Here is a 1,098,002-nt window from a genome sequence, read left to right as displayed (position 1 = left end):
ATTTATTTAAATATTGTACTTGTAGAAAAAAAAAGAGAGTAAGAATAAGACTGTTCGATTAAAAAAACGATAGAATTATTACGTTTTTTGTTAAATTATTATTTATTATTGTAAATTTTATGTCGCAAGTTAAGGGCTAGTAACAGCGTTTTATAAGAAGATTTTTATTTTCTACAAGATGGAACTACACCACACTATTTTCTTCCTGGTAGACAGTGGTTACACAATAAATTTCCTGGCAAATAGATGGGTCGAAGAGGACCAATTAAATGACTTCCCTGATCACCTGATTTAACACTTCTGGATTTTTTTCTCTGAGGATATTTTAAATCTGTTGTTTATAAAAACCAGTCTTAAGATTTGGAAAAATTAAAGATAAGAACAGCTGCGTATAGGGAAATTCAACTAGAAGTTTTTGTTAATTTTAAAGTGTAGTTTGAAAATATACTTCATTATTATTTAGAAAATAATGGAGAGCATTTTGAATACTTAAAGCATTTATAAATAATGTTTTTACAATACAATTGATACCTAAGCTTGTTTATGGTTTGGACATGATTTTTCGAAAACCTCTCAATGAAAAAAAAAACAGGTACATTTGGAAAGGTAATTGAAAGAAGTTTTAAATGAGGTATAAGTCAACTCCACTTCTCATTTCAGATTTTAATGGTTGTATCCACCCCCGCTAGAGGGTACATGCAATTTAATAGAAAACCGACTTAAAGAATGTCCCCCTTGAAAATAAAATCGAAATATTTTAGCATATTTACATATTTTTTATAAGCACCGAAAAATTGAGGGTAGTTCGTTTTCAAATTGAGACGCTGTGTACCATTGAAGTCAGCTCAAAAAGCCCGAGAAAACTGTGACATAATATACAGAATATCCCATTTAAAATAGCAATAGTTTGGTCTACAACTTTTTTTATGAGACACCCTATAGTTACCCTAATAGATTTCTCTTAACTTAATCCTTTCGATAAATCCCTACAACTTTTATAATTCGCTTTTTATATTAAAAATAAAAAGAAAGAATTAAGGGGTGGAAGCAAAATAATACGAATCATCCTGTACTGAGAGAATAAATTCACATTTTTTTACTCGAAAATTCATCCACTATTTTCAAATCTAATTTTTGTGAAAATAAATAAATATAGTAAAAACAAGAATTGAAACAAAAAGTATAATCTAGTTTTTTTAAATGTCGAGTTATCTTTCCTAATAGGTGAAAAAACCGCGATGTTGAGAATTCTCACTACAGTTCTCACTATCGATTGTGTTCTCCAGAAACCCTGAAAACGATCCTTGAAATGAAGTTAGTTACAACTTTGCAAAAACCTTTTGTTACGTTATCAGTTCTTGCGTCAATCAAACATCGTGAAAATCGCCAGACTCCTAATCTTAGAGAAATTCCATTTTTTAAGCTGAGGAGTAATTTTTATAACATACAAACAAAAGCGAGCTTTCAGAGTGAGTTGTAGCAAATACAAATTGATAGAAAAACCTTGAAATGCAGTTAATAATGACAACTTTACCACCGATTTTTGTCACGCATTCAATCAACTGACACAACAATCAAACGTCATGAAAATGTGTAAATCATCTGTGTGTCTGAAGAAACTTCGTTTTTTAAGTTGAGAAATAATTTTTCTAAGACACAAATAAATGAATTTTTAAAGTGTAGTCACAATAAACGCAAGTTGACAGGGAAACCTTGAAATGTAGTTAATGATGGCAACTCTACAGTTGTCTTTTGTTACGTTGTCAATTCTGCTGTCAATCAACTATCAAGGGACATAATATTAAAATGTTGACCTAACTGTGGCAAAAGTTTGTTTTCATCGTTCGTTTCTAAAGGTATGTACTTTTCACATAAATTCGTAAACAAAAAAATCCAGCAAAGAAAATATTACAATATTAGAATATTTTGAGAATAAGTTGTAGCAAGCACAAGTCAACAAGAAAGCTTTGAAACGGTGTTACTAATGGTAACGCTACATCCAGTTCTTGTGGACATTATTAAGGAGTTGAGGTAACGTCCAAACAACAACGGGGTTGACATTTTGACAAACTGTCATGTTTGTGTTGTATGACTGTGAAACCACAAATGCGCGCAAGATTTAAAAGCAGGAAGTAATGTAATCTCTACTTATTTAGACCGTTAACACTATCACAAAAGTGACCAAAGACAAATGCAAAATGAATTGTCAGATTCAGGTAAAGGTTAACACGTTAACCGCCCACCGTACATTTGAACTTTTAGTCGATGGGGCCCAAAACGAAACTTTGTTTTAAAATGATTTTTTGATTACATTACTATTATATATATTTGACTTTTATTATAAAAATGCCAAAAATCAGTGAAAACACACTTTGAAAATGAAACCCAGCGTATGGGTTTCGGAGCCAATTTGACAGAAAAAGTAAAACCCATGGTTTGGGCTTCGTGGCGGTTAACGTGTTAACGTACTGCCTGCTTTTATATTTTATGGTATAAAATGGCGTCCGTTATCGTTACTTTATATACCTTTACAATTAATCTCGTTACGTGTGGAAATGTAACTTTGATATTGTCTCTTTTCGGCATGAGCTAAAGGAAGATAGATAAGAGGAACCCAGCTCGCAACAGTGAGTTCCTACGCGCGCACACCGTGAAAACATTCAAACTTGAAGGGCCAAACTAGAGCGTTTTCCTTTCCCTTGTAATTCTGATTACGATTGAGAGGAATTTTACAGGAATGTTGACACCAGTTCAAATTAGTTTCGAAGTTACGATGTATCATGACGACCTAACAACATAACTAACAACACAACTTGAGAGAAATTTCACTCGCCCGAGTTTTAATTATTGTTTTCTTTTGATGTGTCCTTTCTATTTAAGCCACTTTCTTAGTTGCTAGCTGTCAACAGTTTTGTAAAACAAGTCTAAGATTCAGGACATCAAAAAATAGAACCGCAGATTTGAACCAACTGCTAGAGGTGGTGCTGAAAAAGTAAAACCAAGTTACGTGCACGTCGTCATAGTTTTCATAGAAAATCGATTACTTCAGATATTCCATGAAGGGAAAACACTCCTAGAATGATCGAGCTTTAAGTTCTATTGCTGAACGTGAAAAGTACAGTGACTCTGTTCAGGAAAGTAGCGCACATCAATGTACAATGCAAATTACTTAACTTTTTATTCACGTCACAGGCTTCATACCGGCATTGATGCGACATCTTTTCAAAATGAATACGTTGCAGGAATTTGTCAGGTAATGATGCGACGCTATCAGTATTTAGCAGCATTTAACAGTTTTATTAGATTCAGAGCAGAAAAAAATTATACTAATGAACAAAAAAGTAATAATAATAATAATTTTTATTGCTAAAAAATTAACAAATCTGAAATTGACGTTTTCAGAATGTCAGCTGTCATGTCAACCGGGAAACGCGAACAAATTAAGCGGCAACCAAGCAACAAAATAGTGTTGTGTTTAGACATTAAGATATATCTTTATTCTTTTTTAGCATTTTAAATTTATATGACTTGTCATTTTACTTAAAGCGATTCTGAATTGTTACATTTTGTAACGTCAATAAAAAGTTACGTCATTTGTGCCATGGATGTATGAAGTGCAGGACCGAAGAAGCTTTGGAAGGAAGTTAACATTGATCACACTGCAATATTTTTTTGCCATGTTGTCACTGACTCGAACGTTTTGAATTGACAGATTGTATCAAAAGTGGGATTTTCCTTGGATTTTTAAATCCTGTAATTTAACCATGTCCGCTATTAACTATATTATTTACCTATCCGTGATTAATCTTAGCTTAATAGGGACGACATCCGTTGAGATCGTAATTCTGGATAATACCAAGACCTTTTGACCTTCAAGACCAAGCCGGAATTATTCTAATGTACAACCTGAATTAGTGTATAATGGAGAAATGGTTTGAAGCTTAATTTTCCATGAATTACGATTATACGCGTATTCGTATCTCGAATTAAGAGACTACGAGCCGAAAATTATTGTATCGTTCCTTTAACGCTTTGCCCTTGAAAATCTATTGACGAAACGTCAGTTCGAAACATAACTTTAGTGTTCCAAGAAAACCATTAGTTTTAAACGGGGGATAGCGCAAATGGGCATCATCATAAACCTAAATTTAATGCGGGCTCTCTGATTTATAATGGAAGGTTAAATGGAGCGCGAATTTCAATATTTGACAAAAGGCCAATATTTGTTGTTGCAGATTCATCTTCCATGCAATTTTCTAGCGGATTCGAAATGGAGATATTCGACTTGTTTTTATTTATTTGGAGTTCTTCTACTTTACATGTTTGCTTTCCTTTAAATCGCTTTAATGTTTATTGAAACGCAAAAAAATCATAAAAATGTATTTATTTCATGTATTTGGGAGTCCGAAAAATTGTTGTAAACGCAACAAAATGGTCAACATTTCCTACTACTTTTCTTTTATTATGATATTTTGTCACCTATCAAAGAGAGACAAAGAGCTTTAAGTCGCCATTTTCAATAGAGAGGGAACAACAAAAAACGCCATATGCCTCATTAAAAAAGAGTTTATATCTATATTCGCTCTAACGAAAAATGTCGCCATCTTGAAAACTTCCTGGCTATCATCTGTCACAGTTTGACATTAATATAATTAATAATTAATTAATGGCAAAATGTGACAGCTGACAGTAAGAAAATTTTCAAAATACCTACGCGTAAACTAAAACAAATGAAATGTGTTTTTATTTTTAATTTGACGCTCGCTGTTGTCAATTCGTGAATTATTGATTAATCATCGATTAATCGTTTAATCACCTTAAGATAAATATCACAGATTTTTTTTAATCGGCACAGACGTTTATGAATATCTAATATAGGCATAGTTATTACCGTAGAGACAAAACCCAAAATGCATTTTTTACGTCTGTGTGTTCGTGAAAATCTTTTTGTGAAAGCAGGAAATTTCAGTGAAATTATTGGAGTTTTGATCACATTAATATTGTGGTGACAATTGTTAGATCGAGTGAATAATTGCACTGAATTACATGGTAATTTCCCATAAATTATAATTTACCCAAAAATTATGATCTGAACTTGGAAATCTGGCAATTCCAGGAATGTTAATATAAATGTAAATAGCCATTAGCAGCATCACTGCAAATACTGTTGGTTTCCCTTTCTGAAGCGAATAAATTTTTGATTAATGGCAGTTTGTTTTCCAACCGATGGCACCATTTTAAACACGGGAAATGAGTTTTTAAATTTTAAATTGAAACAGTTTAAGCCTCAAAAAAGAATTAAATTCCGCATGAAAACCTTATATTCCTGGGCAAGTGGCAATATGAAATGTACTACCTAATGCTGAGATTACCAAGCGGATCCGGTTACAATTGCAATAAATTTACTCGCCTTCAAAGCTCTTTTGTAGCAGTTTTCATAGGATTACGGCAAGAGATTTATCTGGAATCTCGCAGAAAGATCTCTTTTGAATATAAAATTTCGTGTTCGCTTTGAGTTTTCCGAAAACTTTTCCCTGCCGAGTGCACAAAATAAACCACTGCTTTTCACTAATTGCCCCATTAGAATAATTTGAATATCTTAAATATAAGGGATTGAGCAATGCCCTAGAAATCCGCAAAAAAACGTAGTCGGACGCTTGAGCATCACAATGGAAATCTCTATTTAAAAAGTAGGACGCGATGGTAAAAGGAATTTGGAAAATGCTTTGGAAATATATGCAGCCTGAACTTCCGTAGTATTTAAATTTTAAAAGGGGATTTCACTAAACTCAGGAGTTAAAGTGGTCAAATTGAAAAACTTCCATTAATGCTCGGTTATGTAGGTTTCATGAAGATCTCATGTAGGTGTACCTCGAGTCATTATTCTCTACTTCCCATACTCACTTTTATGCATTCCAAAAAATTCCTGTTTACCTCCTGCGTGTTAAGTATTTTAAATTGATATAAGTGAAATCCGCACTCGAAAACTAAGGGGGAAAACTGGATAAATTCTTTTGATCGAATAAGAACATTTTCTTGAAAACTATTCACCTATCAACTCATCGCATCAGTCTTATTTAATTAATAAAACAAATATTTCAAAAATACTGAGTTCTAAGACTGAATTTAAAACCTTGTTAACGTAAAGTATTATGTTAACACAAATCGCTAAAGTTCTATGTATTATATTATGTCGATATCAAATGTCATATCCTCCGTGGAGCATATTGTTTCAACAATGGTGGTTCCAACTGTCAAATTTGACATATGAGTAAGGTTAGAAATCCCACAAACATTAAACTTCAATAGATATGTGCTTGTATTAATATCTAGCGTAGTCAAGTTAGAAAATCAGCACACGCCCGTTACAATTTGACTTTTGTTAGATTTTATTCACATCTTTAGGCTTCATTTAGATCTTCATTGATTTTCAATAGTATATGCATGTGTAAATGCTAACGAAATTATTGATATGGTTATTTTTCTTACGTTACAATGTTACGGGTTATATAAACGAACCTGTCAATTCGGCTTAAGGGCGTTTGTCTTACGAGGTCTTACTATTTATGTAATGAGTACAATATAGTCTTTTTAAAGATGTAATATGTTCTACGCATTTAAAGCGAATTGTTAATTTTATTTTCCTATCATTTTGTTTAGGATTACCACTTCACCTACAAGTAGGGGTCTTTAGAGCGTTGGAATATCTCACTATTTTCAGTTAAATTTAACTAAGAATAACATGTACCCCTTACTAAGGGCTCAGTTGAAAATTCTTGTTTCAGTGAGAAATTTGTCTAAATTAATCTGAATTAACTTGAACCGCAAGGTGTATGCGCTTAATAGTGGGGATTTAGCGATGTACCTTTTTTCTCCCTCTAATAACGTGACTAATTTTATCTTCCTTCCGAAAAACCTAGAAGAGTGTACGAACTCGCTTAAAACTTCATAATTTAATACACAATTCAAAAACAATATCAAACGAATTATTGTTGTATATTTGGAACGAAGTTGACGAAAATGTTTCATTATCTGTATACAGGGTGGGTTTTTTAAAAATATAAATGTTAATATTTTAAAAATTATGCCGACAACAGAAAAATCCAAAAACATGTCCACCATAATATGATGGAGAAAGATGATTGAAGATATAATGAACTCAGTACCCTCTATCGAATGCACTCTAGCCACCCCAAGTAATTTTTTTTATAACACGGGCTTGATTGCGACATATTCTCGGAAAGCATTTTCAATAAGTTTTTTTATAATGCCAAAATTTGTGAAACTCCGCCCCCAAATGTATCCGATAGTGCCTAAAATTCAAAATCTATGAGTAAGACACCTAGGCATAGAATTAAATGATTTGCAATCAGGAAGAAGTATTAGAACTGATACTTAATTTAAAGTTCAATTGTAATTAAATCGGAGCGACCATTTGCCGCTCAATATTAATCATTTTTTATAACAGTTCGAAGTGTCCATTTTTTCCATGCAAATGTACAAACGATATTTGCACTCTAAACTCACATTGATAAAAGGTTGCCAAGAAATTGCACAACACTTAGTAATAATTCGCTCTCTTCATTCTGCAATTATACCTGGTCGTATTTTTATCACTATAAATTTCAAATGCCTTGCAAAAACAAATCCAAGGGCGTGAGATCGGGAGATCTAGGGGACCATTCTATCGTTCTTCTCCTTTCAATCCATATTGTGGGGTAATTGTTATTTAACTACTGCCTAACATGGCGGCACCCCATCTTGTCAAAATCTTAGAAAATTTTCATTCAGTTGTAATTCATCATTTTAGTCCTGGTGATTCTCTGCTCATAAAATATCAATGGTTCAGTACCATATTCTAAAAGGTCACAGTATAATTCACCATTCAAATTATTGTCAAGAAACGATTGATTCTATAATACGATCTCCAAGGATCCCGACCCAAACATTTAGTTTTTGTGAATATTGAGTGCTTCCTTCTCTCATAACGTGATAGTTAGAATCGCTCCAGATTCTACAATTGTGCCTATTGAAAGTACCATTCAAGTAAACTGTGCATTCATCATTGAAACAAACGTTTAGCAGTAGTCGAGGGTAATAGCTAATCAAAGCTTGCATCACCTCGTAATATTCATTTCGTCGGTCTAGATAATCTTCATTCAATTCCTGTTAAAGTTGAATTTTGTATGAATGCAATTTGTGTAATTTTAAAATCTTTCAGACAGATGCTAACAGTCCAGTTAAAGTAGATTCTTAAATGACTGACAATGATGGATTTTGAGCAAATTGTCCGAGAATTTCGATTTGAGCAAGCTCACCTAATATCTTAGATTGATTTCTTTTTTTATTGGCCACAGAAGCAGTTTCTTGAAATTTCTGTATTAGTTTCAAAATGTAGGAAGGATTAATGTTCGTTCCACGATGGCGCTAGCGAAATATTTCTGTGGCTCGTAAAAGAGAACGTTCCTTAGCACCATAATAGAAATCGATTTCAACCCATTCCGTAATTGAATAAACCATGTTTCAATTGAAATTTTCCACAAGAAGCACGAAGTGAAACTCAGGATTCGATTATTAACTGGATAGAAAAACATTTATAAATACCGATATAAGAAAAATACCTAATTTTTTACATTTAAAATTATTATTAATTCTTTAATAACAATGTGCGTCAAGAATGTGAATATAGTTTGCACGTTTGCATGGAAAATAACGCACATTTCGAACAACTATTATGAAAAAATATTAATGCTGAGTGGCAAATCTTATCCTTTGATTTTCTTACAATAAAGCTTTGAATTAATCATCAGTTATATTACTTATTCCTGATTGAAAACTATCTAATGCTATGCCTAGATGCCTTACTCCTGGGTTTTGAATTTTATCTCATGGATTTGAACTTTGGTACCATTGAAAATGCTTTCCGATGATATGTCGCAATCATGTCCGTGCTATTAAAAAAATAGTTTGGGGTGGCTAAGGTTCACTTGGTAGAGGGTACTGAGTTTATCATACCCTCGAGCATCTGTCACTATCATATTATGATAAACATGTTTTTAAATTTTTCCATTGCTGGCATAATTTTCAAAATGTTGGCACCTATATTTAAAAAAAACTCACCCTGTATACAATTTTGTGAAAGTGTATTACGTTTTGTTGACTATGTAAAAATCAGACTATTTCGAACCACAAAATATGCGTCTATTCAAATTATTCTCAAGGGCTTTGTCCTTAAAAACTACACTTTCTTTTTGTAAAAAAATGCGTTTTTGCATGCCTTTATTAGTTCTTATAGAACTTTGTCATTTAACACATAAAACTTCATATACAAGTTTGGAACCAATCTGATGGAAAAATCTTTATCGTTCATATATTCAGCCTTTCAATTATTTTCAAAAACTGCGTACGAAATTTAGACTCTTTTAATCGGACAAAAGTGCATTTTTGGGAAGCATCAAGTTCGTATAGCACTTTGAAAAAATACAGAAAAAATCAATGACTATTTCTAAGTTTAAAACGTACCTAACAAATATGTTCGGAAGTCCGTTTTTTTTCCTCGAAAAAAATTGTATTTCAGATAGAAATGATCTCATTTTGGCACTTTATATTAATTTCCGACCTTTATTACTTATCTTAATGTAAGAAGATGAACGGTGAATTAAATAATCACGTTTCGTGGTATAAATTGGCCCATTCACAAGCATTCTCACCAAAAGACGACAGCAGGTTTATTTCTGTGAAGAAGTTTAAACTTCAGGTAACATTAAGGTTTCAAATAAATTCTCTTTCGAATAAACTTTCCGACCGCGAACGCCTTTTAAAATAATGATTTCGTTCGAGTTTGGAGCAGCTGCCCCTTGTTGTGCAACAAACAGGCCATCCATTATTACCAGGATGAAACAACAAATAAATTTAAGTTTTTTTTTTAATATAACAGATAAGTTTTTGGTGGAATCTGGGGATAGATCCTTCCATTTGGCATGAAGTCTATAATAAACCGTTACATGCAACACATCCCCAGCAAATTTTAAGTTCAACCGAACTTTAGTCAGTTGGTAAACTTCGAGAAGTGGTTTATTAATCTTACAATGTGAGAATATATTGGCGGTCGGGATGGTAAATTTGATTTAATTAATTTAATTAAGCCAGACGTTACGTCTAAAATCTTATAGTCACGTGAAATAAAGCCTTCAAAATCGAACAGGTAATCTACCTGACTATCAGAAATTACTTAAATTGATTAAATTTAGCAAAATACAGTTTACTTCTACCACAGGATCTATACAGCCCTATCATAGTAGTGAATTTAAGGTGAAAAATTCTGTGAATGATTTATACAGGGTGTCCGCAAATTAGAGATAAATATTTCAAGGGATGATTGTATGATCAAAAATATGTAGGAAACCTCATATAAGCATAGGTCGGCAAATGGACCCTAAGAGAGCTAGACCCTTTTAAAAGGTGAAGCCTGAAAATGGTTTTTTATCGATATATTCTAAACAGTTTGAAGTAAAGTTATGAAATTTTGAAAGTTAACTCAGATTTTTATAGTAAATTAAAAAACTTAAACGAAATTTAAAAATCTTGTTTAGATGTGTATTAAACAGGGCCGGCTTAAGCTATTTTAAGCCCTAACTTTTTTGATTCTAACTTTTCCTACATTTTGACTACATGAACTGAAAAAGAATGGTTTTCTAGATTAAAAAGGTACTTTTTGTCGACTTCGAAATAAGGCCTCGTTTTCGAGTAATATCGATTTTAAATAGCATATGCAAAGTGTCATGTAACGTGAAAAAAAAAAACTTTTTAAAAAGAATTAATTTATGTTTGGAACTAGAAGGAGATCATTTTAAGACATTTTTATAAAATAAAATAAATAAATAAATTATTATTTACTTAATTAATTTAATTAATTATTTTTTCACGTTACATGACACATTGCACATACTATTTAAAACCGATATTTCTCGAAAACGAGGCCTTATTTCGAAGTCGACAAAAAGTACCTTTTTAATCTAGAAAACCATGCTTTTTCAATTTATGTAGTCAAAATGTAGGAAAAATTACAATCAAAAAAGTTAGGGCTTAAAATGGCCTAAGCCGGCCCTGTTTAACACACATCTAAATAAGATTTTTAAATTTCGTTTAAGTGTTTTAATTTATCATAAAAATCTGAGTTAACAGTCCAAATTTCATAACTTTACCTCAAACCGTTTCGAATATATCGATAAAAAATCATATTCAGGGTTCACCTTTTAAAAGGGTCTAGCTCCCTTAGGGTCCATTTGTCGACCTATGTTTATATGAGGTTTTCTATATATTTTTGGTCATACAATCATCCCTTAAAATATTTACCTCCGGAAAATATTTCCGGACACCCTGTATAAAGAGTTAGAAACCAGATTTATGATTGGAAAACTCCTCGCCTAAATCGCTCTATGAAATGAGTCAACATGCCACTTCTCAGGCACAAATTTCTGCAAATTTTACCTTCTATTTCTTTATGATTTGGTGGAAATCATGCAACATTAAAAAGCAACATTTAGCTTTAATTATTCTCGAAAATTCGATTCTAATTGAAAGTTAATATAAATTCAAATGGCAAATAATGGGGAACGAAAACATTGTTTGTAAATATTATTTCTGTATTGTTTTTAATTGAATTTTTTTCAAGTTATTTGCGAAATTACATAATTGAAATGCTCCGTTACCAATTTATGTCTAATTCAGACGTTTCTACGAATTAATACAACGCACAACGTGGTATAAATAAATTAAAGTGTGGTTATAAATGTCTTCTTTCGCAATGCCACAGTCAACTGTGCGAGGCGAGCAGGCCACGTGTTTCAATTTAATTTTTAATTCTATTATAAAGTAGAAAGAAATGGTTATATGTTAAATTTAGTGTTAATTGATGAAGCTAATAAACATAAGAGAATTATTTTCTTCGTTATAGTAAAAAATAACTGAAAAAAACACTCATTCTTAATGACATATACTACCTGCACCATCGAAATAAATGAATCTAGAGCGATGCTCCAAAGTGTGGTGAGGAAACAGAATTAAAACGATATTTTCGCTCTTTGAAAACATACAATACGGCATAAAATCAATCATTCAGAAAGGTCGAGGAGATTTTTGTTTGTGTGCTATTGTGACTTATGGCAAATGGCCAACAACTGATACCTCGATTATATTCATGGAATATATGTTTTGAATTAAAATAGTGAAGTTTTTAACATGACATAAAATCATAACAATTTTTCCAAAGGCAGAAAGTCAAGGTCAAAGATCAAAACAATTGAAAATTGACATATATCGACTAGGAAAATATTTTTATCAGTTTCGTTCTTGCCTAATAATCTACTTTTTATCTCTTTATAAAACAATATGACAGACTGCAATGTAAAACAATTGAAAATTGACATTTTGACATATAGAATATAAATGTAATAATAACAATACGCTATAATGGCCAGTATGATCCCCTGATCTTATTCCATTAGACTTCTATAGTATGGTGTGAAAAATTAAACACTGAATCTAGCTGACTTTAGAAGGAGAATAACGCTTGAGATTAAATCGGTTACGCCTCAAATGTTGATTAACGTTAGAAGACACTTTTATTTACGACTAGGATACTGCCAAAAGGTTCGAGGCATATATTTTGGGCATCTCATAGTACATTGAAATTAAATTGTTTTGTTATTTTATAACATCATCAATAACGAAATGGTATTAATTATTCAGTTTTCAGTTTGTTGTAGAGAATTTTGTCCATTACGTGATTTTTTTTTTATTATTCTTTACAATAAAGTTTAAAACCATAGTAATTTTGTATAGAGATTAAAAAACCTTTCAAACAAACTCATACTGCCAATTTTAAAATTTAGGTGTTACATTTGTCCCACAAAGGGAGTTGAATTTAGGGATGAAATTTTTATGATGATGCAGGATATAATTTCAGAATTTGAAATTGAAGTGTTTCAATATTTTTTTCACATATCGTCTATATAGAATTATACTGTCGTAAGTGTCAAAATCTTGAAAACTGATATTTCTTTTTTTCTTGAAGAGTCTAACACTAAAGCTTCATAAAAAATATCGTATGTAATAAGTTTTTTCTTTGTTAATGTAAAAAATTTGGAATTACGTAGTCGTTAAATAATAATAATAATCGTAATAGTACAGTTAAATATTTGGACCTCATTGTTTCTGATACAGGTTAAATGTACATACGACAGTATAATTCTATATAGATGATATGTCGAAATTATTAAAATATTTATCAGTTTCAATTCAAACTTATTAATCAGTTTTTACATTTTTGGCATCTGTGTACCGTTGTCGCTTGTAAAAAACGGCAAACAATCCATATCTTACCAAAGTCGGAATAGCATTGCTGAAGGTACGATTTTGTAAAAAAAAAGCAATATTTACGAACACAGTTACACAAAAAAATCGATTAATCTTCTCATTAGTGATGACGATTATAATAAGTAATAATAATTTGCAAGAATTGCAAGGATTTAATTCATTGACCATTACCAAGGCATAATGGCATGTACAGGGTATCCTACCAGTAAATTAGATGTTTTGGGAAAATTATGAATAGCAAAATTCCAAAAATTTAGTAGTTTGGTAAGAGCCTTGGGGCAGACTCATCTAAAATATTTTCAATGACATCTCACTTCCGGTTGTACCGGAAGTCGATACTTGCTTGCGTATTTTAAATGAAATTTTTATTGCATTTTTGGATTCGTTCACTACATTCAATTTTAATGTAAGTATCTATGGAAGAGAGAAATTCCATCAAAATATCATTGTTATGGAACATATGTAAGTCTGTAATAATAAGTGGCTAACAACTTGGTCATATTTTGTAATAATTTACTTCAATTTTTACTGACTATTTTTAATGACTTATGCCTATTAAAGTATCCGTTCTTAGTATTATCATTGAAGTGATCTTAATAATAAAATAATTAATTTCTTTAAACTAAGCATAGATATTTCCATAGATACGTCTATCATATTCGCATTTAGCTTAGAATTAGGGATGTACACTGCGTGACATAGAAAAGAGAACACCCCGTAAAAATGATTTGATTTAAATAATTTTTGGTATGCATGTTGTTTACGCCAAAACAAATACTTCATTAAAAAGTTGAACAAATTTAATTGTTAAAAACTAAAAAAAATTTAATAATTTGTCGGTCCTCCGCGGTGTCTTATACATTCCTGTACACGTCTAGGCATGGATCTAATGAGGTGATTGATGTCCTCTTGGGGGATCTCATTCCAGGCTAACTGGACAGCATGACACAGCATCGCTAGGGTTTGCGGGGGATGGGGTAAATTATGCAACCTTCTACCTATAATATCCCATACATGTTCGATCGGTGAGAGGTCTGGAGATCGAGGTGGCCAAGGTAGCAAATTGACTGTATTTTGTTGGAAGAAGTCCATAGTCACTCTAGCCACATGTGGTCGTACATTGTCTTGTTGGAAAACTGGATCAACAAGAGTTTCCAGATAAGGCACAAGATGAGGTTCCAGGACTTCTTGGATGTATCGCTGGGCTGTCATACTGCCTCTGACGAAAACTAAAGGTGACCTGCTACCATATGCAATGGCACCCCAAACCATTACCCCAACAGTCTGATGGACATGCCTCTGTATTGCAAACTGAGGATCCCATCTTTCACCCCGTCTCCTTCGTATTCTTGCCCGACCATCATGCATACCGAAACAGAATCTGGATTCGTCACTAAACACGATATTATCCCATTCCAGAGTCCAATGTATCCGTTCTTGGCACCACTGTAGTCGATTTTGACGATGATTTAAGGTGAGGGGTAACACGAGATAGGGACGGTAGGAAATCAATCCAAAACTTCTTATGCGGCGATAAATGGTTCGTATCCCAATGGGCCTTCCATACTCAGCGAACCACTGATCCGCCATCGTCCTCGACGAGACGAACCTATCTCTTAGGGCCATAATTCGGAGTCGGCGATCTTGGCGTTCTGTAGTTCTTCGAGGTCGTCCAGTACCTGTTCTTCTGCCTGTTTGCCCTTCTTCGAACCATCCCTGACAGCATCTCACTATAGTGTTTACACTACGGTTCAATCTAGTGGCGATTTCCCTAAATGACAGACCAGCCTCTCGTAGACCCACTATTCGACCCCTATCAAACTCGCTCAATTGATGAAAATTTCGCTCTATTCTGGTTCTAGGCATATCTCTACGCAGTTTCTAAGCACACTACACTCCAATAAATGTTATTTTCCAGTTGTATTGTTGATATTTTATTGCAATTTTTATATTTAAAAAAAACCTAAAATTCCGAATAACTCGTAAATACGTAGATAAATATGAGTGAAATTTTGATCGTTTCTGCTATACATATAAACAAACATGCATACCAAAAATTATTTAAATTAAACCATTTTTACGGGGTGTTCTCTTTTCTATGTCACGCAGTATATTGTTCCTGTATTAGCTTATAACACAAAATTCCTCAAAAACTGTACAACTTTACCACAGGTAATTAAGTGTGCACGTAAGTTCTTTATCGACGTATTTACATAATACATCAAAATAATAGCAAGGTTCCATTTAAAATTTTTAAGTTTTGACCATTTTTTGATATCCAAATTGCCTCTATTTTTGCGAACACCCTATAGAAAATATTAGATAAAGGTTGGCAGCATACTAAAATATGGACCTTCTACAGTATTCTGGAAAAAAAGAATTACAACATACCTTTCCGTTTATTAACAATTTGTAATTGTGCAGACATCTACATCTGTCACTTTTAACATTCAATTGCATATGTATAACTTGAAAACTATTATGTTAATTCTAAGAGATTCCACGTAGAGTGAAACTCAAATATAACGATGGCGAGGGAATCGAATGAAAATAGTCGTTATCTCCGGTCATAGTTACATCAAGATGTGTTTTTTTATGATTAAACATGAAAGAAACACAAACATTTATTAAAAAATTAAAAACTATTACAAATAAATAATAAAACGTAAATTATTTAATGTAACTTTTAACTTATTTAAATTTACGTATGTAAGGTAAAAACACGTTATTTATTCGAATATTCTGCAATTTGTATTTTTTTTGCAATAAAAGTTAAAATAAACAAATTCAATTTTTTTCCCTACGGAACTGATTTCATTTAGAAGCCTTTTGTCACTGGAATAACTGGATGGTGGCTTAAAATCTTCACCACCCTCAGAGCTTTCATCACTTTCATTTTGAATTTTTTGACTAGTGAGTATTTCGTTTGCAATTTACTCATCAGATAAAGCACCGTTTGTTTCCAAGTGAAAGTCAACATTTACAAAATCAGTCCATAATTCATATGATAATGTAAGGTTTTCTTTTATCATACCAAGAGACACCATCATCTTCTTTTTCAAAATCATTATTTATCCTTCTAACTACCTCAACTAAAAAAACATCGTCCTCCTCTTCAAAGTTGTCAACTACTGGTTCTCGTTGTAAAACTGCAAGTCTAAAACTATTTGTGATTGTTTAGAGTGATATGTGATGGCTCCCTGCTTTAAAAATCATTGATACTGCGTCCAAAATATTAATAGCACGTTCTTTGTTTTCTTAATTTTTTTCAATAATATTCATTACCTGGAGCTTTCTAAAATGCATTTTTATTGATCTTATGATACACTGGTCAAGCAACTACAGAACTGATGTAGTATTTGGTGGGATATATTAAGCATTAATATTCTCCTAATTTTCCGAATTTGAGTGCGCTGGACAACTGTCTACCAAGAGTAAATTTTTATCTTTTCTTTTTTAATTCACTGTCCCAATCTTGCAAAATTTTTATAAATAGGTCTGAAGTCATCCAGGCTGTTTTATTAAACATGAAGGGCACAGATAACGACTTAATCTTGAAACTACGAGAGTTTTTTATTTCCCAATAACAATAAACTTTTTCTGATTCTGTCATATTGGTAGCAACAAAAAGAGCAACTCTTTCCTTAGACATTTTTCCACCTATGCACTTCTCTCCTTTAAATTCAATGTTTTATTCATTGTCATTTTGTAGAAATGTTTCATCTCCATTAAAAATCTTGTCATTCCGGTCATTTTTTCAAATTTCTGGCCGCATAGTTTCGAGCCAGTTTTCTGTCACTGCAACTAGTGCACTAGCAGCTTCACCACTAATTTTTTCACACACAATGTTATGTCTTTCCGAGAGCGTTTAATCCAACTTTCTGAGCATTTATATTCCGGGACATTATTCATTATTTTGGCAAACTGTTCCACTTTTGCCTGTAGTATTGGGCCACTATTTGCTGATCATTTACTTCTTTCCTTTTTAAACCTGTTAAATAATGTCTGATCAATATCCCAATAATTGGATACCTTAAGTTTTTTATTTGGCAACAAATTTTCATTAAACGCATTCTTGATATTTTATCGGTTCTTCCAAATTGTAGAAACAGTCGAATACGGTAAATGCAACTCATTTGCAATAGTATTGTTGCTTTCACCTACTGCAAGTCTGGAAATTATTAACCTTTCTCCTCGATGGACAAAACTATTTTTTTGAAACAAAATAAAATTATAAAAAAGCAAACAAGCTAAATACATACAATGAACACAGCCTCTAATTTATATAGTCCTCGTTCATAATTCAGCCATTTTCCCGACAATTCCTATTTTCTCTACCTTCTTTTATAAAAAATTAATTTCTTTGAACTATTTATCGACTCAAAACATAAATGAGAATATCGACACAAAAAACTCAGATTCTATGGTTTTAATCAACAAATCCCTTTGTCGCAGTTTTAATCGCTTTGTGTCAGTAAATAGCTTTAAAATAATGATTTTTTTATGTATAAAATATCAGCCACTCTTTGAATGACTTCAAAAAATGCCGGCAGTATCCACTTTCTACTACAATTACTATACTATATTCCGTAGCGTCGTTACACCCAGCCAGCAAACTACCAAAAATGTCTTTTTTGCGGACGTTAAAAGCGACTTCGTCGCTACTACCAACGTCATCATAAGCAGACTTCTTTACAATGGGGTAAATGCAAATCCAACTAAACGTTCGAATTTACATCGCTATATGTGACTTGTCGTTATAATCGACGTCGTTATTCACGACTTTCACTGTATTAATAAACTTGCATTAAAATTGAATGTAGAATCTAAAAACGCAATAATATATAGGGTGTTCAATTTAAAATAAACAAGCAAGTATCGACTTTCGGTACAATCGAAAGTATGATGTTAGTGAAAGTATTTTAGATGAAGTCGCCCTATGGCTCTTACTAAACCACTAAATTTTCGTAACTTTGTTATTTATAGTTTTCCCAAACCGTCTAATGGTGGTTCCCGGAAGGACACCCTTTCTCATTCTTTCCCTTCTTCATTCTTTTAATTTTAATGTTCTTTAAGGGTTATGACACATTTTGTATCATGCCTTAACAGGTTCGATATATCTGTTATTTATAGTGTACAAAGATGTGTATAAACAGGGTGTTATTTAAGTGCGTGACCAAACTGCAAGGGGTGATTCTTTGAGTAATTCTAAGACGAAAAGTTTATATAATCATAGGTTTGGTAATGTTTTGTTTTCAAAGTACAAGGTGTCAAACTTTTTTGAAAAATCGTTTGTTTCGTAAAAATCTTAATAATACTTTAGCCGATTTTCTTGAAATTTGACATTTATTTATTATTAAATGTTGTTTTCCAAAAAAAAATTGCGTACCATTTGTTTAAGTGTGGTTTGAATAAAGCATTTTTCTTGTTTTATTTTTCTTAAATTTCCGGCGTTATCCCAGTGCACGCCAATAGCAAAAGGAGACAAACAATTTCTAGCTTAAAATGTTCCTTTGCACTACATTAAAAACTGTCACCAAGTTTTAACGTCATATTACTTTGCATTTTCTTGTTATTTAGAAGTTTTTTTTTTAATATGTAACGATTTTTTTTTTAATTTGACGCCCTGTATCTTGAAAATGAAACATATCGTAACCTATATTTATATAAACTTTTGGTCTTGGAATCACTCAAAGGTCGTTATTTGAGGTTTGGCCACGTTCTTAAATAACATCCTGTATAGGTATAAACTTTGATTTGATAAAACATGAATAGATGATGAAACAACATAGGATTTTTTTTCTAAAAGAAAGAAAAATTTTCGAACATAGCAATGTAAAAGGATTAAAAGTTAACGTATAGTGTGTCCAAGAGAAGAATGTCCAGCAACGGGATTGTGTAAACGATAATAAATACAGCTTTGGTTAAACAGCAGAAAAGTTGCGCACTCAATGGAGTAGTATACGGTGCAAGCAGATGTACAAAATTAGTTTTGGTGTTTCACTTATTTTAAAAAAACTGAAATTGTCGAATTTTATTTCCTGAATTATGGTAAAAGACAGACGAAAATTAAACCACTCTTCCATCGTATTAACATACATAAATAACTAACATAAAAATTTAATTCTTCCAAATAACCGAAAATACAACAATAATTTTCTCTCTGCCTATTTGCATTGTAAAATAGTCCTTTGAATGCGCAACTTTTCTCCCATTTAACCAAGTCTATATCCATTATCGTTTTTTATCTTTTAAATACTGCATACTGGCGGGGAAAAACTTTTGCTAGCTCCACTCCAAACTTGTAAATAGAGTTTTTTACATATCCGACGTCCCTGTGCTATCGATACTTATGGCAAGTGGCCAACAATCAATTCCTCGATTATCTAGTTACAATCGAAATGGCATTACTGAAGATACTATCTGGTAAACACTATTTCTTCGTTTTAGAGCCAAAGTTTCGGCTTCAGCAAAAAGCATCGAACACAACGTAAACAAGTCCACAGGGAGCTGCATAAATTCGCATCCCTTATTCAATTCAATGCGATTAAATTAGGAAACTACTTGAAAGAACCAGTGATTCTTGACTTTATACCGTTAGAGGCAGATACAATAAAAAGGGGTGAAACTGTAAAACTGATTGATTGCAGTCTATTTGTACCTGTGAACAGAAGATTTAAGATGTTTTCGTAGAGATTGTTAAAAATATTGCTCTCTTTTTCAGTCTCATAAATACTCTTTTAGATCTACAGGAACTACGAAGCTTTCAGACATAATACGCATCAACCAAACTTTCATACTCGTATATTATCCGCAAACACGATTCAAGAAGATATATATCAAGCTGCGTTTTGGACGAAAATTCAATTCTGTATTCGGTCCAAGTTGTGTGTGTGAAGCATTACTAAGCGTAAATTTAACAAAATTCCTTTTCGGAGCCTGTGCAAATAAAGATAACATTTATTAAAGTTTGTATATTGCAAATTTACTCTTAGATGGATTTCTGAAAATCTCTAGGAAATAACAAGCGAAAACATTAAGCAGAATCATGTTTAGCATTAACAGCTAAAAATGGTTTCTAGTTTGTTTTATTAGGCCGAACAGCTGGTCTTTTTGTGCGAGGATTTTGGATGTAGCAAAAAATTACTAAGTGATTTACGTGTTTTAAAAGCGCACCATGCCCTTTTGCCCAGAATAATGCGGGTGCTTTTTACACTTTATGCTCTAGATTAAATGTGAAAATCATCAGGTTATTAATTAGAAATGCATGAGTCACTTTTGCTCTTTTTCGTGTTTGGGGTTGAAATGAGAAGAAATATGGAAGTAAAGGATTACTGAGAAATCTGGTAATGATGCAATATACATGGTGATCGATTAACAATGCACCAACCGAAAGTTGGAGATACTATACGTCAAATGGTGATGATTGGAGAAAATATGCCTTATCTGAAAGTTGATAGTTTAGAATATTGTATTTACATAGCGCTTATTACTTTTATTATAAAAAAAGAAAAACTTTAAATTAAAAAGTTGTAGGGTTTATCCTAAATCGCCAGAAAATGTCAGGTAACATAACAGATTGTAAAGTTTAAAAAAGACATAAAGCCGTGAAGTTTACAATGGAACATCCCACATATTTCATAAAAATTGAATAGACTTTTATTTTCTGATTTCAAAAATATGGAATATGTGGACACTTGATTTAATCATTTTCGCAGTATTTGTATTTAATAATTGGGGATTATATTGCTTTTCTAAATCGCAGTTGACATGAATAAACAAATATACCAAACGTCATTAGCAATTATTACCTATTAATTTATTATCTTCATCTTGGAAATAGTAAATTCATTTAAAACTATCAGCAAATTGCATAAACCAAGACAAACATTTTTTTTTAATAAATAATTTACGAAAATTCAAAATTCACAAGTACTGAATGTGTCCGTCATTATTTTCAACACATTGTGTGCAATCTTCGTCTAAGTTCAACAAATCATTACAAATAAACTCAGGATATTCACTTTTAATGAATCAATTCTTTCTCTTAAATCCTCAAAATGTTGACTTCATTATTTCTAACGTTTCTATTTCTGTATAATCCATTTTACGGACGGAATTAAGAAAATGTGACAGCCAAAAAAACAATAATTACTAATGACATTCGGCATATTTGTTTATTCATTTATCATGCGATTTAGAAAAACAACATAAACCCAATTTTTAAATGCAAATACCGCGAAAACAGCTAAGTTAAATGTCGACATATTATATATTTTTATATAAAATTTACACGATGTTCTATTATAAATTTACCGGCTTTGTGTCCTTTTTTAATTTTGCAATATTCGTCTGTTACGTTAAATAACATTTTCTAACCATTTAAAATAAATCCTACTTGTATTTAAAGATTTTCTTTTTTTTTATAATAAAAGTAATAGCCGCTGTCTGAAAATACGGACCAATTCTGTATAATATTTTCCCACGCGTGTGATTAAAATTTTGCGCAACATTTCATACTCGAACATTAAGAGTTAGTTTCTTCGCTTGCTATGTACACTTTGTGATATAGAAAAGAGAGCACCCCGTAAAAATGGTTTGATTTAACTAATTTTTGGAATGCGTGTTTCTTATACTAACACAAATACATCGTTAATAAATTAAATTAATTCGGTGGTTAAGACTCAAAAAAATTTTAATAATATGTCAGCCCTCCGCGTTATCTTATGCACTCCTGGAAACGTCTGGGCATCGATTCAATGAGATGATCGATGTCCTCTTGAGAGATCTGATTTCAGGCTATCTATACGGCATTACAGAGCGCCACTAAAGTTTGTGGGGGATAGAGAAAATTTTGTAACTTTCTACTCACAATATCCCAGATATGTTCAATTGGCGATAGGTCAAGGGCCAAGGTAACGAATTAATTTTATTTTTTGGAACAAATCCATAGTAAACCGAGCCACATATGATCATACATTATCTGCTGAAAAAGTGGATTGCGGAGTATTCCGAGGTAAGGCAGAAAATGCTGCTCCAAACTTTCTTAGATGTACCGTTCAGCGGTCATATTGCCTTTGATGAAAACTCAAGGTGATCTTCTACTATGAGCTATTTCACCTCACACCATTATTCCAACAGTCTGGTGTACTTCGTTACCATCTCATTTTTTCCCGACCATCATGCATCCTTAGACAAAAGCTGGATTTACTTACTGGGAAGACTACAATAAACCCCTTCTCTACACAACTGCAATCGATTTGATCGATGAAGAACGATAATAAGTAGCACAAGATGAGATAAATGGTTTATAACCCAACAGGCCTTCGATATTCAGCAAACCACTGGTCTGACGACGCTCTTAACAAAACGAACTTGTCTCTTAGGGCCAAAAGTCAAAGGTCGCGAACTTGAGGTTCCGTAGTTCTTCGACGCTTTCTTGGAACCATGCCCAACAACAACGCATCACAGTATTTAAGCTTCGGTTTAACCTAGTGACGATTTCTCTAAATGACAAACCACCCTCTAGTAAGCCCACTATTCGAACACTTTCAGACTCACTAAGTTGATGGAAATTTCGTTGCCTTCTGTTTCTAGGCATATTGGACAAATCAAAGAACACCTTCTAGAAGCACTCACTGTATGTCAATAAAAGATATTCTGGCACCATAAGGTTAATTTGTTGTCGCACTTTTTACAATTTAAAAAAATACCTAAAATTCCGCTAAAATACAAAAGCAAACGCGAAAATAAAATTGAAAAACTGACCGTTGTTAGTACTCATATAAACAAACATGCGTATTAAAAACTATTTAAATTTCTTTTTCTATGCCACGAAATGTAAATTATTATTATCCCACGTTCGTAGGAAAACGCTATTTTTATTTTAATTAAGCAAGAGCTACATTAGGGTATTCAGAAACTTATTTTTAAATTTAGACCTTTCGTTAATACTGTTTTAACGTACCTATCTAACTGTCATTCAGATTAGAGTTGCGGTTTAATTGCAGCATAAACGTTTCCATTTAGATCCGACAACTTTAATGGACAAATCAAATAGTATTCGTCTCTGCACGTCGGAAATTTTTAAGCCATAAAATGAATTGAAATCCAATTTTTAATAGGGATATTTCGATGCAAATTGCCTTTATTCGACTATTGATTTGTTTTGTTTTGTTATAGGAACAAACATATAGTTTTGGCCTTTAATTATGGCAAAGTTACGCAATTTGAACTCCAAGAATACGCAGTTTTTCAAACTTGAAAAATTTCAATGAATTTTGGAAATATTCGGATAAAAATGAAATTTTGAAGAAACGTTTTTATTTTTTTCTCAACTTATTTGACGAGATAATTCAAAGTGATTGATACTTCATCATTGCAACTTTAACTATTCTACAATAAAGCGATACCATATTTGAAATCTAACGTTTCGATGTTTGACGACCATTATCAATTTTGTTTTTTATTATGTTCGTCATCTTGAATTTTTACATTTTCTTAAATTCAGAAAAAAAACCTGAATTTAAAAATAGGCTGAAGGAAAAATAAAAACGTTTTTACCAAATTTAAGTTTTTTTTCGAATATTGCCGAAACTCATCGTAACTTTCAAATTTTGAAACAGAATTTGCTTGAATTTCAAATTGGGTGACGTTACCCTAATTTAGCCGATCTCTTATCCTTTATGGTTACCGAGATCCCCCCGGTTGAGCTGCAGAAATAGAAGAATTTTTTAACTATCCTTAATGTGCCAGAATTTAGATCCAAACGTTTTTATTAAAAAAAATAAATCTTTATACAACGACTCACCTTTTTCTGTGCATTTATGTACGCAGTCTCGCACTACTGTTCCTTCGCTCATGTATTTCTGAAAGAGAATTAAAGTATTAACAGAGAACTTGCAGAACTCTACCCAACTACCACTAAACAACTAAAAGCGAAAAACTTCCAAAACGAAAAATACGGTACGGCTCTAAATTATCACCCCTCCCTCGTCACTTTTTAAAAATACAAAAGCAGCTTTAAATTGCACAAAAAATATTACCTTTTAACGTTTGTTTATTTTTTCAAATGTTGCTTACGTTACCGGTAGGGCATTTTAGGCGATTTTTTTTATTTGAAACATGGGTGAAATGATATCTCAAATTAAAGGTCTTTCAAAACTATATTCAGTGGTGTAATGCGTTTCAAAATCTATCAATTAGTTTTTGAAAAAAAACAGCTATAAATACAAACTCAATTAAATAGTACGTAAACATAATAAAACTTGTCTTTTGATAAAATTTATAACTGTTTTTCTCAAAACCTAATCGATCAATTTTAAATCGCCTTACACTATTTAATGTAGTTTTCGTTTCAAGTGTCCCTTAATCCATGTTTGAATTTTTTTAAATTGACCATTTTACCCTACCGGTAACATAAGCGACATTTAGAAAAATAAACCAACTTTAAAGGGTAGTATTTTTGTCCTATTTAGAGCCGCACGATATCTTTTATTTATACAGTAAACACTCGATACTGTGAACATCGAATAACGTAAACCTCCGGATAACGTGAATCATCTTTCTATCACATTAACCACCATATAACGTGAACAAATGATTTCCGTTACCGGGGGAACTACTTCTGGGGATTCCCTGGCAGTCGTGCTCAATACGGGGTTCCCCGACCCCGGGTCGTACCCGATATTTCCCCAGTTTTACTTTGTAGTTTCATTTTTTGCATTGCAACATTTGCCTGTTGCTTTTGAACGATTGTCGAAAGGTTTAGTGAATACGTGTTGTTATATGTAATGTCGCTGAAAAAACCAAAGTATTTAACTCTCCATGAAAAATCTCTTGTAATTCAGGAGCTAAGTAAAGGTACAAGTGTTTCAAATTTATCCAGAAAATACAATATAGCTAAATCTACGATTTGCAAAATACAGCAAAGAAAAGAAACTATTTTAAGAGTAATAACAGATACATATGTTGGATCAAGTAAAAGAAAAACACTTAAAGGGTCTGGATTACCACAAATGGAAAAACAGCTATACAAATGGTTTCTAAATCAACGAAATAAAAATTTTGTCGTAAACGGAGAAATGATAAAGCAAAAAGCCAAATCCATACATTCTGAAATAAAGGAAACTGATAAGGAATTTACGGCTAGTGAGGGATGGCTACAGAGGTTTAAAAAAAGATTTGGAATTCGGTTTTTAAAAATTTCCGACGAAAAACTTTCTTCCCAACCGGAACTTATTGACCCTTTCAAAAAGCAGTTAAAAAATAAAATGCAGAAACTTGGAATTACATTAGATCAACTTCATAATGCTGACGAAACGGGCTTATACTGGAAACTTCTACCGGACAAAACATTGAAAGACTGAAAAACAACGAATAACAACGAATAACAACAGTTTGCACAAATGCTACTGGAAGACATAAAATAAAACCATTAATTATCGGTAAGGCTGCCAATCCAAGGTCATTTAAAAACTTTACTTGCCCTCTTGATTATGAACACTCCAAGACAGCGTGGATAACTGCTGTATGTGGATTTTTAAAAAATGGTTCCATCATTCCTTTGTACCTCAGGTAAATTTTGTTGTGTATTTTTCTTGAAATCGTAGCATAAACTTACGTATTCCTTTACAGGTTACACGTTTTTTTGTCAAATAAAGGGCTCCCGATAAAAGCCTTACTTCTGCTAGATAACGCGCCATCTCATTCAAACGAAGAAGAATTAAAGAGCGAAGATGGACAGATAGTAACAATGTTTCTTCCACCTAACGTTACGCCGCTTATCCAACCTATGGATCAAAATTATATTACAGGAATAGCCTTCTTGCCGATGTTATAGCAAGTAATTCAAACATAACTGATACATTGAAAAACTGGACTATTAAGGAAACTGTTGTCAACTTAACGGTTGCATGGAATCGACTCGATTCACAAATTATTGCAAAATGTTGGAGAAATATTTTAGAGAACACTGAAATGTTCGAGGATGACGATGATGAATTACCTCTTTCTGTTTTAAATGCGATGATAAGGCAGGCTTAATCTCTAAATCCTGTGATCTTCTAAATACACCAGCACCACAAGTAAGGGATTTATGTATATTTGTAGGCCACATTCAAGGAAACTGATGTATTGGAATGAAACGATGCTGACAAAGAATGTGAAAACGACCAAGAAGAATGTGAAGTTCATGTAGTCGAGAATTTTCAAGAAATGTCAAGTAAAGTGTCACTGGGCAGCGCTATAACTGCATTAAATACTGCAATCCAGTGGGCAGAATATAATGGTGTGGACTTCACAGACCTCATAGTTTTAAAAAGACTAAGAGAAACAGCCCTTGTGCAAAAAATTACAAATCCTAAGAAGCAAACTAAAATTTCAGACTTTTTTGTCACCCAATAATCTGTTTTCCACTCTATTTAGATTAACCCCCGATTACATAAATAAATCGCTAACGTGAACTTGCGTTGTTTTATTTTGTTCACGGTATCGAGTGTCTACTGTATACGCAGCTGTGTACTATCATATTAAAATGTTCCAATTTTACTGTCACACAGAGTGCGTGAACTAAAACGAAACAGAGCTGTTTTCGTGGCTAATGAAGATGTTAAGCAAAAATCCTCGGACACGTCAAATTTAATATGAAGGGGGAAAGTTTTTTATTAGAATTTGACGGTAATTTTTTTCACCCCCGAGGTAGAGGAAGAACCGCCCCCAAAATTTTAAATGGCAAAGAAAGTTGATTGATACATCAAATTAAACATTTTTTGAAGGGCTTTATGAGTGATATTAAAATTTCATACTTTAAAACAACCTTTGACGAGTAAATCGTTTATTTCTGAATAAACACTATTATGATACATAAGCGCACAAACATCTAAATTAATTGTTCAAGATGCTTTCTATTAACTTCTTGGAAGTAAAATCAGTTTACTTCAAAACGCTGTCGCACCTGGTGGAGTATTTCGCGACTCATTTGGTGGCCATTCATTGACAATACGTTCTCGTAATACTTCCAAGATACCTGGAAGAGTGGCATAAACTTTGGACTTAAAATGACCCTATAAAAAGAAATCGAATGGGTTCAAATCTGGGGATTTTGCGGACCATTTATTGCACTCTTTTTACCAATCCAATGACCAGGGAAATTTTCATTCAAAATTTGCCAAATCATTAATGAATAGTGCAATGGTGCACTATCTTGTTGGAATGTTAAAAAATTGTTTGAATAATTCCGATTATTTTCAACAAGATCTACTAACTGAGGATAAGCGTAGTCTTCTAACAACTGTAGATATCTTTCGATAATCAGATTTCCGGAAAAATATAGTCCGATAATGTGATTCCCAAAAATATCCACCCAAACATTTAGTTTTTTAAGATCTTCGGTATGCGCTTCACGGAAGATGTTTAGGTGAACATCTGACCAATATCTGCAGTTGTGGCGATTACCATTTAATATATAACAATACTGTTTAAAGCAACTTGCTTCATCCGAAAAACAGATATTCAAAATGAAATTTCCATTTTCAATTGCTCTGTGGCTTATGAGTTCGCAAAACTGTAAGCAGCGGCCAAAATCGTCGTCGTTTAATTTTTGTATAAATTTAATTTTGTAGGAGTGAAATTTGTCTGCTTTTAAGATTCTCCGCGTACTGATTGCACCTACTCCAGTGAAAATCGATCATTTTCTGGTACTAGTTGTTTGTTTTAAAATTGTTTGCCCCAAAATCTCCATCTCCATCGCTTCAGCTCTAATTGGGCTTACACTTTTTTTTAATTAACAATCGGACCAGTTTATCGTAATTTCGCTACTAATTGCAACACATACTTTGGGCTCACATGCTTGTCTCTATGACATTGGTCAAAGACATTAGCTGCTTGACTTCCACATTTTCCATTTAGGAAAAACAATTCAATCGTCTCAATCCTCTCTGCAATCAAATAAACCATTTTTTTTGATAAATTGACACGCCAAACTAACAAATAAAATTTCTCTTCGAATATAGTGCCGATAGTGATTTAATACCAGTATTATAGCGAAAAACACGAAACTGTTGTTGTTGTCTCAGGTAAAAAGTTTATGCCAATCCTCCAGGTGCTTTGGAAGTATTGCGAGAAGGCATTGTCAATGAAGGACGCCAAATAAGCCCCGAAATACTCCAGAAAGTGCGACAGTGCCTCGAAGCAAACTTGTTTTACTGCCAGAAAGTTAACAGACAGCATTCTGAATAATTAATTTAGATGTTTTTGCACTTTATGTATCATAGCAGTGCTTATACAAAAATAAACGATTTACTTGTCAACGGCTATTTGAAAATAAGAAATTTAGATATCACCATAAAGCCCTTTAAAAAACTTTTGATTTGATTCACTCGGCCCTCCTTGCGATTTAAAATTTTTGGGGTGATTTTTCCCCCGCCTAGGAAGTGAAAGAAATCACCGTCAATTTCTAATAAAAAAAAACCTTCCCGTTCTATATTAAAGTTGACGTGTCCGAGGATTTTTGCATAACTTCGTTGTTAACCGAGAAAACACCTCTGTTTCGTTTTAGTTGGCGTACCTTGTATGACGCAAACAAATTTTTACATCGACCAACCAGACACCCTGTGTAAAAGTGGCAATTAAGAAATAACAACTACGAGTACATAGAAAGCACGAAAAAGCCCTTCATTAGATTGTTAAGGTTGTGTAGTCGCCTTAAGGAGCAAATCGAGTTTGTAACTGACTTACTTTCTTAATAATTGATTGAATTCTATTAAAGGTTTTCTCACTTGAATATTGTTTTAATTAACATTACTTTATGAACATTCCCAAACTTTAAGCTAGAAGCGTGCAAACAAGGAAACTAAGAGACGATCCTCAATTACAAATACCTTTGGTACCTCAAACCCAAATACTCATCGTAAGAAGAAAGAGTGTAACAAGAGGGGGCAATTTATCGCTCCACCGACTCAATTAAAGTTGTTAAAGAGGCCTGCAAGCAGCAATACAATTACTTTTCGAATGAGATTTCTTTAAGATTTCGCGCTAATATTTCTCCCGAAGCCCTCAGATTTACTGATCCTTTGTCATTGTCGTAATTCTTAAGAATCCTTATTTTAGTTTATTGTTCTATTTGCTTTTAGAACGTGTTTTTCCGAAATAAGGGAAATCTGAGTTTTTAGAGGCGTTTTATTTTCTTGCGGGTTACAAATAAATATTTCTGTAAAACGCCTCAAAAAATCAGTTTTATTTATTAACATTGCATGAGGGCAGTTTTCTGCTTCGGACACCGGCAATTCGGTCAATTTTCCGGATAAAGCGCCTCTGTCCCAATTAATTAGTTAGTTATTCAATATGGCCCTTTTATCCCCTAAATTGAAATTGAGGGCTTTTTTATTTGGTTTTTAATAATAGAATACTCGGGTAGTTAAAAAAAACAATCAAGCTGTCAGCCAATGCTATACAAAACTAAAAAATAAATGCAAAGACGAGTTTAAAAAAGACATTAATAAAAACCAAATTTCTATATACTTACAATGCAATAGTTAACATCCCTCTTAGGGCAGCTAATCAGCTTCATATAGGTGTCATTTATACAGGGTGTAATAGATCCCACTCCGTCGTTATACTGGCCGCACTTAAAGCACTGAAGAGCCATCGCGCCGAGAAGAAACGTCGAAGACGCGCACAAGAAAATGGCCAATTTGATTGTTATCAAAGCCATTTTGTTTTATAGTAGAAACGGCTGTGCTAGAAATATAAACAAATGCTGGATAACTTTGGAACACATAAGGAAAATTTTGAAACGTTTCATTGACCATCCTGTATTTAATTAAACTTCCTATGCGCCAATCAAAATTCGGGGATCTGATGTACCTAGAACTATACTATACTATACTATACTATACTATACTATACTATACTTTATATATATATATATACAGGGTGTCCCGAAATTAAAGCACCATATTTAAACAACGTAAATTAGGTCAAAAAATAACACCAAAACTTTAAATAAAACAATGTCGGAAAATGCTTCCTTAATGAGGTATGCCTCTTTAAAGACGTAACTCTGATGATGGTAATTTTGAAATATTTCCAAAACGGTGCAAGATAACTTTATGAAATTTGGTACGATTTTATACCTTATAAGCCTCAATTGACTGATGTGGCTGAATGGAAATTATTTCGTCAGAGGCGTGCTGCACGGGTAGTGTCGGGGTTAAAAAATGCTAGATTTTTTTTATGTGCCCCATTTTTTAGTTGCTGATGCAAAATTATGAAACCATATACGCTTCCAGAAAAAAAAGACACTCTTGGTTCACGATGCTAGGACGCTTCGTTTTCGAATAAAATGAATTTAAACATTACAATACATGACAAATACAAATGATGCTTAAAGCGATATTTTATTAAACACATCAAAACGATTAAACAATAATAAAAAACGAACAAGAAATTTAAATGACGCACTTTCAAAGTAAGTTTTCAAATAAGTTTCCGTTTTGTTGGATACACAGTCTAGATCGTTTTTTTATGCTCTGGGAGGCACGGGAAATTTGAAACGTATTTTCTTTTATTTGATTAGCAGCTAAGTTGATTCTATCCAACAGTTCTTCCCTCGTGTTTATTTCTGTGGCATAGATTATGCTACACATAAAGCCCCAAAAAAAATAATCCAGGGGATTAAGGTCAGGTGATCGAGGGGGCCAGGTTATTGGACTACCTCTTCCTATCCACCTGCCTGGAAACTTTTCATCAAGCCAATTTTTCACGTTATTTCCAAAGTGAGCTGGTGCCCCATCTTGTTGATAATACATTTGCAATCGGGTATGCAATGGTATATCTTCTAATAGGCCTGCCAGCTCATTTTGAAGAAAATGTAAATAGTGTTGTGCTGTTAACCGGTTTGGAAATACAACTGGTCCTATTAATCTATTTCCTATGATACCTGCCCAAATGTTGACAGAAAACCTATGCTGAAAATGTGTTCTCCTTACGACTTTTGGATTTTCATACTCCCAATAATGTGTGTTATGGATGTTAAATGCTTTGTCTCTCGTAAAACTAGCCTCATCAGACCACAAGATATTATGTAAAACATTTTGGTGATTCAAAACCCACTGGCAAAAATTCATCCTAACTGTAAAATCTTCCTCTCGTAAGTCTTGAACCCTTTTATAGTGAAAGGGATGCAATCCCTGCATCCGAGTCATTCTTCCTATCTAAAAATTAATATTCGAAATAACTGTTTATCTGTTGTTATTTTAACGACTGTATTTACGATCGATTTTGGTATGTTTGTAATGTTTTCAAGCGTTCTTAGAGAAATTTGAGGATTTTCTTCTATTCGATTAAGCACATCCTCGAAATCGTAATCTACTGTAGGTCTTCCTTGGCCTCGAGAACGTTGAAAAGAACCACATTCGACTAAATTTCTATGTACTCGATTAAAAACAGATCGAAAAGGTATTCTTCTTCTCGGGTACCTCCTTCTGTACTCTTCTACGGCGGCTCGCGAATTACCATTACAGAACCCATAAATAAAATGAATATCGGCAAGCTCCCTACTTGAAAATTTCTCCATTTTTCACTAACAGCTTAATAATGACACAAAGAAACTCCCCAACAGAATAAATATAAACATCAAATTGACAGTCAACATTGTTTAATATTTCGTAGCCTACTATTAAGTTTTCACAGAAAGTAAATCATTTGTATTTGTCATGTATTGTAATGTTTAAATTCATTTTATTCGAAAACGAAGCGTCCTAGCATCGTGAACCAAGAGTGTCTTTTTTTTCTGGAAGCGTATATGGTTTCATAATTTTGCATCAGCAACTAAAAAATGGGGCACATAAAAAAAATCTAGCATTTTTTAACCCCGACACTACCCGTGCAGCACGCCTCTGACGAAATAATTTCCATTCAGCCACATCAGTCAATTGAGGCTTATAAGGTATAAAATCGTACCAAATTTCATAAAGTTATCTTGCACCGTTTTGGAAATATTTCAAAATTACCATCATCAGAGTTACGTCTTTAAAGAGGCATACCTCATTAAGGAAGCATTTTCCGACATTGTTTTATTTAAAGTTTTGGTGTTATTTTTTGACCTAATTTACGTTGTTTAAATATGGTGCTTTAATTTCGGGACACCCTGTATATATATATATATATATATATATATATACAGTACGCTTGGATAGGTCTTGGTATCTATAACATTGGTGATGTTTCTATATGATTTTGATTGATCAATGCTATTTTTGTTCAAGTAAATAATCTAGGGTGAAATCCAGAAAACACATTCCATAAAACACCTTTCCAGTTAATTTGACATGAGGTAGGTAACCTTTAGGTCGTAAGTAATTACGGAACTGCAACAAACACATTTAGAACGAGGCACGAATGTATCGGTCCAGTGAGGACCGGAGAGCAATTAGAAAAATACAGATTGGGAATTTTCCGACTGCAAAAAATCAAATAACAGGAAAATATGAGTAAGTTTAAACGTTTCATTATTTCCATAATTTCTACACTAAACAAGCTTAGCAGGAGCCATCTCAGGTTAGCTTTTCAGTTAGCTATACTCCTATTTTACTCACCACAAAACAGTGAAATAACCACAAAATTCCCAAACACAAATTGATTTTTTCGGGGCCAAATCTGGCCCTCGCAATCGAGTCCGGTCCTGCGTTTACGCGCGAATTCTCGTAAAAGTTTGCGAAGAGAATAGTTTGCGCGTGCCTCTAGCAAGTGTGACGGCCGAAAAGCGACTAAACTGAAAGTTTGAGGTTTGCTAAAATATCCGGGAGGGCCAAGGCTAGGGCGGAAGCCTGCATAGGTGCCAAAAAGGGCGAAAACGGGACGATAGTCCCTTTTAGGTAACTATTGTCAGTTTCTTCAATTAAGATCATTAGAAGAAAATGTTTCTTTTCCCGTGGAGGAGAACAATAAGAATTACAACATTTAAGGGGTTGTAGCACCGATAAACTTGATACTGGTTTAGTTTTAAACTTGGCGTATCATCAAATTCACATGACAAATTTCAGCAATAAACCTAGTTCAAAGCTAAACCTGTGTCGAGTTTCTTGGTGCAAGTGCCTGTAAGTAGTGAATTACTCAGGTTAAAGTACTCCCCTAAGAATTCCCTTCTCTGCATTTTCCTGCCTTTTAACTTCACCCCAAAGACTGCATACCCTGTACGAACTTCCCAACTAGTCTAAGTTTGCTTGCAAATTTTCATTTTGTAATTTTATGACTTGGTTAGTATTCATATTACGTACTTTTGTCTAAACACTAAAAATTCCAAAATTCAAATATTTTTGCACAAAATAAATATTGTATTCAGTTTACCACTTAGTGATGACCTAAACAGACGACTTTCAATGTTTGTTTAGGACATGAAGGGATTTATTTTTATTAAGCTAACAGTCTCGCATTCGAAAGCCCTTTCCCCAAACAATAACCGGGCAATTTTATGTCACGATATCTCCCGAAGAGTTTATTTTTCTGTAATAAAAATGAAATAACGCATTATCAATCTTTTTGTAGGTTGAAAGAACAAACTAGATACAGTGAAGGATCTAAAGGTAAGTGGGTCCATTGGCACAGAGCCGAACTGTCCGACTCTGAACATCGAAATGAGGCGATTTCAACAAAATTTAGTGCAAAATATTACGTTATAACGTTTTAATTGTCTTCATTATCCTATATATAATACCTTTATCTTAAAGGAATAGAGCATGAAAAAATAACATTCACCACAATATCCAGAATATTTAGTGCGAATTGCAGATATTTCCACTTAAATGCGTTTTTAGTTACTTAACTTATTTATTAGTTTATTTTTTTGAAAATTGAGAAACTATTGTGCTGTACGTAGCAGTAAATGATACAACTGCATGCGTCAAGTGTAACCTTATAGCTTACAATCAGTGGCAAGTGTAAATGACGTTAAGCATAACATCGAACTGCCTCCCTGTACATATATCCGCAACTGCCTTTAACGATTAAAAAAATTGCTTTAACTTTTACTGTTTTCCCAAAAAAAGGGGAAAAATGATTTCAAAAACAAAAAGAACAAATATCAAAGTTGCTTAAACGTTATTTAAACCAAGTTGAAACTGATTTTGAAATTAAAACCATATTAGACCGCTGTTTTGTACAGAGTACAAGGCGTATTATAAAATAATTTGCCGCCATTAGTTTCCGAGTTGAATGCTTCGTAAATTCTTGTGCACGCAATGAAGTTTTTTGCATTTTTTCAAAATGACTGCAAAAAAGCCTGTAAGACATTAAAGCTTATATGTATATTCATTAATTAAAAATTTTTAAAATATTAGTAAACATAAATAAATATATACAAAAAAATATGCCAATTAAATTATATAAGACATTTAATAAAAATCAAATAGGCCATGCAAATTTTGAGCATATTCGATAGGAATGTGAAAATATCAAACGTTGCTCATACGACAAGAACGTGAGTAATACGTTCCAAAAGGAATATACATTTTGGAATTAGCAAGGTATGTACCAGTTAAATAAATATACCTTTCTTCCTATGTAAATTGAATCTATAATAAAAAAAAAACATTTCAACAAGAATTTACATCATATTTAATCATAACATCGAGATGATTTAGTATTAATTACGAAAATATCTAATTTGCTGGTTTTTGTGTGTACGTATTGCTTTCGTTTTTGAGAATTAAGGAAATTTGATACTAGAATAAATATTTGAATTTTCCGAAATTTACCTCAATATTCTCTTGCCAGTCCTGCGAAAATAAAAATTAGATTGAAATTTTATATTTCCAAATTGAAATCTAACAGATTTTTGATTCTAAATTTTTCCATGTCTATTATTCCTTAATCCCGCATAATAATCTCGTCTTCTTTGCTTATCTCTTCTCTAAATTCTAGTCAAGCGCGAACGTAAAGTTAACGTCTGCCCTCATTGCCTTTTCTAATAAAAAATTGCTAACCCCTTGAAAGCTGATTAACTAGAAAATTGGGTTTGCATTATTCACGTGGGTTGAGGCTGAGTAAATGTTCGGAGGGTTTGTTGTTTAGCTGGGTTAATTAGATGTCTTTTGTGCCTCTTGAGTTTTAAAATATGCTCCTGTTCCATTTTGTGAAATTGTTTTTGATGGCATTCTTATGCTGGTTATTGTTACTGAGGGGGAGGGAAGTGGCTTCGGAACAGTAAGTTAATGCAATGAAAATTATGCAAACTAAATTTCGTTGTCATGAATAATTAATAAGTTTCCATTTATACTGTCCGGTATAGTGCACCTGTGTGATACGACATTTTCCTAAATTTTAAGCCTGATTCATATTCGTATGTAAATATTTAATAAATACAAATCGAGATTTTAGCGCTTAAGCTCTGCGAATTATATTTATTTAAACCAACAGTGAAATGTATATTTTTTAGTACTAATACATAGATATACAGTAACTGGCAGCTTAAAGATGATGCAGTCCGCATTGGAAAAACTAACTTGCATCAGTGGCACGATATGCATTTTGGAAAAACAATGTACTGAAATTAAATTAATATGAGTGTTTTGAAAGTGTCTATGTTAATGTTTTACTCAAATATGCCACTCTTAAATTTAATAACAATAAATATTGAATTTTTGGTGCAATTTAAATGGCACAGCTTAAATAATACAGTTAAGAAAAAGCGACGCAAAACGTATTAATTTAAATTTACGAAGTCGGCATTGATTTAGCTATTGTTTTTACTTTTTTGACATTTTAAGGCAATATTTCACTCAGTTAAACGAAACTACGTAAGGATGGGTCGTCAAACAATGGTCAGTGAAAGAAATTTAATTTTAATCCTCTGCAGAGTGGATATAGCCAAAGGGACATGGCCAAAATGGTAAATACATGTCCATCACATTAATGTTCAACACATTAATGAGCGTTAGCGCAATGAAAATAGAATTGCAATTAAGTCCCAGGTGGTCTCATATAAAATATTTACGGAACGCGAAGAGCGATGGATTGTACGAGAAATAACCAATAATCCTAAACAAAGCTGACTGAAATTGTGTGTCGAGGTGGAAAGATAATATGGAAAAAGATGCAACCCGGAAACAATTCAACGCACTTTGGGAAAAAATTACATACATATGTACAGTGCCATCATTTCAAAATTTTCTACCTCAAATATTTTTGCAGCAAAGGAAATTAGTTTTAACCAAAAAAACACGTCAACTTAGTAATCGAGGGGGACGCTTAAAGCCCGTGTGCGTTATAGTTTAAGTTTCATCCCCTTGCCCCCAGGTATCCCCACTTGAAATTTTTAAATGGCACCCCTAGCTTGTAGCACATCATTTTAAAGTAGACGTGTTTTTTGGTTAAAACTAATTTCCTTTGCCGCAAAAAATATTGGGGGTGGGAAGTTTTCAAATGATGACACTGTATACAACGGAATAGGAGAACCCGATTAGAGTTCACCACATTGCACATTAGTAAAGATTTAAACTTGAGAAATTCAGTAACATTTGTTAATTAAAGCAAAATCAACTACAATAATTTTGCATCGAATGGAAAAATATCAGTTTAACGAAGACCTAAATTTAGAAAATTCGAAAACGATGGTGAAGCACAGTGGAGGTGGACTCATGTTGCAGGGGTTTATGTCGTCTGCAGGACAAGGTAACTTGCATTTTATTGAAGGATTTAAGAACCATGCATGTATTTGGATATATCGTGTCCGAAAAGGTCGGGTCATAAATTCTAGGGCTTATAGAAATAGTTAAAATCATTCTAGAGCTTTATATTAAAAAAAAATTACTAGCGGCCTTCATTGCTAAATTATTCGCTCTCAAAGTAAGAAGTTGAAAAATAATTTTTGTCGTAACTTTCAAAAAATTACCATCCTAACGATAAAAGTTGGGCGGTTTTAATTGCTCATAGTCTTGCTTATTTTCATATACCGAATGTCCAGACGAATTCTGGACAGAGGAGGCTAACATGGGAAATCGGTTTTTGTTTTTTGGTGCCTGCACGGATTACTCAATTGAAAAACTTTTACATGGAAGTCATAGTACTCAAGACCAACTATCATTACACAATTTTTTCAATTTTCTAATTAAAGCCGTTTTGACTCAAAACGATTTTAATTAATTTCAATTTTAATCCTGTCTAGTGAGTGAGATAAAAGATATGAGTTATGTCTTTGTGTTATCATCATAGATTAATAAAAAATTTGTTTATTTACCATGAGGACATCAAAGCAAATCACGTGATAATTATCCTCAGGGTTTTCATTGACTTTTCACTGAATTATATCGTAAATAAGTTAAAAATTGCTTAAAAATTAGTAAAAAGGAAAGTTATAAAAAACCAAGCTATGAAAAAAAAAATTAATGAATTTAAATGAGAAATTTTGACTTCCCCTGTATAAAGAAGACACATGAAACATTTGTTTACATATCAAAACGGCACGACTATGAATTATTTAAACCGCCCAACTTTCATTGTGACAACTTCTCACTTTGAGAGAGAATAACTTGGTAAGGAATACTGCTAGTAATTTTTTTATATGAAGTAGTAGCATTATTTTATCCTTCTCTGTAATCCCTAGAATTTATAACATGACCTCTCCGGACGCCCTGTTTAAACATGTTGTACTCAAATATTGAAACCTAATAATAATTATTGTTTTTATCCCTATAACGAGTGTTGCTTTATAACTGACCAAACATCATTAAGCCAGGCCAGTCACTAGATTTAAAGGAAATTGAAAACTTGTGGATGACGTTAAAAAATAAAGGGCACAATAATCCAATATCTAATAAAAATTACCGAAGCTTGGAGCACCATTACCCCAAAAACAAAACCAGAAAGTTGGTAGAATCAATGCTTAGATGCCTACAGGCAGTAATTGATAACAAAGGAGAACGGACCAAGTATTAGCAGTGTCATATTAATTTATAGGAGTTTTTTATCATTGTTATTATAATTTTGTAATTTTGTATTTTGCAAAATATTTAAATGCTTTTAAAACATTCATATTAAATCAATTTTATTGTGTTTTTTTTTCAAAGTAAATATTGTGCCCCTGAAGCAAGGTAGTTTTTCTTAATATCAACTACATCATTTAAGCTGCGAGTTACTGTATGACTTTTATGAGAAATATAGTGAGAAGTCAAGTTCGTTTGACCCTTTTTTATTCGTTTTCCAAACTTGCTCATACTTAATAACTCATTTACAGCAAATTTAGAGACGAAATTGCATTCTGGCTCGCCAAAGACTCTGAAGACACCTTCGACGTACTCTTGTACGAAATCATTGTAAAATCCCTGAACTCCTTCACATGTGTGGCTATTGTGAGCGACCCAATATACTCAACCTTGTTCCGGAAACCATGGTTCGAGACATTTGGCAGATACATCTCTTATGTGATGGTATGACGATTAATAATCATTATTCATTGCAATTCATGGAGTTGAATGAATAATCATTTAGGTGAACGTGGAAGAATCGGAAGATCTCTTGGCGCCCTTTAACAGCACCCAGAAATCCTTAATTGCTGCTAGAAATGATGGTTGCCAAATGTATGTGATTCTAATAGCCAATGGTCTGCAAGTCGGCAGATTGCTGAGTTATGGAGACAGGTATACAGTGTATTCATTTGAAAATTTACCACCCCAAATATCGTAAAAACGAAAATACATATGAAAGTGCTGAGTAAGATGATCTTCCAAACTGCGAGAAGGAACATTTATAACATTATCTGCCTAATCCTAATTGTCACCCCTTGCCACCCCGCTACCCTCACTTTTTTTTAAGTTTTAAATGGCACCTCCCACGAAGTTGCACCTCATATTAAAGATAATTAAACGTGCAAAATGTTGATGCATTAAGACAATCGATTTGTCAAAGCATTTTCGAAAAAAAATAGGAAAAACTGAGAAAAAGGCAATTTAATCATGTTTATCAATGGGGCTAAAACATCAACCTACCTGTAGCAAATGTGTAGGCATAACGTTTTTAGACTTATAATATTGTCACATTTAAGTTGCTAGATTTCCATTTTGTGATAAACACAAATACAATCTGCTTTTGAATTCTTGTCTGACCCTTTAAAAAGTGTCGCTAGTAAGGGCCCAATATTCTGCTGTTATGCAATTTTTTATTTCATAAATATCCTTAGGATCTGATTTATAAACAACTAATTTAAAATGGCCTCAAAAGAGATAATCGAGAGGTGTTAAATCAGGAGACCTTAGAGGCCATTCAATTGCCCCTCCTCTGCCAACCCCTCTACATGAAAATCGGCCATCAAGCCATCATCGCACCGGCATGACATAATGTGGCGGTGCTCCGTTTTGTTGAAAGTGTAAAATATTTTCGTACAGTAGATAATCGTCATTATGATCTACTTGCGTTGCTATGGCTTCTATTCTAAAATGATAAATTGACTCTTGCAATATATTGAGGTATATTTCACTATCAAGATTACCATCAATGAATAATGATCCAATTACAGCATATCCCAATATTAGAGCCCATACATTAACTTTTTGAGGCCACTGAACATAGCTTTTCCGAAAAACGTGAGAATTTTCATCGCACCAATAATAACAATTCTGCTTGTTAACGAAACCATTTAAACGAAATGTCGAAAAAACAGATATTTTAACAAGATTTTAGATAGTGGTAATCACTGCTGTAATGCTTTTACAAAACTTAACTCTGCGATCGAGATCATCCTCAGCCAATGTCTGATGAATTTACATTTTGTACGGATGAAATTTGTGTATTTTTGTCATATTTGCAATATATCCAATTGAAATTCTAGTTTGACGAGACACTTTTCTAATTGATGTGGTTGATTCAACCACAAATGGCCCCAACCCTTCAATTGTGGTAGCCTCAGTGAATACTTTCGATTTCGTTTTAAATTGGCTGCTGACCCTGTCGTTGTAATTTTTTCGAGAAGTTGCTTTACGTAGACATAGGAAATCCTTTTGTAAGAATATTTCTCGTTAAAAGCTCTAGCAGTCTGCCGAGCAGATCGGTTATTAGCACTATACATTGAAACAATTTTCACTCTTTCTTCTACCGAATATACCATGTTAATCGAGATATTAGTGTTACACTATCGCACACCATTTAATAAATAGTAAAAGACAAAATCTTTGTAAAATGAGTTTCTGTCCGAAAATGGTGAATGGAATGTGTCCCATCTGATAAAAAAAAGATGTATTTATTTATTTTATTGAGCAGAGAGAAATGCCAAAAAGATCTGAGAAATTAAAAATTCATTGCATGTAATTGAAATCATAGTATCAGTTTTTCCTTGATTTTTCAAAAACGACTTGACAAATCGAGTTTCTTAATGCACCGATATTTTGCACTTTTAATTACTTTTAATATGAGGTGCAACTCAGTTGGAAGTGCGATTTAAAATTTTCAAGTGGGGGTAGTGGGGTGGCAAACAATAATATTTAGAGTTACGCAGATAATAACAAAAGTGTTCCCTTCGCAGCCTGAAAGACCACCTTACTCAGTACTTTCATATGTATTTCCGTCTTTACGATATTTGGGGTGGTGAGTTTTCAACTGAACACACTGTACATACATAGGTACACCCAGTGCGTTGCTCTCTTCTAACTAAATAAAAATTCACAGATATAGGGTTTTAAACACGAGGGCCAAGTACATAATCCTCCTAGACAATCGCCTTTTTGAACGAAAGTTGCACTATTTATGGAAAAGAATTATTAATGTAGTTTTCATTAAAAAGCACATTGGCAAAAAGGGATTAGACAAGCCAGCTAAAAGTGACTGGTACGAGTTAACCACAGTGCCATTTCCTATAAATTTCGGAAACACGTTAATCCCCAGGAGGCTGGATATATGGACTAAGAAGAAGTTTAGGAAAGGTGCTTTAAAATGCCATAAATGTTCACGTTTTCTTTATAAATGGTTGAAACAGGCACAGACTTGTTCAAAGATAAAACTGCGGATTTAAAGAATGAAACTTTGAAAGTCGTGGCTTTTGCTCATACCCCTGGTACTGAGAAGAGCAATTTCACAGATTCAAATAAAATTCGAACCATTTTGAGGGCCGACAACGACGAACTCTTTACTGGTTTGGAAATTGAGGTAGTTACGTACTGCTAAGCCTGTAAATAGCAAATTCTCCATTTCAAAGCAAAACGAAGAAAATCACAGCCTTCTTTCAGATTTTAGACACCATTTCCAAACTTATGAATTTCCATTGCGATCTGTATCAAGCAGAGAATCCAGGCTTAGAGCTGTGGGGCAGAAAATTGGTCGATGGTTTATATACAGGGTTGCTAGGTGAAATGGTCACAGCTAGAGCTGAGATAGCCCTAGGAGATCTCTACTATATCCCTTATATTCTAAATATCATGGATCTGAGCACACCATACAACACTGAGTGTCTCACGTTCTTAACTCCGGAATCAATGACTGACATTTCATGGAAGACCTTGGTGCTGCCCTTTTCGTAAAAATCTTCCGCTTGCATAAGCTTATGAGGCATTTTAGATTATTTCTAGGCCTATTATGTGGGGTTGCGTCATAGTTTGCCTGTTTATTAGTAGCGTATCTTTCCATTTATTGTCAAAGTTCCAAGTATACCTTAAAAGAGTGAAGAAGAGTCAGGAGTTCAGGGAAGAGGAGGAAATGAGGCAAGAAGGGAATAAGAAAAAAGTAATGAACATGTCGATGGTTAAAATGGATTTTAATATGACGTATTCGCTAATGAAGGTAGAATTTTGTTCTGATTAGTATTTATTGAAGAGGTGCAGACGTGAATCTTTAAGGAACAACACAAACGAATTAAAGAACGCGACTCTGAAGGTTTGTACCAATTTTCCGAGCCAGGAAACAGCATTTTGTACACATACAGCATGCTTTTACTAGGTAAGAACGAGGCAAAACATCTGGGTGCCATATTGGAATCAATTGCTGTTTCAGTATCTCTGCCTAAACTACCAACAGGTTGGTCGTTGAGAATGTTAACTGGATGGTACTGGCTCTATTGCCTTCTAGTGGTTGTCGCTTATAGAGCTAGCATGACTGCCATTTTATCCAGACCCACTCCTAGGTAAGGTAAGAACTATTCATAGTTGATTCCTATACAAGATGATTCAAAATTAAGTACAAAAAATTTAGAGACGTATTTTTGATGTCAAAATAAGAGTATTTTTCCTATAAACGTGGATCCGTAAATACTTAGTTTTCGACGTACAGGGTGTTAAAATATTATCATCGTTAAAATTCATAGTTGGCCATGACTGTGTGGTTTGAAAATCCAACTGTTTTCCGTCGAATTTTTTGAAATCTAAGACTCTTAGGGATCATGAAGGCAAAAAATGAATTATGGCAAAAAACAAAATTAAAAAAAAACCTCATTTATTGAAACTTGACAACAATGTGGTCAAAACAACTTTAAAATTTTAAAAACCAGATGAAATCTACAAACTTTCAGTCAAACCAAACTGTCAACAAATTCGGCAGTTGTCAAACTACCCAGTCATGACCTATGAATTTTGACAATGACAATACTTTAACCCCTTGTACATCGAAAACTAAGCATTCATAGGAAAAAATCTTATTTTGACCTCAAAAATATGTCCCTAAATTCTTTACACTGAATTTTGAATCATCTTGTATACAGTACGGTGGTAGATAAAAGCCTTTCTTTTTTGGACCTTCTAGCTTCGCAAGTTTGTTAGACCGACGCCTTTTGACGGTGGTTCGCGTTGCATTTCATCTTTTATGAATTGAATTTAGTATGTTCGGACTACTTAACATAAAGGGAACTTATTTGTCACTTACCAATTGTTACCTTCTTTACATTGATCACGAGACTGTTGTTTAAAAATAACATAAAAAGGCAAATGACAGCTGGGTGCCAACTCGAAAAAGATTGTTACATATATGAAATAGCATATTTATGAGATTTTTGAATTCGCTCAAACATTTTTTTGAACTCTTTCGTATATCATTTGACGTAACGTAATTTGACAAATTTAAAAAATCATTTGACAGGTTATTGACATTTGACTATTTGCAACCGCACTGTGCAAAGTTTTGTCGCAGGGTAACCATAGATTCCCTGCAAGAACTACTTGAGAGCAAGCTCACTTACGGAGGATGGGGGGAAATAAATAGTGAGTTCTTTAAGTCTTCACCAGACGACTTCATCAACGCAGTTAGACGCAACTTCGAGGTGATGAATAATTCAGAAGAGGCTTTAAACAAAGTAGCCGAGGGCAGATTTGCATTTTACGAAAATATCTACTTTCTAAGGGCACTAATCCTGAAGAGAGAAATTCGGTAGGATCAAATATCCTCTTCCTGAAATTACCTACACTGTGTTTTGTCCGCAGTGAGTGTAGAAAGAACCATGTAGAACGTAATACAAGACATGTTAGAACAATGTGTAACTATCACCAGTCTTTTATTCCCTTTAATAAGAGATAGCTGGCAGGGAGTTCTACATTGTTCTAATCACTGCGTTCGACACACAAGGGCTTTCGGAAATAAAAATCTGGATCGGATGATCACTGTCAATAGGTTTTCGACGAATCAGATCTGCTCGCAATCATTGGAAAGAGTGACCTGATAGGGATCAATGTGATCTAGATCATCGTTTCCGAAAAGTGCTCGTGTAAAGACTAGATTTGTTTCAACCCGTCAGGAAACCGTTCCAAATTTATATAAATTCTTCTGAACAGATCACATGCAAGATGTTGGATTCTCCAACCGCCAACCGTTCCGAAACCGTTTCTTCACGGGTTGGAACAAATATAATGTGAACACCATAATCTTTGATTTTGAAAAAAATACATTGGTATTACCAGTTGGAACCCGGAACCATAGAAATTGTGTAAGTGGGAGAGGGACCGCATAAGGTTTAATATGCCTTCAACAAACACCAACGAAGTAGACGGAGTAAGTCCGGCTGGGGTCTTCACTTCGATATTTAGATTAGTATCGATTTCGCTGCTTTCCTGGCAACAGGAATGTTTTTTAATTTGCGAGCAAAAAGCAGCAACGTAAATAAGTACAAAAAAAACGAAAACACAATAATTCTATGCGTTAAAATCGCAATTCTTTGCATACTTTACCTGTACTGGTTAATTCGTTTATTTTCCGATATTATTATAACGATAAACTAATCGTTCCGTTCATCAATTGACCTTGAGGCTACAGCCAATGTCGTCGACTGAGTCTTGGACCTCCAGAAGGACATAAACAAATATCAGCGAATTCAGATCGTCATATCCCTCAAGGACGTACTTAAGTTATGCTATAATGTTGAAATGTCCAAAAATTTATAAATAAGTAAAAATTCTAAACTAATTTAATTCATAACTAAAACTTATATTAATATAAATTTTAAAACGGTGAGAGATCTGACAACTGGATCTGGACTGACTCCGTTTGCTGCAACTGTTCTCGACGCAGTTCTTTGATCTTTGTCAGAGGCATATTAAAACTTATGCGATCCTTCTCCTACTCGCGCAACTCCTACGTTCAAACTTGAACTGGTGATACCTGTATATCTCATTTGAAAGGCACCAAGGAGCTTTGGCAAACATCACCGATTCTACGTTTGAAACTACCGATCTCCAAATGCAACCAAGTCGATATTTGCACATAATGAAGGACTGCATCATCAATATGCCTGTTTCCATAGGTCTGCAGAAGAACTCTCCCATCAAGCCGAGGGTAGATAAATTGATACGCACAATACTTGAAGCTGGATTAATACATAAGTGGCTCAATGATGTTATGCAAAAAATCCAAACTGAAAGAAGTGATAATACAGAGGAGGGGCAAAAAGCTCTGATGAATTTGAGGAAGATGTATGGAGCCTTAGTGATTTTGGGGATTGGTTTTGTTATGGGGTTTATGGCCTTCACTGGAGAGTTGCTTTATTATTACAATGTGGTAACAATTAAGCCTGGATATAACAAATATTCAAGGGTAATCATTGAACAAGATAAATAGCGGGTTAGTTTGGGTTGAAGATGCAAAAAACCATTCGAGCTCGAATGGAAATAAAGCACCTATTTCAGTTTGTGTTGATAAATGTCTATTGTTCATGATAAATATATGACGTATAATTAAGTGCTCTTCAAAGTTATTCTCTACATAGTTTACATTATATTCACAGAATTAATTTCACCATTTCTATTAAGCACTAAACGTGGCAATAGCACTGTCATTGTATGACATTGACATTTGTGACTTTACCCAACGTTTGACTGACACTTAACAGCACATTTTGAGTTTAGAAATATTGGAGACGGTGTGAATTTTTCATTTTTCTATTAAACGGCAATTTTTTTATTTTGATACGGTTTTTCAAACGATGAGGGTATAAAATGATGGGCGATCAGTTTCGTAAAGTCGAACAATATTCGCCGAAATCGTCACCGAGGGGCGCCAGATCCCCCGTAGTCTCCCGTCAGGATTCGTCTGGAACACTCAAAACGACGATTTTACTGGGAAAAAACCCCTCCATAGTCCCTAGCGGACCCTTCTACTTGTTGAAGGAACCCCCGACGGAATCTGAAATTACTGGGGCCACCAATTTGATGGCCTATTATGGTCTTGAACATTCATATAGTAAATTTAGCGGCAAGAAGCTTAAGGAGCAGCTTTCTTCATTTCTTCCAACATTACCAGGAGTTATTGGTAAATATTCATTCAATCTTATGGTTTTTTCCACTCATAACATGTTATATAGATTCACCTGGACAGTCAGACAATAGTTCTCTAAGAAGCGTGATAGAGAAACCTCCAGTAGGAGGTAAGGACTTGTTACCCCTCACTAGTGCCCAGTTAGAGGGATTCCGGCTGCATCCAGGACCAGTAAGTTAATTTTTATAAAGTTTTTTCTTAGATTTAATGATTTTTTTTAGCTTCCAGAACAATATCGTTACACTTCAACCACGCCAATCAAAAAACACAAAAACAAACACAAGAAGCATAAGCACAAAGAAGGAGGCCTTCCATCTGTAGAAACTACTATCACAGATGCCTCTGGTGATACCCATGAAAAGAAACATAAAAAGCAAAAAAGACATGATGATGATAAAGAAAGGAAGAAGAGGAAAAAGGAGAAGAAAAGAAAGAAGCAAAAGCATAGTCCAGAACATAGTGGTGGACTTACGCCCAGTCAGCATTCAAGTTAAAAACCTTAATTTTGAACCTTTTTTATTGAAGGTTTTTGTTAAGAAATCTATAAGTTTTATACAACAGAGAGGTTGGTCTTGACAGTCTTCATATTTAACCTTTGAGGATTGATAATAGTAATTAATTTGTTGAAACAGAGTGTTAGAAAATAAAATAGGGTTCATTTTTTAAAATTTGCTCTATCTAACTTTGAAAACTTCTTAATTTTACCTGTAAAATATATTTTATCATTGTTTATTTTTTTTATAAAAAAAAACTAAATATTCTATTATTTGGAATAATTCAGGTTACAATTAGTTAAGTTCTATTCTTCTTCCACATTGATTGAATTCATAGTTCTTATTGAGTAGGTTTAAAGGCTTTTATCGGTCGCAATTAAAGGTTTTACTTTGTAAATATATTATTTATTTTGTGAATATATATGTCCTTTTTAAATAAATGGTTTTTGTTCAATTTTTAAAGGTTTTAGTTAAGTAGTCAATTTGGTAACTGTCTGAATATTTATGACGCAAAAGAAAAAGACAGCCTGTAGAGGTGACTGTAATGATACGTATTGAGTCGGTTTTGCTAAAAAAAAATGTTCATTGAAAATTGAAATAAGCCGACCTTCAACAAATAAATTCTTTACTGCTTACAGACTGAGTTTTTTGCTTTTTAACTACTTAACCCAGATTGTTTCTGCATCTTGGTTTTAACAATTCTTTAAAAAAGCTTTAAACCTAGTACTTTCGCAATGCAGTCTGCGGCAATAAATGTGCTACTACATTGCCATGAAACAAACAATTAGTTTTTATTTCCTTTTCTGAATTTTTTTTTTACTTTAAATTGAATAACTCGTCCACATGTCCTCCATATTTGTTTAGATTTTCTGCACTACCCTGGAAGTTTTAAAACGTTAAAAAACCGGTTAAAAAAATAATATATGTATGTATTACAATAAACATACTCATTAATTACATATTATTTCACACTAAAAGTATATTTACATTCACTTTACAGAAGCATCCTCGTCTCAATGATATGAAATATGTGAAGTGAATGTAAAGGCACATCAGAGCAGTTCTTATTAAAAAAAAAAAAAAAAACTGTAAAAGCTTCCCCAGACCGAGAGAAACAAGATGACACGACATTGAAGCGGCGAGAATATTCACCGGCGACGCTAAACTTTAGCCTCGGTTTAGGGCATTCATTCAAAACATAAAAGGTACCTACAAAAAGACAAAAATAAATATATACTATTCAAAATTAGATCTTAGAGAATACTGAGTGTTGCAGAAAAGTCGAAGCATAAAATGAACCAATCTTAAGTCTAGACAAATTGCGTGTGCGACATTATATCACATTTGTAGTGTGTCCATTTTATGTTGTCACACATTGACACAGCTGCAACGTGTTTATGCTTTGGCATAAAGGTGTTATTCATAATAGAATTAAAATATGTTTCCTTCAAGTTTTATATGGTAATTCTAAATTTAATCTATCAAATTCAATATTCAAGCAAGCAGTCGGCATAACTTTACTTTTGCAACTGAGACACCCTGTATATTAATATTATATGAGACGTGTCTTCTCGTGCTGATTTTAGATGTACAGTGTGTTGACTTTAACTGGAATAAATCCAGCATCCACGTAGCAATTGATTTTTGCCAAAATCGCGTAAACACATCCTTTTTTATTTCACCCGATACACTTTTTGGTAGTGTTTCGATGCTACAAATGCCAACGCCTTAGCTAGGGTGGTAGTTACCCATAAAAGTTTAAGTAAAAAAGAGGTTCAAGTGATATATCCTATTAAAGATCTTTTCTACCTGAGTTCATCAATCATATTAATTTTTTTATAGGATGAAATAACTTGAATTTTTTTTCCTGCTTAAATTTTGTTTATTTTAAATTTTTTTCATGAAGTTTGTGAAATACCACAATAATCTGGGTATTCCATCACCACAAAATTTAGTTTGCTATTTACTTTCTGGTATTATATAATCCTAAGAAGATAAGTAATGCATCAGACAAAATCGGGTAGAAAAGACCTTTAAAAGGATGTATCATTTGAATCCCTTTTCCATTTAAACTTTTAAGGGTAACTATCACCCTAGCTAAGGGATTGACATTTGTAGCATCAAATCAGTACCAAAAAGTGTATTGGGTAAAATAAAAATTGATGTGTTTAAGCAATTTTGACAAAAATCAAATTCCGCGTAAATACTAAATTTATCCCAATTAAAGTTATTACACGGTATAGAGTTTTGGGGAATTATCTATAGGCGATTTCTTAAAATTCAATATCCGGCATTGTTTTTATGGGCCAGATCTATCTCAGAATATGAAAATGTGCAGACGTTTATATTTGTGACAAAATAAAATGAACACACTGTATACATCTAACTACATAAAATTATCATTGTATTGGTTTTGAAAATGTACAGTAGCTTATATTATCTAGAGACGCTTTTACACCGCTACGGTAGTAGTTTTAAAAATTACGTTCAATTCAATTAAAATGTATCCAACTGAAACTTCCTGTGCATAATGTTCTATTGAGAATCGTAAAGGAGTAGGGGTACCTACTGAATTTAATTATCAAACAGACGACGTAGCTTTACTAATAATTATACCTCAAAGTTCAACCCGAAGTACAGAGTATTTGAATTTTAGTGCTCTACTACAGTAAAGCAATATTACAGTTTACAAAAACTATATAATCTTTGGCACTAAATTGATACTAAAAATCAGAGCAGCGTTATTTTAATATTCTCTACAACGTGTATATTGCCTGTCGTGTTAATTTAAAATTTTCCGCTTCCTGAGTGATGTTCGAGACAATATTGTTAACATACAGGGTGTTTGATAACTCGATACATTCCCAAGAGAGTGATCGAGCATGAGGTCAGGACTAAATTTAAACCAACTTACTTTAGTATCAAAGTCGATAATAATAAAGATACAGAGTGTCAAAGTTGAAAAAATAAATATTTTCTTTAATATTTTGCGATTTCTTCCAGCTAATTTTGTCAAATTGTGTATACGGGAGTTTTTTGGGATAAAAAAAAAAGGTTTACTTTATTAGTCGCTAGATACAACAGTTTCCGAGAAAAACGCACCTAAAGCTAATGATGTAAAAATAATTTCAGCATTTATTGAATTTCTTTATGCCCGTTAATATTATAGTCCTTGAAAGGGCTATTGTCTGTTTTCCGTGAAAGTAATATTTACTTTATTCTAATTATTATAATTAAATTAGGGTCTTGTTGAAAGTGATGCCCTCTTTTTCTAATACACGCACGTGCCCGTTTTCTAATTTCTGCATGAGTTACTCTGGCCGAAAATGTTTGTTTAAGAGTTACGGCAGCTTCTTCAATACACCTTATTAATTGCTCTCTTGTCTGTATTTCTTGAGAATAAACCGCCTCTTTTTCATCCTGAAATCAATCCAAATTGCAAGATATTACAGAAAATATTATTTATTTTTTCAACTTTAACACCCTGTATCTTTGTTATTATCGACTTTAGTACTAAGGTAAGTTGAGTTAAATTTAGTCCTTACCTCATACTCTATCACTCCTTTAAAGGAATGTATCGAGTTATCAAACATCCTGTATATCGTTATGATACATTACGATGTGTGGTGAATTTTAACTTTCAGTTCATTATAAGGTATTATTTACTTTGTTATTAAATTAAGGATGAAGCCCTGTGTTATTTAATTAAGGGAGTATTGATTTGTTGTTCGGATCGTCGGAATTTACTACAGCACCTATTTAGTAAGTACCTATCAGGTGTCTAGGATCGCCGAAGCCGCTAATTCCACGTTCCAATTGGACCTTTGTAAGGCGACTTCGCAACCATTTCGATCGTCCAGGCCTAACCTGAAGACAAAAAGAGTAAAAGACGATTTACATTGTCAGTTAGATCTTGATCTGATCGTTGTCGGGTCAACTATTATCTTTATTCCAACAAGGTAGAAAACTACTACAGGATCAATAGAAACAGTCGTCAATATATGCCCGATGCGTATACGACGACTCACAATGCCAATATAAATCAATGTCCCTGAGATATACCGCAGGACTGGCGGTTTTTAGTGTAGAAAAACATATATAATACATATCTTTTAATTCGCGGCGAAATTGTTAAGGATTTGTTGACGGTTTTCTTGTTTCAAAGATCGAACTATGTCCGCAAATATCTTTCAACATTAGCTCGACCCTGTCAGTCAAATCGAGATAATCAGAGGAGGGTAGTTAAGGTTCAGAACTTGCGCAAGTTTGCGAATTAAAATTAGATATAGATGAAGTATCTATCGTTACAAGGGGCGATAGAGACTACACCCTTTAAAAATAAAATGAAAACAAAATTCTATCCAAAATCGAGGGTGTTTTGTCATAAAAAAAGCGTTTTTCTCTGGAATATTGAAAAAAAGGGAGTTTTTACTTTTCATCCCAGTTGTAATCTGCAAATACTTACTTTACCAAGGTGTCGATCTTAGCCGTCTTAATGGCTAAAGCCACATCCCATCCGCATTGCTGCAGAACGTTTAAGCATTCATCAGTACTCACGTCTGGTACACACTCCTTAACCTGGCTTATTTTATTGTTCCTATACTCTGGAGTCATCAAACGCTCGGCATCTGCGCTCAACTGCAATCAATTCTCAAAATTATTTGTGAACTCTTAAAAAGCTAGTAAGCAACATCAATTTAAATAGAATCAGAAGCGCTTCGGAGTATTCTCAACTTGTTAAACGGGAGTCTCATTTTTGATAAGCCTCTACCGTTAAACAATCAGACTCGGCCTTTTTTCACATCATTTCGTTAAATTTAATCAGTGTCTTTATAGAGTAGTATACCGGGTGTCAATTTTGTAACGGACAGTCATTTAAAAAAATTTTGACAAACGGCATCTCGCCTATTTATTTATTACCTGCCCCTGTTGTATCTTGCGTTGAATCTGTTGCATACTCAATGGTTGTCCCAAAAAATCCCCAGGCTTCGTAGGGGCAGGTCTGTGCGGCCTCAACGTTTCCTCCGGCACTTGACTGTACAAATTTTCAGGGATTTCCTGATACAGACTATCAGCCACCTCACTGTAATGACTTTGTGCGGCATAATTGGAGTAAACCGGTTGCGCGGTGGCATAAATACTAGTATTTTCGTTGGTCACCGAATTTGATAACGTGTAATTATCACTGCCGGGATATACAGCGTCTTCGGTTGGTCTTAAATTATTAGAGAGACCTAAATGACTGGTGGAATTTGTCATTGTATTCGAATTATAGAGGCAGTCTGAATTGTTGTAAAGCGCTTGCGTGGTTTCATAAACTGTGTTGGGTGAGTCATACAGATGAGAAATGTTAGATTGAGCTGTAAGAGAAAATAATTGAATTTTAATTAACTCATTAATGATTGAGTTAATGAATTCAAGCTTACCCTTGTAATGATTAACATTCGTCGCGCCATCTCCGAACTCATTGCCACTGTGATAACTCGAACTTGACTGGTACACCGGATCATACCGTCTATTGCTTCTAAATTGCCCAAACTCCGAGTTAATTACGTATATTTCATTCCGATCCGGCTTGGATGAATTTAAATTCGTATTCAAATATTTCTCCGATTTACAAGCAGCCTTCTCTTGCTCAATATTGGTCACATTATTTTGATTGGTTTGCTTAATGTTACCATTTACGTTGTTACCTTCGAACCAAATTTTGTTTAGAACTGACTTCGTATCAGTCTTCTCGCTTAAATCGGAATCATTCGAGAAATTAGTTTTTGCATACAGGTCACTTGTTTTTGCGTACAAATTGCTTAGATTTGAATACGTTCCTGAAAATGATTTTTTTATGAATGGATTCCTAATAAAAAATTTTACTTATAATATTAGTAAACAAATTGAAATACAGAAAGATTTGCGATAATGGTATATTAGACGTTTATTAAATCCAGTAAACAACCAAAATAGATCATATTCTGTCGAATGGAAATAGTTTTACTCGTACAAAGACATACCAATGACAACATCAAAATTTCAAATGAAACGCCCAGTGTATTTCAGAGGTCTTAGTGATTACTAAATTTTAAGTTAGGAAAAACAATGTTATTAGGCTCATTTTTTAATATTTTTGAATGTTATACTCACACAAATGCTTAAAACAATTATTTTTCTAGAAGTCACCCAGTGCTAAATATGGAGAGCAATGGGGGTATAAGTGACTTCTAAACTTCAAAATAGTAAAAATAGCATTGTGAATTATTTACACTGCAGCCGTTATAAGAATACTAACCTTTTTCCGCCTTACTAGCATCATTACTCCCTCCGTTACTTCTATTTTCTCTTCTGTCTCGCATCACCTCACTGACATGTGGTTTCAACACTGTACTATATTTATCATTTACTGCACTATTTCTATCTGCAACTACTGTCGACATGACATTTACACCTTCAAACTGCCCACAGGTCGCATCTTTTGTTAGCAGATATTTCTCCAAATTCTCTAGGAATGCCTTTTCTGAACTCTTTCTTGGGGACGTCTCTTCGAACTTCATCATAGCCAAATTGTTGGCCACTGCCGCCACTGCCTCAGCATTTACCCCTGTTGCCACATTTTTTTTCGGAGACTTGACTGTGGTAGATTTGGCGATATCCGATTTCAAGATGTAATTGGCTCCTCTGTTTGATATGTCGTTTAAGACGTACTGCGTTTCCGTTCGAGGCACCGTTCTATTTGAACTATAAACCGCAGAATTGCGAACAAAGTTGGCTTGAGGACTCTGCACCGTATAGTTGTTGATTTTCTGCATGATTTCTCTTTGCAAATCAGGATTTTGGTTTGGTATTAGCGTGGTTACTGAAGGAGAAGGTGAAATTTTTGCCGTTAATAGATGATTTGGAAATATTTTTGAAGTGTCGAAAGGATCGTTGTGGTCTGCCTGAGCGAGCTCGGTAACATTGTAGTACGATGGCGGACTCTGATAAGGTGGAGGAGCTACTTCGCTACTTGGAGGATAACTGCAGCCCATCGTTTTATCTAATGAAAATAAACTACAATAAACATTACCAATTTAAATCTAAAAACTACCTTTGAAACATGTTTCCTGGGGCACGTCAATGGGCTCATCAAGCAAGCTAATGCTCCGTGTATGGTCAATGGCAAAATTATCTTTTTTTCTTAAAACACCATCAATCTCAGGTGGAGAAACATCTATCAAAACAGATTCTCTACTGGTGTCCAACACCGGTTGCGGTGGTCGCTGCGGTTTTATTTTGCAAATGTTGTCCTGGTTTTTCAGCTTTTTGTAACTGAATTGCTTGTCGACTGATACATGTTGCAGTAAGGACCCATTCACTGCAAAAGTAAAAAAGATAATATTGTGCTATCAAAATTGTTCTATTTAAAATAATGAAGTGATTCCATCTTTAGAGTTGCAAATTTTTTTTTTTTGAGAAAAAAATCTTCAATAGACATCCAACCTGTTGTTCTGGCGGCTAGACTGTGTGGGATTCGCCGAAGCTCCTACCAACTAAAAATTCTCGTGTTGTCTTTGAAAATATTGTGGCAACCCAGAATTGCCCCTGGGCATATAAACTCCGGTGTTATTTATTTATTGATTTTTCCGTTCCGGCAAATTTATAGGTTTTACGTTTCGATCAAAGAAATTTTAAAAAATCTCATCGTCTATTTTAAAAACCGTTTCTTTAACTAAAACTAGACAATGCCCAATTAGTCGGTTTTTCAGTTCAACTCTACTGATCGATTTGCCATCCATCTCTTCTTTCGAACTATATTAATTCATACAATAGTTTAGAGTTCCTAGACCATAGTTCGTTTAACCCCTAAACATTTCTTAGATCGAGTATCGACTCAATTATCTCCGAATTTCCTCATCTGTACTGATGTTTTTTTTATTAACAATTTCTGTAACAATTATTTTTTCCCCATATACAGACTTTCGAAAGTTATTGTCCGATTAATCAATCAGGAAATGTGCAGGTAATTACCCGTCCCATTTCCTCAGAACTTAATTTTTGTCATAATCATACATTTCTGTGAAATTTGGATTTGGAGTTACAAGTACTACCCGAATCAGTAGCATAGCTTGCACTTGGGACTCAGATTTGACACAGAAGATGAACTCACAACTTTTCGACATGCCTTTCCTCCTGTCGCGTAGCTGTGGCGACGGTTTGGGCATGCGTTGCATTCCCATCAAATCCGGTGGGTCCATAGGGTTCTTCAAATACATCTCGTCAATGTACGAGGGGCTGCCCCAACTATCTCCGAAGGGTGAGCCGTGTCCGGTGTGAATAAAAGAGTTATCCAAAGGTTTGCTGATATCGTCCGGTTGTTTGGGCCTGAGGGGATCAACTATACATCTAAAACAAATATTTTTATAAAACGCTTCCAAAAAAAACACAAACTAACCTTGCAAAGATTCCTATTTCGAAGGTTCCCAGGTTTTGGCCTTTCCACCAATATAATTCGGCGCTACCGTCGATTATGGCAATTTGGTCGCCCTCCTGTATCTGCAGTTTGTCTGGTTCATCTTGCCTAGCTATATACTCAACAATTAACCTTATAAATCCTTTGAAACTTTTAATAGCAAGTACCTAAGGCTTTCATTACTGGCGTGGCATTTTTCCTGAAAAATTTCTTTAAAGCTTCAAACGTAGGCCGTTCGTGTGGATTTCTCGCCCAACACTGCAGAAGTGTGGCATAAATAGTTGGTGGACAGGCGTCCGGGTGTGCTAATCTTTCACCTTCTTTATCGATTTTCCTCAAAATTTCCGAACCTAAATTGATTCAACATAATATCACTACCCTTCACAAGCTAGAGAAGTACCTATAAGACCCATCCATGGGTCTTCCCCAAAAGTAAACATTTCCCAAACGGTAACACCAAACATCCAAGTATCGGAGGCGTGCGAAAATTGCCTGGATCGCAACGATTCTGGAGCGCACCAGGGGAATGGCACTTTTTTATGTTCAGTCATTACATAGCAGTCGTCTTCTTGGGGAAGAGCTCGCATGAGGCCAAAGTCACCAATTTTTATCTAATTTAGATTTTTAAAAAAGATAGTTTTCCTTGGAACGTAACAAAATTGGCTGTTACCTTATCAACAGCAGCCAATAAAACATTCCTACATGCTAAGTCTCTGTGTAGAAACCTTTTACTCTCCAAATAAGCCATACCATTGGCCACTTGAGTGGCGTATTCGCACAACATTGGCACTGGAGTGTGTTGGCATTGTTTTCTTAAAAAGTCGAGGAGTGAGCCTAATGGAGCTAATGCAGTGACCATCATCATAGGCTGGGAAAGGACTACACCATACAGTCTGCAAAAATATTCAAGATACATAAGGCGCAAGTATCGACCGAAAATCGATAATGTAGCATTACAAAAACAAACCTTATTAAATTTGGATGGCTCAAGCAATGCATGGCTTGAACCTCCTTTATAAAGTCTTCAAACACCCCAGGCTGGTTTAGCGCATCTGCTTTTAAGACCTTTACCGCGACCGGAATTGATTGTCCTGAAGGATCGGTCCACTCGCCTGTGAAAATAGTTTTATTTCTAAGGCAACCATTTCTATTCGAGTTTTTACCTCTGCGAACAACCCCAAAACTTCCATCCCCCAATTTAATGCTCAGTGTGATGTTACTTTCTTGAATTAGACAGGAGGTGAAGTCACTTACAATAATCTCATCATCAGCTTTTTTGGATGTGTTTGTTTTAGAACCCGATGCTGGGATGAGCTTATTTATAAGGTTTCTTTTTTTTTGTTGAGCCCTTTTCTTCTTTACAGCTTCTAAAAGTCGTCTCGCTCCTAAAAGTCCAAAAAATGCCCTATAAAAACATCTTAATTATGGTTTAAAGAAGTTTCTCTAGCCCTCCAAAGCAAGAAAAGTTTTTAAAAAAAGATACCAATCAGATCAAAAATGGGTGAGGCGTTCTATCAAGAAAACCAGACAGAGTGAAGAATAAAAATACATCATCCAAGCACTTGACAGATGGAAACCCATGAAGGTATATAATTGCTCTCCACTACCACTGCTTTTCTGGTATTTAGCTTGTCACTCATTTTACAAACTTCTCAATTTGCTCACTCAACATTTTGGCAACGTCAAATTATAATTTATCTCATCTAAAGAATCTGACATCAAACTTTGAATTTTGATTTGGTCAAAATGAATTAGTACAAAGTCAATTCTGTACATGCACAAAATTGCATGAGGAAAGAAAATAAGTAGGAACAGTAATCTCTCACTATGCCATTAATTTTTAACATTAGTGTAGAAATAACTTATCCTGTATTACAAAATTACAATGGTATAATGGAAATAGAGGATATTTAGATAATGACTCGAATTATTGCAACTTAAGGAAAAAAATTGATTTTTTATTAGGTAATTATAAATATTGGTACACATCACCTGAAAATAGCAACATAAGACTCAAAAAAGGGAACTGCACATAAGAAGGGACACATGCAGGAGTTTCAAACAGTTCTATAAATATATAGAAAAATTTGTTACCAGGTTTACTAAGTCCTATATTTTCCAAATCCTCTGGTTTCACATAATCAAAGTGCTCCAGCCGTGTTACTTGCAAATCATCCCTAATTGGCACTAAAAATTGACCAAGTTGGACATCAACCAGCACTTCCTTGAGCCATTCAAAACCATCATCAGGCATGATTTCAACCTTTTATGTCCACCAGGATCATCAATCTGTTCATGATAATAAAATAGTTTTAAAATTGTGTAATGTTTTATTCATTCCTATCAAGTTCCCTTGTCATTACCATAATGTCTGTAAACTAAAGCATAGATTTAAAACGCCTCAATTGCATCATAGGAAGTGAAAATGCATTCTTATTTGGAATGAGAACCAAACTGTTCAAAACAACACAATGATGAGATTTTAAACTTTTGCTCTTACATAAAGTACAGCACTGGAAATGGATTTTTGATATATTAGCCAAATGCGAGTTTTAAAGTAGATATGAATAATTTATCAATTTTTCGCAGATTTATCTCTTGGAACGAATTCTGGCACGCCTTTTGTATTATAGAACAGGAAATGCATTCAACACACCAGCATAACACATGTAAATATTACAATTAATCGGTGTTTCGCTTAATATTACAAAAACTTATGGTGCTTAAAATCTAGATTTCATTATGCTTTAATTCGCAATTAAATGCAGTATAAGATAAATAGTAAACACGCATATTACCTTGAATAACAAATAATAACAACAACAATTTAACAAATAATCACTAAAAATCAGACGGGAAAGAGGAATAATAGAACATGCCAAAAGCCCAAAACATTTCTTTATCCAAAAATGTCAATTCCAATATGTCAAAGTCAAAATGTGTTTCAATTCAATATGGTTGCTGGGAGTAAAGCAAAAATCATTGAAAGTACAATTTTTCACTAATCACTGGAAAAGAAAAGAGCTGATTATATACAGTTAACATATCATCAAGTTCAGTAATAATGAACAAAGGATTTGTTTTCGTCATTTAAAAATATTGACGTTGACATTGACAGTTGACATTTACTATACAGTTGACATTAGCTATAATGCGCCTGCGCAGTCGCCAACTCTCTCACACCCACATTCAGATTTCCATTTTCCTTAGTCGTTCCTTGTCCGTCTCTCTACAAAAACCCATGTGCAACGAACCAAGAAAAAGAAACGCGAAACGCCATTTTGTCTTTGCTGTTGCTTCTTTCGGTATCGCCGCATTGTAGTTAAATTTTGTGGTGCGTGTCCATTGAATCCTTAAAAATGGTAGATAAAATTGATATGAGCCTTGACGATATCATCAAATCGAACAAAGGCCGCGGTCGGGGAGGTCGTAGAGGCGGAGGACGCGGCGCCCCTCAAGGTAGGGGCCAACGCCGCGGTGGCGGTAATTTCAGGAGAACCGGCGGCATTCAACGGGGCCGCGGTAGAGGAGGCGCCATCACGCGCTCCTACAGCCGGGTAATGCACATTTACTTTTTTGATTTTTCTCAAGAAGGGAAAACTAGGCTGCGTCTCGCCCCGAGGCAAGCTTGCTGACACCCACTTTTTCCGTTTAGGGAGACGTGAACAGTGCATGGAAACATGATCTCTTCGAGGGCTATGGTGCCCGTAAAATCGCGGCTGCAAGGGCCACTGTTCAGGCCACCATGGGGCCCACAAAACTCTTGGTTTCTAATTTAGATTTCGGAGTCTCTGATTCTGACATTCAAGAATTGTTCGCAGAGTTTGGGCCCCTGAAAAGTGCCGCAGTTCATTATGACAGATCAGGTAGATCTTTGGGTACAGCCGATGTAATTTTTGAAAGGAGAAATGATGCTATCAAAGCCATGAAACAATACAATGGAGTACCTTTGGACGGACGAGCAATGAATATTCAGTTAACAACTAGTGAGATTCCTGCACCCCCCAGACGAATTGCAGCAGGTGCAGGAGAAAGAAAGTTCAACCCTAGAAGTCCTAGAGGTGCCAAAGGAGGACAATCCCGCCAGACTAGAAGCCCACAAAATAGTAAGTTTGTCTTATTAGGCTTATTGCAAAACTATAAAAGAAAAGTAAATAGTGCAAATTTGTCAATGGAGACTCAGTTGCTACTTATTTATGTCATAGTTATTTTCATAAAAAGAAAGTTATATTGGCCCAAGCATCACAGCCACAGCCAAACAAAAATTTATCAGGTGGGAGCAATAAGATACAAGTGAACGGTTTAAATTTGTCAAGGGTTATTCAGTTAAGACCCATTTAGGTCAAAGTTTTTGTTATAAAAAGAATTAATTAAATTAATGTTGACTATGCAATAAACACATTATTTCCCTTTGTTTCAGGACGTAGAGGAGGTGGTGGCATGGGGGGAAACAGGAGCTCTAACCGCAAAGTACCAACTGCAGAAGATCTTGATGCAGAACTAGATGCCTATAGCAAAGAAATGAAGTAATCCAAAGTGTGTTAAAGTGTTGTTCACTGAGACTGTCTCTTTAGTTTTTTACATAACATAGAAAGATTTTCAATCATGTTCGTGTGAATTGCCTTGACATTTTTTTTGTATTCATATTTGGTTTTTTTTAAGTCTGTGCCACCTTGAATTTTCCTAGGTCTCAATTGCTAAATCTAATTTGACAAAATGAAAAGTTAGGCTGAGAAATTTAAGTAACCTCTTTGTACATTTTAATATTAGAAACTAGAATAAACATATAAATTAGTTAGCATCTGATGGTTAGTTCCAGTGGATGCAAATAAAGCATAATTTTCAGTTGTGGTTGCGATTTTGTTCGTTTTAGTTATAGACAGTATCTGATTTTAGTTGGATGTTAGTGTATCTATGTATCAGTCGATGTAAATCGGTGAATGTGGACATACACGGTACCAAAATGAAAAGTCAAACGGATAGTAGTTGTTCATCTCAAGATAGCAATAATCCTTTACACAAAATTGTTACTTACCATAAGAACAGAGAAAACCCCATTTTTGAAGGTGGACTGATTCGCAAAATATAAATAAATGTATAATCTATGCAAAATCTTTCACAAAAAACCCAAAATATAGGGCATTCTTATGATCGGCCTAGGTGCTACCTGCTCAACAGATGATTTGCAATTGGAAATACTTAGCCATAGTAGTGTGATAACTATTTCTGGCCAATTTTAATTTTTACGTACCTACCCGTTATATTCACATATTTTTCAGCATGAACCTCATTTAAAAAATATCAAACGTCTAATTAGAAGTTGCACATAACACCTACATTAAAGAGGTCATTAATTGAACAAGATACTCATATTAGAAAAATTAAAAGTGGCAATAACCAATATAACTTTTTGCAATAGTACGTGGTGTGTAGTAGCAATGTATCGCAAGATTGTCAAAGGAAACCATATTATGCTTCACTTGCAATCTGTCGTGAAGAATTGACAATTTCTGCAAGAGATTGTGGTGGCAAAAACTTACAAATAATACAAAGAGTACCACTAGGTTATCCTTTAATCTCGCGGTTCAATGGCAATATTATTATGGCGCAGCGGTTCTCTTACAGTATTCACATTATTAATTACCGGGCGACTAATCCCGGATCCAACTACAGTTTAATTAGTGTAAGCATAGGTGCGTGCGTATATTCGCTCAGATCAAACCAGTTTAATTTCTTGTTTACAGGGCCCTTAGTAAAATTGAAGGAAACCAAATAAAACATTAAACTTTTCTTGCAGTGGGTCTATGTCGTTTCCGACTGTATGCACTATTCTTAGGTATACGTTTTGGGACACAAAAAAAAAACTCAGCTGATTAATACTTCACACTAACTACTCATTTATAATATTAAAAACATAAAACAAAATTATCTGCTAAATTGAAACAAATTATAAATTACTCATATACATATAATCTTCCTGAAAAGCTCCAAATATCGTTTCAGAACTGGAAATGTCCCACTATAATTTTCTCCACATTAAAATAATGAAGGAAACAATTCGGTTACACTAGAATCCCAGCTATCCATATTATCAGAAACACTTAACGGCGAATCTAGCGACTCATAACCCAAGTCGGATCTTGGCGACAAGGTTCCCTCAGATCTCAGAGTTAAGGGAATGGTTATACTGTTACCTTCATCATCTAATGTGTTATTATTAATGACAACATCTTCCTCTAAAATAACATCCCTCTCACTATCGTTGTTAACTAAAATGGTGATAGTATTGCAATTCTCATCGAAACTACCATAAACCACATCGTCGAGTACTTTGGGCTGAGCAGGAAGATTTTTCTTTACAGGTAATTTACATTTTGAGACTGTTTTAGGACGAATAGTTTTAAGTTTTCGAAGTGCGCCAGTGCTTTGTGCGATTTTATGGGGCGATTTGGCTTTGGGTTGTGTTTTTGCGTAGTTATGATGAAGCAGTAGATACTCGGAAATGTCCAGGTTTACAGACTTTTCCTCTTCTAACACTTGACATCCACTGGATTCCAGGTGTTCTGATGGCGACCCCACCACTTCTCCCGGAATATTTTCTGAACAAGAAGCTGGTTCCTGAAACGGAAAAGAAGAGATGTGAAACATTGGTTAAGAATAAACTGTTAGCGTATTAAATGGATACCATCATCTGTTAAAAAAGTAAATCTTGCAATTTTCAAATTATTTTTGGTTTAAAATTAGTGAGTTTTGCAATTAAGGTCTGATAAGGTTGCTTAGTAACAATGTTGCAGTATCAGGTATTTTAATGTTCAATTACTGGCCACATATCAGCATTAGTCAAACAGATCTATCTTGATATGATGAAACAAATCAATATTTGATGCGCATTCAAATAAAGTTACATGGCTTATCAAAATAACCCCAGATGACAATACTTTGGATTACATTAACTACAGAGACAAATTAAGGCATCACAATAATCACCTATTCCCTGGTATATTTCCCCCAGATACATTCTGTTTTACCATGCAACAAATTACATTTTTAGAATAGAGCAGGTTCTGTGAAGTGGTAAGTGTGATTATATGTGTATGCATTCCCTAAATATTGTTGTACGTTTAGTGTTAATTTATTTGAAGAGGAATGTGCATTGTTTCAAACATCACTGACGTATCTTTATTACCTCTCAAAGTGGGATGAACTTATGATTAACTCAACATACTGGCCAAGATAGCTAAAATGAAATCTGAATGAGTTATCTACACCTAGTAAACGCTTTGAATATTGAACAATACCGTTCAAAAAGGAATTTTTACATTATGTAGAGCTCAATTACAAATAGATAAATTAGAAAGATGGATATCAGGGATATAGTCAATATTTGTACATATTTTCACTACTATTGCTAATCAATGGAACTTTTTCTCCAATTCATCCATTTTTCAAATAGATTTCATGGTTTTTTTGCTGTAAACAAATGTTTATACAGAGAAACCCACTACTTTTCACTTGAAGTTTCAAGAAAGGTTATTTTTGTGCTTATAAACAACTATTGATAACGCCTCCACCAACCTAGACTGAAAAATCTAAACCACTTACTTGATCAGCTGCCTTTTGAGCAGCACTCTCCAAATCTCGGGCGATATCTTGGAGGAGAGTTTGTGTAAGTTGTTCAAGGGCGTTGATGTCGACGTTCTCGGATTCCAGTTCGTCAAGCAAGTCTGGTAAAGAAGGCAGGCCAACATTATCTTCAGGCTCAGAGCTGCATTGTGATCCTTCTGCAAAGCCGCTGCTGTGTACACGCCCGTTCCTTTCGGCAGAAGGAGGGATTCAGTTGATCCACTCTCGGGCATGTACACGACAGACCGGCTCTGACATTGGCACTTTGGAGCATTCTGAAAAAATTGGAGTGAGTTGAAAGTTCAAGTCAGTGCAAAAATATTTAAAAATGGTTTAATGTTACCTGTAGCTTTCGTTGTAGGTCTGCATTCTCTACCTGTAACCGCTCATTTGCTTGTCTCAGCTTTTCACACTCCTCCAGGACAGCCTCATTCTTGTTGAAGAGTTGTTGAAGGGCAGATTCCATCTGTTCCACCTTGGCTTTCTTGCGGTCACGAGATGTTTGGGCTGCTACTCGATTTTTCAATTTCCTGCAGATAATATGACCATCACAGACTGAGCAGAATTCTTTTTTGGTGGATGCAACTTACTTTCTTTGAATTTTTTCTTCCCAGGAGAGATGATCCAGACGTCTCTTCTTCGCTCTTGTAGGTCCCTGGACATTTTCGTCCACATCGTAACTGCTGTTGTCGTTTAGTATGTTCAATATGGTGGGTACTGGGATGATTGTAGTGGTTGCCATTATATACGTTCCAGTTTTTTATTATTATTATTCACTGTTAAAAGTGTGTAGATCCACTCAGGGGGCGTTAATCACTGGTCACTACCGTTTTATTGTTGCTGGTGGAGCGATACTCCGTTTTCTGATGCAATTTCGCGCAGTGAATCACAAATATGGGAGACGCCAACATGTAACTTACAGATCCTCTTGACGTACCAATAATCATGAATCTTATCATTCATGGTGTGGTCCACGCTGATTGGTTGCTGAAGCTAGGAGGTCAAGATGCCAACCAATCGACTTTAAATGTGCAAGCGGGTAATTTAAAACAGACGGAAGTGTATCGATTTATGGAAATATTCAACATTGCATCATAGATTATTTTGTGGCATATGATTTGCGACGGAAAGTCGGTCTTCACGTGAAATATGAATTATTGATGTAGTTGCTATTTTATTGATCATAATAGGACTCTTAGTGTAGCTGAAGATCGCACCCTGTACACATCCTACTTGTCAATAAATAATACTGCATTAAAGCTATTTATATGAATAATAGTAATTTATTTTTAATAAAATAAATTCCATGAAAAATCCTATATAAAACAAAATTTAATCACAGGCAATTGAACCTATCCTACATTCATATTATAAGGAATATCAAGTGGAAATCTATACAGTGATCACTGACAGTCATACCATTCATTAAAAAGAATATCACAAAGTCTAAGTACTGTAAGTCAAATAGGAAATATCTATAAATAACAATACCTGTAATCAATAAGTATGAAAATAAATTATTCTTACAATTAAACATGGCAATAATATTAATTTCAATACATTATTCTTAAATTATCGTACTGGAGTGTGACTTAGTACTGGTTTTACTTGGGTAAATAACAAAGAAGCTCAATTGGATCCCCGAGAGAATGCAGCCCAAAAAATTAGGTATCTGAAAGAAATAATTCTTTTTTCAGTTTAGGCAAGCAGTCAAGGGTAAGATAAAGGCCTTCTACAAGAGTTAGGAATAATATTGTTTCTAGAAGGATATTGTCCCTTTAGATAATCTGTTTGATTTGCAGCTCTCATACACTTTCTGGGTTGCAATCATATAGGAACATATAAGAATAATGATTTCATACAATAACATTTCTGCACCAATGAACAGTGAAATTTTCAATCTCCTATAAAATAGGGCACCAGGCAATCAGCACAGGAGACAGTAATCGTCACTTTATAAAATAATACTTAAGCATCCGATTCTTTTTGCATACACAAAAAATTGTTTCACATTTTTTAATTCAACTGAAACTAACCTGAACAAAAGTATCCTGTAAAAGAACACCATAAATCATCCACTGTAGGCAGACAATAAAGGTGGAAACTATCATATGATATGGCAGGCTATCTGTGTTTTTCACTTTAATCACATGTATGATAGTAGCAAATGGAGCAGCAAAAAATAATATGGTTACCATCATACACACTCGGCCCAAAAAACTGTGAGCCACTTGCAGCTCCTCAGTTTGGTGTATCTTCATTAGCACAAACACTAGAAATAGAAGAGAGCACAGGAACTGGCGTAAGACGTGAAGCTAAAAACAAACTAAAGTAGGCAATGATTATTTCAATTGCAGACGAAAATGGTACCTTCTTGAGGCTATAAAGAAAGAACACTACAACGTAAGAAACGAATAAAGATACACCAATAGTATTAACCAAAATAATTGAGGTGTCTTGAATTAAAAAGCCATAACGAAGCCACAGTGAGGTGGAAAGGCAGCCACTGACAAAAGGGAAAGAGGACGATTCACCAGTACTTTTATTTCTGACTATTTTTTGGCATGTTACTCTGCAAATTTAAATTAAAGAACACATATCTCAGGTTTACATCTTTTTAAGACTTCAGTTCTTACGTTCCAGAGAGGAACTGCAACACAGAGCAGATGGAAGCTGTTGTAGCCAAAATGTTCTTTAAATTATCTTCATTCATTATAATTGCACTAATGCAATTTATACTTTTTTATAATATATTTCATTTGATAAACTTAAATTGAATACATTCAATTTTTTTCGATCTTCAGAGGTTGTTTATTCTTCAAGAAAACGTAAGAAATTAGATACTGCCAATGTCACATTACATCTGATGATGACGCTGTCAGTGATATATAAAGGTGTATCGTATAATGTAGACAGAAAAACTGAGATGTGACAATATAGCAAGCGATTCTCACCCAACCATTTTAATTTAATATCAAAAAAGAAAAAATAATCAAGTTGTTTACCTGAACTTAAGTATTTTTAGTAAAATTTTAAATTGTCACATATTACAATTAGTCACCCAACGTACTTAATATAAAAATTAGTATTTAAGATTAATAATTAGTAATTAAGATTATTCTTAAAAGAAAATTAAATATCATAACTCTTACTGACATCATCGCAACATTGTCAACTTTATTTTCTTAACTATATCATTTCTACCAATGTCAAATTAATTAAGATACCAACTAAATTCACATATTTGTCAAGCGCAACCTTTTTGGCGTTTTCATTTAAATTTTTGATTGTTTATTGTGGATTTGGAGACGTTTTAATGTTAAGAATCTTTATATTCTCTTCTTAAAATGGGTGAAAACATCCAACCGCCGCGAATCGAAAAATCCTTAGGCCGGCTTACCACGAAATTCGTAAGCCTTCTCCAGAAGTCCAAAGGAGGAGTATTAGATCTGAAAGTGGTAAGACATCTTCAGAATTTCAAAGCAAAAAAGCCTTTTGCCTGTTTTTTAAGGCAGCAGATTTGTTGGAAGTGAGACAGAAAAGAAGAATTTACGATATTACTAATGTACTAGAAGGCATTGGGCTTATAGAAAAGAAAAGCAAGAATAGTATCCAGTGGAAGTATGTTTTTTTTTACAACTATAGGTGCTATTTCTAACTTCTTATCAACGTTACAGACCTTATGCTCCTTCAAAGGATTACAATGAGCATTATCCTGCTGGGAATTACAATTCTGAATTTTCAGCCAAAATAGCAAGTCTCAAACGAGAGCTCTCCAAATTGGATGAGTATGAGCATGAGTTGGATCTTCACAAATTGTGGATTGAGCAGAGCATTAAGAATACAACTGAAGATCTAGAGGCTAGCAAGCACCTTTATGTTACCAGTCATGATTTTACGAGCTGTTGTAATGTTGAAAACACAGTTTGTATCATAAATACACCTATCAATGAGACCAGTATTAAGTTTGCTGTAAGATCTACATTAATTAGTTGTTTTACTGGGGAAAAATGAGCATGTTTCAGCAAGCACATGAGTCATCATTTAGTTTGAATGTGAAGAGTACTGGAAGGCCCATAAATGCTCATTTACTTTTGGAGAAAAGCTTCAGTGAAAAGGAGGTGTGGCCCAAAAAGCGACCAAAAGAAGTAGGAACACAAGTAAATAATGTAATGAGAGTATCAAAATGTGTGTTTCAGCATGAAAAAGACAAATTGGAATCTCCTGATAAGAAGAAATGTAAATTTATGGACGATCCAGATTTTGTAACTGCAGAAATACTTTTTGGTAAAAACAAAGAAGTGAAGGATCCATATTGTTTTGACAGTGAAATTATTCATGGTGAGTTGAATGTCCCATTTCCTTTTTCCAAATTAAAATTATGTACTTTCAGGATGTAATCCATTCCTAAGCTTAAGTCCAGTGCCTCTAGTCCAAGAATATGCATTTGGACTACTGGAAAATGAAGGAGCATGTGATTTATTTGATATCAGTAGGGATTAACCCTTAATAGTGGTGAACTTTTATTTTTATTGGAATGGAATGCATTCTTTATTTTTTTTATTAGGGATTATTGCTTGTTTTAGCAGATAAATCTGTGATCAGGATATGTATTTGTTTTTGTTTACTTATTTACACTTAAGTTTATAATTCCTATTTGATTGACTTTGAAGGAAAAAGTATTACAACGTTTTTGTTATAAATGAGAAAGGCATTTTTATTGACAGATTGCAGATCTCTAATGTAGTAATATACATGTAAGATTTCGGTATCGTTATTAAAAGAAAAAAAATAAAACAAAGCAAGTTTTGAGGTACTTCTTTACTTGTCAAGAACCAAGGCCGGAATGCCCCCCGATACACATGTCTTATCCACCCCCGAGCGCATCCCTCTCTTTTTAAGAGCATTGATAAGCCACATTCCAGACTTTTTCCCACGATTCCCTGACCCATCATCAATTTTTCTCTCGCCTATGTTAAGGAATTCATAAACAACCCTCTATTGTTTTCTCACGCTTTAATTTACGGCTAACCCCCATGTAATTCTCACATGGTATTACTTGACAATCTTAACATAAGCGAGGAATGCTTACATACATATTCATGTACCATCCTGACAAATTCATTGAAATTGCCTAAATATGCAACTACCAAATGGCTTGATTTTTCCTAGCATAGGAACTCAACATATGACTAGTGCTTCTGAAACGTTGGGCTTAATCTAGCTTGATGTATCAATGACTCGGAAGGAGCTTAGTTTTGGTTCTCCGATACCAGAATCTGACTGGTTAATAATAGACATGGTTATGCCACATACTAGATGAAATCGCTGGCCAGGGGCATGTGCAAATTTCACATTTATTTCCTAACTCGCTTTCTTTTAGAATTCGAGGCCTGTGTTGGAACATTTTCCATGCCCCGCCACGTCAACCGTTTTCTTCTCCGTGTCCTCTCATTGCGAAGAAAATTTTAAATATATATATTTTTTATTTATTTTAATTACACGGCAATTTTGCAGAAGATAAATTTAAAATTTACGTTTCGTTGTCTCGCGAAATTACTTTTTTTAGATCAAACGCCTCGGAGAGTCAGATGCATGATTAATTGGTTATCGTCCAAACATTCGTGTCCTGAGAAACTATTGCGTTTCCAGGGAAACCATGAAACCGGCAACAACGTCAATCCCACAGGATGACAGCAACGATCCTCTAGCGATAACACGTCAATTAGAGAAATAAGAGTGATCAACAAAAAACTTCAAATAACATTGAAATCTCTGAGACTTATTTCAGATCAATTGATTTCCTAGTTATATATTTAACAGTAAATATCCCGTTTCAACCTAAATAGACGTCGCTAACGGTAGAGGTCATCGCAGTCCAACAGAAATAATCAGATAGTTTGGTTACACTGTTGTCAATTCTAATTTTGTGTTAAGTTAACTAAAGATGGCTTTGATTTGCGCCTAATTGAGAGGTTGATTGTTTAATAAAACTTCACTTCAACCGTCATTTCTTCGTCTTGTTTGCAAAGTGCAAATGGCAGTCAAGTATTAAAGTAACATTCTTGTACGAATTAAAGAGTTTTTTCACTTGTGTAAATTGGTGTTTGCTCTAAAAAGCGTTGGTTTAACTGAAAACGGATCGCTGTTTGGTGCTATGAATAAAATGGAGAAGCTTCCTAAATTAGTGGACGTTTATCAGCCGACAAGCAAATTAGAGTCACGGCAACTACCCTTGGAGGTGGATGAGAATCTAACGGTAAAATCATCATGTTTACTCCCTTAAAAGTTAGTGCAGCCCAGTAAATGCAAGTTGTTATCATACACCTTCTATCAAGTTGCAAGTGCAGAAGTTCTACACAAGATGTTTGACCTACAAATTTGTTGACTAGAAATTTTTTACAAGCAAGCATCCACTGGACCACTTCTTGGTGAAATTTTCTTTTAAATGGCTTATTTATTTCTTACAAACATACCTTCATGATTTCATCTTTTTAGCTGATTATGGACATCAAAAATTCCAACATAATCTGCGACAGTCAAAGCTTGAATAGTAAAGAACTGAATGAGTTCGCTTCTAAGTTGAGTGTATTGTCACCTGAGGAGTTCCAGGCCTCTTTACAGATCAACAAAAACGAGCTTACAGAGGTTCTCAACCAGACAGTCCCATGTGTTGGTTGTCGTCGAAGGTCTGCATGAAATCCTATTTTGGTCCAAATATTAATTTGTATTTTCTATTAGTGTGGAGCGTCTTTACTATCAACTGGTAACCTCTGGACATCCAACTTTAGACCCAATCATAGTGGAAAGCAATGGAACAATTACTTTAAAGAAGGAAAAACAGGCTTATAATGTACTGGCAAATATATTTCATGATCATGCGTAAGTGTATGTTTTATATTAATATTATCATATTACATGGTTTTCATTTTCAGACACCGGCTCGAAATACTGATTGACACTCAACCAAAAAGAAACAAGAAGAGTGTACGTTGTTTGCTGCATTCTTTGGATTCACAAAGGACACGGCCATTAGCGCCAGTGTGGCGCGACGTTTGGGATTGCATGAGGACTGAGTGCAGGAAGGATATTTGCATTATTGAGGCCTCAAGTTTACATGCAACATTAGAGAACTACTTGAGGAAACATCGGTTTTGTGGGGAGTGTCGTACAAAGGTTCTGAGAGGTTAGAAAAATGCAGAGATTGCAATTTGAATCTTTTAACATTGTTCTATTGGAAATTCTTTAATTTTTAGAAGTTTTATTTATTTATTCCATTAAATTAGATGATGATTTCTGCCTTATTGCTATGCTTATAGTATTCCTGTAATTTAAAAAAATCTCATAACATTCAGATAAACCATTTGCAAGATATTGCAAGTGTTTCATACTTTTCTAACACACTGTATATCATAGCATACATTACTTTTTATGGCATAAAACATCCTGTAAATTGTAACATCTAATATCGTTGCATTTTTTTTACATAGGCATTAAAAATGTCGCTTTACAACCTGTGTCGTATCATCAATCACGTTTTTCAATAACTTTTTTCTTAGTTCAAAAAAAACGAATGAATCGGTTCCAACCAAAGAACATGTGTTTATTTGGAGAAAATGCAAATTTACTACTTTTTTATCTCATGAAACAAGTAATTCTTTAATGAAGATTCGAGAGGTAGTGACACTTGCTAATCCTGGAAAAGTGTTTCTGATTTTGTATTAATGCTTTATAATGTACCAATATATAATTAAATAGTTGAAATTTGAGACCTATCCACTCAAAAATATACCTTTTTTCTCAGCTTACACTCTGCTCGTAGAGGAACCTGAGCCGACCAAAGAAAAAGGGTATGTTTCATCCCTTTATTCAGGAATTAGAAGGTGCCTCCAAGACAAGCACATTCACCTCAGCCCTAAAACTGAGTACATAACAAAATTGATTAACCGGGCTGAGCCAGAATTGTTGGGCAGGTAAATCAATATAAAATTATTTTTCTAGTACGTTGAATGTAAAACCTTAGAATTGTTTCAAATAAATATTTCTTCAAGTAAGTTACTATTTAAGCCGTAGGGAAAGACATGCCAAAACGTTGGAAATCGCACAAGAGGAAGTGCTTACCTGTCTGGGCATTTGTATGTATGAACGTTTGCATAGAGTTTATATGAAAGTCAGGTATATAAATTGTCCATGCAGTCCTTATTTGTTTCTTTAATTATGCGAATTTTAGGGAGGAAGAGCGAACTTGTCAACTATTCGCGGCGGTGGCCGTGCACACTTTAAATAGAAGTTTTGAGACTGAGGTTGAAAAGGTCAGAGGTGTATCGCAGTTGGAGTTATTGTATGAGGAGTTTGCAAGGTAATAGAGAGTTTTTTTTGTGAATTTTCGTGTATTATTTAAAGTTTATTCAGAGAAGAGCAGGCCAAACAAAAGCATAAAGAGGCCAAAAAGATTAGACGTAAGCGCAGGAAGGGGAAGCTGGCCTATTGCGAAGAGAAAGAGAATTGCTGCGGGAGAAGTTCTAATATGGAAAGGGGCGATATGGAAAAAGTAAAAGTCGTTCTGCTAAGGGAGAAAAGGGGAAACTATACTAAACAACAATTCATAATTTTGTCCAATATAGTTCGGATTTAAATTTTAAATTTATATATGAAATAGTAAAAAGGTTATAGGGTGTGAAACACAAAATTAATGTGAGAAATAGGTATTGTTTAAACAAAATTATAAAATTTTTAAGGAATGTTCATGCTCACCTACGTTAAGCAAAGAGCGAGAGGAATGTGGATGCAGTAGCGAAGAGTTAGACGATTACGAAGATTGCTCTAATTCCAAGATGAATACCCCCACGAGCAAGGTTGACAAATTAAGGTTTTGCATTATTAGTTTTGTAAAGACGAGGCTTTCTAAGTAACATTTTAGGTGTAGGAACGAGGTATGGATAGAAGAGTGTAAATGCGATAAAGAGGAGAAAGACTTGAATAGGAACGGGATAATTATCCGAAAGGACACTGTATGCAAATGTGATACTGGTGTCGATTATTCGCATAGGTACCCTTAATTATATTAATCTTAAGGAGAAATTCGTGCTTATTTTAAAATTTTCAGCAAAAAAGAGTCTGGTTCGTCGTCTGATCATTCTCACGACTGTGGATATTCTTCAGAAAATAACAACGGCTGTTGCGAAACTGGTATTGTACTCTTCATTGACTTAAGGTCAATAAATCAGAGTCCTGTTAACTCTATTTAGAGGATAATTTCCATAACTATCCCGTTTACAAAGTTATGAGGACTTTAATATATTGGCAGTTAAGAACATTTTGCAGCTCGTCTTCTAATTTTCAGGATCACTAGTGTCAAGTTTGTCAAGCTCCCCGGATGGGTCAGAACTAGCGTGTTCAGATACCTGCTGCCAATCTTCAGATTTTGGGAGTCAATGCCGACTTACTTGCGGAGGGGGACTAAGTTTACTGGAAATGTTAGAGGTATCTGTTAATTTCAATTTTTTTGCAGTGTACAATAAATCTTCCAAATAGGTACATAGCGAAGATGATGAACAGTGTTATATAACACCAGAAGAAGTTCGGGAATTCAAAAGCAAAAGTCGACAGGTGTACGAAAAGCGACGGGAATTGAGGGAGACTTTACAGAAGCGGTTCGCGCAGTTCTGCCATAACGGAAGTTTTACCGTTCCACGTTTGTTGGTGCAAACCAAATACGCCTCCAACTAAAAACAACTTCATATAGAACATAGATAGAATCATATAGGACGCGTTCATCTACCCTCTCAAATACTTTCGGGACTGTCTAGTTAAGCTCAAGGGTTCTTTGCAAGTCTATTTACAGTTCTTGCCTACACAATCTGCATATACAAAATGAGATATTTAATATTTAAATCGTGTTGTGTGTGTTCATTTGGTTTTGCCCGGGAAGTGCTGATACGGTCATATACGTGTCTTGAGGATACGACAATAAAGCTGCAAAACATTGGCGATTGTAAACAACTGTTTTGTTGTTGATGCAATTCCTGGGTCATACCAAGCCAAAACAACACATATTTGATATTTGGTTTTACAGGATATATACATTAATTTCACAAAAGAAATGAATAATTTCGCCAACATAGGCTTTAAACAATGTTGTTGCCGTTGAAGTTTTTCATCGCAAATGGATACATGGGATTGCATTTGAAAGGTTGCCCCATGTACAAAATGTGTATTTGTTGCATTCCATAGTGGGTTTTTAATGTTAAAACTACTTTTGTATTTAACCGAAAGCAATTTTGTATACCTACCTACATGTCAATGGTTCGGTTCTATTGTAAATCATAAATACATATTATATGATTATTAAAAGAAGCTGTGTTTTTCCTTTTCAGCATATAGTGAAAGCATCAATTATCATCAATTTGTATCAAAAACAAAGCCGAAATTACAGATAAAAACAAACATACAGTAAGTGATTTATGTTTCTTATTTTAAATAAAGCATGTGAATTCCTCCCTGCACTATCTGACAAACTCCCCAAAGCACAAACTTGTGTTAGTCCCTCCAAATCCAAACGCGTTTTTCAAAGCTATTCTCCTCTTAGCATCCCAAGGTTGGCTCTTAAGTGGTACAAAGTTAATTTCCAAATCTTCACTTTCCTCCAAGTTAACAGTTGGAGGTAATATACCCTCCTCAATTGCTTTAACTGCAAATGCTGCTTCTAAGTTTCCAGCACCTCCTAGAAGATGCCCATGGGCCCCTTTTGTTGAAGAAACTGCCACTTTATCCACTTTATTATCAAACAGTTTCCTAATAGCTTTTATTTCTATAGCATCACCTAAGGGAGTTGAAGTGGCATGAGCATTAACATAAGTTATATTAGATGGGTCTAGTTTTGCACATTTCACTGCTCGGTCCATTGCCAAAAAAGCTCCTGTGCCATCAGGATTTGGAGCTGTTAAATGAGAAGCGTCCCCTGATAACCCATATCCCAAAACTTCTGCATATATTTTACCATTGCGCTTCAAGGCATGCTCAAGTTCTTCTAGTATTAAAATGGCACTGCCTTCTCCCATTACAAAACCATCCCTTTTTTTATCAAAAGGCCTTGAAGCTTTAAGTGGTTGGTCATTAAAGCTTGTGCTTAAAGCTCTCAATCTGGAAAATGCTGCTATTGAAAGGGGAGATATGCAGGCTTCAGTGCCACCACAAACCATTATATCTGCACAGCCATCTTTAATGAATCTATAAGAATCGCCAATAGCATGTGCCCCTGTAGCACATGCAGTTGAAACTGAATGATTTGGGCCTCTAAATCCATACTTAATACTAATTTGACCACCAGCTAAATTGGGCAAGATTCGTGGAACAAAAAAGGGACTAACATGGTGATAACCTTTCTTCAAAGCTTCGTACGTGGAGCATACATCATTCAAATCCACCATGCCCATGCCCACTGCAACTCCGGTATTCAGTTTAGCCTCATCAGTTAAATTTAGCAACTGAGCATCAGTGAGGGCTTCATGTGCTGCAATAAGAGCATAACCAGTGGCTGGGGCCATGGACTTTAGTTGGCTTTTAGTGAAGTGATCAGAGAGTTGGAAATTGTTGCCGTTTTCTTTTACGAAAGCTGCAACTCTGCATGGCAGGGAAGAGTAATCTGGAGAGTCTAATTTTGTGATTCCACATTGGCCTGAAATAATGTTTTTCCAGGCCTCTTTCAAGGTGGCACCCACGGGGCACAACACGCCCATTCCGGTAACTACAACTCGTTTTTGCATTTATGATGAATAGTCTGAGAAACATATAAATGGTAATTAACAAGTTCAAATTAAAAATACAAAATACAACTTAGTCTACTATAAGGCCTTTTCGGAAACATTTCGATCCAACTCAAACCATCCTTTCCGAAAAGGCCTTTCATAAATAAATAAATAAACAGCAGACGTCTACTAATTTTTATGTCAGCAGTATATTGTTTACGTAACGTATAGATAAGTTAGGTTATGATTTGGTATTAAGTTACTTTCAAGTATTTTTATTGTGTTTGCTTAATAAACAAATAAGTGCAAGCTGTGGCTTGCAATTAAGCTTTTTAAGCAACCTGTAGGACCAAATAATCTCGTAAAAACGAGATACAATGCCGACGATAACATATTTCTATGACGAAATCCATTCCTACTCTCACTTGCTCCCATAGAATCGTCCGTCTAGACCCGTATTGCGGTTCTATCTTTGACAATTCAACAATTGATGTTGGCATGATGACTGATGACAAGACAACTAGTGGGGAGAGAGGATTTTGTTTAGAAAAGGAAAGTATTAAAAATAAACAAAAGATTAAAGCCAAATAACAAAATAAATACAAAAAATACAGATTTACATTCGTTAATTGCTAGTTAAAATTGGTCATTCATGGGTCGCAGAAAATCAAAAAGGAAGCCGCCACCAAAAAGGAAGGCAATTGAACCCTTGGATATCCTATTTAATTGTCCCTTTTGTAATCACGAGAAAAGCTGCGATGTTAGAATGTAAGTAAAAGATAAACAGCAAATTCTAAAATATGCCAAAATTAGGTACTCGTTAACCTGCACATTAGAACACTTCAGAGGCGCATTCATTTATAGTTATTGTCAGATACACGCTGTGGGCATTTAGCAAATAGGTTGTCAAATTGGCCTGTTTATGTAAAAGATTCCCTGTTCTGGCCTAATTATTGCTCTGTTGATGAAACCAAACCTTTGACAATTACTAGATATTTGCATAAAACTTGCTTCAGTCCCCTTATCTTCAAGATATAGACCAATTTGTCAGAGACGCCAACAAATGGGCCATGCCTTGTTTCAACCACCATAGCAATTCTAATTTGTTACCAGCTTCATCCTGTAAGAGATTGTGGTCTCTCCTTCAATGGACCCATTGAAAACCTCTCACAGTGTGCCATATCTGGTAGATTGTTCCAGTGTTCATATAGTTTTAGTTCACCCCATATCTGGGATTCTGATCAAGTAGTGGGATATACAGAGTGGTTCACTTAACCTGTTTCATAGAAAGTTTTGGCAAATTAAAAACAGATGACTTCCTCAAATCTAGTATTTGTCCATAATCTTTTGTTTTCAATCAATCAATACATGCTTTATCTATGTTGCCGATTTGAACTCAAAATCAGTAATATGCTTATACCCAAAGGTTTTTGAACTGTTGCAATTTTTCTTGTTCTCTTGTCCAGAAGAATCCTTTTCCCTTCTATAGTGGTACAAAGTTGTGGTATTTCCCTACCAATCCATGCCAAATGCCAGAAAAGACTCCTTACTCAACAGACTCTAATAGACTGCTGAGGTGTTAAAGAACTTTTTTAATCTGATTATGGGACTTGTAATGCCATCAGCCTGAGTGTATGTAAAATATCTTCGATTTTTTTAGCAGTGGAGGACATCTGGCAAATTACGTCTTAATCAACTAAAACTGTGAAAGCGCCTTAGGGTAATGATATTTAAATTACCAATGTCTGATTACTGTTGTTAGGTGCTAATTGAAAAATTCAGTTCTGATACTTCTTATAACAAATCAGTGCAAATAATACTGTTGCAGGGATAAAGGTAGAAGTACTGCTAGAATCACGTGTCGAGTTTGTCTAGAAGATTTCCAAACCACTATAAACTTCCTATCAGAACCTGTGGATGTCTACAATGATTGGATTGACGCCTGTGAACAAGCAAATTAACTTTCCCAGCAATTATTAGGTTTTAGATATGTATATTATCAAGAAAAAGTTTATTTTATTTGGTGTTTTTTTTGTAATTTTTAAATTATTTTTTCTCTAATGTACACGTAGTCATTATACTATTTACTTACTTTTGTCTGACTCAGAACTAAAACTACCAAGTTTAATTTAGAAACATGTAATAACATTAGTCAGAGGTAATAAATCACCACTGGTGTGTATAAAATAATAATAATTTAAACAGGCACATGCCAATATAACTACAGGTATATAAGAAATATTCTTGGTAAACAAATTCGCAAAATTACTAAGTTCACTGGAAGATTAAAGTTTAATATACATATCTTAATACGTTAAAATCGCGGTTAACACTCAATTATAATGCTTTCATAATGAACAATCTGACTGGCTCCGATGATGCCAATACTAAATCATCCTGGGAAAAAACTATGAAAACTGGCAAGTAACAAATTAATGTTTAATTTCAAGCGACATCGAGACTCACGTAATATAGACGATAGTTTGTATGTATTAAAAGTAGTATCTACTTCACCAACAAAACATTTGGCTCAGTTACGTGTTTTTTCATTGTCACCCATTGTTTCATGAAGTTAGTTATCTGTTTATTTCCAATATTCTTAATAAAGGTAACAATGCGGTGTGTAAATTACAAATCATCACAATGTGTATAATATGTTACATTTATAATATATCTAGATCAAGTTTTACGTAATTGCAAAACAGAAAAAAGTTTATTTTCTCTTTTACAAGTACTGTTGGTAAAATTAATAACTGTTTAATAAATAACTTCTTCCTGACGGATTAAAATGCACCCAAAAGGAAACTCCATCTACTTCAAAAGAACAATATAACGCATATCCGTAAAAAAGCTTCAATCTCTACATAACGCTACTTTCCCAATAAGGAAACAACTATACAAAAATTTATTTGGCAAGGCACAAATGAATATAATAAAAACCGGTTCCTTCTAGCGCATTTTTTTCATCTTGAAACTACTACAGACAAATATAGCACTTCTTCTTGTTATAATACATCAAAGGTCCAGGTCAGGTCTCGTTTTCGCCCGCCAGCTGGTAATGGTGTCTTCGAAGGCTTGATAGACGCAATCTCTCTTGTTCCAGTTCTTTCTCTAGTTCTAGTACTCGCACCTGAGATTCCATTTCTTGGCGTTTGGCTTGATGGAGTGATAAATTTGAAGTGTCAAGTTCCTCTATAAAAAAATCGAAATTGAAACAGTGCTATAAATGTATTCAAGTAAGTAGATGTGACTCTGTATAGAGCTCTTATATCCTTATCCTGGCACATGCGTACAGTAGTGGACAAAATTAGAGCGTTAACTTTTTAGAGTTAGTGCAAATATATGAACTATATTTACCGCACTCTTCGATCAGTTGCCCACAGTCCTTAACAGTAGCAACGACTGTCCCCGTTGCAGTAGTGACGCCTTTTGAGGCGTGTGTTAACTGTTGCAAGTTATTACTGTGTCTGTCAGCCTTTACTCGACTGGCTACGACCAACTGAGCCGTGGAAGCTCCAATTTCCTGAGCTGCCACTATCAGTTGTTCTAGTTTGCCATTTGATGTGACTACTTTGTCGGCCGAAGTTCTAGAATTATTCAAATTATGCACCATATTTTTTTGCTCATGTAAACTTACAGCAAAAATTGGGCGGCAACTGCCACAGCTTTGGCGGCCGATATGAAACCGTCCGTCCATTGATGGTTGCGTTTGTAAAATTCTTTGGCGCTGGCGGTGCCCTAATAAAAAATATCTAATTAATGTTAGAGAAAACGAATAGTGCGGTACATATAGGGTTCCCTACTAAAAATATAGGGATATCTCAGAAAATACCGGATGCAAATTTGTTAGTGTTTGTTTTAACGTAGCCATCACTTAATTCGAAGAAACTTAATTTCTTTGTTTTAAGGATTGATTATTTGATATGGTACTCATTTTCAGTTCAAGTTAGTTTTTCCAGAAAAGCTATTGAGAATTAAATATTAAGACGTTGGCTTTTTGAATTTAAATAGTGAGTTACCCTACGCATTGCGTACCTACCCGGCCTTGTGCGACAATTTCAGCTTGTAACAACCTAGATTTCTTCACTAAAATCCTGATGGCTTGCATCAGAGTCGTACAAGAATCCAGAATTTTCTCATTAACTTCCAATTTAATTCCAGAGTCCGCTGCTCGAGAATTCGTCAACATTTCCTGCATCGCATGGATTAGAATTAAAAGTTAAAATTTGTGGAAATTTACCTGGATCTTTTTGGCGGCTTCCTCTATTGCCTTATCCATTTGGGCCATTTCATCTTCGAATAAATCTTCCAAATTTGCAGACTGGAATAATACACACAATAAATTCACTTATCTAAAATAGAAAGATGGAAATGAGTACCTTATTCCCTAAAAGCGATAAACTAATATCGTCTCCCAAGGTGGCCACCTCCTCGAGTTTTTTTAAGGCCTCCTTAACAACTAGTTCAGTGCTTTGGTTTTCCTTAATATTACAGAGTATTGTTAAGACGAGTTCACCTAAGACTTTACAAGTCTCAGCCATCTCTAAAAACAAATAAGAATAAAATATAAGAATGTTATAGACACATTATTTGCAATGCAGTACAATAATCAGTAGCAGATATATCATTTAATTTACTTATAACTTCACCCTCTGAAACTTTTTCATTCGTTTTTTATTCGCATTAAAGTGAATTTTACAAAAAAACTATACCAGCGTAATGTATTTTTGGGTGATTAGTACTTGTTTTTGGAATTCGAATAATTTTGACTATACTCAAGGAATGCCGGGCAGAGACTGGATAGAAACAGGCAGACCAACATGGTACACAGCTAGTTAGGTAACGATACCTAACAGACTTGTATATCATTTCATTTTTTACTGTTGTTGATTTAGAAATAATTTACGTTTTAGGTCAAAACAAACAATGTTTTTTGAAATTATAGTGAAAGCTAAGTTTATCTACCAGAGTGGCTATGTGCCACTCCAGTCGAACGCAATTAGTTACTGCCAGAGTCAAATGCATTTACTGTTTATTTTATAACGTCATTAAGTAATTCTAAATGTTTGATGGTTGAGATTAAAATTTTGTTCCTCACTTTCTCCAAATGCTATGTCCGGGCTTGTATTACAAGTCGCTCTGCCTTGTAAAATGTACATCGAATGTGTGTGAGCAATTATATTCGCTGTCGTGATCACCTTGGCGTGGTCGGTGAATGTCAACGTTGTGCTTTCCATAAGTGCTTTTCGGCAGTCTGGATATAATTAACAAATGTAGAATTATTTTGTAAAGGTCACAAAACGTCTTTTACCTTTGGTCAAACTTCGTAAGTAATCAGAACTACAAGTCAAAGCTGTAATTGCCGGATTGTCCACTTCATGAATCGCATGTCGCAAAATGTCTTCATTTTTTTCAATGGAACTTCGGACAATTAGTTGCAGTAACAGTTGATTTTCTTTTAGTTCTACACGATCATAAAAACTCCCTATTACCGTGAACAGATAAAATTACCTGCAGTTTACCATGATCGATTTGTCGTTCTAAATCCATTATCTTGTAAGACAACTCCTCCGATTTCTTTTTTAGCACTTCTTTCTCCTCGCTAACATTTTGTAGTTCTTTCCAAATAGATTCTTTTTCCTTACACGCGTCTTGTACGCTTTTTTTTAGGATCTACAAAATTATTAAAAATATTCTACTCGCTACAAAGATGACTTTTTGCAGATTCAATTTTGGAAATGCTTGTGCATCGATGCTACATATTTTTAAAATTTTATTAGTATACAGGGTGTCTCTAAAAGGTCTTTACAACGCTCTACCATAGGTAGCTGAGATCAAAATAAAACGATTTAACCACATTTGCCTTAGTCCAAAAGTTGATAATAACCGAGCTACAGGGTGGCAAAGTTGAAATGTAAAATTCAATTTTTAGCCATAATAGTAATTAAATGGCAAGAGTAAAACTTATGAAATTTTCTACAAGGGAGTTTTTCGGGATGAGGAATTCATATCTACAAACAAAATTTCGGTAAATCGCAGAGGGCCCCACGCATACACATTAGGTACTTGTTTAGGCCCTTCAAACGTTTTTGTTTTTAATAGTAAACCAATTTTGGATGAAAAAAACGTATTTGCGCGATATTTTTGCTTAACCTTTCGGGGGTCGCGCGCGGCGTCTCACTCCGCAAGATTAATATATTTAAAATAATTCCGTGATGCGTCACCTGCTGATGTGGCGCTGCACAGTAGTCTCATAAAATGCGTTAATAGTGGCGCATGCGCTTTTGTACGTCATTTAGTGCGTTTCGTCTCGGTACTTTCTTCATTGCGGACGGTAATTCCCCATACGACCTTCCTTGCCTTAGTTTTGTGTTTAATAAAAGTATACAACTAAGTTAAAATTGTGTTACTAAACAAGGTAAGTTGTTTTTTTTCTTCAAAAATAACATCTAAATGTTACGGACTATTAATTTTTTTAGATGTGTTCTTGGGAAGACGAACAGAACCATTTGAAAAAACTTATGGAAGAGTGTTTGTGGGAAGATATACCACAAGATACTTTTGACGATGACGATAAAGATTTGGAAGAGGATGGTCTGGTTGAAACACAACGTATTGATAGCAGCACCGAACAAGAATATTCCGATTCTGAAAGTGGTGAAGAAATTTCAATACAGGGGCCTACTTTCACTGGTAAAGACAAAACAACAATTTGGTCAAAACATCCAATAGCAAGATATGGAAAGACTCGAAAAGAAAATCTTATAAAAGATCTTCCAGGTGTCAAAACTTGTCTAAAACACGTAAAAAAGAATCAGAAATTTTTAGTCACTTTTTTTCGGATAAAATTCTCAACGATATTGTAATTCACACAAATCAGCATATACTAGGGAATCGAGTAATTACCAAAGAGAAAAAGATGCAAAAATTACTGATTTATTTGAAGTTAAAGCACTTATCGAACTTCTGTATTTATCTGGAGTTCTAAAATCTAATCGGCTAAATCTCGACGAAATGTGGGACAAAAATGGGACAGGAGTGGAACTGTTTCGACTGACAATGCCTCAACAAAGATTTCGTTTCCTCACGCAACATCTAAGATTTGATAATGGGACCACACGATCCGACAGACGGCAGTATGATAAACTGGCTCCAATAAGGGAAGTTTTTACTGATTTTGTCTTAAAATGTAAAGCTACATATGTGCCTTTTGAGAACGTGACCATTGATGAGAAGCTCGAAGCTTTCCGGGGAAAATGCAGCTTTCGGCAATACATACCTAGCAAGCTCGCTAGATATGGACTTAAGGTGTTCGCCCTAGTTGATTCAAAAACATTTTTCACCGTGAATTTAGAGGTTTACCTTGGTCGCCAACCAGAAGGTCCCTTTTCATTTAGTAATTCGCCAAAAGATGTGGTTATGAGGCTTTGCGACCCGATAAAAGGTACTGGCAGAAATATCACAGTGGATAACTGGTTTACCAGCATGGAACTTCTTCAAACTTTGAAAAAGGATTTTAACTTGATTCTTATTGGTGCAATAAGAAAGAACAAGAGAGAGCTGCCGCAAGAGTTTACCCGTCCTACAAATCGTCCTAATTTATCAAGCATGTTTGCTTTTCATAACCATGCTACACTTGTATCTTTTATTCCAAAAAGAAATAAAAATGTCCTGTTGGTATCGAGCACACATCACGATGACAAAATTGACGAAAACACAGGAAAACCCGAAATAATATTGGATTATAACGCCACCAAAGGTGGAGTGGACTGCGTTGATAAACTATGTGCGGCTTATGATGTTTCGAGAAACACTCGGAGATGGCCCATGGTGCTATTTTATTCTCTTCTGAACGTAGCAGGAATTAATTCATACGTCGTATATTCCATCAATAATTTGACATGAAACGTTAGAAAACGTCAGTTTCTACGACGATTATCATTCCAACTAATAGAAGGCCACCTTCGACGCCGTGTAACGCAAAATGTTTCAAATATTTTGAAATGACGAATAAGAAGTATTTTGGGGATCGATGCCAATCCGGAACCCGCTGCTGCGGCGGCGAATGTGCGTAGTCGTTGCGTCTATTGCGACCGAAAAAAAAATCGGCCTACGCGATTTTCACGTATTAAATGCAGAAAATTTTTATGTTTAGAGCACTCACTAAATATTTGTAATGAGTGTTCTGCTGTAGAAGAAGAAAGTGAATAAGACATTCGTTTTCTAGAATTAGTTTCACTTCATTTTTTGCATTTCTATATAGTAGAATAATTTGTTTAGTTTTTATGTTTAACAATAATAGAATACTACATTTTATTCCCTGTTTAAAAATTAATAAATAATTGGTTAAGAAAGCACAAAAGTGTTTTCGTCGAACAGCAAACTGTTTAGGACTGAAATCTATATTCTATCTTATCTATAATTTATAGCGGAATAGTAGTCCGCGTGTTACCTTTTATGTCTCGATTTAAGCGCGACCTCCGAAAGGTTAAAAAAGGTATACTTTAATCAAGTCGCTAATTGCAATCATTTTCGAAAGAAACGCTTGTAAAATAAATGGAAAGGAATGTAATTTTCTAAATTTTTATGTTTAATATTAAAAATAACATTAAAAAATTACTTAAGTGACTGTTCAAAACGCGATGAATAAAATTAACTCCTGTTGCTGTTGCTGTGTGCAACCCTATAACTCGGTTATTATCAACTTTTGGACTAAGGCAAATGTAGTTAAATCGTTTTATTTTCATCTCAGCTACTTATGGTGGAGCGTTATAAAGACCTTTTAGAGACACCTTGTAAAATTTTCAATTGCCTATTGCCGTATTGCACCATATTCTTACCTCCGTTTCCATGTTAAATAACGCTTTATCTTTTTCTAACGCCTCTAATTTCTCGGACCTTTGCTTTTCTGCCAACTTCAACCTCTCTTTTTCCATCTCCAATTCATGCATTTCCTCCAAAGATTTTGACGCTGCCGAAAGCTTTTTCTCAACCTCTGCTGACTAAACATACATTTCAAACATATTTTACGTTTCAGAGAAAATAATTTTAAACCTACTTTTCTAAGCTCCACCACGTGTTCGTCTCGCAGCTTCATGTATACTGATTTGAGTTTATGAAATTTCTGTTTTTCTGAAGAAAATAATCAGTTTAAGTAAGAACAAGAAATTATTATTTTTGAGTCTCATACCTAAATCCTGAATCTGAGTAGAAGCAGTGGCCTGATTAAGTAGCTTTTCTTTGTTTTGTTTCTCATGCTCAAGTTCGCCATTTTTGATTACCAGATCGCGTTCTATAGAGGTAATTTTATTTTGTAAAGCTGCGATGTCTCGTTGATCTTTCGACATCAGAGAATTAATTTCACTTCTAAAATACGGGGCAATATTAAATTAAACTTGAATTCTTCTTCTTCAAATAACTTTACCTCATTCTATCGATCTGCGTTCGAAGAAAATCCCTTTCCTGGATGATTTCTTGGTATGCCGAAATACTCATTTGAACTGTTTGCTCCACATGATTGTTTATTGCTTCCACAGTGTTATCACTGGTATCAATTAAATTCTCTTCTTGAATGGGTTCTTCTTCTTGTTCGGGTTCATGAGTATCCTGAGGTACCACCACTTCTTGGGTCACATAATGCGTAAAATCGCCCATTATTAGAAAATTAGGAGGGTTCTAAAATACATTAAAAAATCAATTCCGAAAAAATAAAGTGACTTTTTCATTAAATTGTTATGGTTCGAGAAATTATCTGATGTTGATATATCAGATAATAATAGATCAAGATAATTTTTTTAAAGGCAAACTAGATGGATCTACAAGATTTGACCAATACTTAGTACTCACGTCTGGTAACGGTGGAATCGCAATTAGATCCTTAAAATATTGCATATTACTGGTATTCTCATAAAACTTCTTCAAAGCTTTAAATTGCTTCATAAATCGTTCCCTATGTCCAGATAAAACATCCGGAAGCAAGATGGCGTGTAACTTAAATAGCATTCTCACACAATAATCGTAAAGTTTCCATGCATCTGGAAATTCAATAACGCAATAAAATTAAACGCATTTTAGTTGATTTCTACCTTGAATGCACGGAATCAAGGGCGCCAGTCTGCATTGTCCGGCACTGGTCATCGAATTCGATCGAGCCATATTTAACGAACCAAAAACTGAAACCAAAAACCAGGGGTTCACGACTTAAACAATTCTCATTTTCATGACAAATTTACCTGCTTCTTGCAATACAATAATATGTTCCAAGTAGTCGAACATTTCAACTGTCATGTTGAAGCTGAAATTACCTCTTACGTGAGCACTTTAAATTAATCATTTTCCTTAGTACTCACTAATTATTTACATCGTTTCCTCCAATACTTTCAAATTCGTCAGGTGAAACTCCTAAATTCCCTGGAAATCTAGGATTTCTTTTGTGAAATTCCAACTTATTGATTAACAAGGATGTGTATAATCTGATCATTTTGCCGTAGCCATCGGGTAAATGGACCCAAAGTTTGCCTACATCGTCCAAATCCTAAATTTGTCCTTACAGTTCGAGGTTTGGACAAGTACTTGGAACTCACCTTTCTATGTTGTTGACTGTCGAGCAGACTCAGTGGATGTCCTTCTCGTAAAATTTTATGCACAACATGGCAGAGTTTCCAAGCCACAATTCGATCATCCATAATTGGTAACCTGTAGGAGAATTCAGTGTTAATTTATAGAAGACATTGTTTGGTGTTGTAGTGAAAAATTAAGGCAAATACCAGCCCATATTGGATCATGATTATAAAAATTACGCACATGTCAAGAACACATAAATTTAAATACTTGATTAGGCACCTAAAAACTTCATAAAAATGTTACTTTGGTTTCCTTGTGTAGATAAATAATACAGATCAAGATCAAAGGGGAGTTCCTTTTAGCAAAGTAAGATGAGGAAAGTAATGATTTGTGATTACTTTGGTTTTTATAAGAACATATTCCTTACCTCAGGGCGTAGGCCCAAAAAATTTTAGCATTCTGGGTATGGAAGGTGCCAATAATGGCCACCCTTACGTGCTTCTGCTTAACTGGACATTCTTGGCCGTTGATTGCTTTCTGCAAAGCTTGAGCCTAAGATCGAAAAAATCATGACAAGACATAGAAAAATAAATAAAATGCATAATTTTTAATAACACGTCATGCTGTGATTGTATGTATGACTTCTCCTAGCCACGAGTCCCAGCAAACACTTAAAAAGATTAGAAATAGACAGGCACATAAAATAAGTGCTAGCGAAGGGTGTATTTTACATAAAAACATAAAGAATTATTTAAATTTGTTGAGAATGCACGAAATTATTCGTTACATGATTCATCGGTAATGAACTTGATATTAAGGAGAATAAGCCGCTTGTTTACATTATGCGGTTTCAGGGTCACTTTACATTCACATAAGCTGCAGACCGCTGCATTAATATTTATTCCGTATAGGAGTATCAGAAGTTTTTCTAATTACAATTACCGACTCATGTAACTCTACGTTGATGTACGGTTTAAGCAAGAAATTTGTTCCAAATTGCTTTCCTCCTACTTTTGCGCAAACAATGTCTATGTAGGATGTGGAGACATGTTAACACAAATTTGTGTACTTCCTGCTATATCTTACTTATTTGCTTGCAATTTGGATGATAAAACGTTTAAATGGTTCCTAAAAAGTATCTCTTAGGCAATAACACTTCTACAAGCCAATGTTTTAATATCAAGCAGAATTAAGAATGCTGCAATCAATTATAAAAACTAAGACTTTTATGGCAAAACTGCACATCAAATACACAAGCAATAAGACACCTGACTCATGCACAGCTCAATGTATAAAACACTTCGTATTAGCCTTGTGCTACATGCAGTACATTTCCATAAAAATTTAATTTATTCTACAAAACTGCTGCTTAAGTAGCCAAAGTACGAGGAAAAATTTAATACCCCATATTAGGCCGTAATAACTAGTATGGAAGAGTAAATACAGAACCGTAAGATATGGATAATGTTCTTCATAAAGAAGAATGTGGTACGTAGTTAAGAAATTCACTGAATAGGAATATGTAATGTATGACCGCATTTTTCGTTGTAGGTAATAAAATAAACGCATTTCCGCATTTTATTGAATATTATGTAAAAAAACCTTGGTTTTCATATTTATGTATACGTCGGAGATTTATTAGTTTTTAAGTTTTGCGAATGTGACATTAGAAGAGACAATAAGATAAGAGGCAGGCTGACAGCCTTCTTAAGAAAAAGCATTGTTAAGCGAGGTCGCTAATACCACGACGCTCCTAAGTGGCCATGTGTGCTAATTATTTGGGTGACATTAAACTATTGGTCCCTTTGTAAGAGGGACTAGCAGGTACTTTTCCCACGGTTCTGAAGGACTCACTAGAACTGGGAAAGTTAAGACAACAGGGACAAAGAACAAGCAGTTAATAGATTGATGGGCAGAAAAGCAGTCGTGGGGTAGTGAATTCGCTAGTCTGCCTTTTCATTCTTTGGCTATTAAAAAATACTTTTCCTCAAACATGGAAAACGTGTCCAACACTATTCCGACATATACAATACAGTGTGGCCAAGATGAGGATAAATATTTTGTATGTGTTTAAAGCGGATTCATTATTTTTTTAATTTTGGGGAATAATTTGAGAGTATGCAACAATGAGAAAAAAGACAAAATTGTGATTTTTTTCAATTCACCTTTCTTACATTTTAGTTTACCGTTTATTTTCGTTTTGCTATTCTTTTTTGCTGGATTCTGAGAACGTCGAACGTAAACAGGGGTGTTCGCCCGAGTACTTAGTAAATTACTCTGAGTTAGTTTTAACTGAGAATAGTGTACACAGCCGACACTACCGTAATCCTTACTGGTGGGTGAGATCCTATTTCCAAAAAATAAAGATAAAAATGGAAAATGTTAATATCAAAATAAACACAATAAATTTTAACTAAAAATTGATATTTGGAAAAGCTCAGTTCTAGAGTGCTCTATCTGGCCTCGTGTGCGTTCCTGGCTTTTGTCTTCGCAATAGCAGAAACTTTGATTTAAATTCAATTTGAGCTTCGTTCGAGTATGCTGTTCGGTAATCGTCCGATTTCGGAGACCCAAACGCAAACGACACGATATTCCAGAGATTGTCAAATGAAAACAAATTTTAAAAGCGTGATTTTTGTATGTTTTCAACCGGATAAAATCCCGTACGAACACTCGTTACGTTTCCATTTAGTTAACTTTCGACCCCACAGAAACTTTTCTAAATTTTGTCTACATTTTCACTCAAAATTTAATACTTTTCGCGAGCGAAACGGGAGAAAACACGGAGACGCCGCTAGTATTGACAACCGAAGCGTCATTGTTTTCAGAACCTTCTTAAGCAAAATCGTAGCCCCTGTGTGACGATTTTTTCTAAAACGACGTGTCGATTTACTTATGCCGAATTGAGTTTAGTTCCGTTTGTATCTTTTGTATACTTTTATATTGTTTTATAAGCTTGAAACGAGGATTAGGACCTCTCCCGATTTTTGTTGTTATTAGAAACATGAATGAGGTTTAGAAAAACTCATTAGATTAGTAAATCACAGGAGGATGCCACTGAGTCTTAACGAAATCCATCCATACCTTTTAGTTCAGTATTGATTTTCGTTTTTCTACTAATTTTTCCTCGCTTCTGAAGACGGCAATAAATTTATCACCGAAACGTTAACAAGAACTTTGTCCGCATCTTTAGTAACGAGTGAATGTTATTATCCAATTCCACCCTTATTTGTGTGTGAGGTGTTATTCCCAAAGAATTTTAAAAAACATGAGGCTTTTGACAATGGTGGATGCACAGATATTAAAATGATAAGAAGAGCACTTCACTTTTTTCATAACCACCACTTAGTGATGTGTGGGGCATTATTCCCAAAAATAAAAAACAGCATAAGAATGTGCATCATGGGGACATCTCGAAAACAGTAAAAGGTACAGAATTGGTTAAATGCAAATTTATTTTTGGTTTCTCAATCGTTTCGAGAAAACCAAACCGGTTATAGTTTTTATCTGTCTGTTACTAGCAAATAATTCAAGAGAAATTTGAAAATTTCGGTTTCGGCGAAATAATTGAAAACTCATAAATCGTTTTGTAGATCTGTTTACACCGTGAAATTACTCCCTTGGACCCGCGACCTTTCTTCGAAACAAGTCTGTAGCTATTGTCGCTTACGAAATCCCCATGTTGGAAATCCTTACCCTGGACACATTGTATATATCCCAAATCGGTCCCACATGTTTCAGCACATTGATGACCGCATCTAATGGTTAAATCCCAGACATAAACTTGATCATGAAAGACAAAAAACAACTTCCACTACAAAAATTTCACCACCAACAAGACTTCTCCCCATATACCCCTGATATCAACCACAACAGAATACTTACATATTTCTCATAATCTTTCTCTGTATAATTCCTGGCCATATTATTAGCATAAAATTATAATTGGTCAAAACTAAGCATGCAAGCAGTAAAGGTTAGTTTCCAAAATGCACTAAATAGGTACATAGGCAAAATTAGAAACGAGTGTTCAGGCAGTAATTGGCATGCAGACCTGAAACATAAATGGAGTCTTAATGAATAGCCTGCCTAACTGTTAGTTCATGTAATAAGTTCAATTCTCATTGTTTATGTTACGGAGTACCAGTCTACTTGAAAGATCCTATCGTAAGTCTAGGAAACCATGCATTGCATTACTTCATTATAGAACATGGGTGAGTGAGTACGTGTAAATTTACAGAGGTCATAGGACCTACATTACATGTAGTAATTGTCGAAAGAATTACTTAATTAATTTCGTTTTTTACCTCCCTGCCTTACACTATCAACTTCAACCTTAACCACTCTAAAATGTAATTTTCTTTTTTACTATAATACTTCAGCTAACGGAACAGGGCAACAATAAAAGCAATTCATTACTATTAGTCCGTAAATAAATTGCATTGAAATCGATAAATCCATTTATCTTATCACTTACTTAGTTGTTTGACATACAGGCAAACCAAACAGGAGTCCACTTAAAGTGGACTTTTTTCCTCAATCCACCCAAATGTTTATCTGTATCGGTTCCACGTATCAAACAATAGATATATAGTACTGAATTTTTATCTTGGAAAAGCTTTTTCCTACGTTGAAACTAATGACTACAGGTTCTACAAACACTTTATGTACATTTTAATAGAACATATGACATACATAGCTGATTATTATCAGTGAGTCAGTACTCACCCACGCAGTACCTACATATTCAAAGCTTGCAGCTTCTAGCTAAAGATAAAAATGTGTCTCCTAAAGGTTAAAAATCACGAGTCTTCGACCCACTTGCTTTAATATTCGTTTCCTTTCAATTAAGCACAAGCCGGTAAATGTAAATGGGTTCGCAGGATATAAACAGTTCAGGCCGAAAATAAATTTCCACTCAATGCACTGTACGTTCAAATGATGGGGATGTGATGCGTGCAGTTGGGTTGAAGAAATGTTAAATATTAGTGAGGTTTGTATAGTAAAAGAGATAGGCGCAACTCGATAAGAGGGTGTACTTATTACCAAAAGGACACAGCATTTTGTATGTAGGAATGATTCTGTTGATCATACACATACACCTATCAATAATAATAATCCCTACACCTACATGGTTTCTTTGCTCATACCGGCAACTTCTTAGCTTCCTTATGGTCGCCATACACGTTACGGTTTACCGTGAGGCAGATCTTTCGGTTTACAAACCGGAAGGCAAACCCCAACGTTAGTGGCTGCATTGACCGAGAAGTCCTTAACTTGAATTCTTAATCTTCTGAAAACTGTCCATACTTGGAAATTTGCCTTCGGAATATGTTTTCTGATAAGTTGGGAAAGTATGTGCGAATAATGCGTACAGATCGAGAGTTAGTTTGGAAATACGCAAAAATGTGTCCCTTCACTTGAGCACACACATAAAAATTAAACAAACCCTTGCGATAAAACATTTAATGTGTGCCTCGGTCTCGTGGACAGGTCCGGTAAACCGCATCATGTATGCCGTCTTTTAAAGCCAGATTGTCATAGAAACTTTGAAATAGAGCATGGGTATTTGGGTAATGGTCTCATTCTTAGTTTCTCTAGAAACTAGCTTCATGTTAAAGTTAACTGTACATTAATAGTTTAGCCCTAAGGGCGGTTTTTCAAGCTTTTTGTAGCTTTACCTGGAAGATAATTTCAAATCAAAACAACGAAATCAGAACATTGGTTGCAAGATGATTTCAATGGAAATTAAATGATATAGGATATAGAGTATATAAATAGGAAACTCAAAAGAGCTGCGGAGACAAGTGTACCTTTTTCCTGTCTATGTATGAGGTAACACCCTGAAAGCCAGTTTTTAACTCTCATCAATTTGCTTAATTTCAAGTTGATCATATATCAGTGGGAAATTGTACCTTTTAAAGATTAGATTTGAGACTATAAGTATTTCTTGTAGCCCCTAACTTATCACCAATCACATGTCATTTCTCACTTATGATTTCATATATGTATAATGAACAAAACTGATGAAAGTTAATGACTTGAATATATTCTGCCAGATATTCCAGTCAGTCACACATATATAAGACAATAATACACTTGTTTTAAGCTTTTTTGAATCTTCTGTTGAAGTTAGCAGGAGTTTGGAAAACCGGACTTTACTGCTGATTCTCCAATGTCTTGTTAAACTACATATGAAATAATTTGCAGTCAAGACAAACCGTCAGTCAAAGCATTTCTGTGTATTATCTAGGTGTTTCAGATATTTATTTTTACTTCTTTAATGTATTCCTAGGAACATGAGGGTACCTCATTTGAATTTAATGTCTGGACTAAGGACTGGTTCCTTGATGCTCAGTTATGGAGTGACAGCAGTTAGTTAACAACTAACTGGCAAATGAAATGTTTTGTAAAAATAGTTTTTACGGTCTTTCTGCTATAAGCTATCCGGAACGAACGGGATAATATAAAAATACTAAAGCTCAAAAAAAGTAAAAACTGAACACACTTTAATGTAAAATAATATATTCCAAACAGCTTATGAGTTAGGAACATATTATTTAAATTTTAATTATTTTAAAGATAATAAGGCCCTTAATGACTTAATCACACGTCACTAATTAATAACAACAATAATCTCTTAAAAAATGGAACTATAAAAAAAAAAAACAATACACACCTGAGCTTTTTCGAAAATTTCCCTCTCGATTTCCAAGCTGGTTTTCCTAGGATGCAGCACTCGAGGTAACGACAACGATGTCATGCTTAGACTAATTGATTATTTAACACTTTTATCAACTAATTATTATCAATAGATTATTAATTATTTCGTTTTACTATAATTGATAGTAGAAAATTTAAATACAAACGAAGTTAGATACTAGAAAGACAACACCCGCATCTGCAACAACAAAACCCAAACGTCATTCCTCTATTAGCTGTCATAAGTCAAATGATCTATCTTTCTCAGATTAATTTCTCCACACTGTTTAAAAAGCCATAAACTCAGACTGGCAATAGCGCTATCGTTATGTCCATTAATCTCATTTTACGATATATCTCCTAAACTTTTAATCAACTTAGTTTCAAATTATTTGAATTCCTAATAATTAAAAGAACTTTAGGTTTCCCAAGAAGAAAATTTTTATATAAATTCCTATTTGTCTATATGATAATTTTGCATTAAATATATTAATAAATTATTGTCAGATTATGTTATTATAAACTTTCTGAAATTGTTGTTATAAGTTAAAGATCTATTTAATGGCCCAAATTCTATTATCAATAAAGCTTTTCTATCTTTATATTATCTTACAAAGAAAACTGCAAAACATTTTGAGATGAGACATAATATTTCATGATTTGAAGTGATTTCGGCCGGTAATTGCCGATTCTATAGGCTTAAATAAGAATGCTCAAATTCTATAGGTTTAAATAAAAAGTAAACATGCCAATTTGGGGTGCCAAACTCTACCACTCACCATCAGAATTCACCTTTAATTTAAAATGACAATTGCGACATTGCCACATTTTCCGTATTGTAACTTATTGAACAATGATTTAACGCGTATCTTTAATTTTTTAAGCTTTTTTTTAATTTTTGGCACTTTGGATTGTTTGAGGTTAGAAATGTTGTGAAAATAAAGAGGAACATTTTTTAGAAACGTTCTTAACTCGCTCCTTTAGTTGAATAGTCTATTAGATTAGAGCTAATTTCATACACATTTGCCATAAAACATGATTCATTTATATATCAATTAAGTCACTATTAATAATAAAAAATGACCACCGAAACAGCAGCCCTACAAGAAGAGGAACGAGAAGCCCTTCTTTCCATTTATGAAGGAGATGAATTCTTCAAACAAATTGATAGTAGTACCTTTCAATATAAAGTAAGAAATATAGACATTTTTCAAATAAAAACTTAAATACTGCTTTTAGTATGGAGTTAGCGATTCTATGAAATCCTTTGTGCTTGAGCTAAAATGGGGCCCAAACTATCCTGAGGAATTACCAGTTATAAACATGGACGTGTTCTACAATAAACATGTGTAAGTAGGAACAGCTCTATGAAAATTCCAATGGCAAAGTAGTCTGTGCACTTAGGATATCCTCACTTAAACAAAAAGTGATAGAACTAGTTAAATCTGAAGGGGAGCAGTTCTTAGGAATGTCTATGACCTACTCATTGTTTGAATTTCTGAAAGAAAAATTTGAGAATCTGATTGCAGAGCAACCAGAAAACCCAGTGGAACATGAAATGGATAAACTTTGTATATCAGAACAAGACTCTTCACAGAATCTTAAAAAGGAAAAGAAGGAACAATTGACAAAGGCACAAAAGAGACGGCAGTGGAATAGGTTAAGTTAAAGTGATGTAAAAATGTGGAGGCTAAATTTTGGTCATTTTAGATTGGACTCAAAACGGGAGAAACCCAGAGGCTGGAATTGGGTGGATATTGTAAAACATTTATCTCAAACGGGTTCAAAAGAAGATAATAATCCTATATCATAAAAGTATATATTTTTATAAAAAAAAACTTTTAATTAAGTAAAGGTGCAAAAAGTATAAATTATTACCACAAACTCTTTGTACACTAACATGGCTGATTAGCTAGTAAATGATTTTGTGGTTCTAGAATGAGAGGCAGTACTTGTACTTTGAGTTCTCCCCATAATTCCCCTCTTTGACTGAAATATTCTTACATTTAATCAAACCACACAGGGTATGGAATTAAAATAAGTACTCACTGTTTTCATCCGATATATCTGATCTAAAGCATGTGGTAAAATTGGTCTAATGCAATTCATTTCCATTAAAGTTAAATTGTCTATAGCTGCATACATAGATGAATTCTTTATCATGATATCCATTGATGACCTCAGTTTGGACATTCGAATATCCCAAATATCTTTGATAATTGTTCTTATTTCACTTGCCTGTGGAACATCATCTGCAGCATTGCCTAAGATAAGTTTGGCCACCACCATGTAGTGCTCACTAGGCATTTTTACAAATGATCTATGTGTGCAATGTGTTGTAGACTATGTGTAATAAAATATGTTAATACCAACTTGGTTTCTTTCTCCTCTTCCTTTAAATTTGAAAGGGTCTCCAAGTCCAACCAGTCAGGAGGAACAATTTTGCATTGTTGCTGTTTCTTTAAGTTTATAGCTATCCAGAGTGGTACCACAGTAGGGATACTGGCTCTGAACGGCCCCACATCGCCTCCTATGAGGTAAATAGAAGCACTATTGAATGTGGGCACTATTTCGATCATAGTTTTTTCGCCCCAGAATTCTATTTCGTCTGGATCCATGTAACTTGGGTGCAATTTATATATACGATATATATAATGAGAGATATACAAACATAATTTCTTCAATTTAATTAGTTTAAAATGAACGTAATTTGACAAAAAAGTACAAAAAAATGATATGTAAGGAACTTTCGTACATCCCCATAAAAATTAAAATCCTGGCAAATAGCGATTTTAAGGTTATGTTAAATGTCAGTGCCTCAAGACGATAACCTAAGATTTTGTTGGCGCGAAATTGTTCAATTTTACAGAAAATTAAAAATTGTTGCTGTATAGTACAATAAAAATACATTTACAAAACCCATAATTTTCTGCAACAACTTTATATTACTATGACCTCAATAAATGAAGACCAACTGCCCGATTTGCTGCCATTATACTATAAAAGAGTATTCCCGTCAGTAGAATTCTATCGATGGCTAAGTTACGGTAAGTATTAAGACATCAAAATGAATAGAATAATGTTGAATTTATTACATAGGTAAGGCTGAATGCTTCTCGAGGCGAGAGATTTCATTCACTCTGTTTGGCGATATTTACCTTCGCTATCAATCTTTCGACACTTACCAAGACTTCCTCAATGAACTCATTAAAAAATATCCCATTAAAATTGATGTTGGTGCCATATATGACTTTAAGCCTAAAGACCAAAATAGGTTTACAACATTAAAACCCAAATTGAAGGAAATAGTTTTTGATATTGATATGACTGATTATGACAATATAAGGATCTGTTGCAGTGGGGCCAATGTTTGCAATAAATGTTGGAGATTTTTGGTCATTGCTGCAAAATCTATTGATTGCACTTTGAGGGAAGATTTCGGTTTTGAACATGTTTTATGGGTGTTTTCAGGGAGAAGAGGTAACAGTTGTTGCTTTACTAATTTACTAAATAATTAAACTCGCACCTCTAGGCATTCATGCATGGGTGTGTGACCAAACAGCCAAAGAATGTGATGATAATGAACGCTCTGCGATAGCAGAGTATTTTAATATTTTTGATAATTCAATGAGCAACGGCAAAACAGTGAAGTTGCCAGGAAACATTAGTACAAAAATACAGTATGTAGTATTTTCTAGTATGCTTAGGAAATTTTTAATTAATTTACAGGAGAGATCTGGAAATAATTAATAAATATTTCCGTTCTATCATTGAAGAACAAGATTTGTTGGGCACTGCTGAAAGGCTAGATAAATTCATGAATTTTATTGAAGGAGATATAAAAGCTCCAATTAAAGAAAGGATGAGTTCAGTTGAAGGTTCATGGGCACGTTGGGAAATATTTAATAATACTTTTTTAAACATGTGCCAGAAAGTGAGAAGCACTATGTTAAACTTCATATTTAAATATACATACAAGAACGTTCTAGAATGAGGTACCAAGATATGGAAAAAACCTTGTTGAAGAGTTGAAATTGCAAATTTGTTATCCAAGGTTGGACATACACGTCACAAAAGGAACTAATCATTTGTTGAAAGCGCCTTTTTGCATTCATCCCAAGACGGGCAAAGTGTGCATTCCATTCAGTATTAGGCAGGTAGACAGTTTCGATCCCAATAAGGTGCCCACTATAGAGTTCGTTAAAACCCTGACAAATATTTTTTACCTTTTAATAATCCTTTTATTTTAGCTTGATTATAAAAGAAGTGGACACCTATGATAAAAAAACCAAAGAGCAAGGAGATTTGCAAGATGTAGAAGAAGAATTACCCTCCAAAAGGCCGAAAATTAAAGACTATAGGAAAACCAGCCTTTTGAAGCCTGTGAATTTGTTTATGATGTTTATAAAGAATTTAGAAAAGGACTGCAATATTGAATCTCTTAGATAATTTTTTAATATGGTTGTTAGTGTTGCAAGTTAAATAATGCAAACTATCACCTTTTTCAAAATAAAACGTAAAATAATTAATATTATTATTAGCCTCCCTCACAAGTCATCAGCGGAAATGGACGAAATTTCTCCGTTGTCCTTGCAGTACGTTGCATATTACATAAATGCTTCATTAATCTACAACATCAACAGTTGTTTTTAAAATAGTCTTTTTTCAAAGATCTAAAAAAGGCAAACGTGGTGACAACTTTTAAAAAGGGAGATAATGAACTGGTATATGTACACATTGCTCGTCGTGTCCAGTTTTTGACAAAATTATAAATCGCCGAATTATTAATTTCCTAGAAAGTTCGAATTGCCTGTAGGTTTATTGATTAAAGTATGAACATCACATTGTAGTAGGAGAGTAAACAAATTTTATTTTGGGTGTGTGATGGATAACAATTTCTTGGAAACAATAAAACAGAAAGGCAGTAGCAAGTCATAAAATAAAAAATACAAACTTCTATTTGCAAGAAAAATTTGCAGACAAATATACCTAGGAAATTTTCTTTAAAATTTCCAAATGAATACGACCTTTCCTCACATCCACATCGATTACTTTTACTTCTAATACATTCCCCAAATGCACTGCAAGCCCCTTCATGAATTTGCTGTGCACTAAACCGTCTCTTCCTACCCCAATATCTACAAATGCTCCAAAAGACGTGACGTTTTTGACTCGTCCAGTAAGAATTGTGCCCACAACGAGATCCTGGATACTTATCACGTCCTTTTTAAATAAAGGCGTCCTACTTATCTCCGACCGTAAATCATGGTTCAGCATTTTACCCAACGCATCGAAAATTAATTGAATGGTCTGTTTGTTGGTTTTTAGCGTTTCAGCTAAGTCATCGAAGTCGTACATTGTAACTTTAGATTTGAAGGTTATGATGAATTTTTCAGTGCCAATTTCCTTTTCTTTTAAATTTAGTTTTTCTGGAATTAGAAATTGATAATTCAATCAAAGATGTTAAAATATAATTAATACTTACTAAGTATGCGCCGTACGACGGGATACGATTCTGGATGTATGATCGTCGCATCTAGAGGAGTAGTGTTGGATTTCGAATAAAAATCTTCGTAATAATTAGGGTCCATGGGAGCGACCCTTAGAAAGCCTGCGCATTGTTCGAATATTCTCTCTCCTATCCCAAACACTTTGAGAAGTTCCTTTCGATGCGTAAAGGGGCCATTTCGATCTCTGTACTCGATTATCTGAGTGGATCTTTTATCCGATAATCCTGCAACTCGCCTGAAAACATAGTTCTACCATTCAGAATTTCATATAAAAAACTGCTTTATTCTAAAATTAATAAGGATATTTTGTTAAAAACACGGATTTTGTTGAAAATAATCAAAAAATCATAGGGTTATTCGAGCGAGTAAACACGGTAAATACTGTGCTTCATTGGTCTTTCGCTCGCTTAACTCTTATGTAATTCTTAATTGACTGTTGCTTTTGCTATTTGACAAATCCGTTTTTACCAACAGATTTTACACATAGAGAAATACTACCTTAACAGACATTGAGAAGCTGTATTTAGGTCTACTCCCACGAAGCTCACACATTCAGAGACGACCTCGCTTAATGCTTCTTCTAATTGCTTCTTTTTAATATCCAATTGATACATTCCCACTCCTAAGTGGGATGGTTCAACTTTCACTAATTCGGCCATAGGATCCTGGATTCTCCGCGCCAACGAAACTATGGAAAGAGAGCTTTATTAGTTTTATTGGAAACTTGTCATTTACTCCTTAGAATTACTAAGAGTCTACGTGATTTTCAGGATTTCTGATTGATACCGTAATTTTAAATAGGCTCTCCGAAAACTCAGAAAAGGATCAACCAAAGACAGACCTGCGCTAATAATATTAGGGTCCAAATTTCCAAATTCCTTTTTAGCCTCCGGGCTGCAGCTATAGATAGATGCTCCATCTTCGCTCACAATTGTATACTGTACATCCACGGGGAAAAAGAAATCCTCACGAATTAAACTTGAGATCCATTCCTCCGTTTGTCTGCACGCAGTACCATTTCCTATAGCTATTAGGTTACAGCTAAACATAACATCATTATAACTTTACTTGTCTTATCCCCTTCATCAACTTACTTGTATTCAGCTAGAAGGTCTTTGATAACCTTTTCACCGCGATATTCATTTCTCTTATTGTGGGGATAAACAACGTTCTGCGCCATTAATGATCCAGTCGGAGAAATAAGGGCCAATTTACATCCGTTCGTGTAGCCTGGATCTATGCCGAGGATGGATTTTCCCTTCATGGGAGGAGATAAGAGCAAATGCTTCAGGTTATCGCTGAAGATTTTGCAAGACTCCTTTTCGGCCTTCAATTTCAGATCTGCTCTAATTTCCCGAGTAATGTGTGGTGTTACTGGAAAATGTAGCTTTAAAGAGTCATGGAAAAAATTTGGTTATGATTTGAAAGGTCTGTCGAATGAGGATTTACAAAACTAAACATACAAAAACTAAAGTGAACAAAATAAAAATACAAGGGTTCAGGGTCGTTCGGGCCATTTTGACAATGTCAACCTCAACGGCACTGCAGATATTGAAATCAACGAAGAGCCAGTACGAAATTACTTCATTTATGCTGGTCAGCTGCGAAAACTACCAAGGTAGAAATGTGAGGACAAAAATCAAGAGTAGCGGCAGCAGATGTGTTCTGTGAGCGAATTCCGGAAAGTTCAAAGAAGGTGGCTTAGTTTGGCAGCGCAATCCGCAGTAGAAGAAAGGCAAGTCTTCGAAGTTGATACCTATCGAGGAAGGCTCTTAATAAAGTCATTAAACGGTTCAACAATGTAGTTCAACAACAGAATTTCATGAACCTTTAGGGCAAAATTAAACAGATTGGGAGATTAAATACTCATTGCAATGGGAATTTTCATAATCAGAACCCCGTGTTTCGCAACAATAACGAGGTATAGTAAGGCTATATGTCATGAAATTTATATCTTTGGCATTACTACTTACTTAATCTTTGAAAAGCGTCTTCAATAGCCTTCTTTATAATAACTTGTCTTTGCCCATCACATGTAGTTACGTTAACCCATTTTTTTGTGCAGAAAGACCTAAACTGCATCTCAAAAAACTCTGGAATTTCAATTTTTACGCTAAGAATTTTTAACGATTCTCCCCTATTAATTGCCAAAATCTGAAAATTCAAAATTACATTAAATGATTATGCTATATTTAAAAAATTACTTACTTGATGGGACTTCAAATAATCAACCGCTTGGTTGAAGTCGAAATACAATTCAAATTTAGCCTCCTCCAAAGAGGAGTCCTTTTTCATATGTTCCTTCTTTTTAAGCGTTTTTAATGATTTCTCTTTCACTTGTCTACATTTTTTTGTTTGCAGCCTAAAGGTAGATTTGGCTCGCCTGAAAAATGTTAAAAAAGCGTTGTTGTCATTCCCAAATTATGCACTTACAATTCCCTTAAAAAAGCGATTAAGTCTATGTGTGTTGCGATCTCCGTTGCAACAATATGCACGATTCCTTTCTCCACGTCGTCGATAGTGTTCACCTGTTTTACGTTAGTATCCACATACTCGGCAAGATTAATTAATGCAGTATTATTTAAAATGTGAAGTGCTGGCTCTTCTAAACCACACTTCCTAGCTCTATCGGCCAAAGAGCCTTTGGATTCGGGTTTAAAGGGCGCATACTAAGAAATTTATATCTCTACTTTACATGAATTTTGTAACACCGTGAAGAATGCTTACGATATACTCTAATTCTTCCAAAGTCCTTGCTGCGCAAATGTTGCTTTGCAATTTATCGTCTAGTTTACCCTGTTGGGCCGCAACAGTCTTGGCAACCACTACCATTCTCTTTTTTAAGTTGCAAATCTCATCATAATCTTCTTTTGTCGTTCTTAAAACGTCTGGAGTCATGTCCCCAATTACATTTTTTCTATATCTAGCGATAAAGGGAATGGTATTGCCCTGTTCCCAGAGTTTGATTAGATTTTGCGCTGTTTGCTCGTCGATTAAGGATTTTTCTGCTAATAATTCAGAGTCTTTCCAAAGAGGAATAACTTCTTCAGTTGAGGAGTTCAAACTGGAGTGTGATAAATTGATAGTTCTTATTGGCGATATTGTTCTAGCTTTCTTAATTTTTTTGGGCTCTGTTTGTGAACGACCTGACACAGTTTTTTTCCTGGAGGTGACTTCCAAATCAATAGGATCTTCAGAATGTTTTCGCTTCTATAAATCTAGTTTTATTTTATTATATTTAAGCAAATTCTCTGTTACCTTTTGAAGAATTTTGGAAGTGGAATCCAAATCCTCATCTTCATCACTAGTTAAAATTACTATAGTTTTAATTTTCTAAAAATAAAAATTTATAAGTAAAAAAGGAAATTTGGGAGTATGCTCCCGTGAACTTTTAATTATTAATACATTTCTTTTTTTTGGTTTTGAAGTTTTTTTGATTATATTTCTCTCAGGACGAAGAGCCTCAAGTTCGGAGTCTTCATCGCTAGTTATCAGTGAAATCTCTCCAAGCAGCTTCTTGGCCTGTACAAGCATACAAAAATAATAAATAATGGGTAATGACACAATGAGACTGAGTTTGCCATTAGTCCCAATATATTTATTTATTATATCTACCTAATAGACAGAATGAAACCCCTATAAGGTAACATACCTTTGGTTGTTTCAGTTTCTTAAATACTAGTGTGTCAACTTCGCTATCGGAAGTCAGTAAATCTGGTTCAGGCAGTGATTTTCTCTGAAGAAAAACAACAGAAATAAATATTGTATTATTACATGTTCTAAGCATTTTTGTTCCTTATTTAATCAAACATTGACTTATAACATCTTCCTGAGTAATGAGCCTACTAGAAAAGAAAGAAAACGATATACAAAGAGAGAGATATGTACTTGTGCAGACAGAATGGATCATTTAGTTATAACTCAAACCTTTCTTAAGATATAAAGCTAAAAGGTGCAAGAATGTTCATATTTTGAACATTATCGTCTCTAAAACAATTGTAAAGCGACATACAGTGACTTACAGCTTAAATAATGCTGATATTAAGATAATCTAACTCGTCTTAGGGCTACAATCTTTATTTTGAAAAAATGACATAATAAAATTTATTTAATGTGAGTGTTTTAAAAGCATATAAACCAATATTTTGCAAAATGCAAAATTACAAAATTAAGAAAGGTAACAAACTCCTATAAATTAATATGGAACTGCTAATACTTGGTCGGTTTTCCCTTATTATCAATGACTGCCTGTAGACGTCTAGGCATTGTTTTTACCAACTTTCTTGTGTTTTCTGGGATAATGGTGTTCTAAGCTTTAATAACTTATTTTTATTAGATATTGGGTCATTGTGCACTAAATTTTTTAATGTCAACAACAAGTTTTCAATTACCTTTTAATCTAGTGACTGGACTGGTGTTTTAGTAGCATTTGGGCAGTTATAAAGCAACCAACTACTGACCTTGACCCTGACCTGGCTTTGAATCCCAGATGATGCACGTTTGGGGTCGTTATAGCAATAAAAGGGTTATTATTGGTTATAGCAATAAAGGGTAATTATAATTTTTGAGCATTTGGCATAAGATTTTGTCTACAGGCTGTCCTGAATAAGAATGCACTCTACAGGGATCTTATAAACCATAAGGAATAGAGAGGTAGTTAAAATAGAGAAAAGTTGCGTCTTTCTGTGTTCTGCAAAATCATATCTTTAAATTTATTAACTTATATGCTTTAAAACATTCATATTAATTTCATTTCAATATATTGTTTTTTCAAAATAAATATTGCGCCACCGAGGCAAAGTTGTAGGCAAAAGGTAGTTTTTTCCAATGTGGAATGGCATTATTTAAGCCGTGAGCCACTGTATGCTAAGTTTCTCAAAAAATTTAAAGTATACATGTGAAATAGTATAGAAATACACTACAAAATAAAAAATACTTGCATTTGCATTAATTCTAGACGACTTTCTTTGAATTGGAGCTTCATCCTCGTCTGAACTATCATGCACCATTTTTGTGCTTTTCTTCTATTCAGGAATCAATCTAGAGTAGAATTATATAATTTCTTCGAAAGCACATTTCATACATTTGCAAATTTAGCAAAGAAAAATAAAGGCTTATTTTCAAATACAACATAAAAATATAATAATATTTAAATGAGGTTAGAGTAACACCACAACAAGCTATGATGCTTGAATTCATGTAAATAAGCAAGAAATATAGCAACGTCGACATTATCAGAATCGGCCATTTTATACATTTATTTGTTCCCTACTCCACATTTTTTTGTCTTTACTTTGAGGAAAGAAATAGAATCCGAATACTTAAAAAATAAATTATTTCCATTCTTCTAAATGATTTAAATTACAAATCATAGATGATCCATATATCGTTCACGTTCTTCCGCATTCGAGTCAAAAGGAAATACGCTGTTACCAACACTGCTTTATGGCTTGAATGTGGTAATTTTTGTTCTCCTAACCTTAATCTGCAAACCTAACTTTTCTGTTTTTGTGGTGTGTTGTTTTGATGCTCAACATCTTAGTACCAGTGCCTTGTAAAGCCTCCACCATTAAACTGAGTTCGAGCTTGAACCATGTTCAGCATTCTAGCAAACAGTTATTGAAAATAAGGACTAAAGTTCAATATACTTAATGGAAGAAGACTATGATGAAAGACATTGGGACAATGCAGACCGCGATGAGGTAAGCCTCCTACCTTTGAACTTTATTATTTTGCCTTCACACTATAGGAAAGCTCACAACTCAAATATCTGATATCATTTCTAGTCTGAAGTCCTGGATGAATCGGAGTCTCCAGAACAAATCTTGGCTGACTGTGCTGTTAAATTTGCAACTCCAGATTACATCATGGAGCCTGGTATATTTTCCCAGCTTAAAAGATATTTCCAGGCTGGTGGAAATCCCCTACAAGTAATTGAGGAGCTCTCACACAATTATACTGCTGTAGCTCAAATGGCTAATTTAATTGCCGAATGGCTAATTATTGGTGGTAGGTTTGTGTCAAATACACTGTAAAATGATGCTTCAAAATCCTATAAACTAATTGTTGCATGCTGCTGCTGTTAAAAATTTTCATTAGAAATTATCCGTTTTTGCAGGTTAAATGGTGCTTATTATTGTTTGGCTCAGAAAGACTATATTCAAAAAGAAAAATGAAATTTTATGCAATGGCAATGTTTTCTAGCTGTAAAATAATAATTTGCCAACATTATACCAGTTTTTGGTTGCCCTATTTCATATAGTGCTTAGTTTAGTTAAACATTTCTTTTAATAATTTAATTATTAGGGGTTAAAGTGCAAGATGTTCAAGCTATGGTAGAGAACCATCTGAAAGAAATGATTCTAAAGTCTTTCGACCCAAAAAAGGCTGACACAATTTTCACAGAAGAGGGAGAAACTCCTGCCTGGTTAACTCAGTTGATTGAGCATCCTACTTGGAGGTCCCTAATTTATCGACTTGCTGAGGAATATCCTGACTGTTTAATGTTAAATTTCACCATTAAGGTAATGGATAACATAGGGGTTAATCTTATAGAGTTTTACAGTAGCCAAGTAAATTACAGCTTATATCCGATGCAGGCTTCCAAGGGGAGATAACAAGTATATCCACCGCTGCACAACAATTGGAGGTATTTTCAAGGGTTTTGAAAACTTCAATTACTAGTTTTCTTACTAACCCTGAAGAATGGCAAAAAACTAGTCAGGAATGTGCAGTTAGTTTTTGTTGATTTTTGATAATTTAATTTCTATTCTAATTGCATGAGTTTTGCAGAAAATGGTATGTCATGGGCAGCACACCTATGTCTATAGTCAACTGGTGATTCATATATTAGCTAGAGAAAATAAGGGTGGGTCCAGTATGAAGAGATTATCTCAGGAAATTATGAAATGTGCTCAGAAAAAGTAAGAAATGTTACTGAGGTCTTTACACTTATTATTTATCAGAATCTCTTGTTATGAAGTGGAAATGACATCACGCCTATAACAATGGCACTAAATGGGGCAGCTGGTTATCAGCTGGCTTCTCAAGCTTTGAGCGCCATGTTATCCAAAAACACACTTAATCCAGCAGACATCTCTGTTCTATACAAGACCTACAACTCACCTGATCCACCTCCACTTGATTTGATTAGAACGCCACAATTCTTAGGTAATTTAACATTATAAAAAAAGAACATTGATTAGGTAATAATAAATATTTCAGAATTATTGGTCGACGCACTTTTCAAGGCAGGAGTGAAATTAAACCCTGACCATAAACCGAAATACATTCATTTACTGGCCTATGCAGCCAGCGTCAGCGAGGTGCAACAGAAAAAAGGTAGCTCAAAGACTTATGTTATTGAAAGATTATTAGATTTTTCTTACAAACGCACAATAACGTGGCTTTTATGTTCGCATTTGCGAGTCGAAAGTAGTACTTTACCGTTTTAGTAGTATTTTAATATTGATCAAGCCTCGCTTCGCGCCGTTTTGTCAATTGCAATCGATGTTATAACTTGTTAGGTAAATAACTGTCATTTAATTTAGGCCAAAAGAGAGTGTGCAATAAAGAAGAGCTCCAACCCACCATAAGGGCGATTGAGACAGTGCATAATATATGCAACGGTAACAAGGGCAGCAGTGAGCTTATGGCCGAATTGGCCACTATTTACCACTCGTTGAGGTATAAGATTTACTAAATATGAACATGTAGAATCCGTTTTTTTTGTTACTTTTAGGTTCCCAGTTGTGTCCTTGGGTGTAATACGATGGGTAGAGTGTACAGTAACTGAACCTAGCTACTTTAAACTGTCAACAGAACACACTCCCATACATTTGGCATTATTGGACGAAGTGGTTACGTGTCATACTTTGTTGCATAATCAAGTGTTAGATTTGCTTATTCGATTATTTGAATCGAAACAGGATGAATTGGAGATTTTAGTGCAGGTACGAATGTATAGAATATACAGGGTAATTCATTAACAATAGAACAGCTGAAAGCTGGAGATGTTATACGTCAAATAGTGACGATTGGAAAAAATATGCTTTATCAAAATGTTGATAGTTTTGAATATATACAGGGTATTGAAAGTTAAGATTTTAATTCATTTTTTGCTATTATTCTGAAAATATCTAACTTAGTCATTTGAAAATTTGTATAGTTATGTATTTTTAGGTGACAAACTATATAATCTTGCAAATGAAAATACACTTGGTTTGTTTCACTATTAACTTCTCATATTATTGAATTTAAACATGGTGTTTGTTAAATTGATTTTTTTTTTAAAACGAATCGATATATCAAAATAAAACAAGAATACATAATCCATGAAAAAATTATTGCTCTCTCAAATTTTGAATCAAATTTCATGTTAGATATACAAAGTAAAAAGTTATTAACTGTAAATGCTGTAAAATTGACCGTAATTGGCGCCCTCTACTAGCAATGCGGAAATTTCAGACGTATCTTATTCTTTACCTAAAAAAGTATAACCTTGCGAATTTTTAAGTGTTTAACCTAGATATTTTCCGAATAATGGCAAAAAAGTAAATTAAAATTTTAACTTTCAATACCCTGTATATCCGAAACTATCAACTTTCAGATAAAGCATATATGCTCCAATCGTCACTATTTGACGTACAATATCTCCAGCTTTCGTTTGCCGCATCATTAATAAATCACTCTATATAAGGCACAGAGATTTTGTCGGGTCTTATTGTGTTTCAGTTTTTTCAATGTGTATTTTTTTAGCTGGAAATGCGAAAAATGGTATTGGATAGGATGGTAAATTTGCTGTGTTCAGGTTGTGTGGTTCCAGTGGTTAAATACATTAAACAGTGCTGGCAGAGAGGAGATACCGACATATCTTTGATTCGTTACTTTGTGACAGAGGTATGTATTTTTTTAATAACTTTTAATTTATTGCCAATAAATTGGCCAAATCTTCCTGTGGCCTGAAAATGAAGTTTCTATTAATTATCCTTATTTTCAGGTACTGGAAACTATTGGGCCTCCATACAGTTCCGAATTCGTCCATTTATTCATGCCGATGGTGGAAAATGACGAAATTACGGGAACAATGCGCGGAGACGGTGAAAACGACCCGGTTTCCGAATTCATTGGTAAGTTTTACATTTTATGGAATTTTACGTCAGATAATTCTTATAAAATTGTAATAAAATCTCCACCTTTTTAAGCCTTTTAACGTTTAATTGACTGTTACTTTTTTCATATTTCAGTGTATTGTAAAGCCAACTATACCCAAATGATTTAACTGCCAGACTACAAAGAAGTGGGATAATAAGTTCGACAGGTATTTTTATTCAACGCTGGTTCTGGTTTTGTCCTCAGAAATAAAAAATATAAAATACTTTAAATGAGGTCAGTTTCCTTTTTCTATTTCGTACCTTTAGTAAAAAAATTTTAAGGTTACATACACTAAATCTTTGTTTTATATTTATTATAAATATGAAAATCCTGCCTGAAAAAAGTAATATAAAATACATGATTCATGAGGCTTACGGGCTTACTCTCTGTTAGACTCTCGTCTGGCTCAAATTGGAGTAGTGTAACGATGAACTTGTGAACCTTGTCTTAATTCACTTTTTCTGTACAGGAACATGACTGAAGATTATTGTGATGACTGAAAATTTATCTGAAATAAAGAAGAAAAGTAACTGTTTAGTGGTTGTTTGCTTATTGCGGTTGTATTTAAGTAGATGTGCAAGTTTCCTGACAAGACAAAAGAACTACATAATACTTTTTACTACATTATCAAAGCATTAATTCACAATAGTGATTTACGCATGAAAGTAATTTGAATTTTCATACTTCCCGTATTATTCTGGGCAAATAAGTTTGTGCGGTACTAAAGAGTTTAGTAATAAAATAATGATCATTATTTTAAATCATGATTTAATTGATGTTGGTTGGCGAAATGTAGCTGCGTTGGTATACTGTTTGATTTGAAAGCGAGCGTTCTTTAACGAATCATGATAATTCACTAAAAAACCAGGAAAATGGGTTTCTTCGACATGTGGAAAATTAATTAACATTTTTAAATTAAAAGGCAGACGGTCTCTGAAAGGCGCCGTATGCATAAATCGGTTCCCTGATATGAATTGCTTCTTGGAACCGTTTTTACGTCTTAAGTGGGCAACTGGGGTTGATGTCCCCCTAATCAATTAAAACTGGCTCATATAATTAGGGTTTTTATTACCTCCTGGTCACATTCGAGTACACTTCGCTGATATTTCGTTTAAAATCCCAATCTTCGACTCCCGTCGCCCCATCCTGAGTGTAAAGCCATTTACTGGCATCTTCAGAATAGCTCCTCTCTACAGGGCCATCTCCGTTCTATGGCACTTCCTTATGTTAAAGAGCGGTTTGAAGTGGCGATTTAGCGGGAGTCCGGCTGGAATTATCGTTCTACTTAATTTTGAGCGAGGAACGCGCCTCCAAAAATTAAAGCATTAGCCACAATTTACACGATTTATAGTGTGTTGTGAAAAACCATTGGATCATAGCTGACCATAAACTTACATTGTAAACATACGGCAGCTGTCAATTGTTTGAGGCGACTGCGTTTAATATCCGGCTTTTTCTAAGAAAAACTTATTTTTCGGTTATTTTTTGTAATTGTAACTAAAATGTAAGGTGGAATGTAAAACAGCAAATGATTTATTCAAGCAGGAAAAATAATAAAACGGTCTTTATGACTATTGGTCATTGAAAAAAGTTCCTTTTCAAGACTCCAAAATTTTAAAATGTACCTTCCGTGCCAAAACAAAATTGCCATGCAACTAGATTTATGAAAAAACGATTTTTCTTGCTTATTTTAATTCATGTTCTTAAATTGAAATTCAGAACGTAGTTAATTAAAAAATTACGTTGTAAGCATACGGCAACTGTCAATTGTTCCGAGTGACTGCGATCGAAATTTAATTTTTTTTCTATTAGAAAAAATACTTAGTTTAGTTTGTAAAATCAGTTCAACGCCGAATTCCATTTCGGACGGCAGTGTCTCGCAGGTTACCGTTCGTCTTCGGGGACTTTCAATTCGCTGGGTAATCCTATCTACAAAAACTCATATTTAAGACAGATAAATTTAGAAACGAGAAGGCTTCCAGTGACCCACTCAGCACCTTAGCAGAATATGACTTAGCATGTATTAAATGACCCCACTGGCGAGGAAATTCCTGAATAAATTCGACCGGTCTAATGCTCAACGAACCAGTGGGCTGCACACAAAATTAGATCACATGCACAAGTTGAAGTCTGTTGTTGCCTTCATAGGTGGGTCCGTTTAGCTTTAACCGTTTGGCATAATTTCTAAGCTAAATGTTTTTCTGCTTTATTAAGGCATTAATATTGTTTTCTTAAATTTATTATATGGGTCGAAAAGGTTCTGGGAATATCGGTTCCGCGCAGGTAAACCCAGGTATTGCCAAGCTCGGCCTAATTGTTTGAACAATGCCATTTTGACTTAATTCGCGGCTTTTTCAAAACAATAAGAATAATAGGCAAGAAAATTTATATATCGTGCGCATCTCTCCATCCTTGCTTGTCCGGATCAATACTAGAACAGTCCCCGATATATCAGCTGAGAGTGAACGAATTCCGGAATAGGTACTTGGATAGGAAGTTCCACGAGGCACTACCAGGAATATGTGGTCTAAGTGCTGCAGGGTCAGCGCTTTTGGCCACCAAATCCTACCACAAATAGGTAAATTTGGATTTTTGACGTAAAGGGATGTGTATGTTCAGATGAAATTCCTCACCATAGGAAACAAAGCGTTTGTGTCAACTGCCCTGCAACTAGCGGGGGAACCTGACGAGCCATGCACGAAAACTGCAGTACCTGGACCTAGAACTCAGCAGCTTTTAAAGGAACTCAGTAAGTTTCAAGTAAGTACTCTAATTACTATCTACTCCTCGTCAAAATGCAACAAATGAGTTCAGCAAGCTGGCTCTACTCAAATATTTGTGGATTACGACAAATCAATCGGAAATTATTTGGTGGACGTCGATGGCAATACGTTTCTGGATACTTACACTCAAATTTCAACCATACCCCTGGGATATAATCATCCAGAGTTATTGCAAGTCTTCCGTAACGAACATGATTTGGTAGGTAAAAGTTAAATTCAGTGGTTTTATTACTCTAACTTTCGCCATCAATTAGAAATGTCTTATCAATAGACCCGCACTGGGAGTTTTCCCTGGGGAGGACTGGCCAAGGCGGATGGATCACATAGTGGAAATGGTGAGCCACTAGCAAATTTTGCTGTGCGACGTTTTGCTAAAACGACACTTCAAATTTTGTTAAGGTTTTCTTAGTCAATAACATAATTGAAGTATTTTATGAATGGGTTTAAGAAAAATCATATACATATTTGTAGTTTAGAGCAATCGAAGCAAAGACGCTTCAACTCTTTGTAGTAAAATACTCTTATTTAAAGCACCTATAAACTAATTTTATAACGGTTGTTTGAGGTGAGATATAAAAATGTTTAAGCAACCATTATAAAGCAACAAAATCACATTGTATGGCGGTTGCCGCCGAAGATTTTCGTTGAAGCGGAAACACGGCATTGGATTTTCTAGGTGGCTCCACGTGGATTAAATCACATTAACACCATGATGTGCGGGGCATGTGCAAATGAAAATGCCTTCAAGCATGCTTTCATGGCCTACAGAAGGAAGGAGCGTGGAAGCGACAATTTCAGCAAGGAAGAAGAGGAATCTTGCCTCTGTAACCAACCTCCAGGTGGAAATTTTTTCCCTTTGCCTTGTCGTTTTCTTAAAACTATCTCCTTCCCAAAGGTGCTCCGAAACTAGCCATTATGTCGTTTAAGCATGCCTTCCATGGCAGAAGTTTAGGCACTTTGTCAACTACGAGGTCAAAGTTCATCCAGAAAATCGATATTCCTGCCTTTGACTGGCCAATGGCCAATTTCCCTCAGTATTGCTATCCCTTGGAAGACAACGAGAGGCATAATAAGGAGGAAGATGATAAGTGTTTAGCTGTAGTTGAAGAACTGTTTGAAAAATGGGCAAAGAAAGAAAGGCCAGTCGCAGGGGTGAGTAAACTCTTGAGGGGATCGCATGTGCAATGTTATTGGGATGCCTCACTTTGTGTAGGTAATTGTAGAACCCATTCAATCTGAAGGCGGCGACAACCATGCTTCTCCCTACTTCTTCCAAAGATTGCAGGCAATTTGCAGGAAGAATGGCGCTGCTCTAATAGTGGATGAAGTGCAGACAGGTGGAGGACCCACAGGCAAATTTTGGTGCCACGAATATTTTGATCTAGAAACCCCCCCGGACATCGTTACTTTCAGCAAAAAGATGCAGCTCGGGGGCTATTTCTTCAATGACGATATGAGGTATTACCTTCAACGGCGATGCGTTAGAAAATTACTTATTAAAATCGCTTTTCTTTTAAGAGTCAACCAACCGTTCCGCACTTTCAACACGTGGATGGGCGATCCAGGAAAGGTAATACTGCTGGAGAAAATAATCGACATTATTTCTCGGGATAATCTGCTGGAACATGTGAGGAAAACTGGGCAATACCTAATCGGGCAACTAAAATGCATGGAGAAGGAGTTTGCTCCGTTGTTTCACTCCACTCGTGGTCGAGGTACCTTTGTTGCCATCACTGCGGAAAGTGCAGAGACACGCGATCAGATGATCGATAAATTGAGGACTAAAGGTAAATCGGAACATACGATAAAAGGGGATAAATGTAGTATTAAAAAGTCTTGCAAGAGCTCAAATCACTCTGTCGAAAAACTACCCCTAAATCACCGCCTTGCGCCGCATTTCCATTAAAGGATAACAAGCTACCCAATTGAAGTTTCGGGGTCCCCAAATGTGACAAAAACTTCATATAAACATATACCGAAAGTTGTTTCATGTTCGATATGCAGTGAGTGAAAAGTTGCTTCCTGAGGATGGTTTTTTATTAATATTTTCGAAACGTTTCGAGATAGGTTAATGAAATTTTGGTGCTTTATTATAAATATTTGTGCTATTTTTGAGTCTCAGCAATGCCAAAAGTATTTTTTGTATCATTTCAAGGTTAACTGGGTTTTAAGTTTGATATTTATTTAAAAAAATGTATGCACCGATTTGTTAAATTTTAATTTTCTGAAAAACCGTTGAAGAGTTTGTCTTTGAACAAGAATACTTTCTTTTATGTAAACATCTTCAAATCTTTTATTTTACTATAAAATACAAAATCGTCAATAAAGTTAAGTTCAAAAAAGTTTAGGTACTTTTTAAGTCCTACTCCTTTGTATTACTCGCCTCTCAAAAAAAATGTGGCAATTTCTTTATAGAGATTCAGAGAGAGCACAAAATGTTATAATAAAGTTCAAAATTTCATTAATTTATCTCGAAAAGTTTCGAAAATTTTAATGAAGAACCATCCTCAGGAATCAACTTCTCACATCATGTATATCACATCCTTTTGATATACGCATAAGAAGTTTTCGCCATATTTTGGAACCTAGAATATGTGGTTGAATTTATAGCACTATATTGAGAGGCTCCTTGTATTATAGTTTTCCTAGTGGGTTTGCATTTATGATTTATTCATTTGGTGTTCTAGGAGTGATTTCTGGAGGAGCATACACACATACACTGCGCTTACGACCTACTCTCCTATTTGGCCAAAAGCACGCAGATATTTTTCTGGACGTACTCTACAAAGTTATGAAAGAAATGAAGAGTTCTTAAGCTTTCCGCCCATTCTCCCCATTAAAAACCTTACATATGTACTTAAGCAAAAAATGTGGATCGACAATAATATGTAAACAAATAGGTTTGAATCAAATGTAATTCCATTAACTGGAACTGGAAATTAGTGATGAACAAAACAGAAATTTAACCGATGATGGTTCTGTTATTGCATGAAGAGGGTAGGTGGTTTTAGAAAAGTCAACATACAACACATTCATTGAGAATTCATATATTGACTATTCAGAAAAAAAAAACTCAATGATTTTCATTTATACGTTGTGACCTAAAAACTTTTCATGTCAGTGTTACGAGTTTGCACACTGAGCGAGGCAAATTCTGCTATTTACGTGAATGTCTTAGAGGTTTCCTTAACACTAATATTATAAATTATTTTTTCTACAAACATTACTTTGCTGTAGTAGGAACTGGAACTAATCCTGCTTTCCTTTCATTGTTGCAAGTTTCGCCTTGCATAGATAATTTTGCAACCAAAAATTTGCTCATCACTAGTTAAAATTGTCATATTTTAGTTTAGATTAATATAGACAACCCTAGTGATTTTTACCCAAAATTGCCATAGTTTGATAAATATAACGATGAATTCGTATAAGTTTGGCATGCGGAAAGTCAGTGTAGTAACGCAGCTGAAATATGTATGATCTAGAATTACACCATAATGACGATGTGTTTTTTACCTGTAAACATTACTCGTATCCACTGAAAGTCTTCCAAGAAAAATAGGTTTAGGCTAGCATGTATTTTATGTGCATTTTAATCGCTAAGAACAGTAGCTATAAGTATAAAACAGGGACAATGCCAAAAATAAGTTTAAAATAAATAATTTGTTTTTTGGCACGGTGTTCACAAGCAGGATACAACAGTTTTTCATTTATTTTTAAATTTAGCATAAATTGCAGTTTTCCCTCAAATTATTTCCATAAGGTGTATAACACGAACAAAATACTTTAATTTCAATTGTTAAGCGATAGGAAATTAAGGTGCCGGTTCAAGAGGATTTTTGCAATAAAACTGCGATAATTAGCGTATTTTTCAAATACTTTTAATAATTGTACGGAATTCGTACCAACATCAATATTAATGTTTTATGTACAGCCTTGTTACATATTAAAATAGTTATCTTATCATGTCGTTGAAATTTCCATTGACAAGTTCACCTAGTACCGGGACGAATTGATTTACTACTGCCATCCTATAGATATAAACTTTATAATACTGACGGTCCTCAGACAATTTTTCGGTTTTTATTGAATTTTATTACGAAATTTTGTACAATTGACGTAATAAAATCAATTCCTCCAGGCGGTCGTTTGTAACGCAACAATCCTTACTGCGATCTCGACGGCGGATTGCAATAACAATTTCTTATATATTTTTTATCAAATAAATTAAAGGAGAAAAGTAACAAAAAACCGCAAATTGAGTATAGGTGGAATACAAAAAATATCATAAATACAGTACGTATATACAATAGCAAAGTATATACAAAAGAACCTCCACACATTTCATGTTATGTGATGTTTCACCGTGTTTCACGTCGATACTTTTCTACAATTTAACTCCGTTAACTTGGAAAACAAAATTTACAACTATTAAACAATATTTTGGACTAATCCTTAATTTTTATTGTTTCTATTATTTATCCGAAACCTCCAATAATCGCTTGGCGAAAATTTCTATGTTTCGTTACCTTTTATGGGTAAACAGTGGCTCCGTTTCAGGTAAGTAATAGCAAAACTCTCATCTAATAATAACAAGCTATGTTTCTAAAACAGCTAAGACGACAATCCTAACAGAAAAAATGTATAAAAAAATCTAACCGATAAAATGCGAGATCACCCCTTAAATAATTTTGTACTTTTCATTGTCGTGCAAGCCGTGTTAATGAGATTTTCCTATGTACACGTTCAATGAGATTACCGTTTGATGGTCAGAATTCTAGTTGCACGAAAATACTTAACAAAAAAAAAAGAGAAAATATAACTTCATCTTCCTTAGAAAACATAAAAAAATATTTACATTGTGCAAATTTATCTACAACTGATCTTACGAATTAAATCATTAGTAAATTTGAAAACCGCATCATTTTTACATCTTTTGATGAACCAAAAATAAATAAGTTCAAAAACAAAAAAAAAATAAATTAGTTACTCACCGGGAAAATTATGTTTTTCAACATTTTCGTCAAATATAGAAATCTCCAAAAATAAAAACAACTATATACACCGCTTAACTATGACAGTTGAACTAGGATTTATACTATATGGTGATTGCACTCGAAGAAGGGGAAAATCAATGCCTGACTACGAGACACCGAAGGTGGTTGTCTCCAAGTCGGGCGGGGGTGATGGATTTCGACTCTGGTAACGAGAATCATCATCTGAAATTAAAAAAATTGTATCTAGTCCGTGATTTTTGTTAAAATCATTTTTAAGACTAATTTTTACGCAAAAACTAGGGACCTTTTAGTAGGGGCACGTGCTCAAGCCTTTGCAAACCCGATTAGAAAGAACAGTCCCCTTTCTAAATATATTCTTATATTCCCCCACTGAAATGTGCTTGCAACACGAAGTTGCGCAATGTGCAAAGTTGTGCAACCTTTCACGCAACGCAAGCTAACAATCGGTCAATAAAAACTGAGTAATTACCGGTTGATCCTGTTGACGGAAAACATGTCTGGTGGTAACAATGATAAGAGAGGACTGCGTATTTCTTACGTATCACGACGGCAGTCTATAATTTGTACGTTAACAATTATGTTTACAATAAGAGATAATAATTACGTGAAAATTACGTTATATTGTGCAATTCCAGTTTTAGGGATCATACTGTGATTTGAATGTATTTTTTTCCTTAAAAGTTGACGTGACTGACAATGATTTATAGTCCTCATGGCACAAAATGAAAAAAGTTCGAGAAAACCGTTTGTACTTACCGATCGTCGACGTGAAACTGGCAAAATTACTGTTGGGATAGACCGGGTTGTTAAACGGAGGAACGTAGTTGACGGGATCAGCCTCCTCGAACGTGGTGGTCGTTGTCTTTTCTTCATCGTCCGGCGTGTAAAACATATTCCCCACGTTCTCGTTGCTGCTGCTTTTCATCTCCTTATTTGCCTGCATCTCCTCGGTCGGGACGGTCTCCGGTTCTTGATCCACTTGCATCTCTTCTTCTACTTCCGTCGTTTCATCCACTACTGCGTCCACTTCTTCCACTTTTACGACATCCGCCTTGACTAATTCTTGGTCAGACTGTTGTACACCCGGTAAAACCGGCGTGTACGCTCTGTCGGGGGTCGGCGGAGCACGTAACGTCGGGGACATGGACAATTCGCAGAGGGCGCCAAAATTGAACGTTGTCGGGTTGACTGGATTAATTTTCGATTCCAGATCGCAGTTGAGAATGGACTTCATGTCTACTACTAATAAATTACGCATTGAATTATTCTCCCTAACATGATTTTAATTGAGACTTACCCGATGATTTGCGAGTGTCTTCGTCAATTGCCAATCCGAAAGCTTTCTTTAATCGCAAGTTTGACATTTCGCGCTGGCGTTCTAGTTCGGTGGGCTCGCAATTAAAAACGGGAGCTAGATATGATAAAAAACTTTTAATAACAACCGTTACACTTCAGATCGATATACAAAAACTTAATCGACATTGACATCTTCTAGTTTCAGTTTTCTTGACTGTGTTTTTCGTTGGTACAACATACAGGGTGTTCAAAAAAGTAGGGGTTCGAAAAAAACAAGATATCACACACGATTTCTTTCTGAAATTTGGAAATAAAACTGAGGAAATCCCCGTATATTAACAAGCAGGCGTTTGTGGCTTCGTGATTAAACAAAGAACCATCATATAAATAGATGTGCTACTTTGTTTTCGCCGTTTTCCTATAGAAAGCTTTAGTGATAAGTAGTGGTTGAAATAAATAGATTATAGATATTGTTCAATAAACTTGGATATCCCTCAATATAACCCCGTAGAAGCATTAGTCAATTTGTGCCTTTATCATAAAGTTATTCTCAATTGAAACTATCTATTTACGAGCCAAATTCTCATCATTTGCGGGAGGTTTTAATTTTCTGCATCAATATGAAGAAATCTGCTGCTGAGGCTCATCGAATGCTGTCAAATACTTATGGTGAGGTCGTTATTAGCGAAAGAACGTGTCGTAAGTGGTTCCAACGTTTCAAGAAAGTTGATTTTCACGTCAAAGACCAGCATAGAGGTGGAAGAAAGGTTTTCGAAGACGTACAATTGAAGACATTACTGAAATAAAATCCCGGGTCAAAGTCAAGAAGAATTGGCACTATCACTGGAAGTGACTCAATAAGTAATTCAAAGCGAATCAAAGATATAGAAATGTTTCAGAAACCAGAAAATTGGGTGCCGTACAAGTTGAAACCGAGAGATATTGAACGGCGTTTGCTTGTAAAGTTACTTGAAAGGCAAAAACGAAAGGTATTTCTGCATTGCATTGTGACTAAGAACAAAAAATGGTCTCATTACGACAACTTTAAGCACAGAAAATCATGGGTATATCCTGACCATGCTTCCACGTCGACGACCAAACCAAATATTCACGGCTCCAAGGTGATGCTTTGTATTTGGTGGGACCAGCCCGGCGTAGCCTATTATAAGTTGTTAAAATGTACTGAAACAATCACATGTGATCGTTATCGAACGCAATTGATACGTTTGAGCCGAGCAAGGACAAACGGCCGCAATACACACGATAAAGTGATTTTGCAGTATGACAATGCTTGACCCCATGTTTCGAAAGTAGTCAAGGCACACTTGGAAGCGTTGAAATGGTAAGTCTTAGCACACCCGTCGTATTCTCCAGACATTGCACGCCTTGTTTCGTCTTGTTTGTCACTTGTTTCGATCAGTGGCACACGGTCTGGCTGATCAGCACTTCTAGTCTGATGAAGAAATAAAAAATTGAATCGATTCATTAATTGCTTTAAAATATGACCAGTTTTTTCAACGAAGAATTCATACGCTGCTCGAAAGATGGGAGAAAGTAGTGGCCAGTGATGGACAATACGTTGAATCATAAAGTATAACCCGTTTTTTACAATAAAGCCTTGAAGTTCGAAAAAAAAACGGCGGAAGTAAAGTTGTATACCTAATATTTTTTTCTCATATAACTTATTTCTTCATATGTTAGCGTAATTTTTCTAGATACCCAAAATAGCCGATGACAGTTCTTACCTTTCAAAACAATATCCGACGAAGACAAATTATCTGAACTTGAACACGTTGAACTGCTACTCGAACTTCTGGATCGCGGCTTCGTTATCGCTTCCGATTTAAATGACTCCAAAGAGTTGTCTTCGATGTTCTGCGGTTCAAGTTCTGCTTCGCCGTCGTCAGTTTTGTCACTTGTTAACTTCTTTCTCTGACGGTACTCCGTTATAGAAAGCTGCAAAATAAATCGACGTTATGAAATATTACAAAGCAGAAAGAATATTTTCCGGCTCGAAATACAGGGTGATTTATTAGCTCACAATTAGATGATTAAATCGATAAATCACTCTGTATTAACGACATTTTTCAACAAGTTATGATATCGACAGCGGTCCACTGAGCATGAATCAAATTCACAAATGACTGTTGACAAACATGAAATCGGTCTTTGGAATGTTCTGATCGATCACACATTGACACTCCAATGGCTCGTTCTGTTCAAATTTGAAAACAGTCCTATTATTTGTGTGAAAATTATTTAAAGCTGTTTAGTGGTTAATGTATGTATAACATTCTGTTTTGCCTTGAAGTGGACAAGGAAATATATATGTTGTATTATGACATGGAAGAAACCACGTTTTCGTTCACTTTGTTTACGACTTCGCTGGACAAAAAAAAGGAGTGTTCAGCAAGACATACTGACGACTATAAAGGAATATTTGTAAATAAGACTAAAAGATTAGAAATTTCAGGGTTCCACTCACCTACATATAAGGAGCATTGGAAAAAAACGGCCTCTTTGTCTTGCTAACATACAGGTAAACACTGCTTGTTTGCATGCAAAGATACTTGTGTTTGCTCAAAATAATTACTTCTCATACGTTAAGGTTTTACAAAGGACAAAATAAACGGGATTTCGCAATATCACAATCAACTGTGCCTTGACGAATTCCAAAAAGTTTTTTCTAATTAGAATTATGAAGAATTTTTTCCATAGAATTTATGGCATGGACACTCACCTTCACCTTTTTCTTCTCCGGCGTACTGACTTCAGACTTGTCGCTCGTAAATCCAAACATACTGAGAGTCTTCTCGACAGTGCCAATCAAATGCTCGCTACTGGAGAACATGCCTTCCTCTCTGCGTAGTCTGGGATCTCTGAACACGGAGACGTCTCTAAAAGGTTTTTCTGCAGTAGTCAAGTTCACCGTTCTGCCGAACTCGAGTTGCATTTTGACTGCTCTCTCCTTGAGTTCTGCGTCGGACTCCAAGGTGTGCCAGGGGCTGTCCCCTTCCGTCCCACTGTAAACTATTTCAACCGAACCTTCCTGGCTCGTCCTGGGGGTATCGATGAACTGGAAGGAACATTTACCGGATGCAAACAAACCAATATGAAAACGAAGACGCAGTGATGCTTGGTTCTAAATATTATGACACATTACGGATGGAGTGTGGGAAAGTTGCCAGTTTTTTGCAGATTTTCTTTAGTAGAAACTCAAAAGGTCTTATCGAACCCCCTCTCAAAATAATGTAGTCTTAGAATTCGCAGTTAGAGGCTCCAGTAGCACAAATAATAACCGCGAATATAAACAACCAGGCTATTATAACAAAATTGAATTTTTCATGATACAAATGAACTTGACGTAACTGCACCGAAGCACAACAATTCCCAATCAGCAATTTGGATTTGCCATGGAAATCCGCGGGCATAAAACTACGTCTACACGCACAACTTACCCGCAGTTTCTACATTCTAATAATGCCTGGCCTGAAGTTTCTACATTCTAATAATGCCTGGCCTAACTTGAAAGGCTGCTCAGCTGCCACTTCACAGACCCGTCACGGATCTGAAGGAAGTGCAATATTACTCAAAAACTTTCGTCAAATCAACAAAAAAGTGTACCAACAATTATTGTAAACAAACACTTACTTTTCTTTTACTTAACCAATTCAATACAAATAAATTACTCTGAGTTTGTCGTCCCCAATACATTCAAATAGTTCATTATAGCCAAAGACTTCGCCATTAGTGAACACTGTTAAAACATCGTTAAAACTTCCTAAAATCAAGTATTTATTTTGGAATGTCATAACATTTTGGTTACACAAATATCCTTAAAAAATAGCACCTGTTGAACTGGCATAAAACAAGATTTTTCAGAGTAATATTAAACGTGGAAACGCATATTCTGCAATAACAACCAAGCGGAATAGTCAGGTCACGATTTATTAAACACTTTTAAGTCAACAAACAACACTTAAATAGATAAATAAATAAAGCTTTAAGAGAAAAACGACCGTATAAATTGCTCCACAACGTCTACAGTTAAATCGCTTTCATTTGTATCATGAACTTTATCATGATTGGGCTGTACACTTACTTTGGCTGGACCTGTGCTAGTGGGGGTACTTGGCGGGGAATTGTCGTTTGACAACGATTCCCGAGGCAGTTTGCGCTTTTTCGGCGGTGCAACTGCTTCGCACATGGTGGGCGAATCTGAAAATATTATTAAATTAATTTTAATCCATATTAAATATATATAATAATTAATAAAATATTAATAACTGGTGCAACAAACTCGATTTTTAGTTAAATGTATGTGACAATGATGAATCGCTATACTCAGTCCAATCAACTCCTTATAAGCTGTGTGCAATACAAGGATGCATTCTATAATGATATTGAAATCCGTATAAAATAGATTATTAGAAAAATTAAATATAATTAAAGTATTAAGTAGAGGAGAAAAATTGACAAATCAGCAAGATTGACAATCATATGAAAAAAGTTGGGGGATGACGAAAAAATACAATTTAAACACACACAGAAGGGAATAAATGTGCGTTTGCCATATCTGAAAAATATGTTTTCTATACAATGCATCCCAAATCAAAGTAGCTATTAATATTTTAGTCACATATCCTATTAAAAAGTCATTAGATGCGTATTTTTTTTATCTAAAAGCTTTTTGTAAACTCTTTCAGTGGAAGGCCTCTTTTGATTTTTGTTTAGATAACCTTTAAATAACTGCCAGACTCACTATGCAAATAGAGGTTATAAACTAAAAATTCTTACCTGGCCGGCCAATGGGACAATCCGAAGAATGATCTTCGCTGATTGCTTGACGCAACCAGCGCTTCTTTGCATTTCCCCCGCGTTGCTGCGACGGTGAATCGCTCAAATTAGTCGAAGACATATTTCTGTTAACCGCGTTTATGGCATCATCCATTATCTGACTCAAGTGAGGCAAAAATACCGAAGGGGATATGGAACTGCCGGACTGTGCAGAATCCGGAGTTTTGTTAAGCCACTCATTCATTAAGCTGTAGAATTAAAATAATTACTTAAATGCAATACATGACCGAAGCTTTTTCGTAGGCTTGCTTACCCTTTCTTCGTTTTAGGAAATTTAAAGCCCGCCTCTAATGGCTCCACTGCAGCCTGAACAAGCAAACATGCCGAGGACAGTTGAGGCGTTTCAGGAGAAGAAAACGCCGAATTCGAGTTTGAGTCGTGATCCCGTGGAGGAGTAGTTTTGTTCTCTGAATCGCCATTGGAGAGAGCCAACAGCAATCCAGCTGCCTTATCCGTAGCGTCTCTCGTTGAAGATCGGTTCAATGAACTCTCATTGGGTGACAGGAGATTTTCGTCCCCGGACGTCATGTAGGAATCCGTTGAATTCAATCTGCTGCGTCGGGTTTGAGCGTTTGAGCTGGTGGTACGAGCCCTACCGCGACGCCTACGCCGCTTTATCTACGAAGTTAAAATTGATGAAAATTGGTTTAAAGAATTTATTATATTTAAGTACTTTGGTTGCGGGTTCGATTTTCTCCTCCTCCTTCAGATTTGGGCCGGGTTCAGATTCCCGCCTGTGTGCTTGTTTGGCTTGATGCTCTTGCTTCTTCTGATCGGCTTTTTCCATTTGCGCAATAGCTCTTAGAATAGCCTCGAGTTTCCTTTCCTCCCTGCTTAGTTTCCTCGATGCCGATTTAATCGTCTGTGGTTTAACTTCATCCTTCACGCTGCTTTCTTCCTTGTCCAACTTTTGGTGAGAAGACCTCCTGGTAGATATTGGAGTGGTAGGGGGACTCATCTTTTCTTCCTTCGGCGGCTTTTCTTTTTTGACTTCAATCTTTCCCATTGACGACGGCGGTGAAGGTGAAGCGGGATTGAGTTCATCTTCTACAGCATGCTCTTCTTCATCCTCTTTTTTGATTTCGGTAGGTTTTTCCTCCGGCTTTTCCTCTACGTGCTCTTCATCTCTTTTAATTTCTACGGGTTCCTCTTTAGCTTCCTCAATCTTCACTTCATCCTGATCCGCTTCTTCGACTTTCTCTTCGTTTATTTCTTCCTTAATTTCTTCAACTGGTGGAGGTTTCAATGGTGAAGGTAGAGAGGGAATAACTACTTGAAATACAATTGTGTGTAAATGAAATGTGTGAAATTAGTGAATTTTGTTCGGCGGCTTAGATATATTTTTGCCATTTAGAACAAACTTACCAGGTTCACTCGCAGGGATGGCGGCTTGCTCCTTTAATCTCGGCGCAGGTCCGCTGGAAGAAACTGTGCGCCTCCCTCTCCTCTTCCTAGTAATTTCGGCTACTTCTCCGTTTTTCTTTACGGCGATTTTATTCACTGCACACTCATCCGGCCGACCACAAGCGCACGCGATCTGCGTCGTGCCCACTGCCGCTAAATCGTGAGACTCGTGTCTTATAGTCAACTCGCAATTCTTCTCCACGTTGGTTAAGGACACAATGTACAGATGCAACACTCCTTTTTCGATGCAATGTTGTAACTCGGCGTTTGGCTTGCAGGACCGTCTTATAAATCTGGAACGACAACAATATAAATGCATAATTGATCAAATCTCAAACATGTATTTATTGAACGTTCCTTAATACATATGTTTTAATTTCAAATAAGAAATACATACAAAAATATGATGAACCTCAAAGCACATTAATTTATAGTTCTTATATATTAATTAGTAGTTCTTGTTGAGTGTTTAGAAAATTTACATCTAAATAGACTAGAATTAAAAGTGCAGAACAGTTTATATAACAGGTAGCTTACCTGGCACTATTTCCATAAGTCCTGGTATCCACACACACTTCAGTATTATCCTTGTGCAACCTGTAAAAAAACAGGAAAGGACCGGGTTTCTGGGTGTGTTGCCGTGTCGTTAACGACCCTCCAGAGTTCCTGTGCTGTGTGGACAACATATACTTCCCCCGTAACTCTATTACCGGTGTACTTGGAGGCAATTGCGAGGTACTGACCAGGTACTTGATTTCCGTCAGAGGTTGCGTGTGAATACGACATTTGCACACTGTAACATCATATGCGATATTCGAGTCTACGTGAGTTCCGTTCACTCTAATGCTCGATATGCGTGCTCGTAACTCAGGAGAATAGTGGTTGGTGACAGCCTCCTCGTATTTTTCAATCCACTGCCTCAACTGGGGCAAATGAGTAGACCAGGTGTCCTGATTCTCGTCGTCACTGTGTGACTGCGGCGGCGGTTGTTGTTTCACCTGAGTCTTCGCCTTCCTTTTAACAATTTTCTTCTCTTTACGTTTTTGCCTCTTGATCGGCTCCTTGCTTTCTTTCTTGATAGTTTTGGTATTTTCAGATTTTCGTCGTCCTAAGCCGGGTGTACTGCGTTTGACGTTCACGTTGTTATTTCGCACAGAGCGCTCGCCGTCCGATGAATCAGAATCGGTCACGTTATCCTTCTGTCTTAGGGCGTCTTTGAGTTTGGCTTCCTTACGTATTTTTGGTTCGATAAGCTGCCGTTCCCGAATCCATTGCTGTTGAGCCAGGCGTGCTTTTTGACGATCTATCGGTTTACTGGGGTCGCACACTTCACACAAATATTCGTCTGGGATCTGTCGGTTTTTCACCACACACTGCACGTGCTGCCATACCTTGCACTTGTCACATTCGACCATATATCCATCGTCGTGAAGAAAACCACTATAATGTAAAATTATTTCAGTTCTAAATTTGTAAAGTCTAATATTTTATACGATAAAAATTATAAAGATGAAGAGCTAGATCGCAATTAGTGACATCAACCAAAGGCTAACACAATAAACAAAAACAAAAATATTTATATACAGAATGCCTCAAATCGTTTTACAGGGTATTTTAATTATTTCCAATTTTCCCCTAAATTCTTTAATTTCACACTAGTAATAATATTTTGACAGGTGCCAACAATGTTACAATTTTCTGAGCTACAACTGACAACCGCCCAATTAACTTCAGGAGAATTTATATAACTAGCACATATTCTGATACTTACCAAATACACCTGGTGACATAATCCCCGTAATGATCCTCGTTTTTCACATCCTCAGCTTCGGGTGCTGTGTCGGTCTCCTCACTCTCAGTATCATGCTTCTTATCCGAATTATCGGAGACATCAGATGCGGCATAATCATCCCTACTCGGAAGGGCGGCTAAAAGTGGACCTATGCTGTTTGTTCCTAACACGCCACATGAATGACTTGACGTCGGTAAATTACTCGGTAAAGTAGGCAATCGTCTCTTGTTCTGTATCGTCGAATAAAGATTGGTAGACGGTATGCCGTTGACCTGAGCTTGGGTAATAATCGGGGGTGGTGGTCTAGTAGGAGATTCCGAAGGTAATGTGGCGTTGTAATTGTGATCCAACAAAACCGCCTGACAAATAAGCGACAGTGCATCCAGACCAGACTTCGCCTTATCCTCTACTTTTCCATTCTCTGGCATCTGCTTATCAGGGCAAGTAAAGGCGCTGTCGTATCTTGAAGACAACAAATCGAATCTACTGCTCGGTGGTGGGGTGCTTGTATTGCTTAAAGTTTCGATTATCTGAGCGGTTAGAGCTTGGTTAAAGGTTAATTGTTTTTCGTGCAACGGGGGCTGATGATAACCATACATACTGGGAGGAGGTGATCTAACGCTCTTCAATTTCGAATGCGTCGATTGCTTGCTTACTTTTTGGGCTTGTACGGCATGTTTGCCGATGTAATTTGTTTTCATTTGAACCTTCTGCGGCTTTTGAGGGGGAATAGTCCTAAGACCGGAAGTAGTCCTTTGCACCTGCCCAGGAATATTCTTCTGCTGGGGAGATAGTGTTTTAATGCCTTGCTGGGGCTTCGACAGAAAAGTACTCGGGGGTAAATTTTTAATCGGTCCCTTCTGTAAGGCGTGCTGCTGTACTAATTTGGGAGATTTCTCAGTGGGAGACTTCAAACCGGGATTTACAGTAGTCTTTATCAAATTATTAGGTGACTTCTGGATAATTTTAATTGGGGTGCTTGCGCTATTAATCCCCATTAATTTTTGCCGAGCAGGCATGTTCAACCGGGGTTGGGCTACGTTTGGAGTTCTATTCAACATAACATTTTGTTGCGGAGTAATTTGGACATTGCTCAATATTTTCAATTTATTCCTTTGTCCGTTTGCAGGGCACGCCTTACCCGTAGTCGGTATGTTAGTTATCACCTGAAAAACAAGAGAAGTCAGTTATGATAATTTCATCTAACTATTATAATTTCAAATTACTATCCTTAAAGGAAATTGTTTTAATAACTTCTTGAAACTTACATTAGTTGTTGAAAAATTCGTTGCCGCCAGTAACTTATGGCTTCGAGGAGCACTATCCACATCAGGACAGTTGCCTTTCAAAAACACATTATGGCCTCTGTTTTCAATCAAAGCAGGTGTCACTGGTATGTTTGCCACATTACTGGGAAGTACAGCAGCTGCTACAACTTCTGTAGCGCTCTTATCCACAACTTGTTGTGTGTTTATGGCTTTTACGACTGTCACGGGGCTGGACAAGGGCCCACAGTTCAAAACTGTGATAGTGGGTGGTTTACCCACTGTATTTGTAACATTCAAGGGCGCTGCAGTGTTTACAAGAGTATACTGAGGAGCGCTTGAAACCACCGAAGTCACACATAAACTCTTTACTACAGTAAGTGGTCCAGTCGAATTCAGAACAGTAATCAAAGGGCTGTTGACAACTTTCTGCAGCACCTGAGTGCCTGACTGAATTCGATGCTGCTGGCTGGCTACTACCAATTTAGTTAGGTTTTTGTTAGTTGGCTGATGATCTGTCTGGGCTTCCTTTTTTGTGTCATTAATAGTGTCAACATTAACGCCGACAGAGCTCACAATGGGTTGACATGCAGATGTTGATACTTCCGTAACGTTAACGCTAGCAGATACCACTACTGACTGCACAGGCACAAGAGTTTGTGAAGTTTCCACGCAAACACTCATCTCTTTGAATGGTTTGGTGGCAACATTTTCCACAACTGACACATTAAGATTTGAGGGTGACCCACCACCACCCTTTTTTTCTTTGGTTTGGGAATCCAGGTCAGCAGTAATATCTGAAATTAAAATCTATATGATTTTAGCTGTTTAGAAAGTTCTGGTAGTTAAAAAAAAGTATCTGTGTTATATTTGTATAAAGACAGGATAAAAATAACTATTCACCTCAGTGAAAGAAAAGTTACCGAGACTAGAAGATTGCTCATTTTACATCTTCATATATATAGATTTTAAATTTATCCCCAGAAATTTGCCCTAGTGGCATATATTGCTAAATGAATTAAAAATGTGATAAAATACGATCAGGAAGGGAGAGAGTATTAAAATTCCAAATTAAGGTACACAGAGGGCTAAACAATAAATACCTCATAAAATTTAAAACAACAATATACCAAATATCTATTTATCATGAGGTCATAAGTTTTTATCTTTATCAACTTATTCAATTAAATATATGACAAGTAAGGACAATGTTGTCACTACATTATGATCAGTTCTAATTTCTTAAACTGTAAACGCCTTTGCAGCAAATTGTATGAAGAAGTTCTTGACTCAAGCAATTGCAAGACAGCATGACACCATAGAATACTCATTATTTTTGGAACCATGAAGTTGGGGTTGGCTATTTGGCATTGTGTTACATAACAAAGAAATACATTGCATAGAAACCTCGAGGGCCCACATTAAAAAAAAAAAAAAGCCCAACTTACCAATTTTATCAACATCACGCAGAGCAATGCCACCTTCATGGTCATAATCAAACTCACTCTGCAGTTTTTCAGACGTTTATTCAGATCAGAAATAGGTAAATTTGGGTAGTGCCCAACACCTCTCCCATATCGAAAGCATTTATGACCCACAAACTTCTTTTTAACCTTTTTTTTTAAAAGTTTATCTGCATGTTAAAAAGATTATTGTTACTTTGCAATATATAGCCTGATAACAGACCTACTTTTTTACTATCCATGCATCAGAATTTGTTTTCTCAATTTTCATTTACATTCTTACATTTGCTACACAGTGGAATTTATAAAGACTCTAAGCAAAGGGAAGTTTGCAGTTATTTAATATTTTATTTGCAAACGACAAGGTATTTGATCATTATTGTGGTCTCAAAGGACTCAAACTCAAAAAAAACGTACATAAAATGTTTGAAAATACTTCGTAAACAAACTCACATAACCTGAAATTCCGTGCCTGTTTCGCTTCTAGCATGACAAGAAGGAGTGACAGAACGTAACAACTCTACATAAAACGAAAGTGCGGCTCAGCTGACTAATGAAATATTCCTTTTCACAGAATATAATTGGCTTGAACTATGGTTTAGTGCTTGATCGTGGTTTACTTGGCTGTTGAGTTAACTGTTTTTACATAACCGGACGTTAATTACAAAAACTATATGCGCAGTATCTTTAACAAGTTAAAGGCCAGGATCGTGGTGAGAGAATGAATCTCTGCGGATTGTGGTCCTGTCGCTGTTGAATCGACTATAAACAGACCGTACAGGGCCTGGCATTGGTATTGCCTTGCAGTTACCAAATCAATGTTAGTGGGTAAGAAGGATATCGTCCTCATCAAGTTGCCTATTCCCTGTGCAGCAGTACACGACATAATAAAAAAAAAACTCGACGACTCCGTATAATTTTAGCTGCTCCGTCCTCGTCCGAGAGTCGGATCGGGATCGAATATGTAAAAACAAAAACGGCAACGACTTTGCGCGATCGCGGTATAAATTTATAGGAGGTCGCGCATGCTTCATGTCTCTTGTTCGCTGTGTGACGGCCCGTGAAAGGAGAATTGGAGAATTAAAAACACAGCTGCAAAGCATCTCTCAAATCCCTCATCTGGGGCTTTGTAAACCAGTGAAAAACGATCAATTGCATGTCAGTAAATCTGTGGGCGCTAAAATACTTCAAATGAGGTTGTTTTACATACTAGAACAATTCGAATCATAATTGGTAATCGTCTTTAATTAGCATTTAACTTTTTGACCTCTACAGGAAACTAGAAGGCAAATTATGCGGAGCGGAGCGAAAGCCCGACTGCCCTAATTGTATCCTAAAATAGGACTGTTTTCAGTTACTGAGAATCGCTACTTTTTAAAATATAAAAATTGAAAGCAGGCAACCTATTCTGGGCTCTGTCAAAAGATTATTGATATTACTGATACGGAAGGGAAATAAACACTTTATTACCTAATCAAAATAAGATAAGTATATATGTATATGGTGTTTCATGCAATTTAGTTAAGATCAGAGAGAGCAGTCTTTAAGGGAGATCAAAAAGGGGTGGCTGCAAAATATTAAAGCTACTTTGAAGATGATGACACAAATAATATGGATGTCTAGCCTAACAACAGAGTAGAAAAGGGAAATTTTTAGGTATTTTACATAGAAATTTGATTATTTTTTAAATAAGTATTATTGTAAATTTGACACATTTATTACTGGTCTCATATGACAAATTAAAGCCATTTTCTAATGAATTTTCGACTAGGATCAACAAACTTTATAAATCAACAACAACCAAAAGCTTAGGTCAGGGCATAGCACTCACTGCAGTAGCTGCTAGGTTTAGAAAAAGCTTTAAGCGGGGCCAAATAGAATTCTTAACGCTATTTCACTTAATTATACACGTCACGGGAGTCTGCCTAATAAGAAAAACTAGAAGTAATGCAGTAGAACTGCAAACTTACCTCAGAATATGAAGAAAATCAAAGCGATTCGAAACCGATGTAAACACTAACATTTTCCAGAAATAACACACTGGGCATTACCAATTCAAATGCTCCACTTAATCGCTACACATTCCACAACATTCCTCACTCAAATATGGCAAAATTGCTATATAGTTATTCGCCTTTTAGCACAAAATTCAAAGAACTTTTTAAAACAGACATCTAAACTAAATATGGCAGCCATATTCTGTACAAAACAAAGGAAATCTAGCTATGAAACCCGCTTCTGTAATCTCGAATCCTCGGGCTTTTCCGGTTTAAAGCTTCGCAAAAGCTACGTAGAGGGCACTGACAGCACTTTGTCGAGTCGAAAACGTGAAAAACATAAATAAAAAATCGTTCAGTTCATTTGATAATTTATTTTGTAAATAAATTGTAGTTCATACTCATCGCTGTGTTCAGGACAGCATGCTTATAACTTTCAATTATCTGAAATCATAGTTTGTTTTTCATTTTAATATTGCACTGATTAGTTTATTTAGACTTCGACTCCCAGGATTTTTGAATTTTCCTAATGACTTGTTTAATTTCAAAACTTAGAGTAGTTGGAGCAATTGGTGTGCAACGATTCCAATGCTCCGCTCTTTTTTCCTCCCTCTATTAATACATGCTCTTATTACCCTACAATTATTAAGGTAACAAAACACTTAATCCATGTTTCAGTGGCTTCAGGACGCTTATACCAATTCAAAATATCATAGGGTTGGTCCCTTCATCCCTGATCAGCTGAATTTCAGCCAATCCGACGGCTATCATCAGATATCAATCGGATCGAGATAATAATTTCTGAAAAAGGCTGTAGTGACGTTGCTCATTGCTCCTACCGGCCATATTATGGTTGTTTTGAAGTTTGGTGACGTCACTGGCTTAAAAAAATGTTTGTTTTTGTTTAGACAACCAAAACTTATCAGAAATAAATAATAAAATAAAATAGTTAATAAAAGCGTGAAAGAATGCGCTTAATTAATTTAGTAGCTTGGTAGAAAATTATCTATCCGTCAAGTGCTTTTTCTTATTTTATGGTGAAAAGGCAGAATAGAGTAGCCTGATCATTAGGCGATAGCATCAAGCTCAATTGAAATAGGTGTTCATGGAAATCCATTTCCTTTATTGAAAATAGTTGTAAGTAGCTCCAGCATTTTACCTACAACATTCCAAAGGGCAAGATGTTTTACTTAGTTCAGGTTAGGTTCAGGTCCTCTATGCATCATGTAAGGCTCCATTTCTGTTAGATCAGTCTTGTAGAAATCAAAAGAAGGAAATAACATTAGCCTACAGGATAAACACCTTGTATACTTTTGCCTACATGTTGGGTTTTATAATCACACATTACTCTTTCCCCATGTGTTAACTTGAAATATACATATGAGTGTTAAAACAGTTCTATAATGCCGGGCGAAGCATAATCCTACACCTCAATTCTTGAGAAGTTAACACACGAACAAAATAAATGCAGGCTTAAAAAGTGAAAAGATTTAAATGTGAACAATCAACTCATTACTGTTCCAAAGTTCAGCATTTATTAAGAAAAAACCAAATAAATTAATACAATTTCATACATTCTATGGTAAATTTGTAAAAGAATTAAAATTCCCCAAGTCAAATATTGGCAATCGTAAATTAACAACAGTTCTTTCTTCAAACTGTTCTGTACTGTATAACGGTATCTCAATATACAATCAAAATAATTCTTTGGCAAACAATTGTCAGATTCTTGACTATGTTTAACATCAAGGTAGTTTCCACAAACACAAAAATCTGATCAATATCTAAGTTCTGTTTCTATGGAAAATAGCCTATAACTATGTTGATAGCATTGTATTGATTAGGCCCTTAGGAATGCATTGCTATTGTAATAATAGAAATTTGACATTAACAAAATCTATAGGTCTGTTTCAACAGAGAGGTAAAGCAATTGCCCATTATCAGAAATATGTATAATATACTTATTGGGAGTCTTTTCATATATTTCTGCCTTTTTCTAACAATTAGAATTGTTTTTTTTTTCAGTTGGAAGTTGACACAGAGGAGATTTGTAATGTACAAGAGGCGGAAATAGCCAAATTGAGCTCAAGCTATGGTTAAATAATTTATCATTCCTATTTTTCATATAATATACAAACACAGATTTGGACTTTTTTTGCCTCTGACCAAAGGTAACAATTTCGCCCCATTTTGATTCTATCTATCTATTCTTCCACTATTTTTTAAATTTGGAACTACAATTATCCAAACACATTCATTTTTTAAAAAATTTGATGTGTTACAGACTTAGCAACCTGAATAAATGCAGTCTTATAATTGTTTGGGTTCAGAATTTTTTAGACAAAACATCGCAAAAGCTTATCGTAGCTATGGGAAAAATATTGAAATGTCTTTTGCCCGCTTATTTCTTGAAGTAGTATTTTTTTGTTTTTTTTTAAATTTCTACCCTAAAGATAGTGTTTCAGTCTGACAGATTTAATTAAATTAGTTACATTGCACTAAAATATCCTCATTTTATAACGATCGTTCTTACTAAATCAGAGATAGCACGAGTTTAGCAACCGTTTCTTGACGTTCCGGCGTCTGCTTATTTTCATGGTGTTGACTACCTCTTGATACGTTTACCATTTACTTTTTAACACAGTTGATGATTGTTTCTTGATAGGTTGGTGATTGCTTTTGACTTGTCGACTACATCGACGCTATACCGTACTAAAGATTCATGGACATGTTTTAGCTAAATTTATTATACCTATTTCCTTAGCTTCATGTTCAACGCTTATATTCTCAAATAATTCGTTATATTTGTTTATTTATGGATGTTTTACAGATAATAATTAGGAACATAAATATGGCAATGAGGTCTTTTAGACTGCTTGTTCATCAAAAAACATTTAGCGGTAAGTAGACAGATTCAATGACTGTATCACGGATCTAAATTGCTGGAATTTTGAAACTGTGCTATGAAGCAAGAAAAAATAAAACGGTTACCATTTTATAACACAAGTTTAATTTATATTTCTTCAGGTCATATGTTTTTTTTATCCAGGTATGATAAACCAAGAATCATGTTTTAAAATCATTATTTTAATTCTGCTCATATCATCGTTCACTAGAGTGGAGTCTTCTAATACTTACTTCCAACACCCAGTACATGAACCTCCTGATTGGTTTCAGACAAGATTATTCGATTTATCCAGAGTTAAAGCAATTTCAAACATTCATACTGTCGAATGGAGAAGAAAAGGGTCACGAGACAAGATTACGGACTTCGATATTGTTATGCCTAATTTAAAACCTTTTCATGTACTCATCATGATTTAGCGTATTACAAATGATTTGACTAATTTTTAGTTTTTACTTTCCTTTGTATTTCTGTTTTTTTTGGTCACATCCAGTCTTGTGTTTTAGCTGTTGGATAGTTTGGGATTCGCTGAAGGGCCTATCCACTAAAAACCTCAGGTTTATCTCGGTCGGAGCAACAGATTTGCTCCTCTGAATATACATCGCTGCCTTGAAAATGTGTTAAGCCTCCACAGGGTGCACTGATTGATTGTACAATTCTTGTTTCTTCCATCTCTCTTGACGTTATCAAGCTTCACAATTTTACCATTTCTCTTTATTTCAAACATGATGTTAATTTTATTGTTAACATACATTTCCACGTTTAAAGTGAGGTTTCCGTTCATTCGTTACTGATGCCATTTCGGACAATCATAAATATAATGTTCTGCGGTTTCGAGCGCACCACAATCGTCACACTTCTCACGTGTCTTGCCAATTCTGTTGGTGAATAACTCACAACAGCCACATTCATTGAATGCCTGAGTTAGAAAATAACTTGTTTTTCGATTATTACAGTTCACTAATTTGTCGAGGTTTGGAATCAACTTCTTTGTCCCTTGTCTTTTTTCCCTTTCCTCGTCCCACCGATTTTGTTACTTACGCATAGTTTTGTTCTTGATAGCCTCTTTATCTCTGTTTGGATAGTATAACAATGTCATTTCTTCGATAAGTAGGTCAATTGGTGGTACACCCGCGATCACCTGAGTGGTCGCAATGGGAATTGTCCTATATCCATTTATGACATGCAATAGCGCTATTTATTGCACAGCCTGCAATATTGACCTGAACTTTTTTATGAGAAACATATCGTTTCGTATGGGTGCGGAATATAATATGCTTGATTGAACCACGTCATACAGGAAAGTTCTTTTCTGGTTACTGGGTCCCGTCTATATTAGACATAAGTCTTTAAAATGAAACTATTTTATCAAGGTTCCTCTGTGCTACATGTTTTGCGTACTTCGCAAAATATGTCTTCTCTCCAAAAAACACTCCAAAGTATTTAATAAATCTTTTTGGGATTACATTGATGTTGCCTGAGGTAAATACTATTCCTCTGCAATAGACCCCTCATTTACCGATTCAGTCTTTTCTAAGGCAAATTTCATCGATCCTTGTGCTGGCCCACTGGTTTTACCCCTGGTATCGTCTGCGAATCCATTGAACGTAACGTTCTTTGAACTCACATTTTTTAAGAGAGGATGACATTGCAAATTCTACAGCAAAGGGCATAAGGTAGAACCCTAAGATGCCCCAGCCGTCGTTACGAAAATATAGTTTCCGTCTACTATGATGTTACGGGTTTTGAAATAATCAGTAATTGTGTGCATTAAATACCCTAACAGTTTTCTCCTTTATAGATTTCCTATTGCAACTGCTCATACCACGCTATTGTAGGCATTCTTAACATCAAGAGACATAAGTGCATACCACTTGTCACCTTGCTGATTTCCGATACGTTTCTTACTCATAGAGTGATGGTTATACCTTTTATTCATGCATTCACCATAAGGTCAAGAATAGAAATAGTTCTAAGAGTGCATATAATGCAGAAATGATGAAAAAAAGCGATGTTTTCTAAAACAGATTTTTCTATCAAACCCGGCACGATGTTAAAAATTTGCCAAATATGTCCCGAGCTAGCAAACTCCTCTGTATACTATTGTAACAAGATATGGCTTGAGATTTTTTTCCGAAGATTGTGTATAGAAGAAATTTCACCAAAAAAATATGGTCACTATATCGGCCCTGTAGCAGTTTTCTTGAGCAACGTACGAAACTGCAAATACCTATTTATGATATTCTAAGGATACATGTATTTGAATACCTCAGGTTCCAGCAGTTTGTTTCTTATAGACTTCCCTAATTCTCCTAAATATTGATCTAGATACTTTTATAAGGGACAGTAATTTCTTGAGTCATGTAAAATACGTAAAATTCCGAAGAAAGATATCTGCAGCTCATACATGTCAATATGAATTTTCAGAAGATGATCTTGTAATAAGCCAGAAAGATTATCCAGAAGCTTCAAAGAACGATATTATCGAAATTTATTCTCCTGCTCCTCAAGAGGAGGATGGCAGCCAAAGGATAGAAACCGAGGACGATTATCCTCGGCTTCTTTTACAAATAACATCGTTCAAAGACGAGCTGGTTCAACCTCGGACTATAAGCGTCGAACAAAGCGTCGTTTCAGCTTTTGGACTCAAAATATATAAGGATGTGATAGTTCGGCTGGTTAATCCTAGTGATGTCGCCTTAGATTCCATCGAATTAACTTTCAGAGATCAATATATGGGTCGATCGGAGATGTGGAGATTGAAAAATAATCTCGTGAGCATAGGAATCATAAGATTATTGTTTTTATTATTTACGTGTAAAATTTTCAGATAAATAGCTGCGTGTATATGAATAAAAAATTGGAGTTTTGTATGGGCACAATAAGGTGTCAAGTGTACGAAATGTGGTCCCAGGGTGAAAGAGTGGCTTGCGGTGTCATTACTGGGGACACTAAAATCGTTTTTCGTTCGTCCACTGCCATGGTGTACATTTTCCTGCAAATGTCGTCAGAAATGTGGGATTTCGATATATATGGAGATCTTTATTTTGAGAAGGCCGTGAATGGGTTTCTTTCTGATCTTTTCATGAAATGGAAAAAGAATGGGAGCAATCACGAAGTGACCATTGTTTTGTTTTCTCGGACTTTTTACGAAGCCAGTAGCTTGGAGGAATTTCCTCTGCACATGAGGGAATGCCTGCAAAAGGATTATAGAGGGCGATTTTATGAAGATTTTTATAGGTAATAGCGCGTTTTACCTGGATGCGAGTTAATAACGCCAGTACTGACCCATAGAGTGCCAGTACAAAACGAGCGCTACGACGATTGGAGTAACATCTTAGTCCAGCTTCGGAAAATATTTCAAGATTATCTAAATGTCGTTTTAAAATATCATGCCAGGCCTAACAATGTAATCCCGGCAGCTACTAATAGCACTGCAGCTCAGGGGAATTTCTTAGAGGTTCTCAACATGTCATTAAATGGTAATCTTTCTATTTTTCTCTTGCTTTATGTTCACATGTTTTTATTTTTAGTGTTTGAAAAGCACTATTTAGATAGAAGTTTTGATCGCACCGGCCAATTGAGTGTAGTTGTTACTCCAGGTGTTGGTGTTTTTGAAGTGGATAGAGAGCTTACTAATATTACCAAACAACGAATCATAGATGGAGGCGTTGGAAGTGATTTAGTGTGTGTGGGGGAGCAGCCTTTACACGCAGTTCCTTTGCTTAAGGTATTTATTATCTCACAGGCATCAACAGTCAGTGGTGTATATAGATATCATCAGTTGAAATGGAAATGTAGGGATTGTGTAAGTGGGAAAAGAACCGCAAAAGGATAATATGCCTCCGGCAAAGGTTAGCGAAGTGCCACGAAGGCAGCAAAATCGATACTAATCTAAACATCGAAGTGGAGACGCCAGCCGTACTGACTCCTCTCACTTCGTTGGTTTCTGTCCGAGGCATATTGTACCTTGTGCAGTCTTTTTACCACTTGCACAATCCCTACGTTTTGTAAAGGTAGAGTAGGTTGATGGCCATCTTCTAAACTTTGGACGTATTATATTGGATACAAACTTAATTATCCTAAAGGAACGTTCTTGGAGATGGTGAAAATTGACATTGAAAAGACATGGAAGACTTCAACATAATCTGCACAAATTTTATTAATAAATGTGAAAAGAGACAGTGCGGTAACACTCTGCCTAAGTCCACTCTTTTCTCAGTTGGTTCCTTAAGGTTTTAATTAATGCTCAATTGCAAGCGCTCACTACGTTAATGTCCAAAGACGTTTATCTATTGTTCGGTAAATTAGATCAAATTTTGGTACTGCTCTTGTTATAAAGGGTGTCCCGCCAAGAGCGCAAAATTTAAATTTAAAATAAAATACGTTTTTTTAGAAAATATCGAAATTATCATTTAATCATAAGGTACATATGATAAATGCCTTCTTTGGTTTTGCTGGCACGTTAGCGTTCTTTGAGAAAATATTAAAACATTTTTTGGTATAAATGTGGTTGAATTTTGGTGGTACGATATCCAATCTCCTACTTCAAAGCTTGAGAGATCGTGGGCTTGTTCACATAAACTTTCGACTTCAAAAAACCCCAGAGAAAAAAAGTCATATTATTATTAATTACTGTTTACTTTTTGTTGTTCAATGATCCAATTGACGAATTCTCTTCTCTGTCCATGATCTGTAGACTTGAGTTATTACAGACATGAAGATGCAAGGCTTTAGCAAGAATACGCTGCATGCTACTTGGTGTAATGTTCAATTCTCGTCCGCGATGCCAAATGGATGTTCTTTGACCCTTGGCCACATTCTAGTAAACAGTCGTGATGTTTTCAGCTGAACGACGTGGACAAACCAATGGCTTCACATCTGATGTTATACCGCTGGTTTCACATCAATAATCGATCCAATCCCCTCAAATTTTCTTACTAGTCTTATTACAGTTGAGGCATTTGGAATGTTTTGCCGACTAAAAATTTCACGCAATTTGCGTCTCCCGGCAATCAAACTCGCGATTTTTGAAATAATATTTAATAATTAAAATACGTTGTGTTGAATATTGGTCCATTTTTAAAAATTACAGATTTTTTTAAATCAAGCTGTCAAAGGAGTTTCACAGTCAAAGCATAACAGAAAAATTGGCGCAAATTTAAATTTTGCGTTCTTGTTGGGATACCCTTTTTTTCCATAGAAGACACAAAAGGAAGATAATTGAAATTCTTGAACCAATTAGTGCAAATTAGGTACGATAAAGACTGATTATGACCTCGCAACCCTGAAGAATATAATAAATATTATCAAAATCTTTGTAACTTCAGAGTTTTTCTTCTTCCTTTGGCCTAAAACTGAAAACTCAAGATTTTCTAGTCTACTATCTAGCTAGTTGATTAACGTTACCTTCTTTCTCTACATAATGAGAGAGATGCACAAGTAGGTTTCCATATTCACATCGCTATTGGAGAATATTTCCGTGATCACACCCCAACAAGCCAGCACAATCTCCTTACCTAAACAGGTTTTTCGTAACCCAACAAAAATGATAAGATTTCTGGTCAATTTTGAAACAAGATTTGAACCTTCCTGCACAAGGTCATCCAACGTTATATTGTAATGTTATGTTACTATTTGGGTATCGGAAGTTGATTTTGCATTTCTCTTGGGAGGATGATTCGAAAATCATACCTAAACTAGTCATATGTAATTTATTTCCAAATATTATTGAATTAGACTGCATAGTGGCGCCTTTAAAAGCGCAGGACTATTTTAGTTCCACAACAAAGACGCCCATTTAAATGTACCCGACGATTACTCCATGCCCCACTGGACAAATTTGTCGTTTTATTCTATAAATAAGAAGATTCCTTATTCGAGCTTTATACCGAGAATAAAACTACCTCCTTCGTTAACAAACAGCGAGATTAAAAGGAATTTCAATGGCATTACAAAGAGAGAACTTCTGTCTGAAGAAGACTGCATTCATAGTACGTTTTTTGACTATGACGCATATGATGCAGCAGTTTTTCAATTGCCTTCGGCTCATCATGTTCAAGAGTCATCGTAAGTATGTCAATAGTAGTTGGTTATGTGAGGGCAAATCAATTTTCTGTTTTAGATTCCTTCAGAGCAAACCCCCTTCGCGCCATAAAAGAAGTTCTGGTAGTCTGTTGGACTCCCAAGAATTTACCAAAGGCACCAGAAGGAAAATGTCAGATCCCGATATATCATATTACAGGTGTGACAGATCGCAACCAATTGCAATTCCCTCTGCGTCCACCAATCCCCTGACTTCCCCGCATACTGAAGGTCATTAATTATTTACCTGCAAAGACGTGCCAGTAACATTAAATTTAAAGATAAAGAATTCTCCCCTCCCGTTCGAATGGTGGTCGGTTCGGAGGGTTCCCCTCCACACGAATCCAAAGCATTAATAAACCCATTCGATCCTTCACACGTTACAATTAAGCTAACGTCGAACCGAAGGAGGTGGACTCACATCTTTCCAAAGGGTCCCACGGGGGTTTTGATTCAGCAGCATCATTATCAGGCTGTTCCGGCTCAAGGGGATGCTCTCAATGGGGCACAATACGATTTAGGGGAGCGGGTGTTAGTGCGGCAAAGAAAGTCACTTGTGGTAACATCCGCTTTGCAAGAATGTAAGTTAGGAATGTAATTTTTGTCTTTGAAACATGGTAATATATGTCTCACGAGTTTTGTGACGGAGGTTAATCGCTGATAACTTCGATGCGACTATGCATACTATATCCTCCCTTTAGATTGCAAAAAGCGGCCAAGTCAAAACCCTGGTTCTGGCAATTCTACTTCGGTAAGGCACTCCACCAAAAGCCTTACCTTTTTGTGGGGAGCCACTGGTGAACAGGAATGGACCCCCGCACTAACCACAGGTAAGCATTCATTTTCTGCAAGGACTTCTGTTTTTTTTTTTTACATTGGCAATGCCAGGTGTGCTTTTTTAAAAACGGCGTTTTCATTATTACTAATTACATAATAATATTATGTATACAGGGTGTAGTTTCCAGCCGATTTTAAGCGTGAATGAAAACTTCCCTTTTTATTCCTACAATAATTTTTGTTTCATGTTGTAGGCCAGCTTTAGCCGTTGCCGAGGTTTTATCAATCCTGATGGCCTTGGCTATCGGGCTTGATGACCCAAGTCCGGCACAACCCAAGCCTAAAAAGGCAACAACTCGTCCCGAATCCGATTTCGGGCCGGGTCGGGGATAGGTTCCAGTCGGGCTGGTCAGGTCCGTGTAGGTCTCTAACTAAATGTTATATAAAATAATTGTTTATGTGAGACATACTGAGACCAAAGCTGGACTTGTGGACCTACGCAGAATATTGCCCCCTATGTATTACACAACTTTTCCCCTCGACCGAGTATTAACACGTTCCTTTAATGAATACAGAAATTATTCAGTATTTACTCCCCAATTAATGCATGATTTTGCAAATTTCATAAATAGGCAGCGTTTGCTGTTTTCATCCCACCAATTCGCCACGCTCACGCGATAAACTGTCTTCATTTTTAATCGACGTCGACACTACACTTGATCGTTAAATAGATATTTCGTACATTTAGGTTTTTCCGCATCTGGAACTGATTTCAAGCATATGGAAGAATAACAAAATAAAACGCTTAATTTTTCCCCAATTTTCACCTCAGTCCAGTGCCACTATGAATGTTTATATTTCAGGAGGTTAAGCTATCATGGTTGTTGCTTTATTTATTCACCAGGGAAACACTTAACAGCTTCAGTATGTTAAATTTTTTTTCAATGGTTCAACTATTTGTTTATGGCTGGTCCACACGTGCTGAATCTTTCAAAATTTATGATAAGTACAAATAAAATACTTGTTTGGTTTAGAATATTATACCGGTGGCCACGTGTGTTTAATGTCAAAAATACCTTTCGTTAGAGCTAAAGTTATTTTACAACCCTAGAAATTATTCCCTCAGTGTTCATATAACGTTTTACTCGAATTTTGATACCATACTTTTCTACATTAAGTGTCCTCCCTGTATGGTGCGGTGTACACGTGCCGATCCTTAATCGACTACTAATACCATAATAATTATTTATTATAGTGAGAATAATCTAACTTGAATAAATGCGATATATCCCAGATAATGTGAGTTCCATGGGGATTATGGAAACAATAAAAGATACATAAACAATAAAGGCGATTCAAAATAGAAGAAAGACGAGCATTTTTGGGCTCTTTCGGACAATGTTTTAAATTTAACAAATGTACAGGATGGTCCAAATTCGATTGGATTTAGGGTTTTCTCAGAATCTATTAGTATTTTAATGTTTCCTCCAGATTCCGAGAAAACCGTAAATCGAATTTGAACCACCTCGTACAGAGTTAATCAACATATGTAATACCATACAAGTAAATGCGACAAAATTTGGCAATTTTGTACGGTCGAGCAGCTATTATAGCCAACTGGTCCCCATGAAACACGCTTTGTTAGATTTTTACTATACCACCCTTATATTAAACAAAATATTACAATACATCACAGTCATATGCCCATAACAAAGGGAAATTATTTTGGTGGATTTAAAGGCGCGTGGGTCCTGAATGTTGAATACTATTGGGAATTAAACTTTCGAATTTCAAGACATTGGTTACATGCTATCGAAGTTGTTCAATATTTATTGTTCTGTTCCATGGCATTGTTGGGCTCTCTGGATGTGCAGTCAATGACGTAATCATAGGTTAGAACATTTTGATTTTACTTCACTTACACTGTAGTTGTTGCATTTGTGCTTGGGTACGTTGCGAGGTTCAATTAAAATGTAAATTCTGCCCTAGATGGCTTAATTACATATTGATTGATCCTGCGTTGGTTGTAGTCTGTAGACGCCTGTAAATTACTTTCATATTGTAACGATTGGTAAACTGTAACTTAGCGCTTGATGAAACCTTGTAACTTTTTGACCAAAATGGGGAGTAATATACCAAATGGCGCAGAAATTGCTACGGCCAAGCGATTATCGATAGGTTGTCTATTATTAATTAATGTAGATTTTTTTGAAGGCAAATTAACATCGATCGACTCCGATCATAGATTGCTATTTTTTTAAAGGTTTTTTGACAATCTTAATTATACAGAGTATTTCAGAATAAGTCTGCCAACTGCGTACTGTAGATTCCTGTGAGCGAGTTAAGAAAAACGTTCGTAGGAACATGTTATTCTGAAACAGCTTATGTCTAAATAAATTAAAATGGAGGTTTGCAAATGGTCATAAAGAAAGTGAAATGTTTTTAACTTTTACGTTCATACATTCCAACGAAAACGCTTAATTTATTTTTAACATATGGAGATCTTCATTAGTTTCAAAGACATTTCGAGATTAAAGTTTTTCAGTAAAGTCAAGCGTTTTCGAGAGTCTGAATACGCCAGCCTGCACACAGTTTTCCTTCTACCAAAAAAAAAAATGAATAGGAAAAACTGTCATTTTACTGGGAATTGAACTCGGTGTCACCATATTGGAAGTCCGACAACAAAACCACTGAGTTAACGTTGTTATTTTCCAAAACAGCAATTTTTTGCTACTTTGAAGGTACGTAGGATCTTACTAAATACCGATTAGAGCGAAAAAACGTAACAAAAAAGTGTAACAAAAAAACTCAACTCGGTACTTAACCATAATAAATAAACTCTTTCATTGCTTACTGAACCCATATTTTCCGGAAAAAAACCCAAATCTGAGTGCAGCAAGCGAATTTTCAGTGACGTATTACATCCTAGTTGATGATAAGCATTTAATAAAAATGTATTTTTTTCATGGAAACCTGGCGATTTGTAGTTTCCGAACAAAATTCTTGTCACTTCTACAAATGCTAACCATGCCGTCTTTTCTAGAGGACTCAGGCTCAATTAAAACGAGAGATCATTAATTATTTTTCTTATATCAGGGCCCACAAGAATTCCTTCTTTAATTTTAATATTAAAATAAACCCCATAACAGGTTTCCAGCAATGGGAAAATTGCCTTTTTTCGCTTTTCGATGTAAACGGACCACAAATATAGCAGAACACATTGGAAGAATTCACACAAACTTGCAACATTACGTAATTTTGTACCTAAAATAATAAAAATTATAATTAAATCATAAAAAAGGTTTATTTATAGAACAAACGTATCCGAACCGAGAGTGCGCGTGTTACTAAACACTCATCAAAGTCACTTATTAAAGTTTTGAGGTGTGTTTTGCAAGTATAAACTTGTTTCCAACGTATTTCTAACCAAAATTAGCTATCAAGATGATGAATTTATTGCATGGTGTTATCAATCGCGTTTGGTGTTTCAGTAGGTGCAGAGTAATATTGAAGAGAAAATGGCTGATATCAAGGAATTAATGTCTTCAGTTTTATATATAATTTAAAATTCTAACTTTTAAACCGAAATAATCGCTTGGTTAGTAATTCCTAGCTAGGCTAGTGTCTCAGAGTATATTTCAACCCGTTCAAGCTTTGTTGTACCATAATTTTGATGTTTAGGGCCTCGATATTGCTGTTAGAAAAGCTTATGATCCCTTCTGCAGCTACTTTTTCGCCTCGACTTTAGTTTCAGCCATAGAGGCAAAATAATTTATGTAAAATTTTACTTTATAAATCTTGACTAAAACGAGAAGAAAAGTCATTAAAATTATTATTCTTGGGAACATAAAGTTATACAGTGGATCCAATATAACATGACTTACACGGTGGTTCAAATTAGATGAACGAATGATTGAATTGATAAATCAAAATACATGATGAAGTTGGCGGTAACAGAAAAGTTATTGTCGTATAGATTTATCTTTGTCCGATGGATTTAGACGCTATTGACGAAACTGTAATAAATCCCAGATAGGAACCATCCAAATTTAACTGTCCGGGATTGACTCCCGTTCCTGAATCCAATTTTGAAGATAAATTTTATGGTATCACTGTTTCGTGGCTAATTTGCTTCGTTTTTGATACATAGGGCGTTTTTGAAAAGTCTTCCGTTTGAAAAATATGTCGTATTATAGAAAGTAAAATAGGAATTCAACAGCGACATTTCAAAGCCTTTTAGTTATGATCTAGTGTGGGTAAGTTTGTATCTATATCGTTTTCGAGATCTGAATGATGTGGTTCTAATTTGAAACATCCCGTAGATAATGTTAAACTGGATGCACTCTATAGATAAGAAGAGCATGCGTGTGCGTCCATGACCAGGGACCAGATTCTTGAATCTGGCCCCAGGGATAACAACTATTTGTGTCTAAATATATTCGTAGATGAATTCGTGGTAATTTTTATACTTAATAAAAAAAGTAAACCTTTATGCGTAGTCAATACTTACCTACCTATTCTGTGTAATACCACGTATCATAACCCAATCAATACTTACCTACCCGTCCTGTGTTGTATTGTATATCATAAAAGTAGTTCTGAAATGTTTTTTTAACCAAACACAAGCATTTTGAATAGACCTCTACATTTCGTAAACCGATAATTCGTGATTTTGAAATTGAGACGTTTTTGGGAGTCAATAGAAACGTTCATTTGAAATCTGCAACTAGAGGATTCTTTTCGAATGCTTCTGTTATGTAGCTTTAGTGTTGTACTTGTAGGCTAAAGTGAATAAAAAGTATTAAGTGTTTTGTGTTAGTGTCTAATCCATGAACGGTTATGAGATTAGCATCATTCACGTATCCGAAAGATCTGCTTTTTATTCATACGCGAAATGTTGCATGCGCTTGATTAACCAATTAACCGAGAATATCTCTGCTTCCCAAACAATGTAAGCAACTACATCCTACAACATCCCTAGGAGTCGATTGGAAGTCGCTCACCATCCCAGCCTGCCTGCCCATCACCACAGACTATTTCCCGGACAAGCGGACCCTACACACCGATTATGTAGTTTCCCTTTACCAACTGGCACCGGACAGCGTGTACGCGGACTTTGCTCAGTCCCGCGGAACCTACAAACGACCTCTAACAACAGAGGAGGTGTTTAAAGAGCTGATTTCTCAAAGATTGGCCCAGGGATTTCAATTGATTCTCATGAATCCGCATCGGCAAAATAAAAGTTCGAGTTCGCATTCCGGACAGCCGATCAGGGCGAACATTTTGCGGAAAAGTCCCACGGAAGATGATGAGACGTACTACTTATCAATTGGTAGATTGTTTCACAAAATTTCACTCTCGGGAACTACGATTTCGGTCACGAGGTATAGGCCTAGGTGAGATTTTATTCGGTTCACTGCGTTTAACGGACTTTACATATAGGATGTTATGTGAATCATTTAATATTAGGTGATGATAATAGAAAAAAAATATATAAATATAAAATAATATAAAAGATAAAAAAAAATCGAAAATGCAAAAAAACTAAATTCCTCGACGTTTTTGCAATATTTGTAGACGTTTGGAAAATGCCATCTTCATCCCTACACTACAATATTAGGAGCGCAAGTCAGTAATAACAAGAACACAAAATTCTATCTATCTGCTTTCAATCTCAGGATGTCGCTTCACTGATTCATCGTGTACATTTTAGGCATCCATACCCGGGTTTTAAGTATCAGTACAGATACAGATTTCACGCCCCGTATCATGACACTTACGAAGAGTCTTACGCTACATTCACCACGGAAAAGCTGGAGCATTACAATTGGAACTATTTGGACCACTATGTATGCACTGGAGGTGATACCACCGACTTCAGTTTGGTAGATGCTCTCAAATACTGGCGGTATGTTTACTGGAATTGGAGAATTTAAATCACTAAATTACTACCAAAGGTTTCGGGTGTATATTTTGCCGCTGCACACCTCGGATAAGGAGAGTACCAAAGAGATAGTGGAAGGTTCTCCGAGATGCGATATCTACACTCTGCCTACCACCGCGGACCACACTCAAATGGTTGATGGGTTTCTGAAATTCATCGAAACAGCTGTTAATAAGTTGAAGAGGTCGAATAATGTGTCAAAGAAGCCCAGGGTTTGTTAAAACTTTGTTGTCAATTGTAAAAAGGACAGCAATACGTTTAGTAGCCAACTAAAATCAGTGTGGTATCACTAGGTGTGCAAACTGACACTTTAATTTCTGATTAAACAGAGACGTACTAAGTGTACATTAATCATTACGTATGTCCATCACTGAACAAAGGCGTACATTGAATGTAACTGGATGTTTTTGTCACCGATCAAGGTTGGTTCCACGGAATCACAAGGGGTCTCAGAAGCCAAAAAATAACTCTTCAGAAATTAAGCAATTTTTTAGTAACTCGCAGCAAATACATGTTTTGAATTACTGCAGCTAATTTCTCTGACTTATACATTTTACCTTTCAAACATATCTTAAAATCTCATTTTTTTTTGCAATTGATCAGATTGCACATCCCGTGATGCCCCTACGAAAATTTCCTTAAGGTCCATAGATCAAAGTTCTGGCGACTTTATCAAGAAGACAGTATCTCTGGAAATATTGAAATAAAGACACAGTGTTGGTTAATTTCGTGGTTTCTATCGAGATTACCGCGCAGCAAAAGTTTGCCAGTACATTGATCTAGTTGGCCCTAAGGGAATTTAAAAAATAATTAATATTTTTACAATTTATCTACTGCTCTTTCGTAGCCATAGTGACCTACTACTATTGCTATTACCATGCGTAGTATTTCAACTACTATTAATCATCTAACGTTCTTTGCATGATTTTTTAGACCGTTTTTGCATGTTGTAGATGTCACTGAGCGTTCAAACTTTACCGCCATTAGCCCAACCCAGGCGTAACAGTATTAGCAGTTTTACGCAGGTATATTATGGTCACTTTCATGACGGCGGGTTTTTTGTCGGGTATTTTGAAGGTGGTTTCATGCGAGGGATGTAATGGAAAATCATGCCAAGGGAAATTGCTTTTCTTTAAATCGTCTCATAATCAACGGAGGAAAACATACAGAGTCCCATATTTGAGCAAAATATGATGGGAGTTCTCGCATTCGGACGAATTCCGTCATATGCATAATCGTTTTTTACGTTATCATTCTTGTTTTGAGTCATTCATAGGTGAGAGCCTAGTCTATTTCCTAGAATATAGGTCGATGTTGGGACATACTGTATAATTTGCTTCTATTGGTTTGGGCTAGTTTTAATTGATGTTGGTGTCTGACTGAGAATAGTTATTTACCTCTCAAGTTCAGTAGATGGCTTGTTATAGCACAATCGGTTTACGGACGAGGCGACGTTAGGTGCTGAGTCTGGAAAATATCCACGAGTACAGTAATACTCATAACATTTAATTGATCTGTATCGTATATTATTTCATTTTATACTGTCGCTTAATTAGATTTATTTATATTCAAAGTCTAAACAAAGAATTTTTCTTGAAGATATGGCGAACGCACTATTTATCACTCTGAGATAGTCAAACATCATTAGATATTTATCGAAACCCACCAATATTAAATGCGTTTGCTGCTAGTTTTATAAAGATTGGACAATTTACCTGCAAAAAATAAATAATGCAATGAATTAATTAATACAAAAATGTTTAACTCAAGAAATTGTAACTTTTCAACCGATAGAGTCTGGCAAGGTTGCTTAGCAACAACATTATAGTATCAGGTATTGTAATGTTGAACAGGGTCTAAACAGATTTGTCTGGGCGGTATGAAATAAGATAATGCATTGAACGAAAAATTTAAAAAGGCCACTTCACTGAAACATTTACTAATTACAAAAAATCACTCCTTTGGCAATATCATTTCTTCTAAGAAGGCATTGTACACAAAATAGTTACTTTTCACACAACAATGGCAAACACCTCCGCTTGTACCGCTTGTGAAAGATGTCAAATTTCGAGAAAAAACCAAACTTATGTATATATTTAGTTTCCCTTTAATGCCATTAGAAACATAATAAGTGTTGGTTAAAACTGTGCCACGCTGAAAACAAGAAAAAAATCGCGTTTTCTGTTGAGTATGTTTGTCGGTTGGCGAAGGCGAAGGCGAAGGCGAATGATTCGAGATAGAGCTGAATAACAATGCGAGTAGCAGTGATTGCTATAAGAAGTGGTAAACAATAACATAATTCAATTAAATATTTGTTTAAAATTTCACGTACTTGTAGTAACAGCATAATATCCCGATGACACAATTTAGGTAATTTTAACTGTCTCTTCAGAGGTCACATTACACTACGTTAACCTTAAGACTCAGTTGTATGAAGGTCGATTCAATAAACTGGTACTTGTACCGTTCCACAAGAACAGCATTGCTGTCAAATTAATTTCACTTGTGACTCTTGGCGACAGCAATGCTCTTTTTTAGCCGTCGTCACGTATAGCAGAATAGTCAAAAGCGGAAAATCGCGAGCATAATCTGATAGTTCAATTACACTATCCACCAACCTCTCCAGTAGAGATGACGATCGCGTTATGGCCAAAATTCCTATAAAGCCTAAGGATTGTACAGTATGGTGCAAATTTATGAAATAAATTATATCTAAAATGGACGGCTCTTAACAAAAATCCGTCAACACGCCTATTTTAATTAAATTAAAAAGGTGCCTCCTTGTACTAGGCATTTTAGAGTTCTGACATCTACAGGGTGAGCGTGATGTTGTAATCGAAAACTTTTTTAAATATAAATAGGGATCACAGGGATACCTTTTTCGAAAGGTCTCATCACGTATTCAGCAGTGTAATTATTTTTTCCTCCACCTTTAAATGATATTGACTATTAATTCACATGTGTATAATGCGACGAGGTTTTAATTACCACCACTGCGGTCTCATTAATGCATATGGGGAAGGTGATGAGCGATTTACGTTCATTTTCGCTTTATGGTGACACTAATGCTTTAATTGTTTTATGTGAGTGGCAATTCTGTTCGAATATAGCAAAAAAGTGAAGCTCATGTCGTTCTCGTTCCAAAATTGTCAAGAAAATATCTGTATTGCTACATTTTTCAATTTTTTTGGCTCATAACATTCGAACTTTACTTTAGTGCTATCTATGGTTTATGTTGTGCGTTAATTGATGACAATAAAAAATACTCTTCCAGAAACTCAAAACTCTACTTCAATCTAAGCATGTGCTGCAGCTTTGCTATAGAATACACATGATAATTCAAGGGCCCAAGATTTGTGTTTTATTGGCAACTTCAATGTAAATACATTAAAATTAATTTAATTTTTATTAATTTTATTAATTTAAAATTAAAATTAATGGGAATAAACACCAATCTTGGATATTTCACTCATTTTACATGTAAAGTTGTGCTATTTTCAGAATATCGGTTCAAGTTCGCCGTTCAGGGAACGATTGGGCAGCAACAGGTTGTCAGATAGGCCCCGCCCAAGGTTTGACCAAAACATATTTAATATAGAGCTTGGTCATGGGGCATGTGTAGATTGTCTGTTAACCTCTGTTAGGCCCGCTAGATCAATGTACTGGGAACTTTACCTGAAAGGTGATTTCCATAGAAACCACGAAGCTGACCAATACCGTGTCTTTATTTCGAAGTTTCCATGGATATTGTTCTGTGGGTGAAGTAGCTAGGACCTTGGTCTGCTCAGGCTTAATCTGTTACATTGACTAATTTTATAGTAGTAGTAATTCGCGTATATTTGGGTATTTAATGAAATGAGTTGTGTTCAGTGTTATACCTTTAAATGGTTTGGTTCCTGTAGTAATTTTAACCTGCAAATACTCCTGCTTTCAGAATACTCCAACAGCACGCTCCAATGAGCGGTATGTAGCTTCGTCATTTAGGTATGATTTTTACTGTTTTTGCTTTTCTCGTTTTGAAGATCACGTTCAGTACCATTCATTAATCTTATTCAGTGCTGATATTTCTAATTTGATCACTTAGATAATAGATTTTATGACGTATTAAGTATATGCAGGGTGTTTCCGGAAGAAAGTGTCGAGGGTGGACAGACCTTGTAAAATGTAGTAAAAAACAGCCAGAATGGGGGTCTTACCATGACTCTTCTTCGAAATATAGGCATTTTAGTAAATTTTGAGTAATACCAAAAAATGTGGAGTTTTAGATTTTCCTATTCTTTAGTGGCTACGTTGGGTTTGAAGTCATATGTGCTAATAAAAACTATCCTATCTTATAGGAAATTTAATGTGAATTTTAAAAATGTAACCGTATTTATGTTTTGGTGATAGGGAGTGGATTAACAGTAGGTTTAGATAAAAAAAATCGGGTTTTCGACGAAATTTATGGTAATGTCCTTATTTAACTATATTTAACTATATTTTAGATGATCTATCCACCCTCAATCTATTGTTATTTCTTACTAAAACACCCTGTATAATAATACTTGGTAGACAGAGTATTATAATTCATGTTTTCTTTCAGATTTTCTTATATACAGGGTGTTTTTAATAATTGCGAAAAATTTTAACCATCTACATCGAAAAATAATGCCAGTTTGCTATATAAATCATATTCCGAAACTGCTTCGTTGAAGAAATACAGGATATTGAAATTTAATTAAAAAAATAAAAATTTACAAATTTCTTCAAAAAGAATAGAGATATTTTAATGACATTTTGTAGGTTATCTTTTATTAACAAAAATGTACAAAAGCTGTTAAAAATGACTTCCTCCTACTTCAATATAAGCATCTATTCTCCGACATATTGATTGTTGAACCCGTTCAAAAATTCCAAGCGTAAGTTGAATTGTCTCATAAGATGCTATAATACGAAATTCATCCATATTTTCAATTGGACCATAATAAACTAATTGCTTCAGATGCCCTCAGAGATAGAAATTAATAGAATTTAGGTCCGGAGATCTCGGCGGCCAAAGCTGTGGTCCCATTTGTCCTATCCAGTGATTTGGAAATATATTATTCAAGTACTGGCGAGCAACTAAACTAAAATGTAATGGAACACCGTCGTCGTGTATAAATCACATTATTTTTAATTTTAGAAAACCCAGTAGCGTATTATTAAATGTCAACACCCTGTCTTTCTTGAACGAAACATTTTCGCAATATGATTTATATAGCAAACTGGCATTATTTTTCGATGTAGAATCCATGGATAAAAATTTTTGCAATCACTAAAAAACACCCAGTAGAGTGAGTCATGAGGAACTGTATATACTTGTACCATAGAACAAGATTACTAGGAAGAATATCGAATGGGCATTAAAAAGTTGTTCACATTTTTTATTGTTATTATACCGGTAGTTTTACACATTTTGTCCAAAAATGGTTTTTACTATAATTTTGGAATGCCAGTTTGCTTTTTTTCATTTTCTAGTGAAAGTATACACTATTGTGCATGAATAAGATAATGTATTCAGAGTTCAAAAAATCTAGCACCGTCTTCAAAAAATTTATTAGTTTTTTTCCAGACCAAAAAAATCACCCTATATATGAATTTTCGAAAAAGAGTTATTCACATTTGCTAAAACTAAGATGAAGTAATAGTTATACCTAGTCAACAAATTTGTCTTAGTAATCTTGTTCTATGGTAAAAATATGTACAGTTCCTTATGATTTACACTGTATAATAATATAGAGAGCTCCGAATTTTCTTGTCAAAAACGATGTACATATATCCAAGCAATTTTGCTCGCGGATTTACAGATTCACGTTGTGGACTTTTTCGATATTCAGATCTTTTGGGCAAGAAACCTTGGGAGGCCCATGATAGAGGTGACAGTGTTCTACGGCAATAGTACACCATTAATTCCTAATCAAAAAGCAGATGAATAAGGTTTTGCACCCCGAGTTTGCTTTTCTTTAGAGCAATTTACAGAGAAATTTACTAAATCCATTGTTTTCTAGGTCGGGGTCCAAGATATTGGAACGCTCACGAGCGTCTCAGGGATCTCAAGATCAACCAATCGAAACTACTGACACAGAAGAAAAGTATGTCTCTATAGGCAATGAATATCATAGAAAATTCTTGCTTTTCTATTCAAATCTAGTTTGTCTGCCGCCTTGACGCCACTGAAGTGTTCTTGTTCTTCTATAGAGATAATCGAGGCGATTAAACACCCACTTCGGGGTTTTTCCTTCATTAATCTATCGCAGAATCTTCCAGCCTACACGTTCGTTAGTGCGGATGCGGTGAGTTGGTTGATGACTCACATGGAAGGTATCACCACAATTGAGAAGGGCGTACAGGTAATGGAATAGTTTCTGAAAGAGTTCAGTTTCCATTAGAAGAATGATGCATCGACATAATAGTGATCAACTGCATGGAGCGTATATGTCAAAAACATTTTCAGGTAATGCAAGGATTGCACAAGGAAAAATTGATCAGACACGCCTCTGGAGACCCAAAAAAGCCCTTCGTTTACGGATTTTGCCTGTTTTATGTGTCTACAGACAAAGGTGAGTAACTGCTGCACTTTTCGCAAGTTAAAAAATAAGTTTATCCCAAATTCTTAGATGAACGTGAGGTGTATCTGTCCTACTCTGACCCTGACAGTTTCGAGAGTGAATTCCTTGAAGTCGAAATTAAGCCAGCTTTGAACTGGGGCGTCCCTGTAAATTCTGCTGGATCAACAATTTCCATACGAGGAGAGAGCAGTGAGGATGGCGTTATGCATTTTCTCAGAGAGGAAATCGACCCTGATTACGGGGAAGTCGACGTGGAAGGTATAATTCGCTGATGATGTTGATTAATCCTTATAAAAACTGCTTAATTGTAAGCAGACGTGATATATAAGAAATTGAGATTAGAAACTGACGTGTTGGGGAAGAGCGATAGAGTTGAATGGGGGCATGCGAGGTACCATACTGTTTTTCGGCCTGATCAAGCTTATGAACTAATTGCAGAGTGGCTGACTTCGTCAGGATCAATTGTAGGGGAACTGGTAATACAAGTTAGCTCAGAAACTCTCCTTTACTTTACACATTTCAATGTTTTATTAGTTATTTGGCTGGCACAGAAAAGGTCAAGGCTGTGGTTTGCAGTTAATTCCCATCCCCCATGATCCATTAGCTTTACCTTACTCAAACAAATCTGACCCGTTGCGCGGGCCCATTTTCGTGCCGCTCAACATATCCGCTTTAGAGGGAGAAAATCACATGTTCAAGGGTAAATATCACTCACAGTGAAACATCCAGCAACCTCTACTAGATTTCAGCGAAGATACGTGGAGAGCCCGAATGTTCCTGTTTCAAGAAGCCATAATTCAGCGATTTGGTTTCTTGAAATGTCTGGTCGAACCACCAAACAATCAAAATCCATCTCGGGAACACCAATACATACATGCAACTGGGACTATTTTCGTTTTGATATCTTCGCCTAAATCGGAAAGAAGTCGCGCTAATAGCCTAAAAGATCGCAGGCCAAATACCACGTCGAAGTATTCACTTCATGCAGATGTAGTGCCTAGCCCTCATGAGGCCTATATAACAAGGCACGTTTCGGGAAAAAATAAGGCTGATTATAATAATACCAGGAAGGTAATAATCTCAAAACTTGTGGGAAAAAGGGGGAATTTTTATATTTGATCCAAGAGGGTTTCTCCACAATATATTGATGTAAGAAACTTAATTTCAGATGGGCTTTTTGTGGTGTTGGAATCATATGATTAGCAAAAAGTGGAGGACAAATCAAGGAGTTGACAGTAACTTTCAAATTAAATGTCTGAAAGATTTTAAAGCATTTTGTAATAACAATGAAGACAGGCTTCGAAGTTTTTGGATGGAATGTTGGGATGCCAAGTCATTATCCTCTATACAATAAGGAACAGTTTGATTATAAGTTATCACAAAGTTTTCTAATCCCCGGTATATTCTCTATAAGCCAAAGGCCAACTTGGAGTCTAAGCATGGCTTAAATTACTAGGAATATGCATGTAAAAAAATTCTGACAAAACTTATATGAAATTTGTTTTTATGAGAATTAGCTCCCTTCTGGAACTTGTGTTTTAATATGCATACTAATTTTACCCTATCAAATAGAGCTACTCAAATTTGTGATCAATCAAAATAGAAAATGCAGTTGATTGTTATTTTAAGAGAGTTATATTTTGCCTATATTGAATATAAGAGTTAAAGTTACCTTAGTCTTACATGAAATTGATGTAGTAAATCGTTACTGTATAAAGCAATATATTACAAGACTATACTAATAATGCTCCTGAAGTCAAAACTAACGTTGCTTTACTGGTTGAGCTGGGGGCCAGCTCCATTGGTTTGGAGGGACAGTTTTAGTCAGGGGTTCCCATGGCTTCCAGGTTAACATTTTTCGAGCCAAGTTTAACTCATTTCCAGCCTGAACTATTAATTCTTCAATTTGCCCGCAGTTGATTTTTCTCTCGACTTCTTCAACTGCAGGGGTTGAATGAAGAATGTCTCCTCTCTCTTTGATTATGGCTTCAGTGTGTTTTCTGTATGTTGCTGATTCAGGCATTTTCTGAAGGGTTCTCAGTATTTTACCATATAGAACCCCTAAGATCTGATGGGAGTTTTTCGACACAGCCAAACCCGTCAGGCCTGTGGTGGTCTTAAGCGCAGCACCTGACATGGTTCTTTTCACCTTATGTAATGCTTTTATATATTTATTTCTTTTCCAGATTTTAAATTTTTGTCAAAGTTATTTTATTACTATAAGTCATTGTCAAAGTCATTCCCATAGGAATGTCATGGTAACGATAATTCGATATATTATAAATATCGATTCTCGAAACCGAATTATCGAAACGATTTGTCGACATATTGTAACACACAGGTTTACGATTTAGAATTTATATCTGTTTTAGATGGAAATTCATCACAAATTCTGTAATCATAATACAATATTTATACCAAAAACTTGTCTCCCAATCTAAAACTTTGTATTACACAACATATTTTACGCAAAAATGTACATATATTTATTAAACCCCCAAGGACCCCCGTTTTTGAAAAATTTGCATTTTAAATTAGAAAAAACATCCTATTTCCAATATACATTTTTCAATATTTTACTGTTGCTAGTAAGTTTTACACTTTCTTGAATAGGAGTTTATTATAAAAACTAGATATTTTGATTTTATGTGCAGATTTTTAGCATTTAGACAGACTGAGTGATATTTGTGTTAATATTCGATATTAACGAAAATATCAATACTAAGTGATGATTCAGATCTTTTAAAAGATTATCGATACGGATATGTATCGCCAAGAAAATTGTCGATACACGAATATACAGATAAAAAATATTAAAATGCTAAAATACTCATCTTGATTATATATAACAAAAACATTTATATTTAGTATTGAATATTCATATAACTTATTAAAGTTGGCAATCTCTTAGTCTCAACTTTTGTTGAGCAACATAATAAATTTTAAAAAGTTTCTGCTGTGAGGGGTTTTCATTTCTTGTCAATCCATAATTTAATCACTGTAGACGTATCGATCCATGTGAATATCGAAATCTGAAGTATCGATATACAATATCGAGACATATGTATCGCCCACCATTTTGTTTGAACCTTGTCTATTTTGTCACCTTACTGTGTATTTATTATAATTAGTGTATTACTCTTTATAAACTGTAAACAGGTATTTTTGTAGTTTTTGAGCGCCTTGGTGCCTTGTTAATTAAATGGAAAAGATCGAAGACATGTCCCACACTTACATTGGAGAACCTTATGTTGTTTCCGTGGAAGAACTGGAAGGTAAATTTCTAATTAACTAATTAACCACTTCTCTATATTTTACTAACATGTATCAACTAAAGACAACTTAGGCCCTTTGTTCTATTCTAAGCTAATAAATCAAAAACCTTAAAATTTTTCAAGATGATGCTGACCAAATGGCAGCAGAAAACACTGATGATTCCAGTCACGGAGAAAAAGGAATGGCACCTCTCCGAGAGCAAGATCGTTTCCTACCTATAGCAAATGTTGCAAAGATAATGAAAAAAGCCATTCCGGAAACAGGAAAAGTTAATAATAAGGTAAAATGCCTCACTATTAGCCCATTTTATCTGTGTAGTATTGTGGTTTTAGATTGCAAAAGATGCAAGAGAATGTGTTCAAGAGTGTGTATCAGAATTTATCAGTTTCATCACAAGTGAGGCTAGCGATAGGTGCTATTTGGAAAAAAGAAAAACTATTAATGGAGAAGATATCCTTTTTGCAATGAGCACCCTTGGCTTTGACAATTATGTGGAGCCTTTGAAAGTGTATCTGCAAAAGTACCGAGAAGTATGTTATTTTTTATTTAAAAGCATCATGTACATTAATAAACCAATTTTAGGCAGTAAAAGTTGATAAAAACTTGCATCAAGGCTATGAAGAAATTGAAATAGACACATTTAGTATGTAAGTATTTTGTTATCAGTTCAAAATTTAATTCAGACACCTTTTAGATACATCAGGGATTGCTACTTCAGACACTGTTGAAGGTGCTGTAATATACACAGTGCAGAATAATTCTGGACAGTTCCAGTTAGGTTGATTCCATTTAAGTGTGTTTTATTCTAAAATTTTATTTGACTTAACTATTGTAATGAAAGATAAGCTATAAGTTTAGTTATATCTAGATTTATTTAAGTTGAGTTGACATTTCAAAGCATTCATGTCTCTGCAGTCCATTTTCTCATCTTTTTTCTAAAACAGTTAAATAACAGATTAATAGTGACACACATATGGCACACATTATTGTCTGTTTCAAATTTAATTAATTTGTGCTTCATTTAGGCAAGTTTTTGCAATTTTATCAAATCTAGTAGTGGAAAAAATGTATATACAGTGTAATTCTGAAGTTCTTATGATCTTCATGATTAAGTGCAAAAGTGTAGAAAAAAGGACAAAAAAAAGTGGAAAAAGTCTAGAAGAGCAAAAATTGTAGAAACCATCCTCGACATTGCGGGCATCATGATTTAAAATTGATGTTCAAGTTATAATGATGAACTTTATAACCTTTGTCTATAATCTGTACATTTGACAGTGACGTTATAACGCGCCTTCAGAGAGCCTAAGCGCATTTTTATAGTGTCAGGGTTGACGCTTTACAACATGTATTTGATCTAGTAAATTCTATTTGAAATTTATTAGTTATACCTGGGTACTGCATCAGTCGATTATGATAAAACTATCAATAAGAAAAACCAAAATATTTGATTCGATGCGAGAGTTGTTGGGAGCAAAACGACTAAAATATTTTTGAGATAGTGGCACCCGCTAAAATTGCTTTGATGAAAAATGGTGTTTTTTTGAGTTGCCATTTACCTCAGGTATAACCAAAAGTGAAAATATTTTAGGTCTGTTACCGTCAGTGGTCTAAAATAAAAATCCAAAATCAAGTTTGAATTAAGTTCTTTATTTACTATTTTAATACACATCGAATCGGGGGCCAAATCGTTCCCAAAGCAAGCGTCATATTTCTTACATTTAACATATAATTGGATTTGGAACAGTTTCCAGATAAATTTGATAAGACTAGAAACTTCCAATGATCAGGTCAGTAACGTGTCGTCAATAACCTCATCCTTGCCTTCTGATTGGTGTACAATTTTTTTCAGAACTTTATGTACAACGTCTGCTAGAGATTCCCTGGCGCCCACATCAAGAATAAGGGAAAATTTCTAAAACATAATGGAATGAACACTTGCATTAAAGCAAATCTTGGAGATATCTTACTTGAAATACGCCATCGCCCTCTTTTAATTTTAATATAGCAATAAGCGCAATTTCTGAGTTGGCTTTTACATACACGTTCTTTTCCTTGGTTCCGTTAACCAAGGCCGGTAACACCATCTTGACGAAGTCAGGAGTGAGTTGTTCAGTGGGAATTCTTTTCGCTAAATAGCACAATACTCTTGCCAGCAATTGTTTCACTTCGTTATTATTATTGTTCATCGTCTGTAAATATCCCAATGTTAAACCGAATGTGTTACTGCTAACTGAACAACAATTACCCTAACAAAGGCGACTAATAGGTTGCTCGGAATAGTTTCGTCATGTGAAAGTAGGTATTCAAATAGATATCCACATGATCGAATGGCGCTTTGTGTAATAGCGACAATTTGGCTTTGCAACTGACTTAAAAGAACTTGAGTCACTTTAGTACGGTACTGTTCGTCCCATAGCTGAAGAGGTGCCTCTTTTAGAGCCACAGTTAAAGCTGAACCTCTGCCCTCCCTCAATGTCACGTTCGCATTGTTATCATCGTCTAAGACGTCAATATTAAGAATACGGTAATTTGATAAGTTATTTAGTTAAAGTTATAGCGACATACTGAGTAGATGTTCAGATAGAGCTGTATCTAACTGGCCCGCAGATAAAAATTTACAGATGGCACCTAAACAGCCCGCAGCACATTTCCTCACAGTATCTTCTGGTTGGCTCAAAAATGTCAGCAACGTTTCGTAAATTTGTTTTTTAATCGGTTCAGACATTTTATCTCCAGCCGGCGTTATTGCTTTTCTTAATGCGTGAAGTGTTGTTTCCCTGAAATATTTGAAAAAAAATTAAATACGTTATTGTAGTACTAAACAGACAGTAAATATAGAACGAAGGAAGTGAAGTGTTTAGTATGCCAGACTGCTAATAATATACAGGTTAAAAATAAATTATAGAATTTTATAGACGAATAGGTAATCCACAGCTTATTTTTTCTCCAATAAACGGGATAAGTCCATTGGATGGCGAAGTCAGGAATAATGAGATTAATTCGGGACACATTGCATTAAAGAGGTTTGACAACTTGATGTTAACGTTGGTGACTGCATCTCTAATGGACGAGCTTAAGTTTAATGTTAAAGGTTAAGTCCATTAGTATGCCAAATATCCACGGCTTATAGCCTGGTCTACGTGGTCACTTATTTTGTCATTCGTGGGAATGTCACGGCCCAAAGCAGAAATTATTATTTAATAATTACTTACTTGAGGGCAGAGTCTTCATTGTTTTTAATCATATTGTGTAGCTCAGTAAAAAGAGGATCGACTCTTTGGTGAATTAATATGAGGTGACTGAGGGCACTTGTTGATTTCAGCCGCACGTTTCTGTTGGGGTCGTTGAGTGCCTTAACAAACGTTGTTTGAAGTTGTGGCAAAAATTGTCTCAACATGGCCCCCACCTAGGAAAAATGTCATCGTATTTATCCATGAAAATTTGTGCAATATGAACCTTCGATAAGAGTGTTGCCAGAGTTTCCAGAACGGCCGTTTTCACGTTTGCACTAAATCTATCTCCCAATATCCTAATTAAGGGTCCTGTAATGGCCACCACGCTGGGTTGGAGGGCCTGTGGGCTGGTCACTTTAATGACTTCGCCCAAACCTACCATGAATCAATTAGATACGTTCATTTTCACATTTCAATTAATATAATGGGCGTTCCAAACCGAATGTATATAATCAGACCTCAGTTAATATTATTGATAGAGATTCAAAATTTGGAGCATCAATATGACGTTATATGATATATGAAAGTTACTCATAAATCTATTTATTCTAATTTTAAATATATAGTTGGTGACCTCTATAATGAAACACAATACTGTACATTCGATTTGGATCGTCCGATATGTAATTATTTTCACCTTGTGCCGCTGCTTCCTTTTCGTCGCCATCCCCATTGAGAATGGCTTCCCTGAATATCGGTAAAATGGGAACAATTCCTTTCGGTAAGCAAAAACCAGGGAGAACTTCTGACGACCCCTTCATATCGGACATTGCGAATCGAACAGCTTGCCGGACATCGGACACGTAAGATGCTTGTTGCTTTGGTTCTAACGTCTATAAATTATTCAGATCCGAAAAAATCTTTAATAGCATATTTTTTAATACCGTAACTAAACATAAATCTCAGTATTTCTTCAAATATGTTACATTTTCTGCGAATGTTCGATACAGACTCTTACCTTAGTGACGGCATTCAATGCCTCCCAAGACATAAGCAATACATCCTTGTCGCTGTCGGTCATCAAGTGAATTAGTCCACGCAGCAGTTGAGGTACATGTGCAGAATACTGTGCTTTAGAGTTCGCGCAGAAGGCGCAAAGTAACGTGGCGGCCGCTCTGCGTTGATCCTGATCGCGATTTCTCGTGTTTTCTAGCATTGTGTCGATTATCGTCCGGATACCCACGTCATCGACAACTGATAATACTACGGCTTGACAGTACTCCAATTGCTTAAAAAACGTTGCAATAATTAACTTAAAGTCGAGATATTTAGAAACCAAAATTCACCCATAGTCAATTTCGATTTAACAGAAATCTTCACTGTGACCTTTACAAAAATTTTACTTAGTGCTCATAGTATGTCAAAGATGCACGTTTACTAGGAGATATCTCAAAATTTGTTTTGATTCTATAGATCGATGTTTTCAATACAATGACTTTTTAGCGTTTAATTTAAGTTTTCAGTATTAACGAACTTACAAATTCAGCTTGACTTTCTTATTCACAACATTCAAGTTTGATGATGTTTTCGTTATAATGAATGAAATAAGCGTGATATGTACTTGCGGTTCATCTGGTGTGTTTTTGGAAGATGCCAACGAAGTCTGTAATGCGAGAAGAATCCTTGGCAAATATTTGTTGAGAGCCTCTCCTGCAACTGAAGCCAAAACGGAAAGGGCTTTAGTGTTAGCAGGTGGCGAGGTTAGCTGAGGCACCAAGTAAGGTAAAACTACGCGAGATTTAATGGCCATTACTTGTCGCAGGCCATCGAGGGTGCATTCCACTATTGCAGGATCGTCGTCGTTCTAAAGGAAAATTAAAATCTTTGATACATGGGCAGATGACACATATAATTACTTTTGAAACAGAGAGTGATGGAATTTGAAAATGGTTCTGAATATTTTTCTTACCGCTTCAAGAGTTTAAGGATCTTTCAAAAAAGGTAAGATTATCCTACGCTAAAAATCATACAATGAAAGCAGAAAATGCTCTCTTATGGCAGATAATAAAAATGTTCCGCATACAATTATTTGGTAAAATGAAAATCAAGTAAAAAACAATGGAATTTGAGTCAAATACAAAACAAATCGACTTACTGCTAGTTTATATCAAAAGATGCTAGGTTTTAACCATGTGTGAATCAACCCTCAAAAACTGAACTTCTCTTGAATATTCATAACAAAATTTATAAAAATCGTCACAAGTCATAACTTACTAGTTGCTGCAATAGAGCGGGCAATATATCGTCCAGCGCCTTCGAGCCCACAGTGGAATGCAAACTGTCAAAAGTCTTTGCAGCTGCCTGCCGCACTTCCGGAAGCGGATCACAAAGCGCTTTACGCACAGTTGGAACCAAGGAGTTGACAAATGTTAGCACCATGTCCTTTGAAGTGGAAGCCATTATTTCCGATAACCCAATACATACACCTTGTCGTTGATCCGCTTGGTTCGATTGCAATCCCCTCTCCAATATGGGGATTATTTCCGGCAGCACTCGTTCCCCTAGTTTTCTGACCAAGTCTCCCAAAGTTCTGGCTGCTACTTGCCTGTGAAGCAATTCGTTACGTGCCCTATTTTAAATTGATGTATTCTAACCTTTTGTCGTAGCTATCGCTAGCTAAACAGCCTAGTAACAAACTAAACAGTGTGGGTAGAATTTCTCTCAAAGTGCGAGGAGTATTAGTAACAACGACTTTCCATACATGAAGCGCTGCCTGACGAACCATTAAAGCAACATCAGAACGTCCCATGTACAAACCTGCCAGTACTCGGTTTCGTCGTTCGGCTCCTACACAATTTCACGTGGTTAGAAATATTAATATTTACGAGTAGTATTCATTTACCCAGGGATTTGATGATAGCCAAGTGGGATTGTTCGGTACCAAAATTATCATCTTCACTTGCAGTCTCTGTGCTCATTTTACCGGTCACTCCAGATATGCGGTATAAAAGGTCCCCCAATAGTTGCACTGAACTGAAAATATGACCATAAGAAGATTTATTATACGTAGTAATACTAGCTTTGGCATCTAGAAGAGAATATTCTTTCTTATTTTTAGTACAAATGAATAAATGATTATTTATATTTCGGAATGATTCAAGAATTCTTCTGAGCAAACAAACTTAATGAAAGGTCAAAATAAATCATTTTTCTTCACAATTTGGCAAAGGCAACAACTCATACACAATTTTTTAAATAAGCATGTAGAGCAGGATCATCTTGTGCTGCGAGTTATTTGACTGTTTTGAATTAGAATTAGTATTTAATTTGTTTTAATATCCTGTAAAAATATATCTTTAAAATGAATGCTAATATCTGTTATTGTATACAGAGGGCAGAATCAGGTACTCTAATGTTCAACCTACCAAGTGCAAATCTTAAAAATAATACAACAAAGGGTGAACGGATCTACCCGGACAGGCTTAACGACAGTTGTACCCTTAATTGTTTTTTTATAGAATATCAGAAAAGGATCCGAATGGTCATTTATTTGTCAATATTTCTATTCCGTGATCAATATAGAAACTTTTTAATTGAGCATATGAGATTGTCATCAAATAGGTGGTCAATAAAATTCAATACCTATAGCGAATTCTCCAGTTGTCGTCGAAAAGTCCTCTCTCCAGCTCAGGCAGCAGCAATAATATAGCGGAATCGGCATACAGATTTACAATTCGTTGACCGGCCTTTAGAGCCGTCTCTCTAACGTATTCGTTTTCGTCGGCCAATGCTTTTAGAATAGGATTGATGATTTGACCTATGTATCGTGTAAATTCCACGGTAAACACACTGGGCATGTAAATGAACATCATAATGTAGCCGTCTTTAACGTGTGGTGCAATATCGGTCCTTTCCGCGATACTGATTATTTCGGGCATGAGTTTATGTAGTTTTTCCACTCCTGAAAATTGATTGTATGTCATTAAACTAGTAATACGTCACGGAACAGCTATAATGTGTAAGTGCATTCAGAACACAAGGTGATATTTTTTTGAGGAAAGCTTATTAAAAGCTTTCCCAGCAGTAAAAAACTTAGAAACCACTGAACATGTGGTAACATTGTGACTAATTCATGAGGTCCAGAAATGGTAACTTTTCTAAATTAACCAACCTTTGTAAAACGAGTAGTATCGAAAATAGCACAGTAAAAAGCTTAAAAAAAAAGACACCCTGTAGACACTCGCATTATTCTCCCCTATTTTCTGTAGATTAACCTACTAACCCACTGCCTCCTACATTTTGATATAATCAACTTGCTTTGAAAGCAAACATTTAGTTTTTCCCCTCGTCTCTTCATGTGAAATAAATATGTAAATCTCACCTAATCCTCCCACCACTTCAGATAATCCCTGAGCCGCTCCGGACCGATCCACAGAACTGGTCTCTGAAGTTAAGGTCTGCATCAACCAGGGCAACAAATCTTCAAAACTAGACTCTCCCATTCCACGCACCATTGCCCCTAAGGCCCTGGCACTGACGGATCTGACTTCGGGCACAGGATCGAGAAGCGAAGTTTTGAGACCCGGAATAATCGTTGGCAGATAGGGCAACAGGTCTTTCTGATCGGTCAACGAGTACATGTTTCCTATTATTTGGGCTGCCATTTTCCGTGTTTCAGTGGAACGATCCATAAACGCTCTTTGTACTACAGGCATGATCAAGGCCAATGAGGGAGCGTCAATGAAATGAACGAACTGAGTATCCAGTAATGTTTGAAGGCACACAGAGGTTTTGTTTGAAGGGTCTTGTAGAGCTTTGAGAAGAACGGATACGATAGCTAGAAAAAAATCGCTTTATGGTTATAATACCTATATAATATACAATAAACAACTTAAAATTTACCTTGAATCTCGGGATTACGAATTACTGAGCCGATTACGCGTAAAGCAGCGGCGCCAGCTTCCTGGACTTTCATGTGCGAGTCGCTCAAAACCTCGATCAGTTTGGGAACAATGTTCGGTAGGCAGGATGACAGTTGTTTCGGAGCGCAGTACGCCATTGAGCCCAAAAGTTCCACAGATCCTTCAAATGATATACATTAATTGATGACTGAATTGATTATGTTGATTTACCTGTTTTGGTTCTCCATGAATCTTCTTCTAGAGCTTCCAGTAACGACGGTAAGACAAGCTTAACTCCGTGCCCTGATAATTTACTCATCACCACTCGTGCGGTATCGTCAGCGGCTACTCTTACATACTGACTGGAGTCACCGAAACACTGCAATAAATGTGGTAACACATGAACAATATACGGCTCGAAGAGTTTGCCCAACACTTGAAACAGCATTTCGAAGGCGAACAGTGCACCTAAAAGCAAAAAATAACACGCTTAAATCAAATATCACTTAATATATTAGCTGTATCATCGGTCTCCAGATATAGATTATTTGGTGTAACGAGTGCTCAGCTAAATTTTAGGTTTAGCAGTAATATCCTATAACTTTACTAATTCATCAATAATAGACAGTAATAAACACCTTCTCTGTGTTTGTAGTTCTTCTTATCTTGTACAGCATCAGTTAATTTCGTCATAATATCATACTGCTTCAATGCCAGTATCCCCATCCCTTTGACTAAACCAGCCAACCCATAAGCAGCACCTTTTCTCTCTCCATACTTGTCCCCTTTCAACAACTGATGGATTAGTTTGTTAATGTAACCTGGAGCTTCTTCTTTCACAGATGGAATTAGAGGAGGCAGGCACTTGGCAACAGCCTCTTGAACCTGCATTGATTCAATAGTGAGGTAAAATAGAAATGAAATTACGGAAAACCTACAGTTTGAGAGGGAGTCGACAGCGCTTGGATTAACCTACAGAAAATGGGTTTGATTCTTTCGTCGTCCTTGTCTAGATGTCTTGCTAAGGTGCCCATCAGCACGACTACGGCCTGCTTGACTGCATCAAAGTGGGCTGACTTTGAAGACTTACTCATAAAGTTATCGAATACCGGCCAAAGTGTGGCTACTGTTTCCTGTAATTTTGAAATAAGCAACTTCTCTAGAGCAAAATTTTCTGCATACTTTTCCATGTAAATCGACGATTTTCAACGCACTGTTAAGCATCTCTTTCCTTACAGTTTCGTGCCGATCGCTCAGCGAAGTGAACACAAAGAAATTCATTAACTCGCCGACAATTTCTGGAGTAATGAGCGAGGCCAGTTGTCCTATGGCCAAGGCGACACCTCTCCGTGGATACCAAGTATCAACAGCTTTCTCTATTTCTCTGCCAAATTCGTCAAGTTTAGCTGGAATCATCTATAAAAAAAAGTTTCGGCTTTAAGTATGAATTGTTGTTTGACACTTAAAGTTGTCACGAAAATATAGCTAACTAATATTTACCTTAAGCCGGTCTGTATATAAATTTAGTAAGGACTTTATCGTTGGTTGTACTTGGTCGGGGTCAGCCTCCAACAATGCGGCAAGTGCCTTAGCGGCGGCACTTTGGACACTCTCCACAGGATGTTCGACATCTGCCATTAACTCAGTACTCAATGCAGGCGGAAACTCCAGTTTAGCATCGGTCCACAAATGTTCGGCAAGTTGCCTTAAAAATAACATAAATAATTCGAAACTGCACATTATAAATTTTAGTAAGCATTACCTGTTTTCCTCATTTTCATCGAATCTAGCAATCCAAATTCGTTTATTTAACTTCAGTCCATACTGGTAATCGGTTTCAAAGTTAGGCAGACATGAAACCATGATTATGAGGGCGCGGAGGGCAGCGTCTCTGACCACTGTGATGCGATTTTGTAGAGCGGTCAATAGAACGTCTATTTCTTCGAAGGTGGCGGTGGCGCATCCTTCTTTGCCGCTCACACTCTGTGCGATATCTAGAAGACACGCTTCGGACTGCGCCTGTATTCGGCCGCTGCTACCACCTGACAAAATAAAATTGCCAATTTTACTTCACAGCACCTTATAAGACGGTACTTACAAATAATATCCACCAAAAGAATAAACATTTGCTTAGTAGGCATATGCTTCGGATGGTAAAGATCTTCATCCTCATTCGCGTCACCGCCCCGTAATTTGGCATGTTCAGATATAATTTGCAAACCGTCATGTACAAATTCGTCGTGACTTCTCGCATATTCAGATGTCAAACTGTTCTTCAGCAAAAGAAACATATAGTTGAAGGCTGGCACTGAAAAGCACTCAACAGCCTGTTCTACCGACTTGATCATTTTGTTCGGCACTGTGCTATTGTGAATCAAATCCACTACCCGCGCTATGGCGTTATTTAAATCCTCTTCCTCCCAATTGGGATCGAGATCGCATTGGGGCTTGTACAGTCTTATGGTTACTATGGCAATTAACCCGGCTATGGTATTGAAATCTTGTGGAAAAACAGTTTTGCGCAAGTTCCAATACAGTTTGGTTAAATAAGGAGCGGCTAATGGTGATTGAAAGTCTTGGACGAGCACCGGCAGCAAGTCTTTGTAGTATAAAGACACTTTGAAAGGATTCCCAATGGCTGCTGCTTTTAGCATGGACACGCTTTTGGTGATGACATCATTTAGCTAAAAATTCGTATTTTATTATTGTTGTAGATATAGGATGAAGTACAGTTCATTACAGACTTCGTAATTTACTAGTATGTTTAATAGATAATTTTGACAGCATGGAAATCACGAAAATTGCATTTTAAATAAAAAATAGGTGTTCATTATTACACTACTATCATATAAAGATCACCTGAATATAATTGCCAATGTTTAGTATGCAGGGAACAATGTGTTGAAATTTCCCGAATAAGGTTAATCGCATCATAAATAAACTGTATGCCAGAAAAAATTTAATTAACGTTCCAGTATTGGGCCTGACCGTATTGTGAATCGTTCTTTGGCTGTAAGAAAATCGAGTAAAAAAGCGTTTCATATATTGTCAAAATGGAACCATATTTCTTTTGCCCCTTGATTATTCGACAAGCATAGAGATACCGCTAGATTTAATTTATGATGAAACTTCAACCACAACGGTTATTCGTCATCTTACCACGAAATTACAGTGCTGAGGGCGCTATCCAGTAATCCTTGAGAATTAAACCAATTTAATTACAAAAACTAAATTTATATACATGTACCTAAGTATATTGATATAATTAATTAGTATATTTTTGGGCTTATCATTGAAATTTTTTGCAACGTTAAAAAACCTATCAGCTAAAAACTTGAAAGGGAAATAAACTGAAACTTTGCTTCGCTTTATAAAATCGCACAAGTACCGCACCGCTAATTTAGATTTCTCCATCACATACACCTTACCTGTTTAACTGCAGCTCTAATACCATCTTCTTTAATATGTTGATTTTTAATTGCTTCCAACTGCTTTGCGGTATATTTAATCTTGCCATCTTTATTCTTTTTCTTTTCTTCCAATTCGCGTCTCAATTGCATCTCTTCCAGTTGTTCTTTATAGCTGTACGCTTTGCTCTCTCGCTTCAGATTCATTTCGGCTTTGTTTTCGTCTCCGGGAATTACACTGTTATCGTATAGTTCACCTTCGGGAGTGAGATAAGTAAAATAATCGTCTTTGGTCACTTGATTTATTCTCGGGTCCTCAAGGTTTGATATAATGGCACTTAAAACGTTTGGTAGCACTGGTTCGGCGTTTAAGGAGATGATGGTTGATAATGCATTTTCATAGGTCTATGAAAAAACGAGTTACTTAAAACATTCGTTTTGGTGGAAAACACGCACCTCAGTAGCCTTATACTGCTCCACCATCAGTTTTCTTAATTCGATGGAACGCTGAGCAATCAAATGTTTTGGATTACACTTTAAGTGTCTGGCAATTTTCACCCATAACTGTGGTGCTAAACGCGTTACTAGTGGGCAGTGTGCAGGCAGCAAAGCGGACATCACCACCATCTGAGCATTCTCTGAAGATAGGTTTTTTAAGGAACACACGTTCGTGATGAATTCCACGAGAACGTGAGGCGTAGTTGCCCACACAGTATCGCCATTTTCTTCCACCAAATTGATTTTATCACAGTCCAGCAATACCTCCAATTGTTTTAAGAGAGCAATGCTAATTTTAGCTCCGTTAGGGCTATTCAACATTCGTTCAATTATCGCAAAACATTTCTTGCGGATAGGAGTGGAAGGATACAAAGATGAATTTATAACCGCCTTCAGTAGTGGCTCTGATTTAGTTTCTACTTTTTCTGAATGGTTGACCAACAGTTTTTCACATAATTCAGTCACATAAGGCAAACCTATAAGAACACAATGTAAATATAGACTTATTCAGTATGAGTTTTATTTAATCTCCCATTATTCACTTACTGTTTTCACTGGTGGTTTGCAGAAATTTCTCTGAAACAAAAATTTGTTTGTCCATGTCAAGGATTGAATTCCAGATGTTTGGGAGTCCGTTCTCTTTCTCCAATTTCACACCAGATATTGATATGAGTAATAAAGCAGCATATAAACCTTCGCTTACTGAATATGGTTGAGTTGGTTGAGATACGGCTTTCTCGATTGATTTTAACAAGAGAGGCACTAATATGGAGGCTTGAGAAGCGTTACTAGAATTAAAGGTGGCTAACATACATTGGATGTATGCTATTTTCACTGGTGGGGTAGAGGACTTTAGATTGGGGCCATTCTGTAAGTATTCAGAAGGTTTAAATTCATTTGGGGAATAATTGAAAAAATACCTTAAATAGGTCTAGTAAAGGTTTTGGTATTTCGGCCGTTATTTTGGAGGTCCACAGTGAAAGCATGTCTAAAGCAAAACATAAAGTTTTCTCATGGACTTCAGTTTCTAAAACTTTGCTGAATTGAGGTATGGTTTTTAATAACAAATCTGCATTATGCTCAATGGGAACTTTGTTGTAGCTAAAGTTGCCAGCTCCCTGTTAATATATATAATGTAAGTTGGCTTGTAATTTTAATTGATCTTATTAAACCTGTAGAACTCCCATTTTATGTTCAGCTACTGTTAATTTTCCATCAGCCCCATGGTACACTCCAAAAATTTTTTTAAGAATTTCATCAATAGCTTTAGGATCATTAATCTTTTTAGCTAGATATTTGCAATTTGTGGCTGAATCTATTCTAGCTTTTTCATCTTTTGAATGTAGGTTTGCTAAAAAGAAACTCAAATATGAAACATCTTCCCTTCCAATAATGATAAAAACTCAAATAAACTTACTTATTAAGCTACTTCCAATGTCCATAACACAACTGCTCAAGTCTAATTCAAGACCTGCAAACACAGTGCCTACGGTTTCTAATATTATTTCAGGATTCCTTAACATAGCTTTTTGTATTGCAGGTAATAGAGTTTGCTTAAACCTGTCCAAATTTATTTCAGACAAGAGAGGATAACAAGCTTGAATAATTGCTGTTTGTGGTGATACTTTAGTACTTATGAAATTCTTTACAAAAGATTCTGTCATTACACCCTGGAAGCAAAAATCTTAAAAACTATTTCTTTTAAATGTCACTGTATTTGCACTTACCAGATACGGTTGAACCAGTGATTTATCTTTTTGACATGCTCTTACTAGAGCAGATTCCATAACAACAATATAAGGGCTCTGATCTATTGTTTTTAAATTATGAAGATATAAAGAAATACTATTTTCTATTGAAGTCCAAAATTGGTTTAACTGAAAAATATACACATAAATATGCAATTCAAAAAGATGTTGATGTAGGCATTTAATTTCAATGTTAAACTGGATATTTATTGTAGCACCTCAAATGGAGTTAAACTTGGAACTACTTAATAGTCTTCCAATCAACTCACCAATCCTTGAGCTTTCTCTGCTTTCTTTCTTTTTGCACTGGCAACAACAGTTGTCAGAAATACTGCCTGAGCTTCGATAATTTGGGGTAAACTGTTGTTAAGAACTTTTTCTTGGGTCTTCCAACCATGTTGAAGTAATATGGTTGTCCATTCCAAAGCAAACAGTGCACTCTGACTGACATTATCCCTGATAAAAACATATGTGTGTTGATAATACTTGGCGTCAAATAACTCACCAATAATATTTTGCTTAATGTCAGGGTCAGCTTTCTCTGAAGCCAGTTAAATAAATTTTATAATTTTTTAGAGTTTATTCACAAACTTAAAGGACAATGATGGTTACCCATTAAATTGGTTAACAAAATATTACAATCATACTTATATTCCAGGCTAATCTTGCTTTGTCTTGGCACATTAGGATATCACTTCTGTCAGGTGAACTAGCAGGGTTTGAACTTAAATTCTGGATTTTCATTTAATAATGTATATAAATGTGTAAAAAGGTGAATAAAAACAATATTTAGAAACAATGAGACTACACACTGACCTAGATAGGCTTCTATCAATACATTTGTAACCTGCTGCAGAGTGCAGCAATTGAAATATCAAAATGTATTTTGTGCATATATCATGTATTTCCACAAAACTGAAATTGAAATATGTGCTTTAAATCAATACTATTCTCAAAGGAATAAGCTTCAAGAAAAAGAAAAAAATACATATTAAAATTGAGTTTGAAACTGACTTTGAATTTAGGTGAAAAATGGTGCAATAATTTTGACATGAAAACTATTTAACTAAATAAGAATTTCAAAATGCAAACTTACGTTACAGTAGTGCTCTTGAATTGTGATGACAAATCAATAAAAAGCCCTGTGAAACACTTTACAGATGCTTCAGGATGCTGGTTGATTAAGGAAAAAATCAACTGCCTTATGAAAGATCGGGAGGCGCTATCTCTGTAGCGGTGGAGAGTAAGAGGTATAACTCTGCAAATACCTTTTACGACGCCTTCAGTGACTCCTGCAACAATTTGCATACATAGTGGCGTTATATATTATTTTCCACTAAAGATTTAAGCGTATATCGTTTGATAATAAAGAAGTTTACCCGGTTTGGGAAGAACCTTTATCACATTTTCTATAACCTGTCTTCTTTCCTTCAAGCTGGACGTCTGTACTTTGATACTTAGGTCTTTCAAAGCACTAGTAAGCTGGAATTATCACTGAATGTAGATATTGAGAACCTATTTAATTGACTATTACCTCTACATCGGCCATCGTTAATACTTATTTAGTTTCAGTGGTCTACTAATTTTTGCGATTTTGAACGCATGGACATGAAAATTTTCAATTTTCCATTTCCAAAACTTTCCAAAACAAAACGTCAACAAACTGATGTTCATCGACCTTGTGGCGGAGCCAGCAGCGCGTGCAGTGTCACTCGTCTAATAATGACAGTGACAGTGCACTGCGAACCAGAGCAGTATCTCGGTTCTGTAGAGAACTAAAACAACGGCGGGAAAACATTTTCCGTAACGGTTTCCGGAAATACATTCTGGATAGTTCGATCCAAACCATATAAAACCGTTGATTACATCACTAACGGCCTCTTTTCTCTTCCGGGCCTCGCACCCTCCACATGTACTCCAACTGGTAACAATCATACTCTGTACACAGTAGAAATAAGTTTATTCTAAGTTTAGTAATAAAACACATCACGTTCCTGTTTTACGAGTTTGGTGTGACAATCCTATTTCTGACACCCAATGGAAAACGCCTAGTGATTCCATACCACGACAGCAGGACAACTACACTTTACGTCATTCCCACCCCTCTGTCAAATAACGACACATGTCACCTCAAAAGAGTCATGGCCTCAATTTGACCAATTAGACCTTAGAATTCAAGAGGGATTCATAGAGGTCTGCCATAACCCCACTTAATGTTTGACATTATAATATGTTGTTAAGTTTCTGTATTTTTAATTTAATTATATTAATTTATTAAATAAAACTCAATTGCAAACTGACTTAATATATATAATATCATATAAACAAACACAATGGTGCAGATTTCAAAACAAATTATAGAAAACCTGACTATACTAAATGGGGGCGAAGCACCTTCAAACAGCAATTTAGAAGAATTGCTAAAGAACTCGTTTAATTGTTTAAAAAATACGCCACAGAATGTTGAAAAAGGTACAGCTTGCATTTTTCAAAAATAGTCAAGTTTGTGTTATTAAGTAAATACTCCTCGGAATATACCAATGCATAACAGTATCAACCTAAAAGATCTGCCCAATGTGTGTACTCAAGCTTTGCTAGGGTGATATCTACTTTCTATTATCTATTTCATTGCTGAGCCATAGATCAATTTTTCCTTTTAACCACAGCTACCTGAGGCCTGCCTGCCTTAGAACTAATATCTATTTTTGCACATGCCATCAAAAGATGCAAAAATTTATCATAGCAGTATCATTCGAAGCCTTACTTAACTGATACCTTTGAAAAGAAGTCCATAAAATTACTCTCACTACACAAAATTATACACAATATCACACATTTATGAACATGATCAAAATACATAAGTCTATCATTCAATCTAAAAATTTGTTATCTGAATTTTTAAAGGAATTGTAATTTTGCAATTTTCAATAGATTCATATTGTTTCTGGAAAGTTTCTCAAACTTTCCATATGGTTATTTTGTTATTGAAGGTCTCTATTTGTTATTTTTAGCTCCCCTAGAAATGAACAATATTCAAATAAAAAGGTTCCAATCATCATTACTATACATCTTTTTTGAGTTTGTGAGACATGGAAAAACAGCTGAAGATTTCTCAGAATTCCTTACAAATGAGTGCAATATAGAGGCAGAGAAAGTGTCCATAATAAAAGATTACTATGAGAAATGGGAAAAATTTATAAGACTTGAACTAATCAGTATTGGGAACCATTTACCACATATAACTGAGGTGAAGTGGAAGATTGATCATATTGTGAAGGTGGGATTTTAATATTTGTTATGATTCTCACCCAAAAATTCGTATCTGTAAACCTTATTTTATCAGGTATAAAACCTTTAAGGTACTTATACTACTGAACTATCTATGAGATAAATTATAGACATGGGTTGATAACTTTATTAGGCAGATAATTTCTTTTAAAGAATAAGAAATCTACCAATCAACATATTCAAAAATATTCATATAAGTTCACATTAGCAGTTTAGCCCTTCATTCTATGGGTTCATGTCCAAATAACAAGACTTGTGGTCGGATTCAATGTGATTTGTTGTATGTTCAACCTGATGCCTCAAAATTTATGAAAAAATTTACGTATTTTCGTAAATTTATAAAATTGTTACTGCAAATAATAATTCAGTAAAATACAGAAATAAAATACGTAATTTTTGTGTAGTAAACAAAGTGCCCCCATTAGGCCACATTGACTCCCCATTGGCTTAGAAAAATGCAGCACTCCCTTTTATCTGAATAAATAAGTGAATTCGCGATATCATCATGAGAGTGTTTTATATTTATTGATGAAGACTCCAATCTTCTTAATTGTAAAGGTTTTGAGGAATTTTGTGCCTCATTATATAAAGAACTATGACCCAAGAACCAGTACTCAAAATATTTTTCTTACATATGTACACATTTATTACTTTTTTGAATAAGTAACGTTCCTTCTAAATGCATGCAACATTTACTAAATTCCAGACGAACTCCCTTAATCAGTCAGAAGGGCCACTTTTCCGGATATCCCTAAAAACTAACACACATGCGGATTCTCGAGATGATCTTCAAGCGGAATATATAGATTTTACATGTAACACCCAAGAACTGCAAAACCTGGTTCATAAGTTGAAAGACGCAGTAAACCATTGCCAGAAAATAGCCAATGGGCATTTGTCAGTCTAAACCAGTGATGAATATATGAATTAGCTAATGGTAGTGTGGTAATCATGAGGATTAAATAATGGTTAAAATGTTCCGAACAGGTCAGTGGCGTTTCATATAATAATAATTGAGTGTCTGTATATTTCAATAAAATGTGAATTATTGTTAAGTTTTTCATCCATGAACTCTGAACGTAGGGTACTAATTAAGCTAATGAATAGCTACTCTTGATGTCAAGTTAACACATTTACCTAATACGTGGCAGATAAATCTTGGACATAATTTTTTTTTCTAATTTTCACACATGACATAAATCTAACAGAATTTGCTCAAATAACCCTTCTTCCCATTGTGAAGTCAAAAATCTTTACTTGACTTCAATTACTCATCCAGAAAGCAAAAATAAATTATAATTTTTAAAATCTCATTTGATTTTCTAATTTACCTTCGATTGATATTCGAGCATAAGTCTGTGATCTAAAAGGGAGATAGGTTATGAAGAGAAGCAATATTGAACCGAAAATTCGGTACCTATGACGAATCGACGAACAAGGACATCATGTATTAGGATAGGATTGCCGGCTTAAGCATCAAAAAACGATCAAAACTAGTGGTCAGCACTGGTCGGTTATTCAAACGAACCATAAAGGATTGAAGAAGTGAAAGTCGGCTTAGTTTAGGTCGTTATAATTCTGACAATTTATTCCAGGATTGTATTAGGCATTTGGCAAGTAATTTGATGAATAATTATAGAATTTTATAAATAGGCGACTAACGTAAAGTGAATATTATTACAAAATATTGAAAATCTATTACTGATAGGCACTTAAAATGTAAAATATTCGCCACAATTAACTACAAAATCTTTGTAAGTTGCAGGTACTTAAGTACCACAAATAATAAAATAGTAGTCAAAGGGGTTAAAATGTATATCACTAAAGAATTCGCACCACAGTTTTAAAAAAGCACCAGAAAACAATAAATAATTCTGCCTTCATCCGATCAATTTTTCAGTCCCAAGGACAAATATTTCAAGCTTCGAGCTGTGGTTCCAGGGACTAACATACAATCGATTGAACGCAGAACCTTTTTATCACCAGCTATGACTCACGTAAATCTGAACCATTACACTAAAGATACATGTACGTATCCGTAAGCCAGCTTAACTAGATATGAATATGTGTATAATAATCACACATTTTAGTAAAAGTTTACTGTTTTATTCGAGAGACAGGTTTGTGCGAGTCTGTTTAAGTAGGACTTTACCGCTTTTAGTCATATCTCTAGGTATCTTGGTAGCACCATTATAAAAGGTAAAATTAATTTACAGGGAGTCTCAGGTGCGTATTAATGAAGACAAAATGATTTTCTGACTATTAATGAAAATAAGTTAATCATGCTCTTGATTAAAAAAAAAATTGTTGGGAACGTACTCTGAGCATTAAAGATCTCTTGAAACAGCCAATTTGTCGTTAATTTAGTCGACTTTCAGTTCTGAGAACTTGGAATTTGGTCCCCCTGTACATCAAAGCATCAGATCTCCAGAGAAAGAAAACTTTTCTTTTCGCCTCTGCTTATTCTCAGGTTAAAAATATACGTGTATAGTCTGAATACATACAGATTCTTATTATCTAAATAATATATTTATCAATACAAGGTGTAACATATAATCATGAAGATATTTCAGGGGGCGATAGTACTCTGTAAAATAATTAAAAAATGCTAAAAGACCCATGGTCAAAAACGCTTCATTTTCGATATACAGAGTGGCAAAATTTCAGGTTTTTTTCTCATATTTTGCGTTTTTCTTACGTATGTCTCGAGTTAAGTTTATGAAATTTCGTATATCTATTTTGTTTATGACCCTCTATAATGAAATATTAAAATCGTCGGTAGCCATATACAAGGTGTTATGTTTTTTTGAGTTACATATTATTTTATGCTATAAATATTTTTTTAGAATACTCTATATGAATTCTGGTACCAAATTTAAATTCCTTTTTCAATTCTTTAGCTTTTTGGTCTCTTGTAGTATTTTCGTATCTTTCTAATCTTTAGAATTTGCAAAAATATCCATCAATGCAAATTGAAAATTTAAAGGAAGTAAGGAAAAAAATAATCATCTGGCTCAATTATTGTAAACTAAAACAAAATTGTAAAAACTATTGAAAATGCCCTCTATAAAATATTAAACTTTGTATATCGCAAATGGTGTGTTTTTGACCATGAGTATATCAGCATTTTTTAAAATCTCCATAATGATTTGTTACCTCTTGTATATTGAATATGTCGAAGAGATATTATATACTATATTTGGACCATTTCGAGATACTTAACGATATAATTTTGACAAGAATCACGACTATCCGAATGGTCCTCCCTCATGACAGTTTGCCATGAGATTATTATTACATAAGCTTCATGTCGCCGCTCATATATTTTACATTATTTTATATTTAGTAGTGTGCAACTGATTTGACCGATTTTACATAGTGCAGACATTTATGATTCGCATGAAACTCTGATAAATAAATAGCCTACACCGTACTTATGTATAATCTGTACTTATATCGTCAGCAAAACCATGAAATCATTTGTCAAAAACTCTAATGAAAAGTGCGCAAAACAGCCATAAAAGAATAACGTAGTTCCATTGGGACAGTCAGTTTTAGTACCTTATTCATCTGGATTAGTCAAAACTAATTCATCTTCTGGTAAAGGATTGCGCTTATACGTGGTCTCTGTGACCAAATACAGCACCAAAAGACCATAAAGCACAAGTGCGACGGCGATGAAGTTGAACACAAATGCTTCAGATACAAAATCTGCGTATTTATTATCCCTGAAAATTAGGCCAAGTTGAAACTCATACACGAGATGATCGATCTCGATACATTAGGATCTAACCAAAAATCTAAATTTATGATCTATCTCTCTGGCTTGAAATGGTGCCAGAAGAAATAAGATTAATAAGAAGGAAGACTAACTACCAATCGGAAGAAAACGAGTCCAAAATAAATATGAATTTACACCGAATTTGTCACTAGTTCATTTACTTTTACTTGAGCAAAGCAGCAAGGCCAGTTTTAGCCTTGGAAAGTCTGTCTGTTATTTATGAGAGCCGTTTCTTAAAAACTCGGATACCTTTTTCTTCCGAGAATAGAGCAAATTAGAGTTAAACTATTCTTTAATAAAAACCAAAGTTTTACATTTTATAACCCAAAAGGTTCATTTCTAGACACTTTCCCATCTAAATTTTGTTGAACCACATTTGAACCGAAATTTTGCTTAAAAAGTGATGAAGTATGAAATTTGCAGAAACACTAAAGCTCGCAAAGAAAGAGGAAAATAACATGGGATAGCGCTCTACAGGATGATCGCAATTTGGGTTTGAAAACATAATCTGAACGATGATAATCGTTAGAAGAATTCGCTAAAACCAGATCAGGACTTGCTTTCTTGTAATTTAACCAATTTGCCAGGCCTAATTTTTCAGGTCCAAATTTGGGACTCCTTTGCATATTAGTATATCGATTCTGGCACTCAAATATTTTTAGAAATAACATGAATACATACAACGCCCAGATAGCCTTCTCAGTAAGACCAGTGATACAGCTAATCAGTCCCATAATAAAAGCACCCGTTCCTACAGCCACATGAATCGGCATCACAGCTTTCCTAATGGACATGGCAAGTCCGGGATATAGGAATGTTATAAAACCTGAAGCAAACTGAAACAAACGATTATCGATTCATGAATGATCCATTATCGAACGTTAATTAAGTAGAGTGCTATCTGAAAGGTTATTCTTATTCAAAAAATCGATAATCTAAAAAACAATAACAATATTGCGATAAAACAGGGTCGGCCTTAACAAGTCTGCCGCTCTGGGCCGTCGCCAGACCTCTTCTTTCTTCCCCCCTCCCCCTCACCCCTTAGCAGCGGTACTGAATAAGAGTTTTTCTTATTAATCAAACGCCGAACTATCCTGAACCTGCCTGAATTTTACAAACGCCCGGTACCTTCCCATACCTGTATAGAAAAAATTATAACGGTCATTAGTCCGATCCATGAATGCATCGTATAGAGATTGGCAACGGGAGGTTCAGCTAAATTGTGCGAATCAAAGACAGCTTGTAGGCCTATGACTGAGAAGATGAAGGCCAATAAATGAAGAGTACCATGTAGAATTTTCAGCCTCATCTTTGGTATATTTCGGCCCGTGCGGTAAATGAGAATAGCTGCAAATTGGAATGTCATTTGGCGCAATTTCTTTAATATCGAAATACCCGCGCTACCTTGAGAGTACAAAAACACCATACCAAGAATCATAAAAAACGGATGCCAATTAAATTCCGTTTTAGGATTCGAGTGCCATGCAAAACCACCTCTATAGCGTAAAATCCAAAATAAGACCAATAGAAACGTCCCTGCGCCTAAAGAAGTAGTAAAAGTATACAGGGTGTTGTAGGTTTTTAGTTTCTGATGTTCTGCCTGAGATTCCATGGCTCTGAAAAAGGGAGAATACTTGAATGTGGATGCTTTCAATGTAAGGGATTATACAGGAAGATCTTTTAAAAAAACCTGAAATAGGCGATAAGGTATCAGAGGCATATTTGAGATCAATTCATCTGTGAGTAAAATGTTTCCAATAGATAGTAAAAATGGCTTTACTCTACGTCTTACGTTACGTCATTCCCCGCAAGGTTTTTTTAATGATCATCCGTCATTATTATACAGGGTATTTAGGTCAAGCCTTTCCATCCTGAATTTTTTGGATGCCTTCAAGAGTCGCACAAAAATATAACTGGAACTCGTTTTTATGTCGAAATAAGGCTCTTATTTACATGAAGCCCTGAGACCCCATTTTGCGTAAAAAGGTTTTAGATACTTGGCGAGTTCAGCCAATTTAACGAACACTAATATAATTTGGAAGTTCAGGACGGAAAGTTATGAGAAATTCAAAACAGCAATCTGAATTCTCCATTTCCCCTTCAACATTCTACTTCAGGTCTGCCAAACGATTTAGCTTATTTCTATAGACTTAAAGAAAGAAATCTGAAATTGTAAATATCAGAATCAGTACTTTATGTCACATCATCGGTGCATGTTGATAAAACGAGACAGCCTTACAGATAATCCATTGACTGTGCACTCTTTTTGATATTTACTTACAATTAATAAGAATGTGTAGAAAAGGGGCAGTGGAGGAAGGAATAATTGGGAATGCGAAGCATCTTTACTAATAAGTAGATTTTTGGGACGTAATACAGTTGCAGTCCTAAAATTAAGCTTTTCATTCCACATTTAACCATTTTACGCATAAAAATTGCCACTGCTTGTTTACACTTTAGTTTCCATCATGGAAACAGTGAGTTTACGATTAGCGGGCTGTAAAGTTACAATAACGCTCATCGTTCTTGGCAATGAATTGTAAAGTAAAAGTAATGCCTATTCATGTTTTAAACATCTTTAATTAAACAACTCTACAGAATATAGCCTTCAGTTTGGCAATTTAAAGTCGGAGGCGCTTCGAATCCGACCTCGAGCGGCCATGGGCCTTCTGATCCCCCTTTTACCTGAATGACTATGGCACCATGGGATGAAGAAGCGAAAGCTATTATTTAGGGAATCCAGATCTGTGAGGTTACTGATAACTGATTTATTAGTATAAATACATGTGGAAACGACAAAGAACACAAAACCTACTCCCTAATGGGTAGTGTTCACATTTAACCACTAAAATAACTACCTGTTTGTGATTCCAGCTGTTGAATTATCTTCACGCTCGTGTTGAGACAATAATGACTCTGAACTCATTTACCGTAACTTGTTGTGCACAGCAACAAGTCTAAAAATCAATATTTTCCGCAATGTTACAGTTAATGCGGAAAAACTCTGCTATTGAATATTGTCATGTGTTATTCTCTTTGGTTGTCGGTAGAATATAGATAAAGATTCGCACAGAGGGGAGAAAGGCAAAAGCACAATAAAGATAATTGCAGTAATTATTCTGCAAAGGATACGGCGGAATTAGGGCCAAAAGATTCACTTTTCAAAAACAGTGAGTTGAGCAAAACATAAACAGCTGATTTCGATGACAGGTACTGTCAGTGTCATCGAAATCGAGAAACTTTTCGATTTCCAATGAACACGCTCGAGGATCACGAGTTCGATTGGATTTTTCGGTGTTGAAAATTAAACTACTTCGGGCATTTTGAACATTTTTATTCAACAAGCTCAATTTTTTTGGTATTGGTATATCGGGAAAGATTGAAAAATAGGAGAAAACAGAGCCACACACAAATATCATCTTTGCGATTTTACTTCATCTTCGCTGTGCATCATATAATAATAACAGCAATAAAGTGCCCCAGGTAACCCCATAAAATAAGGTTCCAGCTCATTTGATCTGCACGTGTCGCCCTTGTTCTTATATAGAGGTATGCAATAAAATTTGAAACGCTTGTTTTCATCAGAAAATATAAATGAGAGCCCCCAGAATTTTGAATTCATTTGCCTCTGAAAGTTTCTCGTGTAAACGTGTTGAGCCACAATGTTCGTGTTACTTACATGCTTTACCGTGTTTCTCATTATCGGCTATGGTACCACCCTTTACTATCGTCGTTATTGGAAACATTACAACGTGAAATTTAATTATCGTAAACGATGTGAACGTGAAGTGGAAACCTGCAGGCTGATCGAATGTGTGAAAACCCCTAAATTCGGAAATCATCAAAAGTGTCAAAAAGAACCGCAGCTAACTTCAGAATTATTTTTATCTGTTGAGGATGAATGTCAGGCAGAAAAGAGCGGGAAGGATCAGCTTAAAATCGGCGAAAAAATGGTCATCAGCTCTCCCCAGTTACAGTCCGATACAAGTGAAAATATGGAAGAAGTGTCTTTGTTTGATGCAGATTCGAAGGACTCTGGATATTGTGAGGACATTTCTGAAGAAAAACAGCGGCGATCACTTTCCCCTTGCCTGGAAGACAGTGAACTGGACAGTGATGAAGCTACAATCCTAAGTTTTCCCCTTGAGGGCTTGAGAAGCCGAACTCCCGGAAAAAGCAATTTCCAAACTACAAAGAGACGATTATTTGCGAGCCCCGTTCGGAGCCCCTGTACTGCGACGGCCACTTCATTAAAACGACTCAAATTATTTGACACTGAAACAGATATTGACTGCCTTCCTGCCTTAGACTTCAGTGACAAGCTATTAGCGGAAGATTCTGATCATGAAGAGCCCACTTCAGTTCAGCTGCTTGCTAAGTTTGATCAGGAAGTTACTGAGGCTCAGAAAGATTTAATGAAACAGGCTGTAGAGAGATCAGAAGATGAGGAGCTAATAGGGGATTTTTCAAAATCATATGCCTTGCCATTAATTAGGGGAGCCCATCCTGAATTGAAAAGCATATCGGCTGAGACAGTTAAGGATTTGCTAAATGGACAGTTTGATGCCATTATAAACTCATTTGTGGTAAGTCCATTTTTTTGCTTGTTTTAATTTTTGCATATCTCATCCCATTTAAATTAAGAAAGCTTTAGCTTCTTGGGAAAAGCGAGACAACAAACAAAACGTCTTTCTTATAATTTTCAGATTGTAGACAGTAGATTTCCTTATGAATTTGAGGGGGGTCACATCAGAGGTGCCAGAAACATTTATATGATGGAAGAATGCATTGAGCTGTTGAATGCACCGACCAAGCCTAACGAGGAAAGGCATATTCTTATCTTTCACTGTGAGTTCTCTAAAGAACGGGGCCCAAATATGGTCAGGAATCTAAGGTAACTGTTAAAATTTTGTAAAATGTAATAATAAAAACTTGCTGTTGGGATTCTTATGTAATAATTAAGGTACAGGTGTCCTTGTATGGGAAAACTAAAAATATTTTCTTTGGTTGCAGAAAAGAAGACCGTACAAGGAACGCAGTAAACTACCCTGCTTTAACTTATCCTGAAATCTACATTCTTGAAGGAGGTTACAAGAACTTCTTCGAATCGTTTCCCAGCTACTGTGATCCTGCTGATTACAAGCAAATGCTCGACCCCGCGCACGTCGATGACATGCGCTTCTTCAAGAAAAAGAGCAGGACTTCAGAATGTGTCATCAATACCGCCAAGAAGGGCATTTACAGCAGACTGTCGAAATCCTCTGCTCAATCCTCAAGGTTGGTGAGAAAAGCCCTCTCTACTGACTTTTAAATTCAATGTGTTCAGTATGCCAAAACAAAAATGAAAGATAGATTTAGTTATATTCCTCGCACCTATTTGAGTGTTCTTTAATGCGAAATTAAGAAGTTGTGTGTTTTATCTGAGGTTTTAACGTTAAAAGGCAGTTATTAATGGAGGCCGGATCCAATCTGCAAGTTGTGATTTTTTCGTAATGTGATTGTTAAATTTTTTTGTTGTTCACCCTCAAGGGTTGTGTTCATTTCGTATGAGTTATAGGTTTTCGTTGACTGATGCCTTAGAAAATTGTGTTTTTCGCGTATTTAGGTACCTCAGACATTTAGGAAATTTGTTTGTTCTTATTTGTTTTGTTATTAGTCAATGCTCAAGTCAGTGGGAAAAGAGCATTAACAAGGCTTTCATTCTTTTATACTCATGGGAAACACTTATTATATTAAATCTTACAAATGAAGTATTTCTTATGCTAAAATACTCAAATTCCTGAATATTTTTAAGCGCTCCATGGGTCAGTTAGGCTGAATATAATGGAGCTTACTTTGCAACGCTCACGCGGTCTACTGATTATATGATATTCCTAAGATTGTAAAATGCCAGTTTGCATTATTTTTGGTTGGCAGAAAACCTTTAGCTATTTCCTTGCAACAACTAAAACGCTTTGCTGGGTAGATATCGATAGCAATGCTCGTATTATTGGATTGTGAATGACTTAAATCGAAACTTTCAGCCCTTGTCGAGCAATTCCGGCACATTGATGTATTTCCGAAAGACGTGTTCTCTAATATGCCCTTCTAAAGTACATTAATGCTACAATTAATCCTATAAAATTTTGATTTTCCCCCTGCTCCTTTTTCTATAGGAATAAAATAGCCAGTCTTGCCCTGTATGTACCTAGGCACAGCTGATGTCCAAACTTTGGTCATCTTTTCTGGGTGCAAAAATTACCCAAAATCATAGATTCTTTCAAGACGCCTTTAGGCAGTATTTTAGAGAAGCTCTGCATGTATCCACGCCCAGAAAGAGCGCATATTAGTCGAGGTGACGTCTCCCCTTGCTTGCAAAGTAAGCTTTTGTCCTCTCCGGGCCATTAATTTTATTACTGTATTTCAATGCTTAAGTAGAAGTTAACGCTACTTAGATCGCAAGATTGAATTAGTTTTCGAAAGGGTCTTGGGTCGATTGTTGGGAGAATAAATATCTACCTCCAAAATCCGGTTCTTAAGAGGCGATTATGCTCATTCGAATGATCACATGCGACCTTTTATTTTTATGATACTTAAGTGTAAGACTTAGTTAAAGTAGAGAATAGTTGGGCTTTTGCATGCTTTCCATAACTTAGTAGTAGGCAGAAAGTTCTAATGAATTTCGAATAGAGCCGATATCGACCTCCCAATTAAATTCCTCCTATGCGTTACTTCATAATTGTCTGTTCAAGGAAATCGTAGGCATTAGCTCTATTCGTAGTTTTGTTGTAAATATGTAAATTCCACTAAATAGGTAGAAGATTTTTGTGCAATAGGAAATATTTTTATTTATAGGTTCTTATAATACATTGTAAACAGGACCGGCCTAAGGGGAAGCAAGGTTGGGCGACAGACCAGGAAGGCGACGGCCTTCCTGGGCGGTTTTCTTGGGGCCAGGGCGCGGTGATTAAAAATTTCGCCCAGAGCGCCAGACGTGCTAAGGCCGGCTCTGGTTGTAAATATCTCCGGTGCCAAAATATGTGTTAAGTCTTATGATTGAGGGAGCATTTCTGTTAACGATTCACACTCGAAGATTTCCATGTTTTAGGACTTGTAAATTTTATAAATAATCGGAAATGCCCTATAAAGATTCCTTCTACCTATAAGAATTCAGGTTTGTGCAATTAGTGAAATTGTATTATATTCTACAACTTACGTGATTATATCTAATAGCTTAAGGTTAGTTCAATGAGCCGCAGCCCTACTTTTCAAACCTCAAATTGAAGTTGATGCCACTTTATTAAACTTAAACCTCTCATTCAACAGGAATTCGAGATAATAGAGTTCTCATTTACCCGCAAAGTTCTCTAAATGTTCCTGCCGAACTCCTGTTTGATAAGACTCGCATAACTTAATGAAGCGACAGTCACCATGAATTGGGGTTTTAAGAGTCCGGTTGCTGATATATGATTTTATAGAATGATTTATTTCAGTATTAATAAATGCAATGTTGAACGTTTTCCTCTGTATTTTTCCCCGTTTCCACGATCTTCAGATTTTCATTCTTGCGCCCCATGTTGTTCATACAATGAAACACAAAGCATTTTTTTCACCAGCAATGGGGGACCAAATTCTAGCGAGTATAAGTCTGTCTCAACAAGACGGAAAACTGAAATCCAGAGCGTTAGAAATACGTGCAAGCAAAGAGCCTGGATTAGTGTACAGGGTGGTCCAAATTCTATAAGGTTTAGGGCTTCTCAAGCATCTGGAAGAGCCATTAAACAAATAATATGTTTCTTAGGCTTGATTTTAAAGAAAAAATAATTTGGGCAAAAAGTATTTTTAACTTTCTCGCTACGAAGGGCGTTCCAAAATTCGCTATTTGATGGAGAGAATGCGGCAATCCGATATTGAATCGAGGAATTATTAACATTTTCTTAACGCACTTTTTTGAGTAAAAAGAAAAAAAACTCGTCCATTAGACATTAGAAACATTAGAGCGATATAAAAATAGGCGTTTTGGGTATGGTGTGGTCCATTATCAGCCTAAAATGTGTTGAACGGGGGGTGCCTTTGACGATTATTGTTTTCCTCATTTTAACAAATTCTAGAGAATCATCAAACCAATATCACTAAGGACATACGTGCATATAGAAATCTCTTTGTTGTCATATTATACAGGGGGTATTTCAATGACCCCCTGCATGACAACTATTAAATTGTAAAGATTTTAGCTGTTACAGTTTACTCGTACTTATTTAATTATACTTACTGTAGTCATAAACGTTGGCCATAATCAGTAAAACCCTTGACCCAACCAAAACTAGATAAGCACTTTTGCCTAGAACGAGGGACGGTCTAAAACTTGTAATATGATTCTTAGAATAAATTTAACTTACACGGTCAGGCTAATTAAGTATCTTTTTTTGGCTGTTTGATAACTGTGTGGTTAAATTCAGATTAAGAACAACATTATTTTGTTGTTCCTAATTCGCAAAGAAAGAACTTTTTAAACGCCCTCTATATATTATAGCGATATCGTCAATATTTGGATAAGTATTGAAATCTTTCTTAATTCAGTTTTAATGTATAATTGGAATTAACAATCTTTTTAATTTGTGAAGTAATAGCTGACACTCGGACTACAAAAATATGTTTTCACCAAGAAAGCTATTGGTAAACCCTTTCAATTCTTGGAAAAATGTCCTTAAAGTGTTAGCCTATTCGACGCACCCACTAGGAGAGACTACCACTTTGTATGATTTCCATGTGAAACGTGGGGGGAAAATGGTAAACTTTGGGGGATTTATATTACCAGTACAGTATAGTGATCAATCAATAGTTAACTCGCATCTCTTCACGAGGAAATCTGCCAGTATTTTCGATGTTTCTCATATGTTACAAACTGAAATTACAGGTAAATAAAGATAAAAAATCTTTATAAATCCTTTTTCAATTTTTTTTAAATAATTTTTTTAGATTATTATTTTTCCTAGTTTCCACATTTTTTTTATACTGTTTATAATTTATTTTGAATGAATTTTAATTAGGTAAAAATTGCGTCGAATACCTAGAAACGTTGTGCACCGCCGATATTCAAGGGCTCAAGGAAAACAGCGCCACTCTGACTGTATTCACCAACGAAAAAGGGGGAATTTTAGATGATCTAATTGTCACAAAGATAAATGAAGAGTTTCTCTACGTTGTCTCCAATGCAGCAATGAAGGATCAAGACCAAGGAATTATGTTAAGTGGTTTGGTAAAATTTCAAAAACGGTGCCTTATTTAGTCCTTATAAAAAGTATGATCCCATTTCAGGCTAATTACAAGAAACTCCATCACCTTGACTCTGACATAATAATTAAATTCTTAGAGCCAAAGGCTAGATCGCTGGTGGCCCTGCAAGGGCCCAGGGCAGCGACAGCCCTTCAGAAATTAGCGAATGTTGACTTGTCTACCTTGTATTTCATGAACAGCGTCGTAACAAATGTAGGAGATATTGAATGCAGAATTACCAGGTAAAACTGGAGAGAAGATGTATTTTTTTAAATGAATTAAAAAATACAGAGTTTTTAAGTAAATTTTTTTTTTTTAATTGATTCAATTTTTTATATTTTTTTAATATTTATTTGTAGATGCGGTTATACTGGCGAAGACGGTTTTGAATTATCAATTGACTCTAAACATGTGGAAAAGATAGTAACTTTGCTTTTGGATGATGGGGAAGTGAAGCTGGCAGGTTTGGGAGCACGAGATTCTTTAAGGTATATGTATAGGCAACTTTAACTAAAAATACAAAACATTATTAATTCATACATTTCCACTGAAACTCACAGTTCTGATGGTTTTTCTGCTTTTGCTATGTCTTTCTATGCACAGAAGACGAAACCCGATAATGTTAAGATGATACTGACTGAACCGGTTACAGTTTTTACAAAACCTTGCAGTTGATGCGAAATATCTGGCCATTTTAAATGCTATAAGGCTTTACATTTTCAACAGTATTTATCCCATAGATTGGAAGCTGGACTGTGCCTCTATGGGAGTGACCTCAACTCCAGTACCACACCCATAGAAGGCGCCTTAACGTGGTTAGTGGCAAAACGGAGGAGAGAACAACAAAACTTTCCCGGAGCTTCGAAAATTGTGCAACAAATTAAAGAAGGGTATATTAACGAAAGAGTTATTTTTGGAAGATGCTAAAATGGCCTTGCTCAAAATTTCAGCTCAAAAGTAAAGCGGGTGGGCGTGGCGTCCACTTTAGGCCCCCCAGCGAGGCACGGAGCGAAGGTATTGGACAAAGATGGAAACGTTATTGGAGAAATAACTTCAGGCTGCCCTTCTCCCACTTTGAACCTTAATATAGGTATGGGATATGTCCCTACAGAGTTCAGCAAAGCCGGTACTAAAGTGGGTTTAAAGATAAGGAACAAGACTTTCGAGGGAGTTGTCACGAAGATGCCGTTTGTGAAAGCGAAATATTACAATAAACCGAAAGTTAATTAAAAATGTGCAATTTTTTTGTTATTTTTCAAATCGACCTCTCCTAGTTGAAAACGTTAAAGCCTCTAAAGGAGGTTTTTTCAATATATTTTTGAGACAGTTTTTTAAAACATTCAAAAATATTTACACACTTTTATTCTTCCAACAGGAAGTCGCTAAGCTCATCTTCAGCGAATTGACCAGAAAACTTTAACCGATATTAAATGGTTCTGATCCTTGATGTTCTATAGAAAAATCTAATTCCAAGATCCCTTCTTGCATTCCCGACAAAGCAAGGAAAACATGAGCGTATCAATTTTGCGTCGAATAGCAGCATAAAGTGCACGAATGAATAACGCAGAAATGCAAGGAAAACAGATTCTAGAACGTAGTCATCTCCTAGACCATCATATATATATATATATATATATATATATATATATATATATATATATATATATATATATATATATATATATATATATATATATATATATATATATATATATATATATATATATATATTTTAATGAAGGCGTAAAACCTCTCACTTTTTTCTATTGTGGTTATCGAAATATCGCGCTTAAAAATTCAGCCACAAGTGTGTTTGTCCCGCGGATTTTGTCCAGCAATTCAGTGGAACAATTAGTCAAATAACGAGGTTCAATGTTTAAATAATAAGCGCCGCTTCACGTAAAACAAATAGTTCGTATAATGCTTTAGCTTTTAGCAGGGAAATCGTAGAAAATTCACTGGAAAGCTCTTTAAAAATAGTTAATATCTCTCGTGTATAAAAGCATTTCGAGGGCTTCATCTATAAGCACCTTATTCAGTGCCTGAATTTGCACATAACGTTGTCCGAACAGTGTGTCCAGTTATCCACACTATGACATAATGACCATTAAAAGCTGACTTTCAGGGCAGTTACGTCGAGTTAGTAAAGTGAGAACAAAAGATAGAAAAATCGAGGCAAGTAGGTAATGGATAAAACAGATAGAACAAGCGCTTTAAGATAACTACAAACCCCCAACTGATCATCTTTATATTTGATATTTTAGTAGCTAATTAATTCGTATCAAATGAACAGCAATCTGACCGAGCAAACCGTTGAAGGTGAATTGGAAAATCAGGGTTCGTATACCATAACTGGTCTCCTAGGCGGCCTTAGTGAGGAGGCCGAGGGCGTCGATGATCCTGAGAAATACGGTAAGTCTCAATTCTCTTGTGGGCGTCGTTTTACCAACCGAACCGAAATTAGGCCTGTAAGAAAGCGACTAAGTATTTTGCCGATCAAACTTTGAGTCCCAAACAAATGTGGCTTAAAGCTGCGTGTCTCTTTAATTGGCAGTAATTAAATTACTTACGCGACATGAAGAACCGAGAGGTTTTATTAAATTAAATATAAATTGAATAAAGCCAGCAAGCCATAATTTAATTTTCTACTCAGCCTTACGCTCAGTACATGCACGCAAACCTCGATTTGGCTACAACCCGCATTTGATCTCCCTACCCTGCTTCAGGACTTCTCCTAATTCCTGAAAATTCGCAAGTTTCCCTGATGAGCCCTACAGGATCGAACTCGATCGGATCGATTATTCATTGAGGCTAGTTCCTCAGGACTTCTCTGGTTTAGGGCAATTCTGCTGAAATCGCTTCAGCTGGTTAATAACGATTTTGAAACCCGAATTGCAGTGTCGAACTGCAACAATCTCGGCCTTGGTCGCGAGGGACGAGGTGGGAAGTTGGTAAATTTGAACGATGTATGTTTTCTAGTATTCTCGGACACCCTTGGGGATCTTCGAAACCAGGCCGAAAATCCTGGCAGCTCGAACTCAAAACGCAAACAAAGAAGGTACAGGTAAGCCCTCGAATTTATAGAATATTCTATTCTCATGTTTTCAAGATCCATATGTCGGTTCCGGTTAGTTCAGGTTAGTTTATTAGAGCGAACCCCACACTCAGAGGTCGAACAACACCGATAACACCAACTGCCTCCAGTTAGTACTTAAACCACTCACCTCGTCCGCTAAAAAGAAAAGATTCATTCGGGTTAGTTCAGGTTAATTCAGGCGAATCACCTTAATAGCACCAACTCTCCACGGCCAGTCAATTCCTTATGATTTCAATCGATGAATCACCATTAATCAATAATTATTATCGATCGATATTACCTAATTGTCAGAACGACGTTCTCGAATTACCAACTTGAGGAACTGGAGCGTGCCTTCCACAAAACCCATTACCCAGATGTATTCTTCCGAGAAGAACTGGCCCTCAGGATTGACCTGACGGAAGCACGCGTGCAAGTTTGGTTTCAAAACCGAAGGGCCAAGTGGCGAAAGCAGGAAAAATACTTTGCTAAATCCATGGAACATCCCCAAGTAACTGGGTCTCAGGAGCTGTCAATGCAGCTGTCATCAGGTAGGATTCGCAAGGGCTGGCAGGGGTGCGTTTTCTTAAAGTTCTGGATCAATCAGAATTGAACCGCTTACAATAGCGCATGCGCACTGATGGAAAGGGACAATCATGTCCTCCTTGATTATTTCAGATAACCAGCAGACACACTCGTCCCTTCTGAGTTTCACCCCAATCGACAATTCACAAAGCTTGTTGATGGGTATGACGTGGCCGAATCCAGTGCAACCCATTCCTATCGCCTATACAGATATCGCCTGCACTGGCCCACATCAACACCAACTCGTAGGAACGCAAGAGATTAACATACAGTGAGTACCACACTGCAAAAGTGAGTCGGTGATGATTGCCCGATATGTCATTTGGACGAATTTCCATGTGATTCTTTAAGAACTTTCCGCTTTTCTCTCAATGTAATTTTTCTTACGTTCCAGCAATAGACTCGCAAACATCGACCACAATACTGTATTAAATAAATGCCCTATGGAAAGCCCCACCATAACCATTTCCATGGAGAATCTATTGGATTGTAACAATTCATCGATGGACAATTTTGATAATAAAACTGCTTCCCAAGATCATTGTCACATGGAAAGTTCGATGGAAAACATCGATACTCATCTCATATCCATAGCAGAAAACTTGGAAGATTCGATGGAAAAGACGAGAAACGTGCTACTCTCGGAGATGGAAGAGGACTGTATGGCATTGGACATCTCCGACTGTATTAGCAATCAAGAGGATATATCCATAGACTCTGATTTGTTAACGTTGAAGCCCCGAGAGGGAGGGATTGTTGGGGCTTGTAGCGGCTCTATCGAATGAACGCTAGTGAGAATTTTTTAATTCGGAGTCGTAAACAAGAAATTAAAAAATCAACTGTAAAGTGAAAGCAAAAATAAAGATCTCTTGGTTTACTTTCGCCTCTATGTCGACCAAAAAAGAGGGACCCAGCAAATGTTGAATCGTTTATTTTAGTTGCTCTCCAAATATACCTCTTCGCCTAAACCTCAAAAACGACTTTTATTGTTTTTAGCTAAATGTTTTTAAACTTCTTTTAACAGAAAATAGCGAGTGCAAAAACCGGTTATAATCACATTCCAGGCATTCCATAAACAGGTGTGAGCATCAAGGGGTTATTGTCCTTAAAGGGGAAAGAGCGGAAGTAGGTCATCAAGGAAAAGTAGGTCAGTGAGTCGCCGTAAGGAAGACAGAGAATACCAGATAGATCATTTATCTATCCTTATCGTTCATTGCCATGTTGCATGGATTCTAAAGACATGCAACATGGCAACGTTTGTTGCCATACACCTGACAGCCTTGTAATTTCATAACCTCAAAAATATTTGTTTTGATCTTAAATAGTAGGTTGTTTTTATTAATTTACTAATTACGTTATAACCGAATAAAGTTCCATTTAATTAAAAAAACGACTAAAGAAATACACCAGTTGGAATTCACAGCTGCCAGCAATCTCGTAATCTTAGTATAGGTCTCCTAGTGGAAGTAGAAAATCTCGAGAATCCCAGACCTCAGAGCTAGGAGAAGATCTCCAATTTGAATAAAAATGATTGTGTAAAATACATGTTTAAACCATTGACATATTATTTGAAATTGAGTATGTAGGGCATCTCACAATGGGTGTAGAGCCACAATAGGCTTCAGATTGTAGTGGAGGACTGTAATCAGTCTACATGTACATTACCATAAGACTTTGAACTTTTTTAATTAGGATTTAAAAGCATTTCCTCCAATTAAAAAAACTATAAACTACCAAAAAACTGGGTGTTTTGCTAAGTTTTTTTATCACTTTTGTAGATAATATGTCACAGGATACTGATGAATGGTCAACGGAGCAAGTAATTGCCAGTGCAGGGAACTGGTCACTTGCAGGGGATGTGGCAATATTAAATAGACTGAAAAATTTTTCTCAAGTAGGTAGAAATGAAATTCATCAGTATTCATTATCAAATACCTAATCCTATATACTATTGAACATTTTTTTAAAAATTTACTACTACAATAATTAATCATCTTCCTTCTCCAAACTATAGTTTGAAATCAAAAATTTTATATTCTAGGTTCTTATGTTGGAGATAAATTTGCTAAACTCAAAAGTTGATAACTTGGTGAATAATCTCGAGCTTATGAGTTTGAAGGTTGATATTACAAAAAATGAATTTCATGGTTTAAGAAACTTGAAGTTCATCGAGAATAGAGTATATGAAGATGATGAAACCACCGAAACTGAATCAAATAAGGTTATTTCAATGTTTATTTGCTGCAAACTAAGTTAAAATTGCAAGAGGACACAGGGAAGCCCAACAAAACTTTTAGTTTTTATATTTTAATATTGTGTTAGACAAAATCTTGGCTAACTACCATTTTTAAAGTAACATATTTAAACTCATTTCAGGTCTCTGTAAAGGAACCTACTGAAAAACTAAAAGAAGATGCTTTAAAATGTGCAATATTAAACGGGTTTAAGGTGGTAGACAAGTATTACGATAAAATTGAAGTTGATGTAAGTGATAGCGAGGGAGAATCCAATGAAAAAGGGTATTTTCTATTAAAACCATATTGCGTTTGAATCACGCTGTTTTTTTAGTTATGTTCTCCAACCAAAAGATCCCTACATAGACAGGTCATTACCATATCTCGTAGGATCTGACAGTTGGGTTAAAAAGCAGCACATAGGGCTGCTAATTTCAGATGAATCCGAATCGGAACAGGAGCAAGAAGACGTATATAGTAGTAGCGACTCTGAAACTTATTTGCCAAAAAATAAGGCTTTGGTAAGATGTGCTTGTCATTTATGGGTTATTATACTATAATAAGTATAGCTACGAACAATTTCATAAATTTCACCCAACATATTTTGGCTTTTAAGGACTCAGAAACAAGCTCGGAATTAGATTTCACGAGTCGAACTTCAGATCCCATTGCGAGTTCGTCCCTGACTAATGCAGAAGGTTTTAAAAGGGATGATCTTCATTCTTACGATGAGAGCTCTGAGACAAGTAGTTCAGTGTCAAATAAGGTAGGATATGGAAGATGGTACAGGAATATTATAAAAAGGTTTATATCGTGGTTATCTAGATGCCATTTATTGCATCTCTAGGTCTTTACTATGTAACATTTATCAATAGGTCAAAATAGTTCAGGTTATTTTTATTTTTCCTATATAGATTCCAATATCGAAAGAGCAGTTCGCTGAACAGTTGGCCTCTAAACTTGGTGATGTAATAACGTCGAAACAAACCAATGAGGACGCCATTCCCAATCCTCAATCGAAACCGAGACAGAAACTATCAAACTATGGTATGTGTTATTGGTATTTGGAAATTTATTTATTGAGCCCCACTTTTTTTCCTGGGTATCTATAACCATAATAGTGAGTTTAAAGCTCATTTGTATTATCAAATTGCACTATTTTTTATTCAATGCAGAAAGTTTATTTTCTGATCAACCGCCACCATTGGAAGATTCCAACAAAAGTATTCTGCCAAAACCAGTGCAACAAAGTTTGTTCGGAGATGACAGCGATCTTTTCTCCGAGAACGATTCACTTCTTTGGGGTACAACTAACAAACCAATTCAAAAATCTTCAGATGACGAGAAATCATCAACTGCCACCCCTGGTTTTTCAAAAAAAGTATGTATTTTAGTGCTTTTCTTCGGCTACATAGTAGTAATTTACAATAGCAAGTCAAGGTTTCTAAAGGCTTGTTCAGCGATTCGCGAAGTTCCAGCGAAGAAGACATGTTGGCAGTTACAGAAAGGAGGAAGTTGCAAAGCTCAGCAGTTCACACGAATCCATATTTACCACCATCAAAAAGCACTATTCCATTTTTAGCTGATCAGCCACCTGATATTAGTCCAAAGAAGGAAACGGAACCCAGTAAGAAGGTAGGTAATAATTTATTTCTGTAATTTCTAGTAATTATTTTCTGTTTAGATACCCATTGGAGGCATATCGATTTTTGGAAAAAACACAGACATTTTTGGCGAAAAACCTGTAAAATCTCAATTGCCATCGAAAGAGGATGAGTTATTAAAGAAAACAGAAAGCAGCGAAAATATGAAATCCCAAAATGTAATTCCTAAACAATCCATTAAGAAAATAAGTTTATTTGACGATTCTTCTGATTCTACTGAAACTGAAGATGTAAAACCTGTTAAACCTGAATTGTTAGTGAAGGGTAACCTATCACCAAAAGCAGAAAAGAGCGAAAATATTATATCCCAAAGGAAAACATCTCAGAAAACAACAATTAGAAAAACAAACTTGTTCGATGATTTTTCTGATGCTTCTGAAAATGATGATATAACTCCTGTTAAACGCGAATTGTCATCAGTAGATAAGTTATCACCGAAAACAGAAAACAACAAAACCTTTAAACCTCAAAGTGGAACGCTGAAAAAGTCAATTAAGAAGATAAGCTTATTTGATGACTCTTTTGATTCTTCAGATAGTGACGAAATATTTTCATCAAAAAAAGAACCTATGAAGTATAAATCCACCGAAAGCTCAAGCAAAGAAGGACGTTCTGGCATATTTAAAGGTTTAAATGATGATTTTACACCGAAAGAAAACCCAGCTTTTAAGACCTGCTTAATCCAAAAAGACTCTTCCCCAATAGTCAAGAAAATTAGTTTATTCGATGACGATGATGAGGACGACGATGACATATTAAAGGAGGAGGAAGCTCTTTTTTCAGGTCTTTCTAAAAAGGAAGCAGATACAAAGGATGAAATGAAATCCGAAAAAATTGACGATCCCGAGGCGCCAAATCATTTTGATGATTTATACCAAAAATCAAAGGAGTCAAATAATAATAATAATACTGAAAAATGTCTTAAAGACTCGAAGAAGTCTCTTGAACAACCTACGGCAGGGCATACATTTGCAAGCTTAGTGGAACCTAAGAATGATGATATATTCGTTGAAGAGCGAAAGATTGGAACCAACCAGGCAGGTTTAAGTAAAAGCGAACAAAGTTTGGAATATGTAAAATATGACTCTGGAGACGTGGATAATCTGAGTATTGAACAACAACCAGATGTAATAAATAAAGTAGATTTCATGGATGAAGGCGAAAGTGAAGCAAATATTCAAGAAACCAGTAACAATACTGTTCACAAAGGTATGTTATGTCACAATCGCTGTATAGTCTTCCTATTATATGCAACAGCGCTAAAGCTATTTTTCTACAAGCTTTAGCATTGTTACCATTTTTGCACATTGCCCATGGTAGATGTACGTAATAGAAATTACTTTTGATTCTGGATCAATTTCTTCCTCAAACGTAGTATTTTGAGCACTTAACTTAATAACTATTTAGCTTCACAAGATGATTCAAGCCCTCCAGCTATAAATTTATTTGATCCGACACCTCCACCGGTGGATTGGGCAGCGTTGTCAGACGATAGTGCTGAAAGCGACAGGCTGTCGTGGACCGAGGGAATTTGGGACCAAGCTGTTACTAATCCATCTCAGCTGAGGACGAGCATTTTTGACGAAGCACCTCCAAGCCTTCTGGGAAATCAGATTGACGAAACGAATTCAACAAGGTAAAGTTCTAGTTATTTTTAACGTCAGTCTTGCCATATCTAGATAAAATGAATATGGACCTGAGAAAATTGATGTATTTTTAATGGACGCGTATTAATTAAATAATAACATTTCTGCTCTGCAGAACTGATTTTGTTTGCTTCTTAGGCTGGATACAGACCTGTCGTTCACTCATGACTCATCACTTACCAGTCCTCTTTCACCTGATTCATCCTTTGATCTACCAAGTTCGTGTGACCCTTTTCCGGCAAATGTTGAATTTGGAGGAATTTCACATATAGAGACTCTAGACGAAATCTTAGTAAATTCAAACGTGGAGAATAAAATTATCTCTGCTGGTGATGATATTGAAGAAGAGAAAGGAGGCGGTGCGATTACGAAAATGGGTATGGTAATGGTTGGCATTAACCTACAACAAATGAAAGTTCAAATAACCTTGCTTAGAAAATATTTCCATAAAATCAAAGAATACATACACACTTACCTGAATGTCTCTCTACTTTGTACAATCTTCTTGCAGCAATCCCTGGCAAACTTAAGCACAACCTTAACATTAATGTGAAAGCACTGCTGCCAGGAAAAACAACTTTTAATAGCAGACCTGTTGTGGAAACCTCTGATTCCTTTGACCAATTGGACGAATCTCCAGTTTTTAGTCCAACCAGAGATGTGACTACTTCAGCCCCTAACCGGGCTAGTTCAATAACTAAACCGAAACAAGAAGGAATTTCTACGAAGAAAGGGCTTGGGAATTCAAGTTTTGATGAATTAGGGGAGACAAAGATACTACATAGTATTACGAAAGTAAGTTTGTCCGAACAAGGTCGCATATTTAAATCAAAACGTTTCTTAATGTACACGATTAATTGTAGCAGAGTAATTAAATAACACAAGTGAAATTGAAGTCACAACTTTAATATCTTTGCCTTAGGATCGAGCGAGAGTTCCAATAAAACGGAGACCTTCTAGAAGAGCTAGGCGTGAGGCAGCAAATCCAGCCACAACCAGTAAAGAAGTGCCAGAATCGAATATTTCTAAAGTGTCTAATCTCACTGAAGAGTCAGATCTATTTACAAATGATAATTTGAGAAATAGTAGGGTGCCGAAAACAACAAAGTTAAAAAATAGGTTGGTTATAAATGTTTTATTATTTTATTAGTTTTCAAATTTGCCATTAAACTAGGACAATAATTGAAAAGAACACTGAAGTTTCTGCTGTAAAGAATGAAGAGAAAGACACAATTTTTGGCAAAAAACATCAAGTGCAACCACAGCTAACCAAAAAAGAAACCGTTGCATTTGCAAGAAACCCAGCACCCCCAGAGAAACCGACGTCATCCGCGCTGTTCTCCGACAAATCTGACGATTCTGATAGTAACGCTGGATTATTCAGTAGCAGTAAACCAAAGTTGCCGAAAACTGATCGTGCGAAAACGAGTCTCTTTGATAGCTCTGATGAAAGCAGCGAAGACGATTTGTTTGGCTCGAAGTCGTCAAAAAATAAATCTTTTATACGCAGAGAACTTGGTAAGCCACTCTCAATAATATATGGTTTTCAGACAAGTTTTTCAAGGAGTTTTTGCATTAGATGTGCCTCTCAGTTTCAGATATAAAGGTGGAAAAAAAAAATAGAAAAGTTAAGACGGCTAATATAAAGAAATTGGAGAATAAACAAGTCACTGATTTTGATCCATTATCAGGATTTAAGTGATTGGTGTCGTGTTGAAGATTACCATGATATTCATACACTCTGATTATGAATTTATGAATGCGAAGCCGATAGTGAAGTCTTATATTTCAAGAAATGTTTATTTTATAGATTTATTTTCCAGTGAAATGTATTAGAAATCAAAGGTAATAAATCTAAATAGCTTTTGTTAACAGTTTTTGATTTTTATTATCGCATCTCGCAAGTTATTGTGATGCTCTTTAAATAGGTCAGCTGCCTGACATGAAAAATCTTCTATTCCTATATGTACAGAAGTCATGCCACTGAGCATCTAAAAATGAAAGGAAATTAAAAAACGACTGTAAAGAAGGTGACAATATATGTTTCTTATTAAATACAACTTACAGTTTATTAAATGCATTTCACTTCACCCAACATTACAATAAAAATACTCATCTTAACAAAAGTTGCTTTTAGCTAACAAAGTAATTAGTGGACAACAAATATATACGATCTCAACAAACTAGAATATAATTAGTCTGTTTTAACAGAAAAGACCAATTCCAGACCGTGAGAAATTGCTTTTCTGCTCTGTTGGAACAAACTAAATATCTATAAATTAAATAATGTTAAATGTCCCCGTTTACGTTTGGCACTGACACCCTAATTATTCCAACAAAAAGTTGGAAATCCCACCAATCCTGACGTAAATAAATAAATTTCTCACATGTTAATGTTTACACTGAATCTTCTTTTAAGTCCATACTATCTACTTTGTTCCCCATTCTTTTTGGCCTGTTTTTCCATTTTTATAATTTTGCTTTGTTTTTGATGTTCAATTTGGAAGTCTCGTTCTGTTATGTCCAAGCGATTGATGTTATAGATTAGAGTCTCTTCATTTAATAATTCCTCAGGTGGATTTCTTAGTCTGGCCAAGGTTTCACATAAGCCTAGAAATATTTTTCCCCCATTACAATAACTTCTTAAGTAGTTAAGACAACAAACTAAATATTCACGCAAAAATCAATAATTGCACTCACCTGGACAGTTCCTTCTACTTTTAGCAGTCCCTAGACAACCTATTAATACTACAAGAGCCGTTTTAAATAACACTTTCACTCCTTCGCATAAGAATACGTCCCAAACCCGCAGTAATGTATCCCATGGAAGAGTGCGAGTAAAAGCACATAAAAACCACTCTGTGCAATAAAACATTGGCTCTGCATTTACTTTTTTCAAATGTTTGTAAACTTGAGGACAAACTTTCTTTAGTAATCCTACAACGTAAAGATAAAAGTGGTTATAGGTAATAAATTTTGGACATTACAAATACTAAGATAGATAAGGAACTAATACCTTGTAAAATAAATCCATCCCTTTGCACGACTTCCATGTTAGGTGAATAGTAGTTCTGTAAATATTTGTCTGAAATGGAGACTAGACACCAAAATGCTTGCTCAGCAGGCATATGCATAAGGAGAAAAGCAGCCACTGGAGCTTGTGCCTGGCAATAACCAATGTCTGGGTTGTAAATCGTGTAAGCTTTGAGGACATTAAACAGTTCTTGTTGACTAAAAATGAAAAAATAGTACTGTATTTCCCCAATAAAAAAATTTGTTATTTAGACATTTAATTCACATAATAATGGACTTTCAAAATATTCAATAAGTCCTAAAGTATTATTATTGTCAAAGCCTCCCTAAGCCTTTGCAGTAAAATTATTGCAGACATTTTTTCATAATTTCTATAAAATATTCTAATTGTGATAAAATACCCTGGTTTATCCTCCGAACTAAACATCTCATGTGTAGGAAACTGCCTGTGAATGTCTTTTTTAATGTCCTCTAAGCACTTTGTATCACCAGTAGCATTTAAACAATCTTCATATCGCCCTGGGTATTTACTCAATAGCATTTGACCACCGCAGAGGTAAAGCCAAGCCCTAGGTCGAATTGACATTGGTATTCCTATAAATCATAATAGGAAATTTATCCCATAATCCTGGTTTACATATTTTCGAAATAGATATGAAATAAAAGTTCAGATATTATTTACCTTTTCTACAACGCTCCTTAATGTTCCTGTAGTTTCTTTCCATGTAAAAATTCCATTTACTTAACATCTTAAGCCATTTTCTCTCTCGTCTTAATACAGTCTCAGGAGGGGGCCCTTGCCTTGGCTCTGGGGAGTATTGTGCACCTCCTAATCATACATTTACAATAGTACTCTCTAAATAATTGAATGTTACATTAGGTGGTAGTGAAAAGTAAAATGAATGAATTGAAATGGAAGTGACAAAATATATTCAAGAGTTTCATATAGTAAAGACATAAAGAAATCAGCAGAGGTAAATGTTCAGTATCTTTAGACGTTTTTTTTTCATATTGTTGACAGCACCCTCATTTGTCAAAATGTACATTGTTTTGTCAATGTAAGACTTTGAAATAGTAAATTTTTACTTTGATGTAACTTTGCCAAGACTTCAAAACGCTGACACCCATGGATATACACACACAACATATCTCAATAGATTAGCTTCAATTACGTACCTAAAAAGCCATGCCTATCAGGTACATTAGAAATAACTGAACCATCTATAAGTGTACTAGCTTCAGAACACTCTGAAACAGTGTCTCCATTGATGGATAAAGCCATTGCAATTCACCAATATATATTTTTCATAGAAATCTAAAATTAATTAAAAGGTATAGGTGATTAATAATGCAGGTACACCCACTTTGAACAGCTTTGTTAATATTTACCTATAAAACTATGTTTACCACCAACACCCACTCATAAACAGCCCATCCTGGTCCTCATTCTAGACATTTGTACTAAATTTCCTGCATTTGCAATTACGCTGGTTTTAAACTTTTTTCCAACCCTAAACATTTAGTTTTTGTACTTTTTTGGGATGTTTTTGTTGTTAATTAAAAAATTTAATCAATATCAATGGTGATGGAAAAGGGACATTTCACGCTAAACGATCATGTCACTAGTGTAATAAGTGACAGTGACTTAATGACATTTGTTGTGACAGCACGGGTGCATTCAGGGAATTTACGGTCGTGAGCATTAAGGCACTTGAATTCTGAATTCGCTAATCGTTTTTCGCCGGGCAATTTGATTTGTCAAAAGACAAGTACCTGGTAACTATAATACTTGGACTTCTGGAAGTTAATTATTCAAAATTCCAGCTTTCCAGTGTAATACGCTTCATCACTTCTAACTCAGCGTAATGCAATCCCTACAATAAAACGCTGTTGTTTCTCATTGCGCCCAACATCATTGTCATTGAGACCTGAAATAAGTTAGTTTTTATTGTGGAATCGAGTCTACAATCCTATTGAGATCCAGTACAATGAATAATGCTTCCACCGGTCTCCAAAGTCTCTATGTTAAATTTAACTTTCGTCAAAGTCTCTACCACATAAATTGCAGTTTTGGTATGAAGGGTAATTTCCCCTACTTTAACACTGGACGGGCCTGAAGCTAAAGCCATAAAAACGATAATTTGGTCTTGGCAGTAATTATCCACACATGTTTGATGATCCATGTTCTTCAACAGCATCTCAGAGGCTCTCTCTCCAGTTTTCTCAGGAGTTTCGTTTCTTTTGCCCAGAGCGTCTGCGCCTAAAATACACTCCGTGTCCGTGTACGCTATAAGAATGATTCCTGACGCGTTATCTGGGGCAACATTATGGTCTTCTTTGTAGCTTTCTATGTTTATGTTACGGCAGACTTTTAGCAACATTCGTCTCGCACTCTCGGCCATTCTGTTTGATATGTGGGGCGGCAGTGCACCTGCTACAAAGCTCCAGCCACTAATCGATGTCACTTTTCCAGGATTTACTAAATGAATGCCTTTTAATTCTTTCACAGGTTGAATGGAAATCACCACTTCACCTCCTCCTTTAGGAAAATAGCCCCTTTTTATGAGCTCAAAATCAAACGTAGCCCCAAACTTCTCCAATATTGGTCTGAAGACTTCCGTCATATAATCCACTTGAGGGGCCATCTCGGCATTAGTCCCCCCACGCAGTCTTAAGTTTACAGGAAATTGTGCAAATAATGCGCATGGCAGGGCTACTTGCAATAATAAACTAATGCTTCCAGCCGTTTTAACAAAGGCGTTGAATGTTCCTCCGACAATTTCTTTGGGAGAAAACGATATTTCGGTGGAACCGATAAAAGCACCGGTCACTTGGGCGTTTGATAGGGCCCTTACAAGTTCTAGTCCCTTTAAATGCTGCTCCATTAGGCCGGGCTTGTTTCTCCCGGCTCGGATGTTGTAGATACGGATAGATATCCGCTTCAGGCAACTTAAGGTTAAGGCGACTCTTAAAATTTGACCTCCACCTTCTAAAAGGGAGCCATCTATGGCTATGGGTTGTGACATGCTTTTGGTGCTACATGAAGCAGGTTTTGGGCAGAAAAACAACCTAAAAATAAAATAAGAATTTATGTGGCATTCATAAACATTATTAAGATTAGTCCCACAGGCAAATATCGACACATTTAGGAAATATATGAGTATAATATACAATTAAATCTAAGAAAGGGGCACAGTACAGAGTGCTTGTTTGCTTGGGGAAAGGCCCATTTATTCACCTTTGCTCCTCACTGAAATCGAATATGAGACCTTACATGGAATATTCGTTTACATCTGGTACCCGTACTACCATCACGTCTGGTTCCTCTAAAATGAAAAAGAGGCAAATTTCAGAAAATTATTGAAATGTTACACTCTATTTTGTCTAGTAGCGGCTGCGCAATAACGAATAAACAGGTTGCCATGACAACGTGCCTAACTTAAATGGCCAACATCAATAGACTTTATAACTTGCAGATTCCTCATTATTCCTTCTGGCATTACGTGATTCTTATTTAACTTCAGCCAGCAAACTGAATAATTGTTCATTCAACAAAATTCGCCCTTCCTAAAGTTGTAAGTGGGGGCGTACGTTTGCTCTATTGAAGTTGAATGAAGTTTGGATCTCAAAGCACTGTTGTCAGTTTAGAGGAATTAGGGAGTAAAACAGCGAAGTTTCATGAATAAATTCTTCAGATCTGGTGAAATTTGACTAGATTTGGCAACGTTACAAGGACAGAATGTCAAACTCGAAGGTGACGTTTTTATGTTTGTTTATTAACCTAAAAACCTAAAATAGACATAAAACAGAATCAATTTTTAAGTTCTTAATCTTAATCTGTATTTGGTTCTATAAAGTTTTATCAAACGAAGGACAGTCCACATCTATTCTGCAATACAGATCCACGGCATGGCATTAAACAATTTCCTTGAGTTTTTTCAGCTCCAGAAAGGCAAGGTAACACGAGTTTAAAGCTTGATAAATAAGACAAAAATAGTGATGCTGTAATAGAAATGTATTTTTCTATAATTCATATTAATATTATATACCTATATAAAACAAAACCTTAAAAAAATATACATAATCCTGAAATAAAATAATATCCTCCAGTGTGTCTCTAAGAATTTAGCAAAATTTAGTTGCATACTCCACATTCATGCATATTTCAGACCTTCCGACCCAAGAAGAAATTTGCTCATGGCACCATACGATACAGCTTACACAAACAGGCCCAAGCCAGTTTAAATTCTGGCATAAATCTCAGGTCTGCAGTGAAATTACCTTCAGGTGAAGACCTGAATGACTGGATAGCAGTTCATGGTAAACAATATTATTTTTAATTTATCTCAATACTGTGTGTCTCGTTGTTACAGTGGTAGATTTCTTCAATCGAATAAATCTCATATACGGTACCATATCAGAATGTTGTACAGAGCAGACATGTCCCACAATGTCAGGAGGTCCTCGATTTGAGTATTTATGGGCTGATGGGAAGCGCTTTAAAAAACCTACCCCACTTCCAGCAAGGGAGTATATAAGCCATTTAATGGATTGGATTGAGACGCAAATAAATAATCAGGCTATATTTCCTTGCACAAGTGATTTACCTTTTCCGAGAAATTTCAACTCACACTGCAGTAAAATTTTGGCTCGATTGCACAGGGTGTTTGTTCATGTCTACATACACCATTTTCAGAACATTGTGGCCATTTCTGCTGTAAGTATGCCTATGGTAATGGAATGATTTTGGCAAAAAAATAAAAATTGTTTCAGGAAGCTCATGTGAACACCTGTTACAAACACTTCTATTACTTTGTAACGGAACACAATCTCGTAAGCCAGAAAGAACTGGAACCTTTACAGGAAATGGCATTGAGAATCTGTAAGGATCTACCTACCTAAACTAACCAAATTGTGTTTAGAGGCCAAGAATGATAGAGAGTTTTAGGGACAAGGGTTAGATTTAAGGTAATAGTCATTAATTATACTCACACATCTCCCAAGTTATTGCTCACAATCTGGTAATATCAACAATAATTGATGACTGATTTTCACTTTTACAACTTTTTTAAGCATTGTTGGTAGAAATTTAACGGTTTTCAAAATTTCATTCTAAAATATATTAAATGGTAATTCAAACTGAGATTTATTAGAGTAGATTATCCATTTGGAAATGATGCTGTCATTTTGCTGCAAGTGAATGTTGTATCTCTTTGATAAATTTCCTTCTTTTAATTAATGTAGTGTCTTGGATATTAATACTTCTTTATCTAGCTTCTCATCAATCACGTCATTTCCAAATAAAAAATAATAAAACGAAAGCTTTAAGTATTGTGGGCTTTATAGTAATTGCATGCCAGTATTCTGGCTCTAATAAGTAATTTAAATATATATGCATGGTCAGTCAAATTAGAAGCCTCACCATTTTACGTAAAACTGATTGTGTAACGAATATTGCTACATAGTATTTAAGGTTTTAAGATAGTCATTGTTGTATAACCAAAAACATAAGATTATGTTACTTTATTGAGTTTCACAGGCTTTGACTGACCATACGTGTTGACTGTATCTTACCTTTATGATAATTTTTTGTGTATATTTAGGTGTATTATTATTTAAACTTAAGATGCATTGTCATATAATCTCAATTAACGGGATCTGAATTGTTAAATTAATGTTTGTTGATATAATTGTCTCTTGTTTTAATTTTTGTTTATAGTGTGTAACACTGTCAATACGTCGATAATTAAAGGAAGAATTCTTGCACCTGCAATTCTTCAATAAAATCTATAATAAATAATAAACATATAGATACATTAAATTACTAATTACTAGTAATTTAGTCGAATACTCTTTAATTTGTAAAAGTAAAGTACAAAGTAACATGGATTTGCAAGCTATGAAGGATACTTTGCTTTTTACATACCTTTACCATAATCACAACAAAAAAGTCAGGTAAGCGATTATTCTAGTCTGACAATTTTATGATTTATTATTTATATATAAAAATTAAGTCCTCATCTGTACCATAACTTTTCCTTGCTTCCTCTAACGTCGATAGAGACATTTGACAAACATCTGAAAAGCAAAAAAATACGTGATATTCAGAGCGAACAAGGAATATCCTTATAGTTCTATGTTTAGGAAACACTATGTATAATACTATTTTAGGTCTTACGGTCAGCAAATGACGGATTTCTATAGAAGATCTTTTGTCTTTCAATGTCATATCCACACAGCACAATGTAATGCCCTTGATATGTGGTAGGCCACGGCAGACATTTCCGTAGCTCGTTTGAGATCTTGTTTGATTTGCATTTATCACAGTAAAGAAGTCTTGCGTTTGTGAGGATAATGATGGGTCCATTAAGGAGCTGCTCGATGAGATGTAGTATTGAAATTGAACTTTTTTTCACTGGAATATTGTTTTCTTTGGCTTCTTGAAATTTCAGGATTACCCTGGTTTCGTCCTAGAAGTAGGAAATTTATAAATATATGTATGTCCAGTTAGATAAATTTTTATTTTAGGAATTGAAATAAAATTTTAAGCATGCGTTGAGATAAATCTACACAGCATTTGATTCTTCATGCTTTAGATTACTTTTAACTTTATTTTAATATAATTTAATTTAACTTATTTTTGAAGGGTTATTTAAAATTGACTTGCTTTGGTTAAAATATGATGATAGTAACTATTTCCTCGATGCCCTTCGTGTACTCCAATAGTTATCGTGTAGAAAACATGTTCAATGTTGAATCTTTTTAGTAGATAACAGAGATCTATCGTCCATGTGCTGAAATCAAAGAAGTATGCTGCAATACATATTGGAATAGGGTTGAGCTAGCATTATTGACCTTCAAGAACAGAGTTAGCCTCTCAAGACCTCGTAAATTCTGAATGAACAATAACTGAAGGAACTGTAAGAAAATCTTTAGCATTAATTTAAAATCCAAAGTGACTGTAGGTAAGTCTTGCATTTTGTTACTCTTTGAAGATGAATTGTATTTTGTTATATCCATAACATCTGTCTTACCTTTTATTAAAACCTTCAATTTTACTAATTTTAGTTAAGTTCTTAACTAAATGGTGTCTATGCCTTCTCGGCAGTACCATGAGAACGCAGGAGATGCCACAATCCCAGTTTGATTTTTGTTTGTAATGGCACAGCTCGATGTGGTGTTTTGGAGGTATATCTGGAAAAAATGCTAAGAAGTATACCTAAATCTGATAAAGAATAAGGCACATTATCTAGGGGGACTACAATAGTTGATTACATTATGAGACTAATCTGCCTGGAATGTAATAAAGATTAAGCAAGATTTTGATAAAATTTCTCTGAAGATAAGCCAAAAACTCACCATGTTTCAGCTCAATTCGTCTCCTCATTATGCCACATTTACATTCACAGATTTCTCTCTTGCATCTAGACGTGGATAGTTGAGCAATTTGATAACAACTAATCAATAGAAGTAATAATATATTTGTGATAGTACAATAATAGAGATAATTGTAAAATACAACTGAAACTGCAGCATCGCTGACTATCGGCACAAAAGTGGTTTTTCGAATAACAATATTGCTTCAAGTGGAGGCGGATTACAACAATATTTCAATTACTATTCGTTGGAAAGATAAAACAAATCCTCCAGATGTAGACGAGGCCTGCCTGGTTGTAGTTGGCAAATTACACGTGTGATATTGCGATGTGCGGGCGAATCTAATCTATATCTTTCGAAGTAACCTGTATGCAGATAACGCCCGTTTTATAGCATTTCGTATTAATTCATTTGCAACAATGGTTATTAGTCACATAACAAAGCGCATTTATTTTTTGATACGTACATAACTTGTTTAATGGGAAGTGGTTTGTTTAGTCTTAGAGTTTTTCCACTGTATGCAGGTTATAGGTTTATGGAAATATTCAGGGGATGAAGTACATAATAAAAAATGTTATTAAGTAAACATTTATATGAAGATCACAATAGTGCAGGGAAAGCGACAGGAAGGTTCTCAGATGGGATTTTTTGTATATTTCCGTGAGGTCTCTCGTCCTAACTAGAAGATCAAGCTGAAGTATCACTCATGACATCACAGGAACAATACGTCAGAGTGCTTTGAAGCCGCATAAATGTGCAATTGTTTTCCGTCATTATTCCCTCCCACGGCCACCTTCGGCAAAAATGCCAAAGTAATCTCCAACGTTCGGAGACGACACCCAAAACGGCATTATCGAAATTTGACGATTTAGGTAAGAGATCCTGATTAATAGTTTTAAAGGAAATTTAATTCTCTTTCGGCGCACTAGTTTATATACAGGGTATTCCATTTAAACAAACTCACTTTAAGAAGGTGTAGTGTCTAATCGCAAAAGCATCGATATAAATTCAAATTGTTAAGAATGCTTTTTCAGCGCCATCAACAATTTAGGTGGGCTGAGAGATGTTCGATGCGTCACACTTCCTTGAAGTCATGTCAGTCCTGAATTCTTCTGCGCCATTTTGGAGTTGCACGGCCGCCTTCAGCAAAAAGGTCAAAAATTCCCGAGAGATCATAAATGTAGTGTGCCGGGTTGGAATAACTACGCGAGTCAAAAATATAACACTTTATTAACTTCTCGATAGTACAAGAGCGAAAGTAAAGAGCAAAGACCCTTTTGGTGTAAATGTAAGTGTTTGAGAAGACGTGTTGAGAACGTTTCTATTAGTCCTGATTTTTCTCTGCAGACCTCTCCTATATACAGGGTGGTCCACTTTTTTGTAACAGAACTTCAACAGTTGATAGAACTTATTTTAAGAAGAAAATTTCATGCCGATATAAGTCCATAAACGCTTCGTTTTAAAGATACCGGGCGTTGAAAACAAATTAAAAAAAAATTATTTTCTATAATACTTCAACCTCTAGAGATATTTAAACCAAATTTCAATGACAGCATTACGTTGTATGCTGTCATATTCGTGTAATAATATCACGGCTCACGAGCAACCAATGCTGGAGTTATGGGGCTTTACTAACATAAAATTTAATAAATTACTAATACGGTTCTGCCTAAAATCAAATTTATGGGCCTATAATGGTATGAAATGTTCTTCTTAAAATAAGTTTTTCTATCGACTGTTAAAGTCCTGCTACAAAAAAGTGGTCCACCCTTATACATGTGATGCATACATGGACTTCTTTAAAGTACATTGATAAGGGTAGTTAAAACTTTAAACAGTATTGAGACCTTCGGTCTCAGTTAATTTGTTTGATGGTTTAGCTATATCAGATAAAGAAATTGTGTTTCTAAATGAATATACATTCTAATTAACATTGCCCTTAGGTTTCCAAGAGAAAGTATTACAAGTAATGTAAGAGGAGAACACATAGGCGTAACCTGGGGAATTTTACACAAACAAAACTACATTTATTTGCGAAATATGACTATTTATGTATAGAGACATGTCACTTATACAAGATGTTTCACAATAGTATATTAAAAATTTAGAGGTTAAATCTGCGAACGATCTTAAGAAAAAAGTTCACACGAACAAGGGTTCATTTTCGCTTCCTGTCCGAAATACGGGGTGATAAGAAATCATATTTTTTTAAATCACTTTTGTACACAGGACGAATACACTTAGACATGGTTAATGTCTAATTTAAAAGCGTCAATTTTGATCTATTTTTTTACATGGGACAAATTCATAGACCCTTCCAAAAGAGTCCCCAGTCAGCACAACATGATACATTTGCTGGGGGACGAACGGATAATTTGAATAACACCTCGTACATCTCGCATAATTAACACTTCGGATAAGTACATTGCACCATAATTCAGACGATCGTCAGCAACCCCGGGTCGCAGTTCTTCTTTAGAGGGTGTTACTGATCATTCTGTTAAATTATCGAAAGGCGTCTGATAATTGAAAATATTTTAAAAATAGAAAAAAAATGTTCTCAGCTATTTATTATACATATGTATATATCGGAATAACATTACACTCGTTTTCCATATTTAATCAAAGGTATTTATTGATAGTAAACAGAATGGAAAAGTAGACTAGCGAATTCACTCCCCCACAACCGCTCCTCTGCCCATCTATCTATTAACTGCCTGTTTTTTGTCCCTGTTGTCTTAACTTTCCCAGTTTTGGTGAGTCCTTAAGAACCGTGTGAAAAGTACCTGCTAGTCCCTGTTTAATGTTACCTAAATAATGGTCACTTAGGAGCGTCGTGGGATAAGTGACCTCGCTCGACAATGCCTTATCTTAAGATGACTCCGTCAGCCTGCCCCTCATCTTATTATCAGCTCTAACGTAACATTTACAAAATTTAAGAACTAGTAAATCTCCGACGTATATTATTCGGTAAATAGGCACCCTTGGAGAATTTTGTATTGCTCGTTGTGACTCCTAGACAGCACTCGAGTGCATTTAGGGAAGCCCTACCTCTAAGACTCAATGCACCTTCGTAACTCATCCTGCTGCTTTTACACCAAACGCTGCACGAAGCTCGCACGCACCACTCGAATGACTTAGAACACAAAACCGCAATATCAGTGACAATGAAATTAATTATTATTAACTATAACTAAAACAACGTTAATCGAGCATTATTTAAATATATCTGACCCACATCCCGGGCTATTTCTGATTTCTCCAAGAACCGCGGACAGACTGACCAAGTAAACGCGAAATGTGCCAGCGCAGCGCGTGTTTCTGGGTTGTTTAAAAATAAATAATAATAAAGGAACCCAACGTGTTCACCCTGAACACTGGAGAAGTACTTTTGTTTAATTAAAAGTATAAATAAAAATTGGAGTATGGTCAAAAACCTTGATGGTCAAGTTTGTTTTAATTATGAAAAGCGCGCGATTATGCATATTCGATGGGCTCATGGCTCAAGGGCGTTGCGTGCGGTTTTGAAATTATGTGGTGCGTCGATTGGCGTATTATTCAAAGGAACAATAGATAGAGTTGTTTTAATTTAAGATATTCCGTTGATATGATAAATACAGTTAAAGCGAGCCTTGAATTGAAAGTCACCCGAGGAATCACAGCACAGCTCTATGGGAACCCGCTTTTGGTATGAACATTTCAAATTTTGTAGCAGGCAAAGATATATTTGTGTGACGTAACATAAGAGTAACGTACAGCTTCTTACGTTACGTACATAAATGAACTCTGAAGCAGATGAAGATAATATTGTTGCGATACCAACTGGCGTTTTATACGTGGCCGACACCACGATGTTGATCTGTGAGAATTGAAACAACTCACTAACAACTCTTTGTTTCACTAGTGTTTTAAATGAAAAAAAAATGTTACAGGTACTTAGTGATGAATAAATAGCCCTTTTCGGAGGTGTTGAGACCAAGCCTCAGACTCAATACAATAATATGTCTTTTCCAAAGGCCTTTTCGCTACTTATACGTATGGGGAACTATATCCATACAATTGATAATGTAATTTATCTAAATTAGCTACTAAGAGTAGTTGGAGTGAAACAGAACTTTGGTCGAAGTTAATTAGTTTTAGATGGTTTTCATACAATGATCAAAGTTTTAAGTACAAACTACATAATTGTTCTGCAACATCAATAAGAATAAAGAGGCATATGACAATATCTACTTATCTACCCAAAAAGTGTGAAAAGTGGTACTGCCCCGTTCGAGAATACCTCAAGCAGTTGGGAGCAAAAAAAATTATCAGACACCTGGAAGATCGCTAACGGAGCGAAAATGTGCTTCGTACAATTTACGTTTAGTTGTACAAAGCGGACATAAAATTTTCAAGGGAATTCCATAGAGGGGTCAGGACAACAAACTAACAGGGATGGGAAAGTGTTTTGTGCAACTGGCTAGAAAGTGTGCACTTTCCAATATTATAAGTTAAATTGAATGAATAATAGCCAGGAATATTGAACCTATTTGTGAGTTGCTTTAGACTGAAGTTAATTAAAGTTTAAGTTGATTTTAGTGCAGTTACTTTTGACACGTCATCACCAAGTAAAAGTCTCCATCTCCAAACTTCATTTCAAACTCGTTGGTCAGCCCCCCAGAAATAAAAAGGGTATCCCTTTTTGTTTCTAGGGGAACAGCTCTGCATCCTTCGCGATAATCTTAATTAAAAGAATTTAAAAAATGCCATTTTTTGCACATTAATCCGTAAGAAGATCAGACATGGCCCGTACCGGTAGAGATACGTGCCAATAAATTTTAGAAGTAGACGAGAAATCTGCTTCTGGTGAGAGCAATGAGATGTCTTATTGGAAAGGGAAACATAAGGTGGGTTATAAGAAGAATAGGAAACAAAACGGGGGAGGAGGAAGTGAAAGGAAAAGATGCGGAATATTCTGCAAATAATTCGTTGGATATTAAAGATACCCCTGGGAGAAAAGTGAGCCTTTTAAACCTTTACAATTCAATTAAAATATATTTGTTAAACTGTGCTAATCTTATTAATCCGTTCACAATCTAAATTGAAAGACTTCTAGCTCTGGGTTTAAAACGCTTAAATAGTACTTACTGCGCAAATTTGGTAATTGAAAAAACATTAACGTACATGAGAATTTTACGCTAGAAAATTAAATAAAAATTGGGTTCTCCAATTTTAAAAATATTTAACTTCAAAACGCAAACACTGTATTTATTTTTACGTCATGTATTTTGGATCGTTCTGCATTAATTATATATTATCTCTGCCATAAATTGAGATAATAAACTTCGTTCTCACCTAACTTATTATTTTTGTAGACAAGTTACAGAAAACTCTATATTTTGCAGCAACAAAACGAACGAATTCTCAACTTCTTCTCTAGAATTTTATTACTTAGAGAGGCATGAAAAAAAAATCTTTATTTAATACCAGTGTTTTATTAAATTTATCTATCGCTTAACCAGATATGATTTTCAAGTTATAATTTCGAAAACTCTGCCAGATATACCGACAAATATTCTTTTCCATGTCTTTGTCGCAGCTTCAAAGCCTCAGAAAACTTTAAAAATACATCTGATGATAGGCATCAGGATACTGTCGTTTGTTTACTTGTGGCGCCACCTATAAACCAGGTAATGCATTAGTATCTAAGCATATACAGATTTCTTCCTAGTGGAGTACTTAATACGGCTCCTCAAACCTATATGGCGCTTTAAAAAAACATATAAATCTCACCATAAATGCAGGGTCCTACTTACCGTAATTGCATATACAGGGTGTCCAATTTACATCACCTCCTATTCTTATGAGTTTATTTCTGATTACATAAAAAAATTATGGGGATGTATATAAGACTAATGCAGATAATTTTCACAATTAATTAATGGCAATTGTACGGGTGTCCCAAAAACGCGGGGCATTATAAAATATAATGTTTTTTAATGGAACTACCATCACTTTTTCCGCGTAATAGATTGAGCCTACGTTGGTTCCTAGACTTTTTTTACTCCGAGATGCAGACTCAAATATATGACGTTTTAAAAGAAATTTTAGGCATTTACAGTGCTTCATTAAAAATTGCTACATTGGCCCAAAAATCGAAGGTGCCCAATTTGAGTTTTGACCATGGAAAGTCAATATTATACCGTACGGCTACTTGACAATCAAATCTCGTTGAAAGAGGAGCATTTAATTTTCACTTGTTAGTTTTAATACAAAATTGTGATGTTGACTGATGATTGATTAACTGATTGTGATGATGATTAATTTTATGAAGATCAAATTTTGTGATGAAGTACACCTTATGAAAATTTTATTGCAGAAAAATTCAACTAAGAACTTTTTACCGACTAAATTTTGTCTTCGTGAAGACAGTGGCGTTCGTTACAATTTTACACAAAAAAAAATTAATAAAAATTGACTGCTCCGATTTTGAAAATATTTGGTTTTCGGGTAGGTATTTAGAGTACCTACTTCGGTACAAAATATTTTCCAAATCGGAGCAACTTGACTTTTTAGGCCAAAAATTTTCATGATGTATAGTCCATGATATTTTTCGGACCAAAAAATCGAAGTTGTCTGATTCAAGATTTGACCGCGGCATATCAAAGCTATATCGTACGCCTACTGCGGAACCAAATCTCGTTGAAATCGGAGCACTCAATTTTTACTTTTTTTTTAAATCGAAAATTATCATGTACGCCACTGGTTTTTCAATGAACAAATTTGAGAAGTTGTCATACTATTTATGCATTTTAAAATAATTTTAAAAATTTATCACGGGTTCATGATTTATGAATCACTTATTTGGAACCAGCCTGAACGGGTTGGTTCCAGTTGTTTGCCAGGTGGAGCTTTAGATGGATATTTGAATTCCAATTTTAAAGACCTTTGATACTTTTTATCACTTGTCAAAAAACCAGCAGATTTCAAATAAAAACAAATATATAGCAAAATAATAATATATTTTCTATAACATTTTATATAACAAATTTTAACTATATTCTATAATGTAATATGTCGACGTTCATGGCACTGGCAAAGACAATGGACAACAAACTCCGGCAATCGTCCTAGTAAAAAATATTTATTTAAAACCTCAATTTTTATCCATATTTAACCAAACGTACCTTTGCTGCAATTCGCAGAAATATTTCTTGTACGTATCCAGATCTGTTAGGTTGGCATGAATTTGGGGACACTGATCCAGCAAAGTACAATTTCCTGAAGAGTTATTGATACTGTTATGGCACTCAGGCTGGTCGGTTATAGTTTCTCCCACTCCCAAAGAATAAACCACTATAAAAGAATATAATAAAGTATAAACAACTTGTTAAAAAAAATAATTTATAGAACCTACCTGAGTCTAAAGTCAGAGTGCTATTTGGAGTCAGTACCTGTTGGAGCCATGGAATCGATGGTGGTACTGGTCTCGCAGTCGATTCAGTATAAGCAATAGCATCAGTACCAATAGTAGTAGACAGAAATGTATCAAGCTTTCCAACTGAAATTTGTTTTTTGGGTATTTTGTGTATTACACGTGCTTCTACTAAACGGGTACAAATCATCAACGCCCAAATTTTCAGAACAATTAATAGACAATCTATTATGTACACGAGTGGTCCAACATTTAAAGCATAAACGGTCAGTTACATGGTCTGTTAAATTTCTCAGAGTTCAGAAATATACGTATATGTATATACAGTGTGGAAGTTTTGGACGGAACAATCCATATAACTAAAACGTCGAACATGTACGGTCAAAATCTTCGGACACGTCAATTTTTATTTTTTCTTGCGGTTTTGTTGATGGTAAATTCACGTATACAGAGTAGTCCAAAAATCAGGTACAACCACCAACTTTGTTTTTTCAAACGGAAACACCTATTTTTTATTTTATTTTTGAATTCTACGCAAAATTCTAAGTGCGTTTCATGTACCACGTCGTATACCTAAGCGCAACAGATCTCGAGAAAGACCAGGCCGTCCATGGGCAAAAACCCATCACTCCATTAAATTGAAAATCGGCCGATTAAAATGATCGACATTTTTCTGAAAACTTCCAAAGGCCGCTTAGTGCGAGCTTTTTTTAGTGATCGCCCGTTACTAAACCGTTTTTGAACTTAACCGATCTTACAACTTTAAGATTTACGTGGTTAAATTTTTTTAAATCAAAATTCGCCCTTAATTGTTCCAAATTACGTTGAAAAATTACCTTTTGCTCCTTCTTGTAGATCATCTAGTACGTCTGAGTCTTCACTAGAGAAAACTGGATAAGGTGAACCCAGCTCTGCAAACGTGAAGATATTCACATAATAGAATTTAATTGAAAAAAACCATAAACGACATTTTTCAAAGTTACTTGGAACCGAAATGAAGGTTGAAATTATAAATTCGCTTAACCCCACACTACAGGGTGGCTTACCGAAGTTTTCTGTCTTGGCGGCAGTGACTTTCACCTTAACAATCTAATACGGAAAAAGATATCATGTTACATGTAATTTTAAAAGGCTTTCAATTGCGTTTTCAATGCCACCTTATTTTTTAATTTTGAATGATCAGTTTTTTAGAGAGTAAGGTTTAAAAGTGATACTATTGATTTCACTTACCAATTATTTCAATTTATTAGATGTTGAAAATGACTGCCACTATCCTCCATACAATAGTAGACATTATTAGTGATTCAGGTTGTGTGACATATATTTTTTACTTTAAGTGGCCCTATAAAAAAATCCAGCAAAGGCAAATCAGGAGATTGTGCAGGCTATTCAATAGGTCCTTTTCCCCTAATTTATTTTTGAGGAAATGTTTCGTCTCAAAACTACCTTACAGGAGCTGCGTAGTGCGGAGCAGCCGCATCTTGTTGAAAAATAATGTCTTCGGCACGGTAACGATTATTTTGCTCAATTATTGTGTTAATGCTGAGTCAATGGTATTTTCTAATAAATGCTAATAGATTTCTCCGTTCATATGTCCAAGTAAAAAGAATAAAAGATTGGGCCAACGATATGATCTCTAAGAATTTCCAGCCGAACAGAAAAACTAATTTCTGGATGTTAGGTGTGAACTTTATCTTGGAATGTTGGATAATCAATCTCGGTAGTTGTGGTGGTTAACTTCACTATCTAGGGGGGGAAGGAATGCTCATCAAAAAAACATATGTTATAAACATGTTCTTGTTTGTTAATAGTTCGTTGACTAATGTCCTCACAAAATTCCAAGCATCAATCGTTATCATCTTCGTTTAGTTTCTGGAATAATTTAATTTTATAAGAGTAAAATTTATGTGACTTTAATACCCTCTGGATGGTTGTAAGGCAAATGCCTGATACATCTGATAATATTCTGATGCTTAGACTAAGTTCCATCATGACGTGTCCTAAAATAGCTATTTCAACTGCTTCCATTGTTAATGGATTTTGAACGACTTTCTTTAAATTTTCTACAGATCCAGTTTCTCGAAATTTTGTGTCCAGACTGGGCACGAAAGTATGGAACACATGTTTATTACGATGTTGTTCATTAAATAAATATGCAGCCCTTATGGCACAATGATTATTTCGAAAAAAGAGCGAAATAATTTGTACTTTTCCTTTAACAGTGCAAATCATTTTAAAACGAAACGATAGTGTTTGGAAAAGTAAATAAAGCACCGGACTAGTTAAAATTCGATATGCATTTTTCCACTTATTTACTAAAAACATTCCGTATCACTTTCATTACATTCTTAAGATATCATTGCTTTTAAACCTTAATTTGTCAAGCACTAATTATCCAAAGTAAAAAAATAAGGTGGTATTGAAAAGGCAATTAAAGCCCTTTAAAATCATGCATAACATAATAACCTTTTCCACTTAAAATTTTTTGGGTGAAAGTCGCCCCCGTTTGGAGATTAAACCTGAGAACATGATTATACCAAAGAAATATGACCTCCTTGAAATTAAAATTGGCGGGCTCGAGCTTTTTCGTGTTTTTATACATCATAAGCAACTTCGGTGAAAAGTTTTCAGTGGGCCTCCCTTTATAACGTTTTCAGCCCTTAAAGTACTTACGAAAAAGTCCAGATTTAAGAGACCCAGCATACCCATAGGAGTTGGATGAAGCAAACATAGACCCTACACCATTTAAAACTGCAAAATTACTACCACCAAAAAGAAAAAAGGTGAATACATACTATAGTGCAACTAAATTTGCAAACATGAAAATATGCACATAACAGAATTGAATTTAAAAACAAGCAAAAAAGACGTTTTTTTAAAATTACTTGGAACTGCGGTGAAGATTAAAATCTGAAACTCGTTTACCACCAAATTATAATGTTATCAACCCTGAAAGCACTTACTAGAAAATCCAGAATGATACGACACAACCATTGAGTTCACGCTGGATGAAAGAACTACAGGTTTTTTACCTATTGAAAATTGCAAAATTACCGTACCAAAAAAAAAAGGTAAACACTTACTATAACTACCTGTTTTGGCGTAATGAGATGCCCCTGAATAACCCCGCGAAACGAGGGGTACTGCAGAACCAAATCCTACATAAAAGGCAAAAATCGAATTTACAACAATATACGAAAAAAACATAACACGTTCCTAAAAAAATAAATCTCAGAAATCTTACCGGCATACGTATTCTCAGGTAACTTGGAAGCATCCTCTGTATTTACGGCTGATGTTGCATTTGGTTTAACTACCACCAGTGAACTCACATCGGTAACGAAAGAGTATTTCAGGGCTAATCTATAAAAACCAAAAAAAAAAGATTCTTCTTAAAACCAGAAGAAAGCTTGCACAACGTGACAACACTATTGCATATTAACAGGTGACGTCAAACTGCTTGAAGCCATAATGATTTTGAAACAAAAGAACGGTGCATGGTTGCCATTTTCTATGTTTCTTGGGACTTACTTCAAAGCTTCCTGGGTCGGCCCTGTTTTATCTTCAGCCACTTCGCGCTGTTCTAAAAGTTGCTTAACTGTCAAATACGCCCATAATCTTTCGAGACTACCAGCGGCTTGGTAAACTTTTGGGGTGAGCTCAATGGGACCGTTGACGCCCCAGGCTTCAACTGTGGGACTATATTTAGTGTCAGACAAAGCTGCTTCATCCAATCTTCCCGTGATATAGAGCTCCCCACCATGAAAGAGGATGGGAAAATGACGTTTTGTAACGTTGTAAACTTTGTCGATGTACTTGAAGGTGACATTGGAGAGCAACGGTGAAGAGATTTCCTTGTAGAAGTTCTGTAGCTGCAGATAGGAGTCTGCTGCTTCGTATATGTGTCGGGCAAATCCTTGATTCTTAAGAGAGATTTTCTGGAGGAATTGCCTATCGGCTCCATCTCCGAAGGATAAAGAGAAGATGGGGACTTTCCGGCTGTTCAGTTCGGTAATCTGCAAATATCGAGCTTAAAGCAAGCATCACACCTTTAAAACAACTCTAACTATTTACATTCTAATTCGAATTATTGCGTTTTAATTGTTACCTTTTTAGTGATTTTCTCAGCGTCAATTTCCCCAACGGTGGGTTCCCCATCGGTGAGAAAAATAAGGATGGGCTGATGTGACTTCGGATCAGCCGTGGAGGCCACAATTTTCAAACCCACCTCCAATGCTGATTCGATGTCAGTGCCTCCATTGGCGTGGAATTCCTTTATGATCTTCAAAACCCAACAATATTAATCTCGAAACAGACAACCCTAAATCAAATCGCGTACCTGTTTGGCACTCTCGATATTCTCAGCAGAGGCTGGGAAGGATGGAGGGAGAACTTGCTCTTTAGTTTTAGGTGCTTCAGTCCCAGATTTGTGATAATACAAAAACGGATCGTCTCCCCTATTGTAAGACACGGCTCTTTCCGGGATATTCCACACGTGCACTCGGGAATTGAAGTCCACGATGCTGAAAACATCTTCTGGTTTCAGTTCGGCGAGAATGCTGTCCATGGCTTCTTTCAGTTGGGTGATCCTTATGCCTACGTTGGTGAAGGAGAGACTTGAGATGCATGATGAACAAAATATACATACGTGAAAGGCGCAAAAAAATAACAACGAACAAATCTGTGACTGATGTAAATTGGTTGAAATAAAATCAGAGAGGAATTTTGAGGGTCTAATGAACAGAATTTCAGGGTTAGAATTAAAATAATAAATAAATTACCATAAATCTCGATAGTGAGAGTTTTTACCATTTTTAAGGCCTAAAGTTCTAACTTGTTTCTTCGCTTTTTTGGTAAACGAAGCGAAGCCATCTGAGAGCGTCTCACAAAAAACACCAATAGTCACAATTCTTACCGTCTATATTAGTAAAAATTTAACGTAAACTTACCGTACATACTGCCACTGGTATCCAAGACGAAAATCACTTGTTTCTTTAACGCTGGAAGATCTGAGGGGGCGAAGAAGTGAACGAAATAACCGCTTTCTATCAGAACCTTTTTAAACAAATTTATATTTAATTAAGTAAAAATATTATATGTATTATTTTTTGAGTAACGATTAATTGATTTTATATTTAAAAAAAAAAAAGGTGCGACGAGGATGGGATTCGAACCCACGCGGGCAGAGCCCATTGGATTAGCAGTCCAACGCCTTAACCACTCGGCCACCTCGTCCTTGATCCGAATTCGGTTGAACTTGAAGACCTACTGCAACTATTTATCGACATACGCGCACAACGCTGCCAAATTGATTTAAAACTTCGGAAAAAAACCTTATTGTCATTTAATAAAGATTGCTTATTTGCAGGAAGAATTAAAATGTAAAACGCTATGAGACAATACAATAAAACGCTAATACTCCATGCTCAACTGCTTATTGATATCCAGAAGCATTTGCCAACAATAGTCAAAAAGATTACTGTGAAAGGAGGTCTATTTTTAAATTTTCACTAAATTTAAGTAGGTGCGCTTAAAAAGAAGTTCGAAACGAAGTAAAAATTAAGTCAATTTTACATCAGGATGTATCCATCAATTGTCAAGAGAATTTTTATTAAAGAAACTCTTCAAGTGGAGTTAAGGGAGTGCATTTACACAAGAATGCAACAAAAGATTGGAATCAATAGAAAACCCATTAATATAAACTGAACTCACATAGAAATTGCGCTATCAATAATTTGGCAACATTGTCACATGCCCGCAAATCCTAGATTAGGCACAGTTATTATGCGGCTTCAATTGTATCTTCTCGCGATTTTTAATGAAAAATTGAATGTAACTACAATTAACACTCTTACCTCTCCTCCTTGAGGGTCCCTCTCTACATCATATTGCACCACAAACTGTCCACTGACCCCATCCTCCTCCTTTCCTCCGAGGCTGGACGCAAGCACTTTTTGCTTTGCAATATCAGGATTGAAAGTTACGACAGAAGATGTGTCGTTGATAGTTTTAATGTCAGCCTCGGGGTCCAGCTTAGGGTCATTTTTCAGGACCTCATTTCCAGATCGCAAAGCTGTCGTTCTCACGAATTTGAGAGGACGAGATTCGATGATGTTCACCTTTAATGCAAATCGCTTTTAGTAAGCGAAACATTAATTAGTAGAGAAAATTTACCTTGACCGAAAGATCCTTAACTGGTTGTCCTGGATGAATGTTTAAAACAATCTCATATTTTTCATCTTTACGCTCGAGAAGCTCCTCATACGTAAGGTAAAACGTGGCTTTGCTTGCAGGTTCTATATTTACCGATACAGTAAATCTGTTGGAGTCTCGAGCGCTAACTGCGACGTGTCCTGCAGATTTTCCTTGGGCAACAGCCGTATCGTAAGTCTGCTTAGCATGCTCTTTTTCCTGTACATAGGCCTCGTAATTTTTCCCGTCAATTCTCATCACAAACCCGGAAATGAAGGCTTTGTCAGGGGTGACCACTGAGAAGGTGGCCTCCTGGGCCTTACTATTCAAATTGCTGACCTTGCTGGTAATCAGAGTTTTGGCGAAACGGTTAGAAACGTTGGTTTCCACAGTCATTTGGTAAATTTTCGGCAATAACGAGTCCTGATTCGATTTCGGTGATTACACGACCCAAAACTGCAAAAGTTTATACTCACCGAAGTTGAATCGTTACTTTTCTCATTTTGTTCCAAAGGGCTTTCGGAGGAGACGACGAAGGATTTGCCGAAGGCCACTTTGATGTTACACGCGACTATCAAAAAAGTCCCGATTAGGAGCAGGAACCACGTCTTCATGTCTGCAGTTTAATCCGAAACTATAAGTTAGTTTTGGAGGTCACGGCGGCCACTACACAGACAAATCGCCGGCGAAGTAATGGTCACAACAAGTACAATTCTAGCTTATATAATAGCGAGGCAAAATGATTGTGATGGCGTGTCCTTTGGCCTTTGCAGATAGCCGGATCCTCGTTAACTAAACCGCTTTATCTTGATGGGTTCCGATGGTTTTCATTGGAATAGTGGAAACCGATTTCTCTTGTTGGGCCACCTTACTTACGTATTATTACGTTTGTTTGTTTCCAATTTTTATTACATTGCAATTATTATTTTTTCTTCGGGGATTCATACTGACGTCATAAAAATGGAAAATACCAATAATAACCTTATGAATCAGAAGCACAATAGTCTTGTTCTGCTAAATAGAACCCAAACGGGTTATTAACCGACTTACCTTGTATTGTTACATACAAAAACTATTAAAATTCGAAAAACGATGCACGTTGGTTTCAGTTTAGCTCCAGCTCCGGTGAAATACAAATGCTTGAAATATCGAGCCGAAGCGGCTGTTGTTCTTCATTTTATCTGACTTTGCCACCTTAAAAGCAAACAAATCCCTCTTCTTAGAAGAGGGTGGAGATACCACAAGAGGCGCAGCGTCCTATACCTTGTTCATTATCAAACCTCTACTCTCGTACTAAGCACGTTTGCACTGACCTCCGGGTTATCCCCTCGGCTTAAAAATAATTGAGATAAAATAATTACCAATAAAGACGTAAATAACGTTTGTTTACAACTGCAATAACTACGCGGTTATGAGCATGAATATATTTATATTTAAAGAATAATTACAAAAACATCAATTACCGCTTGGAAATTTGGGAAAAGAGATACAAACTTTGAGTCAGCATCTCGGGACGGCTTTTATTTAATAAGGAAAATCACCAGAAGCCGCAAACAAATCACCAAAAATACTCTGTATAAAATATATTAAAAGATTAAGTACAAATTAGTCAGATTTCTTAAAGCCACTTGAATAAATTAAGACAATTAAAAATTAATAATATCAATAACATTACCCTGATTTAAATTATCACCAGTGGAGTGCTGAGTATTATTTGTCATTACATAAAGCCATTGAATCTGAAGGTTGTATCAGAGTTCATCACGTCTCTGTTCATTTGCAGCGTTCACAATAAACCCTTTAAATTTAGGATGACTTCGTACATAATCACTAGCCTCTTTCAACAACTCCTTAAACTCTTCTTTATCAAATGAGTAATTGACGAATTTTGCGTGAGCACCCCCTTCATATGTACCCTAAAAACTGTATTCTAACAAATAATAGCCGCTTTATAGAAAAACCTACATCACTCTCGGACTTTAATTTATCTTTATCTCTCCATGTCACATAATGCAGCCCTCTAAGCCTTGACAAGTCTGCATAGCAATTGGCATCTTCACAGTTATATCTTGAATAATATTACAACACGTTAAACCCTTTTAAGGCTTTTGAGATTAACTTACATCTCAAATACTGCTGCCCAATCTGGGAGGAACAGCAGGTGTGTCAGGCCAGCCCCATGAACCCCCACCAAAACATCACTATTCGCAGTAATTTCTAATTGCTCCTTGAAAGATATATCCCGGTTATACACTACCCTTTTTACCTCAATAGACTCATCATCCTTAAGACTTTGCAAGAGCTCTTTTTCATTTAATATCCTCCGATACTTGGTATCTCTTGAAAGTAATGTGACTTGAATTTTCCTATTAGCTCGCTTATAAATAGGTATTTGCAGTCTGTGTAAGATGTGTTTCGAAAAGGCATGAAACAGCCCACTTTTCTTGCAGCCATATATTATAGGGGTATTGTAGTAGAGGCCAAAAATCATTCGTGGTAATAAAGGGAAAACTACATTTTTAAAGCAAACGGTTTCCCCTTTAAAAGTTTTCAAGTCCCATAATGGGTGTTGAGTAAAAGCCTGCCATGTAGCTTCAAAGGTTGAATGATAAGTGAAGGTTTCCCAAATTAATACATGGACATCAGTTGAAAAAGTTTCAGCATGATGATTTAGATGTAAGGAAGCATACAGATTAAGAAAATCACAGAAATGATGATACATATTTACTGCTAAAAATAAACTGCTTTGGTGTATGTTATATTAATTAAAAAACTACATACTTACTTGCATCAATCTTCATAATATATGTTGGCTTTTCAATCACAACATCACAAAGTCCATCCTGTATAGGCCTCTGGGGGATTTCAGTAAAAAACCTTAATTCAGGGCCCCAACTCTGCAAGGCACTTATATGATCTGTCTGCACTTCAAATTCTTCCTTTTTTAAAGTACAATGCCCCACTATATCACCTTCCCTCAGAACATCCATTTTATATCTAATTGGCTCTTTTCTCTCTATAAGTCTAGTGAAATTGATCATAATATTTCTGCCCCTGCAGTAGCGCAAATGGTCAGAGCACTCTAAAATACTGTCATCAGGGAATACAGGCTGACACAACACTTTCATCTCTCGCAACTGCTGTTTTACAAATCCAAAATCTCCTTGTATATAAAAGGTCTTCAATTGATCTAATTTGGTCCTGACCCAGCCTTTGTGATCACCAGGACAATCTGGGGTAGAATATTGAGGTTCTCCCCAATTATGACCAAGCTCATAGCCCCAATGTTTCACAGTGTCAGTGTAGTTTTTAAATGAACATTCTGGAGCTTCACGACACTGGTTTGCCACCTCTGGAAAGGCAGTAAAGTAGTAAGGCAAGTGCTCCGGAGGCAAGTTTATGTTAGAAAAGTTGTTGTTGGACAAAACATAAGGCAGATACAATGCTAAAAAGGGCAAAAACACCATGATTATAACGCTCAGTTTAACGAACACTTTGCTGATGAATGAAACATTTCGGTGTTGTGTATTGAATAATCCACCTACGCACCACGCATGGAGGACATTAAGTTATTGTGATGCGTTCTTTTTATGGTAAAAGAGATGAAAGATGTTTCAGAGTTTCAACGATCGCAAAATTTCAGTCCGTTTATAAGGTTATGTTATTTGTTATTTTATTTTAAACGTCAAAAATCACGTGACTGTGGTATTGAAGTAGGAGTAATCACGTGACTGTTTTGCATAATCAAGTTTATCAAAAGTTATGGTCAATCTGGACAAAATAGTGACTAGAATTTAACTCATCTATTTATTGAGGTACAGTAGCAAAAAGAACTTAAATCAAAGTTTAAACAAAAAAAGTTTATTAATAACGAAAAAATTGTCTCAGTATTGCCATAACTATATTATTATAAATAACAATATTTTAGTTCGCAATAATAAATTAGTAAATCGTAGTTATATAGTACAATAGTTGCACATTATTATGTTTATATAAGAAAGAAGTACAAAAAAAGTACAAAAAAATCCATAAATTATTAAATTACATTCTTAAAGAGAGTATTGGTCCATTCTCTAAACCCATAGACTATTCATCGTTAACTTATACAATCAGTTCAGTGCAAAAGCTCAAAAATTGAGTTTCCACTTCAATAAATACAACACAAAAACCACAGAACAATTTAAAAACATGTATCCCACTAAAATCATGATGGCAGCAAATTTCTCTACAAACTTCGTGCGTAATGATAAATTAACTACGCCAGTTAGGATATTTCCCACTAAAAAAAATATCAAGCCATTGTAGTTAATGGCTTCATATAGATAGGGACTACACACAAATTTCTTCAGCTTGTGCTGCAACAAGTATTTCTCTCCGTTTTCAGCTAAATAAAATAACCACAACATAAAAATTCCTATAAACAACACCCAAAATATGTAGCCTGCATTGGCTAAACGTCTAGATACTTTAAAGTGATAGTTGCAAATTATAGTCATGACAAGTGTAAGTACTGTGCACATGAAAGATTTTATGTTAGTAACTCTGACGCTTTTTCCTGTAATTTTTATGATATAAGAGTAATAAAGGGCATAAAGATACAGAGCTACATACCCTATAATTGACACTAAACCTTCTTTGTTGGCATTAATGAAACTTTTCCTATCATCTAAATCAAAAACCCAGTGTTTAAATGAATACTGAATTAAAACCTCATGTGCAATTGTTAAGGCAGTGGCATTAATAAATATATATTTTACCTTGATAATACATAAAATACAAGAAGAGAAGATTTTGATGAAGGCAAGGGTAATGAAGAAGTTCCAGTGCACCCCATATTCACTATCAGACACCTTATAATGTGTCACCTTAGTAAGAACCAGCCTTATAATGCCAAGAATCAATAATATCATTGATCCCTTAATGGAGCTTTTAATTGAGTCTCTCTTGCCTCTCACTTCAGGTGCAACAATAGCATTGGCAAACACATACAGCCCAACTCCCACATCCATGAGGCTGAAACCTGTTCTATGTGTTTTTGAATACCTTGAAGGAAATATGTCAAAATCTACTGCTAAAATTGCTATCACAGAAATCATGTTTATGGTAGCCCTACAATTGGTAATATAGTCCTTTTTGCGTGGATTAGCTGCCCTTTTACCTGGGTGGATGTTCTTTTGACGCTTGCAACACACATATACTAAATAAACTAATAAATGTATTCCAAGGAGGAAACATGTTATCACAACAATATTGGTTACATAATCTGAAAGAATGGTGACATTGAGGATTGTAGGTAAAACAATGACTACAAATTCCAAGACGAAGGCCACTGTGGAATGTTTCGGTGACAAGAGGGAGGAGATGAACACTGCTATCACCATAAAAAAGAATGAAGGCACGATAAGGAGCACGGTTTCTGTTGCATCTCTAGCATTTTTAGTTCCCTGAAACAAATTTGAATTTCAATATTTAGTGTGATAAAATTTTGTTTGTATTATTGTTACTTAATGTTTATACCTACATTGCTAATGATAGCTTCCATATTATTCTTACTTAACAACAAATGTAAACGTTATACATTTTTACATAAGACATTGAAAAGATTCAAGGAAATGGGATTTTCTTCGGGTATCATTTAGTTTTAAACATTTAAAATAAAACCGAACCTCAATTTCGGTTTTGTTGACATTATATGTGCGGCTTGTATTCGGAAATTTCCGATCCGATTCATATGCCGAGCTTGCGCCATGGCTGTGTAAAAAATTTGAAAAATTGCTTTATCCCACTCCGTCCTCCATAGCTTGATCTTGAATCCCATTTTCGAAATTTGCTCCGATGGAGGAGCTCGATTTTTCAACATGCCAAGCCACATTAAGTTCTGTAGTCAAGTTACGTAAGGAGGTTTCTTGTTTATTTTCAAATTCGATGTGCTTCTGAAGTTGGAATTAAGGTCATCATTTCTCCAAAAAGGGTTGCAAAAAGAAAGCGGTACAAGATACTTATCATAACCTTCACATTGGAGATTTTGAGAAACATGTAGCCAAATTTACCATCGAGAGACTTTCATCCAGCTAAATCTCATCACTGGAAATGGCTATTTCGTTCATCACGTCCAGTTTATTCAGATTGTTCTTCTTAAGCCCCACTCCCCTCCACTTTATGCATACATAACACTTTATACGTACAATAGTAATTATTGAATCTGTATATCGGACTCGACAGGAAGAGGAACAAGAGAAGTCTTATTAAGCTACAGTGCTTTTAATAACGTCTATAGGACTGTGAAACTTTGAATTCGCTTCATATTCAACAGATTACCGAGTTTGTAAACGTTGTATGTATTGACATAGAGACTTACGGGTGCCTATAGCGTCTTCGATTTTTTTGAAGTTATTACCGGGAGCTTCAGAATTCGTAATTTTTATACTTGAAACTCATTTGCTACGCGCGGAAATTATAGCTTTAATTTGAATTCCTTATGTTCATACTGCGCAATCATGCTGGATCTCTGTTCTTTTCATTGTTCGATATGAGAATGATAAAGAGAGGAAACTTATTAAGTGTTGACGTTATCTATCACTGACAATTCCTCAAAAATTTGGTTTTAGGTTATCTTTTTCGTGTAAAAACTAAAAATATTTTTCCAACTTTATTTGTTGTCTCCTCAATTATTTCTTAATCTACATGATGACAAAGTGAAACCTAAATTCCGCTTATACGAAGGGCGATGGAGAACTTCGATTCTGAAATTAGCAGTTTGGATGAGGAGACTACCTACCTGGTTAACAGCAGCTCAGGCAAGCCCTCAGAATGTAGCTTTGAGGAGGATATTCAAGATACTAGGTCTGAATTGAGATTTGAACGGAGTAAGTACTAGGTAACTAAATTTCAAAGGCCCATATTTGTGTTATTATGATAAAAGGTACTGAGACTCCTGCCGAGAAAGAAAAATGGAAACAAATCAAAGCTGCTATAGACAATGAGAATACCACGTTAAACACATGGAAGGATTTAGCAATAAGTAAATTTGGTTTAGTAGCAGGTACTCATTGTGTTCCTCATTAGAAATTGATATTTAATTAATTATTATTAGATGATTTGAGGTATACAGTTTGGCCATTGCTGCTTGAAGTAGATCCAAGCAAAAACGAAATTATCCCTTCCCTAGAAGAGCTATCTAGTCATCCAGAGTATCAACAAGTAGTTTTAGATGTAAATAGGTCGCTAAAGAGATTTCCTCCAGGCATTCCATATGAACAAAGGGTGGCCTTACAAGATCAACTCACAGTTTTGATATTGAGAGTTATAATCAAATATCCACATTTAAGATACTATCAGGTAAGTAACTCCTTACTTCTTATTAAGGCAAAAAGTTTTAGATTTAATATAGATAAGATAGTTTAATATCTTTATCTCTATAATGCAATTTTCCAGTTAACCTTATTGAATAATTTTGCTAATTTAATATACAGAAATATGGCAATGAGGTACTCACCAAATTAACTTCATAAAAATCATAAATTCTCTGTTTATTTACTTCTATGACATATGAAAAATTATTTACAAGATGGTAAAATGGTTCTAACGAATATGTAGAAGCATTCATTTTGATTTAATATCTAGGTTTGAAATACTAATACTGTGTTCTTTGTTGGTATAGTCAGAAATTTAAATTCCCCTATCATTTGCCCATTTTTTGTGATTTGATTTTTATATTTTTTAAGTCACATTGTGTCTGTTTACTGTATTCATTTTGGCCAACTAGTTAAGAGATAGTTTTTGAATCAGTAAACTTTACATTGATTCATCTAAATAAGATATTTTGCAAAAACTTTCTTTATCTTTCACTATTTGCATTCAGAATTTATAAGTAGTAATGTCATAGTTAAGTGTTGTACATATTAATGAGTACCTACTTATTTTTTTTGTCAACCAATTCTTTAAATTTTGAAACATTAAAAAAAATCTGACTTTGCAACCTAATTATTATATATAATAATATATATATATAAAATAAGATATATAAATAAAATTCAAATTTCTTACCAGAATCGAAGCGGTGCTTAAATTCATTATCTTTTGAAAAGTAATGTTATTGTGAAATGAATCGTGAAACGACCTAATGACCTCCATTTCCTTACATGGCTCTTTCCACTAAATCTTATTACATAAAAAAATACCAAACAGTTACGGTTATTCTGATCATAAATGGAGACTAGATACATAAACTTAAAATTGTATACGACATCGTTTACTGGTTTTAAGATTAAAGTATCAATAATATGTCATAAAGAGATAAACTGAAAGCTTCAAAACTTATTGAAACTTACCAGCGCATCGAGCGTCTGGAGCTTCGTTAATCGAAAAAAAAATCACCTTCAAAGTTCAAAGTGAAATTCCTCAATACTCCCACATCGATCAAAGAATTGCATACATGATAGATGATACAGTAATGGACAAAAGTATATAGACAAATAAGATTCTTTATAAAAATGTACCAAATAATTGAATTTGAACTTCCTTTTTTGGTAAAAAATATGGGTAGCTACAAGGAATAATATTTTTAAAATGTTTATATTTTTTTGCATAGCAATAAATATTTAATAAAATAATATAGTTTTTTGCTTGGACAAAAGTATATAGACTGGCAGTTCATATCGTTTATTTGTTGAATATACAATATTAGAATTGTTTCATTTTTTCAAAAAATTAAGTTCTACAATGCCCCGCGGTGCTCAAGTATCTTTTGAAATCAGAACAAAAATTATAGAGCTGTATAATAGTGGTTTACGACAAGTAGACATCGCAAAAAGTTTAAATTTGAAGCGGAAGACAGTTTGGGCTATTATCAGTCAATTTAAAAAAAAAAGGCTCCGTGGAAGTTGCTCACCGAACTGGTCGACCTAGAAAACTTCAAGCTAGGACCCTTCGTTTAATTAAGACAATTTCTTCCAAAGATCCATTTAAAACGCCAAGACAAATTAAAAATGAGATTACCGCTGAGGGCGTTCCCAGTGTTTCAACTAAGACCATAAAACGAAGGCTGGATGATCTTAATTTATTTGCACGTCGTCCCATCAAAAAGCCATTGCTTAGTAAGAAGAACCGGAAGGCCCGACTAGAATTTGCACGCAACCATCTGCACTGGACCTTTAACGATTGGAAAAGAGTGTGTTTTTCGGATGAATCGAAATTTAATCTGCATGGAACTGACGGGATCAATTATGTGCGACGTCCATGTGGCAAAAGAATGGATCCCAAGTACATGTTGTCCACCGTTAAACATGGAGGTGGGTCTGTGATGGTGTGGGGATGTTTCTCGGGATTTGGAATGGGTTCGTTACATCGTATTGAAGGAATTATGGACAGATTTACGTATAGGGATATACTAAGAGATGTCTTGTTACCTTATATGGAAGATCATATGCCCCTACGATCCACCTTTCAACAAGATAATGACCCAAAACACACTTCTAGGCTGGCAAAACAATACCTGTTAGATGAAAAAAATCGCATTTTACAGTGGCCATCGCAGTCACCGGATTTAAATCCGATTGAAAATATGTGGGAACATCTCAAAAGACTAGTTGAAACCAAACACTGCTCCAATAAAGATGAACTCTATAATCAATTGGAAGAAACATGGAAGAAAATCGATCTGGATTACATCAACAAGCTTTTAGAGTCCATGCCTAGGCGATGCCAAGCAGTAATTGACAATAATGGGTACTCCACTAAGTATTAGAATAGAATTTCATAAAAAATAATATTTTGTTAATATATTAATTCATGATAACCTTTTATTTTAGAAATTTCTGATTTGTCTATATAATTTTGTCCAACCAAAATTGATTAAATAAAACTTATTCTTTTTAATTGAAATGTTTGAAAATTGGGGTTTCTGTCTCAACACGCACCCATTGCCAGGCAACTTTATAAATAACCATCTTTTAAAAAAATCTCTGGAAATAAGAATTTTTCCCAAAATTTATTTGTCTATATACTTTTGTCCATTACTGTACCTATCTACTCAGTGCTTTTACTTTAGCTTAAAAATGTTTGTGGTATATAATGCTCATATTAAATGATCTGCCACATTACTACTCTATCTATAAGTAGATGATTAGATAATAATGATATTGGATTAAATTATCACACGATTTGTAGTTAAAATGTTTGCGAATCAGCAAAAAACTTCAATCGATGTTATTGCGCGAATAAATTTTAATTTTTACTAATACCTTAATGTCATTTGGCTGGAAATAAATAATTAAAATGATTTCTCAACCTTGTGCGGATGTAGGAAACGTATTGCATATCATGTTTATTTTTACGCGTTATTGGTAGTTGTTGTCCATTCTTCAATATAAATTATTGTTGGCGGATTTACGTCCGATTTGATTGTAAAGGACTCCTTGTAATACTGTTTAGTGGCCATAAATTTGTTTGATTATGAGATTAATACAGTAAACAGTTGAATTTATAATTATAGTGTAGGAAAGGAGGTATCATACGTGTTTTTCTGTATGTAAAACTTTCAATTAATGATAGAAGTATTTCGGAGATATTCGGATAAGTATTTCTTAGGGGTGTATTCGAATTTAATTTTGACTTAAAAGTTAAATTATTAACAAATTAACATTAAATCGGACATAAAACGTTGTAGGTAATGCATACATAATGAAGTTTTATTCAGCTCATCACATTTATTTGCACGGCCATAAACTAATTCGTCTCGTAAAACCTGATATTGCGAAAATGATTATACAGTATTTCTTTTATTCTGCATTTATTTTTTATTCTCATATACATTTGTCGAATCCTTAGGGTTACCATGACGTTGCCATAACATTCCTCTTGGTGGTAGGCGAGGCAGTAGCATTCAGGATAATGGAAAAACTCAGCACTGAAAACCTTCGCGAATGCATGGAACCCACAATGGAAAAAACTGACTATCGATTAAACTACATCTATGCTTTGCTCTATAACGTCGACAGAGATCTGCACAATTTTATGGACAGGTAAGCTTCCTTTGAAATCAGCTAGAAATATATAACATTTATTGAATACAGTGCAAGCGTGGGCACCATGTTCGCTCTTCCATGGTACCTAACATGGTTTGGGCACTCTTTGAACCAATACAAAGATGTGGTACGGTTGTACGATTACTTTTTGGCAACACCGCCCTTAATGCCCTTGTACGTAGCCACCGCTTTGGTTATATGGAGGAGAAATGAAATTTTTGCTGAAGGTACCTTTATATTTTTTGTTATATTTTTAATTTTAATAAAGGATTTTATTAGGCTGTGATATGGCAAGTATCCACTGCCTCTTGTCCCAAATTCCCGATAATCTAGACTTCGAATCCATTTTGATCAACGCTATGAAGCACTACAAAGATTATCCCCCTGAAAAACTGGAAAAATTGGTGAAGAAACGCGTGGACAGAGAGTACGTAGAGTTTAGCTTGCTTTTCGTGTTGAGAAAGGTGTTTGGTGTAGTGAAGAAGGTGTTCTCGCTTGGTTTTTATCTAGTAATAATAGCTTCCGTAGTTCCTCGCAGGTATCGCTCACGCAAAACTTTGTAAATAGCTTCTAAATGTTGCACTCGATTTTCCCTATATTTTCTTGAGTGCGAACGTTTAATTTTAAGAACGGCGGAAAGGAAGAAGAACGAACAGCGAGTGCGCAACAATCTGAGAGGGAACACAAGTCTGTGGCTGCGTATTAACAACCGAATACCTGGGTGGTTAGGCTTTGGCAGACGCGGCGGACTGGGGCTAGTGTTTGCCACGGCCACAGTCCTCATCGGGTATCTCTACTACATTAAATATGGCGGCGAGGGGCGACTGCCATTTTTGAGGTAAGTTTCACAATTTCCATGCCCTTAATCTAAACTCGCAATGTATGTTTCTAGTATTTTTAATACATGACATAGGGTGATGTCTTCGGGATCGGTGAGGGATATGATACGTAAGAGGTTTTATAGCAGCTTTTAGATGCGAAGTGGGCTATAAAGTATGTGCAATGTTATACAAAAGAGCCTATTTTTATATCTCAAACGGTATCTCTCTATTTGTGTTTAATTATTTATTTGAAGATTTAAGTTGAGAGTAAATACTAAGTTGTGTTGTGATAAAATATGTGAAATTTTCACTGCTCATCGATTGAAGAGTATGCGACAAAATCTGTCGGACATAAAGACCTATAGGCGGCCATTTTGTATTCAATAATTAAGAACAGCCATTTCCTAGTTTAAATTCAAAAAATAAACCGACCTTTTATAAGCAAAATGGAAACATTAGAAAGCTAGTAATGCACATCACCCTCACAGCTGGCTAATAGCGAATTCGATCATCTGAAAAGTGCGCACTCATAATGTGGTACTATGGCTGCCAAAATGCTATTGGTGTTGGTTTGACATGTTGCGCAAAGACATAACAAAACAAAGGCATTTAAATTATAGTACTTGACGCTGACTAGTGCAGGGCTTCGATTGTACAATAAATTCCCTAAATTGAAGCAAGGTGGCCGTCCTAGAAGTAAAAGTCATTATTTTGTTATTTTCGCCCTCTTTACAGTAAAGGTGAGCGTCATTTTTCCTTCCGTGTACCGTGAATGTTCGTCAAATATGTGATTATATTGCTTTATCAACTTTCCTAGAATTTAAGTGTAGTTTTTAATAATCAAAATGCATTTATTGATGTGTTAATTTTTTTTGTTTTACGTGTAGGCTGAAAGACTCTAGAAATAGTGGCGATTGATTAGGATAGAGGCCTGTTTACTGGGACGATTAAGGCCTTAAGCGTTATTACTATTCCGTATAAATAATTGTTGTAGCTCAGTGATCTGAAGGTGTCTCTAAATTACTGCATACCAAAAAAAATGTTATATTCATTCTTTTTGTAATGAGTGCAATGATATGGTAGTGACTAAGTTTAAAAAAATATATAATTGATTGTTTATAACTGCACGTTTTATTGATTAGGGAAACCATGCAAGAAATTTCCCAGCATGTCTATGAATAAAAAAAATCATGCATTCTCTTAAAGTTAATTAATAATTTTCAATGCATTAGTAAATTACATATAAAATTTCTCTGGGATCAAATAAATACAAATAACTGATTTTTGGCGTATAACAGTGGATGATAAACTCCTAATATGCTAAAAATGGGATAGAAAGCTTTCTCAATTCAGAAAATTTGATAATTAAAGAACACACCTCCTATTTCTTTATGTTCCCCATTTCTAACATATTATCGGAAATATAATAAAGAGATTAAAATATCACACAAAATCACATTTTGAAGAAAGCTCAGACACTGTAAATTTTCTGTAATGTTCAAACTTATTGCACCAGAAATTCACATACTTAAATGTTATAGGAGGACAAGAAATTTTACTACTAGTCATCAACCGTATTATTATCAAATTTCAATAATTAAACCTACCTTTTCCATCTTCAGACGTCATTAACATACAAAACTGGTCCCAAAGGCTCGTTCCCAAATGAGAAATTTGTTATCTCATTTTCTGAGCTTTCCTTTTGATGTAGCATAAATTTTTTAATCCAAAGCATGTCAGGCTTGTTAGACTTCACTATATATACTTTTGCACTGGGCTCATCTGAATGCACTAAGCCACTCACATATTGCAACGTGAGATTACTGTGCAATATGGCCAGATGATCCACTTTAGGGAAGGATTGGTAGAATATTTTTTGTTTCTGCAAAGTTTGCCATTGGCGGCAGCCTTCCAAGGAACGGATGTTCACGGTACCATCCCCGTCACCGTTTATTAGAGTGGGGGTACCATCCAACCAGGTTCCAGGTTTGTAGTAGAGTCTGAAAAAGGAGTTTAGGCTATTGCCAGAATTTTCAAACAAGATTTTATATGGGTTATTTATTTACTGATCATACTTTTCCTGTTTAAATCTCAAAATATACTCAGAAATTTTTCTATCAGCCTATAAACAGAAATCAGGTCAGTGACTTAATTTTGCAGCCGGACATCTGCCAGTTCTGATTAAGTCCTGATAAGAAGTGGTGTTCTGATAGGGCAAAGTCCAAAAAGATTCACTAATTAATTATATCTCTGACGTGATAATGTTCAAATGCATTTATTATGATGTTGATTGGCTTCTCCCTGTTTGAATGAACAATTTGATCAATTATATTTTTCAAAGTATTTTCCCAATTCAAACCATTTTAAAACAAAGTGGCAAAAATCATGTAAAAATGCATTGAACTGAATCATAACATTCTCTGTTAAAAAACCATTTTTTTGCTATATTTTAAATCATTAATATCTTTAAAAAAAAATTCTAAGTAAAAAAACTGAGCACTCTCCATGATGCAATGTGCTTGACAAAAATTAATTCTTGAAGAAGATTCTTGTAGTTATTTTTACCTTTCCACTGTATCCACACCAGTGCCATATAAACAGTGAACTTCCACACCTGGGGGCTTAAAATTGAGCTGATAGGGTTCCATATCCTTATGCATCTCCCAACCATCCATAAAGGCAAGACCCCTAAAATTACCACATTTTCATTCACACCCTATAAAATACTCAAAACCTACTTGAAAAATTCTTCCAAATTGCTCAAAGTAAAGTTCTTTTTCTCAGTTTCAACTAATATCTCATCAGGCTTCCAAAATAAGGGTGAAGGCAGTAGCCATGCAGTACTTGGTTGTGACATTTGTTCTGCCCTCATAATACTAGGCCGAAGAATATAAGACCCCAAATCATCCCCTATTTACAACATTTTGATACACTACTTTAAACAAACCATAAACATACCCATGGCAAAAACTTTCATGGCTTTCATTGATCCACCCCAAGCCCCACTCAAAGCAACCAATCTCTTAATGTATTTGTTTTTCCAGGCCTGCTCCTGCTGATTGAGAAAATGCAAGGACATAGGCCCTCCCATTGAGTGCACTATCAACATTACTGAGGTTTGATTGTTTTGATTGTATGTGTCTTCAATAAGTTGTTTCAATTGAATGAAGTAGTCTTTATTTTCATTAGGACCCCTGCGGAAGTCGTATGGAGCCCCTCTAATGCTGACATTCCTTGTATAACCCATGCTCACCAGCAAATTCCCAATGTCTTTGAAATAGGCTCCTGTGGCTGCATGGCTGGGATCGATCCATTCAACAGTTTCACTACCTCCGAATCCAGGCACTCTGATATCAACCCCTGGGGGATTTCTTGTAGTTCTTGTAACATTGTCATAGCTCAAACGAATGTTGTCTATCCAACAATCAATTACAAGAGGAACTAACAGTTCCATATTGAGCCAGATGTTGAAATAGCCATTGGAGGTTTTTTCACAAATATAGTGCACTACATCGGACTTGTTTAGCTTGGCCTCCAGTTGGTTACCTCCGTCCCCAGGAATGAACACCACGGGGTGCAAAGTGAGGCTTCCGCGACTGACAAAACACAGAATAAGACAACAAACTTTGAAGAGTTTCAAGGAGTCCATGCTAGTGATCTGAAAACAATAAACGTGAGACTGGTCAGCGACCAGAATTCCAGACGATTATAAACATTCCACAGTCAGATAAACAAGAACAAATAAAAATGTATTGTTTGGTAAATTTTTGTTGATTGAGAAATTTGAGGTTACAAAGATCGATGACGTCCAACTACGTCGCCTTGCGGTGTTGTCAATAATTCAAGATAAAAATCACTTGTAGTGTCCTTGAATGTGACAAATAAATTTAAATAGCAAATATTATTACCCTAAATAATAAATGGGTTCGTGAACCTTCTAAAGAAATATTTAAATCGCAAAATCTAGTGGTACCACCGCGAAATTAGTCGTAAACGTTTCTCTTATGACGAACTTACTACAGCTGAGAATCCTGATGATATGGTGAATAAAATTTAAATATCTATTCCTATAGCGCATTCCACAAAGTGGAAATAACACATCCAGGAAGCATATAAAGTTTACTAAGCATATTATATTCGTCAAATTCATTGTTATTGACTTAGGCAAATTCAAGGAAATTCACGTGTGTGTTAGTTACTAGTTAAGATCGTACTGTCCAATTGAATTACCACTTCAATCAGACTCTTACCATGATCAAGCCATTACTATAACTTTAATGCGTAACCGCGAACTTCCTCCTAAATCACTTAAAAAACCATAATGATACAATTAAACGATCTCATTAGATACATATGGCTTTTCCTCGCGAGAAAAATTATTATATTGGGCATCTGAAGCGCCAACGGACAATCCCTCAGAAGCACTCTCGGCTCCGACAAATTGGTCGTAATTAATAGCGCAGCCAGATGCAAACCAGTTTACTTTTATAAACTAAAGCGACCCTGCAATAAGCACTTCTTTGCTTAAAAGCCGCATCGGCGTTCAGTCTACCAATGTTCTTCGGTACGTGACGTATTTACAATCCATCGGCGGTAGGTACTTCGACCACGTATTGACCGTATTGGAATTGCTTTCCTCAAATGACCATCGGTCAATCCATGGGAAAATGTAAGTTTTATGGTCTGAATAACAGTGGCGGAGGCACCCCTAATAGTAATTATTACCTATTCGTCCGGCTTAACTATCAGATTCTATTAACGAATGCAAATTAGGAAGCAAATTAAAACAGGATAGGATTTACAAGAAAATTAATCAAACTGCATGTCACTTAATTATGAATATTTTTTTATGCCGCAGGGAAGGAGATAATCAACGGACAACTGGGATAGGTCCGCAACTGAAAAAAGCAGTACTTACACAAGGTGAGGTTTTATCAGTCTCATAGTTACCGTATATCTTTATGTCACTATAGCCGCATCAATATTTGCTTTCGTACAAACAAGATAAAACCATATTGAGAAAGTGGCAATAAAAGGAATATAGTATCGCGTCTATACTCCTCATGCTACTTTCACAATCCCGAGCAAATACTTTGGACATAAAAAACTATATAAGTTGCGCTAATTTGTATAATAAAATTTAAAGGGTTCTCACCGCTATGTGATTGTTACGTAAGCGACCTTGCCTATTAGCGTCATCCTAGCAGCACCCATGAAGTACCAGCGGCAAGAACAAATAATAGCCAGTCCAGTACCAGATCGCCGTTTGTCGTGTTCAAGTGTAACATTTCCGTTTCTCTAGTTAAACACGTCTGTCAGTGCCATTCAGTTCTTAGGGGTGGCCTCCATGTCTACCTGATCTAAGTGCGTTGTCCTTTCATGTCTTCCCGCGTTTCACTGGTGGTATTTTTTTTCATAAGGGTGAATTCCGACAAGCCTCTCTCTGGGAAAGGTTTATATATTATATGCAAATGCATATTAAAAGCAATAAAACTGTTAACCTTTGCCGCTGACATTGCCAATTCATTAAACCAACAGCATAGAAGCAGTGCGGGTTCTGGTTATTTATAACAGTTACGTTGGTCATTTTTGTTTGACATGAATTTAAAATTTTCGGTAATCTAAGAAATTGGTACCAGTTGGTGACGATCAGCGAACGCCGAAACCCTCCCATCTCATCGATCAAAATTAAAGGATTAGATCAGGACGTAGGATCTGAAGTACTATCGTATCGGTAATTTTACTGTAGAGATTACCTTTCAAATGAGACCAAGCTGGTTTAAATTTATAATCAGATTAAAGTAAACGTGAGAAAGTTGTGCCAAAGTGCGTTATTTTGGGGTCGTCAGAGATGGGGAAAAGTGCCAGTAAATTGAAGAAGAGACCTAGCATTCACAGTAAGTAGGTATTTAATAATTAGCATAAATAATAATATCGCACCGTATGAATAACAATTATTATTATTATTACAAATGCGTCAACGTGAAAACAGAGAACCATAACGATCAAGTTACAAAAACAGAAATGTTAGCACCGTATTCTAGATGGCTACGTGCAATGGCAACTTTTTAAATGAATTCGTATAGAGAGAACCCTTGATGTAGATTGGTGAACATTTACTTAGGTAGCTATTAATAATAACTTAATAATCTGATAGTAGGTAATGCTATTCTAATGCAATCAATGCAAAATAAAATTGAAACCCATCTAGAAAATATAATTTTAATGTAGCTTGATTCAGACTATCAATAAATCGCACCTTATCGCTTTAGAGAATAAACACTCATTAATTAGTATTTAGCAGCAAAACTTCGCAAAAGCCGTGGTTCTCATTAAAGAGCAATGCAGTTGTCTTGCGGCACTGTTTCAACAAAAATGATCAATTTCGTTAACCAGTTGTTTCTTTTCTTTTAGGTCTTTCTTGGTCCAAATTCGGCTCGCTACCCCGTCGGAAATCCGGTCGTTTGGCTAAAGAAACCAAGGATGTCACTTCCAGTCCCAAAACGAAACACAAAGACATCAAACAATGGCTCAAAGATCTGGATCTGGAGCAGTATGCACCGCAGTTCGAGAAATACCAGGGAGTTGAAAATCTCTTGGAAGTTTCAGAATGGCAGCTTAAAGAGTTGGGGATCAAAAAGTCTTCTCATAGGGCGACCATTATTAGCAGTTTAACGTTGCTCAGGGCGAAATATCACGGTGAGCTACTATAATTCCCGGGTAAGGTGCTGGTAAAAGGGTTTGTTTGCAGAAAATGTTCCGAAGAAAGCGATGCTTAGACATAGTGTCGCTGTGGAGCCGAGGAGGAAAATTGGGAGAGAGGACACCCTGTAAGTACTTTGAATGTATACAGTTTGTGAATCAAATTTTATGTTAATAAGGGTCAGGCGTTGGATTTTATTGCACAACTTACTGCGAATTAAATATGTAGGAATGTTTGTGTCTGCAGTAAAGTCGAGCAAAAGAAATAATTAGGAGGATAAAGTTTCTAGGAAAGTTAATAGGAATTCAGATGTTGTCATTTTCGGGTGGGAGAATCGTTTTATTTACATGAATCATAGTAAATCAAAGACTGAAAATAATAATTTAAAAAATGGTGTCTCAAATTGATATATCCTCAAGTTGCTTAATTTATTTGAATGAAAATATACAAGAAAATGGCGTCCAACTGCATTAAAAGCCATGTTGCGGTATTTGCTATTAATACATAGCGAGAAATTCATAGACAGAGCTGCAGGTATTCATAAATCTACCATCGGGTACTATGCAGTCTTATATAGTATATACAGTCACCAAATTGTATTGTTTTGCAGGTCTTCTATTAAATTATCAAAATTTGATTCACAAGAATTATTGCGAGTCAAATCTCAAAAATATCGTTAAAATGATTAAAAATGCAAATAAGAGAAAATATCCCACTTCTGAATTCCGGAGAGTGGAATTTCATGTGGATGTTAGCCCAAGTACGCGTCTACTTAACCTGTAAAATAAAACATTTTTGGAACTAAAAGAATGTCATGAAAATATACCACAAAATGGCGGCCGGTTATATCGAATGCAACGCTGCCACATATTTAGTTTCACGATCTGACACAGATGGCATTTTTTTTCTACGTCCCACTTGATATACAAGAGTGCGTAGGAAAAGAATAAAAATACTAAAGTTTTTTCTTTTCTTAAACATTACAACGTTCTTACCCCATATAATAACATGCAGTCACCAAATTGTCAATATTTGATGCATTCAATATCAAATCACGAAAATTACGATAGAAGTACCATCTACCTACGAAATGACTTCGAAATAGTGTTAGAGATACTAAAAAAACGAATACAGTTAAAGACAACCGTAAGAGCCTCCATAAAGTGATTTTTAACGTCGACAAGGAGATCAGCATCAAACGCTAAACGAATCTCATGAAGTGGAAAAGCCTGATTAGCACCCAATTATTTCACCCTCTTCGTACAACGCAAATAACCCCCTATGGTGGAGGACTATTGTGCGTAAGACTGGCACTTGGGGAAGCTGTTGGAGCCCGAAAGGGCTTTAGCTAATAAAACACCCCCAACAAATATTTTTCGTAATTAAGTTTACAAGGATTTTTCCCAAAAATTCGAATTTTATCAAATGAAACAAATTTGTCAAATACACGTCCTTACTGGAACTTAAAGGGGCACAATCTGATACAAGAAATTGAATTGATATTAGTTTAAAGTCCACCTGAAATCAAAGAAAGACAGGGCTAGAACGTCTGCGCTCCAATGCCAATCAATACTAGAGGGGTCGCCCGAATGGTGGGGGTGTGTCAACCACACGCACACTCACGCACGACCCTCCGTAAAAATACCGATCGCGGAAGTGGCTCGCGCTAAAATTGCGACCATAACAAATTCGGAAAAAAATGTCCCATTGTGGCGTCGATGGGCGTCCGATGCGCCCCGCGACGTCAATTGTGACAAGTCTGGAACGCGACACGGAAAGCGACTTTGTCTGTTAAAAACAGGACTTCATATAGCCGGGCGCCGATAGTGCAGTAGTGAGGAGTAAAAGCAGAAATGGAGCCGATCCAGTTCGATTATTAAAATAAATGGCCGGGGCCAAAGAACTGCTGTGCGTTGTTTCGGCGGCCGCGATGGTGCCCGTTAACTTTGGCATGTGACTCAGACGAAGGAATTGGTATAGGGATAAAGTGCAGAATGGTGAGTTGCTTGTGTGTCTTTATATAGGGGAAACTCGGAAATATAGTGAAAAATATATTGCAAAAAGATGGATAAAGCTTAGAACGAAAACAAGGAAAATCATAAAGATTAGGAAACTCCTGTGGAATAAAATAAATAAATATTGAAAATCAAGTTGGCATTATAAATACAATCGCCCATCTTAGAATAGCTTTAAACAGTATTTTCCACTTTCGTCGGTTTATAAATTGGCATTAAAGAACCAACTCAGTTTTACTTAAAATCGCATTTTTAGAATAACCTGAGTTACACAGTCTAGGTCTAATCTAAAATTAGACCAATTGCATTTATCAATACATTCTTGACCATCAGTCTAAAACTCAAAACTGAGACCCTGGGGTTGCCTGAATTTTCTATAGAAACTAAGAGGTGGCCCTTAGACACGATTTAACTTTCCAAAGATTGCTACTTAAATTGAAGTAATAATTTTTGCGATTTAATGAAAAACTATACTGACTGCTTGAATAAAAATCAAAATATCTTCTATCCCTTCTCAAAACTTCGAGTTTTTGTCAAAGTTTATTTTTATATATTTACAAGTTTTTTTTTCTATTGCAGAACCGACTTGAGGATCGTCAGTGACGCGATCCAAAGCAAAAGCCTTAGCAATCTAATTAACATGGTGAGTTACCTTTTTTATCCGCAAAGCAGAGTTTATACGTTATGGAGGCGATTATTGCTCCAGTTATCGGGCCAAACCAATAAATCTGAAACATATCATTTATTTGTAAAATCAGCGAATTTGAGCTGCTCTTACCCAGTGATGTTGATAATCCCCACTAAGTACAGCAGGCCCGAAGCTTCGGGAAGGATTCATACTGGCGCCGGTGTACGCCACCTGAAATATAAACGTCTCAGAAACAAGTTTGAACTGTTGTTACAATTATCTGTCTTTTAGCATTGAATGTAGCATCGAACCCCCGTCGATAAATAATTTTAATAATTAATCCTCTAAAATAATACTTAATCAATTTGATATCTATTTTCCATTGAGTGACTTAATTTATAAGGAATTTACGGAGAATAAATCTTGCCTGAGTTTCTGTTTTGATAATTTTTTTTAGACATCACGGAAGGTTTAACTTAAGTGTAAGGAAATTGTGTTCAGTTGCATCAAAAGCAACGTTATAGCATTTCCAGTGAAAATCACAGTTTAAGTCAAGACAAGTTCATAGATTTTTTTCTCTCCAACTTGATATACAAAATATATGAATGAGATCACTAAATTAAATTTCTTTTCACACTCATTACAACGGTTTATAATAAGCTACCTTCACCAAATTGTCAATATTCAGAAGTTTCAATTCTCCATAAAAACATAATAATCTGAAATGTTTTACTCCTTAAATGCCCATTCTTTTCTCCGCCTATTTTATATATAAATATACATAGTGAAAGAAAAAATTATTATCGATTTTTAATTGTACTGAAATTGTTTTGATTAAAATGACAACAAATATGAAATGTATGGTAATGTTGCTAGGTTCAATTTCTAAGAGTTTTTTTAAAGAATTCTAATTATAAAAGAATCAAGTTACTTACGCCTCCAAGATTGAGCACCACAACGAGGAGACCAATTTTCAACGAAACAGAGTCCAATTTGTCGGAATTACGGGCATCCCATGAAGCACAAATGCCCAAGTTCAGGATTATACTAAGGCAGATTTCCACCATAAAACCCTGAAACATTAAAACCCATGAAAAAATTTAAATCTATGCCTACTAAAATCTTACAGTAATTACCTGTAAAGGCGATATGTAGTCGCTAAGTGAATTCATGCACACTCCATGACCATTCATTTGGATGCCCAAATACTCCCTCTTAGTCACAATCTTAAAATTGTTATAATCAAATCAAGAACAACGTCGAAAGGGGGACTTACAGAAAAAAGACCAGCCCCTGCAAGGGATCCCAATACCTGAGCTATAAAGTAACTGGGAAAGTGATACCAGGTGATTTGGTTTACAATCAGGGCGTTAATTGATACTGCGGGATTTACGTGGGCGCCGGACACATGGGCAAAAGTCTGAGAAATTTTAGTCTTGAATTGAAATGCATTGAGAATGTTTTGTATTTTTACCTGAATAACTGCAGCTACTGCCAAACCTGCTGTAAAACTTGTATGCATTGATGAAACTGAGTTTCCTTGCATGCCAACACAGGAACCCATGCAAGATAAAAATATCAAAATTGACGTTCCAAGGAATTCTGCCAATATAATGGCGAAATGGTCTCTGCATGTTGGACGCTTCTTTGAAGGGATAATCTGTTCTAAAGGAAAGAAGTTCTATAAACATTTTTGGAGGAGCTCCATTAATATGTTTATGTACTCGCGGAGAGGACATAATCAGAAAAGCGGAAAGAGAAAAATTCAGCACTAACCTTTAAGGTCCGGATACATTTTCTGATCTTCAATTCCAAAAAGTTTTAGAAACTATTGCATTAGTGTTAACTGAAACTGCTCCTCAATACTGCACCTATTTAATTCAAGTTATGCGCAGGTAAGTATGTAAAATCCAGCTGCAATGCGTGTGGTTCAATTTTCAAGCTTCAAATAATACTGTCAACGCATAATGCATCAAAGATCATTTTTTTGAGCGAATCCGGCCTTTACTGCTAATCAGTTATAAGCAAACATACGAAATGTCAATGGCGTCCCATGGCATATTTAGTCTTATGTAATATATAATAGGCAAACACGAAAATAAATGAGACAATACTAGAAGGGTTTAGTATTTACGTAGAACTTTTCTATTCTCAAGATTAAGCATGGATTTACTATGGCTTAAAGTCACGCAGCAAACATACACATTCCTAGAAAAAAAATATTTCTTGACTTTTATTTCAGGATACGTCGGCTGATCCCAATGCAAACGCCGCCGACCTCCGGAAGGCTCTCGAATGGGAACTATCTCTGGATAGCCGGGATCTGCGGTCACATGCTTGGTACCATGGAGCTATCCCTCGGGCTAGAGCTGAGGACATAGTGAAGGAAGACGGATGTTTCTTGGTAAGCCTCTGTTTTAGTTTCTTTCTTGTTATTTCAGTAAAACAATGACATTTCTCTCATGAGGTGATAATGCTATTTGAGGAGATAATTTTATGTATTCTCGACGATAATGTGGGAATTGAGACTACGTTTAAATTAATGAAGTTTTTGCTCCTCTAGATTCGCATTAGAATTCCATTATAAATACAGGATTTGAATTCGCACACTACACAATTTAAAACATTAAATTCACATCATTTTCTCGAATGCGAGTTTATGTATCTTATTATTTTCAAGATTCCCATATATAGATACAAATTTGTTACACTCTGTATAATAAATTCTTCTGTCTCTAGTGTTAAAATTCTCATTTTTCAACACTACCAATTTCAACAAGTTTACAACAAATTATATTCAGCGTTACCTATCTTGAGTCATATAGCCGCTTTTCTTCATTGCGTCAACTCAGATGAAAACGACATCTATTGTATCGAATCTACTGCCTTAAGTTAGTTAATTATAGTAAAATAAGCGCTAGATGCAGTTCACACGGATATTATATATTTTTTCTTTATTTAAGACTGTGCATAAGAAAGGTATACGCAGTTTAGTAGTTAAAATTAGCTTTAAGTCATAGGTCGATATGTTGATGAATGAAAGTTTAAATAGACAAAATGAAGATTTTCCAAAAAGCATTCCTATTATATAGATGGTGCGCAATACGAAACAAAGTTATGAATACTGTATCATAATCAAATACAGATTGAAGTGATTATTCGATTGTCAAAACTATTGCATTCTTAAAATAGGTTGATTATACTCATCACTATTTTAAATTGTATAGATTTAGGAATTAATGCATTGTCTTTGTTAGATACCAATAAAGATCTGCAATCTTAATTTGTCTTGTGTTAACATTTAATACTAGTGGGTAATAAAACGTAAAAACTGAAATTCATGAGACTTTATCATATCATATAAAAATTGCAGATCAAGCCATCATCTATTTTATTAATTATTGTATTCGAGTTCCAACTATGTGTGAAAAGTGTAATCTAACTCAAAATAACATTTATGTTTGGATGTAAAGTTCTGTAAACTTTCTTTGAATGTTTGAACTAGTACAGCTGGCAGCCTTTGTAAAAAATCAAAAACTGCTGAACAATACTTCTGCCAAATCTAACAGAAAAAATTAAAATTCGCATCATCTTCTCAATTTTTTTTTTTTAGAATATTTTTTATTGATTTCCTAAAATAAAAAAAAATGAGTTTGAACCCTGAATCCTTCATTTATTTCTCTAGATCCGAGATTGCACCTCGCAGCCTGGAAACTACGTTTTGACTTGCCGCACCAAAGGCCATCCCTTGCATTTTGTTATAAACAAGATGTTTCTGCAACCTGATACAGTCTACGAACGCATTCAATATCAATTTGAAGACGAAGCATTCGACACTATACAGGACTTAATAACTTTCTACGTCGGTAAGGCAATTACTTGGTCGCTGAAAAATTCTCATATAATCGAACGCTATTTAGGCTCAGGAAAACCCATAACCGTAGTGTCAGAAGCCCGTATTCAAACTCCGGTTAACCGAATGTATCCCCTTTCATTCTACGCGAGTAAATATCCCACTCCCCTTCCCAGTCGACTGTCCTCCCCTGCAACAACCCCAGTTGGAGGTATGCAGTACCGACACGGCCCTTTGCAAGGTTCTCGGCCTAGCTGCTCGCCTACGAGGAGAGACGGAGCTCCAAGGTACTACCACACAGATCCACCAGGCAAGTTTTCATATTCTTCACTTCAAAGGCTGCCTTCAAAGAAACAACGCTCGCATTCTTTGACTCCTGCAGAGGCCAATCGCATGTCACAGGAGAAATGTAATAGTGCCGATGGAGTGATTCAGTCTCCTTTGATGACGAGGTCGGTGGGGGCGGAAAGTGGGAAGTTCTCCACACACTCTTTACCTCGTACTACGCATAATACAAGACTAACCTTGTCAAGTAGTGCTAACACTTTAGGCAGACACTGTAGGCAAGTTTTTAGTACAATTTACCAAATTCGATGGGTTTTATTGTGTTAATTATAGGATAACTAGTGATCCAACTTTGTCTCCATGTGCAGAACGGCGGTGCACAACTGATGACTCGGGAATCGAGTCTCCACCTCCTAAACCCTCTCGACTGCCAATTCTCCCTCGCACCGACTCTATAGAGTCAGCAACACTGGGTTATCCCCCTAGTTTGCAAAGGGTCACCTCATACCATGCGAGCGGTTCTGATTCGGGCAACGGATCAGGGGATTCAGCTCTAAGCTCAGCTGCAGGAGACCCCTTAGACCTCCCACCCAAAGGCGTGGTGATTAAAAACCCTCGTTACAACATGGCAACCTCCGAGTCTTCGACAACACTGAAGAACTTCGTTCAAATGGATTATTTGGAGATCGAAGAGAAGTTGATGGAGCTTCCAGAAGTGCGATCCATGGATTTTGGTAGTAGATTTGATTTGGAGAATTTCCAAACGCTGCTTCTACCGGCCAATGAGAATAAACCTTTAGACGGACAGGCGCTGCGCAGTATCAAGATGACTTTAGCGGAATCGGGGTCTCGAATTTTGGCCAATCACCTTACGAGGACAGATTTAGATTTGGTGTTCGGAAAATATGAGGGCGACAGCTATCAGACGAGACTATGTGGAGGAGTGGAGCTTTGTGCGTTGGCCCACGGGACCCGGTTTAGGACGGATTTAATTGAAAGGTGGTTTGGTTTTTAGATAAAAAAATACATGGTGTCCTTAAATACGAACATCTACAACAAATATCTGGGGCTGGAAAATTAAGAGATTAATATTTTTTAAAAATAGATCAAGTATATATATAATAGATCAATATTGCATCTGCAATATCTGAAATTGAAAACTTCTACCATGATGAAAAACATTTTAATGCCTAGGCAGTACGTCACACATTACAGGCTTTTGTGTCATTAAAAGGTAACTTTTTTGTTAATTGGAGAAAAAGTTATTTTCTGAGTACGGTTGTTTGTTTCAATAAATTATCAAGAAGCAATTCATCATTTCTTAACATTCTATCAAAGGCATTTCCTATATCAGGGTTAGAGTTAATTTCTCTAATGTGACTATTGTTGTGAATTTATTGATTAAACTATCATATTATGTTTACTCAACTATGAGACATTCAGTATATTATGATTTCATTCAGCTGATGCTTTATGATATCATCTTGTAAGTATTTTGAATTAATGTAAATAGTATCAAATCCAGGCACCAATGATAGAATTTGATACAACCATTTAGGGACACCTTGTAATATACATATTAATGATTGGCGATTTTTAGGACCGAATGTTTGAAGCTTTTAGTGGCAGTTAGCATTCTGACTTGTGCAGATGACTTAGAGCGAACAGAAACATTGAATAAATGGATAGAAGTGGCAAATGATACGAAAACTGCCCTGGGGAACCTCTATGGTTTCTGTGGGATCATGTTGGGCCTGTGTTTACCACAGGCACGTCACAACTTCCATTCCCAAACTCTCATTTAAAATTTTTCAATTTTTAGGTAGAAAAACTGGACACGACGTGGCACATGCTGCGCCAAAAATACACCGATTCTGCCTTTAATTTCGAGGCTAAATTGCGGCCCACCTTGAAACATATGAACAGTTGCTCAAATCCCCAAGCCCCAAACACAACAATCCCCCATTTATTACCGTTGATTCTCATCCTTGAGCGGGATCTGCCAGACTTCCTTAATCCCGTGAATCAGAGCCAACTAGCCAACAGTTGCTTGAACCAATGGGAATTAAATACACAAGATTTTGGCCTGACTACACTTCTCAACCACTTGCAAACGGCCAGGAAGTACACCGAGATGCAACAGATGTACCAGAGGAATGCGGAAATTGTCCTGGGGGAAGCTCGAATGGAAGAACTGACTTTGGACATGTTCAAAACCGAATTTCACTTGAAATTCTTGTGGGGGAGCAGAGGATGTTTCGCGAATGCTTCAGAAAGACATGCGAAGTTCGAGCAGATTCTTTCATTGATGACGGAGAAGTGTTGTAATGTTAAAAACAACAGTGAAGTGTAGGGGGAGTGAAGGAAGAAATATCTTAAGTCCAAAAAACTATGTGATTTAATTTACAACGAGTAATTGGCAGTTGTTCGTAAGCTCCCAATAGAGCTCAAAATTGATTAATCGTTACTTTTATGCTCCCGTGAAATTACCAGCTTTCAAGCAACGGAAACTCACTGCCCTTTGACTAGTTCACGCAAGTGCGAATTAAACCACGCCACTGCCAATAATTAACACTAAAGGGAAGTCAATTTTAGTCCCTAAACCGCGCCATTTTCACGTAAATTGCGTTCCTCTAACGAATCAAAAACAAGCGAGTAACTTCCAAAACAAGTGTCATCTAGTCATTAGGATTATCATGATGTAGTAAAGTTTATAGTGATTGAGTTGGACATATCAAAGTACTTATTTTCAGCTTAACATATATTTAGATAGAGCTATAAGTAGTATTATAGATTTCTATGAATGGTGCTCATGTCCATAATAATTTTTAATCCAGCATCTTTTCCTTTATCAAGTATTTGACAATACATCCGAAGACTGCTTATCTGATTAGCGATTTGTTTTAAGTTTACACAAATTGCAGGTACGGCACCACTTTCGTTAGCGCGTTGAGCAGTTAACTACTGACGACAGACTTGTGATTTTCTTTACTTATTACAATATTATACATATTAAAATTTTGTATGTGATGTTATTGTATTATAATTATTATATTGAACTTATTATGAATATATTTAAAAAAACAAATATATGCTAATGTATATTATATTAATATGAGATGTAGCAATTTTAATAATAATCTGTCAACGGGTCTAATGATGTAGGTAGGAGTTTGAAATGGCAACTGCCAGTAGAAGTGATTGTATGAACAAAAATTATGTATAGAAATGTAGTAATAACGCTCTGTATATGACATGAGGTGTTTAATAACCAATAAACATTACAAAGAATAATTAACAATTTCTATTGGCCTTTTCACTATGAGGTTTGCCCCTGTTATATGGTCCTTCACTATAAGCAAATCCAAGTTACATACAAATGTATCTTTTCCATAGGCACATACAATAACTATTATACACTTCCCTTTTTCATTTTTTCTTCAGTGAGGTATCTTTTACCTAATGTATTAATGTAACATATTTTGAAGCAAATTATTGCAAGTAAAATGCATTTATGCCATCACTATCAAAAATATTAAACTGGGAATGATTTTTGTTAATCCACTTCAATAGCAAAAAGTAAAATATTACTCCAGCCCTTATAAAAATGTCTCCTGAGAGTTTCTAGGACCAGTGTTTATGCAATTATGTGTCCTCAGAGTGAAAAGGTTCATCTTAACTTAAAGCAGTATTTAATTTCTCAAAAGTCCTCTTTAAGACCTCCTCTCTAATATGCTTTGCAATCTTCACTCTTTTCCTCTTTTTTCTTTCCACATCTGACATTCTTTCAGGTTTACTTATACCACCATGTGGCTTTTTCTGTTTCTTCTTACAAGACAAAGGATTTGGCCCCTTTTTTCTTCTTTTCTTCTTAGGTTTCTCTTCACTCGTAACTAAGCCTTCTAATTCTTTGAGCTTAGCAATCTTCTCTGCTTCTAATTGCCCAAGGCCTCTATTTTTTTGTTCTGCCCACTTGATTGAGACCTCAGAAGGTTGCTCTAAAATAGGCGTTTTGACATGCAAATACAACAATGGCACAGCCACTAGATTCCTAACTTTATCTTGCAGATCTCGATCTTGAGTACACACTATATAATGACTAGGGTTGCCTTCAGATATCATTTGTGATAAGCATTTAGAAGCAGGGATTGCACTGCCCTCATGACCACATTTGTGCACTACATATTTTTTTAGAATTATCAGAGCGCCGTGTAGCTTGGAACCCAAATTCTCCATTTCAATTATAGCACATTGGGTTGTAATGAATTTTACTGCACTTTGCAGGTACTTTGGGAGGTCATTAGGTAAGTTGATTTTGTTCTAAAGGAAGAAGTGAAGATTTTAACGTTGTTACGGTATCGAAGAAGAGTACTTACATTAAGGGCTGTTAGACAAAATGTTCCATCTGCCAAGAGTTGGTAGGGTTGCCGGAATCCGAAGTTTTGCGTGTAAAAGGAGAGGTTTTTGCTTACTTTCTTGTAGCGGCGTATTTTCATTATTTAATTATTTGTAGTATATTTATTTATAGTTACTACAGAAATGAAAATAATAAGGAGAGAAACCTAATTATCTTAAAATGTATCAATACAGAAAAACATTAAACCATGCTTTTAAAAGAAAGGTTAGAATAAAAATTTGACAATGACCAGTGACATTACGTTGACTTCGATCAACGCCAAATTGATTCATGTTAAAAGTGTGATAGAAGAATATAAGTCTATCACAGGCTATAAAAAAAGCATATTTATATATATTTTAAAACTAATGGAGATGAGAGCAATCGGTTAATGCTTCAATTAAATAACTTCTTAAGTATTAAAAATTAATATTTATTTATTATATTTTATTTATTAGACACAAATAAGTAGTAGTTATATAGTGTATATATACACTATAAGTAGTAGTTTTATAATGTATAGTGTATATATATATATATATATATACACTATAAAACTATTTAGGTCATAAATAAAAAAATAATTTTTACGAAATGTTACGACATTTTTGTTACTATTTTACTTGTTATTTTACTTACTTTATTGTTGTATTTTACTTACTATTTTACTACTTGGATATAAATCCAAGGCATTCTTGAAATATTAATTTAGAATATAAAAATTAATGAAGTAGCATTAGATATTAGCTAATACTATTTAATACTTTGCTGAAATATTCACCATCCCGATTTACTAACCGTCCTCGTGAACGGAACGCAAATATCGTTATCATACTAGTTATACTTCTACTATAAAACCATAAAATTAATAATAATTAAAATGGTATAATACCAATACAAATAACGTTTATAATTGATAATTGCGCATAAAACATAGACATAATGGTCGTTCCTGTGTTCATGACGTAATTATTTATTTAATTCGAGGATCATAAAGGGCAGCGCCATCTAATACTAGGCCAAGAACACCACTTTTCAAATATGGCTAGTAGTTTAGTCCTATTAATGAAGGTAAATGGATCAAATAAATTTTACATTTTTGTAAATAAAACAGTTTGTTTCTATATTGAATGGTTCTGTTAACTTAAATCTATTTATAAGAAATATATAAATATATAAAAAATATAGAAACGAAGATACACAAAACAAATATGTTTTACAGAACTCCTCGCCTTAAATTGCTGGAAGTTTATCTTGTAAGATTAATTTAAAATGGTATTTAAATTGAAGCTATTTAATCTGCATTCACAATAGTTCATTGACAATAATTATGAGATATAATGATGCCGGAGAACTCTAGTTCCTTCAAGTTTTTCATACACTGAATTGAAAAAATTTCAACTCGGTTTCTCATCAAAAGTTTGAGGCTGCGTGTAGGTACTTACGACATTTTTTCAATGAATTTTAGAAATTTACTAACAATGAAAATGCGGAAATTAAGTTATGTTATTGGGTATATGCAGTTTTATCGCTGTAATTGAAATCATTTTTCCAATGGTTTATTGTTTAAGTCACTTCCAAATACCCATCTAAGGACATATGCAACAACTAGATATAGCCCGTATTGAAGATTTATTTTTATAGGACAATAACAATTGTATAATCACCATATTTCGTTTGAAATGCGCCACGTTCGATTGAAACAAAGCGCTCGATGTTCGGCCGGTTTATTTTTAGCCGAAATCGTGTTTAGCGTGAGTTAATTATAAACGGTGGATATCTATTTAAGCACACTGGGGCCCAAATAGACGAAATAAGCCTACGCCACAGTTTTAAAGCCCGAAACGCTCTAGCGAAGCCTCTATTTGTAAATCGTTACGAAAAATGGATTTATTTATAATAAAGATTTTCTATTTTTATCCGCAACCTTGGCAATTTAACATTCCGCGCTCGGTTGCCACGTGGTGCAAACTGTCGGCGATAAGGCCATTCTAAGAAAGATGAGGTGAGCAGATTAAATAATTGCCGGTTTTATGTATAAAAAGTGGCAAAAGTGAAAAAGTGGAGTACTAGAACAAAGTTGCGTGTTTCTTGACACAATGGCGGAATTTATCACATTTAAGATTAATATCCTTTTTTTTAGGTCCTATTTACCACGTAATAAACACACCTTCCTTGAAGACGACCATAAAGACAACAAACAGTTTAAACACGTGCCAATGATGTTCGCACTAATGATGAGTGGCGATGTTGGGATGGTCACCTGAGAAATCCCTACACTCAGTTACACCACTGGCGTTCGAGCCACATACTAACTTTTCTGATTAAAGAGAAGGAAATAGCGGGCATTTTAGTAGGATAACAAAGACGGAACATTCAACGTAGTTCGCTATGCGCGGCGCTGTCGGCGCTTCTATCAATATGTGCAACTCGGCAACGCTGCTATGTTATTCGCAGTCCTGTGGCGTGTACGTATACCCATATATCCGAGCGTAACTGCGACCGAAATGACCTCACGACACAATAAACTTCGTCAACAGCAGGAATTAATTAACATCGTGTCATTTTTTTACTAGTGTACAGTGTTTCCTATCGGTGGTGGTGCGGTTCAGTGTCAGGTACCGATGTCCTGGGCAATAACCAACAACAAACAGCAGGGGATGGCCGACGGCGAGGCGGCCGAGCGGGAACTCGAACAGCAAATCTTGCAGATCAAGAAACAACAACAGCTGCAACATCAAATCCTGCTGCAGCACTTCCACCAGCAGCAACAGCACCTCGCCGAACAGCACGAGCAACAACTCAGACGGCACCTGGAGGAGTTCTGGGAACGTCAGAAACAGCTGCAGGAGATCAGGCAGCGGGAGCAACTCGAAGCCCTCAGGAAGAAGGAAAAACATGAGGAGAGCGCGGTGGCCTCTACGGAGGTCAAGCAAAAGCTGCAGGACTTCCTGAGGCAACGGAGATCGGGCAATTCGAAGATCGCCCGTCCAGACAATTCCTGCTGGTAAGTTCAAAGGTTCTTATTGCGCTGTTAGTACCGCAGGCGTGTTTGTAAACAAGCCGGATTTTTGCTTAAATTGAACGAGATAGTACCTCGCATAGTACCATTGCATTTCAAGGTTTTCATCTTTATACAGGCGGCTGCGCTTAATTTTAACAAGAACAATTACTAATAACAGGAACGCCTCAGCTTTTTCGTGTTTTTAAAGGAACAATCCAAAAATGTTGTGTTGGGTACACATATTTGAATAACAAAGACAAATAAACATAGACTGATAGGGCTGATAAGAGGTCCGCGGGTGTTAAAAGGTGCATTACATTCATTCAACAACTCATCAGTTATTCCAACAAAGTTAAGAGGTTCTCTTTAGTCAGCAGAAACACTAAATTTAAACTGCCAAGAATGTAATAAAAGAGGTATCAAAATCCAAATACTATAGAGAACGTCCTCCATGGCAATGACTCCTTTCCCTCTTTGTTTGATTTTTACTTGATAGAGGAAATTATTAATAATTAGGGGTTTTTGGAGTTTGTTGATTTACTTAAATTGTTACTTTCATGCAAAGGCCATGGTTGGTTTATTAAAAGAATCATTAACTTACATGATTTTTCATGACAAAAACGCCAAGGACCTAGCCTCCTAACATCATTGGAGCTAAAATCCTATGAGATTATTTCTTATTTCCTGCTGTTGCCAGTTACCATCCTGAAAGTTTATTTGATTACTATAGGAATATCTATTTGATGTCAAGGTTCATATTGCAGAATACTGTTTTCCACTCTAATCCACTGATTTGAATCCAAAACAAACCTTGGACACTTCAGTTAGTGACTCAAACGTCTTTAAAATTCAGTTCAAGGTATCTTCATTTAGGGCAATAACCCCATCCATCATTTTCAGTTATTTCATAAATTAACTCAAAATCCCCTCTGTAACTATTTAGACGAATTTTGAGAATATTTTGTTATAAAATACAAATAATCTTTTTTAGGCACCTGCATTTTATATGTGGGACAATCACCCAGATATTTTGATGTTCAAGTTCAAGATCCCTATTTTAAGGAGATTCATGGAATTTCCAAGATTTTTTTAGGTGTTTTAACGTCCACAATCGCAATCTACCCTGTGATTTTAAATTCAATATACATATATATTTTGATTGTCAGAATATTTGAGTTTTAAACACAGTTTTTATGTTTAAAACTAGTTATTTTTGAACTGTAAATTTTACTAAATTTTAAATGAGGTTTAAGGTTTTCAACTTTGATTAAACTCATTGTGTTTTAAACATTGTTTAAATCTGCATCTTAACTAATGCTTTGCTTTCTTTAAAAAAATTATTATGAAAATATTGCCACTATTAACTCTTAGGTGGAGTGTGATGGCAATTGTCTGATCGGTAAATTACTGCAAAAATACTTAACCAAGACGAACAAGTTGTATTGAATTTGTTCGGAAATGTATGAATTTGGCCAATAAATTCAATGATTACAGAAACAGTGACATATGTGGCGCAAAGGACAGTTCATACTTTTGGCATATAAAATGGAATTGTCCGGTAATTTATCGGACAACTACGTAGACAAGTAAAACATTATTCCACTGTTTAAAATTGACTAAAATTATCCGATAATTTACCGATCCAATATTCGGACAAGTAAAATATATTTTCTTAACTGGACATTTTACAACCGTACTATTAAGGTACAAATATAATGGTTGTTTATCATTTATATTATGTTGCAAGTAAATCTCCTCCCCATCCGAAAAGGGAAATGAGAAGTACGGGTCGAGTCCGAACGTTTTAAAAAGAACACTGCAATGTCATAGTATTCCAACTTAACTAATTGATATGAGTGTGGTAAAATGCTCATGTAGCGGTGTTCTTCTTAAAGTTTTCAGACTCTATTCTAGAGCTCGGGTCTGGAGGATATCCGATTTATTCACCCCATTTATGTATTGCCTTTAATCATCTTAAAAATTAGCCTAAAGCTTGTTTTATATCAGTTATACAATTTTTTGTGCAAGCCATTGAATTGGCCTGGACCCAATGGGGTTCAAAACTCAGTTTCAGCAAAATTACTCAGTTTTTGAAGTACTTTAGATCTTTCAAAAGCTGACCTGAATCAACCTAAACCGTGATAGAAACAAATACCTCAATCAGCACAACTTTCTGGACCAAACCGCACCTCTAAATAACCATCAAATTCACTTGCTTATTATTTAAGGGTCGCGAAAACACATTACAAAAGGTCAAGGCTTTTAGGCATGTGCGTGGCCCGCTTACACCAGCGGTTATAGGGATTTAACGTACTAGGAAATTTTCACCCTTTTCCAGCTGTCCATTCAAGCTCGTGTCAGGGGCAAATTTAATGATATCCGAGAACGACCGCTCTAACCCTTGGGTTTTAATAATAATTGGGTACATTTCAAACTGAAAACAGGATACGGCGGAAACTCGTTTCTCCGTTAAGCATCAAGCATGTCAAATTACAGCACACTATCTCGTCAACTGCCAGCTAGTTTTAATTCACTCACTTATCTACCTACGAGTTAAAAATAGACGGGAGGGCAATTAAATAAGCTATAAAAATAAAAATACGGTCTGTTATTGTGTGTAACCTTCGCCTTCCTAAATGTGAACATGAGCTTGTTCTAGTGGCGCGCAACTGCATTGATTGGATTATGTATTGAAGAACAATTCCACTACGGTAATAAATTATGACGGACTTTAGAAAATGTAATCGTTAATCGCCTCTCCCGGGCTTCGCTTTTTTTATTCCCCCAAACACGACAAAATATGGCATCAAAGACCAAAAATCTCAAGCGAGCAGGTTGGAAATGGCGTTGCCACGACGACCGGAAATTCACTTTTGACCTTATTTAATAAAAGCGTTATTTCTAAGAAAAGACCATAGAAAGCGAAATGTTTTGTTATTTGTATCAGATCAGGGAACGAAAGTTCAAGGCCTCATTTTTTCGTTGACTGCCTGCGCACATATAAGTCCAAGAACAGCAGGTCTGGTCAACGCGCCGGCCCGCCGGTTGCATTCCCAGTAAATTATGCCGCCACCCCCGGGGCGAATAACAATTGACGTCGCAGAACTAAAAATAGACCAGCAACCTGTTTGCAGGGGCGGCAGCCGACAAAACCACTAGACCGCGCCTCAACACAAATAAACAAAGAGCCAACGAGGACGCCACTGTTTCGCCCTCGCGCTTCTAAATATAGAACAACCCCCAGTAAATGCGGGGGCGTGCGTGCCATATTCGATTCTAATATGGACGGCGGTTTTGCAGGAATTAGAGTGCTTGAAAGTTTTATTTAAATCAAATTAGCGAGGAAAAGATCAGATTTTGAGGACCCGAATTCGACTTCCAAAAGCTTTAAAGATCACAAAGACTCTCCATTATGAAATTATGGGAAATTTTAACATCATATGTAGCTTCCTGCTAAGACAGCTCTGTTTCTTTAAATTGAGCAACCACTCTAGGAAGTGAAGTAATCATCTTTATGCGAAGAGCGAAATCACTGGTGAATTTGAGTGAAAACCCGTACCATCTTAACTTAAAGGAATTCCTCCAATTTATTTTTTTCCATTAACTTTGTTTTCTCTATTTTTCCCTCCATTAGTTCAAATTTTACTCACTTGTGTCTCACTTATCATTTAGCGTCCTGTCGTGCAGATGCAACATTTCTTGCACAGATAAATCAAATCTCAAGTAGGGGCTGAAGTGTGTCAAACATATCTAGGACAAATTCATCAGGTGGTATCTATTCGTTAAATATTTGATGGCAGGTAGCGAATGACTTAATTAATGCCCTGCGTTTACGGCCTACTACCAAGTTTTTTTTAACTGATTACCCTCCTCTTGCTTCTCGTACCCACTGGAAGCAGCAAAAAAATAATTTTATATACTTTAGGACGACGGAATTGTATATACTTCTAACTAGATCAAGGTGTCGCGGCTAAGTGGACTTTCTATGATTAAACATATGTATACATGGTGTTAGTAAATAAGTAAGAAAGATTTTAATGGGTGATTATTGAGGTTTTTTTGAGTAAAAAAGTTCATATAAACTCAAAACGCTTAGTTTCCAAGATACAGAGCGTTAAAGTTCTTGTAAGGCCATGCCATGACATATTTTTAAGGAAAAAGCACGCCAACGATGTTTTTCAAACGTTTCATTAATTGTTAACATAAAAGACCTTTTAGTATTTTGTTGTCGCTCATGTAGCCGTTTTCAAGATAAAAAATTATTTCAATGAATACGCCAGTCAATGAGGCGAAGAATAGACTCTTGTGTCACGGCTGAGGGCAGTCATTTTCGACATTTATTACAATTATACTTAGTTTTAAAATAATTTTTGTCTTTTTTGTTAACAATTAATGGAACATAAGAAAAAAATCGTTGGCGTGCCTTTTTTTCTTTAAAAATATGTTATGGCATAGTCGTATAAGAATTTTAACACTGTATCTTGGAAGCATTTTCGGACCTGGGTTTATATGAATTTTTTTACTTAAAAAAAACCCAGCAATCATCCATTAAAATCTTTCGCACTTATTTACTAACACTGTATATGTATTCGCAATAATTGTTCTTTTCTTTTTCTCTGCGATAAAACGAATAGAGAGATGATCTAGGGAATTATCCACACGATGTTAAAAAATATTCTGTAATTTCGGTCTCTAAAAAATTACATAGTAGGAATTGGTTTTTACAACAAAAAGCGTGACACTATCCTGAACTATAATTTTTCTCGCTCTACAAGCCAAAAAAAAAAGTTATCCAACATCGGACGATAAAAACAGATTATATAGGAGTGTTTCGCTTTTAAGTGAGCCACATTATACATAAATATGTATATGGGGAATTTTGATAATTTTATATTTACAAAATATAGGGAAATTACTAATTTTTGTATATAATGAATTTTATACTATGAGTCATTATTCTTTGAAAGCTTTACTGACACAACTTGTATCTGTCAATAAAATAACCATGTTATATTATCAAAATAGCCACCATTCTAATCTACTGCACAAGTATCTTCGCAAATGTGATAATTCACAAGTACTTCTGCTTCAAATTACTTGGAAAATTTACAGAAAAATCATTGTAATTGTGTAAATAACCAAGTCCACGTCAAATAGAAAATTACTTTAATTCATAAGGATGGTTCAGGTTGAAACATACATGGTTTATTTGGTTAATACTCGGCTTATCCCTCCAATCATATGCATGAAACAGTATAATCTTATATTATTGTCTCTAATTAATTAGAACCAACTTTTACCCGCCGTGAGTAGAAACCCTCTTGATGCTAAGTATTAAAAACTAAGAAGCAACCGTTTGTTTACCTCCTCGAGAAAAAGTTTATTAAACATTAATTTGCTTACCATTAAAGTGCTGATAGTAGCCTAATCTCGAGTGGACATTTTCGATATGTACTACTAAAATTAATAATTTGAGGTGAATACTTTTAATTTTTTTTTTCAATAAAATTTAGTTTCTGCTTAAGAAAATAAGATTATGTATGAACTCCGCCCTAACAAAAGCAACTTCGGCTTAAAACAATGTGCATATATACGTAGAAAGTTAAAAATACCGACTTAACATGTGGTATAAAAATTCACATTGAGTCACGAACGCTCAGTTAAAAGCGGACATTTCTATTAATGAAATTTCCTATTTTTAGTTTGGGTCGCGTTTATTTTTAAACGCTATCTGTCCACAACAGCGTAATCGCGATGTATCTCTCATGTTATGAGCGGGAACAAAGACAAAGCAGGCCTTTTTGTTTTGGCTTGAAATTCGCAGGGTCGTTCGCCTCCTATGCGCAAGTGCCGCACTTTTTTTTCAGGAATTGCTCACCTTTGGCGCTCACTCAAACGAATAAATTATTACCGGAGAGATAGATGGGTCTAAATTTAACCGGCCCGGTCAATCTATTACTACATCTAATATAGATGGGTTTGAAGCGTGTCGTTTAGATTTTATTGCAGCGTATTTTCGGAGCCAATCAAAACAGTTGCAATATTTATTTTTTCCCTAATTATAACACAGGCGTGTTATAAAATTATTATTTATTTAGCTTTGGCAACGAAAGTAGGTCATTAGTTTGAATTAAGACACGCAATCGTGAATACGTTATTGAGGGAAAAGAGCCCTTTCAAACCACGTCGAGAGTGGTTGTAAAAATTTCCTATGCACTGACGTCAGTGGAAGTGGGGTATAATTAGGATTCTGCCAACCCAGGTGTTTGTACTTGGAGCAGGTTCAAGTAAACAGTAAAAAATTGAATCCATTAATCATACAATTATTTTCCTACATTTTATATTTACAACTTACTAGAGAAGTGGATCATTTACACTTGAATATCGGGCTTGTTTTGCAGAAGAAATCGCCTTGGAATTACAAAATTCTAGCGCTTACTTCATTGGAAGAAATAATTTCAGTCATGCAAAGGCTACCTACCTTGAGTTTCACATGCTCATAAAAATTGGGGAAATCTCTCTCTGTGGGACGCTTTAAGCTGACTACAAGCTAAAAAGGGTCCTTTGCATATATCGAAAAATTAAAGCTTATCGTTAGGCCTGATTTATCATTTATGTATAAAGAAGCTCCTTATTTCCTTTACAAGCATTGAAGTTACGGCTTCCCAATCAACTTAACTGCATGTTCCAAACTGACAATACAAGGTTTATTTTGTCCTTGTGGAATGGTTATTCTATTCTACCTAACAAAATTAAAGAAAAGCAGTTATAAACTCTTATTTTTCATGAAAATTGAAATGGAACATTGTGCTTTTAAGGAAAACAAGAAAACGCCAAAAATGGCTGTAAGCGGTAAAACTTTTGTCATTTGTCAAGTAAATGTCTATCGGTCGTTCTAGGTGGCGATAGGATCGTTAAATAGATCCAATTTATAATTAGTGTCCTTATTTATTTTATTAACTTAGAGAAAGAAAGCTAATGTGTGATCGAAGTGTAGTCCGATTATACAATTGAAGTTCATAACTGATATTCACGTTGCGTTTGGATCAGAGAACAGGACAGTCTTGCAAACAGAAATGGACTTTATAATTTTGTATTTAATTTTTTTTTTAACTTATTATATCTAATTATTTATTTACACTTTTAGTTAAAATTTTTAGCCCCTCGTATATTTAGTAATGTAAATCCAAATACTTGCAAATTGGCCTTGTAAGCAGTGTAAACCTTTTTGTGAGTTTTAAGCAAATTCAGTAATACATTTTTTTTTCAACAGGATAATTCTTTATTTCTGTAGTAATCGGAAAGCTTCAGAAAATGTCTTTTCTTATTTCAGTAGCCGATTCTTTGATAATTTTCTTCTTGACCTCTTAATCATTGTCTAGAAAATATTGATTAAGTTTAGCGTAATGCCAAGGTGTAATAATTAATATACCTACAAGCAGTACACACACACAATACCCTTTCATTCTAATCTGTGCTACAACACCTCAGCCGACAATTTCATTATGTACAATGTTTGCTAGAAATGTTCTATTATCATACCTCACAAAAATTTACGCTTTCTTCCGTGTGTTTGGTTTGTGATCAAAAGTATGATTACGAACTAATTTACTTGCGTATACATATATCCATATTTCCTACCGATTAACGATGTATAATATATACAACTCATTATTTAAAACATTCACTTAACGTGTAATGGAAATATTTATTGATACAATTTATTGAGAATTAAAATCAGCCTTGACGAGGTGTACCTATCATTTCCACAAAAGCATGCAGGTTATTTTTATCATTAGTTAATATGCGATTACGTAGCTTGTATGGGTATTACACATTGTACCTTGTAGAGTTTGTATATCGACTCGTCCGTAGAACAGATACGAGTTTTCAATTAAACCAGCACAATGCTTTATAAATAGAGAACAATAAATCTATACCTGTAAGAACAATGAACTTGCAGTTCATGCGGAATCAAAATTTCATTTCGTAGATTGGTAATTATTTCAGTTAGATGAGGTGATTACCTTGAGCTTGAGAGTTCCAGGAAACTTGCTTTTTGAATAATTTAGTAGTGACAATTAGTTTCCGGAATTCATTGTTGTTAATGTTAATAATTGGGAGTTTCATGTTCTTTCTATAGGTACTGCAATTGCACCATGATTTTTCCGTAAAATTGCTATTGCGTGCAGCAAATTTATTTTTTTTATATATATTTGTAACGTGTACTCGTCAGCCACGTATGTGATTTGCCAGTAAACTTATCGCTCCATCGTTGACCCCATTGGTCATTAATTTTAAATATTGATTATTCTGGATTTTCAAAGCCAACATAGCCGCAAAGTATTCGGCCCTTATCTGAACTATGCCGCAGTAATGATGGTCGAAGTCTTATCAAATAGTTCAATACGTTTCAAGGTTAAAGTCAAGCTTAAAGTCATCTTGGTACCAAAGTGACTTTAGCGTGACTTAGCTAAATATAGACATCATTATGTACACTAGAAATTGCAATTTGTTGGTCTCTATCCTTATCGAGTCCAATTTGTATTCAAACTTTATTGAATCGAACGTATTCGTCTTTTTTTCGTTTCAGGTCGGAAGGCATGGATACAGCATCAGACTCCTCGACAACGAATAACGATTTTCCATTACGAAAAACAGGTAAAGGTCTATTGTCTGATGGTGGTGTGTCATTCAAATAATTTAATGACTCCCCAAGGGGCGTATGCGTATATGCGTAGATCAGACGTCAAATAGCTTACGAACCTTTATGTGGTAATGTACATATGTACCAATATTTGAAGCAATTTTGAACAAACTATATGTATATTTTTGGAATTAGTCTTCTTCAAAACTGGTATAACATATTAATCGTACATGAACACAAATTCATATGCTTCAATTAAATGATTGATAAAGATCCATTGACTTCGATGATCTGCAGTTTAGTTCTAACTTGCCTTAGAAGACTGTGGATGGAAGTATCTTTAATAGAACAGCTGAACATTTTACAACGCAGCTGTTTTTCGGTGTAAGTTTCCCAACTCTGGTCATATGTTCTGCGACTAAATAAAGCCCAAAAATGATCGATATATATATATATATATATATATATATATATATATGTAAATGATCAGAGTGAAGAAGCTCACATCAAAAAATAGATACGTCGTAGGAACTACCATAAGATCAATGAAATTGAAATAAGCTCCATTCAAAGTTACTTAGAACTCAATTGCGGGCTATCGAATACAATGGACCTTTATCAATCATTTTACTTAGACTTGTGAATTTTTATTCATGAACGATTAAGTTGTCAAACCAATTTCAAAATCAACTTATTCTTAGAACATACATATAGAGTCCTTCGAAGATTGTCTTAAAAGTTCTGTTGCATACATTATAACAACCAGAGAGAAAAAACTGGACGAGGTAATCGCCTGATTATTGTAGTGACCTTTCACGCGAAAGGGTTGAAAAAAGGTTCTAGAATTGTTATTACGTGATTAGCATCAGGTGCAGTAGTTAAAAGATTAATGGACAAGTACAAAGTACAACCCTAAACTGCATGATTTTATAAATTTTATACCTATTTATACCCTTAATACTTTGTCTAGAATTTAAGGCAAGAGCCTCAGAAAGCTGCGAGTTATTTATGTATATAAATTACAATTTTGTGTGTCAAGCTTCAGGGTTGTAATAAAATTAATAAATCGATAAATAATATCATCGCTCTTAGGTATGGCGATTTCCATTAGAATACGCTAATCAATCCACGTTGACTTATCTTTTTAGCTGCTTGTCGCGTATCCATGCAAACTAATTACGGATTGACATTGTGACATGGAAAAAACTTCGAATTTTCGTTGTAATGTCTTTAAAAACTACAATATCGCGATGTTACAGCCTCCGAGCCTAACCTGCTCAAAGTACGCTTAAAACAACGCGTCATGGAACGTAGAAGTAGCCCAATGAGTAAAAGACTTCCGCCATCGCTCAAGAAGAAGCTTTTGAGCTCCTGCCTGCCGCCCAGCGAATCTCCGCCCCAAGAACCACCCAAGGTAATATATGACCGTTCGGAAAAAGCTAAGTTTTAATGGTAAATGTGCAGGAGTTGAGTCCACCGTGCGAAGCCGAGGAATGTCAGCGATTACCCCTGTTTAGCAGTCCCTCGATGCCGAACATCTCGTTGGCGGCCCATCACGTGCTGACGCCAGATCTGTCAGAGGCGGCAGTAAGGGCGGCGTGCACCGCCCGCCTGGGAATGCCTTTGACCGGGCAGATGTTGCCCGGTACTTTGCCTTTTTATCCTTCATTGCCTGCTATCGATAGCGAGCATGAAGAGACACCTCTGGATACAATTAGTGAATTACAGGTGAGTGATTTCTGGAGAAGCCCCGAGGGCTGCGTTAAAATTGGCGCCCTAGGCACATATTTTTTGCCTCCCCATTGCTTCCATCTCTGGGAAATCAGAGCTGTACTAAGCTGAGTTTAAACAAACATCCAATCTAGGAATACCAATAGCTTTAAAAAATCGTGATCGTCCCTAAAATGAAGTAACTCGACTTGGTTTTTGACGTACTCAATTTATAAATCTTTAGTGTCATCCAATTATCCTTTTCCAGAATTTGTTCGTTTTCCAAGCATTGCAATTTAACCACTGTCTGAGAAGATGCAAGTCTGATCTCTGTAATTTTTTTCCAGAATTGTTTATGTTCATTTAACAGGACTCCAGACACGAATCTTTAAGCTTTAGACCCTCTTATGGTTGTTTATTCTGGCAATATCTAGGAGTCCAATAAGTTTTTAAATTGGAGTGATTGAGATTCCAACACATGTCCAGAAATTTTGTTTAGCAGTCTTAATTTGTCTGCTATAAAAAACGAAACGAATTCCGTCAGGTTTCCCATTTAGATTCGATCCGAATCCCCGGAAAAATTAAACTTTCTATGGGATTTTTCTGAGGTTTTGAGTAGAATTTATGAAGAATATTTAGGATCCTTTTCGTGTATCTAATTCGGGAAATAGACAAGAAATTCTCGTCAAGCTGCAGCAGTTGTACTACATTAAAAACAATTCAAATCATGCAAGTGCAATAATGGAGGCCCTGGAGACCTTTATAAAGCTCTGGCGATGTACAAAGTTCGTGTTCACCAAAAGAAAAGTTGCGAAAAATACGCAAGAGGTTTTGACCATAAATCTTATTAGATTGTATGAAAAGGATATTAATATTCACGATCAAGCAATTATTTATATCTCTTCATAAGAATTTCTTCACTAAAAACCATACCTCTCTTGTGAGGGATCAAAATACTTCAATTTCAAACTAAAAAATTATAATAAAAAAAGAAAAATTACGGATTTTGTTTGTTTTTCTCTCATTTTCCACCATCATATCAACCTACCTCTTTCTATAAAGACTATTAAATGAAGACAGAAAATATAATGGACGTATTAATAGCATTCAAAGTCTACTTTACTACTTAGATAGTAGAATCATTGTGTCATAACTTTTGTCGTCTCCTAACTCATATAATAAGCAAATATGGCAATGTAATGCGGAGTTGATGTCGCTGAATATGATTAGATGATATTGACACAGTGCTGGTAAATGAGAGTTTTAACGGTAAAAACAGCAATTTTTCATAAAGATTGCACAAATTTGTGTCTCGAAAGCGACTAAAGATAAAAATTCACTATCGGATTCTCCTTCACTAGAAATTAGGAATTAGGGAACAAAATAACAAATGATAAACTATTTTTGAAGGAACCTCAAGTCCGAGGAGTAATACGACCCTTAGGAAGGACTCAGTCATCCCCCTTGCCTTTGGGCCATCCTCTCCTTCGTGGACCCCTGCCCCCCGAACCTGAGCCGCCTCAGCCACCCCCCGAGGAACAGGAGCAGAGGGATTTAGAGCTTAGAGCCAACGAATCTAGGAGGTAAGTCGATTATAAAGCAGGGGGTGGATTTATGGTAAATCCTCTGTCCAGACGCGCCGCCGCTGGTTCTATTTTCGGACCGGTAGGTGGTCGCCCATACACTTTATCGATTTGGCTATTTTTAGAGGGCGCCTTCAAGGCCGCTCTCCATGGACTTTCTTGAATAATCCGAATTGAGGGAGGCTACGCGACGACACGCTGTTATTACGTGACCGTGTTGTCTAATGGGGGGCTTAAATTGTTCTCATTTACTTCAAATACTTAAAAAAACGAACGAAATTATTGATAAAATAAATCCAATATTTTTTGAAAATTCTAATTAATTGGAATATTATTGTTTCTTTTTTCGTTTCGCGGACATGGACGTGTACCGAATCTCTATTTGATAGGGACCCGTGAACAATTCCAGTCAAATCGGTCTAATAAATATAAGAGATTGGCTCATTAAATGATTTTGCTCTTGTTTCATCCTCAGTATCCGCCCATTATCCCGAGCGCTAAGTTCGCCGGTGGTTCACCTAGGTGCGCCCGATGGGATACCTGCGTTGACCAGGCGTCGGGCCTCTTCTTCCCCCACCACCGGTTTAGCGTACGACAGTCAAATGCTCAAACATGCCTGTGTGTGCGCTAACAACATCCTTCATCCTGAGCATGCCGGCCGGTTGCAGAGCATTTGGTCCAGACTGCTCGAAACCGGATTGGTTTCCAGGTGCGACAGGCTCCGCCCTCGGAAGGCCACCACGCAAGAGCTGCAGCTGTGCCATTCTGAGACGCACGCGCTATTATATGGTACCAGCTCCCTTAACAGGTAAAACCTAGTCAAATTCGAGTGTAGTCGACGATACATTTAGGTTATAAGCATAGGTGAAGGTTTAATTGTTGTTAGTGAGTGTTCGAAATTCCATTTCTATAATGCATTTAGTTGAAAAATTCAAATAAAAGAAGAATTTAAATTTTACGATTTATCGTCAGGGGCGAGTTTCGTATAGTCGATTTTAATCCTTCAAATGCATATACAGTCCAATCGCGATAGTGTGAACACAAAAAATCCTAGGGTAGTTCATACCAACGAGGGTGTTCACAGAAAAGAGGGTGTAACTAAATAAGTTTTTTTAATAATAGTTTATTAATAAATACCAAACCAAATTATACATTTCAAAGATGAAAGAAATCAGTAATTTTTTTTTTGACATTTTTTTGAGAAATTTTTGCCATTACTGCTTGTTCGAGAATCTTTTTAAGAGTGATTATTTCACTTATATTCATTGAATTTTGATTGCACCATTCTATGGCCATATTTAATGCTCTAATTACATCGGAATGGCTAATTTTTTCAATATGTGTACCACTTTCATTGTCATTGTCGCTTTCATCTGAAGAAACATCTTCCAGACCAACAACTGCTTTCTCGTCTTTAGTCCAGTCTTCCACATCTGCAGCACTGTATTCAGCCTAAAATTACAGTTTATCATTATTTTGTCGACCTCGGAGAAACATGTAATCTCATTGTGTATTAACTTACTGGAGCAATTTCTTGTAACAAATTTATTGTATCCTTAATGGCATCAGGGACAAATGCCTTTTCATTCCTTAACTTTAGCTGTAAAATACTTAGAGGAAGGTTATCTTCATCTTCATTTTCCTTATCTCCATCAAAACCTGAAAAAATGTTTTTCCAGCATTTCTTAATAACTGTTACATCTAATTTATCCCATGCTGCAGACAAATGTAGAATTGCATCTTTTAATGAAATTTTCTTGAGAGCTACCGCTATTGCTTCTTCTGATGATACAATAGAACTAAGCAAGCTCTTTCTATAGTACACTTTGGTGAGCCTTAAAATATTTTGATCCATTGGTTGTAATAAAGGAGTAACATTGGGCGGCAAGAATTTGACGAAAATCATCCCGTCTTCAGTTGTTAGTTCTGTTGCTGGTGGATGGGAGGGTGCGTTATCCAAAAGGAGAATTGCTTTCTGTGGCAACTTCTGAGCACGTAGAAAGCATCTCACCTACAAATTAACAATTTTGGAATATTGGCATAAACAGCATATATCACAATGAACACAAGTGATTTTAACTCTTACCTCTGGTACAAAATGTTGAAAATACCATGTCTTGAAGAGGTCTCCTGTCATCCAGGCATTTTTATTGCTTTTATAAACGACTGGGTTAATAAAATTTTTGAAACACCTTGGATTTTTGGATTTCCCAATTACTAGAGGTTTCAATTTATGACATCCTGAAGCATTTACACACCCCATAAATGTCAGTCTTTGTTTTGAAATTTTTAAACCAGAAGCTGTTTTTTCAGCCAATGCGACATACGTTTTGTCAGGTAATAACTGCCAATACAATCCTGTCTCGTCAGCATTGTAAATTTGGTGACAATTTAATTCATGTTCTTCGATCATTCGTTTTAGGTTCTCTTTGAAAGGATCCACTACATCTGGATTGGATGATAATTTCTCTCCTGTGATTTTTAAAAATCTTATGCCACGACGATGCTTGAATCTCTGCAGCCAACCATCACTAGCTGTGAAAATTGTATTCATTTTTAAATCTTTGGAGAGCAACAATGCTTTTTGTTTCAACATATCTCCTGATACTATTAAATTTTTTTCCCTCTGCTTAAGAAACCAGTCGTACAACTTTTGCTCCAATAGCGGAAATGCTGACTTCTTTAAAGTACATTTTTTCGATGGTTTCAACGTGTGAGTCATAGTATCCATAATCAAAATTTTCTTTTTTTTTATCCCACAAATTGTCGATTTTGCTACTCCGTACTTTTTGGATAACATCGTGACAGACATCCCTTTATTATGCTCTTCCAAAATGTTGGCCTTTTCTCTCAAACTTAAAAAGGTTTTCTTTAATTTACCCATCTTGAGCTGAGTATTTACAGGACTATATTTTCTTCTGATACGTACACAATTACACATACACACACGACGTACACAATATTTCGAGACACATAAAAAGAAACTTCCCGCAGCAATAAACAAATGTTACACACGATCACTAGAAAAATGCTGAAGTGTTAAATAGGTTTTAGTAACGAAAAAAAGTACGTCTCGTAGTCTCGTCGGAAACCGAATGTCACATAATATAAAAATGCATCAGGTTCACCCCAAATGCATATGTTTATCTTAAAAAGAATTAATAAACAACATTCCACATCCTTTTCATGCCTACAACCCTTCATTATTTTTCTCACACTTACAAATCTCCAATCACTTTCTTCACACTTACGTTAAAACGAATTGATAAACAAACCCTCATCTTTTATGATCAATGATTTATTATAATCATAAGAGTTGCAAATTTATTCTAAAAATATAAAAGAACAATAATAAATAATAACTACTTGGTATTTATAATAAATGATATGCAATTAATTTATAACACAAGCAAAAACTGAGACAGAAACGTTATAAATGCACTTGTTCACACAATCGAAAGTGCACGCTGTTCACAGTATACGGCGTTCAATGTAAATAATTTCGTGTTCATACCACCGAGCTGTTCATATTAACGCATGTTCACACTACCGCGATTGGACTGTATATATATATTTGCAGGCACAAAGTGGACATGAGCAAGCTGAGTGCTCTTCCCGTGAATGCATTTGTCCGTCTGAATTGCGGAGGAATTGGCGTGGATTCGGACACCACCTGGAACGAGCATTACACCGCGCCTGCAGCTCGCATGGCTGTGGGTGGTACCGTGGACTTGGCAGTACGAACCTGGACCGGAGATATCCGGAACGGGTTTGCCATCGTTCGTCCGCCAGGCCACCACGCCGAACCTCAACAAGCCATGGGTTTCTGTTTCTTCAATTCCGTGGCGATCGCTGCTCGCGTGTTGCAAAAAGAACATCGAGTGCACAAGATACTTATTTTTGACTGGGACGTACACCACGGAAACGGCACCCAGGTGATCTTTTATGATGACCCCAGGGTTTTGGTGATTTCCATGCATCGGCACGACGACGGAAATTTCTTCCCGGGAACAGGTGCAGCGAACGAATGCGGTACCGGGGCGGGGATGGGCTACAACGTAAACATAGCGTGGTCTGGAGGTTTGAGTCCTCCACTAGGGGACGCGGAATATTTGGCAGCCTTTCGGAGTGTGGTGTTTCCGATTGTTAAAGAATTTGATCCGGACGTGATTTTGGTGTCGGCTGGATTCGACGCCACAGATGGACATTTGCCCCCTTTGGGCGGTTACCGCGTTTCTCCCGCTTGTTTCGGTTACATGACAAGACAGTTGATGCAATTAGCACATGGTAGGGTGGTGCTGGCGCTTGAGGGAGGGTACGACTTGACCTCAATATGCGATTCAGCTGAAGAGTGCGTTCGCGTGCTTCTAGGAGATGCTCCCTCACCTATTTCTCCTCTGGAATTGGCACGATCTCCTTGCGCCAATGCCGCCCTCGCATTACAGAAGGTGTTCGCAGTTCAAGCTGCCCACTGGCCATGTTTACGAGAGGCATCCAAGACAGCCCTGTGTTCCTTTACGGACGCTGTGCGTACGGAGAAGGAGGACAAGGAGACCATCACCGCAATGGCCAGCCTGTCGATGCAGCACACCCCCATGGTAACGTCTCCGATTAGCACTCATTCGCCCCCCGCGTTCCTCCCTGGCAGTCCTCACCCGGCTGTGGGTCGTTACCCTGCCTGATGCGATCCGCGGAGAAAGAGGGGGACAGAAATAAGAATGGAACATTCCCTACGGCGCAGTCGCTGCTCAAAGTGACGACGGCCATTTTTAAATTAAATTTTAAGATCAAATCTACCGCAAGTTTATTTTTGTTATAATCTATTTGAAAGATGAAAGTTTTTAATAAAGAGGATAAAATCGTTTTATTTTACTTTATCGATTGTTATTTTTATTTATTATATAGACGAGAAATGTTTATATATTAATGGTGAATATATTTACAGAAATTATATTGAATGTTTCAACAAGGAATCGTGATAATAAAACCTTTTCAAAAAGAAAGTATTGTTGCTGTACTTAAATCCCTTATGCACTAATTTAGTTTGGAAAACCAGTTATTAAGGGGTTAGATGTCAAAATAAAGAATTATATTAGGTTAGTAGGTAACGGGTTAATGAGGTTAATCAATCATAGTGGAAAGAATTCAGTTTGTGTGTGCAAATTTATCATGATTCCTCAAGATTTACATAAAAGAATCTTAACGACTTTTTTAAAGTTCCTATCAATAGCACCAATATCAGTAAACGGAAAGGGTGAAATAATTTGCCCCACATAAGTTAAATATTTGAAATAGCATGAAAAATATATAATGTCCATATTTAACAAATTTACTCAATGGTAAGGCTTAATTCCAAGGTATGTTTATTGCTTTTTAGATGCAAATTTGTTCAAATGTACTATTTAATCAACTGCAAGAATGTATTTGGGACAAACCGCCAAGCATAAACAAACTTTTGCTCATTTTCTAGAAATCTGTTGCAAATTTGGAACTATTATATTACTGTATAGATCATTTTCAATTTCTTGATCATTTTGTTACAACAAAGATACCAATATCTTAAAAATACCTTTATTTTATCTCTAACCATCATCACTGAAAGGAACTATTATTTATGTTCTACGTATAAGGGCAGTGTGAAAAGTGGAATGAGATTCTTACTAAGTATGTGTAATTACCAAGGCAAATATTCTCAGAGCACTTCTTATAAATAATCTGACAGCCCTAAATGCTCGATAATGTTTTAAATACCTATTTCCACTAATAAGATTGTGAGAGAAATCGATTCAACGGTTCTCAGTCAGCTTCCCTCATTGTTATTGATGAGAGTATTAACGGTATTACTGTAATATATATAAAATATATGTATATATACGGTGTATCCGGGTTGAGGACTTACCATTCTTGTAAAACCTTTATTTCTTGGCCGATTTTGACGTTTTTTTTGTTAATTAGACATTCAAATTTGAAATTCTCTACTGGGTACACTGACTCTTCACCCAGAGTCATGACTGACTGCGTGTATTTTTACGGGATCAAATTTCAAAAAGTACTATTAGGACTTTTTTTAGGATAAAAATGAAGACAGATTCTCAAATAGAATGACCTAAAATCCACCTCTATTGATTTTCATTTTCCTGCTATGCAGAGTGTTTGAGAAAATCAATAAAACATGTTTTTCATGTAACCAATTTTGAAAATTGGCACAAAATGTGTGTTAACAACGAAACAAATTAACGAACGTTCGAGAAAAAATGTATTACTAGCATTAAAAAGCTTTAAACTGTTTAAATACTAGAAACCAAACTTGCTACAATAAATTAATGTTCAATTTAATCAAAACTAATAATTTATTAACTGAAATAAAAGAGAAAAAATTTTGTATTTATACTACATATATATTTATATAATATATACATAATATGATATCTATTAAATCAAAAAAAAAAGTGTAAGTTCTTTAAAGCACGTGTCACATATTGAAAAATAATGGTTCTTATACACAAATATTATACACTATTTTTTATTACACGTGCATCAATAATTAATGCTTTTAGGTGTCAAGACCTGTTATGAATATGTCAAAGCGTTGAGACATGTGGGAATACAAATTTTTAATAATGTTTCCCCCATAACCCACACAGGTATTATAAAGACCGTTTTATTAAAGACGTTTTACAATTGTTTGTTTATTGACTTTTCTTGATAATTGACGTTTTACACACGAAATGAATGCATACTGAAATATTTATAGGGATTACTAGGTACATGCTTTGAAAATCTCAAAACTAATTGAAATATAATGGAAATAGGTTTTTTTTATTCATTAACTTAATAATAAGTTAGTCCTTAATCGATGTAGAGTCGTGTATGAGCACGAGGCTTCCAATTTCTCAATTATGTACCTATGTACGTATAGACACGTGCTGCGACACAAACGAGGTTACAAATTGGGGAGGGCGAAAATAATTATATGTGCTAAATTGCAGATATCTAATTATTGGAAGTATCCATCAGCCAACAAGGAACCTCAGTTCAATGTCACATAAAGTCTTTCTGGGCTCTTAATTCTGAGATTTCGCGTTTTTGTGATATTTAATTATCTAGATGTTTTAATTTTAGGTGTATTTTTTGGTAATAATATTACTTCATATTATTATATTTCTGCCACTTTTCACTCCGCCTATTTTTTGCAATTTTGAAGATGTTCTGAATTGAAAGTTCTTAAAAGTGCTTTTCCAGAAGTCCGGGACCTCAACTGAGCTATGTGAATCGACATAGGATCCATATCACTTCGTTAAAGGGAAAAGAGCACATCGAAAACTTCGAAATTTTTTTGAAAACGAAGCGGAAGTACCAACTTTTTGTCACTTTTCAAAGTTTAAACGCTGATATCTCGCGAACATCTGGAGCAATTATCGTAAAAGCAGCTCGAACTAATCTCGATGCGCTCTATGACCCTATATCAACGAATTTAAAAAATCTCTTTTAGCTTCTGAGCCCCAAGGTCATATTAGTATCTATTTTTTATGATTTTACAGCTACTGTTATATGAAGATCTCTAAAAATGCTTTTGCAACATTCTAGGTACTTAATAGAAATATCTAGGATCAATATAAGACCCACATCACTCTATTAAACCGAAAAAGAAAACATCAAACATTTGGATTTGTTGTAATTTACTTTCCAGGATTCAAAAATTCTGTTAAAACATTTTTTCATCGTTATTCATTATATAGACTTTTTTAGGTCGAGTACCTCCAGGGTAGTAAGAACAGAACGAAATAATTTTATTTTAGAAATCAAAGGGAAACGGGCAAAGAAGTTGGATAAGGATCAATGGTTAAAATGTGTGTATGAGGGGGAGGAGGTTGAAGTTGTGATATGATAACTTGAATCCTGAATTTACGTGGCAAATGTATCCAGCAAAATTGGATTAAACATTATAATGATTTGGGTTTAACATAAACGTATTTGGGTCTTTGGTAATGCTGGTTTTACACAGCGCGTAAAGCAACATATTGCTTAGTATAAAAAGTTGGTTTTATGGCAATACCTATTACAATTTATACAGCACATAACAAATAACATAGTAAGTTCATATCTTTTTAACTTTCTAAGTAATTCTTATGCATTATGAGCTGTATAAACCGCCCATAACTTTATCTACCATTCCCTACTTACCTTACCTCAACAGCACAGGACGCTCTTCAGAGGGACCCCATACAAAGAAGGTACATTTTGAAACAATTCTTCTGTCTCACACCTCAATACACTGCTCCAACGATTTAATGAATAATTATCTTGAAATGTATTAATTACACTCTTCAAAATGCAGCAAACAGTTCGATCATTAAACAGAAATTTTCAAAAATATCTTTACTGGAATTCGATGTTGTCAAATTAAGGCCAATAGCAACGTTATTAGCGTCACGTGGTGGCGGTGGTGCCAATTCCGCGTAAAATATAAACCAAATAAACATGGCGACGTAGTTGTTATTATTTCTTTTTATTATTTACAAATTTCTTTTTATTTTATGTTGTTTAAGTTCTTTCTATATAGTTGTAAAGAAAATTGAGGCTCTACGTGATAATACTATTATTTACAAGAAAAATACGTGCAATAGAATGTGATAACGTGCTTCCAAGCGACAATATATCTCATCTTTGTATCATGCTACCTTCCTCCTTAAAGGGAACTCATGAGGGAACTGTTACCTCGTATAACAGTCCCAACTTAGTGGTGGTCCTAAACAGGGTGCCCCTTTACATTAATGCCACCAATGTTAAGGCAGAGAAGTGCAACTCGAGTTCAGACTCAGATAGTGATAGCTATGAAGAGGAGTTTGAAATTGAGTATGACTGCTCTTTGATATATGTAGATTAAGGCTGCATGAGAATTGCTTTGATTTTTAGGGAGTCCCAGACTGTGGTGAATTTTTATATTAAGTCAAAAAAAAACATTAAAAAAGAACTTCTAAGTGGTGTGAATCAGAATGAAAATATTGAGCAAGAAAAGTAAGTAGTTTATAGTGGTTTTAAACTCATTGATAAGTGCATTATTGCAGAAAATCTCTTTATATGAAATACAATCTAGATCATACAATAAAATATGAGGAAATTGACATTAAGTCAGATGATGAAAGTGGAGATTCTCAGTAAGTTATTCAGCTTAAGATCAATCAGCAATTCTCTTTGACTCAAACTTTTAATAGAGTAAAACCAGTTTCAAAGCCACAAAACAATTTGCAAAATATTCTATTCATGACCCACCAGAAAAGGAACATTTTCATATGTTATAATTGTTCCTTTGAAACAGGGAACAAATCAGTTTTAAGACATCACATAAAGAAAACCCATTTAGGCCCTGAAAAAGCTACAACTTACCACTGTTCTTACTGTCCCTATTGGTCCTATTTCAAACACAAGTAAGACAATTAGGTTTAACTGCAAATATCTCCATTTGTTTTAACCCTAAATTTTCAGTTGTGCAATCCATGAAATGACTCATAAACCCAAAGAGGAACGTCCTCAAATCAAATGCCCCCATTGTTCATTCACAGCCTCAAATACCACATCTATTAAACAACACCTCAATAAACATACTAAAGCAAAGATTTATAAATGCCCGATATGCCCTTACACCACCTCTTGGAAAGCGAATTTGACCCATCAGCACAGCTTTTCTCACCAAGGGGAAATGTTCAAGTGTTCAGTATGTGACTTTGAAACCAAGTACAAGTATGGTTTGAAAACACACGAGTTGATCCATGATAGAAACAACAACCTTTGGCTTCAGTGTCCCAACTGCCCTTACAAGACATACAGAAAGGGTCATTTTAAGATTCATGAAATGAGGCATGACAGCACTAAAGGGCGTTGGCACAAATGCCCCGAATGTCCTTATAAGGCACTCATGAAAAAGCATTTAACTATTCATTTGTTGAGGCATGTCCCTGAGGATCAAGTCAAGTGGTTTCAGTGTCCTATGTGTCCTTATAAATCTAATTTCGAGCGTACTTTAAATACTCACCTGTTAATTCATAAGAGTGATGAGGAAATTGATTGGTTTTATTGTTTCAATTGCAAGTTTAAGACTAAAAGGAAAAATTCGTTGAGACATCATATGAAAACGCACCAGAAAATGAAGGAGAGGAGGGAGTTTAAAAAAGGAGGTGCATTAATTGATGACGGTGTGTGTAAATCTGAAAGGTTTTAATTATAGTTATATAGGTTTGTAGTTCAGCAGGGTTGCAATATTTTTTTATTGTGCTATGTGTATTGAGGAAGAATTTTTAGAAGAGTTTTCTTTTAAAATTGTATCTTCATATATTTGGGGGAAGTGTTGCCAAATCAAAAATGTGCAAGGTTTTTTTGTGACTAAAAATAAATTGCCATTGGGACGTCACCAAATAGAACTTGGGTTGTCATAAAAGCTCTACTAAATAGATGATGTTCAGTTGGCCTGCCTAAGAATCAAGGACTACCCGCAACAGCTGTTATGCGATAATCAACTCAAAAATGTAAGATTTGACAGAATTTTCACTTTTGACTTGGTGCAAGATAGACCTCTTAATTTTTTTGTAAGCACATATTGATATATTATTTTATTTTCTTAGATCTATGTTAATCTCAGCTTTTCCAGTTAACTTATGAATATGTAGTGAAGTTCCAAGTATTGGTTTGTTCACCGTATAAAGTTCGCGACTTCGTTTTCGGCTGATTCACAGTGCAGATTTCTTTTTCGCGCCTTTGAAGAGAATTTTAACTAATGTGGAAGATCTACTAAGTGCTGCAATAGTTTGCTTGCTTATTAATCACCTTTTTATCGCTTTATATTCGAATTTATTATTATTATTTTGGTGCTATATTGTATTTGACGGATCTAATATGGATCTGCCCTTATGTATCTAATTTCGCATTATTTACAGTATTCTGAGAGGAATTGCCCCGGCATTGAGAGGCTACGTACGTCACTCATATTTTCTTTCAGATCCCCTTGACTGATTTGTAGAAGTTTTACTGGAAACGGTAACCTTAATAAAACTTTTTTAAATATAATATTTTTTATTAAGATTTAAATTTATCATTTTTTTGCAAAATCTAAATTGCCCTTAAAAATCATTTATTATATATCAAAGTTGTAATATACGATACATTAGTGTGATCCGAACGTCAAGTTTAAAGCAGCTTAGCAAAAAACAGTCAAAAAGAAAATTGATATTTGAATGAGACAATACAATTTCCATTAGAATAATTCCTCACAAGATAGGTTTATATATTTGTAGAAGATTTTGAAGAAATTTTAAATAGAAACCAGCGTGTTCTTCATGTCAGAAATAATTAACTGTCCTCTAAGAAGATTAGGTACAACTAATCTGTCTTTTCTTAAGTAAGTGCTCATAGACTAAATATCGTCACAGAAGTCTCCTGCAAAGTGGTTAATTCCAGATCATTCATGCTGTATTCATTCAATCAGAAGGTTTAGTCCGCTTGATCCTACAACTTATGTTCTGTTACAGGGTTTCTCAGTCATACAGTGGCAACTATGCTTTCCAAATTTCCGGATTTTTCTGTGGTATCGAAACCAGAAGCTCGTTGCTTAGATCTCTCTGATAAGGGGCTTGGGCATCATTCTTATCAGTTGCTTTATTTCTATGATTGCATTGCCTCCTTTAAATTGCGGCGATGTTCAGTAGTATAAACAGGTGGCTAATGAAGTTAGATTTCAAGATTCCGAAAATGTTCCTGCTTCGAATACGCATTATATGGCAATGGATACTTAAAGTGCAATAACATTGAAGGATTTTCCAGTAGACGATGAATCGATGCACACAAGTACTCATATTTTAGTCAGTCTATTAGATTGTTCTGTTCCGTATCGTATTGGTGAAGTACCAAATGGATTCGATCTTGTCTTTTTATAATAGCTATAATGGTTATCATTCCACCATGGGACTACAAGAACTATAATAAAAAGAAGGATAATAATAATAGAAATATACTAAAAAATAACGTTTATACAAATGTATTTGAATTGAAGAGTGCAAAAACATCGTTAACATGGTTGCCGGTGCATCTTAACGTATTAATGTTTATCCTCCACGTTTTGCGTGCCATCTAGGTACAGGACTAAAATAAACAACAAAACGGCGGCAAAACGGCTATTAAAGTTAATTAACCTAACAAATGATTTATTTTGATAATTAATAAAACTTTCGGTGGAAGTCAGTTAAAAATGCTACAGCAGGCCCGTATGAAGCGCGAGCTTGCCAAACTGGCAAACGCCGATTCCAAAGACATTTGCGTCTTCTCTAAAAATGACAATTTGTCAGTCTTAGAAGCTCAAATTTTGGGGCCACCAAACACCCCTTACGAAAATGGCATTTTTAAGGTAATATTCCATGATTCAATCCCACTATCATCACATTTCTATTGACTACTTTAGTTAGAAATCGTAATACCTGAAAAGTACCCTTTCACCCCACCATCAATAAAATTCCTAACGAAAGTGTACCATCCCAATATTGATGACAGTGGACGTATATGTTTGGATTTGATGAAGATGCCGCCTACTGGGGGCTGGAAGCCTAATATAGGGATTGAAGCCCTGCTGATTGCCATTAGGATGCTGCTGGAGAACCCTAATCCTGATGACCCACTGATGGGGAATATTGCAGAAGAATTCAAGCAGTAAGTTTGCATTTTTTTATTTGTTAAGAGAATTTTCATTGGAACTTCCATAGATATAACATGGAGTTTTGTTCAAAAGCACGGGAATTTACCAAGAAATATGCCTCATAAATTAATACATAATTTGTTTAATTCTCAATATTTATAAATAAATTTATATAAAACATAAATAACACTCACTTAGAAGCTCTACGGTTTTGGTCAGTCGCGTCTCCTTGACTGGGTTCACTTCTAATATATAAGCTCCGTCTATTATCTTTGCATTTACCAGCATTATTTTCTTCCTCACACTCCTCGGCAAAGCTACTTCTTGCAGCTTCTGCAAAGGCCTCAGGATACTGCTGTCCCAACTTGGCCTTATGAGCTCTAATTTTCTTGAAGATATAGTCGAGATCCTTTTTCATTTCCACTAGCAGATGGATGTGTCTCTTGAACTCAGGACCAACAGTTTTCAGTCTAGAGGCACTCAGAGCATTACAGTTTGTGAGCATTTCATTGGTTTTCTCGAACCGCTGCAACCTGTCTTAGAAAATTAGCGCTGATATTTAGGAGGTTTTAATACACTTACATTTGCTTTTGAGCCCTTATCATTGCCTCTACATCCAATTGATCCACCATTCCAGCGAGACCCTGTACGAAAACCTCAGGGGCTGTGTAGTTTTGGAAGCATTCTATACTGAAATCGCTGTCGGGGGTGCCTTTTAGATCCTGCATCTTTATTACTACAGGCAAGGATGTTTGTTTATGTTTATTTTAGTGTTTACACATTTTAGGTTAGTGACACCTTGCATTTTCTGCTATATGTATATATATATATATATATGGTTGCCTAATTTGAGATGGAAATAGGGTTATTGTGACGTCATGGTATGCCAGCAGTTCATTCAATTAAAAATTCATGACCTACTCAAAATAAGTTTAGTTTTTATTTTTGAAACTCGTTAAGCTGTGTTACGTAATAATTAATGGTGGTTTAGTGTGTTAAAGCACGATGTTTCCAGAAGAAAACTCCTTTTTGGAGAAAATACGAAGCCTCCAAAGGCTGGGAGATTGGAGATCGATTTTGAATCTCAATAATGAAGGTTCCCTCGATGATTTTAAGAGGCGTAAGTTGTTATGGGCATGGCCCACTGAGGACAATTTAGCGTTTTTGTGCGCCTTTTTTTCACGTCATGAAATAACCGGAGTAATGTCAGTGGGATGCGGGTGCGGCCTTTTAGAGTGGATCATTGAAGAGTATTCTGGTGAGTTTTCCATAATTTCCACCTCAGAATAGTTTATATATATGTATATATATGTAGGACTGCAGGTAATGGGGGTTGAAGTGAATAAAGAGTGGTGGGAAAGCAAATATGCAGTAGCACCCTTCATTCCTCTTACATATTTCAACGAGGATTTTCAATGTCCCCAGAGCTTTGCCCTCATGTTTTGCTACTTCAATAACGGGCCCGCGTTCCGGAATTACATTAAACACTTCAGGTTAGTCACTTCCACCTTTTTGATTGCGTTATTTTGCCGTCGAATTTTAGAGGCTTAATGGTGGTTATAATAGGCCCCGCCCAAGGGGCGGGCCGACACACTGATCCTCAACCATTTAATCCCGATTTCGGCCAATCACACTGGCGATTAGAGGCGTCCCAGGAGATTAGACAGACCAAAGATTTTATCGTTATCTACTTAAGAAGATGCTAACGCAAACAGAAACAAAAATAGATTATTTATTAAATTTATAATAAAAAAATACGATATATAAAAAAGTCTAGTGTTTTCGGGGAATTAAGCGGAACTTGAGCGGCTGTTCGGGCACATAGGTGGGCGTGATTTTGTAGCTTAAGGGTCCGTAATGGTACTCCACTTGGTACTTGCGGAAGATCTGCAATAGATCTAATATTAGCTCTCAAAGAGCAGTGTGTCTTACCACTTACCTTGGCAAGCATGATATTGAGCTCCGCCTCTGCAAATCTCCTCCCTATACAAGATCTCCTTCCATAGCCAAAGGGTAACGAAACAAAGGGGTGAATTTTTTGTTTGTTATGTGCAGGACATCCCTCTATCTCCTTTTTCAACCATCGCTCCGGGATAAATTTCTCTGGTTCATAAAAATACTCCTGAATGTTGCTCACCACCAAATGCGGGAAAATCACGTGGGTCTAATATTAAGGCAATGATTTTTAGGTACCAATGAGTATTTTCGAATAATTTCTTACCCCTTTGGGAACCTGGTACCCAGCCAAGACCGTGTCAGACTGCAGGCTTCGGCCGTTTCCGATAATCACCGGATACAGTCTCAATGTCTCTTTAATGCAGGCTTTTAAATAGGGCATTTTGTCCTGAGCTTCTGCACTGACAGAGGTGGAGGCAGTAGGAAGGGCCCGATTTAGTTCCTTGAAGAGAATTTCTTGCTTTTCGGGGTTCTGACTTAGCTGGTAGAGGGTGGAGGCCAGAGCTATGGAAGTCTAAAAGTGGATGAGAGACAGTGATTTTATTAAGTAAAACAATTTATTGATTCGATGATACCGAAATGCTGATATTCTAAATTTGATTTGAGCAATACCGAGGGCATACTACCGGGCAATAGGACTCATAAAAATCAAGACATTTTTAATTATATTGAGGTTCAAAATAATTTAAGTTAGAAACCAATTACACCACTGAGTTTTTAGCATTTTATGCCCATAAATTTCATGAATAATTGCTGAAACGTTGAATTAGATTAGATCAACATCAGGAACGTTCTAACATGCGGTTATATTCGTTTTAAAAAAAGTGTTCAACTTTTGACAAAATAGAGGCGTGTTGAACGCGAGTGTTCCAAACTAACCCCCCACCCCGAAACTCACTGTATCAACCCCCACCAACATCAAATCCAGCGCTAAAACGGCGGCCAACTTTGGATTGTCACTTTTCATCAATATCCTCTCGACAATCGAAATATCTTCCTCCTTCATGGTGTCGTAATTTTTGGCATTCATACTCTCCACCGTTTGTGTAATGTACTTCAGGCATAATCTACAAAGAATCATCCATCAGCCGAAAACAGTCAATGGCGCATTGCCATAATGAGTCTGTGCGCCGTCTACTGAGTTATATAAGCGCGTCACTAGTTCAATGTCAATGCCGGCTTTCGCCTGCGAATTCACTGACCCACTTGCGCTTGCGTCAATGAGTTATTAAACTTGCAAACACTTACATTCTAAAGTCTTCCAAAGCCCCAATGTAGTCCCTGAAGGATTTGTTTTTATATAACCGCCACACTGGAAATTTTAGTTCCACTTCCGCGACCTTCCAGAAGAATGTATTGATGGAGTCGATTATTTTCTGAGACTCCGAGTCTTTGGTCAATGAGGGCTCGAGGCAGCCCAAGCGGGTGTTTAGGGATACCCTCGTAACCGCTGTGAAAAGCCTCGATTAGACGTCATTTTACATTACGATATGAAACTTACACTCTAAGGCCCATTTGTAAATCTCAGAAAGGAAGTTTTCAGGGAGCTCTCTGTTGCTGTCGATTGAAGCCTCCATGCTAAAACAGTGATGGATAATAGTTAGGAGGGAAATTTTACTTTTGTCCTGTGTTCAAGTGATAATTACTGTCCAATGCAATATTCGTCTTTGAAGGATATATTGACTGTTTCAATAGGTCAGATGAGAAAGTAAGGAGACGTGAAATTAGCGTTATTTTTGCGTAAGCGCGCGTTTGCTTCTTGTAATGATATGATGAGATTGTTTATCATTTACGTTGAAGATGTAATAAGTTGTAAATTGGCTCTTTAAATTGCGAAAAAGGCGTGGAATTTGGGTTCTTAAGCGCAGATTTTTGGTTTACTGTTTTGATGCTAATTTCCTGAGTATACGAAAAGTGTTTCTCCAGCAGTGTGTAGACAAAGTAAACAATTTTACAAAATCAACGAAAATGGCGGCTTGAAGCATATGGTCGTAATGAGTAATCGCCAGAGGTGAAAAATCAAAAGGGAGAGTTAAAGACAGTGAAAAGAAAAGTGAGCAGGACTGCGTTTTCAAATTAAAATGAAAATTATGATTGAAACTACGCAGAGAGGCTGAATTGGTTTTGATTGTCTAGGGGGTGAAAAAAGCCTTGATCAGTGATTGGAAAAAGAATGAACTTTTCTTCATCATTTGCGAATCATTTTCTAAATTGCAAAAACGAAGTTATTACGCATTGCCCACGTTAATTAAATTGTTTTCATGTTCTTTAATCGCATGGTGAATGGTCATACATTTTCAGGAATGAAAATACTCGATCGTTCAAAGAGAAAAAAATTAATATGCTACATTGTCTACATAATTCTAAATAATCTTAAACTAAGTAGACTTTGGTTGAACCATCCAAGAAAATTTAAATAAGCAATACATGGTGATTTTGACATAGTTTACACACATGTAGACAATATGAACAATTTAAGTCTTAAATATTTTTTCCATTATAAATTATCTGTACTCGAGTATCACATAACTTTTGTGATTCCTATGACATGTAAGACTTTGTAGACAAAGGAGACAATGTAAACAATCTCTAATACTAGCAGTTTTAACAAAATCAGGTACCAATTGCTAATATTGACTACAGGGACAGATAAAAAGCGGATATAACAATTTTTACTCACATATCGATATTGCATTGCCCCTGTAAGTGCCATTTGGGGGCTTCGGTTTTAGGTTTTTGAAAGCTGTGCGTTTATTAGGATTTTAGCGCGTTTAATGTTACCTTATTAGAGCAACCATTTTTTTGTGTGTTTGTGTGCTTTTTTGTCTGTTTAAGCTCCAAAAATTTCGAAATTGGATCTAAAAAACGGGGAAATTTTCTAGATAAAACTTAAAACTAGCGCACCATTTTTTTTAAGATGTGACAAAGTAACTGACAAGTGTGTCTAGTGATGTTTTGAAATTCGAACAGTACTCTGAGCGTACGGGTGTCGATAACGTAAACAGTGTAAAAAATTGGATAATACTGCCCAAAAAAAGGGAAACTATTTTCCTAATAGTGGCGCTGAAAAGTGCCCAAGAATCGCGAAAAAGGTACTGAAATATGGGACCTAACTACTCCTCACTTAAACATGCAGATAACTTAAAGCATTTCTGTTAAGGATATTCCATATATTAAAACAAGTAATTACTGAGCCGAATCCAATACAACTATTAGGTGCGGCCAAGTAGAGAGAACCTTAACCTGATTATTTTTCTATTTCCACTAGCCAGTTACACTCTAAAGCTCGGATTGTACTGTAATAAATAATGAAAATTGATTTCACAACTAAACACACATGGTCTCAAATACATATTTTGCAAGAAATAAATTTCAGTGTGGCAAGAACTGAATAATTTTCCTCGGGCACCAGCTAATGCCGAGATGCATTTTTTGCATTTTGTAGTCGGTTTATTGCACGTTACTTCTATCTTGGGAGACGTGAAATACCATATATTCACGGTTTTCCTTTGGATTTTTAAGCATTGCCCAACGTTAAAAAATAGAAAAGTACGGCAAGCCATTAAACTTAATTAGCATGTTACCCGCGATCGGGCTTGCGCAAGAAATAATATTGCTCGACCCATTTGAGCTGCTCTCAGAGCTCGTTGAATTTACAAGTAGTGCGCACGCTTAAATTATTGGGAAATTAAACGCTCAGAGAGTACTTTCGACCGCGGATTAATCCCGCGTTCAGCTTCTTGGTTCGGTAAACTTGTCAAGGTCTTCTTTCTTTTTATTTGGACCTTCTGAGCGCGCTCCAATGTAGGTCAGTATTAAGCCGAAATCTGTGCCATATTGCCCCGAATGCTCTGCCTAAACCCCTTAAAGATTTTTTTAAATAGCCAAAGCAGTACTATGGTACATTGAACGTATTAGTGTCGATTTATACAAATAAGAGACTTACTGCGTGAGGAAGTCGTTGGCAATTGCATTAAGGGGCTCCACATACTTGCGGGCGGTGGAGGGCTGTAGGAGTATCTGCTGCACCTGCCTGCGGAAGTTCTCCCACTTGCTGCCATGCACTCCAATTACCCCCTCGTTGCCCTGGAAGAACTCCTTCTTCAGCTTCTGCTTGTAGTAGTGCAGGGAGGGCATTGAGGGCCTGTGCGGCATCGCCTCCTCCTGCCGGAACACCTGTCTGATGTCCTCCCCGTCAAAAACAAAGAGAAGGTCTGGATGCCCTTTAAACGAGCGCGGGCGATGAGGAAAGGTGTTTATGGAGGGATTTATTCACCTACCAATGAGTCCCCCTACTTTAACGATCCTCCCGTAGTCGTGATAAAGAGACCACATGACTTTATCCAGTTCGTGGATCTTGTATTGGCCAATTATTGGGGCGAACCTCCAAGAATTGCCCAAAATAGGCAGCCTTTTAGGGCCAGGAATAGAGCTGTAGGGTCTGGTGGCGTTCTCGCACAGCTCTTTGTGGTATAGCTCCGGCATGAATTCCACCGCAGTGGAATAGCGCCGGTTAACGTTTCGGTTTAGGCCGTCTTCATCAGGCTCGAGTGGCGGAGCGGCTGCGCTTACAGGACGGAGGGAGGTCGAGTAGTGCCGTCGCAAGAAACGCCGCAATTGTTTCGGAGCTTCTTTCGACATTCTCCTGTCAAATAAATTGAAAATAAATAAAATCGACTCAAATTTTTTTTTAAATATGTTTTTTATCGCTCACCTGTGGGGTGTTTTCAACTTAATAAAAAGAACACACAAAAACAGATCGCGTCAGAGTGTCACCCCGGAATCAAATCCGAATCAAAGCGCCCGCCGCATTTATGCACTTGTCCGCTAGAGTAGGGGGCGCCATTGTCATTTTGGCGCGATAACGAAGCCAACCCCCTACTAACTGGATCACAACAAACTCGAACAGACATCGGCGCGTCTCTCTCACGTCGCAGACGAAGCACTTTCGTTCTCGCTCTGGCCGAGATTGATCTGCTACATGTTATGAAAGAGCCAGTCAAGGTCGTCGCATTATTCTACTGGTTATTCGAAATAAGACAACAGATGCGGTCGGCTTACGTAAGTCATCTATCGATCAAATTCCCACATGAGGCCGTGGAAACAAGGTAGGATTTTGGAAATCACTATTTTGACTTAAAAAACATTATTTAGTAGCGATCTACCGAGCGCAATTGGCGCAGACGATTTGGGCCTCAAAATAGTTAAGCAATTTCGGTCTCTGCGTCTGAACTCGTTGGCCTTGGCAACAAACAATAATGGGCATTCTTTCGGTGATCGCTATTGATATCTTCGCGTTATGAAACGCGGATTATTAGAAACATTTTCGGGTCGCAAGTAGAACGCGCGGGGCTCGCCCAAATTCACGCTGAGCTTTTGCCCTTTACAAGCCTGAGCAGAAACTACGTCTGTTGCGCCAATTAAAGAAAGGTTGCGAAGTTTTCATGACGCATGACGGGCCCAACTGCCGTGGCTAATTAAGCAGCGGAAGGCGCAATAATGTATTGTTCAGACAAACTTGCGCCACTTCCCTTTGTAGGCAATTTCGGTAATAAAAATACAACTACTTGGACAATTACAGTGCTTCATCTATTCACTCTTTTCTAATAAACATAAATCAACTACAGTGCAAATTATCTTTGTCGCTTTCATCCTTCTCCTCGCACTGACCCTCAGCACTACACTGCTGGTTTCCATTAGGATCGACGCATCTGCAAACTCCTCGACGGCACTGCACTGGATCGTAGTTCCCATTTTTCAAACAAGAGGGCTTCTCCATTGACGTCATCAACATGGCCGCCCTGACGCACTCTAAAATTGTCGTTAGTGCTATTCGATTAAAGTTCAAAATGGGCAACTTACTGCAGTCCATAGAGCTAACTAGCTCCGCTTGATTAGAGTCCGACTTTAACAGAGGTTCAGTCAGTAAATCTCCATCTTTGGAAACGCAGTATTTGCTTTAAATTCGCGCTAAATTATTTGCGTTCATATTGAAAAAGTTAATGATCACTTACTGAGTTTTACTTTCCTGACTTGGCGCATAGGTCCCATCCAAGTCGCATTGAGGGTAGTTGTACCCAATTACCAAACTGTAATGAGACTCGTTCTTCTTCTGCGCAACTTCTTTGTAAATCTCCATGAACTCAGCTTCGCATTTTCTGTAATAATTCCCCTTAACCGAATCCGTATCTTAAACCGACAATAAATCCGCTTTTGGCTGTCATTTTGTTGCGTAAACACTCACAACATGGCAACGTCTCATTGCTGATGTCCGTCAAGTTCACCAACTTCGCATCGGGAAAAGTAGGGGCGCCATCTGCCGCATCAACGCACAAACACTGATTGTTGATGCACTGTAGTCTATCAAAACTACCGTCCGCTGCGCACCTGAAGTGTTCGTGCGGACCCAGTTCGCGCCCCAAAATATCCACAGCGCCTTGATAACCGCGGGCGCAAGCGCACGTCATGTAGTCAGCAATGGAGCTATAGTCAGCATCTCCGAAAACCCTAGTGCTGTCGGAGAGAACGCAGTGACAGCTAAAAATTAATTTTTACTACCTTGAGCGCTCTAGAGCTGTCGTTAATGTACGTTTGACCAGGAATGCACTTGTAAGGGGAGTAATTGCCGTCGTCATCGCATGTGGGCCTGACTTCCATAGAGCCCAGAAATCCGTTCGCGCGCCTCTGGTCATAAATAGTCTGCTCTCCGACGCAGCCCTCGGACACTAAATGGACCCTTAAAGAAAATCAATGAAGTCGAGAAAACTTACTTTTCTGGCACTTTCCATCTGTATTCCCATCGGTAGTAAAACACGTAAGGCCCGGCCCGCATATTGAAGTATGTTTAGCATTTGATGGATCTCCAATACTGCATGGCTCACCTTCCTCTATAATAAAAACTTCGTTGATAAAGCCGGACAGCGCTAGTTAAAGCATATTAGCCTGCTCTGAATTTTTAGAATATTCTAGAAACATTTAGACTGGCTAGAACCGTTAGGGTTGGGGATAGTTACCGATATTAGCTAAACAATATTCGCAGCAGTTGCATATGTCCGGTGATAGCATATAAACTCCCGAACTAGGGATGCTGCTGTTGCATTTAGAAGGCACTGATGAGCACTCTGCGTCCTGTTGTATTGTGATTTTTTGTAATGCACATACATGTTTTTGTAACTTACGCTGCAACTGCTGGAAATGCAGCGAACGTCTTCATCCCCTAGTAATTGGTTCGTTTTAATGCACGTCACAATAAAGAAGAACCACAAGATCGTTTTTTTGGACATTTTCTAGTTTAACGGGAAGATTTTCTTTTAAGATTGATGATATAAACTGCACAGTTTTAATGAGATTAAAGCTTATCAATTGTTGAACAAGAGGGTGTAGATAAGATAAAGAAAAAAATAATACGTATACTTGAAGATATGATAGCGCATTAATCCGTTTTTCTAAGCTTTTATTTGATAACTGTAGTTTTATCATTTGACACCTTTGTAAGAAACGTAATTTATTCGCTGATGATTGATCGTGATTTTTTAATCTGTTGGAAAGCGTTAATTCGGTTTTGACTCCTGTTCTATGCCAGCACTTATTCTGGAAACGCCCAAATATTATCCTTTAATTTCACAGACTGTAATTATTTTTTCATCATAGAAATACCTTTGGAAATTCTTCACTTTTTACATTACCTACACGTGCATAAATCATTTTTAATTTTCTTCAATTTATTTATTCTAACTCATACTAGCTAGTTCTACCTAGAAAACAACGGATAAAACGATTGTTTAAATTATCTCTCTTGCTTATACATAGACTTTCTACGTCGTAGAAATTGTTTTGCACTTTTTTCGAACCGTCATTTTCAGCACCAAAAAATCGTATAAAATAGACCAAAGTTACGATGTATCTCGGAAACTAAAAAATACATTACACAATGCATTGAGTCGTTTTATAGAGGGCTTTGAGGTGATTAATTTGAGATATCTTCGAAGGATATAGTCCCACGCGTTTTCTTAAAATAGCGATTATATTCGAGCAATTATATGACCAAAGAATTGAAATCGAAACTTGCTTAATAATATCCGTTTTATTCTACAATAGCGGTTCTCTACCAAAAAAAGCGCTGATTAAGTATTTGCTTTAATGACACCTTCGAAAGATAGGGATAGTTGATGGTTTAAAAAAGAAAAAAAAACAATTAACAAAAATCACTGTAATTCATATAAAACAGTCACATCTAGCCAGCGATAAAGCACACAAACCTCACGTAAACCCTCCTCACTCCCTATCTCAACTTCATTCCGAAACAATTGCCGACTTCAAAATCCCTCTAAATTTAAACCAAATCTTCGAGCCCCGGCCTGGGCCACCCCTGCCTAGGTCTCCTCTCCCTGAACTCTCTCGGCCTCTGCGCAAAGTCTCTCCTAGGCCGCCTTGAATCCTCGAACTGCCTGAAGTCTCTGTCCGAAGTCATTAGACGAGGATTCTGCACTTCCGCTAAAAGCTGCTCTTCCAAAGGCTGCAGTAAAAGAAAGTCTTGAACCGTACCAAAGGGTTTTAAAATGAAGTTAATACTTTGTCCAACAGGTGTCCCTGCTGCTGAAGTGCTTGCTCCAGCCGGTTCAATTCCAATGTCAATTCAGGATCGTCCCTGCGCTGCACAGCTTGTTTCACTCTCTCGAAAACGTCGCAGTTGAAAGTTTGAAGTGTAGTTCGATCTGTTAAAGTTAGTGCCAATCAGTCAAGGTCATTTTCAAACGTTTCTTGCCAAACCTCTATTAGGCACATCCTCATTCAAAACCGATTTTAAGATGGGAATGACTTCCTCGACTCTCCCAATTTCAGCCAAAGCGGCCATTTTCAGGTTGCGCACAGTAGTATAATTCTGGTTGCGGGCAGAAGCTAAAATTTCCAGTGCAACATCAGGCTTGCCCTGGTTAAAAGCCAGTCCCGCCAAGAAAGTAGTCGCTCTGCGCATGGGTACATGCCCAATTTCGGACAGTTTTGACCAGAATGTGAGGGCATAGTCCAAAGATTCTGCATTGTTCTGTAGAGGATGGTCTTGAACTTAAAAAAAAACTTATTAAGGGGGAAAACTTACTAATTTGTAACAGGCAGCCAAAGCTAAAACCACAACATTCTTTGGGTACTTTTGTCCCTCCAATTGTTTTTCAGCAATTAACTCCACAACTTCCAACATGTCCTTATACTGCCCATTTTCAAATAACATATCAAGCATGATTTGGAAGCTTATTTGTTGGTCAAAGATCGATGAAAACTCCTCAGATTTAAAGCACTGAAACAGTATTTGCATGAATTAAAGACTTACATTAAAGTATGTGGTAAAAACTAACCTCTAAAGCTAAGTCAGTCTTTTTATGCAAGTAGAACATTCGCATAACTACAGGTCCAAAAATATAGTTTCCAAACCTCAGGGATTTGTTTTGTTGGTTGTATCTAAAGAGATATTATTTATAATTTTCCTGGGGTGGAAATTGTAATCACCTTTTCAACATGTTTACTGCCAACTCAATATCTTTATCATTTTCTGCAAGATGCACCATGTTCTTCAGATCTTCAGTAAAAATCATGTTTTTTGTTTCATCCTTTGAGTACTCAACCATTTTCTCCCGAAACTTGTCAGATATGTTACTCATTTGTGTTTTGACTTTCTCTCTCTGCTGCTCAAACCTATCCAACCCTAGTGCTGAACGGGAATACAGGTGCCTCACATCTGAAATAAAATTCGATTTGGGGACTCTCTTAATGAGCTTGTGGGGGTAGTTCAGGTCTTAGAGAGGGAATTAGGTAATAATAAATAAAACGTACCTTGTACATATATAGAAGCGAGTCCTATATTGTGGGCCCTTAAAAGGAGGTTGCAAGTAAGTGGTTTCCTCAAAACTGTTTTCAGGGTGTTGGCCATTTTACTCGTATATTATTTTTCCTTCAAAATTGGGAACAAAGAGGTTTTTTTATGGAGCAATGCCGTATGTGTGAGGTGACGAAAGTGAGGTTAAAGCCGGCGCGTTTAACCTTAAAATTAGTTGATTTGACAATTAAATGAACTCTGTCAGAAATATAATAAATGTCTTAACCTCACTTAATTCCCCACATTTTCATGTGTAATATTTGCGTCAGTAAATTTAAGATATTTTACATTTATGACCTCATAAATGTAGATATAATGTGTCAAAATGTTTTAAACCTTTCACCTGTCATCGATTTATTATTTTTCCTGTCGTCTTTTGCTATTGTTTATTTACAATTGAGAACGAGTGATTTATGATTGTCCTTTCCTTAAACTTTTGGGGTGTTGTTCAAAAAGGTTTTTAAGTCTTTTGAAGTATTTGAGCACATTTCAATAAAAAAACCATAAAGAAACAGTAGTGAGTGCCATAAATTCGAGGGCATCGCAAATGCCCCCTATAACCTGCAAAAAATCGGACATTTCAGAAAGTGTAAAGCCTTCCTCGTTCCCTTCAGCCACCGCTATCACTGGCTTGCTCCCTGATCTCTCATGTTCCCCTATTACTTTGAATCCCAAGGGGGAACATTTGTGCAAAACACTGGCAAGTGGAAATCTCAATTCAAATGAGTTTTTAATGGAAACAAGCATAGATTTAACTACTGAGGACTGTGACACAAATGAGGCGCCTCAGAAAATGTCACCTATGATGATGAGAAAGTTCATATTGGTTCCCTTAAAATTAGCTGTCCCTTACCTTCTTGGTAAAAGAGAACTAAAGAAAATGGGTAGTGTTAAAGATCCAATTGAGATTGATTTAACTGTAGAGTTAGATGAAGAGGCAGGCTCTAAAGTAAATAACGTAAAAGTAGATGCATCTAGTCAATGCTTAAATGAATGTACTTTATCTGAAGTATGTTTGCCACCTAAAAACCATACTAAAAGGCATGATTTGGAAGTTGATTTTTCAATTGAGGGGGAAGATTTCAAGGATGAACCAGAACTTGTATCTATTTGTGACATATCACAATTGGCTCAAGATTCCATAGACCCAGTCATCCTCAAATATCAAGGAATTGATGATGAAGAAATGGCTTTAGGGAGTACAAATGTAAAACTAAAATCAACCTCAATTGAGTCAGAACCATTAGCAAAATATGGGACTTTTGAAAGATCTCATGTTGTAGATGCTAAATTAAAAAAGAATACCTCAGAAGACACACAGAAAGAATGTAATGACATCTCAGACTTAGAAATCAAGATTGAATATCCAGAGCCTCTAGAAGAAATGCTTAAATGTACTACTGAACCTGACTCAAGCGAGCGTGACATGGAAATTCATTTATCTTTTGAGAAAAAGGAGAATAAACTGCAATCTGTGACTCCTATTTTTAGGGACACATTTGTCCAAAGTTTTCACAATGTTAATGAGATTTTAGAAGGCAAAAGGTTGTCTTCAAGGGGCCAAAACATATCTCATTCATTATTTGAACCTGAGATACTTGAAAGATCTCAAATTGAGACTGATAGCTCAGAGAAAATTTCCTCAGAAATTACACAAAAAGATTGTGAGAAGCTTGCAGACATGGAAATCAAGATTGAATACTCAGAACCTCTGACAGGGGCATGTTTGTCACCTAAAAGTGACCTAAGTGAGGATAATTTAGTAGTTGATTTGTCATTAGATAAAGAGGAGTATTTGGAGAGTGAACCTCTAGTAGGTGAAAAATCAGGATTGTCTCAAAATTCAGATATTGCAATAGTGAATACATTATTTGGAAACAATCCCTGTGATAGTGAGACACAAGAGGCCAAAAAAAATCTTTTTGGCAGTTCAAAAGCAGAACTGAACTTATTGCCTACATCAGCTAATAAAAAGAAATTTGAAGTAGTTGAAATGGGGCCTAGCTCTGACATATATACTTCAAGTAAAGAGTGCCCAGAACCAGACTTTGAAATAAAAATTGAGTACCCAGAACCTCTAAAAGATTCTCAGGTCTATGAGTCACAGTACTCCCAGATTACTGATCACAAAAATGCTAAATTTCAATGTGAAACTTGCCCCTATGAGACTGATGAATCTGTGCACTTTGAAGTGCATAAGAAAACACACAGGTACAGTTATAATTGTCCTCAGTGCTTGTACAAAACATGCAAGAAGGCCAAATTGCAACACCATATATATTGCAAGCATACACCTATGGAGGACAAACTTATCTATTGTGGAGACTGTGAGTTTACTTGCTTGACAAGAGTGGGAATGGCAGATCATAGGCGCAAGGTGAGTTTCTGTTACTTTTCTAAGGATTTATGAGTGGTGAAGCTTTGGTAGATGCACAAAAGGTTACCCAGACCTCCCAACAAATGTTTCTTGGAACGTAAGCCCAAGGTTTCTACTCACCCATGTGGAGTTTGTACACGGTCATTCCAAACTGCTAAAGGTGCACTAGACCATCAGGCTACACATATTTATAGCAAGATCGAAAGCGGAGCTTTAAAATGTTTGACATGTGACTTTGTTAGTGCAAGAACCGACATGATAAATCATTACTTTGATGTGCATAAGGTGAGGAAATTGTCAGCTAAATGCAATTTTTCTTAATGTTGTGAGTTTTTAGAAGGGAGAAAAGAAGCACCGATGTGAGAAGTGCTACTATGGCACTAATTTTAAGAGCTATTTGACCAAACATTTCAAGTCTCATGCTCATATGGAAAATGTGAGAAAGGCGCAAGTTGTTCAGGTTTAAGAAATTTACAGTAATTTCAGAGTAAATAAAGTAGGCGATCGTAAATGTTTTATTAAATTATTTCTGTCGAAAATACTCAAGCAAGAAGGTGTTTAAGATGTCATTGATTGTGTTATGCCCCCAAGACTACCTATGTTTACGTCATTACACATATTGTGTATGAGCTGATAAATATATTTGCTATTGACAGCTAAAAGTGAGGTTGGAAAGTTAGAGTATAATTTGTTAATATTTTTCCTAAAATAACAACTTAAAAAAGTTCTAAATCAGTCCTAATTTATTCACGCTATTCATTTTTGTCACAAGCACCGCAAACATTTTTTGTGCCAAATACACGAAAATTGTAAGTGAGGTTATACCGGGAGAAACATTCCTCCGGGGACCTCTATTTCGTTTCTTTAAAGCCGGAAGAGCGCCGTTTGATCTCTCGCATAAAAAGCTTTTTAATCACCTAAATAAGACTTCATTAATTTAAACTGTAAATAATTAAATCAAAAGAAGGGTCTCCTTTGTAAAAACTGCAATGAACGTGTTAGAGTTGGAGTGCGAAGTGTGCGGAGGTAACGAATTTCATAAAGAGTCTGGGCACTTTTATTGTAATGAGTGCCAAACTCAGTCTCAGAAGGTGCAGGAGCACGTCTTTGAGCGTGAAGAAGTGAACATAAAATCAACTAGAAAAATCCAAGTAAGTTATTGTTAAGTAATATTTTTTCTTGTGAATTATGAAACCTCGCACCTCTCAGGAGCAAAAAAAGGACAAATCAGATGACCTGCTCACAAGCTGGGAGTGTTACAATTACATCATTAAAGGCCTTACTGAGGAACTTCTCTCCTTAGGAGCGAAGCCTCAACTTAAAACAGTGGTAAAATTGCTTTGGATGAAATACCTGCACAAGTGTGAAGTGTTTGATGTGAATAGTAATTGTCCCCCAAAGCTTAATATCTTAGGTACTTGGTTGTTTGAAATTTAAAAATGTATGGACATTTTTATTTTAACTCACAGGCCCAAAGAAAGACGTTGACATATTGTGGAACATTAAAAAGCGAAAGCGTAAACGTGTTAGGTCTTCTTCTGAGTCAAGTTGGACTATAAAGCATGAAAGATCAACAAAGAGACGTGCATTAATTTTGAGTCAATATGACAGCTTATCTCAGTCTCAAAGCATGATTCAAGTGGGTTTAGTTGATTTTCCTTTTAGAAGTGTTTATTAAAAGTTTTTTCACTAGGAAAGTTCAGCTAACTCAACTCTAACTACTTTAAAAACTGACCATGAAGTTGCCTCATCCTCCTCAAAGGGTAGAAATCGAATTACTTATAACAAGTAAGTATTTGTTTTTAAGCAAGATGGTGTTAGGACTAAGGTTTTGCAGGTACAGCTCGCGAGAGCTTCGCAACATTATGCCCAAAGGGCATGTGGTAAAGCATAGGGAAGACCTTGAAAGAGGATTGTCTTGCCATAAAATAAAGGCCCGTAGTTTTAAGCCGAGCTTTCGTGAGGGCCCAGCCAACCTAACTTTGTTCACTATTTACATAATTTTATATATTTCCTTATTGATTTCGGGAGACTCTATTCAGTTAGGGGATCTGTTGCGCTTCATCCGCGAAGGCCACGTCAGCTTCGCCTGTTTTCGCCACTTTTTTCCTGCAGAAATCTCTGACAAATCTCTAATTCTGCCTCAGAGACACGAAAAGATGTTTTCGCACATTCGTTTCCGGCAGAGCTGCGCTTCGTTGATCAAATTTCTAGGAATTGGTTCTTATATACCTCCCCCGGATCTCAATGCTCTGTGTACGAGATACTGCATAGAGCTCAACCTTCCCTCCTCAATTAATCACTGCGCTCAAAGATTGATCTCACTAACAGCCCCCCAGATGCCTATAAAGAAAAAGGCAAAAGCTCTGCCCAATTACGAGGGCCGCGCCATGAGTTTTATAATCTTCATCCTAAAACTTTTGTTTGGGTTTGATGGAAAAACGGAAAAGAAATTCTCTGAGTATGCACAGCTACTGAATGATGGCAACAAACCCATGTTCGACGTTCTAAAGTGGCTACAGTTTATTGGATACCGCAGAACTGTTCTTCAGAAGTGTCATTTACCCACGGCCCTAAGAGATGGTAGTGAGGTAGATAGCGATCTGTTCTTGAGTTATCTAACTAACCAAAAGGTGCAATTTAAAGGCTCCAATCGAACAATTCAAAATGAGGTCAAAGACTATTTACAAGTATTCGAAAAGCTTCTGGAGGATGGCGTTGAAGGCGCTTCACCAATTTTTGAGCCTTCTCCAACGCCATTCAGACATCACACCCAAGTTTTAACCGAACAATGTGAAAAACTGTCGGCAAATAAAGAAATTCTCTTGAAAAGCTTCGAGGAAAATTCTCTGGAGTTTCTGCTCAAACCTTTGGAATATCTGAATTCTGTGGGTTGTCTTCAAGTGAAAAATAGTGGCGCCAATGATGACATAATCACTCATGAGTTTTTGCACCTATACAAAGCTGGAAGAGGCGCCTATAATGTGGGCAAAAAAGTGGCTCCAGTGAGGATTTGCAGCGACTCCCAAGGGGATAAATATATTGCAGAGTACTTGGATTCTTTAAACAAATCTTCACTTAAAACCACCAACATCAAGGTGCTTTTAGAGAATTGGAAAGAAGTCAACACGAAAGCCTTCAAGTACAATCACGCAGTTTTATATGGAGACCAGTTGAAGCCTTTGAAAGAGGAGCAAAGCTACCCTCAGCACTATCACCCATTTGAGCGCTATTGGATGAACGTGGCTTTAAACCCCAAAACGTATTACTTCTCTAAGGGAGATATGGAAGTTTTAAACAGAACTATGCCTCCTTATTTTAAGATGGTACTAGCAGAGGCATCCCGTATAGTCGAGCAGGAGAACAATTTTTTCTATGGAGAGTTTCTGGCCACCGAAATATTCCTTACTTCTTTTGAAGGTTACGATTCAGGCAAGGCTAAGGCCAAGTCTAAAGGGGTAATCGAGTTGCGGACTTTACTTAAGATTATAAGGGATCAGTGGTGAATGGATGTAAATAAATAAAGTTATAAATTTCAAACTTGCTGTTTTTTAAACCTAAAAATTTATAAGAAAATACAAATTTAATACTCTTAATGACGATCCATGCAGATATCCTCATGGTTATATTTATTTTATTTTGAAATGTCAAAACTAAAAGTGACTTAGCTTTTGTTTTGGTAAATGCCGAACTAAAATGGCTACAATGTGATGTTATAATTTCGAAAATTATCAATTTGTTTCAAGTAAAACATCCCGAATTTCATTTATAATTTCTCCCTGTTAGTTCAAGTTTCTGAGCCCTGTTAACCCTGAATTAACATCTACACGCGAAGCCCACTCTGACGTATACGACACAATGGCTGCATTTGAAGGTATTTCAACCCCAATTTTTTACTCAAAAAAAAACTTATTAACTTTCTGAACTAAATTACTCTTTCTCTGTGTTACTACGAAGAATTTGGAATCCTCTCCGAAATCTCAAAAGCCATAGATGAGCTGGAATGGACGTAAGTCTTTTCAGTACCTGTACTCCCATTTTGTAACACCCAAAAACAGACTCCCCACAGACATTCAGGCCGAGGGCATTCCTCTGGTGCTTGGAGGAGGAGATGTGCTAATGGCAGCTGAAACTGGCTCGGGAAAGACTGCAGCCTTTTGCCTGCCAATCATCCAAATTGTTTGGGAAACATTAAAGGACATAAAAAGCCGGAAAACTGGCAAAGCAACCACCATTGTTTGTAAGTTTTGTAATTTTAATCTAAAATGTTTAATTCATTGTAATACTAAATAAGCTCCTGGATGGAATATGTCAACACATGACAGAGGCAGTGCCTTAGCAGTGGCCCCTGATGGCTTAAGAGTACAGAGCAGGGAGTTTAAAGAATGGCATGGGAATAGGTGTACTCAAGGGGTCACTGGAGGTAAATGGGGATTTGAAGCAACAGTCACTGATGAAGGTCTATGCAGAGTGGGCTGGTCCACATTGGGGGCTTCATTGGATCTAGGGACTGATAAATTTGGGTGGGGATATGGGGGAACCGGCAAAAAAAGTAACAATCGGCAGTTTGACAATTATGGAGAAGCCTTTGGGAAAAATGATGTTATTACATGTCTCTTGGATTTGGATAAAGGGGAAGTCAAATTTGCAAAAAATGGGATTGATTTAGGGGTAGCATTTACAGGGGTAAGCTCCCAAGCACCACTATTTCCTGCAGTAGTTTTAAAGGTTAATATTTGTAGCATAGAAATATTGGGAATAAAATCTTAATATGGATGAATTTTAGAATGCAGAAATGGCTTTCAACTTTGGAGATAAACCCTTCAAATATGTACTACCGGATAAGTTCCTGCCACTTATTTCAGCCCCTAATGACAAGATTGCCATGAATACTAATGGGGATAACATTAATGAGGATGGTGTGGACAATTGTAGGTGAAATTTTGATTATAATTTAAATTGGAATATTATTGAAAATCTTTAGTAGCCAACAATGCACCACAGGCTATAATAATCGAGCCCAGTCGGGAGCTTGCAGAGCAAACCAGCAACCAAATAAAGCTCTTCAAAAAATACCTTGAAAACCCCTCTATAAGGGAACTCCTTGTGATTGGGGGTGTTAATGTCAAAGAGCAAATATCATTACTGCAAAATCAGGGTGTGGATCTGATAGTGGGGACTCCAGGGAGGCTTGAAGATCTCATACAAGGGGGCTATCTGTCTCTCTCCAACTGCAGGTTCTTTGTACTGGATGAGGCAGATGCGCTTCTAAAGCAGGGTTACACTGATTTAATTGAGCGTCTTCACAAGCAAATGCCCAAATTTACTACAGATGGAAAAAGACTGCAAATGATCGTCTGCAGCGCTACTTTACATGCCTTTGAGGTGAAAAAAATGGCTGAAAAGCTTATGTATTTCCCCATGTGGGTAGACCTAAAAGGAGAGGATGCAGTCCCAGAAACTGTGCACCACGTAGTGGTACAAGTAGACCCCCAAAAGGATCGCAGTTGGCAGAATCTGAAACGGCATATATCGACAGATGGTGTGCATCAGCAAGACAATGTAAGGCCCAGTAATAATAATGCTGAGACTCTGAGTGAAGCTGTTAAACTGTTGAAAGGAGAGTATGTGATTCGAGCCATTGAGGTGCATAATATGGACAGGGCCATTTTATTTTGCCGTACCAAATTAGACTGTGACAATTTGGAGAAATTTATGAAACAAATTGATAACAAGAAGTTCTCATGTGTGTGTCTGCATGGGGACCGGAAGCCCAATGAACGGAAGGCCAATTTGGAGCTGTTTAAAAGGAGCGAAGTAAGTTGGTTTTCTTCTAAACGCGCTCACTCCAAAATTCGTACGCCATTAATCACAGCTGCCATCTTGAATTATCAATTGTTTCAAGGTGAAGTACCTGATATGTACCGATGTGGCCGCCAGAGGGCTAGACATAAGCGGCCTGCCGTTCATTATTAACATCACCCTCCCGGACGAAAAATCCAATTACGTGCACCGTATTGGTCGCGTTGGTAGAGCCGAACGCATGGGATTGGCCATTAGCCTAGTCAGCACTGTCCCAGAGAAAGTGTGGTATCACGGCGAGTGGTGCAAGACCCGCGGCCGGAATTGCTGGAACACTCATTTGACGGACGATAAAGGTTGCTGTATGTGGTATAACGAACCTCAGGTAAAATGAAAATTTCTTATTTGTCTGGAATTTCGTTATTTTTTCAATGGTGACGCTCGGTTTTCACAGTACCTGGCGGACATTGAAGAACATCTAAACGTCACCATTCAGCAAATCGAACCAGATATGAAGGTGCCCCTTGACGAGTTCGACGGCAAGGTTGTATATGGTCAGAAAAGGCAACAATTAGGATCCGGTTATCACGATCATACCCCCGAGATGGCGCCGATAGTCAAAGAACTATCGAAACTCGAAAGCAAAGCCCAAATTTTGTATTTGAAGGGCCATCTTGCCAAAATGGCACGTATTGCCTAAATTTTCCATTTTCTTCTATTTAAATGAAACTTCCTTTGTTTTATTAAGTTGAAAATAATCTATTTATATAAAACTGAAATAACCGTCATATTAGTCTTTTTTTAAAGCGAAATAAACGTCATGAATGCTAACGTTGAGGATAACGCGCTGGTAGATGTCGTTGCATTTTTGGTCAGTCAAAATTAGTTTGCTTGCACTCAACTGCCAGAGGGCACGTTGCGCCGCGGTGCTAGATACCATTTTGAATCCGTCCAACGCACAGCACGACACAAGCATCGTATAAACATCAACAAAACTGGTCTCCTCCACTCCTGTCCTCTCAATCTGGAAACAAATTCCTTTGGTTAATTTTCGTGTGACACTGTTATTGATCGTTCGTACTTCTGCTACTATTGCCTGCAAGAGAAGTTTTTGCAAGCGGGAACTTCGCCGAATTGTGGTGACCTGCGGTTGCGTAATCATGGCGGTCAAGGCCTCGTTGATGTGCATTATGTTGACTAGCTGGCCTTTGCCTTCGGCTTCGGCTATTTCAGCGGCTCGTCGGCAGATATCGAGAGCACGCCTAGCGTCACCGGACACAGACGCCACTTTCCTATGTGGTAAACAAGATTATATGTCACAATAAATACACTCACTCCAACGTGAACTCCCTCACTCTCGAATACTGTAGGTTTGTGTGAATGTATTATCTTTATTTTATTGGGAACTCTGCACTCTAACATACCTCGCAACCAATTGAATGGCATCAGAGTTGAAACTGTCCGTACCTATTAATCTTTTGGTGACGATTTCCATGAGCTGCTTATGGGTGTAGGCTTGAAACGTTAGCCTTGTTAAACCCAAGCGGCTGGTTACTCGACTCATCAGCAACCTGCAATTTTTGTGTAAAATTCATCTCTAAACAAAAAAAATAAGCTTAACACCTCTCAGGTAAATCCATAGTATTAGCAATGGTAATCACAACTAATTGGTCTTTAGACTTCGAAGGCCAATCCAAGAGGTTGTAGACTACATCTTGCCGCTTTGTGCACAAAATATCCAGCTAAAAGTTCCACTCAATTGGACTATAAAACTCATGTCAATTACTTACCTCATCAATTAACATGACCACAGGTTCCAATTTCTTTTTCCTTGTAAACCTGTCTTCAAGCAGCCCCTGAGCCTGCTCCCAAGGGACTGTCTTACCAGTTAATTGCTTCCAAATCTAAAACAAATTCTCTTATACACTGTTGTACTTGGAAACTGATACTCACCTCAACATAAGCTTGCCGAGGCTCAGTTAACTTCATCCCATTGAGGCTGACATAACTAAATTTCTCAACTTTCCTGTCATTCACAAGACAATCAATCACTGAAGTCACAGTGGCAGTTTTCCCAGTACCAGGAACCCCAGAAATGTACATGCAACCTCCACAGCCATCCTCTAATTTTCCCCTTAGGAAATTATATATATCCAGGTATTCTTTTTCTCGACAAGGCAGAGAGGCAGGGATGTATGAGACATGTAGCTGTGATTGGGCCTTCATTAATGGGGTTTTGTACTTAGGGATTAAGCTAGAGCGATAATGCATTTGAGGGGTGATTGTGCCCTCTCTTAACATTTTTAGTCGCCCTCTTGAATTAGGGGTAGATAGTGGTGGTTTGCACCCCTTGGGGGTGGCTGGAACAGAGCTACTGCTGTCAGTTGAGCAGCTTCTAGACCTTAAAACTCTTGAGGAACTTTGTAAAACCCTCAAAAAAATACTTAGAAATAAACTAACCTCTTTTTTGGAGTCATCACATCTTGCTCACTCCTTTTGAGAGCCTCTACCACCTCTATCGCTTCCTCCTCAGAGTCATATAAACTAAAGTCACATTATTCTCAAAATAATGAAATGAATAATGAAAACTTACTCAAAATTATCAATGTTATGCCTACTCCTCAAAATTGATCTGCGAAATGACTCATTCAAATCCTTTCTCACCGGTTTTTTCCTGCTTTTTGGGGTCATATTTTCGTCTAACTTAATAGGGCTTTGCCTTTTTCGAGTACTCCTCTTGGGAGTTTTAACTGGAGTGGTAAGCTTCACTGACTTCAACATAGAAGTGCAAATATCTTCCATTTGGAAATCTAAATCAACTACTTCGAGCTTTAGATGTGAATTTATTTAGTTTAAACTAGTCAAACTTACGTCGAGGTTTCGGAGTCCTGAGGCTTCGTCTCACTTTGGTTGGGCTGGTCACTGAAGGCACAGTTGAAGACCTTCTTTTACGAGGACTCAAATCCATCATGGAACCCTCACGACATTGAGGCACAGGTTCTATGCGATTCAGCACCACCACCGGGAGCTTTGGGTTGTTGGATGACAATTTTAGCCTAACTATTAGAGGATTACTGTCCTCTTCCTCACAGCTCACTATGGAATAGTTAAGGACGTTGTCTTGGTCGATTGGGACGTCTATAGTCATTTCTTTATTGAGTTTTTATTGCACGTACGCAAAAAGTACTTTCTAGGGTTAAACTTAATCGGTGTGAGGGTTTATTTATGAGGAATTGAGGCAAAAACTATTAGTAAATATTCTTTAACAGAGGCATGTGAACCTGGTTGTCAAACTATTGGCGGGAAATAGAGAATTGTCAACTTGTAGTCATTAATTCAAAAAAATAATCAGTAATATTTATCTTCGATTTGGCAACAGCGATCATGATGCAGAATGCAATTGTGTTTCTTTTTATAGTAATTTGAATTTAAATTAGGTCTAATATCAATTGTGAATAAAAAATAAAGATAAAGTGGAATAAGAATGTGAATGAGAAACTCTCCTATGATAAGGATAATAATTGGTTTAGGGCCTGATTATTTAGTATGCTGGCAACTTGTTTTGCTAGCTAATTTTCAAGAATGGGGCACTAATATTGGGCAAATTCTTTATTTTCATCGAAATTAGGTTGATATTAAAGCTAATAGCCCATTTATAATTTAACTCTTAAGATTATTTATTGCATAAAATAAACAAATCGTTCTCTACCGTATTTTACTTGATAATTTTAAGTAAAAATAACGCCATTATTGATAACACCATTCCCGACATTACCAAATTAAAATGTTCAAGACTAGATTATACTTATGCCTAACTTTCGCATCCCAATTCTGACATTTTCAAATTTACAAAATGGCGCCCTGTCAAGATCATACGAATATAAACAAACATCCTCAATGTAAGAAATTTCCTATTTTTAATAAGAAAAAAACGTTAAAAGCCCTATTATAATGCAGTTTTAGTACCTTAAAATCCACCCTTAATTTTAACAAAATCCAGTAATGAAGACCGAGCATCTACCAGAGGGTCCCCAGGCCGCCAGTGGCGGTGACCCCATTTGGACCAGCAACGTCGAATTACTCGCCTCAGAAGTAAGCCTCTCCGTCTAGCCCTTCAGGCTTCTTTACTTCTGTCTCCAGGAGTGCCTACCCATAATCGGCAGCTGTCAAGCCAGCTCAATACTACAAAATTTGGATTCTTCCCATAATGAGGCAAATGCTGGTAACTTACAGAATATGTACCTTATTATACTGCATGGGAGTGACTATAAATTACCCTTGGAGAGCCCTTTAAATCTACATAACAATAGCTATATAGTACTCAAGGATTCTGTAGCAATCGAACAAGGTTCCGAGTGTAACAAACCTCCTCTTGTGGATGGTATGTTTTGGTCTTTGTATGTGTGTGTGAAAGAATGATAATGTGACTTTAGGGTCATTTTTGTAATTATTATTTGCCAGGCAAAACCTTAGAAGATTCAAAAAATGTAAAGCCAAACGATTTGAGTCTTAACATTTTGGAAACTAGTAACTCAAGCCATACATCAAGTGTGTCTCCAAAACATTATGACAAAGAGTCATTTGAAGATATGCTTTATTTTGTATGCAATTTGTGTCCTTTTTTGTGTACCAAAGAGACCAAAATTACTGAGCATTTGGAAAGTGTACACAAAAACAAAACATCAAGTAAACTGGTGCAGTTAAAGTGCCCAGCTTGCGCTAATATTTTTTATCATAGAGCCTCTCTAAAGAGTCATTTAATGCATGATCATTGCGTGGCAAGCAATGACTTAAATTTGATTGTACAGGTAGGTAATAATCAGGCAATAAAAATATGTAATGATATGTTTAAAAATTATAGGCAGTAATTTTTTATTCAAATAAAGAGAACAAAAAAGAGGACTTGGGAAAAAAAGGTAAGGTGGATTTTGAGGGACATAAGCCAATAGAAACAATTCAAAAGGTTCCACAAAAAGTGCCTTTACCTCAGGTGGCTATAACCCCAAATAACAGCGAGAAGCTGATTACAAACTTAATGAAAAAAAGTGATCCTATAGTAAAATATATAAACTCGCAAAAGTGCCCTTATGGCAGCTGCAAAGTCCTCCTGGGGGACCCTAAAAAAATGGATTTTCACGTTCAAAGCCATCTTGAGGAAGGCTTCAAATGCATAGAATGCCAGGAAAAGTTCCTTCTCTGGAAGCCTCTAACATCCCACTTATGGCTCTTACATAAAATTGATATGGAGCTCTTTGCTTGTGATAAGTGTGATTATAAAACTAACAGCCTTTCAAAACTAAATACTGTCCACAAGCTCATACATTCAACAGTTAAAGCGTACCAATGTGACACTTGTCAAAAAGGTTTCAAGAACCAGAAACAGCTGCGAAACCACAAAAGAATTCATCGCGAGGTGACTGATAAAGCAGTAGAAAAATGCGAGCTTTGTTCCAAGACCTTTTCAGAAAAACGGAGGTTAAAGTATCACATGGATTCAGTGCATAAAAAGCTAAAGCCCTATTTATGCAATTTTTGCGGCTATAAAGGCTCTTGTAGGGCTTCTTTGAAAATGCACATTCGCAGTCATACAGGCAAGTTTCAATTTTTAATCATCTTAATGTAATTTGAGGACAAAATTCTAGGAGAAAAACCATTTTCTTGTGACCAGTGCCAATACTCCACCACTGATCATAACTCACTGAGGAGGCATAAGCTACGCCACACAGGACAGAAACCTTATAAGTGCTCCTACTGTCCTTATGCTTGCATTCAAAGCAGTACTTACAAGGTACTATTGAAATAAACTTCATTGGAATATTTTTTATTTATAAGAGGTTTTAGGCTCATTTGAAAACAAAGCACCCAGGAATGGAAAAGGGGCTGATGTTCACATGCTTCATGTGCACCTTTCGTACTGTCAACAGGGAGATGTATAACTCTCATTTAGTCACTGTGCACAAGCAAAAACCTCCTGTTACCAACGCTAGTTAGAGAAGTTTTTTTGGGAAAGGAAAAATTGATAATTATATGATATAATCTTTGTGGATCATTGTTTTTAATATTTTGTATATTGTTTTATAGATAAGACGTAATTGTAGTATTTTTATTAAACTATTTTTGTTGATATTGAGGGCTTGAGAGTATATTCATTAAGTTCTGGGAAATGCACTTTTGCAGCTAGATCCATATAATTGTGTTAAGTCGAACCAAACAAAATTTTAGAGAAGCAAACTTAGAGACTACTTTTCTTTGTGCTTCTATACAAAAGATGGTGACATTTGAATTTTTATCCAAAATAATGAAAGTTTGTTATTTTATTATAATCACGTCTACTAGCGACAAAATTTGTAAACAAACAAGTGCTCTCCTGGAATCTTTCTTTGAATAACAAGTTCTCCCTTCAAACCCTCTTTCCACAAATTCCCCACCACCTCTTTAATGTCATTCTCCTTGAGAAGTAATAAATAACACACTCCTTTGTCACTAAGCACTTTTGGGAGCACCTCTAGAAATCTGTCTATAATCAGTCGCCCCTTAAAGCCCCCTGCAAAAGCCCGACTCAGCCCCCTTCCTGAAACTTCTTCAGTCTCTGTCATTACATATGGAGGGTTGAACAATACCACATCAAAACAACACTTAAACATATCTGTAAGGTTCATTGCCAGTGACTCAATAGGCACTTTGTTTAACAAGGAGGTTTTTTTGGTGGCCTGACAAGCACTAAAATTAATGTCGGTACTGAAGCATACACAAGAGTCCTGCAAAATTGCCCCTAGAGCTGTAATGAGGATTCCACTGCCACTGCCTATTTCCAAGGCCAAAGTTGGCTGCCTGGAAACTATTTCTTGTTTATCTTTTTCTAAGGCGTCTAAAAACAAATGCGAATCCTCACTGGGCTCGTAAACATCCGGGAATTGCCATAAGTCATATATTGGAGTGGGTAGCGCCATTATTTATCCTCAGGGTCAGCCACAGTGTTGTTCAAGAGCAATTTGCGCTTTACTGTCTCCTTGTCCATGGACATGTGCACGCGATTCAACCTCTCCTGAGCGTTCTACACGAAACTTGATAATAAAAGAGAAAACTCACATGCAAAATTACCTGTAAAATATTCGACAAAACGGTCACTCTCTGTTTGGCATTTATTAATTTTTTCAGGTAAACATCTAGGTCCACAGATTGCTGTTGGGCTTCGGAAACTTTCTTTAGTTCTTCGGCAAGACTATCTATGCACTGTTTAAGCTCCAGTTGTGAAATTCTGCAATTTAATTGGGGCTCAGAAAAAGATTCTTGAAAAGTGGGGTTAGGATGATGTTTTACCGTGTAGCTCTGACTCTTTCATCCAGCTGGTCTACTGTAGGCTTAATGAGGCCCATAAGGCCCTCGGCGATGGTGTCTCTAGTTGGATTTTCGCAAAAATTTTCCGTGTTTTCGTCAATAGAAGTTCCAGTACTTTCGGTGTCCGCATCCATTTTGGATAATAGACTTATTTTGTTTTAGAAAAGATTAAGTTTATAGTTAATAACGTCTTTCTTAGTAGCCTTCTGACTAGAAGTGGCAACAACGTATGGAATACAACATCACACATTGAAGCGATTCAGCAAACGAGAAATATTCAATAGTTAAAACAATTTAATGATTTTCTGAAAAAATTTTTGGTTAAAAGATTCTAATTTCACTGTAAATAAATTCCACACACATCTATTTTCACTGGACTTGAATCTGTGCAAGAAAAACATCATAACTTGAACTAGACTTCTCAGTGTACTTGATTAAATCTTAAAATTCGTTTTAATGGTTCATTAATCGAATCATTAAATTGAATAAATTACAAGGAATGAATATTGCAAAATTCATCTGATTTTTTTATCAAAATTACGGTTTTCCGTACCGAATTTTAATATAAAAATTAAAAAATTTAACAAAAATTTATTCCAAACGACCGAGCATATTTCTTATCATATATTTTATTAATTAAGTTCTAAATCAAACACAATCAATTATTGATATCAACATCATGAATGACAACACTGTAAACAAGGAGTTCATAAAATTATAGTTTAAATGACTTTATCCCTGTTAAAAAGTGGTTATGTTTGTGTGAAATTTCTCATTCCTCGTTCGTGGTGCTTAAGCGCGAAAGTTCAAAATCAATTTCTACCATGGCAAATAACCCCGACTGATTTGATTTTCCATCAACTTAGCCGAGTCATTATCCCTCCCATTCGACTCCACTGACTCCAGTTTTGCCCCTATTACTTCTGAACTTTTACAACCCGATAAGATCACATTAATCTACCTTTTCAAAAAGTGTCCACAAATGAATTTTGGAGTGTAAACTGAAAATTCTTGGCCAAAAATGGCCGTTGCCTCCTGAATTGGGACCTGTAGTTGCTGAGACATTTGATGGTGAGAAAATTATGCCATTGAAATTTGACGAATACTTTACATGTAGAACAGTGTATCTAGTTAAATTTAATATAATGTATGTCACAATGAAAAACTGTTTTGAAAGGTATTTGGGGTCCTACAGTATCATGTGTGGACAATACGACAAATCTTTGAAGGAACAAAAGAGATGGATAGACACGTACATGTGCCAATGGAGGGCTGACGCGACGCTACAAAGCAGTGCTATGTCTCATTCAAAATGCTACTTTAGAATTTCCCCAGAATGGGATAAAATGGCATTTTATTTAATCACCAGCTTCAACTTGTCCAGGTCCGGCTGAGGCAAGCCCAGTCCCTCAAGTTACATCAGATCCAAAAACATAATTCTTTCTTGGTAATGTAACTTATTGAAAACCATACAGATCCTATGAAGTGGGAGTTTTATTTCTGCCCAAATTCTTCAAGGAAAGGTACTTCGTAACGAGGACCGATAACGTGAACTTAAAGACTTTCCCTACGATATTCCATCTGTACTTCATTCCCTACAGTTCTAAGGACGAGCCGTACTGCTGAAAAGATGTGGCGATAAAGGAGCAGTGTCTACCTTTACCTAAACGACATGAAACTCGTGGGAGAAGGAGTAAAGTCAAATTAATAATATTGCGCCTAGTAAAGGTAATGATGCATCAACATATATATATAGGGTTTGGAAGGCCTCCGAGAGGGAATGGTTATGAAGTTACTCGAGAACATGGCTCAGGAAGGTGGGGGACAAAGGTGGTGCTGCAGGTCCGAAGGGGACTCATTCTAAAGACACTTTGTTTCTAATTTGAAGTTCTTAAAAATGTTTTATTACGGTGTTTATTATAAAAATTATATGTTTAATCCTTGGCAATATAAAAGTTCGTGTTTTTATGCAGTTTTGTATTTGTTAGGGCTGCAGCTAGTCTTGGCTCTAATGATCTCAAGATCGTCAACGTTTTTTTCACAAGAAGCATAAGTCAATTTTTAAAATAGCGAATATTTAAAGTGAAATCAGCTGATAAGTTTGTTTGCGGGACCTCCCAGATGACATTCTCGTTTTATCCGCTGATATGTCTAAAGGTAATTTCGTTGGTTTCTCAATAACCGTTGTATTTCTTTGTTAATGTACTATTGAAATACCAAAGTTTAATTTAAAATGGTTCTTGAGTGTAGAAATTAAATTCAGGTTCAATTTTTACTAAAAATTCACAATTTAGAAGTTTTAATCAAAGGTTTATAGTCGAATTGATCTTATTAGAGCAAAAATGACAGAAAGTTAAATTTTTTCTATTATTTTCAACATACTTATCACTCCCCAAAAAATGCAGTTAGATTAGCTTTTTCTTTAGTTCACCAAATCATACAGAAGAAAGAAAAATTCTACTTTTATGCCACTGAAAATATATAAAATGTTCTTTTAAGATCAAATAATTATATAAGCTTTATAATGAAGCTCAATAACTTTTTACCAGGTTTTAAACATGATTATATCATTTGACGTGAGGTCTAATTTTCAGGAAAATCTTTTACCCTTTTAAGAGGAATATGATAAAAATACCTACCTAGATGAAGAAAGATATAACATAAAGTAATTTAGCTCATAGTTCATGCTAAAAAGACTGTTTTATGAAATCTAAATCAGGTTTAGGCAAGTTAAGTCACTAATTCTAGTTACACATTAAGTTAATGAAAGATCCCATTGTAGGGGAAAGAGGGGAGAAACCCTCAAGAAAAGTAAATTCAATGCTGAGATACAAGGTGTCTTGAAATGGACTGATAATTTAAATAATGTTTATTTGAAGTTGGTGTATGAATGAAACAAACACCTATATCCTGATTTGGAGATGTTATTCAAACATTTAAAAAATTAAATGAAGAAAGTAGTGACTTTTGAATTTTTATTTTTTTACCTTTGGTACTATCTGCAAAATATTTAATTCCTTAATTGGCCTTTCTTTTTCCCTTGCTTAGCCAATAATCCAATTTGTATGCCTACAATATTGTTTTCCCTTTCCTGGTGTTACCTAAAAGGTGTCACTTTTTTAAGATAGATTTATGCTTAATCAATAATAGATGGTTATGCTTTTTCTAACAATCCTTCCCGTAAGTTTATGATGAACATTATTTAAGACATGCAAATACGCACTAATTTGTAAATCACAGTGCCCCCAACACTCTGACCAGATCATCTCAACTGGATTAAATTGGAAATAGTGTACTGGCACCTTAACACATTATAGTGCCATTGACGACCTAACCCATCAGCCCTATTAAAGGGAATATAATTTCTTTAAATTCAATTACACTGCTTAATTTAAACAATATAATAATCCCTTAAATCTCTTAGGTCGTAGATGCATAACATGAAATAATGAAAAGTTTTATGTTCAGCACCTGAATTTATGGTAACAGATGACAGTGAACATGTTGGGCGATCAAAATAATGCAGCTTTTAACTTCTCAATACTTCACAAGATCAATTTGGGGCCCAAAGCAGTAATTTAGGAGTAAGACATAGGGTTTTTAGTATTTACTCCTTATCTTTCATTACTTGTATTCATCATACAAGTCTAGTTTCCTTGGCAAATAGGCTTCGCAAAGAAAACCTCTATAGAGAGAACTCTGATAAACGCCGAATTGCGAAAATAAAAAAGATGGCTTCGACCTGAATTTAAAGAGGGAATTTGAACTGAAATGGACCCCACAAGTGAGTTTTTCTGTAAATGCCGGCGCTCAAACCTAACCAAACATTATATTTTTTTGTAGTTAAGATCGCACCATCTGTGACTAAGGTATTGAAATTTGATTGAAAAAGAGGTGTGAGTGAAGGTAGGTTTTATTAGACAAGACCGTTGTAATTGTCTTAAGGTGAGCTTCCCTTTGATTAAAATTGTGAGTATGTTAATAAAAGGTTTAAAAACTAATGCTGCGCTGCTCAATGTGTGCATTACGTTCAAAGAGAATTGCTACAGCGTTTCATCGTATAAAAACCCTGTAGTTGATATTTATGGACAATTGCTTGAAACGGTAATGGAGAGAGACAGCCTTGACGTAGCGTTGCTACAACGTTTTATCGCTTAAGAGACGAGATTATCGATGGTTTGTCTCTATATCTACAAATAAACATTCAAGGCCTTCCTATTTAAGCAGCAATAAACGGGACTCAACATTTCTACCTGGAATGTCGAAGAGAACAAACATTCGTAAAAAACAACCAGCAACAGGCTTATAAAACCCTATGGAATTCAATAATTCCTCACGCCTCGAGCGAAGGCGATCAAGCCAAGGCTATAATCGAAACGAGAAAGAGGGAAAGAGAGAGAAAGAGATAGCGCGATTAATAAAATGAAAACCCTCGCCTGCTGAACCGGCAATAAAACCCCCACTCCGTACATTATGCAAAATAAAAACGCTACATCGACAGCATTCCTTTGTTTGCGCGTTATTTGGGTCGAGAGTGAGACGGAGCTAAGGCTGCGCCGCATCAGCAACGAGGACAAGCGAGTGGCCCCCCACGCCCCGTGAAAGCAGCCGCTGACGCAGCAGGCCATGCGACACGCTCGATAACTTATTTCCGCTGCCTCACAGACAGTCGAATAGCGATAAAGATAATAACCCTTTTTAACCTTTTTAACTCGATGCTCGCTTGTTTTATTGCGGACGCTGCGTTGTTGCCTTATCGGGCCTTGATCCGAGACTGTTTGTTCTGCATGTTTTACCTGATCAGCTCGATTTGGGCCGTAAGATGGTTGCGTAAATGTTGTAATAAACGGCAAAACGTTTTATTGATGATTTGCCGTGATGGAGGCGGGAACAAAAGGCCATGGAGGCGACTCGGTTTAATGAATTCAAGGCCATTAAGCCGGCAGGACGACGAACAGTTTGAGCGAGAGAGAGGGTGAGGCCTGCTAATGTTGAAGGAGGGCCCTCCCTCTGTACGTCGCGTCCCGCTGTTGCTAAGCGGACTTTCCGAACAAAGGCCGACGGTTTTAAGATGGTTCGGCTGTTTCGCTTGCGCCGGCAACCGTTTAAGGACCCCTCTAACCCCGCGAGCGAGCGGTTTCACATCGTAGTCGGCCGTGTTTTCACTGTAGTTCAGTGTGCACTCGGCGGGGCTACGTTTTCGTCGTAGGCGACGTTCCCTTGTTTTTCCCAATCGGTAATTATCGGCCTTTTGTTTTTGTTTTGATTGCACAACAAACGACAATTGCGCAATAGATGATAGCGGTTAATCGGTTGACAAGCGCGCTACATACCATTCATCCTTAAGGCTAGTAATTAGCCATGCAAGTGAGTGGATTTTGTAGTTGGTTTTGGGTGTTGTTGCGCAGGTCCCGTTCGATATCGACGGTAAAATGTAGCTTGCATGACATGTAGCCGACTCGGACGTACCCTTTGCCGGCATGTGCGCTATTGGGGTTTTAATTTGATTTTGTGTTTCTAGGAGTAAGATGATATGCGAGAGGGCCGAGGAGAACGTACGAGACTCACATTGCAACGGTACGTTTTGGCATTTCTGCATGATTGTCATTCTTAGCTACTGTGGAACGCGGAATTGTTTTTGGAATTATCTTGCGGAATGCGAGCAGAGGCGTAGTTTATTTAAAGCTGTTTCGCCAGTGGCGTAGAGTCGAAAATCGTTAGAAATTCCAACGGAGGCTCTCAACCCTCTCTCTCTCTCTTGTTTTAGACTCAGAATCAGACGACGACCAACCCCTTGCAGCCCTGAAAAATGGTCTGCGTTGTGTAGATTGTGACGTCAGTTTTTTAAACAAAAACTATCTGTACAACCACCTGTTGCATCACGTGCAACAGCCCTATCTGATACTGGACAGGGTGCAGGTGCCTAACCCGCCCTTGAGGATCACCCTTAAGGTACCCGCTACCTCCCGTAAATTGACGTAGATTCGATACACAAAAATTCCAGAACCGTTGCGGGAACAATTTCGAAATAGTGTCCCCCGTGCCATCTCCTTCGACCTCGGAACCGGGTTGCAGGTCCGACAGCCTGGACGAGGTTCCGAGGGAGGACGAACACATCACCGCTGAGTCGGAGTTTTACGAAGGTCGCGCAGATTTTGACGAGTTCCAGGACGGATCCTTTGAGAGTAAGTAAAGCACTCGTTACTCGGGATGTTTAAAAATCCGTAAAGTAATTTTTGTACATAGCAAACAAATATCAAAAATCATCATTTTAAGTTTTTACTTTCAATTTATTCTAGAGCATTTAAGAGCAAATAGAGCTCTCTCTGCACATTCGAAACTTCCTATAGATTTATAATTTTTGACATGTCACATAAATGTCAAAAATGGCATTTTTAAGTTATTAATTCGAGGTAGCTAAGTGTGTTTGAGAATAAGTAGAACACTCTTTGAACGTTCCAAAGTCTATTGGATTCATTTTTTCATATGTCAAACAAATGTCAAAAAATGACAATTGAAAATTTTTCGTTTTGATTAAGTACCTTTAAGTGTAGATTTAAAGTACCCTCCGGATATTCGAAAGTTTCTATATTAAAATAATTTTGGCACATATCAAATAAATGTCAAAAATAATAATTTTAAGTTTTTAACTTGGGTTATCTTGGGTGTCCGAGAGTAAGTAGAGCGTTGAAAAATGTTGTCAATTTTTGAAGAATTTATCGATATAGACCACTCTTTAGTTTTTTTTGGGAATCTGAGGAGTTTGGATAATTTTGGTCATTTTTGAAAATTTAGATGCTGTTATTTTTTAAAATTTTGGATGACTTTTAAAATTTGTAAGTGTAGCAGTAGAGTGTAAGAGAGTGTAACTAGAACAAAAAGGGTACTCGTCGAATACTTCGTTCTATTTTAATCTGTATTCTAAATGTCAAACAAATGGCAAAATGACAATTTTTTTTGGTCGTTAATTATAATTATGAGAGGTAAAAAATTAGTGATTTTTAATTCTTTTTTTGCGCAAAATTCCCTTCAAAATCCCACAAAATTCTTTCGTTTCTATATTAATGAATTATTAATGTTCTTTCTTGCCTTAGATTTTGACGAGCAACCAGGACAAAGCGACGTTGAAAATCAGGATCCGTTCGGACATCTCGGAGGGCCCGAAGAAGTCTCAGAAGACATTTCGTTACCGGAATCTTCGCAGTCTTCTGATCCAGGGGTGAGTCCATTCCAAGATTTTTAGTTAGTACATTGAAGAACTAGAATCACATGCTATTTATACGGGTTTTCATGAAGAAGTTTACTTAATTCGAGGCCCGAAAGTGGCTGATTTCTTATACGTGTTTTTATTCGGTTATGACATTTTTCAATGTATCGGGCACAGACAACTAATTGAAGGTGACCATTTTTAGTCCTAAATACCGTTTCTCTTCCCGCACTCTTTCAGACTTGAATATCCTTTTTCTTACCACATTAACTGTTGGTTTCTCCATGAAGAATGATTTCTGTGTTAAATATTTCCTGTATAAGGTCGCATTCTTGGGTTCAACGTTAACCCTTGTCGCAGGCCACTGACGACCGCACTGACGTAAACTTCTCGCCCAACCTCGCGGAGGTGATCGGGGGCGCCTTCCTGGCTGACATCGACTCCCCCATTTCGTTCGAAAACTCCTCCGAACAAACGGCGGATAGTTCCAAGGACAATCTTTCGAGGACGAGCTCAAGCAACGAAGGCGGAACCACGGCTGGCATTCCGGCGCGTAGCGGCAGCCTCGCTGCCTCCCCCGCCTACGGCAACATCGCGGAGGCGGAGCCAACCCCTCCCCCAGAACAATCACCTCCCACCGAGTACCCCAAAATCAAAATCAAAACCACGGGGCTGTTCAAAGATCCGGAACCTCAAGGGTGCACCGTCACAGAGATCACTGATGACAATCCGACGGGAGATCCCAATTTGAGTATGTGTCAATTAAATTTGAATTGTAGCGCCAGTGCCTTTTATTAGGAATTAAAATAATTATACTACCGATGAAGGCGCTGCGAAGCGTAAAAAACGCGAGCGAAACAATTATGGCCTCATACGTCAGAGCTTATATTTGCTCGCTTTCTTTGCCTCGTATTTTGCCCGCCAGAGGTATTAAGTTGGGCTTATTGCTGTGTAATACATGGGTTTGTTGTTGGCTGTTCCTGCACAGACCACTTTTTTTCAGGCGGCAACAGTGGTCCCCCAGTGTGGAACACTCCATCTATTGACGACCCCCTAAAATTGCCCGATAGCGACAGTCTGCTATCCATCTTTAACAATGACCAAAACAAAGACTTGGGCTACTCATCTAGCAGCGATAATGAATTTATTTCATTGGACTCTTTCAGCGAGCGCAACAGAGGCGCTATGGTGAGCACGATTAACGTATATTACTGCACAGTGTTACAATTCAATGTGGATCTAGCAACTCTACAATTCCACCACTACGGTGGCGACCAGTAGTCCTCTGGACAGCCTGACGGGGTTGCCGATGCAGGCGCTTGCGCAGCAGGTGTCCCGATTGAATCCTGGACCGAGCGGGCAACAAGGCATGCATCAACAGAATGTGCTGATTAACATTCAACAGTTTCCGGCGCAACCGCAGCAGCCATACGCTCAGCCGCAACCCATGTACCCGCCTCACCACTACCCACCGCATCCGGGACAGCCACCTATGCATCAGCCCTATCCTTATCAGTAAGTAGATTTTTTATGACGTTTTTGCCATTTTTCTTCAGGGTCGCCATGGAAGTGAAAGGCAATTGAACCCTGTAAGGGCATGATAATTTCCAAAAATAAAACCTTATAATCGCATACATATAAAAATCCGGAGTCCGTACCTGTTCGGTTGATATAATGCGATATATTCGCATATAACTTGCCTCCAAAGTTCCCTGAAATCATTGCATTATCTCTTTGAAATAGCTGATTTATAGGATTCATTTCAGGCCGCCGAATCCTATATACAATCCGTACCCTCCCGCCCCTGGGTTTGCACCGCAACACCCTCCCAGGCCGCACATGCCGCCACCGCCTCCTCAGATAGGGCAGATGCAACCACCCCCACCGCAGATGGGTCCCCCACCTGGGCAACCGCCCAATGCTATGGTAAGTTCCATGTCCGAAATAAATATGAAAACAGATATTTTTTATTCGATTTTTTAAGATTTCGAGCAATCTCAGCACACTGTTTTTGAAAAAAACGCTTTTGTTAAAATAGCAGGTTGTTTGCTAAAAAAAAACGGAAGCGTAACAAGCATCTCAAAAAGTAGGAACTTTAAGGCAAAATGTTGCGCCGTTGTTAAAATGATTTATCTTCGTCATTTCATCAAAAAGAGAAGTCACTTTGATTGAAAAAAAATTATCAGAAAAATATTAGAAAATGATGTTAAAAAATTGCCATATTTCTAATAGCAGCTTTGCAGCCACTATTTTGTGTTAAATTGAAATTGCCCGATCGTAGCAGGTGTGCTAAAAAAGGATTGTTACGACAAAATGTAAAAATTAATTTCTATAAAATTGTTACTCCTTTGGTAGCAGAGAAACTTACAGTCACCACCTCGCCATAAATTGAACTTATTGTGATAGGATGAATTGTGAATTTTCAGATTTTCTTCTCTCCAGGTACCATCCTCACAAAGCCAACCGATGCCGCCGCCCAATCAAATGCACCAACAACAACCCAACATGCAAAGCGGTTACCGGCCGCCCATGCCGCCAACAAACAGACCTCCCGCCCCGCGTGGCCCTCTTCAAAATAGCCCGCGCATGCCCGGCGGAACTCGTCCTGCCATCATGAACCGGACACCGGGCATGCGCCCCCGTGCCCCACTTGTGCGACCGAGAGTCGGCGGAATACAGCCAATGAGAGGGCCAGGTCAGATCCGGCCGCGCATCCCAAACAGTGTACGCCAGACATCGCCGATCAAGCGACCGGATCACGGCAACTCTGCGTTGCCGACGAAGCGCAAGCGCGTAGACGTGCTCACTCCCTCGGACAAAGATGACGATGATTGTCATGTGATTTGTATGCAGCCTAAAAATACGGGGTTGCCACAGATTGAGAGCGTGCAAGGGGGACCCGAATCGGTAGAGAACAGCATTATGAAGCTTCCGGATTCGATTACACTGGTGAAAAATCCGTCGCAGAAATGCAGTAGTGCTAATCCGCAAAAATCTGAGGCGAAGGCTGTGGCCAATGTGCTGGCCAGTCGGGGAATTACAGTGACGTCACCCGGGAAGACCAAGGAATCTCCAACGAAGTCAGGCGGAGGCTCCGCGTTGAGTTTGAACGGAGCTGTGAGTATAGTAGCTAAGAATGCGGCTAAGTCCAGCGAACCTCCAGTGCCCACCGTTGACTTGACAAACGATACACCGGGGAGCAGCGGCAACGTCGCGGCCAACAAAAACAGACCGGGGTTACCGTACCTGTGCGATTTGTGTCCTGCGCAGTATCCTAACGCCATGGGTCTAAGCAAGCACCGGCAAACTTACCATAAAACCTCAAGTGGCTTGTGCGAGCTCGGTGTCCCCCTTATCAACATTAAACAGGTAAGTAAAAAAAATCTACATATACAATGTTTAACGCTAGAATATTCAATAGGTGGGAAATTGATGTCACGGCTATTTTAAGTATTTTTCTTTACTATTTAGATTGGAAAGTAGCATTGATATTGACGCAAATTATCTTTCAGCCGGGTTTGATGCAGAAAATGAGCCAACTGGGCATCAATCACTACATCCCGTTACCGGCAGCAGGCGCTGACGGCCTCTATGCGCTGCCCATAATCAGCGCGAAGAACCCCGGCAACGTGGCGGCACTGGGAGCGACGCAGATGTTGTCCCTTGGACCGGCGCGCGTCATCCCTAGGCCCAGCAATACCGCCAATCCTAACGCGCAGCAAATCAGGAAATAAGAATTTTGGAACATTATCTGAGTATACAAAGCGATTTCATTCCGCTAATGGATGTTATCGTAAATAGGCGCGTGTCCTTGGAAATGTTCGGCCATTTTCTAGTTTTTTTTTTTTAATGTACGAAAACCATTACTGTTTTTTCCCCTAAATAAGTCTCCGTTATTTAGTTGCGTGTTAACCGTGTCTGCCTCGACTTGGGCAGGACGGTTTTCGCTTCGAGAGTTTTTTTTTTTCAAAGATCCGTACAGATACGGTGTTAGTGCGTACACGGACATACAAATCAGTGTTATGTAAAAGACTGAGTTTTGTTCTACTTCTGCCCAGTTATGTGCAATTCCTGGCTTGAAAAGCCCTCGTTTTGATTTTATGAACATATATCCAAAAATTAGGAATAGAGAAATAGACTATTATAACTAAATATATCTCTCACATGTGATAATAAAGTAATTTTTTCCATAAAACCATTTTATTTCTGGCACTTGGTAACATCAATCACCGCCTTCAACATCACGCAGGGAAACATCTGCAAGCGAGTGAAACTCAGCCTTTCGGCCTGCATAATGATTATTTTATTGTTATTATCCTTTACAACATACTCGAAACCCTTACTGGCTAAATATCTTAAAAACGGAAGTTTCTCTTTTTGAGTTTGACAGACTAGATGATACAGTGCGGAGACAAAAAAATTGAAAGTGCGCCATCTTCCATCGACTCCAAAATACTTATAGATGACGCCTAAGAGGAAATTTTTGATTTAGAATCTGCAGTGCAACTGCTTAAACCTCTATTAGAAAGTACTGTTAGTAATCTCATCTTCAGCGACTTATGCAGTATATTAGAAAACTTATTACTCAAAAGACATCATGAACCTTATATAATCGGCGTTAATATAGTTACTTATATGTCGTTTTTATCACACTTCACATACACTAGAAGAAAATATATATAAATTAAAACAATAATATCAAACTTCGGGCGCAGTGAGGTAGCTACCTTGTGTAACGGGCCATTTTGTCCGAAAATGTATGTTTCACTAAATGATCGCCAAAGAAAGGAGGTAATGACCGCCATCGATCATCCCCCCTGAAAAATGTTGGTCAAGTGCTACAAAATCGCCGACCTTATGCAACTTTCTTTGGAGATCACTTTGGGGACTTGCATTCGCTTTCTGGCGGCCATTCAATTGTAAAATGTGTGTTAATTGGGGCCACAGAACGGCCACCACAGAAAACCTCACGTCCGCCATTCCGTCACCATCAAATCGGCCATCTCCTGCGCCCAAACCACACAGTTTATACTCCACATTCGAGAGGAGTTTTTGTATAATCTTACTAATGATTCGATTAGACCTCTTTTCCGCGCAACAAAGAACCGAATTTTGTACTCATCGGGCCATTAAAACACAAACAATTTGGCAATCAGATGTCTGGTCCGCAAACGAACTTTATCACAAAAGAGTTTCTAAAATTTCAACAATTTTGGCATACACTAGTAACGCAATAATTCGAGCAATTCCCCGTAAATTCGCCAATATTCGACTAGAAAACAAATATATTTTATCGTTCGACAACTAAATGCATTTTAAATACTGCGGAAGTGTCATTTTTAAAGGCTTGGGAGAGGCCCAATTGAAGGTGCAAGTGAGTACACTAAAATGGCGGACATCTGCACCTCCAAAAAGGCCAACAAAACTCAACAAAAAGGGCAAAAGGGAAAACTGCCACCTTACTTATACCATTGTTAAGTTACAACACACATTTGAGCTATATACCGAGCATAACGAACAACGATCAGTTTCTACCCTGAATATTCGACAAATCCAATGTCCCCTGTAAAGAGAGAGACCATTCCACATACCACTGGACCCCTCCAGAGTCGTTTCAATTAATGAGCATCATTGGTAAGTACCATCCGATTGAGTGCGAGCGACTTAAGTCAGCTGAAACTTTCGGCAGTTGCACAGCCATTTGATTATACGCGCGTTGCGCTCCACGATTGAAGGAGGCTCGCTGTTTCTAAAATATAATAAACACTCTTTATAGTCCACAAGAAGTCGATCAAGACTAAAACCAACCTGTACGTCTGCTGTGGACAACAATCAATGCTATCCACCTGTTTGGACGAGTCCACAGTGGATACGTCTGAAAAGAATACAGGGCTGTCGCTGGACTGTCCACTACCACTCAGCATCTCCTCGTAACTGTCTGTGGTCAGCCCTAAATGCTCGAAGAATTGCTCCAAGTGGCTCGTGGGGGGTTCTGGAGGGCGCCAATATCTGTCGCTTATATCCGACTAAAATTACCAGTTATGTCAAGAATGATTCAATTAAAACAACCACTACAAACTTACTTTAGATCTAAGAATCGGTCGGTCTCGCTTATACCTCAGACACTTTTGACGCTTGAACGAAGTCACTGCAGGCGCATAGGCTTGACGAACCGCTCGGCAATCTTGCTCTTGACAGCAGTAGTAGGAGCTGCCGCCACTGTGTTGCGTAGAGGAGCCACTGTCGCGCCTGGTGTCCTGCGAGCAAAACTGCAAAAGCCCTGAGGAATGGTCAGAGGTCGGTAAGACACTCACTTGTCTCGGTGGCGGAGCCGGCTCACTTCTTTGCGTGTAGTGCCCACTTGATCCGCCACTGTCCCGATTCGACAGGCTTTTGTTGCTGCTCTTGTTAGAGCTTGGCTCCCCGCCGCTGCCACGGCAATGAAGATCTGGGAGGCTTTTGTGGCAACGCTGGGATGAGTACTCAGCAGGGGGGCTCAGAGGTGCCATCTTTATTGAAACAATTATGTCGTGCATAGAAAGGGGTAGGGAGTGCCATACCTGATCGACGCGCAGCTCCTCAGCGCTATCACAAATGAGCAATTGACGCAGACGGTTCTGAAGGAGGTCTGATGAGCTGATGGGAGCAGGTGTGTGATGTGTGGCAGGCACTGCCGGGAAATGCGCAGAGCGCCGTTGACTTAAAGGAGGCAGGGAACGCGAGGGGGAAACTGCCATGTCTGCAGGATTAATACATGCATTAAGGAGTTTAATAAAATTTCTAAATTGAAATTAAACACACAAACATCACAAATAAAATTTGAACTCATCATTAATTACATATAAAATTATAACTAAATTAATTACCTTCAAAACAAGTACAAAAGAACACCTGCAGAACTTACACTGTGGAAAATTAGTAGGTTTGCTGTACCCATAGCTGGCCGAAACATTGATGCTCTTGCTCCTGTTGTAAGTTCCATAACCCCCAAAGTTGGAGTGTGGCCTAGAGGGTAACTGCTGTGTGTTATCCCTCACAATCTCAGACTTAACATAGAAAGGTTTGCTCTCTGCCAGCAGCTCAACTGCAGACTTCCGTTTAGCTCTCATTGATTGGGATTTTGTCAGACTAGGGTACATCATAGTACCCATCGTTGTAGATGCGGTGCAAATAACTGTTTTTCCTTAATTTACGCCGGTCCAGCGCGGTGATAACATCTAACAAATGGACAATAACAAAAAGAATGACCACTTTCACAAGGGAGGGTTGAAAAGACGTACGATTTTTCCTTGCGAGGCAAGGGGCTAGGGTCGTCCGTAAGGCTCCATTCACTGGTAGAATGCTGATCGAAGGGAATTTAATTGAAAACGTTGCATTGCGGAATAATTAAATAATTATTTTAAGCAAAATTGTTTCGCAATAACACTAGACATGGGGCCATTTCTGAGTTTTACAGCTGATTGCGTGTCACGCATGCGCTACATGTCGTGTCAACCCGCCCAGAAAAGGATGACGCCATTAAAATCAAATGTGAGAGACAAAGAGAAAAGATTTAAATTTGAAGTTTAATGGAATAACATCACTGACAGATTATTCCTTCTTTTGAAACGTCATCACAGGTAGTCCGGAGACAATTTATTAGCACATCAATGAATGAAAATGCAATTTTTATGTCTGTGAATCGTCATCGAATCTTAAAAAGGAACATTTTCGGTCTCTTTAATTTTTTTAAATATAAAAAAATTAATTAAGAACAAAAAACACTAATTAAGGACAAAAAAACATTAAATCCTGAATAAATAATATACTGTCATCAGCTTAAACCTTAATCAGCCTTAAAAAAAATCCTAACCCCCGTTCTCATTAACATCCCTCCTCATATCCACTTCACTTCTATCATGTATCTTCAAATGCCTCACTAAATGGGCTTTCTGGGCGAATTTCTTGAAGCAATATTCACACAAAAAAGCCCGCTCTCCCGTATGCACCACCATATGCTGCTGCAGCTGCCCCTTGGTAGAAAACATCTTGCCGCAAATCTCACAATGGAAATTTTTTTCTCCAGTGTGGATCTTTAGATGGGTGTTGAGATTACTGGAGCTGGCAAACCTCTTGGCACAGTAAGTACAGCCATAAGGGCGCTCTGAAGTGTGTATAGCAATGGTGTGTTTGGTGAGTTGCTGGGAGGTAGCAAAACCTTTACTGCAGGCTGCACAAACATGGTTCTTTTCACCAGTGTGGGTTTTCATGTGGGTATGTAAGTGGCCTCCATTGGCAAATCTGTGATTAATATTAATATTAATGCTGCAGAATGAAGGTTACAGTAAAGTTTTTTCTGAGCTTTACCGCTTCTGACATAAGTGACAAACATAGGGTCGTTCCCCTGTGTGAATTCTTATGTGATGTATAAGCCCAGATTTCGTCTTGAAAATCTTCTTGCAAGTGTTGCACTGAGGCGTCCTTGATGGGCATCTTTTCTTTGGTTTAGAACCTTTATTATTAGTTATGGTACTCTCATCTTCCATAAAACTTTCATGTAGGTACAGCTGGGCTTCCTCTGGTTCATCTCCCTGTGCTCTCTTATATACAAAAGCTTTAATACAAGCCACATACTACTAACCTGGCAATGTAACTCTGTTTGATTGTCATCTGCTCTGCTTCCAGTATCTGCAGTCTCATTGGAACCTGTGTTTTCAACATAAAGCGGCAATAAGGAGAAATATTTAACTTACCTGAATTGAGGCCCAAGACCTGCCTTTGCATCATCTCCAGACATTCCTGCAGTTTTCTATCTGACGCCTCACACACCATTTTGAACTGAAAGGCCACATTGAGCTTGGAAATACATCGTTGACATACACAGGGGGGTAAACCGTCCCCTTCGCTAACCTATCAGAAATATAAATTATTAAATTTGCAGAGGGTTTTGAAATGAGGGGTAAAAACAACCTGGACGTTGGCACAAGACATGATCAAAACAGAGAAATGGGGCGGTTTTATGGGGTCGAAAATGGGTGTCAATTTGCTGCTTTTCTCCAAGCAGATGCGGCATATCTCGTTGATGTTTGCGTTCAGGTACTGGTTCATTTTTTGGCCGAATTTTCACATTTTTAATGGAAATTTTTTCTTTGTTTTGGTAGTTAGACCGTTTACATATTATTGACAGTGACAGGTAGGAACGTAAAAAAAGAAAATGGCAGCACTTTTATTTCAATTGGTGGGGAGTTTACAGGATGTATAATATATTTCGAGTCTATAAAAAAAACAATATTTGCACCACCTGCTTTTTCAAATTAACAATTCGATAGGCATTTTTAAAAAAGTAGTTTTTCCTATATAAGCTATCGTTTCTTAAACATCTACTCCTTGAAATTGAGAAAGGATCTCTCTGTATTTAATCATAAAAGGTGTATTCTAGGTTTAAAGTTTATTTACATTTATTCACTTAGAGTAATGTAGACAAATTCCGAAAGCCCTCCTCTCATATAAAAGTCATTTTTTAAGAGCATTTAGCACCATCTTATTCCTTTATTTCAAACACGCCCAAAGTGAGGTTAAAAGTCTAACAACAAATGTAAACAAAACAAACGGTCCTTTTCAAACAGTTCTTTTAAATGAACTTCACCCCAAATCAGCCCTAATTAATTACTCGCCATGTCTGACGCGTGGGAGGAAATCCAGGCGGTGCAGCGGAAGCGTAATAGCCTCAGAGAACGCTTAGAAAAGCGCAAAAAAGAACGTCGAGACATACTAGGCTCCAACTTATCCAGCCCCGGTGGCACCAAAAACGAAGTTTCTATCCCGACCAGCACTAAAGATGATGTCAAATCAAACCTTACTAAAACAGACCTCATAAAAGTAGACCCCGAGCTAGAGCGAGAGATGCTAAAGGAGCTTGTTGATGTAACATTGCAGTTGCCAATCTCTTCGAGTGATTTAGTGGACACTATTAGAATCACCTTAAAGCGGGATGCTTCTCACAAGCAAGTGTGTAATTTGCTTCAGAAGTTTGCCACTCAAAAGCTTATTGTCGTTAATGATTCTGTTAAAGAAGGGTTGAATACTTTGGACATTAATTCAGTGGAAGTTTCAAAGGTCAATGCTATGATCGCAGAGTTCACTGAAGAACTAAAACCCGTAAAAACATCAAGTACTGCCAAAAGAAAAAGGGAAGAGACTGTGGTTAATGTAGAGAACAATGAAGAGAACAAAAAGGAAAAAAAAGAGCGCAAAACTGACATTTTATCCCTCTTAGCAATGCCCTCAACTAAGGAAAAGGAAACAAAAAAGATTGGGGAGGAAATTCTAGATTTGCTGAGCAAACCTACAGCAAAAGAGCGTTCTTTAACTGAGAGGTTTAAATCTCAAGGAGGCAAACAGTTAATGGAGTTCTGCCCTCATGGTACTAAGGGGGACTGTGAAAAGAATGCAATAAGCGACTGCAAAAAACTACATTTTAAAAAGATCATACAAAAGCACACTGACGAATCTCTGGGTGATTGTTCCTTTTTGAACACATGCTTTCACATGGATACTTGCAAGTATGTGCATTATGAAGTGGACCGAGCAGGACAAAACAAAGACAATCACTTGAATTTGTCAAATGTGTCTGCTGTAGGCCGGGTGGAAAGCACCACATTGTACCCCCCACAATGGATTCAGTGCGACTTAAGGTTTTTGGACATGACTGTTTTAGGTAAGTGACTGTTTTCATTTTATAGATGTTTGAAAATAAAAATAATAAATAAAGGAAAATTTGCTGTAATCATGGCTGACCCCCCTTGGGATATTCACATGGAACTGCCTTATGGGACTTTGTCTGATGATGAAATGAGACAGTTGGGCATTCCACAGCTGCAAGATGAAGGTAAGTCGCCCATCTTTAAGGAGGAATTTTTTAGTAACTAAAAAGAAGTTTAGGTTTGATTTTCCTTTGGGTAACTGGAAGAGCCATGGAGCTGGGCAGAGAGTGTCTGAAACTGTGGGGTTATGAACGAGTGGATGAAATCATCTGGGTGAAAACCAATCAGCTGCAGCGTATTATCCGCACTGGTCAGTATTACTTGAGGAGAAGATCGCTAACGTATTTTGGTTGTATTGGTGATCTACTCTTCGGTTCCCCTTTACCGCTTAATTAAATCATTTCATTGAGAGAATCTGACAGGGAGGACTGGTCACTGGCTAAACCACGGTAAAGAACATTGCCTAGTGGGTATGAAAGGCTCCCCGAAGGACCTGAATCGCGGCCTGGACTCCGACGTAATTGTAGCTGAAGTCAGAGCGACTAGTCACAAACCAGATGAAATCTACGGAATGATCGAGAGGCTTTCACCGGGCACTAGGAAAATTGAATTATTTGGACGTCCTCACAATATCCAGCCCAACTGGATTACACTGGGAAATCAAGTGGACGGAATAAGACTACTTGACCAAGACTTAATCGAGAGCTTCAAGAAGAGGTATCCAACAGGAAATTGCATGGCACCTCCTTCAGATGGCACTCATTAAAATATACTTGTACAGAGTTTTAAAAAATTTATTAAACAATGTTTGTTGATTTCATTTTCCTCTTAATATGGTTGATTGCAATATACTGAACTAAAGTTATGTACAAACTTAGATGAATAGGTACATGAGATCTAACGAAGATATCACCAAGCGATCATGATGTTTTTGGGAGGTTTTTCATGGTGCTTAATAGGAATTTCGGGTAGGACTTGCTTAAATCGCCTTACGTAAAATAAGCTACAAGTCTCCGTAAACCTGTAAGTAGTAGCTGAGATGCATTTGATAAGAACCGAACTTGTAAGGGTAAGCGACCAGACATATCAGACCATGCATGACATCTAGTGCTTTTTAGTATTTTTAAATTATTTAATATTAAACTGAAATATAAAAGAAAAAGTTCTTTACATATGGTGTATCTCTCAAACAGCCGATTTTGAAGAAAATAGTATAGTAATCCCTTGCCTTTAGGTTCTCCATGAATTCTTTTGGGGCTATTATTTTCAATAAAAGGGAGAGTAATGACAGTATGGAAATCCCTATTAAGCACCCATTTTTACTTAACGTGAGTCATGCAATTGTCTCCGAAATAAAACAAACCTTGCTGGGGATACTTAAAAAAATGCAGGCGAAGGGTATTTTTGAACACAGCACAATCGTCCATCATCACAAATAACGCAGATGAGCAATAAATTACCTTAGAAAAGAAACAACTTCAGAACAACGCTTCAGATTTAGCCTTTAACTCACCCTGTGTACGCTTAAACAAAGAAAAACAATTATACTGATTCACAGAACCGTTAAGGCGAAAGACACCGAAATACTCATCCACATTGAAAAAATACTCAATCCTACTTAATTATTCTACGAATATGTTTTTCTCATTTTTCCTTCTTATAAAATATGCATACACTTACTTACTTAACAATATACATGAACTAGGAGTTTTACCTGCCTCTTTTAGAGGAAAAGAGACAGGCACAAGCCTCGGTTATACACCAGATTAGTCTATAATAGTTTATAATAAGTTAACAAGACGAGCTACGTTAAAGTTTAGGTTCCTTAACTGAGGCTTACAAATTCAATATAAATACAGTTATAACTCCCCTTTGGGGATTCTTACGCACTTGTTAGATGACGATGCGGGCTGAAACTAAATGAAACTGAAAAATCCAATAAACCCTCGTTTAAGTAGATTCAAGCCGAAAAAAGACGCAACTAAACGAGCACAAATGCGCATCCCTGTCTTAAACTAACTAAAATACAGATAAAATATTTATAAGCGTACTTTTTATGACTTTTATAAGTTTTGTAATTTTTATATGGTTTTTTTGCCTCACCGATTACTTTCACTGCAACCTCCGGCTCACAGCAGAGAAACTCAAGAGAAAAGATAGTCAATAGGCGAGCTCGTTCTTCGGTTGCCAGTACCTGAAAATCCTCATGCCAAACCAGTTCTAAACTCACGCCAGCCCGACTCACCTGTTCGCCAGAATAAGGTATGTGGCAGAGAGCCTCTGTCACGCCTGCCTGGTCATCTGGGACTGAACACCTTTTCCATCTCCGTACATACTCAAAGAAGCAATGTAGTGATTGGGCATCACCTACAACACCAAGAAAATCACCTTAACAATTAATTTTTTAACTCTAAACAGACCTCGAGTATAATATCTTGATAACCATAGCAGAGGGTGCTGCCGAAGGGGTTAGTGGTGTTGGTGGAGCTAGCGCGATTGAGCACCACAGGCCTCTCGCTTGGGGTGAGTTTTTTGCACACCGCACTCCAATTAGAGTAAGCATCAATAGTCGCCCCATCTAGGGGTAGCTCAAATTCACACCTCAAGTACATGTTGAAGTTATAATGTCCAGGATAATTTGTGTGGAGCACGAACTTTTTGGCTAAATGCGATCGCGCATCGAAGAGCACATCCTGAAAATAGTGAAAAACTCATTTCTCTCCTCTAATAATTGGTGAAAACTTACCAAACCCAAGGTGAAGTAATTGAAGAAATAGTCGCTCCTATTGGTGGTGACCCTCCTCTGCGCATTCGATGCATGTATCCGCATCTTATCTTCGCTCTTATAGAAAACCCTCGAAGGAGCTCCAATAGCAGTAGATATATCCTGAGCCGATTGCCCTAGCAAAATCTGCCGCTCAATACGCAAAATACTAGAGTCTATAATTCGGTTATTGTTGCCCGAGAGCAGCTTCAGTTTGATCCCCTGTGTATGCCCCTCTCCCCTGATTATTTCCGCTTTTTCTAAGTATAACTGGCCCTGATAACAAGAGAGCGGCAGCTCGGGTGCCGCAGCGCTATCCACACTGGACCCCGAATAAATCGCCATCCTTGAAACCACCTAAGATTCCTTTAAATGTGACAAAACTGCCAAAATGTCTCTAACTTACAGGACTATTTCCAGGTGGAAACTGCAAAGAAGCCAAATTGTGAGTGCTGCCTTTTTGGTATTTGGAGTCCACTGGGAAATAAAAACTTAAACCCCGGAAATTCAGGGTGAACACCTGCTTCGCAGAATCATACTCCCCTGGGTGGGTGGCCCCAAAAGAGTGTTCAATTTGCTCTATTGAAGGCAGGAGTTCAGGGGAATTAAAGGTGAGACCACTGCAAGAAACCTATATAACAGCTTCACATATGCTATAATAAGTACCTTACCAGTATTTCAGTTTGACTAACTTCATATTGTAGATGAGGATGATTTTGAGTCGCTGGGAGACTGGGTCGAAAAACAACCTAATGCCATCCTGAGGCAGATTGATTACCAGGTCTATTTCTAGGGGTTTCTGAAAGAAATTGGTATTAAAGATTGGATTATAGAGGTTATAAATTGGGACAGCTTACGGCCTCATTGTACAGCACCTGAACTCCTTTGATGGTGCCAATTTGGGCTTGGATGATGGCCACTGCTTGAGAAAAGTGCATTCCTAGGACAGTTGTTATAATGTCAATGCTGCTTAGTAAAGTGCACAAGTGATAGACCAGACACAGCTTTACATGATCTCAATATTTCAAATTTTTACTTTGCAATCCCCAGTTGAAGTTCTATTAAGCAGTGTTTGAGATAGGAACCTCTAATTCTTAAACAAGGTCATGTATGTCTGTGCAGCTTATTACGAATAATCATCTAAAGCTAGTATTCAAAAATTAAAAATCATCCAAAATATATGACCAACAGTTTTCCTTTATATCCTCGTCAATTGGATATTTTTTAAAAATTTGAATTGCATAAATATAAAATTGAATTTTCTGTTGCAAAAAAACAGTTGTATCTTTTAAATGAAAACAGATATATCTACGGAGTGTGTTGTGTGTGATAATATATATACAACCTACATGTTCTCAAAATTTAAAAATTATCACATCATTACATCCTTTTTGAGTAGCTATTTTTTGAAATGCAATTTGATAAATTAAAAACTGAGTTTTTTATCATGCAGCAGCTCAGCATATAGAAATTTTTTCTTGTCTACACAATCAAAATGTATCAACTCGTATTAGTTTCATAATTTTATAAAACAAATATTAAAAATTTCAACTTTAGCAGCCTATTAATCCATTTTTGATTACTCATAATACCTTTCTGAGATTGTCCCTTTTAATAAGCCATTTGACTTGAATGGGAGCTTGGTTACTTGTATTACTCATCATTGCACCCCTTTTTAAAATTGACAATTTCAGGGGCATAGTATGCAAATTTGGGAGAGTTTTGAGGTTGATTGCAACACTTGGAAAATTAAGAATATCAGCACAAAATTTGTGGAATTTCGAGTTAAAATTAGTTCAAAAACGCGCCAGTAAATAAAGTGGTCAATAGAAGTTTTTCACCCTCAAACATCTTTCTGCCAATAAACTGCGCCTCAGGCAAAGGTCAAAGCCACTATCAAGGAAAATTAATGGGTAATTTTCTTTAAAATTACCGCGAAATAATACTGAACACCCTTTGTTTATACTGGCAAGAAGAAATATAAATAATAAAACGCATATTATTATTTTGACAATTGGGCTTGGGTACCCACCTAAAATAAACTCCCATTGTTCACAGCCTAAAGAACGCTCTGGCACGACTTCCAGTGTTAACATCTTCTCTTCGTGGAACCGAGCTGTCTTTTCCACACTCTTTCCCTCACAATCACTTGAGCTTCCTCAAAAAATCACCGAAAAAACACAAAAGTCCTTTGTCTCGAATCACTTATAGCGCCATTTTGATTATGGAACTGACAGGGATAACAGCTGATTGTCAGGGCCGCGAGCGATTCTTTTCTCTATGGTTTAGTGGCATAAGGTACAAAATCAACTGGAGGGCTATCGATTGGTTTCGTAATCAAAACAAAAGAATCAAGTGGCGGATTGCTCCATTGTAATTGGTGGGAGTGGTTTAGAGAGGGAATTTTGAATGTAGGTCGAAAATTACGAATATGGGAATTCAGTTCAGTAATGCTTTAATAATAGTTTAAGATAATAGTAATTATTGTGAATGATTAATAAAATGAGGTCAAAGATCGACGTCAATCCACGAACTATCGATTCATTTTAAATATGGCGAGATATGGTGTAATTTTGGTATTTTGGCACGGGTTTAACAAAGCAGATTTTTCAATCAGAATTTTTGGCATCAAATTTATTATTCAGTGTATTTCATTTGTTACTTAATATGTACTTTAGCCTTTAGGCTGCTCAACTGCAGGTTCCAACAGTTCATTGGACCATGATGCACAAAAATTATTCAAAATAGTTATTCAAATCAGCTATTATGAGTAAGTTTTTGATGCCAGAGATAAAAATTTCAATTTCATTTTGGCGCTCCTTATTAAAAGATCGCCCAAGTTCGTCATGTAAACGGAAATAAATGAGGTTAAGAAATTTTCATATTGTTCTTATTTGGCGCAATTTTATCCTTGATTTAATACCCTCCCCTAGTCAATCTACCTCTAAAATCGTGATATATGACTACAAAGCATTCCTTCATTAAACCATGACGTCCTTCAGGTGAGTATCCCAGAATAGCTTGCAAAATCAAAGATTAATGTTGCTTGTTTTGGGACTCAGCCCTAACAGGGTACTAAACAGCGAACTGCAGGAGTCCTTTCACGGCTCAGCAGTATTAGAACGAAGCCTCCTATTAAACAAAAGAAGATACAAGCTTAAAGGGGCCATATTCTGGTTTGGTATTAATGTCCTACTGCTCTCGATAATCATCTATGATTTGTGAGTAATTCCCTTTTGAGGCCACAAATTAGTCTTAGATGAATCTTTGTAGGTCTCAAACGTGTCGCATATACATGAACTACTATCAGTACATTGAATACTCATTTGTTGTAATACTCACCTTAAATGTTGTGTACTACTTTGGAAAAATCATTAAATTGTATTTTGCTGCAAAAGAGCAAATTCCAGTAACTTTAGAGCAACGCAAGTTGCTGGGAGTTAAAGACTCTGGTAAGCTCTTCAGACTAAACTTCTAAAGCTTCTAATAATTAACCTTAATTACAGATCCTAATTACACTCTCATTAGCCCCATACAGTCACCCCAAAAATCATCAGATTGTACACCCCTGCTAAGCAATACACCTTTAAATATGACAACACTAAGTTGGAGATCTAATGCCTCTTCTGGACCACAAACTACACCTTTAAATATGACTGCTCTTAGTTGGAGATCAAATTTGTCTGTAAATGACAGTGTAAGGGTGGGCTACTCCCCTCAATCTACTGGATGGACTTTTAAGGAGAGTAAGCTTCTGGGGGAAGAAGAAGAGGATGAATATGAGGAGGGGGTGTTGGAGAATGTAATGTTAAATTTTTTAGGTTTTAGAGAGTTTTTTGGAGCTTGTTTTTTAGATTAATAACCTGGCAACAACTCACAGTTCCAATAACTTGTTAAGCTCCTTTTGGAGTCATCCCGTGACCAAGTCAGTTAAAGACATGTCTTCGTTTTTGAAAAAAAGCCAGTATCAGCTTTCAACTCTGTCTCCCAGTAAGTGCTTATAATGAAAAAAGTCCACAAAGTAACTAAAAAGAAACACGTTTGTAGCCAAAAACCTTAGTCCTTTGAAAACAGATGACAAATCAAGTGGTAGTGTACCTGCCTTAGAAGTGTGGACTAGAGTCAATGTCAACACTGATACTTTGACTCAGTGGAATGAGAATCTCCGAATGGTAAATAAAAACCAAAAAAAAAAAAAATTCCTTGAAAACAATCCTTTTAGTGGCTCTCACATACAATTCTTGAACGTCTAATACACGAATTCGACCTTATAAATGATTCCTTGGAAAAGCATGGGATGTCTGATATAAAAATTGGTGCAGTGGGGCTGGATCGCTTGAGAAAAACCGCCCTTATGACTCAAATTACTCACTTCATCCCTTCTCTACCGCCAATGATTCCCTTTCTAGAAGTCCATGCTAATCAGGAATATTTAGTGAAGAGGATCAGGGATTTGGCCAAAGGAGGATGTATGAGTGAGTTTAAGTGGAATGGAGGGTGTGCTTTTAATGGCAAAGACTGGGATGAATCTCTGCCAACAGACTGCGCAGTAAGTATTTATTCTCTGGTCTATACGAGTTGTTTTTATTAAATTGCCGCGCAGATTGTTATGCATTTATTAGCCTCGTATTTGGACACCCAACTAATGCCTTCCCCAAATTTACCCGACGCTAAAACGTTCACTGGACATTACTATATCAAGTCAACTGATAAAATGCCAACACTCACTGCTAACAGCCTCTTTATTCAAGAAATCTGCGAGAGACCTCCTCATTATCAGGTGGTGGTCGGGGAGAAAATTTACGAGATGGTCAAGGTGATTTTTCTCATTCCTAAAGGTGGTATTTAGCGACTAATTCCCGTAATTTCTTGCAGGGTTACAACAATTTGTTCCACAGCTGTCTGTTTTTTATTTACCTTGTTGATAAGATGGAACAGGGGATGCTGGGGAGAGTCAACTTGGGCAGAGCAGGGTTGAACATGCTGTGGGTTATTGGGCTGAGTGAATGAAGGATCTCAAGATAGATTGCTTAAATTAAGTATTTTTGAATGTGTAAGTTACATTGTGTGCCAAAATTAATTTTTATTACATTTCTTAACAAGTTCTTGTCTTTACATTTCTATGTATACACGCAGATTGTTTTTAAAGCTTCACTATATTACTTCATATAGAGCAAATTAAAGGTGAAATTATCTCGAAATATTGAAGCTGCATTTCCGTGTATCAATTTCAAGTGTCAAGAGCATTAAAAAAATAACAATAAGTTTATTAATACTTCTCGTCCTGCGTGTACAAACTCTCAGCAAAAACAATATCCCTCTTAATAGCAGCAGATGCCTCCTCCATTTTTGTTTTCAGGGCCGGATTGCCGATAATCTTAGCGGCGTCACGCACATCCATTATAGTCTCATTTAGCTGCTGAATACAGCGAACTATTATACCCTCTTGAATGTCCGTCAGTTTCATAATCTCGGCAAAAGGCTGAGCCAAAAATTGATAACATCTGAACAGCCGAAACCTTATCGCAACTTACCTCTGCGTTGGTCCAGCGATACACCACGTACACCAGTCCAAAATTGAGGTCGTTCTGGAACTCTTCAGTCTGAATCCCCATTTCCAGCTCCAAATTTGCAATTCTCGAGTGAACGGATTTGATAAGGTTAATGCCCTGAAATTCAGGAAATTACTTGAGTTTGTCGGTTTCTTTGAGTTTAATAAACAGATAGGTACTTGTTTGAGTTTGGGAGTGAGGTCTTCCTCATAGTCCTTTTGGTCGCCTCGTAGCTTCACTCTGAAGACAAGAGAGGAGAGTAGAGCTGCCACTTCTGAGGGCTGCAAATCCGTGAAAATATCATCTACCACCAGCTCAGTGATCAGTAGCTCGTTCATACCCATTTCACACGCCACATTGCCCTTCAATTTCACTTGAATTCAACATTGTTACCAACACTTCTCCTCTTTAAATAATTCACTCTTACCGGTATTTTCTGCATCCACATATCCCAATTTTCTTAACAGCTCGATTCGCTTCTGATAGTCGGGGTACAAAGTGAGGCTGGCGTTAGACAAACGATACTCCAAGTTCGCTTTTTTGTCCTCAAGGAATTTTCGTTCGAACACTGCTTTGAACTGTTCCTCGAAATTCGGAATTTTAGTGCTGGGCAGGTAGTCAATTAGTTTATCTTTGATGCTATACATGTCGGTCAAATCATGGTACAAATCTTGCTCATTCACTTTTAAATCTCTGATAAAGTGTTGCAGCTCTAGGGATGATTTGTTGTCGTTGGCCATGAGAGTAAGTTTTTGCAGCTCTTGGATGGCTTGAGAACAAGTTTGACCTGAAATTAACAATAATTGTTGGTCAGTCTTTGGGTCAATATACAAATGATAACTTAACCAGAAAAATAAATTGCATGATAATGGAGGAATTAGTGGCCAAATCTATACTTGAATGAACCAGAAAAATAATTTTGTGATATCCATTTCAAAGAATTTTTATGACATTTGCCAACTAGGTCCTGTCATTAAATGGTTAACTGTGACGACAATTATATATACAAAAATTGCAGTAGAAACATGGTAACCTGACGTTACACTATCACGATATTACCATTTTTTCAAATTTCGGATTTCTCACTGTTTCTTTGGCTGATAGAGATTATACTTTAACTTCTAACGCGTATTCTCGCTAGAATATAATGTCCTGGCTGGTTATTAAATATAAATTTACCGGGAGGATCTAGCCTAAACCTTTCCTGTTGCCTTTTGTCCCAATCCAACTCCACTAGTCGCATATCCAACTTAATCTTCTTGGAGGAAATATCAAAGATGTCACTCCCCGTAATACTTATAACTGCATGACTAGGATTGTTGCTAGGGAAGTAGAGCTTTTCCTGAGCTAGTCCCAACATCTGAAACCACATGTCCTGCTTATTTTCCTTTTTCAAATCCCCACATTCAGCCAGCACTAAGACTCTATAATTCGCCCCTTTTTTAGACAGGATTAGGGCCAGTTTATTCACGTGATTTTCGTGGGTAATCACTATTAAACCCCCTGGAATCAGCAGTTTCTGAACTTTGAGGTGTGCAAGCACTTTGGGCTGAAACAAACTTTGATTCACTCAATTCATTTCTGACTGAAAAACTACCATTATCTGGAGTTTCTTCGTTAAATACGCGCCAGCGCACTCGTAGAACTTGACCAAGGGTTGCAAGTAGCTGCTCAACTGCTGCTTAAACAGGTTCTGCAACTCCTGCTCGGTTTTCTTAAGCTCAGCTTCAAGATCGATGACGCTTTTTTGATGATCCGCTTCTCCGAAGCTCTTGGAAATCATCAGCTCCACTGTAAGGCTCTCGACTCTTAAGAGACTCAGCACCATGCCATAAGTAAGCCGAAACTGACTGACTAACTTATTGGGTTTTCCAGTCATCATTTCACGAAGCTGATTTTCAGGAGGTACGTTCAGTTTACAGAGAATTAGGACTGTGCCTTTCTCGTCTTTGCCCCTGCGTCCCGCCCTGCCTTTAAAGTCGAATTCATAATGGAGATTTTTAATAGTTAAACTTTAATTTTTACCAGCCATTTGAATGTATTCTGCAGGTAGTAAAGTGCGCAATTCAACCCCATCATGCTTTTTGATAGAGTCAAATATTACAGTTCTAGTGGGCATGTTTACTCCCATGGCGAATGTTTCAGTGGCAAATAACACCTAAAAAAGTCCCCAAATGGTAGACTGATGAAGCTTATAGCCATACGTTATTTATTTTTATATGAAAAGACTGGAGTACGGTACGCCTTTAAAGGCACAAAACATTAGAAAAGAATAAAAAAACCATAAACTCACCTTTATTAAACTCTTCTGAAAAAGCATTTCTACAATTTCCTTCACAATGGGAAGAATCCCACTATGATGCACTCCAATGCCTCTGCATAATATATCCTTCATTTTCACTATTTGCGGAATCTCTCTGTCAGGCTCCTTTAATGACCTAATACATTTATTGAAAAAAAGTTCAATATGAGCTTTTTCCCTCTGGGTGGTAAGGTTCAAGTTAGACAGGACCTCCGCATAAGTGTCGCATTTTTGTCTTGAAAAAACGAAAGCAACCACAGGCAGTAGTTCAAACTTCTCTAGATGATCTACAAGGCTTGTCCATAATGTTTTCTCCTGATGTTTGTTCAGAAACCGCACATTTTGGTCTTTCAGCGGCTCCAATGCAGTTTTGGCTTTGATGTAGCTGTACAACCCTGAATCAGCCGATAAATCACGAAACTAGAATTATATTACCCCTCATTATGCCACTTTTCCGCCTCGAGGATTAGGAATTTGTTGTGCCTACTGCCGCCCCATCTTCCAGTGTACAAGAAATGCTGCAGCGGCACTGGCCGTTGCATTGTGGTTATCACATATACTTTCCTGATTTAATTCAATTTTATCTTACATTAAAAGTTTACTTTGAGCCCTACCTCTTGTGGGTACTTCCCAGCCAATCAGCAAATTCTATGGTATTTGGAACGGTGGCGCTGAGAAGTACCACACACACCTCCTTGGGGAGCATAATAAGTACCTGCTCCCATACATGTCCCCTGTCTCGGTCATTGATATAGTGTACCTCATCAAAAATGACATATTCAATATCCCTCGTGATATCACTGCCACAATACAACATTGACCTTAAGATTTCGGTGGTCATAATCAGACATGAGGCTTTCTGGTTGATTTGGAAGTCCCCAGTTATCAGGCCTACGTCATCGAACTCTTCTCTAAGTACAACCCTTGAAAACATTGACACCAGACCAAAGAAATGGAGTGTTCTTACTTGAAGTCTCGGTACTTTTGATTTGATAAAGCCTTAATGGGGGAGGTGTAGATGGTCCTTGTCATGTGTTTTTGGGACAGGGCAATGGCATACTCAGCAACTACAGTTTTACCTGGTGAGTGGGAAAATAAATACAACAATCAATTTCAATATTTGCCATTTAAAGAGGAATCACTTTGAAAATTTGAAATTTTAGTGTTAAATGGCCTTAAGTGTCATGTGTTAGATGTAACAAACTGCGCATTTCCATCTGCCCTTATTCAAGATATATAGCTCCCTTTCTATTTAATCTTCACTCTGATTTGATATGTCATAAGCAAAAGACTGTGCATATCTACAGGTTATCCATTTAAGAGTCCCTCAAACTTATAGGAGTTTATTTGTGTTTCCATAAAAAACCAATTATGGGGATCTCATGAGGCTAATGAAGGTAAATTTAAAAACTAGTGACGTCCTTACAGTGTGTCCCAAGAAAGCACTCAAAACTGGAAACAAAAAAATATCCAACCATGGCAAGGCATGATTAATACTCAGGCATTTAGCTATAAATTCATCTTTTCCCAAAATAATGAATCATTCCATTAATATTTAAGATAAATATGATATTATTTTATATTAAAGTGGAGAGAATTGAATTTTCTTTAGACCCACGTCATAAAAACCCCCCCATCATATTTGAAAAAAATCGAGAAAATTGAAGTTGAAAAGGTGAAAATTCAAGTTGTTATGGTGAACATCCTGTGTGTATTTATGGATATACGAGTATTTGTGCTTGCTAAAAGGATCTTACATAAAAATTCATCCTAAAATTATTAAAACCTAACTTAAGTTAATTGTGATATTAAGTTTCTTATGAGGCACTGCAAATGTTTAAAATTTCTTTTAAAACCTCATAGGTTCAAGTCACTGTATCCCAGAGTTAAAAAAATCTAGATACTAACACAGGATCAACAGAGGATTCTATCACATGGAAAAAATGTCTAGGTGATCTCATTTTAAAAAAATGACGCTTTATAACTCCTTGCTTTTTTGGGATGCCCTATAGGGTTGTCACTGATTTTAACTTACCTTCCTGAGCCTCATATACATCTCCATAACTGATTTTTTTATGAAATCATAAAGAAACTCATAGAAGTCCTAGGTGCTGTTAAATGAACATGGTATATCTGTTCTTGTTTAACTTTAAATATCTTGTATACTTACCTGCACTGGTATGAGCTGCCACAAACACATGATTGTGCTGCTCCAGCTGCAAAATTGCCAACTTCTGAAAATTATCCAGCTCAAATGGAAATTTTTTGGCCATATCTGGAACCTTCTTTTTGAAATCTGTGATCTGTTTATTGGGGTCTAGTAGAACTGCCCACTTGGACACCTGCAGTTGGCTTGGAGGAGGGGCTGCAGACAAATTTAATATATGGGGCTCTTTTGGGAGCACCTCTTCTTCATCTGGCAGAAGCTCTGCTTCCTGCATGACCTCCACTTCTTGATTAGGGGCTTCTGGCTTTGCATCCCAATCAGCCAATAATTGCTGCTCTTGCTCAATTAATTCCAATAGATTTACTTTTTTTGTGGTAAAATTTTCAGAGTTTTTTAAGTGATCATCATTGGACATAAGAGTACAACCATCTTCAGCAAAGCTGAGCCCTCGGTCAAATCCTGGAGCCACATTCAGTAAATCTATGACAAACTTTTATTATTCCCAAAAGCCTCTAAATCAGTCTTAGACAACCTTTAGTATCTTTCAGAATGTTCAGCTTCAGGAGGTCTTCATCAGGTTCAGGAAAGCTTCCTGGTTGAAAGGGGATATATGAAGCACTTCCTCTGACATAATCAGAAGGCGGCACTGGCTCTCTAGTGAACGACATAGAGTTGCGCGCAGTAGCACCCACATTTTCAATAGCAACTTCTAGGAAGTCAATGATTTCTCCTGTGTCCAAGTCCCGTTGTACCTGCAAAGGGGTTGTGTATTATTTGGATAAATGGGGGTGAATGGAGCAAATACTCTAAGGGTTGTAGAGGACGGGGCCCTCTCATAATCGAGCAGTTCCAACGGGTCGGGCACCCGGGGATAAAACTGTTGGTTACGCTCATATCTGTGAATAGGAAGGTTTTCAGGTTGGAGCAGGTAGCCCTCTAGAATGTGTTGTACATCAGGGAGAATAGGGGGAGAGTTGAAATCGGGTAAATCAGTCATTTGTTGGGCAAAATAGAAAATAAAAGTTTATCCCTGAAAAGTAAGGTTATATTTCTTGAATTTTAATTGGAATCAATAATCGTGATATTTGTTATCCTTGTTTGAAGGTTAGCGTAAGTAATGTATGAGAATGGTAGAGATAATTCATGAGACAGTGAGAAAAAAATGGGAAAAAGAATGATACAGTGACGTCATGTTATGCCTTGATTTCAGAGTTTTACATGTTTTAAGAATTTTATCATTATACTTTTCTTCTTTCATATTTATATTTGTAACCTATTGAGGATGAAAAATAGGCAAAGAACTGATTTTTTCAGCTTTAAATCTGTTTCGGCTTCTATTAAGAGTCATACGAAATATGTAATTATTCTATATATATGTATAATTAGTTATTGCAATTTAATTACAAAAAAATATATAATTTCACTATAAAACAACACAAACTTTAATAAAAAGATGGATAAATAATAGCTACGAACCAAAAAAAACAATTTCACATTACAAAATTTTGCGAAATAACTGTTAAAATGGTCGTCTGTGTGTTTTCATGACGTATGTAATGAGTTTGTGCATGCATATTTTTTGCTTTACTGAGATTCCATGGAGTATTAAGACCATTTAGAGTTTTTTTCCGTACTTGAAAACTAGTATTGCAGATTAAATTTACTGTTTACAGGTAATTCGCCTTTTTGTATGGTCTAATCAATCGAGATTGAAGCTGGATCTGATATCAACATTTCTTCAAAATTTTCATTTAAAAAAATCAAAACGGTTTCAAAACTTCATGTAAACACAGTAATTGTTTTGTTTGAAAAAATGGCCGGTAAGCCTTGCCAACATGGCGAGAGCAATTACCCCAAGGGAGATAAATAATTCATTATTTCACTAGTTATTTTTAAATGTTTTAGACATGATTGTCTTCTTTCTCGTTTTATTTATAAATTCTTGTCCTCGTTTGAATCCATAACAATTATTTCTTCAGTTAATTTTCAAATTCCAGCATCATTGGATTTGACATTTTAGGTGACAGTTGTTGGTAGCCTTGGCGTAAGTTAAATGGCCGAAAGGCCGCATCTCCCGAAAATTTCAACAAAGAGTCGCTGAAAATCATCAAACGAATACCATTTTTAGTGCGAAACTGAAGCTAAAATTACACAGGTAACGTAGGCCATCCATCTTCTATTCGAACCCAACACCAAAACACGTAAATCGTATGTTAAACGTGCCGGGACTCGGTTCCTCCGTACGTTGACATGCACGCATTCATTTGAAATGTCACCAAACCCATTATGAAAAAACTTATCTTAAAATACACGTTTGATTCGAGCCCCAGGGCTTTAAAATAGCCCCAAAAGAGCGGTGGCTAATGCTAACGAGGCAGAACGCAATTTCCTTCCTGCTGAAGCTATTTTTAGAACCCGACGTTGGTACGACCAATAACGGTAGTACCCTCACCTGAATATTTGAAACTGGTACGCCTTTTTGCCTGAAGATATTCGTATTTTTTTCTTCTCTCATCATCAAATTCATCTGCAAAGAACAGCAATTTAACCATATCGGGCCTATTGGGGTCTGGGACTTTTGCTGTGGTGGGAGTGGTCATAGTGGGTTCTGGCTCATGTAGCAGTGAGATTTCAATTTATTACATTTTAGATTATTAGATAAGCGGTAAATATTTGTAAAGCTTTGAGTCATAGTGTGTAAAAACCGCAGAAAAAAATCACTTAGGGTTAGTTTTCTCATTTCAGTCATGGCGGTAAATGTATACTCAACTAATGTCACCACAGAGAACCTCTCCAGGCATGATATGTTAGCATGGCTCAATGAGTGTTTGCAAAGCAGTTTTGGAAAGATTGAGGAGCTCTGCACAGGCGCTGCCTATTGTCAGTTCATGGATATGCTATTTCCTGGTTAGTCTCCATTATCAAAAAGAGTTATGATCACTAGATTTATGGGAATATTTTTGCAGGGTCAGTTCAGCTGAAGCGAGTAAAATTCCGCACCAATTTGGAGCATGAATACATACAAAACTTCAAAATTCTTCAAGCTGCCTTCAAGAAAATGAGCGTAGACAAGGTAAGTCTATATCGGCTTCTCCCAGACAGTTAGGAGTGTATTTGAGAAGTGTCTCGGCGATTTGAGGCTGTTATGAGGGCGAATTCTAGATTATCCCTGTGGACAAGTTGATCAAGGGCCGGTTCCAGGACAACTTTGAATTTTTGCAGTGGTTCAAGAAATTCTTTGATGCCAATTATGATGGCAAAGAGTATGATGCTATTGAAGCTCGTGGGGGGTTTGGAATGGGGTCCAAAGCAACACAAACTAATGGACATCCCAGGCCTGCTACAAGAATTGGTAGGCCTCAGAGGCCCTCTGTAGATCATCCACTAGTGCTGTAGTCTCATAAATTATTATTGATTTGTTTCTTTGGTTTTTATTAGCTTTTGTGTGGTGGTCTCCATACACACTCACACACACATCACCCCTCCATCTCATATCGTCATACTGTCACCCCATTTTAGATTGTGCCAATCGACAAGCTGGTGAAGGGCCGTTTCCAGGACAATTTTGAATTTCTGCAATGGTTCAAGAAGTTCTTTGATGCCAACTACAGGGGAACTGACTATGACGCTTTGTCGGCCCGCGGAGGCGACCCGATGGGCAACGGGGGGGCCAATGCCCCCAAGGGGCAAGGCATGATGCAGAGAAAGCCAGCGGCAGTCACCCAGCCGAGTTTGCCCGCCAAAGCTACTGTCAAACCTGTGGGGCGGGCTCGAGCCAGTATGTCATTCTCATTTGTGATTTTGTGCGCATGGAGGGGGTGATTTCAATGTTTTTGTGTTGAGAGCAATGGGAGCATGTTTCTTGGTGTGTGAAGGGACGGTATTTGAGGTGGGTGTAATCGAACTTAAAGACAAAAATAAGACATTAAATGAGAGAGTGTGATACATGCTGTCGTAGTTTGAAGTTAGTTTGGCTCAAGTACCACCTCAAATACCTGCTAGAATGAGTTTCCAATTAAAACACTTACCGACACCTTAAAGTCACTACTCCAAAGACGTTTAATTACACAAGTTCACATATACAGAGTGTGAAAAAGAATAGAAAAACTTTGCCACATTCCAACACTTCACAGTTACTCGATTTGAATACCTGCTAAGTGGGCAAACCTGAAGACTTTATAATACTAAATTTTGCCTTTCTTGTCTGTCACCCGCACCCTTTCACCGCTTCGCACAAGCTCTAGTAGTGAATCCTCCCATCTCAGGAACTTAGTGCGTTTACCTCGTTCGTATGGTAAACGCATCACCTGGCAATCGTGTTAAAATGTCCCTTTCTAGTGCCGAAAGCGCCTGCTCCTGTTAGACCCAGTCCCAATCGACCGGTGCCGAATAGGAATGCCGGAGATCTAAGTGGGAAAATTGAAGATTTGACCAATCAAGTCTCTGAATTCAAGGTGAGTGTGGCAATTGACGTTTGGGGCAAGTGTCGGTTAATGGGTTCTTGTTTTTTCCTGCAGCTGACGGTGGAGGGTTTGGAGAAGGAGCGAGACTTCTATTTTGGCAAGCTGAGAGATATCGAGGTGATGTGTCAAGAAGCCGAAGAAAACAATCCCATTATCCAAAAAATTTTAGATGTCTTGTATGCGACTGAGGTAAGAGTAATCAATATCCTGGCTTTTCCACTGTTTGTTTCTCTCACGTTTACTACTACATACGGGACATAAACAAAGCGAGTTTTCTCTTCTTTTCCTTGTGTGAAGCGCGCTTCTTAGTTGTAAAATCATCCATTTTGTGGAAGTGTCAAAACTGTGGCGAAAACGATTAAAGGTAAGTGGGATGTGTCTTTATTAACGTCATTAGCCTGACGCTTCATTGTGCATGTTCCAAACGTCTGTTTTTGCAGCGTTGCTACGCTGGTTTTTGTTATTGTTTTAGCATGAGAGAAGGGACATTATGTGGACGGAGTTGATGATGAAGAAGCTCCGAGTGGTGACCGCCACTGACGTCAACAGCAACGAGTGTCATCTGCCCAAGATGGTACCTGAGTATACACGTAGAAGTTGAATAACAACATTTTGGCTTATAGCGAAATATTTGTAAATATGATTGACGGGGTGATATGTTTGGTTTTGTTTAATTAAATTTAATAAAGACGGTTGACCATAACGTTTTGATTTTAAATGCAAATGAAAGACATTACAGTCCGGTGTGCAAATTCAAAATGGCGGCGCAGTGGGCATTTATTTAATCAAAACGATGCAATGAAGCGTGAATTTCAGAGATAGGTATTCGACCTGTATCGCGTAAATTTTTCAGATTTAAATTTGAGGGCCTATTGTCAGATTTTTCTTTTATTGTACAGCCCAGTGTTGCCAAGTTATGAAAATTAAAGAAAAATCGAGATTTTGTTTTTAACATCATACTATTGCTACATGCTACAAACAGTTCCAATCCTTCCTCAACATTTTTCTTCTTCCATGACTGATCTGATGAGTAATGTAATTTTCTTTGTTCGCAGGAGGGTTTCGCGCCCCCGTATGAGGTCGAGGGCGGCGCAGGGGATGATGACGAATACTGAATGAACCGAGGAAACTAACCCAATTTTATAAATAACAAGAATCTAAATTGAGAAAATTCCACCCTCGGTGCAAGCAACTGTTTAAATAAATTATAGCCTCAAATGGTTTATTTTTAATCTTCGCGGTTAAGTTTATCGGATATAGTTTTATACGAGTGTTGCTTTGTTCTTCAGTTACTGCTAGCGCGCGTTTTGCACTGAGGATATATCTTATTTTGTACTCTTAATAGTAAAGGAAACGCGCGAAAGCTGTAAACTTCCTTCTGGATTTTCTACTTAATTTACTACTCATCAATGTTGTTTTTTTTGTCTCTAGGATATGCGATTTATGCAGAATTATGATTCAAATAAAGTTATTTAAACAAGATATTTGCGTATTTAATAATTGCCTTATTACATTGTTCATTAATATTAAGTTTCCAGAGAATTGAATTGAGATGTTTAAGATAATAGTGACTTTCTTGTTGGCTAGGTAGAGAAATACTTCTAAGCCTATTAAACTTATTGATCCGCACTGTCATTCTCTAAGATCATAAACGAGACAAGGACAATACAAATCCTTCAGTTTAGACAATCAATGACAGTTCACTGTAACAGAGGACAATTAATTAACCTATTTTTAGAAAATGTAAATAAATATGTCGCCAATACACCCCATTTAAACCCCTATTTTGCCCGTACAAAATGAGCAGCAGAAACCCCACGACGCTGATGACAATCCCCAGTGATGAAACCTTCGACTTTCTGTTCAAAATCGTATTGATCGGGGACTGCGGCACTGGTAAAACCTGCGTGGTGCAGCGGTTCAAAAACGGCACCTTCATCGAGAGGCACGGAAACACTATCGGAGTGGATTTCTCCATGAAAACGGTTATAGTGGACGGCAAAAAGGTCAAGGTAACTCCCCTCACGTTCATCTCAAACAAGTCCCACAGTGGAGGATTTGCAGCTCCAAATATGGGACACTGCAGGACAGGAACGATTTAGGACCATCACTCAGAGTTACTATAGATCTGCCAATGGGGTGATCATAGTTTACGACATCACCAAGAGGTCCTCTTTCCTGTCAGTAGCCAGGCAAGTCGGCAACTCCATAAATTTTCAGTATTAAGTGTATACTAATAGGTGGGTGGAAGAAGTGCGTAGATACTCGGGGAATTCCGTGCTTCTCGCTCTTGTGGGAAATAAAGCTGACCTAGAGAGCTGCCGAGAGGTGGAGTTTGAGGAGGCAGAAGCGTTAAGTCAGTACATGCCAGAGGTGCTTTTTGTACTAGAAGCGAGTGCCAAAGACAATTCAAATATTGAGGAAGCCTTTATGTGTCTAGCAACTGAGCTCAAGGTAACATTCATTCACTGTTTGACGTTTGTTGACGATATAGTATATAGAGACGCCAAGATAAAGGGATGCTTGGCCAGGATGATGAAGAGACAGTCAAACTTGGTGAAAGCCGCTCAGTGTCAACATGCAGTAGTTGCACTAAAAATTTTTTTTAGCCCCATTTTAGCCACGTTTCAGGTGCCTTATGTAAGTTTTAAGTTGTGTCAGTGTCAGAATCTCATAGCCAATCGTGTTTTAGTCGATAAGTGTAACTTCCAGTGGTACAAAAGTCAATAATATGTATATTTTTGCTTATATTTATTTAAGTGCTTTAAGCAATAACCATGATATTGTTTTAACAGATTGTTAACTTTATAACCTTCAAATTATCATGCCAATATTTGCTTCCCTAATTTCAACATATCATTTTAACCCAATTGAATCTATCTGGTAGTTAAGGTTACCCGGAGTTTAGTTATTTCACATTTAAATGCCTTGGTTTTTTGTCTCTTGTAGAAGCAGCCCAAATCTCAGGTTGCGGGGTTTAAGGTCGAATTATTAATGCTCTGTTAACTTTATCTGTAACCTTATAACCCATCTCAAGAATTCTACGGTATTCGCTGGGTATTAAATTTAACAATATATTAATAATTTAAGCCTTAATCATAAAATCAAACCTAATTTTATTAATTAAAAAACTGTCAAGATATTATTTATTTATTAAGCGACTGTTTTAGGTAAGTTGTTTGTTAAAAAAATGACGAATAAAGCTCTTTTAATAAAATTGTTCTCTTTTTGAATTAGCTTCACACTGTAGTAGCGATAACTAAAGGCGTGTTGCATCAACGCAATGCATATCTCGGGAAAAATACGACTTTTGATATCGTTGCTTTGTTGTTTACCTAGTTGCCAAATCTCGGAGGTGTTCCTGGTTTTACTTAAAAATCCATTCATTTGTTACATTGTTGTCAAATTTTCAAAAAATTGCCATAATTTTGTTCACTTTCGTCAAGCATTACTTTCGATTACCCTGTTGCTAAATCAATGAATTTTTCCTCGTTTTGTTTAAATTCTGTGCATCTTGTACATAGTATTGTCACGTGTCCAAAAAGAATCTATAATTTCGTCACTCCATCATCAAGAAATAATATAACTAAAATCAAGAAATTTTAATAGGTTTACTTCGAAATAAAATTAAGGGCACCGTTGCCAGATTTATTTTAATGCTATGTTTATTTCAAGAATTACAATCTAAATGTAAAATTTAGGCAAATGCCTCAAAATTAATTTATAATTTTTGAACGCAGTTAACGATAATTTAGCATTGCCCTTATGGGCCGGCAGGCAGTTGCTTTGTACAACTGCGTTCGAAAATAAACTTCTAGTAACATAATTTTTTTTAATTTGGAGCTAATTTTAAGCTTCACCTATAAAATCAGCCGTAGATACATTAATTTATATATAGATAATGAAGGCAACAGCACTGTCTTTACACTTTTTCAATCCTCAACTTAATCTCTCTGCGGGGATGGAGCAGCATCATGCTGGGCTTAAACAGCAACTCCCCCGAATCATCTCCTTCAGCAAGAGTAAACTTGGTATCACTAAGAAATCCTATTAATCCAGCCTTGGTCTGCATAAGAGCAAATCTGGACCCAATACAAATCCTCGGCCCATCTCCGAAAGGCAGATGGGTGAAGTCCGGTCTCTTGGCCATCTCCTCCTTGCTGAACCTCTCCGGATTAAACTCATCCGGGTTCGGGTAATATTCCGGGTCCATATGAACACCCCTTGCAGGGATTTGCAGCGCTGTGCCCTTTTCAAGGATTACGTCAGAGTTAGGGACTTTGTAGGCCTTGGTGCAGATGCGCGGGATTGATGGCAAGACAGGATACTTTCTGAGGGTCTCTAATATGACTTTCTCGGTGAGCTCCAATTCATTGAGCCCCTCATACGTCATTTTGCCGCCATATTTTGTGAGAACTTGACGGATCTCCTCTCTCATTTGGTTCTGAATGTCCTGCTTTCGGGCTAGCTCGTAAAGGGCACACGTCATTGTGACAGACGAAGTGTCAAAGCCTGCTATTAGGAAAGCAAAGCACTGGGCAAGAATCTCGTCATCTGTCAAAGTGGTTTGGTCTTTGGATTTGATCGAGTTTGATGTGTTACGCAATTCCAGTAAGAAATGCATGAAATCCTTTCTACAAAACAAAGCGATACAATTAGTGACGATACTGATGCATTTGTGCGTTTGAATAGCTCGCAAAAAGTGCAGCAAAATGGCCGACATTTTTTATTGCCACCATCTTGTTTTTCTATTCCGACGTTACCAGATTTCTCAATACATTTACCTATATATATCATGTTTCTGCCTGTACTCCATAGTATCATGAACGACTCCCCTGAAGAATTTTTCTGCTTGAGGAAAACTTTTATATCCAGTATACCCCAGCAGCTTCTTGGGGAAATTGTGCTCAATAAACTGTTTTAACACCATTGGTTTATGGACCTTTTTGCACTCCATCCTTAAAAATTGCCCAATCAGAAACTACAATAATTAGTAACGCAAAATGTCAAACTATACAAAAAGAGACATTGAGGATCATTAAGGGAGTCGCACTCAATCCCGAACGCGCATGATCCGATTACGTCAATGGTGAAGCGCCCGCTCATGACCGAGACGTTTAAAGTGCTCTCTCCGTTGCGCAAGCGTGACTGCATCGCCTTTCTCAGTAATTCCGCCTTGTCATAAACAGTATCAAACATGAACTTCATGCGACTGGAGGTAAAGGTGGGGCTCAGCTTCTGACGCAGATTCTTCCAAGCTTCCCCCTCCATTCGAAACAGGTTTACTGTCAACGGGTCTTTTTCGTGGACGTATGCACCTGTCAAAAAAATCATGGCTGTAACAAATAATCCAATGTAGCTCCTGAGAAATGTGACGCTATATTGGCTGATGCTGTACTGCTCTGTTACCAAATTTCCGCAATTTTTCGATAAAGATATCACAACAAAACAAATGTTTTCTTCGAAATTCTGTTTGATTTCATTTCATTTTTACCGGTTATAGTGGTGCAATATATCTAAAAAATTCCCCATAACAATGCCTAATTTTATTAAGGACCACACTAGCTTGCCCTGTTATCAGATCATCGAAAATTCGCTATTTTTCGTAACATTTTTGAGGGTTATAATGATACCACATCTCCTTAACAGAACCCCATAATTTTGGTCATATTGGGTAAGCAACATCCTGATTTACTGAAATTTTGCTCACTTTGATCTAATATTTGAGTAGTGTCACATCTCTTTAAAAATCCCGATAAATTTGTTCCCAAATCTTTATGCCGTTGCCAAATTTTCACGATGGTCCTTTGACGCCATCTCGTCTGTCGAAGGACAGTCGCCATATTGATTGACGATCAGTCAATTATTTTATTTCAACACAGTTGTTTGTTACGTAATGTGATCTTTACCTCTGTCCTGGAAATAATTGAAATCCTTGACCATAATCTGCTTGATCAAGTTCAAATCTACGGGCACGAAGACTGGCTGGAAACCCCAAAAAATACCACCGAAAGCAAGATGACGGTCCTTGAATTTTGAGTAAATGTCCTTAAACGAGTTCCCGATGTCCGTTGTTTTAGTGAACACTCCTCTGGAAATACTTTCCGCATTAAAACGCCCCAAACCCAAACGTCGCAAACTTACTTCAAATCCCCATAGAAAAATTTCGGATTCAACTGGGCCACCCCCTTCCGTTTCCAATAAGAGTAATGCCATTTGGAATAGAACACCAAAAGCAGGAAAAATAAGAGGAGCAGCACAGCCACCAACAAGAAAGACATCTTAAAGACTGACGTATTTTGTTGATGTTAAAGCTTAACAGTGTTGTGTACAATGGTTACTTTTGCTCCAAGGGTCCATAGGTCGTACGATTACATACAGAGTGGTCACCAATTAATCAATCAAAGCGCATTCGAAACTCGACCAGATCTTCGGAACAAGCGAACAGCGTGCTCATCGCGTCACTCGCATTTTGTCCGCGCTTCGTTCCGATGCTCAGCTTGTTTCATCGCTTGGCGCGATTTCAATTATTTCGCTTGTTTTTTGTTTTGCAGACATTTGTTTATCAGCGACTTGTGATTTTGAGTTCAAAAAGAGGGATTGTAATTGTCCAGAAGTGTACTAGGTCCGGAAGGCTCATAGGGACGCCCATGGTTTTGATTTGAGGATTATTGTGGTCATATTGACAGGTAAGGTCTGAGATTTTTTTCGGAGATTCATATGCAGTTTTCAAATCCGTGAGTTTATAGCGGAATATTAAGGCTTTTGAGTGAGGTATAAGCGTTTCTAGTAAGGTATAAAATTTCGAATGTATAAAATATACGATATAAAATTTTTAAACTGTGTTGGCGCCTTAACTGATTTCTTGGCCCGAAAGTGACACCTCTAAACTTGGCCCTGCTCCGGCTCGGTCAGTTGACCGATCAATATGAAACTTTCAGGATTTATAAAGCAAACTTTAGGCTTTCGAGTAAGACATAAGCGCTTTTAGTAAGTTGCGAAATTTGAAAGCCAGAATTTTTGAAAAATTGTTGTCATCTTAACTGATTCCCTGACTCGAAAGTTACGCGCTTGCACCCGGTCTTGCGAAAGGACTTTAAGTCGGCTAATCAACATGAAAGTTTCAAGATTTTTAGAACAAGCTTAAGGCTTTAGAGTGAGGCGTGAGTGCTTTTAGTAAGCTATGAGGTTTGAAAGGAACAATTTATAAAAAATTGCTTTTGTCTCATTTTGACCTCCATCGCCTTACTCATATGATTGTTTAACGGCTACTTCAATAGTTGTTCAATTAAATGAAAATTGCTATTATGCATGTAATGAGGCTCGAAAATTTAAATAATTTTGACACTGCATGATCGGAATCCAATCGCCGATCATCAGGAATGAATATTAATGTGACAACAAGAGAGAAATTCGACCTCCTGAGGTGAATTTAAATCGCACGAAAACGGAGCATTTTTTCACTTCAGGCCTTAATCGGAGCAGTAACTGTTCTGACCCCCCATATGGAGATAGATATTTTTTTATTAAACCCTTTTAAGGCGGCTTCAACGCCCTCGCATTTTTTATAGTCGCGCATATCTCGCTCTAGATTTCTTTAGGGCACTTTAAGGCCTATGATAATTTGCAAGGTTAATTCATATATCAGAACATCTCATTTCGAGATGGTTTGCATAATTTATGGCGTAATCTAGGTAAACGAGGCAGCGCCTTCCGGTTACGTCGGGACTCTGTCCACGACCAATAAATCAACCTGCCAGTGTCGTATTTGGTATCTCTACGCAGCCAGTTTTTTCAGCCTAAAGTTCGCTTTCTTGGCGAACAAGTCTCTTTGTGGGTTACTGGACAAGGAACTAGTTCAACAGGCTGCAAAATACTGTAAAATGGCGAATGTGTAACAAGTGAAATTTTTGGCGCACTGACACAGTGACCACTGCACGAAAATTCGGACCCGAGCCGGTGCATCCAAACCTGTTTGCCTTCCACTCGCTTATTTGTTAATAATTTGTATTACGGAATTCGGAACGAGGCATTTATCGAACCAGTGAACCTGAACGCAATGAGACTGGTTATGGAAATCGGCATGTGTCGCCTCTTTTAATTCATAGTGCTCCATTTTTTGTCCACTAAACACCATCCTGGTCAGATTATTATGCGGTGATGATGAAGCGCACGTGAAGGAATGCCCATTGGCAGTTACTTACAAACTGGTTCAATATAAAAAGAGCTTTTTGAATTTGTAAAAATTCAAGTTCTTTTTATATTGAACCAGCGCTTTCTCAATAACGTGGACTACCGATGATGACGTCACACATCTCCGGTTTTTTTTTTGGCGGGCCCTTAGACTAAATTTTGACGCATTTGTCAAATAAATTGTAATCACGTTAAATGATTAAATGTCTCAATCAAATATTATAAAACAAAACATAGAGCAAAAAGGAACCTAAAAATGGCCGCCCAAAAGCCATCAGCGTCACCCCGATGCTTAAAGCGAAAGAAGTGCGATAAGAACAGATCCAAAAGTTGGACATTTTAGGGATGATAATAATAATTTCTAATTTGGCAATTAAATTTTTCTTGTTGCAGGATGTTAAAGAATGCCCTCCTGCTGCGCAGTATAAAACCAATAATTCTACTCTTTTTTTTGGTGGGAATTAAGGCCGAAAAGCAGCAGCAAAAGTCACGCCAAAAGCGCATATTATGGTACGCCGGATTTTCATTTTGTATCCCTTATTTATCAACATTAATAAAATGCAGGGTCACAGAAGACGGGCGCTTGGCCTTGCCCCCAGGAACCACTATGATAATCGCCCCCTCTCTGTCAATGCCTTTCGTTAGACACCCTCCTAAAGGGTTTTTCTCCAATCTCACCGTTAGCCTCCCATTCACCAGTAAGCATTTTTTTCAAATTATTAGCTGCCCCTACATTACACTAATCATTGCAGTCGACTTTGACAAACTGGGCCTAACAGATAACGAAAACCCTTTTGGGGATGTGCCCCCTCTACTGGCCAGATCAATGGGCAGAACTGCAGGTGGAATTTTCGCCGACTACATCGGAGACATGCTGGATAGGCGGAGAGCCAAAAGGTCAGTTGTTTTAAATGCTCTGAAACACTGTTTTAACTGGCCGTAACAGGTCTCCTCCTGAAACGTCTGGTCACCTCCAAGGGGGCGAAAGAGCACTACTCTATGTGGCCATAGAGGAACTTTTGGAAAACTTCGGAATGGACGGAAGGGCGTGCTTGCTTAGGGCTATCTGCGAAGTCCATGCCCACCCACTGGGTGGTTTCGGGCTGTTGGGGGAAATGCTTAAACTTTTCCTGAGGTAAGTGTATGACTATGGGGGACGTCTAAGAGTTTTTTTGAAATAAACCATTTTAGTGCCAGCAAATCTCCATATGCGCATTTGATGCAGGATCATGTTAACGCTGAAAGAGCTGGAAGGGGACTTGAAGGGGGTGCAGGCGAGTGTTGGCCTTACATGAAGGACTGTCCTAAATCACTGTTTATGAATAGACGCAATCGATACAGGTAGAGTTTAATCATCATTACTGTTCGCTGACATCACAAGAAGTGTTCTGTTGATTAACCGTTGTTTTTTATTTTGCAGCCATGATGATGACGCAGGGGAGAAATCAAATGAGGTGGCCCCAGTGGAAGAGGTCACGTACAATCCCTCAAGAGCGCCGATGTAGTCTTAAGTTATACGTACCAAAAAAAAACAAAATGTGATTTTACAGCTAAGTCAGCGCGAGTGCGGGTTAAGGTAAATTTAACTTATATAAAAAAACTTTGAGGTTCAAAGTTAGGCATAAAATTTGCCGCTCAGTTAGGTTATTAATTGGGTGGTAACTGTGCAGAGCGAAAGGGGGATTTATTTGTGTTTTTAAGGGTTCGTAGAACATGAGTAAATCAGTATAAAAAGGTCGATACTAAAGCTGTTATAATTATTCAATATGACCGTAAGAGTCGCGTCAGGCGGCCATTTTGAATTGAGCAGCTTTCGATATGTTTGTTCAAAATGGCAGTTGGGGTTCACCTGAGAGTCTGGGTGGCTGTAGACAAAGTAAACAAAGTAGTGTAAATATTACAAACTTATATTACAATACAATCATGCATTTATTGGTTAGATAAGTGACTGAAATGCTACAATTATGTGAATATATCCGCCATTATATGCATCAAAAAATCTTCAAGCTCCTCATTTTATTGTCCGAGGTGATAATCTCTAATTTAGGCGTCACCAGCAGCCCGGACACCCATCCAAATCCACTCTTACTGCCGAATATTTTCACCACAGTCCCATCAGGGGTGAATACTTGAATCTGCTTGAAATCAAAGGTTAAACCTCTGAAAAACTCTCCCTAAAACCTACCCTTGCATTCCCCGCATCTCCCACTAGAATAAATCCCTTGGAGTCGACTGCTACTACCTCAGCCGACCGGAACTGTCCCGGGTTTTTCCCAAAAGATCCTATTTCCTGCAGTAGCTCCCCCTTGAGGTTATACCTTTTAACTCTATTATTGCCAGAGTCGGCTACGATAATATCAGGTCCGAATACTGTGACACTGGTGGGGAAGTTGAGCTGCGTGATTCCGTGCTGCGCGCCAATGACTCCTAGTTTCTCGCCAGTGATGGGGTCAACTAAGAGGATTCTATCGTTACCAGTGTCGCATACTACAAGCTCCTCATTGGGGCCTATCGCAATGCCGTCGGGACTGCGCATTTTTAATCCTGTGAAGCTACGCAGATGTTCCCCCTCGCTGGAGAAGACGTGCACCCAGTGCTTCCATTTGTCAGAGACAAAGACCTCTTTCTTATTGGCCCAAAATGCGAGGCCTGCAGGACAAATCATATCTGCATGCATGAGACGATCAACAAGTTTAAACCTGCTTCTGTCGAGGATCAGTACGTAGTTGCTGTCCGTAGCTGCAATGTACAGTCTGCTTTCGTCCCAGGGAGAGATTCCTAGGCCCGCAGGCCTAGGACACTTGTTCCAAACGAGCTTTGGCATGAAAGATCTGGCCTTGTAGTGTTTGGTCATTGAATCGATGCTTTCAAAGGGGTTCGTTACCAAAGAGAAACTTTGCTGCTGCGGTTCCTCCTCATCGTTGTAAATTCCCTCAGATATTTGTTCCAATTTAAAAGCGTCCGGATCAAAAGTAATTCGGGCCTCCCCAAAATATCCCACCTGATCCAAAATCTTTGAAGTCTCTTTATGGAAGTTCAAGTAAGTTGTGACTTGGTTGGTTCCCTCCTTGCTGCGCATCTCAATGTCCCCCTTGAGCTGCCCAATACTATTTAGGAGGATGTCTGAAGTTACCCCAGCCTCTTTCTTTATGCTGCCGATCTCTTCTAGCACCTGCCTCTCGTCCCTCTTTATCGTCTCTATTTTAAGTTTAGTGGCTTTGTCTACTTTCTCCTCTAAAGTCTCACATCTGGTCAAAAAATTGTCGTACTTGTGCGTAAGGCGCTGTTCTGATTCGCTGAGCTGTCGCATAAGTATCGACAAGTTGTTATTCAATTCTGCCAGGTGCACGTTCCAGCATACGCTGCAGAATATCTGAGAAACTCACTTATTAAAGCTCCAATACTTATAACATCAAATACCTGCATGCAATGCTGGCACACTTGCTCCTGTTGGACGGACACCATCTGACAATTGACGCACCGGTAGTTCTCCATCACCTTTGGGGACGAGGGCGACTTCTCCACCACTTTCAACAAAGACTCGAGGTACAAGTTCTTCGGGAGTTTCTCTAGTGAGGCGATGCCCTCCGCCAAGGGTATCTGCTTCTGGCATATCGGACAAGACATGCTTTTCACCTCGTTGTCGAAAGTTAGATGTCTCTGATTTCTGCCGATTCAAATAAAATTTGGTGGGTTCAACTAGGGTTTACAAACCTAAAAGAATCATTGTGTGCCGCTAATCGCAGATTCTTAGACGTGACGTGGGATTTGAGGCAGATGAGGCAAAACGTATGCTGGCAGGGCAACATGCGAGGATGGGAGAGCCTTTCTAGGCAAATACCGCATTCAAGTAGTTCCTCTAAGGCTGGAAAGGAGTCGCTGGAATTTAGAATATGATTAAGAACACTTAGTAATGAAATTTTTGAGTGCATTAAATACGTCTAGTCATCGAATTCTTTGTGTACACTCTTTACTTTATATACACTCTGTGCTCCTGTAAAAGAGCTGTTTTTAAGCTTTCCTTAGCGCCATCTTGTACTAACTTACTTATTCAGGAGACGCGCCAATATTTAAATTTGAAATGAATAGTATTTCATAGACAAAAACTTCAGGAACTTTCTAATACTAATGTTGTTCTATCAAAACCTTTGTTTGACTCCATTGGAGGCGTCAAAAGTACTACCAATGCTCCCATTTCCATCGCTCACTTTCAACTTCAGAGAGGCACTTTTCTTGAAGCGTCTCACTTGCACTCTATTATCCTTACTTCTTTCGAAAGTGGAAACAGTTTTACTAACAACATCACTCATCGTTATTTTCAATTCACTTTACGGTTAACGAATCAGTCCCGAAAAAACGGAATAACTGCGCTCTGCCTTAAATAATATCGACGCTGTTGACATCGTCTACGTGGTACCTAACCAAATCAGTAAGTTTCAAGTCCTGATAAATCGTCGATATTGTCTTTTTTAAGTATGTTATTGTGGCTGGATTATCAGGGATTAAAGTTGTCATTATTGTGTTTATTGATATGAAATCAATATCCGATATTATTGATATTTCTACATCTAAAGCTGCAATATGAAAACACCGCTTGTGTGAAAGGATGAAAATATGTTTAATGATTATCAAAGAAATTAGAGGCAAATAAATACACGAACCGCATTTTTTTTCATTTTCACTTGGCCAATTTCAAATATTCGTCATTTTAAGTGGATTTAAATTGAAGTTGTAAATTAATTGTGACGCATACCAAAAAGGAGCTATACCCCGCAAAAGGGGACTTGAAGGATGAAGAATAGAAAATTCCAGAAAATCTTATCGTTAAAAGCCCGTTTAAGTTTTTAATTCAGGCTTAAATTTTAATCTTCGTTTCGTATGGTCCATACTAGGCAACCAGTTGTACGTTAGGGCTCAAATCTTGTGAGTAATCTAACTTGATTTATTTATAAGAAAACCCTCAAAATTTTACTTTTTTATCATTAAACGCGAACCTCGATAATTGATTTCCTACATTCAGGTCTGTCAGTGTTACTGCAGGGGATTTGAGAAAAAAAATCAAATCAAACACCAACGTTCTTGTATTTAGATATTTAATTGTCATAAAGGCGACATACGAAACCACCATTTTCAGGACTATACCGAAATAAATATATAAAAGTATTAAGCTAAATTGGGTCTGTGCACCAGGCACAATCACGAAAGTTATCAAGTGAAAACTCTCTCTTAGATGAAAAACCCCGAGATTAACGCACAGAAGATTGGCGTCTAGTCTTCATCGTCGGTGTTGCCTCCGTCTTCACCATTTTTGAGGCCTGGCTCATCTTCATCCTCACTAGACGCCTGAATAAGCAACAAATAATATGAGGACAATCTTAATTACCCTTAAACAATAGCGAACCTGGGCCTCTTCCTCGTCCTCATCATCGTCATCTCCCGCGACTTCTGTATTCTCCATTTCGGCTCTTTCCATCTGCTTAGCAAGGTCAGCCTCATCAGTAGCAGTTACTACTTTAGGCTAAAAACACAAAATATAAACATTTTTTTAAGACGTTTGAATCTCAACCCTTACCGCCATTTGAATAGTGAACACCCCACCCAAGTCCCCTATTGACTTCTTTATAACCTCAATGGCTTCGTTTAGTATCCTCAAACCATCTTGTTTTTCCGGAGTTGAGGTGGTCATTACTACAACAATGTTACAGGAAACAAATCACAGACAAATGGATAAAACTAACCATAGAGTGGAGGGGCTATTAAATTGATTCTAATAGGCAACTCTTCGGTGGACAAAGCAAGCCCTGTCTTAAGAGCAGTTTTAACTGCATCAATACCCTCATATCCATAGCAGGCACACTCAATATCAGCCCTGATTTTTACAGCTTGAGAGGTAAGTTTACGTTTGATGTTGCTGAGGAGTACTTCTTTAGTTTTGTCATCTAATTCACATTCAGCTAATATGCTCGGGTCTCTGACAGATTTAAAGATAGTAAAGAGGTATTTAAAAGCTCAAAGTGGATAACTTACGCCACAGCCTGCTTAAAGAAATCATAGGCTGAAGCCTTGTTTTTCTTGTATTTCTCCTCAAAATGCCATGCAGTCTTCTGGTAAAGTTCCTCTAGCTGGTCGTCAGACTCATATTTGAGCAATTCAGCTACATGTCTAAGAATTGAATTCACTGCCTTGGCTTTGGCAAACCTTTCAGTGCATTTTTCGACGTCTTCAGCGCTCACTCTTCTTTTTGATAAGTCTGATGAACTACATTAAGAAATCATCCTGAAAAAAAGAATAGAAAAACTTACCGATATAGCCCTTTTCTTTGTCCACTCTAATAACCACTACAGGCTCAGTCTTGCCCACTCTAATGAGCTTGTTAATAGACCTGATACGTCTTCTTGAGAGTTCGGAAAGCAAAATCATGCCTTCAATATTATTATATTCAAGCAAGTGCACATAGGCCCCCATTTCGGCGATAGCGCGCACATTGACCATGACTACATCTTCAACTTCGGGGTACTTTTCTTTGTAAAATCGACACGAAAGGGGCATTTTTAGCTGAAAATATGTTTGGTTTGAGGTTAGGGTAGAAACATAAATTTCACTTTGTGAGCCTCTAGGGAGTTCTTGGAAATTTACCTGTATCTATTCAAACAGAGGAAGCAATTTTCAAATTTTAGGCCTTTTTAATCTTGAAAATAACTGAAACTTGGGTATTTTTGGAAAAGATAATTACAATCCGGTTTAGAAAATACGGATGATAGCTAATAATGATAAATTATCGATTGAATTTTAGAAGAGAATTTCTGATGAGACAATGTACACAATGAAGATTAAAACAAAATTCACTTGAAATTTGGGTATTGTACATTATGGCAAATACCCAATTAAGTCAAAATCAAGACATTATGTGATTCTTGGTTAGAATATACTAGAAACCGTATTATTGCTTCTAAACAAAAATAAATAACAAATAAACTTGTTTACATATAGTCAGCCACATCTCTATAAATGCATTACATATCATAACCTTATTTTTCGACACGTTCTTTTTATGTCAACGCTGTAGTTGAAAACATCCAGATTTCTTTGCTTTAGTACTGGTACTAAAACTAAATTCGGCCAGAAAAAAAGCCCACTATGGTAAACAGCCATTGACATTCATAATTACCCCCTAACAATCTCTTATTTCAGGATTCCGCCATTCCGAAATTCCAGGCCAGCAAAGATGTGAACCCTGAGAAACCAGGGCAAGATTTGGCTCCCATTCATCGTATTCGTATCACCCTCACGTCACGTAACGTGAAGTCTCTGGAGAAGGTGTGCTCAGATCTCATTGATGCTGCCAAAAAGCAGAAGTTACGAGTTAAGGGGCCTGTAAGGTTGCCAAATAAGATCTTGAGGATTACTACAAGGAAGACACCATGCGGAGAGGGATCCAAGACTTGGGACAGGTATTTTAGAGCTAAATTTACGAATTTATTTTTGTGATTATTCTTTTGTAGGTTTCAAATGAGGATCCACAAGAGGGTGATCGATCTGCACTCTCCTTCAGAGATTGTGAAGCAAATTACATCAATTAATATTGAGCCTGGTGTCGAAGTTGAGGTTACCATTGCAGATGCTTAAAGTTTTATTTTCTATGTTTTCAATTAATGAAAAATGAATAAAAATTGAAAAATCAATTATTAGTTTCATTATTAATTTGAGATTAAAAATGGCGAATATATTAAATTTCTTCGTTTACTTAAGCGTTTTTCAATATGTTAGACAAAGATAGATAATACAAGTCTCCCACTTTTGGTCTACAATTTGAACATGTAATTCTTTCAAAAAACTCTTAATTATGCTTTATAAGCAAGCAACTTTGTTTAATATGTACTGAGATGTCATTTAAATGCATTTCTTTCATCCTCAAAATAGTAATAATCTCCAAAATTAAATCTTATCAATTACTCTGACACCATCATTGTTGTTTTCTGATTTTGACATCTGACAGTTGTGGCATTGACGCATTTGCCTCCGCGGTTTATCATCGGCATTTTTTCAAAAACTCATCAATTTAGCATTATTGTGGACCCTTATTCGATATTTTTAACCCCCCCAGCAAAGACCCGAATGGTGAAATCACTGTCGGCCCCTTTAAAGACTCGGAAACAACATTTGCACGAAACGTAGAACCTCGAGGCTTGCGCTGTAGCCCAGTAGAGTCGCGGTCGTTCCACAAGGGCTCCCATGTCGACCGCTCAACTGGCCGACTGCGATTGCGTTTAATTTCCCATTATCCCATTGGACGGCCATTATTGCTGGACGCCGTATATGACATTTGCGATGTCCACCGAAGGGGACTCTGTAAAAAGCGGCTTGTCAGAGGTAAGTGGAGCCCTGGGGGCACTTTTTTTTTGTCGTAGTTTGTGGGCTTGATGGGGCTTCGCACCCTGCTTTTATTTTACTCAGATCGGGGCCTTGTACCCAAAGAAATGTTGTGTTTGCGGAGGTGCCAACCAATATGGCGTGTTGTTGTCGGAAAAAGCGGGAAAACGTTTTTCCCAATAAAGTCGCAACATTTCCCTTAAAACCTTAACACTTTATTAATCTGCGACCTTTAACTGACCTCACACAAGCCCCCAAAGCTATTGATTATATTATGCAGCCCATGTATAAGGACACATGTTTTATGATAGTAAACATTGGCCTACAACAATAAATCCTAAGTATTTTCAAATAAATTTTCATTTCAGATAAATGACAAGACCGTCACTGATAACCATAGTACAGATGACTCATCCCAAGATTCAGTTGAGAGTAAAGAGACCTCAGTCTCGAAACCAATAGAGAACAATGTTGCCTCTCCCATTGATGACAAACCGAAGGAGGAAAGTACTGAAGGCGAGTCAGATCATGAGACTGCTAGCAAACCTAATGATGATGCTGATACCTCGGCTGAACCTAAGATGGAAAAATCTGAAAAAGAAGTGAGTGAAAAAGTGGAGAAAACTGAGGAAAAGTCAGAGAATGGCAAGGAGGAACCTGAACCAAAGAAAGAGGATGAAGCAAAGTTAAATGACAAGGAGTCAAAGAAAGAGAAGCTGTCAAGTGAGAAAGAGGATGAAGAAGAAGAAGAAGAAGAAGAGGAGGCGTTGAAAGGAGAAGAAGAAGAGAAATCTGACAAAAAAGGAGTACCTCTACTGGATCAACCCCTTGAAACCACAGGCAAACGGGAGCGCAAAAATGTTCAGAGATTTGAAGAAGATATAAAGAAACCTGAATCCACAGTAGTGGAGTTTGAGGAGGGTAAAGGCACAGCACTAGGAGAAATCCCTCGAGTCGAAGCTTCAATAACCCGCTTCAAAAATGATGATCTCAAATATCTGCACAAGCTGCTTTTTAATGCTGTCACAAATAAGGTCCACTTTAAAAAGAACATTCGCAAATTTAACGGTTTTCCCTTCAACAAAGACTCTGATGATTACACCAAAAAGGTGGATTCTTTGAAGAAGAATGAGGTGGGTGTAGTGTTGTTATTTTAAAGGCAAAGATGTAAATTGTGAATTTTAGGTGAAAGTTCTGAAAACCATTTGTGAGATTTTGGATTTGTCCAAAACAGGCACTAAAGAAGAGTTGGTTGAGAAGATAATGGAATTTCTGGTGGAGCCTAAAGATTCTGGAAAGCCTGTGGGGGGCACTGGGCGTCCAAAGAGGGCCTCAGCAGTGAGAGCCAATAACAGAGGTAGGTTATTTGTGTGGTTTGTGTCATTTTTGTTGACCAATAGTATGAAGAGGTTTAATACGGGAAAAAAGCTAATGAAGGCTAAATTTAGGTAGTTTATGTGAATATAAAATGATCTTTGGCAGTGGAAGTAGGTTAATTTAGGTTAGTTTTTGAGGGTAAGAAATTGCAATTCTTTTACCTAAAAAATACTTCAAAATCAATTATGTTTTTGCATTCAAAAGGAAGTAGAATATGATGTAGTTTTTATGATCTGAACAGGAACTAAGTAAACAGGTGATGATTTAAATACGATTATTCGATTATTATTCGATTAAATTCGAAATTGATGATTTAAATTAGATTTTTAGTTGGAGAAAATTCACCATAAAAGAGATTTCAAATGTTAATTCAGATTCATTTTTGAGGGTACATGATTATTTTTCATCCTCAAAAGTAGATAAGAAACTATTCATCTTACTAATATTTCAGAAACTCTTTAAAAAATATTTAAAAAGGTTAAAAATAATGTCGATTGTTCGACATAGTAAGTAACGTTGGTCCTACTTTGTTAAACCAGACTTAAAATGGTTGATAATACACATAATAAATAGCAATAATGTGAGTTGTTAAGTTAAATGTGGGTTAAACATAAACATGTTATGTTGGCTCAGTTGCGAGCAGAAAATCGAAATATAGAGCGTGACATGTGTTAGATTTTTGGTTTTCATAAGGAACAAACTTTTTTCATCTTCATACTATTGGTTGACAACTTCCAACTGAGTAACTTTGACAGTTGCGACAGCAACGCTACTCCGCAGACACACAGTACACCGAAAAACCTGTCTTTTAGGCCTAATACAATGTTTGTCTGTAGGGTATTCGTCGCACGACGATTATTCCAGTGATGAACGGCACACATCTCGGGCTAAACGAGACAAAGGTACCCCCTTTCATAGCTCTCATTAATCATTGCTCGTTGCGCATTATCCATTTTTGCTTGATTTAACTGCATTCGGATTGGTCAATGAGAATGTTCCCCTCTATAATTAACCCAGGTGCGACAAGATGGCGTTGCAAAATGTCGCAGTAAGACAAAAACAAGTGGAAAAAAACGTTCAATTTGTCGCACTTGGTACGCACTCTTTGAATTGCCTAGTTCGTCATTTGGGATAACCCTGGATGGAGAAGCTGTCAATTTATGACAAAGAGTTCCATTAGGAATGCCAAGTGTTTTTACGTGTTGAGCGCCGTATTGCATTGTAGTGGTCTCTGGTCAAGGGTATTTGAAGTATTATAGGATTGCGCACTACTACGAGACTGCAAATGCGCCATATACAGTCCTATAAGGTTTCTATTGTCCTTGGTTTTGGTAATGTAATTGTGGTAACCCTGGTTGTCTTAGTCTAGTCGTAGAGCATAAAGTGACACTATATGCCAGAAACATGAGTAATAATGAAAAATTCTGTCATTTTTCTACTTTTTATGTTTTCAACGTGTTTTCGGTTATTTTACCGAGAATCAAACCCTCACCAGCTGAAAAGAATTATACAAATTGATGCTTTTGTCTGGTTAGGGCTCTATATCTTTTCAAGAGAATTTGGAAATATAGTGTCAGTTTCCAGGGTTGCCAGCTTTTTTAATTTTTTAACTTTTCTTTAACAAATGCATCGGTTGTGGTCTTTGGAAGTGTAATCGCGGCATCCCAGCAGTTGTTGTCAACCGTATAATAATCGTCGATTTCGCTTCATTTGTAATATAATTCAGGTTTCCTATTAGCAAAGTCACATCGAAGTCTTATTGTGACGTCTCGTACTTCCATTGATTGTTGAATGGTGCTGACGTCAGAATGATTCTTAAGACACTTGCCTTCAGTGATAATGAAGAATCAACGTAATTTTTGATATTTCAAGAGGTTGACACGGCTGCAATCCTAGCTGTAAATGCTAAAGTCTACACCTGCCATAGCGGCGGGGTTGCCAGTGTTTCTTCTTGTCGCAAACTGCACCCTCGGGGATTGATCGCGCGTGATTAGCCGTAGATTAGTGCAAAACACTTTTGACAAACCACGTATAGGTAAACGGGCTAATCTTAAAGACGAGAGCTCCAGCGACGAGGACTTCAAGCCGGGTGACGTGTCTGAGGGCAGCGACGACAAGCCCCGCAAGCGCAAACGAGGCCGTCCCCGGAAGGGCGGCTCCTCCGACGAGGACGAGGCCAGTCTCACTGAAGGATCCTCCGACGAGAGCGACGTAAGTGCTCTCTCTTGCTCGATTTATCTCCTCCACCGTCTTTGTTTAGGACGCACCGAAGACGAAGCGCAGGAAATCCATCACCAAATCAAATAGCAAGTCCAAATCGAAGCGCCGGGGACGGCCGACCAAGGCGGCCGCTGCCAGTGCGCCGCGTGCTAAAGGGCGAAGGTCGGTTGAAATCAACCGCAGAAAATTGTGTCACTATTGAAGTTTTCAGGGGACGTAAAGCCAAGGACGTGTCCTCAGAGGAGGAGGAGGAGGAAGAGGAAGAGAGGATGGACGAGGGAAGTTCGTCGGAAGACGAGCCCTTGGCCAAGAAAAAGGCGAAGGTTAACGAGCCGCCCTCAGATGACGACATCAAGGCCTTTATCAAAGACGTTCTCGACGGGGCCAATCTGGAAGAAATCACCATGAAAACTGTGTGTCAGAGGGTGTACGACAATTATCCGGACTTTGATCTTACCGCTAGGAAAAGCTTTATTAAATCCACAGTCAAATCGGTAAGTATTGTGTTGAGTCTTGCTGTAACACCATGAGGCTTGGCACTAGTGATTGCAGACAAGATAAAGCCTGAAAGTGACTCGCAACAATTTTATTGGTGGAAAAATGTCTTATTTTCTATGTGATTGTCAATTTTTTTTACTCTTGCGATTTTTCCACCCTTGTCACATGATTTTACCTTTTGTTTTAATCAATTGTCATTTTTCCAGCTTATATCAACGTGAACTGCACTACCTAGACGCTGAAAGCAACTTAATTTGTCTGATTATGATCAACACGGCCACCGTTTCGCTCTTTAAGTACAAAATCCAGTTTCGTCGTCTCAATAAGGGTTTCGGTTCGGTTTTAACGCCCTCCCTTACAATACTTACACGCGTTTCTATTATTTTTACTGCATTATGATGTTTTTTTTTTTTTTGTAAAAATTAGGTTACATTGTGTCGAGTGGTGCTCGGAGAGTGCGCGCGTGCGCGTGCAGGTCTTCACGGCCATTCCCGCGAAGAGAAACCCCCATTGCTGTAAAGTGTTTTAATTGTCTACTATTCCTATGGTTGTTCAATTGAGTGGATTTTTTTTTAAACTTCAGTGAGTAGCCGTTTTTTGTTGATTTCAAAAACTACCAAAAGCGTTTTTTAAAATGGTAAAATTGAATGAATATTGAGTAGTCGTTAGTATTATATTAGCAGATACATATTTCTTATATTTGTTTAAACAAAGAGAATTTAAAAAAAATATAACAAAACTGAGGAATGACCGCTTTGTTTGACTTTGCCTGTACAATTTTCGACTTAGTCTACGCTGCCGATAGTAATTATTCGAAGTGCTGTGGCCAGCACTAACGGAGCGGTTCCTGACAGCTATCCGCATTTGCGTACTTGCGACACGGTTTTTAAAATTCCGGGTCATTTTTATTAATTATTTCCTTTTTAAGAGACCTTTAAGAGATACTTATGCCATCCAAGATTAAGTTGCATGTATTTTTAACAATATGGTCTATTTCTGCATATTATATTTGGTTTCTTCTTCACATTCTCTTATTTATTTTTTGCGCCCTCATTGCAGAAATTATCACCAAAAATAACTGCAAAACATCCAGTCGTGCTCAATTAAAATGACCTTAATTACGGGCAAATTAATCACATTGATAAACCTAAAGAATCCAAGACTGACGCCATCATTCATTTTAACCATGAGTGACGTAATTTCTTTAAATAACCCGCCATTACTCCGACCATCTTGGATTGCTACGCAGCGCGTCCGCTCCTAACCGAAAAATAGTGCCTTACTTGTATTCAAAAAGCTCCTCGATCCGAGGTTCAGCTCTCCAACTCTCAATTAAATCTTCAAACTTAGGTTATTCTAAAGGAGATTCTAAACGGTTTCACTTCAAAAACTTCGTAAAACGGGCGTAAATAGAACAAAAAGAGTGAGGTTAGATGGACCTGTCAAACAAACTTCTTCGCGTCGTTGGCCGATCCAGTGTATCAGTCATCGCGAGAGTTGTTTATGTGGTGAATGGCCCATCCCAGCCAGTCTGTGTATGTGTGTGCCGTGTCCATATAACTGCCAAATCCTCACTTAAGTTGTTACATGGATTACTACTGTTGCTGATAAGGTAAGCGCTCGTCAAACAAAGCCCCAGAGGGGCTCCCCAACAGACCGAGAAAAACGCCACTTTCGCAGCTATTTTTAGGCGTTATTGCGGCTCGCGGCGATATAGAAAAATTGGCCTGTGAATTTGGGTAAACAAAGCCGTTAATCTTTCGGGACATGGATTTAAATGGGACATTGTGATGTTTTGTCAATAATATAGTCCTTAATGGCACTTCTTTGTTTGACCCATTTATTTAAACTGTGTCAGCTGGGCAGATCCCAGTGTTTATTGATTTTTCTCATTTAAAGATGCTGTAGAAAGTTTATAATAATTTGGTGCCAGTAATAGGGCAACTAGGAGAAGCCTCAAAGAGGAGCCACTTGGAGAGTCGTAAAGTGAGACAGACCCCTTTTCGAATCAAAATACTTAAAGTCACTGTTAAAGTACTTAATTTCAGTTGGTTGTAACTGTTTTGGTTCCTTAAAATGATGAATTTTTCTTGGATGTTAATATGGCCTTAACCCCTTTTATATGACATTAATATTCAGCAGAGGCAGTGGAAAGTGTAAATTTTTTATCTAGTGAAGCTCACAGAATGAAATATCATAGAAGGAATTATTGAAAATCATAAAAACCTATGAAAATGATCAATTTTTCCTCACTTCAAATTTAGTGGCATATATAGCCTCAAATACCAGAAGGAATTGTTTTATTTTGAAAAATGTTTGATTAAAATGGATTCTTTTCAAGAACTGATAAGACTTCTTTGATTCTTGTTCTTATTCAACCTTACATAATTCTCTCACCCAGTCCGATAAATCAAATTATATAATAACTAAAAATAACACCTAAATTGGCTTCAATCAGTGTATAAATAACGCTGACGACCTTTGTGACCTCTCCAAACGCCCATGGACAAGAGAGTCATTCCTTTAATTTGTCAAATTGGAGCACTTTTGCTAATTTCCTGCGAATTATTACTGCATAATGCAGTAGCAATATCATTATTTATTTTTCAAACATCTTATCAGTTTGGGGTTAATATGCCATTTGATAAGAACTCATATCAATTTTTTGTGTGTAAACACTACATGTAATTTGATCATTTCCATGTCAAAATATTGAAGGAGACCTGATATTTTTAAGTCTGGTGTGCTGATTTGAGTATTGCATCGTTGCAACAGTGTTTTGTTCCTCCAGCAGTTCTTGTCAACTTGACAGTTTGAATCTATGTGTGTCTTATTTTAATTGTTGAGTTAGCTAAGTCAAAAGCAAGATGGTCTCTTGATAGCCCAAATATTGATTAATTGACCCAATGAAAAATAAGTAATCTGAATTAACCTTAGGGCTAATCTAGTACAATATTCCTTTTTTGATTCCCTAAGAATGAGGCCACTGGCTGTCGTCACAGTACTTTTAGTGATGTTTCTTCAATTTAAAATTCATTTGATAAATATGTCATTTCATTCACGAGAATGTGCTGTCACTTGGATGCAAATTTCTGATTATTTCTCTTTGTTCAGATTCATGTGATTGGCAGTGTTGCATTTGTTAAATCTCTCTTGACAGCTTTGGTCTTCGTTCTAATGCTATGTCAGTGTCAGGAATTGGTAATTGGAGTTTATCTATTCAGCTCGTTTGAGCACGGGAAAGAGAATCGCTATCTGACGTCACATACTTGTGACGTCACTAGGATACTTCCTAGTGATTTGGATTTGAAAGTCATTTGTCATTTTTGAGGTTGTTTGTGGAAAATTGTCAGTGTGGTCAAAATTTTTTACTGTTTTTTTGTTTCTTGTGATTTAAATGCCATTGCAAAAATTGTGTCAACTTCAGCCTTGATATTGCCTGTCATTTATCACTTCGTTTTTTGCAATGTTGGGAGTTTGTACAACTTTTTTCGTTTTTTTTTCCTTTCCTATTCTCTTCTCGTCCCATTTTCGTGAAAAAAGCCTACGCTTCATTGTCACACCGATGGCATTTCCTCTTTTAGAACTTGCGGTCGCGTTTCCGGTGATTATTTCAAGCGTGCGCTCGCAAATTAATTCCGCTATTTGGGTTAGAAAAGAGTATCTGAACGCGAAAATGTCGCCGGCTCTTTAAATTGAATCGCTCTTCAACGGACAAATTTTAGTTTGCATACGGCACGGTATTTTCGTCTGGTTTTAAATATTTATCGAGAAAAGCTCGGGTTTATGTGTAAGAAATCCCTAACCCAACGGTTAAGGTCGCTGACCTTGCCGCGCCCACGAAACCATCGTCGGGCCTCCACAACAGGTGGAAAATCGATATAAAAATAGTCGATTTTGATGTCTCGGACAAACGTGTATTATTAATTGGACGTAGAAAGGACTTTATCAACTTCGTGTTTGCCCAATAAACACTTGCTAACAAGCTAAACACAAACGCATGTGCAAGTCGAGTAATTCTAATTATAAAATTGCGTAATATTCAGATTAGTTTGTGTAAAAATAACAGGAACTTTGCAATCGCCTTTGCAGCTTCAATAGTTTTAACCGAGACGCCATCTCTAGTTGTCACTGAAGATTCCAAAATTGACGACAATGAGCACCAAAATGGCGTCAATGAGCAACAAAATAGGGGCCTGGTTTCTCATTACGAACATATACAGGCTACTTACGCAACCCTCAGGCGTATGTCATAAACTCGGCAATTAAATCCCTATTACCGGTAGTTAATGACATTCGAATGGAGTCAGCCAAGCAGATAGACAGAAACGATCACATCTACACATTTTCACCGTAAATACCGGCAACAAGTGGAATTACGAGGCAAACAAACCAGTTCCGTGATAAGAGCAACAACAAAATGTTAATTTGAAATAAATCTCGTACATTATGCCATTTTCGTAACGTAAACAAGGTGGTTAAGTGGCTTCTAATTTTAGGAGAATTTGACGTTGATAAGTCGCATTGGACGAATCTGCAGAGCTTCAGGCTTATACCAAGTTATATGGAACATTGACCAATGTCCCCTGTTTTCTTTTTTTAGGAAAATACGAAGCATACCCTCTTGACGTTTCGTCGAACCGTTTGAGCTCCACAAAATGGCGAACTTGGTCGTTTGACAAGCCTCAGGAAATGGCGGATTTGTTCCTTTCAGGCTGACGCAGATTGCCTCGAGATGTCGCCATAAGCCTAGTGACACTGCCGCACCCACTAGAGGCATTTCTAAGGCTCTTCAGAACGCATTTTTTTATGAAAGCTTTGTCCACGCCACCGCTTGGCACCGACAGACCAGCGCGCCTTATTATTTTTATACCGCTTGCAATCGGAATGTGGATTTTGGAGCTCTATTTTGATGAGTGATGCATGTCTCAAGGATAGGAACAAATGGACGAAACGACGAAATAGAATTTTTCTCAGGGCCAGACAACCGGCAAGTTGGTTTTATATTCTAGCGTGAATCAAAACTGCGTTCGAAGTGGTATTTTATTCCCATCTAAACTCGACTTTCGAGTAATTCTGAATAAGGTATCGAGTTGCGTCATCGCACCTAAATGCTTCGTTTCTAATAATTTTCCGAATAAATGAGCCGTTTGAACGGTGACTAACGAGAAGAATAATCTGCGGCGAGGTCAAGAGGGTTTAATAATTTAAATTCCCATCGGCAAAGTTTCGCTTTTAACACTCTCACAACGGGTTAATTGGGGCGTGACGGGATTTAACACTGAAATGCCTTGTCAGGCGTGCAATGGGGTCATCAAAGTCTGCTTTAAATTTCGGCGAAAGCCAACTTACCAGGTTTGGCCGAATTTCAATTTGCCGCCTTAAAAGTGTTCCTTGTTGCTTAACCAAAATATCTAAAGTTGATTTATCTGTTTCTACACAATGTTTATGATTTGGAGGGGTAATTGAGATTATATAGAAAGTACCCATTTAGTCTTTGAGCCCCCCTTAACGCTACTTTGCAAAGAGATTTGAGGCCTCAAATGTGAGTTACATACTTTCTCCCCGTAACTTCCAATTAGAAACACATCCTGAGTAATTGAGAATTTGAAGTTTTGTCAAGGCCTGGTTTGGGCCCTCAAGACGTGCCGGAAAGGCTGAGGTGCTCGCGGGCCTTCTTTGCAGATTTGAGATTAGACACCTAACAGTAGCGACCATTCGAATGTTCTTTAGGACAAATCTGAGTTTGATAAATAAGTTTTTCTACATTTTCAGTCAAAAGAACTTTTTTTGAGGAATTACCGCAGGGCTTGAAATATGATATGAAACATATCGATAAACTTTTTGAGAATATTGTAAAAGAGAGAAACACAACATTCTGATTATTTTTCGTTTATGCTACCAATCCACAATGACCTCAATTCGTTGCCCAACCTGTGGAAAAAGCATTCTCATGTTAATTTCCCTAGTTATATGTTATTCGGGTGTGTGCCTCGTGCAAATACACACACATTCAGTACCAGTGGGAGCGTCCTGCAATAATTGAATGAGAGGCATGCGACATGAAATGGCTGCCTCCCTGTTAATTTAACCATAAGTCCGCCTTAATTGGGACACTATAACACGCACAAATGTCGCCAATACGTGCTTAAATTCGAGAATTATCAAAGCCATTCTCAGAGAACAGAAACAATCTGAAAACAGCAGGAATGTTATGAAATTCGATCTGATCACCCAGCCAGCCAGGAAACATTATTATTAAATTGTTACTAATATTGTTCGTGTTTAACAGCCTTAGAATCAAGTAGTTTTATATTATTTAAACCTTGAATTGACATTCGATATGCAGTTAATGACTCCAATTTGTTGCAGAAGTGTCTAGGCAAAAATGCCTGAAGAAAAGAGGGCAGCTGCAGACAACGAGGCTTCGCCAGCGAAGAAGCTGGCCACTGCCAAAGACGTCAAAGGCAGCAAAAATGGCTTGTTTGAGTGGACTGATGTCACATTGCTGGATGGATCAGTGCTAACTTTGAATATCGATGTAAGTTCTTTCGAATGTGTACAATAAAGAAAGAAGTGTTATTTAGAAAATTGTGGCTTCAAAACCAACGAAGGTACTGAGTTGAGAATAATGCAGGTTTACGTTTGAGGGCTCTGTTGGTAAGAACGTAGTAAACACAGTGGGCTGATCCACAGGTGGGTTAAAGGGGTTAGGGTGAGGTTAAAAATTGATTGAAAAGGTAATAAAAAATCTCAAACATGGATTTTTCTAAAAGCCCTGAGAACCCACTAAAATATCTAAAGCCAAGAGAACAAACCCTCTTTTGTGGTTAATTTTTTTGGATGTCTGTTACTCTTCAGTATTATATAAACTCATTAAAGTAGCTGGATCAGCCCCAATTGTGGCCTCAACCAGACAACGTTCCTATTAATCTGCCCACTTCAAATGCCATTTTGTAACTAATATGGTTATTTTTGGGCAACCAGCGTAAAGCCAAAGGCAAGGATCTTCTCGACAAAGTATGCGAGGCCATCAACCTCATCGAAAAAGACTATTTTGGCCTGGTATATTCCGACCGCTATGATTCCCGAAACTGGCTCGAACTGGACAAGCGAATAGCCAAATTCCTTAAAAGTAAGTAACTCGCCTTAAATGAACTCCGTTGCTATATTACTATCTTCAAAACAAACAGATGAGCCATGGAAATTCAGCTTCGAGGTGAAATTCTACCCTCCTGACCCCGCTCAACTCCAAGAGGACATTACCAGGTACCAGCTGTGCTTGCAGATTCGTAATGACATTCTCGGGGGACGATTGCCCTGTTCTTTCGTCACTCACGCTCTTTTGGGTTCCTATTTAGCCCAATCCGAGTTGGGCGACTATGATCCCGACGCCATGCCCCGCGGCTACCTTAAGGACTTCAAAATCGCCCCCAACCAGAACCAGGATTTGGAGGACAAAGTTTGCGAGCTGCACAAAACCCATAAGTATTTATGCCTATTTTTTTTATTGATGTGAGTTATCATTTTTTTTGTGACGACAGAGGGCAAACTCCTGCGGAGGCGGAGCTGCACTATCTGGAAAATGCCAAGAAATTAGCGATGTATGGAGTGGATTTGCATCCCGCGAAGGACTCCGAAGGGGTGGATATAATGTTGGGTGTCTGCGCATCCGGTTTGTTGGTTTATCGAGACCGGCTGCGCATCAACCGTTTCGCCTGGCCCAAGATCCTGAAAATCAGCTACAAGAGGCACAATTTTTACATCAAAATACGGCCAGGGGAATTTGAGCAGTTTGAGTCTACCATAGGGTTCAAGTTGGCTAATCATAGGGCAGCTAAGAAGCTGTGGAAGACCTGTGTGGAACATCATACCTTCTTCCGATTAATGTCGCCCGAGGTCATCCAGAGGAACTCGCTGTTTCCGAGGTTAGGGTCCAAATTTAGGTACTCGGGGCGGACGCATTATGAGACCAGGAAGACCCCGATTGAAAGACCTGCGCCACAGTTTGAGCGGTCTTTGACAGGGAAGAGACTGACTTCGCGCAGTATGGATCGTAAGTATTGGACAATTTGAATAATTTTTCTGCGAAAATTTCATTCTCACAATAAATATTGTATCTTAGCTCTCAGCGGAGTGAGGCCTGAGGAGGAGTTCAATGAGGCCAACAAGAGGCATACAATGTCCCATCCTCCAGAGAGGATCCCAGACGTAGACAGTCAAACTCCGGCCAAGGTGAAGTCTCCAAAGGAGAAAAAGGAGAAGGTGAGTTTTTAGGTTAAGTTCTCTGTTGAATTCATGCTCACCGTAACCGGCCATTGTTACACCTCACCACCTAATCGTTTGTGTATGTCACACCCCATCAGCATGGCCGAAAGCTCAGTTCTGGATCGGTCAGGTCCGGCAGCACCGCGAGTTCCGTGGAGGGAGAGTACGATGCCGACAAGAACCAAAAGGTGGTTAAATGCATTCTCTATTTAGTTTTCTTAAAGAAACTTGACTTTGGTTTTGCTGTAAATCTTTGCCGCTTTCGCGTTTCTTGTAGGTTTGTTGTTGGTTGTAGCCGGAGCTGTGAGGGTTTTTATTAAAGAGATTCTTGATATATTTTAATTTTTAAAAAATAAACCCGCCTAAAAAATCCTTTCAGGTTAGTTCAGGCCAAGGTTAAAGAAACGTTTTAGGCTGGTTTAGGTTAGTGCAAAAGATTTTGACTTTATGACGAAAACTAAGTAACTCCGGATTTGCCGGCGGGTTACATGATAGACACTAAGTAGTCTTTTTGGCAAATACGTCTAATATAATATATCGTTTGAATTTTTACTTTATGGTAAAAGCATGACAATTCTGGACTGAATTCTCTGAAACAAAATCCCGGTATGCTACTGGAATTCAATGAATTTCTAATGGTTCTTCAACAAAAAATTCATTTAATTTCTTATTTTTTTAAATAACATGTACACATGATGAAAATATTCGTTATAAGAATATTTAGCCACATCACTGGAACAAAGCTCTAATTTGGGTTACTCTGTATTTGTAAAACAAGCAATTACTGATCCTGGTTCATTGTAGGTCAAAGCAGTGGCGTATCACATCTTTTTTCCCGTGCTAGCCCTACTCATCTCGAATATAGCGTATCTACGCCCCTGTTTTTAAAACTCTTTTTATTTTAAATTCTCACAGCTCGGGGTAGTGTGTAGAACCTCATCTAGTTGTCTCGTAGTTGCTTTCATTACACCACATTTGAAAATATTCTTTTAAACAGTTTTTTTTTGTCTTTAGAAACCCATTGGGGGCGTTGCAGTACTACCCGCAGGGGGACTGTTCGGCAAGAAAAAGGACGACGGAAAAGACAAGGAGAACCAGAGCAACAATCTTCAAAATGGCAGCGACTTGGGTGAAACTCCTAAAGACCAGAGGGCCAAGGTAAAATATTGAATTAGTTACTTGAACGTAGTTTTGGGGGTATGTTTATATAGTAGGTTATTTAGGTGTTTCCATAGTGCATGTAATTAGCATGCTTTTTTGCTCTTTCCCCCACTTTAGAGCCCAGGCTTTGCCTTTGGGAAGAAGAAGGAAAAAGAGAGATTGGTATCAACGGAGCCTCCGCAAGTTCCAGGGTATACAAAAGAATACGACTACGAAGCCCCAGAGGATCAGTTAAGGAAACCCTATACTCCTCAAGGGTTCAGTTATGAAAACCAACGTTCTCCGAGCGGCAAAAGCGACCCAGAAAGTCAACAATCACCTTCGACTAAAAGGGCAAGAGCTACCGCATTTAACTACGCCCCTGGCGATATTGACAAACTGAAAAAACAAGATCCCAAAGCCGACACTGCGGCCTTTTTGGCAGGAGAACAATACGAACATGAACCCAAAGGAGTGGTGCTGGGTGGAGGTAAGAAGAGACCAGTCACGCTATTTGTGGTGACTGGGCCTAGAGACTCCAAAACCGGTCGCATTGACCTAGATCAGGCAACTTCAGAAATCACCACAGGGCAGCAGAATGTGGACACCGGGCTGATTGACTGCAAATATGGGCTTATCGACCCGTCGAACGGAACTGTGATTATCACGGATCCTGCTCAGGGTCAAAAGGAGGTGGTACAGGGATATATTGATCCCATCACCAAGCAGATTGTTATTACCTCGGGTTCGGTAATTGACCCTAAAACAGAAAAAAAAGCGTCGAATCTCGGGCAAATTATTTCTATTTGCGGCAGCGAAGGCAAACCCCGAAAGGCCCTTGTAGGGGCTCCCAAAAAACGTCTGGTTCACGTTTTGGTAACCATCTCTAAAAAGGACCAAAAAAGCGCTGACGTAACCGAAAATATTGGAGCTGAATTTGATCCCGTAACCGGGAAAATCGAGACCAAGTACGGGACTATTGACTCAATCAACAATAAGCTCAAGCAGAAAGACGTAAAGAGCGGCAAAACTGAATACAAACCTTTGAAATTTGAGGCCAATAAGTACATTTTAGAGGAGGGAGTGATTGACCCCAAGACAAACAAGCATGATCCCAATTTGAGACAAACTTTTAAAGTTGATTTCGGAGAGGCAATAGTTCCAGTTACAGCAGTTACTGCGAAAAGAGACCCTGCTACTGGGCAACTAGACCCTAGTCAAGCACATAAAGAGACCAGTAATGGGATTATTGACCCCAAGAAATCGGTGCTTATAACCAAATACGGGACTATTGATTCTAAGCAGAAAAACATCAGTATTTTAGAACCGAAATCTGGGAAAATTGAGCAGCACCCAGTGCAAATCGACCCCAATGACAATGTAATCGTTTTGAGTGGGGTTGTGGATCCCAGAACAGGAATTAGGGACAATCATTTGAGCCAAATATTGCAGATTGAAAGGGAATTAGAGCCGGAAATTACAGTTTATTCTATTGCGGGCAAAGTTGATAAAAAAGGGCTGATTCAGCAAAGCCCTGCGGAGCAAAGTAATGCCCTCTATGACCCTGCGAATGGAAAAGTCTACACTAAATATGGGGTCTTTGATCCGGTGCATGAAACCCTCAGCGTTACTGACCCGAAATCGGGAAAAACCGAATTGAAGCAAGGGCAAAGAGACCCCGTCAGTGGGGAAGTGCTTTTTAGAGGACTAGTCAATCCTAAGACTGGAAAAATTGAAGGTGCTTATGGGAGATCTTTAAGGGTAACCTTGAAACAGTCGCAATCAGATATCACTACTGCAACTCCAGCAACTCAAAGTATGTCTCCAAAGGACAGAAACAAAGTAATCAAGCTTTTAGTTATAACCGCGAAGCGTGACCCCAAATCTGGATTACTAGATCTGGATAATGCTCATGTGGATCAATCAGCAGGAATATTGCACCCCTCCGGTGAAATCGATTCAAAATATGGGTTAATCGACCTCAAAAATGGTACGTTGATAATCACCGACCCTGCTACAGGTAAACAAGAAACCATCCAAGGCCAAATTGACCCAATTTCTGGCCAAATTCAGGTTTTAAATGGACCGGTTATAGACCCGCGCAGCGGAAAAAGAGACCCTAATTCAGGACAATTAATCACGGTTGTTGGAGCGTACGGAGCGGAGCCACAAAACACGGTAAAATACGCTCTTCCGAGTCATCCGACCCCTAAGAAAAGGGTAATTAAAATCCTGGTAATTACCAGCAAGAAGGATCCCAAAACAGGGAAGATTGACCCCGAGAAAGGAGTTGTGGAAAAGGTTACTGCAACAGTAGAGCCTGTTAGTGGGATTATCAATAGTAAATATGGGAAAATTGACCCTCAGAATTTGAAGGTTATGCAGAAGGATAAAGCGGGGAAAGCTACAGTGACCCCGATTAAAATCGACGAAAGCACCGGTCAAATTTTCGTAAACGATAACGTAGTAGACCCTAAGACGGGCAAAGTTGACCCCAATTTATCACAGATAATTAATGTGGTTGACCCTCAGCACCCTGCAGTTGTGATCACGACTTTGACCGCCAAAAAAGACCCTCAAGGCAAGGTTGACTTAAATAACGCAAGAACTGAGATAACAAACGGGAAAATTATTCCTGAGACTGGGGAAATTGTTACTAAACAAGGTACGGTTAACCTAAAGCTCATGCGCATTTACACAAGAGACCCTAAAACCAATATAGTGCAAGAGAGGCCGATAAGTGTAGACAAAGACGACAATATAATAATCACCTCAGGGGTGGTAGATCCCAGGACTCATAAGGCAGACCCCAATATGGTGCAGCTAATCCAAGTAGGCCCAGAAATTGATCCTGAGATTGAAATCCGCACATATTTAGGAAAAATTGACCACAAGAAAAACACCATCGACTCGAAGAATGTACAACCGGAATCCAGTCCAGGATTATACGACCCAGACAAAAACAAGATTTACACTAAATACGGGCATTTGGACCCGGTAACCGAGACTCTAACAATAATAGATCCGAAGACTGGAAAGAGTGAAATTAGAGCTGGATTCATCGAGCCTAATACCGGCGAATTAGTGTTTAAGGGCGGATTTTTAAGTCCCAAAACCGGGAAAGTGGATAAAGACCTTGGCAGGGCAGTTTCAGTGCATATTACTGAGCCTCTGATTGACCCCATAGCGCAACTGCAGCCGTCAGAAAAGGAGCTGCAGCCCCAAGCGACCCCTCCTCCTCTCTCTAAAGGTCCAGCTCCGCAAACCCCAATAAAAGAGGTCGTGACTGGGGTCTTACACCCCATAGCCAAGCACCGTATTGTGAAAATAATGGTGATAACTGCGAGAAAAGACCCTAAAACTGGGAATGTTGATATTGAACAAGGGGTTGTGGAACATATAAGTGGAGTCGTAGACCCTGCAACTGGGTTTATTGAAACTAAATACGGACAGATAGACCCTACTACCGGGTCTTTAATCAGCAATGATCCTACTACCGGGCAAAGGGGTATAATCCCTGGAAAAATCGACCATTCTACTGGGAATATTATCATTAACGGAGGAGCTGTGGTGGACCCCAAAACTGGTAAACTCGATGATAATTTAGGACAAGTCTTTTCTGTTGTCGGTTTAAAACAGGCGCAAGACCCTCACGCTGCCCCAACTCCACGCAAGCGCATGATTAAAATAACAGTAATCACCGCGAAACTTGACCCCAAGACTGGGAAAGCTGATTTGGAGAAGGGTCAACTGGAGCAAAGCACTGCGTTGCTGAACTCCGAGACTGGATTAATTGAATCTAAGTATGGGCTTATTGACCCTAAGAACGGAAAAGTCATAGTTAACGACCAAAAAACAGGAAAAGTGGACGCACGCAGTGCACAGGTCAACGACGCAAATGGTCAAATAGTCCTTGCAGGAGTCACAGACCCTAAAACTGGAAAAGTTGACTTATCGCTAGGGCAGGTCATAAGCATTGCTGGACAAAATGATCCAGTCATAGAAATTACTACAATCACAACGAAAATTGACCCCAAGACTGGGGCTATTGACCTGAATAACGGGCAAATGGAAAGTTCAAAAGGAAAAAAGAATTCGGCCACAGGTGAAATTGACACTAAATATGGAGTGATTAATCTGAGGCTGCTGCGCATCATCTCCAGAGATCCTAAGACCGGCAAAGTTGAGTCAAGACCTATTCAAGTAGACGCTGAAGGGAATATTATAGTCCCCACAGGAGTGCGAGACCCGAAGACCGACACAATCAACCCTGACCTCTGCCAGGTGATTAAATTGGGTCAGGAAATAGACCCCGAGGTGCAAGTTTTGACCTTCGTAGGGAAAGTGGACCCCAAGAAAAACATTATAGATTCAAAAAATGCCGTTACTGAGGTGTCTAATGGACTCTATAATCCCGCAACTCATAGAATTGATACGAAATACGGACAAATTGACCCAGTTAAGGCAACGCTGACGCATATTGATCCTAAGAGTGGTAAACACGAAATTAAACAAGGTGTCGTAGACCCGGCTACGGGACAAATACTCTTCAAGGGCGGTTACACCAACCCGAAAACAGGGAAATTGGATTCCAACTATGGAAGACTTGTGGGAATCCTCATTACCGATCCTAAAGTGGATGATAAGGGGGAGATTGTCAAAAGAGATCCCAAAAGTGTGAGAATCGACACTAAATCCAATCAAATTTGGGTCTTCGACTATAACGACCCTGTAAACAAGGACGATGTTTATACCACTGGAAATGTTGACCCTACCACTGGGTATGTTACTGCAGTTTACGGATACATCGACCCTAAAACTGGGACCATTCAGAGACAATCCAAGGTGGACCAAAACACTGCAAAAGTGGACCCTCAGACTAGTCAAATATTCACCAGGACCAATCAAGTGGACGAAAATGGAGCTGCAATTTATTCGGCCTCGGAAATTGATCCCGCTTCGGGACAAATTTATACTAAATACGGGAAAATTGACCCTAAAACCGGGAAGATGGTGGTTGTACGCATTTACTTGATCACCCAGAACGACCCCACTGGCAAGGTCAAGGAGATTGACCCTAAAGATTGTCAATTCGATGAAAAAACCGGAAGAATTGTCAATGTCACCACTCAAACTGTATACATTTACAGTATGGTGGACCCTAAAACCGGGAAGATCGTGAGGGTAGATGCGAATGACCCCTTGGTAAAGAGTGCCAATACCAAAATCACTCAAGTGCTGACTTTATCCGGGGAGATTGATCCGGTTACAGGGAAAATCCACACTGAGTGGGGTCACATAGACCCTCAGACCGGGGATATAGACCCCAGCACCGCGCGCAGAGACCCGGTAACCGGGGAGCTGATTCTGAATTACGCGCAAATCGACCCGAGCCACTTTACCGATCTAAAGGACTCGAAAGTGAGGGTTAAAACATTCCTCAAAGAGGGGGAAGAATCTAGTGATGATGAACTGAATGAATATGCCTCGGAAAGGGTGCCGTCGCCAGTGAAGGTTGCCACAACTCCGGTGATTGTCAAAACCACCACTAAGCAGATTATCACCAAGGACAAGGACGGATTGACACAGAACATTGAAGAGAGGGTTGCAGATGGACGCACTGGGGAGATTAAAGTGTCTACGCAAGTCAATAAGGTAACTATCACTCATGCGCAAGTTGAGGTCATAGAGAACGTTATACTGGGTGTCCCGCAATTAATGGTTGAGCTGGAATTTCATTCAAAAGATAATGGCAATATGCAAAGTATGTGGCAGGGGCGGCAGAATAGAAAATATCCCAAAACTTAATAGATATTAATGGTTTATTTGACGTTAACCATATGAACAAATACAAGAAAACTAGCAAAATCGACATAAAATTTGAATTATGTTCCTTGAGGTTATTTAAATTTTTCAGCGTCCTGATGAGTGGTCTCCATTGATGGAAACCTTCACAAACCACGTTACCATATCATCAGCTGATTTTAACAATTGATTAACAGCTGCAGAAAGAAAATCATAAACTTTTGAGGGAATTTTCTGACTCTTCATTTTTGTTAGAGTTCAAAATTAGAGAAGAAAAATTAGTACTCTCGTGTCGTTAATAAAATATTCAATGTAATTTATTAGTGAAAACTTGGAAGACCATTTGATCAATTTTTCCCTTAAACTGCTACAAAAATCTTTTCGTATATTTCGTAGCTGTATGCCACTTGCAATTAAATTCGGTTCTTTAACATTAATTGTGGGACATACTGTGTATAGAGACTTGTCACTGAACGTCCGTTGACAGATAGCAGAGGTTTGGTAGGGAAAAGTCACGTCAGCTATTATTGTGATGTAGCAGTGCTCTCTGCTGGGAATTTAATCGTAAAATAACATTGCAAAGCGCTGTTGCCGGACGTCTTCAATCGGTCCTATTTGAGTTTAAGATCTATACGTATAACATCATCTATGCTGTACATTTTAGTAAATTTTCTTGCAGTGGTTTAAACCTGTCACACTCATCATTTGCGTTTCCTTCTTTTGTTATTTGATTTTAATTTTTTTCCACTACTAAAGTGTATGAAGCTGCGCAACTTTTTTCTTTCTTTTTTGTTATATGTTTTTTTTTGTTTTCTTTTTCTTCGCGTACGTTGTGCAGGCGGATACGCCCCTTACCGATGACGGTAAATCGCCGTACGTGACCGCCCGAGCGGTTACAACGCGGACGGCAACAACGCATGAAGACCTAGGGACCAACGCAAAGACGCAGCAGCTTGAGGAGAAGACAGTGGCGCACTCTGTGACCAGTAGCGCCACCAGACAGGAACAGCGAACTGTCACACAGGAGGTTAAAACTACTAGCACGGTCGTCGCGGGCGATCAGGTTGTTATTTTTTGTTTTTTTTCTCGTTTGTTTCATTTTATTCGACTAACAATCGCTCATGCTCCATCCTCGTCTAACTCGCATGGCTTATAGCTGGGCAGACGAGACAGCGTTAGCTCGACTAGTTCAGGTGATTCAGGCACGCCCATCGACCCGCCCGATGATCCGAGTCATCCCTATTACCAGAGTAACATCTACCGGGTGAGTATCGAACCAAGACACATTCTGTACACGTTAAAATCAATTTTCTCTTCTGGCATTCGTGGGGTGAGTACCTAACTGCGCATGTCGTTTGGAGGCTCAACGATTTTTAATTTAGTTTGTGTGATCGTCTTTTTGAGTAATTTTGAAGCCTTAGCATGCACGCATTGTCGGGCATGCGTTGATTTTTTTAAATCCCCTTAAAAAATTAGAGTAGTACGCCCCTATATATATACAATAGGCATTAAAAATATTAGAAGTACTATATGTAGTTATGTTTAAAGGGATTCTTGACGACAAATACATATAAAATAAGGGGAAAAACGGCCACGTGATGTTTCGCGATGTTCACCTGGCGCATCCGTCAAAAAGTTAGGAAAAGAATATATTATATTGGTTTTTGTCCACCAAAATGTCAAGATAAGTCTGTTTTTTTTTTAAATATAGATCTATTGTATTAGTTTAAGCTAAATTGTGTTGGGTACGCGTTTGTGTTTTTAAGTATTAGACAGCGGTTTTACTTTATCATATTACTGCCAAAAATAATGCCATATGGTGGCAAAAATGAATCATTTTTTTAAACTAGACTTGTGCGCTGTACTAATTGCAAGCTGTCAGACCATTAATTTTGCACTGTAGCTACTCAAACAAGATGTGTTCAAGTGGTTCCATTCGCCAAAATTTCACATTATTTTTTCTAAATACAATTTGTTCGTTTAGTTAATTGCCGTGAGTTAATTTGTGACGAGTATTTGTTTTCTGATATATCCTTCATTTACTTTCATATAATTGAAAATGTCATCAATTAAATAGACACTAATTACTTCTAACACATTCACCAAAATTCAAAGATTTTCACTTTAGTTGGTTGTAAATCACTTTGATGCGCCTGGCAATGCGTGGGGTACACCGTTATACCTTGAGCGATATTATGTATAATAATTAGTGGTACTTTACTAAACCAACAATACCATGGGTATCACATCACAAGTGGGCGACCTTGCATCAGCAGATGCTCGGAAACACGCCGATTTACACACCTAATAAAATCCAGCGCTCGAGTCAATAAAGCATAAATGCTCGCCAAGAATCCCGATCAAATTACCCATTGAATTAATTGCGGAGTTTTTTTAGGACGACCTGCCCGAGGGCATAGTAAAAACCGAATCGGTTATGTACAGTGGCGATCCCACAGTCTTCCGCACCTCCACTACCAACGTGCCCATTGTGGCCACCGAAGCACGGAAAGTGCAACTCAGTTCGGACGATGGCAGCTACACGAAAACCGGGGAAATTGTCAGTACGCAAACAATCAGCTCGAAGACCCGGACAGTTGAAACGATCACTGTAAGTTTTAGAATTTAAATGGGAATGAATGTTCTGTTATTAACATGTGTATCTCCAGTATAAAACCGAACGAGACGGAGTCGTGGAGACTCGCGTGGAGCAGAAGATCACGATTCAGTCCGATGGAGACCCGATCGATCATGATCGAGCCTTAGCCGAGGCGATACAGGAGGCCACCGCCATGAATCCCGATATGACGGTTGAGAAGATTGAGATTCAGCAACAGGCCGCGCAGCAACAGCAGCAGTAGACAGGTAAGGGGTGACAACCGACAGAGTGGCTTTTTTAGCCTCGCTGTTTTGATGACAAAGCATTGAAATCCATGGGGTGTCAAAAAGTTTCGAAACACTCTTAATATTTTTGTTTCCGTCAAATTTCAGAAAAATGTGAAGAAATGGTACATATTGATGAATATGTACCATTTATGGATATAAGTTGTAACATCAAGAATTTTTTTTTATGTTGCAATTTTTGTTTTAGATTAAATATATAACATTTCTATACTCTAATCTGTTGGATTCTCCATGAATGTAAAACGACCTTTTTTTTTAATTCATCCATTTTTGTCGCTTAAATCATATTTGTTTTGGCATAATTTTTGGGGACGTAACTATTTTGGATGCAGCGGACATTTTGGTTAAGTGAATCGCCATTTACAGTCATTAAAAAGATTGTTAGACGACACCTGGCACTTTCACTAAAAAATAAATAATCAGATATTATTTTGGCATAGCTAGTAGTAACAATTTCATCAATTTCCAGACTTTTTTGACATTCTTTGTATTATACAACTGAAATGGAATTAAAATAGAAAATGAAAAACTGTAATGCATTGTGATTTGTGTTACTTGCTACGTTTGCATTTCCAGTGGTGTAATGCAGAGTTCAATGCAAGATGACGGTTAAAAAAGTGAGGCTAAACTGCAATTTCTTTTTCTAGATGAGTTCAAGACTTAAACCAACGGCTTCGCCTCATTCACACACACACACACAAACACACCCACACACAAATTAACGTTCTTTTTAGCTTTTGTAAATTGAAATTTTCGTAGAATTTAAGTTCATTACGCCATCACACGAGTGCGGCCGCATTTTCGAATTCGACAAGCTTTCGATGTAATCGATGCCGCACCGTTTAGATTAAGTGTTGGTCGAAGTTTCAGCCGCAGGTGCTTTAAATTTGTAAGCGAATCTCAGTGAACTTGCGCATAAACTAACTCCTACATTCCAATAACGTTTCGAGGCTTTATAATATAAAGAGAGCAATCCGCGTATTCACTCATGACAAGACGTCAACACGCCTTTGTTTTCGTTCTATAATCGTAAGTGTCAAAAGTCATTTTTCAGTGAGTTTTTGACAATAATCAAAGTGTCTTTTCGTCCGTCTGCAAGCAACTATACTACCTTGATTTTTTACGTGCGTAACATTTAGCTTTTGTGTACTAATTAGCTTTAGTCATTTACTATTATGATTAATCCTCGTTTCTGTCCCATTTTTTTAAATGTGAAATATTTACTCGTCTTGAAAAGGTATTATTAACTTGTAATGGCGGCAGCGGCAGTGGCGCCCTCTCGCTGCAACCCTACTTATAATAGTTATTACTAAATGTAAGATTATGTTAGCGGTTAATTAAAAGTGCGTTTGTAAAATATTATGATTTACGAGAAGAGTTATATTGTAGATACATTTAGGGGGCGTGGGAGAGGGCATCCACGGAGGTGGCTTCGTTCAAACTCGTTCGAACATTCATGAAGGGCGCTGGCTATATTCAGTTTTATAGTTGTTTCTTATATTTTTCTTTCTACAGATTTGTTTTGAGAGGTTTTATTATTTAATAAACGTATGTTCAAAAGGAACGAGTTGTTTCGGTTGAAGAACCCAGAAAACCGCAGACTATCCTGTTTCTGATGAGGGTAGTCAGTCGAAATATCGCATGATGCCACCTTTGACACTTTCTCAAAAATTGGGCTGAACGTGACTTAACAATTCGAAACTTTACTTTAAAAAAGCGTATGTTTAAGTATGGAAAAAAGTAACCCTAATTATGATGCAAAGGTAGTAAAAAATTTAATTTAATGCTTGATTTTTAGGCACCGATGGTGATTACATTACATATGGTGATAAATGCGGTTATTCAAAATATAGTATTCTGTTTTGTTGACGATAGAAAAACGATCCTTGAAGATGAAACAAATTGGGTCCAAACATAGCATTTAAAATTCGACTTTTAAAAACTTACAATTAACCCTGAAGATGACGAAGTTAATAGAAACGTCATGTGTTATGATTATTTTAATGGCATTGTTGTTACGTCCGAAACTCGACTTCCGGGAATTAAACAAATCGACTTTGAAAATCCCTTGAAACGTCGAATTTTATTGCTTAAAAATCAGACATCATGATGGTGTAGGCTTTCAAAACGTAAAAATGACCCTTGAAAGTGACTTGACACTTTGTTGTCGCTTTTTTATTTGGCTTCACGTTTCAATGCTGTCGAGACGAAAATCATCTTTGAAGATGATGTAAATCCAGACAAAACGTCGCAGTAATCCCATTAAAAGTTCGATTTTTTTCAGATTGTAGAAAATGAACCCTGAAGATGACATAGAAGTAAATTGAAAAATCTTGTGTTATCCCATTAAAAATTTCATTTTTCGAAAACAAGAAATGAACTCCGAAGAAGTCAGAGTTCATCGATACGTCGGCAAGAAGATTCCGGAAACAAATCTGGCAGCGTTTCTTAGTGGGTAACGCCTCTTAACGAGATAGCATGACCGGCGCACAGACGTCCATCTGAAGACTAATCCAGATAACAGTGGCATGTAGTAATTAATTTTTACAACTTTTTTTTATTTGTCGTAATCAAGATCAAAAAATGATCATTATCGACATTAAATCAGTCTGCACAGTAGCGAGAAGAAAACTGGAGAGTCAGGTAAGAAAAAAACGTGGCTCTATACACTTTCTTACGTTATGTTAGTTTAACGTTAATTCAGTTCTTTAAGTAATCACCTGACAGATAGGTTAAAAAATCTTGTATTATCAATGACGTATATATTTCATTTCCGTTGCTTATTAGTCAAATGTATAAATAACAATAATAATTAGAAAAATTCTATTTCGTGTCTTTAAGAGGCAAGACACGCCCGAGTCATAATCCACAATTCATTTGTGAAAATATCGATTAAAGAGCACCACTCGGAACCGCTTTGTACTACAAAGAACACATCAAAACCCGCGCATGCGTTCCCTCTGTTACCTGAACGTGACCACGGAACTGCCAATGGACTGCTCAGATTGAATATAATGCAGCGCCACTTCAATGTCTTTCGGCTGAAACACTTTGTCAACTACAGTCTGAAGCACACCATCTTCGACTAGTTCCGTGAGTTTCTCTAAGGTGGCGTGGCAGAGGTGAGCTTCGGCGTAATCGTCGGTTGGAAGGTCTAAAACGCGCTGAAAAGCGAGACGGTAGATTCAAAAGAAATAAGTCAATAATGCTCACCCCAAACAGATGCTTTAGTCGCACGTAGCCTGTGAGAAGCAGAGCGCTAAAAAACCCGCATGAGTCACTGAGGAGCTCTTCGGGAACTGTAGTGAGTACTTTGCCATTTTTGGAGCAGAATTGATACAACTGAGACCAGTCATAGCTGAAATGATTGGCCACTGTGATTGGTTAAATTTTAAGGGGATTTAGGAGGGATTTCACCCTTCGTGGTTCCGGGTGATGACGATAAAATCGAATCTGTCGCCTCTAACTTGCAACTCTTTGAGCAGAGACTTGTAGGGGTCTATTATTTTGTCGTTTTCATCTGTTGCGTCTCCTGAAATGGCGGAAGATTACTCCTAAAATGAGCCATTTTGAACTTGTTTTTGACATTTATTTAACTCCTGTATAGCTGTATAAAACAAGTGACAGTGGAATTGAATAATCTTTATAAGAATGCCCCATTTAAATTTTTTTATGTTTGTATTAAAAAAGACCTCATACTAAAAAACAAACGAATGAGGTGCGTTGACATACCTATTGCTTTCTCGTCATCAACGTAAAGTATCTCAGTAGCTCCTAGAGCTTTGGCGACAGGCACCGCCCTCTTGTAGCACGTGGTCGTGATATGCGCATTCCAATGGTTCAGTAACTGGATGAGGACGCACCCCACTGGAGTGCAGCCATCTTGGATGAAGAACCTATATAGGAAACAAATGAATATCAGAGTGATGCCATTTAAATGTATTGGAAAATTTTTGGAAAACTTTAATTTCTGACGAAGCAATATTTGCGCTCTTATTATGTGAATTTACTGGCCCATTTAAATATTGTCGCAACACAGTCTGAATTTTGACACTGAGTTTTTTATGCGCAACGTTGCAGCTCCAAAACACTGACAATGCTGTGCACATTGCTAGAATTCCTTATAATTCACAATTGTTAACTTACGCAACCCTGTTTACACATACATACTTTTTACTTTGCGCATTACCGATATCCACATCGGCCTCAGTAAGGGCAGAAAAGGCCAAACTCCCCGCATAAGGTATGCTGCAGGCGCCTTCAAAGCCCACATTCTTAGGTTTTCGAGCCACCTAAAAACTTTTTTACAAAAATTTGTGCTTTAAAGGCTAAGACCAAAGCACTAACTCTGTTCTCATGGACCAAAACAGTTTGGCACAAAGTGCCCTGTGACCAGAAGGGTACAGTGACCCATACTTCATCTCCAATTTCAAGCCGTTGAACTCTCTTTCCCAAATCTGTGATAATTCCAGTGCAGTCCCTGCCTAGTATCACTGGCAAGTCAGAGGGGGACTCCTACAAGAAATTGCTTTATTGGTTTTTCATCTCTTGAAAAGGATGATAGGTACCTTATAGAGTCTGCGTAGCACCTTCCGCAATGTTTTACCATAGCCCTTGCAAATGCAGGCATCAACTATATGTACTGAACCTGCTTTGACATTGATCAAAACATCATTATCACCGCATTCATAAGGGGCAGTGGCGTCCTCGACAATCAAGACAGACTGAAAAATAGTAGCAAGTTCTATTAAAATTCTATTTAAAGAACACCATTTTTTTACATATCAAACATCATACCTCTATCCCTAAATAATGCTTTAACTGTACAGCTTCCATATATTGAACAGTCTTCTTTTGTTGCCTCAATGAAAGGCCAACTGCTGCCCCCACTAAACCCCCCACCAGGAAGCTGGCACATGCTATGAAGACGTCTTTTTTTGACCCTAGAAGGAGCAGCACTGTGGGCACTGTCTCATTCATTTCACTTGACTGTATTATCTAAGGTGCCAATGGGCTATTTTTAGTTTAAATTTAATCAGTGCCAATAGCTACTAGACCTGATGATAGACTACTGACTATAAATACACATTCACAACAAACAAGAAAATGCACTGTGACACATTTTAAAATACACTTCCTGGGGTCAACAAATCTCCAAAAATAGTCCACAATAACAATATAACAGAAAACTTACACTGAATCGCAAGAATTCTAGTCAGAAACATCCATAGTCTCTTTGGGTCAGCGACCTCCAAAAATCGATCTTTGAAATCTTTGCTAATTTCAATTAGATATGTTATCAGTTGTATAAGGTTGTACCTGAGATGTTCAAACTTCTGGTTATGCCACACTTGGTGTAAGAGGGCTGGAGTTGTTTGCGAGTACAGCTGAATAAGGTCTTTGGCCTTGGACCCCACTAAGTTGACTTTAAACTGCAATAAAATGTAAGCAAAAGAGGATTAAAGTGACGTAATTGAGCATTACCTGTAAGCTCTCTAGTTTTTGAGAGCCCCGAAATAAGAAGGCATCCATTCTACTTTAGTTGGTAGATTGGGGGGCACGGTTTTTTTGGGGTTATGTAAGGGGAGGTACTATAGGGGTTTGAGAGTTCACCGATGATTGTATATCTTGAATTTGACAAGTGGGAGGGTGAACGTGTAGGAAAATTAGAGTTCTTGGTCGGAAAATTAATTCATAATTTTTATTTTTAAATATAAAGAGGAATGTAAAAAATTTCTTAACTTTCAAATTCACTTTGTCACCCTTTGACGGGACCAAAACAAATGTTGATTTTGATGGAAGATGTAGACAGTTGACGATCTATTGTAGGTGTTTTCACAATTTAAGCAAAGTAATTAGAATATAGGGATATAAATATTTTATTGTAATATAAGTAGATAATGTAAACTTTATGTTATTGTGGTTGATGTTTCATATATTTGAAATATCCAGATATTCACTATTATCTTTACTTTTTGTGGTGCTATTGATTATCTAAAAACAATAAATAATTTTTGAAAGCGATTATGATGGGTTTTTTTTAAACGTAGTATTTAATTTTTCAGGAGAAATGATTATTGAAAAATTTTAAAATTTAGATTTTTTCTAACAAACTTTAGATGATGTGGTGGTTACAAACAAATATTTTGCCAATATTGAGATTTCAAATTGTTTTTGGAGTAATATTCTAAGATGGTAAATCGAATACGGAAACGTAAAAAAATCAGTACCTGAAAAACAACTATGAAAAATTTATGAGAAATATAATAATTTCGATAATTTGGTAGTAAAAAAGGCAGTGGCGTACATGACAAATTTGCATAAAAAAATTAGTTAAAAATTGTGTGCTCCGTTTTCAATGAAATTTGGTTCCGCAGTAGCCATACGATACAAAATTGATATTCCATGGTCAAAATTCGAATCGGACAAATTCGATTTTTTGGCTCAAAAATTTTCATGATGTATAGTCCATGGTATTTTACGGACCCAAAAATCGAAGTTGTCTGATTTAAGTTTTGACCGTGGCATATTAATACTGTATTGTAAGGCTACTGCAGAACTAAATCTCGTTAAAATTGAAGCACTCAATTTTTACTCATTTTTTAAATTCAAAATCGTTACGTACGCCCCTGGTTTTCCTACAACCAATTTTGAAACAAATCGTGCAAATTTCGTTACAAAGAATTTCAAATTCTTTGATATCAAAATTATTTAGTTTCCACATACGCGCATGATTCATAGATAGTTTTAATTCATCATCTGCCTTCTCTACCATAGGTTGAGAAAATATAACCTTTATTTTCATTTAATTTTTTTATATAAATTAATTTTAGCTTTATATCCTTCAGCAATTAAAAAAATAAACATTCGATTTCTTTCCCTTAATTTTATTTGTGGAATATTTATTATGTTAACTGGTATTGTAAATATAATTAACTAATTCTTTCGCTTATAACAATATAAAATATACACGATAGACTTATTCCTGTTTTAAAAAACTATTTTTGTTGACATTTTTTACATAATCCTTTCAAAAATATTTCACGTATCAATAGTTCGAACATCTCTATGGATCACTCTAGTGTGAACTGTTCGAAGTATCCTGATTGTGTTGACCTCTTTTGACAATGTGCAAAGGCGTTTCGCTTCATTTCATGCTACAAACATAAAAGTGTCAAGTCATTTTGACTTGTTTTTCATAAAAAAAAAACGCTATCTTTAATAAAAAGATAAAGTGAGTATCCTCCTGTCCTTAACAAACACGCAGTTGCTTTATCGGATCTTTTTGTTATCATTTTGAAATATGGTAAACACGGTAATTAATGTAGATTTAGCGAGTTATCGTTTGCCCCTGCCCTCGCATGCGGTCCCACATCCTACCCCTCTTTCGGCCTTCATTACTTGCCTCTATTCTAGTGTATTCAAACACGCAACTAGCATGGTGTTACATATCTCTAGGTCCAAATGGGTGACATCATGGAGGAGAAAACCCAGGAGCGCGTCTACGGGGGTTGCGAGGGCCCAGATGCCATGTATGCTAAGCTCATCTCCTCAGACGGCCACGAATTCATCGTGAAACGAGAGCACGCCCTCACTTCAGGCACTATCAAGGCCATGCTGAGTGGTCCAGGACAGTTTGCTGAGAACGAGGCTAATGAGGTCAACTTCAGAGAAATCCCGTATGTCCTTTCAATCCACCAACTTCTTTAGAAAATTGATCATTCAACTTGACTATGTGTTACAGATCTCATGTCTTGCAGAAGGTATGCATGTACTTCACCTACAAAGTTCGCTACACAAACAGCTCTACTGAAATTCCCGAGTTCCCAATTGCTCCAGAAATTGCCCTGGAGCTCCTCATGGCTGCCAATTTCTTAGACTGTTAAGATGCCAGATTTGAAGGGCTTTTCAATCAAGGAAGCTTTGCCATTCTCAAAGCACATTTTAGGGGTTTTTAACGTTGACTTATATGAAGGAGTTTGCTACTGAGCAGTACATAAGGCGTTTGATGTTTTTAATGTAAATAGTTCTTTATTACAGACTGAAATTAAGTTGTCCATAGATTTGGTTGTGCACTATTTGTAGATATATTAGTTTAAAAGAAAAACCAGTCAGTGTCCTGTTCTTTTTCAGTTTAGTAAATGATGTTTGTGATATTTGTTTGAGAATTACAGCTGACGCCCCTCGCACTAAAGCTCTGGCTATTCGGGGATTGCTGTGTCTCTAAGTACTTGCTTGAAACTGCAAGTTATTTTAAGTTGAGTTCTTCAAAGAATATCGCTAAACTGATACTTAAAAACTTTTCCTTTTCTCTTGTGTAATTGTTCATAGAATTTATACATTAAATATAATTGATTAAATCTGGCACATCGTTTCAATTATTAGTGGTCCGTAGTACAAATTATTTGAATTAAATGCAATGCTCGCTAGTGTCTTCTTCGTCTACATTCGACGCTTTGTCGTGGGTCTGGCCTTGTTTAGCTTGTTGGTGATAACCTATAGAAATTTTTGACACGTTAAACTATGCAACTCTACATACGCGAAGACTGCGATTCAATTACCTTAAAATAGGCATTTTTCTGAAAGCCAACTGGCAAGGCGAGTAAAGCACATTGAAAGTTCTTTATTTTCCCTTAATTACACAGAAAAAGATCTCAAATTAACTTTAAAATATTCCGTGTAAATTCCACTTTCCGCATTGAACAAACATTGAACTCGTGACTCTAATACCTCATAAATAAAACTAACGTTCAACACAACTAGAACTCACCTTTTTGGAGATTTTTAGAGCGATTTCAGTTAGAATAGTGCAAAAAACATTAAAACCGCATTAAATGACGTTCGCGGACTCAAAATCCACTATGATGAAATAAATGATCGACAACGATCCTGCCCGCGAGATTTTCGCATGCGATTGGCACTTCGCCTGCCAGCTGAGATGGAGATCTCCAGGAAATCTATTGATTATAGGTCAGGTTCTTGATTTCAGCACATTCAGCTGTGTAAGATTGGTAATAAAAATGTGCTCAACGAAAGTCTCTTGTTTTTTAAAACCAATTATGGTATAATTTTAATAATTTCTATATAAATTTTATAAAAATTACGCAATGCTTTCTAGGATTTCTTCGCCTACTTTGGGTGCCATGTTTTGTCTTACCCATTATCGTGAACATGTAAGATTTTGAAAAGTTGTCAATTCATGTAACTCTGCATGTACGTTTTAAGGACTGCAATTTCATTTAATAGGAGAAATTAGAGGTGAAAAAAGTTTTAATACTATAAAAAAAAAACAGTAAAAGTCATCTTGTAAATTTTGTTTTGCCCACAGTCAAAAATATCATTTACTTTGTGCAATTAGTCATATAAAACCGAATGCTCAAAGATGTGCAAAACGCATTGAAAACTCTTCATTGTCGCTAAATCAATCATGGAAAAACACTTAAGTCGACTCAAAATTCTCCCTCGAGACGCTCGCATAAAAGCGCCACTTTCCGCATTAATAAACACACTGAACTCATAGCCCCAATACAGATTTAGTAGCATTTACATCAAATATAGCCAGAACCCACCGTTTAAATGTTTTTATGGTTTATAAACGGAAAAATATCACTTTAAAATACAGTACTAAATAACGTCGGCGAATATAAAAATTGTCATCATGAAACAAACGCGCGTTGATGAATGATGGCCTCAGAACTCTGACCTATGATTGGTGCGTAAAATGTCATCCAGCTTCAACTACCTACAATGCACGACAGAGATTCCTCTTTGTTTTTGGTATGAAGTAGAAAAGGTAGGAACTAGTTTTAAGACACATGAGCAATTTGACCAGTTACTACTTAAATTTTGAACTTTCCCGCGAGATTTCAATATGTGTAAATTGGAATTTTTAAAATATAAATTGCATTTTACGAGATACAGTTTTGGAGAGAAAATTCGGTGTTTGCACCAGGGTGTCAAGAGTTCCAGTAAAATGACGAAATAATTTACTGTTTAAAAAAAAATAAATTTCCCAAAGAAAACTACGTCACTCTTCATAGAGAATTTAACACCTTGAAAAATCAGTTCTAAAATTTGTAAAAAAGGTAGAAAAATCCTCAAAAACATCTTATTCTAAAATACCATTTCCTAAGGTTACGTCTACTACTCTAATAGAGAAATTTAATACTCTGAAAATTTGGGATTTACAACAGGTTTTGAGACATCAATGCCGTGCCAAATATGGGATGTTACGACACTGACTTTTGAGAGTTTATGTTGATAGCTTAGAGGTATAAGTTTCTATTGACTAAGGAGGCATCCAACGGGACCTAAAAAAGGGAAAAACTTGCAATTTACAAAGGAGCTTCCAGGTATCAGTGTCGTGCCTAATATGGATGTTACGACACTGATTCTAGGCGATTTACACCGGTGGACTGGAGGCAAGAACTTTTACATTCACCTACGGGGCGTCAAACGGGTAAAAAATGTGCACACTTCAGAGTTTACAAAAGGGTTTCCTGGCATCAGTGCCGTGCTAAATATGGATGTTACGCCACTGACTTTAGTAGGCCTAATCCCATGATCATTCAACTTTAAAATCTGGAAATTACAAAAGAGATTTCAAACATCAAGATCACACCAAATGGATCCAAAAACTCTAATAAGCTAAGCCTATTTTCGCATAAATACTCACTTTAGGATGCTGGATAATGCAATTTAAATTCACTCTCGTACCGCTTCGAGCGTCAGCGATCTCTTCCGGAGATACCCGAATGTTTAAATCTGCTAAATTTATGCAATCAATCTTATACTATAGGTAAGTGGTATAACGATAAATGACGAATATTCAAACCAAAAAAGGAAATTTTTATATACATTTATTAGGTTTGTCATGCTAGAAACAGTGTTTACGTCAAGATTACTAAAATTGTATTTATCACAGAATCAGTGAACACACCCTCGCTCTTTCACCTACGTAAAACTAAACACCCGTAAAGTAAAACAGTAAAAAAAATTAATATTAAATTCGGTTTCGTTTTACAAAATCCAACGTTACTTCATTTTCGGCCCTCCTCAGAGAGAAACAAACGAAAGGCGTGGTAATACTTAAAAACGATAAAAATAAACAATTTGCACTTAAAACATCGTCAAATTTTTTTGCAGCTTTCCATCCTCGATTCATCACAGCGCGTCTATGTATGTTTCTTATGCACATTCAACTTAATCATCATAAAAAAAAAACATTCTTTTATATACAAAATACGGAAAATTTTAACGTTTAAAGGAACGTTTCCTCGAATTTTCTTTTCCAAACTGTCGGGGATGCGTTCCATTCAAGTAATTGGTTACACCTACCTACCTAAAACGATTCTTTTTCTTAGCGCCTACCTAAAGTTTAACAATCCCGTTATCACACTCGAGTAACTCCTTGTCCCTTATTTCAGCAGATTTTTGCCATTCAAAAACGTACAAATAACAACAATGATACACATTAATTTTTCGGGTTTAAATCTGTTTTTTGAAGTAAGTTTTGAATTTTTTAAGTGGAGTGCTGGTGGGCAATTCTTTCAAGAAAATTTTCTGAAAAAAACGTATTCCAATCTCAAAATTAGCGAATTTATAAAGAAAAACCTGCTTGGTTTCTGAAGCAAAGGTGTAACATTAACTGGCAACGTTGTAAACACCATAAAGAATCTAATTTTTACGCAAACTCTCGCGTTTGGTGAAGAAAAGGCGGTTGAATAAATTAAGCTCGTTCTCTTTTAAGATACACCTTCTTTGACGCTTGGCACAAAAACGCTTAAAAAAAACTGACATTTGCTATAAAAGTTGAGTTTCTTCCCTTTCGAGAACACGTCCCGTCTGCCTTGAGTGATTTTTTGAAAATAAGCTACAAGCGTGACCTTAGTAGAACATGGTGAGATAAGTTAAATATTCGAGCTCAGAGTTCCTCTTTATGAGCACGAGGTAGTGTATCAGACACTGATTTTGTGGGAAACATATAATTGAATGAAACTACCATATGTCACGTATGATTTTACATTTTTTGAACGCTTACTTCAGGCCACAATTGTTTCTAACTCAAACCTCTGAAAAAAATGCAATTTCCGCTCATGCCACACAGTAATGTTTCACCTTCTCCTCAAGACAAAAACCATTAAATTAACTTACCAAAAACCGAACTGATCTCTCACACTCCTTCAGGCAAATCTTCCACTCCCACCGCAAATAAAAGAAAACTTCTTCAACACACCCAAAAAAAAAAACAAACTCCCCTCTCTCCAGTTTCCGCCCTGACAACGCTCACTCTTACCAACACAAGAGCTTAACAAAAATAAAAGTATAAAGAGAACAAAATGGGTGTTTGGCCCCGCAACTCCGCAATCCAGCGAATGAATCGCCTTTACCCGATGAAGAACGTAAACAGCCGTCGAATCAAATTGTTGCTGCTGACAGGCCTAGAAATTATAATTATATTATCTCTAATTTTTTAAGGGACATTTACCGAAAACAAGGAGCTCCCACCCCACTGACGACGGGCTTCGATGTAGGTCAGGCGCAGTCTCCGTTGCTGGTCGGATGCCCCGCCCCGTCACCCTCGCGTGTCTGGGGCGGAGGCGTAGCCTTAGCAGTGGGAGGGGGCGTCGCCTTAGGGGTGGGCGGTCTCACGTGTAACGGTGGTTTGTCGTGATGATTCGGTGCTTGACTCGAACTGTGGGCAGGGGGCGGTTGAACGTTAACGGTGGCATTTATCAAGGGACCCGAAGGCTGGATAACGGTTGGCGACTGCCGGGGGGGCGTCGACAAATTCAGGGTAGGGTATGCCATCGGTGAATGCCTTTGCAGGGAGGGTGACGACCTCGGCACTTGAGGATACGCCTGCGCGTACCCTGCAATTGGTGAGTGTCGTGCAGGAGGTGGAGCTAAACCCAAGGCAGGCGGTAGCATGCCCGTTGCTGATGGGTGCATTACGGGTAACCCGAGCATATGTGGCGACACTCTCCTGGTAGCTTCTTTTTCTCTAACCAACCGTTCCTTCTCTCTTTCCCTCTCTAAAAGCTCACGTTCGAGTTCAGCATCCTTGGTCCGCGCCACAGCAGCCGCTGCCAAACGTTGCCTATGTTCCTCTTCCAGTTTCAGCCGTTCGTGCATGTAGAGCGGCATTGTGGAACCCGGCAGTCCTAAATAGGGTAAATAGGGATGTGCCATTGACCACGTAGGTCTCAGCATCCTCTCGTAGTACAGTTGCTCCTCCATCAATGGTAGGGGATAGGGGGCGTATGGCGCTGGATAGCCGGGAATCTCGATGCCGACTGGCACTTGCGGAATTCTGCGAAAATTCCTTCGTTTTACTTAACGGCCGCATCAAAAACAAACAGGCATTAAGCTTGATCCAAGTTAAAACTAATCAAATCCAAAAATGAAAAAACAAAACATATTCCTTGTCCGAAATTTTAGTGAATATATTAGTTGAAACTTGACTTTCTCGAAATTACTATAAATGATAATTTAATGGAATGAAATGACTACAGTAACAAAAAAAGCGCATGTGAATTTAATCACTAAATAAATGAATATTTGTTTTGATATTTTAGCGAATGTTTTACACTATAATGACACTTTAATTTCATAACGTAATGTGCGAAATTTTAACGGTGCCTTATGGGTTCCGGTGGCAGCGTGCTTCATACATTTCAAGATTTCACCTAAGCATCTCAAAAATTGTAGGCGTTATCAGGAAAAACAAAAATTGTATCTAATTAGAGGATAAGATATATCATAATTAAAAAAACTTGAGGTTGATTCCAAAAAGTCCATCTCATAGCCATGTTTCAAAAACTGTCGTCGAAATAATCCTATTTCCATAAGCTGAACTAACCTGTGGTCCTCGGGCCTATAAGGTTGAAACCCGCTCCTGCCCAAATCCGCTAGAGATGAAGGATAAGGATTGGCCGAAAGTCTAGAATCGATCGCCGAGCGACTGGTTGGGTAGGAACTAGGCACTTCGGGAGCGGTAGGTTTTGGCTTCTCAGATGCTAAACCACGCCTAATTAAGTCTCTACTATTTCCAGTAACAACTGCCTACCAGTCTCTCTAGCTCGATGGGCGGTAGGTGGGTCCGTGACAGGTTCCGCCCCGGGGACATTCTGTTGGGCCAAATTGCGCAGGGCGGCAGCGAACGAGTGATTGTATTGGCCGCTGGAACTTGCCAGGGGGGCGGAGCCCCTGGGCTTGGGATTGGTCGCCGGCGAGCTGCTATTCGTTGCGGGTACGCCCGTTAAGCTTCCATTTGTCGATGCTGGAGGTAGTTTGTTGGGACTATTAGGTACTCCTATAAAAAATTGAATTATTAATTACAATGCATATGTAAAACCAGAGATGAAACTGAGTAATATTCGTGAAAATTCGATGATAAATTGAAAATTCCTAAAGATTTCTAAGAGTCAGAGGTAGTTCTGGGAAATCGATAATAAATCGAGAAGTTGCTGTATTTACTTGGAGGTATTTTTCCGGTTTAGAATAAAAAATTCCATTTATTTGAGGCATCGCAATGTCGATCTTGCAGTAATTAAATTATTTGGAAGTGTTCCTAACTTAGGGAGAAATTTCGTTGGTACATATCTGAATTTAAAATGAAAATAAGAAAGAACCAACCGACAAACTGGACAATATGGTGAAGGCGCGACAACACACAGCTTAAATTTCCACTGTCTTACGATGACTAAGATCTTCTATCTTTCTTATTTACGCAACTTCAAAATCAACTTCAGATCCAGACAGAGAGGAAAGTTTCTCTAAGTGGTATAAATCGTATCAATGAAATTGAGTCAAATAATATAAATTATTCTGGGTGTAAGGGGTTTGAACAAGACACCACGCAATTGGTAGTATCTTAGGATAAATTTCATAAATTTTGGGTTATCGCAACATATATTTTGTAATAAATACAATGGACCCTTCGAATTTTCTAAATTTTCCAGGAAGTATTATAATCGTTTATGAGACGAAATTCTCTTTTTTTAAAATAATTTCCAAAATAGCAATAGACAAATAAGAATTCATCTCAAATATTGTCGAACGTCATACATTTCAGGAATGTTAACATTTCTAAGTGAAACATCCTACTAAACAATTTTATATGCTCGTCGAATATAAAACGGGGCTTTTATTACCTTCCGCCCCGTAATAGTAGGGATACGAATAGGGATACTTCAACTCGAGCTTAAAATCCATATCCGGTGCTTCGTTTGCCACGTTATACCCCCGCGAAAGCTTACATTATCTTGTCAATCCGCAGGGGATTTTTTTATCCCCGCTGAAAATTTTCCAAAAAGAACGGTCGCAATTAAAGCACCTTTTCACTAAAATATTTTAATACTCTTCAAATGTAAAAAAGCTTCTTTTCGCGATACAAAGAAGGTCCAATTTAACTTCGTAACGCACCACCAAAACCGCACAATTCCACCACCAAACACACCCTCAACAAAACAAAACACTTCCGTTTTTGGGGCGTGTAGTATGACGTGTGCTACGTATCCGGGAAGCGCTTATTGACGGCCCTCAGAACGACTGGCTTGATTTTCATGCAGGCAGGAAAAGGGCGGCCGAGAGTGGGGGGATGTTAGGGGAGGGGGAGGCGCATCGATGGGGAAGCGCAGGGCCGGCACTGCAGTTTTACCTACATGTTCTCATAGATGTTTGAATTCTACGTTCGACTCTGTGTTCCCAAATAAATCTCCAAGGATATTTTTCCCTCCCGGGGTGGAGATAAGCGTCTTTATTTGCCCACTTTTCGGTGGCGATGGCACGTTCAAAGCCGCCAGTGTTCGACAGTCCGTATCTCTGATGGAACTTTTATTCGCTCTTAAATGTTTTATAGATGGGGAGCTTTTTATCCCCCTCTCCCACAGGGGGAGGGAGGGGGTCTCGCGGATCTAATAATCGTTATTAAGTTAGGTAGTTTTTGGAAGTTCGAAACGCAATTACGCTGCGAGTCTGGCGCTGATAGAGTGCAGTTGCGGAGGGTAATTCAATTCCAAAATGCAACTTCCGGTTTTGGCTGTCTAAAGTTTCAGTTCCGTGAGGTCGATCATCAATTCTCTGTGTATATTTAAAGACTATAAACAGATAGATACGTTAAAGAAAACAAATACTCATAATGGGATCGCATTGCTCCCAAAGCCATGGCATTGGGGCAAAACAATGTTATTTGTTTCTCCATCTCCTTTTAAAAACGGCCCTAGAAATAATGAGAAGGGGTTTTTTGAATGTATACAATAATTGCTTATCTGCCTTTAGGGGCAATGCTAAAATATCACTGACTACATTCTAGATCTCGAATTTATTTTAGAGACTTTGACATGATTCTCTTCATTTGTTTCGGAATTTTATACTTCGATGGTGATTTTCTACACATGTACATTAACAATAATAATTTACGAAAACAAACGAAAATATTCCACAATTATTATTGTTTTTAAATGTTAATCTATCTGTTGGTGATGTCAGCCTCAAAGCATCAATAGACCCGTTGCTTTACTACATCACGAAAATCACTTATTTTCTCTTACCTCGACATAACCACATTACTAAATTTATCAGGATTTTCTACCGGTGTACACGCGATTTAATTATAAAATAGTGAGTCCAATTTACGCAATATTAACGGCTTAACTGGTAATATCTGGTTGCTGTGATCTTTATCGGGGCATCTTGGATCTTGTGGGTAAATAATTGGCGCCCGGATTGCTGAAAATATAATTGTAACGTTTTTCCATCCACCTAGGTTGATAGAAGCGTTTCCTTGTTTTACTTTAGGTGTTACATGTAGAGATACAAACCATAGATAAAAGTGCATATATACTTATTTACTTTCTGACACTCATTTTCCGAATTTCAAACCAATCACTCGCGTTACTAAATAAATTGTTTTGCATTAAAATATACCATTGCCAGAAATTTTTTTTTTCAAAGGTCTAGAAAACTGAGACAATTTTTTGTCTGGAAGTTGTCATATATTAGTGCTTCATATGCCGTCAATTTCTCATAAGAGAAGAGCCATACGCCGACTCATATAAGACGTAAAATGTCACAGTGACGTAACTTCCTCCAATTTTGCAGACATGCGTTATGGCCTTATTTGCCAAAAAGGACCTTCAAACACATCTGATATTCACCTGAGTTTGGTTGATCAGTCTTTGCGTTACTCTTTCTCTCCACGATTTTGGGCGAGTGGTTCCTCCTCGCAGGCTTCGCTAGGAACGTCGGTGGTGCCTGAAATGCCCATAAAATTTCATAAAAACCGAGGTTTTCTTATAAAGTGGACTTACCACTTTATCGCTGCGCTGCCCACTGGGAAGACGCGCTATTCCCGCCTCTGGACTGTCTTCCGGAGGGGGCGGCTGCGTAATCCAGTTGTACTGTCGCTTATCCAGAGGCAAACCCCACCTGAAACAAAAAAAAAACATAATTGCCCAGGTTAAAAAGTTCTTTATTACATACCTTTCGTACTCCAGCGACTGCGTCCTGAGGGTTTCGTAGCAGTCCAAACAAACGACGGCGTAATCGCCGTTCTCTAGCAGCAGCGAATTATCCGGCTGTGGGTGAAATCTCAAGAACGGAAAGTCCTGCAACAAATTCGCCCCCTTTAACTAAACAATTGACACAAAACCGGAGCTGTGCAGCAGACCTTTATAAGCAGGGCGCGCACTCTTTTCCTGTAAGTGGTAATGCCGCAGACATAGCAGCAATAATCGTGGGTGTTGTATTCGCGCCGGTCTGCTGACGGAGTCTGACCACTTAATGATTCGTACCTGATGAAAATGTAAAGGTTTTTTTAACTGTAGAAAATAGAGTTATGGTGGTGATTACCTGCGCCATTGATGCACTAAACTATGGTAACAAAACGTACATACGAGGGCACTTCCGTCCTCTCTCAGTTGTTCCGCATTAGGCGGACTTTTGTGCCGCAAGAGCACTGGAAAATACGGCGCGTTCCTACCTAAAAAAATCTTATAAAATGTTGAGATCCAAAGGATAAATTTCGGCGCACCTTGAGGCTTGCTATAAACGACCCTGGCTAACGTAAACTCCGAATGCAGGCCGCATAGGAAGCAGTAAATGCTGCTGCCACCTGCAGTCGGTTGACTAGAAACAGTTCTCTCGCTATTCGTGCTAGGGGGCGTCGGTATTCCTCGGTCCCCATTCATTGGAGAAGAGTCAGGCAGGGGCACGTCGTACCGCCGCCTCTCCAGCGGTACTCGCTCTACTTCAAAGTTCTCCCATTGTTGCGCCAAATGATTCACACACCGTGTGCAACTGAGCACGCGGCCATGAGAGTCCATGCAGCTGTTTTCTAGGGTACGACCGACCTAGAAACAACAATTTTCTGCTAAAACCAATAATCAATCCAAACAGTTAGAAAGAGCTAGATAGAACTATGATGGCATCTATTAAAATTCGTTTAAAACGATACGTAGAACCAAAACATCAACATCCTAATTGAACTATTGGCACTATCCTAACATCCGAACAACAAACAAACTCTTTGGTTCATAACAAGTAAGTTAATTCAAATTAATCCCACCAGACGGCGGTACCAAACGCTGTGACGTTGACAAGACAGTATTTTTTTGTTACCTTGGATAAACAGGGGAAATGCATGGCGTGGGAATTCATTCCTTCGGCGGAGGTGCTGATCCACTCCATCTGGTCTAACGGGTAGAGACCTGCGCAGATGAAGCAGCGGTAACTTTGAGCGCCAGCGTGGCCGTTTACGTCCACCAAGGGCGAACTGGTTCTAGCGACCTGAAACACACCGACCTTTAAACAGACAAAACCACGAGAAATACGAAGATTTTCCAAATTAAACCAGATTTATCTCTTTATTATTGTTGTTGTATTGAACTGACGATAATTATTGAGTGCATAATTTGGCACTTCCAAAGGTCAAAGGAGCGCGTAACTGGGAAAATGGGGCGAATGAGTAACCCGCATCAGGGGGGCATACTGCGGCAGTTTAGTAGTAGTGTTTACGCGGAATTACTTTATTGTTTATTAATCTAAATTCTCTCGACTTTGGATGTGCAACGTCATACAATGATGTCACATTTTTTTACAGATTTCTACATAATAATTAAGATAAATACATTAATAAAACTCTACCTTGACCATGACCCTGCTCTGTTTCACCGATCGCTTTGCATTACAACACTAAACTGTTTTATAGCATTGTACGAGCTTAGTACAATTTACGTGAAACATCTGTTATCATATATCTTAACTTCAACACGTGAGCTAATGAGTAGATTTTTTTCCTTGCATCCGGGATAAAAACGAAACACATTTGCAATTTCGTTGTTAGTAAAATAGGAGGTTATTAGCCAAATAGACACCCTTACTAATTTGCAATCTTGCATTCATCTTATCATTACACTAGCGAATTGATCTGGTCTGGTTTCTTTGAAAATGTCTCACACAAAAATACGATTTAAACGAGACCAGGTTGAGACAAATGCCTTCACCATTTCTTCATTATTAAAAGTTAGTTTATTCCAAACCGCCAGTTTGTCATCACCCTAGTATGGGAGCAGATTGTTATAGAACAACGTGAATTACCGTTCAACAAATCGTAATTGCACGAATTGGATAATCCGCTATTTTGGCATATTGTTACCATATGAGTAATTGGTTCCCCTAACTTCACTATTTTTTATTTTCCGCAAAAAACCACCTCGCAAAGAACTGGCGCATTCTCCATTTTTTTCATTAAAAATTAAGGAATCTTGGCAAATTATCTTTACATTTTCATTGAACTACCAGCCAATCCCTACTCTTAGGGTTAAAAGCCACACCAAATAATGCCTAATAAAACTCTCACTCTTTTTCTTACCTTCGAGTTCTTGTTCTCCGCCAAAACCGCCTGTTTCTTTTTACTGGTGACCGACGAAGCTTGACTGATGTCGTAGGGTTTGTACCGAATATCCGAGCCAGCGGAATTGGCCGGACTTTTCACTGTGCTGGGCCGAGATGTGGTACTATTGAGGTACTGTACGTCGGCAACGCTCACGTGGTTGGGTTGCGGCGAGGGTGCTGCAGGATCCCCACCGAAAACCTTTAAAAAAAGTCATTATTCCGCTCCCATACGTAGGAAAATTTTGACTGACCTGGTGCTTTTGGGGGATACCCTTATAGCAAGTGGAACAAACTTGGACCATGCCTTGGGGGGACACTGGGCTGGCCCCCGGGGGCGCTTTCAGGGTCTGGATAAAGGGGAAATAAGGCTCTTTCTCGGCGTTGGGGCAGCAGTAAAGCAACCGTATACTCGAAGACGGATACTCTAACGCGCATGTGTAGCAGATGAATGTGGTCGTGTCTAAGGCCGCGCTTTGCCGCTTTCGGAGAGTGTACTTTCGTTCTGCATGGGGCACACCTATGGATAAAAAGAGAAATTTGCTGGAAAACCTTCAATATTCACTTACTACATTATTTTCAAAGACTTGTCACGGCACATGAGAAATGGCAAGTGGTAGCTGACATTTAAATTCAATTTAGGAAAACAATTCTGGGGAGAAATGATTGAAAATTAGTTATAATTAACAGATTTTAATGGAAAAAATTCGGACATTCACATGCGCAGTTCTTAAATTTATTATAGTTAGTTTTTCCAATAGAAAAACTGATTTCTTCTTTCATCAGTGTAATTTCAATCGATCTTTCCTACCCCACTCAAACCTTTACGACGAAAATTAATAAAAACAGCAACAAACCCTCCCTATTACATTAGCACTTATCAGTTCCTACAAGACATTTATATTTATTTCTCTTTTCGCGATGAAATAAACGAATAAGTAACGAAATTATCCGACAACTTCGTAAAATAATCGAGAATCTTCGCGATGCACGATTGACTTAGGAGCGCGATTAGTTAGTTTAACAACAAATGACAGGACAAACTTAAGCACTTTATCTTTATAGTTTACACAACCGCACTGAACACTCAAAATAAAACAAGGAAACGCAGTATCTCACAACATTATCGACCATTGTAGATGGAAAAATGCTTATACAAATGCACATACAACATTAACAATTTTAACAGTCTCGTTGTCACTTTGTTTTAGCAAGAGATACAAAATGTGAGATAAGGATAACCGCAACCGGATAATACCAGTTAAGCCGTTAATATTGCATAAATTGGACCCACTATTTAATAATTGAATCGCATGTGCGTCGGTACGAAATCCAGATAAATCTGGAAACCTAAGCCTATCGAGGTGAGAGAGAATAAGTGGTTTTCGTGACGTAGTCGGGCAACGACGAGGAGAGTATACATGGAATAATATTATTATTCTTATCTTATGGTCGATCGATATCGATAAAATCACAATAAAAAATCATATTAAAGACGTTCAAATTAATTTGTAAGTCTTGAAAGCAGTTATAGGTATTTTAATGTTACTCCCAAAGACCGATAAGCAATTGTCACACAGTTTGTTGAAAACAGTCGTGTTTGAATATTTACTTTTGTTACTACCATCAAAAATCTAAAGCAAAAATAACGAATCTCACCTTGGCTCTGAAAAGTGATCCACTGCTTGATTAAGTGTTGCTGGCAGTCCGAGCAAGCCTGGACTCGCCCCTGTGAATCAATGGGACGGCTCCTGCTAGGCCTCGGATGCTCTATGAGACTGGGGAAAAAAGGCTGCATGGGACAATCCGCAGATTGTTTCGAGGCGATAAAGTCGAGGCTGCCTCGTTTGAATTCGTCCCCGCACACGTAACACACCTTTAACGACATTAAATCATTGTGAATCAAACGCGAGACCACAGTAACAACTTACCTCGGTAACCGAATTTTTATCCGGCATACTGAGGTCCAAAATATCAGTGCCCGTTGAGGAATTTGAATTCTGACTATAGAGGATGGGGGGTACAGACACGGACTGTAGTGGCACCGTGACCGGCTGTTGCTGGGAAGGGTGAGTCAGATCGAGGGCGCCTTCCGGTACCATGTCGTCCCGATCCAGGCTACTCGATGCGACCTAAAAACATTCCCCCTTCAATATTATATTTATATTTACATCTCAACGACAACAACTCTTGCTAAATGCCACGCAACAAGTTTCATCATTTCGCCGTTTTTTTTAAAATTATCTAATGTAGACGATTGATCTGCGCCGACCTCCTGACCCTGAGGGTCACGATAAAAAAAACGAAACACGCCGCTGTTTGGTCACAACCATGGAAAAATCCGTGGACGATTCGCCAACACGCGTTTGGTCAAAAATGTTAACTAGAAACGGCCGGTTTTTGGCGGAGCTCCGTTATCTACTTACAGCGAAAATGTGACTGAGTGAATGCTTAGTGGGCTATTAATAGTGCGTTTCGAGGACTTGGGAATGTACTTAAGGGGCTAAACACTTCAGGTACTAAGTGCATCGAGCTATAAGTTTAATTAAGATTTAAATAAAATTCTTCTATGGCATGGAATACTTGATTTCAAGCATCTACACATCAGAGTGAACTAATAAAAATCATCTAACGATTGAGGTAAAAGGCAGTAATGCGAAATTCTATATGTGAAAATATATGCTGTAAACTTTATAATTCAATTCCAAGCTTCATAAGCCTCACCTCGTTGAAATTGAATATCTAGAAATGTTAACCCCCTTTTTAGTGCTTTTTCATGCTCCTCGAGCCTCTATGAAGCCTTTTTCGAGGGCCTATTTGCTGATCAAAGACTTAATTACATGACGGACAATTTTAAAATGAAATGGGTTTCAGACCAGTCCAAAAAGGTGTTCATTTCGGTTAAATTTGGTGCTAATTAAAGGTGTTTGTAATACAACTCAATTCATTAAGAAATCCCACTTGAGCAACACAGGTACGAAATGGACTAAAGCCATATCCAGAATCCAGCTTTAATGGACCGGTTTCCCTATCCCGCTACTACCGGTTTGAAATGGGTGAGGCACTTTACCATTGATTCTAACTCAAGCGGATCAGTTTTATGTTCATCACCATCTCGTCAATAACCCGTTTGAAGCAGCTAACGGCGAAGTTAGCCTATTTACATCAATACCTGCGACTGGATTTTTTCGAATTATTTATGAAATATTCCACGAAGCAATTAATCCGGGCGGCAATAGGTGTCTTTACCTTGAACTTTGGTAAAAAATTATCTACTAGTACTTTAAAAGATAAAACCGGCCAATATGAGCGTGAACTTAACCTCTCAAAGCCGTAACAAATTCAGCCTGAGAGGTACATTATTATTTTTTCGTTCCCCGCCCATTTTATCGTAATAATTTAATTTGAATCATAAATAATTGGTGTGGATACGTTGCAGTTCATAAACATACAAATGTTTTGACTGGTTCTCCTCTCTTGTTGAGGTTCTATTCTAACTCAAGCCTCAAACACAGTTTTCTCCCTTCAAGACTTAGAAACTAGTACAAACTCACAATCTCCTCACTGACACTGTTACTTTTCTGGGGTGCCATGACATCACAACCCAATTTTTCCGCACTGAAAGTCACAAATAACTGAGATACAGAGAACGACACACCCCCGACACATTGCGAGATCTCTTTCTTTTGGTGACCTACTCTCTCTCCGGGTTCTTCTCTGACACAACACCTCCCGGTACCACGTTGAAAGACGCTCAAAGCGCGGAGAACGGGCCCGGTACCATTTTGGGCAATGTCGTACCCACGTACGGGTACCGCTATGTAGGAGCCCGTTGCCACGTTTCTCGGAATTGTGTGTATATGTTTTTAGCAGGAAATTGCAATTGTTGCGAATAAATTTCATGGGTAATTTTATGCGGGAAGGAGTGTTTTTTGGTGTAAGCCCTAAGAATTAATTATAATGAGTAATTGTTTTTAAATTGCCTCTCCTTAGGAGGGGGCAATTTAATAATAAAAAAGGGGGTATATCTGGCTCTAAATATCTTTTTGGTCATTTCAGTAAAAATAAAATTACTTATGTACGGATATTTTTTTTTAGGAATATAATTCTTAGGAATTGAGCTCCCTGTGAAAATTTAGTTGAATTGAGTGGAGTGTCTAAGAACGAATTCAAATGATAATTAATTTTAAATTGCCCGCTTTCAACTGCTCAAAATCAATCAACCAGAAAGTTTCATACCAGATTCTTTGTGAAGATCTCCAAAAACTTTCATGACGTGTAACTTTTATGACATAACTCTTATTGTTTTTATATCTTAAAAAGTGAGGAAAATTGCGGCCGAATTCAATAGTTGCTTGGCAACCGCTCAAAGACCTTTGTTAATATTTCTTACATTTAAATTAAAATAGACAAAATAGTGCACGAATAAACTGAGAAAGTTCCAAAATATGTTGGCAACAAAGTGAATTCAGGACAGCAGCATGACTTTGTTTTAAATGCTCTAGACAAGTAAGTTCTGGAAGAGACTCCATAGAGGAAATTAATATTTCTATTTAAAGATTCAAATAAGTTCTATTTACTCCAAAAAGCCTTATTTACAAAGACTAGGGCTCAATTCTAAGTTTGATACATGCAGTAATGGAAAGTAAGTGCAAGTAACTGACTCAGGAAATAAAGTAAATTTTAAATCAGTTTCACTAGAAGTTCTAGACCAGTTTTTTTAACGATTTATAGCTGTTGTATCAGTCATTTCAGTAAAAATATGTATGGTAAATCTTAAATTAGTTTTTAAACAAGCTCTAAATCAGTTTTGGTAATTTACAGCTGTTTAGGCTATTTTAGTAAGAAAACGTATGGTAAACTTTAAATCAGTTTCTCGACAAGTTTAAATCAGCTTATGGTTATTTATAGCTATTTAATGGTTATTTTCGTGAGAAAATGTAGGATAAAGCTTAAATCAGTTTCTCAACAAATTTTAAAATAGTTTTTGGTAATTTCTAGCTCTTCAATTGGTTAGTTGGGGAAGGAAATGATACGTATAGTACAGACGACCTTACAAGGAAAATAACTAACAGGAAAGCCTAGAAAGAAACTAACGCTGGGCTCAATTTTGTAGGTTTTGAGAGGAAGATTTGGACGTTCTGTATAGAAAAACCTCAGGATTTTAAAATTAATGTTAAAACCATAGCACCCCTAAAAACAAATCTTACCATGTAATGGTAATCAAACTCCTCATCAACTGCACTCTTTCCCACTAACCGTGCATCTTGGCAACGACGCTTCGCACCTGACCGAAACACCTTCTGACGTCACAGAGACACGCACTTCTTCGCGTCAATCAATCCGATCAAATAATAGAGAAACCGTTTCCTTTTCGTTGCCGCTTCCTATATCTATGACACGCGGACGAAAACTAGAACCAGTCGCGGCCGACAGCGACGATTACGCGACTGCCAAAGCCAATCGAAAGTACGCTCCTTGTTGCCGGCCTTGAATAAACCAACTCTGACGTACTAAGTTGTTGTCACCCCAACGTTAAACAAAAACAAAGATCTGCGTATAACTAAATCTCGGTCGAGGGTGAGAGTGAGCGAATTCTAACAAGTAAGCGAGGTTAAAAATTCCCTAACCTAAACATCATATTTTATTGAAGCATTTAGCTTACCGGTGCGGATACCGGTCTAGGTGACACTCGCACCTTGTGCGCGTCCTCCCTCGCGAGACGTGGAGTTTGGGCGATGGAGAGAGGCGCAGGCGCGCCCTCCGTGTTCAGTCCCAAAACTTGAGCGGCGTACTCGCCCTGCATGGTCATGTCGGCACCCGTATAAGGGCCGTTGTCCACGCGCTTCAGCCAATAGAGCCGCTCCGAGTGCGGGCGAGACGTCATCTCGTATTGGTCCCATTGCTGGAGCAACAGTTGGTAGCACAGAGTGCAGGAGGCGTAGATGGACGGGTCCGATTTGGCTGTAAAAAAAGGTTAGTTTTCATTGAAAAATATTGCTTTTTGCCTTTACCCCAACTCTTCAAATATCCATGCGGTGGTTCGTGACTATCCAAGAAAGGGAAATAGGGCTCCTTAGGTCTATCGGGGCGCGGTTTGGAGCTTAAGGGGTAAGACGTGGTATGACCTTTGTTGCCGCATACAAAACACACTTCTGCAACAGGTGGAGGTTCTGCTGGTTTCACGCCACCTGAAGAGGGCCTGTCTTGAGACAGGCTCAGGGGGGACTCCCTCAGTTTCTGGATGGAGGCCTGTTTGTCTGTAGCTTGCATATTTTTAAATCTAAAATGAAAAAGGAATAAAATGTGATTGAAATATATATAAAATATATATAATTAGAGAGCCAAGTTAATCAATCTCTAACTAATCCAATTGGTTGAAAATTAGCTGATAGGGACCACTCAGGCCTATATGTCTCAATGTTCAATAATATACAGGGAGTTTTATACCAAAGGCCAGAGTCTTAATGACCCCAAACATTGCAAAAATGGCTTTCCAACATTTTGGAAAAATAGCTCTATGGTGCTTTAAGTTACTTGAAAACTGATAAATTTTGAGACAATTTTGGGTGTCAAGTTTTATACATTATTTTTCGTGCTGTCTGAAATTTTGCCTGTCACCTAAAATAAACCTTGAACAAACATGATCATTATCAATATCTCCCAAACTGTGTAATACAAACAAACAAAAAATCCAACCACAAATGAACAGTCTTTACTAGGCAAATAGGAATTTGTATTGATTTTAAGATGCTGGAGACCATGTGATGTGATAAGGCTACCCTACTATGGAAATTTCCCAATTATTGATAATCATGCGAATTTATTATTTATTTATATTAAAACAGTGGCAGAGGTGATAGCCTTTGAAAGGTCAGAGATGGGGACCTGTGTAGTGACCCATAGGATATTATTTATCAACAAAAACGTTTGATAACAAGTTTTGATTTTATTTTAAAATGTATGTAAGAAATTACATCTTTGTGAGTCTCAACTGATTATTAGCTTTATTTAGAACCTATAGAGAATAAATTAGTGAAGTGTTGGCAAGTTTAATAGTAACACAAAGCATGACATAAGGGTTTGTCATAATTATGTTTCTATTATAACTATGCATCCAATAATATTACAAGTACTTCAATAATTTTGTACCCATAAGGGCAATCTAGAAGTGAGCTTCAATGAAGTTAATGTAATGAATTATTAAATCAAGCTCACAATAACCTTAGAGAATTTCAAGGGATACACCTCCTCTTTGAGTTCAAAGATGACCATTAAGATTGACTATTATCTTAAGAGATTTTTATACTATACTGTAAATAAAAGCAATGGTGATGATAAGTGTTTCTTTTTAAATGGTGAGTTGATAGACAATATCCTCAAGAGGTTTGTCATAGTATAATCTGCCCAGTGTCACAGTACTTTTTCAAATTAACAATCAGCTCAAAAGTCTTTCAATAAAGATGTGTAAGCACTATTGCTGGAGGTATAATTTGTTACATCCTACAACTTGCTAATAACATAACTCTCATTTTACCCATAAAAATCTTCCTAAAGTAATGGAAAAGCTGCAATATGTGAGGGACATATTAGCAGAATGAAGGATAGTTTTAACCCAAAAAAATAAAAAATAATACTTTTTTATTACAAAGTCTAGCAGAATTTTTCAAAAACTGAGTCTTTGGGTGAAATTTTGACATCATAGATACCAGTGGCATGTTCTGGAAAATGAAATTAGAAGAAAATGGAGCTTCTCCTTACAAGAACACCAAATCAATAAGGAACAAAGCTGCCTTAAGATATAGACATTGTCAATCACTGGTCCATAAAGATCTAAACAGCTGCAAAAATCTATAAAACATTTTGATGATCAAATATCTCCATACTTAGTGTTGGACCCTTCAAGGAACTTCGATATTAAATAACAGGACTGAAGACAATTCTATAACATCAATCTAATGATAATTGATCAGGATTCAATTAACCAAATATCAATCAGCTCTACCACAAAACCAGCATACATCTAACATATCCATCCACTTTTACATTGTATTCAAAAGCTAGCTGCAACCCCTTTCACTGTTCAGCACTCAAATGTTTGGATAAAACCGCTTGATTAGCTAACGGAGCCCCCCGAATGTGGGCCACAACGTAAGTCTAACGTCCTCAATAATTAAAAGGTGGCAAATGAACAGCTGTTTTTGCAGGCCAACGCCGGCTATGCGGGCCTGGATAAATACGCCCCGAATCGACGGTTAAAGGGGGCTCAAAGCGACGATTTCTGTATTGGGAAACGACCCCGTTTCGAGGCCGCCTGCACCGAAATTTTCAGGTTTTTAATTTCGAAATACCTGCGCCATTATCGACACGCAGTTTGGGATGGTTGAGGCTGGGTTAAGGATGGAAAACGAGACATGTTGGCAGAAGATTGAGACTCACCGATTGCTTTATTTGCTTATCCTGGGATGGTGGCGGTAGCACCACCGGATTCCAAGGGGCAAAACCCTGCGGCACCACGAAATTCCTCACCCTACATAGGAGACACTCACGATCTGCATTGCACTTTAGGGCCTCGCGACTCGCCGTTTTAGATGATTGAGGGGCAAACGTAAGTTCCACGTCAAAACGAACTCTCGCGGCGGAGTTTTAGCCCAGAAAAACCGGAAATTTGAGGATTTTAAAGGGAATACATTTAATATTGAGAAAGTTCGCCGATCATACTTGCCCACCGCGATCAGCCATCTTGAATTAATTTCCAACAATGCAATGCGCCGATCGGGATGGCAGCTGACAACTGGGCAAAAAATGAAAAGTAATTATAGAATTTCACGGAAACCTTTGCTAAAAGGTCTGGAAAACAATGCAGAGCAGTCAAGTTGACTTTTATCGTTGCTCTGCTCCGTTAAAAAAGGGAAACATTTCAGTTTTAATAAAAGAAATTGATTAAATACGGCAATAAGCAGAGAGCAGTTATAGGCAACCCGCAGTACCGCTTGATAATTCCGGTTGCAGACGTAATTGCGTGAGCCAAACGGTCATGATGCCATATTTCTCGCTTTATACTAACATCTAGCTACTTCAGGGACATTTTAAGTATTAATACACCAAAAAGAAATTGTAATTATTACTATTTTAATTAAAAAATCAATTCTTCATGTACTTAAAACCTGCAACAGAAAATTCAATTAGCCCTTGAACTGATAATTCCAGGTTTATGAAGTTGTTAAATACTAATAATTCGATAAACATTGTGGCAAGGTCGCATTTAAACCAGATAGGGCTGATATAAAAACTATAAAAGTGAAAAACGGGCTCCAAATCCACATATCCTAAATCCTTTTAAGAAATTTAATAAAATTACCTAAATTGACTATTAAATGAGATTGAATCTAATTTAAAGAGCGCGTTTTAACAGACTAAAATAGCCACAAAAAACAATACCCATCTAAACCATGATTAGACTCAACATTTTCTAGATTTAAGTTATAGATAATTTCCATATTTCAAGCCTTCGCGCGCTTCCCAAAATAGCTAAATTAAAGCCTAAGGGATGTATGCTTTGTAGTCCTTCCATGGGAACAAAGAAAATAAATTTGAAACATATATAATTTGATAGCAAGGGTTTTCGAGGGTCAGTTAATGTAATTTTGATGTTGAACGGTATTTTCTAGTCAGGAATTCCTTAACGGGAAAGAAGAACATGTTATAATTTCTTGAACTTCGATGTTGAGGGATCGGGACCAGATTTTACGGTTCTTTTGAAAATGCAAAGGGGAATATTGTAGCTAAGTATAACGAGCAGAAATTTCTCTCCACCAAATTATCAAGAAGATTTTGTCAAATTTTTATTGAATTCTAGTTAATAAAGGATGTTTTTTTTTAATTTTTAAATTATGCTCGAATATTTCAAAGAGTACTACGCAATATTTGAAGGAAAAGACCACATTTATAGATTTAAAGAGAGAATAATGGGTAAATTTTAGTTATTTATTTATTTATTGAAATAAATGAAGGTACCCCTTTAAAATTTTATTTCTTTAAGGAATTAAATAATTATAAAATCAATTCCTTAGTTGTCATCATTATAAAAGGAAATATTAAGGACTTAACAACAGTTTTCTTGACAATGTGGTGTATTTAAATTTTTTAGGGTCTTAATCGCGCCTTGCCTTTATTCGCAAAAATTGAAGTTTTCTAGTATTGGGATTAATACACTTTCTGTCTGTCTGCTTCATTTTATTAGTCTTCCCTTACATTAAAGCATTACCTGAAGATTAACATTGTAACTCGAGACAAATTGCGTAGAGCATTAACCCTCCAGACTTCTCTCAAAAGGAGCCCTAATAAAAAATTCATTCACCCCTCATGAAGGACAAAGAGTCGTAAAATTGTTTACCCATCAAACTTTACTTGTGGTAGAAATTTGCCAGAACAGCGTCGCGCCAGACTCCAAGGTACCTCATCATGTTCATCGGATTGTGAACAGCTGTAAAGGGAGCTGCGCAGCCAGCAAAGAAAATGTATTCTTATGGTTGCTGCGCCTCTCCAAGGAGAGAGAAACGAGATGCGAAATGGGCGGCATGTCGTTAATGGGGGAAGCGCAGTTGCAACAAGCTCATCTGGAGACTCTTGTGGAGAGAAAATTGATTAAGCAGTTGTTCAACGATTTTCATGAGGTTAACAGCAACGTGGCAACGTTGGTCGCAACAACAAAACAAAAGCAGTCGCCCGCGGTTCCATGGCATCGCTCGATCAAACACACACGATCTGTTGATTAGTACGGTAGTGCGTGGTTCTGAGGTTTTTGCGTTGTTTTCCAGAGAAAACTGAGATTTCTGAGTGACTTTACGCGTTTCGTGACTGAGACGTGCACGCTCCATTATTTTGCCGTCCCGAGGGAACATGTGGTGCCTCATCAGTCAGGCCAACTCGGTCGTTTTCGAGGTGCGGGTTGATCCCAAGTCTATCGGCCAGGAATGCCTTGAAAAGGTGAGTGTTTTTTTTTATTTGTTGGAAAGTCTTTTGTTTCTCAGAAACCTAAAAAAAAATCTAGCAAAAGAGGAATATTGTAGAGGAGAAACCAAAGGTGAGACGACTCTGTCTTGGTCCTCAGATGGCTTCGTTATATTGCTTTTGTCAGCGGTAGTAAATAAAACAAGAAAATTGATAAAAAATAAGGAAAAAATTTTGCAAAATTGTAAGTTAAAATGATTGTCTATACCGGTGCACTGCACGATATACGATCACTTGCGGAGCACGTTTCATGAAGGTTCAAAGTCCACCTTCTACAGGTAGTCCAAAGTCCGATGTTCAAGTGTTTTATTGTGTCAGCTTTAGGTGCTGTCGTGATAAAAATAATTATAAATTCTCCATAATCTGCGAGTAATTCGCTTGAGCTTTGAACCGTTAAATTTGCCCCTATGATGGGAAAATTGTTTCATTTTCCGTTTATTAAGCATAAAAGTATCAGTTGTTAATTTGGGCCGGAGGCCAAGAAAAACTTTCCGCAGTCGCGAAATATTGTGGCAACTTTATTTTGAAGGCTGGAGCTGGCGCCAGTTTTATTTACAGATTTTTGGAAATAATGTATATGACTCAATTTTGACTCCAAAATAGCGACAATAGTAAAAACGCCGCCATTTGTGATTATTTTTCAAAATCGTGTCATTTCGGCAATGTTAACTTCAATGCAGCGAGTCAATTTTAAACGCGTCCCCTATATGGAACGATGTCATCAAGAGTACTTCCTAGAAATAGTTTAAGAATACATTTCTTACTTCCCCAAACGGAGGCAAAAGCAATCTTTTGTACATTAAACCTAGGCGCTCAAGAGAGGAAATTAAAGGCGTGATAGTGCCATTAAAACTGTCTTTGTTGTCAGTCGCATCCAGCTTTTATCGCTTTTTCTCCCCTTCAACCCGGAGTCTTCATTTTCATTTTGCACGTCAGGAAAAATGTAATTAGCAACTAAGTAATTAATTTAAAGGCGCGATAAGGAGTTTGTATGTAGTTGCCAAGTAGCGATAAAGTGGTAAAGAATCGTTATGAAATTATAAATAGTTTCTAAAGGTCAACGATGTGCGGTTAATCTCAAAAACGACCTCTTAAAATGACGAAAAAAGACCTGAAAGGTTGCGCAACTGAAAATGAATTAAGCGGCTTTAAATTCGGCCGTCTCCCCAGCCTTCTCATTAATTTCCAATATTGATGGCGCCTAATGAAGGCGGAAATTAAGACATTTTTACAGACTCTGCTTAGGTCCTTTAATATTATTTTGGGCTTGTTTTTCAAGCAGTTTAATTTCAAGGACTCGTACTACTAGTTCCTGTGGTGCGTTCACCATGTTACTACCCAGGGACTAACAACACTTCAAAATTGTTTTTGACCCTACATCAACATTTAGAGGCGACATATAAAACAGCAATTATTAGTGAAATATGACTGTTTAGGTATAGGACCATGGTAAATTATTTTAATGTAAATTTAATTGTCTTTCAACGTATTTGCTAATATACTGGCTGTTCTATTTTAAAAACGCATCTTTGGTAGGTTAAGTGTCTAACGGTAAAACCATTAATTTTGACCTACCCTACACAAGGTAGATCCACTTTTTCTATATGGAGCCAATTCATGGACCTTTCTATAACGGTCCCTAAAATTTTTTCTTTTCGTGAATTTAAATTGCGTTGTAACGGAGATTTTCTTAGCGTTTTATTTTTAACAAACATTACTAACAACCCTTCTGAAATCTCTAGCGCATTCACCCATTTATTTTAGCTGATCCAAAACAAGTTTTTCGAATCATCTGCAGGCACCTCATTAAACATTAATGTCTATACATATATTTCCAACGCAGCAACAAAAACATTTTTGAAAATCCTAAAATTGTGTTTTTTTTTTAAATTAAAATTGAGGGCCTGCCAAGTGGGGTTTCTACTGGATGTGAATGTCCAAAAATACCAAGCCATCATGCACTCGAGCCGTGGTTTACCTCACCGCGTAGGAAGATTGTTTAATAGTTCCACGCTTCGAGGACGTGCCCGGAGACAAGCAGACTGGGATTTGAATTTAATTCTGCCTTAAAAAATGGCGTAAAAGTCTAATTTGCAACCCTCATCAGAGGCTCATTCGGTGATGATGAAACGCTCCAGCATCTGCAGGGAGAGCAGGATGAGGCGTGGCGATAAAAGTTTCTGTCTGCATAGGAGCAAACTTTAAATTGCCCTGTTTATCGCGATGTAATTTAATAATATCCTTTTTAAACTCATAATAGCCGAAAAGAGGAAATTATAGTTTATTTTTGCGAATAATAACTGCGCATATATGTAGATACAACCTTGGGTACTCTCAACGATGCTCAAATTATTCCGTTTCTTTTGGCAAAAAATAACGTCTACTTTCAGCTCAATAACATCACCAAAAAAGAGTAATTGTGCGACGCATTCGCCATATTGACCCTAATCGATTAATTCGCGATGACCCAATTTCGGTTGTTTTTGGATAGATCAAAATCGCTAAGCTGCAAATAACCATATCAAAATATGCAATTAAGCTGACAATAAACTACATTTGTTATGAATATTTAGTTTGTATTGCAGTTTAACAAAGGGAAACAAATGTGTAAATAGAGCGAGAGAAGAGTTTGCCAGGTGGCCTGTAGTGTAGGAATGTGTTTCATTTTAATAAAAAAACCTCAAGTTTGGGGAAAAGAAGGCTTCAAATTAAGACTAACGACCATCACTTGGATTAAGCCGCTTAATGGGAGGGAAAGCTGCAGTGTGTTATTCATCTCATAACACAGCTGTGAAGAATGTTTATTGGATATTCCCGAACTGCATGAAACCAAATATTTGGATCGCCGCCTCACAATGTGTGTGTAATTAATTCCCATCGAAATGAATCCTTTGTTTGGCAGGCTGTTTGTTCGGAGCATCACGCCCTCATTCGCATTTTACCGGATATTTTGCATCCCGATCGTTTATTTTGCATTGAAAGCTTTATTCGGAAATGACGCGCAAATTAATAACGGTTTATAAGTGCATATGTCGGACGTTAATTAAATCTGTATCCTCCGCAAAAGTTTCCTGCGCTACATGCTGACAATATGGCGAATGCCTTTGATCAATCCTTGAGTTCCAAAAACGTCAGTTTCACCCTTCTACTCCAATTTAAAAAGCAATTAACCCTTATTCCTTTGAAGGGCGACTTGGCCCTCTTTTAGACCAACTTTGGCTCGTTTAATTATTTTCTTTATTCCCCCGTATGTTTGCGTGGAAACTTAATCAGCAAGAACAAGTGATTAAGCTCGTTTTCGGCCCTTAAAAAGAAAATAGCGGAGATCTGTCTTCGGCAATGAGAATGGCAGAATTACTGGGAACGCTCAAAACGATCCTGAGGGATTCAAAGGGGATCCTTCGGATGGGGCCATTAGGCGACTTTAAAGCGGAATGTGGGGATAATAAACGGTCTCAAATGAGGCATGAATTTGTTAGTGAGAAAAATGTTTCATCTGTGCTACTCAAATTTCTCTCAAGGCAAGCAATAAGGTATTACTGCCGCTGGTGTAAATAAGCATGGATCGAGACCTGTTTGTGCCTGCTCCACATACCGAAATAGTCTCACTGATGGCCAGCGGGAGGAATTTGTTTAAGTCAATAACAAAACAACGCGCCTTGATGCACTAAACATTTTCAGTGATTAATGAATGACCCTTGCTAACCTAAAAACATCTCCCATTGTGTTTTAATTAACGTCCGCCCGTTTTCTTGCCGCGAAAAAACCACTGCATAAGATCATTAAGAAACTGCGTACTCCACTGAGATTCTTTACATTTACTGCCATAAGAGATAACTATCAAATCTGATACAAATTCAATAATAACTCGGTTCAAAGGGCCTTTAATGGTTGAAAAACACCCCTGTGAAATATATTCGTATTCGCCATATTGTCCACAAGCTGACATGCGAAGGACCATAGCCCTTCGGGCAAAAATTTGTTATAGACAAGTTTCGCTGCCAAAATGTGTTTTGTTGAGTTCCAAATATCCCGTAAATAGCTTTCTGGAAGAGTCTGTTGTAGATTTATGTGGTTAATGGCTCAGTTAAAACAACTTTAAAGGCATTTTAAATCAAAAATAGCAGGAAATTCGCGAGCCGAAAAGCTGTATTGCCAGAGCGCTTAAACTAAAAGTTAAAATTAACAGAAACTGCTGTGCAACCTCCATTGGAATTATCAGTTGCTGCTATTATTGACTCGAAACAACGAATTTTTCCATAAAATCGCTGTTTTAATTATCTTACTGTTATTAATCTTCAATTAATAATATCCGGGTTATATAGTTTTAGCAACATTGGGCTTAACCTCATTTCAGCAAAAGTCAAATTTGAAATTTTCGTTGAGCGTTTTCCCTGAGAAGAGTACTCGCAGATTTTATGTAATTTTTACAGAAAATTCTGCAATATCGCCCTCAATTGCTGTCAAATTTATGAGATAAATACTTGAAGTGCGTTATTCAATTAAATTCAGTCTTTTTTAAGGTGCTTTCAAGCAACCAGAGCAGTGAAGTAAAAGTGCACACAGATTTTGAACGACCTTCTAATAGGGTTGTTTTTGCCATAGAACAGCCCCGCATTAACGGAAATTTCCATTTTTAAATGACCGAGAGCTCTGTCGTTGATTAAAGCGTTAAAATTCTGTTTTTAAATAGACTTAAATGTGGTCAAATTGGAGCTCAACCAACGGATAAAATCCCAGTCGAACTACACCTACGATTTCCTGTTTTAAGACTTAAAAGAGAATGTGAGATAATTGGCCAGCCGAGGAGCAATTTCTCGCAAATCCTGCAGAATTATTTTGCTGTGGGCGAGACGGTTCAAAGTCCGAAAAATCTCACTTAAAAATGTGCTTAAAACAAGGTTTGTTTAGTTGGGAGTCCCCAAGCCGCAATAAAAGCTGCCTGATGAAACAATGCAGTCCAAAGTCCATGGCGATCTAAAATTGTTCTATATTGCGGATTAAGTTTTATCGATGTACCTATAGACCGTTGAATAATCGCTCGCACTCCTAAAGTATGATTTCACCGTTTACCTTGTGCTGAGGGTACAAAGTCCACAAAGAGAAAGAGAGAGACAGAGAGGGAGAGAGAGCGTTTACACAAAAATTGATTATAAGTACATGAGGCTGAGAGCATCGTCAATTTATCACGACCTGAACCAAAACCGTAATTTCCCATGGTTAATTATTATGAGAACTGCGGTAATGTCAAGCGTAAGGAGGCCAATGATTATAGGAAATCATCGATTACCGCTAATACCGAGAAACTGAGTTCAAAGTCCAAATAAGCGGTGGGTTCCTCGCCAGGTACCACCTGCATCTTTCAACAAAGGCAGGCCTGCGCCATGGCATTTTAACACTCCTTAGACTAACCTTTTACTATAATGAAATTTATGGATTATATAAAGTCAAAGATAGTATTTTTGATGACTAATTTAGGTGTAATTGGCCTCCATGTGCGCACTTGATCACGTATACTAGGTCCTCCTCGGGATTGGACTTTGCCCGGGGAGTCTGTGTTACTGCCAATCACGTGCTGTGCGGCACCAGCCACGTTTTGCAGCATAAACAAAGGCTAGAATTAATGTTTGAGTATATATTTCATTGACACAATTTAAATCGCTTATTTGGCCCTCTATTTGTCATGGTCGAATTGATTTTGAAGCTGATGTGATGGGTAGATAAAGGAGAGGGAGCTTCTACAGTGAAAGCGAAAAGCGATGGAATTTTGAGCTGCGCATTGTGGGTTTCATATTATCGAAATGGTCAGTGAGATGGACTCGTTCCCGCATATTGTGGTCCAACTTGGGAGTTTTTTTTATTTAAATGGCTAATTTATAGTTCTTTGAAGAAGAGTTAATTAATTAGTAGTTGCTACTTGACAGCATCTGCACAAAATTTCGCGTGCAGTAATCTTCTGCAGAAGTTATGAGTGTCATCTTACAATAAAAATGACCATAAGAGAGCCAAAGGGGGATACAATCAAAGAGATCAAACCCTTGGTGTGTCCACCACAAACAGGCATTTGGCGCCTCCTCCAAATCACAGGCTAATTATATTTATTATACAATTTAGAACTTCCTGATAATGCCCGTCTAGACCACATACCACAATAGATTCAAATGAGTCTTAGGGTGAATCTAATCTGGATTTATATCCTCAAGCCTGTGCCCTAACTCTTCCCCCCCTTTCCACATCCCTAGGCCTATTTGCGACTGATTAGCTCGTATTCGGATGCATTCAAAAGATCATAAATAACACCGAAAACCTGTTTTCGATGGCAAATAAGAAATGAATCAATTTTGGGCGATTGGCCTGTAACATTCTTCCCATCAAAAACAGCACATCACTTTGGTCTATTTCAGGAAGTTAATTGCTTTCGTTTAATCATTACGGACACAATTTATTAATGGAAAAATTTCGATTATAACAGGCCTCCTCAGGTTTTGATTAATTCAGTCGATAATTGCACATGCTTGATCACCTCGAAAATAAGCTTTATCATTGCAGGTCAAGTTTGTTTTTCTCGAGTTTGTTGATCAATAAGTTTTACACAGAAACAACTTAATTTTAGTTATTTACATCAGGCCAACAAGTCGCTGTTATAATATTCAAAAATGTGTAATCGCTAATATCTCTCAATACTCATATATGCTTCCTATATTTTACGGTTGTTAATAAGAGAGAAGATGCGAATTAATCACCCGAGATTAATACAGACAATTAAGCAAAAATCCGTTATTACCTACCTTAAAAACAATTAGCGATAAAATTAATCGATACGTTCCACGGCTCGTGTTTTTTCAACCTTTGCACCCTTCGCATAAGCACCTTTTATAGTCCCATTGAAGAAAAAATAGTGACAATCGATAAATTTTCTCCTATCAGTAAATAACACCTACACACGGAAACAATTTTTTATGCATCGAAATACCTATTAATATCCCGAAACCATAAACCAATGACAGCTAAGCCACACCCTCATCAAACCCCTCATTGTTCCAGATCTGCAACCATTTGGGCATCTCCAATGAATCGGACTACTTCGGACTAAAATATGAGAACGCCAAGGGGGAGGAGCTGTGGCTGAACCTTCGCAATCCCATTGACAGACAGGTGAATTGTCACGGACACACCGCACCTTTGCGGCTGGCCCTCAGGGTGAAGTTCTGGGTGCCGCCCCATTTACTACTGCAGGACAACACGCGGCACCAGTTTTACCTGCACGCGCGGTCCGATTTGATTGACAGGCGCCTGCTGACCAACGATTGGGAGGGCGTGGCTCGGGTGGTGGCTCTCATTGCGCAAGCCGAAACCGAGGATTTTGATTCGTTGCATCCGCCTCATAATTTGTATATGCAGGTAAGTGTTGCTGGATTGTGCAAGTTACCTTGTTTTCATGATAATTCTTCTTCAGACTTCAACCATTGTGAGTGGGTGCGAGACTCCCAAACCTTGCGACTTCCCTCAAATGATTATTTCCGAGCATAAGAAGCTGAGAGGAATGAAGCGCACTACTGCGGAATATTGGCTGCTCAAGGAAATCTCCGATTTCGAATCCTTCGGAGAGGAGGTTTTCACCAAGACTCAGGGAAATATTTACCTGGGAGTGGGTCCTCATGGGATTACCATCTATAATAAATCTGGCCCGGAAAAGCAGCCAATTTCTTTCACCAACATCGTCAGTGCGTCATCTCATCGCAGGATGTTTAAACTGGAGTATTTCTCGTGCGAAAACAATGAGTCGCTTCTGGAGGTGAAATTGGATTCCAGCCACAATGCAAGCAGTTTATACAGGGCGATAACGGAGAAACACGCATTTTATAGGTGAGTTTTTGTTGTAAAATTTTCATCGTTTTCCGTTAAATGTCGAGCCACGTGCGTGCTGCATGAATTTATTCTAAGAATCGATTTGGCGAGGAAATAGTTAACCTTTTCTATGAAGTGAAGGTCCCGGGAGCACGGATTTAAATCTGTTTTAAAATCACTTGCACGAAACTTATAAATATATGTAACGTTCTTATTTCTCTTTTTGCCCTTTTTCTAACACCGACCTTCATATTTTGCTACATCGCATAAAAATATTGACAATATTATATGAATAATTTTTCCTCCTGATTTCAGCTGCGAAACTGTACGCAGCGCAGTGACTGCGCAATTTATTCGTGACCTCAAAGGCACCATCGTGTCCATCTTCAACGAGGATTCGACGTTAGGTAAAAAATACGTCTTTGACATCCGCAGAACTTGTAGGGAGGTTTATGATAATGCCAGACGCGCTCTCTATCAGGAGAGTCAGGCGCGACTCGCTTTGGAAGCTGACAAACATATGGGAGGAAACGGGTGCGACGGAGAACACTGCAAAGTAAGTAGCTCTCTTATGTGTTGTCATCAGCTCGTGTTATTGAGAACTAAAGCGAGGGTGCTGTAAATCGTAACAAGCCACGTTCTCAAATGTCACAAGTCAGAATGACTGAAACGCCCAAAACGGCGGATTAACATTGAGATTTTAAGCCACAAACTTGTAGTTTATTGCAGCATTTTTTTTATTTCCAGGACTCTGAAAAACTGAACCGATTCATCGAGGCGATGACGTGTAAGATCTGCATGGACAATCGGCTGGATTCGGTGTTTTTGCCGTGCGCGCACGTGGTGGCGTGCTCGGCATGCGCCGCGCGCATCGACAGGTGTCCTCTGTGTCGCAGCGAGATCGCACAAGCGCAGAAACTTTACATGCCCTCGTGGTAGTCTCGTCCCTGGCGACTATCTTGATCTCTCCTGTCAGATCCCTCACATTGAGGTTATGTTCAGCGCTCTCCTTTCTCTCCTTTGTCTCGACTGATGTGGCTCCTTCGTTTTTCCCTATTTTCTCTCTATTTTTTGACAGTTGTAATGTCAATCAAAAGTCTATAATGTGAAGGGGCCAAACTACCGTTTTTGACAATATAGATACTTAATTATCTACGAATATATGTAAATGTAAGTCCCATAGAGTTATAATAATTATTATAGTCGTGTTTGTATTTGTATTAACTATTATCAATGCAATTGTGTGTGTGTGTGTGGGTGTGTGTTGGTTACAGCAGCGCTATCGCGAGGTGGTGCTCTTGTGTCACAAGGCGCACTGGAAACATGTGAAAATGATACTGGTCCTAGCGGCCAATTTGGTTAACAGAATCAACACACCCATGGAAAAAGTATTTTGTATTAATAAGGTAAATGTGCGCGCAAATAGCGCCCCCCCTGATCTGTGTTAGTAGGTTTAACTTTCATTTTGTGATATCCCCAATGCATTCATAGTTTTAGTTGTTTTTTACTGACGAAGTTAATGTATAAAATCTATGATTAAGTTTATGAGAAACAGTTGGATCTATCTGAGAATTTCGTTGATTTGATATTTACATTGAATAAATTCGAAATTTCATTGTTTATTGAATTTGTGGTTTTATTTCCTGTTATAAAGCAAAAAAATAAAAGCATGGCAACGTCGTATTCGTTTCATTACGTTATATGACGATCATCTTGTGGTACAATTATAAGAAAAATGTCACCCGCATTTCCATTTCCTGCCAAAAATCGGTCCTGCTTCGACACTCGAACACAAGGTGTCTGCATAACAAATTCTAGAATTCTCTTACAAAAAAAAACTGTTGTTTTCGCGGTAATTAATCGACCACATGCATTTATCACGTTCCAGAGGTCAAAGCAGATAAGCCATTACGAAAACAAGAAATCGGCCGAAAAAGTGCTAAAATAGCCAGAACACCGGCCTCATATTGCAAATACTACATATTTAGGCTTTTTTTTCGGCGGCCGATATGGAATTATACAATTTGTGGCAAACACGAGATAACCCTTTCACCTTTCTTTATGATAAAATCCTTGATTAAAGAGGGTATTTACCCCACGTAATCTCATTAATTAAAAAGCACTCTATCTTCAATCGTTTATCACAAAATCCTATTTCCTTGCACATTATTCCGGTTGTTAATACCAATCTTAACCTGTCGCTTCATTTCCTCTTTGAAGGCCTGTGTGTTCATCTTCTTCTCCAACCTTCTCTCCTTCCGATACTCCTTCAGGGCATTCTTCCTCTCTCTTCTCTCCGCGCTAGTTTCCTCTTTATTCCTAATCGAGAGCGCCGTTAATTGAGATATAACTGACTGACCTAAAACCAAAACGTCACAAATACGAAATGGCCGCTGGGTGCAAGACACAAGGAAAACAAAGCAATAGTAATTATTCAAAATGGTGGATGGGTGCTATAATATTATTCTGACTTTTGCTTTGCTCTCCTGGTGTTTGATAACATATAATTACCAGTAGTGGATTTGGAGCCTGAATTAGGAGAATCGAAAGAGTTCTGCTCGTCGAATCGGTTTAATGCGTTGATTGTCAGTTTGTTGGAGTCCAAAACATTTTTGGGGATTCCCGTTTTATTGTCGACTTTGATTTTATTTTTCTGCAATATAAATAGAGGTAAACACATCACTAAAAACTAGTAAAAAACCCGATAATAGTGTGGGAGGACTGAGTTCTTCGTAAAATCGTAAAACTTAATTTTTTTCAACTTTTATGCAATTTTTCTTTAAGCAAATCATGAATTTTGTTTGTCAACTCCACAGACCTGTTTTAAGAAAACAAATAAAACTTGATAATTTAAAATGGTGAATATCACTAAGCATGAGGTCACATGACTTCGCATAACCACTACATATAACTTCAAATAAGTTACAATTTTAAGTTTATTTTTCGTCGCATGCAATAATAAATGTCTGGCTGAAAAGATCAGCTAAAACCGCCCCAAGAAAAACAAGCAAAACTCATTTTAGACTTGAAAGAAGATAATAATAACTGAGGTTTAATATTCAGCCCTTGCTGGTCCCTTGGTACACACTGAGGCTCAAAAGTTTTTAAATTTTAAAGACTTTTTATCCCGGTTTTAATTACAAAAGTTCCGGACTTCGTCAGCTGATTTAATTCCGGCGTTTTGATCAAACTCATTACGCCCCACTGCATGTGATTTAAGTCTTTAAAAATGAACATTTTCCTGTCTATTTTTGTTTCTGTTTATTACCTTCTTGATTTAAGTAGTTAAGTGGCAGTAACAGTAAAATCAAAATGGCCTTGGGCAAATAACAAACAATCACAAAAATAGCGCTTAAACATATCAGATTGATAAAAAACAACTTACTGAGGGTTCTTTAATAATCTTTGGGTGATTGTATAGATTTGAGTAGGTACTAAGTATGGTCTCACAATCCCACTTTTCCTCCTCATTTACCTCCACTTGCCTCATTTCCTCCCAGTCATCATCAGAGTCCTCTTGCAATTGTCTCATAACTCTCTCTTTATCCAAAAGCTCTCTCTTTTGTTGCTTCTCAAATTCCTCTGCATATTTAAGTAGCACCTCAGATGACTCTGGCATGTGCCCTTCAATCTCCTCAGTGTCCAAAGCACCTATTTCATGCTCATCATAGCACTGGTACATTTTTTCGAAACGATCATCCAAAAGAGACAATTGATTGTTTCTCCTTATTACAGAGCTTGTCATAGAATAATTTGTGAAGCGAGACTTGGTCTCTTCCTTTAAAAATGTGTCTTCGAGGGATGCTACTTCATCTAAAGCATCATCAGAATCATAGTAATTGTCTTCATCTTTCTCATTAAACTCATCATCTGAAACTACTCCTTGTGCTAACTCAATAAAATTGTCTTCAAGTTGATTATCAGGGTTATCATAGTCAAAATCCTCGTCCATGGCAGCTACCAAGTCTGGGTCCAAGTGCAATTGGGGTCCCAATACTGGGGTTGCTTTATTTAACATTCCAACTTCCTCCTCCATTTCTGAAGCAAACACTGAGGAAGGCAATTTAAGCTTCTCTTTACCTTGGTCTTGTCTACGACTCTCCAGGGCTGCTTCAACATGCTGTGGCCATTCCATTTTATGGTCTTCCCGGGCTATATTTGCTAATAAGTATATGCTCAGAACTATGTACAAATTTACCTTTAAGGTGCTGTAAATAGTTATAGTCATCGTCAAAGTATATTCCATATTTGTGTTGCTCTTCAAGTCGTTTTTCCTTGTCAGCTTTAGATTCACTTGACGAGACAGGCAGCAGCACCCTTTGGGGAGCTGTCTCATCTGCCACTAGAGGGTCTTGTTGGCTTCGATGGACTAGTTGAAAAGTCACCCCTTTTAGTTTCTTCTGTTTTTTGGGCTGCAATATAGGGGAGAAATCAAGGATGAAAGACATTTAAAATGGTCTTAAATCAAGGGGGTTATTACCATAATGGAATTTGCACTTCAAGTATTAGGTAGTAAAGAGTACGTTTAGGAGTGCGTATTGGGTCTCAATTGAGGTGTTATGTGGTTTTCATAGAAATTATTGATAAGGTAGAAACTCTATTATTTACTAAATTCACGCACGTGTTTACATAGGAACGTCAAAAGAACGGAAAAGACAATGTCAGTTCAGTGATCCAGTAATTCAAAAATATATATAGAAAACATGAAGCAGGAAATGTGGCAACGTCAGGTTAAGGGTGGTCAGGCATTTTGTACGGTGATAGTTCTTCCTAAGATTTAGATTTAATAAGATAATAAGTTATCTAGACTTTGATAAACTTAGTTTATTATTTGAAAAACTTAAAAGTAGAGACGTAACTGAAATTTGCTATTTTTGAATCTCAAAACGCCATGAAAAAATTCAAATGTACTATTCTATATTAACTGGCATCATATACCAAAAATACCTTGGAACTCTAACCCTAAAATTCTGACAAATCTTCAATCAAACGACGATCGTATTGATCATCGCTTTTTCTCAATCTCGCTCCACACAAAACATGAGACAGACTTATTTCTATTCCATCATGAATCGTAATTGAATCAGTAAAAATTCTATAGTCCTAAGGAACAAAACAAAGCAGTCCCTTTTTTCATTATTTCTCGAGAAAAAACTTCAAAGGAGTTCCAGATCTCGGGATTTAACGCAGCCCCATCATGGACGATGCCCCAGACAGCGACGTCTTAACGGAAAAAAGCCAGGTAAGCGACTAACGGGCTTGAAAAAGTGAGAGCAGCCACTGCAGCAATCTGGGTCGCAAGTTCACGAAGTGGAGCACCTTCACCGCAATTCGGCGGTTTCACCTTGACTGCCCTGCATACGCAGCTTAAAGTGCACCATGATCTTGCAGGAGAACTTCAAGGGGGCTGCTCCAGGACTTAAGGACCCCAAGACGTCTTCGGACAACTCGGAGTACGATAGTGTGGATAGTTACAGCGATGAAGACGACCAGGTGGTGGTCAAAGTACGCTCGAAGGCCTCAGGACTTGATTCCCATTCTGGCAGTGAGGAAAGTGTGCGTCTGGAAAGAGAGGAGGGAGATGGACAGGAGAGTGCACCCCAGAAAAAAGTGGATGATGATGAGGACAAGAAAAATCCTCAGTACATCCCTAAGCGGGGAACTTTTTACGAGCATGATGACCGTACTGCTGAGGATGCGTATGTAGCCTCAATGTTACTTAAGTATCGATAATTCTCTTGTCTATAGGGGTCAAAATGAGGAGGAACCTGAGAGTGGAAAAGGGGACAAGGATACCAAAAAGAAGGTGTGGCAGGATAAAAAGGAGAAGTGGTCTCATGATAGGTAAATTATGGTTTTGAAGAGCTATTTTTCTTGATTAAAAAGAGGATTTTTTAGATTTAATGATCAAGAACAAATGCCTAAATCCCGTTCTGAGCTTATAGCAATTTATGGATATGATATTCGTAATGAGGAAGGTCCCCCTAGAGCCCGAAGGCGCAGGCGTTATGGGTGAGTTCAAAAATTTGCTTAATTAGTCAGTAATTTATAATAATTGGATGAATTTTCTTGCTCAGAAGAGGCAGGTAAGGAGTAATAGTAATTATTTGCAGTCTGAAGCATGCAAAAAACAACTGTATGTGTATTTATTTTTTTATTTAATATATGTATATTAATTAATTAATATTACACCAACTGTGTGATTTTTAAAGGTGTTGTTAGACAAGAAAAGCGTAGAAATGGGTCAGATTTTATATGAATATTTTGCAAAACTTAAGTTAATTCTCAAAAATTTATATATTATCCAAAAATTGATAAAATCTTCAAAAATTGTTTAGCCGAGGTCCAAATAAATACACACGGAACTGGGAGGACGAGGACGCCTACTCAAAACCTCCCCAATCGCGGCCTACTCGGGGGAGTAGAAAACCCCGGCAAAAACTTGGTGGGGACAGTAATGAAAACGAAGAAAACAGCGAAGAGTTCCCCCCGTTGGGCGGTAGTAAGTCCTTTCAACTTAACCTGAGCTTTCTGTTTTTTACAATATGTTTTAAGGACGGAATAACCGTTCTGCCTCCCCGGAATCAAACCGAGAGGAACAAGACTTCAAGGAGAATGATCTTCAACCGCGCAAGTCGCTGGAACGGTAACTGTTACCTTCAGGAAATAACCTTAATTATAAAATAGCTTTGTGATTATAGTCGCGATTTGAAACGTGATCAACAGCAACAGGCGGTGGAAACCAACCAATCGGAGCAGTTTAAACCGACTAGTAAAAGGCAGCCGCTAGAGAACAGCCCATCTGAGCACGGGAGGCTGAGCCAGCCTCCAAACCGGTTGGGAACTGGGCGGATCGTGAAACCGAAACGGGAGATCAAAGATTCGGACTATCGGGGATTCACTGCTAAAACGCGACAGGAAAGAGCAAAGCGCAGCGACACCCAGAAGGTGCCACCTCCTAAGGGTGGTTACATCCAGTCGCAGAATTTCATCAATAAAAGCAGTGGCGCCAACCAAATCGCCGACTTAGAGAAAGAGATTAATCAGCTGGATATTCAGGTGAATAATTATTTTTTGTTGCTATTTGTAGTGTTTTCTATTTTTTTTATGTAGGATGGTGTGTATAAAGGTGGGAACAAGAGCGGCCCAATGACAGTCAATCAGAATAGACAGGGAAGCGTTCCTCCTCGCTTGCAGGCGGGTGAGGCTAAAGGCTCAAAGAGATACAGCTCAATGCGCCAGCGCTCCCTTCCTGAAACTGCAACGCCCCCTGCGTCTGCAGGCTTTAGTTTCTATCCCAGCGGTAAAAGTCTATCTATCTCTCTTTTTAATATTCGAGTGTTAAACATACAGATTACAATTCAACGGCGCCGCCTCCTGCGACTCAACAACCAATTTTGCCGCCACCTACTCTAGTAGCTCCGCAAGTACCAGTAAGCGCCGCCCCGGCTGCCTTACTCCAAACTCCCTTCGCGCCGCCTACAGCTTTTGCTGCTCCGCCTCCTCCACCTGCATATATGCAGGCTGCTCCGCCCCCTTTCATAGCGGCTCCGCCATCCCAACCGCAAATTGTCAGCTACGTGACACAAGCACAGCCCCCTTTCGGGTTTCAAGGACAATTCAATCCTGTGGTAAGAAATTTTTAGGGGAAAAAATGGGCAGAAATTAATTGTGTATGCAGACGCAGCCGGCAGAGTTGTACCAGCCCCAAGGAGGGATTACCTATTACTCAGCCGACCAGCAGATGGCGCAGAGGGCTACTGCGTTTCAAAAAAGGCCGAAGGCTGCCATTCCTATTGTGGCCCCAATTGATTTTAGGGACGGGCAGGGAGAGGAGTTCGGGGGGAGTGACTTGCAAGAGAAAGAATGAGATTGGTTGTTGGTGTACGTGGGATTCAATGAGAGATAGTGATTGTTTTTTTTTTAGTTAATTTTTTCTTTTTTTTTTTCATTCAAAAAGCGCTTGTTGTCACATATATAAAACAGGTGATCATTAAAAAAAATCTCGCACTAGTGAACCGTAAATATAGAATATTGATTATGACATTCAAAATTTACCCTCAAATATCCCACTGAGAACTATTAACAGATGAATTTATCCAAGACGTGCCTCTGATATTTCATCGCCAACTTGAGGTTATTTCAATGATCACCTTTTACTTTTAACAAATATTGTTTATCAAGTTGTCGATATGATTAAAAATTTTGTGTAATGATATAATCGATTATGTATTTATTTAAGTAGATTTTTTTCGATTTAAGAACATATGACTATGATGAATAAATAATAAATACTATTACCTTATACCGGGTAGGTGTCTTATATCTGACTCCGCCTAATTGGGGTGTGTCAAATTGCTGATTGGCTGTATATAGGCTGCATGGCCATGATTTGAAAATAAGGTGTGACCAGTTTAGGACAGACAAAATTAAAAAAAAGGTATTTAATTTAGCTTTTCTACAATAATTAGACATTTCAAACCACGCAAACGTCAATGTAACTACTTCTTTCTTTCATTCTTTTTGCTCTTTTTACAGCAAGTTAACTCGATGGTCCAACAAACGACGCACAGCATATAACCCAGTGTGAGAATCTGACACAAGAAAAGATCGCTCCCTGTATATTTCATCACGAAGTCTAAAACAAACAGAGGCATAAGCAAAATGGTTTTAGCGCAAAAATAATAGTGGGCGAAGACAATATTGAACCAGTAAGAACTTCCATTTGCACCTCTTGAACTTGACATTGAGGGCGGAACTACTTACCCATAAGCATCGACATTATTAAGATGACAAACCCGCCCACCACCATCGATAATGAGAAAGCTGTTGAAAATTTCGTAGGATATTCTTCCGCTAGAACCAATGGTATGGGGGTCATTATAAAGCATCTGAGGAAGCCCAGAACCCCCATAACCCCCAACTTCCACATGTAATCGTTTTTGAGGGCGAATGCTGCAAGATTTGACATGAAATCAAGGAAATAAAAATTTTAGTGGTGTTGCTCACCAATTCTGGTGATGGCCACAAGAGCTGCAGTCACCAAAAACAGTAGCCTGCTTCTGAAAGTTATAAAATAGGAGACGATGGTTAAGAGGATCCGGGAAAAAAGGTCGCAGCCGAAAAGAACTGCCAGCATAAATGCTATATCTTGAGAAGTGAATCCTTGATTAGTGAGGATCATGGGAACTATAGTGATGAAGTTGATATCTCCTATAAACGCAAGACCTAGTCCAAAGGTGATATTAAGATACTTTGGACTCTTTAGGAGATGGAAGTCCAAGGAGGAAGAATCATCCTTCTCATTTATTATATTCACCGAAGTGATGCAATCCCTAATTGAAATCACTGAGGACCTCTTTTGATGAGGAGTTACCTTCAAATGCTCCTCCATCAAAGGTTCCTCCACTGGGATCGCTGTAAGCATGGAATGCTGAAACGTTGCTGATAATATTGGGGGTCTGAATAATATTTACCAACACTGTTGATGGTGGTTATTGATAGCTTTTTCATGTGCGATTCAACTGGTTGAAGCACGGCTACTGCTGGAATGCAGAGGCCGCAGCAGGCTGCTATGAAAATTAAAGTCCCTCTGAAACAGTGATGGTTTTATTTGTTTATGAACATCCTATATACGGGTGCCAACAGTACTGAAGTATTTCTAGGATGCGTAGGAAGGTTCTCAGTATGATTTTATTATGAATTGAGGGTTAATTTTAGCCAAATTACTTTATGAAATCTAACCTGTATCCTATAGTCTCCATGCACCACGTGAGGAGGTGAGGAATCGCAATGTTAAATATCACCACTATAGTCTGAGTGGCACTCATCATCAGACTCATTTTCTTGTCGAAATAGGCGTTAAAGGCGGACATCATAGAGGGCAACAGAAGCCCAAAACCCACCCCTAAGAACCACAAAGCACTTATTTACCATCAGGTTACTTTTACCATAATGTCAGGAATTAATAGATGTTTTTTTAAATAATTTGGATGTGAATATTAAAATAATACAAGGTGTGGAAAAACTATAAGAAATATGTCTTCAGCTCATTTTGAGACAAAAAGTTCATATGAATATTATTTGGCAAACACCTTGTTAGGGAGAAACGAGGAGTTAAATTTTTAATGATCATATTCTTGTTTTTTTAATATTTCTTCCAGTTTTTGACACATTTAACTCAAGATTGAACCATCAATTATCTCCTTTATGGCACATTTGACTATAAGTGTGTTAAATGATCGTAAGTATTTGTAGAGTGGCATTTGTTTGATTTCCACAGAGTAATAAATATTCTTTTCGCCATTACATCAAGAATATATAGATTGCTGCTTTAATAAAAATTATTGTAATCATACAAAGTGTTAAAATTGCAGTAGAATTAGTACCTTGAAGTAGCCCAAAAAAGAGTACCATCTGCACTAGATTTTTCGCAAAAATCACTGCTACAGCACCCATAATGAACAAAATACTACCCAGAAAGCCCACTTTTCTGTAGGAGTATTTATTCAAGAGAACACCTGCCAACAGGCCAGTGAAAGAATTAATGGTGTTGTAGGATCCGGTGATCCAGGTAATGCCTTCAGCCTCATCCCCTAACTCTCTCAAAAACTTTCCGAAAATGAGACCAAAGCCCGCAATTGGTATCAAAGAGACCATCTACAAAATTTCTCTTTTCACCATTGAATCTTACCATATCAAAGAGATAGTGGGAGCTACCATGATAATGGTAGATGAGCCTGCTACCATGTATCCCCAACCTCCATCAGGGGCTTGCAACTTGTACAGAATTTGTCCATTGGGTGCAGATACTTTTTTGTTTTGGGGGTCCATGTCACTTATTTCTTTTCCGTCGCCAAGAAGACTATTCTATCACTTATCTTTTTAGATTGAACAATGGGTGAGTATAAATAATGAAATAAGTATGTTATCTTATTGTTATATATATCTTACTACGTGTCTGCATTATGTTTTAAGGCTTAATAAAATCTGTGCGAAGATAGTTTGATGACTGAATGGTTTTCTTAGGTTTAAGAACACATCTGCTTAATATTTAAACATTAAGTGTATGTGTAATAAAAGCTACAAAAATACACGTGTGAAATGCACTGATTTTCTTAGAGTTAGTAAGTAATGAAAATGATGAGCTTATTCACCAATGAAAACGACTACTGCATCACGCCCCGCCTCCAAGGAGCGTCTAAGGCCTCGAAGCCCTCCTGCCGGCTATGTCATCTGTCTCTTTCTCTCCCATTCCTCTCTTTCTCTCTCTCCTCCCCTTTCTCTTTCTCTCTCCTCCCCTCTCTCTCTCTCACCCCGTTTCGCCCTTTCTCGTTCTCTTTTGCTCTCTCTCCCTCTCTTTCTCTTTCATTCCTTTGTGTAGGAGAACCCAATAGAAGAAGACTTCGACATTGCGTCCTTTTCCTATGGATACTACACACTTTTTCTCTCCCTTATATGCATTTTAAAAATTGATGAATCTCTAATGTCACTTCTACTTTATCTTTCGCCTCTCGTCTTTGTTAACTCATGTATTATAATGAGCTCCCGTCATGAAATGGGGAAATTGAATTAACAAAAGTTTCCTTCCAGTCCCTGGAATTGAGAATTTTGAAGGCCATTTTAAGCGCCACTTCGTGCTCATAAAAAAAACCAGTACTTCAACTGTGCTTATGTAGCATAACCTTCTTAATACGGAGGCGGGATCATATAGTCGCCCAACCAATTAACGACCCCAATGCGTCCGCCTAGGTACACCAGGAGGTAACCAATAATATTCAAGAAGGCATTTGAATCAACAATCCAAGGCGTTTCTCAACATTGATTCACTTTGTAGATACATGTAATCAACAAGTAATGAAATTTAGGATTTCTGTTAATAGTACAAATAAAATCAAGAGAAAAAGATTATTGGTGGTATGTAAGACCGCGATTGAATGATTTAGTTCGGCAGAAAACGGAATTTGAAGGTATATTGCTTAAATGAAAGGAAGTTCGTCTCAGCTGAATCTCATAGAAAGTGAGTGTCTAATTAGTTCCATTAATAATGCTGTTGAAAGAACTAAACAGTCCCATAAACGTTGCTAAAACTGCTAGGAAAGCCTCATTATTTGTTTCTAACTGCATGTGCTTTTGCATAACCCTCATAAATCTGTTTTTATATGACAAAGTGTTTTTAACTATTTTTTCTTAATTGATACCTCAAATACCTCTTAATTTATTGAGGAATGTAATGTTAAAAGGAATGCATTATTTAACAGTTTTTCGCGAGATGGCATGTAAAATACGGCAGCATAAACTATTATCGCTAGATGGAGCCTGAGGTTACGTGGTGGTAGTAGCGACCTCTATGATCATACTGAGAGATTATCGTCGCTATCTTGAGCTTGTTTGCTCACATTGTTTTGTGATAATAGATGGTGACATTTGTCCCCCTAGTGGGATTTGGGATAATTTTCAACGACTTCTTGTCGGAGACTGGAGATGCCACTAGCGGCATTATTCTGATTTTCAGCACTTATAATACTCTAAGCTTTTTCATGGCTAACTAAAAATTTCTACAAATTCCTCTGTAATAATAACGACAATCAACAAAAGGAATCATTGCTAACATCCTCCTCAAAGAATGCTACTACTGCAAAGTATACCTAATCGGCGCCGTCATCAACCTTCTCGGAACCTTTGGTACCACCTTCCTCTCTCTAGCTTCATATTCACCTACAGCCTCCTCTAAGGAGTAGGCTTCGGTCTTCTCCTCCCCCCTTTCTTTTCAATCTTTAACGCTTATATCTTCAATCGCATGGCCCTCATAATAAGCATCAACTAAGCGGTGGTGATGGTGGGCTACATGGTAGCGCCATATACCAGCAGTTGAAGCATGAACCGGTAGAGCTATCGCGGCACTCTGCTGCTATTGGCTGGCCTCACCGCCTTCCTGGCTTTACAGCTAGTCGAGTAACATTTCAAGAAGGAGATGCGTGCGCAGGAAACCAATGAGTTGCCACTAATGAACAGTGTTTGGGAGTGTTTTAGAGGTGTCTCTCGATTTAGGGGGCGGCGGAAAAGCTCGGGTGAGTTATTGGAAGAAAGGGTAACGTCGCTTTAATGGATAAATGAAGAAAAATCCTTCTGGTGAGTTTATGTTGCGGTTAGTGTGAGTTAGTGCTAAATGCGAACTCAGGCAATCCTTCGGTCTGAACTTGTTGGCTGACGTGAAGTACCTCAATGTGGCTTAAGGGCTATCGCCGAGCTTTACTGCAAACGTGGTCTTTTTCCCTATAATCCTCTCAATAAAGTCCGAAGAAGGCTTCACTACTTCACAGGTAACAGCAATGATCGACGTCTTTTTTACTGCTGATTTGGTGACCAGGGTCATGCTCTCCGTTCTGGCAGCTTTCATCACCTCATGATCTTCACAGCCCCAACACTCAGCGCAGCTCCACGCCTTTGTAAGTCGTTATTTCCTAAAAAAACAGAGCGAAAACAATTTTTCTAAATTTTTAAAGCTTTTCCGGGTGCAAGGTTAAATAGCTTTAAGACCGATAAAGGTAGCCATAGGGCAGTGTTTTAAGGAATTGTTCCTTATGACTAGCAGATTCAAAATACTCAATAATATACAGGGTGTCTCATGGAAAAAAAAATCGCGTTTCCACTGCTTAAAGAAGATCAGAAGTCAAAGACTCCCATTAAAACGCACAAAAAAGAATCTTATTAATCTAAAAATTGCTTGAAAACCAATAGAGATAGGTATTGGAACATTTATAGCCAAATTAACCCTAATGAGCACCAAATTTTAAAAAATGCTTAACACAAACCACTTCTATAAGGAAAAGTTGAGTTTTAACACCTCGAACTTCACTAAAATCGAACCAACTTTTCTTCCACCGGCAATACCGCTCAACAACAGCTACAGCTACAAACAAGCGGTCCTAGCGCTGATGGGGTACGCTAAAGCTTTGTGTAATCTCCCCAAACACTAGTCATGTCACATAACTACCCTTACCAATGTGAGGCGGCTTACTCGATTTACATGGTGGTTAACGGCGTGATCACTTTGATAAGTGAGTATTGGCCAACGAAGCACGGGGCCTGGTCAAGGGAGTGGCCTTTTAGGCCGCACTAAGGCGGTCACCAAAAGCGATGAGTGGGCGTGTCATATTCTAACTGCCGCATTTGTGCTGGAAGCGGTCAAATGGGGGGCGGGGCTAATTTGGGCTGGGAGAAGGAAACGAGATAATGGTACTGTTAATGTGGTGCAGTAACACAGACAAAGCAAATTATTGTTTTATTTGGTTCGACAAAATCAAAAGTTTGCCCACCAGAATAATGGAAAATCTTTGCTCTTCGGCTAGACCTTGCCAGAGCTCCGTTTTGGCTTCCTCGTTACATAAACAGGAAGCCAAAAACTGCCGGTCAAACTTTCCCGTTTCTCTGGAACTTTGAGGTAAACAGGAAGCCGCTCTATGAGCCAAAAACATGAGAGAGCTGGCTCTATATTTCTTATTATCCTGTAAAATCGTTGGCACTTGTGCCGCCACTCCATCGCGCCTTCTCGATTCCCTCCTTTTCCAGATAAAGGGCAAAGAAGTGGAATCATCAAGTGGTCCCGGCACCCTCGCTTTTGTTCCACTTTTTCCTTTGTTTTCAATGTCTGGGATACATCGAGTCTACTGACCTTAAGCTTCTAGAAAGGGAGGAAATTCAAATTCGGTGTAATAAGAAATACTTAATCCAGAAAGTTTCGGCAGGGCCAATTTCCCTGGAAATTACTTCGAAAACTCCATTTTGAAGTCTCGTTTGTTCCTGTCCGACTTTCGAAGGGAAAACATATTAAATACATGTGTATATTCATATCAGTGGCGTGCGAGATTTAACACATAAAAAAAATACAGCAGAAACCGCGTTTTAAATTCAGCACTTTTATGATTCCTTTGTAATGAAATCAATGGGCAAGTAAATGCATAACTCTTGATACGCCCCTGTTTAACATAGAAGTACCCACTTTTGATATGCACTTATTCTCGCATAGCTATCAAGTTTTTCTATATACAAGGTGATGGAAACTCGGTGTGCTTTAATTTCGAACGAGCACATTTTTCCTTTAGTTTTCTTCCATGAGTAGATTTAGTAGTTTTATATATTTCTTTGTGCCTGATTTCCTCGCTACGTTACGTCTCTGATCTGTGTAAGGAAACGAAAATATCATCGAGTTTATTCAGAATTCTTGTGGAGCGAAGCTGTTGACGCACAGTGGCGGCCCTGACTTTTGGTAACTATAAGTTGCATGAATTTTTCCCAATTCACGCTTGATGTCACGCCTCTGACTTCAATTTTATTTGTTAATTTGGCAGATTATTTAGTTAAAAATTAATGCTAAAAGTTGGCTAAAATCGAACAAGATATTCTACTTATTTTTAAAGATTGATTTAAAAAAATATATATTCGTTTATTCAACATAGATTTGGTAGCTACTGTAGGCACTGTACACCTGGGCTACACCATTGTTTATGAACGTATGCTACTGCTAACTTGGCAGATTTTTGAGGATCTTTAGGGTTCAAAATTCGCCTAAATTCAATTGAAATTTTGAAATATTTTTAAACCAACAATTTTTCGAATTTTATCCGCTTCGTTAAGCTGACTTTTTTAACATTTATAAGTAGTCCAGATCCGAGCTTGCTACGCCACTGTTCATTAACGTAGACAATTGCCAATTTGGCAGGTTATTTGAAACTCTTAGGGCTAACAGTTGGCCGAAAATCACTAGAATATGAAGAGTGTTTCTGGACATATAATAGAATTTTCCAAATTTTGATTGTTTCTATAAGATAGATTTATTAACAGTTGTAGATGCTTTAGATCCGAACTTGCTACGCCACTGTTTCTGAACCGAAGCAGTTGCCAAATTGACAGGTTATTTAGGGTCTTTCAGCTAAGCGTTGGTCAAAATTTAAAAAGAAACTTCATTGATTTTTGAAGATAGAATTTTTAAAAATGTTTTCATTTCTTGAAGTACACCTGTGATTAATTCCGTTCATTTCTTTACATCAGCGTAATCAGTGGCGTGCAACTCATGTTTTCGCGCATGACTTCACAGGAGGAGCAAAACCTTGAAAAACGATCTCAGAAGAGGAAAAGTCAGTGGCGTCATTAATTATGTTTATGTTGCTATAAATATTTCTGGGTAAGATCATAGGCGTAGCTTACATACACAACCTCGCCTGTAGCCTGCATTATGTAGCAATTCGAGCTTGCCAGGGTGCGCAAAGGAGCATATTAAAAAACTTCGTCTATAGGGCCCAACAAAAGGGTCTTTGAGGAACTTTCCAGGCACAAAATGATTTTTTTTTATCGCGCAGAGGTGCGAGTAAAGTCTGCAATATCCGCGTCCATAATTAAAACTTTCAGGAGGTAAACAGTTCGGAATAAATGGAAAAATGAAGCCCTGATTAAACTCTCTAGCAGTTTACTCACATACAAGTCATCTCACACACAAACTCAACCCTTAACGCTCAAAATCTCCCTTATCTGCTGCGTGAGCCATTCCACGCCCTCCTGCAGCCCCTCCCCGGTTAAAGCATTGCTGGCCGATATATGCCAAGGCTTGTCCATGATCTTGTCCAGCCCTAAAGTCCCTTAAAATGATTAAATCGCCCACGAGGGCCTAACTCACCTGCCAAACCTAAAGCAGCGGCTATCTTGACGCTGCTGAGGGCATCTTTGCAGTCCATCTTGTTGGTGAAGAACAAGATGGGCAGTTTCTTTTTGGAGATGTCTGGATGCTGTAAAAGGAGGTCCAGTTCCTCCTTGACCACCACCAATCGCAGCCGATCACTGCTGTCGATCACGAAGATGATTCCGTGGCAGTCTTTGTAGTAGTGTTCCCAGAGGTCCCTATACCGGCCATGGCCGGACATGTCAAAGGCCGTAAATGCTAGATTTTGGTCTGGAGAATATTGTTTTTATATAACTTTTCCTGGATGGAAATTTATCAGGAAATTCTATTTATTTATAAGAGATCTCTGTACATAGTGCCGTACATTCAACCATGTATTCTAGACCCTAAAATATGACGAAAACTATATAAACATATTTCGATATACAGAATGTAAAAGGTCGATTTCTGAGGATGGTTTTCTATTTATATATTTGGAAATGTTTCGAGATAAATTAAAGAAATTTCGTACTTTATTATTACTTTTCGTGCTCTTTCTGAATCTTTGTAAAGAAATAGCCACATTTTTCCAGGGACGGTCAATACAAGGAGGAAGTACTTAAAAAGTATCTAAACTTTTTTGTACTTAACTTTATGGACGATTTTATAGAAAAAATATTAAATTTGAAGGTTTTTAGATAAAAAAGGTATTCTTGTTGAAAATCAAAATATCCAATAGTTTTCGAAAAAGTTGAGATTTAACAAAATGGTGGATTTTATTAAATAAACATCAAATTTAAAACCCAGTTGGCCTTGAAATGAAACAAAAAATATTTTTGACATTTCCGTACGTGACAGCACTTATTAATAAAGTCTGGTAGTTTTTCGTTACTACCGGAACAATGTCTAATTATAATTATTGTGAAAGAAAATTGATAAAAAGGTTTTAAATCTGATGTATAATTAAATCCACTGATTTGTTAAATCTCAATTTTCTTGAAACTCGTGGAGATTTCGGCTTTCAACAACAGTACTTTTTTTATGTAAAAATCCTAAAATTTAATATTGTTCTTATAAAATCGTCAATAAAATTGGGTACAAAAAGGTGTAGCTACTTTTTACAAACTACCCCTCTATATTACCAGCCCGTGAAAAAATGTGTCGATTTCTCTATAGAGATTCAGAAAGAGCACAAAAAGTTATGATAAAGTAAAAAATTTCATTAATTTCTCTCGAAACATTTCGAAAATGTTATTAAAAAACCATCCTCAGAAACCAACATTTCACACCCTGTATATCGAAAACGCAGCACCTTTCGATATATACAGGGTGTAACTTAAGTGATGTCATTAATTTTAAGGGGTGATTCCTTGTCATATTTTATGAAAAAATGTTCATATAAATATGTGCCCCAACTTACACCATTTTCGAGGTACAGGGTGTCAAAATTTTATTAAAAAATCGATTTTTTAATAATTATTTAAAAAAACTTTGCTGATTTTGATGAAGCTTGGCATGTTTATTAGCATTAATAGGGGACTACGTTTGATGTTATTACATTTTAAATAATAATTCCAGTGGCGTCGCAAATGGTTACCTGATTGATATTTATGGTGTGATTATTGTACGCCACCGTTTTTTTTCAATTTGATATTTGTATCAGATCAAATAATTAAAAATACAACTTTCTTGTCCTTTGACTTTTTTGGTGACTTAATTTTTGGGAAAAAAATAAAAACTTACTTGACTTTGAAATCACACCATAAACATCAATCAGGTAACCATTTGCGACGCCACTGGAATTATTACTTAAAATGTAATAACATCAAACGTAGCCCCTTATTAATGCTAACAATTATGCCAAGTTTCATCAAAATCGGCGCAAAGCTTTTTGAATAATTAATAAAAAAATCGATTTTTTAATAAAACTTTGACACTATGTATCTAAAAAGAATGCAAGTTAGAACACATTTTTAAATGAATATTTTTTCATAAAATATAACAAGGAATCACCTCTTAAAATTAATGTCATCACTTAAGTTACACCCTGTATATATATACAAGAAGTTTTCGTCATATTTTCACGTCTAGAATATGTAGTTAAATTTGTGGCATCATGTTCAAAGACGCTTTGTACATTACGGTACATGGCTTTCGCAATAAGTGTATTTATTCAATATCGAGCATGAGACGCCACTGTTTTGTGAGTTATGTGCTCTTCAATTTGAAGGGACGTTTAGGAGATTTGAGGCTAAAAATTGGCCAAAACTCAACGTGAAATTTTCTTTATTATTGGAGATACAGATTTCCAAAATTTTTGGTAGTCACGTCCTTAGCACGTCCCTGCTTAAGGACTTATGCATTTACCAATTTTACAGGTTATTTAGGACCCTTAAAACATATTTTTTTAATTCCGAGACAAAAATCCTTACTCTGAAATTTCTCCACACTAAACCCAACAGTGGGGACAATGTCTGCTACCTTGTCATCTTCGCTCTTAAAGCTGTTGACCACCGTGGTTTTGCCACTATTGTTTAACCCCACCACCAACACATTCACCTCCTTTTTTCGTACCCCCAAGAAGGTGGCTAGTTTCTGAAACAGCCCCATAATCAAGGTAAACTACCCGCATTCTTGCGGAAAGTTCATTGAGCAATGTTTTGGTTTACGCTCTCTGTGTATACATAGCGGTTGCCATGGTGGCTTTGGATCGATAGATTGGGCCACTATGTAGGCTGACAGTTGATGCTTCGTCTTGGGAGTCTTTGGGCCGATTTGGATACGTCAGAAACCACCTTTAAGGGTAGTAAGAGGGGAGAAAGAAATGTACTTGATGCGACAAAATAAGTAGCTCCACCACTGGAGATTTGTAGCGACGTTTACGTAGACTTTTCCATAGTCTACTTTTTGACATAAAATCCATAGGCGTACTACCTTCCTTTTGAATACATGAAATAAAACGCAAAAAGACAAGAGCCTAACGATTTATTTGACCTCTTTATCTCCGCCCCACTTCTTGAAAAACGTCAATTCGCACGTCCATGACACCACGCACACTATATAGGCCAAAGTGAGCACGTGACATACCATGACATCGCTGTGCGTGACTGACTTCACGTAACCTGAAAACCACGGCTCCAGTAAACCACACTCTTAATCCCTTCTCTGAATGCTAATTCAACATCAATGGTTGCGCTTGTGACAGTGACATTGCTGTCACTTAGACAAAGTTGTCAACTCACTCATCAAAGGTCCATACACCAAGCTGATAACTCCGTTGACAGCCATAAAAAGCGAGTACGCAGTCGCAAACTGGTCCTGGTATTCCTCGGAGAAGACCAGTGGTAATGGGGTTTGAATGAAACACCTGAGGAATCCTAATATTGCCAGCAACATCATCTTCCACATGTACGTGTCATTGAACACTAGACCTGTTGCAAGGGTTAGTAGTTTTTAATAAAACGGGGACGTACTGACCAGTCCTGGCGATGACGATCAATGCGCAGGTGACCAAAATCAGCATTCTGCTTCGCAATTTCACCATTGTAGTGACGATGGTTAACAGGCACCTAGCAACTAGATCTGAGGCGAAAAAGACGGCCATCATGTTGGCGATTTCATAGGACTGGAAGCCGAGATTGCCCAGCATTAAAGGCATTATGGAAATGAAGGCCATGTCTCCCGTAAAGGCCAGCCCTAATCCTATGCTGATGTTGAGGTACTTCGAGTTCTTAAGTAGGGACATGTCCATGGATTCGAACAAAGATGTCCTGTGATGTCAGATCAATGAAGCCTTATTTTGAATGAACGACTACCGCTTACCAAAAACCAACATCTTCTTCTTGATGGAGCTCATTGACTGTAGTGACAGACGTCATTTGGTCTCCCAAAGAAATCACAGATTTTCTAGGTCTGTAATGGTACCCCACAGAATGCAAGTTCTTCTGACTGGCCTCCACTAGCGGCTCTACCTGGTGCTTTAGCTCCACACCACCCTCCGCTGCGACCATAAATGCATGGATTAGTTCTACTAGCCATGAGCGAATTTCGCATTTTATCTATCAGATAGAATAACTCACCATCAGTACTCTTGACAGTGTTAATTGTCTTCAGGTAAGGTGTGACAGGTAATAAAGTTGCGCACGCAGGAAACATTAGCAAGCTCATGACGGCCAAGCTAATCAGAGTGCCGGTAAATCCGATGCTGTTCATGCTCCAGGCGGCCAGTTGTGGCACTATCATATTGAAGGCGATCGTCAGAGCTTGACATATGCTCATCATGACCGCCATCTTGCGGTCAAAGAAGGCGTTGAAGGCGGACAATGAAGCCGGCATGAGGAGGCCGAACCCGATGCCTACCAGAAAAAATATTAATGCAAGAGAACTTCTACACCACTACACGTTTCCTCGATTTGAGTTTTATGCCTACTCAATATTTAATAAAGTTAGTAAGTAAGTTTTACAGAAATCGATACCGTACAGACACCTAGAGTAAGTCGTTAAAAGTTGTCATTAATTTTTTAATACAAAATAAGTGGTACGTCAATGATTTTAGTCTCTTTCCCGCCTCTGCACAACTCCATTTATCATCTCACCTTGTATAATTCCAAAAGACGCAATCAGGTGGAACAAATTTCGGCTAAATATTAGCCCTACAGCCCCAATGAGATAGAAAATGGACCCCATTAACCCTACCTTCCTGTAGGAAAATTTGTTAAGCAGCCCATTGGCCAACAGCCCTAAAAATCCTTCTGATTGGCCTGACAAGAGAACCATTGTGTATACCTACCAGTAAAGGAATATACAGTGGTAAAAACCCCATTGCTAATGGTAGTCCCAGTGGTTTCATCCCCTAGAGAACGCAAAAACTCCCCGTAAATGAGTCCAAACGCCGCTACTGGGATGGCGGTCACTGTCTAAAGAAAATAACCCTTTAGAGCGAGCTGTAAGGCTTTTAGGAGTCCTACATACGAATATAACAAACGTAGCCCCTACTATGACGTATCCCCAGCCCCCGTCAGGGGCTACCAAAAGTTCTTCCTCAGTGGATTTTGTCTTAGCCCCCATGATCACCGAATTTAGTCGCTATAGACTTTCGAGGTCACTGTAGTTTGCTGGTGCAGTGGCCAGTAGCATCAAGAGATAAAGATAAATGTTATCTTAACTTCTAAGTAAATGTTTTTCGGCAAATAAAGAGCAAAAGACAATGATGTTTAATTCCCAATCAGTGTTTGATTTAGAGTTCAAACGGGGACATAATTAGAAAATCGGGCAGTGCCGGAGTAAAACTACGAAAACGTGATTTGGAAAATTTTGTTCACCAATTGCGTATATTACTCATAAAACGAGACCAACCCAGAATTTATTTTAACTATATAAATATTGGTTTGAAAATTTTAAATATATTTTAATTCTGCTTAATATTTGATAAATATGACGTCACTGAGCCAACACTTTCGAAGTTTGACATTTTTCAACATGTTAAAACCCTTAGATACACTTAAAAGGTTTTTTAAAAAGATTCAAATAATATCTAATATGGGCATAAACACTGCTCCCTGCTAAACATATTGCATATGCTTTTCAAAAGAATATTTAAGGTAGGTTTTAGATGTTTTAAATGGCATTGAAAAAATTAAATGTATTTTAATAAAGGGAAAAATACAACAATTTGATTTCACGAGTTTAATAACACCTCCTAAATATATTTTGTATTTTTGAGACCATCTATTTGCTTTTTAAATGTGATTTACAAATATTTAAATTATTTTTAATTAAAGCGAAAAAAGTTGTATATGTTAAAAAAGTGTCTCATGAAAAATGAAAAGATTTAACAGTTTCAAAATGTTCCAAACTGTATTTAAAAATTTTAAATATATTTTAATCGCATCCGAAACGGCTTAAATATGTATATTTTTTCATGTTTGGGAACATTTGAATAAACTTTAAATGCATTTTTTAAACAGTTTAAATCGATTGAATTTATAATTAAAATTGTATTATATGTGTATGGAGCGATGAAAATATGTATATGATAAATTTTCCGAATGTTTAATTGTGATTAAAAACATTTTAAATGTTCTTAAGATCGCAGGGTTAGCGCTCCGATATGATAAATTTAAATAAAAGCAATAATTTCATTTAGTTTCCAAATTTGACCAATTTGATGAAATGACTTTTAGTAACAATCAATATCTCCTTAAACTAAGTCTCGCCTTAAGGTATATTTAAATCTCGGTTGAAAAACATTTAAAGACCTTATTAGAATATAAATATTTTTAAAAAATAGAGTGTGTATACATATAAAATTTGGCAATTTTAACAATTTTCAGTTAATAATTAAATTTCAATTAAAGACAGCACTTTCAACTAGAGAAAAATGCGTAGCTGCTTTATTTGTTGAGGTGCGATTTTTCAAATTTTTCATAGTAAATTAAATATAGTTACGGAAAAAAGTAGAAACCCGGCCCTGTAACTGCATCCTGAATGGACCCAATCCGCTCCTCCCTTCGAGTACTACGCGTCCATGGCAACGTGACGTCACCCACCCACTGGGCCCCCTGCGTCCCGACGCTGCATCTCATCTAGTCGCTCTAGAAATTAGGCCAAAGCCCCGTTGATTACCGGAATCCGCTCTAATCGATTCTCGATTGTTTTAAATTTGAAACGTGACTGAACTGCCGCATAGGATGACAGCTGTCAACGTCAACCACTTGTGCACAACTTGCAAATTAATGGTGTGTTTACAAGGGAGAGAGAGTGGCGTAAATTGGTGTCTACACCGGATGTAGGAATAGTTTACTTGAGTGCTGTAAATCAAAACAAAATGTAAAACGGCTCGTAAATATGTGCATGTACCCTCTCGGCTGGGAATTTTCATTAGGGCGCTGACAAGCCAAATTCCTACACAATTTAGTGCTTTTAGGGACCAGTTTAGTTTATTTTATTTTTGAGAAGTCAGAAAGGTCTTTGAACTCACTTTAACAAATATTTGGCAACTGCGCTCAACGAGCTCCTTGGGACGATTATTTTCCAATTTCCGAGATCGATGAAAAATGTAATAAAATCTAGGGGCCAAAAAAAATTTTCAGTGAATTTTTTAGACAAAATTTTCCCAAACCTTCATATTTTAGGGATTTTGTGGATTCTATTTATTGCACAGGTTGCATTAATGCCTTGCAACGCATGTCAATGTCAAAATTTGCCAAAGGCTAAAAAATTTAACGCTTTTAACGTCAAAATCAAATAGGTTCAAATCTAGAGATGTAACAGGCCATTGACGCACAAACAATGGAGTGAAACAATGGGGTTAAAAGATTGCGACGTCTTTATGCATACAACGATAAATCACGGGGTAATATCGCAAAGGCCCGTTTGCATGAAAGATGCATCGCATTGCAGATTTATATACGGATATTTCACAGTTATGCGAGACAATTTCTGGGGTAGTATGGAGATCAGGGGATAACCTTTGGGGATGAGTTCGCCTGGAAGCTACTTTCATGCTTTGGAATGTACTTAGAACTATTTATTGGAATTATATTCACGAAATACCAATGAAGTGAACTATGCGAAAGTATCTCTTAGGCGGCAACAACAAGTGAGTTTCAAGTCTGGATCTCGTACGCCCCTTACTACTACTATGAACAAAGTTCAAAAGGTGAAGCGTGTCGTAGTGGAGTGTGTGTAACTCCCTCGGAAGTGGGTCAATAAATAATCATCTGGCAAAAGTTCAAAACCGATTTTAGCACCTCTCCGATCGATGTTGCTCCCCTGCTTCACATTTCGGATTGGCAGCGTAAATTATGCATACTACAGATGGAAATCAATTTCGCTTTAATGTATCTGACCCACTTCAGGGGAGGCCCAGAAGTCGGAATCTGATGTTGATGACGTCGGAGGGTCGGCAGGGGCGGGGAATATATCACGCACCACCTAGAACCTCATATTGTCACTTGTCATTAGTTACACTCACCCCTGAAGTACGTTCAGGAAGTATCCCCCGAGAGTGCTCTGAGTGTTTACTTTTAGAGCTGTGGCGTCATTATCGATATTATTTTTCTATTTACTTCCCAAGCGCGTAATGCAAAATTTAGCCAAATCCCAGGGCTGGAAGCTGCAGGGAGTTTATTATTTTAAAACGTACACGTGTGCCCTAAGCGCTGCATCTCATCCAATCACTTATCTATAAGGGGCGCGCTTATTCTTTCTCTCTTTTGTTCTGTCATCCTACCCCAACAAACACCTGCTCATCCTTCTGCCTATCGGCCTGGAGTTGGTGGAGTGGGTGCGCACACAGAGGCGGATTAAGCCCCTGCAAGCGTGAATTTTGTTGCAGCCATCGACACCCTAGACGCGGGCTTGGTACGCCACTGTTTATTGACCGATTCAGTCGAAAATTAATAGATTATTAGGGACCCAACGAGACAAAATCTGATAAAAAAAAAACAGTAAAAGTTTCTGATATTTATGGGCATAAAATTTGTCTAGATTTGATTTAACCCGAATGGTATGGCACCCATTGGCGTTCAGACCCCGGCTGGGTACGCCGCTGTTATCTGCGAAAAAAAAGAGGCCCACCACCCAACCTTCGTACAGTGACATGGGCCGACTCCGGCTCTGGCATCATCATCGGGCATTCGCCGACGGTCTGGATGACTCTTCTTCGCAGGATCCAGTCGGTCTGCGATTCCCGTGGCCTCAGCATCCAGACCGGGATGCAGTTCGCGTTTTCGGTCGTGATCTAAGAACATGAAGGGGACATGAAGAGCTTCGCGGGATGCTCCTGGATTCTGCAGTTTGGGGTGCTGTGGACTATTTTCAGTACAGGTGGGCCCTCCTTTTCACGCATAAAGCGCTGGAGTCTCTAGGTTAAGCTTACGGATTTATTTGGGGGATAGTTGGGTCCACGTGAGTGGAGTTGCACGTGAGAGGGTGAGGAGTAGTTGGGATGGAGGTGGGGAAGGTGGAACATGGAGTAAAATTGGTCCGAGTAGTTAAGGTTTAATAACTGTAACTTATTAACAAAGAAATTAGAGTACTCCATTACTGAGTTGTCCAGAATGCTTTTGCCAGTGATAACATCAAATTTCATTGAAATATTTCTTCGATTTGGGGAGGCAGAATTTTTCATGTCCAGCTTTGTATATGGAGAATAAATGTGAAGATTCTAGTCCCGGGCTTGGTGCGCCACTGCCAATTATGCGATTAGATTCGAAATTTTACAGATTGTTGAGGATACTTACACAAGTAATGTCACTAAATTTTATTGAAATATTCTCCCTATTTTAGGAGATAGAATTTTTTAAAGTCCAATTTTGCATTTAAGCAGAAAACAACCGCGAGGATTTTGGACCTGGGTACTCCTCTGTTCATTATGTGATCCGATTGAAAATTTTACAGATTACTGTGGATACTTGTGTCAATGATATCACTAAATTCTTGAGATATTCCCTATAACACCCCGATCTGAAATTTTTAGAAATTTAATTTAGGAATGGAAAACAAGTGTGAGAAATTTAGAGCCTGGTTTGGTACACCACTGATAGTTGTGCGATCCGATTAAAAATGTCGCAGATTACTGAGGAGACTCGTGCCAATAACGTCACCAACATTCATTCAAATATTCTTTCTATTTCATGAGCTAGAATTTTCCGAAATACAGTTTCGCATGTAGAGAATACATGTGAGAGGCTTCTCGACCAAACGCTGGCCCGCAAACACGGCACTGTTAATCATGCGATTCAACCAAAAATTTCATAAATTACTGAAGGTATTTGTGCAAGTACTGTTACCAAATTTCGTTGAAATACTCTCCTCAGTTTGGGAATTAGACTTTTTCAAAATCGAATTTTTTACATGGAGAAAAAGCTTGAGGTTTTGGAGCCGAGTTGGTACGCCACTGCTAGTAGAGAGACTCGGTCGAAAATTTTACACCATTACTTTAGGTACTTGTGCCAATAATTTCACCAAATTTCACTGAAATCTCCTTTCTATTTCGAGAGTTTTTTTCATCGAAATGTTCTTTGTGTCCCATAAATCAATTTCTGAATACATTGATTTCAATTGAAAAAATATCGATACGTCACTGATTTTTGCCATTAAAATGGCAAAATCATCTAGTGACGTAAGCACACGTCGTTCACTTTATGAGGCCTATTTCATATTAAATTATAATCCCGAAAATTTGCACCTAGTGTGATTTCTCTAAATTATTGCCAATCAAAGCTGCATGTGCACCATACATGAAACACTGAATATGTCCGTTTTTGTCTAAATTAACGCATGAGAAAAAACGAAACTTGCTTCGCTTAGTAACAATTTATCCATACTGAACATTTCAACAATTTTATTATACATATATTATACAATATTCCCGCGAAAAAATGTCAGTGGCGTACCACTTTTTCGTAAATAATATCGAAATGCACGTATGCAGGGACGCCACAGGTTGAGCAATACAATTACTTTTCTTCTTGAAATACAGGGTTTTATGTCCTATTAATATCTAAAGTACTTTCTGAGAAATTTAAAAATTACGATTAAAAAAGAGAAATTCGACACTCTGTAGTTAAAAATTTTGGGTCGTTGCAGACATACGTTCAAAGAAATTTTTCTTCATAATACGATCGGAGGAATCATACCCTGAAATATTGGCACGATATTAAGGAGCACCCTGCACATTTAAAAATCCCAATCCGGTTGTCTCACGCTAAATTGGCGTTGCCACAATTCTGTCTTGCCTCTGCAATACTCTGCTACGTCACCGAGTATGCTCTTTTCCGGAAGCTCATTAAGAATTTTCCAGTTTATGGACGTATTTTGAAATTCCTCCCGGCGCTAATTTAAAGACAATTTTTTTTCTGAATGTCTTAAGGCCCCTCTGGGGCTCCGATGTCCGCATCAGCATTCAAAGCTCCTCTCGAAATTGACAAGCACGGAAGAAAACATCAAGAGCTCCACCTGGCTCCGCTCAATAATCACGTCCGCCGTGCCGACGCATAATTCCAGAAACCCCCGTTCTCCTCTTTTCCAACTTTTAACGAGATTTTTAGGGCTGCAAAGCTCTTCCAACACATCATTTAGTCCCTCTTTGTCTTGGGTGAATGGTGCGCGTCCCGGGGGGATGAAAAACGGCCCATGAAATATTCATTTGTCATATAAGAGTGGGTGTGTCCACCTGCCCGCTCCTACTAGAAGTTGAAGCTCATTAAGGGGCGCTTTTTGTTTTTTTTTGAGGCCTTTGAGTTTGGCCGTTCGGTTGTTCGGTTTTCGGGGTTATATTGTCCGAATAAGGAAAATTCTGAAAGGTGAAGTATTCGTGAGAATGCCTATGGTTGAAACTGGGTTAGGCCGCCACAGATTTGGGGGTTGCCCTTAATTAAACGACCAACTATCCTAGGCTTTTGAAGCGCTCAAAACTGACTTTCAACGTAAGATTCAGTGGTATGACAGACGCTCTCTGCATTGGAATAATTTTTAAAAAACTCAGTGAGCTTCCGATTTGTTTGTGACAGTTAATTTGGAAACTTTCAGCAGCACACCACTGGATATCATGGAACGAAATTGGCTCGTTACGCTCAAAAGTGTACTTTAACGTAAGTTCCAGTGGCGTAGCAAGAGCGTTTCGCCCCCTTTTAATTTAAAATAATTTTTAAATGCCTGAGGTGAATTTTCTTCAAATTCGACCGAATTTGGAATCTGTGATCCTTGTTGTAGAGACACTGCCTGCCACACATGCGTTAAAAACCCCATTTAAAATAACAAGCAATGTTGCTTCAACAACGAGCGTAAGAAAATCCCTGGCTTAAGTACTTACGCCACTGGACTTCACCTACCTAAACAACATTTTTTTAAAATAAAACTAATCAATACTGTCCGTCTCCATTAAAATCAATGGCGCAGTAATATCACTTCAAATAATTTCTAAAAGACTCCAGTAAGCAGCAAATATGGTATTAGCAGTACCTAATTTGAAGCTTGCCACGGTACGTCACTGGACTTCACTCACCTAGAAGACAGATTTCTGTGTATGTTTGATATTCTCAAAATTACATTTAACATAAAAACAGTGGCGTAACAAGCGGCGTTTTAATTTAAATAATTTTTTTATCCAGTGTCAGTCCAGGCTTTTATGCGTCAAACGAATGGAAGAACCACAAATTAACTCAGGGAGTAGCACGATTTTTCAATGAAAACTGAAAACTTACAAGGTCCACCTCTGTTTGTTGTGGCTCTGAAGAAGCTGCATGGCGACTTAGGTCAGTCCTGCGATACTTAAAGGTGTATTATTGCTGTGTCAGATAAGGGTGATTGATACCAATAAAGGCTTATTCGAATTTAATCAAACTTGAAGCAGTTTGGAAGTTTGGGGCTTAATTGTTGTTATGAATTCCGGGAGAGACTTAAAGTGTCACGCGAAAGCTAATTGCTGCCGTTTGCATGCAAAGTTTGTTGTGTCGAGGCCTTTAGTATTATTTTTGGCGCTAAAGATGCGACCCGGGAAGAAGCTTTTTGCTCTAATTTGTAATTACGTTATTTTTCATTCAAATTTTCATCCGTTCAGGGTAAAAGTAGGTTCAATTTCAGAGGAAGAGCTAGGAGATCATAAACGAGGCGTGTCTTAAAGTGAGAGGGGCTTAAAATCCAAGGGGGCGTGTTCAATAATAAAGTTACAAGTTTTCAAACATGACGTCAAATAATGTCTTCCACCATAACAATCGATACGGAGAGAGGCTCCAGTACATAGTAGTATGTCTTAATGAGAGGAATGTACATGGTGGAGGATGGAGTTTAAATTCTCAAATGCTTTAAGGAGTGTCCATGAAATTTTTTTTAATTAAAAAAAAAAGAAGGGTGGATGATGTTAGATATAAGTAAATCCGTGAGGTTCTTAGTCTTTTAATCATCTTAGATAAGTGATGAGGGGAAGGGCGAAGCAAAGGGGGCGTGACCTAAGTAGTTGAAGGCTTGGCTTAAAATGAAGTACTGGGAGGGAGCTTTCCAGAGCAACAGATTTTGTGGAAATTTCAACAAATTTGGTGGAATTTTCAAAGTGTGATATTAAGTTACGAAAGATGAAGTTTCTATAATGAGTTCCTTAAGATTGAAAGGAGTTTCAGTAATTTTTATTTCAGCTGTGCGTTTCTGGACAAAAAGGTCAAGGAGAATTTTTTTTGTTAACCTCACCAAACACACTTCACTCCTGTTTGTGCCCTGACATTTACCTATTAATCCCTTACATATAGAGATTAAAGCTTCAATACAAACCATTTAAAGGGTTACGAGCACTTCAAGCTTGAGTATTTCAACACCAAATATCACTATTGCTCTTATTTGATTCTAATACACTTACATTATCAGTATTAGCTAAAGGAGAAATCACCGATATGGGGGTTGTTTCTAGGGTGCAGAAAGGGTGCTTTTACGTATATACAGGAAAAGAAAATTGGAATGTTGTCCGTGCTTCGACTGAGGAGCGTCCCAACCGGATGATATGTTATGAAACATGATAATGAACGTGATAGCACTACATAAAGGGCTCACATACATGGACCTCCTAATATCGACCAGGGCTTTCAGCCGTGTCTCACCCACACTAAGAGACTTTTATGGGTTATAGCTGAGAAAGGCGCTTGATTGGTTCAGCCTTATTTGATGCAAGCTCTGCTCAAAGTAAACGTATTAAAAGTCACGAACCACTCCAAAGTTCAGATTCTAATTAGAGGGTGTTCCAGATTCGTCGTTGCACTCGCTAATAAGGAATCCAGCCCTATTAGGGATATACCGGAGTTATTTAGACTTAGATGGAGAAATTTAGGTGACTAATGCAGCACTCCCAAGGGAGGAGGAAGAACACAAAGAGGAGTGGAGTTATTAGAGTGCATTTTTCCATTAAATGAGAATAATAATTAACAGGAGGGAGCTGTGCTAAAAGCTCGGTAATGGGGGTTTTTGATATAAAGTACGGATTCAATTCGGTGCTCAAATTGAGCCCCGAAGTGAGAAAGAGAGCAAGAGACAGCCAAATGCAGGTTTAAGGAGTTAAATTTTCCATTAATAGATTTTGCAACAAAGGAAAATAGTGAAAAATGTTGAAAATAATGCAGTAAACATGGGACGTGATTAATTAACACAAACGCCGCCAGAACGAGTTCGGAAGAGCCATTTGCAAGTTTCTCTTTCGCGTCATCCATTGTTCCGACATCATTTGCATATTTTACAATCGAGCGCGAGGAACCCTTTTAGTTGTTGTCCGATTTATTTGCCGTAATATTCCATTAGTGCAGTGCCATGTCCACCCCTTCTGTATTGTCTTAAAAGCAACTCAAAGACCATACCGCAAGTAGTTACTCCTCTGAGGTTCAAGATAATAAATCATAAACTTGCAATTGGGCTGGTAGCGCCATCTCTCCAGGACATCATTAATCAATCAATTGTTTTAAAGGTGAAATTAGCGCAGAGAACAATCACTTGACTGAGAGAGTATGTCGGTCTTTGTCTAACTCGTGGATTTATAATGAAATAAATCAGGCTATTAAAACCATGTAGCCACCTATTGATAGAAACGTACGCTTCTATTGTCAGTTTAAATTATCGGTTTTTGTTTGTATTGACCGAGCCGTGTTGTTTTGAACTTTTAAAGTAGTTTCTTCAACGTATTTAAGAGTGTTTATGATGGAAAAATGTATTCAGGGTGCCACTGAGATCCCGGTTATGGTAAGTGATATGAGGTCGGTTAAATTAGGCCAAAGGTGTACAATTTAAGCCTTAATAAGCATATGGTTATAACTCGGCAGTGTTGCCAACAATTCTCTAAACATCCCTGAAAACTGAAATTTGTTTTTGCGTTTTATTATATCTTTTTTTATATTTTATTACATATAACATTACATACGTCATTCGCTATGCCCATTTCGCTAGAGATTTACTCGTCTAATGACACTATCTGCGTTATCAGGTACGCTCACTTGACAAATTAAATTAACTCTTTAATGCAATTTTATAATAGTCAAAGGCGTTTTTTAACTGAAAAATTACGTGACTCAGTGTGCTCATTTAGAAATTCGCGTTGTGTTTAATTCTGTCGCGTACATGATACCGTTTGACTATTAATATGTCATTCATTATGCCCATTCCGTTGGATCTTTGTTCACCTAATGACCCTTCCTACGTCATCAGGTATGCTCGTTTGACATGGTAAATTAGCTGCCTAGACCGATTCGTATCTCAACTAATCAGAAATCCAATTTTATTGTAAACAAACGCGTTTGCCAGCAGGTAATAGATTTCTGACCGCAAATTTGCCATTTCCATATTGGAGCTTCCATTAAAGGCAAATGAGAGCTTCCGCCTAGTTTCCCCCATTATCGGCCTCCACGTCACCTACGTGGATAATCTATTTTTGGTCTAGACATTGATTTCCCTGCCAGGTTATTCCACTGTGGGAGGTAAGAAGAATAAGGGTAGACATGACTCATGGACAGTTTTGCCGATCTGGATAGTACGCCTCTGATTTTCACTAAAAGCTGAGAGTTTCTTTAAAAATGTATATCTATTGAAGAACGCTAGTTTCAGACACTGCACGCCCATGATTTTTATTTAAAATCAGCTGAAGACCATTAGTGGAAGCTCTCTTTATATGTTTGGCACGCTTCCGATTTTTATCGGATCAAAATGAGAATATTTGAAATTGAACAAGACAACAATATGTTTTCCCCAATAGAAAAACAGTGGCGTCCGATATTTATTTTGAAGTGAATCTTCTAAAATGGGCCGTACATGAAAAATGGTCAGAGTTCCAGTGATGTAGTTATTTTAGGGTTCAACTGATCTGTTAAATAGATTTAAAAATATTTAATATGCATTTGACTTCCACCGTTCCAATTCGTCAATTCCCTGTAATTATGAATCTCTCAATTGATCTCAGCCAATCCAAGAGACCGAAAACTGGCCACTTAAAATTCAAAAGTCGTCCTCAACTTGCATCGACCACGCCAACTGAAATTACCCAATTCCGACCGAGTTGCGCTCTAATGGCCGCAATTAACCGGAATTATAAAATTCATATTCTACGGGGCTCTGAATGAGACAAAACGAGTTTCAATCATTGCGATTGTGCCACTGGAACGATCGCAATTTCACCCAAAAGGAAGAATTTCCGGCTGTAAGTCGGGATTTTTGAGATATGAACTTTGTTGTTGCACAATACATGAGCAGAAGGGCATTTTCCTGAAGTTTCCAATATCGATAATTGATTGAATTTCCACTGAAACGGAGTTCCAAAATGAAACATTAAACCCGAGCCGGGTGTGTGTTTTTGAAATTGAATTTAAGTTCTTTGCTAAAATTGAACTCTTCGGGGGGGGGAATTAAATTTTTTCCGGTGAGTGCCGGAGATTCGGGACACGTCCGACCGGCCGGAAATATCGAGCCTTCCAAATTGAATACCTCCATTATCCCTTGTTGATCTCTTCATAAGCCAGGGATTTCGGTCTCCATAGACATCCGAACAAACGCCGGGGATTATTATTATTTCGGGGCTTAATGCCTGTCACTTTAGGCGCGGCATGTTCTCGGTCGTATCTCTAAAGTGCTTACAAACTCCATGGAAATCGGTCGGCTTTGCGATACGGAAACTAATCGACGACGCAATTTGCCAAACTTCCTCCTTCACACAGAACGCCGTTTATAATGTCGCTATTAAGTGTGAGCCTGACGTATAAATCCCTGTACACCACTGTGTAAGTAATATGAGATAAATATATTACAATCAACCAACTAGTTTCAGAACCATGCCAAGTTACTTGCTTACTTACTAACTTACTTATGAAGAAACCTGAATTTCTGCTGCAAATGTGCGTTTAAAACGGCTTCCAATAACCAAAATGGTGTGTCTTCGCTGTCTTCATTTAAAAACAGCCGAATGTTCACATGTACATGAAGAAATAAAAAATAATGCAAATTTGTCCCTGATGAAGTGGAAGATTTGTACACTATTCTGTTTCACTTTTTTAATCTAAATAACACTGAATCTGCACTAATTCTTCACATACACCTTAAAAAATAATTTCATTAATAATTTTTGAGAAAAATTTTAACTCTCAAATTATACATTGAACCATTCAAAAATACTCGAATTTAAGGCATTAAAAACAATTTTTAACTTGAATTTCTGTCACTTTTTGATCCCAAAATATGATATTGGTAAGTTTAACGTGTTTACCCAGATATCAGTGCTATGCAGGAGTAATTTTTAAGGGTCTGATAAATTACAAGATTCTCAGTCTAAATTACTTCATCGAACGAAGGAGCATTATCCTCAGTCTGAAACCCTACAATGGAAATAATGTGTGTTTGTGGTCTTTTGGGGATTTGAGTATGCTTTTCCAATGAAATGTGAAAAGGCATAATACTCAGCGCAAACAGTGACGTGCAGGAACAATTTCTAAGAGACTCAAGAGTTATAAAACTCTCCGCCTTGGTCTCTCTACAGAACGCAGCAGCATTATTCTTCAAATAATCGAGCGAGATTGGCATTTCGCGATATCGGGCATGTTTATCCAATTAAATTTGAATAATCGAAATCCTGGGGTTTAATCAGTGGATTAATTGAACGTTCGTTAAAATTAATTGTGTCGCGTAGTTGATCGTGACACACGAAAAACTTTTCAGTTTTACCGTAGCTAAAGAACGTCCTCCTCCTCCCCCCTCCTCCTTTCCAACCACCCTTAATCCTTCTTCAGCCAATTCATCCGATACTCACCGGGTACGTGTCGTAACGTGGACCTCGAAATTAAATTTCCGAGATTTCTATGCAATCCTCGAAACAATGGCCGTATTTAATTAAAATGGTTTTCGGAAATAATGGAGTTTAATTCAGGCTAATGTGTTTACATAAGTTGTTTATTTGACTCTGGCACTAATCCACCCCAGTACAGGCTTTAATCGTTGCCAAATTATGGAACTGTGCTTCTTTTGTCTGCGGACTGCTTTAGCAATTCATGTCTTTGGGGTTAATGTCTCCCTTAACTGCATCGCAAATTCATTGAATATACGATAAGGGCTCGTGGCACTCCTCGGAGGGCTATCGAAGGGTCAGTCAACTGGCACGACTGATGCATCTCATAAAGTAAATATCTCGGAATTAATAAGCGGGAAATTTAATACTGGAAGTTCTTCAAACAGATGTAGAGCTGAACTTTTTGGAGCTGGGAAAACGTGGCCCCCGAGGCCGATAATGGGGCTGCAGCTGGAAAGTTGCAGCAAAGCCCCCAGGCTTGTTTCGGGAGGTTTAAAATTGCAACGGGGGTTTGTAGCGTATTAAAATTTGCAGTCAGTGTAAATTAACGTTTGTTTGAGGCAGCGATTACCTCCAGGTGGATATGAGGGCGAATTGGGCTGGACTGAAAATGGGAGATATGTTACAGGGCGATTTTAAAAATCAGTTGGAAATGGGGTTTATTTCGAATACTTAAAAACGTTTTTGAAAAGTGATTTGATGAAATATCTATAACGGTGAGAGATAAGTTAATTTGTAATAAACTTTGTCTGTTTAATATTCTGTTTGTCCGTTTAATATTCTGTTATAATATGTCTGTTAAATTTCAATCAGATTTTTGAGAAAAGATAGCTGAAAATAAGCCCAAACTCCGTTCATTTATCTTCAAAAACAACAGATTTGTTAATTAAAAAATTTGTTAAATATATCAGGAAGGGTGAGAGATAGTTCAATTTTTACACTCTCAATCGATTTATCGAATGAAAGTTGCTAAAAATAAGTCCAAAGTGGGTGGGTCTATCTTGAAAAATAATGAAGTTGCCCATTTGAGAATTTGTAAAATATTTTTGCAATGGTTAGATCTATACCAATTTTCATATTATCAGTCGATTTTATCAGAAAACGTAGTTAAAAATGAGCACAAACTCGATGAGTTGGCCATCAAAAATAACAAAAATGTGAATTATCAAAATTGTAAAATATCTCCAAAACAATTAGAAATCAATTAACGTTTATGCCACTATTCCTCATTTTCAAAAAAAGTAGTTGAATTTGTGTTTCCTAACATATTTTCACAAATATTTCAAAAACAGTTACAGATATGGATTAAATTAAAAAAATAATTTAAATTGCATGAAAAGAAAATAGCAGTGGCGTACCACAAAAAAAATGAGATAATAAAAGAGTGTCAGACTCCAGATTGGTATTTATGCGCCAAATATTTCAGTGAGATATTTCACAAATCGTAGGAGTCATGAACAAAACAACAAACACTCTAAAATAAAACCTTTGATCGATCTGTGCGCCCCACCTCAAGGACGGTCCTGCTAACTCAATTTTCACTCGAGTTTTCTCGTCACGTTGTTTATTTACTTAGTCCAAATGCACTTTCATCTTGTTTTCTGTTTCCGTACGGCTTGCTACAGTTGATGGTATTACCTCAATATACTCGCGAAGGTGAGTTTCCTTGGGATGCAGATTTTCCCCAGAAATCATCCCCCCTAGAAGGGCAGCTTTTAATACACGTGAAGGATCAAAGAGCCACTGCGAATCAAAATTTAAAACGGGCTAAAAATGTATCTGGAACAATAAACGACTCCATGAAAAATTCAAATTCCCAGTGTATGCTCTCTTCGGAGTTCAAAGGGCCGCCTCGAGGGGGCCCCAATTTATTCCCTACGTTTTGAACACAAAAGAAAATTTTGTTTAGTACTACTGCTCCCTGTAAGCCCTGAAGGACCGGTACAGCTAAAAGAGCTATTAAGGGATATTTGGCTGATCAGTGTATGAAGGTAAGTCCCTGAGGAGGATGAAGGAGGGGTTTTTTATGTGTAAGCCATAATTAACAGCAACGGTGTTATTTAAATATTTCATTTAATTGAGCGCACCCTTCAGGTCGATTATCGTCAAATTACCAACCTCATGAGCATTATTTTTATTACAACCATTAATTAGATTAGTTTATTCAACAGGCCCGCCAATTTCCTTATTCAATTAGGCTAATTACCTGTCAGAGAATTTAGTATCACATTTTCAAAATTAATTAGTCGATTGCCTGAAAAAATAACAAATTTATTACATTAGCGGTTGAGATTGAGACGAGTTGACGTGCGTCCGCACAGTGACAGCTACCATCGTGTCTAATGAGAGGGCGAGCTGCAGTGCCATAGGCGAACAACTCCCAACTGGACTAATCGCTTTTAAACTCGAAACTGCGCTTTAATTGAGAGTAGGAATTAACAATTTTGCCGGCGATTTATCGACATAATCCGCGATAAGCGGTTTCGTTCATTAACTTTGCAGCCATCGTTTTGATATTTATATCCCGTGAGCGTTATTTCCAATGGGATTCCAATTGGAAATGAGGAAAGTGGCTCATACACGCCATTCGGAAAGAAATCCTATTTGCCGAGGTAACGAGGTTCGTCTCGTTGTATGCATAAAATAAGGGGAAATGCTTCCGATGCGGGCATAAGCACGTACAGTCATATCGCTCAACTGCCGTAATTCCGGGTTTAAGTAAAATCTCATTTTTTTGGTGCTCGAGAGATTTTTTGTTACGTGTAGGATTTGCGCAGACTATAAAATTATGTAGAGGATTCAATCGTATTTTTGCAATTTTGATCCGTGACATGAACAATTATCTCCAGAACGCCTAGAGATTGGTCCAATTTGGCATTCTGTTTGGATTTCTTGGAGAAATGTAGCGTAAAATGAACTCAAACTCAATGGATCCATCCCAAAAGGTAATAAAGTGGTCAAATATTTTTAGAACGGTTAGAGTAGACACATTCTGAAATGTCCATTCATTTTCTTGTCAAAAGGTAACTTAAAATTAGTCCAAACTCGGAGGGTCTGGTTCAAAAATTGACAAAGTTGCCAAATGTCTGTGGAACGATTAGAACTACGGCAATTTTGACACTATCATTAAAATTTCTGGAGATTTTTTACAAACTTGATACATCACAACTTCATTATTTTTTAAGATCAATTTGAGCTCATTTTCAGTTTAATTCACATTAGTTTTGTTAGCAGCTCATTTGACAGCTCCTCCGTGTTTAAAGATATACGTACCAAGTTCATACGCATTTCCAGCTTCTTTTTCACAAATTGTCCAATTTGACTGTCAAATTCGATCTATTTTGAACCATTCTGAAGATATTTTACAATATTGATATTGGACAACATCGTTATTTTTGGACATGGATTCACCGAGCTTGGGCTCATTTTCAGCAATTTTTTTGCAAATTGTCCAATTTTACTATTGAAATGATCTAGCTCTAATGATTTTGAAGATATTTTGCTTCCAAAATCCTTTTGGCGCGTTTCTTTAAAAAGGCCTTTTAATTTCACTATTTCAAAGACTAAACTGAAGGAAAGGCAATTTCTGCATTTAATACATTCTACAGCGTATATAGCATTGTCAATGGAAGTTTCATCCATACTCGTTCCATGAATATTAAGGCCTGTTTAATGCAGTCGGAAGCGGATTTCGGGAGTTTGTTATAAAGTGACAATCAAACCCGAATGCAAAGTTGTCATATCTGCATTTCATGAAGTGCGGATGAGTTTCGTTTCAAGTAAGTTATCTATTGTGTGTGATGCATTTTAAGACTTTGATATTATTGGCATTTGCCGGGCAAAATCCCTTTCTCAGAGGTACTCACGTTCACCCACTTTCATGCATAAATAAGGAAAACTCGACAATATGCACGTACTCTCATATCGAGAAAGCTTTGCTAAACCGCAATTTTCCATCAATGGGCGGTTTGCAATTTTCTTCTTTTCCACACTCACCGAGGAACTGAAATATGGAAAATTTCGTACGGCACCTACCAACAAACATCCCTCCCTACATCAACTCGAAGAGGGCTTTTTAACTAAGATCGTTATTCTAGCTGCTCGCATAGTCTTATGAATATTTGAGCAGCCGTAAAAGCAACGTACGCCTCTGGAAAATCCCTTTGGGCTGTAACTTTGTTAAAGTTTCACCCGTTTAACTACATCGTATGGATGAAGGAAATTGGGTCAATTACAAAGCTGAAAGATGTATATAAACCATATGTCAGCTAAAACAAGTTTATGATAATGCTTCTTGATAAAATAACGGAATTTCGCCATTGTGTGTGTATGTGTGTATGTCTCGTTACCCAAGCAGACTCATATCCACATGTTCCGAATAAAAATTTTGGTTTTTGAGAGCAATTGATACTGCAGGGGGCAGAGGAGCGTCAATTCGTGTCACTTCATGCCATTCCAAACAGTGTCAAAAGTCCCCTAACTGGGTTCTGCGCCACTCTTTCTCAACTTTATCACTATAATCATTCCCATCTTTCACCTTTGTTTACTTTCACTATTTAAGTTCGCGTTTAGTCCGCTAATATTGGCGTTTTCCGCGTTTCGAAACGGGCTTAAAGGGCATATCAAATAATAAATCAGGAACGTGCCAATAGTGTCGTTTCTAGGGGTAATTTACAGAGCTTCAGCTAACCCTTCATGTCGGGTTTTTTGGAGATTTAAAAGTTCTTGCGTTTCAGCAACATAAACATGATTTGGTTACCCTCACTACTAGATGTAAAAATATGTATAAATCACATTTTTGTACCAATTTTAGTACCGTTCCTGCAATTCCCTCGAGAGCTTCTCAAGGAATTTCACTAAACGCAGTTCTCCCTTCTCCCGGCTTTTATGGTTATTAATTCGTCCCGAAGTAATTGGATTTTAGTGGAAGCCGTCGAACCTTGCGCCGAAATATCAGCTGATTGATTTAGGGATGCGCTAAGAAGGGCGTTTTCTTTAATGTGTCCCTATCGGAGAGTTAGTTAATTAATTTTGTTCATAATTGGACCCGAAATTTATGGCAGAATAATCGAATTTGCGGGTGGGAAAAGTTCTCAGTTAACAGAAGTGATACGTCACGAGTTAGGCCTTGAAAGTGTGAGGTTCTGTTTTTGAGATACTGTCAACTGGTCTAATTTTAAAGGATAACCTCTGCAGTTGGTACTCATTTTCAGCTAACTTTTTCCAAAAAAAGCGATGGCAATTTCGAAATTGAGAAATCTCCCACCGTTTCATAGATACTGATATTTTCAAAAAATTTTAAAGTAGTTTGTTTTTATTCCTCTTCCTTTTCTAGTCTAGAGAAACTCCGAGTTATGAAAAAGAACAACCGACTAATCCTCTCTTTTCGTGGACAAGGAAATCGACTGTACTAGATCAAATCCCATTAAAACTAGTGGGAGTAATTGGACGTTTACCAGACGTACGTACTCTAATTTCCGTCAAAACTCTGTAAAACCGAACAATGAGTTTCACGACTGCAGCGTTTTATTTAATTTAGCTGATGAGGTGCTTTCGTTCTCTCGGTCCACAATATGCTTCAACAAAGTTGTTTGCATTCCGCCCTCAAGGGAGACGCTCCTGAATTATTCCTACATGTACTTAATATTAAGTTGAAGATAGCTGTTTTTAATCTATTATAAAGGTCTGATATGAGAACTGAGAGTTGCCTCAAAAATGGTTGCAAAACCTGATCTGGAAAGCCTCCTCAACGGGTGATAAAAGCATTAATAACATTAGACGTAAAACCTGTCGGAGCTGGATAACCCGAAATACGACCGAAAGGGCCATAAATTTCCGGATGCGGTTTCTCCCTTTTTGGATCTGGATTAACCCAGATCCACGAACTCGGATAATAAAACTTATAGATATTCATAATCCCGTTGGATTTAAGTGATTCGTTTAATCGAAACGGGATAAAAATGTTAACAAACCAAATTTCGCTGAAAATTAGCATAAACTCGAGAGGTCTAGCACAAAAAATTAATAAGGGAAAAACATAACGTATCTCTCACCGTGCTGGAAACTTTTTATTTTTTATTGAGTTTGGACTTCGTCATTTTCAAATACAGACCCCCATATTTGTACTCATTTTCAGCTAATTTCTTCTTAAAAAAAGCTGGTTCTATTGCCCTATCAGAAATAACTCTAAATGTTCCCTTGATATTGCAATCTCTATTGATCGATAAAAATTAAGCGACTTAAATTAAATTTGCGCGTAATGAGGGACGGACTCGCGATTAAAAACAAATTACCACTGCAAAGAATCGTCGGATGGAATCGTAATAAAAAAAATGAATCCCCAGAGCAAAAGCGTTTCTCGCAAAAAGTTCGGCTTTTAAATTATTCGCCTTCTCTTAAACGTATCCCGGCAGTAAGTAGACGCTCGACGGCCTCAATTCAATTTCGAAGCAGGAATTCGCTGCTGGAAATGGCTGATGGCGGAAAATGTTACCTCGTCCATTTGACTCGCAGAATTAACTGACTGCATTAAATATAATTTCATGAAAGAGGAGAAAGGAGGGGGAAGGGTGATTCGAACGAGCGAAAGGGCGAAGATAAGGGGAAAAGTTTTAAATTCGCGATTATTCTTCTCGGCCGAGAACGGATTATTTTTATTTCGAATCTGGAAGACTGTGACGTGTACCGACACTTCCAAAGGCGACCGAAAGATTATTAATTTCTAGCGAGCTGAAAAACTTGGGAAAGTTTACAAATTAAAAAATTCCTCCAATAAACCAATTAAACAAATTTTTTCGATCTGAGTAAGAGTTATGGCAAAACCGACCATAGTAATGGCTTTTCTGGCAAAAATTAGTCGAAAATGAGTACCATATCGAGGGATATATATTAAAAATTAAGAAAGTTATAATTTTTGGAAATTTCGAATTTTCTCGAATTGAGTGACAGCTACGTAAAACTTGAGACAGGAAATCGTTTTTTTTAGTATCAAGTCAAATGTCAACAAGCAATGACAAAAAATACATGAACCACCAACTAACTGCCTATAGATGGCGCTGCAACTCCAATTCAATTTCCCTTCTAAGGACCTCCCTCGAAGCAGCATTTTCTCAATTGCCATATTGCATGCCTTTTTATTAAATTCCCCCAGCCGTAACTTTTTAAATTAAATCTCAACGAGTAGTTTGATAAACGCTACTGGGCATTGTGTGCATATTGCGCAATGCCAGTTTTACATAACCACAGCGCCCTCCCGAGGAGAGCGACAATTCCCCAAATTAAAACTTGATACATGGAGGCTGAATTCTGACTTTGTCTATCCGCAATAACCCCATTATTCCCCATTAAACAATGGAGTGGTGAGATACTCCATACCTGCATGGAGTAATGTGCGAAGACAACAATTATTAATTAGGTAGGCTATTGTCTGCCATATTAATGGGCTCATTATCACTCAAAGACAGATATATGGCAGTTTTCTTTCTTGCTCTCGGGGAGCCGGCAACAGCGCCCATTCAGCTTGTGCACAATGTGATATGTGTGTATATGCAGCTTCAGAAATTTAATTATCTTTCGCGTTATCCTGAACGGGCAATCTTTGTGTTATGCGGAGGCCCTTGTAGCGGGCTTTATTAGAAATTTACCGCGGGAAGATTTGAGGAAAACTGCCCTGCATAGGGCTGGAATAGCCCAGAGGGCGGTTATTGTACACTCCTTCAAGGGTTTATTAAATTCCCTGTGTTACAGGCTTTAGTTTTGACATTAAGAGCATATAAGATTTCCAATGGACTGCATCAAATACACTCACTTTCACATGAAATGCACCACCCAGTAATAATAATAATTAAGTCTTGTATTTTTGGCAAAATAATGCTTCATAATAGAGTATCAAATGATCAGACTTTCAGTTAAAAGATACAACATTTGATAATGAAAAAATTAATAATGAGTGACATCGCCTCGTACGGCAATGCAAGCACGTACTCTTCGCGGTATGTTTTGCAACAAATAATCACTATCTTCCTGGGGTATTTCATTCCATGCTACCTCAAGATGATGTCGTAGGTCATCCACATTGTTTGGAGACCTCGGTAAATTTCGAAGACGACGACTCATCATATCCCAAAGATGTTCGATGGGCGATAGGTCCGGTGACCTTGCAGGCCAAGGTAATATTTCCAATTGTGCTTCTTCCAGGTATCTTCGAGTAATGTTCGCACTATGTGGTCTTGCATTATCCTGTTGGAAAATGCCATTTGGTAAAGTTTGCATGAAAGGGACTAATACTGGCCTCAGAACATTGTCAATGTAGCGACGTGCGTTTAGGGTGCCTGGAACGAACACAAGAGAAGATCTTCGGCCAACACATATCGCACCCCAGACCATAACACTAGGTCTTAAAGCTGTGTGGCGTCTTTCAGAAAATTGCAAATTTCTTCTTTCACCTCGGTATCGTCTTACTCTTCTACGACCATCATTGATCCATAAACAAAATCGCGACTCGTCACTGAAGACGATATTGTTCCACTCATGATTCCAATCAATTCGTTCTTGACACCAGGCCAATCTGGAAGCTTAGTGTTGGGTGGTTAGTGGCAGTCGTAGATTTGGGTGGTATGAATGCAGGCCAAAAGACGAAATTCTTCTGTAAACTGTTGCCATCGACACCCGACGATTTAGAGCTCCCATCCAATCTACTGCAACAGACATTGTTGTTTGAAATCGATCACCAATGGCCATCCGTCTAAGAAGTCGATCTTCACGTGCGTTGCTGCTACGGGGAGGACGTCCAGCTGGACGATGTCGCTGAACCCTTTCTTCAGACCACAAAGACCATATTCTCGCAATCGTGGTGTGGTTCCGATTCATTCTTCGGGCAATCTCACGAAAAGAAAGTCCACCCTCCTTCATGCCGATAATTCGCCCTCTATCAAAATCCGAAACGTGGGAAAAATTTCGACGCTGTCTCACTGGGGGCATTTTGAGATGTCTTGTTTACAGTTCAACAACAAAATAAACTGATATTTCGATGTAAATATTATTTTATTTATTTCCAATTGAATAAAAGATCTAATAGGTCGATGACAAAAAAACCACTAGCATTCTTTCTTTTTTACTGAAAGTCTGATCATTTGATACTCTATTATGAAGCATTATTTTGCCAAAATTACAAGACTTAATTATTATTATTACTGGGTGGTGCATTTCATGTGAAAGTGAGTGTAATATAGGAGTATCTCTGCCACAATGCGAGACACTTCAAATTTGACAGCGCCATCGTTTTTTTCAGAAAAAGTTACTTAGAAACGAGTACAAACTCTCTGGGTCTATGTTCATGAGTAACGAATTTGTCAAACACATGAAACGATTATGTCACGTATAGTAATGGTATTATGTCATTGTCAATATTTGACTATTTGTGAAGTTTAAACTCTAGATTTAGATCGTTTTTCTTGGAGATACGCTGCTGCTGCAAAATTAGGTCAGGCTTGAACCGTTTTGAAGATATTTGACAACTTGCGTAATGAGTCTGCACTCATTTTCAGCTAATTTTTTCTCTGGATTTCGATGCTTTTAACAGATTACAGACATTCACCACCATTTTAGAGATAATGACTTTTCTGACTATTCTGAAAATATTTGACAAATCTGTTATTATTCATACTAGACTCGTCCAATTTAAACTAATTTTTAACTAACTTTTCATGAGGATTTCGATGCTGTACCATGTGTAACCATTCTAGAAACATTAAGTTATCTTACAACTCTGGAAATAGTTGACGACTCTGCCGTTTTGGTGGTCATTCTAATGGAAATTCTGGATATTTTTAACATACGACGATAAGTAATTCAACAGACTGTACCATCAGAAGAACAGTTAATAAATTACGCAGCGAAGAGCAGTATAATAAAATTACTGTGGTGGAAATTCCAAACGTTTCTAAGCTACATCGAAAAGTTACCCAACGGACAGCGCCATCCATGGATGGCGCAGTCCATAGAGCAGTTTATCATCTACTCACGAGTTATTATTATACGATAGAGGTTGCTGAACGCCTTTATCACGATACACCGCTGTTTTATTAAACCAAGAGAACGACTATCAGAGATAAAATTCCAATTCCGAGGTACTCTCTATGGGCCGTAACTATAACTCAAAAAGGAGAAAAGAGTCATTTAGTGGGGACTTTATAGATGGCGTGGTAAATCGCCGTAAATAACTCGGGCACTAACGGACGACATCGATATGAACGGGACTACATTAGCATGCATTATCCGGTCTCCGGGCGTTATTTCACCCCTTCAGGGGCTTCGCCCCTCAACAAGTGAGTTGGCGCAATTTAGAACTTTTATAATTAAAGTGGCTGTTTGCGTTCGGCTTTCGGAAAACTGCTAATTAGGACTCGGCTTTGCCTTTGGCAGGTAAACAGCAAGGAGTTGACACAACTGAGGCTTCATCCCTTGAGAAAATGGAGAACGGGAGAGCAAACTTTTTCAGAAATAAATTTTATGTTAATGTCGCGAACTGATTAGAGCATTTTTTGGGATATTTTCGAAAACGACAAATACCTCCGAAACTGTACGAGGTGTCTCAGTTTTGATTTTACAGATATTTGTATTTTTATTTTATTTTTCTATTGTATTACACACAAATTTTTGATTTATATTTTTCTTTGTTTTTTCATTTTTTTAGTAGGTTTGTTTCCCTCTAATTGAAATTAAAATTGGAAGAGTAAAAAAATCAAAATTAGACTTCATATTTTGGCTCGCGAAATAGAATATGTCATGTTCCATTCAAAACAAATCAAAATTTTTATGTTGTCACTTAATATTACGTATGTGAAATAAAACTCAAAACTGGTTTAAGAAAAACACAAAATTTGGCGGCGTTTATTTTGACTCGTAAAAAATATGGCATCGGCCACTGTCAGTCCCTAAATGACAGGTACACTAGTGATGTATCTCACGAGAATTTGAAACAAGATGACACTGATACGTTGTCGATTATTGTTTGCCCTGTGTAGTGAAGAAAAACTTTCATTGATCTTAGAAAAAATTAGCTGAAAATGAATAGGTCCTCGAGGGGGCTGGCCTGAAAAATAATGAAATTGGGGAATATCTTCGGAACGGTTAAAAATGCCTCAGTTTTGAGTTGAACGTTTCTATTAACGTTGAAAACTGTAGCTCTTGTTTCCAATTAAACGGGGCATCTAACCGAGACTGCGCCAAAACAATTTTTCTTTTGTTTCCTTCGGGTCTAATTCGCGCCTCCTCATCAAGTCGCCTGTATAAGCCTGAGAAACAAAACACTCGTCAATTGTTTTAGGGTCGACGAACGCGACGTTTTTCACGGTAAAATTGGCAACTATGTGTGTATCGAAAAAAGTCCCTGAAGAGCTTAAACTTTAATCCCAACAAAGAAGTGAGGATTGACTGAAGGAGCTGGCTTTCAGCTGAAAGAAAGACTCATTAGATGTAAAGCCATTAAAGACGTGAAACGAGGGGGGCGAGGGACTGGAAATTCTTTTCAAATTATCTCTCCCTGTTTGGGAAAATGTAATCGCTAATGAGGTGCTCTCACAGAACAAGATGGATGAGTCCTGAAAGGTATAACTTCGTTAACACACGGAATAGTGCTGTCAATTTTTATTTGCAGCGAAGTCTTTTGAGAAGGGCCCCGTAGGGATTCCAAGTCGTTAAAACTTCCTTGATATTAAAGGAGCGAAGCTTCCAACTTGTTGTGCCTCTTGAAATATATGAAATAAAAATAAAGTCTGTGACACTTGAAGCTGGGGTCGATTAACACAGCGAGGATGAAATCTGAATAAAACCAGGGCCAAACATAAACCAATCTATAACTCAAATACGTCCGACCATCGATCTTATTTTTATTGCTTCCTGTACCTCTAAGCCCGCCCATTTTTCATTTCTTCCTGCCAGAGCTAGGATGGATTTATCGCCGATCTGCGGCCTTATTTCAATTTTAAAATTAGTTTTTTTTAGGTGTATTTGAATAGTGAATCAATCTCACGCAGATTTTTCTGGTTTAATATGTTTCTAAAATTTGAAAAGTTCCCGTTGTTTCTGTTAAAAAAGTGATATTGTTAAATATCTCGCAAATGGTTAGGGATATTTGATTTGAAGTGAGCATCGGATTTTTTAAATAAAATTAACGGAAAACGAGTACGAATTCAAATAGTCTATCTCTCAAAATAAAAATTAAAAATATCTCACAAACGATAAAAGGTATCAGTTTTAATTTCAAGTGTCATGGGTCTATCATTAGAATAAAAAAGTTGTTAAATATTTACAAATCTACAAATTCCTTAAGACAATTTAAAACGTATAAACGCAAATTCATAAAATAAAACTAGAATTAACAAGTCCGAGTTTGTACTTCAGCATGATTTGACATATATCATATCAAACAGAAATATCAAATGCCTGAAAAAACTACAAGAAACTATAAACACATTAAAAAGCTACTGTCTAAATATAACAAAGCTATCAAATATTTTGAAAAGTATAAGGTACCTTGTTAAAGTTGTCAAATACCTTAAGGGTGCTAAATGCTTTAAAAAATGTTAAGATTTTTTAGGCCAAATAGAAATATTTGTCAAGAAAAAATGGTAACCAATTCAAAAAACCGCTGTTACAAAAATACAAAATATTGTTAAATATTTAAAAGTGCCAAAGTAGTCAAATATCATCAGACAGTGAAATCGTTTCACAATGACCTTGTTTACGACAGATTTGACTTTGCGGAAGTATCGATTTTAATGATTAAAAATAATATTGCCAAATATTGTCAGAGTGTGAAATAGTTTCTCAATGGTTCTAAATCTGCTTCTTTCGGAATAACGTCGAATTCTTTAAATTAGGTTCCTATTTTATAAATATACTATAAATTGTCAAGTAACCTTTGCACTATTAGTACTGAAAATCAGATTTTGGTTTTATTTCATATTCGATAACTATTTTTTATTTTTTAACGATATTCATTTCATAAATTGACCTCTTGAGTCTATACTCATTTTCAGCTTATTTTTTTCAAGAAAAACAATGGTGAAGTCTAAACTAAGATACCTCTAACCGTTCTGAAGATATTGTTGACTTTGCTTTCTTCAATGTTAAACACCACCAGTTTGTACTCATTTTTAGCCGTCTTTTCTCCAGAATTTCAATTCTTCACGTACATCTAACAATTTTCAACATAAATTTAAAGTTCTCGAATTTAGCGGCTTTTTTATTGCCTCAAAATGCTCTTAACCTTATTTGAACCATTAAGCACTGAAACTCATTTCTAGGCTTGTCAGAATCGCTCGGACCGGGACCTAATTCAATACGCGTATTTCGTGAAAATCTAATCCAATCTTCGGACCAACAAATCAAACTTATTTCATTATACGGATTTCTTTGGCTCCCCGGAATACCAATCCAAGATGGACTAAATATTTACTTAATCATCCGAATTATTGGATTTTCCAGAGCCAGATATTGAAGCAGTTTTTATGAGTTTATCGATTCGGTGTATATTTCGCATTGATGGCACGTCAGTAGATCTTCATTAAGTGAAAAAGCGGGTCGGCATTTTTAACGTGAAATATGCATCATGGAGGATTTACGGGCCCGTTTTGATACGTGATGATAATACGTCCTAGTCGAGTTTTAAAGCTGTGGCGTATAAATAACCCTCTCAAAGGGGGAAAAATTATAAATTTTGTAAAGCAGTCGCTGAGAAGGCACCAGAGGAAATAATTTACACCCCGGGAAGATTGATGAACCGACACATCGAGGTATATCTGTCCCTCGTCACTCACTAAACTCTGAAAGCGCCTTTTTGCGGCCTTTAGGGTTACTTTAGAAGCCCGAGAAACACGGATAATGGACCTGTTTTTGTGGGTCCTTACACGCGTAGTTTTAGTGGCATGAGCGCACGAACAAAATCGAGATATGGGTCTCACACTACGGAATACCGAATCCCGTTGCTTCCGATGTATTCAAATTTGATGAGTTTTATGTGGATCATGAGGGTACTCTTCTTATTGAATCTACAGGAAACAAACCCCCGAAATGGCAGATTTCTAATCTCTGCGCCCGCAAACGGCGATCAAAGGGCCCGGAAAACGGAACGGGTCAACGCGTCCCGTTTTCCCCGACACATTCGCCATCAGCATCAAAATCTCATCGAATTTGAATACATTGGCCGAATCGAATTTGCGTTTGCATAATGCCCGGGAAATCGACTGGAAAGAACGTCAGTTTATGGATGAAATATATTTTCAAGGGCTGCGTAATCAATTGGGGAGTTGATGCTTTTCAGTTGGAACTTAATGGAGTTAGAGATACGTGTGATTTGATAAATGAGCCGAGTTCTCTAGAGAAATTCGTCGGAAATAAGTACAAGCTTAATGGGTCTATATTTAGAAATAAAAATATTACCAAATATCTCTGGAATGGGTAGAGGTATTTCAGTTTTGATTTTACCGTCGTCTTTAATGGAAGAAGCTAGCTGAAAACGAGTACAAACTGGATGGGTTTATACTCATTTTCAGAAGATTAAAACAATGATAAAATCGAAACCGAAACACCTCTTACCGTTGTCGAGATATTTACCAACTCTTTTATTTTCAAAGATAGACCCCTGGAGTTTCTACTCATTTTCAACTAATTTTTTCCAAGAAAAACGATGATGACATCAAATTAGACGTAACTTCAACCGTTTAGCACATCCTTGCGAATTGAGCGTAAAAAGGATATTTTACCTAACTACGACGCATTAGAGCTCATCGTTAGATTATTGCCAAAAAGTAGTGGTTACCGCCAATGGCCTGAAGCTTTCCGCTTGATAATAAACCAGAAACTAGTAATCGGATAATGGTGCGCATAAACGAGGGCCTTAGGCGAATTATGAGCCCCCGAAACATGCCAAACAGCCGTCGATTTGGCACAGCCTGCACATCCCTTTATCCATTTGTAACCCCTTACATATTCGTTAGTTTTCCGTATAAGAAATTTTCCAAAAAATTCTCAAACACCAACTAGATTAATTGACTGGCAACTTTACCTGAAAGATAGTTTTCATCGATAAGAGTCCTTATTTTGAACATTCCTGGGAATCTATCTTCCAAATAAAGTTATCGGGATCTGTCCTAATAGAGGTTAATTTGTTTCAGTTATCTCATGGGGGGGACTTTCTGGCAGTGGCGCCGACCTGCAAGGCCCTTTTTTTGTGGTCGAGCCGGCCCATCGGGTGGAATTCGGAGCGGCCACGGGTGGTCGCGTGGACTGCACCGGACACGGCAGCCCCCCGCCCGATATTGAATGGATTTTGGCTGATGGTACCGCAGTGCAACAGGTGAGTAACTTTTAGGATAAAAATAAATTCTGGATATTCTGGAAAGAGAAGCGAAAACGTCGCATCCAGAAGCTTATCTCATTCCGCATAACTACCCTTAAGATTTCCATTATTCAGTTTCTTTGAAGGCGTGAATTGATTCATAACGGGGCTGCTCGTTGTAAAAAAACACTGTAATCGGATGAATTGGCTCATTAATAACTTCAGGAATGGGCTGAGACACGGGGAGACAAAGACGTTTTTCTGGCCAGACATTTTGCCTTCTTTTTGAGGGCGAAATGAGTGATCGATAGAGCTGTTAAACAAAGGGGAAATTTTTACTTTAAATTTGTGGGATTTGAGGATCTTGATGAAAGCTAAAAACTCAAAAATTATCTAAAGAAATCAAAAGATGTTGACATAGAAGTCGGAAAAATATTCGCTCCAATTAGTCAGAATACAGTGTCGGTCTTCATCATGTCTAAAGCGTTTGGAGAAAGTTTAGTGTGATGACAATTTTTAATGCATTATAATACTCAAATGGAGCAAGTAATAAAAGAGCTTTGTGGCAAGAAAATAGCTCTAAATGTGTTCTGTGTCATATACATGTATGTATATAAAATAGTTTATATACTTTTATATATTTTATATAATATATATAAAATATGAGTAACCGTCAAAAACTAAAGACGTATTTTATGTCATTTCCAAAGAAATATTAATAACTTGAACTCTCGAGAACCAGAAGCGTACCGGTGCTGGATTTACTACCACTAGGTAGAGCGTAGTATATAAATTTAATTTGTCAAAAGGCAGCGGAGTACAGGGCTCAACGACAGCTGCCAATCTTTACTAGTCCTCTTAATCTTTCTACGGAGTTTCTGGTTAAAACACAGTTTATCCATCCCCAAGGCCGATGTAATTTTTACCAAATTCCCCGGAAACAACTCCCCAAACTCCCATATTATAACCATAAAATTCCCGGTTACACAAAGTCCCTCCGACCACTCGGCGTGTAGGTTTCTGATTTACCCCTACAAAGTTCTGCGGTTTATCGCCGCTTCCCCCTCTTAACTGGGGGATGTTCGTTTCAAGCCCCTGTGTATGTTGCGGCCAAGATAAATTAACACCGTCTTTTGTTTATTTTTCAGGTTCCCAATGTGCGTCTGATTTTCCCTAACGGCTCCCTGGTATTTCCCCCTTTCGGTAAGGAGCAGTACCGCCACGACACGCACACCGCCACCTATCGGTGCAAGTTAAAGAGTACCCTGGGAGTGGTTTACAGCAGAGAGGTGCACGTCAAAGCAGGTACGAAAGCGTCATCTGCAGCAAATGGCTGCGGAAATTGGAAGTAATAAAGGGGCATAGACCGTTGGGCAGGGAATGATAATGTCGTCCGAGGACGGTCGTTTAGATAAAATTATTTGGCTTTGTTCCCAGTCTTTTATGCTAGAACGACAGTCAATACAAGATGCTGCATGCTTTATGTGGCTCTTGGGGACGCACAAATCGATTGATTGATAGTACGCCACTGCTTCGATCCCCCTCTAAACGCAATTAGACGCCCGGATTAGCTAAATATTGATATTAAATCGGTTGCGTGTTAATCAATTCGAGAGGGTCGTTCTGAGGGTTAAAAGGGAATAAAATTAAAGGCGCAAGCCCCCGAACTCATCTGGGTGCGATTTCAATGTCTCCATGTGAAAGTGAAAAAGTCGCATCGTCTTGCGAATTTAATGTACCTGGCAACGTAGTTTATGGCCCAATTTGCCTTGCTGTTGCCGTATCGTAAATTTCTAACAATGGAACTGGATCTGCAACGATTTGGAGAGAGGGGTGCAGCCCCTGGGGGTGGAGGTGTGCTTTAAGGCCCCTAAACTTCGGAGCGATTGATTTCAAAATTCAATTTTCCCTTTAGCTGAAATTACTCCCTAATAACCTCGCGAGTTAAGTCAAATTCTAAACCAGTGGAGAATAGGCTAAGACACTTCTAAAGTGAACTAAGTTGATATAACCGTCCTTGCTTCTGTTTTGTCTAAATGTATCTCTTAATTACCTCGCAAGTCGAGAAGAACTCTCAACTCGTGAAGAATGAGTTCTAAACTTGGTAGGGCGAATCAAGGCACCTCTAGATAGAATTTTGTTGGATTAAAATCTCTTATAGATTTATTTAGGAGTTCTCATGAACCTCGAATTCAGTTTCTAAAATCCTCATGAGTTGATGTTTCTAGCGTCAACAATTCCTATAATGCCAAATTTGAGGGTTTTCTTTCATTTCAAGCCATTTTCTGATATTCTCAACAAGTCCTATTCACTTCTAACTTTCTATTGCAAATAAATTTTAGAAATATATTTTATGCACTTCTAAAACTGATAAATAATTGTGTTTCCTAGGTTTCAGTCATTTTCAAACGTTAGAAACGAGTTTTTCTTACTTCTGAATTTCTAAACAAATTTTAGAAGCGTGTTTTACTTACTTCTAAATCACATATTACTGATTTTCAATAAAATTTTAATTCATGAAATAGTTAAAAATATATTTCCTCAAATAGGTGCAACAAATGCTCCGATCCTTATTGGGAAAAGTTCTCAATTCAGGATTTTGGCAACAAATGTGTGTCGTCAAAAAAATGCCTCCAAACCCATTATTAAACGCACCTGAAAATTTGTTTACGACAACGCCACCCCAGGGGCAAAGCGAAAAACAAGGCGGGCCAATTTAAGATTCTAATCCTGGGTCATTTTTTTGCACGCAAAAGGAGCAAAACGAGCAGGGAGAGCGAGTGAATTTGCCGTTATTAAAGGAGAAATATGCCCCGGGCATTTAATAAAAATATCTCCATTTTCTTCGGTCGTAATAATATTGCCGACGAGATGAATGTTATTCAATTTGCCTATGTCAAACGGGGTTATTTTCGTACAGAAGATGAATTTCATATTGTTCCCGCCATTATTGTTTGCGGATAACTCGTAGGGGTGTTTATTAGGAAAATACACCCTCCGAAGACAAGCGATTAAATGGGTGTTCAACTCGATAGTCGTTCATATTTTCCCTCATTCTTAGCAATCAGCAGATTTAAGAATCTGCATGTAAAGTTAGAAGTAAATGTCTTTGAATTCTGCTCACTTCTAAATGCACCTCAATGTCATTAACTATCTAAAAACGTCATAAGTTAAAGTGTGCGCTTAGACGTGAGGAGAACTTGATGTTATTGACATGCGGAGAGCCTACCACCTCCTTCATTTCTGAACTGCTAAGGATTAAAACCAGGATTACTCACGTCGCCTGTTTCCATAACCTCCCATTACAGATTTCCTAACTTTTGCTTATTCGGCTTTTAAAAAGTAATAAAACTTGAACCTTAGTGTTCCGTTTCAGCGTGGCCTTAAAAATCAAGGATTTTATGGCCGAGACAGCTTCGCAGTTCAGCTTCAGCTTCAGTCGGTTGCGTTTTACGTCTCTCGCTGTCTCCGGCAAGGAGAAACTCTATAAAATTTTAACGACATTTTGCGAAAAAACCTTTTGCGCTCGTCGAGCAAATTGAATTCCATTGAAAATGGGAAATTGAACACATTCCGCGTCAGTTGTCACATCAAACACGTGTATGTATCAAACGATGTAGTTCAGAATTATTTGATCTCGAAGTTGCAGTTAGTGACTATCTTAGAATGCACTTCTAATATGTTCACGAATCTTTCTCAAAACAGATAAACGGGGAAACCCCGAATTGAGAACATTTATTGATGCGTAAACTCATGAATTACACTATGACTACATCCTCCAAGACCTTGACATCAAATCTCCGTCAGCTATATAATTAATTCCCTACTAAAGACAGAAAAAAATCGAAGATTGAAAAAGGTTTCGTGAGTCTAAACTCATGAGTGACGCTTTTTCTAATCCACGACAACTCATCAGCAAAGACTCACCGTTCAGAAACTTGTTAGAATTCGTTTGGTTCATTCAAAATTCATCGCTTTTACCAGTTATGTAGCAATAAGGAGAGTTCGATTTTCTAAACTAGATATGTAAATTCTCCCGAAACGACTCACGAGTGACGCTCATTCTACCATATTGTAAATTTAGAATTAATTCACGCTCATCGCGGACGAACGCCTGAAACGTAAACCTAACGACCGATAAGCTGCAAAGCAATCCTGTACAAAGCCCGTATTCGGGTAGATCCAACACGTGGTATCATTTACTTGATGGACCATATTTTCAGAGGAAAACACCGCAATTCGCTTGAAAGTAGTTTCTTATGGCAGCCGCAGATAAATGATGGCGCTTAAAGCGGTCCGCAACTTTCTGTTACACGTTGTTAGATTTATCGTTCGGGGGCAACAATTTACAGCCTCTTTTACCCTCCTTTTCAGTGATCAAGCAGGATTACGACGTGCAAGTACACGACGAGTACGTTATTGCTGGCAACACCGCAGTCCTTAAGTGCAAGATTCCCAACTACGTGTCCGACTACGTCATGGTGACTTCCTGGGTGCAGGATGAAAGTGTCAACATCTACCCCAACACTGACATCGGGGGGAAATATGTGGTTTTGGCCAATGGGGATCTCTATATCAGTAATGCTGGACCTGGTGACGGGTACAAGAACTACGCTTGTCGGACTGTGCATCGATTGACTGGTAAGTCTAGAACTTCTACTCACTTTTAATGCTCGCAACAATACTTATTAGAAACGACTTTTAATTTATTTGAACTCGCTAAATGTAGTTTAGAAGTGACGAACTCATGAGGACTTAATTCATTAATTAACTTAATGATTCAAATCCTGAATTAAGCGTGAATGAAGTATTTGGACACGAGTTTCATATTTCAAAAATTACAAGTGAAAAAACTAAATATCTAAGTTTTATTATTCGCGTTAGAAGAAACGAGAACTTGTTTCTAAAGAGATGAAATGAATTGTTAGGATGAGGGTCACGTTTCTAATAGATATTTTGTGAGTTAGAAGTGAGGAGAACAATTTCCTTAAAATTACGAGTGTTGAAACAACTAAAGGACAAGGAATCTTTATCTAAAGTAGTAAATTTTTGTTTGAGCGTAAGAGGCCCTTTTTCCAAAGTACGTTTGGAGGAGGATTTTTATGTGCTGCTTGAAATGAGTTTTTCTTACTTAATCAGCAATTCAGCTTATTCCAACACAGTAGGCCAAAATCAATAGTTCTTAGTTAATCAGTCCGAGACGAGCTTCGCTACCCTCATTCAGAACTTTGTAGGCCTAATTGTACACAATTAGGCCATCAATTACGTGACCCACTAGCTAGAGTGGCCTCATTAGGCGAAACTTTAGTATTAATGAATGTTAAGTAAACCCGACCCTGGTTTCGCTTTGTCTCGATTTTTACGATGTGATTAATGTCACAAAAGGTCCAAAAAAGTTCTGTTGCTGTTAGAAGTGAGTTTACTCTCATAGAAATTTTCTTTTTTGGGTCATAACTCAAATCTAATTAAATTCATCAGAAATCTGCATCTGCGGCGATTTTATGAAAACTTATCATCTTCAAAGTTAATTTAACTTAATTGCCTATTTACCCGCTCAACTGCGACCCGAAAAACTTGAATTCGCGCCGTAAATCTCTTGGGAGGAACCGGAAACTGCGAGATCGTGTTTCACTTGGTAAACTAGGAAAAGTTTCAAAAAAGTCGGAATTATTGTCTCGAATTACGAACGTCTTCTTTAGCTTTTATCTGAGTAGAAGAGACATTTGAGAGTTGGTATTTGTGACGCGCAGTGGAGCAATGGAGCGAGATGATCTAAAACTACAAAATAAACAAATTTTCTTCATTTTTAGCGTACATGAAAAATGTTCGAAATTTGTTCTTCTTACTTCTAACACTTAAAGTATTTTTTTGAAACATTTATCTCTTGCATAAGTTACTTCTATCGCTTTCAAAGTTAACTTATCTCTCGTACTAAAAATACTAGAAATTTGTTTCTCACTCTCAGGGTTTATTTCATTACTTCAAAACTCATTTTCATCACTAATAACAAACAAATCAAATTCTTCGAAATATTCTATCTTCACTTCTAACTATTAAATTAGAAAGATGCCAATCGCAAACAGAAAGTGTTACATATTTTTCTATAAACTCCTCACTTTTAATGGCAAGATTTTTAAAATTTCTTTCCTTGGTAGAGTCAATGTTTCTAACGTCCAAATCTAGGTTTACCGCTGTAAAAACAACTTTGCCTTACTTCTCATGTGCATACCAAATTTTAAAAAAATATCCTTCTCATTTCTAACCTTTCAAATATGCTGTAAAAAAAAATACGACGTGCTTAAAATGAATTTTACCACTTTAAGCAAAACCGTCTATTATAACAACAAATTTTACAAAATATTCTCATCACTTCTAGTTAGCAAAATATTTATTAAAAATGTGTTTGTCACACTTATAGTTAGTTTTATTTTAGCACTTTTAATAAGAAGTTTCTCTCACTTTTAATGTGAACAATAAATTTTTAATTTAGTTTATCTCACTTCTACCTAACTTTCAAAGTTTTCGTTAGGCGTTCTTCACACGCAAATTTAATTATATCACTTTAGAAACCAATTTTTCTCACATCTAATGAGGAAACGTAATTTTAGAAATTGGCATTTCTCACTTCTAACTCGCTAAATATAATAATTTAGAAACCGATATCTCACGCCCAAGGTAAGATTCCGCAATGTAAGCAAAAATTGTCCTCATTTCTAACTCTTATATTTAAAATGTCCAAAATGTGTTGGGCACATATCAGAAGAGAGGAAAGTACATTTGTAAAACATACGTTTCTAAAGAAAATTTTAAGATTTGGAAGTGAGTAAAGTATTATATGTGTATATCTAAAATTGTTGTGTATATTTGAAATGAGACAAATACATGGGAAATTCATACGTTTATAAAGCATATTTTTAGAATTAGAAATGATGAGTGGAGTGCTTAATTTTCCTATATTGAAATCATTTTGTCGCTTCAGATTTTGAATTCACAGTGTTGCTTTTCGGAGACTGAGCATTTCCTTAAGTGACGTTTTCAATAACGGAGGGCTTTATCTCGCCCTTAGCCCTTGTAAATGCCGGGATAAAAGGTACATTATTCAGCCGGGAAACCCTCTGAAGATGCTCCCCCGAAATCCATAAAGACGCGCAACTTCAGCACTTTCCGCTTTAGTTATAATTTTGCGTTTTTCACGTCGACTCGACTCAGGCTGTAAATGTTTAGGGCCGCTCTGAGGCGTTTTATTCTCTTAATAAAACTTCTTTCTTTGTTGTAGGAGAATTGCAAACTTCCACATACCCAGGCAGAATCATCGTCACTGAACCTAAAGGCAATGTCCAGCCTCGAATCACTGTTGACAAATTTAATGCCAAACGCGCAGTCGTCGGAGATGATGTCACCCTTCCCTGCGTTGCGCAGGGTCACCCGGTACCCGGATACTATTGGAAAAAGGAGGAAGAAGGACAAATGGCACCGGTGCCGCTGGGCGAAAGAGTTGCCCTCTTAACCGCAGGTCTCCTTCGAATTTCAAAGGTAACGAAAAAATATATTAAGGCACAATTTATGATTTTTGTATGCGACTACGTGTTTTGTTGGAGTGGCACGTTAAAAATTCAGCGCGTTGTGCAGTGCACTTTACCGGAATATTTTAATTAGACCGCGCGAATGTTAATTGGGTCGCGTTCTTTTGTTTTCCCGCAGCGGAATGGGGATTAGGGTACTCTTTGATGATGGAAATTTGGTGCAGATTGATGAGAGTGATCTATTTTATCTGGGCTTGGAATAGTTGTTGGAAGTTGAGGGTAAATTTGAAACTTAATGGCAGTTAATTTAGCTGTTATTAGCGAAGTTTAGGTGCGAAAGATTTGTGCTTCCTGCTGATTTGCCCTAAATTTTCAATTTTTTTAAATTCAAAAATAAATAATTTTTTTAAGTAAAAGATGTTGAAAAATTAGCTTCACTACTGTTTTTCTTGGAAAAAATTAGCTGAAAATGAATACAAACTCGAAGGATATATCCTTGGAAATAACGAACTTAGTAATGACCTGTGGAACGGTGAAAGAGATCTCAGTTTCAATCGAGCTGGGCTTAAAATATTTGCTGGAAGTTGAAGCTAAATCTGAAACTAAATGGCAGCTAGTTTAGCTGTTATTAACAAAGGTTAGGTGCGCAATGTTTGTGCTTCCCGTTGATTTTCTCGAAATTTTTTATCTTTTTAAAGACAAAAATTTGCAAACTTTTTTAAATAAGAGATATTGGAAAATTGGCTTTACCCCTATTTTTCTTGAACAAAAATAATTGAACATGAATATCGACTCGATGGATCTCTTCTTGAAAGTAACGAACTTAATAATTATGTCCAAAACGGTAAGAGTTTTCTCAGTTTCGATTTCGCCATCGTTTTTACTTGTTTCGGGCCTACTTATAGCTACTTCTTTTTAAAAAAAACAATGAAAATGTTGAAATTAACCAAACTCTAAGCGTTCCAGAGATATTTAATAATTTTGTTATTTCATAACTCTGTTATTGTTAAAGATAATCCCACTAAATTTAGGTTTATTTTTACCTACTTTTTTCCAAAAAATAGCACAATCAAAATGGACCTTCCCATAACCGTTCTGATGATATTGTCAGTATTTAAGAAGTAAGTTGAGGATTAACTTTGGAATGGAAGACACTTACATCAAATGAGTTGTCATTGCATCTTATCTATCTTTCTCCCACCAATTCCAAGTCCAATATGAAAAAGAACGAAAAAAAGTCGCCTAACGACATTTTTTGGCAAGCTCTTCATTAAACAAATTGAACTTCTCGCGTCGCTGCCGCCCTCACCGCCGCCCCCGGCGCCGGGGGTGGCTCCCTACATAACTTTTAATAAAACTGTCACAAACGCGACGCGAGCCATTATTTTGCAACCTTTCGCACATTCGAATAAATCCCGAGTGAAAAATAACAATAATCCCACCCTCCGGGACGTTTCTACCCCCAAAACAGGGGTTTTTAATTTTTCTAATTTCATCACCAACTCCTGCGGTTTTTGTTCCAGATACGTCTGGAAGATGGGGGGGTGTATGTGTGTTTTGCTAATAATTCGGCGGGAGAGGAAAGTGTTCGGGTTACCCTAGAGGTGACCTCCTCCCTTTCCGCCCACATTCAACCTCAAATGCTGGTGGTGGATGTGGGCAAAGATGCCAGTTTTCAGTGTGTGGTTAATGGAAATCCGGTAGCGCAGGTCAACTGGATGCACAATGGTAAGAGAAGCCAGCTTGTTTCCCCTGGAATTTATTAGAGAAAGGGGGAGGGGGTACTTTGGAAAAGGGGAATATTTGAAAAAATCACTCATTCAAGCTCTGGAATTCCATTTTCACCTAAAAATGATTTTTTGGGACATTTTTTAGAATTATCCTACTTATCCCGATCTTTTTATTTAAAATATAACTTGGAAGTAGCGCTCATTCGGACTTTATCCGGAATTTTTTTTCCAGTAATTTTCCAGTTTTTTCGGATTTTGTATTTAGAACATATTTTTAAATTATTCCTAATCCGAGCTGTGTAATTCTGCGAACAAGAATTTTGAAAAATTTTCAGACTCATTCAGACATTCCTGGACACTCAAGAAATTTTCCAAGTTATCCAAATATTTTTATTTCAATCAATTACCACATATCCGAACTTTGCAATTCCATTCCACTCGAGGAAAAATCCAATTCCCGATATTAAAATATCCGAATATTAAATGTATGCTTCGTCGATTTTTGGATCAAATTAGGAAAGCCAGTGGCGGCAGACAACAGAGTAGAAGTGAAAAAAGACCCCCCTCGGCTTACAATAAAACAGCTGACAAAAGACGATAGGGGGATGTACCAGTGTTTTGCCTTCAATAACTGGGATCAGGCCCAAGGAACCGCAGAACTGGATATGGGAGACGCAGGACCGGAATTAATTTATTGGTACTCAGGAACGGAAGATTTAATGTAGTCGGCTTAAAGGTCGTTTCTGCGCAGGTTTGCCGAGCAAACTTTGCAGCCTGGGCCGATGGTTTCGCTAAAATGCGTCGCTTCTGGTAACCCTCCACCGCAATTTACTTGGGCCCTAGATGGGTTCCCTATTCCAGATAGTTCCAGATTTCTCGTGGGTGCGTTTTTTGCAGTTTTCTTAGAAGTTTCCAGCTTTTCTAGAAGTTTTCGTAACATTTTTCAAGCATTATTATGAAGTGCGTTGACCCTGACAAGTTTACTACTAGCAGCAGTTTTTCACTATTTCCAATCCTAAAATGTTTTTTTCATAAAATATTCCAGAGGAAACTGACAGCTAAGACCATGTCATTTATCCCATGTGACTCCTTAAAAATCGGCACAGTTTCATATTTCACATAAAACAAGCTAGTAGTACCACTTTCAGGGTCTCAGGACATTTGAATTAGGAGTATGCCTTCAGGTCAATACGTTACCATCCAAGATGATGTAATCTCCCACGTCAACATCACAAACGTCAAAGCGGAAGATGGGGGTGAATATTCGTGTACTGCGCACAATAGCGTCGGAAAAGTGTCGCACAGCGCAAGGGTCAACGTGTATGGTCTGCCATTCATCCGAGAAATGCACAAAGTCATTGGAGTGGCCGGCACTTCATTGGTGGTTAAGTGTCCAGTGGCCGGATATCCTATTGAGACCATCACTTGGGAGAGAGAAGGACAGGTGCTGCCAGTAAACGCGTAAGTGATTTTTAGTAGAAAATCTGATGGAGCTAAATCGGGTTGTCTTGCGGGCCATACCGATTAGTTTTCCTTTTAGCTACATTTTTAGCTCATTCATTTTCATTCCGGGTCCGACAAATCAACATCACCTTAAGGGAATTCCAGGTCGAAGGAAGAAATTCCGTCTGGAAAGCGTTTAGTTTGGACCCGGAATGAGAATTTATTAAGCTAACGTCCATAAATCTCCCTTAGAGCTAACCTTACAGTTAATTGTTCCTTTGGAAAGACAACTGAGGAGTTTTATAGTCTTTTAACAATTTCAGGAGGCAGCGAGTGTACCCTAATGGCACTTTATATGTTGCGCAGACACAGAGGAAGGAGGATGCGGGTACCTACACATGTCAAGCCCAAAATAGACAGAGAAATTCGGCCCGCAGGGATGTAGAAGTGCAGGTCATCGGTAAGAGGGTTGTTATGACTTTAAAATTCATGAAAGAGCACATTTGTGTTTCGCAACCCCCAGAACCCTTGTCAAAATGTCAATTAGGCCTTTCTAAATCCCAACAATTCCGCCCCTAAGCTCCGATATTTACCATAAATTTTGGACGGAATTAAACATACAAGAATTACAAAATTCCTCCCTTTTATCTTCTTAACCTTCAAACATGCACTGTTCGACCCCCAAACGGTCCTTCCCTACATTAACCTAATGGCGTTTGGGGTAGTTCGCACAGTAGGGGCGACTCTGGATGGCGTACATCCAGAATTAATGAAGGTGCCATCCCGGGATCGTTTTATCGCTTGGCTCCATAAAACGCGAGATACTGGCCTTGTTTTTGCATACAAAGGGACATTAAGGCCCAGGGAAGAGGTTTATTAAGTTCGCTGTTCAGGTTAGGCATTCATGGGACTTACGTGGATGATGAATAATTCGAGATCAGGGTGCTTGTAAAATGGAGATGCGAGTGAATTTGAGGAATGCTCTTGTAAATTTCTTTTTTGAGCTGGGTGAAAGATACAGTAAAATTGATCATAAAATTCGCATTTCTGGAAAAAGTTAACTGGATTTTTAAAAATTTTTCGAACTCAATGATACATACGTCAAAATTGACAGTGGCAATCGCTTTTATGGAAAAAATTAGATGAACATGAATACCATTTCGAGGAGCCTACCTTTAAAATTGAGGAAGTTACAAATTTTTGAAATTTCGAATTTTTTTGAACCAAATGATAGCTACGTCAAAATTGGCATTCACTTATTTGGGATTTGAGCCCCATTTTGACCTAACTTTCCCTAAAAAAGACATTTTCCAACTTTTTCAACCTGAAGAGAAATTTCACCTATTCACCATTTTAAAATTTTCGTATTTTGTCCCATTTCTACAGAATCATTCCCAAATATAAGAAATTTTCCAGAATTGCTAAATAGAGCTAAGTGTGTTTCCGCTCCTTTACTTACTTTAACCATTAGTAGATATGTTTTGATTGGTTGGGAGGTTGAGACAAAAACATTCCAGTTCCCCCGAAAATCCTGCCGATCAATCCCATGACTGACCTCCTCAGGGAAGGGATGAGAGCTGCCATAACCTGTCAAATCATGGAAGGAGACCTGCCCATCACCTTTAGTTGGGAGCGAGACGGAAAGGTGAGGTTTTCTTCTTCGAGAAAATTCTAGAAGGTTCCTGAGGTATGTCTCTCTCAGCCAATCATAAACAACGCTGCGCTGGGCACAGCAATTCGTCGCATCGACGAATTCTCTTCGTCGCTGATCATAGACCAAGTTAGCTCTCAACACAGTGGCAACTACACGTGCGTAGCTAGCAACGTCGCTGGCAAGGAGAGATACATTGTTCCGCTCACTGTGAATGGTAAGTAGCTGACTTTGTCGCTCAATATCCCGCAAATCCACTTAGGCAAATTGAAGGCGCTCTATCTTTATTGAGAAAGAGGCGTTCGGAAGTAATTTCGCCGTTTACTGTCTTGGAGCTGGAATTCGATTTGTTTAGGGATTTGGGGGTGGCGGGAGAATGTTTTCGTGCTTTAAAAAAGTGTGTGCAATCATAAAATAAGAGTTTTTGGGCCGCATAACCTCTGAGCATAACAGATTTTAGTTCGTGTGACTTTTTTATAACCCAGAATTTTTCCTTTCCGCAGAATCTTCCTAGAAACTTGCGAAACTTACTGTGGGCTTTCAGAAGTACTTAAGAACTGTTTCAATATTCATTTAAATTATAGCCTTGGAATCGCCCCTACAGCAGCAGTAATTGTAATATTCAGCCGCGAAGTTAAACAAGAAACTTCTCCCTTTTCTCCCCCACCCCACACGAACGAATCACGACCGAAAGTTTTCTTGTTTCTCAGCTTTCCGAAAACGATTCGAACAAATTGAATTCGCAAGTTTGGCATCTGCAAAAAACTTGTGAGGTTTTCTCGGTAATGGCAAGGAAATAGAAGTTAAGGGCGCTTTTAGGCTTCGATGCCCTTTAGAGGGATGAATTTAAATTCTCCTGATATTTTGTGTACTCCCTTAAGGAGCTTCTAAAATTGCATTTTTTATTATTAGTTCCTCCCAGATGGACGTCCGAGCCCTCAGACTCGAGCGTCGCCGCTGGACAGGACGCCATCATTCACTGTCAGGCGGACGGCTATCCGAAGCCGCTGATCACATGGAGGAAGGCTGTCGGTAAATTTATATTCTAGATTTCACTAAACTGCATGCTTATTATTCTTTAATTAGTGACTTTCAGTCCCTGTGCACATTATCTACATTTCTTTACATCAGCTATATGAACTGAAACAATGTCTAATTGGTGTTTGCCATTATTTACTAAATTAGGGATTTTCTGAAACTGCGAGAAAGATACATTACAATTAATGAATAGATACTTCTTTTTTTTGGCAAACAAAGATTCAGTTGAACAAAAATTCGTGTAATCTATGTAAATTATTCAAGAAGGTAGTCGATCCGTAGGGTGTATTATTACCGAAATACAGTCATATAACATGAAATGGTTGAAAAACATAAATGTAAAAAATGTAGACTAATGTAGACAATTTAAAATCAAAGTATTTTCGTTACGTAAGATGGTGTAAAATGTTAAATCGCCCTTCCAAATCAAACTGCGACCGTTCCAGACGTCGTTTTCCAATTCCGAGCGTCGAAAACGAATTGAAACTCGAAAGTCTTGTGCTGACATGTGCACGGCCCGGGAAAATATGAACTGCCCCCCCATCGAACAGGGAGGGCATTATCTGCAATTGACACAAACGGGTCTTGAGCGACAAAAACTTAAGTGTAAGGGCGTAATGGGCAATTTCGAATGTTTCGTAATATTTTTGACATACGGGAGATGGGGTAGATGTTCAACTAGAGCGGAAGAAACCCACTTCTAGTGGAATAATCTTTAAGGGAAACTTGGGGATTTTAGGGGAGCAACCGGGGGAGTACAAAGACTTCCACTACGAGCCCAACGTGCAACAATATCAGAACGGTTCGCTGGGTTTCACGCACATATCAAAGGAAAATGAGGGCCAGTACCTTTGCGAAGCCAAAAATAACATCGGGGCAGGTATCAGCAAGGTCATTTTCCTTAGGGTTAACGGTAAGTCGACGTTATGCACGAAAACGGAACGTTATTCTTGCCCCTTCATGGATTTGTTAAGAATACAGCCTTAACATCCAATTCCGCTCCTCCTTTGTTAAGCGAATTTAATAAAAATGCCATTTTGAACGTAACACAATACCTTTGGTCTCGTTTATTAGGATCCATTTTTTTCCCATTGTGGCCACCCCCACAAAAAGGAAACCTGTCGGCGAGATATTATTTGGCTTATTGCTTTCTGCGGGTGCCTGTAAGAGGGATCGAGGGGATGTTATTTTCCTTCCCGAGCGAGATTAATCGAAGAATAACGTAAATCTTTAATAAGGTTTGCGCCCAAGTTGCCAGGCGTATGGGGTAACCTGAATGGAATTGAAGCTCCAATATCACGCTTTTGATTTCTCGACATTTCCTCCTTTGTTTCAATTGGCAAAAAAACGAAGTCAAAATTTTGACAACCTAGACTCCGCCTTTTTTACCACAAAATGCATTTTTCAAGCTATGAAGCCGGTGGGCGGAGTCTGTTTTTACCCCACCTCTAAACGACTTAAGTATATTGGCTTAAGCTCCGCCTCATTAATGTCATTCTCGGTAAATAGTCAACTTCAACATTCCTATTTTTTGCCCTTTATATTACCTAGCGTTATACAACCATCGCCCTTCACATAACCGTACAAATTGCCAACAGATATATCTTATTTTATTAGAAGCCCCGCACGCGGCTATAACTCTCCGCCGCAACCGGTGAAAGGGGGGAAGAATAACGACCAACCTCGCGAAATAAGTCTTCCTCGTGTTGATATTAATTCCGACTGCAATGAAATATTGCCCTTTTTTATTCATTTCTTTTCGCGTTATATGCGAAGCACCCGCACACTTTGCACAAAAATCCAAACAAGTGCAAGTAGTCAAAGGAGAACAGGCGCACTTGCAGTGCGCAGCCACGGGAGATACGCCCATGATGATCAACTGGAAGGTGGGCGGGCAACACATATCCAAAGACGGTAAATTTTTGCCACTCCTCTTTCCTATTTTATTAATTTAGGTTGTGTTGAGAAGGAGACGGACGGTATTCTATTCGAGAGCAATCACTGGCGGATGGGATGGTCTCAGAGTTGGGTAAAGCCGTTATAGATCAAAAGCTATTAACTTATTTTCTATGAGCATGTCTTAATAGGCATAGAGCGCACCATTCGTCAGGATACCGGAATCTTCATATGCTCCGCCTCCAATGCATATGGGAGTGACGACATGAACATTCAGTTGATAGTACAGGAGATACCAGAAGCACCGCGTAATGTGCGAGTTGTGGACCAGCAATCGCGCTCTATCGGCATCACTTGGACTTATCCCTACGCGGGAAACAGCCCTATTACCAATTACATCGTTCAATACAAACCGGGAGCAGGTACTAACACTCCCCTCTATTTTTATCTCTGTAATAAATATTACACTACTCAGAGGTTTGGCCTAATCAGCCATCCAAAGTCACCGCCCCTGGGGCTCAAACTAGCGCTACAATCTCGAATCTAAGACCTGCGCAAGTGTATCATTTACGGGTTTTAGCAGAGAACCGCCTGGGACTCAGTGAACCTAGTCAGACGGTCCAAGTGAATACTTTGGAGGAGGGTAAGCTCATCTCAATTTTATCTCTCCCTCCTGGAAAGTATTCACATATGTTTTTGACAAATACAGTCCCCAGTGGTGCCCCCGTGGATATTAGAGCGGAAGCCAAGACCTCCACAGAGTTGGTAGTTACGTGGGAGCCTCCAGTAAGGGAGACTTGGAATGGGAATTTACTGGGTTACCACGTAGGGTACCAAGAGATGGATGAGGAGACTAATAGTGTTACTCAGAGTTACGTGTTCAAAAGCGTAGAGGTGCGGCCTCATTATGGAGGAGAGGCAGTTCTGCAGGGGTTGTCTAAGTTCTCTACTTACAGCATCATTGTTCAGGTAAAAAATTGGTTAAGAGTTGGTGTTTTCCTTCCACTCTTGCATGGACCCCGCCTACTCTCATCCAAGCTCCTCTCCTTCCTAGGCTTACAACAGCAGAGGTTCGGGTCCGGCCAGCGCTCCGGTTACAGCACGCACCCTTGAAGACGCCCCCACTCTCCCGCCCGAAAATGTCCAATGCTCTGTCTTAAATGCTCAAAGTTTGCACATATCGTGGGAGCCCCCGCTCCCCGTGGGACGCAACGGCGTCATTCAGGGTTATAAAGTCACTTATCACTCAGTGGGTGAGTGGTATGGTAAGACTTCGACATTATTAAGGGGGGAAACAAATGACAAGTTTGATATTCACAGATAACGATGACCAGCAAACTAAAATCATCAGCCAGCTGCGTACTACTATTTCGGGACTGCGCAAGTTTACCAATTACAGTATGACAGTATTGGCATACACGGGAAGCGGTGACGGTGTCAGGTCGTCACCCGTTTATTGTCAAACTGAGGAAGATGGTGCGCTGTTCCCTTTCTCCAATTCAATTTATTAATCGATTCTTTTTAGTGCCTTCGGCACCTGCACAAATTAAGGCCGTGCTGAGCGCCCCTAATAAAATCTTGGTGTCATGGCTGCCCCCTAAATTTAGCAATGGCCCCCTGACTGGCTATACTTTTTATATGAGTATAATGGAGGATGGTCAGGAAGAGGGAACTCACAAGAGGGCACTCAGTCCACAGACGGAAATGCACGAAGTAGTGCGCGGACATGAGACCAATACTCTGCAGTTCTGGGTCACTGCCTCCACTAGGGTATGCCCTTTTTGTTCCCTTTAGGCTCTGCCTCCTTATGCTCAACCCTCCAGATTTTTACTGCTTTCTCTCTAGATTGGAGAGGGGGAGAGCACACGCGTAATCACGGTCACGCCCTCCAAGAATGTACCTGCCAAAATTGCCTCTTTTGGTAGAGAAGTGGTCAGTGCATGGAAACAAAACATTTATCTGCACTGTAAGAGAGTTGGGATTCCGCTGCCCAATGCTGTATGGAAGTTGAACGAAATGCCTCTGGAAGTTGGCGGGAGGCGGGGAATTCTGCCTAATGCCACGTTGGTGAGTAGTCAAAAACTGGGCTTGGGTGAAGAGTGGGGCATAATGATAGGAATTGCAGGTTATTAAAGATATTCAGAACGTGGATCAGGCCAACTATTCATGTGCTGTGGAAAATCAATATGGTAAAGACGAGATTGTATATACATTGAAGGTGCTGGTGCCGCCGGAAGCGCCTATTTTAAATGTTGTGGAGGCTTTTACCGACAGTTTACAACTGCGGTAAGCACTTTAATTTTAAAATAAATGTAGACACACAACAAATAAAATGTTCACAAATAATCTCGCTTTTATGTCAAAACTTGATTATCAATAATAATAAATTTTTCCTACTAACTTGGTGTAGCTGGGTCGATCAAGGCAACGGTGGTTCCCCTATCTTAGGCTACGTAATCAACTACAAAAGAGATAGAGGGGACTGGGAGGAACTGCAAATCCCCGCCCGAACTGACGAACACATGCTCCGTAACCTATGGTGCGGCAGCAGGTAAATCTCCCTCCCCACAAGCGAAGACCCCCTTTAAATCCCTTTCTAGGTACCTCCTCTACATCACTGCCTTCAATCGAATAGGCACTGGACTACCTTGCGACATCGTCACTGCGCATACTAAAGGAACAGGTATAAAGAAATTTATTCCAGGTCATTCTGGAATTTTTTAGAACGTTTTCGTTAGTTCCAGTGCAGCCGAAGCAGTCACAAATGCTGACCATGAACGCCACCGTCGCCACCGTATGGTTAGATTCATGGGGTGACGGAGGTTGTGGTATTTTGCATTTCGCAATTTTTTATAGGTTAGTTGTAAGTCAACTAGAGAGTATGGTGGTCATTACTGAATTTTAGACCGATGAGACACAACTCCTGGACAACTGCGGCCAATCACGTAAAACCAACAGAGAGAATTTACAGTATTGTCGATCTCTATCCGGGAACTGAATACCAAATGAAGGTGACTGCACATAATAATGCGGGCGACACTGAGGCCTTGTACAATTTCACTACTTTGACATTTGCAGGAGGTGAAATCACCATTTTGTATTTGTGGAAAATCTAACCCTAAATTGTTTATTAGTTGTTCCAGAACTGTCACCTCCTGTGAGCCACTCGGGAGATCAATCGTTTTATCTCAACGCCAAACTGTTGGTTCCGATGGTGTCCTCGATTGTCATTTCGGTTGCCATTTTTGTGGCGTTGCTGTACCGTCGTAGTAAGTCTTTGACAGTAACAAACATTACACTGGACATCTTGACAAACACTAATTTGATATTAATTTAATTATGTTATATGTCAATGCTCACGATGTATCGCTTTGACTCCATAACTACGTGTCATTTACAGAGCGTCTCTCGGAGCGCAACACGCAGAATCACTCGATGGGGGAGTCGCCCACTATTGCTCAGATTCAGAACAAACAAAACCGCGACCAGCAGTATCTAGCGGTACGAGTAGGGCGTGGTCCTCAACCCTTGGAGGTGGAAGATCCTTACAAACCCGAGTCGTCCGACTACATCGAGGACATCTGTCCGTACGCCACATTCCAGTTGTCCAAACCGACGTACAGTGAAAGTTCGTATAGCGGGAACGTGTACAGCGGACCGTACCACTCGGTACGCGGCTCTTTTGTTTATCATGACGTAAAACCACCACCTAATGATAAGTTTAAGTTAGGACACGTAAGTTTCTCGTTTCTACCACCATTTATCATCCCTCTTCTATCGCTTCGGTTGCAGCCATGATGTTTGTCTCATCCGCTTAATTCGCTAACGTCAAAGTATGTAATTTGCCAGATGAAAGGAGGTTTGTTGTTTCAGAACAAAGAGCCCGAGTACACGAAAGTGAGGAGAAAAGGAGGGGGAAGACTGAGAGATCCGCATTCGGAAAGTCAAGGTAAACTACAGTGGTGCAGTAGGCATGACGTGAGATGCGTTTTAATTTGATTGATTGAAAGGTGAAGCTTTACACCCCGCCCTCGACATTTAACGCATAAAGAGGGCAGGACTTTTACATCTACATTACAATAAATATATAAATTATGAAATTCCTCCATCATTTTGTTAGTATTATGATTGAACTGTTCGTTTAACGCATTTTACGTCAGCTGCAACTGGATTAGCTTCATAGATTCGACAGTTATCACACTCGATTCCGCAACAAATCGGAGATATCTCACGTTTCTCTTCCCGAATATGGAAATACCACCTCCGAATTTCAGAGTCTGATAACCTGGGCAGCACCGACTCAGAAGTGAAGAAGATATTAACTCTCCACCTGCCTATTTCAGAGTACGACACACTCGGATCAGACTCGGACGGCGACGCACGCGCCGCCAGTCAGGAGTTGGTCTCGTTCGGACATCGTATGAGAGGTAAGAATCACGTCGTTTGTTTCTGCTGGGTTTGAATTTGAGAGTGTGAGAAGGCGGGACCGAGGGCTCATCTACGTCATCGGAATCGCCTCCTTCGGGGAGCGTGGGGCGTAAGCCCTACAGTGCACGCAAGGGCAAGGGAAAGGGGAGTACGAAGGGTCTGCGGCACGTGAGGTCGTCCAGTGGGTACTCCAGTCACAACGACGAAACTACGTTCAGTATATCGCACGCCCCCAGTTTCAACGAAAGGATTCACCCGCCCACTAGGTAAGACACGCCTCTTTAAAGAAAATTTGAGATCTCAACGAGTTTTATTTCGACTGATGCGAGAATTATTTTGACAGTATAGTGGAGAATCACAAAAAGGCGAAATTTAATTTGAATGTGAACTTAAACACTATCGTCGCCCCTCTACCATTTCCTCATTGCTCGATTTTTTCATCTAATATTTATTTATTCCTCCACCATTTTGTCATTGATTACATTGTTTGCTCAGGGTGGAATTTATCAATTTTTCGCTTTCAAAAGATTTTCTGACGTGAGTCTGCGCGACTTTTCGGACGCCGAATACGACAAAGGGCACAAGTCCAGGGGCATGTCCAAACTGACAAGAGAGGCGTTTCAGATCAACGTATGAAATTGATTTACTACCGAGAGTATTTAAGTGCTTCCCTCAAATACTTACCAAACATGGGCGTGCCAAAGTAAATGATTTTAGGGACGTTTTTGTTAACTATCGACAATTTTTTTAATACCTCTTTTGTATCGATATTCTATTATAGAGAGTAATTATTTGTACACCAATTTTTGTATCATATTGTAGGTAATTAAGTAAAGAGAGGTAACTTTATCGCCGGTATTTACAGCATCGATTTGGGAGTATAACTCACTTTCGGCCCTAATTAGTGTCACAACGAGCAAAAATGTGAGTTTGGACTCAATTTGATGCGATGTGAATTAGTGGTTTCAATGTGTCTAAAAACCTCTTTTTAGAACTCAAAAAATCTTAATTTTGGAAATTAAATGAGCCTGGAAATGAGTTTTTTTTGGTGACAAAATGGCTTTAAAAGAGTTAGAAAAAGTTGAAAAAATATTAAATAGTCTTTGTGGCATCACTTTCAAGGTAATTGTTTATTTGGTTTTCCAACTCACAGTTCGTTTTATTAAATTGTTAAATGTAAATTAATAAATCACATGTTAGTTAAAATAATGAGTTCAATTTTACCTGACTACTAGATAAAGTCATCCTAATGTGCGGAGCCACATCCTAGAAGGGACAGAGTTTTATAGAAATTTTGTATTTTCGTGTCTCCTCCACCATTCCAACACGAATGAATACTATTATTAGTTGACGTATACAAAATAAACGAAACTTAAACTTGCACATCAACCAAAGAACAAGGTGACATCGAAAAGAGGGTTTAAGCTACATTAGAAAAAAGGAGAGACTTATCTAATTTGTCGAGTTTTTATTAAACAAAAGATAAATATGCTACATGGTAAAATCAAAGGGCTCAAAATCAGTACGTATCCTGGCAACCACCTCCTCTTCCTTGCTTTTCTCCAAGAGGCACTCTTTATATTCCACCCGATCAAGCATATCTAACACAGGCCCTGAAGCCAAAACCTCCCTCCCAAAGCTTAAAGGAAAATTCATTGATGCTTGAATCTTGGTATATAAAACCTGTCCATCTGGTAGTTCCACCATGAAAAAGGGAGTTTTCTGTGGCACCACTTGGTCCAACCTACTGTAACTCTCCAGAGCTTCCAACTGGAAACCTTGGACTTCAGCTTCATCCTAAAAAGAAAAAAACATTTTTTCTTGGAAAATTAGTTTGCAAAACTTTACTATAAATATATCCTTTAATTCCTTAGTAGCTTTCTTAGGAATGGGCACTGTTTGAAGCTGCATATGGGAGGTTTTGTAGTTTCTCTCAAAGAACACTGGAACTTGCCCATTTCTGTGGTAAAATTTGTGCAAAGCCTGTTTGAATTTTTGCATTTCCTGGAGGACTTCTTCAGTGCATGAAAGGCTGCTTTGAAAATGTTCCATGGGACAAATCAGGAAGTGTTCCTCCACCATCCCACCTTAAAGTTAAGGGTTCAAAATTCCTTCAGATAATCACGAAGGGCGTTAACCTTTAGCTAAAGCTAAATAGCAACTTTCGCCTACAGTAACAACCAAATGCTTCTCCACTGAAGGACTCGAAAGGCAGAACCAGCATTTGCTTTGATCAAACTCAATCCGCGGCCTCTTCTTATTGTTCCTTCTTTCTTCCTGATCAGAAGGCGTGGTCATATCGTAGAAATACTGCCTAGGGCCCTCACTTTTTCTTTTTTTCTTTCTAAATACTGACAGAAATTCCCCTTAGATTTATTTCAATAGCGTCAAGGGCAACATACTTTTGTCTTCCAACTCTTGGAAGTTAAAGGGGCATGGAGTTTCATCAGTGGTCTTTTGCACCAGGTCTGCAATCTTCATTTTGTCCATTGGAGTCACATTCAGGGCATAGATCCACTTATCCTTTTTTGGGTTTCCTACTCGAGCTAGACCTTAAAAAGAATTTTTTGCAAAACTTCCAGATTAGAGAAGACTTGAGACAAAATTGTTTTAAACTAACCAATAAACCTAGTAACAGTCTCCATGGTGGTATCATGTTCCCCTAAATTGGGGCATCTGAAAGGGGGTCTTTCATAATACACCCCTTCTAAGCCACTAACTACATACCGGGGCTTCAGCTTCATGCACAAATAGCTAACCAATTCGCTCTGGCTATTTCCTGTTAAATTAACCTGAAATTGACCTCAGCACATCTGCAGCTAAAACTGTCCTCACCTCTTTGCCATCATGAACGATTTTCTGAGGCCATTGGGATGTTAGAAGTATGTCTATGCCTCTAAAAGAAGCGTTCCCCTTTAGAGCTGCGTCACAGAGCTCCAAAACATCCTGCTCTGTGCACGAATATAAGGATGATTGGTCTGAAGATAAACCGCTTAAGTAGGCGATTTTGAGGCCTTTACTGTCATTGTATATGCCTCTTTTGCCTATTTTTTTGTTAGTTTTATTAAAAATTTAATTGATGGAATCTATTTACCTAAATAATATACATGGGTGCATAGCTCGAATTGAGCTTCATCTTGAGGATACTCCTTGAACTGGTGCTCTGCATTAGGACCCAAGATGTATGTTGGTATTGGTACTATTAAATTATAAAAAATAAATACTATTTTGGCTAAATTTAATGAGTTTTATTTACCTTTTTTCTCGCCGAGTTTATATGGTCCGAATTCCTTGTTGTTAATGCCAAAGAAGTTCCCTACACAGAGAAGCAGGTCAAAGGGGCCTGACTTATCATTGATGCTGGAGACTCTTTTGAAGAGAGCATTGAAGCGCCCCTCTACATCTCCACAGAGGAGACTGAAATCACAAAGAATCATAAGATGAATGCTGAGAATCTGCTACAAGGTTTGACTAGATTAAAATATTTGTAGCTGCCATATGGACAAGCATGGAGAGTTTATTTTCATAAAAGAGCCAATGTATCAGCTATTAATACTCAAAATGTAGATTCAATCTGTGAGTTTATTTGGAAATTCTGGACAGTCTCAAAGACTGCCTTTGACTAAGTATAGATAGACCTACTAAATTTGAAAATTTGTAGTTTTCAAATAGAAAACTCTAAAAGGTTTATATTTAACCACGACTAGCACTCATGTATCTGCTATAAGTATTCAAAGTATGAGGCCAATCTGTTCTGTCAAAGAGGAGTTCGATACTATCCCAAAAAATCAACTTTTGATTGTCTAAAGATCTGCTGATTTCACCAAATTAAAAGGTTTTATGAGCATTCCAGTACTCCATGTGGTTTACTTCATTAATATCATGAAGCATCACCATAAATTCATAACTTGGGAATTAAATCAGCACTGAAACTATATTATAGCTCAAGCCCTGCTCAACCATCATCAAAAACACAGATCATGGTTGGCCATGAAGCTACATTTCAAACCCAAATGCTTCAGCATTTTCAATAGTTTCAAAAGAGTGAAGTGATTTAATTTAAATAATTATTTTTCTCCAGGGAAGAATCAATTTAGTGAATTAAGGCATGTTGGCATTTAGGAGTGCAAATTTATATTCCATATAAACATTTCAGGCCAAAAATATTTTAGTGTGTCACCATCTTTAAAAGCGCGCTTGGCATTTGTTGTCTTTCAGTTCTATAGTGCACGTCCTCATTTGAAGTTCCTTTAACGGAACTTTTAACGGGAAAAATCGCATTTTAAGTGTGTTTTCGTGCCAAAGCAGTTTGAAAAGCACCTTTCAAGGTTCGTAGGGTGAGTTTTACTTACATTTTGATTTTTTCTGCCATTTTTCAAGTGTTATTATTCGCGGGAGAGTCTTACGGGCAAGAGCGAACTTCTACGCGCTCTGCAAACCAGAACAATTACATTCGGTACTAAACATTATAACTCGAAACTAATTGAAAACAGGAAAAATATTTATACAAAATTATAATCTATTTTGAGGTTATGTCTTTGCCAGATTGTTTTTTGGGCGGCACCTTACGTAAAATTCGTGACATCACGCGTTCTAATTGGTCAAAACGGTAACACTTAACCTCATATTTCCATTTTTACAAAAACACAACAAAAAGTCACAAAAACCCAAATTAATTTAATACTAATTATTATTTTATTAATAATTAATTAATTAGTAATCAAAAACGAGCAAGTCTTCTATTGGTTCTATCCCATATTGGTCCCCGTATTTAGGTAACTCAGGGTACAAAAATACACCTCCAACATTTGCTTGAGAAAACACATCCACATCATTAAGCAAAACAATTCAATTTCCTAACTGCAGTTATAAAACGCCTCACAAGTTAGTTCGGGCAAATTTAGTATTTAGAGACATATTCAGGTTCCTTGCAGCTGTTAAACAAGCTAAGATAGCTATATCTGTTTTTACACTTTTTGGTTTCATCAGTGAACTCTTTCCTGGTTTTACAGAATTCTACCATCAAAACTTAATTGCCCCCTGAAGGCTCACAATTATAGTATTTCTTGCTATTATATGATACTACATAACTGCTCTCGGCAATGCAGTACTACTCAGGCTCATAATGGATGTTGCAGTACCTGTCTTCCCAGTTATAATAATGCACCCAGGTACATCTTGTTGTACATCATGTGTCTGGCTTTGGACATGAAGACTAAGACACAAGAGACATTAGTAACTAACCCATGCAAGGGTTTTCCTACATTCCTTGCTTCTGATGCACTTGTAATGTTCAGTTCTTAAGTGGTTGTAGCGGGAATAGCCTAAAAACTTCTACTTCTGCTACAACCACTTGTGCATAAAGAATTTTTAGGCAAAAAATAATTACTTCTAAGGTCTTCTAGAGTCTTGATGATTATAACCGTCATTATGGGCTACTCCATTAGTTGCACTAACTGTAATGTCATAATTTGCTGAACAAATTAAAAGAAACTATGTAAAAGTTTTTAAATTTTATTGAAATTAATAATATTTACAATATACTGTTATTTTTAGAGTTTTGCAACAATATAAATAACCGGCAATTTATTGCAGTTAAACTGAAGCTTAAGTGCGAAAATATCGTGTATGCGCATGTGCCTCTTCCACTCAAGTTAAGCTTAAATTGACACGAAAATTGGAGTAAAAAATCTTGCAATTTCAATTGAAAATACATTATAAATATGAGAAAAATTGACCTAAGTATACACGAATCAATCACATTAATAGCATGAGCATATGTGTAAGTAAATAAGTACAAAAAGGCAGTGAAAACAATATTGAAAAAGCCCTTAAAATTGAGGTTATTATAAGTAATATGTAAAAAAATACTCTGGGGGTTTGGATTTTTATTCCTCACACCCAGGGCTTCTAACCACTTAACAACCCTTACAAACTATTATTGTCTATAAACTACCCTCCGAACCTAATTCTAGGACTAGCGATAAGCTTCAATGAACTTTTTTTTAATTTTATAATTTTTTTCTTTCAATTCAAATTAACACTCGATATGGCCCAAAATAAATATACGAAAACTCCTCTTTTTCTTAGTGGAAGGATGATACTGCGCATCACCACTACCCCTAACACTATGCAGGGTGATGCTGGGCATTACCGTTACGCGTACTGTCACGCAGAGTGTTGCTGCGCATCCCCACTGCGCAGAATCACTTGTGTTGCGCGTCGCCTGGAGACTTCCGACGTTTCGCCGAAACTGCGATGCTCCGCAGGCTGCGCGATCGCTCGAACAAAGACGGATCGGTGTAAATAGGCTCGCTGGGGTCTTCAAAAAGGCCCGCTGGGGCCGCGCCTGGTGGGTCGAACGGGTCCAGGGTCTTTGCTATGATGCTATGGAAATTGGGAGAGCGGGCCACTCCAAAGTTGGAGAATGCGTTGGCGGAGCTGAACACTGAAACACCTTTCAAAGATTTTACAAAATTACTTTGCAGTTTTCTGCGCATGTTTAACTGAGTGCTCCAAAACTCGTCAAAATAGGTCCCACCTTGAGACAACCCTGCGCTGCTCCTCGTCGTCGGATACGACGGCGCAGATGAGAAATTCGAGGATGAGACTCTGTCCGCAAACATGTTCTTGCGCATCACCAACCAGTACTTCCTATAGGCCAATCCGGCAAACAATGATGCAGTCAGGAGAACCGCCACCAACACGAAAACAGCTCCAATGAGGCCATGGTACTCCCCGGTACTCAAACACATCACATCGGGGGCCGGTTCTGCTCTTTGGGCTTGAGGAATCTCCTCTCTTGAGTCAAAGACCTGAGAACAAAATTTTAGAGTAAGAAACTACTCGAAGGAGAAAGAACTGCCTACCAGAAAGAAAGAAGAAAACTTATTATTAAGGAATAGAAATATCTACCAGGAAAGGAAGGAACAGTACTCACCTCAATCATCTCTCTTACATACTCTTGATCCTCTTCCTCAGCTGCAGTTTCTTTGGAGGGTTTGGAAGTGCTTCCTCCGGCCTCAATGTCGTTTGTTCCTACAGTTTTTTTTTTAGGTTTGAGGAAAGACACAGAAGAGTCTTTGGAGGGAGTTTTCAGTTGTTTCGGCATAGGAGATTCAGTCTGAGCCTGCAAAGGCTGCGCTTGCGACAATGTCGCATTCTCAGGCATAGTGTCGTTCAGCGACCTGCGTTTGCGGCGACCGAACGACGGTTCTGACCTCCCAGATCCGCTTTGACAGTATGCGGGTTGACATGCATCCCTGCAGGTGCGCACAGTTGCCTCGAATACCAAGAAGTTGGATTCAGGAATTTTGAAGGCGTTGAAGCGGGCCTCCAGGCTGTCACCGTTGCGACCCTTGTCCAGTTCTGGGAACACGAAGGCGTCTACTGGACACCTGTTGTTTGCGGTGTCGTGTGAAATGAAGATGTCCATGTAAAGAGAAAAACTCACCCGAAACGGTCGATTAATTGAACGGACCGACCGGTGTAGGGGTCGCGCGCAACCACGTTGGTAGCAAAGATGTCAGTAACGTAATTGTAGCCGTCCTGAGCCTCGATGCGGAAGGTTAATGGATCTCCAACTGCGATGGTAGTGGTAGGACGGCCCTAGTTTAAAAAACAGAACCCTCAATCATAAAATGAAAAAATGTCTGTATTAGACTAGAAACGATTTTTCACGAACATGTTTATGTGAAAATTAATGTTTTTAACAGTTTTCTTGGAAAAGTTAGCTGGAAATTAGCTTAAACTCGCGGAGTTCAAGGTAAAAAAAATGCCTTTCGCCTAACCTAAACCAACCTCACTTAATAAGAGAAAAATCAAGAAGTTATTTATTTTGCAAAATAACCCCTGACATATGGTAGACATAATCCCATCAACTTGGTATTCATTTTCAACCAACTTGTTCCAGGAAAGCGAATGCTGTTGTCAGTTTTGACGTATCTGTCATCTAGTTCGAGAAAACTCGTGAAAAATTCACCACGCCCTTTTTTCCTTCATAAATCACTCACCTGATATAAAATCATCAACCGCACCTTAGAACTAAGCGTATTCTCTGCAGGTAGATATTCTATGGGGATAGGACTTCCAGACCTGCAACCGACTCTTGTAGGTGCGTACTAACGCCTCTCAAGCGATACTTACGCCGCCCCAATAAATCCTGAAGAAACTACTGCCTCTCCTGGTCCCCTGAAGAGGCACGTTAAATTGAAACGTTTATCCCTTCCCGTCTGCACGAAATCGCTGAATTGCACTACCACAATGTTGGTCATGGAATCCCCGAACCTCTGGGTACCACACTCGGGGTACCCCTGCGCACCACTGATCCGTAACACGTTCCTAGTACCACCATTTCCCCTGAAGAAGCACCGGTCGTAGTACCCGTAAGTGTAGATCCGTCCGTAGAATCCTTCAGGGGTAACCAAAGTAAACTCCATTCCATCCTCGTTACACACTTGGGTTACTGCAAGTTCTGAGGTTAGAACGTGACATCGAGAGATGGCGTAAAGATACCATCAAGGCAGTCCTCTTCTAGCCGACCGAAAGAACGCTGGTAGAAGTCAAAGTTACCGGCACTGTCGAAGTATTGCGGATTGCCCATCTCTAATTCGCGACTGTCTCTGTCGCTCAGCTCGCAGTTGTCTCGCTCACCCGCGTAGCCGCCAGGAGCACTCTCTCTAGAAAGTTTCGTAAACGTTTTTGCATGTTTGCAAATGATCAGTAACGTCAGCGATCGATTACAAAAGTTCGAGAACGTTCGTGAGCATTTCTAATTCGTCGATATATTGGTTAAAATTTTGCTCTAACCTGTAGTTGAAGGACCTGCAGACAAAGTCCCTCTCATCAATGCACTCCTGTTCACAACGCACCAAAGAGGGCGCAAAAACTACCCTGCGCACAAACTCTTTTCTAGCTCTCTGCCTTGCGCCCATTTGCTTGAAATTGTCCGCTTCGTCACATCTAAAATCAACTGTTAACAATATCTATTAATCCTTCTTATAATCTTACCGGGGACTGTAAGGTCTTCCTGGTAATGCTCCTCCCCCTATTGCTCCTCCTCCCCCTCCGCCGTAATTTTCATAGATGGGCCCGTCGGGTCCTGGAGAGTAGGGTCGGCGATTGCTATAAGGTCTTTCCTCAAAGGCATAGGGCCTTCCTCCTTCTATTGGGCGACTCACAGGACGTCTGTTATACAACCACCTCCCTCCCCCATCTCTATCGTCTTGGTAGTCGTACCGGTTGGGATCATACCGTGTTCCAGTACCGCTCACTCCGAATCGGGAACCGGCATAGCGATCATTGTACCGATTTCCATAACGAGAGGGACCTCCGTAGCGAGAAGAGAATCTGTCCTCTCCTCCGTAACGATCATATCCGTCTGCTACCCCCGGAGGATACCGGTCAATTGCAAAGAACCGATCACCAGTGAGACTGTCTTGGCGATAATCGTATCTATCTCCGTATCTACTTCCATATCTCTCCCCTCCGGGGTAGGGTCTAGGTCTAGGATAGAGAGCTGCCCCAGTAGGGGGATAGGGGTAAGGTTCCTGAGGGTCTCGCAAAGGGGGAATTATAGGGTAGCGAGGAGGGCCTAGAGGTCTTAGCGGGTACCGGTCATCTGAAAATCTGCCAAAGAAATTGTTGATTGATGAATGATTAGGGAGGAGTAAATGAAAGGGATACCTATCATCCTCAGGGTACCTATCGTAGGGTTGTCGCCTGGGAGGAAGTCTGTCATCATAGTCCACTCCTCCTCCGCTAGGAGGAGGGTAGCGGCTGCCTGTCGTCACTGGATATCTCCCACCTGAAAGAGGGTACCTCCCGCCACTATTTCCTCCACCTCCAGGTCTCGAAGGAGGGTACCCTCCTCCTCCGGTATACCCCTCCCCAGGCCGGCCTCCACCACTACTACCACCATCATCACCACCAACTAAAACATAAATTTCTTTGACAATTTCTTCTTAAAGGAAAAGTTGCTCTTACGCATCAAATTTTCGTAATAATCGTAATCTGCATCGTAAATAATGCGCATTCCGTCTCTCTGGTTGTACCGCGTGAGTCTGCAAGTGCGGTACCGCTCACTGTACTCAGCTGAGCGGCATTGAAAACTCGGTTGACGCAGACACTCATCTAGACACTCACTCAGAGACCTCCCGGAGATCTCAGAGTGGTGCTCCCCTCCCAGGCGACTGTTGCGGTACCGCTGGAAAGCGGTTTCGGGACGTTTGTCCGCAAAGAGATGGGAGGTGCGAGGGTTATCTGGGTACTCGGAACCTCGGGCTGAAATTTGGGTGTCTTGTAGGTGAGTTTTATTAGTGTGAAAGAGGGCTTACGACTATCTAAACAGACGAAGTCATAGAAATGATGTGAGGGGCTGCTGGCCACCCCGATGTCGTCTTTCTGGGAGATGGAGTCCTCTTCCGAGAGGGTGCACTGTTTGGTCATTTCATCGTATTCTATTGACCTGTAAGAGCGACTCGTGAAGGTGGTACCACTAGGCAGGGTTAGTTATTATTTATTAACAGATATAAGTAGGGACAAAACAGTCCAAAAGATGGGAAATTAATTGGTAACAGATTACGAAAGTGCTAGGCAGAGCTGGTGGCACCCAAAGCTGGCAGTACCTCAAATATTACCTGCACAAATACTTCTCCGCCCTCGCGCACATGGCCTGACAGTCCTCCAATGTCAAATTAGTGAACATGTCGACTTCAAAAGGACCTCCCAGCCTTTTATTCTCTTCCTTAATGAAAACGGCCATCCCATCACAACGCCTGTCCGCATTCAAACACATGTTCTCCAAATAATCGCTCTCAGGATCGTCCTCTAGCAACTCCGGATGCGTTCTTCTGGTAAACCTACTGAGGACACACGTCCTCATGCCCATGTCGAAAGTCGCAGATCTGCACACAAAGCTAAATTCATTGAGGCACTTGTCCTCACAGTCGCTCCTGTTATTCGCAGTCATTTCCTTCATATCAGCGGGGGGTAATTTCAGTCTTTTTCTGGGGTGTCGCTCGAAGATGTATCTGCGATTGGGACATTCTCGGTCGGGTCGATTAGCTGCGCAATGGAGTGTTTTAAGCTCCTGAATAAAGAATTAAAGGTGTTCTTACATGTGATGCAGACCTCGGTGAAGTGGATGCTGTTGGGAGCAAGCATGAGGGTGCCCAATCCTTCAGGTCTGGCTTGTTCTCCGGTGAGATAGCACGTACTCTCTTCATATTGGGAGTCGCCGCCGAAGGTCGCAATACGACTGCCCGGTTGAAAATCGAAAGAGGCACATTGTCTGGTAGAAAGATTTTGATTAGGAGAAGAATTGTTTGATTTGATGAGGTGTTGAAATTTTCTTTAGTTGGAGCCCAAACAGTTGGAGCTTTGGTAGGGAAATTCTGGGAGATGAAGTCTTTTTAATTCCATTATGGATGACTTTTTTGGAAACTTCTTGCAAAATTTCTTAAGAGCATAATATTTCCTTTAACGTAAACTTAAACAGTCTAGAAGTTTTAAGTAAAATCCATTAAAAATTAGGTTGTTCGTTTTTGCTATGGCCGGCTTCTTTTAACAATTGTTGCAGAATTTCATGCGATATTTGCTAAGTTTATAAAATTTGCTTTAATTTAAGCCCTTTACAAGAGGCAATACACGAAGATATACGGATTAAAAACTTTCGGAGATGCGATTATGAATATCGAAATTTCCAACTCATTTTTTGGAACGTTTTCCCAAATTTCTTAGGATAGTTAAATTATTTACTTTGAAGCGTTTTTTGGCTTCAATTCCACCAACCAAGATCTTACCTGACAAGATTTGTAGATGACCGGTCCTTCATGCATAACTCCTGACACTTTTCCAAAACCATGAATGGGGGTAAAGTCTCCTTGACAACGTCATCGTCAAATCCTTGAAGTTGTATGTTGGGGAGTCTCTCAAAGAGGATTTTTCCATTCATTGATCCAGAGCCACAAGATGGCTGCGCCTTGGTCATCATTTTCAGCACCGTGAGGACAGTGATCGCTTGCACCATGCTGGGGACGTAGGGGTAACTTTTCATTTTGCTGCGCGGCTGGACTTTAGCTGGACATACTTTCGCTTCTAGGAGCAAAACGAGCGTGAAATTCTATTATGCTTTCAGGTCTGGCGATCGAAAAGGTCGCCGTAATCACGTATTATTATTCAATGTTGTCACTATGGGAAAGAGGTCATCTGCAAGCAAATTATATACTTAAAAACGTCCCTAATGTTGCGCAACTTCGGGCCCTTAAAGTCACGTGGGAACCCGGAAGGTTCCGGTACCACAATGTGGCTGTCAACGCATCACGAAATTTACAGTTCGATCATTATCGTGAGTCATTTGGATTGATGCTCGGATAATAGAGCAAATTCCGATTATTCCGTAAATCCTCTGTTCGGATATTCGTTAGTCACGCATCGGGCCCCCTTAATTACACCAAATATTCATCTGGGGATCAACAGTGGAGTGCATGGGCAAAATTAAAACATCCAAATTTTCGTTTTTAATTGGATAATTTCAGGTTATTTAAATCAATTTGAGATTATGTTAATCATTCAGACCTCAAAGTGCCCGTTAAAATGACTCGTTACAGTCAGAGTTTGGTGCAACGGTTGCGGAGATATAGGAGTTTAAGCACTAAAATTGCCAATAAGAAGATGTCAGAGGGCTCCGTAAAAAAAGAGCGGCTAAGTTGCCGAATTAAATCATTTCAATTATTGGAAGAATTTTTATGTTTCTGCGTGTTATATTAACTCAGATAAATCACCGCTCAGCGCGTAGCTCGCGATTGAAAATGTGACAAAATGGTGGATGTTTCTTGAGACATTAATGACAAGATTTCTATTGACATTCAAAAATATCAACATAAACTCTTAGGTTACATCCACCATTTCGTGTCCACTCGTCATAACATATGAAGTTTTTTTTTTGGTATTTCAAAGTTTATGTAGCAACTCAGCGGCTTGTTTGAGAAATGACTATCAATAATATCGATTGCGGGTGTCTGTCGAGGAGCTGGAAAAAATATAAAATATGTTTTCTTAGGATCTATGTAACACTATAGCTACACTGTCTCTGTTAATATTTGTTAAGAACATTATTTACTTCTCTGGGGTTTAATAAATGGTAACCATGCGCTTCGCTTTTGTTTTTGAATGTGCAAGATGGCTGATGTGTCTTGAGAAGTGACCAACAAGATGGTGGATGTTTCCTAAAGATTTGTGCAATCGCTGACAAGTTTACCCTTCTTTTTTAATTTTGACAACAATATGCTCTTTGTCCTCTCCTGCGAAATTGTTTCTTTCTTGGCAAGTGCCATCATTATTTTGTTTGATGACATTTCCCAACAAGATGGCGGAATTTTACATCACCAGTGCTGTATTATGCTTTATTATCATTACGATGATTGATACGAATTAGTCGTCCTTGTTTTGTTTTTTTCCAACATCGAACGACAATGACCGTTTGCGCAATTGCGCAGAAGGTCGAGTTCAGCGCAACGCAGCCGAAACGTATGGCAATTAAGGCGGGGCTAATCATTAGCGACCATTTTTCGACCTTAAAAATTGGTCGAAAATCCAGGCCTACGCCAATGTCGTTGACCTCATGAGCGTACCTATGCTTAATTCGTGAAATAGTATTAGAAAGGTATTTATTTATCTATGCTGAGATGTGGGGTATTTAAATCGGCGCAGTGACAAAAAGGCGGAAGCGCGCTTCCGGGGCTATGGTGCTTCGACCGGAACGTCAATGGCACATTCCGGTACTCTGGTGCTAAATAATTCCGGATTTTTGCACCTGTTTTTGTACGCAAATTAAATCACATTGCCACACGTCAAAGATGCTTTAGTATGCAAAATCCTCATTAATTTTTGTTTTTGCTTCAGATGTCTCTCATGCGCATGCTGGCCCGACCCCCCAACCTTTTCAGGTAAGTACTAAAAATACCCCTTGGGACCCGCATCCCTCTTAGAATTCCCAATCCAACCATCGTTGAAATCGTCGAGGAGTAGGTTAATAACCACATTGCTATCACTAAAATCACTGTGTCTATTAATACTGTTATTTCTACAAGGGACTGTGCGAGAATCTCGGCTTCCGAATCATTATATATTTCACCACTAATGAACTGGTACCATTTGTCTCCAACCCGGTGGTACCATGGAAAAATATCGCTCTCTGGCTTGCTCCAGATACGAATGCATCATTGATTGAAACGATGCCGATGCTTAGGGCTTTCGGCAAGCTATGAACCCTTTACAGGTATCACTAGGTAACCGAGCACCGGAATATTATTGGAGTCTTGCACGCGTGTCAGCGTCTTTTAACAATTTCGCCTTGTTGGTGCGCTTCTTGAAAATGGTCAAAGACAAGTGTGGCAGTAACGTCAAGGGGATCTACGCTACATAGTGCAGGTCGGGATCATTTTGGGTTGTGCACTTTGTGCTTCTTTACCCTCTAATACAACGTATTCATTGCTGCTCCTTTTGTTCGGTATTTTGTTGCTTTTTAATCTCTTAGTGCTTGGTTTCTTTTTAAGACTACTGCTGATGGTTCGATATTGGTATTGATTTGAGGTCAGTTTTGGTACCACCAATATATTCCTGTGTTAAAAATTGTTGAGAAAGGCGCTTTTTCGGACTTTCTAGCTCCAAGATCAAATACAGTCTTTTTGATGTCATTTTAGGTTTTTATAGTATTTCTCATATAATAATCTCATACAGATATCATTAAATTTTTACTTTTTTAATGCGTTGCTAGGCTAAATTTGGCTGTAAAAATGTTTGTCGTTTTGCTCCAATAAGCGTAGATATAACGGAATTTGGAATTTTTTATTGCCCTTTTAAACTAAAATTAAACGAAAATGAGCCATCACTGACCGGTTAATTATAAGGATTTTACTCCACTAAGAGGCCAGATAATTGAAATTTACTATTTGTGTTACATTTCTAAGCTAACTTTAATTGAAAATGAGTATTATTCGATCACTTAATCTTTTATAGATTTTTATCCTGATTTTAGATTTACCGAGTTTTAATCCTTTGATACAGGAAATATTTCAAGAAGTAATTTTATCACATTTTTGAGCTAAAATAAGCCAAACGTGAGCTGCCGCTGCTCTCTTATTCTTAAAAAAAAAAGATTTTTTTAGCCTTATTTTCCTGGATTTTAAAGCTTCACCCCTCTGATTCTCTAAATAAATTGATTTTTTCCATTGTATTTTTGAAGACACATTGTCTGAAAATAAGCCGTTATTGACTGGTCAAGTTTAAGAGCCAAAATAGGGTTTTGATCTCAGTTTTATGAATAATAAAATTTTAGCCCACTAGGGGCATAAATAGGGGGTGTAATTACTTAACCTCCAGATAAATTTAACAGGAAATGAGATCTACAGTTACCAAATTGGGCTGCGATTTTCCAGATAATCTGGATTGCGACATATTAGAACTGTGGCTAGTCATCCCCTGAGAGGTGCAAAAACCTCTCCTCAAGAAAATTTCCTTAAACACTTTTCCCATGTTTAGTTAACTTTTAACCAATAAGCAGTGACGTTTGTTTGACTCATTTTGCACTCACCAAGTATAATCCTACGTCCGAGTCCGTGTTTATGTTCAATAAAAACGTCGCAGAAACGTCCACTCAACGGTCACTATTCGCGTTAAAGTACCGCGCGGCTCGTGACTCTCTGCAAACTGTGCGGTACCCGAAGAGTACCCTTCGGTGGTAGTTGGATGACGCCGGGCCTTGGACACGGTGTCCGGAAGTGTGGACAATGCCCGTTTCCGGGAAAGCGCCCTGGTCATTGCACACACCACCGTTTTTTAGTTCTTCGTTGATGACGATGGTGATGCTGCAGCCTGCCACTGGTGTGGACTTCAAAACAGTAGCGGTACCAGAAAAAATATAATTTAAAGATAAAAAAGAGCAAAGTCCGAAGGATGCTTCCCTTGTCTCTAATCAATAAATGTTTGATAATCAGGATCAATATCGATAGTTTTTCTCTTTTGGTTTATAGTATTTCATCTATTTTCCTTTAAAAATTTTTTGTACGTCTCTGCATTTTAATTAATCCAATTTTGGTGTTTAATGCAAATTTATTGTTGATTATTATAATGGGCGATTGTGAGAGATAATGGATGTTGATGAACCAATTTTGGAACGATATTGACCTTATTCGGTTCAGCATCCCCTTTGTAGTGCTTTTTTGGAATTCCTGGTAATGCTGAAAAATGGGATTGAGAGCAGCAGACTGTAATGGCGGTATGCTTGATTCTAGAGTTCAAAAACCTTGAAAGTTTATTAAATGTCCATAACCTTCCGAGCGCTGTTAACTTCCTTAAGAACTTAAACTAAAAATACTGCTATTTATATTGATAAATATATAGCTTCTGTATTGAACAATTTTCTTATTTTACTAACAGTTCTACACTACTGCCTTTATTGTACATTTGTGATTCTGTCACCAAGCAGTGTAGCACTAGGAAATTAGCAGAGTTTCGTCCATTATTAATAATTTGAAACATAATACTCTTTTATACTTTGATTTTAAAAAATTAGGAATTTAATGGTGAATTTGGGATAGTGTTGCACAATGGATTAATATTGAATTTTTAAAAGACACACAAACAGCTGCGAATGTCCTTTTATTAACTCAATACAATTCTCCTTCATTATTATGTCCACACAATACTGTTTTTTGTTAATAGACTTAGATTTTTTTAATTCTGTCAATTATAAAAAAATTCAATCAAAATTGTCATCCATCATTCTGTCAAGGAAACACAATGCGAACTCCATAACCTTTATTATTAATTAGTAAAAAATAATAAACAAATCAATATTTTACACATGTAACTAATATTTATTAATCTGCATCTAATTTGTCATTTATCATCTAATTTACACATTTTCATAATTGCGTTGAAGCAGCTAAAAAATCACTGTTCGTTCATTTTTTGCAATGATTAAAATAAGTGTAAGCTTCTTCATAATTATGTACAGAGAGCCGAAAAATACGCCTGAAAAATTATTTTGTAAAAACAAAAAACTTTTATAGATGCTCTTGCAGGTATTAAATTAGTCTCAATAAGTGTTTAGTTTACTAAGGTTTCATGAGAGACGTGTGTGAAAAAATAGTTCTTGATGTATTGGTGAACTTGATCATTTTTCTAGATGTGAAGACTCAAAAGCGAATCGTATGTTTTTTGGAAGAGATTTAGAAAAACATTTTAAAATGGTAAAAATTGAGTATCCATGCCTCTTGAAGAACTTTAATTTCGATTAAACTCCTTCAAAACCGCAAAAATTAATATTAAAGTTACTCTAAATTTCGGAAACTAAAAGAGACAGAGCAACACGCCTAGTGCACACTTGTAGAGCTCATCGAGGCGATCAATTTGATTAATTTCTAGAGTAATTGCTCGAAGGCTCTCAAAATCTCAATGTTTAATAAGAAAAAAGTCCAAGAAAAAAACTCCATCAACAATTAATTACTGATTCCTAACTAATAAATCTTAATCGATTTCACATTTCATCAGGGGGATTTTGAAGATTTCCACATTCTCCAGTATAAAAATCTCCTGTTTTCGACTATGAAGAAACCTTTAAATTTCATATATTTTAGTCCAAAGTGAAGCAATTTACATCAATCACAACCAATTTGCCGCTGCTATTTTTGTCACTATAGGAACATTACGATATTATAATACCCATAACGCAACAATTGTAAAACATCAGCTGATAATTTGTTTTCAAGGGGGGCCCCAGGTTCTTACCATAAGACTTGATGAACTCCGCACGTACACCATTGCAAGGTTGCCAAGTGGAGCCTCCTCAAGGAAATAATTAAATATTTTTCACGTGCGTTTCAATGACAAATATTTGCAATAATAAATATAATTAGAAAAGAGACAGAAGCTGCGTTGTTTTGCCTCCCTTGGTAAATCCATATGCAAATTTAACTATAAAGAGAATTGAGACCAGAATAATGGTTTTGTCTTTTTTCTCTTTGTTGATGAATGCTAAAAATAAATGGACAATCTGTCATGTTTTTGCCATAACAATTGGTGATTTAAAATGTTTAATTCTTTTAAATAATATATTAAGTATTAATTATTAATGAGTGTTAATTGATCATTTAAATTGCTGATTAAACAAATTATCTTTTAATTAAATGATGTATTATAATTAAGATACCAATAGAAACACTTAAAAACGAGATTATACTACCTGTTTTTTTACATTTCATGAGGGTTTCCATGGAAACTGAAAAAGTTGACACCCGCAAGACTTCAATGCTTTTGTACTAAATTAAGGATAATTGTACTAAAATGTCTACAATTTTAACTGGAAGCCATGGAAAAATTCTGGATTCGTCATAAAGCAGCTGCTGTTGACGCTTTTACCTATTTATGCATAAATGTTAAAGTCTCTTCTAATAAACAAAAACAGCAACATTTGTCAGGAAGGTGTATTTTTGTGATTGTACTGAAAATGGTACAGTAGCGTTCTGTAGGTGTACATTTAAAATTTATCTTCTTTGTGGCATAAAATTCAAACCGCCAATTAGGAAAGTGACGTAGTCACCTCTCGAGATAACCATCCTTTCCTATCTTAAGGTAACTCCATCTGAAACACGCTGAAACAGGTATATTCATTTATTCCAGTCACGTGATTACTATTTTTAGGTTTCGTTTTGGTTGCTCAATAAAATTCCAGCCGTGAGGCCCCCCAAGTTTATTACCTCCTACATTCCCATTATTAAGGTTCTAAACTTCATATTATTCATTTCACATAAGAATATATTAAAACATATGTAATTGAATATATTCATCAGCAATTGAGCGTTGTCACTACTCAATGCGGGAAGGAGTTATTGGATATCTGAGGTTGCGGGATTTTAAACTAAAAACCGGCAAGTCCGCCTTTAAACACACTCATTCAATATGTGCAAGCTAGAGGGAGACGACGACTTGTTTTCGTTCCCTCCTTATCGCACTCTATATAAACCATCTCGACTGCTCTGTGTTTACATTGTTTTATAAACTATCGAATGTTGCGTGTGATACAGTTTGTTATATCGGGCGTTTACCTGTGAAAAAGCCGAAATAAGAGACAGCCATGTTCAGCATAAAATTAGGCAGGAACCGCTCCTCCAGGGAGCTGTTGAAGGAGTTACGCAGAGGTATCAGCAAGACTTCGACGGATAAAAACAGTGATGCCCTATCCAGGGCTCAAGAAAACAAATTGAACAGTGTGGAGAGTAGTTATGAACAGAATGTAAACTACAAGAGGTGGATGAGACAGATACAGCACAATAACATCAGGTAGGTGCTATTGAGAGCTCTATTTGTCAACGTGTCTGTATATGGGTTTGAACTACTAGAAAGAATTTTTAGTTTTATAGCCCTCAATATGGAACTTTCAGTTCTCAATTTATAGGCTCAATATATTGAGTAACATTTGAAGCTTTAGAGAGTTTCGAGGAGCTTCACTTGGAGCATACACGTCTTCTTGATGTTAAATTAATTTTTTGAATTAGTATGAGCCTCAAAATTGAGAATTTACGAGAGCTCATCTTTGATTTCTCAAGGCTACAAAAAGGTGCATATACCTTTTTGGTTTAAAGCCTCAATGCTTGGAGTAAAACCTGGAGACTCAAAGAGCCTCAAGCAGTTTCACTCCGGGCTTTCACATGTTCTTGATAGTAAACTGATTTTTTGCTTTAGTGTGAAATGCCAAATTTAAAATTTATAAGAGCAAATTTTTGATTTCACAAGGCCACGACAAGGTGTGTCGAACACTTAATTTGAAACCTCAAAGAGTCTCAAGGGGCTTTATGATTCTCAAGCCTCCTATATATAAAACTGATTTTCAAGATTAGTGTAAGTCTCAAAACTGAGAAGTTACTGTAACAAACTTTTGATCTTACAAGGTCTTGACAAAACGTATCAAAGAGTCAGTTGGAAGTTTCAAGAAGCCTTAAGGGGCTTTTTTAGAACTCTTGGATATTAAATTTATTCGCAGATTAGTGTACTATGAAGATAGCAAGAAGAAAGAAAGAACTTCAAAGGGCTTTTCCCAAAACACTTCTATATAGATAACAAAATCTTATTTAATTTATACCGCGTAATAAACTGTTTATAGAATTTGCAAGGTCAATAATCAATTTTATTGAACCGACACTAAATATTGCATTGTCTGTTGTTCAAATTTGGTGTTAAGCATAGGGATATCCCTTCGTATGGACGTCAATGGTAGTGAAAAGAATTATGATGCAAATTCCCCTTATCTGATGACAGTGACCTTAGCTCTATGGCCGCATCTTTGTTACCATAGGCGTCGCCTGGGCCTTCTCCGTAACATTCCGTCTAAAATCCGCGAAGACCGCCACTGGCATCAACACTTTTTGTTACACAAAATACCTAAACCCCGTTGTCATTATCGCTTCTATCCCTCATATCCTCTAAAATCAGCATGGCATCAGCACAGTCAAAGTAAGGCTTTATCAAGAAGATAATTTTTGTTTGGCTCAATCGAATTTACCAGATATTGGTTTTCTAGGGCCTTATCAACCATTCAACAGACCCTGGTCAGGCCCAAGGCCCAATCCACAGCTCTGGCCTCTAAGGAGCAGTCTAGGGACTTTATGGCACTTTTCCCTGATATAGTTAGAGAGCTGACTGAAGTAGGGCGCAACCCGGAACTGCCGGACGTCATGAAGAGATTTGCCAAGGTTAGTCACTGCTTCAAAAAGGTCAATTTTAAGTTATCTTAGGTGATTGTATGGTCAAATTTTGGATGAGAAAATGAAAAGTTCGTTTGGGGGGCTTTAAGAGATGAAATTTGAAAAGTTTATTAGTGTAAGTAGTGCCTAAGAGCAGGAAAAGAGTTTTGAAAAAGCACGATTTTTCCAGTTGCTTATTGTTGTTTCAGTGAATTCACTATATCAGTCAGTTGACCTCAAATCTTATCTTTTTTTAAGAGCTATTTGGAGAGCAAAATGAGAAGTGTTCGGTGATCTAAATCTACCCTCAAAGTAAATAAACAATTTTCAAGATTACATTTTATCATTTTACGTTTTTTCTTCCGGTACGTCCATGTTTGATGCATATAGACATGTATATTTGGGTATTTGTTAAATAAAATTGGAAGGATAAGGTGGGAAAGGGTTCTTTTTTTTATTTCAGTCTGTTATTATATCCGGCATACGCCTCTGATTTAATGCATTTTTAAAGAATTTTGAAAAAGTTTATTTATAGATTGTACATTGGTCTAGATCGTGTTCAAAAGTGTTGTGACTTTTTAAAATTAAAATTATACAAAACATGCGCATATTTTTTATACATCGCATTTATTTTCCTCCTCAGTGCGCCCCTGGCTTTTATTTGTTACAGTTTTTTTTAATGTTTCATTAGCACAAGTCGATTTTAATGGCAAATTTTTAATATAAAAATTGTTAGAAAGACGTTTTTATATACACTTTTCAGTTCACTTTACCTCGTCATACTCCCTTGGAAACTCTTATATCGTCTTAAGCAATTTTCATTTTTCTGCCGGAATAACCGCACACTAAATAGTCTTAAATCCAATGACTTAAGACTATTTTTAGATTTAACTTTTTTAGATTTTGAGATTAAAGATGACGTGCGCCAATGCGCACAATTCCACTATAGAACGTTTATATAAAATTTATTATAAAATATTCTAGAAATAAATTCCCTTTCATGTATCTTCCGAAACATTTCCATTTACGTTCATCATTGTCCATTTAAATCTTAACCGCTTAAAAATCTCCCCGTCAGGTACTCCAATACAACACTCCAAACGGCAAGAAGAACCGAGGCCTGATTGCTATTTCCTCCTACAAGATACTCGAAGATCCCGCCAAACTCACCCCTGAGAACATCAAATTGATCAGCATTTTGGGGTGGTGCATCGAAATGGTGAGTAAAAGCACCAAGGTACTACGTCTCTCGGGGTTCCACGCGCCAGAAGCGTGCATATTTCAAACGAGATTACTGAACTTTATTTGTTTCGCGGCGGCAACAGCGTTTATGTAATAGACTTGTAGTTAAAAAATATTGGTTTTGGATACTGTTACTAATCTGGTAGTTTAACTTATCGCTAACCGGGCTTAAAATTAAGTATTGTTGTCAAGCTCGAAAAGTAGGTTAAATTGCGCTCGGAAATACATGTTTTACAACGGATATCAGAAGTTCCCATCTTCATGTACAATTTTTTTCGAATTCTGGCACATATGGTGCCTAAAAAATATAGAGAAAATGCGTTGTTAACAAAGCATTTAACGGCATCTGACCGCTTTTCCTGTTTATTTGCAGCGAACCAAAGTCAAGGTCTTAACAGGTTTTTTAATTGCTAATTATTCAGTTGCCAGTGCTTTCGATAACAGCTGAAATAATCATTCCGTGCATAGAGAATTTAGCGTTTACTAGTTTAAATCAGAACGAACGGCGTTAAAAAATCGTTTAATTATTATCAATCTCTAATCTCCCGCAGTTTTATTTGCAGAACAATAAATAATTAGCAACAATATTTTTGAATAAACATGTTTTATATACTTCAAAACGTCGTTAAAATTACTTAAATTACGTCCAACGTAACATGTTTTTAACCCTATTTAGTCAATATTGCCTATCAATAGCACTAGAACTCATTATCAGTAAATACCGTTTATGCAGCTTTATTCAATATCGAGCTATTTTTAACTCTAGCATCATCGGTGATTTGAAGAGAATATACTCGGTGCTACTACAATATTAGGTTGACACAACAGAAAACCATAAATACTGCGAAAGTACGGCAGTCATTTGTCAAAAGTATAGTTATCATTGGGACGTGAACGCGACAATTGTCAGAAGTGACTGACGTCAATAAGACAGCTTACGTCATGCTACTATTGTCGAGATAGCTGTCATTATTGACAAACCTCCAATTATATTTTCATATGTCTTTGCCAGCTCCATACGCACTTTCTGATTATTGACGACATAATGGATGATTCCGAATTCCGTCGTGGTTTCCTCTGCTGGTACCGCAAACCTGGAATCGGCCTCGGTGCCATCAACGACTCTCTCATGATAGGAAATGCCGTGTTTCTGCTGATTAAAAAGTAATTTGTCTTGTGCATTTTTTGTTTTTTTGTTGAATACCACAAAGGGGTTTTCAGGTACTTCAGGGAGCACCCAATGTACGTACCGCTAATGGAACTTTTCCACGATGTTACCTTAAGAACCACCTTAGGTCAAAGTCTGGATTCGATGTGTCTGGATTCCAATGGAAAGCCCAAATTGGAGATGTTCACTATGAGCCGGTGAGAACCATGGTATTGCTGCAGTAGTGCCGTGGCTTCTACATTGAATCTTTCCAGATACACTTCGATAGTCAAATACAAGACTGCGTACTACAGTTTTCAACTGCCAGTAGCGGTTGCCATGTACTTAGCCGGTATGGATGATCCAGAGCAGCACAGGCAAGTCAGGACCATCTTTGTGGAAATGGGGCAGTTTTTCCAGATTCAAGTAAATAAAATTTGAACAGAATTTTGGTACGGGGGAAATTGATTTTTGGACGTTTCAGGATGATTTCCTGGATTGCTTTGGAGATCCAGATGTGACCGGGAAGACCGGTACTGATATCCAATCGGGCAAGTGCTCGTGGTTGGCGGTGATGGCGTTACAGAGGGCATCACCTGCGCAAAGAAAAATTATGGAGGAGCATTACGGCAGGTATATATTTATTATATATGACCGTCAATTATTACGAATGTATTCTAATTGTTTTATCACACAGGTCCGATCCAGAATCTGTGACGGCAGTAAAAAATCTTTACGAGGCGCTATCGCTACCCAACACTTATGCCATCTATGAAGAAGAGAATTATAACCTTATCAAGACTCACATACAGCAGATATCTAAAGGACTGCGCCACGATCTGTTTTTTAATATTATGGAGAAACTGTATACACGCGAGTGCTAAACTGGGACTGCATTTATTGTATTAGCAATAATAATGCTAATGAAGGCACAAACATCTTGAAAGTGTTAAAAATAGTTATTTTTAGGTGGTTTATGTGGAAATTAGGAGTTGTTGCTGAAGATTCCCAGAGAATCTTAATAGTTTTATAGTTTAGTTCAGTTTTTTTGAACAGTTATTATTTTCTATTATTGCCCCTATTGTAGGTAGAAAAAGGCCCTTTAGGTGCGGTACTTCCAGATGTATTAGATCCTAGGTTAGAGAAGCATTTGTACAGCATTTTATTTTTGATTTTGATTGAAACCCATTTGAACTAAATTGCTGTTTTTTTTATAAATAAATACTTCAAGAATTCTTTTATGTTTTTCAATTCTAAAACGAGTAAACTGCTCATGTCTAGAACCACATTAACCTCATCCTGAACCTAGTGGAAATAACGAAAGCTAAAGATTTCCAAACAAAAAGTGTGTTGACGTGACGCCATCTATACGCGAAGTAAATAATTTTCGATATATAGGTTTTGTAATTTTATCATGTCGTCATCTAGGTATCAATAGCCATATTAAGTACTGTGCTACAATAGAATTCTACTATTATAACACCTAATGCTTCACATAGTTTATTGGTTGCGCTAGTAGTAAATTTTTTTTCTTAGTCCCAAACAAAAAAAAAGAAAAAAGTTAATTTTTTTAGCAGTATAAAAAAATTAAACGTCAAGTTACCTGAAGAACAATTCAGTTTTGAAATCGGAGCAATTATTTTGCCTAATTTGGTCATCTTAATTCCAGGGGCGTCCATAACAATTTTGTCTTATAAAATTAAGTAAAAATTGAATCCTCCTATTTCAATGAGATTTGGTTCCGCAGTAGGCGTATGATATAACTTTGATATGCCGCGGTCAAATCTTGAATCAGACAACTTCAATTTTTTGGTCCGAAAAATATCATGGACTATACATCATGAAAATTTTTGACCAAAAAAATCAAATTGCTCTGATCTGGAAAATATTTAGTACCGAAGCAGGTACTCCAATTGCTTACCTAGAAACCAAATATCTTCAAAATCGGAGCACTCAATTTTCACTAATATTTTTTTGTGTAAAATCGTCATGAACGCCACTGTCTTTGTGGAGACAAAATTCGTCGGTAAAAATGTTTTAGGTAAACTTTTTAGGAAAAAAATTTTCGCAAGATGTACTCTATCCCCAAAAATTTGGTCTTCACAAATCGATGGCGTATATCACAATTTTGCTCTAAGAATAATAAGTGATATTTGAGTGTTCCGATTTCAACGAGATTTTAAAATTATCTTATAATCAAGTGGAGTGTGGGGAATTCTTAAAATGATGTAATACTGGAGCGTATGCTGTTTACACGATTAAATTAGTTTCAGGATATATTTTTGACTTACATTGTGATTGTCTTAACATAAAGGTATGTAAATAAGTTTACAATGTATAGATAATGTAAAAAGTTAATATTCACAAGACTTTTTCTTCCTTGACTTATGGATTGCGCACATTGGCACGAACATTTACGTTTTCTACGTGTTGTAAGTGCATATACTTAAACGATTCGTAAAGTCTTTGATTTTATTACGTAAAATTCTTAAAAATTAAATTTTCATTATTGCGGCCTCTTCTTGTACAAAGTCTCGACGTAATCGTGGAAAATTTCATGGGGTAAACCGTTGTCGATCTTCCTGATCTCGTTCTGCAGCCAAAGAAACGAGGACTCTTCATAATCCATCAGCATCTCATCCAGATGCATTTCTTCGTAGATTCTATACACCGCCTCAATGCTCTCTGGATCATTGCTAAGTAAAACAATTTTCTATTTGAGGAGTTCCAGTTATTCTAACAGATTTGCTTGACATTTGACACAAACACGCAGACACAGTTTTGCCACAATCTTACCGCCCGTAATTCTTCATAAATGTCCTTTTTTGCCTATCGTTTCCAAGCTCTAAAACTTTGATAGCGAACCACGTAACTTGCCCCTTAGATATATCAGTCGCAATGGCTGGTTGATCAGTCCTGCTTATCACCTCCCCTTGATTGCGAAACAAGTCCTTGAAGTCGTTCTAAAAAGAGCAACAGCAATATTTTATACCAACAATATAAATATCTGATAGAAAGAGGATCAACGAGTCTTACCAGAACCTGAAAGAACAGTCCCAGTTGCACCATAATGTGTTGGACTGCCTGGTACTTTTGTTTACTATAGAGATTGGCCGCGGTTAGAGTGAGCTCATAGGGTAATGTTAGAGAGCCAAAAGTAGTTTTGTATTTTGCAAGAGTAAAGTACCTGTGCAAACACATACACACAATTAATATACTCTACTAATTCAGTAAATGAAATTACGGACCTTTCTGCGTTGAAATGTTTGAAGTTGTAGGTCTTATTACAGGAACTGAAAGTAGAGTCGTACCCTTGACCTAATCCGGAAAAGAACATATTTCTTAAGCCCACGCGCAGCAACGTTTCATAAGAGGGGTGATTGTGAAAGTACCTTCAATAAGTACAGCTGTCATATGACAATAAATTTAACAACTGAAATGTTACTTGTTGAGAACGTGAAAGGAGTACAACTCCATCAGATAAACATCGTTCACGGCTTCTTCCCCTACTCCTGGAGACTTGTGATACGCAAGTTTACCTCTGCGTATGTTCGACTTGTCCATAATGTCGTCGAGTATGAGTACTGCGCTGTGAATCTATTGGTAACGTTGCCGATTAAACGGATGATGTTAAAGTTAATATTACGCATTACCAACTCGGTGAACCAGCACAGCATTTTGATTTTATGGATTTTTTCGGGTGTCTGGTCTTCGGGGTCAGTGATCCGCTTGTAGTCGGTCATAATTCGGATGGTTCTAATAAGTTTACCGTGAGGCACCGTGTAGTCTATCGCCTGGAAAGTTTGTGAGAAATGACAAATAAAAAGAAACTTCGCAGTCCGAAGAGCAGACGAATCAACTCCGGGTATGGTCGCCCTCTGCTTGTTAGCCCTTATTAGGGAAACTGGCAATTCAGATTGGAATCAAATGTTGAAGCAAAAACGATGTAAAAGTATTCATCTACTCTGAGAATGCGTTACTGAACACATCGTAGAGCAGTTTATTTAAAATGAACAGGATATTTTTTCGGCTTTTACCACACATCTCTCCTACTCAAAGTGCTCCGCTCGCAGCGCAGTCAACTCTAAATTTTTTTCATAGATCTAATTTATCCCTAGACTCACGCAAACACCCACACTACACTAAGCGCTCTTTAATCCGAATGACTGAGACACTCTTCGCTTAACTTGTACCGTTGCACAACTTTCCTACTCTAGGAACTCCGTCGGCTGTTCGATTCTCGTTTAAAGACAAGATGGCGCTGGCAATTTAACGTGTTCAAAAATTACACTCTCAGTGTGAATGTGTGAGCGAACTTCAACCGGAGAACCTTGTTCATTTAGACCAGATTTAAACGAGCAAAGCTTGAAAAAAAAGCTACTGACTTGCACCGCTTCCTAGAACTTTTGTTTTTGACTTGAAAATAAGCACATTGCCTTATCACTCCTTATAACTTATTCGGATGATGTTTTCGCCACAGATACGTCATAGGGACGTTTAAAGCTAAAAATGGAATGAAACAATGTTAAAATAATTGTATTATCATACAGGTTTTACTCAATAGCTTGCTACTGGCTTAGACAAATTTTGATCACCTGCACAAGCTCTAAAAAATGTTCAATTCTAATAATTAATATTAAAGGCACTTTGAACGAGCAAACTTTAAAACAACCTTAATATGACGAAACTCTGAGCTGGCAGCGATATAGTTTTAAAGTCGCTTTTACGTCATTGACATTTTTTACGTTTATGTGAATATAAAAATAAGCAAACTCACTGCAGATAATCGGTCCAGAACTTCGGGTACTTCAGCATATACTGACAACTCTCTAACCCCCCCCATAAACTCTGGAAAGACTTCATTGCACTCCCCTACCACCTTCTCCATCTGATTGTTGTGGGTAAAAGGCTTGGAGAGGGCAAGGGGAATGGCAAAATTCCTGCAAAATTAAATTCACTTTTTCGTCCTCTAAGAAGAGTCGATTTAGTACCTTTTAGGGGTGACGTAGAGGTAATTATTGGGGGCGTTCGAACTCGATTGAAGGGACTTTATTAGATTCGTTTTGATGAAGTGTTTAGGCAGGATTAAATTTTTGACTTTTGAAAAAGACATTTTAGTTACAGGTCGTGTTCTACAAGTTTATTGAATTTTCACACGTTTTTATATCCGCATGGAGTGTGTTACTTTGTTGTGGAGTACTAAAGTGTGCAGACACCCAGTGAAGGCACTCCAAGAAAAATATTCAAATCAGTTTTGAAAATAAATCATTTCTTATTAATAAATGGCGCTATCTTCTGTCAAGGCTGCATTTGTCAAATTTTTAACTTGAATAAGCGGCAACCATATTGCTTCACTGCCATTTTGACGTAGCTTTCATGTCAGTATTATTTAATGGTCCACCCTGTATGTACTTACTTTATTACACGTGTGCTTTAACAATGTTGCTTTCCATCTCAGAATACCGAACGTCAGGCTAATTTAATTATAGTTAAGTTTCGCTATTGCAACAAAAGTGTAATTGTGCAAGATTTTAAAGTTGTCTAAAAGTCGTTAATTTTCATATTTATTGATTATCACATTAAATGAGCTATATTCCAAAGGAAATTTGGAAGATGCTAGTGTTACTGTTTTCGTGGTAAAGAGGCACTCACTTTAAAATATTAAATGGAACATCCAGCATATTATCGAATTTTTGAATTTTCACCCTATATTACGCACATTGCAATTAATATAAAATTAAAAAATATATAAACAGGGACGCACCAGTCGGGAATTTAACCGTGTGAAACATAGAAAAAATAAGAAAAAGATATTTTGACAATTCATAACTTGCCTCAGAATCGACCTACGCCAATGGCTTTTAGATGATTTTTTTAGAGTAAAATTTTCGCTATATTTAACCTGAAAGCAAAAAACAGAGGCGTATCAGATAAGGAAAATTAATAATTAAACATAATTTTTTTCATCAGACATGAAGCCCTTGAAATATGATAACACAAATGATGACGTAACTCCACAAATTCCATACTCTCGGCCTATTGGCTCTTCAAAGACTCATTTTCGCAACTGTCAGTCACTATTTTCATTTCCTCTCCTAACCTCACTTCCAGTTATCGAAAACGTAAACAAACCATTCTTGGGGCCCACTTTTCAACCGACCAATTTCGCCTGTCTCAATTCTCCAAAACAAGTAAATGCACCGGAGGACCTCCCTTGAGTTCTGAGCTCCATAATTGATCTCCCAATATGGATGACAGCCCCTCGAAGAAGTCGAAAAAGAGCAAACTGAAGAAACCCAAACCGGCCCCCTCAGACGACGGTTCGTCGTCCAACGAACTGGTAATCGTTGACGAAAACAGCTCTAGCATGAAACCACTGCCAAAGCCATCTGCTACCATTTTAACCAAGCCCAACCCAAACTCTAACACCAGCAACAACAAAAAACGAAAGAAACGAGACAGCGCTTCTAGCGATGAGGAGCGCTGGCTTACTGCAATAGAAAGCGGAAAATTGGAGGATGTAGATGATGAATTGAAAAAAATCAAACCAAAAGACCCAGCTTTGATGACAGCAAGACAAAGGGCCATGTACGATCGAGGAAACGAAGGCGCAATCAACCCTACCACCCCTACTTTAATGTCTCTGCCCACTGGCTATAAGGAGAAAGTAATGACTGCAGAGGCCATACAGAAGGCTGCCATCAAGTCCCAGAAGCGCAAACAGCTAGCTGACGAGAAACGAGAAAAGGACAAGAAGAAGACCATGGAGCGGTTGTTAAAGAAACAGGACTCAAAAGCGACTAAACAAATCAAGAATAAAACGATAAGGGTGAATGCGCCTTCGATACTCTACAGGCAAAGTATTGAGAAGACTATCCTGGCCTTTCCAGAGGGAATTGATTATCCCTTGGAGAGCGTTAGAGCTGTAGAGCCCCCTAAGTCAAAGTTGTGCAGCATGGGGTGTGGGAATGTTAAGAAGTATTCTTGTTCAAGGACCGGGGTGCCTTTGTGTAGCTTAGAGTGTTATAAGAGGAATATTTCAAGTATAATCTTTTAGTAGAGGTTTCAGTGTTAATATAAGTTGCAATTATATGTAAGATATTCTTATTGAAATAAAGATTAAATGAAGTGATGGTGAAGTAGCGTCCATTTAGGAGTTATTGAGACTTCTCTACAAGCTATTCAAAAAATGTCATGAAAATTATTGATATTTGGAATAAGACTTGTGGATGTTCAAAGAGGGGTCAAAGGTATAAATGTGAAAACTGGGATTAAATAAACATGAGTCAAGTTTATTAAATACACGAAACCATGCAACTTTATTTAGAAGTTTCAGATGTGTGCATATGCGCCCTTTCACAAATTGAATCACAAAATGAAAATTGTTGATATTCAAAAATTCACTATTCAAAGAGGAATCAGGAAAAATATGGATAATAGGGGGTCAAGAAAACTTAGTTCAATCTATCAGGTGCACCAAACAGTACAGCTCTATCTGTTCCCATTTGAGTGATATTTGAGAATCGGATGTCGTAGACTTACAATGAGAGTTCCACACAGTTTATACTCATTTATTATTTCCATAAAATAATAACATTTACAATTATTATTCAGGTTACAGATGATCCTCCTATATAACATAAAACATCTTCGGTAGGTTTAATAAGCTCTTTTATTTTAGTAGTAATAAGATGTGAAGCGCTGATGAGGCTAAGGAACCTTCACTGCATCTTTTTGGTACCTCCCCAACCAAAGGTACCCCGAGGTTCTTGTTTCGGACCTCTTTAGTCGCCTTCGGTTGGGTTTAACCAGACTTATTTTCAATAATGGAAATGACACATTTTTATACCCTCATAAACGATTTTTGGTACAGTTAAGAAAGGCAATCGCACACACTTATAGGGACAATCATGGCGCACATAGACGGAAGAAGGCATTTTCGCAACATGATACCGGATTTGTGGCGTAGGCACCTGCGCCCGCGCATGTCGCACTTTATTATGGATTTTGCGTGTTTTACTACTAAATGATCGTCGTATCACATTGGAAAATTTGAGAGGTTTCAAGAGCGGCTCAGCCCCCTCCCCCTTCAGAGAGGGGGGCTCCGCCGCCCTCGGGAAATTACTTTAAGTATATTATATAAACATCTAAAAAACAATCGCCCCCCGGAGGGGCGGCAACAACGCACTTTTTTTAATACTGTTGCTTGATATTTGATTTCTTTTAATTAACATTCAATAGCCTAAGAACACTGAGAAAATGTCCCTTAGGGCGAGTTCGGCTCTGCTCAATCAGCCACGCGAGACAAAATGGCTGAGTGAAACAAAAAAGCGGAAGTCATATTTTCGCGTGACAGCAATCATTTTGTCCCGACCAGCTGTGCAGTCAAAACCGCCATTAGAGTGAGATAACGGTTATCTATTAATATGTAAAAGTGAAGCAGCAACTACTTAAGCGGTATTTTTTTGTTTATACAATCACCTCTAGTTGGGTATAATTTTAACAGGTCAAGATGAAACCTAAACGAGCGTAGGAGGGGTCAGAAAGTGTTGCGTAGAAGGTTTCAGCTCATCAAAAAGCCGGCCATTATTGGGAAAATGGTGGTGTACGAAGTTCTGACCAATCCCAGTTTACGAATAGCCTTGTTGACAGATTCCTGCGGCGATATGTCAAATCCTGCGTGTGCAAGTCATGCGTTGCAGCCTTAATTAAGTATGTAGACATTTCTGGATAAATTCCTCGGATAGAGTGACACATTATTGGCGATTCTATTGTGATGATGGCTGGCATACAATGGCCGCCAGAAGGACGACGTGACCGCATTTGGAATTTTTTGCAATGTGCTTCAAGTACAGCCATTTTGAAGCTTACAAATAATACTTTTGCTTCCTGTTCTTTTGCATATTTTGTGCCTTTTAACTACAACAAAACTGATTCGGAAAATACACGGGGCAGTCGGGGGATTTGCACATTTAAATTCCGACGACATCTAAGTATTATTACGGTTCCACCTATTCAGTTTCATCTAAACGATAACAAGGGAATTTTCCTCTATTGCGCACTCACACTAAGTTCATGCACGCGTTTAAGCACCGAACCAAACGCTGGTAAATCGACTAAACACATACAAACAAATGATTTAAAAATTGCTGTCTCAGAAATTTCTTCATGTTAACTTTGACAGTGACATGATGAATATTTACCATGACAGTGACAGGTACTACCCCCTGCTGTGCCGACTAAATAGATAATCGGTAAACTAAGTAAACAACTACAGTCTAATAGATTCTAATGATAAACGAATCAATGGCATCGCATTTCAACAGCAGATCTTCGTATGATTTGAGCAAAGAAGCGCTAAAACTACGGTGAAAAAATTCAACAACGAAAAAATAAATATAACAACCGGTCATTCATCTCTCAAGCTCTCTCTTAATTTAAATAAAGTTGCTTTGGTCCGACCAGCGGGAGCGTCTCTCGTTTGACTTTTTTTACAAAATTCTCCTTAAAAGATTATAAAGCACACGGGGAAAACGTCGGCCTGTAAATTGGCAGCGAGGCGCGCCGCAGCTGGTGGAGAATTCTCCTTTTGCTGGGGTGGATATGCGTTTTGGACTGAGATTAAATGGTGGTTATGCCTCGGACCGCAAATTCTCTCAGGTCGACGGGAAAAGTCCATATTTAAGACGAATATTTACACATTCCTTTGACTAGTATAAACGATTTTACTTATCTATGACTGGGCCAGGAGGGAGGAGGACAGAAAGCCTGCTAGACCCGAACCAAAAATACTAGTAAAACCCTATTTTTAATACATAAAAAAAATTATCTTTCTAATAGTAGAGCACCAGATGCCACAGAATTGTCATTACATGGAGTCAGTATGACGTCCTGTGTTATATCAGTTCGACAATTGATTCTCACTGAAAAATAGTATCGTACTAAATATCTCAAAGAAAAAACAAATTAACATTTATGTGTAACTAAAAGATGTCTCCCTGCGCTATGGGAAAACCTGCGGTCACCATTTTGTCACAAATTGCAGTCACTATGACTGACTGTATTTCTGTAATGCCGAAGCAAAAGCCCACTTTGGGGCTCTCGGAATCCTTCTCTGATCCTTCCTCCTCCTCCTTCCAGAGCCCGCCCACCCAGCGAGACAAAGAACACCCCAATGCGCACAACCATTCAAAATTCAGGGACGACAAACACTGAAACGAACACGGAGAATACAAACCAAACGGGGAACGGCTCACGATCATTTCATCGTATGTCCCGGATATTCTGCTTTGAGCCGAAGATTTTGAGCATTTGGTCCTCGTAGTCGGTGATGTTGCGTTTCATGATCTCCATGCAGGGACCCAGCAGACGCTCAAATGCTTCTACGTCCAAAACTACTCCCAAAATTATCAAAAAAATAACATTTCTCCATCAAACAAACTTACATGCGCACTTGACGTCTCCATCGGCAAAGGCAGAGGCGGCTCTAGGCCGATGCGTGACTAGAGCCAACTCCCCAAAGTACCCACCCTTGCCGATACGATTTATCTCTATCTCTTTTCCACTGTCGTCCAGGACGCTAATAACTACCTCTCCGCCTTCGACGAAGTACATGCCGTCAGCGGCGTCTCCTTGCTTTATTATCCGGGCTCCTTTGGCAAAAGTGCGGGGCACAAGAGCATCGGCCAGATTCATGCGCTCGTAGGGCTGCAAGGCCTTCAGCATGGGCACGCTTTCGATCAGGGCTTCGTACATCTTTCGTTTCTTGAAGGCAGATTTCAAGAGGATGCGCCTACGAGCCGCCAAAGATTTTTATATTTATGCAACCAACAATACATGCAGTCCGAATTCAAGAATTAAGGAGAGCGCCCGACAGGTATCACCCACACATTTATTAGAACAATTTTTGCTATGCAATTTATTGTTAAGCATATTAATATTTGTGAAGACTTTAAAAACTTAATTAAAGGGAGTAGGAACTCACCTAAAGGTCTGCCGATCCATGGCCCACAAGGAACCCTCGGATTGGGCCTGGATGGTGGCGGCCCGAGGCATGTTGTAGAGCAGGGCCAGTTCCCCAAAGCTGCCCCGATTGTCATACGTATGAATATGAACTGGTTCTTGGCTGGGGTCGCTTTGGACAAAAGCAAAGAACACGCCACTGGAAATGAGGATAAGTGATTATTAAATATCCTCAAAGAGTTCAAGTTTTATCTAAATCAGAGCTGAGACACATCCAGAAATATGATTAAAAAAAAACAAGCCAAAGTGTCCCTTATAAAAGGAGCAAATTTGAAATGTATGTAACTACTTTTAAAAGCAGGCTGCACCACTGAGCCTTTGATTCCCTAACTCCCCAAGGGTCAGTTTTTAAGCTATGCCATTGCGTTTTTCACAGTCGCCTTTAAAAATGATAAATCTCTGTTAAAAAGACAACCAGGGGCGTACCATGTGGGGGTTTTAGAGTATCTAAACAATCTTGTCTCGCCCCCTTAAAGAGACAATTTTCAAATATTCATAAATACCTTTCAAGGCGAATTACCCCACCAATTCTCTAACAATTGCTTTCAAAATATTTACTTTATTGAAAATTAAACAGCCATCAGTGTATTATAAACAAATTGTAAAAGGTACTAAGTTTTCCTTCTAGAATCAACAATAATTTAATCTTAGGTTTGTATATTTGGTTGCCTACCTTTTTCTTTTTTTAACTCGTTTCTAAAATTATGGAGGTAAAATGGCCACCGTTGCCTGCGCGTCTTTGTCTAACGCACAACTATAACACCATATTAGCAAAATCGGCCATTTTCGGTATCTAATAAATATCATGTCTCATTGAATTAAACATTTGTCCGTCCTAACCTACTTTTATATCGTTAAAAAATCCTTGAAACTCCAAAATAAATCTAAAATTTGTATCCAAAATATCGCCTTCAAAGAAGAAAAACTGCAAAACTATGAGTTCAAAGTACAGAAAACGATCAACGTTTCAAAAAGGGTTTCAACGCAACTAACCGATATGGCCTGAAGTGTGAGCTTCAAAGGAAAGCTAAATAGAAGTTTTATTTTCGTCGAAAAATAATTCAGCTTATCCATAAGAATTTACATTCAAATAGATCTCAAGAAGCATGTTTCTAAGCTTAAGAAGGATTGAATCTATATGAAGTTTAAATATATTGTAAGTATCGAGCAGGCAAGCAGTAACAAGTAACGAAAGATTTACACACGAAGTGAATGTGCCGAAAGCCAAGTTATCCATGAGAATGTACATTGAAATAAACCTTAAAAAACATGCTCAGAATCTTCAGAAGCATTACTTCCATATCTGAATCGACAGAACTGAGTAGACGAGGCAATTCCCAGTTTCCGAGGGGACGTGGGACGAAGGTTTGAGAATGTCAACCCTGCAATATGTCGTAAAAGAAGGAAAAATGCAAAACTTTTCCATTAAGCGATTTAATTCATTGAATTTCGATGGAAAACGCCCAGATAATCAATTTCCATTTACCATGATTCACCCACACTGATAATGGGGCGTCATGTACTAGACAGGATTTTTCCTTGAATTGGCGAAAATCATGAGCGCGCCGACAATTTAATTAGTCGAGCGCACACAATTAAAACCCGGTTAATTAGCCGACCGGCTCCATAGCAATGAAACCTGAAGCGCTTAAGCGAGTGCGCCTCGTAAATCTTAAATGGGCCCGTTTCTACACACACGCATAAAAACCATGATAAATAATTTCCATTGCAGCCTTGAACGCACCACGTCACTTGACGTCACCAAGAGCAAATTTGGGACGATGTAGATAGTGATAAGCTTAATCTCAGCATACAGGGTGGTTCACCCTGCATACAATTGATACATGAAAAAATGCTCGATTTTTGGTTTCAGGCGTTTTAGCTGAGAAATAATGGCACCCGTTTGGTTTGTTGCTACGGGGCAGTGAAATCTAGTTCAACCATTATAGAAGACGTTCCTTTTTATGGTACGTGCTTATTGTGGGTCGACGACATTTTCTGTATAATCCCATCACTAGCGAACCATCACTATAAGAGCACCAGTTGAGCGACCCAACGACAAATATTGTTAACACTAATAAGAAACGATTATTCGGATTACGCGGCTAGGTAGCCGTAGAGAGTTAGGCCTTAAAAGGTAGAAATTGATTCAGAATTCTTTCAGGTAATCGTGGTAACACGGCAAATCACTGACTTCACCAGGAGCTTGATATTCCCTTGGAAAACCTGAGATTATTGTGCTAAAATCAGTGGCGCTCCCAAAAGAGTTTGACGATCCAGGAAACTTTAAGTAAAGCATGCGCCTTGAGATTCTTGCAATCTCAGTAGATCTGAAGGACAAGATATGCCACTGACTTCAATGAGTGTTTGAATTCCTGATAACTGTTATGCAAATGCGAAGAAGGAATAACTAACATGAGACCTCTTGGTTATTTTTCCAATGGTCCGTTATGTGTGCGCTATTGCCATTTAAGATTTAGCCACAATGCCCGCACATGCGCGTGCTGATTTGGGTACAAGCAAATGTCGCTTTTTCGAGCTAATGTTAACAAAGATTGAACAGTATACATGAGAGTATGTGTGCAACACCAGCGCGTATTTCCTTGACGTAACGGTGAAACACCGACAATCGATAGAAATTCTCAATGTTGCGATATGGGATTACGCGACGCTGTTGCCCAGTGCCGTCTATATTGCTGTGAAAGGGTGTTGCTTTTTTTGATATTTATTTATAATTATATTTATAATATTCCAGTGGCACTACCAAAGTTTTTAATTTTCTATTGTGGAAACCGCAATAACATAAGAATGACTTAAAAAGACACCTATGCTATTGGAATTTGACGTCACAGATAGAGCTATTGTAAAAGAATATAAGAAAAAATATTCAGCTATTTTATGAAACTCCAGTGGTGCTATGAATTTTAAAATTCTCAATTGCCGAAAGTAAAATTTCTTGGTAGTTACAATTAATTCAATGCTGCCAAACGGTATTGTGATGCGATGTTCCGTTGCATGCCTGTACATTCCTTCAAGTTTGGTAGTAAATGAATTTAACTATCAGGAAATGCCGAAAATCGAAGATCTTACTTACTAAACATTTTGAAAATGGGCGATATCCATGGTTGGGAGGTAGATCAGTCGAATAGTCTGTGTCCGGCCACGGTGTGCTTTTTCTTTCATCTCATCCTTCTAAGTCGATATCGTGCCATCCTACTATTACTAGCGAATTCCCAACTTTCGCGAATATTCCCAATTTTCGCTAAAGTTCGCCAGCGACTATTCCCACTTACATCACTAATCTTGAGGGTCACCGTTAATTAAAAATAGCCCTCCCACACAATTTCTCTCTTTCTCTCTCTATCTCTCTCTCTCTCTCTCTCTGACCACTTGACCATCCAGGAAGGAAACAACGTTTGTCCGCAACGGTTTAAATTAAATCTCCTGATTTATTCAGGCCGGACTATTAAAATCGATAAAAGCCCGGGTCTCGGCCCACAATGCACCGCGGCCTCATCATCATGCTGAGACATTATTTTTGTAACCAATATGTTTATTTTCTTGAGATAATTTATATTTTGGGAGCTAGAGACATTCCTCTTGGCTCCGATAAAAGCGGTCGTGCCAGAAAAACGCGCTTTTAATGAATTTAATAAATCGCGACAATTAGTTTTTGGCCTGAGACACGTTGGCAGAAAGACCTCATAACTGCATACTTTCAGTCTATGGAGAACAATACGACAATTCGGTTTGTTCCACAGCAATTGAGCACCTTTTGTTCCATACATATTATTTTACTGTTTTGGCGATCATCTGACACACACAATGTACAATGCAATCGGTAATTGTTTGCGAAAATTACCCATAATTTCCATTACAAACCGCAATTTCCATGACTATTCAATTGCCCATTATTATAGTTCTCCATGCAGACAACCAACAATACACACATAACTCCAATGATGATCTCCACCTCACCTTATTAGCTTCAATTAACATCCACAAATCACACGTCACTTTTGACAACCGCACCACATTCATGTGGCGGTTTTAACGTGAATTTGATTCTCTGTTTTCTCACCTTTGGATTACGTAGAAGTTGTCGCCGTCGTCGCCCTGTTTGATGACGATATCGCCCTTGTTCACTCTCTTCTCGAACATGGCGTCCAACACCTCGTTCATCTGGTCCTTGTCCAGAGAGCGGAACAGGAGGATGTTACGGACCGCCTCCGAGAGGCGCTGTCTCTGCTCGTCAGACTTCGGGAAGATGGTTCGGGTGCCGTCGTCGTCCTCGTCCTCTTCCGGGTCATAGGTCTCGGCGAATACCGACTTCCGTCGGCTCTGGAAGCGGCCCACCGGAGGTTCTGCAAAGTGGAGTTTAATGGGAAAAGACACGATGTCGAGGTGGTGGTAGTCGTTTTTAGCTGAATTTTTCGGAGAAAAATGATGCTGAAGTCGATTTTTGACTATCGGAAACTTCATTATGTGCAAGATGTTTTCATTGCGCCACTGAGCGATTTTTATGTGCGGCTGTTTAATCTTGAATATTGGAAAAAAATTGTAACTGACCTTCTACGCCACTGAATTTCAGGTCAAATTATCGGATGACCTTTGGGAATGAAGTATGGTAAAACGTGGTTGGTTACGAAACAGTGGCGTAGAGCGGCCAATGATTTAAAAAAGTGAAAACTGCGGCTACAATAAACGAACATTTTGAAAAATTTTAACTGCTCACATAAACCTTCTACGTCACTGGATTTTAGACTGAATACACCTAACAACCGGGAATAAGTGGGAAAGCTTACAACTAGATTGGTCAATAACCAGTGGCGCCAGAATCACATTTTATGCTTTAACGCATTAGCTAAAAAGTGCCTGTAAGATCTAAATAAGCTTTGTATACCACTGAATTTTGGTAGGAATAGTTACATAAGCACTGAATATGAATAGGGAAATTTGCAAGTTGAATGGTTAAGAAACTGACGCAAGGGAGCCACATGTGACAAAGCGAAAACATGGATAAAATAGGTAAAAGTGAGAATAAAAAAACTAAAACTTCTCCAATACACGTTTCCACGGTCCTGAAATTTAGGGTAAAAAAATCGCTCCTCTATTTAGGAGTAAAAAGGAAATTTTGCAATTTAATTGGTCTAATAAACGCTGGCGTAGGGAAGTGGCAATTAATTAGGTGAAGAGCGTTCTTCAAGGTAGCTAAAAGAAAGGAATCAAGAATAGCCCATTACAAGGAAAATTTTTAAAAACTTCCCAAATAGACTTTTTATGTAACTGAAACCTGAAATGAATGAAATTTGCAAATTGATTAGTCAAGCAACAGTGGCACAGAAGCTCCTTTTTTCTCCACACAGCTGCGAAAATCGAGCTTCTACGGCACTGAATTTAACCGGGACGATTGCCAATGTGTTATGAAGAGAGGGTGCAACTTTAAAATTCGTTGAATAAGGAACAGTTGCCCCCCACCAGCGCTGCTTTTTGATTGATTTCGAAGTGCATTTTGATGGGAAATGGTAATCGCAGAATAAACCGTCTATACCAGTGAATTTTAGAACAAATAATCAGAGACGTATAAGAAATAAATAGAGAAATCATCAACGTTATTGGCCAAGAAATACTGGCGTACAGCACTCTATCAATAAAGCAATAAAACACTTCAAAAATGGTTGAAAATGAGGATTTTTTAAAAGTATTTTGATTACAAAAATTGACTTTCTACGGCACTGAATTTCAGGCTGAAAAACGATACTTGAATAAACAGCGAAATGTGTAACCTGATTGTGCACGAAACAGTAGCGTAGATAAGCCTCACATAATGACCCAAAAAGGTCTTTTATACAAAATAAAGACTTCGGTCAGGTTCTTTCATTCTTCAAGTTCTCATACATATTACATTATTTATGCTCATTCGCTCTACCCAACGTTTGGTGCATACCAATGGAGCCACCAGACGAATATCATTATTCGCATTTCAAACAACCATCAAAGGCATCAATTCTCATTGGGAATGATCAATGAGAATCCATGACGTTTCACTTATCAACCTAATAATTCTAAAGATAAGGGGGACTTATGAGCTTTAATTAACTTATTAACCAAATAACTTAATTATGATAAATAGTCTTAACATCTGACCAAACAGTACTTTACCTTGGCCCACTGGGGATTGCTAGAGGCTCATAATCTGAGGGGGAATGTCTTCTGGGCATTAAACTGCTTCTCAAGAAATTAGTTACTTTCTAAAAGCTGTGGAACACTCAACTGAAACCTCAGGAAACGAGTCGTTTTTTGAGAGCTCTTCTTTGCAAATTTTGAGGCTGATTTAGTGTTAACCACGAACGCATTTTTTTGCGGATAAATCTGACACCAGAAATGGGCAAAAACTGACCTAAACGACCTTTAAAATCACATTAATCACACGAATGAACCTGCTCTACATCTCACCAGAGAAAACCTCTAGATTTTGATTAATGGTTTTTATAAATTGCCCCGACATTATTGGGAATTATTGAGGCCCCCTGAACTAACCTATCCAATTCGACAAGTGTGGCGGTTTGCAAGATTGTCTATTATTGAAAATTTGATGATGGACAAGGTCAAAGCGTGTGTTGGGAATAAGATAAGTCAAGGCGGAGGAAATAGGAATTTTTTTTAATTCTTGGGTGAAATAGTGGATGGAAGCTTACTGGTGTGCTCCAACAGTATTTCAGTGTGTGTGAGTATGAGTTAGGTCAAGTTTCCAGAAACTTTTCTGGAGAATAAAAGTTCCTACAAGGGGTTTCTATGTAGTTGATCAATGAATTTTCAAGCTCATGAGGTAATCAATGAATTAAGAAACCTTTGTAGAAATTTGTTGCTTTGACAGAATTCAGGGGATACAATATGAGGTCAAGAAACCTGGGAAGTTTATATAATGAGCCAAATTATTTCATAAGCAAGAATTAAGAGAAAAATTTCAAAAAATTCAAATTTTCCTTTCTCTAACTTTTCATTACTCGCTCTTTTCCGATTTTTTGAAAAAATCGTACTGAGGGATAGAAAAAGTCTCTTTAGCTGCCGGCAAGTTATTTATTTCCAACTTTTCAATGAAACCTCTAGTGAGGTAATTTAGAGCAGAGACTTGGGGCTGTAATATGACATTGTAGTGTAAATGGCTCATTAGTTTTTGTGTACCAAAAATCCTTAAAAATACCTTGAAATATTTACTTCAAAAATTTCTCGAGTATGTACACCAAAATTCCTTAGCAATCTGCCCCTCAAATCACATGAAGAAACCTGGCAAAATTTAAGAGAAACCTACTAGGAATCGCTACTTGCTGACCATCATTATCCAATAAACCAAAAAATAAACACTTTCTAAACACTACACGCTCCGTTTTATACCAAACACTAACTTGCATTCTTACCCTCTTCATGAGAAATTTCTGATTCATCAGGCGAAAGTGTCTCCGAAGGCCCGGCCCCCTCGTAAAGTAGAGCACTGCACCGGGCTTCCCTTAGCCTGCTAAAATAGTCTGCAGCATAGGTTACCACATCCCCTGGCTGTTCCAGCAGGTAGCTGATGGTGAACTCAAGCAGCACCTCTCTGAGTTCGCCGGGCACTTGTACCCGGGCCCCCACACTACCACCGCGGTTCATATTCCCTTGTTTCTTCGTAATTTTGAATGCTTTTGTATGCCTGAATGGGGCTGAAAAACCCAAGACGTTTCCAGGAGTAAGTCTAGTGTGTTAGTGAACGTGAGGCATGTGAGGTAAGAAGTCACAGGACTCTGTTCCAGGCAATGTTGGCTGGGAGCACTGGGTTTCGCGTTGAATTTGGGGCACTCGCGGCGATTAAGGGGTCACTGCATAATCTGTGGGGAATTGTTTTAGGTCCAAAGGCGTTCCTGAACACGGTTCACGGGACCTTTCCCGTTCGATCAATGATTAATGATCGGCGGCGAGGAACGACGACCTGACGACTGACAGCCCGATGACAGCACAGGTGGAAAAGTTGAAAATCGCGCCGCTGCATTGCCACGTCTCTGAAAATTCTATGTTTATCCCAAAAATATATCTCGCATAATTTCATAATTGTTCTCAGCCAAATTGTTTTCATTCATAATTTCTGACACAGATCTATTTTAATTGAACATGAAGTGAATTAGGAATTTAAATAATTTAAAATTTAATAACCTTGTTATAGGTGTAAAAGTTTAGAGAAACCTCGGTTTGGAAGTATGGCAACTCTGCCGATTCGTGCGCCCCCACTTAAGCCAAAGGAGAAATCGCCGCTCAATAAGGAATAAATATGATAAAATATACAGAGTGGAACTTTAATGATATACACGTTAGCACAATTTTATTATCTGCTTAAGGGTGGTTTTAAATTTAAAAGAGATGATAAATGCACAAGAAAATTTGTTTGAACGCAATAATTCATGAGTGTCCTAAACTCTTGATATAGTGGTGAAGGAGCGTTTCACATCGCATTAGAGCGGCAAAACTAGTGAATTTAGGCAAACTTATTGATTTCAAAGTTATAGTTTGGAAGCTACGATCTTTAGAGTAATATGTTCCAATCCAAACTCTGCGCCAATAAAGATAACTTACAGAGTGTCTAAACTCTCAGTTGAAGGGTATGCAGTTGATGCACGTAAAACTACGAGCTGCATTGAAATCGGTGGCAGTGAGACAGAAAAGGGGGCAAAAGGTAAATGAAAATTCCTCCTATATTAACAACATAAACAGTGCTCACAGAGATCTAAGAGTAGTACGCGCCGACCTCAAAATTAAAAATAAATCAGTAAGTATTTATTAATATTGTACAAATTAATATACAAATAAAATGAAAACTGTATAGCTTTACAACGTTTCGTTTTTAATCCTCCTTCGTTTTATAAGTTGCCTGTCTTGCAAATTTATTAAGTCCGATTAATACTTATCCGATTCTGGCTGCGGCCAAAATTAGTCTTAAAATTAACAAGTTTTATTATAATGTATACACTTTTCATTTATTTATACGCGGCGGGCGGCCCCGAATAAACGGGCCGGGTCATGGAATCGAGGGTGGGCGGAGGCAGCTCACGTCGCATTCAGCACCGGCCGCCCCTCGAGCTTGCTGTAGTCCAGGTGGAACTCCTTCGGGACCTTCCTCCAACTTTGGACATCGAAGAAGTAGTACGTGCCCCGTTCGTAGGTGGGAGTCTTCTCCAGCAAAACCATGCCGGGCACTTGCGTGATCCACACCTTCTCCTCCATGTGGTACCTCCATTCTCGACTGTACCTGTAACCAAAAACAGTTCTTCTCCTCCTTCTCAACCCACCTTAACACTCACAGTTCAGTAGCTGCTGCAATCTGAAGTACATCACCCACGCTCGTGTAAAACATAAAGAAAAGCACGTCCTCTTTGTAGAGGCTGAGCTTCATTGGAGCCAACTTATTCCGGATTGCATGGTTGATGAGGTACTCGGGCGGTACGTGGAAGTCGACGTCCTGGGGGCGGCAAGGGTGATCCGCCCAAGGGCCGCCGAACGAGGTGTACAAATTCTCCGGCGAGTTGAGATTCAGGCCGAGGGCCGTTAAGTCTTGTCCGAGGGCCAACGAGACCAGATTCGGGTCCGATTCGGCGGCCCGGATGAACGCGAGAAGGCCCACCACCCCGAACTGGTCGGAGACCATGTTCGCGGGGATGTTACTAACACGTCCGTCCGGTGTCGAACGAATTCCACCTGCAAAAAGAATAACAAAATCTTCAGTACGTCCCTGATATTCCTCATAAACAGATACAGCTAATTGTCGGACGAGAGCGGAAACTGAATCTTTACTGCTTGCGGTTTCCTTTGAATGCTGCTGTCTTTAATAGAATCATTAAATTGAGACATTTGTTTACGTTTGCACTTTCATTAGGCCACACACTAACAATCACTATTTATGTAATCAGTTAGGCAATTCATCATTTTTACAACTTGTTACGAAATAAAATCGGTCTTGTCGAAAACCAACTTTAGGACCTTATAAAACCAAGAATTTTCCACTATAATAACTTGTCGTCTGCAAGTCCCTGACTTTTCTTCAAACTAATACGATATTATCCACAGAAATACGAGCTATCAAGCCACCTTTAAGTCACTAGTCAGCGAGGACGAGGTTCTTATAGTAAGCATAGAACATTTTTGAGTATTACAGTTAATTTCACACTATTGAAACGTCCAATATATCCTTTTGACCTTTGCGTAATAGATAGATTAATACGAGATTTTACTTAAATGTCCCCTCTATTTACGTGATTTTTTAATTGCAACGAAAGTAATTAGAGATTTTATAGAACATTTTTGAGCTTTAAATTTATAAGTTAAACGATGACGTATCACGTTTTTTGGGAGTGACAACACATTTGAAAATAATACTTGTTATTTAATCCTGACCTGACTACCGGGCTTTGAGTGCAAAGACGAAATAAGGACTTCATAGACACATTCTTGGACTTTGAAGTTATAAGAAGGTTATAAGTTAATCAGTGGCGCGCCATGCTTCTTCAAAGTATATTCAATTATGATATTTCACTATTTGAAACCTTCTTAAACGTTCCTGGTTTTTGTGATTAACTGTGTCTTTTATGGATAAATTTTACCACTTTAAATCTATAAATGAGTCAGTGGCGTAGCCCGTTTTTGAGTGTTCTCAGAAATTCTTGATTAGCATAATTTTCCATCTTTCCAGACAAGTAGCCTTGAACCGATCCTGATTTTTGATTAAACGAGTGATTAATTGAAGAGATTGTAGACTCATTTTGGAGATTTGAATCTATGAATTAATGAATAACGTAGCTCGTTTTTGAGAACCATAACAAAATTACGTATAATTACACAAACTGGTAATTAAATTTGTAAATAATTGCACGAGACGCTTTCATATCAAAACCCATTATATCGGTGATAACGTTGCGTCACAGATTCAATTAAAGAACCAGTTATGGCGCAATCAAAGTAGCACCACAATCTACTGAGGAATAAACAAAAACACCTAAACTGCTCACCCGTCTGCTTATTTCCACTTTTATCCGTCGAGGCGCCGCTCGACTGCGCCACCGTCCCCGATTGGATGCCCAACTGCAAATCGTTGGTCGTCTGCGCACCATCGAGCTGTGCCTTGTCCTCCGATTGGCCGGCCGCGGGCGACGCCCCCTCCGTTCGATTTTGCGTGCCGGGCAGCGCGGGAAAATCCTCGTTCGACATCGTGAACTCGCTCGACTCTGACGTGGGCTGCAACGCGAACCAATCACGTCGCGCTGACGTCAAAGACGAGGCAATGTCGCGTACCTGTTTGACCATGCCCACGTAGGGCTTCGCCCCGGGCATTGGACTAGGTTGGGGCACGTCGCCCGAATTCCGGGTGGTTAGGGAAGGGAACTCGCTCAGATCTAAAAGCGAGGGGGTGTTCGCGTCCCCCGACCCAAACACCGAATTGAAGGAACTGTAACCGCCCAAGTTGTTCATGGACGTGTTCATGTTACCCATTTGGTTCGAATTTCTATGGGAAAAAAAAATCAGTCAAATCTTTGAATTCAATCATCTCCCTACAATTCTACTAAACATAAATAATTAATCTACTCCTAACAAACACACAGGCAAATCAGGAGATAAGACTCTTATCACTGTCAAATTAGCAGTCCTGAAACATCATCTCAATTTCTCACTGCAATGCAAATGATAATTGTGCAACCAACCTCAGAACACGCGGAAACTGGCCAACGTGGAACCTTAGCCTTGATTTCCAACATTTATGCCACATAGATGCCGTGAAACTGGAGCTTGATTTTGTGAAAAATTTGTCCCTATAGCAAAGATAATGGCAAAAATTCAAGGTTAACTTTGGCAGGTGTCAGAGATGATTTATGGCCGCAATTTGGTTTCACATAACGATATTGCGCAATTGAGTAGCGCAGCATTCATTCGCCCTTGAGGCGGGGCTTAGGGCGTGTCTTGCTAGAAAACTAAGCCATTAAGAAGCAGTAGGAAAGAGGGCTTAAACACCATGGTTCTGACTTGTGGGACATGTATTTCCATGCAGTGAAGCAAAAGTTAACCAGTAGGGAGGCACTGGTTACATTAGTTTTAAATAAAAGCTGTGAAATTCTGTTGAATAGAAAATAATTGGAATGCTCAAAGAATTAAGTGATGATGGAATCTTCATCTATGTAGAAAATGACAGGTGCAATGCAATTGATGGGAAATGCCTACTTTATAATTATAATAGACACTATTATTATATTTTCAAAAATAATGGAGTGGCTTGCTTCCAATTAAATGTTTTGTCTTCTCAACCTAAGAAATGTGTCTCAGCAGCATTCTCTAATGCTTTGTTGCTCAAGATGTTCAATGCTCAAAATGCCAACAATTTGTTTAATTAACTCAAAAGTCCTCTCATAAAATCTCTATAGCAAGTATGTAATTCACACTTGGGAATCCCATACGAATTTTTCCTTAAGCTCCACATTGTGCCGAATATTGAAAATACACAACAATGGTTCTGATAATTATTAAGCTAAAGGTAAGCTTAATTAGTGGGCAGGTGTCAAGAAACATGAAAAACTTATCAGTTTCACACTATAAGGAGGTTACAAAGTTAAACAAAGTGGTGGAACAGGGCATCAATTCATAAGAGTCCTCAGGATTTTACACCTACAATCAAGCACCAAAACAGGAGAAATGCGCTATATGTGAGTATTTCAGGTGAGTTAAAATTAATCTAATTGGACAGTTGTTACCCTGACAGTGTAGAGTGTACAAGAGCTTTATCTTCTACCTTTTTTAGATTGCGCCGTGAATCCAAATCAAGGTACAGATCACTGAGGTATTTTTGGTATACAACCCCAAAATATTTGAAGATATTACCAAAGTACTTCAAGATATGTTCTATGCATATCTGAAATATTTTGGAGTAAAAAATTCATAAGTAATCTGGTCCTTGCTTAATTGGAACATATCACACATATCACAGCACTAAAAAGTTGAAAAGCCCCATTTGATGACTTAAACTTGTGTGTTTGCAGTCTAAACTGTTCCTCACACACACACACTGAGCTCGGAATCAACATTTATAGTTGATTTTTTAAGTTATAAATTTATAGATTATATGTTTTCTTACCCCATTGAAGGAATGGCCCTCCTCTCGGAAGGTGGCCTCTGCCCGAACACAGGGGTAACATGCCCCGACATAGAGTTATTCCCGAAACTAACACTAGACCTTCCGAGGCTGCCACCTCCTATGTTTCTTGTAAAGTTCAAGTTCGCCATGGCTATCTGTGAAGGGCCCGGCCACTTGTCACCATAACGCCCGTGGGGGGGATGTTGGACGGTCTCCGTCAGCGTTTAGGGGGCTCTTGATCCGTCACAGCTAGGGTGCCACAAAAAATACAAACATACTAATTGCCGAATGTGAAGAAGTTAAATGCGTAGTGCGGGTGGTGGGGAGCTGTGCTGACGCTCGGGATGGGATCTTTCCTCTCACAATTTCGCCGATTTGGGGCTCCGTTGCGGCACTACGAAGCTTTTTTCGCTATTAAACTGAGGGCAAATGTTATTGTCAGAATGCTTTCCGCCATTACCAATACACCACTATCAATGTCATATGTCAAACTTCAAAAATTTCGACGTAAAGACAGCTGATAGGCGCTTTCGTACTTCAAACAGTCACTCCCGAACAAGTCGCCCACAAAACATTGTTTTTACTATACTTTAAAAATTACATTATTCCTTTAGCAAATTACGCATTTAAGAAATCTTACACGGGACTCGCAAATCCCATTAAGGAGCCTCAAATACAGAAATTACTCAATTCTCTATAATCCACTTACAGCATTCCGATTTATACGTATATGCAAGGGAAGCCTTATTGGTATGTATAAAATCGAAGTTTTCAGGCATTGCCATTTACTTCTCCAGAAAATAACGCAGTGTTTAATAATTTAAAGGCAGGTAAGGTTTTATTTTACTTTGAAAAACTGTATTACATGATGTGAGAAATTTAATATATTTAATATTTAGTATATCGGATCTACAATTTTGTGGTCTTCATAGTAGATAGAGCACATTTGATCAGTTGTGTTTCTTAGGACACGATTCCAGGGAAAACAATTTTATTCCAATGATTACTGAATGACGATGAGAGTGTAGAATATTGCTTCCAGAACTGATAGAACAATCCTGATACAATTAAAAGAAAATATTAATTCATTTATTGTCGGTTTTAAATCGCAAATAGAAAAGATTTAAAACTGTTTCTGCAAGGAGTAAAATTCTTCTGAATTTCTGAGAAATGAGAAAGAAAATTTCAAAACTCGTATCATCATTGTCATGATGTTCAAACAAATTTGTTTCTCAAGACTCCTGGCCGTGAAATGAGATATCCAATAACCATATAGGATTCATATAAGTTTATTTAAGTGAAAAACAGCATTTCGAAAATTTTCAAATTTTAAGCAATGTAGGCAGATAGACTGACCGCAGTGTGACCTTTAGAGCTAATAGAACTAATTTAGGACCGATATCAATTAATCAAATAGGGCCGTTGGTGGTAAAGACGTTACAGACAATGACAACGACATTGATATATTCAAATTTCTTAAGGTTTCATTGTTGCAATTTTGTGAATATAGAGACCAAATCGCTTGAAAAATACCCCTAATTAATAATCTTGGCAAACTTTATAAAAATACATTAACGGGATTAAAATTTCGAAATATTTCGAAAATCCTGTACTAGAAATTAATTTAATATGGCCGCTGACAAGACATTGACAATGATAGCGACATTGATAGTCAATCCCGAACAAACCACTGTAACATAGACATAAACGAACACTCAGAACAGCTCCGTTTACTCGATTCAACGAACTCTTCCTGCTGCACAGTGCATAGTCCCTCCGAGCTACCAAAAACCTCCTCCTCTCGTCTATCTCATCAATGGTGGTTGCTATCAAGGTATTCAAGAAGTCCACCCCTAATGGTAAGATTACAGTCTACCTAAGCAAGCGTGACTTCATCGACCATCTCGACCATACTGACCCCATCGATGGAGTGGTGGTCATCGAGGATGGATACCTTCAGGTAATCTCTGTTATGGGTGAGAATTCGAGTAAAAGGGGTATTTAGGGTCGCCGAGTATTCTGCTCGGTGGTCACGGTGTACCGCTACGGGCGAGAGGAGGACGAGGTCATGGGCGTTAAATTCAGCAAAGAAATGACCATTGCATCCACCCAAGTAGTCCCCTCCAGGAAGGAAAAAGGGGAGCTGACCACTATCCAGGAAAAATTGGTCAAAAAGATGGGCCCCAATGCTTTTCCTTTTATCTTTAAGTTTCCGGAAATGGCTCCATGCTCAGTAACTTTACAACCTGGTGAGGACGACCAAGGGAAGCCTCTGGGGGTGGAATATTACGTTAAGTGCTGGGTTGGCAGTAATGAAGAGGACAAAGGACATCGCAGAAGTACAGTGCAGCTGGCAATTAAGAAACTACAATTTGCTCCTGCTGGACGCGCAGGCAACCGCCTCCCATCCTCGGTGATCTCCAAGGGATTTACCTTCTCTAGCGGGAAGATCAACTTGGAAGTAACCCTGGATAAGGAGATTTACTATCACGGGGAGAAGATCGGGGCCAATGTCATGATCGGTAATAATTCGCGAAAGCAAGTGCGCAACATCAAAGTCTACGTCGTGCAGCATTGCGAGGTTACTATGGTTAACGCTCAGTTTTCCAAGTATGTAGCAAGTTTGGAAACCCGAGAGGGATGTCCCATTACTCCAGGGGCCAGTTTCACTAAGGTGGTCTATTTGGTTCCTCTGGCTTCCTCCAATAAGGACCGCAGAGGGGTGGCTTTGGATGGGCGCTTAAGAGATGACGATGTTAACTTGGCCAGCTCAACTTTGGTGAGTTTAAATGAGAAACAACTGAATTTGGAGTCAGTTTTAGGTCCCTGAGGGCAAATGCCCAGTGGATGCCATTGGTATTGTGATCTCCTACTCCTTGAGGGTGAAACTCAACTGCGGCACTTTAGGCGGAGAGTTGGTCACTGACGTTCCCTTCAAGCTCCTCAACCCCGCACCCGGGTCTATGGATCGGGAGAGGGCTTTGGCCCTCAAGAAGACCAAGTCTATTGAAAGGTGTAAAGATAAAACATTTTTATATTTAGGAGAGTAAAAACGGCTTTTAAGGGCTCGCTACGACAATGACGATGACGACAACATAGTCTTCGAGGATTTTGCCCGCTTCCGCATGTCCCGGGACGAATTGGAATGATTTTATGACAACTAAAGCTCATGAAACAGTGATTACGATTTTGAATAATAATTAGTTTGTAGCAACAACAAGATGCAGGGTTTATGGATGAATCTAGCGGGAAATTCTAGGCTTTTGGACCCAAAACATGCCATTTTCCCGGGTTTTAAAGCCCGAAATTTCCCTGTAGAATAGTGTAGAGAATGTAGACAATTTTGAGAAAGGAATTATATAACACATAAAGTTGTGTTAGTAAACATTTAAGTGATAATATGCTGATGTTTTGATTTAAATTTAAAGCTGTTTAATTCTGTTTAAAAATGATTAAACCCAAAATAAATTATGCTAGAAATTTTGGAGTATTTTGAATATTTACTCGGACTCGAACGGAGCTCTATTGCTGGTTGCCTAACAGCGAACATATTTTTTTTGGAAAATGGTTTGTCTATAGAAGCACCAAGAGTCTTGCTCTCTCTCACGCTATCATAACCTCAATAATTTCCTTGTCAGCTATCCTTTTCTCTCTTTTGCTTCCCGTATGTTTAATCTCCCTTTTACACTCGTAAACTATCAGCGTGTTTGTAGCCCTCAATTGGGATTAATAATTTATAAAAATCTCTTTGAATTCGATAAGATCAATTAAAAATTGCCCCGTGCCTCCGCTAATTGGGCGAAAACGTGTTAATTCACTATTCATGACCAGTTTCACTTGACCCACATTCAAGAGAAAATACTACTGTTAGTTCAGTCAAATTTCTAATTTCACCGGGCTCCCTTTGCGCTCCTGAAGTCCATAACGTCATTAGGTAAGCCCTCACCCTTCAATTTGCTTTAAATATCCCTCATTTCAATATTTGGTGCGTTTAAAAATTTTTTTTTTTAATTTGTCAATTTCCATCTCAGCAGGCCAAAAAAATGAAAGACGTAATTGATGTAATGGAGCTCCAACGGGAGAAAACCCGCCGCGCCACCTCAGTTGACTACAGACAGCTCGAATTCCTAGGGGGCTTCACTCCTGCCATGTTCATCTTTGAATGTGGGAAAAAATTAAATGCACAGCCCCTTACTTTGGCCACTGCTGCAGTCACAATGCACCGGTTTTTTAAGGAAGTTGATCATTCCTCCTATTGTTGCTATGTATGTTTAATTTTTATACAATACCCACTTTTCCACATTAGTTTTGTTTTAGTTAATTGGGGCCTCATCATTATACCTTGCGGGCAAAGAAAAGGATGACCCTCTAAAGATCAGGGACATCATCAATGTGGCCCATAACACTCTGCACCGAGGTTCTAGCCCCTTGGAAATCAGTGACGAGTATTGGAGCATGAGGGATGCCATTGTTCAAGCTGAATTTCTCATCCAACGTATTTTAAAATTTGAAGAGCGTATAGTGCATCCACATAAGTACATGCTGCACTATTTAAAGAGCATGGAAGGATGGTATTTAAGCCTCATTAAGATCTTTGTTTTAGAACTATTAAAATATTTTTTTTAGGTTAGGAAAAGAGACATGGGAGACAGTTCCTGTAGCAAAGCTTGCAGCGGCTTTTTTGCAAGATTTTCACTTGGACTCAGCAGTTTTAGACTATCCTCCTCAACATATTGCTGTGGCATGTATCTCCCTAGCACTGCAGTGCTATGGAGTGCAACTGCCTCTGATGGAGGACCTTGACGACGAGGCCTGGTATTCTGTGTTTGTTAAAGATTTGCAAAAAGACAAACATTGGGAGATCATGGAGAAGATTATGGAGGTGTTCAATAAGGAAGAAATCCATTAAGTCTTCTCATTATGAAAGTGACATTTTTAGGTGTTAATTGTCAAATAATTAAGTGATTGATTAGATGTATTTTTTCAGAAATAATACACTTACAATTCAGCAGCAATTAATAATTTAATTTTTAAATTCAAAACAGTCCAAAAATTAATAGTTAACAATCTTTGAATTCCACTCATTAATAATAATAAATTATATCTTAAATGGCCAGCCCGTACACAGAAACGATGCAAAACATAGTTTTATTCTCCCAGCGAACAGTGCAGCTCCCATCAGTATTATTATCCCAATAACATGAGCTGGCAGTGTGCAGTCCCGCCCCATTCTTTTGCATTATAGTGCATGTCACAATGTATTTGTAGGGTTTCATTAGCTTGGTAAGTTCTGAGGTGCAGGCCTCCACTACTGCAGTCGTCCAATTATTAACTTTATTTTGCTGGTAGCTGTTGCCCCCAATCACATTCTCTATGGCGTCTTTTATAATCTTGCTGACGTCGTCTACCACAAATTGGCCTTCCTCTTGCAGGTCTTGTTCCAGGATCTCCTGGGAAGTCTTTTCCATGGTTGTAACAGATCAGTAAAAGGGGGTTGAGTCACAGGTTTGAGGTTAGAACTAGTGAAGAAGATTTTGTGAGTTAAGTAGGGAGAGGGTTTAGCTGTTTTTTAGGGGATGTTCCATAAAATTGGCTTAGACTAAAGTTATGTTTGTATTGTCGCTTTAAATAAGAATTTTCTGTTGTCAGGGTGAAAAAGTCAAAACTCGTCCTTGTCAACTGTCAATAAATTAGCTTTAAACAACGGGGTTTCGTTTATTTATCCGTTCTGGCCCTGCGCACTAGAACAGCATTTCTCGCTTAAACCACTCCACCATCAACTTGTTTTCGGTTGCACTGAAAAAAATTGTAATTTAGTAAGGGAGAAATTAACTGAAAATTTTAAGTTAAAGAGACTTGAATCTGGTTTATTACAAGCGCAAAACTGCGCGTGCGTATCTGTCATTGTTTAGGAGTTATGGGCTGCTTTCGATGGGCATCTTTAAAGAGCGTGCAAGAACCTATTCATATTCAAAAATACGCAATTTAAAAAGGAGACAATAAAAAAGATTCGCAATTGGGCCCTAAGTAGATTGATGTCCGGTCTATTAGCAGCACCAAACAGCGCAGGTCTATCGGTCTTTGTTTAGGAGTAATAGAAGCTTCTTTATGCGCCCAATCAATGACTGTATATTTGCTGATATTAAAAAATTTGCACTTCACAAAGGAGCTAACGAAAAAATCTGAAAATTAAAGATGAAGTAGACTTAGATTTTGTCTATTAGAAGTACTAAACTGCGCAAGTCTATCTTTCTTTGTTTGCGAGTTATGGAGGCTTTTCTAGGCGCCCTGTCAAATGCCGCATAAAATGTGCTGATATTCAAAAATTCGCAGTTTAAAAGGGGGCTAAAGGAAAAATTTGAAAATTGAGGCCCAGGTAGACTTACGTTTGCTTTGTTGGAACTACTAAATTGCGCTAGTCTATTTGTTTTTGTTTGGGAGCTTTGGAGGTTCTTGTATGCACCCACGATATAAAACTGAAATCCTTGTCGGGAACCTAAATTAATCTGATGATCCTTAACAAATCGTCATGAAAATTTGGGGGTTCATACAATGAACTAAAATCTTTCGAGCGAGGCACAAGTAGTGTTTGAAAGTTATCAGGTTTGGGTGCTAGAATTTCCTAAATATTGGTAATCGTCGCAACTTTACAGTTTCAGATTGGAGTGGCAGTTTGATATCCGCTTCTACTACGAGTCTCAAAACTAAGGGACCATAACGAAAACTTCAGGAATTATAGAGTAAACCCTGGTTTTTCGAATGAAACTTATCTGGGTAATCTGTGTTGTAAAGTACGGCTGCTAGAATTTTTTTAATTCAACGTACCGCCTCAGTCTCATATTTAATGTTAGTGTTACGCTGTTGAATTCAGCCCTCCTACGCCCCCCAAAATTGCGGGATCACCGCTGAAATTTGATGATCTATAGAGAAAACTTAAGGCTTTCGAATGGAACTTAGCTGGTTTATCTGAGCTGTGAAACACAGCTGCTGCTATTTTTTATTTCTTATCGTTTCAAGTTAGATTTGTCCTTTAATAACCCCTGTTGTTGCTATCGCCCTGAAAATTGAGAGATCATCGTGAAATTTTCAGGGTTTGTAGAGGGAACTGTCAGCTTTGAAATGATCATTCAGTGGATTTCGTAGCATATGTAGTCTAGCAGTTGGAATTTTTCAAAAATTCCAGACGCAATTCTCAACTCTCAGGCCTCCGGCCCAATCCCAATCGAGCAGCAGTCCAATTCAGGCCGAATTTTGCTTTCAGGTTCATCAGTCTAGACATATTTCCCACTTTTATTTTGCCGAAAAAACTAACATGAACAAAGAACAATTCTGTGGGCATAATCGTCTTAATCTCCCATATCAGCACGTTCAATTACGCTGTAATTGTACCGATTACGGGTATACTAATTAACGTACAACGATATCAATATAAATTACTCGGTTTTGAAGGCCCCAGGCCATGGATAGTGGGAATTCTCTCATCGCAATAATTGCTCGAGCGAGCATTATTGTTTTTGATCAGCAATTACGCAAGGAATAGCCATTGAATCGGAAAAAATCAATGAAGAACCCTTGAAAAGGGGCCCAGATTACGTTCTTAAACAGAAGTATTCAGAGAACCCCGCAAGGGCCAAAATTGCAGTCAGAAGTGCGCGTTCTTGCCCCTCGAAATCGGGGCCATTGTTCCGGATCTCTCTCAAGAAATTCTTCATAGGATGACTCATTTATCTCCTAGTAAATCGCAATTAAAACGTCCGTCTGATGAGCAAAATAAGTCGTGACTCCGGGATAAACAGGTTTCTAGTACCTCTCCGGTACCACTCTATTGTCTAATCAATCACCGAGATGAATAAAACCTGAACCTAAGCTTCGTTTTTCCCCATTAGAACCGCACATATTCCGTGGGTGTCCGTTGATAGTCCGAAAACCGATAAACACGCAATTAGTGCATAATGAGTACCAGTGATTAGCAGTTCACATCAACGATGCATTTAATCTTGCATGGTGCATTTATCGTTGCCCTCTTAAGGGCGGCAATTGCCCAAACCCCACGTAAGTCTTTTCAATTGAATTTCAGAGATCTGTAAAAATTTAGAACGTTCTAGAACTCACCCTCGACGAGTGCTTCGATAAGTACGAGCGCGGAATTTACCCTCACCCTGAAGATTGCAATAAGTTCCTGTCATGCGCTACCATCGAGCCATTGGACTGCCCCGCGGGGCTGCATTTCAATCCCACGGAGTTCGTGTGTGATTGGCCGGCCAATGCCGGGTGTATGAAAGTGACCACGCCCGCTTCGGACCAGCTTTCTGAGCCTACGACAACCGGGAAGTCTGAGACACCAGGAGACGTTTCTGATCCTCAGAGTAAAACCACGTCCTCTACACCCCCTGAGAGGGATTCTAGTACACCGGGTGAGTCAGAAAAACCTTCTGAGGCTGTCACTACTACACCGTCAAAAGAAACAACGTCAAGTGATTCAAAAAAACCCACAGAAATTACTCCGAAGTCTGTTTCAACTGACTCCATAGAAAGTGTTACTACGTTAAGTACTTCTAGAGAATCTCAGAAGCCTACTGAATCTGATAAACCTTCTGAATCTTCAACAATAATTCCATCAACTCAGTCATCTCAAACTACGCTTAACTCTCAAACTACCCCTATGCGATCTACAATTGAGACCGAGGGAAGCACCTCTAAACTGACCACTCCTAGTGATACTCAGAAGCCTACTGGCTCTGAAAAGCCGTCTGAATTATCCACTACAACTCCTTCGAGCCATACTACCACCACTGAACCAGAAAAACCCTCAGAAACCACCCCTAAACAAACTCCAACTGAGTCTGAACAAAGCACTATTAAATCAACCACTCCTAGTGATGGTCAGAAGTCTACTGAGTCTGAAAAACCTTTCGAATCTGTCACTACTGTCCCTTCAACTGCGCTACCTCAAACCACGCCTAGTAGCTCAGAAAAACCTTCTGAAGTTACCTCTAAACCTACTACAATTGAGTCCGAGAAAGGCACCTCCAAAATGACCACTCCTAGTGATACTCAGAAGCCTACTGGCCCTGATAAATCGTCTCAATCCATCACTACAACTCCTTCAATTCAAACTACCACCAGTGAGTCAGAAAAACCCTTAGAAACCACTTCTAAACAAGCTCCAACTGAATCTGACCAAAGCACCACCAAACTGACCTCTCCTAGTGATGCTCAGAAGCCTACTGAGTCTGAAAAACCTTCTGAATTGGTCACCACTACTCCTTCAAGTCAGTCACAAGAAACCACGCCTAATGACTCTGATAAACCTTCAACTAATCAGTCAACAGATAAATCGCCCCAAACGACCCCTAAAGACTCAGAAAAACCTAAAGAACCTTTAGAAACTACTCCTAAAGTGTCTTCGACAGATTCTGAGGGAAGCACTTCCAAACCAACCACTCCTAGTGATACTCATAAATCTTTTGAGTCTGATAAATCTTCTGAGTCTGATAAATCTTCAACTACCCCTTCAACGAATGAGTCACCTCAAACAACACCTAGAGACTCAGAAAAATCCGAAGAACCTTTAGGAACAACTTCCCAATCTTCCCCTAGCGATTCTGATGATAAACCATCAAGCCCAGGTAAAACTCCTCTTTTAGACAAAACTGAAACACCTTTCACAGACTCAAAAAAACCAGCTACACCTCCAAACAAACCCCCTCAGCCTGATCAAACCACTGAGAACTCTCTGAGCTCCCCTTCAGACTCGGATCAACTTCCTCCAGAACCCACTCACCCCAGTGAGTCCAAACAACCCTCTCAATCAACTTTGGCAACTAAAGCTCCTCCTTGTGATCCAAATACTCAACCTTCATGCGAGACTATGCAACCTCCTTTAGAGAGGGTTCCTCCTACGCAGGGGCCTGGAGAGGCTGTAGATCTGCAGAGCAGGTTTAAGGAGGACGATAATCGGGAGCCCCTAACTGAGCCCCCTCCAGCCCCAGAGGGCTACAGCCTCAGAAATTGTCTTGCGCAACACAAGTTTGGGATTTACGCGCATGATTCTGATCCCAGCAAATTTTACATGTGCACCAAAATCAGGCCCTTGGAGCTGACTTGCAGGGAAGGGTTGGAGTTTGATCAGGGAAGTTATGGATGTAACAGGCCGAAAGCTACTACTCCTATGCCTCCTCCTGGTGAGCTCTGAAGTTAATTTATTATTTTTTATTCATTTTTTTTTTTTTTTTGGTAGATTTGGGGATTAGGGAGTGCATCTCCAAATATCACAGAGGAGTATTTGCACACCCCACTGACTGCGCGAAGTTCTACGCATGTTCCAAGGCAGGTCCAGTTGAGAAAATGTGCCCTCTAGGGCTAAACTTCAACCCCAATAAAATGGTTTGTGATTGGCCGTCCAGGCATTGCGTCAGTCCCGCAGCCAAGACCAGGGATCAGAGTAAGTCCCTCTCTATTCCTCTCACTCATCTTCTAATGGTCTGTGAGTAGTTCTCAGGTCGATGAAAAGAGACAACATCTTCCCGGATCTGATAGATCGTTGCCCGGACAAACTGGCAGAAGTAGCGTTTCCCAGTGGAGGACAAGTGGATCTAGGGAAACCCCTGACTCCCTCGCAAGCACTGCAGCCACCCAGCATCTACTGGGAGGCTGATAAGAGGTCCTTCTACACCCTTTGCATGGTCGATCCGGACGGTTCAAGCAAAGAGGGACCCTCCCAATGGAATCACTGGATGGTGGGGAATATTCCTGGAAATAAAATTTCCCAGGGGCAACCACTGGCGGAGTACCTCCCTCCTTGTCCCCAACAAAACTCCCCTCCTCATAGGTATACTTACATGATCTATAAGCAGCCCAGTAAATTGCAGTTCCAGGAGCCGCAGATTCCAGCTAATTCTTTCCAGAACAGGGATAGGTTTAATTTGAGGAACTTTACCCAGAAGTACCAATTGGGACAACCTATTGCTGGGAACTATTTCAAGTGCAGTTGGGATAAGTCAGTACCGCAGACTTTGCAGAGGATCATGTTTCAACCTCCGAAGTTCAGCATGGCTATTATTGGGCCTGGATCCAGGTCCGGGTATAGTAACTCCTATTCGTACTCTTATAGCTTCAAGTCTGGGTGACTTCCCAAAGGTTTTAGACCCGAGAAAGTGTTTTAGAAAATAAAATTAAGGTTCAAGTAATACTTAATGAGCATTATTTATTCTTTCATACATCGCACATAAGCCGGTCAAGCTGAGATCGATAGCTCTAAGTTTCCTTTATAAAATCTCAAAATTTTATTAAGATCCCTCAATTCTGAGGGGCACAGCAGAAGGTGGTATCGCAGAGCAACTGCAACTTGAAATGTCACCATAAGGAGAAAAACCATTTTCAAGCAATTGTAACAGCAAAACTTCTCATGCTAGAGAAGTCAGTCAAGTTCAGTTCAGAAGCATAGAGTTTCTTCTATAAATCCTCAAATATTCATGAGGATCCATCAATAAGGAGGGCCGTAGCAGAGCGGATGTTATAGGGCCATTAATTTTGGAATGTGCTCTTAAATCTATAAGCGATATTTAAAAATTTCTAATGGCCAAACCTCACATACCAGACAAACCAACTGTGTTCCATTCAAAAGCCTAGATTTTCCTCTATAAACTCTAAAATATTCATAAAGATCCCTTGATATTGAAGGTCGCGACAGGGCTGTTTATCAGAAGATAACTCTAACTGGAAATGCAAACTTGAGGCGATGTCCACTTAAAAAAAAACTAGCTTTAAAGTTACTAAGTACATAAATCGGTTACAACTGGCTTTAAAGTCTAAAGTCTTCTATATAAACGGTCAAAGTTTCATATCCATAGATGAACTGGGGATGCTTAGGGAGGGCCGGGTTCGAAAGTTTAACTCCAAGTTGAAAACTTCAGCCGTGGCCACAATTGCTTTTAGAAAATTCTGGTCTTGAAACATCACTACTTACAACAAGCAGTGTCATTTCACTCAAAAACTTGAGATTTTCTGGATAAATCCTGAAATTTTCACAATGATTGATTACCTGTAAGGGCCTCAGAAAGGCAGAACGTCAGAGGCCAATTCAAGGGTCAAAACACAAGTCCAGAAAACAACAACATTAAAAAGATTCTAAGAGTCAAATCTCATAACTCACTAAATCGTGTTATACCTCACTGAAAAGACTAGTGACTCTATAAAGCATACAATTTTCATTAAAATTCCTTAAGAAACAAGTTCGTGGCAGCCCAAAGCCCCAGTAAATGATGTCAAGCATAGAAACACCCAAATTCCTGCTGTCGCAATTCAAATAATTGATCGTTATCGACGCTAGAGTTATGCTATTTATTAATCTAAGATAAGATTTACTTTAAATCTCTCCATTCATATAAATCCAATTCGCCATTAACCAGAATTTAAAAACTAGCGACAAAACCAACATGAAAGTTCCAGTTCTCGACATTTTAGCGATTCTGTTCCTCACAGACTCAGCCATGGCTTACTGTAAGTTCCAAGAATCACTCAGCTACACTTACTAATCATCTCTCAATCGTAGCCGCAGGAATCGATTGCTCATTACCGAAGAATCAAAAGATTTTCCATCCTCATCCCAGCAGCTGCAACTTGTACATTCAGTGCTTTAGTGGAATCGTGCTGGAACGCTTCTGTCCTGTAGGGACGGAGTTTAGTCCTTCAATGAGATGGTGCATACATGAGAGGGAATCTGACTGCGTCATTGAGGCCAGTGGGGAGGAGGAAGGAGAAGGAGCAGAAGAGAATGAAGGGGACGGGGAAGGGGTGACTCAGGGTGGTACTGAGGGAGATAGTGATGCAGTTACTGAAGGAAATGATGAGGGAATTAGTGAGGAAGAAAGTGAAAGAGAAACAACTACAGAAGTGACTGAAAATGTCACTGAAAGCGTCACTGAAGAAGTAAATGAAGAAAATGGTGTAGAAAATGAAGAAGATGATGCAGAAAACAATTTTTCCGGTGAAGATGGAAGGAGTGACGAAAATAATATTACTCGTCCTGACTTAGGAGAGAATGAAAATGACGCTGATGAAGATTATTACGATGATTATTTTGATGACGATTTAGATTATAGTCATGAGATTGAGGGAGATAATAATAATGCTGATCAAGATAATAAAAATGATGATGCTGACCATGATAATGATGGCGATGCCAATGATGACGACAACGATGATGATTATGGTGATAATGGTTCTGCTGAAGATGAAACTTACGATAGTGCTGATGTAAATGATGATCATGATTATGGCGAAAGAGAAGATGAGCCTGATAAGCACGTTCCGACACCTGAGGAAATTTGCCAAGCGTACTCCAGCAGGTAATCAAGTCTAATTTTCTCGTAGCTCCTTTAAAAACAATGAAATTCTAGATTCTTCTACTCTTATCACCCCTTCGATTGCGCTGCTTACATCGTCTGTAATTTTGGGAAAGTAATAGAGTTACGATGCTCTGTAGGGAAGTACTTCGACCCCTCTTTAGCACTCTGCGTTAAGAATTCTGGGGAATGCATATCTACGTTTTAACGAGCAGCATTACTAGCAAATTCATATTGTATTGTGATTGTTTAAATACACCATTGTTAGAATTGTTTGACTACTTTGGGCGAGCAAAAACACCTAAATGTCGGTTAGACTGAACGTTGCTGGTAGCGAATTGCAAATTAGAAATAAACCGCGAAAAAGAGGCGAATAGGGTGAGCTCTAGGGATTTTCTTCATTTTGATATTTCACTTGTTACGTTTTAGAAAGCCTGAAGTTTTCTCTATAATTAGGGCAACTCTAAGCTTAAAACGTAAATCAGGGTAGCAGCCGGCTTTAAAAAATTGCATCGTTCGAATTCTGCAACTTCTTAAACTCAATTATGTCTTATTCGAAAGTCTGAAGTTTGGTCTATTAATCCGGAAATGTTCATTACTATTCACCGACTTAGAAGGGCGTGGCACGGATGAGTTTTCAAGTGCAAATAACAAGTGAAAACTTAAGTCCAGCGAACAATTTCAATTAAAAAAATCTAGCTTCAAGCCTCAATCGCGCACAATAACCATTCATACCTCATTCAAAAGCTTGAAGTTTCTTCTTTTAACCCTAAAAGTTTCATTATGGTTTCTCAGGTCAGAGAGTCGTGACAGTGATGAGTTTCTGAGCGCCACTCAGAATTCGAAATAAACCTTAACTCGAGAATTTTATTTAACAAATTCTAGCTTCCAGCTCTTATCACGTACTGCATTCGCTCAGGGCTCATTAGAAACTTAAAGGTTTCTCTTTATGCCCTAAAATTTCCATTACGATTGACCGGTTCAGAGGTTTATGCCAAAGATGAGTTCCCGAGTGCTCTTTAGAGTTCGGCGATTTTTTTCTATAGAACACCCTGTATATTTTTGCGTATTTGGGATTTACTGGTCATAGGGAAAAATTCCTTAATACACCTTTCTTATTTATGTTATACTGAAATTTTGCACCTAGATAGAGAATCGCAAAGGGCACTCCTCCAGCGGGCGCTAGAGCTGTCCCCGAAATCGACATCAATCGATTCGATATTATCGATCTAGTTTCATTCATCACATCATATCTGTCATTAATCAGCCAATGTTCAAACAATGAGACATCCATAATTCCTTCTAAATTTTCCAGGCTCATTATATCGATTTATCAACAATTAAACAACAAATCGTAGAACTATTTATTACTTGTCTCACGCGCAAAGTTAATTCCTCTAAGAATTAGTAGCACAATAAAGTCTGATCTCAGTACCACTGATATAAGCACCACCGGTAGTAAAGTACCCCAGTAACGCTCCAATATTCCTACAACAATGAAGTATTCTATTTTCGCCCTATTTCTGACCTTCTTCACGACTATAACTACCGCGCGCAACATTAGTAAGTAGTGGCGCTCAAAGTTTCAATATTTCCTTTATTAGTTTTCCTCAGAATGGTATCAGCGAAACAGTGATGAAGTGGACTGCAGCCTTGTTGAGAATCAGGTGATTTTGCATCCTCACCCTAGCAGCTGCACCCTGTATCTGAAATGCGACAATGGGAATGTGGTGGAGCGACCCTGTCCCTCTGGTACCGAATTCAGCCCCTCTAAAAGGATTTGCGTGCATGCTGATCAATCCGACTGCACTGCTGAAGATGATGATGATAGCGATGAGGTAATATAGTTCCAAGGAAGATTATCTGTTATCTGGTTCCAGTCATAATCCCTTTTAGTCGGGTGCCAATAAATTTTCTGACAACGAAAGCAATTATGTCGGATTTGTGTGATTCCAGGAAGTAGTATCTTCGAGTGAAGCTCCTGATGGAGGATCGACACAAGGAACCTCAGAAGTGCCTTTAGAAACTTCTACTTCAAGGCCTACTACCACCGAAGAACCTACCACCGAAGAAACTACTACCAAAGAACCTATCACTGAAGAAACTACTACCAAAGAACCTACCACCGAAGAACCTACCACCGGAGAAACTACCACTGAAGAAACCACCACCGAAGAAACTACTACCAAAGAACCTACCACCGAAGAACCTACCAGCGAAGAACCTACCACCGAAGAACCTACCACTGAAGAAACTACCACCGAAGAACCTACCACTGAAGAAACTATCACCGAAGAACCTATCACCGAAGAAACTACTACCAAAGAACCTACCACCGAAGAACCTACCAGTGAAGAACCTACCAGCGAAGAACCTACCACAGAAGAACCTACCACTGAAGAAACTACCACTGAAAAAACTACCACTGAAGAAACTATCACCGAAGAAACTACTACCAAAGAACCTACCACCGAAGAACCTACCAGCGAAGAACCTACCACAGAAGAACCTACCACTGAAGAAACTACCACTGAAAAAACTACCACTGAAGAAACTATCACCGAAGAACCTATCACCGAAGAAACTACTACCAAAGAACCTACCACCGAAGAACCTACCAGTGAAGAACCTACCAGCGAAGAACCTACCACCGAAGAACCTACCACTGAAGAAACTACCACTGAAAAAACTATCACCGAAGAACCTATCACCGAAGAAACTACTACCAAAGAACCTACCACCGAAGAACCTACCACAGAAGAAACTACCACCGAAGAAACTACCACCGAAGAATCTATCACCGAAGAATCTATCACCGAAGCAACTACCACCGAAAAATCTACCACCATAAAATCTGAATCAGAGTCTCCTACAAAAGGCCCCGAAGATGATTCCTCTTCCACGACTTCTGCAGGGTCTTCTGTTTCATTGTCTGAAGGTTCGTCTTCTCCGTTACCCCCTGAAAAAAATACCAGTGTGGCTAAGGTGAATCTTTCTGCTATTGAAGGTACCTTCTCTGCTAGGGGGTTAATAGCTGTAGAAGAAAATGTATTACTTTTCTTTGTTTTTCAGGAGGGTACTTCTCCCAGATGACCTGTGTTGATGATTTTTCCATGACCAGGTTTGTATCCAGGTATTAGTTTAGAGACAACACGAGTGGAAGTGTAGAAAACCCACTCATATTTGGTGTGCAATTTCTGCTCTCTTGAAAATACTGAATATGCAAAACTACCGGATATAAGGGGTTCTCGCTTATTCTCAGTATTCTAAGAGTGAGTGTGTGTAAGTTTTTCATGATTATTTTTAAGGGGATTTTTGACATGATACTGTTAAACTCTTAAAAACTTGATTTTTACATAGGATACCCTATAAGTTATTGAATATGACGAGCTTACAAATCACAAGAAATCATTCCTGTATAGACATAATTTGAATTTTTAAGGTAAAATTTTACTTCTCTCGGTTAGTTCAAATGCAATGCCAGACCTTAGCGACTGCACTCAGTACTACGCATGCGTGTCAGGAGTAGTAACCCTACAAAGATGCGCAACCGGCCAACGCTTCGAAACCGCCAACGGCATATGCGTAGAAGGCACCTGCGCGTAACCAAATATATAAAGGGCAACATTATAAATTATTTTGTAGAAGAATCAGTTTCTTTTTTTGACTATAAAGAGTAAGAGAGATAAGAAGCGTTTTTGTAGTTAAGTACCCAGAGAACAACTAAATGACGTCACCAAATAAAATTCCGGTCAAATGCAAATATTACTCGGTTTTATTTACTTTCTAAACACGCATAGGTTTATACATCGCAGAAATGGAGAGAGATACAGAGGGCGTTGGTTGAATTGGAACGTTATTGCTGACCGTTGGAGACTTGAGAACAAAGTCCAGCCTCGTTTGTCCTCAAGTCTCAAAAATGACGTTAATTTGAGCACTCAATAATCCAATTTGTTGTTACTTTTTATACCCCCTTCACCTCCCTCTCGGCCCTCAAGACCCGAAACAGCATTTCTTCTAAAATTTCCGGATCGTTGTTGCTCACAAGCATTGGCTGGAGCTTCTGGAGGAAAATGCTCTTGGGGTTCTCTGGAATTGACCGTTTCCCATAGCTGTAATTAGAGCGGTCAAGCAATTGTGAGGGTACGGTGGATTACAACTTACGGTATGGATCCGGTAACGGTTTTGAGGCATTTGACGAACTTGGTGACGTCCTCTGAGCTCGTAAAGCGATACGGTCTGACGCAGTTCTCTTTCACTGTATCACACAAACAGACGGCTAATAGGGCGGCTAGGATTATTAGTTTTAGATTTGACATCCCTGGGAGATATCTGAAAATAATAACTTAAAATCGCTCACTCTGGAAGTAGTGATAGTAGAGGCGCTACACAAATGAAAACCCCTATTTTAGATGACAACTTTCAATGTCATGTGTGTTAATTAATCGAAATCGAGAGTAGTTGACAACATCGTGTATGCGATTATCGAGGGTCGGTTGTCGCCAAACCATTTCCACGCTTTCTCTGACTTCTAACGACGCGATTTATCAAATTTTGCACCTCATAATATCGCTCTCGTGTTTGTTTGTCGCATCTCGCATTTAATAATTAATCGTAGGTTGAAATGGTATAAATAGATTTGGTCGTCGTACGTTGCCCTGCAGGCTGTCAATGCGATTTACGGAATAAACCTCATCACACAAGTCCATTTCGCGTTCCTTTTAGAGGGGCATTATGTTTGATTTTAGATTTATACACAATTGGGGTTTCATATATTTTCGATTTTAATGTTTTGGATACACAATTAATGACATTATTTTGCTTTCACGTTAAATGTGGGGTTTAATGGGGTCTTTGTCGAGAAACAACCTTTATGTTAAGGAGTTTTAAAATATTTTGTTTTGTGCTGGCATACTGAGTGACGTAGGCAAAGATTTGATGAAATGCTGTCAAAGATGGTGTCATGAAATACTTCTTCTTCTTCGAAAATGACGATACCCACTCGCCGTTTGCACAATTCTTTGACGTTGACGTCTTATGCTTTTGACAAAAGCTTAAAAATCGCCTACTTTTTCCTCCTCACCTCGTATATGTTGCTCTCTACTGGTAATTTGACGATTCAATCACCAGATTATTGTTTTTGATAGCTCAAATTCATTTTCATGAGAAAATTGTTTCTCTTTTCTTTATAGCCCTGAAGCTCCTCCTTTTTCATATACAGTGTCATTCATTAACAGTTAAACGCAGGAAATACTACACGTCAAATGGTGACGATTGGAGAAAATATGCCTTATCCGATAGTTGATAGTTTGGGATATATACAGGGTGTTGAAAGTTAAAATTTTAATTAATTTTTATGCCATTATTTTGGAGATATCTAGGTTAGACACTTGAAAATTTGTAAAAATATTTTTTTAGGTGATAAATAAGATACGTTTTGCAATTTCCCCGTTGCTAATAGAAGACACCACTTACGGTCAATTTTACAGAATTCACAGATAATAACTTTTAATCCTGTACGTCTAACATGACATTTCTTTCAAAATTTAAAAGAGCAATTTTTCATTAATTAGGTATTCTTACTTCATTTCGATATCTCCATCCGTTTTTGAGAAAAATCTATTTAACGAATACTATGTTTAAATTTGATACAAGAAATTAAAAGAAAAATAAACCGAGTGCATTTTGACTTCCAATGGCAGGATCTACCTTATTCGGCACCTAAAAAAACATAACTTTACAAATTTTTAAGAGTCTAACCCAGATATTTTTAGAATAATGGTAAAAAAATAAATTAAAATTTTAACTTTTAACACCCTGTATATATTCGAAACTATGAACCTACACATATGGCATATTTCCTCCAATCATTACCATTTGACGTGTAGTATCTCTAGTTTTCGGTTATCCTGTTAATAATGAATCACTCTGTAGAACACCCAGTATATTATTGTTTCCTAATTCTACTAATTCTTAAGGATGATTTCTCTACATATATTCCTAAATATGTTTCTTTCAATTTTTGATGCCGAATATTGACAACGCTTTTTAAATGGAGTTTCAGCCTTTTTTTTTGGTTTAGGTTACCAAAACTCGACTTTCTCCATGGGATTCCCTGTACATTGTAGAATATTTTGAATCTACCAATTATAGGAAATATTTTTCTAATACATTTTCTCAGCTTATCTGAATCGGTTTTTGAACAATTTAAGATCAAATGAGGCAACGTTTTCAACATGTTGGATTATTTATTCTTACCTTGTTTAAGGCGGTAAAATTCTACTTTTTTAAATAAAACATCCTGTATATTATGCTATTTCCGAATCTAATATTTATTGTGGTTCGTTTATTCACACGTATTCCTGTACCTGTCTCTTTTAATTTTCTAATATTATAATTTGCACATTTATAAAGGCACGTTTTCAAGACTTTTTAATAGAAGTTTTTGACGTGTTTCTCTTTAACACCACGAATCTCGAATTTTTTCCATTCTCCACCCTGTACATTACTGAATATATTGAATCTACTACTCATCACGAACATTCCCTAGTAGACTTTCCTATAACTATCTCTTGGAATTTTCCACTAAACTGAGTCCTCAGAAGTTCGCATTTTCAAACACTATTATCCTTGGGTTTGGGATGTTAAAATTAGGTTTTTTTGACGTATAATATTTTATATATCATTGCAATTTCTGAAAGTCCTAGTTATTAGAGTCAACTCCATATTTTTTCATAAGTCACACTGTATATTATTTCAATTTCCAAGCTAATTCAATTTCCTCACTTCCCAACACATTCCTGCACCCTATTCTATCAGTTTTCGAGATAATCAATTTTTAATTATCACTAATTATTAATTTATTTGTTTATCAATCTAGTTTTATCGGACGTATATAATAAGATACAGGATTTTTCCAGAACAGAAACTGACGTTATCGCTACAGGATGTTATCGTAATACCTGTATTTAGCTAAATTTAATTATGCGCATAAAAGATATTATGTCTCTAATCAATAAATAAATAAATAATGCGTGAGGCCAATTCCGGAAATATCAAACAATTACTTTGAGCTCAAAAACAGAGACTAAAATATAGAAAAAAACAATCATAAAACAGAATATAAATACACATGTAAATAAAGGAATGCAAGTCCTATTTAGACGTGTTATGATGTGTAAATGCAAGAGAAACCGCAAATTGGCTTGCTTTCAAATTATGCTATTCTTTTATCTCAATTTCAACAATTTTCCCTTAAAAACAATCCCCATATCCCTCTTTTTGATCCAAAATTTCCCCTTCTAAGTTACCTATGGAAATTAGGAAATATTACATGGTTCTTCCTCCATAAATTCAGCAAACAATCTCCGAGATTACTACCATATAACCCATTTTTTTTCCTTATTATTAACCACAATAAAAATCGCCTCCTTTTGAACACTAATTTTCCGCAATTCAATATCAACTTTCTTACCTGTTTTTCCCGCTTCCAATTGCACCTCACTGAGCACCAAAATTAAACTCAAATCGAACTAATAACAATAATAATGAAAAAGGGCACTTTTTGGTAGTCAAAGGGACGTAGGTCTGGATGGTGAAGGTGCCAACAGGTGAGATTTGAATAGAAACCGACACCATGCAAAGCCGCGTTTTATAAGCGTCGCGGCGGCGTCTATCGCAAACACCGACGCTGGTTTTAAAACGTAAAAGCACGCATTTTGGGGGGGTTATTTATAATAGTATCGGAAGCATTTGTGAAGTCAAGTTAATATACTTAAATGTGAGAAAAAAATCCGTTTTTTTAAGCGATTGATTTTGCTGCACTTTTAAAAGGGAAATTTGAAAATGTACACCCCTGATTATTCATTTAATTGACGATGATTTTTATTTATTTTGCTCTGTTTTTAATTTGTTATCGTTTATTTGCTCTGCGAAAAATTAACAAATTAATGTGACAACTTTTGTACATTTTTTTGGACTACTTTCTCGTGCTTATCAAACGTGAATTGTTGGGTGTGAAACCGGTAGTGCAGCTTATTTTTGAAATATTATTAAATTCTAATCGGAATTAGCTAAAGAAAATTTGTCCAATATTGGTGTAGACGGAAATTGGTTGAAAATTTAAGTTTTCAAAGTGCCAGTAAAGTCATCGGCGAAGACTTTTTTTTTAAGTTAAAAAAAATGCATAAAATTTCTGATTCATAGCATTAGGTAAAATCCCTATTAAAATCCAATTGGTCGCTACGTCACTGCATTCAACAGAAAAAAAACTGTAGATCAAAGGATAGTGATGTGGATTTTTTTTTAAGCTGGTAACGTGTGAAAAACTTGATATTCCGAAAATATTGAATATCTATCAGAATCAGAGTTGTAGACGTTTTTCAGAGTTGGAAGAAATTGTAATAAGTTCGAAATTCAAAACATGAAATAAACGTTTTTTTTTTAATCCACTAGTGCGTCACTGGATTTAACTAAAAATAGCGAAAATTGAAAATTTTTCTAAATTACATTTCGTACTTTAAGTAGACTCCAAAAACAGTACTGTAGGTGCTTTGTAAAGTTGAAAAGCCAGAGGCGTAGGTACTTTTATGGCAGGTTGGATAAAAGTATTTAAAATGAAGAAAATAAAAAATCTGATTTTTTTTACTTCACAAGTTTGTGACTGGATTGTATCAAAAAAATATTAGAAAATAAATGCTATAATCAGTGGCGCCGGTACTTTTTGGGAAAAAATTGGGCTGATGTCTTTAATACAATAGAATATATTCTTTTTGCATGTCTCTTCTTCTGTGCCCCCGTTTTTGACACACTATTTACCCCTCGATGACTCACCACCTTGCCAGCTCAGTACAGTGCCAGAAATCACCATCAACAGAGATTATAGGTTAAATTTAACCATTAGCAATCCTCGTTAAACCCATACAAATTGACTGCAAGCAGATGTGCGCCCACTGAAAATAAACCGTAAATGATCCGCCACTATTTATTTAAAAAAGGTGTTTTCGATAATACAATAAAAATGCTTAAAATATTAGTCAAAAGGTGAAATCAGATGACCTGGCCGCAGCTTCTTCGAAGATTCGCTTAGAGATTTCTATTACGTAGCTACGTCGCAGGTTCGGGTGAGTTTTTGAGGAGGCAGTTGCACAACCGATGTTCTTTTATTCGCCTCTTGTCAAAGTCCACTATGGTGTCCAGTGGGAAGAGCACTGACAGCTTTAGAGAACCTCTGTAGAGATTGATGGTAGAGCTGGGCAAAGATTTGGGTTGAGCAGTTTTGGCACGTGCAGGAGAAGAGCTCCTCTTTCTCGATAAAGAGGTAGGTTTGGGGGGTGGCACTGACTTACTTCTCCTCCCCACAGGGCTCCTTTGAGGCTCCCAAGGCACCTTACCCTCGTCTACTGGACAAACCTTTAAAGGAGTGCAGGCCAGACACTTCAACTTCCTAATTCTCCTCCCATGTCTCCTCCCTTCCTCCTGAAACTCTCCTCATGCAAATTTACCTCAGATAATCACACACCTACCTCCCCTTCTCCCGAAGGAGGAGGTTTCGGCAGGACCTCCTCCTGTGGAACCGCCCCTTCCTCTAATCCAACTCCCGAGTCCGTAGGTCGAAACATGGCAACTCTGCTCAGAAAATTGGGCTGCGGTGGGAGGTAATTGTCCACCCAATGGGTGCCCATAATATGCTTCAACCTCTGCAGTAAAATGAGGTTCTCGCTTTCTATCCTCTGAGCCCTCTCACTCTCCTTTTGCAGCTTCTTCAATTTGACAGCGACGTGAGGGCGCAGTGCCGGAGCTTTGGTATCTATTGCGGGGGTCGCTGTCTGGATCTAATTAACTCTGTTAGAGGGGTGCAAAAGGGGGTGGGTTTAATTTACCTTTTTCCTGTGGTTCTGGTACCTGCGCAGTTCCCAAGGACGTAGCAGCAGGTTCTCTCTAGTTGAAATCATGTTGGTTATGTGATGTGTGTAAACAATGGCGGTTGCCAAGCGAGGGTTGGGATATCGATTGAGCCAGTTGGGGGCGGAAATGGGGGGAAGCACGAGGGGACATAATAATAGTTATTAGTGAGCAGTCAGGGAAGCTGAAAACTGTGTTGAGGGGGCAACCGTAAGGCCGAAATGTTGAATTTTGTTTTAGGAATATTTTATCACCTTTCTATAAACTTTTTAACATAAATTTCATAAATCCTCTAAAATTTATAATCCAGAAATAAGTTCCACAAAATATATGTCTACGTCCCTCATTTTGACAAGTTTCAAAGCTAAAAGAATCCAAAATCGTAAATTGTAATTCGCTTCTATTGAAACCAGCAACGCACCAGTGGGATTCCCAAAGTGCTTTCTGTTCATTTTATGAATTTCAAAATGTTCACAATTTTTCAACTTAATTTTCAATAAGTGTTAAATACGCCTCTAAGTTGACATGTTTCATACGACTTTTAAAACTCAAAGAAAAACTTTGATTGCAGCTCAATCTAATGGGAAATCAGTGCAACTTCCAAAGGGATTTCTACGCCTCTGATTTTGACATATATTAAACTTAGAAACTGTTAGTCCTCTTAGAAAATCTCAATTTTCAGCTTTTTTGGTTCAATCCAATGACATTTCAATGGATTTTCTAAAGGAACTATTCCTTATTTTCTAAAACTAAAAATTTTTTGTACTTGGTGTTTTGTCAATCCCAAAACGAGTCTATGTCATGTCTTATAGCACTGAGTGTGTTTTATGAAAATCCAAAATTTCAACTTATTCAGTGTAAACCAGTGACGTACTGATGATATTTCCTACAGTGATTTTAGTCATTTAATAAAAATAATAATATAAATAATTCATTAAATTTTTTTAAGCTGCCAAAAAATATCTAGGCCACTGATATTTTTCATTTTTCAGTTTAACCCGCTGATGTACCATTAGGATTTTTAAGGAAATTTTTCATTTTCTCAACCTGAACTCTCTTCACCCTCATTTTAGCCTCAATTACGAGAGGGAAAGAGGAGTTCTTTAACCTGCCTGAGGAGTCGAGGAGGCCGAGGCATATAATGCACTTTTTCTGCATCACTCTCACCGATTTTTCTTCGTTAATTCAGCGGTAAACCGAGAGGAAAATTACCCAAAAGAATTAGCATCCGACTGACGTCGTTTAGAGATTTATTTCCAGGCCTGTTTAAATACAAAGAGCCGGATAATTAAAACAGATGATTCAGTTTATGAAAATGCGAAAAAATTGTTAAGACTTCGCATATCACGCCTCCTCACCAAGCTTTAAATTATCATCCTATATAAACTCCAATTCGCAAGAAATCTTCGCAGCTTCAAATCCGAAAAAGTCGCCTTTTTTTGTAGAATTCAGGGCACAAATACGTTAGCCTTGTAGCCCTTAATCCATGGAAGATTAGAAGGATTATTTTAAGTTGATAGCTGTTTTTATGACGCGGCGTACAACTCAAATATTTATTTTCCCAAAAGAGCTAATTTAATCACTTTACCGTTAATTGACAATCATCGTGTTATTTAGATATAATAAGCCATTTTCTACTCTATTTTATAGCGTTGTGTCGTAAATTAATGAAGATTAGAACGCCCACAATTCGGGAAAACCATTATACTATTAATTATTGTATGTAAATATAATTTTCTCTACATTTTTTACATGATATGATTTGTCTACAGAATTATTCGATATTAGTTGGCGCCTTTCCTAAATAGCTCACTGTATGAGGTATTGATTTAACATGTGCTGCCATCTAATGTTTAATGGTTAATCTTCGATAAGCACTAATTTTATCGATTTATTTTATAAATGAATCGAAGGTTTATTAAAGAAAATTTTGTAAATTTCAGTCACTCTTATAGAGCAGAAGATGTCTCCTTTAAAGCAATAATTTAATTAATTATAATAATAACATCTCTTGTAGGCATTATCTACATTGTCTTCCTAGTCCTAAAAAGGGCTTTATAAGGTTTTAATACTAATGAGAAGTGCTGAAATATTAAGATTGTTGGAAATTTGAATTAAACAATTTTTATGCATTTTTGTTATCATTACTTTTTGAGATTTATTTATTAGTTTTCTATTTCCCCCAGTACACAGACTTTCCTTCACCGTCACCCTAAAAATAACAACTGATTATTGATAAACTGTGAGAAAACAGCAAAAATCTAAGTAATTCTCTTCTTTATCTACTTTCTCGTCATTAATCCATACTTGCATCAATAATCTTGGCAACATTGCTATTCTCTCACATTTTGTCACTCCCGTCACTTCTCAAACAGTTTCCGACATTTCTGGCAGTTCCTTGTTATCTGCCGGATATTTTTGCTATAAACCCAATTTCTTTCCGGAAAAACTCAAAAGTTTCGTTCTTTCCGTTAATTATGGACCCTGTCGTACCTTCGCACATCTCTACAGTGTTCGCTCCGTTTTAAAGAGATCCGAAACCTGTCCGCGTGCCCCTAAAAACCACGCATTGTCCCGCTGCAAGGGGGTTCGGTCCGGATTGATTTTTCCTGCCTGCAAGCCAAATTCCTGTTACATAAACAAATCCCAGTGTTTAGGCCTCGCACCTGCTGCTGCGGTACTTTGGGTAAGTCATTTCACTTTTAAATTGCAGGTTTAAGAAATATTTTCGAGATTTGTTTGAGTGGTTATGAGGTGATCTTCGAAAGGTCTTACAGTGGCCTCAAGAAGTATTATTGTACATGTATTTATGTTCTTGGTTTGGCCAGGACTTTATAGCTTTGTTTTTGTTATTTTATGAATTAAGGCAGGGTTTTACAGCGAGTTAGAGTTGATGGTTTGGTTCCTGTTAAAGTTTTAGATAAAACTGTATTAGTTTGTGTCATATGTATTTAGTGTATTATTAAATAACGTTAGATTTGAGCTGAGGTTCTGAACCTTAAAGTTTGGTTACAAGCCTATTTGATAATGTTATTGGTTACTGGCAACTTACACAAAGAATACAAGGAATGAGGGGCAAATCACTGATGTAATTGGGAATACACGCGCGAAACATTAAAGGTAGTTCTAAGGAATGTATTATGTAAGATATTTTTAAGCATTTCCAAAATATTTTGGTATATAAAATTTCATTAGCAGTTTACTGCTCAACGGCAAACTTACGTAGAATAAAATATTTCTCTCTTCTGTCTCCTGTTAGTTCCTTGCTTTGTGTTTTCAAATGGATAACTAAAGAGATAATTTAAAGCAGAAATCTTAGGGTATATGATTAAGTAAAGAAATTTGAGATAAATTGTACACATTGGGCAAAAATGATTTTACAAACAAAATAAAAGCAAAAAATAGAAAAAATTTAGTTTGTCCATCTTTCATCCACCTGTAAATACTTTCTTCAAATTTTGGAAAAACCTGTTGATAAGATAATTTGAAACAGAATCTTGGAGCTACTAGATGACATAGAGAAACTTGGGAAGACAATTTTATAAGAAAGAGAAAGCAAAAATATAAAAAATTAGGTTTCTGTCTTTTCCATCCCTGCAAGTACCTTCTTTTAAATTTTTGAATAAACTCATGAAGACATCATTTAATAAATAAAGAAAATAAAGAAACCTTGGAAAAATATAGATGCGCAGTGAGTAAATAATTTTATAAATGAATAGAAAATTGGTGCCTCATGGTTTCTATTTGTTTATGGTTTGTGCCAGCAAAAAATAACTATCTACAGAAATTTTGAATACAGTCTTGAGTAGATGCTTTTGTCACCTGGAATTGAGCTATAATTATCTCCTGTCTCAAACAGCAATAAAAACTCCTCCGAAAAAATCCACTTGAGCGTTGAAAAGGGGAATCTCCTCTCCGAAGTGATGTAAACAGGCGTGCAATATTAAATGCTGTGCAAGATGAGACAAGAAATCAATTCACCTCGACCCAGTTTCAGTGGCCCCGAAAACTGCTTGGCAACGGCGGTAATGCAGCAGCGCCCCGGTGTCTCTCTGCACATGTAGCGTTTCAGTTCCGATCTCATCCCCCAGGTCCGGGTCCATTATCTAGGTCATTCGGTTAGAGACCCGTAGAGAGAGGTGGTTGACCCTTGGCCCTATTACAAAGGAAAAGAGAGAGTCAAAAATCGAGAATTGGGAGAAAATTTTTCTTTAATATAGTAAAACAATACTCTGCACTTTGCTTTGGATCGTGTAAACGGATCTGGGTCAGCAGCGGCATTCCAGAAACTCTCCCCCATTTTCAGGTTCCTGGAAAAGAAACAATAATCGGGCCCAAACAGATGCCTGCAGGGGCGTCATAATTCAGCAATGTTTCCTACTCTCGTGAATGTTTTAATTGGAAATTCCAGCTGTTTCCAGGCCTCTAGAAGTAGAGTCATTTCCCCGAAAGAGCTACCTTTCCGAGAGGAGTTCAAATATGCATTGCGATCATGTCATATCCCAGTTCTTCCAGGAATATTTTCATTGTTCTCGCGGGGTTTGATGGTTCTATATCACTTCGTTAACACGCGAAAAATCCCTTTAATATAAATCGGGCGCGGTTATCGTGATGGCACGTGAAGATAAATCGCCCTTCGTCACGGATCTAGACAGCCCTGAAATAGCCCTATTTGTGTGGCAATTTACAAAGGGACGGAATACCCCTTTTTACCGCTTCATCGCGATGAAAAAACAAGGCCGATTATTTTCGCCCGATACACCCGGTTTAATCATCTCAAACACGAATTTATAGTTCAAAGTCAGTAGGAATCGCGTTTTTCGCCTCATTAGGGCCCCACGTTGACGTCAGCGGCGACCTTCGCGTGTCGCCCTTCGAAGTGTAGCTAACTGAGATTGGGGCCTGTTTGGTTTTATAATGTACAGAGTGGTTTATGACCGTTTAGCACTTGAACTAAGAGCCGAATTATTAATATGCCATTAACTTAAATATCAAACTAGTTTCCATAGAAACTAAGAATCTGACCAATACCCAGGCTCTATTTCAACGTTTCTATGGCGATTGGCTCGCAGTTGATGACAGCATATTAATAAATTCTCCTTAAATGGAACGCTAAGAATTAGTTTTATTTAAATTAAAAATTTGCATCTGACTGGCATCACAATCGCTTGTCATTTTAAATGAATTGTTAATGACGTAATGAGATGTTGTGAATGTCTTTTCCTCCCTATTTGTATTGAGATTTTGAGTATTTACAACTTGTTAAGAAAATTTTTTTAGGAGAATTTCGGAATCTTTCAACGTCCTTTTTTTCACTTTAATTGACAGTTTAATAAAACGCCAAAAACTGGTATTAGTCAAATTAATTACTCGCGTTTAACTGATATTACGGCATCCTGTCATTGTAAATGAATTTTGCGTGGCTAGCCGCCATCTCTAGTCTCGTCGCGATAACTTCAATAATGGCATCTCTGCGGGAGTTCCGCAAGAAATGCACTTTTTCCGCGGTAAAAGTGCCGGAAACGGGACAAATTTGTGTTTAAAGCGTTCCTTGGATTCTTTACTGCATTTGAGCACTAACATCTGGAAGTTAAAGGTCAGTTTTAACAATTTTTTGTTAGGTTTATGTTATGCCGAAGGGTTCCAGTGGTCATAGGAAAGCGCCTTGATGTGGCGCTGCTGGGAGGCATTTGATATAAACGGGACCTTTGAATTATTTGTAATTTGCTTAAAAATCACGTATTGCTGAACCCGTCTTTTCATCATTCCTTTCTTTGTTTAAATAATGGGAATTCAGCTCTGGAACCTCCAAGGAATATTTATTCATGTACAGTACGTATTGTGAGGTTAAAACGATTATAAATATTCTGTGCATTCCATTAAGTTTGTGTGTCCCAGGATGGTTGTCATTTTTTAACTAATTTTTCGCTTAAATTACTCAAATAAACCTACATTAATTCAAGTTAACCAGTATGTTGAAAAAAGTGATAAAAACCAGATAGAGAAAGAAGGGTAAGCCACTCCGTTAATTGGCGTTCATCACATTGAGCCCTGATCTAGGTAAATACGGCAACGTAGGAAAAGGGTTCCTATGTTAATGTCTTTATGATACTTGACGGTTTATGGTGGCAAAAATAATGGAGCTTATAATTTGGGACAGACCTTACCTGCTTTATTCTACTAGGATTATATATGCATCCGCTTATAATAATGTGAATTAATTAAAAGTATTTTATGGGGCAATGGATATTATTTATGACCGTTTAGATGTTGCGTCGGCTAAATGGGATTCCAAGAAGGCTTCGATTCGACCGGAGCAATATGGTGAAGGACATTAAAACTCGGTTATTCGAGAATGTCGGGGGTTACGGATTAGTTTTCTCTGAATGTCATTTCCATCTGGGAAAAAATTACCCTCCTCCCCCTCCTCATGGGTCAAGCGTGACAAATTGCTCGTCCTAGGGAGAAATAATTATTAAGGAAAATGTTGATATAAGATATAATGTTTATTAAGGTATAATGTTGATAAGGGTTGTTGCCGAGATGTCGAGGATCGAAATTTAAAAAAGTTGAGAACAAAATTTCTTCACCCAACTGGCATCATGATTAGTTAAATTACAAATTAAATATTTAGCATGTCACTGACGTCAAATTTCTTCTATGACTAGTCCGCTGTTTTAGCATGGAACTTCTCTAGGTAACGGCAAAACCTCGAAAAATAATTCAGACCAACCCTCTACAAACCGTAACCACAGGCAGTTCTAAATGAGTTCTATTAGCTAGACAGACTATTGCGGTCACTCTATATATTTAAATTATTCCAAGATTTGAACTTTCGAAAATGCTTCTTCGTTAAAACATTATGTTTTTTTTTAGATCTGTACACGCCATTTTTTTATGTCAAATTGAGGCAAGGGGAGAGAAAAATATCAAAAGTGTATTAACGCGGTATTACAATAAAATAATTAAATCTCAATTTGCACAATTTAATTGTTTCTGACACACAAATCATGCGACCAGAAAGAGCTACTTTACGAGTTGCTCACGATATTGGCATCGTGCCACCTCAATTAATTCAATCCATTCGTTTACCGGAAAAGTAGTTTCAAAGGTGATTCATGCGGCCGTAATGAAGGTGTTCTCAAATCGACACTCGTTATTGCAAGTCGTGAGGGCGAAACTAACGATTTCCCTCCTTTGATTTCGCCTTCAACATTCCAGAGCGTGACTCATATGGTCTTGAACTTTGATATTGATCCGATTTTATTTATTGAGGCAGTGCTGATGTTTTCTAATACACATTAGCTCGTATTTAATAATTCGGAAATAGTCAAGTGGAGGTAAATCTGCAAATTTCGACGGAAAAGGCAAAGGTTTATGACGAGGTGTATGGATTTAGTCGAAGGGGTGTTTATTTCGTTTATTTCCATTAAAAAAGCCGCCCACTCGGTGACATTTTGCCTCATAATCCCCCTTTAACGAGGGAAATTATTTGGTTTTTATAGTGGTTTCCATTTAGACCTTAAGCCGGCGTGGGAGAAGCCTTAGGTTTAGAGCCACTCGCACGTGTTTAGAAACACAAAACCAGCATCTGGCTGACGTCAGAAATGAAACTGCCCACGCAAAACAGAAAATTAACCTTTAGAATTCGCATTTGAATGACGTCGCTTCTATCACGTTCAAAATATAGAAAATGAATATCCGGAAGTAGCGCCGTACTCGATAGACACAAAATGTAAAAAAATAAATATTTAAAATTCGCTTGTGAATTCCACCACTCTTCGCGTCATTGCAGCACGATAACTTTTTAAAAAACTTAAGAAAGAAACCTTCGGAAATTATATCTGAGTGACGTCACCCTTCAACATGCTCGTTCCTCAAGTTTCTGTCAACACAATCGCGGCACATGTTGGTCTACTTTTTTAACTCCTCCAATATGAAATCATACGTATTATTATGACGTAATTGACGTTTTAATAAATGGTGTGTCAAATCGGTGCCAGTTTCCGGTTTCGCCTCCGTCCTTGGCCTTCGCATGTCACCCGTGCAAAGATTGGGGAAATTTGTTGCCAAACTTCCATTAGCGGAACAATAAAAGGTCACGGACGAGGGGAGAAATCAGAGGAAAATGTCTAGAAATGAAGTAGTTGCACCTTAAAGCAGGCTCGTGTGCGTAATTGAGACGTCAAAATGATTAAATAATAATCAATTAATTCGCTTAAATTAGCAATATCCCAAGGTTAATTAACAAAAAGTTTTTTGAAAATGTTCGTAATTAATGTACACTTACTGGCTTTAAGAGACGTTACCGCTATAACGCAATAATGGAGCCCAGTAATTCAACGCTGCTCCATTTCGTCTCCTTCTACTAAATGTAATAACAGTAAGATGGTAGATTTAGCATGCTCGATTTGCACGTGCCGCAAAGTTGACGCCATCTCTAGTCTCCTCGCGGCAACTTGAGCAGTGGCGTCTGGCGACGAGGTTCCGCAAAAAATACTGTATTTTCACAGAAAATGGGCAAAATTTTTTATCATACATAAATAATACTACATGCTTTTCTTGGACCGCAATTCTCACCCTAAGGTGACATCAAATGGTTCTTATATTGATTCGTACGTGTATGCTTCAAACTCAGCAAGTTGATCTAAATCGTTTAGGATCTCACTTCGGTCTATATCCGGAGCTTGATTTTCACTAAGCAATACGATGTTTTCCAGGCCCCAAAATTCTTGCCCCCTTTTTGGTGAACGGGTTGGCGATTATGTGGCAGTTCCAAAATGTCTTTTTAAAACCTGGACTGAGCTTCAATGAGGCTTTTCCAGTATTTTCTTACCTCACATTTTATTGGAAACTGGGAAATCGCATTGCAACCTCAAAGAGGGACCCAACCTTCGGAAAGCGTAGTTCAGGTTTTCGGTAAAAGTCAAGCTCAGGGTTTTAGTTAAAGTCAAGTCCAGATCATTTCTGTTTATTGAGAGTCCAATCTTCCAAGCACCATTCCAAAACCAACCCAATTATGTCTTGAGTTGCATGCAGGGATCCATCGACCTTGTCCCCGCTGATTATCGTTGACATGATTATCGGCCAAATTACCTAACACTTAACATGAAATCCAAAACGCATTCCTGGAAATCCGAAAGAAATTTCGCGGTAATTCCTAATCGATGCGCCCCGGCGTTACAGGATGCATACACGCGCCGTCCAGTGGCCCCAAATCCAGTCATCCAGAAGGCCAACAGTGTAGTACTCGAGAATCTAAGAAATCGAAACAAACCCTTCAGGGGACTCAAGGAACTACTGGAGATCTCCAAAACTCCCTCTGGAAAACTTGCCAAAGCCATCCAGAAGTCACTGTTCTAGTCATCGACTAGGTCACATAAACTTTCTAATAACTTTTTATAAATTTTCAAGCATCATTTCTGAGACACCCTACATATATTTCTTGTCTAGTCATATTTTTCTGAGCATCTGTGCATGATTTTTAAAGAATTTTGTCTCGTTTCTCATGGGTATTTGGGCCCACTCTGCGTCGCAGGGGCATTGATTCAGTTCGCCGGCGTCGCGACGTAAAGTTCGGCGTCGGGAATTAGTTCAGTGGGTCTTTTCGACCGGATTGGAGCTCCCTCGATTCACGACCGCCTTGAAAGCGCGTGGTGTACGTTTCTCCCGGGTGCTTTTTTGCCATCTTCCGGCTCTTGACTAATTTTTTTGAGGTGAGCGAGCAAAATTTCACTGTACCAAAAAAACCTTCATACATAAAACTAGCTGTACGGAGGAATGAATTATCATCAGTCATAAAAGTCCCGTAATCTAAATTGTCTGATGATAATTGTTTTGCTGGACATGAAAGTCCCTAAGGGCCAAGAGGAAATTTATGGCAAGGTGACACAAGGATCATTCAACGACAAAAATAGTAGATTGCTGAGGGAAAAAATATGAGGGGTTTGGAATAAGCTTTTTAGCTTTGAAAATTTTAAGAATTTGAAAGTTTTTAGTCTCAATTAATACAACTTTGAAGTACCAATGAAAAACTAAAAATTTCAACTTATTTATTTGTTTCTATATTGAATAACCTGTAAGCATTCCAGACCTGAACCCCTTTGAGCAAACGCTTCTCCATGCTTAGTTACAAACGAATCCACACTCTAAATTTTCATATTTCCAATCAGTATCTTGAAACATTTTAGAGCCTCATTGAAGTCTCTCAAACATCCCCTTTTTGAGGGTATTCAAATTGCTAATTTCCCATCTCCGTCCCCCGAAAACCACTCGATTTGTCTCGATCGTCCTCAATTACCCGTTTCCAGCCTCCCCCTCACTGGGTGAAATTAATTTCAGTTCTCGCGAAAATTCGCGACGACGCTCACTCGAAGGCACACGTCGCGGCGGCGTTACGTCACCCGTCATCAGCGTCCGATCGTTGGCTTTTGGCCAGGTGAAAAGGAAAAGAGGTTGCCACATTGGGTCTATTTCTATTAACAATTTTGACTAGATCGAATATACTAAAATGAATCATCGACGCACCAATGTGGTTACACACACGATATGTTCTCATTTTTGGAGTCACGACAATGTTTTAGCAGTTTTGGTCATAATTTTATCATCTGGTAAACATAAAAATTTTGCACACTTTAGACTTTTGACGGAGTTGAGAATTGTCTCCATTTAAGTACCGAGCTCTGTTAAACTACCCAAAACGACCCGATTTGACATTGTTTGCTTTTTTTTAGGAGTTTTGGCAACATTGCGCTATCATCAGGCGATGCTCCCGCTGAATCTCAATGAAACCGTTAGGCGAAAATTTAGTTTCTCGCTCGCTTTTCCTGATTTTCGTTGCGTTATTGTTGGTGTAGTTCCGCATTTTCTTTTGTTTTCTCATTTTTGATTGGTGCACGGGCACGTGCCTGCAATAAATCGTTTTATGCGCGCTGCGGCTCTATTTCAATCTTTTTTTTTTATTGTTTCAGACACTCAAATGAACTAAGAAAAATCCCATGGGTAATGGTTTCATATCTCTTTTGAATGACAAATAATCTGGTTCCCGTCAGGTGTTAGCTGACCTCCAGTTAACCCGGGATGCAACAAAGAGGAGCTAATATGGAAGCGGGAGGAGAAGAAGTGGAGGAGCAGCCTCCGCCATCAAGAGGCCGGGTAGGTGTCTATTCTAGAGAGAAAAAAACAACGCTGGTTTTTTAACTAGAAACCATGGAAAAACTTTGAAAAATCGCACGTGGGCGTCCAGTTAATTGATGGTCCAATGAAATATGTAGAAAGTAAAGTGCTTCTGGTCAGCTATTTTTGGCTTCGGCCTTTGTTTTTCGGTTCTGCGCCGGGTCTAGGAGAATTTACGATGTTGAATCGGTTAAATAAATAATAGCGGATATTTAATCGGAACTACGCCGCTGATCGGTCGGAACCATTCTAACTCTTTCCAAGACGCTAATTTTTTATTGGAAAATCGATTGATATTTCGATAAAGGGACTCAAAGAGATCAAGCATTCAGAAACATTTAGCGCTTATTTCATAGAGTGATGTGGTTCACAGACATAGAATTTTTGTACGTCGCAATCATCGGAAAAACTAATTTTAATGACTCAAACGTCGCGCAGAATCATCCAAAAATTTCAATCGGTATCAGGGCGTTCATAGACATCGAATTTTTCTTGCTCCCGCAGCCGGCTTCAAAGCTGAAAGTGTTGGGGCGCAGCCACGCGATGCGCGAGGAACAGTCGCCGCCCCGCGAACCAAACTGCGCGGACAATCACACGAGCGGGGGACAGCTCCACTCTCCCCCCACCGTCGTTCTGAGTCCTTCGCCCCTTGATGAAGACTCGAGTGCAATAAGCGGGGCCGGATCTCCAGCCACTCTGGTGGCCTCCCCGAATTCCAGGTTTGAGCCTGCGCCATTTGTTTGTTGCAAATTTTTCAAATATTTGCGCAGGTGCTCATCGTTGTGCGACAGCAATGGTGGATGTGAGAGGTTGCACCCCGCCGAAGCAGATCTACCTCCTAGTCCTAAGTACGTTAACGGCAAGAATGGTACCGCGAGCAACTCTAGTCAAGTGGGTTCCAAAGGCAGTAAAAGGTACTGCGAGTGTCAGAATCAGAACTGCATCAAATGTCTGAAGGACCGCGGTGGTACCAACAATAACCACAGCAACACCAACAACAATACAAGCCTGTTGTATGTGAACAAAAATAGAGGAAAATTGAGGCAGCAGAACTCATCACAGACCAACCTTAGCTTTGAAAGTTCTGCAGGTACTAGTCCATGCCTGTCTAGATTTTTTTTCCTCCTCTACTCCCAATTTATTAATGTTGAGTAATAAATTCGTTTCAGACAGCAGCACTGAATACTACACCGACACCACCGGGGTAGATTTGGAGCAGTTTATCCCCGACACGATCAACCGGAACCCGAAAGACCGCGCATTGATGCTACGTATCGAGGAAGAGCTAGTCAGCTTGATAAACGACAAGTTGTGAGTATCTTTAAAATTTTCAAGAACGATCAGTCGTTTCGACTCCTCAATTCCTTCAGATGCTAGTTTTAATATTCCCTTGTTGATATCATCAAAATCGCGATGTTGAATTTTTTGGTTGCAATATTGATATCATCGAAACAAAATGTGCGTTCTTATTTTGTCTATGTTACAGATGTCGATTTTACTGCTCATTTTTTAACATTATGAAGATTGCCATTTTTCCTTATTTCTGAGCTACACGTTTGTTTTTAAAATTTAAAAAATACTTTTTTATTATATTAATTTTACATTTGTCGATCGGTCATCTTAACCTAAAACATCGTCAAGAATTCCATTCCCTGACTCACGAAGTTATTACAACATTTCAGGTTTTTCCAACACGAATTAACGCTGAATATCTGCTTGGAGATGGATAAATGGGAACCGCGAAATTCTCGCGCATTATTTATATAAAGGTTTCGGGCCGTGTTTTGGCCGCGCCGATAATTTATTTATTGGATCAATTGGAGCGTGTTCGTTTACATTTCACTTAATTTACTGGCAAGTTTTATTGCCCATCGGGGAGACCCAGTTTATGGTTTGAAGCTGAGTCATCAGCAGCAGAATTAAACTTTCAATAATGTTGTGGTCACTGTCCTAATTTTGAGTAATTTTTTTACATTGAGAAAGGGTGTTTTTCGTCAAAATTTTCTACAAAACTATCATTTTTCTCTGGGAAAATTAATAATTCAACGTTCTTCAATTCTGCTGTTGCTGATTCTTTATTTACAATATTAACATAATCAAACCAAACTTACTCATTAAAATCTTCCATAAAACTATCGTTTTCTTATGGGCAAGATAGTCGTTCAACATTCTTAATCTCTGCAGCTACCATGTGTTGTCTTCTAATTTCAACATCATCAAAGCAAGTATTTTATTAAAATCTTCTACAAAACCATTGTTTTCTTTAGCGGAAAAATAATTTTCATAATTTTAGTCACTGCTGATTCTTCACCCATAACTTCAACATCAGAAAATTCTATCATTTCAGCCAAACACACTACAAATTTCCCCCAATGACAAGCTACCATCGTATGCTGGTCCACCGCTGCGCCGCGTACTTTGGTATGGACCACAACATTGACCAATCAGGGAAGTGTATCGTGGTCAACAAAACGAAAAACACGCGTCTACCCGATGTGCGATTCAAGGAACATGTCAAGGAGGTTTTCAACGATGAACCTCCTAGGAGGTACTCAAACGTTCCTCCTCAAATCTCTAAGAATTTAAAGGCGAGTTTTTTAAGGTCGATACTGAAAAGGGATTCTAATAGTATTGAGGACTATTGCTTCAAAAGTCCGGAAAGGGGTTATGGTTTGGAGGGGAGACGGAGTAAGAGCTTTGAGGAGAGAGAGGAGGAGTATGAGCGAGCGCGACGAAGAATTTTCAGAGGAGAAATGCATGATTCTTCAGAGGATTTCGGTTGGGATATGCAATGGTCCAGCACGGAGAGTGACTATTCGAGGTACCGCTTGCAGCCACCAGAGTTTCAGAGCAGGCAACTGCGTAGATTGTTGAAAGTTCACTCGGAGGAGGCTGAGCAGTCAATGAGGCCGTGTGTGGCTAAAAGTTACAGCTTTGGAGGGTATGGGGGAGCTAGTGTCTCTCTACTCACCAGAGGAGACAGTGTCATTTCTACTCATAGCGCACCGGTGCCGAGGCTTTTGACCAAACAAGGTAAGAAAATAATTGAAACTTATCATTCCATATCATGTATAGTTCAGTTATGGCTAATGCTATAGATATTATTTCTAAGCATTTTTCCACAAGATCATCAAAACTTACGTTGTCCTTTTTTTAAATCGAAATTCTTAATAAAATACTGCAGATCATGTTCTATCATTGCTACAGAAGCTGACTTTAACATTTATAATCTAATATCATCAAAGACTAGCTATCTTGCTTGATTATATGTATTTTTAACAGAAAACTCGTTTGTTCTTATTTGATAAATGTTTGTTCCTTTTCTATAAATGTCGAAGATGTAATTTCCAAGTTTTTTTCGATTCATTTAATAAAAAATAACGTCTCCCGGTTTTTATTCAAAATTGATGATAAGCAGGCTTCTTGTGCGTCGTGTGCTAAGAACAAGTCTAAAGTAGATGTGCTTGATCGAGCAATGTCGTATTATCAACAATTGTTTGGTCATCGATTTTTTCCTTCGATACATTTCTGCATCCAATTAATGGTTATGCAACAATAATTAATTGCAATTAATCATCCAAGTCCGATTAGATGCTTTGTCGCGAAAAAAGCGAACGTTTAGCGCCATCTCTGATTGTATGTGGCACTTGTATCTAAGTTCCCTGTAATGTTTTAATTGTACGCATTGGTAGGAGACATGAACAGAAGATGGCGCTGGACATTTTGTTTTAGCGCATCTACCTTCCATCGCGCAGAGATAGCGCCAGTTGATATAGGTGTCTAGGCAACGTAATGTAACTTGTTAGAGTTTCGATTTCGCAGCAACTTCTCATCGTGCCTTAAACTTATGAGTAAGGAAAATATTCGAGCCGTGGTAACGCTCGGCTTACATGCTAGCGTAGCCTAGTTCCAATTTTTTTAGGGGCTCAGGTCGTCCCCAGCGCTGCCGCCTCTTTGCGGTGGCCTGGGTGAAGCGATCTACCCCGGTAAAGTAATTAAAAATGAAGAGTGTTGGATCAAGAATTTTCTTAGATCGAGGCAGTTTATGAGACTATCAGGGAGGAAGCGAAATGCATTTTATATGTATGTAGGGAAATTTGAAATCGAAAGAATTAAATTTAATATGCGTATTGACTGTGAATAAATCTTTTTAGTGGAAATATAATTTTTTAAGTCTAATTTAATTTAATTTTAATTGTTTATTTTTATTTTTTGTTTAATAAGCGTTAAATTTGATTTAATTTTAAAAGTACCTGTAGTTTCTATGTTCAGTATTGAAACTGCAGCTGACCATTATTTTAAGCTCAGCCCAGGGATGTTTGATAAAATTCACAAATATGTTTTACGCATCATCAACATTCCAGAGCGACTTTTGCCAAAAGTGTCATATAATTCATTGTTTATAGACAATGTCAAAAACAGCATTTATTCGTGAAGTATGGCGGTTCAGGTATAGGAATACGATGCATAGTTTTAAAGAAGATTTAAATATCTTTTAGTGCATTTGGTAATTTATACAGTGTTCTATTTTACAAAACGCACTTTATTTTTGATCTTCCATTATCTGATTTTGAACGAAGTGAATCAATCCCAGTTTGTTGTAAAGTTGTTTGAAAATATCATGATCTGGTTGTTCATTATTGGGATAAAGTACCTGAAACAAGCTGATCATTTGTATAATTATGACTAATTGTTGATATTGCAAGTCAGTATAAATATCACAAATGGTGTCCGCGGATGTTTTATCGTTTTCATGGTCTGCCTCGTAATATAAGCACTTGCCACAATGATAAGTTTAATTGAAAATATCTCAAAAATGGTTAGAAAGACTCGTTTTTTTTTGTAGAATACCTGTTTGGTGTAAAAGAATTCCGAGTGTCAGAATTCGTAAAAATATTAGAAATATTGACGCTGAAAAAGAAAATGTAGTTGAATTTTTGTATATTCGTAAGACCCAGGTGGAGGCATCTATCAATCGACTTGGAAAATATTTTAAATTCATTTATCATACCAAAAATCCCCGCTAAGAAAACAAAATATCCTGTATAACGAAAATAGGTGACTTTTTCTAGAGAAATATATGGATTTCTAAAAAAATGTATAGTAGTTTTATCAGAAATAAAAAATGACCTGGTCACCATGTCAAAAAAGCAGGTTTTTATCCCGAATATTGTAGATTTTGGATTGGAATAGTCGCGCTTTTTTACAGATTCGGGAGCCAGTTCGGTGTCATGGCGCCTCAGCCCCTCCAGTTCGGGCTACAAATCACAATCCCAAATGTCCGAGTCGGTGACCCCCAGTCCCACTTCCACCCCTCACCCCCCTGGGGAGGAGCACCATCACAAGAACGCCAATCCAGTGGTGTGGGCAGTGACAGATCTGAGCAACGTGCCTCGAGGGAGTATTATTATTAATCCTGAGGTGCGTATTTATACGAAAACAGTTTAATTGGAAGCTTGGGCTTTTTAAACCTTATTTGATACGACCCTGATGTGCGGAAACACTTTTGTAAATTTCAAGTTTTAAAGTTGACCCTTCAGAGCGTTAAACTTCTCTGAAGTCAGTAACGTAACTTTAGAGAATTGCATCAAATTTCTTATAAATGGACACAACATTCTTATAAATATATATACAACGCAATTGGCATACAAATTCAGGCAGAATTGTCAAAATCAATTGTTAACACGTAGAGTCGTTGCAACGAAGCTATCGTCACATAACACAACTGTTACCATTAAATAGATGCACACACGGGCAATAAGTATCCTTTAAAATTAACATGGCAGTTACTTTTTCGTTATCGCCATTTTTCTGTTAGACGGGCAAACCGTTCAAGAATGAAGACGGCACGATATACTACTATGACCCGGTGAAACCCGCCCCCGGTCTAGTTCCTGAGGAGCCTATGAAGGAAGAGCGAGCGCAGTCGCCTCAGAAGGATAAAACGCCACCTTTGTCCCCCAAAAGCGAAGTATTGTTAATGATCTATCTAAATAAAAACTCAAGATTTGACGTTAATGGTTATTTTAGAAGAAACATTCACCCCTAAAGACCAAATCGAGCTTCACAAACAGCGCCACCAGCCCCAGTTTACCCTTTTCTCCGCCCTTGTCGACATCCTCTTCGGGTGTTGCTATGAATCGCAGTTTTTCTTATATTCAGGTATTCGCTTCCTTATTTGAAATAGGCCAGAAATTACGTAAGATTTTGCTTTAAAGACGGTGAATTCCTGCGAAAACGTCGTTTCAGCTCTGGGGCCTGCGCAGCAACAGCAGCAATACTCCAACTTTCCAAATCAGCCTGCGGATGGGAACATGCCCGTGTACCCTCAGCCTTACATCGTCTACACTGCCGCCCCCGGATATGGAGTCTCCGTACAACCACCTTATGACACTAGGCTGGTAGGTTATTTTTACGGATTTTCAGAATTTTCTGGGATATCTTTGTTCATTCTTAGGACCAACAAAACATCCCGGAAATGAGCACAACTTTCTTCGTACCTGAAGCGGCGAGCGCCCCCGGTGCCGCCCAAACCATAACTTACCAATCGCCCTCCTCCGGAACGTTCTGGAATCAGCCAGCTACTGTCGGTTTCTATGCGAGCGGCACGCAGCCACCCGTGCAGAGCGGAGCCCAACCACGATATTCGGTACAGGTGCCGGCACAGCCACAGCCAACGTACGTTTCCGCAGGGTATCCCCCTGCTGTTAATTACGTAACAGCACAGCCCGGCCCTGCACAGGTGCAGAGCGCAGAAATTGTGCCCGTTTATCCAAACCAATCGGTACAGATGGTATATTCACAGCCCGCTGGGACTGTGATGTACCAGAATCAGCCCTTAATTTATGCGCAGAATCCGACCACTTTATATCAGACTACTGGTAAATTTTGGGAGGATTAATAGTTATTATTCTTTAAGAACATTTAAATTTTTAGCCTATCAAGCGGCACCCACATATCCACACGGTACGCCCACCCCCACGGGGGGTATGGCCTCGCTCCCTACCAACCCTTTAGAACAGGCCACGCCCAACGGATTTGTCCAACTGACCCAAAACATGCAGCAAATGAACTTGGCACCGTCGCAGTCCAGCACCCCGAGAGGATTCGTTCCCATCCATCCCAAATGTATGATTCTTGTATTTTTCAGAACTATAAACTACATCATATGTCTCATATCCACTTTAGAATTTGAAATTATTTTGATTTCTGGAATTTCACAGGTGGCCATCCTTTCGACCCTCGCCGTCCGTCATTCTCGAAACCGCCTTCTGGTGGTTACACCGGTAAACCAGGGCGATTTCCGATGGGTTCCAGTCAGAGTAGCACTGGAACTAGCTCGCCGGCAGCAACGGTGGTAGCACCTGGGTATTGCCCGACGTTGCCGCCCCCAGGGCACTATCGCACACCGCCTCCGAGCACTCCTCCAACGCCGCAATTTGCCGTTTTCGGCCAAGGTGGGTATCCCACTATGGGGCCGAGATTGTTCAGACAGGTGAGAGCGGCGTTGTTCTCGAATTTTACGGTTATAGCTGAAATTATTCGGTTCAGATAAGCGCCGAACGGGGCGCCACTCCTGGAACGGCAAAAAGCAGTCGCTCGCCCACGCCCGCGGGGGATGTAGGAAATCACTTTGAGCGGCAGAGGTTCACGTTTCCTCCTAGCTTTTATCCGGGGATGCCCATGCCTTACATCATACAATGTAAGTGAAAAAATATTGATTTGAGATGAATTGCAATGTTTTAGTTTGTTATTATAGCTGATCCGCGCCTAGTAGGCCGAGGACAGCCGAACATCTACCGACAACCGACGCCCCCCGTGATGCACAACCGACCGGCACCTACCCAGGGCCCCGACATGAGATCTCATTACAATAATTACAAAAACCGTAAGCCCAAGTGAGTATTCTCGATCGCTGCTTCCTCGATACTTAATCAACTCATCAAGGGTTTTCTTGCAGGCTTAACAAGGGCCTGCCTCCCTCCGGTAAATAAGTTCAAACCGTCGATCGATTGATAAGTTTTTCTATTTTTTATCGATAGATTTAAGCGAAAAACCCACGTGTTTGTAGGCAAACATCGACATTTTAGGCTGTCCAGCAATATTTTCGTGTTACTTAAGGTCAATAATAAAATGAGAGGTAAGATGTTCCTTTTATTGTTTTGCGCAGCCCTAGTGCTTGTTTAAGTTAAGAACCATGCTCAATTTGTTTTACTTCTTAAATACGCCAGTTTAGTTGCCTTGAAGTTACGAAGTTAAATTAATGTCAAAATTGGTGTTTTTAATGTTTTTGTTATTGTCAAACTTCTTGATATCGCGTACGCTTTCATAACGCACAAAAGGGACCCTTTTAATGACAAATAAAAATCGATAATTTTCTAAAAACGATTCTAAAAGTGAGTAATTTTTACACGTACTTTCATTTAGGGCGTTTCAGTTGATTTTCTTTCGCGCGATCGGTGATTTGTGAGAATACATCGATCTTTACTAGAGGAGGAGTCCATTAAAACTTTCAAGTTGCTCTATCTGCAGGTTTTGAAGTAAGAATTCGAACATCGTCAGAGATTATATTCCAGTATACTGCATACCTGAATTCCATTTTTTTTTAGAAAAAATTGTTCCTTTTTCAACCGTATCGTACATTACATCGCATCTGTTTTACTTGACTCCCGATATCTAGTGTTGAAATCTTCAGGAGGAAATTGAAGTTTACCTGTGTAAACTCCATAACATTCAATTTCCCCAATTACCCCCTGATTGCATTAAAAGTAAAATATAATGACGTTTTACAAAAAAAAAGACCGAAACGTCACTTAAAGAAAACTCCGCTACAGCGCCCAAAATCTCCTCAAACTGATTTTATATGGGCTTTTTTCCTGAAATTGTTGACCACCATGTGTCAAAGTTTTTTTAAGAGAATGGCGTTGACACATCTTAATTGACAACTGCTAATGGTTTAATAGCCATCGGTTTATCGGCCACCCGAAAATTCTCTATCATTCTTCGTGCTTGACATACGCAACCTCTCTCCAACCTTTTAGAACCACTTCAGAGTTACATGAATGACGTTGACGTCCAATTGACAGCTGTTATAAAAATCATTTTTCATATCTTAACATTGTTCTCGAAGCTTCTAGAATAGCATCCGATCGGCAACAGTTACGTTGACCCATAATTGACAGCTGTCAAAAGCGGTCGTCTTCGTCTCTTTGACACTCTTGCACCTCTTCCGATTGACGTCTATGTGATAGTGTGCTTACTTAATTGTAAAGACAAAAGAGTAGGTCTTTACGCGCAGTTGACGCTGCGCAAAAGTAGTATTGTTGTTGTAAATTATTATAGCGGATTTTTCTTATTAATATTATTATTATATAGTTTATTTATGTATCTGATTTAACTATATTTTTGTTCTGATGTGCCTGATACACACTTTGTGAATATACATTTATTTAATAAAAGGGAGTGTCTGGGTTTTATTTCTCATCAGACTAAAGCCACTGTCAAGGCAGTAAGCACCAGCTGTTGATTTTTTTCCGCCATTTTATCAACATTTCTGCCGCGTAGAGCATCCCGAGCCTTAGGGGGTACAAAGCGCTTAAAATGGAGTAATATTAAATTTACGAAAACTGTCACGTAAAACAAAAGTAATAACTGAATGCACATAAAGACGCAAACAATCATTAGTCCTTGAACTTCTTGCGGTCGCTCTTACGCAGTTATGAGATTAACGCGGAATGTCAGTGACGGAGGCTGAGATTCATCAGCAACCGAAGCTGAGATTCAGCGCTATCCTGGACCAAGCACGACTCCCGCATCGGCAGTTTCGCCGATAACGTGCCCGAGAACGTTTCAGAGCTCGTCCAAAGTCTCGACCAATTTTCGGAGTAGTTTCGAGCTTTCGGGAAGTTTGCGGAGAGTTCTATAAATTTTTATTTGGAGAGAAAAGGCAAGTTCTCTCATTTTTTCTGGTGTTCTAAAAATAGTCGGTTGTTGACTGAATCCGAGAAAAGTTTTGTCAACACGTGCTCTTTCAGATTTTCTATGCAAAAATGTGCCCTTAAAACGTGACCCAGTTTCTAAGTCATTGGTTCCGAATATCCTTAATAAAAAGAATCGGTCTTGGGTAGATGTTTCAATTTTAATTTTTGCGTCGTAACTTTTGCCGACGGCGTCAGTTCGAAGAGAAAAGGGAAAATATCTGTCCAGACCGATTAAACGGATTTCCCCAATACTGAGAGCTTAAGATGTCTGAATTGAAAGCTTTTATTTGTTAATCTTAGAGCATCCTCTTTTCTCTGAAATAAAATTCAGTTTTCAAAGGAGGCCAAATAAGTTCTTATTGAAGGCATCTCTCGCTAATTAATAGGAAGACGCAGGGATGCTTTTAATCGATTGCGCCTTGAAAATGAAATATTGTCCCTTTTGTCTGTATTTACGTTCATCGTCTAAAAATTTTAAAAAACACACATTTTTTAATTAAGCATGCGGTATATCCCCAACCATCATTTATCTGCATTTGCCAAATCAGCAATAGATGGCGCTAGGAGTGATACACTACCGCCTCAACAACGCAACGATCTTTTACGCATAATTCAATCCCTCGCAATGTAAAATGTAAATCCGGGCCGTTTAGCTGCCGTCGACGCGTTGTAATTTGACTGTTTTCCAGCCTCGATCGTAATTTGCTCGCTAAACTTCACGCTTTTGCCGGTAATAACATTAAAATTATGACGAAGTCGAACTCTATTATAGCAAATTGCGTTATCCCCTTTCGTGCTTAATTAGAATTTTGCTTAAATTGTATCGAGTTGCTTAGAATCGCCGAAATTGGCTAGAAAATGACCTGCGATTTTCCCTTTTTTAGGCCAGTCGCAAATGCCTGTAATCCTCCTCCTTACTCTCCTCACCTTCCTGAAACCTTCTACCTCCTCTCTTATGGCTCAAGACCAGGATTTTCAGTACTACAACGTGGGAGTACTTATGGTGTCCAACCTGAATTCGCCCTTTGACTTGGAGAGGTGCGGCCCTGCAGTCGATATAGCCCTTGAGCAGATTAATGAGAAATTTCTCGCGAAACATCGAATCAAACTTTTAAAGGTCCAAAAAAGGTGAGTACGCCATGGAAATGGAAATTGGTTGAACTTTTTGAGACTGTTATTCATTTAAAGTAACAATCTTTGCTCTGTCAATGTAATTGTGGAATGGAGGGGCAGAGTAAAAAGTATGGATATATAATTTTTCAAAAGACACAGTTTCCCGTATATTAAAAACGCCGAACAACGTCCAAAAAATGGAAAAACCTGTTGAATTACTCTCCGAAAAAGGGGCAATAAATCACGTCATTCTAACGACGGAGGTTTCCCCCCGTGACTTTGCAGCCCTTATTCTTGATCCAGAGCAATAAAACTCAAACATTTTTCACGCAATTCTCTGACCAATATGATTCTCTCTCATATATATGGAAATTTCACCTTTTGCCTTGTGTAGGGCCTCCAGAGGAAGTCCCTAAAATTAGCTCGAACCTGAAATAAGCCTTTGAAACAATCCCCATAATAAAAATCGTACAATGAGGGAGAAAATTGAGAGGTATGTAGTCAAATTATGACTCCCTGAAACGGATTGATTGGACTAGGGTACGCCTACGGAATATCTAATAAACACACATGTATGCAGACCTCACTATACCCTTTAATTAAGTACCGCTTTTGCTTTAATTAAAGCAAAGTTTATTGGAATGGTATTGTCTCAAGACTACCTTTAAAGTAGCCTTAATACAATGCTCTTGTTATTGCCAGTTTCAGTTCTGAATTTCAGTGCTTAGACGTGGTGAAACTCGCAGGAAAACTGCTTGTTAAGCTCTTAACACCGGCCCTAGGAAGGAGGCCTTACATTATAAACTCTTTTAAGTGGGGAATAACACGATAATAAAGGTTTTATATATGAGCCCCTAGGGGAGCAATCTGAGATTTAGCGTTGAAGCACTCGTTTAGTTCGGTTTACATGGGGAAATAAAACAAAATAACCGTTCAGTTTCTTATCTCTTGGGCGCCATTTTAAGTTGGCTTGATAACACAAACGCTCGGCAAGATTCTCGTCAATAACGCTACTTCTGCATTGTGTAACGCCTCAAGATTTCGAATAATCTTTTCACTCACTCTTTGACTTTCAATTTTACCAAAATATAAGATTTTTTTCAAGGAGGTATCTGAATGAATGGCTATGCGCAGTCGCCGATTTGAATGGTTTAAATTACTTAGTAGTTATGCGGTACCGTTTGGGCACACTCTCAGCAGTTCGCATAAAACAGCGACGTGCAACAATGTAAAAAATTATAAACATAATTTTTTTCTAATAACAAATTCATGGGCGTGCGCGATCATACTTCTGCAAAGAATCATTTTTTCCTTTGCGATTTATCTCTATAATAAATATCTCTACTGATAACGCTAACGAAGAGCAGCTCTAAGTGCTCCTCACAGTTCTGGCGGAAATTTCATTTCAAATATTTTTGACATTTTGCAAGTTTCGAAATTTTTGAGATTTTTTTTCGGTAGCTACTCCTCGTGCAGTGGCGCCCTTGCTCCTGGATTGGCCGCCGACATGCACTTCACTTCCGACGTCATTGCCTTCATAGGGCCGGCCTGTCTCTTCGCCCTTGAACCAGTGGCGCGCTTGGCGGCATATTGGAACACGCCCATTATAACCGGAATGGGCGATCAGGTAACGTTTAGCAGACTCATCAATTATTGTGCAATTGTTGAGATTTCTATTGAACGATAATATATTTAAATGTACGCCATTTTACCGCGATTTTTACTAAAGTGCAATTATATGGAAGGTCGTAAAATAGAGTCTAAAAGGATGTGTCTGATTTCAGCCCCCTAGCGAGGTGGAACTTTCAGTCACTTCGAGGATTTTAAGTCGCTACAATCCGAATAATAAAAGCGAGAGCGCGGTGAGTATTGAATAAAACATGTTAAGCATGGTTTTACCATTAAAAACATTCTTAGAATAGGGAGTTTAATCTGAGAAGAAACGGAAGTTTGGCAACAGTATTTGCTTTTAAAGATGACGGCTTCAACAACAGGATTATTGCTCATAATTTTTTGTTTTTCCATTCATTTAATAATGACTGCTTCATATAAACTAATTTCTTGAATTCAAGATTTATCGAGTGGATGTTTCTGTTCAATTATAGAGCCACGAAACACACCAGTCAACTCCGGTTCTAAACCATCCAATCCGCTTTCCACTTTCGCTAATTGCTCAAAGGTATTTGTTTCTTAATCCAGATTAGATTTAATTTCCTGTCTTGCTTAATCGCCGTTTAATGGCTCTGTAATTCTGCCATTATACAAATCAGAGTGGAAAAACTTTGGCAAATGGGGCTTGATTCTCTCCCTTGGGACTGAATTACCTTATTAAGACCATTTATATTTTAAAACCTACAGACTAAAAAAAAACTTTTTTCCTCCATGGAAACTCATCTTTCTCTCTCTAATTCACATGTAATAACATTCCTATTTTCCATTAAACGATGATTCCAGTCGTCCTTATCCTCGATCCAAATTACAAATGACACTTCATACATAACGTAATGAAACTGGTCCCGATTATCTCCCTGGATATCTTATATTTAATGGCTTAGGTTCGTCTTATTATGCTGCTGAATAATAGCAATATACTTTATCCATGGTAACTTACTTTATCCATTATTTATTAATGGGTTGTTTTCAGGGTATTCTCAAAGACAAAAGCAAATATCCCACTTTAACGCGCATGTCCTACTGTCAGTGCAGGCTGAAGAAAGTCTTTTCAAGCATTTTGAACCAATTTGGCTGGAAACATGTCGCTTTGATTTTAGACAGGTCCGATCTGTTTTCCCTCACTGTTGGTAAGTGCTTAAATGTGCGAAAAGTTAGAGAGGAAAAATACGCTTTTGACTATGACGTAAAAAGTGCAATTAGTAAAGTGGATTCATCTTGGAGTAAGCAGAGAGAAAAATGGATCTTAAAAATTCAATGTTCAAGATATTTTTGTGAGTAATTTAGACTTAGAAACAAGTCGGGATATTACTAAAATAATATTTTTGAGATTATTTTTGAAGCATTTAATATACATATTTAAATGTTAAGTATATGTTAAAAGCTATAAGAAAGTATACAGCCTTAGAATTACATCTTCTTATGACGAGGTGGCCGAGTGGTTAAGGCGTTGGACTGCTAATCCAATGGGCTCTGCCCGCGTGGGTTCGAATCCCATCCTCGTCGGCTTTTTTAAATTATTTGATATTTAATTTTTTCATTTTTTGTTATTTTTTTAACAATGTAATAATTTTTTTTGACAAAACGAAAAAAAATTTTTTAAATACATTCATAGCCATTTTTTATATCTTTTGCATTAAAATATTTTTAACATTTTTTGATACATGAAAACGTCATTTTTCTTTTCATATTAGTCATCTAAATTTTATAAATAAAATGTGTAAATACATTTAAAATGGTAAAGAATTTAGGAATATTGATATTGTATTATAAGTAAATTCAACATTTTTTAAAAATTTACCAGAAAATAATAACCTGAAAAGATATTATCAACGTTTATCTACCATTTTAAAATATTTGTTATTAAAAAATATAAAGAAAAATTTTATGTCAGAAGTGGGATTCGAACCCACGCCCTCAAAGAGGACCAGAACACTCGCACCTACAGCGTAGGCAAGGTAACCTTGAGTCTGGCGCCTTAGACCGCTCGGCCATCCTGACATATTCGTTCGATCACATATTATAGTACAAGAGAGGAAAACAAAAATGAGAAAAACAAAGCTCATAATGAGTTATAGAATGCTATCTTTAATTGAATTATAATTGTTTTCGTGAACATTTTTCTCAAAACATAATGAATTGATTCATAGAAAAATTTTTCTAACTAAAAGTTTAAATAAAAATTTACATAGAACAACTCAAATAATGTCACAATCCAATAGGGAGATCTCTGATTTTACTGACACGAAGTTAAGTTTTGTTAAATTATTAATGTAAAAAATGACCAAAAAATATTAATATAAAATTTAAATATTAAACCTACGACACTCGACGCATTTTTTTAATCCTATAATATGTTTTTCTCTCAATCAGCAGCTGTTTTTCGGTCAAGTGTAATATTTCCAATACTATGCGTTCGTACGTTATTTAACAATATTTTTTGTTAAAAAAAAAAACAAAAATTTTATGTCAGAAGTGGGATTCGAACCCACGCCCTCAAAGAGGACCAGAACACTCGACACCTACAGCGTAGGCAAGGTAACCTTGAGTCTGGCGCCTTAGACCGCTCGGCCATCCTGACATGTCGGGCGAGTGCGATCTTATTCTATAAAAGATTAATGCAAAGGTGTAATAACTAATATTATAATATCTATTATGCAGTACATATTAAGTGCTAAAACAGTAATATTAATAATGTTTTAAAAATAAATATTATGAATATTTGTTTAACGTTTTTTAGCATAATAGATTGTTTTTTTTTTCATGGAAATAGTTCTGAAAAGTACGAATTTTTTCATAGACTAGCTTTTTTGAATATAGGCGAAAATAAAATTTTATTAAATATAAAAATTTTAAAAAAATTATGCCCCGGGTGAGGATCGAACTCACGACCTTAAGATTATGAGACTTACGCGCTGCCTACTGCGCTACCGAGGCCTGAAGAATGATGCTGCGAAAGCTAATAACATCCCTCTTATACCACAAAAATTTATAATTAAAAAAATATTTTTAAAGGTAAAAATTTGGAGCATGGTCTCAAAAAAGAGGGCGTTTTAAGCTTTGTCCGAGAGATGGACGGCAACGAAAACGAGTCCTTGGACAACTATTTGAGGGACGCCAGCATGTATGCCAGAGGTATAATAATTCCTCGTTTACTTCCTCTTATGATTTCGTTTAATATTCTGTGATTATTCTAGTGGTCATTTTAAGTGTGCGCGGGTCTTTAGTACGCAAATTCATGCTGGTGGCACATAATTTGGGCATGACCAAGGGCGATTGGATCTTTTTGGATGTGGAGATTTTCCAGGTAAATTTAATCATCAATAATTAAAGACATTGGTTTCTTTATTGAATTAACAGGGTTCTTATTGGGGGGATCATGATTGGAAAGCCGGAGACTCAAAAGACGATATGGCGAGGGCGGCATATGAAGCTTTATTGAGAGTGTCTCTGCTACAACCCACCAGTGATAAATTCCAGGATTTCGCCGACAAAGTTAAGGAGAGATCTTTGAGGGACTACAACTACACAATCAGTGCTGGGGATTTGGAGGTGAACTTTGTTATTGGGGCCTTCTACGATGGGGTGATTCTCTTGGGAATGGCCCTCAGTGAAACCCTACAAGAAGGAGGCGATATCAGAGATGGAAGTGCAATTACGTTGAGAATGTGGAACCGCACTTTTCGCGGGATTACTGGACAAGTGCGTATTGATGATAACGGGGACCGAGATGCGGATTATTCGGTCTTGGATTTGGACCCCATTACTGGGAAATTTGAGGTTGTGGGTCAGTATAATGGGGTGGATAAGAGATACTCTCACGCTTCTGGGAAGAAGATCCATTGGCCCGGAGGGCGGGAGGGTCCTCCTCCTGATGTGCCTAAATGCGGGTTTCTAGATGACCCGGAGTGCAGAGACAAAGGTGATTAAATTTAGTGCTCGCAAAACATCGTTCAATATCCAAAAATTTTTCCCCTGTTAGAAACGTTCATGGTTGTCATTTATGGATCTTTTGCCGTGGGAGTTTTCCTGGCTTTTTCTTCTACTTTAATTTGCGTCACTTACAAGTAAGTTGAGTCAATTAAGCTCCCACCAGTACTCTTGAGGTTTATTTTTGAGGCACATGAAGACCTCAGCTGATCTGAATAACATGTCTTGGCGCATTCGTCCTGAAGAGGTTATTCTGGAGCCTGGTAGGACATTTGGATCCAAATTAGCGTTGCAGAAGCTCACAGAGGTAACTCTGTTTTTCCTCCTTAAGACCTCAAATTACCATGAAGTTGTTCAAAAAATATCCGGCATGCCACTGAACTTAAATATAATGTTCTTCAAAACAGTGCAGCTCCCAAATTTATTCTATTAAAAAGAGTGCCGAGGGGGAGACGACAAAACGCACTTTAATAAATGATAAAAAATGGTAAATTTTTGAAAAATTGTTACGCCACAAATACATTTTCTACGAGAGTAAAATTCGGAGTAAATAATCACGTAAGTATTAGATCAAAATAGTGAAATTTTCGACTTGATTGATGAAGAACTGTGACGTAGGGGTATGGGTTTTTATGAGGTACCAAAATTTATGAATATGTAGATTTTGTGGCCCACTTCTTTCCAAATCTCTGATTTAAGACCTACGGATTGACCAGCTGCAGAGGATCAATCACCTCCAACACCTCACAGCCCTCAGCCAAGATCTACACCACTGTGGGTATCTACAAGGGTAGTAGAGTGGCCATCAAGAAGATTATCAAGAAGAAGATCGACATCACCAAGAAACTCCTCTGGGAGATCAAGCAGGCAAATCTAATCTTCCTTACTTTCCCTTCTTTAAAGTTTGATCTTTTTAGGTTCGAGATGTGACTCACGAAAACACAGTGCGCTTTCTAGGGGCCTGCATTGAATGCCCCACCATTCTTATCCTCACCGAATACTGCTCGAGAGGCAGCTTAAGGGACGTCCTCGAAAACGAGGACATACACCTAGACTGGAACTTTCGTATGTCCCTAATATACGACATCGTCAAAGTAAGTATGGTAAATCTACTCGAGGATAAGGCCTATGGGTGCCCTAGGGCATGAGCTACCTTCACAGCTGCGACATTTCCTTTCACGGCAAGCTAAGCTCTTGCAACTGCCTCATTGACGGGAGATTTGTCCTCAAAATCTCCGATTTCGGGTTGACCTCCTTAAGTACTCCTCTTGAGGTCATCAAAGACGCAGGATATTATAACAGTGAGTTGGCGTCAGATATTAAAATAGACAGTGATTGATGGGTGTGCAGAAATGTTGTGGGTGGCCCCGGAATTGCTACCTTTGACGCTGGTACCAGGGAACCCCGCTACGCAGAAAGGAGATGTCTATAGTTTTGCTGTTATTTTGGAGGAGATCATAGTGAGAGGGGGGCCGTATGAGGCTGCCAGGCGATACTTGGAAGTTGAAGGTAAGTTATTTTAAAAAAATTGTATAGGATCCTCTAAATTTCCAATTTTTTGCTTCAAAAACCAAAATATGTACGCCTATGGATTTAACTGCATTTAAAAGAGTAGACCTTAAGCTACTTAACGTTAATAAAACAAATTCCTTGGAGGTACCATAAATTAACTATGGATTTTCTTTAAAAGAAATTTGGTTTTACATCATTATAAGAAATTCGCATTTTCTTATTTTTTGTGCAAATGCCAAAGTATTTACGACTATGCATCTACGATTAAAATAGAAATAACGGGTTCTTTAGAGAAACCATAGTGAAACTATGAATTTTCTCTAAAAAAACTCATGTTTTTTGAATATTATAAAGTGCTCCCATTTTCCTATATTTTTTATTCAAAAAGCAAAGTATCTATGCCTATGGATTTAACTGCATTTGAAAGAATGAACTCTAAGCTATTTAATTTAAGAAGAACATATTTCAATAATTATTACTAGAAGAATACCAGTTTTTCAAAAAATATTTATTATCAAATAAATTAGGTGACAATAGTAGCACTCTTCCAAGTTACCGCTCAATTACACTCAATACCTTGTTTTGAAATCTTAGAGTCTTGACGTTTATCAATCAAAATCAGGTGATACTGACACCTGATTGAGTCTGGGCGGAAACCGAAACGCCAAAACAAATAAGAATTAAAATGCTCCAAAGAGTCTTGAAAGCTCTCTAAATCAACACCAAAGAAGTCCACGCTGCAACACCTTCACCCAACTAAAAAGTGACAACCGTTAAAATCGTTATAAATCAGCTCCAAATTGTGAGTTCCACTCCTTAGTCAGAGAGGCGATTTCTAAAAAATGGGAGAAAAGCATCATAAAGATGTCCTGGACAACACCAACTCAAACAACCCTCCCACACCCCCTGAGGAGCCTCCTTTAGAGGTGGAAGAGGATGAGAGTGAAGAACTCACTTTAATTGAGTATCAGCAGCTGAATAATCAGCTTGACGCCTTGTTTACAGCGTTGGATGATATAGAGAATAAGAATGATAATATTCACGCTCAACTGCTCCAGCTTTTGAACGCCAATAGGGAGATTAGGAAGCAGTTGAATGGAGAAGTTTCACAAGGGGATGCTGAAACCAATGAATGTTCTGAAGAAAAAATTAAGTGAGGCACAGTCAGTTTTTAAATTTTAGTGCTAGTGATGTGATATTTAATGTAAAAGAAGTGAAGTAGGAATGTGTCTAACAGTTTGTTTATTTTACTATCATAGAGTTATAATTTTTATGTTTTGAGGGAGTTTTCTTGGATATCAGTTATTAAATCTGCACATTCCCTGGGTAAATAAATAAAAAGACACTGCTATTCATTAATATCCATTGTGTATGTATTTTTTTGATTTATTATTAAATGATTATTTGTTTTTAAAGTGTTTTCTTCTATTGAAGAATACCATGGTTTTTAAGGAAGCGTCAGGCAGTAAAGATATAAAATTAAGCAATAATAAATTTAAAAAAATCTAAGGAAAAATATAAAAATACGGATTTAAAAGAAAAAAAGTTACGTAAGGCCCCGACGAGATTCGAACTCGTGATCTCCTGTTTACTAGACAGGCGCTTTAACCAACTAAGCCACGGCGCCGCACACTTATTTATGCTTTCAACTCAATAAATTCCTATATGTCACTCTTACTGTACAAAAGAAGATTCAAAATGAAGTAAATAAAATTTTCAAACTTAATTACTCATTAAATAAACTTTATTATTCCATAGAAATTATAGCCAGGGTTGCAGCTAGAGAAAATCCACCTTTTAGACCCGCAGTGAGTCAGCGAGATTGCCCTGAGGAGCTTCTAGAACTTATGGAACGCAGCTGGAATGATAATCCAGAAGATAGACCCACGTTCGAATCCATCAGACTCAAAATAAAAAATATGATGAGGTATAAAGAACCAGTAATATAAGAAAACTTATTATTTATGTAGGGATTTGTGGTAGACATTGTAGTCAATTAAGTAAAAAATCATGCTCAAATAGTACTTTACGTAATTTCTTAGGGGTTATTGTGAAAATCTCATGGATGATCTCTTAAGACGCATGGAACAGTACGCTAACAATTTGGAGGTTTTGGTAAGTGAGAAAACTGAGGAGCTGAGTCAAGAAAAACGGAGGTCTGAGGAGCTGCTTTATCAAGTACTACCCAGGCCCGTGGCTCAGCAGTTAATGCTAGGAGAAATGGTGCAGCCAGAGCAGTTTGAGTGTGTTACAATTTACTTCAGTGATATTGTGGGTTTCACTGCGCTCTGCGCCAATAGCACCCCTATGCAGGTACTCCCCCCATTACTATTAATGACTCCCCCTCCACCACTCTTTATTGCAACAATAATGCAGGTAGTGGACTTCCTCAACGACCTTTACAGCACTTTTGACCGGATCATAGGCTTCTATGACGTTTACAAGGTAGGTGCAGCCTCCTGTGTAAGCCTCTACCCATCAACAACTTAATAGGTGGAGACAATAGGTGACGCCTACATGGTGGTATCAGGGCTGCCAGAGCGCAACGGCGACAGCCACGCCCGCGAAATCGGCCTCATGGCATTGGCCATCTTAGACGCGGTGCGCAGCTTCACCATTGTGCACCAGCCCGATCGAGTTCTGCAGCTCCGCATTGGTCAGTTTTTGTAAGCGTCATTAAAACGAACCAATAAGATGTTTTCAAAGGTATTCACTCAGGGCCTGTGTGTGCAGGCGTGGTAGGGCAGAAAATGCCCCATTACTGCCTTTTTGGGGATGCGGTGAACACCGCCAGCAGAATGGAGAGCACTGGACAGCGTATGTTTCACATTTTTTGATGTGTTAAAATTTAATCTAATATATTGTTTGTTTAGCATTAAAGATTCACGTCAGTGAAGCTACGAAGTGTATTTTCGATAAATTCGGCACTTTCAATATGGAGCTTCGGGGGGAGGTGGAGCTCAAAGGGAAAGGGTTTGTAGTCACTTATTGGCTTTTGGAGAGCACGGACACTGACCCTAGGCCGCCCACTCCTATGTCAGCAACCATAGTGGAGTTGGATGTTAACAATCCTTATCCCCTGGTTTTTATGGGGTGATTATTTGCCCTTGCAGTGTTGTAGCGAAGTGTTATTTGGGATCAATGTTAATCCTATAAAATGCTTTGTTGTTTTAGTCAATTTTAAATGATTGCGAAAAATGCCTTTAAAAAAATATGAAAATGGTGATCGGTGTAGCTTTGTTATAGAAACTTTCAGTTTATAATACATATTCTATGTAATCGTCACGTTTTCATGTCTGTGATTTTAAATTTTACCATAGAAATGAATATATTTGTACCTGTTCCTATGCCTAAATTAATATATAGATTGTGGTCAATAAATATTTTCATCTACGTTTAATTATTCTGTTTGTCGATTTTTCCAGAATATTTGATATCATTTTGTGGGCATTTCAGAGCTCTACAGTGACACTAAATCGAGATTTAAAAGGTAAGAAGGAAATAAGACTATTGACGACTTTAGCAGACTCGCCCTTCTGAGGGTTTTGTGTATTAAAACAGTTCTAATTGACTTTTACAGGTTCTAAGTGATCTAAGTTACTTCATCCTCTCTTAGCCAGTTGACAGTGACACCTGTCACTGTCAAACATCAACTAAAAATTGATGTTTTTCCTGTTTAACTTATCGTTGGTGTTTAAATGTATTTTTCCGCTGTTGTTTACTTGCTTTTCGGTTAGAAAGTGGTGCCGAACCGTTAACAGAACCACGTTCTTCGAACTCCAACTCATCATCAAAACAGTGGCGTGTTTCCGGGTCTTCCCACCGCTGTCCAAGTTGAAGTCGTAACATTGAACCCCACAATGGGAGTCCTTAAGTTCTTGCTACACAGACTCTTTGAATTAGTCCTTATCGTGGCTATTTTGGTGCTAATACCCAATTTGCCTCCCAAAGCTCAGTTCTCTAAGCCCATCAGGTAATTTCCTTTTTAGACTTTGCCCCCAAAGAAGATTTTTTGCTTTGCAGTGTTAAGCCTGCAAAACCGTTCACTGGACCTCTATCCCTAAATCAAAAACTAGATGATGTGGAATTCTGGCATAAGGGTGATTTCGTAGGGCCTGAGGCATTTGCTGATTTCAATGGGGAGTTATATACCTCCCTTTATACTGGGGATATCGTCAAGTTGACTGGAGATCATATTACTCCCATTGTAAAATTTGGGAAGCCTTGTAAAGATTCATTAGATGAGAGCATATGTGGGCGTCCCTTAGGGCTGGAATTTAGCAAAGATGGATTGCTATATGCAGCTGATGCCTATTATGGAATATTTAAAGTGGATGTTAACACAGGCAAAAAAGAACAGCTGGTGAGCCCCAAGACTGAAATTGAGGGCAAATTTCCCAAGCTCTTTAATAGTTTGACATTGACCAGTAATGGGGACATTTATTGGACAGATTCTACCTCGGAGTTCACCCTTGAGGATGGGATTTTTAGCATTTTAGCTGATCCTTCAGGGAGGTGAGTTTTTGAGTGATGTGTCAATTTATTACTTATTAAACCATATAATACAATTTCAATAACATTATTCAGTGATAAGACATTATCTGCAATACTTTAAGGAATGTTGATGAATGGTAATGAGGTTTGTTACTTAGTGATAAGCAGTAATGGGCAAAAAGTATTCTTACCACTATCTCAGATGCCATATTGTTCGAGAAATTTTTAAAATAATTCTCCTTTTCAGAGTTGTAAAAATCTGTAATGTAAAACATTATATGAATTACCTACTCAAAAAGATCTGGAATTCCCCAAAAGCTTGCTTAATAAACTCAAACTCTCAATTCTCACAGATTAAATCTTTTTATATGGTAGATTGATTATTACCTCTTTAGAATTCTTGAAGCTTTCATCTTCCCTTTTGTTTTTCTACCCATATTGCAGATTAATGCATTATGACTCGAAAACCAAGAGAAACCACGTTTTACTTGATGGCATCCATTTTGCCAATGGTGTTGCCCTCTCCAAAGATGAGGAGTTCATTATTGTTGCTGAAACAATGGGCAGCCGCCTCTTACGTTACTACCTTAAGGGCCCCAAAAAAGGTCTGTTTTAAAGCCTGCTTTCTAGTTTAAAAATAAAGTTAATTATAATCTGAAGGCACTCATGATGTGTTCATTGATGGTCTTCCGGGATTGCCAGACAATCTTAAAGGTGATGGAAAGGGGGGCTTTTTTGTGCCTTTAGTGCTGGGTCGGGATGCCGACTACCCAGCCATTCTCCAGTCTATCCTGCCATTGCCATGGTTGAGGAAAACTATAGCAAGAATTCTAGGAGTTGCTGAATATATATTCAAGAAAATTGATCAATATTACCCCAATGATTTCTCATTGAGGGTGGTGCACCATGTGAGTTGCCCTTTTAATGTAAGGCAGGGATTTGATATTTTTGTATTAGATTGGGCACTTTACAAGCATTCCTGCATACCTTAGTTCACCAAGGGTGACTATTTTGAGGTTGAACTACAATGGGGAAATCACCAATAGTGCACATACAGTGAATAAAAAGCTACATGCTATTTCGGAGATGCATGTGTTCCGGGATATGTTGTATTTGGGGTCTCCATGGAATGACTACATTGCTAGAATTCCTTTAGCCAAGCTTGGGTGGGAAGATTTGAAAAAGGTGGAGGAGCGTGTGAAACGAGAAGCATCTGACACAACTTCCAAACCTACTACAACTACTAGAGCAAGTAACCCAACAACTGCTCCTCCAACTTCAACAACCACTATCCCTAAACCAACAACCAGCACCCCTAAACCAACAACCGCTACCCCTAAACTATCAACCACTACCCTTAAACCAACAACCACTACCCCTAAACCAACAACCACTACCCCTAAACCAACAACTACTACCCCAAAATCAACCACTGCCACCCCTAAATTTAAAACAGTCCCCTCTTCTCCGCCCACAACTACAACCCCTAAATCAACAACTACTACACCTAAACCAACTACCACAACAGTCCCTCCTCCACCTCCCACAACTACTTCTAAGTCTCAAACTCCGCCTCCTAAATCAAAAATTTCGTCGCCTGAGCCGGAAAAGAGGCAATCCAAACAGGCCCCTCCCCCACAACCAACTGCCACGCCCCCTATAAAACAAGCGATCCCTAGTGTAACTCAAGCCCCGCCTGAACAGGCACAGCAACAGCGACAGGTCCGTATTTAGATAGTATTTAAGGACAAAATTAGGATTTTTTTTTTCAGGCTCCTACTCCTGCCAAACCAGGTCATCGTAAGCAAAACTAGTGTCAATACACAACGAACATAGTTACCTCTAACGGGTTATCCTTCACATGGGTATATTTAAGGTTAAATGCGCATTAACTGGCCTTAAATTAACTGATTTGTTGTGGCATTAAGGTTAAAATTTTCATTAATTTTTAACATTTCTGAATTTCAAAATGGCCACGTAGTCGCCAATTAATAACAACAAAGGAACAAAACTTTGCATTTGACTTTGTGATACAGATCAACGATAGTTCTGAGAATTTTTTTCTTAATTTAAAGAAGTGTGTGTTTTTTTATGTCATTTGATTTGACAGGGTAGGTACATAATAAGGGTTGTATGTGTTTAGATTTAAATGGGTAAGCAGTGGTACATACTAAACTTGTAGTTTAAGCTTTTGTATTTTTTCTAGGCGCAGTTTTGGCATTATTCTAGGTGGTAAAAATCTTCATTGGAGGGCGTGTTTTTCGTTCTTGATGTACTGAAATAAGAATGCAGTTTAGGGCATAAGCTTAAATGGAATATTATAGAACTGAAGGTGGTTGTGAATCATAATAATAATATCATTTCCTTGTGATGTGGCACGGGCGGTAGTTTTTAAATAGGTGTACTTCTCGTTCTTGTTGATTTTTAATATATTTTACCCTCTTGAAAACATTGTTTACTTGACAATTAAACAAGTAAGTGAGACAAAAGTTCTCTACCATCCCGGAATTAAATTGACCTAATTTTGCATATAAAAAAAATCTGTTAATATTTAAAGTACCTGGTGACTTTTCCTAACGATCTACAAAGTTTGAAAGTAAATCTGAATTGTTTAAATGGAGGTTAAACCACCACAATGCGGCTAATAACACAAATATCTTTCGTCATCATGTCACCAAATGGAGCGATTTTCACAAGAAGAAATGTCATAGTTTTCAAGTATATTAATTGATGTGGATTGAGTTTCACAAAAGTCCGAAATTAAATAAAGATTTGTCAATCCCCAATCTGTGCAAGTAGGTATTGATTATGATACTACTTTCTTCACCAAGTAGACCGAATTTCAGTATTCCTACTGTAAATCAGGGTTAACGAACTTTTCGTATAATGATGAAAACAACAGCTGCGTTTGACTTTTTTCAAGTATACTTTTCCTTCACCCTCATTCACCAAACTAACAGAATTCCACAGGGCCAAATTCCTTTATTTTCACAGTAGTTGTGAGATTCAATGGTGATTTTACCACACATCATAAATATCTCGTACATCGCTTGGGGTAATAATAAAATAATAATAAAATCAATACATTTTATTTTTTTTTAAGTTGAAATTACATTAAAAATTCACTCAATTAACTAATGCGATAAAGCATCCGCCTCTGCATCCTATGCTGTAACTGACCTCTCCTGATCATGGCTTGAATTACCTTAACGATGACCCTCTCATTGTAGCCTTGCTGTACGAAATCCTGGATTATATTTTGCTGCGAAACTTGAGTCCCGATTGCAAATCTGCGTTTAAGTTGTTTCTCGACTCTGCTGAGCAATTCCTGCTCCCCTTCAGTCGTAAATCCTTCAACTCCTGTAAGCAATTTTTAGTTTCAATGGTACTTTTAAAGAGTTTACTTACCACTAAGATTGCCGCTCATCGCAGCATCTAACGTCGACACTTGGAATAGCCTCAAGGCTTCATCCACGTGGCTACTGGTAGCGAATGGCTGTAGCTGCATCTTGGCTAAGGCCTCAGACATACGCACGACAGCTTCCAGCTGCCGAACAGTGATTGGAATACTGTTTTTATGGTCCACTTCCTTCTCATGCTGATTGGCTCCAGACCTATGATTTTTTTTCTACATATACAATAATTGTGCTTTAATTATCGTTTACCGCATGACAACGTATCTGCGTTTGAGTTTCTCAGCTGCCTCTTTATTCAGCCTGGGCCCGCATCTAGTCCTGCAGTAATTGATGTATTTCTTGAGAAATTCCAAAGAAAGTTCGCCCTCTTTGGGCTCCTCAGTCATTTGACCTGCGTTCATATGGATGCTCATGATGTGCTTTGCTAAAGTCTGATTTGTAAATAGAGAGATTTGGTTTTTTTTAATGGTTTGAAAGGAATGAACGCACCATGTCTCTGTTCTGATCGTGCTCGTCTTTGACGATGAAAATCATGTCGAATCTCGAGAGGATCGTGGGCAGGAAATCTATGTTTTCGTCACCCTGCAGTCAGACAAGATAATTTCAGATCAAAATAAATACGCCTGTGAAATTTGGAAATTGACAATACGACTAAGAATGTCTTTGGAAGTTCCCTTGGTATAACACTGTCTCAAATCAAATTAAATCGAAAACTTGAGAATTCCTAGAACCCTTTTTTGGCTTAAAATATTAATTAAAGGCAGTGGCATAGTTGCGTTTTACTCAGTGTTCACTAACTCAGAAAGTTGAAAACTTCACCTTTGTTTCATCCCAGCGGCCGAAAATACTGTTGGCAGCGGCAAAAACAGAGCATCTCGAGTTCAAAGTAGTGGTTATCCCCGCTTTGGCGATTGAGATTGTTTGCTGCTCCATAGCTTCGTGAATTGCTACCCTATAGAAATCAAAACCCACATTAAAATATAAAATTTTATTCTAATTTTTACCCACCTATCATCCTCCCTCATCTTATCAAACTCATCGATACACACCACGCCCCCATCGGCCAGCACCATGGCTCCGCCCTCCATGATGAAATTCCTCGAAGCGGGATCCCGCATGACTGATGCTGTTAGCCCTGCCGCCGAGCTCCCCTTTCCTGAAGTGTAAACGGCAATTGGAGCCACCTTTTCCACAAACTTTAATAACTGAGATTTGGCAGTTCCAGGGTCTCCCAAGAGAAGCACATTGATGTCCCCCCTGCGTGTTAATCCATCGGGCAGGCGCTTTCGTGAGCCCCCAAATAACAAACAGGTAACTGCTTTCTTTATATCCGCAGCGCCATAGATCGATGGGGCGATACTATTGGCTAACCGCTCGTAGATGTTGGGCATGGCCGCCACTCTCCTAAATAAATCCTCTTCTTCTGAGGTTACTGCCCCACAGCCAGGCGCAGCAACTCCATCTGTGTCTAATTGAATGCCCACAACGCGCATATAAGCGGAGCGAACCCCTGTAATGGCCTTCTCTTTGCCTTCTCTCTAATTGTCCAATAAATCATGTAATGTAAATCTAATTATACAAGATCATGTAAACTCACTCTTGAAGCTTTGGTGACCTTTTTAATAGAGTAAATCCCCAGGATGAAAACACGATTTCCAGGCACCACTCGATCACACAAATATCTATCACAGTACAGCAACATATGTCTTGGAATCTCCCCTTGGGGAATACCATCTGGCAGTTCTTGTAGCTTCAAAATCTGGAAATCTACAGACTTGCATTTGTCAGGCATAATAAAATATGGGTCCATAGGGCATTTGGGACGACCAGCTTGCTCAGTGTTGCATTTGCGAGGCATTATGTAGCCTTCAAGACCAGCTTTGACTGGTAAATTTGGGATTACATTACTACAAGATCTACATTGAATCGAGATTTTAGTGGCTTTGGCTTTAATACCGGAGGCACTCACTATAATCCCTGGGATTTTCACCAAGCGAGAGACCACTTCTGACTGAAATTATTTAGCTGCTAACTCCAATTTAACAAAATTCTTTTAAATACCTTTAAAGCTCTCAAATTGGATGAGTTAGCATCAGAGTTAAAAGTTATTTGTATATCTTCAACTTTATCTTCTCCTTCGGGTCGAGGTGACGTCAGCTCGTCTGCAACCTCGGTGGCAGCTTCTTCAAATATGGGCAAATGCTCTGTGGGTTGGCGATAGAGTTTGTCCGCAAGGGTTTCATCAAAGCTGCCCACATCCTCAATGTTAATATCAAGGAAGTATTGGCGTAAGTTGTAATTGCGTTTTAGGGTATCTCTGTGGAAGTTATAACGAATTTCAAGGGTCAAGTAATGCAGAAAATTGAGCTCATTAGAGGAGCTAAATTTCCTCATTTATCAAGTACATTTCTTTAGTCTAACAATTGCTTTTACACATTAATGACTTACCTATATTTGTAATTGAAATTCTCAGTGTGAAACTGCCGTATGAAATCTTTAAACTTCTTTTTTACCCCCAGCAAATTGATGGCATTATTATCCCCTTCGTGTTCGCTTTGGCCCGGCCAATTTGAGCTGAATAAAACGTCAGGGTTATCGAAGCCTTCCACCATGCTTAAATTTTAAAGTTTCAGGCTAAAATCCTAGTTATTTTCTTTTTAAACTGCGAAAATTGACGAAAATGAATTAATTTTACCACAACAAATGAGGCTACGATTTTTTGGCGGGAATAAGTGAGCGTCGTTAAGGATCTGCTGATAATGACAATGTCAGTATCGACAGACATCTGTTAATATTTTACGCGTTGACGAGTGTAGATAATGTAGAGAACAATTGTGTCTTTTATTCAAGTTCATGAGCTAGTGATTTCATGACTCGTCTCAGTTTTCTCTAACATATCAAATATAACTCAATACAGTTATTCTATATCTAAATTTGTCTCGGATGCTGGCTTTGTTTCAATGTCAAATGCTAATTTTAAATGGAGAAGGAATGCTCCTAAATTTCACAGAATTACTGGAATATTTAGTGAAATTTTTTATATTACAGCAGGGACATTAGTTAGTCAAATAAAACGTCAATAATCATTAGTAATGATTAAACTAAGGTTAATCTAAAATAAACCCATTGAGCTAATCTTTGAAATTGTCTACATTATTTCCACTACATACAAATTCGTTTGAAATATTCTGTTGCTAAATCTTTTCCATACCCCATGTTCTCCAAATTCCAAAAGAATATATGCAACATTGTCATGTTTTCCAGAAATATCCTACAATTAGGGAAATATTTCCTGCATTCTGCAGTTTTGTGGCCTCAAACTGGCTGAAACCTGTAGAGACATGTAAAGTGGTACGCATACACGCGGTACTGCAGGCTTTATATCGATCGTTTATTCGGGGTTTGAATCGGTTAATAACAATTTATTATCAATCAATCCTAGACAAGTTCGGTCATGAAATATCGGGACCGAGTTAAACAGTGGCATTAAATAAGTTCGGATTATCTAATATTCGCTCAGAATGGAGCTCGAACTTCGTGCAGTCCTAGAAAGCAATTTGGTTCAGTTCACGAGGAAGTTATTTGAAATTTTAGTATCGTTGCGTATTTGGACTTGTAGAAATAATGGACAGTGCGAGTATGAGGCAACCCAAAAAAATGTGTTATAACGCAATGTCGGATGAAGAAGTTGAGGTTTTTTGTATAGAGAATAGGTGGAGAATTACAAAGTGGAGAAGAAGTAGAATAAGGAAAGTGACGTCAGTCCTAGCATTAAAGGCTGTTGTGTGAGTGTTAAATGAGCTTCAGTATAGATATTTAAATAATAATCAATAATAATTGTTTAATTAAAAAAGTATCGATTTCTTTATGGTTTTATTCTCCACGTGCAGCCGGCAACGCTGCCTCAATGTTGATCTTCATTTGTCAGAGAGAGGCGCCATGATTGCGTTCGCTCAAATCACATGCGCCATTTGTCTCGTAAAGTCTGTACTGTGTTTCTTACTTATCCTGAAAGATTTTAGTGGTAAATCGTGAAGTTCAACGTATCTAATCATTCAAATAGTGTAAATTTCGAAATCTTCATTGACCTGTTTAGCAAAAGGTTCGAATTTGCAACTTTCCTGGGTTGAAAAATCGAAAAAGGCCCTGCCTGTGTGTGACGAGTGTCTGACAGTGTTTTGTTTTTCGAAAGGAATTGCGATGCGTCCCAAAGTGACTTTCGGCGTTGCGGTGTTTAGTGCGAGGTTTTGAGGGCGATTTTTGGGGTTTTTCGTGCCGCAGGGGGATTATTTCAAGCTGTTGAAGACGGATACAAATATGGTTAAAAGGTATGTGTCTATAAAACGCACCCTGTTTGCTTTTGGCATAATCATAATTTGTCGTCTTTGAGGGGCCCTGAAGGCAACCTCTTTTTGATGGATTTGGGTAAATATTTGGCCTCCTTTTGTCTAGAAATTGCTCCTTGGCCATACTCTGCTAGGTCAATATAAATGTTAAAAAAAAGGTCAAAAAGTATCCTTTTGATTACTTGGCTGTTGTAGAATTTTATCCTAGTTTTACATAGTTTTAGCCCCAGACATTGCCACTAAATGTACATTGTAAAAATATGACTTGAAGTTCAAATTGTCAAAAAAATGTTAACCATATATGTGAAAAAAATCCCTTTGAAGGGTTTCCTGCAAAATTTTAGTGTTATTTTACACAATAACTTGTTACCATACAAGTTCTTATAATTTTTTGAAGAATATGCTTTCTGAAGGGAAAATTTCTGATGAGGTTTTGTACATAAAAATGTCTTGGAAATATTCTCAGATACCTCAGAAATACCTCAGAATATATGTTGTTTCAACTTATTAAAAATAAGATACAGAAATAAACTGTTTTGGCCCTAGACAGAGAGTGAGGTTCGAAATCTTAAATTTGGCATTTGTTAGATATCTAACCTCACTCATATTTCAAATTCAGCTGATGTACCTGTCTATTACTTTTAAAGGGGCAAAATACTCGACTCCTATGACTTTACTTGATTTTTACAATTTAATTAAAATCCCTTGAAATATTTTTTAAAAATGAAGAAATATACAAAATTTGTTCTCAAATTATGCTACAAATCCCCATTGACCATCACCTAAAATACATAATTAACTTTATTACTAAACATCCCTCACCCTCTCTTTAATCTCTTCTCATGCTGATGATGACCTAAACTAATCTGGGGCCTATGAAGGGCTCTTGGATAACATGGAAAGACATTTCAATGCCCAACATTGTGCAGGCTTTAAGGATGGTATTCAGGTGATACTGCAAGTTTCCAGAATTGACCTAGTTCAGGGCTAAGTGAGTTTATTCTTTCAGAGATGCCAATCTTTTTAAAGAATTGTCTTTCTTTGACAGTGGCTCATTGATTTTTACCTATACTTTTAATCAAGGAAACACAACCACCGCTTCCTCATTAAGAAACCAAGACTCACTTATCAAGAGTGAGGTTTAAAGGACATTTTAAAAAGTTGCACCAAGACCAAGAAGGTCACCAAAAAGATGCTGAAAAGGAATAAAAAGTTGCAAAAAGATGTAGGAATACTCATAATGAATCTGAAACCTAGCTTGAACCAAAATCATCTTCAAAGAGGAAGTCAGATCTTACATAATATGCTGGCAGTCATTGTTGTTGGGATCAAAGGCTAGCTTCATGGGGCTTTCAAAAGAAAGGAGAATAATGTTCAGTGTATTGATAAAGTGTCTGCGAAGGAGGTTTTATATGAATGTGTAGTGGTAGTGCTTTTCTGGGAGGTGGTAGAACATTTTTAAAGATGCTTAAGGACAGGACTAGAGCAGGGCTTGTCTTATTCAAAAGTGCTCTTTTAGAGGGCAGATTTGCCAGTTAATTAAACAGTGACATTGACTATTCAGGAAATGTTTGCTTGGCAGTGAAGAAGAAATTGGCTGACATTTTACTTGAATGTATATTAAATTATCATCATAATATAATGCTATTTATCACGCTTTTATCAGTAAAACCGAATAAATATTTCTGTTAGAATTGTGTTTTTTATTCCTACAATTATTAACAACAAACACATTTTTTATCTCTTTGTGTGTATCTATGCGATAAATACATATTTGCAGCTACCAAGACCAACTGCTTGGACTAGCAACTTAATGAGAAACCTCCAGTTATGCCCCATTAATTGCCAATGGAGAAAGTTTCCTTTAATGGAATTACTTGAGAAACTACCCAGTCAGTAATTAACCTCTACTAATGGATATTAAGGCCTATAAGCCCCAAATGTCTTCGACTCGCCCTTAAACAACACCGTCCTAGTTTAACAGATCTATTCCTGTCGCTTCTGGATTCCACAGCCTGGTTGAAGCGTGCGTTTAATCCAGAGAAAAATAAATTGAAGAAGCAATTACAATTGGGAAGTGGGCAGTTCCAGAAACAATTTTGGATTTAGGTCTATGGAAGCATGGTAAATAATGCACTTGTTCCGGGAATATTTGTTATAATTAATAGAGACCAAATGATTAAATCTAGAATTTTCGAGAGGATATTAGAAGAGATTTGGATGTGAGGTTAGGCCTAATACAAAATTTAAGATGAAGCAGGCTGCACTTGATAGATTGCTTCCCATATTGAATCTATTTTTGTTTGTTGAGTCCACATTAGTTTTTAATTTCATAATAAAACGTTATCTAATGATATCAGCATAAAGAAAATTCAATCGTATTGCTTCTCAAAATGGCGAACATTTTGCCACATAATAAATTCCACAAAATGGATGATGAATGACAGAAACAAAACCCGATCAAGTTGTTTCCAAAATGGCAACTTTTCGTGATGAAAATCCACAAAATGGCCGAGTAATTACACGCAAAACTCGATCAGATGCATTTCGTGTTCTAGTTGTTTTCAAACTGAATGCGTGCTTTCCCGACATTAAAAAACACCTAAATTGCCTGTATCATTTATAGCTTACTTGCACTATTTTTAATCTGATTCAGAGGTGGTGAAAGCCCATCAAAAAAGGTCAGTAACCGCGCTTATTTTCAATGCGTTCCATCTCGCCCAATAAAACATTATTTGAATTGAACAAAAGAACGGAGTTTACAAGAGATTGGCGGCTGCAAGCGATGACACTTGACACTAAATAATATCGGTCAAGCAAGTGTCAAAACTGAAGAATTGGCTACTCCTTTCTTTCTCTTAAAGTCTGTTGCGCATTAATCCCGTCACAATCACACAAGCATGGCCATAAAACAATGGCAGTGATAACGAGCCGTCTAGATAGTTTCAAACAATGAATGAGTAGCGTCGTATTGTCATCGGCCATGTTTGCATGTGCGTAACAAAGAACGAGTATGAAAGTTTTGAACAAAGCATTGGAAACGTTTGTTTTGCTGCAAATTAAATATTTGGCAATCTCGGTGTAGCCGGGTCATTGTCTCCTTCGTATGTGGAAAAGCTGCGAGAGGTACACACAGAAAGAGAGAGAGAGAGTGATAAATTCTGGGTCCCTGGGGAGGTCTTTAGTAACAAATTACGTGAAAAATTACTGCCTGCTTTAATACGCTATGGTTTTTCTTCTTAAACATTAAAAAAAAATTCAGCAGAATTAGTGAAGCGTATTAAAATCTGAAAATTCCGGAGGTCAATATGCTATTTTTAGTAAGTATTGGGTGTTTTGCATTTGTTACGTAGAGGCCCGGCTAGCTCAGTCGGTAGAGCATGAGACTCTTAATCTCAGGGTCGTGGGTTCGAGCCCCACGTTGGGCGAAGTTTTTGTTTCCTCTATTTCTCTCTTTTGCTGCAGCATATTCGGTTAAAAGGAAAATTGAAATGTGACCTTAATTCGCGACCATTTATCTCCTTGTTGGAAGAGAAGGTCATGAGCACGTTCCCTTGGGGGTCACCGCGATTCATCCCTTATGCATAGGACAGCTCATCGAAGGGATCCCTGCAGTTTCCGGACAGCGCAGTTTGTCTCTGTCGGCTTTTGGGGTTGTTTAGGAAATGGGCATGATTTTTATAATGACACAACAAGAAAACAAATTTACTGCGTTAGACAGGAAGTTCAACAACATAGTGGAGTTTTTCTTAGGTGTTTCTCCACGCAATTTAATCATGTGCTTTTTTATAAAGTGGCCTTTCATTAGTACTCTTAACTGAGCTCAACAACATGACGGACTTTTCTATGCTTTTCCATGAAAAAGTTTTTGTTAGCCATTTTGTCACACTCCAATAAGTCACAGTTTTCCATACTAAAGCATGCATTGCGTGCACAAAACCGGAGGCAATAGCGATAATTGCACCTGATGCACTGAAATGTTTACTGCCTCGTCTTCCCATAAACCTCGCATGTAGTGCATTTTATAGTGGAATCTAAACCGATTTGAATAATGTAAATCGCCCGAGAAAGGATTGTCGTCGTCGTTGAAAAATTCACGATACTCCGGCCCATCATCCATGCCCAGCAGTTGGTCCGCAAGCTAGAAAGGTAACCGACTTTGGACGCGTATAAAACACGATTATGGCCTCGATATTGGCAGTGAACTGTTGGCCTCTTTTCGCTCTTGATTTGCCTTTTGATTTATTTGGAAATAAATCGGAATGTGTGCGGCTTTGAGAGGGCGCCAGTGTTGATGTCAACGCAGTAAAAATGGCGGAATAGGTATTACCGCTCGCCATTTTGATTACATGAAAGAATTTAATGGGTGTCGATATTAGTGCCGATGTGTTTTATAAGTGCCTTTTTGTCACTTGCTTACGTATCATGGCGGAGTAATCTAAAAAATATTAATTTTTTTGTCTATCTTGTTCTCATTTATTTCAATCAAATATCACAAGGTTCTTTTGTGGTTCTGAGAAGCGCCACTACTGATGTGAGGGTAGCAGAAAATGGCGGAACTAACGTAACTCAAAAAATTTACCAGTATGATCAGGGTTTAAAGGTATTGTTCGGTATTGGATCGTTCTTGGATCAATCAATCAATAATCATTAATCAAGGGATCAATTTATATGATTTCCGGGTTTATAGAAACAAATGTGGGCTTTGGTAATTATTCATATCTTGGTCTATGAAGCCAAAAATAGCGTTCTTTGTATGGTTTCTCAATTCCAACTCCAAACAGTCTTTTCTTATCTTTTTGTTGAATGAAATTATCTGAAAAATAATCGAATAAATGGGGTGTCAAAGGTCACCTTGCGTCACAGGTTGTGGCCTTAAGAAAGCATATTAACAAAGACTTTCATTTTCTTTAGCATCTTGGGTAAAAAGTCGATGCTCAATGAAGAGCCAATTAGAACTGTTTTACTTTCAATTGATAATTAGAAGTGCTTAGTTAAGACACTTCAATTGGTTTAGTTTCTCTTTTTACGGAAAAAGTGAATGGTGTCAATCTATGCAGGAAGACACGATCATTGAATGAAATACTGAATTTAAAATCGATTCGCAAAAAGCATCACAAACCATAATTGAAAACTCAGATATGACTGGTATAAGGGTAAGCAAAAGAAGACATTTTGATGCTCCTACAAACCTCCTCATCCTTTTGAATTTTCTTGTCATACTTCAAGATGAACTATTCAAAGTTTTATTAAAATTTTTTAAATATCGCAGTTAAAGGGTGGAAAAGGGAGACATTTAAATTTTATGTATTTTTGTTTTCTGTTTATTTCTAAAACTATTTTGCCCACTATGCACAATTTTTCTGAATGTTTTCTATACCATCTTGTAGTTCCAGGTTTCTGCTCCAAATTGCCTCTTCAGGAGTTAGTTCTGTAATTTAGAACAAATGAGTTATTGTGGGAGGAGGGGGGGGGGGGTTGAATGAGGGAGGAATAAAAAAAAATTATTTAAAAAATCCAAGATTGGTGCTATTTTATCCAGCAACATAAGCGAGTAAAATTAATTTAAAAAACATTAGTTTTGAAATTGTCGCGTCATGTTGAATAGCTTCACTCAATCGTTTCATATTATTGGCAACTGTTACACCAGTCGACGCGACTGCTGCGCTCGAGCCCTGGACATTGATTACGTATTGCTAATTTTCAAGATTCTTAATTTCAGAGCTGATTCTTTTAATCCGCGACCGCTTTGCATCGTTAATCGACTTGTTGAGGTCACGACGGAAATCTGGGCCATCGTGATTGCTTATTCATTCGCTCCGGACGCCACGATGATAATCCATCTTTGTCCGTCTTCCGGGACGCAAAACCACATAAAAGCGGAAATAAATCAAGGACTTTGCTGCCGATAAATAATGCCCTGGAAATTGTTATTGCACGAGCGGGGTTTGACCCAATTGGGGGGCGGGCGTCACGCGAAACCGAAGCCTCAGAAACCCGCCAAGTCAGCCGGCTCAATTAGCCCCAAAGCTCCCCCTTTGCGATCCTCTTTGATGGGGCACATATATATATATATATATATATATATATATATATATATATATATGAAACCGAACCGTCCATTATTCATCGCCGTATGACCTCAAAACCGCCTTAAGATCGGTTTTAAATCAGGGAATTTTGAAACCATCCCGCCATGTTGGTTTTTTTAGTTTGATGCTATTAACAACTACGACGGCTGTCATACTTATGACGTCATCGTAGGCCGTAGTGGCATTACGGGCTTTAAAAATTTGAACATTTTTGTGGTAGAACTCATCGTTTTTCATTTATGTGCAGGAAACAATACCGTCAATTATTAGTATTCGCCGAGCGACCTCAAAAACGTCTAAATTAGGTCTTAAGGTCGTTTTTGTAATATGGGAATGGGAATCACTGGCTATTGTTTGCTGTAGTAGCAGGTTCGGTGACACGAAACAAGAACTTTGGTTTGACTGAATCCAAGGCCCAATTTGATTTCAATTACTGAAAATAATTGCAATTATTGAATAAAGTATGATTGATGTATAGACAGGTAATTGCCTGCGTAGAGTACAAAGTAAATCACGTCTGGTAATTGGGTAATGTTTTTTTGGAGGTGTAATGGGTGGGTGTTTAATTCCATCAAGGTTGTCAGTTTTGTTTCTGGAAGTGCTTTCATTAGTTAGAGTGTGAAATTTCCATTAATGCCAGCCGTCGCAAAGTGATTTGGCGTGAAATACTATTGAAAAAAGTTCATTTCAAGATGGCGGCAATTCGAGAAGTTTCTAGATTTGTCTGGAAGTGTTTGTTTCCATTGTTTTCAGTGTAAAATTATTTTTAATTTTAGGGATAGCACCGTTGATTTTCTAGTAAATATGTTCTACAAAATTTTGAAAAAATATTCAATACAGAGAGTATTTTAAGTTTGTTTGAAAAAGAGTATACAATCTTTTCTCGAATTTTCAGGCATTAACTAAAGGGGTTCCTATTGCTCAACTTGAGCAGTCATAGCAGTTTTAGGCATTTTCGCTGGTATTGGAATACTTACTGTGGACAAGTCTTTACCTCAAGCTTCTATCAAAACTATGTTATCTTGAAATCGATTAACTGTGCTCCTCTGTATTGTTTACTGCAAAATTAATGTTGCGACTACTCAAGTTAAAGGAAATTCCTCGCTTTACACAATGAGAATTCTTCCAAAGAAATCTGTTTAAGTTGAAATAACAGCGCAAATTGACTTTCAGTTTGAACTCTTTATACAGCATTGTTATCTCTGTTTATCGAGGCCTCTGGACCTTTGAACTATCTATTATCGTTTAAGGCTCTTTTCCCTTTTACTGCTACCGAACTTTTCCGACTTATTTTGACTATAGGGTTGTTTCTTGTTCAGATCTTTTATTATTTAACAAACACTACATTAAAAAAATTATTTTATTTATTTTGGACAGCTCTTTACCACAAAGGGATCAAACATCTCCCCTTTAGGGTTTTCTTTGAAGAGGAACTCTGCTAGAAAATGAAGATGGCTGTCAGGCTTTATTTAGACCACCTCATATAGTTCCCTGGTCAAAGCAGCAGGGACCACGAAGGACATCAAATAAAATCTCAAAGGTTCACTTTCAGTAGCTATAATATTCTCTTCCGACATTTGGAGCGTTTCCAAAACCCATTTCTCTACTTTGTCCCCATCCTGCCTGCCAGTCTCATATGGTTTCATTTCAGTCTCGATATCTGGCATGGTGTTGCTTTTTTCCTATAAATCCTCTCCCCCTTCTCACTCGCCCACTCACTCACTCAACTCTTTATCCTCAACCAAATTTTTCGGTTTTGCTGCTGTCTGTTGCTGGGAGTTGGTGGTGTTGTACTTGAGCTTAGTGTCAATCATTATTTTGAGTAATCTTGTTGAGTTGTTTTGGAATGACAAGGCACTGATGTTGGCATAGCCCTGGGCTGATATTAGAAAAGCTTCTCCTGATTGGGTTTCCCCGGTATGTTCTCAAGGAATTATAATCACAGACAAAACACACGAAATTATACGTGTGTGGCCGAGAAAAGACCTGTGATTTGGGCCTTGGTCCTTTCGAAAGGGTCTTGATCTGATTTTCGAACGTTGATGCGGTTTTTGTCTTCTTTTCGGGCCCAAAAGGGGGAAAATGGAAAATTTTCTGAGCCTTTTAACTAAACCGAAATTAAGCAAAAACTTTATAATAGGAATTTGTCGGATTTTTGCCGAAGGGGGCTTTGAAACACCAGGATAGCTAAAGCTACATAACTCAATTAGGTGCAGGTGCATTTTCTGAATTGAGTATGAAAAGTACAGTAGCTCGAGTCCAAATTACTGGCACAGATATAAATTAAATTTTATGACAATATTGCAGAACAAATGTGTTATTCAACATTGTTATGCAACAGTCTGTTTTTTTTCTTTGATTCTATTTGGTAACAAGGTTTCACATACAAATGGGGGTGAAATTGAACACCATTCTTAGTTGCCCTGTACATGAGCGAATGCGCCGACAGAAAATTAAATTTCTTTTAAAACGATGCGTGATGTTCCTATATCTAGATCGTCATATCTTACTATTAGGTCGTGTAGTATGAAATGAGTAGATTCTCGATATGCCACATTCAACTGCGAATAACTTCACTCTAAATCTATATTTGGACTTGACTTTTTTTATGTGGAAAAGGCACATTCTTCCTCTTTCGATCAGAGTTTAAAGTGTTAAAAATTATTGAAAACTTTTATTTTTATAAACATTTTTGTGCAGCCATGCAAAATAGTGAAATTCGTGTGTTAATTTAATATGAGTTCCACCGTGGAACCACAACAGCTCAGACGGCTCGCAATATTAATGATGTGTTTGGTACTGAAGTCACTTCACAGCAAACAGTATCTCGTTGGTTCATGAAATTTCGTTCTTGCCTAACAAATGAACCACGTGGACGACCTGAAACTCAAGTGGATAACGATTATCTGAAAGCCGTGGTGGAAGCGAATCCACGTCAAAGTGCAAGCGAATTATCATTAATATTCAGTGTAACCAAAAAAACAATATTGACTCATTTGGCTGAAATTGGTAAGGTGAAAAAGCTGGACAAGTGGGTACCGCATGAGTTGAGCGACATACAGAAAGAACGACGTCTCGAAGCTTGTGTTTCTTTGTTGTGCCGGTATAATAACGATCCATTTTTGAATCGGATTGTTACTTGTGATGAGAAATGGATCCTATATGACAATACCAGACGTTCATCGCAGTGGTTGGATCAAGATGAACCACCAAAACATTGTGCGAAAAAAAATCTTCATCAAAAGAAGCTTATGGTGTCCGTTTGGTGGTCCAACGCAGGTGTCATCCATCACAGCTTCATGAAACCTGGTGAATCGATTACGGCTGATGTCTACTGCCGACAACTGACCGAAATGATGAGGCAACTGACGGTTAAGCAGCCAAGATTAGTCAATCGAAGCGCACCGCTATTGTTGCACGACAACGCTCGGCCACACACCGCACAAGTCACCTTGGCCAAGCTACAGGAGTTGGAATTAGAAACTTTTCGTCATCCACCGTATTCACCCGACTTAGCACCCACTGATTACCACTTCTTTCAAAATTTGGATAACTTCTTGGAAAGGAAAACATTCAACTCCGACGAGGCTGTCAAAGCTGCCTTCCAAGAGTTTATCGACTCCCGGCCTGCAGGCTTTTACAGCAGGGGAATCAATGAACTTCCCGTTAAATGGCAGAAGTGTATTGATAATGGTGGTGCATATTTCGATTGACAATAAAAACATTTCATATAAAAAAAAAAATGACTAAAGTTTCAATTCAATTCTACTCATTTCATACTACACGACCTAATAATAAATGCTCTGTCTCGTACGACCCTGTTTTCTAAAATGTTTTTGCTTTAGTCGAATAAAAAGTGTTAATATTCATATAGTATTATTTGAAGTTTAAATGGGTCTAATTCCTAACATACAAAAAAAGTGTTCAACATTAAGGTTCAACAAGCAGGTTTCCAGGTATATATGTATAGTGAATTTAGCGCAATAAATGTGAGCCGAAAAATAATGTCTTTTATTAACATATACAGACATAGCTCGATTCCAGAGGCAGCTGCAACTTGTTTTAACAATTAATATTTTCCGTATTTGGACATTTCTGTAAACTTAGCCTAGTGCGACACTGCTTTCCTAAAGGGGGAACTAAAAATTTCAAGTTATGTAAAGGAAATTTGTGGTTCTGGAAGATGGAACCAAAAAAGTGTTCAGTAAGGGGAACCTCAGACCTTCGAAGTCTTATTAATTAATCCATAATTCGTCGATATTATACTACCATTAATGGGTCACTCACTTGACGACACCTAGCAAGATACTCATTTACAATTCTGCAAGTTTTAACCATTTTTACATCTCGCTACTTTCTACTCAAGTTTGCATGTAAAGACAAGTAAATTTTGAGATAAGTTTTGACAAGTCTCTAGCGCGTATCCCCCTCACTCCAACCTGCACAATCTCATCATTATAGTGCGGTAACTTGTGTTTGGCAGGGCATTACCAAGTCTCTATAGTGCGGTTCTAGTGATGAAGAAGGGTGTGATGAAATTCCGGGTAAAAGCACCTACGAGGGTCACTTTCCGCACTCTAGTGAGGCGCAATGCTACTTTAGAAATCTCCTCACAATATGAGGAGGTGCCTAGTACTAGTGCGGCTAGTCCTTTAGTAGGGAGAAGGAGGAAGGTTGTGATTAAGTTGATTCTGTATGTATTTGTGATATTAATTAGTGATAAAAAAATTCTTAGCAAACAGGAAATACATTTTTTTTGGGTGCGTCCCTGGTTTAAATTTCTTCAAGTTACTATTTTTTAATTAAGGGAGATGCTTAGAGGTTGTATCCTGTAGAAAATTATAAGTATTCATTTAATATTTTGGTTTTCAGAAATTAAAAAAAAATTGAACTTTTAGGCTTTATTCAGTTGATACTTCGGAATACATGACTAGTACGTTTTTGATTTCAATTTATTCAATTTGATAATTTTTGTAGTTGACGGGGACGCTTACGGTTGCGCCTTGTAGAAAATCATGGGCGTTCAATTCAGTTTTTTTTTTGTTTTTAGGAATTTTTTAAGAATTAAAGTCTACCGCTAATTTTTCAATAAATACACAGTTCTTGACCGCAATTTTTTTCGACAACCAAAGCCGATCCTCGGTTCAGCGAAAAATCTAAGTAATTAATTTACTGTTTAACTGCAAAAGTCCCGTAGTTGTCTCTTTTTAATATTAGACCTTAAACTGTTACTTAACAACACTGCGCAAGCATACTTACATAATGTCAGGAAACATTGTCGAAAGTACCTAAATTTGTAAGCGACATCCGTTTGCTTTAAACAATATTTAATTGTACTATTTGAGTAGAAACTAAAACATTTTAATTAAAGTGGTACCAGCCCATTCATCATCATCATCGTGACACATTAAAGGTACCTTCATATTTCTTGAACGGACAGGTTCATCGTCCCACCATGACTGTGATAACATAACAGTGAACGTCGCCTTGTAGTTTCTTTCAGTTCGTGGTACTATTTTGGGTGATTTTTGAGACGTTACAAGTATGTCAACAGGACTATTCCTGACAATACCATCATGAAGTTCAATTACGAATGCTTTTTACTTGATTTTGAACCCCATAAAGATTTACAGTAGCGTTACATGTTATTTTTATTCTATAAAAAATTTGAATATTTCCAATTTTTTAACCAAAAGAAATTCTGTAAATTGATCGTACCGACATTACTGACATTTATGAAGCCAAACAGAGCGTTCATTTGTGCATTTTAGGTTCTAAGAACAAACTCATTGAGATTTGGAATGGTAACACAAATTATTTTTACCATGGTCTTCTGAGGATTGAATATCTTTTGAACTAAGCCAATTTTGTACATTTTAATTGAAATTGTTTACTACACTAAAATTAATGAGACCAAAAAGAGTACCTGTGGGGCATTTTAAATTCTAGGAAGGAAATTCAGGAAGAATATTTACAGTGGCAGCACAAATGGTCGTTAAGGGATTGGGTTGAAAAGTAAAATATTTTAAATTTTTTTGATTAAAAAAAATCTATAAGTTTTGATTGCAATTATCGGCGCTACTGTAATTTATGATGTAGTTAAGGAGTACCATATTAGTTACTAAAAATCAGCTTCTATTAAGATTTACAGTGACGGTACAAATAATTATCTGACGGATTGTACCTGGCAGGAGAGCTTTAAGACTATTTGACATTAAAATTTCAGAATATGCTAATTAAAACATTAATGACCGTTGAAATTACTCTTACTGATTTACATAAACATTTCCTTGTCGAAAACCTAAACTTTGCCTTTTGTATAGTCATCCCAATTAAAGGAAATTAAGGTCGTCTGCATTTCGTCCCAAGTATTATATTAGTCAGTAATTAACCCCGCATAATCTCAGTTTTATTATTTTCACCTAAAGCCCATTATCGACAAAGATTAGCGCTTATCATGTGTGCAAAGCGTTGTAATAACCGAGCCCATCTCATTTCCCCTTAAAACCATCGATAAGATTCCGGAAAACAAACATTTTTGTCACAAATATTTGTAATTTTTCCCGTTAATTCGGGCCTTGACTATGTTGTGAGATAACCTCGATAATAACTAAAGAAAAATTTGTTTCTAGAGGTGACATCACGATATAATTAAGGTTTTTTTTTTCAGGTCCGATGGCACGGAGGCGCCCATCATTGAAGAGACCCAACACGACGACAAACCTAGGCAGCCGGTCACTTACGGAGAACTAGTGATTTTAGGGTAAATATCCCAGCAAAATAATCGATTTGCTAACTGAAAAGCTCCTAATGAGGCACGTGCCTCCTGGACGTAATAATATGTGGACCGTAAATTTTGTTTGCATTTGGGGGATTTCACATGATTAAGGAAAACAAGGTCAGCAGTACCAGTACGGTACGACCTGATACCGCTTAACGCGCGTTTATTTATACAAATACAGAAACGTTAATTTGCATTACAATTATTATTGTGTGATTTGATGTAGGTTGTTGATGCAGAGGAGGCTCCCTCGGGGGAACTCGCTAAAAAATATTTTTAAATTATGTACATAGTTTTAAAAAATCTATGCTACGGCAATGAATTCTTAATATATGCATATTGATATGGAGAAACGTGAGATTTATAGGTGTAGGCAAATGAGGGAAAACTGTTTTTTGATTAATTTTCCTCGATTTTGTAATTACAAAACCGAGAAATGGTGCTAACTATCATGAAGGTGAATGGTATTTAGTTACTATTTATTATTTTGTACATCTCTTCGGCAATTTGACCAAAAAAGCATTTGAAATCGCAGTCAAAGGATCAGATGTGAGAATTTGTGAAGCATCAGTTTTATAGTTCAAAGTTTAGGAATTTCCGAAGCATTCAAAATTTCTTCTCGATTGCTGAAAAATCTCGTTTAATCTTCGGGTTTGGACTCAATGAAGGTGTCACCGAGAGGAAAGGAGTATTAGAATTTGAATGAATTAGTCGATCGAATATTCAGGAAGAACAATACGTAATTAGGGTTCTAACTACTATTTAAGCCGTAAGAAAGATGTTAGAATCTGAAGTTGATCAGGCTCAGAAGAAAATATCAGCATTCAGTTTTGTCATGATTTAATGCTGTTGTACTGCGTCTGACCTGAAGCATTATCGAAGCTTTCACGAGTCCCTCCTAGAGTTCATGTTTAAGGAGAGACTTAAATTAATTGTTTTGTCTGCATAACTTTTTTAGGAATGTTACATTGCGATACAATAAAGATTTCCACTGTAATTTGTCCCGCAATCGTGCAAATTTCACGCAATCGTGAAATTTTTGTTAAGGTCAGTTGCGCCTAACGTACAAAAACAACAATCGCCTATTAATAGTCAAATTTAGCAAACGGTGCTGAAATATGGCTAAATTCCACTCTGTTACGGTTCTTGAACAAAATGATTTCGATAAATTGATAAATGCCACCCATAAATGAGTACTAAGATTATGGGTCTACATGAGACAATCTGAGGCGTAGAAAGTGGCAATTCTAAGAATAATAATAAATTGACGGTACTAATATACAGGGTTTCCCTGAAATGGCTTGACCAAAAATTCCTGAATCAAAAATAAGGCCTTCTAGGTAAACTTACTGATATCTAATGTGGTTTCGTTTTGCCACTACAGGGCGCTAAGGTTTTCAAATTAATATCGTTACTTCAAAATAATTGCTAAACGCTGTTGTCCTCTGCGACGAATGAATTTTTGATGATTTATCCTAAATGCTGACATTGATGAAAGACTTTAAAAAGCATTTTATGGACAAATGAGTCGAAATTTTCCCACGAATGCATAACCATTTTTCATAACCTTCATTATTGAGGGAACATTAGAGAAAATCCTCATTTAAAAAAATAGACTAGTTTTTAAAGAAAATTTGGCGTGAATATTTGGGCAGCTGTTGTAGGTAGAACCTTAATTGGATCTTATTATTTACCAGATAATTTAAACGGAGGTAATTATCTGCATTTCCCACGGAGAATCTTCCCGACGTTTTAGACGAGACTTCGTTAAATGTTAGAAGTAATATCTTCCAAAATTATGGTTGCCCAGCAGATGATTGAGTTGCCGTAAGGGAGTTTTTAGATGAGAAATTCCCCAATCATTGAATTGGGAGAAATTGATCAATTTTGTGGCCTGCGACGTCTCCCGACTTGACTTCGCTTGATTATCTCGTGTGGGGACGAGCAAAAGAAATAGTCTATGCGGTACTAATTTTTACTCGGGAACAATTAATGGAAAAAATCGATGCGGCATTTATACAAATGAAACAAAATATTTCATTAGGAGTTACTACGACTCAAATGTGAACACGAGCACGCAAGCGTATAAAAAATAAAAGGTTACATTTTGAAAATGAAAGATAATTAATTATACTATTCTCTACATTCAATTTTTTTATTATGTTCATAATTGTAAAATTAATACTTATAATTATTTGTAATAATGTTTTGGCTAATGTGCTCCTTGGATACTTAAAACTTAATTTCTCTAATTTTTAAAACGTTTATTAAGAATCTTTTTAGAAGGACTGAAAGACCATTACCTAAGGAATTTTTTAAGAAATTTAAATAAACATACGTTTAATCATTTAAATAAAATCCACGTTTGAATTTAACTCTTGACTTTATTACGAACTCGGAAAATTAAGTTTATGAAGTTCTGAGTAAGTATTAGGTGTACAACTTTGCTTCCGCCGTTTTTGAATAGATGTATGTAGCGGTAAGTAATGATCGAAATAAATAACCCCATGTGGGCATGCAGGAGCCTTGGGCACCTGTTAACATAACCTCATAAAAATATTAGTCTATTTGTGTCTTCATCATAAAGTTATTCGCAATTGAAAATGTCAGTGTACGAGCCAAATTCTCGTCATTTGCGGGAGGTTTTACTTTTCTGCTTCAATATGAAGAAATCTGCTGCTGAGGCTCATCGAATGCTCTCAGATACTTATGGGGAAGCCACTATTAGTGAAAGGACATGTCGTGAGTGGTTTCAGCGCTTCAAGAACGGTGATTTTCACGTCGAAGACCAACATAGCGGTGGAAGAAAGAAGGTTTTCCAAGATGCGAACTTGGAAGCATTACTTGACGAAGACTCGTGTCAAAGTCAACAAGAATTGGCACAATCATTGGGAGTGACTCAACAAACAATCTCAAAACGCCTCAAAGACATGGGAATGATTCAGAAGCAAGGATATTGGGTGCCGTACGAGTTGAAACCAAGAGATATTGACAGGCGTCTGTTCGCTTGTGAACAGTTGCTTGCAAGGCAAAGACGGAAGGGATTTCTGCATCGTATTGTGACTGGGGACGAGAAATGGGTTCATTACGATAATCCCAAACGCAAAAAGACTTGGGGATATCCCGGCCATGCTTCCACGTCGACGGCCAAACCGTCTATTCATGGTTCCAAAATCATGCTCTGTATTTGGTGGGATCAACTCGGCGTAATATATTATGAGCTGTTACAACCAACTGAAACAATCACAGGTGCTCTTTATCGAACCCAATTAATGCGTTTGAGCCGAGCATTGAAAAAGAAACTGCTGCAATACAACGAGAGACATGATAAAGTGATTTTGCAGCACGATAATGCTCGACCCCATGTTGCGCAAGTGGTCAAGAAATACTTGGAAACATTGAAATGGGAAGTCCTACCCCACCCGCCATATTCTCCTGACCTAGCTCCTTCTGATTATCACTTGTTTCGATCCATGGCACATGGGCTAGCTGACCAACACTTCCGGTCTTATGAAGAAGTAAGAAATTGGATAGAATCGTGGATCGCTTCAAAAGATGTCCAATTTTTTCAACACGGGATTCGTATGCTGCCCGAAAGATGGGAGAAAGTAGTGGCCAGCGATGGACAATACTTTGGATCCTAAAGGTATAATTAGTTTTTTACAATAAAATCGCGAAATTCGGAAAAAAAACGGCGGAAGCAAAGTTGTACACCTAATAACAAAGCCATTTTAGATTTTTTCGCTTAAATAACTTGAACAATTTATCCATACATAATTAAAAGTTTAATAATTTTTTTTAATTAAAAGGCTTGTGGTTATTCTACCCTTCAATAATTGTGAGAAGGCACGGTTGATATAAAAAATATTAAAAACTTAATTATCACAAAAACCGTAACACCTAGTATATAGGTATATTTGGTTAAATCGACTCAAAATCACATAATGTATTACCCCCTAACATTATTGCAACGACTTGCTAGACACCCTGTGTAATAAATATAAAGCCACTATCAACCTTAACTCCTTGTCTCGGTCTGTTATAAACTTAACAACTTCGAGGGCTGAATAATATATATGAGCTTATAAATTTAATTATCTTATGAACAATAGCCATAAACATAGTGTTGCGATCCTGCAGTGACACCTTTTCTTTCATCAAATTATCCAGAATTTGTAATTTTTATTAGTACGTGATTTTTGTAGGAAATTAATTAAATTGTATAAGTAAAAAAATATTTTGTAAAGCGATTTGCGTAGAGTTATAGGACTCATCGAGACGATAGATTTGATGTATTTTTATTGTCCTACGCGTTCCCGAGATATCGGCGTTTCAAATTTGAAAAGTGATAAAAAAGTATACCTCTCCCCTTATTAATTGAAAATAAATTGTATTATTAATATATATAATTAAAATGTTTTTCTCTTTATTGTTTAGTAGGGTCGTTCGCAAACAGGGTAAATAAAACACCTTTTTCAAACATCTTTTATTTATCATTTATTAGGTTCGCGAGAGCTGCATAATAATTGTCAATCTAATAAACATATCAATTGGAAACATTTATTTTTGTTATTAAAATTCGAAATACTTCACGGGCCTATGATGATACCTTGAATATGACGACCTATAGAGTGGATGTTTCGCTGTCATAATTGCGTCAAATAAATGACCAAAAATATGGCGGAATGTTTTAAACATTTTTAATTGTTTTTTTTCTCATTTTCATTAATTTTAATGGAAAAACACAGTGAAGTAGTGCTAATTATTATGGATTTGAAAGGTATCTAGTTGCTGTTTATTATTTTGTGCAATAGAGCGGTTTTATGATGCTTAGAGATTCTGTTATATGAGCTTGAATTTGGAGAGCTTCAAGGAAGCTAAGTTTCACGAGTCTTAGATATGAGAAAGGAGCTTTGGAAGAGTATCACAAATGCTGACATATGTCTGAATTCCGCAAGATGCGGTTACAAACAAAAAATCCTTGGCAAATTCCAAGAAATGCATTTTGTAAGCCAGTTTGCCAAGACGCCAAGGAAGCCTTACAGCTAGATAATTAGTTATACTTAGGACACGTGGATTTCCTTACTAATCGCTTTGGCTAAAAGGGAAACCATCCAAAGTCCGCATGAGACGTGCCCTGACTAACTACATCGGTCCCCACAAGTCTAAATAGGGCACAAACATAATTCAACCAACAGCTGCTTAATTAAGCTTCACTGTTTAAAAGTTTCTTCATGGGCCCACGCAGTCGTCATAGCAATAATAATTAGCTCCCACGCGAACCGCACTGACCTATGTCCGTTTTAGGTACAATGGGTCTCTGCACCAAGGGGACCGTGGGCGCAAGCGTAGTAAATTTGTGTTGCTCAAGCGGCCGGTGGCCACGGGGGTTAAGCGGTCAAGACACTACATGGTCAAGACACCCCACTCCTCCCAGGCCATCCTGGACACCACCCAGCACTCCATTTCCTACACGTTGAGTCGCAATCATGCCGTCATCGTCGAGTACACCAATGATGAAGAAACGGACATGTTTCAGGTGAGTAAGCGAGATGATTTAACTTTTCTTCTGAAGTGTCCATCTTTGACAGTTTTTATTAATCAGAATGTTTGTATGGGGAAATTTAGGTACAGATGGAAGGGTTATGCTGTGAAATAATTTTTTTTTATAAAGAAACATTCGCTTCATCTTGTAGAATATTTAGAAAAAAGACTTTGTTGTGTAATAATTGTCAATAGTATTTCAGCCATCTTGCGGAGTTTTCTTTGAACTTCAATAAAATCAAATTTGTAGTTGATTTCTATGATTATTGCAGATCGGAAGATCGTCTGAATCACCCATAGATTTCGTTGTAATGGATACAATACCGGGCGACAAATCCGGGGACCTGAAAGTGAGCCAAAGTACCATTTCCCGGTTCGCTTGTAGGATTCTGTGCGAACGTAACAACCCAAAAGTGGCCCGGATATACGCCGCCGGCTTCGATTCCTCCAGGAATATATTTTTAGGGGTAATAGAGCCAACTTTTTATCTGATAAACACAAAGCAAATTCAGGGCGATTATCTTCTTGGAGTGCCTTGAAAACAGGTTTCAAGGCTGGCGAATTTTTATCGGAGGTCTAGTTTTTTAAGACCTGCGGCAGTTCGGCAGACCGAAGGTTTTTTCGTGTTCACCGACTTGAAGAGAGTTATTTTGGGATAATATATTTTGGCTAAATAATAAGGGCCACTAAAAGGAGAATACACCGTGTAATTTCGGTTGTTTTATAGCGGATAAAAAAGGTTAAAAGCGATCTTCTAGTACCGAAAAACCTTTCTTTCGGGAACTAATTAATTTCTCTCTTTTTAATGCCTTAAACTGTCGTTTCAAAGTTTAAACAAAAAAACACAAAACCAATAAAATCTGTTCAGACAGTATTTTAAAATTGTACAAAAAACTGTAGTTGTGTAATTTGTACCTGTCCTGGCTCGAGTGAAGCTTTTCAGTTAAGTCAGAGAAATATGGCAGAGATGTTGCCAGTGTCATTAGTATATTGAAAATCGTAATAATTAAAAATAATATTAAAAATTAGTAATTTTTAAATATTCCTGTAAAGAGAAGTTTATGAGAAATAATTGAACCACGAGGAAGAATGTGTGATGTAGGAAACCAGGAAATTCTCAGACCATAAAAAATTATTGGTTGCAATCTTTAGTGGCTTTTAGGTTCTGAGATTCCCACTGTTTATTTTTAATAGACTCTAGAAAATTGTAAACGCTTTTTTTTGCAAGTTTTTTTTCGTTCTTAAGGAAAAAGCTTGCAAATGGCAGGAAAACGGCCGAGATATTGACGGCCAGACAACGAATGGGGTACTCATAATGCACCCCCGAGGAATATTCTGCGGGGGCGAAGCAAAATGTGGCCGGTGGATGGAAACTTCGGTTGGCGGGGGCGTTTTTACCCGGAGGGAGTCCAGATCTGCCCAGCAGAGAGGCCAAGTGGTAAGTTACCCCCTTTCTCCGTCTATTCACCAAAAAAAGGCTCCAATTCATTTGCCTCTATAGATAGATGATGAAAACAACATCCTCCAAGACGGTTCTTTAATCGATTTGTGCGGAGCAACGTTGCTGTGGCGATCTGCCGAAGGCCTGGAAAAAACACCAGTGAGTGTAAAAAATATTTCCATTGAAATGGTGTAAGTTGATATGTGTTTTTTCAGAGCAAACACGACCTGGAAAAGGTGATAGACGAGATAAACGCGGGCAGGCCGCAATGCCCGGTCGGATTGAACACGCTGGTAATACCGCGCCGCATGTCGTCCAACGACAATCAGCAGCAGCCCTACGTTTACCTAAACTGCGGCCACGTGCAGGGTTTGCACGACTGGGGCCAAGAGGATTCCGGTGAACGAAAGTGTCCTATTTGCCTTGAGGTATGTGCCTAGAATGATTCCGATCATGAAGTGGTCACGTTAGTTGATAAAGTGACTGCCATTTTCACATCAGAGCTGTGAAAATGCTTTTTTCCGCACGCGGATAAAAGGATATTTTCTTTGTACCTCCACCGTTTTATCGATGTTTTGATTGGATTTTTTTGATAGTTTGACTTAGGTTATTTTCGTCATTTTTCTACAGTTTGAAATTATTTTTTGATACATTTTTCTGTTCTCACTTTACCTCAATATTTTCTTCTTATTTCACATTTTCGTTGCTTCTTTATTTTGCAGTTGTTGCGAAAAAACTAACACCGAGACACGCCAAAACCAATATTTAAATCAAAACACTGATAAAATAGCGAAGAAACATTGAAAGCAACAAATCCGTCTAAACTGTAACAAGATATTGGAGGGCTAACACTAATATAGAACTAAAATGTGTCTAATCAAACTGACATTATGGTGAAGAATAGGTGCAGAAAAATAATTTTTTTTCATAAAAACGAAAAATTTGGACCTTCTCGAAACTCGATCCTTCTACTCCTCGAATAACAGTTTGTACGAATATTTTGTTAATACTATTTGTCAAGACAAATATACGAGGCAATTGTCATTAGCAATTGTTTTATATGGGATAAACTTTTGCGATTTAAATTTCCGCAATTTAAAGTCACTTATTTATTTAAAAACGAAAATTTTCTTGGAAAATTTGTTGACAGAGAGTGCTGTTGCTGTTTCATAGCTCCTATATGTGGAAAGCCCTAAAAAATGCCCAAATTATTTCTTTTGGTTTTTCAGTTGGGTCCGGTAGTGAAACTGTGCATGGGCTTGGAACCGTCTTTTTATGTGGACTCGGGGTTGCCAACGTTCGGGTTCAATCCGTGTGGGCATATGGCCAGCGAGAAAACTGTCAAGTGAGTAGATTTTGTACAAAAATTTCATCCTCAAGGCGTAATACAGGAATATTCAAATTTTTAATTTAATCTGATTAAATATGGCTTTACCAAATGTCTACACCACTGAGTTTAATACATATGTCAAGATATGTCGATTTTCGAATCTGATTAAGACAGAGAAAACCTTTAAAATTTTAACTATGTATCTAAAAAATGAGTCACGGATGTGTTATATTTCTCTATAAGTTAAAATTATTTAGTGAAACTTTTTCCTGTTTGTAGATATTGGGCGAACGTGGGCGTGCCTCACGGTACCAACGGTTTCCGAGCTGTGTGTCCGTTTTGCGCATCGCCTCTTTCCGGCTCGCCCGGCTACGTCCGGCTCATCTTCCAGGACAACGTCGATTAATTCACCTCGAATATCAACGTTACTATCTCCCCAATAAATAATATTTTACATACCGAAAAAGAGAGATTGTGCGCGAGAACGTATTTCACATATAACAAAGACCGGAAATTTTGGTTTATTTCAGGCAAAAGTCTCTGTCTTTGTTTGAAAGAAGTTTATTGGATGTTGTGATTGGTGTGGGAGAGGGCGGGGGAGGGGGGTGTTGTTTCATATAGTATTTTAGCGTACCAAAGCTTTATTTATGCGCGTTCTACAACCTGTAACATAGGACCTAATTTAAGGTTTGTATTGGTCGTTAAAAAGGAAGAAAACGCGGACTTCATTGCAACAGCAAAAAGATTAAGGAAATGCCGCGTGACTATCGGAAGATATTTTCCCACATTCGTATCGAATTGTCTATTGAAAAGGGCTCTTTTAGCAGCATTTTGGAACCATAAATGCTGCCCGAAACGAACCCAAACAATTTTTAAAAATCACCCTAAAAAGGGGGGCTTTTTCGCCTCTCTAAGCTACTGTAGTGACACCTTGAACTGTGCATTTGTGTGAATCGTTAAGACTGGTTAGGTTTAACTTCGTATCGCTCTGATGGGTAAGGTATTAATAGGCTTCGTGGTATTGTTTGTGGGGGTGTGGAAGCTTTTCAAATATACAGGGTGAATCAAAATTGTATTACTCGAGAGGTGTCGAGAAATTTTATTGCAAAATTTGCTTGATTTGCTCAATTTTGTCATTTTTATGCCCTGTATAAGAAGAGTGATAGTATTCAAAGAGTGCATTAATAAAGGTTCTATTACCCAATTTAGGTTATAAAATGGGGACCGCGTAATCACTTGGGATCGCCTTGTTTATTTGTTCGTCTAGGATGTTTTTTACGTGAACAATTTTCCGACTTATTTCTGTATTTAAACCGATTAATAATAATTATTATTGTAATACCATTGTAAATATGTAGTATAAGATTGAACCGCTAGTTGGTATAGCCCGAGTAAAGCTTAAGGTATTTTTAATGGTTATATTCACAAAAAAAAGAATTTCTCTGTGCCTGGATATTCACTAATAAATTGTAAGAATTCAGTTTTACTGTTGACCCAATTTACCTATCCTCTGATAAATATCCCAAACTCTCCCAAATCCAGTTAAACACCTCAAGTTGGTCTTGGAAATATGACTTTTGTTGTCTGTATGACTGTATGACCAAAAAAAAAGTGGAAACACAGTTGTTATCATAGTTTTTAATTAAAAGAAAAAAAAGATTTTTGGCAAGAAAATTACATGGAGAATTAACAATCACTGATCGTCTGCTTTAAAAATAGTGTTTGGTATTTTTTTATATTTTCTTCGCCATTTCATATGTGAATATTTTTTAAACTGAAATTTTAGAAAATATTTTTCCAAGTTTATCAATCAAGACTGCACATATTTCTGGCCATTTCTGACTATCCAGAATTGTTTTTCTTGCTTGTTGAAGCAGAGCTAAAGCTATTGGGCTTGTATACAATTCCTATACTGGGGTTTTTCATGTATGACACGCCATTAGTTTCGCTGGTCTTGAGAATTAAGATTTCCGTAAAAATAATTTATCTGTGTTTTTATTGTACAGATTTATTTATGGTAACATTTTTTGTAGTCCGTTATTGCGTTTTCAGATGCCTTAAAGTCAACTAGGTTTCAACTACTGTTTTATAGTATATCAGCACAGAAATGAATTCAGGCAAGGGGTAGATTGCTGATGAAATTCTTGAATTAATTAAAAATTTATTTGATTATTAAACAAAAATGATATATTTTGTGCTGTTAACAACAGAGTTATAGCTGACAAAATTCTTCAAATGAGCTGGCAGCTACCTAATAGCCACAGATGTATCAAGAAAAATAACTGGATATATTTAACTCAGCAAAAAAATCCCTTTAATATTTTACCCCTAACCAATAAGTTAAATAGCTTTTTTCTTTTACGAAATATAACTTTTAAACCACAAATAACCTCTTTACTTGCATCACCTATTAAGGTCTAAATATCACAGCCACAATTTCCCAAAACAGCCCTAAGTTACTCATTATTACCAGAACTTTGAGACTTAACTGAAATAACATTACTTGCTTTGCTCACTATCACATCTTCTTGGGGCTTCCATTGTTTGATCTCTTGCAGCCTTAAGGCTCTCTTCTAAACACCAAACAATATTAATTTTTTAGTCTTATTTTTTAATGGCACAACATACCTTCAACCTTTGACACCTCTCCCGCACCTCTTTCATATCCTTCTTAATCCCTTGAAGTTTCCCATGATAGGATTTCATTTTCATGAACAAAGCTTGTAATTCTTGTGAATACTGCACCTCTGATATGTTCAAGTTTTCACGATGAAATCTCTCATCAAGCTCTTGCTGCTTCACCCTTTAAAAATTTAATTTAATTTATTATTATAATATCTGGGAAAGATACTCTTACTGTAGTTCTGTAAGTCGAGTTTTGCAGTCCTTCAAAGGGGGTTCTAAAAGGTTTACCAAGCCCACTCCAAGGGTTTGGGCAGGCTGCAAGTAGATGTTATCTAGTCCTTCAGGATTGGGCCTGTGGGTTAGTTATAATTGATGAGGATGGGTTTAGTTTAATTATAAGGTGTTTACCTTAATGAGGACGGGTTTTGGGGCTCTATGGAGGCTTCCATTTGAGGCTATTTTTCTAAGAATGGGGGTTTTGCAGGGTGTGTTTTTGGTGAGAAATTAAAGTAAGTATTTAGTAGAGTGAATAATAAGTGAATAAGTAGAGTTTTATTATGATTTAATTTTAAATAAAAAAGATTTTTATTTTAAATTGGAAAGAAAAATTTTAGGTTAGATCTTTGATCTGTCAAATAAGGAACAATTACTAAGGAACTTTAATTTGTGACGTCACGTTAAACCACTGTTTTGAGGGTTTACACTAACCGTTGTAGTAAGAATTTTACATATTAAAATTTTAAAGCTATTAAAATTGCTGACATTAAATGTTGCTTTTTGGATCTTTTTTTGAGATGCTGACTATGAGAAAACATTTGTTTAAAATATAAATAACTCATTTACTAATCGACTCATTTTTGTTATTAAAGGTTTAAATTTTAAAATTGGGTAAGAACTTATGAACGAAAGTAAAATCGTTATAATAAATATAATTGTATAATAAAAGCACTAAAAACAGCAGTAAACGAACAGTAATTTTTAGGGATATAAACCATATTTATACTTGAAAATTATATATAATTATATAATTGTAGATAAAATGACTCCCCGCGATTCTTAATTACGTATTTTATATAACTGGTGTAGTGGGAACACTCGTACAGCAATTAACATTGATTTTTAATTGTTCTAGAAATTTTAGTTATTATATTCATCATTTGATAAATTTCGATAAACCAGATAATGATTTTAATTAATAATAATAATTTAAAAACCTCATTATGACGTTTTTTATGTGTAAGTTTTCATCCAGTTTTCTTCTTACGCCGACCCTATTTAATCGCCGGTGGTTGCGCTACCGTCCACTAGGCGCCCAGGCGGCGCTGCTCGCATTTTTTTGTTTCACGTCGCTGTCTTCTGTCGCAGGTCGCAGACGCCAATGCAATCGAGAAAATGGCGGCCGAAAGTTTGGTGGTGGAGTGCGGTGTCCCAACAAAACATTGAAAAACTCCCGGTAAAAGTTGGGAAAATGCGCCCCTTTGGCGGATAGTCGCGCCCCCGACCGTGTGAATTGCGAGTGCCCCAAAATGACGGCCAACATGTATCGAGTCGGAGGTAAGCGGAGGCGTTTTAATTAACCGGCTTTGCCCAAAGAGAAGTCTTCTTCGGTAATAGTCGTACTGTTTGTCTACGACTCATTATTTTAATCAATTTTTGGGGTGATGATAGCCACCTCTTGGCCCCCCTTGAGGGGACTTAAGCCCCCTTAGGGGATGGGAAAATGCAATTTTTAACACTGAGGATAAAAGTAGAGACTATTTGCATTAAGATAAGGGTATAGGTATTACCTAATTAACATGGATACTCGTGCAAACTGCCTGCCATTCAACACCCAGGTGCAACCGATTGAGGGGGGCTTTGTTTTATTTGTTTATTTACTTCATATTCCCACTTTTTTCCAATGCTTTTTCTGTGGTCATTTCTTCCCTTTTGTTTAAGTTACTGATCCCATTTAATTAACATTTTATTTAGGGTTTATTTTTGGTATTAAAATAGCATTAGACTTGGTCTAGGCTAATGAACTAGCAAGGCCTGGTCAGGCTTGAGACCCTCTGCATTATGTGAGTGTAAAAGGAATTACCAATTCTTAGATATTTTTAGCTTGCTGATAATGTTTATTTATCTTAGATTAAGTTTCTATACATTTGGCTAGAGGCTTTGGTAATGTTTGGTTTTATGAGCTTTTCAGGAAGGGGAAAGTTTGATGTTAGACTCTATGCGGGACTGGAACACTTTGAGTGAAAGAACTAGTAAAAAATAACACTAATCTTGCTTAATGACAAGGGGCAGATTGCAGTCCTAGTGATTTAATTTGAGGGTTGATCACTTGTTTAAAATGTAACAGTATTATGGTAATTCCCCTGGTTCCCAGCAATTGCACATGGTTATGACAGTTTGTAGATTACAACCTCAAAAGGTATATGAAGAGAAAATGTAAATTTTTTTCCTCTATATCTTATGATTTTAGGTATATTAAAACTAAGATGAAAAAATTCAAACTATCATACTTTTCTCCAACTGGAGAATTGGTGAACTGTATTATCACCCTGCTTCACTTTTGTTAAAATTTAAAAAATGGGCCGAAAATATTTATATGCACATGATCATAAGTTGTCAAATGTGAAGTTTTTTTTTTAAATAAATTCAGATTCAGTTGATTTTCAGTTAACTGAATTGATCTCTAATAATGACCAGCCAATCTGATCAGTTGAAAAACCAGCTAATTAATTCAGTTCAAATTAACGTTTCCAAAATGCTTTACTGTTGATCTTGCTTTGTTACTTAGATTGATACTGACCCTCAGTCTTTTGAGTTTTTCAAATTTAAAAATAAAAGCACAGCATTGGCAATTTTCAAATAAGTTTTCCTGGTTTCCATGCAAATTCTCAGTGACTCAGTCATTTGACACTCAGAAACACACATTGAAATTTTTGAATGTGAATTTTTGTAAAATGATTTTTTCTAGTTTAGGTCGTCCCTGGTTTCAACCAGGTCGGAGTTTGAATTTTTATAGATATTTTTTTGCTTAAACTGAATAAATTTAGGTACATAACTAATATTAAATCTGACTATTCAAAAAATGAATCATGTTTTAAAATCTTATATGGGAATTAAGGATTTTTAAATTTATATATAATGATAATAATAATATTCCTTTATTGCCCACCAAACCCATGTGAAACATATCATTAAGTAAACCCAAGCTTTTAAAAATAATTATGCAGTGTTGACTAATGCTAGGTCCTACTTAGATGCAATAATGGATTAAAATGAAGTTAAAATGATTTTAAAAGAATATAAAAGTGATCAGTACGTTATGCAAACAACTCAGTAAAAATATTTAATAAAAGCAGATTTCTTAGATCTCCATTATGATAGCTTTTCTCAGAATTAATAACCTGATAATATGGCTTTTTTAGAAAATTTACGCCCTTTTTTCTCTAAGTGCATACTCTTTCTGTATAAATTTTTATTGTTTGTAAAGTTTCTTTTTTGCTGAATTCGAAACAATTTTCGAATGATAGAATCTTCTATTAAAATTTGTGAAAATACAAAGATTTATCTATACATAAGGGGCCATTGAATATTATTTCCTTTAAAGTCCATTTTGATGAAGATCTATTCTCAAAAATTCCGGCCCCAGTTGAATGTAAAAAAACTTGTTTCACTTGTCAAACATGTTCAAGACTCAAAACTATGATTTATTATAGATTCAATGGCGTATCACCTATTTTTTTAGTTATTTGATATGACTATGCGTGTGTTAAGTAAATAATATAAGAGTAAATGTTAATAATTTTCTTAAAAAACTTTCAATTTGATACCAGTAGGTATGCCCCTAGTTTCAACTTAACTATGCATTTTTACGTTTAAACTATACTAGTATTTACTGAGAACTCATTGGCATGATGGGAGCTTTTTTGCAAGGTTACATGTTCTTATAAATTTTTGCCTTAATGGTAATTTTCTTGAAAAATTGAATTTGACTTCAGCACGCCCCTGACTCCAATCCCGATATTTTGTTCTTAAGTAACATCATCAGTGGTGGACGAATTTTTTTTTAAACTACTGTTGTGTTAGAAATGTTAATTTTCTTGAAAAGATTTCTCTCTAAGCTCTTTCATGAATTTCTATGTTTAAGTCCCTGAATTATTTTTTAAGGGGGGAGGTAGAGATTGAATATCTTTAAAAACTGTTGATTTTGGCAAAGATCACTCAATCCTTCCCCAGCGCGTTTCTGGTTTCAACTAAATCCGACTATAAACTTTTATACTTAAACTTAAGACAGCATGAGTAGGTATTTACTAAAAACTCATAAACGTATCTACTATTTTTTTAGCAATAGTTCGCTTCTATTTCAATCAATGTTGTAGGGTAGACAAGTATTTAGTGCCTAAATTATCTTCTTCTGAACATCCACTTCTGGTAAAAGGATTATTAAGGTTAAAAGGGTCATAAGTTCAGATGTAGCTTATTTTTTCCATTTCCAGATTACGTGTATTTTGAGACTTCATCTACGTCGCCCTACCAAATCCGCAGGATCGAGGAACTGAACAAGACCCCTTCGGGTAATGTGGAGGCCAAGGTGATGTGCTTCTACAGGCGGAGGGATCTGCCCCCTCAACTCATTCAACTTGCAGATAAACACCAATGTAAGTAGATTTTCTCAAAAAATCCCTAAATTTATCCTCATTTCTGAAAATTGGCGAATTTCCCTATCCGTTCTTGCAACAGTATAAATTGTAATAATCTGTTTTTGGTAATTAATAAAAAAATTTAGTGTCATTTGCTTGTGTTGCATTTTTGAGAATTCTGGAAACTGTAGTTCCAAGAAAAATTTATTCTGGGCTCATTTTGGTCAGTCTAAATCAGTCAAAAAATGGTTTAGTCAATTCACATTATTAAAGGACATGGGTAGAAATTCCACTTGAATCTGAGATTGTAAAATACCAAAAATAAAATAAAGTTATAATGTAAAAGTAGGAATGTTTTAACAACATTCGATATTTAAATCGTTCGCCATTAAGTCAACTCAAACCGACCAATATAAGAGACGTGCTTGCGCTGATGCTGTTAATCTTTTATTGTTTCATTGCGCTCTAAATAAGTGCAAGAGAGAGAAGGACGTAAACACTGTAACCCTCCCATGGGTGATGAATCAGTGGTTGTCTAGCAACGCGCTGTTTCTCAAATATAAATGTAACCACAATTTCTTCTCAATTTAAAATGGAGCAAATATCAAAAATAAGGCAAGTAGGCACCTTAAAAAGACTCAATAGAGAGATATGTTTATGCAAAAATCAGCCCTAGAACGGGGATGTTCTTTGTGAAACCTTATTGCTCTAAGCAAGACTTTGTGCAGCTTCATTAGAGTAGATTTAAAGAGCAGCTTCCAGCTTCAGAAGCTTGGGATTAGATATAAAAGTTTTAGTGCTTTTTGAGGGGGTTAGTCATGTTAATAGAAGCCACGGCTGTTTGAGCAGGGGGTTTACTGGGTCTCGATTGGAGCTGTTGCAAAATATTTAGCTTAAAAAAAAATAATTCAACATGTATTATGTTCATATATCGAATACTATGAATAACTATGTAAGATCGCGGCATTATCACTGAAACTCATACTTTCCTTTTTCGCGATTTTAAGCCTGGTTTATTGACTCGCCATAAGACCTTTCATACGATCCTGCTGATAAAATAAAGTTCTTCAGAAACTTACTAATGTGACATGAGCATCACTATCTGAACTCTGAGAACCTTTCGAGGAAACTCCAATAACTTTAGTCACTTGAGTGATCTTTAATGAGTAAATGCTTACGCATTCACCCTTAAAAGTGTCATTTTTGAATTTGGCTCTAGATGCGACTTAAAAGAACAATTGAAAATAAATTCGAAGGTTTATTCTGGTTAATACTTATTATATTATAATATAATATAATATTATATTGTTATTATTTCTTTGCTGTGGTACCACAGCGGTACCCATTCACCATCGCCATCATGGGCATATAAACCAATTGGGTTCGTTTTATGGTTCATTAGTTTTTGTCGTTGTACGGTTCTGTTTTTCGCACTGTACCGGTCTGTTTTTTGCGCGTATGTATGTTTGTGAATAACAATGGGACCGCAGTGGCTTTTTACCACAGAAAAGTAGATCTTCAATGCGAATTTAAAGTAGCTTTGATCGTCCTAATGGTTCCATTGGTTCGACAATATTACGACCCTTTTTGCGTCTTTCAGATTTTTGCTCAATTTAGTACGGGAAGTGTAGGAAATGCTGATTTTTCCTGAATGTGTTGTCAACATAGTATATTTTTATGTACTTCAAAACCGTAATAATATGCTCGTTTTACTACTGGAAACTCGGAAATTTGAAAAAACAGCGTGTCGTTGCGCAAATTACCCCAATTATTGTTTTTTTTTCGCTTTTGAAATATCGAATTTAATTGCTTGGGAGCACCCAGTGCGCCACGAATCGATTATTAAGGCTCTGTCATCGGCGAGGATAATTATTATTAAGCGTTAGAAATATGATACTGTATACAGACACGTTAGCTGCGTTACTTTGCACTAATCTCTCGTTGCTAGGTGTACGTCGAAGAATGCGAAAACTCCCTGATAAAAAGGGATCCTCAACAGGTGCAAACAATGAAGATCCTCCCTCTCTGGGTCAACACCACTTACATAAGAGCTATCAAAAGCTAAACATGAACGGAGACGGCTCTGGTCATATCGGACCTAAGACCTCGATCCGGTCATACGAGGCATTGTTCAGGAGTGCTTATTCAAAATTATTGCTTTTTCGGTCTCATGAGACCGAGGTCACCGATACCATTAGCGATCGTTTTTCTAGTCTAGTTGGTGCTTCTATAGTGGTCGACACGGAGAATGAGACTGACCAAACAACAATAAATAGGCTTCACATGGGTAGTGAACCCGGCGTGATTACGGTGGAACAACCTTCGAGCAACCTCATCCACCAGAGGTCTTTTTTGCCTTGTTCTTATTTGTCGCATTAGCTTGCACTTAAACTGGTCGCGTTTACTGTTAGGATTGATTTTCTACGGGTCTTACTTGCTATAAGCCTCGGACAGTAAAAGACAGTCTATTAGATTCACTAGATGGGTGTGCTGGTAACTTTTTCTGGAAGATAATTTCCATAGAAATCGCGAAGTTAACCAACAATGCTCTGTCTTTATTTCAACTTTTCCGTGGATAATATCTTCTTGGCAAAGTTGTTTTTGATTTATGGTACGCCTTTCCATGAGTGCGTCCGCAGTCGTTGTCGGGCATAGCGATTGCGAATGCCCCCACTGTGATGACAGGTAATAGCGATTTTAGACAGCTCAAAGCTTGAGCTACACTTAATAACGACAAAAGGAGGGTTGCCTAATTGACAAAAAATAACAGAAGGTTTTCGGTAATTTTTTGTTAATACGAATATTCAATGCTTTTTAAATAAAGAATAGATAGAAAATTTGTGACGTTTGCTGGTAGTTCCTTTTTTTCTATTGAAGTAACACAAATTCGTTGTGTCATGAGATCATATGTCACTGGTCTGGGTGACAAATGACAGCGATTTGTATCGGAAATGTCATTTCGATCTTATTGGTCACTGTCAACAGTTTGATAGTTCAAAAGAGGAACTGCACTAAAAACCCTCAAATATGCAGATTTATTGTCTGAAAGAAACAAAGGTAACGAGGATAGTTTTTTGACAGAGGGCCAGGTATGACGCCAGAATTGCCCATTTTCTCCCCAGGATACTTGGTGGCAACACTACTTCAAAGAGTCAAGCCACGCCCAAAGTGCAACAATAGTCATTCTTGCCAATTTATTTATTGTTAAACAAACATATAGGGCATCAGGAAAAGTCACTCATAAAAACCTAATATATTCGCCATAACACGCGATAAGATAAGAACAACTTCAATCTATTGATTCGTTAAACGTCGCTAGCTTATGCTCATATTGATGTTATGCAATTGTACCGTCGTTTGTTTTATTTACATAGGTGTTACGTAACCTTAGAAAGTAGTACTTGCTGTCATCACGTTTGATATCAACGTGTCTCATTAGATCCGCTGTAGTGATTGGAGGTGTCACTCAAAAACAGAGTGTTGATGCCGTTTAAGCACGCAACGCCCTCGGGATCGCTCCCGGCGTCCAGTCTCCACATTTTTTTGTTCGTATCGGAGCGCCGGGGCTCCTCGAAAGGGGTCGACTTTATTAAGGGGCATTATGTCGTTGCACATTTCGCCGATTTAATTTTACAGCCGGTTTCATTGAGCGCCAATTTCACACCCCTCCTGACGTGGGGTCTTTGTTTACTTTTTTTTGCAAAAAGAATCGAGAGAGGGCGACCCTGTAAGTTTGTGATTGTTGATATAGGAACAGAATTGCTTGACAAGTGTCAATCGCAGTTGTCCAATGTCAATTGTCGTTTGTCAACAGTGATGGGCTTGTACAATGACCTCTGAAATGTGAAACTGGCTATAGTCTATAATTTCGCATACAAAAGTATTAGATTATTAAGACGTCACAATATGAAAGTTTATCACAGTTGGCATGCGTCATTACTTATCACTGCTTTTTCTAGTCGTTTGTTATTTGGACTTAATGTTTAATTTTTAATTTCTTGTTCTAAGGAATGAAGCTAACCACAGAACCTAAAACTTCTTACCCTAAATTTTAATATTATTTCTACATATGACAACATTCAAAAGTTGATTTTGATGGTAGTTGACATAAGTCAGTGTGTGATTGTGGTTATTGTTTTTCTGGCATCTTGCTATGTTTCAGGTTAAAAATTTCGAGGTGGGGGGTGGGGTGTTGGTTTACACGAATTGAGTATAGTGGTCGAAATTTTCGGCAATTTAACGGCCGTTCCCCGGCAGCCACAGCAGCATAACCGCTCTGTTGAAGCGGCGGGAAGTGGTCAGATTCGGCGGTGGTGCACGGTGTTGTCGCGCCGCCCCCCGCCGGCTAATGAACGTCGCCCCGCAACCCGCGGGGACGGCCGCGACCCTGCGGCCCCCAACGTTCCCCCCCGCACCCGACGTTCTCCCCTGGTGGCGGGGGCGGGTGGAGGACCCTCCCCCACCAGATCAATAGAATATATAAGAATGCAGAGCGGCACAGCTCCGGATGGATGGGTGCTGCTGATGTCCTTCTTTGTGTGTGTGTTTGCCCTTTGCGATTATTTAATTCTTTTTTTTTTGTTTTTTTTTAGGATAATTTTTAATTAGCTCTAATTTGGGGCGATGACCTTCGAAACTATAAGAGGTTCCTCCTTCATTATTTTCATTTCGTGCATTTAAAGCAAAAACCAACTTCAAAAACCACTTCAATAAGGGCGATATTAATGTATGTTTAATCGCTTTTCAATTATTGTAATATTAGATATTTCAAATGATTAAATATGTTAATATCTCTATTACAGCAAAAGTTCTTTGCTTCTCTAAGGTTTTTTTCAACTTAAACATCTTAAATATTTATAAAGGGCTCAGAATAGACGATTTTGTTGAAGTTTTGTCGCGTTTTAATAGTTTTTAATTCAAGTTAAGGGAGAAATAATTTCAAGAATATTGCCGGTCCTATAAACATGATACACTAGTGACTTATTCAATTTTAAGCGCTGTAAAGGTTCTTTGTAATTAAGAAATATGAATTTTAATTCAATAAAAGTACAAGCATACAAGATCCAATTTTGAAAAAAGGAACTAAAGAAAAATGAGAGGTCGTACCGAAAGAGGTTAATTGAAAAATGAAAATTGCAAACAATAATTTGTTATTTGTGACTTAAAATTGTGAACGTTTGTAGAGGTTATGAGATTCAAGGCATTCGTTACTGAATAAAAGCTCATAATTGTGACTTCTTAAACAAAACAGTCTCATGCCGAAAGAGGAAAAAAAATTCAAAAGAAAAAAGTATTAAAACCCAAAAGTACGCCTGTGGTATTCATTAATATCGAAATCTCATAATGATTAATTTTATGAGAATAAATCAATTAGTATAAATAGGTTAGAAAATAAAGACGACTAAGAAAAAGTCGTTTGCCACACAAAATTTATAATAATTATATAAAAGCTATATAGGCACAGTACCCCACTGATTGCCACGAATAGTGATAGTCAAAATCCTAATTTGGCAGCAACGGTATTGTGGAAATCAGTGACATACGAAGGAGGCAATAACAAATTATAAAATCGAGTTTTTTCATGAAAAAAAAAAGAGCTATTGCATATTTAGGATATTCGTGGAAGTTCTAGGAAACCAAATACGCCACTGGTTTTCAGAAACATCGAAAAATCATAATTTCACGCCGTGTAGATCAATTAGGACAAATCGAGGGCATCCACAGGTAATTCAAATTGTCAATGATACTGATAATTTCCGAGAAACTATATTCTAAACTGGTTTTCTGGAAAATTGAAATCTCAGTGACATCCGAATAATTACAGGGCTATAATGGGAATAATTCTAAAGAGGCTTTGTTACTTAGAAAAGTGAATTTTCTATAAATATTAAAATATAAATTCCAATGTCATCTACAAGTTTACAAACTCGTACTGAATATATATACTGGGCTTAATTTATTTTTTATCCTAAACCTCCTTTGTAAGTCTGGAAATTTCTAATGTCGTCGATAAAATTACAGGGCTATATTGAATATGAATCTGAGGATGTGTTTTTGACTGTACAGCAACATAAAAGCAGGGGAATATAAAACACAATTGTCAAATAAAATCCAGCAGCGACAAAAAAATCAAATAAAAAAAATTCATATAAATATACTAAACACAGGAGCATAATAAACTGGGTAAAAAGGGTAAAAATTAAATAAAGAGTATCAGAAATTCCTATATCTAAAAACGTTGTGATACGCAATTCTATAAATATATCTAGCAATAATCAACAACAAAACATTAAAGGGGGAAAAGTAAATTTGGCGAAAATAGCTGTATCTTAATGTACTATGATGTATACTGAGTACAAGTGGGAAAAAGTCCGCTTAAGTGGAATAAAAGCCGTGAGGTGTCGGGCTCGATTTTGAAGTAATGACCAGGCCCAAAAGAGGAATAAATATGAGTAATAATTTTGAAAAAACTACAAATTTTTGTAAATTTGAAATTTTTGACACCATTCAATTACGGAATGTCGAAAATTGGGGTTACGTCCAAACCAACATGAATATTCAACATTTCGTGGAATCTCCCTCCAGTAACCCCTCCCACCTGTACTACCAACCGGTCCTCTACATGGCTTCATCTTGTGGTATTTTCAAAAACAAAAAGTGTATTTTGTCTCAGTTGCAGATGCTGATTAAAACCCAACTCAATTTCCTCTCATCCTCCCCTCTCCTCCTCCGGACCCCCCTCTCCCCCCATCCCAGCCGCGGTCGATAAATCCCAAACAACAACGCACATTTACTTACTTTAGGAAAAATAATTACACCGACCCCACCTTCATATCTCCCGACACATCTGTCTGGGGTTGCTCCGGTCGAATCGATAACGACAGTATGTATTTTATTAAAGTCATGACACCCGCTTTACCTATACACTGAGTGTAGGCAGGTAAAGCCGAAGGAGGAAAAATCTGAAATTTTGTCCGATGTGATAGAAACGGGCTGCGTAGATTTAATTAAATTTTTTGCACCGCCGAAAAACGACCTCCAACCCTCGTGTGGGCCGGGGGTAGTATGGAGGGCGAGCGGGGTGATGGGTGGTGGGCCACTTCCCGCCCCGGCAGATCAATATGTAAGAATGCAGACGCGGGGTGGTATTGCTGCCTGTTGGCCGGGATGAATGATGCTAATCTTTGTCCTCGCGTTTTTATTTTTTTATTCATCCAATTTGCTTGATGAGTGCATCAAAAGTCCGAAACGTTGTCTTTGGAAAATTTACGTTACGCTGTCCGTCTCCTTTCCATGGCGATTCCGCTCCGTTTTTCTGGGTTCAAATGCATAATATTTTATTGCTGTGTATAACTAAGCGTTGTTTGACTTCCGCCAATTATGCCAAACCGTTATTTTGCCGTGCCAGTACATAGCGAAATTGATGAATTTTAATAATTCATTTATAGAGGTGAAGATGTAATTTATTAACAAACACACGTGCAGGATGCCATTGCATGACAAAAAGAAATAAACTGAAACATTCCTCGCCAATTTCCTATTGAATTTATTTGATTGATGTGTTTGGTTAAAAAGTAAGTTTGAGTGTACATAAATCGTTAATTAATTTTATTAAATTTAATTAAATCTACAATCAATTTTATAAAATTTGTTTATATCGAGCATAATTCAGATTAAACCGTGTTAAATCTGATTTATTAAATCCTCTGATTAAATCGCTTTCTATGTTCAACGATCAATGTTAGTTAATACAGACGAGATTTTTTCTGTTGCAGGTGCCTTAGATGAAACGAATGGTAGTCCAATGTCCGATTCCTCCTTGTCCAGCGACCTGCTAAGTCCAAAGCAGCGGCATCAGATGAAGCACAGAGAATTGTTTCTATCGAGACAGGTACATCTTTCATTTCCATTATTTATGAGGCAATTTTCCTCATATTTAAGCTACAATTCAATACAATTCTGAGTGCTTAAACTCGGCTGTGTTTGTAGGTGGAAACTCTGCCAGCAACCCACATCCGCGGCAAATGCTCCGTGACTCTCTTCAACGAAACCGAAGCCCTCTCGGCATACCTGAACAAGGATGATATGTTTTTCTACTGCCTGGTCTACGATCCTACGCAAAAGACTCTGCTCGCTGACAAGGGCGAGATCCGCGTGGGCAGCCGCTATCAATGTGACATCCAGCCCCTGTTGCGCGAGGGAGAGTGTGACCCTCGCGACCAGACGGAGACGGAGACCCTCGTGTGGACCCCCGGCCACAACCTCACGGACCGGCAAATAGACCAAGTGCTCGTGGTGTCGCGGAGTGTCGGGACGTTCGCGCGCGCGCTCGACTGCAGTTCGAGCGTCAAACAGCCCTCGTTGCACATGTCCGCGGCCGCGGCCAGTCGGGACATCACGCTGTTCCATGCGATGGACACGTTGCATCGACACGAGTACGATCTGGCAAGTGCGATGTGTTCCTTGGTGCCGTCCAGCGGTCCGGTGTTGTGCCGCGACGAGATGGAGGAGTGGAGTGCATCCGAGGCAAACTTGTTCGAGGAGGCCTTAGATAAATACGGAAAAGACTTCAACGACATTCGACAGGATTTCCTGCCGTGGAAGACCCTGAAGAACATTATAGAGTACTACTATATGTGGAAAACGACTGATCGGTAGGTTGGGTTCCAATTAGTACTGTATGGAGGAATTTTATCTTTGAAAATAACAAAGTTAGAGGTTTTTCGAACTGCATGATAGATATGTCAAAACTGACCCCGCCGTCATCTTAGTTAGAAAAAAAAACAGTTGAAAATAAGTACCGTATCGAGGGGTATATGAAACGCGATACGTAGTGGATAAATATGACGGTAAATTTAACGTAAAATGCTATTTGAGGTCATGATTTGAGTTAATTTTATTCTTCGGACTGTTTTATTAAGGAAAAATTTCTGCGATTTTTACATAGCGAGAAATCTTGCGTAGTTTGTTGCCAAGGCAACCGTAAAAATTCAGTTTTCGCGCCCTGATCTCTCAAAATTTTAGATACGTACAACAAAAAAGGGTGAAGGCAGTGGAGGCGGAATCGAAGCTGAAGCAAGTCTACATTCCTAACTAGTGAGTTCGTATTAAATCTTTAGATCCCCTCAACGAAATCTAACCCCGTTCGTTTCAGCAACAAGCCAAATCCGGCAGCCCTCAACAACAATAAGGGTGTGCTGAATGGTAACAGCAACGGTACAGGCGAACCCGTGGTCTCATTGGGGGGCAAGGCATGCGAATCTTGCAACGGTAAGCATGTAGTTAGTAGGTTAGAATATTGGAAGATATTGAAAGATATACTGAAGTTGGAAATGCTACAAACGAAGGTATATGGGCACTAATAACTTAGGAATCAATGTTTCTTAGTGTAAGGATATCATGGACTTTTTTGGCTCCAATTGCCTTTCCGCGTGAAAAGTAACAATCATATGACAGCATATAGACGATTATTAGAGTAAATATAGTAAAAAAGGCTCAATTCTAAACCCAGCCAATGTTGAACATAAACGTGTGCAATCCATCTTAGTTGTTACAAATGATACGAAACGTGAAACCAAAGATCACTCCGCTCTTCGTCTCATATTCAGATCACCATTAAGGATATGGGGAATTTAATTCCAATGCATCACTGCCATTTTGCGATTCCTTTCTCATGCTACCCGCTGTCGACATTCTGAATTATAGAGTGATAAACTGGTCATATCCAGAAAATCTCCTATCAGTGTTCTGACAAGTAGACAGAGTTAAATTTTCTTCATAATGGCCAATATATCTATCAATGATCTAGTACGTGTATCAAGAGGATAATACTGTGCTTTATATCATTGTTTCAATTGATGTATTGGCTCAAAGTTCTTTTGGGGTGTATCATGCGATGAAATGTCATTGTCATTATAACGGTGTCGATTTTTTTCAGTCACGGGTTCCACTCAATGGTATGCGTGGGGACCGTCACACATGCAATGCAGGCTATGTCAGCAGTGTTGGTCCTACTGGAAAAAGTATGGCGGGTTGAAGATTCCCACGAGGTTCGGGGAAGCAATGGATTTCGAAAGCGGTGGTAAAAAAAGATCCGGAAGCGACGTTGAGGACGACAAAGGAATGGGGCACAGGCCTCATCGGTGTAACATTGGAGGTTGTGGAAAAGGTACGTAATTTGTGTTCCCCTGCCATCTTAATATCTAATGTAATGTTCTCTTTAGAATTCAAGCTCAAAGCCCATCTAGGCCGACACTACGCCACTGCTCATGGGATAGCGGTGCGCGCAGGATCTCCGCGTCCCGTAATGAAGACGCGGACAGCGTTTTATTTATTGACAACGCCGTTGACGCGACTGTCACGTCGCCTATGTCGAAATATAATGCGGCCACGGCACGCCGCTAGATGTCCCTCGTTCGCCATCAACATTCAGGCGGTCAAGACGGAGTGTGCTACTCAAATGGTGCCCCTGCGCAATCCACGTTTACCTTCAGTTATTTAGTTTTATTTTAGGCCAACAAATCGCAACAAGAACTGCAAACTCTCACATTGTATAGAAAGAGGAATAGGGGGAGTGTGACGGTAATCGCATCTCGATTGGGTCGGCCCGTTGGAGCGACGCCACAATGGCTGATTTTGACGGATAAGGTATGGAGGTTTTCCCCTGGTTGTTACGGGTAATCTGCTGGTTGCTTGATAGTTATTAATTCTTTTCTCAAGGCGCTACTTCCGCAACCGGACGTGGTGGCTTTCCCGAAGCCTCCCAAAGCTGCCGATGGCAGTTTGCTCTACGAACGAGTGCCCAATAAACCTGAAGCTGAGAAAATTCCCCTTAACAACATGTCTCCGTCGCTGAAGCGGAAAACTTACGAAGAATTGAACGGTATTGATAGTAAGTATGTTCTTTAGCCGCCAGAGAGATTTAAAGGATGTTTCTTCGAAGTTACTAGGTATGAGTAAGGTCAGGCCTGTGACGTCATGTGTAGCCTAAACAACTTGATTTTCAAGTAGATAAGTTATCTTTATCTTTGTCCCTTAAAGTCGGATATTCGAAATAAACTATAGTGGCAAAAAATTTGATAAACACGAAAATAAAATATAAAATGATAGTGGGAATTCATTTAAAAAGTGGTAAAGGAGACGGATCTTTAATTAACGAAAATTGACCGCTCATTTATACCTTCAGTTTATTATATCAGCGATAAACTAGTGGTGGTAAATAGCGGAAAGAATGATGTTTGAATTTTTTTCAACATGATATTCTAATATTAACCGGTAATTAACAACCTGAATTAGTAATAAGTCCTTCAAAAACCGCCACTCGAAATAATAATCAATGGTAGTGTCTGACGTCATTAGCAGAATAACCAACCACCAGTTTTGTGAGGTATCTAGATCGAAGAAAAATCCTTTTTTTATCTGTCATTTTCACCTAGTGGTAGTGGCGTTTAATTTATCATTATAAAATTACAAGAACGTTAATAATTAATACTTAACACTACTGACATTCGTTTCATTTATATTGGCTTCTACTCCGACTTGGATTGGGACGACGGTAAGTGTCATTTAGTTCATTTGTCATACGTGCTAAAAACTTCACGAGAATCTAAGAACAAATAACAAAACTCTGTTATATAGAACATTTAAGAACTCCACACTCTCTTCTTTAACAAGTTGAAATGCACTGGTGGTTATCTAAAACGCGCATTTTTCCCTCTGGGCAGGTTCCTCCCTAAACGCTCCCTCGTCGAAGCGCATGGCCAAGGAGTCGGTGCCGATTTCGGGCCGCCATCCGACGGTACTGCCTCCGGCATTGCCTGGGGTACCGCCCCTCCCAAGCCCATTATCAGTAACACCCTCGACGGCCGAGCATTACCAAGCCGCCATGATGGCGGCGCAGGCACAGCTACCTCCGGGTCTGATGCCTCACCGACAGATGGCGCAGGTAAACGGCAAGCCGAAGATTGCACAGATGACGCGCTCCGGGTCGGGGCGCAAACAGGTGATCAGCTGGATGGACGCGCCCGACGACTTGTACTTCAAGGCGACTGAATCCAATAAGTAAGTGAAATTTTCACTTTTACCCCTGCAATTTGACCAGTGGTAAAAGTTATATTTAGAATAAGGGAAATAACCCTTAAAGTTAGTAAAATGCCGAAATTTGGACTCTTAATTCCCTGACAATACACATAATTTACAAAAGTTTCTGTTTGTCTTATTTCAGGGAATTGAAGGGTACATCCACCATTGCATAAAGCAATGCTTAATTCGGTTGTGTTTGCAGGAAACTGAGACGTCAAATACCGTCTGCGGATCTACGACGCGCAGCGCGGAAACCTTGGCGAACCTTGAAGACCAAACTGGATCCCCTTCAGGTGGTGGTTCTTGATTGACAGCGACTTTCTTAGAATTAAATCAATTTCAAATGTGTCAGTGCACACAATGGACGCAAACGCGGAGATTTGTGTAAAAATGACGAACATGTAAATAGAGTGAAAAAGACTTTTTGCACTGTAACTCTCAAATGTCCTTCTTTTTTTATTGTTGTCAAATTTCAATTAAATAGTTGCGATTGTGGCAGAAAGTGACAACAACGATCCAAAGAGACACACAAGATTTTCAACCTGCATCTTTCGATTTGTTAGCCTGTAACAAACGATTTTTTTCGTATCAGTGGGAAATCAGTTGGTTGTAAATCTGGCTTTAAAGCTGGTCATCCTGTAGCAATATCGCAGACATATTGTAAAACACACGATGGACACTTGGAAATGGAAATATTTGTGATCTAAGTGATAAGCACAAGATTTTGTCGACTAAATTATGCAACTTTTAATTCTTTGTTTTATTTATTAAGTATATTGTACAATAACGTAATATACGTGGCGGGTATTTTCATTTTTCCAATCCACCGACGCTATTTTCCTGACCTCTAATGTGTTTTTCGATGTCGGTCAGAACCAGAGATGGTTTTGATCTGCATCGGAAACAAGAAGAGGAAAGGAGAGACGAAGAGCTAAAATTGAATTCATGGGGAACGTTAAATTTATCTACTTAAAGTTTAGGTGCGTAATCCTTTTCCTTTCATATTCCCCAGTAGATCCTCTAAATGACCAAAAGAAGAAAAGTAGTAAAAGATTAGGGAAGTGAAAATTATTTTATGAAACTAGAGTTAGCAGGATCACTGGCGAAGGTTGGCAATTATACCCTGAATTTTCGAAATACGTATAATAAAACTGTCTTATTACGGCGCCCTCTATGTTTGAATAGCCAAACTACTAATAGAAGAAATCTGCCTATGTTACACAATAATGGTTAACGTGGTTTGTAGCTGGCGCCACGAATCAAAAAACCACGTCATGAGCTTTTTTCAAAATCTTAATACGCCTTGCTTCATAAAGAATATGGAGCGTTTAAGAATGATTGTTTCTCAGTTTAATTGTAATATTAATATAATGACTCTTCCAATAATAAAACTATTTGAAAAGAATTGAGTTTTTGTGGTTTTAATTTATGTAAAATCGTCGTGAAACTCATTTAAGAAAAGTATTTCCAAAATATCACAGAATCCACTCAAGAAAAAGTGTTAAAGTAATATACACTGCAAAACTTTCCTAAATTAGCTCCTTTGGAGTTCTGGTCGATTCCCTCAGCAGAGGTTTATCTCAACTTATGACAATGAAAACAAACGATGAATGCAGAACGGTTCACAACCGACGAATAAGGCTTTGCGTTTTGAAATAAAACAATTTTGCACTTAGTGCAATTGAAAATTTTTAGGTTCAAAATTCTCATAGTTCACGACGATTTAGTCATCAAAAAAACAGTGGCGAGGATGACAATTTTGTGCTAAAAAATTAAATAAAAATTGAGTGTTCTGATTTCAACAAAATTTGGTTCCGCAGTAGGCGTACGATACAGCTTTGATATGCCGCGGTCGAAACTTGAATCAGACAACTTCAATTTTTGGGACCAAAAAATATCATGGACTATACATCATGAAAATTTTTAACACAAAAAATCGAAGTTGTCAGATTTGAGTTTTGACCGCAGCATATCAAAACTGTATCGTACGCCTACTGCGAAACCAAATTTCATTGAAATCAGAACATTCAATTTTTATTTAATTTTTTAGCGCAAAATTGTCATGAACGCCACTGGTTTTCCAACTAAAAAATATAGGACAAATCATGAAAATTGTTTCTTGACAAATTTCATTTTCAGGAAAATAATAGCGTAAATTTGACATCGAATGATGTTCTGGTGAATGATGTCTTCCCATGCCTAATTGATACAATGCTCATTATTTTATCATTTTGACTGTAATATATACGAGGCGTTTAAAATATAGCTCAAAGTACACAGAAATGAAGATTTGTTCATTTTTTGCTATCTGTTTTGTTCATTTTTGGAACATAAATAATTTTATCTCCATTATAAAAAAATTGTGCTTTATAAATTGGCGATATATGTTTACATTATCTACACATTTTCAAATTGCTATATAAATAGTCATATGGTTGGAACAAAAACGTAATTTGCAGCTTTAGTGAAGTTAGAATGAAGGAGAAGTCCATATAATCAAAGTAGACAATGTCCACGATGTTTTTAATGAGTACGTGATTAATCAATGTCATTAGACAAAGAAGAACAAGGTATGTAGATGGAGTAGAAAATGTAAAAAGATTTTTTTACGTGGCGAATAATTAATACGTCTTTCCGATATCTGAGGAACAAAGGCTCGCCAGGTACAATTGTTCCTTAAATTAAGTCTTAAAATTGGTATAGAGAGAATTAATTGATTGAAATTTTCATAAGCCATGTCACGCCATCTGTGAAATAGGTATGTAAATGCTGAGAGCAACAGTTTTCTTATCCGTCCTTTCTCGTTAGTTTCGCTATTGAACGTTAGATCGACGCTTACAATTTTTTGTCCCAAAAGAATTTGTTGCATAATCTGTTATCATTATTAATTCATTTTTTTTAAATAAAAAAAACGACTTACTATAACTCATATGATTAATTATTATAGATAGTTGATTACGGTTAATTGTGGATGGAAAAATACCAATTACTTGTATAGTTTCATTTGAATCGGTTTGGTATTTTTGGTTAAATGTCTAAATTCCGGTTAATACTTGCTCGGTAAGTTAATACGAATATCTGAATTTTTTATTTTGTTTATTTATTATATTAATGCGTATTGATGCGAAAACATTTGCTAAAAATAAAAAAATGTGTTTTTGAGATTTTACGATTATGAGTTAATCAGAAAATGGCAGCGTTGCGCCTAGCTTTTGTTTCCCAAGGTGGACGTTGGACTTTCACAGAAACTGCGTGCATCCAAAGTAACCGTCGTTAAATTTTAACAGCATCCAGGTACAAAGTTAGACAGTTAAAAACCAGATGCGCCTACAGAAAAATATTCAAAAGACTTGTATTCAGTGGTGGTCCATGGTTGATTTAAAAAAAAAATCATTTTAGAGAAATAGTAACGCCGTGCCTCGCTTTTGTTTTTCAAAACGTATATCAATTTTCAAAAATAGTTCCCACTCCTAAAAAGAAATCCTCGATCCTAGAAATGGCTGTTAGAAATCACAATATTATAGATGGTTTATGGGAACAGTCTCCCATTTTTCGGTATTAAATACTTAATATTGATTACCTTTCGTCTAGGGAGATTATTTATGTTTATGTCTGGTCCTTTTCTGGCTACGTTATGTTTTTATTCTTGGGTCCCATGTACCGTTTCTTCTTTGCATACGATGTATGTATAATAGTGTAGTCAGTCGTCGTCTGTGAGAGGTTACGGAATCATCTCAACCAAGCACTTGATTTCTTAAATAATATACTAATAGTTCATACTATTAACGTGTATCATTTTGGTCACCTACACCCTGCGTGGTTTATTTTACCAATAATGGCAACGTCGTTCTTGGTATTTGTTTTTTTTTCATGACGGACATTCGAATAAACTCATGATGCTTCTCAGATAGGCAAGCCAAATCGAGTGACAAATTATAAGACTCAAGGATATGCAGAGCAAACTTAGATAATAACGGACAGCGACGCGTGGAGATAAATTTTATTAATCGAGGATCGAAGGAAACGCGAAGCTTGGTGTTTTTTTCGATAAAATTAACGTCAATTTTGACAGGATTGCCCTCGCAACTTGATTGAGCAATGTTGCCGGATGAAGTAAAAAAAATATGTGATTAATAAGATGTATTGCGCATGCCCAGAAAAAAAAATCTATATATTTATGATATGAAAGAACTCCCCATGAAGTACGAGTTTATTTTGTTTGTTACATATATGACTCATATTTGTTTAAATTACTTTATGATTAAGTAACCCTGACGCTTATAAATCAATGGGGAATAACCATTATATGGCAATGGCTAGCTATAAAAGAACCCACCTACAAAACTCATTCATTACCCAGTTAAGCACCCGTATTATTGAGTTGTGCAGAATGACGCGTTTAACCGTGCCCATTATCCCCATGTGCTTGATGCTAGGATTAATTCTCATAATGAGTCCTAAATCGACCCATGGATTCGCACTACAATCACTTCCAAAAGGTACGTAATAACTAAGAAAAAAAAGTGTGGGAATTAATAGTCAAACCGCTGCAGCCGAACGGTCCTCCTGTGGTCTACTGTGCATTTCCAAAATAGTAGCCATTATCCCTAAAGAAAAGTGTGACTGCGCACAGGTACTGAAATATCATGGCCGCCTGCCAAATTAAGTGGATCTTCAAAATGGCAGCAGACAGTTGATGTGGGTGCCTATTCTAAAAACGTCACACCTGTCAAATCAACAAATGCTGCCACTTTAGATGTCAATGCCGCCATCGTGAGAGGGTGCGAAGGACCTTATTTGTTTTAATCGTTTTTTTTATTATTATATTTGATTATATTTTTTGTTAAGAAAAATTTGATTTTTTTTTGGTTTTTAATAAGTGAATATCAGGACAATTAATGGTTTGGAAGATTCTAGGAGCACCATTATTGGTCGATTCAGTGTGGTTCTCATGGTTCCCTCGACTTCAATTATCGTCTCTCACACACCTTTTTTTCCGCGCAAATGCGCACTCATGCGTCCTGAGTATTTTAGCTGACCTGGAAGGCGCGCTTTCCGAGTTTTCGAATCGTTCTGCATCTCTAGAGAGCTGCAACGAAAATCGGTCTTAACTGCGAAATGGACCTGTGAGAAATGACGTGTTTAGCTTTTGTTACGGTTAATTAGATTGTTTATAAGTGAGCGGTAAAGTTTCGTGTTTCCACTGCACTTTGGATGTGGGCGGTAAGTGTGCACCTCTCCATTATTTCATTTTCGAGGTTTCTCCCTCCCTGAGAGACTCGTGTCAATTTTGACGTTTCGGTTGAGCTCTTCTTTGAGCCTCGAAGAGCTTCTGAAGAGAACGAGGGATCTCTCGAGAGAAATGAGGCCGGAAACTAAATGGTCACTATACAGGGTGTTTCAAATATTTGACCAATATTACGCAGAGACCTACGTAAGAAGTTCTCAGGCAACAACAATCCGGCACCAAAGTATTGAGTTTTTGAATGGCTATTTTATTGAAGAGAATTAACTCCTAAATTTACTCTCGTTAAGGTCCAATTCCTAAGCAGTAGTTAAGGCTAACTGTCACCTCTTTGTAAGGGAATAAAAGTCAGTTCTCGCGTTCCCTCTCACTTGAAATTTCGGATTCTTAAGAGGCGGTTTTCTTGGAGTTAATTGACTCCAAAGTTTGTGGCAAAATTTGGCGTTTTTGACATTTTCTTTGAATTCTTGTGTCGCGATTTTTGGAATTTTTTTTCATTATTTTTAGGGATTTTTTGGGACTTTTAAAAGCTCTTTTACTTTAATATTATGCTTTCGCGATGGTTGAGAGGTAGCAGGAACTTCTGTGAAATGGGTGATAAATTTAATTAATTGTTTTTTTATGCTTTCAGATGTAAAAAAATATCTAGGCATTTGGTTACACCGCTGTAAATCTAACGAGAAAAATATCGAAAAACTCTAAAATGTCACAACATAAATAAAAAAGCGAAAATAGAGATGCAGGGGCGTCTTTGAAAGAGCTGATAAATCAATTTAATTGTATTTCTAGACGTAAAAAGAGCGACTTAACTATTTGAGTACGGCATTGGAAACCGATCGATCTTAAAAGATAGGAAAAATCCCAAAATAGATTTTAAATAAATTGAAAATACTTTTTACCTTAAAACCACTAATCTTAATCAACATTCTTACTTATCAATCTATGTTGGTCCTGGAATTGATAATGAAGTCCCATTGATTTCACTTATCACAAATCGCGATGAAACATTATCTTTTAATATGTGGAGACGTGATACGAACAGGTAATTTGCCCTCTCGTAAATATTCAAAAAGTTCAGATATTTTAACCGGCTGCAAAGAACCAACTCGTGAATCATGTCGCAAGTTGAAATATTTGACGTAAACGTTATGAGTTTTTAAATTATTTACAAAATGGTACTAAGACAAACATAGCCACTTTCGCATGCTAATAGTGTAAAGGTGTTCAGTACAATGTATACAGTGCGTCCGACGTAATCATGGGAATCTCATACACAGATAGTGGTGGAGAGCTGATGCACAAAATATTCGATGTATGGATTGGTTTAGATTTCCTTGTTTGGAACATCCTGTATAAATTTTAGTGTATGCCCCTGATTTTTGTCATCTCAACACTTTTTTAAAGAGTCTTGAAAAAGCTTATCTGTAAATTTTCCATTGGCGTAAGTTGTTTCTCAAGGCGTAGCAATATATTTTTAATTTTACAGAAACATGTTTTTATTTATTTAATTCCCTTTTTTTATTATATTTAACCTACGCCCCTGATTTCCGTCATTTCAACATCTTTAAAAGTTTATTTTTAAGTCATTAATTGGCGCAGGTTGTCTCCAGAGGCGTAGTCATTTTATGAAAAAATCATAAACGGAGAGAGGCGGAGGATTGATGGAAACCATATTGAATTTTCCTATGTGGATGTAGCCAATTCTTGTTTTGATAACGATCGTATGGATTGACTTAGATTTCCTTACTTGGTACGTCTCAAACACCACTGATTTTGTCCAGATTTAATCTGCATTCAAGCCAATTCAGTGCATTGACACTAAAATTTATATGGGTTACGTAATTGATTGTTTTTTACGATATATTTAAGTTATTAGCGTCACTTGTCCTCAATATCCGATTACCCGCTGTTATGTAATTAGATTAAACTATAATCACTTTTTCAGTCTTTAGAAGAGGGAATAAATAAAATCTAGCTCTGTAGCCAGCACAGGAGGTATAAAACCAAAGAAAGGAATTAATTTAATCACTATAGGGATGCTAAAACATTTTTCTAGCCTAGACAATTTTTTGAAAGTTGAAATTACAAAGGAACATGGTTTACTCCACTTTTTTGGCTATATTTAGCGTGCGCCCCTGATTTTTATCACTTGAAATTCTTTTTAAACTATCTTGAAAGAGTTTATTGGTAAATTGTTCATTGGTGTAGGTGGTCTCCAGGAGGTTTTTCTTCATTTTATTCCTTTTTTCGTTATATCCAGCGTATGCCCCTTAGTAAAAAAGATTCCAGTTATCGGCCCTAATAAAAAGTTAACTTGATTTTTGGCACCTCGGTAAGAGGGGCGTAGCACCACCTATCAACTAATTTGAAACACATAGTTTAAATGAATTTACCGTACCTAAAAACCCCCTAGGAGCAATTTCAAACATGCAAATCAGAGAATATGAGACTTATTCTCAATTTAAAAAATCAAGAAAATTGCCTTGATACCCTGTAAAACGGAAACAAGCAACTTTTATATAAAGCAAGTTTATTTAAATCGCTCTATTTTTTTACGTCCTAGCACCCAATACTCATTTGTACCATCGTGTCTGGGACACCCTGCATGAAATTTAGTAGCAACTCCGGTATATTCAATGGGACATCCTGTATATTATTTGATTTTTAGGTTCACTTTTGATCCTTTTTCCTTTTGATCATTTGTGCTTGCAGTTACCTCTAGCAGTTTTCGGGCTATTAATACATTTTTTTTGTTGAGAATTAGACCCCTAGAAAACCTCTGTTACAATGTGATTTCAAACTCGCAAAAAGCAGACATCTTACAGACTGTCCCAGAAAGGTCTACCAATTTGCTCCATGTGGAAAAAGTTGATCCACTTTGCACAGGATGACTCAAAACTAATGCTTTTACGGTTAAATATTAAACCTGCCCAAGGTACGTCTTTTTAAATAAAACACCCTGTACATTAGCAAATGCGCTAAAAAACGATTAAATTTACATTAAAACGATGCACCATATTCCTGTACCTGAACGATCATCTTTCGCTAATAAATTCTGTTTTGTGTCATTTCTAAATGTTGGATTATTTTGGCACTTTTGCCGGAGGTATCGAAAATCTCTAGACTGCCCTAAAAAGGGTGATTGCTATGTTATTATGGCAGTCATCGAATTAAGTTTTATGACAATATAATGACTTTTATATAACATATAACATTTTCTTGGAACCTCACTGATACGCCACTGACATTTCGATTCGGCTACGAGTAACGACGCGGCAGTAAAAGTGTCACTTTTCCGCCTGGTTGGTGAGAAACGCAGCGTGAAAAAAAGCTTTTTCACCAGTAAAATCCGCAAGGAAAAATTATTTCACAGTATTTTTCTGCCTCCGTAGATCATATTTCGCATGTGCAGACTCCCCAAGATGCTCCACAAAACTAATTTTCGCTAATTCCAAAACAAACTGAAACACATCATGTTTGTAAAACTACTTAATTTGCTACGCAGTCACTTAATCCCGTTTCCACTCGGACTTAATCAGATTATCACCCCAGCGAGTCCACATGAACCCAGAGGCATGGCCGAAGGGGGGGCGAGGGGTACATTTATCCGATCTATTATCAATTTTTTTAGGGCTAAATACCTCCATATTCTGACTAAATTCAAGAAGCGCAAAAACTTCAAAAACGCTTGAAGAGTCGGTATATTTTTAGGCTCTTGAGATTTGGCGTTTTTACGATAATTTACTGGTTATAAATATCCGGAATACTTCCCCATTATCATGTCAGTGCTAATGCAATGCTGAGGCTTAAACGTCTCAACAATATCTCTACACTAAATGGAACATTTGGTAACTGTGCAATAATTCCTTGGGTCAATATTTTCGAGAATTTTTAATCACAATTTGAGGCTACTTGGGATTGAGGACAGTTGGGGAAAGTTTAAGGTAAGATGGGAGGGTTAAGGCTCGATCGGGCCTGTTTAAAAAAAAAGTGTTCTTGAGAGAAATACTCTACGCCTATGGATTGATAAAAATGTCGCTAAAAAGATTCAGGTGCGTGCAAAATAAATTTGACGAGTTGTTTTTTTTTTCTACGAATTTTTAGCATTTAGAATAACATTTTTTTTTGGCATTATACTTTTTCCAAAGAGGAAAATTGCTAGCAAGGGAAATTTTCAAGATAATGATAGTTTAGCATAAGTCAAGTTTGAACCGAAAAATGGTGACAATTTTTCTCAGGTCTTTACGTCTCTCTAAAAACCATAATCGGTCTTAGCAAAAAAATTTCAGTGTCCTAAAAACTTTGAAATGAAATTTCTCGATGGCAGAAAAATGGAATTTTCCATGAACTTCGAGCAGATTTGAACATTTGAAAAAGGCACTTTTCTACAAGTTTTAACATCTCTGTCAAAATTAGAAAAAATGTTTAGCACCTCGAAATTTAAATTTCTCAAATAAAAAAAACAGTTACGGAGGTGTCGGACTCCTAAAACTTTATTGGCGTACATCAATAATTATTTCTCGGAATTTAGATTTTCTCAAGGTAATTTTTGACAAAATAGAAAATGTTTAATTTCCAAGCCTTGTACACCCCTGGTTTTCGAATCATCTTAAATTTCAAATTTCCCTAGTTGAAGCAACAGGTACAGAACCCCTCACTCGTAAAACTTCATTGACGTAACGCTACAATTATTTCTAAAATTTTAGATTTCCTCAAGGAGAGCACCGATTTAAGGGGAAAATTTTTAATGTTCAAACCTTAGACGCCTCTGGTTTTCGATTCATCTTAGACTTCAAATTTCTCAAATTGAAGCAAATGCTCAGAGCTCTCGATTCATAAAACTTCATCGGCGCAACACAATAATTAGTTATGGAATTTTAGATTTTCTCAAGGATATTCCTGATAAAAAAAAACACACCTACTTCATAAGCTTTGCGTGCGCCTCTGGTTTCCATTCCTACTAAATTTGAAACTTCCCAATTTGAGTCAGTAACTACAGAGCATTCACTTCATAAAACTTCATTGGCGTAGCACGGAACTCTGATTGACATTATTTAGCCTTCGAAGGTAGAATTTAGACGTGGCAAGTCTAAATACCTGTATCCAGGCAATGACCCCCATCCAGCACCAATCGAGGGAATTCCTTATCAGACACACTCGAGTGTTTACGATATTGTCACAAATGGATTAATTAGCAAACACAAATAGATACAGAATGTATGCAAAGATTCACAAGTACGGTGGTGATTTACACGCAAATCTATACGGATATCTTAATCCCATCCAAACGTAAGTCAATTAGGTGTAGGAATTTTCCAGATTTTATGGATCGCTATCTGTTAATTAGGCTTAATGAGAAAAGTGCCGGAATGTGGGCAGTAAGAGCGATGTTTGCTATTTTTTCATTAGGCAAATAGGTATTGGGATTTTATGGGTAATTGCGTTGGCATACGCTCATAAATCTAATTTAATGTAAATATCTGGAATAAACTGGCAAAGCCCCTGTGGTGTGTGCAAAGTGGTTATAAATCGAATTGTGGCGGCGAACATTAAACGAATCGTAAATGGCTCATTACGATCGGTGTTGTTAGGGGACAAATTAAATATTTTTAAAAGGTTTGCGGGGCCAGACCTTTAGAGGGATGGGCTGAAAACTCGTTTCCCACGCCCATCAATCTCTCATGCAATCATGCAAATTGATTTGGGTTGCGTGATACTGTGAGGGGAAAGTTCATTCGGTTAGGCCTAAAATACAAGTTTTCGCCCTGACAATGATTGAGGAGCAGAGTGCCCTCTTCCCATCCCAATAACGAAGTCGTCGTCGATAACATACGGATCACTCAAAACATTTTATTTTGAGACGCGAGGCGAAAGATGCTTTATATTGTTTGTACTTCACATACTAATAATGTGATGCATGTGACACAAAACAAACAACCAGTCTGGGTTATTTACGGCCACTGATAATTGCTCCAAATTAGCTGTCTAAACATGCAGGAGAAGTCTGATTTTATGCTTTAAATTACTTATAAAACGTTGTGTTAAGGTGCGGAATCGTGGCGCAGCCCATAGGATCCCTGAACCAAACCGCAATCTCCTCAAAACATATTATTAAATGAGGGCGTGTCTTAAATGGCTACTCCACAGAGGTGTGGCTCCATCTCTCCATCCCTTAAGAAATTGGTCAAAATTCCAGGTCATGCGGCGTATGGTTCTCCTGTCAACCTTTATCCTCCTCAAGCCAGTCTTCCCCGACTCTCTAGTCAGCTTCAACCAGTTAGAGCCTTATAGCTCGTACAATTGCTCCATTTACTCACACGAGGACGACTTCGAGGTACACTGCTACGGTCAAGGCCTCACCGGGATCCCCTCCAATCTCAACTCCAGCCTCAACAAACTGATCATCTCCACCACCAAAAACATCTCCACCATACACAGCAGGTCCTTGGATCCTTACAGGATACGGTTGCAGGATGTGGTGTTGTCCGATCTGCCCAATTTGAGAGTGATTGAGGAAGGGACGTTCGCGGATATTCCCAATTTGAGGACAATGTGAGTGATAATGGTTTGGTTTGGGCTTGTTATTGTTTACTTTTTGCAGATATATCTACAAAGCGCCGCACATAAAATTCGTTTATGGGCTGCTGAAAGGGGTTGTCTCAAAACATTTTAGATCGCTGTAAGTTATTTTTTGTGTTTTTTAATTAGAAATGGTAATAAATATAAGAAAGCAATTTGAATTCCCGTTTTCCCCTTAAATCGACTTATTTAGGTCCTAATGAGCAGTAAATTGTGTGGTGTAATGGGTGATAGGTTGGGTTAGACTGTTGATAGGTATAGAAACGCCCATGGGAGTGGCTAACACCTTAATCTGTTAGGAGGAGGGACTTATCGCTATTTGCGGGATGTGACCCGTACTTCTAAATATATATAGTATATACTTCTCTGGCAGAGAAGAGGAAGCGCTTTCTCTGATTATTGAGAATTACCCATCAGAAGCCAACGTTCTGACTTATTAGGGCGTGGGGCATGTCACAGTGATGGGGCGTAGCCTATTTTAAGCTCCGCCTACTCTTAGCGTGGTTAATAAATTTCATTCCAAATAACTTTATTCTATTATAGCCGCATTCTCTATACCGGTCTGCATGAAGTGCCAGAGCTCTGTTTCCTGCCATCAGAGAATCCTCTATCGCTATTGTAAGTACTTAGTAAGTATATTGCATTTTTCAAAAGCAACACGTCATGAAAATTAAAAATACAGTGAAAAGTTACATGTGTTCATTATCTTCTTCTCGAATTTATTTCAGAGATTTGGATCACAACAAAATCGAGAAATTGTTCACCAACTCTATTAAAGTTTCCGCGCATCAAGTGTAAGTAAGTTTTGAACCGCTACTAGATGGCGCAGTGGGCTGTTTCCAGCTTTCTCTTTGAGCTTGATTAAGTATACATTTGAGAGATTTTTTCTTTTATAGAACACTGAATTTCAACGAAATATCTGCGATAGAAGGCTACGCTTTCAATGGATCTCAAATCGGGAAACTGTAAGTGGTAATTTTTTTTTTTTGTTATTCAATATGAGCATATAGACATTTGATACCTCTATATTGAGATCTGAGCCGTCTCGTATTTCTAGGCAAATTACGGCAAATCCGAAGCTAACACAATTGAGCGAATTCGCTTTCAAAGGGCTGATGAATTTGAGGGAGCTGTAAGTGATTAAATGTCACAATCGCTTTATTTGTCATTGATATCCGTATATGCAGGGATTTATCAAAAACGGCTATTAAAACTTTGCCCTATGTCGGATTGGACATGTTGGAGGTGCTGAAAATACGGGATACTCCTTCTTTTCATACCATTCCCAGTCTCTATGATTTGCAAGTATGTATCATACCGGGTGTTAACAAAAAAATTGTGGAAAGATTTAAATATAATTACTTTGTTTGACTCTCTGTATATTTCTGGTACAAAAACTTCTTTAATTAAAAACCAAAATAGAGCCTCAAAACTGCGATTTTGACCCATCCATTCCACTGCTGCGCATTCAAATACCCGAAACAGCATGCGCCCATCAAGCACGCCGCCTACGAGGAGAGCATGCGCCAAACCTGCCTCAAAAGTCAGATATCATTCCAGACTAATTACAAAAAGAGAAGATCTTTGGCGGATTTAGATTAGTGAGTCACCTCTCAATAAGCAAAATTCTCCATCATGATCAATTCAAAAATTTTAGCAGACCGCAAATGATTTTGAATCGAACCCTGCTTAGAACCTCAGAGACCACTCAGAAGCCTTTGATCGGGCATTTTATAGAGAATGAAAAGCCCAGTGCGGATTATTATGATGATTCTATGAATGAGGACATGGGGACGTTCCACTCAAGCCCCACTGCCATCAATACTACCTATATTGAAATTTTATGTGGGAATATTAATTTCAATTTGCAGACTGTGCAGTGTACCCCGGAACCTGACGCTCTGAACCCCTGCGATGATATTATGGGATTCACGTGGTTACGGAACTCAGTGTGGTTTGTGGTCATTTTGGCGGTGGTGGGGAATATATCTGTCATCATTGTAATATGGTTCAGTAAGACCGAGGTAAGAGTCTCCTGTCACTCAGTTTTAACCTTATAAATTAAATTTTGTGGTATTTAAATCTGGTAATCTAGGAGGCCTTTCCAACTAATTTCAGATCAATGTGTCAAGGTTCCTTATATGCAACCTCGCCTTCGCGGACTTGTGCATGGGACTGTATTTGCTCTTAATAGCCGCCATGGATTTTCACTCAGTAGGGACTTATTTCAACTTTGCTTATGACTGGCAATATGGTTAGAGACCGGTAGTGAACACGTCTATCACCATATTTTTATATCTTTTTTTTACCCAGGAATTGGGTGTCAAATCGCAGGCTTTCTTACAGTCTTTGCAGGCCACCTTTCAATTTTCACCCTGACAGTGGTGACTTTGGAGCGATGGTTCGCCATTAAATATGCCATTGATCTAACCAAACGCATAAGGCTTGCAACTGCAATGAAAATCATGATCGGGGGATGGATTTATTCTATTGTGATGGCCATGTTTCCCTTATTTGAGATCAGCAACTACAGCAGCACCAGGTACATCGTGTTTTAAAAGAACTGGATGTAACAAGTAATTGCCGTCATGTTGCACTAAAATTGGACGTCATAAATTAGTGTCTCGTTTCTTAATTGTGGGGTCAAAATTGTAAAAAATGAGAATGCTACGTCCAGTTCTTCAAGGGCTTTGAAATTTATAAAGTTCAGTTCAGCGTTTTGTGATATGATTTCCCATTTTTAGTATATGCCTGCCAATGCAGGTGAAATCGCTTTTTGATAAAGCTTATCTCTACAGCATATTCGTGATCAATGGCTTCTCTCTAGCGCTCATTGTGTTCTGCTACGCTCAAATATACCTGAGTTTGGGTTATGAGACTCGAAGAGCTAGTCATCATGGAGAAATGACTATTGCAAAGAAAATGGCACTGCTAATTTTCATTGGTGAGTCGACGCTGTTTGACAACATCGCCTTGTCTTATGTCAATATCTAAGTTGTCAGTTTAGTTTCTTCACTTCATAAGTTTTTTTTACAGATTTTGCTACATATACTCCAGTAGCCTTCTTCGGCCTATGCGCATTGGTGGGGTACCCCCTCATCAACATCACAAAATCCAAGATTTTGCTGGTGTTCTTTTACCCCTTGAACGCGTGCGCAAACCCCTATTTATATGCTCTGATGACTGCTCCCTACCGACACGATCTCTACATAATGGTATCCAAGTGTGTACCCTTTTTGAGTCAGAGTATTTGCGATGTTGCCACATTTTTATTTGCAAGACTTAGATGATTTTTTTATATTGATCTGTTTTTCTTCTTTCTTTCTATTTTATTCTTTCTTTTCATATTTTCTCCTTTTTTAAACGTATTTTAACTGAATTTAATTAAAATTAAAAGAAGATTTATTTCTTCACATTTCTCATTTTCGTCGTTAAATTGTTTCGCGTAAAAAGCTAAGTCATGATGTCTTATTCAGGTGTGGCTTGTGCAAGCAAAAGGCGCGCAAATACTCCAACCGAGACGAGGTAGTCCCAACGACCAGACCTTCTCCCCTTTTGTTCATTAAAGAGGAAAATAACTCGCACCAATGTTGCAATAACAATTGCCAGAGAAAACTCAACGGAAGCAGTGGTAGCACTGCCAATACTAGCGTGTAAATCCCTTGTTAGACCAGTTAAATCGTGCTCAAATATCTATATTTCCATAAGTCTAGCTCAGTACAGCGCAAATGGAGCTGTTAGAACAATACAATAGCATAGGGAGTTAATAGGTGCTTTTTAAATGGCGAATCCGTGAGACAAAATGGCGTCCAAAGCTATCTGCGTTAGTCCGACATCTTATTAAATGTTGTCATGAAACAATGGCAGGGGAAAAACTCAGTCATTTTGTCGCACTAGGCGCTTTCGCCACAAGAACATTTAAATCTGAGCACTCCTATTGCGCTCAATGTATAATATGGAATGAACTTCGTTTTTTTTCAGTTCAATTTATTCGTTCAAAAGCCTTCTTTTAGTCTTTAATCAATAGAAATAATAACTATTCCTGATCATTCCTTCATTAATGTGATACTTCTTTTTAGTATTAATTATAACATTTTTTACATAGAAATAAGATACAAAAGAATACTTTTCTCAGATTTTTTGAGATTATTTTTAAGGTTTAAATGTAGGCTAATCATTTTATTTTTAATATTTAAACCTATAGCTGCGTGAAAGACTGTAAATGTTAAAAAGTCGATTATAAATATATGGAAAAGTTAATAAAAGCTTCAGCACATCAATGCGAGTAACTTCAGTGTATCTGGGGTAGTGCAGCAGATATCTGGGGTGGCGATGAGGTAATGCACGGTCAAAAAAGTTATTTTTTTAATTGTCACTAATGACATTAATAAAGGTCAATAAACAAAGAAATGAGGTTATGGTTTTTTAATTTTCCCTATTACTGAATTTTCTGTATTGTCTCAAGTACGTTTAACCCAAGAGGAAAATAATGAAAAATGCTTAATTTGTCGTTATTCACAGCAAAAAATCTCATTTTTTTCCCTCATCTATCCCGCAATGCCCAAATCCTTCGATCTTTTACCCAAAATGCAGGTAAACACTACGATATTATTGTCGCAGGAGGTGGAATGGTTGGGACTACTTTGGCCTGCACTTTAGGTAACACTTAAATAGGTGTAATGTATAATATTTGAATATATTTATCGAGATCGGTTTGTGGATAAGTTTCTTAAGTTTTGTCTCACTTAAAGGCTATTATCAATGAGTTTTTCATTTATTGATGAACCTATGCTGTACAACACTCAAGTATATGTCAGAAGTAAATAAAAATCGGGTCGTTATGGGCATTTTTAGGCAAAAACCCCAAACTGAGCAACAAGAAGATCCTTTTGCTTGAAGCGAGCAAAAGCAAACCATGGAATTCACCTGAAGAATACAGCAACAGAGTTGTGTCAATCAACCCTGGTACTCAAAACCTTCTGAATCAAATCGGAGCTTGGAATTTTATAGAGAAGAATAGATTCGCTACTGTCAAAAGGCTACAGGTCAGATTACGAAAAAAATTTAATTTGTAATCCATGAACATCAAATATAGGTATGGGACGCACTATCTGACACGTCAATTACTTTCGGAAAACCTGAGCATACTGAGACAGTGTCTTATGTTGTGGAAAATGATTTACTGTTGGCGGCAGTGGGGGAAGAAGCCAAGAAATGTGAAAATCTTCAGATCAGATTTGAGGCCAAAGTCAAAGACTACATACTACCTCAACACAATGAGACAGTTTGTCGAGTGAGTTTAGACAATGGCGAGAGTTTTAGCTGCGATTTGTTGGTAAGAAATCAATCTAGTTGTTCTAAGTATTAGGGCATTATGATTTAAAAAGAAATTAATTGGCTTATAAATGTATGAGAAATTCCATAAAATTATCAGTTCGAAGAAAATTAATTTCAGAACATTAGCATTTTCAAAAATATTTAGTGACAATAAATGTAACCTTACTACGCCTCTGTTTCTTGACCAATCAAGTTACTGTTTTGTTTGCTTAATGCAGTAAATTAGTTATTATTTCCCCAGAAATTTATTGACCTAGAAAATCTGTTTGAAAGATGATAGTTTTTGAAAATGTATTTTTTTACAATATTTTTACGTGGGTCTTGTAGCGGCAGTAAATGAGACTTCATTGTACCTCTGTTCCTTGATCAATCAAGTTATAATTTTGTGAGTTTATGTGCAATAAATAGGTGATTATTTCTCAGTAATTCGTCAGCATAGAGGATCTGTTTGCGAAGTCACTGATTTTCTAAAAATTCCTTTTTTACAATGCCATTTAAGAGGGTTTTCTAAATTTCAATAAATATGACTTTTATTTATTAATTACTACTTTATTTATTCATAAATAAGCACATGCATATTAGGGTACAAAAGTTTCATTTTTATTGTACTCATGAATGGGAGTGATTGGGTCATTTGCTCATATTTTTTGTTGCCAAATCCTGTTTGATTTTTTCAAATCTCTGCTTGATAATTTTATTAATTTCACTGATAAAATCGTCTTCAATCTGCCCCAATTTTGAGTCCTTTTTGGACAAACCCTCTTTGACATAGCAGCTCCTCTGCCCATAAGTATTCCTATTGAATGATTTGCGTTTGGATTTTGTCTCTTTATTATTAACAGCAACTTGAAAGGCACTTTCAATTAAATTCTTGGGTATTTTACTTTCTCTCGGGTCATTGGGTTTGATATCCAACGTGAAGTCTCTTTGGGTCTTCAAAAGCAGCGCTCTAGAGTGCAAAATTGCCTTTATTTTAGGGGGGACCCATTTCAATAGTTCACTGAACAGCATGTTTTCTAAGTGGGCCATTAATCGCACCTGCCTGACTAATCTGTCTAATCTAGCGCTCTTCTGTAAACCTTGAATATCGTTTACTGCCAAACCCACCATTAAATTAGACAGAACTATGGTGACTAAAGTGACAAACACTAAATAGGCTATGTGGGCTGTATAAGGGTATTTAATGGGGAATACATCTGAGAAGAAGACATCTTCATATTCTAATTCCCCAGACATCATTATGATTACTTTGAAAAAGACCAGGAGCAATTGATTAAATGAGGGGTAGTTCGCAAAGATTACTCCAAAGCAGAGGGTGAACCCAATGATCAGGCACAGGTAGGTCAGCATGAACTTGAAGAAATTGATGGCAACTGTGGTAAACATTTGCACATACACGCCAAAAATAGGGAATCTGGCTACGATCATCAACAACTCTACCCAGGCCAAGAGAATACTAAAAGCCGCTACCACATGTTGCCAATTGTAGAGTTGCTTGGTGATGTTTACACCATACATGGGCCGCACGCAAGTGAACACACTAATGATTATCGCCCATTGTAAGTAATTCTCCCACTCCAAAACGTATGTTCTGCTGCTGTGTAAAATCTGGAACAATTCCTTGATCATCAACAAAATATTGAGCGTCAGTAGTCCGAATCCTAGATTGACATAAACGTCTTCTGCTAGGCAACTAGGGAAGGTCCCCTCGGTGCTGGTGCCATTACGTAATCTCGAAATGGGCAATCTTGGTCTAGCTTTCCGGGCCGAAGGGCAGTCCTGGAGGTATACCCCTTTGATGTAACTGGAAAACAGCAGCACAAACACTGTTTGGTAGAGCAGGCTGAACAGGAAAAAAACTCTGATGATGCGCCATTTGCGCAGCAGAAATGTCTCGCATAGAGGATGCTCCAGCACCTGTTTTTGTCCAACTTCGATGAAATTGGTCAAAAGGGAGGTTTCTTGGCTTCCCATGGTGGGGACGAGGATACGAAAATCCATTTTGAGCTGACAATCCACATCTCCGATATCGTGCGCGTTGAGTCGAATAGCATTATCGAATCTGCATAAAAAGTACTCGTTTGCATTTTGAAGCACGTTCATTTAACGAATATACAAAAAAAATCCGTATTAAGCTAGTCCTGACCTGGAAATATATATAGGAATCACTTCCGGTGTTTTCTTGCTGATGAAGTTCAAGGCAGAAATGCCACCCTTAGTTCTGGCAGTGACGTCACCGCCATTTTGTATCAGAAGAATTACGCAATTGGAGAATTCGTTGAGTGCGGCGGAATGCATCGAAGTGTAGCCGTAAGCGTCGGGTAAATTCGGGTCGGCTCCAAAGCGAAGGAGAGTGCGTACGCATTCACAGGACCGTTGGACGTTGACCGTGGAGCAGTGGAGGGGGGTTCGACCGTCGCAATCGGCCGCGTTCGGGTCGGCGCCTCGGGAAAATGTGGTTGTACGCAAGCGCAAAGTAGTCTTTCCAGCGTAATTTTAGTGTAAAGTATGCCATGTTTCACACTATAATTACGCCGGTTAAATTATACTTTTAGCGCCTGCTTGGGTGATCTGCAGCCATTTTATTTTTTTACCTTTCTGTAACAACAGCTCAGATGTTTCAAGACACTGCGACAACACTGCCAAATGCAGTGGCGTCTGCATTTTCTTATTGGTAGCATTAACAAAAGCTCCAGCTTCAATAAGCAGCTGTACACAAGCAGGGTAACCCTGCTCTGCTGCAAAATGCAGCGGCGTCAGCTTCTCTTCTCCACTCTGCACATTTATAGCTGCACCATAGTGCAGCAGCAACTTTATAGCCTCCACGCTGCCCAGAGCTGCAGCCACGTGAAGGGGAGCTTCACTAAAAACCTAAACATTCTTTTTGAAAAGCGAAAATTCAGTAAAGAATAATTATTTATCACTTAGCTACGGTTTTGCCGCTTGCAACAAATTTGTATAATTCGGAAACAAAGTTCTTGTGTTTCTCTAATAAAAATCACTTTGCCTTCTTAATGCGCCAACAGTAATTTTTTACCTGCGGTGTGTTTGGTATGGCGTTATTTTCCAATAATTCTTTTGCGCAGTCAACTGCCAAATTTTGCACAGCATAGTGCAAGGGGCTGCGCTTCTCGATGCCGACGTTGACGCCCGCGCCATGTTTGATTAGCAATTTAAGACACCCGAGATGTCCCATGCTCGCTGCACAGTGCAGCGGCGTAGCCGCCATTTGCTTGTCCTGCACGTCTGTTTGAGCACCATTTTGAAGCAACAACCAGACGCAGTCGCAATGTCCGGCGTATGACGCCAAATGGAGCGCGGTTCTATGTAACAAAATTGGACGATTTTATTATTGATGAGGGCGCCACGAGACATAAACAAATTGGGTCCAGTCATAAACTTAAATTGTCCTTAATATCGGTTTTATTCTAAAAATTATTTCTCCACAGGTGTTGCAAGGTCCCCTGTGTAAAACTTTGCTGGTGTTATGAAAACATTTTTTTTTATTATTCAGCAGTGACGTAAATTCGGGATTTTTTTACCATGATTATTACCTTCCTTGCTTGTCTTTGGTGTTCAAGGAGACTCCTTCGTTTGTGAGAATTCTCAACACGTTGACCTTTCCCATCCAAGCAGCTAAAAGAAACGCCGTTTCCCTGTTTTTGGTCAAAATGGCACTCATAGCATCTTTGGCAATAAACTCCTTCAGTTCTTCGCCTTGCGGCAAATTCTGCATAAAAATCAAAATTAAAAACCAGTTTTTTAATTTATTTTTTCCTGACCTGAAGGTCGTTTTTCAAAACGTTTGGGTCCCATATTTGGAGCACTGGAATAGCTCTGCTCTGGGGTTCACTTCCGCACTCGGAAGCGGATCCCTCCTCACTGGTGATCTCAAATGAATCTTCAATGTTCACATTCACATCCACCCATTGTAGTTTGGCGTCTTTGTAGGTGAACGGAAGGTCGGAAAATTCACTCCTCTTCATTATCACTTATTCGAAGGCGCATAAAATTGCTCTGGATTACAAACATTTCCAGGTTTTATTGGCTACTTTTAGCCACAAATAAAATAAACGGCTAGTGATATGTCAAAGATTATTATTTTAGAAATTTCCGGACAATGAGTTTTAAAGTTATTAGCTGAGATTTGTTCTATATAGAGTCTATTTTAAGGTTTTTGTTATCGATGGAACTGCTGCTGTTTTAACTGCAGTTCATAGATTCGAGTAAATTGCATTATGTCAGTCAGAACTGTTAAAGTAAATCCTTTCAAGGGTCCGAGTAAACAATCGGCTGGTGTTTTAAAATTAATGTTCTCAGAAGTATTTTGTGGGATTGTTTAAAATAACGAGGAAAATGTTTTAAGAATAATAGCGGGGAAGTTTATTTTTAGTTTTTGGTGATGAAGTGTAGGTTTAACAGATTTTTTCCATACGTAAATACGTAAAAAATATGTGCTACGTTGCTGAGTTTCTGTAAGAGACTTCCTTTAATACTATTCAATTTCATTCAATAATAACAGGACAGCGACGCAGAAAGAAGGAATGAATAAAATAAACACATTTTTTAAGTTTTTCCAAATTCCTGCTAATAACACAGCCAAATTTGACCATATTTGTGCTACGCCACTGATTGTGTATAAAAATACTTTTAACTGTATTCTTCAATTCCGGAAAGCCTCAATTTGATTTAATAATAAGACAGTGATGTAGGAAGAAGCACTGTTGAAATGAAACGCAAATTTAAGAAGTTTTTGCCGATGCCTGTAAAAGTCACGTAAATTTGACAATATTCGTGCTATGCTGTTGATTTTCTGTGAGAGAACATGTTGAATTGTGTGTCTGCTTGCGAGAAAGCATTTACTTACCGAACTATTCTCTAAATTGAAACCGTAAATCTTGCTGGGATCAAATGCAACACATCAAAACTCCTGGATAAGCGCGATCTGCTGCGTCGTCAAAGGCGCAGCAGAGACTAAAGAGGCTCCGCCTCAATTTCTTGGTCTAAAATCTCTATTTATCAAAAATAACTCTTTAGACAAATAAACATCCCGGTTGTCTAACCTTCTGCTCATGTCACGGTAAATGGGTCAGACAGTGTTTGTCCACCAGAGCCATCATCCGCAATTGCATATTATGATCATGTGCGGTGTCCAGATCCACATATGGTTGGCTTTAATCCTTAGATTTATGTAAAAATTTGACTAAATAGATTTAAGAATAATTCTTTTATTCTTTATTTTGTAGTTGGGCTGTGATGGAGTGAAATCTTCGGTCAGGAAGTCAATGGAAGCTGACTACATCTCTTGGAACTATAATCAAATGGGAATCGTTGCAACTTTGAAACTTTGCGAGGTATCTTGGGGCTCTAAACTGTCTCTTACTGTGCCTGCTAATGTAGAATCTTCCAGAAAATCCAGAACGAAATTGCTTGGCAACGCTTCCTGCCTAATGGACCTGTAGCCTTACTTCCTGTGAGGGTTCACCATATATTTCTAATGAAAAATGTAACTTTTTAAATTTTATTTTAGCTCACAGAACAGCTCAGTTCCTTGGTATGGTCAACTACACCTCAAGAGGCCAAGAAGCTTTTATCCCTTCCAGAAGATGAGTTTGTCGATGAGCTCAATAACGCCATTGTGAGACTTTTTTCGGGCTAAAATTCTGCATCCTCTATTGCACAGTTTTAGTGGGGCACGTTCAGCAGGCCCTCGCTGGTGGCGGGAGCCACAAGTGCTTTCGACGCCCTACTGAGTGCTTTTAATTGTTCCTCAGACAAAACGAGACAGTGTCCTCCTAAAATCCAAGCAATACAGGTTAGGAGCAGAGCAGCTTTTCCTTTAGGCTTCGGTCATTCTAGTCAGTATATCAGGAAGGGAGTTGCTTTAGTCGGGTGAGAAATAGATATGAAAATCGGTGGCCAATTTGGGGGAGTATGTGTTTAGTTAAAAAGAATATATACACAAAATAAATAAATAAATATATGTATATACTAACTTATAACTAATTCGAAACGAATCTACATTATGGCAGTTTAAGTCGTATTTCTCACTTGCAGTTCTTTCATCTATACCCTAGCAGTGCAAAAATTAATACATTAATAATAATTCTTTGTATTATACAATGGGTAGAAATAAAAGTTGCGAAAGTGCCGCACGCAAAGTAATTTACAGTTTCAAGTAGTGTGGTTGGTTTTATAAAAAATATCAGATTACTTGAACTTAAAAAAAAATTGCGTTCATTTTTTAGAACACATAAAATAATATGGCACCAACGAAAATATTCCACGATAAAAGAGAGCAAGAAAAACTAGTCAGAAAACATACGAGACTATAGTTTGGATGACAAAGAAAAATCCAATTATGACGTCAGAGAATATTAGAAAAGAAATTTTGATGCCTACAAGACGACGGCTAAATGAGATTCAGTCATTTTCACAAGTTTCACAAAAGAAACCACTTTTAACGAAAAAAAATCGTCAAGTTCGGCTGAAGTTTGCAAGAGATTATCTTGCTTGGGGGATAATTGGAAAAAAATTATGGTCAGATGAACCTAAAATTAACAGAATCGACAGTGATGGTAGAATGTATATAAGATGTCCAAAACGAAAAGAAAATGATCCAAGGTACACAACTGCTACATCAAAATGTGAAGGTGGAAATATTAAGTTGTGGAGTTGCTTTCCTTGTTACGTTGTTGGCCGCCTAGTTAAGATCGAAGCTGTTATGGAACAAGAAAAATACAAAGATATTTTGTAGAATCATATGCTTCCATTCGCCGAAGAAAATTCACCAATTACTTGGATCTGTCAACAGTATAATGCTCCAAAACATACAACCCGTTTAATTAAAAGATCGTTTCAAGGCAAATGCGTGGCAGTTATTGAGTTGTCTTCGTGTAGCCCTGACATGAATCGTATTGAAAATCTTTGGATTGAATTCAAAAGAAGCGTAAATAAAAAACTTAAAGAAATTAAAATAAATCGTTTAATAAAAATGGAGTCATAATACCGAAAAAGTGTCAACACTTAGTTGACTCCATGTTAAGGAGGTACAGAGCTGTAATTGATAACAAAGGTTATTCAACAAAGTATTAGTTAGTTATTTTAATTTTAAGGAATCCTGTTAATTAATAATACATTTTTCTTTATTTTTTACACTGAAAAGATGTAGTTTCTAATTAGTTAATATTTCTGTTTCATCGTTTCTAATTGGTTAATAAATATACATATTGTTGCATCTAGTACACTTCATGTTTTTATAAAACAAACTTTATTTTGTGTTCTTTAGGGATGCAGCCCATAGAATACATCCCTTAGCCGGCCAGGGGGTGAACTTAGGATTCGGTGACATTGCTTGCCTCAATCAGGTTTTAAGCGATGCAGTTTATTCAGGGAGTACCGTAAGTAAGTACCTAACAATTGCAAACATTTTTTAGTCATCATTGTACCTGATATAGTGTCAAATCTTTAGATAAAACACCCAGTATTTTATTACATCTTTATGTAGAACCATTGAAGTAATGGATAATGGATTTCCGGATTCGTTTCAGATGATCTCAACTACCTGAAAACCTATGAGTCCCAACGGCAAAAACACAACGTGCCGACTATGCTGGCCGTCGAGGGGCTACACCGGTTATACAATACAGATTTCATCCCTGTTGTTTTGCTGAGAAGTTTGGGGTTGCAGGCGACTCATGCTTTGGAGTCCTTGAAGGTAGAATAACAGCCCCTTTCCTCACAATGAAAAATGTTTAATAGAGGGTTATGTTGTAAAAAAAAAATAATGTAGTTTTTATAGAGGGGTTTGGTATTGAGGGGGCCTCAAATAACTATAGTTTTGTGTGTATATGAGTTTTTTTTTTCAGAGGGCGATAATAACACAGGCAGCTTCCTAAATGATACAAAAACTGGAAAATTAATTAGTGAAGAAATTATAAGTATTTTTTTAATAAAAAGTACAATTTTTTGTTTTATTTATATTTTACTTCTGCAATTATTTACCAGGTAATTAAATCAGTAAAATTGTTTTATAACAGATATTAAATCAAGGAAATTTTCCCTAAATGAACGAATTTATGTTTTAGAATTTTTTAGTATTGAAATTTCTATGGGATATGTGATAAGATTTTAAGTCTAATAATTATCCCTTCAAAAACAGGTTATATGTAGGTCCAAGTTAGTTATTTTGAGTTAATTTCCCTCTAAGAATAAAGAGGGGCAGGTCAATTCTAGAACTCCTTGTATATTATGCTTAGTTTTTGTTGAACGATTACTGGTACTTGATAAAAATCATTCTAACAGTGGCATCACTGCTCTGAACCCCAATTGCAAGGCTGAAATAATTTCCATCATGCCTCGGATGAGTCATCAGTTTTTCGCCTGTTTGTTTTAGTTTTTTACGGCTTATTAGGTTTTACTAACAATAAAACAATCACTGAAAAGGTTTTTGAACCATAATATTCTTTCCTTGATAGCGATTTATTCAAATTTCTTTATTTAGAATGGCTAAAGAATGAAGTATACAAGGAACTTATTTTTAGAATTGATCATATTTTGATTGTTACGACATATTTATAAGTGTTCAAGCTTCGATTTGGTCGTAATTTATGCCTAAAAAAATAGCATTCAATTGTACGTTTTTCTTTGGAATGCCTACGTTTCCCATGCGTTCTTTGTAGTGATACATTAACCCGTGGCTTCGACGAAGGAATCTTACGGATTTCACCATACGTCACGTCCACCATGAAAACGACCCAAATACGATTTTCTCTTATTTTACGTTTTTATAATTTCTTTTCATTTTTAATAATTAGCGCAACAAAATATGTGTCACTTGATGTCAAAAAAATCTTAAAAAATTACAGTTTTTTAGTTAAAATTTGAAGTGAAAGCTTGCACTACTTTTGCTCCGAGGCGTAGAAGCATGCAACGTCACCCTGCATATAAATACAAAGCTCCTCCCAAAATCCCTCATTTCGCTCCAAACCGAGGTCGGTTGAAGTAGTGTCAGTTTGTTCGTCGTGTCGGCCATTTTGTCTAGTGCTCGTGGCTCAGTGCTAGTTCTTTGTTCCTTTGTTGCCCCGCTGAAAGCTGCTTCCAGCCCCAGGACTGAGGAGTGATATCTCACGAGATTGAACGTTGTAACCAGGTGTGTTTTAATACCCAAAAACCGCATTTTTACGCAGCATATTGAAAAGATTTATTACGCAATCATGGGCGTCGCCCCAGCCCCTTCGTATCGCAGTAAAACGTCTGAATTAGCTAATTGGATAACGTGTGTCCGGATCAAAAAGCACAGATTTCAATGCCAGAGGCGAAAAAATCTCTTCATTCAGGCTGTTTTGTCCCGTGCGCTAACGCGTGCTGAAATGGAGCTGCGAATTAAGCAACGAGAAAGGAGACTGAGGTGGCGGAATTTTATGTCTAGCTGCGCCATTGACGTTAATGCCTGCCAAAGATTGGGGGACATCAAGATTTATCAAGAAGTTAATGCTGATCTGGATAGTTTCATGAACCAACTGAAAAGTTGACCTGTGAATTTGGCACACATGCAGTTTTATTGGTCTATTTTAATATTTGTCATTGTTGGCCAATCACCTAAATGCGTCATGGCCCAATATTGCCAGGGCGACTTATTTTTGCAGCTCATATTGAGACTTTCAGTAGTAGTAAAGAGGAAAGGCTGTTACCAATTTCAAACTCGACTGGAAAGGCTGTTATACTCCATTTGCTTGTTTGTTCCTGTGATATTATGTATATTTTTCTATTACAGTGCAATGCTGCCTGTGCAGACCGGAGGCCAGGGATTTCCCGCTCTAGTTGGTTTGTAAATTTATCATTTTAGTTCATAAGCTAGTTAAGCAATTTGTTACAAGCAAGAGAGTGATATTAGTTCTTAATAATTAATAAAACATAATTGGAAATTTTTGTATTTGTTTAATGTATAGCCTCTAACTGATTTTGAATTTACATGTGGGCTTGAAGATCTCCGATCCACTGATCAACCAATAAAGAAAGCGTCATTTTCGTATCCCCCCATTAAGTTCCTTAGCCCTCCAATGTGGGTCTCTGCAACAGGTACGGAGCTGAGCTGCAACATCGCTGCTGTCTGAAATGGTAATAGTAAAAGCAGAGTTGTGACAAAGAAGCGTATCCCACATTAACCCTGTGCTATTATGATTATTTCCATAGGTTTCCACAAGTGGTATTGACAAGTTGAGTCGACGGCTTGGCCAATACCATGCAGACCTCAAAACTTGTAAGCCTGTCAATGCAGATGCTCAGCTTCGTCCCCCTTTCGGGAGTCTGGCACAAAACTTCTGAAGACAAAAGGAAGTTTTGGACGAGCTTTGCATGTTGACAGGTACTGTTTTAATTTTAGCGTTCCAGGGAGGCACCGTTTTTAGTAGTCTTTGGTCCTGTTTCGAAATGACGAAGAGGACAGTGCTAATTGAAGCGAGTGCCTCTCGGGGCGCCAGCCTCTTAACAACTCTGAACTTAATACTCAGCTGCTAAATATTTTCATAGGTGGAGTGCAGGGAAGTGAAGTGAATGCTAAATTTGTCCATGATAATCAAGAGCTATAGAAATTTTTTGCCTTGCACTCCCAAAGTACTACTCCTAATAATTCTGATTCGCAAGGGAAATTAAGTTACAGCACAAGGAGGAGATGCATTTTAAAGCTGGATTATGGCAATTAACAGGTAATTCAGTAAGAGTTAGGGACTGTAAACTTATTCTATTTTATTTCTCCTCTTACATACATATTTGGAAAATCATTTTTCTCTGGATTGTGGTCAACTTTCGCCTGGTACAAACGACGGTTTAAAGCAGGAATTTCCGTTTTTAGTTTCATCCGGTATTGAAGAGTTCAGTTGACAACTCTGCCAATACCAAACAATAATTTACCCTTAAAGTGAATGTACAAGAGAAACCAGTTAGAACTTGTCTTTTTATTACCTTATCGAAATTACTGATCATTGGGATGTAGGAGAGCTATCTGGAAGCTGTGTGAGAGGGGTATGCAGTCTGCTGTGGTCCAACAGGTAAATATGACATTAGCAAAATGTTTTATTTCAATTTTTATTTGGTCGAGATTTTAAATGTACGATTTCTAATCCTAAACCATTTCGTTTTGGTGCCCATTTCACAAAAGTTTAATGGAAATTTCTTACTAGTGGTTTTAAAAGTGTATTGTTTTTAAGAATTAAATTGACCACTACAGTAAGAAAGCACGTTGTAAATCCATGTTAAAGGGAGAATCAATGTTGGAAAATAATAAAATTCAACGTTTTCTTTTTTGGGTTTGTTAGAAGCAGTTTGAAGGACTGTTATTTTACAATCTGAAATTCTTAAATTATTTACATTTATTACTGTTTTTGAATTTTTGAGTTCATTACCCTGATTTTTTTCACCTTTTCTTATTTGAGTTCTTTAGAGCAATTTGTAAAAATTTCTTCAAGGAAATTGTCGAATCAACCTAAATTTGTCTGATGATAAATGGTGGATACATATTAAAACAATTGTGTCCACCGAAGAATGTTTTTGCCATTGTTTAAAATTGTTCAAACTTTTCTAGTAATTTCTTAGTAAAATATTCGGAAAATTTGTGATTTTGTCCCTGATCTGTAGGTGATTTAGATAGGGTAATTTCAATTTTCCCACTAACGGTGTTCATAACCAATTTGAAGGTAGTTGTTTTATTAGCTAATTTTCAAGCCGGCAAAATTTGTTTTGATTTGTTACAATTTTCTAGTAACGGTTTACGTTAGTTTTAACGCGTTGCTGCCGTATTAATTGTTACATATTTGCTGTAACACTTGGTTTAAAATAATCGTCATTTAATTAATATTTTCAGGTAAATAATTCATGACACGATAGCCTAATATTTTGCAATTTTATTACTTGATTTATCGACAATTTCGATACCAATATTTTCTATATTTTATAGGTCAATTTAAAAATCTTTCCGTAATCATCATTTCAATTGACCTTCTAGTTTATCTTGCACGTTAACAGATTTTTTTGAATATAAGCACGAGAATCTCACGTACTTGAAGAGTTATGATGTCGATTAAGGATCAAACTGAATATTCCGTTAAATTTAACTGCAAACTATCTTCTGTAGAGACACCCAATTCTCTTAGAGAACCCAAATTTGAAAAGTGTGAATCATATCTCATCTCTTTTGCTCATGTTTTATTGGGGTAATTTTCAAAATTAGTTTGAGTCACTTGGAAAAGTTACTGTATGAAGGATATGCATTTGACTCATTCAGTTCATTAATTTATTCGCATTCAAAAAATGAAAATTAGTGGAAAGTCCTTTTATTGGACGATCAGTTTAATAATTGTGAAATGGGCATTTTATTTGTTCGAAAATACCGTCCGGCAGTGAATTACAATGCCGTGTTTTCATTTCAGTGAAAATGGGTCTTTTTCCGATAAAAAATGGGACGCAAAAAATTACTTTGAAGTACCATTGAAAACCTTTTCTCTGTCTAAAACTTTAAGAGTCTTTTAAAAATTACTCAAATTCATTTGCGATACAATTCAAGCCTGAAGAACTGTCTTGATACTTTATTACTTAATTCCTAAAATACTGATGAATGGCGAAGAAGCACAGAAGAACAAGAAAATGAACTAAAGATTAAATATGGTTCGAATCCTCCATTTGGTGGGGACCAGAGTCAGCTAAAACAGGTCAGATTTTTTAAAACATTTTGTTTGATTTTGAATTTCTACAGTAGATGGTATTTACTCGTAAAAATCATATAATAATTGGCCAAAACGGCAAAGGAACTTCACATGTGAAATACCAATTGTAAAAGGCAACATTGTATAACAAAAGTGAAAGAACTGCCGCAGCGTTTGTCATGTTTATACAACCCTTCAAACCGTTTCAGCCCTGCGTCTGTGCGTAATCAAACATTGATTAGGGAGTGTTAAGTGTATTTTGGGTGTTTTAGGCGGCAAAAAAAGTGCGTCCCATAAACGGTTTCAGGGTTTCGTGTAAACGTAGTAACAACGAACCAACGATAAAGCGCCTTTATTATTGATTATTAGGAGGTTTTATTGGTTTGCGGATCTACAGAAAACGTTCCCAGTTCCTTCAAGTTTGTTCTAGAAGTTTTCTTGTACGAAACTTGTTATTTTTGATTGAAAGTGGCCTTTCGACACGCGACGGGCCACGGATTAATATAAGTCGATTACAGAAGAAGCAGCTGCGCAGTTATTTTAATGCCAAAGCAACGTTCCGTTGTCTTCGTGTGTTATACGTCCCTGATCCCTGGTTTAAAGATGGCGAAGTTTTGAAGTCCCCAGAGGTTCAAAAATATTAATTTTAGATGTTAATATTAATATTTTAGATGTCCCCTTGAGGGCAAATTCAAGTCGCAACACTAAGGAAGTTGGATGATTGAAGAAGCGTATTAAGTTTTAATCTAGGTACAACCAGAAAGAATATTTTTTATTGTTAATGATTGGATTTAACGTAAATAATGTCTGAGAAAATTGTTTCTCCATCAGAAAATAAGAAGGAAATATTTAGAAGAATTGATAAAAAAAGCTTTGTTTGGTCAACATAAAGTTATGTTTTGGTACTTTTAATGAAGAAGAAATGAAGAGAAATATCCCATGACATTAGAAAAGTTTTCCTGCAAATTCTAGATCGGTGAATTTAGCGAGAAATTTGCAACAGAAAAGTCAAATCTTCCTGCTTTTACAGATTGTTTTCAATTCAATTTTTAGCATTTAATTTCAAGACCCAACAACGAGCACTTACACTGTTTAACCCTTGTCTGGATCCTTCTCTATAAATCAATGAAATTGTAAGCAAAACTTTCGAGTTTTTCGACAACTTAAATATTTTTTCCAGTGTAACCATTGGTCTCATAATAGTATTTTTTTATGAGAAAAATCAACCAAAACAATTTTTCTTCGAAATCTAGAGACAACATTCTGCAGAAAAGTAAGCGTCAGTTTAAATATTTCTTTCAGTGTAGATTGAACTGCATATTATTGTTTTTGGAGTTTAATGTGTGGTGAAAATGTCACTCATAGGAACTATAATTCGGAAAATACCTAAAAAGAGTAAGAAGAGATTTAAATGACAACAATTAAATATTTTCAGTGTTTATCCAATTTGATGCCAATTGCAATTTTCTTCAGCACAGTATTAATGCAAGACGGTCCAGGAATTCAATTCGGAGGTATAATTATAATACAGAAACTTCTGGTTAATTGACTAAATCTGTCGGAAGTGATGATTTTGCTTTGAAGCCATGCGATCAGTTCGAAATCTACGTAAATCGCCGAAATTGTTCAAGTCAATCTCTAAATATACTTAAACGGCGAAAATTTTGTTCCAAGATACCAAAGTTCGAGTGTTCTAAAGATACCTGATGCCGAAGATTTGCCAGAAATTGTGGAAAGAATGCAACATTCAACTAATTCAGCCAAGTCTCAAATTTCGTATAAGTTCAAATACGGAAAATTGAATTTAAATGAACCAAACCCGTCGGAAACAGTAATTTTGCTTTGCCCTAAGCCATACGATCAATGTGAAATATAGATAAATCGCCAAAAGTGATCAAATCACGCTTGAAATAAGTTAAAACGTTTAAAATTCTATATAGGTGAGCCAAAACTACTAGTTTATAACGTTTTTTTCAGTGTAGACCAAAAAATATCCTTGATTATTGAAGTCTAATTGTGGTGAAAATATCATATCTGGCTATTGTGAGGCGAAAAATGCCAGAAACAAGAGTAAGAAGTGATTTAAATAATAGATCGAACAACTGCCAAGTATTTTTCCAGTGTGCACCCATTTTGATGCTAATTGAATTTTTAGTGTTTTTGCACCATTTTGTATTAAAGTCCAGAATCAAATTTAGTCAAATAGTAATTTTTCCAATGTAAACGATGGTATTTTTATCGTTAAATCGTTTGTTTTCTAGTAAAACTAATCGGGCTAAGTAATTATGAGATAAACAATTCCGAAAGAGGGAGTAAGAAGTGATTTAAAGAGATCAGCAATATACAAGTATTTTTTTCAGTGTATACACATTTTAGTGGATCTACAATTCTTCTCATCGTAGCATTCTTTCCCATTACAATCGAAAGAGAGCGTAACAGTAAACTGTCCCTCAACTTCTATTTACACATTTTCTTCAGTGTAGCAACACCAATCTTTTTGATTTCTAAAATTACCAAATTACCAGAAGATTTCATAAACTGTTGCCATTGCAAGCGGCGAGGAATTAAATTGAGGCGGCTGTTTTTAATACTTTCTGTTACAGTCGTAACTTGACAAAAACGTGCAATTTATCAGCTTAGGCACGATTTCAATTAATGTTTGATTCTGCCATCTTAATATTTCTGTTCTCGAGCTTACATAGAAAAACAAAACAAATCAACATGTGGCTTGACGTTACGTGGCATCTCGGGTAGCAATAATTTCTATCATAAATGACAAAAAGTGTTTATGTAAATGACAACATCTGTTCCTGCATTGTTGCCAGTTTATCTCAGCATGTAAACCTAAATCTGACAATATGCGTCGGGTCAGGAGGAACAATGTAATGCTGATTTTAGGGTGTTTCTCCAAACAAGAAAGAAGAATTTTTCTGAACCTGTCAGTGTTATTTTCTCCAGATGAGCATAAAGAATAAGTCTTGATATACTAAAGGTAAACGTAGATGTGTAGGTTTGCGGTATTCTCAAGGTTAGTAGATGATCAGTAAATTACAAACATTCTGTCTCTAACCTAAATTTCAGCTCCCTGGATTCGCCATCGCCGTCAAATAAACGTACATCCGTAATGACCGTGTGCCAGTTTCAAGTTACTTGAGCAGTTTTAGGTGTAGAAGGCGAGCGAACATCGTGGCTTGGAACTGGACTTTCTCCAGCGTCACGGCTGGCACGTTTATTGGGCAGGCGCATGGAAATTTTATTTGGAACGTGGCGTGATAAGTACGCGTATGAGATGAAAATGTAGAATAAAATACTCGAAAGCACGGTACAACTGCGGTTATTTCGTTATAGAAGCTCGCTTGTTGTCGATATTTAGACGACTTTTGTAGAATGTTTCGAAGAGTTGAAAGTGCAATTTTGAAGATATTCGAGGACTCGAACGAAGGCCATCTTGTCGCAGAAAGCGATTAAAATTTGATATAAATGGCTGGTGAGGGCCATTTTGTTGCAGACGCTTGATGGAATTAGAAGAGTGGCGTTCAACAGCCGCAAGAAGGTTGTTAGCATTACGGTACAGCAGCCCTTTCTTACTAAATTGATCGGGCCTGAAGGATTTTGAAAAAATGTTGAAGATTGTTTTTTGCATTTGCCTATTTTTAAGATAATTCGAGGAGTGAAAGAGGAGGCCATTTTAATGCAGTGGACTAGAATTTTACTCAGAATGGCCGAGCTAGTAGCAGCCGTTTTGTTGTAGTTACTCGGTGAAATTCTAAAGAATAACGACGGTCAAGGGCTACAAAGTGACCGTCAGCATGACGGTGCGACGGCCATTTTGTTGTCGGACTTGAAGCGACTTGAAGAATTTTTTTAAGCTTCGTTTGAAACATGGTGAGGTTGATTGTTTTTAGATGTTTGTCAACCTATTATAGGCAGCTCTAAGAATTATTTTTACCCACATTTTGAGTCGCAAAAAGGAGAAGCTTCTGTTAAAAATCCCTGATATAAGATTTTCACATGATTCTCTGAAAGTGAGTTATATTTATGACGCGAATTTTAATAGGAAGAGTTGATTCCCGAATTCCAAATTTGAGGAAAATAAAAGTTCTTATAGAATCACAGAGACTCGAACGTACGTAAGTCGATTCCTACCATCGAAAACATGTTATTTTCAGTCCTCGTCAGCTCACCCCGCCGGAAAATAAGCGATACTGGCCAAGGCATGGACACTGTCCCACGTTGTGTCCGAGTTAGTGCCAGTGAAAACACATACATTTGATATCTACATCGTGGGATACGGGTCTTTGTTGCTACCCTATGTGATTGCTTATTTGACGACGATTATTGAGAAGAAAAACGTCAAAGCAGGGTCTATATAATCAACCCAAAGGACTCTTCGAGTTTTGTTAAAATGCTCGAGATATTTTTGATGGAAATTTTAATAGTTTCCACTTTTTCCGAAGCTATTTGGTAAGATTTTTCATGGTTCCTAATGAGGCCTTTTAGTACAAAACTCCCGAAAGATTTGAAAATGGAATCCTGGAATGCCCAGTTTCACTCAAATATTTGACTGTAGTTGAAGTTTGTATTCTTGAGATTTCATTGGAATGAAGATCTTCAAATTGTCCCCTCTTCGAGTAACAAAAAATAGAGGAAGTAAAACCAAAATGCCCAATTTGTTCGTAAAAATATGATAGCACTTGGAAGTTTTTATTCTCAAGAGATGTGTCGGCTCAGGGAGAGATTTTGAAGTAGAATTATTCGACGAAAAGGATCTAAAATTTTTCCCGAAAATTGACCTGATTGAGCATCTTTTAAGGTTATATCAACTTTTAAGAACAGTTTGACGTTACTCAGTCTTCATAATCGGTAAGCCAGTTTGACACTTTCAGCAGTGCAAGAAAAGTCGTAATTTTCATTGGAAAAATAAGGACAGTTGAACCATTACGAACGAAATAATGCATTGAAGAAAAACAGATGCCTGTAAAACAAACGATAATGTCGCCTGTTGCTCCAGGGTTGCCCTCGTGTCCACAATCGATGAAGTCGGTTGTTTGGCAACAAGAGACACGTATCTTGACTACAGTTACTGGCATTTTTTATTCGACAATGCAGTTAGACAAGTTTTAGTTTTGTGTTACTTCGGCACGCGTAGAGAAAAGTTGACTTCTATGCGAGATCGACTTGGGTTTACCCTGAAAATACCTTTAATCCTCCCACCAAAACGATTCTCCAATTACAACTACAATGCAGATGAGTATTTAAAAAATACCAAAACCTCCATTTCATGTCCAATTGTTTGAGGCAATTTTTCGTTTTTCAGTTCAGCTTAAAGGATATTTCACCCGGTAAGAAGTGATGCTTATCTTTTTAGCATTCCATATCGGCAAAGGAGTAACCAACACTTAAGAGCATTCCTTTGAACTGAGATAAATATTAGTGAGTAAACGTTGACTTTGCGTTCGGAGAATAAGGGATGCCAGTAAGGTTAGGGACTGCTATTCCGCCTTGTTTACGCATTGCCAGAATATATATTTATAATGGGGTGGGATATGCACTCCTGAAGCAGGTACTTGTATCGCTTATTTGACTGCTCGCGCAAGTGTATTTTGTTTCCCAGTTTTTGTCCACAGATGACCTGGAAAATTGCCTCAAGTGCAGGAGAAGGAGATTCTAATTAAATAATTAATACATGTTAAAGACAAGAGAGAAACACGGTCGTAATACCCTGAGAAAATCGGAAGTCGTGACTGAAGACAAAAAGTTTAAGAATTTTTTCAGTGTGGAAAATGTAGTGATGTTGCGCATAAACACGTCTGGAGAGAGTAAACGGTTTTGTTCGCTGTTCGTCTCCATGTAAACATGATTTTCAATGTGGAATATAACCTGAGCTAATCTTACAAAAGTCTCTAGGAAAGGCGTTATCATCGTAAGCACAGATTGCACATTTCTCTCAGTGTAACTACGTATTTTTTTACCCGCAAAATACCTTATTTGCAGCTTTTAATTGTGGCTAATTTCCAGCTCTATCTCTCTTCCTCTATCAAAAACTTCCAGGCTAACCACACCCATACTTCTCATTACCCAAAGCCGCCATAGAGTGTACAAACGAGCGTCGGAAAATAAGGGACTCTCACCGCCTTCAAAATGGCGCCGTTCCTCGTTGTTTCCCCGCCGTCTGCATCCGAGTCTGTTGTATCTTGCTATTGTTCCGCAACGTGGGATAAGCGCCCCCTTTTGGCACGAGTGTGTTACTTATTTGACGACGCTCCTTGTGGCACCCGCAAAGGGATAAAGCACTAGTTCACACGTAGACGTTTGACGCATGTTTGTCTGAAGCTTCGTGTTGGTAATAACTATTAATCTGATGTTGGGGCACAGTAAGTGACGTTCAAAACGCTTTTCATAGTTTTATGGTTGCATGAGAAGTTTTTCTGTGGTTTAATTAATTTTTTTCAGTGTCTCGTATTGTTTAAGCACTTTACTACAATGGGCGCCAGAACCGTAAGCTAAAGTGTAATTTTGCATCACGAAAAAATTTTTCCCAGTGTAGATCTCTGGAATAATTCCCGCCTTAAATCGTTATTTAATTGTTCTAAACTGAATTCGACATGAGAGCTGGTCAATTGTGTTTCACTGCATCACATCTAATATATTTTATTTCGGTGTATTTGTCGAATTGGACTTATCAATTATCTGTGATAGAAGATTTCGCTGTTTAAGAGAGTAAGTTTCGAAGAAGCTAGTTATTTTTCAGGAAAACTGCATTTGGGGGCTTTTTTCTGTGTAGTATTGATGTTGTGTTTTTGTGTGAAGTTTAAGGACCAACGTAAGCCTTGAAGCTTGACCTCACGTCTTTAGTAGATACAACGTTAATGTAAGCCTGACTATGGTTTTTTGACTGTTAAATATTTTTTCCCAGTTTAGATTTCGTTAATAGTTCTCGCTTTAAGTCCTGATTTGACCAATCTAAGCTAAAACCTAAACTAAGATGATCAAGATAATTTGTGTTTTTCAGTGCATCATATTCATTCAACACATTTCTTCATTATAGAATGCATTAGAAACTAGAAACTCCTTGAAAGTAGTTATTGGTAACGTTATATTCACATCAAAACATCTTAAAAAAATTATATCATAAAGCGTATGACTAAACTGTGCACTTTTTTTTCAGTGTGTAATCGTAGTTGTGCATTTGTATTTTTCTCGGTGCAGCGACATCACACATTAAAAACCAACGCCAAGTTAAACAAAACGTAAGCGAACTTAGTCCAATACGTATGAGCTTTTTCAGTGTGCCTAGACCCTAGACCATTATTTTGCCCCTAAGATTTGTCGGTTAACTACCTCTCAATTTTATCGAGCTTAAGCGGGGACCGGGCATTACAAGTAAGCATTTATATCTGCGGCAACCATTAAACTTTTTTTTCAGTGAACATATCAACACAATTTAGGAGGATTTAAACGTGTTCTTTCACGTTTGAATTTGTTACAAATTACAACATTTTGGTTAAGCTAACGTAAGCGCACGTAAGGTTTTCCGTTACCTTAAAATATTTTTTTCAGTATATACTCATTTGTAGCAATTGCTCTTTTGTCATTGTCATCCAATGCCCTTCATTAATCTTGATATCGATCTTCGAGTGCTGAATAAATCAGTGAAAACGTAAGTGATTCATTTTTAGGGTTTTAACGGTTTAATTTTTTTCAGTATATGCGTATTTTAATTCTCAATTGGATTGGATTTTTAGTAGTTTTTTTTTTATTTTAATTGCAAATTTAGTAGTTATGAAGAGAATGCGAAACATAGAATAAACACTTTTATAATTAAATTAGATGAGCATGAAACTTTTTTTTTCCAATATAAAATTCGCACTAATTTTAGAAGTAAAATCGTAGTACTTTGACAGTGAGAAATTTATTTGAAAACTAAGAAAATCTATAGAATTGTGCCTAAATGTGTACGCTAAATCTGAATATTTTGATTGACAGTTTTTCAGTGTACTTACCCGGATTTCGCCGTGTTTTATGGTGTGCCATCATTGCAACATTATTCAAATTATGAAAACGTAAGCGCAAATAAGATTTTTCTTCCTGTTATTACATTTTTTGCAGTGCCCCTGAAACCTAAACCGTGATATCTTGAGTAAATCAAAGAAGACCTGTATATAACTTATGACAGCATTCATAATTCAGTTTTATAGTCGATAATTGGATCATGACAAGTTTAGTGAAAGTGAGAAGAATTCTAGACTAAGAGTAAGCGTTTTTTTTTCCGTTATATTTGATAATCATTTTTTTCAGCGAAATAAGTCGACATAAATAATCAATGCAGAAAAATAGTACCTTGAAGGTAATGAATGAGAAAATTGAGAATGTCGATAGTTTTGGATAAATGCGTAATCTTAATCCTGACATATTCCCCAAGATTTAGACATTTTTTCATTGTCCTTATCTGCGCATTCTAGCCGGATTTACACGTGTCCTCCTATGGCTGATATTTTTCTAGTTACAACATTTTCATGAAACAAACGTAAGGTTAAACGGGGTTTTCCATGCGTTAATATATGTTTTTCAGTATACACTCACCATGCAGCAATTGCAATTTTATCGCTGTTATTCAAAACCCTTACATCCTCGTGTCTTAAATCATCGAGAACGTAAGTCATAATTCAAATTTTTAACACTTTAGAAATTTTTTTTAGTATGTGACAATATCTTGAATCCACTTATATGATCGATAATTGGATTTTACCGAATTTACCTGTAAATATGGAGAGAACTCTTTAGCTAAAGAGTAAGCCTTTTTATTATTTATACCACGATTAAATATTTTTCAGTGTAGAAACTCACATAAATATTCGACAACTGGGAGAAGTACCTTGAAGATAATTCTTAATAATGTCGATTGAAGGCAGTTAACCAAAAATGAAAGTTGATTTCGGATAGTTAAAAAAAATGTTCTCAGTGTAACTATCATCACAATCTCGCAGGACTTTTAAACGCCTTTCCTTGTGAAACATATTTTTCAGTGTGTTTCAATTAAGTGAACGTAAGCGCAAATGAGGGTGTCGTGGTACTTCAGGTTTTGATATTCCGGACCAAACTGTAAGCATTACTATTAAAATTGTCATAAACGTTTTTTAGCGTATATGTCGAATTACTGTCCGACTTATTCTATAATTTCTGCTTATTGTGGATGTGCGTTTTTCTGTTATCACATACAGTTAACAGTTTTTCAGTGTGGAATTACTTTTTATTCGACCGTTAAGGGAGACATTGAACGATTTATTTGGGTATACAGAAGGCATTGTAGCAACGCGTAAGCAATATTATATAATTTTCGATTGACTATGCTATTTTTTTCAGTGTATTAAGTCATTCATAGTCCAAACCCCGGGATTCAGACATTTCTAATCATTTTATTGCATTAGAGTGTATTATTAGATGCCAAAGTAAGCAATTTGATGTCATTTTAGATAGGATTGTAAATTTAGGTTCATATGGAATAACCGCTTAATTTTGCCGTCTTGGAAGCGTATTAGGGAGATGTAGAGGCATGTTATACATAGTGCTAACACATTTTTTCTAATGTATGTGACTTAACAAGGGCTAAAACCTAGTTCTACCAGGTCAGTAGGGTAAGCAAACTCTATTCACTTCTTCATGCTTTAAAAAAAAAAACATTTTCTCCGGTGTACCTTAACAGTGTTGTCATTCTAATATAATGCAGGGGAGTTTTAGCGAGTCAGTTTTTTCTCTATTAAATAGGTTTCATTGCGTCGTAAAATAGGCGATGATTGCGCGAGCGATCGGCAACATGCCACGTTGTGCGCAGCTGTCCATCATCACTGTAGGCTAATCGTGTTTGGCAACGTGGCATCAGTGCCCCATGTGACGCGCCCTTTCATTGTCCATTGGGCGACATTTCTGTCAGCTAACAAGGTACAGGGAGTGCACGTTTCACAGTAAAGGTTAGTGTAGGCTAAGTGAGGTTTTAGGCGGCGTGGCCGTTTGCAAGACAGGTTTTGCACGGCGCACGATATGTCTCCCTTAGTTTGCGGTGTCGGTGCTTCAGGTAATTTTTCCCCTCTAACCAGACTTTGTATCGAAAAAGTTTTGGCGTAGAATGTGCGCACTTGTAGCTGTAAACTTGCATTGCTTGTACGTGCATTGCTTGTTTGACACCCAAGTTTTTAGCATATTTGACTACAGATCACGTGACGACTGGGCGGAAGAATAAGGAATGCCCGCTATGCGCAGACAGTGCTATTCTGCGTTGTTCCATGCTGTGCGCGAGTGTTTTTAAATGCAACGCGGGATATGCGCAAGGTTTTGTATAGGTGCATTGCTTATTTGACAGCTCACAGGCCCGCCACTATTTTTTTTCGCAGGTGAAGGAAGTCATAGGCGTCCCCCGGTGTTTTTTCAAGGTACCGAAAGTTTATCAAGTAAGCGTTTATTGTTATTATTTTTTATTACTATTAGACAAAGACTATCCATACATAGACTGTCAAACCGAAGAGTGTTAGTGGTGGAAACTTTAAGATTTGAAAAATGGCGCTGCAGGGTTTAAGTGACGAATTAAATGTCTTTATATGAATTGTCTTTGGTATCGATGAGAATCTCTAAAAACATTAGTTGAATTGATACTGATCCCTCTGTGATTACGGTTATTTAGCTTTTCAATTTTGTTTTAATTGCACTTCTGGTTTACGGTCTTTCAGCTTAGTGTTGTACAAATTCAGTGGCATAGCCCAATGTACACATACACAGAAAATTATTAAATGTCCTAACATGTTTGTTCATTGCTGCGCAGTTGCGTATTTCAGATTATTAATTAGTTTGAATCATTTTTTGAGCATGTTTGCCACATTGTTCTTTCCATGTTTTTGACAGAATAAGCGAGGCGGATATATAGATCAGTAGCCTCGTATTTCTTTATTTTTAATCGAATGCATTTTAATAGCTTTCAAAGTCTCTTATTGCTTATTTAACAATTCACACATTTTATAGATTAGAGGCGCACATTGAAGCTTGTTTTAGAAATAATTTCCATCTTCTCTTAATAATCTTTTTAAAGTCTTTATTGTACGTGTGTTTTGAAGAATAAGGGATGCCCGCATTGACGTAAGGGTGCTGTTCCATGTTGTCCTTTGCTGTCCACATTTGTTAATATGTAGCAACGTGGGATACGTGCTTTGATGGTTTTGTGCATTGCTTATTTAACGAAGCACACCCACAGCGTAGAGCACCAATTTATACATCCGCAGGTCCACCAGGGCTTCGGAAATTGCCAAAATTCGAGCTTCAAAAGGGCGCTTTTTTGGGTATGTCTTTCGATGTTTTTTCTTCAGTTTTAGATTGTTTTTCTGCGTCTTGACAATATTTACAGTGATAGTGAGTGCGTATGTAAAATATGCCTTGAAAGTGTTTGATGTGGCCAGCGAGTATGAATGTCGTAAAGGCGTTCAAAATTTTTGTTGCATCTACCTTTTTAATTATCCTTATTAAAAAGACCTTAAATTTGCTGCTGTCCTTTGGTGAGTGCCCATTCGCGTTTATCCAATTTTGCAACGACCAAAAGCTCAATTGACCTTACTAAAAACGCATGTCTGTCCTTTTCTGGTTTGATACAGTTAAAAGGCGGTAGATGTAGTTGTGCTAAAAGGTTTTTCAATGGGAGTAATGTTGAATCAAAGGGGTCCCACATCTCAGAACGGCATAAATATCCCGGAATTAGCATAAGCATAAGACATAGTATAGCATCCCGTGTTTCACCGATAAAACAATTGAAGATTTGTGCAATTCAAAATACGTATCTTCGATAGGTGAATTTTAATATGTTCGGAAAATATTTGTGTGTACATCCACTAACAATTCCGTAACAAAAGAAATTTTCTATTTCAGAGGCGCATGATTGCATCTAAGTTAAGACTCGTATCAAACAACATATTTAAGTTTGTTGTTGGCTTTCGAGGAGTTTCATTTTCTCATTTATTTAATCAATTTTATTTCATATGGCACTTGGTTTTATGCATTTTATTACGTATTTTCACGATGAATTCACGCATTTATAGAAATTAAGACCCATATTTTTTCCCTGAAACTGCTGAAGCTCGAATGACTGAGAAAAGCTCGGCCACGTTGTATTACTAAAACTGCATGTTTGTCTATCTCTAGCTTGATCTGGTTACAACAAGGTAGATATAGTCTACCAGGTAGGGTTGCCCAGGAGTAATTAATATATGTTTATTATGCACCTCAACTCTTCTTAGATTAATTTCTAATCTTGTCTATATTGCACTTGTTTTTTTATTTAATGTATTTTAGGGGGTTAAAAAATGCACTATTACGAGCTTTAATTTGATCCGCAATTGCTTGGTAATGTTGCTACTTGTAGCTTTAACATACTTTATTGATGTAGTGGATAGTAATATCGGTCAAAAAGCACAGGATTTCAGTGTAGTTGCATTGTTAGTCGAATATGTAAACATTAACCCCTTAGCTAAAATTTACATTTTGAGGTTCAGTTAATTCAATTCTACAGTTGCTAAAACACACTTTAATTTCACAGCTTTTTACCTATTTTATGTAAACTATAGTTTTGTGTAAATGTTATTTAATGTTAAGGGGTGTGAAGCCTACTTAGGCTCACATCACAACTTTGTGACCTAAGATCATCTGCTTTTCCCGTAGTTTAATTTTCAGGAAAATAGTTTTCTAACGCACTTCTACTTGGGTGAATTTTATTCTCAACTTCTAAATGCTTTCACCATTATTTCACCAGTGAAAATCGAACTTTGGCCCTTATATCAGTAGTGTTAAGAGGTATCTGCTGCTTACGGGGTGAAGATAGTGCGCAATTCGTTTTTTCGTCTTACCCCATTTTTTGGCACAGGAAAATTGACGTCTCAATCTAACACAAAAAAAAATTAATATACCCTGCTCTGGCACAAAAAAAGGTATACCTTGTCTCGGTTTCCTAACATAAAATGAATTATATACGAAAATCATACGCTACAGTCCGGTGCAAATAATACACCTCATTCGGGCACATCAAAGGGTATATTTCTTAGCATAAAAAATGGTTTGCATCGGTCGGGCATAAGGTTTTTTTAACGGCACTAAAAATATTCACCTTAGTCTAGAAGTTCGGGGCTGTAAAATGAAATCTTAGTCGAATGCGTAGGTGACCAGTCACGTCCTGTTTGACGCCTCGTAAATAGCGCAGAAGGCCTGCGCGATTCCGGAACTAACCGTCATCCGCTTCATCACTCTGATGCGCCTCTTTGTAGCATCGAACATTTAAATAAATAACACAATAGGATTTTTTGCGTCTACTTATATGTAGACTCGATAAATCCATAATAGATTTATAGTATTTATATCAAACTCCGCAATTCCCCTCAAGCTTACAAAGAAGACAAAAATCTCTCAAGAGGTCTCGTGAGCCTCAATTGCTATTGGAAGGTGCTTCACTGGTTCTCCTCAAAGCTCCTCTTTAAGAAGAAAATCCTGGATTTAGTGTTGGGTGGGAGGGTGGTGTCGGAATTTACCCCTTTTTTCAAATCTTGAAGGTACTTAAAATGCCTCTTAAATTAACTTCTCCCATTAGATTGCGGTTTCTGATTGACAGGGAACAGCATCTATGGACCAGAGGCACATCCACGACGGTACTGTCATCGCAGCATTCGACACAACTTCCTTCCTTTGCGTCGAAGAATCCAGATGCCTGTGTGATTGGGTATTCATCCTACGTTGCTTTAGGTTCGACCTTGTTCAACGTGGCGCCGGATGGGTACCCTGGGTCTCCTTAGGTTACTCAATGTGTAAGATTATCGACATTGGCTGATGTTTTGAACCTCAAATGTTTGGTGGAGTCTTTGTCGCTAGTTTATAAATTGAGTAGCTTTAGGGTACTTTCAATCATTGTGCTGGTGTTGAATATTCGACGGCGTAAAGAGGACCAATGCAAGGAGTTATTTCGGCATTGGTCTGGATGGAGCTACCAGGGGGTTGGAGGACTGGTAAGTTTCTTTATTAATGTACTGTAGTTAAAATAAGCGTGGAGATCTTATAAACTCTTCAAGTTGAAAATTGATGCAAGTTCGAGAAATACTTAGTGTTAGTTGATAAGTGAGAATTGTTCAAGCAGGGAAATTTATGTGGAAAAAATTTATTGATAGAGAACATGTTAATACACAGTATCGTTTCTTTAAGTGGAGATTTAATGATGAATTTCATACACCATTTTGATTAATTCAAACCAAGTTGAAGAGGAACTGTACTATTTATTTCACTAATTTATCAACTTATAAACTCGTAATCTTAGGTGAAATTTTCGAACCATTTTCTTTATTGCAGAACTTCGTTGATCTTCGGGGAGTAAATTGCAGATCATATATAGCTGCGCTAAGGTGTCGTCTAGTTCAAAGCTGACTGCGTCAAAATGTCGCCCAGTTCAAAGCTGACTGCGCCAAGGTGCCGCTCATTTCAAAGCCAACTGCGCCAAGGTGCCGCCCATTTCAAAGCTAACTGTGCCAAGGTGCCGCCCAGTTCAAAGCTGACTGCGCCAAGGTGCCGCCCAGTTCAAAGCTGACTGCGCCAAGGTGCCGCTCAAATCAAAGCTGACTACGTCATGGCGTTGCCAAGTTCAAAGCTGATTACGTCAAACTGCTGCCTTTTTCAAAGATGACTACGCCAAGGTGCCGCTGGGATCAAAGTTGAGTGCGTCAAGATGTTGCCCAGTTCAAAGCTGACTGCACCAAGTTGCCGCCCAGTTCAAAGCTGACTGCGCCCATATTCCGCTCAGATCAAAGCTGACTACGCCATGGTGTCGCCAAGTTCAAAGCTGATTACGTCAAGCTGCTGCCTTTTTCAAAGATGACTACGCCAAGGTGCCGCTCGGATCAAAGCTGAGTGCGTCAAGGTGTTGCCCAGTTCAAAGCTGACTGCGCCTATATTCCGCTCAGATCAAAGCTGACTACGCCATGGTGTCGCCAAGTTCAAAGCTGATTACGTCAAGGTGCTGCCTTTCTCAAAGATGACTACGCCAAGGTGTCGCTCAGATCAGAGCTGAGTGCGTCAACATGTTGCCCAGTTCAAAGCTGACTGCGCCAAGTTGCTGCCCAGTTCAAAGCTGACTGCGCCAAGTTGCTGCCCAGTTCATATCTGACTGCGTGCAAGGGTGTCACACAGTTATCTGGATTAAAAAAATTTCAGAAGGTGTTGATATTCTACTCGGGGACTTGTGGGTTTTTCGGATGATTTGCAACAGCAGATTCATCTGATTAGCCGACTAGAATCCTGGAGGAATATCACCAGCAGGCATCTTGTGGTCTGTCTAATATGCCTCCACCGTACACGTAGAGGTATTCAGTGAGTCGACTAGAACGCTACTGGTCTTGAATGGAACTGGACGAGGACTGGACTGGACTGGACTGAGGGCAAATTTCTGGAGTATTGGAGCCTAGGAATTTTGCATAAAATCTGGTTGGACTCCTAATGAAGATTCCACAAGTTGCGGAACTCAGGACCACAATTCACGAAACGAAAGGCATTTCCATAGAGAGCTTGTCGGCTTTTTAGGAGCAACTAAAGAGCAAAGTCTTCAGCAGGAAGCGTCGTCAACTAGGAAGAGTTCAGTATGTAAGAAGAGTATCCCCCTGGCGACGTCTATTTCTGGTGGAACCGTGCATAGAGGGCTTGGAGGAGAGGATTCATCAAGGAGCCTGGGAAGATTTTATTTCTCACCTTCGAGACGCACTGAAAGGACAAATCTAATAAGATCAACCTGCAGAACTGATGGAGATGCTTCGTCGAAGAGATTCACAATCTTGGATAGGAGGACAATGTAGACGCCAAATCTTTGTCCAGGAGGAGCGGATAGAGGACAAATTCATAGGGAGGTTTCCACACCACAGGAGGAAATAATCAGGGCCAAAAATCTGAAGAAGAGACATTTTCCAAGGAGAAGACCGTCGCTGTAAGGCTCGTTCTCAGGGTTGGAGAAGAAGCCAATGGACGTATCCAGAAGAAACTTTTCTTGGATTCCATCCGGGAACTCCTCGCTAAGACGTCCTGCCAAGCTTCTCGATGAACACCCCCTTGAAGTAGCAGCCAGAGTTCTGAAGAGAAAGCTTCGCCTGACAGACGGAAAGAACATCACGAAGGAAATCCAGGAGGAATCAACCTACTACACTCTTGAAGCAGCTTTTTAGGGCCGTGAAGAACCAAGGACTTCTCAAAACCCTCGGAGTGAATGACAATGGATGAGAAAAACGACTGTTCCCCTCGTTGAAGTCTGGACTGAGGGAATTCCGTCAGAGCCTGGAGAGGAGAGAAATCTGAGGGATTCCCAATAAACTTCAACTCTGAGTTTGAAGGAGCAGTTACCCGGATTTGCATCTAGAACAGCGGAGCACTACGTCCGATGAAGTTGGACGCTCAACCAATCGAGGATCTGGTGGCTACGCGAGATCTACTAGGCGCACTGCTGGCACTAGAACCCTTCCGAAGGCTTCAAGAATGCAGCATTCCCAAAGGTATTTCTATTCCAGAAGAATTTACAAGCGCGGATTCAGACTGACCTGAGAGGAGGAGAGGACTAAGAGCGTTCAAGACCGGATCTGGATGGATATTTCTTGTATTCATTAGGGTGTCCTACCGACTGCGTTATATTAAGTCAACACTAGGTATTTTAAGGAAGATATTCGGGGAGGTAATATCCACAATTTTTCACCATTCCAGCACTGCTTTTCAGGAAAGTTTTTGGTTATTTTCAGACTTTTCGGAATTTCTAGAAGTACTTTTCGGCTATACGGTAGTACCACCACTATCCAATCAAACTCCCTGATTAATTTTAAACGTCGTTCAGGAGTGACTTTTACTGAAACATCGCGATTGATCTCTGCTGCGCATCACCAGCATTAGCCACGCCGGAGAATAATGGATGCCCGTACTGTAGGGGCGCTATTTCGTGGTGTTCCCTGTTGTCAGCAAGTACCATCATGCCGGTCTGCAACGTGGAATAGGCGCCCGCGAGTACCCGAGTACCCGCATTCCTTATTCGACGACGTAAATGCGGAGAAAAGTGCCCAAGAATAGAGGAAATTGCTTCAGTGTTGGTAATTACGGTTTTGTTTTGACTTGATTTGAGCTGATAGGGCGGTTTTTAGGTTATCTTCGAGGTTTTAGGAAGTAGTTTTTTGTGGATGTTTTGAAAATAAATTGTGGTCCGCATAAAGGTGTTTGTTGTTCGAAGATCATTTGAATCGTGGTGTTTTGAAGAGTTAGGCGTGACCGCATCTTAAAGGTAAGTTTGCGTTAAGTTTTCATAACATTTTTGCAAAATGATATTTTTGTTTCAGCAGGGAAATTATCAATTCAAAGACCCTATCAACTGTGCCAACTTAAAAAAAATGCGAGATATACATCAACCATCTCGCGATTATGGCGAGAGTTCATGAACCTTCCCGAAATCCCTTTCGACGCTCTTGGTGATCGTACAGACTGCTCTAACTTCATTCCAATCCTAAGAAATTTGATGAGCAACCGAAGCTTTAGACGTGATATAGGCAGTATTATTTAATGAAAATTCCTGTTTGGTTCGTTCAAAAACATCCTGTCGGCTACCATGGGTTCACCACTGAATTTACGGGATACAGACTGAGTTTTCCTGCTGTCAATCGTGGCCTAAGTGGCGTCAATCTAAAAACTACCTGCTTGAAACTCTTGGCGATTCTACTGATGGCACCATATTTAATCCAAGACGAAGATCAAAAGTTACAAACCAACTTCTATGAGTCAAGTACTATCTCAGTCACTATTGTAATTACTTGGGATCGATGGAATGCTATCTTAATGAAACTACCAATTGCGTTATATTGGGTCCGAAACCAAAATCCAGAGATACAAACCAATTCGCAGAATTCAGTACTGTGCCAATCACAGCTACAGCTATAGCCAACACGTAGGCTCAATGAAGTTTAGGAAATTGTACCCTGATGTTCTTGTTAATTCCTTCGATTGCGCCATATTGAGAGAAAACTCTTGCACTCAAATATAAAAAGCAGTACCAGTCCAACTAATATCCGTAACTAACGGTTGTGATTACGTGGGGTTAAGGAAAGTTTGGGAACACCTTTTTGACGCTCTGAATGATCCTATCCACTGCGACATATTGATTTTCACACGAAGATTGAAAGACTCTAAACCAAGTTATGCGAGTCTAATTGCTCTTCTAATCACTGCTATAATCACATGAGGTTAATGAAAACTTGGGTACACAACACCTTGACGCGATTAGTGACCATACGGAGTGCGCCAAATTGAGCCCAACATGAACATGCTACTCCAATAACTATTAACAACATATGGTCAATGAAACTTCAGAACCACATCCTTGACGCCGTTAATGATCTATCTGCGCCAATTAATGTGGACCACGACCCTTTTTATTTCTTCCAATTGGAAGAGTGATAAGCGTCAATGTGACGGATCTTGTGGCATAACACGTCCAGATTAATGGCTGGTGACAATTTCGTTCTGCGCTTAGAAGTGTTTTCTGCCGTTCTGCGTAACGGAGTGTTTTCTACACCTTTCAAGACGCGGGCTGTCCATCCTTTTGCCCATTGTGGTTCGGAATTGTCACCGTGTGGAAATTTTCTTGGATGATTATGCCGTGGGATTGATGGTTTTGTTTGGTTTTAAGGTCACTAGATGGTGTTTAATGATCAAAACTGGCCTAATTTGATTTGGAGAAGGGCGCTTTTCTTGTTTGGTAAGTTAAGAGGTGTTGCAGTGGTGAGTTTAATATTGAGAAATTCGTTTTTTTTTTTGCAGCAAATATTGAGCAAAGAAGGCATGTTATAAAATGCTAATTGTGAATGGAAATCTGCAAAAATATTTTGTTCTTTAAGTACAATATGTTTAACTCCATTTCCACTATATCTCAAGGATTTGAGACGTTCAAAAAAGTGGTGGAGAGCTAACTGTTATTCAACAGCAATTGCATCAATGTCATCTCTAACTTCTTTGGGCCTCGGAGTAAGGGCGTATTTATATTCACGAAATGGATGTAGTATTAGTTGCCATCCGACAATGATTGGCTCCAATAACTTTGCATCTCAGAAGCAAAGATTAACTATTTTGGAGTTCTTGCAATTGCGCCAATCTGCTTTTGTGACCCCATTTTCACCCTCAATTAGAAGCTAGTAATGCGGCATTTAAAATGTGATCCATTGGACTGCGTCAAAAATTTCTTAAATTATCGAAGATTAATGTAAATTCTCAAGTAGAAGTAAAACGTGTGAAGAGGGAAATCGCCCATTTTTGAGGTTAGTGAAATTGTATTCCTGTTTATTTGTTAGATACTCAATTATCTACGATTTTAGGCTACGTTCACGAGTAAAAAAATCATGGTTTAAGCTCTAAAATCAAGTGAGATGTACTTTTTTGTGGGACAAAATCACTCAAAAGGGTTTATCTTGCTAATGGTTCCCCCGTGAACATGTATTCCGAGGAGAGTCTGCGGGTTCTCTCAAGGTAAATAATAAAGTTCTGTGATTTTCAACAGAACATCCTAATATATCCTATACCCTGTATAGTTTACTCCAATTTATATGATGAACGTCATGCACCACTCTGACAAGTTTGTGAAGTCAACTCGGACTCATTTTTTTCAACTGATTCAACTTGCTTTTACTGTTTGTTTTCTGTTATGGAAATTGTAGATTTCTGCATGTTTTTTTTTTTCATTTCAGGTGTCTAGTAATCTCAAGTATAGAGTCTAACGTTCGTCGGTACCCAATTGATTGCGTTAATGAGTCAATACTCTAGACTGACAGTTTTTTCATACTTTTCATGAGCGGGGGGAAAATTTACATCTTCTCAAAAGGCGTAACGCAGAAGTATATATATATTTTTATTTTATTTTTTAAGAAGACGAGAGGGTGGCGTATTTACAATTATCAGAAGGTAATAAGATTAATGGAGAAACTAAGAACCCTTAAACTGATTTAATATTTGTAGCTGACAGCAAAAAAGGATTGAACTGTACATCGACAGGGATCTTGTGGGCTTGAGGGTATCATCTGTCCTTGCGTGCCGCTCTCATTGATCGACCAGAACCCTGTCAAGAGTATCCAAATTTGTGAGAAGAATCCAGGATTTACAGAAGAGAATCGAAAGTCTTGACGGGGATCCCGTGGATCTTTTCGACTACTCCAACTGAAGAAGTTCTGTAGGTTTGTTCGTAGAATCGACTGGAAACCCGTCAAGAACTTTTTGATTTTTGAAAGAAAAACGTAGAAAGCCAAATGAAATCGAAAAAATGTAGAAGACTATTAGAGAAGAGAAGAGCATGAAGGAGCGGGTTGTAGAAGTTCTAAGACTGAAGAAAGTTTTACTGGACTTCGATGATTTGAAAGGAAACTAAAATGGAGATTTTTGAAGAAATACGAAGACTCTTGAAGCTTCTAGAAACACATAGATCTGCTGGCATCGGAAACCTCCCTTCATCGGAAGTTCTCGAACCTAAGGAGGTAGTTTTGTTCGTGTGAAGGACACGAAATTTGAGAAAAAAATTCTTTTCCCCCTTAGGAATCTACAGGATTTGACCCGAATTACTCAAAAGATTCTTCAGGACCTGTGGGGACCTTTGGAGGAACAGGAAGAAACGTTAGAGGAATTCACGATTGAAAAAAAAATGTTTTCCAACATCATGGGGCGGCCGAAAGTTTTGACGGGGATCTCGTGGATCTTCTTGAACATTTCGACTGAAGAAATTTAGTCAGTTTATTCATCGAATCGACTAGAAACCCGTCAAGACTTTTGGAGTTTTGGAATAGGACGTTGCAAATCATAAGAGAAAACCAGGAAGTGAGGGCAGGAGTACACAGACAAGGTTCTAGGATTGAAAAACGAAGATTTATCGAGTTTTGATGATTTGTTGAAGAAGATGACGCAAGACGAAAAATTGACGTAAAGCAGCAGACACTCTTGAAATTTCTAAAAACATAGAGCAGTCATCCTCGAGTTTTGACGGGCGTCGCAGACTTGGAGGAGAGTTGGTGTGTCGAAAAGATCAACAAACCTGAAAACAGGTCATAAGACCCTTCAGAAGGACAGCAATTTGGAACACTCGATACAAAGAAATGACCGTCGTGACAGGGATCTCGTGAACTTAGACTGAACCCTCCTGGACTTTGTAGACTTCTCCGAAGCTTGCATAGCACATGTTTGTTCAGTAGAGTTGACTAGAACCCTGTCGTGATTGGGAAAAAGCGCTAAGAAAGACAGACTCAGAAGAAGACTAATGAACTGTGATAGAAGAAAGTGCAGAGAACCCAGTAAATAGAAAACTACCATCCGATCAGGACCTCAAGATTTATAATGGAGAAGAGAAGACTCTTTCGAGGATGGAAAATTATAATTGAGAATAGTCAACCAACAAAAAAGATGATTCATCGAAGAAGAATAAGAGATCGGGACTTGGGCAATGAAGAAATAGTGATGGATCCTGAACGACCACTCTGCGAGAAAAATCTGCCAAAGTAAGGAATCAAACTTATGAATGAGGAAAAACGTGCCGTGGGAGCCGAGATTCATCAAGGTTGCGAACGAGGGACAATCACCATCGGGCTTGGAGGAACCTAAAAGAACATTATCCGACAACGGACCAACAAGGATTGGAGAAGATTCTGGAGATGAAGACGGAAATGAATTACCAACCACCCATCATGAAAGAAAAATAACAACGACCAGAGAAGGACGAGGAGAGGACCACCTGAAAGAGGACGGACCGGAGAAGATTCGCACGGAGAGGACTGGGAGAAGAAGAGCGATCCAACCATGGGGATCTCGTGGATTCAGCTGGATATTTTGACCTCCCACGAGGTCAACTTATTCATAGAATTGACTAGAACCCCATTGGATGGTTCAAGAAGAAGCAGCTTCGAGGACGAAGATGAGAAGAGAACCATGCCAGGACAATTTCCTTGTGAAAGAGCAACTTTTTAGCATTCATTTGATCTCGAAGAGGATTTATGGTTCCTTCATCAGATTGGCGTTTCTACGTGCACGACAGGTAATAACTGGTTATTTTCCACGCCAACAAAGCTGTCAAAAAATATTGAATAATTGGCATTAAACTTTTTATCTGTTTTTTGCATCAATGTAACCTGGAATTATATGAATATGTACTAGAGTTATTTTTTTGTTGCAGATGAAGAGGAGGACCGACAACTACGAGAAATTTGAAGGGTTAATATAGAAAGAGCCCCTTTGGGTGCGTCTACGCTCGTTAGATGAAAGGGTACTATAATTTGTTGTGTTCTGCCACCGATGGAATATGACGGACATGCTTATATTCGTGCGTCCTGCACTGCGATCATTACCTTCCAGTTAATACCCATTTTATATTAATTGACGTGTTTCGGACGCACGGTGGTACGCGTCAGGTTTAGAATGTTAGAGGCGAGGATTTCGGCAGTAAAGGATGTGAAAGAAAGTCGAGATGGGAAAAGGGAAAATGCGATAGAGAGGAAGCAGTAAATGAGAAGGTTTTAGGAGTTACTCATGGGGAAATCCCGACGATATTGGGCAGCATCGTTGAGAATTCTTCATAATCACAAATCTTAGTGGTAGAGGGCAGCAGCTTAGGAGCTTCTAGAGACAAATGGAGGAGATTTGCACGGGAAAATAAATTACGTATTTCAATAGGAAACGAGGCGCGCATTGGGCCTTGTTGAGGCTGTCATCGGAGTTGAAAGATGCAAATATTGCAATGCGCAATGTGCGCCCTTAAAGTTTCGGATGCGTTGTTTATTTGCTGGTGTTTCGAAGCAGCGAAGATGACGGAAGCCATTCCAAATCCTGTTGAGTTCAGGTTTACTTTTGACGGTAAGTTAAATCTTTGTTTTTTTAATTATGATAATTTTTTAAAAGTTTTTATGATGATTGTCATGCACCACTCTGATTTTATGTGAAGTTAAAACTGGCTCAATTTTCTTCTGATTTATTTATGTGTGTATGACATCGTTTTAGCCGTTGGAAAAACTGCTATTTTATATTTTTTTCTTCTGTTTTAGGATATATCGGAACTAAAGGAACCAACCTGAAGTCTACTACAGTAAGATGACTGAGCGGATTTTTATTAATTATAGTCATTTTTTCAATAGTGTTTTTTATTTCCGTCCCAAATACGAATAAAAAATTGCCCGCGTGCCGCTCTAATTACTGTCAAAGTTGCTGTTGAGAATCGCCTAAAATGCTTGTAAATTTTATAATACCGTATATAACTACCTTTCCGTCATTAGCCATGTTTAGTTACAATTTTACATGTTCAAAAATTTTAGAGAGACTTTCAATTTGTCTTTTTATCCTTCTAAGTGTAATAAAATGTTGATCATCTAAGAATATTAATTATTTCGCATAAAAAAAGTTATGAGGGAAACAAATATATTTCTGTGTAAAAATTAATCTCAACGTTCTTAACATTGCCTATTCGATATTTAATTTACCATGTACTCCTCTAGATTCTGCATAATCTTGGCGTATCTCTCAAATTGGAAATCCTCAACGCTTCTGCCATTGTTTTTGAGGAATATGCTGGTCGGAGTCGTGGTCTGGTTGTAGTAGTACTGCTGCTTCAGCTTGAGAGCGTAAATCACTTTCTAAGAAGCAAAATTAGCGTAAAAAGTCCACTAACAAGATGCATCGCTTACCAGCACTAATTTTATCAAAAAAACTGCGAAAGTGAGGAAACCAATAGTCATTAGAGCGCCCTCATTTGAAGGGTAGTCCACGTGACTCTCCTCGAAGTCTTTGTACAGTCGGGATTCTTGGTTTTTGATGTTTATTGGAGGTTTAAAGAGTTGAATTAGCCGCTCTTCTATCAAGAATAAAATTAAAATCAAATCGATAAATTGTCTTGTGTGGTGGGCTCTAGAGGGTACCCCTAGTCAATACTTCAAGTCTGAATAACTTTAGTTAATCCAAATGATTCGTGGTGGCGCCACAATCGTGATTTTTCTTTCCGCTTTCTCGAGTTATTTCGGTAAATGTCGAGAAGAAAAGTCTCAAATAAGGTGAATTGTGAAATTTAAAATTTTCTGTACGTGCCGCGTGTGTTTTAGGGAAACGTTTTTTCTGCCTTCTTTATTTATTGAAAAACAGTAATCTCGATACTCGTTTAGAATTGCGGCCGTTTTCGTTTGCTATTCTATGTGCCATTTATTATTCCCTAAATTTTGCTGCTATTTTCAATCATAAACCCCTTGATTGAGGACATTTGCGTGATTCGAGGGTTTTGTGTGTGTAAGTAGAGTTTATTAAGAAAAAATCGTTTTAACGCCGTTTAAACGTCTCGAGAATTTTGTAGAGTCGCTGTCGTTTTTAAAAAGGTTTGTGACACAATTTGTTAAACTCAATTTAATAATTTTGGTAGAATACATTTTCACAAGTAGTACCTTTTTCCGGTATTTCCATTTAAATTTCTACAATTAAAACTAAAATCTTAAGCCAAAATGTACAGCACCAGGTGCGAAATGTTCCGCAAATACAGAAAGACTAATTTCCCCTTTGGTGTGTACACATTACTTACAGGAAAATCATGGAACTGTTTAACCTGCAAGACATCTACAGAGAAGTTGTTAGATGATAATCAAGCATGTGTGAATCTCCTTAACTTTGAGAAAGAGACTTTGGAGATTAATTTATGAATCAGGTACGTAAATCATGATACTTTTTTTATTACTTGGGTTCAATGTTTATTGTAATGAGACGTTAATAGCTTGATTTAAAACTCAAAATTCGTGAGTCTCGAAGTGGTAGATATTTCAACTCTTATTGGAAAGTTAAGGTAGGAACGCAAAATCCGTTTTATTCTCGCTTAAATCATGTCCAACTTACAAGCATGAAAAAAGTAAAAAGGGCCATAGTTGAAATGTTCGTAGAATATGAAGGTGAATCTAAAAATTGTATAATATACAGGACATTGCATTTAAAATAAGCAAATTAGCGTCCTTCTCCTCTATAACCAGAAATGCTGTCAACTCGAAAGTGTTTTAGTTGTTTTGTTCTCAACACCTTTATGTTTTGACAAGTTTTCAAACTTACTAATTATAGCTTTTCTAGAAGCGATGCAGTTCCGGATGACAACCCTGTATAGTGAAATGATCATAATATAAATAAACCGAATTTCGTGTGGCGTGTTTTCAACGTTTTTTCCATGTTCACATAAATTCGCGAATATTTGTCCACATTCTTTAAATTAAGAAAATTTTACATCTTTACCTGAAACACTCACTTATTTCATCTAATATGGCGCCGCTCAAGTTATCCAAGTGCTGAGTTTTGTCCTGTAAAGACCACCCTTTGAAATTCATTAGTTGGTTTTGCACATGCTTTATCAGGGGCATCAATCCTGGGGGCTCGATTACCTCTTCTTCATTTTCATCATCCTCATCACTTTCATCATCATTCTCTTGATCTTCCTCACCATCACCTATAGTATCAACAGTCATTTCCTCTTCGTCGGTTACTTTGTAGTTGTCTTCGTTAGGGTCATCACTAACGTAAGTTTGAGTCGAGTTATTGTATAAGATTTCTAGAGGCTTTTTTAGGGTGCTCTCGAAGGATGGAGAAGTGCTGAGCTCTTCTACTGAACCAAATATGTATTTTTTCCTGCATTTTATTATAATTTGTTTTTCCTACCTTTTTGATTGATGTGAGTAATTTCGATCCACTCACAAGCGACCAAACTCAAGAGGAGTGCGGGCACAAATACGTGTCTTTCAAGCATAGTGGCTGCCACCAAAGCGGTCTTCTGTGCCCTGTGCGTTCTGGGATTTTCTTCAGTTTGCGCTAGGTGGAGCGTGTAATTAGAGTTGTTATTATAGGTATTGTCACGCCAACGTTAATTATTAGTGACGGGAGAGACGGTAATAAATATAAAGATTTATGGGTGTAATATTAAAAAAACTACCTACCTAAGGACCTTTCCTTCTGATAAATCGCAGACGCGGAAACTGCTAAGAAATTTCAATAGTGTAAAAGTTTTTAAAAGAAAAAATAAATAAATTTATTATTGCTTTGCGTAAAAAATACAGATCTCTCTAAGTAATTATATTACACCTTAAATACTGTCTCGTTAAAGTACATTATTTTCAACATAGAAAACACTTAAAAACCTAGCTCTTATGTATACTATTTACAGCTTAATTAATAACTCCTTCCTGCTGTCTTTCTCATAAACCTACAAAAAAAAATGCGTTAAATCGTCAATTGCTGCAAAAGATTCCCTCAAGTTACTCACCCATAGTCTCCTGCTGAATCTCCACTTTATACGTAGGATTGTCGTATGCCGATTGGCTGATTCTGGTAGATGGTGGTGTGATCGCTGCTTTATTCTGATTGTGCCGCCTCACCAAAATTAACAATAGAATGAGAGAGCTGAGGATTGCTATGGTGGCCAAGATAGCCACTATCACCAGAGGGCCGTAGTAGTCCCCTCTGCCACTTTCTGCGAAATCTGCCCTCGAGATTTTATCTGCAATTTGGACTATTAAACTCTTCAACTGCTGCTGGTGACATTAGAAAACCTTGGGAGGAAGACCCTAAAGCGGGAGCTGCACGCGGCTTAGTGATGAAGTCTTGCACATTACTGGTCTTAATTTTCCCGTTAGTGAGGTAAATCTCTAGCCACAATCGGTAGTGTGTGCCCGGCTTCAGGTCCGTGATAATAGTTCTAGTGGGCGAGTCTCGTTTAGCAATTTTGAAGGTGCTTTGATCTTCTTTACCCGAATCACTCTGATATATTGCCCTAGCAATCGGAGACTTTGTTAATTTAAAAACATCATTGTTTAAGAGTGAAAATACCTATAGATGTTAACGTATTTATCTTCTGGATAGGGAACTCCGGTCCAGGAGATTTCCACGCTGGTAGATTTAATCAAAGAAACATCCAAAGAGACACTAAATCCGTAGGTGTCCAATAAGTTGGCGGTGGTGAACTGCGCCATGTGTTCTGCGTGTAGTTCAGTGTGTTGGCCTGTTCAGCTCAGGTTTTAGTAATGTAATATAGTAATAGTTAAAAGAGCATACCTGCGAAAGGAATGAAGAAAATCCCTATCTCGTACTTGGTATTAGGCTTCAGATTCTCAATCGTATACATGGTGACAGCCCTGTGGATGAGGGGAGTGGCTGTGTAGATCTTTCCGTCAAGCTCCCTGTAACGCAGCTGCACCCCATCGATAAATTGTACCTCATACTCGGTAAACCTCCTCCAAGCCACGGTGACCCACGTAGAGTTAATATCGGAAATCTCCAATTGCGGCTCGATGGGAATGCGCGGCGGGAGAGTAGAGCTCTGCACCTCTTTGGGCGTCCTTATTTTGTACACTCTCGATGAGGGAGTGTTATGCAAATCCCTGAAGTACCGCTCTCAGAAATTATCCACCAAATACCCTCAAGATCGTACCTTAGCGTAATGGTGATCTTGATCTTATATGCCTTATCGGGGACCAAATCCAGGAGGTCGAACTCCAAGGAGGAGGTGGCGATGAGGTCGTTAGGAGGGGCGAAGACTTGGAGATCCCAGGAATTAAGATCCTCATCACTCCTGAAATTTACACACGGAGATGCAAATTTTCAATTGTTTTTTTAAATTTTATTGATGCTTCGTAAGATGCAAAAAGTACTCATTTTTATTTGTTAAGTTGATTATTTCTATTGACTATGTCTACGAAACTCAACATAGAGGTTCGGAGGTGAGATAGTGAAGAATGCAAATAAAAACCCCTAATTTCTGACAATCAAAAGTTATTTTTTAACCGTAGAAACGATTTATACCTTCTCTAAAACCTAAATGGAAACTTACTCTTTGTAAGTGTATCGAACCTCGACCCTCCCGTGCAATCCTACAATTACTGACGGCACCATAAATGCCAGCCTCACAGTATGAGCATCCACAGCCTCTAAAGATTGCACAGAAATGTCCTCTTGAGGCTGAGTGAAACCGAAGTTGTTAAAGCCACCTGTATTAGAATTTTAATTACTTTGGGCGTCAGACATTGACTTAAAAATAAGGGTTGTAAGTTCAGTCACCTGGTAGCAAAGTCTTGTTTTTTACACCCCCTGCGGCATGTCCAATGAAAGTACGATTGTGTAGGGAGGGTAGTAAAGGGTTCTGAGGGTGCACATTTTTATGCAGCTCCTCCAAAATTTGTTCCAACGACAAATCATGATGCCCCGGCCCTGCCGGGCCGGTAGGAAGCTTTGATGGGATACTGTGAATTTCCAGCACAGAACCTGAGGGCAAATTTGACAGCTCAGGATGCTGTTGCACAAACTGCAGCAAATCTTCAGGGCTATGGAAGGCCGGATGCAAGGGCAACTCAGGTAAATTACCGGATGGCATTATTAGCCCTGTTTGGTTCTTTTTCACGTCTGTAGGACGCGTAAAAGGATTCTCTTGAGGTGGTAAATGGGGAACGTGCGGAGCACCCAAAGGATCGATCTGATTGTCTTCGGAATTGGCCGAGTTTTCATACACCTGCAGCGGCCCCAATATCTTGGTGGGCAGGAAGTTGGGTTTGGTCTTGTTGATGAAGGTTTGTCCTTTGTCGAGTGGTGGTTTAGTGGAGGGGCCTGCCGCTGCAAATGAATATCCACTTTTTTGCGCGGCTTTCTTGTGCCAAGTAAGCAATATTTACAGCAGAAGAGTGGATCCACACCAGCAGCTACAGAAATTGGGTCAAAGTCTAACTACGTTGGGTTAAAAGAGTCCCGTCACCTAGTGAAGTCGTTGGTTGTATGTAAAAGTTCTGATACTCATTATGTACAAAAGCTTAATTAATGTGGGAAGTATTAGAAACTTCCAGAAAGTGTAAAACTGCTGTACACTTCATTGTTCAGCACCCTGAATCTTAGCCATTCTCTATCATATGGCGCTACGTTGTACACTTTTTTCAATTTCACCCTCCCTGTACGTGGAAAAGAACGAGAACAAGATTATGTTTATTGTTTATGTGAAGAAATATAAAGTTTTGAAAAGTCTATAAAATTAAAGTACTTATATCGCCATATATTTTTAGGAGGTCATTGTTGCGCACTATGTTGACCTAAGTTGCGGCACCGCCCCGATCTAGAATTTCACTGAGCCCCTGGAGCCTTAATGCAATTTGCAAAACCTCTTTTTCGAGGCTCTTTCAAAATCGGTTAGCATAGAAACCATCTCGGAAAATATAAGAAACAGAGTAATCCGCCTAGTGCAAGCTTAAAGGGCTCATTAAGAGGATTGATTTGCTATGTTTCTTTAAAGTAAGTGCACCACGGATTCTTGAGATATCAGCCCCTAACATTTGAAAAGTGGCAAAATTAGGTATTTTCTCCTCATTGAAAACTTTCAAAAAATGTTTGCATTTTAATGCGCTTTTTACTGCTTTAATTCGGATGTCACATTAACACTGGATACCTCCATAAAGCAAAATCTCTATGTAACTTTATTTAATACAACCCATATATCTGAACCTCTAATCCCTTGATATTCTAGTCATAAACTAAAACCTCTCCTCTCACCTTCAGTCTTGCGATCTGAACACACCCAGTACATGCAGCAGTCATCGTCAGGCGCATGCTGCAATGAAGCTTCCTTAGGAGGACAGGCCAAATCGGGAGGAGGCAGAGCCGGCACAGGAGGACAAGCATTCTGACACTCGACATTTCCCATTTCACAATAACACCTAAAATGCATTCTTACCTAAATAAACAAAATTGACCCAACTTGGGCTTTTATACCTTTTTTCGCATCCGGTTACGTTGACCGGCAACTGCTCCCAATTCTTGTAATTCTGTCCCTCATGCACGCATGAGCCATTATGTTTGCACCTCACTTGCTCCGGACAGCAGTTCGGGGGTGAAGGGTTGAAATTCGGGGGTATGGTTTCCCATTCGATACAACCAGGGTCTATTTAATTAAGTTTTTAGCTGTAGTCTTAGAAGGAATTTCGTCTTACCAAGAACATCTACTCCAAAGTAAGTTGGACACTCCAGCTTCAAACACTTCATTTCCCCTTTATGGCACATGCACAGTGATTCACATCCGTCACTGTACTCTTCCCCGGATTTGAGCTTTTTGCCCTTATACTCACAGTCCTTATTATCATTATCATTATCAACAACTTCCCGCCTTTCTTCCCCATTGTCATTTCCTCTAACGTCCACGATGTCTTCGGTGCCTTCGAGCCTTACATACTTGAAAGTTTCCTTTACAAAGAGCTTCCCTTTGGGGAACAATTGGTAGTAGTCCCATTCTTCTTTGTCATTGCTGACTTCTACTATGGGTAAGATGTCTTCGTCCTCACTGTACTGAGGACTGATGTCCAGTAAAATGATAGTGGAGTTTGGTTGGGTGGCAGAAGTAATTTTGTGTTTATTGGGTTTGGGGGCTTCGTCTTTTTCGTGCTCTTGATGGTCATCGAGGGTCACGTCGCAGAGAATTTTCTTGCAGCAGGGGTCGGAAGGGTCGGGGATTTCCACGCAACTCTCCGAGGTTTTTTTGGGGAGAGGACACCTGAAGAATAATTATATATTTAGTGAGTTGGTATTTAATACATATATTGTATTGTGTGATTATATTGTCTAACAAACAATGTCTACATGGTGTAATACGGGAGTTTCAAATTACGCAATTGTAAGCTTCAAATGAAAACCCCTAATTTCTAACGCTTGACAGTCATTATTTTACTACGTTCAGAAACTATCTACCCAGTGTAGTAGAGTGTGTAACCCTTCACACTTGGTGCATCGTGTCTAGCACCTCCTTAAAAATGCTCAATTCATTGGTTCCGCCCGTGTAATTGGCATTTTCATGCCCAACCGACATTTAACTAATTAAGCTGCCAAATAAATGAAATTAGATCTGGTTTAATGAGTTTTAATCGAGGAAATCTCGGCATTAGTTAGATTTGCTACTCAGCTAGAAAGCCTTTCATAGAATGGAACAATGGACAATGGGATTATCATATCTTATTATTTGCGGTATTAAAACAGTTTCCATTGAGTAATCTAAACAATGAATGGAAGAAATTTTTTTCTCACATACCTGGGTTTGCAGGAGAGTCTACCTGCCGCCTCGCAAATGCACACTTCTGCGCAGTCCTTTTTGAAAATGTCCCCTCGGTTGAAGGTTTTGTTGCCATACGTGCACATCTCTAAGGGTTCGGTTTCTGCAGTAAATTGTTTTTTATAAGAGTCATCGATAATAAAAGTGTTTTTACCGGTATCTCCTGCGCACACCATGACGGCGCAGCAAGGGTCTGCGACCCCCTTTTCGACGCAAAGAGGATCTTCGATGTGCTTCCCCTTTTTGAAGAAACTGCCCGTGCACCTGTCTGCACAGTTCATTTTGCCATTGCTGCACGTACACACAGAATCGCAGCCCAGCTCTAGTTTTTCCCCATTTTCGTACGTTAGACCACCTTGCAGGCAAAATCCTGCAGAGATACCTTGATTATTCAACACTCGAAACCGTATTTTAAAATCAAACTACAGTTTCTCTCCTTAATAGGGGAAATGTGTAGTCAGCTTATCACTAGCGCAAAAGAGGAATGCGGTATTGCGGAGTGTGTCACGTTCGATTAAGCTTATACGCGTGGTTTAGTCAAAAGAGCGATTTGTCTTGCCTTATTAGTCGATTGTGGATGATCTGATACCCACTATTATAAGAAATTTTCCAAAAATGAGTTTTTTCCACATATATACAAGTGAGAATAAAATTTCGGAACGAGGCAAGTGAAAACCCATAGTTTCTAACGTTTGATGACTGTCAAAAAAGCGGACGCGTTCAGTATTCACGCACGCAGTGTCAAGTAAATATACCGCCAAAACTGTGAAAACCCCTTATTACAGTTATAGTGGCAAATTGTCAAATTGGCTATAGCTGTGTTCCATATATATACACTCAGCGTGAGTGTATTGTCAGTATTGGTAGATCTTATGCTAATTACGATTCGTCACATACATAACAGCATAAACGACCTTCTCATCAAAATTAAGGTCTTCCCACACAAAAACCTATTTTATAACGATCTGTATACTTTTGTGTAATTTAATTTTCTCCCACTAATTACATGAGAACCAACCTGTAGACACGTTGTGGGCGTTTTTAATTCCTTCATTTTTAACCGGCACCAAAATCTTCGGCCTCAGCTCCTCCTCCATCATATCGTCGTCCTCTCCATCCCTAATTGTAACGTCACTGAGGTCCATTTCCCTACTGGATTTCGATAACGATAAGTTGTTGGAATCGTGATAGAGGTCAGTTGTTAAATTCAGAGCTCTGCCTCGAGGTTCTTCAAGTATTGTGGTGTTGCTAGTGTTTCTAGTTAAGAAAAGTTTATTTGACTGTATTGTGTACCCACATGGAAGAGTGAAACTTTAGAGGTGAATATGAATTGAAAGCCCCTATTTTGTCTCATGACATATGTCATTATCACATTGGCGCTATGTTCAGAGAGTAAAGAACGAGTGTTAGTGTGATGTACTTACAGGGTAGTAAGAGGTAACGGTGTAGGTCTAAAAGGAGCGTCGTCCGGGTCCTCGGCCATCATGCTCATAGCTTCAGGTCTTGACACTGGATCCGAGATATGCAGCGCCACCACGTGCAATTCTTCATCGTCTATAATAATTAAATTACATTACAATTTTTATGAATGAAAAGTAGGCATTAGAGAGCTAAATAACTGCGGAAAAAATCGTGTTTAATGATTAATGGTCGGTTAATTAATTAGGCGAATAACAATTCTCGGCTCTTGCGAATTACAGAGAAGGTTGTGCGTATTTCTGAGTAGTTGATTCTGATATTAATTGCTTTAATTGGTTTCTATAAAATGGGATTTGTGCCAATTTCAACACACAGACCCACGAAGTTAGTTTTATGGAATTAAGCCTAGAGATCTAAAGCCAAGGTAATTGACATCCCGTAATTTTTGGCAGAGCTGTGTTAAGAACTCGTACACTCAGTGTAAGTGTATGAAGCTCTCATTTAAAACATTGTTATTATAAGGATATTGTGTTTACATTTACAAACCTTACGCCCGGTGGGAGCGTAAGTCAATATAAAGATAAATTTTAGTTACGAAATAGTTCTATAAACGGTGTCTTCAGAAGTTTCACCTTCAGTCTAAGTGGGTGATTAATGTGTGACATTTGAACAATTGATATATTGCAAAGAGTATGAAAAATAAAATGTTTGTGAAGAAGTTTCAAACTCAATTATTAAAAACACTTAATATTTAACATTAAGTGAACATTGGCTTTCTAATTTCCGTGAATTGTCAGTAATTTTTTCCACTAAAGCTGTGTTCAGAAACCTTATACCCGGAGTTAGTGTCTGCCAATAATATGAAGAAATTTCCGTGATGAAGACTTCTTCGACTATTGAAAAATTTTAGACCTAAATTCTTTAGCATACGATATCTTTGGCCGCAGTTCCGGTCATTGGGATAAACCCATTGGCCAACAGTGTGGTATTTCTGCATCGCATTACACACTGTAATGTCGCAACAATGATTCAATGAATCGGGTCCGTTTATCCCTCTTTACGATGCTAAAAAAAGTTTTTCATGCCTAAAATCCCGTCGACCTTGATCCACACACCCGATGGCACAGAAACCCTCAATTATATTATTTATCACATATTTCAGTCGCTGTACACCTGTGGCTCCTAAAAACCTGTCTCTCTTTCAGTCATCAGCTGTTGGCCCCCTTTCTTTTTCTTCGTCTTAAAAGAACAAACGCGAACAGAATGCGACCATTCAGCTACCTGAGATGCATCATCTTCGTGAAACCATTGGGTCTGGTATGCAGACAGGGTTGGACTTTTATGTCGATTTTGGACGAACGTTTTGGTTAAGTTATGTAGCAAGGCCTCCGAGATGACCCGATTTATGTGCATTTGATTTTTTTTAGATGGAAAGAAGAAATGATCGATGGCCTTATAAACGATTATTTTGATTATTATTAGAGAAAGGACGAGTTCCACTATAATACAGGTGTAATGTGCCGGGTTGGAATAACTATACGCGAGTCAAAAATATAACACTTTATTAACTTCTCGATAATACAAGAGCGGGAGCGAGGCGTAAAGACCCTTTTTATGTAAGTGTTTTGTGAAGATGAGTCGTGAAGGTTTCTGCTGGACTATATCTTAACTGCTTGACTGCCCTATTTATATACATGATATCTACGTGGACTTTGCTAAAGTACATTAATAAGGGTAGTTTGAACCTTAAACAGTACTGAGACTTTGAGTCTCAGCTAATTACAATTTGATGGGTTGCTTATATCAGACAAAGGAATTGTGTTTCTACGTAGACATACATTCTAATTAAGTTCTAATATTGTCCTTAGGTTTCCATGAGAAAATAGTACAAGAAATAATATAAGAGGTTAATACATATATGATATAATAATACGTATGCGTAAGCCGGGGTGCTTTACACAGGTAAACAAACATCTTTCGATGGCTTTTTTCTGCGCTTTCATCTTCTTTATTGCAATTAGCACTCAAACAACGATATTAACTAGTGAAAATACCCTCCAATAGAAAGCGATACCTCATATTTTAATATCGGTAAAATGCGACGGACGACGTTTTAATTGTTGTACAAACAGCACCGAATATCAACGAGGCGCACGTTTGTACTGGAGAGCCCATTAAATGCGATTTGAAAGCTGTTGATAAAAAAAATTGAAGGAATAATAAACTGCGAAATAAACCCAGAAACCGCACTTGAGGTCGTTGCTGTTTTATACAGTTTTACTACTATTATTTCACCGATTTGGGTGCGCCGACCATCAGGCCCAACAGACCGTTTAATGTACCGTATGAATGTGTATCAACAACATTAGAGATAGAACATCATTCATTACCAAATTTGAAGCGAATAAAATGTGATTTTTTGCTTTGGTTAAAAGCGTCAAAATTGCTGAAAAGAATATTCAATGAACGTACACAGGAAGTGCGTAGAAAAGTATTGTAAGGCTTCCACTGTAGTAATCAGCGAAATCTGTACCTAATCATAATTGAAATGGATATAAATGCACTCAAACGAAGCCCATGTTCAGGAACGCGGCTCGCGAACCGAAAACTGACGACTCACACGTTAGAAATTAGGGATACTGATCAGTTCGCTTACGACCTGTCACGCTTTATTGCGTAAATGCTGTAGAAAATTACAATCGGGTATTTGGCGTCTAATGTATTCTTGGGAGATAGTGGTCTAAATTGGGAAAATCGATGGCGCTATTTTTTTCTTTAGAACTACGTCAAGTTCTCACTTTAGTTCTAGAAAATTCCAAATTCCTTCTAGAGTGTTCTGAATCTGGTTAACTGTCGAAAACTATGAGTTCGTGTCGGAACAGGTGTAATGCAGACAATGTCGAAAAATGTAAAGAAAAAATTTGGTACAGTTTTTTGAGATTCAAAACTCGGCATCATCTCTGCATTTTTCTTTTCAATCCGCGCAGGAATATAATAATCAACAAGTCATTCAGTAGAGTCATGTATGAAATCAAAGCATTGTAACGAAATGATTTTACTAGAAACGAGGCAAAACGAGTGTGTTGCAACCATGATTCAGGCACTGGGCAATCATTTTATGATGGCCGAAGAACTTTTTAAGACGGCGTGAGCCCACTTGCCCTAAGATACTTCTCATTACATCACGGTCATTAATTACTTGTTATGATGAGGAGTTGATTGATGATGACTAAGCAACGGCTGTTTAAGGAACTTGAGGCTTTATCAAGTAGCGAAAATTGATATTCCATTGATCATTTCAGTTTTTTTTTACCTTGAGAGTGTTATGTCTGAAACGAGTCTTTTATGCTTTTGAATTGCGTCATAGATGATCATCATCTTCGTTCTGATTACACCTTCATTTAAGGCGGAAAAATCCAACACTGAGAGTTGTCACAATCTAGACGAATAAAGGGAAAATAACATTTCTCGGAGATAAAGCAAATATAAGGAGTTATAGGTATATCCAAATAACTACGCTATAAAGCTTCTTTAGCTATACAACCTATAAACAACTAAACAGTGGCGTAAATGTTTTAAAATGATTTCCCGCTCGTGGATGGTTTGATAGATCGTAAATTAAAACCGACATTTTCTAGTGCTAGCGATGGTACCATTGGATCGTGATATGTCAATAAATCTTCAGCCAGTGAAAGTTTACCCCCACACAAGAGCCGACATCATTCGAAATCCGGAGAACAATAAACACCTATGTGCCATTGTTAATAAACGGATTTATCGCGCGAATTCTGTGGTAGTACCATTGACCGGTGGTACTATTAAGACACCCAGAGGGGAAATTTTTGCGTTTAAAAAGCCAAAACCATTAGGCAAATAATTTATGTTCGCTCGTGATCCATTATAGACACCATTGTATTCCTTTTATAGGATTAATCAACTCTTTAGTTTCTTGGGAAATTATTGCTGAGATTACGTCACAGCATAACCATCTAGCGAGGGCTTACATAACCTTGGCCTTGACTGGGAAGAGAACTCTTCACGTAAAATATTTCATTTCTGCGTATCACGCAACTCATCGCATCGGTAACATATTTATTTCAATCGGATCTCATTTGGATACCGCTAGGACTACTTAATCCACCTCGAACTTATTATTGGGTACCGTCGCAGCAAAGAAGCAGGTACTCATCGAGGTCACACGCCGTTTCAAGTAGCCACCGATGACGATTATTTTTTGCGGTTTCAATATGTGTTGGAATCATTGGAACGTCCGAAAATGCAAATGAATTGGAAACATTGCCGGTGGTTACACCGGGGGTATAAATTCTGAACGTGCCTCTTGTAAGTAATATATTTTTAATCTGTCATGAATTAGGGGTTATCAACTATTCGATTGTGAACGTTCGTGCACGAAATTACAATTTGTGTCTAAAAATTTAGTTCAGTCTAAGCAACTAAAAATTACGGAATGTTTTGTGATAGGTTTTACTTTACGAAACTGAGCAATTTTGCATATATTTAGACTACGTCGAAAATGGTCCAGTGTCTATTTGTGAAGAAATTCTACAAATCGAAAACCTCGATTTGAGCTAAAGAATAACTAAAAGATTATAAAACCAGGGTCATAATTTAAAAAATTTATTATGGTCGCTTGACCAGAAAACAGTGCAAAAATTGTTACCACCAATACATGGTCATGTTCAGAAATGATCTAAAGTGGATTGGATTGTTGAGTGTGAATACACAAAATGTGGAATGAAAATGTTTAAGTGAAACAATGCACCAGATGAGATGTATTGAGGACATATTCACACCAGCTGTTTAATTCCTAAATTACCTCAAATAGCACGTTACTGATATTTGTCAGACATTGGGAGATTTTGCCTGTTATGTTCTGAACTTCCGATTATTTACAGACACTTGTAGACAATGTCTAAAATAATTTATTGAAAAATTAAACATTCTAAAATGTTTGGAAACCAGACAATTCAATTCGTACTTAAACGAAATGTACAAAATTTTCAGTATATTTAAATCGTTTAGGAATAACAACCTCAGAGTGATACGATGTCCAAGCTGTCTAATTCGTTTTTATAAATAATAGAAAAATGTAGAGTATTTAGAGCTCTCGGAACTATTCTGCAAGATAGGGCGGTCTTAGAGATATTTTTTTTAAAAATCGTTGAACAATAAAATTTCGGGAAATGGTTAGATTAAGTTACAAATGTATAAAAAGAATAAACTAGGTATAAGAATATAGAAACTAGAAATTGTCCCTAAATACCTAAAAGTATATGAAATGTTTAATTTAGAACAGCCAATTTTCAGGGTGTGAGAAACGAGGAGGAGGTAACAAAAATAACTGATGCAAAAAACTTTCAGGTTGTGTATCTCTGAAACAATTAGAACTAGGTATAGAGAAGAGAAACTTTATATAAACATATATCGAAAGGCGCTTTGTTTTCGATATACAGAGTGTGAAAGATTGGTTCCTGAGGATGGTTTTTATTAATATTTTCAAAACGTTTCGAGATAAATTAATGAAATTTTGTACTTTATTGCGACTTTTTGTGCTCTTTCTGAGTCTCTATAGAAGAAATTGCCACATTTTTCGATGGGCATGGGGTAACTTTATGCTCATCGAAAACGATGCGCCTTTCAATATGTATATGTATTTATATGAAGTTTTTGTTGCATTTTGGGACCTAGAATATGTGGTTGAATTTATTGCACAATATTCAGAGACGCCTTGTATACATGATATTCGATTTTTTCCTAAACATGTCTCTGTAAAATACTTATGTTTTGTGGCTCTGTATTTGCGAAAATTTGAGCTAGCTGACGTGGTTGCCCAGTTTCTGGAATCGAAAAGTGCGGATAACTCATCTCTAAAAGGGTTAGTTTGAATTCCGAAAACTCACTCGTTCTGTTAAAAATTCCAACCGGGATTTCTCCAGTTTTTGCTCTTGTTAACAGTAATTACTTCCAGTTCACATAAGAAATCAAATCTAAATTAACCTACATTTGCTCGGACAAAAACGGACCTGCCAATTAACCAAGAAACCCAATAAGTAAATCACATTGATAATTCTATAATTATTAAATTATCCAACATCCTAGATGAGTTACACAAATGGATAAATTATGTCGAGCAAGAAAGGTGGCTAAACAGAACTACAAGTAACGGTTCTCACGTCAATTGTACTGTCTATTCATCGTGTTATTTAGCAATTTGAATGCAGGTAATCGCCAAAGAAAAATAGCTTCTAAGGCTGCGTATTGTCAATGACCTTAAAAGGGAAACTCTCACCTCGTTCGGTGGCACCGCAGGCCGAGTCCCCCTCTGGACAGTGGTAACTCCCGGTCGCAGACACGTTATCCTTCAACGTCACACACAGAACCACAACCACAGCCACGGTCATGAGGTGACAGCCCTTCGGGGGGGCGGCTGTCATTGTCTCGTCACTATTGCGCCAAAACAGGTAAACGAACGGTAAAAGTCGCTTTCCGATCACATTACCGCTAGTTTTTACCGTCGCGAAGAGATCGAAGAAACTGAAGAGCTTCGAGGACACGCGCCTGCTCGCCAAGTCAGTCTGAAAGCGCCGTAGTTCTTGGGTTCGAGTACTATCACCTTTGCTGCTGCGCGGTGGTACTCAATAGTACCACAAGGGGGGGGGACCAAAAAAACCCTTAGTTTGGGTTATCCCAGGGTTATATAGGCGCTTGGAAGATGGGCCTTTAGGTTTGTTGTTTAGCCACTGTCTTATTATCATTAGAGCCACTCAGATATGCGACAATTCTTATGGTGAAACCTCTTTAACCCGCCTCTGCTTGTCCGCGCATCTCTTAATAGACCAAAGGAAATATTTGAATAGTGGTCAGACTCCATGGAAACATCGGCCAAGACTAATGGCCACACGTCACTCTTCAATTGTTTTAAACCAATTTTGTTTTTTTTTTAAATTTTTAGTGCGTCTTGGATCTCGATCAATCTTCTTTTCATTATCCAATGGTTCTATAACCAAGTTGAGAGTTGAAAAGTGAGTTATAATTCAAGTTTAAAAAGTTTAGGTTGAGTCCCATTTTATCTCGATATTTAAATAGTTTGCTCAAGCACAATAAAGTACTGCGAAATCGACCTTTAGGTTTAGTGCCTGAGTCGTGGTTAAGAACATCGCAAGTCAGAACTGCAAAAGTTTGAATTAAAGGTAACAGCTGCAGAGGTGAGTTTCAGCAATTTCGCGGTAGCGACAAACTTGCAACAAGATTGATGGTAAAACCCCTATAACCCGCCTATGCTTCTCTTCGCTTCGTAGGCCAATTGAAATACCGCAGAGGATCGAATATGATGCAGAAGAAGAAGTAATTCCTCCTAATAATTCCACTCTCGATAGCCGTGATTCTTCGTGTCTTCTTCTTATTCTTCGCCTTTCCTTCTATAATTGCTTTGGCCTGTATGCGCAGATGAGGGTTTAGAATTGATGTTTTCGGTTACGATTTGTGCTTTACACACTCAGTTACTTTCATTTCCACAGAACCTTTGAGAATTTGTAATAAAAACGAAGCGATAGTTAGATTTTCAGGCGCGTGTTTATTTGCCTGAGCAGGGACAGTGGTCAGGACGTGTGGAAATTGTTGTAGAGACTAATGGCCGTATATCGTTCATCAAACTTTTTCCAGTCATTTTATATATTTTTTTATTAGAAAGATTTATATTAGGTTTTTTTTTTATTTTCTACGTAGCTCTCCTCCTCAAATTTTCCTTTTGAAGTATCATTTGTATAAAAAAACCTCACCTCCAAATGCCTGCATCAAACATCTGCTGATGCCGTATAATTGTATTACGTTTCATGTAACCCCGGTAAAAATGGCGGCGTTGGCGGTACTTTCACGAAACTGAGCGGTGATGGGTAGCATTGGTAGACAACCCACTATACCGCATTGTTACGTCGGTTGCCTATGCAAAAACATAAGAATAACATTGAACTGCTGACGTTTAGTAGAGCATGATCATTTTTTACGTCCGTTCATTTTTTCTTTCATTTTTATGGTTTTCACTTCTTTCATCTTTCTTAGTATTTCAAGGGAAGAAATGAAGATGATTCAGTTCAATAATGCAACACTAATCAGTGAAAATTACACCATCAAGGCAAGCCATTATAGTCGCTTTAGACAATGCGCATTATTCATTAAATTCCTCCGAAATTGACCAATGGGGAATATGCCCATGCAGTGACACCCACTAAAATGTTTCAATAGTGTAAAATTAGCATGGTTGCGTTAACCAAGACCCATCATCAAGGAAATTACAATACCATAGACCTTGACCCTATATCTCGGTAAATTCCAAAACTAATTGAAGTGAAAGAAGCCTTCGTTGGGGTGCCTTTATCGCAACGGATCATGCGTTTGCCATCAGTCCATAACCCGTAATTAACGATGGGTTAAATTGGATTTTAATGGGGAGTGAGTGACTCAGGGACAGGGTCCGATTAAATCCGTCGGATGCCTTGTGAGAAAAAAATTATTTCAGTTTGTTGTTCGGTGTGATTGTTTCGGGAACTTTTTTTGGTATCCACCATTGTGTCAACAATCCTTTTCATTAATTTTTTACCCATCCACCATTTTGTCAATAAGTTTATTATTACTATTACCACTATGTAAACAACTCCCCCTATCCAAAAAAAGGAAACCAAAGGCATAAATGCAGAAAGAAAATCAATTTAAATTCCGGGCGGTTACGCAACGTTTATGATCTCCGGGTTCCGCGAAGGGTTTCGGGCAACGTAATAATAAATTCGTTATTAATCGAAAACGAGGCGAAAAAGCCGCACTTTGCGGTATCATATTTGGTCTGACTCGAACGCAATATATGAGCAAATCTCCGGGATTTGTTGCTGCCTGTTTTCGAGAAAAATGTCGTTGCAGAAAATGGTTCTTGTGGGTTTTGAAGAATTGATTGCATGCTTCGAAAATAACCGGCTGATATTCAGCGACCGTGGTTCCACTTGGTGCTGGTTTACCGTAAACCACGTAATTGTGATTGTTCCGGTCGGTGCTTAATTTGCGTAAGGTAAACGAACCAGCATCGAACCAAAACACTTTTTTCTCAAATTATCTCCAATTTTTGGGCACTTGGCCTACCGATCTCCCGGATGCATCTCTGCTTGACCTCACGTTGCGGTGACGTAACCGCGAGCTCTCACCTACGATGACGCGGATGGGGTTGAGAACTCTTCGGTCGAAGCGAGGAAAGTCGGTCAGTGGGCTTCGCTCGATCCGGCAGCTCTCATTCACGATCGGCAGAAGAAACAAGCAAGTGACAGTCGAACGTCGAGAGCTGCGCGATAGCGAAGTGAATTCTGCAAGACGGCGCGAATTTTCGGTTTTGAGTTTGCGAGTGTGATTTCGAGTTTTTTTTTTTAAGTTTCTGTTCCGAGATTTTTGGGATTGTTTTTTGCTTGCTGCCGCTTTTGTTAGATGAGTAAGTTCCATGGTGGTTTTTACATTTTCATTTAGGGTATTTAGAAAATCAAAATTCCCCTCGGGTGTCTCGATAGTGCAGTGTTACTTTTGAAATATCCACATTTGTCAACCAAAAGTGAGCATTTCTAAGATGAGCTCTCCTCACCTTTCAACTAAAACTCCCTTTTTTACTTTTGACGCTGTGCATTAGCATATTCTGCATTAGTCTAATTTCATGGAAAAAAATGGAAAATAGTGTACTTTGTAAATGCACAATTTCAGGAGTTGAAAGTGAGTTGAGAGAGTGAGAAAAGTGAGGATAGCTCGTCTTGGAACTATTCAGTTTTAGTCGAGTTTGAGTGTATTATCTATATCTTGAAGTCTTGATTTAAAAAGTTTTTCTAGGCAAATTAACCTCACTTTTTGAGTTTTAAAGCTGTACATTTTTGGAATTTTAAACTACAAATTTTCCCCCACCGTCAAACAAATGTGCTAATTTAGTCCGACTTTTTAACAAATCTATATGACTCTGAAGTTTTAAACCAATCATTTTCCCACAGTTGAAACACTAAGGTTTCTCAATTTACCCTCACTTTTCAACTTTTAATAAGATGCTTTTTCAAGCTGAATTACCCTCACTTATCAACTAAAATGGATGATTTTTGCACTGTTACACCTATTTTTTTTTTCTCCGGTGATCTGGATGATTATTTTTCTCTCACTTTGTAACTGGTTAAAAGCGCTATTCTTAAATAATTTCTACGGCCTGTTTAAAACTCACTTCACTATCAGGAAGTCATCAAAGCAGACCACAGGGTGCAGGAAATAACAGACATAATACTATTGTCTGAAAGTACTTTCGGTGATCTAACAATGAAAACAATCTCGATTATTAATCATTGTTTTGTCTTTAAGTAATCGAAGGGGCAGTGAAGTGTGTTCTGCATGGGAATGGCTTGGCTTCCTGAATTCACATTGATGTTTGGTGATTATATGGAGTGATTCTGAAAATTCTTAATTAACTATTTAATTTTATTAGCGATTTTTCATTCGATTGCGATGTATTGATAGTGCGTTTTACAGGTGAAATTAGCTAATTGTAGCAAGCACAAGAACCAACAAACCGCTTTCTTATTTTACAGCTGAAACAACTTTAGTTTCAAATGCTCCTGATGATGGCAAAATTGAAAACACTTTCACGCTAATATAATTCTACAGGGTGTCCCAAAAACATTGGTACACATTGGTATGTGATGAAACAGTGTTGAAAAATAATGCGATTAAACTGAACATGTCTTATATAAAACTCGATTTTCGATCTACAGGGTGTTAAAAATGTTTGTAAATTGTCGATAAATTTTACATTTTGCAAATTTTTTAGATTAAATTTTGCACATGGAGATTTTTGCGTACGACAAATCTATCTAAAATGTCTATCTTTCACTAACGCATGGGTAGCGCCAACTACGTTATACACGTATTTGGAAAAACTAACAAGTTATTAAGTAAACTTTGTAGCTTATTTTTTGTATAAATTTGGAAAGAGTAGACCCTTTTACTTGCTTTTACTTAAATGTATACAAAAAATTAACCTTCGAAATCTACCTAAAAAGTTATGTTAGTTTTTCCCAATATGTGTACAATGTACTGTGCAAAGTTTAATCTAAAAACTTACAAAATGTAAGATCTAACGATAATTTACATTTGTTTAAGTTTTAACACCCTGTAGATCGAAAATAAACAAGTTTCATATATAAGACATGTTCAGCTTAATCACATTATTTTTCAACACTGTTTCACCCCATACCAGTTTATATCAAAATTTCTGGGCCACCCTCTAGAGGATACCACATATTATCATTATTTAGTCACAAAAATGGGTAAAACCGTTGCAATCAAGAGTGCCAACCATTTTCTAATGCAGCTAAATGGGTTTTTACATTGACCTATCCTACATCTATTATTAACTGAAACCTTGGTATTTTTGTTGAAAATATGGGCCTAGGTAATTATTTCATTGCGTTGTTAATCTGATTTTATTAATGATTCGTATCCGTTTGGGTTGGATATAAAATATGCCAATTAAATACTTAATACACTTTCTGCAGTTTCAATTTTTTTCCAGTATTAATAAGACGAGACAAACTACTTCAGTGCTCAAAATGAGTTTGTTTAATCTGAAAAATCATCTCACTAGTTGAAAAGTGAGCCTGAAAAACATACCGTATTTGATTTCAAATTAGGCGTGAAAAGTTGAATAGTTTAAAAGATTTAAAAGTGAAACAAAATTAAATTACACTTGATAAGTTACGCCAATTCAGCCTCCAAGTTTATATGTTCCAAAAGATGAAGACTAAGAATAGCTCAGTACCATGTTCCATACCACGTATCACAGGGAATTGAAGAGTTCCCGCTCAGAAAAAAATCGATTTCAATTGAAAGTGAGGTTCATTTAGCTTTCAAATTGTATATTTTCGTGTGTTAAAAAGTGAGAGATGGTAAACTTGGTAAATTAATAATTTGTAAAGCTAGCAAGTGAGAATGAAGAAATCGAGAAAATTTCATACGTTTAAAAATGAGGTTTTAGTAAGACTTTGCGGGAGTTGAAAAAGTGAGGGCTATCAAAGTGGGTCAATTTGGAAATCAAATAATGCAAAATGTGAAATAATTTTAGTTCGAAAAACCTCTTCAGCAGTAGGTATAAGAGTAAGAAAATTATGAGTTGAGAAAATTAAAAAAATATATATCAATCTGAGGTTATGTAAAGCTGAGAAACGCACAGTTCCAATTTCAAGATTGAGAGAGAGGTTGAAAGGTGAGAATAATTCTAATAAGGAAAATCAATGTGAGGAAGGAAGGTTCGTTTAATTTTTAATTTTAAACGTTTAAACCTTTTATTTAATAACGTGAAAGTGATGCTGGGGTAGTTCTAAGAAATCGAAAAAGCACGTCAAAAACAAGGTTAACGCGGTATTAAAAGTTGGAAAGTGAGAATAGTGAGGATGAACATCCTTCTGCCTCGCAAGCTTTAAATGAAATCAGAACTTGCTGAAATTATGAAATTTAAAAGGATTGAAAGTAACATTATTTTAACGCTTGAAAAGTTTAAATGCAAACTGAAAAGTAAGATTGATGAAGAAGGTTTGGTGAGAGAAAAATCCACTTAAAAAACAGTTGTTAACTAAAATAACGTGCAAATTTAAGGGGAATTTTATGCCAGAAAATTTAAATTAGGGCGAAAGCAGTCTTAGCTTCAATGCAAAAAGCCGATTTTCACTTTGAGCAAAAACTGAAAGCCTGAAGGTCACTAAACTTAGGCCAATGAAAGTCCCTATAAAAGCACTTCCTGGTGCCTTATTTAAACCAGCATTTTTGTCTGTTACCACCGCGATAAATGAATAAACAAAGCGTTTTCAAATTGCTAGAATTTCTCTCATTAATATGTAATAATTCAAAGATTGTCCGGTGACAGCTGCAGCGTAGGTCATCCCACACAGATCATTCAATGCACCGATATAATGGGAAGAATCTGATTAACCTGAATAGTTCCAACGATTTTTGTGAAGATAGAGTATTGTTTGTTCATTGTTTAGAGGATGTTAGGAATATGAGGAAATGTTTATGATGAAACTCTGATGAGGAAATGCTTTTACCAACTGTCTCATAAAAACTGGCGAAGCTATAACTCAGTTATTTATGAATGGATTTTGATGAATTAAAAGCCAAATAAAAAGATATTATTCAGACTACTAAATTACGTCAAATGATTTTTTTTAACTCAGGTGTCAATTTCAGGATTTTAAATAGAACTCTGTATTTTTTTCAAATATTTTCTGATGAAAAGTTTTTTTTTAAATTTGATTATGTATGGCAAGTTAATGTTAAAACAATTTTTAACAGAAAAAAAATTGAAAAGTTTGAACAATATGTCGCAATAGGTGTTCAAAATGGATGTCGGAATGGCCGGTCAGATGTCGTGCAATCATTTTTTTGGTTTTTTAAAAGATCCAGTGTCTTCAAGTGTCTTCTAAGCGTTTAAATTTATTACAATTAGATACTTCTCCATTATAAAAACGGGTAGAGACGTATTGCTTCACTGAAGATCTTATTGCTTTTGAAATATGCTTCAGCATATTTTAAATATTTTCAATTAGCACTTGATAATTGTCGCCAATAAACGCCAATAAATCACATTAATAATAATAAATCATCTGCATTGCGGCGTAAACAAAAATATCAACTTCCATTTTGAACACTTATTGTGACATATTACTTAAATTTTTCAATTTTTTTCTGTCAAAAATTGTTTTAACAGTAACTTGTCATGTATTGTCAAATTCAAAAAATGTCAAAAAAATACGAAGTTATATTGACAATTCTGAAGTTGACATCTCAAGCGGAAGAAATTGACTTAAAAAACATTAAATTTGACGTTATTTAGTAGTCTAAACAATATCATTTTATTTGGTTTTTAGTCCATCAAAATCTGTTCATAAACAACTGAGCTCTTGCGTCACCCGTTTTTTTATGATGCAGCCACTACGAGGAAATACCTGAAAATAAAAAGAATATCTTTTTTGAGTTCAACAAAAAAAACCAAACCACCCGCGAGTTGATTGCGAAAGGTGGAAATCGTGACTTGACACATCGTTTTCTTCATTTCAGATGTGCGATCCACAATGATAATCAAGTGGCCCCTAATCTTGGTCCTACACCTGGTGGTCGTGGTCGTAGCTAGAAGCCGAGGTGAGTAATTTTTTTAGGCATTTTGATTATCAAAGAATGAGGTTTTGCTCAACTCTCCAGTCACGATCATCGTGAAATGTAGCATCTTACCGAAAATAGCCGCTCTATTGCGTAAGAGCTTAATAAGGTTTGTTTGAAATGTCAGCTGGTGCTCAAGAGATAAATTGATTTTTTCTTCAATTAGAAGCTTTCCTCAATACTGTGCTTTCTATAGAAAAAAACATGAGAAATGGGAGATATTTCGTGCGGCAGTGTAAGTAGTTAGTCTCGCTCGGTGGTTCTATGCACTCCACACTCGTTCCACACTAGTTCTTTAATCGCTCGCATATTTATGATTAGCGGTAATCAATTTTGCAAGGCAGGACAGGAAGTGCACCCTTTCAAATGTTGCATAATGTTACTGAAATGGGAATACATTTGATGAACTTTTGCGGTCCAGGAACCTCCGGGAATTTTTCTACAATGAAACGTATACACCCCAGAAGTCTCTAAATTTTCTTGAACAATTCACAAATTTAAAAGAATCAAATGTATATAAATTGGTTCCAAATTAAAAAAAATCTCTGATATACTTATTGTTTACATTGAGAACAATTGCCTTGACTGAATTTCAAAATAAAATTGTTTTGAATTATTTTGACCTTTAGGTTCTCTATTATTTACATTGTGTGCATAACACTGTTTTACGAGATTTTTTACGAAAGAGAGAGAGAGAGAGTTTAGATCTAAAAATTTCCTGAATCTGTCAGTAATGTCAAATTCTCGGCACTTTCATGCTAAACTTACCTCCGACAACTAACAACCAAAACTGATATTTCTAATTTCTGACAGGTGTCAGCGATATACCCGTCAGAACTGCGTTCATAAAAAGTGAAGGTGTTTAGTCGTTTTTAATTCGAATTGAATCTAGTTTCTGTTTCAAAATCGAATCAAATCTGCACTCACCAATGAAACTCAATTATCACCGCATGTTTTCACGCGTAAAACCGAGGTCTAGACCGGAGATCCGTTAATTTGTTAATTCCCTTTCAATCACATAAAACGTACAGGATGCAGCTCAGGTCTTGATGCGACCGCCTGATAAAACTCCGATTACGAAACCCCATCACATAAAAGTGTCACATTTTTGCGTTTTGCATCTCTAGTCCTGTCACGCTTTCTGCTCGCCTGCGTACGTTCATTATTTGCCTAGTAGGTACGAAAGATCATTTTTGCGCATGTATTACGTAACCGTAAATTTATGTAATCCTTTAAGCATTTGGTTCTGGAGTTGGCACAAAAATCGACCTTGTCAACCGCTTTGATTTACATGTTTAACATGTCGCCAAACAATGACTTTCACCGTGGTAGTGATGACACCAAGTAGGGTGTTATTTGTTAAATAATTGAAAGTAAGTCAGTAGAACTCTAATATCGGGTTTCTAAATCTATGTACCAGTCATCAATATCTGGTAAAAGTACGCTAAAATATGTGTAAACAATTTTTAATTCGGTCTTAGAATGATCAAAGTGTCACGAAAAGTGCTATAGAAATGATTCAGTGACAGCACACTCATACCGGGTGTTCAATTTCTGAATGCGACTTCATTGGAAAACTTCACTGTCACCTGACAGAAATTAGAAGTTTTCGCTAGTTCAATCACGAATTTTCGAGTAAAATTATGTACGTATTGCAGATCACCTTCTAATAGATTGTTTGAAGATATTGCAACTTTTCAAATAGAACTTATACAGGGTGTTATTTAAGTACGTGATCAAACTTCAAGGAGTAAATCTTTGAGTAATTCTAAGACGAAAAATTTATATAAACATAAGTCCAGTAATACTTCGTTTTTAAAATACAGGGTGTCAATTTTTTTTTAAATCGTTTTTCGTAAAAATCTTAGAAGTCTTTTAGCCGATTTTGTTGAAATTTGCCATTTACTTTTTGTTAAATATATTTTTACTTAAAAAAATTGCGTATCATTTCTTTAAATGTAGTTTTAATAAAGTGTTTTTTTGTTTGATTTTTTAAAAATTTCCGACGTTACCCCTGCGCACAAAATTAGTAAAAGGAGACAAATGATTTCTAGCTTAAAAAATTTCTTTGTGCATTAAAAACCGTCGCTAAATTTCAATGTCATATTAGTCTGCATCTTTTTGTTATTTAGGAGTTTTTTTATGATGTAATAATTAAAAAAATAAATTTGGCACCCTCTATCTTGAAAACGCAATATTACCGTCTTTATTTAAACTTTTCATTTTAGAATCATTTAAAGAATCACACCTTGAAGTTTTGCCACATCTTTAAATAACACCCTGTAAATAAACAATAAAATTTTTGACTTTGATTGACAAATGTATTTTTGACAGGTGACAGTACTACTTTCCGCCGACGTCACTTTTGGTAACTGTCCTACATGCGTCAGTGTATTTGAACTGTGTCGCACCTGATGTGTTAATCCTGAAATAATCGAAAAACGCTAGTATCACCTATTAAAAATTAAAGACTTTGGCCAGGAGAACTAATTAACTGCCAGATTGGATTTTCTGAGCGAAGTTTTGTTTTTTTTTTGGCAGAATAGAAACCTGGTAAAATCTCTTCCTCTGCTTCTTCCCTATGACTCATTGACCTACTGCCTGGGCCGGCTTCAAGTCGCGATCTTCTCATTTCCGGGCATTCTTCTCGATGTCACTCGGATAGCGGTTCTTCGTGTAAATACCGGTTGTATGCGCCTAAAAGCGGTGTTTTTGTTTAATTAACTTATTACCGTCGATATTTTTAATGCTGGAAAGCCACTTATGCTCTTCTTTGTTTCGGTTGTAATATGCATTGGGAACACAACCGATAATAAAATATGACAAATTATTACGCGAGTTGGCTAATTTAATGCGAGCTACTTGACGACTGTATAATTGGGTCAGTTAATTGGTTTTCATAAATCACTTAAAGCCCGGCAATTATGCTCTAAGAAATTCAATGATCAATCAAGGAATTTCTTACTATTTGGACATTAAAAGTTAGTGAGAAGTGCACTGACACGAAACGTTAATGTGGCATAAACATTAAGAAATAAGAACCATTTAATGGTGTATTTGTAAACCAGTAAATCTACAGCCTACAACGAGAACTTATGAGGCGAAAGCCCCTCATTTCGCACAAATATCAGCACTGGTTTTGCACAGTTATGCACCTGGTGTGAAGGAGTCCGCAGTAATTTGTTTAAATTGGCTTGAATCATTCACAAATTGACAAAACCTCTATTCGCCTATGTAATAATTTATGAACGCAGTTTTAACTATTTTTATCTAATTCAGTTTCCTAGTAATCATTACTAATGATTATATGATACGCTTCGCTTACATTGACGACACCAACCTTAACCTAATTCTAAGATTTGATTGCCTACACTATCATTATCTTTTTCTACATTGCCTACACTTTTCATTAAAAAAATTAAAAATCTAATTTTGAAATCCTCTTGTTTTCTGTGGTGTTTACTTTGTCTATACGTCCAGAAAAGTAAAAAAGTTGCTTCAAATAGACATTTTTGAGTTGTCAACAATAACTAAAACGTGGTTTAACAATCGTTTTGTTTTGTTTCTCGATTGACTATATTGTTCATATTATCTACCCTCTCTAGAAAAAGAAATCACCTGATATGCTCTTTGTTTACATCGAGAGCAATTACCATAACCAAATTTCAGAATTAAGTTGTTTTGGATTGTTGTATGTGTCGTTTTCCTTGTTGTTTACATTGTGTACATGACATTTTTTACGGTATTTTGTACGAAAGAGGGAAAAAGATTTCAAGCATTAAAAGTTTCTGATTTTATCAAATAATGTCAAAGTCTATCTCTGTGCTAAAATAACCTCCCGAAGTAAGCAACATAACCGATTTTACAGATTGTCTGTATAATCGACATTTGAGCTCTGAAATCTCTAAATTCTGACAGATGACAATAATTACCTTTACTGAGATCGCGTTCAGGAATTGTATTCCGCGTGTGAGTGTATTCTCAGTGTTTCACAATAGGTTCATTATCTGAGTTTAAACCGACTTATTGTTCATAGAACTAATGACACTTTTGCGTTATTTCGAATCAATTTTATGTTTTTAGTAGCTTTCTCTACATTGCCCGCAACGTGTACACGTAGATATTTGCATTGAATTTTGAAACCTAAGACACCGAATTCCAAAGAGGTGTCAGTGATATATCTACCAGCGCTGCGTTCATAAATTGGGCACCAGGTGCAAGTGTGGTTTATGTAAGTTAAAAAGCCTTTAAGTCTGAAATGTTTAACATTTATACAGATGTGGGTCCAATGAATATAACCTGAGCAGTAAAATTACAAAACGGAAATTCGCAAACAAATCTGCGTTGAGATTATTCCGTTGATTACAATTGATCATGACAGATAGATAGAGATTGAAATCTGTCTATCTGAGAATGAATCTCCATCTAACTGTAATCGTAATCATAATGTGTGCATTCAACGTTCCACCCCAGAGCCGCGTCAGCATCCCGCCCCAGGATTACGTTCAGAAATTCTGTCCTCGGTGCGAGTATTGGTTTTACTCAATAGAAAATGTATAAGCAATACTGTATTAAAATCTCTTCTTTGGGTGCTTTAAAGCACAATTAAAACCAATTACTCCCGGTCGATTAACCACTCCTTTTTAGGTTTAAAGTGTAAAATTAAATAACTCCATGCAATATCCTCTGTGTGCACAGCAACGGGGAATTACGCACATCAAATTACGTCTGCTTTGATAATGTTTTTGTACACATTTTGCCATACGAGCAATTATTATTGCGCATTTTTAATGAACTCTTTTTTTGCTTCAGATTTCGACGATTCGGCTTCGAAATGTCCCATGCTGACCGAGTGTCCGTTTCGGGCCGAACAGTGCCAGGATGACGAGGACTGTTCGCCGGACGCTGTCTGCTGCAAAAGTCCATGTGGCAAAGTGTGCACCAAGCAGTTGTTCACTGGTAAGGTCCCTCTTTGGAAGGTTATAGGAAATTTTCCCTAAAGAAAATCGTTGGTGCGCGATCGATTTTCTGGGTATTGTCTTTCTTCAAAGGTGGCAATTCACATGTTTTAAAGGCTTAGGTGAACACAAAACATGTGCTCAGGTTTTTTTCTGTAACAGTTCTTGTTGGTCTCATTTACGGTAATTAGGAAGCAATTAACGAAGGTCCTTCCCTCTTCAAACGTCAGCTAATTGGGCTCACTCTTCGAGTGCCAACCTCAAGGCAATTAAATTCAAATCAGCTGGTTAAAAAGCAGAAAACCATGGGAATGTGGTCTGTTTTGCTCGGCAAAAAGAACAAAAACACTGATTTTGCGCAATTTTTCCATTAAAACGACCACCGGCGCCATGTGCGGAGTATCGTTGCCTCAGATATTGTATAACTGGTCATGCCAAGGAATCTCGGTGTTTATCAGTTCTTCGGTAACAATAATCATAATTAAATATTAATATTTATTCATCTGCTGATTAACGTTATCTAAGCTTAATCTTCAAGATGGAGAAACGTTAATCCCTCGTCGGCATTTCAGGCACTTTCACAATTCAGGAGATAGATTAAGAATGGTTTATATCTTCTATGCGAGAAGTGAAGACGTGGGGTCACTTGAGTGACCCACGATTATCTAATGGTTTAATTATTCAAACAGTTCCCATAAACTAAATCCCAAAAGAAAGCTTCTCCCCGAGGGGGCACCATAACAAATCGATGGTATTATTAGCACCATGTTGGTCCGGCCCATGTGTCTTAGGAACGTGATCAACGTTCAAAATATTCAATGCATTTTCATAGAATTTATTCTTGGGGCTGCGTAACTATGTAAATTCCGTCCTATATTTATCGGTGGCCTAATGCGAACAATCAAGTTCATAAAAGTAACAATGCGCTTTGTAAATTAGTTGAACCAATTTTATATTCTAAGGTGAAATCGTTTTGTGACCGTCCAAAGCGCGCTTTCCTTTCGGCGATCACATGTAAACACTTTGATATTAGGAGTTTTGTTTCCATTGTCTACGTTGATGTTAACGTCAAATTCGAGTGTTTGAGGCCAATGTTTACATTGTCCATGCGACGCATAAAACTACAAAATGATTCAGCATTTTCATGGTGCCAATGAGACAATCATCTTTAATAATAGTCAGTCGAAAAGTGACTATTTTCTCTAAAATGGAGGACATTAAAGCTTTGTATACGTTATCTACGTGAATTATAAAGAAAAATAAATTCGTGGATATTCATAAACCAGAAGTCTGTAATCATGATTAACTGATGAAAAGCGCTGACTTCACCCTAACCCAACTGAATTGTCACGTTGTTACTCTATTTTAATTTTGTTTTAGCAGTTTTAGGCTCACACTTGGAAATTTAACAACCGATGTGGGCGCTGCGGTAAACAAACCTAAGACAATTTGTTACAAATCATGATCTCAAATGTCATATAATGTCAGAATTACACTTTCTCATGTTCGCATTTTGTCCACCAGGAGTCGCATTCATTTTTTGAAGCGCCTAATTTTTACTTCTTAGATGTTTATTATCTTCATTACATTGTCAACTCGGGTTATGAAGTTAAAATGTAGATAATTTTTGTAGTTCGTAAACACTTTATTTACATTGTCTGCACAAACCTTGTCGAGCTTGAATTTTTGTTTTAACTAATTCAAGAAGAAAAATGTTCGTAGATCTGGCAAATTTCATTTCATTTGAAATAGTTGTTTTTTGATTTTGTCATTGTATTTCATTGTAAATCTAAATAGCAAGTAATAAGAACATTTTCTATTTGCCAATGGCCAACCATAAGTCATTCATCTGTCAACTGTCAGCGTCAACTCATCGACAGTTGCATGCAGAACTGCCAGAGCATATGTATGTAGAGCAATTAGAGACCATAATCTTGTTTATCATTTTCTCTTTTGACAGCTGTCACTCGCTTGTTTATATCGAATTCTGCGTTGTATCCAGGTTGTCAGACCTTGCGAATGGCAGCGTCCAGACGCGCCAAATCCCTGGGTGTGGAGCCGAAGCAAGTACGCATGCCTCGCTGCAATAAACAAGGAGGTTTCGAGCGGGTACAATGCGACAACGAAATCGTGAGTTCCTGTTGGTGCGTGGATGAGACCGGGTTCGAACAGCCAGGAACCAGGGCTCCCGCTGCTGCACTAGTGAACTGCACCGGTAAGAAAAAAAATATATATTGTGTCATTATTTATATCATCCTTGCGACTTTTGACACTAGAAAACATTTTTAGAGGTATTGACAAGTAAGTAAAAGTCATTGTCACACTTTCAAAGTAACTGACGAGTATAAGAATGTTAACGAAACTGTCATTTTACTTGCGAGCAAATCAATTGTTAAAGTCACGCCTGTCAAATAAACTAAGTTTTCACCAATTATGTTACGCCTGCCTTATTTTCAATATTAATGTGCGTGAAGTTGCTCTCTCGTGGGCTTGGCAGGGCTGAGTTGCCGTCGTATCACAGAAGAAGAATTGTCTCAAGAAAGTGACAGTGCCATTGACAGATGATGAAAGCGACAGCTCAGGGTAGTTGTGAAATACCAACATGGCGATTTTTAATCAATAAAATTGATTGATTGATGTGCAGAGTAATCGATAATGTATTCCTATCTATCAATAACAGATAATTGACAGCGATTTGATTACATCTTGGCATACGGTGAATGTAATTTAAATGTGATTAATCGAAGATTCAGGCCATACAGTGCCTTGAAGATCTCATTGATAGCAGCTGACATTAAGGGAAAACTGGGAAGGAAAATCACGAAGATTTCTTGCGGCAGTTAGATTGACATTCCGGCCAATCCCAACGTTCCTAGAGGCGTCACGATCATTTGAGTGTAATTCGATTAATATTGCGTTAAGGTACCACCCGGATGGTACCGATATTTTTCCCAATTTCGCCACTAAACATGACGCATCTTGACGGAGACTTTACGGTCCATAAATACTTACGGGAACCACTTTCTCGCGAGACATGTGTATATAAATAACGATGATTCATAGCTCTGTAGGTGGAGGAGCGCACACACGCGTGTAAACGTTGTTTAATGCACATGAGATTTATTATTATTGATTTGAAAGGTTTTATGTAACCACAGTCATCAAAAAATGTAAACAAAATGTTTAGTACTGCACTTCAAGCTGATAACAGTAACGTGCTTGCGCTGATTTGTTTTTCAAAAAACGGACCAAAGCGTCAGTCAATACAAAACGGTTGTAAAATGTCATTAATAACAATTGTCATAGTCATCTTGCTACTGTCTAAAAAAAGGGAACAGCATTGCCAGTATTTTCCTTTAGGGATTGTTACGGTTTTTTTCCAGCTCCTAAGCCTTGCGCCGATGCCACCTGCCGCATGTTCTGTCCCCACGGCTTCGCCCTGACCAAAGAGGGATGTCCCATGTGCCGTTGTCGCGACCCCTGTGATGACGTCAACTGTCCTCACGCTCTGGAATGTCACTCGGAAGAATTGGCATGCGCAGACCCACCCTGCCCTCCAGTTCCCACATGTAAGTAACGACGTGACAACACTGCTTAATTGCGAATTATTTACGTATATTTAGTTCCCATCATATTTCCCGGTAAAAGTCACGGCCAGAGTGATTGATTTTGACCATAATAATCGACTGTCGAAAGGAGTTATGTGATGCGCATTAGATGCTTAGTTGTTCATCACAAATGTCAGGTTAAGGATGGTTCGCATGAACGATTCAGCTGCATCTAATTTATATCAGCGAGGTCATTGTTAATATTCAATTTGGATACCTCTTAATGGCGACTAATTCCGAAATAAAACAAGTCACTTTGGCAACACTGCTTAAGCTTGACAACTGACAGAAAATTGCAACAAAAAACGTGACTAAAACTGGGTCGCTAAAGTATGCGCCAAGGCAAGAGGGTGAGCTAAGATCAGTGACACGGCTTAAGTTACGACTGTCAAAATTCAACGTTCGGTGATGCTTTTATTTATCTTTATTTATTTTTGTTTATGTATTATTTTATTTATCCTTTGTGTGCCAATAACAAATTTGATATATACAATGGTATGTGAAATGTTGCTAAATTAGTTTTAATGTTCTTAAATGCTGCCATAATTGAAAAAATAGTCGGTCATTGATTCTTTTGAATAAACGCCAATTGCAGCATTACTGTTAAGATTTTTAATGGTGCCAACTAGACAACGCTGAATTGAAAATTTGACAGACAAATGAATGACGCTGTGTTGCCATGTAATCTAATTAATTCCATTTTTATGCCGAAAGATTCCGAGTTACGCTCTAGTTGGCGCAACAAACAAGCAACCGTTCTTCACCTCAATTAATTAAATTTTTTTAAAATTATCCTCGTAATAATTGTGACGTTTAACCCTAAACGCATCGGATCGCCTATAGAGGTCGTTGGCACCTTTCAAAGTTCAGGGATTATCTTATGCAATTCTCTCTCAACCTGTAAAACCGGCAGAAAGCGTGAGTCTGCGGTAATTAAAGTACCACACATCTGCACAGTCACGTTATGAGAATGGTGCCTGATTAGGTGCCAATCGTTCATTATAATAATTTATAGCAAAACCCATTTTTCTCGTAAATATTAATCTTGACCTTTAGATCCTTTAAACAAACCCATAAATATTGCTGCGCCACCACAGAGAGGGTGCAGTCAAAATCCCTCTTTGTTTAGAAGAGATAGCCGAGATGTCAAGGATTTCGGCACAATAACGAAACACATGATTATTATTTGTCTAATGCTCTTTGCGGGTAAATTTTATTTAGGAAAAAGTTCAAGGTGCGCAGATTGCGATGAATCTTTACATTCAGCCGATAAATCTGCTTTTCAAGCCGCCATATTGCTTTCATAACATGTGTCAACAAAGACAGTTCTATAACCAGCTGTTTGATCTTTAAAACAAATGCCTGAAGCAGTGTTGCCATGTTGATGAGCTTTATATTATGATAATTGAAGGTCAGTTGTAAATCGGAAGTGGGTACGCTGTTTTCTTCAATCTGCATTCCACCTGCTGCCTATGCAACTGCCATCAGCGCCCGCCTTTTAAATTATCGCAATAACCGCGTTCTCTCTCGGCAATTTCTTTGACACAAATATCTATTTTTTTGCATTTCTTTGTTAGCACCGATTCGTATCCTTGAAATTAAATGGCCGTTTTCCATTTATTTCTTGAATTGCAAATGCCGCACGTTACGAGGAATGTCGCCAGATTTGAAAACTTAATTAGATTGTCGATTGTGTCGGTTTTTTTTCCGCATCGCGTTGGAGATTTGTGATGTCACCTTGGAAATATGTAAAACACATCTTTCTTAATAAATTGAGCGTACAAATCGGTTAACTGCATGGCTCTAGGGTTAGGCGCTAACAATCAAATTGAATGTACCAAAGAATTGTAGTGTTGCATTTACTTGTGTCAAAATTGTCCGAGTGACATTTGATGGCGCTCCTCCTGAGTCTCTTGCGTTAAACAGCCATTTTGGTTTTGAAAATAATAGCTCAAAGCTGTGTTACCAAAACAAGTTGTCACAGAAATCATGGTTCATCTATATCTATAAGGTTATTTCGTCAGTTTATAATTTTGTCGATGTCTCTAATAGATTCATTAAGTCAGTTTGTAAATCAGACTCTTCTGGGAGGATTTTTGAATGTTAAAAAAAACAAACATCGTTTGTAAGATTTCCGGAGAGCGCCGTTGCGTAATTTTCTCGTTGTTCGTAATGTACACGAAGCAGTGATGCCGAATTGTGTTTTTAGTCACCATTAATTGGTTAATTAATTTAATCGCTTTTAAGACATAAGACGTATTAATTCAATTTCGACAAACTTCCCTTACTCTTATTCTTAAATGCCCTTACAAGCTATACCGCATTCGTTATATACTAATTTTGAGCATATTTGATGACAAACGTCAAACAGCAAAAAATTTATACCTGTTGACAATCTGCCAAATTACTGTTGATAGCTGTCTAAAGCGGCCATACTTTTTCCCTGCTTCGAAAACATACACCTGTCGCGACGTTGCCTTCTACTCTTCATTCGAACTTAAGATGTGGCAAAACACATTAGAGAAAACGCACATTTGACATTCACCCAAAACCCAATTTCAAAGGCATCTATATTTGGCCAAACAGGTGATCGGGGCCCCGTTTAAATCACGACCAAGTTTAATAACGACCATAAATACGGATTTATGAAGCAATTTGCCATACCCGTGTACGAATCAATTCGTCGGTGACAGGTCGTGTAATGCCACCTCAAACCCGCCTTAATCACGACTTGGAGAGGATGATTTGTTCGTTTCGATATTCATTGTTGCAAATTAATGATGCATTGTGCAATTTGACAAATCTTCGTTTTCCAGGCAAAAAAGGACGTAGTCTAGAAAATATCTGTCCTGTCGGGGACCCTTTAAGGATCAGTGACACAGTCAGGCCCTTCTTATGTGGCAACGATGCGGGCAAGCCCACCTGCCCTCCCATGTACCAATGCCTAGTCCAAAAAGGTACCTCCGACCCCTTCCTTCATTTCCCCTCGTCATTAATCTCCCACATAATTCCAGATAATGATTACGGAGTTTGCTGTCCAGCTTCCCTGAAAATCCAGAAAACCGGCCAATGTCCAGTCACAGTGGATAAGAAAGAACTGGAATGCGGCAATTTGTGCACTCACGATTTGGAGTGTCAGTCGGTGCAGAAGTGCTGCCAGACCGAGCAGTGCGGGTCATCGTGTATGCACCCCAAAAATGTCACCGGTAAGTTATGACCTTTAGGATGTTGGAAGTGACACGAAATCGTGTCGAGGATTCGCCTGACATTTGCGGTGGTCACGATTTCGCAACGCGTGTACTAATAAAGCATCGGTGTTCTTGATATCCTTGTGAGTACCCGCCAACTAAAGGTACCGTGTTCGTCTTGGGCAATGATAATTGGATGGGTTTTGGTGCATTTGTTTCGCCCAATTAGGAACTTTTTTTAACTTTTGGAGATGTTGAGGAATACGTTTGGTTCAACTGCAGCATTCTTAATTAATAAAAAATAATGCAGTACCACTTTTAACTACGAAAAAACCTATTTCACAAGCCCAAAATTCTTTGCTGAAATCCTCTAGTTTTTCATCTCTAACAAGACACTTCCGTTTTCAATAGAATGTTATCATCAACGCGCTCTATCGGAGGTTCTGGCAGTAAGCGAGCGCGCAGGTCGTGGTTACGTCCCTCAATGCACTGAAGACGGCCAGTTTGAACCCAAACAGTGCAGCAGGAATGCCCTCGTTTGCTGGTGCGTGGACCGTATGGGGCGCAAGCTCAAAGGTTCCATGGGTCCCGCCGACAACGTGAATTGTTCCATGGTTGAAGGTAAGTTTTATAACAATTTCAAACAGAAAGAACGATTTTGTTTTCATTACTATGTTAAACTTTTGTGGAAAAATACTGTAGAAACTTCATCTGTCAAATTTTTGAAGACCATTTTTGGAACTTTATCTGTCAAATGTCAGAGAAACTTAATGGCAAACAAAAAAAATTAATTTCAACACTTCATGTGTCACACGCAACAAAAATTTTTATGTCAAACTTGAAAAAAATGTCAGCCTCAGATGTCATAAGGCGAGAATGCCTCTATTGAAACTGTCGATTGTTAAATGTCAGAATTCGTGTGATCTGTCAAAAGTACCGGTCTATGTAAGATGTTGTTCGTCTTTTTTTCTTGGAATCTGTAGCTCGTTCCCAGACAGTGGCGCGCAGCTTGGACAAAAATGGCAACGAGTGCGAGCGTCTAGAGTGCGCAGCCGTGTGCGAATACGGTTTTAAATTGGGGGATGATGGGTGTCACACGTGCAAATGCGATGATCCGTGTGACGGCTATACCTGTCCCGAAGACGAGGAATGCGTCAATGCCAAAGAGGCAACGTGTTCCGACTTTTTATGTCCTTCTTTGCCAGTTTGTATGTCCTCTCATTGCCATTCATTTTGTTGTTTTTATGAAAAAACAATACCAATTAGGTCGTCCTAAGGCCATCTATGCCAATCCCTGTGAGCGAGGCACACCTCTGACTGACGATTTGAGCGGAGCTCCAGTGGCGTGCGCTCTTAGATCTGAGGAAGGTACTGTGTTTCTATGTTTAGTTTTGCTTAGACTATAACTTATGTTCAGGTACTATATGTCCCAAATACTACGACTGTACCGCTGTTCCTGGATCTACTCAAGCGGTCTGTTGTCCAGTTGACGGTATCGAAGATCAAGATGAGCTAGAAGGAGAGGCGTCGGAGGATTTCAATCAAGCAGAAGAGCGCCCTCAATCGAGTAAGCTTTTTTGTTCATTTTTGAGGCTATTTGAGGGTTTTTTCTAAATTTTTTAGTGTGCGAATACTTGAGAGAGTTCACAGAAAGCATGGAAGGGACTAGAGAAGGAATGACGTTGGCGTTGCCCACGCCCGAATGCGACTTAGAAGGAAACTATTTAGCCACTCAGTGCGATACGCAGGCGGATGAGTGTTGGTGTGTTGATAATTTCGGGACCGAAATTCCCAGATCCAGGTAACTATTTCCTTTATTTTCAAAATAAATGTCATTGTCAGTTTTGACACATCTGTCATCCACGTCGGCAAAATGCGAATTTTGTATTTTTAAAGGAGGACTCATTTTAAAGATTAAAGCGTAAGGCTCTATGATGGATCACTTCGGATATCTCTTCGGTAACTCTCATAAGGACTGAATCTACTAGTTTTCCTTCCAATTCCATTGTTGTCAAAACCTCCCCAATTTATTTTATTTTTTTTGCAGAACCAAAGACAATTCAACCGACTGTATCAACCTGCGCATAACTATGGACTGCTTAGACCTCACGTGTAGAATGGGTTGCGAGTATGGCTTTATCCTCTCAGAGGAAACCGGTAAATAAAATAATCCAACTCCTCTCCTAAATAACATCTCACGAAATTGTGCTAAAGTTAGTACACTCCGTAAATTCACAACTCGTGCAATTTTCGTGTAACTCACGACGTATACTAGAATCCCACTAGTTTATGAATTTTCTCACTGATCACAGAAATTGTTATTTAATGAGTTTTTTTACATTTTCCAGGCTGCCCCACCTGCCAATGCAGAGACCCGTGCAGTGGCGTGTCGTGCATGGAGGACGAACAATGTCAACTGGTCGAAGTTAGTTGTCGCGATCACTACTGCCCTCCCGTACCTGCCTGTAAGACTCTTTTTTAACAGTTTTTTTCCCCTTCCTAGTATTTCTGCCTTCGTGTTTCCTGCCTTTCAACAACAGTCAATTCCATTTCTAAATCTTCCTCTCCTCGTTCCCACTACACAACTGTTGCAACAATCCCTCCAGCTGTTCAGTAACCCGACAATTTCACTCCAAAGGCTTGCCGAAAAAAGTGGGCCAATGCCCCTACTTGGTCCCAGCCGCCTCCCCCACTTGCGACTTCGAGTGCAACTCCGATTTGGCGTGCAATGGCACCATGCGGTGCTGCTCCAATGGCTGTGGCACCCAGTGCGTGGAACCGCTGCTATACACCGCCTGTCAGCACCAAAAAACTTTGGCGCAGCATCAGGCCCACGAGTCGGGCATGCCCGCTGGAAAGGTTCACATCCCGAACTGCACCGAAGATGGTTCCTATCAGAGCAGGCAGTGTAATCCCGGTACCAAAGAGTGTTGGTGAGTGTGGGATGTGGAAAGGATTTTGGTTTTAACTCCAAAAAGGTGTTTTGCAATGCTATTGCAATTCCAGTAATGTGCGTGTCTAAGATTTTCTGACACCGTACGCATTTTGGACGTGCAGTTACTAAAACTCATACTGCGTGTTCTTGAAAGCATCTAGTTTTAATAAAAGCACTAGTTCAAAAAAGATGTTTTTGAAGGCATTTACGACTACTTAGTGTTAGTGTGATTGATGTAGGTAACATCGACTATTATCAACTAGATGTTTTTAAGGCTTAAAAGAATGTAGAAGTAACTTCAAAAAAGAATTTCTGCGAATTTTAGGTGCGTAGACGAACGCGGTTTCGAGATTTCCAAAACCAGAACTCGAGATGAAGGTTTGAAATGCGATTTAGAACCCAAAGAAAACTCTTGTCCCCTTCTCAACTGCGTGGACGATTGTGAACACGGATTCCATTTGAACGAACAAGGGTGCAGGACGTGCGAGTGCTTGGATCCATGCACGAAAATCTCCTGTCGAGGTAATTCAAAAGCGAGCTCTGCTCTTCAAAAAAATTAGCATGAACTGATTCTATGGTTTTTAGGAGAAGGAGAGACTTGTAGATTAGTAGGAGTGGAGTGCGTAACATGGCCTTGCCCCTCCGTCCCGATGTGTTTGCCCAAAAAGGAGAATCCGTGTCAAAAAGGGGAACCTTTGAACTTGGGAGTGGGGGGAGAGGTGGTGACATGCGGACCGGAGGCTGAGAGCTGTCCATCATCGCATAAATGCCAATTGAGTCCTGTAGGGGAGTATGCAGTGTGTTGTCCCAAACCTAGTGAGTTCCATTGATTTCTGAGATTTTATGAGAAATTTACGTCACTTGTTATTTCAAGGAGATGTTTGTTTCGAACCCCTGGATGCGGGCAAGTGCCAAGATAATGAACCCTCAAAAAGCCTAACTCGGTACTACTTCAACTCGCGCATAAATCGCTGCGAAACTTTCGTTTACGCGGGCTGCCAGGGCAACCATAACAACTTCCACACCGAAGCAATGTGCGAGTCTGTTTGTCCAGGTGTGGTTTAACTATAATAGACCAAACTAAGCATTATTAAAATTTAAAATAACCTTGCAGTGCTGAGCCAGTGCGAGCGGCTTAGAGAGAAAAATCAAAAATCAGCAGAACGCTACAAGAAACCGACGTTCAGTCCTCAATGTGACCCCCAAACAGGTAATTGGCAACCGGTGCAGTGTCTGGAACACGTGGGGGTATGTTGGTGCGTGACTCCCACTGGAGAACCCTTAAAGGGTACCTTGACCAGAGGAGCGGAACCCGAATGCAACTTTCGGCAAGCGCGGAACAGGGTCAGCAACAGGATCGATGTGGTCAGCGAAGCTGACTTGGGTAAGTTCGCTATTTGTTTTTTTTTTAGGGTTTTGAGTGTGATTTTAGTGCTGGAGGAGCTGATGATGCAACTGGGGTCCTTGGATGAAGACGAGGATATGACCCCGGAGATGTCCATTGATAGGATGGACACAGATGTGTCTTTAACTAGATGTCAGGCCTTGGGAGGACGGTGCAATGAAGATGGCAAGTTCACGCCCACTCAATGTGAAGACGAAACTTGTTGGTGCGTGGATGAGGCTGGAAATCAGCTAATTGGAACCGACACTTTTGCTCGAGGAGAAAGAACTTGCAGTAAATTAAAAAAAAATAAATTACATGAAATTTGTTTAATTCGACGTGAAATTTGGCAGAATTCATTCCTTTGGTGACCGCAGAGGTGAGCCTGGGCTTCAGAGGGGAGTTCGACGACGTCACCGCCATCCCCGTGGTGAACCAAGTCACAAAAATCATACAAAACCTTAACGGGAATGTGAACGAATTGGGAGTTTACGCGGAAATCACTCCTGATATGTTATACGTCAAGTTCTCCCTGATTGGCAGCAACAAAGTGGACGTGGCGTATAGATTCGAACAAATGGTGATGCAGCAGAGACTTCCAGGCCTTGTTGCTGATGTCACACGGTCCAGGGTGATCTACAAACTGCCGCCGCAAGGCTTGCTCAAGACGGCAGAGCTGCAACACCGCGAAATCGTCTCACACGCTCCGATTTCTGTGGTGGCTCCCTATCACACCGCCTTGATTGTCATAGCAGCAGCTTCTGCCTTTGTAATCTCTGTGCTGACCGTTCTAGTAATTCTCTACAGGAGAAAGGTGAGTCGGTATGTTCCTTATTGAATTTGTAGATAACCAAATAATATAAGTAGTTTCCTGCCGAATTGGCGAATAAACTAACGAGTGAAAGTATTTGCAAAAGATCTTTGTTAAAATGGTTATCTGTCAGAAAGAAGCTCATATTTATTTGAAGTAACGAATAACGACCGGCTACCAGAAAGTCAATTCTCTGGATTAATAAAAATAGAAAATCATACAATTATTTCTGAGTTTATTTTTAGATGCACAGCATAAACCAGCAGAAGGTCGTGGAAGACAATAGGTACATTTCCAATACCAGGCCCATCTACATTGAGCTGCCCAATGAGAAGTACCATACAATCGCACCTGAGAGTGTTAAAAAGCAGTGATAGATTCAAAAAGAGACATTTTCTCGCGTTTTCAAAGCAATTTTCCTGCCATGATTTGAACAGAGTTTGTGTTATTTATGAAAGTGAAGACACTTTTACTGATTACTTAAGGGTGTGTTTAAGGTGATAATTGGGCCTTTTTCTTTTACTGGAGAAACCTAGAGAGAGACGTGATTATTCCTATGTAACTGGCCACGATAAATATTTATTGTTTGCTTTACAATAATATGAATCAACGTTATGCTGTAACAATGCTGACAGCGCCAAATATGATTTTTATGAAAAATAGTAAGTGTGTTACTATTGGTTGCTTTAAGAAGTAATATGTTTATCAACTTAATTATGACTAACTAAAGAGATAATATTGTTTTCTTCTATCTACGTTGTCAAATGACTATCTCAACACACAACATTGTTCGTCATTCCACAGCAAATCCGTATTTACCATATTAGCGGTTACAACGTTGTTCCATCAAAACGTTCAAATAATAAATATTATGTGTAAATAGTTATTTAAATGAGATAAGAGATATTTATTCCCCTTCTACCTTTGTTCTGAATAAATGGCGACATTATGGTGAATGACGGTTATTGAACAACTGAGCTTCTAGTGTTGGCAGCAAATTGTTTGCATTGCGCTCCATCTCTCGGCTCATCAACGACGTTAACTCCGATTCAGTGGATTGGGAAAAAACTGCCTGAAGATTAAACTTATATATGGATGACACCACGTTTTCACATGGTTACACTGGCACGATAAAAAAAAATCTTAAAATTGTCTAACGGAAAAATAAGTACACAGCTCGCACTAAAAATTGACAAAAAACCTAATCTATACCTCCTTAAAATATTCATACAAATTGATTTTTTTACAGAAAATCGAGTACACTGCTCGCAAACACAAAGAAATATATTTCACTGCTCTCACTAAATACAGTAAACACTCGATACTGTGAACATCGGATAACGTAAATCTCCGGATAACGTGCACAAATGATTTCCGTTACCGGGGGAACTACTTCAGGGGATTCCCTGGCAATCGTGCTCAATACGGGGTTGCCCGATCATCGTGCCCGGTATTTCCCCAGTTTTACTTTGTAGTTTCATTTTTTGCATTGCAACATTTGCCTGTTGCTTTTGAACGGTTGTCGAAAGGTTTAGTGAATACGTGTTGTTATACATGTGTAATGTCGCTGAAAAAACCAAAGTGTTTAACTCTCCATGAAAAATCTCTTGTAATTCAGGAGCTAAGTAAAGGTGCAAGTGTTTCGAATTTATCCAGAAAATACAATATAGCTAAATCTACGATTTGCAAAATAAAGCAAAGAAAAGAAACCATTTTAAGAGTAATAACAGATACATATGTTGGATCAAGTAAAAGAAAAACACTTAAAGGGTCTGGATTACCACAAATGGAAAAACAGCTATACAAATGGTTTCTAAATCAACGAAATAAAAATTTTGTTGTAAGCGGAGAAATGATAAAGCAAAAAGCCAAATCCATACATTCTGAAATAAAGGAAGCTGATAAGGAATTTACGGCTAGTGAGGGATGGCTACAGAGGTTTAAAAAAAGATTTGGAATTCGGTTTTTAAAAATTTCCGGGGAAAAACTTTCTTCCCAACCGGAACTTATTGACCCTTTCAAAAAGCAGTTAAAAAATAAAATGCAGAAACTTGGAATTACATTAGATCAACTTTATAATGCTGACGAAACGGGCTTATACTGGAAACTTCTACCGGATAAAACATTGAAAGACTGAAAAACAACGAATAACATTACTAGTTTGCACAAATGCTACTGGAAGACATAAAGTAAAACCATTAGTTATCGGTAAGGCTGCCAATTCAAGGTCATTTAAAAACTTTACTTGCCCTCTTGATTATGAACATTCCAAGACAGCGTGGATGACTGCATACATTTTTAAAAAATGGTTCCATCATTCCTTTGTACCTCAGGTAAATTTTGTTGTGTATTTTTCTTGAAATCGTAACATAAATTTACGTATTCCTTTACAGGTTACACGTTTTTTGTCAAATAAAGGGCTCCCGATAAAAGCCTTACTTCTGCTAGATAACGCGCCATCTCATTCAAACGAAGAAAAATTAAAGAGCGAAGATGGACAGATAGTAACAATGTTTCTTCCACCTAACGTTAAGCCGCTTGCCCAACCTAAGGATCAAAATGTTATTAGGCTTACAAAATTATATTACAGGAATAGCCTTCTTGTCGATGTTATAGCAAGTAATTTAAACATAATTGATACATTGAAAAACTTGACTATTAAAGAAGCTGTTGTCAACTTAACGACTGCATGGAATCGACTCGATTCACAAATTATTGCAAAATGTTGGAGAAATATTTTAGAGAACACTGAAATGTCCGTGGATGACGATGATGAATTACCTTTCTGTTTTAAAACGTCGATGGGACGATGATAAGACAGACTTAATCTCCAAATCCTGTGATCTTCTAAATACACTAGCACCACAAATAAGGGATTTATCTTTACAATTTAAATCTGTTATTACATATGTAATTTATGTATATTTGTAGGCCACATTCAAGGAAACTGATGTATTGGAATGGAATGATGCTGACAAAGAATGTGAAGTTCATGTAGTCGAGAATTTTCAAGAAATGTCAAGTAAAGTGTCACTGGACAGCGCTATAACTGCATTAAATACTGCAATCCAGTGGGCAGAATATAGTGGTGTGGACTTCACAGACCTTATAGTTTTAAAAAGACTAAGAGAAACAGCCCTTGTGCAAAAAATTACAAATTCTAAGAAGGAAACCAAAATTTCAGACTTTTTTGTCACCCAATAATCTGTTTTCCACTCTATTTAGATTAACCCCCGATTACATAAATAAATCGCTAACGTGAACGTGCGTTGTTTTATTTTGTTCACGGTATCGAGTGTCTACTGTATTACCATGTAGCAATAAAAAAAAAACCATAGTTGAAAAAACGACACGTGTTAATAAAAAAACATGAGCTAAACATTAGATAGAACCGAAAAATCAAGTATACTGCTTGCAAACAAAGGAAATAGGAATTTGATTGAAGCAGTGATTTGATTTGGGGAAAGTTCCCCTTAATCTCCTTATTGGCATAAAATCAGTATTCAAAAGACGAATGAAAATATTTTCAATAATATAGAAAGGTCACCTATTTAACCCCTAAATAAACATCCCTTAATTAACCCACATATCAGACTGTTGAACAAAGAAAAATAGTCTCAAAAGAGATTATGTATAAAAATTCATACAAAGTATCCCCAATACTGGCAGGGCCTTAATAAAGAAACCACATGTAAAAAAATACTTCACGCATAAAATTAGGAAACAGGCCCCAATGGACTGTTAAATTAAATCTAATGTCCATCGATATGTTCTGGGGAACTCCACATCTAATCAAACAACAGTAGACGATCCTCGGTCGTTGCCTTTATTCCTCCTCTTGGCTTTGTCCTTTTTTTTGGGTGTTGTGGAAGTTCCGGCCCCCTCTGTCGATGACGAGCTGTTGGAACGCCGCTCCGAAATATCTGTCACGTAAGAGCGTCGCCCCTGGTCCATCATATAGCGGAGATTCGTAACTTCATCATAACTCCCTTAGAATGCAAAAAGTCAAAATATTTTATAGTTATTGGTAAATACATATAAGGTTGGCAAATGTCAAACTTCTAACCTCAGTAGTTTGTCAAATTCAGTTCATTAAACTCCATATTGATGTAACTAGAATAGCTACAAAATAGCCGTAGGCGAGGTAAATTTGATACTTATGCAACCACTCACAGTGGTGTGGTATACCCGTCCCTGTTTATCTTATACTAAATGGGGAGTTTTGCAATTTTATTCAAATAATGGCCATTCTAAATATGATTAAGTAATAATGGTGAACAAATATCGTATCTTTGCTTTACATTAGGAAGATTTAACAATAAAAAAACTCACACTAATGTTCAGTAGTAGTTCAGGTTAGTCACTCCTTGTACCCATCAATTAAGGTAATCTCAAGTGGAAATTTTTAATATTTGTTAACTACTAAAGACATGTCCTCCACATAACCTTGTATTTCTAAGTGGTGTTCACTGTTCCCTTCAAATAACTTTAATTCAAAACTCAATAATTTCTGGCTTTTTCAATCGAACACTACAACAAAACAAGGTAAAAATTGTTACTTGGAATAAATTACATTTCTTTAAAAAGCCCATATTTTTACTCACCTACGAAAAGCAAAGCGGCACCTTTCATAACAAAAATTGTTGCAGCCATAAGCAACATATTAACCACCATGTGTCTGATTTGAAACTTGTTTTAGAGATAACAATAGACCACAAAGCGTACCCACGTTCCAATCTAACAGAATCACTGGAAAACACAAAGAAGAACTGAAATAACTATTCTTCTAATAGTTAAGATTTACCAAATAGTCAAGAAACCTGAAACCGTAAAGTAATTATCCCCAAATTAAATATCTCAACAAAGGTTTGCTTTGAAGCAATGACGAAATATTACTTCCTAGTTTATTCTCTGTCTTTGCCCCCCCCCCCCCCCTCCCGTACCTCAGCTGGGAAACATAAATTACATAGTTACATCAGTATGGAGTTCAGTGCTTCAGCCAGAAAAAACTAAACAACTTTGAACTCACCCTCAATGTCCACATTAAGCTGATCCAAAGCCTCCATTTCAGTCTTCTTTTTTGGGGTCCCTAAGGAACTTACACTAATTAAAAAAGACACTTTTCATGCCCTTTCCATCCCTCACCTCTGTTCTTCTTGCTACCATTCTTGTCCTTCTTTTTGTTATTCCTCCGAGAGTTCCAATCCTCATCATCATCATCATCATCAAATGGAGCACTTGCATATGCTGAAGTATCTCCTTTATCTTTGTTAGTCACTGCTCTGCGAGATGCTATCCTCAATGAGCGACTAATGTCCCTAATACCTAAGAATCTCATAGGAAAATGAAGTTGTGGTTTAATATGAAAACTTACCCATGCATTTAGCCAAATGTCGGGCAAAACCTAGAGGAGCTACAGTACGTTCGCAACTGGGACATGCGAATTTCTGATGGTTTCTCGCCGAGGCCTGCTGCAATGCTTCATTTTTCTCCAGATCGTCTTTCTCCTCATTATCTTGGATTTCCAAACAATAAGCATTAGTCTTGTACTTTCTGTGTATGTCAAAGATAATTCCCAAGGTGAATTCGTCCACTATATTATCGAAGAATTTTCCAACGCAGGTGCGAAGCACTTCCTTATCCCCCATCATGTCCTGAAAGTCTTCAACTAAATGTTCAAAGAGCTTGTTTTCAGGGTCATGTTCAACTTCCATGTCATCAGAATCTTCTTCAGAAGAAGGCTCTGGATCTTCCCGTTGGGGCTGAGTCTGGCGCTTTGACATGATGGATGTTATAGAAAGATTTGAATTTCCCGGGGTAAGTTTGTCAATGAGATCTAACCTCAAAAAGTATGAGATACTGGATTTTAGTACCGGTAAATTTTGAGGAAAATTGGGATTTTTTGGGAGTTCACTGTAAAAAGCACTAAAATAAGCACTGCTGGGATGAGAAATCTAATGATTTTTTTCAATTTTTTACTTAAAAACTCACAGAAAAGTCAATATTCTTCTCTTAAAATTTGCCAAACACTAAACGTCACTGTCAGGTAACAGTTGACACTTGCATAAACAAAACAAAAATGTATATTATTTAATAGCATTTTTAAGCTTACTGTCGAGATATAAACTATTAAAAAATGAAAAAAACAGTCAGTTTTCACATAAGAACACACAAAACTTACAAAAATACAACAGAATGGATTAAACAATGATATTTTTAAGTTGGTCGTAAAACTGGAAATTTGGCAACGTGGTAATCGGTAGAATTGTCTACTATTTTATATAATTCCTTGGGAAATATTTATGCAAATAGAAACTTGCAAAAGAAATTATTTAATTTTTCATTTTTCACTTTTTCGTAAAGAAAAGCATGAAGTGTTCTTTGAATTTTTTACATTGAACTGGTCTTTTCACCGCTAAAACACCAATAAAGAATCTCTGTTGACCAAATATTTTCTTCTTATTTTTCACCCAAAGCTTCAGTGAAATTGTTTTTTTTTACCCTTTCACTGCGGCATGTGTTTTATGGAATCATGGCTCCTGTGCGGCGATTTTTAACTGGTATTAATTATCCGAAAATAAAATTCAATACTACGTATAAAGGATACTGAATAAATAAAAAAAAGTCGTGTTTCACCAGATGCTGCAGTTAATGTCTCAAAAGGTTCCCATTCTACGATCATAAAATTATTTTACATAAATATCTAGTTCCCGCAGTGAAAGGTTTAAAATTTCTTCAAGAATTGCCTATGCAGCCTCTTCTCACAAAATACATTATTTATTTAAAGAAAAACTTTATCATTCTCCTCCCTCTAAGACTTCTTCAAGCTCCCTGTCCTCCGTTTGAGAATTACTATCAATAGCTGAAAACCCTCAAAACATAAGAATAGCAACAAAACCTCCCACACACACATACCATTAGAATCTTCAACGACGGGAGCGATATTCTCCCTATTGTTATCATCCCCTAAAACCTTCCTGCTATCTGCCACTTCATGTCGCTGCGGCTTTACATCGTATACGGTAGGGTTAAAAGTAATGGTTTTTGTTGTGTTATAAGTTTTGTAGATCCCAACTAAATTATCACAGAGCTCGAACATGTTTGACCGCAAGGAGATGATGATGAACTGGGCGTTCTTGGTGCGCTCCTAAAAAAACCATTTTAATACCCTTGAAGTCATAAAAAAATGTATAATTACTTTAATGTAATTCCCAACTATTGAGACATTTTTAAAATCCAGTGCCGCGTCAATTTCGTCCATAACGTATAATGGGGAGGGTTTATAATAGTGCAGAGCAAATACTAATGCTAGGGAGGATAAGGTCTTTTCTCCCCCTGAGAGATTAGAGATTTTCTTCCAGGTTTTCCGTGGAGGGCGCACGCTGAAATATTCTCTTTAAGCACACAGAAAAGTGGAAAAGGGAACTCTTACATGAACTGAATGCCTTCCGTGAAGGGGTCGTAAGTGTCCACCATCTCAAACTCGGCGTCGCCCCCTAAAGTAATCATTTGATACATCTCTTTGAGCTTCAGTTTGATCACATTGTAGCCGGCGATAAACTCCTCTTTTCTCCGCTTCTTCAGGTCATCGTGTACAGAACGCATTTGAGTCCTTTTAGCAACTATTTCTTCCAGCTCACTGGCCCTTTCCAAATAGATTTTTTGCTTTTTGCGGTATTCCTAAATTTGGAAAATGACACTGGAAAATACACGAATTGACAACATCAAGCGCGAAACGCGATGTTATCAGTTCGCGCTATGTAGGCTGAATGTCTCAAAAACCTTAATATTTGATAAAAGTAGTCATGAAGGTGGACATGCACCAACATGGGAAGTAATCCCAAAAACCGCCATTTGAAATTTCCTTCAGAGTCCCTTTCGGAACGAGAAATATTAGTATTTTTTTCTAATTTTTCGTTTAAGAGAGTGCAAAAAAGGAATGCAAAATTCTAGAAATATATAGGTGAAAATTTTGCAAGTTTGGAAAATTTCGTTGATTCGGAAATACGGTAACGTTGACTTTTGCCCGCCATTTTCTTGCACATTTACAGCAATTTCTTTGTTTTCGGCGATATTAAAACTAAATAAAATAGTTTTAAATTACCTGGATAGCTCCTAGATTAGGCTTAGCGGCTTTAAGGAAGTTGTCAGCCTGCTGCATCTCTTTCTCCGCTCTCTCCAACTCTGAAACGTTCAGAGCCTCATCAGAATACTGCTCCAACTCTTCTGTTTCAATATTTGGAACCTCTTGCAGACTCAACTGACTCAGCTGCGATTTTCAGTCTTAATTAATATTATATTTTGAGGTTAAATTTTAACACAATATACCTTATATTTGAAGGAATTTATTACTCCTTCATGCTCGGCAAGTTTCTTCTCCAGAACCTTCAATTTGTCGTCCACGTCGATCTTTTCCGACCTAAGTTTGGTCTCCTCCTTCGTGATTTTCTCTACTGCCTTGCGCGCTTCCCGAAACACCTGCTCCCTCTCCTCCAACTGCTCCGTGACCTCCTCGACGCCCTGCAGCATTTTTCTTGCTTCCTCCTCAATCCCTTCCCTTTGCTGCTTCATCGCGCGAAGATTGTTCTCCATGTCCTCCAAATCTTGCTCGAGTCTTGCAATGTTCTCCCTGGTACTCTCGTAATTCTTCTTTGCAGTTTTAACTGCAACATTCAGCTTGATTATCTCCGATTTGCACATGTCCACAATCTTCACGCAGTCTTTAATCTTCTTATCAACAATTTTCAACTTCCCCGTACTCTTCTCCTTAATTTCATTCGTTATCTTATCAACTTTCTCTTGAAGCTCTCCTGCAGCTTCAGTTGCAGCTTCATACTCTTTTTTCCTACTCTCAACCACACTCGTCAATCTCTGAACCTGCGCAGCATCTGCTTTTGTACCTTTCGATTTCGCTTCTTGCTCCTTCATTTGGCGCTGCAAGTTCGGCTGTTGCGCTTGCAAGCTCTGCAACTCGTGCTTGTACTTTTCAAAGTTTATTTCCATTTCTCGTATTTCGGGTTGCAGCTCACCGATGCGGTTTTCCAATTCGGCGTGGCACGTGCGTAGCTCACGCACACGTTTCTCCATGCGCTCCACTTCGTCTTCCTGCCGTTTCAGGTCTCGGGGGTCCAAGTTGGCGACAGCCACCGATCGTCCCATGCGGCCTCGCAGCACGCGTTTGCCGCCGCCGCTCATCGTACCTGTGTTTTAAGATTAGTGAGAAGGAGGTGGCAACAGTGCTTTGAGTTGTGAAAAGTGAGTAAAAATTTTATAAGTTAAAATATCTCCACTTTTCAACTCAAAAAACGGATATTTAACTTACCTGAGGTCTCGATAAGATCCCCTTTAAGCGTCACTACACGATACCTCCTAGCACCATATGCTATCCTTGAAGCCTGCTCCAGATCTTCAGCCACCAAGGTATCCCTCAAGGCGTAGTAAAACGCAGTCTTAACCCTTTCGTCCGACACCTTGATCAAATCAAACAGCCGGTGGACATTTTCGGGAGTCTGTATCCTGGAGCAAGCCTTGTTGCGCAAATGCTCCTGTTTATCCAACGCAATAAAAACCGCCCTCCCAATGTCGTTTTGCTTGAGATATTCTATACACCATTGAGCGCAGTCCACAGTGTCCACTACAATATTGTCTAAGGGGCCACAGGCTGTAGAAACGGCAACGTCATATTTGCCATCTATAGCCCCCAAATCCCCCAGTCTCCCAAAAAGTCCTGGACATTTTCCCTCGCGTTTTGCGTTCATTAGAGAGTCTAAAACGCAGCTAGTCGATTTTGAGGCCTGCATACAGCTTCTTCCCTCTTCCAGGGTTGCTCTTTGCTTTCTAACTGCAGCTGTAAGTTGAGCTTCTTCTTGTATCAATTGAAGAAGTTCCCTATTACTGGTTTCAAGCTGTTTTTTAGCTTCTGGGAGCTGCTGCTGCAGGATTTGAATCTGTTTGGAGCGTTCTGTGATTGTTTCTCCAGATTTAATCAAAGAATGTTTTAAATGCTCTAATTTTTGGCGCTCATTTTCTTCATTGCTTAAACACACCTTCAGCTCAGTCTCAGCTAAGGTGAATTCTGCTTTAGTCTTGTCCACACCCTCCTGCAACAATACCAGATTTCCTTGTAGAGCCTCTTTTTGTTCTTGCAGCCCCTTGGTGGTTCTCTGTATATTTAGCATTAATGTGCTTTTCTCTGCTTCATAAACCTCCTTCTCTTTCATAGTTTTCTCCAATTTAGCTTCTATTTCCTTAACGGTTTTAGCATTTTCATTTGGCACATTCTCCAACTTCAAAAGCTTCTCCTTCTCTGCAGCAATTTGCCCTTTGGTCTTCTTTCTGGCATTATTTTTGCTGGTCATCTCTTCTTGAAGCTGCACATCCTTCTTGCTAGCCTTGTCAAATGCCTCTTTAAGCTCCTCTTTTTTTTTCTTAAGGTTCTCATAAATAGTTGCTTCTTTATCTTGGATTTCACAATGCTTTTGTTTCTCCTCAGTAAGGGTCCGTAATCTCTCTTTATACTGATTTTGGATTTCGAGAACTTCTTCTTTAGCCTCTTGTTCTGCTTGGGATTTTAATTTGACATTTTTTCTGGAAAGAAGAAATAAAAGATCCTTTACTTTAATGTAATCTGAAAGCTTAAAATCCTGTTTGACCTAAAAAAATCCAAATCTTAAAGATAAATTATTTGAAGAATGAAGAATTCAATAAAAGGCCTAACAAATTCATTAAGAATTAAAGTATACTTACATGTTATACTGATAGATGAAATTTTTGCTTCGAACAACAGTATTCTCAACTTTAAGAAACCCAACTGCTTCCTCCATAGGACCTTGCAACTCATCTACTTCATCCTGCACCATCTTCAGCCTGTTCAACTTCTCAATTCTCCTTTCAGTGAGTTCTTCCACCCTATTAAAGACCTGTTCCAGTGGTTTCTTGTAGCGGGTGGTCCCAATAATATCTTCAAGATACTCAAGCATCCCTGTCTCCCCATCCTTTTCCCCCTTGCATTTCATCATGCTTATCTGCTCAACTTCACCTTGTAGAATCAGAAATCTGTTGTGATCCAAATCTATGCCATGTTTCTTCAGCAGAATGGCTACTTCTTTGAACTGCACTCGCCTATTATTCAGCTCATAATATGAAGAATTATCTCTGCAGGCAGTACGGGATACAACAAACTCACTGCCTGGGACTACATCATAACTATCTCCCTCTTTATCAACAATCAATGCAAAATGAATAGTCACAGTGCATGATTGAATGTTGTGGTAATTGTCAGAATTATGCAACAGCACCGAAACCTTCTTACATCTGATCTTAGTGGCTCGGTACCCGAATACAAATAACAGGGAATCAATAACGTTGCTTTTCCCACTACCGTTGGGCCCCACGATAGCATTGAAACATTTGTGAAAAGGTCCTAAAACTTGACGCTCTGCGTAACTTTTGAAGAAACTATTATCTATTTTGGTGATTAAGAGGCGAGGTCCCGTGGGGTCCATAGAAAGAGTTGGAGGTTGCACTGGAGGGATGTAGATGCCATCAATGTTAGTACCCTCATCATCTGAGAACAGACGCTCATCTTCCTCCTCATCAGAGTCGGACAGCTCCACTGGAAGTGCAGGACCCCTCTTTTTTGATGCGTGGGACACAGGCATCGTTTAAAACAGATTCGTTGATACTTTTTGACGAATTTTTAAAAAGGAAAACGGTTTTACGGCTTGTTTACAGTTTTTAAAGATGAAGGTTAGAACTATGGCAGAGTCGTATGTAATCAATTTCTGTTCTTCCTGTCAGCATCACATTAAACAAGGAAGCAAGGTGATCGGGTAACTTTCGTTGACAATATTGACAGTATGCGCTGACAATTCAAAAATTTGATAAGGAGTTTTCGCATATGTATGAACCGTTGCCAAGTAGACTATACCGATAAACTGAAACTTAACAATTACGACAGAAACGGAGTGGTAATTTAATTCTTCTCTATTATCTATTTTAGCGTCAGAAACAAAATTGTAGTTTAGAAAAAAACAAATAAATAAGTTTAAAATCATAACGTAGAGTAAAAAAGTAACAAATGTAAAGAAAGCCACCTAAGACATACTAATATGCTTATTGTCTTTTAAATCAATTAAAACATAGATAAGACTTGTAATAGGGCTTCCACGCACCAGCGCTGGCGCTTTGCATCTTAACAACCATTGAGTCCTAAATACAAACACCGCAAACTAACGATTTCTTTACAAATACATTTAATTTTCATAGAAGAAGTCCGTAAAACCATGTCTGCAGAAGACGATTCATGGGTTTTTGACTCATTAGTAGCGTTCCTAAATGGCCCCATATGGAATGCGCCTTTACAGAGTTTCATTGAGGAAAAATCCCTGAGTATGAAGCAAATTTGTAATTCAAATTCGGTCATTTTTTGTATAACTTCTTTTTCAGTATTCGAGCCCAGCGTGACAGAAAACGAGGATTACAAGAAGATATTTGAGGAGTTTAAAAACCTGGTAAACTGTCCTCTATTTGAAAAAAACTTTTGCCTTATTTGAGGAAATTAAATTAGGTAGACTTCATGTTAGGGAATTTCATGGAAGACATTGGTATCTCTTCTGAACAATTTGAGAAGGCCTGCGCCGAGGGAAAGAGATATGTTTCATTTGATAATGTACCAAAAATGTGAGCTTCCTAAAAATCTTCGCTAAATTCTCATAATTTCCAGAACATCTTTGAGCAAATCTGGGCCGCCAACGACCAACAAATGTTCGTGAGGATGATGACTCAACGCAACGTAGAGCTGCAACTTCAAGCCTTGGAGCTCATAGAAAAGAAATATGGAATCACTCCTCAATCTTTTATTCCTAAAAAAAGTGAGGATCATACTGAACGAAGCGAAAACCCAAACATTCAAGTCATTCCTGTTACCGTTGAAAGAGAGTCGAAGCTGGAGAAAGAGATTCTAGAGGAGGTGGCCAAGTGAGTAGGCTACAAATAAGTTTTTTTGAGGTTAATCGTTGATTGCAGGAGGTTTGTGGAGGAGGATGCAGAAAGCATTGAAGCTCAGATGGAGCACCTTATGGAGGAGAAACCCATATTAGAAAAGCAACTCAAGGAGAGTTTAGGTATGAGTAACTAAATTTTTAGGGTAGCTATTAAGGATGATTAAGTTGTAGAAAAATCTCAGCAAAGGAAGGATAGTGATGCCAAAGAGGAGAAGCCTCCAGTACCTCCACGAAAACCTAAAGAGGTAGGTGTGCATAAATATGTTATTCTACGAGACCGCTTTCAATTTATAAAAATAAATAAAATTAAAAAGAAAATTATTTAAAAAAGAACAAATAAGTCCCTTTTTACTTGATACAACATTGCAATTTCTCTACGAGAATACTTTATTTAACCCTGATACTAACAATTGTAACGATGTAGACAACGTAAACTAACATTTTTGACGAGCTTTCCCTCTTCCAGACCGATCCTTTAGAGCTGAAAAAACGTCAGGAATACCTGCGCGCGCAACGCGACAAATTGGTAGCGCTGAAAAAGGAGGCGCGTCAAAAGCATTTAAACGACGAAGCGGGAAGCACAGCGAAAAACCGGCCGAAATCGGCGAAAGCCGCAGAAGCTGTGCTGACTGGAGGTCGCAGCGATCCTGCAGCTAACCAGCTACAAATCAGAAAGACTTTGGCTGAGCGACTAAAGGCCGAAGTTGTCGAGAAGAAATAGTAGATTGTCAATATTAATTATAGTAGTTGTCTAGGACAAAATGGCCGCTGGGAGAAAATTAATTGTCACGATTTTGACAGGGTGTTGCCAGATTTCTAACAAGCAAATGCGGCTATATTGTCGCCCAAAGAGCGGAAGCAAAACATAACTCCACGTATCTTTTTTTTTATATCATATATTTATTTACCTAAATATAACGAGTACATATTTTATATTACAATCTTTTAAAAACATTAATTTATTACAAGAGAAGGGGAAGAATAGAAAAACGCTTACAATGTAACCGGTTTGACTCTCTTCTCGCTTTTGCGCAATTAATGGCGTCTCTGTGTATAAAAAATATGGTGGTGGTGGGGATGCCACGGTATTCTAGTACCGAAATAAACGATAATAAAAACAATAAATACTCGTAAGAAACGGGGTTCTTCCTCCACAATAAATTAAACGAATCATCAAGAATATCACCCGAAAAAGGTTCGCCTTCTGGAAGTTCTGGAACGTCGAAGAGCGGATAAAAATAAAAGTTTCAACTTTGAAAACCGGCTAAACTGCGCTGTAGATAATTGGTAACTTCACGTTACTAGAACCGTTGAAAATTAAAGGTGTTTTGTACTTTTTCAGTCGCAAAATTCTCTGGAATGTTACATTTCTAGGCATTTTGACACCACGATACAAAAAAGATATGAATGAGAAGGTCACGCTAGGCAATTGTTTCTAAAAATGACCATCAGACCATAACAGGACTGCACTGCAATTTAAGCAGACAATGTTGCCAGATTTCGTTGAAGTGAAAAAATATTTCCGAAATATATCTGATGTGTCTCCACAAAAATGTGTGAAAGAAAATCAAGTTAAAAAAATAGACATGATTGTCTTTAAAAATGGCTGCCGCTATCATCTGCACGGGCAACGTTGCCGAAGGGAATACTTGACACAAAATAAGTACAAAAAATCTTGTAAAATGAAGTCAATAGCCATTGCAACGAAGTAGAGAGTTTGGCAACAGTGTCTAACTATTAAATGATCGGAGTATTTTGGGCCGGTAATATGGCAAACCCGGCAAAATTTCAATTTTATGAATCAGAAAAACGGCAATCGTTTCTAAAGATAGACGTTTTGATGCAGATAAAAAAATAGTAAGAATTAACATGCGTGAAATCTGGCAATACAAGGCTCCATTTATAGTTTGAGTTAGTTTTTGACATGGCTCGAGGTTAGGAAAATTAAAGGGAGAAGCCATTAGAACAAATAAGGAAACATGGCAATAGCGTCTTCTAACTATAATCAACGATTCAGTCAGCGGCGCCTCGAACACGACTCAACTCGATCTTACTCTATGCCTCTAAATTAGAGTTTTCAGATTGCGAGAAAAGTACAAAACACGCAAGAAACCAAAACAAAATCTTTGCTAAAATAAATAAAATAAAAAAAGAGGCCAATACAGCTTTTATTGTAACTCGACCAGTGGGTGTGCACAAATGCACCATATTCGCGCAGACTTACTGAATTACATAGTCCAAATGAAATTCAACGGAAATAATCAGGGAATTTCTCCTTGTTCTATACACGTACTGTGGCATTCTACATCTCGTGTGGTACTCTGCCGCTCTCCAGTCCACCATGAAACTACTACAGTAGTAAAACACTATTTTTATCTACCCCTATAGATAGTACGCCTTAAACTACGTAAAATTCACAGTGGCGTCCGTTTATCAACGTCCTTTGCTTCGCGGTTACGACACCTTTGCAACGTCGTACACTGTCCTTTCATTCGTAACTATAAACACCGAGTAATTTCAAGGAAAAAAATCTCTTATCTGTCCATTTTCGCGCGTTCTACCTTTTATGCTATTGCTCCAGTTTTTTGTTGGCTAACCTGAAAACGCGTCGAATACTCAGTTGTCTGTTGTTATTGGTTGAGGGGCGAAGCCGGAAAGGAATAGGAATGTGGCGATTGAGAAGGAAAGGTTACTTACCTTCCTGGCTGACGTAAATGAGAGGCGTTCCCGGCGGAACGAGGCGGGAGCACTACGACAGACGCGGCCGTTTGCTAGTGTTCTCCCCTCCTCCGCCCGCATCTGTCGTCTCGTCCTCTTCGTCAGAGTCGCCGCCCTCATAGTCCACCAACCCCTGGAGAGAAAATTACACGAAATAATTTGCCGAAACGTTTGAGTAAACGTCAAAAAGAAATGTAATGAAATGCGCTTACCCATACCCGTTTGAAAAGAGACACTTTTCCATCCCCCGTCGATTGGACAGTTACCGGGGCGTCTTGGACTGGCGGCGATGCTGCCGTCGCGTTATTGTTCAAAGCGCCTTGTTGAGACTGTACACTTTTCGGCGACATTGAATTATTATTAGCCTAAAAACCGCATTAATTAATGTACGAAAAAAAATTAAGAATCTCGAAACAAAAATACCTGTTTACACGAAGGTCCGTTGGCCTCTATCGCGTTCTGCGGCTGCGTCGGCGACAGCGATTTCTTTTCCCCCACTTTTCCCCCTATACAATCCAAACTCCCATCTAAAATGACCTTTTTCTCCAGCACTTTACCCCCTATACTTTCCAAATTGGACTCCAGTTTTTTGGCTAAAATTTCGTGATTCGAGGGAGGAGGCGTGGCTGGCGACTTGTGTACTGACGGACCGTCGTCGAAGTCGTCATCCTCGTTAAACCACATCTCTTCCTCTTCGTCTAATTGACGTTGGTCCCGCCTATATCGATTACTGCGCAAAATCGACGGCACCCTAGAAATTATCATCTCCAGTTTTTGCGTCATTACAACCAATCAGAGATTAGTAAAATGGCGGCTTGGCTGACGCGCGACAAATGATAATCTTAATCTACCTTACGACAATTGTCAACGCCATGTTTAATATTGACTGACGCGAGAAGTACCACTAATGTTTCATTCAAATTTAAAATTGTCACCCATAGACCACAGATGGCGATTACCGTCTTCGCCACAGAACTTGAAACGTTGACACTTACAGTTTCCTCTTTAAGGAAATTCATCTAAAAATACCAGTGATTTTCTTTAATTTTTATGTCACGTATCTATATCATATGTCACGCCAAATTAATCAAACCCTTATCTTGGAGAGACACCAAGACAGTTCGCCTCCATTTTGCCTCTCACTAACCCATCCAAGCTGTTCCGCTCCTTCAGCTTATCCTGGTGCTGATCGTACCGGTTTTTCAACGCTTTGAACGTCTGCACGTAACAGACGCTGTCCAACTTCTTGCCGTAGTTCTCCACCACATGCGAGCACAAGGTCTTAATGTCCTCTAATTTGATAAATTCAAACATCTCGATGATGGCCGAGTCCAGGAGGTTATAGCGGCCCTGGTTGTGCACGAATGCGTCGATGACCGGCGCAAACAAGTTGCCCTTAATGATGTATCGGTTGTAGAATTCGTCCTTGAGAGCGATGAGTTTACGCATAAACCTACTCAGACTTCCGATTAGAAGCAAAATGAGGAAAATAAAGAGAAACAACCTTAGGGCACAAAGCACCAGGAACTTGTGCGTCGACTTCATAAGAACCAATATTCTGCGCAGCAGATCCTTGTTTAGTATGCAGTTCTTTATGTGATAAGTATGATGTTCCACGCAGAACGACAACAATTCGAGGATCAGTCCAAGGAGCTGCACGTGCCGATAGTCCTCCCTTTGGGGCGTGTCGTTCGCCGTGTTCTCCAATAAGGGAGCTGTAAACAGCGCAAACGTCACAAATGTCTAGTGACAATGACAGACAACTCACTGATTAAGATTTGTACACTGTGTTTATAAAAGAAATTGAGGAAGTCAGTTTTCTCGGACTTGTTTACGGAAGCCAACATATTTTCCGGATCCAAGAGTATCCGAAGCACGCCCATCAACTGTACAGCGCCGCCCAGTTCCGGGTCTGAATCACAGATCATTTGCTCGATTATGATATTCAGTAGAATCTGATCCTGTCAAATGAAAACTCCGTTACTATCGCTAGGGTCATTTGGGGGAATGGAAAAAATTCATTCTTCTTTCTTATTATTACTTGCAAATATTTTAGCTCCGTTTAACTTTTCAAGTCTATGAATAAATAAGTCGTGAAAATAACTTCCCTCAACTGGCCATTGTGACCACCATATTTATATAAATGCGACTTTTTTACTGAAGGGGTCTAAAAGTATTTACACATTTGACACCCGTTGAAAGTAGGGAAGATTTATGGAACCACACCTCTAACAAATACACCATTATATGAATAATATACAATTGTTAAAAAAATATTGAAACCGAAAAAATATCTCCCTCTTCATAGTTGAAACTAATACTGCTATAAAAAACTTACTCCATAAGAAAAAACTCACCTCATCAGTATTACTGGCCTGCTGTAGCGTGTACTCCCGCACCACCGACGGAGAATACTCAACAATATAAGTGAGAATGTCTATGGAGGCAGTCTTGGTCTTTTGATCGTCCATCGCCAGGGTGATCTCCAGTGCGGGCAAGATGCCCAACGACGTGAGGGTTTTGTAGAACGACTCCTTGCCCTGAGGCTGCAAGTTTTGTGAATAGTTGCAGAACTCCTTCAAAAACATCACGAGATCCCGCCTCTTCGGGTCGGCCGTACTCGGGTCCGTCAATATGGCGAATAGTTCCGTGAGGAACTTTTCGTCCTCCTGCACCAATGACACAATTTCCACTTTATTAAAAAATATATAACTACTCAGGGTAGAAAGGAGGTTCTCCTCAAACACTGAGGGAGTGGGCAACACTACGTCCTGGATGTATTGAACGCGGAAAGTCTGATGAATTTTCGCCAATAGCTGCGGGTTCTTGATGGGAATAGCCTCCCGGAAGGTGGCGTGTTTGCGTAGGTATTCCCGATGCCTCTTGGGGGCTGGTGAGGACGGGTCATACTCTAGACATCCTACTACGTCGAAAATGAGGTCGTCGCTGAACATCGTCTCAAAAAGCATGTTCTTGTTCAACAGGAAGATGTTCTTGAAGATGTCGTAGAGGTGGTAGAGGCGCTCGGTGCTCTCCAGGTCCTCGCACATGTGGAACACATTAACCAACTTCCGGATATAGCCCTCGCTCTCGATAGCCGCCGCCAGCTTCTCTTTCCGCATGGGGGTCGTCAAACAATTACTAACCAAGTCGCTAATCTGTTCTAGGCGGTTGAACTCGCAGGGGGGCAGCTCGATTGGAGGGGCCGAGTCCGACATGTCATCGAAACGTTCATCTTCCGATTCCTCAACAATGTCCTGAAATTTTAAAATTGATAATTTTGCTTGCAAAAGGACTTACATGCTAAGTAATTTCTGCATTGAGTATAGCCGCTTATATTGTCTCTTTTCTAGTTTATTTATTTATTTGTAAATTAATTTATGTTTCTCTGAAAAAACATTCTATTGAATTGTTTGGAAAAGATGCACCAAATATAACACAGATATAGGATGTTCCAAGTCTTGCGACTTTATTTTTAACAAGTGATTAACCACCTCAAAAAAAGTCAATTACTGTAAAAGCACCATAGTAAAGGTTGTATAATAAGAGAAATATAATTTTTTAAATAATTAATCAATTATTTTTTTATCTCTACGTATTCATGAAATATTCATTTAATACCTGGCTGCTACCTGTAGTTTTTCATATTTGTCATGTGATGTCATCTGTTGTCAGTCATTGCATTATTTTTATTTTACAATTTAGTTAAATTAATATTACTAACGAAATCGTAAACTAATGACTCATGGCACTAATTAATGTTTTTTAATAAAATTACTTTAAATCATTTAGTTGTATATAGACAGATGACCAGACTTGCAGTATAACTACTTATAGAAAATTATGATAGAATGATGCAATTCACCCCTTAAAAGTGGTTTTATGCTTTTGGTTATCACTGAGTTCTAATGGGATCCTAATGGGGTCCACTGGTCTGTTGACAGACACCCTTAGATAAGGATTCAGGACTTATTAATTTATGAAAAGGTACAGCTGTTCCACAAAAAATTACCATCCTAGCACAGCAAACATACCAAAAACGGAGTGGTGGACCAACAACGAATTTTGGGTGCGTAAAAAGTAGTGCTAAATCTTGAGGAAGAAAGTTCTTCCAGCAGTACTTGAAAAATATCCTGCCAAATAAATGGCTCCAATAAAATCGCCTAGAAAACACTTCATGAGAACCAATTGCTCCTTTCCATGCACAAAAATTGCAGATTTTACAACCTGAATATTATCCCCAGTTTAAATTATTACAAATAATTCCTAGAAAAATATGATGAAATTTCCAAGTTTGCAGAGGCTATGAAAAGTTGTCAAGTGGATTAAAAGGATGTGATTATTTATATTTTTTGCAAACTTATTTGTAAGGGCTCCAAAGAGATTTTTTACAAGTATGTCCACAAATGTGATTTTTACAAGATGATGCTCCTCCTCACATTAATCATTTAGCTTGCCAGCATTTAAGTGGTAAAAAAATATCTCATGTTGGCTCTATTTTCAAGGCTCCACATATGTTTAAAGAGTATTCAAAAAATGATATACATGCAAAAACCAAAAAAAATCTTTATAAGGATCAAAAATTGAAAAAATCTGTTGATTCAAACCTCTCCAAGGTTGATTTTAAATTTATTAAAACAACTACAAAAATGTATAAATCCTTAAATTAAATAGTGATACAACCATAACAAACAGGCTTATCTTATGCAGGAAACTTGGAGAATTCCCCTAGTTGATTATAGCCCTGAATATTCCAAACCTACAAAAACAACTCACCTGCGTAATCTCCACAGAAGGATCCTTGCCTTGAACTTGACAAATCTTCTCCCAGATCTCGTCGCATCCCAATTTCTCCTGAAAACTGAGTGCCAAATCGAAATTGTCCCCCTCAGACCATACAATCAATGTGTCCTGTTGCTTTTGGTAGGCAGTATCCGATTGTATTTTTGACTCCAGTAACAATGACCCATCACTTTCCGCACGCACTAATAGTGATATGCCTTTCAATCTCTCTACAAATGAGGAGGAAACGTGTCCAGTGCCCCTGTCGTCCCATTGACGGTCTGCATTCAGAGCATACAATTTTACACGTCGTCTCGTATCGGTCATGACTGCGAATTTCCCTAGTTTTAAGTGGTGTAACGGCAAATTTCCCACATTCCTGCCTACAAGAGAAAACATAGTGACAGAGAATTTTGAGTGACTGAAAGGTGGTGTTGAGGTGGGCTGGAAATGGCACTCAATGGGTACTTACAGGTTGCAGTTAGAGCACCAGAGTTACCGGCTTGCTTCGGTGGAGGAGACTGTCAAGAATCACCCAGAAGGTCTGAATGGGGCGAACTTTCAGCCGGAGCAAATTACAACCTTTGTGTATAAACTTTGAGAGGATGCACTTGAATTGATGCGAGTTCGGCAGAATTGTGCGGGTTACTCACTTATTCGACATAGTAAAACCGGCGTAAAATTGTTCTAAAGCTGCCGCTAATGCGTCTAATAACTTAAATTAATCGGTTTTTTGGTCCTTTCAACAGGCACAACAGAAAATTGTTATCGCCATATTGAATTCACAACAACGCTCGGAGAGTGCGAGGATCACAACAAGGACAGACGCGCTGCAACTGCGCAACCTCCAACCGCGCTAAATTCAAATTTACATATTTAAAAAACCTGATTCTATCTCCATTGACTGCTTAATAAACATAGAAACTGGAGAAAACACTTCCTGCTGCAATTAGAAGATGTTTATATACGGGCAGAGGCAATATTTTAAAGACATACTTCAGAAAATTTCAATTTTGTCCAATTGACGTCACTATTGTCATCGAAGGCGACGTTGCCGTAATTAGCGTTTTAAATAAAATATTAGGTATGTCATTATTATATTAAAAAGTTATAGTAATTAAAAAGAACTACATCCCAAATATTTAGAACTATTATTTAAATTTAATATGCACTGCCCTTTTAAAAATTCCAGTGCGTTTAATTTAAATTATTTTTCTCTCTACTAAATCCTCGTGACTAGGTTATGCAACCATTTTATTCAAAGGTGGCAATGCTGCGTGACGCATCACACAGATTGTGGAAAATTGGGGGAGGTCCAAGCAATTCCATGTCACCTAACCTCATTTTTCAATTTTCCTCAATTTTTGGTAAATTTCTGGGAATTGCCCCAATTCCAGATAATTTTCCGCACCTTTAGCCCCTAAACATGCATCTGCCATGCAAGAAGACGCTGCTGCCAACTTCACCACTTTATTTAGAGAAAATATTAAGCTGAATTTCAGGAAAACTAGAGGATGTTTGTACGTTTCTTTGGTAAAGCAGGACACTTGTTTGTCCTTTCAATGGGCGTTTTGGGGTTTGATATGCACAGCACTAGCGCCCATTTATCTTACAATTGCATTAATTACTATATACTGCATTTACTGGGGTCTATTCTTTGTTACTGAGGGTAAATAAGTACTACAATAATTTGTTTTACTGAAACTAAATATTAGCTTTACAGAGAATGTGTTGATAGTAAAAGGGATGGGACTTCAAATAAGTAAAAATTGTCCTTTAAGGCAAAGCACTGAATTCATTCCATTTGAGCGAGTAGAAAATGTATTTGTAAATGAAGTAATTTTAAGAGTAAGTGCTAATGAACACTTTATCTTGGGATTTTGATTGTTAATTATGTTCCAGCAAAGGGTGGTTTTCATGTTAACCTTACTAGTCAAAGATTGTACAAATAAACCCAAGTTATACCCCTTATTTAAGGTGAGTAATGGTACTTTTTAATTGTGATGTTAGTTAAATTTGCATTTCAGGACTTACTGCCAAGACTAGACTGCATTGAACTAATTTATAGGCAAATAAAAGGCTTCAAATTCAGCTGATAGTTATATGTAATTAAATAAATTGTATACTCATATAGTATTTGAAATGGGACAATTCTTTTTCTCCAATTCAGTAAGTTATTTCAACTGCTGGGTATATTCCTTACCAACCTCTGATATCACAGGCAAGTGAACTGTGTGAGATATTATGTATATGTTATATAAACAAAATGATGCAAGACAAAGATTTAATGTATTGTCATTAAATTCTTTAAATAGATTCTCAACAGAAGCCTCACAAATTTGTGTATTTACTTGATAAAAAAGATTCACCGTCATTGTGAACTAAAAAATCATGAAGTGTTTTAATAAAAATAAACTGTGTGGGGTAAGTTTCGACTGGAAAAGGCTTCTGGGCTTCAAATTAGGTTTTTAAAAGCCCTGTATTAAAGCTGTTAGATGAATTACCCTATTTCATTTCTGATTGATCTACTGGAAATTGTTAAAACCTATTTTGTGATTCGTCTGGTATATTTTAATGAGTTATTAGTATTTTTTAAAATAAAGTGGAATTGATTACATGAAAAGATTTTTTAAATTTCATTTAAATATGATTTGACAGTGACACTGACGTCACTGAATAATGGATAGAATTGAATTAACAGCTATGATGTTTGAAATGGCAACAAGGCATTCTCATCAACTACCGATAGAACATTGGCAAGTTAAATGCAAATATTAAATTCCGTTACATTAAAATATTTACATTTAAACAGTGCTTATCACAGAAAAGAAGAACTTTTTTATTATTCTAACATCATTATCTGACTTGAAAATATGATTATTTTACATATAATATTAAAATTGTCATAATGTTTACTAAAAATTAAGTTTAACAGATTTCTTGACACGATAGTGAAGGAATTTGTTATGTACAATACTTGACAGAGTTTCAGATTATTAATTTTCTTATTTTTGTGATTCGTGTAAAAAGTAGTGAATGAATAGTATGATAACTAATTGATCTGGTGAAAAATTTGGAAACATCCTCTATCTTCTTAACTGTGTTGATGCTATAAGTGTTTATTTTTGAACAGAAATTCAGTTCATTTCTTGACTAGATGGTGAAAGAAAATCGTCACGCACAAATCTGAGGGTATAAGTACAAATTTTTTAAATCAAAAATAAAAAATCTTTTAGAAATTGATGGAAGGGTCTAGGTGAAGATGAACTACTTTAATCCAGTCGGTTTTCTTAGTATTTGTTCTGCAGATTTCCTTAATCGGAATTATAATGTTCACAGGAAATAGTGAATCCTGTTCTTTGGACTAAAAATTTTCAACGGAAAACCTAAAAACTCAATTCTCCATGTCGCGCACGCCTTAAATTCAGAAAACTTCATTGACCTTCATTCCGACCCCGTGTGTGCTTTTCGCTCGATAATTTCCACGCCAGTCTGGATAAGGTCATCATCAGGTCACCAGTCATTGAGTTATCCAGGTGAAAACATGTTCCTTTGACAAACAACCGCGAAAAACCTCGTAATTTTTCGTCTTGCCGCGAAAAACTATGCACGTAGTCTAAAAATAATACTCTCTGCTAGCCCAGTCAAGTTCATAAATATATATTTTTGACGAGAGTGAATGTAAAATTTGAGTTGGAAAGCATGAAGAGTATTAAACTGGCTATTAGCGGGTTGAAAATGCCCATTGTGGGGTTGGGGACGTGGAGGGCACAACCCGAGGAGATCGAGAAAGCTGTTAATGTGGCTTTGGAATGTGGGTACAGGCACATTGGTGAGATTATCTACCAAACTTATGATTATATCAACAAAAAAGCATAATTTTCAATTGGGAAGTGTTTTTGTTTAACGTTTTATTTTTTTTCACGTGTAGTCTGATTCTTGATAATTTGGTGAAAAAAGTTTTTGCTCTTTCACCAATTATAATTCTTGATTTCCAGATACAGCATTTAATTACAATACTGAGGAGTCTATAGGAAAAGTTCTGAACCAGTGGATCGACTCTGGAAGAGTGAAAAGGGAGGAACTATTCATTACAACAAAGGTAACAATAATACAACCCTCAATAAAACCTTCACATTATAAACTTATAAATAAATTATAGCTCCCAAATTTTGGAAACAGACCCAGTGAAGTGGAGTGCTTCCTTAAACTCTCACTCAAGAAATTGCAACTAGAATACATTGACTTATACCTCATGCATATGCCATTCAGCTTCCATCTCAACGAAACCACTATGGCCCCTCTAATAAACAAAGATGGTACTTTTAGTTTGGATCCAGTGGACTTTGTTGAAACCTGGAAAGTAATATTATTCACTCATCAATAGCAATCACTTTACGTAATTGCAATTCAATAATAAATAAGGTAATGGAAGATCAAGTGAAGAAGGGCCTCTGTAAAGCTATTGGGGTGTCAAATTTCAACGCTGAGCAGCTGCAAAGACTTATCAATAACTCTGAAATTAAGCCTGATGTCCTGCAAGTGGAATTGCATGCTTATTTGCAGCAAAAGGACCTAAGGGAAGTCTGCAGTCGGCTTAATGTAGCAGTAACTGCGTATTCTCCTTTGGGAAGCCCTGGAGCTAATAATCACTTTAGCACAAAATATGATTACTCGTAGGTATTCAAAAAGTAACAGTTCTCGTGTGTTAAAGTATATTTTAGCTTAGATGATTTTCCTGATATTCTGGGCCATCCAGACGTCAAAGAACTGGCTTCAAAATACAACAAAACCCCCGGACAAATTCTGCTCAAACACCTGATTCAACAAGACGTGATTGTTATTCCTAAAAGTGGAAATCCTCACAGAATCAAGTCTAACATAGATCTGTTTAATTTTAATCTGGACCAAGCAGATGTGGAGAGGTTGGATCGGCTTGATCGTGCTGAAAAGGGGCGCATATTCAACTTTATGTTTTTTAAGGGGGTGGAGAACCACCCGCATTATCCATTCAAGAGGAGCAAGCAGTAATTTTTTGGCTTTGAGATTCTTGTTGGGGAATGCGTGCGTGGAAGAATGATTAAAGTTGATTTTTATATGATTGGAAGTTTTATTGGCATAGTTTGTATCGATTGCGTGAATGAGACTCTCAATTCTGCTCTTAATACGAAGAAGTAGTGATGAAAATAAACAAACGGGCTCCATAATTGTAATAAAATAATAAATGAATAGCACAGGATAGAAAAACATGATCCTTGCGGATTATATTAATCTCACGTTACGTTAGATTTTAATTTTAACATTAAATTACCCAATGTTATAATTAATAAGTAATAAGTGATATAAATTAAAGTTATCTTTTTAGAGTTCTCGTCTTTTCAATTAGTTCAAAATTACCATCTCATCATACCCTTTTTTCCAAATGGTAAAAACTATTTTTTTTTTTTTTTGGGGACGCGACCCCGGGGATAAAAAAATCTTGTCAGTAAGACGGTACTGGAGTCCGTACTACCAGCCTGTGTGGGGTTTCACCCACTAAAAAACCCCGTGTTTGCCGAGGATTTCGAGCCCGTGCCGAACTCCTCTATCGCGCTTTTGGGCCGTTTTTGGTTTTTGGCATGAGATAACAGAGTCAAGCGGGACTATCGCTTTTTACTCTGCTATCGCTCTTGGCCTTTTTCGTGCCTTTCTCGGTAGGTGAGTCACCGCCCGGATCTTTGGCGTGAATCACCCCGCCGACAGGGGGTTCTTCTGCCCTCTTCTGTCCTTCTGGACGCTTCTTTCTTCGTCGGCTGTCTCCCTCGTTGGTTGCTGGTTCGCAATGATGAGTCTGAAGTACCAGAAAGGCTATCTGGCCTTCTTCCTTCCATCATTGCGGGTTTGCCTTTTTGGCTCTTTTTCTGTTTTTCTTTCAAGTCTTTCTACTTGTTTGGTCCTGTGTGGGTTGGTTCCCTTCATCATCCGTTGTCCAGCAACTGATGTCTTGGTCTCTTGTGTGGTATGGCATCTTCCAGACTGTAGTCGGTTGCCCTCCTGATCAGCTCATTTGGATGTGTTTCCGTTGCTTGGAACGTCTTGATTGCATGGTCCTTGATGACGTCCGTCATTGTTCTGTAATTCAGATCTCTCTTTATTGTATCATTGCTAACGAACCAAGGCGCACCTAGAGCCGTCCTCAGAGCAATGTTTTCCACTGCCTGAAGACTTTTCAGATGCGTCCTGGCTGCATAACCCCATGCTGTTGATGCATACGTTAGCTGTGGTTGTATAACTGTTTTGATGAGCGTGATCTTGTTCCTAAGAGGCAGCTTGGAGTTCCTTCTTAGCATCGGGTACAGTTTTGCTCTGGTCATTTTTGCTTTTTTCCTTGTCTTCGCTATGTGCTGCTGCCACGTAAGGCTTTTTTCCATATCCACGCCCAGGTACGTGACCTTGTTGCTCCACGGTATCTGTTCATTTTTGATCACCAGTTGGTTTTCGGTCCTGATTTTTCTTCTCCGTCTGAAGACGATGGCCTGGGTCTTCTCCGGGTTTATGTCTATTTTCCATTTCGAAAACCATTTCTCCAGATCTGTGATCTAAAAAAAAACTATTGATTATTGACAAATTGGTGAAGAAAACGTTTACTCTGTCACAAGCAACAACTTGTAAAATACAACTTTCTTGACATTTGGAGAAGACACTTTTACTTACTCTAACACGCATTACTCGTACTTTTATAAACGGTATTAACTAAATATTAAAAGTGTTATTGAAGGAAATACTTAAAATGAGTTTATTTATGTCTATTTTATGATATATGTATTATGTTTTTAACATAAAATTAAATTATACTCAGTGGATTAGAAGTATTATACTCAATAGGAATATTTTTTTAAAATTGATGTTTTGGCAATGGGGTAGTCTTACATACATGTGAATGAAACTATAAATTTTGCAAAAATATTATTAACATATAATCCGAAAAAAATTAATGTGTTTGACGACCCCGTGGATGAGTACACTCCTATACACGTCTAGGTATCGACAAAATTAGATAATCGATGTTTGCTTGCAGTACTTCGTTTCAAGCAACTTGAACTTTGTAGATTAATTGTGCCAAAGTCTGTGGATAATGGGGCAATGTGGACAATTTTTTCTCTATCATATCCTATAGTGTTCGATGGGATTTAAATCCCCCTGTCAAAATCGCTAAGATGGTGATATTGTTGATGTCCTCGGACTCTAGGCATTTTGCACAAGTAGACGGAGGCAAAAGAACTAAAAACATCTATACTAAGCAGCTCGCATAAACCGTTATCTCCACAAAAAACTAAGAGATAAAACTTTTTTTTGCACAAAATTCCAAAGATAAAATGTTGATCGTGGTGTCATAACCTGCTTTCTAGTCGTTCTGTTGCCAAAACATCAATTCTAAAAAATTATTTCTACTGAGTATAATATTTTTAATGTTACTGAGTATATTATATATATGAATAAGGACAGTGATGTAGGTCTTCAGCAGACGAAGTATGCAAGCCCGGCTAGCTCAGTCGGTAGAGCATGAGACTCTTAATCTCAGGGTCGTGGGTTCGAGCCCCACGTTGGGCGTTGTTTTTTTTATTTATCCAAATTTCCTATTTTTTAATTTAACATAATATTTCCGGAAAAGCATATAATACCATTAAATCAACAAAATACAATAAATTTTACAGTTCGATAAATTAGCGTTATCTTATTTGATGTATCAAATACAATGGAACAGTTTATGTAACCGTGTTGGTATGTGTTAAGTAAATAATTATTTTTACATTTCACTCTTTAAAGAAAATGTAAAATCATAATACTTCTACTTGTCAAAAATTGATTTTGGGCTTTTATTAACTGTAGTGTAATGATAATAAATATACATTAATAATCAACATTTCATAATTCTTAGTTATTTAATACTTCTGGTTCAAGATTAAAGTACTAGTACTCGATATAAACATACATAATTCATGTCTAACCGTCGTCTGCTTCAGTTAAAAATTTTCAAGTACCAATTTAGAATGCAAAATATGTGTCGGAAAAGGATATCCAATATCTACTTCCTGAATACTTTAATTTATTTTCTTATTTCGATTGTAAGTGCTAAAAAATTGGAAAAAGGAACTTCAAATATATTAATAAACATTTCAAATCTTGAAGCATAGGGATGTAGATGAAATTATATCGGCATCGACGAATTGTACCGATATCGACATTAAAATTTCTCATCCCTTGCATTACTAGAAACGCAATGCGTCATCATTAATGGGCGAGGTTTAGGGATCACGTCAGGCGGGATTGCCAAGCGACACTTTAAAATCTAGATAACGCAAAGTGCCCCTACTTAGATTAGCATTGATTTAATAGATCATATTCTATAGATACAAATCAATAACATGAACGCTAATCAACTTTATTTATTGACATATTGAGAGTAATTAGCCATTGAGATGAGTCATCAGTTATTCATTTTTATTCATAAGAAATTTAGCGTGCTGTTTTAAATTGTTATAAGCGGCAACATCGCCTTCATAGTTAACGCTACGATTCACTTTTTTTTATCAGTCGCGTTAGCGGTCGCATTCGGCAAACAGTAGTTGTCATTTTGAGGTTAAGAGGCTAATTTTCAAGTTCAGAAACCTTGTTTTCTCGCCTCAAACGAAATGACCCTTCAAGTGGACGAATTCCGCAGAAACGATTGCTACCAGAACGTCAAGGTGAACGGAACGTTAAAAACAAATTGGTGTCCCATCGATAATAAAAAAACGAGCAATAAAGAGCCTTTGAGGCAAAAGACCAAAGTGCTACGAGAGTCATTCGAGCCGCCCCCCTTCCTGACAGCTATCCTCACTCAAATCAGCTTCTCTCTTATCATGCTGTTAAGCTTCATTAGCCAGTTTTGCAGCCGAATCTTCTACCCCCCTAAAGCGATTGAGGAGACTGGCAGATCTGGGTACCCCTTACTTTTCAATCGATTTTCCATGTTCTATTCTCGGTATGTCTATCGGAGAGTTAGGGACTGCTGGAACTACCCCATATGCAGTGTACCGGGAAGTGAAGTTGTCCTCAAGGATCGAGTGACAAATGACTGTGGATGGACCTTTGAGTTCACTGGTACTCAAACTAAGTGCCTTAATCTGGCTTCATATAACTATTTGGGTTTTGCTGAGGCCTCCGGCCCATGTGCTGAAGCTGCAATTGCCTCAATTTATCAGTATGGAATCAGCTCAGGGGGCACTCGCATGAGGTATGGAACAATGCCTGTACACAATAATCTAGAGGAGATACTTGCTGAGTATCTAGGTGTTGAAGATGCGATTACGTGCGGCATGGGCTATGCCACTAATGCCTTATATATTCCAAGCCTTATTGAACCAGGCTGCCTAGTGATTAGTGATGAGAAGAACCATGCTAGTTTGATTTGGGGCATCAAAGTGAATGGGGCCACAGTAAGGGTATTCAAGCACAATGATATGGAGCAACTGGAACAGATGCTCAAAGAGGCAATTTACTTTGGACAGCCCTCTGAGAGTTTCAAGCCTTGGAAGAAGATTGTGATTGTTGTTGAAGGAGTTTACAGTATGGAGGGAACTATAGTAAAACTTCCTGAAGTGATAGCTTTGAAGAAGAAGTACAAAGCCTATTTATACTTAGATGAAGCTCACAGTATTGGGGCCATGGGTAAACAAGGAAAGGGAATTGTAGATTACTTTGAGTCTGACCCCAAAGATGTGGACGTTCTTATGGGGACTTTTACAAAAAGCTTTGGCAGTGCGGGGGGTTACATTGCAGGCAATCGAGAATTGATAACACACCTGCGCCAGCACAGTTTGGCCTCAAGCGAGGCTTGGGCCATGTCACCCCCTTTAGCAGCCCAAATAATAGCAGTTTTACACATTCTTATGAACAAAGATGGCTCCAACGAAGGGCAACGAAGAATTGAAGCACTTGCTCGAAACACCAGATACTTCCGAATGAGACTGAACCAAATTGGAGTGATCATCCATGGTAACGAGGACTCCCCAGTGGTCCCCATTTTGGTCTACTTGTACTCCAAAATAGCAGGAATGGTGCGCAGCTTGATTAAGGAGAAAATCGCCACTGTAGGGGTGGGATACCCTGCCACCCCTCTCTATGAGGGCCGCATCAGGATTTGTTTGTCCGCAGGACACACCAAAGAGCAGCTAGACTATGCTTTGAAAGTGATCGAGAAAGTGGCGGATGATATAGGGCTAAAGTACTCGCGGAAACCAAAAGATCTCACGCCCATTGACTATGATACAATTAAGGTGTATCAGGATTAGGACTTTGTTGTTCTTTATTAACGAACAAAGCATCCAAGGCAATAGTTTTACAGTATTTTATTAGGTACATACACTTCTGTCACTATACCGAAAAGCGATTCACTGTGCCTTAAATGTTATTGTTGACGCTAACCAAAAGTACCTATTGTTGAGGTAATGTGGGTTCCAAGAGAGCTTTGCGCTAGGAAAACCATTATTACCAAATGAAATGTTTTTTTCCTTGTAATTCACGCTTTGTATAGGACCTTTTTATTGCATTAAAAATGTTATTTAATGTTGATTGAGCGTTTCATTCAATTGAAGACGAACGCAGTTGTAGTCATATATTGATTCTACTTTAAATAATAGATTAAAGCGATAAAACTATCATATTGTAGATGCGTTCCAAATTATGATTTTATTGCTCTGTGATTAATCATACTTAAGAGTAGGAGCAAGATCCCAAAAAAATCCAAATTATTACGATTTTAACGCCCCTATAAAGAGGAACATGAATCAATTTTTTTAGTAAAATGGGAGAGGAGTTTTTCCCGTATCAGTATAGCCTTCGACTAATTTCTCATACATCTAGTTAGCAATTCCATTGAAACTAGCCTTACTACGCCCAGTTTGCTACCAAATTAAGGTGACTTTTTTTTATTTCTCCTGGCCCAATTGTAATAAAGTTTAGACACTTAGTTTTGCTAAAAATGCTTACTTTAAAATTTTTATTAATACGCCACTTGCGTTCTTTAACTTGGATATCAAAGCAAATTTTCCCTTGCATTACAGCAGCGCGCGAGCCTCTTAATTAATTCCAAGAAAACTAAACCTTCGACCTTAGGTCTGCAAAGTAAGCTTCCTTCTACCCGGTTTTGTCCCTTGTTACATCACTGTTTATTGCCAAATTCAAGTGAACATTTTTATATTTTATTCAGACTTTTGCAAAAACTGCAAAATTGAATTTGTTGGAAGTTCTGTACAGAAAACCACTGTTTCTGCGACATATTCTATTAGCTTTACTTGAACGACATTGGGATGAAATATGGCTTACTATAAAACGGTGGCATGTAAAGACCTTTCTGCACTTTACTGTTGTTTGCTGCATTCGATTGAGAAATATTTTCATATTTGCTCGTTTACGGCCAATATTTCCTTATGTTGCATATCAAGTTTAATTTTTGATATTGATAACCAGCGCCACTGTTTTTACTAATTTTAGTTGTGAATTTTTATGTTTTTTTTGGAAATTATGTTTCATGATCACTTCTAATACAGTGGCGGGCGCACTCAAATTTATAAATGACTTAAAACATTTTTGTATCAACATCTTCGTTTTATTTTATGGAAATCGGTCTTAGTGCACCACTGTTTGCTGGTAGGTGGATTCTATGCAGCATTCCCATGTTTTTTGTAAACCAAAATATCACTAGCATTTACCTCATAATGCAGTTGCATGCAAAGTCCTATAAATTCTTTTTTTTTCGTCTAAATTGAGCCTTTGGCATTATGCAAACTCTTAAATCTGAAAATTGATCGCATTCGCTTACCGAAACTTTTGTGCACCACTGTTTTTCGTTGACTTTTTATGAATAAATAATTAGCGCCTTTGTTTTTTGCGATACAGAGGAGTGTCAAATTCGAACTTAAGTATAATTTTTTTAAGTATTACAACAAAAAGTCTCAAATTTACATACCTACCATGCAGTGGCGTACAAGGTTCTGGCTTAAATATATAAATATGACGTCTTACTGGAATATCACCTTTAAAAAATGCAGTGGTATTTGAGTGATAATTACCAAATTTTGAGAAGCAATAAAATGCGGATTCCCAGACCTTAGTTTTTATTAACAACTAGCAATAATATACATTTCATTATAAAATTCTGCATTTTTTTGTCAAAATCTTCTACAATCATACCTTATTCCCTTTTGATAGGGAAACATTTAGCAAGGGATTACAGCTAATAAACTGCCACTATGAAAGCAGAATTTACAGGCGATCCTATTATTGGATGATTCTCATTCGTCCTCAAAGAAAAATTATTTTATGCGCGGTTTTCAGTCGGAAAACTTGAAAAGTGCGCAGCTTTAACTCCAAAAAATATAGGCAATCGTTAAGTGGATATAAGAAGTGTAATACATAATACAGAAAATAACTAGGTATTCCAAAAAATGTGTCATATCACACACAGAGCATGAGAGAAAGGCCTGGAATTGACAGCAATTCACTCAAGCTCAATTGGGTGCTATACATGCCTCCTAACAGTCAAACAACAGTCTTCGAACAAAACGTCCTAGTTTGGTACCTAATTACATACTAGGACATGTAGCAGCAGTACAAGTGAATTCCAAAGTCTATAATAATTGTAAGAATAATACACTGCTACTTCATTTCGAAATAGTCCGCACCACAAGTCAAACAACACTTCACTGCGTCGGGTACTTGTACATCACCCCCATGTTGGGCTGCTGTCCTGCCTGTGCTGGCCATTGCCCCTGAGGGGGCACCACGCAGTATTGCTGCCCTCCTGGGTACTGGTACTGCTGCTGATATGGATACTGCATATACTGGGCAGTACCACCATACCCTCCAGATTGGGGATACCAGTACTGAGTACCATAACCATATGAATAAGTTGGAGCTTGAGAAACTGCTGCCCCAGTTGCATTCATGGCATTAACATCAGGCCCTAGGCCTCCATTCTCTTTACCCCAGAAACATTTCACTGTCTGCCCATTTATTTCAGTGTTATGGACACTCTCAATGGCATGAGTTGCACTCTCTTTAGTCACAAACTTAATGAAAGCATACCCTTTGTCTTTGAACACTCTTATGTCCTGTATAGCCCCAAAACGGGTGAAAGTTTTTGTTACTAAGTCTTCAGACAGGCCGCTTGCAAAGCCCCCACAATAAACTGTAGTATTGGTAGGTGAAGTTTGGTTATAGACTTCCTCGAATGTGATTTGTTTCTTGCTTTGAGTGGGCTTTTCAGTGCGGGGTGGCGGAGGCTTCCTTGTTGACCAATTTGTGCGGATTGAGCGTGAGCCTAGCCACTGCCCATTCATCGCTTGAATGGCATTCTCTGCTTCAGCTTTTTTAACAAAAGACACGAATGCATATCCTTTGGATTTTAGGGTCTGCGGATCTCTGACAATTCTGCAATTTGAGATCTCACCGAATGGAGCAAAGGCCTCTCTCAGGGTTTCAGTCTCGATTTCAGGAGATAGGTCGCCTACAAATATGTGATGGTGGTTGGAGGTATCTGTTTTGGGCTGATTTCCGGGGCTGGTGGCCCAATTCACTTTCATTTCCTTGTCTAAAAATACGCGTTTGTTCATGGCAATTAATGCCGTGGAGGCCGATTGGTGGTTGGTGAATTCGACGAAAGCGTACGGGTCGTTGCCGGGCTCTCTAATGATCTTGCACCCCTTCACGGGGCCGATTTGTGAGAACAAAGTGCACAACAGGTCTTCTTGCACCGACATATCCAGATTGCCCACATACAAAGTTTTGGGGAAAGATTCGTCCGACATGATGGGGCCGGTGCTCGTACAAGGATCTATTACAATGGGGCTAACACTATATTCCACCTTTTGTACACATTAATTACGGTTTATTCGCATTAGAAAGTGTTTTTCGAGGGCTTTTCTTCCGGAGAAATTTGATAAGTTGATGACAAATAGCAACAACCAGCCAAGTTTTCTTTTGATGTCCGGCCTGTCATGAGTGTCGTTTGTTTGCCTGCAATCTAGTGATAAATGAAAAATCACTAAATTTTCTAGTCACTTTTGAATGACAAACCTGGGTAGATAATGTAGACAATAGAGAATATTAAAAATGTACAATTAAGCTGTTGCTAAGCGAGTTTAAATCTTGTTTTGCTTTATAATGCAACTCCCAACAATTTTATATAATTGGAATTCATTAAAAAAACTCAATTTGTACAGTGTGTATATTTATTTAATACTTATGAAAAAAAATCAAAACAAGGTTAAAAATGGCTACCTATAGCTCTTCATCTTTGTTTTATACATTATGAAGTACCATAACAAAACAACGATATTAACAAAATTCGGCCATTTCTATGTCTCATTAGACACACATAAACTTTTCTAATCTTAGGTTAGGCAAAAACAACTAAAACGTCAAACACCAGGAAAACTTTTCCTATTTTCTCAAATTTCCGGCTTATTCTTCTAAATGTAACATTACAATCTTAATATGTCTCACGAAGACAGTTTGGAGTTGCGTCAAGGCAACGAGTTCGAAGCCCTGCAGGTACACTTGTCTTCTAATTCAAGAATCTACTCCTTTAACTACCCCCATTTGCCTAATTTTTCCAGGGTATTTACGGGGAAGATTTGCGGGACTTGAGAGTAAAGCGAGCGTGGAACAGGTGGAGCCCTTTGAACCTGAGCATATCGCTTACCCCACAGAGAGGCAGCTCTGGTAATGGGGAAGTTAATGCAAAGGTGGATTTGCATGTTGTGTGCTCCGAGAGGTACCCCAATGAGTAAGGATGATAATCTTGTCAGATACAGGGTGTCTGGAAAGACGCATTATTAGTGTGAGGCAAATTATCAAATGTTCTCCTGTTTCTGGTATAGTTTGTATTGGTGCATTATTTCATTATAGTGTTTTAATTTGCCACAGGAACTAATAGCATTCGCTTATTTTCCTTGCATCACTCCAAAAATAAATAAGTTATAATATAGAGGGTGTTTTTAAAGATATAAAAAAATATTTTTCCATATGAACAGTAATTATTGTAGAATTCATTGTCCAATAAGCCTATTCCCTTAGAGAGGAACGCCGACTCTGGACCGTCAAAAACAGTCAGAAATATGTGCAGAATATCAATCAGGACTGCTTACATTTGTTTTTGACCGTTTTTGAGGGTTTAATACTGGTCTTAATACTTTATGTACCCAATATATGTAGGTTTGGTCGTCTTAATTACCTAACTCTTTCGGCATGCTATTTGGAGTAATTACGATAATTCTTATCGTTTGTAACCATCACATGTGTGCTAATAAAAATATTTTCTTTAATGAGATCGTAAAAACCAGTCTTTCCTACATGTTGTCTCATATCTTAATAAAATGTGCATTTCTGTTTTTTGTTTCATTCTCGTTACTTTTTTGAGCATGTGAACCATTACACTACATTAAAAAGCCTATAGATGAAAAACACCTGGATTTTCTCTTGTCCATACTTCACAGGGTGTTCCTGATAACCCTGACGCCAATGATCTATTAGGCAGGTAAACAAATGTGTTAACGGCCTTGGGATAGAATATTTTCTTCAAATCTTTTTCAAAAACTAAATATTTTGCTTTTTCGATAATTTGGCGATTTAATGGATTGGCTACTCTATTTTATTCTCGTATTTAGTATTAATGTTTAGATGAATGATTCACTATTGTTGTCCACTTCCGATATTTTAATTTTTTAATTTTTCGGATTTCCCTCCATGCCTTTCAATTATTTCATTAAATATATGAATTTTCCACATCGATGGATTGGTGGGAATACATGTGTGGTCTCTACGAAGTCTCGACTTAAACCCATTAGATTTCTTTTTTCAAGTCATTGGTATATGTATAAATCTGAACCTAACAGCAGAGAGCCAAATTTGAAAAATTGAAAATTTCAGTAGTGTGTTGTTTTTGAAATTTTTTGACTTTTTTTATATTAACCAGAAATTTGGAGAGTACATCCCTGGTTTCAGTCCAATAAATATTTAAAAATGCTACTTTACTCTATAGTAGAGGGTAACTTAGAGAAAAAAATTGCAAAATTTCAGTTGTCTGCAACGTTTTATTTCAGGAATAAAATGTCCTCAAATCGCTCTTTTTGTATATTTTTTTAAATTACGTGATTCCTGAGAATTTTCCCAATTCCTTCATGGTTTCCATATAATTATGGTGTCATTTTCTTCCTCTCACAAAAACTATTTAGATCCGTTTAATTACAAAATTTCAGTGACATGCAATGTTTTTTTTTTAAAATAAAATTTACTTAAACTTAAAACAGATATTTTAAATGAATTTATCCTACTTGAACATGAATTTTTCTTTCAGAGTTCCATCCCTCTACCTCGAAAAGGTCAAGGGTCTGTCGCAGACCTATCTTGACGAACTGAAGAAGCACCTAAACCTCAAAACCCAGGAATACAAAGGGGAAGTTATGATATTTCAGCTTTGTCAACATGTGGAAGAATTCCTCCACCAACACAATAAGCCTGCAATGAAGAGTTTTTATCATCAAATGGTGCTGCAGGAGGAGGAAAAGAAGAGGGAGGAAGAGCAGCAGAGAAAGCTGGAAGAGGATCGACAGGTAACATTGTTGGAATACTAAGGCTTTGCAATTCTATAACTCTGGAGTATTAGCGCGAGACCATGATGAGGGAGGTGCAACAAAGAGAGGAGTTACTGAAAGCTGAGATGAGGCAGAGGAAAGAGAGGCAGAAGAGTGTGTCTGAAACTGAGACGGAGGAGGAGGTGATGCATAGGAGGACTTCCTTTATTCATAAGTGAGTTTTTATTGAGGTTTATCATTTCGCCTTTCTGTAATGGATTTTTATCATAAAACATAGAAGATATCACAATAGTGGAGTCGAGAACAACGACCAAATCCTTTGTAATCATAAGGGCACTTTTTTGCTTAATTTTGGAGGCAGGACTGTGCAAACGGGGAGATGCCTACGTATGTTTTTTTTTTTTTTGGTCTCTATATTATCGAATCATTAATTTTAGGTCATTCAGAACCCTTTAATATAACCTTCACAGGAATAGATAAGGATTCAGGTGAGTTAGTTGAGGTCTCTGAATGGAACCTTGAAGCCAAAAACTTGGATTCAAATCAGCTGCTCAGAAATGTTGCGAGCATTGAACAGGAATTAAACTACCTCACCAAATTGAGGCACCTCAATTTGGCCAACTATCTTGGTCTCAGGTATGGCGCGATTGATGGAGATAAGGTGGTCATACACGTCCTTAAGGAATTCGTTAGAGGTGAGTTTAAATTGCAGTGCAGTGGATAATAAAACTCGTACTTTGGGTAAATATTTGTGGCCATAATTTGGAATAAATATTTGGATTTGTTGGGGGAAAAGTGTGTCACTGGGTTGAATTTTTTGGAAATTTCCTATGTTTGAATTGGGTTGCGGTATCTTTAAAGGGAAATACATAAAAATCGTGGCTTGTAATAAGGTGTTTGTTCAAATATTGCTGCCAATAGCGTTGAAGGTAAAAAGTAACAATATTTTTAAGATAAAGGAATGTTGCTGAATATCGACTAATTTTTATTTGTCATGGGTTTTAAGGTCACTGAAAGCGGTACACAAAGATTTTCGTGGTTCTTTTGATCGTTTTTTTAACTCGTAAAAAGAACGAATTTTTGTATTGACGGCACTGAAAATCATTAATTCATTTTAATGCAATATACATGAATATAATTTGGAACGAAAAAGCAGAAGGACACTTAGTGCACGAGTGGGTTTTTCTAATCCAGTAATATCCGTTAATATCCGTAGTTATTATTTTCATTTCATAACTCGGTGACCTATTTTACATGGTTTTGAGTACATAACTTTGGAGCTTCTAACTTAACAATTATTACATAATTTTCCTATCTCACTAAAACATCATCGTAATTTTCTGTATTCCAGGGTCCAGCTGCTTCTCCTTATTTTCCAGCCAGAACCTTAAAGTGGAGATAGATTACCTCAAACACCTCTCCCGCGGTATTTTAACAGCCCTCGATTACATTCATCGAAACAACGTGGTGCACAAGAACCTTCAGGAATCCTGCATCTTTATGAATGAAAGAGGTGCTATATTGCCCCAGTTAAGATCCTCAAAACCATCAGTATTTTCCTATTACAGGCATAGTCAAGGTGGCGGACTACAGTATTCATCGAAGACTCTTGGATCTGATTCAGTCCACCCATGGAACATACAGCAAAAAGACTGATATTCACGATTTCGGGTGCCTAGTGTTGAGGCTGCTTGGCCACAAGGACGATATTGAGGTTCCTAATGACCTTCCTAGTGATCTTTACGACTTACTTTCAAAGTGATAGGCTTTTCTATGGTAGAAAATTAGTGTGTGACTGGATAATTTTCAGCTGCCTGACCAAAGATGAAAAGGAGCGCTATACTGCTAATCAACTCCTCAACCATTCCTTCTTCCATAAACCCATAGTTCACTTTTCCCCTCACCATCTCGCAATTGAGACCCCCAATAACCGTCTTCCCTCTCCTGAAATCACCTTATCTACGCTCCCCTCACAGAATTTGGGCCAGTCTCGTATTAGCAGCGAGTTTGAAATCCTTGAAAATCTGGGTAAAGGTGCGTTTGGGGACGTTTTGAAAGCCAGAAACAAGCTTGATAGTGGGTACTACGCCATTAAAAAGATAAAATTGAGTACTCACAATAAGGCCAATAAGAAAAAGATTTTGAGAGAAGTCACGCTGCTCTCGAAGTTAAATCATGAGAATATAGTTCGCTACTACAATTCCTGGATTGAGACCACAACAATTAAAGGGGATGTGGAACAAGATTCGAATTTTACTACTACCACAACGCACACTTCAGAGCCCCCTAAAGGTGAATTAAAAGTGCTAAGGAAGGATGAGGTTGGGATTTTTTTTAGTAGAAGAAACATTTTCTCAGAAAGATTGTTTTGCAGTTTACTTTGAATGATGACATTGAGGCCATGGCTCCTCCCATGAAAAACGTGGAGATTTCCATTACTTATGATAGCAAAGCGCAGGTTGCATATGAGGAATCTTCAGATGACTCCAGCGATGACGATGAGGAGGAAGAGGAGGAAGATTCTTTTACAGTTCCATTGGCCAAGTACATATTTCATTTTACAAAAAAAAATAACAAAAACGTTTCTTTCTTTTAGTCGTTTTGGAAACAATTCGGATTCCGATAGCATCCAATTTGAACACGCTTCTGATGAGGATGAATTTGTTGCTTGTTTTCCCGAAGAAACTTCGTTGGACATAGATGAATTCAACGAAGTTTCCTCAGTGAAGCAGACCAGAAACTCAATCGTGGAGAGTCTAAAAGAAATAGTGCGAGAAGAGGACTATTTGTACATTCAGATGGAGTTTTGCGAGAAAAGTACTTTGAGGACAGCTATTGACCACAATCTCTATGAGGATGAAGATAGAGTCTGGAGGCTGTTTAGGGAAATGGTTGATGGTAAGGAGATTAAATATTTTCAGCAGGTTTTATATTTTACATTTATAACTGCAATTTTCATAGTGAAAACTTAACTGTTTCTTGTAGTAATAAAAATCTCTATATGACTACATTAGATTCTTTAAAGCAAGAAAGTTAATATATTTTAGAGATACATGTATAAAAAAATTTACAGAAAACCGAAAAATGAAACCCCTAATGGGTTTTTACTTCAGTGTGATAGGAAGGAGTTTCGGGAGTCCTTTGGGACACTAAATTCAATGCGCATTTTACTTTTAGTCACCGAAAAGCTCCTTATGCTTAAATTAATCAAATATTTTATTAAAAAATAGGGCCAAGAACGCTAACATAAATAAGGCAGAAAACCCCAATAATTATGGTTTTTTATTATCCTGTAAACCTACTTGAAGCTTTTTTATGTTTGAGCTCTTTTTCCATGTTGAAATTCTGTAGAGATCTTCATGTTTTAACAAGATTTCTTGTCTGATCCGCCATTACTTGAGGGTGGTTTAGAGTTCTAATATCGTCTCGCTTCGACCTTTATTAATCCCAATAAGGCCTGTACACTTCAAGTTTACTTTTTAGCGGAAATTAAACAAAAATTGGGCCAAAAACACTGAAAAATAAGCAGAATGGCTCCATTTTGGGCTTAATATTGTTGTCTCTCTTCCACTTGATAAAATCTCATTACCAAAGAATGAGGACGAATCAATCGTAGCATATAGGCAACCACTAATGCTTAGGTTAGTTTAGGGGATGGTGAAAGCTTTCCACGTTTAAGCTTAGTTTTGGCATTGAATTTTTATGTTTTGGTCCTAAAAAGATGATGAGGCCAATCTGAATTGTAAACATACTATATACGCAACCTATAATTCACGAGATATTGGGTGGCGTATAATCGCCGAATTTGAAAATTTTTGTGGGAATGAGATACATTAATTGGTTAATTAAGCTGATTTACTGCCCCTGGATTTCCAGTATTAATAAATCTATAACCATATGGTATGTAGAAACGAAAAAATTGTTATTTTTGGTTATATCTTGAACTGATGAAGCTGATAAAGTTAAAAAAGGCGATTTTCCTTTAAGGCCTGGCACACATCCACACTCAGGGTATGATTCACAGAGACCTGAAACCAGTGAACATTTTCCTGGATTCAAACGACCACGTGAAAATTGGGGATTTCGGTTTGGCAACGACCACCTCCATACATACCAAGCCGGGAGACGCATATGGTAAGTATCACTACTTCAAACCAATTTAAAAAATGTATCCTCAATAATTTTGACATAAAGGAATCTCCAAGAGTCAAATTGAGAGTCTCAAAGAGGATTTAGGTGACGAAAGCAAAACTGGACAAGTAGGGACAGCCCTCTATGTAGCCCCAGAGATTAATTCCGCCCCAAAAGCTATTTACAATCAGAAAGTTGACATTTATAGCCTAGGAATAATATTTTTTGAAATGTGCTATAGGCCTCTGGCAACCGGCATGGAGAGGAATAAAATCCTCTCGAAGCTTCGAGGCAAGCAAGTGTATTTGCCTGAAGATTTCTGCGAGAAGAACCATAGAGCTCAGTTCCTTATCAAGTAGGAATTGTGCAGTTTTAAAGCTCATTTTCATGATACTTAAGTCTTTCAGGTGGTTGCTAAATCATGACATAGCTAAACGCCCAACTTCGCAGGAGCTATTGCAGTCGGAGCATCTTCCTCCTCCAGTTTTAGAGGAGCAGGAGTTGCAGGAGTTTGTGAGACTCACTTTGAGCAATCCTCAGTCAAAAGGTTTGCACGTTGAATTTGAAGCTTCAAAGCCTCAATAAACTTTAATTATTCAGGTTATAGGTACCTCATTTCTCAGTGTTTCAAACAAGTGATAACACCTGCTCAAGATATCACTTACGATCGAGACCCGACTAATCCTGTCGCCACAAAGCTCTCAATGTTTCTCAATGTTTTCAATTTTGTCAGAGAGATTTGCGTTAAGGCATGTGATAAGTTTAATATTTTTGAGTTTTTTTTACATTTAGAGGATGTTTCCAGATTTTCAAGCAGCATGGGGGGCAAAACCTAACAACGCCTTTGCTTATGCCCAAGAGCAGCTATTGTGAGAAGGCGGAGTCTTGCGTGAACCTGATGACACATTTCGGCAACATTGTATGTTTGCCTCATGAATTAAGGTTTGTCGTTGTGGTGAACCACTAAAGGAGGTTTGTTAATTGCGCTTTTAGAGTCCCATTTGCCCGTTATGTTGCCTGGAATAATATCACCCCTTTCCGGAGGTACTCCGTGGAAAGAGTTTATAAGGAAAAGAAAGTTTTCGGTTTCCTCCCTAGGCAGTTCTATGTGGGTGCCTTTGATATAGTTACTCCTAATAAAGGTATCAAAGATGCATTTCTTGTTGTTGTTTTTAAAGATTACTTTTTAGGGAGTTTAATGGCTGATGCGGAAATTTTGTATATCGTTTATGAGATTATAAATGAGCTACCGGGGGTGAGAAATAAGCATTTTTTGATAAGACTAAATCATACCGCTTTGTTCGAAGCCATTTTGCTACATTGTGGTGTGAGGGAGAGACATGATGAACTATTAACTTTATTGCGGGATATTAAGGTATGTGTAAAGTTATAACTTCAAGACAAAGTCGCAAATTAGTTGTGCCCGAAACGAGTCTTCTATAAACTTTGTTTGGAGAGTTTTTCACTATTCATATCGTCCCCTGTTACAATTATAACCTCTCAATTCCAGGAGGGCAAAGTGCCCAAATCCCAACTCCAAAATTTTCTCATACAAAGAGGCCTATCGGACACAATGATGCACCTCTTAATCGGCTATCTCCACTCTGAGATCGAAATTTCGAAAGTGACGAATTATTTCCAAGCCATTACTAAGAAAAAAACTGGGGAAGCTTCAGAACTAGCGAAAACGGCGATTCAGGAACTAAAGACTGTCGTTCAAAATGCTGAGTTTTACGGAGTACAGGTTGGTTTTTAAATCTTTCAAAAAGAAACATAGTTAATTTTAACTGTAAGTTGTGTCTTTAAACTGCGAAATTTCTAAACGGAATGGTGAAGTGATATTCAAAAACAGGGAGAATTCGCGCTAACTGTTAGTTTAAAATTGAGTCTTAAAAAAGCGATATTTTTTGATAACGCATCGAAGCGTTGCAATGCACAAGTTAATTTTGATACCTTCGAAAATTATTAATGGCTAACTTTAATTATTTTTCGAAAATTCAGTGTTATAAACGCAACATTTTTGGAGGAAATGGTCAAGTGTTGCTTCGTACAGATTAGTCTTTAGTCTCTCCAAATACAAAGATACTTAGTCTTATTAAAAAAAAAAAAAAATGCATGAACCCTTAAACCGGCCTAATTAATTCAGTTCGATATCGTGGTTGCCCCCGGCTTTGTCTCCAACATAAAACTGTACTCGGGGATGATTTGCGAGTTTGTATGCGACTTGAAAAAGAAAAAAAGATTAGACTGCAAAGAAGTGGTGGCAGCGGGAGGACGCTACGACGCTATGATCTCTTATTACCGCACCGTCATGGATCAAACCAATATGGGATATAAGGACACTCCACAAAGTGCAGTCGGTATGTTTTAAAAATTTTACTAATGTAACACAGACAACTTATCAATTTAAAGGCATTTCGATATCGCTGGATAGGCTTGTTCAGGCAATCCAGAAACAGGATAAGGAGGAATTGCCCAAAATGGAAGCCCTGGATGCCATTGTGTGTTCAGTGGGCAGTAAACAACTGATAAAAGAGAAAACTAAGGTTGATAGGTACATCAAGTGTGAACTATGAAAAATTATTTGTTTGCTTGACAGATATTGAGGAGTCTCTGGGCGGCCGGCGTCAAATGCTCATTAATTGAGGCGTCAAATTCAGTGGAGGTTCAAGAACAGCTGATGGAATTGGGCGTGTCCTACGCTATTATTTTGAAGGACAACGATCAGGGTTTCGTCAGAATGCGCAGCTGGGATAAGGATTCCAGGGAGTTAGTTATAGAAGAATCGAATAGTTCTAGAAGAGTCTAAAATAATCTAGAACGTTCTTGCAGCATTGAAAAGTTTCAAGAGAAGCTCTATACTATTTCGGAGTTGGTAGATAATATGCAAAAAATCCTGAAAATTCGCAATGAAGGTTCGTCGGAGAACAGTCAGGCTTCCAATAACTTGACTAGATCTGAGAGCAAATCCAGCTACACTGAGAGAAGTGACTCTGAGGCTGTTGTGGATATACTTTTAGTCACTCTGGAGAAGCTTTCCTCGAACGTGCGCAAGCGCTACGAAAACCAGGTGATTTTTTCCCAATAAAATTCAAAATTTTATCCAATTAAAATTAACTTCCAGGCTCGTTCCCAACTAGATGGCCTGTTCAAGAAACTGTCAGGTTTCACCACTGTGATTGCCATCAATATTGACTCATTACATATTAGACATTTGACATCTTTTCTAGTGTTCGACACTGAAAGTCTTTACAATACTTCTGTGCTAAATTGCATCGCAAAGTGGGTTGGTTTGGATTGTTTTATCGAATTTGTAATGTAAATTTTGCAGGTTCCCTAAGCACAAAAATTACCTCAACGAAATTTGTGAGGAGATCTGGGAACTACGCATGAAGAAGACCAATCCGACGATCGTTTTGTATAGCTTAATTGATAATTTTTATAAAGTGATTATTTAGATGTAGTGGGAGCAGTCATGCAGTGACGCCCTCTATACATTTATTTGTTTGACTGATAGTAAAGTTGCTGGGAGTTTGTTGACATGAGGTGGCGTCACTGCATTAGTACCAACAGATGTAAATAATTCTTGTTTTCGTTAGTGCAGTTTTTTTTTAATCTTATTCTAGGTATTAGTGTTTTTGTTTTGTCACACACTAGATAATTTTGCTGTTTTTCTTCATGAGGCTTTTCTGGAATATACTATATTTTTTACAGATATGTGTAAACTTAGTAAACTTGTTTGACCTGTTAGATGCAACCGATCCCACATATTTATCCTTGTTCTTGGGCTATAAACGGGTTTTTCATTTTGAAGTAAACTACATAATTTAAGTTCCAAACGTTCAGCAGTTCGTGACTTTCTATATTGTGTATAAAAACAAAAGAAACCTTTTTACAAACTTTTATTTCCTAACTCGAATAAAAAATTATTTAGCATTTTTCAGATAGTCCCTTAGCACATCCAGAGCGGGTGTTTCCTCTCCGAAGTCCTGAAACAAACACTCAAGTTTAACACTTTAACTGCCAAAATGGGCTAATTTTAAATAGTTGACAACAGTCAGAAGGCAATAGTTTCAACCACGGTAAAAGGGTTCGTCTGCAGAGGGAGCCTGCCTTAAGATTCATCATCTTAGCTCAGAATAGGAATATTCAAAGAACTGAGGAGCTACTTTACTTACCCGAATAACTACACAGGAGCTGCGAACAACTTTACGGGCTTTACCTGTACTGTCAATTTTACACAGACCAGACCACTCCCCCAATTTCTTGTTATTGTCAACTTTGATAAGATCAATTTGATGTTCTACACAGAGTGCCTGCACTACTTCTTTGTATCTAAAGAAAAAAAATAGCTTTAAGTCTAGTAGTTATGACTCAAATTAATTATAATGAAGAACTAACATAAAGAAAAGAACGCTTAATGCAGAATTTTCATGTTTCTAAAGGGTGAAGTGCAAATACATTTCCACTAATTGACACATGCTACAAGTTTTTGAGCAGTAAATTATTTGATTATAACTCATCATTTTTCATGTTAAATAATTTCAATCTAAATTGGGACTTACCGGACATCATCGCAATTCTCAGCTAACACACACAAGGCAGCTTGGCGTTTATCTAAAGCTTTCGCAGCTTCATGCAAACCACGCACCACTCCGTCATGTATCAACGCTGTTTTCAAAACCTCCTGTAACGCCTGGTTTACGTCCATGGGTCCCCCAGAAACGGGGGTTGGCGCAGGAAGGGCTTCATCTCTAAAAACATCCTCAAGTCAACACATTGCTTACCGAGGAGGCTCCCTGGGCCCTCAATTATGTATTATATAATACATAATTGAGGAGCCCTACGGGGGCATTCTCGCAAGCCGGTCAAGCTTTCAATTTCTAGATTGAAACCAGTTTCCCAGCATTTTAGAGGTTAGGTGATACTCACACTTCGACGTCGGACATTTTGAGTTAAAACCTGAAAAAGAAGAAAAATATGAGCTGGATTTTATGAAGGAAGGGTTTATTTATTAGTAGAATGAATATTTAAAGAGGGATGGGGCAGATTTTAAAGGTAAAAACGTGATTTTTTTGGGGCACGTTTACCTATGCGATCTGTTCACAACGGCAACTCACAGAGAAAGAATACGGAGTGAAGAGAAGCGAAGGTTCTTCGATGCAGTTTAGTTATTGGTTGAAATGGAGAGTGACGTTACGTGGATGCGCGTCAGGTTGACAATGTCACTGTCAATTCAATCAGTAAAATCATGTTTATTTATATTGGCGATTTTGTTTAGGAAAAGCTAAAATCCACAAAAAAATACCAAAAATTAAGTTTTTTTGATTTCATAATTCTCCACCATGTTTGATCTTAAATATATAACTATACGATTAACAAAAGGAAAAGTTTGAATATTTTCCATTTACAAAAATATTGTCAATTTTTAATGAAATTTGGAGAAGTCACAATTGTACATGAGAAAACTTTATTTGCTAGAAGAAGATGCTCTTTGAGAAGCTAATTTGATATAAAAAATATACCAGAATGAGGATCCAATGAATAGCTTAAAATAAGAAAAGCTACATTTGCTGAACTGCTCAAACTTTTTGAGATGCCTGTTTTAGAGTTAACATTTATAAATAAATTGGAGGAAGGGAAACATCTCAGCTGCTTAAAAAATTTTTGTAGCCTCATTTTATACAATTGATTCCTATCAAAGAGATACAACAATAGGTTAAGATATAATATTTGAACATGTTCTATAAACAATATCCAAAAAAGATATTTGACGGACAAGTTTCAGTTTCCTGGAGTAGAAGATGCAGTCTGTGGTACACATATTACAATTTTGCAGCAAAGAAATGAAGAACACAATTGTATGCCTTAAAACTGTGTGACCAGGACAGCAAAAGTTTTTTTTGTTAATGAAAATTGCTTAGGACTAAGTCATAATTTTTTTATATTACCAATTACAATAATATGTGGCTAACTAACGCACCCCAAATAATCCAAACGGGACATAGTTGATTAGAGATTCCAGTTATCCACTTGAATCATTTCTTATGACCCAACAAACTTCAGTGTCTGGAAGTTTAAGCATATAACAATAATGTTCTCATAAGAGGTGGAACTGTGTAAAAAGATGTAAAGGAGTATTAAAAACACGTTTTCGATGTTTAACAAAGCAACAGCCCTGACAAGAGCCTTGACAAAATGACGATTAATATGCACTTATATGTATAGATTTTAATGTGATGTCTGGAGAGACCCTGCCTAAGAAAATGATGTTAATGCCAATTCAGTGGTGATTCTGAAATATAAAAATTAAACTCTTTGCACAAAGAAGAAAAAAAGGTGGAAAAACAAGAAAATGCAGGATTTTATATGCTTTGAAAATGCTCTATTCCACTTTCTTTTAGCGCTAATACATTTACTAAAATTTGCGCTAGAAAATATCTGTGGAATTTGAAAATACATTTTTTAAGAGTAGTTGACGAGATTCTTATTACTAACAAGATCTAAGAAAGTTGCCTCAATTTTCAGTCACAGTCTTTCCTAAAAATCTTATAACAGTTTACCAACATGTTATTTGTTAACCATTTACACTGGACAAAAATATTAATGTTTTCATCAAATAAAAAACAATATGACAACTAAAAAAAAAATTTTTAAGAAAAAAGAATAACAAATTTAAAATAGTAATTTGGTAAGTTAAAAAGTTTGAATCGGGCTGGAAAAATTTACATTTGCTGTGGATAAACAGGTAGCTAACTTCAGAACTTAGACTACCACTTTATAGGTGGTGCCACCGACTATTTTCTCAAACAGCTCTTTAATAACTTTCCTCATCCAAAACCACTTCTACCTCGTGTCATGTTAACTTTTAAATCACTATGACGATGATATTATTTACCAAAAAAAGGAAAGCAATATAATATAACCTTTTTATAGAGCTCGTCTAGATCTACATTGAGGCATATGCAAAAGGGATCGACATATGATCGTAATGGAGAAAATGGAGATTTTCCATTTACCAATTTTTCAACTTTTTTGCCAATATTGGGCATGATTGGGCTTTTTTCTCCAAACGGCCCTCAATTTTTACAATTCAGATTGCCCAAAATTCTCCTCGAAGCGCTCTGTCACCTCCTCCTCACTAAACTTTTATAGCATCTACTTATATGTTAATGATGATTAATACACGACAAAACATGGTCGTAACCTAATTTAACCTGAGACAGAGGGGCGGATTAAAACTAAAAGCGATTTTAATATAAAAACAGGGGCGCCACATCTGATTCTGACAGGGTGAGGCCCCATTAATCAAGCCGGAAGCCCTGGCCAAGTTCCGTGTTGCATCTCGAATCTGATATGGCGGGGGAGAAAGGTGATGTTAATTAATTACTGATTTATTATAAACAACGTTAAAAAAGTCGTGTTTCTGATACTGAAAGGTGCTCCCACAGCGGAGTTTCCCCAACTTTTTTAATTAATAATCATTGTGACGTAGGTAAATTTAACTTTACTATGCTCTGTAACTGTTTCATGAAACTGCAAACGACATAGTAATAACAGAAAGATAATGGAACGACACAAGGAAAAATCCTTGGATCAATATTGATATGCAAAACCCACAAAAACATCAAAGGCCGCAGTTTCTCGCATTTTTACAGTGCGTAATTTAACAAGAATCTCCTTATCTTTGTCTTAAAATTAGGTGAAAACTCGACAAATATTCAAATATATTCCACGTTTTCATCGGAAAAGTAGTCCTAAAAATGCGCAATTCACTGCTCGTAAGAGATAAACTGCCCCCTTTTTTGCAGGTACCACTCTTAATTTTTTCAGCTCATCTTGTTCCTGGTGGCCCTTTTGTTGCCCCTAGCAAACGCCAAAAGTTGTGGAAGGAAAAGTATTTACTGCCTCAATGAGACGACTTACCAGACTTGCGAGTCCCGCTTCGGGGAGATAGATTACAGTACCGAATATTACACTTGTGAGAATGGTACCCATTGCGATCAGGATGTGGGTAATGCTAGGTAAGAACGAAATTCGCTGTTTGGCTTTTACAGTACCAAAACAAGGTACTCTAAAGATACATTTTGAGAGGTGTTTTTTTAGTTAATTTTGTGTTTTGCTTCGAATTCAAGTGTACTTACAACTGCATAGTTTTAAGGTCTGTTTCAAGGTACTTCCCAAATTAATCTCAGAATGGTACCCCCTATAGAAAGTACTTCAGTTTACCTTACTGTAGACACAGCAGTGTTGATTTTAACCCTTGAAGGAAGTATCAGGATTTTAAGGGTTCTTATAAAGTATTATAATGTTCCTTAACTTTTGAGATTTATACCAATTTTCCTCTTCATTAAGTTTACATGAATATGGTTCCACCTGCAGAGAACACTTCCTTTTGCTAACTTTCTGCGACAGTGAAGTTAATTTATTCCCTGATATGAAATTGTGGTCCCCTCAAGAATTTGGTTGGCATCAAAAAAACATTACTCATTTTTGGACGTGGTACCATGTTCTTTTTTATTAGATTTACTTGAAAATGGGTCTGCTCAGAGGAAATAGTTCCGTTTATGATATCATAAACCCAACAATATCGATATAGCCTCAATAGAAAAAATTCGAAATTTTGAAAATTTTAGTTATTGTTTTACCTCGTTTCTCAACCTGATACCATCTTCAGACTTAGAATGGTAGAGCTTATAGAAAATAACCGGGTTAGTTCAGGGAAATAGCGTTGATTTAAGTTTAAAAACAACAGTACGTATTAAAAAATATTGCCTTATTTTTAAATCTGGTACCACTTTCAAATTTTCTAGATTTGCTTCAAAATGGTATCCCTTGTAAAAAATAAAACCCTAAACCTACTATATTCCAAGGACAACCCCTGAAGTTCTTGAAAAAAATTTCATTCCTTTAAATTCATTACCTAATTTTTTTATGTGTACCACCTTAGAACTTGTTAAATTTGCATTAAAACCGTTCCACTTATAGAAAATACTCAGACCTACCATATTTTAAGGACAGGAGTGTTCATGTGAGTCGGTTAAGGATATTTCAATAGAGATGTGTTAACCATGGAAATGGTACTATTGATAGAAAATATACCTCATTATCAGCATTCAAAGGCAGAACTGTCGAATTCTTTTCTGGTAGAAAGTGTTTGCATCCTGAATATGTTGTGTGATTTAATAATGTTTTTCATACTTTCGAAAGTGTTACTTCACAAAAGTAACAAAAAATGAGTACTATATTTTATAGAACCATAATTTCCTGATCAAGCAAAACCTGCCAACGATTTGTTGAACCAAAACTAATTTTGATTTGGAATTACGTAGGTACCACCTTTCTTTTACCCTTGATACCACCTTAACTGGTACCGAATTAATTTTAAAAAATCTCTCATTATCTCGTGTTTTCAGCTGCTTAGCAAACACAACTATCATCACAACCAAAATTAGTACCACCGCCGAAGTTGCAGCTTCAGGTAAGTTCCACCCTTAACCCATGGTGTTTTCCTCACTTTAAAATACCACATAGGGTGCGGTGACGCGGGTATTCGCTGCTTAGATGACTCCATCTATCAAACCTGCTGGTGGTTTCTGTGGTGGGCCAAATATAGCTCAAAGTTGTATTCTTGTGAAACTGGCTATGTTTGTGACCAGAATATTGGGTAAGCTTCGGTTGCAAAAAGGGCAAAACTCAGAAATTTGGTTACAGTTGTGTAGCTTCCACTACCACCACGGAAACAACGGTTACCACAGTCGCTCCAGAGATCACCACCCGTAAGTTGAGAGTAAAATTTGGGTTTGGGTATAATGGTAGTTTATGGTTACAGCTGGCTGCGGGTCGTACACCATTTTTTGCTTGAATGAAACCTACTACCAGACCTGCTATATGTGGTTAGTGTGGCCGCAGTACTCGTATTCCTCATGCCCAGATGGTACTGTCTGTGATCAAAGCAGTTCTAAGTACAGTGATTAGCTGACATCTGATAGTTGACTCTGATTGCTCAATTTCTGATTTTCTTTCAGTTGCACTGCTGAGGTTATCACCACCACTACCACCACCACTATAGCACCTGAAACTTCCCCCTCTGGTATGTACGCAAAACAAAATAACCCTGATGAGGGGAAAAATGGTGGTACCGCGTTTTGCAGATTGTGGTTCCAAAGGTATTCGCTGCATCGACGATAGTGCTTACCAGAAATGTTGGTACTTCTTATGGTGGGTTAAGTATGATTCTGGTTATGTCAGGTGTGAGGATGGTACCGTTTGCGATCAGGAAAATGGTACTACCAAGTGAGTATTGAGATTCTAGTTATGATTAACTAAGGAGAGATTAAGATGCTTTTTGAGGCATTTTGAGAAAATTTAAAGTTTTCACGGAGAGAATTTTTTTTTAGTTGTGTGGCTGCTGCGTAGGTAGAGAGAGAGAGAGAGATGAAGCTGCGCGCTGAGCTACGGAAGAGCTGCGCATGGGCCTATACATGTAGGTTTGTAAGAAATAATAAAGGGATGTTTTTTCCTGCATTTTGGTGTTAGTTTTGACCTGACGGGCCATCGTAGTATCTTAATCCGGAATGCGAAATCCCGCAGCCGAGAGAGTTTTATGGACAATCCGAAGGCTGGAAACATGCAGGCGAAGATGTCAAGCCGGCGGGGTAATATGGGAAATTTGCAGCCGCCGTTCATATGCGCGGACCCGCTCCGTTCTTAATTATGCGAATTCTTGCGATTTAATATAACTAATGCGATAAAATATCGACTGCGGAGCAACAGCAGCAGCGGGCGTTTCATAACTCCGTTCCACCTTATTAAATGCGTCGGATAACTTCCGGGAGAATGTTTAGAAATCCCGCGTCGAACAGCGGGATTGCTTATTTTGCAGGCGCCGAAACCGGAACGTTTATTCATCGTCGAAAATGAATAATTGCGATACCGAAAGGTATGTGTTACGAACGAAGGAGAAGGATTTAATTTACTGAATTTTGCCGTTCCCCGAGTGGAAATCGTTCGTTTTCATCAGATAGGGGATAAGGGGCGTGAAGCAAACAACGCCATCTATTAATCAGAACACACAGAAAAAAAATCAACGCCATCTACACTTCCGTCGATACGAGCGCTCATCCCTGGTAGTTGTGGTAAAAAAACACTTTACACACGCACACTCCACCGAGAGCGTAATTTCCGAATGCACCTCTATTAATCCAACTCATATTACACTCGATACACACAGTACACTAGGAAATAAGCTTTTTATCTTGTTTCTGTGCAATGCACGATAGTGGAGCAGTCAGAACTAAATCTGAAACTAAATTTGACACTTGTAGTTATTTGATAGCTGTGCGTTTCCTGCGATGGAATAAAATGCTTAATTAACTAAACTTTTCCTTTTTTCGAATGGAAACGCTTCGTTAAAATTTAAGAATCGTTCGGGGAATACGGCATTTTCAAAAGACAAAGACATCTATTAACTAACACGCAAACAAAATCCAACGCCATCTACAGGGCCGTCGAGATAAATCCGGAAAATTTATTGTTAAAGTTAAATCTATTAATACTTCAGAAACAATAGTTTTATTCAAGTGCAACTCAACATAGCTGTAATATACAAATTATACATTGAATTTATTCAATATGGCCTCTATTCGCTTCGACGATCTGCTCCAGTCTGGCTCGGAACCAAGAGCATGCTCGTTGGACTTCTATTTTGTCCATATTGGTCATAATGTCCACAATAGATGTCTTTACAGCGCCCTTTGTATTGTGAGATTTCGTTTTTACCTTTCCTTCAACTACGCCCCGTACGTAATAGTCAAGAGGATTACAGTCTGGACTGGACGGAGGTCACAAATCTGGTGACCAATGGTAATGAAAGTTGCTGTAAAGCCAAGACTGAGTTGTCCTGGACTTATCAGCCAATGCAGAGTCCTGCTGAAACACGTACCCTTTTTCAGCAGCCACATCATCCATCCAGAGCTTGACAACTGTTTCCAGAACCTCGATATATCCTACTGCGTTTACTCTGAGACCTTGTTTGAAAAAGTGGGGTGGCATGGTATCCCGATCACTGCTGATTACATCCAACACCATGACCGAAGCAGGAAACTTTGGGTGCATGACGATAGGCACTTCAGCAACATCTTGGCATTCCGAAACGCTTTGTTCAAATCGTGAACGTGACCTTTTTTGAAGCCAAATCATTCGATAATCTCCTTAGCAGTTTTTCCGGTGCGGAGCGACTCAAGTATCGTTGCTCTACGGTTCTGTTCTCGATTCATCGTCGTGCGGGTTTAAACGATTTTACTTTGTAATAAAACACCAATACATAACCTTAAAATATAACGCAATTGTTGCAAATCCGCCCATAACTACAGCGCTATGGCTCCACTTAAAAATATTCCGGATTTATCTCGACAGCCTTGTACACTGCTTTGATGCAGGCACACATCCCCAGTACCCTTCATTAAGGGCTTTCAAGTGTTAAACTCGAACATTGAACATCACCAATTTCGACACCTTACGCACTCACACTTAGAGTGTAATTTCTAAACGCGACCTTTATTCACAATCTCCACCCACATTTCAAAACTTGAGCAGGGACTAAGAATACACTGACACGAGAGTTAAGTTCCTGAATGAAATTCTGTGCAATGCACACTTGCGGAGCAATCAGAACTAACTCTGGAACTAAGTTTGACATCTGTATTTACTTGGAATCTCTGCGTTTCGAGCGAGGTAAGAATATTTAATGTATTGAATTCTGTATTTCTCCCAATGGAAACACTTGTAGAGCTTCGTTAGGGGCTTTCGAACATCAAAAATTATAACACAGTCACAGAGTATAATTGGTGAACTCGCTTTTACAAGTACAATTTCCTCGAATACGGACTGAAAATACACTTTGTAAAGTTTCTGAACGTGTTTCTGTTCAATACATGATCGTGGAGTAGTAAAAACCAACGCTGAGTTGTGAAGGTTCTGAACGGGAATTAGGTTTAACATCTATATCCATTTAGTACGTGACACTTCGTGAGTGCGTTAACAGAGTACGTAGAAAAATCTCAGACTAAGTGTGAGTATGTTAAAAGTCTTCCATAATTTCTAACCTTTCCCCAGTTCAGAGTTGCTTCAGCAATGTGACTCCGAAGCGAAAAAGTATTTAATAGTATCAAGGAGTTACGACCAATAACGTGGAAGTGGTGTCAACAGAAATTTGTTCAGGAATTCTACTTTTGGTGAGAGTGCATTGGCAAATGTTCAGAGATTACCGGTTCAGTGGAGTATTTAGAAATTGGTGCAGCTTATTCCATTGTAAACGTATCATTTTGGCACTTCGAAATATTGACAGAACCACTAGAACTAGTTTCTCAACAAAGTACAGTTCCAGAATGCACTCGGTGCGAGTGTGGACCTAAACCTGGTAAGTGTAGGTATAGTCATGACAATCAAACTCGAATGGACTAACTTGATAAAAGAATAAAAAAGATTTTAGCATTGCGGGCGCGTTACAAGAGGGAGATACACAGAGGCTCAGGTGTTGCTTCCTGTTTTATTATTTCAGGGAATTATTTCGGGAAAATGAGGCAAAGTCACTAAATCTCCGGTTAGGCCTAGCTCCGCTTGAAAAGTTCCCAAAAGAGATTATCCTGTTCCTGTTTCCTTTGCGTTTGTTTCGCCTTCTTCCGTGATATTTATATGAACAAAACTTTAATTAACTCTTTACAAAAAGAGGAGCGCATTAGCAGATGCGGCACCCGGAGCATGTGGAACAGATTTCTGACCATTCCTAATACTCCGATCGCTCTCGCTGTTTTGAAATTTGTAATGAAGCATTAAAAACTAAATACAATGTGAAAGTTTTCCCCGTAGGGCTGCATCGAAGCCAACGTTGCGGCTTTGTTCCTGCGAGACAATGTGCTTCCTGCCCGATAGGCTGCCGTGTTCATTTCCCCACTTTTGTCTTACATAAGCGCCTTCCCTGTGGCGATGAGTATCACTTTCAGTTTATTTTAAAACTATATAAAACGACCTTATATGGAAGTAATACATAAGACAGCTGTCTAGCTATGTAGCGCATTCATACTGGAGTTACTGAACGCACCTTAGGGGTTTTCAAGGCGTTTTTAGCACCAAGTGTAGTGTTTAAATAACTTAAATCAGTACTTTGTAACAATCTATTTAAATAAATAATATAACAACCATTTTGATATACCGGATCACCACACCTCTGAAACAAAATATGATGATACCCCTATTGAACTAAAATCAGAACAAAATGGTACCTGAACAAGTGTCCATGCAAGTTTTTTGTGAGGGAAAATTATTGGTTATCCTCTTGGAACACCCTCCAAAAACAAACTCCCTGCACCTGCGGGTTCTCGGATCATAGCTCCACCTCACTATTAAAGCTTTGCAGAACCCCCTCATTTCTGGAAGTCTACAGCGCACATCCGGCAAACCTACACCAAGAAGTTTACGTATCTTGGTACCATTAGGCGGTACCTACTCACTGTCAATATAGTCATCATCTAAGCCATCGCTTTGTGCTAGAGCACTAAAACTAAGCATCACAATAAGGACAATTATTATTAGTACCATTTTTACGGGGGCCCGAGCGCTTTATGGTACCGCGCATTGAACCATGTTGGTACCAATTTCAGGTCATTGAAACAGAAAATTACGGAGCATTGCTATACGATCTTGCCCAATTTTGATTTCTCAACTGTGGTACCAATATGGTTCTTTCTGATTGAATTTTCGTTGTATTATTTTAGTTTGATTTTGATGTGATCTTTAGGGGGAATGCTTTGGGGCCTGCATCTAAGTCAGTAAATCAACCTGGTAATTACCGGGCGGTTGTTTTTAATTGCAAATATAGTGATTTCAATTAGCGTTCGCCAGAAAGCCGGCTCGAGCCACTTTGGAGCATTATGCAAATGCGCCACCTGAGCCCTTTCAAACAGGCCTGATCTATTGGCATCCTCTAATTGGGGGGCCGCCCCAGCCCTATAGGTTTTCAAGATGCTCAGTTCACGTAAATAATTGATTTTACGTGCCGGAAAATGGGCCTTTCTCTAATTAAAATTCGCCTGATTATCGACTTATGTGTCGATAAGAATTCGCCTCTAAGAGCAGTAGTTACTCAAGGTGGCACTAGAATTGAAACTATGCTGTGTTAATTCACCTGAGAGAATCAAAATTTCGATAACTAGATATGTGAATCTGGTGAGCAATTTTGCGTCTAGAACTGATTAGAGAGTAATTAAAACCAGTTCTAATTACACCTGGAATGAGTGTGTTATCAGATCATCAGATCATTAAGTGGAGTACTGAAAACTCTGGTCGGACTGAATTTGTCAACTCGATAAATGTCAGCAATCGGCAACTAAAGATGAGAACCTGTATCGACACAAAATTGCATCTGGAACTAGTGATGATAAAGCAAGTAGAACCAGTTCCTGAATATGTGAAAATGATCAAGGCTAGGGTCTACGCATTCGGGGCGAACGCATAGAGATCTCACAATAATCAATTAATTACACATTTTTGCATTGTTTAGGGGGTACGTAGGGCATTCCATTCAGCTGTAAAGCAAGTTTTCCATGAATACAGACACTGCGGGAACTTCTTTCCCAAGAAAGACAAAATTTAACAATACCTCGATTGAAATAACTTTCTCCCCCTTAAGCGGCAAATGAAGGAAGTTTTGTCGTGTTCATGTCGTGGACAATAAAAAATAGCCTTCAGCATCGATCGTCGATAAATTTCGAAGACGTCATTTGGACGGCACATTCTCGACTTAATTGAATGTCAGATTTTTGATTGGATTTTTTTTGCGGTTTCCCTCGATCTGACCGATCGTGACGCAATTATGTGGACTTAAAAGATTGCAGTACAACCTTGGGAGGTTTAAAATAATGATAAATCATCCCACAGAAACAGCTATTCGAAAGCACCTGTTTGGAGTACATACTAGGGATGTTCTCTGGAGTCGATAAATGTTTGAGATGGGAAGGGAGCCAAAGAGCTGCTGGGGAAATTCGGATCTCAGGTGCAAGGGAATGCGCCCTAATTACGAAACCAATTACAAGAGCTATTTAAAAGCCCTCTTTATATATTAATAATATTATTTATTTGGCGGTGTGTCGCAGTGAGGCGCCGCTGAATTTCGGTTGTTTATCATTTTAAAAGTGCTATCTGGGAGACCGCGAGCGCCACCGCTGGAGATTTAAGAGCACTCGTTTGAAATTGCCACACAAAATACGCTTTAGGGGCGTATGTTTGCAAGCCAAAACAACTACATGCATGTCCCAAATTATTCTTGTTTTAAAACCGCAAATGCAATCACAAAAACCGCTGACAACTTGCATAAATTCCTACAACACCTGCCCGAAATGATACTCTAAGTGACGTCACATTCGAGATGGCGCTAAGTACTTTGAGGTTAAGTTCGCAACGATGGCGTCGCAGATAGGTTTCCCCGGGAATAATTTTTATGAAGTCCCAACGAGGTCATTAATAATGTCTCGAACAATCTGAAAGCCTCAAGTTCTTAGGTAAAAAATGGCGAAATAATGTAGCAATAAAAGCGGAGGCTCTCCGAGGGCAAATCGATCACCGGGACAAGATTAATTGCGGCTGTCGGCCGGGAAAGGGAGAGTGACAGAAAGGGTTAGAAAATGGCCAACCGATGAGAACAACGCCTTGGTAGACCGCTCGATCATGTTGCTCTTGAAAAATGACGCGTTTTCGCCCCTCTCGAAATGTTGAAACAAGCCCCGAATTTGCCCTTAAAAACCGATGACACATGTGCGGTAATTACCGGGTAGTTACCATTACCAGTCGAATCAGTCGTAAAGCAATTGTTCGTCCGTCAATCGCACTGACCGTATGTGTCGTGAATGTAAATACAGATTAATAACGTTGAGATTAATGGCTGAATAACGCATGGCTAATAACCTCTTAATTGAGAGCCGCTAGATATTGAAACGTGATTGAAACCCAGCGGGTGATTACCCTTAATGCATTCACCTCATTTCATTGAAGGTGCGAGTCTTGTATGAGCACTTACTCACTCTTGGAGTACTAAGAACTACGTGCGGTCCAACTATAAGTGATACTTCGTAGTTAAGACAACTTAGAACCCTTAGAGAGGCGCCAAGCTATCGATTTATATTTATAACTTTTCGACAATTTTAAATATTAGACATTTCCATTTACTCTGTTCACTCCAAGAGGAATTTTAATGCTGCACCCATTTCGATTTATATGCCGAAAGTACCTAATAAACGATTGTTGTATCTTTTATTAGCAATTTTCGAACACGCTTACTCCGAAATTATACCAGGAATATCTGCCAGCAGTGCAACCAGAACTCATGTGCCTAATTTGAATAGACCTAAAAGCACTAGAGAGGATCGACACTATCGACCTACAATTTATATTTTAAATATTGTACTTTCACTTTACTCTAATTACATAGAGGATGATTTTCACTGTTCCGAATACTCAATTTTTCGGAACTCGGGAATAATTGAGTTCGCCCTTATTAGTATTTATCATTTTTGAATATTACATTTTCATTTAGTTATTAGTGCCCACATATTCTTAAAGTGCATTCTTGAAAATTAAGAATCGATCGCGGTATAACTAGAAGTGATGCACCGCATTTGAAAACCCTTGAAATTGCTAGAGAGGAGCAAAACTATCGACACGTTATGTGACCCTTAACGCAATTTAACGCTAATATTTTTATTTAGTTCTACTTCCGCCAAGGATGATTACAATTGCTGCAGATCTTTCGATCTACATTAATGAAAATTTCTTAACTTCCAATTAGTTTGCTCTTGGTTTGGTCCATTTGCGTTAAATATTAAATCTTTTTTGAACATATTGACAATTGACATATTGATAATGGAAAGTACCTAATTTTGGTGTACAGAAACCTGTACCTGGTGCAAGTGCGACACTAGAGAGGAGCCGAACTATTGACGCTTTATTTATCACTTTTTGATGAATTTCATTGGTAAGTGGTCCCATAAATCAATTCTAATAAGCCGTGTCGTTTCAGACGGGCAAAGGTATCATCAGTAATTGACGCTGCAATCGATACTAGTAATGAATTTCCTGCGAGCCGTGGTTAAAGCGCATCTGTCCTGGACGTCCATGGACGTCGACACAGACGAAATTATATTCAGGTCATTTAGGACGGCAATAATTTCCATGAGTGTCATGTTGCCCACCAGGCCGGCGTTTATCATAATTCCATTATCGATAAGCGTTGTTGCGCAGTCCTAAACTCCACAAAACTTGAGGAACAAACTTTTTAAATTATCACAAATGTGGAAAAGAAAAAACGAATGCGTTTCCTGCATTTGAGGGCCAACTTTTCCATGCAAATTGGCCAACTTTGCGGTCGTCTCTGTTCCGTAACTAGTGCCATAAACTTCGGTTTTTAGGTGACATAGACAAGGTTTAAATGGCGTCATTGCGCCGTGAATTCTCATTAGTTTACATAAATTTCGGTCCAATTGGCGTGGGCGCGCTTATCTAGGGAAAAAATACGCCAAATGTAATGTGGCGACGAGCGCCCATGTCAGCGATACTGCCAAATGTCTTTTGCAAATTTAAACGGAATTTCATGGGTAAAAAAAGATGCAGAGAACATCTCTAGCTGTGCAATTTTATGTGGTATTTTGCCGTGTTAAGATCTTTTCTTACTCTTTCCTGAGCAGCGGAGACGGACCCCAAGACGACCTATTTGGAGAGCATGCCTAGTAGAATGCCATTCACGTCCAAAAATTTATCCATCAAATCTAGTTGCTCGGAAAGTGGTGGACGTAACCACTCTGACATGCAAACTCAGAGTATAATTTCCGAACGCAACCTTATCGAAACATTGGCTCTGATCATCTCAGCTTACAAAAGTTATTTCCATATAGACACTTAATTATAATTCTTCCTTCAAAGTATTGTTCCGACGTATTCGCATACCAAAATATATAATTATCTTCCACTACAAGTTCTGATTGTTCCACTCAATTTTGATGAATGACTAACATCAAATGTAGCTTCATAGCAATAATACACTCACACCTGGTAGCTAGTCTAGTTCCATCACGAATTCTGATTATTCTATTTAGTCGTTAATGGCTGTCAATAGATGTGTTGCGATAGAGACACACTCACACCCAGCGCATAATTCCTGAACATCTCTACATTATGAAAATTTAGTTATAATGGAGAAGAGAGTAGTTATTTCTAAGAAATGCATTTCAATCTGACAGGTTCAAAAACAATCAGAGGATTGGAAGCAGTTAGAAACAAAATTGTTAAACGATAAATCTAGTTCTACTTGGAGTAAATAACGAGAGAATTATACGAACCAGCGTCACTTGCATTCAGTACACACAGAACTGGATGTTTGATCCTGTGGATCATTTGAAAATGTCTACTAAATAAAAACCGAAATTCTTCATGGAAAAAGTCGAAATTGTTGAGAATTTGGAAATATGATTTTTACCTCAAACAATTTTTAATTTATTGGAGCATTTACGGTGCAAACTGATTAAAACCGCATTCGAATGCGTCTAACAAGCAATAATTAAATATGGGCTAGTGTATCGATCTATATTATTAAATATAGTATAAAAATAGACATAAAAACAAACTAAATAGGCTTAAAAGTTAATGATTCGAGGCGATTCGAATCCATTCTCATTATTTTCAATTAGATCTTCTTTCGATTTATCTAGAGTGTCCCTTCCGTAAATTTCCTCAATTCGCTTAATTACTTGCCTGTTGCTTCTTACATTCCTGAAAATGTATTTTAATAATGCTAATTAGGGCTAATTAATTACAATTAATTAATTATGCTTAATTAACAATGTTTCTTTGAAAAAATTAGCAAAATTAGATTCTTGTCTGTTACCTGACAGCTTTAGCTAACTTTCCGAACTGCGGCGAAGTGAATGCCGTCCCCTCCTCCTTCATCTTATCCTGCAACTTCATCTCCTCATCCGCATCAACGACGCTGATTTCTGCAAACCACACCGTTTTAAGTCACACCCCTTATGAACACGCCCACTTCACCTTTCTCCTCTTTGGGCTGCGTGCTCGAATATTTTGAGATGGGCAAAGCTGTAGGCTCTTCCGTTTTGTCCCCGCCCATCTGTTCGATCATGGCGAGATGCGAGTCGATGTACTTTTTTACAGGCTCCACCTCCTTTTTGCCATCAGCGGGTAAATTCTGGTATTTCCTCAATAGTTCGCGCAGCACCTGCGCCTTTTCATAGATTTTGTCGTTTTGCTCAGAATGGAACATGTAGTCGCTCTGGTGATTATCAAGGTCTACGCAGAAGTTGAAATTAGTAAGAAAAGTTAGAACACGTGTGTTACCAAACCGATTTCATTCATTTCCTTGAGCTTAGTCATAGGATCATCCACCTCGTTTTTTGTGATTGTTTTCAGATAAGTTTGGAGGTTCGTGGGAAGTGTTTGACAGGAGCTATGGTACTTTGATTTCTTGATTAAATTGCTCATTTCTATAAAAAGCATCGAGGACTCTGCACTGCTGTTATAGGTGGATAAAGGAATATTCATCAAATTCACCTACGAAATTAATTCTGCGGGTCGTAACAAAGTTTTAAATGTTATTTGCAATTTTACATTGTATCTTGCAGACTTAAGGCCGTTTCTGACACTTCCCCGAGCAGTGGAAAGTGATTCCAAGACTACGTCTTTGGGGAGCATGCCCACTAGAATATCATCCAAGTCCAAGAATTGCTCTTTTGTCAAATTAAGGCTCTAAAAATCTATAAGTGATACGTAAATTTGATAATTATTGTTAATTACCTCAGTAGCGGCCTCTTTTGCCAGCGGCAAAACACTGGTAACTGTTCCTGGAAGCAATTTTGAGAGTTAACTAGCCCTAATGATTTCTACTGCTTAATTATACGTAATTACAAGTAATTGAAGATAAGATTTTTTAATTTCAGTCATTTTCTAAATAACTCACAAAACGTTTTAATTACTATAATTTTAATTCGTTGTGGGTTATTTTTAATGCAGATTTATTCACTTAAATTAATTTAATAATCAATTAATAATAAAAATTCTATACGTATAAAGAAATTCAGAATAATCATGGAGTTAATTTTAAAAAATCATTCCATGAGTCTTTGAAGAAAAAGATGGTAATTAGTGTTCTTTCTAGGTCTAACAATGTTTAATTAGTCCTAATTAGTACTAATTTTTAGAAAAAAAAGAAAATTTTCAAATTATAATTAATTAGCATCTAATTAAGATCTTAAATAGGCAAAATTTTTCACTTACCAGGGTTGTGGTTGGCGTTTTCATCATCGCATGGCTTAATGTGCTCCTGAGTCATATTGCTGCACTGTTTAACTGCAATTAATTTAAATTTCTAATAAGTAATTATCTTAATTAACTCTAATTATTTCCTCTACTTTGAGTTAAATCTTCCGTAATGGTATTGAATTGGTATTCTGTGGAGTTCGAAACTGCTTCAGTAACCTCGAACTCGGTGACGGTCGAACCTACTCCACTAGCGGCATTGATGTTGTTGCCGTTTCCTCCCTGCTGCGTTCCCAACTAGAACTTCAAAATTAGGGTAAACTAACCCTAATACTTTACCAATACCTCAGGGACTGTCACGTTTCCGAATATGTCCGAATTTGCGGTTACTAATGCTGTATCTATTGTAGGTGCATCATCATCTGAAGAAGCAGCCTCGGGGGGCAACGTTTCTGTTAAGATTGCAAAGTTATCATCAGCGAACCCACACACAACATCAATTCAAAACCTGTGCCATTAAAGGAAGCTTCAGTCTCGCTGCTCGTAGCTTCACTTTCGACATTTGGGGAATCAGAAGAAACCGTACTTTCATCGTTCCATGAGAAAGCAGGAACAGTACCTTTGTCATTTGAGGAAGAAGAAAAAACAGTACTAGAAGAGTCTTCAGTTTCAGCAGATTGAAGTTGAATCGGATCAGATTCAGTTTCACTCGATGCTGAAGTTGCAGTTTCGCTTGTCGGTTCTGCTCTTTTCACAAAATTTTGACCAATATATTTTTGATAGTCTTCCAAACCTCTTCTGTGAATCATTTCGTGGAACTTTTGGTCGTCTTGGACGAACCTTTCAAGATTGAAGTGAAGAGGAATGAAGTGAAAATAGTGAGGGAATGAAACCTGGGCCAGCGTTGAAAATCTGGGTTGTACCTGAGGAAGATGTCTTGTTTCTCTTGGTCGGTCAGTGGTTTCTCTTGAAACTGGGTTTTCTCAGATTCTAGGGAAGGAGCTAGAAGAGAAGGCAAAGGATCTGTTTAGAGGAGAAAGATTTGTTTGATATGAGGGTGACGAGGTACTCACTTAGATCTTTTTCAGAAGATGCAGGACTGTACCTTTTGAAATACCCGGAAGTAGAAGATCCAGAATAAATTTCGGAAGGTATAAGATTGGAAACTTTTGATAGAAGCTTTACAAGGGAAAAAAGATTCTTTTTCAAGAAATATCATTTATGAAGAAGAAGATATAGAATGAAAAAATGGTACCCTTTATATTTCTAGGAGAAAAAAGATTCTAAATACATTTGGAGAGAATATTGAAGAGATGTGAAAATTCTGTGAAGCGCATGATTCCATGATTCAAAATTAAAGCTTACCATCACTATGCTTGGCTTTCAATCTTTTTCTCTGTCTCCTTATCTTCCTCTTGCGCTTCTCTCCAGCAGAAGCCCTCTTTTCTCTTATATCTTTAGACTCATCTACTATCAAACAGTACATTCTTATCAACTACACCTCAGGCAAAATCAACAACTCACTACCTCGAGATTTACTCACAACCTTACTCTTCTTGTTTGTTTTTTTTCCCCGATGTGAATAAGCCCCTAATAGCACTTGATCAGTCTCCCATAGCATATCATCTATAAAAAATCTGAGATCTGAAGTAAACAAAGGTGAGGTCAACACTCACCAAGGTTCATGATCACTGAGCCACTGCTGATGTGCTCAGTAGTCACTTCCACCAACTTCTTGACATTTTCATAAACGTCATGGTCGCTTCTATTATTGTCAGCAGCCTCGTTTATGTCTAATTTATCGTTATCAACGTCTTCAAAGCTTACGTCCTCATCCTCTGCCTCACCACTATAATCAGAAACTACAGGCGCAAACTTATTTTCATTATTACCGTTCTTCATGTCAGTTAAATCGGAATAGTCATAATCATCATCGTTTCCTTCAGTCGTTTGTTCATTATTGTTCATGGCAAATTGGTTTTGGGTTTTCTTAACTGGCATTTTCTTAAAGGTATTAGAGGTCATCATATCTTCCTCCTCAGAGTAGTCTCCTTCCGTTTTGAACTTATTGTGAACTACCTGTGAGTCCTGATAATGCTCGCCGTCAATATCTTGGATAGCATGAGGGCTATAGTCGTAATCTATCTCTTTCAAGGCTCTCCGATAAGAAGGAATATAATCAAATCCGTTCTTGGGAGACTCATAGAGATGGTTGAGGTCATAGTGATCTATTTCCCGATCTATTCTCTTTTTCTTTTTTGGGTGCTGCCCCACTCTTTTTCTCTTGTATTTGGCTATCCTTGGAAGATGTTTTCGGTCCCTAGAATGAGAAGTTAAAGAGGAAAGAAGAGGTAATAAACTCACCTAATTGCAGCTAAATATTCAACCCTAAAATTTCTCTGCTTTTCCCTTCTTTGGTCTGTTTTCCTTTGATTATAATTGTGCTTATGCTCTATATGGATGGTCTTAGTAGTACTCTCCTCGTTGTCTTCTTTACTTGTAATGATCTTGAAGCGCTCTTCCTCAGCAGTTCTGCCTGCATTTAAATTTAAAAAAAGGAAGAGAATATGAAGAGAATTTACATTGAGTGTTCTCCACATGCAAAATATTCCCTGCTTCTTGCTTCTTGAGTGTTGCGCATATTGGAGTATTTGCAGGAGGAACATTTTTAGTAAATCCTGCTTCCAGATCTACCAAGTCTTGAGGGTCAAAGTAATCATACCCCTGATTCTTCCTTGTCAAAAATTTCTCTTTTGCCTGACTAACCCCAGTCCCATCCATTACTATGTCCTGCATCTTCTCAGCATTTTCCTTTTTGTCCTCATTTAAATCATATTTCACCCCTAAATCAATACTTACAACCATAACTATTTCAGTTCTTCGATACTCACCCTGTTTTTTAGAATTGAAGTTGTTGAAGTTGTTTTGAGCCACATCAATGCTTTTGATTATATGGCTACTTTGTCCAGACTGCTTAAAATAATTGTAAATTGTATTTAGATGCTCCACTATAGCTTGGTGAGACGTGTTCACCTTCCCCACCTCCGGGAGGATCTCGCCGAGTATTCTAGAACTATCCAGATTATTCTTTGCTGAGAGGAACTTCTTTAAGACATTATTTTTCTTGTTTTGATTATTCTGGGAGTTGTCGTCAGTATTAAGAATGCTCTCATTGTTCTCTGGCGAGGAGAGATTCTTATTCTTGGTTAGAGTTGAATTCTCAGAGGGTTTTCGTGACGTCAAAGCATTGTTGACTTTGATATTGAGGACAGTGGACTTGGGTCCGTCCTCATCTTCTTCAAAGTGCTTTACCAATTTTTCGTTGTTTGCAATGCTTATTTCATCTTTGCGTTTCTTTTTCTTGGTTGCATTTTGCTTATTCACTTTCATAACATGGTTCTCCTCCTCATTTGATTGGGTACAGTATTTCTGATCTGTTATCCTTATATAGCCAAATTGCTTATTGGGATTCTCATCTAGTTTATGCTTCGAGCGAAAACCCTCCTCTAGCTCCCTCCTGAGTCTTATTGGACTACGAATGTTCCTGCTATATCTATTGAAATATGTGTGAGAATCAGTGTAAGGAGAAAGATACCGAATCCCACCTTTCATTAGGATAATGTTTCTTAAACCTCGGAGATTCAAATCCAGCATAAATAGTTCCCTCCTCCTCATCGTAGGGATGATGTTGCTCCTCTCCCTCCTCCTCCTCTTCAAAGAAGTCAGAGAAGGAGTTGCCCTCACCGCTGTTCTTATTTGCTATATCCGAGTTTAAGTTAAACTGATTTTCCTTGATATGACGGAAATTATTATTGTTGCGAATATCGAGAAAAAGGTGGCTTACAACATCCTCAACTAAGAGGCCGGGGGCCTCCTGGTAGTTCTTGTCATATATTTTCTGGTTCTTGACCGCATGACGGATAAAGGCGAAGTCTCTTTTATGCTGCTGGACGTCGTTTAGAAAGTCATTAAGTTCTTGAGGTAAGTTCGGTTTAGGCTTGAAGAGCTAAGAAGTCATGCAAGAATTAGTAAAGATGTCGTACGGGTGTCTGTTATTCCTAGGTTACGTATTCGATTTTCATAAAATTCTTACCACAATTAGACTAATCTATCGGCTAATCGTTATCAGAATCGCGGCTAGCCTGATGGAAGAATCTAGGAGTTATGAATTTTTAAGCAGGCCTTACACTTAAAAATTGGTTAGAGGATAAAATTGAAGACAGAATTCTCTTTCCTGCTACTCCTAGAATATTTCTCCGAATTTCATGAAATTTCTATTACAACTACGGCACATTATTGGCTAAATAATTACCAAATTATTATTGACTTAATGGGTGGCTGTGGAAGTTATCATTTTTTATAATTAGCTTTTTGCTTAAAACTTTGGACATTACAATAACTACTTAGCTTTTATAGCTAGAATTCCTATAATCCTTCACTGATAATCATGAAATTTTAACTTCAACCAAAGCCGATTGTAGGCTAATACGGGGCAAAAAACTAATTGAGTTGGACTGTGCAGCTCGGAAGATACAATTTTTTAAACGAACCAGAATTATCAGTCTGCTACGCGATTTGAGAACGACGAAGGTCCGGAGTCTTCTAATTCGATTGTAGGAAAATTTTCTTAAAATAGTTACATACACAGGCATTTCGGGCATTATTGCTAATAAATATCATGTACAGAAGATGCAAGTAATGCCCTATTAATGTAACTCTCTGGTGTGAAATCTCGTTATAGAATATTAAAAATATTTTTCTGTAGTGCGATGAGGAAAAGGAGTTTTTAAACTTTCCTGCTAAATAAAAAATGGCCTTTCAGCGGCGCTCTTTCAATCCCAATCAACCCCTTATAATTCCATTGGCCGAAGCCCAGAACGGCCCGCTCCAGGCCTGTTTAGTCGGTGCACTTGCCCACCTTGAGCTTTTTAAAATTTTAATCCCCCATTAAAAGCCATTCGTATTTCATTGGAAACGAGCCACCACTTTAGGGCCGTTTTATGCAATATTTAGCCAAAGCCCGGTTTTGTTTATGCTAAGTGTATCGGCTCTTAAGGCAAATGCAAATTTCGTCTGTGTTTTTCGGTCGTCGGCGATAAGACTGGTTTATTGTCGATGGCGCTATTAATGAGCACTTTTATGGAGGCGGCCCATTTTTAGATCGTGAGATAGAAAACGCGGGCGAAGGAGGAAATTGTAATGTGCTCTTCGTTAAGAGTTGCAGCCTCGTTGGAAACGAGCTCCTAGAGGAATCGATATTAATTTAAGTTCTTCTTTATTTCGAATACTAAAAAATTGAAGAGAAACTGCTCTGCGAAGTTACTGTGAACCGCTTTTCTACATAAAGAGATGAGGGGCGCGAGTTTTCTGATATATCGTAAAACTTGGAAACATCGTAAATATCAAAAGAAGTCAGTCATTTTGTTTGCACTAGCTTATAGTACAATTTAATGGTTATTTATGAAACAAAAAATCGTGTTTCCGAAAAGGGATCAACAACTCCCCTCCGGTTTACCCCAACTTGTAGACCTACTTAATGAGCATTTGCTCTGAAACTTAGGGCTTTCAGCTTTTTGGCAGATACAATTTTTCAATGTCATGTTTGCAATAACGTATCTTGCTAATTCTTGGAAAAGGTAAATATTCATAATTCTGAGAGAATCAGCCACGCTTCTTTGGTTTACAAAAGAGAATAGAGAATTTTAGTGGACTGTTGCTGTAAAGTTTAGAGATTTTCTGTGTTAATTCTCTGCCAGTTAGAAAATTTCATATCCAATACTCAATAAATGTGAAAAAAAAAATTATTCTTTATTAAAAATAAGGTCAATAGTGTCCATCAGGTTAGCATCAAATTATAGAGTAACTAAATGAATATTTGCTTTACAATTTAGAGCTTTTTTCTATCAAATCTTTGACAGTTACAAATTTTTGTATTCCAATGCTACATTTATTTGCAATGCGATAAGGGAGAAGAATTTGTAATTCCTTAAAAAGTTAAAAGTCATAATTCTGAAACGAAATAAGCCACATCCATCAGGTGTAATCCAACTTTTAGTATATACCAAAGAGTATACTTTCTGATACTTAGAGCACTGCTCTATAAATCCTCGATTAGCTATATTATTTTAAATCTGCACTGCTTTATCTTATAGGCTGATACGGGTTAGGAGTTTCCCAAAAATTAATTAATTAATTATTAAACTGCTCAAATAGCTTTCCCCCACACATCACAGGAACAATAATTAATTTAGAAACATTATGCTCCTATATCGACGTACAGGAATTAAATTTGGTAAATATGTTGGTCGCATATTTATCTCGATAAAACTAGTGCAATGTTCAATATATTTCAGCGTTTAATTAAAGCCAGCGCCGCCTGATAATGAAACATATTCGGATTGCATAATTAAATTGATTTGCATCGCCTGATTAGACAAAACTATTGCACCATTAGGCGCTACTTACGCCAAGTAAATCCTGGGCTTGTGAAGAGGTCAGGAAAAAAGTGAGGGCGAAGCTTTGGAGAAGGATATTCAACATAAACCTGAAATGAAGAAATAAATTGAAACACGGAGAAGATTTTTAATAAACACGGAAGTCAGTCTAATTCCTATCGATTTAAGAATCCTTAAGGGGAGGAATTCAAATGTTTCTCGAGTTCCCACGTTAACTGGCGTCCTCCTCAAGATAACAGTCGCTTGAGGATTATTTGAACAGTTGTTAAAGGGGGATTTGTTACAGATTACATGCAAAACAATTGGCTTTTGTGTTTTCTTTGGTGTAAAACCTCGCCGTTTCGGTAAAAGTTAAAAGTGGTACGCAGGAGAAGATTTGCTGTTGTAGTAGAGGATTGGAGAGAATTGATTTTTGAGTATTTGTGAAGTGCAGTATAAGATTCGAGTTTTGGTAGGATTTAAGCTAATAGTGTTGCAGGAGAAAAATTGAGGCCTAACTTCCTGTGGAATTGCGACTGAAGCAGAAGTTGATGTCATGTAGTGATTAGAAACCATTGAAACATGATTAGAAGCTTAACAATACGTGAACATTTACTGCTACCAAAACAAAATTGTGTCTATGATTCACACGAATCTCGACATTAGTCTGGGTAATCAGGGACAAAATTGACTCTTGATTTCCTGTAAAAATTCAGGCAGTAGAAGGGTTTTATTGCTGAACCGCAATAAAACGTTAATTAAACGACATCTAACAACAGCAGGATTTTATCCAGAATTTCCAGAAATCAGGAAACTAATTAAGGGTATCAGGGAAAAAGGTCAGCTTTTAAATTCGTGCAGGTTCCAAGCAACAGCAACACACGACATCGGATAGTGACTTCGACAGCTGGCAAATGGTTGGAGGTTCCAAAATATTTGAAAATTTGTTCCTGCTGAACCATTGAGGATATCAGCCCCATTTTCACCAGGAATTTGAAAAAAATTAATGCCTGAATTCTTGCAAGCTCCTACGAGCTACAGGACATTGTATGGGTGAGAGATTTCAACGGATAAAATACAACAACAAGCTTATCAAAACGTGAAAATTCATTTCTGTAAAACCAGCAGCAGTATCGGTTCAATTTATTGCAGAAATGGGGATATTAGACCAGGATACGTGACAAAAAATTAGTGCTTAAATTTTTGCGAAATTCTGGCAAGAGCTGGATACAATTATATTAAAAGCAGGGCCTGAAGTAAATGCATTTTGAAAAATTCATTGCTGGCAAATGAATCAGAATAGAGTAGCAATTTTGTGGTGTGTGGGATGGTTGTGTTACAGGTTATATATCGATATCAGCGACGTAATGGAGTTGTTGGTAATATATTCAGGGGGGACAAATTGCAAGAATCAATTACAAAACCAAAAAAGTATGTATCATATTTAATAGCATTATGAGTGGATGAGGGAAAATGTTGAGTAGGTGCACTTTTGGATAGGGAAATAATGTTCTAGTATATGAGTATTTTTGGCCATTGAACACGTATTATGGTGTACGGTAATTGATAGAGATAGTCGGCATTTATTCATAGAGAAGCTTCTATCATACCCATACTTTTTTTTATTGTGAGCTTCACAGCAAAGAAATTCGACATCTCCCTTGCAAAAGCGAAATTAATGGAGATGGAATATTTGCTTAAAGAGCAGCACAATGCCGGAGCCTCCGCACCGTTCAAAAGGAATATTATGACACATTAAAAACGCCCTGAGAGCAATACATTAAAAGAAATCTGAAACAGATATTTCGGGACGTGAAAAGGCACTGTGCCTGCGTCACAATGGCATTCTCTATATTATTTTCGCTTTTCGAGGCGAGAAACCGTCGTTCTCATCATAATTTCGCCTTCGGCGATTGGCACAAGATTAAAAGACTGTTCAAGGAAAATGACGTTTTTATTCAGATATCTGTGGAAGGCGTTGATTAAAATGGGGAGTAATTAGTGGGGAGAATTTGATTTTAAGCCAAAGGAAAATATATGCTTACCTTACGCGAATTCGTCAAAAACTGGCAGGAACTATTTCGGGAAAAAGTGCTATTGACGCAAGTCAAATGACATTGAGTCACACGTTAACCCCTCTTAGCAACCCATAAAGCGTATAGAGTGTTCTCATTAAATGGGCGCTTATAATCATCCCCTGAAAATACAATCACGAGACGTTAAGCACCCGATATTTACGACCTCATCTCCGAATCGAAGCAGCGAATTCAATCAGAACTTGCAAATCCTCTTCGGGGACGATAAAAGAGGTCGGGATCACTACAGCCGCATACAGGGTGATGTGGGGGGCTTTGTTTTATGACCCCCCGGTCCAAAGCGACCTGCATGAGCTACCCAGAGCTTACTACACCTTCCTTATGGCTTCTAAATCTCACATCCGCTTTTATAACTTGTTGTCATCAATAAAATACCGCAAGAACAATCTTTTATTTAGATTTGTTTCATAAAAAAATAAAGCATGGAAGACTGTAGGGCCACAATGATGTGTGTTCTGAAATGTTGCATCCTCTTAAAACACGCCAATGGTGTGAAACCAAAATCTTAGGGTGAAGTTTTGGCAAATTTCCTTTCAGGGGTGTCTCTGGTTTTTGCGCTTGAATCCATTTTGATTTTCCTATATTCTTAAATGTTTATTACTAATTCAGTTCAACATTTAATTGATCAGTAGCGTCCCGAAATAAATGGAAAATTTCTTTAAAATTTTCAAATGCTGACAGAAACTCAGTGTTAATCTTCTCTCCACTTTCAGAGGGACCCTTGCTTTTGCTGTTGAATCTAAATTGATTTTCCAGTATTGACGAATATTTATTAATACATTTACTTACTTGACACCAAAAATAGTAGTCAACTTCCTATGAAACATCGCTGGTTTTGACCGTTGAAATCAAATTGATTTTTTAATATTGGAAAGTGCTTATTATAATTTCTTTTAGGAACTAACATTTTCAATAGCGTCTCAAACAACCAGAAGTTTCTAAATTCTTACACTCTCTCAATCAGATGTGTAATTTTTATCAACTAACCGCTCCTTTAAGATACGCCCCTGGTATTTCACGTTTCAACCCAATTATCTATTTATATTTGAATTTTTATTTTTTGCATGCTTATGGCTTTACTAATTGCTGCACTGACTTTATCAGGAGGGAATGAATCTAATTTGACGACCTTCATTGGCGTAAGGGTTAGAATCAAATTTACTAAAAATTTTAAGCGAAAAACTGCTCCAAACTTGAATCGGTTTTGAGAGCCGCTCTCGGTTATTGTTTTCAAGTACTCGTGCCCATAGATATATTTAAAACATACTCATAAAAGTCTATTTTGTCCGTGGACAAAGTCCAGGCACGTACATAGCTCTCTCCGAGGGTGGAATAAAAAAAATTCTTGCATCTTCGACGACACAAGCAAAATACCTGCAAAAGGTCGACAAATCGACAGGGGCGGCACACCCCTGGGGGACCCATAAACGTGGGACTGAACCCTTAAATATTCATTTAAACAGCCCGAGACAGGCCACAACTTAGACTTCGTTACCATCCTCTGTTCTCGGTGTGTGACGTCTATGGCCACCTCATTGTGAATCTTTTATCACTCTTGTATTATTGTTTTAGATAAAATATATCCATCTTTGGTACGCCACTGGTAATGTTAATATTGAGGTTTCAATATTAAAAATCAGAAGCGTCTGTTGTAAGGGGAACGATAATTATTTGACAAAAATTATTGCGAATCATTCAGTATTTGAAGATTTTTAATAAATTATTCCTGATACTTTGGGCACCACTGAAGACTGGAGAGATTTTTTTAGTGGAAATGTGAATAAAAAGTTCTCAATATTGTGCGATCCATATCTTAGCCATGAAATTAATCGAATTCGAAAAAATCGATAGGCGTAGTGTAAGAAACATGAATGGGATAACACTAAAAAAAATACCTCATACTCTCAAATTTTAAGCTAACATCATTGTATGTGTAGGATATATGATTCATATCAGCAATGTAGACCGGAGAGATGAAGTATCTAAGATTCGTGATTAAGAAATTATTTTAAAAAATCTTTGAATTTTCATTGCTTTAGAACTACATGTGTTAAGCCACTGATCTGTTATTTATTCTATTAGAAGATGGAGGTCGTGATTCTGTTTAATCGGAAAAATCGTGATGAAGTTCGATTGAAACCGGTGATGTGGGCCGGCAAAGATTTGAAATTACTGCATCCGAGTTTGGTTCTAAATTTTAAATCTTTACCAATTTAAATAAAAAACGTCACCAAAGATACGTAAGAACGCCACTGCTTTTAATTTTTAAAATTTTTTCACATCTAAACCACTCTGGGAGCGAATTGTAATTACAAAGTCACTGGCGTGCGGGGATGATTTTTAGAATAAATGTTTTTATTAAATTAAAAACTTATAAAAATCAGGAATTTTCTCCATACAATTGACCACTTTTCCATGAACCCAATCCCTTGAGAAGTCGACTTATTAATTCCGACTGCGTCTCCTCTTAAACGGCTTCGTAACTCAGACCCTTTTAGCTAAACAAGGAAACGGGAAAGCAAATTTGCTTGATTCGACACGCAACCGTATCCAGCTGGCAATGATTTCCAGTAATTCGGAATGGGCGATAAACGGTTGATATAAATTTGTAAAATTTACTCGACTTGCGTGAGCTAAAGCGACACATACGGAATCATTAAAGTGGCTGATTGTTTTCTTACCGTTTAGGGCCTACTATTTAGAGAAGGTTCTGGAAATTGTTTGGAAAAGGGAAGATTCGGAAATCAATTAGCACCAAAGAAATTTATGATATCTGGAAATTTAAGGCTGTTTGCGAGTGTTCAGGGAATTGAGCCTGTGGAAATTCGCATTGGGGGTTCAGGAACTCTTGGACTTTCCTGGAACAACGTGTGCATCGTAGGTCTCTGTGCCGTTCGGAGTTAAAAGCCAAGCACAAGTAATTAAATATCGTTTAATTTAGATCAATTTATGTACCTCGCTCACTTCCGAAAGCGATGGAATAGAATAGAACATTAGAAATGGAATTTATGCACCTGCCACCCCGCGCACTACCCCGTTCTTCATTGTCTTAATTTCCTAACACGCCCGTAATTCCTCAAGAGGCTTAATAATTCCCATTAAAGCCCCAAATTAACAAAAAACTAAATGGGAAGCCTGTCTAACCGAAGGGGTGCAGAGAAACCTCAACGCCATCTGCTGTTCTATTAACGTTAGTCCCCGCTGTAGCGGTTAGATGGCGCCATTAAGTTCTCAGTACTTCTAAAAGGTAAATTTTTGTAGTTTTGTAGGAAGATAGGGCTAAAAAAAGAGACTTGAATAAGTAATTACGGGAGATACGTACTTTGAGGTGCCTTAAAGTACGATTATAATAAAGAAGGAAAGAAGACTCCCGCGAGCCATTACCATTGGGGTGAGTCCATTAAATCTCTCTTAAGGGGTGGAAAAGCCGGGGGCGGCGTAGACGTATCCGTCATAAAGTATCGCCGGGCCTGGTCGGTAAGGTAGAAATTGTTTTTCCCGACGGATGCCACGCGTGCCAAGAGAGCGGCGTAATGCTAAGATATGGCCAATACTGGCAAGTTTTATATCTCGTACCGCTGTTGCATATATAACCCGGGACATCAATATTTCAGGACCCGTAAAGGGGGGCTGCCCCCTTGCCTTTAGTGGCCCTTGCCCCGCGATTACTCAAATTGGATGAAATGAATACAGGGAGCAACCGAAAAGGCATTTCGCCTTTGTCTACCTCTTAAAGGGTCAGAACATGAAAGCACGATCTATTCTAGACTATGGAATATTCTAACAAATATTTTTGCCATATCGGAACAGCTGAGTCTCCTGAGAATTGTGGATGAAAGTGATTTAGGTTCGGAGAAAGACTTTTATGATCATTTTGAAGTGTAACATAAAAATGATAAAATTCGTACCTGGATTTCTCATTCAATACGGCCCTGTTAATTTAAAAAATACAATGTTGCCAAGCTTACTGATTAAGTAAGGAAGGCGAAGGCTTTGAAACTATGTGCTGGGATGGCAAAAATTTATTGCTTTAGTATTTGATTTAGTACGGCTCCCTTAGTTTAAGCACAGTGTTGTCAAATTTATTGCAACACTAGGAAAGACCTATAAGTTCATATGAATGTTACTGATGTATTTGGCATAGGTCCGTAATTAGGATTTTTCAAAAAACGTCGAAAAATAAAGATGTAAATTTTGAGCTTTAGTTTTTGAATTATTACGGTCCTGTTAGGGTAAGCCTAATTTGTGTTGTGTATTGTATGTGTATTTTTTATTAGAGGAAGAACACACAATACAACTATGTAAGGATAATTGAGGCAGTTAACACAAATTCATAGGTATCGTTTTTCAAAAACAATCTTGAGAATCAGAAAAAGTTTGAACTTTAGTTTCTGATTTATTACTGCCTGATAAGTTCAGTACAAAGCTATTCAATTTACTTTTGTTGAAAACAGAAAATTGATATGGGTTCATATAAGAATAAATGGTGTAATAAGCATAGGTCTGTAATTACAGTTTTTCAAAAATAAGCAAAAGAGTCACAGAAAAATGAGCTATAGCTTTTGACTTATTTCGGATTTTGCAGGCTAAACCGGATTCTTTTAAGTCAGAATTGTAACGTATCGAATGCAAGTTCAAGTATAGCACCGTCCGTACAATATTGTACTATTCAGGGTTGTGTATTGTACAAAATTTTTAAATATTTCGATATTTTTCTGCAGTTTTAGCCCAGCATGATCAATTTCCTTATGGATTTATTACTATTCTAGAGCCCATACAAGCGCAGAATAACGGCCCTATAATCTAAATTATTTAAGACTCAGTTGTACAGCTTTCTAGGATATTTTTTATACTACCAATTGTATTAAATTTTCTGTAATGTGATGCTTTTAAATCAGTCATGGTCAATTAAAAATAAGCCTTCGTACTAGTTAAATCAATCTCTATTAATTCCGTTTGGTGCAATTCAGCACTAAATTCGGTCGAATTACCATAAAATACAAATTGTTAACTAAAATCTGAAGAGCAGAATCTTGTTGCCTGAAATGAAATTTCTTTAGAAAAACATAGTTTCATCCTCGGATTGAAATCAAATTTATTGTACAAACTCCCAGGGCATTATTGTACTAAAAACCCTGTCTAATTTGTACCAAATTGCAATTTGACGCTTTCTAATGTAATTGTAAAGTCATTGAGATTGTAATTTTGAACAAAACCACCGTCTATGGGCAAATACCAGGTAACAAGGGAAAAATAGTCCTTTCAGCAACAAAAACAAGCTTCCTCTGTTTTCTTTCCTTGTCGTAGACTAAGGGTAATTCCGCCCTTACGATCGGGACGAGGCCTTATCGGTGTAAATTCCGGATCCATAGGCCTGCAACGAAATAGGAAACGTCTATGGAACACGCCGAAAAACCATAAAGCGGTTTTGTTCCTGCCGCTCGCAAAACTCATACCCAATCTCCCTATATTCCATTAATGTCATTGTGTTGCCTCTTGAACCCCATTTCTGCACCCCGAAACTACCCCCCTCGATTTCTATTATCTCAGGTACATGCGAGCTTAAGGCCGGGTTTCGCAGTCTCCTGTTAAGTTTATCTCATAGATGAGTTTTCTTCAACAAGTGGATAATCATTGCTCACCCTTTCGCGAGCGGGGGGCGGGGGCATGAATTATATATAGAGAGGCCCTTGGGGGCTTTAAATTATGATATTCAGGGTCGCAACTCGCAACTCGGTCGCATAAAGCTGTTCGAAATGTGTCGCCCTTCTCAGTATTATGGGGATGTTTCCATGTTAATTAATATTCCAGGTGGATGACTTGTTGGCTAGGTAATTGAGGGGTTGTAATACGGGGGGTGAAATGGGTTAATGTTTAAAGGAAAACTAGGGATGTGTGCAATGTTGTAACACTGATTGAAGTCATGAGAAACGGGCTGATACGGCTCTGGTATTTTCTGAGAAGTTTAGGTATATTTACGAAAATGAACTGGATATTTGGTTTTCAGAAATGTCTAAAAATATGCTGCGTGACCGAATTCAAATTTTTAATAAATTTTGTCATTGAAAGCTCTTATTTTGAGGCTTTGAATCTTCAAAACAGGTTGAGCTAGTGCATGTAATGCATGTGCTTGAGAGCATTTCCCTGAAGCGCAGCTTCCAGATACCTATCGAAAACTATACAGGATGTTTTATTAAAAATGTCCTGCTTTTGGTCAAAGGGTGGCAAAGAAAATGCGCCTCCAGACCTTAAACATTCTAGAACTTTCCCGATCTCTCGAGTGCTTCTCTATTCCGACTCTGTGAAATGATCGCACTTAGGGTTTCTAGTATAAATGGGAATTTCTAGACTAAGTCCTGCAGTCATTGATTAGCAGGCAGTTTCCAGACTTTCTGAATCTTGAACTGATTCTGCCTTTTCAGCTCTCTTCCCAATTAAGCGTTCATTCAAAACGGGGCAATTTCGGCTAAAACAGACGCCCATTTTATGGTAGACAATGGTCCTGGAGTACCTATTCCGGAATGTCGGCTGAGTGGCCACATCAAAGCCAAACGCAACTCCGTTTCATGGAATATGCATCGTTCCTTAGAGAAAATGGAATGCACAATGCAAACGGGACTTTCTTACTGTCTGTTTCTTTCATTGTGCTACTAAATGGGTGCTCGAGCCGATGGGCCATTGTGGAAATTAATTGAATTTCACTGTTTTGTTGTGCTTTTGAATTTTTGGTGAGTTTTAAATTCTGGCCATAATGGCAATTTATCGGTTTCTCATAGCTAGAATATTCGTTTTCATCTGGTTAAATTGGGATGTGGGTTTATAACGATCGGAGGGAAAAACGAAGAGCGGCATTATGGGTTAAAAATGAGGCCGATTAAGGCCTTTAGGGTGAACTTACGCCCTCGAAACACAGATTTTCGATCTGCGGTTCATACAAGGGGCTCCGATAAAGTTTTTGAGCTTATTACAAAAAAAATCTCAAATGAACGCCTCTAAGTTTTAAATGTGCGGTTATGGCTTGGAAGCACACAAAGTCTAGGTTTCTCAAATTTTCAAAATTGAGCAATTTTAGATAAATTACGTCTAAGAAAAATAGTGAAGAACGCCACTGGGTGTCAAGTATATTCTAGTAATAACGACGCTTTATCTGCATCTTTAGTGACGGTTGCTTCCGAATTACAAACTAAGCTTATTAATGGCGTTAAACTAGTTTTTTCTTGTCAGAATTATTTAAAGAAATTCTGCAGGAAAGCACGTCGTGCACATCACTGCCCTTTGTATCATTTTTTACCATTGGGAAACTATAAAACTCAGAGGTACAGTGTGTCAAAGGTTAGGGCACTAATAGCAAAACTTATTAAAAAAAAATTTAGTAGTTTTTTTCACGTACGCCTTTAGCATCATTCTGATATTTGTTCCAGTAACATTTGACCTCAATTCTTAGGAAAGCGAGTTTAATATGAGAAAAGTCAGACGTGCATCACAAAGGGTTTATTTGTTAGTGTGAGTGCACATATTTTTGTAAAGCGAAGAGTAATTAGACTCAAAGAGGGTAATTTTCATAAATTCATATCTAAGGAAATGGATGACGAACTGCTCCTAACTTCCATTGCGTTTCGGCACTAGTCGTGCTATATCTCCACATGGACTTTCCATTTGATATATTAAAAACCAGAGGCGTAGAGGATACAGATAAACACGTAAAGAGTATTATTGGATAACTTTCAAAATTTTTTTCCTCTGAGTTTGAGCAATGTGCTAGTTCTGACTGTGCTGTATAGTACCTGAAATGCCATTTCAATATATCAAAGTAAGAGATGTAGTGTGAGTAGACTTAAAATGTGTAATAAAATGCGTTATGAAGAGCGTAATTTCCTAAATAATAAAATAAAGTGACGGACGGCTCTGGGTTTAGATATATATTGGTACTAAGTATTCTTCGTTAGCCTATGGGGATGAACTTGATCCACCAAACTCCAGAAGCGTACTGTAGACCAATTCTTTTCAAGCAACTTTTACGTATGCCCCTGTCCTTATTTCGAGATGTATTCCTCCTGGATTGAAGCTCAAGTGTTAGAGCGAGAGTTTCACATGTAAAAAATCAGGGGTGTACTAGCAATAGCACAATGCACGTTATATCTACGGGTTGGGGCAAACAAAATTAATACATTTTTCAACGTACGCCTTAGACCTGACTATGAGATGATTGATACTGGATGTAACCTTAAGAGTGGGAGTTTGATGTGGCAAAAAGTAGGGACGCACTAGGGAGCGTCGCAAAGGTGTCTTCCTACAATATTCCAAATTAGAATACTCTTAGGCTTCATCACTCTATAGAGTAACGTAATTTGACAATTTTAGTTCTAGTCAGAATTTTAGGTTTGAGGAGAGAAAATTGATGTATGCGCTGAGCCAGTTTGATATATAGAAACCATCCAGGGTTAGAATAGGTGCTATTAGAAATTGTATGTTTCAAAAGTAGAAAAATCCCAGCCTTGATCACTCTATAGAGTACCGCAATCAGGTAATTTAATCTCTAGTTGGGATTTTAGTGGTTTGAGGTGGAAAAATTAATATATGCATTATACTACACACTACTGTTGGAGATTTTAATATTAGAAAAATTAGATTAGAAACAGTCAAAAAATTCGAAAGTAGAATATTGGAAAACTCTTAGCCTCCATCGCCCTGTACAGTAAATCCATTTGGATATTTAAGTTCTTGATTATGAATGAGTGGAACTTGTGGACTGTCCCTTGTAACCGGGGAGCACGCACGAAGCAGTTTGTCACTTTGGTCCTTTTTACCTTATCTCCGCCTTCAATGCCCCGCGGTGAGCGGTTTTATATTCAATTTTTCAGTATCGCGAACGCTCCCCCATCAAATTTTGCTTGTTTGGAGCAAAATTGTGTCGAAAAAGTGCCGATATTTCAGATGCGTCCGAACATAGACAAACACATTTTTCCGTCTGCGCGTTTAAGAGGAACACAAATTCGATTAGCGGAAAGCGGCCGCTTCCGGGAACATTTTTCAGACTAAATTACTGAACGACTTTAAAAAGGCCGTTTGCCGGGCGGAAAAGCATCCCGACGTTTACAATTTCATCGTTCAGCTCGACCGAAAACGCTTTGCGGCTTAACAATTACTGCTATGTCCACATTCCTGGCGATTTTTCATCCTGGATATATATATTTTTGAAATATTCCTGGGCGGGTTTCGACGACTAATGGCTCGCTTTCGGAGGCTAGAATGTCGACAAATAATAATGGCTTTCGGTAGTTTTCTGGCGATATTTATGGTCTAATGCACCCGCAGGACTCTTCATATACCCCGAAAAATACAAGCTATATCCCTCAAGTTTTACGCTTTTCAATTGCAAGATGTATTCCGGATAGAGTTTGTCTGTTTTATTCGCGCAGGTACGCCATAAGTCGTATACGGCCCATCGTAAAACAGCAGCTCGGTTCGGGCTATAAATTCGCGATGGTAAGGCAGCGTGTCGGCTCTTCATGAATATGACTTGGGAAATTAAATTTTTCTATAAATGAAGAGAATCATTCCTTCAGGCCCTTTAAGGCTAAGGGGTGAAAACGATTTCGCCCTGCATGGAGTATTATTCAACAGTGAAAGGGCTGTAGGTCTGATGGGTGATAGTGAGTTTTAAATGAACATTTTTCGCAAATTGTCTGTTGCAAACTTTTCTTTGAAGGTTTGAATCTCTAAAACCATTAGAGATATATTGGACCTTCTTCTCCCCTGCGTATCGGAGTAAAATATCCCATAAACAGATAACAGTCAAGACTAATGACATTTCATCTGAAACCACCATAAAATGTATTTTTAAGTTCTTATAGTAAATAGAAGAAATATATTTCTATTCACCGAAAAGGACCTTCTATCGCACCGAATTCGAATGCATAATCCATTAAATCTTGTATACATATAAATGGACAATGGCGTAGTGTAGCTTCAATTAAAATCACCAGAAAACATATATTACAAATACACATTTTGAAAAATGTTGTGTACGTTGACAAAAATATTGTGAATAATTTCCAAGTATTTAAAAAGATACAGGGTGATGTATTTAACAAAGTCGATTTTTGAGTGAATCACAAGGATTTTTTCATTATTCGTATTGTTTACTGTGAGGCTGCGCATCTCCGAAACTGTTGGAGATAGATATAGGGATACATAGAGTAGAAATAATCCTCTCGAAACTACAATTCAAAATATCCAAAAATGTATGAAGAATTGTACTTGAAAAAGTCAACTTATGAAGATCCAAAAACTTTGGTAATAAAATGCACATTCGTCTTCCTTGAATTGAAAAAAATACGATCTTGCACGGCCCTGAAATATCCAAAAGTTTCAATATCAATTTTACTTCATAACTCGTCGTTGTCGTGTCACAACCTAAAAGAAATTTCTTAAAGCGATTGAAGTTGAAGGGGGCTGTAGGAGTGAGAACGATTTGGCCCTTCAGAGGTCCTTCCCTGGTGTATAATTCAGCTGCAAGACGGTCGTATAAAACAATTTGCCGGTCGCGTTTTTATCAATAATTGAGTCAGCTGTTCCCTTGCACGACCGCCTTTGCAAATTCCGCCCAGAAACTGCGTCTGTTGTGGTGGCCGAATGGAGTATGCCGTCTGCATCTCAAACGGCTTATGAATTTGTCATGTGCAGGGTTTTTGCATTTTTATGCACGACTTTGTCCGTTTAGATCTGCCCCTTCTTCGCGAGAATGGGCCCTTTTAAATACTCAGAATAAGAACCATTCTTGCGCAAACAACACTGCAGCCATCTTTTAAATAGAAGTACAAACATTTTCTATACCAGCCAGTTTTTATATCTTGGGAGTACAAATTTAATACAAAGAAACAGTGGCGCACTGGAGCTCTAAATTCTCCCTCACTGCAATAATAAATCTATGCATGTTATAAAACTCTTTCCCTAAACAAATTGATTTTAAAAAAAGCAGTGGCGTTCAAAGTTTCGAAATTGAGCATTTATTTCAAAACAAAACATCCTTTAATGGTCTTCAGTCCAGAATCTTCCAAAACGACTAATTTATTCTGGACAATCTTCTTCAGCAAACCTTCTGCAGGCTTCTTCAACAGTTCTTCTAGAATCTCTAGTCCTACTTAAATCTGTTACACACGGGTTCGTTTAAAATTTTTTAATTTATTCTGAATTTTCTTCGGTAAGTGTCCTTGGATCTTCTAAATATTCTACATGACTATTTAGAAGCTCTTGTCTCAGAAAAGCTGCAAAACTCCTCTATCTTCAGTCTGGAACATTGTCTCTACAGAATACTTGAAAAGTCAGATCTTAAAGACTTAATCATGAAATTCAGATCCTGAATTTTTCAAAACCTCTGTAATTTCATTCCGTAGTTCCTTCTCCGTTAAATTTTAGTCAAACCTTTGCAGGACGATTATAGCCCTTATAGTCCATCACTCTGTACATTTTTGGATATTCTGAAACTATATTTCAAATGGAGCATTTCTAGTATGTGTGTGTGTCTAGCTACATCGAACAGTTTTCGAGATCCAGAACCTCAAAGAGGAGCGTTCAACAGGAAATAAAAAAATCAATTGTCTCATTTTACTTCCCTTACAATGTAACTTTTTCAAACATAACATCCTTCATTTCTAGATATTCAGAAGCTATAATTCAAAGGGACGATTTCTAATATAGATGTTCACATACCTATCTCTAATAGTTTGGAAGATTCAGAGGCTCAATACAGTCCGAAAGGCTACGCTACTGAATTTTGGTAGATATTAATTAGGGCTGCTATTACTCACTCCACGGGGTGTAGAAAACCTAGAGCAAAGTACGCAGAATTTGTAATTACTCCACGGCAGATATTAAATTCTCGTGATGAAAAATTCAGGCAAGTAATGTATTCTTTTGTGCCTGGAAAGCCAGCTTTCGCTAAATATTAGTTAGCGAGACCCTTTAGGGTTAATTACTGAACGATAATGTTCGGTGAAGTGAGGGAAATTTATAAATATAAAACCACTCAAAAGTCAGTATAAGGTTTCGATAGAGAACCCTAGTCACGTCTCAGGGTACATTTCTCTAATGCACTCAGTTTGCGTATGCAGTTAAGTGCCGAAGGGCCCGCAGAAAGGTTAAATATGGCGACTTATCCGGACGTGCCTAGCATGTGACGCCACTGCCCTCACTTAAGCCTCTATATTAGAGTCTGGAAACAATGGAAGAGCACAATTTTCTGCCTACTGAGTAGTATTTAATCCGGGCCCTAATAACAGCTCTTTTTTCCGTCCTGAGGCGACCGAAATGAAATCAGGGGGAGCATCAAACTATACACACGCCGCGTAAATAGAAGTGGAAATGCCCATTCAGCACGTGTTGCTCAACAACCACCGGCGCTATCTTGATCGCAGTTTTCAATAAACACGTCGGGGTAGCTCGGAATGACGTCGACATGCTTTCCGGCCCCGCTATCTCTACGCCAGCACACCTTCCTGTCTTTATACAAACACGAAACGTTCAATGTTCCGTGCCTTTTAGTTCCCCATTATGCCGCCGTCATGGATTTGCTCGTACATGGTGACCCACTTGTCGAGGAAACCCAGTAAAAGAGATAAATAGACGAATTAAAAAAGTGTGAGTCATACTTTTAAAAATTATGCCCAAAATAAGACAGGCGAGTCAAACTTTAACTGGTTATGTTAAATTGCGCTCGTTCTCTCAGAAAACATATAAACAAACTACTTCCAACGCAAAAACAATGAGCATGTAGAGTCATGAGCAACAGCACCCTTTAGGGCAATTTTTCACCTCTGGACCAACCACGCCGGGACGTAATACAGGAACCAGCTCATTGTTATTTATTCCGACGATAAATATCAGACAAGGAATCTCACCTTATCCTTCGGGAGCTCAAGACATAGGCCCAGGAGACGGCGCGACTGTCGTTTATCATGCTCCGGTTCGGGATGGGGGCATGACTCGCACCTGGGCCCCCTTCTGACGGTTAATTTAACCTCTTGATTGTCGGAATTGGGTCTAATTGTGGCTATCCAAGCAGGCAAGTTACAGGGGATTCGAAAAGGTATGATGTCTGGAGAAATATGAATGAAAAATTACGTAAATTGATTTGCGGTGTTGCATAATAATGCGTGATTCCAAGCTCAACCTTGAAGTGTGTCTCATAATACTTTTTAAGAATTCTCAACATGACAATACAATTCCTAAGACATCGCGCGAAATGTAGAATTTTCCGGTCTGTGATGTTGGGGACTGTCCTTGAAAAATTTAGTTTCAGGGAATTAATTGCGAGTATATGCTCTTAAACTTACAACTATTCTTTATCAATTCTTTGGCAGATACAGTTCTTTAAGTATAAGACTAAATATGGATTATGGAAGTTTCAAAACATAAAAAAATTAATATCTCTCAAGTGCTGGTAACCACACAAATCTGATTTACATCAGTTCCTGCCGCAATTTAGTGAATTCGTTTTGTAAAATTTAGGCCTCCTCAATTCTAATCTAATGCCAGCTGAAAATTTCCAAATGCAAGACTGCATCAACCTATAGAGCGATAAGGAAAAAGAATGTTATAATTATGAAAAAGTACAAATTATTAACTACGAAATTCAGTCAGCTGCGGCGTTGAGGTTTATATTAATTTATGGAGCAACTTAATGAGTATCTTCTCCGCATCTTACTGCTCTGTCTTATGAACCTTCTGGCAATCGCAATTCCTCAATTTCAAGACTTCAATAATATAGATTTTGTAATTCCTAAGGGAAAATTTCATAACTGTCAAATGGAACCAGGCACACACATCTGGTATGATCTACCTTTTGTAGCGATTCAATGGATAATTCCTCTAAGTTTTAGAGGTCGTCAATATAGAGTTTCTTCGAATTACAAATTTTCAAACACATGTCAGTATCATTCTATAGAATCCGTATCGTTCTTCATATTAGTTGTATAATTTTTGGAAAAAAATAATAATTAATATTTCTGAAATAAGGTCAGTTATACCCATCGGTATTACACTCAACGATAGTAATTCAATGAGTATTTGCTCTAAAAATTAAAGCTCTGTCCTTCAATGTCCTGGTGGCTGTTTCTTTCCAAATCAAATATTACTTTAAATTAAGAAGCGATGAGGGTCAAGAGTTTTAAAATTATAGAAAAATGTGGCGATACTATTTGCATAAGGTTCTAAAGCTGCTATTCAGAAATATAGCTCTGCTCCAACAGTTATATTGAGGATACGAATTTCAAACTTTCGACACAAGACAAGAGTGTTGGTGTTTGGTGAGGGCTAAGTTTGGTGTTTGGTCAGTAAATTTTTGAGGTTTTCCAGTAAAGCGTAAGGTGGATATGATTCTATTCTTTTAGGCATGTTTATCGAAGTTTCGGGTCATATAATTAGAAATAACCACCATCATCCAAAATCGAAATTCGACTCTTGGGGCCTTCGAATGCAATTTTTATGATCCAATCGAAATTCCTGTCGCGTCTCTCCTCCATATCCTCGTACCGAAGAAGAGATCAGTATCATCCACCTGGGGAATTACGTTTTCTCGTCTATTTCACCTGCAGATGCTGTTTCCTTATTACACGGCGGGTCTGGAAAAAAGAAAAACAGCAACGAAGGAAAGACATTCGACGGGATGCGGCGGGACTATTGGCGGAGGGCTGCGCTTGCGACCGCACTCCGGGATTATAAAACGTCTTGAAACGGTTTTGCAGGGTCGCACTCGTGTTTTCATTATTTCCGGATCCAGGGGGCTTTAAGTGGGATATGTGAGTATAGGGATTGAGGCTTGTGTAGGGTTTTGAGGGGCTTAGAGGGAGGAATTTTAGAGGTCTCAGAAAAGAGCAGAAAATTGAAGTAGTTATGGATAAAACCAGAAATACTCGGATCTTTTAATTTGATATGTTCGAAAATATTTCCTGAGTCATTTCAGTACATTTACATATTGTACATTGCGTATAGTTCTCAAGATATTAATTAGTTTCTACAAGAAATGTACGGATTATCATGCTTCTGAGCAAACTTCACAATGTCTAAAATGACCAGACTTACAATAGACTTTTTCTTAAATAAATTTGAAAAGATTTCTCAAGTTCCCTTAGTATTCTCAACTCTGTTTTAGTTCTCAATAAGATAAATCTCAAAGACCCTCTCTCAATAATCTGAACGATGCCTGAAATACGATACGATTTTTTAAAATATTAGGGCAAGATATTAAATTTTCGAATGAAAAATGACCTTTCTGTCTTGTTCTCAGTATAGATTCACTGCTCTATCTAATTACAGAAATTCAGAGGCAATTTCTTAAGGTATCGGGTAAATTTGAGAAACGTGAAGATGAAGTTAATAGATATGAAATGTCCAGTTTCTGAAAAATAGGAGAAAAACCTTCTTAATATATATTCTAGCGTATCATTAATAAGGATTTCTTGAATTTTCAATTAGGAGAAAATCTGTTTCTCTAGACTTCGACCAAAATTTAACGATCATTCATATGCAAATGATTATTCATATATATTTACGTCTCTTACAATCTCCGTTGATGTAGGCTTAATTTCTCAAGAAACAACCTAACCATTTCTCAAGGCATTCAGTAAAATGAAATGTTTCTGCAGACCCAGGATCTACGTAGATTATCACATACCTACGTGGAGAAGCTTGTAGTTACACTTAAAGTGTGATTTCACTTAAATCTACCGTGGTTTCTCAGCAAGGACAAGAACTATTTTTTCAGATATATAATGAGATTTGACGACATTTCAGAGTCAAAATTGAATCTACTAACCTGAATTAACATGGATTCGCATTTGTACCTATAGAAGTTTAAACTGCAATTCTCTGTTAAAGCTCAACGTTCAACTTAGTTTCTCAACGAATAGAAACAACTATTTATCAAGATATTAAAGGAAATTAGGAGATTTTGCGGATCTAAAATCAATGTGGATTATCATATGACAATTGAAGAAACTCGCTTAATTTTTGCACTGAACCCAACTAAGCTATTTCTTTACACATCCTGTGAGATTTGACGACATTTGGGTCTATTTAGGTAAAATCTTAAGTATCACATAATTTCTCAATAGTTAGGAGAACTATTTATCAAGACTTCGAAGGAAACTATACGACTCTTTTGATCTGAAACATGCAACAATATAAACTTTTAGTGTCGCCATTTTTCAATAATTAAAGGAATTATTTCTCACAGTATTGAATGAAAGTAAGAGGTTTCGCAGACTAAAAATAATGTCGTTAATGGTATATCCAGAATTTTTTGGATCAAGAACTCTTATTGTAATTTCAGAATATTCCCAGATAGGAAACCTTTCCTTCTCTAAAATACTAGAACCTCGACTCGAAATCTAAGACCAACCTGGTCTAGTCGAAGCCATTGGACATTAAAGCATACTCCAGAGGAATATTCTAAGCTAAGAAGTAGTGCAGACCTCCAACTATTGAAACCTGGCCCGTCCAGCTTGGTTTAACAATTGAAACATGTTTAATCATTTTTCGAGCATACTGAAATCATCCAGACGCCTGAATATTACAAATCCAATTTCTTCAGTTTGGTCTAGGCCGAGTGCATAATACGGCCACCATAAACCGACCCCATCCAGGAGCCCGTCAATAATTCTTTTCTTATCCAGGTTACGAACTGTTTACGGGCCCGTAAACCGGCATCAATTGTTTACTTCTGGATAGTAGTTTCGATTCGGCTGTCTGTCTGGCCAACTGCGCCCTCCTGGATATGTTTAATTCAATCCTTTTGGCTAAGATGGCGGGCCTGGAAAAAGGAAAAAGAAGCGCGGCAGGTGGGGCCCGACCCGCGGATATCGGAGTATTGGCCGTGTCACAGCCAATGCCTGGAGGGGGCAGGATTTCTTAGCTGGATTAGTTTGCAAAAGACAGGGACGGACTTCGGGTCCCAATCCAGAAAACCTGGACGGGTAACTCAATTCAGGGTTTACTAAAAGTCTCTATTAACACTACCCCATCTAGCGATGAAGCTGTTGGCACCCATCACTGTAGTACGGGGAGCTGGCGCCTTGTTTGATCGGAGATAATATATCAGAAGGGGGCACCACTTACTGTGAAATCTACTACAAAAAATAATAGGTTGGGGAGGTTCTTTCTGGTAGTAGCTGAGAGCCAATTCATAAATTAGAGTCATTTTGGGACCGAAAGATGGCGCTTCGTTTGATCGGTGGCAAGTTGTTACAAGATGGCGCTGCTCTTTACGAAATCTTCTTGGAAAAATAAAAAGTTCTAGCACTTTTTCACTCTCTTGGGTAAATTCTCCTAAAATTTCAGTTATTTTCCGCAGTTTGCAGGGGTCATGGTGTGAAAGCTCACATCATTTATTCACACTCTATTAACTGGCGCGTAGATATCATAATGAAATTGTAAATCTTTAATCTCGTTTGTCATGTGGGATGTTAACAGGAGCTTTAGCTTTAGGTCGGAGCTTCAGTGTTAAGTTTTGCGGCAGTTTGAGTGCAAAACTATCACTAAAAAGGCGGTTTGTTGAGGTCTAAATAGCAATAATTTAAAAGAGGTGGTATTACCATGAAAAGTCGTTTTATTGTAATAATAACTACAAAGGAGATCAGGCTACGCTACTGGGCTTTAGCATAACATCCACTAGTCTTACATAACTGTGAAAACTATTAACTACATTTGATAAAAGCCAGGAACATACGGCGGGCTAATTCAGTGGTAAAGTAAACCGTTGTTATTACTCGAAAGTAAATCACCCTACGCTACTGAGCTTTCAAATAAAGTAGATTGTATTGTGTTTAAATTCCTCAAAATAGTTTGATAGAGGCCAGGAGCGTGCTGAAATATGGATCAATATGACAATTATAAGAGAAATCCAATTTTTCCAAAAACTAATTAGAAAACATCTGTAAAAGTTCGTTCCTCGAATGGAAATCGATCTGCTCCATATGAAATTAAAATTTCCAAAACAATTAATATTTTAACATTTCCTCTCTAAAATCAATCTGCGCCACTGAGCTTTGGAGCAAAGTAAGTCCTATCCATTCTGATTACCTACAAATATTATCTTAGTCTGAAAAAAACCAGGGACGTACAGGGGTCAGATTGTAAAAATGAAGAGAGGACCCGTGCTCAAAACCCCGCATTGAAAAAACTTATGTTCCATAGGCGTAGCTACGCAGGGGACTTATGAGGTGTTTTATATACCAAACTACCTATCTCTCAATCCTTTTTCTAATAACAAAAAAACTCTGACAGAGTCCAGAGATAGAAATCATATCGAATCGGCGCGATCGTTCGGGCGGGCCATTTCACCGCCAGATGGCACATAAATAGCAACGATACAGGGGCTGTCATCTGCAGGTCAATGTAGCAGGCCACTTGACCGACTCGAACCAGAGATTATTTTCGAAAGGGCTTTCCTTATTGCCCCATTATGACCGGCTAATTTCTGATATTATCGACATTTTTCGCTCCATCGGACAACGCTCCGATTAGATAAATACCCATTGAAAGTTGATAGTGCAATCTGATCGTGTGTACCTGCCAGAGGGGGTGGATTAATCCCTTCAGGAAGCGGCCAAACCGAGGGTGAAATAACCCCTATTATCGTCTCAAAGTCGACCATGGTAAGATAAGCGGATTGGTAATGGGAAATGGAATGATGGCTAGCGCCAGCTATTGATAGTTTGGTGATTTACTTACAGTGCCATCTGTTGACGCTCGGTAATATTTTTGATAATAACTCATTATTGGAGTTAAATAGTCCATACCTTGATTCATTTGTTGTCTTAATTTTGCTAAGGGTGCACCCCTGGTTCAAGACCAAGAAATTTGAAAATTTTTTCTAAGTTATTAGGATGGAATGGAACTAACATTGAACAAAAAATCAGAGACGTAATTACATAATTTGTAGCTTATTTTTGTTTTTCTTCTTTTCTCCTCTTTTATCTATGCTCGATTTCATTCTCTATATTTCTGCAACAATCAATTGCAGTCAGTGGAATATTTTCTATTCACTTGCCTCATTATCGCAGGACATAAACAAAATGAAATTTTGAAAGTTTTTCCTTTGAGGAAAAGTGTTGTACATCTCTGAATTTTCTCTCATTTGTAGCTCTATTTCCTCTCAGTTGTTGAGCAAATTCTCAGCTTTATTGGATATCAGTCAATGGCAGATCAGACTTTGCTCTGCAAAATTAGCGCATTTTACAATCCGGAAGATGTGTTCTAAACCTGTGTTCTACGATTCTGTGCTTATGGATTCTTCTAGTTCTACTTTTTCTAAGCGTTTGTATAATTAATGCACTTCGTTTGATTATTATAAACCAGTGATGCATAGGATTTTGATTCCCATTGTTAAAAGGTTCAGAGCAGTCAAACAGTATAGAGCAATAAACTGCAGAAAGAGGACAGAATAGCAGCAAAGAGGAAAAGCAAAAAGAAGAAACGAGAAAAGCAGAAATATAAGCCAAACGCTGCTAATTTTACTTCAGTTAAGAAACTAATCAAAACTCATAGAGATTTTCTTTTACCAGAGAACAAAAAAATAAGATGTAGATTTGCGTATATTAAGAGGCACAGAACAGAAAAAAGAAAGACTGAAATAAAAAACGAATAAGAAAAATTGAGAGTTAACCCAGTAAATGGATAAAAAAATGAAAAAAAGGAGATGCTTTATTCAGAAGTCTCAGAGGTCTGGTCGTTGCATCAGAGGCTATCATATGTGTTCTGGCACCTTCTAAAACGATTTAGAAAATCCTTGAGTTTTGATTATAAATCCATCGATACAGTACTCATTTTCAGCTAATTTCTTCTTAGAAATCGAATGCCAAAGTTAGTTGTGAAGTTAAAAATCCCTTAGCGGATATATTGAATATTTGTGTTATTAAACAAAACAATTATCATCTATATTTTTTTCTTATCTTTTAATTTACTCTTGGTTAGGTAATTCTGTTGATTGTATTGTTTAACTTGGTTTGGGGTTTTTCCCTGCTCTCATCTGTATTTTGCCTTAAATTATTTCATATTTTCCGATGTTAGTTGCTTATGAAGATAAAATTAGTTTTCATGACTATTTCGTTACGCATTTTCTGTAAATTAAGTTGTTAAGTTCTATTATTTTACTTCTGTCTGTTTTTCCTCATTTTTTACTGCTTCCTTAATTTTACTTAATTACTTAAATTTCTTCTTCATTTTTTTCGTTTCGCTTTATGATTTTTTCCTATTATTTTTCAACTTAGTTGTCCTTTTATTTTCGGTTCCTATTTCATCTTTATTTGAGGATTAAAAATTTTTTTTAGATTATATTTTTAATATGTGTCTCGACTGTTTTTCGAATTTAGTGATTTTAATTTTTATTTCTCCTAATAATATTTACTGGTATTTAAGTTTTAACACTTTTCACTAATGCAAAAATAATAGAGTACACAAATATCAGAAGACGCTTCAACGCTGTGATCGAGACCCCTAACGCCACGGCCTTTCTCACCGAGGATTCTATTGATTTGTGGAAATCAGGCAACATCAAAGATGTCCTTCTAATTCAGGGGATTTGCTGTAATGATACATTAGTCTGGGTAGGAGATCCCTTAAACCTGGGATAGATCCTTTTTAAAATGGAATTCCATGAAAGTTAAAACAGAGAGGATCAGAGAAGTTGGAAAAAAATTGTTGCTGTATACAGGATATTTACTCTGAGAACGGAGCTATTGACGATACAAGTGTTTATGAGGTTGGTCGATGAAGCTGTAAGGATAAGGTTTGAAAGCAATAACTTGCAACTCCTCTCATATGTGATATTTGTAAAGTTTGCTTTGCATTCGGTCAAGCTGCACTTGAATGTAACCCAACATCCTGTATATTTCTTTGTTTTTGATTACGATAATCATTGGACAAATTTGATCACAAAGTTCTTGGGAGTTTGTATGATGCCTCAAGGTTTTTCAGTCAAAAATTTGAAGGAGACTTTTTAGCGGATATTAAGTGATACCCTCACTTGATTGATGGTACTTTTCTCTTCCGTGACATGTTCTTTATAGCTACTGGCAATTACACTCGAACCCACCTTGTAGGTGTGAGGAAGATTGTAAGGATGTAGACTGATTTTGCCTCTATTGGACATCCTTATCCTTTCTGGAAAAATGTGGAGAATCCTGAAAATTTGAGTTACCTCCACATCGACCAACACCTGAATATGAAGACGAAGCCCTTTAACAAAAGGAGGCGGCTCTGGGAGTGGATTATTGAGAACGTGGGCGGAGGCCTGAATTTCAAAGCCCCAGAATTAATGTGATTTCAAATAAATCCATTTTTACTGATTTTTAAAGTTGATTTGTGCTACGTTTAATTGAATAATATTTAGATTTGATCTCTTAGTTGTCTTATTTTTAAGGTTCCTTCAGTCGAATTTACTACTGTTTGTCACTTTTGTCTTGTCTTTTTGGATTGAATACTGGTGACGTAATGCGGGTCCTTCCTGCTATATGTATAGGGTGTCCCAAAAATACACCAACCAACTTTAAGGGGTAATGGGAGACATCAATACAAACTTTTTTTCTTAAATAAACATATACTCACAAATGGGCTGTTTGAACAGAAAAAAGGCAACATGGTTTTGGTCATTATAATCCATTTTGTTCGTGGTATGCGTTGTTTTATCGATAAATAAACGATGATTTAGAGTAATTATTCAAAATGTTAACCATTTGCTTGAATACAAAGATTACACTGTCGGTTCATTTACTCGTGGATCCTATAGAATATTCTGGGGATAGCTTCTAGATATCTGCACCTGATCATTATTCTTGCTAAGAGATCTTCTTCATTACGGATAGTCGTTTCGTAGACCTAAGATTTGAGATATCCCCAAAGCAAAAAATCTAGGGTGTTTAGATCAGGAGAATGCGCGGGCCAGGTTACAGGACCTCCTCTTCCAATCTATTGGTGTATATCCATAAACTCTTTCAATGGGATCAATCCAAATTTTGATTTAAAAATCAACAAAATGAACGTTACTGTGCCAACTAAATAATCATAAAGTACAAATAATACCTATTATGGCCTTAAAATTGGCATCTTTGAAATGCTTAATTGTGATAAAGAATTGTTTATGTTTCCCAACAACAAATGTAGTTGAAACGAAAAATTTTCATTGAAAACAGTGTTGTCTAACTAAATCAAGAAATAATTTCGTTATTTGAAATAACTTCAAATATTTTATTTGCCCTATAACCCTAACGGCGTTTTTGCGGGCACAGGTTTATTAATGAAAAAAGTTTGTATTGATGTCTCCTACAACTCCTTAAAATTTGTAGATATATTATTGGGACATCCTGTATACTCCTTCGGAACTAAGCCGATAAACAGTCTTTCTATCAGGAAATGACCTCGCGGCAGTTTTGTCTGTCAGTTTATTTGTCATGACATTCTCAGGTCTATGATTTAACATGGAACATAAATCACGGTATTTCATCAGCCTTATCCTGCTCTAGGTAAAGCCCGCTGCAGGAGTTACACGGTCGAAGTGGCGTGAAACAAAGTTTGATGGCTCTAAATGGAGAGTTTTAAATCATATTGCGGTCTAAATTAAAAATCGCTCTTTATTTTAGCTCTTTGCCCCTGAAAGGGTGCAAAGTGTCTTGCAATGAGCGCAATAAATTCTAAACTTGCCAACAGAGCTCTAAGTCAAAACAGAGATATTATTTTTGCAGGAATAATTATTTCCCTTACATAATACCTTCGACTTGAATTAACAGTATCTAACAGAAGGTTCTAATTCCTTTAGGGTTCTCAATAGAAAGTAATTAATTTTCTTGGTCCTTAAAGTGCACTTCAGGGAATGAATTGGGTTCTAAATCCGTTTACTTGGACTGGTTGAAATAAAGCAGTAACTAAGAGGTTCTAAATCCTTTTGAGCTATATCTTAAAAATTACCAATTCTAATACTTATATAGATTCTTCTTACAAGTTCCATAGGTCTGGTGGCGACAACTTAAAGGAATTTACTAAAATCGATCTAAAGCTTTCTAAATCCTTAGCTCATCTAGAACCTAAAATTGCACATTATAAGTGAGTAATCAGGTCCCTACACTACAGTAAGGGGTTCTAAGCACCATTTGATTTAGAAATTGAAATTGCATAATATACATCAAGGGGAATTAAAGAGGGTTCTACATTTGTGGTTCTGATTAAAAAGTTCAAATCAATCAAAAATAATCGAAGATCTTGACATTTTAGTTCATTTGGTATTTATTTTTCATGTTGAGCTCACAAGCTTATGTGATGATCAAATTTTATTTTTGCACTTTTGAGTTCAAATTAAGATTGTTCAAGTGAAGCGAAAGGTTTCTAAATCCACAGCATTACAGATGGTTCCATTATTCTGTTCTTTCCCTAAAGTTACGATTTTATTAAAAAGACTGGCGCAGCATTTGGAATTATATGGAACAATGTTACATGAATATTTTTCTAATCGTCTACACCAATGAGTCTCGTTTTGCTTCGTTCATAGACGTAGTTTCAGGTTTTTTCCTGCAGAGAATTTCTCATAAATATTGGGGCAAAATTCCATAGTGAAAGAGAGGAAGAGAGATATATTAGAATTTCTCAGTGGGGAGGATGTAAGCCGCTGCAAGATCTTCTGTCGAAGGTTCTAGAATGTTTTAGAAAATTCGTCAGTTTTGACGATAGATCTATCGACAAGGTACTAATTTTCAGCTAATTTTTTCCAAGGAATCGAATGCCAGTGTTAGATTCTACATACCTTATCATTTGGTGAAAACTCTCATGATTGAGTTTATCAATATTTGCGTTGCTGAACGAAGTAATCGTCAAGAGATTGGCTAGAATGTTGCTTAATTACAAGCAAAGACTTTTAGTGTGTGTCTGGTTTAGAGGCTTAGACATTTGTATACTCCTGCATTGTTTTTAACGCCTACATATTTTGAATATGGAAGATTAATTGTTCAATTTTTTTCGTCCATACACGTGTGATTTCCCCGCAAATTAATAATGGAATATAATTAATGAGTACGTAGCTTAAGCGCCCTTTGTATATATATTTTTGCTGCCCAAATATTTTCAATTAAAAAGATTTGGTTATTTTTTCGTTTATACACGTGTAAATCCTCCACAAATTCACAAGGGAGTATACAGGGTTTGAAAAAAGTATTGAACACATTTGTAACTCTCATAAACCCGAAACTTTTTTAAAATGCTCAAACGCCTATAATTTTATTTAAAAAAATGCATTTAATGCATTATTGTCGATGTTCAAAATTTTCACCCCTATCCAATTACCCCTACAAGCTTTTTATTTTCGAGTGGAAAGGTACCCGTTGTGGTATATTAAATAAAAGGTTATTCAATAAGGGATACAACGATATGCTCAGAATTAAAATTGGATCTACAGTTTTCTTACAAAAAAAATAGAACAAAGTCCGTATCCTAAAGAGACGAAAAGTTTTAATCTTTATTTCTTAGATACACAATCCGTTCTTATTTCACTTTGAAAAATAATGAAAAAGTTACAATAAGATGTAGAAATCCAAAATCGTCTTCAATGTGAAGAATTTTTTAGATACAAAATATTTTGGTTTTGCTAGAACACCATCAATGTTCCGTCAGCTGTGGAAATGGGCTATTAAGGACGGGGGCCTCAATTTCGCAGCCTCACGATAGTACTGCGGTTTTAAATAAACCCGGAAATGCCATTCGTTAGAATCACAGTTGCAGGATTAAAATATTCGGGCAATAACCGTTAAAGTCTGTTGCGGTTCAGTAGTAACAGTTTGATGGCATCCAGAACCGGACGCGGATGACGTAAGGCGGGTCAGCGGCGCGTATTATCGGACATTCCTGACGCATTCTGCGAGCGTTCTACTGTGTCCCCTTCTGCTATGAGACACGTTAAGTATTTCCAGAAGTGAGGACATAGCAGGGTGCCATATCTTTTCGAAAGAGTTCTAGAAGATCCCACGAAATTCTCAGGTTTCGATAACAAAAAAATTCCTTTTTCCAAGAAATCGAATGACAATGCTAGTTTTGAGGTAGTTGGTTATTTGATCAAAATTTCCCTCGCGAATACGCCAAATATTTGTGCTGTTCAACGAAAAGATTATGATCTAGGCATTGTGTTGAATGTTGTTTAGTTACAGCAAAGCGGAAATTAAGTGTAGCTAATTTAGGTCATTTAACAAGCTGAGAGGCGTGAACATTTCTATCGATTGAAGGATTTGTTTCCACTATATTTTTAAATACATGTGGGTTTTAAACAATTTGATAGGCGGGTACAAATATTCTTGTATATCGCTGTTACACTGCTTGTACGATACCTTTAAGGCACATGCACTAAAACAGTGGGTACTACATTTACAATTTTCGATATTTTATTTATATAAGTGCTGGTACCCCAAAAAACACATTTTAGCAAGGAAATTGAAGTGTTTTAGAAGGATTTTTGGCCCATGAATCTCCGACAATAACCATTAAGCAGGGCACCCTGCTAGGAATCACTGGAACTAATTTAAACGACAAGCCTTTTGTCAAATTTCTCGAAATTTCATGCGACAAACTCTCGCTACATCTTTACACTTCAATATACCCAAAAACGTAGTTTTTCTCAAAAATGTATACAAAGTGACCCAACGAAAACTTTGCACCGCGATAATCAGAATTTAAAACAAAAATGTATAAAAACGCTCGAACCCGCCGATTTTTGATTCGAGAGGGATAATTTTTCATTGTATTTTTCAATTCTTCAACTTTAACCCCTGAACAGGGGTAACAGCTACCCCCAAAAATTTCTAATGGGAAGGGGTGTCGAGTGATTCCTCATTCTACAGGTAGTTGTGATCCTGATGGTCACCTCTATGTTGGAAATCACCGCCATTATCCCCGTTGATATGACAGCTTGTCAAAATCTGTGAGGAATTTATCGCAATAAGAGCTGCAGACTTCAAAATGAGGGTAGGAAGATCTTTAAAAGTGAGATATCACTGAATCGTTTGACGGAGATGAATTTTACCCCTCAAATTTAAAAGGATACGTTTCTTTACTAGCAACTTTTTCTTAAAAACGGTGGGTAAATGATAAAAAAGTGTTCACATTACTTTTCTGATTAATTTATTAAATGCTGAAAAAGATAGCCATTTATCTTCGTACAATAAAATAAATATTGCTCAAAGCGTTATCTGGTGTTACGTAAGATTTCTGGTGTAATTTAGAGGCATTTACGAGAACTCACCTCCCGCAAAACGATTCAATAATATCTCTCTTTTAAAGGTCTTCCTACAAATTCCCCATAGACTTTGACAAACTGTCATATCACCAGGGATAATGGCAGTGACTTTAAACTTGAAGGTTACAACGAAGGTACAACTACCTTTAAAACGAGGTATCACTCGACATCCTTCCCATTAAACATTTTGAGGGTAACTATCACCCCTGTTCAGGGGTTGAAGCTGCTCCCGAAATAATGCTATGCAGCGGTCCCGGCGGAGATCCAGGGTGAAAAAAAGAGAAGGGGTTCTAGTGGGTATTTGGCTATAGCCTGTCTGTGAGTCAGACACTGCCAGACCGAACAAGATCGTAGTATTAACGGTCTGGTGTGCGTAAAAGCATTTTCCCAACCTCTATAAAAACGGTGTTGCAAGATTTAAAATACAATCAAAAATTCTCCCCCTTGAATAAAAAATCGTTGTGTTCGAGTGTTTTTACACATTTTCATTTTAAATACTGAAAATCGAGGTGCAAAGTCTTCGTTGGGCCACCCTGTATGATTTTGAAGGTTCCAGTATCACGAGAATCATGAGAAGGAGTGAGAAATGCCACTGAGGACGCTATCATCAGTAGGCAACTCAATCCTCTAACACTTATAGTCACAGGATCCGAAGACTGCCTCTATGTCAGTGTTTTCACCCGTAGACTTCAGGGAAACGGTACCAAGCTCAGGCTTATCATGGTTCACTTTCATGCAGGCAGTTTTGTCTTTAGTTTCGGAACCCAGGAAATGTTAAAACCGGAATGTCTGTTAACTGAGGATATTGTGTTGGTGACTGTAACTTATCGACTGGAGATATTTGGTTTGTCTTCTCGTTTATTAATGATACTGATTTCATTGAATGCTCCTTAAGGGACCTTAAATCGTTAAGTGTAGTTGATGCATGTTTGGACACACCCGACAATGCAGGTCTGAAGGACCAAGTTCGAGTCTTATAATGGGTGCAAGAGAACATTAAAAGTTTGAATGGTGACTCCTCTCAGGTCACCATATTTGGTATTAGTGCCGGAGGAGCTTCAATTCAGTTCTTTGTGAGGAAAGTTCTTCGAGAGACATAATTTTGGTGTAATGGCTTTCTTTAGTTCATTTCTGCCTGAATGAAAGATCATCGAGCTATTGCTTAGAGTGGTTCAGTTCAGAATACCTGGGTCTGGAGTCAGAGGAATGCAGTATCTATGGTTAACAAATTGTATCCTTCGATTTCAATAGAATCATAGCCTTTGGAGGTTCTTAGGAGTTTTTTTGCAGAGCAGATTTTCAATGTGAGTTTGACTTTTCTCTTGGTAAGTATACATTTCCAAAATAAGTACATTCAGTGTTTTTAAGCTCTCTTTTTTCTTTTTCCGGAATTTTTACCTATATTTTAAATATAATATTCTTATATTCATGCGTCTTTTGGCACTTAGTCTCACCTTTCCTCCTAAGTTTTATTTTAGTTTTATTTAGTCAACCGAAAGCTTTCTTACTGTTATTTGGATTTTTCCCTTCGACCTTCATTCATTTTACATTCATTTTTATTCAGTTTTCATTAATTTTTTGCCACTTAGTAGTTCTATCTTTTTTCCGAAATTTTATGTTGGTTCCTCTTAGGTTCCTCCTTGACTATTAATCCTATTGTGATTATCAGTTTTTTCACGAAATATTTTTGAAAGATATTGGAGCACGAAACGTCAAAAGGTCCTTCGGCCCTATAATCGAAACTCCCAGTCCTACAGTTTTCCTTTCCGAAGACCCTATTGATTGTGGAAATCTGGAAACATCAACAAGGTCTTCCTAATCCAAGAAGGTTGTTCCAATGAGGAATTAATCCTGGCATATGATCATCCTAGACCTGTAGTAGATCCTCTTGTAAATGGAATTTAATGGAACTTAAAACGGAGAGGAACAAAAGAGGTAAAAAAAATTACTACTGTTATCAAAAGTTCTATTTTAACGATGAAATTATTGACGATGCGGGGACTTATCTGGTTGGTTGATGAGGTTTTGAGGACAAATTTTGAAAATAATTACTTGCAGCTGTTGTCAGATGTGTTGTTCATAGAGAGTGGCTTGCGCTCAATGAAGCTGCACTTGAAAGTGATCAAATACCCTGTATACTTTCATGTCTTCGATTATGACACTAATATGATCAATTACGTCATAGAGTACTTAGAAGTTGGTATTCATGAGTTTTTTTGATCAAAAATATTAAAGGGACGTTTCAGAGAACATGAAGGAATACCTTCAAGCTATTGATGGTACTTTCCTCTTCCCTAACATGCTCTTTATACCTCCCGATAAGTACACTCGAAGCAACCTTAGAGATGTGAGGAAGGTGGTGGGGATGTGGACTGATTTTGCTTCTACCGGAAATCCTCATCCCCTCTGGAAAACTGTGGAAGATCCTGATAAGCTGAAGTATTTCCATATCGACCAAAAGTTAAGCATGAGGACAAGGCCCTTTGAGAGGAGGAGGCGGCTCTGGGAGTATATTAATGAGGACGTGAGTTAAGGCGTCAATTTCACAAATTCGGAATTAGGGTGTTTTCAAATAAATATTTTTCTTAAACTCTATTCAGATCTGATTCTTTTCGTTGTTTCATTTGACTGGCGATTTCTGATTAACGAGGCAGCTCTGGGGGGAGCTCTTAGAGATGGAAGCCTCAATTTGACATCTTCAAGGAGATACTGCGATTTCAAATAAAACGGGAAATTATTCGCTGAAATCGCAGCTGCAGGATTAAGATATTCAGACGATAACCGTTAAAATCCGTTGCGGTGCAGCAGTAACAGTTTGATGGCATCCAGAACTGGAATGCGGGTGACGTAAGGCGGGTCAGCGACGCGCATTATCGGACATTCCTACCACATTCTTCGCATGCCTCACTCCTGCTATATGTATATTACCCCCTTCCTTCCCTCTCCATTCCCTCCCCGTCGAAGAAACCCGATTAAACACTCTTTTAGGAATCAGGAAAGGTTCTGGAGGTAGTTTTGTCTGCCAGTTTATTTGTCATGACATTCGCAGGTTTATGACGTAACGTGGAACATAAATCACGGTATTTCATCAACCTTATCCTGGTCTACATAAAGCCCGCTGCAGGAGTTACACGGTCGAAGTGGCGCGTAACAAAGTTTGATGGCTGCGTAGGGCTTTGGAAAATCTGCACGAGGTAGCGAACTTTCGCAAATAACTGTAATATGGGGCTCTAAATTAGAACTCATTTTAAATTCGTCAGTTTTCGCTCAGAAATGCTCTATAACAAATACGTTATGGGTTTTAAATCCGCCAACAGGGTACTGGGTCAAAACATTGCTCAGAATTAGTAAAGTTTATAGGGAGTTCTAAATCATTTTATATACCAAAATCAAGGTTTTTTTCCTAGTTAATCATCTCTGAATTGGTTAAATTTTCCTTCTTCTGAAATCAATAGCATGGATTTTAAAGAAGTCAACAAAGTCGTACACTCTAAGTTTTCAAGAAAGTTCTTATAGATCACACCTAAACTGTGTCGAATAAACAGTAGCTTATAGAGGGACTAAGTTATTCTGGGTTCTAAATTCAAAGTGCTGCCTTACTCAGAAACTAAATGAAAATTCTGTTTCAGGTTCCTCCTTTCAGATTATAACCTACTGCGAATCGGAGACCTTAATGCCAATGATTTTGGGACATAGCTGAAGGTTCTAAATCCGAGGCAACTTAGAATCCGAAATTCTACTTTATACAATAAATTAGGTCATCTTGGTTTTGACCAAATGCGTACTCTCGTCAATTGCGATCCGGGTGGTACAAGGGATTATGCAGATTTTGAAACACGGTGCACCTTGCGAGATTGTTGTTTTAGATTTAGAACCCTGAATTGGCTTAGAACCTTGGATACATAATCATCAGAGAAGTTCGCGACGTAAAATCGATAATTCAGGATTAATAAAATTAAAGAGGTTCTAAATTGTGGTTCTAATTAAAAAGTTTAAATGGAAGTAAAATCTAAAAAAATCTGCAAATGTGGGTTTACGTGAAATTCATTCTTCGTTGTGAACTGGCACTGTTAATTTTTCTTTCAGGGCACAATCAAGAGCTTTTAAAACAAGCTGCGATGCACCACAGAGTAAAAGTTCTCGGCACCGTTTGTGATTATTGCATGGTCTTGTGACGGGCCTAGTTTGTGGCAGTTCGGGTTCTAATTCTTGTTTGATGTTCGAGCGTCATAGAGGTGAATGAATATTAGGTTGTTCTGAAGTTAAATAAGATAGTTCCATGCAGTCGGGCCTCTCCGGAAACCCAGAAATCCACCATCAATAGATTTTTATACTTCCGACAGTGGCTTACTTTGGTTGGAGTTGAAGCACGTCATATGTCACCATTATTAGTTCGCCCGGGGATTTTTCAATAAATCTATCCGACTATATTTTACTGTTACAACTAAATGGTCCCCGTATTTCAGACTTCGGCAAAGGGAATTATTACTTTCTTGCTTTCCCGTTTGAGGGAAATGTATCGCCCCCGACTTTATGGCTTTTCCTTGTTTTTGACGTTGAAGTCCAGATCTTAAGACTCCGGGCGCGTTCCCGTTTTCTAGATCCTGGATGACAGGGCAGGTTTTCCAGGCTCAACCACTTTCCCGGCAAGTTTAAACGTGTCAATCAGTGACACCAATTTATGTCCGTTTCTTCCGTCCCCAGCTGGTGTTAAATTGCCCCCCGAATGAGAAATTGGGTTCGGCAGGGGCTGACGCGTGGACCTCGCTGAAATATTCGCAGTCGTTTAAATAAAACACACGAAACGAGCGTCCCTTTGGTCCGTTATGTGTAGATTACAACTACAAACAATTCATTTGCAACTAAAGCAAATTTCGGGACGTGCACGGTCCATATTCGTGTCATTTTGAAAAATCACCGCTCTCTGGCCGCTTGTTTGATGCTCTTTTTGCTACATTACGCCACCGGGTGGCTGTTCAAGCATTTATCACTTTGTGGCCCTTTTCATCGGTCATTCTGGACCTCGAGTATTGCTCTGAAGCTACGCCAATGCGACCGCACATCTATGTATATTTTATCAGCAAGAAAACTCCGGTTCTAAATTCGAAACGTTTGGGGTGGTTTAAAATGGTGGTGTTAGAAACGCCAGTACCGATTTCGAGCAATCTTGTGTGGGTTCTAAATCAGTGAGTGCTAGTAGAGTGTCCCGTGTTCGCCCGAAATAACATCAACTATGGTCCATCAAAATATTAAAGAAATTAGCCATAGTCATACAAAAAAAAGCAGCAAAAAATGTCTAAATGCCTGATCAACCATGCAGTGGTCCAATATATTGAGGATTTTCAAATGTCTTGTTAATCGTAAATTTCAACGTTCGTTTCGTATACAGCTTTCTTTAATAGAGGGCCCTAATAAATGCTTGTTTTTCCATTAGTACTTAATCAAGAATTTATTTAAGTGTCTATAGGTCTCCCAAGTAAAATCTATTTTTGCGCGTGCCTGATAGTTTCCGATTATTTCTAAACGTGAGTTATGTAGCCATCCGTAACATAACAGAGCCATCTGAAACATCACAGGTCCATTTGAAACATCACAGGGCCATCTGCACCTTCATGGGGTCATCTGCATTCCTTCGCATTTTGTCTCGTCCAAGTATTATCCCACATGTAGACACCTGGCGCCACGGACAACCTAAGCCCATAGGGACCCAAGGATGATGGAGTTAATGTGGTTTTGATTTTGCCTATTCAGCAACATTTTGAACCACTGTAATTGCCATTCATGTTTATCCCTGACCCATTTTTTGTGTCACCTACTGTGATGACTAATTTCTTCAGTATTTAGACAGAGTATACTATGTCAAATTATAATTTGAACATGAACTAAAAACAAATTAATTAGAGGTTTCGTTTAAAGATTTTCATTCTTAAAAGATAGTGACGTAGCGCACAATTACGATTTGTAACAAATTTTTGAATATTATCTATAAATAAGTCTTCCCTATTAAATAATCCCCTGTGCGCCCTGATTTTTGTGGATTTGGTCCTTGAATCCATAAATAAGTCAGTGGCGTAGCCCATTTTAGGGAGGCGTAACGAATTCTCAAATATTATTAAATGCTTGTGTTCTTATCTTTCAAGCCCCCTTCGAACGCTTTTGATTTTCCAGTAAAAGAGTTACTAATTGATAATTTTATAGACACATTTTAGAGCTTTCAATCTATAAATTACTCAGGGGCGTAGTCAGTTTTTGGTTGCTACAACAAGTTGTTGAATAAATACTCCGCTCTTCTTCCTTCTTTACCTACTTTAAACTAAATTTCCATAATATATTGTCACTTCCTCTTTATTTTGATGTAATCCCAAAATCTCAACTCTCATTTACGCTCAAATCGACACCCACATCCTCAGTAAACTCTCTCCACACAATCATCCTTTCCTCAAACGGATTCCTCTCCATCCTCAACTCCTCGCTCAAAATAAAATAATTTAAATCTTTATCTTCTGGGGTAGTTGGTTCCCAATCAGGATGCGGTACCCCGGTACTTGCAAAATCAACCCAGATTTTCACTACCTTCCTTATAGCCTCCAAATCCTCCTTGGTCAACTCTGTAGCCATCCCCGGAAGATGAAATGGAAAGAGCACGTTCTGGTCTGTTCCATGATTAACTCCCTTGAAAGATTCTGGAACAATCTCGAATAATGAAAACGTTTTTAAGGTGCCAGTAGGTACCTACCATCAAGTCCCATCACGGAGCGATTTTTTTTAATTAAGGGAGTTTCATAGCAGAATTTATAGAGATATTGATGGGCATGCCCGGCTTTCAATTGGAGCCTTAATCCATCCAGGATTCCAAAGGTAAAACAGATGTCGCCCAGATGCTGAAATGATCCTTTGAGGTACCATTATTAAGAAAAGATAAAAGCACGTACGTCATGTATCGCCTTTTTAGATACTCCATCTTTATAGTATAAGTCTACAAGTGTTTGCTCCCACTGAGAAAGGGTTTTTAGTCCCGGGGAATTCACTTTATGAGGGTGGTTAAGGTGCCATGGCACCAAGTGTTTGTTGGGTTCAAAATTCTTGGGAATATATATAAATTTGGAGAGTTCGTAGATTAAACCTTCATTGGAGCAGAAGCCTTGGATAAATGGAACTTGATTGTATCTGCCGGAACCCAAAAGATTAGTGGGATCCTCAGTGATGAATGCTGTGAGATTGGGTTTCTCTATTATAGGTCCAAAGGGCCTCCTTTGATGCGCTCCTATAATACACTAGAAATCAGGGTAGTACATTTAGCCCAGGAGGGACTTACATCAGGTAACATCTGAGAGGCATCAAAAAGCTCCTTGGAGGAAGCTTCCATGAGGACCCTCAAAGCTTCCTTCTCACTCTTAACTTTATGGCCCAGTTTTTCAGCTAACAAGAGTGAGTTTCTTTGACCCCAGGCCCAAGGATTCAATACCGATCCGCTTTGAGCTATAGCCTTATGAAAGAGTCCTTTGGATTTAGTGGAGACCACCTGGAATTGATATTCTTTAACTTCTCCAAAGATTTTTGCACGGGGAATCTCAAAGTACCCACATGGAAATGCACAGAAGATCCTCCAGCACTTATACCAAAAATTGTGACATTGTCTGGGTCTCCGTTAAATTGGGAGATGTTCTCTTTGACCCACTTGAGCGCCTGAGTTTGGTCTTTAAGTCCAGCATTTCCGGGTACCCCTAAGCTTACATCCTCCATACTCAGGAATCCTAGAGAACCACTTTTCTAACGCCAAAAAAATATTTCAGAGAAAACATACCAAAAACCCCTAATCGATAATTCATAGACACCAAAACAATGTCCTCAGTTAGGAGGTATTTCGGATCGCACATTATCTGGGTACCACTCCCCATTGTAAAGGCTCCTCCATGGAAGAATACCATTACAGGCCTCAATTGTCCTCCTGGGGAGGGAAGGCGTTGAGTATGCACATTGAGGTAAAGGCAATCCTCAGAACCAATTAACTCTTGAGTGAAGCTGAACATTATATTGGGAGTACCATCTTGGGTGCAATCCCTCACGCCCTCCCATGGTTCCGGTGGTTCCGGGGCCTAATGATATTTGCAATTTTGATCACAGTAAGAACTGCGACTTACCTTAAATCTCAATTGCCCCACTGGAGGTTTGGCATAGGGAATTCCCAGGAACTTGTAAAAGGCTTCACCATTAAGGTTTAGTCCAGTGATACCCACTAGCGTGCCTTGTTTGATGATCACTTTACGTTCCATTTCACGATGTTATGTTTATAATCAATAACCATTAAATTTCAATTATTTATTTGTGTTTTTATCTTGCTTTAGGTTTACGTAATGTATCGCAACGGAGTAAATATTTGAATGACTGAAACAACAATATCTGAAGTGTCTCCCAGTTTAACACATGATTTATAATACGATCGTATAGACCTTGAATGATATTTTTGTATCATGGGAACAGAAGATACTGATGATGATACTACGTTTACTCGCGATTATTCCTAATTTTTAAGTGGGCAATTTCATTATGGAATGCATGTGGTGAGTACTTTACTGGGTAGCACTTAATGCGTTGTTTTTGTATGAATTGCTAAATTTTATCGATAGGAATGTGCACCTCTTTAATCCCTATCAAATTGAGGTAATGTTTAATTTAATAAAGGAGTTTTCTATGCCACTGGCGGCGGAATTGTTGATGTAACCTACAAAGCCTAAAATTCTTGCCATTTTTTTTAAAGAGTTTTGATGTGTATAGGAAGTATCACTGGGCACGCCACTGATTTTATATTATTCCCATGTCCAAGTTATCTCTCCGTGAGGTTTTTAAAACATGGGTCGGCACTCGATTTTTAATATAGGTAATGAATTAATTAATATGCTAAATTTAAAATATCCGTCATTCTCGAAGGTGAATGAGATGCCATTTATTGTTTAGAGGACATTAACTATTAAATGCAAGTTAGTTTTATAAGCAAACATGGGCGGAACACGTTCATTTTCGCAAAGTAATCAAATAAATTTACAAAATTAAAAAATCTCCTACTCGGAAATGAGTGCTTTGCAACTGATTGTTTGAGCTGACAATAGTCATTTTTAACTTTCTTTTATCCCTTATTCGGAATTTAACTACAGAATAAATAGAATGCCGAGCAGGAATTTTCAGAAGACAAATTTCAAATACATATGTAATCAGAATGATTACAAATTTGAGGATTAATTTTCCTTAAGTAGCTCCGCCACTGAGTTGTTAGAACGGTATTTAAGCCGAATTTTTTGCCCCTATAAAGTGGAATAGCGCCGCACAAGAAACAGCGACGGAGCGGATTTATTTTCATAGAGGCAACAAATTTGAAATTCAATAGCAATATATTTATAATTTCTAAGTTTAGCTAAAAAAAGTAGCTTTGCCCCTGATTTCATTTATATTTCGATTATTTTTATCACCTCGGTAATTCCGTATTTACGCGTATAGGAAACTGGGGGAAACAGATGTATTCTCATAAATCAAAACGAATTTTAAATTAATTTATAAAACTAAGAAAATCGATATTTATTTACGGAAAATAAATGCTACAAGCAGGGATTTTTTTATAGAAGGAAAAAATTTCAAATAATTTCAAATGTTAAAAATTTAAATAAACCTGTAACTACGCCGTTGACTTTATAAAGGACAATTGTCGTATTTAGCCTCCTTTAGTGATGTGTATAAATTTAAATGCGAGCAACGCCACTGACTTTACAGTGGGCAGCCATCAAATTTAACTTACTTTTGAAACTTCGGTAATTTCGTAGTTACTTGCATAAGGTAGTGGAGCGGAGCAGGTGTATTTTCATAAACGAAACAATTAATTAATGTATCAAAAAAGTTCATTCTTGTTCACAGGAAATGAATATCACGTCATTAATTTTTTAATTAGCATGAGTCATTTCTAGATTCCTTTCATGCTTTCCATTACTCGAAATGCGCATTGATGCAATAATTGAAACAGAGGCGTACTCTTCTGCAAGTTATTAAAAATCAAAACTCCATATTAACGGAATATTTCGCGTATTTAATAATTAATTTATACCATCTAAAAATCATATAATCTCAATTGGTTTTATCTCTCCAATTGGCGTAAACGTTAATGCGCAGTTACTTTTGATATAATATCAGGCACCACTACTGGCGACTTATTATAACAGCAATAAGCATTAAATGAGATACTTAGTACGACTAACATGAGCGGACTTACAGTGACAGTGAAACAGGGTTCCATGCTCGGTACCACCGGTACTAATCTGGATGGCGGTACCTTCTATAAGTTTCTAGGTATCCCTTATGCCAAGCCTCCAGTAGGTCCTTTGAGGTTCAAGGTTTGTTGCGTCTAGGTAGCATTCCAGAAAGTTATTAAGTTGGATTTCCTAGGCACCGCAACCAGCAGAATCATGGGAAGGTACTAGGGATTGCACCCATGATGGCAACCAGTGTTTGCAGAAAATGCATGGAATCAGAACTGTGGGGTCAGAAGATTGTTTGTACTTGAATGTTCATGTGAAAAACCTGAGTACCAAGGCTAAACCTGTCATGGTCTTCATCCATGGAGGAGGTTTTACCATGGGTAGCGGCACTCAAGAAATGTGCGGCCCTGAGTACCTCATGACCCAAGACGTTGTTTTGGTGACTCTGAACTATCGTCTAGGGGTCTTTGGTGAGGTTCTATAAAACTTCAAAGGAAGTAGTTGATTTTAAAGGGTCCCACAGGGTTCTTGAGCCTGGAAGACACCTCTCTGGAGGTACCTGGTAATGCTGGACTCAAAGACCAGGCCCTGGGTTTAAAATGGGTTCACGAAAACATTGCAAGCTTCAATGGGGACCCCAATAACATCACCATCTTTGGTGTCAGTGCTGGAGGGGCCTCAGTGCAGTTCCAACTGCTTTGTTCCTCTAACAAGGGTGTGTTCCATAAGGCTATAGTTCACAGTGGTTCCGTTTTCGATTCTTGGGCTTGGGGGCAGCGAAATGTTCTCCAGGTTGCCGAAAAATTAGGAGTGAAGATTTCTAATGAGAAGGAGGCTTTGAAGGCTTTAATGGAGGCCACATCCGAAGAGCTTCTATTTGCAGCTGGTCAGATATCAGATGTGAGTCCTTTTCTAGTTTTTGATCAGATATGGGTTGACTATTGTCATATTTTACGCATATTAAAAGTTTTTACGTTATCACTGTTTTCTGCTACAGATTTGTTAATGATCCCTTTGAGGGTTCCTCCTTACGTCAGTTAATTAAATTAGTGCAATAACAACTTTAATGCCATGAGAAATCTACAGGGCATCAGAAACTAACTTGAACTAACCCAAACTTTGAGTCCATTCCGCATTAATGAATTTACCAAATCTCAATCAGGATTCAGGGACAATGATTTAATATTAACAAATGAGCCTTTTGATATTTCGAAAAGTTAAAATTTTCGTAACGATTTCCATAAACAGCATTGGAATTAATGACTTTCCAATATTTCTGAAAACCAGTGGTGTACTTGATTTCTCAGAACTTCCACAAAGATTCCAAATTTATTAACATAAAAACGAGTTTCATATGAAGAAAATCTTAATTTCATTAATTTCTTACTCCTTCCTACTTGGTATCTTTCGAACAATCCTGATTTTTTCCTATAAAATTCATAATCATGGTGATCATTGACGATGATATGGTTACGTATTACTTTAAAATTGTGTGATATGCGCAATTGTTTTATTAGATTAAAAGGAATCTTTGCACAGAGAAAATCCAAGTCACTACTAATAGAAAATATAATCTTTTCCGAACTTTGACCGTTGAAATTGCCCTTTCCCAGGTTTTTAGTGACTAGTCAATTTTAATTTTATTAGAACCTATTGACTGTGTCCAAAAGGAGACCCTTTGGACCCATTATAGAGAAACCCAACCCTACAGCGTTTCTAACCGAAGATCCTAAAGTTCTCATAGATTCTGGAAGATACAATCAGGTTCCACTGATTCAAGGTAAATACCTCCTGAGAGGGAAGTTATATTTAAATAAAAGAAGTTAAGGGCTTTGCAGTAATGAAGGGCACGTGATCGATTTGATGCATATATTAATCCCTACGATCAGTTTCAACAAGGAAGAGAGCTTGGTTCCTTGGCACTTGCAGGCCAAGGGCAAAGGTACTGCCTGGGCTGAAACGGTCAAGAAGCACTACTACCAGAACCAAGACTCAGAAGCTGAACGCAATGTAAAACTCATTTACCTAACCAACTCATCATTATTCCTTAAAAAATTTATTTCCTCAGCATTTAAGTGATGTAGGTTTTGTCGCTGGAGCTGTTTACTCCATAAAACTCTTATTGGAGAGTACCTCGCAACCTATCTACTTCTTCCTTTTCGACTATGTAACAGACAGCATTAAGGCATTCAAGAAACTTGTCAAAATTGGTAAGTCCAAGTATAAAACCTTTCTCAGCAGCTTTTCAAACCTTTTCCTATACAGAGGGGTCTCCAGGAGTGGGACATGGTCAAGATAGCTCCTACATCCTCTTATCAAAAATGTTCAAAGAATTTAGTCCTTCATTGACTGATGAAGACAAGAGGGCAATTAAAACAATGGTAAAGATTTGGACTGATTTCGCCAGGAGTGGTAATCCTCACCCCTTGTGGGAACCTCTTAAGAAAGGAAAAAAGTTAAGGTATTTGAAAATTGATCGGGAGCTTAAGATGCAAGAGGAGTTGTTCCCAGAGAGAGTACGCTTTTGGGAGCAACTGTTTCAGGAGGCTGGAGGTGTTGACTTATTCGCTCATGAAAAGGGAGGGAGTTAAGGAGGAGTGAGAGTGCATTTGTAATTAAAATCTTGTTCCGATTTTGGTGTTTGATTGTTTTACTCCTTTACAATTCACTGTGAGACATCGCCGTTTTCACAAATATCTAAAGAAACTTTGGTTCTTTAGATATTTGTGTGAAGAAATACGTTCATGCAAGCAAAAAATCATCATTTTTAAATTATGAAAAGCTCAACATTCTTGAAAAATAATGCGAAGTAGAAGGTAGAGAAGTAGGGTGAAGAGCAGAAAGAGGAAGGAGTTTCAAATAACATGAGAAGGATTGCAAAGATTGATCTGTTTAGGAATATAAGCGAAGGGACGAAGATCAAATACAAACGGAATCCGTGTGAGTTCTAGCGGCTGAAATTGTACTAGAAAAAATGTAGAATAACTGTTACTGACAATATTAATTCTAAAAAGTAGAAATTAATAATATTAATAAAAATGTCCTCAGTAAGTACGCCTCTGTTTTCAATAAATTCGAAGCCAAATTTTTCTAATACCAAAAGAGTCTTCCACACTAATTCCCATTGGCGTGCGACATTCATTGTGGTATTGGGAAATGGTTTTTTTAACTCTAAATTAAGGATGTTACTAAAAATGCGTTTGCACTCCTCAGTTCCAAAAATAATCAAAACTCAAACTTTTGGCCACCAACTGCACTTGTTGCACTTGTGCTGTTCCACTCTGTGCAAATTTTCACAACAAATCCATTGGCGAGCGACTGTTCTTTTGAGCAGTTCAACACCCTCAAACCTCCCTCATTAGTTTCAGGCAACCAACTGTACATCAACCTGATTGAATCAACTTCCTCCCACTTGTTACGATTAAAAAGCTTTAGAAAACTTCCTCGAAAGTGATAACACACGCTCGATTGAAACAACATTTTCAACGAGGCCCATAAAGTGCCGAAACTGGTTCGTTATCAGCGAATTTTGTTACCCGAAACATTCCTAACCGGAACCCCATTGACTGTTACGTGTTATCTATCTGTTCGCTATATAACATCTACAGTCGTCATGTTATTCATATGTGCGTTAAGTATTTCGGGCACAATGCCCCTTTATGCTCCATTATTGGCTTAAGGGGCGTTTGGGGGGCGCAAATGGGCCGTTTGCTCTCGAGAAATGGGGAAATGGGTCAGTTGTTAAGGAAGCTCGTTATTGGCAAATTAGGGCTTACCGAAAAAAATTACGTACCGATTAGGATGACAAAGTTGAAACTATGTTTTGGACACCGGTAAAAGTGGCTGAAGTCGAGGTTATTGCTCAATAATTCGTGTGCGGGGATAATTGACATCATGTGTTGCAAGAAACCACTTAAAATGCTCTCTATGACACTTGAATCTGAATAGATATAATTTATACATCTATATGTTTATGTGAAAAGAAGCTCTATAGTATGGACCATCACACAAAAATTATATTGTAAATCAATGATTATAGAGGACGTAAATAATTTTCGCCAAAAAATGTCTTCGCTGATGAGAATGGGGACAGAACTCCCTTGGGATTGAATTCCTAGGTTATAAAGTTTTATAGTTTAAACTACTATCACAGAAAATGCTCATCTGAATTTTTGTCCGTCAAGGAGTTATGGAGTTCTATAACAGTCACTAAACCTCTATGCATTATATAAGAAAATTTTAGAAAACGCAAGCAGCTGATAAGACTATCACAGAGCTCAGAAAAGAGGCTTGATAATAAGGACTGTTACCAAAAAATGACTACTGTAGCTCATTTATTCTCAAAGACGTAGGGGGCTAGTTAATATTCATCAAAGATCAAGAGGAAAGAGAAACTTTTAAAACATTTTTTTAAATCCTTTATGCTTAAATTCACTATCGCAAAGCATCAATATCATACATTAAGAGGCTACGTAGTATATGCTATCATTACACAAATTGTCGTATTGAAGTAGCAAACAAGAATTGCGAAAAAGCAACCATTTCTAAGCCAATAAAGGAAATTTACAAGAATAATTAAACATTTTGGTTGACGCTTGGAACCACTAACACAAGTTTTGGTTGTTTAAATTAAGAAGTTTATATTACAATCACAAAGATTGCTATGTTGAAGTACGGACATTTTCCACATTAGAAAAATTTCTAAAAATCTATGAATTTTGAAACTGTTTATCATTTAAAGCCGCTATCACCAAATTACAAAGTTTTATAGCATATGCTATGATCACCCAAATTGTCAATGCGAAACAGACTAGTAAGAATGTAAATTCAAACTAATATAAATCAATGTTATGGAAGATTCTAATACTTAGAATAATTGTCAACCGGGAGAAAATATACTATTGTAAATATTATATACTATTATCACAAAAAACTCAATTTTCCTATTTTGAATTAGAGAAGGATATTGGTGGCCAAATGCTAATAATTTCAGAATTCGTAAATGCCCTAATTTTCCCTCGACCAAGCCACCCCCAACCACGCCACCCAGCCTCCTCGTCCCCAATATCTGTCAAAAAAAACATGCACCCATCATAAACGTAACCGTTTATTACCGATACCGGGTCACTTCGATCACGCGAGAGCCGGTAAAAGAGCAACCCCCTTTCGAGTCAGCCACCCCTCAGCCACCCGCCCCCTGCGTCAGCCACCCCCGAGCCCTCACACCGTTGTTTTAGGGCTGGGGGTGGCTGTGTGGCGGCGTACGATATGATTATGATCCGAGGTTGCTTAGGAACGCGCAGCTTCCATCCCCCCTACCGTGTATAAAAGTAGGGGGTGGCTGCAGGCGCCTCATTCCGACGGCAGGCGTCGCGAAGCGCGCGTCTTCCGCCGCGACGTCGGCGCGTCCTCTGCCAGATGGCATACTCATGGTGTTAATTGTTTGTTGCGTGTCGGGTTTACTGTACTGTTCCATTGAGGAGGACTAGCTGAGGAGGAGGGTTGAATTGAGGAGGAGAAGGTGAGTGATCGGTGAGAGGAGAGGATGCAGGATTTGAGGTTAGATTTTGTGATAAATGAGGGAAGTTCTTGAGGTTTTGTTAAATCAATTTTACTGCTTTTTCCTTTTCACTGAGTAGTATACATGGTTTGGAGTTTCACTGATGTGAGCCTACAGTTTTTAATTAATTCGTCTGGAATTTCGACGGAATTTAAACTTAGGGGGTTTGATTTATTTTGTAAAAATCATGGATATCAGTGTCGTAGATTGGAACCAAAAAGTTGTCAAAAATTACAACAGCACAAGAGCTTTGAATTTCGTGAAAACATCACAGAAGTTTGGGATTTTACGCACGCCCAGGTGTTGTAACCAGTATCTGCAGGACTTCGACGTAATTTAAGCTTAAGTGAGCATTAATTACTGTGCAAAACTCATGGACATTAGTATCGTAGATTAAGGAAAAAATTTGACAAATGACCCTTCAATTCTTAACATTTAGATTATCTGTAAGCCCATATCTTTTGACCAATTTCTTCAAACTTTTTACACAATGCAAGCTTAAATTGTTTTCGAAAAATCATGGATATCAGGGTTGTAGATGGTGAGGAAACAATTGACAAACATTGCAATAGAACCAGACCCACGAATTTTATAGAAAACCCAGAGAAGTTTAGGACTTACGCACGCCCATATGCTTTAACCGATTTCTTTATAATTTTTCACAACTTAATCTTAAGTGAGTTTAAATTATTGTGGGAAAATCATGGACGAAGTATCAGTGTCATGAATATAAATATTCTTAAATATGATGCTCTTAATATCGATGCTGTTAATATCAGTAGCGTGCGTAACTAGACTGAGAGGGCAAATTCAACAAAGCGAAAATCTCGGTTACAAAGCGCCTTTTCACGAAATCATATCCAGCCTGGAACACATCGGAATTCCCTGGACCCTCCTGGACAATAACGTAATTAATGAATTTAAACTTATTGACCATACAGGAAAATTTTAATTTGCATTGTCAAATTTAAACAATGCTGCTTTGTTTGTATAACAATTTCCAGAGATAATGTTTTGATTAAAATTTGTTTGAATTCCTCGCTAAAATTCACTATGGGTAACTTTATCACCTTGTCGAAATATCGACCTTTAAATTTAGGATTAAATTCAGAAACGCAAATTAAAAATTACCTGCAAGAACCTTCTCAAAAAGTTCCCGAAAAGCCCCTATATGCACCTCATTCAACCCCCTTAAATTATTGCCCCTTTATCACCCCTGTTTGGCTAATTATGCAAATTTCTCTGTGAATTTTAAACCGAAGCAAATTCGCCTTTAAAATTGCCAGAGAAACGCTCATCTAACCCAGTAATAGTTTGCGAGAATAATTTAATAACTTTGGCGGATTTTAAGGAGGATTTGTTAGCCCGGGGTTGTTTCATTTCAACCCTAAATATTTAAGGGATAAAATTCTTTAATTTAGGAGATTATTGATATGGAGTCCTGGGGCTTTTTTAAGACATGAAAGTAATTAGAAAACTCTAAGGGAAGTTAGAAAACTCGTTGCCCTCATCGACTTATTTCATTTGTAGCCAGGCACGTAAAAATGTTGACTCTATTATTAAAAAAGGATTAATATTCCTCATTTCCCAAAAAACACTGACGTATCGCATGGTTTTTTTTCAAGCGATAATTTTTTACTTCTAATATTCTGTATAATTATATCTAAGACTTATTGTAGTTTCCTGAAAATATTTGTACAACACTAAATTAGAACCTTGGACACTTCTGTCTTCTACTCAAAAATAGTAATTTAAAAAAAAATAATGAGTTGATATTTCTTGCTTCCGAAAAATCAGTGATGTATCACATGGTGTTTTCAAGTAACTATTTTCTAAATCTTAAAACTCGCTATAATTACTTGTAAGATTTAATTGTAGTAAACTCGAGCTTCGCATGTTTTCGCTTATCTTTTTTCGCTTTATTTTCTAGGAGGAAGAATCGAGTTTTTACCGTTCTTTATATATGTGTATCATGTGGCTTTTTTAAGCGAGAAGTTACTAAAATTCATGTGTTCGTGCAAATATTTTTACAATACTGTAAACTGGAAGCTCGTATGCTTCTGTCTTCTATGGAAAAACAGCAACATTTTTCTTATTGATGAAGAAGAGTTAATGTTCCTATAAACGCTTTCTGTTTTCGACAAAATATTTTCAAAATTCCAAGAGGATATTTTTTAATAAATTAAATTATTAAAATTTCTTGAGATTTTTTGGGCGGTAAATTTACCGCTTTGTCAACTTTTTTCTATAAAATCGCTTAAAAAATTCCATTTTCATCCTTTTAAAAACTTCAAAATACACTGACCAATGAAGGGTTCAGCTTTCAGCTGTAGCCGGCAACTGCAGCTTAATCTTTCTTACAGCTTACAAAGCGATTTTCCAATCCGGTTAAGGGCACATACACATTACCCGACTGTGCACGTCGGCCTGGCAGCAAAATCGATAGAGATAAATAATGTGAAAATTCCATTGAATCGGACAAGTCGGCCGATGGAGCGAAAAGCGCTTACAGGCTTTTAAAAATAATGAACACACAATTATTCGTCGAGTTTCTTCTTTCGAACCGAGAAGATAATACGATTTATGCGTCTGCAGCCATGAAGGGGGCGATTAGTCCCGAAATGAAACGTAGCAATACGAACCAAAGCGAAGAAACACGAAGAAAACCGGTGTAGCAAGTAGAGTGAGTCGAGCCTGCTCGATGCAATGCGGAGGCGCCGAACTTATGATTTCGCCTATTGTACACTTATTTCATGATGGTCCCTCGTATCGATGCAGCAAATCGAGTTGTTATTTAAAAAGGAAAAGTTGAGCGTAGCAATTTCGCCTCAATATCGAAAGTTCCCGATGCACTTAGCGAAATAAAACACCATCGGAAAGAAAACTGAGCAAGCCTGGAAATTATTAATGAGATATACCGGCAGATTTCCCTTAGGACCTATAGGGCAGGTCAAATAGTAAGCTATGTGCCGGGGATATTCAGTTAGGAATGTTATTTTTCGCCCTGGGGAATACCTCGGCCATTTGAGGGGAGTTATTTAAAGGTCCTAGTCGTGTTTTAGGGCCGATAATCGATTTTAAACATTTACAAAGGATTTTTTGCCTCGAAGCACCAAAACTTACCCCCCTACAATGAGTTAAAAATGAACGTTTAAGGGCGACAATGCTCTAATAATGTAATTAATTCTCGACGAACTATTTCGCAATAATCGCCGGTGTGGGCCGATAGGAGGCGCTCGCATACTTGCATAATTGCAGTACATCACATACCGAATCCCTGCAACCAGGAATGCTTTGTGGTGTTTTCGGGATTGTTGGCGTTATTCGGGAGCGGTTTCGATTGAGATATTAAGGGTTGAGTATAGGTATTATGGTCCTGGAATTGGGGTCGAAATGCACGCTTAATTTCGCAGATAAATCTCGGGAATATGTGCCGAAAAGTCTAGGTTAGTAACAATTGGGATGTGTTAGATGACGCAAGTGTGGTCGCACATATTTAGCGATATTATAATCACTTCCCATATGAGCATACTACGAGATTTCAACAAAGGTAACTACAATATGAGAAGAACTCTTCCTGCCTATTTTTTTAATAACGGCATGATACGCCTTTGGCTTTCCTGCAATAGTGAGTATAATTTCAGTTCAAATTGTCAGACTCTTGAAGCTGAAATCTACATTGATTTATAAATATTGACCAGTTCGGTTCCCCAGAAGGCTCTAGTTTAGAAAAAAGTAGATTTGAGTAAAGGACTCTCGATGTAATTAGTGGGGAAATATTTTTTCTCTTTAATTTATGATGATTTATCAAAAAACTTCCCTAAAATTTCCAAATGGGGCGCTTTTGGTTTTCATGCAATCGCAGTGCCAATTCTCTCTCAATTTCAAAAGGTTTAAATCACAGAGCTCTTTTGCCACCGATAAAAACTCATTGGCGTACCTTCGGTCAGATTTAACCTACATTATAAATCCCTCATAAATCGGTTTCATTTCCAAAAATCCCAACATAGAGCAAGAATACTGATAAATCGCTGATGCCACTCTATCTGCAATTTAGTGAATAACCCCCTATGGCCTGAATACATGAATGATATAGTCGGTAAGAGTGAGGATTAGGCTTAAGCCTTCATATATGGGAGCTTTCTACGTTTCTCCTGATATACGCGACTTGCATTTATCGACACTTTTATGCCGAAAGGGCTGTGATATTGAATGTTATTCGAAACGTGTGTTTGTGGATGAGATTTTTTTCGAAAAACCATAAGGGCTGAAACAATAAAGCACTCTGGAGGCATTACCGGGATCCCGGTTAAAAGCGTTTCCTCGTAGGAGTTACATATAATATGCGCTTTCCCTTGAATTTTCCGCTCCATTTTCCTACATAAATGTTGAAAGTCGTGTCTAAATTCTGACATATTTCCTTTCTCCTTTGGATGTAATTTTTAGTGCGATCACGGCTCCCAACATTCGTTTCTCCTTACATATAAGTTTTATTTACGATCGAAGCAGGGATGAATTTTAATTCAACATGATCAGAGTTTCGCAAAGAGCTACGCCACTGTCTGTCCACATTTTAATTAATTTTTGGTGTCAGACGGGAGTCAATAGGGAGCTTTTTTTCCTGCCAAAAGGCCTCACTTGAATCTCTAATGATCTCTTAAGAGTTTGTTCACGGCGCCATCAGACCCCGGCAATTTTTCCTTTTTCCTGGAATAAATTAATAAAAACCCAATGTAATTAAGCGTTTTCCATACCCTCATTTCAATCGATGGATTAGGCTAAGTGACTTAAAAGGGAAATTGAAAAATCCTCCCCTAAAGCTTTATATTCAGTTTTCCTGGAAATTTTCGAATATCTGGAAATTAGACCAATCAGTCCGCCCCTGAAATTTCCCAGATCAACGTAATTAATTTTAGAGTTCCTGTGAATTCTTGGGGCTATAATTACCTTTCATACACATACGTTTTAAGGGACTAAAATTCCCTAAATATACGATAAATTGCCACTAGGCACGTCTCAATGATTAACTCATGTATGAATAGAGTACGCCCCTGAAATTAGTCAAATCAAAGACATTATTATGCGTGTTATCGATATAATACGATATAAAATAACTGGAAATTTAAATCCCTGTTTAAGGGTTGTAACTTTCAAAATTTGCTGTTAAGCTCTTACGGTTATGAGAAACTTCATCATATGAGCTAGTGCGTCCCTGATTTTACCATAATGATGATGATAATTTTTGTCGTTATAGGGGAGCCTTGAGCTCTAGAATCGAGCCTAAATTATCTCTCTTTAAAATCCTCTTTTAGGTATCCAATTTTTCAGTTTTAACAGTTAAACTTCAATGATGATGTTTAAGCTTAGTATGCACCTGATATTCATCAGATGAAGGTGATAATTTTTGCCAATGTAGGGAATTCTTAAGGGTTACACATTAACCTTAATCTGATTTCGTCTCAGTCTACTTAGGAACGAGAATTTTTAAAATCTACTCATAACAACTATTAAGCCGTTCGATTTATGCACGTTACCCCTGATATTACTCCCTGATATTAGTTAAATCGAACTGATTTTTTAAAATAATTATAGTTAAATTCAGGTTCATGCAATTCAGGTCCCTTTTTAAGGACTGTAGTATTTGAATGTTTCCCTTAATAATAATTTAAATTCTATTCATACCAGGACAGGGGCCTCATGTAGGGACCCAGGACGCCCCTGATATTAGTGCAATGAAGGTGGCTAATTTTCGTGTTGTAGGGGATACTTAGGGTTACGACTATGCTTAAATGAAACTTGTAGGGCATATTCAGGGGTAAAATTACGGGTTAATGCCTCCTCGTATTTAGGGGCTAGATTTTTCAAAAAAATCGTATGTTGCAATTAAACGACTTTCCATGCTCGCCTTTAGAGCCAGTGGCTTAGAGCTGCAACTTTCTGGTAAAAGTCCCGAAGTGAACACCTAAATCAAGCTCAGGCAAATAGAAAATCAGATCCGAAAATCCGTTTAGATGCGGTTTTCTGTTGGCAAAGCCCCGCAAGATTTATACCTGAACGTTCCGAGCATAATGCGATTTCTATTGTGTCTACTCCACTATTTTATTTACCTTGGAAATTTATCGGCTGTACCTGCTTTGGGTGCTAAGAACACAATTTAATAGGGAAACATCTCCCCGATCGCAGGGAGAGGAATTAGCCTCCTGAATTGAGACATCTGAGGACAGCACAGTCTGCTCTAGGCGCCTTAAAAAGGGGGAAAAATCGACCCATTATTTGGGTCGTCCCGAAAACGTCACATTTCCACACGAGATGGAACGGGGTGGCATTTTTCTCAGGAAGCGAATGTTTAGACACTTTGCATTTTTACCGAGTCACTCAGGAAGCCGGGATCAGAAGATTGATGTCGGGTCACAATGCATGGGGGGACCCCACTTTCGCCTCCGAAAATGGTTATGGGGATCGTAAATCATACTTTCCAGAGGTGTCGGATAAGCCTTTAACCTCCAGTTGTCCATAACTCTACAATCTAGAACTAGAGCCCCTAGAAATAAGTCCTAATTCACCCCCTGCTCTGCTGATTTAAGCTCATTGTGTCAGTTTCTGCTTTCAAAATTTCGCCTTAGCTGCGAAATTGGCTCTAAAGAATTCAGGATTCGGCGCAAGGTCCCTGAAGGATAAATTCTATTTAAAAGTTAAATAAAACTCTTGAACCTCCTCTCCTTTTCCGGCGCTAAATTTAGAGCTGTTTTCAAGTTGGGGGCTGGAAACTGTTAAAAGTTGACTAAACTGCTTTGTATCTAAACACCTGGATGAATTTTCGAAGCTTTAGGGCCATATAAAGACAGTTTTCCAGAGGAATGTATGAATTTTTCAGGAATTATTAAAATGTTTTTTCCTTGATGTTCCTTAAGAAATTGACCGGTTTCTTCGACTTATTTAGGTTAGTTTTAACTCATTTGAATTCATGTATGTAGAATAAACTTAATCATATGAGAAAAATTTCCTTTGCGGTGACACAAATACTAGTGGCATATGTTCGAAAAAAATGTTGAAATTGTAAACTAGAAACAAATTTCCATTAAAAATTATGGATAAACTAAAGGTGGTCCACGACCGATTTTTCATACGAAATTTTATTCTATTTACCTTTTTAAAATTCACCATTGCGATTGACCAGAGGCGTATCAGAGAGACAGAAAGAGAAAGGTGGCAGCATACCTTCGTCCCGATTTGAAATTAGCTTTGCTTATGTTACACGGTTTGCTTATATGAGACGCAATAATTTACGTAATCAATTTTTACATAAACGTTTTATAATAAAAATGGTAGAATGGAATTTTTCTGGTTATTGAGGACATAATTTATAGGGTGAATCAGACCAAAATTCATGAGGATTCAAAGCCCCAAATCGACAGCTTTGAGGCTCTTGGCAACGACCTGGTTTAGACGCTCAGTACGGCACAAGTTATATAGGGATTTATGTGAACAATTTTGAGTATGTTTATACGAATTTTATGGAGAAAATTCATGAAGATTCAACGCTTCGGCTGCTTTGAGGCTTTTAGCGTGGACTTGATTTAATTGCTCAATACGTCCTAATTTTAAGGGAAATTCATGTGAATATTTTCAAGATAATTGAGAGTATTTATAACTACAATCAGGCCAAAATAACGAACGTTTTTCAATATATCTTGTCATTTCAATTCAAATCAATCAAAAGCTTTAGACTAAACCAATGCGAATATTCTCCAAATTTAGAGTAATATCCGACTGCTCAAAGCTCTATCGCATTGCTCTAACAATAAATTGCCCTCAAACCCACTTCTGCCCCCAAAACTGAATTTAATATCCTCAGATGTTGAATGGGCCATACATCAAATACGTCTGTACGTCCGAGCTTGAGCTTTTAGTTAAACTCGCATCTTTTCTGACCTAATAAGGGCCATTATTTAACTATTAAATTCTCTCTTTTTTATATGTCTGGCAAATATCAAAGCAAAAGCCTTAAGGCTCGTCTTTGTACCCTCCACTTATCCGCCCTCATATTCTGCGTATATGTCACGCTTTTCTCTAAAAAGAGAATTGAGAATAAGTTGCTTTTGAGGAAGAATTTTAAATATTGAGCTTCATGCATGGGGATTAAAGTTTGAGGTCGATAATGAGATTCTCTGGTCCAGGGAAACCTCTTTTGTGAACGGGTTGGAGTTATTGTTTCAGGCCCATATCTCAATGTCAGATTTTTCCATTAATATTGCCAGGGGCAATGGAGATTTCATCTGGAAATTATCCCCACTGCCACGGAAAATGTAATAGAAATTAGTTTCTTTGAAGCCCTTTTAAAAGGGCAATTTATTAATGTTGCTGATTGCTCTATCGAGCGATAGAGCAATGGCGAATTTCTCCGTTTTTTCTTTGAGCGAGATGCAAAAGAGACGGGAGACAGATAGGAATAGGCAGACTCAAAGAAGGGACTTTTGAGGGAAAAGGGCTTTGATATCTCAAACAATAGATTTGTTGGATGTTTCCAAGCTTTAAGGACAGTTGGAGGGTTGTTAATTCAGTTAAAATCACTACAAAACATGGTTGTTAAGAGGCAAACTTGTGGCTTAATTTTTGTCTGCTTTAAAAGGGCAAGTTTTCATGAATTCGTAGGAATTTATGAAAAAAGTTCAAACGTAGATTTTTACTGAAAACCGACTCAAAAATTCTTCTTTAAACTGAAAAAAATTGACCGTTATATAACACAAATCAGTGGCGTGCTTACAGGGCATGAACATGTGACTAAAAAATGTTAATAAAATCTCTACTTTGGAACATATCCGTGAATATTGATAACTACACGATGCTATGTTCATATTTTATTTTTCGGTGAATGTTATCTCAATTTCTCCTCTTTCAGTGTAAAACTTATAAAGGTGGTATGAAAGCAACCAGAGACGTACGAGGCATGGGCTTAGAACCACAAAACTAAGATTAAATTCCCATTTTGCGGTGGATTTTCACAAATTTCTAATCTATTAACGAACTTCTGTTCATTGTTGCATCTTTGAGGGTAATTGCATCAATTTCTTCTCTTTAAGATGAAAAATTATAAACATCATAAAAGTGCAACTAAACGGGTACGAGGCAAAGATACCAAAAGGATAATAATAAATTTACTTTTTGAGGTGGTACGTTTTCATGAAATTCCAAAAAGTAAACTACCTAATATTCGTTATTGAAAGTGGGCAGGAATTTACTCCAATTCCTCCTCTTTAAATTAAAAAATTATGAAGATTATTCAGAAAGAATTATATTCCCATAGGACGTGGATATACGGTTAGAGATCAATAAGAATAAATCATTCCAATTTTAGGTGGTACATCTTCAGAAATTTCTTGTCACTAAACCAAAATGTGAACAACTTTCAACTTTTGTAGAGAATTGGCCCTAGCCATTCTCCATGAAGGGAAATATCATGGACCCAACAAAAACTCAAATAACAGCGTTCTGGACAACACAGCAAAGGGTCAATAAAAATACATAAGTTTCAAGTTTTTCTCACGAATTATTATCTAACTGGACTCTGAAATCAATAAATTTTCAAGGAAAATTGCCGCCATTTTTGAGCCCTCAATTTATCCCCTAGAAGCAATAAATAACAGTAGCATACTCCCTGCGAAGATATTTGAAGGGCTTTTAAGGCAAGAAGGAGGGATGGGATTTTTCCAAATTTTCATCCGTCCTCCCTCATTTAATGTCTTATCAATGTAAACAAAAAATTCATTATTATCATATCCCAAGCTTGTAGTCACAATGCCAAACATCCAGTGATATCCAGGCGTGCATCACTCAATAGACTGAAGGGCTCGGTAAAGGGTGCGGTAAATCGGGGTGACGTAGCAAGGGCGAGGACGCCCAAGGAATTCGTAAGGTTCACATACATCCATAACAGGGAATCGATAGGGCCCTTGAAGAGAAAATTAAATTTTCTGTTTAGCCGGAGATAAATAAATAAATAAATAAATAAATTGAACCCATTGGAAATCGAATTAGTGGCTTTTCCAGCCAAGAGAACTGCTTCCAGTTCCTGGCTCGGAAATTATCGTCCTAATTTTGACTGGCACCCAATTATATAAGATTCAATTCCGGTTTGGAAACTTCCAGATCGATTATCCCTTTAAGGGTGCGGCCCTTGAGGAACCCTGTTTAAAATGGAAATAATTAATCGTGAACAGGATTATTAATACGTCACAATATACCTATCAAATGTTTCCCAAATAGAGCAAACAAAAATAAATGGACGTGTTCCTGTCCAATTTAATTGAAAAATCACTCTAATTTATTGTGGGCCATAAAGGGCCGAAATTAAAGCTTTTTGATACCGGCAATTTGCAGGTGCATTATGGTGGGATGGGTATTTTCAATATGAAAGTTATCAGCGACAAGTGGAATTAGCGGTGGTTTAACTGTGACCATTAAATTAAAAAGTTGTAAAAGTCAACATATTGGGTAACAATTTGAATTTCAGTTAACAATTTTCATTAATTTTGGGCACTAAAGTGCATTTTTTGTGCTCTAATCTTTTTTTTTTTTGTTGCAGTATCTGGAAAAGAACGTGGCAGTGGCTACGACGTGAAAAAGTGCGAAATGTGTTGACGAAATGGTGAAGGTAAGTGTTTAGGATTTTAATATATCAGAGTACACGAGCAGACCTAGCTTGTTTTTTAAAACTTGTTTTAAAATTTATTATTGTTTGTTTGCTTCATTTTAATTAAGAAATTTCTTCTAATTAAAACAAAAATATGTGAGCCAATGAGTGCTATAAAAGGATTATGAAGAGAAGGATTGATACGATGTAGGGAAATCCATTATTTCGACTTTAATTGAGCAGAAACCATGGACTTGCTAAAAGGATTCCAAGTTGCCACTAAGAGGATTTTTGGAAATTTATAAAAAAAGCATTTTTATGATATTTTATTTCTGAAAGGAAACGTTGGGCGTATTGAAATTGTGTAATTTGGTTTCTCTAAGTCATCTTTTAATGGAGGAAAATTTGGCGGCTTTTAATTTTTATTAAATTGAAAGCGGCGGCGTACTGTTCGAATTTTCGATTAACCTCAAATAGTTTCTAGGAAATTTCAAAAATAACACGCCACTGACATTTCATGTTTAATTTTTTTTTAATTATACGAGTTCCCTTGGAAACAATGGTGCAAATACGTGTAAGGTGCAGAAGGGTAAAAAAATAAAGGGACTCAGCTAAAATTTTCTTATGCAAAAGTTGCGTCTTTTCATTTTATAAGAAAATTGGGGTAAATCGAAATTGCATTTGGCACTCTACATAGAAAAGTTAGCGGCTTTTTTGCATAAACCAATATTTGGGATACTAAATTTAAGGTGGTCCGAAGGTGAATATCCAGTCCATAATTAGTTTAGAGAGCTATTTTATAAATCCCGAATTCGGGTAAACATGCTGAAAACACATCAATGATGAATTCTGGAATTAAAAATTCTTTTGATAACAAATTTTGAACATACGTAAAATGGTATGGAAACAACTTATCGTTCCCTAAGTCTAGAAATTGTTCATTAGCTAATCCCATCGCTTCAGAGGTGCATCTAAGATACGTCTCTGGATCTTCCAGCATTCAGATGATGACTTCCTCATCTGGACCCATAGTGACAATTTTTTTTTCCATTAATCAGTTTTAAGCGAAATGAACCAGTCTCTCCCAGTTTGTCGTAAAGTCCCTTGGAAGTTCGATGATCTGGTTGTTTATTTTTGGAATAAAGTTTCAAGTATCTTTCCGCAACACAACGAATTCTAAAATTTGTTTCCGCGCAAACACAAATCATATTTCTCATCTCATTATTAGTGAATCCATTGTGTCGAGACATTCGGGAATTTATAACACAATTTACTTATCGCACTAATGAAACAAACTCTGCGTTAATGTAGTTATGGCTAATTATCAATATTGCAAGCGTGAGTAAACGCAGCAAAAATGGCGTTCATGCGACATTTTGTTGTTTCCATGGCCTACCTAAATCATAAATTTAATTGAAAATATCTCGAAAACGGTTAGGGATACGAGTTTTCTCGCAAAACACCTTTTTAATATAGAAGACTACAGGGAGTCGGAACACGTGCAAATATTAAAGACGTCCAACCAACTAAACCAAAAACTTAAATAAAAATCCGCAGACGTGTCAAGTCTCAACCAAAATTTTTCCTTCCAATTTTCAAGAAACTGACGTCATTCGTTGACCAACAGGTGACCAATCAACGTCCACGTCTGGATAACACATTTATGAAACTGGAAAAGCCCCGTAAAGTAACCGGGCGATAATAGTTCCTCGACTCATTCATCACGTGGGTCGCATTCCTTAAGGAAACGACCGTTCCAGCCTGGATGGGGTGACGCAACACGTATCCATGGCAACGCGGCTGTTCCAGACATCCTCGGGTGAATAATCCATTGTATATGTAATACGATAAAACTAATTTTGTTATCGTCAGGCGGTAATAATCGCACCAGAGGGACCTGGATAGCATGAAGTCGAATGTTGAAAGTGTGTCCTGGAAAATTTCTCTATCCCAGAACGGCAACAAGGAATTATCGCCTTTCGGGTTGTAAAATCTCGAAGTTAATTCCGGGATAATTAACGCGGACTTAAAGCGTTTAAAAGCCAATTTTCTTTTTTAATTAAATTTTCCTTCTTTACCATGGCGGAGGCACGGGAAAAACACCTTTGGATACCGGTTTTCCAGATTAGGACCAAATACCTACTGTGGAAAATATCAACAAATTTGACCCCAGTTCTTGCCTCTAAGCTCTGAGAAGATTGGTGACTCTATAAGTGGGTCAAGGAAGCGTTATCCGGGAATAAGTAATATCGGTTACTTAGGTACTTCAGAAGCACTTGGCTTTTCTCTCAGGGTAATAAGCGGCAACGCTGCGTTCATCGTCTTGGCTATCTCTGGATAGACAGCGTTGCCAGGTGGTTCCTTTATAGTGATTAGTGCCGTGCAATTTCGCTAATGTTCCGTAAACCAGAAACCGACTATTCAGCGTCTCAAGTGCACGGAATCGTCGTCGGCATTTTAAATTAGACATCGGAACAAAACAATATAAAAAGGGAGAAAAAACCGGGGGTGTAATTGACAACCCTCTCGGGTAGCTCCCCCTCTCTCGCTCCCTGGCTCGCATTGTTTTACCGGATAATGGATTGCCGTTATTTACTTATGCCATAGATGCGGAAACTTGAGCTGATTGCAGAGTTTTACCGAAACAAAAGAACAATGATGGGCAGGAGAGCATTAGGTTTTCAATTTTTAAATGAAAGCTATTCTTTGCTTTACGTTACAAAATAGCGCTAATTGCTGCTGTATTTTAGGCAGATACGTGCTATAAGGGACCATTATTAAAATTCCTGCAGATCTATATTTAATCGATATGTAACGCGTTCCTGCTACGGCCAATTACCGCCTGCCTAATTCAATCTCACTTATCAATTTCAGGCTAACACAATCGATCGATCCACCTATTTATAAGATCTAATAAATTGGTTAAGTGTATTAAAGGGCTGTAAAGCCCGTAGGGCAGCGGCCGAAAGCAGAATCATCCTTTAAATACACGGCATTCAATAGAAATATTCTTTCCGCCATTTTGTCTAGAAAACTTATTTTACGGCTGTTTATATGTAAATTGTAGTAATATGGTAAAGCTTATTAAGGCCTATTAAATACCTAAATGAGAGTTGTTAGCGATGGTAATTGAGTCTTAAAATCACCCTCGAAAACATCTATATCAGCAGGCTTCAAATGGAGTGTGTTCAGCTTCAAGGAGACTAATTTTTAATAGGATCTCTTAGCATTGAGCCTGAACTCCAGTCGTGATTTTTCTGGGCAATAGAGGACAGCACTAAATTAACTCAAAAGCGTATTGGTGTATCGAACAGCGGTTTAAAAGATCGAATGCCTATGTTTGCAAATATATCAAAGAGCTGTAAAGCCTGCAGAGCAATTGCGAAGAGAGAAATCAGTCATTAAACATAAAGGATATAATGGGAAAATCCCTCCGCCATTTCGTCCAGAAAACTTATTCTAGGGCTGTTTATATGTAAATCCTGGTAATTTGTTAAAGCTTATTAAAGTCTATTAAATACCTAAATACGCTGTGAGAGATGCTAGTGGTAATAAAATTTTAAAGATAAAATCTTTTTAACCTCGTCGACCTAGGATTTTTTTTCTCGCAGAAAAATATTTTTTACCCTCCGTGCCCTCATTCCAGAAATTAATGAAAAAAAAATGTTTTAATGAAGTTTCTAACTCCTTTTAGCCCCTCCGACTTACGCCTAATAAAATTCGTATAGATAAACTAAATTACGTCGAAAATTATAATTTAGTGGAAAGGCAAATCCCTTCCGACAGCATAATCGACCATCAGTTGCGCCCCTTGTGCGTGTAGGGTTTTCGGGCTCCCGAAATTCCTAGGCCTAATTGAACTAAAGGGTTGCGTGTGTTGATATATGAAATAATGCCCCCGCTTTTCGTTGTCGGGGAAAATTGGAAACTTGATGAATTCTGGGCGGTTGTGAAGGGTGGATGAAGGGAGAAGCGTTGAAACCTACCCCTTGAAGCCAACCTACCCCCGAAAATATGTAGGTCGTTGGTATATTTCGAATTAACCTGAACTAACCCGAATCCTCCCCTATAACGAATCTTCGATTAGGAGCTGTTTTATTGTCTCCCTTAGTGCCATCCCTTAATATTTTAATCAAGGCAACAAACAAGGAACTTTCAGCAGTGTTCATGACGTGCTAAAATTCATTTATGTCGCCTTCGGTCCAATATAACCGCCCTTAAACTCTTAATTGTATGGTACAGGGTTGATTGTTATCTTGTCAATTATTGGCACTCTTTCGGGGCTGTTTTGTGGGTCGAAATTGATGGATTAACGACGTCTTCGGGCCAATAAGGTCAACAGCCCGGTATTAAAAGGGTTAGTTTATGCGTTGGGGGTGTCCAATTCGACCTATCAATGTATAAATTCGATTTTAATATTGGCGGAATTTTTCAATATAGGTATTAAAGGGGCGTTTAGCAATAACGCAATAGACAAGAGCCCCAATACAATGGGAGCAGCAATTTCCGGTGCGATGGGAAAAATCCAATAATGGCACTTCGACTGGGTCGGAGATTTTTATATATTTTAGAGAGACAACTGCTCTGGATGAGGTGGAGTTTCAGGGGTTTCAGGGGGTGTTGGATTGCTGTCCAAGCAGGAAGGTAATTTGAACTGAAGGAAAGTGCCTGAGGGGTGTGTGACAGCTTTAAATGCACTCTCACTTGAGGTTCTCTCGTGAGCTCTTCTGCATAGAAATTGAAGGGAAAATAAATTTTTAAAAATCAAAAAACTATTTGAGTGTGTTAGTTTTGTTGCACTTGAATCTGGCCTTTTTGAGACTATCTACCCCAGCGATTTTAATGTTGATATGTAGCCCACGTTTCTTTCCATAATTCCTCCTTTGACAACTAAATTTGAAGAATAACTATTGGCATACCAAAATCCGATGGAGAATCAATGATTTGTGAAAACTTCAGCATTTTTTAACGAATGTAACACTATTTTGAGAGGCCCAACACCCCCAGTGACTTTAAAATCATTTCGTGGCAAACATTGTTCCATTACACTGAGTTTAACAACAAACTCTATAGGTACACATAGGCGTCCGAGAGGACAAATGAAGAGGTAGTAAAAAATTAATAATTTTTAATTAGTTTTGACAAATATAGAGGTGTTTTCAAAGCGGGTCTACGCCAGTGGATTTAGAACCCGTTTGTACCACAAATTTGCTTTTGTAGACCCCGTTTCTTCAACTAAATTGGGGAATAGACATTGGTGTGCAGGAGGGAAATCTTAAGGAACACCAAAACAATTTTTACGCCCATAACTTTGTTTGAACGAAAACTATAATTCAACTTATTTAAACTTGTCAGTTTTGGCTTTTCTTCAGCCTGTGGTTACATCTGAAAAGAAATTATAATTTTTCAAAGTTTAGTGGATCTAGCAGCTTTCGTAGCTCGAAATCCTCAATAAAAAATATTTCTATGACGTCTTCTTGTTCTTATCGTATCAAACTAAAACTAGACCACATCAAATTTCAAAACATGACACCACAAATGAACAGATAAACAGAAAAGCTACGTCGCAGTAAACCTTCTATCAGTTTCATTCAGACCGTGCCTGCCCACGCATATCACTCCAATAAAACGGTGATTTAATAATAAAATATATCATCAAACATATGGCTGTTCGTTAAAATAAATTATTATTATTAATTAATGACGAAAAAAGTGTATTGAAACGTGATTAGACAGTCACGGTTGGACGTGTTTGACCCAACACATGAACTTTCATGATATTCAAATATTTTACACACGAGGTGCTACAGTGCTATAGTTTAGGTCATGATCGAGGAGGTTTTATTTTGAATGCATTTAAGTTTAATCTTCACTAAAACATATACAAAGATGACTTTGTTTAATCACAATGTCGAAGCTCTCGCTCGGTTTAGGCTGATGCACTCAAAATCAAACAATGTAGCAGTTTTTTAATACGCTTGAATTTTTATTTACTTTTCGATTAAATGGTCGAAATCGGGCTTTAAAGCAAGAAAAAACGTGTTTTTTTAGCATTTCTACATTTTTTTTTATGAACGTGTTGTCAACTTTATTATTTTTTGTATTTTTTCCCATGTCTCTGTTACACGTTAGTGTCTGACATCAAACCTAGATTTCAAAATCACTGTTTACATTAGTAAGTTCAGGCTGCAAAACGGCATTTAAGTCATATACATAGATCGCCTTAGAAAACATTTTCAAATTTGTCTAACCATTAGGCTTTGATATTCACTGGACATTGTCACATTAAATTAAAAAAAATAATCAATTATATATTTATATTTTTTTGACTTTTATATAACAAATGTATATAAAATGACAAATAAATATTTAAAAAAAACGCGCCCAACGTGGGGCTCGAACCCACGACCCTGAGATTAAGAGTCTCATGCTCTACCGACTGAGCTAGCCGGGCCTGTTAGGCGATTTTGCTAATGTCATATCTAAACCGGGATGATAACGCCATTGAATGACAGGACTGAAATAGTAATAACTGCTACAATTCAGTGACGTGCGTTTAATTTTCTAATCCTCCAAATTAAATTTGAAATATGCGTGGAAGCAATGTAGAAAAAGAATCGGGAATGTTAATCTAGTGTTATTTGATTAATTGGCAGGTTGCAAATGAATCTGGCTTCATATTTTACTCATCTGGGTCCCATCTACCCCAACAAGGCAATTTCCCACTGTCGGAAAAACGATATGAAAATGCGATTTTAACTGTGCACAGGCGGAGAGTGTGGAAAAAAATTCATGACAAGGCACAATATTCGGCATTGGGCACATTCCCAACGCAAACAACAACACTATAACCTGCATTTAATTGTTATCTCGATTCTTTTATCATGGCGGTTATGCACAAGCAAGCATTTTAATTATTTGCAACCATGCTCCGGCGTAATGTCAGAGCCAAATTCGAATTTTTACGGTTAGAACCGACCGAGATTAAAAAACTGATATATTTTAATTAAAATTCGTCCGCCGGACTTTTATCGACGCTAATGGCATTATCACATTGCAATATGAAAACGGTGACAAATGCGCATTTGTTGCTACTTACCAAAACTGCGGCATGTAAAATAAATTTCTTATTTCTCAACCGAAATAGGTCGAGTAACATCTCGTTTCCAACTGCTTTGATCTAGGGAATTCAACCCAATTCTTAAAAGTTCATTAAACTCGACCATAACCGAGAAACAGCATATTTCCTCGCTTCAAGAGCCGCCACTGGACACTCGACTCTCCACGAACATTCCACCGGGAGCCAGACGCTCGCCATCCATCTCGCTCTCTCTCCAGGAAAGCTGGACCGTTCCCACACTCGTCTTCGTCGCACCCGTCGCTTTGTCACTCTTACGCATTCCTATCAGAATCTCGCGGATGTTACGTGTCGCCTTCAGTCGGTTTTATCTCGTCCGAGTTTCGAAACGTAAAAAATTTCGTCTCTGCCCGAAACCGATTGAGTTCAGAGGCGCGATCCGTGCCAGATTTGTGCCAGACGACCCGCTTTGCCAGACTTTGATGATTGTTTTCCCAAGGTTACATTGTTGGTTTTAGAATTTCGAGTGCGGATTGTTCCTTTGAGAGGTTCAGCCTGGATGTGAAAGTAAGTTATTTTAAAGTTTTGAGGTTGCGCAACGTGGAAGTCTGGATAACCACCACCAAAACCATAAAATAACTGCAGCCGCGTAGTGAGAAACTAAAACTGATTTAAAAAGTGAAAGAATTTTTTTTATTAATAGCTCCTCATCATCCAGGATTCTTCCCAGACTCCGCAGACAGGTGATGTAGAGCCTTGGCAGCAAATGTGCATGTCATGCTGGAAGCCAGGGCCATAGTGGTTAGATTCTATAATTAAATGCCAGTTTTCCAGTTATCTAAAGCAAAAACACTCCCACTTTGCTTAATGCAAAACGGGCTTTCAGTTTTCTGTCTGGAAATCCACATTTTTACCTAAGTAACTCCCATGTTTTATCCAATATTCGTAATCTACTAAATGTAGTAGAATGTCTCCATTATGCCTTGTCGTGAACCCAAGTAGACTAGTTTCCAGCTATTTGAGGCTTAAGGATCGAAAGTTTTTCACAGCATAAATGCGTCTTTTGAACGACTCTTCAGTTTCTGCCAAGAATCTACTCTTTTACATCACAATTGACTTGCTTTACTAATTATACATAATCTACTGATCTTAAGGAACATTTTCATTATCCATCTTCCTATATCTAAGTGAGGTAGTTTTCAATTAATAAGATTTAAGAACCCATATAACATTAAACGTACCATTTAAGCTTTTCTTCGGATCCCTCTGGAAATTCTGATTAAACCAATTTTTTTCCATAAGTTTCAGTGAAATTTCTTAATCTTCTGCCATTATAAGTGAATATTATCTGATTTCCAATCCGTATAAACCTCTAAGGAGCTTTAAAACTGCCACGATAATGCCAGCTCAGACAATTTAGCGCCAATGAGAGCTTGAGGTCTCCCACCCAGTTACGTAGCTTTGCCCACAGCTGCATCAGACCACCTCTTGCGTCATCGTCAAGAAGAGAAGACTTAATTTAATGATCCCACGGCCAAAGATCTCTGCTCAAATGAGAGCATCAACAACATCATAGCGTAACGAGCAGCTACCTACCCGGCACAAAAGGGCACAACGGATAAAAGGGCATCATCATTCTTTTAGGGACCCCTTTTATGTCCCAAAACGAATTCAGCCATTGTGCGGGAGCCATATTGAATACCCAAACACGGGCAGGACTCGATTATTCATCTCGGCAACGCCGGGCCCTATAAATCATTTGCCTGTTTACTTAGGATTACAACTCGTTTACGTTGTTTTAGTATTTATAGGGAAAATTGATCTCATTTGACTGTGTCTTAGGAATTGCTCTCGATTGCCCAAAAATCGCCTCTCCGGGGAGACAGGAATTCCAGTCATTAGGGCCACAAAAAGTAACGTAGAGTCCGGCTCTGTCGTGTCATATACACATATGCAAACACTTGTTGGAATGCGGGCCACAATCATTATTTCGTTTATACATATGCTCTTTCCAGGGCTTTTCCAGATGTGATCGCCGCCGCCTGTTCTTTCCAAACAATCAAGACTCAATTTCAATTTATAACAACGTTGTTATGTCTATACTTAACTTATAAAGTAACAATTTTATCAGGTGAGTTTGAAATAATGTGGGTTATCAGCATTTTCCTTATCTCAATTGCTTAATAAGCCTTGCAATTGAATGCATGGAATGTCGTTAAAGCCCAGTTCAAAGCCTCCTTAAAAGATCTTCCATTTAGTACATGATTTCCCTCAAAAAACCCTTTAACTGGACAATGTCCAGCGTCCAAAAAAGATTTATTTATGAGTTTCACGTCTGGCCAGACAAAGCCTATTAATTTATTCGCGAAACAACTAGTTGTGCGATTTTCCGGGCTGGACCTCCATGCCTAAAAACCTCAAAATTCGATTCAAATGGACCGCAACATGCCCCCCGGTCGTTGCCAGTTAAAGGCTGCGTTAAAACCTGTTGGTTTATGTCCGGTTAGTTTGTCTAATGTTGAATTGGCAAATATGGTTCTAAAATGGAGGAAAAGGGCTTTGAAATGACCACTAAAAAGCTAAAATTGTGGTTGAGGACCTGAAAATAAATGGGACCTCAAAAGTGCGTCATTTATAAATCAAATTCAAATGTAAGATAAACTTTAGCGCAATTTAATTGATTGCACTAATGTTTATCTTGCGTTTACAACGATATACCTTTTATTAAAACAGAAGGCTTAATATTACCCCAATAGAGTTGGAAATGTTGAGAAGAACCGGAAGGTAAGAGGGTCACAAAGATGTTACGGACAAGTCAGCTTCAAATGTAACTGAAGACTTAGAGCCCTTTAACGCTCTCTAATGTAACTTTTCTTTAGCAATAATAACGGCATTATGCAACTAGAAGAAATCTTCAAAAGGCCCTAAGTGACCCTAATCACTTTTAAACATAAAGCAGTAATAGGGTTTCAAAGATATTTATGTCTTAGATAGTTTCAGGTTTTTAGGTTTAAATACCTTCCAAGTTTTTGAGCCCCTTAACACACTAAAATTAAACTTTTTTTGCATCAATAAAGGTACGTTAAAAGTAGATTCGATTTGCTTAAAAATTACCCCAACAGATGTGGACGAAATTGGTTCCAAAATAAACGCAAGAGGTGCAGTTACCTTGTAGAGTCTCAAGGATGTATCTTGGGAAAATCTTTTCTTTAAGGCGTCAAATTTGAGCGAAATTTCATCCCTGTAGCGCACCAAAATAGGTACCAAATTGACGTAATACGTATTTTGAAAATTAACAGATTAACGAAAACCTCGTGTTGCCCATTTTACTTATTTTTTAAAGTTACTTCTCGAGATGTTGACTTTAAAAGTTTGGAATTATAGCGATTTTCCCCTCGGTTGCCTGTTATTCTTACTGCAGAACGGGATCTATGCAGCCGCACATACACCTATGTCTATTTAGAAGCGTGTTATTACTGCAGTCAGGCAACCAAACATATACCTGGTTATTGTTGAGTAAGACAATGCATTAAAGATCAAAGTTCCGTGATTATTACTTTGCGAAAGGGTTTATTAATTAGCGTAAAGGGGCTGTGAGGTAATGGCTCATTTCGTCTGCAATTAGGGCGGATAATAGGACACGAAACAGAGTCGTTATCGTTCGCTGGGAGGGTCGTTTCGGAATCAGAAACACTTGAGCAAACATCGGTCGCACATCGTTTATTAAAGTTTGTCATAAATATTAATAAAATCAATTTAATTTCGAGATAGGCTGCGGTACAATAAGCCACATCCGCATCGAAACATGAGGACGGCGAGGGGAGCAGAGACGGTGATAAGTCCACATGTGCGGGTCCGATATAGAATACCGTTGGGATACCGCCAACTACATTTATTTGTTGTGGAACATTTTATTGGTATTAAAGAGATAGAATGTATGGGTTTTGATAAGCATTTGCCGGTGGGTTTGCGGGTGAAGGTCGGCGTAAATATTTGAAAAAGTGCTGCCGCTTTTTTGTCAAGAAAAAATTCTTATTTGGATTTTCCCAGTATAAACTGGGTTTAAATAGCTTTTGGGTTAAGTTTGTTTAGGTCATTTTGGAGCTCATTTTCCTTTTTAAGCGGATGATAATAAATATGTATGAAAGTTTTAATATAAGTAAGCTAGAAGTCCTTTAGTAGAAATCTGTCCTTTGAATGTTTAATAGGCCGCGTTTAAAACCCTATAGCTCCATTATTTTTGAGCCTGCTATAAAAAAAAATGCTCATTTTGTAACTGATTTAGTCTACTTTGCGGCCGAATTTACAAAAATATGTACAAGTTCTCTATAGTTCTGTAGTTATTACAGTCTGAGTTAATTGTTAGGTTTCAGAAACGTTTTTCCTTGAAATTTAATATTTGTGAACCCGTAACTTCATTAATTCTGAGTCCATTATAAATAATGTTTGATCATGTTATACCCATTTCATCTACTTTAGCACTGTGTATGTGTCAGTGCAAACATGTGCTCATAAAAGTAATCTATAAGCCCTTAAGACAATTGTGGCGCTTCATAAACAGCAGTTTTTTATATGTCATATTTGAGAATTCATAACTCCGTTATTACGGAATTTACAATAAAGAACTTTTGCTAATTTTATAACTCGTTAAGTCTACTTTAAGGCTCAGTTTATAACATGTACAAGTTCTCGTATATGGATCTACGGGGGCACGAGTCAATTACTGTGTTGTCATGTGGCCAATAAATTGAAAAAATACTTATTTTTTTGAATTTAGTCTTAAATAGCTCATTAGAATCAAATTTAGGGAAACGCGTCTGATGAGGTAATTTGAAGCAGAAATCTGGAGCCGTATGATGACACAGAAACCTTGAAAAAAACGCTGTTCGACGGTAACTTCACCTGAGAAAACGGCCAGTAAACCTTTTTTTTCGTGGTTCTCTTATTATTCTAAACCTAAACCAAATCCAATGCAAAGGCAAAACTCAGAAAGTCAAATCACACTTGACTGTCTGCTGTTCATGCTTACGACACTCCGTACGCAGACGTTCACGAAAAAGCACTAATAAATGGTTCTAGCCTCACCTGGCAACCATAAACATATAGAAAGTGCTCTATAGGGTAAGGTTTGACTCTCCCTCTAATGGGAGTGCTGGTTCTCTCTTTGGGTATCTTCTCAATTCTGGATCGGTTGAATTCGTTCTCTTATGCTATATATGTAGTTAAAGCCGCGATCCATTCCCTTTTTATACTCCATTTCATTAAGATTGGAAGTCTCATAATAGTAAATTCTTTTTATGACTTTGGGATGTTCTAGTGGGTTCATGTCTTTACAATGCATCCACGCACTCAAATACAACATCTTGTAGACATTTAAGTGCTATTCATAAAAGTATTGGGTAGTTGGTTGCCTAAATTGCTTATAAAAGGCAGTCATCAGGCTTACGCATATGTATATGAAGTTGCCTACTTGCTCCTTTATGCGAGAACAAATTCATTGGGGGAGTTTTTTTTAAAAGCGCCCTTCCTGATAAATAGAGAGGGGTTGATTTATTGCTGATCAATTAATAAAACTTCAGGATGACGTCAATAACACTTTCGAGCTTTGATGGGCTTTTTGATGGATGGCTGATGCGCGGAGAGTTTGAAGGGGGAATTGAAAGCAAATTTCTCACTTTAGTCTTTTTGTTTTAGGTTGCTGCGCAAGTCCCCAGCAAAGCCAAGTAAGTATATCTCCCCCACAATGGGGGGCTGATCTAATTAAGCCGCCCTTAAGTGCAAACAAAGTCCCCGACAAAATAACCATTACATGCATAATACAGACGCCATTTTGCGCAGAAAAGTAAATTAGTTCCCGCCAACTTCCTGCAATCTAACTCGGCCACACTGACCAACTTTCTTGACGCCCATTTATAATAATTAGAAACTTCCCGTCCCCAAAAACTTAATTTTATTTAATCTCCCTTTAGTCAATGCCACTCGGATCTAGCTAATGCGGAGGCCCCCACGTGATTATTCAATTGCTTTGTTATGTTTTGTGGTCGGTTAGTCATCGGGGATTTGTTTGGATCGCTGTATATTTTAGGGAAATTGAAGAAATATCGCCCCTTGTTGTGAAAAGCAGTATCGTACTGACAAAACTTGTTGCTCTAGAACAGTGCTAAAAAACATTTCTACTAGAAAATTTTGTCGGGTAAAAGTATTTGCCGACACGAATAATTTTTTAACTAAATTTTGGTAGCTTTAGGTGATATCTATAATCGGAAAAATATTCTCAATTTCAAAATTCAAGAAATTAAAAAAATAAAATAAATTTGTTCCCTTTAAAGCGAGCTTTCTCTATCAATGCAATGTTATATTATATATACAGTATATGTAGTTCCTAAATTGGCAAAAATTGGTTCAGATCCAAAAATAATCAAGGGCGACCCAGCCATGAGTTCTAAGCGTGCAGAAAATTTAGTTGAACGAATATTTCCTCATAAATTTATGACTTCTAAAATTAGTTGCCTACGTCACTGGATTAAAAAAAAGCAGTAAAATGAATAGTGAAATAATAAAAAAATGAGTAATATTTCATAGAAGTGAGGCCAATTCAGAAATAATCAGTGGTGTACCATTCAAATTGAGAGGGAGTATCTTGACGCAAGAAAAAATGCGTAACTGGTAAAAATAATCAGGAACGTACTGTAATTGTTGACAATAAATTGGAAAAATATTAGAGTTATTGCGAGAAATCAGGGGCGTATTGGGTGCTGAGCGAGGTTCCAAATCCGATAGTAAAATACGTTAATTGACGATATTATTAGAACCATATAAAACGGTTTTTACACCACTCTTTTTGTATATTATAGTTTCTTAAGTGTAGCTTATCAATAACACTTCCTTAAAGAAATCAAGGGCATTAATTCGTGTGACTTGTTCGTGTGATTAGACCTTCGAACAAAAGTGCTTTTTAGGAACAATTTCAGGAAGTTTTCTTTTTTCCCTTAATCCAGCCCTGTGCCTTATTCCAGGCTGCTTGTCCTTAACCCAAACCAGAACAATGAGCCCTCTGATTACCAAAGATATGGGCTCTTGACCCTTAACCAGTAGAACATCCGTTCTTCCTGGGGAGATTTAGACTTTTATTCTTTGGAACGAAGGGTTTTTGACGATGAATGGAGCTGAACGCTAATTTGCATTACACATTCATACGAAGCGCTACAGAAGAGGTGCATAGGGCCTTAAATTGAAGTTAATTATTCAGAGAAAACAGGCCGCAGAAGCCGAACTAACTTGCATGAAATAATAGTGTTCATGGATAATGCTTTTGCGAGAGAGAATATTCCACCTATCCACTCTCTGTTGCATAAGGGAGGAATTAAATTGTCGATTTCTTTATAAATTTTCCCCCTTTTAACCTGGGAGAAAAGCAAAACTCCCCCTCATTGGAGTGAAATAATCCAAATAACACCAATAATAAAATGAAAGGGCCGGAGGTGCACGTTCACGGCAGACTGAAATTGAACGAAAAAAAAACGAAACGAAGGAGAAGTCGAAAGAGGCAAAAAGTTAATTTTATTGTTCTTGCAAAGTAGGTATATTTGGCCTTTGACACTCACTAAAAGACGCTGAAAAAGGGTACACAAGGAAATTTCGTTAGGGCCGAAGAGACGTCCCATAGCGCCTTTCCCCAGCTGGTATTTAAATGAAATTTAACGTGACATTTTACTGGTTTACGAGCGACCTTTCCCTTTCTAAAGCCCTTTGAAAGGGGCCGGTAAATTCCGCACCACATTTTCATTTGCAAAAATCGGCCCTAAATATGATCGCGTCCTTGGCGGCCACAATAGAGCTGAGAAAGGGGATGTTTTAGTAAAGAGTTTTAGGGTCAAGAGTCCGTGCAGCTTATAAGGGCTGTATAGAGCCTCTTAACAAGCCTTTATCGATCCCCATTTAGTTTTCCTTGTACGCCTTGAGATAAGAAGACTAATGAAAGAGATGACCTTTGGGTAACCCTGGTTTTAATTAGAGAGAGATAAAGAAGTACCTACGTACTAGTAAAAGTACTGTTTTCATGGAAGACGAGATTTTTTTCAAGTCTCCTATTCGCTGAGGAGAGATAAGGGTTTAAAGAGGCTGGACTTCGGTATCAGTGGCCATTAAGAGGACACTTTCGCCATTAGTTATCATCCAGCTTTCAAGTCTATATGAGACCCTGGAAATCATCAACCAAAAGGTGGCCAAACCGCGGAAACTGGCTTTCGCCTGGAAAGTTTGAAACTTTAGGCCCATCAGAGGCAGGAAAAAGTTCTCTTGTCGAGCATGAGAAAGCAATTAGACCATCGCCATACTCCAGATGAAATAAACAACCTAAAAGTGTTAAAACACTTACGATCAAGCCGGCAATAAAACGGAGGCAATATGGCTGCGAGACGTGTTCAGGAGCGTACACACTTAAAGTGTCGTAATCCAGAAACTTGGACGAATTGGGAAATAAGATGTTTCTCATTTAATATTGAAGATTTATGGTTACGGCATCTAGCAGTGAAATTTAGCTGAAAAGTTATCTTAAGCACCTTTCTCGATACATACGAAATTTTCCAGGTATTTAAGAAGAAAATCGCGTTCTCTGGTAATTTATTCTAGCACTGTTACGAATACGCAATGTTCCCACGTGCTTTGCTAAAATGTGTATCAAGGTCCAAAAAGAAGTTATTTTTGAGAATCGTAGATAACCCTCTTTCAGGATGAAATAGGGTAGGTTCCCATGTACCTCCTAACCATTGGTGGGAAACCCGAAGCCCTCTTTTTGCATGCATAGTAATGCAGGTAATGCAATTGGAGATGTTTACGTTCGCTTTAATAGTTTAGCAATAATGAAGTGTCTGGAATTGCAGAGGAACAAATCGATCTATGGGTTTACCCGGATATTCGCAATAAATACATGGAGTTTTATGATCATATAACCAGAAAATCCACTTATTTGAGAATTTATAGCGACGCTTAAAACTTGGAGCGAGCCGATTATGTTCTCACGTACCAAGGCAAAAACTTATTATTTACTAACCCTACTTCAGGATAAGGTCTATTCCAACGTACCTCAAGATTGCTGCTTCAGAATCCAATGTCCTACCGCATTCTATTGAATTTACGTACAGATAGGCTATGTTCCCACGTACCTACAGAAAATCAGACTTTCAAACACGAACGTCAATAAGAAATTAAGGTGCACCTCTGGAATTTCTCGCAAATATTTGTGCTGTCATTAAGAGCAACAGTAATTTTTAAAAGGTCCTCGAAGATTCAATGATTAATAATTGAATTTCTTTAAAAACTACTTATGATATAAAAATATTACCGTCCTATTGGGGCACCATCTGGGGACAGAATTTGCTTGTAGAAACTGACAGCTGGCGATTAAAGATGCCAACATAAACAAGAATATAGAGACACCTTACGCGCCATCTTTGAAGATACCGCGCGGCAGCTACGCATCTACGCAATGATGCTATAGATGGTGCTGCTTCTAAACTTGACCAGAATCATTGCCAGTTTTTTCATAAAATATCCAACGAAGTTCCTCAATAGATGATGCCATCTTTCAAATCCAAAAATATTACCACTCTCTAAATAAATAGTCTTCGGCCTCCTTTAATCCCCACACACATAAACAACCCTATTTTCGATGCCAGGGAGAAGTATAATCTGGAGACAAAACTATAAGCTTAAAACGGAGCTGAGGAGCGCTGATATTATTATTGTAGCTGAGTCCCGACCGAGGGCGGATTAACCCCAACCGCGAACTCCATCAAAAGGTCGTTTGCAGCTATCGAAAGGGAGATCTTTAGTTTTGTTCGGAGGCCCGAAATGTTGTCCTTTATATCGAGGAGCAATGGAGCTATGTTGTAGTTAAGTTTAACTCAATTTGTGAAGTAAAATTGTAAAAATAAACTTTAGAGTTGCTCTTTTGGCTTTCAAGCGAGGGTGGCCATATTGGCCTTAAAAGCGACTATCTTGAAAACCTTAGAATCAAACCACATGTTGTGACATCTCATTTTAAACAGAATTTCATTCGCTATAAAGCTATTACGATTCTCTAAAGAATTTATGAAATTTTATTTGTGCAGATGTTTTTTGTCGTCGCTTGAGTGTTTTTAGTACTGGAACTCTGGCTGAAGCTTATACTCAATATAGTCCGAAACTTATTGCGAAAGTGCTTCTTATCATCATGTTTGTATACAATCGCAAGGGAATGTGTTCCATTGTCGTCATTTATATCGCGAGAAATTTTTTCACTGCTTAAATGTTGAAATGCCACTTTCTTTGCCGTAATTTACCAATAGTCAAAATATCCGCCACGAACTCGTATCGTGGAACGTACGGTGAATTAATTAATCACCGCCATCTATTGAACGGTTGACGGTTCAAAGAAAACTCTGGTAGATGGAGCCACTCTCTAATCATTACTGTCTATGTGTGTCCACTTTGATGAAAACTTTTTCCGAGAGACAAAAACGGGTTTCAGGGATGTTCTACCCCCAAAAGGGCGGCTTTGTCGTATTTCATAATTAAATGTTTTTGTGCTTTAGTTGCTAGTTAATTAGAAATGATTAACGCAATACCCTAAAGGAACGTTCCGTTATGTAGACCGTTACTAATCCGGTTACGAAGTTGCTAACGATAATTTAGGGAGTTTGTTGGGAAAGTTTTTTTTAAAAATCGAGCTTTGGTGGCGTTATCTGGTATCCCCAAGGGCGTCTTATCGACGCCTTATCTATCAGGAGAGAGTTTCCTGTGGTGGTTATCAAAACCGACCAGTCGAATGCATTTTTAGATTTTGCGGTGGGACACACACACATTTGTTTTCTTCAGTAAAATTGCTTTTGGGAGGTGAGGAAATCCCTGTTCCAATACAAAAGACAAATAGCCATCCTTTGGCCCTGTAGAACGTCTTTGACTTGAACTTGGGCCCTTTTATCGCCACTTCGACGCACGTGTTCGGTATGCCACGGATAAACCAGTGGCGTACGCAATAAATATATTGGGTTTACACAATAATAATTTCACTCCTCTCTTCTTCAAACTTTGAACACATCAAAAACCTTAAATTTAAGGTTTAAATAAAACTATGATGATATTATTTACACAAGCTTCAATTTCAGTTTTTCAAGCTTGAAAAAGCGCAATTTGTAGACACATTCTCGTTACTCTGTTCCAGGCTTTTGAAGGACCAATTTCAAGCTCAAATAAGCATGTTTTCACCCATATATTCAAGCTTGAAGAAAGTTATGGTGCAACTAACATTTTATTTATTTTTTCAATTTTCAATGTGTTTCAGTTCTCTTTTCGAGTTTAAAACGCAATATTTAGTCAAATTTTCGCCTTTTCAGGCCTTTGAAGAATTAATTTAAAGCTTGAAAAAGGGAAATCAAGCTTAAAAGAAGGTAACATTTTGTTAAAGTTTTACATAAATTTTCAAATTTAATCTTGTTCTCAATCCCTTCTTTAAGCTTGAGAAAGCAAGCTGTCTTATGAATTTTCAGGAGTGGAGAAAGCTACAATTTAAGTAAAAATTCGTATGAATATTTTATCTTGTCAATGTGCTCTTAGCCATTTCTTTTCAAACTTCAAGAGGGCTGATTTTCATAGCTCCATCTGAGAACACCTATTTTAAGCTTGACCAAGCTACATTTCTTTTGCTTGTCCAAGCTTGAAGGAAGCAATGTTTTAGCTTGAAATATGGTTCAAGTTTTCAGCTCCAATTTTTCTCCTTTATTCTGAATTATTAAAGACCAACTTCAAGCGTGATAAAACAACTTATTATTACAATTTGAAGCTTAGGGAAGCAAGGTTATGGCTTGATATTCCTAGGAACATTTCATGTTCTCAAGCAATTTAAGCAACACGTGAATGAACAACATCAAGATCAAAATCCTCAATTTGATAAATTTAACGAACATGCTAAATATACATGTGACGTCACCACAGTGCCATGGCCTTCGTACGATTAAATGCATTGGGCTCTCTCGACCTTTGTTTCTTACTCCCATATCAATACCTCCGATTGAGGAACCTAATCGGAGTTCTATTTATAAGTGCACTACTGCAGTGTTATCTACATTTTTTTTAATGTACCATAACAGACGTTTTTTACATAACTGGCATGTACATGATATAAAAGTCGATTTATTGGCGAAGTTCTATTAGTATAATTTTGTATATACTTACTTTTAAATCATCAGAAATGCCGAGATTAAAAGCCATTGGCACGCCACTGTTCCCATACCGAAACTCGAACAATAAAGACCCAAAATCGCTCCAGATGTTCGTTTCGGAAGTTTCCCGGCATTCCGTCCTAAGCCGAGATCCGCGACGTGTCGATAACAAAACGACGTCGTCGTAGTGAACTGTGAGTACCCATTGCTTCATTTGTTCAGAGTGGTACCGCAGCTGCCGGGTACTCAACGCGCGGCGCATGAGAAATCAATCTAGTGAACTTCGTATATTTTTCTCATTTTTAGTTTGTTTTGATTTTTTTTCGGTGTTTCCAAAGCTTCCTGAGGGCCTGTACCATTCGATGGTACCACTGCAAGGTACCAACACATAACCATTTATTAACTAGCATAGATGTTTATTATCAGAGATTGGATCGTAGTATTAAACCTTTGAAATGAGTGGTACTCGGTACCACTATCAAATTTGTAAATATTTGCTATTACTTAAGGGTTACAGATAGCGCTTCCAGTGGGTCAGAGTCTCTCATTCAGGGCCAAATTAAGGAATTTGCCGCATTAGTATCACTTAAACTATTGAAGAATTGGGCGCCAAACACATGTTGCAGCGGTACTGCTTGACTAGCAACAGTGTTGCCATTATTTCATCTCTGTACGCCATTGATTTCAATGTGAAATGTATCAATGAGTTCTATGCATGCACGTGGTGAGCTGCAGCAGTGACGAAGGATATGTTTTTTGCAATCCTCTTGTTTGAATATTTAATGAGTTTTTTTTCATGTGGCCCCGCGTACGCCTATGATTCCGTTTCAATTCAAAAATAAATTTGTAAAGAATGACATACTAAGGGGAGAAAAATTGATTCATTCCCATTGGCGTTCCTTAAATTTTAACGCCAATTTTAATTTAACATAAATTTTAAACTTTCAGCACCAATCAACCTTAAACAAGTCGATACTTTGATTAATATCTCCGAGGGGCGTATCATAATATCAGGATTTTTTTCACATTCCTATTGTTAATTTTATTTGTACGCCTCTGTTTCTATGGATTTAAGCCTATTAAGAGGGTATTTTTAGTATAGTAATGTGACAAATTGATGAATTATTTTAATTTATAACCAGTGGCGTTCCACTTTTTTTTATTACTTCACAATAAACAGCCCTGATTTCTTAATAATTTTAAATGTGTTTTTATAACAGATGATACAGTATTAGAACGTTATTCCACAACCGTTTCATTATTTTCAACTTTCTTTCAGGTATTTTAAAATTTTCTCTGTATTTGTACTATAGCAACGTAACCGAAAAGGAAATTAAAATGTCATATAAAAGAGAAAATCTATTGGTGATTCAATGAATTTTCTTCCGTTTATAGGCCTGAACAATTTCTTTACTAAAAGCGGTTGAAAAGATGCTAAGCCCCAATTATAAAGCTGCAGTCACAACATCACTGATTTTGAGTCCTTATTAAACAAAGTAATTTAAGGCAAATTGAAATTTTGCCATGTTTTCCATGATAATAAACATCTAAGTAAGAATCACTCAAAAGTTGCTGAATAAAAAACAGCTTTAGCTCGAACTACAAAAATGTGGCAGGTGCGCCATTGATTTGTTTATCTAAGACCACGTGTTGCTACAGATATCCAGTGGTGTTCCATACATTTTTTTTGTTATTTTTTCATATTTAAAAAGTCTAACTAATCTCATTTAGGACAAACCCGCCTTACTATACCTACGTTCAATTGCAAAAGGCATGAGAATAGCAGTGGCATGCTAAATTTTCAAGCAATTTTTGCGTAATTTGGACTTCAGGACCACACAAAGGGCAAAATTTCAGTGGTATTACAGACATTTTGTCATTGTTTATAAGTATTTTAGAAAGGGAGAAAACGTCTTATACTTTATTGCAAATTTTGCACACTACGTCTCTGTTTTATCGTTCATGCCAAGGCCTGCTTTAGGTTTTCGGGAAGGTTTAGATGATCTTGATACATTATTACCACATATATTATAGTGGGGTACATTTTTTTTAATAGTTAATACATCTTTTATGATGAATTGCTAGCTTTGCGCACTGTCCGCCGTGCGTAAAGATTCCAAACAGTGGCGTGCTCTACATTTCCCATAAATTTAATATAATTTTGTTTGATTTTAAGGCGTTTTAGGTGCATTGTGGAAGATTTGGTTATCTTTCGCAGTGTTAAAGGCATTTTTTTTCTCCTGCTGGGACCTTAACAAATGACCATTTCGCAGCGGAAAATCCCCCCAATCACGAGCCGTAATTTCGCCCCAATAACCGTACATCTGTTTTAGCCTCCACCTTGACAGGAATTGGCCCATTTTTCTTCTAAATTTCTTTCAGTTTACGGCTAATTCTGGCGCTCGACGTTAATTAAATTTGGACACCTTTAACGTTAACTTTAAGCCCTCGGTTTGTTGCTGAGGACGTTGTTTGTGTCCCAGACAAATAAATAAATATTTAAAATGCCGCTGCATTACAAATTTCAGTCGTCGCCATATTTAAAAACCAAATGGGGCCATAACCGATTCCATAAGTTTGCATTTTAAGCGGAAAAGGTCGCATTAGGTCGGCATAGTTCCACAAATTTCTTTCCAGGCCTGCATATTTTACGCGGTTTACGTAAGTTACATCGATGCTTCGTTTACATAAAATATGCCCTTTGACTTACATCGGCCTTTGGTTTTATATTAATAAAAATGAAATTTTTGGGGCGCAATGAACTTTAAAAGGCAAATAAGCAATCGCCAGCTGCTGACAACTAACTATAGCAACTGAAAGAGGGTTTGAAACAATGGGGAAAATTCAGGGATTTTGAGCAAATTAAACTAAACTATTTGCAAGGGAGGAACATCCCTGGAACGTACTTTCAGGGAACGTAAACGGCGGTCTGAATTATTTTCTTGAAAAGTCCGAGCTCAAAGGCTTTTGTGCCTTGTTTGCGTTTGCATTTATGCCAACGTTTCGAATTATGCTCTCTAGGGCCGCAGGAATGTTGCGTGCATGGATTTTAGGGGGTTCTAGGGGGTTAATTTCAGCAGCGGATATACATGAAGATGTGATTATGCCTTTTAAAATGCATTTAATCGAGAAGATAAACTTGCGAATTTATAACTTCTGAAATTTTCATGGTACGTCAATGAATTTTATCAGAGGCGTAGGCATGAGTATCACCCATTAACAAGGGAATTACAACTGATCCATTCTCATGCAAAGTCTTACGAGGAGCAGATATAAAGGTACGATTTTACTAGTTAAAAAATATTTTGCATACATTCTTGTGCTTTATTAAAGTTTTTAATCTACGCCAATGAACTTTATCAGAGGCGTAGACACTAATGTTACCTATGAGAAAAATTCCTGCTTGAATCTATCGAGGCGTACGAGCAACAGATGCGAAGGTGTAAGTTTTGCCACTTAAAAACAACTTTATCGATGAGATCCATTTCAGGTCATTTGACTCTAAAGTTTTCAAAGTACTGCAATGAATTTCACCAGTGGCGTAGGTACTAGCATTACTTGTTGCTAAAAAAATTGGCACTTCAAACTATTCCCAACCAAAGGCGCGTGGAAAACAGGTGTAAAGCAACGAATTTGCCTTTAAAAAGAGCTTAATTGCGAGAACTGATTTGAGAATTTTTAACTTGTGAATTTGCCAATTAATTATACCACAGGCGTAGACATTAATATTACTTATTAATTGAAAAAATCGCAATTTGATTTGTCATCAAACATGTGGCATAAACACGAAGAGATTTTTGAAATAAAGTACGAATCAGAAGAGTTTGAGAATTTTTTGTATCTGAAATATTCGAAGCACGCCAGTGATGTTTCCCATGGGCGCAGACGTTGTAATTACCGATTATCGGAAAAAATAACACTTTAATATATTGCCAAACAGAGGTGTGCGCGGGCTAGATATATCGTTCATTATGATGAACCCTCAATCACATCTTTACCAAAATAATATTTTTCAAAATTTCCTCGTGTAAGCGTTCAAGTCCCGCCACTGGATTTTCTTATGATTAAGCCTGTCGCGTAAAAAATACCCCTTCGAGTTTCAATTTTCCGACAAAAGAGGTCGCCGAAGCCACACCAATAAACCAATCTCACCACCAAACTGTGTAGCAGCCAATTATGCCCCCCCCCCCTCTCCACCCCCTGACGAGAGCTAATTGCCCTGGCAAGCCGTAATTAACCCCCGGTTAACAAGAAATTCCCCGTTTTCGGATCGATGCCGTCGCATCCAAAAATGTTCTGGATAACGCAACTAAATCTGGATAAAGCGAGACTGGCAGGTTTCAAGCCGGGCTCAAATGCAACCGAGGCGTGTGCGGCATATTCAAATCAAAAAGCGCTCAAAAATCCTGGAAAGGGGCGGAAATCGGGAAACTCGTCTTCTGGAAAAGTTAAAGTGTATAAGAGGAAACTTTATCTATGGATTAATGTGGGGATGCTGTAAGTCACTTACGCTCAGTCGAGCAGAAAAATCGTAAATTCTCCTTGAAGGTTTTCATTGGTTTTACGCCACGTCCGTCGGGGAATATTTAAGTGCGAATAAGGGCTGCACTTAGGTTGTTATAAGTGAATTTTACATGGTGTAAACGGGGTTGCATAATCGCGGAAATTAGGAGTGCCGTACTTCCAGGAGGAATTATGTTCCTAGCCAATCAACACTAAATTTAATTGGACAAAGGAGGTTGATGGAGTGGGGCCCACAATGTGGCCTTTAATCGTGGAAAATTGGCTTTTGGATTTAAGGTCCAGTAGCGGCGTATGGAAGGCAAATGTTTACTCTTCCTGCCTTGCAGTAACGTCACCCAAAATGCGTTTCCGCAATCGTAATGGACTGTGGACCTACCTGAAAACTTCAAGCTTTGAAAAGCAGAGAATATTCGCAATTTACCTTCTTTTAGGGCTCATAAATGGGCCGCCACCGATCCTCCATCAGGCCCTTAACGACATTAAAAACTAGCGCAAATGCTAAAACATCAAAAAACAATTAATAACGATTTCGGAAATACATACATACAGTCCAGTCGTTAATGATTTATGTCCTGTCCCGTGTAGCTGGCTTGATGAATATTTATGTGTAACAAGATGACTCTTTGTGCGTGACCCTCCACTGCAACAATGCCGGCTTTTTCAACACCAATTGCCATTAATCGATAACATCTATCAGGTATTTTCGCAAGACATTTTACTATGGAGCTTCCAGAGCATTTCAGCCACACCTAATTAACTCCAAAACTAAAAAGGAATCTTTGCCTGGCATTTTGGACATAAACTCGCTTCTATGGATGGCGAAATTAAATTTTACCTGCACCTGGACATGTAACCTCGTAGGAGAAAAACGCGATTAAATTACCCTTAAGGCGTAATCTCCAATTATCTCCGTTAAGAAGAAATTCGCCGCTATAATTAACTGGATTAAGACAAACAGGAAATTGAATTAAGGGCCTTAATCGATTTGCGAAACGTTCCCTCCAAATTAGGCGACACAGATGTGAATTTGAGTAGATAATGAGGAAGTTTATTGAAACGGATATCTTGCCTGCCTCAGGTCGGGGCTTTAATCGAGCATTGTCATCTAATTGGCAGGGGGATGCTCGAATTGAACCGGCCGAATGCTCAATGAGGCACAAATACCTGTTGGCCAGCTTGGATTTAAGAGTGAAAGAAACTTTCATAATTAATTTTTTCCATTTGGGACGCCCCGTATTTTATTTGAAAGATATATTCAGCGGTTGATCGGTGTTGGTAGTTTAGGTTTTTTATATCCATCTCTTTAGGTTTTGGTGTTATTTGATGATTTGCCGAAACTTGCATTTTTAGTACCTTAGCTCGTGTTTCAGGTCTCAGCTTTTTTTTTTTTCTTCAAATAAAACACCTTATATATTTCAATTTTCTAGTCAGTTTAGGAGTATTTGGAGCATTGGTGGCTACATTTGTGCGCATATTTTGGCAGTAGAGACTCAGTAGCGCATCACGTGCGGTTTTTAGTAATAAGAATGTATTCAGAACACCTTGGAGATCAACCTGAACTAACCTGGCCTCAATTGAATCTTAATCAGAATTTTTAAGCTATATTAAATGACTGCATATAGCCTATGATCCAAAAATCAGTGGCGTAACATATTAATTTTTAAGGATGAGAAATCTAAGAATAAGGGCGTTTCGTACCAACCCTGGTACACCCCTGGTATAAGCTAAGCAAAAGAAGCCAATTTATATGTAAAATACAATGTAGAATCACTGTCGGAAACGTTTTTAAACTAATCATCGTGCTAATTTGAAGAAATTCATTGGCGAAGCATTGAAATTAAATTTTAGATCGCTTATTTCAGGGGTTCTGAATTGCTTTTAAGTAGAGATTCCCGAATTGATTTTTTTCGGCTGGTACACCTAATAAGCTCATGAGTAGGTAAACTTAAATCCTGAAAGATATATAGGATGCCGCGTTTGAAAAATTTTGATACTGGGATAGAAGCCATACCAGGAAGGTTACTCAAACATTTTTGCCCAAAGACTCGTAATAAATTGCAAAATTTAAATATACAAAAAAATACTGGGTGTCCCGAATTAAAAATTGTGTACTCTGGAGCACGTTTCAATTTCAGGACACATGGCAAGCTCAACAAGTCCCGAAACTTCCATCCCTTGTAACTCCATTTACGACCAATATGCTAAACATAACCATTACTTTCCCTTATTATGTTGGGGAAGCAACAAGCAGTTCTCGCATGCACTGATCATCATCAGCGTCCTTTACAGGTGGTCGTGGCCCCCCTGCACCATCCCCTCTGCGCACTTTAATCCTGAAAAGAAGAAATCGCTTTAGTGCTTAATATGCAGTCATCGCATGGGAGGGGGGGATTTAATGTGGGTCGAAAAGCTTGGAAGTTGGAGTCGGGAGTATATTAAAACTGGGGAGCAGCGTTGCCGCCTCCTGCTCGGCGCATTATCGGGATATTAACGCCGAAACACATTTCACTTCCTCGAACTTTCTAATGAGTCATTTCCGCGACAAAACTTTATTCCCCACTTAGATTACTGTCGTAAAACCCAAATGTCACTAGACAGGGAGTCGATTAGACCGTGCCACTCTGTATCGACCCCCCTTAGGGTCAACAGATCAAAGGACTGGCAACTTTATCTAGGAGATAATCGCACATGTAATGACCTGCTTTTGTTTCGCAGTTTCTATGGAAACTTCACGTTTCTTTTTCAACACTTAAGTGTAAATATCTCGAGAACGATTGGAGAAAATTTTTGATCTTCAAGCGGTCTCATTAAAATCCCTCCACATCCCCGAGATTTCCTTGAGCTTAACGCGTGCAAGTTTCCCCAATTTGTGCTCTCCCGCGGAAATCCGCGTATTATTACGAAGTTACCAGCATGAACTCTTGGAAATTCTGTACTCTGGATAATTAAATTTCCCAGGCAGCGAGTCGCAGACAATTTTAGGAGACCTCACTGCCTCGAGATGTTCCCTACATGTTTCGTTTTCTTCTCGTTACAGGTCAGGTTAAGGCCCTCATGTTGCTTCTGCCTCAAAGTTTCCCCCTTTCATTCTTTGGAGCTGAATAATCTGGATTAGGAATTGGAAAGGAAAAATGCGCAGCTGGAGCCAATTAGGTATGTGATGAAAGACTAGAGATATTTTACACAATTGGAACAACTCCTAAAATATATTTCGCAAGATGTTCACATATCAAAGATCATATATTCTGAATGCTGCGAACTACGCCAATGAAATTTCCCACACTTGTAAAGCTTAGTATTAAGTTTAAAATAAAAAATTAACATTTGGAACGGTTTTCAAACAGTGGCATTTGGATTATCCTCAAAACAGTGGCATCTGGATTATCGTCAAAACAGTGGCGTGCGGCGGCCGAATATTAAGTTATAACTTGAGTATTTAAAAATTGCACGTCCATATTTAACATTTTTTGCCATTCGAATTCAGGATCCTACGCCAATGACATTCGCCATAGTGAGAGTTCCTAGCATTACGTTTGAGTTAAAAAATGGATACTTAAATTGAGCTGAGCACAGAGGCGCGTGGCAAATATAAAATTACACTAGAAACAATTTCACTTTTTTTTGAAGATTTTAAATGCAGTGCATCATGCCAATAAAATTCACCATAGTTGGAGATTCTAATACAGTATTAAAGCAAAAGAATTGCCACTTCAATCTAGGTCAAAACAGTGGAGTGCTGGAGTTAGATATAAAGTAGTACATTAGATTCATAAAATAAGTTTAGACACAACGTCACACTTTAAATTTTGTATTTTTAATGCACCGTAGTTGGAGGACGGAATATTCGTGTTTAAGCAAAAAAAATTGCTATTTAAATCGAATTTAAAACAGTGGCGTGTTGTAGCCAGTGAATTATAGACCTACAATCACAAGAATATTATATATTTAAAAATTTGTAACTTCTGAATCTTACGTGTTAAACCAATGAAATTTACTACAGTTGCGGACATAACTGTCGAACCTACGTAGAAAAATTGGCAAGTGAATGTATTAAACCTAAAAACAAGATTATTTTTGTAGATTTTTCTATATTTGAATCGATGTCACTGAGGTTTGGCAGACTTATACATAGTGCCGCTAATGAGAACGCAATTGAAAACTATATTTGACAAGAAGCAGAGGCGTACGTGGGGGTAAATTTCAAGATTCACGCCTTCCGAATTTTAGATTCTAATTTAATTTGGGTGATTTTGTATTTTACACTTCATCCCTGCAGTGGGTGTTAGCCAAGGCGGTGTTATCTGCCAAGGGAGCTAAAAATATCCAAAGAAGCCCGTCATGCACGTCACTCTCCTTCCGCCTTTCCGTACATAAGCATTTTCAAATTCCTGGCTAACTTTTCTGTTGCACATGAAGATAATTTCTGGCTGTCGCTGACAGACGGGTATAAATTCCTTTGTCGGCATGTCTTTCGCAATTCTGCAGCTTTGTTATATGTACGTCTCATATCTCGTGTTAGGCAAGAATAGCCCTGATGCATCTCCGGGGGCAGATCCCTGAAAATGAAATATTGCGCACGTTTTTTGCCCCAGGTACACATTTGCCAGGTTTATCCAGAATGTTTCAACGGGCATATAAATGGCCAAAAAGTTTTTATTTGTCGATTATCGATTGTATTAGTCTTTGTTCACCTATATGGGGATAAAAAATGGCTCAAAGACCCACTCTGGGGCCTTTGAGCGATTTGTTTTTTTTTGCCTCCAGGCGAATTCCAGAGCCTTGGAACAAACCGTTTTCTTGCCACAGTAATCCATAAAACCGTGTTTTCGGAAAGCACTCAAATAAAAACCGTAAGCGGCCCGAAAAGGCAAACACCTTTCCCCTCTTGACAAATAATATTAATGAAGCCGCTCAGACCCCGTAAAACTCCGACGTGACGTTGAATAATGAACTTAATTCTGTTTCCATAAAAGATGCCAAGACTGTTTGATACACATTTTAATTATTGTCTCAGGGTTCTGAAGATAACGACAGTTGTCGTAGATGACGTTTATCGTGGATTAATTGCGAGGATTATTGCTTAGAGAAGAGGCAGGACTGATTGCTGCAGATTTAAACATCCGGGAGGTGCTTAAACTTTTTCGTTTTCTTGTAGGAACCTCCGAATAAACATCCAAGACGAAGCAACTGCGAAAAGGCCAACAACTCAATTCTACCAGGAAGCTGCATCTGGATGTTACCTCTGTATCATTGAAATCATCGATGGAGAAACGTGGTGTTCGTGAGTAGTTCAAGAATTCTTGAATATGAGCATTTTCGGCAATTTTTCCAGCGCGTTCCAGCCTTCAAAACTCAACTTTTTCAGATGGGACACTCAGTATTTCATCTGATATTTAAATTCTACAATTAATCAAGAGTCTTTATTATACATTTGCCATATTCACCTATGGGAACATTTGCAAAAAAAGCAAATTAGGAAGTTAATCGAAAACGGGAGGACCGAAGGGTTTTCTTACAGACCCTTGTCATTCTCTCGCCCTGTGTAATTTAACAACTGGACGGAGAACTGATAAGGGCTTGTGGGAAACCGATCAACAACGAATCATCAACTCTCATCCCCCTCCCTCACTTCCTTTCCTTCCATCTCACTGCCCTGTTCCCCTCATTAAAATATTAAGAGAATTAAACACGACAAAACTAAAACTGTCTACCAGCCAAATATTGCCTCCCTGATATCCTCAAAGTGGTCCACGATCCCACAAGCACTTATCACCCCCGAACCACCCCCCAACCCTCAGGTTTGTCCGGATTGCCGCGATTTAGCGGAGCACTGGTTTATCCCCAAGTAGAGACAGATTTCCGGGTAAAAAGTAATTATTGAATTGATTCCCGGACTCTTTTTCTCTATCTTTAATTGGAGAGAAATTTATTTTCCAGGGTTTAATTTGATTGTGGGGGTGGATAGTGAAGAGAGGTTCCGCTTGACGTAGCAGGAGAAGGATAAACAGGCTCTCATTCTCTCGCCCTGTGTATTTTAAACGACTGGACGGAGATATGATAAGAGCTTGTGGACAAACGAAAGTCGGCGCCATTACGTCATTTTGTCCACCCTTAAGTTTGGGAGAAACCCCTGCAAAAACACTAAGAATTCGGCTACAATTTGCTTGAAAGAACCTTAAAACGTTTGAAATTGCTGTCAAAATTTCGCATATTTTTTGTACATTTAAGCATGTTCAATTGAGCCGTTTTTTCAATTTTTAAAAAAGAAAAAGCTTGAATTGCGAGAATAAATTTAAAAAGCGAAAATAGAATATGCTCATTCCTTCATTTTTTGCCGTTAAAAGTTCCAAAAATCGCCTCAGATTTAAAAGTGCAAGAACGCATTTTTTCTCCAATATTTGAGATTTCACACTTAGAAAAATAGTGGCGCAACAATTTTCATGTAACAAAAGCTATATAAAATTAATTTCCAGAAAGTACATAGTAAAAAATGATGTACTATTCCCCACACAAAAAAAAACAGCTTCATAACAGATCTTACACCATAAAATATATGATAAACTTGCAATTATATTAATTTCGGAAAAATATACATTGAATATCTGAAAAACTTCGCTGATACGTCTCTGGCTGAAAAATCGTCAAGTTATTGAATTTTCAAAATATAACAGAAAACTACAGCTAATTTCCCCCGTAAAAAGGCAGTGCCGTAACATACTTTTCAAATATTAAAATTTATTAAAAACATTGGTTTACAGTAATTTATTCAAAATACATTAAATGTTGGAAAAATTAAGTGGTACGCCTTTCGTTGATTGAGGCATCAAAAGTAACATTTATTGATGAATAATGATCTAATTGAGATCCAAAATTACCATGACAAGTAGAAAGTATCTCATGGCGTGCATATTTTTTCAATCTTAAAAATGATTTAAAAGCTTGTGGTGAATATTTAAAAAATATTAAATATTTAAAATTTGCTGGTTAATACGTACCGGGTGAACGAGTTGATTCTAGTCATCAGGGAAAAAGCAGCGTCATAGGGCCTTCTTTAACCATTTTTTTTAATAACTGGCTGACACGCCTCTGGAGTGTAATAACTCAGATGTGTGCTCAAATGAATGCGTAATAATTTGAAAAAGTGTCTGAGGATATTCAATTTAATTTTCCAAACTTGAAAGTAATCTGGATCGGGAAAGTGATTCTCAAATAATTAAAACAGCATATTCTCAATGCTTAACGTTTTTTACTATTCAACATGGCAAAAATGGAACCTTTTACCGTATTTCTTCCATGGAAAGTTCTCATTTTAAACTGCGAATCCCCATCAAAACCGAGAGGAGGAATTTGATAGTTTAATTACATCGCTTTGCTCGTTCTTCTTTCCAGATTTATCGACTCCATAATTGTTCACGGAATATTAAGGACGAACCGGCTAAGGTTTTCGACGGTTATTGAATTAATCTTATTAGCTTTCTCCAGACTTTTCCGAATTTCCTTGCTGCTCCCGTTCGGATTCTTTCGGTTCGAGTTTAATTGAAAAACGCTCTTTTCGGTAATTGAAAGTGAAGGGTTCAAGGATCTTAACAGCGGACGACAGTTCTTTTTTAGGAGTTATTTTCAATATCGATTCCCCATGATTTCAACTTATAATTAAATTCCAAATGCTTCGTTTCACTGCTCTTTTCAAATTTCTTAAAGTTGAAAACTTTACATCACAGTTCATTACGGCATCGATACTTTTAAACCACGAAGCAAGGCCACTAAAAATAAATATAAAATAATTAAGTTCAAGATTCTGGAATGTGTTTTTTGTGTATTTTCAAGCTAGAAAGGTGAAAACTGGATACTAAAAACGTTTCAAACAATTTCAAATTTTTCAATTTGGGATTCGAAATATGTATTATACTTAAGGAAAACCCAGTCACGAAACCCTGCCAGCGTCTCACATGAGATGCTCGAGTAGCATGCTCAATTCAAAGCTCTCAATATGAACAGGAAACTGTACACAAAACGAAGTAAATATTTAAAAAACTGGTTAAGTGTAGAGTGGTGAAGCTTCAAGTATGAAATATCATAAAGCATACCCTTTTCAAAGAATACTCATATGGAAAATTTTAGCAAATCCTACAAAGAAAAACCTTTAATTTAAGTAGTTCATTCGCCATTAAGTCTAGAATATTTGTGTTGTTTTCGTTGTTGCTGTTTTTGTCAGTTCACTCATATTATATCTAAACCACACTAAAATTTTCTATACATGTTCGCTTTTTTTTTTACGTTTCACTTTACGCATTCACTTTGAGTCCAATATTCCCACGTGCTTCTAATTTACAGGTAGCTGTGTTTCTGTGGCTGTGTCCTAGGCGCCAATCAATTCAGCAAACTCATGCTGTTACCATTAAATTTGTTCCAGTTCCTTCATTTTAGTTCAATTATGTTGAGTACAAATTGATTTCGCATTCACCATTTTGATCAGAATTGACATATTGATTGAGATTGAATACTTACAGTTGACATAAACAAAAAAACAAGGTTTTTGATTTGTTTGCACATTCTCCGTCTAGTCCAGAAGAGTAATAAAATAAATTTTGTGTATTCTGCAGTTGAGTTTCGTTGCTAGGGACTCCGAATCCTCGCTGGAGCAACAGCGCCCTAATGGTGGAATAAGGGCCTTAAAATGCATCCAAAGCTATTCATTTTCGTTCCACACTACGACTGTGTGAGAAATGCAATAGCTGTCACATCTAATCGAATCTGCTTTGTATCAATAAAAGTCTTGTTATTGAGGGAATAAATACTCTTAGGCAGCTGTTGCTCCACGCCCTCAATAATTTTGACTGAAACAGGGTTAAAGGAACAATGTCCTATTAGCAGTACAACATATAAATTTAACGACTGTTGCCCTAACGAACGTTATTAATCCAGGCTGGATTATCGACATCACCCGTCATACTGCCTCGTTCCACTTCCTTCCCTTGAGCGCCCTTTTATTACATTTTGAATATTTAGTAGTGGGACTAGTTGCGTTAAATGAAGCCCATAACTTTCAATGCCGCCCTAATGCATTTGGCGTATTTAAATACTCTGACTATAACTGAATTTGGGATCAATTTCCAGGCTCTGGATCAGTTATTAAATCATTGTAAGCGATCATTAATAGCGGTGCTTGTTTTGACTTATATTGTTCTCCACCAAAAAAAAATACGAAACAAAATTAAGTTTATTTTTTATTTCTTCTTTGGCGGAAAGTTCCTCCTAAGAGTTCCAGATGTCCGTGGAAAAATCTAAATAGAGAATTAAATCCATTTCAAATTTAAATATATATTTTGGAAAACTTCTAGATACTCAAAAATGGGAAAAAAGCCGGTGATTTATATGTAGAATTCCATTGAACCTTCTAAACGTTTGAAATGGCGGATTAAGGTCACTAAAAAACAGGGGCGTACCTAGGAAATTCTAAAAAGGGGATTAAATCCATTCAATATTTCTAATATTCTTGAAAAACTCTAGCGACTGTAAAATGCCACACTGATTTCTATATGAGTTTCTAATAATAGTTCTCCTACAATAAAAACTAGCGAATTAAGTGCAAAAATGAGGGGTGCCCCTGGACAAATCTGAAAAGAGGGATCTTCAAAAATGTTTTAAAAATTACTAGAGACTTTGAAATGGGACATGCACCACTGACTTCCATAAAGAATTTTAATGGTGGTTTTCCTAAAAACTTAGAAATTACGCGCTAGGTACACTAAAAATCAGGGCTATGTCTAGAAAGATTTGAAATGGATATATCCATTAAAAAAAGTAAATTTATCTAATCAATCAATGGAAATTCCTAGAGACTTAAAATGCGAGGTACGTCACTGGTTTCTATATAGAACTCATTGATCTCCACGTAGAATTCCAATGAATGTTAAATAAAAAAAATTAAAATTGCCAGTCGAAGTTTTGGCGTAGAAAAAGTTAAAAAAAAAGAAAATGAATAAGTGAAAATTTTTTTTAATGCAAATTGGATTAGTTCAGACGTGACAGCTATTGCTTTTCTCACACAGTCTCGGGTGCAATGAGAACGAATACCTTTGGATGCATTAAATCCCTGATTTCAGCCTTAGGGCGCTATTGCTCCAACGTTTGTTTGCGGCTTGTAAACAATCGTGCGCAACACCAATTTGCAGTCCCTTACAAGGTTCTCTAATAAGAGCCTCGTAAAGCGATATAACGTTATTAAAGGGCTGTCATAAAACTTCCCTTTATAGGTAAAAAATAAGCAGCCCGAAGCGGTTTATCACCTTTATAAATCAAATCTGCCCGACTTCGTTTCCGGGGGATTTGGGGCCGGTATCTGTTCCTGCTATATACGCTCTCTACACCCCATTTCAGCCGAAATACTTCCAATTTTCGGTAACTACTGAGCTGTTATGTTTTCGACATTGCTTTTATTCCCTTTTAACTAGCTCAGGGTTTTTTCTTCAGTATTAAATTGAATGAAAGAAAGGAGGGAATTAAGGGCGTGCGGAGTACCTTCACCCTTGCTACGAGTGCCCTAGTATAACACAAAATTCAACTTTTATTTCTTTTCCAAACACATTCATTGTTTTTTTAATTTTTTTGAATGCTCAAATTATTTTCTTATTCCTAAGTTTTTTAAAATTATTTTTTGTAAAAACTTACAAAATAAAGAGTCAACAAAAATCTGTTAAAAAAACAATCAATTTGCAAGTCAAAAAATTTCCAACTGCCTGTCTGTCCTTTTAATAGATATTCAGGTTCTGTTCATGTTTTATACATTTTTTGCATTTAAAATATTCATTTGCACTGAAACTGACTCACTTAATGCTCATCTAAATTGCTCAGCATTTCAGGTTTCTTCGACTTCCCCCAGCAATTGTTGGGCACTAATCAACATTTTCCTGCTTTTCCTTCAGGGAAATTTAAATTTTTTTCCACATATTATCTATATTTTCTGCTTCTTTGCATAGAAGGAAAGTGACACTATTATAGAACATGCAAAGGCACAATGTTCCAGTAGTTGAATAGCGAAGGAAACTCATTTTATCAATGCTAATTTTTTGCAGAAAAATGTACCAACCTCAAGAGCTGAAAAGTGACGTAGACCCATCATAAAAGACCTCACTCAGTTTTAGTTGATACGTCAGGAATTTTTGTTGCAAAAATTACAAATGAAAGGAGGGAGGGAATTGCGGGCTTCGAGTGCCCCATTAGGAAATAGAGTGCATATTCAATACAACAGCATTAATTTCATTGGAGACATAAATCTAGACGTAAATAACTATCCCAAATCCACAATAATCATATCAGAGACAAACGTGTCCCTCTCAAAATAACCGATCGCTTTCCATCTAAGGGAGAGATCTCACATTTATCATTTCAGGGAGTAGGTATTTTATTTCCAGGCTAATGAGCAAGATTTATATGGAAAAGAGAGAGGCGTCTTACAAATCGAACAATGTTCCTCGGAAGCCGTTTCCGTTCTTTACCATACACGGGGGGGAATCCTTTTAAGCAAATCGAATCCTTTTGGCCTAATCTGGCTCGGCTCCCATTGCGGTGTAAACGGTCGTGCAAGGCTTAAATATGCTTATTTCGGGTGAGGAAATATTCGATTTGGCTTTACTTATGAGCTGGAAGCGAGGTTTCGTATTCTGGACACAATGGCGAAAGCGCAACTGAAATTGTAGCTTTAAAAGATTTAAAACCCCAGGAGAACTCTTGAGGGAAAGCAGTGACTAAGAAGCTTTGAAAATCACTGGTTTCCAGTAACTTAGATCGACGGAAGCCAAGGCTGCCATTAATTTGGACTATGTGATGAAGGCGCATTTGACTTGGACTTAATTCTGGACTGCATTGTAAAGCAGAGGGGTTCTCTATATAAAATCAAATTGAAAAGTTCTATTAAAAAGAATTTTTGACTTAATAGTGAATGCACTTATTTATTGTAGATGATTTATAGCTATGTCTTTATCCATCATTTTTTCCATTTGATGCAATATTGAACACTAGAACTTCTGCCTTTAGAACTCGTTTTGCATAACTTTAACTTTTTGCAGGTCTTTCAAGATTTCAGGACTCCCCAATTTACCATCTATAATTACCCAACGATTAATCGAACATATCCCCACTTCCATGAACAAAACAAGCAGAATTTCCGCGAATTTCCTTAAATCAATAACTTTAAACAGAGAAGAGGGTTTGTCACGCGTTATTTGTTTTACTCCATTAAAGGAACTTCCACCGGTCCATCCATCATCCGCAGAAGGATCGGATTAGGGTTTGTTCAATTCCGAACAACTTTATCTGGATGCGATAAAGAAAGACTGATTATCAATTTTACCACTGATATCTCCTTGTTTTTATCCTTGTTTTGGGGAAACGTATAATCACCGCTATATTATGCAGATTCGCCATTCAGAGAAGAACTACTGTTCCTTCATCATGAAGTCCAGGATTAAATCCAGAACTACTGCGCCTTTACCATCGTCAAATTCTGAATTTCTTGTACGAAAATATTCTTAAATCGATATTTTGGCGATATGCATTAAGCGAATCAACTGCAACACTAATGCTTATCTACCATGAGATTCTCAGAATTTTCGTTATTAAAATATCTTTAAATTAACATTAACAGATATTTAAAAGACGCATTCGCTATTAAGTCCAGAACTATGGCGCCTTCACCATAAAGTCCAGATTGTATTTAAATCGACTTTTCAAGGAAGTCTACAACTACAGTTTCTTCGCCATTAGTTCTTGAGCTTTTGCCATTTAACGCAGATGTTATTTTTTTATTGAAAGATGAGAATTTAAATTGGCTTTTTCCAACAAGCTTTCGGCCCTCTATCACAACATGTATCAGCATGAGCGACATGTCCGAAATTCGGGGTCCAAATATTTGTTTTAAACCCGGTGCTTTTTAATCGTAATGCTCGTATCGGGGCCGGATTTGGGGGTCGAATGCGCACCTACAATGGGCCCAACCGCGGGATAATTTGTGTGTTAGAGAGCCGATACGTGAGCCTGCATTTTAAACACGTATTAATTTCAAAGATAACATCTTGAAATAGAGTCCCTGGGAATATGCGATTTTTCCACTTGTGCTGCTATTTTGATAACGTACGTGTTAAATGTTCCGTCGTTTAGGGGGATTCATTTATTCTCGAACGCTCTGTTGATCTTCTTTGAGGGTTAAGTGGAGATAATCGTCCAACTAATTACGTAAAAGCGCAGAAGTCTCATGAATAAAACCCTGCAGCCACCATTTTGTCGCGATTACTTACGTTACCTTTTCATCCGTTAATAAAGAAAAAGGAAATAACTTGTTTTATTTTGTGTTCCTCTTGCTTTTTTTGAGATGCTTATAGGATTTTGGATTAATAAAGTCACACTCAAGAGATCTGAATAACGAACTTGAGATATGATAAGAGAAGTTTGTTATGGTAAGGTCAAAGTAAAAATATCCAAAATTTTCTTTGGCAAAATGTTTTTAAATCGATCATTAACCCATGCATCATTAGTGTATTCGTCATTAAGCACAAAGCTAATGCGCCTTCACCATCAAATCAAGATCTATCTCGCCTTCACCACTAAATGCAGATTTAATTTTTCGTGTTTTTGACCAAGTGCGAATCTTATAGACAGTTTTTTCGGAATTCATTGTGTTCAATTTCTGGTTTCTGATATTAACAACCTCTAAACTAAATGATCTATTAATAACCGACTTAAAGTATTATTTTAGACCGCTACCAATACCTTGAGCTCTATAAATTTAGAGCTAATTTCTGGCCAAAGTTCGACACAACACCTCTAATAACCTGTTAATAGATGTCGTTATAGAGTCGCTACCATAAAGTTAACGAGAAAACTTTGGCAGAGTGATTGTGGCACTGTAAAAGTGTGATTTAGGGTTTTCGATCAATTTTAAGTGTGTTTGAGGTCAATAATTGGTAGACGTTATTTCCAAGATAATGATGATCGAAGTTGAAAAACTGATATTAGACTTCTTCCAATACCCTTAAATATACAAGATGTTCTATTTAAGAAAATTTAATACGAGACAGTTCAACAAACGCTGACGTTTAGAATTGAAATGTTGAATACTTTCACATAAGCTTACAGATCTTGAAAACTCTGGGAGATAGATGTGGATATAATATTTCTCAATGTTTCAGTATTCTAAACAGCATCCTCGGTATTTTATTTATCAAAACAACCGAAAAAAGCCTTGAAAAAAGGTACCACTGATACTGCTTAGAAGGTACCAAGTATCACTTTGATAGCAGCAAATTCTTTGCATTTTTAAATTGAAAATTTGCGCATTTTAATCTTGACACTGTTCGTTGGCGTTGTTTTATTTGTGCCTACACAAACTAGTACCATTAACCATGTCTTTTCCGACTTCATCCAGGTTTCCTAAGTATGAAATATGTGAGTAATTGTTTAGAGCCCAATTTAGAAGTAACAAGATGGGTCTTTCAGACTCCCCCTCTCCGAATTCATACAACGTTCTCTTGAACGCCCCGAACCAGAGGTACCCAATTTTACGGGCGGTAAGTAAATACCATTATTAGCACCACAAATGTATTTGCAGGGATATTTGCAGAGTTCCACTCAATGCCTTGCTAGCTCTAAATGCGACGTTTCCTGCTGCAGATTTCGATGCACAAAATGTTGGAATAGGGATCCGCAAGTAAGAACCGGGAACCACAAACTCTGATGAGACATAAATTCCAATGTATATAGGGGCAGACCAAAAGGCATTCTCTAGGCCCTTACCACCACTGTCAGGAGTTTAAGCCCAGACCAAGTCTTTCCGCTAACAATGAGAACCTGGAAAACCCTCAAAAAAGTCAAATTCCAGTAAAAACAATTCAGAAAGCACCAAAGCCAAAAGTTCTCAATATTTCGCACTCAAGCGAAGTCTTCAATCGCCACGCCCTAATGAGAAAATCCGTTAAACCAATAAAGAGGGTAACTAAGGGCTCTGAGAGCTTCAGCGAAGATTCTCTGGAAGAGGTCAAGGCAAAGAGGTTGTTTGCCAGTTATACAATGTTGCCGAAAGTTTATGAGGAAGAAGTAGGCGTAGTAACATTCAAGGGGGTCAATAACAAAGAGGATAACTTTAATGTGAATACGCCCTCCTCTCCAATCAAAACGAAGGAGAGGAAGTTGCTGAATGAACTTTCGAGCGACTCCATAAGGTACTACCAACTCACCAGTGGTGAAGGTAAAGAGGACTTGTCCTTGTCATATGGGGACTGTCGTATTTTGCTCTTGATCAATGAGGAATTCATAGATGACGAGATTGATTCTTATGTCAAGGGAGGTGGAGCGAAGGTGGTGGACAATACAGAGCTTTTAGAGGTTACTAAGAGGAGATGGTAAGATTGTATTTAATGAGGAGTTTTGTAGATGACTAGCAACTTAGTGCGCATGCTACGAACTATGGAAGACGAAGGGGTAACAGAGAAGAGTAGAGTGAAGGGTAATATAGGATTCAAAAAACATGGGAAAAGAAGAATGAACAAGAACCTCAATAACAACTTGGACGGGTTAATCAGAGCTGCAATTAATGGATTAAGAGGTAACGTAAATCTCAACTATTATTATTAATTTCCCACAATCATTTCTTTAAGGAGAGTTTCTGAATAAGATCTATGAGACCACAAGTCTCAAAATGGACCAAACGCTCTTGGATTTGAAGTCGTTAGTGCTGAAAGCCAATGAGGACATCGAAAATGCTTGCGAACGCACCTCATTGAGTCTTATTTCTCGATTGAAGAAATTCGATCAAAAGCAACTATTTTAAGTGTTTTAAGAGAGAAGAGTTTTGTGTCTGTTTAGATGTATTGCCTCTTTTGCGCAGTTACTAAATGTATTTCAAGCTAAGAATTGTTTTTCTTTATCTTCGCTTCAGTTTCAGTTTTGAGATATTGAATTTAAAATGGAACGAACCTAAAAGGTATTTGAATGAGTAAATTTTTAATCATTGTTTGCTTCTACTGGGAAATAGCTATGATTGCTATATGGTAACCCATAGCTATCTCTAAGGGTTGTTACAAGGAGCTGAAAGCGGGTTTTCATCCCAATCCTAAAAACTCACTTTTTTCCATTTAAGCAATTTATATTATTTTATATCTCAATTGCTCTTTTTACCTTTCTTGAAAAGCATCTTAATGAAATTTCTTGACCTCTTTGACTCACCCTGTACATTAAAAGGTATTTGGAGTCTATACATTTTAAACATTTTTCTTATTAGTGCCTCTATACCTACCGCTTACGGGTTTCAAGATATTAGTGTTTTTGTAGAAGAATTTTTATATTTAAATTCTAAATCTCGGCATTTCATAAGCAGTTCCTAAATTTCTTAAATAGGACATTCTGTATTTAAAGGGACATATGAAGACATCTGTGGCAGACAATATTGAGAAAAACATCGGTATATTCGAATGTGAATTGAAATTTTGCATTTCACTGCAGATCAGGGCTGCAGTCTTGGCCCCAATTTTGCAACGTTTGCATTGAGCTTGTTTATGGACATTTCGCAACTAGAGAGATATCGAATTCCGGGCAGTATTAAGGGCCGAATATTTATCATCCGAGCTGCGGCTGCAGGGCCACTGGAGCCCTAAACCCTGAAACATCCGAATTACCGTTCCGGGCAAACAAACATCGAGGGGTTTTGTTTAGGAGAGTGGCTCTGAAAGTTTAAAATACGTAATTTCCCACTTCCACTGTGGAAAATATTAAGGGATCGTTTGCCGGCTTGAGACACCTGGGCTTCTTTGCTAAGTAATTTGCAAAACGACTGCTCGGAGCAAACCGGGAACTAAACTCCCATTATAACGACTATTTACTGTAAGTTGAATACAATTATCCTGAGTTCAGTCGTAAAGTTTATTTCGGTAAAGAGAGGAGGCTCTTTTTGAAATTGGAGACTCTTTCTAAGGGGAGACATTAAGTGAAACGTTCCTCAATATTTTACCAGTTGTCTAGGTACTCAACTGCGATTTTAAGACTTCTCTTGTCATACTCCAAGACTAACAATGTAGACATGATTTTTCTGACAATCTGGTGAAGGAAGTTTACGCTACAAATTAATCTTTTTCTCGCAAAATACCACGTCAAACTGTAATATCAAGTAATTAATACAACTAAAATATATAATTTAAACCAATAGTTTTAAATATCCACAACGTGGGAAATCGGATTTTAGCTTAAATTTAAAAACGCAGAAAAATGAAACTTCCTGCCAATATGGCGAAGGATCTTTCTCTCTTCAAGACTCATACATCTAATGTTTACGTTGAAAACTCCACAATAATAGAAACGAAACATCTATATGAATAAAAAAAACTTGAACGAGCCCCTCAAGTTTTAAGGCACAGGACCAAAAAGATGTTAATAAACGCCCATTCTAACGACTATTTGCCGTCAGTTGAATACAATTATTCTGAGTTGGGTCGGAAAGTTTATTTCGGTAAAGAGAGGGGACTCTTTCAAATTGAAGGCTCGTTCTAAGGGAAAGCATTAAGGAACACGTTCCTCAATGCTTTCCCAGTTGTCCAAACACTCAACTGGCTTAAAAACCCAAAAAAGCTAGCTCGATGTCTTGAGAACTGGTCGATAAATCTTTTGTGATATATGCGTGTTTCTCCGATTGTCTTGAGAACTATTCGATCAACTTCTCCACATTTTCACCTACTCTCCTTGTTAAAAAGGCGTCAACAGCTCACTCGATCACAGGGACAAACTCAGAATAAAAACCTTTACAAATTCGTTACATGATGTATCTGCCTTGAGGCAACTTATACGCGAATTCCGTCAGATCATAAATTTCGCGTCTGCAAGACAGAAATAGACCGCTCAAAGTTTTGAAATATGACCTTCTCGCTCGCTCTGAGGGAGATATCTATTAACTTATCCAGTTTCAATTTAAACTTTTCCAGGTATATATAGAAAGACGGTTTCAGTTCCAAAATATTTTATTCGCTTATAAGAAACGCAATCAATTGACAAGATGCGGGCATTCCTTGGTGGACACTTCGTAGTCGATAGTAAATCCGTAATTTTTGTATTCATCAACGCTATCTATGTTTTGCCTGGATTTGAAGTTCACGAAGAAGGGCCCTGGCATAAGACCTGAAATAGAATCTTCCAACTATTAATGATTGTCCAAAGGAAAGGTTTCGGACGTACTGTAAAAATAGCTGGGGAACGTGCAGATTTCTGAAGTTTTAGGCACGCTAGTACCATCCCTGTAGGTATAGTACTCTGGAACGTTGAGGTAATCCACGCAGTCGCTGTCTATTGATGATGGTTGTAATAACTCCGCTGTGATTACATGGAACCTGTGCGGGGTTTAGGAGGTTACTATCAGTTTTTCTTTACATAAAACCCTGTTTTTAATGGCTATTTGACCCTACTGAATAATAGTTACAATTTCAATATTAAAGTATCAATAGATATATTTACTATTTACTGTAATATTAATTTATTAGTTATACAAAGTGTCTCTGAACAGAATGCCATAAATTCGATTACGCGTTCTAAGTTCCAGAATATGGCGAAAATTTCATATAAATATGTAGATATAGAAAAGCGCTTCGTTTTTAATATACAGTGTTTGAAAAGTTGGTTCCTGAGGATGGTTTTTTATTAATATTTTTGAAACGTTTCGAGAAAAATTAATGAAATTTTGTTCTTTATTATAACGTTTTGTGCTTTTTCTGAATTTCTGTAAAGGAATTGTCACATTTTCCTAGGGGCGGGTAATATAAGGGAGTAGTGCTTAAAAAGTAACTAAACTTTTTTGTACTAAATTTTATTAATTTTATAGATTTTATAGGAAATATATTCAATTTCAAATTTGTACATAAAAAAAGGTACTCTTATTAAAAATCGATATCTGCAATAGTTTTCGAAAACATTGAGATTTAACAAATCGGTGGATTTTATTAAATAAACGTCAGATTTAAAGCCCAGTTGATCTTGAAATGAAACAAAATAATATTTTTGACATTTCCGTACATGGCAGCATTTATTAACGAAGCCTGATGGTTTTTCGTTGTCACTGGAACAGTGTTTAATTACAATTATTGTTAAAGAAAATGAATAAAAAAGAGTTTTAAACCTCATGTTTATTTAATAAAAGATAGCGTCCACCGATTTGTTAAATCTCAATTTTCTTGAAAACTCTTGAAGATTTCGACTTTCAACAGGACCTTTTTCAAGTAAAAATCTTGAAATTTAATATTTTTCCTATAAAAGCGTTAATAAAGTTAAATACGAAAAAGCTTAGATATTTTTTAAGTGCTGCATCCCTATATAATGCGCCTCTGGAAAAACGTGGCACTATTTTTATAAAAACTCAGAAAAAGCATAAAAAGTTATAATAAAGAAAAAAATCATTAATTTATTTCGTAATGTTTCGAAAATATTAATAAAAAACCATTCTCAGGAACCAACTTTCACAACTTGCATATCGAAATCGAAGTTCCTTTTGATATATATTTTTTTATATGACGTTTTCGTCATATTTTAGGATGTAGAATTCGCAACATTATGTTCAGAAACACCTTGTACAAACATTGCTTTAATAACTTTAAGTGTTACATTTTCTGTTAATTCTTCCAAGGTACTAAAGTCACATCTTCCCATGATTTCTTGATCTTCATTTGAAATTCTAACGGGGCTTGCTTTGCTCTATATCTTTTGCAAGTTTGAGTCGTGGCACATCTCTTGGAAGCAAAATTCAATTTTTTTACTTAAATATGTCCGAATTGGTAAAAACAGGGTTCTTTAAATGACCGCCTTTGAGACCACTTAATTTCAGATCCATCGCTAGTATCTTTGTAGCCTAAATTTAGTTTAAAAAAAATTCTCTATAATTCCTGTAAATTTGAGCCTTATAACATCACTCTTAAACAATATACATATAAATTGCCGAATTAAAGACGTTTAAATGGACCTAATAAGATGTCCTGATTCCAGCACTTTATATTCTCTTTTTCCCCATAGAATGTCTTGCATATTATTCAATTTTTTAATTCCACTAAACGTAAGCATCGATTTAAGTCGAATATATGTGGACCAAGGTCAGATGGTTTTTGAGATATCTACGACTTTACCCTTGTGTGATCAAACAGTAGAAAAACCCTCAAGCTTTTCCCCTAAGAAGTCGGTTTTTTCATATATGAATTCTCGTATTTTTATCTATTTTTCACTAATCCTGTTCAATAGGTCTGTTTTTGCTAGTATAGATGATATAGGTATCTTTAACTGTTTCCCAAATATTTGAAGATCCCCAAGAACACACACCTTTTAAGTGGACCTCAAAACAAGTTTTGATTCCAGCACTGCACACGCACCTTTTCCTTGTAGATTACTCTGTATATTATTTGATTTTCTAATTCCTATTCAATCATGATTTTCATTTATTGTTAAAATTATTTATAGCGATCTAAAGAGAAGCTGACCCTTTAAAAGTACTCACTTGATACAAGAAGCACTACTGGGTCTCCTAAAAGCAATCGTATAATGTAACCCATAAGGGTAGCCGCCGATGGTATTTTTAGCGTTACTCAGGGCAAAGGACCGGAACTGTCCAGTTTCCTCTGTGAAATACTGAATAGCCCCATGGGGAGCTGCAAGAAAATTGTTACCACCTTTAAACTTGGAGATTTATCACCTACGCACCTAAAGCGTAGAAATCATTGTTAATATTGTCAACGTCCCCATATTTAAATATATTGAATTTGTGTCTTTTTAAAGGACACTCGAGTTGTGTAAACTTGATCTTCCATTTGGGGCTTGGAAGGTCGTTATTAACGAGACCTAGTCTGCTATCCAGTTTTATGTGGATGTTAACTGCCGATGTGGAATCTAAGGTTTGATTCACATGAACATATACTAAAAATACATTATAAAACTTTTAAGAAGTGAGATAGTTTTATAAAAAGATTGTAATACAGTGTTGCTTAGTGCTGTTGCCACACACAATGGGCAGTCCATATGATTTAGGCTTGATAATGAGTGAGTCATTTATGCATGCTAAGACCTTGGCATCGATCGGTCGGTTGTAGAAGGCGATGGTAGGAGCCAATATTAATTCCTCAAAATCTAGTCTCACTTGACACACATTTTTATTGCGCAGGTTGATTTTGTAGTGGCAGTTTGTGGTGGTAGGATTGAGGAGTTCTGAGCTAAAATATCCCTGTTTTTTGTCTGAGACTTTACCACACTGGCTCTTCACTGAAACACAAAAGGACTGTTACTTGGGAAGTGATTTTTGACGAATGAAAAGCACCCACAGGAGCAGCACGTAAAAAAAGGGCCACACGTCTTCTTGATGATGGTGCCTCCTGCTATCAGGCATTTGGCTTTTTCCATACATACGCCAGAAACCTCACCGACTGAACAATTAGTGAATTTGTCTCTTATTGCTAGAAGGAAAAAAGAAAAGAGCTCAGCGATTTTTAGAGGCAAAGCATATATGAAAAAAATTTTGATGAAAATGTTTATAACATTCAATATTTTCTGTAGTCAATTTAAGTTTTCTACGTATTTTAGCATTTAATTAATATGGAAATTTAAGTTAAGGTTATAGCTAACTTCATCAAGAAAAACAGGGGCGCGCAATGGCTCGTTTCCTGAGATAACCATTTTTCCTTAATTAATTTTTTAAATTATATTATTGCTTCGATGATTAATGATGACATGACCGCCTTCTACGCCCTGCACTTCCACTGAATATTTCACAACACACTTTTATAGCTAGAGCGGGGAGAAAAGCAGTGGCGCGCATCCGGTATTTCATAAATTTGTTTTATTATAATTTGACCCAGTTATTTCGCGACGCAAATGAGCGGCCCTGATTTGCATCAGATCACATTAAGCTTGCTATGCTTCCGGAACATTTTATTTTTTCAAGTGTTGACTTAGCAATTAACAATTTTAATAAACATTTTGAAAAAATACAAAAGCACTGATAAGTTTCTTGACAATGGGGTGACGGACCATTACCTTAAACATTATCTATTTAGGGAGAAATATGGTATAAAATTACTTTATTGAGCGTGCAATAGCTCAGCAAAATGTAAATGATGAACGCTGAGGAGAAAAAACTAATTTAAAAAAAATCTGATGAAGGACATTATTGCTACAAATTGAGCTGTTATGGTAAAATTTCATATCAAACTATAATATTAAGTAATTAATGTAACTAAAACATATAACTAACCTTAAATAAATAATTGAATTTTATAAACCCGTAGCTAGGTAAATTCAATTTTGACTTAAATTTAAAAAAATAGACAAAAAATCTTTTCGCCAATATGGCGAAGGACTATCTTTTTACAAGACTCATATCTAATACTTACGTTGAAAATTCCACAGTAACGCAAACGGATCATCCACATCAGTCAAATCAAAAAAACCCCCTTGAACCAGCCCCACAAAGATCCAAAAGCACAGGAACTTGTACATATTGCCCTAAACTAACATTATCCCCATTAATAAAGCAATAAAATATCTCTTTCTGAAACAATTAACACTTAACCGGAAGGTGTTAATAACGCACTAACACCTAAACTATTCCCCCAAGAAGCATCGGCCATACATTTATGCCTTTTACTTTGTTTGTTTAACTGGATAGCGGTTCCTGTTCTCGGGCTTTTAGGCAAATTAGACTGAGACCCAATGGGCATATTAACCGTTATTTAACCCGGCAGGATGTTCGCTCTTCAAGTTTAAAACCAATGTTTGTTTATGTTTATTTGTCTTCATACTATAAGTGACAGAATTGGCCCTTAACTGTCACGCAAAGTATATATTCCTCATAGTTATCCTCCAGATAGAGTTGATAGGAGTTGCGTAACGGTACCTTTAATGGGTGCGTCAACACTTTATCAAAATGTGAACATGGCTTGTTCAAACAAAGGAGGAATTTTGTATTTTCTTTTCCAACATGAAATATGTGTATTGAAAGAGGAAATGTGTGCCAAAAATGAGTCAGTGAACTTTTTGATAAGAATAGCACTGAGAAACACACAGGTATCTGATCGAAATATTGGTAATGTTTAGAATTCGCTGGTAAATTAGTAGGATAAATAGAAAAGATATTCTACTAGTGAAAATGCTAGGAATAGGGATAAAAAAACTCCAAAATGTTTTTTATAAGCTTCTAAAACCATAACAGTACGTTCCTAGATTAACCATAATAAAATAAAATATTCCTATATTATTTACAATAAAACTTACAAAATTACTTGTAAAGTACAAAACAGCTCTAAAAATACTCAAAAAACCTATCGGTTTTTATATCTGTATTGTGCATATAAAACCTGAAGAGTTCATATCTTTCTGAAGGCTTTAAAAATTAAAATAAATGTAGACATTAAAAACTGAAACAAAACGTAATAAAATCGAGACAAACTTGCACCCAAAACGTGCTAAAAATAAGGACCAAAGATGGTTTAAACGGGTAGGAAACTAAGAACATAAATCTAGTTTTGACGTAATTAAAATTCTAGTTTAATACCTAAGTATTAATGGGCTCTTCGAGGAAATAATCGTGGTTTAAAGCTTCAAGAGCGGTGACACGTTTATCTGGATCAAAAGCCAACATTTTCTGCAAAGAAAAGACTCAGTTAATAAAACAACCACAAAAATTTTTCAAACTTACCGTGACTAAACCCAGAGCCGTCTCGCACATATTCGGCGCCACTGTCTTTAATTCCACCTTCTCTGTAATATGAAACGAGCTCCATTTTATAGGAATGTTTTTCTCCGGCCATTCATTTTTAGGTGGTTTCCCCAAAATCCTAAATAGAGAGGTTTTTAAAGGAAGATCGAATTTAAATTAAACCGCCCCACCTTAAAACCTCCCCCAGTTGCTCGTTCTCAGATTTACCACAAAACAACGGTTTCCTAGTATACAATTCTACCATAATGCACCCTATGGACCAAATGTCCACGGGAGTGGCGTAGGGCAGGCCTAGAAGTACTTCTGGGGCCCTATACCAGAGGGTCACCACCTGTACGTCAAAGATTTGTGTTACTAAAAGGCTCATTAAATGAGCGCCTCATAAGTTTAAATCAACCTTAAAAACTAGATAAATCATACAAAAAATTATTTTAGAGAAAAAATATGGTATTAGATCTTAGATAGTAACTTTAAATCACAATTAATTAAAAATAAATTGGTTCAAATCAGAGTTTAAATTCCTTTAAAACAAGAAAATATAGTCTTAAATGAAAAATATGATATTGAATCACACCGAATCACATAAATCATTTAAATCATGTTAAATCATGATAAATCAAAAACGAATCTGTTCAAACTCACCACTGAAGTAAGCTTCATCTCATAGTCATAAGTCTTAGCCAACCCAAAATCAGCCAATTTAATGTGCCCACTGCTTGTAACTAGCAAATTCTGCGGCTTTAAGTCTCGATGCACTATCCTGTTACTATGCAAAAAATCCACTCCTTTAACAATCTCCCTGGACAAATTTCGGATCTCTGTAGTCTGAAACCCTTTGGGATGCTTCTCAATATACATAGCTAAGTCCTGTGCGACATGTTCAAAGACCAGGAACATCATCAGATCACTGCCCATTTGTTGACCATGACAAATGTCCAGTAACTTGACAATATTGGGGTGGTCATAGGCATTTAGTTGTTTCAAGAGGGCAATTTCCCTAAGTGTGTTCATGGGGATGCCATCCTCAGTTAAGGGGATGCAGACTTTTTTAAGGGCGACTTCTTGACCAGTATGTTTGTTCTTGGCCCGGTAAACTGTCCCATATGCCCCTGGAGGGATTTGAATAGTCAACGGGAGCAATATGAAGAGTGAAACTTACCTCTGCCGATTTTGTTGATTGCTTCATAGGTGCTGTGGTTACGGTCTTGAGGGATGGAGCTCATTTGAGACATTACGAGACCTTGAAAGTGGCTTAAAGTCAGATTTTACTTCCATATTTGGTTCAAATTAAGGAGTAATGAATTACATTTAAAAATATTAAAAAACATCAAAAATAAGAATCTTAAATTGTCTCAATTTTTAGACAACTCATAGAACTTTTAACCTTTTGATTCCTAAGAGTTTTTGGCCTTGAAAAGGGTTGTGTTATTGGAAGAATACAATGAAAAATTTTATACAAGTTACAAATGAAATATATTCAATTTCTAAAATACAAGTGGTCAATTTAATGGTTTTATATGCCCTTATGGGTTGCTGCTGCATAGTACAAGGGATCCAATTGAGACTCCCTTTAGAGTTACCCAAATTCATGCCCTTTTTAATTTTGTTTTTAATTCAATTTTTGGCTTAGTTAAGAACTGTCTTAACAATAAAAAAAATGGCTTTTTGCAATCTTAAAAGGTTCAACTCAATGATTAATGATGTTAAATATTTTCTTTACTTAAAGGCTCAAAAATAAATACATAAATTCTAAGAAAAATCCCTTGACAACTCTAAATACTACTCTCAAATATTTACTGCTTCTAAGAATAATTTTAAGTTTGAACCATATATATAAAGGCTAATCAAACCTAAACAAATATACATTAATCAAGACTTAAGTCAGGAAAACCTAAATTTTACCCCTTTAATGGGTTTGTTTAAGGCACCACATAGATATATATTCAAACACTTTTGGAGGGTTTCAAGGGTGGTTTCAAGGTTTCCGAGTTTGATAAGGAGTGACAAAGTCCACTCAAACCCCTTGAGGAACTGCATATTGGGGCTTGAACTAATCCACGACGTCATAACGTACATGAAATAAGTATAAATTGATTGCATGCAAAATATAAGCATTACTGTAGAGTATTTAATATTATTATGTAATTAATTTACTTTTAATTGTGTTTAATAGTAAATTAGGACAATTGGCCTTAGATTCATTAATATGAGTGTGATTTAGGGGTTTAAAAGAGTTAATTAACCGACGTCATCACTTAGAAAATTAGCTAAAAGTTCTGGCTCAGCAGATTTAGAATCTGCAAGTTTGTCCAACTTCCTCTATTGAGAAACCTAACTTTCAGTAATATTCCGAGTATACCTGCCTTAAGGGCCGTTAATTTGGGGCTGAAATAACCCTAAAACACAATAAAGGCCACTTTCTTACCGGAAAACGTGCTTTAACCAACAGCTTTTATCTCATCAAATCCGTTTGTCAAATATGAAAGCTGGCTTTGTTGGCCCAACTAGTACCAACTGGTAGAATTTTGCTGTTTCTATGTGTTATTGTCACTAAAACTCTGGTTTTATTGCGATTTTTAATTGGAAAATGCATTAAAATAGAGAGGAAAACAAGGAAAAATCGTCAGGAAAGCTTTTTAAAACAATCAAAACAAACACTCTTTGAAGACTTGACAGTTGGAAGCTTTCGCAGTCGTGTAGACAACCAGATACACGGTTAAACTTTCTGTCAGTGTATGAACGTCGGTAAGTCGATCATATATCTCGCCTTGTCTAATACATTGTACTTCGCTATATAGGGCCAAAACACGCAACTACTTCATAATATTCATTTATAGTTGTTTATAGTAATCATGTGACCTACGGGATTATTTATAATTATACTAAGTTAATATAATAATTGTACTATCTGTAGACAGGTATACTGAATAATTGTACTAAATTTAGTACAAAGCTGTTTAAGAGTCACTAACGCAAGTTAATTTCTATAGGGTCCTGGCAATAACTTGCCCTAAATTGGTATTTTCTATAGAGTCTATAGAAAAGTCGTGTACTACTTGAAAACAGCAGAAAATCTTGAGAATTTTTTTAAGAGTCATTGATTTTTTATTACCTTGGTATTCGATCATCAGAAGAAATTCTGGGGCTTCTACTTTATTAGGAATATACACAACATGTCAAACAAGTTTAAGAGTTTCTAACTTCCATAATGAAAAGCTCTAGACAGCCTCATTTTTGATAAAAATGATTGCCCATGTATATTATAAATACAACGAGTATATATGCTCATATCTCTTCTTTACTTAGATATTATTAACCCGGAAATGAAACTCTCAAGAAATTCTTTGTTTATGGAAAGAATCATCTACACCTATTCTAAAAATCCTGAAAATGTGATCTCATTTTGCCTTAGCGCTTACCAGTTATTGTGGGGAACATCTTAAGGACATCACTGAAATTCACCGAAAAGGAAAATATGTATAGGAATCTACTGAACTTAATAAAGGAAAAACTTTAAATCGTCAATGTAAAATGGCTTCGTTAAATCAGTTACATTAGACTTACACTAGTACCTACTAAAGTTAATTAATTAATTATTCTTAAAGCAGCCTATAACCTCGGTAGATACCAAGGAGACAAAGCTATAATAATAGCACAGTATTTGCTTTACCATTAAGTACCCATCTAAAGATACTTACAACTGATCTAAACCTATAATACATCCAATCCAACTCATTTAGGTTCTCTCATGTCAAAGTAAGTATAATAATCGTGTGCATAGTATATCGGGGCAATGTTTGCATATCACATTTAATGATATATCAATATGCTTAATACGAAATATTTAATCAAGAAATTGCTTTAACTGGCAATGAATAAGATTCTTCAATTTTACGATGGTTCATCCATTTTGCCAGCATAACAATTTAATGGCAAAACACCCAGATCATTCACAATTCGACCTTCAACTTTCCCATTGCGCCCGGTCAGGTATGACACATATCGGAGAAAGTCTTGTCGGGTTTCCTAAAGAGTACTGTGATGTGTGGGTGTTTCATCAACAGTTTATTTTTATAGTGTAATATGCATTGTATTGATAAATATACAGGGTATACAAAAAAAGTGTGAAGAGGGCTCGTCCGGGATTTGAACCCGGGACCTCTCGCACCCGAAGCGAGAATCATACCCCTAGACCAACGAGCCGATGGGTCTCTATACGCCCATGGCCCGTCTGCTAGTAGACCCTACGGTTGATAAATTAGTTTGAATATTTCTTCAAGTAATGTGAAGATTCTGATCCCGGTACCTCACTATCAATTTCCCAATTTAAACGAAATTTTGCAAATTACTAAGGAGACTTTTATACCCAAATTTCTTTGCAATCTTCACTCATTTTTGGATATGAATAATTGCAATTATCGGGTAGCCATATGAAATTACATTAGAAGAATAAGAAATTATAAATCCTCCCATGACAGTACTCCTAGTAATTGCTTGCAGCTGTATAGGGAGCGGATCCATATAACACATTCCTTTTCAGGTGCCACATATTGTTGGTTTGCAGGAGTAGAAGCCCCACCTGCAGCACTAAAGACTGTCTACACATTTCTTCGCGGTAGTTCCGTTACTTTAGCAGTCTGCTGGAACCATCGGGTGCCCACTGTTTGTCGTGCATGTCCGGTTTCTTCACTACAAAATTGAAGATTTCACTTAAGTGAATGTGTGTGTGATGGTGACAATTTCGGCATTTGGCAATACGAGAAAATGTAAGGATATCATTTTATTTTGCGATGAAGAAACATGGCGGACCTCCTGAAGATGACGCTGATTGAAGATGACCCAAATAACCAGTGACGAAGTCGAGAATTATCTCGTGGCAATATCACGTTAATTATTTTCAAATCAAAGAACTGTTATATTACACATCATAAATCATAATGTGTAAAGGATCATAGTGTTTTTTTTCACCGGGAAAATTGAACTATAGAGGAGTTTGTTCAGTGGTATGACAGGTGAACATCATCAGTGAAGTTACTTTGAAATGGGGTCAGTTCAGATTCCATCGCGGACACTTGCCGCTTGCTGTGTAGGATTACTGTTGATGATGGTGTCTGGTAAAGGTAAGGCTTCTTTTGGTTATACAAATAACGGCAGGTACTTGTTCTGGTTCAAGAACTGTGCTCCGAGAAGGTCCACATATGAGCTTTGCTTACGACATTCTACGCGACTTTACTATAGACAAGAATTTCCATGTGAAGTAGCGAATCTAGTTCATATATTCAGTATTTTAAGTTCTCATATAATTGCTTACTTCAGCCTAAAAGTAGCCTTCCAGAGCCTTTCAGTCGGGAGTTATAAATTATTAAACTTGGTCCAGCACAATTCTTAAAATTTGCTGGAATCCTTATTACTCTCATGCATAACGGCTAATAAAAGAGGCAGAATCCATCCATATTTTAACCATTTGAAGAGGATACGTGGATGTTTTCAATATCTGAAGAGGAGCCTTCTAAAGATTTGCTTTAGGGAGTTACGAAATTTCAAATTCAGTTAAACCCTCGAGTAAACTTATTAAGTCGCACTCGCTAATAATTCATAAATTAACACGCGAATTCAGTTAATATATTTGAAGTTTGTAGGGGCCTGTTACTACTGTTCATAACTTCCAATTGAAGTAGCAAAATTAGTTTAAAAGTACATAAGACTAGTTAATTTTGCCTCACAGAAGCTTTTTAAGCGAGTTGAACGATCGGGGAGAAGTTTTGGTCATGCCCTGTTTCTCCTACCCATAAGTTAAAATTGAAGAACTGAAATGCTAATATTTCTCGAGTTTTAAGGGTGCGCGTTTTTCCTTCAATAGAAACCGTCTACATCCTTTCGTTAGATGGATAGAAATTTTCGAATGGGGTAAACCTTCGAGGAGACTAGATTGAGTTTTGGTTTTACCCAGTTACAGCGGCCTATAACTTCTAACTAAAACAGCGAAAGCAGCTTATATTTACAACACATTAATCTTACACATAGCGAGTTGCTTTCCTGAAACAGGAATCTTCCAAAATCTTTCCTTTGGAAGGTAAAAATGTTCAAATTTGTTTCAATCCTCGAGTAGATTTATAGTTTTAATTATATCCCAATTTCCTTACCCATAACTGGTAACCGAAATAGCGAATTTTCGACATTTTAAGAGTACATATGGATGGTTACTTTCTGTACAGAAATCTTCCAGAGCTTCTCATCTGGGAAACAAAAATTTCCAAAAGCGACTGAGCCTCCGAGTATACTTTTAAAGTTTTCGGGATGCATCATTACTCCTGTCTAGAACTTCCTACTGATACGGTGGAATTATCTCATATTTGCAACATTTTGAAGGTACATATAAATGGTTACTTCTTTCAAACCGTACCTTTTCAGACACTTTTCTTTCGAACATCATAATGTTCAAATTTGATTCAATCTTCAATTACATTAACAGAGTTTTGGTTATGTCCCGTTTCTTCTGCTCGTAACTGTATGCCAAAGTAGTCAATTAACTTCACATTTTCAGCATTTTAAAAACACATATAGATGATCATTTTCGCCCAACAGAAACCTTCTAGGCTCTATTGTTTGATTGATACAAATTTTCAAACTTGGTTGAATCACGAAGCAGACCTATTGAACCTTAGTGATAGCTCGCTACTTCTGCTCATAACTTCCAAATCAAGTTTTGAAATTAGCTCATATTTCTAATATTCTACGTGCACCTATGAGTGCTTACTTTATTTAAACAGGAAGCTCCTGGCGTCTTCCGTTGGGGAGTTTCAACTTTTCAAACTAAGTTAAACCAAAAGGAAAGTTTCTAACTCAAGATCATGTCTTCCCCTACTCATGGCCAGAACTTCGAAACTAATGTATAAATTGAGTTCATAATTTCAGCATTTTAAAAGCACATATGTATAAGCTCTTAGTCACCCATCAAATGAACAGTGAAGATGCTGTCTTCTCGGAATTACAATTTTTAAAATTTTTCAAACGTCACACCGACTCAAGCCAATTTTATTATAACCACTGCTCTTTTGAAAACCATTTACCAATCCTTGCTAAACTGTTTAGATTTCTCAAAGCAACAGAGTCTATAAAGCTCTTGTTGCCCAGTACCGCTATAGTACCTGTACCGGAATTTCTAATTTCTCTCTTTCGCTCCGAGCATTCGCAAATATGCAAATCGTCATTGATATATTCGAAAAAGCCAATAATAAGAAACAAATCGGTCATTTATGATTTCGAGAGTTTAAGGAAGAAAAGAAAGATCCAAATTTTGTTTTTTAACCAGTAAAACTCAAATCTAACAACTATTTTATAAAAATCATCGATTGTGGACATTATTTACTTTACTGAGACCTTGAAAAATGAATGTGAAGTTTGGTCAACAAGATGCAATCTGAAAGACATAAAATTTGACGTTTGAAGTTATGATTTTTACTGACTTTTATTTTCCCAATTACTGCTGTTATCCTTGTTCAATGCTGAGAGATAGAAGGAAGTACATCGATATAAGAATTTGAAGGAAGTAGATAATATAAACGCTAAAATATACAAGAATTTCTTCGTATTTATAATGCACAACAAGCAGTACTACAACAAAAATATTCCGAAAAAGGTGTTACTGGGCCAGTACCATTAAAATGAGCATAGTGCGCCTTGGAAAAAATGCGGAATACATTACTCCTCAGTCCTCACTTAGAAGGAATTGATTAGCTCTTGGGCGCACCTTTGACCAACTAACGGAGGCCTAACGGTACCACCAGAGAACCAACAACTAATATTGTTGTACTTCTCAATGAGAAAGAGATCGCGTGCAAGGAAATAATCATTATTTTTTGATGGGTGGTACCTTTGGCTTACATTGAGTACCAAACCCATTTGGTCATTTCAAAGATTGTATCAGATATGCAGGTACGGTACCACCTAAGAATTAGCACTTTGATAGGTGGTTTTTATGTACCAAACCCAGATGCAAAGAGGGTGTCATGTATTGACGCAAAATTTTCGTATGTTGGTGAAGGTACCAAAAGTAGAAAGTGACTGCACAAATAAAGAATTCTTGGTATTGTCATCGTACCGTACAAATTGGACATGGTACCGTTGGCTGGAAAATGCGCTTTAGTTTTAATTAGTCGCGTTACGAGGTTCCTTTACGTTCTTGTTTCATCTATTTGATCGCTTATGCAACACGAAAAGCTTTCATTCGGTACCATTGATAGAAAAAATTGTATGGTTTAGCTGTTTAATCATAGAGGGCAGTGAGCTGTTCTAAGTAGTTAATGAGAAGAACCACCCGTAGATGGCGACACAAAAATCTGAGAGAAAATGTTTATAACCAGGTGCTGTTGAGAACATTTTAATAATTCTCATTAATTCATGATAAATTATAACTGCACATGTGCAAACAATCGAGCATTGTTTTGTCACCTTACACCCGATTTCACTTCATTTTCTAGGACTGGGCATTTCCCCTCTCTTTTGCACGCAAAGGAAGATGTTGCATTACAGATAATGCAATTGCAACGAGAAGAATATTCGATTCTATGAATAAGTAAGAGGTCTGATGGCCTTAAGAGATCATTGGCACTTTTACATCGGATCAAAGTCATAGTCACAGTCACGGTCAGCCAGATTGGTGCACACGTGCCAAAGAGAGCATGAACCTCTGTTGTATGTAATTGTTTAACTGTTTTTTTGAATATTTATCGGAGCTATAATGACTCCTATGGTGAATGTAACATCATTCATATTGAGTTTATGTTAAACTTCATTGGTGGTATTTTTGATGGAGTTGACGTTTGACGCTGTTTTGACATTTTTGTTGCTGTGGGCGGGATAAATTCGGGAAACAATGCAGATGAATGCAAATAGTCGTAAGAAAAGCTGGAGAATATTAAAATCATTTGCACCTGCGTGGAATGCTGTTCATGGCCCTGCGAACTACGTTCTGCTGCTTATATTTGAAGATTTGGTTACAATGCGGCATATAGAATCCGACAGATGGCGCTGATAAGATATTCTCCTACAAGCTCAATATACTGGTCGTTGAAATCGTGACCTCTGATCTCTCAGAAAGCGAGGTTTTTCCAGGAGAAATTCTCATCTTTTTTGTTGTTTAAAAGTAAAATCCACGTTTCTTTTAAATAATTCGCGTACTGCATATATTAACTGCATCTGTTGCTGTATCAAGTAAAAGGTAAAAGCTACCGTTCGGAAATTGGCATGTAAACCATATGGCAATCGTTGGGTAAACAATAAGCATTACTGCTTTTTCTGGTCTGTTATAACCTAGTGGTATTTTATTACTAACATTGTAAAAAATGCCTGAAGCATCGCACAAAAATTCCCTTTTGGTTCAAAATTAAAATTCGCGCCTGTCTATAAACTCTAGTAGCAAAATGAACTGGTATTTTTGATATATTGAGGGTATTCTGAGTGTGTCAGATTTTACGTGATAGCAAAAATCTCAAAACCTTATAGGTACCTTTAACTACCGAAGAAGAACCTTCTAGACTCTTTTGCTTCCATGTCAAAAATTCGCAAATTTGGTTGAATCCTCAAGTAGATATATTGTTTCTCGATGGTGCATGTTAAATTGGATCGTGAATTCCAAATAAAGTCGCGAATTGAGCTGAAGTTTTCAACATGTTTAGAGTATATATGGGCACCTTCAAGAACCGAAAAAAACCTCCTATACTCTCTCGTTTAGGGATTAAAAATTCGTAAACTTTGATGCTCCCTCATGTGCACACATAGAGTCTCGGTGACGTGCTGATACGTATGTTCATAAATTCCAAATAAAATACCGAAATTGAATTCATACTTTCAGGTTATTTAGAGTATATGTAACCTGAGCCTGAACTAACCTTTAGGCGCTTTAGTTTTTGGGTTAAAAATTCGTAAATTTAATCAAATTTTTGGATCTTACTTTTATTCTTTACATTTGAAGCTTTCGTAATGATCTGCCCCTTTTTTCCATAATTTTCAGATTAAAGTGTCAACTGAGCTCATATTTTCAATATCTTATATGTACATATAGTTGGTTATATTCGCTATCGAAAAATATTCTAGCAATTTTTATCTGTTAGATGCAAATTTCAAAATTGCATTGAAACCTCTACTAGACCTTTTACGTCTCGATAATCTGCTACTTCTGCCCACAACATTCAAATAAAACCGCGCAATTTGGTTCATACTCTCAACACTTTAAGGGCATATGTAGGCCTTTACTGTTGCCATACAGTAACCCTCTAGATCTTTTTATTTAGAAGCTGCAAATTTTTAAACTTCATTGAACTCTCGAGTAGACTTTTTTAGTCTCAATCTAGTCTTACTACACTTAGACATAAAGTTTAGCGTATTCGGTTCATATTCTCAGTGCATCAAGGACACATTTAGGCCCTCATTGCTTGTCAAATAAGAATCTTCCAAGTACCTACAATTGGGAGTTATAATTTTTTAAACTTTTTTGAACGCTAAAGTAGAATTCTTAAATCTCTAACAAGTCTTTCTGCACTTAGCGATAACTTTTAAATAAAATAGCAAACTTCTACCATTTTTCTACTACTTGAACGGTATACATTATAGTATAGGCCCCTAGTTAGGCCATGTAAGAACTTTCTAGATCTTTGTATTTGAAAGTTACAAGTTTTAAAACTTAGATTAGATATTTGGATTTACTTGTTAAGATTTGCTGCAGAGTTTTCTTCCATTTTACACTTTTTTTAATCTAACAATCTTTTTTATCAATCTAACAGAGATTTATGAGTGCAACAGCTTCAATATTCCTTATTTACCTCATAATCTTTCTTCTCCTTAACGAAAGACACCCGTAAAAGTCCCCAATAACACAGCTTTCTCCATTCACTTTCCCTCACGCCTAATTAAATTACAACTCCGCTTATTATTATGCACCTTTGTTGGCAACGACAAACAACACAAATATTGTTTTTAACTTAGCTCAGGTCAGGACATGATATTTCATTACAGGGTCAGCCGATTTATACCACAACTCCTTCATATCACCCAACTCAGCTAATCAACCCAAAGCTTTATTGAAGTCTATTGAAAGCACCAACGAGCCAATCGGGGAGTTTTCCCCTTCTGACGTAATAGAGGGTAGCTCAGTGCATAAGGAGAGGGTGGAAAGATCCGCAGATCCAATATTATCAAAGACTTCTGCAGGAGATACTCTGATTTTGTATAAGAACATAGAGGATGCCTTTGAGAGCAATGATGTGGAGCTTTCAGGGAGGTTGGGGAATTTTATTCAACCCTCGAAAACGGTAAGTCCTGTAATATTTTAAAGCAAAATCTAAGAGTGAAAATAGCAGGATAAAGATGGTTATTTTGGGGGATTACACGCCACCTCAGGGCCGGCTTCGGGGGAAGGGCGTGGGGCTCTGCAGGGCCGGTCCCTGCACGAGCCCCAGGATATCACCCCCACTGCGACAGTGACGACTTCTGCTACCCCCTCGATTAATCTTGACAAACCCCGCCAGGTATTTTTACCCCCAACAGTGTTTATAATTTGTCATTTTCTAACTGTCTTTAAGGCTAATCCGGATATTCAGGATATTATTACCGGACTAGTGAAGTTGCTTAATGGAAATGTCAATGTGCAGACCAATACTGCTCCTGGAGGTATGGGGAGACCTCTGCGACCTGTGTCTACACGAATAAATAACCGGGGACCCCCTCAGATTACTGATGTTCCGGATTTGCCGCCTGATTTCGATGTGCCTGCCCCTCCTTTACCACCTCCTCCAATGTCAACCCGACACCCTTATCCCTTTGATTTACCCCCTAATAATATGTCCCCTAAAAGACCCTATGGGGGAACTGGCATCCCCTTAGGAGCTGAGGGAGGAGGCAAGAGACCTGGGTAAATTTTATTGAAAAAATAAATAAAAATGAAATTTAATGTGTTTTTTCAATTTAAGTTTTTACCGACCAGTGACGATCCCCCCATGGCATAGGAGGCGGCCCTCTAAGCGCCCCAATCCCAACATTCCCCATTACAGGCCAATGCCAACTATGAGTAACTCTGACCTCATTAGCCTCACTTCCGAAAAGCCTCAAGAAGACATTTTGACTCTGGATTTAGGGTCGCAGTTTGAGGGACCTCATGACAACCCTCATGATAATTCCCACGAAAACGCTCATAATAGCCCTCACGAGAGTCCTAAGGATAGCTCTCATGAGGACCATCAGGATTATCCTCATGAGGAGAGTGTACATAGTGAGTTGGTGGTGGATAGAGAAGAGGAGGGAGATACAAGGGCGGATGGGATTGAATCTGTGCACCATGAGGCAACAACAAACTCTATTCTGGATGTTTCTGAAGGGGTAGATTTGGAGACTGCGGAGTTTGAGAGGAACAAGGAGAAAAACCCCAAACCTGAGAAATCTACTAAGGTTAGGGAAATTGGAGGTTTGACCCCAATTTTTTAAAACTCTTGGGGTTTTTTAATTGGATCTTACTTGGGTCATTTTAGGGGTTAGAATTTTTCTAGTATGCCATAATGTTTAGGGCCGTAGTGAAGGAATTTCTATTAAGTGTGAAATATAAAAAAAAAATACTTTTGGAAAATCTCGTAATTCTTTGGAAAAGATATAACAATACGAGGCCGCTGGCTTTTAGATGCATTTTTTAATTTTTTAGAAATCAGGGGTGTACTCAACGCGATTCTTAAAAATTATGAAAACGTTTTGGAAACTTCTGCACGTTATTTTTCTAAAATTGATTAATTTCTTTAAAAATATGCCACGTCCTTGTATCCTACAATTTTGTTTGCTGCCTATAGAATCGAGGAATTTTCCATCTTCCTCTCTAAAAATCAGGGGTTTACTTAAATATTCTAAATGTCCTTTAGTAAAAAATTCTCTTTTTCAGATAATAACTCTGTATTTTATTTATTTAGGTTACTCTAGTAAAACCGACAATGAAGACGAATTTATCCATCCTCGAAACACCAATTTCTTTGATTACGGAGGACAGTATTACTCCCTCTTTTACTTCAAATTCATTCTCCTCCTCCTTTTCCTCCTCCTCCTCTCTTTCCAGTAAGAACAGCTCTATTATATCTCCATCCAATGTCTCCAAAGAGGCTATTTCGACTACTGAAATAGCAGCTACATCAAATTTCATAGAGTCTTCAATAATACAACCTTCAGTATCATCAATTATTCCTTTAATTGAATCTTCCATTCATGAAGGTACTCTAGAAGCTTCCGTAGCGTCTGCCCCTGATTCAGCTTCCTCTTTAAATCCAAGCAGCACTGAAACTCCTAGTCTTAGCGCTCCACTAATACCCTCTCTTTCATATTCCTCTCCTGTCTCCTCCTCCCCTTCCTCCTCCTCCTCCTCCTCCTCCTCCTTCTCCTCACTTGAAACATCTACAGCACCTCCCATTGAGTACAGACCTCGTCCAGGTATCGTCCTGGATGATACAGAATATAAACCTGGAAAAATCAATCAGCACCAGCCCATTATCACTAGACCCCCAGTGAGTGCCATTGGTGATGTTTTCGACATCACAGTTTCAGCAATTCAAGGCCAGGGTGAAGCCTCGACAGCCTCCGGACATCCCTATATCATTCCTGGTAAGATTCGTCATTAAATCCTAGAAGAGGATTTTTTTTTTATATGATTTATTTGGAGCAGTTGAGCTGGATCATTTGGGGAGTCAAAGTGATGTAATCACCTCCCCAATGGGGAGTGAAGGGTTTGTTTCAATAGACGGTAAAAGGACATATTTGAATTTATTCGGAGAGAACCCAGAACCCACTTCAGTGGCTGCAGTGGGGGTTAAACCCAGTGCACCATCAAATAACCAGGTCGTGCAAGGAACTAGTTTTGTGGAACAAGAAAAGCCTGTGAAGCCCAATTATGGATCTGTGAAGCCTGCGAGGAGACCTCAGTTTGGTAGGCCTAGGCCTGGTCAACAACCTCCAGTAAGGTATTCCTTTTTATCTTCTTCTTCTCACAGAGAAACGACCTCAATGGTTTCTACTACAGGATTGATACCTGTATTGTTGGAGACGATTCTACATGTGATGTGTCTCAACACGAGATCTGCAGGACTGAATCTGGGGTCAGTGCCTGTCACTGCCGCCCAGGAACAGCCCGCAGGAAGCACAGAGACCCCTGCAGGAAAATAGTTTCCGTTCTAGTCTCCTTAAGAGTGGACAGAATCTACGAACGAAGAATTGTATGGGCAAACGAACTTTTGGAGAAAAGCAGCGACAGCTACGAGCAGCTCTCCTTTGAAGCAGAAAGGGCTGTAAGTTTCTCATATTTCCCCGTGCCTTAATTCAGCTCTTAAACTCTTGAATTGTAGCTAGAGTCTGCCATGTCCATGACGCCCTTCAGCGACGAGTACCTTGGGTCTAAAGTCAATAATATTTATCAAGGAGATAGGTCTCAGGGACATGCAGGGGTGTTCGTCAATATTACATTGCAGCTGGAGGAAAATGCGGATACTTCTCGCCCTTCTGTGAGAGGTGATATACAGAAGCATCTGTTGGGGGTAATTCAGAGGCGCAGCAATAACGTGGGCAATAGTGCTTTGTGGGTAGACAGTCCTCCTGGATCAGTGTCAAGTTTGCAAGGTAAATTAATTTCCTATTGAAATGATCTTCTTTGTGCAGTCAACTTCAGAGTATTTTCCGGAATTTTTCAATAAAATTCTCTTATAGATCTGGATGAATGTTCTTCCCCGGACCTACACGACTGCCACGCCCAAGCGGACTGCGTCAACACCTTCGGCAGCTTCAAATGCGAGTGCCGAGACGGGTTCAGAGACCCCTGGGGAGACAACAAGCACAGGGCGGGACGCCACTGTGAACAATGCCCCTCTTCCCATTGTAACAATAGGGGGGAGTGCAAATACTCTAATGGCCAGGAAATCTGCTCGTAAGTAACGGAGATAGAGAAAATTACTGCGACGCCTGGTGGGCGAAAGGGAAACGTAAGAAGCATGTTTGTATAATGCTTTACTTGCGGTTCGCAGCGCCCTCACTCGAACCAAAAGTTAAAATAACAATATTGTCAACTTCACCTTTTTCTATAATAGCTGCACCGGCAACTACTATGGTACTCAATGCGAACTGGATGGAGAGGTCCTAGGTGTGGCTATAGGAGCTAGTGTTGCCGCTATCATAATTATTGGTCTGACATTAGTGTGCCTAGTCATGTGGAGGTGACTGTTTTTGACGTTATTCATTAACTTCATTCTGAAATTTAACATTTGACAGCCGCAAGTGGAGTAGAGAACAAAAAGCTGCAGTAGGAAGTCCTGTGTTCGGTTACATGGCAACAGCAAGCAATACTGTCAAAACCCCAGTGATGGGGGCGCCACCGTATCAGCTAACCCTCGAAGACCGCCTGCGTTGGGCGCAGATCGCTGACGTTATGGCGCAAGCCAATCACTATGCGGTAATTCCCTTTTGTCTTTTAATAACCTTAACCTTAAAATTTCCTGCGTTGCAGCCCGAACCAGGCTTAGCTCCTACTCGTCCTTCTTCGGCCATGTTCGGATACCCAACGTTGCCGATAAACAATACGCTTCAACGGCATCCTGCGTCGATTTACGGTGGCGCCACTGGCGCTTTGCCTCCAGTGCCCATGCCGAGGCTGACTTTGCAGGTGAGTTTTTGTTGTTTTGTTGAAGGAGTTTTGAGGTCAATTTTGGATTTTTTTAGGCACAGTTGGCGAGTAAAGCTGCCAGTGTTCAAAGTATGAAGCATTTGGATAATAGTAGTTCTAGCGAGGAGGAGGACAAGATCGATTTGTTGGGCAGGAACTTCCATGTACCGAGGCCGAAGAGTAGGAGTAATGCTTCTATTGCTGTGAGTAGTGAGTCACTCCTCCTTTTCTCCTTTTCTCCTTTCTCTTCCTCTTCCTCCCCTCCCTCTCTATATCCTTTTTTATATGGTTCTCTCTCTCTTCCCCGACAGAACCAAAGCGGAATCTACTACGACGTGGACTACGACCAAAACGAGATCTACAAACCAGGTGGAATTCCGATGAGTACGTATGGCCGAGCACCGTTTTTTAGAAACTCTTAGCCGCCACTAAACACACGTCAAACCACCATAAACACCCTGTATATAGTTGCGCGCTACCAACCGCTCCCACTGACTAACTGCGCAATTTTGTGTCTTTAGAGGTGTTGACCGGGATCGGTGGCTGTAGACTTAATAAGAACGACTACGATTTTTGGCTCTACGACGACTTTCACTCTGAAAGAAAACGAGGGAAAAGTCCCACGACTTCCTTATGACACGACACTGTTTTCGAAATAAAACTGACAAGAAAAATTTGTTTAGATTAGAAAATTAACTCTAAAATAGCTCAAAACATTGTGGACTCTCGTGCAGCCGTCATCCGACGGTCATCCGACGGTCATCCGACGTGACTATCATTACTTGGAATGGTCTGAAAAATTATTCAAACCTTAACAATCGAGATCGAAACCATTCGATATCAGTTGAATTTTAGTCATCCGAATGGGCATTTTATCGCCGGATGACGGATGCACGAGCGAATGCTTTAAACATCAGTAGACTGTTTTACTAAACGTATTTCTAGGTACTTTTTGGTAGGTTTTAAGGTCTGTACTATCTTTGTATATATATTTTGCCCATAAGAGGTACCACTAATTTTATTTATAAACATGGTTCTTTAATATATTAGTTATGGACAATGATAATGTGTTTTTGCTCCTTTTCTGACATTTTCTAAAAACGAGCACTGGCGAAGAATATTTCATTAAAAAATATTTCAAATGCCACTTTCACGAATTTAAATATTGCTTGCTGTGGTTTTATATTTTATCTCTTTACCATACAGCTTTGGGTCGAATTTAGTTGTGATAGTTTTTCTTCATATAGAGAAGGAATAGCACTAAAATCTAACAAAAGCTCATTGGTATAGAACGATTTTATTGAACGATCTTTGATGAAAAAGAAATTCAAATAACACATTTCTCGAATTGATTCTTTTATTAAGGAGGCTTACTTTAAATATCTGTATACCACTGCTTTATGTTGAATTTTGTTCAAAAATTCTTGAAATATAGAAGAGGCATAATACAAAAGTTTAGTAAAAGCTTATTGACATAGAATGCTTTTTTTAGAGTCAAAAATTATTGAAAATTTTTTATTTCTCGAAACGAATTTTCTCTTTTAAAGGTTTATATTCGGGTTCACTCTCCGCCTCTGCTCAATGTCTAATTGATTGATAATATTTTTTATATGGAGGAGAAATATGGCTAAAATCTAGCGAAAGTGCATGGACGAGGGAAGCATTTTTTGGCCGTAAAAAAGTAAACGCCTCTCATATGTCTCGTAAGAAATCTTCACTTCTAGAAGTATGTCTTGGGAATCTGTACGCCACTGCTTAATGTCAAATTGAGTTGATAATTTTTATTAATATGAAGGTGAAATAGCACTAAATCCAGTCACAGTACAGTGGCGTAGAATGCTTTTTTTGTAGTTTATATTTTTATATCTCGAATTGAGCCTTCCTGTGCGGGAATTTATCTTCATGGGTCTCTGCAGTCCACTACTTTGTGTTATATTTTGTTGATAATTAGCTGATCTATAGGGCTTATCATGACTATTTTAAAATGGTATTTGGCAAATTGATATTATAATTATACATTAATACAAATTTTGTCCAATGAGACAATAATGGGTGTTCAGACTAAATAAAAAATCGTTTACAACACGTGCATGTAATAACAAATTTACACTCATTTTCATCGAAAAAGTAGCAATTCAACATAATTTCTTCAAAAGAAAGAAAGCAAACTTGACGATATTCTTCACGTGGCTGGCAGATGTTCAATCTTTAGCACGTGCCACCATCTGTTTCGATCACTTTCAATTTATCGGAAAAACACCATCTTCTCAAGCTGAAAAATATATAAGAAAACCCAAAAGTATTCAACCACAGTACCACTGTGAAATCCATTAATGGAAGTAGGTACCTCCGGTAAAATACGCAGAATGAATTGTAATGGAGTACTCACTTCCATTACGTTGATGTAATTATGTAAATAAAGCCGGCGTCAAGTTTCGAGGTCCGTGCCGAAGAAAACAGAGGCGTAGCATAGAGTTTTTAGCTCAAATTCTGACAGCGATAGTTAGTAATTTGTGGAGCCACGTCTCGACTACTGCGAATCTTTCTTAATAATCAATAGATGGCGTCAGCAGGTAAGACTCACTACTCATCTGAATTATCTTAAGTGTTATGTAAAGTGCCGCGATTCCTTAGCTGTTATTATTAGGAGTAGAGTCCCATTACTGAGGGATTTAATTGATATGAGATATTTAATGGAAAACTGAGGAGTTTTTGGGAAAGAGCTTCGTACTACGCCTCTGGTATCTACCCCAAACTTAAACGTACACACATATGACGCGAGGCATATGCAGCTGCAAAGGGGGGCCCCCATTGCCGTTACGCTGTTTTGCCACCAGTCAGACCCGACCTAGACTCTAGTGACACAAACGACCGTTAGTTTAGGTCGCCTTTTGTTGTCCGTTTTCGCCGGTTATCGCGGGTTATCGCGTATTAGCTTTTCACTATTAGTGATGCGAATGCTCTAAAAAACTTTAAAAAATCCTTAGTGATCTAGTGAAGTTCCTTTGAGGGTTAGAAAAGGGTTCTATGTGGCACCTATTGAGTTTTCAAGTATTTTGTGATATTGCTGAATTATTTGGCAACTGGATAGCGATAAGAGGAGGTAAATATGTGATTAATGATAAGCTTAATCGAGGAAGAAGGGAATGAGACAATTAAGTTGTTGCAAATTTGAGAAGGCTGCATTTAAAAAAATTCTACACTTTGAAAAAAAAAGCGCCAATTGTTTTCTTGGATATGATACCACATTACGTCTTTATTAACCACAAAAATTGGTACTTAAATTGATTTAAATTCTTGGAAATTCTCGCTATGAATTCATAATCATCTCTAATAAGCTTTAACGTGAATCTCAAATTAGGAGCTATTTTAAAAAATTTCAAAGCCCATAATAAGAGACGTACGCCCATACTTTTTTTGTATGTAATACCACATGTCCTCTTACCTACCTACAAAAATTGATTTTTCAATCCATATAAATTTTTACAAATTCTCACCATGGAATCATTACCATCTTCAAAAATCACAAACCCAACTTCTTTTCTAAAAAAAAAACATTTCTATAGCTTGTAATGTGACAACCCATCCACACCCATCATGGACCCACAACCTAACTTCTACACCAACCCAGCCTTCTGCCAGCAGAGCGAATTCGTCCCCCAGAATCGTGCTCTGAGCCCTCAAAGGAACATTAGACAGTCCCCAGTGGGGGCTCAGACGAGCCATCAAGTCTTTGACAACTCCCTTTCTGACCTCCAAGGCAACCCTGATCACATTGAAGAGCAGGAATTCTATGAAGAGGTAATTGTGGATGATCAGGGCTTCATCAAGGGCAAAAAGGTGGTGGTAGTAGCTCAAAACAATGAAGGGCAGAAATATATTCAAGGAACTCAGCATGAGAGGCAAGGAAGCAGGTATTTGAGTTTGGCTTTATGCGTTGTTGAGATATTGGGAAGTTGGGTTATTGCGCAGGTATGGTAGTACCCAGTACCACCCTCCTAAATCTCAGAAATCCAGGTATGAATACATTCCAATGAGGGAGCAGCAGGATATGCGAAGTGTTCCAAGATCAACCCCTAAGAAATCCCTAATACAGGAACACGTGGAGGTGGCTCCCGGCGTAGTTCATAGGTGGGTACTAATACCACCTAATGATCACTTTTTATTTTTTTATATGCTAAAGGTATGCTGTGATAGAACCTGAAGAAGAAACTCCATTGACTAACATAAATGAAAGATATGCTCTTGTACCAATGAGTCAATTCAACAATGTGATACCACAGCAAAAAACTAATAGGTACCACCTCTCATTGCCTTCTCAAAGTACCTAAAATAACTTCGAAGTTTATAGGTACGACTACATAGCCTCCTCGGACCAAGCAGAGGTCAATCGCCGATATGAATACATTCAAACTTCTCCAGTAAGATCTGGTACGCGGTATGAGTATCCGCAAGAGCAGTCCACGCCTCAGAAGATGAAGAGTGGTGGGAGATACGACTATGCGCAACAGCACAATTCACCTGCCAGACCTGGTACCAATCCTGTAGCCACTCAAATGTTGCATGAGCTGCTTTCGACCCCCAAGAAAGTTAAGGTAGGGATTATGAGTACATAAAGTTGACCTTTTCTGTGTATGGTACTATCTTTTTAAAATCGTATTTCGGGTAAGCTACAGTGGATGGTATGAGTATTCAATGCGTTAAAAGTTTTTTCACAAGATAAAAATTGGTGTTTACCGATATTTTTGGTCCTGCAGGTACTCTCTCCCCTCCAGAGCCGTCGCATGTCCCCGTCCCCTCTCTCCCCAATTACCAGAGACCCGTTCCAAACCCCACCCAGACCCACAAAACCTCCTCCCAATTCCAAAGTTCAGCAGAAGCTCAATTACGCCTTTGGTGGGAAGCAATTGGTGATTCAAGAGAAGCGTCTACAGAATACAGCGGTGGTACCGCCCATGTGTTCCAGCCCTGTCCAGAGCATTTATGCTGAGACCACTTACTCCCAGAAATCTGAATCTGGAACGAATATCAGCTCCAAATCCAGCGCTTTTGGACAAACTCTTATCGCGGCAGCTTTCATTATGTTCCTCTGTGGACTTGGCACTACCAGTTTAAGCTTTTATATGTTGTCTTTTATGGGCCGACCGTACTACCTAGATTTTAGTATCGTATCTGGATTCACTTGCACTGTAATGGGAATCTTGGGGTGTCGATCCAAAAATGTTTATTGGGTGCCCAATAGGAACTATCTTTCCGGTGAGGACCTGAATATTTGATTACTAGATAGTGGTACCAAAAAGATACTTTTTTTCCTTTTCAGGGTATTTGGCACTCACAGTGTTCAGTCTATTGACTTGCGCAGGGTTGGTGGTACTACTGGTTAATGACCCTTTGCCTGGAACGCCTTTGGCAGATATGACATCAGCTGCAGTATGCGGATTTTCGGTACTAACATTGCTACTAACCTTGACAGGGGTGGTATCCAGCTATTGTTGCATGTATCCTCCCCCTGATAATAGGGTGCAGATCGTGTAGAATTGTTAGGGTGGTATCAGTGGTGTTTTATGATGACTTTGAGGTAGTACCGATAATAATACCACTTTAAAATACGGATGAAATGCTATTGGAAGTGGAATGGTGGTATTATCAATTTTTTCTATTATTATAGGTATTAGTTCTAAATTTTTAATGAAAAGTTTGTGCCTTAATTAGATTTAATTAGATGGGTGGTATTCAATGTTTTTATGGTGGTGCCACCTAAGGGTACTACCTTTAAGTTTTTCCTAAAACAATTCAAAGTGGCAACTGAATGTGTCAGTGATAGGTTTTTTGGTCCTTGAGGTAGTGCCTTGAGATGGTACTACCTTTTAGAACCATTGGTACTAAATATTTTCTTTTGGTGAATAGTATTTTGAGCCTTTAAAGCCCCGTGTATATTAGAATTATGTTTAAAAATGAAAAATGTATATTATGTAATTAGGCATGGAGGTAATTAAGATGTTGTTATCAGAGATTTAGTGGCGTCCTGTTAAAATTGTAGGAATACTTCAAATTACCATTCAGTAGCGGATTATTCCTATTTTTTACGATATTTTTCATATTCAAATACTTATTATTCTGATGTTAATGTCTCTCTGTGGGTGTTAATTGTTATACAAGATTGTACGCAGCTGAAAACAAAGAAAAAATCGTACTTGTAAAATTCGATGTGGTTTGGCAGTGTCGGGAATATTCTATCGTGTATGTTCGGGTTTCCGAAGTCGCACGATGATCGAGCAGGAAATCTCTAGAAAGCTTAAACTAAATTTTACTAAAAATATTTATTGCATAGTGGCAAAAGGTCAATGGCGGACATGTGATCGTCACCGTCTTCATATTAAAATTACCATTTAAATGCTACAATTTTTGTAATTAAAATCATAAGCGTAGCATGTTTTTTTTATTTTTAACGACACTAATTAAGCCTTAATTTTTAAGCAATTCGAAAACTCGTACACCTTTTTAAAATTAAGTCCAGTACTTCACTGTTTTAAAATCATTATAATGGAAAATAATGCTTTAAACAGCACTATCTTTTATTTAAAGTCATAGGCGCAACATTTTTTAATTGTTTGTGTTTATCAAAATTTGACAAAACAGGAAATTTGAGGCTTGAGGATTTTTGTAAACTCAATTATAACGATTTTGTAAATATGAATTATTACGTTTTTAATTAAAATCATTCTAGCACCATTTCCAAAAAGAGATTTTGTTTTATCAATAAATCACGACTTTTATGTATTCACCAGGCATTAAAAACGATCTCATGGAACCTAAGTTCCTTGGCGTAACAGATTCTTTTATAACTCATAAAATACTGTATTTACAAATAGGTTTATACAATTAATTTAGAATATTCGTAGGTACTTATTGGGACGCCACTGGTTCAAATAAAACGACGGTGCCAAGTCGTCTTACAAGGGTTGTTTTTTGGACATATAGTGCGCATGATAATAAAATCATAATTTTTTTTTGTTATGTGCATATGCAAAAAATACCCTCCATTGACATCCTGGTCTCCTCCATACCTATGGGATAAGAACAAAAGTGCCTTTCGGATAGTTTTCGCCCCTCTTAAAGGGCGCTAATGTTTACTGCAATTAAGTTTAATGTCTTTAATTTGTTTTTAAATGAAGTAAAACGACCGCAAAAACCAAAGAAGAAATTAAGATTTCTTATAGTCCACAAGTACATTTTGTTTAGTCTTTTAAGCGTAGTTTTACCGTTAGATAAATGCCTCATTATCATATGGATGAGGATTTATGGATAATCGTGGTTATTATGCGCTTTGAATGTAGTATATTACACCTATATACGACGTTAAATACATTCCTTTACATTATTTATTACGTAACACTGCCCCATATAAATATGTATAATTGTTTTTAATAAAGAATTTACCCACAGTGATTTTCTTGCTTCAGTCAAGAATGGCTAAGTCTGGAGACCTTGCAGGCCACTGCGCTCTTTCTATGACCACCTAGTATATTTTCCCAACCTTGCAATGCTACACTGGTTGCATAATAATCACTTTTTTCAACGGTACATTATAACTTTGAATATCTCATGAGTAACGAAGAAAGCTATAAGTTTTCTAATGCATTTTTTACTTGCCAATTGGACCTTGAATTCAATGCCCACATGCGTGTTGCATGCGATTCTTGATGTGGTTCCAAGCGCAGAAAAGCGTGGAAAACCTTGGGTACCGCCTGAGCTTGCACTGAACTGAATTTAACAGTATATTACTCACCTTCATTGGTTTCCTAAGTCAATTTGCCCGAGCAAATAAGGTTTTTTGTCGGTTAACAGCCTAGAGGTACCGGCACCTGAGTACAAATGGTACCATAAATTTATGGCGAAATTGTTTTGCTTCCAAAGCTGTGCGGTTAAAGTAAAAGTTGAAATAAAAACCATAGTTTTAGTAGCAGCTCGTACAATTTCAGTATTAGTCAGAAGTTCTTAAATTACAGTTTCAAATACCCTTTTTATTTAAATGAGGCGTTTATGCTACCCCATTTACTATCAGGTACTTCCATAAAAATCAACAGTGTTGTCAGTTTCACAAGTACCGCGTCGAACTTGGCAGCGTGTGTGTATAGCGTATCTAAAATGAGCTTTCAGCTTCTAAGCGAGTTTTGGCAACGTGACACTTTGCGTATTAAGTCTCTGGGCAGGTAACTTCGGATTTGCTGAACTTGAAGCTCAGTCGGGCAGGCGGTATCATTTGGGCACCATCGGTACCAGTCCACCAGTGGTTTTATTATTCAGTAATCTTAAGATTCTCTTCCGCGTTTCTGACTTATGTAATCTTTGTTTGTGCGGCCGCTTGGTTCCTGAAGTGGTGCCCCTAAGCAGATCTTGTGGTACTTTTTGCAAGTAGGATCGAGGAGATTTTTGGGGGTTTTTGGATTATTTTTGGTATGTGCCTTATAGACTGATTAAATGAGTTATTAGTTAAGGTTAAGGTTAACTAAATTTCTGTTCGGATTGCTTATTCGCCAAGTAACTTTAACCATTATTTTGTCCATTTATGCCCAAGCACTGTACACGGCTGTCCACACTGAATCTTCTTTCTTTGCATAGCTGAACCACATCTAAGACTAATTTTATATGTGGAGGAATAATTTTATCTTCAAACTAATGTGCAGTGAATCGCATTAATCTGTAAAAAATAAAATTTTACGTTTTCATTCGCATAGTGGGTCACCACGTGTGGGCATAGAAATTTTCCTCTTTATGCTACAAATTGTGGGGTTTGAAGTATTTTTTTCAGTTTAATATCCTGTTTGGTTCGGTCCTGATTTTTTTAGAGTGTTTCTATGTATCTAAATTTCCATGCTTTCTAGATTTAAAAAAACATATATATAATCAATTTTATTCATTTTTAATAATAACTTTTTCAATAAATTATCGTCGTAGCGCTTTATTAATGGGCAGATTTCCCTTTGAGTTTAAAGTTTTCAAGCTCCTTTTGTACGGCCCTGTACTTCATCGTGCGGCACTAATTTACCACTCTCTTTCTCTAGTGCATAAATTATACAAACTTCATTGACGTATCTAATTTCTAGGAGAACCTGCAAATTTTAAAAAATTATAAAATAATAGCCGAATTTCCGCAAGAATTTCCCATAGATTTACCATTTCTGACACGTTCCTGGTAGACGTCGTATTGGGTTGAAGAAGTTCCTGATAAAAAAGAGAAGTTCAATGCATTGGGAGTACAAAGTTCATTGGCGTAGTTAGTTTCTAGGGGAACGTATTAAAATCTTCGGGGTATTAAAGCAAAGGCCGTGTAAGGTTAAGGGGTCAATTCGGCCCCCACGGGCGATCGATCTGAAATTTTTACCAATTGTCCCTATCACTCAAAGGACTTACCACATAAAATTCCAACTTCCTAAGTCTCACCATTCAAGGGTAGGACGGGGTTGAGGGTGAAAACTTTAAAACGCCATATCTCGGGAACTATTCATCGTACAGCGTGGGGCAAAATGGCGCGTCCTGCAGTAACCACCTTCTTATTTTCACATACTTGGAGATTTATCGGTTGATGCCAAAGGGCCGAAATCTAAAAAAAAACAACTTAAGTGACTTTAGAGGAGTTTGCACTTTGGTACACTAACCATTTTTGCACACCGTGTAGAGCGCCTCTCGAAGTATCTACTGATTTTTGTCGTAGAGAATTTCAAAGTTTACTACTCAAAGAATGTCTGGATCATAGTTCATTGGCGTAGCTTGGTTTAGAATTAAAAAAGAATTTCTGAAATATCTATTGTCCGCAACAATTATTTGCCCCTTTTAGTACAACTTTGATGTTGATCATAGTGTAGAGACACAGAATCATTCAACTGTAACGGAACCTAAAAAGGCTGAAGTATACAAAATTCATTGGCGTGCTTAATTGTTTCAATAAGTTGTATGTAAAATCTTCAGAAAAGTTGCCTATATACAACTAGCTGATTTTTATACTTCTCAGGCTCACCAGTACACCCTGATACCCTGATTTTTGCCTCACTGAGTCCTAAAAGAAGTAAACTAATTGAAGTTCAACTCTATCAATTTTATTCAAGTTTAGTACAATTTTAGTGTGAAACACCCTGTGTATGTGCTTGTCCCACTATAAATAATTAATTAATTGGTTCATTTTACTAATGAGGAAGTCATTAACGACATACCATATAATTTCAACCTCATTTTTAGTACGCGAAACGTGAAAACTTGCTAGTTTTCCTCAAGCAAATATTTAGTCTAGTTTACTAGAGAATCCGTCCACTTATTTATAATAAAATATTGCTTAGAAGAAGAAAAATTAAGGAAAATTTATCGACAAAAAACATCTCAATAAGAGCTTCAAATAATAAATAATAAAATTTCTATGAAATGGGTTCTTTCAATGTAATATCATTACCCTTTGGTAAGACGGTATTAACAATTAAGTCCCATTAATTAAGATTAAAAGTTACTTCAGAAAAAATTTTACAACAGTAAGTACCATTAAATACCCACAAATCGGTAATTAACATGCAAAGAGCATCGAGTACCACTTTTCGCTAATTAGAATAGAATCGCGATTGTTAGTCATTTTCGGTTGCTCAATTATGCCACACAACAATCCCTGAGATATATCTCCATAAATTGTACCTACAGAAAGTGCCCTCTATAGGAGACACCTTGTATAACTGAAAACATTAAGAATCATATCTGGTACTTCCGGCAGTTATGGCTCCTCATATGGCGTCATTGACTGATAGTGGGTGCTAAAGAAAAAATCCATTAGAATTATGTGGGTGCCACATACTTGTATTTATATATAGGATGTTCATTGAACATACAGCAAAAATTTAGGAAGTTATGCCCCGAATTATTCTAATAATATTTTGTCTTTTGATGATTTTTGAAAAGTCTCTTTGTTTTGAAGATACAGGGCGAGAAAAATTTTCGACAATAGCAACATTTTATTACTAAATATTACATGTAAAGCTGCTTAATCTACAAAAACTGTTGAAAATTATTACCTCCAGTGAAATAGTCATTGTGAGGTCCATCTCGATTAACCCATTTCTTGAGAAATTCGCTTCATCGATAAAAAGAATCATCTTCGAGGTGGACCTCACTTATGACCTGCTCGATCCCCGGACTTAAACCCCCTGGGTTATTTCCTATGGGGGTATTTAAAGTCACTAGTTTATAATACTCCAGTGGAAAATGTAGAAGATTTGAAAAAACAACTCATTGCTGGGTGTGACTCAATAAAAAAAAGACCCTGGTGTTTCGGAAAAAAATTATCAATCAATGAAGAGAAGATTAGATTCTTGCATCCTAGCTAGGGGTAATCATTTTCATCAGTTCTTCTAAAATAGTAAGTTTTACATGTAATATTTAGTAATAAAATGTTGCTATTGTCAACATTTTTTCCCCATCCTGTATCTTCAACACAAAAAGGTTTTTCAAAAACCATTAAAAGACAAAATATTCTTCGAATAGTCCAGGGACTAACCTCTTGAATTTTGTTGTATGTTTAATAGACACCTTATATACAGAGTGGCAACAAATAAACTCAAAATAATGTTTATTCTTCTTTCAGACCGTGTCTTGCTTTGAAGAATGCTCTGATCTTAACAGCACTCAGAATGGAGAGAGTAATTAAGATCCAAATGCGCTCAGAACCCGACGTTTCTAACCAGTACCCCTCAGAAAGGCGGTACTCAGCCTCCATAGTTCTAGGTCTCTGCGCCATGGTTCTGATGTTCAGCCTCTTCTCCCTACTCTTGGGTTCCCTAGTGGTACACAAAATAACCGTCACTGAGGCTTTGGAAAGCAGCTTAGAAACCAACAGTACCAACGAGGAGTTGCTGGAGAAGTTGGAGCGAGACTTGCAATACAGCCACAACTACAAATACCTGCACTACCACATCAATATTCCAGTTGCCATTGCTGGGGCATGTTTCCTCATGAGCCTGGGAAACTTTCTCGGTTTCCTTGCTGGTCTTTTAGCCTGGAAGCGTTGGTACATCGACCAAAACATCACAGTCTTCTTCATCACCTGCTGCATTTCCACCTTCACTTCCGCAATAGCCTTCATCATCTCAGTGGTGACTACCTCCAACATCACCTTCATCCACATCGACCAATCCACCTCCTCAAATCTCTGTCCCGTGTCCATCGGCCTCGCAATCAACATCATCATTCTTTCCCTGTTGAGCACCATTTGGTCTTCAATTGCCTGCAAGGTGGCTTATAATGGTATGCGCAGCAGGTATCCCGAGGATATTATGGACAAAGTAGGGCGGGTGCAGATAACCACTATCAGAAAAGGCAGTACCATTGGGAATATTCCAGTGGAAGTTTTGCAGGGCTTCGCGATGGGGAGGATGGTGAAGTACCTACCTAAAGTGGAGACTCATGGACTGCCTCACGAGGAGAGTAAAGCCGAGTATGAGCAAAGAGTGAACAGCTTTTTGAATGGTCATCATGCTGAGCAGGGAAGTACGGATGGGAAGGAGAAGATTTAGTGACTCTGTGATATTTTTTATGTAGCTCTAGATGTAATTTGAGTGTTTGACTGAGTGATTGATGCGATTCTTTGACTGACTATTGGTACCTTAATATATTTATTGTTATTATATTTTCGATTAGAGATTTTAAGGAGTTATTGTGAATGGTGTAATTGAAATAGTTGACTTAATTTTTATAATTTTTCCAAGAAACTACCAATTCTTTTATGAATTAGAGCAATTTTGTAATTAAAGGAAATATTTTTCTTTATATTATAATGAACACGATTTGCGTGGTATTCAATAAACCCCAAAGAGGACCACTACGCCAACGAGTTTCGAGGGTCCACTCTGGAGTTTTTTAGGTATAAAATATGCAGAGCTCAGTGGAGTGTGCGAATTTTTCAAATTTTTGAATTATGAATGCGTGTCCATGTAATATTTCACCATTGTTTTGGCTCTTTTAATACCGACTTGCTGCTGGACAAAAGACTTGCAATATTTAGCACGTGCAGAGTCCACTCCCGTAGCTTCTTTCTAACGACTTGCAGGATCTTTTTAAAAACATTGTACTTATTAAGTAAAGTTTCTTTTGCAAGAATTTGCTCGTTTTACCCCTGTGTTACGACTTTAGTAATTAATGGATTGGGCTGCAAAAGTTACTAAATGGAGAGGGCCATGCAAGGTATAACTCCATACAAAGCATTACTATTAGAACTGCGTTTTGAGGCTTGAATGGAAATTTTTGAGGTACAGAATATTCAAAGCAGTGGCGTGGCGAATATTGCAAGCATTTTGGAATTAGATAATTAAAAACGTTAAAATAATTTTTTCTAGGATTTCCGATTGTGTCGCGAGGCCTCAACTCACTGGCGTAGTTAATTTTACAAACCTCAAGGAATTTTTGAAATTTTACTATTCTGAAGGCAAATTTTTCCCGAATTACTATTTTGTCCTTATGGCACGCCCCTGAGTGACATTATGGGCACTTTCACGAAAGTTTCCTATTGAAAGGAAAATTCATTGGTGTGACTGGTTTTTAGGGCTATGTGGAATTGTTTTTATTTATAAGAACAAACTTTTTTTGCCATTTCTCAACGTTTTGTCTCTTTTGCTGCCGCCCTGATGTTTTAGCAAAAAACTATAAAATGTTTAGTTTTTTTCTAGGTAACTGAGCAAGAAATAACTGAAGAACGTTTATTGTAACTTAAATGTACAAGATCAAAACTAAAGCTAAAAGACTTAAAACCAGTCAAATGCAGCGTCCTAAAAGTTACTTTCCTTTCAATAAATAAAGCTATTTATATGAAAAATCCATCAGGTCTCTGATTAACTTTTATAAATTACTCAAATTTGAATATAAAATACATTTTGTTTTGAGACATCACATCTAATCAATAATCAAAACTAACAGAGATATCATATTGTCGATCATTCCTATCTTTTTTGCGTCTTGCAACCGAAGATTCTTAGGCGTAGCTACAATTATACCTAATAATAAATTAGGAAAATACATTCTCTCTGTTTTCCCTAGAATCCTCTAGAAATTACCTAAATAGATCAGTCATCTTTGTGCCCTAAAATACCTACACAAATATACATTAATAACTGTACAATTCTGCCTCATTTTGCACCGAAAGACTATTTTTTTACAGTTGCTCAAAGATTCAAACATTAACGCCCCTGGACCCTTCACAAGCCCCCCCTTCCTGCAAAACCCTCCCCTCCTGCTTCTCCGACCCGCTATGCCACCCAGAATCCATAGTACCATCACTATGACACCCTTGCCCTTGCACCTCCTCCTCACCATTGGCTTCCCCATAAAGCAGCCCTGCTGGGTTTCCCCCAAGGTTCTGTATAAGCGCACTAATATTAGACCCGATATTCTTCCTGTTAGTTTGGTTTAGATTCAGAGTTTTAGGGGGCACCCCTCTGGGGCAGCCTTTGAAGTAGCTTTGGTCGTAGCTGACCCCTGAGATTGTGTTGGTCAAGTTGCTGCTTTCGGGGATCACCTCGTATTGAGCATCAGGGGCCAGGAATTGAGCACTTGGGAAGGGTCTATGAGGGATTTGCTCGTCTTGAAAGTATGCATTGCTGCAACATTCCTCTGTTGGGGAGATTGCGTCGTCTGTAGTTTCAGTCATGGGGGTCTGAAGGCTGCTACAAAGGCTGTTTTGGGATAAATCCTTCGGTAACAACTGCAGGCATTGGTCAGTGGTGAACTCCCCAATCTCATCATTGCCAGGCAGAGGGAAAGGCAATCTGCTTCTAGTGGACATCTGCCTATTGGCCATTCTCTGAGCCAAATAGTCCTCTTCATCCTCCTTCTGAAGCTCCTCCCCTTCCTCCTTATTAACTTCCACCACAGGCTTCTGCAAAGACATCAGTCTTCCATTTTGATTACCCTCCAAAGCCTCGTCGTACAACGAGGAATCATGTCCATCATTCCTCACGGAGATGTTGCAGCAGCTACTCACATCCGCAAAGTACACCTCAGACTCTGCACTTTCCGGTTTCTGAGGACTGTTTTCCTGCTTCTGGAAAGCTGCATTTTCCACTCCCTGCAATCTTGGAAGAAACCTGCATTGTTCCGCAGGAGCTTTAATGTTGGGTTCCTGCACTTGAGGCTCATGGTAGTCGTTTTCTATGGGAGTTTCTTCCTGTTGCTGCTGCTGCGCAAACACACTCTGGACGTTTGTTCTGTGATTAATTTGCTGCGCAGCTGCAGATTTAACTGAAGCCATGTTGTCAGAGCTGCGTTTTTTGGCTTTTCTTGAAGGTAAGGTGTGATTGGTGTGATTGGTGCAACTGGAGGTATCCGTGCTTTCGCTGTTTTCGTTATTTGGGTGGTGGATTTCAGGCTCTGTGGTATTCTCATAGTTGTCCTTAGGTCTCATGGTGTTCCTACGGGAGTTCCTGAAGGTTTCATTCATCTGGCAGTGGGACTCGTGGCCGTGAGGGTGATGATGAATGTGGTGGTATCTATGAAAGATTACCATTAGAAGGCTTTTCTCTAGTTAAAGAGTTATGAATACCTTGATGGGGATTGATGCAAATACCTCCTAGCAGGAGAATTAGGGTCAGAATAAGGGGGAGGTGGCCCCCAGACGTATACTCCCCCAATTGGGGGTCTGCTGCTATCTAACATACTATAAGACCCAGAGTTTTGGTCGCTTTGCATAGCCTCGGCTGAGCGATTACTGAACCCGTACTGACTGTCAGCACTACTGATTGCTGCTGTCTGATAGGTCAAAGAATTTTCCCTAAAAGGGTTTTAAAACCCCATTAACACCATTTTCATACTATTCATTATCCCTATAACAAACCTTTGGGGTTGCTCAGAAGCATTCCTAGCCCAAGGCAACCTCCTCCAGCTCCAACCCCTACTCGCATTGGGATTAACAGGAGGAGAATCTTCAGGATTGGGGGAATAGAAATTCCCCACCCTCCCTGGGGTCCAGAACCTTTCAGTGGGATCCCAAGGGTAAACCTGAGGTCCTATTGAGGCTGAAGAATACCTACATTCCTCACAGCAACTGCAGTATGTGGTAGATGGTACCGGAGGGCCTCGCATCGACCCTTGAGTGCTTGCAGGAGCTGGTTGCTGCTGGTAGAAACTCCTGCAGCGCAGCTCAAGTTGCTCCCAATACATTTTCTTCTTCTCGTGACTAAATGATATGCTTTAGAGCCAATTTGAACTTGAACGTATCAGACAAACCTGAGTAATTGATACACTAACATACAGGAAAAGATGCAGACTAAAATTCCGCTCACGGAGAGTCCAAACATAGCTCTAAGGCAGGAATAAAGGGCTCCATGGATGACTTCACAGTCAGGGGTGGAGTCGAAGACATACCTCATTCCTGGAATGAGTGAGAATAAGATGAAGGAGTTAAAGGTTCTTTGAGGTACCATCATCACTGCTGGACTGCGCTTCTAATAGGACAGAGTAGCAGGTACAGGTTCTGGTTTTTTGGGTGTAAACACACTCCCTCAAGGTCTGAAGACGGTTCATGTGGATCACCGTTGTGGTGATAGTGACTAGGACGCAGGTTAAGGCACAAACCAGGCAACAGAGGCCGCAGACTTTGATCTGCAATACGTTCTTTGGTGATGTTTCCATTAATGTTTGGACAAACTCAAAAATAACTTAAAACAAAAAGAGTGCATTAGCAGGTCTAAGGAGAACTTTAAAATCTAGGAAGAACCAAAGAGGGACAAAAAAAACTGCTTACCAAATAACTATAGCGGTTCTTTCTTCTGGCCAAACTCATCACGCAAAGACCAGTAAGAATAAGCTGTAATTTTTTTGTAATTTAGTTTTTTTAAGCGAGTTTTTGAGTTTTTTTACCATGGTAGCTGGGACGAATGTAGGGATGGTTTCGAAGTACCCTAAAGTGGAGGTGTAAGTCCTGAGGAGAAAGTATACTGCCAAGAAAAGGGCACCCAGGATAGTAGCCAGGCCTCCGCATGCACAGCACCAGAAGACGTACTTTCGGACGCCCCCTGAGGGAGGGGGAGCTGAAAAAATGTTTTTTTTTTAAGTTTTCTTAATATTCTTGAATTTTTTGGATTGTTTAAAAATTCGTTTTTGAATTTCATGCACATTTTATACTTGTCCCCCGTACGTTCCTGGCTTCCCGCCATCGTTACTAAGAATTTGAAATAATCGAAAGCCTCCTTCATTTTGTCTTGATTTTGCAGTTCTTAATTTTTCTAATAGTAATCTCGTTTCCAACTTTTCGCAATTTAACCTCGTACGCCATTGCTTGCCAACCCTCAATCAACGAAGTGTATTCTCTTAAATTATTTAGTTCACCTCACTGAAACTTTTCCTGTTTTACGTGACTTGTCCCTGTATTTGTTTACTCTAATTAACATCCATAAACGTACAAATACAAACCATTTTAGTCATGGATTTTCTCTAGGCAAAAATACCCGAATACTCCGACACTGATTTAATCAACTAATTAGAAAACAAGGCTCCTTAAGTACCTGTATGTGGTAAATGTGACGCGCAATGAGGCGGCATCATAGCAGGTGGGATGTGGTACTGCACCACCTGCATAACCGGGTACCCGTGCATTTTCACTGACACCACTGTTTTTTCCGTTTATTGTCACACTATTATAGCCACTATTAGCGCCTAATATCTAACGGAAATTAATGGAAAAACCGAAACTTTCCATTTCAATCGATTCTTGGACTAATAACAACACTATCTATAACGAAAACACTGAGGTTGACACCCTCCGCCTTCTCCTCCACCGCGCCATGGAGATTATGGATTGGCATGGACATGGAAAATCCATGGAAAAACATGGAAAGAGTGGACGGGACTGAAGAAAAAACGAGCGCGCAAAGTGCTTTTCCTGATGCTGCGAGTGTGATGTCTGAATTTTGATTGTTCGAGGGGAGGAGGCGCCTACAGAGGCGGATCTAGCTGAGGGACGATTATCCGATTCAGCAATTTTCCAAGTGAAAAAACAGCTTAATCCGGTCCCTATATTAGGGCCAGTATCTATAGCGACGCAGGACAACTTTTCATTCTAGTAGTCAATATTTTCGCCCCCCCGTCTCTTTCAGCCTGCAAACGACCCTTATAACCTCCATATATTTTGTGCATGCGCTAGAAAGGGAGAGATATAGGTTTTAAGCTACGCTCAATGTGCATAAGGGCTAAGGAATTTGCAAATCTCCCCCTGCGGGGGGGAGGTAAGCGGGGATTTGTTTCTTTAGTCCAGGCAAAAACGATTGTAGTTGTCCCCAATAAGGGCTTTAAGTTAACAATACATGGCAGCGTTGAATCCTTAACAGCCCCTAAGGGATCTGATGTTAGTTACCACAGGACACAAATAGGTTTAACTGTAGCCCTGACTAAAACTCATAATGTAGTTACTTATGAAAGTGATTTTATCTACTTCTCGCATGTGATCAGGCTGAAATATACTCTTTTTAGATAGTTTTGCAATACTTGAGGGCGTGTTTAAACCGAAATATCGTTTAAATTCTAATTTAATTAAGACTGTTTCCCATTGCGTGTTGTCACCTCATTAAACAGCTTATCGTCTCTGTTTAGAGCGGAAATGGATAAAGTTGAAGTAATTAATATTAAAATTAATGGAATTTCCTTTTACTAATTACCATGATAAAATAATTTTGCAAAGATTAGATGATGCATTGCACGAGAAGCCTCAGAGGCGTTAAGTACTTTTTTTTTTTAATTTCTTTGATACATGAGCAGGCTCGTATTTGCCTTCATCGTTAGAGTATTCTTTATTTAGTAGGGATTTTTTGACGTATCGATGTTGGGAATTCAAAAATGTAAAATATGACCGTTTAAATATTCAGAATTAAAAATATTTTATTCAAAAAAAGATTGTAGAGATGAGGTAGTGTATCGATTTTTGCAGATGTCAATTAAAAATGTTTTTCTCCACAAAACCGGGGCTATAAATATAACAATACATAGTTGGAGATGCTGCCCTGTGCCAATTGATAACTTTTAGTAGGAATTAGCTTTCCCATCACTTCTTGCGAAGGTCAATAGAGCAAATCCTCTTAAAAAATCTATTTTTATTTTTTCTCTTTTTAAGTAAACAATATAACTCTTCTTGCACAGATCGATAAAGCATCTTCAATACGCTGTTTTCGGTTCTTCACATGTGCACGTTGCACGCAGAAAATGTGCCCCATAAACACATTTTCTATGTTTCTCAATAAATAGGGCCCACTTAGATATATCGATACTTCGATTTAAAAAACTTCAAAACTAGACAGCTTTAGTTTTGAAAATACGTTACTTCTGCTGAAGCTGAGCTATTCAGGCGATTTTTTCGCACATCGATAGCTGATATGTTGCCAAACATACAATCCGACTCGACAAATATTAATGAGCCACAACTAATAAATCAACTTTTCACATTTGTTCAAATTACTACTTAAAAAGCCTTCATATTCTATGATTGTAGTAACCAATCAAAATCTTCAAATAATTACAAATATCCGAACAAGGTTCCCAAGAATAATCTTTTTATGCTATAAACAGGCGAAGAGCCGTGAAGAACTAACGGAAGATGTTCTTCGTTTCGGCTCATTAAGACTTAAATTTAAAATCCACGTCCTCATACCAATCATTAGCCTTCTCAGTAAAGCTATTTGTTGACTTTAAATGGATGTACATGGGTGGTATCAAGCATTTCGTACCATTACCTAGTGATACCTCTGTAAAGTTCCTATGAAGAAAACACGTTGTTCGGCTCGTCCCTCATGTTTTTTACCACGTTAGTAAATAATAAAAAAAACTTACTAGCCCTGCTTCTATATCTGGAACCCAAACTCCCTACGCCCTCATACCGAGGCCTAGGGGGTGGTCTAGGCGGCAATGCTGGGGGTAAGGGAGACACCTCAATTCGGTCTTCCTCAAGCTTTCGCGCCTGCGCGTTCTGCTCCAAATTCGCCCTGTCGCCACTCTCATTATCAACCTGTAAAGGCAACCATTAAACCTCTCCAGGAACCACTAGGGCGTCATAAATACTTTGAGATGACAGCTACAGCTTCCACACATCTTGTTGGTACCAGTTTCAGTCTTTGGAGGCGCAGCCACGTGATGATGGTTCAGGTGCACGTGAGAGGGCTGCAAGTGGGGATGACTCAAACCCCCCACATGGTGAGGGAGGTGGTGGGGGGAGGATTTGGCCAGACAGGGTGGGTAGATGTGGTCAGTCTTTGGGGTTTCAGATCGCTCAGTTGCGCACTGAGAAAACGAGATTGTAGAAAAAAAATCGTAAGAATTTTTTTGAAGCAAATGCCAGCGAAGGTTTGAGAAATATTTGAAAAAATATTGAAAAGGTACTTGATGAAATACAACTCACCTCCCTGCAGCATGTACAATGAGTGTGAGTGAGAAGTCCATGGTCGCTAGCCTCGCTTGATTGGTAGTGGTGTTCCATGATGGTTCCGCCGGGTTCCTGGGGGTGTGACGTCATGCCTGATGGACACTGTGAGCACTACATTATATCTGAAAGGGAAATTAGCAAGTGTGAACGTTTCGCGCAAAAAACGGGTTGCACCTAACCGAGCTTGAAATACGTCCGGTCTGAGCGCGGAATCAAGGCCGGGTACCAACAGTTCGACCCATGGATTGGCCCCATCATCGGCCTCTTTAGCTCAGTGGTAGAGCACTGGTCTCGTAAACCAGGGGTCGTGAGTTCAATCCTCACAGGAGGCAATTGGTTTTTTATTAACACAAAAATGAAAAAAATACTTCATGTACTCCCATTATGGAGGTACCACGGAAGCTTTTGGTAGGGTGGTAAAAGAACTTTCCATGTTTTCTGTTGTGATTTGGAAAAAATTCGGTTAGTTGGGAGCACCTTAAGGACTGCATGGAACTTTTATGAGGGAGGTACCATATAACCCTTTCTATTTTACAATTTTTTTCTCATTCATAGTTCATTAGCACCAATGTTGCATTTTAAACCTTTCCTGTGCCATTCAGCCACATCCTGCAATACATAAGATGTGCATTTATTAAGGCTCTTTCATTGCAGTAAACTTTGCTAAAGCGATCCGTGAGAACGTCCTTCGTTAATCTGTTTTAATCGCACAGAATACTCACAGTTCACAGGAATTTTGAACGTCACGAAATAAAAGAAACACGAACAAAACATGACGGAACAAACGGCGTGAAAATGGTTCTTTATTGACAAAAGAGCACCCATTATTTGCGCACCGTACAAGGCTACCTGCTCGGAAATTCCTTTGAGTTTTGGTGGCAAATTGCGGGTTCAGTGTGCCCTGCGGGGTGAAATACACATAGTAATAATGCATGGCTTTGTGTAATGGAGCTTTGGGTTCCTCAGGCAAAACATGCATGGGCGAATTTTGTGAAAAAAAAATCTGAAATTTCTGTATTTGCCCTTTATGTGGGAATTGAGAAAATCATCTTTGACTGGTGATTTATTCAAGGTTCAGGTCTATAGAAATGCAAATGTAAAGTAAATAATCTTTAGTGGTAGCGCCCCCGTTTGAACGCTTTGGAGGTGCTTCCATATATGAAATTTGTCTTCCTAAATGTGTAAGTTGCTATTGGAAGTAACACCCCATTGGCTTTAGCAGTATTCAGTGCCTTTGATTAAATATTAAATAAATTTTAATATTTCATTAAAAACACCTATAATAATTTCAATGGTACTACTTATGTGCTACCTCAAAACCAATTTTTTACCCTACAATTTGCACAACATAAACTGGTTTCCAGATTCTTTTCTACATAAAAACAAAATCTATTTTCATGTTACATATACATATTGAAAACTGCACGTTTACGAAGTACTAAACGGTACCACCGCTTCTAAAACCGTCAAGTTTACAGCTAATCTGAAAAGGGAACAAAATAATCGTTTGATTCTTTTCGCTATATACGCACAGGCAAAACAGATGCCGATGACATGAGTACTACTCACATGGGTACCACTTATAACTGTTCCAACGAAAATAATTAAGAACACATAAATAATTAGAACCATAATTTATTGGCGCTACTAATCAGCATGTTTGATTAGAATTTGTGTGGCAGCAGTAACTCGATGTGGTACCAACACATATAAATTACAATTGGGTGTCATAAAGGCAGTGTTGAAATTACTAAAAACTACTAACTAAAAAAAACTTGTACAGAACTAATGCCTGGTGTAATTGTTCCTTTATTTGACCTTGTTACTCAAGCCGGTTCGGTACCACATTACACTGTGGGTGGGTGAATGAATTTTCAGGTCTTGTTCTTGCGTAATGGGTTCGGATTTGGGTGGTACTAAACGTGGTTTTACGTAAACTTTAAGGAGATAGCATGCATCTACAAATTTTGTTTGATGTTTAAACTTGATGATTTCAAATGATTGATTGAGGATAGCGGTACCACTGACTTGGTTCTATCGAAATATTGAAAACAGCTAGATATTGGGGATAATAACTTCTAGCATAAAGTCAGAGGGGTTCGGTTTAGACTATCACTCGATTAGCACGGAGGCATAAATAGATTGGGAAGAATTTTTAGAAAATTTCCTCATTGAGCGGGCCTCTCTACGCCAATGATCTTAGAGGTGGTGATAGGCCTAAATATTGTTTTTTTTTAAATTAATTAACTTGGCTTCAAATCAGAGGTGGAGATTTAAATACGTTTAAAAAAATCAAATTATATCTGTATATGCCAATGGCTTCAAATCCTGCTAGATTTAATCCTAAATTGAAAATAGTGGCGTGCATAACCAAAGTTATCTAATTATTGTAAAAAATCCACTTGTATATACATATAAAAAGAATTTTACAGCAATGACAATTAATGCACAATAAGACATGCTTTGGTTACATACCTGGTACCATCCTGAGTAGTACCAGATGGTCAAATTACACTCATTATTTCCACGCATATCATTTCACCAAATGACACGAAAACCGCAATTAGGAACCACCGCAAACTTATTTCAACCCGTCGTTTCTTTTAATACCTTCGTGGTACCAGCTTTAAATCAGGATGATGGAGATTGTTCAACTATTGTCTAATCCTTTCTCCTTGTTGTTCGATTATTTATGGGTTTCAGCCTCTTGTAATCTGATGGTTCTTAGGCTGGATTTCGCAATAAGATTTGTAGTTTTTGAAATGCCAAAGGAGGTACTTATTGGTACCACGAGTTATTCAAAACATACCTTAAAGATCTTCACTAAGTCTGTAGATAATATTCCTCTAACGAAAGCAGTTCTGACGCACTTAGCACTGGTAAAACCGTAAAAATTCCTCACTAAGAACCTTTTTCGGGCCCTTAATCGGGCGCAACAGGTAGCTGGTGGTACCGGGCGTACCGCTCGACGAACTGTTAACTTTTACACACACCGAGAAGAGATGTCAGCGTCCGAAATGGACCATCGAAGAGAGCGCCGTCTTTGTCTGACTTTCTTTCGTCGATCGGTAGGTTCGTTGGTACTGCCCGCGGTGCCGGTACCGGCCGGAGGAACCTTGATGGAGTGGAATGCCACCCCTCTACTTCGGACACGGTCGTTTCGCTTTACCATGGCACTTTGCTTTTGGGACAAGACCGTCTGCATATGGCCTGCATTAATTTCAGCTAAAGCTTTGATACTATTTAAAGTTATGGTACCAATTTGAAATGAATCAAGCCCACAAACACTTAGTTTCTATATTAAAAGGGTTGGGGTAATAATCACGTGGTAACTAGAGAAGAGCTGCTGCTTACTAGAACCTCAACACATCATGCGGATTATCCGAATCAAGCAATTGATACTTGAGGAGTTTGTTTGTAGGTACCCGTCGAAGACTGGCGGTTATGCAGTGGTTCTATTGGAATATGCAACTTGCCTTGCAAGAAATAAACACCGAAATTCCACAAGACTTTTTGAGAGCTAAAGCCCTTTTGCTGCGCCTCTGTCTATGTGCGTGATTTCATTCCTGGAACCAGAATTCGTACCAGACTTTAACCGCTTTTTCTCTTGCATTAGATGGCATAGCTTTAATTTGTTTTATTGTCACATACAACAAGTACCAACTGCAATAGTAACCATCACCCTCGGACTTCATAGAGAAGTTTTCTGAGGTCCTCTAAGTGCTTCTCTTCCAATAAATCTTTTCATCAACAGCCATACCTGTTATCGAATTAATTTGTCAGCGCACTAGAGCCTTACTTCTAGAAGGGATGAAGCTTTCTAGAAAGGATGGATAAACGAAAAGGAAGATGATGAGATAAAACTAAGTTCCAACCCCACAGAGTATAACCGCGGTCTCGATTATCTCTTTCCAGTTACTTAATTTTAATCTTGTGAATGTTTTTAGATGTTAACGGAGGGTACCTCTAAGGTTATTAAATTCCGCGAAAGCCTGGCAGAAGTTGGCCTTATGAAAGACCTTTTTCTCTTCTTTGGAAAGACATCTCCAACCTCTTCCCAAAATTTTCATAGAGGGGTTGAATCTCGGGAATTGTCTGCTTCCAGCAAGTAGGCATCATAGAAGGGATAGAAAAGGGGTCATCAACTAGATCAATACATCCATTAATTCCTGGTGAATGCAGGATACGGTAAAACAAGGCTGTAGTTTTCCACAACTTGAAACTTGCTTTACTATTTTCACCAAAATCTCAAGAAGCTTAACCACAATACGGTATCCTCTTATCTCGACATTAGGTAAACGTGTACATCTTCAACTGAATTAAATTTGATACAAATGAACTCACGTCATTCACGTAACACTTAATTTTCAGTTATTTTAATAAAAAGGTATTAACAAATCCAACACAAGTAATATCATAAGTTTTAAGTTTTAAATGTCAACCTTAAATAAAGTTTTAGGACCCCACTGATTTTCAAAGAGCGCTCATAGAGCGCGACCGTCAGTTTCTGTTTGGTACTAATTATTATCCAAAAATAAATTTAATTTACCTGAAATAAAAATAATTAAGACTGGTTCAGAGTTAATATTAAAAGTTCAACAAAATTTCTTTCGCCCGAATGCCAAGAAACATTATTAAAATATGGACTTTACTTTCAAACCAATTTTTGTATGAATAAAATGAACATGTCTCATTACATTAAAAACCTTCAGTTTTTAACCCAGAACAGTTAGGCTATGTAATACTGATATAAAATCCATCATAGAATATCTATTTTGTTTTAAATTTGAGAAATAAAAGATATGGTATGTTACAACCTAATAGAAAATTAGTTATACTACATGAAAAGACCTATATTAATACCTTACATCTTGATAAAAGAAATAGTACTGTAGATAAGAAATGACAAAGTTACGAGTTGTTGAAAATGAATGTTAATTAAATACCGCAAATATTTTCTTCGCCATAATATCAAGAAACGGTTTAAGGTGATATCAATTTAAGAATATAATATTAAAATAGCATTTGATTATAAATTTCTTTATAATACCACAGGAAAAATTCAATTTTAACCTACAAAAATCAATCCATATCAGGTAACATTTAAAGATATATTTTTGATAAACAGATTTATTTCGCCTTTCAAAATTTTTAGGACAACCTTATAAAACGTTTATAGAATCAAGCGAAAAACTCGTATAATTCTCGATAAATAAAAAATACTTTCCTAGAGAAACAAACAAAACAGTTGTTACAGTGGGTTGAAAATTGGTATTGACTACTACATAATTTTCCTACACCACAATATCAACAAACCTATAAAGTTTCAATTTTAAACCTATATTTGGTAACGGCACTTGTTGTAATTTAATGGACAAAAACATAGCTACAACCAGAAATTACAGTTAATTTATAAAAAAAAAACAATCAGAGCGGATAACAACTGCAAACATGTTACTTTTAGAATCATACTATAAATTTTTGGAAAGGTAGAATTTTTGACGCCTTTATTAAGATAAGCAGAAACCCCATTTCATTTTCTATTTTTCAGTAAAACAATTCCTTTTCTGAATAAGGAAATTCATTTTACATAGGATTAAATATTGATGTTAAAATACTACAATACACTTTTCCTTCACCATACTAGCAAGAAACGTGATATTAAAATTTAGATATTTGATCCCTTTTCATCATAAAACCGCTACATACAATCATTGAGACACAAGGAAAACTCTCCAAATTCTCTAAAATGTAGTTAAAAAGTCGTCCCACTCGTTCAAAATTTTAAGAAATTTTTAGCCCGTAGTAGTCTAGAGAATAATTTTAATTTTCAGTTATTAATCTTCTAAATTAGGCTATTAAAACTGAATTTCACTATAAAGTAATGACCTTGTCTTCTATAAATGTTCCAGAATCAATTCAAATAGGTTTTCGTCGTCATGTGTGATATTCCGATAATGCTGCCTAGATACAAAAAAGCATTGTCTTTAAATGTTTGTTCTCTATGTAGTGATAATTATAGGTATTTCTAGAGTTATAAATATACAGAGAGATTCACTTAAAATAACCAAAACCATAATTATATACGATTTGAAGTAACAAGAAACTTTTAATTGGGCGAAGAACTACATGTTTTTCCGCCATACAAAGAAATCCAAAAAAAGCTTCCAAATGAGTCTCGGTTTATATTTATTTATCCCAGTCTAAACGATCCCCCTTCTAATAGTCTCTTTTGTACACATACCTAAACACATTTATAAATAAATATTTGAGAAGACGAGAAAATGCAGCATCCATGTTCATGCCAAGTTGTTTTATATCACTTAACCGCTCATCACAAGCCCAGAAAATAGTTTATTTTGGTTTCCAATTCACCCCTCTTAATGCCGCGCTCCTGAGGCGACAGATTTGCTTATCTCTGGAACAAGGAGTCCTGAAAATTAGGTAAAGTCAAAGAATTAACGGAGGTGCGGCAACGCCGCTTAAAGGGAATCCCCTCCAGTGGCGCCGAGGACCTGAAGGAAGGAATCACCAACCGAGGCGAGGTTCTCCAATTTTCGGTGACAGTCAGTCCGATTCCAGTCTTCGAAGTAGAAAGTTTTAGTTTCACTACCCAGAACCAACCATGAGGGAAATTGTGCATTTACAGGCAGGCCAATGTGGGAACCAAGTGGGTGCCAAGGTAAGGCCTTTTAAATTCAATTTGTTTTATCCCTAGAAATTATTTGAAAATCAACCCTCTGAATACACGAAAGTGGAAAGAAGCTTTTGGGTCCCTTGGGGTTTCTTGTGTTTTTGGAGAGGGGGAATTGGGCAGTAAAACCCTTTTTGATTTTTCACCGAAGACCCCCATTGTGACACCTCAGTTCCAGCTGCCGTGAGGTCAGAAATTTAATGCTAAGCTTGAAATTGATGTAAAATGTGATGTCAAATATCACAATATGCATAAAAATACCTTTTTGTGTACATAACACAACTTGTCGATTTAAAATAGAGAAACTGATTATTTTGTCCTGTACATATACACACTGTAGTCATCATATTACTACGTATTTACATTATTACTAATTACCGCAATCACTTTATCATTAGTCATGGATTAATGATAAGGAAAACCATTATTCATTGGCAATTTCGCATAATTTTTACAAACAAATTTCTAATTTTAGGAACTTGATAGCTCAATTTTAAATATTTTGATCTCAGGGCTTTGAGTCGAAATCACTTAATTACGAGGTGATTTATTAGAGGGAACAAACCTAATTTTCTTTTATCCACAAATCCTCAAGTATCACGCCTAGTGGGCTTAAAGCATTAGGGCAAATTACTCCCCAAAGGACCGTTTACAACACTTTATAAATAAGCTCTTATTATGTGGATTAATGATTATATTATTGCACCGACATGCTGGTAGCACTAGTCAAAGACCTCTATGATAAGCAATTATTTATGTATGAATTGGAAAATATAGATGCCATTAAGTATGGCAGCGATGTCATGGCAATTAATCATTCATTACAACTATAAAGCATGGTTTATCGGGTTCGTCACGAATATATGGGGTTTATCGAAATCGTCCAGACATGGCTGACAGGAGATTGTCGACCGTTTGTCCTGTGGTTGATAAGAAAGAAGTGGAAGAGAAATTTAAAAATAGGTTTATCACATTGTTCTCTACGAAGGAAGAGGAATTTGATTAGGAGAGTTAAAGCCTGTCAGAAACTATTTTCAGTACGCCTCTGACATTTTCCAAGATTTAATAGCCAATTTAAAAGAAAAATCAAAGGATTTGTGGTTGTAATGAAATCTGACCTGTATTCTCAACACTTCAATGCAACTGTTCCGTACGACACTGAAGTATCCTGTGACACATTTGCAAAAAACGATGCGGGATGAAATGTTTCTTGATTTGAACATGTTTAAACCTGGTTCAGAAATTGTGACATATGGGCATCTAATCAGTATTATCGCAAGAATTCTGAACAAATTGATAAAATAATTTTCTAAAAATTGTCAATTTCAAAATAAGTTTCGTACGCCAATGAACTGAAGCAACGACATTGACTATAGTCTGGGATATTATCATAAAAATTTAAATTTCATTTGGTTATAAAATTGAGGAGTTATGGGCATCTTTTTAGAAGCGATCATAGGAAATTTTTCACTAATGAACAAACTGCCAGTTCCGAAATAAAAAGCCCTACACCAATGAGTTTCTGTGTTAACATTTAAAAAAATTGTACTTTCGATAAAGAACCAGTAAAAATATGGCCATGCGATTGATAGCATTTGGTCAGAAGAGATATACAGGGTTAGTCACTCAATCCGCTCATTAGAACATTTTTGATCTCCCACTATTGTGCCGTAATGAAATTTGGTTTCAGGCTAGAATGGACCATTTTGAATCCAATTATTTTCAAAATGGCGGCACTTCCTGTCATACCAGAAGTAGCTACCAACTTCGTTATTTTAAATGGAACCCCCTCATTTTTTTGTCATTTTCGGATTTCTCGTTAAATTTTAATGCCAATTTATGTAAAACGTATTGTCTCAAATCTATCATTTCCAAATTATATCGGAAAATTTGGAAATTTTGACACCTCCCACGGAAGTCGGTATTCTGCTCTAACCGCCGAATTTTGAAATTGGTGTTCTGGAGTTCAAAGAGGACCTAATAAGCTATGTTTTGATGTATTTCAATTTGACAAAAAGACTTCCATAGCCTTCGAAACATGCCTCTGCAGTTGCATGACTTCAAATTTCAATAACTTACTTATTTTAAATAGGATATCCTGTACCTTAAAACATTTTCGAGTTTAGAATTTAATGCCGTATCAAATGTTATTAAGGTTGCCTGGACCGATTCTGGAGGGTGGGATAGTGGGATCTTGTAGCTGTCAAAATTTTCCAATTTTCCAGTATAACTCGGAAACGGTAAAAACTGGTATTAAAATTTAACGAGAAATCCGAAAAAGGCAAACAAATTAGGGGGTCCCGTTTGAAATAACAAAGTTAATAGTTACTTCTGGTATAACCGCAAGTGTCGCCGTTTTGAAAATGCTTTATTTAGATTCAAAATGGTCAATTCAAGCCTGAAACCAAATTTCATTGGGCTACGATAGTGGGAAGTGAGAAATTTTCTAATGAACAGGTTTGCGTGGCTAACCAAGTATAAAGAGCAAAGAATTCTGCTTACGTTACGCTTCCCTGCATACTCCCTGGCATTGCACTATAATGGGAGGTACCATGCATTATAATTTTCTTCCTAACCAATTTTTTAAACAATTTTCTAGACACTTTTAGAGTGACATTGCCAAGACTTTTAAGATTACCCCATAATTATCCCTGACAAGTACTTATAACTCACGCCAAACAACACGATAAGTGCAATTAAAGCCATCAGCAACGCCATAAATAACTCTTTTTTCATTCCCACTGTCTCCAGTATTTTACCGGAAATAGACTTGGTGCTATTTCGAAGATCCAGGGGTCAAAATTTCGAGTATTTTCAGCATGACGACGAACTCTCTTCTTCGTCTCTATAAATACTTTAACGTCGAAATTTCTGAGCAAATAAAAGTATTTGAAAGAAACTGCAAAATCACCTTCAGAGGCATTAAATTTCCTTTGGTTCCATTGATTTCCGCCCTCTTAAAGGAATTTATTGTGTTTTCCGGGGAAAGAGTTCCATCAATCAAACGTTTCAAGGAAATAGGTTTGACCCAGAAAAGAGTGCAATTTGATTGATAGGTGTTTATGTGGTTGCATAAGCACTCAAAAGTTGTACTCTTTGAGCTCAAGTTGTTGCATTGTTCCTTCACGATTTGGGTCAGGAAAATATTTAATTGAAACTATCGATTTTCCCATTTCTGCATTTAGTGTAAATATTGTAAAAAGTAAATATTACACATACATATAATGGAAAGTAGGAAATCTCCCAGAGCGTTTCAGTCTTGAAATAGACACCTCCCTGATTGTAACTCTAGTTATTTTAAGCTTGAAGATGGGTGGTCTGATGGGCTGAAACTTTTAATTAACACTATTTTTCTTGCAGTTTTGGGAAGTTATCTCCGAGGAGCATGGCATAGATCCCAGTGGAATTTACACAGGAGACAGTGACTTACAGCTGGAGAGGATTAATGTGTACTACAACGAAGCCACTGGTGAGTATTTTTTCAGCTGCAGCACACCCTTTAAAATATGATGCCTTTTAAAAAGGGCTCTCCGGGTAGTTCAAAAGAACTTCTTGAATTATGCGGCAATAGCAATTTAAAATGTTAATAATTCGAGATTAGTACGCCCCTGGTTTAAAGAGAACTAAGATGCGATTGCTTTGCTTGAATATAATAACCTTAAATCTCTGAGGTGGCAAGAAATCATGGGCGTAGCCTATGTTTTTAATTCTAGTCATTACCCTAAATTAAGTCTCATTAATTTACGTAATTTTGCTTTGTTCCTGGTAATGAATTGAAAATTATTTCGAGAATACTACTCTTAAAACTAGATTGAAATGCGATTATTGATTCACATTAAAGTTTATCCATTGGCGTACTTGAAGAATTTCTTTGCAGAGCAAAACTTTTGCGAAATAATTTGCAGCTTGATTTGCAAGATTCATCTTTCACATATTCTCTATTTGCAAGGAGAAAATCATTTTCAACCCAATTTTCACATATAAGCAGTACCGGCGGACTTCTCTAAACTCAATTCTCATCCCCTAAGTTTTATGCTGTTGATACGCCACTGCTTCAAATATCTGAAATTCTAGGACTACTTTAGTTGGCTGCAAAAATAGAGCAAGAATTTTCCCTGACTTAATGCCGCTCTGCACACTTACAACAGCAATTCTCGGGCGTATTCCACTTAATCAAAAATTATTTCTTATTTCCAGAAACAGTAAAATCACATTTCCACGCTTTTTGCGTTGTTCGCAATACCATAAACCGACATTTATTTAAACCACAATTATTATTTATAGCTCCACTGACTCAGTACAGAATTTGGCGACATTCGTGTGGTTTTAACACATGTTTGGTGTTTGATTTAATAAATAAGAACCGTTTTAAATAATAATGTAAGAAATGTTGGATTTTTTCAGGGTATGCCTCGACTTTGACCAAAAACACCCCATACTATGTCCGGTGTCATGTTTCTCAGAAGGCATCTGCTTTATTTAGGATCGAGTTCTAAATTTAAGCCGTCTATTTTTGTAAGGTCTCTTTTGTCCTGTCGTTACTCCTTAAGTGGCCTTTTCTAATGGCCGATTAATCTGCTTGCAGTGTACACATGGTAGTTGGATTTTAATGCCTTCAAAATGGCGAAAACGCCTACTAAAACAACAAATATGGTTGAAAGACAAGAATTTAAGACCCTCCATTTTATTTCTTAGCATTCACATGTTTCAAGCTCTGCCATTTTGTAGAATTCATGACATCTACAGACACCTTTTTTGACACTGTTCCAAAATGGTACCTGTACATACCACGCACAGTTTCTGTCATTGTTCCAAAATGTCATGTGCACATACATACGTCAGTTTCTGTCATTGTTCCAAAGGTGACGTTTGGTTCTATTAGCACCATCTTGTGAGTACTTATTGTCAAGATCTATAATGCCCTAAATCTTAGGTTTTTTAAGTGTAACTTTTAAATTTGATAACGGTAATAATTTTGACCAAATTAGTAGTGGTAGTCATCATGTGGCCTCCTTAACATGCCACTGACCATAAAAATTGTTGTTGTTTCGGTTTCCAAATTAAAATCACCGGATGCCATGTCGGGTTAACACGGTGAATCACCTTTCATTTAAATTCTAGATAATTCCTCTTTATCAACATGTGCGTATGCAAGAATTGACGTAGGATTTACTTAAGGTTAAAGAGTCTTAAGTGGGGCTCTTAATAATTAATTATGGTTTGTTAAGAAGAGTGAATTAGAACTGTTCGTTTGGCCAACTTTACATGAAGTTATATATACTTTAACTCCCTTGTTTGGAGTAATACTGAGCTCGTTCTGAGTAAGAAAGTTAAAGTTGATTTTTCATATTTTTTAAAGGAGTCGCTAGTTATCAAATTATCGAAGAAAACTAATAACGAACTAAAAATTTCAGTTGCATCAAGCACAAATGGAGGCAAATACGTCCCCAGAGCCATCCTCCTGGACCTGGAACCCGGTACCATGGACGCAGTACGCTCTGGTAGATACGGGAAACTTTTTAGGCCTGACAACTTCGTTTTCGGCCAATCCGGAGCCGGTAACAACTGGGCTAAAGGGCACTACACAGAGGGTGCCGAGTTGGTGGACGCTGTCCTCGATGTGGTCAGAAAAGAAGCTGAGAATTGCGATTGCTTACAGGGTAAAACTCATCACTGAAACTCAGCTACTTTGATTTAATTAAAATTTTTGCAGGGTTCCAGCTTACGCACTCTTTAGGTGGTGGTACCGGGTCCGGAATGGGTACTCTACTTATCTCGAAAATAAGGGAAGAATACCCTGACAGAATCATGAATACCTACTCTGTGATGCCTAGCCCTAAGGTGTCAGATACAGTGGTGGAACCCTACAATGCCACCCTGTCCGTGCACCAACTCGTGGAGAACACTGATGAAACCTATTGCATCGACAATGAAGCTCTCTATGACATTTGTTTTAGAACTCTCAAGGTACCCAATCCCAGCTACAGCGACTTAAACCATTTGGTGTCGTTGACTATGTCGGGAGTGACTACATGCCTCAGGTTTGTGCAGCTATCATAGAGAAGGTATAAAGAGTAATTTATTTCGATAATAGGTTCCCTGGTCAGTTGAACGCAGATTTGCGCAAGTTGGCTGTAAACATGGTACCATTCCCCCGATTGCACTTCTTCATGCCGGGCTTCGCCCCTTTGACTTCAAGAGGCAGTCAGCAATACCGTGCATTGACAGTACCAGAGCTGACGCAACAGATGTTTGATGCCAAGAATATGATGGCGGCCTGTGACCCTCGCCATGGCAGGTACCTCACTGTGGCTGCAGTTTTCAGAGGTAATAGATACATTCTTTCTAGAAAACTTCATAATTAAATTTTGCTGGTAATTTTTAGGTCGAATGTCCATGAAGGAGGTGGACGAGCAAATGCTGGCAGTCCAAAATAAGAACAGTAGCTACTTTGTGGAATGGATTCCAAATAACGTCAAAACCGCAGTGTGCGATATTCCTCCTGTAGGATTAAAGATGTCTTCTACGTTCATCGGGAACACCACTGCGATCCAGGAGTTATTCAAAAGGATTTCAGAGCAATTTGCCGCCATGTTCAGAAGGAAGGCTTTTCTCCATTGGTACACTGGAGAGGGCATGGATGAGATGGAGTTTACTGAGGCTGAGTCCAACATGAACGATCTAGTCTCGGAGTACCAGCAGTACCAGGAGGCAACAGCAGATGACGAGTATGAGGCTGAAGAAGAGCCTGCAGGGGATGATTTCAATTGCCATGAATAAGGGGATAATGAAGAGAAATTAAGTGCCTTTTGAGGAGACCACACGCGAAATTTTTGTATTTTATTATTTTAGGTTTTAGTATTTATAATGTTTATAAGCACTTATTAGAGTGTTGTTATGCTAGTCGACCAAAAACCAAAATCATACAATTCGGACGTATGTTTGGTTGCCTTAATTAAATCTTATTGTTCGTTTAGGATTTCTTTTATATCTTTGCTTTGTTTCGTTTGGCAAGGAATGAGAATTGCAATTTTTGCAGAAAATTCAATTTTGTGTCTAGATTTTTTTAACGTGTAGTTTTCTATAATAAAGACTGAATTTTGCAGATGTGTTTTAATCAAATGAGGAAAGTCACCTGCTCGATGACGTTTTACTGCAACCGGCAAACTGAAAGAGCCATCAAGGAATGAAGCATTTTCGTACGAGCTTACTACTAGCGCCGCTACTAAATGGCCACACTGTCGGGGAATCCCATTTTGGACTGGGATGGCTCTCAGGAACTGAGAAGAAAAAGCAAGAACAGAAAATAAGCAGTCCAGATATAGAAAGACAGAAGTGCGGTCAAGTAGAAGTAAATTCGTTAGTTTGCCTTTCTACATTTTAACAAAAGAAAAACTGGACAATCCGCCTCAAAACATATATAACAATTATATGTAAATTAATTTGTTATTCATGAAATAAACTAATGTTCCTTAGTTCTCCTCATCCAATATGACGTTGCATTTAAAATGAGAGCTGTCAGTTTAAATGCGAACCCTTCACAGAGCCACCTATGAATGTAAACTGCAAGACATATTAGATTGTTAATTTAGATATTCGCCGCAATTCGCAACGGCGCGCTTGTCGGTACTACTGCGCTGCTCACAGATAGCGCTAGTATTAAATGTGCTTCGAATTTTGAATCGGGAACATTTTATAGAATGTTTTCTTAATGTTTGGCTCATAAGGCTAAGGATAGATGGCGATAGTACCACTAGTCCAATTCCTGTAAGTTGAGAGTAGTACTGTATATACAGATACTGCCCTAAGGTATATATGGTACGAAATTGATTCTTCGATTGGTACCGCTTCCTGGTAATATCAGAACACCCAAAGAAGTAATCACTTTGGAAGCTGAACTAAGATAAAAATAAAGAAATTAAATTGCTCCTAAAACACAAGGAATCAGTAAAGGTATCACCCTAGGGCATCTGAAAAAAAAATTGGTACTAACATTTATACTACCGCGTTTGAGTACTGGGGCCCTAAAGCTTATCTCGGAGATCAAAACGTAGACAAAATGTTAATTACCGTTGAAAATTCAGTACTGTTGAAGCATGAGTAATATTAGAATTCTCTTTGGTGTATCTGAGGTTACCATCATAAGCAACTTGAAAAAAAATGGTACTTGGATTAGTACACGTACACGTAGGTACCAAGGCACAATAGGGGATAAAGATCGCAAAATTGACACATGATAAGAAGATTAACTAAATTCAAAAATTCCTCGCTTCTAAACCACGCGCAATATTGGAAAGCCTTTTAGCGTATCAGAAGGTACCACGTTAGGTAACTTAACAAAAAATTGGTTCTTTAATAGATGCAACGACGCGTTGGTATCAGAGCTCAATAAAAAAACAGTGGCTTTAAGTATTGCCATACGATCAGATTTTTTTTAACCTGCCACTAAAGCATGTGCAATACTGAAGTACTCTTTGGTGAATCTGTGGGTACCACCCTGAGGGCACCTGCAAAAAAATTGGTACTTCAATTAGTAAAAATACATGGTGATGGCAAGCAAGAATTAAGCCTAGTCAAATAGTTAACTAAATTTAAACGTTGTCTGCCTCCATTGACTGAGAAATATTGTAGTAATTCTTGGTAGTTTTCAGGAAAGCATTCTAAGTTAATTGGTAAAAAGTGGTACCTTGATTGAAGCAATTTAAAGTATGGTATTATCACATTGAAATACCCAAATTTTTTTATGCTGCAAAGTATTTTTGGCTTCCAGAGTGATACTTTGATGACAGTACGACCCAGACGTTGCCGATTTGTTTGCGTTGCAGTCTGAAATTTCAGACTGATAAAAAAAGCAAATACCCAATAATCTAATAAAACACAGTTCCTTCACATTTTTTTATATTTATCTATAAATATCAGGCTGAGTGTCACAACCTCTGGTGGTACTATGGTACCGTCATTTTCCGATTTCATGATCGCTCGATAACGGGAATCACCTTTGTTCATATAATTTGATATAAGGAAGATAAATTGGCCTCTAATTAAATTATAAGGAGATTTGAGAGAGTTTTGTAGTGGTAACCCAAAAGAGAAGGACAAAAGCGGTACTTGTTTCCATATCGAAACGAGCGATCTTGGCTATAATAATTATCATGCAGCCCAAAACCATCGGCGAATCGGTCATAAATATGCAAAGCCGGCCACTTTCGGTTTTTGGTACCAAGGGAAAGTACTGCTTACCGCCAAAAAAATGAAAGTACCATCAGTAACCGTCCGCAACAGCCCAAGGAATAAAATATTACTTGCCTTGCTTGATGATTAAAACTCATGGAAATTAAATCTTTTTCTTAGGTGACACCACCCAAAAAAAAAAGACGTAAAACAGCAAAATGTTTGCTTTATCTTCGGAGACGGTACAAAATTAGATTCAAACACATGCCTAAGCGACCTACTTCCGTATTTTTAACCAGACTTGCCTTTAGATGATTTTTCTTTCTTGACACGATACTACCATGTTGGTAGGTGAAGAGAAGACACCTCAACCATTAATCATGTAGAAGAAAATTTTCCAGATGGTACTGGAAAGAAATTAGAGATGTGTAAATATGGTGGCGCCAAGGCAGTACCAGAGATATCCAACACGAGTATTAACTTTTTTATCAAACTTCAAATGAGATTTTTCATTAAAATAGAATAAGGCAGATGTCAGGGTCGTTCGTCGAGCCTTAGTAACCGGAACAACTTTTGGTACCACCATATATCACGTCGGCAAATGCAACATGCAGCTATATTTCATCATTCTGATGCTGCAGTTAATTATCGTTCCACTTCAATTTTTTTCATGTGTACTCAACTATAAGTAATATCTATAGTACCTTGAAAATCCGATGGTACCACACTGGTTCCGAAGATGTCTATGTAGTACGAAGTTAATGATGATGTCTTTCTCATAAAAATGTAGTACTTTTCCTCGAGAAATACGAAGTAACTTTTAACACACAGTACCTCGTGTCCTTCAACAATTGGTACCAAGTATTATTAAAGAAAGTATTTCTTCCGTAAAAGGAAACTGAATTCGCGGAATTGAGTGCCGCATAAGAAACTGAATGCGGAAACTGCAGCCAAGTCATCCGAGGAATACAGTTATTGGCGAGAGTCGAGGCAAGGCCAAGGTCGTACCCACCACGGTAATGGTACTGCAAGATTCTTATTGCGAGGTGGTACTCTGTGATTTTCCCTTTTTAATGATTTCATCTAAGTTCCAAAATAAAATGCCATCGATGTGTAGCAACTTGTTCAGTGGCAGACGTGATTATCTAAGATACTCTGCTGGTACCATCTTAGGTTTTGCGGAAAGATGGTACCATGGATTTTGGCATCTGCTATTCGAGTTTTCAGATTTCTTTCAGGTTAGAGTTGAGAAATCTTATTTTATAAGTTACCATCTTAAATTTTGGTACCACCTTCTCCTAGATAATAATGTGGCAGCAAAGAGAAATTTTGCAAGTATTTGGCAATGAAATCGGCAGAATTTCAGACTGATTAACTTGCGGAACGTTATTGGGTAGATAATAGTGTGGAGACCCCACACGAATCTCTGCTGGTGACCTCATGATGTAACATTGAATACCGAGATGGCGCAATCCAAAAAATACCGTCTATTATGTAGAAAATAGACGGTCTTATCAGCCAGAGTCGGATTCTCTCCCTTCTAACCCAAAAATTCCGCCCCACAATCACACATTTGTCCTCAAAGCAAAATTTCATATTTCTGATGAAAGGACACCAGCAGCTTTTGGAGTGATGGTACCTTGAGAGTCAATGATGATACTGGAAAGGGGAGATTGCAAATAAAAAATGCGAAACCGGTCCTGGTAGTTCCGGTTGTTTTCCTAAAGCTGATGCAAGGACTTTCGGTGGTTGTCAAGAGGCGATAACTGAAACAACAGAGATAGAGACTAATGAAAATATTTTGTGAAAAGTGTTGTTCTGACGCAATGTTTTGGCCTGTTGTTGCTGAATTTTAAGGAGTCTTTAGAGGGACTCCATGTTACTAAAAACCCCAGTCCCCCAGTAAGGTCAGTACATAACCTTATCATACAGTAATCTCCAATAATTCGCAGAAATTTTTATTTTGAAAATGATGCAATTAGGAAGAATCTTTGCTTAGATAGTAACCCTTCTGACAATTGTATATGATGATATAGGGGCGGTACGGCCACATTTGTTTCTGTTTACACAGCTGTAGCCATCTGACGTTTCTTTTTTTATTGCAAAAAGAATTATGGCCACTGATATATGACAACTTCAAAATTCTAGTATCGCATACAATAGAATTTCTGCAGAGTTTTCATTGGTGTGCTGTCTTGAATATTTTTATTAGTTTGGGGATTTTTTTCAGTATATAATTGTAAAAGTTTTCATTGAGCACTTGAACCACGTAAAGGAGTTCTACCTTGTAGATACCGTCTCATGTCAGCCATTTTGCATATTTTTAGAAACAAAATAGAGCCTAAACTTAATAATCATCATTTTTGGCGAAGATACGTAAATCGAACTTACTTCAATTTGAGACCACCTGCTATTTGAGATGAATACGGCCCTGTTGATTTCTCGTCATCTGTCCAAGACGTCCACTTTGTGAATCTTAGGTAACAAAAGCAGTATCTAATTAGGAAAGAAATCAATAGCGATAGTGATTAGAGTAACATTTGGTCATGTCACCATTTTATGCAAATTTTAGGAACAAAATGGCGTCTTCAAATAGAACAATTTTCAGAAAAACGAAAGTTACCACCGATGTTTTATTAAACATTTCAGGCAATTTTGAGATTGAGCTAATTGTGGTCCTGAAGATCACATGATTATGTCTGTCAAATCACATGGTCCTGTGGTCAATTTTATACTTTCTTTAGTAATGAAGTGGCGTTCTTAATAAGAGAAAATTCTTCGCAAAAACATCTTAAAAAATATTCATCTGTCATCAAATATTTTCAAAGTTTTAAACAATTTTAAAGTTGAACTTAATACGGTCCTATAAACTTCCCATCATCCCCTTTCATGTCGGCCATTTTATGACTTTTTGAAAACAAAATGGCGTCAAAAATTTAAAAAAAACCTTCCTCATTTCTTTGACGAAACAACCTCGAACTTGAGGTCAACTTAATCCCACCAAGCTCTTCAGTTCAGTGCAACTCTGTTCTTCTGAATTACATTTCTCTGCGGTTTTGTCCCTTTTCAATGCATTTCTCTTATATAACTGAGTTCAAGCCTATACATATAGTATAGATACACTAAAAAAAGTGTTTATCTTCGTTAGTTTGCTGACCGGTGCCTTGTTGCACTTGCCCTCAGATAAAGACAACTACGACCTTTCTAATGTTCAATTTTCTATCGATAAAACAGACATTTCAGTAGATTTATTGTTTATTTTAGTGAAAATAATCAAGGCAAAACAGGAAAAAGTTTGATAAAGGGGTCAAGGAGAGGGAACTTTGAAAACCCCGTGATGGTGATACCTTTCTGAAGGCGACTATCATTATTTCATCCGTCATCCTTTATTTGTAAAAAATATGCAATACAGTATAAAGCACACTCAATATTTTTGCAATATTTATTGGTAATATTTGTCAATACAATCTACATTGCAGCAATCGTAAGCAGACTATTATTGAATTACGGATTTGTTGGACTGAAACCGAAGAAAATCCTTCTAAAGCTTCTTTTATAGATAATCCGGATTGGATGTTTGTTTGTTGCTCTAAAGCTAGACCTTTGTAACCGGCTAATTAAGATATTGTTGTGGTAAAAGGCCACCTATCAGGCCAGATTCGAGTCACGCGATCCAGGGCAAAAACGTGACACGAGAGTGAAGCAACAATGTCCAGAAGTGGATAACCCGGATGTTTTGCATCACTATTTTTGGATAAGATTGCATAAAAAAATCACTCTCACATTGATTCTCTATAATTAACTCATAATAAGAACATGTGAAATGACTAAGCGAAGTAAAACTTATTGATTTAATAACTTCAGGACCTCCAATTTCCTCAAAGCTTGATGATTGAAGAAAGAGTGTTCATAAAAATATCTGTTCCATCACCATTTCTTCTCTCTATCTGCCTATTTCACCATTTTTTACTCCTCTTTGATCATTCGTTTTCGCAATACAAGCTTTTTCACATCAAAACAAGATCTTCGATTAATGAAAAAATTTCACGTTGAAAATATCATCAGAGAAAATCTTTATTTCAATGATTTTCCCAAAAAAGAATAAAAAGTTCTATTTTTAAGTCAATTTCTTCGTTCTTCTTTTCCATCTTTTCTCTAGATCTTTGGTCATTTTCCTCATAAGTTTAATTGAACCGAAGAATTTTAGCAATTTCTTCTCGTTGATGACTCAATCTAGACCTTCTAGTTCTAGTTAATCTTCTGGTTAGAGTTGAAGAAATGGAAGATTGACGGAAACCGCCAATCTTCGATGAAGCAATGACAGAACCGAAATTAAGCGGATAAGCTGGCAATTTTTTGTTTCCTACTTTCCGTCACTATACGATGAAGAATCATCAGTTGTCGTCGCATAATACCATCGTACAACCATGATGCAATAGCTTAAGGAGTACACGACCCAATTCGCGATGGTTTCTAGGCTCACGACGTCTTCGACCGTTTACCTAGCCTCACAAAACCCATCAGCCATCTCTCTCTTCCCCATTGCTTGGCTGCTAGGAAGACGAAGAACGAGAGATACTCATGGTGGCAAAAACCATTGCGAAACTGAACGCGTCGTGGGACTCGATCGTCCTACTAAACGAAAGTGAAATCGAGGTCGCCTTTGCACTTTCACTTGTTCGCGTCTAGCCCAGCGAAACCGACCAATGGGAATTTGCGATCCGGACAGTGGCGGAGAGACAGTTCGGAATAAGAATCTTAACATCTTCACTCAAGGAATTGACTTGAAGATCCTGAAAGTCAATGGAACTGCGCATAATATCGTAGAAGTTCTGTGCAGCAGTGTGTAATAATCTTCTAAAACTCAAGGTCATAGATTAACAGAAGAAGTAGATGATTACAGAAGGTTCGCGCCGCCATTGGTTTCCTCTTAAGCCGTATTTTGTCGGTTTGAATAAATCGAGGCATGTCCTACTTTACGGAGCGCGGACATCTAGAATTTATTTAGTTTGTTGTTGTCTTTTTTCGTCTTTTTTCCCAACGAAGAACGCGCTACAAAGCTATTACGACTTACGTAACGTTGCGCCATATTGGGAATTTGTTCCGGTGCAAATCGAATTTCAGCCATAGATGAAAACAAGCGGTTCTTTGTTCCTCCTCCAATATAACGATAATGCTTTCTTCCGATCTTGAGGATTAGTGAAGATTCCCATGGGAAGAAAGGAAGAAGTAGAGAAAAAATTATGATGGTTGAAAGAAAGAAAAATGAGGAAGCGAAATTCACGTTTAGATTGACAAAATTGTTACCATATCAGACCACTGTGATTTACTTCCATCACTGAAGAGTCTTAGATGAAGAAATAGACAAGAAATTGAGGCTCGTTTTGAAGAATACTCTCTATGGGGAAACTTAAGAATAATTAAGGAGAAAATTGCTTCCCTCGAGATATTTAAGAAAATAACTATTATGCATTTGAAGGAAGAAAATGGGAACTTTATTAGGTGTTCAAGAAATCTGAATGAACGCTATTGAAAATGAAGAGAAGCGGATGTAGAAAACTCTATTCGGTTCTTGTCTTTGAACTGCAGATGATGAAGAATTATCCGTTATTGCAGGACTTGTTTTTTTACAAAACCGAATGAAAAAAATGCAACTTTCAGCCAAGATAGATGAAGATAAAGATGAAAAATAAGCATAGAAACTAATATCTACATTTTCCTCGATGTATTAAAGATTCGGAAAATGTGACGACTATGTGTAATACGATGAAGATCGGGAAGAACACACATATAAAATGGCCTTCTATTTCCTTAAAAGGTTCAGACAGGTATTCATTTTCTATTGATCAAAAGAATAATATCTTCTTTTATAAAAAATATTAAAACAATTAGCTGATGAAGAAGTAGAGAATCTTGTGCATAAGTATATCCTCAATTGAGATTAAAGTTATTTTTCCAAAATGAAGAAAAGAAGAAATAGAAGATTGTATTAAATCGAAATTTTTACCCAAATTCGTAGGTGCTCTGTCTTAAATTCAGAAAAAAAAATGAAGCACGTCGTAATTATACTAACAGATATACAACTATTTAAAGATCGAGAAGAAAAAGATGAAAACCGTGGAAAAAAGATTTAATTCAAAAATACTGAAAATTACATGAAAACACAAAAAGATAAAGCAGAAGATGATAAAGAAAATGCGAAATAAATTAAATAAATTAGCTTTAAAAACCAGAACAAGATCTTCATATTGATCTAACACAATTGTTTTAAACGTGAAAAAGATAAGAAAAACACATACACGGTGTTGTTCAGATTTGAGAATTTAAATAATGAGAACTTGTAGAAAAATAAAAATAAAAGTTTGGAATTTTCCATATTTCGACTTCCTGCTTGATAGAAGTTCCGAAAGAGGAGAAAAAAGTGAAAAAAAAAAGACACCTCATCCTCATGGTACTCGTTTCTAGCTAATTTTTTCCCAAAGAAAACAATAGTAATTTCAGATTCCTTGTTGTAGGGAAAATGTTGTCTTACGGACTTGTTCCGGCAAAAATCTTGAAGTGAGAAAAAAACGAACTAATGAAGAACTAGTTCTTTTAGAGTAATTTTAATGTCCCCTTGCCAATAAAAATTCTCAACATTTCAGCAGATTTTTCGGAAGTTGGCTCGAAATTTGGGTGCTCCGGATCCAAATTTCGACTCCGGAACGGTACTAACAGTAATAAAAAATGGATCTTCTTGGCATTTAGAGAGAACCTCACAAAATTACCATGCACAGTGCTAATTTAATTTAATATTGAAAGCGAGAACCATGATGTACCATCGAAAGGGAAAGTGTAGATGTGCCGGTACCGCGAATGAGGTACCTAAGTAGGTCGGCTCAATGGCAAAAACTGAAAGTATACTTTATGCTGTTTAGTACTTTAATTAATCGATTAAAAATTGTAATCGATTTCGGTTTTTATTTTAAGGTAGTTGTTATCGATATTAGATGATAGTTATCGATTAGGATAAAGGTCAAACTGTGGGTAATCATTGGTGACGCATTGCTGTTCTCAGTAGGTACCACTAGTCAGGTACGAGCAATAACTGTCAATGGTACCATAACGGAGTCGTAAAATTGTGCGTTTGACCTATTATTGTTATGCTTGAGATGCTATTTCTTTGAATTCTTCAAATGCTCTTGAAGTTTTTCCCACATTACTACGGACATTCCACTACTATGACAGTTAAATGGAAGACTTTGAGGTGTCCGATTCGATTTCGCATTTATTCGAAATGCATGTGATCCGAACTAGGCCATATCGTGTTCCTTTTCCTCTCGTTTGATGGTTGTTCACCGTCTCCATTGTTAATCGTTGCCACGGTAGACTGCGGGCGCATGCTCTACTTACCGCGATATTATGTAAAACCGCCTTAATTGATGTGAATTCACCGCTTTGCAGTCGCGTCTTAGCTGGCTAAACTCCGCTTATGTAACCGAGGGCTTGCCATTGTTTTTGGGGTCAATTTTTGGCAAAATTAATTCCTTTTTGCGTCCATTTTTGCCGGTGGTGAAACACCACGATTCGGTTCTTGCGCTGCCAAAAAATTCAGCTACCGCTTGACCGGCGCTATTTGACCGTTCGGGTTAGATGAAATAGCTTTAATGAACCTCAACAGAACCAGAAATCTATATTGGAATTCTGTATTTTGTAAGGCGGGATTTGCACCACCGGACACGTCACTGCAGCCCATCTTTAGTCATATCTAAATTGAACTATTTATAAAGCAGATTATGTATTTTTCATTATACAATATTTTCAGCAATGTACCTCGCCCCTAAACCTCAGCAAATCAAACTACACATTTTTCTGATCATAACTGATATTGTATATAGGTGTTAAATCTCAATTAAAAACTTTACCCGATACGCCCCTGATATGTTTTCAAAATAAGAAAACTTAGGGGAATACTTTCAACTCGCTAGTCCGAAAACGCGCCATCCGAGCCCATCTCTAGTATTATCAAAACTTGACGTATAACGAGGCAAAACTTGGACTCCCAAAATAAATCGATAATTCAACTCATTTCTAGTATTATCGAATTTTAAGAAGCAATTTTTCAACTCTAGCTTGTACTTTGAAGGAAATTGAATTTTTGATCATAACTACTAATATAGAAACTGGAAACAATATTATGAGCAGATTTTGGTTTCTCGATGTTAAAAAATCACCTCTTCTAGTGAATATAATATGTGTATGTTGATTGACTAGAATCGTGTTCGATTTTCCATTTGTGACCCATTTGCTCTCGAAAATGACCATTGTAAAAGAGATCAATATTGACTTCTAATATCTTAGAATTAGGTAGAAGAAACTTATGTCTGAAACTGACATTAACATCATTGGCGTACCTCCATTAATTCAAAAGTAAAACTGTCGAGGTCAATTTTGACCATTGCAAAACTTGCTGCCACTGATCTTTAAAATCTCAGTGGTAGGTAGAAAATACTTGATTTTATCACTTACCAAAGTAACGTTTATTAGTTCTGAACTAATAACTCCTACGATGTTGAAGTCAATAGAACATACCTAGAATGTTGTGTTTAGTTTACATTTTAACTGCCTTGATTTAAAAATTGACCACAGCGAGAGTCAGAGAGCTGCCCCTGACCCTCGATATCCAAGGATTATGTGTTAAGTCCATAACTGACCTCAACGTACATTCATTACTTCAAGAGTAATAACTCTTTACATCTAAACGAAAGCAGGACGTTGCATCAAATTAAATTTTTGACCAGGTTGCTCTGAAAATCCCCTGTTGCAACCATCCTTATAAGCATCAATTTACTTTGGCAAACGGTCGGTCCAACTCAATTTTTGAGTACGTTGGCTTGAAAACTGTCCATACCACAGGGGCCGCCACTGATCTTTAAAATCTCCGAACGCTGACTCTATAACAGACGTTAACCTCATTGGCGCCCGTTCGTATTTTTAAAGAGTAATATCTATGCTTGCCTGATTCAACATTGGAAGGTGTTTTTGCAATTAGAATTTTTGTCCTGAATTTTTCTTGATAACTCGATTGAATGCAGCAATGAAATTGTAATTCCTTAAGCAGAGATTTTCACAATATTCTTTAATCCTGTAATAAAATCGATTAGCAAACAAATTTCTCAATCACCGTCAGACTTCTCATTTTTGTTCCCTCAAGTGGTTATAAAAAGCTGCCTATTCTTTTCTAGATGTTCCTGCAAGCCTCATTACAAAACTACCTCCTACAAAGTCAACATCCGACTAAATTAAACAAACATTACCGATTATTCATCATCAGCAACAACCTTTGTTGCATAAAATTACCGATAACCCTTCAAGTTATTGGCTGATGCATTGAGCCAGTTTTCGGAAACTCGGATAAAGGAGAAAACGACGATTCGGGTTGAACAAACTGTGGATGTTAACGAACGATAGAAAAAACACACTTAAAGGATAAATCTGCCCACTTATCTTTTTTTTATTTGCAAGATCGTGCATTAAAATTGCAAAGGTAAACAGAGGTAAAATGTACAGGAAAGCAAACAAAGACGCCGGTTTCTAGTTGGAAAAAGCGGCGAATTTGTGGTTTTTCTCCGGTAAAAATCTACACCTAAATAGGTTCCCAAAAACCATTTTTCGTATTTAGACATTTCGCCAAAAACAATAATTTTTCTCTTTGGAGAGGGGCAAAGGTCAAAACACGAGTCTTAGTCGACGATTAGCAATCGCAGAATCCGGTTATTTCTGGTCATTCCGACTTCGAGTTGTGACCCTTTTCTTGATCTTTTCTCTATGGGAGCAAGGCGAGAACCAGGAGATCACGTTATAGTGTGTTGATGTTGATCAGTGATAAGGAAGCGGGAGGCTTTAACCCTCTGATTAGTACAGGCATAAAAATGGTGAATTCAAATCGAACGGAATTAAAAATTAGCTAATAGTTAATGCAGGGAACCTTTTCGCTGATACTTCTCCCACTGGGTTAGGAATATTGAAAATTGACTTTATCGATACATTCCTTAAAGAAAGAGAGTTGAAATCGCTATGGTAGGGGTAGAGTGTTCGAATGTTTCGTTTCCATGCTTCCTCCTATAACTTTTTGAAACTCAACCTGAAAGTTTCTTTTCTATCTCCAATCTCGAAATCGCCATTTCTTCATTTAAAGGGAAAGCTGACTAGAGATGTATTTTGAGGTCGACAAAACAGCATAACAGAGCTGTCGAAAAGCATGAAAGGAGTGTCCACTAAGCACGCAATATAAAGTAGATTATTTTTTGTATTTTTCACCGTTAACTTCGGGGTATTTTTAAGTTGTAGGAATGTGCGTAACTATCGATCGCGCTTGGCGAATATAAAGGAGCAGGCACTTGCAAAGTTTGCTAGAGATGTACTATGCACGGTCAATAAATCACCTACTTATATTGCTAAAAATCACTTCAACGAGCTTTAGACTTGGGGTAGTTTTAGTCAACATCGAGAAGTTTAACCTACTTTAAAGCGCTAGGAAAGGGCCTAGAAATCGACTAATTCAAGAGAATGTGAGGTCATTAAATAGCATCAGGAAAAGCTTACTAGAGATGTATAATATTATCGATAAATCCAAATTGCAGTTAAGGACATTTGAGTTACTCTAAATCAGCTGATAGAACGCTCTTTAGGTAGGTGCACCACAGAGTAGAATATTTTTAATCAGGAAAAGTCAAGAAACGACCTTTACAGGCTGCTTCAAGGGAATATCATGAGGGACAAAATAGCCTTAAAAGAAGTCCAGTTGAGGTGTATTGTACCGTCGATAAATTCAAGTAGAAAGGAAGTTACTCTAAATCCTCTGAAAGAGTTTTGTCTACACCGAGAAACTTTGGGCATTCTATAGCACTAGAGATGGGCATCGAAGTCGAATTTTTGAACTGATATGAATGTGAGAGATCATTATGATATAACTATGATACCACTTTGAACGTCTGAAAAACACTAGGAATGTATCCTAATATTACCTGTAACTACATGTAAATTATCGATTCATACGTAGTTACAGGTAATTTAAAGTAATTCCGTAATTCATTACAAGTAATTTGAATATAAACATGCCTTATTTAGTTTTTTTAAGAGTTTGCGAGTGATTTGAAATTATCTGTACACTATTAGGATTTTTTTCTGCAGGTTCTGTCTGCTCTCACTACAGTGGGCTCATTTCTCTTTTTACTCCACCAGCTTAATCTGGTTCCTTCTCGTGATTTTGGTTGCTAAAACAAAGCGAAATCGCATTATCGTGGCCATGAGGCCCAAATCATACGATTATTATTAATACGAAAGTTTGTTTGTGCCGCTGTACGATTTGATAACTTTTGTTTACGTTTGATTACGAGCCTAATTAAAAAATTATATCACCGAGGTTAAGAAAAATAACCATCTCTCCACCTTGGTTAAATTTAGCTTGCTTGCTCAGGTTCGTCTTGGATGACCTTAGGGCGGGTTTCTGCGTGCGGAATAACATTGTTCCACACTTGAACCGCCATCAGTCGATGATATCTCAAGGAAACGAAGCGTCAAAATTTTAATATACGACTGATTAGATAAAATAGTGCTTGTTTACATTACAAATGACTACGCTTAAATTGGAAGGTTTTCGAAAATTGCCAGGTAGTTATGGGAAGTGCCGGTACTTTTCCGAGTGTGGCCATCTAATGCAAAATTACATAAGCCTTGAAAAGGGCGACTTGCGTGAAATTTGCTTTTTCGTTATTGTGATTAACGACTTCATTTTTCCCTCGTTTTGGTCATTAGAATATTGCGTTAGCTGATAATCGAATAATGGACAGGCCTAGAGGAAAAAACAGTTCGGAGATATTGCCTGTTTAGAAAAATTTGACACGCACGTTGGCCAACAAATCTGCGGGACAAACAGAGCGGAAACGGCTCATACGCCAATTTCTTAATAAAGTTTAAGTTGCGATTCGGCATGGTCTGGGCCTGAAATTAATTGTGCCATTTTTGCCATAGAGTGTACGGTTTGTTTAGTATTGCCTCAGCCCTAAGTCGGATTTTCAAAAGCAGAAACAACCTTGAGGAATTTCTGTTCAAAGAGTGAAACCTCCCTGCAACTCAGCGAACCGAAAATTGTCTCATTTAAGTCTGAACAAGTCAATTTCTTCATAAATCTTGCCTTTCTCACTGTTTTCGGTTTTTATATAGGGCGAGTTTTTTTCGATGATTAGTGAAGGGATCTCGGAAACTAGCAGAATTACGAAATCGATTAAACGGGGAAATAACTTCAGGTTTAGGGGACCAACTTAAAGCCACTTTTGATTTTTTGAAAAAGTCCACGGCTTCCTAGGTATTTAGCAAAAACCAAATTTCGTCGATTTCTTTTAATCAATTTACATGTGTCAATTATTGGTTCTAGGGAAATTGTGTAAATACGAATATTGTAAATAATTTTGCCCTGAAAAAGATGGGCTAACCGGATTTTTTCTCATAGTTATGAGAAAAAATCATTTTGAAGATACGGCATAAACTTACTTTTATTTTAACGGAAATCATAATAGGTTATGACTTATTTAAAAAAATGTTTCTTCAAGTTTTAAAATGATACCAGTAAGTAGACAGTTATTACTCAAAATGACAGACTTATAGCTTTTTTTAAATCCGATATTGCAATTTTAAGATATTGATTTATTATTTATTTGACACTGGCAGCTCTTATCACTTAAGTAAGAAATAAATTAAAATTTTTTAATTGCTTTGATTTTTTTTATTATAAAAGAATCTAATACTTATTTATGAATTATTATTTATTTTTACCTATTTATAATTATTTATGAAATATCCTCTTTTCTGCGTTTGAAAAATTCTTATCAAAGCAATTCAAAAACTTTAATTTACATCTGACTTAAATGATGGGAGCTGTCAGTGTCAAATAAATAATAAGTCAATATGAACAATTTCATGGCCAACTATCATAAAACTACAATATCGGATTAAAAAAAGGTCGTAAGTCCGCCATTTTGAGAAATAACCGTCTACTTATTGATGTCATCATAAAGCTTGAAAAAATACCTTTTTAAATAAGTCACAACCTACTATGCTTTCCATTAAAAAAAGTAAGTTTATGCCATATCTTCAAAATGATAGCTATCAGAAAAAAATCTGATTAGCCTATTTTTTCACAGCAAAATTATCTACAATATTCGTATTTACATAATTTCTCTAGAACCAATAAGTACACGGCTAGATCAACTAAAATAAATTAACAAAATTTGGTTTTTGCTAAATATCTAGGAAGCCATGGACTTTTTCAAGGAACCAAAAGTGGCTTTAAATTGGTCCCCTAAAGCTACAGTCCTTTCCCCATTTAACTGATTTCATAACTCTGCTAGTTTCCGAGATCCTTCGACAAATCATCGAAAAAAACTCACCCTGTAAAATTTCTGCAATATGCGAGTTTCAAAGTACCAAAATTTTAGACCTATAGTTGCCTCAAATTGGCTATAGCAATTTTCACAATTTCGGTTTACAATCGATGCTTCACGTCACGTTTGGACGTGGTTTCTTATTCATGTTTGTTACAATTGCGACAACGAATGCACACGATAGAAATTCAGTGTGTAATTTCTGCAAAGTCAGTGCCTTCAAAATTTACCTTTGCAGTGCTTCGAAATCGACATCAATAGCAATTTACAGAATATCACTTTTCCATTAATGCTTCTTCTGATATTTTGAAAATCAACTTATATTCGTGAATATAAATTGAATACCCTTTTTATATCGAATCTACATATTTGAAATGTAGTATGTTGCTACTACAGTTGCTCTAGTAATTGTAACCATTAATGCAGCCCTGTAGTCACTTTTATCCAAGATTGGCAATTTCTAGAAATCCATGTCGCAGTCTTTGATAGGTAGTTGATGTTGCCCAACATATTTTTGGAGTTTAACCCACTGTTTTGACATGTTTTGCATGATTTCTAGAAAATTTATGTTTTATGTTCCTAAAATTTTAACTTTATAGTCGTTCTATTTCATTAATAACAATTTTCTAAAAATTTCAACTCACAACTGTTTTTAATTCCTTTAGTCTCTAAAAACCACTTAATGTTATTGTACGCCGTAATTTTGGAATTTTGTCCTGTTAAAAATTTTGGAGTAATTTATAGAAATTTTGTCTTTTCTATTCCAAAAAATTCTGCTCTATAATCGCTATAGTGTAGCTGTAGCAATTTTCTGAATTCCACTTTGCAGCTGTTCGTATAGTTAACCTCTTGTAGTCACTTGATGTCATTATACAGCATAACTTTAGAATTTTATTAATTGTTTTGAAAATGTTTACACAATTTCTACAATGTTTGCGTTTTATTTTTCAAAAATTTCAGCAGTACGATTGCTCCAGCTAAGCTGCCGCAATTTTCAGAAGTCCACCTTGCAAACCGTCTTTATCGTCAGTCACTGATCTCTCAGTACTCAACTTCACTTTATGCTCCTTTCAAGCTTTTAGCGAACTCCTGCTGATTTTGACCAGTCGTTTTTGTTATTGAACGCACAATCTTCAATTATTATACAAGGTGTAACGAATTCGAAGCTGTGTATAAAAATCTCAAAAGCGGTAAGAGATACTACAAAGTCGGTTAAATGGAGGTATTTTGGCACTCAACAATAGTCTATTTGCGAATTTAAAAAAATTTGACTACTTTCGGAAATATCCGATAAGAACCGAAAATTTGGGTTTTCGTTTTTCTCAAAGAACTCAAAAACCATTATTTAGAGAAACCTGATAATGAAACATTATTGGAGCAAGTTTTATCTAGCTTTCTACCGGTGTGATCGGTATTTTTACTCGACGATTGGTTTTTGAGATATCATGAACTACTTGGAATTTTCTTATGGGAGTCATCTTGGATTTTTATAAAATTAGAATCTCCATGAAATTTCCTTTTCAGTGATGTATTATGTTCCAATACTTTAGTGGATTTTATATGAATAAAAGTAAAAAAGCCTTTTCCATCTATGGAACCTTGAATTGAGTTGCCATGTCAAGTGAATAAACGTCAGATCGCATTTTGTTAATTTATTTATTACTCAGTCCACTAATTTTGTTAAACAATGAAGTGTGAAGACAAAATACAATTTGACGTTTATTGATTTGACATGACAACGCAATTCAAGACTCCTTAAAGGGAAAAGATTTTTTTACTTTTATTCATATAAAATCCACTAAAATACTTTAACATAATACATCACTGGAAAGGAAACTTCATGTAGATTTCAAATTTGTAAAAGTTCAATGATGATGTCTATGAGAAAATTTAAAGTGGTTCATGATATCTCAAAAACCAATCGTCGAGTAAAGATGCCGATAATATCAGTAGAAAGCTCGACAAAAAATGCTCTAATAATGTTTAATTATCAGATTTAATCGAATAATGATTTTCGAGTTCTTTGAAGAAAATCAAAATCAAAATTTTCGGTTTTTATCGGGTGTTTCCGAAAGTATTCGGATTTTTTAAATTCACAAATGAATTATTATTGAGCCCCTAAACACGCAACTTTGCCTCCATTTAACCGACTTTGCATCTCTCACCGATTCCGAGGTCCCCATACATAAACTCGAATTTGTTACATTCTATATATAATTGCCGAAAGGTTCTTGCCTGTATTCGCAAAAACTCAAATGGACAATCCTTTTTAATCGATATTTTCTCTCCACCTTCAGCCAAGCAGAACGTAACCTGATACCAAGTGGTGCCAAGTAGGCCAAAGGATGTAGGTTTCAGGATCTGCAAGGGACTTTACCTTTTTACGTGACTCACCCCATGGCGAAAATCTGCGATATACATAGCGGACTTTGGACTATTAAATTAGAAAATACCGATAACACACACGAATTTCTGTAGATAAACATCAAATACACACTTGTCAATAGAACGCAAGGTCTCGGATCACTTGAAATCTTCCACATCGCCTCTTATCATGCATGATACGAGTATATGACTCCATTTAATGTTTTTCAGAAACATGAAGTGCTACAGCGGCACTTCACATAGTAGCATTTAAGTGTCGACAAGGTGAGATTAAATTATTATACAAAGGCATTTTTTTGAGGACGCTTCCGCGACCTACAGGGATTTCAACATCACCAGAGATCTAGTAAATGATACATACGAGGAGGTTTTACGAGAGCATATCCCAAATTATTTGGCTGTTTAGAATGTAATTTTCGCGCTACACACGTTATGAACTCGATCACAGTCCCTGGCAACTCGAACTGTAAGTCACGAAAGGTAAAACTCAAGGTTCGAAGGCGGAAAGTGGGCATTTTCCAATTTTTCATGGCCGCCATTTAATTTTGTCGCTTTAGACTTTTCCAGCCGGCTCGTAGTTTGGGTATTTCCCCGCTGGATCGCTTTATGTGTCCGTAGATTTTTCATGATTCTCCGTTTCGCTCAGCTTCAAAGGCCTAATTCGATGTGGTGATCGTGAAATTGTTCCCATGTGCTTCAAAAGTTGGTGACCGTGCGAAAACTGCTTCACAATTCGCAATTTCGCGACCTTCACTGGATTTGAAGGTTGGGATAGGGCAGGATCGCCATTTTTTAGTCAGTAGTTGGAGCTGAGCCAGCACCTGTTAACCGTTTTCTAAAATTTGCTTTTTGGGGACAAACTGTGCTTTATCGCTGACAGACATTGCAACTTAATTTCGGTTTATGGTTTAATGGGTTTGTTTTCCTACTGAAAATTTCCTAAAATCGGTGTTAGAAATAATGATTATTGAAAACATTGCCTGGGAAATCCCCGTGAGAAAGGGACTTAGAATTCTGAACTGCAAAATGAAGATCAAACATTCCATCATCATGTTTCTAGAACTTCAAGGGATTTAAGGCGGCACTTCCAAAAATTGCCTCTTCTGAACTGCAAGTTACTGTGGCCATTCTAGAGATCCACAGAGCTCAATTTTTGGGTACGTGAGCCCTAAGTCTTGCAGAAGCCACAGCCAAAATGTGAAGTCTGGGAATTAAGTATCTCAGTTGTAACAAACCCGAATATGAATGAGAAGATTACCATAGACTACAAGAAGCATCAGTTTTACGGCGATATTTTTAGAATTGCTGCTATCGCTTTTGAGAAGTCAAAACTGAAATTTATGGGACTCGAGGCTCAAACCTTGAAGAACGCATTCAAAAATCTTCAAGAGAGCGGGCATACAGCAGGACAATGCCGGACAAGGACTAAGGTAAAAGGTCTATAGATGTCCCTACCGAATTGAATAGACTACAGAGCCTTGTAGCAGTGGAATATGCAAAGCATTGGGCAAAACAACAAAATCCCATGGAAACACCCAATGATTTCAAACACTACAGAGCGTAATTTATCTAAACTTGCACCTTGGCAATTTAAGACTGCCATTAAATCGATTCTAAAAAACTTTCTGAATTGGCTTTTGATGTTCTTCCATTCCGGGCTCAACCCTGGCGAAATCCCATTACACTGATGGCATATTACAAGTTTTAATGAACGAAGAGGTGTTTATGTTTGTTGCATTGAATAATAACAGTAATTTACGCGTCAAAAGGCATCGATGAATCAAAGCCTCGTAAAAAAAGCTCATAATTATTCCCCGAAGAAAAAGGTGCGCCATTGTTGAGTGTCTTCTAATGCGGAGAGCCATCATAATGCCGCCCAACACCTACTGCCCAACGTAACCTCTGGCCCACAATCAGGAAGCCTAAAAATACCCAAGATTTATTATTCCGATATCAAGGCGAGTGATTGTGCTTTTGCAATGACAAATGACTCTTCGAAGGTTCGGAGAACAGCTCATAGATGGCGCAATATTCTGAAGATAACCACTAAAGGAAACCGCACTATTTCTTCTCTTTTAGTTACCTAAGGCAGATCTAATAAAAAATAATTGGGCATAATTGTTTTTTAAAGGGGAATTAAAGGGGCAAAGAAGTGAAAGAAATCTAAAAGTAGGTCACCTCTTTAGGATAATCAAATTAAAGTCCAAAGTACTGAAACAGCCACTTTCTATATGGTAGATGTGGCGGAAAGTGGGTCAGCGAATGAAAGCGAAATCGAGTATTCTCACACAAAACACCAACCGGCACATGGATTTGAATACAAAGGGGCTTCTAATGGCGCTTTGTGGTTTGTTAATTAATAGTACCAACTGAGTGGTACTGCTGCAAACACCTCTCAAACTATAGTCCTCTCAGAGACGCCTGCAAGACCTAATTTCCTGGTTTAGTCGCGTTGAATAACCAAAAAACCTGAAATTACTAAAGTAAGTGGGAGGCTGATACCCACTGTGAGTGGCACCGCAAGGCCGACATCTACGAATTAACACTTTTTGATTTTTTTTTTAACTTTTTCGATTGAGAAACCTTGACTACAGCCCTATTTTTCACTATTTCTTACACCTACCTATTTAGTACCACATTTGACCCTATTTTCCATTAGTCCAAGAACCAATGATTTTCTTCCTTTATCAACATGATATTAGCTGCGATACTAAAGGAAAATTCGCTAATGGTACCTAGTACTTGATTGCACAAGCACCACCGGTACCACCACTAAAGTCTAGATGCGCTCTCAAGCGTAAACCCATTTCGCTGCAGTGTTTAAAGTCCGTTTATGAATCATGTGGATATATGGCTTTAATCAAAGACACGGCATTGTTCTGACCAATCGCAGCCGGAGGTTTCGAATTCTAATAGAATCAATCAAAGTTTTTGCGACGCTAATGGATATTGCTGGGGTCCGAGATTGATTCAGTTGTCGGTCCGATTTGTCGCAATTAATTGCATATTTTGTTATGGAAATTGTGAGGTTTTTGTTCTGGGTAATGGCAACCAGACTACCAAGGCAGCTATGTAGTCTCAGAATTTCAAGGAAATTAATTTTTGGCTCTGTAGTCGTTTTAATGACTAAAATGCTTTTAAACTGAAGCTTCTTGTAATAGTATTTGCTACAAGTGTGATAGTTAATACCACGTCAAGGGCTTACCTTTCAAAAAATTCAGCTCTGTAGTTGCTCTTAATTCACCTTAACAATTTTCAAAATATTGAAATTGTTCCTCTGAATTGAGCGAGCGGATATCATAATTTTTCAATAAACCCCCCTATATTATCATTTCAATTTTTTTTTTATTTCCGAATATAAATTAAGTTAAACATTTCAGGGTTCAAGACACCTTGATCGCAAACCCGAAATCTCAGAAATCCGGCTCACCTTCAGTTCCCTCGACATTGAGATCAACTGAAATAAGGACGAGGACTTGGACTTCAACTTCTCAGAAATTATCTATCGTGAGTGCCAATAGCACATTTTGAAGAGCGAGAGAGAAACCTTCAGATTCTGGTATTGTCCTTGATGTAGCTCAACAGCGATGTTCATTGGAACATTATTTCCTCAAGGGCCGAAGACCAGTGAGAGGTCAAGGGGGAACTCATGATTTCCAGGTTCTTAGAATACATCATTTTTGGGGTTTTTGAGTGATTTGCGAAATGTTTGGGGAGGTACAATTCAATGAAAGTGTCTGTGTCACTAGCCTTACAGAGATCTTCGGACGTAGAGGAGCAGCTTCAATTACTTCATAAGGACGACGGTGCGGAGTTCTTGATTTATGTGACTTCTGTCAGAGTTATTGTTTCAAATTTCACGAAGTAAGCCCAAGATCAGTCTTCAAGAGAAAATTAATTCATATCAGAAAATTTTCTGGGCTCTCAAAAATTCCTCCTAATTTTTTATAAATTGCAGAGCAAAAAATCATTCTCAAATATGGAAATCCACAACCATTGACTGTCTTCTGTGATACGCCCGCTGCAGTCCAAATGGAGCCCTCCTACTGGCCTGAAATCAAAAATTTCGAGATCAATGAGGGGATCTTCTATGTAGATCTTGAATAGACAGGGGTTCAAACAGAGCTGAAAGTATGCTAGGTTCTACGGAGCTCAGAACGATAGAGTTTCTAAGGTGATGTGAAAAGATGTCTGAGCTTTAAAATATTTCTGAGCTTCAAAATAAAATATTTAAGGATGTCTATGAGTCTCTATGGAGTTCGTGATATTTAGGGGTCTTCCTCGACTTTCACAGGAGTTAGTGTTTTTTACTCGCTGGGTTCTTTGAGGGTACGATTAAGCCTCAAAAGATATTTCAGACAAAGCTTGGATTGCCAACCAAAATATACCCAATCCCTCAACTGCCAGTATTTTGTTCACGTTAGCGATCTGCAGGAATATTGCTTCTGAGTGCTTCATTACCGCGTGTTTTCTGAGACTGAATTTAAAGCTCAAATGAGCTTAAAGCTTTCAGGTGACCCTCAGAGTAAAAGCGCGTCGCAGTACGAACATGGACTTGAAGCTGCAGAGTTTTAAAGCTTTTAAGTTCTAACGAATTTTGTGCTTAAAAGCAGATAATATGCAGTATGTTTTAAGTACCTGAGGCTTTAAATCTAATGAAAGACCTCGTAGAGTTGGAGAGATAAATCTGAAAGCGAAGCCTACACGAAACGTGTTTTTCCGAGGAACAAGCCTGTCTAAATTATTGTTAGAGCGCCTTGTCGGGCTTAAATTTATATGTAACATAAATATAAAAAGTAACGGATCAGTCGGTCATTCGTACCTAACGGATGGTACCCGTTGGTACCTGATGCGCCCGATCTCCGTATGCAAACAAGATTTTAAATTGGGTTTAAGTTAGGACAAAATTAACGAAAATCAGAAGACATTTAAGGTGATTAAAAACCTCAAAACGGGAAAAATATTGCAAAAACTTGTACCCCTGATCTAGTAAAGGCAAGTGGCAGACCAAATGGACGCTCGAAACATAATTTATCAGAAATTAGGAATTATTGTGTTATAAAGCATAAATGCAGTTAAATGTGACCTATTCTTCAGCAATACCATCGGTTACCTATTTGCGTTCTTCGACTTCCGATGGTTCGTATGAATGAAAGCAAAAGTACCGGTGATGTAATTGCCGTCTTTTCGCAACAACTTAAAGATGATTATGCGGTCTTAATTATTAACTGCAGGTAAATTAGCAAAGCAAATCGCATTTCGAGTTTACAAACGCTAATTTATCGTTGGGCAATTGAGACTCCCACTATGAAATTAATTCGACTCGGCCTAATGGCTAATTGGTTGTTTTCTGTGGTAGATGGGCCTAAATGATGGTAAATTGTTTCGTTCATCGAGGGAGAAGTTGGAAAATGTCACAATCTGAGTTCGAGATTTATGGATAAAGTTTGGAATGAATTTGAAGCAGTTTTTTGGAAATCGTCAACGATATCCCGATTTGCTCAAAGAGAACTCCCTGTAGATCATAGCATTTTTGAATTCCTGAGAAATGGAGGAATGAATCCTCGATGCGTCTAAATATGAGCAGTTGATGCTTCCAAAGATTTCAAAATAATTAATTGTTTAATGAGAAATATTAAAAAAATAAGTTTGAAACATACCTGTAGAAAAACATCGTACGCCACTGTATTTTGAGCCTGATTATGGTTTTTAGTGTCATTGTTTATCACAAAGATTTAAAATCTCAATATATAACATGTTCTATCGACCCATATCGAAAACAACTCCAAATAACTGCACCAGTTCCTTTCCGCGCACTCATACCTGTTCCAGTACCTTCCAGGCATATTTGTTAATGCACCAAGGTCTTGTGTTCCCTCACACGTTACTCAACGTTAAGTTCTCGTGTCCTTGCCACGATTATATATTTAAATAACCCTAGCTGGCACCCCAAAAACAATAACAGGTTATTACCACACATGGTGCGCTATTATTGAAAGGTCTCTGAGTTTTTCTTAAAAAGTCCAAAACAAAAGCTGCTAAACATCCGATAACGCGTTTTTAAACAAATAACCTGATTGGAAATTTCCTTGAATCTACACTTAGTTACCGTTGGCAACAGATCTTCAAATTTCTAACTCTTCTGCAATGGTGCATCTACGGCATTCATTGTGTGTCACGCATGCAATTATCCGATAGTGAGAGCGATAAGAAGGAAAACAGTAAAGTCGCTTTCTGGTCACTCCCCGTGACTTGTACCTCTGACCAAAATAAAACTGGTACCATTGATGAGAAATTAAAATAATTCTGTTGATTTGCGTCCGTGCGGACGACAGATTTCACTATCAACCTACGTCATCGCAGATAATCGATCAACATATGTACGCTTAGATATTTTAGGTTGCCTGACCCTTTTGACTCGGTTATATCGCTGTTATTGTTGTTATAAATCGTAATGTGAGGGGTTAATGTAAACAATGATTTGGCTGTTCATCGCTGTTGTTGAAGGAACGAATCCGGGGGAATTAAGTCTGGAAGAAACGGAGTCCTTCTACCCTTCCACGGGGAAATAACGCCGCTGCTTGCTATTGAATTTCTGTGGTAAATTCAAAATCTGAAGAAAGCCATCTGCTCTACATTACCACGTAAAAATTATTGGCATAATGTTGTTCCAAATATATTTTACATTTTTCAAAACGATACTAGTTTCTCCTATAGATTTAAATTCCACGATACTACCGTCTGGCAAACCTGACATTAGAAGAAAATCGAGAATATTTGATAAAAAGTATAAAAAAGCAAAAAAAATGTCTGACAGCACTTTCTATAGTGATCCTTCTCCTCCAAAAGTCCCTTAGGGGCCTGTTTTTGACACATTTTTCCGCATACTCTTCACCTGAGAACAATATGGGGGCCGTTTGATAGGTCAGTGACTTTTTGAACTCCTCACGTAATAACTTTAAATACAACACTACTCCCGTCAACTGTCATTTGTTAGTAGACTACTGTCAAATTTTGAGTAAGCTACGTCATTTAGTTTGTGTTTAACAATCATTGAAAGCGAAACGTGGATCCATCATAACACACCAAAGACCAAGAAACAATAGAAACAGTAGGTTTCTCCAGGTGAACGTGCATCAAAGAAGGCCAAGATGGGTCTATCGGGCAACAAGGTGATGGCAACAGTTTTTTGGGATGCATATGGTGTCATTTACATCGATTACCTTGAAAAGGGTCAACCGATCACTGGTGAATATTATTCAGAGCTTTTGGACAGATTCGATATTGAATTAAAGGAAAAATGATCGCATTTATTAAAAAAAAAGTGCTGTTCCATCAAGTCAATGCATGGGTCCACATGTGTATGGTCGCCGTGGCAAAAATCCATAAATTAGGCTACGAACTGCTACCTCGCCCAGCATATTTTTCAGATTTATCTCCCTGCGACTATTTCCTGTTTCCAAACCTAAAGAAATGACTGGGCGGTAAGAGATTGGGGCCGAATGAAGAGGTCATCACTGAAACAAACGTTTATTTTGAGGACCTTGCTAAAAAGCTATTATTTGGAAGGGATAAAAAATTGGAAAAACTCTGGACTAAATGTATCGAACTAAAAGGAGACTATGTTGGTAAATAAAACATTTTTTGGCCGAAAGAAATATCTTTCATTCAAAAAGTCACTAACTTATCAAATGGTCTCCGTATCTCGAGAGCCATAGAAACTGTCGAGTTGCGCTTTACGCCAATCGAAAGAAGGAAAGGCGCATCTTTCATGTTGCAATGTGTTTATACCTAAAGTGCACCATTATGCCCAAGTTTTCAAAATCCAATAAATATCATCAAATGTTCATTAGCTTGGCCCATCATAAACAGTTTGGCTTCTAACTCAAAAACTATCGACTTTCTAATAAATCACTAAAAGAGGACGCCAATGATACTTCCAGCATACTATCTAAAAACACCCTTAAATCGATCTTCACCCTTAATGCAAATTCACTACAGGCCGCTCAAAGTTACCCTGCCAAAAAATAACTTTTAAACGGGTCACGAAAATTTCATTAAATGGTTTGAAAAAAACAAATGAAATTGTGTTATATTCGGCCTGGAGTAATTATAAATATAGCAAAAATATATTTAAAACCCACTGAAGAGAACGTCTGTGGCCTCCATTAGATGAATATAAATATGGCTATCGCCTTGACTTTTTTCGAAACTTTTACCCAAAAAATTCGAATCTTCCTGCACAATTAATTACAAAATTTTACGATTTATTTATAAGGAAACTTCCTCGATAGCAACGCCGACACGCCGGATAAAACGAGAAAAGTTCTTAAATAAGTTATAAATTACGAGTTCGCATACGATAATGAATGAGTGCAAAGCTCCAAAATAATTTGACTCGTGTTTATAAGTGTTCATTACGGCATGGAAAGCTTGTTTTGTGCCTTAAATCAATTACCTATCACAATACATATCTCAGTGTGTTTACATTTTGGTTTGCAAATAACTTTTTTCAAGTGGAATGATCTTGTGACCTTGTTTGTTGCATAAAGACAGAGGCTGTAGAAATTGGTCAAAAATTGATCCTAAAGGGAAAACAATGGAACAAAAATAACCAAAATTGCCCCATCTTTCTCTTTTAATCTTTTACGTAAATCCCTTGGATACTTTGTAAACTATCGAATTGGAAAACAATATTTAACCCAATTTTAGTCGTTGTTTTCGAAAATATACGCACCAGCCTCCCTTTCAGGCTAAAAATAACGGGTTATGACGCCGATGTGTTATCACTAGAACTGTTGTGATGTGAGATAGTCAAGAGTTGATTTTGTTTTTTTCTGATATTTGCTAGTGACGTAGGAATGGTGCGTGTGTGATGCAACAGACATTGAACTCGATTAAACGTGTATGCTTATTTATGTGTTATATATTTACTTGCATAGAGGAGTATAGTGACTTGAGCGTATTTTGTTTTCTACGTGTAATGAGAATGAAGATTTGGGGAGAAGTAGTGGTCAATTCCCGAGATAACGATCAAATTTTGAAAAATCGTTCAAAATAGGTTTTCCCAGTTTGGGAACTTAAAGAGTATTGTTTTATACTTAAATTCATTTGTTGTAGTTTTTCGCAAAACCCTTATCTGCTTAAATAACATACGCTCCCCCATTTTGAAGATGTAGACCAAATATGAAACTTTGCAAAATTTTCTGAGGAAACCTCATACACATTTTTTCAGAAAAATCTATAACTATTTTGATGTGATAATTAATGAAAAATGCGAAAAAGAAACGTCGAGTTGTATTTTTTGTTTTTTCGTCCAAATTTTTTTCAAAGTTGGCGCTGCGCTTTACGACCATCCAGAGAGGAAGAAAATCTGCCTATTTTCTCTTATTATACGTCTATTCTAAAACCCTACCGCTTCCGAATTATTTAATGTTTAAATTTGCGAACGTCAAAAAGGCATCTTCTTAAGTCTCTGAACGAATTTTATAGAAAAAAAAAACAAAATATGGGAAATTGCTCAAAAATACTTCCGTTTCAAAGAAAGTAATTGGGTAGCTATACAAGGTGTCTGTGAACATAGTGCCGTAAGTTTAGCCACGTCTTCTAGGTCGCTAAATATGACGTAAACCTCATAAAACCTTTCAAACCCTCATGTCGAAAGGCGCTTAGTTTTCCATATACAAAGTGTGAAAGATTGGTTCTGGCTGAGGATGTTTTTTTATTAATATTTTCAAAACTTTTTGAGATAAATTTATGAAATTATGTACTTTATTACAACTTTTTGTGCCCTTCCTGAATTCCTATAAAAAAATTGCTATATTTTTTTAGAGGTAATTAATACAGGAGGGTTGCGTTTAAAAAGTGCCTGAACTTTTTTGTACTTAACTTTATTAACAATTTTATAAGAAAAATATAAAATTTCAAGAATTTTACTTAAAAAATGTACTTTCATTAAAAGTTGAAATCGCTAAGAAATTTCGACGAAATTGAGATTTAACAAATCGGTGAATACTATATTTTATTAAATAAACATTAGATTTTCAACCAGACTTTATTCATTTTCTTTAACAAAAATTTTAATTAAACATTGTTGTAGTAACAACGAAAAACAACCGGAATTCATTAATAAATGCTGTCATGAACGGAAATGTCAAACATATTTTTTATTTCATTTCAAGGCCAACTGAGTTCTAAATCTAATGTTTATTTAATAAAATATAGTATTCGCCGATTTGTTACATCTTAATTTTCTGAAAAACTGTTGGTGATTTCGACATTCACTAAGTAAAATTCACTTATGTAAATATCTTTAAATTTCATATTTTTCCGAAAAATCGTCAATAAAATTAAGTACAAAAAAGTTTAGCTGCTTTTTAAGCACCACTCCTTTGTATTACTGGCCGCAGAAAAAATGTACCAATTTATTTATGAAGATTCAAAAAGAGCAAAAAAGTTTAAATAAAATACAACGTTTCGATAATTTATCTCAAAACGTTTCGAAATTATGAATGAAGGACCATCCTCAGAAATCAATCTTTCACATCCAGCACATCGAAAGCGAAGCGCCTCTCGATATATGTTTATATGAAATTTTTGTCATATTTTTAACGACTTAGAGTACCTTTGAATTTATATATGTTCAAAGACACCTTCTATAGCACAGATATTCAGATATTTAAATTTTGAAGGAAATTCAGTAATAACCAGCAGCGTACCAGATTGAAATTCCAGGAAGTAAAATTTATGGACGAAACTGAGAATATGTTTAAGAAATGCCATCTTTCTTTGGAACCATACTACATCAATCACTTTTATCTCGTTTTGTAGCGCAAAACTTTCTCTTTAAACCTTGAACTATTCAAATGAATTTAGGAACGAACAACGGCATGCCAGGCATGATCCCGTGGAATTAAATTCTACGAAAGACACTAAGTAACTTTTCAAAAATTCCCCCTTTGGAAGCACAGTACGCCAATGGCTTTTTTGTAGCTATCTAACACAGATATTTCTTTTAAGGTCGTGAAATTTTGAGGCACAATAGACATCAGCGCTGTGACTTTCAACCATGATTTTGTTAACATTATTCACTAGTCAGATCTTCTTATCTCTCAGTTTTACTATGAATTAGAAGCTGATATCGCTTCGTAAATGGGAGCTCGTTTTAAGGCCGAAAGGTCAAGTGTTAGCTGATAGCAGTAGTGCGTAATTAAACATAGAAAATTCCTCTAGAACGTGGTAATCCTCCCTTCTTAAGTGGGACCGAATTTTTCCTCAATCCTGCCCACTCCTAGCGAAGAAATCCTTATTAGGGTCCAAGTACGGATAAATCTTTTAATGCAAATGCCATTGCGGCTTTTTAATTAGGCGTAAATGGTCATGATGAATTCGTAATTACGCGCATATGAGCGGTGGTTAATCAGTATTTATGTATTCGCACCTTTAGTGAATGAAAGGCTGATGCAGGGCAGGGGCGGAGCGAGGCCCAAGGCACTTTGAATGGATGATAAAACCTGCTTAAAAACATTGGAAAATTGTGTATGGAGGTTGAATTGGTGTGTGCGGATATGTTACAAAATTAGGCTTCATTTGGAAATTGTACAGGGAGTAGTTTAAGGGTCGGAAATCGGACTGAAAGTCGAAGACTTTCTTCTTTGTTTGAGTTAAGTGTTTTAGGCTTGCCCCTACGGGACTTCCGAAACTTTCCATATACAGATTATCACCCAAAAAGCAAGATGCATTCGAAGCACGAAAACGAAGAAGCCCAAGGAGGCCATTGGACTATAACTGTTAAAAGTTCACTCGAGTCCGAAAGTTGCTCTATTCTTCATCTACATATAGAAAAATGCTGGTGCCCTCACCTTGCTGGTTATTGACCCGCCTTCTTCTCAGATGCATCTGCTGCACTGAGAAATGAAGAAGAACAAGATTTGTTCTTTGATTTTAGGTTTAAGAAGTTCTCAGTCTAACCTTCCTCCCTTAAATCCGATTAGTTAAGACGCAAATTCGTGCAAAACAAGACCATTGTTTGTTTGAAAATCCATCATATGTTTGTTTACAATTCAGTTCTAATCAGATATGATGATAACGTGAAGTTTCAGGCGTTTTGTTGTGAATTACGCCTTTGATTCCCGTAATTTACGTTCTCAAATTGCCTCTTAAAAGATTTCCCTTCCAGTCCATAAATCCAAATTCCGCACTTAACCAGTAATAACAGTTATTAGACAGAGATATGGAAAGGCAATTTTATGGGACTTATCAATTAATTCCCGGTTTATAACGATCGTTATTATCGGTCTAAGAAGGAAATTCACCAGTTAAAAGAGACAAGCGGCGTACCGGCTTATAAATTACTTACGTCAAACCTTGAGGTCGATTTTTACCACTAGAATCGTTTATTAAAAGGAATTGTATCACGTCCTGCTAAATTTGAAAGGTTTCTTGTACCCATTGATTTATTTTCTTAATGATTTATGCGCATATTTAATATTCGGAGCTAATTTATCACTAATACGCCGGTAATTTGATCTGAACTTACGTTTGTTTTGCAGGTACTCGAATGGGGCGGTACCCACTTGAAAATTAATAATTGTTAATGGTTTTTCCGTCATTTTCAGCTTGAGTATACAATCAAAATTATTCCAAGATTACCATGTGTTAACTCGGTTTGACAATACTTATCTCTAAAATTACCCAAATATAGATCTGAATTTAGAACTATTCACTCACTAATTATTCGACAATAATCTGAATAGAGTGCCTACAGCCGGTGAGGTGATGTTACACTTAATAATTTGAGAGCTATCAATTCTTTTTATATTTTTAATTCCTCTGAATACGACCCTGTGTTTGCAAGATTTAACTCCTCAACTTAAGAGCGAGTACTCTCATATATTTCCCTGAATTTGTAGCACAATAGTGATAGTGACAAAAGAAATGATAACTTTTACAACGAACACGAGGGGAAAAACAATCCTTAAAAAATTATTCAAAATTTGATATCAAAAATACTTCTTCATTGAGACGCCTCTGCGGCTCTGTTTTCCAGCAACAAATCTACAAATTTTACCAAAAATGCTATACTAAAATGTCACTAAATGGAGCGAGAATGGCGGTCCCAGCACTATTAGTCGAGAAATAAAATGTGTTTTAACTATTTTCAGAAGTTAATATGAAATTTTACTTTACAGGGCATTTCAAATTCGACCCTCACCATTGGGATCTCGAAAATTAGAGGAGGTGCGAAAAAATTTAAATAGGGGCAAAATTACATAATTTGGCGCTTGATCAAATGCCGTTTTCCAAATTTTAATTTTCGGAATACTTCCGAAGATATCCGAAAAAAATTAAACGTTGGAGATCGCATTTTAATTTTTTTCAGCGTTATTTAATAAGAAAGCCGAAAACCACAAGCCCATTTTCATTGCCACTTTTTTTCAGCTACATAATGATTCATTTTCAGACTTGGCATCCGACTATTTTTCTGTTGAAAAATCCAACGTGGCACCCATAAGAAAAAAAACGTGCTTGTGGTTTTGGGCTTCCATATCAAATAACGTTGAAAAATAAAAACGATATCTCCAATTTTTAATTTTTTTCGATTACCTTCGAATAACTCCGAAAATTCAAATTTTGAAAATAGCATTTGATCAAGCGCTTAATTATGGAATTTTACCACCATTTAAACTTTTTCGGATCTCCTCTAGTTTCCGAGATACCAATGGTGAGGGTCGAATTTGAAATGCCCTGTATATTTAGCCGCTTGATACGGTTCTGTGTCGTTAGCAATCAATCTATAAATTTCACTAAAACGTTATCGACTATAATGATATCAGTTTGTGAGAAAATGGTAGTTCTAGAGTTGTTACCAGAGGAACAAAAAGTTTTTTAGAAAGTATTACTGTTTGGCAACTTTTATTACGAACTTGTTTTCTGAGCAATGTTCCTGCAGATCTCACAGAAAATTCTCTATTATAGTGACATCAATTTGTGGAGAAATGGTGATCATATTACTGTTGCTAGAGGAATAATTTTTTTTTAAATTATGTTCAAGATTAGGCATGAGAACCGTCACTAAGTGCAAACGCTTGAAACGATGTTTTCCTGCCAATTAATATCACTATAATAGAGTACATTTGATGAAATTTACAGATTAAATTGCGAATGCAAAAATAGAAATTCTAGCAATACAAGCAATGGGATTCAAATGAAAAATAATAGAACCATGCACCAAAGCGACCGGAAAAGCAATTAATCGTACAATTGGAAGGGTCCCAAATCACAGAAGAAACTTAATTCTCGTAGCTCAACATTTTATAGAAACTAGTTTTCGATTCTTAGACAATTTTTTTAAATCAATTTCTCAAGTCACTCCCTGTAATTAACATTCTGAAGGTTCAAAAACCCACCATCATTCATTATCTCTTCCTGCTGACAATTTTTAACCCCCAATTAGTTAGTATCAATGAAACTGATTTAATTCATTCTGCATGTTAATCAACTCAATTAATCAACGATTATCAAGCATGATCACTGGTCTTGGTATCAAATAGTCTTAGGTGCGCAGCAGCGGCTAAAAATGGTGTCGCCGTGCATAAAGCGCCGGATTATAAATAAAGTGGCCCCGAAAATAGATCGAATTAATTTACAGCTGTTTACAATGTATATGCACTCTATTTTTACCTAAAATCTAGTCGAAATTGGGACAGCGTTGATAACGATAGTTAAACTGTGCCGGTTATCTCTGGAGATTAAAAAATTAGGTAAACATATCATAGTCAAGATTTTTCCCAAATATTGTTCAATGAATTATGTAGGTTACATCAATGTACACTGAAAATCACACTTGTTTACATCATTCGAAAAAAATTGTCCACGTGTCTTTTTCATGAAAATGAGGCACCAGAAAGACTAACGATAAGAAGTCTTTTATTAATTACTACTAGATCTCTTAATCAAACTCGTTTAATTAATTAGGATATTTTTACACCGTTCACGGCTAAATTATCATAATTAGATGGTCTGGTTTCTGCCCTTTTGAACCCTTCAGTATCTCCGGAGATTCCTTTTAGCTGTAAAGCTTTTATTTCGCATTCCAAACCACTAAATTGCGGCATTTCCGCAATAAAGACAGGAAAGTAAAAGCGAGTAAATGCCATGTTGCCGCTTTTAGAACCAAAATTTTGCATAGTCGTACTACCGGGAAACTGTTCAGAAATTTTAAAAAATGTATTACGAACTTCACTAAAGGAAAATCCGCCAATGAGTTGGTGCCTTCTGGGAATTGGTATTCTTATACGAGTCCCACAAAAAATAACCCTCTTCATGCTCAAGATAAGAGATACCTCTTCGCAGTTCCACCAAAAACATTGCTTCAAAAACAATCCTAAAATATACAAAAAATGTTTTGGTAGTACCTTTCCATACTACCTCCAACATAAAATACCCACAGGGTGGTACCTTGTCTCGAAAGGCTAAATTGGCAACATGCAGATTCGCTCTCTTCATTAAGAAGCGCCTGCGTTTCACACAACTACCTTGGCACACATTCACCGTACGCACGCTTTGTTATGTGAAGTCGTACCTGGTTATATAACCGGAGTTTTCTATTCTTTTCACTTTTGTGGTTCTCGGCGGTGACTCGAGAGCGACAGCGTTGAATGTCAATTTGGTGGTACCATGCGTGCGTGATGCGTAAGGCTGACAGTTAATGAGATATTTTTAAGTTTTTTGAGAAGTTGCTTGGTATTTTTAGAATTCTTAATTGACTTGGTACAACTGGAGAATAACGGTATCACCTGGGAATTTTGAGTACTATACCTGAAGTAATAAAAATCATTTAACGAGCAATTAACACTTTAAAGACACGATTGGTTGGTTTTTTTTTAAGAGTTTGGGTAATTCCAGCTGGTGGTACCAGATTAGAAACATTTTGGTACTTCCGGTATTATAAGGATTTCAGATATTCGTTTTTAAGTCTACAGGGTCACACCGTGATTTTAAACCAATTTGCATTAGGAAAATCACTACTTTGGAACCATCATCACTAAAGTTACTACTTCGTGTCACTATAAAAGTAAACATTATAATAGTCGATAAAAGGAAATAGGACTTTACAAAACATTTAAATTAAAGAATATTGAGAGCGACAAGGTTCAAGTCAAAAGTGGTGACCTAAATTGATCCTCTGTAAATAGTGATACAGTCACCATTCCTTGATTCAAAACTAGAAAATTCCTGCGAAAGAAAACAAGCAAAACAAGCTTTCTCTCTCTCTCTCTCCTATTTCTTCTAATTTTTTTCGAAAACAACCAACCAATGTCACTCCACAAAGCTCGGTTCACTTCCTCATCAGCGGCCTTCGCTGACTAATTGACTTTATTCTTTGACGCACTACTTCGTCCACTTCTTATCCGGGGAAAATAGTAATTTGTTATTAAATGTTCAGTTATATTATTTATTTATTTACATAATCCCAAGAACGCACAAAAGAGGCGATTGGCAGTTCTCGCTCACATCACACCACCGTTTTTTGCCGCTCCACTATGCGTTTAATTAATAAGCTTCTGTGCCGGTTTAAAAAATTCTTTTAGCCTCAGGAAAAGGCGAGTCACTCTACTTGAATACAACACGTCTTGTTTGATTGTTAAAAACATATTTATGTAATAATTAGCTGTATTTTTCTCTCAGCTGTAAGTAGCCTTAAGGAACAACAGAATGGTGATTATTAACGGGAATTATGAGTGCAGGAAATATGTCCTAAAATTCAGTAAACAAAACCTTTCAAAGGCATCTCTGCCACTGCCAAGAACAGCAACTGTGCCAGAACCGAAATAAATCACTCTAAGTGCACTTTGAACTTCTCTCATTTATTTTAACTGCAACCCAGACCCTGGAGGCCAGCACTTGCACCCAGAACATTCCAGATCCTACCTTTAACGCCCCGCAACCCTTAGTGGAGCTCTCAGTTGTCGCCTTAATATCTAGTAGCTTTAGGCGCTTTCAAGATGTCAGCGCAGCACCCAGTCAATTCCGGTCTCGCACCAGGAAATTGATAAATAATCGGGGTGATTCAGAGTTTTGGGATTCTTTTAATCAATCCGTATCTCATATTAAACGTTTCATTCATCGAATTTGTAGGACACTTAAAAATAAATTTATTTGCAACAACAGTAATGCACGGCTCGCTGAGAGTTCAAAATAGAAGTTCCAGTATTGTCTGTGTTCGCATTCAGTTATATAATGATTATTAACTTTGGAGTCTTGGTGGAATTTGAGCAGGGAGCTCTTACTACTCTGCAGCCAATTAAAGGCCCCTATTGTGAGCTGCCAGTTTGCGCGACATGTCATTTTTAGGCGTTTTCGAGTGTGCTGGAGCACTTTCTCTGCACCAGCTGAGAGCTTTTTTAGAAGTTTTAAGTAATTAAATGAGGTTCTTAAGCATGTGGACTAAATTTACGTCTTTTTACTGCACTGTATTAACATGCGTATAAACACTGCAGCAAGTTGTTTTGAAAAAAAGACCGACATGTGTTATTTTAACACCAGGAAGTAGTCGAGCGTAATGTCAGCGAATATGTATGGTCTTGATGAGAAATAAAACATTTACCGCTCTTTTATATGGCTGTGTAGTGATGTATATACTCGGTTAATGAGTCCATTCTTCCGACTTTATCTTGTCTGTTGGATGTTAAGGAAACCGGTCAGTACTGGGCAATGTTGGCCAAAAAATAAATAAAGCTTTAGCGCTTTAAGAGTAAACATGGGAAGTAGCCAAAAAATTTGCCAGTTATCTGGAATATGGCAACAAACCTAATTTTGTGTGTTGGGAAAGATCAGTTTCGCGGATTCAATGCCAAACACGCCAACAGCTGATGAGATTTATGGCAAAATACTGAGCAGATGGCCACCATTGTTGCGGAAAGTTATTGGAACGAAAGAATATCAATAGAAATCGGTTTAAACCAATGAGGGAGCTGTCCTGAAGATAGTTCTGAAAAGCCGAAACAGGCGGAAATTGAACAAAACTGCATCAAAAGATTCATATTTAGTACAAGTATTAAGATGAATTTAGAACCCAAGTGAAATATAACGAGTTTAGAGCCCGAACGATATTAGACCTCATGAGAAATCGATTTAGAGCACTAAATTTAAAGACTACAAATCTTTATTAAAATTTCTTCGATTCTGTGCTCTAAATTAGATTATATCTAGTCTCATTTTTTTAAACTTTTTAAATGACTCGAGACGTAAAATAGTTACATTTAGATTGAGAGGTAGTTATAACCCAAGAAAACATTCCTCATTTCCGGCTTCTAAATCCGATTATTTATAGTTTCAAACTTTAAGAAATAGCGAGAGGAGGTGAGGTCGATCCTTTGCATAAATCACCTAAGTCAAATAGATTTAGAACCTAATCGGAACTCATTTAGAGCCTGGAAAAAATGTATTTCTCAATCACTGAATTTTTTTAAATTCAACTATTCACAGAGATCCAATTCTGGATTCTACATCGGAATGATTTATCGCAATCGGAAAGCTTCGTATTTAATACTCAACTCAAATGGTTTTATAACTCAACTCAAATGGATTAATAATAATAGTTCATTTAGAACCCTTAAAAAGTGGATTTTATACTTTGAACGTTAGCCAAAACGACTATCATCTCTCTTCAAAAATCGAGAATATTCCTCTATTAATTTTCGAGATATTGACCCTAACGGGATTCCAACAAAAAACATCAATTAGAGAACCACTACATTTCCCATCGTAATCGCAATTAAAATCATTATTAAACCCTCAAGGTCTCGACGAAAATAATCAAGAAAGTACCACTATTAAGTTCACTTAATAAAAGACAGTTAATCCTGTCCCTCCGGGTTCCCTTGGGTTCCATTCAAAATAATTATTTAAGTAGTAAAATACTACCGTACACTTTGTACCTGTCGATGCGCAAAGCTGAATGGCCCAGAGGAGTGTGTCATACACCCGAGCTCATTATATCTCTTAATGTTAAATTAAAAGCATAGACAAGCGGTCTAGGCGGTAGTGCGACGAGAGAGTACCACTAATTTGGCAATTTTTATTGTGCAATTGTTGGAACGACGGTACTACTCGAGCGATACCTTAATCTTTAAAAAAAAAGCGAAGTTTAGACTGCTGGCGCAATTGCTTCGTGTCCGAATTGGGCAATGGCAGATACCAGAGGTCGATGAATAAGTACATAGATCCCCGGTACCCCCTTACTCTTTTAGCAAATAGTGAAGAAAATCTTATATGAAAAGGTAAGCCAAAAATGGATCGGTACTATCTTGAAGTTGTAATCTAGTACCACTCTGAGTTAAGTTCGTTGGCAATTTATACCACTTGCTTGAGAAAAGTAGGAACACATTTATAGAAGTGTTCAAGCCAGATGTGGTAACATAACGTTAGTGTAACCGCTTTAGTAGTAGTATTTCTAATGACTTGTCTATCGACCTCCGGTACCACCTTCATGTGTAAAAACATAAAGAAAATTTTAAGCCAGAAATGGTTGTACTATACATATATAAAAATTATACGGTACTACCTTGACTAAAGTTAGTCAAAGCTTGAAAAATTTTATAAAAAAATCTAAGCCTGAAATGATGGTACGCTGCCCCAAAGTGGCATGCATCTTCACTTTAACTTAAGTTCAGAGTAGAGCTAATCTAGCAAATCACCTCCTTAATGTCAACTAAGTGAGTCGAATTTATTAAACCAGATCTCGATTTATGTACCTCATTAATAGTACCACTTTTGTAGTGCTACCACCTATGCTCTAATAGATGGGGAAAACATCGAAGGCCGCAATGCGACATTGAGTCTCCTCACCCCGTTGATTCACGCTATTTCCGGACGTCGCAAGGTTTCCACACACTAGCTGACTTACGGTTAGATCTGTAATACGACCTTAAGAGTACTGCCCTGAGAGACATCATTTTTTAATAATTCTGCAGTAATTAAATTTGCAAAATTATGAAATAAGCAATCTAAAACTTAAGCAACGGTACCACCTGAACGAGATGGTACTGCCTGAAGAAGCAACCTTTTCATCATCATTTGTGCGGATTTATTTAGGTGTTTTTACTAAATTACTCGCTAATTTGTACACATAAAGTTTGCATAGCTTTAAAATACACAATCGCAAATTTAAGCAGTGCCAACCCAACGGTACCATATGACCAAATTTTAAAGAGATGGTTCCACATAAAGAAAGATTTTTTTCATTATCATGCACGCATATTTTAAGAATGGCCTAAGAGAAAATAGTTTCGCTACTTTTCTTAGGCCATTTTGGTGATACCGAATACCGTGTATGGCCACCCGAAGCCAAGATGGCTTCTGCAGCCGGCTTAATGTTCCCACTGGCCTACTTCCCGGCGATGGTCTTTAACCCCGACTTTCTGGCCTAATTCACGCAGCGTTCTATTTCCAGAACCGAGCTTAACTAGTTCAATGGGCAACAAATATATTTCCACTATAAAATGCTCAGTACTTCTGAGCTCTCTTCTCTTTCCGCATCCTTTTTCTTCCTTTTCCAGCCCCTTTGCAATTTTTACCCTTTCTTTGACATATGCTTTCACCTCCGTCTCAATCTTTCTCAACTCATGATTCTTCTTTAGTTACGCTCCATAATATAAATGTTCTTCTGCTATGACTCTCTAGTATAGTTTGAATGACAAAAAAAAAATCCTTACAAACTCGTAAGCACTACGCCGCCGTCTTCTTTCTCTTCCTCAATCTGTGTAGAAAGGCTTGAGACCGAAGGATCCATCGCGTAGGCGCGACAGTGGGCTAGGGAGGATCGAAAAGTGCTCATAGATACAAAAGGTGCGTTCGGAAAGTATGTTCAATTTACACCCGGGGCGAAACCTACTGGCATCAATAGCTTGGAAAACTGGCGTATTAGTGCGCTGTGCCGGTCATAGATGGCACCTCAATTATGTTACAATAGGTGTTTTCAAAATCTGAACTGCACTTTTTCCTCTTCTTACACTTGACGTTTCCTTTTGTTTTATACAGGAAAGTATTTAAGTTTCCTTCTTCGTAGCATGATGCAATGCCGTACTAAAATAAATTTATTTACCAAACACTAATGTTTGTATATTTCTGCCTCCGATAAGACCTAATTAATTCAGGAATATCCGAGCTTTTACGCGGGTCCTAAAAGTTATCAACGAATCCGAAAAAAACGGCATTTTAATCTTGGAATAGTTCAAGGCAAATGGACGGTTTCCGATACGTCTCAGTTGTACATGCCTCGTTTCGAACTGATATAACCACAGGTCCACATTCATGGAAACTTTGCGTTTTGGTGATGTAACATCAGAGCCATCTGCAGCGACAAATAAAGAAAAGGCAGCCATAAATCATATAATATTATCTCGGACAAGCCTACTACACTTCTAAAGACGCATAAACGTTCTTTGTTGCAGGAAAACGAAACGGGCAGCAGGAGCATATTAATTACAAGCATGCAGAGGATGCAAGGTCGATTCTTTAATAAAATCCGAACATAATCTCGATTAGAAGGCATCTCGTCTTGCCCAAGGTGAAGTTAGGATCAACTTGTCGATAGGAATGTTCAGTCAGATTGAATTAAGTTTAAGACTTCATCAGTTTACACGCTCATGAACATGCAGGCAAAAAGGGTAAAAAGAGCAAATTTGAAAGCGCCAGTTTGTGACAGTGATGACAGCTAATGACAGTTTTCATTCGAATGAGCGCTGCTCTATCTACTCCAAGACGTTTCGCATAGCTTAAAGGGCGTTCGCGTGAATACTTCTCTACCTGCACGAACTCTTCGGGTGATTTAATTTAAATTTCATATCCGAACCGAAAGTGAAATCGATCAGCAAATAAAAGCGAGACACATCTGATAGGCCTGTAATATATCATTTAAAAGGCCACACGTCGTCGGTACCAATCAGAACGCAAACATACAAAACAGTTCCCAAAACTTTCACCGAATTTTAATGCGGTTCCTCGCTGGTACCAGTACCACCAGCATCTCATTGTTTTCCCTTCTTAAATTTTTTACTTTCACATTTTTGTGAGTCACTTTTTCGGCGAGGCGAAATGAAACCAGCCAGGATTTTAAGTAGAAGTTTACTTTTATTGTTTGTTTAAATAATAAGTAAAAGAAGGAAATCGATGTTTCGTGGTAAATGACGATGATGATAACGATAAAAACAATAGAGCTATCTATGTACAAAACAAATCTATTACTTCTTTGGAAATATATTAAGTTTTTACAGTACTCTCTAGCTTCTTTACATATCTACAAGTAGTATTACATGTCTAGAATGTACAAAATAGATTTTTAAACAAGGACAGAATTTTTGTCACACAAAAAAACTAAATAAAAAGGTACTTTTACGCCTGCTTATATAGAAAAAATATTTATTTATTTATTTATTTATTTAATTAAATACATAAACATACAAATTGGTTGAATCACATATTCTTGAACGGAATCTATAACGTAATTTTATTTAATACCCGTTGACGGTTTCTTGCTGCAAAGGAGCTGATTGTCGCATTAAAAAATGTTAAAAATAAATAAAATATTCGAATTGAACTTAAGGTTAGTTCGGGTTTACAGACTACTTCAGGTGTCCCCATTCTCCCTTTTCGAAACAAGGACAAAGCTCTAGATTAGTAAACCTTAACTTGTACTGTTTGACTTTCGATAACCTTATCTGACAGATAAGAAGAGATTTTAATTTTTAGGAAAACAAGGTGAGGTCTCCTGATACGACGAGCAGCCCCCTATTTATTACACTGTAAAAAATTCAATAAATATATTAATTATTAAATTAAAAAAAACACTTTCTCTGGAGATCTAGTCGTACTATGTATTAAGGGCCCTTGAGGCCCACATATAAAATTAACGTAAAAATAAAATTTTTTCAAAATTGTTAACAATCAAACATTCAGACAAAGAAAAGGGGCGTTTTTGTCTTGGTTTCTGCTGACGAGGCTTTTAGCATTTTTCGCACTGCTTTTATATAAAAAGAAACTTTTTCTTTTCTCAAAATCGTGTCGAAAATAAGCCAAATCAGTCGCTTTTAGGGGGCTTAAGGGGTTCTAGCTAATCTAACCAAAGCTGCTTAAATTATGCTTAACGGTTCCTTTGGAAATCAGAGATTTCGAGGTCTGAAAAGGGCTGAAAACATTGAGATATGGGCTCTAAATCGGCAGTTTAATATTTTGTAATGGACTCTAAAAATTCGGGTTCTTATTTCAGTGTTACTGAGTTACACGATATGTAAATGTAGTTTAAGCTGAAGGTACAATAGGAATTTTTAGAGTTGTAGATCCTCAGTTACTTCAGAAGTGGGTTCTAAATTTTGACAAAGTTTTCTAAATAAATTTTAAGATTTTTCTCGGTTCGAATGTATTTAATTTACATTAGAACCGTGTTGAAAAATATATTTACAAAACTGATGAAACTGGAAATAACCTGAACTGACCTAGTTACCGTTGGTTCCAAGTGCCAAAAAATACTTTTCTTTTTATTTTTAGGCGCCTCCAAGTAGAATTGTTCATTCGGCTTTGGGTTCTATCGGTTTTTAAAACAACAGGAAGATATAGAAAACTTTATGAAAAGAAATTGTTCTTAACTACTTTAACGGAGGTTCTGGTTGTTTTATGGCAATTTACATTACATCTGTGCAGGATTCAGAACCTAGTCGACATAGCATCTAAACGAACCTTCTAATCGAATGGCAATATCCTGATTACTATTTTAGAAAATTGTAACTTTTTTAGATTTAATGGAGTTTTAAATTTTAGTGAAAAAAAAATTAACTTGGAAAACCTATGTTCTGCATTGATCGTATGAAAATATGTGATTTAATACCTATAAAGTCCCTTTGCAAATGTCAATGGGTTCTAAACATTGTTTCTAAATTATTCTATGTTCAGATTCTCTATGTCTGTTTAAAGCACTTAATTCTAGAGAAAATGTGAAAAAAATGTTTCCTAAAACTGGTTAAAATGTAAGTGACTTGATATAACTTGAATCTAGTTTTTTTCCAAGATTTGAAAATTTAAATTTTGCTGAATTCTACAAAAGTTTATTTAACTTAAAACCCAATAAAAAGGAAAAACTTTTTGAAAAATTGATTAAAATCGAACTGGCCTGAATTAATCAAAACCTACTGGGTCCCTAAATTTGAAAAAAAGGTTTATTTTTTCTTCTTGATAGTTTCTTCTCTAAGCGCGTTTAAACTGGAACTAATTCGAATAAAACTAATTCTACTAGATTTCACCAATTAAAAAAGAAAACTTTACGGAGTTCTCGGATACGTTATTTACTTTAGGACCCGATAGAAATATATTTTGCCTAATATCAAAATAGCTGTACTGAAATTAAAGAAAATTAGCGAAGGTTGTTGTATTGGATTGGGTTCTACAATTGGAGCATCGAAGTTTAGCTGGTTTCCACGGTAATTTATATACCTGAGAACTAAATGAAAAAATCGTGAAACTGCTGGGTTCCATGCTCCTAAGTGTTTATTGGATTAAAACCCGGAATCAACGATTTATTTTGCTCTTATAAAAACGGTGGTTAAAACTAAAATACTTCAAAATTTCATGTTGATTTTGGGGGTTCTACATAAATACACTGGAAGAAGACAAAATTTAGAACCCATGAAAAATACAGAATACCTGATATTTGGTTCTTAAAATTCTACTATGATATAAAAAAAATACACAATTTTCTATTAAATATGCTTCGGATGGCAGAAATTCATTGCTGACTTAGTGCTTGGGTTCTATAATATAGCCAAGTGCCAGTGAGTTCTAGACAATTTTTAGATGAACTGATGAAAAATCAAAATTTAGAATTGAGAAGTTGTTTTAAGGGTTCTATAAAAGCAATGTTTTGGAAATTGACGTACTTTAGAACCCAACGCAGCATCTTGAAACATCGCGTTTTAATATTGAATAAAATGGAGGTAACCTAAACTAACTTGATCCCATTGAGTTCTAAGCTACAAGTAAAATATAAGTTTAGAACCCAACTGAATTTAAAAAAAAAACGAGCTTTAGATCTTTAAATTATTTTCGTTGGGTTCTATATTACTGAAAAAGGAAATTAAAGTGTTTGATATAGAACCTGGGTTCTAACTTCATTTTTATTAAAATTTTGTTGAAAATGTTTAAAACCCGCTCTCTAATTAAACCACAATTGGAATCCAGTGAAAAACATTAAAAAATAGTTTCCTTTTGAAAAAATTGTTCTGAAATTAGAGGGGAGAGAATGGTTCTAAATTCTTGTAGTTCAAAAATTGAAGAAACTGAGGAAGAAAACGTGAATCTACCGCTTTTAAAGAGCCTTTCGGGCCCTTTTAAAACGATGTTTTTGTTTTTTCACAAAATGTTTAAATTGATTCGAGCCATAATTAAAAAAGAGACCCTAAACGTCTTGATTGAAAACATGAATTATGGGTCAGTAAATCAATACCTCTTCACGCAAGATCACCATTATTTAAAGAGAACCCTTAAGCTTTGCTGAGACTCTCTTCCCTTATATAGGGGCAAAGCCTCTTGTATCTCATCATGTGCTCACCCCCAAACTCACCCCAAAGAGACAAAAATGAACACATTTTCCCTGCAATAACAACTATACCTTTCTCTGCAAGTAGCAAACAAGCATCCTCTCCTAACCTAAAGAAAAACACTTATTGGCTAAAGGGTAACTTTCCTGCTATGGCCCATAATCGTGCACTATATCCATCATCCTCTGCCTATTTTCGTCGGACCTACGTAATGAAAAAAAAAATGATTAAAAAGAGCTGAGGGAGCCAAATGGAGCTGAAACTTACATGTGCTGTTGCTGCTGTTGCTGCAGCTGAAAGGTGTCCAGGTGCTTATTGATCTCCCGGTGAACATGCTCAGGGAGGACTCCAACGTTGGAGAAGAGGCTGCGTAGAACGTTCAACTCCTCCGTGAGGAGCTCTATCCTCTTCTGAAGTCTTTCATTCTCCTTGATCAGAATCTTGACCTTCTCCTCAGTTTCCCTAGTGCGCACCTTCGCCTTCTCCCGGCTCTTTCTCACTGCAATATTGTTCCTCTCCCTTCTTCGTCTGTACTCATCACTGTTCTTATCACAAGGTTTCACATTCTTCCTGCTCACGTGCTGATTCAGCAGCGAAGCCTTGTTCTTCATAGCGTTCATGTTGAGCTGATGGTGAATTGCCGGGCTAGGGTTCAAGGTAGTGAAGGTATTCCCGGGATTCTGTGCAGGGTACCCTCCGGACATATAACTATTAGGGAGTAAGTTACAAGAAGCTTGTCTTCGGTACTCCTCTTGGGGATCCACAGGTTCTTCTTTGATGCTAGGAACATCACTTCCAACAGAGCTATTAGAGTCACTATTAGAGTTTTGAGTGCCCGCATAAGTGGCACCACTGTGCACTGGTTGGGGCATGTATGCCAGGGTAGTTCTGGGATAGTTCTGGTTCTGCACCCCCATGACTTGTCGTGAGTGTAAATTCTGCAAATGTTTCCCTTGTTGGCTTTGTAGAATATCACTGAACAATCCGTCGCCGAATTGAGAATCATCGATGAGGTTCTGCAAATCCAAGGAGATTTCTGGAGTGTTGAGGTCGCTGATATCTCCATGCTGTTGGTACTGAGCCAACTGGTGCTGCTTCAGCAAAGCTGCAGTTTGCTTGTTTCCAGTGTTGTTGTTTAAGGTGGTCAGATTGTTGTTGTTCATAATCACTGAGGATTTCTTAGCTTCGCTATTGATCACATTGTTGTTCTGCCCGTGCTGGTCGTACATCTGAGGAGAATCCATACTTATCAGCTTTCACTTATCAGTCACACTTTCACTATTTTTCAGAACCAAAAAATAATCCATAGGGAAAAAAAGTTTCTCAAAACTAAAAAAAAAATGTTTTTCAAAAGTTTTTAGTTTTTGAAAACTCGCGCTGCGATATAACCACCTCGGTACCGTCTTGGGTACCACACTGCCGTGCGCTTGCCCAAGAATGAACTGAATTACTACTACTGAACATCTACTGTTTACGTCGCGTTTGAGCGAAAACTGCGCGCGTCTTTTTCGGTGGTACGGTACTGCCCGCTTCGAGGCGCTTTTTGAAAGTGAAACGGCCGGCTAAGATTTCATGCTTTTAACAATTGATGCTTTTGACGTAACGCGGTGCTCACGGCAATTTTTCGGCTGAGGACTGACTTGTCCTCATCTCGCTGAGGAAGTGCCGGAGGTGCGCTCTTCCTGCTTCCACATTTCGGTGTTGTTTTGACAAACTTTGGACTCGACACTCGAGAGAGATAAGAGGATTAAGGTGCATACGAATCGTTTAGATTTCGATTCTGATTACTGGGAATAACGTGGGGAGTTGAGGTCAAGAGCGAATTTAGGCGTGTTATTCATTGATGGATAATTGAAGCCTTTTTTATACCTGCGAAAGTAATCTGACGATTTTCTAACCCTCAAAACGAACGTAGAGTACCAACAAATCCTTGCGCAATGTGACCACGCGTCACTGATAAGAAATAATTCCTCCAAACACTACATATCATATTTGCGTAAAGAGGTCCAGCAAACGAACCAAACCTGCTAAACGGAGCGAATATACAGGGTGTTTAGTTCAAAACAAACCATTTGAAATATCTCTTGATTGGAAGGGAAATTTAAAATAACAAAAAAGTTTATTTAGATATCTAAGGGAAAGTTTAGTTTGGCATTAGAAAGAGTCGTATCGGTCACCCCCTCACCCCCCTCACTTTTATATTTCAAATGGCACCCCTTTTCTAGTGGCACATCATTTCAAGCGAGATTCAATTTGCTATTTAACTGTGCCAAGAAAACCGACATTGGTTAATAGAGTCGGGAGTTGAAAGGAAGAATGCGTAGTAGTGCAAACAGCTTACTGAAATCAAATAATGCATTTTATTAAGTGCTCGATATGTGAGCCGTTATTAGCAATAATAAAGTCTGTTTTGAGAATAGCTCAATGAACGATTTCTGGAAAAATGGGTTCGCAGAAGAGGTGCATTAGAATAGCCAGCACGATCTCCAGATCTCAATCCATTAGACTTTTTCTTATGGGGTTATTTAAAAAGTAAAGCGTTTAGAACTTCATTTGAAAATATTCAAGAATTGAGAGGTAGAATTTTCTGAAATGTAAAAGTTTATGCAAAAACTTTGGCTAATGTTCACGAAGAATTTGAAAATGGACTTTATTATTGCCTCGCTAATAACGGCTCACATATTAAGCACTTATTAAAATGAATTATTTGATCTCAATAAGCTGTTTGCACTAGTACACATTTTTCCCTCTAACTCTTGACTTCATTTACCGATTTCAGTTTTTTTAGTACAGTTACGTAGCAAATTGAATTCCGCTTGTAATGATGTATCACTCAATGGAAGGTACTATTTGAAACATCAAATTGAAGGTGGTTGGGGATGAAGAGATGACTGATACAATTCTCTCTAATGTCAGATTAAACTTTCTCCTAAATATTTAAATAGACGTTTTTTTTTATTATTTTAAATTTTCCTCCCAATCAAGAGATATTTCGGGTGGCTCGTGTTGCACTGAACACCCGATATTTGGAAAAATCTGAGAATCCAAATCAGTGCAATTAAGACCTAAAAGAAAAAGGTTGCTCGAACTCAAACCCCTTTATCAAACTGAGTTATTTCTTGCTAAAGCGCTAAATCCTCAGACCGAAAAACATTTGAAACTCAAAGGCAGCAGGTTAAGGAAGAAGAAGAAACTCAGTACTAAATTAATTCAAAGCGATTTTTGAGTGGTACCGTCAACCACTGCTCCTCACCGGAATTCATATTCTCTTTCTTGAAATAAAAATATCATATGGTACCCACATTGATATTCCTTCTACACGAGAAACTGTATCCTCAAAAGATTTCTTAATGCAGAAGCAGTACCACCACTCCAAATAGACAATTACCGGTAGTAGGTACCACTTCTTGCAAACAATTATATGCCAATTTCGTCGAACTGGAAAATTAAAACGGACACTTAAATAATGCATCGAGGTCGTTAAACTCCAAATTTTGCTTGTAAGTAAGTTCTGACGCAGCGCACACACGTGGTACCACTCTAATTCTCCTTTGCTTAGTTTAGCATTATACGAACCTGGGGGAGAAGCCATTGTTTATGTATGAGCACAGTGTTTTTTGATAATTATTCCTAGACACAATGGTTAGGTACGAGCAGATTAGGTGGAACTTCAAGCTTTAAGGTGGTACCCCAGGTGATGCCTTGAGAAAGTTTATAGTGTTTTCCTACAAGAACAGAGGTTTTAGCTTTGTTTTGGGGTGATACCACTTTAGAATTGCAATTTTTCCCATATAACAAAAACTTTAAGCCCTCAAAGCTTGTGAGCTAGTTTTTGAGTGGCACCATGCAGTTTTGTTGTGGGTACCTTGTAGGATACAACCTGAATCCGCTTGTGCGTCAATGCACCGTGAAAAACAACACGTTTCGCATTTAAATCCCAAACAAAACTCCTTTTAATGAATACATGGTGGCCCACAAGCACGAAATTCGGATTCATAAAATCGAATAAAAACTTGCTTTTCTATATTAAATCAGCCATTGTAGCATACGACAGAGGCAATGCAACATATTTTTAACGGATCAATCAATTTTTTATTGAAAATGCGTCAAGATGAGAAAACAATGGTGCATTCGCAGCCGATATTCCTGCATAGCATGTCGGTGATGATAGCATTGTTCTAGTAGGGTCATATGAGAAAAAACGAGATAAGGAAGGTATTCGGGTACTACTCAGTCATCGTCAATAAGTTATGCAGACAAACATCTGCAACGTTGAAAACTTCTAAACACCAATGTTGCAAATCATTCTCTTAATTTTTCAAGGATTTTTAAAGTGATACCAGCCATAGTACTAATTAATTTTAGTTATCTATTAGCTACTAAAATTCCAAAATTATTAAAAGTTATTAAAACAAGATATCTATGTTTCAATTATTGGTGGTGGTAGTACTCCAGAACTACTTACATAAAGCTGATCAAATGATCCCCAAAACCACCATTAAATAAACCTTAATCAAGCTTAAAACACAAGATTTCATCATATAACCTGATGAACTACCTAAAACCAGAGCAGACGCTGCCGGTGGTACTTCGATTAGGCGTGGTACTACTTGTTTCTGATTCGTTTAATTGCAGCTATTTAGTTTTTTAACCAATGATTCAAGGAAGTACACTTTTACTTGATTCATGTGATTCATATTTTTTTAGTATTATCTGAACGAAAGACGGAGATACCACAATGTGTTAAATGACCTATGTAGGTATTAGATCAATACTAGCCCATCAAATTTGAAGAAAAAAAAATTAAATTTAGAAATATTTCCTACTAGAAGTTTTTGTTTTAGTACTGTCCAAAGTAGGGATTTAGCACTTTTAACAAACCCCGAAAACTCCTATAGAAGAATAAAATTTCGTAGCCCTATTAGTGCAATCCTAGTAGTAGCCCTAGTAGTACTTTGCTACAACCTTCAACCGTATCTGTTATATTTTTACTTTGGTACGCCCATTCTAACCGAAAATTTGGAAATTAACAAGATTTGCTACAGACATTTTTACTTTGGCACTGCCTGGTACTACCATAGTACTGCCCAATTATAAAAAGTACTACTACAAGACTGATCAAAAATGATCTCATAATTTGAAGTAGGTCAACAAAAAGATCATATTTAAGAGGAATTATGAAGGGAAATAATCTGTTGTTACATCCGTGGAACCACCTAACTCAAGCAACCTGAACGCAACAAAATGACCTAATATTTTTTCTCGGAAGCACTGAAATTTTAATTCTATATAAGTCTTGTGATATAGGAAACAATTTCTTGATATGGTACTACCTGACATCGACAAGCACTAACACAAATTTCGCCTGTTAAAAATAATTGACGAACAATTTGTACCCCAACATAAATTTGCATTAACGACCACTTGCACAATATTATTATTAGCGACACTTATATAATCGAAATAACATTAAGTGAGGTACTACTTTAGCGACGCGAACGTCGTCGTTACGTAATTGACACCTTTTAGGCGTCGCGTCGACCTCGAACAATAAACTCTTTTTGTGCAATCAAAACAAACGTTTATTTTTGTATCCAGACTGAATTGTTCGTTCACAATACGATTTATTTCCTAGAGGTACTACCAAATGGGTACTGATTACCAAAATAGTATTGATTTAAAATTGCAGGATAAAATACGTCTCTCATTGTGTGTTTGCACCTGAAATTTGCGACTAAGAACCGAAAATTCCATTGAAGGAAGTGAAAGGTACTACCTGCACCATGTTTGGAGACGTGGTACTTATCTAGAGGCGCCAAGTTTGTTGTTCCCAATATTTTTTCAGTGAAATTGATCACAACGTGCCTCAATTTCCAAGAAACACATTGTTTATTCCCGTACACTTGTCATCATGAAATCATCCTATCATCATCATGAGGCAGTACCGTTGCTGATAAGAGAGCAGGATGTCGCTATTACTTTCATCATGCAGTCAAGCACGTAATTTGATCAAACATCTAATCGGAAAATCTGTGTCATAAACTATCCGCAGAGAGGTAGTACCCACACTGCTAAAAATATCGCTCTGCGCCGCTGCAAGCGACTTTGTCCCAAAAACGATCGGTTATGTAAAGGTACTTGAACGCTGAGAAAACAGAGAAGGCGGCGGTTAGACGTCACGTGACGTCATGTACCTGAATCCCACGTGCAGGAATGTATGCACATTCCTGCCAAAACTGGGTCATCAACCAGCTGGCTTAAAGCGGAAGCATAGTTGCCAGTACTACCACCGACAAACTACTTCAAATTTATATATCAGTTCCTGGCTATGCGAGCCAAATTTGAAAGATAATATCGGGATTTGCAGATCGACGTGGCAACATCGCATAAAAGCTTTTCTATGTTTTACAGGAACTGCTGGTGCCCTCTATGAAACAATAGCTCAAAGAGCAGTACAAACTTCTTCAGTTTTCTTTTTCTTAGTTGCACTCTGTTATTAAGATTGATGTTTCCATGACTAAGTTCCGACAAAGTTAATAGATGGTACTGGAAGAAAAAAGCAATTATGGTACTACTGTTACTGACAGTAATGTACTTGGACCAGGAAGTAGGATATTTTAATGGTTTCTTAACGGAACGTTGATAGATCCGAAACAACAGTTATGTCGATAATTGAGGTGGTACCGAATAGCAATAAACAGTATTTCGAAGTGAACCGCCTTAATCGGTAATATCATCAAATGCAATAAATAATTGGAGAATTGTATGCAACAGCGGAAAATTATAGTAATGCCTAAGTTAAGTTTTTAATGTTTTTGGTAGTACTTGCTGCAATTGACATTAATGAACGTTTATGCATGTGCAAACGCACTTTGTTTGACATTGAGGAAATTATATAACCTTTGACATAAAATTGCCAGATTTCTCAGCGGTACAATTAAGTTTTCCTATAGTAGATTGTGAAGCTACTCAGTACTACTTTGAGCACGACACGATGTAATACAAAAACAGGATGAAAATTCAATGGCAATACGGTAGTGTGATGAAAAAAACAAGTCCTCAAGCTTGAACTTTTTCAGGCAATAGCTCGAGCTCCGAATTTGCGATACCACTTAACTGTAGTAGAAGTTGTATGCTTAGAATAGTGTCCTAGTACTAGGGTACTAGTAAATTCTACCACTTTATTAGTAACATAAATTTTGTCCTCAAAATAATAAGATTTGTAAGCTAGTGATGCAATGAAATTCAGGGCATTATTTTTTACGTGTTATGCCACCCAGGGTACTATCTGAATCTATGTAGTATTATTGCATACTAAATTCGAATTCAAAATGAGAATATAAAGCAGCTGCCTTGCTTTAGGATCATTTAAAGCAATATATCCGAGTGCTTCAGTTTGGTGATATCGCAATTTTGCTTTCTTAGTACTAAAAATTGTAATTCAGCCTTGCGTAATTTTGCCTTCAAAAAGATAGGCGAAAGGTAGTCTTGATCGATTAGTCGGACTATAGATTAGAAAGTCTTTAGTTTTCGGTTTTAGATGGTAGGAAGGAAAACACTTAAGCTACCAGGCTTTCGATAATTAGAACTATTAGAATTTGAGCTAAGGGAAAAAGCTATGGAACTCACTAGTGTTTTAATTTGAACGCAGGTCACCGAAGGGCAAGGAGAACAATGGCTATGTTTCATACAATTAAAATTAAATGATTAAATATTATTGTTAAATTTTTCTACATATTTTCTAAAAAAATTAAAAACTATTTGAAAATTTACATAAGGAACTCGAATCCAAAGTCTAAATTACACATATCTGTATCTATAATAGTATTTGATTCTCACCAGCCTTGTGAAGAAATTTTGAGTATCCTTTTTTGGTTGTTTAATGAAAATTTAATGATAATAATAATTTATTCGTTAAATTGCTTGTCATTTAGAGATATAGATAGTATTATACTATATTATCATTATTACCATTAATTACAACCTTAAAATGTAAAATATAAAGTGAATTTGATGTCGTTCATTTGACTTTTTTTCTATACAAGGTGTTTGGTAACTCGATACATTCCTTTAAGGGAGTGATAGAGCATGAAGCAAGGACTAAATTTAACCCAATTTCCCTAACTATCAAAATCGATAATAACAAAGATACAGGATGATAAAGTTGAAAAAATAAATCATATTTTCTTTAATATCTTGCGATTTCTTCCAGTTAATTTTGTAAAATTCTGTATTGGCCTGCTAGATCTCCAGATCTCATTCCACCGGATCTTTTTTGTGGGGATATTTCAAAGATCAGGTTTATAAACGACACGTGAAGATGTGATTCTGCGAATTATAAACGCTTGTTCCAATATTTCAGAAGACACACTTAATAGATGTAAAGAGACCTTTAAAAGGCGAATAAATAAATGCATTGAAGTTGGGGGACACCATTTTGAACATTCACTTTAAATAAAAACTATACAAAAATTCACGTTTTCATTCATTTTAAAGTATATATCATCAAACTTTTCGGTAAATCATAAGTAAAAGAGAAATTGAATTTCATTAATTACAGTATTTTCTAGCATGAATCGAAAAAAATATTGCAGACAATTTTTTCTTATTTTTAGCCGTATTATCCCAATCTGTAAAAAAAATGGGGGTTACCATTTGAAATTAAAAAGTTAACCCCCACCTAGCCCACGCGGGAGGTGGAAGGGAACCAATTTTAGCACCAATGCGTTTCCCTCTCAGAATGATTAAAGTTTCATGCTAAATATTTCTTTATAGGATGCCTAGTAGCCGAGATATTTCGACATTCCAGGTTAAATGTTACACCCTGTATACTGGATGATTTGTCGATAATTCTCCATGTCGCGTTATCGCTTCTTATATAATTTTCAGATTCCATTCTTAGAAAAATATAAAAAATATGTGGATGATATATTCACTGCTGTGCTGGAAAACCGGAGTGACGAGACTTTTGCATTACTTATCATTTAAAATTAAAAAAAAAGCACATTAAATTATTTACAGCGGAGGAGGAAGAGTCGAATAACAGCGTTCTATTTCTTGACACTTTGATGGTTGAAGAAACATCTTTAAAATTAAAGAAATGATCCTTAAAGACAGTACTGTAAACCCACCAGTCGTGAAAGGTACCGGAACGTTCATTTTAGTCGCAGCCAAAGAAAGATTGGAAATAATTTTCTCACGCTATCATGGTACTTCCTTGGAAGTTAGGAAAATTAAAAGGTTACTACCACAGAATTAATGCCAAAAATCAAGCTGCAATTGAATAGTCTAAAAGCTAATATCTTATTTGTCAATTTCCACAGCTGGATCTTTTCAGGGCACTACCAAAAAATTGGTTTAAATTTGCGGTAGCACCCATGTAACGTCGCACATTTAAAAAAAGTAAAAAACGATAAATTAGGGAGTAATGAATTTCAGGAAGGGAAAATCTACCCCTGGTACTATATTAAACATTACCTTATTAGCGAATAAACTATCACATATCTGAATTACTAACAAGATAACAATAGAAATACAATATTGAATTGAGTTTCAAAAAACAGTGTTATGCTTTGATACTATTTAAAATAGTAGTCTAAATTTTAGGTACCACCCAACTGGAACCGTAAAGTGGGATCGAATTTCAAAGCTATATCATCGAAGAATGCCAAAAAAATTATTTCTATCTCTAGTACTACCTTTCTGCTTTCTGGTACTACCCTGCTATCAAAATATTGGCAGTAGCTACCGCCTTTTTTTTAATTGAAAGTTTAACAATGGAAAGAAAAACAATGCATCGATGTCCTAAGGGATAATCACAGATCCCAATACTATTTAGGGTGGTATCGGGGCACTTCACATTTACATTACCACCTACATTAGGGTAACAAATTTTACTCTAAAAAAAGAATTCATAAGGAAATAATTTCAACCTTTGGTATCACCTTGGGTAGTTTCTCTGTGGGTACTCCCCAATTCTCCCTCCCCCGGTACTAATTCAGGATACCACTAAACTCAGTGTACTATCAACTTATATTTGAATGTAGTAGAGTCTGAGAATTAAAAGACTATGCAGACGCATCGCGAGAAAATATATCTTGTTCATGGTAATATTAAAGATGGTACCCCAATGCGTTCAATTTTAAGAATAAAAAAAACATCACATATTTCATTTTCAAAAAGTAAAAAATATTAAGCCAATGGAAAATATAAATTTTACACATAATTTTACTTTCATTACCATAATGGATACTACCGGAATTTACCGGATACATCGCATGAACATGAATAGTTCTTCGTAGTGCTATGAAAAGTGATACCTGAGTGCTTCAAACTTGCGGTACCACCTAAGTAAAATCGCGAATTTTAACTTGAAAATACTAGAATTTTAAAGCTAAAACAACAATATATAACGCCATTTAATTCTTACTCTATACCACCTTAACCAAGAGAGTTTATCATCAGGATTTTGATCATCCAAAATCACAAATAATTAAATAAATTCGAACATATGTATGACTATCTAATATTAACTTTATTAACGTCCACGGCGGTACCTCAAAAACTTTCCAGCTGTACCGATAATTTCAATTATTCCCCTTAATTTTACAATTAATTTTATCTTATATTAAATAAATTCATGTCGAAATTAGCTTTTTGCAGACTTCCAGCAGGTAGTACCAAGGTAGTACTGACCCAACCGATCAAGGCAGTTCCAACTAAAGAGCATCGACCCGCCAGAAACGTGGCATTTATGGTTTTTTTTTCTTCAGCTTTATCGCGCATAAAGGAGGGAGACTGACTGCTTGTGTAGGATCGGTACTACCCATCATATTTGTAGTACTCTGTAGCAGTTTAAGTCGGTCAGCCATACATACACAGATTTTTATTTTCGTCTTCCATGCGGGAGTTGTATAAGGAAAATTTGTATGAATAGACAGACTTACACTAGCTAAGCGAAGATAAATCTTCCTGTGTCAGTACTTGCGTAGTACTACTCATCCGTCAGTTGCTTTATTTACTAATGTATTAGTTTGTCAGTCTGAGTTTAATTAAATTAGTTGCAGTGTTCAGATCCGTTTTCCGTTTGTGTTGGTTCATTCCAAGTGTGTGTGTATGCAATTAATTTTGTAATTAAAAGTAGTACCATGGTGAGTACATTTTTTGGGTTCAGTGGGAGGCTTAAATTAGAGCGGTGTGAATGTGCTTAAGCACGTTCTTGGTAAAAGCGTTTGAGGTTAAATTTGGCCATTGCCGGCAATGCTTAGTTCCTGGGGAAATTTTCACAGTATAAAGTACCTACTAATTTTATAGTTGATACAACAAGAAAATGCTTCAAATCGGTGCTACTTCAAGCCTAATTGCGTAAGCTCTTTGTTGGCTTTGTGCCACAGGAATCGATAGATTGCCACACTAAACTAACACTAGCTTAAAAGGATGAACCTTATCACATCCTAAACATCTGTAGTACCAATTTAATAAGGGATGGTACCGCTAGAAAGCGGCCACACTATCGGATTTTACTTAAAGCAGGCAACTCGGCAGCACCCTCCAAAGTCTTTCTCTACATTTTGTTTTGCTGTAATTAAATAATTTCTACAATAAGGTTCAGAATTCATTTTTTTTTAGTGTTCTGAAACACATTTGAGCCCTGTATGGATAAGAAAAACATCTCTGAGGGTCTCGGTGACGTCACAATAAAGCAGAATCCTCGAAAATCTTACTCTAGAAATTGTTTGACAGTAACCAAAATGGTCTCAAGAATTAGGTTCAGAATAATTTTTTTCTTGAGTAAGCTAGGGAACCTTTTAGCTCTATGCAATCAGTAATATTTCTGAGCAGCTCAGCAACTCTCAGTGTATTTTAACTTTTCAGGTTTTGGTAAATGTGTCACGTACCATGGGAGCACTCTCACCATAAACTTTTCTTTTCTGAGCATACGAGAAACATTGTATATTTTTCTTTTAATGTGCAGTTTCTTTCCTGAGTCCTTGCAAGTGCTCTCAGAAACTAAAGACTCTGCAGGATTGTAAATTTTCCAAACAGTTTTCGGTAGATTTTACGGTTTTTCCAAAACAGTTCTCATCTATAAATAGTTTTATCATTAAATTTTCTACACGTTATTGAGAGAAAAAAGGCCAAATTATCTGAACAATTAACTGAGACAAACAAAAAGCGTCTAATCGAGAATCGAACTATGAACCTAAACATAAACTTTATAAGTACCAGAGTGCACCTAAAACAAATCATGTTTAACAATTGGCTGTAATTTTTTTTTAATTACAGTTATTGTGGCCAATCATAGTGGTACCCCTAATCATATTCCTGCTGGGCAACAAAAGATATAGGTGGATTTATATTCTCTACAAGACGCTTCCGAGAGACTGCATGTAAGTAGCTCCTTTGAATGTAAATTCTTGTGGTACATGGTTTGAAACTACTCATTGACTTTTAGAACTGCTTATCGGTACATTAAACTCAACTGGAGGATAACAAGCTTCGTGAAAAACAAAGATACAGTACCCAGTGTCTTCTCCAGATTAGTGGATAAACACCCGGAAAAGGTCCTCTTCCATTTCGAGGACCAAACATGGAGTTTCAGCCAGGTATCCAATGAACTTGGTTCTGCAATTTACATTCGAGCCTTGTGATAAAAAACAAGACTTAAAGTTCAATCATTAAAACATTTGTATCCTATATGTATAAACGATAACCGTCTAAACTCATTATATCTGATGGCTGAAAGGTCACACTACTTGTTAATCTACACGCCAACATTTTAAAGTTTTAACAAAGTAATTTCAAGGTTATGAGAATCTAAATTTTTATCTCCGAACAGCTAGAAGAGTACAGCAACCAAATTGCCCACTACTTCAAGTCGAAAGGGTACCGAAAGGATGATACTATCGGGTTAATGCTGGAGAACCGACCGGAGTACGTGGGAATATGGCTGGGGCTGTCCAAGATTGGCATTATCACCGCCCTTATTAACACTAATTTAGTGGCCGACCCTTTGATACATTCTCTGACTGTAATTAAGTGCAAGGCGTTTATCTACGGGAGGGATTTCTCCAAAGGTTACTATATGTTCATATCATAGTGTGCACTCATGGGTACACTATCACTGGAAAACTGTCATAAATGTCATATTATGTATGCACCGTCATAAATACACTATCACCGACAGACTATCACGAATACACTTTCATGGGTTTGCTGCAATAGAGATATTATCAAAGACATGCCATCATAAATGCACTGCCTCGGCATACTGACATAGATATACAGCTATGTGCAAATGCATTAGGCACCTTTAAGAAATTTCCTTTTTTTTTTTAATTCCTTACTATTGAATGAATTGCTGATAAGCAATACTCTCAATTCGTTAAAAATGAACCGGTTTGAACACGTTTATAGGAATGTTGTAAATTCCTTTAGTTTTTTTTGCGCAATTATCGATTTTAGTGGCCGAATCTAAGCGAAAATCTGAGCGAATTAAGTGTGATATCTTAAAATGTAGTGATTTAAGACGTTTTCTTTTAGTCGTGTCAGTAGATTGCGTTGAAAAATGCTTAAAACACGAGAATTGTCTGTTGCAGAACGAAACCACATTGTTCCCTTAAACTCTCGAGGGTTTTCACAAACGACAATAGCAAAAAAAAAAGTGTTCCCAATGTGCTGTACAAATCACGTTAAAACGTTTCCAGGACACCGAAAGTTATGAAAATAAGCCGAAAACGGGACGCAAACGGAAAGCAAATGTCTGAACCGATCGTTGTTTGGAAAAAATGGCATTTGGATTTTTGGTTTTTAAAAGACCGAACTGAGGGGTGCCTAACACTTCTGCACATGGCTGTACTAATTGGGATACATTATCGTAGATGCAGTATCACTAATACGTTATTGGGTTACAAGTTTAGATACGTCGTCAAAATCACAGAACTTCGTGAAAATGCGAAGTTCTCCGGAATAGTGAATCTATCACACATTCGGTTATACACTATCAAACCTCCGCTATCGCGGTAACACTGTCATTGCATCACACTCCTCCACTTCAGTGTCGACGCTTTCAAGACAATTTATCATACTGAGACCACAACTTAACTATCACCACTATTAATCGTAAATTTCACGAGACCTAAAGCTGAAAAATACAAAACTTTCATTTGATAAGGCATGGCAGGTTCGTTCATGTTTCCCCTACTACAGCTCCGATATCACAATGATGCTATAACAGATTCATAGCTTCGTTTCACAGTGATATGTCGCAATGATATCATAACTTGACTACCGCTACATTGACTAACATTAATGAATTTGCTCGCGGGCAACTTTGGTAGTCTGACATGCACTTTGCAGCATAGTTCACGAGCTATGACTCAGATATTGTGTGATATCAGTTCGTTCACGACTATTATAACAGCGGTATTAGCATAGTTTTACGAGCAATAGCCGATTCAACACTAGCACAAGTTGATGGTTATTTTATGACCAGTTAGTTCATATCTTCGCTATCACGCCTCCATTATCGCGGCCTCACTGTGACAACTCACCACCACTATCACGATTCACACACTGTCAATATCATCAACATTAACACAAACCAAATCCTAGAGAATTAATCTACACCACTTTCTTTTCAGTTGTGGGAAACATCTCTGGGTTCCTGAACGGATTGGAGATTTTTGAGTTTGGTACCATTGATAAGCCTCTAATAGCTGCAGCTATAGATTTATCCCATGAAATTCCTAATCAGCCCACAGCAAAGTTGCCTGAGGTGGCTGGAATCACCCCACGAGACAAACTGCTCTACATCTTCACTTCTGGCACTACTGGATTGCCCAAAGCTGCAGTAATCAGCCATACGAGGTAAGAATTTCATGCTTCTGCAAAATCTCTTCTAAAAAATTCTACTGCAGGTACATGTACGCGGCTGTAGGCATCTACAGCCTAGCAGATCTCTCTCCTGAGGACACACTCTACAACCCTCTCCCTCTTTATCACACTGCAGGAGGAATGTTGGCAGTAGGGTTGGGGATGATATTCGGCCTTTCAATAGCTTTAAGGAGAAAGTTTTCGGCCTCGAATTACTGGAGCGATTGCCAGAAGTACCAGTGCAACCTCTCCAACTACATTGGGGAGATATGTAGGTACTTGTTAGCTGTTTACAAACCGGGTACCTACGTTGAACACCCGGTTAAAAAAATGATTGGAAATGGGCTGAGGCCTCAAATGTGGGAGATTTTTGTGAATACATTCCACGTGGAAGGAGTGTATGAGTTCTATGGTTCTACCGAGGGGAACACCAATATTAGTAAGTGATAGAGGTGTCGATTGGATGACGATTTTATGGATTTTGATTGCAGTTAACATCGATAATACTGTGGGGGCTGTGGGTTTCGTTCCGAGGTATGCGAGCTTAGTGATTCCGGTGATTTTGTTGAAGTGTGATGAAGACAGTGGGGAACCCATTAGGGATGATGATGGTGAGGGTTTTACCACAAATTTTTCTGTTATGTTATTCCTTCTATAATCTTTGTGATTCCCAAGGATTTTGCATTCGATGCGTTCCCAATGAACCAGGAATTCTAGTAGGAAAAATCGATCAAAAGCATGCGCGGACAGAGTTTGCTGGCTACGTAGACAAACAGGCTACAGAGAAGAAGCTCCTGAGGAATGTCTTCAAGCCTAACGACCTCTATTTCAACACCGGAGATGTTTTAGTCCAAGACGAATTCGGATATTTCTATTTCAAAGACCGAACTGGAGATACTTTCCGCTGGAAAGGAGAAAATGTGGCAACATCCGAAGTTGAGGCTGTGATAAGCGGTGTTGCCGAACTTAAAGATGCAGTAGTCTATGGAGTCCAAGTATGGTTATTTGCCATATAAAAACTTTTCGTAACTCTAAACAGATTCCAGGTACTGAAGGCAGGGCCGGAATGGCCGCCGTAGTGGACTCAGACAAAACTCTAGACCTCCACAAACTGGCAAAGGGACTTAAAGCGCGGCTGCCAAGTTATGCAATCCCGATGTTTATGAGGATAACGGATGAGGTGCCCATGACTGGTACGTTTAAGATGATGAAGTTGGATTTGCAAAAGGAAGGGTACAACTATGGGAGAATAAAGGATAGACTATACTTTTTTGATACTAAAAATGGGGAGTATTTGCAGCTTAACAAGGAGCTGTATGAGGACATTATGGGAGGTCGCTTAAGGCTGTGATTTGAGGATAGTGAGGGTAGAAAACAATGATATTTAAATAAATAAATTTACCGTTTTTTAGTCATTTTCGTGTTTTATTGCTTCGAAAATAACTAATAGGATAGAGAAGTGTCTTTATCCCAATTTAGGTAGGCCTCTAAGGTTCGTCGAGATTTTTACGATCCAGGGCCATTTTTTTAAATAGACATAGAGGCGTTAAACCACATTTTATAAAGATACAATTTATTTCATTTCAAACATTTTTTTAGATAGGTTTTTATCAATTTTTTTTAGCACGCCCCTGGTTTCAAACTAATCATATTGTCAGTTTTTGAGAACATACCTGAAATACAGGACTAATATTTATCTACAACGGAGAAGCGTCTAACTTCTTTTTCTGCAGATATAAATTCCTTTATTTCGATATTTTCTAACACTGAGAAAAAAATTCCTTTGAGAGAAAATCTTCTGGGTAACAGTTAAGCTGATTACTCTTCAATTTCTTTATCTACGCCTCTGAATTTTCATGAGTATAAACGTAAAGTGAGGGTTAATTTAGAAACCTTTGTACTCTAAATTTATTCGAAGTCCAGTAGCGTAGACAGCTCTTTTATTTGTGATAAGCAATTGAAAATTCGAATAAAAAAGTTATAGAAATATGTTTAATTGTTAAATATTCCTTCGCCATCCTTGGATTTTAATCAACAATAAAATTCAATGAATACCTTTGAATTATCAAATAGTTCATATGCACAGTGGCGTAGCTTATATGTTTTGATTGTGACGAAATATTGAAAATTGCGTTTTATCTTTAAAGTTTAACGTCTGCAAAAATCTTCATGCTGAGATACCACATTTGATAGATATCTGTTAAAAAATGGATAAAGAAGAGTCTCTGAATCTCAAGAACTAAACGAGATGACGTTTGTGTAAGGTTGCAGTCCAATAAGAGTATTAATTCGATATATGTTTTAACGCAATTGATCCACAAATTCCAAATATGTCGATGATCAAGTAAAATGTGACTGCTACAGGTTGTCCGGATAGAAAAAAACGAGTTTTTTCCAAATATTGAAAATTAACATAACCGAAAAGTAAAAAACCCCTTCACCATTGTAACAGGAAGCACTTTATCTATTATACATAATAATTTTTTACATTTTTTCAGTTTTTTGCATTTTCCACCAATTAATGAAGATATAAGACATAAGTAGACTTAAATACAATAAAAACCCAATCTGAAATCACATTAATACTATATTAAATTACTGCAAGTGATGAGCAATCATTACACAATAAAAGGTCAATTCTCAAAACTTTATCTCGATAAAGAGAGATAATTAATACTGAACGGAAGAAGTAAAGTCCCGCTCTTGTAAGATATGTAAAGTACCATGTCTGATACTCCCTATAAAACCCAAGCGATCGCTTACCTCCTTCAGCAATACCAAATCAGAACCTGAAAGTGCCATATAGTCAATGCAAGAAAATATTAAAACTAAAACGTAAGTAAAATACGTCCAGAAATCAAATACACGTGACCTTCTTCTCTTTCAGATGAACTCACTTCTCACAATCATCCTCCTCCTCATTCTGGCCACCATCTGCATCGGCGCACAACCTCATCATGTGGAAGAAATGAGTATCATCCGCCTCAAACGAACTCCCTCGGAATGGGAGATTAAACCTGAAATTGGAAGGGACCAAAGAGGAAATACCAAGACAGAAATTGAGATAAAGAACCACGGGAGAAGGCATGACATTGAGGCCGGCTATGGGAGGACTTTGAGAGGACCTGACAGAAATGCGCAGACATGGCACGTGGGGGGCAGTATTAGATGGTAGATTTGTGCTTTTAAGGAATACATAAGTATTTTTAAACTTGAAATTTATTGTGTTTTATTTTGCGAAGATTCCAAGTGCTCTAAAATGTCTGGCAAGTACCCCTAAAATGTAGTGAATGAGCAGCATCGTGGTTCTATTTGCTCTAACTTTTCTCTAACTTTGCTCTAACTTTGCTTTAACTTTGCTCTAACTTAGCGATGAAATCCCGTAATATTAAAAGTTTTCTTTCGTGTTTTTGGGGCACTACCAGCAGGTTCTTTACCGTTTACATCATTACTAATTGTATTAAACTGGATCAGTAGGTTGTTTTGCTCACACTCAATCGAGGGTATCTTAACGACAACCTACGAGGACAATAAATATTTTTCGCTCTTGTTTCATTGAATCGGGATATTTTAGCTTCGAAAAATGACTAAATTGAACTTGAACTTCCTCGGATTCTTATCGAAAAATGGCTATTTTTAAAAAATGGAACGCGTTGATTGTTCCCAGCCATCAAGGTCACAACATCCTCTAATAGGACGGCCAAAAATTCAACCGGCATGTGGAGTGTAGGTGTTTCACCAAACTTTTATTAATTACTTTATTGTTACTACTCGGTTCCTACAAAGATCATTAATCATCGCTAAATCCATAGAAATTCGAGGATTTCTGAATATTGGACATGAGCAAAACTTTCCGAGAAAGGCTTATGTTTGCGTGTCTATAACTAATTTTTTCCAAATGAGACACCCTGTATTTTATTTATCAGATATGTTCTTCAAATCATAACGAGTATTTTGGGTGCAAATTTGTTTTATCCATCTCTTATAATTTCCGAGACATTGAATGATTTGTGAACTTCTTCCTAACTCGTTTTAGTCACAATTCGTCTTAAACAATAGATGTCGTTATTGGGCCAAAAACAATGCTTGGAAACAAAATACACTAGATGTCGCCATTAAACAGGGACTTTCAATTCACTTCTAATGATCTTTCAATCGTCTCAGAACGCAGTGAATCTCAATTTTCCAGCCTGATTACAAAAACTCTCCCAGGGACAATCCCCATTTTCGAATACCCAATCAACAAACCAAAAAGATAAATAAAAGTCGCTGACTGAGTGTCGAGTACCATACAAAGTATGTGAGTGCTGACTGAAATAATTGTACACCTACTGGCTGCTGTTCAGAGTGTTCGTAATACGGTGCATAAATTATTTTTATTGGGATTTAGGATTGGTAAGGGAAGATATCAAACTCAACTCAGCTTTTGTTGGCGGACTTCAGTGGTCGTCCGAACTTGTTAATGTGACCAGCGGAGGTGGTACTCGCTTCAGTTCGAATTGCGCGCGTTGTTTACTTAAGGTGAGTACCATTTTTAAGTCGGTTTACCGATTTTGTGCCTATGGAGGTAGGATAGGTGGTCCTGGAGAGGATCTAAGTAGAGAGAGTTACTTGGCGTTGTTAGACTAGTTTTCAGTTGTGGGTTAATGTAGCCGGGGTAGTTCTCAGATTTATTTGGGTTATTTTAGAGATTTTTCCTTAGAAAATTTGAGAGTAACTAGAGTGCATAATTTTCAGTCGAGAGAAGTTGTTAAGGGATAATTGGAGAAGTGGCCCTACTGATTTTCACTTGAAGATTGGTATAGTTCGAGCAGTACTCCGTTTTATTTAAAATATTTTTGTTTTACAAAGTTTCCTTTGTAAAATTTTAGAGCGATTAAAGAAGACACTTTGGTAAGTTTAGAGTTTCTCTTCAAATTATATGAAAATGGTTGCAGACGTATAAGGGCAGCTCGAGGCAAAATTCTTGAGAAATATAAAGGATAAAAAATAGAAACATACAGTATGGCATTAAAAAAAAACTTTGTGAAATTCTTAAAAATAAGTACAGAGAAAAGTAAAGGTAAAATTTTCAGAAACCATAAGAAAGTTGAAAATTAAAATATACAGGGTGTCGCATGTGAAAATTAGAAGCTTTACGTCTGAACATGCGGCACACTTTATTTTTAAACTGAAATGAAAATTTCTCTTTAACCTTAAAATTACAGGAAAATGTTTGGAGTCTCCAGAATAGGGGAATAAAATTATTAGAAACTAAAGGGAGATTAAGAAACAACTAAGACGAGAAAATGAACAAATTATTCGAGTTTTGAGCCCCAAAATGTTCTAATTTTTTTTTTATTTTACGAGTGAAAAGGAAATTTTTGTTTAACCTCCAAATTACACGAAAACCTTCAGGTTAAGTGCAAGTTCAGGTTCACCTTTAAACTTATTAAATATTAAATTACTCGATAATTGGTAAAGATAACTATGATAAATGCGTTATTTGCGGAAAAGTTGAGTTTCAGTGTCTCAAAGAGGGAGAACATGATTTCTTTAAAATTTTTAATACTTGAAATCAAGAAATCTTAATATATTCCAGGTTTGTGTTCTATAATTTTTTTTTTCTCTGGAAAGCAATTTTTCGGCTTACCCTAAAATTAAAAGGAAAAATCATTAGAAGTTGTAAAAAATTCAAAAACATTAAAATCCATAGAGTGTTACATTTTTTCACAGAAACAAATTTCTGTTTAACCTTAGGACAAGAAGAAAACTTTTAACATTCGAAATAGACACAACTATAATGAAAGTGACCATATGGTGTAATAGAAATAAGTCTTCAGAATATACAGGGTTTTTCGTTTGAACAATTCAAGTTTTGGCTTCTACAAGGAAACATGATCTCAAGAAAGTAATTTTACCATTTACCAAATGATTACCGGAAAACGCTGACATGTAAGTATACAACAATGTTCAAAATTATTAGGAACTACAGAAAAGACCAAAAACGTCAAAATATACGGGGCGTTGCATTTAAAAAATGTGATTGTCGCGCTCTAAAACGGAACGTTTTCTTTGGAAAAAATTTAAATATGTTTAATGTTAAGATGCGAGAAGGCTCTTAGTCGTACGAGTAAGGGCAATTTTTATCAAAATTATTAGAAATTATAAGATAATCGAAAAAAATTAAAATATACAGGGTGTTTCATTTGAAAAAACATAATTGCATTCTCTATAGGGAAACATCTCAGAAAAGTAATTTTCTCGTTTACCATTAGATTACAAAAAACCTTGATATTTAGATGTAGAAATAAGTATACTTAAAATCTTGAAAAATTCTTTAAAAACCGAAAACGTCAAAATGGACCGTCAAATTTCCAAAAACAGATAAAATCGGGCTAACACACAAACTAAAACGAGCTAAATCAATCTGAATAAGGTTTCGATTACGGTATAGTACAGTACGAACAGGTACAGTTATATCAAGAAAAACTCTGAATCGACTTTGAAACTCTGTTTAAAACAATTTGAAACCAATAAATCGATCTGGATTTATTGCACTTGCCAAGAAACGAATAAATCACGATTCTATAAGCAGACTTAATACATAATTTAGTCAAAAAAATGTGGGTATGTTTACGCATTCCTCAGCCAGAACTGTTATTGACCTGCCCTAAGATTTACAGCAAGTAAAAGTGTTTTTGGATTAATCTTTCAGCGTTTTCATAATAAATTTAAGTTGAGCTGCGTCGTAACTTTAAAAAAATGCGTACTTTGCGGTTAAAAAAATTTTAAAATGTGTAAAATTAGATTGAAAAGATCTGCAGTCTTTCCCATGAGAAACTTCGCAGACAGCACTACGTTCTAAGCTGTTAGACAGTGATAACAACGCTGAGTGTATGTACATCCTTAAACAGGGATTACCGACATTCGGAGCAAAGCAATAATTATTCAGTATTCTCAGTGATATACAGGGTGATTCAAGCAAGTTTACAAGCAATAAAGGCATGTATTGGCAGGAAGAGTGAGTCATAACCTAATCATAATTCCTAATACATTAATAAACTATGTTTCATTCCTAAAATAAATAAATCAATACATCCTGACATGTCTAAGTGATACGAAGTTAGCGATAACTAAGAACTTTTATAAACAAAGTTGAGGTTCACTTGGAACGAGCAGAGAAGATTCACTTTAGCACTAAAGATAACGAGTTTCATGTAACAATTATTGTTATGTAAATATTATCACCGGAGCATGGGTGTTTGTATATCAAATTCCTCAATTATTTAAACTAAATTAACACACCAAAGTTTTGCATACTATGCATTGTAACTCGAGTATTCTTAAATTCAAGGTGATGATTGCCCCAGAGACGTTAAATATAAGATAATAATGTGCCCGCGTAAGTGAGTTGTTGTGTCAAAGCCCTTGTGGCGCCATCCAGGGGCACTACTAAATACGCGTTTCCGCTAGAAGGTCAAAAGAGGGATTTTCGAAATTTCGTCACCCGCGAAATCTTCGAAGAAACACCTCATTAGTATTCAAATCTCAATCAACCGATTAAACGTGATGTTTATTGAGTATGAATAACAGATTTACATGGCATCATGTTTATTTTAATGTAGTATTAAGGAGAAATAAATAAAAACAATAACAGGAACACGTAACGTTCGGTTTTGATTGATGCGTTTGACGTCGGTTTCGAATGGATATGCAAATGGTTCTTATGGGAGAGTGATGTAATGGTATCTGTCCAATTACCCTAAGCCGGATTAAGGCACAATGCCGGCTCTGATAAATACTGATGGAAGGAAGCCTAAAAGCGAAATTAATGGGAAACTTTAATGCGACACAAATAACACATGGAAAATCACGGCAAAAGCAAAAAAATTTTCGGCCGTGACGAACGGTGCGCGGAATCCAAAAAGCGTGGTACCTTTACAACCTTTTTTAACGATCCCCGCCTCTTGGCAAAACACGAAACCAATTCGAAAAAATGCAGGGAAAAATAACTGAGAGAGTGGGCTGGGTGCAATTATCCAGTATTTTTAACTCTGAGTGCTTTCAATTACTGGAAACTCCATTGTTTACACCTAGTTTGTAGACGTAAACAATCCAATAGGTCGTTCCATCTATGAGCGAATTGCCGAGGCTCTCTTTATGTCCGTTTGGTCTTTGATCATGTAACAATCCGTTAACTTAACTGCGGTTGACACCCAATTTAATGAACTTTACAACTCTGGCTTACATACGAAAATAACCCAATCAGATCAATTCCTCGTCATTGCAGCCAAACGACATCACTTAAAAAGGAAGCCAAGGCGATCGTTAAATAGATCTGTCACTTCTTCTCTTCCATTACTCCATTCGCATGTGTTAATTAACCCAATTAAGGCTGAGCTTGACAGCGTTTCAAGCTGTCAATTAGGACTAGCGCCGGCTAACTTATCGCACACTCCGTATATGCGAAAGAAATAAATGGCCGCCGAAGCTGGGTCATTGAAAACAATGAATTTGCGTATAATAAAAGATGCATTATCGATTGATAGTGATATATGGAATTTTGCGGCTTGATAAATGCTCTTGTAATGGCTTGATTGACCCAGAAACGACCGCCTGCGCTGAATTGGTGAATGCTAATTAGGGTTCTCGCGTCTTTGTTTTTCTCGTAAATGGAGCATGTGTTCATGGGGTTAAAGGCAAGTTCAATGCCTTGGTGGTTTATGGGTCGTTCAACTGGCGAGTAAGAAAAATAATGCGATTTGATGAGGTTCAAAAGTTCGAAAAAATATTTTAGTCGGGAGATCGAAGCTCGGATTTTTTCAAGTGAATCACCCTATGTATTGTTCAATTTTCGAAATCTACCGTTTTGTAATGTTAATTCCATAATACGCATCCCTGTACCCGTGCCTCGTGGTTTTCCAGTTTTATGAGGTGTAAAGACAGCACGTGAACAATCCTTTCTAAATAGAGATAAAAAATGTCTTCATTTTGGCGCCTCAAAATTTGATTATTTTACACAGGACATCCTGTATATTATTTTATTTTTTTATATATTATTAAAAATTTTGAAGCAGCTGCTCCCTAGGAACAGTTTTTCTATATATGTATATTCCTATGGTTATCTTTATTGGCTTTTGGGCAATATAAGCGTATATAAGGCGACAACTTCGAAAAAAACTTAATTATATTCTTTTTGCTTGGGACACCAACATTCATTTTTCTTCAAATTGTACGCTCAGTATATTATCCGATTTTTTGAACCTACAGGTCCGTAAGATTAACCTCAACACATATCCCTTTGCCCGTCTCTCACGGTTTTCGAGTATTTCGAGGTTTAATGGAAGTCTGTCGACAACGCTTTTTAAATGAAGTTTTAGATTTTTTTCCTATTTAGGAGCCTAAAATTTGTTTTTTTATCTAGGCCACCCTGTATATTCCCAAGTATTTTGAAGCTGCTAGTCATTCAGAATAATTTCTCCGTGCACCTTCCTGTGGTCATTTTTATCGCTTTTTGAATAATTTAAGCATATAGGAGGTGGCAATTTCGGAAATCCTCGAAGTCGAAGTTTTCCCCCAGGGCACGCTGTATATCATTAAATAGTTTGAACTTACCCATGACAAGGGACATTTCTTTAACGTACCTTATCATAGCTATCTTTAACGAACTCCGCTCCTTTCTATGGAACACCCTGTGTGTTATCCGATATCGTGAATCCACTACCCCTTGGAGTAATTTGCCAACAGACCCCCACACGGAACTACGTCAAAGATATACCCAAGTGGTATCTTCAGGTCTTCAACATAATTATCGCCGATATTCCGGTATGTTTATGAGGCAGAATATTTTGTCATTGATCAAGAATTTGATATTTAAAATTGAAGTTAAAAAATTCGATTTAAATATTCATGTCGCTTTTGAATACATGAATAATCAGAAAGGTGCTAAAACACGCAGCTACTTGGCCAGGTGCATCTGTTTTATATAGACAATTCTCCAATAAACCTTGTTTTAATGGTATGTAAAACGAATATACTAACAGCCGCTCAAATTATATTAGTCAGACATGACTCAATCCATGATTGAAGCGTGATTTTGGGGTTTTGCCCATGGACTAATAAAGGCAAATTGCCAATTCAACCACGACCCAGACCCAGGTGCTTCAATGGGTACGAAAAAGCATTATGAAGCTGATTTAATGGACTTTGCTCAATAAACATCATGTGCACTTTTTCGAGTCATGAAATAAATCAGACCTGAACCGAATTGTTTATGCATGTTAACCCCCAGATTGGCGGTCAAAGGCTTGACCTAGATCACATATGTCAAAGACAAATTCTGAAGTGAATTTGGAGCCTCGAATACTCGAGGGAGATGAGGAAATCTAACTGGAAATATACAGATTTAATTAGCAATTAAATTTTATTGTCTACATTTGATCTCTTCACTCAGAGATAAATAACAGCTGTGTGTAATAGGAATCTTATACAGGAAGGAATTTTATTCTATCTATAGAAATTAAATCTGTGAATTAATTTAGGTTTCGTGGTACCTCCCCGGTGTAAATTGCACGGGGCTATCGGGGGTGATGCAGTGCAATGAAAATGTTTTCCCAATTCAACCCAGATATTGAAATTAGTAACTTGCATCTGGGTTCCAATCGGCGGCTAATTAAAGAGCACCCATCAGTGAGGTTCGCGAAACAGCTGGTTCTCATTAACATACAATCCCAATCGGCAATTTGCTGCACACATTCCTATGTCTCGACATCAATTTTAGGCGCTTGCAGTCTTTGGATTGAGAGACCCTGAACTCAATTCCGTTTCAAAGTTAAGTGGCCATGGCAATAAAATCTACGACTAATAAAACAAATACAGAAAGAGATTTAACCAGTGACGTGCTTCATTAAGCTCCGTCATCTTGATTAAGGTATAATAGCGTCATCTTGCGAATTTGAAGTTATAATAGGGGACCCATTCTGAGGGGGTCGTCTGGTATTGAAAGTATCATCTTTCGGTCTTGGGCTGAGTCCTCATATTTTCAATGTTTTTACTTCACTGTTAATAAAACAAGCAAGGCAACCAGGGGAGTGTCCTAAGTGCCTTTCAAGAAGGTAAAAACAGACTCCGGCTGCCTCCTGAAGGGTAATTTTGAAAAATTCTTTAAACATTTTTTAGTGCTGGTAGAGGCACCTATAAAATGATAGATTGTAACTGACTGCCGGTGTAGCACCCAGGGTCACATCATGAATAGATTTCAAGAGGTTGAAACACACTCAAATTTGATTCCGAAAGGACAATTTTTAAAAATTCATAAATACTTTCGAAAGCAAGCTGCATCACTGATTATTTGCAGTAGTCTTTAAAAACGAACCACTGTAGCCCACTGTGAGCAGATCAATCAGGAGCGTATTTGCAATAAATTTCACGAGGGTTGAAATAAGCTCAAGCTGACCCCCAAATGTATTACTTTCTCCTAAAGACAAGTTACGCCACTGGTTTCTTCACAGAAGTCTTTAACAATAATAAACATAAGTCCATTGTCAAATAAGCAGCCAGAGGCGTATCAAACGCAGATTGTAACGGATACCAAGTTTCCCTGGTTATTCTAAAATGCAAATAATACATTACCTGTCTTGGGATAATTATAAATGGCCGCTCTCAGCTCTTCATCTTTGTCTGACATATTGCAGACTGAAATTTCTCCAAGAAACTGTTTATCTAAGACTGTAAGTTCGGCAAGAGTAAACATACTCTTAATATGGCTGCCAGCCTTTAAGTTTAAATCCAAGATTATGTTAAACTCGCCATTTTAACTTTAGGATCTTGCCTGAGAAGCGCCACCTCTCGGTGAAATCTGGCGTCACACACGCACGCCTCTGCCTCTTAGCGCCACAATTAACGCAATTCGCTTTACTAGTAATAAAATAAACAAACATTGAAAGAATAACATCTCAGTCAGTGTTAACAAATCCGGTTACGCAATGATTGCCCCTGGTTTACTAATCAATAAATTTCATCCTTAATTACCAGTTGCAAGAACTAGATAGTAAAATAAACTATTGTTTCAGATGAAGAACCCCCAACTTCTATGGCACAGTGCCTTGTTGCTTGTAGGATTCCTTGCAATCGCCTCGTTTCAAACATACGATGACTTTAGCGATCTCAGGGGGCCCTACTGCTCCCAGATTGGATGTTGCAGAAATAGGAAAGATACTTGTTCAAGGGAGATAATTGGTAATGTCGATATCATTTGTCTACTTTTGTCTACCTTATTTACCCTCTTGAAAAGTTTTGTTAAGATGTTAAAAGCACCATTTTTCTCATTTTTGTCGATTTTAATCGTCGGGTTCATAATTTTAGATTGTCTACATTGTCTACGTCTTCAGTTCTAGTTGTAAATACATTGTTAGCTCTTGTTGAAAGGGCGTCCCTGGAAGTTTCTATAGCTCCTAAGCAAATACAAATAAACCTGCGTCATTTCTTGCAGCTGAGAGGCTAAGCCCAAATATACTCAACCCACAAATTTCAGATTTTTCCCTTCATTCCTTCTTCAATTCAGAAAATATTTCAAAATAATTCGAAATTTAATACAATAAAATTTTATAGGAACTTTGTGTTATTGTGACGATTTCTGCAACCGCACGGACGTCCACGACTGTTGTCCGGACTACTGGTCACACTGTTGGGGAATAAACATTACCACTCCACCACCTCCCCCCACCACCCGAGCCCCACCCGAGGAAATCCGATCATGCACCTACAAGAACCGAAATTACAGGGTCAACGCCACCATCAGAGACAATTGCAAGAGATGGTAAAATGCCCATAATCAAACCCCAGTTGGTACCACTTTTCAATTTCTCAACAGCCAATGCATAGCGACTGGCATACGAAAGGTTGAAATGATGTGCGACCCCGATGTGTGCATTATCGAGGAAGACATTCTCTATAACGTAAATGCAGATGATCATGGATGGACTGCCTCAAATTACTCGATTTTCTGGGGGGAAACCCTGAAAAGAGGCATTAAATACCGGTAAATTTCACCCTGTTAAAAATGACTTTAACTCCGGGTGTTTAACGTTTCATTGTGATTCAGATTGGGAACTTCACAGCCCCAAAAAGACGTCATGAGGATGAATGCGGTGAAGCGCTATTATGACCCTGAGGCGTTGCCAAGACAGTTTGACAGTTATACACGGTGGCCCAGATATATCTCCGGAATACAAGACCAGGGATGGTGCGGGTCTTCTTGGGCAATTTCCACTGCTGCCGTTGCTTCTGATAGGTAAAAAATCACTAATTTTCAAGTTAAAGTCAGCTTTAAAAGCATTAATTTAGGGTCAGTTTCAAATGGCTTTAACTCCCGCTGTGCCGGCTACGATTGCTTTAATGTCAGCTTTAACTGTCGGTTAAGATTTTACTGTCAATTAATTCTTAATTAGAATAACTGACAATTAATTCAAATATTCTTCCACATCTTGACCTTACCCTGCATCGCCTTAAAACAGGCTTTAAGTGTCCTAATTAATTTTGCTTTAACTTTAAAAAGCTTCGGGAATAAATCGAGTGTGCTGTGTTCAACTTCAACCCCACTACCAGATTAAAACTGACTTCAGCTCTGCAAAATCTCTGAGTTTTAATTCCGATTTTAACTGAAAAAAACTCTAGATACGGAATAATCTCGAAGGGCAAAGAAGAAGTCCAATTAAGCGCCCAGAACATCCTCTCCTGCCTCCCAAGGGCACAGGGCTGTGAGGGGGGCCGTTTGGACAGAGCCTGGACCTTTGTTAGAAAATACGGGTACCACTCATCAGAAACCCCAAATCAACCCTTATGAACAATTTCTCTTGTAGGGTGGTAGATGAGCCATGTTTCCCTTATACAGGCCAAAGTACGACTGCTTGTACGGTGAGGAGGGCAGGACCCTTAAGGGCTGCAGGCTGTACCCCTCCGAAGTACTCTGACCGAACTGAGAGGTACAAAGTGGGACCTGCGTATAGACTGGGCAATGAAACTGATATTATGTTTGAGATAATGAGATCAGGGCCCGTACAAGGTGAATATCTTAAAGGTGAAAAAATCAGGACTGAAATTAAGGTTTTTTTTTAGCTACATTGAGAGTGTATCATGACTTCTTTTCGTATAAAGGAGGGGTATATAAGCACACAGGATTGTCAGTGCCGCATTTGCAGGGGTATCATTCTGTAAGAATTGTAGGATGGGGGGAGGAATTCACCCCTAGGGGGTACCAGAAGTTTTGGGTAGGTTTTTTAGGATTGCTGGTGGTAAATTACGAGGGACATTTTTTTTTCTACTGCAGAAAGTGGCTAACAGTTGGGGTTCCGATTGGGGCGAAAACGGGTACTTCCGCATCACTCGCGGTACCAATGAGTGTGACATTGAATCTTTCGTGTTGGCAGTATGGTCTGAAGTGGACAGAAAAATTCTCACTGCCAATTCTTACCTCAATAATAACGCAGTCTGAAATCGACCACAAAGCCTCTGCGATAGTCAGATTTAGCACCACTCGACTCTTCAGTTTCATCCAATGTGTTCTTCATTTAACTGCCACAGTTTTGCATAATATTTAAATAGTTCGAAATAAGGTTTAGTAGGCAAATAGATGCGTTATTTATTTTTTTATTGCCTTATATTAGATGTAATTTTTGGATTTACTTTCGTTCTTTACGAAAGAAAGACAAAGAGATCCTGAAGTTCGCGTTTATTTGTTCATAATATACATATGTGGCTTGGGGAGTTTCACAGCTCCCCCGTGCGGATTATCTTAATGAGCCCTTCAATATTGTTATTCTTGATGGCGTTTCTGCAATGGTTAATCATAACTGCCGAATTCTGTCCCACTAAAAGTTAATGTATTTATAGTTTATAATAATAATTATTTTAGTGAAGGTTTTGTGTTTTATTGCCAGAGATAACCCAATTTAACGCTTTCCTAGTCAGAGTTTAGGGAGTCTAAATGGATGCGAGTTTATGAAACATTTTTACGACCTCTGTTAACCCTCAAAATACTGAAAAATAAAGGGAGATAGGCGAAGAGGAGGTCAAAAGAGGGATCTATTAGGGAATTTTTCCTACCTACTGGTTGGTTTTAAAATTTGATGGTGTGCTATTTGAAAAAACTCAGTTTCGGAAGTCCAAATTGAAGAAAGTTAAAAATTACACCCCATTTCAAGCACTCATCCTCAAAATGCTCGAAAACTTTGAAAATTTGGTATAGGGACATCTATACAAAAATTTGCCCTTCTGAATGGTACATTCTAGAAATCGAGCAACATGGGACGATCAATAAGAAAAAGTTGAATTTTAGTAACCCTAAGAACAAGGAAATATTTTTTAATTTATCGCCTCACACAGTCTTCAATAACTGCTAAACCGATAAAGATGAGGATATGAATATGTATTGAGGAATTATTGCCGATGATTAGCAGGTTCAAAATATGCGATAATATAAAGGGTGTTCTATGTAAAAGAAACTAATTTTGGCGCTCTAAATGAAAGCAAGTTAACCCCCGATTAAAAATGTTTGTAAACATCCCTGCATTAAACTTAGAATTACTCAACAAGCAAGATCAGTAGGTATAGGAACTTCTACAAGAAAATTTGACCAACAGAGTGATGAAATCCAAAAATTTATGAATACACATAATGTCCTATATGAAAAGAGAGAGAATTAGGGGTCCAACGAAAGCAAATCTCCTAATCGAAACTGACCAATATTTTCAGAGAAAACTCTGCACTGTGACTTAAAATGACTTCTATTATTACCTCTCAATCTAGACGCCTTCTGAATAATAGAATTAATCCTCTTCATGGTCTCAATCCCCTCATTATAGTTCTGAGCCTTGATATTATACCCATTAATCAGAGATTTGTTGACATTATTAAGCTCATGATAATGCCCCACCATCTCCTTGCTAAAACCACCTAAAACTATCTTCCCTCCAACCCTCAATCCTCAACCTTACACGTCATTCACTCTAGCATCCTCAGCCCTCACGATCAAACTCCTGATCTGCCCCAACCGATCAGCCACGTCGGTATCCAGCCTCAGTCTAGCCTCTTGAATATCACTCAACTTCTGCATCAATTCCTTCAAGTTCGCTTCTTCCTCGGGGAAAGAAGCTCTGCTCTGCAAGATCAAGTCCTTCTCATAGCATCACTGTCGCAAGTCAAAAACTCACCTCCAAACTCTCCAGCTTCAAATAGCTTCTCAGTGATTGAACTAAATCTGCAGCCAAAAACATGCTGTTGCACTGGAAAGTGACTTTTCCAGCCACCTCAAAGATCATCACCAAGTCAGTTTTATCTCTCAAGCACTCCACGTTGACCACCAAAGAAGGACCAGAATCAAATTCGATGTCTGAGGAAAGAATGAAGCTTTGATTGATCCACAAACAGACTCTTTGTAGTCTTTCGGTGATTTTGAACTGGACTGAGCCTTGAGGGGTGGTTTTAGGGGGTGCTTTTTTGAGGGAATACATGGAAAAGCTGGGGAGCTGCTTTGTGATCTCGAAAACGTGGTATTGGACGCTATTAGGGTAACCCACTAGGGCTTTAAGGTGGATGTCCACGCTTCGGTCTATGGGCAAGTGGAGAGGGATCGAGACTCCTGAGGTCAGCTTTGACAAGTCTGGATGCACCACATGGCTCTCCCCCTTGAAGATCCCTTCGGCAAATATTATTACTGCTTTGATTATCGTGGAGTTGTTGGTAGAGACGTAGAGTTCAACATGAGGCTGAAACTTTATCATCCGTTTATGGTTTTATTAGGGAAAACTGATAGTAACCTTCAGCCTTTTATCTCCTCGGTTGGTTGTAACCACGATCTGTAGCCTGGTGCTTGAAGGGATGACCCCAGTAGACTCAAAACTATCGACTTCATTAAGCACGTTGTTGTTGTACTTTGAATTGTTTTCATAATGGCGCAGCTCCATCAAAAGAGACTGTTTCTGGGAGAGAAGGTCTTTAATGGTGTCCTGTTCCACACTAGAGGTTCCTAAGGTTACCATCTTAGTGGTGGTATACCCCCTCACTGGAAAAACACATGATCTGAAACATTGTGGTATTTGAGGAGGGAGGACATGAGCAACCTTCCCCTTCAGTAGAAACGCAAATTAAATCGTTCCTGCCCATAGATCTGTAGTCACCCTCGACAATCCCTGCTACCCCTGCTGACATCGAGTCTTTAAACTGCACCTCCCCACTTTTAAGATTCCTGCAGTCTATTTTCCCATTCGACCAGCCTGTGATGAGCTGAAAAGTTGCTTGGCCCAACAGATCATAGGGGTGCATTGAGATTGCAAAGTTTTTGGACTGAAATGGCAGTTAATTCTCATGATTCATAAAGAAAACTACATAAAAAGTTGAGTCTTGGAAAATACACGAAAATCGATTAAATCGAAAACCCTTTTTTATAAGTACCAACCTTGACCCTCCATAATCGCACCTCCTTCTCGTAAACTCCCACAGTACCATTAGACACAGAATACCCAAACCTTTGCTCAGGCAAAGCCACCAAACCAGACACGACCTCAGTTTCATTGTGTTCAACAATAACTTGATCTCCGCTGAAGACTCTGATGTTAAAATCTTCACAGCTTACGATTAGCTCATTGGTACCATCATTATTGTAGTCCATCAGCACCATTGAAGTGACAATATCCCCAATCGCCAGCCAAAAAACATCGTCGCCTTTATGGTTATAACCGTGAATCGAGGAGTTACCCCCCACTAGAATGATGGAGTTGGGGTGGTTCCTGAAGGAACCCACGGTGAGCGATTTAACACCATCCTCGCAATCTTTATAGAACAAATCCTTGTTGTCGTGTACATGGTAAACCAGGAGATTTGAGCTGGTACCAATAACTAAGACATCTTTATCTTCGTTGGGAACCAACGAGCCTACTTCCAGGGCTGTAATCTTTTGGTTGAGGTTCAAGGTGGCGATTTCTTTATTGGATTCCGACCATATGAGCTTACCTACAGCGGGTTGGTTACGCCGATGAGGGTTGTGTATTAAGACCTATGGAATTTTGTTTTTAAGAGTAGGGCAAGAGTATGGATGGTACCTTATCAGTGTTGGTTGCAGCGGTAAGACATGGATGGGTGCCATCGTATTTGCCAATAGTCACTAATCCTGGCAAGATTTTATGACCTAATTCCAACGTGAAAACAGGCCTTATGTGTTTGTCCATTGCAGGACTGTGAAATGACGCGATTTCAATACAAACATATCCAAGAGGTATTGATTAAAAAATAATAGTGAGGATTCATAAGGAGACGAATTATTTATATCATAAATCAACAATGGTACTATATATTATTTTGATATAACTATTAAGAGTGGAGAGTAAAAACGAATGATTACGGATCGAAACAGGCACAACGGCAAAGTAGCATTTTTGATCTCGATCACAGTCTAAATGTTGCCTCATGCAACAACCCGTACTAAAGCACTTAGTTGTGTTAATGAATTGTAAATTTAAAATTTTACCAATCTGTGGGGTCATAGTTAGCACATTAAATATGTTCTATACGTCTGAGGCGAATTTTTAATTATTTTCTTAATTTCTGGGAATAACGCCTCAGACACCAGTACGAATTGTTTTAGTGGAGGAATTCAACTCTACTCTCGATTAAAACTAATCGAGATTAACATTCAGCCTTTATTAAGGCAGCAAAATAATTATTATTAATAAGCAAATTAAATAGTTATTGAAAAGTCTTGCACATCCACCATTTTACTTTAAAAAAATGTTTTGGCGTTGCGTCATCTATCCACAATAATTATAACTTAATTTAATCTCAGTAAGGAAATCTGCAATTTTTCTCGTGGTGTCATCTATATACTATCACAACAAGTAACTCTTAAGTTAGATACAGAAATCTGTAATTGTTTTCTGTCGCTGTACAATTCCGTCACCAGGAAGATTAGAGCAACTAAATTTGTTTTAACTTAATCTAATTTCTCTTGGAAATTTTTGCATCATCTTGACTTAAAATTTCGAAGTTATTATGCAAGTTGAAGCATACTACAAAACTTCGAATAGAAACAAAGGGACGAGCTCAAAAAAAACTAAACTTTCATAATTTATTTTCTAATATTACGATTCACATACATGAAAATATTCATCCAAATATATAAATACAAAACCAAAAACTAAATAGTATTCATTGAAATCGCTAGCGCGTAGCTCCATCAGAAACGTGTCAACGAGGAATCTCCAGCCAGAAGCTATTGACACAATTCTTTTTATCTTCAATGCCGTTGGTACAGAACAGAGGGCGCCACGAGATTCAATGTTATTAGTCACATGACTTGCCTCGCGCGCTTTCGGCCTTCTCGAATTGGTAAATAAACAAAGGCGCATGCTTCCTGCCGAGGATTTCCTACAGCAACGTTGCCGATGTGAGTTATTTATCTTTTTTGCCAAGATTCTCCCATAGGGCATGAGTTATATGAGCAAATCTTTTACGTTAATATTTATAGAAATAAGTAATTTTTATTTTTAATATGGTTTTTAATTCTCAAAGAGGTCTTTATAGCTTAGTTGCAGCTGTAGTAGCCTGTGAGAAATTGTATTACAGAGGGAAAAACGCGTTACCTAACGCGGCAGCGTCGCACCAAATCGAATTGTTTTGTGGTTGAATATGGAAGTCCAACGGAGCCGCACATTTTGAGAAAGTGTCGTTAAATTCCCACGTGCACGGTCAAGTGTTTACCGCAGTGTTGTAATTCAACACTCCAGACCATCATTCACCAGTTTTCTGTAAGTATTTGCCGTTTTTCCAGAGGTTTAGGGTCGAAACGCCCCTTTAAACAGGCTTTGTTGATGAGGTTTTTGCCACGCTCTCGGGTCGTTCTACACGCGTTTTACGATTATATGAAGGGGTTAAGGGACGGGATGTTATTTGGAGTGTTTGTGGGTAGTTTTTAGTGCAGGGAATTTAGGGTTTTAAGAGGACAAAGATAAAGGGGCTTTTCTGTAAGCTCAGTAAGGGGTGATTTAGAGAAAAAAACCCTTAGGGCTATTTTCCTTATGGTTCTACGATTTCTACCTGCTTTAAATGAAAAAAGATTAACAACGCACTACCTGAACTGGCCCTTTGATCAAATTTGGTTTCTGGACACTGAACTAGAATTTGAAATTTGTCAATATGGTATTGCTAGTTATCTTCCGACCAACGAACTACTTGTTGTGACGCAGTCATACAGGTGAAAAAGAGCATTGCACCACTCTCAAGAAATCTTTGAAAAAGCTGGCAATTTTGAGAAACATATTAGAATCTCAAGACCTTTTTGGAAATGCTTAGAAAACATCTCTTAAGACTTATGAACTAGAGTAAAAACCCAACAGAGCATGGTATTATCAATAACTATCAAAGGATAAACCTCTAAGTGTAAAAAAGACCATGATCTACCATTGACTATTTGGTATTGAACTAATCTTTTTTGCCTGAATAGCCATAACATACAAGAAAAAGATGTTGTGGAAGATAGAATGATAAATTGAGCTCCATAAGATTTCTTTATTAAGTTATTAAAAAAGTCTAGACAGAAGTAACTCTAAAGAGATTTATGACATTGAATCTTAAGTAGCAGAGTTTTTAAGGAAAAATTATCACTAGTTACTAAGGACCAGTTGTAGCTTTAATGATCACAGTGGAAAATGCCTGTAATTCCTAAATTTGGTAAATATCTCAAAATAGAAAAATGCCCTGAATTTAAGGCACTAAGATTATTTTATTTAAGGCCAATAGATAAAACCATTTTCAACTTTTCTTAGAAAATAATATCAATAGAAACTAAAAAATTAATCAACACCTTGATTTCACTGTTTCAGTAGATCTTATCTTCCCAATAATCTGAAGTTTGATTTTCCTGCCTTTAAAGTTTGATAATGCAACCAAAAAGTTCAATATATTAACAGAAAAATCTCAAGTTTTATTACGAATTTTTCAGTTGTTTTTCATACTTTTTCTGCTTGTCCAATTTGATTTTTAGAATATTTTCAACGTGTTTTTAGAACTTTATTTTGGAAATAAAGATTTTGAAGCAAAAAAGATTGAAGAGTTTCATTGCAATTTTTCAATGGTTCTATTCTAGTTTTTAGGTAACAGCATGTAAATTACATATCACACGTCACTGTTTTTGGCAAATATAATCTGATTAATTTACAACTTATTAAAGATATTTATTGCTTAAAATTATGAAAAATTCATTGGCGTAGTACGCAGTGGGCCCAGTTGAAAACTAATGAACATATCTTTAACTCCTGAAGGGATATAACAGCAGATATGTATCAGCTGGATACTAAATTTAATTTTGCAATGGAATTTTGAAGTGCGGATTCAAGTATTTATCAAGTGATTAGCAATTAAGACACACTTCCGACCTGGCGATATTGAAAACTTTCTATCCATAATTAAATCCAAAATTAAATAAATATCTTTAAGGATAACAAATTTGCTTAATTTTTAACTTGAAATATTTAATGTACTTCATTTTTCGTGATAATTGTACTTAGAAATTATGAGAAATTTACCTCTATATCACACATTTTTCTGCAACAAAATCATTTAAATTTAAAAAATTGTGAAAGTGTATAAGTCCTAAACTTATATACCTTCACAGGAGAACATCGTATGTCCCTATTTTTGACAAAAAAAGCAGTAATTTTACTTGATTATTTGCAACAATGAGAGCATGAAATTATGAAAAGTTTATTGGCGTGGTACGCATTTTTCTTAACAAAAACAATTTAAAAAATAGTAATTTTTAAAATAAAGAAGAATTAACCTAAGTTCGTTTCCGCTTATGCCAGTTGAAGCTCTAAATTTCGCCACCAGTGAAATTCTCAAAAATCCATTGGCGTTACATCAATTTTCTCAATCATTGTATTAATAATTTCTTTAAAAAAAATTTTTATTGCAGATTCGTCTATTAGAGTAGCTGAAAATGAACGGTAAGTGCCTTCAATTTTTCTACCACGTTTCTGCACACGCTTGAGGCATCTTCAGGCTCTAGACAACCCAATAAAATGTCTTCCAGCAACAAGACATTATTTTAACTTATGCATGATTACCACACCCAAAGCAGCAACACTAGTTTTTATTTGAAAATATGTTAATAACGACCAGCCTGACCTCCACCAATGACCATCATACCAGGTCAACGATCTAACGTTGGTATATGATAAAAGACATTTACCAACAGAAACAGCTCTTGGGTGGATTTGCAGCCTTCCAAAGACCCGTTAAGGACGATTTAATCAAGACGTCTAGACTTAATTCTAACGGTCAATGCAGTGTTAAAATGGGCCTCTTGAAAAGTCAAAAAGATTCATCAAATATTGGGCTTATTTTGCAGCAAACATTAAATGTGTTTTTCCTTGAATTGAGATCAATGTTTACTTAATTGAGATAAATGGGTGCAAAGTTTGAATAGTAGAAAAACATAGATATTTGTCTCGTGACACCGCCCCGCTTAAGCTGTATGTCGTTGATGGGAGTGCTACGCCATAAGTGAATACTTTTCCCAACTCTACATTCTAAAATTCTAAACAATATTCCCACATTGAATGGAATCAATAAGGGAAAAATTATTTGAACTTAAAACACTTGTATTACTTAATGTAAATGGTGAAAAACAATGTTTTCTTATCAATTGATAACCAGAGTTCCCACGCAATCTCTTGAGACCTCTCAAGACACTTGACCTAGAAGGTTAAAGTAAATATCAGATAACTGATTCCAATTAGGTCATTGAGGAGGTCACTAGACCCACATGTCGATTTTTTTTGCACATGCTTTGGACACATCAGAAAACACTGCTAATGCCGCAGTGTCCATTATGCTACACAAGTCTCAAGTGTAGCTTTACTCAATATTTTTTTAGTGTCTTTAGCTTAAAGAATCACTTGGAAAACGATTCGATGACCGTCTTTATTTCTGCATGGCAGCATACCTTGGCCAAATCGCCAAACCACTGCTACTCCCTCTAAATCCAACACAACTCTCTGGGTGTCTTCAGTTGCTTTACCCAGTACCTTCCTCATCTTTTCTCTCAAGAGAAACCGAAAAATCGCCTGGAAAACAATTCCAAAACCTTGTTTATTGGTTTCGGGCCAACTCTACCGATTTGAGTGACCTTTCCGAAAATATCTCTAAGGGCTATAATTACCCGCAATGCATTATTAATAGGAGTCCTAATTGCACATACATATGTTTGTTTACTCAATCTCAGATAAATAGCGATATGTAACAAATCCGAAGATATCGAGTGTCACCAGGCTTCTCCACGCGTCATTGGGAGTAATTGAATTAAACGAGACGTATAAGTATGAAAGGGAGTCACGTGGAAGCGTTAGTGGTCACGGTCAGTGTCACGGTTCAATCTCCACCTCGTGCTAATAATAGTGTGTTGAATTGCATCAGTTATTTGCATGTAAAGCCCATTAGAAGTGCCAATCCATCGGTAAAGACCATTGGTAATGAGCAGTAGCATCGTCGCATAATCTCTCTTCATTGACTCGAATTTTAAAAACATAGTTTTTATCATTTCATATAATTAACAAGAGATATGCTTTTAATGGTCATCTCTTCCATGCACTCGTTTTGGTTCTTTAAATTATTCTTCTCCCGTATCTTCAATTTTGCCGTTCTGCTGTTCAGTTCAACAAGAGCTTGTTACAGCACGTTTCCAAGTCAGTATTCAAGGTGTTTCAATGGCATTTCTTGCATTACAAATCTTCTTCCGTGTTCTTCAACGTCTTTTTAATGAGTTTCTTCAATGATTCCTTCCTCTGTAATCCCAAGAACAATTATGATAGGTTTAGGTGATTTTCCCCTCTAACTCTTTGTTTTTATTTTCGAAGAGCAATAAAGATTTTCATCCTACTAAATCTTGTTGTTGTTTTTTTTCAATACGTTTTTGCTTTCGTATCGGCAGAGATGACTTTCAGCTATGAATTTCAAATCGAGTTTTGTACATGGTGTCTCAGAAACATTAGTATAAATGAGTGTACTGTGCTAGCGGATAAAAAAGTAGAGGGATTTAGCTAAATGCGCTTTATAAAAAAGTTGCTTGTTTTCATTCTACATGATACTTTTTTCTGTAAATTGGAACTAAATCTCACAGTTCTTGATTTACTAGCTGGAGGTTGCTCCTACAGGGAGTTCCATGTAAATTTTGTCAATTTTAGTAGTTTTAGGTTGATATTCGAAAAGATCAGTATTGAGAGAATTTTTAAGAAATAATGCTCTTAATTTCAAGAAATGTTGAATATAGCGTGTTGTTTATAATATTTTTCTTGTGTCTTGCAAAATTTACTTTTTTCTTTAGTTTCTTTTTTCAACTTATTAGAATTAAGCGATTTCACCATTCTTCGATACCAGTTCTTTCTAGGTCTTCAAAAGTATCATTCACGTACAGAACCATCTTTCCAGAGAACTTTTTTCCCCAAGGTTCCTGTTAATTCCACAAACCTCGTCATATCCATTCAAATTTCCAAGTTGCAGATAAAACTTCGACAACTATTCAAGGCCTCTTCTCCAGTTTTTAGCAACTCATTAAGTCTACGATTTCCTCTGTTAGTTTAAGTAAAGGTGACGCATACAGGATTTACTGACTGTTTCCAATAGTTAGAAACAAATATTACGTACGATTCGAGTGGTTTTACGTCACTTTGCGTCTGATTAATAGTCGATAATTTTCCATAATTACTCACAATTGATACATGAAAACATTCGTTAATAACATGTATTTTCATAAGAATGAAGATAGTTTTTGAGGATAACAAGGCTTCTGAAAAAGACTTGGTAAAGGTCTTTTGATCTCTTAATCATCCGATGTTTATTATACACTTTTAAGATGTGCGTGTAATTTTAGATTAAACTCGACGAATGAATCATTAGCATTGAGGTACTATCGTCACTTTGTTCATGCACAATTGTTTTATAGTTTTATCAGTAAATGCCGTTAGATTTACACGTCGTATTGTTCTGCTCACAATCAGTTGTTCCCATGGCAAACCGAACTATACATTTATTTAATTTTTTCTTTAGGCTGTAATTCGGATTTTTCTCATTATACTGAGACTTATAAGAAAATGGGCCTTTTACGAGGTTAATATGATCTCTTGATTGATCAGACTATTCGAACTGTTTTACAAATTTTTAGAAAAACTCCAAAGAAGTTGCTTGGGTTTTGCTACATAATGACCCTCAAAAACAAGGAAAACGCTCATTGGGATGACTCTTCATTTTTCAATTTTCTTTATGTTTTCTTTGATTTTCTCAGGTTTTAGATTCCTTGAATTATCGTATTACAACTATTTTCGAAGTTCGCGTTTAGACGGCCATAAATCAATTAGTTGTAGCAGGACAATAACTTGTTGCTTCAGTGATTTATTGAAGCCAATTGACACTCAATAACACTCTAAATCATGATGGTGATCGGTCACATGCGTACTTGGAGTAGATTTAGTGTAGGGAGATAAGATACATTTGGAAAAGTGCAGTTTTATTAGTGAGTTGCCAGAAAGATCCCTGTTAAACGGATGATCGACGATATCGACTAGAAATTTCTGGATAGAGTAAATAATTCCAAATAAGTTATAGGTGAATTTGTGGTGAACGCATGATAATAAAATTCCCTATAATTCACAGAAAACGTTCGAAAGAAGTCCTAGATCCTGAAAAATACTTTAAATACACGAATCTTTAAAAATCGAAACAAAATGCTTCTTAATTCGGAAAAGGCAGAGTATCTGCACAATCCTCGAATGAGTTGATTTAAAATCCTGGAAAAATGTTTTATATATCTTAGACATCTAAGATGCAAGTATTTCTTTGGAAAAAATGGTAGCAAGTGGTTATATCTGACGTGAAGTGTGACGCTTGTCGGTTCCACTTTATGTAAGAGTCATTGATACGTTATACTTCGTCTGAAAGAGACCACAATTAGTCGCACTTGGTAAAGATCTGTTAGCGTTTCTCTGAAGAGCTAATTATTAGTGAAATGACGTCTAGGAGAGAGGAAGAGGGAACCATTTGGCTCAGTTCGTCTGGAAAGAGACAATCACCGGTTCTACTTTTGATCGAAAAATTCCTTGAAAAAAATGGGAAATTCCTCGAAACTCCAACAAGTATCTCATTCATATCGAGATTAGGATTTGTCACTCATTTTGCTGACGTTTTGCAGCACCCTCATCATTACCATTAATTTGATTTTCAGGTATTGCGAGCGAGTCGGTTGAGGAGTCGGTGGTCCACCACAACGGGAGTACCGAGCCCGACCCTGCCGCTCCCGCCGCCGAAATGGTGCAAGAAGAGGAGGAGGAGGAGGAGGAGGCAGTGCTACAACTCGAATTCTTCGACGAGGTGCACCACTCCTCCATGCTGAAGTCGCTGAACATGATGAGGAAAAATCGTCACTTCTGTGACGTCATCCTTCACGTATGTGCCTGACTGTACAATAAAACAGATTTTACAAACCGATTTCCAACGGTCACAATCAATTGCGCGAGACACGCGTTTGTTGTAAACAATGTAAACTATTGTTTACGGCAACCGAAACCGACTTCTGTGACCGTTGAAAATTAGGGTAAAATTGTTTTTGTATACGGTCAGTTACACTGCTGGGCCGCTCTCTCAAATCCGTCATTATTGAAATAAATTATAACCAGTAGTGAGTAGCTTTTAAGTAATACCTTAACTAGTTAGATTAATAGATTGACCAATGTTCCGGTGGCTGCACTGCGTCGCAGAAACAAATTATTGGGTTTTTTGTCCAACTAGAAAATAAATTCCTCCGTTATCTCATTATTTATCGGCTTCAGTGAACGTACAAACCTCCAGAATAATTGTTTTGCGGTTGACAAGGGCTGGCACCTGTCACTTAGAGCGTCAACCAAATAACCTAAGAAATGTTTTCTTGTCATCTGTGGAAGTTTGTTAATAGAATTGACATTTGTCAATTGTAATGTCATGTAATGAAAAATCCAATATTATCTGTATCTGCTACTTATTACCAGACACACATAAAAAAAACATATTGCTTCATTGACTTAAAAGAAGTAAACACTGCCAAATTAGTATCAAATAATTATTTTTCAATTGAAATAAATCTTTTGATTTTTGACTAGTGATGGTTTCATAACCTTCAAAAATCAAATTTTGTTAGTGACTGTCACTTGTTGTCTATCTTCAAATCCACCATGTTGTATCTGAATGTCATAGTGTTGTATTAAACGCTTTCCTGATGTTCTTCGAAAAAATCCAAACTTACACTAATCACTCCAATATATCTGTGTTACAACGTAATTTGTGCATCGATTAAGGGGCTAAAATCGTTGATTTGTAAACACTCTCGAATGAGCTCTCGAAATTATATGTGTTTCGAGTGGGATTTACTTATCGATCTGTTTTATTCAATTACCGGGTTTTTCTTACACGTGATTTTAAGCGTGATTAATAAACCATTTCTCATTGTCAATGAATTCACAGGATTATATTAAAATTATTCAAATTAAAAATTGACATATCTCTCCATGATATTTTTTTAATTGATATAAACATCACATGATACTGCCGCCACTATGTAATTAATAACACTGTCAAAGCAACAACATTATAAATTTGACGTTGAAATCGCAGTGCCGCCATCTTAAACTTATAACCTCACAATCGACTTACAGATGGTTTTGTTTTTTGGGTAAATATGATAGCGTTCCTCGATTTAATATAATTGAGAACGTTTTAATTTTATCTATTTGCAGAAAACGCCACAAAGTTAGGTGACGGTAAAATTTTTATTTATTTATTTATTTTTTAAATTGTGTTGGGTCGTTTTTTTAACCTAAAAATAATTGTCAAATGTCACAACAGTTATTTAAAGACGGATTTCTCTTGTCTCTGATAGGTGGGAAATACGGAAATACACGCCCACAGGGCGGTGCTAGCCAGTGCCTCCCCCTACCTTTTCGAGTTGTTCACTACTGATCAAGACCAGAACCAGCAAAGATTGGAAAATGTTATAACATATAAATTGAATGGGGGTTTCGACCAAAACGCCCTAGATATACTCACGGATTATGCGTATACCGCCAAGCTTATTGTCAAGTACCCACAGGTCAAGGCTGTATTTCTGGCTGCCACCCACTTAAAGATGGACAGGGTAGTCAAAACATGCGGAAAACATCTCATTAAGCACTTATCTGTGGAAAATTGCGTGGAAATTCGGTCTTTGCCAGGAATTGCCAAGAATAAGGACTTTTTACAACAGATTGACGCTTTTATCTCCAAAAATGTATGTTAAATTTCCCGGTAGCCTTTTTCTTTCTATGAAAATTTCTTGCAGTTCCCAGAGATAGTCAAAAGCAACCATTTGCTGAACCTCTACTGCGCCAAAATCGAAGTCCTCAACCAATCAAAAGAAGAAATGTCGTTTGTCAATCAAGGCTCCCTCTGCCGACTGGTTTTGGAATGGATCAAAAGACAAATCAGCAATGAAAGTCTAAGTAAAGACACTCTGTCTGAAAAGACTTTCATGCTGTACCTGGCCATAGATAACTCGTTGCAAGACTGTATGACGCTGCCCTCGGGTGACATTAGTGACACCGAAATTGTCCAGGACTACAAGAAAATGTCGCTGAAGAACATATCCTCCTCTAATAAGATGAAGAAGAAACCATTAAGTCAGCCCTCTAAGCCCAGGGTGCTGATTTATAATCGGGAAATCGGGGAAGAATTGGAGAGCGAGATGGAACCGGATTGGAATGTCATCGCCTCGGAAAGTGTGGGAGATCACAGTTTCCTGGCTTTAGTAACATTAGCTGGAAAATTGGCAACGTTGTCCATTCTCCTGCGGTAAAGAGTTTCATGTGAATTTTTTTATTGCATTTGATTGGTGGAAATTACAGGCTAAATCCTCCTCAAACGCCCTCGCCCACTCTCACCCCGGATGCCAGTCGCGCACAAAGCGAAGAGAAGCCTGATCTCTATTGCGCAGTTGCCAATATGGCATCGCAGAGATGCGCTCATGGATGCGCCAACTTTAACAACACTCTGGTCGTCTGCGGTAAGTTATAGTACAACAAAGTAATCGAAGTTTTGCATTTGACAGTCGCAACCACTTAAACAAAATGGCCGACGTTTCGTATTTGAAAATAGAAATCGTTTTGTTTACAAACCTTTTGATTGCTATTTACCATATTTTCCTCCGCCATTTTGTCGACTTTGGATGGATTTTGTTTCCGCCAAAAACGTTTACTTAAATCCGTATCTTTCCAATAGGTGGCTACGATCGTGTCGAATGCCTCCGGTCTGCGGAGCAATACATTCCCGAAGCGAACGCCTGGAAAAGTTTACCTTCAATGCTGGAAAGTCGCGGAAGGTTCAAAATCGCCGTGGTTGACAGAAAGGTCTGAATCCTTTTCACAAGATGTTATGCCAATTAATTGAAAATTTCGGATCGCCGTAGACAGCAGATATTTTTCCTTAAATAAGTAATGGACAGTGACATTGGCTAAATTTACCTCACTAATTTATTAAATTCAGGCTCTGTCATGTGTTACTATCCATTAGTTTTCAAAAGAAAAACGTTTGCTCTCCATGACGAACTAAGATTTTTATATGTATAAGTTGAAATAGCATATAGGCAAAGGTTTATAGACTTTATCGAACCCCACTTTTTGAGCAGATCTACGCTGTGGGCGGAAGCAACGGCACTACTGAGCTGGCCTCGGTCGAAATGTTGGATGTAGAAGCGGGGAAATGGGTTAAGGTACCTGCTATGCCCATCGCTAAGAGCAATATGGGCGTGGCCGAACTCAACGGTCTCATTTATTGTGTGGGCGGCTGGAATGGCCAGGTGGGGCTCAAGCAGTGCGACATCTTTGATCCGAAGACGCGACAATGGAACACTGTGGCCTCACTCAACACAGGTGAAGATTTGTTTTTTAATGTGTCGAGCAAAATCTATTGATCCATCAAAATATTGTTGAAGATGAAATTCCCTTATCTTTTCTAGGCCGTTATCAAGCAGGCGTTGCTTCCTTCAAAAACCAGGTTTACGCTATTGGAGGCTGTGATTCCTGGAACTGCCTCGCATCTGTCGAGGTCTACAACCCGGATAGCGACTCCTGGACGCTATCCAAACCCATAAACTCCGCCCGTCGTGGTTGCGGAGTCGCCGTTTTCAACGACCGACTTTACGTGGTAGGTGGGTCAGATGGGAGTCACTCCCTATCTACCGTAGAAATCTTCGACGAACAAACGCAGACGTGGAGCGTTGGGCCAAGCATGACCACGGCCCGAGCCAATGTCGAAGTGGGGGTTGTCGGAGATCGATTGTACGCAGTTGGAGGATTTTCAGGTAAGCTTAGTGGCAGAGTTTCGCAGTTTTTTCTCGCCACTTTAATTTCGAAACTTTCTAAAATGTTTAATATAATTCAAAAAACAATTCCGGTTGCATCCGATGTTTCTAAATGTTTCTGTCTTAAGTTATACCATTATCAAACTTAAACGATTCAATCAATAAAATCAAATAAAAGATTTCAATCATTTTTTCTTTGACTTTTTGGTAGTATCTAATTAAATCTTAAATTTTATTGTGTTTACTACAGTTCTTTAATATCATTCAGGCAAAGCCTTCCTGAACACAGTTGAGTACCTCGACCCCAAGTCGAACGAATGGACAACGTTCATCCCCAAAGGCACCTGCGATGCCATCTCACGAAGGAAACCGCGCAGTCGCAGAAACTCTAGAAAAAGCGTGTCTGAAGACAAAAAGACGATCGGTCTTTCCACGGAAATACTGAAAAATCCTATAAACGGCAACACCGCACAAAGGGTAAATGCGCATGCGTAATGTGCTGTTTCTGGGATTGGGGAAGGGGTAGTTTATTAGGGTACTTTTAAGATATAGAAAATACCTACCTAAGAAAGTATTATTAATAACTTAATAATTATAACTTTATATAGGTTAATATAAGAACGCGAGGATTCTATATTGTGTAGAATTGCGCTGCGCAGTCGCACCAATTTTCAATATTCTTAACATGGGGAAATAAAAGACAATATTGCGTATTGTGGGCAGAATATATCACGACTGCAATAGTTCATTTTTCGTGAAATCTATTTTTGGTAAAAGTTTATATTTTGCTACGTTTTGGGAATCACATTCTAGGGGGTTCAATAGATCGATCGGGGGGGCCAATATTCTTGTAATTTTTCAGGCACATAGTTTAATGGTGTCTCTCTCTAGCAATACGTCGGCTGCGCTCAGGTCTGACAACTTTTTTACACATGAAAGTTCTTAAGAATAGCTCTAAATCCAGCTAGAAGGACTAAGAGAAAGCTGAAAAATTGGTCTACAATCGAATTGAAAGACTAAAAGGACTTTTTGGTTTTTCTTTTATTTCTATTCAAATAAATACAAAATTCATTCAAAAATTACTTATTCAAACAATTGGAAAAGGACAAAATCAGGACTTTATTGCGTATCATCTTTTCTTCAATATGACACGTTACGTTGTGAAACTCCCTCCAATTAGCGTCAACTAATCGTTGGCTAAGCCACTCCCACTGGTAGCCATTTGTTTCAAATTTAAACCTGTCAATTTTTAGTTCGACATATAGGGAGACGTTATCGAAATGGCGTTTTGAATGCGCCAAGCTATCAGATGTGAGTGCTAGCTGTAGTTAACGTGGATGAAACTAGTTTTATTAGTCGTAGTAAATATATTATATCAAATATTGTATATTAAGAATAATAATTTTTAAATATCTCCTTCTCAAGATACTTTTTTTAAATAATTAAAGATTTAAGTTTAGAAAATTTTCAGAGAAAAAATGTCTTTTAAACTTAAAAAGACATTACTCAGTATCTTATAGGTCCATTTACATCCGGTTTTCTACCTTCAGTTTAAACTTCGTCTGAAGTTAAACTGAAGATTATTACATAATCAATAAGATATACATGGTGCCTCAAAAAAACGGGCGAAACTATAACTCAGTTATTTATAAACGGATTTTGATTAACTAAAAACCAAACAAAATGATATTTTTCAGATTACAAATGTCAAAGTTGGCAATAATCATACTTACTGCATAACTGCTCACAAAAAAAAATGAGGAAAAATTATATGATTCTAATAATTATGGACGGCTTTATCTTGTCCCTTCTCGCTGGGTATCATATGGGCGCTATTTGTACATGGCGTCAGAAATCTTTTTAAAAGATAATACGATAGGATGAGACGGAATGAAATGCAAATGACCCCAAAATAACACAGATGGCTCCATGACATAACTCATAATGTTTACATTTAAGATACAGATGCCTACAAAACTCATATTTTTAAATTTTTTTCAGCTAAAAATTGTTTTAACATTAACTTGTTATACATCATAAAATTCAGAAAAATATGTTCTATCAAAAAATGTAAAAATTGTGGAGTTCTATTTGACATTTGAAGCAGAAGTTGAATTTCAAAAAATTCAACTTTTACGTTAGGTAGTAGTCCGAAAAATATCATTTTATTTGGTTTTTAGTTCCTCAAAATCCGTTCATAAATAAATAAAAAAGTTATCACTTCCCCGTTTTTTTTTTTTGAGATACCGTATCGTATATCAAATCTGGAATTTAAACTTCAAGGTGGGTTTAAAGCTTCACTATAAAAAAAGATACTCGCATTTTTCTTTTTTTCTATTTAGAAATTTAAATAACTTTGATTCTATGTGTATATTTTTATGGGTTTTGTAGTTGGTATGAAAAGAATAAGACAATTTTCCTCAGTTAGTAAAATCTATTACGTTTTAGGTGATAATTATTTATGATTGTTTATTACATTAATAAATTGTTTTTCTAACATTACAACCACGTGTATTATTCTAGAAGTGGATAAGAGAAATTTAAACTGTTCAAAAGTGTTTAGAATAAAAGAAAATTATGGACAGTGATAAAAATTTGTTCAGGTTCATGGAAATCGTGCTTTAGAAACTTCTAATAAGGATTTAAGACTAAACGTTTGTAATCGAAATTTTTTGCTTTATGACGATTGCAAATCCGCCACAATATCAAGATATTTTAAAAATTATCAATAATTAAATAAAAATTTTAACATAAATAGAAAACAAAACTGATTAGAAATGAGAATTTATTTATATATAATAAAATAAAGGGACGAATAAACTAACAATTAAAACTGACTTGTGAGCATTTCAACAAAATATTTTAAAGTCTATAGCGGACTTAAAAACTAAATGTTTTCATCAAATCTACACCCAAATTCCACGAAGCACTTTAATGACTATCTAATGCAATAATTGTAATTTTATGACGCATAATTCACAACTTTGCGTTTATATTTGCCTCCCTATGTTTCACGTAATTTTTCCTGGAAGATAAAGCCATGGCGTTTTGCCAACAACAAGCAAAGCAGGTGTTATCCAGTTAGTTGACTTGGCCCATCTACTAGGTCAGTAAAAATGCAGTAAAATCTATTTTTATAAGTTTAAAATACGAAATTCCGTCTGCATGACCATTGTAAGCCACTATATTACAAATTTCTGTGTAAAACCCCTGACAGGCTGGCAACACACTTTACGCCGTACTACCTCAGAAGCAATATTGACAAATGTAGTTAAATATCCCTAGATCTAAGATTTAATATATCTGTTATAGTTTTTATTTTTACTTATACAATTTACTTTTTTTGATATGTTCTGTAATAAAAAATAGAAGCTTTTAAATCTTGAAATATGTATGTTTTTTTATTTAGCTTTAGGAATATTCTGTTGTATAATAATAGGACGCAGCAAGTTATTTTCTTTTACCTAAGAAAAAGTTCCTGACGATGTGGCAACATCACCTCAAACTTTCAGCCAATTTCCAATATGGTGGGAGGAAAGGTTGGTTGATCGTTCCTCCCGAAAAAGATCCCAATTTTTACCAAAAAACCGATTAAAACTGACATAAACGTGTAAACATAAACAGTGCAATTAGTTGGGTAAGTGTAGAGCAAAGATATCTTCATTTTTCGGGACTTTAGACTTTGATTTATTCAACTGAAGGTAGCTAATGTTATACAATGCAGTTTTCTGGCACCATTCAAAGCGATTTGTTTGTTAATAATATAGTAGGAAAACGTGAGTGAAAATACTCAAGTTTCGTGGGTAGAGAAACTGCATTATAGTATTGATAGTTAGGTGCATTTGCCAGGTAGAATTAATCTTAAAATGTGTGATTTAAATGAGACTAATCCAAGATGTTTTCATGTACCTCTATGTATTAGTTGAAATTTGTCAGTTTTAGTAGAGAAATTAGAAGGTTAAAGCCACCTTACTGTGAATAATTTAATGCTAATTTTCCCATTTGCAATCAATAGTCAAATCATATCATTGCTCCTATTGAGACCCTTCATATGTATCAAATATATCAAGTTTTAATATATCTTAAAATGCCATTTTTTTTATACATAGTTTCATAGAAACAATAATTTTTTATTAACAAACATTTTAGGCAAGTTGCCTCTTTTTAGATTTATCCTGCAACCATGTCTGAACGGCTCAATGTTGATGCCCCCTTATGGGATCAAACCACCTTTGTGGGCCGATTTAAGCACTTCCTCTGGGTAACTGATCCTCGAACTTGTGTAGTTGGTAGGTCCTTCCAGTCTGCCCAATCAATACATAATAACCTCTCCCTCCTAGGGGATGAGGCTTTGGACAAGGCCAAAGAACTAGTTGAGCAATATCGAAGGGGTACTGAACCTCCAGGGACCTCAACCGATCAAATCATCTATGCCAAAAAGCTTTATGAAAGCGCTTTTCATCCAGATAGTGGCGAAAAACAAAATGTCTTTGGAAGGATGTCTTTCCAAGTGCCAGGTGGCATGGCTATTACTGGAGCTATGTTGCAGTGGTACCGGTAAGTTTGATAGCAAGAAAACTAATCAGAGAATGTGTATGGAATCTTTTGGTGTGCAGCACTCCATTCGCAGTGGTCTTTTGGCAATGGGTCAATCAATCCTTTAATGCACTGGTCAACTATACGAATAGAAATGCGAAGTCACCTACGACTACTACGCAACTGGTTGTAGCTTATGTTTCAGCAACATCATCAGCGATGCTGACTGCTCTAGGTTGCAAATATTACTGGCAGAAAAGGGCCAGTCCTTTCGTTCAAGTTAGTCTTGGTTAGATCGATTTTTTTGGTCCCTCAAGCCGTCTCAAAGGATAAAAAAATTGTTCTTATGTAGACAAAAAAGCCTATTTATTTCGCTTTTTTATGAAATGAGGGAGCATTAAAATCCAGGAAAATTATATAAAAATATGAGTAAATAAATTTGTTTTGATCTTTGAAGCCGGCTGGGAGGACCAAAAAGAAATCGGAATCTGGATTGTAAACATTACTCATTAGTGGTTCTAACGTGTTTTAGCGATACGTCCCTTTTGCCGCAGTAGCAGCTGCCAATTGCGTAAATATTCCCTTAATGAGGCAAAATGAGTTTCTGAATGGTGTAGATTGCGCAGACGAACACGGTAGGATTGTTGGACAATCTAAATTAGCTGCTGCTAAGGCCTTTAGTCAGGTATGAATGTATAAACTTGTTTAGATTGGAATAAGAAGAGTTCCCCTTTGTGATTGGTTGAAAGAAGGGCCATTTTTGAATTTTTTAGAGTTCGATTAGTCCACTATTTTTCATTCGTCGCGTTGGCTAAAGTACAATGTTGCTATTGTTATTATAATTAATGAGACTCCGCTTTTTTATTCCCAGAGAAGTGTTTGAACCAACCACGGGCCTGGAACGATTTTCAAGTCCTTTTATCTAATTACTACCTTCATAATAGAACCGTAATTTAGGTTATAATATCACGAATAACAATGTGCGCCCCTGGCATGTTAATACTGCCCGTAATCATGGAAAGAGCCGAAAAATTCCCCTTCATGAAGCGAATTACTTTCTTGCATGGACCAATACAAGTAATGGCTGTTGGTTGTTTGTAAGCTTTTACCTTTTTTTGACTTTAAAAAATCGCTGAAATTTACCCTTTCAGCCTCACTTTCATGGTCCCGACCGCATGCGCCTTGTTCCCACAAAGATGGTAAGTTAACCCTCTTATCAAGTTGCGCAATGATTTTTAAAAAATTCATTTAGTTCCATGAAAACCACAACTCTAGCCTGGCTCGAGCCCGAAGCGTTCGAAAAGATAAAAAAGAGCTGCGGGGATAAAATCCCGGAGAAGGTGTATTTCAATAAGGGCCTGTAAGGGGTTAAATAAACATGCACACTTAGGACAATAATTCTGAGTTAGATGTAAGAATAATCTCGTTAGTAATAATTTAGGCAACCGGTAATACTTTCTACCAGAAGTATACGTAAACACAAACTAATTGTTAAATCCCCGATTTTGCGGGCGTTTTTATTTACAAATGGCTCCGTTTTGGCAACCATTCTGTATTAACCTGCTCCGCGCGCACAATTTAAAGCAATGTTGTCTCGTTTTCAAACGACTTTATTTTGCAGCAATAACAAAGGATCATTTGATATTTACGAGCAATAAGTTTTCGAGCGATTTGAGGACAAAAGTGTTTTTTCTTTATTTATGGATTTTAAAAGATTTTGTTTCTTGTACATTTTTTATTGTTGTATATTTTTTGAATATTATATTTGTTTTCTAAATGTGGTCATGCATTTTTCTGTTGCCGCGGACTATCTCAACTGAGGTGTCCAGTTCTAGTTGAGTAGGTCGAGATGGCCCACTACCTAACCTCCAAAACGGCTTCTAGCGTGGAAAATGCAAATAAACGCTTTAGAGCTAGGCTAACATTAGCAAGGTAATTTTTGCAGAATTTACGTAAGGATCACGAAAAAAAGAGGCATGAGCAAATATGCATGAAACTTTCATTGGTTTAAAGTTTCAAAAATATCTACGAAGACGACTTTTTTTAAGAGGGAAAAAGTCACACCGACACCTACTTACTGAACGTATTGCAGGGCATGTAGAGTGCATTGCTCGTAGTTCAGTCTCTTGTGTCAGTACTATCACTGTCAATTGTCATAATAAAAAGAAGTAAATAATAGAGGATTTTTTAATTGCCCCGTTTTCTTTAAAATTTTAACAGAAAATCCTTATTTACCTGCTCAACTGCATGAGAATAAATTAAAGCAACCATTTTCCCACCGTCCTGGACAATGGCGAACCACTACGAAGTGCCCAATTGGTAAATACCATATTTTTTTGTAACCGCATGTAAACCATATTAGCAGGGGTCTAAATTTACCCCAAGTGGCCTCAAACTTCCCTTATGGTAAACAGATTAAACATTGAAGACTTTCAGGGCGGGTAAACCTCCGGTCGGTCTACATTTAGACGTTTTAAAGGGCGAAAAGCTTATTCAAAAGCTTATGATCGACCAAAAGAAATGTTATCTTTTTGGCCGGAATTCGCAAATGAATGATTTTTGCATTGACCATGCATCTTGTTCTAGAGTTCACTCAGCGCTAGTCTGGCACAAGCATTTAGACCGAGCTTTTTTAATTGACTTAGGGAGCAGTAAGTCTCCTTGAGCCTCAACCTCCCTTTATTATTTTTGTCTTTATAGCCCATGGAACATTCATTGGCAGCCTCCGTCTTGAAGGCTATAAGCCAACACAGCTTCCAATTGACTCATGCTTTCATTTTGGGGCTTCAACTAGGAATTATATTATTAGGGAACGGCCCCACACTAGTATTAGGCCGATTATTGATGAAATTGAGAAAGCTGGGAAAGAGACTGAAGGGGGACTCTTGGGACTCCCTGAGAGTGAAACAGAGTTAGATGTGAGTCACCAGAGGACTTAAATTACAAATATGAAAGAGAATATTTCAGAACTTAACCGAGTTTAACACCGCGCATAATAGGCGAATTTCGATGTTAGGCATAAGCGACGACATTGAGAAGCGCAATAAAAGTCGGAAAAGAAAGAGGAATAATGTGTCATTTAATGAAGATGAGGAGATTATTAATCCTGAAGATATTGATCCCAGTATAGGGAAATTTCGTAATTTGGTGCAAACTACTATAGTTCCCTCTGCAAGCAAACGAACTAAGCTAGGGGACGTTTTGGGGGTTTCTCATCATGTAGAGTTCAAAGTACCAAAGGTGTTACACCATCCTCAGCATGATTTATACAATGATCTGCCCCCTGAGACCAATAATGCGAGTATCAGCAATATCAACAATATCTACAGCTCTCTCAGCTCAAGGTAAGTAGCTTTAACACATGCTAAGAAAGTACTAAAGAATAGTTGATTTTTAGGTTGGGGGTAAGTCTTCCTAATCCAGCCCCTGATGTGAATATAGGGTTGAACACCGCGCCTCCTATGGCGCCTCCCACAGTCCAAGTACCAGACTCAATGGAGCCTAAGAAGAAGAAATACGCTAAAGAGGCGTGGCCTGGCAAAAAACCCATTCAAACTTTGCTTGTCTAATTTAATAAGGGATAAAAAAATGTTTTATTGTATATAACTTGGGTTTAAAATGGTTCTTCCAGCCCATTTCATTGGTCAAAAAATTTATACTTATTCAGTTCATCCCCGTATTGAAATATTTAATTGTCAGTTTTTAACGCAGTGGATTTGGATATTGGTGCCACAAGATGGTAGCTCTAGTAGCAGAATAATTTTAAAGAAGGCTGTCATTTTGTTATATTTGAAGAATGAAGAAGAATAAAACGTCCGAGTTCCTTAAAAAAATATTTATCACTGTAAAATATTGCTAATGAGTAAATGTATTTATATTGCTGGAAGACGAAAATTAAGCAGATTTTGCTTATTGTAACAGATATAATAAAGTTTTGCACTTTACTTAGTAGATACCCACAGTTTTTAGTTCAGGGGAGAAAATACAAATGCCGCCATATTCATTATACTTTGAAAAATTTTGAATGATTTGTAATGACTTTAAATCCAAGATCAAATTTGGGACTTTTTGAATGCACCAAACCATTATCATTCAAAAAGAATAAAATTTCTTTCTTTTCTTTGAAACAATCATATTTCCCAACATTCTACTAATTTAAAAATGTGTAAACCTGACTTAAAACTTAAACTCGTGTTGCATTAATTAAATTTTCTGTTTATTCCCATATTTAAGTTTATTTTTATATTTCTTGGGATTGATTCCAAATGCGGCTAATCGGGCGTCTGAAATCCCATTTTCAAACCCATTTTTCATTGATTTCGCTTTCTTCTTTCCTCCGTGTTTATTATCATCAGAATCTGTCCATTTTCTTTTCTTCGTCTTTTTTACTTTTAACTTTTCAATTTTAATGTTTACAGCACTGCTATTGATTTTTTCGCCATTTTCATGTTTATCTTCTTCACTGTGATTCTTAGCAACGACTCCATTTTCCTGCTTCAATTGTTTCGCCTTTGCTTTCTTTATATTTTTCTTGTTTGCCCTATTTACTGCCGCTTGTTCTAATTTTTGAGGGATCTTTTGTAATTTTTCTGGCGCTTCTTTAGCTTTAATGTTGGCAGCAGTGCTGTTGGCAACTTGGTCATCTTGATCTTCAACTCCACCATTGTCATTATCAACAACGAGAGGGACGACGTTTTCTTGTTTCGCATTCGCTCTCTTTTTTTTCTTTTTTTTTGCTTTTTTCACCACAGGTTGTTCTAATATTTGAGGTGTTTCTTTGGATTCCTCTACTTGGGGTATTCCTTCAGTTTCAGTGCTAACAGCATTACCCATGACAAATCTGCCATCTCGATTCTCAACTTCGTTATTTTTACTATCAACAGCAACATTTTCTTGTTTCAACTGTTTCGCATTTGTTGCTCTTTTCCTCTTTCTTAAGATTTCTTGTTGAGGAGTCTCTTCAGATTTAAATTCATTTTCAACATACGTTTCATCAACTTTTTTCTCCCGATTTTCGTTATTTTCATCCTCCTTATCATCAAGAAAAAGGCTGGGCAGCAATCTCTTTTTCAACGTAACATTATCCGCTTTCTTGGAATAAGCAATTTGATCGTACCTCTCCATCTGCTCTGGTCTTCTTTGTACCATTTTTTTAAGGGAACACCACCTGTTTAACTCTTTATCTTTCGCCAGCAAAATCTAAAACTCATTAACATGCAACAAAAGACCTCAAATACCTGAAACTTACCTCTTCAACACTTAAACCGAAATTATTTGGTACTACTTTGCGATACTTGAACCTACAGGGAATATCTCCGATAACGTCCTCGCAATCCAGTTTGTAGTACTCTTCAAAGTATTTTTCATAATTTTTATCGTCGGGGTCGAATTTGGGTTTCGGACGACATAACGCTTCGGCAACTTTGGACTTTCTTTTCCGTTTCTTCTTGCTTCTAGTGTCATCAGTTTGAAAGGTTTTCTTGGAAGACGTTAAAGGGTTGAAGTCCGCGTCCATCTAGAGAAAAAACCACTTTCCTTGGTTAGAAAAATGTAGGGAATTTAATAATTTCAATAAACACTTACATTGAAATCGTCATCCTCGCAGTGAGGATTATATTCTTGTTCTGTGCTAGTCTCTTCTTTCCAGTGGTCCCAATTTTCTATAAAAACATACATATTTCTTTGAGAATTAAATAGTAAAGTTCAAACAAATATAACTCATACTTTTGATTCATTGAAACCAAAGAGATTCATCAACAAAATCTAAAACACCCTTATATTTTCTATCAAAACTGTTAATCAGCATAAAGTAAACGTCACGCTTGTTACTTGTTACCATGTTTTTCTTGACTTACCAATTTCCAACTCTTCATCAATTTCTGGAAACAAAGGCTTTTGGTCACTTTCCGGTCCCTCATAAAATTGTTCATCAAAAAGTTCCTGCATTCTCCGATCATGTGCTTCAGGGTCAAAATCTCCATCAATATCTTCATCTCCAAAGGCCAAATCTGCAGTCCCTGTAACTTCTTTAAGTTTCTCTAATTTCTCCTCAATTTCTTTCCTCTTCAACTCTTTTAGCTGGTTTATGTCGGCCATTTTCTGTTCCTTTTCTTTCTTTTTCCTCTCTTTAGTTTCTGCTCTCTTCACACTCCTCTTATCATCAGTCCTTCTGAGAGATTTTTCAATTGTTCTTGGGTATCTTTTGATCTAAAAATGTTGTTTCTACCTGAGGAAGTTGCCTTATTTTGTCAAGTTGAAATTATTACAAATTCCTGATCAGGTTCTTCGAACCTGAAGTTGTATTTGTACTCAAATTCTTCCTGCTTCTTGATCTCCTCCTCATCCCCTGATAAATTTTCATCAGAATCATGGATTATTTCATCATAAGTTGGAACATAATCATAACTGTCTTTGTCTAAATATCTATAAAAAGGGCGATTTTGAACAAGAATTACTAAAAAATCTAGTGAAATCATTTATCTCTTCAAATATGCATCTTAGAAATACTTCAAAATACCTTAGGAATGTACTCTAATATCTCAGTAATGTCTCCCTCAATTAACAATTGTTAAGATGTGAAAATAACTTACTTCTTTTTCAAAACATAATCCCTCAGGAATTTCTCCCCACTGTCCAGCTTAGGATCACTCCAAAAATCCTTAAGGGGCTTCAACTCAGACTTTATGTTTTCATCTTTGAGCTCCTCACCTTGCCCTGCCAACCACCTCAAATACTCAGCCTCCCCTTCAGTCTCCTCCTTAGTTTTGGACCTTACTTGCAATATTCCTCCAATATTCCCGTCCTCGTCACTATCACTCTCCACACTTGCCCCTAACTTCACTATTTCTTGTTTAATGTCTTCTTGTTCTCTTGCATAAGTTCTAGGAAGATCTTCGTCTTCACTCACAACTCCTCCTTTCTCCAAAAGCAACTTCCGTTCATAGTCTTTTAAAAACATTGGTTTTTTTTTGTCTTTTTTTGGTTTTGTATCAATTTCTGGTCTATGCTTAAAGAATGATATGTTATTGTCGTAGATTTTTGGATCTTTTGTCTTAAGGTAGGAAAGAGTTTTGAAGAAATCTCTTTCAACTTCTTCGGTAAGTTCTGTGGCATCTTCATCATCATCTGAAGAGCTAGAAGACTCACTCATTTCAAGGGCATCTTCTCCATACTTAGTCTTCACTGAGAAATTTAGGAAATTGAAAAAATTGATGAAATGGGGGTGTTTAATGAATCAACCTTACATTTATTGAGTTCCTCTTTCTTCCTCCATGAATCATAACCTTTAGCGTATTCATTTTGGGTCTTAATTTCGGTTTCAGAATCCGAGTTACCAGCAAAAATGTCCGATGGTATCTTGGACATTTTCATTTACATTCAAACACAGTGTACTTATTAAGAAAAAGGGGATTGTTTTAACTTATTATTATATTAATTTTAGTTTTTAGCATGGGATCAAATCAGCACATAACATAAGAAATATGAGAGGTTAAAATCACAGATTAACAGTGGCACTATGATTACATCATTTATCTACATTAGTTCCATTATCTTCCTATTAATATCTACATTTTCGCTATTACCTACACAAAATTGCTAAATTTGACATCTAATAATTGTCACTTTGACAGTCTTACTATTTTTATTAAATTTATAAACAATTCCCGTTTACAGTTACATTTTCATAAATAAATTAAATAAATCTGCAAATTAACATATTTTTTCATATCAAAATAAACAGTAAACTTCCGACCTCTCTAAACAACCATAAACCCACTTTATCCATGCAAGCCCGAGCTGAAAGACTGACCAAACCCAAAAATATGTCGGAAGAACTAAATGGAGTTGCAGTGGTAATTATTATAGGATTGGGGGTTTTGACCATTATCTTGCTGATTCTCTTTGCCAAAAGGCAGATCATGAGGTTCACCTTAAGATCGAGGAGGGGTCCTCATGTCCCCATAGGCCATGATGGACCAAAGGTTAGTTGGAACTTGTCTCACTTAATCAGAGCTGTTGTAATGCTTGTTTAAGACTTTAAAACGCGAAATTGAAAGAAGGCTTGATCTCATACCTCGAATTGTGTGTGAACCAAAACTTATTACCAAGACTGATTCTCGATATATATTGTTTCCCGGGCAGCAAATTCCTGCACATTACTACAGACTAAAGGCTGTAGATGATGTAAAAATTCTTGGTAATTTTCTAAAGTTTGAAGTCCAGAAACGTTTCTAAAGTAATATTACAGAAGCAGAAATAAACAAACAAGACCCATGTTTAATGAGACATCCCAGTGAGAATCTTAGGGCTTATTTATTGTCCGCCCTGGCCGCGCCACTTAATGGCACTGGTATACGCCTTATCCATCAATTTTGTGACCATTATGAGCATGCCAGGCATGATCCCAGTCACTTTGGTGATGAGGAATATCAGCAATACAATAGACTTTTGCTAAAGCTTGTGGATGCGTAAGTCAAAAAAGTCTTGAATGGAGTCCTAGTGAAGACTGATTTTTAGGGCAAAAATGCTCAAATCTTACAACAGCAGAAAGTCATCTCCTAACAGGACTCCTGTGAGGAAGCAAATTGGTATTGTTGATAAGACTAAAACTGCTGGTTCTAATTATTCAACTGATGAGGAAATTTTGAGTGTGGCTGATTCAAGGCCTACGACTCTGTCAGTACCCCTTTCAACTGATAATGAGACTTCAGTTTAAGGTTAATTGAAAGAAATAAAAGTTATAAATACTCATAAAATATTGTGTTTGTATATTTGACAATCCAAGTATCTCATCCATTGAGAACCCTTAGAGAATTCTCCTTCATGTCTTAAGCTGGCTAAAGCCCAGCCAAAGATGAGCCTGTAGTCCTTGGGAATAGCCTCTGAAAGATTCATATGATGCAGCCACTCTAAAACCTTATTTTTGTGTCATTGCTTTTTAGCCTGTGAGGAGTATAGTAGGAAAGTACCTGTGTTAGCTGATAACTCCAAAGCGGTTCTTCCATTAAAGATTTTAAAGCTGCAGGAAAGAAGTATTTTATACTCTGATTATAATGTTTTGGCGCGATCGCAATTAGGCCTGAAAAGCTGACAATTGCCAGAGCTAAAACGTCGCATAAATTTCCTATTTCCTCTAAACTACATCTATCCGCAACTTTGGCTTGAATATCGCCGAAAAGTTCATTAAGCCACTGTGGAGAATCCTCGTGATTAAGACGCAGTTTTAGAGTTTCGATCACAAAATCACAGTATTGATTTAAGCTAAAATTGGGACAATTTTTTAGGGGTTTTAAAGACAATAAGATGAACTTACCCGAAAGTATTTTTAAACGCTATTACAAAAACATCATTTAGCCAAGTTAAAGGATAAGTTGTCGTTGCTGATTTTGCTAAGCAACATCGGATTTTGATCGTTTTAATGAACTCCTCTAAAGTGACGATTTCAGAGGTAAAACGGGACATTTTTTCTTGTCCATTAATGGAGAAAGAAGCAAGACAGGGGAGGATGAGATTAAAGGTCTGGAAGTTGAGAATGGACACATAAATACAGTTGAAAATTAAACAAAGACCATTCTAACATTTTAAGATCAAGTACGATCCCCACCCCCTCCATTATTATTCCTGAAGAACCAGATGGCTTGCCTCCCATTAGAAAAAACAAATAAAAAATACATCACACACGGAATAACCATACATTTTAGCATCGTTACGCAACGTAAAATGAATTGAATTAAATGTTTAAATTCCACAAAAATGCTTTAAAATGACTACTATTTTCTCTAATACCTGAGATTCCACACTGCTAACAAACACCAACTCAGTCAGCACCGCCTCGATCACGTTCTTATTCACATCTTGGACCTCTTTATCATCCAAAACCTTTCTCAAACACACTACAGCGGTCTCCAAACGTCCTGCATGACTTCCCGACCAACTCACAAGAGTATTCTGCAGAAAGAGCTGCAGAATCGCCGGCTGAATGCTATTCGCTAAGGAATTTAAATTTCTGTAAACATTAAGTGAACCGTTGGCTTGAATTTCAGCAGTCATTGCAACGATAAAATTCTCCATAAGCCTTCTAGCAGAGCCCGACAGAATTGCCTGGTGAGAGGCAAGATCTAGACAGTAGTCTCGTAAAGTGGGCACATAAAGCAGCTCTTGCAAAAAGCACCAGTCGAAAGGCGGTAAAGGTTTTGAGTATTTCAAGCTGAGGATTTCAAGGCAGTTCTCAAATAGCTGTTTGTTTGGTTGACTGTCCCAATTGCTCACCTTACGTACAAAAAAAAGTTGTTAAGAGACATAATTTTGAGTCAAAGGGGTTATTGTTACTTTATGGAAATTGGTCTTTAAGAACTCCCCTAAAGCTCGAACCACACTGTGCGAGGGTAGAGCCCCATACGTTTCAGGTTCTCTGCGGGACTTCAGCTGATAAATGTATTTGAGGTATTTATTTATCTCTTTGGATACGAGCTTTGTTAAAAATTCCCGAGCGACAGCTGCGAATTTGTACGATCCTAAGAATCTAATCCAGGTTTTCCCTAAAGAATTTTGGACCTAATGTGATTTCGGCAACTCACTTTTACTACCTGCAACCAAGCGATTTTCGCCAACATAACTGTGCTTCTCTTGCTCTAAATAAACCTCAGGCACATGTAAGCAAATCAACTCTAAACTGAAGCCACTCAAAGCCTCAAACGCCGCATTTGCAACTGTCTCATCTTCACTGAAAACTGCATAATTCCACAATTGCCCTGTGACCTCATTATTCAGATTCTCATATGATTGTGCATATTCCAAATTGGAAATCTCGCTCATCAGACCACACAAGCTGCAAAGAACATAGACTGAAGCCTTCATAAAGTATTTTTTTATACAAAACCTTATAATAACAGGTCCCCTAGTGTCGTCTTTAAATTTGGGAGATAGAGTAGCCCATGTTGTCACTATATCAATAATCTCAGCTTTACATAAATATCTAATACCCTCAAGGGCAATAGAAGTAGCAACTGCGCCCTCAGATGTGGTGCAGTCATTGAGAATTGTTGATAAATGTGCCACAAGGTCTTTGCCGTAAAGCTCAGGTCTGCAACAATTATTAAATTAATTCAGTTGATAATCAAGGAGGAAAAACTCACCGATTTTGGGCCAATTTTTTGAAGATACTTGCCTTAGAAATGTTGCGCTCGGACACTTCAAGAACGGTGGTTTTTAAGGGTGAAGAGGCAAAGACATTTTCTAAAGCTGCGTAGCAAGTGTTATCAATCTCCCAGGAATCGTATAAGAGACGTAAAGATAGATCATTGAGAGCAGGAGAAGCCCGCGAGATTGCTTGTATTGTAGCTAAAATAATTTATTAATGTATTTATTTTTAAATATTTTTTATCGCTCACAATACCTAAAACTTTAGGAACATTCTCCTTGAGCCTCACAGCCTTTGGCAGAGCGTTTAGCAGCTCAAAATGCAACTTACAGTCATCACTATTAGATAACAAATAGAGCACAACACTCAATGTACTCGTCAATAGTTCTGGATCTCTCTGAGAGCACCTCAAGACCAAATTCAACACTTTTACTTTATCATCACTTGCAATGAAATTCATCAATAGAAGCCCACACAAGAATGTGAAGAGATTCTTCAAAAACCCTAAAGGAATTTGATGGAGATTCTCAAGGAATTCGGCCATATCTGGGTTTGTAGAGTTCTCTAGTTTGACCCCCAACTGCATGGTTAAAAGTAGCTCAGGATTGCAAAAAAAAAGATAGTGAAATCTCTCAATACTAAATCTCGAGGAGCGAGCTAGAGGCTCGTGTTTGCTGCATACATTATCGTTGAGAGAGAGAATGCTCTGTGCAATTGTCAGAGCTTTTTGGCAAAGTGATCTGGGGCTGGCGAGCCACATTAATAGGGCTGACTTAAGGGAGAAAAAGCTGTAGGGCTTGCACATGTTACTATTGGCAAAATAATAACCTGTAAATGGATAGCCAATAGATTCTTGCAAGGTGATTTGAAGGGTTGTTACTCACATAACTTCAATAAGCTTTCTAAATATGTTGAAGGACATACAAGTATTGCTTTTGATAATATTAGGAGAGCCATATTATGGTGACAAAAATCTGTCTTTGGCAGCACTAGCAAGAGAGTTTCAGTAGCCACTTGGCAGTCTTCACTGTTTAATGTTAGATTGGCAATTGCTAGTATTTGCAATAAAATTATTAAATCTATGTGTTTTAAAGGCTCAGAAAAAGTTAGCTGGGTCTGAAGGGCATCATTTAAAAAATAAGCATTTTGTTCCACATTTCTGCCCTGGATCTTTGAGGAAATTGATTAAAGTTTAAACTTTGGTCAAATCTACATCACTACCTGCAGCCAAGAGCACAACCTAATCAGATAATCTTCTTGATGTTCTAAGCTGAAAGTCACCAAAAAAAACCATAGTTTTTGCTTCAGAAAACCTAAATCAAGTTTAGGGCTTGGAGAGCACAAGCAATACAAAAATAGTGGTTCATATTGCTGGTAAAAATCTTTAGGATAACTAAAAATAACAACAAACATAAAAATCCTTCAGTACAGGATGACAGAAAATTACTTTAAACAAGTTGGGACTATTCCATAATAAATGCTCAATTGAACACTATGTTGAGGTTCTCTCTGCAGGATTTTTACCAGAGGATGTTGGTACAGCTCACATGATTTATAAAGTTTTCCAATACCTAATTCTTTGAGCTTGTTTTTGAGTTGCAGGTTTAGAAGCTTTATAATTGTCTTGGTGAGGAATGCTATATTACTGGACAAAAAATTCAAAATTATTTAAATATACAATTGTTGAGTCATAAATGACTTACCTGGTAGTGGAAATACTGCTAATAAAATCAGCTAAAACATCATCGACTCCTAGTATTTTGTTCTCAATTAGGTCCAAAAGGGCACTTTGAGCAGTAACATTAACTAACATATTCACATCAGAAAGGCATTTCTCTCTCAAGAAAATGAATTCCTGAGTGGGGGTTTCTTTGGTTTTGGCTTTTTCCACTATTTCAGAGAATATTTGGGCTATTAGGGGACAATTTCTCGAGCTTAATTTCCTTTCAATATTCTCCATTTGAGAGTATTTACAGAGGCTGAGGTAAAATGGATTTTCCTCAATTGCTTTACGTTAAAAATTAGGGTAAAACTGACAAGAGTTCAATGTATTTTTTATTAAAATATAAAGTTTTAGTGTAAATATTCATTTAATAATGTAAACAAAAACACAAAATCTAACCTCAAAAAACAGTATATGGACACGTTAAGTTAGCCCAGCATTTGTATCTGTTTAGTGGTGTTTTGTATAATTTTAATTTTTATTCCTTCGTTAAATTGAAATTATGCTTTACTATTGATACTAAGAGAGTTAAATTAAAGTTCTATTTAATAGTATAAAAAATAACCTTATATCACACTGAAATGGAAGGATATGATTCTGATGATTCAATAATCGAGAATACTCCAGAGAAAAAATCAGCATTACCTGTATTTCAAAAGATTTCCTCTAAAGGTCCTAGAGTCAAAACAGAAGAATCAAATTTATTGGAGAAATTGATAAAAGAGTGTGAATACCACGCCTTGGAATACACTTTAAATGAAACTGAAGTTTTTGAAGAAAAACCAAAGGCAGGAAATGTGCAATTTAAATTTTTAAATCAAGCCCTTGAGCCTTCCTTGATTAGTAGTGAGCCACTAAATCAAGTCTTGAAAAATTTCTCCTTGACAACTTTTAATAAAGAAGAAAGAGATTTAAACCATCCAAAAAATCCAGATAGCTCAAACCCAATTTACAACACTCAGAAATTTTCTACTTTAGTACAACCTATACAAACAACTAACTCACGAAACTGCCATCAAACCCATGTGTTCTACACCATTGCTGAAGTGCTGAAATTTAATCCCAATAATTTCCCCAAAAACTCCAATATGCAAATAATTGGGTCCTTGCAGTATTGCCCAAAATCTAAGAGATTTTACCTAGAGTTAGATGATACAGACACCTACATGATAGTTCGAATAAGAGTGAACATAAACAACCTTTCTCCTAAACCTTTAATTGATGAAGACATAATTGTTTTTGGAACTTTAACATTTGAAGATGAAGATCCTGTCATTTCTGCAATGTTTTTTCAGTCATTCAGTGAAGACTATGACTATGTGAAATATATCAGAGTGATGCTACAATTAAGGGCAATGATGCCTTTGGAGAATTACAAAATGGTTTCTGTAAGTACAGAACCAATGATGAGTGAATTGGAGGACTATGTGGAGTTTGAGGACTTTCTTAAAACCATCATTAGTGTTTCAGAAGATGAAGAGGTTTTAAATTCAGCAATTAGTGACTCAGTTTTAAATGAGTTTTTGGATGATATTTCCTTTGAGAAATTGTGACAAAGATTTGTGGAGAATCCTAAAACATTATTTGGAGGTATAACAAAACTACCTTAGTGGACACAGCAGTCTCTTTATTAACTAATTTTTAAATCAGATTTACTGAAATCCATCAAATACACAAGATAAGGCTTCAACAACTTGTCAAGCAAGGAAAACATAGATTATTATAGAATCTCTCATTATTTACCTATTAAGTGCCTCTATTAACTCAATTCAAATTTTTTGAAGAGTTTATAAACTATTACAATAAATATCACAATTAACAAGTGGATTCCACTCTGCTCCAGTTAATGCTGCGGAAAAATGGATGCGACTTAATATGCTGCACCCCATTAGTCCTTGAACCTAACCTCTCCTGAGGTTCATAGATTAACAGCTAAAAGATACATTAAAGCTCCAAATTTTAATGAATGAATGTCATCAAAATTACCTGCTTCAGCAACGATTTTCCCTCTATAGGCACATATTTTGGTATGATCAAATGGGTGTGACTGCGCAGGCCATTCACATGGACTTTACTTATTGGCTTAAAGAATATTCTTGAGTCTCAATAATAAAAAAGTTATTGCGTTAAGTACCATTCCAACGAGAAGCTCGTACAAAATGGCGCCAAAGCTCCACCAATCAGCTTCTTTGCCCACCTGCTCTAAGCCATATAATTCCGGGGCCAAATCAAAGTCAATTTCTCTGGAATAAAGCTCGCAAAACTCCTTTAAATTGGTCATGTAGGTGAGCACCAAATTGTCCTGTGGATCGATCATTATATCCCCGACTTTCAAGTTCCTAAACCTCTTATTTGACTCAACACATTTTTCTCAAATAACGCAAAACTACCTGCAAATCACTCCTTGAGAGTGCAGCCTATCGAGCGCTACCACAAGCTGCGAGGCCCATTTCACTATTTGTCCTTCAGAAATGTTGTTTTTCACCTCAATTTCCTCTCCTAAGTCAATGTTTGAGGGCACCTCACTATTTATAGGGCCAGCTGCGCCCTCTTGAAGCGTTTTTTGTGGAAGCAAGTCAGGAGCTGCTAGGAACTCCAAGGGGCGGTCCATGAGATTCCCTGCGACGTCTAGCTTGACTTTTTCAAAGCTCCCATCATCGCTTTCAGCACCATCTTGCCTATTGGCTGCATACGAATTTAATAGCTCAGAAAAGCTCATTTCTGAGTCATCATCTGATTGGTCTTGTATGTTTTTAAGCAACTGTTCATCATTATCAAGCAACGATGTTTTGTTGTTGATAATATCGCGTAGCGTTGTGCCGCTAAAAAGAATATTCAGACTATGTAAAAGGGATTTTTGAAAAAGCTTACCTGCAGTACTCCAATACTAGAAAAATGGCGTTATCGGTGTTATAGTGGCTGATCAATTTGACCATGTAAGGTCCATTTTGGGGAAGGGCTAGAGGAGCTGAATTGGAAAATTGTACCGATTTATGGATAACCTGTAAAGAAAAAATAGTAATAGGTCTCTTTGTTCTAATTCTCTTGGCAAATTAATTACCTTCACATAGTAAACTTTCTGTTGCTCTGAGTGCAAAACCAACATCCCATTTTGGGAAATAATTTTAATAACTTTATATTTATACAGATTGTAAAGCGGGCCTTTAATAATATTTGGCTTATCTCTCTCTTCTCCCTTCTGAAAAAAACACTAAAAAAAAACTGGACAAAATTACCAAAAATAGACACTTACATGCAGGTGCAAATCTCGAACCTCAGGCGCTAAATACATATTGTAAATCCTCTCAGCTCTTATTAAATACTTGTTAGTTTTGTATCTCACCATTTGCCTCCTATCATAATCAGGGTCATCTAAAATTAATTCTTGTTCATATAGCTCAAATCAAAGTGAGGTTTGGGACACCTTTGCCTCCATTAATCAAAATATCTACTGCAGTCTTATAAGCAGAAAATGCTTCTTCGAATTGCTTTTCATTCTCCAAATCAATGGCCAAATGAACATGCAAAGATGCATTTTTCAAATACTGTGTAACTTCTGAAAAAGCTTCAGGCGCACTACTGTCTTCAAAGAGTAATAGATTATTATCAACATTGGCAATGCTAATAGATTCTGAAGCCTGGGAGTCAATTGAGGTCATGGAATTTAATTTTTTTAAATTAGTCTTTAATGCCTGAAATGTCGTTTTTTAAGCCCAATTGGTTATTTTTAAGGTCAAAAACAAACCTGAGATGTTGCTTCAAAATTGCTGCTATCAAATGAATCAGTGTCGCTAAGATCTGAGTGATTATAAAGTTCACTTTCTGAAGGCAAACATAAGTTGGCTCTAATGCTGCTAATGTTGCTTGTAAGCATTTCTGCAGGAGTGTGGCTGGTCTATTAAAGATTCAATTAGTTTTATTGTGATGATATGACAAAGTAGCATACCTCAAAAAACTTAACAAAATCTGAGGACGTAAAAAGCTCTGCATGGCTTCCTATATAATCAAGGAAGTTTAAAATGCCCCTTTTCCTTTGGTTAATAGTCTCCTCATCATATCTTAAAAATATATCCAAATGATTAAGTTTTCATGAGACTGCAGAGGATTACCTTTTGAACAATACTGATTTAGGTAAGTTAGGGGCTTCATCCCCAAGCTTAAACTTCTTATGTAAAGCTTTAATATCTTTGTGTAGTTTTTTAAAGTCATTAAACCTCTTCCAGACAATGAGTTTTGTAACTGCATCTGGGCATGATTCAGGGTACAACTGCGTAGTAATAATCATTAGAAAATTATCAGTGATAACACTCCGAGACGTAAGATAAAACGGTACTTACAAACGAGACGACTTTGTAGATTGTAAAGCCATTTTTGTGTTTACTCGCATCGGGGATATCAAAGGTGCGTACCCAGGAAGTCCAACTATCTGAGGTCATCGTTTTAGGGGCTTTAAGCCGCGTTTCCTTGCCTTGTAGACAAGCAAAGTTTTAGCACTAAAGACATGATTATTGAGTGGCTCTGACACATTGAAAAGCGAGTTTCTTGATTTTTCAATCCTTTAGAATTATTTTTATGAGAGATAATTTGGTTTTTGTGTTAAAAAAGGGTTTTTTTAGGCCAAAAACTCTTAAAAAAACTTGATTTTTTGGGAAACGGTTTGTTTATTTTGACTATTGTCAGCTGATTGCAGTTGCACCGTTAAATCTTTATTAGAGCAGGTTGAGCACTTTGGTGCGACAAATTATAGATGGCGCTTAGATTCAGCGTCAACAATGTATGTAAATATTTCTTGGACAATTACACAATTTCCGGAAAATCTTCTAAAACTTACAGAGGGTTTGCAGTACTCTTTACTTGACTCTCCCCAAATTGTCGCTCATTGTAACATGCAAATTTTGAAATCATTTAGGAGCAAACAATAAAACAAACAGTTTTTTTAGAATATTTAATCTCAATTTTATCATTATACAGGGCAATAACAAAAACCAGTTTGATAAGTTCTCATCCTCTAAAACAACCTGGCAGAAGCTGCTCCCTGACTAAACTACCGAATACAAAAGTCCGAATTATACATATCAAAGTCGACTAAATTACGTAAAAACCTCTATGGCGCAGCCTCCCAATAAGACGCGAAACTCCGCAAGCTATCTACGAAAAACCTCAGTGCATCACAATTATGGTAAATCCAGAATACAATACGAGGTGGTGGCTGTTACAGTTTGATTCTCTATTATGTCCTTATAAAATATCATTTTTCTCCTCTATTATTATATAAAAATACATATTCATTGTTTAAAAAAAGAGAACAAACAAAACATGTGCCTACTTAGAAATAGTTAAACAAAAAAATACAACTTAAGCGCTTCTAACTAAATTAATTATATTAACAAAAATATAAACAATAAAATTATTGCTCACACTGCTACATAAAGTCGTCGTATTCGCCGCCGTAATCGTTTGAGTAATCCGTGACATAAGCTGACAGTTGCTGAAAGACAAATAAAGACATAAATAATACCACGAACACGCCTCTTCCAAATAATTAACGACATACGATTGATTTAATTTTAAACTTACATTATCCCCTTCCATTTTCAACTTTGCCTTCCCCTTGCCTTTGCTCTTCTTCCCCTTATCTCCCTTTTCAATCTTCTGCTTCTCCAAAAACAAGTTATCCAAGTTGTTCTTTATTTTCTTAATGTCTGAAGATTGCACTGAAACAAAATTGACTATTTAAAGCAACTTTCTACGCTTCTTTAGTGGAAATTCTCTTACTGACTGCACTCAAATTTCGAGTTAACTCCTCCACAAAGTTAATGTACTCGTTGCCATGCCTGGACAAAGGAGTGAGTTTTTTGGTGAGGGTGTTTGTGAACTCGTTGAATTCTTCCTTGGTGGAGGGCAAAGTGAGTCCACCTAGCTCCTCAGGTTCGCCCCCCTGATCGCCAAAGGTCGTCTCAAGGGCAAGTTTCAAGTCTGATTCTTGCTGCATGCGCGTTTTCTCCTCGTCGGTGAGATCTCGGTCTAGCTTCAGGCGGCGTTCTATTTCCTCTTTCTTTTTTGCCTGAGGAAAAAAATATGTGCAAATATTGAGAGTAAAAATTACTAAGTTCCTGCATTAAGAAGCAGAAAATCCAGAAATCGAAAAATCCTTTATTATCTACCTCTTTTTCTGCTATTCTTTCATCTAGAGTTTTCTTTTTCGGTTTTTTCACTTCCACCTTTTTTTCAGAGTCCTCATCCTCTTTGTTCTCATCATCTTCATCTTCCCAACTTTCCTAATGAGAAACAAACATTTTATCATGCTTTGTTTAATTATGGTCTTTGAAATCAATATCAGGCTTCATTGTTAAAAAGAAAACATCAATTTAGTTCAAGTGACTGGTATATCTCATGGCAAATAAGGAACCATTAATATCTTGAATCATAAAAATGCCATTTCCACATTGATTTTTGAAAATCAAAAATACTTTTGCCACCTTTAAAGACACATTAACTTTTAATACAACCTTCAGAAGAAAATTTTGGCCATTATTCGACCCTGTTGAAGACCAAATAAGAATTTTGAATAATCATGAAACTGAATTATCCCATATCCACACAATCAAACTGAATTAATCTACCAAACCTTAGTTAAATCATTGTATAATAAACCAATGAGTAAGGATGTTATACAATTTGCAATTTAAACTACTGATGAGGATGAGAAACGTAAAGAAATAGGTGTAGGCTAGGGAGGAGTAGTCTTGTCAAAATTCTTTTACTTTATTGGATGCAAATATGTTTAATTTTAATTTATAATTAATTTTCCTCAACAGAGAAAAATTGATTTTTGGACTCTCAGAACATAAGATGTTAAAATCCTATAAATGCCATTCAAAATGGCTGTTGAGAGTACATGTGGTCCTAGTCTTTAAACCTTGAAATAATATAATATAAGGTGATTTTGAAAGGTGGGTTATTTCTAAAAACTTTACTGCAATCTCTAATGTAATGGCTTTGTGTTTAATGGTAGCATGGTTGCAAATTTATACAGAATGTTCTAGATATTTAAGATTCTTACAAGGGCATCAAACGAAGGAAACAACCAGGATGTATTCATAGTTGTTATCATTTAAACATTCTAATATTTATTTTTATTTTGCTATAGTATTAAAACTTACCTTCACATCATCATCCTCATCTTCTCCCTCCCATTTATTAGATTTGAGTTGAGGAACTACCACGGGAGCTTCGAAGTTCTCATCATCTAAAACAATCACCATATGCTGAGCTACACTTATCTTATATTTTAGTATCCCTACTAAATTCTACTCCTAATAACAACAAATTCTAAGCCATCTCTGGCATCATCACTAAAAATTCCTTGTTGAATGTCTCCAGTCATCAATAACGTCCAAAAATGCCTATGACACATTAAACTGTGCCAAAAGGGAGAATAAGGTTGGGTTTCAAACAGGGGTCAAAAGGGCTTTAAAGGAGGGGTTCTTAAGTGGCTATTACTTACCCCAAGAAGCCTCGTCGGTCATTTTGTATAGGGACTGGCGGCACGATTAGAAATTGGCACAAAATCGAACGGAAAGTTCACGTGTAAAACGTGTGCTAATGTCAGCCGAAGAAAGTGATATAAATACTAGTCGAATGCGAATTTCGGCCGGCGCTCCTCGTATATCAAACTAGGGGTTTCACTCTTTTGTGTTTCTTGTTCAAACTCACTATTCTAAGCGAATAATAAACGTTATCTAAACACAAATCGCCGAGAATTTTTTCCGTATCCATTTCACACTTGGCACAGTTCAGAGCAATACTGACAACATGATGGCGATAACTTGATGTGTCATTTTAGTTAGTGATTTTTAGTTTGTTATGTTACACAACATGAAGCACATAATAACGGATATTAATTAGTAATAGAGTGTATACTAATCGAGAAACTTATCTAAATACTATTTAAGAATTAGAATAAACAATAATTGTCAAGAAATTATTTATTCTGTAATGGTCTAAATACAAAATTTAAAGTTTTCCTCTTGTTTACATTGTCTATTTATGACAGTTAGACATAAAAATCCTTAAAATGAATGTTACTAGTCCGCCATTGGAAAGAACAAAAATTACTATGCACTGAACTTTGTGGTTAGAATTGCATATGGCGGCTTCTTTCGACTTTAAGATTAATTAATATTTCACCAATTTATACGTTTCTGGCGACCACTCTTGCATTACAATTAACTTGGACATCCACCCCTATAACAATGAAAGGTACTTTACTAGTGTTTTAAGAGTAATTAGTGCCCTCTTTTAAAACTATGGCGGTAGGCACTAAAGTGGTGCAAGTCACCAACATAGCCCCCCAAGCCACAAAGGACCAGATGCAAGTGCTCTTCGGGTACTTGGGCAAAATCGAGGATATCCGGCTCTACCCTACAGTAAGAGATGTCTCCATCCCTGTGCAGTCTCGTATATGCTACATTAAGTTCACTGATACTGCTACTGTAGGCATTGCCCAGCATATGACCAACACTGTATTTATTGACAGGGCTCTTATTGTGATTCCTGTTCAAAATGGAGAAATTCCTGATGAATATTATGCCTTGGAAATGACCAGGAATGGGGCAATGGTCCCTGGATTGAATGTTAATGAACCAAAATTGCCTCCTCATGTTGTGAATTCTGTACATGGCTCAGGTGCTGAGCAAGTCATTATGACTACTGATTCTATGTTAGATGAGAATGGACTTCCTAATTACCCTCCTTTGCCTTCTTCATATGACAGCGTTAAGGTTGAAGAAACACGCCGCACAGTGCTGATACAAAACATTGATCCTTCAATTACACCTGAAGAGTGGATTTCTCACTTTACTGCAGCTGGTGAAGTCAAGTATTTGCGTACCTGCACTCGCACTTTAGACGATTCCCAGCACCTTCTTGTAGAGTTCACTGATCAACCTAACATCATTCATGCCCTTGGAATGGATGGAACAGAGTTTAAAGGGCAAGTTTTGCAAATTCAACATGCTACTCAGTCCATTGAAAAACCCCAGGCAAAGAGCAATGAAGCTGCCCAATTAGAAATTGAAGAAGCCTTGACAAGGTTCAAAGAGGCTCAAAATGTCATAAATGCTTCTATAGAGCCGGTAATAGGGATGCTGACAAAAGACAAAAAAAGCTCTAGGAGATCAAGATCCAGATCCCGGTCTAGGGACCGGAAAAGACGCCACTCAAGATCTAGATCAAGAAGACGTTCGCGCTCCCGTAGACGGCGCTCTGGATCAAGAAAGAGGTCAAGATCAAGAGACAGAAGGCGTAGATCTCGATCTAGAAGACGCTCTCGCTCAAGATCTCGCAGACGCTCTAGGTCAAGGGCAAAGCGAAGTCGCTCGCGTTCTCGTAGAAGGTCTAAGTCTAGAGACCGCAAATCCCGGGCCTCCTCAAGGGATAAATCTAAAGAGAGGAAGAGATCAAAAGATAGAGATCGGTCTAAAGACCGTAAAAGTCGGGCCAGTTCCAAATCCAAGGAGAAATGTTTTGATTCAAAAGATCATAAAACTGATGAGGTTGAGAAGAGACGTTCTCGTTCAATGACTCGAAGCCGCAGCAGGAAGAGGTCTAAGTCAAGGGATCGGAAGAGGGAAAGGCAGAGGTCCAAGTCGAGAGGCAAAAGATCGACCTCTCCTCGCTCAAGGAAGAGATCTAGATCGCGCAGTCGGGACAAGGATAAAGAAAGCAGGAGGAAGGAGAAAAAAAAGCGTTCAAGGTCGAGATCGCGGTCTAAGGAGAGGTCTAATAACAAATCAAGAGGCAAATCCAGGTCAAAATCAAGATCTAGATCTAAAATGTCGAGGAGCCGAGACAACTCAGAAAAACTGCAAGTGGAGAGTAAACCAGTGGAGCCTGTGGAGGATATGGAAAAGGATTCAGGGGAGAAGTCTGATAACATGGACATTTCCAATTCTCCTTAATCCATCATTTTGATTAATATTAGATTATAGGAGAATATGCAGTGTCAGATTCATTTGATAAAGGATAAAGGAATTTTTAACAAATAAATATGTGTAATAAATATTACTAAGGATTATGAGTTATTTATTTTTATTTCACATTAGTAATGTACCTACAATGGTTTAGACCCCTGAAGTACCAACCCATAGGAACACGTGAGCAAGAATAAAATTTTTCGATGTTGATTCATAGTACCCCCCACTCTACGGTTACCATGGAGATGTTGCCGAATGTCGATTTTTATTTATTGAAAGTGAATGCTAGAATCTTATTGGTACAAATTTTGACACTTATAACCCCATTCACTGTTTTAATAAATTAAGGTGGATAAGTCCATCCTGAGCTTTTCCTGAACTAGCTATCTATTTCAGTCCAACCTTTAAAGAATGATGAGGAAAAGTAAATGAAATATTTGTTCGAACTTATCCGAACTGTACCGGTTCTTCCTGCAGTTACCCGTCGTAATTTTAAAATTCTTACTCTTTTTACTCATATCTGTGTACAGAGTTACTCTGAGGCAGAATTGCCATGTTTTAGATAAATAACATAATAAACAGAGCAACCGAAATCGCCTTCTTGCTGTGACAACGTTAAGAATCTTAAAGAGAGATAACATTAGTTATAAATGAATGCCGTCAATAAAGACAGTCTGAAAGAAGAACGTGAATGATTACTTATTGTAGTGTTGTCTTTAGTATAAAAGCTACTTCCATAATCAAAATCTCCTTCTGTAACAGCGTTTCTTGTGTTGTTGACGCTCCATTGACAAAGAACACCTCAAAAAATGCCCCAAACTCAGGACGAATTCACCATATCCATATCAGATGAATTAACACTGACCCCATTTGCCGGAGCCTCCATAGTGAACGAAATCTTAAAAGGCCTTTTGTATCAAAAATGCCAAATTCCTTTCCCTTATAGTTGGCTTGAGCATGTAGTGGAAAAGCGGAGAAAAAGGCTAAATGAAAGTGCAGGAGAACATAAGAAATTGAATTTCACACATGAGAGTCATTATAGGACAGTGTCCAGTGCTTATGACCATTTGGAGCTGGTGATGAGAGGCATTTTAAAGGAGTTTTGTGAAGAGAATAGTGGTGAGGTGAAGGAGATTGTTGTGATGTTCGGACCAGGCCCCAGTTGCCCAACAGAAGTACTTACAATAGAGATTCCTGAAGTAGCCCAGGGGCATGTTGAGAGAAACCATGTAGGGCAGTTAAACAAGAATCTTAGGAAAGTTCTCAGGTGAGTTTATTTTACTTTTCTGTTAATTGATAATATCGAATGTGGCATTTTCAGAAACGTATTTTTATCCCAACGCTGGGTCGACTCAATCAACTCTACACTGCCTTGCACTAACACTTACATTTACCTGAAAAAACATTTAAAATCAGGTTGCAGTGGCTTTGCTACTGATACTTTCCAAACTTGCCCTCCTCCTCAAATTTTATCCAATATCAAACACTCAAAATTCCATATAGATTACTCTCCTACTAGTGGTAGTAATTGCTGCAGTGAACTCTTAATTTTTGAGGAGAGTGATAGTGTTAAGAACTGTAAAGAAAGGTCAGTTTTACCAGCAAGTAATGTAAATCAAGAACACATTGTTTGGTATAGGTCCAAAGGACTTATTAAAGGTTTTAAAGACTGTTTTGTAAATAAGGTATCTGTGTGCCAACTCTGGTGATATTTTTAGAAGAATTGAGTTTAGGGGTAAGGTTAATTTTGGCTGGAAAATTGTGTACATCTATGGTCAAATTCTAGACAATTTTTAATCTTTATATTTTTTACATTTTTTTAATATTATATTGAGACCTTAATTGAAACTGCCAATTGATAAATGATGCCATATAATTCTCCTTAAACATTTTCACCTTCTTGATAGTGTAATAAATCTTCATAAGCATGAATAAAACAACAAAAATAAAATAAAGTTTATTTAGTATTTATATAAAAATAGAAAATCAAATAAATAATCTTTAACTTTTTAAGATTCTATGGTAGCCTCTCTTAAATGCCAAAGAGTCAAAGTTGGATTAAAAGGAAAAATCATCAAAATAAAAACAATAGTAAAATAATGTTCAAGAGCAAAATAAGAAAAAGCACCCCTTTACACAACCTCACAAATAAAACCAAGATAATTCAATCACTCGGAAGCTAGTGCAGCCCTAGATTTATTGAATCTTCCATAGGAGATTCTTTGAAAAGATTTGAAGACAGATCTGTGGCGACATATAACCCACACAGCAGCATTGGTCCGATTATAGCTCCCTCCATTCCCATGCAAAATATGCCTCCAGCTATCGCCAGACCCGTCAAATATGGATGACCCCTAAAGGATGTCTGTTAATCAATCATTTTTTTAAAGATCTGTACAAAAGCCTACCCCTTTATTTCTTTATAAATTGTTGCATCTACGATATAAGTGGGCAAAAACTGACATGTAGCAAACAAAAGGGCACAGATCCATCTGTCCTGAGAAAGCCATAAGTCCAGTATCCCTGGTACGCAAGCCCAGTAAGTACCCAGAAAGGGCACTGCACCCAGGATGGTGGCGAAAGCTTTAAAAAGTCGGAAAAAATATTTTTCTGTACTTTTTCTACCTGCTTACCTGAAGACAGATAAACGATTTGCACATTAAATAAATTATGGATAAACCAGGTCCACAAGCCGTAGAATGCTGCCATTTTCAAGGAAGCTGAAAAGACACTGTTTATTGCAGCTTCAAGGGCGTGACCAAAACGTTTGCCACCCTGGGAGAACTTTGTCATCAATTCCACTGGTTTATAATACTCCCCGCTAGAGTTCAACAAGTAGAAGAGAGTAGTCAGAAAAACCACCTGAAATTCAATTTTTTCAACCATGTTTTTGTCAGTTAGCCTAGCTGGTATACCATATTTAAAATGAAATTTAGAACCGCAGTTCCACCCCCTAAAACTATGGATAGACAGGTACTAAAAGACCCAATCACCAAAGTTATATTGCTGATTACAATGCTCCATATGGATTCAAGGACAGACACCAGCATTCCTACGTTCTGCTGGGCGAAGTCGATTATTCCATTTACATTGAAAATCTCGGAAACTGCAAAATTTGAGCAATGAAAAATTGGTGATAATGTTGTTAGTGCAGACTACCAGGAGACTTTTGGATGTCCCTCATAAACTCCTGCCAAGAGCTGTGGACTGCATCGCCAGTTACTTTAGGACCGTTTCCGTCGTGGTTAGTCATCCATGACTGGTAAATCCGGTCCCACAGTTCCAGAATTTGCTTTTCTAGCTTTTCAGACTGCACGGAATCTGCATCGTTCATCACACTTTTCACCTTAAATTTTTTTTAATGAAGACTTGGTATACAGTGAGCACTTAAAAGTTGGAATAACTTCGAGAAATTCTATGTATTCTATTCAATTTATGTTTGGCATAATATGCGCATTTATAAATAACCTTCACGTGTCTGAACGTTTTTCTTCTGTATGGATTTTATTGAACTTGTTCCGACCTTAACGTCCTCACTGACTATTAAAGGTATTTACAGCTTTAGAAATGCCTTCCCTGCCGTATTGATACGCATTGTCAAGTAGGGAGTCCATAGTTTCGTCCCATGTGGGCGGTAAAAGTTGGCGCAGTTCGGGGTTTTGTACCACCGTTTGGTTGATCACGTTGCTGGTCATTTGGACCAACATAATGCCTTCTGCATAGATCTGAAGAAATAAAACTTTAATTAAGGATTATTAATAAAATATCTTTAGATTGATGAAGTTGGGTTAGATTTGATTCGACCAATGTATTTTATACTAATCACATATTAAAACTCACCTGTACAGCTGTAAATATTGAGGCGCAAATCAAAAATACGATCAGCCCAACAATGACAACAGCACTAGCAACCGTGTCAATGCTGTTTTTAATACTGCTCTTTACCATTGCATTAACCTTATGCACCACCTTGTAGAGTCCCCTTATGGGCACTGGAACCAACGCATCGTGTCTTTCCCAACACCAATCGCTCAATCTATCAAAAATTATGCAAAATTTCTGAAATAGGTAGCTCCAAAGCCCCAGATACACTCCTGTATGCTTGATCACATAATAGAGAATTGGTAGAGGTAGGAGAGGAAGCAGCATTATATTCTTCCAAAACAACATCACCAAGCAACACCACATGACCGAATAGAGGTAAAAGGTGCTTTCATAGCTGGTCTCTTCCAGACTGCAATTTCTGAGACTGATTTTGCGGCTAATGTTCAAAAGACTCGATTTCTGGTAGCGGCTAGAAGCAAAGTGCGGCTGTGACAAGGATCTTTGGAATTTTGGTCTGGGTTTTTTTGATGACGCATCGGAGGTTTGCACCAAGTGAATACCATGATTGGTGATCAAAACTCCGGTTGCTGGTTCTGGGGTCTCAACTTTTGGGGTCTGTTTACTCTCATTGAAGAGCTCCAAGGACCAGGGGTCATCACTGATTTGGTTAACAGTGGTATCACTATTGCCTGATTGAAGGGTTTCAGAGAATTTAACACTGGGGCTGCTGAGTTTTAAGTTTTTCTAGAAGGAAAAAAGGTTCTCTTGGAATTGTTTAACAAGGAAATCTAGAACATTTATTTAGGAACCCAATTTTAATAAATAAAATTTTTATCTTGCATTCTATTGAAGATATTTTGTTCTTGGTACATAAATAACGATACTATTTTTCTTGACGGTGTATGCTTACCTCTGAGGGTTCCATTTTTTCAACAGAGTCATTCTCTTCGCTTAAATCCAAGTCTATAGGCTTGTCATGAAAGGCAATGGAAAGTACCTCAGTAAAAGATAGTCCATGTTCTGAAAAGTATCACATATGAAGCACAATTTAAGTTTTGGCTGAAAGGTCTCACCAGCAGCATTCATAGTAGTATAAGCATCATAAACTTCGGATATAAATCCTCCAAAAAATATTATTTGTAACAATATAAAAACAGGCATTTGAAAGCTAAACTGGCTTGATAAGCCACAGGAGCCCAGTAGCCATACTATGGTTGATGCATAATGAAACTTTACATTGTTGTCTTGATTCCAGAAGAAAAATACTACTGTCAGATAGGCTATTATAAGTAAGCTTACCTGAAAATAGTTAAATTAGTAAAGTCCTTCAATAAAAAATAGTAAGAGTACTTACTAAAGTGAGTGTAGAATTGCTGATAACAAAATTTAAAGATTTGTACACCCATAAAGTGCTTATCCATAGTAATGACACCACAGTTCTTGGAGTGAAATTATACACCAAAATTGCAAGAGGAATCAATATAGTAATTGTCAGAATCAGCTTTATGTGGTCCCACAAAAACTGCCCTATGCACTCAGCAACTTGATTAAAAATATTCATTGGCAAAAGCACCAATCCCAACACAGTAGGCGTGTTTGTATCCTCGAGATTCTGTAACCAAGCCCTAAATGTGTCCCTCAGGGATCTCTTCAAGGGGTGCAAAGCAGACCCAACTAATAAAGCCCACATTAGCGGTTTAACGAAAGGCTCTAGAATCAAATACAAAGCAAGGCCGGCGACGCAGCTAAGGAATAGGAGAAAAAGGGCCACGGCATTGTAGACTGCCTGTTTAACCGGCTTGTCGTGGCCCTGGGGCAGACTACCGATCACCCCAAAAAAGGACTCCAGCGGAGATCGGTGGTCCATTTTTCGGAGTGAAACTAAAGAAGTTTAGAGGTTAATTTTTGGATCAAAAGTGAGCATATTTATCGAATTTAGTGAGGATATACTAACGGAAAATCATTGGTTTTATGGCATAATGTTTAAATTTAGCTTGATTAACTAATTATAGAGGTCAACAGTGATTAATTTGTTTACGTTTACGTAGAAACAGCTGATCGTTTGAGATTATGCCAAAGTTGCTGTCCTTGTTTACTATGTTTAATAAACAAAGCAAATTATGGAGGCTTGTACATCTGGTTGCGTCTTCCCTTTATACTCGGTTCAATAATGGTGTATATCTGGTTGTCTACATCTGTGTGTGTCTTTATCCAATTGAATTTGAAATAAAATAGATTTGGATCTTTCAATAATTTTTTTGCGATTTATTAGCTTTTTTTAGGACATTTTTCGATTTAAACAAAGCCTCAAATCCTTTTACTTGTGTTAACAACATGAATAAATAAATTTGGGAGACCTGTTAGACCAATTAAATAAAATATATTTTATATAATTCATTAAATATAAAATCTCTCAAAATAGTTATTTCCTTATAAAATTATTTACTTTAACCCCTCACTAAGCTAAACATCAGTTACATTCAAAATCTCATTCATTTTCAACTATAGAGTATCTATCAACTATAGATATATCTATGAATAAAACTAATAATCTGGCAGCTTTGAGCCTGTAATCAACAAAAAAATTAAGTATTAAGCGAATATTTGCTTCTGCAGCCCGATCCAATCCCCGCACTCTTGCGCTAGCCCCTTCTTCTGCCCCAATTTCTGTGCAGCATGATAAAATTTGTCCTCATTCCTTCTTAAATACATTATAGCATCCCTTTCGAGCTGCTCGAACTTTTCAGGCTCAATTTCAGACATTGAAAACATTTCTGTTAAGTAGGGATTGAACCTGTAATAAGACCCTTCAGGTAGTAAATCTGAGAGCATTGTGTGAACTCCTTCGGTATCTGTAGCACTATCCAGAATGGCCAGAAATTTAAGTTTCCATGAGGTATTGTTGGTTGAGCTTGGTTGAGTGGTTTCAATGGGGTTGGGAACAGTTCTGCCTGTTCCGAAAGAGACTATGCATTGGATCGGGGTGGAGGGCCAAAGGAGTTTAGCCTCGTGAATCGCAATAGCAGTGGGATTGTTCACTAGAATTCCTCCATCCTGATGTTATGATAATTATTAGAAATTTTTGCATATAAATTAAGTATTGTTACCTGATGTATCATATTGCCAATTTTGAACTCCTCAAAGTAAGTAGGGGCTGCAGAGGAGGCCCTGACAGCCTCCCACACCTGATGATCATATCCACCAAAGTACTGGGACTGTACCCTCCACGGAAGGGAATAGTTCCGGAATAAATAGGCAGAAATCCTTGAGTGGTTTACTACGGCAGAGACCGCGCAATACTGCAAAAAATACAAAAACAACCAATTTTATTTTGAACCTATTAAATACTCTGAAACGTACTTTAGGACATTTCAAATTCCTATTGGTTTCAATTAAGGTTTTGTCCCACTGCTCACTGAGCAATTTCTCCCACAGTGCAGTATCATAATATGAATGAGACAAAACTAAATTACTCGTTCCTTTAAGGGCTGATCGAGTGAAAACCTGAGAACTTAATCTCTTGTAAATTTCTGCTGCTTCATCTAAAGAGTGCTGTTTAAGTCCTGAAACATCCTTTTACCATTAGCAACAATCTCAAACCATAATAAATTAATCACACCTATTAAAGAGCCTAAAATAGCCCCAGTGCTAACGCCGCAAATAAGATCGAACATCTCGTGAACAGGTTTTCCACTTAGTTCTTCCAGTTTTTTCAACATTTCTATTACAAGAACGCCTCTGGTGCCACCCCCATCAATAGAGAGGACTCTTATACCATTACCTGCCACTGGTTTAGAGTAACCAAGCAAGGCAAAAGCCACATTGATGGCGCTTTGAATGTCCTCAGAAGGGTGTTTTCGTTTCAGACGTAGAAGTAGTCTGATGGCGCCTTCCTGGTGTTCAAAGTAATTATCAAAAGGTCAAAATTGTGAGTGTAAACATTAGAAATAGTGGATGTAAACATAACAGGGATTGTGAATAAGACAAACATGAGTTTAAAAATTCTAACTATACACACATTGGAACAGGAAAATTAAGATTGTTTGTGTAATTTTAAAATTCACCTTTACAGCACCATGCTTGGTCTCTGGGTAATTCTTTAAATGGTTAATTAGATCCTCAATTCTTGCTAACTTAGCAGGCTCAGTTTCAGCTAATGCTAAGGACGATAACACATGAGTGGTCCTTGAAACCACAGTTTCCTGAAGGAGGAACAGATAGAATGTAGAAAACCTCAATTGAAAACATTTAAAAAAAACTATATATTATACAGAGTGTGAGTATAGACACAGGCAAGTCAAATTTTGTTTTTTTGAGTTAAAAATTTCACAATCAATTTTATGTCAAGTCATTGTTATTTTTACATGAGATAGTAGCATTTCATTTTTTTAGTGAATTTTATTTCAAATTGAAAATTGTGTTATACCATTATTTTCCCCATGATTTTGATTTTAAACTTAAATTGTTTTTTAGTTTGAATACAAAAGTATGTTGCATTCTCAGGTATAAAACTAAAAATTTCCTTATACAACATGCTACATATTTTAGTGCTTCTGAGTCTTTATGATTTAGATGAATTTTAGTAACTTTAGTACACCCAGGAAGATTAATTATCTGATTACCAAATTACCTTTTAACTCATATGAAAAATAGAGTCAAAAGTCCAATCTAAATTGAGAGAAAACTCCCTAACAGAAAACTAATAATAAATCACTACATAAAAAAAAAATCAATTCCTACCTTAGTAACAACTCTTTTGGCAGTCTTCCATTTAGGCAAAGGTTCAGGTTCTGGCTCGTCCTTAAACATGCTGCTGAACACATTTGGGAATGAAATAATACTCTTCTCCTGTTCAGTCTTAATCACATTCTTTTCTTGCCTCTGCTTTTGTTCTACAGAAACTGGAGAAGACAGATACCGAATAACATCCTTGCCATATGTTTTTGGGTCGATTTTCTGTAGGAACTGAGCAAACTCCCTGTTCAAAGCATTCTCGAACGCCGAATCAGTGGTGAACTTGGAGAAATAGGCCTTGAGATGGTTGATCAACTTCCAATGGGCGAGGACTACAGATTTTGCGTTCATTTTTAGGCTGAGAAGAGGAACCTGGAACGGTAATTTGACGACTTCACTTGACCATTTTCACTGTTGTCTGGGAATTAAGCCAAAAACTGGCAGGAAATTTAAAGAAAATGGTAAGGATTGACGTCAAGAAGATGAGGTAGTTGAATGTTTAAAAATAAAAACATAAAATTTTCATTTTTGTTGAATGACTTTTGAAGTTTTGGAGGGGGAATCAAAAGGTTTTGAATCAAAACAATAACAAAAATCAGGTGATCGAACTGACGTATCCAGCCGCCAATCACATGAGAGATTGGGTTCATGTGACCAATTCAAATGGGAAAGAAACAATAAAATGAGATGAGTGTCTTCTTCTCTAATACTTGTCAACCGAGAACTTGCCGAGAGAGATAGGGCGGTGCTAGCCTTGAAACCCGACATAACTTTTTAATTTTCCGGCGCCAAATTTAAAATAAAACGGCCTTGATTTAATTTAACTACGGTGCTTAAACCTTTAAGAATATTTTTAAAATTTCTTTAAATTCATTAAGTCTCCTTAAGATTTTCCCTAAAAGAAATTAAAAATTTCGTTACATTAATGAACCCCAACTTTACTCAGTGGTCTAAGCCCTTTAACGTAATCACAAGTAGTCACAAGTAGTCATCCCCAACCTTGGGAGATACCATGAAATTCAGATTATTTACAACAATTGCTTTGGAAATAATCCTTCATCAGACTTATAATAATATAGGAATTATACCTACATGCAAAACTCCACGTACACTCACCTGTTTCTCCCTGCAACTAAAAGACGCTGTCTGAAGACACAAATATTCAATTTCCCTTCCTAAGCGATTTAAGAACTGTTTGATTGTATTTATGGCTACTTTAAATTATTAAACGACCTCAAAGCGAAAAAAGGAATAAAATATTCAAACGTTTCCCTAGAAAAGCTTTATTCAACTGCCAGGATGATCAATAATAAATACGACTTTATCTATATTCTTCAAAAACAAGACGCAATTTTTCGCAAAAATATACGTCACTTTTGGAGGTGTGTCACTTGATTGTAGTAAACAATAGTCGCAAAATAAATTAAAAGTAAATTATTACAAGTCAAAAAATAAGAGAATATATAGCGTGTATCGGAGGAATGTGTTTTGAACTCGGATGCTGGCGCGTTCCGTATTTAACTGGCTTTATTTTAGCATCGACAATTGCGATTGTGAAAGCCGAAGTCGCGCCAATAAGCATGTACGCATGTTTGCGTTTAAGCTGATGATGAGAGGTATCACCTCATCCACTTATTTATGGTGAGTTTTACACGTGTGGTGTTTTTGTTTAATGTACGCATGCTCGTCTGAGACGAGAAAAATATTTTGTATGTAAAATTTTGAGGAAAGCGGTATAAAGTTGCGCCTTTATTTGGTTACTTTTACTGTATTTTTCTATATATTAGGTACTTCTCTAGAATGTTCTAGAAGATAAACGGCAACTTATGCAAGTAGGTACGTGAAAGTCCAAACATTGTCAGTTTATTACATTCTTTAATATATGCAGCATGCCACGTTTCACTCGAAATCTTCTTTTATTACTCGTAATTTTCTTATTATTTTTTTCTCTATTTTTAGACTATAATAATAATTTTGATTAGAAGATAAAAGCACGAAAACATTGTTGATACTGAGGTCACATTAAGCAGACAGTTTATTGTTGAAGTGTTGCTAATTGTAGGTTCAACAAAGCAGAAGCACCCCACATAGGGTGACCGCGAATAACGTGAATATTATTTTCAGAAGTGATTCCTTAGACCCAAATCAGATAAAAAATAGTATAAATGGTTTATATTTCCGCGTAGCGTGGAATTCGAGGAGAGGGTTACTTAAATAAGTATGATTTATTATTGTTCCAAGGAGCACTCCAAATTTTAACAGCAAAAATCTACTCTCTGGACAATTTTACATAAAAAATGTCCTTTTGCTGAAAAAGGTAGGGGTCTCTCTTTTCGAGAAAATCGTCTTCTACTTTATTGATTAATCAGTGTGCTTGCAAAGTTTTCAAGTCTTATCTGCTCCAGAGATGTCAGGTCTACAGTCTCCTATATTAGCGACTTCTTCTTGTCTTAAGAAGCCAAGAACCCCTCCCCAAAGGATATAGGAATGGACCCTGACGAGATGAGAAAGAGAGAAACTGCGACAATTCTTCTTAAGACACCAAATTCGTTCTTAACATCGTTGTAGAAAAATTAAGAATTATTTACGTAGTTTCCGTGTATTTTGTGTCAACAATTAAAACCTCAAAAACCGATAGTGTGTACTGCCTGGAGTAATAAAACTCCCTATTACTGAAATCAGCTGACGAATGTCACCACTACTGACAGTGACACCTCTTTGTTATTGTTTTTATTTTGATTTGATGTTAAGCAAAATAAAGTTGAAAATATCATAAAATGTATTAATAATGCTTTAAATTAAAAGTTTACCAGGAAAAAATGTCTCTCAATTCATGGAAATTCTTAAATCACCTCAGAGAGATTTTTCAAAAACTCGTCTCAGACAAGCAAGAATTGACTCAAATTCTTAACAAAATTCATCAAAACCAAGACTTAAATGACTATATTAGATTTACTAAAACGAAAATTTCTTCGGTGCATCATTCGGTGCAACAAATATGTTTGTCTGCTTTAAAATCTACAACCCCCATAATAAATCGAGAGGCTCAAAAGAGTCAGACTAATGAGGACAGAGAACTGAGTTGGAAGACTGTTAAAAGAATATCCCAATCCCAGGTAAGTGTTTGATTTTTTTAAGTTTACCTGAAAAATTATTTTTCAAATGCAGCATTTACTAGTCAAACCCAAAGAACTAGTAGAAAATATTAATGCAGCCAAAAATGAAGAGGATCTGTTGCTTACTGTTGAAGCTTTAATTCTGCATCTAAAAGAGTACCCTGAAACCCGAAATAATGCCATACAGGTCTACTCCAAAGGTCATATAAAATATACAACATTATTTCAAGACATTCCTCCTCTAGCATGGGGCTATTCGAATAGTATTAAATAAAAGACTGAAAATCACTTCAGAAGTGGTAAAAGGAGCTTTGCGGGAGGCTCTAGCTATACTGGGATATTCAGATCCACCCTCAGGAAGAGGTATTAGGATTCTGTCCATTGATGGAGGTGGAATAAGAGGGGTTTTGGTATTAGAAATGCTGAAAAAAATTGAGGAATTAACTGGGAAGCGTGTTTATGAAATATTTGATTTTTTCTGTGGTGTCAGCACTGGGGCGATTCTTACTTATTCCATGGGTTTGTCATTATTTTTAATAATATACATTTAGTTGAGAAACATGAGGTGTGTTATAGGGGTACACTTAAGAAAACTTGAAGACATTATTATGAGATATGAAGCCTTGAGTCAAGAAATTTTTAATCAATCGCGTATATTTGGCACAAGCAAACTTGTGTGGAATCATGCATATTATGACACTGCATTGTGGGAGAAAAAGCTCAAAGAATATTTGGGAAATGAGGATCTTATAAGCACCTCCAGAAGACCTCTTTGTCCCAAGGTATTTCAGCTCTCTTTCTCCTGTAACTCAGTTAAAATCCATTGCTCAGATCTGTGTGGTGTCAGCAGTAGTCAACCAATCCCAACTCTCCGCATATGCCTTCCGGAACTACGCTCTCCCCTGGAGATTTCAGTCTGAATATGAAGGCACTTTTAATGCACAAGTGTGGCAGGCTGCTAGAGCTTCTGCAGCAGCTCCCACTTTCTTTGAAGAATTCCGAATCAGTGATTTGATTCATCAGGTAACTGTCCATTTCTTACTAAAAAAAAATCACCAAATGAAATTATAGGATGGAGGCATTTTAGTGAATAATCCAACAGCAATTGCAATACATGAAGCTAAATTGCTGTGGCCAGGTGCCCCAATTCAGTGTGTGGTGTCTTTTGGGACTGGGCGATCTGTACCTAGTCCTGTGGAACTAGCCAAGCTCAAGGCCTTGAAGAAAAAGGTTGTTTTGGAAAGTGGTAGTGAAGGCACTTCTTGGAGCAATAAGTTTTTTAAGATTTTGGATAGTGCCACTGATACTCAAGGTAGAAAATTAGGAAATCATGAGTTTGAGTTGTAATCTACCAACTTTAATAATGACTCTTTCAAAGACAAAAAGTTATTATTTTCTCTCTTTATCTAGCCGTTCATATAATGTTAAGTGATCTTCTCCCAGAAACGGTTTATTACCGTTTCAACCCCTACTTGACTGAAGTCACTGGGATGGTGGAAACAGACCAAGAAAAGCAGAAGCAGATGAAAAGAGACACTTTGATGTACTTGAGACGAAATGAGGATAAGTTTCAGGAGGCCGCCAAAACACTGATGTTGGATAAAACTTTAGGGCAAAAGATTGAAGAAAAGATCAAGTTTCAGAGGAAATTATTAGGAATTTAAGTTATGAGAATACGGAGTTTTGTTGTGTAAGATGATTGCAACAGAACCCGGCGATATTACAATCTCGGTATTATCCATTTATTTATTTATTTATTTTTAGATCATAGACAAAAACACATTTATTAATAAAAGTTATTTGTTTGAATTTTTCAGAATAAAGGAATATAATTTTGTTTGTTTTAAATAATCTATTTGTAATATTGTTACTTGTGTCTTTCCTATAATTACTCTACTTATTATGATTGCAAAAAAAAACAAAGATGTAATGGGTGTTTACATGCAAAAAAAGATAATCGATTGCAAATTATGAATTGTTGTTGCACCTCTTTAATGACGTTTTGTTTTGATTTGAGTATAAGTAAAGATTTCTTATGCATTTGCGTATTATTTATGATAAAAAGATTTAAATTAGACTATAAATATAATAAAATGTTCAGTTTTTTTCATTAACAATTTTGAACTATAAAATATTGATAAGTTCTGTAGACGACATGGCGAATGTAACATTTCGTCAGACAACAACGTGCAGTGGGGCAACATCTCGAAATATACCTATGAAAATAATTAAAAAAATACATGAAATTAAAATTCGCTTTAAAAAATTGTAACATACAGACGTTTATTTAGGTATTTGAGAGAGACATGTCCAAATTTTTCGTTTTCTTGTATTTATTTGTGAAGTTATACGATATGGTATATATATATATATATATATAGATGGGAGATTTGCTCCCACTGGATGAATTTGCAAACATTTAAATGGGGCTTATAAAGGGAGGGGATCCGTAAGTATGTTTTTTCAGGTATTTTAAAGGCAATTTCAAAGAAAATTCCTAAGGATATTAGTGATAAACTAAAATAAGGGTAGGTAAATATTAATTTAAACTTTTTTACTGAAGTTTTAAGGTCGATTTAACGTTTAATAATACGACGGAAATAATATGCAATTCTAGGCGTGATGTGTATTTTCTTTCTTTTCTCGGAAAGTGTATCTTGGTTAGGTAACCATATACGTAGACTTCTAGCGAACTTATTTTTTAATTTTAACATTTTAAGTATAAAATAGGTGCAAATCTTAAGAAAACATTTAAAATTAGTTGATTGATATTATTTTTTTATTTAATAAACACTTATTCCTTGCAAAATATTTGTTTTATAAGTATATTAATCAAATGTTCTGTTGTAAAATCGAAGTTGTTTTCAGCGATCTTTATGCGTTAAAGTTTACTTTATTTCTAAATACCAAATAATGCTTTTCGATTTACTTAAAAATTATTGGAGAACGCAAGCTTGACAACATACGACTTCAAACTCCAACAAAATCTTTTTTTACTGGAAAGAAAACTACAAAAGACTTTAATTCATCCTTCAAAATTTATTTTTTTTGCATTGTTTTCCTTATATGAAGCTGCCATTCATATACCATTAATAATAATAATAATTTAGACCTACACTGTATAGTCGATTTAATACATTTTAAGTATAATACAAGGGAAAAAAATTAACAACTAATACACATATTTATTTAGAGACCCCGCTATAGGGTCCGCCTTAAACTCTTGCACCTTGCAGGTTACGTTGATCATTTACAATAATCATCAAGAAAAAAAACAAACGAAACTCAATATCAATTAACTGTCAAAAAGTAATTTTGACAGCTTTGCATTTGACAGCTGTTTGACCATATATATAGGCACCGGACAACCTCTTTCTCTCTCTCTCCGAATGATATACGAATACTGATAACGGAATGTCATTTAAAAAAGTATATTACGCCGCGCACTATCAAGTGCCAGCTGACACACTGCTACAAGTGACAAGGGTGACAGCTGCCATTTGACGGGTGCAAATGCGGGCTACTGCTTATGGTATAATTACAAACTTAAAATAATCTCAACAGCGGGATAATAAATAATAGAAACCGGTGAAAAATGGCGGCTGGCAGAGGCCCTATTTCGGTCCAGCCTGACAAAATAGGGCGGCAGCCAGATAAATGCGGTTAATAAATAAGAATAATTTTAAGGATTTTTAATACTTTTTGTTGATTTTTCAGGCAAAATTACCAGTTCTGGGTGACCTTGTCTGAGAAAAAAATTGCTGCTTTTTTAGATCTATAAGACATGCGCGGCTACTATTGATGAAACATATTTTTTTATAAATAAATAATAAATAAATAATAGAGCTGTATGAAAATTAGGAATAGAGAGTGCTTCGCACGCCGCGGATTCTGTCAGCGGAAAAAGTACCTAACCTACAAGTTAATACATTATTTGCCTAATGGTGATTTTTGGACTAGAATAATAATAGGACACAAAGGTTTTAAGGCTCCACGCGACGGTTACTTTGCCAGGTATTCGATCATTTTTCCCAATTTCGGCAATTCATCTGTCATAAGTAGAGACTCCACACAACCTTTGAAGTAGTCTGACGTGAAGCAAGTGGACCTAAACAGAAAAAAAGGCATAAATAAAATAAATAATCCAGTTGTTAAATGGTCATGAAATGGACATTAATAATGCGTCATAATGTTAGAAAGATAATCAAAGCAATGGAGGACAAACACAGCCCCGGACCAACTCTGCAATGTTAAAATGTTAGCGGACGACACAATGGGGCGAATGTTAGTACGTTAGACAGAGGACAAAGGGCGCCGCAAGCGGGCAACGTAGTTCTCTACCTATTCGTCGGGGGGCGCTCCGTGTATCTTTCTTATCATGTCCTTCACCTGCTCCACCTCGTCGGTCAGTTGTAGCGTCTCTAGACACCCTTTGAAATAGCCTGTCGTAAAACAGTTTTTCCTGCAAGAAATGTCATAATTGTCAAAAAATACCGCCATATTGGAATTTTCCGGATGTGAGAGAAATTGCAGCGCTGCCAATTTTTGATTGAATAAAATTAAAATGTGAGATATATGAGTATTTCGGGTGTTTATATATTAAAGTTCATTATATGTAACATTGTAGTGTGTGCTGTAACCAAGAATGCTTTGTTTAAGTTTTTTTTTCTGCTGCCTCGCCTGGAAAGAATAGAACAGTGAGAACCGGCTGTGGAATGTCTTAAATGGGCAGCTGTTTTGCACGAATTAAAATGATATATTTTTAGATTTGCTCCTCGGACGTCAGCTAAATTGATAGGGAGAAAGTTTTAGCACATTAAAAGGATATATATTTCATTGTTGCGAGGAGAAAAATCTACTGAATTTGTTTTATTTTATCGCCTTTATTGCGGATGTTATGCGAGAGGCACATTAAGTCGATTTAATGGTCAATTACCACAAGAAATTCGCACTTAAAGTCAATTATTTTATATACTTTCATTCACAATTAAAACATGATTTATTAGAAGTTTAAGCACTTTTGACTCATTTGGTGCAGTTAGAACCGTTCTCGCGTATATTGGAAACACATATACATCTCAATGGCAACATAGCCTTCTTGTCTTAAATATCAGATGGCGTTGGTACAAGCGTCATTTATTTGGTCGCCATTTTGATTATGCCGCGCCGATTTGCGGATCATCAAAATGGCGACTACTCTTGATTTCGTTATTGGTAGTAACTCTGATTTGAGGAGGAGAATTGATACTTACATACAGAGTGAATGGACTTGCGGCTCTCTGAAGAGATTATAGCAATCCTCGCAAATTCGGTCCAGTTTTGCGAAGATCGTCTTGTCGTAGACGCCCTTGCACTGGATATCGAAAAAGGACCGTTTGGAGAGGTGGTGAGTGAGGAGAGGACCGGAGCCGCGCCTCCAGGGAGTGCCGGCGCGTGCACTTTGCACCACCAGCGCGATGGCCAGGCACCACACCGCCGCCCGCCGTGTGCCGCGTCCGCGCTGATCCAGATGCGACGATCGCTGACTCATCTGCAAAAAAACTGAACTTAAAGGTACCTCAGAAGAGTAGCTGAATAAAAATATATTGAAAAAAACTGTTCGATGTGCCACTGGTTTTTCAGCACTTAATAAATTCTTTATGATTGAATTAAGAGTTAAAGAAAAACATAGTTTTACACAAAAAGCGACGGCGTAACAAATTTTTTTCGTCACTATACAAATGTTTATGGCACCTAACAAATTTTAAAAAATGGGTTCAATATTTTGAAATATCTGGTTAATATACCTCTGATATTACAAAAACTAAAGAAGCAGTATTTGCGACATAAGTGTGACTTAATAACGCTATAGTCCCCCGCAAAAGGCAGCGGCGTATCACATACTTTCCAATCGTAAAAATGATCTAAATTCTTAAGGTAAGCAACTTGAAATTAAATCAAAACTTATTTTGAAAGACATGGCTTACAAGTGCGTTTAACACAACCAAAAGACCAAATTGCCATTACATAACCGAGACCGAAACTTGCGACCCTTTCACTGAAAATCAGCGGCGAAACAAATATTTTTTAATTATGAAATAATTAGTGCCCCTTTTAAAATTGGCCAAGAAAAAAACAATAACCCTGCTTGTAAGCGGTGAGATTTTAAAGTAAACAAATACCATCACTAGCGGCAATCAATACAATAATAATTATTGCTACCGAAGATTATAGTGAGGAGTGATGTGGAAACTAGGTCGTATGTCGTATGTTAACTTTTGTTGCACATAATAATGATTTTTTCCCTCGCCATATTGTCAAGGAAGCCCTCTTCATTCTTGCTGAAATGGTGAATGATAACTTTTTTAATTAAAGTGCTAATTTTGCTGAAGATGACTATAGGAAAGAGCATTAAAGAATTGTTCCTTCCATCTAGTAACTGCATTCCATTCATAATACCCCGGATGCCAAAAACTACTATTGAAAAACATTGAAAACACGTTGTTATCAACCCTTACATGTTATTCGAAAACTAAGAAAAATGAGTATCGGTATTTTTATGCTAAATTAATTTTAAGGGTTAACAAATTCAAAAGATCGTATAATATACAGGGTGTGACCACGAAGTTGATAATTAATGTTACAAACAGAGTGAATATAATCCTTTAAAATTTTAGGCCATCAGCCTACGTATATAACCAAAATGTATGTCATGTTACTTACCACACTATCAAAAAATGTATAAATATTTCTTTAAATGCACAAAGACTAATCTAGCAGTTTCAAACACCTGCAAAAAAGGAAGTCTGAGCGATGTGCTTGCAATAAAAATGATTTCTAATTGAATGACAGAATGCATCATCGACGCATCTAATGGATTCGCGTCACGGTATATGCAAATTACGAAATTGCACGTTAATTTATAGCAAAAAATCCCTTGTGCGTAATTAATATATCGAATTTTAATGACGTAAAAGCGCAGGAAAAGATTCCCTTTAAAAAAACCTAAATAAACTTGAAAAATTCATGGATTATGAAAGCTAAAGTTATATTGAATCATGTTCTAAATTAACATGTTTTTTGGCTACATAATTTTTTAACGTGACGTAAATAGACGAACTGGTCCACATTCTAAAAGCGATTTAGTCAACAAAGAAGTTTCTGACTGTATAGAAATCTTCACATAAGAGGCCTTTTACGCAACGAGAACATTTATATGTGGCTTGAATGTCAAACAGAAAGTTCTCACTTGCGTGGATTTAATCACGTAACTCTTCTTTACGGCAACTTTAGCTCTCAAAGCTGTTAAAAAGTTTATATGAATTTGAACATGAGGCGCCATATTGGTTTAGATCATAGGCGCCATCTATTGAAGCCAAAAACTACTGGGGACTTTGCGGCTGTCAAAACTTCTGAAATAGATTCAAAATGGCCGCCGCATTAGGCACACCTTTTCAGCCGATAAATAATGCCCACTTTGTTTTCTCTAATTAAAGGCGGTTTGTTCTCAAGATATACACAAAACCGGACTCGGGGCAAAATTATGACTTCATCGCGGACAGCGAAATGACCACCCAGCCGTTAACGAGGCCTGATTACAGGGACAGAGACAAGTTTATTGAAGCCGCAATCCTGCCCCTCTTTACTCCTTTTTATCTGATGAAATGACGTCTGAGGAATTATTCTTGGAACTAGTGACATCATCATTTTCCCAGAAAATCATACCAGACTGATATGGGTTGAAGGAGGAGTTGATGGGCTGAGGATGATGGGCAGCGAAATCTATACTTGATTGCTTTTTAAAGACTTTCAGGCATGACTCATGACGGTCAAGAATTGCGTCACGTAGGCCGATTTTCCCAGAACGGACCATCAGTCTTCTTAATGAGACGTGTCAAGAAAAAGAGATATTTCTGAGACACACCCCTTTGGAGCTTCGTTAGGTAAATCTAGAGGAATCATATAGTGGTCCGATGGTACCTACAGTTACGTGTAGCTTACAAGACGAAGGTGTGACGTACAGATCAGGACTCAGGACTTTGAGCCGGAATTTTGTTTATTTCTATTAAAATTTATTTCAATAAATTGAAGAGTACTGTCGATGCAGCTGTCCAATATGGCCGCCAGGCTAGTCATATGAGTTTAAACAGTTGTTTTTGTATTATTTCTTAAAAATTTTAAATCTTAATGGTCAGTCCGGGCCTGTTCAGACACACCTCCACCATTCGGTCAGCGATTGGTAGATGTTCTGCATGTAGTAACTTAAGCGTATTTAACGATTGTGAGATATTGCATCAGAAATTGGTTTTATCTAAAAATAGGTTTTATTGCCTCTTGACTATTATTATTATTAGAAGTCACTTAAATTGAAAAAGCTTCTTATAGGAAAAAAGTCATTTGGAGCGTCAAAACAACATTAATCATTCAACGTAAAACCTTTTTTTGGCAAATTTCCTGGTAAATAAAAACTTTTTGAAGTGGGCACTTTGCCTTGAAAATGTAAAACGAACCTTCCAGAACGTTCTAGAACATTTAAAACTACCCGAATGATCACTTACCTAATTTCTCAAAAATTAATCCCAAAAAAATTCCAAACGCTTTTAATGCTTTCCTGCTGTTTCGTTTCGCGGTAAAATCCTGCCGACGAAATTCACTACTTCAGCAGAGGCTATATGTCGCGATACTACTGAGTACGCTTTGACTGGCTTGCTAAGCAAACTTTACTTTTAGGATTTCATTCATTACTGATACTGATAACCCGTAGTGTAACCTCGGTAATTAGATTTCTGATTCTATCTATTTTCGTCTCATTCGCAATGTATTATACTATTAGCAGGAAAGTACGCAATTTGGCGAAGGTACCGCTTGTTCCGCGAGAATTGACCCCTGCTACGTCACAGTTCTTAACAAGCGACAGAGTGATTATCAGTTTGGGATGCGTGCGACGCCCTGGGATGACAAGATGTCTTTCTATATAAATGACAGCGCCATCGTTCGAAAACTAAGAGTTCGACTACTGATAAAGGCAACTTGCAGGAACATAGATTTTTATTAAATAATCTGAGTGACGAAATAGAGAGCTCTGCACCTACGCTCGAAATGTTCGGGTTCTAATTTTTCAGAGCAGCATTGTGACATGATCCTGACAAGAATCAAAACCGCCACACCCGAATATCCTTTTATGCAATTGTCAATCGTTGACACAGCAACTTAACGTGGCTAATATGACGCCATGTTGATTTTTTAAGGAACAAACGTTACTAGGAATAAAGTAATAACGAAATTTTCGACAATTTGGTAAGTCATGACGTTTGATCTTTGGATGCAGGTCAACAGAAAAAAGCACGTATTTATTATTAAACAACGGATTAAGTTCGTTAAATGGTGCTAATTATCAGTTTTCAGTAGTAACCTATGTATTCAGTTGCAATTAAAATGGCTATAGAGAGCAGAAAAATGCCGGTTTTAGTGCTTAAACTGCTATGCAATTGTAGACTTGTTCTAAGTTGCATTCAAATATAGGTAAAAACACTAAACTCTCTGAACACCTTCTCGAACACCTAGAGTTAGTATCTTTCAAACCACCATTTTGGAAGGTTCCGATCCTAGGTCAATTTTATGTACTTCAGAGCAGTTCTTTTATTCCAAACTTTTGATTTCGTGTTTTAATTAAACCAGTGCTCCAACGAGATTTGAGAGAGCAAAAAATATGCGTGAAGACGCTAAGTGCTAGAAGTGTACTCAAACATCTGGAGGGAGTGTCTATTTTGGAACAGTTTCCAGTGCGTCCTGACAATTTTGAAATAGCTTTAGTTCAGTTCAAATTACTTCAGAGCAGCTCTTTTACTTCACAATTCTTATTGGGGGTTTTAAACTGATTACTTTTTTAAGGGTCACCACTTTTTCATGAAATATATTTAGAATACCTTTGCAAACATAGCTCTAGGGTATCTTCCGTGAGTATACTATTCTAGAACGGCTCCTCATGGGCCCTGAGAGTTCTGGGACTGATCTGCTGTAGCTCTAATAAGTTCAGAGCATATTCCTGTTCTGAAAGTAAGTAGTCTTGAATTCACATAAGTACATTAGGAACACTTGCGCAAATAGATTTGGGATAGTTTTCAAGTAGCCAAAGTGAATGAATTAGATAACGCTTGTCTGTGATTGTTTCCAGTGAGTCTTAACAGTTCTGGAGTTGATCTAGTGCAGCTCTGATAACTCCTGTCGAGCGCTATTACACCGCTCTGTTCTGAAAGTTCGCATATGTATATATAAAAGAATAGTTCTCAAACAGTCACAGTTCATAGTAAAACACGATGCTGTTTTGATGGTTTTGTAAAAGTTAAGGAATACGTTATCAAGGAAATTTAGAACAGTTTTCGAACATCCAGAGTGAGTGTTTTACATGATACTCATTCGGGATTCACAGAGGAGCAGAACATTTTAAAAACATCTTCAGAACAACTTTTATGGAGCAGCATTAGAACCTTTTTCAAGTTATTAATTGTTCCTGAAGGTGTAACTATGATTGCGTATAGTGTAAAAGAGAGATTTTTACGTGATTTTTCTGTGTTGATAGTGGATTTAAACCTAACCGAATTCCCACGAATTTGTACATTTAGAATTTAGGTGCCACAAAGTAAACACTGATATCACCTTACATTACGTTGATTCCCAGTACTTTCAATCTCAGTGACTCCATGCAAAAACACTGACTCATTTACCATTGATGAAAGATACATGTCGGCAGGTTTCATTCATAGGGAAATTATTATTTTTTAGGCATTAATAACCACACAAGAACTGACATTTGCATCTGCACGTTGCGTTTGGTCTTAAAATACAACTTCAAAAGTCTAAATCGAGATAAGAATGTCTGGAAGCTTCGCACAGAGGTCGACAGACAAAGTGGTTCCATATGGGGCCTTTTTGATCCTTGCGGGCAATAAATCGCGATGAGTTATATGGAGTTGCGTAAGTACGCGCATTAAGGAAACCGAAACAGGCACGCAAGTCGCAAATGGTCGACGGGATTGTTGGCAAGGCAGCCCGAGTGTCTGTCGGCCACAAAATGAGTTATAATTGCTTTTAATTGAGGTATTAATAAGCGAGTCAATAAACGCGTTAAGACCGTTTAATTGCTACGACGAGCGAGGCCAAGGAGTCTTGTGGTGCACTTGGTGCAACCTTGTGCAAACGAAAATGTCTTGACGAGGTAAACGTCAAGGTTTTGAGACACTGTCAAATAAAATTCTTTCATTAGTTGTCAAATGAAATAGAGTGTATAGTAGTGTAACGCTGAACAGGTTGGTGCAAGCAAAAACTTCTCGACTCTGCCAAAACGGGGAGTTTTCTTTTGTGTACCTTAGAGCAACTAGAGTAACTTTCCTTCCGCTACGCCAATGCTGAAACGCAACACGAAACCGTAAAACGTGCGGTGTGTGTAATAAAGTGTAATAAAGTTGCCAATTTGGTCGTTTTTGCCGGTCTCGTTCTTTGGATGCATGCACACCTGTTGCACTCACTGCCGCGATATCCTGCGGCCTTACAATAGGCTAGGTGTAATCGTACGATGTTGTCGTTGATTTCTCTAAACTGGTTTCAGCCTATTTTTAGCGAGCGGTTCAGTCAAAGCTGCGTTTCGTCCCGGCTAAAGAAACAATTCCGAAGTGGATTGAAACGTCATATATTAGGACATTGGGTCAGTTATATTTCTCCTGATATGGGCACCAGATGTTAAACTTAAAACGTCAATTAGTGGGATAAATATCAACAGCAGCAAATGAGATTTTGAGGACAAAGCTTTAAATGGATCAATTAAATAGTTCTGGACACATTTCAATCTCGGATTCAATTGCTGAACGTGCCCGGGGGTGAGCACTTTGACAAATGACACTTAAAAGGGTTTTCGCTCTGAGTTGCGCTATTTGCACTCAAGGGAGGAAACTTCTGCGTGTCTTTCAAAAGTATGCCTTACGTTCAAATAGTTCAAAAATGTAATTTGCTGAATGTTCTCTGTCAACTATAATAACAAATCTCAATACGAAATGCACCCTGAGTGACTGCGTGAATAAGTGCGACAGCTGACAGCTTTGCCAAATTATGCTTAAAGGTATTTTTACTGCGAGCATTAAAAGTTTTACTAGTGCAGTTCTCTTAGTGAGTGAATAGTACTAATAACTTGACAAATAACTCTTAGAACAATTCCCATTATATCGGCACTATATTGGTATTATCTTGGCACTTGAAAATTTTCAATATTTAAACGAAAGAAAACGTACCACGTTTGAATAATTAAAATTATGCATAAAATTATCCGTAAGTTTTGCATTGAAGATTGTAACGTACAATGCATTCGGAATGAGTGCGTGAAGAATCCTGACAACTGACAGGTATGATAAGTCATTTTTAGTTAGGAAATGCACCCGGAATGAGTGTGTTAAGAGCTTTTATCAGCTAACAATCTTAGCACTCTTAAAGGGATTTTCGTGTCCACTCACTCTATTTGCACCCACGAGAGGAAGCTGCAGCTTCTCTTTTGAGATCGTGCCTTAGCGATACGGCATCGCACGTTATTTACACATACATTCGAAGCATGTTAATCAGGCTAAAGTATTTCAGAATTAGCATAAAGAACAATACGAGGAGCGATTGTTAAACAGGCGATTTTTAACGTGCTCCAAATGCAGAATTCAAATTGCGCATCCCGTATGTGTTTATTTGCGTTGCAGTCAATGCATCGGTGACGGCGCAAATTTTTTTGGTGTCAAGGGACGATCTAGATTTGGAGATCATGCGGGTGCCAAAATTAGCGAAGTAACATCATTTATGTCTGCATTTTCGATTGGGGTTTGACCCTAAATCTGACCCCAATATTACACGATACAGAACAGATATTGCATAAGAAAAAAGAGTACCAGAAGCGGTATAGGTCAGAAGCGAAAGTTGGAAACAAACAGAGCTTGGATTTCCCATCATCAGGAAGTACTATAGTTACAGGCAAAGTCGCTCACTAACGTCGGCCATATCTTTACTACATGAACCAAAATGGGTAGATTTAGCATTTCCATAAACGGACCAAATTCGAATTAATCGAAACTGGGCACTCAAGGCAGTACTCAAGCGTTCACCTTATAGCAATTATGTTTAACACTTAATTGTGATCAACTCTTTTGCAAAACGTGTTACTAAAAATAAACCCACTTATTCGCAAGGCTGTGAGCGGGCAGGAAACATAATGTACTGGGTGATTCATAAGGATTAATGGATTTATGTAATGAAGCGTACCAAGGACCACTCGACCACGAGTGGTACGACCGCGTTTTTTAAGCCGCTTCAGGAAGAGAAGTGTATTTAGCATAAACCTGCAGTGTATTATGTGGTTTATTTGAATGCGGCTGTAAATCAGTCAGGGATTTTTAATGGTGGCGGAGTTCGCTACGCTCTGATCTTTCTTCAGGGTCGGAGCGGGTTAATCAAGTGATTAATGGCTCACGAAGTGAAGGTGGAGGCTGGTTAGGTTCTTATAGCCACTGCAGGTACTCTTAGTGCACTTTAAGTTAAACGCAAATGCTCACACAATGACAGATGACCGACGACAGTAGGCATTTTCGAATAGCTTTATTGACTCTAAATTGCGCTAGCAAAAATTATTCTTCCACCAAAGGTAATATGCCAAATTTTTTATACACTCTTAGCATTAGTGGAATTAGAAAGGGTACAGGGTGTTCTGAGAAAGGAAAATTGTCTTAAACACTAGAACAAAACGTTGTTTTAAGCATAATGATTAAAATTAAAATTAAATTTATATGAAAAAAAAAATGTTTGAGGAGTAATCATAGGGGTTGGTTTTTCCAATTCTTGCAATTCAGTCATCACTGTTAGTATTCTTAGTGTATTCTTGACGAGGCGAGTACGTCTACATTATGAGACTTGTCAAATAATAATAGGCATTTTCGGACGCTGTATAACGCTCCATATTAACCCTAAGCTACATTACCAGGCATATTTTCTTGCGTTTCTGCTTGGAAGATTGCGTGACTCAACGCGATTAAAATGATGTAAAAAAAACTTTCTATGTAGATCTCCATGTAACGCACATGTTCTCTGTCTTAATCCAAATAAACCGCCCCATTAAAACCGACATAAACCATTACAAAGCAAATAGTAGCGTACACATAGCCGACACCTATAGCTCGTGTGAAGTGTACTTTGCTGCTATCAAGTGCACTCCGGTCGCAGCAGGAACTCAAGGTCGTCACGATAGACAGCATGGCGCGGTACGAGTCGAGCCCTCTTCTCTCTCTTTCTATCTCGCTCGTTTCTCATCGCTTTGGTGGTGTGCCAAACCTGCAGCAGGAATCCGAAGTGAACGGAGAACATGCACGCCGATGGCGACGTCCTGTCTCTTGAGTCGCTTTCCACGCCAGTGCAGGCGAGTTTAATGCAAAGCGAGTCTCATGGTTAAAAAAAAATACATTTCAGGACAATATAATTTGCATTAGTTGGATTTCTCCTTTCTGTTCTGTTCTAACTGCACTCCAATTGGAAAGTACCTAAAATTTTATATGGACAACTATTTCAATGGTGATAGCAACCTGACGGATATGTCAAATTTTCGTGTTCGGAAGGTGTTTTCGATTGTCATCATAAAGGGCTGTCGGTGCTGGAATAATTCCGTTTAACGCGCTAAAATTTGACTAATGTCAGGTGTCAAGGTGGATGAGGGATTTCAAACTCTGTTTAGCGCACTTCATGATAGCAATTTCCGGAAGGAAAATGCATCACTTTTTACTTCTATTATCTTCTTATTTGGTATTCCCAGGAATTCTTAAGAAGCTCTACTTCCATTCCAGTTGTTCTAAATGAGAATTTCAGAACAGGAAATTTAACATCTTTTGCTTCTATTATCTTCTAATTAGCCATACCCAGAAAGATATCATTAAGACTCATTCCATCGAAATATAATAGCCTAATACTTAATAAATTTACTTTTAATTACTTAACACTTTAATTACTTTTTATTGAGTGTACTCACTGTCTGATTTATTCAGTTAATGTTCCGAAAAGTGAAATGGATTAATAGGCTGCAAAACCTAATTTTTGGGCACCAAAAGATAATCTAAATCAAAATTTGGTGCTGCTAGCACACTTGCACTTCTTGAGAGTTCGCAGCTACGTTAAAATACCTATTGTTTGATGTGATATTTGTTATCGCGATGCAAGTTCTTTTAGACCTCTATAAATGAAAGTCCTTAAAAGATTTTGGAGGTGTTTTCAAATTGTTAATTGCGGCGGATCAGAGCACTTTCTTTGCTCTATGTACACTTAAGAGTAGCTCTTCTGATGCTGCAAATGCCATAAATTTTGTGACTTTGCAATTTAAAATTTGTTTTCAGATGATCAGAATTATGAGCGATGGATGTCCTGGTGTTGCCCTTCGATTATCGTAAGTTTACAATCGATATTGAGGCCCACTCCTATTATACAATCGCCGCGACCTAAGCGCTTTTTAATGGTGAGCATCGCTGCATCAGCTCTATTTGTATCTCTTTCTGAGCTGCTCTGGGTGCAGCGACAATAGCTTTCATTACAGTTGTTTTAGAGTCGTGTTGGGTAGTAATTCAGAGATCAGAGCGGACGTTTTCATGTATGTTTCTGCAATCATAATTAAACCTGAGGAAGTAACAAATCTGTCAGAGACTTTTGGCAAGCTGTAGACATTATTCTTTTCTCGCGTCTAAGTTAATAGTATTTTATATTCTGAAAAATATAGATCCAGATGTGTCTCGTCGGTGTTAATTTTAGGCTACGTATCCGGTCGGCTTTTAAATGAAAAGCGACAGTGATTATTTGCGTCAACAAGTTGGAAAATTCGCTATAATGAGAAAGACAACTGTCGCACTTCAAAGGTACATCCGGGAATTTATTTTTGCGCGGATTTTCGGAAAATCAAGATCTACTTTTATAAATAGCACTCGATTTTAAGTTGGATACAATAATTGATCATTATTTTAGATCTATTCCTAGTACTTATTATCTGTTTCTTTGTCTTTGTGCTCTAAATGCAACAATGCGCCACTTAAGTGAAAGTCCCTATATGTTCACTGTCACTTTGACAATTTATCAGATGCAAATGGTGAAATAGGTGGTTTCGGATATCCTAGAGCACCCCAATTACCCTTTGACGAGCGTTACTACCTTAGTGAACAAAATAATGAACCAATATTTACATCGAAGCTTTGCTGAGCTGGCTCCAGGTGCACTCTAGGCAGGGTACTACTTCCTGCTGCGTCATATTTCGAAAACTGCAACCTCCACGGGAACTTACCCACCTTGTTGTGGCCGAAATGCACACACGAAGCATTCACCGTAAAGACGTATTGTTCGTTTACGGCACGCGGGGGAAAATCACGTACGCGATAACATCCGATTCGCGCTTTCTGCAAAGAAATTCTTGCGATTTTATGCATCCCGTGTTCCCACGCCCACGTACCTATTCGACGAATGAAGGAGAGAGAGATATCAATTTATTGCGGCTTTAATGACTGTACCGGTGTCGTGTATACATTACGGGGCCTGATATACTCTCGAGTGTTCATATTGAACTAATTAACATTCTAGAAAAATGTCGGACCGATTAAAGCTGCTGCAAAGCTGCATTGGAGTAAATAGAACTCACTAGCACTGTCTTGAAACTAGGACAAGTAGAGTGACACCGGAACAGAGTTAGGAGTTTTCAAAGCTCTTAAACGTGTCATACTGCTGGCACCGCTGTAAGAGCGGACTGCGGGAGGCTTTCAAAGCTTTAAAAAGTTACAATAATTCGCAATAAATCGATTATCTGATTAAATAACAAAAGAGACTTTAATAATCGCTTTTCCACACATGCAAATTCGAACAATAAAGCTAATTCTTTGGCTAAAGTTTGAGCTTTACCAGTGTTCTAGACATGACCACAAAGGGCTTTTACGTTACCTAATTGATGTTATTAGACGAGAAAATATTATTGTAGAAACTAATTAAACTTCTTGCATCAGCTTAAGTACCACCTGAGCTTACGCAAGCACGGTACCACCCATCCACCTCACTCTTGTGAACCACACGTGTGTTAAAATAAAAAGAAAAAAAATGTTAGTCATTTTACGAAAAGAACCCACATAGTTGCTAACCAGAAATAAAGTTATGCAAATCTCGTCAAAGTCGACAGTACCCAGATCTGGGCGATAGATCAAAGGCTCGGCCGGTGGCCGCAGGCGCAAATGGTACCATTGGTTCCTTTAGAGAACACCTGGGCAGATATAATTACGCTGATCGCTTAATTATATGGCTAGGTACCACCGTTAACGTTGCAAATCAGTAACTAATATGGACATGAGAACCCGATACCTAATATGACAGATTTAATACTATCGCGGACACTTGGGAGATTGAGAGGCTAATATTAGCGATGATTCATGGGTGGTTCGAGCTGACATGGTACCATTTGAAGAGAACGCGAAAACTTTCTGTAATCTGCGAAATTAAAGTGATAATATAAAATGGAGTGGACGGACGACAGCTTTTGTTTGAATAAATAATATGGCAGCTGCTTGATAGATCACAATTCATAATTTAGCATAGTACAAGGCGTATATTTGAGAGACAAGCAGGATTTAACGACTAAAATGGCAGTAGGCTAGATAAATGACAGCTCTATGGGTGAATTCATTTTGACTTATGACAAGCTTTAAAACGCAGTTTTAATTTATTTTTATTAGACTAAACTGAAAAGTAAGAAATCAACACTCACTCAAGGTTAAAAGCTCCATATTACACATTTTTATTGACTAATATTTGATAGGCACTATTCTGACAGGTCACAGTCCTATTTTTAAAGCATGAGATGGCGCGGATGTTGCGAAATGGCCGGTGACATTTTTGACAGTTAATTTTTTTTAACCAAACAGATGGCGCTCCAGCCTACTGACAATTTTCTCGCCTTTCTGGCACACAGTGTCGTTATATTTACCTCCGCCTCTGTTAGTTATTCTTTAATTAAATTTTTGTTATTTACGTCTCGTACTGTTATTACTGGGTGGTACTAATTCTTATTAAAACGACGTTATTGGCGAATGGTTAAGATAAGGAAAACCATAATCGCAGTGCTTGAGGGCTGTTAATGCAGTTTATCTTAGTTTACCGTCACGACCAGCGATGGTTTGCAACAATATTGCTGTTTGAAGGCGGTACCGTGTAGGAGGGACTGCGAGGCGATAATTTAATGGACTACCATAATATTGATCAATATTAGGGCTTGTAACCGTGACTTTAATGAGTGAAATGGCTCAAAAGTGTGAAGTTAAGAACCATAAAATCTTAGGAGGTTCGTTCTTTTTTGTGGAGTATTTCTATGATTAAAATTATTGAAAAAAAGCGCATTAAATCAGTTAAAATTTACCAGGAAATCGTTGAAAATATACATGAAAATCATTGAAAACTACCCCCCTTCGAGGATGATCCCCACGATGGGTGGCCTGTAGCTGCTTTTGGTAGAGCTTCCTTTGCTGCATCTCAAATTAAAAGGCATTTAATCGTCTATTCATAATCCAAAAACTTCTTCATTAAAGAACGGAAAAATGGAAAAATTGCAAAATTTACGTGAAAAGAAATTTTAGTAAAAAAAAATGAAAATTTAACAATGCTGAAAAGAGCGAAGACATTTTTAAGTGATAATATGACCGTGATTTATTGGTACTTAATACTAGGTGGATGGCATTAAGGTCTTAAAATAAACCTACCTTCACTCTATATGAAATTAAGGGAAATTTGGATCTTTATTCATAACCCAAAAAACTCTCCGCTTGAAATTTAAAAAAAAAT

General features: G+C 37.3%; 149 protein-coding genes, 4 long non-coding RNA genes, 12 other non-coding genes and 1 pseudogene across 256 annotated transcripts; 86 read left to right on the top strand and 80 right to left on the bottom strand.

Annotated features, from left to right (window-relative positions):
- Positions 1-38,679: 38,679 nt before the first annotated feature.
- LOC136410852 (ionotropic receptor 21a-like) lies at positions 38,680-45,400 on the top strand. The gene is made up of 10 exons (XM_066393209.1): positions 38,680-38,798; positions 38,860-39,008; positions 41,029-41,282; positions 41,336-41,505; positions 41,586-41,872; positions 41,925-42,135; positions 42,192-42,291; positions 42,346-42,475; positions 43,474-43,710; positions 44,955-45,400. The coding sequence occupies exons 1-10, from the start codon at positions 38,796-38,798 to the stop codon at positions 45,388-45,390; spliced, it is 1,977 nt and encodes a 658-aa protein (XP_066249306.1). The 5' UTR covers positions 38,680-38,795; the 3' UTR covers positions 45,391-45,400.
- A 275-nt stretch (positions 45,401-45,675) lies between these two features.
- Positions 45,676-47,020, top strand: MED19 (mediator complex subunit 19). Its single transcript, XM_066393213.1, has 3 exons — positions 45,676-46,080; positions 46,133-46,257; positions 46,308-47,020. Exons 1-3 carry the CDS (start codon positions 45,768-45,770, stop codon positions 46,578-46,580), a joined length of 711 nt encoding a protein of 236 aa, XP_066249310.1. The 5' UTR covers positions 45,676-45,767; the 3' UTR covers positions 46,581-47,020.
- Positions 47,021-49,215: 2,195 nt separating this feature from the next.
- Ack (activated Cdc42 kinase) lies at positions 49,216-57,916 on the bottom strand. 2 transcript variants are annotated; one of them, XM_066393207.1, is made up of 15 exons: positions 57,819-57,916; positions 57,115-57,309; positions 56,184-56,405; positions 55,988-56,132; positions 55,691-55,913; positions 55,421-55,631; positions 55,188-55,370; positions 55,003-55,132; positions 54,718-54,953; positions 53,656-53,925; positions 52,864-53,607; positions 52,007-52,405; positions 51,501-51,940; positions 51,046-51,218; positions 49,216-50,447 (listed from the first exon to the last, which is right to left on the bottom strand). In XM_066393207.1, exons 2-15 carry the CDS (start codon positions 57,272-57,274, stop codon positions 50,354-50,356), a joined length of 3,630 nt encoding a protein of 1,209 aa, XP_066249304.1. In that variant the 5' UTR covers positions 57,275-57,309; positions 57,819-57,916; the 3' UTR covers positions 49,216-50,353. The 2 variants fall into 2 exon arrangements, with proteins under 2 accessions (XP_066249304.1, XP_066249305.1); XM_066393208.1 differs by having other exon boundaries at positions 53,659-53,925.
- A 305-nt stretch (positions 57,917-58,221) lies between these two features.
- Ref1 (RNA and export factor binding protein 1) lies at positions 58,222-59,871 on the top strand. Its single transcript, XM_066393317.1, has 3 exons — positions 58,222-58,577; positions 58,676-59,126; positions 59,441-59,871. Exons 1-3 carry the CDS (start codon positions 58,380-58,382, stop codon positions 59,548-59,550), a joined length of 759 nt encoding a protein of 252 aa, XP_066249414.1. The 5' UTR covers positions 58,222-58,379; the 3' UTR covers positions 59,551-59,871.
- A 704-nt stretch (positions 59,872-60,575) lies between these two features.
- On the bottom strand, positions 60,576-63,555 carry Xbp1 (X box binding protein 1). Its single transcript, XM_066393245.1, has 4 exons — positions 63,234-63,555; positions 62,987-63,173; positions 62,623-62,918; positions 60,576-61,638 (listed from the first exon to the last, which is right to left on the bottom strand). Exons 1-4 carry the CDS (start codon positions 63,383-63,385, stop codon positions 61,551-61,553), a joined length of 723 nt encoding a protein of 240 aa, XP_066249342.1. The 5' UTR covers positions 63,386-63,555; the 3' UTR covers positions 60,576-61,550.
- Positions 63,556-63,961: 406 nt separating this feature from the next.
- Positions 63,962-65,456, bottom strand: slv (saliva). The gene is made up of 4 exons (XM_066393386.1): positions 65,280-65,456; positions 65,014-65,215; positions 64,680-64,958; positions 63,962-64,315 (listed from the first exon to the last, which is right to left on the bottom strand). Exons 1-4 carry the CDS (start codon positions 65,354-65,356, stop codon positions 64,211-64,213), a joined length of 663 nt encoding a protein of 220 aa, XP_066249483.1. The 5' UTR covers positions 65,357-65,456; the 3' UTR covers positions 63,962-64,210.
- A 419-nt stretch (positions 65,457-65,875) lies between these two features.
- LOC136410772 (transcription factor E2F5-like) lies at positions 65,876-67,250 on the top strand. The gene is made up of 6 exons (XM_066393093.1): positions 65,876-66,101; positions 66,155-66,264; positions 66,321-66,615; positions 66,669-66,791; positions 66,843-66,984; positions 67,037-67,250. The coding sequence occupies exons 1-6, from the start codon at positions 65,991-65,993 to the stop codon at positions 67,144-67,146; spliced, it is 891 nt and encodes a 296-aa protein (XP_066249190.1). The 5' UTR covers positions 65,876-65,990; the 3' UTR covers positions 67,147-67,250.
- Positions 67,251-68,655: 1,405 nt separating this feature from the next.
- LOC136410647 (gametogenetin-binding protein 2-like) lies at positions 68,656-72,999 on the top strand. Of its 2 annotated transcripts, none has more exons than XM_066392903.1 (13): positions 68,656-68,902; positions 69,142-69,332; positions 69,385-69,525; positions 69,579-69,829; positions 70,448-70,616; positions 70,717-70,818; positions 70,874-71,002; positions 71,056-71,194; positions 71,382-71,512; positions 71,564-71,692; positions 71,750-71,832; positions 71,987-72,126; positions 72,178-72,999. In XM_066392903.1, exons 1-13 carry the CDS (start codon positions 68,801-68,803, stop codon positions 72,370-72,372), a joined length of 1,902 nt encoding a protein of 633 aa, XP_066249000.1. In that variant the 5' UTR covers positions 68,656-68,800; the 3' UTR covers positions 72,373-72,999. The 2 variants fall into 2 exon arrangements, with proteins under 2 accessions (XP_066249000.1, XP_066248999.1); XM_066392902.1 differs by having other exon boundaries at positions 70,711-70,818.
- Positions 72,937-74,546, bottom strand: LOC136410648 (3-oxoacyl-[acyl-carrier-protein] synthase, mitochondrial). The gene has a single exon (XM_066392904.1). It carries the CDS (start codon positions 74,406-74,408, stop codon positions 73,149-73,151), a length of 1,260 nt encoding a protein of 419 aa, XP_066249001.1. The 5' UTR covers positions 74,409-74,546; the 3' UTR covers positions 72,937-73,148.
- Positions 74,547-74,943: 397 nt separating this feature from the next.
- LOC136410775 (transcription elongation factor 1 homolog) lies at positions 74,944-76,649 on the top strand. Its single transcript, XM_066393096.1, has 2 exons — positions 74,944-75,158; positions 76,219-76,649. The coding sequence occupies exons 1-2, from the start codon at positions 75,043-75,045 to the stop codon at positions 76,349-76,351; spliced, it is 249 nt and encodes an 82-aa protein (XP_066249193.1). The 5' UTR covers positions 74,944-75,042; the 3' UTR covers positions 76,352-76,649.
- A 684-nt stretch (positions 76,650-77,333) lies between these two features.
- On the bottom strand, positions 77,334-91,873 carry Hip1 (Huntingtin interacting protein 1). Of its 2 annotated transcripts, XM_066393090.1 has the most exons (21): positions 91,633-91,873; positions 88,839-89,007; positions 85,381-85,505; positions 84,974-85,085; positions 84,740-84,924; positions 84,623-84,684; positions 84,476-84,562; positions 84,237-84,424; positions 83,815-84,065; positions 83,581-83,756; positions 83,449-83,522; positions 83,231-83,392; positions 79,913-80,063; positions 79,702-79,854; positions 79,489-79,644; positions 78,770-78,933; positions 78,631-78,711; positions 78,430-78,582; positions 78,028-78,128; positions 77,748-77,977; positions 77,334-77,582 (listed from the first exon to the last, which is right to left on the bottom strand). In XM_066393090.1, exons 2-21 carry the CDS (start codon positions 88,875-88,877, stop codon positions 77,419-77,421), a joined length of 2,814 nt encoding a protein of 937 aa, XP_066249187.1. In that variant the 5' UTR covers positions 88,878-89,007; positions 91,633-91,873; the 3' UTR covers positions 77,334-77,418. The 2 variants fall into 2 exon arrangements, with proteins under 2 accessions (XP_066249187.1, XP_066249186.1); XM_066393089.1 differs by lacking the exon at positions 88,839-89,007.
- Positions 80,870-82,295, top strand: LOC136411021 (piggyBac transposable element-derived protein 4-like; annotated as a pseudogene).
- Positions 91,874-92,566: 693 nt separating the features above from the next.
- LOC136410965 (RWD domain-containing protein 4) lies at positions 92,567-93,599 on the top strand. Its single transcript, XM_066393353.1, has 4 exons — positions 92,567-92,845; positions 92,895-93,004; positions 93,060-93,314; positions 93,366-93,599. Exons 1-4 carry the CDS (start codon positions 92,735-92,737, stop codon positions 93,466-93,468), a joined length of 579 nt encoding a protein of 192 aa, XP_066249450.1. The 5' UTR covers positions 92,567-92,734; the 3' UTR covers positions 93,469-93,599.
- Positions 93,461-94,360, bottom strand: Psf2 (DNA replication complex GINS protein PSF2-like protein). Its single transcript, XM_066393352.1, has 3 exons — positions 94,029-94,360; positions 93,705-93,975; positions 93,461-93,644 (listed from the first exon to the last, which is right to left on the bottom strand). Exons 1-3 carry the CDS (start codon positions 94,271-94,273, stop codon positions 93,564-93,566), a joined length of 597 nt encoding a protein of 198 aa, XP_066249449.1. The 5' UTR covers positions 94,274-94,360; the 3' UTR covers positions 93,461-93,563.
- A 186-nt stretch (positions 94,361-94,546) lies between these two features.
- Positions 94,547-96,104, top strand: DNApol-alpha50 (DNA primase small subunit). The gene is made up of 6 exons (XM_066393425.1): positions 94,547-94,702; positions 94,755-95,135; positions 95,188-95,335; positions 95,385-95,589; positions 95,645-95,850; positions 95,906-96,104. Exons 1-6 carry the CDS (start codon positions 94,606-94,608, stop codon positions 96,102-96,104), a joined length of 1,236 nt encoding a protein of 411 aa, XP_066249522.1. The 5' UTR covers positions 94,547-94,605.
- Positions 96,105-96,633: 529 nt separating this feature from the next.
- LOC136410890 (uncharacterized protein YdcI) lies at positions 96,634-102,195 on the bottom strand. Its single transcript, XM_066393253.1, has 13 exons — positions 102,106-102,195; positions 100,818-100,901; positions 100,571-100,687; positions 100,424-100,498; positions 99,893-100,375; positions 99,599-99,834; positions 99,374-99,548; positions 99,139-99,319; positions 98,260-98,539; positions 98,007-98,206; positions 97,664-97,853; positions 97,141-97,400; positions 96,634-97,084 (listed from the first exon to the last, which is right to left on the bottom strand). Exons 1-13 carry the CDS (start codon positions 102,172-102,174, stop codon positions 96,645-96,647), a joined length of 2,790 nt encoding a protein of 929 aa, XP_066249350.1. The 5' UTR covers positions 102,175-102,195; the 3' UTR covers positions 96,634-96,644.
- A 519-nt stretch (positions 102,196-102,714) lies between these two features.
- On the top strand, positions 102,715-106,687 carry TH1 (negative elongation factor complex member TH1). The gene is made up of 12 exons (XM_066393312.1): positions 102,715-102,867; positions 102,952-103,174; positions 103,472-103,689; positions 103,749-103,898; positions 103,958-104,088; positions 104,148-104,335; positions 104,390-104,506; positions 104,716-104,851; positions 104,907-105,117; positions 105,923-106,063; positions 106,164-106,293; positions 106,411-106,687. Exons 1-12 carry the CDS (start codon positions 102,817-102,819, stop codon positions 106,443-106,445), a joined length of 1,731 nt encoding a protein of 576 aa, XP_066249409.1. The 5' UTR covers positions 102,715-102,816; the 3' UTR covers positions 106,446-106,687.
- A 1,733-nt stretch (positions 106,688-108,420) lies between these two features.
- Positions 108,421-113,061, top strand: LOC136410771 (probable 4-aminobutyrate aminotransferase, mitochondrial). The gene is made up of 9 exons (XM_066393091.1): positions 108,421-108,896; positions 108,957-109,078; positions 109,133-109,300; positions 109,356-109,436; positions 109,778-109,940; positions 109,997-110,253; positions 110,315-110,559; positions 110,620-110,888; positions 111,789-113,061. Exons 1-9 carry the CDS (start codon positions 108,839-108,841, stop codon positions 111,914-111,916), a joined length of 1,491 nt encoding a protein of 496 aa, XP_066249188.1. The 5' UTR covers positions 108,421-108,838; the 3' UTR covers positions 111,917-113,061.
- On the bottom strand, positions 112,958-128,408 carry upSET. Of its 2 annotated transcripts, none has more exons than XM_066393081.1 (14): positions 128,164-128,408; positions 124,734-125,527; positions 123,445-124,631; positions 122,211-123,113; positions 121,635-121,966; positions 120,943-121,541; positions 120,523-120,887; positions 120,210-120,457; positions 119,515-119,630; positions 118,153-118,488; positions 117,158-117,368; positions 115,414-115,527; positions 114,873-115,358; positions 112,958-114,317 (listed from the first exon to the last, which is right to left on the bottom strand). In XM_066393081.1, the coding sequence occupies exons 2-14, from the start codon at positions 125,412-125,414 to the stop codon at positions 114,241-114,243; spliced, it is 5,655 nt and encodes a 1,884-aa protein (XP_066249178.1). In that variant the 5' UTR covers positions 125,415-125,527; positions 128,164-128,408; the 3' UTR covers positions 112,958-114,240. The 2 variants fall into 2 exon arrangements, with proteins under 2 accessions (XP_066249178.1, XP_066249179.1); XM_066393082.1 differs by having other exon boundaries at positions 120,943-121,538.
- A 2,617-nt stretch (positions 128,409-131,025) lies between these two features.
- Positions 131,026-152,115, top strand: Iml1 (GATOR complex protein Iml1). 6 transcript variants are annotated; one of them, XM_066393085.1, is made up of 23 exons: positions 131,026-131,090; positions 133,523-133,869; positions 133,926-134,335; positions 134,390-134,577; positions 134,629-134,825; positions 136,875-137,164; positions 137,220-137,410; positions 137,461-137,760; positions 137,881-138,009; positions 139,831-139,848; positions 142,938-143,352; positions 143,670-143,864; positions 143,914-144,112; positions 144,854-144,925; positions 147,835-147,884; positions 149,927-150,010; positions 150,070-150,268; positions 150,373-150,478; positions 150,536-150,745; positions 150,803-150,963; positions 151,022-151,187; positions 151,230-151,558; positions 151,656-152,115. In XM_066393085.1, the coding sequence occupies exons 1-23, from the start codon at positions 131,042-131,044 to the stop codon at positions 151,839-151,841; spliced, it is 4,491 nt and encodes a 1,496-aa protein (XP_066249182.1). In that variant the 5' UTR covers positions 131,026-131,041; the 3' UTR covers positions 151,842-152,115. The 6 variants fall into 6 exon arrangements, with proteins under 6 accessions (XP_066249182.1, XP_066249180.1, XP_066249181.1 ...); XM_066393083.1 differs by lacking the exon at positions 147,835-147,884 and adding an exon at positions 147,402-147,472; XM_066393084.1 differs by lacking the exons at positions 139,831-139,848; positions 147,835-147,884 and adding an exon at positions 147,402-147,472.
- Positions 152,116-152,192: 77 nt separating this feature from the next.
- Positions 152,193-152,687, bottom strand: ND-13B (NADH dehydrogenase (ubiquinone) subunit ND-13B). The gene has a single exon (XM_066393095.1). The coding sequence runs from the start codon at positions 152,622-152,624 to the stop codon at positions 152,250-152,252; it is 375 nt and encodes a 124-aa protein (XP_066249192.1). The 5' UTR covers positions 152,625-152,687; the 3' UTR covers positions 152,193-152,249.
- Positions 152,688-153,588: 901 nt separating this feature from the next.
- On the top strand, positions 153,589-155,342 carry Nf-YB (nuclear factor Y-box B). The gene is made up of 5 exons (XM_066393094.1): positions 153,589-153,762; positions 153,886-154,043; positions 154,096-154,293; positions 154,346-154,406; positions 154,458-155,342. Exons 1-5 carry the CDS (start codon positions 153,690-153,692, stop codon positions 154,544-154,546), a joined length of 579 nt encoding a protein of 192 aa, XP_066249191.1. The 5' UTR covers positions 153,589-153,689; the 3' UTR covers positions 154,547-155,342.
- Positions 155,343-155,394: 52 nt separating this feature from the next.
- Positions 155,395-169,164, bottom strand: LOC136410766 (stalled ribosome sensor GCN1). Its single transcript, XM_066393080.1, has 33 exons — positions 169,025-169,164; positions 168,870-168,972; positions 168,587-168,782; positions 167,760-167,946; positions 167,470-167,619; positions 167,160-167,412; positions 166,915-167,093; positions 166,663-166,860; positions 166,289-166,610; positions 165,701-166,218; positions 165,266-165,649; positions 163,936-164,521; positions 163,600-163,879; positions 163,338-163,542; positions 163,020-163,253; positions 162,776-162,970; positions 162,476-162,722; positions 162,069-162,305; positions 161,839-162,018; positions 161,318-161,773; positions 160,579-160,897; positions 159,839-159,969; positions 159,591-159,783; positions 159,211-159,541; positions 158,558-158,800; positions 157,955-158,224; positions 157,634-157,829; positions 157,220-157,371; positions 156,976-157,169; positions 156,329-156,540; positions 156,009-156,262; positions 155,731-155,952; positions 155,395-155,675 (listed from the first exon to the last, which is right to left on the bottom strand). Exons 1-33 carry the CDS (start codon positions 169,037-169,039, stop codon positions 155,547-155,549), a joined length of 7,971 nt encoding a protein of 2,656 aa, XP_066249177.1. The 5' UTR covers positions 169,040-169,164; the 3' UTR covers positions 155,395-155,546.
- Positions 169,165-172,363: 3,199 nt separating this feature from the next.
- Positions 172,364-177,651, bottom strand: LOC136410953 (transmembrane ascorbate-dependent reductase CYB561). The gene is made up of 5 exons (XM_066393335.1): positions 177,418-177,651; positions 175,964-176,175; positions 175,698-175,906; positions 175,241-175,395; positions 172,364-174,506 (listed from the first exon to the last, which is right to left on the bottom strand). The coding sequence occupies exons 1-5, from the start codon at positions 177,483-177,485 to the stop codon at positions 174,341-174,343; spliced, it is 810 nt and encodes a 269-aa protein (XP_066249432.1). The 5' UTR covers positions 177,486-177,651; the 3' UTR covers positions 172,364-174,340.
- Positions 177,652-178,206: 555 nt separating this feature from the next.
- Positions 178,207-182,057, top strand: LOC136410943 (M-phase inducer phosphatase-like). The gene is made up of 3 exons (XM_066393320.1): positions 178,207-179,145; positions 179,266-179,453; positions 179,573-182,057. The coding sequence occupies exons 1-3, from the start codon at positions 178,222-178,224 to the stop codon at positions 179,868-179,870; spliced, it is 1,410 nt and encodes a 469-aa protein (XP_066249417.1). The 5' UTR covers positions 178,207-178,221; the 3' UTR covers positions 179,871-182,057.
- Positions 182,058-183,128: 1,071 nt separating this feature from the next.
- On the top strand, positions 183,129-185,047 carry LOC136410718 (aminomethyltransferase, mitochondrial). The gene is made up of 6 exons (XM_066393013.1): positions 183,129-183,455; positions 183,589-183,797; positions 183,857-184,056; positions 184,174-184,302; positions 184,555-184,704; positions 184,765-185,047. Exons 1-6 carry the CDS (start codon positions 183,191-183,193, stop codon positions 185,042-185,044), a joined length of 1,233 nt encoding a protein of 410 aa, XP_066249110.1. The 5' UTR covers positions 183,129-183,190; the 3' UTR covers positions 185,045-185,047.
- Positions 185,048-185,716: 669 nt separating this feature from the next.
- LOC136410808 (uncharacterized) lies at positions 185,717-188,273 on the top strand. Its single transcript, XM_066393150.1, has 5 exons — positions 185,717-186,226; positions 186,794-186,878; positions 187,203-187,441; positions 187,569-187,746; positions 187,870-188,273. Exons 1-5 carry the CDS (start codon positions 186,100-186,102, stop codon positions 188,258-188,260), a joined length of 1,020 nt encoding a protein of 339 aa, XP_066249247.1. The 5' UTR covers positions 185,717-186,099; the 3' UTR covers positions 188,261-188,273.
- Positions 188,274-188,786: 513 nt separating this feature from the next.
- Positions 188,787-194,891, top strand: FAM21 (Family with sequence similarity 21). 2 transcript variants are annotated; one of them, XM_066393261.1, is made up of 16 exons: positions 188,787-188,799; positions 189,254-189,369; positions 189,517-189,696; positions 189,852-189,994; positions 190,044-190,230; positions 190,326-190,475; positions 190,624-190,756; positions 190,885-191,090; positions 191,141-191,344; positions 191,394-192,582; positions 192,790-193,009; positions 193,158-193,396; positions 193,531-193,814; positions 193,942-194,138; positions 194,194-194,537; positions 194,612-194,891. In XM_066393261.1, exons 2-16 carry the CDS (start codon positions 189,259-189,261, stop codon positions 194,719-194,721), a joined length of 3,897 nt encoding a protein of 1,298 aa, XP_066249358.1. In that variant the 5' UTR covers positions 188,787-188,799; positions 189,254-189,258; the 3' UTR covers positions 194,722-194,891. The 2 variants fall into 2 exon arrangements, with proteins under 2 accessions (XP_066249358.1, XP_066249357.1); XM_066393260.1 differs by having other exon boundaries at positions 192,781-193,009.
- A 150-nt stretch (positions 194,892-195,041) lies between these two features.
- wkd (whacked) lies at positions 195,042-197,666 on the bottom strand. Its single transcript, XM_066392908.1, has 7 exons — positions 197,442-197,666; positions 197,229-197,367; positions 196,735-196,881; positions 196,454-196,646; positions 196,036-196,250; positions 195,720-195,956; positions 195,042-195,629 (listed from the first exon to the last, which is right to left on the bottom strand). The coding sequence occupies exons 2-7, from the start codon at positions 197,332-197,334 to the stop codon at positions 195,445-195,447; spliced, it is 1,083 nt and encodes a 360-aa protein (XP_066249005.1). The 5' UTR covers positions 197,335-197,367; positions 197,442-197,666; the 3' UTR covers positions 195,042-195,444.
- Positions 197,667-197,967: 301 nt separating this feature from the next.
- Positions 197,968-199,402, bottom strand: Rtca (RNA 3'-terminal phosphate cyclase). The gene is made up of 2 exons (XM_066393383.1): positions 199,291-199,402; positions 197,968-199,121 (listed from the first exon to the last, which is right to left on the bottom strand). Exon 2 carries the CDS (start codon positions 199,076-199,078, stop codon positions 198,023-198,025), a length of 1,056 nt encoding a protein of 351 aa, XP_066249480.1. The 5' UTR covers positions 199,079-199,121; positions 199,291-199,402; the 3' UTR covers positions 197,968-198,022.
- A 402-nt stretch (positions 199,403-199,804) lies between these two features.
- Positions 199,805-201,952, top strand: Mob3 (MOB kinase activator 3). Its single transcript, XM_066392911.1, has 4 exons — positions 199,805-200,009; positions 200,222-200,372; positions 200,426-200,769; positions 200,826-201,952. Exons 1-4 carry the CDS (start codon positions 199,962-199,964, stop codon positions 200,952-200,954), a joined length of 672 nt encoding a protein of 223 aa, XP_066249008.1. The 5' UTR covers positions 199,805-199,961; the 3' UTR covers positions 200,955-201,952.
- On the bottom strand, positions 201,891-206,799 carry LOC136410653 (protein GUCD1). 2 transcript variants are annotated; one of them, XM_066392909.1, is made up of 5 exons: positions 206,481-206,799; positions 203,087-203,246; positions 202,720-202,846; positions 202,231-202,522; positions 201,891-202,130 (listed from the first exon to the last, which is right to left on the bottom strand). In XM_066392909.1, the coding sequence occupies exons 1-5, from the start codon at positions 206,509-206,511 to the stop codon at positions 202,045-202,047; spliced, it is 696 nt and encodes a 231-aa protein (XP_066249006.1). In that variant the 5' UTR covers positions 206,512-206,799; the 3' UTR covers positions 201,891-202,044. The 2 variants fall into 2 exon arrangements, with proteins under 2 accessions (XP_066249006.1, XP_066249007.1); XM_066392910.1 differs by lacking the exon at positions 206,481-206,799 and adding an exon at positions 203,412-203,522.
- A 3,596-nt stretch (positions 206,800-210,395) lies between these two features.
- On the bottom strand, positions 210,396-217,816 carry LOC136410734 (inter-alpha-trypsin inhibitor heavy chain H4-like). 5 transcript variants are annotated; one of them, XM_066393029.1, is made up of 15 exons: positions 217,515-217,816; positions 217,021-217,461; positions 216,702-216,965; positions 215,796-215,901; positions 215,186-215,442; positions 214,955-215,128; positions 214,378-214,862; positions 214,091-214,209; positions 213,939-214,004; positions 213,810-213,878; positions 213,520-213,582; positions 211,683-211,757; positions 210,829-210,972; positions 210,599-210,767; positions 210,396-210,541 (listed from the first exon to the last, which is right to left on the bottom strand). In XM_066393029.1, the coding sequence occupies exons 1-15, from the start codon at positions 217,650-217,652 to the stop codon at positions 210,496-210,498; spliced, it is 2,616 nt and encodes an 871-aa protein (XP_066249126.1). In that variant the 5' UTR covers positions 217,653-217,816; the 3' UTR covers positions 210,396-210,495. The 5 variants fall into 5 exon arrangements, with proteins under 5 accessions (XP_066249126.1, XP_066249128.1, XP_066249127.1 ...); XM_066393031.1 differs by lacking the exon at positions 211,683-211,757 and having other exon boundaries at positions 217,515-217,815; XM_066393030.1 differs by lacking the exon at positions 213,520-213,582 and having other exon boundaries at positions 217,515-217,815.
- TRNAS-GCU (transfer RNA serine (anticodon GCU)) lies at positions 216,000-216,081 on the bottom strand. The gene has a single exon. It is a non-coding gene; the product is annotated as a tRNA-Ser (tRNA).
- An 800-nt stretch (positions 217,817-218,616) lies between the features above and the next one.
- On the bottom strand, positions 218,617-220,720 carry Eogt (EGF-domain O-GlcNAc transferase). 2 transcript variants are annotated; one of them, XM_066393294.1, is made up of 4 exons: positions 219,824-220,720; positions 219,162-219,765; positions 219,004-219,106; positions 218,617-218,954 (listed from the first exon to the last, which is right to left on the bottom strand). In XM_066393294.1, the coding sequence occupies exons 1-4, from the start codon at positions 220,503-220,505 to the stop codon at positions 218,790-218,792; spliced, it is 1,554 nt and encodes a 517-aa protein (XP_066249391.1). In that variant the 5' UTR covers positions 220,506-220,720; the 3' UTR covers positions 218,617-218,789. The 2 variants fall into 2 exon arrangements, with proteins under 2 accessions (XP_066249391.1, XP_066249390.1); XM_066393293.1 differs by having other exon boundaries at positions 219,162-219,768; positions 219,824-220,719.
- Positions 220,721-220,977: 257 nt separating this feature from the next.
- Positions 220,978-232,712, bottom strand: LOC136411141 (lysosomal phospholipase A and acyltransferase-like). Of its 4 annotated transcripts, XM_066393598.1 has the most exons (5): positions 231,842-232,712; positions 231,622-231,793; positions 231,449-231,571; positions 230,491-230,883; positions 222,346-222,482 (listed from the first exon to the last, which is right to left on the bottom strand). In XM_066393598.1, exons 1-4 carry the CDS (start codon positions 232,530-232,532, stop codon positions 230,502-230,504), a joined length of 1,368 nt encoding a protein of 455 aa, XP_066249695.1. In that variant the 5' UTR covers positions 232,533-232,712; the 3' UTR covers positions 222,346-222,482; positions 230,491-230,501. The 4 variants fall into 4 exon arrangements, with proteins under 4 accessions (XP_066249694.1, XP_066249696.1, XP_066249697.1 ...); XM_066393597.1 differs by lacking the exons at positions 230,491-230,883; positions 231,449-231,571; positions 231,622-231,793; positions 231,842-232,712 and adding an exon at positions 224,534-224,752 and having other exon boundaries at positions 220,978-222,482; XM_066393599.1 differs by lacking the exons at positions 230,491-230,883; positions 231,449-231,571; positions 231,622-231,793; positions 231,842-232,712 and adding an exon at positions 225,085-225,127 and having other exon boundaries at positions 220,980-222,482.
- On the top strand, positions 223,624-230,005 carry LOC136411142 (TBC1 domain family member 20). 2 transcript variants are annotated; one of them, XM_066393602.1, is made up of 8 exons: positions 223,624-223,904; positions 223,961-224,080; positions 224,132-224,376; positions 227,866-228,059; positions 228,111-228,289; positions 228,342-228,489; positions 228,691-228,900; positions 229,771-230,005. In XM_066393602.1, exons 1-8 carry the CDS (start codon positions 223,766-223,768, stop codon positions 229,799-229,801), a joined length of 1,266 nt encoding a protein of 421 aa, XP_066249699.1. In that variant the 5' UTR covers positions 223,624-223,765; the 3' UTR covers positions 229,802-230,005. The 2 variants fall into 2 exon arrangements, with proteins under 2 accessions (XP_066249699.1, XP_066249700.1); XM_066393603.1 differs by having other exon boundaries at positions 223,625-223,904; positions 228,955-230,005.
- Positions 232,713-233,251: 539 nt separating the features above from the next.
- On the top strand, positions 233,252-245,672 carry LOC136411102 (breast cancer anti-estrogen resistance protein 3 homolog). 8 transcript variants are annotated; one of them, XM_066393525.1, is made up of 12 exons: positions 233,252-233,552; positions 233,742-233,806; positions 235,298-235,582; positions 235,635-235,713; positions 238,181-238,244; positions 240,472-240,633; positions 241,915-242,095; positions 242,150-242,369; positions 242,421-242,645; positions 242,701-243,366; positions 243,968-244,140; positions 244,194-245,672. In XM_066393525.1, coding segments are annotated over exons 1-12 (2,649 nt in total). In that variant the 5' UTR covers positions 233,252-233,550; the 3' UTR covers positions 244,721-245,672. The 8 variants fall into 8 exon arrangements, with proteins under 8 accessions (XP_066249622.1, XP_066249624.1, XP_066249621.1 ...); XM_066393530.1 differs by lacking the exon at positions 233,742-233,806 and having other exon boundaries at positions 233,535-233,552; positions 235,298-235,436; positions 235,487-235,582; XM_066393529.1 differs by lacking the exon at positions 233,252-233,552 and having other exon boundaries at positions 235,298-235,436; positions 235,487-235,582.
- LOC136411104 (aquaporin AQPAe.a-like) lies at positions 237,472-240,164 on the bottom strand. The gene is made up of 8 exons (XM_066393532.1): positions 240,006-240,164; positions 239,704-239,894; positions 239,506-239,649; positions 239,366-239,455; positions 239,165-239,302; positions 238,380-238,460; positions 238,254-238,329; positions 237,472-237,600 (listed from the first exon to the last, which is right to left on the bottom strand). The coding sequence occupies exons 1-8, from the start codon at positions 240,022-240,024 to the stop codon at positions 237,545-237,547; spliced, it is 795 nt and encodes a 264-aa protein (XP_066249629.1). The 5' UTR covers positions 240,025-240,164; the 3' UTR covers positions 237,472-237,544.
- LOC136411105 (rRNA-processing protein UTP23 homolog) lies at positions 245,615-247,053 on the bottom strand. The gene is made up of 2 exons (XM_066393534.1): positions 246,744-247,053; positions 245,615-246,687 (listed from the first exon to the last, which is right to left on the bottom strand). Exons 1-2 carry the CDS (start codon positions 246,861-246,863, stop codon positions 246,043-246,045), a joined length of 765 nt encoding a protein of 254 aa, XP_066249631.1. The 5' UTR covers positions 246,864-247,053; the 3' UTR covers positions 245,615-246,042.
- Positions 247,054-249,155: 2,102 nt separating this feature from the next.
- LOC136411175 (histone deacetylase 4-like) lies at positions 249,156-266,710 on the top strand. Of its 2 annotated transcripts, XM_066393646.1 has the most exons (7): positions 249,156-249,770; positions 258,361-258,428; positions 259,674-259,828; positions 259,879-260,142; positions 261,535-261,707; positions 262,183-262,515; positions 265,288-266,710. In XM_066393646.1, the coding sequence occupies exons 1-7, from the start codon at positions 249,388-249,390 to the stop codon at positions 266,387-266,389; spliced, it is 2,478 nt and encodes an 825-aa protein (XP_066249743.1). In that variant the 5' UTR covers positions 249,156-249,387; the 3' UTR covers positions 266,390-266,710. The 2 variants fall into 2 exon arrangements, with proteins under 2 accessions (XP_066249743.1, XP_066249744.1); XM_066393647.1 differs by lacking the exon at positions 258,361-258,428 and having other exon boundaries at positions 249,631-249,770.
- On the bottom strand, positions 262,555-264,591 carry LOC136411019 (jerky protein homolog-like). Its single transcript, XM_066393424.1, has 4 exons — positions 263,794-264,591; positions 263,230-263,718; positions 262,926-263,159; positions 262,555-262,614 (listed from the first exon to the last, which is right to left on the bottom strand). Exons 1-4 carry the CDS (start codon positions 264,589-264,591, stop codon positions 262,555-262,557), a joined length of 1,581 nt encoding a protein of 526 aa, XP_066249521.1.
- A 3,453-nt stretch (positions 266,711-270,163) lies between the features above and the next one.
- Positions 270,164-272,719, top strand: LOC136410976 (zinc finger protein Paris-like). Its single transcript, XM_066393368.1, has 5 exons — positions 270,164-270,563; positions 270,624-270,725; positions 270,776-270,865; positions 270,923-271,135; positions 271,194-272,719. The coding sequence occupies exons 1-5, from the start codon at positions 270,382-270,384 to the stop codon at positions 271,924-271,926; spliced, it is 1,320 nt and encodes a 439-aa protein (XP_066249465.1). The 5' UTR covers positions 270,164-270,381; the 3' UTR covers positions 271,927-272,719.
- A 1,195-nt stretch (positions 272,720-273,914) lies between these two features.
- LOC136410978 (ubiquitin-conjugating enzyme E2 T-like) lies at positions 273,915-274,571 on the top strand. The gene is made up of 3 exons (XM_066393370.1): positions 273,915-274,101; positions 274,156-274,400; positions 274,454-274,571. The coding sequence occupies exons 1-3, from the start codon at positions 273,946-273,948 to the stop codon at positions 274,509-274,511; spliced, it is 459 nt and encodes a 152-aa protein (XP_066249467.1). The 5' UTR covers positions 273,915-273,945; the 3' UTR covers positions 274,512-274,571.
- LOC136410977 (kxDL motif-containing protein CG10681) lies at positions 274,509-275,190 on the bottom strand. The gene is made up of 2 exons (XM_066393369.1): positions 274,969-275,190; positions 274,509-274,919 (listed from the first exon to the last, which is right to left on the bottom strand). Exons 1-2 carry the CDS (start codon positions 275,112-275,114, stop codon positions 274,577-274,579), a joined length of 489 nt encoding a protein of 162 aa, XP_066249466.1. The 5' UTR covers positions 275,115-275,190; the 3' UTR covers positions 274,509-274,576.
- Positions 275,191-275,310: 120 nt separating this feature from the next.
- On the top strand, positions 275,311-276,184 carry LOC136410685 (uncharacterized). Its single transcript, XM_066392956.1, has 3 exons — positions 275,311-275,644; positions 275,702-275,879; positions 275,930-276,184. The coding sequence occupies exons 1-3, from the start codon at positions 275,392-275,394 to the stop codon at positions 276,090-276,092; spliced, it is 594 nt and encodes a 197-aa protein (XP_066249053.1). The 5' UTR covers positions 275,311-275,391; the 3' UTR covers positions 276,093-276,184.
- Positions 276,150-280,847, bottom strand: Cyp49a1 (Cytochrome P450 49a1). Its single transcript, XM_066392945.1, has 8 exons — positions 280,623-280,847; positions 280,289-280,565; positions 277,844-277,920; positions 277,591-277,792; positions 277,241-277,409; positions 276,608-276,856; positions 276,326-276,550; positions 276,150-276,273 (listed from the first exon to the last, which is right to left on the bottom strand). Exons 1-8 carry the CDS (start codon positions 280,825-280,827, stop codon positions 276,160-276,162), a joined length of 1,518 nt encoding a protein of 505 aa, XP_066249042.1. The 5' UTR covers positions 280,828-280,847; the 3' UTR covers positions 276,150-276,159.
- A 1,068-nt stretch (positions 280,848-281,915) lies between these two features.
- LOC136410673 (thyroglobulin-like) lies at positions 281,916-283,667 on the bottom strand. The gene is made up of 8 exons (XM_066392938.1): positions 283,521-283,667; positions 283,356-283,470; positions 283,113-283,229; positions 282,932-283,067; positions 282,587-282,879; positions 282,357-282,531; positions 282,205-282,299; positions 281,916-282,153 (listed from the first exon to the last, which is right to left on the bottom strand). The coding sequence occupies exons 1-8, from the start codon at positions 283,623-283,625 to the stop codon at positions 281,960-281,962; spliced, it is 1,230 nt and encodes a 409-aa protein (XP_066249035.1). The 5' UTR covers positions 283,626-283,667; the 3' UTR covers positions 281,916-281,959.
- A 911-nt stretch (positions 283,668-284,578) lies between these two features.
- LOC136410674 (pentatricopeptide repeat-containing protein 2, mitochondrial-like) lies at positions 284,579-286,326 on the bottom strand. The gene is made up of 7 exons (XM_066392939.1): positions 286,168-286,326; positions 285,844-286,072; positions 285,693-285,795; positions 285,440-285,634; positions 285,112-285,385; positions 284,914-285,056; positions 284,579-284,857 (listed from the first exon to the last, which is right to left on the bottom strand). Exons 1-7 carry the CDS (start codon positions 286,262-286,264, stop codon positions 284,675-284,677), a joined length of 1,224 nt encoding a protein of 407 aa, XP_066249036.1. The 5' UTR covers positions 286,265-286,326; the 3' UTR covers positions 284,579-284,674.
- A 285-nt stretch (positions 286,327-286,611) lies between these two features.
- Positions 286,612-289,158, top strand: LOC136410664 (uncharacterized). The gene is made up of 3 exons (XM_066392926.1): positions 286,612-288,587; positions 288,639-288,872; positions 288,925-289,158. The coding sequence occupies exons 1-3, from the start codon at positions 286,758-286,760 to the stop codon at positions 289,051-289,053; spliced, it is 2,193 nt and encodes a 730-aa protein (XP_066249023.1). The 5' UTR covers positions 286,612-286,757; the 3' UTR covers positions 289,054-289,158.
- A 278-nt stretch (positions 289,159-289,436) lies between these two features.
- Positions 289,437-292,106, top strand: TAF1B (TATA box-binding protein-associated factor RNA polymerase I subunit B). Its single transcript, XM_066392925.1, has 5 exons — positions 289,437-289,738; positions 289,797-290,001; positions 290,057-290,226; positions 290,281-290,375; positions 290,425-292,106. The coding sequence occupies exons 1-5, from the start codon at positions 289,577-289,579 to the stop codon at positions 292,091-292,093; spliced, it is 2,301 nt and encodes a 766-aa protein (XP_066249022.1). The 5' UTR covers positions 289,437-289,576; the 3' UTR covers positions 292,094-292,106.
- A 200-nt stretch (positions 292,107-292,306) lies between these two features.
- Positions 292,307-295,177, top strand: Ddx1 (ATP-dependent RNA helicase Ddx1). Its single transcript, XM_066392927.1, has 8 exons — positions 292,307-292,461; positions 292,545-292,596; positions 292,646-292,827; positions 292,882-293,315; positions 293,374-293,518; positions 293,572-294,404; positions 294,493-294,774; positions 294,844-295,177. The coding sequence occupies exons 1-8, from the start codon at positions 292,446-292,448 to the stop codon at positions 295,087-295,089; spliced, it is 2,190 nt and encodes a 729-aa protein (XP_066249024.1). The 5' UTR covers positions 292,307-292,445; the 3' UTR covers positions 295,090-295,177.
- Positions 295,178-295,179: 2 nt separating this feature from the next.
- Orc1 (origin recognition complex subunit 1) lies at positions 295,180-297,678 on the bottom strand. Its single transcript, XM_066392929.1, has 9 exons — positions 297,261-297,678; positions 296,983-297,208; positions 296,850-296,933; positions 296,343-296,799; positions 296,180-296,293; positions 296,013-296,131; positions 295,814-295,960; positions 295,471-295,681; positions 295,180-295,413 (listed from the first exon to the last, which is right to left on the bottom strand). The coding sequence occupies exons 1-9, from the start codon at positions 297,535-297,537 to the stop codon at positions 295,180-295,182; spliced, it is 1,869 nt and encodes a 622-aa protein (XP_066249026.1). The 5' UTR covers positions 297,538-297,678.
- Positions 297,679-298,269: 591 nt separating this feature from the next.
- On the top strand, positions 298,270-300,515 carry LOC136410669 (zinc finger protein 98-like). Of its 2 annotated transcripts, XM_066392930.1 has the most exons (7): positions 298,270-298,288; positions 298,347-298,481; positions 298,530-298,770; positions 298,851-299,197; positions 299,251-299,980; positions 300,032-300,177; positions 300,231-300,515. In XM_066392930.1, exons 2-7 carry the CDS (start codon positions 298,392-298,394, stop codon positions 300,378-300,380), a joined length of 1,704 nt encoding a protein of 567 aa, XP_066249027.1. In that variant the 5' UTR covers positions 298,270-298,288; positions 298,347-298,391; the 3' UTR covers positions 300,381-300,515. The 2 variants fall into 2 exon arrangements, with proteins under 2 accessions (XP_066249027.1, XP_066249028.1); XM_066392931.1 differs by lacking the exons at positions 298,270-298,288; positions 298,347-298,481 and having other exon boundaries at positions 298,637-298,786.
- Positions 300,516-300,517: 2 nt separating this feature from the next.
- Positions 300,518-301,339, bottom strand: HemK2 (HemK methyltransferase 2). The gene has a single exon (XM_066392955.1). The coding sequence runs from the start codon at positions 301,337-301,339 to the stop codon at positions 300,722-300,724; it is 618 nt and encodes a 205-aa protein (XP_066249052.1). The 3' UTR covers positions 300,518-300,721.
- On the bottom strand, positions 301,306-301,881 carry Snapin (SNAP associated protein). Its single transcript, XM_066392957.1, has 3 exons — positions 301,710-301,881; positions 301,491-301,647; positions 301,306-301,443 (listed from the first exon to the last, which is right to left on the bottom strand). Exons 1-3 carry the CDS (start codon positions 301,859-301,861, stop codon positions 301,339-301,341), a joined length of 414 nt encoding a protein of 137 aa, XP_066249054.1. The 5' UTR covers positions 301,862-301,881; the 3' UTR covers positions 301,306-301,338.
- Positions 301,882-306,447: 4,566 nt separating this feature from the next.
- On the top strand, positions 306,448-313,129 carry LOC136410662 (bromodomain-containing protein 4-like). 4 transcript variants are annotated; one of them, XM_066392922.1, is made up of 11 exons: positions 306,448-306,963; positions 307,249-307,304; positions 307,495-307,679; positions 307,732-307,912; positions 308,822-308,946; positions 309,295-309,685; positions 309,923-310,122; positions 310,178-310,449; positions 310,701-310,860; positions 311,377-312,303; positions 312,447-313,129. In XM_066392922.1, the coding sequence occupies exons 2-11, from the start codon at positions 307,256-307,258 to the stop codon at positions 312,666-312,668; spliced, it is 2,712 nt and encodes a 903-aa protein (XP_066249019.1). In that variant the 5' UTR covers positions 306,448-306,963; positions 307,249-307,255; the 3' UTR covers positions 312,669-313,129. The 4 variants fall into 4 exon arrangements, with proteins under 4 accessions (XP_066249019.1, XP_066249018.1, XP_066249021.1 ...); XM_066392921.1 differs by having other exon boundaries at positions 306,448-307,094; XM_066392924.1 differs by having other exon boundaries at positions 306,450-307,094; positions 309,938-310,122.
- Positions 313,130-313,214: 85 nt separating this feature from the next.
- On the bottom strand, positions 313,215-316,418 carry LOC136410677 (protein FAM110B). Of its 2 annotated transcripts, none has more exons than XM_066392942.1 (7): positions 316,215-316,418; positions 315,839-316,151; positions 315,495-315,673; positions 315,275-315,443; positions 315,018-315,214; positions 314,743-314,960; positions 313,215-314,683 (listed from the first exon to the last, which is right to left on the bottom strand). In XM_066392942.1, the coding sequence occupies exons 2-7, from the start codon at positions 316,083-316,085 to the stop codon at positions 314,599-314,601; spliced, it is 1,095 nt and encodes a 364-aa protein (XP_066249039.1). In that variant the 5' UTR covers positions 316,086-316,151; positions 316,215-316,418; the 3' UTR covers positions 313,215-314,598. The 2 variants fall into 2 exon arrangements, with proteins under 2 accessions (XP_066249039.1, XP_066249038.1); XM_066392941.1 differs by having other exon boundaries at positions 315,018-315,203; positions 315,249-315,443; positions 316,215-316,417.
- A 307-nt stretch (positions 316,419-316,725) lies between these two features.
- On the bottom strand, positions 316,726-318,098 carry LOC136410678 (zinc finger protein Paris-like). Its single transcript, XM_066392943.1, has 5 exons — positions 317,884-318,098; positions 317,667-317,823; positions 317,555-317,619; positions 317,281-317,504; positions 316,726-317,214 (listed from the first exon to the last, which is right to left on the bottom strand). Exons 1-5 carry the CDS (start codon positions 318,019-318,021, stop codon positions 316,782-316,784), a joined length of 1,017 nt encoding a protein of 338 aa, XP_066249040.1. The 5' UTR covers positions 318,022-318,098; the 3' UTR covers positions 316,726-316,781.
- Positions 318,099-318,496: 398 nt separating this feature from the next.
- Mettl3 (methyltransferase like 3) lies at positions 318,497-320,481 on the top strand. Of its 3 annotated transcripts, none has more exons than XM_066392933.1 (4): positions 318,497-319,630; positions 319,685-319,801; positions 319,855-319,986; positions 320,099-320,481. In XM_066392933.1, exons 1-4 carry the CDS (start codon positions 318,589-318,591, stop codon positions 320,440-320,442), a joined length of 1,635 nt encoding a protein of 544 aa, XP_066249030.1. In that variant the 5' UTR covers positions 318,497-318,588; the 3' UTR covers positions 320,443-320,481. The 3 variants fall into 3 exon arrangements, with proteins under 3 accessions (XP_066249030.1, XP_066249032.1, XP_066249031.1); XM_066392935.1 differs by having other exon boundaries at positions 320,089-320,274; XM_066392934.1 differs by having other exon boundaries at positions 319,855-320,025; positions 320,089-320,274.
- LOC136410675 (PHAF1 protein CG7083) lies at positions 320,457-324,689 on the bottom strand. Its single transcript, XM_066392940.1, has 8 exons — positions 324,473-324,689; positions 323,298-323,380; positions 323,112-323,239; positions 322,847-323,060; positions 322,423-322,797; positions 322,097-322,369; positions 321,922-322,043; positions 320,457-321,870 (listed from the first exon to the last, which is right to left on the bottom strand). Exons 1-7 carry the CDS (start codon positions 324,534-324,536, stop codon positions 321,960-321,962), a joined length of 1,221 nt encoding a protein of 406 aa, XP_066249037.1. The 5' UTR covers positions 324,537-324,689; the 3' UTR covers positions 320,457-321,870; positions 321,922-321,959.
- Positions 324,690-325,277: 588 nt separating this feature from the next.
- On the top strand, positions 325,278-327,542 carry LOC136410671 (transmembrane protein 209). The gene is made up of 9 exons (XM_066392936.1): positions 325,278-325,442; positions 325,503-325,661; positions 325,714-325,892; positions 325,947-326,242; positions 326,295-326,430; positions 326,488-326,612; positions 326,663-326,989; positions 327,044-327,256; positions 327,316-327,542. Exons 1-9 carry the CDS (start codon positions 325,429-325,431, stop codon positions 327,448-327,450), a joined length of 1,584 nt encoding a protein of 527 aa, XP_066249033.1. The 5' UTR covers positions 325,278-325,428; the 3' UTR covers positions 327,451-327,542.
- tst (twister) lies at positions 327,305-333,464 on the bottom strand. Its single transcript, XM_066392919.1, has 14 exons — positions 333,267-333,464; positions 332,994-333,213; positions 332,465-332,941; positions 331,262-331,373; positions 330,909-331,205; positions 330,730-330,858; positions 330,286-330,679; positions 330,018-330,150; positions 329,590-329,963; positions 329,172-329,541; positions 328,420-328,779; positions 328,172-328,365; positions 327,975-328,109; positions 327,305-327,922 (listed from the first exon to the last, which is right to left on the bottom strand). Exons 1-14 carry the CDS (start codon positions 333,456-333,458, stop codon positions 327,710-327,712), a joined length of 3,600 nt encoding a protein of 1,199 aa, XP_066249016.1. The 5' UTR covers positions 333,459-333,464; the 3' UTR covers positions 327,305-327,709.
- Positions 333,465-334,357: 893 nt separating this feature from the next.
- Eb1 (microtubule-associated protein RP/EB family member 1) lies at positions 334,358-338,406 on the top strand. 6 transcript variants are annotated; one of them, XM_066392949.1, is made up of 8 exons: positions 334,374-334,616; positions 334,874-334,930; positions 335,207-335,368; positions 335,428-335,534; positions 335,981-336,239; positions 336,800-336,915; positions 336,979-337,113; positions 337,397-337,546. In XM_066392949.1, the coding sequence occupies exons 3-8, from the start codon at positions 335,209-335,211 to the stop codon at positions 337,523-337,525; spliced, it is 906 nt and encodes a 301-aa protein (XP_066249046.1). In that variant the 5' UTR covers positions 334,374-334,616; positions 334,874-334,930; positions 335,207-335,208; the 3' UTR covers positions 337,526-337,546. The 6 variants fall into 6 exon arrangements, with proteins under 6 accessions (XP_066249048.1, XP_066249046.1, XP_066249043.1 ...); XM_066392951.1 differs by lacking the exons at positions 334,874-334,930; positions 335,981-336,239 and adding an exon at positions 335,624-335,813 and having other exon boundaries at positions 334,358-334,616; positions 337,397-337,549; XM_066392946.1 differs by lacking the exon at positions 334,874-334,930 and having other exon boundaries at positions 334,379-334,616; positions 337,397-337,545.
- A 233-nt stretch (positions 338,407-338,639) lies between these two features.
- Rab19 (RAS oncogene family member Rab19) lies at positions 338,640-340,144 on the top strand. Its single transcript, XM_066392953.1, has 4 exons — positions 338,640-338,936; positions 338,989-339,116; positions 339,165-339,378; positions 339,426-340,144. Exons 1-4 carry the CDS (start codon positions 338,724-338,726, stop codon positions 339,531-339,533), a joined length of 663 nt encoding a protein of 220 aa, XP_066249050.1. The 5' UTR covers positions 338,640-338,723; the 3' UTR covers positions 339,534-340,144.
- Positions 340,145-340,568: 424 nt separating this feature from the next.
- LOC136410672 (probable cytochrome P450 6a23) lies at positions 340,569-343,251 on the bottom strand. The gene is made up of 5 exons (XM_066392937.1): positions 343,069-343,251; positions 342,834-343,015; positions 341,942-342,242; positions 341,709-341,882; positions 340,569-341,558 (listed from the first exon to the last, which is right to left on the bottom strand). Exons 1-5 carry the CDS (start codon positions 343,203-343,205, stop codon positions 340,847-340,849), a joined length of 1,506 nt encoding a protein of 501 aa, XP_066249034.1. The 5' UTR covers positions 343,206-343,251; the 3' UTR covers positions 340,569-340,846.
- Positions 343,252-343,331: 80 nt separating this feature from the next.
- On the top strand, positions 343,332-347,088 carry LOC136410682 (uncharacterized). The gene is made up of 7 exons (XM_066392952.1): positions 343,332-343,613; positions 345,511-345,627; positions 345,682-345,815; positions 345,870-346,014; positions 346,064-346,252; positions 346,309-346,458; positions 346,538-347,088. The coding sequence occupies exons 2-7, from the start codon at positions 345,512-345,514 to the stop codon at positions 346,620-346,622; spliced, it is 819 nt and encodes a 272-aa protein (XP_066249049.1). The 5' UTR covers positions 343,332-343,613; position 345,511; the 3' UTR covers positions 346,623-347,088.
- LOC136410666 (tripartite motif-containing protein 2-like) lies at positions 347,038-349,473 on the bottom strand. Its single transcript, XM_066392928.1, has 5 exons — positions 349,264-349,473; positions 348,832-348,996; positions 348,538-348,784; positions 347,303-348,490; positions 347,038-347,252 (listed from the first exon to the last, which is right to left on the bottom strand). The coding sequence occupies exons 1-5, from the start codon at positions 349,425-349,427 to the stop codon at positions 347,109-347,111; spliced, it is 1,908 nt and encodes a 635-aa protein (XP_066249025.1). The 5' UTR covers positions 349,428-349,473; the 3' UTR covers positions 347,038-347,108.
- Positions 349,474-350,193: 720 nt separating this feature from the next.
- eIF2alpha (eukaryotic translation initiation factor 2 subunit alpha) lies at positions 350,194-351,884 on the bottom strand. Its single transcript, XM_066393198.1, has 7 exons — positions 351,754-351,884; positions 351,420-351,672; positions 351,145-351,367; positions 350,856-351,088; positions 350,690-350,805; positions 350,519-350,635; positions 350,194-350,460 (listed from the first exon to the last, which is right to left on the bottom strand). The coding sequence occupies exons 2-7, from the start codon at positions 351,664-351,666 to the stop codon at positions 350,386-350,388; spliced, it is 1,011 nt and encodes a 336-aa protein (XP_066249295.1). The 5' UTR covers positions 351,667-351,672; positions 351,754-351,884; the 3' UTR covers positions 350,194-350,385.
- A 226-nt stretch (positions 351,885-352,110) lies between these two features.
- On the top strand, positions 352,111-352,799 carry LOC136410844 (small ribosomal subunit protein uS10-like). Its single transcript, XM_066393199.1, has 3 exons — positions 352,111-352,257; positions 352,309-352,568; positions 352,620-352,799. The coding sequence occupies exons 1-3, from the start codon at positions 352,255-352,257 to the stop codon at positions 352,741-352,743; spliced, it is 387 nt and encodes a 128-aa protein (XP_066249296.1). The 5' UTR covers positions 352,111-352,254; the 3' UTR covers positions 352,744-352,799.
- Positions 352,800-353,114: 315 nt separating this feature from the next.
- Positions 353,115-358,332, top strand: LOC136411184 (protein DEK-like). Of its 6 annotated transcripts, none has more exons than XM_066393662.1 (8): positions 353,115-353,487; positions 353,856-354,620; positions 354,673-354,844; positions 355,677-355,766; positions 356,921-357,075; positions 357,125-357,246; positions 357,296-357,578; positions 357,789-358,332. In XM_066393662.1, the coding sequence occupies exons 1-8, from the start codon at positions 353,434-353,436 to the stop codon at positions 357,801-357,803; spliced, it is 1,656 nt and encodes a 551-aa protein (XP_066249759.1). In that variant the 5' UTR covers positions 353,115-353,433; the 3' UTR covers positions 357,804-358,332. The 6 variants fall into 6 exon arrangements, with proteins under 6 accessions (XP_066249759.1, XP_066249758.1, XP_066249763.1 ...); XM_066393661.1 differs by having other exon boundaries at positions 353,116-353,487; positions 356,900-357,075; XM_066393664.1 differs by having other exon boundaries at positions 353,117-353,487; positions 355,701-355,766.
- Positions 358,333-358,989: 657 nt separating this feature from the next.
- On the top strand, positions 358,990-378,171 carry cora (coracle). 5 transcript variants are annotated; one of them, XM_066393397.1, is made up of 14 exons: positions 358,990-359,194; positions 363,955-364,123; positions 364,570-364,717; positions 364,776-365,070; positions 365,127-365,638; positions 365,708-365,847; positions 365,949-366,038; positions 366,865-367,008; positions 367,129-372,645; positions 373,634-373,858; positions 373,952-374,059; positions 375,194-375,406; positions 375,465-375,660; positions 377,984-378,171. In XM_066393397.1, the coding sequence occupies exons 2-13, from the start codon at positions 363,971-363,973 to the stop codon at positions 375,654-375,656; spliced, it is 7,737 nt and encodes a 2,578-aa protein (XP_066249494.1). In that variant the 5' UTR covers positions 358,990-359,194; positions 363,955-363,970; the 3' UTR covers positions 375,657-375,660; positions 377,984-378,171. The 5 variants fall into 5 exon arrangements, with proteins under 5 accessions (XP_066249494.1, XP_066249496.1, XP_066249492.1 ...); XM_066393395.1 differs by lacking the exon at positions 377,984-378,171 and adding an exon at positions 376,347-377,263 and having other exon boundaries at positions 358,991-359,194; XM_066393396.1 differs by lacking the exon at positions 377,984-378,171 and adding an exon at positions 376,347-377,263 and having other exon boundaries at positions 358,991-359,204.
- A 314-nt stretch (positions 378,172-378,485) lies between these two features.
- On the bottom strand, positions 378,486-381,451 carry LOC136410998 (reticulon-4-interacting protein 1, mitochondrial-like). The gene is made up of 10 exons (XM_066393400.1): positions 381,184-381,451; positions 380,894-381,131; positions 380,497-380,642; positions 380,268-380,423; positions 380,047-380,214; positions 379,870-379,991; positions 379,432-379,595; positions 379,117-379,231; positions 378,913-379,057; positions 378,486-378,863 (listed from the first exon to the last, which is right to left on the bottom strand). Exons 1-10 carry the CDS (start codon positions 381,229-381,231, stop codon positions 378,663-378,665), a joined length of 1,503 nt encoding a protein of 500 aa, XP_066249497.1. The 5' UTR covers positions 381,232-381,451; the 3' UTR covers positions 378,486-378,662.
- A 1,392-nt stretch (positions 381,452-382,843) lies between these two features.
- EloC (elongin C) lies at positions 382,844-384,064 on the top strand. Of its 3 annotated transcripts, none has more exons than XM_066393362.1 (3): positions 382,844-382,933; positions 383,158-383,378; positions 383,444-384,064. In XM_066393362.1, exons 2-3 carry the CDS (start codon positions 383,164-383,166, stop codon positions 383,583-383,585), a joined length of 357 nt encoding a protein of 118 aa, XP_066249459.1. In that variant the 5' UTR covers positions 382,844-382,933; positions 383,158-383,163; the 3' UTR covers positions 383,586-384,064. The 3 variants fall into 3 exon arrangements, with proteins under 3 accessions (XP_066249459.1, XP_066249458.1, XP_066249457.1); XM_066393361.1 differs by having other exon boundaries at positions 382,855-383,005; XM_066393360.1 differs by having other exon boundaries at positions 382,867-383,014.
- A 2,477-nt stretch (positions 384,065-386,541) lies between these two features.
- On the bottom strand, positions 386,542-404,363 carry px (plexus). Of its 4 annotated transcripts, none has more exons than XM_066393537.1 (18): positions 404,032-404,363; positions 401,607-401,875; positions 401,258-401,556; positions 397,524-397,724; positions 397,252-397,468; positions 395,847-396,112; positions 395,573-395,794; positions 394,321-394,488; positions 393,734-394,052; positions 393,553-393,682; positions 393,371-393,494; positions 393,184-393,326; positions 393,015-393,129; positions 392,859-392,955; positions 389,768-390,013; positions 389,561-389,717; positions 388,187-389,011; positions 386,542-388,139 (listed from the first exon to the last, which is right to left on the bottom strand). In XM_066393537.1, the coding sequence occupies exons 2-17, from the start codon at positions 401,863-401,865 to the stop codon at positions 388,234-388,236; spliced, it is 3,741 nt and encodes a 1,246-aa protein (XP_066249634.1). In that variant the 5' UTR covers positions 401,866-401,875; positions 404,032-404,363; the 3' UTR covers positions 386,542-388,139; positions 388,187-388,233. The 4 variants fall into 4 exon arrangements, with proteins under 4 accessions (XP_066249634.1, XP_066249633.1, XP_066249635.1 ...); XM_066393536.1 differs by having other exon boundaries at positions 393,012-393,129; positions 404,032-404,362; XM_066393538.1 differs by having other exon boundaries at positions 393,012-393,129; positions 393,184-393,308; positions 404,032-404,362.
- A 1,841-nt stretch (positions 404,364-406,204) lies between these two features.
- dnr1 (defense repressor 1) lies at positions 406,205-416,080 on the top strand. Its single transcript, XM_066392916.1, has 5 exons — positions 406,205-406,581; positions 413,650-414,006; positions 414,062-414,471; positions 414,769-415,009; positions 415,201-416,080. Exons 1-5 carry the CDS (start codon positions 406,495-406,497, stop codon positions 415,390-415,392), a joined length of 1,287 nt encoding a protein of 428 aa, XP_066249013.1. The 5' UTR covers positions 406,205-406,494; the 3' UTR covers positions 415,393-416,080.
- A 481-nt stretch (positions 416,081-416,561) lies between these two features.
- Positions 416,562-419,082, bottom strand: LTV1 (LTV1 ribosome biogenesis factor). The gene is made up of 5 exons (XM_066392915.1): positions 418,934-419,082; positions 418,652-418,865; positions 417,839-418,605; positions 416,965-417,106; positions 416,562-416,812 (listed from the first exon to the last, which is right to left on the bottom strand). The coding sequence occupies exons 1-5, from the start codon at positions 418,934-418,936 to the stop codon at positions 416,595-416,597; spliced, it is 1,344 nt and encodes a 447-aa protein (XP_066249012.1). The 5' UTR covers positions 418,937-419,082; the 3' UTR covers positions 416,562-416,594.
- A 457-nt stretch (positions 419,083-419,539) lies between these two features.
- On the top strand, positions 419,540-422,758 carry btz (barentsz). Its single transcript, XM_066393233.1, has 10 exons — positions 419,540-419,695; positions 419,845-420,152; positions 420,202-420,297; positions 420,352-420,465; positions 420,792-420,955; positions 421,009-421,099; positions 421,155-421,512; positions 421,567-421,756; positions 421,807-422,084; positions 422,135-422,758. Exons 1-10 carry the CDS (start codon positions 419,651-419,653, stop codon positions 422,321-422,323), a joined length of 1,833 nt encoding a protein of 610 aa, XP_066249330.1. The 5' UTR covers positions 419,540-419,650; the 3' UTR covers positions 422,324-422,758.
- A 153-nt stretch (positions 422,759-422,911) lies between these two features.
- LOC136410802 (monocarboxylate transporter 7-like) lies at positions 422,912-425,355 on the bottom strand. Its single transcript, XM_066393143.1, has 7 exons — positions 425,173-425,355; positions 424,842-425,112; positions 424,198-424,360; positions 423,930-424,045; positions 423,463-423,870; positions 423,220-423,408; positions 422,912-423,091 (listed from the first exon to the last, which is right to left on the bottom strand). Exons 1-7 carry the CDS (start codon positions 425,284-425,286, stop codon positions 422,955-422,957), a joined length of 1,398 nt encoding a protein of 465 aa, XP_066249240.1. The 5' UTR covers positions 425,287-425,355; the 3' UTR covers positions 422,912-422,954.
- A 5,299-nt stretch (positions 425,356-430,654) lies between these two features.
- On the bottom strand, positions 430,655-433,896 carry Arl6 (ADP ribosylation factor-like 6). Its single transcript, XM_066393224.1, has 3 exons — positions 433,540-433,896; positions 431,135-431,398; positions 430,655-431,078 (listed from the first exon to the last, which is right to left on the bottom strand). Exons 1-3 carry the CDS (start codon positions 433,715-433,717, stop codon positions 430,951-430,953), a joined length of 570 nt encoding a protein of 189 aa, XP_066249321.1. The 5' UTR covers positions 433,718-433,896; the 3' UTR covers positions 430,655-430,950.
- Positions 433,897-434,092: 196 nt separating this feature from the next.
- Positions 434,093-436,269, bottom strand: LOC136410730 (monocarboxylate transporter 7-like). Its single transcript, XM_066393025.1, has 8 exons — positions 436,079-436,269; positions 435,897-436,023; positions 435,703-435,846; positions 435,187-435,462; positions 434,930-435,107; positions 434,585-434,877; positions 434,350-434,538; positions 434,093-434,229 (listed from the first exon to the last, which is right to left on the bottom strand). The coding sequence occupies exons 1-8, from the start codon at positions 436,172-436,174 to the stop codon at positions 434,093-434,095; spliced, it is 1,440 nt and encodes a 479-aa protein (XP_066249122.1). The 5' UTR covers positions 436,175-436,269.
- Positions 436,270-439,798: 3,529 nt separating this feature from the next.
- Positions 439,799-484,753, top strand: Dscam4 (Down syndrome cell adhesion molecule 4). Of its 4 annotated transcripts, none has more exons than XM_066393340.1 (34): positions 439,799-439,936; positions 464,084-464,265; positions 465,396-465,552; positions 468,622-468,888; positions 471,524-471,780; positions 473,294-473,498; positions 474,017-474,197; positions 474,252-474,382; positions 474,685-474,961; positions 475,267-475,403; positions 476,461-476,588; positions 476,646-476,811; positions 477,507-477,626; positions 478,372-478,545; positions 479,409-479,546; positions 479,602-479,661; positions 479,720-479,950; positions 480,004-480,171; positions 480,238-480,497; positions 480,583-480,793; positions 480,849-481,004; positions 481,054-481,298; positions 481,374-481,595; positions 481,654-481,814; positions 481,939-482,079; positions 482,129-482,211; positions 482,267-482,384; positions 482,434-482,609; positions 482,663-482,797; positions 482,929-483,197; positions 483,402-483,477; positions 483,872-483,955; positions 484,009-484,222; positions 484,484-484,753. In XM_066393340.1, exons 1-34 carry the CDS (start codon positions 439,870-439,872, stop codon positions 484,590-484,592), a joined length of 5,706 nt encoding a protein of 1,901 aa, XP_066249437.1. In that variant the 5' UTR covers positions 439,799-439,869; the 3' UTR covers positions 484,593-484,753. The 4 variants fall into 4 exon arrangements, with proteins under 4 accessions (XP_066249437.1, XP_066249435.1, XP_066249436.1 ...); XM_066393338.1 differs by having other exon boundaries at positions 483,803-483,955; XM_066393339.1 differs by having other exon boundaries at positions 482,929-483,263.
- Positions 484,754-485,426: 673 nt separating this feature from the next.
- LOC136410713 (CWF19-like protein 1) lies at positions 485,427-488,453 on the bottom strand. The gene is made up of 9 exons (XM_066393004.1): positions 488,309-488,453; positions 487,213-487,373; positions 487,051-487,155; positions 486,792-487,000; positions 486,577-486,748; positions 486,359-486,508; positions 486,095-486,307; positions 485,805-486,043; positions 485,427-485,753 (listed from the first exon to the last, which is right to left on the bottom strand). Exons 1-9 carry the CDS (start codon positions 488,326-488,328, stop codon positions 485,448-485,450), a joined length of 1,575 nt encoding a protein of 524 aa, XP_066249101.1. The 5' UTR covers positions 488,329-488,453; the 3' UTR covers positions 485,427-485,447.
- Positions 488,454-489,475: 1,022 nt separating this feature from the next.
- Positions 489,476-499,667, bottom strand: nompA (no mechanoreceptor potential A). The gene is made up of 16 exons (XM_066393005.1): positions 499,549-499,667; positions 495,758-496,052; positions 495,074-495,246; positions 494,594-495,020; positions 494,291-494,421; positions 493,941-494,237; positions 493,641-493,887; positions 492,966-493,583; positions 492,765-492,917; positions 492,471-492,634; positions 492,102-492,420; positions 491,969-492,050; positions 491,410-491,564; positions 490,897-491,353; positions 490,498-490,771; positions 489,476-490,413 (listed from the first exon to the last, which is right to left on the bottom strand). Exons 2-16 carry the CDS (start codon positions 496,009-496,011, stop codon positions 490,163-490,165), a joined length of 4,002 nt encoding a protein of 1,333 aa, XP_066249102.1. The 5' UTR covers positions 496,012-496,052; positions 499,549-499,667; the 3' UTR covers positions 489,476-490,162.
- Positions 499,668-502,994: 3,327 nt separating this feature from the next.
- On the top strand, positions 502,995-508,288 carry LOC136410789 (farnesyl pyrophosphate synthase-like). The gene is made up of 8 exons (XM_066393118.1): positions 502,995-503,297; positions 504,535-504,706; positions 505,776-505,916; positions 506,952-507,103; positions 507,161-507,304; positions 507,362-507,512; positions 507,571-507,719; positions 507,784-508,288. The coding sequence occupies exons 1-8, from the start codon at positions 503,092-503,094 to the stop codon at positions 507,968-507,970; spliced, it is 1,302 nt and encodes a 433-aa protein (XP_066249215.1). The 5' UTR covers positions 502,995-503,091; the 3' UTR covers positions 507,971-508,288.
- Positions 508,289-509,038: 750 nt separating this feature from the next.
- On the bottom strand, positions 509,039-512,199 carry LOC136410987 (geranyl diphosphate synthase-like). Its single transcript, XM_066393384.1, has 8 exons — positions 512,078-512,199; positions 511,864-512,026; positions 510,740-510,880; positions 510,532-510,683; positions 510,335-510,478; positions 510,123-510,273; positions 509,883-510,049; positions 509,039-509,782 (listed from the first exon to the last, which is right to left on the bottom strand). The coding sequence occupies exons 1-8, from the start codon at positions 512,197-512,199 to the stop codon at positions 509,593-509,595; spliced, it is 1,230 nt and encodes a 409-aa protein (XP_066249481.1). The 3' UTR covers positions 509,039-509,592.
- Positions 512,200-513,202: 1,003 nt separating this feature from the next.
- On the top strand, positions 513,203-514,237 carry LOC136410989 (INO80 complex subunit B). Its single transcript, XM_066393385.1, has one exon. The coding sequence runs from the start codon at positions 513,334-513,336 to the stop codon at positions 514,141-514,143; it is 810 nt and encodes a 269-aa protein (XP_066249482.1). The 5' UTR covers positions 513,203-513,333; the 3' UTR covers positions 514,144-514,237.
- Positions 514,238-514,643: 406 nt separating this feature from the next.
- Positions 514,644-526,099, bottom strand: Pka-R2 (cAMP-dependent protein kinase type II regulatory subunit). Its single transcript, XM_066393659.1, has 5 exons — positions 525,527-526,099; positions 522,190-522,472; positions 518,071-518,247; positions 517,532-517,878; positions 514,644-517,480 (listed from the first exon to the last, which is right to left on the bottom strand). Exons 1-5 carry the CDS (start codon positions 525,756-525,758, stop codon positions 517,350-517,352), a joined length of 1,170 nt encoding a protein of 389 aa, XP_066249756.1. The 5' UTR covers positions 525,759-526,099; the 3' UTR covers positions 514,644-517,349.
- Positions 526,100-526,813: 714 nt separating this feature from the next.
- Rga (Regena) lies at positions 526,814-531,738 on the bottom strand. Of its 2 annotated transcripts, XM_066393232.1 has the most exons (5): positions 531,250-531,738; positions 529,422-529,632; positions 529,139-529,364; positions 527,438-527,831; positions 526,814-527,385 (listed from the first exon to the last, which is right to left on the bottom strand). In XM_066393232.1, the coding sequence occupies exons 1-5, from the start codon at positions 531,396-531,398 to the stop codon at positions 527,184-527,186; spliced, it is 1,182 nt and encodes a 393-aa protein (XP_066249329.1). In that variant the 5' UTR covers positions 531,399-531,738; the 3' UTR covers positions 526,814-527,183. The 2 variants fall into 2 exon arrangements, with proteins under 2 accessions (XP_066249329.1, XP_066249327.1); XM_066393230.1 differs by having other exon boundaries at positions 529,139-529,632.
- Positions 531,739-532,007: 269 nt separating this feature from the next.
- Positions 532,008-534,617, top strand: Arr2 (arrestin 2). 2 transcript variants are annotated; one of them, XM_066393309.1, is made up of 5 exons: positions 532,008-532,079; positions 533,014-533,209; positions 533,255-534,028; positions 534,072-534,262; positions 534,314-534,616. In XM_066393309.1, exons 2-5 carry the CDS (start codon positions 533,066-533,068, stop codon positions 534,396-534,398), a joined length of 1,194 nt encoding a protein of 397 aa, XP_066249406.1. In that variant the 5' UTR covers positions 532,008-532,079; positions 533,014-533,065; the 3' UTR covers positions 534,399-534,616. The 2 variants fall into 2 exon arrangements, with proteins under 2 accessions (XP_066249406.1, XP_066249407.1); XM_066393310.1 differs by lacking the exon at positions 532,008-532,079 and having other exon boundaries at positions 533,021-533,209; positions 534,314-534,617.
- A 300-nt stretch (positions 534,618-534,917) lies between these two features.
- On the top strand, positions 534,918-536,228 carry CcnQ (cyclin-Q). Its single transcript, XM_066393256.1, has 4 exons — positions 534,918-535,183; positions 535,284-535,514; positions 535,567-535,820; positions 535,876-536,228. The coding sequence occupies exons 2-4, from the start codon at positions 535,293-535,295 to the stop codon at positions 536,156-536,158; spliced, it is 759 nt and encodes a 252-aa protein (XP_066249353.1). The 5' UTR covers positions 534,918-535,183; positions 535,284-535,292; the 3' UTR covers positions 536,159-536,228.
- A 52-nt stretch (positions 536,229-536,280) lies between these two features.
- On the bottom strand, positions 536,281-536,893 carry Dlc90F (dynein light chain 90F). The gene has a single exon (XM_066393257.1). The coding sequence runs from the start codon at positions 536,715-536,717 to the stop codon at positions 536,355-536,357; it is 363 nt and encodes a 120-aa protein (XP_066249354.1). The 5' UTR covers positions 536,718-536,893; the 3' UTR covers positions 536,281-536,354.
- A 2,175-nt stretch (positions 536,894-539,068) lies between these two features.
- Positions 539,069-542,423, top strand: LOC136410899 (cell surface glycoprotein 1-like). Its single transcript, XM_066393265.1, has 4 exons — positions 539,069-539,301; positions 539,355-541,433; positions 541,490-541,693; positions 541,744-542,423. Exons 1-4 carry the CDS (start codon positions 539,235-539,237, stop codon positions 542,376-542,378), a joined length of 2,985 nt encoding a protein of 994 aa, XP_066249362.1. The 5' UTR covers positions 539,069-539,234; the 3' UTR covers positions 542,379-542,423.
- Positions 542,424-543,671: 1,248 nt separating this feature from the next.
- Positions 543,672-544,844, top strand: LOC136410900 (uncharacterized). The gene is made up of 3 exons (XM_066393266.1): positions 543,672-543,750; positions 543,803-544,598; positions 544,650-544,844. The coding sequence occupies exons 1-3, from the start codon at positions 543,687-543,689 to the stop codon at positions 544,801-544,803; spliced, it is 1,014 nt and encodes a 337-aa protein (XP_066249363.1). The 5' UTR covers positions 543,672-543,686; the 3' UTR covers positions 544,804-544,844.
- Positions 544,845-546,032: 1,188 nt separating this feature from the next.
- Positions 546,033-548,298, top strand: LOC136410814 (300 kDa antigen AG231-like). Of its 2 annotated transcripts, none has more exons than XM_066393158.1 (5): positions 546,033-546,158; positions 546,210-546,433; positions 546,552-547,533; positions 547,668-547,716; positions 548,063-548,298. In XM_066393158.1, the coding sequence occupies exons 1-5, from the start codon at positions 546,092-546,094 to the stop codon at positions 548,199-548,201; spliced, it is 1,461 nt and encodes a 486-aa protein (XP_066249255.1). In that variant the 5' UTR covers positions 546,033-546,091; the 3' UTR covers positions 548,202-548,298. The 2 variants fall into 2 exon arrangements, with proteins under 2 accessions (XP_066249255.1, XP_066249254.1); XM_066393157.1 differs by having other exon boundaries at positions 546,552-547,602.
- A 51-nt stretch (positions 548,299-548,349) lies between these two features.
- LOC136410815 (uncharacterized) lies at positions 548,350-552,316 on the bottom strand. Its single transcript, XR_010752290.1, has 3 exons — positions 552,070-552,316; positions 548,760-548,927; positions 548,350-548,707 (listed from the first exon to the last, which is right to left on the bottom strand). It is a non-coding gene; the product is annotated as an uncharacterized lncRNA (long non-coding RNA).
- A 1,384-nt stretch (positions 552,317-553,700) lies between these two features.
- Positions 553,701-554,548, bottom strand: LOC136411018 (uncharacterized). The gene is made up of 3 exons (XM_066393423.1): positions 554,477-554,548; positions 554,156-554,428; positions 553,701-554,072 (listed from the first exon to the last, which is right to left on the bottom strand). The coding sequence occupies exons 1-3, from the start codon at positions 554,546-554,548 to the stop codon at positions 553,701-553,703; spliced, it is 717 nt and encodes a 238-aa protein (XP_066249520.1).
- A 2,500-nt stretch (positions 554,549-557,048) lies between these two features.
- On the top strand, positions 557,049-575,135 carry enc (encore). Of its 4 annotated transcripts, XM_066393344.1 has the most exons (18): positions 557,049-557,184; positions 565,469-565,499; positions 565,550-565,652; positions 566,178-566,392; positions 566,444-566,763; positions 566,843-566,984; positions 568,021-568,221; positions 568,276-568,706; positions 570,883-571,094; positions 571,492-571,644; positions 571,704-571,835; positions 571,892-572,074; positions 572,131-572,554; positions 572,610-572,801; positions 572,897-573,168; positions 573,225-573,375; positions 573,433-573,571; positions 573,634-575,135. In XM_066393344.1, the coding sequence occupies exons 3-18, from the start codon at positions 565,578-565,580 to the stop codon at positions 573,665-573,667; spliced, it is 3,276 nt and encodes a 1,091-aa protein (XP_066249441.1). In that variant the 5' UTR covers positions 557,049-557,184; positions 565,469-565,499; positions 565,550-565,577; the 3' UTR covers positions 573,668-575,135. The 4 variants fall into 4 exon arrangements, with proteins under 4 accessions (XP_066249441.1, XP_066249442.1, XP_066249439.1 ...); XM_066393345.1 differs by having other exon boundaries at positions 565,469-565,652; positions 573,621-575,135; XM_066393342.1 differs by lacking the exon at positions 557,049-557,184 and adding an exon at positions 565,308-565,417 and having other exon boundaries at positions 565,469-565,652.
- LOC136411212 (U12 minor spliceosomal RNA) lies at positions 569,508-569,658 on the top strand. The gene has a single exon (XR_010752309.1). It is a non-coding gene; the product is annotated as a U12 minor spliceosomal RNA (small nuclear RNA).
- LOC136410961 (atrial natriuretic peptide receptor 1) lies at positions 573,776-587,235 on the top strand. Its single transcript, XM_066393349.1, has 20 exons — positions 573,776-573,813; positions 576,538-576,781; positions 578,228-578,393; positions 578,551-578,628; positions 579,411-579,567; positions 581,453-581,572; positions 581,635-581,744; positions 581,798-582,359; positions 582,420-582,504; positions 582,557-582,674; positions 583,067-583,234; positions 583,285-583,461; positions 583,509-583,668; positions 583,718-583,876; positions 585,638-585,806; positions 585,922-586,192; positions 586,256-586,324; positions 586,373-586,535; positions 586,586-586,696; positions 586,753-587,235. Exons 1-20 carry the CDS (start codon positions 573,807-573,809, stop codon positions 586,974-586,976), a joined length of 3,318 nt encoding a protein of 1,105 aa, XP_066249446.1. The 5' UTR covers positions 573,776-573,806; the 3' UTR covers positions 586,977-587,235.
- Positions 579,862-579,943, top strand: TRNAS-GCU (transfer RNA serine (anticodon GCU)). Its single transcript has one exon. It is a non-coding gene; the product is annotated as a tRNA-Ser (tRNA).
- Positions 580,326-580,438, bottom strand: TRNAL-CAA (transfer RNA leucine (anticodon CAA)). Its single transcript has 2 exons — positions 580,401-580,438; positions 580,326-580,370 (listed from the first exon to the last, which is right to left on the bottom strand). It is a non-coding gene; the product is annotated as a tRNA-Leu (tRNA).
- Positions 580,905-581,018, bottom strand: TRNAL-CAA (transfer RNA leucine (anticodon CAA)). The gene is made up of 2 exons: positions 580,981-581,018; positions 580,905-580,949 (listed from the first exon to the last, which is right to left on the bottom strand). It is a non-coding gene; the product is annotated as a tRNA-Leu (tRNA).
- On the bottom strand, positions 581,302-581,374 carry TRNAM-CAU (transfer RNA methionine (anticodon CAU)). The gene has a single exon. It is a non-coding gene; the product is annotated as a tRNA-Met (tRNA).
- On the top strand, positions 584,516-585,288 carry LOC136410960 (bublin coiled-coil protein). The gene has a single exon (XM_066393348.1). The coding sequence runs from the start codon at positions 584,722-584,724 to the stop codon at positions 585,034-585,036; it is 315 nt and encodes a 104-aa protein (XP_066249445.1). The 5' UTR covers positions 584,516-584,721; the 3' UTR covers positions 585,037-585,288.
- On the bottom strand, positions 585,433-585,506 carry TRNAT-AGU (transfer RNA threonine (anticodon AGU)). The gene has a single exon. It is a non-coding gene; the product is annotated as a tRNA-Thr (tRNA).
- LOC136410962 (uncharacterized) lies at positions 585,588-587,298 on the bottom strand. Its single transcript, XR_010752294.1, has 2 exons — positions 587,218-587,298; positions 585,588-585,783 (listed from the first exon to the last, which is right to left on the bottom strand). It is a non-coding gene; the product is annotated as an uncharacterized lncRNA (long non-coding RNA).
- Positions 587,299-587,532: 234 nt separating this feature from the next.
- Hmu (Hemomucin) lies at positions 587,533-590,822 on the top strand. The gene is made up of 6 exons (XM_066393346.1): positions 587,533-587,852; positions 587,903-588,394; positions 588,818-588,978; positions 589,034-589,281; positions 589,331-590,095; positions 590,146-590,822. Exons 1-6 carry the CDS (start codon positions 587,740-587,742, stop codon positions 590,185-590,187), a joined length of 1,821 nt encoding a protein of 606 aa, XP_066249443.1. The 5' UTR covers positions 587,533-587,739; the 3' UTR covers positions 590,188-590,822.
- A 661-nt stretch (positions 590,823-591,483) lies between these two features.
- On the bottom strand, positions 591,484-594,438 carry Mcm5 (Minichromosome maintenance 5). The gene is made up of 9 exons (XM_066393254.1): positions 594,238-594,438; positions 593,851-594,106; positions 593,387-593,800; positions 592,798-593,327; positions 592,609-592,741; positions 592,279-592,371; positions 592,039-592,220; positions 591,782-591,987; positions 591,484-591,733 (listed from the first exon to the last, which is right to left on the bottom strand). Exons 1-9 carry the CDS (start codon positions 594,399-594,401, stop codon positions 591,504-591,506), a joined length of 2,208 nt encoding a protein of 735 aa, XP_066249351.1. The 5' UTR covers positions 594,402-594,438; the 3' UTR covers positions 591,484-591,503.
- A 1,291-nt stretch (positions 594,439-595,729) lies between these two features.
- Positions 595,730-618,803, top strand: Pli (E3 ubiquitin-protein ligase pellino). The gene is made up of 9 exons (XM_066393347.1): positions 595,730-596,117; positions 608,898-608,990; positions 614,316-614,547; positions 614,825-615,019; positions 615,799-615,990; positions 616,054-616,152; positions 616,209-616,421; positions 617,223-617,338; positions 617,603-618,803. The coding sequence occupies exons 1-9, from the start codon at positions 596,107-596,109 to the stop codon at positions 617,727-617,729; spliced, it is 1,278 nt and encodes a 425-aa protein (XP_066249444.1). The 5' UTR covers positions 595,730-596,106; the 3' UTR covers positions 617,730-618,803.
- TRNAK-CUU (transfer RNA lysine (anticodon CUU)) lies at positions 599,491-599,563 on the top strand. Its single transcript has one exon. It is a non-coding gene; the product is annotated as a tRNA-Lys (tRNA).
- Positions 618,804-619,442: 639 nt separating the features above from the next.
- Positions 619,443-620,545, bottom strand: Pldn (Pallidin). The gene is made up of 4 exons (XM_066393234.1): positions 620,357-620,545; positions 620,181-620,300; positions 619,952-620,126; positions 619,443-619,896 (listed from the first exon to the last, which is right to left on the bottom strand). The coding sequence occupies exons 1-4, from the start codon at positions 620,395-620,397 to the stop codon at positions 619,780-619,782; spliced, it is 453 nt and encodes a 150-aa protein (XP_066249331.1). The 5' UTR covers positions 620,398-620,545; the 3' UTR covers positions 619,443-619,779.
- Positions 620,546-621,315: 770 nt separating this feature from the next.
- MTA1-like (metastasis associated 1-like) lies at positions 621,316-637,414 on the top strand. 2 transcript variants are annotated; one of them, XM_066393002.1, is made up of 12 exons: positions 621,316-621,502; positions 624,439-624,600; positions 632,358-632,473; positions 632,572-633,236; positions 633,607-633,678; positions 633,737-633,852; positions 634,520-634,750; positions 634,806-635,044; positions 635,095-635,229; positions 635,302-635,464; positions 636,306-636,642; positions 636,866-637,414. In XM_066393002.1, exons 1-12 carry the CDS (start codon positions 621,475-621,477, stop codon positions 636,972-636,974), a joined length of 2,373 nt encoding a protein of 790 aa, XP_066249099.1. In that variant the 5' UTR covers positions 621,316-621,474; the 3' UTR covers positions 636,975-637,414. The 2 variants fall into 2 exon arrangements, with proteins under 2 accessions (XP_066249099.1, XP_066249098.1); XM_066393001.1 differs by having other exon boundaries at positions 635,302-635,473.
- A 4,326-nt stretch (positions 637,415-641,740) lies between these two features.
- Positions 641,741-652,772, top strand: LOC136410911 (lutropin-choriogonadotropic hormone receptor-like). The gene is made up of 15 exons (XM_066393276.1): positions 641,741-641,886; positions 648,105-648,460; positions 648,510-648,587; positions 649,031-649,105; positions 649,216-649,281; positions 649,384-649,452; positions 649,545-649,619; positions 649,675-649,792; positions 649,910-650,088; positions 650,145-650,511; positions 650,606-650,741; positions 650,801-651,029; positions 651,232-651,431; positions 651,524-651,710; positions 651,964-652,772. The coding sequence occupies exons 1-15, from the start codon at positions 641,878-641,880 to the stop codon at positions 652,142-652,144; spliced, it is 2,325 nt and encodes a 774-aa protein (XP_066249373.1). The 5' UTR covers positions 641,741-641,877; the 3' UTR covers positions 652,145-652,772.
- A 120-nt stretch (positions 652,773-652,892) lies between these two features.
- LOC136410710 (ubiquinone biosynthesis monooxygenase COQ6, mitochondrial-like) lies at positions 652,893-661,800 on the top strand. The gene is made up of 10 exons (XM_066393000.1): positions 652,893-653,146; positions 653,342-653,532; positions 653,583-653,822; positions 659,071-659,178; positions 659,235-659,297; positions 659,355-659,462; positions 659,514-659,716; positions 661,113-661,228; positions 661,375-661,541; positions 661,693-661,800. Exons 1-10 carry the CDS (start codon positions 652,984-652,986, stop codon positions 661,720-661,722), a joined length of 1,389 nt encoding a protein of 462 aa, XP_066249097.1. The 5' UTR covers positions 652,893-652,983; the 3' UTR covers positions 661,723-661,800.
- pyx (pyrexia) lies at positions 654,401-658,708 on the bottom strand. Of its 2 annotated transcripts, XM_066392999.1 has the most exons (7): positions 658,692-658,708; positions 657,607-657,841; positions 657,379-657,554; positions 656,862-657,147; positions 656,419-656,695; positions 655,971-656,268; positions 654,401-655,886 (listed from the first exon to the last, which is right to left on the bottom strand). In XM_066392999.1, exons 2-7 carry the CDS (start codon positions 657,808-657,810, stop codon positions 654,455-654,457), a joined length of 2,673 nt encoding a protein of 890 aa, XP_066249096.1. In that variant the 5' UTR covers positions 657,811-657,841; positions 658,692-658,708; the 3' UTR covers positions 654,401-654,454. The 2 variants fall into 2 exon arrangements, with proteins under 2 accessions (XP_066249096.1, XP_066249095.1); XM_066392998.1 differs by lacking the exon at positions 658,692-658,708 and having other exon boundaries at positions 657,607-657,986.
- An 889-nt stretch (positions 661,801-662,689) lies between the features above and the next one.
- On the top strand, positions 662,690-689,696 carry LOC136410753 (uncharacterized). Of its 10 annotated transcripts, XR_010752280.1 has the most exons (22): positions 662,691-662,975; positions 663,600-663,649; positions 663,812-663,943; positions 664,019-664,190; positions 664,355-664,530; positions 664,677-664,872; positions 666,250-675,313; positions 676,732-676,967; positions 679,931-680,546; positions 680,884-681,433; positions 681,492-683,239; positions 683,304-683,341; positions 683,396-683,645; positions 683,697-683,833; positions 683,889-685,300; positions 685,363-685,856; positions 685,914-686,064; positions 686,283-686,496; positions 686,551-687,062; positions 687,121-688,606; positions 688,745-689,421; positions 689,610-689,696. It is a non-coding gene; the product is annotated as an uncharacterized lncRNA (long non-coding RNA). The 10 variants fall into 10 exon arrangements; XR_010752286.1 differs by lacking the exons at positions 679,931-680,546; positions 680,884-681,433; positions 681,492-683,239; ... (9 more) ...; positions 688,745-689,421; positions 689,610-689,696 and adding an exon at positions 677,625-677,847 and having other exon boundaries at positions 676,732-676,848; positions 676,911-676,949; XR_010752284.1 differs by lacking the exons at positions 679,931-680,546; positions 680,884-681,433; positions 681,492-683,239; ... (9 more) ...; positions 688,745-689,421; positions 689,610-689,696 and adding an exon at positions 677,625-677,847 and having other exon boundaries at positions 676,732-676,848; positions 676,911-676,967.
- RpS12 (ribosomal protein S12) lies at positions 682,259-956,322 on the bottom strand. 2 transcript variants are annotated; one of them, XM_066393060.1, is made up of 6 exons: positions 956,313-956,322; positions 776,364-776,395; positions 775,997-776,185; positions 775,610-775,766; positions 775,346-775,420; positions 682,259-682,272 (listed from the first exon to the last, which is right to left on the bottom strand). In XM_066393060.1, the coding sequence occupies exons 2-5, from the start codon at positions 776,378-776,380 to the stop codon at positions 775,358-775,360; spliced, it is 426 nt and encodes a 141-aa protein (XP_066249157.1). In that variant the 5' UTR covers positions 776,381-776,395; positions 956,313-956,322; the 3' UTR covers positions 682,259-682,272; positions 775,346-775,357. The 2 variants fall into 2 exon arrangements, with proteins under 2 accessions (XP_066249157.1, XP_066249156.1); XM_066393059.1 differs by lacking the exon at positions 956,313-956,322 and adding an exon at positions 776,522-776,632 and having other exon boundaries at positions 776,364-776,393.
- On the bottom strand, positions 690,033-692,323 carry LOC136411057 (uncharacterized). Its single transcript, XM_066393463.1, has 4 exons — positions 692,236-692,323; positions 691,829-692,182; positions 690,246-690,412; positions 690,033-690,194 (listed from the first exon to the last, which is right to left on the bottom strand). Exons 1-4 carry the CDS (start codon positions 692,321-692,323, stop codon positions 690,033-690,035), a joined length of 771 nt encoding a protein of 256 aa, XP_066249560.1.
- Positions 692,588-705,699, bottom strand: sas (stranded at second). Of its 2 annotated transcripts, XM_066393188.1 has the most exons (16): positions 705,375-705,699; positions 699,070-699,199; positions 698,664-698,902; positions 697,800-698,015; positions 697,625-697,748; positions 696,537-697,093; positions 696,319-696,487; positions 696,100-696,263; positions 694,627-695,175; positions 694,400-694,556; positions 694,001-694,141; positions 693,625-693,950; positions 693,400-693,571; positions 693,123-693,343; positions 692,837-693,070; positions 692,588-692,776 (listed from the first exon to the last, which is right to left on the bottom strand). In XM_066393188.1, the coding sequence occupies exons 1-16, from the start codon at positions 705,517-705,519 to the stop codon at positions 692,769-692,771; spliced, it is 3,552 nt and encodes a 1,183-aa protein (XP_066249285.1). In that variant the 5' UTR covers positions 705,520-705,699; the 3' UTR covers positions 692,588-692,768. The 2 variants fall into 2 exon arrangements, with proteins under 2 accessions (XP_066249285.1, XP_066249286.1); XM_066393189.1 differs by lacking the exon at positions 694,627-695,175 and having other exon boundaries at positions 692,591-692,776.
- LOC136410912 (uncharacterized) lies at positions 699,907-701,434 on the top strand. The gene is made up of 4 exons (XR_010752293.1): positions 699,907-700,105; positions 700,227-700,381; positions 700,492-700,574; positions 701,027-701,434. It is a non-coding gene; the product is annotated as an uncharacterized lncRNA (long non-coding RNA).
- LOC136411178 (thyroglobulin-like) lies at positions 708,316-731,136 on the top strand. Of its 2 annotated transcripts, none has more exons than XM_066393650.1 (22): positions 708,316-708,551; positions 713,198-713,278; positions 718,109-718,255; positions 720,257-720,469; positions 721,638-721,823; positions 724,679-724,819; positions 724,877-725,068; positions 725,462-725,671; positions 726,034-726,258; positions 726,317-726,418; positions 726,468-726,617; positions 726,674-726,851; positions 727,098-727,207; positions 727,399-727,515; positions 727,689-727,983; positions 728,311-728,507; positions 728,571-728,801; positions 728,860-729,039; positions 729,100-729,369; positions 729,418-729,663; positions 729,723-730,183; positions 730,426-731,136. In XM_066393650.1, exons 1-22 carry the CDS (start codon positions 708,548-708,550, stop codon positions 730,552-730,554), a joined length of 4,065 nt encoding a protein of 1,354 aa, XP_066249747.1. In that variant the 5' UTR covers positions 708,316-708,547; the 3' UTR covers positions 730,555-731,136. The 2 variants fall into 2 exon arrangements, with proteins under 2 accessions (XP_066249747.1, XP_066249746.1); XM_066393649.1 differs by having other exon boundaries at positions 708,316-708,563.
- Positions 733,634-736,257, bottom strand: LOC136410991 (SAGA-associated factor 11 homolog). Of its 3 annotated transcripts, none has more exons than XM_066393389.1 (5): positions 736,172-736,257; positions 735,555-736,021; positions 735,326-735,505; positions 735,210-735,269; positions 733,634-734,169 (listed from the first exon to the last, which is right to left on the bottom strand). In XM_066393389.1, the coding sequence occupies exons 2-5, from the start codon at positions 735,961-735,963 to the stop codon at positions 733,973-733,975; spliced, it is 846 nt and encodes a 281-aa protein (XP_066249486.1). In that variant the 5' UTR covers positions 735,964-736,021; positions 736,172-736,257; the 3' UTR covers positions 733,634-733,972. The 3 variants fall into 3 exon arrangements, with proteins under 3 accessions (XP_066249486.1, XP_066249487.1, XP_066249484.1); XM_066393390.1 differs by having other exon boundaries at positions 735,555-736,016; positions 736,172-736,241; XM_066393387.1 differs by having other exon boundaries at positions 735,555-736,253.
- On the bottom strand, positions 736,786-741,949 carry glu (structural maintenance of chromosomes 4-like protein gluon). Its single transcript, XM_066393017.1, has 8 exons — positions 740,927-741,949; positions 739,503-740,767; positions 738,509-739,380; positions 738,285-738,449; positions 737,613-737,860; positions 737,379-737,562; positions 737,096-737,327; positions 736,786-737,042 (listed from the first exon to the last, which is right to left on the bottom strand). The coding sequence occupies exons 1-8, from the start codon at positions 741,838-741,840 to the stop codon at positions 736,978-736,980; spliced, it is 3,945 nt and encodes a 1,314-aa protein (XP_066249114.1). The 5' UTR covers positions 741,841-741,949; the 3' UTR covers positions 736,786-736,977.
- On the top strand, positions 742,295-744,366 carry LOC136411056 (cilia- and flagella-associated protein 36). Its single transcript, XM_066393462.1, has 7 exons — positions 742,295-742,570; positions 742,628-742,692; positions 742,749-742,850; positions 742,905-743,158; positions 743,207-743,304; positions 743,356-743,429; positions 743,651-744,366. The coding sequence occupies exons 1-7, from the start codon at positions 742,465-742,467 to the stop codon at positions 743,903-743,905; spliced, it is 954 nt and encodes a 317-aa protein (XP_066249559.1). The 5' UTR covers positions 742,295-742,464; the 3' UTR covers positions 743,906-744,366.
- Positions 745,877-751,493, bottom strand: flfl (serine/threonine-protein phosphatase 4 regulatory subunit 3 flfl). The gene is given in 9 exon segments (XM_066393667.1): positions 745,877-746,035; positions 746,115-746,267; positions 746,326-746,653; positions 747,050-747,355; positions 747,407-747,641; positions 747,644-747,863; positions 748,260-749,159; positions 750,679-751,067; positions 751,157-751,493. Coding segments are annotated over 8 exon segments (2,577 nt in total). The 5' UTR covers positions 751,012-751,067; positions 751,157-751,493; the 3' UTR covers positions 745,877-745,933.
- LOC136410837 (phosphatidylinositol N-acetylglucosaminyltransferase subunit H-like) lies at positions 751,975-752,813 on the top strand. The gene is made up of 4 exons (XM_066393191.1): positions 751,975-752,353; positions 752,408-752,532; positions 752,587-752,661; positions 752,712-752,813. Exons 1-4 carry the CDS (start codon positions 752,122-752,124, stop codon positions 752,778-752,780), a joined length of 501 nt encoding a protein of 166 aa, XP_066249288.1. The 5' UTR covers positions 751,975-752,121; the 3' UTR covers positions 752,781-752,813.
- LOC136410993 (1,5-anhydro-D-fructose reductase-like) lies at positions 754,145-755,942 on the top strand. The gene is made up of 5 exons (XM_066393392.1): positions 754,145-754,516; positions 754,683-754,786; positions 754,847-755,047; positions 755,110-755,360; positions 755,409-755,942. The coding sequence occupies exons 1-5, from the start codon at positions 754,387-754,389 to the stop codon at positions 755,713-755,715; spliced, it is 993 nt and encodes a 330-aa protein (XP_066249489.1). The 5' UTR covers positions 754,145-754,386; the 3' UTR covers positions 755,716-755,942.
- Positions 758,202-758,274, top strand: TRNAK-CUU (transfer RNA lysine (anticodon CUU)). The gene has a single exon. It is a non-coding gene; the product is annotated as a tRNA-Lys (tRNA).
- lace (serine palmitoyltransferase long chain base subunit) lies at positions 759,266-761,145 on the top strand. The gene has a single exon (XM_066393248.1). It carries the CDS (start codon positions 759,357-759,359, stop codon positions 760,995-760,997), a length of 1,641 nt encoding a protein of 546 aa, XP_066249345.1. The 5' UTR covers positions 759,266-759,356; the 3' UTR covers positions 760,998-761,145.
- On the bottom strand, positions 762,805-764,700 carry Rox8 (TIA1 cytotoxic granule associated RNA binding protein Rox8). Its single transcript, XM_066393195.1, has one exon. It carries the CDS (start codon positions 764,511-764,513, stop codon positions 763,407-763,409), a length of 1,107 nt encoding a protein of 368 aa, XP_066249292.1. The 5' UTR covers positions 764,514-764,700; the 3' UTR covers positions 762,805-763,406.
- On the top strand, positions 765,022-775,039 carry Gcn2 (eukaryotic translation initiation factor 2 alpha kinase Gcn2). 2 transcript variants are annotated; one of them, XM_066393049.1, is made up of 25 exons: positions 765,023-765,258; positions 765,324-765,493; positions 767,063-767,318; positions 767,372-767,514; positions 767,581-767,687; positions 767,738-767,995; positions 768,652-768,813; positions 768,869-769,058; positions 769,111-769,621; positions 769,675-769,844; positions 769,897-770,198; positions 771,288-771,434; positions 771,495-771,786; positions 771,839-771,978; positions 772,032-772,180; positions 772,237-772,373; positions 772,425-772,573; positions 772,622-772,806; positions 772,942-773,175; positions 773,578-773,791; positions 773,844-773,977; positions 774,031-774,200; positions 774,264-774,501; positions 774,556-774,713; positions 774,763-775,039. In XM_066393049.1, the coding sequence occupies exons 1-25, from the start codon at positions 765,202-765,204 to the stop codon at positions 774,887-774,889; spliced, it is 4,800 nt and encodes a 1,599-aa protein (XP_066249146.1). In that variant the 5' UTR covers positions 765,023-765,201; the 3' UTR covers positions 774,890-775,039. The 2 variants fall into 2 exon arrangements, with proteins under 2 accessions (XP_066249145.1, XP_066249146.1); XM_066393048.1 differs by lacking the exons at positions 774,556-774,713; positions 774,763-775,039 and having other exon boundaries at positions 765,022-765,258; positions 767,578-767,687; positions 774,031-774,379.
- On the top strand, positions 778,568-781,958 carry LOC136410885 (uncharacterized). Its single transcript, XM_066393246.1, has 9 exons — positions 778,568-779,212; positions 779,265-779,455; positions 780,848-780,912; positions 780,966-781,098; positions 781,146-781,210; positions 781,264-781,396; positions 781,460-781,524; positions 781,586-781,727; positions 781,832-781,958. The coding sequence occupies exons 1-9, from the start codon at positions 779,195-779,197 to the stop codon at positions 781,848-781,850; spliced, it is 831 nt and encodes a 276-aa protein (XP_066249343.1). The 5' UTR covers positions 778,568-779,194; the 3' UTR covers positions 781,851-781,958.
- On the bottom strand, positions 791,111-801,341 carry LOC136411055 (putative autophagy-related protein 11). The gene is made up of 22 exons (XM_066393460.1): positions 801,226-801,341; positions 799,212-799,290; positions 796,591-796,752; positions 796,352-796,536; positions 795,638-796,299; positions 795,329-795,589; positions 795,111-795,282; positions 794,639-795,066; positions 794,423-794,584; positions 794,290-794,372; positions 794,112-794,241; positions 793,640-793,736; positions 793,255-793,586; positions 793,092-793,198; positions 792,899-793,043; positions 792,765-792,836; positions 792,285-792,331; positions 792,099-792,236; positions 791,834-792,041; positions 791,523-791,780; positions 791,362-791,470; positions 791,111-791,246 (listed from the first exon to the last, which is right to left on the bottom strand). Exons 2-22 carry the CDS (start codon positions 799,284-799,286, stop codon positions 791,111-791,113), a joined length of 3,969 nt encoding a protein of 1,322 aa, XP_066249557.1. The 5' UTR covers positions 799,287-799,290; positions 801,226-801,341.
- Positions 800,208-893,652, top strand: LOC136410749 (uncharacterized). The gene is made up of 7 exons (XM_066393057.1): positions 800,208-800,211; positions 892,169-892,214; positions 892,266-892,336; positions 892,390-892,476; positions 892,530-893,150; positions 893,199-893,370; positions 893,423-893,652. Exons 2-7 carry the CDS (start codon positions 892,172-892,174, stop codon positions 893,593-893,595), a joined length of 1,167 nt encoding a protein of 388 aa, XP_066249154.1. The 5' UTR covers positions 800,208-800,211; positions 892,169-892,171; the 3' UTR covers positions 893,596-893,652.
- On the bottom strand, positions 833,889-835,878 carry LOC136410746 (juvenile hormone esterase-like). The gene is made up of 7 exons (XM_066393053.1): positions 835,681-835,878; positions 835,344-835,635; positions 835,124-835,293; positions 834,855-835,061; positions 834,472-834,813; positions 834,276-834,420; positions 833,889-834,222 (listed from the first exon to the last, which is right to left on the bottom strand). The coding sequence occupies exons 1-7, from the start codon at positions 835,810-835,812 to the stop codon at positions 833,909-833,911; spliced, it is 1,602 nt and encodes a 533-aa protein (XP_066249150.1). The 5' UTR covers positions 835,813-835,878; the 3' UTR covers positions 833,889-833,908.
- LOC136410747 (juvenile hormone esterase-like) lies at positions 837,750-840,412 on the top strand. Its single transcript, XM_066393054.1, has 7 exons — positions 837,750-837,915; positions 837,968-838,250; positions 838,304-838,680; positions 839,428-839,560; positions 839,609-839,790; positions 839,849-839,990; positions 840,046-840,412. The coding sequence occupies exons 1-7, from the start codon at positions 837,781-837,783 to the stop codon at positions 840,369-840,371; spliced, it is 1,578 nt and encodes a 525-aa protein (XP_066249151.1). The 5' UTR covers positions 837,750-837,780; the 3' UTR covers positions 840,372-840,412.
- spdo (sanpodo) lies at positions 847,267-923,192 on the top strand. 2 transcript variants are annotated; one of them, XM_066393056.1, is made up of 8 exons: positions 847,267-847,276; positions 920,209-920,267; positions 920,731-921,078; positions 921,137-921,295; positions 921,348-921,461; positions 921,516-921,759; positions 921,922-922,420; positions 922,485-923,192. In XM_066393056.1, exons 3-8 carry the CDS (start codon positions 920,762-920,764, stop codon positions 922,697-922,699), a joined length of 1,548 nt encoding a protein of 515 aa, XP_066249153.1. In that variant the 5' UTR covers positions 847,267-847,276; positions 920,209-920,267; positions 920,731-920,761; the 3' UTR covers positions 922,700-923,192. The 2 variants fall into 2 exon arrangements, with proteins under 2 accessions (XP_066249153.1, XP_066249152.1); XM_066393055.1 differs by lacking the exon at positions 847,267-847,276 and having other exon boundaries at positions 920,151-920,267.
- TRNAK-CUU (transfer RNA lysine (anticodon CUU)) lies at positions 860,352-860,424 on the bottom strand. The gene has a single exon. It is a non-coding gene; the product is annotated as a tRNA-Lys (tRNA).
- On the bottom strand, positions 895,795-900,450 carry LOC136411054 (uncharacterized). Its single transcript, XM_066393459.1, has 7 exons — positions 900,167-900,450; positions 899,099-899,230; positions 898,758-899,039; positions 898,485-898,697; positions 898,282-898,432; positions 895,986-896,137; positions 895,795-895,928 (listed from the first exon to the last, which is right to left on the bottom strand). Exons 1-7 carry the CDS (start codon positions 900,270-900,272, stop codon positions 895,795-895,797), a joined length of 1,170 nt encoding a protein of 389 aa, XP_066249556.1. The 5' UTR covers positions 900,273-900,450.
- Cdk4 (Cyclin-dependent kinase 4) lies at positions 900,947-904,165 on the bottom strand. Its single transcript, XM_066393058.1, has 6 exons — positions 903,917-904,165; positions 902,651-902,731; positions 902,134-902,600; positions 901,662-901,822; positions 901,471-901,609; positions 900,947-901,416 (listed from the first exon to the last, which is right to left on the bottom strand). The coding sequence occupies exons 2-6, from the start codon at positions 902,721-902,723 to the stop codon at positions 901,327-901,329; spliced, it is 930 nt and encodes a 309-aa protein (XP_066249155.1). The 5' UTR covers positions 902,724-902,731; positions 903,917-904,165; the 3' UTR covers positions 900,947-901,326.
- TRNAP-CGG (transfer RNA proline (anticodon CGG)) lies at positions 905,623-905,694 on the bottom strand. Its single transcript has one exon. It is a non-coding gene; the product is annotated as a tRNA-Pro (tRNA).
- pwn (pawn) lies at positions 906,081-918,224 on the top strand. 2 transcript variants are annotated; one of them, XM_066393052.1, is made up of 16 exons: positions 906,081-906,611; positions 912,505-912,800; positions 912,849-913,016; positions 913,071-913,399; positions 913,458-913,932; positions 914,439-915,120; positions 915,182-915,476; positions 915,536-915,800; positions 915,858-916,128; positions 916,216-916,432; positions 916,593-916,718; positions 916,774-916,954; positions 917,009-917,164; positions 917,221-917,367; positions 917,476-917,548; positions 917,686-918,224. In XM_066393052.1, the coding sequence occupies exons 1-16, from the start codon at positions 906,533-906,535 to the stop codon at positions 917,799-917,801; spliced, it is 3,876 nt and encodes a 1,291-aa protein (XP_066249149.1). In that variant the 5' UTR covers positions 906,081-906,532; the 3' UTR covers positions 917,802-918,224. The 2 variants fall into 2 exon arrangements, with proteins under 2 accessions (XP_066249149.1, XP_066249148.1); XM_066393051.1 differs by having other exon boundaries at positions 912,846-913,016.
- LOC136410727 (uncharacterized) lies at positions 925,378-929,897 on the top strand. The gene is made up of 2 exons (XM_066393022.1): positions 925,378-925,621; positions 928,785-929,897. The coding sequence occupies exon 2, from the start codon at positions 928,831-928,833 to the stop codon at positions 929,710-929,712; it is 882 nt and encodes a 293-aa protein (XP_066249119.1). The 5' UTR covers positions 925,378-925,621; positions 928,785-928,830; the 3' UTR covers positions 929,713-929,897.
- Positions 930,878-940,788, bottom strand: LOC136411090 (uncharacterized). Of its 4 annotated transcripts, none has more exons than XM_066393500.1 (11): positions 940,402-940,788; positions 937,569-937,714; positions 937,232-937,450; positions 937,004-937,178; positions 934,046-934,215; positions 933,930-933,992; positions 933,607-933,799; positions 933,413-933,557; positions 933,021-933,362; positions 932,730-932,957; positions 930,878-932,676 (listed from the first exon to the last, which is right to left on the bottom strand). In XM_066393500.1, the coding sequence occupies exons 2-11, from the start codon at positions 937,680-937,682 to the stop codon at positions 931,362-931,364; spliced, it is 2,964 nt and encodes a 987-aa protein (XP_066249597.1). In that variant the 5' UTR covers positions 937,683-937,714; positions 940,402-940,788; the 3' UTR covers positions 930,878-931,361. The 4 variants fall into 4 exon arrangements, with proteins under 4 accessions (XP_066249597.1, XP_066249599.1, XP_066249598.1 ...); XM_066393502.1 differs by having other exon boundaries at positions 933,607-933,787; positions 940,402-940,786; XM_066393501.1 differs by lacking the exon at positions 940,402-940,788 and adding an exon at positions 937,772-937,945.
- TRNAT-CGU (transfer RNA threonine (anticodon CGU)) lies at positions 937,853-937,924 on the top strand. The gene has a single exon. It is a non-coding gene; the product is annotated as a tRNA-Thr (tRNA).
- On the top strand, positions 944,127-951,388 carry betaTub60D (beta-Tubulin at 60D). The gene is made up of 6 exons (XM_066393504.1): positions 944,127-944,274; positions 947,647-947,755; positions 949,701-949,946; positions 950,000-950,327; positions 950,381-950,613; positions 950,672-951,388. The coding sequence occupies exons 1-6, from the start codon at positions 944,218-944,220 to the stop codon at positions 951,064-951,066; spliced, it is 1,368 nt and encodes a 455-aa protein (XP_066249601.1). The 5' UTR covers positions 944,127-944,217; the 3' UTR covers positions 951,067-951,388.
- Positions 956,323-991,377: 35,055 nt separating the features above from the next.
- Positions 991,378-996,536, bottom strand: slbo (slow border cells). Its single transcript, XM_066393067.1, has 2 exons — positions 995,120-996,536; positions 991,378-995,056 (listed from the first exon to the last, which is right to left on the bottom strand). The coding sequence occupies exons 1-2, from the start codon at positions 996,094-996,096 to the stop codon at positions 995,002-995,004; spliced, it is 1,032 nt and encodes a 343-aa protein (XP_066249164.1). The 5' UTR covers positions 996,097-996,536; the 3' UTR covers positions 991,378-995,001.
- Positions 996,537-1,005,729: 9,193 nt separating this feature from the next.
- On the top strand, positions 1,005,730-1,011,122 carry LOC136410882 (long-chain fatty acid transport protein 4-like). 2 transcript variants are annotated; one of them, XM_066393243.1, is made up of 9 exons: positions 1,005,730-1,006,002; positions 1,007,138-1,007,241; positions 1,007,307-1,007,457; positions 1,007,691-1,007,928; positions 1,009,495-1,009,720; positions 1,009,771-1,010,165; positions 1,010,218-1,010,337; positions 1,010,402-1,010,721; positions 1,010,773-1,010,954. In XM_066393243.1, exons 1-9 carry the CDS (start codon positions 1,006,000-1,006,002, stop codon positions 1,010,803-1,010,805), a joined length of 1,590 nt encoding a protein of 529 aa, XP_066249340.1. In that variant the 5' UTR covers positions 1,005,730-1,005,999; the 3' UTR covers positions 1,010,806-1,010,954. The 2 variants fall into 2 exon arrangements, with proteins under 2 accessions (XP_066249340.1, XP_066249339.1); XM_066393242.1 differs by having other exon boundaries at positions 1,005,732-1,006,002; positions 1,010,766-1,011,122.
- Positions 1,011,123-1,014,013: 2,891 nt separating this feature from the next.
- Swim (Secreted Wg-interacting molecule) lies at positions 1,014,014-1,024,623 on the top strand. The gene is made up of 9 exons (XM_066393024.1): positions 1,014,014-1,014,247; positions 1,021,780-1,021,945; positions 1,022,318-1,022,525; positions 1,022,580-1,022,747; positions 1,022,811-1,022,999; positions 1,023,383-1,023,514; positions 1,023,568-1,023,770; positions 1,023,824-1,023,975; positions 1,024,035-1,024,623. Exons 2-9 carry the CDS (start codon positions 1,021,780-1,021,782, stop codon positions 1,024,197-1,024,199), a joined length of 1,383 nt encoding a protein of 460 aa, XP_066249121.1. The 5' UTR covers positions 1,014,014-1,014,247; the 3' UTR covers positions 1,024,200-1,024,623.
- LOC136410728 (Bardet-Biedl syndrome 2 protein-like) lies at positions 1,024,463-1,028,027 on the bottom strand. The gene is made up of 8 exons (XM_066393023.1): positions 1,027,804-1,028,027; positions 1,027,161-1,027,757; positions 1,026,826-1,027,048; positions 1,026,523-1,026,767; positions 1,025,917-1,026,471; positions 1,025,701-1,025,864; positions 1,025,501-1,025,649; positions 1,024,463-1,024,575 (listed from the first exon to the last, which is right to left on the bottom strand). The coding sequence occupies exons 1-8, from the start codon at positions 1,027,927-1,027,929 to the stop codon at positions 1,024,475-1,024,477; spliced, it is 2,160 nt and encodes a 719-aa protein (XP_066249120.1). The 5' UTR covers positions 1,027,930-1,028,027; the 3' UTR covers positions 1,024,463-1,024,474.
- Positions 1,028,028-1,029,355: 1,328 nt separating this feature from the next.
- LOC136410649 (influenza virus NS1A-binding protein homolog) lies at positions 1,029,356-1,042,616 on the top strand. Of its 2 annotated transcripts, XM_066392905.1 has the most exons (10): positions 1,029,356-1,029,504; positions 1,031,670-1,031,700; positions 1,035,972-1,036,192; positions 1,037,658-1,038,044; positions 1,038,096-1,038,604; positions 1,038,658-1,038,815; positions 1,039,031-1,039,158; positions 1,039,437-1,039,680; positions 1,039,767-1,040,111; positions 1,040,380-1,042,616. In XM_066392905.1, the coding sequence occupies exons 2-10, from the start codon at positions 1,031,694-1,031,696 to the stop codon at positions 1,040,604-1,040,606; spliced, it is 2,226 nt and encodes a 741-aa protein (XP_066249002.1). In that variant the 5' UTR covers positions 1,029,356-1,029,504; positions 1,031,670-1,031,693; the 3' UTR covers positions 1,040,607-1,042,616. The 2 variants fall into 2 exon arrangements, with proteins under 2 accessions (XP_066249002.1, XP_066249003.1); XM_066392906.1 differs by lacking the exons at positions 1,029,356-1,029,504; positions 1,031,670-1,031,700 and adding an exon at positions 1,033,109-1,033,211.
- A 645-nt stretch (positions 1,042,617-1,043,261) lies between these two features.
- Positions 1,043,262-1,046,428, top strand: Sfxn2 (sideroflexin 2). Of its 5 annotated transcripts, XM_066393300.1 has the most exons (9): positions 1,043,620-1,043,748; positions 1,043,813-1,043,887; positions 1,044,280-1,044,400; positions 1,044,452-1,044,668; positions 1,044,728-1,044,926; positions 1,045,180-1,045,332; positions 1,045,605-1,045,744; positions 1,045,799-1,045,846; positions 1,045,900-1,046,428. In XM_066393300.1, the coding sequence occupies exons 3-9, from the start codon at positions 1,044,295-1,044,297 to the stop codon at positions 1,046,009-1,046,011; spliced, it is 975 nt and encodes a 324-aa protein (XP_066249397.1). In that variant the 5' UTR covers positions 1,043,620-1,043,748; positions 1,043,813-1,043,887; positions 1,044,280-1,044,294; the 3' UTR covers positions 1,046,012-1,046,428. The 5 variants fall into 5 exon arrangements, with proteins under 5 accessions (XP_066249395.1, XP_066249396.1, XP_066249397.1 ...); XM_066393298.1 differs by lacking the exons at positions 1,043,620-1,043,748; positions 1,043,813-1,043,887 and adding an exon at positions 1,043,262-1,043,285; XM_066393299.1 differs by lacking the exon at positions 1,043,813-1,043,887 and having other exon boundaries at positions 1,043,617-1,043,748.
- A 355-nt stretch (positions 1,046,429-1,046,783) lies between these two features.
- NiPp1 (nuclear inhibitor of protein phosphatase 1) lies at positions 1,046,784-1,048,325 on the top strand. Its single transcript, XM_066393227.1, has 5 exons — positions 1,046,784-1,046,966; positions 1,047,084-1,047,298; positions 1,047,348-1,047,565; positions 1,047,615-1,047,991; positions 1,048,045-1,048,325. The coding sequence occupies exons 1-5, from the start codon at positions 1,046,938-1,046,940 to the stop codon at positions 1,048,214-1,048,216; spliced, it is 1,011 nt and encodes a 336-aa protein (XP_066249324.1). The 5' UTR covers positions 1,046,784-1,046,937; the 3' UTR covers positions 1,048,217-1,048,325.
- Positions 1,048,326-1,048,467: 142 nt separating this feature from the next.
- LOC136410869 (protein KRI1 homolog) lies at positions 1,048,468-1,052,089 on the bottom strand. The gene is made up of 7 exons (XM_066393225.1): positions 1,051,892-1,052,089; positions 1,051,238-1,051,829; positions 1,050,914-1,051,070; positions 1,050,503-1,050,854; positions 1,050,231-1,050,307; positions 1,049,896-1,050,162; positions 1,048,468-1,049,846 (listed from the first exon to the last, which is right to left on the bottom strand). The coding sequence occupies exons 1-7, from the start codon at positions 1,052,016-1,052,018 to the stop codon at positions 1,048,851-1,048,853; spliced, it is 2,568 nt and encodes an 855-aa protein (XP_066249322.1). The 5' UTR covers positions 1,052,019-1,052,089; the 3' UTR covers positions 1,048,468-1,048,850.
- A 234-nt stretch (positions 1,052,090-1,052,323) lies between these two features.
- Positions 1,052,324-1,053,403, top strand: LOC136410807 (protein C1orf43 homolog). Its single transcript, XM_066393149.1, has 4 exons — positions 1,052,324-1,052,629; positions 1,052,682-1,052,844; positions 1,052,896-1,053,115; positions 1,053,165-1,053,403. The coding sequence occupies exons 1-4, from the start codon at positions 1,052,432-1,052,434 to the stop codon at positions 1,053,361-1,053,363; spliced, it is 780 nt and encodes a 259-aa protein (XP_066249246.1). The 5' UTR covers positions 1,052,324-1,052,431; the 3' UTR covers positions 1,053,364-1,053,403.
- Positions 1,053,393-1,057,784, bottom strand: LOC136410806 (focadhesin). The gene is made up of 13 exons (XM_066393148.1): positions 1,057,491-1,057,784; positions 1,057,235-1,057,432; positions 1,057,009-1,057,180; positions 1,056,672-1,056,957; positions 1,056,043-1,056,615; positions 1,055,783-1,055,987; positions 1,055,527-1,055,730; positions 1,055,234-1,055,475; positions 1,054,977-1,055,185; positions 1,054,434-1,054,916; positions 1,053,961-1,054,166; positions 1,053,617-1,053,908; positions 1,053,393-1,053,563 (listed from the first exon to the last, which is right to left on the bottom strand). The coding sequence occupies exons 1-13, from the start codon at positions 1,057,745-1,057,747 to the stop codon at positions 1,053,396-1,053,398; spliced, it is 3,495 nt and encodes a 1,164-aa protein (XP_066249245.1). The 5' UTR covers positions 1,057,748-1,057,784; the 3' UTR covers positions 1,053,393-1,053,395.
- Positions 1,057,785-1,057,949: 165 nt separating this feature from the next.
- Positions 1,057,950-1,059,265, top strand: LOC136411078 (uncharacterized). Its single transcript, XM_066393481.1, has 2 exons — positions 1,057,950-1,059,100; positions 1,059,161-1,059,265. Exon 1 carries the CDS (start codon positions 1,058,092-1,058,094, stop codon positions 1,059,061-1,059,063), a length of 972 nt encoding a protein of 323 aa, XP_066249578.1. The 5' UTR covers positions 1,057,950-1,058,091; the 3' UTR covers positions 1,059,064-1,059,100; positions 1,059,161-1,059,265.
- A 43-nt stretch (positions 1,059,266-1,059,308) lies between these two features.
- LOC136411075 (ribosomal protein S6 kinase-like 1) lies at positions 1,059,309-1,062,052 on the bottom strand. The gene is made up of 12 exons (XM_066393479.1): positions 1,061,848-1,062,052; positions 1,061,620-1,061,777; positions 1,061,457-1,061,568; positions 1,061,256-1,061,405; positions 1,060,935-1,061,202; positions 1,060,764-1,060,882; positions 1,060,572-1,060,709; positions 1,060,382-1,060,512; positions 1,059,901-1,060,332; positions 1,059,645-1,059,849; positions 1,059,497-1,059,592; positions 1,059,309-1,059,442 (listed from the first exon to the last, which is right to left on the bottom strand). The coding sequence occupies exons 1-12, from the start codon at positions 1,061,944-1,061,946 to the stop codon at positions 1,059,326-1,059,328; spliced, it is 2,025 nt and encodes a 674-aa protein (XP_066249576.1). The 5' UTR covers positions 1,061,947-1,062,052; the 3' UTR covers positions 1,059,309-1,059,325.
- Positions 1,062,053-1,062,701: 649 nt separating this feature from the next.
- eIF3j (eukaryotic translation initiation factor 3 subunit j) lies at positions 1,062,702-1,065,336 on the bottom strand. The gene is made up of 6 exons (XM_066393484.1): positions 1,065,018-1,065,336; positions 1,064,674-1,064,759; positions 1,063,675-1,063,788; positions 1,063,286-1,063,574; positions 1,063,088-1,063,224; positions 1,062,702-1,062,998 (listed from the first exon to the last, which is right to left on the bottom strand). The coding sequence occupies exons 1-6, from the start codon at positions 1,065,037-1,065,039 to the stop codon at positions 1,062,933-1,062,935; spliced, it is 714 nt and encodes a 237-aa protein (XP_066249581.1). The 5' UTR covers positions 1,065,040-1,065,336; the 3' UTR covers positions 1,062,702-1,062,932.
- A 360-nt stretch (positions 1,065,337-1,065,696) lies between these two features.
- On the top strand, positions 1,065,697-1,067,552 carry Srp54 (splicing regulatory protein 54). The gene has a single exon (XM_066393480.1). The coding sequence runs from the start codon at positions 1,065,820-1,065,822 to the stop codon at positions 1,067,470-1,067,472; it is 1,653 nt and encodes a 550-aa protein (XP_066249577.1). The 5' UTR covers positions 1,065,697-1,065,819; the 3' UTR covers positions 1,067,473-1,067,552.
- Positions 1,067,553-1,068,220: 668 nt separating this feature from the next.
- On the top strand, positions 1,068,221-1,069,340 carry LOC136411079 (uncharacterized). Its single transcript, XM_066393482.1, has 2 exons — positions 1,068,221-1,068,754; positions 1,068,809-1,069,340. Exons 1-2 carry the CDS (start codon positions 1,068,297-1,068,299, stop codon positions 1,069,194-1,069,196), a joined length of 846 nt encoding a protein of 281 aa, XP_066249579.1. The 5' UTR covers positions 1,068,221-1,068,296; the 3' UTR covers positions 1,069,197-1,069,340.
- A 157-nt stretch (positions 1,069,341-1,069,497) lies between these two features.
- Positions 1,069,498-1,073,371, bottom strand: LOC136411074 (transmembrane protein 245). Its single transcript, XM_066393478.1, has 10 exons — positions 1,072,667-1,073,371; positions 1,072,386-1,072,611; positions 1,072,223-1,072,332; positions 1,071,328-1,072,056; positions 1,071,045-1,071,212; positions 1,070,647-1,070,833; positions 1,070,403-1,070,593; positions 1,070,121-1,070,349; positions 1,069,896-1,070,070; positions 1,069,498-1,069,841 (listed from the first exon to the last, which is right to left on the bottom strand). The coding sequence occupies exons 1-10, from the start codon at positions 1,073,177-1,073,179 to the stop codon at positions 1,069,667-1,069,669; spliced, it is 2,703 nt and encodes a 900-aa protein (XP_066249575.1). The 5' UTR covers positions 1,073,180-1,073,371; the 3' UTR covers positions 1,069,498-1,069,666.
- A 376-nt stretch (positions 1,073,372-1,073,747) lies between these two features.
- LOC136410872 (calcium-independent phospholipase A2-gamma-like) lies at positions 1,073,748-1,077,589 on the bottom strand. Its single transcript, XM_066393229.1, has 7 exons — positions 1,077,163-1,077,589; positions 1,076,053-1,076,418; positions 1,075,377-1,075,514; positions 1,074,932-1,075,205; positions 1,074,673-1,074,875; positions 1,074,420-1,074,611; positions 1,073,748-1,074,366 (listed from the first exon to the last, which is right to left on the bottom strand). Exons 2-7 carry the CDS (start codon positions 1,076,395-1,076,397, stop codon positions 1,073,905-1,073,907), a joined length of 1,614 nt encoding a protein of 537 aa, XP_066249326.1. The 5' UTR covers positions 1,076,398-1,076,418; positions 1,077,163-1,077,589; the 3' UTR covers positions 1,073,748-1,073,904.
- A 1,230-nt stretch (positions 1,077,590-1,078,819) lies between these two features.
- On the top strand, positions 1,078,820-1,081,202 carry LOC136410937 (calcium-independent phospholipase A2-gamma-like). Its single transcript, XM_066393313.1, has 7 exons — positions 1,078,820-1,079,162; positions 1,079,215-1,079,349; positions 1,079,408-1,079,681; positions 1,079,739-1,079,944; positions 1,079,994-1,080,185; positions 1,080,234-1,080,474; positions 1,080,573-1,081,202. The coding sequence occupies exons 1-7, from the start codon at positions 1,078,866-1,078,868 to the stop codon at positions 1,080,824-1,080,826; spliced, it is 1,599 nt and encodes a 532-aa protein (XP_066249410.1). The 5' UTR covers positions 1,078,820-1,078,865; the 3' UTR covers positions 1,080,827-1,081,202.
- A 1,130-nt stretch (positions 1,081,203-1,082,332) lies between these two features.
- ITP (ion transport peptide) lies at positions 1,082,333-1,095,635 on the bottom strand. The gene is made up of 4 exons (XM_066393221.1): positions 1,095,374-1,095,635; positions 1,084,415-1,084,692; positions 1,083,504-1,083,624; positions 1,082,333-1,083,270 (listed from the first exon to the last, which is right to left on the bottom strand). The coding sequence occupies exons 1-3, from the start codon at positions 1,095,611-1,095,613 to the stop codon at positions 1,083,504-1,083,506; spliced, it is 639 nt and encodes a 212-aa protein (XP_066249318.1). The 5' UTR covers positions 1,095,614-1,095,635; the 3' UTR covers positions 1,082,333-1,083,270.
- Positions 1,095,636-1,098,002: the final 2,367 nt, after the last annotated feature.

This window comes from Euwallacea similis, chromosome 9 (assembly GCF_039881205.1).
Source record: "Euwallacea similis isolate ESF13 chromosome 9, ESF131.1, whole genome shotgun sequence".
Taxonomy (NCBI): Eukaryota; Metazoa; Arthropoda; class Insecta; order Coleoptera; family Curculionidae; genus Euwallacea; species Euwallacea similis.
Note: the sequence above shows the minus strand (reverse complement) of the source record. Positions and strands in the feature narration are given on the sequence as shown.

Excerpts from the sequence above, each read along its gene's own strand:
- LOC136410852 (XM_066393209.1), top strand. Across the intron at positions 41,506-41,585 it reads TTACTGGTTTGGAAATTGAG|ATTTTAGACACCATTTCCAA; the intron begins GTAGTTACGTAC and ends GCCTTCTTTCAG. Across the intron at positions 42,476-43,473 it reads TTATCCAGACCCACTCCTAG|GGTAACCATAGATTCCCTGC; the intron begins GTAAGGTAAGAA and ends GTTTTGTCGCAG.
- MED19 (XM_066393213.1), top strand. The coding sequence starts at position 45,768 with ATGATGGGCGATCAGTTTCGTAAAGTCGAACAATATTCGCCGAAATCG. Across the intron at positions 46,081-46,132 it reads AACATTACCAGGAGTTATTG|ATTCACCTGGACAGTCAGAC; the intron begins GTAAATATTCAT and ends CATGTTATATAG. Across the intron at positions 46,258-46,307 it reads TCCGGCTGCATCCAGGACCA|CTTCCAGAACAATATCGTTA; the intron begins GTAAGTTAATTT and ends GATTTTTTTTAG.
- Ack (XM_066393207.1), bottom strand. The coding sequence starts at position 57,274 with ATGCCTGATGATGGTTTTGAATGGCTCAAGGAAGTGCTGGTTGATGTC. Across the intron at positions 55,914-55,987 it reads AGCCATCCAAATTTAATAAG|ACTGTATGGTGTAGTCCTTT; the intron begins GTTTGTTTTTGT and ends ATATTTTTGCAG. Across the intron at positions 55,133-55,187 it reads GCCAGTAATGAAAGCCTTAG|CTAGGCAAGATGAACCAGAC; the intron begins GTACTTGCTATT and ends TTGAGTATATAG.
- Ref1 (XM_066393317.1), top strand. The coding sequence starts at position 58,380 with ATGGTAGATAAAATTGATATGAGCCTTGACGATATCATCAAATCGAAC. Across the intron at positions 58,578-58,675 it reads TCACGCGCTCCTACAGCCGG|GGAGACGTGAACAGTGCATG; the intron begins GTAATGCACATT and ends TTTTCCGTTTAG. Across the intron at positions 59,127-59,440 it reads GACTAGAAGCCCACAAAATA|GACGTAGAGGAGGTGGTGGC; the intron begins GTAAGTTTGTCT and ends CCTTTGTTTCAG.
- Xbp1 (XM_066393245.1), bottom strand. The coding sequence starts at position 63,385 with ATGGCAACCACTACAATCATCCCAGTACCCACCATATTGAACATACTA. Across the intron at positions 62,919-62,986 it reads ACCTACAACGAAAGCTACAG|AATGCTCCAAAGTGCCAATG; the intron begins GTAACATTAAAC and ends CAATTTTTTCAG. Across the intron at positions 61,639-62,622 it reads CTCAAAAGGCAGCTGATCAA|GAACCAGCTTCTTGTTCAGA; the intron begins GTAAGTGGTTTA and ends TTTCCGTTTCAG.
- slv (XM_066393386.1), bottom strand. The coding sequence starts at position 65,356 with ATGAATGAAGATAATTTAAAGAACATTTTGGCTACAACAGCTTCCATC. Across the intron at positions 65,216-65,279 it reads TTGCAGTTCCTCTCTGGAAC|AGTAACATGCCAAAAAATAG; the intron begins GTAAGAACTGAA and ends TTAAATTTGCAG. Across the intron at positions 64,959-65,013 it reads TTCTTTATAGCCTCAAGAAG|CTTCACGTCTTACGCCAGTT; the intron begins GTACCATTTTCG and ends GTTTGTTTTTAG.
- LOC136410772 (XM_066393093.1), top strand. The coding sequence starts at position 65,991 with ATGGGTGAAAACATCCAACCGCCGCGAATCGAAAAATCCTTAGGCCGG. Across the intron at positions 66,265-66,320 it reads AAGAATAGTATCCAGTGGAA|ACCTTATGCTCCTTCAAAGG; the intron begins GTATGTTTTTTT and ends TCAACGTTACAG. Across the intron at positions 66,792-66,842 it reads CCAAAAAGCGACCAAAAGAA|CATGAAAAAGACAAATTGGA; the intron begins GTAGGAACACAA and ends TGTGTGTTTCAG.
- LOC136410647 (XM_066392902.1), top strand. The coding sequence starts at position 68,801 with ATGAATAAAATGGAGAAGCTTCCTAAATTAGTGGACGTTTATCAGCCG. Across the intron at positions 69,333-69,384 it reads TGTGTTGGTTGTCGTCGAAG|TGTGGAGCGTCTTTACTATC; the intron begins GTCTGCATGAAA and ends ATTTTCTATTAG. Across the intron at positions 71,195-71,381 it reads AAAGGGGCGATATGGAAAAA|GAATGTTCATGCTCACCTAC; the intron begins GTAAAAGTCGTT and ends AAAATTTTTAAG.
- LOC136410648 (XM_066392904.1), bottom strand. The coding sequence starts at position 74,408 with ATGCAAAAACGAGTTGTAGTTACCGGAATGGGCGTGTTGTGCCCCGTG.
- LOC136410775 (XM_066393096.1), top strand. The coding sequence starts at position 75,043 with ATGGGTCGCAGAAAATCAAAAAGGAAGCCGCCACCAAAAAGGAAGGCA. Across the intron at positions 75,159-76,218 it reads AAAAGCTGCGATGTTAGAAT|GGATAAAGGTAGAAGTACTG; the intron begins GTAAGTAAAAGA and ends ATACTGTTGCAG.
- Hip1 (XM_066393089.1), bottom strand. The coding sequence starts at position 91,716 with ATGACATCGTTGTCGTTACCTCGAGTGCTGCATCCTAGGAAAACCAGC. Across the intron at positions 84,066-84,236 it reads CGATTCCACCGTTACCAGAC|AACCCTCCTAATTTTCTAAT; the intron begins GTGAGTACTAAG and ends AATGTATTTTAG. Across the intron at positions 83,523-83,580 it reads TACTCAGATTCAGGATTTAG|AAAAACAGAAATTTCATAAA; the intron begins GTATGAGACTCA and ends TATTTTCTTCAG.
- LOC136410965 (XM_066393353.1), top strand. The coding sequence starts at position 92,735 with ATGACCACCGAAACAGCAGCCCTACAAGAAGAGGAACGAGAAGCCCTT. Across the intron at positions 92,846-92,894 it reads GTAGTACCTTTCAATATAAA|TATGGAGTTAGCGATTCTAT; the intron begins GTAAGAAATATA and ends TACTGCTTTTAG. Across the intron at positions 93,315-93,365 it reads AAGAGACGGCAGTGGAATAG|ATTGGACTCAAAACGGGAGA; the intron begins GTTAAGTTAAAG and ends TGGTCATTTTAG.
- Psf2 (XM_066393352.1), bottom strand. The coding sequence starts at position 94,273 with ATGGATCCAGACGAAATAGAATTCTGGGGCGAAAAAACTATGATCGAA. Across the intron at positions 93,976-94,028 it reads GAAGAGGAGAAAGAAACCAA|ATCATTTGTAAAAATGCCTA; the intron begins GTTGGTATTAAC and ends TTGCACACATAG. Across the intron at positions 93,645-93,704 it reads AGATATATCGGATGAAAACA|TCAAAGAGGGGAATTATGGG; the intron begins GTGAGTACTTAT and ends AGAATATTTCAG.
- DNApol-alpha50 (XM_066393425.1), top strand. The coding sequence starts at position 94,606 with ATGACCTCAATAAATGAAGACCAACTGCCCGATTTGCTGCCATTATAC. Across the intron at positions 94,703-94,754 it reads CTATCGATGGCTAAGTTACG|GTAAGGCTGAATGCTTCTCG; the intron begins GTAAGTATTAAG and ends TTTATTACATAG. Across the intron at positions 95,136-95,187 it reads GGTGTTTTCAGGGAGAAGAG|GCATTCATGCATGGGTGTGT; the intron begins GTAACAGTTGTT and ends TCGCACCTCTAG.
- LOC136410890 (XM_066393253.1), bottom strand. The coding sequence starts at position 102,174 with ATGGTGCATGATAGTTCAGACGAGGATGAAGCTCCAATTCAAAGAAAG. Across the intron at positions 99,835-99,892 it reads TGGAAGAATTAGAGTATATC|TATGCGCCCTTTAAACCCGA; the intron begins GTAAGCATTCTT and ends TAAATTTCTTAG. Across the intron at positions 98,540-99,138 it reads AGACGCTTTTCAAAGATTAA|TAACACCACACATTACTCGG; the intron begins GTAAGTAGTAAT and ends TACATTTTCCAG.
- TH1 (XM_066393312.1), top strand. The coding sequence starts at position 102,817 with ATGGAAGAAGACTATGATGAAAGACATTGGGACAATGCAGACCGCGAT. Across the intron at positions 104,089-104,147 it reads ATGAAATGTGCTCAGAAAAA|TGGAAATGACATCACGCCTA; the intron begins GTAAGAAATGTT and ends CTTGTTATGAAG. Across the intron at positions 106,064-106,163 it reads TTCGTTACTTTGTGACAGAG|GTACTGGAAACTATTGGGCC; the intron begins GTATGTATTTTT and ends CCTTATTTTCAG.
- LOC136410771 (XM_066393091.1), top strand. The coding sequence starts at position 108,839 with ATGTGGTCTAAGTGCTGCAGGGTCAGCGCTTTTGGCCACCAAATCCTA. Across the intron at positions 109,941-109,996 it reads CCTCTGTAACCAACCTCCAG|GTGCTCCGAAACTAGCCATT; the intron begins GTGGAAATTTTT and ends TCCTTCCCAAAG. Across the intron at positions 110,560-110,619 it reads TTCTTCAATGACGATATGAG|AGTCAACCAACCGTTCCGCA; the intron begins GTATTACCTTCA and ends TTTTCTTTTAAG.
- upSET (XM_066393081.1), bottom strand. The coding sequence starts at position 125,414 with ATGAGTGTTTGCGTGGAAACTTCACAAACTCTTGTGCCTGTGCAGTCA. Across the intron at positions 124,632-124,733 it reads CGAATTTTTCAACAACTAAT|GTGATAACTAACATACCGAC; the intron begins GTAAGTTTCAAG and ends CTTGTTTTTCAG. Across the intron at positions 114,318-114,872 it reads CAGTTTCACGTCGACGATCG|ATGATGATTCTCGTTACCAG; the intron begins GTAAGTACAAAC and ends TTTTAATTTCAG.
- Iml1 (XM_066393083.1), top strand. The coding sequence starts at position 131,042 with ATGGCAATGAGGTCTTTTAGACTGCTTGTTCATCAAAAAACATTTAGC. Across the intron at positions 133,870-133,925 it reads GGAGATTGAAAAATAATCTC|ATAAATAGCTGCGTGTATAT; the intron begins GTGAGCATAGGA and ends TAAAATTTTCAG. Across the intron at positions 144,113-144,853 it reads ATGTGTCAAAGAAGCCCAGG|ATGTCACTGAGCGTTCAAAC; the intron begins GTTTGTTAAAAC and ends TGCATGTTGTAG.
- ND-13B (XM_066393095.1), bottom strand. The coding sequence starts at position 152,624 with ATGTCAGGTGCTGCGCTTAAGACCACCACAGGCCTGACGGGTTTGGCT.
- Nf-YB (XM_066393094.1), top strand. The coding sequence starts at position 153,690 with ATGGAAAAGATCGAAGACATGTCCCACACTTACATTGGAGAACCTTAT. Across the intron at positions 154,044-154,095 it reads CAGGAAAAGTTAATAATAAG|ATTGCAAAAGATGCAAGAGA; the intron begins GTAAAATGCCTC and ends TTGTGGTTTTAG. Across the intron at positions 154,407-154,457 it reads AATTGAAATAGACACATTTA|ATACATCAGGGATTGCTACT; the intron begins GTATGTAAGTAT and ends GACACCTTTTAG.
- LOC136410766 (XM_066393080.1), bottom strand. Across the intron at positions 164,522-165,265 it reads TTAGAGCTGCAGTTAAACAG|CTAAATGATGTCATCACCAA; the intron begins GTAAGGTGTATG and ends ACGAATTTTTAG. Across the intron at positions 163,254-163,337 it reads TATATACAGACCGGCTTAAG|ATGATTCCAGCTAAACTTGA; the intron begins GTAAATATTAGT and ends TTTTTTTTATAG.
- LOC136410953 (XM_066393335.1), bottom strand. The coding sequence starts at position 177,485 with ATGAGTTCAGAGTCATTATTGTCTCAACACGAGCGTGAAGATAATTCA. Across the intron at positions 175,907-175,963 it reads GGTGTTTTTGTACTCTCAAG|CTATTCTCATTTACCGCACG; the intron begins GTAGCGCGGGTA and ends TCCAATTTGCAG. Across the intron at positions 174,507-175,240 it reads GAGAAGGCTATCTGGGCGTT|GGATAATAAATACGCAGATT; the intron begins GTATGTATTCAT and ends CCTAATTTTCAG.
- LOC136410943 (XM_066393320.1), top strand. The coding sequence starts at position 178,222 with ATGTTCGTGTTACTTACATGCTTTACCGTGTTTCTCATTATCGGCTAT. Across the intron at positions 179,146-179,265 it reads CCATTATAAACTCATTTGTG|ATTGTAGACAGTAGATTTCC; the intron begins GTAAGTCCATTT and ends TATAATTTTCAG. Across the intron at positions 179,454-179,572 it reads AATATGGTCAGGAATCTAAG|AAAAGAAGACCGTACAAGGA; the intron begins GTAACTGTTAAA and ends CTTTGGTTGCAG.
- LOC136410718 (XM_066393013.1), top strand. The coding sequence starts at position 183,191 with ATGTTTTCACCAAGAAAGCTATTGGTAAACCCTTTCAATTCTTGGAAA. Across the intron at positions 184,303-184,554 it reads GGAGCACGAGATTCTTTAAG|ATTGGAAGCTGGACTGTGCC; the intron begins GTATATGTATAG and ends TTTATCCCATAG. Across the intron at positions 184,705-184,764 it reads GTGCAACAAATTAAAGAAGG|CTCAAAAGTAAAGCGGGTGG; the intron begins GTATATTAACGA and ends TCAAAATTTCAG.
- LOC136410808 (XM_066393150.1), top strand. The coding sequence starts at position 186,100 with ATGAACAGCAATCTGACCGAGCAAACCGTTGAAGGTGAATTGGAAAAT. Across the intron at positions 186,227-186,793 it reads CGATGATCCTGAGAAATACG|TATTCTCGGACACCCTTGGG; the intron begins GTAAGTCTCAAT and ends TATGTTTTCTAG. Across the intron at positions 186,879-187,202 it reads CGCAAACAAAGAAGGTACAG|AACGACGTTCTCGAATTACC; the intron begins GTAAGCCCTCGA and ends CCTAATTGTCAG.
- FAM21 (XM_066393260.1), top strand. The coding sequence starts at position 189,259 with ATGTCACAGGATACTGATGAATGGTCAACGGAGCAAGTAATTGCCAGT. Across the intron at positions 189,995-190,043 it reads GGAGAATCCAATGAAAAAGG|TTATGTTCTCCAACCAAAAG; the intron begins GTATTTTCTATT and ends CTGTTTTTTTAG. Across the intron at positions 190,757-190,884 it reads ACAGAAACTATCAAACTATG|AAAGTTTATTTTCTGATCAA; the intron begins GTATGTGTTATT and ends TATTCAATGCAG.
- wkd (XM_066392908.1), bottom strand. The coding sequence starts at position 197,334 with ATGGCTTTATCCATCAATGGAGACACTGTTTCAGAGTGTTCTGAAGCT. Across the intron at positions 196,882-197,228 it reads TGATAGGCATGGCTTTTTAG|GAGGTGCACAATACTCCCCA; the intron begins GTACGTAATTGA and ends ATGTATGATTAG. Across the intron at positions 196,647-196,734 it reads TAAGGAGCGTTGTAGAAAAG|GAATACCAATGTCAATTCGA; the intron begins GTAAATAATATC and ends TATGATTTATAG.
- Rtca (XM_066393383.1), bottom strand. The coding sequence starts at position 199,078 with ATGTCACAACCCATAGCCATAGATGGCTCCCTTTTAGAAGGTGGAGGT.
- Mob3 (XM_066392911.1), top strand. The coding sequence starts at position 199,962 with ATGGCATTAAACAATTTCCTTGAGTTTTTTCAGCTCCAGAAAGGCAAG. Across the intron at positions 200,373-200,425 it reads TGACTGGATAGCAGTTCATG|TGGTAGATTTCTTCAATCGA; the intron begins GTAAACAATATT and ends TCGTTGTTACAG. Across the intron at positions 200,770-200,825 it reads ACATTGTGGCCATTTCTGCT|GAAGCTCATGTGAACACCTG; the intron begins GTAAGTATGCCT and ends AAATTGTTTCAG.
- LOC136410653 (XM_066392909.1), bottom strand. The coding sequence starts at position 206,511 with ATGAGTTACGAAGGTGCATTGAGTCTTAGAG. Across the intron at positions 203,247-206,480 it reads AGGTGCATTGAGTCTTAGAG|ATATACCTCCAAAACACCAC; the intron begins GTAGGGCTTCCC and ends CATTTTTTCCAG. Across the intron at positions 202,131-202,230 it reads AAATCCGTCATTTGCTGACC|ATGTTTGTCAAATGTCTCTA; the intron begins GTAAGACCTAAA and ends TTTGCTTTTCAG.
- LOC136410734 (XM_066393029.1), bottom strand. The coding sequence starts at position 217,652 with ATGAAGACGTGGTTCCTGCTCCTAATCGGGACTTTTTTGATAGTCGCG. Across the intron at positions 214,210-214,377 it reads CCGACCCAGGAAGCTTTGAA|ATTAGCCCTGAAATACTCTT; the intron begins GTAAGTCCCAAG and ends TGGTTTTTATAG. Across the intron at positions 213,583-213,809 it reads GTATCATTCTGGATTTTCTA|GGTCTATGTTTGCTTCATCC; the intron begins GTAAGTGCTTTC and ends TAAATGGTGTAG.
- Eogt (XM_066393293.1), bottom strand. The coding sequence starts at position 220,505 with ATGGTGTTTTTGCCCTTTTTAGCATTGTATCTGCCTTATGTTTTGTCC. Across the intron at positions 219,107-219,161 it reads TGGGCAGCAGTATTTGAGAT|ATATAACTGTGAAGATGCCA; the intron begins GTAAGTTAATCT and ends ATATTATTCAAG. Across the intron at positions 218,955-219,003 it reads AATTAAAGTCCGAGAGTGAT|GGTACATATGAAGGGGGTGC; the intron begins GTAGGTTTTTCT and ends TACAGTTTTTAG.
- LOC136411142 (XM_066393602.1), top strand. The coding sequence starts at position 223,766 with ATGGAGAACTTCGATTCTGAAATTAGCAGTTTGGATGAGGAGACTACC. Across the intron at positions 224,081-224,131 it reads TAAATTTGGTTTAGTAGCAG|ATGATTTGAGGTATACAGTT; the intron begins GTACTCATTGTG and ends AATTATTATTAG. Across the intron at positions 228,901-229,770 it reads GGGCGACTGCCATTTTTGAG|GCTGAAAGACTCTAGAAATA; the intron begins GTAAGTTTCACA and ends TTTTACGTGTAG.
- LOC136411141 (XM_066393597.1), bottom strand. The coding sequence starts at position 224,644 with ATGAATGCTTCTACATATTCGTTAGAACCATTTTACCATCTTGTAAAT. Across the intron at positions 222,483-224,533 it reads ATTTTTATGAAGTTAATTTG|GGAACTAAAAATGCTAGAGA; the intron begins GTGAGTACCTCA and ends AATTTGTTTCAG.
- LOC136411102 (XM_066393524.1), top strand. The coding sequence starts at position 233,719 with ATGAATATTTTTTTATGCCGCAGGGAAGGAGATAATCAACGGACAACT. Across the intron at positions 233,807-235,297 it reads AAAAGCAGTACTTACACAAG|GTCTTTCTTGGTCCAAATTC; the intron begins GTGAGGTTTTAT and ends CTTTTCTTTTAG. Across the intron at positions 242,646-242,700 it reads ACTTTAGGCAGACACTGTAG|GATAACTAGTGATCCAACTT; the intron begins GCAAGTTTTTAG and ends TGTTAATTATAG.
- LOC136411104 (XM_066393532.1), bottom strand. Across the intron at positions 239,303-239,365 it reads ACTACATATCGCCTTTACAG|GGTTTTATGGTGGAAATCTG; the intron begins GTAATTACTGTA and ends TTAATGTTTCAG. Across the intron at positions 238,330-238,379 it reads GGGATTATCAACATCACTGG|ATTTATTGGTTTGGCCCGAT; the intron begins GTAAGAGCAGCT and ends GATATGTTTCAG.
- LOC136411105 (XM_066393534.1), bottom strand. The coding sequence starts at position 246,863 with ATGAAAATACGCCGCTACAAGAAAGTAAGCAAAAACCTCTCCTTTTAC. Across the intron at positions 246,688-246,743 it reads TTTGTCTAACAGCCCTTAAT|AACAAAATCAACTTACCTAA; the intron begins GTAAGTACTCTT and ends TTCTTCCTTTAG.
- LOC136411175 (XM_066393646.1), top strand. The coding sequence starts at position 249,388 with ATGTCCTGGGCAATAACCAACAACAAACAGCAGGGGATGGCCGACGGC. Across the intron at positions 258,429-259,673 it reads TTTTCCATTACGAAAAACAG|CCTCCGAGCCTAACCTGCTC; the intron begins GTAAAGGTCTAT and ends GCGATGTTACAG. Across the intron at positions 260,143-261,534 it reads ATACAATTAGTGAATTACAG|GAACCTCAAGTCCGAGGAGT; the intron begins GTGAGTGATTTC and ends CTATTTTTGAAG.
- LOC136411019 (XM_066393424.1), bottom strand. The coding sequence starts at position 264,591 with ATGGGTAAATTAAAGAAAACCTTTTTAAGTTTGAGAGAAAAGGCCAAC. Across the intron at positions 263,160-263,229 it reads TGTTACAAGAAATTGCTCCA|GCTGAATACAGTGCTGCAGA; the intron begins GTAAGTTAATAC and ends CTGTAATTTTAG. Across the intron at positions 262,615-262,925 it reads AAAAGATTCTCGAACAAGCA|AAATGGAATTTCGAACACTC; the intron begins GTAATGGCAAAA and ends AATGCATTATAG.
- LOC136410976 (XM_066393368.1), top strand. The coding sequence starts at position 270,382 with ATGCTACCTTCCTCCTTAAAGGGAACTCATGAGGGAACTGTTACCTCG. Across the intron at positions 270,726-270,775 it reads GAAAATATTGAGCAAGAAAA|AAAATCTCTTTATATGAAAT; the intron begins GTAAGTAGTTTA and ends GCATTATTGCAG. Across the intron at positions 270,866-270,922 it reads GATGAAAGTGGAGATTCTCA|AGTAAAACCAGTTTCAAAGC; the intron begins GTAAGTTATTCA and ends AACTTTTAATAG.
- LOC136410978 (XM_066393370.1), top strand. The coding sequence starts at position 273,946 with ATGCTACAGCAGGCCCGTATGAAGCGCGAGCTTGCCAAACTGGCAAAC. Across the intron at positions 274,102-274,155 it reads ACGAAAATGGCATTTTTAAG|TTAGAAATCGTAATACCTGA; the intron begins GTAATATTCCAT and ends TGACTACTTTAG. Across the intron at positions 274,401-274,453 it reads ATTGCAGAAGAATTCAAGCA|ATATAACATGGAGTTTTGTT; the intron begins GTAAGTTTGCAT and ends GAACTTCCATAG.
- LOC136410977 (XM_066393369.1), bottom strand. The coding sequence starts at position 275,114 with ATGCAGGATCTAAAAGGCACCCCCGACAGCGATTTCAGTATAGAATGC. Across the intron at positions 274,920-274,968 it reads ATAAGGGCTCAAAAGCAAAT|GTTGCAGCGGTTCGAGAAAA; the intron begins GTAAGTGTATTA and ends TTTCTAAGACAG.
- LOC136410685 (XM_066392956.1), top strand. The coding sequence starts at position 275,392 with ATGTTTCCAGAAGAAAACTCCTTTTTGGAGAAAATACGAAGCCTCCAA. Across the intron at positions 275,645-275,701 it reads GATCATTGAAGAGTATTCTG|GACTGCAGGTAATGGGGGTT; the intron begins GTGAGTTTTCCA and ends ATATATATGTAG. Across the intron at positions 275,880-275,929 it reads AATTACATTAAACACTTCAG|AGGCTTAATGGTGGTTATAA; the intron begins GTTAGTCACTTC and ends GTCGAATTTTAG.
- Cyp49a1 (XM_066392945.1), bottom strand. The coding sequence starts at position 280,827 with ATGCCGGAGCTATACCACAAAGAGCTGTGCGAGAACGCCACCAGACCC. Across the intron at positions 280,566-280,622 it reads TAAAGTAGGGGGACTCATTG|GGCATCCAGACCTTCTCTTT; the intron begins GTAGGTGAATAA and ends GCTCGTTTAAAG. Across the intron at positions 276,551-276,607 it reads GGTACCAGGTTCCCAAAGGG|ACCCACGTGATTTTCCCGCA; the intron begins GTAAGAAATTAT and ends CCTTAATATTAG.
- LOC136410673 (XM_066392938.1), bottom strand. The coding sequence starts at position 283,625 with ATGTCCAAAAAAACGATCTTGTGGTTCTTCTTTATTGTGACGTGCATT. Across the intron at positions 283,471-283,520 it reads GCATTTCCAGCAGTTGCAGC|GACGCAGAGTGCTCATCAGT; the intron begins GTAAGTTACAAA and ends ACAATACAACAG. Across the intron at positions 282,300-282,356 it reads AGTCAGGAAAGTAAAACTCA|CAAATACTGCGTTTCCAAAG; the intron begins GTAAGTGATCAT and ends GCGAATTTAAAG.
- LOC136410674 (XM_066392939.1), bottom strand. The coding sequence starts at position 286,264 with ATGGCCAACACCCTGAAAACAGTTTTGAGGAAACCACTTACTTGCAAC. Across the intron at positions 285,635-285,692 it reads AGACTGACTTAGCTTTAGAG|TGCTTTAAATCTGAGGAGTT; the intron begins GTTAGTTTTTAC and ends ATACTGTTTCAG. Across the intron at positions 285,057-285,111 it reads TGAGGATGTGCCTAATAGAG|ATCGAACTACACTTCAAACT; the intron begins GTTTGGCAAGAA and ends TAACTTTAACAG.
- LOC136410664 (XM_066392926.1), top strand. The coding sequence starts at position 286,758 with ATGCCCCCTATAACCTGCAAAAAATCGGACATTTCAGAAAGTGTAAAG. Across the intron at positions 288,588-288,638 it reads TGGCAGATCATAGGCGCAAG|ATGCACAAAAGGTTACCCAG; the intron begins GTGAGTTTCTGT and ends AAGCTTTGGTAG. Across the intron at positions 288,873-288,924 it reads ATTACTTTGATGTGCATAAG|AAGGGAGAAAAGAAGCACCG; the intron begins GTGAGGAAATTG and ends GTGAGTTTTTAG.
- TAF1B (XM_066392925.1), top strand. The coding sequence starts at position 289,577 with ATGAACGTGTTAGAGTTGGAGTGCGAAGTGTGCGGAGGTAACGAATTT. Across the intron at positions 289,739-289,796 it reads AATCAACTAGAAAAATCCAA|GAGCAAAAAAAGGACAAATC; the intron begins GTAAGTTATTGT and ends CGCACCTCTCAG. Across the intron at positions 290,227-290,280 it reads AGTCTCAAAGCATGATTCAA|GAAAGTTCAGCTAACTCAAC; the intron begins GTGGGTTTAGTT and ends TTTTTTCACTAG.
- Ddx1 (XM_066392927.1), top strand. Across the intron at positions 293,316-293,373 it reads TTCCTGCAGTAGTTTTAAAG|AATGCAGAAATGGCTTTCAA; the intron begins GTTAATATTTGT and ends GATGAATTTTAG. Across the intron at positions 294,775-294,843 it reads TGTGGTATAACGAACCTCAG|TACCTGGCGGACATTGAAGA; the intron begins GTAAAATGAAAA and ends CGGTTTTCACAG.
- Orc1 (XM_066392929.1), bottom strand. The coding sequence starts at position 297,537 with ATGACTATAGACGTCCCAATCGACCAAGACAACGTCCTTAACTATTCC. Across the intron at positions 296,800-296,849 it reads GTGATGACTCCAAAAAAGAG|AGTTTTAAGGTCTAGAAGCT; the intron begins GTTAGTTTATTT and ends AAGTTCCTCAAG. Across the intron at positions 295,682-295,813 it reads GCCATTCAATTGGTTGCGAG|GAAAGTGGCGTCTGTGTCCG; the intron begins GTATGTTAGAGT and ends TTTACCACATAG.
- LOC136410669 (XM_066392930.1), top strand. The coding sequence starts at position 298,392 with ATGAAGACCGAGCATCTACCAGAGGGTCCCCAGGCCGCCAGTGGCGGT. Across the intron at positions 298,482-298,529 it reads TCGAATTACTCGCCTCAGAA|GAGTGCCTACCCATAATCGG; the intron begins GTAAGCCTCTCC and ends TTCTGTCTCCAG. Across the intron at positions 300,178-300,230 it reads TTCAAAGCAGTACTTACAAG|GCTCATTTGAAAACAAAGCA; the intron begins GTACTATTGAAA and ends AAGAGGTTTTAG.
- HemK2 (XM_066392955.1), bottom strand. The coding sequence starts at position 301,339 with ATGGCGCTACCCACTCCAATATATGACTTATGGCAATTCCCGGATGTT.
- Snapin (XM_066392957.1), bottom strand. The coding sequence starts at position 301,861 with ATGGATGCGGACACCGAAAGTACTGGAACTTCTATTGACGAAAACACG. Across the intron at positions 301,648-301,709 it reads GAAAGAGTCAGAGCTACACG|AATTTCACAACTGGAGCTTA; the intron begins GTAAAACATCAT and ends ATTAAATTGCAG. Across the intron at positions 301,444-301,490 it reads TTTTGTCGAATATTTTACAG|AACGCTCAGGAGAGGTTGAA; the intron begins GTAATTTTGCAT and ends AGTTTCGTGTAG.
- LOC136410662 (XM_066392922.1), top strand. The coding sequence starts at position 307,256 with ATGATATGCGAGAGGGCCGAGGAGAACGTACGAGACTCACATTGCAAC. Across the intron at positions 310,861-311,376 it reads GGCAACCGCCCAATGCTATG|GTACCATCCTCACAAAGCCA; the intron begins GTAAGTTCCATG and ends TCTTCTCTCCAG. Across the intron at positions 312,304-312,446 it reads CCCTTATCAACATTAAACAG|CCGGGTTTGATGCAGAAAAT; the intron begins GTAAGTAAAAAA and ends ATTATCTTTCAG.
- LOC136410677 (XM_066392941.1), bottom strand. The coding sequence starts at position 316,085 with ATGGGTACTATGATGTACCCTAGTCTGACAAAATCCCAATCAATGAGA. Across the intron at positions 315,204-315,248 it reads CGGCTCCGCCACCGAGACAA|TTTTGCTCGCAGGACACCAG; the intron begins GTGAGTGTCTTA and ends GGGCTTTTGCAG. Across the intron at positions 314,961-315,017 it reads GACCGATTCTTAGATCTAAA|TCGGATATAAGCGACAGATA; the intron begins GTAAGTTTGTAG and ends TGGTAATTTTAG.
- LOC136410678 (XM_066392943.1), bottom strand. The coding sequence starts at position 318,021 with ATGAACCAGTACCTGAACGCAAACATCAACGAGATATGCCGCATCTGC. Across the intron at positions 317,620-317,666 it reads GGTCTTGGGCCTCAATTCAG|GTTCCAATGAGACTGCAGAT; the intron begins GTAAGTTAAATA and ends TTGAAAACACAG. Across the intron at positions 317,505-317,554 it reads AAACAGAGTTACATTGCCAG|GGAGATGAACCAGAGGAAGC; the intron begins GTTAGTAGTATG and ends AAGAGAGCACAG.
- Mettl3 (XM_066392933.1), top strand. The coding sequence starts at position 318,589 with ATGTCTGACGCGTGGGAGGAAATCCAGGCGGTGCAGCGGAAGCGTAAT. Across the intron at positions 319,631-319,684 it reads TTTGGACATGACTGTTTTAG|GAAAATTTGCTGTAATCATG; the intron begins GTAAGTGACTGT and ends TAATAAATAAAG. Across the intron at positions 319,802-319,854 it reads TCCACAGCTGCAAGATGAAG|GTTTGATTTTCCTTTGGGTA; the intron begins GTAAGTCGCCCA and ends AAAGAAGTTTAG.
- LOC136410675 (XM_066392940.1), bottom strand. The coding sequence starts at position 324,536 with ATGTTAACACTGGAAGTCGTGCCAGAGCGTTCTTTAGGCTGTGAACAA. Across the intron at positions 323,381-324,472 it reads ACAATGGGAGTTTATTTTAG|GAATGCACTTTTCTCAAGCA; the intron begins GTGGGTACCCAA and ends CAACTGTCCTAG. Across the intron at positions 322,044-322,096 it reads ATCAAGATATTATACTCGAG|GTGATGCCCAATCACTACAT; the intron begins GTCTGTTTAGAG and ends TTGGTGTTGTAG.
- LOC136410671 (XM_066392936.1), top strand. Across the intron at positions 325,662-325,713 it reads TCGATAATCATCTATGATTT|GTCTCAAACGTGTCGCATAT; the intron begins GTGAGTAATTCC and ends GAATCTTTGTAG. Across the intron at positions 326,613-326,662 it reads GGAATGAGAATCTCCGAATG|TGGCTCTCACATACAATTCT; the intron begins GTAAATAAAAAC and ends CAATCCTTTTAG.
- tst (XM_066392919.1), bottom strand. The coding sequence starts at position 333,458 with ATGACTGATTTACCCGATTTCAACTCTCCCCCTATTCTCCCTGATGTA. Across the intron at positions 331,206-331,261 it reads CAAAAGTACCGAGACTTCAA|AGAAGAGTTCGATGACGTAG; the intron begins GTAAGAACACTC and ends GGTTGTACTTAG. Across the intron at positions 330,859-330,908 it reads CTGGGAAGTACCCACAAGAG|GAAAGTATATGTGATAACCA; the intron begins GTAGGGCTCAAA and ends GAATTAAATCAG.
- Eb1 (XM_066392948.1), top strand. The coding sequence starts at position 335,209 with ATGGCGGTAAATGTATACTCAACTAATGTCACCACAGAGAACCTCTCC. Across the intron at positions 335,369-335,427 it reads CATGGATATGCTATTTCCTG|GGTCAGTTCAGCTGAAGCGA; the intron begins GTTAGTCTCCAT and ends ATATTTTTGCAG. Across the intron at positions 337,114-337,396 it reads ATGTCTTGTATGCGACTGAG|CATGAGAGAAGGGACATTAT; the intron begins GTAAGAGTAATC and ends TTATTGTTTTAG.
- Rab19 (XM_066392953.1), top strand. The coding sequence starts at position 338,724 with ATGAGCAGCAGAAACCCCACGACGCTGATGACAATCCCCAGTGATGAA. Across the intron at positions 338,937-338,988 it reads TGGACGGCAAAAAGGTCAAG|CTCCAAATATGGGACACTGC; the intron begins GTAACTCCCCTC and ends GAGGATTTGCAG. Across the intron at positions 339,379-339,425 it reads GTCTAGCAACTGAGCTCAAG|AGACGCCAAGATAAAGGGAT; the intron begins GTAACATTCATT and ends TATAGTATATAG.
- LOC136410672 (XM_066392937.1), bottom strand. The coding sequence starts at position 343,205 with ATGTCTTTCTTGTTGGTGGCTGTGCTGCTCCTCTTATTTTTCCTGCTT. Across the intron at positions 341,883-341,941 it reads GATCCTCAATGTCTCTTTTT|GATGGAGTGCAAAAAGGTCC; the intron begins GTATAGTTTGAC and ends GCAATTTTTAAG. Across the intron at positions 341,559-341,708 it reads CAGAAACATGATATATATAG|AAAGGATTTCATGCATTTCT; the intron begins GTAAATGTATTG and ends TTTGTTTTGTAG.
- LOC136410682 (XM_066392952.1), top strand. The coding sequence starts at position 345,512 with ATGTTAAAGAATGCCCTCCTGCTGCGCAGTATAAAACCAATAATTCTA. Across the intron at positions 346,015-346,063 it reads GATAGGCGGAGAGCCAAAAG|GTCTCCTCCTGAAACGTCTG; the intron begins GTCAGTTGTTTT and ends TGGCCGTAACAG. Across the intron at positions 346,459-346,537 it reads AATAGACGCAATCGATACAG|CCATGATGATGACGCAGGGG; the intron begins GTAGAGTTTAAT and ends TTTATTTTGCAG.
- LOC136410666 (XM_066392928.1), bottom strand. The coding sequence starts at position 349,427 with ATGAGTGATGTTGTTAGTAAAACTGTTTCCACTTTCGAAAGAAGTAAG. Across the intron at positions 348,785-348,831 it reads GCACACAATGATTCTTTTAG|AAATCAGAGACATCTAACTT; the intron begins GTTTGTAAACCC and ends TTGAATCGGCAG. Across the intron at positions 347,253-347,302 it reads GAGATGCGGGGAATGCAAGG|ATTCAAGTATTCACCCCTGA; the intron begins GTAGGTTTTAGG and ends GATTTCAAGCAG.
- eIF2alpha (XM_066393198.1), bottom strand. The coding sequence starts at position 351,666 with ATGCCCCTTTCGTGTCGATTTTACAAAGAAAAGTACCCCGAAGTTGAA. Across the intron at positions 351,089-351,144 it reads TTCTTTAAGCAGGCTGTGGC|AGACCCGAGCATATTAGCTG; the intron begins GTAAGTTATCCA and ends TAAATCTGTCAG. Across the intron at positions 350,636-350,689 it reads TGTTCACTATTCAAATGGCG|CCTAAAGTAGTAACTGCTAC; the intron begins GTAAGGGTTGAG and ends TTGTGTTTTTAG.
- LOC136410844 (XM_066393199.1), top strand. Across the intron at positions 352,569-352,619 it reads GGATCCAAGACTTGGGACAG|GTTTCAAATGAGGATCCACA; the intron begins GTATTTTAGAGC and ends ATTCTTTTGTAG.
- LOC136411184 (XM_066393661.1), top strand. The coding sequence starts at position 353,434 with ATGACATTTGCGATGTCCACCGAAGGGGACTCTGTAAAAAGCGGCTTG. Across the intron at positions 357,076-357,124 it reads GATCCTCCGACGAGAGCGAC|GACGCACCGAAGACGAAGCG; the intron begins GTAAGTGCTCTC and ends GTCTTTGTTTAG. Across the intron at positions 357,247-357,295 it reads CCGCGTGCTAAAGGGCGAAG|GGGACGTAAAGCCAAGGACG; the intron begins GTCGGTTGAAAT and ends TGAAGTTTTCAG.
- cora (XM_066393397.1), top strand. The coding sequence starts at position 363,971 with ATGCCTGAAGAAAAGAGGGCAGCTGCAGACAACGAGGCTTCGCCAGCG. Across the intron at positions 367,009-367,128 it reads CTAAAGACCAGAGGGCCAAG|AGCCCAGGCTTTGCCTTTGG; the intron begins GTAAAATATTGA and ends CCCCCACTTTAG. Across the intron at positions 374,060-375,193 it reads ACCAGAGTAACATCTACCGG|GACGACCTGCCCGAGGGCAT; the intron begins GTGAGTATCGAA and ends GAGTTTTTTTAG.
- LOC136410998 (XM_066393400.1), bottom strand. The coding sequence starts at position 381,231 with ATGGATGCCTTCTTATTTCGGGGCTCTCAAAAACTAGAGAGCTTACAG. Across the intron at positions 380,424-380,496 it reads AGCATTATTTAGGGATAGAG|TCTGTCTTGATTGTCGAGGA; the intron begins GTATGATGTTTG and ends ACTATTTTTCAG. Across the intron at positions 379,058-379,116 it reads ATCACCCGGAACCACGAAGG|CTATGACTGGTCTCAGTTGT; the intron begins GTGAAATCCCTC and ends CAATCATTTCAG.
- EloC (XM_066393360.1), top strand. Across the intron at positions 383,379-383,443 it reads GTCAACTTCAGAGAAATCCC|ATCTCATGTCTTGCAGAAGG; the intron begins GTATGTCCTTTC and ends TATGTGTTACAG.
- px (XM_066393536.1), bottom strand. The coding sequence starts at position 401,865 with ATGCAAGCTACAGACAAACAGGCCTCCATCCAGAAACTGAGGGAGTCC. Across the intron at positions 401,557-401,606 it reads TGGATATTTGAAGAGTTGGG|CCAAATCGGACCCGTCCATC; the intron begins GTAAAGGCAAAA and ends CTTTTTTTACAG. Across the intron at positions 393,327-393,370 it reads TGCGCGCCCTGCTTATAAAG|GGGGCGAATTTGTTGCAGGA; the intron begins GTCTGCTGCACA and ends GTTTAGTTAAAG.
- dnr1 (XM_066392916.1), top strand. The coding sequence starts at position 406,495 with ATGTGGTGCCTCATCAGTCAGGCCAACTCGGTCGTTTTCGAGGTGCGG. Across the intron at positions 414,472-414,768 it reads GAGAAACACGCATTTTATAG|CTGCGAAACTGTACGCAGCG; the intron begins GTGAGTTTTTGT and ends TCCTGATTTCAG. Across the intron at positions 415,010-415,200 it reads GCGACGGAGAACACTGCAAA|GACTCTGAAAAACTGAACCG; the intron begins GTAAGTAGCTCT and ends TTTTATTTCCAG.
- LTV1 (XM_066392915.1), bottom strand. Across the intron at positions 417,107-417,838 it reads AGATTATTAAAGAACCCTCA|AAAAATAAAATCAAAGTCGA; the intron begins GTAAGTTGTTTT and ends TTTATATTGCAG. Across the intron at positions 416,813-416,964 it reads AGGCTCCAAATCCACTACTG|GTCAGTCAGTTATATCTCAA; the intron begins GTAATTATATGT and ends TTTTGGTTTTAG.
- btz (XM_066393233.1), top strand. The coding sequence starts at position 419,651 with ATGGACGATGCCCCAGACAGCGACGTCTTAACGGAAAAAAGCCAG. Across the intron at positions 420,298-420,351 it reads GAGAAGTGGTCTCATGATAG|ATTTAATGATCAAGAACAAA; the intron begins GTAAATTATGGT and ends AGGATTTTTTAG. Across the intron at positions 420,956-421,008 it reads GTTCCCCCCGTTGGGCGGTA|GACGGAATAACCGTTCTGCC; the intron begins GTAAGTCCTTTC and ends ATATGTTTTAAG.
- LOC136410802 (XM_066393143.1), bottom strand. The coding sequence starts at position 425,286 with ATGGACCCCCAAAACAAAAAAGTATCTGCACCCAATGGACAAATTCTG. Across the intron at positions 425,113-425,172 it reads GCTCATCTACCATTATCATG|ATGGTCTCTTTGATACCAAT; the intron begins GTAGCTCCCACT and ends GAAATTTTGTAG. Across the intron at positions 423,409-423,462 it reads TGTGGCCATCACCAGAATTG|CATTCGCCCTCAAAAACGAT; the intron begins GTGAGCAACACC and ends CAAATCTTGCAG.
- Arl6 (XM_066393224.1), bottom strand. The coding sequence starts at position 433,717 with ATGGGGCTGTTTCAGAAACTAGCCACCTTCTTGGGGGTACGAAAAAAG. Across the intron at positions 431,399-433,539 it reads TAGTGTGGAGAAATTTCAGA|ACCAAAATCTAGCATTTACG; the intron begins GTAAGGATTTTT and ends AATATTCTCCAG. Across the intron at positions 431,079-431,134 it reads CAAGATAGCCGCTGCTTTAG|GGCTGGACAAGATCATGGAC; the intron begins GTTTGGCAGGTG and ends AAGGGACTTTAG.
- LOC136410730 (XM_066393025.1), bottom strand. The coding sequence starts at position 436,174 with ATGGGGGCTAAGACAAAATCCACTGAGGAAGAACTTTTGGTAGCCCCT. Across the intron at positions 436,024-436,078 it reads GGGCTACGTTTGTTATATTC|ACAGTGACCGCCATCCCAGT; the intron begins GTATGTAGGACT and ends TATTTTCTTTAG. Across the intron at positions 434,878-434,929 it reads GAAGAAGATGTTGGTTTTTG|GACATCTTTGTTCGAATCCA; the intron begins GTAAGCGGTAGT and ends CTGACATCACAG.
- Dscam4 (XM_066393337.1), top strand. The coding sequence starts at position 439,870 with ATGAAGAGCTTCGCGGGATGCTCCTGGATTCTGCAGTTTGGGGTGCTG. Across the intron at positions 464,266-465,395 it reads ATGGTACCGCAGTGCAACAG|GTTCCCAATGTGCGTCTGAT; the intron begins GTGAGTAACTTT and ends TTTATTTTTCAG. Across the intron at positions 481,596-481,653 it reads TTCTGCCTAATGCCACGTTG|GTTATTAAAGATATTCAGAA; the intron begins GTGAGTAGTCAA and ends TAGGAATTGCAG.
- LOC136410713 (XM_066393004.1), bottom strand. The coding sequence starts at position 488,328 with ATGGCAGAAAAAATCAAAAT. Across the intron at positions 487,374-488,308 it reads ATGGCAGAAAAAATCAAAAT|TCTCCTCTGTGGAGATGTAG; the intron begins GTAAGTAAAACT and ends TTGTGATTTCAG. Across the intron at positions 487,001-487,050 it reads CACCCATGTATATTATTTAG|GCAAAAGAGGCATATACAAT; the intron begins GTAAATAGATTC and ends ACAAAAAAATAG.
- nompA (XM_066393005.1), bottom strand. The coding sequence starts at position 496,011 with ATGAAAAGTTACCCCTACGTCCCCAGCATGGTGCAAGCGATCACTGTC. Across the intron at positions 491,565-491,968 it reads GGTTGATGATTTTATATCAG|GGCCGTCCTACCACTACCAT; the intron begins GTGAGTGATTTA and ends TTTTTAAACTAG. Across the intron at positions 491,354-491,409 it reads CAATTAATCGACCGTTTCGG|GTGTCCAGTAGACGCCTTCG; the intron begins GTGAGTTTTTCT and ends CGCAAACAACAG.
- LOC136410789 (XM_066393118.1), top strand. The coding sequence starts at position 503,092 with ATGTTCAGCATAAAATTAGGCAGGAACCGCTCCTCCAGGGAGCTGTTG. Across the intron at positions 507,305-507,361 it reads GAGATGTTCACTATGAGCCG|ATACACTTCGATAGTCAAAT; the intron begins GTGAGAACCATG and ends GAATCTTTCCAG. Across the intron at positions 507,720-507,783 it reads ATGGAGGAGCATTACGGCAG|GTCCGATCCAGAATCTGTGA; the intron begins GTATATATTTAT and ends TTTATCACACAG.
- LOC136410987 (XM_066393384.1), bottom strand. The coding sequence starts at position 512,199 with ATGTCTTTTTCAAAAGTCAAAAATTTAATCCTGCCTAAACACTTCATC. Across the intron at positions 510,881-511,863 it reads TTCTGGACCGATTATCTGCA|GCGATAGACTACACGGTGCC; the intron begins GTGAGTTTGCTT and ends CAAACTTTCCAG. Across the intron at positions 510,274-510,334 it reads AAACATTTCAACGCAGAAAG|GTACTTTACTCTTGCAAAAT; the intron begins GTCCGTAATTTC and ends GTGTTTGCACAG.
- LOC136410989 (XM_066393385.1), top strand. The coding sequence starts at position 513,334 with ATGGATGACAGCCCCTCGAAGAAGTCGAAAAAGAGCAAACTGAAGAAA.
- Pka-R2 (XM_066393659.1), bottom strand. The coding sequence starts at position 525,758 with ATGAACCGCGGTGGTAGTGTGGGGGCCCGGGTACAAGTGCCCGGCGAA. Across the intron at positions 522,473-525,526 it reads AGAAATTTCTCATGAAGAGG|AACCTCCGGTGGGCCGCTTC; the intron begins GTAAGAATGCAA and ends TCCACTTTGCAG. Across the intron at positions 518,248-522,189 it reads AACTTCTACGTAATCCAAAG|TGGCGTGTTCTTTGCTTTTG; the intron begins GTGAGAAAACAG and ends CCTCATTTCCAG.
- Rga (XM_066393230.1), bottom strand. The coding sequence starts at position 531,398 with ATGGCGAACTTGAACTTTACAAGAAACATAGGAGGTGGCAGCCTCGGA. Across the intron at positions 529,633-531,249 it reads AGGGCCATTCCTTCAATGGG|AAATTCGAACCAAATGGGTA; the intron begins GTAAGAAAACAT and ends TTTTTCCCATAG. Across the intron at positions 527,832-529,138 it reads AAGTGGAAATAAGCAGACGG|GTGGAATTCGTTCGACACCG; the intron begins GTGAGCAGTTTA and ends TTCTTTTTGCAG.
- Arr2 (XM_066393310.1), top strand. The coding sequence starts at position 533,066 with ATGGTGGTTGCTATCAAGGTATTCAAGAAGTCCACCCCTAATGGTAAG. Across the intron at positions 533,210-533,254 it reads TCGAGGATGGATACCTTCAG|GGTCGCCGAGTATTCTGCTC; the intron begins GTAATCTCTGTT and ends AGGGGTATTTAG. Across the intron at positions 534,263-534,313 it reads AAGACCAAGTCTATTGAAAG|GGCTCGCTACGACAATGACG; the intron begins GTGTAAAGATAA and ends ACGGCTTTTAAG.
- CcnQ (XM_066393256.1), top strand. The coding sequence starts at position 535,293 with ATGAAAGACGTAATTGATGTAATGGAGCTCCAACGGGAGAAAACCCGC. Across the intron at positions 535,515-535,566 it reads ATTCCTCCTATTGTTGCTAT|TTAATTGGGGCCTCATCATT; the intron begins GTATGTTTAATT and ends GTTTTGTTTTAG. Across the intron at positions 535,821-535,875 it reads TTAAAGAGCATGGAAGGATG|GTTAGGAAAAGAGACATGGG; the intron begins GTATTTAAGCCT and ends TATTTTTTTTAG.
- Dlc90F (XM_066393257.1), bottom strand. The coding sequence starts at position 536,717 with ATGGAAAAGACTTCCCAGGAGATCCTGGAACAAGACCTGCAAGAGGAA.
- LOC136410899 (XM_066393265.1), top strand. The coding sequence starts at position 539,235 with ATGCATTTAATCTTGCATGGTGCATTTATCGTTGCCCTCTTAAGGGCG. Across the intron at positions 539,302-539,354 it reads GGCAATTGCCCAAACCCCAC|AACTCACCCTCGACGAGTGC; the intron begins GTAAGTCTTTTC and ends AGAACGTTCTAG. Across the intron at positions 541,434-541,489 it reads TACTCCTATGCCTCCTCCTG|ATTTGGGGATTAGGGAGTGC; the intron begins GTGAGCTCTGAA and ends TTTTTTTGGTAG.
- LOC136410900 (XM_066393266.1), top strand. The coding sequence starts at position 543,687 with ATGAAAGTTCCAGTTCTCGACATTTTAGCGATTCTGTTCCTCACAGAC. Across the intron at positions 543,751-543,802 it reads AGACTCAGCCATGGCTTACT|CCGCAGGAATCGATTGCTCA; the intron begins GTAAGTTCCAAG and ends TCTCAATCGTAG. Across the intron at positions 544,599-544,649 it reads TGCCAAGCGTACTCCAGCAG|ATTCTTCTACTCTTATCACC; the intron begins GTAATCAAGTCT and ends ATGAAATTCTAG.
- LOC136410814 (XM_066393157.1), top strand. The coding sequence starts at position 546,092 with ATGAAGTATTCTATTTTCGCCCTATTTCTGACCTTCTTCACGACTATA. Across the intron at positions 546,159-546,209 it reads AACTACCGCGCGCAACATTA|AATGGTATCAGCGAAACAGT; the intron begins GTAAGTAGTGGC and ends AGTTTTCCTCAG. Across the intron at positions 547,603-547,667 it reads GAATCTTTCTGCTATTGAAG|GAGGGTACTTCTCCCAGATG; the intron begins GTACCTTCTCTG and ends TTTGTTTTTCAG.
- LOC136411018 (XM_066393423.1), bottom strand. The coding sequence starts at position 554,548 with ATGATTTCAACTAGAGAGAACCTGCTGCTACGTCCTTGGGAACTGCGC. Across the intron at positions 554,429-554,476 it reads ACCAGAACCACAGGAAAAAG|ATCCAGACAGCGACCCCCGC; the intron begins GTAAATTAAACC and ends AGAGTTAATTAG. Across the intron at positions 554,073-554,155 it reads GGGCGGTTCCACAGGAGGAG|GAGGAAGGGAGGAGACATGG; the intron begins GTCCTGCCGAAA and ends GGAGAGTTTCAG.
- enc (XM_066393344.1), top strand. The coding sequence starts at position 565,578 with ATGCAACAAAGAGGAGCTAATATGGAAGCGGGAGGAGAAGAAGTGGAG. Across the intron at positions 566,985-568,020 it reads AGCTTGATAAACGACAAGTT|CCAAACACACTACAAATTTC; the intron begins GTGAGTATCTTT and ends CTATCATTTCAG. Across the intron at positions 571,836-571,891 it reads GCAGTTTTTCTTATATTCAG|ACGGTGAATTCCTGCGAAAA; the intron begins GTATTCGCTTCC and ends TTTGCTTTAAAG.
- LOC136410961 (XM_066393349.1), top strand. Across the intron at positions 581,745-581,797 it reads TGGATGTGGAGATTTTCCAG|GGTTCTTATTGGGGGGATCA; the intron begins GTAAATTTAATC and ends TTGAATTAACAG. Across the intron at positions 583,235-583,284 it reads TCCTCTGGGAGATCAAGCAG|GTTCGAGATGTGACTCACGA; the intron begins GCAAATCTAATC and ends TGATCTTTTTAG.
- LOC136410960 (XM_066393348.1), top strand. The coding sequence starts at position 584,722 with ATGGGAGAAAAGCATCATAAAGATGTCCTGGACAACACCAACTCAAAC.
- Hmu (XM_066393346.1), top strand. The coding sequence starts at position 587,740 with ATGGGAGTCCTTAAGTTCTTGCTACACAGACTCTTTGAATTAGTCCTT. Across the intron at positions 587,853-587,902 it reads CAGTTCTCTAAGCCCATCAG|TGTTAAGCCTGCAAAACCGT; the intron begins GTAATTTCCTTT and ends TTTGCTTTGCAG. Across the intron at positions 590,096-590,145 it reads AGGCACAGCAACAGCGACAG|GCTCCTACTCCTGCCAAACC; the intron begins GTCCGTATTTAG and ends TTTTTTTTTCAG.
- Mcm5 (XM_066393254.1), bottom strand. The coding sequence starts at position 594,401 with ATGGTGGAAGGCTTCGATAACCCTGACGTTTTATTCAGCTCAAATTGG. Across the intron at positions 593,328-593,386 it reads AGGTCACCAAAGCTTCAAGA|AGAGAAGGCAAAGAGAAGGC; the intron begins GTGAGTTTACAT and ends TTGGACAATTAG. Across the intron at positions 591,988-592,038 it reads CGCAGATACGTTGTCATGCG|GTCTGGAGCCAATCAGCATG; the intron begins GTAAACGATAAT and ends AAAAAATCATAG.
- Pli (XM_066393347.1), top strand. Across the intron at positions 615,991-616,053 it reads CCCAGCAGAGAGGCCAAGTG|ATAGATGATGAAAACAACAT; the intron begins GTAAGTTACCCC and ends TTGCCTCTATAG. Across the intron at positions 617,339-617,602 it reads GCCAGCGAGAAAACTGTCAA|ATATTGGGCGAACGTGGGCG; the intron begins GTGAGTAGATTT and ends TCCTGTTTGTAG.
- Pldn (XM_066393234.1), bottom strand. The coding sequence starts at position 620,397 with ATGGAAGCCTCCATAGAGCCCCAAAACCCGTCCTCATTAAG. Across the intron at positions 620,127-620,180 it reads ACTCGACTTACAGAACTACA|GGTGAAGCAGCAAGAGCTTG; the intron begins GTAAGAGTATCT and ends AAATTTTTAAAG. Across the intron at positions 619,897-619,951 it reads AGAGGTGTCAAAGGTTGAAG|AAGAGAGCCTTAAGGCTGCA; the intron begins GTATGTTGTGCC and ends TTTGGTGTTTAG.
- MTA1-like (XM_066393001.1), top strand. The coding sequence starts at position 621,475 with ATGACGGCCAACATGTATCGAGTCGGAG. Across the intron at positions 624,601-632,357 it reads ACTTGCAGATAAACACCAAT|GTGCCTTAGATGAAACGAAT; the intron begins GTAAGTAGATTT and ends TTTCTGTTGCAG. Across the intron at positions 635,045-635,094 it reads CGGAGTGTGCTACTCAAATG|GCCAACAAATCGCAACAAGA; the intron begins GTGCCCCTGCGC and ends GTTTTATTTTAG.
- LOC136410911 (XM_066393276.1), top strand. Across the intron at positions 650,089-650,144 it reads TCTTTGGCGGATTTAGATTA|CAGACCGCAAATGATTTTGA; the intron begins GTGAGTCACCTC and ends CAAAAATTTTAG. Across the intron at positions 651,711-651,963 it reads CTCTACATAATGGTATCCAA|GTGTGGCTTGTGCAAGCAAA; the intron begins GTGTGTACCCTT and ends TGTCTTATTCAG.
- LOC136410710 (XM_066393000.1), top strand. The coding sequence starts at position 652,984 with ATGCTTAATTTGTCGTTATTCACAGCAAAAAATCTCATTTTTTTCCCT. Across the intron at positions 659,463-659,513 it reads ATGAGCTCAATAACGCCATT|TGGGGCACGTTCAGCAGGCC; the intron begins GTGAGACTTTTT and ends GCACAGTTTTAG. Across the intron at positions 659,717-661,112 it reads AAGGGAGTTGCTTTAGTCGG|GGATGCAGCCCATAGAATAC; the intron begins GTGAGAAATAGA and ends TGTGTTCTTTAG.
- pyx (XM_066392999.1), bottom strand. The coding sequence starts at position 657,810 with ATGAAGAGGAGTGAATTTTCCGACCTTCCGTTCACCTACAAAGACGCC. Across the intron at positions 657,148-657,378 it reads ACCAAAGACAAGCAAGGAAG|AACCGCGCTCCATTTGGCGT; the intron begins GTAATAATCATG and ends TTTGTTACATAG. Across the intron at positions 656,696-656,861 it reads CCATACCAAACACACCGCAG|GTTTTTAGTGAAGCTCCCCT; the intron begins GTAAAAAATTAC and ends AAGAATGTTTAG.
- LOC136411057 (XM_066393463.1), bottom strand. The coding sequence starts at position 692,323 with ATGCTTGAAAGACACGTATTTGTGCCCGCACTCCTCTTGAGTTTGGTC. Across the intron at positions 690,413-691,828 it reads CGCCATATTAGATGAAATAA|AAGAGCGGCTAATTCAACTC; the intron begins GTGAGTGTTTCA and ends TATTCTTGATAG. Across the intron at positions 690,195-690,245 it reads TTTTGATAAAATTAGTGCTG|AAAGTGATTTACGCTCTCAA; the intron begins GTAAGCGATGCA and ends TTTGCTTCTTAG.
- sas (XM_066393188.1), bottom strand. The coding sequence starts at position 705,519 with ATGACAGCCGCCCCCCCGAAGGGCTGTCACCTCATGACCGTGGCTGTG. Across the intron at positions 694,142-694,399 it reads GTTCGATACACTTACAAAGA|GAGTGATGAGGATCTTAATT; the intron begins GTAAGTTTCCAT and ends TGTAAATTTCAG. Across the intron at positions 693,572-693,624 it reads TTTCTTCATTCCTTTCGCAG|GCCAACACACTGAACTACAC; the intron begins GTATGCTCTTTT and ends TGAGCTGAACAG.
- LOC136411178 (XM_066393649.1), top strand. Across the intron at positions 729,370-729,417 it reads GGTCAGCGAAGCTGACTTGG|TGCTGGAGGAGCTGATGATG; the intron begins GTAAGTTCGCTA and ends GTGTGATTTTAG. Across the intron at positions 730,184-730,425 it reads TAATTCTCTACAGGAGAAAG|ATGCACAGCATAAACCAGCA; the intron begins GTGAGTCGGTAT and ends GTTTATTTTTAG.
- LOC136410991 (XM_066393389.1), bottom strand. The coding sequence starts at position 735,963 with ATGTCAAAGCGCCAGACTCAGCCCCAACGGGAAGATCCAGAGCCTTCT. Across the intron at positions 735,270-735,325 it reads TGGTAGCAAGAAGAACAGAG|GGACCCCAAAAAAGAAGACT; the intron begins GTGAGGGATGGA and ends TAAGTTCCTTAG. Across the intron at positions 734,170-735,209 it reads GCTTAATGTGGACATTGAGG|GGAGTTATGATGAAGTTACG; the intron begins GTGAGTTCAAAG and ends TTGCATTCTAAG.
- glu (XM_066393017.1), bottom strand. The coding sequence starts at position 741,840 with ATGCCTGTGTCCCACGCATCAAAAAAGAGGGGTCCTGCACTTCCAGTG. Across the intron at positions 737,328-737,378 it reads TAGTTGGGAATTACATTAAA|GAGCGCACCAAGAACGCCCA; the intron begins GTAATTATACAT and ends TGGTTTTTTTAG. Across the intron at positions 737,043-737,095 it reads CGTCGTTGAAGATTCTAATG|CTATTGATAGTAATTCTCAA; the intron begins GTATGTGTGTGT and ends GAGGGTTTTCAG.
- LOC136411056 (XM_066393462.1), top strand. The coding sequence starts at position 742,465 with ATGTCTGCAGAAGACGATTCATGGGTTTTTGACTCATTAGTAGCGTTC. Across the intron at positions 742,851-742,904 it reads GATATGTTTCATTTGATAAT|AACATCTTTGAGCAAATCTG; the intron begins GTACCAAAAATG and ends CATAATTTCCAG. Across the intron at positions 743,159-743,206 it reads ATTCTAGAGGAGGTGGCCAA|GAGGTTTGTGGAGGAGGATG; the intron begins GTGAGTAGGCTA and ends CGTTGATTGCAG.
- LOC136410837 (XM_066393191.1), top strand. The coding sequence starts at position 752,122 with ATGCAAGAAGACGCTGCTGCCAACTTCACCACTTTATTTAGAGAAAAT. Across the intron at positions 752,354-752,407 it reads TCTATTCTTTGTTACTGAGG|AGAATGTGTTGATAGTAAAA; the intron begins GTAAATAAGTAC and ends TTAGCTTTACAG. Across the intron at positions 752,662-752,711 it reads AGTTATACCCCTTATTTAAG|GACTTACTGCCAAGACTAGA; the intron begins GTGAGTAATGGT and ends TTTGCATTTCAG.
- LOC136410993 (XM_066393392.1), top strand. The coding sequence starts at position 754,387 with ATGAAGAGTATTAAACTGGCTATTAGCGGGTTGAAAATGCCCATTGTG. Across the intron at positions 755,048-755,109 it reads ACTTTGTTGAAACCTGGAAA|GTAATGGAAGATCAAGTGAA; the intron begins GTAATATTATTC and ends ATAATAAATAAG. Across the intron at positions 755,361-755,408 it reads AGCACAAAATATGATTACTC|CTTAGATGATTTTCCTGATA; the intron begins GTAGGTATTCAA and ends AGTATATTTTAG.
- lace (XM_066393248.1), top strand. The coding sequence starts at position 759,357 with ATGACCCTTCAAGTGGACGAATTCCGCAGAAACGATTGCTACCAGAAC.
- Rox8 (XM_066393195.1), bottom strand. The coding sequence starts at position 764,513 with ATGTCGGACGAATCTTTCCCCAAAACTTTGTATGTGGGCAATCTGGAT.
- Gcn2 (XM_066393049.1), top strand. The coding sequence starts at position 765,202 with ATGTCTCACGAAGACAGTTTGGAGTTGCGTCAAGGCAACGAGTTCGAA. Across the intron at positions 767,319-767,371 it reads AGCTGGAAGAGGATCGACAG|CGCGAGACCATGATGAGGGA; the intron begins GTAACATTGTTG and ends CTGGAGTATTAG. Across the intron at positions 772,807-772,941 it reads CTTTATTGCGGGATATTAAG|GAGGGCAAAGTGCCCAAATC; the intron begins GTATGTGTAAAG and ends TCTCAATTCCAG.
- RpS12 (XM_066393060.1), bottom strand. Across the intron at positions 775,767-775,996 it reads GAGAATTGCGATGATGTCCG|ATACAAAGAAGTAGTGCAGG; the intron begins GTAAGTCCCAAT and ends TTTTTTCTTTAG. Across the intron at positions 775,421-775,609 it reads GCTCCTGTGTAGTTATTCGG|GACTTCGGAGAGGAAACACC; the intron begins GTAAGTAAAGTA and ends TGTTTGTTTCAG.
- LOC136410885 (XM_066393246.1), top strand. Across the intron at positions 779,456-780,847 it reads CAGGATGTGGGTAATGCTAG|CTGCTTAGCAAACACAACTA; the intron begins GTAAGAACGAAA and ends TCGTGTTTTCAG. Across the intron at positions 781,211-781,263 it reads CGCTCCAGAGATCACCACCC|CTGGCTGCGGGTCGTACACC; the intron begins GTAAGTTGAGAG and ends TTATGGTTACAG.
- LOC136411055 (XM_066393460.1), bottom strand. The coding sequence starts at position 799,286 with ATGTTGAATATCCTTCTCCAAAGCTTCGCCCTCACTTTTTTCCTGACC. Across the intron at positions 795,283-795,328 it reads GCATGTGGAGAACACTCAAT|GCAGAACTGCTGAGGAAGAG; the intron begins GTAAATTCTCTT and ends ATTTAAATGCAG. Across the intron at positions 794,585-794,638 it reads TTTAACTGACATGAAGAACG|AGGATGAGGACGTAAGCTTT; the intron begins GTAATAATGAAA and ends GTGGTGAGGCAG.
- LOC136410746 (XM_066393053.1), bottom strand. The coding sequence starts at position 835,812 with ATGGAACGTAAAGTGATCATCAAACAAGGCACGCTAGTGGGTATCACT. Across the intron at positions 834,814-834,854 it reads CCTCTCAGATGTTACCTGAT|TGTATTATAGGAGCGCATCA; the intron begins GTAAGTCCCTCC and ends CCTGATTTCTAG. Across the intron at positions 834,223-834,275 it reads CTCCGTGATGGGACTTGATG|AATCTTTCAAGGGAGTTAAT; the intron begins GTAGGTACCTAC and ends AGATTGTTCCAG.
- LOC136410747 (XM_066393054.1), top strand. The coding sequence starts at position 837,781 with ATGAGCGGACTTACAGTGACAGTGAAACAGGGTTCCATGCTCGGTACC. Across the intron at positions 838,251-838,303 it reads CTATCGTCTAGGGGTCTTTG|GGTTCTTGAGCCTGGAAGAC; the intron begins GTGAGGTTCTAT and ends AGGGTCCCACAG. Across the intron at positions 839,561-839,608 it reads TCAGGTTCCACTGATTCAAG|GGCTTTGCAGTAATGAAGGG; the intron begins GTAAATACCTCC and ends AAAGAAGTTAAG.
- LOC136410749 (XM_066393057.1), top strand. The coding sequence starts at position 892,172 with ATGTCTTTTCCGACTTCATCCAGGTTTCCTAAGTATGAAATAT. Across the intron at positions 892,477-892,529 it reads GTTGGAATAGGGATCCGCAA|GGGCAGACCAAAAGGCATTC; the intron begins GTAAGAACCGGG and ends CAATGTATATAG. Across the intron at positions 893,371-893,422 it reads TGCAATTAATGGATTAAGAG|GAGAGTTTCTGAATAAGATC; the intron begins GTAACGTAAATC and ends CATTTCTTTAAG.
- LOC136411054 (XM_066393459.1), bottom strand. The coding sequence starts at position 900,272 with ATGTACAAGTTCCTGTGCTTTTGGATCTTTGTGGGGCTGGTTCAAGGG. Across the intron at positions 896,138-898,281 it reads AGTAGTGCTTCTTGTATCAA|GTTCCATGTAATCACAGCGG; the intron begins GTGAGTACTTTT and ends AACCCCGCACAG. Across the intron at positions 895,929-895,985 it reads GTTCCCCAGCTATTTTTACA|GTCTTATGCCAGGGCCCTTC; the intron begins GTACGTCCGAAA and ends ATTCTATTTCAG.
- Cdk4 (XM_066393058.1), bottom strand. The coding sequence starts at position 902,723 with ATGTCTCAAATGAGCTCCATCCCTCAAGACCGTAACCACAGCACCTAT. Across the intron at positions 901,610-901,661 it reads CAACTGGGGGAGGTTTTAAG|GATTTTGGGGAAACCACCTA; the intron begins GTGGGGCGGTTT and ends CTCTCTATTTAG. Across the intron at positions 901,417-901,470 it reads CGGCTCTGGGTTTAGTCACG|AAAATGTTGGCTTTTGATCC; the intron begins GTAAGTTTGAAA and ends TTTTCTTTGCAG.
- pwn (XM_066393051.1), top strand. The coding sequence starts at position 906,533 with ATGGGGTCAGTTCAGATTCCATCGCGGACACTTGCCGCTTGCTGTGTA. Across the intron at positions 916,129-916,215 it reads ATCAGTGTCAAGTTTGCAAG|ATCTGGATGAATGTTCTTCC; the intron begins GTAAATTAATTT and ends ATTCTCTTATAG. Across the intron at positions 916,719-916,773 it reads GTGTGCCTAGTCATGTGGAG|CCGCAAGTGGAGTAGAGAAC; the intron begins GTGACTGTTTTT and ends AACATTTGACAG.
- spdo (XM_066393056.1), top strand. The coding sequence starts at position 920,762 with ATGGACCCACAACCTAACTTCTACACCAACCCAGCCTTCTGCCAGCAG. Across the intron at positions 921,079-921,136 it reads CATGAGAGGCAAGGAAGCAG|GTATGGTAGTACCCAGTACC; the intron begins GTATTTGAGTTT and ends GTTATTGCGCAG. Across the intron at positions 922,421-922,484 it reads CAATAGGAACTATCTTTCCG|GGTATTTGGCACTCACAGTG; the intron begins GTGAGGACCTGA and ends TTTCCTTTTCAG.
- LOC136410727 (XM_066393022.1), top strand. The coding sequence starts at position 928,831 with ATGGAGAGAGTAATTAAGATCCAAATGCGCTCAGAACCCGACGTTTCT.
- LOC136411090 (XM_066393500.1), bottom strand. The coding sequence starts at position 937,682 with ATGACGTCACACCCCCAGGAACCCGGCGGAACCATCATGGAACACCAC. Across the intron at positions 937,451-937,568 it reads ATTGTACATGCTGCAGGGAG|TGCGCAACTGAGCGATCTGA; the intron begins GTGAGTTGTATT and ends TCGTTTTCTCAG. Across the intron at positions 932,677-932,729 it reads TTGCATCAATCCCCATCAAG|ATACCACCACATTCATCATC; the intron begins GTATTCATAACT and ends AATCTTTCATAG.
- betaTub60D (XM_066393504.1), top strand. The coding sequence starts at position 944,218 with ATGAGGGAAATTGTGCATTTACAGGCAGGCCAATGTGGGAACCAAGTG. Across the intron at positions 947,756-949,700 it reads GTACTACAACGAAGCCACTG|TTGCATCAAGCACAAATGGA; the intron begins GTGAGTATTTTT and ends TAAAAATTTCAG. Across the intron at positions 950,614-950,671 it reads TGTGGCTGCAGTTTTCAGAG|GTCGAATGTCCATGAAGGAG; the intron begins GTAATAGATACA and ends GGTAATTTTTAG.
- slbo (XM_066393067.1), bottom strand. The coding sequence starts at position 996,096 with ATGGATTCTCCTCAGATGTACGACCAGCACGGGCAGAACAACAATGTG. Across the intron at positions 995,057-995,119 it reads CAACAGCAGCAACAGCACAT|GTCCGACGAAAATAGGCAGA; the intron begins GTAAGTTTCAGC and ends TTCATTACGTAG.
- LOC136410882 (XM_066393242.1), top strand. Across the intron at positions 1,009,721-1,009,770 it reads GCAGTAATCAGCCATACGAG|GTACATGTACGCGGCTGTAG; the intron begins GTAAGAATTTCA and ends ATTCTACTGCAG. Across the intron at positions 1,010,166-1,010,217 it reads CGAGGGGAACACCAATATTA|TTAACATCGATAATACTGTG; the intron begins GTAAGTGATAGA and ends TTTTGATTGCAG.
- Swim (XM_066393024.1), top strand. The coding sequence starts at position 1,021,780 with ATGAAGAACCCCCAACTTCTATGGCACAGTGCCTTGTTGCTTGTAGGA. Across the intron at positions 1,022,748-1,022,810 it reads AAAAGAGGCATTAAATACCG|ATTGGGAACTTCACAGCCCC; the intron begins GTAAATTTCACC and ends ATTGTGATTCAG. Across the intron at positions 1,023,515-1,023,567 it reads ACCTTTGTTAGAAAATACGG|GGTGGTAGATGAGCCATGTT; the intron begins GTACCACTCATC and ends TTTCTCTTGTAG.
- LOC136410728 (XM_066393023.1), bottom strand. The coding sequence starts at position 1,027,929 with ATGGACAAACACATAAGGCCTGTTTTCACGTTGGAATTAGGTCATAAA. Across the intron at positions 1,027,049-1,027,160 it reads TGCGATTATGGAGGGTCAAG|TCCAAAAACTTTGCAATCTC; the intron begins GTTGGTACTTAT and ends CTGCCATTTCAG. Across the intron at positions 1,025,865-1,025,916 it reads TGAAGCTGGAGAGTTTGGAG|AGCAGAGCTTCTTTCCCCGA; the intron begins GTGAGTTTTTGA and ends TTGATCTTGCAG.
- LOC136410649 (XM_066392905.1), top strand. Across the intron at positions 1,038,045-1,038,095 it reads ACGCTTTTATCTCCAAAAAT|TTCCCAGAGATAGTCAAAAG; the intron begins GTATGTTAAATT and ends AATTTCTTGCAG. Across the intron at positions 1,040,112-1,040,379 it reads CGCAGTTGGAGGATTTTCAG|GCAAAGCCTTCCTGAACACA; the intron begins GTAAGCTTAGTG and ends AATATCATTCAG.
- Sfxn2 (XM_066393298.1), top strand. Across the intron at positions 1,044,401-1,044,451 it reads TCCTCGAACTTGTGTAGTTG|GGGATGAGGCTTTGGACAAG; the intron begins GTAGGTCCTTCC and ends TCTCCCTCCTAG. Across the intron at positions 1,044,669-1,044,727 it reads GCTATGTTGCAGTGGTACCG|CACTCCATTCGCAGTGGTCT; the intron begins GTAAGTTTGATA and ends TTTGGTGTGCAG.
- NiPp1 (XM_066393227.1), top strand. The coding sequence starts at position 1,046,938 with ATGGCGAACCACTACGAAGTGCCCAATTG. Across the intron at positions 1,047,299-1,047,347 it reads TTTAATTGACTTAGGGAGCA|CCCATGGAACATTCATTGGC; the intron begins GTAAGTCTCCTT and ends TTGTCTTTATAG. Across the intron at positions 1,047,566-1,047,614 it reads AGAGTGAAACAGAGTTAGAT|AACTTAACCGAGTTTAACAC; the intron begins GTGAGTCACCAG and ends AGAATATTTCAG.
- LOC136410869 (XM_066393225.1), bottom strand. The coding sequence starts at position 1,052,018 with ATGAAAATGTCCAAGATACCATCGGACATTTTTGCTGGTAACTCGGAT. Across the intron at positions 1,050,163-1,050,230 it reads GCGAGGATGACGATTTCAAT|ATGGACGCGGACTTCAACCC; the intron begins GTAAGTGTTTAT and ends TTTTTTCTCTAG. Across the intron at positions 1,049,847-1,049,895 it reads TCGGTTTAAGTGTTGAAGAG|ATTTTGCTGGCGAAAGATAA; the intron begins GTAAGTTTCAGG and ends AATGAGTTTTAG.
- LOC136410807 (XM_066393149.1), top strand. The coding sequence starts at position 1,052,432 with ATGCAAGCCCGAGCTGAAAGACTGACCAAACCCAAAAATATGTCGGAA. Across the intron at positions 1,052,630-1,052,681 it reads TAGGCCATGATGGACCAAAG|ACTTTAAAACGCGAAATTGA; the intron begins GTTAGTTGGAAC and ends TGCTTGTTTAAG. Across the intron at positions 1,052,845-1,052,895 it reads AGATGATGTAAAAATTCTTG|AAGCAGAAATAAACAAACAA; the intron begins GTAATTTTCTAA and ends GTAATATTACAG.
- LOC136410806 (XM_066393148.1), bottom strand. The coding sequence starts at position 1,057,747 with ATGGAGAATATTGAAAGGAAATTAAGCTCGAGAAATTGTCCCCTAATA. Across the intron at positions 1,055,186-1,055,233 it reads CGAAAATCGCTTGGTTGCAG|GGAAAACCTGGATTAGATTC; the intron begins GTAGTAAAAGTG and ends AAAATTCTTTAG. Across the intron at positions 1,054,167-1,054,433 it reads TTAGCAGTGTGGAATCTCAG|ACCTTTAATCTCATCCTCCC; the intron begins GTATTAGAGAAA and ends CTCAACTTCCAG.
- LOC136411078 (XM_066393481.1), top strand. The coding sequence starts at position 1,058,092 with ATGGAAGGATATGATTCTGATGATTCAATAATCGAGAATACTCCAGAG.
- LOC136411075 (XM_066393479.1), bottom strand. The coding sequence starts at position 1,061,946 with ATGACCTCAGATAGTTGGACTTCCTGGGTACGCACCTTTGATATCCCC. Across the intron at positions 1,060,883-1,060,934 it reads TTTGATTAATGGAGGCAAAG|ATGACCCTGATTATGATAGG; the intron begins GTGTCCCAAACC and ends AATTAATTTTAG. Across the intron at positions 1,060,513-1,060,571 it reads AGAAAGTTTACTATGTGAAG|GTTATCCATAAATCGGTACA; the intron begins GTAATTAATTTG and ends TTTTCTTTACAG.
- eIF3j (XM_066393484.1), bottom strand. The coding sequence starts at position 1,065,039 with ATGACCGACGAGGCTTCTTGGG. Across the intron at positions 1,063,225-1,063,285 it reads TCGAAATTTGAGTGCAGTCA|TGCAATCTTCAGACATTAAG; the intron begins GTAAGAGAATTT and ends ATTTTGTTTCAG. Across the intron at positions 1,062,999-1,063,087 it reads TGAAAATGGAAGGGGATAAT|CAACTGTCAGCTTATGTCAC; the intron begins GTAAGTTTAAAA and ends TTTGTCTTTCAG.
- Srp54 (XM_066393480.1), top strand. The coding sequence starts at position 1,065,820 with ATGGCGGTAGGCACTAAAGTGGTGCAAGTCACCAACATAGCCCCCCAA.
- LOC136411079 (XM_066393482.1), top strand. The coding sequence starts at position 1,068,297 with ATGCCCCAAACTCAGGACGAATTCACCATATCCATATCAGATGAATTA. Across the intron at positions 1,068,755-1,068,808 it reads AATCTTAGGAAAGTTCTCAG|AAACGTATTTTTATCCCAAC; the intron begins GTGAGTTTATTT and ends TGGCATTTTCAG.
- LOC136411074 (XM_066393478.1), bottom strand. The coding sequence starts at position 1,073,179 with ATGGACCACCGATCTCCGCTGGAGTCCTTTTTTGGGGTGATCGGTAGT. Across the intron at positions 1,072,057-1,072,222 it reads AAAAAATGGAACCCTCAGAG|AAAAACTTAAAACTCAGCAG; the intron begins GTAAGCATACAC and ends TTTTCCTTCTAG. Across the intron at positions 1,069,842-1,069,895 it reads ATTTATAAAGAAATAAAGGG|GGGTCATCCATATTTGACGG; the intron begins GTAGGCTTTTGT and ends GACATCCTTTAG.
- LOC136410872 (XM_066393229.1), bottom strand. The coding sequence starts at position 1,076,397 with ATGAACGCAAAATCTGTAGTCCTCGCCCATTGGAAGTTGATCAACCAT. Across the intron at positions 1,074,612-1,074,672 it reads GGAATTTGAAATGTCCTAAA|TATTGCGCGGTCTCTGCCGT; the intron begins GTACGTTTCAGA and ends TATTTTTTGCAG. Across the intron at positions 1,074,367-1,074,419 it reads TTGGCAATATGATACATCAG|GATGGAGGAATTCTAGTGAA; the intron begins GTAACAATACTT and ends TCATAACATCAG.
- LOC136410937 (XM_066393313.1), top strand. The coding sequence starts at position 1,078,866 with ATGTCTCTCAATTCATGGAAATTCTTAAATCACCTCAGAGAGATTTTT. Across the intron at positions 1,079,163-1,079,214 it reads AAAGAATATCCCAATCCCAG|CATTTACTAGTCAAACCCAA; the intron begins GTAAGTGTTTGA and ends TTTCAAATGCAG. Across the intron at positions 1,079,350-1,079,407 it reads CCCGAAATAATGCCATACAG|CATGGGGCTATTCGAATAGT; the intron begins GTCTACTCCAAA and ends TTCCTCCTCTAG.
- ITP (XM_066393221.1), bottom strand. The coding sequence starts at position 1,095,613 with ATGCATAAAATCGCAAGAATTTCTTTGCAGAAAGCGCGAATCGGATGT. Across the intron at positions 1,084,693-1,095,373 it reads CAGCTCAGCAAAGCTTCGAT|ATGAGTCAGCGATCGTCGCA; the intron begins GTAAATATTGGT and ends GTTTTTTTGCAG. Across the intron at positions 1,083,625-1,084,414 it reads CAAGTCCATTCACTCTGTAT|GAAAAACTGTTTTACGACAG; the intron begins GTAAGTATCAAT and ends CATTTCTTGCAG.